General features: G+C 39.3%; 1 protein-coding gene and 2 long non-coding RNA genes across 4 annotated transcripts; 1 reads left to right on the top strand and 2 right to left on the bottom strand.

Annotated features, from left to right (window-relative positions):
• Positions 1-200,809: 200,809 nt before the first annotated feature.
• LOC136017676 (uncharacterized) lies at positions 200,810-1,030,315 on the top strand. Its single transcript, XR_010614037.1, has 2 exons — positions 200,810-201,203; positions 1,029,400-1,030,315. It is a non-coding gene; the product is annotated as an uncharacterized LOC136017676 (long non-coding RNA).
• Positions 510,395-613,851, bottom strand: LRRC4C (leucine rich repeat containing 4C). Of its 2 annotated transcripts, none has more exons than XM_065686144.1 (3): positions 613,769-613,851; positions 569,128-569,269; positions 510,395-512,424 (listed from the first exon to the last, which is right to left on the bottom strand). In XM_065686144.1, exon 3 carries the CDS (start codon positions 512,380-512,382, stop codon positions 510,466-510,468), a length of 1,917 nt encoding a protein of 638 aa, XP_065542216.1. In that variant the 5' UTR covers positions 512,383-512,424; positions 569,128-569,269; positions 613,769-613,851; the 3' UTR covers positions 510,395-510,465. The 2 variants fall into 2 exon arrangements, with proteins under 2 accessions (XP_065542216.1, XP_065542215.1); XM_065686143.1 differs by having other exon boundaries at positions 569,137-569,269.
• On the bottom strand, positions 841,787-1,098,738 carry LOC136017677 (uncharacterized). Its single transcript, XR_010614038.1, has 4 exons — positions 1,098,655-1,098,738; positions 985,176-985,287; positions 903,501-903,560; positions 841,787-841,833 (listed from the first exon to the last, which is right to left on the bottom strand). It is a non-coding gene; the product is annotated as an uncharacterized LOC136017677 (long non-coding RNA).
• Positions 1,098,739-1,153,433: the final 54,695 nt, after the last annotated feature.

Genomic DNA, 1,153,433 nt, shown 5'->3' with positions numbered 1-1,153,433 from the left:
AGGATCAAAATCCTGTTTTTGAATGACTATAGAAAGGTTTTTTTCACTGAAAGTCAAGAGGGCTTTTAAGTTACTCACAATTGTACAAAAGTTCCACCCAAAATGTATAGTAAAAATCTGATGTTTTATATCAGTGTCCAAATAAAACTTCTTCAGTGTTACTACCTTGTGTAAAGAATTTATAATTCTTAAAAATGAGTAAAAAAAATTAAAAGTATTTTTTGATTTATACACAAAATACATATTTCCTGTAACTGCTGGTTGTTGGTGTCTGTAATTGAATAAGAATTCAGTGTAACCAAAACTAAAATCAAATATCAAACCAAGAATTCCCTCTGACAGCCCTGACTGCAATTCTGAAAGGGTTTTCCATGCCTCAGCCCTGGCAGTGTTCAAAGCTTCCAAAGAGTGGAACGTGTCCCTGCCAGTGGCAGGGGCTGGAACTGGGTGAGCTTTAAGGTCATATTGAATCTGAAACATTCCGTGATTTTGTGATTTTGCTATTCAGGACTTAGCACAAGAGTTTGTCTCCCTTTGACAGAGTCTTTCAGCTAATATTGACGAATAAGAAAACAATAGAAAAGAATCCTTGAAATATGTAGGCTACTATTTACTGTTCCTTTGACCCATTATAAAGTTTCTCTTAACTAGTTAAGTGCTGTTCTAGTCCTTTAAATGCTGGTACAGTTATATTGTAGCATAATTAATTACAAAGCTGTGCAGGAACAAGTTAAGAGAAGGGAAAACTCTTGCTCAAAATTTTCCAATCACTGAAAAAGTTTGGTGTTAGGCATTACTTACATCAGTATTATCTTTTGTCAATTCAATTATTTTGAATTTATTTTGGTGCAACAATGTATTTGAACCCTGTGTGCAAGGAAATAAAACTTTTCAAACACTGTTTAGTCCGATTCTGATTTAATTGGAGACAGATGAAGCCAGTATAATTCTAGAAAAAAACTGATACCTGAATCAGTCCTTAAAAGAAAAAGATTAAATCAACTTTTTAAACTTAGCTGCCTAAAATAGGTACCCTAAATAGACTAACTTAAATTAGTATTTTTATCCTCATAGAGTTAAACTTTTTGTAATCAGGCTTTCAGAAAGTGGGCAAGCAAACAGAAAGGATAAGTGATGCTGACTAAAGACAAAAACAAACAATAGGCAAGGAAGGACTTGCTATAGCTGTCCAGATTAAATTTCAGCATGGTTTTATCCTGGGTTCAGAGAAAGATGGAAATGGAATGATAAAGATCTAAATGGCATTCAAGTAAGCTATTGCATCTTTTTGCTCTTTACAAGGCTTTTGAACCATTTAGGAGTGAATATGAAATTTCTTTTTGACTAGAATACTACAATACCAAAAAATCAGTTCTTTTAAATTATTCTCTGTAAATCAGTGCAAGACTAGTATTTATTGCACTAAATGAACTGAATGCTTCCAGTATTTTTATCATTTTGAATAAGGCAGATGTTGACAGGATTGAAGGCTTAAAATCCTTTAATTACTTTTCAAGGATAGTCAGTTTATTTCATCAGTTTGTTGGACATTAACCTTGGATTCTAAATTTAAGCCCCTTTATACTCTTTCACAAACACATTAGCATTAGATCATTTCTGCTCTGTCTCTGAAGGCTAACAGATTAATGATAGTCTATGTATTCCAGTGAGTAAGCTACAACCTTACCAGTCTTCGGACGCATCAGAAAGAGGAAATAGAAGGCAAAGGTCCACTGCCTGCTGCACTCTAGAACTCAGCACGGTAGTTCTTACCTCTAGTAAACAGGGTTATTTGTTTTAACAGAGAATAAAACATGGTTCACTATACTTTTCTAAGTTGCACTATGCATTCCTTGCATTCCTTTGCTGGAATGATTGTATTCTTCCTGCACCACCACTGATAATATGAATGAAGATAACTCAATATTTTTCTGGATAGCTGGAATTTTGTCTAGCTTGTTTTACAGCCATATCTACATTCCCCAGGTACAGATACAGCAAGTCATCTAGGCTAGTAAATACTTCTGCCCATACCTCAGACTATACTGAACCTTAATTTTATATCAAAGCTTCTGTAACAGCAAGAAAAAAAGGAGACTCCTTTTCAGATTAGGGTATTTCTTTAATTCTTTTGAAAGCGTTCTTACCTGCTTACTTGTTCCTGAGTAATAGAGTTGACCTAATGTGACTACTCATGTGAGAATAATATTTTTCTCACAGTATCATGCATTCTTCTGTGTATCCCATTTTAGCTAGCACTTTATCAGGTCTTACAGCTATTCGATTTCTTTGTTTTCTATTTAAGTGAGTTTTATACTTGAGGGTCCTAGGTTGACAGCCCTGGAGAACTGAGTCATCTGTCTATCCACAGAACAATTTATTTAAAGCTACAGTTAGAGGCATAATCTGGGAGGTTAAAAGGCAGTGTTAACTTTTGCCCAGCATTTCTTTGAAAGTCAGGACAAACTAGCACAAGAATGCCACTAGCTTTGCATGGCTTGCAAAGAAGTCACCCTTAAATAGCATTTTCTAAAATTCACCATAACTTCTAGTGATAAACAGAATCCCCCTTCCCACTTCTATCATCCAGAAAAGGATGATGAGGAGAAATGGATGGCTCCACTTGAAGTCTGCCCTTACTCACACTCACAATTGTCTGGGTTCCTGTATCAACAACCCCCTTGTCATGTTTCAGCTTTCCTTTTTGACTTTTTGTCACTGTGAGAAGTTAACACAGTTTTTCTTTTGCAATTCATCACAAGCTTGGTTCAGCCCACAGGAAGTCCACTACTTCACTCTTTCCTAGTCCTTAAGAATGAAAGGATACAGAATAAAAAACATTTTCTCAAGTGTCACTGAAAAGTTGTCATAAACTAATTTTAGTGGTTCATGCTTATTTTCTTTATAGCCAGTTTCCCCTTTATAATGTAATTGTTTAGTCCACTAATTTAGTTCAGAGTAGGCTGACCTGAAAAGAGTTGCAAACTTGTCACAATTGCTCTGTATTGACTCTAATACTTTAAGTTATACACAAACAGTTTAATCAATCCTGAAATAACAGTGTTTTTGAAAAGCAAAGTGTCTACTTCCCCATAAAACTGTTTCAAAATAATTACTCAACCTGAACCATCTATAAGGCAAATTGTATATGTCACATCTCACCACTGATTTTAAAATTTGGCTGCCTGTATTTGGAAGGTTAGACAGTTCCCATTTCACCTTTCTTCGGTTTACCATGTAGACATGTATAAAACATTCAGGTTTATAATGCTGTTGTTTCTTCCATTTGCAATATAATATCAACTTTAAATTCATAGCTTTGGTCTAGAGAAAACATTTCATGCATCATAGCTTCAACACTTTGGTTCAAAGATTGACTAAACCACAGTATTTTCAGCACCACCAATACCGCACCATGACTTTTTCTCCACTTCTTAACCCCTGAGTGTTATTATCAACCACAGGCAATCCAGTCTCCTGAGTACCACAGCCCAAAGTTAGAAAATTTGAATATAGTATAGAAATCTGTACATCATTATAATCACTTTATTTTTCCAAATAGAAATATCCTCACAGCTTAACCACAGCCTTGGAAAAGTTGCACAGAAAAATTGCATGTCAGCATGATAAATCTGTCAGTTTGTAAAGCTGCTTATGTTTCGGGGCATAACAGTAAAATAAGGAAAACTTCATTCTGGATACAGAAAATGTCACACCTGACCTACAATTTCTTTATCATGTGACCAGCTGCATTTACTCATACTATTCTCTTGGCTATAAAAGAGGAAAAAGGGAAACAAATACAAGCAAAATTTCCTGAATGAGAAGTAGTTTGTCTTTGCAGCAGGCAAGACAACAGAGCCATTGCTGTATTTTATTAGTACATAACTAATACTCTAAACATCGACACCTGTCTGTCTGCCACCTCAAATGGTGACACTCACTCATATTGAGGAAATCACAATCTTTGGCCAATTAAAACTGTGATTGGAAAAACTGCTTTTATTGATACCAGAAAAAGGCTGCTGTGTGGTCAATGGAAAGGTGACTTGAAATGTACTGTGGGATTATCTGCAGCTGGATCTGCAAACTAGACTGACAACAGTTCTCCAGGAAAGGAGATACGGTTTTGATGCATTGCTGCAAGTTCTAGCTCCAGGTTTCCTATTTCAGAATGGCAGGTATCAAACTGCAGGTTAGAACAGGTTTGCAAGTGATATTTTTTCATTTATTTTTACATTCCAGGAAAGATCCATTTAGAATCCAAAGGTAATCTCAAGTTTACATACAATTTCCACTGTATGTTAAAGCAATTTCTTCTGTGTGTGAGGGTGGTGAGGTGTTGGCACAGGTTGCCCAGAGAAGCTGTGGCTGCCCCATCCCTGGCAGTGTTCAAAGCCAGGTTGGATGAAGCTTGGAGCAACCTGGTCTAGTGGAAGGTGCCCCTGCCCATGGAAGGGTGTTGGAACTGGTCCCTTCTAACCCAAACCAGTCTGTGATTCTATGATTTATCAAAATCAAGCAAGCAATCAATTAAAGGTCAATTATAGTTTTAGGTTTCCATGCAAAATATAGCACAATAAATCAATTTTGCATGGGCTAGATGATGTGCCTTCAGGAGCTCAGTGGACTCTGCACTGTCCTGGGTTCAGCTGTAACTGTTATTTTCTCCTCCTTAGTAGCTGGTGCAGTGCTGTGTTTCAACTTTAGCCTGAGAACAATGCTGATAACACATTAATGCTTCAGTTGTTACTAAATAATGCTTACCCTGATCAAGGTCTTTTCAGTCTCTCATGGTCTGCCAGTGAGGAGGGGCAGAAAAAGCCGTGAGGATACAGAGACAGGACACTTGACCCAGACTAGCCAAAAGGGTATTCCATACCACAGCACATCCTGCCCAGTATATGAACTGGGGGGGAGATAGAAGGCCCAGATTGCTGCTTGGGTCAGGCTGGGTATCAGTCAGCATGTGATGAGCAATCGTATTGTGCATCACTTGGGTTTATTTTTCCCTTTCCCCTTTCAGTTTTATATTCTCTTCCCTTGTTATTTCTCTTATGATTATTATTATTGGTGGTAGCAGTAGTTGTTTTGTATTACTCTTCAGTTATTGGACTGTTCTCATCTCAACCAGTGGGGTTTATGTTCTTTCAGTCCTCCTTCCCATCCATCAGAGCAGCAGGGAAGAAGATGGGGATTGATCAAGCAGCTGCATGGTTCTGAGGTACCAGCTGGAGTTAAACCACGACATGCACCAATGACTGACACATAGATGACAATTTTATATTTAAAAAATGCAAGATTAATGGTCATAATATGAACATGGAAAGACTGAATTTTAGGGTTTTAGAGGCCAATTTGTTCTAGGTTACTTACTGGCTGAAAGAGATTAAAACGGAATTCTATCTGTAAGGAAACCTCTTAACTGACATTAAGACTAGTGTTAACTGTGCAAAAATTTGAAACTTCTTTTGCTTGGTGGAAAGTCTGCTAAACCTTATACCTATGCTTTCAAAATTTTACAAATCCTCTTCTGTACCTATTCCAAACACATTGTCTTTTTTTGATTCATCACTATTCTGAGCACAGCATTTGTGCCTTTTACCCCATTATTTGGGGCATATTTGATATACAATAGAGCTCGTTCCAAAGTCATTAAATACTGCTTAAACAACTCAAGACCAACTGCTACAAATCTGAAGTGTGAGAAGCTTTTCTATTGATAACAAATTGAGAGGCATGATGTATACAGTGAACATAAGTCCTAACCTTTAAAGAAATAAATAAAACCAAAAAACAAATAAAAAGAAAAGCAAAAAAACCCCACACCACCAAAAGAGCCATTCTTTGTGGACAGCAGCATAGAATATTGTCCCTTCAAACATTAGATCATCCTCATCACCCCTCTTTTCATTAGAATTTGAAACTCATTCTAACAGCTCTCATGTGTATGTTTAGCTTGAATGAATATTTCTACTGAATTACACAGAATTAACCACAATCGCAGTCAGTAGTAAAACAGAATGCTAAGAAAAAACTCCCTAGCAGAGATTAAGTGCCTGGAAGAAAAACAAAACAAAATGGTTTGAAAACTGCCAAATCACTCAACTTGTAGAAATAGAGTAGCATAACAGCTGTCAATTTTATAAATAATCTCATCAAACGTCTCACTAAGGTGCTACCGGAAAAGAACTCGGACTTCTTTGTGGTTCACCATCCACCCCACCTCCCTGCCTCCAAAGAACTCACATTGCTTAGTTTCTTTTATGCACTAGTACTACTGGTGAAGTAGTTCTAGGCCACCACAATCAGTCTAAATGGTTTTTAAAAGAGTTAAGGAAATACTTTACCTGCTAAACACTACTTAAATAAAGATTATCTTGTCAATTCTTCCTTTCCCAGTTTGCCGATATTCCTGTGGCAAAATCTAAAGACTAAGTAAACAAACAAACAAACAAACAAACAAACAAAAAAAACCCAAAAAAACAACAACAAAACAAAATAGAAAAATATGTATAACATCTTTAAGTATTGATTATTTTCCAGATAGAAAGATGGAATTAAATAAAGAACAAATTGAAAAGTTAAGACCAAGCAGACTATTTTTTAAATAGAATAAGTAGGATTCACAGACTTCTATTTGAAAAGCACTAGCCTTAATCAGGACTTTTTACAGTTCATGAAGGTAATGAGTGGAGCTCTCTTCTTGCTACTAATTATATATTCTGATTATCCTCTTTCCTTCTGTTTGTGGGTGGTAGTGAAGCATGCTTAGCTTTTTTTCCTTGAAATTTAATTTTGTATTATTGTACTGACTGACAGGTTAAAATTAATGGTTTTAATTATTTTTTGAAACTTGATCCTTCTTGAAACATGATTCAGACATTTCTTAATAACTGAGTGATAATGTCTCTCTTCACTCCCACCTGAGCAGCGGCTAGGGTGGGACAGGTCATCCTTCTGACTTATCACGCTATATCACTGACCTCTACTCCCCTATGCCCTAAAAAAAGGGAGAGGCTGGTGACAAGATAAGGCTCCCTCACCTCCTGTCCAGGAGCCCTGTGCAGCCACAGGAATTCACTACAACACTTTTTCCTGAACTCCAAATCAAATTTACCTTTTTTCTGCCCTAAACCTTGTTCCCATGTGCCACCCTGAACCTTCTAGACAGCTTTTTCTTCAACAGCTTTCCCAGAGCTGTATTTTCCTTCCTAATACAGTCCAACAGTTCAGAGCCTGAGCAAAATCTTGCCTTTCAGGGTTTATCAGAGCCACTACCTCTGGTTCTGAGCATTGTCCCGGAATTCCCAATATTAAAGGGAGCCATATATTGGAACAGGCTTAGAAGTGACAAATAGCATCACTATAGTTTTTAAACACATTTCTTCACAGCATTTTTATTTCTTCACAGCATTTTCATTTGGACAAGTGAAATATTTTTGCATGTTATAATTGGATTCTTCCTAATCTGTAATCATCTGTAATTTGTCTTTCCTGAATTTCTTCTCTGCTAATGTTTCCTAAGATGTTTAAAATGGAAAGAACATTCCAGATGCTGTCTAAGTACCTATTTCATGATAATTGCATTTTAAGTAGCACGCGAGAGTCATCACCATTTCAGGATGTATTTTAGAAATCTTTATATTACTATCTGAACATGTCAGTGAAGGTAGTTTTTAGATGAAATCATATCTGCCACTAAATATCAGCTGTGCAAAGATAGTGGAGTACTTTGCATTACTTGCTGAAATGAAAGAAATATTTGAATTGGCTTTGAGAAACATTTGACTAGTCCAGCCTATAGAAATATTTTCTTGGTTTTTTTTGCTATTGAGTTTTGGAATTTAAATTGAAGTCACCACATGAGCTATATACAATTTCATCTGAAAGGTGCAAGGCGACTTCAATGGAATTCGTAAAATGATAGGATCGTTTGGGTTAGAAGGGACCTTTAAAGGTCTAACTCTCATCCAACTCTCCTGCAATGAGCAGGGACATCTTCCACTAGACCAGGTTGCTCAGAACCTCAACCAACCTGGTCTTGAATATTTCTTCAAAAGAAAATGGTTTTGCAAATATTTAACATCAAGAGCTGCGATTAGATAGACACAAAAGTTTCTGAATATCTATGTATCTGTTTGAACTAAAGTATAACTACTTATTTGGTTGACTATGCTTTTAAAATATATAACTCTAATTTTGATTACAGTTGATTGTACTAATAAGGAAAAAAACTCATCGTAATTAAATTAGCATATACACAGTTCCTGCTTTTGGCAGACTTAAGTCCATATTCTGAAGAAGATGGTAAAAAACTCGTTTCACTTAATGCTCTTTAGAAATTACAGTATGGAAAATATGTTTGTATTTAGCGCTGGTATAAAAGATATAGCAGACTTTCTTCTAAAAAACTCCACATGTGCCAAAACAGTCACCCAAGCCGCCATTTTCCACATACACTAACTATTCCAATATCTGCTTGACCTGTAGCCTTACTACTATAATCAAATAGATATTAACTCCCTAAAACAAACTTAAGGCACTACTTGAGATATACCACTTTAAGAACTTCATATACTTGGTAGAATTCAATCTTAATCCTCACATCACTGTCTGCAATGTGAGAAATGCCTCTGGCTTGAAACTGACCCTTCTGGTGTGTATTTCATTCCAATAAGTATAAAATCATAGAATAGTTAGGGTTGGAAACGACCTTAAGATCATCTAGTTTCAATACTCCTGCCATGGGCGGGGAAACCTCACCCTAGACCATGTAGCCCAAAGCTCTGTCCAACTTGGCCAGTATGCCAAGTGAGATCTCACGAGAGCAGAGTAGAGGTGAAGGATCGTCTCTTTTGACCTGCTGGTCATGCTTCTTTTGATGTAGTCCAGGGTACAGTTGGCTTTCTGGGCTGCAAGCAGACACTGAAGGGGCTCATATTAAGTTTCTCATCTACCAATACCCCCAAGTCCTTCTCTGCAGGGCTGCTCTGAATCACTTCTCTACCCAAACTGTAATTGTGCCTAGGATTGCCCTGACCTAGGTGTAGGACCTTGCACTTCATATTGCTGAACTTTATGATGTTGCATCTTTTACAATATTACATTTTCTGTCAGAAAATGCAACACTTAGAATCATAGAATCATAGAATAGTTAGGGTTGGAAAGGACGTCAAGATCATCTAGTTCCAACACCCCTGCCACAGGCAGGGACACCTCACAATAAACCATCCCACAAAAGGCTTCATCCAACCTGGCCTTGAACACCGCCAGGGATGGAGAACTCACACCCCCCTGGGCAACCGATTCCAGTGCCTCACCACCCTCACAGGAAAGAATTTCCTCCTTATATCCAATCTAAACTTCCCCTGCTTAAGTTTTAACCTGTTACCCCTTGTCCTGTCACTACAGTCCCTGACGAAGAGTCCCTCCCCAGCATCCCTATAGGCCCCCTTCAGATACTGGAAGGCTGCTATGAGGTCTCCACGCAGACTTCTCTTCTCCAGGCTGCACAGCCCCAACTTCCTCAGCCTATCTTCATACGGGAGGTGCTCCAGTCCCCTGATCTTCCTCGTGGCCCTCCTCTGGACTTGTTTCAGCAGTTCTATGTCCTTTTTATGTTGAGGACACCAGAACTGCACACGATACTCCAGGTGAGGTCTCACAAAAGCAGAGTAGAGGGGCAGAATCACCTCTTTCGACCTGCTGGTCACGCTCCTTTTGATGCAGCCCAGGATATGGTTGGCTTTCTGGGCTGCGAGCGCACACTGAAGCCGGCTCATGTTCATTTTCTCATCGACCAGCACCCCTAAGTCCTTCTCCACAGGGCCGCTCTGAATCTCTTCTTTGCCCAATCTGTAGCCGTGCCTGGGATTGCATCCGACACAGGTGTAGGACCCTGCACTTGTCATGGTTGAACTTCATAAGGCTGGTATCAGCCCACCTCACAAGCGTGTCAAGGTCCCTCTGGATGGCATCCCTTCCCTCCAGCATATCAACCGGACCACACAGCTTGGTGTCATCGGCAAACTTGTTGAGGGCGCACTCAATCCCACTGTCCATGTCAGAGATGAAGATGTTAAACAAGACCGGTCCCAACACCGATCCCTGAGGGACACCACTCGTTACTGGTCTCCAGCCGGACATCGAGCCATTGACCACAACTCTTTGTGTGTGGCCATCCAGCCAGCTCTTTATCCACTGAGTGGTCCATCAAATCAAATAGATACCTCTCCAATTTAGAGAGAAGGATGTTGTGTGGGACAGTGTCAAACGCTTTGCACAAGTCCAGGTAGATGACATCAACTGCTTTACCCTTATCCATCAGGTCTGTAGCCCCATCATAGAAGGCCACCAAATTGGTCAGGCAGGATTTCCCCTTAGTGAAGCCATGCTGGCTGTCACCAAGCACCTTGTTGGTTTTCATGTGCCTTAGCATGCTGTCCAGGAGAATGTGCTCCAAGATTTTGCCAGGCACAGAGGTGAGACTGACTGGTCTGTAATTCCCCAGGTCTTCCATTTTCCCCTTCTTGAAAATGGGGGTTATATTTCCCTTTTTCCAGTCGTCGGGAACTTCACCTGACTGCCATGATTTTTCAAATATGATGGCCAGTGGCTTAGCAACTTCATTCGCCAGCTCCTTCAGGACCCGTGGATGGATTCCATCAGGTCCCACGCACTTGTGCGCGTTCAGATTTTTAAGATGGTCTCGAACCAGATCCTCTCCCACAGTGGGCCCAAGGTCTTCATTCTCACAGTCCCTGCGTTTGCCTTCTAAGACCTGGGTGGTGCAGCCAGAGCCTTTGCCAGTGAAGACCGAGGCAAAGAAGTCATTCAGAACCTCAGCCTTCTCCAAATCCTGTGTAGCCAGTTCTCCTGAAAGCTTCCTGTACTCTAAACATCCCTGTACTCTACCCAGGCCTCCTGTCCTTGCTTCCATTTTTTATAAGCCTCTTTCTTCCTTTGAATTTTCCTCAGCAGCTCCTTATCCATCCAAAAAGGTCTCCTGGCCCTCCTGCTGCACTTCCTTCTAGTTGGGATGCAGCACTCCTGAGCTTGTAGCAGGTGATCCTTGAATATCAACCCAGAGTCTTGGGCCCCCCTGCCCTCCAGGGCTATATCCCATGGAATCTTACTATGCAGGCTCCTGAAGAGGCCAAAGTCTGCTCTTTTGAAGTCCAGGGCAGTGAGCTTGCTACACACTCTTCTCACTGTGCTGGGGATCTCAAATTCTACCATCTTGTGATCGCTGCATCCAAGGCTGCCCTGGAATACCACATTCTCAACAAGCCCTTCCCTGTTGGTGAGCACAAGGTCAAGCATGGCACCTCTCCTTGTCGGCTCCTCTATTACTTGCAGAAGGAAGTTGTCTTCCACACAATAGAGGAACCTCCTGGATTGCTTGTGCCGTGCAGTGCCATCGTTCCAACAGATGTCAGGGTGGTTGAAATCCCCCATGAGAACAAGGGCCTGCGAGCGGGACGCTTTTCCTATCTGTCTGTAGAGTGCTTCATCCACAGGTTCTCCTTGATCAGGCGGCCTGTAACAGATTCCCACAGTAATGTCTCCCACGGCTGTTTTCCCTTTAACCCTGACCCACAAACTCTCTGTAAACTGCTCACCTGTCCCCAGACAGAGTTCCATACTCTCCAGCCTATCCCTAACATAAAGGGCAACTCCCCCTCCCCGCCTGCCAGGCCTGTCCTTTCTAAAGAGCCTGTAACCTCCCATTCCAACACTCCAGTCATAGAAACCATCCCACCATGTTTCTGTGATGCCTATTATATCATACCCCCGTAGATGTGTACACATCTCTAATTCCTCTTGTTTGTTCCCCATGCTACGGGCGTTTGTATAGAGGCATCTGAGACAAACTCCAATTGAAGCCGACTCGTTGGCTGGAGCAGCCGGAATGTATGTACATTGTTCTGAGCATTTATTATAGGTGTTGGCAACTGACTGGGTGTGTTGGGATGGAATGATGCCCCCCTCCCCCAACACATCTAGTTTAAAGCCTCTTTGACCAGTCTTGCAAGCCTCCTACCAAACCTGCTCTTCCCCTTCTTTACCAGAGCAGCTCCACCAGCCCCCAGTAGATCTGGCCTACTAACTTCAGTCTTATGTTCAAGACACCCAAACCCCTGACTATGACACCACCCTTTTAACCATGTATTAACCTGGCCAATCCTCCTAGCTTTTTTTTTTGGTCTTCCCCTGTGTCCTGGAGAATTAACAAAAACATTATCTCAGCTCCAGAGCCCCTAACCACCTCTCCCAAGGCTCTGTAGTCTTTCTTTATGGTCCCCAGTCTACTACTATCTATATCCCCAGCACCCACATGGATCACCAGGAGTGGGTAATAGTCTATGGAATTTACTAGAGCAGGTAGCCTCTCTGTAACATCCCTGATCCGTGCCCCTGGTAGGCAGCACACCTCCCTCGAGACGGGGTCAGGCCGACAGACGAGTGCTTCCGTCCCTTTCAAAGTAGAGTCCCCTATTACTACGACCCACCGCTTTTTCTTGATAGCGCCAGTAGAGATCTTTACCTGTGCATAATACGGCTGTTTGTGGTGCAAGTGCGTTTCCTCGTTAGTGTCCTGCAGGACAGCAAAGCGGTTCTGCGTGAGGACAACAGATTTAGGAGGAAGCTCCTTGCTTTTAATTGTCCTTTTCCTCCTTCATTATTTTTCTTTGTCACTAATTCCCAATTTCCTGGGTTGGTGGCCTCCTTCTTTCCTTCATGAGCTGGAGGGAAGCTTGAGGCCCCCGCACAGTATGGGGCTGGAGCAAGCAGCCCTGCTTCCTCTCAGCTACCCTGACATCTTGAAGCCTGCTAATAGCATTCCGCAGCTCAGCCACCTGCTGCAGGAGGACCTCCACCAGGGAGCACCGAGTGCAGCCCTGCCCATTGTGCACCTTTCCCTCACCAGACCAGTGCAGGCACCCTCTACACTCCGAGCTCTGCACTGCAGCCTCCCCTGTCATCTGCTCTGTCTGGGTGCCTACGCTGGGCACCGCCGGGGCAGCCAGAGCAGAGCTCCCAGAACAGCCCCTGGCCATACGACGGGTGCTCACCATCCCGCTCGCCTGCCTGCGCGAACTCCCACGCAGACTCCCTCGTCCCGCTCTGTTACTGCTGCGCAAACTACCTAGCCGCACTCCTCGGGGCAGGTTTTTACCCACTCAGGGTTGGTGCTGCTGCTCCTGGCTCCGCCCCCCGTGAGTCAGCGGCTCGCGTCCGCAGAGCTGCCCGCTCCTGGGCAGGTCCTGTCGAGGCTCGAAGCTCCTTCGGTAGCTCTGGCTGCTCTGAGTTGAGGCTCCTGGACGCTGATCTCTCCCCTCTCTGGTGTTAAAGGCGTCCTCTCTCGAGACACTTCACTGAAGCAAAATCATTATAAGGTCTATTTTAAAGAGTTGGGCTAATCAGCCTTGTACTGAAAATGCTTGGAAAAGCTGATGAAAATCCTTACTATAAGTCCCTTATAGTGTCACCGCTAACACAAGCTTAACACATTTAAGATTTTAAAATGCATTTCTATATACTTCCCCATCCCTACTGAAGATCTAAAGAGGCATATGCAATAGCAGACCTTTTTGAAATAGTTATTCTTAATTATTTCACAAATTGAGACATTGTGGAAAGAAGTCTTACAGATAACAAGGAAAAGCCCTGCTAGTCATTGCTGAAGCAGTTAGATACCTATCAATCACTGAAAATATTAGTCCTGAAAATAAAGTAGACCACATATCTAGTAATCTATTGATACCTGAAGTGTTCCTCATGGTTAATATTTGCCAAACCATTGATATGACATTCAAATAACTAAATCTGGAAGGGAATCTTAGAAAAGGATTGCTATAAACTTTTCTGTCACTATTTTCTGATTTTCTGTCAGTGTGAAAGTTAGGATTTTATAATAGATGGATTTTTAATCTATTTCAGAACAGCTGTAATTCAACGATATTGATATTCTTCAGTCATGTCATGGGATAGCCACATTACTGTATGACTTTAGTGTCCAATTACACATCAGAATGATGGTGAAATTAACTGTCTTGCAGATTCAATACTAAATTTTCCATTTAATTATTGATCCACTGTTAAGGATGTCACCCTCAGCTTTCTTCAAAACTGGTTTTCTGGAAGAAGCTATATTTATTAGATAATTTATTAATTGTGAATTATTTGACCAAAGGAAAATTGCCTTTTCTATTCCTTCATTACACTGCAGATACCATGTTTAATAGTAAAAATCTCTCAAGTCTACACTGTGACATTTTTCAGACCACTTAATGTCTACAAATAATTAAAACCACTGTGAAAAAAAAAAAAGAAAAAGAAAAAGAAAAAAATCACCATAAAAAAATACCAAGCAAAACCAAAATAGAAGTGCAAAATAGACTTTCAGTAAATGACATTGAAAAATATACCTCAAAAAATACTTAAAGGGGGGCAAAAGAAATTTGGAGAGGGGCAAAAATATTCATCTGTTGATACCTTTGAATGCAGTATGTTTCACCTTCCTCCCTTCCACCACCCCCCCCCAAAAAAAAAAAAGAAAAAAAAAGAAAAAAACAGTTCTACAAATTTAGTAATAAAGGGCAATAGAAACCAGGTGGAGTTATGGTTAGCCTGGAAACTATGAGACATGGAAATTCACAGTAACCATGTGTCATGGTTTAAATTGATCCCCACAGCTCGTCCACTCACCCCACCCCTGCCCCGACCCTCCCCACTCCCGGAGGGATGGGGAGGAGAATCGAGAGAATGTAACTCCCACGGGTTGAGATAAGAACAGCCCAGTAACTAAGGTATAACACAAATCACTACTGCTACCACCAATGATAATATTGGTAAGAGAAAATAACAAGAGAATACGATACCACCGCCGAACCAGTTCGACCCCCTCGAAGACAGAGTGTGCCCTTCCGGGTACCTCCCAGTTACCTCCCTGGGCATGATGTGCTGTTGTATGGAATACCTCTTTGTCTAGTTTGGGTCAGGTGTCCTGTCTCTGCTTCCTCCCGGCCACCCCTCATCCCCAGCAGAGCATGAGACTCACAAAGTCCTTGGCCAGAATAAACATTACTTAACAACAATTAAAAATAATTGGTGTTATCAGCTCTCTGCCCATGCTGGAAGTCAAAACACAGAGCTTGCACCAGTTACTAAGAAGGAGCAAAACGGCTCCTGGTAAACTCAGGACACCATGGTGCTGTAGAAACAGTCTAATTGTTAATAGACACCTATCATTAAAAGCTGAAAGTCTAATATTTTCCTGGAGAAGTGAGAATTGTGGTTATAGAGCATAAGCTCTGCAGAGGATGTTATTCAGACTATACCTCTTCAGCTTGATCGATTTCTGCAGGTATAGCACGGTGGAGGATACAGGATATAGGGTTGGTGAGAAGTAAATATGCTTTAGATGCATTGGGCACCTCAGTGAGAGAGTGGCAGCTGCAACCTTTGAAAAAAATGCCATAAACTTTCTGCCATTGCAATATATTACACAGGCACGTTCCTTCTATCCTACTCAAATCACTGTTTGTTTCTTTACTTTTGATCCTGAGGTAAACTGCTGAGAAATAATCAGTGTCATTGACCCCTGTTCGATTAAGTCTATTCTTCAGTGGTCCCTGAGGCTAATACCAGTTTTATTACCTTTTTACTGGATAACTTTATTGAATGTCATGGTGCAGCACTAAAAGCCATTGACGAAAGAAACAACACCTGCAATAGTCTATATGGAAACAGAACTCCAGAAGGTTTGCAGAAGCCTGCTTACATTTATTCAAATTATTCAAGAAAAATGCGATTTTAGAACATCTTATCACCCTACAGAGGGAGTTTTGTTGGGAGTCAAACAGAATGGGCTAATAGTATCTGCTCAGGAGTTATTAACATAAGACCATACCCTACTGTTTAATATGCTGCAGTCCTCTTGTGTTTATTTCTAATGCAAATTGATAGAAATTAATTCCTGGCACAATAAAACTTACTAAGAATCAACACTGGCACAGAGCAAAGGGGAGCATTGCTATGCTTCTGTGTCAACACTTGGTTTTGGAGCAAGAAATTACCAAAAATAATTCAGCATCAGTGCCCTTCCAAAACCATTTTGCAGCTGAGCAATCAGAAGGCCTTAGTTCCTATCTACAGCACGACATTAGACTTAAACCATGTGAAGCAACTTCTGAAATCTAGGTTTCATAAGAAACTATATGCATTTGCCATTGACGCAGCACATAGATCTGGAAGAATGTACAATGAATTGCAACTACAAAGGTTCACATTAATATAATCATGCATATTAACATAGTGGTGTCAAGGGTTGCTGGAAACTAAAGGAAGTGGTGAAAAAAATTGTATTGCAAGAATAGTTTATGGTAAAGGACGCTAAAGATTTAGGAATAATATCAGAAGAAAGCTCTGTTACGTCAATATTTTCCTAGTTTGCTCAATGAAATGTATTTCTTCAATCTAACAAAGTTGCACAGGAGGAAAAGAGTGATAATGCATATGAGCACCTGACGGTTTCTTACCGTACAAGAAGAGTTAGTATTCGCTGAATTTTGCTGTTTAAGCTGAATAGGCTGTTTTAATCTCAGTAAAATGAGGGACGGAAAAAGAGAAGAAGAAAGGAAAATCACCGCGTAAATAGTTGCTGATAAAAAAATATTTTTACCCTACTTGAGAGTAAAAAGTAGGGCTCTGACTTGAGGAAGACGCCATAGACCAAACAATTTACTTTTGCAAGTCTTTTACTCTTTGAAGTGCTGGGCAACAGCACAGTAGACAAACAGCTCCATTTATGGTGACAGAAGCTCATCATCCTCTGCTAAATTATATTTCTTCTCTTAAGAGCAGTGGAATTAGCCAGCAGCTGGTGCAGCTGACCTAGCTAGCAGCTACAGCTAGTAGGATCACCATTTTAAGAGTGGAAAAAGTGTACTTGAAAACGTATTAGCAGTGCTTAAGAGCAGTGCCTGAACACCTGCTCCTTGTATTGACTTTATATCTTTATGAGTGTTCACCAACTGAGAAAAGCAGGCAATCTTGATTTTGATGCCTTATTATGGATTCAGAAGCCTCAACTTCACTTTCGAAATGAATTTTTTTTTAACCCCTATATATACTACAATTACTTTCAAATGACAATCTATTACTTAATAAACAAAGAGATTTTATAACATAGAAGGCATTACACCATGTACATTGACCACATGGATTGGCACATATATACAGTGTTTAAACCTGTATATGTGCATACTGTACTTCTAGCAATCTCATTGTTTCCAGAGCTTTTAATATTCTTAGCAGAGAACAGAAGTTATCGTAACTGGCAAAGAAGATTTAAACCAATACCTTGCTTGAAGCTATCTTTATTTCTAGTGAAATTTCTGACATTTATGTTTGTTAAAATATGTTTTATCTTGTCTGACAGTTATATACTACCACATATACTTTTATACACTAGTAACTGCAAGTGAGTTCTAAGTAGAAAGGAAACCATCCCTTTCCTACAATGTGCTAAAGTCAGAAGAAGAGCAATAGACAGAAGAAGCACTCTCAGCAAAATGCTTTAAGCACTCAAACACACAATATATTTCAAAGCTCAGCCCCGCCAACATGGTGATACACAGTTGCTTAGCCACCTAGTGCTCCAGCTGCATAATACCTCACTGGGGAGCTTTCTCAAGCTCACCAGAGCCCAAGCTGCCAACACAAAAACATCTAGCCCCTATTTGTTGTCCCAGAAAATAAGGAAAAAATCTCCCATTTTCACAGCTCTAACTACCATCCCCATCTGATGCACTAGGTGTGTCATGGTCTTGAGGGCATTGACTGTTTTAATAGCCCTGAGCAGCTCCACCTGGTTGCCCCCACCTGCCTCTGCCTCTGCCTCTGCCTCTGCCTCTCCCTCTCCCTCTCCCCCTCCCCCTCCCCCTCCCCCTCCCCCTCCCCCACCCCCTCCCCACCCCCCCCCACCCATGGCCCTGAGGTGCCATAGAAGTTCACCCTGTGATCTTGTGGTTAGTGTTTTTTTTTTATGTGGGTGTGGGTGTGGGGGGGTCTTGGTTCTAGTTTTGTACTTGCTTCATAGTATCATAAGTCATTATATTTTGTGATATGGTTTGCTTTTAAGGTAACAGATTAATTAGTTGTGGTGGTGGCTGGAAAATCTGGTTTTTACTGAAGCTTCTGAGATTAGGAGTAGGGTAATGCAAACTAGAGTCTATTTTACTGCTGCTTTCTACATGTGAAGCTCAATTACGGTTGAATTGCCTTGCTATGTGTTTCATTCAGAATAGGGAATTTTCAGGGTTTGATTCTAATATGAATTTTAGAGCCTAACTTTCCTGCTTTGTCTCTGAGGTGGAAATGAGAGGGTTCCTGTTGTGAGTCCTAATAAGTACTTGTATAATTTTCAAAACTAGTTCTTCAGTACTCCTTGGTCATACCATTCTGTTGTTGTAATTGTTAAGCTGATGTAATGAGAAAAGTTGTCCTCCACTAGAACAGTGTCATATCCAACCCCTATTTTGTCTCTTTTTCTTAGCAAAATTTGTGTTTAGAACTGGAATATGTCCATAAAGGTTGCCCTTTCTTTTTCTTTCTCTTTCTCTTTCTCTTTCTCTTTCTCTCTCTCTCTCTTTCTCTTTCTCTTTCTCTTTCTCTTTCTCTTTCTCTTTCTCTTTCTCTTTCTCTTTCTCTTTCTCTTTCTCTTTCTCTTTCTCTTTCTCTTTCTCTTTCTCTTTCTCTTTCTTTTTCTTTTTCTTTTATTTCTTTTCTTTTTTTTTTCATTTATTTAGTGAGTTAAAAATTGGATTTCTGTTCTAAGTACTTCACAGACAGGAACAAGATGAAGTTTCAAGGAGAGTCACAGAAGGTCGTGTAGTCAATAACTGAGTATTTTTAGTGTTCTTTCACAAAAATGCTTTGAGTGTGAGCTGGGGCTTGGGTGAGCACTGACTTGCTGTACCAGCATTTCCCAGCAATTTGTTGATAGATTGATATTTGCTTGCCTTTGGACCTGAGCAGGTAGCTAAGTTAATATGGCTGCATGACCTTATGGTCAGCATGATCTTATCATCAGAAGAAGCTGGTTATAGTGGTGGTAAAATGAGTTTTGGCGCTTCTTACAAATGCACTAACACTATTGATTCAGCAGAGAATGGGATTCATGGTGCAGAAAGATTTTAAAGAGGTGTGACAAAACCTGTGCCCCATCGAATCCTGGAATGGTTTGGGTTAGAAGGAGCTTTAAAGTTCATATAGTTCCAATTACCTGCCATGAGCAAGGACACCTTCCACTAGACCAGGCTGCTTCAAGTCCCATCTAGCCTTGAACACTCTCAGTAATGGGGCATGATTTGCGCAGCAGGATTATAGCTGCGCCGTGGTTTTAAGAGGTGATAGCATAATAGGGTTTGCATTTCACTTACTATTTCAGAAACTGGGTGTGTTCTGTTCTCCTGTAATTATTACTGGCTTTCAGATATGTTAATCCTGAAGCTTGTGACATGGAGTCAGCTAAGGGAGCTGCTGGCAGCCACTGTTGCTTTGTCAGCTTCCATTCCCCCCCCCCACCTGGCATTCTGGGTAGATCAGATCTAGAATAAGTAAGCATGTCTGTATTAAAGTGCTGCTTATGTTGGCATATAAAGTATCAAGTCCAGTGGTGTAGCCATATATGCTGCTTGATTAGCATCGATTTGAAGCCAGGGCCTTACCCTGTTTTTCACATAGGAGCTGGGGCAATGAGTACTAGCCTCAGGAGTAATAGAAAAATCACCTTTTAAAAGAAACCACCTGCTGACAGGTAGTCCGACCTAGGATGTGAGACCTATGGTGATTCTCTAATGAGGTTTGCTACATACAAAGTCAGGTGGTGGGAGATGTGAGGTAAAGCAGCTGTATTCACTGTCACTGTGTCCTCGGTTCAGTTGTAACAGTCATTTTTCTCCTTCTCAGTAGCTGGTGCAGTGCTGTGTTTTTGATTTTAGTCTGAGTACAGTGCTGATAACACACAAATGTTTTTAGTTGTTGCCAAGTAGTGCTTACTCCGATCAAGGACTTTTCAGTCTCATGCTCTGCCAGTGAGGAGGGGCACAAGAAGCTGGGAGAAGGCAGAGATGGGACACCTTTCCCAAACTAGCCAAAGGGGTATTCCATACCACAGCAGGTCATGCCCAGTATATGAACTGGGGGGAGATACCCGGAAGGCCCAGATTGCTGCTCAGGTCTGTCTGGGTATTGGTCAGCAGGTGGTGGGCAATTTTATTCCTTCCTATTGTTATTTCCTTTATTATTATTATTATCAGTGGTAACAGTAGTAGTTTTGTGTTATACCTTAGTTACTGGAGTGTTCTTACCTCAACCCATGGGATTTGCATTCTTTTGATTCTCCTCCCCATCCCTCCAGGAGAGGGGTGAGCGAACAACTGTGTGGTTCTGAGTTACTGTCTTGGCTTAAAGCATGACACATTATTAACATAGCTTGAGAATAACAAAGGTTGATAGAAACAGTCTGGGGAAAATTATTCTGAATATATTATAAGGAGACTGAAGTTTAGAGAGGGTTGAATGAATGGATGCCTACACTGTAGTAGAGAGGAATTTATGTAGCTCCTTTTAGTCTTTGGTGCCCAGGAATCAAAACAGTGAACAAGACTTAAAACCAAAATGAAATACAACCAGGAAGCCAAAAATCGCCCAGTGTCATATTCATGTATTTGGGATTAAGGTGCAGGTAGTGTTTTGTTTTATTTTTACTGGGAAATGTTATTTCTAACATTTATGGCTGCCCAGTTCATCACTGTTTTTTTATTTTATGACAGTATAAATGCCAACTGAATATTCTGTTATGCTTATTTTATCTTGGTTAAAGCTCAAATGTAGTGCAAAGGAATACTTCTCAACTAACTTCTCCTAAACTGAACCCATTTAACGATTCAGCTCCGATATGTTCTAACTCAACAGCTTGTACTCCTTGAGCTTAATTTTTAAAAATCCTTGTGCTTTCTGCTGGCTTTGTGGTCTGTAGGGTGCAATCAAGGATGAGAGCTTATTGGAGAGGAGGATGTAAGTCCAGAGATGTCTCCAGATTGCCTCTTAACTCAATGCCTATGTCCTTCGAGAGATGCCATAGCTCTAAAATCTATTTCCATGCTTGTCCCTTACTGCCTGTCATTTTCCTGACAATTCAACCATTTTATGAGTTCTGGGGGCAAGAAATTCTTTTGTCTACAATGCATTTTACACCTGAAGCTCCTCATATAATAAATCAAATGTCAAGAGTATTAGTTGCACCAAAGTGCTGGACCTTAAAAGTGTTTTAGCTGCAATCTTGACAAATTGAAAGTTTATTAAAGCAAGTTTATATATGACAAAAGGTTAATTTAAATTATGCTTGCTCTGCCTAGTACCTTCTTCCAATGATGGCTGTCAAATGTCTGGTGAATTCCACTTCTTGTTTATTCCCTCTCTTAAAAAATGGGAGAGCTGTTAACCTGGATTAGTAGCTGAAACTCTGGACTAGCACAGATGAGAAGAATTCTAATGAATCATTGTAACAGTCTGCACAGGTTGCCTGAGGTCCATTTGTTTCCTTGCTTTGGAGGTGAATATGCTTCAGTGCAGTCATTTGTTCAAATTAACATTATCCCTTGTCCTGTGGCTGGCAAATGGAAACACTGGGAGATCCCAAGGTCAGAGATGTGCAGCTTTAATGTAGGCTGCTAGTCAGGATGGCTTTGACTATGCATCCAAGTGAGGCAGCAACCTGATGAGAATATAAGCCTGATGTACCTTATGAATTTCTCTACATTTATTTTTAAAAATAATTTAACCTCTTCTTAGTGTCTTGGAGGGATGCATAAATTTAAAGTATCACTCTAAACATACTCCATAACAGCCCCTTGTGCAAAGTAACCAATGTAAATGAAAAGTTTGGCTTGTTTATCATGCCATTACCTTCAAGATTATAAACGTTTATTTACATTGCAGCAGTGTACTGGTTTCAGTTGGGATAGAGTTAATTTTCTTCCTAGTAGCTGATACAGTGCTATATTTTGGATTTAGTGTGAGAATAATGTAGACAACATACTGATGTTTTAGTTGTTTCAAATTGTGCTTATTTTAAATCTAGGATCTCTTAATTTCGTGTGCTCTGACAGAGAGGAGGGGCACAAGAATCTGGGAGGGAGCAGAGACAGGACACCTGACCCAAAATAGCCAAAGGAGAATTCTATACCCCCTCCCCCGCATTATGCCCAGTGTAAACTGGGGGAAATTGGAAGGAGCCTGTCTCCATCACTACCTGGAGGTGGGCTGGACATTTTGAAATTCAGCAGGTATTTTTATTTCAGGGCATAATGCCATTTAAAAAAGCCTCCAAACAAAGATAAAACAATAATGTATTTTTAAAAATAAGCTTAAAATTTTGATTCCTATATTGATGAAATCAACATATTAACTCAAAATTTTGGAACAAATGTATTTAAAAGAAAAGAAGTTGTCAGGAAGGGTAATATTACTTATTCATAATTCTACAATTTAAAGGCTAAAATAATTCATTTCAAATGAGAGTAACAATAGTTAATAAATTTGAATCTCCCCTGCTGCTTTCTGCCAGAGGCTCCAGATAGGACCATTCTGCCTGGCTGCAGTGTAAAGCACATTTTTTACATCTTGCCCAGTCCAGACTGGCCCAAAGGCATGAACTATCTCTCCTTTAATATGTTCAAAGGCTTGTTGTTGCTCAGGGCTCCATTTGAAATTCTCCCAGGTCATGTGATAGAGAGGGCTTACAATCAGATTAATTTGGGATGTGCATTCTGAAAAAAAATTAAAAATCTGAATGCGCACAATTCCGTGGGACCTGATGGAATCCATCCACGGGTCCTGAAGGAGCTGGCGAATGAAGTTGCTAAGCCACTGGCCATCATATTTGAAAAATCATGGCAGTCAGGTGAAGTTCCCGACAACTGGAAAAAGGGAAATATAACCCCCATTTTCAAGAAGGGGAAAATGGAAGACCCGGGGAATTACAGACCAGTCAGTCTCACCTCTGTGCCTGGCAAAATCTTGGAGCACATTCTCCTGGACAGCATGCTAAGGCACATGAAAACCAACAAGGTGCTTGGTGACAGCCAGCATGGCTTCACTAAGGGGAAATCCTGCCTGACCAATTTGGTGGCCTTCTATGATGGGGCTACAGACCTGATGGATAAGGGTAAAGCAGTTGATGTCATCTACCTGGACTTGTGCAAAGCGTTTGACACTGTCCCAAACCACATCCTTCTCTCTAAATTGGAGAGATATCAGTTGGATGGATGGACCACTTGGTGGATAAAGAGCTGGCTGGATGGCTGCACACAAATAGTTGTGGTCAATGGCTCGATGTCTGGCTGGAAACCGGTAACGAGTGGTGTCCCTCAGGGATCAGTGTTGGGACCGGTCTTGTTTAACATCTTCATCTCTGACATGGACAGTGGGATTGAGTGCGCCCTCAACAAGTTTGCCGATGACACCAAGCTGTGTGGTCCGGTTGATATGCTGGAGGGAAGGGATGCCATCCAGAGGGACCTTGACACGCTTGTGAGGTGGGCTGATACCAGCCTTATGAAGTTCAACTATGACAAGTGCAGGGTCCTACACCTGTGTCAGATGCAATCCCAGGCACGGCTACAGATTGGGCAAAGAAGAGATTCAGAGCGGCCCTGTGGAGAAGGACTTAGGGGTGCTGGTCGATGAGAAAATGAACATGAGCCGGCTTCAGTGTGTGCTCGCAGCCCAGAAAGCCAACCATATCCTGGGCTGCATCAAAAGGAGCGTGACCAGCAGGTCGAAAGAGGTGATTCTGCCCCTCTACTCTGCTTTTGTGAGACCTCACCTGGAGTATCGTGTGCAGTTCTGGTGTCCTCAACATAAAAAGGACATAGAACTGCTGGATCAAGTCCAGAGGAGGGCCACGAGGAAGATCAGGGGACTGGAGCACCTCCCGTATGAAGATAGGCTGAGGAAGTTGGGGCTGTGCAGCCTGGAGAAGAGAAGTCTGCGTGGAGACCTCATAGCAGCCTTCCAGTATCTGAAGGGGGCCTATAGGGATGCTGGGGAGGGACTCTTCGTCAGGGACTGTAGTGACAGGACAAGGGGTAACAGGTTAAAACTTAAGCAGGGGAAGTTTAGATTGGATATAAGGAGGAAATTCTTTCCTGTGAGGGTGGTGAGGCACTGGAATCGGTTGCCCAGGGGGGTGTGAGTTCTCCATCCCTGGCGGTGTTCAAGGCCAGGTTGGATGAAGCCTTTTGTGGGATGGTTTATTGTGAGGTGTCCCTGCCTGTGGCAGGGGTGTTGGAACTAGATGATCTTGACGTCCTTTCCAACCCTAACTATTCTATGATTCTATGATTCTATGATTCTATGACAAGGAGTAATGGGTTAAAACTTAAACGTGAAGTTTAGATTGGATATAAGGAGGAAATTCTTTCCTGTTAGGGTGGTGAGACACTGGAATCGGTTGCCCAGGGTGGTTGTGAGTGCTCCATCCCTGGCAGTGTTCAAGCCCAGGTTGGATGAAGCCTTGTGTGGAATGGTTTAGTGTGAGGTGTCCCTGTCCATGGCAGGGGAGTTGGAGCTAGATGATCTTGAGGTCCTTTTCAACCCAAACTGTTCTATGATTCTATGATTCTCCAGAACTGCACAAGATCTAAGAAAGGTTGTGTTTCTTTCTTGCTAGCTGGTGGAGACATTGCTGTAATCTTGTTGATCACATCCATTAGGATTTGATGATGTCCATCCTGCCATTTTATTCCCTAAAACTGGGGGAATTCCTTCCAAGAAACTGAAAAATTTCTTATTATATATGGTATGTATCGCAAATATGACTTATATGTGTTGGAAACCACGGGGGTTTTTCCAGTCTTAAATTTCAAGATGTAACTCTGACCGCACTGGTTTCTCAGCTGGAGATGATATTTAGCTTGCAGTCACCATTCTGTCTGGGATATGTCTTTTGTTATTTCAAGATAGTGTACTCAAATGTTAGGTTTTTTTTTTTATTTTGAAAGCCAGCCTGTGACATAGTATTTAGTATTCTAGTATTTAGAATACTAGAATTTAAATACTTCTCTAATACTTACTTTAAATACATACTTAAATATTTCTTTTAATGTTTACTTAAATACTTAATACTAGTATTTAAATACTTAGTATTTAGGAGCTGAAATTGGTAAAAATTCCATTCTCACTGAGAATATCTGTCCCTTCATAGATGACTGCCCTGCAATCTTAATTCCATATTAAATGTCCCTGAGGAGACTGTATTCACAGGAAGAATGGGCACTAGTGCAGCCCTTAGTTCAGCTCCTAGATGTTTGGTCAGGACAAGCAGGAATCTGAAGACTGTAACGCTAGTGACCTATCCTGAAAACACCGTGTGATGGGATTCGTTGTCACTATGATTTTTTTTTATTGTTTTATGTTTTTCAAGCCTAAAGAAGTGCATATCATGTCGCAGTCCTAGCAACAGAGTTCTGTGTTAAAAAATAGCGTGCAATCATGATCAAGACTTTGCTATAATGTGTATTTGAGGTGAGACCAGTGAAAGTATGAATAAGGATTCATATAAGACTAATGGTCCCAAGTTGATACCTACTGACAGGTCAGTTACCATTCATGACATTTTGGAATGAAGGAACAGCAGATGAGTGTCGTGGTTTCAACAAAGTCACACAGCTGGTTCTCTCCCTCCCCCCCCCCCCCCCTTTCCCTCTCTCTACTCCCAGGGGGATGGAGAGGAGAATTGAAAAAAATGCAACTGCCATGGGTTGAGATAAGAACAGTTTAGTAACTAAGGTATAACACAAATCACTACTGCTACCACCACCACTAAGAAGACTGGAAATAACAAGAGGAGAGAATACAACACCTCAACACCTGCTGACAGATAACTCACCCCACCCCACCAAACCGAGCACCAACTGACACCTCGTCCAACCCTGCAGTGAACTCCCCTTCCGGGATAACTCTCTGTTACATCCTGGGCATGACGTGCTGTGGTATGAAATACCTCTTTGGTCAGTTTGGGTCAGGTGTCCTGTCTCTGCTTCCTCCCAGCTTTCCCTCCTCCCTGGCAGAGCATGAGGCTCAGAAGTCCTTGGCCAGACCAAACATTTGAGCAGCAACTAAAAACATCAGCGTTATCAGCACTGTTCCCAGGCCAAAAATCAAAACCACAGTGCTGCACTGAAAAATAACTGCTACTACTGAACCCAGGACAGTATCCACCCCTTATTCCATACCATTCACATCATGCTCAAATGCCACATTTTCAGTATACCATCACTCTTATCTCAGCGCACTCTTAGTGCATGGACCAGTCCCTATAAAGCTGCTGAGTCCATCTGGTCCACGATGTCAGGCTCCAACTCTTGTTACAGTCTCTCAGAGCAGGAGAGGCTGTGTGCAGTGCTCACACTAGTGAATAACCTGGTCAATAGTGTCCATTGCTAAGTCCACCCCTCGATCATGAGTCCATCTCTATGTTGCATCTCTGCCCTGATGGCCTGAAGTGTCATGGGCCTGTGAGGTATACAGGAATGATTCATGTCAGCAACTTAGGAGTTCTTGTCGCCATTGCACTTTATGTGGAATCGGAACCCCTTGTGACAATTGTACCTTGTGTGGGATGTATAGGAATGATCAGGATTATGATAAATGTTCCTGTCAATACAATGATGAGAGAGAAGAAGAAACCAAGGAATAATCCCTCTTACTCAACAGCTTTGTTTTCAAAGGGTTCTTTGTTTAACTGCTCCAAACGCTTTGTTTTTCAAAGGGTGCTTTAACTGCTTGGAACTGCTTTGTTGTTTAAAGAGCGCTTTGATTAACTGCTTGAATGCTTTAAGGGGGTTACCTAACTAAGAGATAGATACATCCTGTTACAGGATAAGTAACCATATAAGGAATGGAATTTATGGAGCTAAGATGGTGGTGGTTAATTGCATGTGAAAGACATCTCCCTGTTAATGTATCACCCAGAAGTTCAGCAACGTCTTCACCGGAGAAAGACCCCAGCAACAAGAAAAGAATAATGGAAATGGGCCACGTCGGCATCCAGGTACAGAAGAAGGGATTGGCTGAGACCCCGGACCAAGAAGTATAAGAGACTACACCCCAAAGACCCCGGTGTGCGTCTCTGGTGGAGCGGAGACTCCCTGGCACACCCAGCGCTGCTTGCTTATTGCCTCTCAATGTTAATCATTTGTAATAAAATAATTTAATCAGCTCATGGCTAAGACAAGATTTTTATAACGGGCCCACCAGGCTCAAAATAATAGATTGTCCCCTTCAGCAGTTTCTGCATCTTGTTGCTGGGGACTCCATACAGCTGCCTTCCATCTCCGATGTTTCCAAAGCACTGGAGGGGCCCAGTGGACTAAATACTGGCTCATACTGTCCCACACGCACTGCCACTCATGACTGTCCAGCCTTGGGGAAAATCTCCTGGTCCTCCTATATTGTCGTTTAACCCTAGACAAGACCCAAACCCGACTCTGCTTAACTTTTGAGATCAGACAAAATGGTCGTGGGTAGAACACACTCTGTGTGTGTGCCAACATGCTGATCCCCATCACGATCAGCAGATGGGTCCCAAGGATACTCAAAGGCCATTCGAAACCTTCAGAACTCTCAAATGATGCTGCAGTACTTGCCCCTGGGGCTGGTGTAGCTGCCGTGCTTGCCGGCTCTTCCACCACCAGCTTCTCTTTTCCTGAGTGCAGATCTTCCTCCTCTGCCTTGCTGGGAAATGCTGCGTGGGCTCCTGCATGCTCCTGGAGCTTGGCAGATGGCTTCCGGTGGGTGCTCTCAGCTGCCGCAGGGCTGGGCTTGGCTGCGGGGCTTGGCTGCGGGGCTTGGCTCCTCCGCCGCCTCTTCCCGCTGCTTGGCAGCTGCCTCCTTCCCGGCCTCCAGCTCTGCTCCCACTGCTGCCTGGTCTCCGCGGCTGCTCTCCTTGGCCGTTTTGGGCGCTGCCAGCTCCTGAGGCCGCTCCCCCTTGGGTCCCCACAGCCTCACAAAGATGGAGGCGAGGACAAGGGCCAGGACGGTGAAGAGCAGCGGGACGGCCAGGTACAAGTCCACGGCCACACCCATCTCGCCCTGCTGCCGGAGCCCAACCGTATTACAAGTCATTGCCATAAAGTAAAGTGAAACAAGAACCTTATCCCAAGCCCCACTCAAACACTATCACAGCAAATACCGGCTCTAAGTAATGTACAGCATTCTGAAACTGTGAGATCAAGAGAAACAACTTTGAGAGCAAATTAATCAGCATTGTGATGACTATTAATCCGATCATCTCAACCCTTTGTGCCCCACGTTGGGCGCCAAAAACAACTGTTGTGGTTTAAACCCAACCAAAAAGCTCATTCACTCACTCCCCCCACTTCTTGCCCTCCCCCTGCTCCTGGAGGGACAGAGAGGAGAATCGAAAAGAATGCAACTCCCATGGGTTGAGATAAGAACAGTTTAGTAACTAAGGTATAACACAAATCACTACTGCTACCACCACCAATAATAATGATAAAGGAAATAACAAGGGAAGAGAATACAACACCTCAGCACCAGCCAAACAATAACTCGCCCCACCCCACCTGACTGAGCACCAACCAATACCTTGTCCAACCCTGCAGTCCACTAGCCCTTCCATGTAACTCTCTGTTACATCCTGGGCATGGCGTGCTGTGGTATGAAATACCTCTTTGGTCAGTTTGGGTCAGGTGTCCTGTCTCTGCTTCCTCCCAGCTTTCCCTCCTCCCTGGCAGAGCATGAGGCTCAGAAGTCCTTGGCCAGACCAAACATTTGAGCAGCAACTAAAAACATCAGCGTTATCAGCACTGTTCCCAGGCCAAAAAATCAAAACCACAGCATTGCACCAGCCGCCAAGGAGGAGAAAAATAACTGCTACTGCTGAACCCAGGACAGCATCTATGCTTTCTTTACTATTTCTTCTGAAACAGAACTGTAATCTTATTCTTTCTTAATTAAAAAGCCCCCCAAAATGCAAGTTAAGATGATGGTGCCTTGTACTGTTTGGCAACCGAACAGTACAATTGCTAACAGACTTCAATTTTTTTCAACCCAAGCAGTCCTTCAGATAGTATTCCTGTAATGCTGGGATTTGGAATATCCAAAACCTTATTTTAGTTTACTGATCTTCTCTTTAGTTGTGAAAAAAAAACCAAACCAGCACATTACTGACTTGGTGGTCTGTCTTAGAATCCTCCTTCTGCATTATTGAAGGTGAGCAATTTTCACAGAATCACAGACTGGTTTGGGTTGGAAAGAACCTTAAAATTCTATGCAAGGATTCAGAGCTACATTCCAGCATGCTCCTGTTATTTAGACCATGCTGTTTATATAGCACACAAGATATAAAAATATTTTTGTAATAGGTCATAATAGATAATGGTTGGTTTCACTTGCAAACCCCAACCTCAAGCAGATCTCACCGATTCCTTTGCTGCTGATCTAATCCAAGGAAACCTAAAGCTATTCTTAACTAAACATGTAGATTTTACTCTTCAAATTGTCCGGGGATCTTAAAATCAATGGATATTCCGAATGCACAGTTATAGTTAAATTCTGGCTAGGAAAGTGTCAAGAGCTATATTCAGCCATTGAAAAGGTGGTTAAAAATGTTTACTGTAAACTAGATTACAAATTAAAGAGATAATTCTGAATAAGAGTAATTTTGCTTTAAATTTCACATTTCAGGGTAATTCCCCTCTTAGTAAAAGAGGAACCAAAGAGCAAAAGCCTTATTATAAGAGTGGTTTCCAGCCAAAGAAGAAAAATATGAGATTTTACAGTACCTAGTAAGTACGTGTTTACTGAAAACAGTAGGAATAACACATTTAGTATCAACAACTCTGCTGTGTTATTTAATAATAACATTGTAAATACCCAGTGACAATTCTTGTTACTTCCTTCTTCATTAGATAACACAATTTCATAATTTCCAATTAGTCCTACAGAGACATATGAGTTTTGAAAGAGATGCTACTTTAGTGCTGGCTCTGAACAGAATGTAAAGAGTTATTTTGCCTCACTTTGAAGCATTCTGGCAGGGTACATTTTCAGAAATTTACTTCAAACCATATATTATTCATGGGTCTATCTGTCTATGAAAAATAGACTTTCTTATATTCAGAGGGATTTACTTCTCCATTTTTTTTGAAGAAAAAATAAGAAAGGGAAAGTAAAATGCCATTCAAACAAACTGAAATGCAGTATTAACAGCAGACAGGTTACATTCACTGACTTTGCCCTTCTAAGCTCTTTTGAGCAGAAAGCTCAGTGTAACAAAGAGTACGCAAACTCCCCAGTGTTTTAATTGCATGCCCGCTGAGAACTGCAGACAGGTTGCAGCTTCCCCTAACCACCTTGTTCAGCAGGGATTATACATTTAGGGACTATCTTCAGCACAATAAGTCTTTCTACATATAAGTCCTATAGAAATAGTCAGCCTAGGATAAAAGTTCTGTTTATGAAATCCTTTGGGTTGCTCTTTTTTTTATTTCTTTTAATGTGTCTGTCCCTCCTCCAAATTCTTTAAAGCTGAGTTTGCACTGCGTATCCCAGTGAAGCCAAAGGAAAAATTTAAGTCATTTGAGAAGACCAAGATTAGACCCTGTATATGCAGGAATTCTGTCTTTCTTAAAACTAGCTGCACTGTATGTTCCTCGCCAGTTGTGGAGACTGTTTCTTCACCTTGCACTTTCCCTTTCTGAAAAGTTAACCTAAAAGCCTAACTTGTATCACTGCCTGAAATCAAAGCCCAAGGGAGTGAGCTTTAGTTAAAAAAAAAAAAGTTTCTTTTACTTACCTTAATAAAGGTGAGGCCTTGCTTGTCAAGAATGGTTTGGGGCAAGTAGTTCAGAGGCTTTGTGTGGCTGAAGCAAATTGAAGATTGCAAGAGGAGGAGGGTTTTCTAGTGTTTCCAATTGGCAGCATGGAGCAGGATGTCTATGTCAAACCATTCGTGAAAACTCACACCCTACTTGTATTAGATTTCTTAGTTTCTTTCATGGGTGCCCTGGGTTCAGCAGTAACAGTCATTTTTCTCAGTCTTAGTAGCTGGTGCAGTGCTGTGTTTTTGACTTTCAGCCTAGGAACAATGCTGATAACTGGGGGCAATTACCTGGAAGGGCTAGATCACTGCTTGGGTCAGGCTGCTTACTGGTCGGCAGGTGGTGAGCAGTTCTATTCTCTTCCCTCGTTATTTCCCTTCTCATTATTGCTATTGGTGGTAGCAGTAGTGGTTTTGTGTAATACCTTAGTTACTGGACTGTTCTTATCTCAACACGTGGGAGTTACATTCTTTTGATTGTCCTCCCCATCCCTCCAGAAGCAGGGGAAGAAGAGGCGAGTGGGGAGTGAACAAGCAGCTGTGTGATTCTGAGTTACGGCTGGGTTTAAACCATGGCCGTTCTTTGTGGCGCCCAACGTGGGGCACGAAGGGTTGAGATGACAACAGATCTGACCAGAGTGTGTCTAATCATATTTGTGATGAGCATTCATTGTTTCGGATTAATAGTCACTCATCACATTGCTGATTTATTGGCTCTCAAAGTTGTTGCTCTTGATCTTGGAGCTCCAGCATGTCGTACCTTACGTACATCCGGTATTTTGTTGGCTGGGGGCTAAGGTTCTTGTTTCACTGCACTTCACGGCAATGACTTGTAATACAATAGACTCACTGATCATGAATCTGGGCTGGTATGTGTTCCCGCTGTGGTCATCACCTCTATAATTTGGAAGGTATATGTCATGTTTAAACCCAACCACAAAGCCCATCCACTCACTCCCCCCATTCTTGCCCTCCCCTACTCCTGAAGGGACGGAGAGGGGAATCAAAAAGAATGCAACTCTCACGGGTTGAGATAAGAACAGTTTAGTAACTAAGGTATAACACAAATCACTACTGCTACCACCAATAATAATAATGATAAAGGAAATAACAAGAGGAAAGAATACAACACCTCAACACCAGCTGACCAATAACTCGCCTCACTCCTCCCAGCCGAGCACCGACCGATACCTTGTCCAACCCTGCAGTCCTAGCCCTTCCAGGTAACTCCCTGTTACATCCTGGGCATGACGTGCTGTGGTATGGAATACCTCTTTGGCTAGTTTCGGTCAGGTGTCCTGTCTCTGCTTCCTCCCGGCCTCCCCTCCTCCCTGGCAGAGCGTGAGGCTCAGAAAGTCCTTGGCCAGGCCAAACATTTGAGCAGCAACTGAATACATCGGCGTTATCAGCACTGTTCCCAGGTCAAAAAATGAAAACGTAGCCCTGCACTAGCTACTAAGAAGGAGATAAATGACTGCTACTGCTGAACCCAGGACAGTATATAATAGAAGTTTTTAGCAATTACCCATATTTTTTTCCCTCCTCAGGTGGTCAGCCTATGAAGTAGATATTCCCTTGCACCCTCTGCTCCCCCACTAGGCTATTTACAGTGGCAGTAGCTTCTGGAAGATTTAAAGATCCTGAATATCCTTTCAATGCCCTTGAAAGTGATTTGCTGCTTTTGCTGGGAACCAGCTTGTTGCTGCATATGCTCTCTATGTTTTGCCTACAGAGTGATCACCCTGAGAATGCCCGACCTTGCCTGATCGTGAAAGCTAAGCAGGGTCTGGTTCAAGTCTTATCTAGGATTAGACGATGACATATGAGGACCACCAAGAGATTTTCCCCGAGGCTGGGTAGCCAGGAGTGGCAGGGTGTGTGGGACAGTATGGGCAAGTACCTAGTCTAGTGGGCCCCTCCAGTGCTTTGGAAGCATCAGAGATGGAAGGCAGCTGTATGGAGTCCCCGACAGCAAGTTGCAGAAAACTGCTGAAGGAGAAGGTGAATCAAGTCAGTATGCTGAAGTGAAAGCCATCCAGTTGGCCTTTGACATTGCTGAACAAGAAAAGCAGCCAGTACTTTATCTCTATAGTGACTCGCTGATGCCCTGTGAGGGTGGTTGCAGCAACGGAAGCAGAGCAACTGGCAAAGCAAAGGTAAACCAATCTGGGCTGCTGCACTGTGGCAAGATATCACTGTCTGGGTGCAGAACCTGGTGGTGAAGGTACACCATGTAGATGTTCATGTACTCAAGAGTTGGGCCACTGAGGAACACTAGAACAACCAGCAAGTGGATAAAGCTGCTAAGATTGAAGTGGCTCAGATGGACTTACATAGGCAACGTAAGGGTGAATTCTTTTTTCTCCAGTGAGCCCATGACACTTCAAGCCATCAGGTCAGAGATGGGCTCATGACTGAAGGGTGGATTTAACAATGGAGGCTATTGCCCGGGTTATTCATGAGTGTGAAACATATGCTGCAATTAAGCAAGTCAAACAGTTATGCCCCTTTGTTATGGAGGACGATGGCTGAAGCACAAATACAGGGAGGCCTGGCAGGTTGATTATATCACATCCCCTAACACGCAGCAGCCTCTGGGAAAATCGAACAGTACAATGGGCTGTTAAAAACCACACTGAGAGTAATGGGTGGTGGGACTTTCAAACACTGGGATACACATTTACCAAAAGCCACCTGGTTGGTCAACACCAGAGGATCTGCCAAAAGTGCTGGCCCAGCCCAGTCAGAACTTTTACATACTGTAGAAGGAGACCAGGTTCCTGTGGTGCGCATAAAGAATTTACTGGGGATGACAGTCTGGGTTATTTCTGCTTCAGGTGAAGGCAAACCCAATCATGGGATTGCTTTTGCTCAGGGACCCGTATATACTTGGTGGGTAATGCGGGAAGATGGGAAAGTCGAATGTATACCTCAAGGGGATTTGATTTTAGGGGAAAACAGCCAATGAACTCAATTGTATGCTGTTGCTTGCTATGTAGCACTTTTATAGTCCACCAACTAGATGTCTTCAGGTCACCAGTGGCTGGCCCTGACTCCCCTCCAACTATCATCCCAACAAAGAATGAAGTTTGAGGAAAGCAGAGGAGCTCAGCAGTGACCAGACGAGTTACGTGATGTCACCAGCAGGCAACAATCCAACACTGCACACTGGCTCTCCTACTCTGAAAGACTGTTACATGACATGCAGCCTGACATCATGGACCAGATGAGCTCAGCAGCTTTATAAGGATTGGTCCATGCGCTAAGGAATATCTCTCTCTTTGTGTGTGTGTGTATGTATATCCATATACATACATATATATAAGACAAGAGCGATGGTATATTGAAAAATGTGGGATCAGAGCATGATGTGAATGGTACGGAATAAGGGGTGGATACTGTCCTGGGTTCAGAAGTAACAGCCATTTTTCTCAGTCTTAGTAGCTGGTGCAGTCCTGTGTTTTTGACTTTCAGGCTGGGAACAATGCTAACACCGATGTTTTTACTTGTTGCTCAGTAACGTTTACTCTGACCAAGGACTTTCTGAGTCTCATGCTCTGCCAGGGAGCAGGAGAAGCCGGGAGGAAGCAGATACAGGACACCTGACCCAAACTAGCCAAAGAAGTATTCCATACCACAGCATGTCATGACCACTATATAAACAAGGGGCAGTTAGTTACCCAGAAGGGCTAGATCACTGCTGGGGTCAGGCTGGGTAAAGGTCGGCAGGTGGTGAGCAGTTCTATTCTCTCTCCTTGTTATTTCCCTTATCATTATTATTATTTTGGTAGCAGTAGTGGTTTTGTTTTATACCTTAGTTATTCGACTGTTCTTATCTTGACCCACGGGAGTTACACTCTTTTGATTCTCCTCCCCATCCCTTCTGGAGTGGGGGGAGAAAATGGGGGGGTGGAGTGATCAAGTGGCTGTGTGGTTCTGAGTTACCGTCTGGGTTTAAACCACTACAATGGGTCAGGCAAGAAGTGTTTTCTGTAATATCTCAGCTTAAGAGTTAAATTTATGCCATTTACCTTTCCTTACAGTATTTGGTTTTGTACCAGACAAATCAACTCAGGTAGCTGAGGTGGGAATAAAAAACCAGCATTCTATGAAGGGTTACGTTTCAACACTGACCACCACAAGCCAATGTAACAAAGAACTGCAAAAATTGCTTATAAACAACACCACTGAATTTAGATCCGTGTGACACAAATGAGCCCAGAATACATTTTAAAAGTGATGGAAATAACAGGGTGACTATAAAATTTAAAGTATCCCCTTTACTCATCCATCTTCATGGTGCTTATTCTAAAGCCAGATACATCACGTTAACACTATTTATTTTCAGCTATTCATGCACTTAACTCAATTATCATGAACCCGTTCCCTTAGTGATCCCTTTCTAAAATAATTGCTGTCAGGCGAAAACTCTGGAAATTAGAGACTCAGATTATTTGTGAATTGTAGCATATTCAGTGTCATTTTTTACTTGTATTGCAGAATTTTTTTATGGATGAAATCTGTTGAAACTATTTATTCAGAATATATTCTGTATTTTAGCATTAACTCTAGGCATATTCTGTGTGAGTCATTAATAAACCAATACCAAAAATTAATCTTCTGCAAAGGGAAGAAAATTACAGTGGTGAGTTTAGTTAATTTGGCATCGTTTATGACTGGTTTCAAGTTCCTTTGAACAATGTTGATCATTTACATGTAAATGAAAAATAATAACTTCTTAACTCCTTACCAATTAATGAAATGTATGTATTTTGGATTCAAGAAATATCAATGACAATATATGTAAAAAACCCGATATAGATAACCAAATAATTTAATACATTACCAGTAACAAACATAACTATTAACAGTACCCAAACCCATAACCTTGAAAAGTACATGGTTGATCTACCTTACCCAAACAGGTGTTAGGTAAATGTAAACTTACGAAAGTATTCACACACCTTGTTGACAAATGCAGTATGCACGAGGAACAGCAATAGGCATTGTTCTCAAGGCTGACTATTTCCAGCTGTTTAGGGATTTCTCACTGCTGCTGTGCTGTCACTTAATCTTTTGTCAAATTGAAGAAACAGAATAACAGATTATTTGAAAATAGGTGAAATAATTATTATTCTCTGATTGTCAATCGTCATTTTTTTTTATCTGTGAACAGCATGTTTTATAGTGGTGAGGCAACTGGCATTATTTCCCTTACTGACAAACTCAACCACTTAGACAAACAAGAAACCTGTCAACTTAAATGGAAGTCAGCGTAATTTGAAAAAAAAAAAATCAAAAAAATCCAAGCAAGCAAACAACCAAACAAAAAAAAAACCAACAACCCTCCACAAACTATAATCTTTGCAATCAGATCTGATCTTAGTGAAGGCAAACATCTACCCACCTTCTGTTTTATAATTCCATTCCTATTACCAAATCAGAGTTACCCCTTGATAAGATTTAGTTGAACAGCTACAGTCTATATTACTAGAATGTCAAGAATCTAAAATGTCTTGACCAAGGATCATGAAAGAATCAAGGAAAAGATGCTCCTCCTTTGGTGATAGAAAGAAATTAAAAAAAAAAATCCTCAGAATAATACAGGAATGCTGAATGAAAACTAAAAAAAAAGAGAAAAAACAAATATATATTCTTTTTTAACTCCTGAAGGCTGCATCTGTTTTAAAATCTATGAAGAGGGAGAGAGAAACTTAAATCGTTTCATTTCCAAACTTGTAAAAAAAAAAAATGTTTCAGCTGGTGATGGGGAGTGTTAAAAATCTTTAAAACTGAAAATATTTTATTGCTACCTATTTTAGCATCTGCAGCTAGCAAATACTATTTTCAGGAGAACTTGCCTTTTCTCTTTTGAATGGTGGAGGAGAATACTTTTTTTTTTTTTTTTTAATCAGTTATTCTTCTTTCTGTGTTCAGAGATTTGAAGCATAATTGTGTCTGAAAATTTCTGCATTAAGCCCTGCACTTAGGGAAGGTATTTGCCTAGTTTCATCCGCTCAGTTTTGAGGAATAGGGAATATTTTTAATGGATAAAACACTATTTTAAGTAGCCAAGATACAATAATCCATGATCAGTCTATTGTAATCTTGTTTCTTGGGAAATATCCTGAAAATAACGCAAGTTTTACACTACAAGCAGATGTATAAAGAAGCAAAAATAAAGGGAAAAAATGTCTCAGGGAATGCAACACAATTCTCCTTGTGGTAGCTACATATGGGCAGAATGGTCTTGAACTCATACATTTTTTTGTATGGGGTTATATTTGAGTTAGAGGAGGGATTGGACGGACAAGTCCTGCACAGAACTTTTTACAAACTTTTGTACTGGCTAAACTTGGTTTTAGTCCTTCCCATAGATTAAACCTATTTGTTCAATAACTATTGTCTGTTTAAGAGTTCTCTAATTTCCATGCTATTTATTAAAATCTAAGGTGCTACCTGACACTAAATAAATATCTTCATATCAGATATTCCTTTGCTTCGTACCCTCCTGATTTTGTTTTTTACATTATATAGTGAGATACATTCAATGATTACATTAACAAAAATGAAAATTGCATTTTTAAATGCATATTTTTTAAATGTGATTCATGATTTTTGTGCCCTAAATTGAACATTTTTAAACAGCTTAATATTAAGGTATTTATTGCCTTAATAAAAATGTTCTATTATTCATTCTTGACAGGGAAATACTTTTAAAAATTACTATGATGTTCTTTTTAGTTCTATATTAAATTTTCTTATATTAGAATATACTTTTTCTACTACTCTGTGAGTAGTACTTGTTTAAAGTACTTATAGACAGGTAATATGATTTGCATTTACACCAAAGTCAGTATGACTTTCTTGGGAGACAGAGACAGCAAGGAATTGGTTTACTCTGAACTGTACTTGTTCTAATGAGTTAATTTTGAATTCATTTGGTATCATTTCTCAAAAGCAACTTCAAAATTCAGATACAAGACCTTCTTTATAAATACATTTTGGCTTAAAGACACAGATGGCCACCTTGTGCTTAATATGAGAGCATCAGGCATTTTGAGTAACTTGATTTTATTTCCCCAGTACTGAACAGCTTCCACAATTCATACAGCATACCAAATGGATGTTCCCAAGAGGAAAAGAAATAACATTCATCCAGTCTTTCTTTTGTAAATATGAATCAAGCTTCTCTTAAGCCAAGAAAATGAAGGACTTGTTATTCATACATGCATTTCACTGCATCTGGCATTTTATGAGGAATTTGATAGATAAATGATAAAGCATGAAATTATTCTGTTCCACAGTGATCACAGAAATCAACCAGACCCAATCAGTGCTGACCTCCAAGAAGTTAGGGAAATGGCAATCCAAGTATCACAATCCAAGTATCACAGTGAACCACAGCGCTTATGGTTTCCAGGGGAAGAAAAACTTAAGTTAAACTTAAGCAGTTAAAAACACTTTTAATTGTGGATTTAGACTGAGGTTCACAGACTAAAAAATTAACTCTATGTAAATGGTTTGATATTCTCTGCAAAATATTTACAGCAAACCTTACCAAGAAATGTAGCTAAAAATCTGATTTGCTGGGTGATTACCCAATCTCTGAAGTCGTAAAGGAATTTTTATACTTGATGTCTTCCCTTCCCCACATATTCTTTTTATGTATTTACTGTAAATAGCTTTATAATAATTCTGGTTTTACAAGCATATGTTGCAAAACATAAAGCAGTGATGTATGAATGTTTATAGACAGCATTCTCAGCTTTATCTACGTTTTGTAATATTCCTTTCATTTGTAGCTGGTGATTTTTGCTTACCATTTTATGGAGCCAGTGAACTCAACTGAAGGATGATTAGGTACCCAAATGGAGCCCAAAAACACTAATACGTTTGTTCTCCCTACATCTCTATATACATGATGTTTCCCAGTTCTTTCACTCATCTGCATCTTTTCACTCTTGTGTCCTTGAAATTTGTTCCAGACAGAGCATCTGAACCCATCAGTCCAAGCTGCTAGCCAACTGCAATTACATGAACACAGCATCACTTCCGCCTCTGACTGACACCATATTCTGGCCATATTTTGTGTAGGGCTTTCACTATCAAACATTTTTATTAATCTAATTGATTATTTTTTTACATGCTTTGTTTATGTATGGGGTTTTAACAGAATGAAATATAACAGGCTCTTAAAAAAAATGTGTCTATCTTGCTATCTCCGTCCAAAGTAAGATAAGACTGAATGCCTATTTTTTGGTGATGAACTAAAAATTTACTTTTTGGACAGTGAAATGGATAGAGATGACTGAGAGGAAGGGGTAATTATGGAGGGAATTACAGTTTTGGCAGAAGAAAAACAACAGATCCAGGGCACTGGGCCAACGGGCAATGAATACACTGGTGCCAATGAATCTCACATTGTTGTCATTAAGCCTGCTTGTTATTGTTTATCTTCTGGTTGATCATCGCCATTTGTCACCATCCAATTCTTAGCAAAGCATCCCGTCATACTCCCAAGTTATATCCCACTGTATGATTATTCAGTGTTGGGATTCCTGTGTGCCTGCCTACTTACTGCTGGATGAAGGCTGAAAGGTTAGCTGCTCTGTGAAGCTTTAAGTGATTGCCAACATATGTAATTATTTCAGTTTAGCCCTCAGGGATTTTTTTAATTTTTCCATTTGCTTTCCCTCAAGAGTCTGTTTATAGGCACTACTTTTTCTTTTTGTATTTATTTATAATAAACCTTTGGCTTAAGTCAAAAGAGATAAGCATGCTGGTGAACCATTCAGTGGAGATTGCCTCTACACAATACTCTTTCTCCAGCAAGTTAATGCTGCTCCTTTGCATTTATGTGCATTTTCAAATTTGTCTTATATTTTGAGGTGAAAAAAATGCCAACAAACTCAGGAAAGCATACTGCTGTAAAGGAGCAGTGGATTTAAACATTTTTAGAGAAGCGCAGAGACTAAACTTTAAAAATACATTGTCTGAAATACCAAAACCTCCATTAGCATTCAACCCTCACAGATGGAAGTTGCGAATGCGAGTGCCTTTAAAACTGAAAGGAAAAAGAAAGCCCCTTTCCTCAGGTAGCCCCTGGCAGTAATATTTTCCATGGCTGCTATGTTAGTCTCAGAGCTCGAGTCACTCTAGAAAGGGAACAGCAATGCATACACACACATGCAAGTATAGGAATACATACTGTAATAAAGCTGTTACTACCTCTACTTCCTAAGTCCATTTTGCATTGTGATTTGGAAAAAGACCAGTATTTTCTGCCCCTCCACAGATCTTCCATTTCTATTTTCAAGTAAATAGGATGTCTAGGGCATTTGGCCCATACTTATACCAGTAAAAATCTGTGTTGTAGTGCAGAAACTAGAGAGGTTTCAGTAGAACTCCAGAAAGTACAGATTATTAGAGAACCATTCCTCGTAAAAGCAATACTGCATCATCTCTTCACAGGAATTGCAAAGAACAAGTCAGTGACTTTCCCCCCCAACAGATTAGTGACAGAGAAAAATTATGGAAAGTGGAAATGGATACACAAAGGGAAAATCCAGGGTACACAGTGAAATTATGGGAGGAACACTAACATGATTCTAGAGTAATGGGAGAATTTCTTGGATCAAGATCTTAACAAAAATAATGAAGAGGGGGAATTGTCATGGGAAACTGAGATAGGAGCTAAATATTCTAGGCTTTTTTAGGAGTCAAGGTTGGATTTGACAAATTTGTCAAAATAACAAATAAATTCATTATGTTCTCAATAGTTTTGAAGAGAAAATATGAGTTATTTCTTGACTTCCTATTTTTTTCAGTTTTTGGATGATACTGAAATCAGGTTTTTACAGCCTTTTAATAATAATAGGCACCTGGTTTATTTTTTGAACACTAGAGACATTGATCTAAATTTACTTCAACAGAAGAGCAAAATTTTAAGAATTGTTTGGAGAACAAATTTATTAAAATATATTTCTATATTCTGAATATTTTTTTCTGCATTTGTGGTTAAAATCTCTGTAGTCTTAACTAAAAAAAAAAAAAAAGTAATTAGTTGCATCTAAGATACATTTATTGAATATCAGCTACCAGCAGCAGCATGACTTTGAAAAATGCCTTTGACACAGTATCGTAGCATGAAGTCAGAGTATTGTATCACAAAGCTGATAGGAAGTTGAGCCAATATTCCATTAATTCACACACAAACAATTTTTATGAACGCTGACCTTTGCAAGGACATGCTTTTTCTTTACTGATGAATTATACACATTTTATTATCAACTGCAATTTAATTTTATAGCAGTCATATTAAGACCTACTAGTTTTAATACTGAAAGGATAAGCATTCTCTAACTTCTTGCCATTTTTAGGAACTTTAGAGCTGTCATGGCTTAAACAAAGTCAGCCATAAACCACACAGCTTGTCCACTCACTTCCCCCCCCCCCCCCTTCTTTCCCTCCCTTTACTCCTGGAGGGATGGAGAGGAGAATCGAAAAGAATGCAACTCTCACGGGTTGAGATAAGAACAGTTTAGTAACTAAAGTATAACACAAACCACTACTGCTACCATCAATAATAATAATGATAAAGGAAATGACAAGGGAAGAGAATCCAACACCTCAACACCAGCCGACCAATAACTCGCCCCACTACCCCCAGCTGAGCACCGACCCATACCTCGTTCAACCCTGCAGTCCACTAGCCCTTCCGAGTAACTCTCTGTTACATCCCGGGCATGACGTGCTGTGGTATGGAATACCCCTTTGGCTAGCTTGGGTCGGGTGTCCTGTCTCTGCTTCTTCCCAGCTTCCCCTCCTCCCTGGCAGAGTACGAGGCTCAGAAAGTCCTTGGCCAGACCAAACATTTGAGCAGCAACTAAAAACATCAGCGTTATCAGCACTGTTTCCAGGCCAAAAAAATCAAAACACAGCACTTCACTAGCTACTAAGAAGGAGAAAAATAACTGCTACTGCTGAACCCAGGACAAGAGCAAATACATTATGTAAGAAAACAAAGGAAACTGGGTTGTTTGTTTTTTTTTTTAAGGAAAGTATTAAGAAGGGATTTTATCTGTAGATGTAGCATATAAAATGCCTCTAAATTATCAGTCATGTTATATATTGCATTAGGAGTTTGGTAACTACAGAAATAGAGTCACTGTTAGTGTATCAAGGCAGTGACTATCTGGAAACAGCTTTTGGGGGTAAACTTGTATGTAAAAGCTATTTACAGATTTTCACTGTTAAGAATTTAAAATTTTTACTTGCAATAACTATAGAATGTAGGGGGTTGATGAAAGGAAGAATTTGACTCTAACTTCAAAGACCTTTTCAAGATGACTTACACTTGGACTTGATGATCTTGAAGGCCTTTTCCAACACAAATGATTCTGTGATACAGCAAAGCACTTCTATTTCACTGAAATAAAGCAACCTTTTCCAACTGAAAAATTACAATAACTTTTCAATAACTTTTATTTGAGTTAAATTTGTCACTTTAGATGGTAAACACAAGGAAACAAGGGTTTTCCTACTTAAACCTGAAATAAACCTTAAAACTAATTTTTAAATTTAACATACTACTAAATAGAATATCAACAAGCCATAAGTATGGGGCCTATTTCATGGAGAAAGTCCATGAATGCTCCATGAAATCTATTAGCCAGAATTACATTCAACAGGGTTGCTGGACAAGGTACTTTATGTAACGAATTCTGGTATCATAAGATGTTCAGCATGTAGTTTTTTTCCATGGGAGCCATACAATCCTCTTAAGTTGACTCTGTTTGCAACTCTTTCTCTGGGGAGCCCATGGTTTCTTCCCATCATTGCCAGCATGTCAGTGGCCTCAAAGTGCCTTCTGCCTTATTGTAGAAAGATACAGAAAAAGCAACACGAGTAAATTTCATTCTCTCTTTCATGTAAAATAGAAAATGCATATACAGAGGGTCATTTCTGTGTGTAGAGAGGTATGATTAGGTGGAAGCTGGGGAAAAGAATGAAGAAAACTTCTTGGAGATTTAATTAATGCAGAAAGCCTGCAAAGTTCCTATAATCAATATGTACATGTATGGAATAATTTTTGAAATATAAAAGCTTTATTTCTTGTCCTATTCTCTAGGCTATAAAATTTGCTCACTGTAGATGTGACAGTTGCTATAGCACTAGCATTAGCCATGACCAGCTTCAGTAAGAACCACCAAAACTTGCAGAGACAATAAGAGCCACTGTTCTTGTCATACATTCAGTAGGAAAGCACTGGAATTCTCAGAACAAAATAAGAAGTTCACCCTCAGTTTTAATTAGAGACTTATGAGGTCCAAATGGTTTAAATGAACTGCTTCAAATCCAGCGGAACTTCCAAACCAATAGTTTTTTTGATTCAATTGCCAATAAATTGACAAAAATTTAATTATCAATAAATTACCACTTTTTTTTTTGGCTGACTGAAGATCAGTAATATAAGGATCAATATATCATGGTGTCCGTCAGTATATTTAGTGAGGAGGAAAAAGAACAGTTTATAAAAAAATCTGTCTTTATCAAGTTTCTGGAGTTTCTTCCCCTCACCCTGAGTGCTAAAGAGCATGAAAAAAAACAACCAACTAACCCTTAAAACACAACTATTATGTTTTGAGCAGCATACTGAGTCTAAATTCTCCTTGATGCATTATACATTTGTAGCCTATTATGTCCTAGTATATATTTAAATACACCATTTTATTGTTCTAGAAAGAAAAAAATGAAACACAAAAACTTTGTTGTTATAATAAATACACCATGCATTAAAACTTGGGAACAAAGTAACACATTATACTGCTTCTTCTTCCCTTCTTGCAAGTCCCTTGTATATACCATTAGTTTCTATAGCATTTATTGTCTCAAGCTTTGTGTATGGCAACTTCTGAGCTACTTTAATCCATTTTAATACCCATATTCACATCCTAATATTAGTAGGGAGGCCTAGTATCACTGGCATTCCAGTACTTCCATAAACTGTCATTATTTTCTCTTTGTATCCTATCTGACATATTATTTTACACAGCCAATACTATATTGTATATATATGTAGATTTATCAGTACTAAACTGTAGGCTACATTCTGCAGGAACATTGAAATTAATTTATTATTTGTTTTAAGAAAGAATACTTACTCAAACAGCTGAAATTCTCATTTATAATTGAAATGTATCAATAGAAAAACAGCTCAAAATGCCAGTGGGCAGAAACAGAGTTTTATGAACTATACTCCCTAATAAGTAGCAGACATATGCATTTATCTAAGTGTATTTTTTTTTTTTTCATACATAAGTAGTCTGGTTTCTTGTTCAGTAACCAGTTATGTTGCTGCCATTCCTGCACATCTAAGGTATCCTGAATTATTTCTCATTTTATTGGAAATTTTTATGTAAGAGGTATTTTTCTGCATGCCAGTGTGACTTGGATTCCAATGGACTATGTAGTGTCACATTCTCCCTGAAACACATAATAAGTCTGTGTGTTTTCAAAAATATTTTGAGACCAAACTAATTCCTCAAATTATGCAGCAAGAAAAAACAGGTTTAGAATGTTGTGATACACACTTCACTATCTGGAAAAAAAAAACAACACACAAACCCAACAAAAAAACAAAACCTACAAAAACCAAAAAACCCACAAAACTCTAAACCAAAACCCAAACCCCCAAACCCCACAGTTTTTCCTTTCAAAAATAGTGAATTTTAATTTGGCTCATGGACATCTGTGGGAAAGAAAACACACACACAAACACAAGCATTGGCTAACGTTGAAGGAAATTTTCTGTCCTCTCCAAGGACAGTTTTCTTAGTGTTTTCCTCTTTTCTGAGGGACAATAAATACTGCAAGCATTAGAATGCAGAGTTTTGAAGAAATTCTTCTCTAAAAAACATGGACAAAAATATTTGCTAAAACAAAAGGCAAAAAGACATCTTGTAATATCTTTGCCTTTTATTAGCAAAACAGCTGTTAACACCACTGAATCAGTTTCTGTATTTCTATTACTGCAGCAGTTATAAAAAGTATGAAATTTCCAAGTTGAATAATTAGGGGTATACCACCTGCCATCCAGTTTGCTCATGGAAATTTCAGGTATGCATAAAAAGGAGGATTTAGACAGCTATTTTTTGTTCTGTGGTCTCCAAGACACTTCCTTCTCTCAGGAGGCATCCAGAGTAATTATGTGTGAGGGAAATAGTAGGAATTGGTATTGTCAGGAAATCTAGCAACGTCTTCCAAGAGCTGGTATAGCAGCTTTTCAGCTGTGTCCCTCAAATTCCTATTTCTACAAATTCTTTTAGCTTAGAGTCAGATGCCTTTAAAAAGGGATTCTACAGTTCCATCACTGCTGATGTTCCCAGTTGCTATAACTTGCAACGTAGCAACAACCACAAAGTCCTTGGTGACTATAGATTTGTTATAATGCTTTGCATTTATATTTATCCCAGAGGATACCAAAGTGTTTTATATACCAGGCACACAGCAGTCTCTTCATCTACCCATGAATCAGTCACCACTGGGGTGGAATACAGCAGATGTTTTAACAGCATAAAGCAGTATTACGTAACAGTTTAAAAACTGATAGAAAGTGAAAAATGGCTTATCAAAATGGGACAAAAGAAGGAATTTAGGAAGAAAAAATGTCATTAAGCTAACTGCAGTTTATACAAGAAACTGATGGTAACATATCTTTCTTGCAAAACAAAGTTATATTTACCATATTGATAAGACTTAAGCAGAATGGTAAGAGTTCAGTTTTATACCCTACCTGCAAAGTCAAACTTCCAGCAGTGCAATAGCTTTTAATACAATTCTAGAGATAGATAACCGCCAGCATTTAGAGACTAGTGAATGACCAAATGGTATTAAAAATCCAAAGATAATAAAACAGAACCTGACCAGTAAAAGAGCCAGATACTAAACATTGATATAAGCACAGATCTGGAAAAATTATTTGTATCACTGTATGAGAACCCAGATTCTGTTATAAATACTTCATTTGTTTGAAATATTAAGTAATGAATAAACTGTTATTCATAGACAATATTTTGATGACCATAATTTGATGGTCGAATTTGAGATCCCCAGCACAGTGAGAAGAGCGTGTAGCAAGCTCACTGCCCTGGACTTCAAAAGAGCAGACTTTGGCCTCTTCAGGAGCCTGCTTAGCAAGGTTCCATGGGATATAGCCCTAGATGGCAGGGGGCCCAAGACTCTTGGTTGATATTCAAGAATCACCTGCTACAAGCTCAGGAGTGCTGCATCCCAACTAGAAGGAAGTGCAGCAGAAGGGCCAGGAGACCTCCTTGGATGGATAAGGAGCTGCTGAGGAAAATTCAAAGGAAAAAAGAGGCTTATAAAAAGTGGAAGCAAGGACAGGCGGCCTGGGTAGAGTACAGGGATGTGGTCAGGGAAGCTAGGGACCAGGTTAGGAAGGCTAAGGCCCACTTAGAATTAAACTTAGCCAGGGATGTTAAGGATAATAGGAAGGGATTCTACAGATACGTAGCAAACAAGAAACAGACTAGGGACAACATAGGCCCCCTGAGGAAGCTTTCGGGAGAACTGGCTACACAGGATTTGGAGAAGGCTGAGGTTCTGAATGACTTCTTTGCCTCGGTCTTCACTGGCAAAGGCTCTGGCTGCACCACCCAGGTCTTAGAAGGTAGACACAGGGACTGTGAGAATGAAGACCTTGGGCCCACTGTAGGAGAGGATCTGGTTCGAGACAATCTTCAAAATCTGAACGCGCACAAGTCCGTGGGACCTGATGAAATCCATCCGTAGGTCCTGAAGGAGTTGGCGAATGAAGTTGCTAAGCCACTGGCAATCATATGTGAAAAATCATGGCAGTCAGGTGAAGTTCCCAACAACTGGAAAAAGGGAAATATAACCCCCATTTTCAAGAAGGGGAAAATGGAAGACCTGGGGAATTACAGACCAGTCAGTCTCACCTCTGTGCCTGGCAAAATCTTGGAGCACATTCTCCTGGACAACATGCTAAGGCACATGAGAAACAACAAGGTGCTTGGTGACAGCCAGCATGGCTTCACTAAGGGGAAATCCTGCCTGACCAATTTGGTGGCCTTCTATGATGGGGCTACAGAACTGATGGACAAGGGTAAAGCAGTTGATGTCATCTACCCGGACTTGTGCAAAGCGTTTGACACTGTCCCACACGACATCCTTCTCTCTAAATTGGAGAGATATCAATTTGATGGATGGACCACTCGGTGGATAAAGAGCTGGCTGGCTGGCTGGCCGCACACGAAGGGTTTTGGTCAATGGCTCGATGTCCGGTGGAGACCGGTAACGTGTGGTGGCCCTCAGGGATTGGTCTTGTTTAACATCTTCATCTCTGACATGGACAGTGGGACTGAGTGCGCCCTCAGCAATTTTGCCGATGACACCAAGCTGTGTGGTCCGGTTGATATGCTGGAGGGAAGGGATGCCATACAGAGGGACCTTGACACGCTTGTGAGGTGGGCTGATGCTAACCTTCTGAAGTTCAACCATGACAAGTGCAAGGTCCTACACATGGGTGGGAGCAATCCCAGGCACGGCTACAGATTGGGCAAAGAAGAGATTCAGAGTGGCCCTGCAGAGAAGGACTTGGGGGTGCTGGTCGATGAGAAAATGAACATGGGCCGGCAGTGTGCGCTCACAGCCCAGAAAACCAACCATATCCTGGGCTGCATCAAAAGGAGCGTGACCAGCAGGTCGAAAGAGGTGATTCTGCCCCTCTACTCTGCTTTTGTGAGACCTCACCTGGAGTATTGTGTGTGGTTCTGGTGTCCTCAACATAAAAAGGACATGGAACTGCTGGAACAAGTCCAGAGGAGGGCCACGAGGATGATCAGGGGACTGGAGCACCTCCCATATGAAGACAGGATGAGGAAGTTGGGGCTGTTCAACCTGGAGAAGAGAAGGCTGCGTGGGGGCCTAATAGCAGCCTTCCAGTATCTGAAGGGGGCCTATAGGGATGCTGAGGAGGGTCTCTTTGTCAGGGACTGTAGTGACAGGACAAGGGGTAACGGGTTAAAACTTAAACAGGGGAAGTTTAGATTGGATATAAGGAGGAAATTCTTTCCTGTGAGGGTGGTGAGACACTGGAATGGGTTGCCCAGGGAGGTTGTGCGTGCTCCATCCCTGGCGGTGTTCAAGGCCAGGTTGGATGAAGCCTTGTGTGGGATGGTTTAGTGTGAGGTGTCCCTGCCTGTGGCAGGGGGGTTGGAACTAGATGATCTTGAGGTCCTTTCCAACCCTAACTGTTCTATGATTCTATGATTCTATAATTTTCTCCTTTCTCTTAGGAGCATGGCATACCTCACGCCCCAGCATGGCTCTAATTCATATTTTTTACAAAATGTCCACCTATGCCATATAGCAAATGAAAAAAAATGTTGAGGCTTTCTTCCCCCAGTAGTTTTAAAATAAAAGAAAGCTCATGCCAACGAATTACTTTTTTTTAAAAAAATGCGTATCATGTTTTTAAAACTTTCTTGGCTGTAACACCACGAGGCAGGCAAGAGTGAGAGAAACGGTGGTAAGTTTTTAAAACCTGTGCATGATAGATCATGGAAAGGTTATATTTATGGGTAAATTTTCACAAGTTGTCAAGTTTTCTCTCTATACATATTCCTCATTTTCCAGAAATCTCGGCATGAAATTACAGTGAGTCTTGTAGCCCTTTTTTTTTTTTTTTGGGACACTGCTTAAAAAAAAAAAAACAGAAGAAAAAATAATCTTAAGTATTTGGAGAAATACTGTTGGTATAAAGATAGGAACCATGAATTATTCAAGGCTAAGCACAGTATAAGATAAAATAATCTATATATATTATCGGCAATTCACGGAGGAAAGATGTTTTTCTTCATCCCAGTCATCCTAACTACTGCGTAAAGGCAAACCAGCAAATTAACTGCTAGAAAAAGCACAGTTACTGTCATCATAAGTTACTGGTTGAAATTTGAGGTCACTTCATAACAAAAGAAAAGAATGAGAGGTCCTCGTTTCCCTAGGAGGCATCACAAAATCGAACACAAAAAAACTGAAGTCTGAAGCTTTGCTTGAACTAATGTGACAATTCTGTACCTTCCACAATTCTGCTGTGGAATGCTCCCAAGAAGGAAGTTAGTGCATTTTAATTTCAACACTTACTGAATCTTCACATTGTACACATATCTGAAGATGTATGTCTGTGGGGGATTGGCTTGTCGAAAAAGGTCACGTTCTCATCAATGAGCTAAAACAAGACATCTGTGTAGAACATGGTGCAGACTTCTCACGTCAGATAATGAGGAACTGAAGGACACTGGCAAACAGCAACATACTATGACCAATCACAGCCAAGGACACTAAGCGACAAGTGCATGAGAAAGAGGATGGTGGGGGGGTGCATGGTGTAGCTGCAAAATATAGAACTTATGCAATGCCTTATTTGTGCCAGAACCAATCAAGTGCCTAGTATTTGCATATTTACTGTTATATTAACTGAAGGTAGAAGCCCAATAAACGAAGCTTGCTGTTAACTCATATTGAGTCGTCCAAGTCTTCCTTTCACGACATATGTCCTGAATCCACAGTTCATCCTGAGATTTGTCCATATGCATAACAATCAAATCACCAAGAACACACGTGTTGTATGATTTCACCCCTTACTGTATTACTTTCATTAGGTATTAAGAACCTGGTATTAGGAACCAGGATTTCTATCACTGTTCCTAATGCTGTTTACAGTCACTTGTTATGTTTATTAATGGTCATGTCAAAAGGCCATCATGGTAGCCAGAAATATGATTTTACATGCCTGAAGTGCAAAAATAAATTCCTGGGAGTTTCAAAGTTCAAAATACAGGCATAATATGAAAGAATCACTCTCATACAGCTACTGTTGTTTGTGGGGTTTTATTTGGGATTGTTGGTTGTTTGGGTTGGGGTTTCTTTTCATTTAGCAACAAAAGCTTCTACATAAATAGTATAGAAACTTTGTTCAGTCTGGACGAAACAGGTTTTGCATGGTACTTTGAAAGTACCATTCATGTTTCTTGAACTGAAGAACTGTTTCAGTAAGGATTTTTAGGTATTGTTATTCCTGTAGATATGAAATACATATCAAATTTATATCATATTTGTGCCTAAATTCCTAATACAAAAACATTAATTCTTTCTCTATGCAGAGATTTTCTAAAGAATTTAAAAGGTACTGCTTTCTAGACATACACTGAGTTCTAAAATAACTGTGTCACAAGCAAAATAACACAGGATACAATGATTACTGAATATTCATATGAAATTCCTTTGCTTATATTAATATTGTACCCTAATTTATTTAAAATATAAATAACTTCAGTATTTGTTTTGCCAGCTGTCAGAAACACAAATGCACTCTCAATACAAAGTAAGCCATCATGTGCAATTGAACAATATTTGCAATTGAAGGAATATTAGAAATAATATAATCATACAATCATAGAATAGTTAGGGTTGGAAAGGAATAATTCCATTCATTTAATATGTTTTATTCTAAGTCAATGCATTTTAAAATTATTAATCCCGTGAACTATCATAGAATGTGAGATGTGACCTCCTCAGTAAACATTCTCTGCCAAACAGTAGAGCAGAATAGTTGTGGATTGAAATAAAATAACTCTCTGGGCAGTATGATATTTTTAGGTAATAGAACACTGGTATTTTGTTTAATAAGCTATTTTATTTGAAGTTATAACTTCAATTAATGATGAAAATTAGGAGGTTCTGTCAACAGTCTAGCATAACCCTCACAGCTCTCACTGCAGCTGCTAGAAGTGGAAAATGTGTAGAAGCAGCCCAGTTATCCTTGTAAGGAGTCAGCCAGGAAGCCAGTCATATACACGGATGCTACACTGGAAGCACAAATTTAAGAGCTTTCCATCTGGGATCTTGTGTATGCCAAATTTGTCACATAAGTGGTCACAGCAGTTAGGTTCTGTGCTCCAGATAAGAGGGAAAGGCACCAAAGGGAGCTGTTTACCACCCTGAAATCAACAGGAAAATGCTGTGCTAACAGAAAGTGTAATCAGATCTTCAGCAATGTGCTAATGAGCTCTGAAAATGTTTAGTGGAATAAGAAGACTCTGGGACAGAGAAAACAGATACAATATATATAGGCACCAAATTCTATGGTAAAATTTATGATTAAAATTTTTCTTTAGCCATAAACTGACTATAAAAACATTCAGAACAAGCCAATACTAAAACTATGATGGATTGCTTGGCTTGATTACATATCTGTGCTGCTTTCTTCACTGACAGCTTCATTATTAGTAATAGCATTCACCCTTCAAATTCTTGCCCAAGAGAGGTTAAATATTGGTTGTTTTATAGCTAAATATTGTAAAGTTGGTTGGCGAGTGAAAAAACAAGACTTCTTAATGAACCACCACCACCACAACCTCAGACCCCCAAATCAAAATATTTCAAACCTTTGATCATTCTAGGGTAAAAAGTGTTAATGTTTCATTCAAATATTTTCTCCTAAGTGATTAAAATTGCAACAAGTAAAACTGTCTTCTGTCCTGAGGTGACAGTGAGCTGTGTATGTCTTTGGCAAGATGGAGTATTTCCCTAGGTTATATTACAAACTGAGCTGATCCCTCACAATATTTCTGTGCAGCACCTGGTAGAGTAGATTGGACTACATTATATGAAATCTGCTATAAATAAGAAAACCCACCAAAAAGAAACAGTAAGTCCTGTGGATATTACAAACCAAAAGAACAGAGGGTACAACCTCCAGAAGAGACGTAACAACCAAACACAATAGACAATATCTAGTGCATTTCTAAACAACAGAATTAGAAAACACAAATCATATGAGTTTGTCCTGGGTTCAGCTGTAGCAGTTTCAAAGGATGGACCCATTTGACAAATGTGGCCATTACGATGATGTTCATGGGCAAGTGATTTGATTGAACCTGGTTTGAAACCAACTTTGAAAAAGACCAAAACAACCTGAAAGTCTTTTTCCTTAAAAGTGTCCTAAATCTTTATTAACTTTCTTTAAGGAAGAGAAAGACTGTCTGAAGATACGGAGGTTCTCCTGAACTGACCCTAATCAATCATGAGATACTCTTTGATACTGCTAATGCATGTTAATGAGGGAGCCATATAAATTCCATTTGTTATTCTCGATAATGCATAGCCTTGTGAAGACGGAAAATCGGGGATGCTACAAGAATGACAAATCATCCCACTCCTCCTGGCTGTTTGCACCAGTAGTCCATCAATTTATACAGCAAATGTGGGAAATATCAATATATCATCAATATTAATGTAGTACAACTATGGATGTAAAATATTTACTGGGGACAGTTGGTAATGATGTGCTCTCTGTCACTGCCCTGTATGTCAGTCCTCTGAACTTGAGAAAATTTCTCTTCAAATAACAACATACTTGCCTTTCCCCCCCACCCCGACAGCATAGTCTGCCTGTGCATTGCAGTACAATAAACCTTTACAGAATAAAAACACCTTCAGAAATGAAGAGGTTACAGATGCAAGTAGTACAACAGTCATAATTTCAGAATTGATTTCTAAATGCATGGAGAACAATGAAGTCTCTTGTGTTTCCCCAGACCAGGGACTGCAACTTGAATTCTAGAAGCCTGACAGACCATATTTTGGCTAGTTTTCCTGACCAGATGGCACTTAACCGTGATACTAGCTGGCCCATATCCTTTAAAAATCAGCCAGTCCATTTCTTTTGACAATTTATCCAAAGCATTCCTTATTTCCCATCAAGGCTATTAAATAAATGGGGCCTAATTACAATATGTTTTCATAATGTTTTTTGAAGTTTCAGCTAACAAATCATTTCAGCAATATAAAGCAAAATTATTACCTCACAGTGGAACTAAGATATTTATTTCCTACAAAAATTATCTTTAGAAGATTATCAAGGAAGAACTAAAGGGGAGTTTGTTAACAAACAAAACAAACAAAATCAAAGCATCTCCAGATTGTGCAATACCTGTTTTATGAACAACAGATATGACTGTGATGGCTGTACATCTTCCTTTTGAATGATGTGCCTATTTCTTTTACACAGTACTCTTTGTGCTGCATTCCATGAGAAAACTGAGACAGTTTCTGATAAAACTCAGAGTGGTTAAAAATTTTTGGAAGTTATCACAACTCCACACTGCCAAAACCAAACAGGATTTTTTTCTCCTCTGACACCCCAGAAGACAATGCTGCTTTGAACTCCTCCACCACAACCTTTCAAAGCATGGGGAGCCTTAAACTTTAAAGATTTGCAGAAAGTTACAACTATTTGTTGTGTTATGCAAAGCAGTAAATTATGCAATACTCTTTTGCTGACTACTAACAAATTTTTCAAGCACCAATAGATTACAATAGGTCCATTACTTCAGATAAATTCTTCAGAAGAGTCATGGACAACCCTGCAGCAGCAGATGAATAAACTCCCAGTCAGAAATGCTTTAAATGTAGTTGCAAAGGGGTGCACAATAGCAGATATCATGATTTTGAGAAAACACATAGGGATTAAAATATAAAAAATAAGTTTTTAGCCTACATAATGAAGTATAATAGGATAAATGGTATGTGTCATGAAAATCACAAACCCAAAGAAAGTGCATAATGCAATACTGCTGCAGGAAGGACGGGTTTAAAATGAGTGATGTGCTTGGTCTTACAAAGTGAATGCATTCATAAGGGAACACCAAAAACACTAGAGAAGATTCTGCATATGATAGAAAAGCTGTAATAGAACTGAAATGGCACTACTTCCAAAAGCCTGCATCACCCTACATCATAGGTGTGGAGAGGATCATTGTTTTGGAAGTTACATTTCAGAAGAAAAAAGGAAAAATAGGAGCAAATATATTCTCAGTGATGGTTATGCATCAGTATGTGTTTGTTGGCTGGTTTTTTTTTTTTTTTCCTACAAGTAGGAGCTTATTTAACTTGGAATCTGTACATAAAGTGAAAACACAGTGCTTTTCCCCACTTAAAATTAGAGATTATTCTGGTAAGATAATGAAATAACATTCTGTGCTCAGTGTGTTAGTGTTTTCCTTCAAAAGTCCTAAACCCCCTACATAATATGCATTAAGTTTTATGTTGTCTTTTCGGTGATGTTTCCTTAGATGGGCATTTGATTTTAACTTATTATCTTGAGATGTTTCAGCTGACAATATTAGTGAGATTGGCATTCCAGGTTCCCCACAGATCATCCTTTAGGCAAAAACAAACACACAAAAAATTAAAGAGCATGATGACAGACTTTGAACTATTTTGAATACCTGGAGTTGCTAAGCTGAAATGAAACAATTCAATCAAAGTTCAATGAAATAGAAATAGAAGTAACGTATTCAACATAAAAACACTCAAGTCAATATTACAGATTGCATAATTGCTGATAGAATCAATCACATTCCCTACAAAAGAAAAGAATCTGTATGAAAGAGAAGGGGCTGAGGGTGAAAGAGCAATGAGGAAGACCAGAATGCCAAAAGCAGCAATGCTGCAACACTGCTTAGGCAGAGCTACTGAATGGAAAAACACCAGGTTGCACAAGGCTTGGAGCAACCTGGGCTAGTGGAAGGTGTCCCTGCCTGTGGCAGAGGGCTAGAACTGGATGAACTTTAAGGTCCCTTCCAACCCAAAACAGTCTGTGATTCTATGATAACTGAATTTCCTGGTCATCTGTATAACCACATATGTGCAGTATACATGTTGCCTTACATATCGGCAAGCAAGCTAGGATTTAGTGAGTTTCCAAGGGATAGTACTGCACATCATGGTTGATTATTTCTGTATGATCCTTAAGCAAACCATGCTCACCAATTTGTGAGCAGGAACAATTAAAATTGTCTTTCAAGTTGATATTAAAGATAATTGGAAAACTAATACATCAGGTTTTGTTCTGTAATCTGGCGGTAAATGGAACTTCCCATATCCATGTACCTGGAGCTGTTTTGGTGCTGAACAGCATGAACAGTTTAAAGGGGTAGAACATAGCATGCTATGTTGCAAAATCTCTAGTGCACTTAGCTCAACAGGCAGACTCCAGCATGTCACAGAATCTTAATTAAAGACTCCTGAGTAATTCAAGACAATGAGAGAAGTTCTGCAGTCAGATATTACAGCAAATCTTAATCTTCTCCCTTAAAAAAAAAAAAAAATCAAAACAAACAAAAAACCCCCCAAAAACCCCCCCCCCAAAAAAAAAAAACAACAGAATTTTTGTATGGGAACTCTATAAGGTAATGAAAATATTATGGAATCATAGGTTCAGAACCTTTGAGCATCTCTGTAAGGAAATATTTATGCTCAAGTTCTTCCAAAGCTGGTGAAAGTTGTCTCTTACCAGTCAAGGTGAGCTGGAGAGCTAATACAGAATCAACATTATCCTCGTAATTGCAGGTGAAGAGAAAAGGTGCTATTCATTCAATTTCTTCACCTGAAACTGTTTACTTTTCCTGTGTATTATTTGAAGTACTCAAAGCTACTTGTTCTGACATTAATTCTGGCATGGTAGAAGTACTACTGTAATGCTTAAGCTCATCTCTGCCTTGAGGTCAGTGACAGGCTTATTTGAGGTTTTAAACAAAAATTAGGCCTACTATATTATTCTTGCAAAAACTAACTGATGAAAAATACTAAGTATCAAATATTAAGTTTATATTTCATATATAAGTATAAATAGATTTAGAAATAATAAATCTAATGTTACTGGGGCACGAAACTTAAAGACATAAAAATTGAAGTGAATTAAGATATTATAATTATCCAACAATATATACAATTTATTGCTATAAACAAACATCTAATTACACACCGATTAAATCTTTTACTAACCGTGGATATCTTATGGTTCTTCTGTCCAAGTGTGCACACAGGCATTTCATAATCTATTTTCTTGTAAAAAATATCGTCTACAAAGTGGTTGTTCTATAGTAATAGATTGCGTTAGCTTTTTTCAGCAAGTGTGCCTGCATATAAACTCATTTGTAAGATTTACTGCAAGACAATACAAAAGAAAAATACAGCCATACCTAGGAACATTAATTTTGGAATAAATATTTACATGGCATTGTTAGCACTAGTTTATTAAAATTCATTTATGAGGGTTTTTTTTTTCAGTTTGTAAAAGAAAACTGTTGCTATCTGTTTATAGTTCTGAAAATATAACTTCCTAAAATAAATATATTGAATTCACCTGATAATTTCCACAGTTTCCTTAATAGAAAACTGAAGCCAAAAATAGATAAGCTTTACAACATATCTAGATTTCTAAAAAACTGAATCCCAGACCAATTAATTAATAAGGAAGTTAATTTCTAAATCTAGGACCCTCATAGATAAACTGCAGACACCTTGCTATTTACACTGAGAGTGTCAAGATCAAGTACCTGCTGCTGTCCACAAGTGTCCAAGACTTAAAATATTAGGGAATTTAAAGACTAAACTGAACACTACTAATTTAATCAGGAAACTTTTAACAAACTGATAGCAACCATATAACTTGGACTCTTGGACTTCAGCTTTGTCAGCTGAAATAGACATTCTGCAAATATAAACAGCGCTAAAACATAAAGAAAAGAGAAACCATTTCAAATAGTATATTTGTAACTGTGAACACTGGTTTTGGCCTTGAGTGGGATCTTACTAGTGGCAAGATGTTGCTTGCTTTTTGTAAAATAAGTGTTAAGGACTTACAACCTGTGTTAATGTTCAAAGGTTATGTAGGTGAATGTGAGTGTGAATGTGAGAGTGAGATACGTGTTTTCTCTAGTGAACTCCAACCCTGACCAGCTGGACAAATAGTGCTTCTTTATGCTAGTGCTACATGCCTGGTTTTAGTCAAGAAGGAGGAATGGGTCCTGGAACATGCTGGTTGTTGAAACAAATATTTAGTTCTTTTCTGACTGACTTCAGCCTGTGTTACCTTAATCTGCTCATGTAGGTTCAACAGTACTTCATCCACGTATTTGACATTAAATTGATAAAAGTAATACAAAGAAGTAGGAGGGAGGTCTGATTATGGTGATTATGTTATGGCATATCAGGCTCTGAAATATGTTATTACAATGCAATTTCATCTTCCATTTGCAGAAGACTAAACTTTGTATACATATATTTCCTTCACAATTCCATGTTAAGAAATATCTGTTCAACACTTTAAATTTGGAAACATTTGTATCTAAAACAGTATCAGACATCTTAGACAAATTAGTCTTCTTATGGGCAGAAGAGATAACGGTACATACTTGATGTTTGGGGAATGAGACTCCTGACAGTTAATGCAGTTGTTGGTAACTGGCAATATGTTATAGATAAATGGAAATTCTCATAAACCCTTTCTACAAATTTAGTTTCCAGCTCAAGACAATAACTTATTTAAAACCTTGGGGTTTATAAGGCTTTATTTTATGCAGGTGTGCTGAGGATATAATCAACAGTTTCAATCCAGTTCAGAGCTGGGAACTACTGCTACATGCTGCAAGTTTTTTTTTCTGAGAGCCTGGAAGATTGTCAACAGAAATACAGAACTTGAAGATACTTTTGGTAACAGACAGAGTCTTGATCAAAACCAGTGTCTCTCATTTGAGTAGCTCTATAGCTCTACACTGCTTCTACAAAACTGCAAGCCTTAAGAGCAAACGATATACAAGAAACAGATCCTGAAAACCAGAAAAATAAAAAAATGTAGTCACACACACATGAAGGAGAAGGTAGGATATTGCTGCATTAAGAGTATGAAAATTCCAGACAGTTCTCAGAGGTCAGAGTGGCTGGAGACAGCTCAGCTTAATTTTTAACTATTGCCAATATGACACTGTACACCTGCTCACATTCAACAAGAGCTTCCACTGTTAAAAATTCACAAATAGTTCAGCTTAATGAAGCAACAGGAAGAAAGATTTTGAATAAATTCACTTACTGCATTAGTACTAAAATCCAGAATTAATGGAGGTCATATGGAAAAAAACAATGGGTAATTCATGAGACTTAGTTCCACCTGAGTACCACCGAACAAATTCAGAGCACAAATCTTACCAGAGGTATGCCTGCTTTGAGGGAAAGGGGAGGAGAGGAGGAGAGGAGGAGTGTGGGCAGGTTTGTCATAGCTGTGAGCAGAGGCAAGAGGCCTTGGACAGAACTTGTGCTCCTTTGAAATAAAGAGAGCGTGGGCCTTAACATAACCAGAGTGTCTGGGGAGGCATATTAGGGAAGTAAGATTGTTGATGCTGTATAGTTTTATAGTTAGAAACAGTATGCGAAACCACAGAATTAAGATGTTGAAAAGTTGTGGTAGGCAAGCAATGTTTAGCAAGTCGACATTGTTAACTTTTGAATGTTAGAACATTAGCCAATGGAATTGTTGTTGCTAAGCGTATGACGTAAGTTAATGCTTGAATGTTAGCCAATGGAACTGCTGTATCTAAGGTTATGATGCAAGCTGGAAGAACGAGATTGGTATATAACGCAGTGTATACGCAATAAACGTTGGCAATTGCTTGATCATATTGATCGTCTCTGCATTATCTGTGACTCCGGGGGAGGGGGAGGGGGAGGGGGAGGGGAGAGGAGAGGAGAGGAGAGGAGAGGAGAGGAGAGGAGAGGAGAGGAGAGGAGAGGAGAGGAGAGGAGAGGAGAGGAGAGGAGAGGAGAGGAGAGGAGAGGAGAGGAGAGGAGAGGAGAGGACCCACCAGCTTCTCTGCAAAGTAGGATCATATTCTCATACTCTGCTATGGAAGAGTTCAAAGGCCAAATTTATAATTTAGAGACAAAAAGAGATGAGATTGCAGTCAAATTACCTGTTGCTGCTATCACAGATGGTATGAGAACAGTCACTTTCTCAATTTGGTGAATTTATTTTATGTAAATGAGGGATAAGGAGAGTTACCAATTACATTTGGTCAGGCTGCTCAAAGGCTGTGATTTTTGTGCAAGGGCAGGGCAGAACAAAACCCTCTCTCTCTCTTCCACCCAGCTAGGGCAGCATTAAGGCCATCAGGTCTCTACCTGACAGTCTAATCACACCCATCTGGGTGTTGCAATTACACCTCCTTAATCCCTCCACAACATACCGCACAGCCTCAGGCCTCATTCCTACACCTCCAAACTTCTGGAAAAGTGAAATGATTCAGTGCATTGTATTAACACTTTGTGCTTTGTTCCACATATGAAGTATTAGTTTTCATTAAAATCTCAGTGACATTTTATACTTTATCTGTGAGCAGGGTGTTAAAGCTTTTCTGAGGGATGTGTCTACCTTACAAACCAGCACAGAAATTGAACTTGTTTTCAATGCTTTTAATTGTACTCTTTCTGATTTCAGGATAACAGTTTTCATTGCAGTTAAAAATGTTCACTCAAACATAAAATAGTGTAACAGACAAAATTCTGCAGAAGTCAGTTAATTTTAAAAATTAACAGTAAATAGTAATACATACCTTTTTTTCCTTTGAAATGTGGCATTTATATCTGTAGTGTCACAATGGACAGATTTGTAGTGTCACAATGGGCAGATAAAATGATCACTGCAAACCACTGATCACACTAACCACTCCTTTGCAACTATTTTTAAACCTTCTTTCTAAGTACTACTATATCCTAAAGCGCTTTGCATATTTTGTGCTTTTGGCAGATGTTTTTTACAGTAATGACATAAATTCAGTGTCATTAATGCTAATAAAGATAAACCATGAAATTTTCATCACTGGAAATTTTAAAATTTGTCCTGAATAGTGCAAGTGAACTTGTTCCAGCCTGGAGGACAGTGGGCTGTGTGACCTGCAGTTTTCCTTCCTAATCCTTCAGAAAAAAAAACCAGAATTATGTCTTTGGAAGTTCTACCTAATCCTGTCTCTTTCCCCATTCATATAAACTGCTTCATATAAACCCTCTTGTGATGGGACCTTTTCCTTTCATTCATCAGCACTAGACTAATAAAACAGCAAATGTCAAAGAGTGTGAAGCTAACAAAAAGAGCAGGCATTCAAAAAATAAATTGTTATTTAATTGCTATATTACTACTTAGAGGCAAGTATAACTGTCTTCATGAAATATAGGTGCGCATTGAATCAGGAATTGCTCTTGTCTAACAAGACTATATTTCAACAGAAAGATTTTCAAGTAATAAAAAGGATGATGTCCCTTCCACGGTCAAAGATGGCTGATACAAGCAGGTGAGAAGAAAACAACCAAACCAGTAAAATTTATTTTAAAATAATATTGACAGTTCTATGTTATATGGGTAGGTAACAACCAGAGTGACAATATATATCATACATATGTTTATAGGTAGGTACTTCATACAGGCACTTGTTAATATTGCTATTCTGAGAATAGAAAAAAGTATCCTTTATCCTTTAAGGCAGACTATCTGGACTCACGCTCATGAATTCAAACTTCCAAGATGTAGATTAGTTAGTGACTACAGGTAGTATTTCCTTTGAATAAGGATTTCAGTACTCAGTAAAGTTTTGTAATTTTCTGTTTCACTGGAAGTACTACACATGTTTAATGAATGCTTTCTGTTATTTATTCTGTCTCACAGGAAAAATGCAAACATATTTTCTAAATGTCAGTTAATAAGTTTTACAGAATTAGAAGCTCAGATCTCAGGGAATTGACCTGGAAAGAAGAAAAAGACCTCCTTTCCCTTACACAAACACTACTCAATCTGCTGAACATGAATTGAATGGTAAAGCATACAGTTATATGGTTACCCTGCCCTTCAACCCTACAAGATTTACATAGACTTAGTGACAGGCACAGCTAGCAGGCATTAAGAACACCATTTATGACACTGCTTCCATATCCAGAATATCTGTGGAGAAGAGCAAACATTAGAATGGGAGGTCAGGGACAGGGAACATTAGAGTGGCCCTAAAGCAGTCTGCTACAGGCCACCTGACCAGGAAAACCAAGCAGATGAGGTCCTCTATAGGCAGATAGAGATGGCCTTCTGTTCACAATGCCTGGTCCTCATGGAGGACTTCAACCACCCCAGTATTTGTTGGAGGAACAACATAGCAGAGCACAAGCAATCCAGGAGGTTCCTGGAATGCACTGATGTTCCTTCTCAAAGTGATAGAGGAGCCAGGGAGGAGAGGGGCAATGCTGGACCTTGCCCTCACCAGCAAGGAGGGGCTGGTGAGGAATGTGAGGCTCAAGGACAGATTTGGCTGCAGTGACCGTGAACTGGTGGAGTTCCAAACCTTTAGGGCAGCAAAGAGGATGTGCAGAAAGCTCACTACCCTGGACGTCAGGAGAGAAGACTTTGGCTTCTCCAGGGATCTGCTTGATAGAGTACAATGGGATAAAACCCTGAAGGGAAGAGGTGCTGCCACCAGCTAGCATGTTAATATCGTCCACACAAGACTCCTTGGGAATCCACACAAAAAAACAACCTGTCTTTCTAAAGATATGGAATGCTGGTATCTTATGCAGATTTTCAGTGAAGGACTATTTCATTAATGCAAACTAATATAATTGAATTTTTAAGGATGGAAGAAAGTAAGGGATAGTCATATGTGTCCTGGGTTCAGCAGGAGCAGACATTTTTCTCCTTCTTAGTAGCTGGTGCAGTGCTGTGTTTTTGACTTTCAGCCTGGGAACAGTGTGGATAACACCAATGTTATATAACATCTTCACAGGTTGACCACTCAACTCCTGTGAAGGAGACATTTCCTTATGCTCCCAGCCCCCTCACCAGACCGTTTACAGCATCATTTGAGAGTTCTGAACGTTTTGCATGGCCTTTGGGTACCCTTGAGACCTGCCTACTGACTGTGATGAGGATCACCATGTTGGCACGCATACAGAGTGTGTTTTACCTACGACCGTTTAGTCTGATCTCAAGAGTTAAGCAGAGTCGGGTTTCGGCCTTGTCTATGGTTAGAGGATGATATAGGAGGACCAAGTGATTTTCCCCGAGGCTGGAGAGTTATGAGAGGCAGGGTGTGTGGGATAGTATAGGCAAGTATCTAGGCCAGTGGGCCCCTCCAGTGCTTTGCAATTTCACCACTGTACAAGTGCAAAATCTGGAAAAATTAGTAAAACACTTAAATAAGGTGTGTTGTCATTCTGGTCATACCAGACAGGAAAAATCATGGCAATGTGCTGGGGCTTGGCCTACGCTTACAGAGCCCTGTTCAACACTATCCAGCACCTTCAAAAGGAAAAAAATGTCCCTGGATCTGATGGCAAAGCGACTGACAGCGCAGCTACTCTAGCTCCAAGCACAGCAGCTAAACCCCCCAGCGACAAGTGCAGCTGCTACTCAAACTTTGACTGCAACAGACAGTGCAGCTACTCCAGCTCCAAGTAGAGCAGCTACACCAGCCCCAGTGACAAGTACACCAGCTACTCAAACTTTGACTGCAACAGACAGTGCAGCTCCTCAAGCTCCAAGTACAGCAGATACATCAGCTCCAGCAACAAGTTGAAGGAACTGGCAAATGAAGTTGCTAAGCCACTGGCAATCATATTTGAAAAATCATGGCAGTCAGGTGAAGTTCCCAATGACTGGAAAAAGGGAAATATACCCCCTATTTTCAAGAAGGGGAAAATGGAAGACACGGGGAATTACAGATCAGTCAGTCTCACCTATGTGCCTGGCAAAATCTTGGAGCACATTCTCCTGGAAGGCATGCTAAGGCACATGAAAAACAACAAGGTGCTTGGTGACAGCCAGCATGGGTTCACTAAAGGGAAATCTTGCCTGACCAATTTGGTGGCCTTCTATGATGGGGCTATGGAACTGATGGACAGGGGTAGAGCAGTTGATGTCATCTACCTGGACTTGTGCAAAGCGTTTGACACTGTCCCACACGACATCCTTCTCTCTAAATTGGAGAGATATCAACTTGATGGATGGACCACTCGGTGGATAAAGAGCTGGCTGGCTGGCCGCACACGAAGGGTTTTGGTCAATGGCTCGATGTCCGGCTGGAGATCAGTAACGAGTGGTGTCCCTCAGGGATCGGTGTTGGGACCGGTCTTGTTTAACATCTTCATCTCTGACATGGACAGTGGGATTGAGTGCTCCCTCAGCAAGTTTGCTGATGACACCAAGCTGTGTGTTCTGGTTGGTACGCTGGAGGGAACGAATGCCATCCAGAGGGACCTTGACACGCTTGTGAGGTGGGCTGATGCCAACCTCATGAAGTTTAACCATGCCAAGTGCAAGGTCCTACACCTGGGTCAGAGCAATCCCAGGTACAGCTACAGGTTGGGTAAAGAAGAGGTTCAGATCAGCCCTGTGGAGAAGGACTTGGGGGTGTTGGTTGATGAGAAAATGAACATGAGCTGGCAGTGTGCATTCGCAGACCAGAAAGCCAACCGTGTTCTGGGCTGCATCAAAAGGAGCGTGACCAGCAGGTCCAAAGAGGTGATCCTGCCCCTCTACTCTGCTCTTGTGAGACCTCACCTGGAGTATTGTGTGCAGTTCTGGTGTCCTCTACATAAAAAGGACATGGAACTGCTGGAACAAGTCCAGAGGAGGGCCACGAGGATGATCAGGGGACTGGAGCACCTCCCGTATGAAGATAGGCTGAGGAAGTTGGGGCTGTTCAGCCTGGAGAAGAGAAGGCTGCTTGGAGATGTTTAGATTGGATATAAGGAAGAAATTCTTCATTGTTAAGGTGGTGAGGCACTGGAATGGGTTTTCCAAGGAAGTTGTGAATTCTCCATTTCTGGTGGTGTTCAAGGCCAGTTTGGAAGAAGCCTTGACTGGCATGGTTTAGGGTGAAGTGTCCCTTCCCATGGCAGGCACGCTGGAATTAGATGATCTTAAGGTCCTTTCCAACCCTGACTATTCTATGATTCTAAGTACAGTAGCTACTCAAACTTTGACTGCAACAGACAGCACAAGCTACCCCAGCTCCACGCACAGCAGCTACACCAGACCCAGCTGCAAGTACAATAGCTACTCAAACTTCGATCACACAGACAGCACAGCTATTCCAACTCCAAGTACAGCAGCTACACCAGAGGACCAATTTGTGCAAATATCAGTTGCCCCTGTACACAAGGGGAAAAGTGAAAAAGAGGCAAGCAAGATGAAGGAACAAGATGAAGAAGCAGTGCACTCACCACCCGGGACAGCATCTAACCAGGAGTTATTAATATGTGAATCAGAGGAAGAAGAGGTGACGTCTCGCCCCGGAACTCAACTGAGCTATGGAACATGCAAAAAGATTTTACCTGTCAACCAGGGAAGCACATCATCATCTGGTTGCTCCGATGCTGGGAGAATGGGGCCGATGGTCATGAATTAGAATGTATAGAAGCCAAGCAGCTGGGATCACTTGCTAGAGAAGGGGGAATTGACAAAGCAATTGCAAGAAAAAGTCCCTCAGCCTTTGGAAGTGGCTCTTGGCAGCTGTGGAAGAAAGGTTTCCATATAAGGGCAGTGTTATGAGTCATTTGGCCAAGTGGACTACTCTAGAGAAAGGTATCCAGTCTCTGAGGGAATCAGCCATCGTAGACATGATCTATCACATCAAGCCGAATAATGGGGATAAACCCATAGACCCAGATGAAGCCGAATGTACACGGGTGGAAATTCACACGGAATGCACCGTCATCATATGCCCATTCATTGGCAACAGTAACCTGGAATGACATAGTACCACTAACAGTGGATGAAATTATTCATAAAGTCCAGGAGTGAATTGAAGAGGGGAGCAAGGGCAAAGACTGATTATTTCATGAGAGCTGTGACTTCAGTCTCGGATGAGCAGGTTCCAGATGGAGCAGAAGAGCTGATTTTACTCCAGCTCCTGTGATAAAGAAGAATAATCCCTTTCAACATGACTTAAGTGTTCAACACTGTGATGGCTATTAGAGAGGTCCTGCCTCCAGCCAGATGAAGGTAGGGGACAATCGGATTTACTGGACTGTGTGGATCAGATGGCCTGGCTTATCAGTCCCACAGAAGTATAAGGCTCTAGTAGATACCGGTGCACAGTATACCTTGATGCCATCAAGCTGTCAAGGGGCGGAACCCATCTATATTTCTGGAGTGACAGGAGGATCCCAAGAGTTGACTGTACTGGAGGCTGAAATCAGCCTGACTGGGAGGAAATGGCAAAAGGAACCCATTGTGACTGGTCCAGAGGCTCCATGCATCCTTGACAAAGACCACCTTAGGAGAGGGTACTTCAAAGACCCTGAAGGGTACCGATGAGCTTTTGGTATTGCTGCTTTGGAGACTGAGGAAATTGAGCGGCTGTCCACCTTGCCTGGTCTCTCAGAGGATCTTTCTGTTGTGGGGTTGCTGAAAGTTGAAGAACAACTATTCCGAATTGCGACCACAACAGTACACCGGCGGCAATATTGCACCATCTGAGACTCCCTGATTCCCATCCATAAGCTGATCCATAGACTGGAGAGACAAGGATTAATCAGCAGGGCCCACTCACCCTTTAACAGCCCCATATGGCCAGTGTGAAAGTCTAACAGAGAGTGGAGACTAACAGTAGACTATAGTGGCCTGAATGAAGTCACACCGCCATTGAGTGCTGCCATACCAGACATGCTAGAACTTCAGTATGAACTGGAGTCAAAGGCAGCCAAGTGGTATGCCATGACTGATATTGCCATTGCATTTTTCTCAATTCCTTTGGCAGCAGAGTTCAGTCCACAGTTTGCTTTTTCTTGGGGGTGTCCAATTCACTTGGAACCGATTGCCCCAGGGGTGGAAACACAGCCCTACCATCTACCATGGACTGATCCAGACTGCACTGTAACAGGGGCAAGCTCCAGAGCACCTGCAATACATTGATGACTTGATGGTGTGGGTGATACAGCGGAACAAGTCTTTGAGAAGGGGAGGAAAATAATCCAAATCCTGCTGAAAGCTGGTTTTGCCATAAAACAGAGTAAGGTCAAGGGACCTTCACAGGAGATTCAATTTTGGGGAATAAAATGACAAGATGGATGTCTTCAGATCCCCACAGATGTGATCAACAAGATAACAGCAATGTCTCCACCAACTAATAAGAAAGAAACACAAGCTTTTTTGGGTGAGGTGGGGATCTGGAGAATGCACATCCAGAATTACAGTTTGATTGTAAGCCCTCTCTATCATGTGACCTGGAAGAAAAATGATTTTAAATGGGGCCCTGAGCAACAACATGGCTTTGATCAAATTAAATGAGAGATAGTTCATGCAGTAGCCCTTGGACCAGTCCTGACCGGGCCAGATGTGAAAAATGTACTGTACACTGCAGCTGGGGAAAATGGTCCTACCTGGAGCTTCTGGCAGAAAACTCCAGGGTAGACTCGAGGTCAACCCCTCGGCTTTTGGAGTCAGGGATACAGAGGATCTGAGGCCAGCTATACCCTAACTGAAAAAGAGATACTGGCAGCCTATGAAGGGGTTTGAACTGCTTTGGAAGTGATTGGCACTGAAGCACAGCTCCTCCTGGCACCCCGGTTGCCCGTGCTGTCCTGGATGTTCAAAGGCAGGTCGCTCCTCTACACATCATGCAACCGATGCTACGTGGAGTAAGTACAGAGGTTGATGAGCAGTTGTATTCTCTTCCCTTGTTATTTCCCTTATCATGATTATTATTGGTGGTAGCAGTAGTGATTTGTGTTATAGTTTAGTTACTGGACTGGTCTATCTCAACCTGTTGGAGTTAATACATTGTTTCTATTCTCCTCCCCACCCCTCTGGGAGTGAGGGGAAGGAATGGGAGGGTGGAGTGAATGGGTGGGCTGCATGGCTGAGTTCCCAACTGGGCTTAAACCACGACAATATGTGCGTCCAAAAGCCCAATGCACCTCCCAGAGCGCTAACAAGAGGGAAGAGTTCTCAGCTGAGTTTCACTGTTCACTATGCACATCTTATTTTAGAGAAACTCAGGCTGCAGTATATTACAGCTACGTGCTTAGATTCACACATCTGCTACCCACATTTTTATCACAGCTGTTGTTCATCACTGTTTTGATTTTGCTGCTGTCATGTGGCAGCTACTTTTCATAGAATGCTAACATTTTTATTAGCAGCATTTAAAATTTTCTGAAGCAACTAGACTATTTCTTAGTCAAAACCTGTTACCTGTTTTTAAAAAATTTTCACAGGATTTGTGAAATTGTGGAAGCTAATTACTTGTAATTTCATACCAATTTACTAATTTCCATTCCAACAGGATGTCCCTTGTCATAGATGTACCAGTATTGGCTTTTAATGGCCCCAACACATCTGGCTGTTTACTGGAACCAATTTATGCCTAATATGGTTTCCAGATTTCCTTACCTGTATGGGTTCCAAAAAGTGAATTTAAAAGAAAACAATGAAATGATCATAGAATGAATCATAGCATGGTTTGGGTTGGGAGGGACCTTAGAGCTCATCCAGTTCCAACCCCCTGACAAGGGCAGTGACACTTTCCACTAGACCAGGTTGCTACAAGCCCTGCTCAATCTGGCCTTGAAAACAGTCTTAACAAAGAAGTATTCCTTTCACATCTCCTTCCCTAGGAGCGAACTAAGTATTGCACATTTGCAACAGGTAGATCTTGCAAAGCTTTTTCTTTATCCCACCATTCAAAAGTTTTGGAGCTTTCTGTACTAGTGAAAATGATGAATTTCTTAGATGTTTTAGACTTCATCAGCCTCAAAAGCCATTGAAGCTAATTCTGCTTTTTCATATGCTAAATCAGAAACATGGTAGAGAAGAATTCATTTTTACTGCCTTCCCCAAATTAGGAGTGAAGATGAAGAGCTTAGTGCTATTTTGGATATTTGAAACTTCAATTTGACTTTCAGTTTGCTGGTTGATCCCATTCAACAAACTTATCCAAACAGAATACTAAGAAAAGTAATAATCTATTAAAAAATTATTGTTCAGGGCCTAGAACATCCACAAGCTAGATTTTTATCATAATATGTAAATGTGCTAACATGACAGTGACATTTTGATGTTGTAGTGCCATCATATTAAACCTTATATAAAGCCACAAACAGTTCACAAAAAGAAGACATGCATTTCCAACCAGCCAACTCTTTCCAGCTTTGGACAAACCTTGAATGATAACATTCTGAACTTAAAATCCTGAAATTATTTACATGGTTCACCTCTTTATTTCCTGACCTAAATTCACCATTCCTCTAAATTCAGTAAAAAACTTCAAAGAAGGTATTCCCTACACTGATTAGAAGCAGAAAAGATTTTTGTGGGTAAACCCAACATCTGAGCTCTCCCTCAGCAATAAAAGTACCACTAATTTAGAAAGGAGTAACCGTTCTTGTGAAACATTCATTTTAGATTGATGTTTCATGAGATTCCATTAGGATTTATCCCGGGGAATTACAGACAAGTCAGTCTCACCTCTGTGCCTGGTAAAATCTTGGAGCACATTCTCCTGGACAGCATGCTAAGGCACATGAAAAACAACAAGGCGGTTGGTGACAGCCAGCATGGCTTCACTAAGGGGAAATCCTGCCTGACCAATTTGGTGGCCTTCTATGATGGGGCTACAGAATTGATGGACAAGGGTAAAGCAGTTGATGTCATCTACCTGGACCTGTGCAAAGCGTTTGACACTGTCCCACACGACATCCTTCTCTCTAAATTGGAGAGATATCAATTTGATGGATGGACCACTCGGTGGATAAAGAACTGGCTGGACGGCTGCACACAAAGAGTTGTGGTCAATGGCTCGATGTCCGGCTGGAGACCGGTAACGAGTGGTGTCCTTCAGGGATCGGTGTTGGGACCGGTCTTGTTTAACATCTTCATCGCTGACATGGACAGTGGGATTGAGTGCGCCCTCAGCAAGTTTGCTGATGACACCAAGCTGTGTGTTCTGGTTGGTACGCTGGAGGGAAGGGATGCCATCCAGAGGGACCTTGACACGCTTGTGAGGTGGGCTGATGCCAACCTTGTGAAGTTCAACCATGACAAGTGAAAGGTCCTACACCTGGGTCGGAGCAATCCCAGGCACGGCTACAGATTGGGCAAAGAAGAGATTCAGAGCGGCCCTGCAGAGAAGGACTTGGGGGCGCTGGTCGATGAGAAAATGAACATGGGCTGGCAGTGTGCGCTCGCAGCCCAGAAAGCCAACCGTATCCTGGGCTGCATCAAAAGGAGCGTGACCAACAGGTCGAAGGAGGTGATCCTGCCCCTCTACTCTGCTCTTGTGAGACCTCACCTGGTGTACTCTGTACAGTTCTGGCGTCCTCGATGTAAAAAGGACATAGAACTGCTGGAACAAGTCCAGAGGAGGGCCACGAGGATGATCAGGGGACTGGAGCACCTCCCGTATGAAGACAGGCTGAGGAAGTTGGGGCTGTTCAGCCTGGAGAAGAGAAGGCTGCGTGGAGACCTAATAGCAGCCTTCCAGTACCTGAAGGGGGCCTATAGGGATGCTGGGGAGGGTCTCTTTGTAAGGGACTGTAGTGACAGGACAAGGGGTAACGTTTTAAAACTTAAACAGGGGAAGTTTAAATTGGATATAAGGAGGAAATTCTTTCCTGTGAGTGTGGTGAGACACTGGAATGGGTTGCCCAGGGAGGTTGTGAGTGCTCCATCCCTGGCGGTGTTCAAGGCCAGGTTGGATGAAGCCTTGTGTGGGATGATTTAGTGTGAGGTGTCCCTGCCAATGGCAGGGGGGTTGGAACTAGATGATCTTTAGGTCCTTTCCAACTCTAACTATTCTATTCTATTCGATTCTATTCTGTTCTCTTCTATTCCATTCCATTCTGTGCAGTTCTGGTGTCCTCAACATAAAAAGGACATGGAACTGCTGGAACAAGTCCAGAGGAGGGCCACAAGGATGATCAGGGGACTGGAGCACCTCCTGTATGAAGATAGGCTGAGGAAGTTGGGGCTGTTCAGCCTGGAGAAGAGAAGGCTGCGTGGAGACCTCATAGCGGCCTTCCAGTACCTGAAGGGGGCCTATAGGGATGCTGGGGAGGGACTTTTTGTCAGGGACTGTAGTGACAGGACAAGGGGTAACGGGTTAAAACTTAAACAGTGGAAGTTTAGATTGGATATGAGGAGGAAATTCTTTCCTGTGAGGGTGGTGAGGCACAGGAATGGGTTGCCCAGGGAGGCTGTGAGTGCTCCATCCCTGGCGGTGTTCAAGGCCAGGTTGGATGAAGCCTTGTGTGAGATGGTTTAGGGTGAGGTGTCCCTGCCCATGGCAGGGGGCTTGGAACTAGATGATCTTGAGGTCCTTTCCAACCCTAACTATTCTATGATTCTATGATTTTGTCTTTAGCTAAGTATTAGCAGATGTTTTTCCTCCAATATTCAAGTGCGAAATCTTTCTGTTCTTGGTAACTCATTTAAAGATTTTTATATTAAGGCAGACTAATAAGGTATTACATAAGCCAATATATCACAACTCTTTCTTGAGGACATGTGCATTTTATTGTAACAGATTAGCACAACAAAATGTGTATTCAAAGCCAGAAGTATCTATATGTTCAGAACAGTTTTCTCCCATTTTCTTTTCTTATTCTTCTACAGATGAGCACAAGCATAGATTCCTGATCTGAGTTATAGTTTCCCAGAAGTATTTGGATCTAAGAGTCTCATTCAAGTAAATCTTTGCTAAATGTTTTTAATGGATAGCAAAAGGCTTTAAGTTTGTGTTTTAGAAGTCTCCAGCTTATATTTTGCACTAAGACATCATATCAAATACAAAACAAATTTATTTCCTTTCTTTGCAACTGCACCAAAGTCTGCCTAAAGAGGAAAAAAGAAAGGAAGTAAATACTGTAATGTTACAAAGGTTGTTTCTTGTACAGCAAACAAAAAAAAAAAATAATCAAAGCTCTTTTAAGAAATGAACTTTTTACTCTAAGATAAGAAAAAAAAAAACCCAAATCTTTAGATACCTCAGACTAGTGTGCTGAACAAGAACACAGATAACGTCTGCCCTACCTTGTGCATTTGAAAAGTAGTTAGCCTTGGTTAGTAGCAAAGCAACTTCAGCGAGCCATGGCCTGTAAATCAGCAGGCTGAATTGAAAAAAAAAGGCTCCTGGCCCCTTTCAAATTCCATTTCCACTTCTACAGTAGGGATTAGTGTAGATTTAGCTCAAATAGACAGATAAACACAGCAGTATGTGCAAAGTTATTATTTAATAGACTGGATCTAAAGTACCAGTGGTTGCTGAAATGGACTATCAGTTAATGTAGATGGCCAAAAGAGGAGCAATCTCCTGCTGTCCCTTAAAACAATAATGCTCTTATTCTCTACAATCCCTAAATCAGAAGACTTCCACCTTGTCCCTTCCTTAATACGTACTTTATATACTAAAAGACTTATCAATAGCTGATTGAAAGAGTCCGGCAAATGAAAAACACAGATTTTCAACTCTGAAAGTTATTTTAATTGTACCTTTTTTTCTTGACTGTGAAAATTTTAATGCAGATTTTAATTTGAGTCCAGGCAATAACCTCTATTAAAAAAAATAATCCCCACTGTTGCAAAAGTAGGTACTATTACTTACTGTTACTTGGCTTAGAAAATCCCCAAACTGTAACTCTGCCAAAGCTCAAAATAGAGGAACAAGCGATCAAACACTCTGAAAAGGATGATGTAATGTTTAGATCATGAACACTGTTTGGACTTAAATTGGTTTACACAGTTCCTTGAATTTCTTTATATTTAGCAGTACCAAGAGCCTTATAAATCACAGCTCTGAAGACTGCAGATTTATGTACCAAAGTACTACTTTCGTGAGTCAGCATAGCTTCATTTTAGAACAACACACACATAAAGTTTTTTACTCTGCCTATTATCCTATTTGTCAGATGAGTTTAGGAAAATGATTGTAATTTGTCCTTTTGGGGTTGCCGTGGTTTAAAACCAGCTGGTAACTGTCCCGGGTTTTGCAGTAGCAGTCAATTTTTCTCCTTCTCAGTAGCTGGTGCAGTGCTGTGTTTTGACTTTCAGCCTGGGAACAGAGCTGATAACACCAACGTTTTTAGTTCCTGGTCAGTAATGTTTACTCTGACCAAGGACTTTGTGAGCCTCATGCTCTGCCAGGGAGGAGGGGAAGTTGAGAGGAAGCAGAGACAGGACACCTGACCCAAACTAGCCAAAGAGGTATTCCATACCACAGGACGTCATGCCCAGGGAGGTAACTGGGAGCTACCCAGGAGCGTACGTGCTCTCTTCTGGGGGTTGGGCTCATTTCGGCGGGTGGTATCTTATTCTCTTCCCTTGTTATTTTCTCTTATCGTTATTATCATTGGTGGTAGCAGTAGTGATTTGTGTTATACCTTAGTTACAGGACTGTTCTTATCTCAGCCCGTGGGAGTTACATTCTTTCAATTCTTCTCCCCATCCCTCTGGGAGCTGGGGGGTGGGGGGTGGGGGGTGGGGGTGGCGGTGAGAAGGAAAGAAAGAGGAGGAAGGGGGGGAGTGAGTGAATGAGCTTTGTGGTTGGGTTTAAACCATGACAGTAACTCAGAACTATGCAGCTGCTCACTCACTTCGACCCTTCTTCCCCCCAGCTTCTGGCGGGATGGGGAGGAGAATCAAAAGAACGTAAACTCCACAGGTTGAGATAAGAACAGTCCAATAACTGAAATATAATACAAAACTACTAGTACTACCACCAACAATAATAATGATAAAGGAAATAACAACATGAGAGAAAATAAAACTAAAAGCGGAAGGGGAAAAAAAACGAACAATAAAATAAGCACAAGTGATGTACAATACAACTGCTCACAACCTGCTGACCAATACCCACCCCCACCTGAGCACTGATCTGGGCTTTCTGGGTGACTCCTCCTTTAGTTTGTATACTGGGCATGATGTGCTTTGGTATGGAGTACGTTTTTGGCTATTTTGGGTCAGGTGTCCTGTCTCTGCTTCCTCCCAGTTTCTTGTGCGCCTCCTTACTGGCAGAGCATGAGAGACTGAAAAGTCTTTGATCTGAGTAAGCATTACTTAGCAACAACTAAAACACTGGTGTGTTATCAGTATTGTTCTTAGGCTAAAGTTGAAAATAACACTGCACCAGCTACTACAAAGGAGAAGAATAATTAAGTGCAAGATGCCTTTTATATCATTTTTGAGTATATCAGTCTTTGGGAGCTGATCAGTATTGGAGAAAACTGGGAAACAAATAAAATCACAACTCTGACACGAATCTGAATACCTTCCAGGAGCTCAAAGGACTGACTGGACTTTTCAGATCAGATTAATAAGTTTGTATATGTTTATATATACATTGAATTTGATATCTGCTAAATATCATCTGCGTTTAGTGCTACTTTTTAGATACAGGATCTGCCTTAGCTTACCACAAAGAGAAAGGACAAAACAGAACAAAAATTTTCACTCGCAGGTACACTTGCAACTTTTGTGATATCTTTTCAGTGAAATATAATGAAAACTGAAAACATGGCCTGAAAAGTAAGTACAAATGAACAGTTAATGACTTGCTGAGTTTAGGGTGGGTTTGTTGGTTTGTTTTTTTTTTCAGTGGAATCAAAAGAAACAATTCGTATGTAGAAGATGGGAAGTATAAAGAAGGAAAAAAAGAAAAATGTTTTTAATCACATTCTTAAAGATCCATGCATATATCAGGAGATAAATAACGCATTAGGGCTACAGACTGCCATACATCTCTTATTTTACATGTTTGAAGATATCTCGTTACTTATACCCTTAACTCTAATTTTCCATATCCAACAAGATAAGGAATGTTTGAAGATCTAGAAAAAGCACTCCACAAGACCACATAAGGCCAGGAAAGAAAATTAAAATGTTCCTTAATTTTATTTTTAAACATTCATCTCCCCTCTGAGATACCAGTCTTATAAAATTACCTCTTCTTCATTACCTCTCTCACACCCTTAAAAAAAATATATTTATTTGTTCTTATATTTCTAAATATTGCATCTAACATTCTGTGAGGAAATAATGACATTTCTGCAACATCTTCAAGGCTAATCTATTCCTTGATGTCCTATCCTCAAGAAACAGGACAAAATAAGTCTTTTTTCTTCTTTTTTCCCTCATCAGTCAGGAAAAAGAAAAATTCTCAAAGCAGTATTAGCAGTCATCCGGGAAGTAACTGTTCTTGGATTTTTAGTAAAAAAAGGGATTTATAACCCATCATCAACAGGTCATGTTTTAATATGCCTCTTGATATACACAGGCTTGAAACCTGGTAATACAAAGGCTTATAGTAAATGCATTTACAGTGTACGCAGCATGCAATGAGTACAAAAATATTTAAGGAGTGAAGTGAGAAGGTGCTTCATGTGGTGAAGGGAATGACGGTTCCTTACCACTTTTGAGCTCTCCAGATCTCACATCTTTAAATAGCTTTCCATGGTCTTCTCCCTCATTCATGAAGTTTTCATCCTAATCTATTCATTCTCTGTACAGGCCACACTATATCCTTTTCCTCATTTTTGTCATCTTCTTTAAATGCTTTCCAGTTTTACTGTGTCTTTCTTGAGACAGAATAAGGAAAATTTACTGTACATGGTGTTCCATGAAATCAGTCCATTTCTATAGCTACATAATGATGATGCTCCTATTTTATTTGTTATTTCTTTCCGAATAGTTTCTAGGATTGAGTTTGCTCTTTTGGCTTCCAATGAGTTGGTATTTTCCTAGAACTACTTATCGTAACTCAAATTATAATTCATGAATGGTGACAGTTAGGCTCTGAGTCCATTACTATGTCTGTAAACTTAAAATTTATGGATCAGAGTGAGAGATACTTTGTATGTAACTAAATTTAACATTCACATTTACAATTTATTGCTTCATCACTGAGTAGTGTAAGGAGGCACCACAGTTCTTCATATTCAGATTCTGTGCCTAGTCATCCAAATAATTTGACTAACAAATTATGCAACCACTATTCACAGCTTTTGTTCACATTGTGAATGCATGCATTGAGCAATATAGGCCTGGTGGAAGTTCACGGGTGATCTTTACTGTGGGGACAGATTATTCACTGTTATTCTGCATGTCCTCTTTTTCTCCTTGTCAATGAGGAACATATAAAAAGTCTACTTAAACTTCAAGAGTCTACTTCAACTTCAAAAAACCCACAAAAAGCCACGACTTTTAACTGATCTCCTTTGTACATTTGCTACAGTTCTTTCAAGGAACTGCAGGAAATTTATGAGATAACTAAAAATCATGACAACTATGAAAACTCTTACTTATTATTTTGTTCATTTATGATCAGCCTCTGTTCTTTATTATAGGTCCTATTCATTTGCCTGATAAAAATATCAGGCTTATGAGTTACAGTTATTCAAACTTATGGAACCTTAGAACAACAATTGTGTTATCTTATATTACAGTAGATTAGCTATTTAATATTTCAGTTCCTTTACAGATAAAATATTTAAATAAATAAAAATACCACCTAGTCTTGGCAGTTGCATTTATTCACTCAGTTTCTTACATTTGTTCATTTGCTCTGTAGCTACTTCTACTGATTTGTTTAGGAAGGATCAGCTAACAGGTCCTTAATAAAGACTGGTGAATCTCTTTGATGTTCTCATGCTAGAAATAACATATAAGCAGCTCATTTGAATTTCTCATCTGTAGTAGTATATTTATATCTGTACTGCTTGTTGGCTTCACACAAACTCTCTGGGAGGTTTCTTGCTTTTATATATTTGAACAAAGACATTTTCTATTAGATTTTATGCTTCATCTTATTTGTTCCCCAAACTGGTTTAGGCCAGACTTTTTATGTGTTTGCATTTAATTTTCCTGAGTTCAGGAGAACTTCCTTTTTCCTTTATTTTTAATTTGTAAAATCATTGAAGGATTCATTCCTGGCTCTTTTCTACTTTGCCTTGCTTTTTAACAATGTCAGATTACTTTTCACATTGTTTTATCGCATATTCTCTGTTTCCTATGATCTTTAATACAGATCCTTAAATGCTCTGCACTTACAAGGATTTATTTATTTCTAATTCGCCTTTTATTTTCTCTGTAAAAAACGTACCTATTTTTATGTAGACCCTTTAATTAGGCCAAATAATAACGAATCATCATTAAGATCTGAATGTGCTATGACACAGCCTATTAAAGCCACCATCACCAGTTAATAAAAATGTTAATAAAGAACCCAGAACACAGTAATTTAATTCTTACACAATGTTTATATATTTTTAAACGTTGCAAAAATTAAGTTATAAATATGCGTAATTATCTGTGTGGCTGTGGATTAGGAGTATTTCTATTAGCAAAAATATACTGTGCCCATGCACTTCTGGTTTTCTGGTTTTTCACATATAAAATTCCAAATAAGGAAGGGGTGAAGAGATTCAAATGCTCAGTTTTCCAGTTGCAATTGGGAAATTAAGTTAGTTTTTTTTCTATCATGAACTAGTGATAGTTCCAACAAATAAACATGATTTTCACATTACCTTACATTGTGCCTTCCATCTTCGAATCAAATCACAGTACTTTTGAAGAAAATATGCTTTCAAGTAATGATTCAATTACACAGAAAACCATCTTTCATCAGTGCTCAATGATTAAAATGTCCTCTGTTATCAGCATTATCATCCATTAGTTAAAGGCAAGATCAATTTCAACAGAGGGAAGTCAGCAAAATGAGTTGCATCAAATTTAATTAGCCAGCTTCTAATTACCAAACACTGACAGAATTCTGTTATTTATTTATTACAATGTTTTTTTGTTAAAGAAAGATTCAGTTACTATGGATAAGCCTGAAGGTGAAAATAATAAAAATCTAGTAATTGTATGCCTACAGTTGAATTTTAAGAATAGTATTTGTGATCTTATGTGACTTGTCAGTATTAGATACTGCTAACATTTTCTTAGCATTATGTGGAAAACTTTGGATATGTGCATTTTTCTGAGATAAAACAAAATGCTTTCTTTGCTGAATTAAAGCATTATCAATGCAGGAGAGTAGGCTAACTGGCCTGCATGGCCAGCATGCTGCTCAGCATGAAAATAGGTGCTGGATCTATTCTGATCCTTCTACATATCAACAGTCAGAGTGCTAAAATGGCATGTGCTAAGTCAAAATTTTAAATATGAATTATTCAGACCTTCTTTTGTGTTCCAATATCATCACAATGATAATGGCGAGGAAAATCAGCAGGGGTTAGGTGGAAAGAAAGCATAAAGTTCTTTGTTACATTTAAGTATTAGATGTTCTACATGAACTGGCTCCTTACTGAGATGTTGAAATAGCTAGTGTGGAAACAGTGCTGGCATGTGGGTTCCGAATAATTTTTTGGTATTCAGCTTTAATAGACAATAAGTTTTAGTTGTAAAACTGACATATATACCATTAGTGATAGACTTATAAAGCATTTATCATGTACCTTGATAAGTTTTCCATGTGGTGATGTTAATTAAAAGTAGCATTTGCCTAAGGAACTCAGTAAGTATTTTGGAATCATACCTGAAGGAAAGCACAGTACAATATCACAGTATTGATGAGTATACTGAACTGGGCAGATGTTGAGCACTCTGAACATTCTGTAAGAAAAGTTTTAGGAATTTATTAAAAAATGTATATCTGATGGCTAATTCCTCACAAATTCACAAAAAAAGAAGGAGCAAAAGACAGAAAAACCTCTGTATAGAGATTTTGGTTTTATTTTGAATATTTTTCAATATGATGACAGCAGCAATTTCTGTCTTTTATTCTATAAGCAATTTTAAAAAGAAAAAAACAATTAAACTTCTCAACTTACTATTCTTTTTCCCTTTGCCAGGAAAGTTCGATTTTTCTTTGTTTTGTGTAATTTTATGAAAAAAAAAAAAACCAAACACTTACTACCAGATGATCAAACAGAGAGTTAAGTCCAGACCTCAAAATAACAAGTTTACAGCACCATCTTCAGTCCTGAAGGCAGTAGATGACATTACGTAATTACTAACAGAAGTCTGCCAGATCTTAATTTCCTTAAAGGAAATTGTATAGTGTATTAAAGGTCATATGAAAGCTGCCTTGCTGAGTTTCAGATGCTCTATATCGTGCTGTATCATCACATACATTTTGTTATCCAGCAAACTGTGCAAATAAATAGTGCTTGGTGTCTGTAAGTATTCTCTGCCCTCTTGCTTTATACTCTATTCAAACAAACAAGCCAATGTGTTAATAATCTTGGCTCTGTCAACAGTACAAAACTATTTAATATTCTTTTCATGTGGAAGCTGTTGTCTGATCATTAATCATGTTTAGTTACACGTGCAATTATTTTTTCATATATTTAATATGCCAGTTTTATTGCATTGACTGCTCTCAGGAGGTTTATAATAGTGATTAAAGCAATGTTGGTTATTGCACTCATTTCCCGATTGCTTCAATGTCAACATGATCAAAGGAGATGTTGGGAAATGTCAAAGTTTCCATAAGTGTAGAAAATTTTAATTAGAATTTGCAAACCTTTTTAAAACTTTAGTTTCCAGAAGTCAGAACTCTATTTCTCTCCAGGCCCAGAAAAAAAAAAAAACCTTTCATTAATATCCATTGCTTTTTGTGCCAGTATAAATAATTTACAAAGGTTCATATTTGGTACAGATACTGCTTGTTTATAGATGAGCATGTATGTCCAGGTATGTTGATCTTTGCTGTTAAGTTTTTCTCTCTTTTCCTTTTGCAAGCTTCTTTACAAAGAGCTGATGGCAGTTTATTCAGTGGTGGATGAAGTAAAATCATTGATTGCATTTAGAACACTGGCATTTAGCCATGTTGAAAAACAAAGATTGAGGGGAGAGTCTAATGCGAGAAAGTATTAGCTTTACACTGCATGTTGCCTTTTCCTACACACAGCAGGGCCTCAATGGATTTTGGGTTCTTTACTGAAGAGGTCTCACATTTTTGGGGCAGCAGTATAAGTCAGCACATTTATTTTACAAAGAAAGAATCACTCAGTCAGTCCAGATCATTGCTACAGTATGTAACAGATCTCTCAAGAGTGACATTTAAAAATGAAACCAAATATTCATGAACACTCTTGTTTCAAGCGGGCTTTGCAGAGATGTTATTCTGTAACATTTTATAATACTGTGCAATATAGATGTGTCAGTCTACCAAGGACCTCTTAGTGCAATTTCTCCTACTCTGAAACTCAAGTGTCTGATGCTTGGCCTTCTGTAGTTGCAACCTGGATTTGATTTCAGCTTCTATGGTCTGATGGTCATGAGGGCTCAGGAAGTTCCTAAAAATCCATTGTCCATTACTTCAGAGGTTCTTTGGAAGTTGTGACTAGAAGAGGTCAATATAGAAGTATCAACAGATTTATATACTTTCAGATTGGGTGGTTAGAATGGAAAGCACAGAAGATGATCTCCCACATTATTTGTAACTCTATAGCTTCCGATCAGAAAAAAGTGAAAGGCTGAAAGTGAAAATACTGATCTGATTTATCAGATCAGTAGCACAGACAGCTTTATCTGTAGTGCACGATGCAATAAAGGATAATTTTTAACACACTTGCTGATAAAATGAAGCTAATTTTCCTATTCATATACTTAGGGAGTCTGATGAGGACATTTCAGTGGATTTGATTTGATTTCTCTTCAAAGTACAGTTTGTCTTTTAACTGACAAACTCTCAATATATATCTATATGAGAACAGCATTTATTGAAGTGGTTGTATGTAAATGTCTTTCATGGAAAAGGATTAATGGGCAACTGATTCTGCATTCTTTTTAGCATTTTCTACCAGCAAGTACCCGTGTCCAGCGAGTGCCTGGCTTCCACAGCTATGATAGCAGTTGTGTCTATTTAAAAAACCCTGACAGGATCTATGGCTAATCTTTCTTTCTTGCCAAAGCAATTTTAAAAAAAATAATGGACTTCTGACACTTTTAATGTTCTTTAATTATTATAATTTTGTTTCAGGTAAGTTCCATATATTTAATGCCGCACAGATGTGTCCTGACAGAGTTATGTCTGACCCTGTCAAGGTCTGGAGAAAACCCCAGTGCTGGACCTTGTTTCAGTTTGTGATCCCAAGAGTGGAATTAAGACACAAATGATGTCAAGTAAAGTAATTGATTAGCAGGTTTATTAATAAAAGACACTTATTAAAAAGGAAAATTATTGTAATAAAGGCGATAGTGATAGGACCGATTGGAAAAAAGGGAGAAAAATGAAGCATGGATTCAATGTGCAGAGAGAGAGAAAGAGAATAAAGAGCAAGAGTTACCACCATGGACCCAGCGGTGTCCAGGGGATCTGTTGTCATCATTGGTGGTGGGTGTTCTTCAGGGTTCATAGCTGGTATCGGAGCAGTGTCCCCCAAGAGTCCATAGTAGTCATCAGAGGTGGGTGTCCTCGTGGAGGCGTCCTGGAGTCATCCCCTTGAAGGTTCCCTTTGGAGTGTGTCTCATGGAGTAGCCCACACAGCAATGTCTCACAGAGGGCGTCCCTCAGGGTCTGTAGTAGTCATCAACAGAGTGTGTCTTCACGGAGGTGTTGTCCTGGGTTCAGCAGTAGCAGTTATTTTTCTCCTCCTTGGTAGCTGGTGCAGTGCTCCGTTTTGACTTTTAGCCTGGGAACAGCACTGATAATACTGATGTTTTTAGTTACCGCTCAAATATTTTAGTCTGACCAAGGACTTTCTGAGTCTCATGCTCTGCCAGGGAGGAAGGGAAGCTAGAGAGCTCTCGGGGTAAAAGCCTAGGCGCTGTCCATTAGACAGTAGCGAAAGCTCTGCAGGTTCGGCAAACGTGGTTATGGTATTGGTATTTGTGCTGCAGGATCAGCATCTGTCTGTATAATTCCTGTAACGTAGCGGTAAGTGTGTGCACGTGTTTTGGAGATCTCTTTGTATTTACAAAATGCCATTGGTCCCTAAGTCGTCTCCATTAGGTTGTTTTTTTAAGTCACTGCAAGGAGGGTCGGTTTGGGCAGAGTATGCAAAAGAGTAAACTAATTGATTACTGTAATGTACGGTGGATGCAATATGAATTAGAAGACCAGGAAAAATGGCCTGAGAATGGAACTTTACAGTATAATACTATCTTGCAGTTGATGTTGTATTGCAAAAGGGAAGGAAAATGGGACGAGTTTCAAGGGAGGCAGGAGCGAGCTGGAAAGCCCTGCTGCCGCCTTCCTCCCACCCACCTACCCCTCCTCCTTTACCCCTCTCCTTTCCCCACTCCCTTTCCCTCCCTTCAGAAAAAAGAAAAAAAAAAAGGAAAAGGAAAAAAGAAAAAAAAAATAAACCTTTAAAAAAAAAAAAAAAAGAAAAGATGAATGGCAGAAATCCTATGGAATAATGGTTGTTAAGGTAAATACTAATGAACAATGTAAGGGATGTGCTACTAAGAAAAGAGGTATGGGGTGTCTTGCCTTAAAGAATAATTTACAACATCAGAAAGATATTGAAAGCTTGGATTTGACAGTTGCCCCATCAGCCCCACCGGCATTAAATGAAGAAAGGGGGGAGGAAGAGGATTTTGTAATTAAAAAAAAATAAAATAAATAAAATTAAAGAAAAAAAAACAAAAGAGAATGAATGTAGACAGAATGTGATATAATCAATGTGCCCTTTGCAAGCAGGAAGGACATTGGAAAAATGAATGTCCATCAAAAGGGGGGCAGTTCATGTCAACATGAAATCCTTTTGCAGGATCCGACATGGCTAAAACAATGTTGTTGGGGGATTTTGTTAATCAAAGCTGACTAAGCCAAGCAGAAAATAAAGAACCCCTTGTAAAGATCCAACTAGGAGAGGAGGAAGTAAAATTTTTAATAGACACAGGGGCTACATATTCAGTTTTAAATCATTTGCACGGGGGGTTAGGGGAAAGAACTATGACAATTGTGAGAGCCACAGGGAAGGAGGAAATACGGCCATTCTTGCAGCCCCTAGATCTGCGATTTGGAGGGAAGGAATTAACACACGAATTTCTATATGTACCTGAATGCCCCATTCCCCCTTTAGGACAGGACTTATTGGCCAAATTGGATGCAATGATCATTTTGAAGATGGTGAATTAATAATGCAAATCCCTGAATCAAAAGCAGGACAGATTTTGGTTCTTAAAAAAAACCCATTGCTCAAATTCCAAAAGAGGTAAAAGAGGCTGTGATACCGGCAGTTTGGGAGGCAGAAATCCTGGGAAAATCAAAAGCAGCTCAACCAGTAACAGTGGAATTAAAAGATGGGGTTAGGCCAGTAAGAGTTAAAGAATATCCTCCGAAGCTAGAGGCAAAGTTTGGGATTATAAAAACAATTGAGAAATTTTTGAAATATCGAATTTTGGAAGAATGTGAATCAGAATATAACACACTAATTTTTCCAGTAAGAAAACGAAACAGTGAATATAGGTTAGTACAGGATCTGAGGGCAATAAATAAAATAACAAAAGATATCCTCCCCAGTAGTAGCAAATCCTTATACACTGTTAACATCTGTGAAGGAAAAATATAAATGGTTTACAGTGATTGATTTAAAAGATGCCTTCTTCTGCATTCCTCTTAATAAAAATAGCAGGAAACTGTTTGCATTTGAATGGGAAGAATCCACAGAGTGGACGAAAAACAGAACTAATGTGAACCAAACTACCACAAGGATTCAAAAACAATCCAACCCTTTTTGGGAATCAATTGGCTAAGGAACTGGAGACATGGACTACTCAAGGAAAGGTACAAGTACCGAGATCACAATATCTCCGATTGCAATACGTAGATGGTATCTTTATTGTGGCAGAACAGAAATCATTATGCATAAAAGTGACTATTGAAATCCTGAACCAGCTAGGAATAAAAAATGCATAGAGACAATTTGTGCCATTCCAGAACCACGGAATTTACATGAGTTAAGAACATTTTTGGGCATGGCAGGATGGTGCACGTTGTGGATAGTGAATTACGGACTTATTGCTAAACCCCTGTATGAAGCCCAAAAATCACATGCTTTTGTTTGGGACAAACCACAGAAAGAGGCCTTTAAAAACTGAAGAAGACGTTAATAAAATCACCAGCATTGGGACTCCCAGATTTGACAAAGGACTTTCAGTTATTTGTCCATGAGAGGCAGAGATTGACGTTGGGAGTATTAACCCAGAAAATTGGAAGCTGGAAAAGACCAGTAGGATATTTTTCAAAACAACTAGATCCGGTAAGTGCGGGATAGCCTTCATGTTTAAGAGCGGTAGCGGCAACTATTGTTCTAATACAGGAGGCCAGAAAACTGACTCTGGGAAAACATATTGAAGTGTTTGCACCACATATGGTAAAAACTGTCTTGGAACAAAAGGGGGGGGTATTGGTTATCCCCTAGCCGAATGATGAAATATCAAGCAATCTTAACAGAACAAGATGATGTGAATCTAAAGACTACTAATTTGTTAAATCCAGCAGCTTTTCTAGGAACTGACCCAGAGGAAGGAACTCTTGAACATAACTGTACAGAAGTCATCGAACATATATATGCAACCAGAACAGACTTAAAAGAGGTACCTCTTGAGCAACCGGACTGGGAACTTTTCACAGATGGAAGCAGCTTTGTGGAGAACAGAACACGGTACGCAGGATATGCTTTAACAATGCAACAAAAGGTAATTGAGGCAAAAACATTACCTCCTGGGATGTCAGCTCAACGGGCAGAGCTGATAGCTCTTACAAGAACGTTGGAACTGAGCGACGATAAAAGGTGAATGTATGAACTGATTCAAAGTATGCGTTTGGTATAATACATATACACAGAACATTGTAAAAAGAACGAGGACTGTTGTCTTCACAAGGGACTAATATAAAATGTCAAGAAGAAATTTTGAAACTGATAATCGCTGTACAAAAAACCCAAACAGATAGCCAGTATGCATTGTAAAGCACACCAAGGAGGAACTTCGAAGATATCTGAAAAAAAATACAGTGGCAGATTGGACAGCTCGACAAGTTGCCTGAAAGGTATGGAACATGATGGCCCTGATGCCTCTCAAGGTAAGCCCACTCCATACCTATCTTTCACAAGATCCTAATTATTCAAAAGAAGATGAAAAGCTGGCAGGACTTTTGGAGGCTCAAAAGAATTCTGAAGGGTGGTATGCAACAACTGGACAAATAATAGTATCACCAGCAATAATGCAAAAAATCCTACAAACTGAACACCAAAAATGTCATTGGGGTGCAGAAGTATTGGTAACTTATTTAAGGCTAGGAATAATTTCCACACAGATGTTAACGATGGCAAAAGCAGTGGGATCAAAATGTGAAATTTGTTTGAAAAATAATCCAGTAGTAAAAAGACAAATTAAGATGGAAAGAATTAGGATAGAAGTGGAACCAGGAGATTATTGACAGGTTGATTTTGCAGAACTACCAAAAGTACAAGAATACAAATATCTGCTAGTAGGGGTTAACACCTTTTCCGGATGGCCAGAAGCCTTTCCCTGTTGCACCAATCAAGCAAAAGAAGTGGTGAAATGGTTACTTAGAGAAATCATCCCACGGTTTGGAGTTCCTTTAGGAATATCATCAGATAGGGGTCCACATTTTATTGCCAACCATAGTACAAGAAGTTAGTAAACTATTAGGGATATCATGGAACTTACATACTCCCTGAAGGCCCCAATCTAGTAGACAGGTAGAAAAGATGAATCAAACAATAAAGAGACAAATCAGTAAAATATGTCAAGAGGCCAGAATAAAATGGCCACAAGCATTACCTATAGCTCTGTTACGAATCAGAGTAAAACCCAGAAGTGGAATGTCAATAAGCCCCTATGAGATCCTCTATGGAAAGCCATACTTGGCAGGAACCCTCCACAGGAACTAAAGTAGGATGGGCTATGGAATCCTTATTTACTCAAGTTGCAGTATATCAGAATAGAGGAATGATTTATGATCTAATTGGTCAGACAGAAAGATTAGCTAAAATAACAAAAAGGGATTCAAAGATATAAATTTGCAATTACAAGCCACAACTAAAATGACCTTGCAGAACAGAATGGCATTGGACATGTTACTGATTAAAGAACATGGTGTTTGTGAATATTTGAAAGATAGAATAGACCATTGTTGTATTCATATTCCCAATGTAACTGCGAACATAGAATATAATATTTCCCAATTGACTAAAGTTGAACAGGAAGCAGAAAAAAAAAGAGAATATATTGAACAAAATTGGATCGGAGCACTCTTTGATAGTTTGGGCCTTCACCTCAAAGGATGGGTCCATTCCCTCGTACAAACTATAATTGTGATACTGATTGTATTTTTTTTAATGCTATATTTGATGTATCTTTGTATGCGAAAGGAAATAGCCCAAAACAGAGCATGGACCCATCGAATCATAGAGGCAGTAACTAGGAAACATCTGAAATACCCTACACCTCCACTGACTTATCAGGAGACAGCTACCTAAGAGAATGAAAATACTTACTTAAGTTAAGTGAAGTATTTTCAAAGGGGGGAAATGTTAGAGAAAAGGGCAAAATTTTACGATAACTAAATATTAGAAATGATTATATTTGAAAATTTATAAATCAGTAGTGTGGGTTTGGAAATACTGTAATTTTCCAGTACTGTTTGTAGTTTTGTACCAGAGTTATTCAGTAACCAATGTTAACAATGGTAGGCTAGGTGGCAAGAGCTAACATAATTACATATGGTAAAGGGCATACGGGTGGATTTAAAAAGTATTGTGAAAGTCTATCGAAGTAGAAATTAATGGACACACCAGGGTAGTCAAGTGAGAACAAGACAATGCTGGTGTCCACACAATGGTTGGGATATATCCAAAGAACAGAAAGGTGAAGAAGGACAGAGCGAGGAAGACTTCTTACTTCATCTGAGGAAGACTCCTTACTTCATCAATGCGACCACCAGAGGAGGCTGCGCAAGCGCAGAAGAGGCTGATGTCGTAATAGACTGATGTGGCAATCCTTGATACATATGTATTAATTAATGATGCAATCCGTGTTGAATATGTATTAGTAACCAAATTTTTAGTGTATAAATTGCGAACGCGATGTGACGAGGTCGAAGCCAGATTTGGGCGAGTGCCCCTGGTTTCCCAGCGCTGCAGTAAAGCACCTCATATAACCATTCCGGTGGTTATGTGTTTATTCTTACGCTAACACACTGAAACATAATATGAAGAGGAAGAGTACTAAAAGTACTCCAGTCTCCTATTCTCATCTTTTTCTGATGCAATTTTTTTGTTTTCATAATGAAAAATAACATAAATTAAAAAATGTAGCACCTGAGCAGAGTGAGGTGGGGGGAGGGGAGCAAGTGGGTGAGACTACACTTTATTGCCTTAGGTTCCGCCCTCCTGAAGAATGACAAAGTTGTAGTTGACTTCACAAGTGATTTTAGCAAGGAAATCTATCTCATTTGAAAACTCTCTGACAGTTTTGATGTAATGGCAGTCAGCCGTCACTGTCAAATGTAGCCTTTAAGCAGAAATGTAAGCTACATGAAAGCTGGCCTTCATTTAATATGAAATTTGTAATGGTGGAAATTGGAGGAAAGGGTTATGTTTGTGTTTGATGAGCTTAAATTCCTTTATTTCATATTGAAGCTGAACTTTTCATTTCAACTTCTCAGGAAGCAGAAATTCTAACATTTCAATCAACTTCTGTATAAATGCTTGACTACTGGTCTACTATACTGGTAGAGGATGCCATGCTACATAGAATTATAAAAGTGTCGTAGTTTAAACCCAACCACAAAAGCTCCTTCACTCACCCCCCCCCCACCCCCCGCCTTGCCCTCCCCCTGCTCCTGGAGGGACAGAGAGGAGAATCGAAAAGAATGCAACTCCCACGGGTTGAGATAAGTACAGTTTAGTAACTAAAGTATAACATAAACCACTACTGCTACCACCAATAATAATAGTGCTAAAGGAAATAACAAGAGGAAAGAATACAACACCTCAACACCAGCCAACCAGTAACTAGCCCCACTCCCCCCAGCCGAGCACCGACCGATACCTCCTCCAACCCTGCAGTCCACTAGCCCTTCCGGGTAACTCCCAGTTATACCCCGGGCATGACGTGCTGTGGTATGGAATACGTCTTTCGCCAGTTTGGATCAGGTGTCCTGTCTCTGCTTCCTCCTGGCTTCCCCTACTGCCTGTCAGAGCATGAGGCTCAGAAAGTCCTTGGCCAGACCAAACATTTGAGCAGCAACTGAAAACATCAGCGTTATCAACACTGTTCCCAGGCCAAAAAAAATCAAAACACAGCGCTGCACTAGCTACTAAGAAGGAGAAAAATAACTGCTACTGCTGAACCCAGGACAAACAGTTAGGTTGGAAAACATCTTAAGATCATCTAGTTCCAACCCCCCTGCCATGGGCACAGATGCCTCATGTTAGACCATGTCGCCCAAGTCTCTGTCCAGCCTGTCCTTGAACAGTGCCAGGAATGGAGCATTTACCACTTCTTTAGGCAACATGTTCCAGTGCCTCACCATCCTTACAGTAAACATGTAGAAGATCTCTTTGCTTGTTAGCTTGCTTAGGGAATGAATGGGTTCCAGGTCTGGGACTTTGAAGCAAGTATGAGTAGAACTCCTGGGAAAAGATGATAAAATTTAGACGCCTTTCATCTGTCCTTTGACTGTTTAACTGAAGGTAGGTTTAAAACACCCTCTATACTTCAGTAGTTGTGTAGGAAAATTGTAGAAGACATGAAATTTCTAGACATGTTAATTAATTTAGATGATATGGTTACATCTGGAAGACCCAGAAACTTGAAGAAAGCCTTCTGAAGACTTCAAGCTGGTGAGAGCCCTGCAGATGAGAACTATCAAGCGAGAAATGTATGTGCAACAGGACATCTGGTTCTGTAAAATATGCAGAAGGTTTAAATGCATTTCTTGATAAAATAGAACAACTTCCATCATAATACAGTTTTCAGAGTTAAATATTCTGTAGTTTCCTAAATGTGCTTATTATTTGAAAAGCTACGTAATTTAAGTGGCTATCAGCCCAGTAAGTGGCAAAGGAAAAGGAAGATAACTGGAAGAGAAAATAAAATCATAAACAGAGAAATGTTACTAGGGATTACTGACATAAGAACTGTGACAAGGCCAACTATTAAATTATTGTTTATATCAATTATAATGTGCCTGGCTCTTTTCTACTGTCTTGCTTTTTTGTGCTGCAGAACTTATCAGCATTGTATTTTATCACCAGATTTCCTTGCCATCTATCATTACTAAGTTCTCGTGAGAAGATACCTGAAATCATGAAGAATCCCATTTAATTTCTGGTTTGGAAATTATGTTTTGTAAAATATTTAGTGTTGTTACTCCTCGTGATAGTTTATAGTTTTCTGGAATTGAACTTGCTTGTCTTCCCAGGTAGCTGAGAAGCAAGTGCAAATGCGAACCAATTACCTCTGACAGAGGACATACAAAAGTAGTTTTGTTGGTGTATGCACCTGTTGAGTTTGTAAAGCAAGCATTTGAATGAGTAATACATTTGTTTGCAGAACACTTTAAGAAGAAACAGCAGAAATTAAACATATTAGAATCATAGAATCACAGAATAGGACTGGAAATGATCTTAAGATCATCTAGTTCCAAGCCCCTGCCATGGGCAGGGACACCTCACACTAACCCATTCCACCCAAGGCTCTGTCCAACCTGGCCTTGAACACTGCCAGGGATGGAGCATTCACAGCTTCCCTGGGCAACACATTCCAGTGCCTCACCACCCTAACAGTAAAGAATTTCTTCCCTATATCCAATCTAAACTTCCCCTGTTTAAGTTCTAACCCGTTACTCCTTGTCCTATCACTACACTCCCTAATGAACAGTTGATCCCCAGCATCCCTATAGCCCCCTTCAGATACTGTAAGGCTGATACTGTTCAGTTGATCTCTAATGTGTTCATATTAACAAAGGAAGAAAAATATGCTCAAACTCTTCCCTCTCACACACACCTGATGTTTGATTGTGATTGTGGCTATATGTCTACAATACTCTCAAGAGTTTTACCTTACTCAGGAAATTTTAGCTTCTAGTAATGACATACAACATTGTGTATCTTAAGCTATTCTTCATATGATCTTCTGGTCTTTGTTTGATTATTCAAGCAGATTATTTTATATAAAGCAAAAGCTGTAATTTGGGATTTTTGGAGTCTTGCACAGTAAAGTATTTTGATGTGCACTCATTTCAAATAAAATACCTCAATAAATGTCTGCATGCTGCCAAATGTTTTCTTCCTTTATTTTTTTACTTAGCAGTGACAATGGGTGTTAATTGTTCCTAATTAGATTTTTGATGGCTTCTTACCTAATTAGCACTTAATGAGTTTTTACGAACTTAAAAAGATGTTCTGATGAAGGCAAAGAAGACTCATTACTATTATTACATGTCACCACAAAAGCTTCTTCATGACAAAAATATGCGTTTTTATATTCTTGCCTGACCTATTAAGCACTGTGATTTTCTGATCTCATTTCTGTTTGAAAGCTTCAGTCTTGGAATCTGACACATTGCTAATGTGATATATGTGCTTCAATTGCTCTGACTACTAATTAATCCTTATAATTATAACATTTCAACAATAATCATGATGATATGCTGGGTAATAGCAGCTAAAAGACAAGAAGTGTCTATATCTACACTGCAGATTGAAATACGCTCACTTCGTGTGAGTTGGCCAAAGAGAAATATCAATTGATAATAATGGATTTGTAGCTATGAGGATTTAAATATGACTTGATCACCAATTTTTCTCTTGTTCTCTGTAGCATTTCCAGGGAAAATATTAATGATTTTTAGAAGAAATCAGATGGAAAAACTCTTTTAAATGGAGTCCTTGACATATACAACATAACACTATTACTTTTCTTCTTGCAGATAATATGCTTAATTGGTTTGATATATCAGAAAGAAAACAGTGCAATAGATACATTGTCGTTCATAGATACATTGAAAATGGCAAATCCTTTTGATACAAACAAGCCTATAATACATCAGACTTGTTTAAGTGAATATTTTTTCTTCCCCCTGATGGGAAGGCTATTATGTCTGTGTCTCCATATGTTTCCATTGCATTTGGTAATTTTCATGTTTGTGTGTATTATATTTCACCAGATCTGAATTTATTCCTTACCTTATAAATGTAATTATTGTAGATTTTGGCAATTTAAAGCTTGCTACACATTACAGCTGAAGGCAATACTTGGAAAATTGTTTACCTTTATCTATAGTAGCATAGTTAAGAAAGTCTGACAACTTTCTACTCTTAGACTCTCTAATTGGGCATCGTGAAGGTGTTTTATCTTGCTGTAATTGTTTGAGCAGCAAAATAAAACATATTTAGACCGACATAACTAAGGCTGATATAATTCATGTAACACACCAGCTAATATGGCTTGTTTGAATGTGCAAATCCCTGTTCAATTCATCAGGAAATGTAAATTTGTGTGTGTATACATGTACATATACGTACGTTACTGTGATCTTTGCTTTCTCTGGCCATTGACTAATAATTATACTGGTTGAAAAATTATTTATAAACTAGGTTTAATTATCAGGGTTGTAAATACTGCTAAAATTGGAACCACAATCTAGGATGAATTGCAAATTCTGCAAAAAGCAATTGATTCGCTCTTGTGTTGTATTTTGTGTTATCATAGAACACAGCTAGAAAATGTGTTATCCTAGAATGTAAGTTAGAATATGCTGGCATTCTTCTTTCTAAATCATGTCAAAAGTAGCCAAAGGTTTTGGTATCAGTTGTAATATTTAATGTTTCTCAGCTAGGTTTAAATGATATTAAGGTTATGTCAAGCACTAACACTGTGCCCAAGGAAGTGAGAAGAGGGTGAGAAGTAGGATTGTATAAACAGCAATATAGCCTTTGGGATACCTCGGGGCTGCTCAGGGTAAAGAATTTAGCCCTTCTGCACAGTGCACAAAACCAAAAACTCCACAGTGATTACCATTTCACAGAAATTAGCTTCACAAAGATAAAATACTGTGTAGACTTCTGGCTTAACGATGAACAATGAGACTTACAATTTGGATAGAGTCAAATTATCAAGCAGTTGCACTTTTAAAGCTGTTTAGAAAATCTAAAGTCTTTTCACTTGTGGTCAACTACATAATCACAACTTTAGAGTGCTTAACTCCTACTTAATGACATTATAATGACCATCTTATTGTGGACTAAAGAAACGGAAATACAAAACACCAGAATGCAAAACATTATTAGACGAAAATTCATCAAAAGATAGAAGTGAAAGCTTCTTGAATTTTTAACTCTAGTGGTTTACGTTGCCTTTTTTCTGTTAGGCAAGGTTAGTATCACAGATAGGAAGGAGTTGCTCTGTTTTTTGGTTTTTGTTTTTTTTTTTTGATTAATGGTTTATTCTTAAAAAATGGTATCATATGACTGAATCTAATAAGAGTCTCACAACAAATTTTGTAGTAAAGGCAGTTTAAACATTTGTTTTTTCTTCTAGTTTCAACAGGTGCTTCATTCTAACTGAGCTACATTTTTATAAATATTCACAAAAATAACAATCTAAGTATAATCAAAGCTGCTTTGGCATTTTATTTCTTAGTGACTTGGAGCCTACCAGTGGTGAGTCACAACAGCCCCACTGATGTCCAATAACTTACTGTATCACAACGATTTATTTATTATTTGTGCTCATACAAGTTACCCTCAGTCATTGTTTTAGAGTCACAATATGTTATGAAACAACAAGTGACTTTTAAGTGAAGATACCGTTTATAGAAAATGTCATGTTTGGTGTTTTTCTAGGGTGGTTATTTAGCAAAAAAAACTGCAAGCATTTATTCTACGCAAAAAAGTGAAGAGATCTACCTCTGATGGGAAATTATATTTAACACTGATTTACAGAACAGAACTTCACAACTCACAAAGAGTTATAAAGCAGGTAAGTTTATTGCGGTGCTGGGTGCGAGGGGGATTGCTCCTCCTAACTCGCACACTGAGAGCTCAACAAGCTGGATATTTATTACACACAAACATACATATTCATCAGATTTCACAAGCATAGGAGGAGATTATTACAATTAGTTCCAAGAACTCATTAATACCATTCCTCTCCCCTCTACACCTGCGCACTGCCATCTGGTGGTCTTGGGCTGGGGTCTTCTGGACAAAGTAAAAAGTCTTCCTAGCTGTGCACTTTTCACCCTTTGGCACAGTTTCCCAGCTGGCAACCTCAAGTCTTTTAGAGACTAATTGAAACAGGTTCCTGTCAGACATTCATCTTCTTGAGGGAAAAGGGCCCCTGATTTTAAACAATGTGTTTCGGTTATCTATTCTATTCTGGGTTATAGTTTAACCACAAGACTAGCAAGAACAAGAACATATCTGTTCCTTATACTAAGTTAAGACAATCAATGCATAGTTTGAAGAAAACTCTTAACCTTCTCTTTAGTCCATTACTACTCCTTGCATCAACCTTGTGCAATTATCTATAGTGTCAATTACAGTTAGATATATTATCTTTCATATGATGGAGAGTGATACAACCAATAAAGGAAGGAGCCTCATGAATGTTACATTTTTGATACCTCGGTCATTGAAAATTTTAAAGTAAGATTTGTAAATATCATTCTTGGACAAGGACCATGCATCTTAATGCCAGTGGAGGCTGCCTTTTATTTTGTTACGTCATCACTTTTTAGAAACTATTTTGAATAAAGATAGTTTTTCAAAAGACATATACGAAAAATTTCAACAAATCTGCTATTCTGACAGTTGATATGTGTTCCTAATTAATTCTTAAGCAGGTAAAAAGCTACAAAGGTATTTTGAAACCAGATGGTCTATCATTTCCAGGATATCTGGCAGTGAAGGATAATTTATTACAAATCCTGTGTTAAATCCAGGTCTGCTCATAAGCAGGCAGTGTATGATCTAATTGAAAGTGAATTAAATTAATTCAAAATATGAAAAAATAAGTAAAACAGATTTAATTTTTCAAAGTTTTCATTCACAAATCTGCTGGGGGACCTTAGTTAGAAATGACTGTAAGGTTTTCCTTTGACGTGAAAGCGCTTTTAATTAATTTTTCAAGAATGCTAAATACATCCTCAGCAGTATTATTTTTCTAGATATTGTGAGACCTCTCCTGGAGTATTGTGTGCAGTTCTGGTGTCCTCAACATAAAAAGGACATGGAACTGTTGGAACAAGTCCAGAGGAGGGCCACAAGGATGATCAGGGGACTGGAGCACCTCCCGTATGAAGACAGGCTGAGGAAGTTGGGGCTGTTCAGCCTGGAGAAGAGAAGGCTGCGTGGGGGCCTAATAGCAGCCTTCCAGTACCTGAAGGGGGCCTATAGGGATGCTGGGGAGGGTCTCTTCGTCAGGGACTGTAGTGACAGGACAAGGGGTAACAGGTTAAAACTTAAACAGGGGAAGTTTAGATTGGATATAAGGAGGAAATTCTTTCCTGTTAGGGTGGTGAGACACTGGAATGGGTTGCCCAGGGAGGTTGTGAGTGCTCCATCCCTGGCGGTGTTCAAGGCCAGGTTGGATGAAGCCTTGTGTGGGATGGTTTAGTGTGAGGTGTCCCTGTCCATGGCAGGGGGGTTGGAACTAGATGATCTTGAGGTCCTTTCCAACCCTAACTATTCTATGATTATATGATTTTACAAATATACCCAAAGATAATATTTCAGCCTTTAATGGACATGAACAACTGGCAAATCAATGATGGGAACAAAATGACATCATCAATTTACCATAGATGAATATAAACATCTACTCTCCATATGGCTCCTATCAGCTATGAAGAGAATAGGACAAACAAGAATTACCCTTTGGTTTAGATTTCACCTTGTCTCTTTTTTAACATGACAATACATCTGCGGATGAGAAAAAGGTGTTCTGCACAGATTGCTTCGCTTTGTTGTTTTGTCTAACTGACAGAAGACCTTTTCTCTTCAGATTCGATGTGAGTTTATGACAAAAAATGAACAATGAATGATAAAAACTTGTGAAAAAGTTTCACAAAGCATATTTGATCTACTCCCCATACCCTCTGTCTATTCTCGCCTTAAATGGAAGCAGTGGCAAAAGTACAGAAAACTCAGTAAAAATAAAGATGACAAAATGTTTGCACTTTTAATTGGAATAAGGTGTTTCAACATTTTTGAATGCAGATGATGAAACTTTCATTGCCTAAGTAAGTCAGGAGCAGTGTTACATTCATAGAGAAAATTTTGAAATTCCCCCCATCAGTTCTCCACTGCAAAAAGAGCTGTCAGATTTGCAAGAGACAAAGTATGACTGAGACCGACATAACCCTTTTCTCCCCCCACTGCCTTTCTCCAATAAACTTATTCTTTTTGTTGTATTGTGCACTTTTTGTTCTAAGGAAAACACAGACAGTATCAACAAGATGGTTAAATTCTAGTTTTCAGCTTAGACAGATGTTTAATGATTAATCATTATTTAGGTGCAGGGGTGGAGGAAAAGGGCACCTGTTGACAGAAAAGAACCACCAAACTTCAGTCAACAGGGATTTTCCCCTTGTCAGTGTTGAAATTTGTCTTTTAATACTGCATTTTATTTTGGAAGACAGTTCAACTAACTGGGCTTCTCTGAGTAGTATTCTGAAGGTCTCATGAAAATTTTGAGGTGTCCTAGACTTGCCAAAACACAGTATTCTGTGGCATTTGTACTGAGATTGAAAACACTAAGAATTTTTCAGAGGTACTTTGACCATGGGATTTGCAAGGAAGGATCAGGCCTGATGTCAATGAATTTGGTTCCAGAGAAGTAAAATTTTTGACAATGAACAGGGCAAGAGATTTTAGAGGATTCTAGCAGAATCCAAATCACGCCAGTGTGAAAGACCCCATTGATACGTTGCAACAAAGACAAGACACGTGTTAGGGCATATCCTAGTTGAATTAGGGTTTTATTATGTCTAACGACTAGTTATGTCATGACACTACATATTTTCTGTAGCAACCAGTTATACAGTATAAATTATACATTATAGGAAATATTTTCACCTTGTTTTGTTATGGGTTTTGAAGACCTTTTACTCTTGTCTTCTGAGACAGCAAAAAGACAAAATCTCACTTCTGTAAACAGTTCTGGGTTTAGAGCTTTCTTATTGTTTGCCCATTACACCAAAACCACTATATTGTTTTCATTCTTCTAAGAAAGATGTTCTGCATTCCTAGTTTTTCATATTGTCCTTCTCTAATAATCCTAGATTTGCTAAACCCTTTTGAGATTTGGGATACCCAGCTTTCTGCAAAGCCTAGTTGACACTGCAGTACTGGGTTACACATTGGTGTATTTTGTTCATTAGTCTACCATTCTTATGCACTGTGTTTGTTTAGCTTAGTTCAGCTGCATTCATAGAAAAGATGTGAACTGTCAAAAGAGAGACAAGGATCTTTTTCTCATCTAATTCTGTAACTTAGCTCTGTATTACATGGAAATAGGGTATTAAACTGTTCCTACCCTATATGTGTATCCCTATCTCTATATATGTTACTTAACACTTATCAGAAATGGACTTTATAGTCCTTATCTTCTAGAGAAATATAATTTCTTACTCAGTTCAGGAGCTAAAAACAGAGACAGAAGCCTGCACTAATTTCTGTCAATGAGTTCTCAACAGAAACAGAAATCATTATTTGGCAAACATGTATCAATGACAAGTGACCATTGCTTTCAATCTAAAATGTAATTATTTCTGTTTTTTCAGTGTGGAAATCAACTGCTCAAAAATTTATCTTGTGCACAGTATCCTCCTATATTTTTTAATGTTTTGAGTTGAAAAGCAGGGTTGGCATCAGCAACTCTGCATCTAAAAACCCCATCAAAAGGTGTTATACACTGTAAATAGCACTTATTTATACTTGCAGACTGAAGGCATCTGCCTCCTTTTCTTTTCTGTGCAACCAAGGTTTCTTGCTGTGCTTAGTGTATATGAATTAAAGAATATCATAAAACCAGGAAATACGTATACTTGCTATATTTTCAAGCACTATTGTACTGAATTCAGTGGCAATGTTGCAGTTGCCTGATTTGATATACTGCAATAAACCCTGAAAACAAATAAATTCTGTTCTGATTATGATATGAAGTGAAAGACATTTTGTTCAAGAGTAAAACAAAACAAGTCTGAAGTTTTGCTCTGATTAAGCAAAAGAAGTGGTAGAACTATAGCTGATGAAGCATTAAAAATTTTTTTAATGTCACAGTCTCTAAATTGAAAATCTGATGCAATGTATACTCAGGGTAAATAAATTCATTTATGTTAATAAAAACATATAAATATACATTCTTCTAAATAAATAAATTCATATAAAGAAATAACTATAAAATCAGGGTATGGATCCTCTGGTTTATTATGATACAAGGGAAATTTGTCAGTCTCATGTAGGAGACTTTTCAGCTTCATGCGATTCTTGAACTCCTCAACCAGTTATGAATTTTTTTCTCTGAAAAATAATTTTCTAAATCAGATGCTTAGAAAGTGATTGCTGAGTGTGAGGCTAAGAATACTCAAACGTAGTATTAGTTAATATTAGTAGGTAGTGCTTCAATAACAAATCAAATATACAGCTTGTACAGATTAGTCTAACTCTGACAGCTAGTATTGAATAATTTTTCTGGATGCTTTGCATTGATACTGAAAATCATAAACATGAATCTTAAATGTTATTCATCATAGCAACCTTAATCAGACCACCCTTGCACACCGCTGAAAGGTTCTGCTGCCTAGCAACACTGAACGTTAATAACTATGCTATACTCCTTTAAGTTGTCCTAAACTTAACAAGAATCAGATTCACAGAATCACAGACCAGTCTGGGTTGGAAGGGATCTTAAAGCTCATCCAGTTGCAGCCCCCTGCCACAGTCAGGGACACCTTCTACTAGACCAGGTTGCTCCAACCCCCATCCAACCTGGTCTTGAACATTGCCAGGGATGGGGCAGACACAGCTTCTCTGGGCAAATTTAGACCTGTTATAGAACTAAAAATGTGGCAAAGATTAGTAGTTTTAAGTCTTATTTCATGTGGTTTATTAGAAGCAATTACTAGCAATTATTTTGGAGAGCAAATGAATGAAAACAGATGAAGTTAATTTACCATAAAATAAATTACAAATGGAATTATTGTTGCACAAATACGTTATATTGCTGTTACTTCTACAATTCGATTTACTGTCAATTAACTTATTATTTAAACAAAAATACCTCTTTCCTGCTAGTGCATCACATCATTTTCGCATTAGTCATTATTAACATTCTATCAATCAGAGGAGCATTAAAATAGAAATCTAATTCAAGAAAGTGTAAGTCATAAGACAACTAGTACTTCAGATGATATGGCATCACAGAATGATCTGAAAATGCAGAGGCTGATATTTTTAAATTTGTGCACTAGAAACTTGACATGTCTGCTAAAATGAGTAAAATGCCTAATACTCAGTAAAATTGCAGGAGTGTAGGTGTCTACAATTTCCTGAGTACATGGGCTTCTGTATTTAAAGAGAAGCATGCAGGTTATTTCTAGACTGTGAGGTTAATTTTTCACCAGGCAAAATAAGGAGACTATTCAGTATTTATTGAAATCATATGGTGACTGGATTGCATTTAATCTCACAAATGTGGAATATCTAATGTAAAAAAAATAAAATCTGGAGTTTGGAGCAGGTCTGAATGTGATTTGGAATTCATAATAACTAAGTTTCTTTAAGTCCTTCATTCCCTAAATGAACCTTTTAACTGTAGGGCTGTCTTACATAAGGATAACTCTCCTTCTAAGAGGCTTGAGCACTGACATAAAAAACCCTTGAACATTCTAATTTAAAAATTGTGCTATTAAAAGATAAAAACTCGGATGTGAAACTTCACTGACAGGAATCCTCTCTCCTTCAAGAGATTTTTTTTTGTCAGATGCATTTAATTTGTTGTTATAATAAAAGTAATCTTTGTTCAGTCAATGACAAGAATTTTAGGGATTTTAGGGGTCATCTCTATGACAAAGTTTTAAAATAAAGCATTCATCCTAAGGGATGATTGCTTGACTGATCATCCAAAGACTTACTTCTGAGCCTTTACTGGCCATAGGTGTGAGGAACACCCTCATTCCTGAGACTACAGCTCCAGAAGCAGAACTTCAGCACAGCAGATATAAACACAAATTAGAGCAGTGTCTGAGCACTTCAGTCATCTGCTTCAGGCATCTGTCTCCAGGATCAGTCACTATCTGAGTGGGCAGTTACCAAGGTCTAAAAACTTGTGAAGTCTAAGTGTGGCAGTAGCTAAGAGCAAAATGACACGTGAAAAAGAGGTATCTGACTATTCCGAAGAATTAAAGAAGCTGGAAAGACTGTAAGAGCTCTCATGCTTCCAAAACTGAAATTGTCTACAATATTTTGCCCAGAGAAGTTGTGGATACCCCATCCTGGAAGTGTTCAGGGCCAGTATGGACAAGGCTTTGAGCAATCTGGTCTAGTGGAAAGTGTCGCTGCCCATGGCAGAAGGTTGGAACTAGATGAGCATTAAGGCCCCTGCCAGCTCAAACCGTTCTGTGATACTATGATAGCATGTAGGTTCATTCTGTGTTGTTAGTATAATCATTGCAATTTCACCACCCTTAAAATGTTCAGGATATTGGTGGGTGCTTGTCGTGGTTTAAGCCCAGCCAGTAACTCAGAACCATGCAGCTGCTCACTCACTACCCCCACCCCTTCCTCTGCCCGCTGCCGGAGGGATGGGAAGGAGAATAGAAAGAATGTAAGAAAAGAGGTTGCCATTTAATAAATATAATTTTAAAAGAACTCAATCTGTTCTGAATATAGAATGTAAACTATAATGTGAAAGCGCTGACCACACACAATGATATGCCATGTCAACAATGCTAATTTCATGAAAAGAAATTGCTTTTCAGATACTCAATTTATAGAGTTAAGCACAAAAATAAGAATTTATAGAGTTAAGCACAAAAATAAGAAAGGTAGGAGTTCCTGGCCTATCATTCTTTACCTTCCATTTCAGTCTTGGTTAAATCACTTCACTGGACGGTCTCTGCTTCTGTGTTACTTGCTGAAGCTAAAATTGTTTGGAAATTAAAGACCTGTTGGTCTTTAATGGTGTTGGTCTTTTAATGGTGTTTTCATCCATTTTTTGCCCATTGCATGATTTGTAATAAAAATATCAAAATGCCTCCAAGAAAAAAAACAAAGTTAAGAATATCTGCCCTCGCTCCATACTCAGAGTAAGTCAGAGATTATGACAGTAGTTAACTATCTAGCCATTGTTAGATTAGAATTATTCTCTTTTAGGTTTCTGAGAATATTTTTTGACACCTTACCTTTTATCAGCTCATATTCTGGTGCTTGATTTTACTCTCCTAGTTAAGTAGTTTTACCTTTTATTTTTTCTTACTAGGGATGCTTGAATCATACGTTACATTGTTGGTTATGGCTAATTTTTATTCTATGATTTTTACAAGCTTCTACAGCTTTTTGCAATGCTGAGACCCAAGGGCTACCTTGTTCTTCTTCCATTAGATGCACTGTGTTTCTGGACCACTGACACTGCAGTGCATTTGTGCTGCTTCAGTTCTGTCAAAGATTTACAAGTACTTGACCTCTTCAACTGAGATAAAAACTTCAATGTCTGAATGTTTCTTCACGTATGTTCATTTCAGATTCTGTTTCTGAACAGAACGTAAAATTGCAAGTGACAGAAACTAACAACATTAACAATATTAGGTTGGTACCAGATGAAATCTGGACCTTAGGTATGCATAGAGAGTATATGTGAAAGTCAGAAATTATCACTGTCTTGTACTCTCTGGACAAAATGAAAAAAAAAAAAGAACCTTGAGTAAATGCAGCTGTGAATTATGCTGTGAATATATCTGAGAAATATGTCACTTCATTTTTGTGATGAATACACAAAATACCCTACATGATTGCAAATGCATTTGACATATAAATATTTTCCAGATGCCTTGAACAAGCAATTGTTGCTCTGTGAAACATTTACACACTGTTTAGAGTAATGATTTTCTACTGCCTTTTTAGCGTGAATGTGCAGACATCTTAGAGAGTGAATGCTTATTCTCCCTCTTCTGGATTTATTTTAAAAAGCAGAATTACAAACAAAATTATCTCAAAGGGCTATTTTTGTTCCCAGCTACACACAAAGAATTCACACAATTTCTGAAGGAAGCTTTGGTATTTGGGCCCTCTGGAGGAGTAGAAAGTGCATGGAAGTTAAAGTACATATCCCTAATAAAACACAACACTGAACAACTGAACACAGCCTCTGGGTTGCTAACAGTGTTGCACAGCAGGGCAAGCAGAAAAGATGCTGTGGCAAAATGCTGGAAACCCTCAAATTGTTTCTGCTGCAGTCACTTCTGTCCACCATGAAGAGGAGATGGAGACCCATGACAGTGGGGTGCATAAGGTGTTGTCTGCATCGAGGAGCCCAAAGAAGAACAGGGAATGGTATTGTGGATATTAAATTATTTTATGCAGCTCTTTTTGTAACTGCAGTAATGTTACTAACACATTATCAACGAACATATTCTTTCTCCATGCAGGGGATATAAAGCATTTCAAGGGGTTCAGAACTGACTACACTGGCAATAGACCCACTCACTACAGTGACCCGAGTGAGAGAATGTCGACAGAAGCATGTTGATATAGAGAAAACACTGCATCAGGGCTTTGCTTCAATACTGGAGTACAGAATAAAGCATTTCATATAGTTGCCCTGTCCTCAATCACACTAAATCAGCTCCTGATATACTAGGCGTGGGAGTAATTTTCTCCCTGTCTCTGAACTAGGCTCTGAATTTCTTATATGAAAAAAAAACCAACCTACTATCAAAACTAAAACTGTGAAGTGATGGCCCCCTTTTAAATAGGAAAATAGATTTTTTTTTTTTACCCCATTCTCTTTCCTTTTTCTTTTAGTCTTTTTTCTTTCCTGATGGAAGAGGAAAGAAGTTGCTCTCATGATATGAGACCTAACAAAATGCCATCAAGTTTACAACTGCTTAGCTGGACCTTCTGATTTTTATCCTGCTTTCATATACCATGTGTGTGTCTGTGTGGTCACCCCCAAGACATAGATTTTTTCATGAGTAAGACAGTGGACTTTCATTAGCAACAACATTTTTTTTCCCCTTCAAAATCATCCCTTGTCCTGCTAATAAAAAATCATGTTATACTGATGTTCATATTATGATAATTTGATTTCCAGTAACTTCAGTTTCTAAATAGTCAGAGATTATAAATTTCGAAAAGTTCTGGAAAGTTTTCATACAGTGCTATTGCTGTTCCAAGCTTTTTGTTTTGTTAGCTCCAGGAAACATTGACTAGAAGCAAATATTTCTAAGCAAAATCACACAGACTCCCAGCTTAATAACAGTAATACCTTACTCTTTACTGGTAGCTATATAGTACAACAACAAAAATTGATTGCTTTACAAAATATTAAATTCTGCAAAACTTGAGCATATAAGACAAAAACCTTTCAGTAAAATGTATTAATACACTGGCTAGTATTGTTGTACGTTAAGCTTGTAAATACCTTGGAAATAGTACTGAATAATACTTTTATTTCAGAAATGTGAGCTAAAACAGTATTTAAAGTCAATTAATTATAAATGACAAAATTCAGAGAAATTGTAGGAATTCTTAGAAGCAGCTGTCAGAATATTCTTGATGTCTTTCGGTCACCTGGTTCTAGGCCACAAAATCAGAACCTGGAGGTGATTTTTTGTTTACATTAAATACATCTATGCAATCATTTCATACATGTATATGAAATTAGCTTCATCTGTGGGAAAAAAATCATTTTCCAAAATAAGTTGCAGATAATTTGCCGCATTTTTGTGACTAATATACCCCTTTCCATAACAAAAGATTATTTTAGTTTTATGACTAACACTCACTACTTCTCTTTCTTACATACCTTATCTGTGAGTTACTACCAGATGCTTAATCTTTTATTTCCTTTGCAGCTATGTGAGAATTTGTATAACTGCAGATATAATAATGCTCTCTCTATTCATCTAAGAAAAAAGTCTTAATCAAGTTCTTCAATTATAATTTTGTCTCAGGCAGGTGTTTCCTTCCTAAAGAAAAGGGTTTGTTTGTTTGCTTCTTAGAGATTCCAAATGTATTATAGTTTCTATGTAATAGCTAAGGAGGGAGAAAAAAGAGGAGAGAAGCAAAAAGAAGAAGGGAGGACGATAGACTACAAGAATAAGGAAAGGGGAACACTTAGGAGAGGTGAAAGTGGAAGGTTAAGGCAAGGAGAGGACAGGGAAACTTAAAGAACAGAAGGGAGAGAGGAAGGACAGGGAAAGGAGAAGGGAATCATAAGGAAAAGATAGGGAAAATAAAAGGAAAAAAGAAAGGGCAACTTTTAATTGCCAGTCACATCTATGGACAAATAGATTTCATGCTCATAGGCATAGACATAAAAGATAACGAAAATGTAGACTACAATGATACCTCTCTTTTTTTTTTTTCCTGTCATCACTAAATTTGAGTTGCATGTAAGTTCAGATATGGAATTTTTAACAGACCAGTGCTGGCTTTTTAAAAAGGTGGAATTCCCTTAGTTTGATTCTAGCAATGTAGAAGTATTAAAAATAATTTGTAAAACTCAGGTTGTATATACTTGAGAAATAAATGTACTGACATTTTAAAGGTTGCAATGAATCTTATTTTTTGGGACTAATAGCCAGATTTTGACCTATCTAAAACACATGCAGTATGAAAAACTATTTGTGAAACTTAATCTGTTTTGGAGCTGGAAATGTTACAGAACCACTTGACTTAGGATATAAGGTGAAATATTTGAACATAATGTCTTGAAAAGAAAACCACAACAAACATTTCATAGCCTAGAGCTTCTCAAAGGAATCATATGAGCAGCATCCAGCCTCCAAACAGGCATCACCTGCTTTAAGAAGCTGGAACAGACCATCATTTGCAAGGTAACACCTGCACAAGGCAGAACCTGTGAAAAAGGAGGCCAGACTGGTCTCAGTCCAGGAAATGGTTGCATATAAACCCCAAGGATACAGAGTGATGCTTGGGAAGGAAAGAAGAGAGCACTTTGTTTTTAACTTCCCCTTTTGAAGACAAGTTGGGCCATCTTAGTCACAGAAGCTAAGAACTTCTGTGGGGATCAGAGGATGTTGGTATCATGGTATCATTTACTCAAGGCTTAATTAGCATGTTGGATTTAGATATGATTTGCAATTGCTGATAGAGTATTTAGTAGCTAAATTCATGCTTGCCTGAAGTTTTACTATTTTCCCAGTGCTTCAGTCTCAAAACACTCCCATCACAGCAGCTCCCAAATCATGGCAGCATGACCTGTCATCTGCTGCATTTCACGGTCAAGGCTTTTTCTGCCCCTTACCCCACCCCACCAGTGAAGAGCCAAGTTGCTCAAGAGGTGGGGAGGGGACACAGCTGGGACAGCTGACCCCAACAGACCAAAGGAATGTTCCATACCATAGGATGTTATGCTCAGCATATAGAGCTGGGGGAAGAAGAAAAAACGGGAGATGTTAGGTGTAATAGTATTTATCTTCTGAAGCCTCTGTTCCACATGATGGAGCTCTGCTGTCCTGTGGATGGCTGAACATCTGCCTGCCAATACAAAGTGATGAGTGAATACATGGTCTTACTTTGCTTGTGTGTGCAGCTTTTGTTTTACATATTAAACTGTCTTTTTTTCCCAATCCATGACTTTTCTCGCTTTTCTGATTCTCTTCTCCCATCCCACCAGGAGGAAGTGAGAAAGTGACTGTGTTGCTTAGTTGCTGGGTGGTGTTAAACCACAACAACCAGTTTTTGTTTTTCATAGACACTTTAAAAGTCATGTACAATACAAACTGGAAAACATCCAGGAAAATCTGATTCACTAATATGAAAAAAGACTTTATGCTTGTTTTTGCCAAACCAGTGTGTTTTAGCAGTGCTAAATTCTGTTATTGGTTGGAGCGTAATGAGTTAATCAGTGTTAAAAATTCCACTTGGAAAACCATTTCCTCATTTCCTCAGTGAAAGATGTTTTCTTCTGTGTTCTTTTAGAACAAGCATCTGAGCACACTAGAACCTATTTCCTCTTTTCCTTTTAATGCATGTGTATAACTATTAGTTTCAGATGGTTTAACAGGTAGTACATTATTTTGAGAAGTCATTTGTGCATTTATGCATACTTTAAATGCCGTGTCCAATATAAAATACTGCGTACATTTTTGAGCTGTCAGACATCTTGCTTCTTGATGCTTTACTATGTCTTTTAAACAGAACTGCTGATTAAGAAGAAAGTGATGCTTGCTTTTTTCAAGTGGTTTTGAAGGAATTACAGTGTATGCTGGCAGTGGCAAATGATGTACAAATGAGAGTCCTGTGGAAATTACAGATAAATTTGACAAGTTCTACAGTTTGTTAATGGCAGAGCTGTCAAATAGCTTACTTCATGAAGCATTAGAATAATATTTTTATTTATGTGTGGTGCAAATTAATTAAATTTTGTATTTAACAAAGATTTTCGTTTGGTAAAGGATACTAGTCATTATGTAGCCAAAATTGTAATATGCTGCATGAGTTTATATTTTATTATTAAAATATGCATGTGGGGAAAAAAGCTGCAGCTGGTGCAGATGAGCTCTTCTATATACTCTTTTTACTAGTTACTCATGCAGTAATGATTTACAATTGAGCCCAGTGTGCTCAGTGATGTGTTGTTTTGCTACCAACACATGCCTGCAGGAAACCCAAATTTATTTTGTCTAATTAGTACATTGAGCAAAGTTATTTTGCAGAAAACACATCTATATGCTTGTGCTAGTCTGCATGGCAGGGATTTTTCAGCTTGTCCCAAAGTTAACAAAATACATATATTGCTAGCTCAGTGTATTATGTTGTTAGGTTATACATATACATCTCTTCTGGAAGAAGACTTCTCACAAGCGCATGTGGAGACAGGACAAAGGGAAATTACTTTAACTTGCCAGAGGGGAGACTGGGATGAAATTTTAGGCAGAAGTTCTTCCCTGTGAGGGTTGGTGAAGCGCTGGCACAGGCTGCCCAGAGAAGCTGTGGCTGCCCCATCCCTGGTAGTATTCAAGGCCAGGTTGGACAGAGCTTGGAGCAACCTGGTCTAGTAGAAGGTGTCCCTGTCCATGGCAGCAGGTTGGAACTGGATGAGCTCTAAGGTCCTTTCCGTCTCAAACCACTCTGTGATTCTAGGATTTTATGATTCTTTTAAAAGTTCAGGGACACTTTTTTTCTCAAAAAGGTAGTAGATGTGATACAACCTAAATCAGAAAATGTACTTACACCATGTAACTTTGTAAATTTTTAATATTAAGCATAATTAGGTACTTCCCACAAAACTTTCAAACACTTTTTTTAGAGATGCTAATGTCCACTACAAGTCTTAGGAGCAGCTATGCACACATACCAGTGATTCACCTGCTTTAAATAATGATAAATGTTCAATTTTCCATGCAAAGAATTCCAGGAGGTCATACATAAAAAAAAAATGTATAATGCTGTATACAAATGACAGTGTGAGTTTTTGAAGAGTGTACTTCATATATATTTCCACTATCTCTAGATTCCTGTCTGCAGCATTCTCAACCATGAGATATGGCTGTTGAGGAATTCTCTCACCATTCCCAAATCAAGGACTAGTGCCCAGGAGCATTGTACTTCCTCTTCCGTGGTTACAGTGCTTTGCTGTGCCAAAGTCTAGTGCTTTTGGAAAGAAAATGTCTCACTGGGTTTGTATTCATGTTCCCTGTGTAAGACCTGCCCCCATGTGTGGCCATACCAGATGGGGCAGCACTTCCTCTGGGATCTTTTTGCAGTGTAGCTATGTCCTACTTATGATCTTGATTGAATTTTAAGCAACCAACATTAATGGCTAATGAGTATTGTTATAATGTAGATTATTGAAATGTTAAAGCTTCAATGCCAAGCTGTCACTCCTGCTCAGCTTTCAATTTTTCCTACAGCATCCTCATTTTTTTTTCCTGAATCAATTGTATTTGTCGTATTTAGAAACCAAACACATTTTTTTTGACAGCTAGTCTTAGCAGGTTCACTAGTCTGACTTTTTTTTACATATGGTTAGATGGATTGAACCAGTAGGATTTTGAAGCAGTAGTACAATGTTTATCCCATTTTTGATGCCTTAAAACCATTCTCTGTACTCTAAGAAATATGTTTCTGAGCAGAAAAGGTGACAATATTCAGCAGTGATACCCTGGCACATGTGATAACGGAAAATTGGTCTTTCTTGATTTTCATCCCGTTTTTTTTTTTTCTACAATTTTTTTTTTGTTTTCTAATTTTGTTTTGTATTATTTCTTCTAGTACCTTTATTGTACCACTAGGCCTCATTTTCCTTTCCTCATTTTAGAGCCATTCATATTCCAGTTTTCCCACTTCAGGATTTCAGTCCTTTTTCTCTGTACTTCCTCCTCGAATTCGAGCCCTGATGTCCTACCACTTCTAAGAAGTTGAGTTTGAAAAACTGTCAAATGCAAGATAGCCACAATTTATAGTAACTTAGACATCTTGTGAATCAAGTATAACATCTTCCTTTATACTTAACCAGGACAAATAAATTATGGGGAATCAGAATACTATTATAGAAGAAGAAAGTACCCTGAGAAGGAAGTTTCAGATTCATCATGTTGATAGTTTTTAATGTAAAAATATTAATTTTTGATTTCATGTGTATGCAATACTATTTGTGAGGTGAAGATGGTGAAGTATAGCACTTCTAGGAAATCCTTTACCCAAGGAGTACTTCGTAATCTGGGTGCTGGGGTCCTAACCTTTAATATAAAATTATGTGGTGCTTTCATTACCTTCCTGAAAGTGCCATTCACCTATAAATCTTAGAGGCCACAGCACTGCTAAAATGAGTACAAAGATATGCTCTTTGTAAACTTGCATTTGACATGTTTAAGAGCAAGGGACAAAACTGCAAAAAAGTGCCTAAAAGCTGCATCATTTATCATAACAGCATGAATTTTAGGAAGGTGAAAAAAAAAAGGTTCATTTTCCCAAACTGGGAGGTTATTTGGAAATGAGAATCAGTTCTGTGTTTAACTTTGAGTAATATATATTAATTTTATGAAACTGATGACTGTTCCTGACTAGCAGGTGATGTTAATGAGTAATTTAAGCCTTTCATGTTTGGGTTCTTCACTTAGAAGCAGTTTTCTTGTTTAAGAACAGTTTTTAAACTCTTTTTGAAAGCTATATTGGAATGGGTCATACCTTTGTATTATCTTTACCCTAAGAGGTGGATATGTGTTCTGTGCAACAATACAGCTGAAAATTGCTTTGCTTAATCCTATGGTTAGCCTCTTTTTTTGGACGTTCAGTTCTTCCAAGAAGCTGTTAGTATTTGCTACAAAAGTTCTAGCTACTAAAAAAACCATCTTTGCAGGCTCTCCATGTTGACAACTAAGTGCCTGCGTATTTTGAGCTGTATGGACATTACCTTAATTTAAAATATTGATTCTAAATTACAGGCCCATGTATGTGCTACTGAGGTGGTCTATACTATGACTGTAAACTTAATCAGAGAGTCGAGGCTCAGTTCCAGGGTTTGGTCCTTATGAAATTATTTCCTTCTGTATCAAAACATGATATACATTATGCCTTGTTCTCAGACAAAAGAACTCTTCTCAGCCATAAAAACTTTCAGTATCAGATACTAGCACTAATGAATGTCAAATTCATCAAACATCTATCAGGACATGATGCTTATCAAGGAAGAGGTTGCTTGTTATTCTGAGTCACTGTCTCAAAACTGTTACATCAAATAAGGTATACCACAGACCTATTATAAAATCCTGTTAACACTGAAAGTTATTCGGAGTTTTGTCATAGATTTCAGTGTCATTAAGTTTTAGTTCTAAAACATGGAATTTATACGTCTCATATAGATTGCCTTCCTCTCAGGATAAAGTACACTGAATGACATTGGTTTTCTGTAACAAAGCAGCCCTTTTTCTGGATGCTAAATGATTTTAAGGCTTGAGAACTGATGTGGAAAATGCCACATGAAAATTGTTAACCTTAAGTTTCTGGGTATCTGCTAATCCATTACATAAAGGGAGACACTTTCCAAAAATTATTAAAATTTCTGTTTATGCTAATCATTAATACAAAGACCTACAACAGACAAATATTATGCTTAGAAACAAAATTACACAAAGAGAAAAAGAGTATTAACTAAAAAAATTAAAGTATTTTACAATTAGTTTTAGATCACAGGTCTACATTGTCTTATTGCACGTCTCTGACTGGTCATTAGTGGATTCTTGGGGAACAATACTTTTGAACAGGATATATTTAGTGTGATCCTTCCTCTGATGTATTATCCCTCATCAGAGTCATCATCTTATCTGTAAATGGACTGATATCTTTTACAGTCAATAAAGAACCACAGACAGTGTTTGCTCTGTGAATTTGCTAATCTCATTTTGAACTTGCTTACAGTTCTGGTCTGTGTAACTTCCTGAGGCGATGAATTCTACATACAATTACCTGTAGTATAAAAAAAAAAATTATCTGCAGTATATAAGAAAAATCTTTGTTTTATAATGACCTGATACAAATGTATACCAGGTCCATGGCTTTGGCTAATTAACTTTAATTTAGATATGAAAATAAATGTTAAAAAGCACAAAAGCCAAGTGATTCACAAATGCAATTCATGCTCATTCAAATACCTCCCCTATTCCTGTTTGGAGTCTGTATCTTGTAAAGTCAACGGGAATAGTGGCTGTCTTCGACAGATTTCAACAGTCTTGCAGTCATGCTGGTTTGTTTAATGGCCTTGGGTCCTCACTCAGTATTAAAGATGAGCCCCATCATCATCAAACCCTCAGGCATGCGACTTCTATCATGCAAGGACTCAAACAGATAAAAAAAATTATGTAACTGAAATATAAATTTGTGTAAATCATGAGACTGTTACTTTATATTGACAAAGTAGTTAAATATTAAGTAAACAATGTGAAAAATTAGATCATATTTAGATTGATTTGCATTAGAAAATGCCTTTTTTGTCCACTGTAGGTTGTGTATAATACACAACTGTTGTTGATAGGAGTGTTGCTGCATTGTATGTTTTCTTCAACAAGCATTTCATCAAACCTTTATAACTCAGTTATTAGACACAGAGAAGTAGCAACCAGGGCTGTTAAATGCTTTCTCTGTAGATAGTGTAGATTTCCTTAAAGCCTTAAAAAATTGTCTATCTGGCAGCATCCATAGATGTTCTTCGAATCAAAGTAAAGAATGTCAGCAAACCATGAAATACAGAAAATTATTTTATATATCCTCTGAAATGATCTTGTCATCTGAGGAAACATACAGTATTGGATAAAGAAATTACATTTGAGTACAAGCAAGTTAAGATGCAGATACAAACTCCTGTTAATAAAGCTGAATGCTTTCTAAGTCCATCAGTTGTAACTGGAATCAGATGTAACTTTTTTTTTCAATGCCATCATTGCATTTTGCTTTCATTCTCCTTTGCCAATTGGCCACTTTATGAAACAAAATGTGCAGTCGTATGATTGTTTTTTACTCAGCATACTATTGTAAGAGATTCAGAATCTTGGCTTGTTCAAGCAAGCATCTGTTACTCTTAAAATTCTACAAAATTCAAAGCAATAGATTTATTCACAAATCCAGGGTAAGATGCTTAGCCCTGATACAGTCATCTTAATACCATAAAATGGTTTGGGTTGGAAGAGACCTTAAAGCTCATCTAGTTCCAACCCCCTGCCACAGTCAGGGACACCTTCCCCTGGATCATGTTGCTCCAAGCCCTGTCCAACCTGGCCTTGAATTATTTGCTGCACTAATGTTCTGAGCTACCAGGAAAGGATTTAAGCCAGCAGCATCAGCACAGTGTTCAACATAACCTAATATATTTTTCTGTCACAGGCCCTATTAGTACTGTTTCACTGACACACTTGCGTGATTGTTTTCTGTAGATAGGAACTAGGAAGAAATTTCACCTGCTCACAAATGTAGCACCTAGATGCAGTCTCCCCTCTGAGAATGAACTTTAGCTTCTTGAGACCACAAATGAGTTTGAAAGATTTAGATTAATCTCAAAAGACAGGAAAAGTCTGTTTCAGACTTCCCATTTCTGATTAGATTGTAAATACTGTGAGATTATACCTTTGTTCAACAGTAATCTTTTTGAGTGAAAGTAAATGAAAAAGCAGTCATCTAAAATTTGTTATATGGATTCAAACGAGACATACTCATCAAGTTCTCAGGACTTAACAGCAAAGGAAAGTAACATTTCAGTGAAGACCTTGGGGACATTAGGGTTTCCTTGTGATTAATGTGCAACAATTTCTCTGCAGTTACAGATCAACAAATAATCTGCTTTGCTTCCTTTTAGATTTGATTTTGTTTAAAAAAGGAAACCACCAGGACTGACATTATTAGCAGGATACCTGTTAACCATTTATTATGTCCTCAAGGAAGATCACCTTTTATACCCACAAATCTTTTCAGTACTCTTTGATAACAAGGTCATTCACAGTCAAGAATGCTTATATTTTGCTTTATCCTGGATGCCAAAGAGCAGATTATTAGCCACGCACTTTGAGACATAAAGAGAAGACGGGGAGGGGAGGGAATATTTCTTTAAAAAAGTATAAGCAGTTACTGACCCAGTTGATTCAAAATGTGATTTATTTGTGCATAGCTTGTTGAGATCTGTGCAATTAACCCTATTTTCTTTTCTTTCATATTGATGACATATAGAAACTAGAAGTTGCTTTTTCTGCATATCCTACTTTTGTAGGGTTATTTCTTTGATTGTGAGAATGGAAGCCCATCAGTTCATGTGCAACAGATTTTTTGCCAAAAATGTACAAGTTTTCATGGGTAGAATTGCTGAAGTATATCTCTGGGCATGACCTGTGTATGATGTATCCTTCATATGGAAAGTGACTGCTGTCCAGAGTTTTTGAGAGAACGTAGCAGAATGAAAAAAACTAGGTTGGAAACACATAAAAATAGATGAAGTGATGAGAGAACTTCTGCTGGTGAAGCACAGATTTATTGGTGCTCAGTTAAAACTTACATTTTAAAACACATATGAATTTGAACAGTTTGTGTCACTTAGCTGTTTCCAGGGTATTGGATAACAAGGTCTTATGACATCTCATGCCACTTTTACACTAAATAAGAAAGGGAAAAAAAAATCCTATAGGATCTCTTATAAAGCAAACACACATTCTGGGCAACACAATGTAGTTCAAGATGTCCCTGCTTATTGCAACGGGATTGGACTAGATGACCTTTGAAAGCCCCTTTCAACCCAAACTGTTTTATGATTTTATGATCTGCTTTTGATATTGTACAAGTACAGATTTGTCAAAAAAAAAAAAAAAAAAAACCAAACCAACCTATGAAACATATTTGTGCAAAAGACTCTGATACCCTGATGGAAGTAACAGGCACTGGAGATTTTGTCAGGACAAATGATATTTTTTAATTCAAAATGGAGATATTTTCCTGAATGTATTTGAATATGATAAATAGTAACTTCTAAAGAAGATAAGTGTCCAGGACATCCTGACCAATATAAAATGTCAGATTTATACAGTCAGAAGACTGTAGAACAGAAAGGTGTAGAAATTCAAGAAAGAACACTGTGGACTGTAAACATGATAGTTCTGCAAAATGAAGGATCATGTGTTCTTTTTTTTTTTTTTAATGAAAAGAAAGCCTTTTTCAGTGCAGTGTAGAAAATGAGGGAGTTGCACAATTTTTAACAATATCCATTAAGCCATTGCACGCCCATTGGTATATGAAAGTGAGGGTTTTTTCTTTATTTTTACGAATATACCAGTGCCTACAGTGAGACCAATAAGTCAACATACAGTTTCATGGAGTCATATGGTGGCTTCTTTGTTTTCAGTATTCACAGCAGTGATAAGATTTCAGGCAATTTCCAAAGAGATAAAAATAAGCTATGGTTCTCTGGTTGTTTCTAAATACCATTTTCAGTTTCAAGTTTGTCTATCTATCTGATTCATCCATGAACATTTCTCTGACTTAAAGAGTGTCAAAACCTGCAGAATGACTTCACATTTAGAAGAAACTGTGAATTCCTTCATCAACAGAAAAATAAAATTAAAATACTTGATGTGTTGTCTTACCTATGCTAAGCAAACTCAGACCAGTTTGTCCTACTGACCAGGGACCAAAAAGAAGCAAAACCCTTTTTTAACAACTAGTTAAATTCACACCAGAAAGGAAGTATCAAATAAAGTCAACTTATACATAAAAGTAAACTGAAAGTTTGTACAACCTTTGTGCAAAACTAATTTTCACTGATGGTCCTTGTCTGGTTTAAGCCTAGTCTGTAACTCAGAAACATGCAGTTACTCACTCATTCCCTCCTCCCTTTCCCCAGGTGGGATGGGGAGGAGAATGGAAAGTATGTAAAACACACAGGTTAAGATAAGAACAGTTTAATTACTAAAATAAAGTACAACATTATACTACTAATAATAAGCAAAATAATAAACAAAGAGAGAGAATATAAAACTAAAAAGGGGAAAGGAAAAACAAATGCAAGTGATACACAATACAATTGCTCACCACCTGGTACCCAGCCCCACCTGAGCAGCGATCTGGGCCTTCTGGGTGACTCTCCCCCAGTTTATGTACTGGGCATGACATGTCGTGGTATGGAATACACCTTTGGTTAGTTTGGGTCAGGTGTCCTGTCTCTGCTTCCTCCTGGCTTCCCATGTCCCTCCTCACTGGCAGAGCATGGTGGAGGGATGATGGTAGAGCGGTAGATGTAGTTTTTCTTGATTTCAGTAAGGCATTTGATACTGTCTCCCACAGCATCCTCATAGATAAGCTAAGGAAGTGTGGGCTTGACGATCAAGTAGTGAGGTGGATCGAGAACTGGTTGAAAGGAAGAAGGCAGAGAGTTGTGGTCAATGGCGCAGAATCTAGCTGGAGGTCTGTGACTAGTGGAGTTCCTCAGGGGTCGGTGCTGGGACCGGTGCTGTTTAATATTTTCATCAATGACCTGGATGAGGGAACTGAGTGCACCCTCAGCAAGTTTGCTGATGACACAAAACTGGGAGGAGTGGCTGACACACCAGAGGACTGTGCTGCCATTCAGCGAGACCTGGACAGGCTGGAGAGTTGGGCGGGGAGAAACTTGATGAAATTTAACAAGGGCAAGTGTAGAGTCTTGCATCTGGGGAAGAACAACCCCATGTACCAGTACAGGTTGGGGGTTGACCTGCTGGAAAGTAGTGAACGGGAAAGGGACCTGGGGGTCCTGGTGGATAGGAGGATGACCATGAGCCAGCAATGTGCTCTTGTGGCCAAGAAGGCAAATGGCATCTTAGGGTGCATTAGAAAGGGAGTGGTTAGTAGGTCAAGAGAGGTTCTCCTCCCCCTCTACTCAGCCTTGGTGAGGCCGCATCTGGAATATTGCGTCCAGTTCTGGGCCCCTCTGTTCAAGAAGGACAGGGAATTGCTTGAAGGAGTCCAGCGCAGAGCCACAAAGATGATTAAGGGAGTGGAACATCTCCCTTATGAGGAGAGGCTGAGGGAGCTGGGTCTCTTTAGCTTGGAGAAGAGGAGACTGAGGGGTGACCTCATCAATGTTTACAAATATGTAAAGGGTAGGTGTCAGGATGATGGAGCTAGGCTTTTTTCAGTGATATCCAGTGATAGGACAAGGGGCAATGGGTGTAAACTGGAGCATAGGAAGTTCCACGTTAACATCAGGAAGAACTTCTTTACTGTAAGAGTGACAGAGCACTGGAACAGGTTGCCCAGGGGGGTTGTGGAGTCTCCTACACTGGAGATATTCAAGGCCCGCCTGGACAAGTTCCTGTGTGATGTACTGTAGGTTACCCTGCTCTTGCAGCGGGGTTGGACTAGATGATCTTTTTAGGTCCCTTCCAACCCTTGGGATTCTGTGATTCTGTGATTCTGTCCTTGATCAGGGTAAGAATTATTTAGCAACAACTAAAACACTGGTGTGTTATCAGCATTGTTCTCAGACTAAAGTCAAAACACAGCACTGCTCCAGCTGCTAGGAAGTAATTAACTCTATCCCAGCCAAAACCAGGACAATCCTCAAAATGCTGAAAATTATAGTTGGTTTTTTTTTGCATGCATGGCTTCTGTGTTTCTTTTAATCCATCCCAAGATTATGAACAATGGAAAGAAGACTTAAAGAAATCTTTCGTTCCCCTCACCAAGGATAATTTTCTAGCCTGAAAACCGATGTTTATGAATTTAATATTCAACATAGAAAAATATGACTACTGTAAAACTATATTATGAATCTGTATTGTTTGAATAGACAATATTTTTTCCAGTACAAAAACCAACTTCAGATATATTTAACAATTGGTTTAACGCCACAACTGAACTTGTAATTGTTCTAACTCTTTGTCTAATTGCATTTTACGCTTCTCTACAAGTATGAACTGCATCATATAGTGGGCCTTAAAATAAAAGGTTATATTATATAGAAAATAAACATATTAAAATTTATTAGATTAAAAATATATATAAATATAAAATCTATATCTATATCCTCTATATAAAATCTATCTAATGACATATTAAGATAGAGTATAATATTTGTAATTTGGACTAACAACCTTCTTTAATTTTCTTAAATACAATTCTCATGTGTTTAAAAACCACCAGTACATTTTGATGGAGCTAACTGAAATATAAGATAATACATTTTTAAAAATTTGATATTTTAAAAACTGAATTGAAATACACTGCATTAATGTGCATTCCTTGATTTTCTGTATAACAAATGCAGCTGTCCAAAGTACCTGGCTTATCTAGATGCTTAAAACATTAAGATGTAAGTAACCTGTCCGGATGATATTTCTTACAGCTGTCTAATTTGTTTCATTTGGCATATAGAAATTACTATACTGATTACTTAATAGTCCACAAATCCTAACCTGAGCTGCATTTTATCAAGCAAGGTGAATTGAGAACAAAAGAAAAGTGATGGTTATGCAACAATCATGAACAGTATGTATAAGTCATTGAAGATTTTTGAACACGCTTATCTAATACAAATTGGATGCAAGTATAATTTTCTGGACAGGAGAAATAGAGCTGTAGTCTGGTCTTGTGGAGTACAATCTCTGAAATGCTGTATTACCTATCTGTAACAAAATATGATTAACAGGAATAGTTCAGTAGGGCTGGGCTATCACCACCAATGTTTGACGATCCACACTGCATCTTTTCTGCACTGTGTTTTCTTAATATCACCAGTATACTCTGGAACGTCTGAGAAATTGGCATCATATGGGTTTATGCACAAAGAACTCATCTGGAAATTGCATCCACACTGTCATGTTTAATGGCTAACGGTAGGGATATCCTCTAAAATCATTCCTATTATCAAGCGTTTGTGACAAAGTGTTCACAAATAACTATTTACCTTTAAGTGTGAAGCATGAAAAAGCATTTTCTTTGAAGTGCTTACTTCAAAACTGTTATCAGATTATTTTCTAGAACACCCATCTTCTTTCACTGGAAGAAAAATAAAAGTGTTTGCTTTCTTTCACCTGCTCCAAAATCTTTATTAATGTAATTTTATTATATCCTTATATAAGCAGTAATCACTTATTTCTAGAGTTGTAAATGGGGCTTTGAGCCACCTGGTCTAACGGAAGGTGCCCCTGCCCATGCAGGGGGTTGGAACTAGATGAGCTTTAAGATCCCTTCCAACCCAAACCAGTCTGGGATTCTGTGATTCTGTGATAATAAAGCAATGAGAATTTGCTCTTTCAGGCAATAATGACATACTGCTCCATCCTTAGTCAACACAAAATTCTATAGGACTGATTGGCATCCACTGAATATAAGCCAGCATTGCCAGCAGGGCCAGGACAGTGATTGTCCCCCTGTACTTGGTACTGGTGAGACCGCACCTTGAATCTTGTGTTCAGTTCTGGGCCCCTCACTACAAGGGAGACATTGAGGTGCTGGAGTGGGTCCAGAGAAGGGCAACAAAGCTGGTGAAGGACCTGAAACACAAGTCTGATGTGGAATGGCTGTGGGAACTGAGGGGGTTTAGTCTGGTGAAGGCTCAAGGGGTCCATATTGCTCTCTACAGCTACCTGAAAGAAGGATGGAGCCAGGAGGTGACTGGTCTCTTCTATCAATGTAACTAATGATAGGACAAGAGGAAATGGCCTCAATCTGTGCCAGGGGAGGTTTAGACTGGATATTAGGAACAATTTCTTCCCTGAGAGGGTGGTCCGGCATTGGAACAGGCTGCCCAGGGCAATGGTGGAGTCACCGCCCCTGGAAGTGTTCAAAAACTGTGTAGACAAGGCCTTTAGCGACACAGTTTAGTGGTGGCCTTGGCACTGCTGCAGAATGGCTGGACTTGATGATCTTAAAGGTCTTTTCCAACCTAGTTGATTCTATGATTCTATTACGGCTCAATCCCACCAAGGTGTGTAACACATGTAAAAGCAACACTGAAGTCACTGATTTTATGATACTATTCACTTGCACAAAACCTCTACAGGACTGGGCCAGTGAGAAGAGGTAGTAATCAGTAATCATGCAAAGCAGCTTCAAAAGGACACAAAGTTCTGAGCTGAACTGGAATACTTACTTTCTTTCTATCTGGAGGTCTGCTGAGATTTAATTCAGCTGTGGAAATACTACTGGCCATAAGCAAAAGTCAAACATAGAAAGAAGTGAATGAATACTAAATCTAATCTCCCTTTTCTGCCCTATTAAAAAGAGGGAAAATTCATAATTCTCAAGTATTAATCATTTTTATATAAATAAATATTGCATAGTCTTTCTTACAGTCAATAGGGTCTGACTTGCATAGACAGAAATGTAAATTCCATGCATAGCTATAGTGATACAGTCGTTCTTTATATAAACTAATATTGCATCTCACAGCATGATTTACAGCATTGTCATCAGTTAATATAAGTATATAAATATAAAGCTTAAAAAATAAAATCCACAAGTGATATTGTCTTGAAGTTTGTCCCTACTACAGTGAAAGGACATCCCACTGCTCTGTTCAGTATTCTGACACAGATATATCTCTTAGGCTGTAAAATATTAATTACTCTATGTTTTTTGATGAAGACTGGTTAAATATCTATTTAATTAGCTCGCTTTGCAGTTAAGAGGATTATAGTTGGATATTAAGGAGAAACATTCTAACTGCAAGAGTAGTTAAACTAAAGTATTCTACTAACCAGTAGAATAGCTTTCACTGGAGGCTGATATGAAGGTGATTTCTTGGCAATAAGATCTTATACAGGCATAAGTTGCATGGGAAGATGGGCTAGCTTTGCTATATTTCCTGTCTCAAAAATCATCCTATATGTATTTCCATGGAAAAAAAATTAAAAGGAAATGTATCCATTATATTTGCAACTTTTTAAGCAAAGTATGAGGCTGAAGAAGTGAGGTTTGAGCAAATGCAGGATGGCCTGAATATTTAAAATTTTTTGACCTTAAATGGAAAGGAAAAGGTATTTTCTTCAGCCCAAAACTTAAACTACAAGCCCTGGAAAATGTTTTGGCTGCTAACATTCACCTGAGATTGAAGAAAGTGTCGAAGTGTGAAGAACTGAAGCTTTTACAAGGCTTGGAAACACATGAAGTTCTGGCAAAGTTTTTAACTATTAGTACATTGACCTGTTTTGTGGAGTGGGCAGCTTAGGGATCAGGTTATGTATAAACAATTGCACACCATTTTAGCTGAAGCGTCTCAAAAGACAATATGGACATTTTCTATTTAAGACTAAAAATACTGTTCAGAAAAAGTTCTGAAAAAAGAGACTAAAAAAAGTTCAGAAAGCACCATCCATGTCCTGAGGATTAAGTTTTTTCTTCTGTACATAAAGACTTCCTTCAGTTTCTATGTCTGTGTACACAAGACCCATGATCTGCACAACTACAATATTCATCTTTAAATTCATCCCCATAAACCTTTTTACATTATTTTATAATCATACAATGCAGAATTCCATTTTTGGGGATAGGGAAGATTTATGAAGGTCTAGGGGATGGTCATTTCCTGTAGTCCTTTCAAATTTCCTAAGTTGTGTTGATTTTACCTAATCAGGTGTGAATTTTATCCACAGAGCCATATTATTCATAAAATCAGGATACTGGTTGTTAAGGTTTGACCCGGATACTGGTAAAGAATTATATGTTAAAATGAAAAATGTCATTTTAGAGGAAAATCAAATCAAATAGGAATCTCCTTGTATTCCTTATAATTTCTATACATAAAGCTGATACAGCTTAATCCATGCTCATTTCTATATTTGGATGAGTTTTCTTCAGCAAGTCTCTGAAGCTGTAATTGAACACTGGAATTTTGGTTTTGACAAAGCAGCATAATAAAACAATACAATGTCCTTCAAAGAGTCTTGACAGTCTGCACATGTTATAATAATATCTTAAAGATACTTCCCCTGTCTTGTCTCTTGGCATATTCTTCTCTTACTAAGTTTTGATGTATTATTTATATTAGTGGCCCGAAGTCCTTGTCTATGCAACAGAGACGGATGAGCTTTCAGAGTCGCCTTTGGAGCTGAAGTGCTTAAGAGTTTTGGTGGTGACAGAGTGCCCCAGGGTCCCTGCAATTCTGCTACAATAAAAATCTTGCTATGGAAATCAGTGAGTGGTTCTGTAATTACTTGTTCATTACACAGAAAAAGAGGTAGACGTAATATGTGTGCACTCACTGCTTCTTTGCTTGAGCCTAAAAAGCATCCAAATATGTGGGAGTGATTTTTTCTTATTTTAATCTCTTGAGATTTTTAAAGGTATAAAAGAGTTGTGTTCCTTTCCCCCCTTCGTTTTTCCACTCTTTCCTAATCTTTCTTGTTAAAGTGCTTTCATAAATGAGATAATGAACATTTTTAAAAGGAAAAATAATATTGTCTCAGTGCTCCCCCATGGACATGCATTGTGATGGGGATGCTAATTACTATGCAGTATTTATTGTGAAAAACCTTAAAGAACACTGAGTTTCAGAAATATCAGCAGTTGGTGGGGAAAGAAAAAGTCAGAAACAGACTTTGAAAACCTCTAAATCCACAACGAACTCTCGTGAGCTATGGTCAGTTTCCTGGGAGATCATAGAATTGTAGTATGGTTTGTGTTAGAAGGGACCTTAAGTTCTTATAGTAAACCCCTCCCTGGCATGGACAGGGAGATGAAGACAACAGGATCTGAAATATCCTATAACTGACAGCAGCACTGAGCTAGGCAATGAAGGAGGCAGGGGAAGCAACATTCTATTCAGTACCAGTAGAAGGACTCAGTGTTAAGAAATGTAATGACCATTTTGTATGCCTGTGTGTGTTTGGGTGCCTGCAAGAAAAAAGGAAATGAAACATTTTTTGAAAATGTGATGCTTTGTGGCTCACATATGTTCATTTTTATAATCTGCAAAGCACTAAATCACTAAATTGATCCTTTATCAGAATCTCCTAAATAGCAAAAGGCAAAGCTTCCAGATTAAGACTGATGACTTGCTTTCAAATTTTGATCCTGCTTATAGTAATGCTGCTTAACATCAGCTCTTGTGCCTGAAGATACCTGTCTGGCTCACAGAAGAAATCCTTTGCATCTTTGATGGCTGGGTGTGAAAATGGAATGGTGTTAAAAAGCTATTAAGTAACCTTGATACTGAATAGGAAGCCAGAGAAATGTTTCAATTTAGCATTTTAGAAAATTAGGTAGACTTTTCAGAATCCAGTTGTGCATTCATACCTGTGCTTTGTCAAAAGCTAGACATTAATATTAAACAAGTGTATATCAGTAGGATGAAATGCAAGTACAATCTGAGAAAATTCCTCAATAAATCTGTAAAGTGGGCAAACAAAACATATGGAGCAAGAAATTAGTAAAAATCTCATAGATTTTGATCAGCAGACACAGTACTAACACTCTTGGTACCTACACAAAACATCCTTAGTCAAAATATTTCAGTTTATACTTCAGCTTCTTAGTAATTTTCTTCTTTTTTTCTCCCTCTGCTCTGTTTTACTTTTCATTCTCAAGGTAATTCAGTGGAAACTTGGTAATGTAATAATAACTATTAAATGAAGCAATGGCTATAATTTCTTACAATTTCTTATACTGTAGATGCCTTAAACTGTGAAAAGAGAAACAAATTAGTACATTTAGCTGCTCTCCATCTCTTTTAAGTTGGCAATGTTAAGTGCTTGGCAAATCAAAATAGACATTTGTGCATTGAAAATGATAACTTTGTAATTTATTGAAATTTGCATATCAAATATCTAGTCGTGATAAAGTTCTATGATCTGGAGGGGGGCTTTTGACAAGTGCTTGTAGGGACAGTACAGGGGTGAATGGCTTTAACCTGACAGAAGGGAGATTGAGATGAAATTTTAGGCAGAAGTTCTTCCTTCTGAGGGTTGGTAAAGCGCTGACACAGGCTGCCCAGAGAAGCTGTGACTGCCCCATCCCGGGCAGTGTTCAAGGCCAGGTTGAACAGGGTTTGGGGCAATCTGGACTAGTGGAAGGTGTCCCTGCCCATGGCAGAGGTTGGAACTGGTTGAGCTTTAAGGCCCGTTTCAACTCAAAGGCTGGGATTCTGGGATTCTGGGAAGCAGAGTGCTTTCAGCAGCTAGTGGACACACAGGGAAGAGGTGCTTGGATCTCTGCAATTAGTGATTCTCTCTTTCTCTCTCTGAAGTCAGAGACTTTTGTGACCTTTGATTTAGCTTCTCTAAGACTTTAAGTGTTGATAGAAACTTCTGGTGAAACATCGCTGAATTTGGTGCTTCACTGTTCACAAACAGATTAATCCATCAGGATTTGTTTTTTTCCCTAAGTAGTTTATGCTTATAATTTCAATGTGATTGACAGTTTTAAAAGAGAGAAAAAAAAAAAAAAAAAAGATACTGCTATGGATTTCATAAGACATTTTCTGCTTTAGACTCTGGATATAGCTTACAGGAAGAACAGGAGTGGGTAAATTACTGTGGAATGATTTGTTTTATGATCACTTACAGAAACAGGTATCTGGGAATGACAGATGTGTTTCTGATTGGATTTTGCAAATGAAATTCTGCAAGAGAAAAATGCCTGGTGTAAGGAGCAATGAATTTTCACCTTCCAAACAATCACAGTGGACAGAAAATATGTATGTATTTTTTTAATCAGGTCAGGCATGATTTAATGGTTAGGGCAGAGGCCCTGCACAGAGAAGGCTTCTAGTGAAGTTCTGTTCGATTGCAAGTGGTAGGAATTTTTACATCCATTTCAGTAAGATAAAGATTTTACTCTAGGAACCAGATGCCTTAAAATGCCTTCTTTTTTATGTGATTTCTTGTGGCTACATAGACCCCAAAATCACAGCCACATATCACAGGAACGTTTTCTAAGCTTGAAAAAGATAGTTATGAACCCTTTATATTCTCCAACTGCAGAAGCAGAAACAGCAACAATTTTATTTTGAAGCTACAGTCATCAACAGCACTTCTGTCATTCCCAAAGATCTTTTTTTCTTTGCTTGATAACAAACCTGAAGCCCAACTGACTGCATGCTCTGCTAGGGAAAGTGGGATGTTAACTCAAGGAAAAAGGTTGTGCAGTTCTCTCTCAAAACTAAATCCAGATCTGACAAGACATGGGACCTTTTCCAGGTCTCACATATGCATAAGCAAAGTAGACACATACTTTCCTTTTGCCTTATCCCCCATCATTCACACTGAAAATGAATGTCCATAACCTGCCCAGAGATATTTAAAAGATACACACACAAGCAATACAGGATTATTCTTGTTGTGGTTTAAACCGATCCACACAGCTTGTTCACTCACTTCCCCCCTTTTCTCCCTCTTTCCTCCCCACCCACACCTTCCCTACCCCCCCCCCCCGCCCCTGCTCCCAGAGGGATGGGGAGGAGAACTGAGAGAATGTAACTCCCACGGGTTGAGATAAGAACAGCCCAGAAACTAAGGTATAACACAAATCACTACTGCTACCACCAATGATAATAATGAAAAGAGCAAATAACGAGAGATTAGAATACAATATCACTGCCGAATGAGTTCGACCTCCCCTGAAGAGAGAGAGCCTGCCCCTTCCGGGTAACTCCCAGTTACCTCCCTGGGCATGACGTACTATGGTATGGAATACCTCTTTGGCTAGCTTGGGCCAGGTGTCCTGTCTCTGCTTCCTCCCGGCCTCCCCTTGTCCCCGGCAGAGCATGTGACTCACAAAGTCCTTGGCCAGAATAAACATTACTTAGCAACAATTGAAAACAATCGGTGTTATCAGCTCTGATCCCAGGCTGGAAGTCAAAACACAGAACTTGCACCAGCTACTAAGAAGGAGGAAAACGGCTACTGGTGAACCCAGGACAATTCTCAATATTTATTTACCCAAACTGAGGTAAGAGTTCCAGACTGACATTTAAAAACCACTGAAATCCAGTTGAAATAATGAATAAACTGTTGAGCAGTTATCTAAGAATATAATAATTAGGAAAAAAATAATGTAACTCAGTCTTTTTGCAAGTTATAAAAATCTGCTATAAGCATAATTACTATGAATTTCTGAATGTAAGAATAAGGCCCTTGTTCTCATGGGGGACGTCAACCACCCTGACATCTGTTGGAATGATGGTACTGCACGGCACAAGCAATACAGGAGGTTCCTCGATTGTGTGGAAGACAACTTCCTTCTGCAAGTAGTAGAGGAGCCAAGAAAGAGAGGTGCCATGCTTGACCTTGTGCTCACCAACAGGGAAGGGCTTGTTGAGAATGTGGTACTCCAGGGCAGCCTTGGATGCAGCGATCACAAGATGGTCGAATTTGAGATCCCCAGCACAGTGAGAAGAACGTGTAGCAAGCTCACTGCCCTGGACTTCAAAAGAGCAGACTTTGGCCTCTTCAGGAACGTGCTTAGTAAGGTTCCATGGGATATAGCCCTGGAGGGCAGGGGGGCCCAAGACTCTTGGTTGATATTCAAGGATCACCTGCTACAAGCTCAGGAGTGCTGCATCCCAACTAGAAGGAAGTGCGGCAGGAGGGCCAGGAGACCTCCTTGTATGGATAAGGAGCTGTTGAGGAAAATTCAAAGGAAAAAAGAGGCTTATAAAAAATGGAAGCAAGGACAGACAGCCTGGGTAGAGTACAGGGATGTTGTCCAGGAAGCTAGGGACCAGGTTAGGAAGGCTAAGGCCCAGTTAGAATTAAACCTAGCCAGGGATGTTAAGGATAATAGGAAGGGATTCTACAGGTACGTAGCAAACAAAAAACAGACTAGGGACAAAATAGACCCCCTGAGGAAGCTTTTGGGAGAACTGGCTACACAGGATTTGGAGAAGGCTGACGTTCTGAATGACTTCTTTGCCTCGGTCTTCACTGGCAAAGGCTCTGACTGCACCACCCAAGTCTTAGAAGGTAGACGCAGGGACTGTGAGAATGAAGACCTTGGGACCACTGTAGGAGAGGATCTGGTTCGAGACCATCTTCAAAATCTGAACACACACAAGTCCGTGGGACCTGATGGAATTCATCCGTGGGTCCTGAAGGAGCTGGCGAATGAAGTTGCTAAGCCACTACCCATCGTATTTGAAAAATCATGGCAGTCAGGTGAAGTTCCCGATGATTGGAAAAAGAGAAATATAACCCCCATTTTCAAGAAGGGGAAAATGGAAGACCCGGGGAACTACAGACCTGTCAGTCTCACCTCTGTGCCTGGTAAAATCTTGGAGCACGTTCTCCTGGATGGCATGCTAAGGCACATGAAAAGCAGCAAAGTGCTTGGTGACAGCCAGCATGGCTTCACTAAGGGGAAATCCTGCCTGACCAATTTGGTGGCCTTCTATGATGGGGCTACAGAATTGATGGATAAGGGTAAAGCAGTTGATGTCATCTACCTGGACCTGTGCAAAGCGTTTGACACTGTCCCACACGACATCCTTCTCTCTAAATTGGAGAGATATCAATTTGATAGATGGACCACTCGGTGGATAAAGAACTGGCTGGATGGCCGCACACAAAGAGTTGTGGTCAATGGCTCGATGCCCAGCTGGAGACCGGTAACGAGTGGTGTCCCTCAGGGATCGGTGCTGGGACCGCTCTTGTTTAACATCTTCATCTCTGACATGGAGAGTGGGACTGAATGCGCCCTCAGCAAGTTTGCCGATGACACCAAGCTGTGTGGTCCGGTTGATATGCTGGAGGGAAGGGATGCCATCCAGAGGGACCTTGACATGCTTGTGAGGTGGGCTGATGCCAACCTTGTGAAGTTCAACCACGACAAGTGCAAGGTGCTACACCTGGGTCGGAGCAATCCCAGGCACGGCTACAGATTGGGCAAAGAAGAGATTCAGAGCGGCCCTGCGGAGAAGGACTTGGGGGTGCTGGTCGATGAGAAAATGAACATGAGCCGGCAGTGTGCGCTTACAGCCCAGAAAGCCAACCTGTGACTAACAGGTCGAAGGAGGTGATCCTGCCCCTCTACTCTGCTCTTGTGAGACCTCACCTGGAATTTTGTGTGCAGTTCTGGTGTCCTCAACATAAAAAGGACATAGAACTGCTGGAACAAGTGCAGAGGAGGGCCACGAGGATGATCAGGGGACTGGAGCACCTCCCGTATGAAGACAGGCTGAGGAAGTTGGGGCTGTTCAACCTGGAGAAGAGAAGGCTGTGTGGGGGCCTAATAGCAGCCTTCCAGTACCTGAAGGGGGCCTATAGGGATGCTGGGGAGGGTCTCTTCGTCAGGGACTGTAGTGACAGGACAAGGGGTAACGGGTTAAAACTTAAACAGGGGAAGTTTACATTGGATACAAGGAGGAAATTCTTTCCTGTTAGGGTGGTGAGACACTGGAATGGGTTGCCCAGGGAGGTTGTGAGTGCTCCATCCCTGGCGGTGTTCAAGGCCAGGTTGGATGAAGCCTTGTGTGGGATGGTTTAGTGTGAGGTGTCCCTGCCCATGGCAGGGGTGTTGGAACTAGATGATCTTTAGGTCCTTTCCAACCCTAACTATTCTATGATTCTATGATTCTGTCTGTCTGGAGACCAACATAATAGATGGGCAACGGGTATAATTAGTACATGAACCGCAGAAGCATTCTAATCCTAATATCTACCTCTATCAGATCAAAGCCATTCCTCTTTGTCCTGTAGGGCCTTGTCCAAAACCCCTCATCAGTTTTCTTGTAGTGCCTTTAGGCTCTTGAAGCTGCTGTAAGGTCTCCTCAAAGCCTTCTCTTCTCCAGGCTGAACAAGCTCTCTCAGCCTGTCCCCAGAGCAGAGATGCTCCAGCCCTCACGGCATCTCCATGGCCTCCTCTGTACTCCCTGGAACTGTCTCCAATTTCCAAATTGCCTAGTGCCTTGCTGCTGTGCCAAAAAGAAGATATGTTTTGGAACACACTCCCCTCGCCTAGCACTTCATTGAGTAGGGAAAGATTCTGTTTCTAATTAGCATATTACACACACAAACAACTTTATTTCAAGTACCAGTATTTATGATTCCAAGAAAAGTATCTCTATATTAATGTGACAGATAGTCTTTAAGTATCAGCATGGTATCATTCTTTTTTCAGTTAGAAAAATTGCATTTCAGGAGCAAATACAGCCATGGTAAACCAACAGAATGTGCTATTGTTGTAATATACTGGGATCTAATAAGGATTAATATAGATATGTGGCATTTTTTCTGGTGCATGGCGACATCTATCGCCGCTGCTATCCTCATTATCATATAGGTTTCTGCTTGTAGTTGATTGAGCCAACTGAAAGATGAACAACTATTTCATTTGGCCCTTAAAATTACAGATTATTTGATTTGAGGAATAAAAATAATTGCTTTCAGGAAGAAGATGTTTTCTGTCATCTATGCTATTCCACGGTTTTATGACAGTCTGTTTACCATGATTGCTAATCAAGATGCTCTTATTACCTTCATGCTTGCTGTCTGTCACTTATGTTCCAGTTTGGGTTCAGAGTGAAAGGGAATGATACAATGAAAGGCTAAAGTCTGAGTAGATTAAATTACTTAATTTTCATTTATTAAAAAAAAAAAAGAAAAAAAGAATATGCTGATAAAATGAGTGATGTTATAAAGGGCAAAGACACTGGTGATTTTGTTTACATTTTTATGTCTGTATTTATTTTGATCAGTCATAAGATAGGATCAATTATGGAATAAGCCTAAGGTCACTGAAAAACAATGTTAGATATTAAAAAGGATAAAGTGTAAACACCAGCAGAACCTAAAATGATATAGATGAAAAGTCATGGAGAAATATAGATGAAAAGTCACGGAGAAATGTCTTAGTGTAAAGCAGAGCAATGCAAGTGAGAATGCCATGTCATTTGGCTGTATTTGATTTGTTACATTAGGCTACTAAGCCTCCTGACAATAACTGTCGGGAAGGTTGAGATGAGATAGGAAACAGTACCATATGATGACTAAGAAGTTATGGTTCTTACTGGGGTTTAGGGAATAAGCTGCTCTTAACTTATTCCTCCTCAGACCTACTCCTCCTCATACCACACTGGTGAGATGATTGTGAATGTAGATCTTGTTCCACAATGTGTAAGACTAACAACATTAGGGTGCACTGCAAATTATGTAGGCTATGTGCTACAATGTACAGTGCCAAAGAAATGTCACAGTGTTGGGGTTTTCTGAACAGAATTTGGCCAGTGCCAACCTCATGATGCTCAACCAAGCCAAGCGAAAGGTCCTGCACCTGAGTCAGGACAATCCCAGGCATAAATAAAGGTTGGGAGGCACTGTATGAAGCAGCTGTGAGGAGAAGGACTTTGGGTTATTGGGTGAGAAGTTCCTCATGCCCCAGCCACATGCATTTGAGCCCAGAACCCCCTCGTATGCTAGGCTGCATCCCCAGAATGTGAGCAGCAGGTCGAGGGAGGGATTCGGGGAGAACTTACGGCAGCTTCCGGTGCCTAAATGGGCTACAAGAAATGTCCAGAGGGGGCAAGGGCCTATAGGGACAGGAGAAGAGGGAATGACTTTATCCTCACAGGGGGGAGACTGAGATGAAGTCTTAGACAGATGTTCTTCCCTGTGAGGGTGGTGAGGCACTGGCACAGGTTGCCCAGAGAAGCTGTGGCTGTCCCATCCCTGGCAGTGGAAGGTGTCCCTGACTGTGGCAAGGGGTTGGAACTGGGTGATCTTTAAGGTCCCTTCCAACCCAAACCAGTCTGGAATTCTGTGAAAGAATTCATAAGATCCTGCAGCACAGTGACCAAAAATTTTCAGTCCTTTGGAAAATAGCTTTGTGTTCTAAATGTATGAGGCAATGTAAAAGCATGAATCCCACTGTGTCCTCTGCAGACTCATGAAGTTCAACAAAATTCCAAAATAGAAAAATGTACACAGAGATATGGAGAAAGATAGAAACAAAAGCACTATCCATTGTAGGCCTGTATTCTGTTGCATGAACTTAAGCTCTAGCAAGATTTTTATATCCAAGCATCATACGTTAGAGGTACAGAAAATTCATGAGTATGAAGTTGTAAGTTGTATGCACATAGAACAGCTGTAACAAAATATATTCCTTCATGTAGATTACCATGATTTGGCATTTACTGGTTTTTGGAAAGAAGAGTATACTGATACTTTTACAGAAATACTGTAACTCTATACCAAAATCATGATCTACACACAGTAGTGTTTATCCTCAATGGGGTGGAGTTCCATTTCTCGTGAGCAGCATTCTTATGTGGTGTGTCAAGACATAGACTCAGGTCGGTGAGGATACTGAGACAAAACTTTATTACAATCATGCCCCTTTTATGCCTTTGTTCGGTACTTTCCCAACCTGCATGAGCATGCCACGTTCAATCTCATTTGCTTCTTTAAAAATCCCCCAGGTAAATAGTCCAATTACAATGCTGATCATGTGCTGTTCACGAGACAACAGTTTCACCTTCTTGCTTCACTTCTTTTAATATCCCACACATCCTCTGGCCTTCAGATGAAATTCTTTGTTACAACAGCATCCTGGCTTATCCCCACAAGGCCTGCTTGTTTACATTACCTGTCTTTCAACACTCCAACTTATCTCCCCAAGGCTTGTTTGGTATCAAAACCTCAGGGCTTGTTCCCAGAGTGTTTCTCATGCAAATCCTACCACCTTCACCTCCCACATCTCACCGTTCTTTGTTTTATACATACACTATCAATACCTGCTCAAGGGCTCGATCAATAAGAGACAGTATAAATTTCATTAAACAAGCAATACAAATTAACAAGCTAACAAACACTAACAAAACAAAAGCTCCTAGTACAATCAATTTTTTCACCCATGCTCCTATTCCAGCAGACAAACCTGAAAGAGGGTTCCAGTTATCCTCAACCTGAAGTTTTCCTGTGAGTTCTTTAAGAGTTTGTATACTTTTGTGAACTGACTCAGAATGATCTGAAAGTTTCATGCAGCATAGGTCTTCAAAGTCCTCATACCCATGAAAGGAGAAGAAAATCTATGGCAGCTCGATTTTGTAAGGTTGCATGTCTTGCAGAATCAACATCAAGGAGTAGACTGGAAAGAGCATTAGAGGTAGCATTTGTTTGCTTTGCAAGCTAACATCCCAATTTGTTTAAACTTGCAAGATTTTTTTGCAGCAGCTACTCCTGGTGCAAAAAGGGATTCTGAGATTATCTCTGTAGGATTCCAGAATGTAGCCCTGTCTTTGCAATCACGAGTAACAGCGTGAGCAGATATTTTTATCCTGCAGAGATGGTGAAACTTAGTATAATTCAGTATCATAGAAATATTTGGGGTTAACATTATTAATCTGCCTAGACTACAAGGGCCTCCTCGTAGGTGAGAAGGGATGCCAGACCATGCTCAGTCTCCACAGATTAAGAAGATACCTCAGGGAAGTGACATCGGTGCGTTAGAAGAGCGAGAAAAGTTGATAGAAGTATAATTACACCACACAGAAGCATTTTGATAAACACCTAAAAAAGAGTTAACATTTTGCACTAACAATTGGTTTTGTCCTGTATAATGAAAATATAAATATCCATTTTCACAGATCCTGACAAACCAATTTCTTGTGATTCTAAAAAGGCTATTGGTCATCGTACCACCCAGCCATCCCATGTGTCCACGAAGTTCGAGGCTGCAGTTGCTTGGGCTGCTGAGGGGATGACAGCCGCCGTCCAGTTGTCCGACGGCAGTCCTATCAGACATGCCCTTTCCTATTCATAGGTGTGGCAACAGACAGGCACTGGGTGTCTTGCCCTGTTGCATTAGCTAATGTTACCCAGATGTTTTCTTTTGGCTGGGCGGGAAGTCACAGTAGGGTCAATCCTCCTGTGATGAAGAAGCAGAAGACAAGGCCAGACAAACCCATCATGCAGGGACCCAACAAGGTCCTTTATCTGTGGAAACACAAGCATAACCTCGTCCCCAGGTTATTAAAGGGAATGAGCCTTCCCATTTATAAGTTTCAATGGTATCTTTTATGTGGCTTTGCATCATTGATAGAAGGTACAGAAAAGGCAAACTGCAGTGCATCTTGCAGAGCAAGAGGTATTGTGAAAAAGCTGCCTTTTAAGTCAATGACTATGAGAGTCCATGTTTCTGGTAACATTGTTGGTGAGGGCAGCCCAGGTTGTAAAGCTCCCATATCCTCAGTGACCTTTCTTAGGTCACGTAAAACCCTCCAAGAATAATTTTTCCTCTGAATCACACAGACAGGTGTGTTCCATGGCCTGGTAGTGGGAACTATGTGACCAGCTTTCAGCTGTTCATCCACCAATTTGTGTAATTGGATTAGTTTTTCTTTTGGGAGGGGTCACTGATCTACCCACATGGGCTCATCTGATTTCCAGGTTGAAGGTGGGACCTGCTGCAGAACAGTGGCCCCTAGGAAAAATCTGCTGTCCTAGGTTCAGCAGTAGCAGTCATTTTTAGTCCTTCTTAGTAGCTGGTGCAGTGCTGTGTTTTTGACTCTCAGCCTGAGAACAATGCTGATAACACCGATGTTTTTAGTTGCTGCTTAAGTAATGTTTACTCTGACCAAGGACTTTATGAGTCTCATGCTCTGCCAAGAAGGAGGGGAAGCCAGAAAGAATCAGAGACAGGACACCTGACCCGAACTAGCCAAAGAGGTATTCCATACTACAGCACATCATGCCCACTATAAACTGGGGGCAGTTACCCAGAAGTGTTAGATCACTGCTGGGGTCGGGCTGGGTATCAGTGGGTGGCTGGTGGGTGGTTGTATTCTCTCCCCTTGTTATTTCCCTTATCATTATTATTATTGGTGTCAGCAGTAGTGATTTTGTGTTATGCCTTAGTTACTGGACTGTTCTTATCTCAACCCATGGGAGTTACATTCTTTCTATTCTCTTCCCCATCCCTCTGTGAGGGCTGGGGGGAGGATGGAGGTGGGGGAGTGAGTGAGCGGCTGTGTGGCTGACTGTGCTTAAACCATGACATCTGTGCTTAAATGCATTCCCCATTGGCCTAGAGAGTCTCTGCACCATAGGGAAGGAGATCCAGGCAACACATAAGTTCTTATAAAGGCAGATCTTCCTTCTGGTCCAAAAATAACAACAAGCTCTTTGCTCTGTTTTGGAGAGGTTTGACCACCAATTCCTGATAAGGAAGTAGGAGTGTCCATTAAAGGCCACTGATTGGGCCACTGTGGAGCAGAAATGACTGTAACATCTTCTCCACTACTGATGATTCCTCGCAAAGTAATTTTTGTCCCTCCTGATTTTAAAGTACAGGACAACTAGGGTTGATCCATAGTTAGTTGTTGGGTCCAATAAATTTCAGGCATCCTCGTAGATCGAAAACATCCTGATCCCCACACAGTGTGGACGGCACCTGGTGACTGGGGTGAAAAATATATTAATTGTGTAATTACCATGACAAGTGCAAGGTCCTACACATGGGTTGGAACAATCCCAGGCACAGCTACAGATTGGGCAAAAAAGAGATTCAGAGCGGCCCTGCAGAGAAGGACTTGGGGGTGCTGATCGATGAGAAAATGAACATGAGCCGGCTTCAGTGTGCGTTTGCAGCCCAGAAAGCCAACCGTATCCTGGGCTGCATCAAAAGGACCATGACCAGCAGGTCACAGAATCACAGAATCACAGAATCCCAAGGGTTGGAAGGGACCTCAAAAGATCATCTAGTCCAACCCCCCTGCAAGAGCAGGGTAACCTACAGTACATCACACAGGAACTTGTCCAGGCGGGCCTTGAATATCTCCAGTGTAGGAAACTCCACAACCCCCCTGGGCAACCTGTTCCAGTGCTCTGTCACTCTTACAGTAAAGAAGTTCTTCCTGATGTTAACGTGGAACTTCCTATGTTCCAGTTTACACCCATTGCCCCTTGTCCTATCACTGGATATCACTGAAAAAAGCCTAGCTCCATCATCCTGACACCTACCCTTTACATATTTGTAAACATTGATGAGGTCACCCCTCAGTCTCCTCTTCTCCAAGCTAAAGAGACCCAGCTCCCTCAGCCTCTCCTCATAAGGGAGATGTTCCACTCCCTTAATCATCTTTGTGGCTCTGCGCTGGACTCCTTCAAGCAATTCCCTGTCCTTCTTGAACAGAGGGGCCCAGAACTGGACACAATATTCCAGATGCGGCCTCACCAAGGCTGAGTAGAGGGGGAGGAGAACCTCTCTTGACCTACTAACCACTCCCTTTCTAATGCACCCTAAGATGCCATTTGCCTCCTTGGCCACAAGAGCACATTGCTGGCTCATGGTCATCCTCCTATCCACCAGGACCCCCAGGTCCCTTTCCCCTTCACTACTTTCCAGCAGGTCAACCCCCAACCTGTACTGGTACATGGGGTTGTTCTTCCCCAGATGCAAGACTCTACACTTGCCCTTGTTAAATTTCATCAAGTTTCTCCCCGCCCAACTCTCCAGCCTGTCCAGGTCTCGCTGAATGGCAGCACAGTCCTCTGGTGTGTCAGCCACTCCTCCCAGTTTTGTGTCATCAGCAAACTTGCTGAGGGTGCACTCAGTTCCCTCATCCAGGTCATTGATGAAAATATTAAACAGCACCGGTCCCAGCACCGACCCCTGGGGAACTCCACTAGTCACAGACCTCCAGCTAGATTCTGCGCCATTGACCACAACTCTCTGCCTTCTTCCTTTCAACCAGTTCTCGATCCACCTCACTACTTGATCGTCAAGCCCACACTTCCTTAGCTTATCTATGAGGATGCAGTGGGAGACAGTATCAAATGCCTTACTGAAATCAAGAAAAACTACATCTACCGCTCTACCATCATCCCTCCACCTAGTCACTTCCTCATAGAAGGCTATAAGGTTGGTCATACATGACTTCCCCCTCATAAAACCATGTTGGCTGTTCTTAATGACCCCCTCATCCTTGATATGCCTAGTGATGGAGTCAAGAATAAGTTGTTCCATCATCTTTCCAGGGATGGAGGTAAGTCTGACCGGTCTATAATTACCCGGGTCCTCCTTCTTGCCCTTCTTATAGATTGGTGTGACCTTTGCCATCCGCCAATCCTCAGGCACCTCGCCCGTTTCCCACGACTTACCAAAGATGATGGAGAGTGGCCTAGCAATGACCTCCGCCAGCTCCCTCAGCACCTGTGGGTGCATTCCATCCGGACCCATCGATTTACAGATGTCCAGTTTGCATAGCTGATCCCTAACCCAATCCTCATCTACCAAAGCAAACTCCTCCTTTGTCCTGACTCCTTCTGGGGCTATAGAAATCCGGGGCCCTTGGGGAGAGTCTGCAGGAGTAAAGACAGAGGCAAAGAAGGCATTCAGCACCTCTGCCTTCTTTATATCCTCTGTCTCCAGGGTACCCACTTCGTTCAGCAGTGGGCCTATATTGCCTCTTGTTTTAGTTTTATTTGCTATGTATTTGAAGAAGCCCTTTCTATTGTCTTTAACCCGACTAGCAAGATTGAGTTCCAAGGAGGCCTTAGCTGTCCTAATTGCCTCCCTACATCTTCTAACAACTGTCCTATATTCCTCCCAAGCGGCCAGCCCCTCCTTCCATAATCCATAGATTCTCCTTTTCCACTTGAGTTTGCCCAGCAGCTCCTTGTTTAACCACGCCGGTCTCCTAGATCCCTTACTTGACTTCCTACTCATTGGGACGCTCCGATCCTGAGCTTGGAAGAAGCGGTCCTTGAATGCTAACCAACTATCTTGAGCCCCTTTACCGCCTAGTACACTTTCCCATGAGACTTCCCTTAGCAGTTGACTGAAGAGGCCAAAGTTGGCCCTTCGGAAATCCAGAACTGTGGCTTTGCTAGGTATTCTATTCCTCCCACACAGGATCCTAAACTCCACTATCTCATGGTCACTGCAGCCAAGGCTGCCATTGACCGTCACCACTTCGACCAAACCCTCCTTGTTGGCGAGTACTAAATCTAGCAGCGCTGCTCCCCTAGTTGGTACGTCCACCATTTGCATTAAGAAATTATCATCAATGCACTCGAGGAACCTCCTAGACTGTGAATGACTGGCTGTGTGAGTCTTCCAGCAAATATCGGGGTAATTAAAGTCCCCCACGACGACTAAGGCATGTAGTCGCGAGGCTACTTCCAGTTGCCTGTAGAAAGCCTCATCAACTCCTTCGTCCTGATCAGGAGGTCTGTAATAGACCCCCACAACTGTATCACCCGTGCCAGTCAGCCCCTTGATTCGTACCCACAGACATTCCACTTGCTCCTCATCCGACCCCGGACAGAACTCAATACATTCTAGTTGCTCTCTCACGTAAAGAGCAACTCCACCACCTCGCTTTGCTGACCTATCTTTCCTAAAAAGGACATAGCCATCCATGACCACATTCCAGTCATGTGAACTGTCCCACCATGTCTCTGTAATCGCCACTAGATCATAACCTTTAGCCCGCACACAGACTTCTAACTCCTCCTGTTTATTCCCCATGCTGCGTGCATTGGTGTACAGGCATTTCAGGGAGCCAGTCCTAGTACCCTTTTTCCCCTGCGGGACAGGGTCTAAAGAGCTATCCTTTCCCACAAGTGAAACAAGAGATTGATAGTCCTCCTTAGCCCGCCATCCTTCAATCCCTAGCATGTTCCTCTTGGGCTTGTCCCCAGCAGGCCCAGTTAAATCCCCTCCCCCCTTCATAACTAGTTTAAAGCCCTGTCAATAAGCCCTGCTAACTCCTGCCCCAAAACCCTTTTTTTTCTCTGGGACTGGTGTATCCCGCCTGTCACCAGCAAACCAGGTGTCCCATACAGCAGCCCGTGATTGAAAAACCCAAACCCCTGCCTTTGGCACCAGTCACGTAGCCATACATTAACCTGCAGAGTCTTCTTATATATCCCTTCACCCTCGCTTGCAACAGGTATGGAGGCAAACACCACTTGCGCTCCAGACCCTTTAACCAGCCGTCCCAGGGCCCTGTAGTCTCTCTTCATTGCCCTTACGTTCCTCGTAATAATTTCGTCACTGCCAACCTGAAAAACCAGCAGCGGATAGTAGTCAGACGGCTGCACCAGTTCAGAGAGCTTCTTTTTAACATCTCTAATCCGAGCCCCAGGCAGGCAGCAGACCTCCCTGTGGGGTGGATCCGGTCGACAAATGGGCCCTTCTGTTCCCCTCAGAAGGGAGTCACCCACCACAATTACTCTTCTTTTCTTCTTGGTTGGGGAAGTTCTGAGGTATGTGGGTGAGTGACTAGCCCTGGGTGACTCACTAGATAGATTTGCCTCACCATCTCCATTCACCTGGCCCTGAATTTCCAAGACCTCGTACCTGTTATTCAAGGGCAACTGGGAGGAAGGAAGGGATTGTGAGGGTTTTCGCTTACCTCTCCGAGGAGGAACCTCCCTCCATCCATCCTTGTCCATTAAGCTCTCTCCTTCTGTCTGATGGTAGGAGGGAAGGGGATCCATATCTTGTTGAACCACTTCCCTCTGCCCTTGCCTTAGGGTGTGGTTCCACCAATCTATTTCACTTTCACACTCTCTAATGGCTCTCAACCTTTCTACCTCCTCCCTCAGTTCAGCCACCTGCCTGAGCAGGTCATTTATTTGCTCACAGCGAACACAAGCAGTGTCACTGGCTCCCTCCAATACAAGTGCCAGGCTCAGGCATTCGCTGCAGCCAGAGACCTGCACAGCTGCATGTCTGCAGGAAGGCTCAGTCTGGATACCCACATTAGTACTCACTACAGCTTTCGATCGCGTTGTAACCATGATCTATCTGGTCAATCAATCCGTCTACGTCCCTCAGCACTCCTTCCCCCTCCTGTACTCCAGGCGAGTCCTCTCGATGAGGCGGTTGGAACGCTTCCCTGCCCACTTGCCTGCCCGCTCGCCTGCCCCTGCGAACTGCCGCGCAAACTGCCTCGACCCTCTGCCTCGACGCTCTCTGTTTGCTGCCTCGACCCTCTGCCTCGACGCTCTCTGTTTGCCGGCTCTGTTCGCCGCGCTCCTGGTCGCCGCGCTCCCTGGGAAGGTTTTTTAGCCACTCCCAGCTGGTGCCACTCCTCCTGGCTCCGCCCCCTGTGAGTCAGCCCCTCGCGGGAGCTGAGCTTCCGAGTCCTGGGCAAGTCCTGTTGAGGACTTGAGGCTCCCTCCTCAGTGGCTCTTGTCGCTCTGAGGTGAGGCTCCTGGACGCTGATCTCTCCCCTCTCCGCTCCGGTGTTGCAGGCGTCCTCTCTCAAGCTACTCACCTCAGCAACTGATCGAGAGTGGCCCTTGATGGCCGGTTTGAATCTGACACCAAACCTCCTGGCTCCGCCCCCTGTGAGTCAGCCCCTCGCGGGAGGTGATCCTGCCCCTCTGCTCTGCTCTTGTGAGACCTCACCTGGAGTATTGTGTGCAGTTCTGGTGTCCTCAACATAAAGAGGACATGGAACTGTTGGAACAAGTCCAGAGGAGGGCCATGAGGATAATCTGGGCACTGGAGCACCTCCCGTATGAAGACAGGCTGAGAAAGTTGGGGCTGTTCAGCCTGGAGAAGGCTGTGTGAAGACCTCATAGCAGCCTTCCAGTACCTGAAGGGGGCCTATAGGGATGCTGGGGAGGAACTCTTTGTCAGGGACTCTAGTGACAGGACAAGGGGTAACAGGTTAAAACTTAAACAGGGGAAGTTTAGATTGGATATAAGGAGGAAATTCCTTCCTGTTAGGGTGGTGAGACACTGGAATGGGTTGCCCAGGGAGGTTGTGAGTGCTCCATCCCTGGCAGTGTTCAAGGTTGTATGAAGCTTTGTGTGGGATGGTTTAGTGTGAGTTGTCCCTGCCCATGGCAGGGGGGTTGGAACTAGATGATCTTGAGGTCCTTTCCAACCCTAACTATTCTATGATTCTATGATTCTAATTCGGCTTCCTGCTGGTATAGTATATGGTGACATTGGAGTCCACGCCATTATTTTAATTTCTCCTTCAAAATCAGCATTTATTACCCCTGGCAGCACAAAAAGGCCTCTTACTGTTGTAGAGGATCATCCAATTAACAATGCTGCCTTTCCCTTACTGAGTGGGCCATATGTGCCAGTTGGAATAAGCACAACTGATGTGTCTTGAATTATTGTCTCTTCTGACGTTGCCAGGTCCACTCTGGCACTGCTGCCTGTGTTGGCACCCAAACTGTGGCAGCTCTGCAAAGGGGCAATTTGGAGGGGTAATTTGTTGTCATGGTGCAACCCCTCGCCATGCTTCGCTTGGGGTTTCCCGGTAAAGTCAAAGGCTGGTCATCCTGGTCAAATTTTGACCAACATTGATTTCCATAATGACACCCTTTACAACAGGTATCAAAACCTCATAGCTTGTTCCTTGAGTGTTTCTTACGCAAATCCTATTGCTTTCACCTCCTACATTCTTATATGGGTTCCTGGTACTGAATAAGTCAGGAAAGGCTAGGTGACATATCTCTTTTGCAAGGTGATAATCTCTTTTGAAGAGATTCCTAGACTCATTGAGTTTGTTCAGTTATTTTGTGGTTTTTGTTTTTTTTTTTTTTTATCACTTTTTAATACTTATTGGTATGAAGATTTGTGAGGATTTTTACTCTCTGATTTTAAATTTGCTGCTGATTAGTAAGTCTCTTAAAAGAATGGGTTGATTTTGAGAAGAGGTAAATGCTTACAAATACAGCAAAATGAATCAAACTGGCATTTCTCAGTTGTGGTATTCCTTTACTTCAAATATGAGGATGTTTTACCTGTGCTTTTATGATGTCTTTTTCAGAAAGTTTAACCTTAAGTATAGGTTTCTGAAAGTGCACTATCAAAATATATGGTGAGAATTAAGGATGGTGAAACACTGGACCAGGTTGTCCATAGAAGCTGTGGCTGCCTGATCCCTGTCAGTATTCAAGGACACGGTGGAGGGAGCTTTGAACAACACAGTGGAGTGGAAGGCATCCCTGCACATGGCAGGGGGTTGGAACAAGATGACCTTGAGGTCCTTTCCAACCCAAACCACTCTGGGATTCTCTGATTTCATTAAAATATAAGACAGCAAGAAAGTCTAGATTGTGTCTGTAAACTGAATTAGTTACATGGCCTATATTGGAGTCTGGTAGAAAGTACAGCAGACACCAAGATCAAAAGGAGAAAAAGCACTATGTGAAATTTATTCTGTGAAAAATTGAAGCATGAATAAGTCTTATTTTTAATTCTGATAATCTGAAAGCCACAAATTCATCAAGACAAACTTAAGAGAGTTTAGAGTGATAAGCCAAATTATATGCCTAAATTCCATGAATTTGCTCCATCAGGGAGAAGGATGACTAGAAAGAATTGAAGTTTCAGTAAGCTTAATGACACAAGCTAGCTAATCAGCAAGGCTAAAATAAGTCATCTAATTAAAAATGCTCACTCTGCCATGTGTGGAAGCATTGTGAGATCAGAGAACTAACATGTCAAGGTCTAAAAAAAACCTTTTTCCAAGAATTGCAATGACCTGAGTGCCTGATGGCTTCTAGTGGAGCTTTTAAAAATTGTTTTGGTGAGGTTTTTGTGGGTTTGTTTTGTTGGTTGGAGTTTTTAGTAATAGAATTACAATAGAAGAAGATGGCTCTTCATCATCACCTACATATCAAGACCGTTGTTCAATGTGTAAGACTGTTTGCTCGCCCTTCAGTTCAGCCACTTGTTAACTGCATATGTGGCATTTCCTTAAAATCTAGAAAGTCTGAAGAGACCAGTTAATGCTTTTTAGTTAAATGCATGTGCTGTGTGGGTGGAGGGGGAAGAATAAACCTCAGATTTATTTGTTGTTTCAGGTGTAATGTGAAAAAATTACCAGAAATGGAAGCTGTAATATTGCATTTTCAAATTTGTGTCTAATTTGACAGCCTGTGGGCCATGACAAGTAACAGATGTTGTCAATAGAAATTACAACACCAACATAATACTGTTACATACTTAAGTGGATTCAAGCATGTGTCTCCACTGACTTCCTCTTACAAGGGCAACCCCTTCTCACATGTCCTTGCCTTTTCTTATGTTTTCAACCCCACTGTTTGGAAAAAATAAAATAATACATTACCTATGAATATCCCTTTTCTAGAAAGTCGCATAAGAGTATCTTTCCAGTCCCTCCTGGAAATTTTGTGCATGAAGCCTGTTCATCCAGGAAGTTATGGATGTTGATGCTATAGGCAACCATTCAGTGGGAGTGGTACATTTCAATATTGACTTTAAAGCACACTTTTTTCACTGAGAACTTTTCCCTTTCTTTGTTTTTTCAACCATTTACCTTAGCACTGCACTGTGTTGGTTTTTAGTATTTGTTTTTGCTTTTTATTTTCCAGAAATAATGTGATCTTATTTTGCTGCACTTAGAATGATGTATGAGGGTAGACACCTTTCCTTCCTATTTCATTTGAAACAATGTAAGAGAGAATAAAAGAACAAATGGAAAATATAATCAAGTTCAAGCAATGTAACTTTTTGCACAGTACATTTATAAGCAATTGCAGTTCATGAGAAAATGAGACCCATTAAACTATCAGCAACAATCAGGGTGATGACTGCAGTGGTGTTTTGTTTGGGATTTTTTCTTTCAACTGGGAGTTGTACTGACCTCAAGTTGAATTAAATATGAGAAAGGAATAAAGAATGGAGTACCTTTTATGACAGGGCCTGGCAATTATATCAATTCACCAACTACTGCTTAACTTAGTTAATACCAGTCCCTCCAGATGGCTTACTATAATCAATGAAAGGCTTTCTCAAGACACTTGGTCCAACTTTTTGAAATCATAGGCCAATAAAAGGAAAACTCACTTAAGGAAGACAAATTAACGTGCCTAATTTAACTTAACTTATAAGTGGAATTGTATTATCGTATTTTATAATTATTATAAAATACATTGATCTGAATGGGTTGGTCACCTGCACGTTTGATGTCATTGCTGCTGCAGGAATTTGATGTTGATTTATAAAGGATAAAATTATTTTTTTAATGTCTGTTGATTTGGGGGGTTGTTTTTCTTTAATTAAATGAAAATGCTAATTGTAGAATCATAGAATAGTTAGGGTTGGAAAGGACCTAAAGATCATCAAATTCCAACCCGCCTGCCATGGGCAGGGACACCTCACACTAAACCATGTCACCCAAGGCTCTGTCCAACCTGGCCTTGAACACCGCCAGGGATGGAGCATTCACAGCTTCCTCGAGCAACCCATTCCAGTGTCTCACCACCCTTACCGTAAAAAGCTTCCTCTTTATATCCAATCTAAACTTCCCCTGTTTAAGTTTTAACCCATTGCCCCTTGTCCTGTCACTATAGTCCCTCATGAAGAGTCTCTCTCCAGCATCCTTATAGGCCCCCTTCAGATATGGGAAGGCTGCTGTGAGGCCTCCACACAGCCTTCTCTTCTCCAGGCTGAACAGCCCCAACTTTCTCAGCCTGTCTTCATACAGGAGGTGCTCCAGTTCCCTGATTGTCCTCGTGGCCCTCCTCTGCACTTGTTCCAGCAGTTCCATGTCCTTTTTATGTTGAAGACACCAGAACTGTACACAATGCTTCAAGTGAGGTCTTACGAGAGCAGAGTAGAGGGGCAGGACCACGTCCTTTGACCTGCTGGTCACGCTCCTTTTGATTGCAGCCCAGGATATCGTTTGCTTTCTGGGCTGTGAGCACACACTGGTAGCTCATGTTAAGACATCGACCAACACCCCCAAGTCCTTCTCTTCATGGCTGCTCTGAATCTCTTCTCTGATCAACCTGGAGCTGCGCCTGGGATTGTATAGTATGTATAAAAAATATGTATTTATTTGCCCTAACAGCCCCAGCAGTACTTGATGACAGACTTTCTCTAATTCCATCAGGAATATTTAAAGTCAACAACAGAAGCTTTTTTGAAATTATTTTTTCAACTATACTTTTTACCTAAAAGTGTGTGAACATAAGATATACACAAATAATTACTCACATGGATGCACACTGCATAGAAGCCCTGTCAGCCAGGTGTTTGGCTGAAGCTTTTGGAAGCAGCTGCTAGAACTTGCCTACAACATCAGTTCCATGGTAATAATGCAAATTCTGTAGGGAAGTAGTTACAAGGCTCCTCAAAAAAGAAATAAAAGTAAATAATACAGATGCTGTTGAAGGGCAACTTGGTTACAATATTCCTACTCATTTGAGTAAAAAACAGCTGAAATTTCTCACAAATCATTCCAGGAAGGTTCAGCCCAGATGGTAATGGAATGATCCTAACATTCACTATGGAAAAAATGGAAGCATATAAATAGTTGCCTATTTTGTCAACTCTTACCTGAAGATTCTTTTCAGTGAATATTATCCAAAGAGCAACATGCAGGATTTTGTTTCTTTTGTTTATCAAATTTTGTATTTTTCATGTCTAGCAAAGATTCTCTCAAGACCACTGGAGGGTGGCAAACACGCTGCAGTGTACTGAGCTTTCCTGCTCATCTAAGGCTACCTAGGTAGAATCACCAGTTTCTCAGAATATCTCTGTTGGAAAACAGTTGGACATCTTCTACAGAGGCATTGTATGTTACCCTTTCGATAGCCAGGAATATTACAATGGGGAACTCATCAAATCTTTGTTTTTCTTTCTCTCATTAACTTCTGTTGTCTTTTTCAATATACCTTTATTTTGATCATAGGTCTCTCTGCCTCTGATTCTGTATTGTCCTTCCAGATGCCAGTTTTAGTTTTCTCCCATATTTTTCAGGATCTTCTCCTTAGCAGAGAATACAGAGCACTCAGGCCACAGGTATGTTGGGACAAAATTCTGAGAAAATTTAAAGAATCAGAAAATAATAACCTGATACAAAATCTGAGCAGGTTATATATATTAACACTTTAAAAAATGTGGGCAGTATTTTTCAATCACAAGGATCAGTTTTACATCTGTTCATTTTTAAGAGCATCAGGAGCACACATTAGTGGAACATTGTGGTTGAGTGCTAACTCACTGTAGGATTCTTCTGTCTACTAAATTCTTCCTCCTTCCTTATGCTACAAGAGTTGTTATTATAAAGCACAAGTGAGTGATTACGATCCAGATTCTTACGTCAAGTGCTCCCAAAGAAAGTAATTATTTGTTAGTAATGGCTGCTTCTCTGCAAAATATAATATTATACATAATCAAATTTATATGGGCTTATAATTTAGGCAGTAAGACCTAAAATTAGTATGGTCAATATTCATGCAAGAATTATAGGCACTAAAAGTCCTCCTAAAATACAGCCTGGCAAAGACAAATACACATCTAGCCATTAAATGGCATGCTGTATGACTTGTACTGGATGGTGGGAGGCATGTCATCCTGAAATAGTATTCAGCATTAGTGACTCCCATCTCATTCACATGGAGGACCAAATTTAGGGAAGGCTGAAAACCAGGATGTATTTCCTTTCAGAGACAAAATGCTACAGATTGCCAGCAGCAACTTGTCTATTTCAGGGCAGTATTTCTTGGTTCTGACTAAATTTCTGCTGGCAGAAAAAGAGTATGTAATTTGGAAAATACAAAACACAATCTGGCAAGCTCTCTATGAAAAGTTTTCAACTCTTATATTAAGCTGCATGCTCAAATACGGCCAGACAGGAACACACAAAAAAACTTAGCTACCTGACATTTTTTTTCTAAACACCTTGTAATATCTATTTTAACAAGAACTAGCATCATTTCATGCCTATGTCTCATGCAGAACGTTTTCTGCAGTATTATCTCGTAGTTTCCTTTAACTAAAACATAGAAACTGAAATTAAGTGAATTACAGCTAATGACTCACAGTATAAAACATCTAGCGTGTTTTCAACGTATTGGAGTGCTGGTTTTACATTTACTGTGCTTTCAACTCCAGTTTACATACACCTACAGATGTAGTTTAAAGTTAGAAAAGTAACTTGACTGTTACCATCCTAAATAGTAGGAAGGGGATATATTAGGCTAATAAAAATATTTTCTTTGCATGATTGTTTCTTTCATATCAGTATTAGTGTTCACAGGAAACATATCTCCCCTGTTACCTATATTCTTTTCCTCTATTGATAATTTTTTCACAACTTCATATTGTTGTTCACCTTTTTCTGTTTCACCCATTTCACTAATAGCTTCTGTGATGTTGCATATTACAGAATTCTTCTTATTTTACTTATTAAAGTAAAATAAGTCCTGGAAACCTTCAAAATGCTTGCCTCATCTAACGAGGTTACCTGTTACTGTGCCTTTATACGTTAAATCTAACTTATGCTATGATGCCCCATTTCTGGCAGTGTTCAAGGCCAGATTTGATGGGGCTTGGAGCAACCTGGTCTAGTGGAAGGCGTCCCTTCTTGTGTCAGGGAGTTGGAACTGGATGAACTTTAAGGTCCCTTCCAACCCAGACCAGTCTGAGATTCTAATATATCTTCTTGAGCTGACATTGCATTATGTAGTATCTGTTATTTTACATTGAATGAATGTACAAAGGAAAATAAAAGGAAAATGTGTCAGGAAGATAAGCCTCTTCAGAACTGGGTTGCCAGACCCAGCAACTCAGCAGCAGAGTCAGGGTTAAATATTTTTTACAGTTAATGAACATTCTTATTTCTTCTCTAGCACTTTCAGTACTACTCTTCTATTTACTTGTCACTTTAACTTTTTATGAGTTTATGGAACTAACTGATTGTCATGGTCTAAGCTTGGCCGGTAACTCACTCACTTCTTTTTCTCTCTCTCCGCTCCCCCTGCTCCCAGCTGGCTGGGAAGGAGAATGAAAAGAATGCAAACCCCACAGGTTAAGATAAGAACAATCTGGTAAATAAGGTATAATACAAAACTACTACTATTACTACAATAATAATAATGATAAGGGAAATAACAAGGGGAGAGAATATGAAACTAAAAAGGGAAGGAAAAAAGAAACACAAGTGATGCCCAATACATTTGCTCACCACCCAACAACTGCTACCAAATCTGACCTGAGCAGTGATCTGGAGCTTCTAGGTGACTCCCCCCAGTCATACTGGGCATGATGTGCTGTGATGTGGAATACCCCTTTGGCTAGTTTGGGTCAGGTGTCCTGTCTTTGCTTCCTCCCGGCTCCTCTTGCCCTTCCTCACTGGCTGAACATGAGAGACTGAAAAGTCCTTGATCAGGTAAACATTACTTAGCAACAACTAAACTGTTGGTGTGTTACCAACATTGTTCTCAGACTAAAGTGAAAAACACAGCACTCCACCAGCTACTAAGACAGAGAAAAATAACTGTTGCCACTGAACCCAGAACACTAACCAAAAAGCATAATTCCTTTGGAAACAGAATTTTAGTGCTGTACCCAACTTATAATAAATGACAATAAAAAAAAAACCTACAAAAAACAAATCAAAAAACCTTACAGGAAGCAAAAAAGGGAGTTTTGCCATATAATTTCATTACTCTTATGATATATAAATTAAACTACACAAATGCGACTCCTCAAGAAAGAACATACTGTTCCAGCTCAAATACTGAACGAAAATGAAGACTAAATATTTGCAGTGGACAAAGAATATTTCAAAGAAATTAATGAAATCAGCAGCTTGTCTATGAAAACATAGAGCATTAATTTGTGATTTGTTTCATCAGTATAACTGAGAGGAAAATTTTAGATTGAAATTAATTTAAAAATCTTCTTTTAGTAACTTAAATAATGCAGTTTTAAAATATCTTTCTGTATAAATGTAATCCATTTTCAGGTTCCTCATTATATGCATTTCCATATTCTTAGACATTGTAGACATGAACAAGAGGGTTAAAGTTATGAGCTGAAACTACCTTAAACAGGGTTTAATGAGGTAAAGCACAATTTTTCTTCTTGTGGAATGATAGAAAGCTCAGTTTTTCTTAAGATTGACATATCCAAGAGTTTTGATTCTTTGCTTTTTTTAGAACAAAAAACACAATCTGGTTGCAGTCATATTGCACATTGTTCCAACTGCCAAGTGCTGCTTCACACTACTACTTTGATGAAGATTCCTTGAAAGTGTTATTTATAAGGAGGTGGGTTCGTATTAAAAAAAATATAGTAATTTATGGGTCTATATATGTCTAGGCAATGTAGCTTCATATTTCTGCATGTTACTACTTTTCATAAAACTTGATCAAGTGTGACTACTTCTAAACTTGATCAAGAACATGGAAAAAAAATAAATAAAAAAAGTTTGCCTGCTGTTATGCTTTGCCTCTGCAAATGGAAAATAAAATATATCTCAATATAGCTGATGGTTAGAAAAGTTCAAAACCCAAAGAGGTTGCATGGAATAGTGCTTTAGAGGATGAAAATGCCAATGAAAGACAAATTTTGAGAAAAATAAAGAAAAGGACCAAAAAATGGCTGCAGTCAGCTTGATGGTATCTTTTATTTTTCCAAAACATGCCTGCTCAGCTCTACTGTTTTCGCAAGACAATAAAATCCAGTATGTTTGGTGGTGGTTTTTTTTTTTTTTTGGAGACTGGGAACACTGACATTCTTAAACCAAGAGGTTTTATGAATCAACAGTGATTTGCTGCTCAGGCCTGTTTTAATGGGTATAAATTTCACCATGGAGGGCTGGTTTTTTTCAAATGTGTAGCTTAGAATTCATAATCACTCAGATCATTGATAACTTCAATTATAACAGGGTTAATAAATTTAAAAGCCCACCCTACATACCTGTCTGTGTGTTAACAATAACATATATATTTGTATTATTGAAGCACAACTGTAAACCCAATCGGGTCTTGGTTAAAAATAATGGCAAATGAAATTAGTATTTGCTTTGAAGTATGTGTGCTGTCTTGTGGTTTTGTGTGATAGCTCTATATGCAAGACAGCTGCTGTTTTAGTATCACAATTTTCTCTACATAGTTCTGGAGATGCAATAGCAAGATACTATGATGGTACTTGCAAACGCATTCATATACCTGACAAAATTTGAAAACATTTAATATTAAAATCATGTTAGGTGCTAAAATAAAAGCTAAATGTAGACCCCTCACTTCCCTGTAGAAATTTTCATGCATCTTGACTAAGACTACTTTCATCCTCCTCCAGATTTAAATTTCTAGGTTTTAATCTGCTTATATACCTTAGTATGCATACCTAATAGCACCTTTAATTTAAATGGATGTATTCTGTGGAGATCAATGTCTCCTATAACGCAATAACTTCTGAGTGTAAACCTCTGTACAAATAAAAGACTAAGTCCTATCGCCGCTATGATAAATAGCTCATAAATAGTAGTTTTGAAGAGAAAACTCACTACTTAGTGGATGATTGTTTATCCATTTCAGGATAAGACATAATTATTACAACCAGACATTTGCAGATCTTGGGTCTATGCTGATAAGCTTTCCCAAGCTTCATTAAAGTGTGACCATTAAGACATATGAATAACAACAATTAAGTGCAGGTTCAGGCAAGGTTTAAACTGGATTTCAATTGTAATGCTGTCAAAGAAGCTGAACCAGGAGTTACCCATACTACACACCTGAAACTTCAATGTCCTTCAAAGTGTTCTATGAAATAACTGCATTATTTATCATATTCAACACATTTCAAGGTCATAGAAAGATATAGCAGCATTAAAAATCATAAACTGGTGAGATACAGTGCACTCTATATTGCGCAGTATATTATTTAGCATGATTCCAAGAGGCCAGAAATAAGTCATGAGAGCAAATAAGCTAAATGATCCAGAAAAATTTAGTTAGTGGTGACCATCAACTCATGTACTTCATTCTCAGAAAAAAATGGTGACTCTTTCCTGAATTGAAGAAATATTGAATGCTACGTTAGTTTATCAGGTTTTTTCTCCTTATATTCTGAGGCATAATCTTAATATTGTGCTATGATACAAATTGTTTGCCATACTCTGAGCAGGCAAACTTAAGAATTTTTTCACCTGGTCCCTATTCAGATGTATGCCCTGCTGCGTTTAATATTCAGAAGATGGATTCTGAAAGCACAGGTGCTGCAATGCATTAGGCTGCATTCATATTTGTTCAGGAGCCTTTAAATTGCACAACTTCTGAAAAAAGAGAAAGAGGTTAACCTATACGGTAAATTTAAAAATATACAACTTTTGCTAAAAGAAAACATGAAAATAAAGCTACAGAACCAAAAGCCTAATGAAAAAATGCCAATCCATGTCTTGATTTACAATATATTCAGAAGTCATTATGACATGATCAATGTATTAACTCCTAAAAAGGATCAGTCCAACGCACCTTGCTGATCATTTGTATCAATCTTCATGTACGGTAACTAATTAGTATTAGTAATGGAGAATGGGAGTTCGGCACATGACATTCTGGCCATATTAAAGTCACTGACAATTCTCTGTGTGGTAACTTGATTTTAAAAAGAAGGTGTCCACTAGTGCCATTCATGTTATAAACCAATAAACTGTCCTGGATTCAGCAGCAGCAGTCATAAACACATGGTTTATTTTTTTTTTTTACAAACAAAAAAAAATCCAAATCAAAACAAAGCAAAAAAAAAAAAAAATCAAACCAACCAACCAAAAAAAAAAAGCCAATCCAACTTTAATATCTGGAAAATGTAATGTTTCCTTGATATGTATATTTAAGAATTTGTTTTCCTTGATGTGTATATTTAAGAATTTGTATTATGATCCTACCATAAGTTTTATTAAACTATAAAAACTTGTTGCAGCTTAATTCAGAGATCTGTTAGCTTGGTTTGTATATAAGATCATAAGATAGAACACTAGCAAATATGTCTTAGAGGATTAATGTGCACTACAAGGGAACAGGTTGTGTGATCTAATGAGCTGCAATCATGTCTACATTTCAAAATGTTACACATATAGAAGTGTTGTGAGCATATATATTTATTTCGTAGTTGGAGAGAAGTTTAACATGCTATTGTTCTGAAAACCAAATAATAAGCAGGTGTTTATGCAAGTTTGTAAAGTAGTCACAACTTGGTGAAATATTCAGAAGAATCAGTTCACTGAACCAGACTGTAAAGATCAAGAAAAAAACTAAATTAGTGAAACCATGCCTAGGATAATTTGGTTTTATTCCTTTCATCCTTGATAAATTCTAGTGTCTGCTATTAGTAATAAAAAAAATGTCTTTTTATTATGTGTTCTCTTCATCTCTTGACTTGAGGCTTTGGTGTTAATTTAATTGCAGTTAAAAGGTGTTCTGTTTATTATATTAACATCTGTGTTAACTACATTTGATGCTAGTTATCAATAAGGAAGCATACCAGGAAAACAACAGTTTTCTTTGCATTGCTCAATACTCAGGTTTATAAGACACCTAAGGAGGTTACCATTGAGGGTATATGTGCAGCTGGCACCACACATCTGGTTATGCCAGGATAGATTTAACATCAGATTCATGGATTACATGTTTCTTTATTGTTGCTATTCTTTATTAAAGCAATTTGGTACATATCGAGTGAATTCAAGAGCTATATTTTTCTTGGACAATGCTAAAAAAAAAAAAAACTAGTAAAAATATAAGAATACAAAAATATAAGAAACTTTATCAATGTAAAAAAATTCCACAGAAATCTAGGTTGAATTTACCTCACTGAAGAAAATTCAATGTGACGCCTTTGAGAGGAATAACACTTTTAAACTTATTATAGTGACTGGACAGTGGCTTTTAACTGCCAGAGGAGAAACTGAGATTAAATATTAGGCAGAAGCTCTTCCCTGTGAGGGTGGTGAGGCACTGAAACAGGTTGTCCAGAGAAGCATTTGTTACTGGCATTCTTGTAACTCCAAGGATATTCAACGATAGTTTGTATTTGTATACCCTTATTTTATTATTCTTGTCAAATCAACACTTACAGGTTTTTTGAAAAAAGATAATCACTGTGAAGATTTGGCTACGTGGAGACCTAATAGCAGCCTTCCAGTGTCTGAAGGGGGCCTACAAGGATTCTAGAGAGGGACTCTTCATCAGGGCTGTAGGGATACAACAAGGGGGAATGGCTTCAAATATAAACAGAATAGATTTAGATTAGACATTAGGCAGAAGTTCTTCCCTGTGAGGGTGGTGAGGCACTGGCACAGGTTGTCCAGAGAAGCTGTGGCCACCTCATTCCTGGCAGTGTTCAAGGCCGGGTTGGATGGGGCATGGAGCAACCTGGTCTAGTGGAAGGTGTCCCTGCTTGTGGAAGTGAGTTGGAGCTGGATGAGCTTGAAGGTCCCTTCCAACCCATATCAGTCTGAGATTCTATATACTGGGGTTCACTATCAGGTTCACTAACAGTATTTCAATTATGTTGACACAAACTAATTTTTTCTATCCCTTTGTTTGGTTCTATGTTCATCACATTGTAAGACACACGGTCACAGAGTAGACTGTTACTACCTCAGAAATAGCAGAATTCTTGAAATGGAATGTATTGAATGCATTGCACTCCCTATATTAGCTATCAGATTAAAAATGATGCATGTGTGAGGTAGAAGTAAATACAGCCACACCCAGAAGTGAAAACTTCAAGCATCTCCTTCCTGCTAATGTTTTGCTTTGACACGGAATTTTAGCAGAACGGGTCATAAGTGGTGAGAATTTATATTCATACTGGTTTCTTTCCTTTCACTCCAGTACACACAAATTATGAGCACTCCTCCTTTTTTGCCTTATCTGGTACTCTTAATGTGTTGCTAAAGATCTCTGATCATAACTATCCTTCAAGAATTATTTAAAGTTTTCAAGATAAGATTGTCTCTATGCAAACCACAGACCTGGAAATTTCTGTCAGCTGTTTCTATAAAGATTGGTAGATACTTCTTTTTCTTTTCCTGTTTCATTCTTTGTTCTACTGGAGATGTCATCCTTCATCCACTCACCCACTTGCTTGGATATTTTTGCATTGTCCCATTGTATTTTATTATACATTACATTTCTTCCATGACCAAAACACTACATTTTTGTTTCTCTAAAATTCACTCTCTACCCTCCATAACTGCATATGTTAAGCTCAAATATCAGAAGATGAGACAGCCAAGACATCTGAAATTCACCTTGTATTTCTTATCCATACAAAGGAAATGAGAAATGACTCAAAACGATGAACTGTGAAAGCTAACAGCCTGCTCAAATAGGTAATACTTCTATTATTCTCAATTTTTCTTCTTTTCTCTGTATTATTCTGTCTTGGATGAGTCTGCCTGCACTTTGGGTGAGGTACAAAACTGTTTTCCACAGCTTCAGGTACTGAAACACAAATATCAAATTGCAGTTGCAGGGCTACATCTAGGCCACTCCCAGTGCATGCAAGTCTGTATTCAGGGAAACTTTGGGCACTGTGACTGGAAACACTGACTCCTGACTTTCATCTTGCAACATTTTCATCTTGCAACCATTTTCATTTGGCAACATTTTTCAACAATGCAGTCATTTTAAAATATAATATTGGGTTGTTTCTTGGGTTTATGTTAATTCCTATTTGTGACATTTTTCTGCTTTCTCTTTCTTTTTTCAGTCAGAAAGGTTATGTGATCCATCATATAGACTGTAGGGTGAATTACCAAATTAGATATGTTTGGGATAGGAATGATTCTGTTCATTCCTGTATGCATAAAAAACTTATTCCTGATCAAATACATTTTCTTCAGTAGCCAACATCTTCTATTTAAATATTATTATATGCACAAGGAAGGAAAACTTATTATGTAATGCACATGACTTTGAACAGCTCCATTTAAAATGAATACATTGTTTGTCTTCCTATTTTTAAAGAATAAATAATCCACTTTTCTACGTAATACTGTGCCTATATTACCCCAAGGAATTACATTCTTTAAGTTGTGAGTTGCTGGTTGCACGTCATTTCTTTATCTTACTGCCACTAGTTAAGACTGCACATAAGACATCTAGTAAATTCTTCTTGACATGGTCACTACAGGAAACATCAGTAAATTCACACCAAATACGTTTTCAGGCCTTTCAGCTAAGTCATAATTAAATTTTGAGTCTGTCCAAATGAAGAAAGTGATATAGAAATATGAAAATGTACTTCAAAAAGTGTTGCAACTGGGGCAAATTCTGTGACATATTCTCTAATTTCATTGTTATTTCTTGGGTGATGAGTGTCTCCCGGCTTGAACCTTCTTTAAGACTGTAGACTAAATTTAAATTGTCCTAAGAAACTACTCCACTTTCTATGAATTTATAATATAAATTATAATTTTAAAGTCTTGATTCAGAAGTGTGCTCTGTATTGAAAGGGACAATTCACATAGATAAATTCAGGAACAATCTTTAATATGTGTTTTAGAAATATACATAAAAACCCAAATCCAAATTAGATATGTTGCCTTAACCAAGCAATGTTACCTACCATAATGTTTTAATGTTTCGTATATTTTTAATTCGTATAACGTGTATTTTATTTGTATAATTCATATTTGAATTCATATTTTTAATTTGTATAATGTTTTAATATTTCGTATAATGTTTTCGGTAAAAGGAAGAAAATATGCTCGGAACCAAATTTAGGTTTTTCTTCCCAAGGACAGCCAACAGATTGCAGCAATTTGCACAGCGGTTTCTGGGTTCTGCTTCTTTGAGATTTTCTTGAGATCTTGCCAAGATTTCTGGGCACTTTGCCTGGGATCTGGGAACTCCTGGGAACCCTCTGAGGATTTCTGCTGCTACCAGGTAAGACAAAGAATACAGTAAGAGTAGCTCCAGCAGCTTCTAATGAATTCTGTGGGCTGCCCTTGATAGAGGCTGCCTGTAGTCTTTGCTCCAGATAATCCCTGATTGGGCAGGGTCAAGCACTCTTACCCTGTATAAGAGCCAGGCAGTATATGCATGGCTTAATCCTGGCCAGAAGCTAAGCACCACAGAGCCACACACTCATTTCCTTCCCAGTGGAATGTGGAAGAGAATCAGAAGGGTAAAAGTGAGAAAACTCACAGATCCAAAACATACCAGCTGCTATGAAGAAAATTGACTGTATCCCAGCCGAAATTATCACTGGTGCTGCATGTAGTTTCTTAGGTATTGTGAGCACACAACACAGGGTTTTCCTCACGTGCTGCTAAAGTGACTGTCCATTTGGTATTGGACTCTTGGAACCATAGAGAAATTTGGAAAGAGGCAGCAGCTCTGCCAGTTTCTGACTGAAGAGAGTGCCTATGACCTCTTGCAGAGTCTTGGGCACATAGTCTTTTAGCCTGCATGTGATACACGGTTGCTGAGGAGCTGTACTGCTAAGTGAAATAGTGTTTTGTGTGGGAATCAGTAGGCTGTGCAGTATCAGAAATGGTAAGAAGATCAACTCAATCTTCTCTGAGTCCCTACAGCTTCAAAAATCTGAATCTCCAACTGCAGGGGAAGGGCAGGAAGAGCCTGTACCTGTAGAATTAGAAAGTGGAAACTCCCATCATGATGAAGGCTGGAAACTGAAGATTCCTCCTACCAGGATGAAAGCTCCTACCCTACATCATGATCTGCAGTTACAGAATAGATTAACAGCCTTTGCAGCTGATGAAGATCTAGGAATACTGTTCAATGGAGCACCTCAGAAGTCAGAGCCTGAGCCAGACATAAGTGGTAGAAGGTAGCGGTGAGTGAAAGTGGTGGGAGACTCCTTACTACAGTGGACAGGGACATCCATCTGCTGACTTGACTTGTCACCTTGGGAGGTTTGTTGGTTTGTTGCTTGCCTGGGGTTTGCACTTAGGATGTTATGGAGATACTACAGAGGCTCTTCCAGCCTTCTGACTGCTACTCTGCTCTATCTTTTTTCATGTAATCACCAGTGATACTACTGGTGTGACCTGGGAAGTATCAAATGTAACTATAGGGCTCTGAGGGCAATGTTCAAGGTAATGGGAGCCCAAATGGGGTTTTGATCCTGCTGGTAAAGCAGAAAGGCCTGTGGAGTGCTCAGTGGACCCTGTGGCTTGAGCAACTTATAGAGTTTGGTGTCTGCAACCATGGGCCTCTTCTTGAGGTTCAACAAGCTCTTTGGAAGAGATAGGATTCACTGGACTATGTAAGGCAAAAGTATCTTTATTCAGTTGGCAGGCTGGTCAACTGAATCTGAAGTGGATCCTTTGAGAGTAGACGTGTAAATAACTAAATGCCTAGAGAACACTTTCAAGGGGAAAGCTCTCAAAGATGTACTGGGGAATTAACACTCTTAGCTGCCTCTCCAAAGTGTCCCTGCACTAATGTGAGCTGAATGGGGAACAAACAGGAGGAGGTAGAAGTCCCTGCATAGTTAAAAGCTTATGACCTCATTGGGATAATGAAGATGTGGTGGGTCTTTATACATGAATGGTCTCCGTGCTGGCCTTTCTGGTGTGATTTCAGCTATGGTACAGTTTGTGCTTGCTGATGTTTCTCTAATTTTTATAAGGGCTATTGATCTTCTGACAACTGTATTAGACGGAAAATCTGATTTTTTTTTTTTCCCCTGCAATCAATCAAATTAAACACTTGTCACAATAATACAGGGTATTTTGCAGTGAGTCTCCTAAGGTCTTTGAATGGACTATTAGAATCCCCCACCTTGATGTGATACAGGATATATAGTAAATGACATGGCTTTCAAGCAAATCTTTTGTGAATCTTTTGTTTTAGATAATTCTAGAAGAACCAGTAGATGACCCAGAAAATAATTGAAAATTACCTGTAAGTAAAGAATCTGTATGTACAAATAGTTTTACAGCATATCTTTACTTCCAGTTCCATTTCCAGGTTTTTTATGCCAGTGTCACTTTGGACACATGGTCTGTATAGTGTAGACACTTTTCTACTGTACAGAGTCAACATGGTGTATTATTGCAAATCAGGATGTTCAAAATGGTTTTGAATTTTGCTTTTGATCATATATCAAAACATGAAGTGAACAGCATGATAAACTTTGGTTCTTTTCCTGTTGCACCTTTCCTCTCCCTCCCCATTTGGCTTCTATTTGAGATTATCATGTCTCCTAATGTCTACCAATAACAATATCTAAGATGAAAAATGTAAGCAAACAAAGAAATTTTTCCTAGCTTTACAGCTAGCGTGAAGGTAGTTGAGAATAAAATGGAAGTGTATTAAGATGATGAGGCTTATGGCATAAGAGACAATGGAAGCAGCAGAAAGGAGATATAACTTTTTTTCCTTATCGCTTGGCCAACAGGAAGTCATACTAGCAATTTAAAATAAAAATGTTAAACTTCTAAACCAATTTAAGTATTTGATGTAATTATCCTTTTTCATATTTAATTGCTAGAGGCCAAATTCAGATTGGTTTTAGGTTGTTTTCGTGAGATAACTTACATAAATTTGCAGCCATTTTAACAATATGCTTTGTGCTTTGTCACCTGTGTGACAAATTCATGAAGCATATCCAACTACTTTAATGAACACTTCTCTTACTGTTAACATATCTGTGCCTCTAATTCTAAGACAATGTTGTAGATAATGTTTGCAGGAATCCAAACCCCATTTTCTCAAGTGCAGTGAATGACTTTGTATTTACTGAATTGAAATTTGTCAAGTGAACCCATGTACCTAAAATGCTACCTCAATTTATAGCAAATTGCTTCTACTATGAAATGTTAAACTCATGTCCTATCTTCTCAGGTCTCGATGGGCCAGCTGAGTTAGATAATGGCTGTAGAATTGCTTTCAAGGGTTCCATTAGATATCATCCTACCATTTCACAAGCTACTCTTCACGCTTTTTCAAAACAAGCAAGCTTTCAAGCAGAAGGGAAAAATCTGTGTCTGAATCCATTTCAGAACAAACAGTACTCCCTTCTGTGAAAACAAACTTTTTAGTTTATAAACTTATATTATAACTTACAAACTTATACTGCTCCACAAGCCCTAAAATTCTGAGGAAGTTTAACTATGCCTGAAACAAAAGACAGAGCCAGACTTCTGTCTTAAGCTGTGCTCAGTCACAAACCATCAAATTTGGTAAGACTTCCTAAGATACCTTAAGGGATTGGAGGGACAGTTAGGCTTAGATGTGTCCATTCATCACACTTCATGTCAGGAGGAAGAAGCATGATTAAGATGCAGGGTTGGGAGTTAAGTAATCCAAGGCAAATGTTTTGCTGTAGATTTCCCACATCATCATTTGAATGTTCTGGGCTTTCTCTTCCTCAGGAAAACAAGTTTTCAGTGGTATATTTCTAGCGATATAGTTGTGAGGAATTGGCATCCTAGACTTTTCATTTTCCAACTCCTAGGTAATTGAGATAGTGATGTTTCTTATCTTCTTATCCTTGGTTTATGGGTCTCCATTAATTCATATCTTTGTATTTTTCTCCAGGGAAAAGCTGTAGATGTAGCATTACAGAATGTTGATATATTGATTAATTGAATACAAGAGTCAACATAGTTCAGGAAGAAGGCAAGCACACAGGAAGTTAGGAAATATAGGCTTCTTTTTACTCACTCTAGTGTGCTATGTAACCCTGGCAATCATTTTGCCATTTCGTAAATCTTCTACCTCTTCTTTTCTGACTCCTTCTCTTCTATTTAGAGAACTGACTTTTTAGTACTAATATTGTATCTTAATATTCCTTTACTTCTCTCTATTATGGTTTCTATGTGCTTCCTTAACACAAATAACACAGAAGAAAAAAAATTTTACTTAGTTTATATTTTCTCCTAATGTAAAGTTTTAACTGCAAATGGACATGAGTTATAAAAATAAAATTAAAACAGGCCCATAATTACCCACTCTGCTATAAAATAATTTCCATTGTTCCTGCTTACAACTATATTTTTAATGGTCAAAAATGTTTAAAATGTGAAATCTTGAGTTTACAGAAATACTAATGAATTAAAGAAAACTTAAAGAAGAATATATATAAATTTAAAATAATAGTAATAAGGATTTAAAAGAAAAATCTCAAAAAGCTGTGTTTGGATTGTAGTATTCAATGAATAGTGGAAGAAAAAAAACCCAAACCAAACAGAACCAAACCTTTGGATAAATTCTTCAATACCAAATTGTTTTCTTAGCCCTGGTTTTAACTGAATACATAGTGTCACTTTAAGGAAATATGAGAATAATTTAAATATTTCATTTTAATTGAAATATAGTGCAAAATATTTCCTACAGAAATTCTTTTGTTATAATTAATTGAAGCCTTCCTAGCTTTTGGACTTGCTGATGGGAACTTAGCTGTGTGATTGAATTGAGTATTCACAATGAACATGCTATCGTTGTTTAACTGAAATTTTACAAAGTACTAGGAACAATTTGAAATTTACAAAATCAAATCCTGAAATCTTTACTCTGACAAAAATCTCTGAAAAAAAAATCAAGGAAATGTCAGTTTTGCTTGGAGAAGACTGATCCTTTTTGCCTGATGGTATTCAAGTAAAGTTGTCAAGTGTTTATGGGAACAAATGCAAAAGAACTTGATCCATGAAGTGCTATTAACTCCATCAAAAAAATCATGGAGGGACAGTAATGGGTTTTTAATACATTAAACTTTTCAATTAACCTATTAATGCTTCTTTTCATATGTTTATTTAAAAAGCATCTTTAGAAACTAGATTTTCAAGGTGCTATCTTCAGCATTATGGACGGAAACTTCCATTTTCATTAGTAATGCTACGTTATGATCTGCTACAGTTCTGAGAAGAGCACCAAACAGCATGAAATGCACTACTATTTAATAATACCACCCATGGTTTAAACCGAACAAATATACTTTTGGAATGGTACACTAATGAAGATTCCTTGTAATCCCTTTAATGAGGGAGTTATATTTATGCATGACATCACACAAGGCAATTTCATGTCTGACACTGTTACAGTATATTTTGCCTGAACATTCCACTTCCTGACTGAGTGCGCCCACGAAACTAGTTGTTACCAAGTATTAGACTAAGAAAGAATATTTCTGGTTTTAAGGCAATAATCTAGAGGACCAAATGCATTTGGTAATGCCTTCCTTCTTCCTTTAAGAAGCTGAAGAGCCCATTATTACAAAAACAAGAATATAGAACTAGGAGATACATTATTTTTATCTTGTTTAGTTTCAATGTACCTGTGGGCCCACAGTATTTTGTTTAGTGAATATTTTTTTTTTATTCAGTGTCTGTAAGCATGAGACTCCTAAGTGCACTGGAGGAATAATTTCCAAGGTTTCATTTTTCTTAACTGAGAGATAAATACATGAAGGCAAAATTTAAATAAGTGATACATAAATTACTTCTACAGAATTTGCCACACTCTTTTGATTCTTAGTCATAATAAATAACTAAGATAATTTATACTAGAGTTTGGGAATACTATTGAGATTTTGATGGTGCTAGATATTGTGTGAACAACAATAAAATTATCTGACAGCAAAAAATATGCACACTGATAGTGGATGAATTTTTTTAATTTTTAGTTCTATCTGTACTTAGAGAGTTGGATTGTAAACTTGTCTGCTTAAGTCCTACCAATATATTTTTTAGAGACCAATTTTTGTCTTCAGTTTTGTACTATTAAAGTTTGATTTCATGTACAATGTAAGGTAAACTTCATAGATTTCAATAAAGCAGCTGTCTGTTTCTTGAAGTTTCATGTTGTGGCAATATAAAATGTAACTAAGGCTTTCATCTTAAGATTCAGCTTCCCAGATACAATAGGTGCAGTATAACAAATTTTTATTCATGTTGCATCATAGATGACACAGGCCAACACAGAATGTATTTGCTCAAGTACTACAAATATTCTATTGTGACTCTGCAGATTATTCTGAGGTATGATTTACTGTGTTTATGAGTAACCCAATTATGCTTGTGTTTATTTTTAAATGACTGGACTGTTTGCAGTACAGCTGAAAACATTACAGTCAGCTTTCTAAAACTTGGTTGACTTGTCAAAGTTGTCTGCTTAGACTTCTGCTAAACTTGTAGCAATTTGAATGCAGGAATTTATTGTGGAAATGGTTTTCACTCTAATCATTGACAACTGATTTGTAATTGCATGAAATACTGAAAGGCAACTGAAACTAACCCAGAACAGTAAAAAAACCTAAAGTGAATGTCTGCTCAGAATCATCCTCTAGCAGGAGGTATCTGTCTGCATAGACAATATGACTAGCCTCCTAATTCAAATTAGGTGCCTAAATGTAGCATGTAGAAGTATTTTCCTCCAACTCTAAAACAGCATGCTCTTTTACATTTTACAATATTCAGAACCCATTACACAACATTTGTTGCATGTTGTGTTCCTGAGGGCTACAAATGATTCTATGATTCTATGATTCTATAAAGAATCCAAAGGTAAAGAAAAGTATTAAGAATACCCTAAGCATCATTTAACCTCTTAATGGCATGGGCAGCTGACTATCATAACTTCTACTGTAATGCATGAAGCCTGAAGAAAAGAGCTTTAGTTACTTCTGTTGCTTACAAGATGAGCTTTTGTCCTCAATGAAAGAAAACATTATTTTTACATCATTAAATAGCTTCTTACTCAGCAAAACTAATTTTAATAAATAAGTTTTAATAACTATTTTAACTTTTTTATGAAAGTTGAAACCCTCAGAGCCCTAAATCGGGTATTTTAAAATGAAAAAAAAAAAAAAAAAGCACTTACAGCACTACAAATTAGAGTATCATTGCTTTTTTAAAAAACAGTTATCTAAGGGAAAAAAAAAAAGAATTAATCAAGTCAAGAAATGACAGTATCAACGCACTCTGCCCTTTTTGTTGGTAACTGTGTGTGGGGTTGACATTGGTCAGCTGCTAGATGCCAACCCAGCCCCTTCCTCACTCCCCCTCCTCAACAGGGAGAAAATAAGATGTAAAAGCATGTGGGTTGAGATAAAGATGAGGAATGATTTACCAGTCTCTGTATGGGCAAAACCGTCTCAGCTTGGGGAAAATTAATCTTCTTCAGTTAAAATGGATTTGGGTAATGACAAAGACAAAAATGAAACACCACCTTCCCCCTTCACATCCTTTTTCTGAGGCTCAACTTCACTCTTTTGCTCCTGATTCTTCAGCTTCCCCTCATGCCTTCCCTGAGCAGCAACTTTCTGCAGCTGCTTCCTGCCCACACTTTTCCCTTGCTCCAGCTTGTGTTCTTCATCAGCCACAGTTCCTCCATAAAATGTCCAACTGCTCCAGCATGGGGTTCTTCATGGTCTGCAGAGTGAATATCTGCTCCAGTGTGGACTTGCCTGCAGGCTGCAGGGAAATACCATCTCTACCATGGTCTCTTCCACAGGCAGGAAGGGAATCTCTGCTCTGACTGGAGCATCTCCTCCCCCTTCTTCTTTCACCTTGGTGTTCACACTGTTGTTTCTTTTACTTTTCTCTCTCCCTGCCTTCTCTCTGCTCTCTGGATTTTTTTTATTTTTTTTCTTAAATATGATTTTAAAGAGTTTTTTTTATTCAGCCTCTTTGGAAATTGCTTTTTATCTTTGTCCTGGGTTCAGCAGTAGCAGTCATTTTTCTCCTTCTTAGTAGCTGGTGCAGTGCTGTGTTTTTGATTTTTGGCCTGGGAACAACACTGGTAACACCGATGTTTTTAGTTGCTGCTCAGTAATGTTTACTCTGACAAAAGACTTTCTTAGTCTCATGCTCTGCCAGGAAGGAGGGGAAGCCGGAAAGAAGCAGAGACAGGACACCAGACCCAAACTAACCAAAGAGTTATTCCATACCACAGCAGGTCATGCCCAGGAAGTAGAACTGAGGCAGTTACCCGGAAGGCCTGGATCATTGCTCAGGTCAGGCTGGGTATCAGTTGGCAGGTGATGAGCAGTTATATTCTCTCCCCTTGTTATTTCCCTTATCATTATTATTATTGGTGGAGCAGTAGTGGTTTTGTGTTATACCTTAGTTACTGGACTGTTCTTATCTCAGCCCGTGGGAGCTACATTCTTTTGATTCTCCTCCCCATCCCTTCGGGAGCAGGGCGGGAGGAAGGGGGGAGGGAGTGAGCGAGCGGCTGCATAGTTCTGAGCTACAGGCTGGGCTTAAACCACAACAATCTTGCAGCCTGTACAACTAAAATTGTTATACTTGATTCTGATATTTCCTTTTTTGTTTTGTTTTCTAACATAACTTTCTCCAATATTATTTCTCTGACCTCCACAACTGTCCCATTCTTGTCCGTCAGAAATAGTCCATGAGCTTTATTAGTTTCCCTAACCAATCTGTCTTTATCTTCCTACTTTTGGTCTCCTCAGTTAAAAGCCAAATGTGTTTGGGATTAGCATATCTTCAAATACTTCTGTGCATTTTATCACATCAGAAATAATGTCTTCCTTTTCAAAAGTATTTTCTTTTACATCTCTGTAAGGGAGGGCAGAGATGTCCTCCTTCACACCTCTGTGAGGGAGGACCCTATTTGCTAGACTGTTACATTTAGTATGTTTTCTCTATGTGACACCATAAAATATGGGATGTACTTCCAGACAGAATGGATAGTGACACAAGAGGAAGACAACCTCCAAAAGCTACTAGTGTCATTCAGTAAAAGTATTGCATAACCCTATGTTTATTTGCAGTATTTGTTAATCTTCCATTCTGATGCACACTTGTCCTTGCTGAATAATGGCTTATTCAAGGAAGCAAATATTGCTTCCCGAACTCAGTCAGTACTGGAATAAAAAGTAAAAATCATAAGCTCTATTCTTCTGTAATTTAAGTCTATAACTGTAGACAATACTGTAAATTGAAAGTCCCATATGGAGATATTTTTAGTTTCTCATTTTAAACCAAGAAAGCTGCAGTTACTTTACAGATTCACATCTTTTCTAAGAAAATAAAAATATATTAATTTTTAGAACTTGTTTGTTTCCCTGAAGTGGATATCATGGCTTTTTAAAGAGTTTTCCATTCTGGGTAAGTAAAAAGCCCCATTTAAAAAATACTCATTAGTGTTTGTGATTAATTAGTGTGAAGAATAATGAGATATCTGAAATGAGAATACCAATAATTAAATTGATTTCATGAATTCTTGGATTAATAAAATCTAATCATTTTCATGTGTAATTGGCACAAATTTTGTTTGTATCTCTTTTTTAGTAAGTTTGCTAATGCTATCAGAATGTAAACAAAGCAAACTAATTGTAAATGAATGCAAAGTTCAATTAGACCTCAAAACCTTGTCAAGGCAAGGATGGAAATGCTGCTTCTCTTTTTTTTCTTTTCTTTTCTTACCACATTTGGAACTCAGTTTTTATTAACCAGGAAAAATGCAACAGCCTAATCACAGCAAGAAAGTGATTATATCCATTATGTAGTTTTATGGTATATTTTGATTTATTTCTAAAAGAACACCTATTTATTTGCTTTCTAACAGAGTAATGTTTTTGTCTTATTTAAGTTTCCAAACTCACAATACCACTGTGCTTCATAGTAGACACTATTATCAACTGAATTAGTAGTTACCACTTTTTTTTCATGCTAGATAAAATGGCTGTTGGTACTTGAGTTTTTGTTTGCTCTTATTCAATATTTGTGTAGGCCTAGTGAACCATGAGTAGCCCCATGTTACCTGGGCTATTTAGAAATATCTAAAGACAGTTCATTTGCTGAAGATTTTTAATTTTACACGTTTGAGAAATTTATTGTACTCATATGAATGAAATGAGGTATTTATAAAACCTAGTGCTGCATAAAAGAGACAAATTAAGAGTGATGGAAAGAAGATACCTCAACTCTTTTGAGAGGAAGAACATGAAGACTAAATATACTTAGGTGATTTTGCATGTATTTGATAGCTATGTCTCTTAAAGCTTGTTTATTTTTAATGTATTGTAAGTCTGCATGTAAATATCTGATTAAAAACACAAATATCTGCTCTTAAAAACTATCTGTTCAAGCTATCTCAGACTATTCTTAATGTAGTTTTTTGCTGTTTTGCCACTGCTGCTGTTCAATTAATTTGTTTTTTTTAGATTTATTTTCTTATATGAAAGTACATAAAGTGAGTTTCTAAAGTTGTCACAAATGCACAGGCCTAATGCCTTACTGTTCACTCAGTCCATGGCAAAAAATACATAATTTTAAATAAAGATGGTCTGATACCATTTTTAGAAGATAGTACTGCTCTAAGCTTAAGAAAATAAGATTGACTTTCTGTCTTTATCATGACCAAGATCACATTCTTATAACAACCCAAAATGACACCCTGAAAACTGATACTGAAATGCAGAACTTGGGAGACTTGATCCTCAGTTCAGTAAAAACTCTCTCCTGCTGAAACTTACTTGCTCTTGTGTTGCACTCAGACCATACTCTCTTTTCTGTGCAGCCAGGTTGATGACACATTCCAACTCTTTAGAAAAAGCCTCCAGCATAACTTCAGTTATGTGTGGCAGTGTCAGTGAAAAAAGTGTCAGTTTATGTTCAGTGTCAGGGAAAAAGATGTTTTCTTTGTGTCTAAGACTGTATTTTTGCTCTTTTCTGAATTGTCCAAAAAGTCCATAGAAAAGATAATTTTAAAACTCTGAGTCTGTGAAGAAATAATGCGACCAGAAGTAACTATATTGATTCTTGAAACCTTTTCAAAACAAAGCAGTTTTTATTAGTTAACTGGAATATCATAGAATCCCAGACTGGTTTATGTTGGAAGGAACCTTAAAGCTCTTCCTGTTCCAACCTCCTGCCACAGACAAGGACACCTTCCTCTAGAGCAGTTCGTTTTGCTCCAAGCCCCATCCAGCCTGGCCTTGAACACTGCCAGGAATGGAGCATTTACCACTTCTTTGGGCAACTTGTTCCAGGGGCCCACCATAATGAAGAATTTTTTCCTAATAGCTAGTCTAAAATTCCCCTCTTTCCGTTTAAAATCATTCTCCCTTGTCTTGCCTCTACAGGCCCTTGTCCAAATCCCCTCTCCAGGCTTCTTGTATCCCCTTTAGGCACTGGAAGCTGCTCTAAGGTTTCCCCAGAGCTTTTTCTTCTCCAGGCTGAGCAAACCCAATTTCCCTTTGAAGAAGTATAAATACTTTTTTCCTGGTTTTTTTTTTTTTTTTCCCTACCTAAACTTTTATACTAATCTGTAGCTGTCCAGGTGGTATAGAGTGAGTCCTGAGAACTTTTTCTGTGTAGATATTCTGGGCTTGGAACATTTTCCTATGAACTGTCAGATATGAATTCTAAACTTCCTTTAGCAGGTGCATAGGCAGTGCTTTGCCAAAGGGTAACTTTTCACTTCCTGAAACGGCTGGTCAGTTAAAAGGTAGGCATATGTGACTAAGAGATGTTTACAGAATCCTATCTTACATTTATACCTCAGATTCACAAGGTTATGTAACCCAACCCCATAAAGCAATGAATGCCTTTCTCAAGGACTGAGAACACATGCTCAAAACTTACATTCCAGGATCCTTAATATTAACACAATGTGAATGTTTTAATGTGTGGAGACAGGATACAGGAAGTTTGCTGTAACTATATCTTAGCACATATTCAGAACCCATTTCATACCTTTGTGTTTATGATAGTGCAACACACCTGCCACCAAAGTATTTCAAACAGAGCTGTTAATAGGATTTATGACAGTATCTCTCACTAAAATCTGTCTTTAAAAAGTATACACATAAGTCTTGAAGGTGATAGACTTTCACAGATGTGAGAAAAATACAGGTTTTCTGTATGTCTTGTTAGCACTTCGGATTCCCCAAATCAAGACATTTTTTAAATGGTATTTCATTATGTTGAAATATTTTTTGTACTGTGGTATCATGTTTTTTTACAAAAATACTTCTTTATTTTTTGTCTGCTCTTTTGGGGTTTTTATTTCTGGGTTTTGTTAAGGTTTATTTTTTTGTCTCCAAGTTTATGGTGCACGTTGGGGTTGTTCAGCCTGGAGAAGAGAAGACTCTGGGAAGACAATATTGCAGCCTTTCAGTTCTTAAAAAGAGGCCTGTAAGAAAGATGGGGAGAGGTTTTTGTAGCACGGCCTGTTGAGATAGGATTAGGGGTGACGGTTTTAAACTAAAAAAGAGGAGATTCAGGCTGGATGTGAGGAGAATATTCTTTACAATGAGGGTGGTGAAACACTGGCACAGGTTGCCCAGAGAGGTGGTGGATGTCCCATCCCTGGAGACGTTCAAGGTCAGGCTGGGTGTTCTTCTGAGCAACCTGATCTAGATGAAGATGTCCCTGTTCATTGCAGGGAGGCTGGGCTAGATGAGTTTGAAGGTCCCTTCCAACACAAACTATTCTACGAGTCTATGAAATTTCAAATTGTCTGCTTCCCACCATAAGAAAATATCTTAAAACTCCAATGAACAGCAAATCTAACATGTAATAAATACAGATTCTATAAATTATCTTTAGGAATGACATCACAATCTCACCTTTTGCTGTAGCTGGAATAGGGTAGTTTTTCCTTAATATTCTATTTTATAAAATTATTGATGTGCGTTAGATCTTAATCCAGGAGTCTTTGTAGAAGAAAAAGTGGCTGCAATATACCCTGTAACTTTCTTACAGGGTTTTCTAGAAGTTAAATATTTTTCAAAACATTTTGAGAATCTGTATTTATAGTTCCTTTGGAACTACAGCAATCTCATGGTTGTGTTAAAGCCTTTACTGCCTTTTCCTTGCCCATGTATCTTCTATTGTTATTTAAAATGGGCATTGCATAAAATAACATCTACCTGCCATCCCCTGAAACTTAATGGTAATGTCTTTACTAGCTCAACAGAGAGCATTTTGCAAACCCTACAGTATAAAACAGGGTGGAGTGTTCTTGCACAGCTGACTTCATTTACAACATTTAAGCAACACTTGTAACATCAGACCATATGTTTGATAACTGGAACATTTTTAGTTATTTTATTTTTTTAGTTATTTTATTGTTTGTTGTGTTTTTTTTTATGTAAAAAAAGCCTTGCCACTTAGTTTTTTACATTCTTCATTATTAAAAAAAATAAGTAAAAGTGAGATTTATTTTCATATCTGTTTATACCTCTGTTATTTTTTGAAACATAAGCTTTTAAGAGCCTTAAGTCTTTCCCTTTTTTCTTTTTTTTTTTTTTTCCATTTTTAAATTATTGGGATTTAGTTAATCAAGTAAATGAATCTACATGTAATAGCTGTGGGTCTTTCTTCTCTGATTTATTACAAGCTAGAATACACATGACAATCATGTGGATTTAAATTTATTATTTAAATTTAAATTAGAGATTCCAGAAAACAAGTTAAAGCCTATTTCAGTTTACTTGACTTTACTGTCCTGGCTTCAGTAGTAGTAGTAATTTTTCTCCTTCTTAGTAGCTGGTGCAGTGCTGTGTTTTTGACTTTCAGCCTGGGAACAACACTGGTAACACCGATGTTTTCAGTTGTTGCTAGGTAATGTTTAGCTAAGCAATGTTTACTCTGACCAAGGACTTCCTGAGGGAGGAGAGGAAGCAGGAAGGAAGCAGAGACAGGACACCAGACCCAAACTAACCAAAGAGTTATTTCATACCACAGCAGGTCATGCCCACTATATAAACTGGGGGCAGCTACCCAGAAGGGTTAGATCACTGCTCAGGTCAGGCTGGGTATCAGTTGGCGGGTGATGAGCAGTTGTATTCTCTACCCTTGTTATTTCCCTTATCATTATTATTACTGGTGGTAGCAGTACTGGTTTTGTGTTATACCTTAGTTACTGGACTGTTCTTATCTCAGCCCATGGGAGATACATTCTTTTGATTCTCCTCCCCATCCCTTCGGGAGCAGGGCGGGAGGAAGGGGGGAGGGAGTGAGCAAGTGGCTGAATGGTTCTGAGCTACAGGCTGGGCTTAAACCATGACAGTTCTTCGCGGCACCCAACCTGGGGCACAAAGTGTTGAGATGACGACAGATCTGACCAGGGTGTGCCTAATCGAATTTGTGATAAGCATTCATTGTTTCAGATTAATAGTCACTCATCACAATGTAAATCATAATAGTGTGATTTACCCATGACCATTTTGTCTGATCTCAAACGTTAAGCAGGATCAGGTTTGGATCTTGTCTAGGGTTAGATGACAACATAGGAGGACCAAGAAATTTTCACCAAGGCTGGACAGTCATGAGTGGCAGGGTGTGTGGGATAGTACGGGCAAGTATCAAGACCAGTGGGCCCCTCCAATGCTTTGGAACTTCACCACTGAACGAGTGTAAAATCAAGAAAAATTGGTAAAACACTTAAACAAGGTGTGTTGCCATCCTGAGGGACAAAGCATAGCAATGTGCTGGGTTTTGGCTCTGTATATTTGCATATATTATGGTAAAAGTGTCTAATAGTGAATTGACAAATTATCCTGATGACATAAAATGATTAAAACTAGACAAAACTAAAACTGACTGTCATGAGTTAGTCTTTTACTGACTGACTAGGCAATGAAATGGCAAATGAAGTTAAGTGTCAATAAATGCAAAATAAGACACACAGGTGAAACAATCCTGTGAAGCTCTAAAATAGATATATTTTTTTAATTGTTTAAGAAATTAATTTGGTCATTAGCTGAAAATTCTGAAATGGTCAAAATAAATATTCTATTTGGGTCAAACCCAAATAGAACATCAGCAATTATTAGCAAAGGAATTGAGCACTAAACAGTGTAACTGTACCACTAAATGAAGCAAAATACATTTCTTTCAAAATAGATATAATAGAGCAAGGAAGGTATGGAAAAGACCAGGAAAATACTGAACTTATGTAAAGGCTTGTGTATGACATAAGAGATATTTAGCTTTGAAAAATAAATGAGAAGGGAGGGAGACTAGTCATGAACACCTTGGATAAAGGATAAATGCTTCTCCCAACACAGAAAATGCTCAGAGGAAGATGCAAGCACAGAAGTTTAATATTTAAGAGGTTTATAGATTTTTTTTCATCTACAATATGCAATAGAGATTACTGCAACTAGCTGACACAAAGTATGTTTACAATTATATTAACAGATTTAAAAAAAATAGACTACTGAAGGGAAGTATGTAGGGATTATCATATGCAAAGATACATTGATAGGGATATGACCCGCCTCTTTGGAAAAAACCATATGATCCATATTTCTGTGAGCTAGCAAGATATGGAAAACCATTTGCAGTCTTTTCATATCTTTTCCTGAACCATCACCTTGTGCTTGCTGCTGGTGACAGCACACAAATTTCTACCTTTCACACATCTTTCACAGCACAGCTTATTCTTGACTATTTTTAAATGACATACAGTCACAATAATATTTTTTCTGATCTAAATGAGTTTACTTGCTTTTGTAATGGATGTTTTTCTCCTGATAAACTAAGAGATTACTATATTCATGCTTCTTCACAATATTTAATTTACTAATCTGAGTCTAATCTTGAAGGGAATTTTGGTATAAGTGTGGGAAAAGAAAGCTTAATGGATGCATGTTGCTGATTTTTGTGGGAACACTAAGCATTTGTAGTGAATGATGCTGAGAGGTAAAAGTATCCTTTTCTCTAAGCTCTTTCTAATAAGTGTAATATTTATTTTACAGTGTCCAAATTTGAATCAAGTACTCTGTATTAAGAATTTATGGGCAGATTACATGCATGTAGCTATATGTTAAGAAGAAAACAGGAGAATCAGGAGGAAAATATGCAGTACCATGTCACAGTTACCTGGTGGTGGGGAAGAGGAAGGAAGTGAAGGGATTCAGATCATAACTGGATTTTTGAGATCTTCAGATATACTGCCATTGGTACTACTGCTGATAAAATTCAAACAAACTCAATTTGAGATGGGGAGTTCAATGCATATACTAAATCCTTAGGTTGTTGCTAATCAGCAAAACCTCATGCGCAGTATAAAAAAGAAATCGCTTTGTCCTATCTGTAGTTAACTTGTCTCTCTGTTCTAATCACTTTCATATTTAAACTCACTACAAGAGAGATATTGAGGTGCTGGAGTGGGTCCAGGAAAAGGGCAATGGACTGGTGAAGTGTCTGGAGCACAAGTGTGATGAGGAATGGCTGGGAGACCTGGGGGGGATGGGGGGGGGTGTTAGTCTGGAGAAGAGAAGTAAGGCTCAGGGGGGACGTTATAGCTCTCAAGAACTACCTGAAAGGAGAATGGAGCCAGGAGGTAGCTGGTCTCTTCTCCCAAGGACCAAGTGATAGGACAAGAGGAAATGGCCTCAGGCTGCACCAGGGGAGGTTTAGACTGGATACCAGGAACAGCTTCTTGCTGGAGAGGTTGGTCAGGCATTAGAACAGCCTGCCCAGGGCAGTGGTGGAGTCACCATCCCTGGAAGTGTTCACAAACCGTGTAGATGAGGCCCTCATTGACATGATTTAATGGTGGCCTTGGCAGTGCTGGGGAACGGTTGGGCTTGATGATCTTAAAGATCTTTTCCAACCCAGATGATTCTATGATTCTGTGATTCTATATTACAAATAATATATTGGATTCACTGTCAGCTGAAGTGAAATATTCTCAAATTACTGCATATGTCACAAGAGCTAAGAACAATGGTACAGTATCTGTGATGGAGCTGAAAGAGCTTTCCAAAAACCTGCTAGGCCAGCAAGTGGCCTTTCTCTCTTTATAGCTTATCAAGCTCATTAGGTAAACATGAGGGGTGATATTAAGCAAAAAAATTTAAGACTGAACACTAACAATAAAATTTCGTAACAGCGATTCTGTTAACTTCCTGAGATAAATACGATACATGTAGAACTAAACTACATAAAAGATTAGTAAGTGTGTCCCAGGAACATCCTTCCAGCTCTCTGGTATTGAAGGATGATTAGATACCTTAAAGGATCTTTACCTCTGATTTCTATGATGGTAAGAAACCAATGACATAACAATCCTGAGCCAGTGTTCATATACCCTGTGGCCAAATGATATCAAGGCAGTTTGAGAGAAAATAAGACATGCAACAATAAAGCTCAGTGTAAACAGTCCACGCTTTGTTTTCTATGCCCATCCTTCTCAGGACAGAGCTACTGTGGTTCACTCTCTGCTCAAGGGAGGCCATGTAGCAAGAGAAGGAAAGGCTGGAAGTATGATGGTCTAAGCACAACCTGAGTACATGTTATGGTGGAGAATTCCCATGCCTTCTGTCATAATTTTGGTAGCTACACACTTGTCCAGCGCTGAAGGACTCTTTGGAGATAATGGATGAACTCATCATCTTTACTTATATGTAGAAATTCCAATTCAACTTATTTGTACATTTGGGAGAAAACCATAGGATATGAGTGTGGTGATCTGGAAAACTCATGGAGAGATTAATACAGTTTTGGCAAAGAAACTGAAAGGGTGAAGTGACAAGAAAAAGAATTATGGGCTTTTCTTGTGTGAGAGACACTTGGCCTGGAGTGGCAAGTGGGTGCTACTGTAACTCCAGCTGCCAGCTATAGCAGGTATTTCTGTTCCTCCTGTGACAGTGGTAGCCAACCAAACTAAGCTCGCTGACATCTTGTTCTAGAATCTCATAATTTATGAGATGCAAAATTTCTAGAAAATATTTCAGTTTCAGGCTTAATTACAAAATCAGGAATGTTATTTAGTTTTATCCTTGTGACAGGCCTTGTCCATGCTTAGAATTGGGAAAAAATGAAATCGTTTTTAGTATGCTTTTTTGTACTTTCTGTTTCTGAGGACTGGATGGAGTTCTGTGTATCACCCTCTCTCTCACTCATACCTATTTGCATATCCTCGGAAATGGCTGTCCCAGTGAAGCCTGTTCTCTTCCTTTGGCTCTTCAATTTCCTTGATGTAGTATTTACCCCTTTATTCTCATGAGTACTGTCTGAAGGAAGTCATGAGCTGCTATAATTATTTTTTTTTTCTGTGCTATAAATCTAATCAGATCTTAGATATCTTATTTACTCTTGCACAGTTTTCTAATAGGCATACAGTTATGCAAATGAGAACACACAACTTCTTTAATCTTGCTTGATTCCTTCCTACCAGGTTAGTTTAGAATGACAGAAGTGAGCTGCTCATTTTGCCTCCACTAGATGCCTCACGGTAAACTAACACCAGGACTTACAAAATTTAAAATTCATTGCTGTGTCAAAGCAAAAAGGTGCTTTCATTTAACACAGGAAAATAAAAGAATGCCTGAGGTACCTGCAGTCTGTTTTCTCATCTGTCACTAATTCACTATGTGTCTTAAGCAATCCACTGAGACCAAGCTATTTACATTCAATCAGCTAAATATATATGAATAAACAATTTTAAAAAATTTAAATTAATCTGTGGATGTTTAGTGTTTCAGAAAATCATACTTCACTATTCAGTGTTTTCATATGCATTTAAATTCCTAACTTTTCTAAATTCAAAAAGTTTAGACTGAAGATTTTGATTTTTCCCCTTGGCTTCAGCATTTGTTTCATGGCTATAAAATATCCACATTGTAGGTTGCTTTAACAAATGTTTGGCCTTTTAAAGGCCTTTAATAACTTCAGGTAAAAATAAAAACCTGTTTAGTCTGAATTTGGTAATGATTCTGGACCCCTAGTATTTGAAATATCATTACTCAGAGAGGCAGTTCCAAATTCTTCTTAATGAAATGGTATTTTCTACATCTTCATTCATTGCTTCATGTTTCTGAAAGCCAAGTCTACTAAAATTCCAGATATAAAGCTTACCTCACATATTTCAGATGATTCATTCCTTTGAAAATTGGAAAGGATCAATTAAAACCCAGCAGTGTTAACAAAAGATGACGGAAAATTCCATGTTCAGCCTTTGAATACTTAATTATGTGAAGGCTTGTCTGGCTTTTTTATTAAATTCAGTGTAGACTGAGATAGGACTTCATGTACTTCTTACACAAATCATTTCTCTTTGAATTGGAGGATGAGTGCAGTAGTGTGCTTCATTATGCAATCTGAAGAGCATGAAAAGGAAACATCTGAAAAACCATAAACCAAGAGTCATGGTTATAAAATAATGAGATGTTCCAATACTCTATGTCAGACAACAGGGGCTTAAGTCCCAAGTTAGGTATATGTAAGCTAGTGGAGTCTTACAGCTGAGCACTGACAAACCTCATTCAGGATTTCAAAACTTGCATAATGCTGTTTCGGGGTTGGAGATAGAATCACAAAATAGAATGGTTTGGCTTGGAAAGGACCTTAAATCTCACCCAGTTCCAATCCCATACCACAGGCAGGAACACTTTCCACTAGACCAGGTTGCTCTAAGCACTGTTCAACCCAGCCTTGAACACTGCCAGGGATGGGGCAGCCATAGCTTCTCTGGGCAACTTGTATCAGTGCCTCACAGCTCTCATAGGGAAGAGCTTCTTCCTAATGTCTCATCTCAATCTCCCCTCTGTCAGTTTAAAATCATTCCCCCTTGTCCTGTGCATATCTGCCCTTGTAATAAGTCCCTCTACCAGTTTCTTGTAGGCTCAAGGTCTTGTGACAAGATGAACTTTAGTGGCTTTTCATACTTTGTAAATGATCTATTTCAAATCTCAGTTTCTTTAAGTATGTTCTGTCTCTCTTTACAATGGGACACTTTTGTTGTGACTTTTTTCCTTCTTCTGACTTATAAGCTGGATGATTGGTTTTGATTTAACCTTGACTGAGTTTTAGTGTTACCTGTACTCCAGTGCCAGCTCACAAGTTAACAATTTTGGCACTAAATAGCTAAAGCTTCTTTACAGTTGTGAATTAAACACCAGCATATGACAGTTAACATAGATGTATCTCTTTCTGCCTCCTGGTGGTAAAAATATAGCATTAACTCTTCTTTGAAGATATTTAAGACAAAAAGTTGGAGATATTTTTCCTCCATGGCTGGGCTACAGTCTGCCTAAAATCCATTATCAAACTCTTAAGAAGTAACACAAGGTGTTTCATAGTAATATGCTGATTATGTTTACCAGCTAATTATAAACATTTAGAAAACTCTGCTATGATTTGCAGTATTTCTGTAATATGCTGCTGAAGCTGAGACAATTTCAGCCAAAAACCACTGTTTACAGAAAGTGTATGATGCCTTCTGACTTAGTGAGTCAAAGCCCAGACATGCAATCTGGAGAAGTGTGGAAAACCCAACCTAACAGAAACACTCAAGGAATCACCAGTGAATGATTTATTTTCCTTCTGTATGCCTAGCATGTTCACATTTGAAATTAATTTGAAATAAAAGTTCTGTTTCTCAGTATTGCTATCCTGGGTTGCTTAATGTTCCTAGTTGATAACAAACTAAAAGGACACATTCTGGCCGATGACAAAGGCAGCACAGAGTCAGATAAGGACAAGACTGGTGTCTGTACATTAAGAAGCAGTCAAGAAACGTGAAGGCTCTCTAGGAATCTTCAGCAAATCAGTTATTTCTGATGTAAACTTCCTCAACCAGGAAGATGCACAACGTTATACTAAGATACAGATACTAAGTAAAAACAGAAGTTGCATGTGTAAATAAGGCTGTCACATGATCTCACATGAGTTTGTGAAAAGCATAACACATATGTGGGAGGCCTAGTAATTGCCAGACTATTTTTGTCCACTGGATAATTTTGCTATTTTATTTAACACACAATTATCAGCTAGTGTAGGCTTGGTTTGTTGCACTGATTATGTACTTTAGAAATTGCAGAAGGAAATTATCTTTGATAAATGATTGCAATCAGGTTGATAATATATAATTTTGATTAATCGAGGCAGTTTGATTAATTTTGATATTGAATTGAGAATAATCCTATGCTGGAAGAAAGAGCTGTTTGCTATCACTCAAGATAGGTAAAAATAAAGAGTTAGGGGAATGCTTATTTATGACTACTCAAAACACTGAACTGCAGCTTTCCTAGATTTTGTATGGAAAAGGTAAATAAGACATAATATTGTTTCGTGAATTCCACATCAGTGATATATTTATGACTAAATACATTGTATGGAATGCCTGTCTGCTGCCTGAGATCTCTGGAATAACCTTCATTTATTCATGGGTACCATTTCCTAAAAGACTTTTGTGATTATTATGCTCAGTATATAATTTTCCACTTTTTATCCTCCTGTGGCTACCTGTGGTGCCTTTGCCACAAAAGTCACACTAAGTGTGGCTGTGCAGTCCACAGTTATATCCTCTTGATAGTCTGTTAAATATTGTATGTATAGGTGAGTAATTTTTAACTGGAAGTCAGTTCTCTCTAATCATATATGTAAATTTTCCTACATTGCCTTAGAATTGTCCAAGGGACCTACTACTTATTTAGTTAATCTTTTTGGCATAATTCCATACTAGTTAACATCATCTTTCGACTTTAACAAATAGGACAAGCACATGCAGCATGAGAGACAAGGAGAAATAGTATTCGGTGATGCACACTGCATATGATGGAAAGGGTGTGTTAAAAAGCTTTAAAAAAAGAATACACAGAGTTATGATATGCCACTATCATTAAAATCAAACCAGCTTTATTTGGTTGTTGGCAAATGCTGGCATTCACATGAGCTCGAGGACAACTGGCAGAATTAATGGTTATTCACATCAGACAGCAGAAGTGCCCAGCTTTGGAGCTGAGTGATGAAGTCAAGAAATACAATTTTAATTACAGCATAGGTTAAATTCACATTGCAGATTGCATTTGTTTCTCCTGTATTCTCCTGAATTACTTCTGTGACTATAGTTACCTTTGTATAAAAGGTGCACATTTCAGTACCAAACAGAACCACGCTACTGTGACAGAAAGACACTTATAATGCATTTCATTCTGGTTTAATGATGTAGTTATTTTCTACTGTAAATTTAAGCATAACTGCAGGGTTACAGAGACTAAGAGAAGTGATGAAGATACCTTTCAATCACTTTCTGTGTATGCCTGGAAAAATGCTGATCACCAAGCATCTGTTCTAAACCAGAGAGACACAAAGTCTATTATAAGACACAACATAATGCCCCCTTCTGGCCTCAGGGTTTGGTCTGGCATATAGACATTTTTACCTCTATAACACATACCAAGGAAAAGTACACTGAAAAGCTGTTATGGTGACAACACCATTTGTAATTATGGTTTAGTGGAAAAATGCTGTGTTTTGCGTGAACGTTAGCACACAGTGATAGGTAGAATCATGTCTTCAATGCTACTGCTCCATGCACAGCCAAAGAACACTGAGGGCAGAATACAAGTTGAACCACAGGTATGAAATATGAAATGTATTACAAGATTTATTACTATAGTAATAACAGCAAGGAACATTCCAGCTATAACATATAAGAAACACTTCAAAAAGTTGAGAATATGTTCTTTGGGATAAATATTAACTTAATTTGATTCTGCGTTTTGGCTGCAACACCTGCATGTCAATACAGAAGCCTGAAACAAACAAAAAAAAATTAGAAGCCCTGTCTTTGTTTCCTTGTGTTAGAAAAAAATTGAGCGTAACTAGTGAATTGTTATCACTAGCTCTTAAACGTTCTTTTATATGCCCCTTTGTGGCTTTCTCTGAGGTTTGCTTACATTGCTGCATGGTCTTAGAAGGGTGATGTGGCTATAACCAGTGTCCCCCTCAGAAATAAGGAGTTTCATTTTCTAAGGTCTTAGTCAATGACTTCTTTCCTCAGAGTTATGTGTACTCACAGAGGTGCTTTTCAATACAAAAGAATAACACAGAACTCTCAACTGATGAATAAAGTATACAGATAAACAGGAGGAAAACATTCTAATTTAGATGTAAGCAAAAGTGTCATGTTTTTGTTCTGGGTTCAAAAAAAATTTCTACAGATTATTTTTTTATGGATTGCAAAATTCAAAGCTGTTTTGGATCAGACTACATTAATTTGAAACACTAAAATCAAGAGCTTAGAGATTGTGTCTAGCTCTCTTAAAAGCAAGCTAGAACAGTTCTAATACTTTACAATTCAGTTTACCTATACGTATTCTGAAGCAGAAAAGTCTCAACTTTAGCTCCTTTAAAATTAAATCAGGTACGTTTTTGAGAGAGTTAAAAGCGAACTGGTTTAAGAATCTGTCACTAGTCAAACAAATATTGCCTAACAGGAACTGTGCAGCGAAGTTGAACAACATGTCTCTAGAATTTGACTTAAAATAGCATGGGTCTTGAAGACAGGAAAAAAACCCAAACGAACTCAAAACAAATAAAACATCAGGCTTTTTTTTTTTTTTTTTTTTTTTTTTTAAACCAGGGAATACCAATATTGTTATAACATAGAATAGGAATATAATTTTTGGATGACTTAACTCTCACTACCATATTCCAGATTTAAACCTGGTGGAGGTATGAAATTTAAAAGCATTGTGACTATCGACTCTCTCAACAGCTGCTGATTCATATAAGACAAAAACCACCACATTGACAGCATTTTCTGTACATTCTAACAGGAACAGAAGGCTGCTTTTGCAAGAAGAATTTCTGCTGTTTGAAGGAGTTTGCACATTTCAGTTTCTTTTATCCAAAAGCTGTCAGCATATCATGTCTCTGACTAGCCAAATAACCTCATAGAAAAACATTAAAAGAAAAGAATGGGCTGCTGTTTGTTTGCTTTTAACCAACATGCCTAATCAGATTCAGGTTACTAAATTTTAAGGCAAGAATGTGTTCATTTATTCTTTCTTGCATGCTCAACAAAGTTCTAAATTTCCATTTTTGCATTACGGATTTGAATATTGTAAAGGAAACAAAATATTTTTTATATGATATGGCAGCCCATCCTGGACACCTGCCATTCCCAGATGCTCCTTATCCTTACATCCTGTTCTTCTAGCCTGTTTTTCTTACGCTCATTTTGTACTAAGGTCGTAGGGCCTAGAACTACGCCAACTACAATTTTATTATGTTTTATTAAATTAAGTTTTTCTTCCTGTGCCAGGATTTTCCCATTCAAAAGCAAACAATTTTGGCTTTCTTTGGCCAATGGTAAGCAAAAGAAAGTATCCTTTAAATCCAGGACAGCAAACCATTTCTGATTATTATTCAATTTAGTCAATAAGTCATACGAATTAGCTACTACTGGATGAATATCTTCTATAATTTTGGTGATTGCTCTGAGATCTTTAACCAATCTGCAACTTTCCTAATCATATGTTTTTACTGTCCAGACAGGAGTATTATATTCCAATTCACATTTAATTAATAATCTATATTTTTAAATTTGTTGGTTTTTTTTAATTCCCTTTGATCCTCCAGTTCTAATTAATCAGCTTTTCTGCTGAATTAAAGATAAACTCAAACCTGCAATTAGTTGATCGTTTTTAACTCTTAATTCCATTTTGCCTTCTTTAAATGTTGCTTCTCACCATAACAAAGATTTTGGAGAATTTGGCATGCATTAAAATTTATGCATTATTATTTGTTTTCCCAATTTGTACTTTAAGGGTTTCAGAAAGAATGCCTTATATTTCTTTTTCCTTTCCTCCTCCCCCCCCCCCCCCTTTTTGTTTAATCTTTTTCTTGTTTCTTGGTGGCCAGTAGCTCCCTCATCTGTGACAAATTCTTTTCCCTCTGATTTAACACTGAATAAGTTGCTCCTGTACCCACTAAAATTCCACTTTATTTCCTCTAGTCTCTAGTTTTAATTTAGCCAGTGGATCTGGCAGGGTAGATTCCCCCGGTCCCTGTCAGTCTTGTTCCAATTCAGTCACCGGATCCACCCCATGGCATTCCCCCTACCAGGGCAGTCTCACTTCCAGCATCCTGACTCCCCATAGCACGCACACCGATCCGGTTCCACAGAAGAGCCCACTCCCCCACCTCCGCCCGACATTCCTCCTCCACCAGTTTCAAAGCAGCCACTGTAGCCGTGGCTGTAGCACAACTCAGCTTTTTCTTTTCTACATGTTCCCGATTCGTACATGCTCTCCATGCTTCCTCCTTCACTCCTATCCACATTTGTTCAACAACCCCTCAGTCCCGCCTGTTAACATGTCTGTTCCCACTTGTCTGCCTGCCCCAGCACCCATCCCATGCTCAAACACAGGCTCCCCTCCTTTCCCCCTTGGTTTTCCCTTTTCTTTTTTTTTTTTTTTTTTTTTCCCTCACAGTTGCTCACCCTGCTCTGCAGGGGCTGCAGATGTCTGCCTCTGCAACAGCACTTCTATTTTAACCCTTTCTTAACTCTGAACGTGAATCTGCTGCTTGTTGCCAGTGACAGCAATCTCTTCCTCCTTATCAATATCAGGACAGATGCAGAGGGTGCTCTTCTCAGAGGTACTTGTGATACATAATTTTCCAACCTATCTTCCTGACTACTGTTTTTTAACTTTAAGCATCTTTCCCCAATATCACAGGCTGAACAACATGTCTCCATCTTAACCTTCATTTTTTCCCTGTCCTTTTCCAAAGCCAAAATTAAGGGATCTGGTGGAGCTATATTAGTTTTGCATTCTGTCTGTCACTCCAGGTGGTTTCTTTATGTGAAAAACATACCTGCATGCATTACTTCATCCCATTTTCCTCCGCCTCAAAACAACATTAATTGTAACAATGTGCTACAGTTCTGAGTTCCATTTTTAGGCATTTTTCCTGATCTTCCAAAGTATACAAAGGCCACCATTGGTTACAATATTTTACCAATGTTTTCTTATTTATCAAGCTCCAGGAAACCCTCCCAGTTCTTTCCAACGTGCCAAAATTCACCCTAAAGGACTCTTTTTCAAGATCTCTCCACTCTGCTGATATTCCATTATCAATCTCAAATTCATAAACACACGGGATCCCACAGTCACAGTCCACACACAACACTTGAGACAGAGACAGAAACTAAAATTCAATCAAACAATTCATAACACAGTTATAACATCCTGTCACCAATACCAAGATCACAGGACCAAAATCATTACTGTAACAAGCCACAAAGTAAGCTGAATACCAATAAGACCAGAAACCACTTCCACAAGACACCCCCTGTGTCTTGCAGGATCCAAACCACAAGATACCCCCTGCTTCTTGTGGGTGTATACCAAATGGACTCTAGCAGCCGGCTATACACCTTTTACCCACGAGATTTCCTATCTCGATTTACAGAAGACTACCTAATCTTGAGTACGCTTAACAACCCAATTTAGTCTTTATGTAAGATGCCCCCTGCACCTTACAGACTATACAAAAGAAAATAATACCTTTTATGAAGATGGCCCTTGTCTGCCCCACAGTGACCCAAATGAGTTGAGGGGTCCCTCTGGGAAAAATACCTGAGGGCCCTAGGGAGCCCTGGCCTCAGCAGGTCCTGCAGCTGAGCAGAGTAGGTCCCACTTGGGTAGCCAAATTAATTCAGAGAAAACTCCAGGAACAAACTTGCCAACAAAGTTTTCAAGTTGACAAGCAGGTATTCTTTATGGCAGCGCTGGGAGACACGGGTTATAACTCCTCCTAACATGTGTCCCCGTATTGCTACACAAGCTGTCCTTATATAGCCACTGGGCATACGTACATATTCATGAGGCTACGTATGGCTTACATAATTTTCCAGAAAGTTCCCCGCATGCGTACAAAAATGTGGTGGTGGTCTCTGAGGGTCGTTTACTTCTTCCAACAATCTTCATCACTTCTGGCAGCCTTCAAAGCATGCTCAGTAGATCTTTATACCAGCTTAATTAGTTTGTTAACACCACAGACATAACAATCATCCTGTCCTACTTATCAGTTAGTTTAACTGCAGCCCATCCTGGACACCTGCCATTCCCAGATGCTCCTTATCCTCACATCCTGTTCTTCTAGCCTGTTTTTCTTACACTCATTTTGTACTAAGGTTGTAGGGCCTAGAACTACGTCAACTACAATGGTTTATCCTATACAAGAATTCTCAGTATGTTCTCTAGCTGTACTCTATTTTTTTCTGTGTATCATGCACCTCAGTAATTTTCCATTGCTACTGTTATAAAGCCATCAAACTTAACATTACTCGAAACTGATTCTAAAGGTTTATATATTTCATTTTGTAATTTTGTGCCCTTCCTTGTCTCATAACCCATTGTTTTTTTTCCCATGTGACCTCCATTAATCATTAGGTAGCTCTAGGTTTTAGTGCTAATGTACTAAGTGGATTTATCAATGCCAATTCTGAACCTGCATTTCTGTTGCTTCAAAAAGCTGCACCATTTGTGACTCCGTAATCATGAAAGTTCTGGTTGAATGTGACCGGATGTACAGTGGTGAGTTGCTGACAATCAGAAACTAAGCTGAGCTGTCCACAGCCCCTATGACCTCTGAGGACTGGCTGGAATGCAATGAGGGGTATTTTCTGCCGAATTTCTATACTCTTAATGCAACAGCAATAAAGGTAAATTTTTTTTTGTAACATGAACAACCAGCCGCTGGAATAATCTCCTCAGGGAATTGGTATTGGATGATTTTAGGAATTGGTTGGACAAGGGCCTGGAACATCTCATCTAGGTCATGCTTTGCCAAAAAATGTTGGACCAGATGATCCTTGAGGTCCCACCCAACCTGGTGGTCTATGACTCTTATGATACTTGTCCTTGTTAGCTTAGCTGCAGTAGGCCTGCTCTGAACATATTTACAGATATCATAATAGGTTAAATAACCTTTCTTGAGGATGAAAATTATGATCTCTTGTAAACCATAGACTCATATAAACAGCTAGGTTGGAAAAGAACTTTAAGATCAAGTCTAACCTTTACCACAGGACTACCAAGTCCACCACTAAACCGTGCCACTAAGAGCCTCATTTACACATTTTTTGAACACTTCCTAAAGCAGTTAGGCACATTAGTGTTTTCTTGACCTAAAATTTATAAATGAGATGATTTCACTTTCAGAGATAGTTGTTGGCTTTAGGTCCTAATAATGCACCTGTCTTTAAAGACTGGATTTTAAGATACAAAACTATTATCTTATACTTACTATCAAAAAGCTAAGCACCAGAAATCATTCTTTTCATAGCTTTAACTTGCAACTTTTTGTAGGTCTTCTTTTAGTCTCTCAAAATTATGAGACAAGAGGCTATTGGCTCATAACTGAGCTGGGAGCCAAGCTAATTGAGTTGGGAGCCAAGGGTAACAGAAGGTGAAGCTGGGGCAGTGCCCTGCCAGATGAAGGGTGCAGTTGCAGCATACCTGGCAAGAAGAGCCCAGCAGCTCTGGACATGGTGATGGTTCCAGTGTCTCACCACCCTCACTAGGAGGGTGGTGAGGTGCTGGCACAGATTGCCCAAAGAAGCTATGGCTGCCCCATCCCTGGAAGTTTTCAAGGCCAGGTTGGATGTGGCTTGGAGCAATATGTTCTAATGGGAGGTGTCCCTGCCCATGGCAGGCGTATGGAACTGGATGAGCTTTAAGGTCCCTTCTGACCCAGACCAGCCTGGAATTCTATAGTAATCAGTGCTCAGTGGACAAATCTGCAGTGATGGAGCAGATTCAAGATAGGGTACCAGGTACAAAGCTGAGTACAGACACAGCTGCAACCGGTCAAATCAAGATCGAGGACAAAAGCCTGGGTTAAATGCAGCTCCCAAACAGAAGGACAGTAGGGGGAGCACGTAAATAAGGCTCCTCATAGATCTTTTGTGGAAAGCTTCTTCCACGGTCTGCTAGCTGTGCCACCTCAGCTTTGACCCCAGGCTTAAGAGCCTGGGAAGGGGAAAAGAGATTGCAGGGTCTGCTGATGCAGATAGATCTCTGACAGCTGTGCCGGTACAGTGAGGCTGAGAAAGTATAGAACTGGTGAAGGCTTCTCATCTGTTTAGGCAGAATTCAGATTTGCTACAGTCATAGAGTAGGTTTGGGTCAGAGAAGTTGGGTAAGTTGAAAGTCCAAGATAAAGTAATGTAGCTTGCAGGAGCTAGCATTATCTCTTTCTTCACTCTATTCAGCTATTCTGCTATATTGGTTGGTCTGGGCTGTTTCATTTCAAACTGGGTTCAAATATGCAAATGTGAAAAAATCAAAATTTTGTGCATTGAAGATGAGCAGCACCTGATTTTGTTGCATCCTTTAGCAGAGCCATATCTACTCAAAGTTTACTTTGAATAGCAAAAACATGAAGGATTTGTGGAGGAACAATGCAAAAATGTTTCTTCATGAAGATGTTATTCAGATAAGGCTCTGTGAGAAGCATCCAGTCCTTGATTACCTAAATGTAAATTATAACTGCAGAAGAAAGTAGTGGATTTGGGTGTACTTTGCTTTTATGTTTATAACAATCAAGATACTACTTTCTAAACAAGACATTGCAGTAGCAAATAAAATGTGACCTATATTTGTTTTAATACTCGATTTTGAACACCCTTTTAGTTTTTTTTTCTATTCCACTGAAAAATAGGAATAATACTGCCTCTTCAAATGCACAGTCAGTTTAAAGCTGTTGCCTGGACCACAGGTGGCAGTACATGTTTAAGTATGAATATGTCTAAGCAGCTTGTGTCAGCATTGGAAGAAACTTGATCATTGCTTGTTCTAGTTCAGCTAATCGAGATCAAATATTATATTTCTTAAACTGTGTAAAAACAAACCTGAGTTTAAAAGGTTGCAGCATGTGTACTAACATAACATTAGAGAACATGAGAATGAGATGTGTTTATATCCTAAGGTAACTGTGATTACAATATGCAACACAGTTGAATAGGGAAAAAACTCTCTATGTTGCCTGTTCTGAGTCCTTATTGCTTTGAGGTCTAGCTGCTTTTTTAGGCAGACTAATTAGCTTATCAAGGCTAGATGTGGATGGATTTGTTAATGGCCACATTTCTACCCAGGCATGCATAAGCTCCAGCATTTTTCTAATCTGCTTTGTATTTGTTTACTTCTACCAAAAGTAGAGTGTGGTTATTGACAGCTTTTCATGTAACTACCAAAGGCTAACTCAAACTTTTGAAAGACTATTATTCTGAATAAAGTATACTAGGAAAAATTCTAGAAAGCTATTTACTTCCAATAAAAAATGCTGATTTTGTAATTTTAATAGCTAAATAATATATTTGCAATAGTTATATAATTTCATTTCTGTAGCACCCTTTACTACAGCTGTCTGATCAGTTCTAAGGTATGAAATGGTTAAAACACAGTGAAACCACACAGTGGGAAAAAAAGTAGTAAGAGAGCATCTGGATCCATGTACACTGTGACTTACGTTAGACCTGGACAGTGACAACTAGAAGAAATATTGAGCTTTATTTTTACATTTGAGGTTCAACCTTCACTAGCAAAGCAGCTTCTAGGTACTCAGGAATAGTGATCCAATGCTTCCTTCTCTCTGCTAATCTTCCTAAAATATCAGCGAGCAGTGTGGAGAAAGAGTGTTTAAAAAATTATGTAGCTGCTAGACCATAATCCTAGATTCTTCTAGATATTATATACTATTTCTTTTCATAGTGTCAGGGGGGGAGGGGGAGGCAGGGGAGGAAAGTGATGAGTACACATGTGAAAAAAACTGTAGTAGAATTTCTTGTCTCTAGAAGGAAATTACCTTGAATTCAATTTCTGCAGAATATGTAAGTAGCATTTTATGGCTGTGTCTTTCGAGTTAGCTTTCCAATGTAAACTAACTGGCTTACAGTACTTGTAAAAATGCAGTCATGTCATTATTCTCTGACTCTAATGACTAGATAAGTAGAGAACTGTATTTATGTAGAGTTTATAGCAAAAAGGGTTTGTACAATTGTTATTCCACATGTGAAAGATTTTTTTTTTTTTTTTCCTCCTAGGTATTATATGACCCTTGGAAACTTATACAGAAAAGTCTATTCACCTCTGTTTTTATTTTACAATGTTAATGTAAAATGAGCAAGGCCTTGAGTGAGCCTTCATACTGGGAGTCTTCTGTAAGCATTCTCTCAGTTAATTCCTCTTTTCCAAGTATATGCATACATAGTATTTATATATATATATATGTTCAAAAGTTGGATAGAGTATTACATTCAAATGCCTGTCAATGCTCTGTACAATATAATTATTAACATCCTTAATATCTTACTAGAAAATGCATGATGCATCTTAAGGTTACATTTACCTTCCCCATGATGCCTGACATTCAGCCACTGATTAATTGGTATCCTCAGGTGTTTTTCTGGCTCTTTCAGTTCTAGTTCATCACCTCAGAAAAATACTTCAGCTCTGTTTTCAAGTGCTAGATTTGAATGTAACATCATTACACTGTTATGCCTTTTCCCTGTAATATCACCTCAAAGTTACCTGTTTTTTTTCAGTCAGGGTGCTCCTCCAGTTTTCAATCTTAGCATATTTCATTAGTACTCCTGGCCTTTGTACAAACACCCTTAATGAAAATCTGATAGAATCCAGCGCTTAAAAAAAGGGTACCTCTAGAGGGAAAGTAAAGATCTCGTGGTGTAGGTGGGATGGGGTGATGCTGTAGACACACAAAGTGGAAGAGTTATGTAAACTTGCATATAGCCACATTATTTCTACTGTTTTCTCACATAAATTTTAACTGATGTTCTACCTGAGTTAGAGTGGGGGGAAAAAAATGCACTCGCCTTTAAAAAAATAAAAATCCCAAAGCCCATCCAAAGATTAATCTGGGATAGTTCTCTTGTATGCCTTCAGATTAAAAGTCATATTTCTATACATAGTTTTAGTAGATATTCTGTATTTAAAATTGTCCTGGGTTCAGCAGTAGCAGTCATTTTTTCTCCTTCTTAGTAGCTGGTGCAGTTCTGTGGTTTTGATTTGCGGCCTGGGAACATCGCTGATAACACCGATGTTTTTAGTTGCTGCTCAGTAATGGTTACTCTGACCAAGGACTTTCTGAGTCTCATGCTCTGCCAGGGAGGAGGGGAAGCTGGGAGGAAACAGAGACAGGACACCCGACCCAAATTAACCAAAGAGGTAATCCATACCACGGCACGTCATGCCCGCTATATAAACTGGGGGCAGTTACCTGGAAGGGTTAGGTCACTGCTCAGATAGGGCTGGGTATCAGTAGGTGGGTGGTGAGTGGTTTTATTCTCTTCCCTTGTTATTTTTCCTTATCATTATTATTATTGGTGGTAGCAGAAGTGGTTTTGTGTTATACCCTAGTTACTGGACTGTTCTTATCTCAACCCATGGGAGTTGTATTCCTTCAGTTCTTCTCCCCCACCCTCCATGAGTGGGGGGGGAGGAAGGGGGGCTGGGGGAGTGAGGGAGTGTCTGCGTGGTTCTGAGTTACTGGCTGGGCTTAAACTACGACAAAAATCTGCCCATATTCTAATCAGAATTATCAACAAATATAGACAGGAATTTAGTAAGTTGTGTTAACTGACCAAAAACTTTTCTTATCTTTGAGTTTGATGGTCCGTCCCTTGTATATTTAAGAAATAGACAGAGCTTCTTAACCCTTTTCTTCTCATTTAGACTCCCACAGAAATTTATCACAACAGTTAGTGCATGTGGGACTTCTAAAGGAAGCATGGTGCTCAGCTGTTTGAGGACATAACAGCAGGTACAAACTGCTTTACTTGTCACTATACTGATTGATTTGCCACTGTTTCCTTCACTGTAAAACACTTTACATATGAATGGAGTCTTACTGTAGTAAATTCATGATTTAACCTTGTTCAAAACAGTGCTTGACTCAATAGATGTTCATCTTAACCTCAGGATATGACAATATCACCTCAGTGCCCAGCTGGAGTAGTGGGGTTTGGTGTGAGGTTTTCTTGTTTGGCTAGTTGTTTTTTGTTGTTTCTGAAGCAATGCTACAGGCAGACAGCAGTCTTTTCAGCATCATGTACAGGCAAAAAACTGAGGCTAAATGCTACACTGAATGCTACACTGATATGTTCTAAATAAAGCCTCAACAAATTCTGTTATATTTCAAATAGCACAGGATTAAAAACCAGTAAGGTTTTTCGACTGTGGAGAGTTTAAAAATTTGAACTGACCAGTCTAGTGTTTCAACTGTAAATAGCTGTGTACAAGTTTAAGTGACCACTGCTTACCATTTTCCTAATTTTATCAACAGAATATAAGGTCTGACAAGGTAGTATGCAGAACTCCTCCATACACATGACAGAGATTCTATTACTACATAAAGCCCCTCTTGAAGCATAAGACCATCTTTCCTTTTGAACACAATCCACCTGGGAAATATTTTTTATATTTCAGTGTTTTCCCATGAACCGTTCCACACTTCCATAAATCACGGAATTTACATAGATTTTATTTGACATTCTATTAATTTTTCAAAAATGTATCATTGAGCTAACATACATAAAAAAGTAAGTTCAAGTTATTAACATAAAACTTTTCTGTTCTAAAGTATTTGGTATTACATTTTGGTTGGCGAAACAATGGAATAGTCTTGCAATTCAAAATGTGTCTTTAGAGATTGATGTGATGCTAGTGAGTGTAGTTTGAAGGATTTAGAACTGCATTAGTATATGCCCTACCTGAGGCAGTATGGGGAAGCTATCAGAATCACAGTGAGCACTAAGAAGGGTTTAGATACTTGTATACACGTAAGAGACCTGTTTCAGGGGCTCATTTGCATTTCAGGTTCCATTTGTATTGTCATCAAAGATAAAGAAGCAAAAACTTTCTATGAACTTGAATTTATGATCTGGTGTTATAATTATTTCATTTCAGTGGAAAATAGTGAATACAGGAGGGCTGAGAAATAATTACAATCAAACAGATCTAAGATCTACTTCAGAAAAAAAGCATTATTTTATAAAAAAAATCAAAATGTTATATTTACTTGATATCCATTAATAGCTACAAAGAAGACACTCTAAATGAGTAGTAGTATGTCTTGTAGGGAGGTCTGAATATCATAGAGGCCCAGTAAAAGAAAGGTTTATAATTGAAAATTAACTGTTCATGCAAGCCATATTTAATAATTTTTCAGAATTAATTTAAAACCTTATCAATATAGAGACAGAATCCAGATTGGTTTAGATTTACTTCTACATTCTGAAACTTCTGTATGTTCACTCAGTAGTATTACTATATTTTATTGAATTACTATTATTTCAGGTTCCTAACTCTGAATAATCTTCATTTGGAAAACTTAAGTAGTTTTTCTTTAATTTATATTACAGTTAAAATATTACATTAATGCAACATATTATAATGGTACTCCGCAAAATCCTCCTCTATTCACAGGTGTCTAGTTGTGTGCTAGAAAATTCCTTTAGGCAAGTACAGATCCACTTACATGGGTACCTAAAACTGTCATAATCCTGCAGGCTGTGCAGGTACATAAAATCTTAGCCTATTGGAGTCAGAAACTGTTAATTTTTCTGCTTTATTACCAGAATAATGAATTATTATTTGCAACATTTACTATTATTGTTGTCAATACGGTTATTTACTATTAGCTTTATTATCAGAATAATTTATTAGTTATGGGGCCCCTAACATAAGTGAGAAATGGACCTGCTTGATCTAGTCCGGAGAACGCCATGGAGATGCTGTGTGGGCTGGAGCAGCTCTATTCTGGAGACATGCTGAGCTTGTTCAGTCTGGAGAAGAGAAGGCTCCAAGGAGACCTTAGAGCAGCTCCCAGCACCTAAAGGGGCTACAGGAAGCCTGGAGAGGGGCTTTTGACAAGCCTGTAGGCCTGTAGGGACAGGACAAGTGGGAATGGCTTTAACCTGACAAAGGGTAGATTGACATGAAATCTCGGTCAGAAGCTCTTCCCTGTGAGGGTGGTGAGGCACTGGCACAGGCTGTCCAGAAAAGCTGTGGCTGCCCCATTCCTGGCAGTGTTCAAGACCAGGCTGGATGTGACTTGGAGCAACCTGGTGTAGTGGAAGGTGTCCCTGCCCATGTCAGGGTGTTGGAACTGGATGAACTTTAAGATCCCTTTCAACATAAACCATTCTATGATTAATTTGAGAGGACTCTCATCAATGTGTAAGGGTGCTTTTAGCACTGTATTTCTCTGAGATTCAGCTTAGCAAAAGAATTTGCTATCTATTGAATGTTTGACCTGTGCTGCAGTCAAAAAAGCTGATATCAGTGCTATTGGTGGTGTATGCTTTTTTGATTGGTGTCAGTCTGCCTGCCTGCCTAATATCTCTGAATTGCAGGCTGCAGCAGGGAGACAAACAATACTAGTAGCTAGAGTACACAGCAAAAAGTTTTGAATTGATCTTTTAGATGAAATGCATTATAGGAATGTTTAAAAATTGATGATAAATAATAATTAAATAATAACATGCATGCTTTATCTAGAAAGAATTTAATGTTGCCCCTTTGATTTAGGTAAGTGCCTACACATGCAGTTTAAGGGCCTAAATCATTAAAATACATTACTTCTTCCTCTCCATTCAGAGAAATATTTTAATTAATGCATAGAAAGTCTGATGTTTTACTGATTCAGAAAATGTTAGGCCAATTCACACATAATTTTTGCTCTGTGTGCAGATGTGTTTCGTGCTGACATCCTAAGTAAGTAAAGCCATTAAATTCATGCCCTATTGCTGAAGCACAGGCTTGCAGACAAACAACTGTAGGTGTTAAACAAAGAATACAATTTACTGTATTGTTACTGTTTTAAACAACTTGTAAAAGAGGTTATCAGTGGCTGAGCTCAAACATCTTTCACACTTGAAAAGCAAAGAAATACAAAGAGATATCCCATATCAGACAAAATGCTTCAGAGGTGAAGGAGTCAGAACTCTTTTCGTGCATGTTTTATAATACAGTTCATTATTCAAAACAGTGAAAATGATCAGCACAGGTGAAAAATGAGAGGCTAAAAAATACCGCATTTTTCTTCTCCACGTTAACATACCTTCTTAATTTTTTTTGCCTGCTCACATGCCTGTTGGTACAAGACACAATTTCTTCATGGTATCATATTTTATTTAAAATGTAGTGCATTTTAAGTCATTATTTCCACTGCTTGACCTTGTTACTGTTCATGCCTCTGTGCCCTTCAGGTGAGTGGCAGTAATTCATTCCACATAGCTGTGATAGAAAGTAATATGCCTTACCACTGAAATTGCCTTCACTGGAGGTGCTTCAAGGGGAACTTTTTTGGGGGTACTAAGGGAGGGAATTCTAACAGTCTAGGAAAACAGAGTTAGATACTGTAACTTAATGTGTATTTAGCATGGTAAGAGCTTGCAGGAGTGTTATTTTCTAAAATAAGCTAATTTTATCACTGATCAGGATCTAATCGTACTTTCCCACCTAATAAGATTCAGATGTAGTGCAATATCCCCAACCCACCCTGTTAACTGTTTCATTTTTATTCTTGTTTTGATTCTCAACTTCAGAGCATGGGGATTTTTGTAGTATTTAAAGTCATGCCAGTTTTGAAAATGTTAATTTGGACGAGCACTGTCTCCCTTAGCTCTTCTTTCCTGAGCTAGAAATTTATTGTCTTTTCTGTTCCTAAAAGGGCTGACAAGAAAGCTGGAGAGGTGCTTTAGACAAGAGCCTGTGGGAGCAGGAGAGGGGGAAATGGCTTTAACCTGACAGAGGGGAGATTGAGATGAGATCTTAGGCAGAAGTTCTTTCCGGTGAGGGTGGTGAGGTGCTGGCACAGGTTGCCCAGAGAAGCTGTGTATCCTGGGTTCAGCAGTAGCAGTTATTTTTTCTCCTTCTTAGTAGCTAGTGCAGTGCTTGTTTTGCTTTTTTGGCCTGGGAACAGTGCTGATAACGCCGATGTTTTCAGTTGCTGCTCAAATGTTTGGTCTGGCCAAGGACTTTCTGAGCCTCATGCTCTGCCAGGGAGGAGGGGAGGCCGGGAGGAAGCAGAGACAGGACACCTGACCCAAACTAGCCAAAGAGGTATTCCATACCACAGCATGTCATGCCCAGGAGGTAATTGGGAGTTACCCGGAAGGGCTGAGGGACTGCAGGGTTGGATGAGGTATCGGTTGGTGCTCCGCTGGGGGGAGTGGGGCGAGTTATTGGTCGGCTGGTGTTGAGGTGTTGTATTCTTTCCTCTTGTTATTTCTTTTATCATTACTATTATTGGTGGTAGCAATAGTGATTTGTGTGATACCTTAGTTACTAAAGTGTTCTTATCTCAACCCGTGGGAGTTGCATTCTTTTCGATTCTCCTCTCCGTCCCTCCAGGAGCAAGGGGAGGGCAAGAAGTGGGGGGAGGGAGTGAACAAGCTTTTGTGGTTGGGTTTAAACCACGACACTGTGGCTGCCCCATCCCTGGCAGTGTTCAAGGCCAGGCTGAATGTGGCTTGGAGCAACCTGGTCTAGTAGAAGGTGTCTCTACCTGTGGCAGGGGAACGGAACTGGATGAGCTTTAGGGTCCTTTCCAGTCCAAACCAGTCTGGGGTTCTATGACTGATAGTGAGTAGTCACTGGATGGAGAAGCTATCACAGACCTCCACTGTATTACTGACACAATGAACTGCTTGTTGCAGTTCAGCAGCAGTACAGAGAATGGAAGTGATTGTACTATTTTTTAATTTCAAGCTGATAATGCTGCTTAACTTCAAATTACAAAAACTAAGTCTGATCTCACAAAACCTATTTTTCACCAATTTTACCATTAAGTATCTTGAAAACAGTAGGTCTCAGTTGGTATTTAGACATCCAGCAATGTCGAGGCTCAGTGGACATTGTGACTTTGAGGTGAGGATTACTCAAGACACATGACTGGGTGACAGAGAACAAATATTGTGATCAGTAATCAGCATTCTAACATCATGTAACACAGAAATACTTCTGCTTGTGGATTTGTAACCTAACACTGTCAGCCTGCTGAATACCAGGTAGCGATTTCAGCATGTCTGAATCACCATTCTAAAATAAGAAAGGGGGGAAAAAAAAAAAAAAAAAAAAAGCAAGCTTATTCTTTTCCAAGTCTTCACATACCTGCTACTGACTTTGAACAGAAAGCAAGAAAGCAAGAAAGAGCTGTGGGTTCTGAAACCAATACCTTGCTTCCAGGGTAGCACAAATTCTGCTCCTGATAAACATCATAGTTGTGGGTATCACTTAGCAGTGAAAACTTTGCAACAGTTTATGCAATTTCACTGCCTTTTAATGATAATCAGTGTCACCCACCACCTCATTATAAAAATTTTCATGGATCATCAGAAACATAGTACCTGAGGGGATGGCCTTTCTTGTTCACTGACAGCCTGTTGTAGCTGCTATTTACTTTAAGGTACAAAATGTAGTCTGTAAACTAGCAGACCAAAACAATGACTACACCGTACTCCATTTTTCTGAAAAATCTTTCTTCCTCTATGGACATAAAACTCCCTTAGCAAAGAACAGTTTAGCAATGAAAGCTGCATGTAAAGGAACACCAGGTTTAGATCTATGGGGTTGGTGGGGTTTTGGGGAGGTTTTTTGCTGTACATCACAAGCCTTGAATTAAAGAGGATGATTGCCCTATCTTTCAAAAATTGCAGCATGACAATTGGGCATCTTTACTGAGCTTTTGACGCCATGATTACTGCAGAATTCCTCTTCATAAATTTTGTTTATGTCAGTGTGTGTGTGTTTGTCGTGGGGGTTTTTGGTTTTGTTTCACAATTCTTTGACATGACAAAAATTGAGGTCAGCTCCTTGGATTGTGCCTCTGAGCAGCCAAGATGGTGCAGATGAAGTCAGAAAAGGAAACAAAGGTGCCTGTATGAGCAGTTTAGGTGGCTGACCCTGGACTGTAACTCAAAGCAGTTCTGTGATTTACTCCAGCTTACACAGTGTAAACCAATTCAGCATGGAGATGTCCAGCAGTGGAATGCTCAGTCATGTTTACAAAATACCCGTCCCAGCCTTGTGTATTTTGGGGAGATTTAGATGCTAACAGTTTAAGATTGTTCTGCTAGTTCATTGATGTGAAGAGCTCAAGGGCATTGTGGGAAATTCCCAAGCTCGGAGAATTAACATTGTTAGATTTTTTATTTCTTTATTTATTTGAATTCTGATGAAAGAACAAATCTGTCTCAGAAGATTTAGTATTTGTGTACTTATCACAGGAGAAGTCTGGTATTTAGGAAGCCTGGGTTCTAAGAAAGAAAATAATGTAAATATATGACAGACCTGTGAAAGAAGCAGGTTGTCATGCACTATTACAGCTCCCATGTTACCAAGACTGTAAAGCAGAAATGAACCCTGCTGATACCTGGAGAAGAATATAAAGTAAACAAGTAAAAATAATTTTTTTTAATGTATTTTCTCAATTTCCTCCCCTTGTCATAGAATCTCAGACTGGTTTGGGTTGGAAGGGCTTTTAAAGCTCATCCAGTTCCAACCCGCTGCCATGGGCGGGGACACCTTCCACTAGACCAGGTTGCTCCAACCCCCATCCAACCTGGCCTTGAACACTGCCAGGGATGGAGCATTTACCACTTCCTTGGGCAACTTGTGCCAGTGTCTCACAACCCTCTTAGGGAAGAACTTGTTCTGAAGACCTTATATTAATCTAAACTCCTTCAGCTTAAAGTCATTAAGAATATAAAGAACTCGCAGCCATTTCCCCTATCTCCTTTCATCAAAAAATTCATCATGAATTGTCTGCCAATACTGCAAAGCAAACAGATTTTCACCTCCGTATGAATGGATCTGACCACTGGCTTTTGTAATACCTTTGTGTCTGCTCTAGTATGCATTACCATCTGCTGTCCAGTTGGAGAACTATATCACGTTTGTGTCTGTATACACACATGCACACACTTACATACATATGTATGTACGTATAATTGTTATGTACATTTTTAATGCATTACCATTTGGTGTCTGGTGCTAAAGTTGTATTATTGTCCTGGATTCAGCAGTAGCAGTAATTTTTCTCCTTCTTAGTAGCTGATGCAGTGCTGTGTTTTTTACTTTCAGCCTGGGAACAACGCTGATAACACCGATGTTTTTAGTGCTGCCCAAAGGTTTGGTCTGGCCAAGGACTTTGTGAGTCTCATGCTGTGCCAGGGAGGAGGGGAAGGCGGGAGGAAGCAGAGACAGGACACCTGACCCAAACTGACTAAAGAAGTATTCCATACCACAGCACATCATGCCCAGGATGTAACTGAGAGTTACCCAAAAGGGCTAATTCACTGCGGGGTTGGACTAGGTATCAGTCGGTGCTCAGTCGGGGCGGGGGGGCGAGTTATCGGTCGACGGGTGGGCTTAAACCATGACAGTTCTTTTTGCCACCCAACATGGGGCCCGAAGGGTTGAGATAACGACAGATCTGACCAGAGTGTGTCTAATCATATTTTGTGATAAGCATTCATTGTTTCGGATTAGTAGTTGCTCATCACAATGCTGATTTATTGGCTCTCAAAGTTGTTGCTCTTGATCTCACAGTTTCAGCATGTCATACCTTACTCACAGCCAGTATTTGCTATGTTAGTGTTTATTGGCTGGGGGGCTTGGGGTAAGGTTCTTGTTTCACTGTACTTTATGGTAATAACTTGTAATACAATAGACCCATTGATCATGAAACTGATCTGGCTTGCCTTCCCAGTGTGGTCATCACCTCCATACTTGGGAGGTATATAACGGAAGTGTTTAGCAATTACACATCTTTTTCCCCTCCTCCTGTGGTTAATCCATGAAGGAGACATTCCCTTACGTTCCCAGTCCCCCCCCACCCCAGACCATTTACAGTATCATCTGAGAGTTCTGAAGGTTTTGAATGGCCTTTGGGTACCCTTGAGACCTGCCTGCTGATTGTGATGGGGATCACCATGTTGGCATGCATACAGAATGTGTTTCAGCCACAACCATTTCGTCTGATCTCAAAAGTTAAGCAGAGTCGGGTTAGGCCTTGTCTACGGTTAGATGGTGATATAGGAGGACCAAGAGATTTTCCCTGAGGCTGGACAGTTACGAGAGGCAGGGTGTGTGGGATAGTATGGGCAAGTATCTAGGCCAGTGGGCCCCTCCAGTGCTTTGGAACTTCACTACTGAACAAGTGCAAAATCCAGACAAATTAGTAAAACACTTAAATGAGGTGTGTTTTCATTCTGGCCATACCAGAGAGGGACAAATCATGGCAATGTGCTGGGGCTTGGCCTACACTTACAGAGCCCTGTTCAACACTAACCAGCACCTTCAAAAGGAAAATAATGTCCCAGGATCTTATGGCAACGAACAGAGAACGCATCTACTCCAACTCCAAGTACAGCGACTACACCAAACCCAGCGACAAGTACAGTAGCTACTCAAACTGACAGCAACAGACAGTGCAGCTACTCCAGCTCCAAGCACAGCAGCTACGCCAACCCCAGCGACAAGTACAGCAGCTACCTGTAGAGAGCCTAACAGCAGAATGGCTAAGTAACAAAGGGCATGATACCGTGCAGCTGGTGGAAATGTAGGCCTCCAGGGCACAGCAATCTCGTGGTTAATGTTTACCCTGATTTGCTTAAGAAACAGGATATGCATCTTGCTGAGATAGCGCAACGGTATCTTGCTGAAATAGAACAATGGTCTTGCTTGGGCAAGCTGGGACATGTCGAGACATGTTGAAACAAGAAGTGGTCACAGTTACCTAGAGACCCCTGCGTCAGCACAGGCTAACCAATGATTTTGCTGTATCTTATCAGACAATGTAACTAACCCTGCAAGCTATAAAAGTGGATGTATCTTGCTAAATAAACGAGACTTGCTGACCATGAGAGCATGAGGCTTGTCTCCCGCGACTCCAACAACTGGCGCCCGAACAGGGACCCTTCCCTTTGCCTGAAGGAGTTGCGTTGGGTGCAGGTCTCGACATAAAGACGGCTTCTGCAGAACGGGAGTGCTACATCGGTGGGCTGCTCGTCTCCTGCTTTGGCCCAGAGTGCTGCATCGGCAGGCTCTGCTGCTACGCGCTGCCGACGCCTGGAGGGTGCAACGGATCCGGTAAATATGGACAGGCAAGCGGCGTATGATCTTTTTACTGTCTTCCTCCGTCATCGGGGGGTAAAAGGCTTAGATTTTGATAAGGACCTCCCTGCCCTTCTTTCCCATGCTCGGTCCCTTGGTATTTTTAGTGACCCCCACTCTATTCACCAATTATCGGAATGGCGTCGCTACGGCGATAAATTATGGGACCTTACGTTAGACGATGATAAAATTGCTAAAAAATTATCCAAATTATGGCGCTTGATACATAACGAACTCTTGATGGTACAGGCAGAGAAACGTGCGTCCGAAAGTGCCCGTTTGGCACAAGATCAAAATCATCACTATGATCCTTCTGCCCCTAATCCGCCGACCGTTTCGACAGTCGAGATAACCCCCCCCCCCCTCCTCCCCCTCCCCCCTCAGATACTCCCCCCCCTCCTCCTCCCCCTCTTCCCTCTCCCCCGTCTGCCTCTATTATGGAAAACGGACCATCTGAGTCTCCTCCAAACTCCCTTCCTTTGTCTCCTAATGCCACGGAGCCGTTCCCCGGAGCCCTTTCGGACCTCGCGGAGGCTATGGCAAGTCAGAGACGGGAAGTTTGGGCTGCTCTGGCACGCCACGGAGTCGAAAACGGAGATAGGGTCCTTGCCGACGCGGCACAAGACCATGTTGCTACTTCTATGGCTTTTCCTGTTATTTTCCACCCTCGACCAGGCGGCGGTCATAGGGTAGATATCACTCAAATGGATTGGAAAATATTGGCACAACTCCGAGCTACAGTCTCTCAATTTGGGGTTACTAGTGAACCGGCCAAGCAGATGCTTGATTACTTATTTAATTCAATGATTCTCCTGCCTGTAGACATCAAGGGTATTGCCCGTTTAATTTATACCCCTCATCAGAAACTTACATTTGATGCAAGATGGGGGGAGGAAGCGGCTGCTTCAGTAGCATTACCTCGTGCCCAAGGAGACCCCCTTTTTGGAATTACAATGAATGAATTACTAGGAAACTGTGATTATACTCGAACAGATGCCCAGGCTGGTATAGGAGTAGAAAAATTAAGAGAGGTCATGCGGGTGGCAAAAAGGGCAATGGACAAAATTCGGGAGCCGGGGGGGCCCCCTATGTATATGAATATTAAACAAGGTCGAGAGGAACCCCTTGGGTCATTTGTTGACAAAGTGATGCAAGCCCTTTCTAAAGCTGGTGTTGCGGAGCACATGCAGGATGCCCTCCTTAAACAGTGTATTATACAAAATGGTAATCAAGTCACACGCTCCCTTATCACTACTGCTCCTGGCAACTGGGTAATTCAAGACCTCTTAGATAAAGCAAATACTCTCCCCTCTAGCAGTCAAATTTTTGTAGTGGAAGCCCTTAACAAAATTGGTGAAGGCCTTAACGCCCAATCTAAAGTTCAAAGCCAAGTTTTGGCAGCCCTTGCACCTCTTCAGGCGGCAGTTGCGCAGATTCGTCCAGCAGCCCCAGCCACCCGAATGAAGTGTTTTCAATGCGGAAAATTAGGCCACATTCGTCGCGACTGTCAGGCCCCTGGTGTTTGGACCCAAGTGGATCCCTGCTCGCTGGACTCGAGCTGCTCAAACGAATGAACAGCCCAGAACTCCGTCGTCGTCATCGTCTGCAGCTGATCCTTCGTCCGTTGCTGGAACCACTTGAAAGACGTTTTGGGATTCGCTTTTCCTATTCGACTCAAGAAGAGGCAGAACTCCATTTATTTTGGGAACTTATGAGAACATTTGATCGGATTTTGTCTCCTACTCGTCATTGTTTAGCGTGTTTACAAGATTATCATAGAGCTTGGATCAAAATTAAGTGTGGAGGTTGTCATAAAAAAGTTTGGGTGTCCCAAAGCCAATTACAGGGAGCGCGGCGACCAGGAGCGCGGCGAACAGAGCCGGCAAACAGAGAGCGTCGAGGCAGAGGGTCGAGGCAGCCGGCAAACAGAGAGCGTCGAGGCAGAGGGTCGAGGCAGCCGGCAAACAGAGAGCGTCGAGGCAGAGGGTCGAGGCAGTTTGCGCGGCAGTTCGCGCGGGCAGGCGAGCGGGCAGGCGAGCGGGCAGGGAAGCGTTCCAACCGCCTCATCGAGAGGACTCGCCTGGAGTACAGGAGGGGGAAGGAGTGCTGAGGGACGTAGACGGATTGATTGACCAGATAGATCATGGTTACAACACGATCGAAAGCTGCAGTGAGTACTAATGTGGGTATCCAGACTGAGCCTTCCTGCAGACATGCAGCTGTGCAGGTCTCTGGCTGCAGCGAATGCCTGAGCCTGGCACTTGTATTGGAGGGAGCCAGTGATACTGCTTGTGTTCGCTGTGAGCAAATAAATGACCTGCTCAGGCAGGTGGCTGAACTGAGGGAGGAGGTAGAAAGGTTGAGAGCCATTAGAGAGTGTGAAAGTGAAATAGATTGGTGGAACCACACCCTAAGGCAAGACAGAGGGAAGTGGTTCAACAAGATATGGATCCCCTTCCCTCCTACCATCAGACAGAAGGAGAGAGCTTAATGGACAAGGATGGATGGAGGGAGGTTCCTCCTCGGAGAGGTAAGCGAAAACCCTCACAATCCCTTCCTCCCTCCCAGTTGCCCTTGAATAACAGGTACGAGGTCTTGGAAATTCAGGGCCAGGTGAATGGAGATGGTGAGGCAAATCTATCTAGTGAGTCACCCAGGGCTAGTCACTCACCCACATACCTCAGAACTTCTCCAACCAAGAAGAAAAGAAGAGTAATTGTGGTGGGTGACTCCCTTCTGAGGGGAACAGAAGGGCCCATTTGTCGACCGGATCCACCCCACAGGGAGGTCTGCTGCCTGCCTGGGGCTCGGATTAGAGATGTTAAAAAGAAGCTCTCTGAACTGGTGCAGCCGTCTGACTACTACCCACTGCTGGTTTTTCAGGTTGGCAGTGACGAAATTATTACGAGGAACGTAAGGGCAATGAAGAGAGACTACAGGGCCCTGGGACGGCTGGTTAAAGGGTCTGGAGCGCAAGTGGTGTTTGCCTCCGTACCTGTTGCAAGCGAGGGTGAAGGGATATATAAGAAGACTCTGCAGGTTAATGTATGGCTACGTGACTGGTGCCAAAGGCAGGGGTTTGGGTTTTTCAGTCACGGGCTGCTGTATGGGACACCTGGTTTGCTGGTGACAGGCGGGATACACCAGTCCCAGAGAAGAAAAAGGGTTTTGGGGCAGGAGTTAGCAGGGCTTATTGACAGGGCTTTAAACTAGTTATGAAGGGGGGAGGGGATTTAACAGGGCCTGTTGGGGACAAGCCCAAGAGGAACATGCTAGGGATTGAAGGATGGCGGGCTAAGGAGGACTATCAATCTCTTGTTTCACTTGTGGGAAAGGATAGCTTTTTAGACCCTGTCCCGCAGGGGAAAAAGGGTACTAGGACTGGCTCCCTGAAATGCCTGTACACCAATGCACGCAGCATGGGGAATAAACAGGAGGAGTTAGAAGTCTGTGTGCGGGCTAAAGGTTATGATCTAGTGGCGATTACAGAGACATGGTGGGACAGTTCACATGACTGGAATGTGGTCATGGATGGCTATGTCCTTTTTAGGAAAGATAGGTCAGCAAAGCGAGGTGGTGGAGTGGCTCTTTACGTGAGAGAGCAACTAGAATGTATTGAGTTCTGTCCGGGGTCGGATGAGGAGCAAGTGGAATGTCTGTGGGTACGAATCAAGGGGCTGACTGGCACGGGTGATACAGTTGTGGGGGTCTATTACAGACCTCCTGATCAGGACGAAGGAGTTGATGAGGCTTTCTACAGGCAACTGGAAGTAGCCTCGCGACTACATGCCTTAGTCGTCGTGGGGGACTTTAATTACCCCGATATTTGCTGGAAGACTCACACAGCCAGTCATTCACAGTCTAGGAGGTTCCTCGAGTGCATTGATGATAATTTCTTAATGCAAATGGTGGACGTACCAACTAGGGGAGCAGCGCTGCTAGATTTAGTACTCGCCAACAAGGAGGGTTTGGTCGAAGTGGTGACGGTCAATGGCAGCCTTGGCTGCAGTGACCATGAGATGGTGGAGTTTAGGATCCTGTGTGGGAGGAATAGAATACCTAGCAAAGCCACAGTTCTGGATTTCCGAAGGGCCAACTTTGGCCTCTTCAGTCAACTGCTAAGGGAAGTCTCATGGGAAAGTGTACTAGGCGGTAAAGGGGCTCAAGATAGTTGGTTAGCATTCAAGGACCGCTTCTTCCAAGCTCAGGATCGGAGCGTCCCAATAAGTAGGAAGTCAAGTAAGGGATCTAGGAGACCGGCGTGGTTAAACAAGGAGCTGCTGGGCAAACTCAAGTGGAAAAGGAGAATCTATGGATTATGGAAGGAGGGGCTGGCCGCTTGGGAGGAATATAGGACAGTTGTTAGAGGATGTAGGGAGGCAATTAGGACAGCTAAGGCCTCCTTGGAACTCAATCTTGCTAGTCGGGTTAAAGACAATAGAAAGGGCTTCTTCAAATACATAGCAAATAAAACTAACACAAGAGGCAATATAGGCCCACTGCTGAACGAAGTGGGTACCCTGGAGACAGAGGATATAAAGAAGGCAGAGGTGCTGAATGCCTTCTTTGCCTCTGTCTTTACTCCTGCAGACTCTCCCCGAGGGCCCCGGATTTCTATAGCCCCAGAAGGAGTCAGGACAAAGGAGGAGTTTGCTTTGGTAGATGAGGATTGGGTTAGGGATCAGCTATGCAATCTGGACATCTGTAAATCGATGGGTCCGGATGGAATGCACCCACGGGTGCTGAGGGAGCTGGCGGAGGTCATTGCTAGGCCACTTTCCATCATCTTTGGTAAGTCGTGGGAAACGGGCGAGGTGCCTGAGGATTGGCGGATGGCAAAGGTCACACCAATCTATAAGAAGGGCAAGAAGGAGGACCCGGGTAATTATAGACCGGTCAGCCTTACCTCCATCCCTGGAAATGTGATGGAACAACTTATTCTTGACTCCATCACTAGGCATATCAAGGATGAGGGGGTCATTAAGAACAGCCAACATGGTTTTATGAGGGGGAAGTCATGTATGACCAACCTTATAGCCTTCTATGAGGAAGTGACTAGGTGGAGGGATGATGGTAGAGCGGTAGATGTAGTTTTTCTTGATTTCAGTAAGGCATTTGATACTGTCTCCCACAGCATCCTCATAGATAAGCTAAGGAAGTGTGGGCTTGACGATCAAGTAGTGAGGTGGATCGAGAACTGGTTGAAAGGAAGAAGGCAGAGAGTTGTGGTCAATGGCGCAGAATCTAGCTGGAGGTCTGTGACTAGTGGAGTTCCTCAGGGGTCGGTGCTGGGACCGGTGCTGTTTAATATCTTCATCAATGACCTGGATGAGGGAACTGAGTGCACCCTCAGCAAGTTTGCTGATGACACAAAACTGGGAGGAGTGGCTGACACACCAGAGGACTGTGCTGCCATTCAGCGAGACCTGGACAGGCTGGAGAGTTGGGCGGGGAGAAACTTGATGAAATTTAACAAGGGCAAGTGTAGAGTCTTGCATCTGGGGAAGAACAACCCCATGTACCAGTACAGGTTGGGGGTTGACCTGCTGGAAAATAGTGAAGGGGAAAGGGACCTGGGGGTCCTGGTGGATAGGAGGATGACCATGAGCCAGCAATGTGCTCTTGTGGCCAAGAAGGCAAATGGCATCTTAGGGTGCATTAGAAAGGGAGTGGTTAGTAGGTCAAGAGAGGTTCTCCTCCCCCTCTACTCAGCCTTGGTGAGGCCGCATCTGGAATATTGTGTCCAGTTCTGGGCCCCTCTGTTCAAGAAGGACAGGGAATTGCTTGAAGGAGTCCAGCGCAGAGCCACAAAGATGATTAAGGGAGTGGAACATCTCCCTTATGAGGAGAGGCTGAGGGAGCTGGGTCTCTTTAGCTTGGAGGAGACTGAGGGGTGACCTCATCAATGTTTACAAATATGTAAAGGGTAGGTGTCAGGATGATGGAGCTAGGCTTTTTTCAGTGATATCCAGTGATAGGACAAGGGGCAATGGGTGTAAACTGGAGCATAGGAAGTTCCACGTTAACATCAGGAAGAACTTCTTTACTGTAAGAGTGACAGAGCACTGGAACAGGTTGCCCAGGGGGGTTGTGGAGTCTCCTACACTGGAGATATTCAAGGCCCGCCTGGACAAGTTCCTGTGTGATGTACTGTAGGTTACCCTGCTCTTGCAGGGGGGTTGGACTAGATGATCTTTTTAGGTCCCTTCCAACCCTTGGGATTCTGTGATTCTGTGATTCTGTGCTTGTGTAAACTGTACCTGGAATCCCCATCATAATTATAATCCTTATAGAGCACTGCTGGCGGAGGCAGGTATAACTCCTCCCATAAATCTACCCTTAACGTATCTATTAGTCGAGAACCGGGAAGATCTGGAACAACGATATTTGAAATATCGGGTTCAGGAGATTCTCTCCCAGATTCAAACCGCACTAGCCATAGTGCCTCTAGAGATTAAGTGCGGTAAAGATGTGGGTATTCCGCTTTTGTGGCAAGTTAAATCTGAAGATTGGGATCGTACTTGTCGCCGTTTTCGGCCTCAATACAGGAGCTTGGGACACTCTAAACAAAACAGAGGAACGAAAAAACATGTGGGTCACTTGGGCTGAAAAAGTTAACCAAAGTAGTTTATGCCTTGCTCTTGCTAAAGCTTCTGACCCCTTTAGAACCTGTTTGATAGGCGTCCCAGCCAATTTTACCTTTCAGCTCAATATAAGAAAAAATGTCTCTGAAATCCAAGAATTTAACCTGCTTGGTTCTGCGCCTGCACAATATTGTTTTCACTTTGACTCTTGGAAGGACCCTTTTGGGCTTCCACATAACTCAGTAAATGTTTCCTCAAATAGGCCCTATAATGAGACCGCTTATTGCAAAAACATCACACACAAAACCATTGTAACGTCCAACACAGGCTATTTACCTGATGGATATTTCTTGATCTGCGGTGATAGGGCGTGGCAGGGAATCCCCAGAAGCCCGGAGGGGGGACCCTGCTATATAGGCCAGCTAACAATGTTTGCACCCGACATAATGACAGTTCTTAAAGCCAATAAAACTCATATTCGCCGTAAAAGAGCCACCACACAACTGGGCCCAGAGTGCTCCGATATTGTTACGCTCTGGGATCCTCCTGAAGTTATTTTAGCCAGTATTTTTGCTCCGGGTATAGCATCTGCTCAAGCTCTCACTCAATTAAGAAAATTAGCTTGTTGGACAGGAAAACAAATAAACATTACGACAAACATATTGTCAAATCTAGCCATGGACTTAGAAGGAGTCCGGCATGCAGTTCTCCAAAATCGAGCCGCCATAGATTTTTTACTCCTCGCACAAGGTCATGGGTGTGATGAGTTTGAAGGTATGTGCTGCATGAATCTCTCGGACCATTCTAACTCCATTCACAAACAATTGGCACAGTTGAAAAACAATATGCGAAAGTTACAAGAAACAAGTGATCCCTTTACCAACTGGCTGGCGTCTTTTGGGCTATCTCCCTGGCTTGTTACCCTAATAGAAAAAATTGTTTTGGTGGTGGTTGTAATATTATTAGCAGTATTGCTTTTACCATGTATTATGCAGTGCTTACAGAAAATGATATCGAACGCTTTTAATCATAAAATGGCTATGCTTGCTGTTAAAGAATCACAGAATCACAGAATCACAGAATCCCAAGGGTTGGAAGGGACCTCAAAAGATCATCTAGTCCAACCCCCCTGCAAGAGCAGGGTAACCTACAGTACATCACACAGGAACTTGTCCAGTAGAGAGCCTAACAGCAGAATGGCTAAGTAACAAAGGGCATGATACCGTGCAGCTGGTGGAAATGTAGGCCTCCAGGGCACAGCAATCTCGTGGTTAATGTTTACCCTGATTTGCTTAAGAAACAGGATATGCATCTTGCTGAGATAGCGCAACGGTATCTTGCTGAAATAGAACAATGGTCTTGCTTGGGCAAGCTGGGACATGTCGAGACATGTTGAAACAAGAAGTGGTCACAGTTACCTAGAGACCCCTGCGTCAGCACAGGCTAACCAATGATTTTGCTGTATCTTATCAGACAATGTAACTAACCCTGCAAGCTATAAAAGTGGATGTATCTTGCTAAATAAACGAGACTTGCTGACCATGAGAGCATGAGGCTTGTCTCCCGCGACTCCAACAGCTACCCAAACCCCGACAACAGATACTGCAGCCACTCCAACCACAGTGATAATCAGTGCAGCTAAACCAGAGGACCAATTTGCGCCAATATTGGTTGTCCCTGTAAGCAAGGGGAAAAGCAAAGAAAAAGACAAGAAAGATAAAAAACAAGGTGAAGAAACAATGGCAATGCACTTACTACCTGATCAGCATCTGATCAGGAGTCATCATCGCATGAATCAGAGGAAGAAGAAGAGGTGACTTCTCGACCCCAGACCTCAACTGAGCTACGGAATATGCGAAAAGATTTTACCCGTCAACCAGGGGAGCACATCATCACCTGGTTGCTCTGATGCTGGGACAATGGGGCCGACGGTCATGAACTAGACGGCAGGGAAGCCAAGCAGCTGGGATCACTTCCTAGGGAAGGGGGAATTGACAAAGCAATTGCAAGAGAGAAACAGTCTCACAGCCTTTGGATGTGGCTTTTGGCAGCTGTGAAAGAAAGGTTTCCATACAAGGACGACGTTATGATTCATTCGGCCAAGTGGACTACTCTAGAGAAAGGTCTCTGAGGGAATCAGCCATTGTAGAGATGATCTATCGCATCAAGCCGAATGCCGGGGATGCACCCATAGATCCAGATGAAGTCGAATGTACACGATCCATGTGTCAGAAATTTACATGGTATGCACTGTCATCACATGGCTATTCGTTGGCAACAGTAACCTGGCATAACATAGTACCACTAACAGTGGATGAAATGATTCATAAACTCCAAGAGTTTTAAGACAATCTCACCCCTTCCATCACTTCAGCTGCCGAAAAACCTTCCCAGGAGTTCAAACAATCGAGAGGCGATCTATCTGATCTATCCAGCTTCCCACATGTACCAACACAAGTCTCAGCTATTTACAAAAGGAGTCCTTCTGATTGAGAGAGAAGATATAGGAGGTACACGCCATAGGCCACGTTATGGTTTTACCTGCAGGACAACTGAGAAGTGAATCAGTGGGAGGGAAAACCTACCTCATCTCTGGAGGAGCAGGTGTGTGAATTGAAGAGGAGAAGAAAGGTCAAAGATGATCATCCCATGAAAGCTGCGACTTCAGTCTCGGATGAGCAGGTTCCCAGATGGAGCGGAAGAGCTGATATTACTCCAGCTCCGGTGATAAAGAAGAATAATCCCTTTCTACAAGACTTAAGTGTCCAATGTTGTGATGACTACTAGAGGGGCCCTGCCTCCAGCCAGGTGGAGGTAGGGGACAATCAGATTTACTGGACTGTGGATCAGATGGCCTGGCACATCAGTCCCACAGAAGTATAAGGCTCTAGCAGATATCGGTGCACAGTGTACCCTGATGCCATCAAGCTGTCGAGGGGTGGAACCCATTTGTATTTCTGGAGTGACAGGAGGATCCCAAGAGTTGACTGCATTGGAAGCTGAAATCAGCCTGACTGGGAGGAAATGGTAAAAGCACCCCACTGTGACTGGTCCAGAGGGTGCATGCATCCTTGGCATAGACTACCTCAGGAGAGGGTACTTCAAAGACCCAAAAGGGTACCGGTGGGTTTTGTTTTTTCTGCTTTGGAGACAGAGGAAATTGAGCAGCTGTCCACCTTTCCTGGTTGCTCACAGGATCTTTCTGTTCTGCTGTCCTGGGTTTACCAGGAGCCATTTTGCTCCTTCCTAGTAACTGGTGCAAGCTCTGTGTTTTGACTTCCAGCCTGGGCAGAGAGCTGATAACACCGATTGTTTTCAATTGTTGTTAAGTAATGTTTATTCTGGCCAAGGACTTTGTGAGTCTCATGCTCTGCTGGGGATGAGGGGAGGCTGGGAGGAAGCAGAGACAGGACACCTGACCCAAACTAGCCAAAGAGGTATTCCATACAACAGCACATCATGCCCAGGGAGGTAACTGGGAGTTACCCGGAAGGGCACACTCTGTCTTCGGGGTGGTCGAACTGGTTCGGCGGTGGTATCGTATTCTCTTGTTATTTTCTCTTATCAATATTATCATTGGTGGTAGCAGTAGTGATTTGTGTTATACCTTAGTTACTGGGCTGTTCTTATCTCAACCCGTGGGAGTTACATTCTCTCAATTCTCCTCCCCATCCCTGCGTGAGCGGGGAGGGTTCGGGGGGGTGAGTGGATGAGCTGTGTGGATCAGTTTAAACCACAACATCTGGGAATCCTGAAGGTCGAAGAACAACAAGTGCCAATCGCTACCACAACAGTGCACCATCAGCAATATCGCACCGACCGAGACTCCCTGATTCGCATCCATCAGCTGATCCGTAGACTGGAGAGCCAAGGAGTGATCAGTAGGAACTGCTCACCCTTTAATAGCCCCATACGGCCAGTGCGAAAGTCTAATGGAGAGTGGAGACTAACAGTAGACTATCGTGGCCTGAATGAATTCAAACCACCCTTGAGTGCTGCTGTACCAGACATGCTAGAACTTCAGTATGAACTGGAGTGAAAGGCAGCCAAGTGGTATGCCACGACTGATATTGCCAATGCATTTTTCTCAATTCCTTTGGCAGCAGAGCGCAGGCCACAGTCCATTTTTACTTGCAAAGACGTCCAGTACCTTTGGAACTGACTGCCCCAGGGGTGGAAACACAGCCCTGCCATCTGCTATGGACTGATCCAGACTGCACTGTAACAGGGGCAAGCTCCAGAACACCTGCAATACATTGATGACATTATCGTGTGGGCTGATACAGTGGAAGAAGTTTTTGAGGTAAGAAGTTTTAGGAAAATAATCCAAATTCTGCTAAAAGCTGGTTTTGTTATAAAATGGAATAAGGTCAAGGGACCTGCACAGGAATTTCAATTTTTGAGAATAAAATGGCAAGATGGACATCACCAGATCCCCACAGATGTGGTCAGGAAGATAACAGCAATGTCTCCACCAACTAATAAGAAAGAAACATAGGCTTTCTTGGGTGCTTTGGGGTTCTGGAGAATGCACATCCCAAATTACAGTTCGATTGTAAGCCCTCTCTATCATGTGACCCGGAAGAAAAATGATTTTAAATGGGGCCCTCAGCAACAACAAGCTTTTGAGCAAATTAAACGCGAGATAGTTCATGCAGTAGCCCTTAGACCAGTCCGGACCGGGCCAGATGTAAAAAATATACTGTACACCGCAGCTGGGGAAAATGGTCTTACCTGGAGCCTCTGGCAGAAAGCTCCAGGGGAGACTCAAGGTTGACCCCTCGGCTTTTGGGGTCAGGGATACAGAAGATCTGAGGCCAGCTATACCCAGCTGAAAAAGAGATACTGGCAGCCGATGAAGGCATTCAAGCTGCTTCGGAAGTGATTTACACTAAAGCATAGCTCCTCCTGGCATCCTAGGTGGCCATTCTGGCCTGGATGTTCAAAGACAGGGTCTCCTCTACACATTATGCAACTGATGCTACAGGGAGTAAGTGGGCTGCACTAATTACACAACGAGCTCAAATAGGAAATCCCAGTCATCCAGGCATTCTAGAAGTCATCATGGACTGGCCAGAGGCCAAAGATTTTGGAATCTCACCAGAGGAGGAAGTGATGCGTCCTGAAGAGGCCCTACCATATAATAATAAACTGTCAGAAAGTGAAAAGCAGTATGCTTTTTTTACTGGTGGGTCCTGCCGTATTGTGGGAAAGTATCAGAGATGGAAGGCAGCTGTATGGAATCCCCTATAACAAGTTGCAGAAATTGCTGAAGGAGAGAGTGAATCGAGTCAGTTTGCTGAGGTGAAAGCCATCCAGCTGGCCTTGGACTTTGCTGAACCAGAAAAGTGGCCAGTACTTTATCTCTACACTGACTCATGGATGGTGGCAGATGCCCTGTGGGGGTGGTTGCAGCAATGGAAGCAGAGCAACTGGCAATGCAGAGGTAAACCCATCTGGGCTGCTGCACTGTGGCAAGATATCACTGCCCAGGGGCAGAACCTGGTGGTGAAGGTATGCCATGTACATGCTCATGTACTCAAGAGTTGGGCCAGTGAGGAACACCAGAACAACCAACAAGTGGATAAAGCTGCTAAGATTGAAGTGGCTCAGATGGACTTAGATTGGCAGCATAAAGGTGAATTATTTTTGGCCCGGTGGGCCCATGACACTTCAGGCCATCAGAGCAGAGATGCAGCATACAGATGGGCTTATGATGGAGGGGTGGACTTAACAAAGGACACTATTGCCCAGGTTACTAATGATTGTGAAACGTGCTGCAATTAAGCAAGCTAAATTGTTAAAGCCTCTTTGGTATGGAGGACGATGGCTGAAGTACAAATATGGGGAGGCCTGGCAGATTGATTATATCACACTCCCACCAACCCACCAAGGCAAGCGCCATGTGCTCACCATGGTGGAAGCAACCACCAGACGGCTGGAAACGTACTCTCTGCCCCATGCCACTGCCCAGAACACTATCCTGGGCCTTGAGAAACAGATTTTGTGGCGACACAGCACCTCAGAGAGAACTGAGTCAGACAATGGGACTCATTTCTGGAGCAACCTTATAGACACTTGGGCCAAAGAGCATGGCATTGAGTGGGTATATCATATCCCCTACCATGCACCAGCCTCTGGGAAAATCGAACGGTACAATGGGCTGTTAAGAACCACAGTGAGAGCAATGGGTGGGGCAACTTTCAAGCATTAGGATATACACTTACCAAAGGCCACCTGATTGGTCAACACCAGAGAATCTTCCAAGAGGAATGGCCCAGCCCAGTCAGAACTTTTACATATTGTAGAGTGGGGCAAAGTTCCTGTGGTGCACATAAAGAATTTGCTGGGGAAGACAGTCTGGGTTATTCCTGCTTCAGGTAAAGGCAAACCCACTCGTGGGATTGCTTTTGCTCAGGGACCCGGATATACTTGGTGGGTAATGCAGGAAGATGGGGAGGTCCAATGTGTACCTCAAGGGGATTTGATTTTAGGGGAAAACAACCAATGAACTCAATTGTATTCTGTTGCCTGCTATGTAGCACTTTTATAGCCCACCAACTAGATGTCCTCAGGTCACCAGCGACTGGCCCTGACTTCCCTCCGACCATCATCCCAACAAAGAATGAACTTTGATGAAACCAGACAAGTTTTGCGGTATCATCAGCAGGCAACGATCCAACACTGCACACTGGCTCTCCTACTCTGAAAGGCTGTTACAAGAGATGGAGCCTGACATCATGGAGCAGATGGACTCAGCAGCTTTATAGGGATTGGTCCATGCACTAAGGAATTGTCTGTGTGTGTGTATATATATATATAGATATGTATATATACAAGATAAGAGTGATGTTATATTGAAAATGTGGAATATGAGCATGATGTGAATGGTATGGAATAAGGGGTGGATACTGCTCTGGGTTCAGCAGTAGCAGTAATTTTTCTCCTTCTTAGTAGCTGGTGCAGTGCTGTGTTTTTGACTTTCAGCCTGGGAACAGCTCTGATAACACTGATGTTTTTAGTTGCTGCTCAGTAATGTTTACTCTGACCAAGGACTTTCTGAGTCTCATGCTCCGCCAGGGAGGAGGGGAAGTTGGGAGGAAGCAGAGACAGGGCACCAGAAACAAACTAACCAAAGAGGTATTCCATATCACAGCAAGTCCACTATGTAAACTGGTGGCAGTTACCTGGAAGGGTTAGGTCACTGCTTGGGTAGGGCTGTGTATCACTTGGCAGGTGGTGAGCAGGTGTATTCTCTTCCCTTTTTTTTTCCCTTTATCATTACTATTATTGGTGGTAGCAGTAGTGGTTTTGTGTTATACCTTAGTTACTGGACTCTTCTTGTCTCAACCCATGAGAGCTACATTCTTTCGATTCTCCCCCCCATCCCTCACGGAGGGATGGGGGGAGGAAGGGGGGCTGGGGTAGTGAGGGTGTGGCTGCATAGCTGAGTTGCTACCTGGGCTTAAACCACGACAATTATGCAGAATGAGAATTAGAATCCTCTGGAGTGAACTCACCATGGTAGGATCCTGAAACATACAGATACTTGTTTAAAACTTCTTTTCTTTTTTTTTTTTTTTTTTTAAAGTGTAGCATCAGACTGTTTTGTTAAATCTAATATTTTGCTAATGAAACAGAGTGAACACTGATCCAGAATGGTTATACGTGGAGGCACTGAACTGGAATTTAAGAGTTTCAGGCTTTGAGTTTTTGTTTCTTAATGTATAGTTTTCATCATTTGTGCGGAGTCAGTAGCTGTGATCTTCCATATAGGCAGTACTTAAGGCAATTAGTTATTTTCTAATTTATATTCTAGTTCTGAGAGAATTGATATAAATTTGTGATGCAGATAACTCCCAGATTTGAATGACTGAAATTCTTCATAAATCTGACTACTGAATCTCAGGAACTTGTTTTTAATTTTATAGATATCAGTTCATGTGAAGGAGTTTTTCTATTGATTTCCAACCTGTGTATGAGAAACTTTATTTATCTTATCGTACCTGAGCCTGAAAAAAAAAAAAAAGGTACTATTTTTTTCCCAGGAAAAATCATTCATTCAATTGTTCAAGAGTGTGTTAGTCAATTGGGTTAAAATCTTTCTACCAAGGACTGCTGGCTGGGAACAAAACTGAAAGTAGAAACATTGGATGGACTATTGTTCTGGCAGAAATCTGCAAACATAAAAATCTGTAAGGGGAAGAAAACTCTATTTTACATTAGTATCAACACTAGCATGGAAGTCCATGGTTCACGTGAAATAATGCAGAAATGAAGGTTGGGTTTGAGATTGAAGGAGGTTAAGTCTGTCCTCATAACTGGAATTTACAAGTAAACAGCATTGGCAATTCATATTGCAGTCACATTAACTCCAAATTAATTCATCTTGATTAATGTTGTCATGATAAATAGCAAAGACAGTATTAATGATAAGCCAATTTATTGCAGCATCTTACTGACTGGGATAATATTTTGTAAAACTGACATCAGCATTCTGTATCTATCTCTGCTATTTATATAGACCTAGATGCAGAACAATTATAGGATGACTGCTAAAGCTCTAAAAATGTAGGCTTAATGAGTTTGGCTGTTTCTGTGCCTGGCTGCAAATTCACTGGCACATTTCAACAGGCTTAGGGCATGCCAGATGAGTTTCAATAGCTTAATTTTGTAAACTTGTGTTATTAGTTATCAGTATATTTCTGCTCCTGAATGTAGACTAACTACTGAAAAGTGGTGGGCCCAACTTGGATACTTTAGGAGCCATACATATAGAAGTTACATACGAATCAAGAGTTCTCTTTATTCACATTGATTGCCATTGGATTTTAAGAGATACTTCAGCCTCTTTGAAGTCATCTAACCCGCTCAGCAGGACTATTAGATATGGAGAAAGTTAGACATACAGATTACCCTGCAAGACTGACATTTGAAACTCAAATGTATGTGGTGTCTTCCATTTCAAGAATGAAACAAGTATCTACTCTAAATGATTATTTTTAGTGGGAGGAGTTATACATTTACATGTGTAATTTTAAGGAAGTTTTCTGCTAGCTCCTGATGTTTTAAATCTGCAGTCTAAATTCTTCAGGAAAAAACAAGTTCCTGAAAGACAGTAAAAGAGTCTGTTTGTGTCCTTGAGTGTATTCTTCCTGTATTAAATGAGTAATCCCTTTACACTGCTATTGCAAACCACCCAACATCAGATATGAGAAAGCACAGAAGATACTGAAATTTGTTTCTAGTATTATGTTATTATCCTGATGAATGAAGCATGGAGATAATCTATGACTGAGAGGCGTCTCAAAGCATATTATTGTTCATGTAGTTGCTCTAGAGTTTAGCTGGCCTCACTGCTTTAGGGAAGGATTTTTTTTAGATAATCTAGCAGTACACAATTGTACTTTTTAAATATATTTAATGGTACATTTTAATAATGTCACATGAAAGAATTCCCCAAACCATTCCAGAATCAGCTGCTCAGTGTGCACTTGTTCAACAGCACAAGCTTTAAGTGAAAAAATAAGAAATACAAAATTCTTCACATTCATCTGCTTCACACATTAGATTGTCTTTTTGAGAATTCTCACTTTGATAAGAGCAGTATAACCTGCAGTTCCTTTTTCATCAATATTATTTTGTTGCTGGACAGGGAGGGAAGAACCATGAGGAGAGGTGAGAGACAATGCAGAGTTCTCTCCAGATCTCAGTAAGGCCTTACTACAAATGGCTCAACTCCTTCAATAAGACACAATAAGAAGAGGAATATAGCTAGTGAGTAAATTTTACATCTCTTCAGATGCTGTGCACCCCATATTTGTGCAGCATCAGAAAAAGCCTGGGTGGATTTTCCCATGGTGTGCTGCACAGCGTGAGTGCTGTCCATGGAGAGAAGCTCTCCCTTGTGGTCACTTGATCTATTAGATAATTTCCTTGCAAGAAAAAAACTCTTCCTAAAGGATGTTCTCATGAGAACTTTCTTGCTGCCGTTTAAAATAAAGGTAAAGCCAAAATAAAGGTAAAGCCATGCAGGCTGTGTAATCCTTGGTACCAAGTGGGAGCTGCCTGTGCGCTCCTCTGAGACAATATGCTGACTGAGGCTATTCTGCAGCCAAGTAATCTGTGCAGAAGACACAAGCCTGAAAGCCACACTGTAACATGCAGCATAGGCCTATAGTCTGCTCAGCCTTACTGTTGTGTGGATTGCTATCTCCTAAACATGCAACAGTATTCCAATCTGATCAATGCAATATCCTGTTATCATTATTAAACTTTGTCAAAATTATAAAAAAAAATCAGAAAATGTGTTGTCTTTGGATAACCTTGCAGTTGTGTACATGTGCTATGAAAATCTATAGATCTCATAGAACTCCATCTCATTTTGAATAAGCCTACAGTCCTCTTAGAGAGCTAGATGGACAACAAGGCTGAAGAAGTGTTATGATAACTGAATGTGTTTTGGAATGCTTGGAGGTGGAAGAATACAAGAAAAGCTTATCTTTCTGAGAGCAATTATTTCTTACCTTCAAAAATCTAACTGTAAAAGGCAGTAGAAAAGAGATCTGCCTGGTCTATACTATAGTTAGAATTCCAGACTGTAACTCCGGTTTGCATTTGAAGGGGCCTTAAAGCTCATCCAGTTCCAACCCCCTGCCACAGGCAGGGACACTTTCTACTAGACCAGGTTGCTCCAAGCCCCATCCAACCTCGCCTTGAGCATTGCCAGGGATGGGACAGCCACAGCTTCTCTGGGCAACCTGTGCCAGTGCCTCACCACCCTCACAGGGAAGAACTTCTGCCTGAGATCTCATCTCCATCTCCCCTCTGTCAGGTTAAAGCCATTCCCCCTTGTCCTGTCCCTACAGGCCGTTGTCCAAAGTCACTCTCCTAGTTTCCTATAGGCCCTCTTTAGGTATTAGATGATTCTTACAAGGTCTCCCCAGAGCCTTCTCTTCTCCAGGCTGAACAAGCCCAACTCTGTAATCCTTCAGTAACAGGTTCTCCTATTAAATCTTTTCCTAGTTTGCCTAACGCACTTTTTAAGCAAGTTCTTCCTCCTAAAAATCTGTAAGCAAGAAGGTTCCTTTTGGAGATCGGTATAGCAGGCCAGGACTGAGATGCAAGACTTTGCATCATCCAGAATTTTCCCTTTTTCAGTCCCTGCTACCGAAGGGACAGATGGGTACAATTGCTTACTGTTAGTGAGAATATGGGCTTCTAAGGCAAACAGGCGGTTAGAGCTTTTGCTCAGATATAAGTAGACATGCACTGCTTTAGAACTTGCGTCACTTTTTAATCCCTTAATTAATGGAGATGCAGCCTATGCAAAGAAGTATATTTTATTTTCTGTTGACTTCCTGACCCTTTCATAAATCTGAATGGATTACTGTTTGAACTGGTGCTTCTTTTAGAAAACAATATTGACTAAAAAATGCACAGCTACAGAGAATCCACCCTTAGAGCAGCTGATTTTCCTAACAGGTAATTTACTCTTTGTTAAACAATGGGCATTGTGATCTAGGCTGTACTAATCTACATTCAGTGATAACTACTGGAGAACAAGGTAACCTTCTGGTTGATGGCTACCAGATGACATTGCCCTCTTTCACTCTTCTTTTCCAAGTTTATGTTCTTTTTAGGTTGTTACAGTAGCTCCATGAACTTCTTTTATTGTAAGGCTCTCTTCAATTATCATTATCAACATTCACTGATTTATGGACACCATTGTTACAGCAGTAGTCAACAAGTCTCAAATGAGATGTCATATGCTCTCCTTAATCTTCCTCAGTGTTCTCCTTTTTGCTCATCCAGGGATAACACTTTTTTATTTTGGGCACAGCATACCACTGAGAGTTCATTCATCATTATCCATGAGTTCTTTTCAGAATCTTTGTTTCTCACAGTACATTTTACCAGGATTGATTTTGTGATTATGACTTTTTTCTTTTTTTTGTTACTTGATCTTAAATATGGATGTATCATAACATTATTAGTCTATTTTGTTGTGTTTAGCTTTCCAAGAGATTCTTCAGAAAGGCTTTGGGAGCAAACATCCTCTAATTTAGAATATGACCATTGCTGATCCTCTCAATAAGTGAGAAATGCTCTCCCATATTTCAAAGACATCACCCCAGAAACCTACCATTTTGACAAATTTGACACTTGGAGCTACCATGACAACAATGACAGAAGCCAGAGAATCTGTTCACCCATTTCTGACAATAACCTACCCCATATATTTAAAAATATAGCTAGCAGGTAGCATGGACAATTAGGAACAGATTTGTAAGACTATAGTATTTGGTGATAAGGACCTGGCATCCACAGTGGAAGGATTTTGATTGGAATTACTTCAGATTTGTTTTAATTATTTGCAATAAATGAAGTTGGCACTTTAAAGGCACCTAGTAACTCTGACAAAGACATGCTATTTAATAATAAAAAAAAATCTTACTTCAGTAAATCCCAGATAATTACAACCATTATAATGACATAAACCTTTCCAAGACTTTTCAGTAATATGAAAGAATAAGAATATATTCTTATAAACAGGGCTTTTCTAAGCTTCTTTTTATCATCTTTAGGTGTGTAATTGGACAGCTAAATTACTTATTTTCTCCATGTTTCTTCATGCTTTGATTAATTTTGTTGACTTGCCCCAAACTTGACTACTATGAGCTGTTCCCTTTCTGCCACTTTTTAGTTCTCTTTCACTAGAAAGGCTTTGTAGATTATTCTAGCCTACTTCTTCCTTAAAATAATACAAAGCTCTTAAATTTCAGAGGAAACTATTACTGTTTTAGTCAATATTTCACAAATCAAAACCCTTTCTTCGTATCTTTTAACAAGTCAGATATTCACTTCTTTAATCTTATGAATTCTATCTGTCTTGCATACTGGTGAGTGTTGAACTAGTACGAAGATAATCCTATAATCTTCACCTTTTCTATTTTGACAATCAGAATTGTGTGAAATTATGATTTATATCCAAATCAGAAATTTAACCAGAGATCTTTAATGCATGGATTCCAAGCTACTGACTTCAAATGCACAGAATTGTAGAGTGACATCTAAGATTCCGGGATTTTGAAAGTAACTGAACTATCCTGCCTTCTGCTTCTTACAAATTGTACACTTCATAATTTTAAAAAATCTTGTCTGAATACTCAGAGGTCTTTAATGTGTTTGATTCCCATATGCTGTAGACTGAGCAATTGATCCACAGATTTGTTAGTTGAATATTTCACCAGTCTCCCTTTCATTTAAGCAATTGAAATTCCAAAAATGTCTGCAGTTTCTGTACTGAAACATGCTGATGGCTGGATAGCCTCTGAGCATTCTAAAGTCCCTCATCCCAATGTCACCTTCTTATCTGTTATGCTGCTGGAAATTACTGACTGCCAGGCAATCTCCATTACTATTTGACCTTTTGAGTGTGTTTATTTTCCTTGAATCACAAGTACTAAAGTCCTCAAGCTACTCAGAGATTTCAAGGACTGAAGTTGATCAATAGAGTTATTGCTATAATCAATCTGTGTGTTATCAGATTTATCTCTCATTAGTTAGGCTTAGGCCTTCCATTATCCTTTCTACTGACTGGCAGAGTCACCTGTGGTATCCTTCAGTCCTGAGCGTGTGTGTGTTTTTGAACAACCATCTTTCAGCACTGAATAAGGAGAGCTTGGGTCTCATCAGAAGTCAGTTTCCTGTTGTTAATAAGGGATGCACTGTATGCGTGAGATAGACACTGGTATTTGCATGCATAGAAGTGATAAGCAAGCACTGTTTCAGTCTAATTTTCCAAACTTTTTTTTTTTTCTCTGTGTAATACAAAACCAAAGAAAGCAAAATATGACTTAAAAATATGAACGTTAAAATACATTTATTCCTCATAAAAGTTAAATATGGCAGTGCCCAAGGTGGTATTTTGTTTTCAGCTTTTCTAATTTTTTTCTGAGGGTGCAAATTTTCTAAAAACTCCCAGCTGCTTTTGGCTTGTTTTTCAAGTATTTAAAGAAAAACTTATATCACCTTGCATGTGCCCTTCTATCGTCCTACATGGTCTATGGCTATTTCTTCCCTTAACTTAATCTTGCCTTCAGAAATTCTTCTGACACACTAATTATTAGATACACCTAAACCAAAATATCTCTCCTACTGCATCCACACATGGCACAGCTAAACCACCTTCTTACAGCTCTGGTGCTCGATGCTATGGTTTCATATCTCATTTCTTCTATTCCTTTTTCTAAAGATGTAAATAGCAGAAATGAGTAACAATATGAAACAGAGTAGGTAGACAGAGGAGGAGGGCAGTGTTGTGCCAGTCTAATACAGCCCCCCTTTCCCCCCCCCCCGCCTTTGTACAGTGTTTTTACTTACTGAATTATTATACTGAGTATTAAAAAGAAAGAAAAATGTTCTACTTATAGTTATTTATGGTAGATTCACTGGGGTTTATTCCTGGGCAAAACAATTTTTGACTAACAGTTTATCAATTGAAAAACATGGAATTCAGCAGTGGTTAAAATTATTTCTGAATACTGGTCAAATTCAGGCAAAAATTTTAGATTACAAAATGAAGGGAGAATTTTGACCCATTTTTATTTTTGTTCAGAGGTCTCAAGATTAAATGGATCTAAATGTAGTGTCATAAGGATGAAAAGTATACTTCTACTAGACTAAATGCCAGTTGTGGCAGATTGACCCTGGCTGGACAAGAGATGCCCACCAAAGCTGCTCTGTCACTGCCCTCCTCAGATGGGCAGAGGAGAGAAAATATAATGAAAGGCTCATGGGTTAAGATAAGGATGGGGAGAGATCATCACAATTACCATCCCAGGCAAAACAGACTCTGTCTGGGAAAAGTAGTTTAGTTATTTAGTTATTACCAACTAATTCAGATTAGGATAACGAGAAATAAAACCAAATCTTAAAAACATAATTCCCCCACTGCTCCCTTCTTCCCAGGCTCAACTTTACTCCCAAATTCTCAACTTCCTCCGCCTGCCAGCCGTGCAGTGTGGGCAGGTTTGTCATAGCTGTGAGCAGAGGCAAGAGGCCTTGGACAGAACTCGTGCTCCTTGGAAATAAAGAGAGCTTGGGCCTTAACGTAACCAGAGCGTCTGGGGAGGCATATTAGGGAAGTAAGATTGTTGATGCTATATAGTTTTATAGTTAGAAACAGGATGCGAAACCACAGAATTAAGATGTTGAAAAGTTGTGGTCGGCAAGCAATCTTTAGCAAGTCGACATTGTTAACTTTGAATGTTAGAACGTTAGCCAATGGAATTGTTGTTGCTAGGCTTGTGATGTAAGTTAGCCTTTGAATGTTAACCAATGGAATTGCTGTATCTAAGGTTCTGAGGCAAGCTGGAGGAACGAGATTGGTATATAACCCACTGTATGCACAATAAACTTTGGCAATTGCTTGATGATATTGATCGTTTCTGCATTGCCCGTGACTCCCACGTCAACAAGTGACGCCCGAACAGGGACCCTCAGATCGGTAACTCACAGAGTCGAGTTTGAAAGCCCGACAGGAAAAGAGGGGGCGGAGAGACGGCCGAAAGCAGCACTGCCCCTGCGCTGGAAGTCAGACGTCTGTGAAAACTTCGGAGAACTCACTCTGATCAGGTGAGCTGCCGGGGAGGCGATGGGGCACTCGCTATCCAAAGAGGAACAGGCAGTGGTGAAGCTCCTCCAACATATTCTCTCTAAGAGAGGTTTGCAATATGATTGTGCCGCTTTACAAGAGCTGTTAAAATGGTCCCGTGGTCATGGCTTTATTCCCACTGTGCAAGCTGCCTTTGAGATCTCCAAGTGGGAGCGCATAGGACAAGCGCTGTGAGATGAGACCAGTAAAGGGACAAATGAAACACAAAAGCACTCCACTCTGTGAAGGATGATGTTAGACACTTTAAAAGAGATGGAATCTGAACGAGCGGTGGTGGCGTCTGTACTTACGGCCACCGTCCCCCCTCAGACTCAGTCAGGAGCAGGCGCTGGCCCGACATCTATGGCGTTTGCTCCTCCTACTGTGCCTGCAACTGTTCCCCGGAAACTGTCACAACTGGCGGGGAAGAAAAAGCTTCAACAGCATCACAGAGCTCAGTAAGAGTAGAAAGAACGACCCCTGGCGTCCCAGATCCAGAGGAGGGAGTCTGCATTGGACCCTGGTTTGGGATCCCGGAATCAGAACCGGATTTATATCCTCCCGACTCCGATTCTGATTCTGACCAGTTGGTCTGTTCAGCTCATCGACAGAGGATAGCTGGCCCGGCAGACGAACAGCTTCAACTGATCCTGAAAAGACTGGAAGCTTTGGAGACTGGTGGAGTTTCTGGGCCATCTGCTCCACCCTCGTATGATGCTTTTTTGAAGGAAGGGATTCTGGGGGAGGAATCGGGGAAGGGATTGGGAGGTGGGAAAAATCCGGCACATCGTTGGCGCGGGTTTATCAGGGATGCAATTGTAGATGGGGAATTTGCTGACATGGGGGCTTCTGCTTACCCAGTGTTTACCACCCAGCAAGGGGTAAAGGAGTAGGAGGCTCTTGATTTAACAATAGTTAAGGAGGCTCGGCAGGCAGTGACTATATATGGATTGAAATCGTTTTATACTCAGGCCATAATTGCTCATATATTTTCGGCTTATATTTTAGCGCCATATGATATGCGGTTGCTTGCCCAATTGTTGCTTGCTCTGCATTTGCAACTTTGTTTTTTTGACAAGTGGGATCTAGCCTGCCAGATGCCTGCCCCACGCCTCCCCCGACCACACTTAACACCCAATGGCGCCCGGAGCCCCCCCCGCCCCCACCCCGAGGAAGGGGTGAAGCCAGCGGTGCCCAATGGGGGGGGGTGACGACACACGATCGCCAGTGCGCCCTCTGCCTGCAGTGCGGGGACGCGCATGTTAATAAGATACAGGTTGAGACGGGGTTGGATGATTGGTTAAAGAACCTAGGAGTTAGTGGTTGGCTTAAACCATTGATATATAGTTTGTTTCAGTTATTTTTAACGCTTATAGTAATCTTGTACATACGTTGTGGAATAGTTGCCTGTGAAAGAGCACTGGTTGCAAAGATGATGTCCAAGGTATGGCTTGTTCAGCGGAGGATACCATCGGAAGGACTTCTCAACGCATTCATGGAAGAAAATGGACATATATATGAACAGATATATGAACTGGAATGAATGCCTCTGTTCAAAAATCAAAAGGGGGCTTTGTGGGCTGTATCTAAGGTTCTGAGGCAAGCTGGAGGAACGAGATTGGTATATAACCCACTGTATGCACAATAAACTTTGGCAGTTGCTTGATCACATTGATTGTTTCTGCATTGTCCGTGACTCCCGCGTCACCAGTGCAGGGAGATAGGAATGGGCGTTGTAGTCACTTCATTGCACGTTGTCTCTGCTGCTCATTCGTCCTCAGGAGAGGACTCCTCATACTCCTCCCTTGCTCCAGTGTGGGGTCCCTCCCATGGGATACAGTCCTCCACAAACTTCTCCTACATGAGTCCTTCCCACAGGATGCAGTTCTTCATGACCTGCTCTGGTGTGGGTACCTTCTACAGGGCAGGGCCACATGTTCTGCTAGGAGCCTGCTCCAGCATGGGCTTCCCAGAGCTTCCTTCAGGCATCCCCTGCTCTGGCATGGGGTCCTCCATGTGCCGCAGGGGGATATCTGCTCCACCATAGACTCCACAGGCTGCAGGACAAGACCTGCTTCACCACGGACCTCCACGGGCTGCAGGGGCACAGCCTGCTTTCACCATGGTCTTAACCACAGGCTGCAGGGGAACCTCCGCTCCAATGCTTGGAGCACCTTCTCCTTCTATATTGGCTTTGGTGTCTGCAGAGCTGTTTCTCTCACGTATTCTCACTCCTGTCTTCTCACTACCGCTGGTGTTGTCAGGGTTTCTTCCCGTACCACCACCTCCCCTCTTAAATAAGTTATCCCAGATGTGCTGACACAGTTGCTGATGGGTTCGTCCTTTGCTGGCAGTGGGTCCGTCTTGGAGCCCGCTGGCATTGGCTCTGTTGAACATAAGGGAAGCTTTTAGAAGCTTCTTCCAGAATCCACCCTGCTGCAAATACTTTGCCACACAAACTGAAAACACTAATATGTATATATCATTTAACCTGTAATTTTGGAGGGAGAGATTATTAGAAAACAATGACTGAATTTTATTAAGAGTTATTTTGAGAACATATCAACCTTGGATTAGAAATAATAGTTTGTTTGCACATTTTCACCTTGGTCACTCTTTGCATATAAGTAGTAGACTCTACTTTTGACGGAGTTCAGAGGTAATAAAGCATCCTGGATTCTCTAGCTCAGTCAATAACCAGTCTCAGACTATTTTGTAAAATGGACCCTTTGTTTGCTGTGCTTCTTTAGTGGTGTCTAATAGGAACAATATCAGCTTGACAAGAGATGTTTACCTAAAACTAATGTTGGCCTAACACATGAAACATAGATATGCATTGAATATGGATAAATGCAAATAAATATGGATGTGAAAGTGCAATAATGAAATTCAAGGACATTCCAGCTGCATGGCAGTAACCTTCTATTTATGTATTTTTCATCCCAGCTGAATTTCCAAGCTAACAATTTGGATGCCTTTTGGCTACCCGTTCATACTGAAGTCTATTTTGAGCTCCATATAGAAATTGATCCAAATTTTCAGCTCTTACTGTAAGGTTAGAAGCTAACAGTGTATAAGAACAATGTCATTGTATTTCTTTTCATTCACCTTTTACATTTATTTGCTATATGTAAGTATCCATTATTTTTATTAGATCTGTGTGATGGTTTAAACACAGCTGGCAACTAAGCACCAGGCAGCCGTTCGCTCACTCCCCTCACAGTTGAATGGGGGAGAGAACTGGAAGAGATGAAGCGAGAAAACTCATAGACTGAGATAAAGACAGCTTAATAGGTAAATCAAAAGCATCTTGTACAAGCAAACCGAGCAGTTCATTCACCACTTCCTATGGTCAGGCAGGTGTTCAGCCATCTCCAGGACAACATAGCTCCATCACACACAACAGTTACTTGGGAAGGTAAACCAGATAAACCTCCTCACCCTGTACATCCCTCTTCCTCTTCCTTTTTCTTCCCTAGCTTCATATGCTGAGCTTGATGTCGTATGGTATGGAACATGGGGTCATCTGTATAGCCGGATTTTCTCCCAACACCTTGTGCATCCCCAGCTTACCTACTGGTGGGGTGAGAAGCAGAAAAGGCTTTGACCTTGCAGTAAGCACTGCTCAGCAATAACAAAAGTATCTCTGTATTATTAACACTGTTTCCAGCAGAAATCCAAAACACTGCTCCATACCAGCTTCTATGAAGAAAATTAACTCTATCCCACCCAAAATCAGCAAAATGTTGTTGAGGATTTTCTATAGTCTATCCAGCAGATCAACTTACTAGCTTCTTGTGTTTGTATTTGGTGGTATTCCTCAGATCATAATTTACTATTTCAAATGATGCCATTCCAGAACTATCATTAGCTATTGGGAAAATTGGTGAAACTAAATTATACAATTACATTTTTTACTTTCTGTCCCAGCTAATTTTGAAATTTCAGGGTATATTACTAGGATACCAGAGAGAGACTCTTCAGTAGGGACTGTAGTGATAGGACAAGGGGTAATGGGTTTAAACAGGGGAAGTTCGGGTTAGATATAAGGAAGAAGTTCTTTACTCTGAGGGCGGTGAGGTACTGGAAGAGGTTGCCCAAATAAGTGGTAAATGCTCCATACCTGGTAGGGCTCAGGGCCAGGTTGGACAGAGCCTTGGGCAACATGGTCTAGTATGAGGTATCCCTGTTCATGGCAAAGGAGTTGGAGCTAGATGATCTTAAGGTGCTTTCCAACCCAAACCATTCTGTGATGCTATGATTCTAACATTGAAGAGCATAATTCATCTTTCGAATATTTTGAGATTTAAACATGTGCTGTCCAAAAATAAGTTAGTTGATTATACTTCTTTCATGGTTAGCAGAGAGATATCTAATGATCTTACTATAGCTAGGATGAGCTATCTTCTGGAGCTACCTATTTCACATCATTAATCATAAAGGGAGCCAAAGTAAATAACTAGCACTTATAAAACTAGCTTTGAGAAACTGGGCATCCTTCTATACTGTGAAAGTTTCTTAACTTCATTTTTCTTCTGAGAATCTAAATATATTATGACCATCATAAACTAATTTTGAAATAGATTTCATAACTCAGAGGATTATAATGTTATTTTTTACTGTTAGAGATGCTGATTTTTACCATCAAATTTAGAAGTAATGTACCTAATTATTGTTCTAATGCTTCTTCTTTTTTTTTTTTTTTTTTTCCTGAAGACAACCGGTGTTGTAAAAGTCCCCAAATCATTCTAATGACTCTGTAGAAGATACCTTATTCTCTTCTGGTACAATTGGCAATATAATTGTGTCTGTCCAGGAGGCTCACAGCTTATTCTTTACCTCTTGAATTCACAAGGCACTATATGCGGTAATAAACTGCTGGTGACTTCCTGTTCAGACAGAATGAGGTAACAAAGAACTAACTTAGCCAAACACTTAGTGTAACATGTAAAAATTACCTACATTTTGATTAGTCCCACTGTGTTTTCAGAAGAATTGATTAAAATAAAAATACTTTGGAGGCAATTAAAGCTTGAAGCTTAGCTTTATTTCAGTTTTCACTATTTTTCCCCAAATACAATAAGACAAAACCTTATTACATTCACGTTTCTGTTAAAACCAGGATATTATTTCATGTTGGTTGCTGTTTGCTATTTGATTTCAGCATCTTTACTGAAGCTCTGCTTGATGTACAATAATGTGAGATGAGAAACCCGATTTTTAAAAGAAAAAGATCTCGCTGGAAATTGGATGTAGTAAGGTTGGCAGCTCCTCAAATGGTGCAGGAAAATATGCTAAATAAGGTCTTTTGCAGAGCTAAATAAAACTTGAAATGTAGCCAAGACCTTGTTTCATGAGGCCTATTGAATACAAAGAATGTACTTAGTGTGGGAACTACTTTTAAGTAGCTGCAAACATATGAAAGTATGGAACTATTCTACTGTGTTAAAATCAAAGTCTGTCTATGTTTCTTATAAAGTATTGAAAACAAGTTTATAGAACCATGCTTTATTTTAGTTATTAACATTATTTCTTATTGTAATGTTTTTATCTTAGTGAAGTTTTCATTTGTCATAAACCAGGAAGTTTTCTTGCAAGAGAATCTAAATATACTTCCAGAACAAATAGCCGTATCACCTATTCCTGTTTCTTGCAAAGTGAACCCTTAAGTAAGTTATGCTTAAATACAGGACTTCAAGCCTAGAGGAAAAAAATGCAATTTTCTCACTTCTCATGTTCTAAAAGTAGCATCTTATCATCTACTGCAAAAATGTTGTCCACAAGCTACTGGATGTGTGGCATGGACAGAAGTCCAGCAGCTGTAGAAAGCATTAAACCATCCAGCTGCTTTTCTTCATACACCAGATGGAAAAAACAATTGTGATAGAGAAAATAGAAAAAGAAGCATGTAAGTACTTCGTGTTGAGTTGTACTCAAACAAAATTCTATAGCACAGTCAGGTTAATAAAAATCTGGGAGCTCTGCTCTGGCTGCCCTGCTGGTGGCCAGCGTGGGCACCCAGACAGAGCAGATGACAGGGGAGGCTGCAGTGCAGAGCTCAGAGCGTAGGGGGTGCCTGCACTGGTCTTGTGAGGGGAGGGTGCACAATGGGCAGGGCTGCACTCGGTGCTCCCTGGTGGAGGTCCTGCAGCGGGTGGCTGAGCTGCAGAGTGCTATCAACGGGCTGCAAGATGTCAGGATAGCTGAGAGGAAGCAGGGCTGCTTGCTCCAGCCCCATACTGTGCAGAAGTCTCAAGCTTCCCCTCCAGCTCATGAAGGAAAGAAGGAGGTCACTAACCTGGGAAGCTGGGAATTAGTGACAAAGAAAAATAACAAAAAAAGGAGGAAAAGGACAATTAAAGGCAAGGGGCTTCCTCCTAAATCTGTTTTTCCCTACGCAGAACCACTTTGCTGTCCTGCAGGAGGCTAACGAGGAAACGCACTGGCACCACAAACAGCCAGATGATGCACAGGTAAAGATCTCTACTGCGCTATCAAGAAAAAGTGGTGGGTCGTAGCAGTAGGGGACTCTACTTTGAAAGGGACAGAAACACTCGTCTGTCGGCCTGACCCCGTCTCGAGGGAGGTGTGCTGCCTGCCAGGAGTACGGATCAGGGATGTTACAGAGAGGCTGCCTGCTCTAGTAAGTTCCATGGACTATTACCCACTCCTGGTGATCCATGTGGGTGCTAGGGATATAGATAGTAGTAGACTGGGGACCATAAAGAAAGACTACAGAGCCCTGGGAGAGGTGGTTAGGGGCTCTGGAGCTGAGATAGCACTGCACTAGCTACTAAGAAGGAGAAAAATAACTGCTACTACTGAACCCAGGACAGATAGTCTTTTCGTCAATTCTCCAGGACACAGGGGAGGACCAAAAAAAAGCTAGGAGGATTGGCCAGGTTAATAAATGGTTAAAAGGGTGGTGTCATAGTCAGGGGTTTAGGTGTCTTGAACACGGGACTGAAGTCTGCAGGCCAGGTCTACTGGGGGCTGGTGGAGCTGGTCTGATGATAAAAGGGGAAGAGCAGGTTTGGTAGGAGGCTTGCAAGACTGGTCAAAGAGGCTTTAAACTAGATGTGTTGGGGGAGGGGGGCATCATTCCATCCCAACACACCCAGTCAGTTGCCAACACCTATAATAAATGCTTGGAACAATGTAGATATATTCCAGCTGCTCCAGCCAACGAGACAGCTTCATTTGGAGCTCAGCTCAGATGCCTCTATAGAAACGCCCGCAGCATAGGGAACAAACAGGAAGAATTAGAGATGTGTGCATGTCTACGGGGGTATGATATAATAGGCATCACAGAAAAATGGTGGGATAGCTCCTATGACTGGAGTGTTGGAATGGAATATGTTAGGGATAGGCTGGAGAGTATGGAACTCTGGGAACAGGTGAGCAGTTTACAGAGAGTTTGTGGGTCAGGGTTAAAGGGAGAACAGTGATGGGAGTCATTATTGTGGGGTTCTGTTATAGACCGCTTGATTAAGAGGAATCGGTGGATGAAGCACGCTATAGACAGATAGGAACAGCCTCACGCTTGCAGGCCCTTGTTCTCATGGGGGATTTCAACCACCCTGACATCTGTTGGAACGATGGCACTGCACAGCACAAGCAATCCAGGAGGTTCCTCGATTGTGTGGAAGACAACTTCCTTCTGCAAGTAGTAGAGGAGCCAAGAAAGAGAGGTGCCATGCTTGACCTTGTGCTCACCAACAGGGAAGGACTTGTTGACAATGTGGTACTCCAGGGCAGCCTTGGATGCAGCGATCACAAGATGGTCGATTTGAGATCCCCAGGACAGTGAGGAGAGCGTGTAGCAAGCTCACTGCCCTGGACTTCAAAAGAGCAGACTTTGGCCTCTTCAGGAGCCTGCTTAGTAAGGTTCCATGGGATATAGCCCTGGAGGGCAGGGGGGCCCAAGACTCTTGGTTGATATTCAAGGATCACCTGCTACAAGCTCAGGAGTGCTGCATCCCAGCTAGAAGGAAGTGCAGCAGGAGGGCCAGGGGACCTCCTTGGATGGATAAGGAGCTGCTGAGGAAAATTCAGATGAAATAAGAGGCTTATAAAAAGTGGAAGCAAGGACAGGCGGCCTGGGTAGAGTACAGGGATGTTGTCCAGAAAGCCAGGGACCAGGTAAGGGAAACTAAGGCCCAGTTAGAATTAAACCTAGCCAGGGATGTTAAGGATAACAGGAAGGGATTCTACAGGTACGTAGCAAACAAAAAACAGACTAGGGACAAAATAAGACCCATGAGGAAGCTTTTGGGAGAACTGGCTACACAGGATTTGGAGAAGGCTGACGTTCTGAATGACTTCTTTGCCTCGGTCTTCACTGGCAAAGGCTCTGACCACACCACCCAAGTCTTAGAAGGTAGACGCAGGGACTGTGAGAATGAAGACCTTGGGCCCACTGTGGGAGAGGATCTGGTTCGAGACCATCTGAAAAATCTGAATGTGCACATGTCCATTATACCTGATGAAATCCATCCGTAGGTCCTGAAGGAGCTGGCGAATGAAGTTGCTAAACCACTGGCCATCATATTTGAAAAATCATGGCAGTCAGGTGAAGTTCCCGACAACTGGAATAAGGGAAATATAACCCCCATTTTCAAGAAGGGGAAAATGGAAGACCTGGGGAATTACAGACCACTCAGACTCACCTCTGCGCCTGGCAAAATCTTGGAGCACATTCTCCTGGAAGGCATGCTAAGGCACATGAAAAACAACAAGGTGGTTGGTGACAGCCAGCATGTCTTCACTAAGGGGAAATCCTGCCTGACCAATTTGGTGGTCTTCTATGATGGGGCTACAGAACTGATGGACAGGGGTAAAATGGTTGATGTCATCTACCTGGACCTGTGCAGAGCATTTGACACTGTCCCACACAACATCCTTCTCTCTAAATTGGAGAGATATCAATTTGATAGATGGACCACTCAGTGGATAAAGAACTGGCTGGATGGCCGCACACAAAGAGTTGTGGTCAATGGCTCGATGTCCGGCTGAAGACCGGTAACGAGTGGTGTCCCTCAGGGATCGGTGTCGGCACCGGTCTTGTTTAACATCTTCGTCGCTGACATGAACAGTGGGATTGAATACACCCTCAGCAAGTTTGCCGATGACACCAAGCTGTGTGGTTCAGTTGATATGCTGGAGGGAAGGGATGCCATCCAGAGGGACCTTGACACGCTTGTGAAGTGGGCTGATACTAGCCTTATGAAGTTCAACCATGCCAAGTGCAAGGTCCTACACCTGGGTGGGAGCAATCCCAGACACAGCTACAGACTGGGCAAAGAAGAAATTCAGAGCAGCCCTGCTGAGAAGGACTTGGGGGTGCTGGTTGATGAGAAAATGAACATGAGCTGGCAGCGTGCGCTTGCAGCCCAGAAAGCCAACCGCATTCTGGGCTGCATCAAAAGGAGTGTGCCCAACAGGTCCAAGGAGGTGATCCTGCCCCTCTACTCTGCTCTTGTGAGACCTCACCTGGAGTATTGTGTGCAGTTCTGGTGTCCTCAACATAAAAAGGACAGGGAACTGCTGGAACAAGTCCAGAGGAGGGCCACGAGGATGATCAGGGGACTGGAGCACCTCCCGTATGAAGACAGGCTGAGGAAGTTGGGGCTGTTCAGCCTGGAGAAGAGAAGGCTGCGTGGGGACCTCACAGCAGCCTTCCTGTACCTGAAGGGGGCCTATAGGGATGCTGGGGAGGGACTCTTCGTCAGGGACTGTAGTGACAGGACAAGGGGTAACGGGTTAAAACTCAAACAGGGGAAGTTTAGATTGGATATAAGGAGGAAATTCTTTCCTGTTAGGGTGGTGAGGCACTGGAATGGGTTGCCCAGGGAGGTTGTGAGTGCTCCATCCCTGGCAGTGTTCAAGGCCAGGTTGGATGAAGCCTTGTGTGGGATGGTTTAGTGTGATGTGTCCCTGCCCATGGCAGGGGGGTTGGAACTAGATGATCTTAAGGTCCTTTCCAACCCTAACTATTCTATGATTCTATGATTCTATGATTTTGACCTGGTTTGTTAATGCAAGTACTGAATAATAAGTGCATCTGTTAAGGACTTGATGTAGACTATGTTACTTGATAATCGACTCTGGGTCCATTAGCATTGATTGGCAGACATGTACTAATAGGTTATGATAGTATATTACTATAGTGTACTAATAGATTATAATAGTATATTATAAAATATATTAAATGCTGAAGGACATTTAGAACTGCTCAACAGCAGCATTTAAGTGATTTTGGATGTTTGGTTTTCGCACTGGTTGAATATATACTTCTTTTTTTCTCATGTTTTAAGAAATGCACAGCTAAGTGGCTCTGACATTTGTTCAACAAAAGAAATCAATTAGTCAAATCTTAAAACTGTCAAAAAATGTAGATAAAATTATTTAAAAATTTTAATACATTGTCAGACTTTATGTACTGTGAAGATTAATGAATTAGATTTGTTTTTATATTCTTGATTTTGGGCATCTGTGGCTGGTTCACCTGGCCCAACAAAGCCCTCACAGATGAAAGCACACCACAGCTTCCCTCCATTCCGGCTCAGGCAGAGAATTGACATAAATGGTCACTCCCTGGCAGTAGCAGGGCCGGGCTGATCTGGAGCGTGGAGTGGGAGAGTCAAATGGCCCCATCACAAACTGCGGCTGAGCCCGGCCAGGACCTTGTGCCACCCCGAGACACACCGGGACGGGCCCGGGGTACAGCAGTCAATGACCCTGTGTGGAAACTGTTACAGAAAACCACCCCCCATCGTTGAGCACCTGCTGATGGTCTGATGCTGATGATCCCCATAGACACATCCCCGTGGGGACAGTGTGAGGAGATGTGGAATTTTTCATTGATATGGGGCCCAAATTAGTGGTTGAAATAAGCAACAAGTGGGGAAATGAGGAATCAAATCATCAGAGAAAGCTGTAAATGCAGTGGGGTAACTGGTATGGTGGAAGAATCCCCCTTGGGGTTTCCTCACAAGGAAAATAAATGAGGATTTGGCCTATCAGAGACTGGTCCCACTGCACCCGCAGGATCTGTTAAGAGTGGAGTGGGGATTTGCCACCACATTTCATATTGTGGTGTGTTCCATAAGGGACTATCAGGACCTACCAGGCCTCTACCATTGTCTTCTACCTCATTGAGAGAAACCAGACAGTGGTACTCAGATTGGGAAAAGGTGGTCCTGTCCCTCACTAGACTGGCTAAGAAAGCTGAGAAATTACACACATCGCAAGATGTTGTAAGTCCTTTTTCCCTTCTGAATCCTTAATGGTTCACCCACTCCCAAGGGAGTAGCTCCAAAAGTCACTGTCTGAAAATGGGATGCATACCTAAAAGGAATTAGTTATTTCGTTTAAGAGAGGGTCCGGCTGAAGTCTCCAATTGCAGCAATCCATAAATTCAGACATAGCCTTGCAAAGTCAGCACTGTAAACCTTCTATTAAAGAAACGCCTGAGTTTGTGGCAGGCTCAGACACAGAGGGAGGATGGTTTACTGATGCATCTACTTGTTGAGTGTGATTAAGGCGTAAATATGAAGCAGTAGCATTAGAAATTGGTACTGGTAAGACAGCTGAAGAAGTGAGTGAAGGTAGCACTCAGGCAAGAGAACAGAGCTCTATTGCTGGCTACAGAAGGTAGTGCTACTGCCATTTACACTAATTCCTACACAATGTACAAGGGTGCTACGGAATGGATTTCCATACAGGGTGGAACTGGACACTTTCAAGGATGGTCTATGCCCCACATGTAGTGGGATGCACCCCAAGAAACCAGGGGGAAGTGTGGGAGGAAGCCTCAACACTAAAGAAAGGTTGTATGTGGAGTCTGAATCTGTTGTTAGATGACTGTTGTTAGTTGTGTCCACATTCCAAGGTTTGTATGATGATAAGTTACATTAAGCATACAATGGTAAGATCAGTAAAATAACTGGGAAATCCTGATCCACAGTAAGCATTAAGACTCACTGAGACTGCACTCCCTGTTAACTCTGGAGGCAAGAGGTGACTGTACTAGCACTGTAAGTAAACCAGTTGAATCATGACTGTGGTCACGGGGTAGATTGTGTAGCAGATATACCTGCTCTGACAATAGCCCTGACAGCGCCTTCTCAGAGCAGCAGGTCTGCAGTTGAGGACTCTCCCCTTGGGTCGGGGTGTGTCCAAGGGAACTCCTTGAGGTTGGGAGCCCTCCTTTCATGAGGTGAGCCTGTGTTTTGAATCATTGGCCATAAGCAGTGTAGTCATGAATCCATGTGATATCTTGAAGCTGTAGCTGATGGTGGAGCTTTAATTGAGTTTGGACAATAAATTTCTTTTAGCCTTAATTTACTGGTTCTGTGACAGTATCTCTCATAAGAGCTAGAAATAGAAGTCAAGAGACCATTTCCCTAATTATGAAAACATTAGAACTTCTTGAAATTACTGTGTAATAAAATAATTCTGCTGCTGAAAATAGTCTTCCAAATCTTTCAAATATTTTTCTGAAGCTTCAGAGTGATTGTTTTGAAAAAACAATAATAAAAAAAAGCTTTCCATTCCACAGCCTATAAGAAACAGATGTGATTAATATATTTTCTGCAGCTCCCTGCAGCTTCATATAGCATTCCAGGAAAAAAGAAAAGAATCTTGATACCTGAGGTGATGTAGAAAACAAGGTCCTTTGAGGGGAGCAAATGAGCTCAGTATTAATTGAGGAAAGCTGTGTCTGACTGGAATGGAACAAGCAACAGTGAAAATTGCAAAGATGGGAGAAAGAATATTAAAGATTTTGGTACTATGTTTATTTCCATTCTGAGTTCCACTTGTGAGTTTGCATCTCGTTGTATCATATACATGTGTGTGTGTGGCAGGAGGCATATGTGGAAGGATTTTTTCCTCTTTTAAGATCAGTACATATCTATTTTGTTGTAATGTATTCTTGGCCAGCTATCTGCTTGATGTAGCAACTGGTAAAGGCCAAGTGTGAACTTGCTTGCCAACATAGCTTATGTATTTTTGTCTCCTTTCTGCAGAAGCCAGTGACATCGAGAACAGAAGCCAAGAAACAGTGATCAGATCTTTCTTTCCAAATTGTATCATGTTGCATATTTAGGAGCTACAGAGGAGGCAGTTTCTGTATCTCCGTTTATAAAAGACAATGAGATTTAATTGAATTATTTTACTTTTATTTCCAATTGTTTGAAGGTTTATAAACAGAAGGCAGATTTCATTGTTAGAAGTGTGATGTCAAACAAATCACAATGTGATCAAAATGAAATGATTCTTTTCCCTTGGATCCTAGCAAACCATAGAGATTAGATTAAAAGTTTTGAAATGTCAGCTTTTTGAAGTTGGTAAATACTCTCATCTAAGTAGCACAGAACAGACATGCTGTACATGCTACCTAAATGTGAAAGTATAAGATGAAATTCTGAATTTGAGTGAAGCACTGTTTGAAAATACAGTTGTGCAAAAGGCAATATTTCTAGATCCACTGAAATATTTACACAGATTTCTGCAAATCAGGAGTTCTGTATCTGGTGTCCTCACAAATCCATATTGTGTCATAATATAACATTCGTTATAGATATGTTTCTTCTTAGAAAAACTGTCTTCTAAGTGTAAGATGAAGACTAAATACATGCTATTTAATACTACTGACAAGAAAGTTGATTAGTTGGCTCTCTAGCCTGGCAAATATTTTTGGTTTTTTAACTGTGGTGTTTGTTTTCTGGCTACAGCAGCTGTGCAATTGTAATCAAAGAAGAAAATCATTGCTTTGTTGTTTTATTTTATATGACATTGAAACTCAGATCCAAAAAGATGAGCTAGATTTATTCAGTCTCACACACCTTGTTAATAAAAGTCCTAAAATATTCTTTTTCCATTTGTATACTTACAGCTGCTCAATGTCATTAATTTCAAATTCTGTCCCTTCTGTCTCACAGAAGCTATACACCTTTCTTGTTGGAGCTGTTCACTTGCAAAAAAATGGAAAGCAAGATTAATTGGGCCTCGGGAAACACTACACTGTAGCATAGTTTATCATGGAGAGGCATAAAACTTCACTGTAAAAATCTCAGTTGAACACCCTAAATGATAGAGTCTCAGTTATGTATTTGCATTCAATAGGTATGTAAAATCATAAAACTGGGGACAGGGTAAGAACCCTCAAAGGAGAGTCTCAAGTTTACTACAAAGTTCTGTTCCAGTAGCACACACTAAGTCCCAGGAATCCTGTACTCCTAGCATCATCCATTAGCATCATTTAAACAGCAGAGATGCAAAACAGCCTCATCTGCCAACCCTTAATTCATTAGCATCAATGCTTTCTCACAGAATGTACAAGCTTTTGTCTGAGACATCTCACATAAAAAAGGAAGCTGAACCCATATTTTATATTTTATGGGCAATTTCTACTATCAATTTGCTTCAAATTTGAAGTATTGTACCTGTCATCTCCTAATACTAGGGACTAGGGACTGTAGCAATAGGACAAGGGGTAATGGGTTAAAATTTAAACAGGGGAAGTTCATGTTAGGTATAAGGAAGAGGTTTTTTACTGTGAGGGTGGTGAGGCATTTGCACAGGTTACCCAAAGAAGTGGTGAATGCCTCATCCCTGGCAGTGTTCAAAGCTAGGTTGGACAGCGTTTGGAGCAACCTGATCTAGTGGAAGGTGTCCCTGCCCATGGCAGGGGGTTAGAACTGGATGATCTTAAGGGCAGTTCAAACCTGAACCGTTCTAGGATTCTATACTACCTTTTTTTTTTTTTTTCCTTTGGAGCTATTTTATTTTATTTAAGGCATCTTAGAATGTAATAGATAAACTCTGAAGAGTGAATGATAAAGTAAGTGATTTAAGGGGGTTTGAGCTAACTTGCTTTATGTTTTCATGAAATGTTAGAATTGGAAGTTAGGATGTATCAGCTGAAAGGCAGTAATTACAAACAACTAGCAAGGAGTCTGTGAGTGATTTTAATTCATTTTTATCTAGCAGGGTAGGCTGAACCACATTGCTTCGCTGTTGCACAGAAAGAGAACTCAAGGAGAACTTTTGGAGGTTGGGGAACAACCCTGGCTGCTGGGCAGCAGTTAATGGAGATACTTGGCCTGGGAGAAGGCTCTGAGGAGACCTTATTGTGGCCTTTCAGTTCTTAAAAGGGGCCTATAAGAAAGATGGGGAGAGATTTTTTAGCAGGGCCTGTTATGACAGGATGAAAGGTGATGGTTTTAAACTAAAAGAGGGGAGATTCAGGCTGGATGTGAGGAATAAATTCTTTACGATGAGGCTCTTGAAACATTGGCACAGGTTGCACAAAGAGATGACAGATGCACCATCCCTGAAGACACGGCCAGGCTGGATGTGGTTTTAGGCAACCTGATCTAGTTGAAGATGTCCCTGTTCATTGCAGGAGGGTTGGACTAGATGAGTTTTGAAGGTCCCTTCCAACCCAAACTATTCTAAGTTTCTATGATTCTATGTATGTGTTTCCATTACAAGGACTTTCTTTTCTCATTATACAAAGAGTGGGTCAAACTTGATGTTATATCAATTATTTCATTATAAAGTGACACATATCAATATACATATGTCTCATAATGTTACAAATTGATCTATGTATTGAGGAAGAAAAATAACCCAGAAAACCCCAGTGACTTGTTGTCACTGAGCAAGTGTATTCCAGAGATGCTTGTCTTACTGCCAACACACAAAGCAAGCTTACTCTCATGTCAGCTGGTGCAAACAAATATAAAGAACAACACATATAAAAATACATAACAATCTAAATATGCAATTGCTTTAAGAAAATTATATAACATGAAAAAGCGAGAGATGAGCTTTGAACAATTATAGAGACACTATTGTATTGGGTGGATTTGGAACACAGAGGATTTGTGGGTTTTCTGTGATTCTAAGCTGTTTAGGTCAAAAGAATAATGTACAATTTCATTTTAATTTTTACTGTCTTAAAAAAAAAAAAAAAAGTAAATTTTAAGCAGATAAAACATGGGAAAGTAACCTAGGATATAATTTGTGCAGTTCTGTCGTTACTAGTGAAGACTTAAGTTACAAAGATGATGTTGATTCTGGAATCACACTGGTGTATAGCTTCTGTAAGACAGAAGGGGCAGAATTATTGAGCAGCTGTAAGTATACAAATGGCTGCAGTTTTTCTCTATACATTTAATAACTGTTTGTAAATGTCCTCTCATGGGAGGTAGGTGATGCAGGTTTAAATTTCTTAGGTAGGAAAGAAAATTTAACCTAAAATTCTGCTACATCCTACACACTCTTGAACTTCTTAAAGTTATACAAAGGCCAAACCCAACACAAGCTGTTTCCTTGTTAAAGAACTTATGCGGCAATTACCTGGCTTCATGGTCCTGCTCATGATTACACATGAGTTTAAGACTAAAATAATTAGCCAAATCACAGCTACTGTAATTAGAAGCAAGGCAGGTGCATCATTCTAGGCACCTGGCAAACCTTAATAGTTTAACAAGGCTTTTCATTTTTAAAATCCCATACAGGCCCTATTGTTGGCTGATCTACTGTTTTAAATGTATTGTATATGAAATGATGAAATAAAATTATAATTTAACCAGCTGCACTGATTTTAAACCGATGCACTTTATATCACTCTAATCTTCACTTCTTTAAGCTTAGATATCTATGATAGTGTTCCTTAAGCTGTACACCACAATGCATGTGGATGTGGAGGTCAAAGGAAACAGTGCAGTCAGGCTGCTATCCTGTAAGGAAAAAGGAAAAGAAAAAGGTAAAAAAGGTGATCTCCTCAGTCCCAAAGGAAAATACTGCAAGGTTCAGTGTTGAATATTTACATGTAAATCAAAATTTGGGAGCTTTTGCTGTTCCCAAAAGGTCCATAAGTCTAAATTATTTATTAACACAATATACTTACTAAGATTTATTTGCTGACAGGTGAAACACTTCTGCAGCATTACTGAATGGAGACTTACAGCTGAGATGAGATGGATGAGGGACAATAATCTTTAGAGATCACTTATTCGTAGTTGAAGACAGCATACATATCTAAGTGGCAGATATAGGAGAGCTAAGACATGAATTATGAACAGAAGCAAAATACATGCAAATGCATGATTTACATTAAGAACATAAACATTAAAAATGTTTTGTCATCTCTAAAAACTATGCTAAACATTTGAAGACACCCATTTTTAGATAAATTCACTTTGCAACTAATAAATATTACTTTCTAATTTGTACTGCTAACTGCTTAACAGCACGCTGCTTGTTATCATAAATAACAATGTTTTACTAATAGGTTTTTAATGAGTAATAAAAAAACTGCTTTATTAATACAAGTACTAATCTGTTCTGTTTGTGGACTCACTCATTCCATGCATATACTTAAAAACAATGTGGGTGTTTGTTTTTGAAATGCAAGCAATCCTGAGATAACTAACTAATAGGTAACTAACTGACAGATTGATATGTCAAGGGCATGAAGATGATGCAAATTCTTCCTCCATCTTTATGACTACTGATCTATTATGAACTTACTTCTTTTTTTTACATTAGATTTAAATTTGTTTTGCCACATTCATTTGGATAGAAGTAAAACAAAGTGGAGGTCAAAATATGTACTTACTAGGCCAGTTCTTAGTGGATGTCTCACTTCACTAAAAGCTTACCATTCCATAATAATTATTAAATGTAGAGAGAAAAACTGCAACTCAGAATCCATAAAATTCTAATTAAATAGCAGTTAAGATATTTTGGCTAAGGAATTCAAGTTATAACTATTTTTATCATGATAAAAACTACACAGAATATGTTCAGTTTATTCTTTCTCTCTTCCTCCCTCTCCCTCCCGCTACCCCAGCTTTTTTTTTTTTTTACCCTGTGTTTTCAGTCAGTCCTCATTCAGGTACAGGGCTCTTTAACTTTGCATTTTATGCAGAGTTCCAATAATTCTTCCTCCAGTGCATGAGCACATAAAGAAAGATTTCATATCCTTTTACATCAGCTGAGATACTGGCTGAGTGCAAGCTGAGAGTAAATGGAATAAATACTCCAGCAGAGGAGACTTGGGTGAATATTTTACATGAGATTAAACTTGAAATTCAAGCTCTTGATTAAGCGTTATGCAGAGGTAAATTTTTTTCTTATGGGAATATATTTTAAGATATACTTAAAGTTTAGATCTAGAATTGTCTTTATTTTTAAGCTCTGAAAAATTGTAACGAGGCACATTTTTGCTGCAGTTCTATTAGTATTGTCTTGTTAAATTTGTAGCTGTCCTTAGTGGTATGGGATAATGAAATGCAAAATTTGGTGTTTATTACTCTTGTTTTCTGATGACATACTCTGTCTCCTATGTGGCTTAGTTTCCCGGTATTTTTATGCCTGTTGAATTCTTCTGTCTCTAGTTAAACACACCTTGTGGGAGTTTAAAAGTTATTTTTATGCCTACAATGAAAATTCTGGTTTGTTTAGGGAACTTCCATGGATTTCTTTTCTTCTGCCTATTTGTGGGATTGTTTGGTTATTGTTGTGGAAAGAATATACTACTTTCTTTCAATTGTTTCTAATAGAATGTCCTTGATCTCACGCAAATTATATTGTAGAAATATAACCTGTTTCTTCTCCTAAAGCCTTCTGCTCTATTTTTCAGAAAAGTCTGTGTATATAAAAATAGCCTCTGAGATGCATAGACATTTTGGCAGATTTACTGAGTGAAGGCCCTAATTCTGCTGCCTGCTTTGCCCATTGCTTTATCTAAACAAATATACACATGCTGATGCAAAACTTGGCCCAGCATCTTTATAATTTCCTTGCAAATATTTAATGTAATCGTAGTTCTAGCCTTCTAAACTTGCCTTTGGTAAACAAATACAGAGCGATGTTCCTATATCTTGTTATCAAACTGACTTCTTAAATATTAAGGTCTGTTTAACACTCCATATACTAAGGGAATACATGAGATTCCTCCAAGCAAGGTTTCATTCAGAAGCCTGTTGACCATCATGGTGAGAGACCTGGCTTGTAAACACTTCTGAGAGGCTTGGATGTGGTGATGCACTAACATGGACACACAACTTTTGGACAGGTCTCATAAGTTCGGAAAGGACTGCTAAGGGTTTGTCATAGTCAGTGGCCACAATGGCCATAGAGACAGTGAGGTGACAGAATGTATAGAATCATAGAGTTACAGAATGGTTAGGGTTGGAAAGAACCTTAAGATCATCTAGTTCTAACCCTCTGCCATGGGCAGGGACACCTCACACTAAACCATGTCACCCAAGGCTCTGCCCAGCCTAGCCTTGAACACTGCCAGGGATGGAGCATTTACCACTTCTTTGGGCTATCTGTTCCAGTGATTCATCATCCTCACAGTAAAGAACTTCTTCCTTGTATCTAACCTGAACTTCCCATCTTTTAGTTTAAACCTATTGCCCCTTGTCCTCTCGCTACAGTCCCTGATGAAAAGTCCCTCTCCAGCATCATTGTATCCTTTCAGATACTGGAAGGCTCCTCTGATGTCTCCATGCAGCTTCTCTTCTCCAGGTGAAGCTAGGGGATCAAAGGAAAGAGAGGAAGGACAGTAACAGATTAAAGGACTTCAGGAAAGCAGCGGGCAGGATCTGTGGGAGGCTGCTTTGAAGAGCAAAGGAGAGATGACTGATCTTCAGAGACAAACTCTTATAATACAAAGGCAGTCTGTACAAGAAAATGTGCAAGTGAAATGGGAGACAGTCTGGATGATCTCTGAAGTCATCACTGATCTCCAATGCATAAAGAAACGGTTATGGCAGTGATGTAGCCAAAGCAGAAGCCTGAGACAAACAGAAATTATAACTACACAAATCAGAAAATACTAAACATTAAGTTGCCTTGAATTGGTTAAAAAAAGAATTTTGTTAAAATTTTTGATGCCTCACTATTTTCAACACTTCTATCACAGCAATCCCTATTTCCCTGAGATAGGTCTGGATGCATATAACTTATATACACACATATAATACCTAAGGGAGCCTACAAGAAATCTGGAGGGGGGATTTGGACAAGAGCACGTGACAGAACAAAGGGGAATGGCTTTAACCTGACAGAGAGGAGACTGAGGTGAGATCTTGGAAATAAGTTCTTTACTGTGAGGGTGAAGCAGCACTGGCACAGGTTGCCCAAAGGAGCTGTGTCTGCTCCATCCCTGTCAGTCTTCAAGGCCAGGTTGGACAGGGCTTGGAGCAACCTGGTCTAGCAGAATGTGTCCTTGCCCCCAGGCAGGGGGATTAAAACCAGCTGAAGAGAGAGCCTCTGTTCTCCTTGTAGGGGCCCTTTAAGTACTGAAAAATATGCTGAGCTCCCCTGACCTTTTTCTTAACCCATGATCAAACATATTCCACTCCAATCCATTCCATGCCACCACCCAGCAATGCAGCAGTCACAATGTCCCAGGACAGGATAAAAAGGAGCAGCCTCTTGTGTACCCTGGGAGAGATGGCCCAGGACAGCCCAAGACTTCCTAGAGGAAGTCTTTGAGGAGCTCCTGGAGTTACTTGTTTGGAGGTACAGGGGAGCGCAGCTCCTGTATACCCGTGACCGATAAATCGTACTGCCTTGTATCGGGGAAGGCTGCCCTCTTCGACTAAGAGCACAGCTTAGGGAGGGACACATGTGGAGTGGTAAGGGAGGAAGGGGACAAGTGCCTAGCCAGTCAGATCAGCTGAAACAAGCCTAGTAGTGATCAATGGGCTGACAGATGTCGCAGCCAGATGGCCCTCACTTCCAGGCACAGCTAGAGGTTGGGTAGAGAAGAGACTCAGAGCTCTCCCCTGCAAGGCTAGCTCCTGGTGGGAGCCAGCTTCTTAGCACATGGGAGGGAAAGCAGTCCTTTTCAGCTGGATAGCCATGGCCAGGTTATAGGAATGCCTTTTTGAGAAGCACTGCAGAGCTCACCATTCTCATCCCTCACAGAGCCAAGGGCAGCAGCCATAAGCAATGGGATGCAGAGATGTTTCCGGGAATCCCAGTGATCTGGAGCAGCCACCGATGCCCTGCCAGGTGTAGGAAGGATTCTTGCCCCCAGGGTTGGTCAGGCCGGGGGCCTTTGGACCCTGTGGGCAGCCCCTGAGGTGGCTCCAGTGATTCGGAGAAAACTCCAGGAACAAACTTGCCAACAAAGTTTTCAAGCTGACAAGCAGGTATTCTTTATTGCGGCGCCGGGAGACACGGGGGATAGCTCCTCCTAACGTGTGTCTCTCTATTGCTACACAAGCCGTCCTTATATAGTCCCTGGGCATACATACATTACGTCATTTTCCAGAAAGTTCCCCGCATGCGTACAGAATTGTGGTGGTGGTCTCTGAGGGTCGTTTACTTCTTCCAACAATCTTCATCACTTCTGGCAGCCTTTGGAGCATGCACAGTAGATGCTCATACCAGTTTAATTGGTTCGTTAGCACAGGAGACATAATAATCCTTCTGTCCTCCTACTTACCAGTTAGCTTAACTGTAGCCCATCCTGGACACCTGCCATTCCCAGATACTCCTTATCCCTGCGTCCTGTTCCTCTAGACTGTTTTTCTTAAAACTCTGTCAACTATAACAATTTATCTTGTACAAGAATGCTCAGTGTGTTCTCTAGCTGCACTCTATTTTTTCCTTCTATGTATCATGCACTTTAGTAATTTTCCATTGCTACTGTTACAAAGCCATCAAACTTAACATTACTTAAAACTGATTCTAAAGGTTTATATATTCCATTTTGTGATTTTCTGTCCCCCTTGTTTCACCAGGTTGAGGGAGAACACGGCTTGGGCATCTCCAGGGAGGTGTGACCAGCCTGTGGACCAGGAGCAGGTCTTGCTCACATGCTCAGGGATAGCCAATGCTGGGGTCAGGAAGGAATTTCCCCCCGGGAGAGATTGACACTGATCCTGAGGGTTGTTTGTCTTCCTCTGAGCATCGACCAGGACCACTTGTCAAGGCTCTTCTGGTCCGTTCTGGCTGTGTTACTGCCTGCTGCTCATGCACCATGAAGGTGTCCCATCATGTCTTGCAGCTGGAGGGGGAAGGCTTTTTTTCCCCCATGGAGGGCCTGCAAGTGTCCTGGGGTACTTTTGCCTTCCTCTGCAGCAGTGAGCCAGCTCCTTGAAAGGGCTCCTTTGGGCTGTTGTGGCACAAAGGCTGCTGCTCCTACTCCATGCAGGTGACCCCTCAGGCCCCGGTTCTGGGGGAGGAAGCTTTCACAACTCCCAGGGTAGCTCCCAGGGGTTGCTGCTTGTCCTCTGTAGCATTGAGCACAGCTTCTCGTCAGGGTTCCCCTTTGTGCTTAGGTCTTGCCCCCTTCTCTTGCACCTCCGGGGCACCACTCATGTCTTGGAGCTCTCAGGCTCCATTGCACATCACAAGCTTGGAGCAGGAGCGAATTCTGTTCTTCCCTTGGCTCCATAAACCTGGGGTTTCTGGCTTGTGCACAGCAGCCTGTATTTGAAAGTTGTTGATGCTTATGTGCATCAGTTCTGAAACCAACCTAAACCAAAGCCCCATTACATAAAATAATGTAAAATAAGATAAAAAATAACATACGGTTAAATATAAGAAACCAAACCGAATGGAATCAGAAAATTACATCCTGTTTTCACTTGTAAGCTTTGTGATTTGTGTCCTTGAAAGTATTTTTGGAGCTGAAAAGCCCTGACATTGCAGGGGAATAACAGTGCCATTTTTATTCAGCTCAGGGTGAGTGCAGGGAATGGGAAGGGATGGGATGGAACATACTAAACTAGACAAGGCTAGAACAGAAGTGGAATGGGTTATGTTGTGTGGTGCCTGCAAGTCTGCATGACAAGTAGTGCCCTAGGTCTCCTGGGTCCACCCAGGAGAGCAGCTCACTGCAGTGCAGATCCCAGACCCATCCACGAGACACAGGCAGGCTCAGCTACAACATGGCTCAGGCAGGGACTGAAGACCCCAGGTTGAGCTGAGATGTGTCCCCTGAACCCTTAGCAGGAGGCACTGGGGTGGGGTTCCCAGCAGAGATGGATCCCAAACAGTGATGCCTTCGAGTATCCCCAGTACCCTGGCAGAAGTAGACCTGCTCTGCTCATAGGCTGTCCTTTAGACGTTGATGGTTGGCCTCTTTGGAGACCAAGTATTGGGCATATGGACTTTCTCTCTGATGCAGTACTTACCGTTCTTAATATGTTTTCCCAAGGGAGACAACTCAGGCATTTCTAGAAATTAGTATAAGGAAAGAAAAACAAATCCAGGGGCAGCTGAACAGGTGTTGCTTGCCTCAGAAAGATTTGCAACCATTTAGTTGAGGAGCATGTCCTGTTTCAGACCGAGGTTTCCAGCCTTGCTAGGGCTAGAGATGTAGAAACCCAGCTCAAAATGATTAACACAGAAGACTTCCATGATACCACACACATCTTCTTCTACTCTGGGGCCTCTGGAGCGATTTAGATTAGATATTAGGCAGAAGTTCTTCCTTGTGAGGGTGGTGAGTTTCTGGCACAGTTCGCCCAGAGAAGTGTCTGTCCCATCCCTGGCAGTGTTCAAGGCCAGGTTGGACAGGACTTGGAGCAACCTGGTCTTGTGGAAGTTGTCCCTTCCAATGTCTGGGGGGTTGGAACTGCATGGTCTCTAAGGTGTTTTACAACCCGAGCTATTCTACGGTTCTATGATTCTATCAGTTGGCGTATGGTGTTCATAATTTAATTTGTATTCTGAAATTATTTGTAGAAGCAGTGGTTTGTTCTGAGTTGTTTCTTATTAAATATCAAAGTATTAAAATATCAAGGGCTCAACTTATTAGGGCATTGCTCTTGTATTTCACTAATGCTACACTACATTCTTAAATGAGCTTTCATGCCTCAAATTATGGTGGTTTGGAAATCTTAGCGGTAGAAATACTGGGAAAAAATGTATGCCATATATATCTATAGAGGTCATATATAAAGATATTTGGATGTTTTATATCTGTATGTGAAAGGAGACCCTTAGTGTTTAAAATATCAACTGGAATAAGGAGATCTGAAAATTCAGTGTATTTGAATCGTAGTTTGTTAAATTTTAGGTGAGCAGCTTAGCTGTCATTGACTAGTTGGATTTAAGCACATCTTATCCCACATTTTTTATTGAAAAACCTGTTCAGCACGTAAAATGTATTGATGCAGCACACAAGGAAAATAAAGTAACCAGTGACCCTTAATAATCTAAAAATATTTTGTGATCAGGTTTGTCATGATTTTCCACGTGTATTAGCATTAGTATTATAACAACTGTTTTAAAACCATGTTGTTTTAGAACATGCATGCTTGGCATTCTTTTGTGATCACATAGGTACTGTAACAGATATCAGTGCAGGGAGTAATAGAACAGAAAAAGCCACATAAGACCTAATATTCAGAATACAAAGTTCAGGGTATTTACTGAATTGGCACCCTCTTCCTAGTGTCTCTAATCATAAAATATGTAGCCGCTGGAGGAGAAAAGAATATAAGTAAATTTATTAACATTTACCCTGGTGTCAAGAAGTGTTTTTTAAGCATGCAAATTTTTACAGAAATCCTTTTCAATTATTTACTTACATCAGTGGTGTCACTGAGCAAAACATGCAAAACATGCAAAACAGGAGCATGACTATGTCATTATGGGAGTAGTTTAAATGTTTAATGAAAAAATATTCAATTATATTACTTTTTTATTTCCTCCCCATTTAAACTTGTCTCTTATAGAATAAAGTTCGTTGGCATCTCACCTCTGAAAGAACTCTGCAAATGTAATTTCTCTCTAGAGTGAAATTAAATCCCCCAAATGGTTCACCAAATATGAGATAATTTGATTTTACATAGTTCTTTTTAATATGGAAATTCTAGGGTTTTATTACAATTGTATTATTAATAGATTGTAGCACATAAACAGAATAGTAGATGCAATTCCTGGGTCTTTTGTCTGCAAGTTTATAATCTCAACACCTAGCATGTAGAATTCAGGCTGTCATTAGTGTCTTTTCCATGATTTTTTCAGGCATTTCACAAAAGACCATATCTTTAATGGTGATACCGTACATTCTTAATGCATTATCATGTTTACTCAATGATAACCCCATTAAAATTCCAAGAGTGCAAGATTCTTTAATCATCAACTCAATCCTGCCTAATTAGAATATTCTCATTAAAATGATTAGTCCCTCTCCTGAAGGGCTAAACCATCGATCTGTATGACTTCTGTGTTAAGCCTTGAACTAAGGCCCTTCCCAAGATAAAGATCTGGCAATAATATCAGATCATAAATTAAATGCTGATTAAAGAATTTTCTAGTTCTGCATTATTGTATCTTTTATACCCACAATCTGCCCTGTATCTGTGTCAAGCTAATATTTCATCACCTATCAGTTTCATGTGATACATAGAAGCTAGAAGGCATGTTTTAATACAGGTATCTATCAAACTCTTTCTCCTCCTTCCTGTTTTTAAAACATTTTCAGACATGACCAAATTCTTTCTGCCCAATCAAAGTCCCATAAACCTGGAACAGAATTTCCAAAATGAAAAGTGCCCGTAGAAAATTTCAGACTGAACGATTACTGTTTGGGAACTGAAAACCTTAAAGCTAGTTTTAGGCAACTTTAATTAAAGACAGATCTTGCCCTTCAGCATTTGTGTATTGTGGGCTGAACTATCATCCATGGAAGCCTATGTTTCAACTCATTGCACATACATTAATCAAGTAATAATGATAGAAACAGCTGTAATATTGGGGGATTTTCTCTCTACTTCTCTAGAAGTTGTCATACACAAAAGAGATCAAAATGAAAGGATCTTCAACCCTGTTCAGCTGTGTTTATAATTTTTATTACACTATGGACTGCTGATCTGTGCAGGATCAAGATAATTTTAACAGTGGATTTATAAATGTTTATAAACCTCAGTGTCAATTCCAGTGAAATGCTGTTGTGATTATTAAGTCATAGCCCTGGGAATCTGGCATCTTGCATCTATTCTTGTTCTTCTACAGACTTGCTTCCTTGCCCTCACTGCTTCTAACAAAGTATTTTGAAATTTTAAGCTATATTCCTAAACTCCATCTAGATTTTCCTAAAAGACTTACAGGCTCTAATATTCTCTACTAAACTGACATTGAAAAAGGAGAACAGTAATAATTCTTTATCATTTTTCTTGTATTTTTCCAGGTTATCAAAGGACATTGCTGTTTATTCATTCAACTTGCATGATAAACAGCTTTTAACTTTCATGGTAAACACCTCATTGGAAAGTCTCTTTTTTCTAATCAAATGCATTTTGTAGAATAGACTTGCTCTTGATTTTCTAGTTTTTCAATTGCATTATGTAACTAATAGATCGAAAAATTGAGACAAGCAATTCTCAGTGTAACTGAAGCATGGTTTTTTCCCGGAGTTAAAATTATTTGAAAACAGAATGTTTGTTATGCTATGAAATAAACCCTTATCGTAAACTCAATGCAGCCATATTGCAAACAATAAGTTCTACCAGTAAGAAACAAGTATAATATGACTTGACTAGAATAAAGCAAAAGTTATAGTATTTTATTTAAACTTTCATAATGATTTTGCTGTTCGAAAAGGAACACTGCCAATCCCTGTACACATACTCATAACTAGAGATCTTCAGATCCTGAAAAGCTAGTGTATCTTTCCTATGCACAGTTAGAAATGCACAATCATAGAATCATAGAATACTTAGGGTTGGAAAGGACCTTAAGATCATCTAGTTCCTACCACTCTGCAATGGGCAGGGACACCTCACACTAACTTCTTGTTCTCATGGGGGATTTCAACCACCCTGACATCTGTTGGAACGATGGCACTGCACAGCACAAGCAATCCAGGAGGTTCCTCGACTGTGTGGAGGACAACTTCCTTCTGCAAGTAATAGAGGAGCCGACAAGGAGAGGTGCCATGCTTGACCTTGTGCTCACCAACAGGGAAGGACTTGTTGACAATGTGGTACTCCAGGGCAGCCTTGGATGCAGCAATCACGAGATGGTCGAATTTGAGATCCCCAGGACAGTGAGGAGAGCGTGTAGCAAGCTCACTGCCCTGGACTTCAAAAGAGCAGACTTTGGCCTCTTCAGGAAGCTGTTTAGTAGGGTTCCATGGGATATAGCCCTGGAGGGCAGGGGGGCCCAAGACTCTTGGTTGATATTCAAGGATCACCTGCTACAAGCTCAGGAGTGCTGCATCCCAACTAGAAGGAAGTGCAGCAGGAGGGCCAGGGGACCTCCTTGGATGGATAAGGAGCTGCTGAGGAAAATTCAGATGAAATAAGAGGCTTATAAAAAGTGGAAGCAAGGACAGGCGGCCTGGGTAGAGTACAGGGATGTTGTCCAGAAAGCCAGGGACCAGGTGAGGGAAACTAAGGCCCAGTTAGAATTAAACCTAGCCAGGGATGTTAAGGATAACAGGAAGGGATTCTACAGGTACGTAGCAAACAAAAAACAGACTAGGGACAAAATAAGACCCATGAGGAAGCTCTTGGGAGAACTGGCTACACAGGATTTGGAGAAGGCTGAGGTTCTGAATGACTTCTTTGCCTCGGTCTTCACTGGCAAAGGCTCTGACCACACCACCCAAGTCTTAGAATGTAGACAGAGGGACTGTGAGAATGAAGACCTTGGGCCCACTGTGGGAGAGGATCAGTGGTCCATCTATCAAATTGATGTCTCTCCTATTTAGAGACAAGGATGTTGTGTGGGACAGTGTCAAACGCTTTGCACAAGTCCAGGTAGATGACATCAACTGCTTTACCCTTGTCCATCAGTTCTGTAGCCCCATCATAGAGGGCTACCAAATTGGTCAGGCAGGATTTCCCCTTAGTGAAACCATGCTGGCTGTCAACAACCATTGTGTTTTTCATGAGCCTTAGCATGCCTTTCAGGAGTATCTGCTCCATGATTTTGCCAGGCACAGAGGTGAGACTGACTGGTCTGTAATTCCCTGGGTCATTCTTTTCCCCTTCTTGAAAATGGGTGTTATATTACCCTTTTTCCATTCGTTGGGAAGTTCACTTGACTGCCATGACTTTTCAGTCCTGTTGTTCTTTCTTATTAGTTGGTGGAGACATTGCTGTTATCTTCCTGACCACATCTGTGGGGATCTGGCAACGTCCATCTTGCCATTTTATTCCCAAAAATTTAATCTCCTGTGCAGGTCCCTTGACCATATTCCATTTTATAGCAAAACCGGCTTTTAGCAGAATTTGTATTATTTCCCTACCTTTCTCAAAAACTTCTTCCACTCTATTGCCCCACATGATAATGGCATCAATGTATTGCAGGTGTTCTGCAGCTTGCCCCTGTTCCAGTGCAGTCTGGGTCAGTCCATGGCAGATGGTAGGGCTGTGTTTCCACCCCTGGGGCAGTCGGTTTCAAAGGTACTGGACGTCTTTCCAAGTAAAAACGAACTGTGGCCTGCACTCTGCTGACAAAGGAATTGAGAAAAATGCATTGGCAATATCAGTCGTGGCATACCACTTGGCTGCCTTTCACTCCAGTTCATACTGAAGTTCTAGCATGTCTGGTACAGCAGCACTCAAGGGTGGTTTGAATTCATTCAGGCCACGATAGTCTACTGTTAGTCTCCACTCTCCATTAGACTTTCGCACTGGCCATATGGGGCTATTAAAGGGTGAGCAGTTCCTACTGATCACTCCTTGGCTCTCCAGTCTACGGATCAGCTGATGGATGCGAATCAGGGAGTCTCGGTCGGTGCGATATTGCTGATGGTGCACTGTTGTGTTAGCTATTGGCACTTGTTGTTCTTCAACCTTCAGCAATCCCAGAACAGAAGGATCCTGTGAGCAACCAGGCAAGGTGTACAGCTGCTCAATTTCCTCAGTCTCCAAAGCAGCAATACCAAAAGCCCATTGGTACCCTTTTGGGTCTTTGAAGTACCCTTTCCTGAGGTAGTCTATGCCAAGGATGCATGCACCCTCCGGACCAGTCACAGTGGGGTGCTTTTGCCACTTCCTCCCAATCAGGATGATTTCAGCCTCCAGTACAGTCAACTCTTGGGATCTTCCTGTCACTCCAGAAATACAAATGTGTTCCACCCCTTGACAGCTTGATGGCATCAGGGTACACTGTGCACCAATATCTGCTAGAGCCTTATACTTCTGTGGGACTGATGTGCCAGGCCATCTGATCTCTACAGTCCAGTAAATCCAGTTGTCCCCTACCTCCTCTCTCGAGCAGTAGAATGCCTTTTGTTAATAGCTGAGATGGGGGTTGATGCACATGAGGAGCTGGATAGATCGTATAAATTGCCTCTCAATTGTTTGAACTCCTGGGACAGTTTTTCTGCAACTGAAGTGATGGAAGGGGTGAGATTGTCTTCGAACTCTTGAAGCTGACAAATCACTTCATCCACTGTTGGTGCTACGTCATGCCAGGCTATTGATGCCAAAGAGTGGGCTCTCTGTGGAAATTTCCGCCACATGGGTCATGTACATTTGATTTCAACTTGATCTATGGGTGCATTCTTGGAATCCAGGCTGTGCTAGATTGCCTCTACAATGGCTGCTTCCCTCAGAGACTGGATTCCTTTCTCTAGAGCAACCCACTTGGCAGAATGACTGATAACATCATTCATGTACTGAAACCTTTTTTTCACAGCTGCCAAGAGCCACATCCAAAGGCTGAGGGACGTTTTCTCTTTTGCAATTGTTTTGTCAATTCCCACTTCCTTAGCAAGTAATCCCAGCTGCATGCTTCCCTACCTTCTAGTTCATGACTATTGTCCCCATTGTCCAAGCATCGAGCAACCAGGTGATGATGTGCTCCCCTGGATGATGGGTGAAATATTTTTGCATATTCCATAGCTGAGTTGAGGCCTGCGGTCAAGAATTCACATCTTCTTCCTCTTCCTCTGATTCACATAATAATTACTCTTGTTCAGATTCTGTCCCATGTAGTAAGTGCATTGGTTCTTCACCTTTCTTTACTGTACAGGTTGCTCTTTGTGTCCCTTGTTTGCTTTTCACAAATTGGCACAAACTGGTCCTGTGGTTTAGCTGCTGTGATTATCACTGTGGTTGGAGTGACTGCAGTATCTGTTGTAGGAGTTGGTGCAGCTGCTGTGCTTGGAATTGGAATAGCTGTGTTGTCTGTTGTAGTCAGAGTTTGAGCAGCTGCTGTACTTGTCATTGGGGTTGGTGTAGTTGTTGTACTTGGAGTTGGAGTAGGTGCATTGTCTGTTCTTCGCCATCAGATCCAGAGGCATTTTTTTCCCTTTGAAGGTTCTGGATAGTGTTGAACAGGGCTCTGTAAACATAGGCCAAGCCCCAGCACATTGCCATGATTTGTCCCTCTCTGGTATGACCAGAATGACAACACATGTCATTTAAGAGTTTTACTAATTTTTCTGGATTTTGCACTTGTTCCGTGGTGAAGTTCCAGACCACTGGAGGGGCCCGCTGGCCTAGATACTTGCCTATACTATCCCACACACCCTGCCACTCATGACTGTCCAGCCTCAGGGAAAATTTCTTGATCGTTCTATATCGTTGTTTAACTCAAGACAACACCCAAACCTGACTTTGCCTAACTTTCGAGATCAGAAGAAATGGCCGTGGGTAAAGCACACTCTGTATGCGTGCCAACATGGTGATCCCCATCACAATCAGCAGGCAGGTCTCAAGGGTATCCAAAGGCCATTCAAACCCTTCAGAACTCTCAAATGATGCTATAAATGGTCTGGTGGGGGAGCTGAGGGTGTAAGGGAATGTCTCTTTCATAGGTTGAGCACCCGAAGAGTCAAAAATTGATGTGTAATTGCTAAACACTTTTATTATGTACCTGCCAAAGTATAGAGGTGATGACCACACTGGGAAGGCAAGCCAGATCAGTTTCATGATCAATGGGTCTATTGTATTACAAGTCATTACCATAAAGTACAGTGAAACAAGAACCTTACCCCAAGCCCCCCAGCCAATAAACACTAACATAGCAAATACTGGCTGTGAGTAAGGTATGACATGCTGAAACTGTGAGATCAAGAGCAACAACTTTGAGAGCCAATAAATCAGCATTGTGATGAGCGACTACTAATCCGAAACAATGAATGCTTATCACAAAATATGATTAGACACACTCTGGTCAGATCTGTCGTTATCTCAACCCTTCGGGCCCCACGTTGAGTGTGAAAAAGAACTGCCATGGTTTAAGCTCAGTCAGCAACTTAGCCATGCAGCCTTTATGCTCATTCCCCCTGCTTTCCTCCCCCCCGCTTCTGGGGGGGATGAGGAGGAGAATTGAAAGAATGTAACTCTCACAGGTTGAGATAAGAATAGTCCAGTAACTAAGGTATAACACAAACCACTACTGCTGCCTCCAATAATAATCATCATCATGGCTTGACTTTGTGAACGAAGATTTGGAAAGGGCTTTACCCACGCTTCCTACAAGCACGCTGATGGCTAAAAAGGCCAATGTGGGATAGGCAAATCTGGTTGGAATAAAACATAGTGAAAGGTCTCCTTGGGTGGTATAGACAGGGCGTGATTCTTTCTATGCTGTCTTTTCTCCTTGAGACTAATTCTGCATGAGTTCTCAAAGGAGACAGCAGCGTTACGGAGCGACCAGTGTCCTGAACTGCCTGCATGCAGGCTTGGGTCTGCAACTTCCAGTGCACCTTATCACCTGCTGTTTCGTCCCTTGCCTGTCGCTACAGGGCTTTGTGAACCCTTCCGGCCTGTGCAGTGGATTTTTTAGGTGAGGCACAGCATGCACAGAACTGGCCCCACCCTTTACACCTGAGGTTTATCTGCCAGGGCCTAGTGAGCTTGGATGGTGACAGCAAAGTCCTCAGGTCATGGGTTTGATTAGAGTATCTTTCTCTTAGATGGACGGCCTTACAGAGCTAAATGAGCTCCACCTGCCCGGGTTTGAAGTTAGAATTGTCGTTCTCCTAGGATGGTTGCCCAAAGGCTAGTAAGTCCATCTTGCCCATGGACACACTTTGTCTGACCCTTGAGTTGAGACCTGTCTGACATGGGAGACCCTACTGGCAGCATATGCCACCACCAGCATAGCTAACCTCACAAGGGCATGCTAGTTCTTTCCCCAGGACAAGGGGGTGTCAGTGAAAGAGACCAATAATAATAATGATAAGGGAAATAACGAGGGGAGAGAATACAACTGCTCACCACCCACTGACCTATACCCTGCCAGACCGAGCAGTGATCTAACCCTTCCAGTTAACTGCCCCCAGTTCTACATCCTGGGCATGATGTACTGCGCTATGGAATACCCCTTTGGTCAGCTTGGGTCAGGTGCCCTGTCCCTGCTTCCTCCCGGCTTCCCTTCCTCCCTGGCAGAGCATGAGACTCAGAAGGTCCTTGGTAAGAGTAAACACTACTTAGAACAACTAAAAACATTGGTGTCATCAGCATTGTTCCTAGGCTGAAAGTCAAAACCACAGCACTGCACCAGCTACTAAGAAGGAGAAAAATGACTGCTACTGCTGAACCCAGGATATGCCTGTAAAGAGAAGAACCTGACAGATCTGAGTCTGAGTATATACTGCTTTGTGGTAAGACTGAGGTAGATTGGAGTTGTCCTTCACTTCGAAGAAAATGCATTGCTATTTGAATTTGCTAATGCTACTTGTGAATTAATTTTCCTGGCTGCCATGAGCAAGCATTGTTAGAATATGGGGTTTCCTTTTTGCAGAAATTTACTACCGTTAATGTATTGCTTTCTCTGCTTCTGCTATGCCAGCCCAAAAGCTAACTTGTACCGGTACTGTCAGAGACTTTCAGAGCTGTCTGAACGAAGACACATCAGCAGTTTTCATCATCATAAAGCATTACCACAATAATCATCTGGCACATAGCCTGAAAGTATCACAAATCCAAAGCAGATGATAAACAAGAGTATATGTGAGATGTCTGTTTCTAACAGCGCATTTAAGATATGCTCTAGAAATTGAAGTGTCAAAGTCATTTCAGTCCCTAGGCAAGTGTGGTAATTGTATCACTGGAGAAACATCAATTTCCAATAGAGGAGCTATTAGCTTGCATAAAATAGACTGAGGAACTAATCAACATACTGTCTCAATGGAAAATATACAAGTGATGTCTTTGTTTCCTCTGTGACAAACTAGTATGTTTTTCATAGGGATATAGTTAACAGGGGGAGTTTCTATAAGTATGTTTTGACCAGTATTTTCTGTTGAAGCTGGAATTTTTGACATCACTACCATTGAGCTCAGTGAGTTGAAATCCTGCTGCATCCTATGAGATGAAAGAGACAGAGCCATGTCTGTACTGAGTGGGAGAAGTCTAACTGCCATCTTCCTGTTAAAACATCTGGATACCACTGACTCAGAATATGACATTCTTTTCTTTGGCTTGGTAATGAGTGTGGTAATGAATGGTGGTAAAGGCCAATCTATACCTGGAACTGCAAATTCTTAGGTGAGAAAAAAAGATTCTTTAAAGATCCTACACCACTTTTCCTCAGAAGGTAAGCATTTGGAACCTGTTCTTCTGGCTAAATGGTTTACTATGGTAAAGTTGCTATGTCATTTGTGACTCTGAACTCCTGACTAATTCTTGACATTGTGCATTAAAGTGTCATTTCAACTGCAAGTGGATGTTTAGCAATAATGGTTGATGTCATACTTAACATAAAATGCTTTGAGCAAACATAATAGCTTGATGGTATGATTCAATTTTATATATATTAGTAAGTATTAAGAATGCATTGTGGTTTTATTCAATCTTATTTGCAACTAAAAGTCAATGGAAGAAATATTAAAGAACAAGATACTTTAGAGATTAAACTATAGGATAGATAATACTTCATAAGAAGGTAATGAGTTAGCTCAAATATATAGTTACTTTATTACCAGACTGTTGTTTTGTGATCTTCATGAAAGGAATGAAATGTTTTTGTGGTCTGGTGCCTACAGCCCAGTAGAATACTAACGTTCAGTAGCTGGGCTCTACTTTGTCAGGCTTAGATGTCAGCTTGGCTTTCCTTATAAATAGCTGACCTTTATTCTTGATACCTATAGTAGATTCTGACAGATCCAAGGAGGACTTGGAGTCCTCTATATTGGTTTATTTGGGGCTGCAGTTTGCAGTGCCATCATTCAATAGGTGTTGAGTTAATGAACAAAGTCATGAATGTCTGAGTAAGTTGTCACACCTTTCATTGGCTCTAAATGTCTAAAGGATTTTAAAAATTATAATATTGAATATATTCTTCATTATTTCTTTCCTTTTTACCTTTATTATAAATTTTAGTCATAGTAATTGCAACTAAATACTTACTTCCTGTTTGTACCAAAGTTCTGTTTGTAATCCTGCTCAGAGTCTATGGTGTGATACATTTGACATTGTCCCATGACCCTCATCAAGTTCCAAACTTGTTCCATATTTATGCCCTTACATTTTTATTTTTATTTAAGTTTATTTTTATTCCTTTTCTCAGACCTTGGTGCCAAAGAATAATTGACAGGGTTTATTGGTCTTCTGCACTAGTAGTTATATCGTTTGATTTCCAAAATTGCTTTATTCCTTCTCTTTGCACAAGACGATCTAGAATGTGTGTTCCCTTGTTTTCAAAGCATGAAACAACACCAACAGCAGATGATGTGGTGATAGGAGCCGGTCTGGCATCAAAAGAGGTATCATCAGGATTCTCTGCAGGAGCAGAGAACATATTTTTGTGGCAGTACCCTGTCACTGCTTCACAGAGCTGACATACTCTTGGTTTTTTTTGTGCAAGGGAGGTTCTTCTGCTTTGATTAAGTCTGTTTCAGTTTCTTTCATAGATTCATAGAATAGTTAGAATCAGAAAGGACCAAGGCTCTGTGCAACCTGGCCTTGAACACTGCCAGGGATGCAGCATTCAGTTTCCTTGGGCAACCATTCCAGTGCCTCACAAGCCTTACAGTAAAAAACTTCTTCCTTATATCCAATCTAAACTTCCCCTGATTAAATTTTAACCTATTAGCCCTTGCCCTATCACTACAGTCCCTAATGAAGAGTCCCTCCCCAGCATCATTGTAGCCCCTATTCAGATACTGGAAGGCTGCTATGGGGCCTTCATTCAGCCTTCTCTTCTCCAGGCTGAACAACCCAAACTTTTTCAGCCTGTCTTCAAACGGGAGGTGCTCCAGTCCCCTGATCATCCTTGTAGCCCTCCTCTGGACTTCTTCCAACAGTTCCATGTCTTTTTTATGTTGACGACACCAGAACTGCACACAATACTTAAAGTGAGGTCTCACGAGAGCAGAGGGGTATGATCACCCCCTTCAGTCTGCTGGCCATGATCCCTTTGATACAGCTCCACACTCCTTTTGACGCAGCCCAGGATACGGTTGGCTTTCTGGGCTTTGAGCACACACTGAAGCCAACTCATGTTCATTTTCTCATCGACCAGCACCCCCAAGTGCTTCTCCGCAGGGCTGCTCTGAATTTCTTCTTTGCCCAGTCTGTAGCTGTGTCTGGGATTGCTCCAACCCAGGTGTAGGACCTTGCACTTGGCATGGTTGAAATTCATAAGGCTGGTATCAGCCCACCTCACAAGCGTGTCAAGGTCCCTCTGGATGGCATCCCTTCCCTCCAGCATATCAACTGAACCACACAGCTTGGTGTCATCGGCAAATTTGCTGAGGACGCACTCAAACCCACTGTTCATGTCAGCGACGAAGATGTTAAACAAGACCGGTCCCAACACCGATCCCTGAGGGATATCACTCGTTACTGGTCTCCAGCTGGACATTGAGCCATTGACCACAACTCTTTGTGTGCGGCCATCCAGCCAGTTCTTTATCCATCGAGTGGTCCATCCATCAAATTGATATCTCTCCAATTTAGAGAGAAGGATGTTGTGTGGGACAGTGTCAAATGCTTTGCACAGGTCCAGGTAGTCTTCAGGAAGCTGTTTAGTAGGGTTCCATGGGATATAGCCCTGGAGGGCAGGGGGCCCCAAGACTCTTGGTTGATATTCAAGGATCACCTGCTACAAGCTCAGGAGTGTTGCATCCCAACTAGAAGAAAGTGCAGCAGGAGGGCCAGGAGACCTCCTTGGATGGATACGGAGCTGCTGAGGAAAATTCAGATGAAATAAGAGGCTTATAAAAAGTGGAAGCAAGGACAGGCGGCCTGGGTAGAGTACAGGGAGGTTGTCCGGGAAGCTAGGGACCAGGTTAGGAAGGCTAAGGCCCAGTTAGAATTAAACCTAGCCAGGGATGTTAAGGATAACAGGAAGGGATTCTACAGGTACGTAGCAAACAAAAAACAGACTAGGGACAAAATAGGCCCCCTGAGGAAGCTCTTGGGAGAACTGGCTACACAGGATTTGAAGAAGGCTGAGGTTGTGAATGACTTCTTTGCCTCGGTCTTCACTGGCAAAGGCTCTGACTGCACCACCCAAGTCTTAGAATGTAGACGCAGGGACTGTGAGAATGAAGACCTTGGGCCCACTGTAGAAGAGGATCTGATTCGAGACCATCTTAGAAATTTGAATGTGCACATGTCCATGGGACCTGATGAAATTCATCCGCAGGTCCTGAAGGAGCTGACGAATGAAGTTGCTAAACCACTGGCCATCATATTTGAACAATTGTGGCAGTCAGGTGAAGTTCCCAATGATTGGAAAAAGTGAAATATAACCCCCATTTTCAAGAAGGGGAAAATGGAAGACCCGGGGAATTACAGACCACTCAGACTCACCTCTGCGTCTGGTAAAATCTTGGAGCACATTCTCCTGGAAGGCATGCTAAGGCACATGAAGAACAACAAGGTGGTTGGTGACAGTCAGCATGTCTTCACTAAGGGGAAATCCTGCCTGACCAATTTGGTGGTCTTCTTTGATGGGGCTACAGAACTGATGGACAGGGGTAAAACGGTTGATGTCATCTACCTGGACCTGTGCAGAGCATTTGACACTGTCCCACACAACATCCTTGTTTCTAAATTGGAGAGATATCAATTTGATGGATGGACCACTCAGTGGATAAAGAACTGGCTGGATGGCCGCACACAAAGAGTTGTGGTCAATGGCTCGATGCCCAGCTGGAGACCGGTAACGAGTGGTGTCCCTCAGGGATCGGTGTTGGGACCGGTCTTGTTTAACATCTTCGTCGCTGACATGAACAGTGGGTTTGAGTGCGCCCTCAGCAAGTTTGCCGATGACACCAAGCTGTGTGGTTCAGTTGATATGCTGGAGGGAAGGGATGCCATCCAGAGGGACCTTGACACGCTTGTGAGGTGGGCTGATGCCAACCTTATGAATTTCAACCATGCCAAGTGCAAGGTCCTACACCTGGGTGGGAGCAATCCCAGGCACAGCTACAGACTGGGCAAAGAAGAGATTCAGAGCAGCCCTGCCGAGAAGGACTTGGGGGTGCTGGTCGATGAGAAAATGAACATGAGCCGGCAGTGTGCGCTCGCAGCCCAGAAAGCCAACCGTATCCTGGGCTGCATCAAAAGGAGCGTGACCAGCAGGTTGAAGGATGTGATCCTGCCCCTCTACTCTGCTCTTGTGAGACCTCACCTGGAGTACTGTGTGCAGTTCTGGTGTCCTCAACATAAAAAGGACACGGAACTGTTGGAACAAGTCCAGAGGAGGGCCACGAGGATGATCAGGGGACTGAAGCACCTCCCATATGAAGATAGGCTGAGGAAGTTGGGGCTGTTCAGCCTGGAGAAGAGAAGTCTGCATGGAGATCTCATAGCAGCCTTCCAGTATCTGAAGGGGGCCTATAGGGATGCTGGGGAGGGACTCTTCGTCAGGGACTGTAGTGACAGGAGAAGGGCTGACGTGTTAAAACTTAAACAGGGGAAGTTTAGATTGGATATAAGGAGGAAATTCTTTCTTGTTAGGGTGGTGAGGCTCTGGAATGGGTTGCCCAGGGAGGTTGTGAGTGCTCCATCCCTGGCAGTGCTCAAGGCCAGGTTGGATGAAGCCTTGTGTGGGATGGTTTAGTATGAGGTGTCCCTGCCCATGGCAGGGGGGTTGGAACTAGATGATCTTGAGGTCCTTTCCAACCCTAACTATTCTATGATTCTATGATTCTATGATTCTAGATGACATCAACTGCTCTATTCCTGTCCATCAGTTCCATAGTCCCATCATAGAAGGCCACCAATTAGTTCAGCATGGAAGTTTTTCTTCAAAGAAGAGAAAGATAATGAAAGCTATTTTTTCTGCCTTATTTCAAAATGTATTTCAGTGTTGCTTTGCCAGTTTCTGTTGCAGAATTACTTGTAAATGGATCCTATACAATTCTCTATACAGTGCAACCACGCTAAATGAAATTAACAAAGTAGAACCTTACAAAACCAGAAACTGGAGGTGAAAATAGTATAAAATACTTAGCTCTTTCTTTCAATACAAGAAAATATCGCAGTATTCTTCCAAGCCACTTTAAATGTGCCAAGTGAAACAACCCATGGCATTCGTTGGTGAGATTGTTCTGTTATTTAATAGATTTCACTCAGGAAATGTTTATTTGCTATTCACTTTATAGTTTCACCTTTTTTTACCATAAGTACTGTTTTTAGTAGTTCTTATGTGTACTGCACCAATTTTAAAAATTAAAGTCTTTGTCTCAGTCTTTTAAGAAAAAATTTTATTACAGGAAAATTCTGATGGAGTACTAGGTTGGATGATATTCTTACTTAGTCTTTATTCGTATGGTTCAGGAAAATAATGAAGGTTGCTGAAGACAGCTAGTATTCTGTCAATTTTTTTAGCACAGTATTTATCTAAAATCAAATAATTTGTTGCATATTATTGTTATGGCTTATTCATACAGTGATTTCTTCACTCTTTCACCAGCTCTGATGTTTTACCTGGAGTGCTCTTAAAAAGCATTTCTAACAATTCTACTTCCATATAATAAGTATACCTTCATATTACTTAAATAGCTCTGATCTAAGTATAGAATTGCTGAAATGTCTTCAATATATTGTCTCCCAGTTCAGTCTCAAATCATTTCTACCTATAATTAATCACAGATCTATGGCAAATGTTGCAGGTCACTATGTAATTCAGGCAAATGTGATTGAGCAGTGTAATGGGAAGGAGTATTCTTGATTTTTTTCTTTCACTATTAATAAAATGGGAATAAAAGTCAGCTGCTGATTCCCTGTGTGTGCTTGTATTACCTTTCAGCACTTCTAATATAAAAGACATTCCTTATCATTTCACTTTTAAGCAGAGGAAATTGGCTATGTAGAATGATTCAACAAATGAGGAAAATATGGAATTACATACTTTTAAGAAAGTAATTTCTCCTCCTGTTTTATTGTAGTATTCCTTCATTCTAACTCAGACATAAATTGAGTAATGTCCCATCTGAGAATTTGTAAGAAAAAAACTATTTGAGTCATTATAATAGCATCAGATTTTACTGTGGGGATAAATGAATTCTATTCTACCATCACTATAATTTTATAGAAGATTACTTAACTTCTGAAGGTCTTGTTCTCTCCTACAACACAAACGTAGCTTGCCACCTGTGTCTTGCAACATATCTGAAAATTGAAAATTGCAACAATTATGTTAGTGCCATGCATTAAATTGAAATGCAGCACTGGGTATGATTTATAGCAGAATGAACCATTTTGGTTTCTAAAACTGTTAAGCAGAGAATCATAAATTATTAAATTGAGTTGCAGCTTTACAGAAAGGAGAGTAATCAAGATTTGCTTGCACAAAACAAGAAAGCTGTGACTAATTCAAATAATGAGGTTAGCCTAACAAAATGGTACATTTAAAGGTCAGATTAATGGAGCGAATATGATTCCAGGGGAAAGGAGTACTTTTGCTTTTTTTCTGTAACTCAGCTGGTACTGTATTGAACTTTAAGTAAAATGATGTGGAGACTTACCATTACTTCAAATAGGAGCAAGAATTCTTTGTCATTTATTCCATTTATTACAAAGCAAAAAAGAAATCAAGAATTTTGAGCAGGTCACAGTGCAAAAGATAACAAAGACAATAAGGACTCAGATAACATAAAAGTCCTTGAGTACTCGTGTATGAAGTTGTTCAGTTTACAAATTGTAGCAGATCAGGACTGAATTCTGTACTTCAGTCTTCTAGATAGGCTGAAATTAACTTTAAAGTGTACCTGCATTTTTCCCTGTGCTTCTGTCCCTCCCCTCTGTTTCCAGGTCATTGGAAGACAGAAAACCACAGATAAGTATGCCTGAAATTTTTCATTTTCTACAGAACCAGAACTAAAAAAAGAAAAGTTTTTTTGGTTTTTTTTTTTGTGGGGTTTTTTTTGGGTGTTTTTGTGTTTTTTTTTTTTTTTTTTTTTTTTGTTAAGACAGATGTTTTGTCTGTAACTCAGTTCCTATGGTTACAAAATTGTTCTATACCAAGCCAATATCAATTATTAAAGTTTCAAAATTAGAGCACTTGACTGAAAGGAAATAGCACAGAAACATGTTTAGGGGCATATCTAGAGGTACAATTTTAGGTGAATAATTTCTCAAGGTTGACAAAATTAGCATGAAATATTTAGATGCAGTAAGCAAGACAAACAAAGGGAGGAAGGGGGGAATAAAATTCAGGGACTCTATTTGCTGTAAAATATTCCCTTTTGTCCTGTATTTCATTTTTTTCAGGATTCAGAAGATTATCTTATGAAAGCAATGAAGGTCATGGTTATTGGACCTAAAGCCACATGGGTCAACAAGGAAAGTCTCTATTTTTGCAAAGCTACTAGTAGTCTGGTCTGTTCTTCCATGCTGATTCCTGGGAAATAAATTGTGTTCCACTACTTCATGAGGATTTTATTACTATTGGTTTGCTTTTGGGGAGTAGTAGGATTTCATCTCGTTTTCTCCATGCTGTTCCCTTTAAATTCCTTGTCTTACAAAGCATCTGCTCTGCTGTTGTCTCTTCTTGGAACAAGAACAAGAAGTTATTGTTGAATTTCTTCTGTTTAGGAAGGGGTTTTGTTATGGGTTTTTGCCTTTTTTTTTCCTTCTCTTATCTAATATCAGCATGCATTTTTTTTATTTTTTTTTTTTTTTTTTTAACATTGGGGTCATTTCAGCAATTGTTAGACATCTTTACTCAGCCTCTAATAAGAACGCTTAATTCTGTATTACATCTCTCAAGTTCTCCTTCAGTGCTATAATTTTTTGCTTTACTCATAGATCAAGAACATGAAGTTCCAAAAGAAAGAGAACACAAATTCCTGAGACATTCAGAACTATTTCAGCACTTTCACAGAACTGCAGAGTCTTGTTATTTAATGATGAAAGCTCCAATTTTCTTTCTGATGGCTTTTCAGTACTGCCAGCATTTGCATCAACTGCTTGCAAATCTTCAGAAACAGATTTAAAATATTTACAAGGCTTTGAGTGTTCTGCATTTACCATCATCTTGTAGCATTATTGATCATGGATGCGGGTGCTTGTTTTGATTTAACAACGCTTAAAATATTTAAGTTCTATAGTTTGCTTTGAGTATAACAAAATGAAAGACACAGTCATACAAGAATAAAGAGTAATCCTATTTCTAAAGAAAAATAACTTGGCTCATACAATATAATAAAGGTTCTCACATAACTCCCACTGGAAAAGCCTTTAGAAAGACTTCTTGGGGAGGTGAACTGAGGGTCAGGGAATGAAGGAAGGATGCTTTATGGAAACAGAAAATCTCTTCCAGTAAGCAATGGACAAGAGCTATAAAATATAAAGGATGCTAAAGGATCTTGAAGTAGTTGTGCTTTCATTAACTCACATATAGTGTTTAGATATCACAGTGATAGCCTTTTCTTGTTGGTATTATTACTACTGCTAGTTTATATTTCATATACTACAGATAGGATGGTTTCCCTTGAAACACCTGCCATACAGACATACAGGTCAGCTCTGCATTTCTGTCCCTGTATGAGACATACCAAGTATTAAGTCTGGGAAGGAACAGTTTATGCACTAAGCCCTTTATAAATCACAGAAAAGGGTAGATAAGGCAATGTCTAGTACCTTTGCAAAAAGTTCCTTTGTTACAAATACTTACAATTAAGGTAACAGCTGCTTCTCATTGTGTGTATATATATATATATGTATAAATATATGCATATAAAATGCTAAACTTACTTGTTTGCTTCAGTTTGGCAAAATCTGAGACCATGGTAAAGCCTATACAGTTTCTGAATGCCAGAAAAAATAAAGAAAATGTAGCATTAATTATGTGAATACAGTGAGTACAAACAGAGGAAAGACAACAGATATTCCAAAATTATGAAAGTTCATATTTCTCCCATTTTATATTAAGACAGTAAAATACTTTGATTCATGACTTGATTTCAATCTTTATTCTGAAATAAATGGAGATGGCTTTAAATACTTAAGATGGTGTCCTAACCATTAGGCTATTAAATATTTCAATGTCTTAACTCGTAACCGCCTCCTAAGAAAAATTCCCTACTCAACTGGCGTATTTGTGTCAGAGCTTTTTATCTTTGACACAAGCAGGGGGAGGAGAATTGAGTCCTGGTTTGTACACCTGATCCTCCCAAGCACTCCCTACACTCCCTATTTAGACACAGGTTTCCTGTTATCCTTCTCAGTTTAGCTTTTCTTGCCTAGATCTGTGGCTATTTGAAAGAACAGAAATTTCATTTCATCTGAACGTCTCTCCCCTTGATCCTCTGTCACACCTCAACAAACAGCAAGGCTATATTTCAGCAAAAATGATTCTAATTAGTGTACTGTGAATCACAGAATTTCATTTTGGAGAGTCATTTTCAATTTCACGTCTCTACTGTCTAAGACTACACCATATTCGTGCATCACTCAATTTCATTTTAGCTTCAAAAAATTACATCTTTCCATATCTTTGCCTTCTGTTCAAAGTCTTTACATAATCAGAAATACATGCTAAAGTATATTGAAGGGTTTGGGTTTTTTTTAATGTGGCTTAGTTTTGGCTTTATTTTTTATTGTTTGTTTTTAAACATGAGTAAAAGACTGAAAATATCTTGGGTGATATATAAAGTGATCAAGCTACAGTTCAGTCTGTCATTTATATTTCTCCAGACTTTTGAGATATGTAAAAAATTGCTCTTCGTTGTTTTAATAGCACCTGGATTTTAAAGTTGTTCTCAACTGCAGTGAAGATGCAGTTAGACCAAATAATCTAAGAATTATATCAAAACTTCCAGAGAATTGAAATTACTAATGGTTTATGGTTGATGCTAATAATATAGACACAAGATTTAAAAATTTCCCTTTCCGTTTGCATAAGGATAATTCCACATGATCTTCAATAGTTCTATTAAGTTGCACAAAATAATGTTTTGAATATTTTTCCAAATTTCCCAGTCATTATTCGTTAGTTGCAGTTCAGCTACCCAGACTGAACATCACAAAATCCATTACATATTCCCAAAACAGAATTTTAGAAAGTGTTTATTCTCATGATTCAAATATGTCATTTGAAGTTCATTTCAATATTTTAGTTCATTGACAGGAAAAAAGTTGACAGAATAATGCATAAGTTAACGACACACTGTTCTCAAAATATTATTTTTAAATTATTATAATAAGAATTCACAGGTATAATTTACAGGGCATTATTCTAGTCATGGTATGAAAAGAGCATTTCTATGCACTGTGAAAATTGTTATCTATTACTTCAACTGAAACAGTAATTTTCAAAATATGATTACTGAATATTTTCTGCAAGCTACTTACAGTGCAAATTACTTACAGAAAGTAAGATAGAAAAATGGATAGAAAAATATATCATTTGTTTAGTAAGATGAGAAGTGACCAAAAGTGGCAAAATAAGGAAAAATAATTAGATTAGCACTTTTCAAGATTAGTCCAGCTTTTTGCTGTCCTAGAAGCAGCTCTTCTATAGTTTCATTTGTTTTTTAATTTTGACTACAAACTGAAAACAGAGTATTTCAGAATTATATTGTAAGGAAGTTTTATGAAAAACAGTAGTCCTTATAGGTTTGAGAAATAAATTAGTATCTACCTAGCAATGCAGATATAATTCAAACCAGAATTTTGTGACCTGTCTCCTGGACAACAAATGAAGTAGAATCATAAAATTAAGAATCCCAGACTGGTTTGAGTTGGAAGGGACCGTAAAGCTTATCCAGTTCCAACCCCTGCCACAGGCAAGGACACTTTCCACTAGACCAGGTTGCTCAGAGCCCCATCCAACCTGGCTTGCAAAGGCAGGCAAACTGAGTGTGTATTCTAGGGCCTGAACAAGGATGGTGATAATTACAGAATAGTCATTTATCCAAGCTGATATGCTTTAATCCAAGCCTTAATCCATGCCTTAATCTTCAGTACTGGTACAGTTATGCTCATGTTAAATCGAAGGTATTTGCACGGAGTTACAGAGCTTCATTGTACTATTGATTTCATAGGATCACAAGACAGTTCAATTTGGAAGGACCTTAAGAGGTCTTTAGTCTAACATCTTGGTCAAAACACAGCAGGCTGTGAGGCTGGCCCATGTTGCTCAGGGGTTTCTCCAGTCTGGTCTTGAAAACCTCCAATGAGGCAGTTGCACCAGTTGTGTCAACACTATCCCCTATACCAGGTTTTTTGAGAAAAAGAACTGAATTTCAGGTTTACCTGTAATGGAAGAAAACAACAATATGAGCATGGTGGAACGGTGTAAATGGGTTCATTATGACCATTATAATAAACTGTTTATTAAAATATGACTTACTAGCTTATAGCAAAATTGAAATATGATTCTAAGCATCATTAAATATCTTTCAGGAACTGAATCTTAATAGTAAATCCGAAAGAAAATTAAATAACATTAGAATTTCATTTGGGTACTTTGTACCAGTTTAAAAATGCCAACTGTATTCCTAGATTTCTAAGTTAAGTCTGAATGCTGATGGTCTAATCTACAGCAATCCGCAGGAGCTCTTCTGGGGTCTCTGGTGGTCAAAAAGAGTATTGAAGCAAAACATTTAATGAGATAATTTTCCTTTAAATACACGCTGATGACATCTCTCCCTTGATCTCAACTGGCAAATATCCGTATTGTGAAACTTGCCATGTAATAAAAACTTAGAATAAGGTCCTCCAAGATTAGTCGGTTGGGAATACCAAAGCTTTGCAGGATTCATGTCTTCTCTGTAAATCATTATTGCCCCATTAAGGCCTGTATTCCTTTTAGTCAAAAGATACTTTTGTGGAATTATGAATCTTGAGAACTAGCATATGATCACCCTGAAATCAATAACACTAGAAATGTTTCTCGCTTTCTTCCATGCCATACAAGAAACCCCCAGTATGATACATGAGTATCTGAAATATATCTGTTTTTCTGCTTATGAATAATCATATCATAAACTGCAACATAGCTTTTGTTTTGTTTTGTTGTTAGCTGTGACAGGAAACTTAGTAATAGAAAAGACATATTGTTTCGTATGCTCTGGTCATACACAATTCACTAGAGGCATAGTATAATCTCATTAGCCTTCCTCATGCTGAGAGTTTTCTCTTGTTGTGTTGATGACATCCAACATGTTTCACTTAAGTTTTATATGCTTTTATCTGGTGTTCTTTCTTCTTAGAAATAAAACCACAAATGTGATAATTATGTATAATTTTCGATTTATCATTATCTATATTACATTACAGTATATCCCTGGGCAATACAAGTACATGTGTGGAGACTACTGCAATGAACTATCCTGTGTGAAGCATACATATATATGTATATATACAACACATTACAATCTAATGGTTAGACCAGGAAAATCTGAGACATGAGACTCCTACTTTTTGTTAAAACTGGGCAAACCACAAGTCAGCACTCAACTGATTTGGTACAATTAGATTTTTTTAGTACTTGGGATAGACTTAATTATTTCATCTCTCATTATATATAGCTATTAATAAATATTTTGTATGAAACTGTTCCTGTGAGCTGAATGAACAAACTGTAGAGAAGTTATTTGTGAATCCTGTGAGCTGAATGAACAAACTGTAGAGAAGTTATTTGTGAATAACATTCTTTGGCTATGTCTCCGGCTACTTTAATATCTCGACTGTGTTTATTGGGTGTCTGGGTGCTATTATTTCTTTTCATTGTTTAACTCAGAGATTAGCATTTTCAGTTTAGACACGTTAAAATCACTGTTCTTCCATCTCTTCATAAAGGTATTATTCGGTCTAATACACATATCCCAAGCAAGCTCTCCGCATGAAACTAAATGTGACTGAAATCCTGAAATTTTGTGGGCTCATTCATGTTTGGCACATCCAAAAAGATATTCTTAGGAAAAAGATCAAAGAATAATAAAAAGAATGGGTACTGAATAGGGACCTGGATCTTAGATATAGAGTGCTATGATCTTTTTGTACAGTTTTCGTTCTGGACCGTATCATTAATGATGTGATCCTTAATTTGAATTTAGATTAATTGTCAGGTTTAAAATAGTATGAAGCATTTTATAAGAGTGGAATACAATATATACAATGTATAATATGTACAAATCTATAACAGTAGGTTTTGGAAGTACAGGTAAAACTGTTCAAGTGTTAAGCTGAATTTGCCAGATAATTTCAGCCTAAACAAAAATGATACAACTATAAAAGCAATAGTGAAAAAATTATTATCTTGCAAAATTACTTGTTATTTGTTACATTTTTGTTTCAGGTAATTTCTCTCAAAAGCCAAATAAATGGGCAATTATATCACATATTCCAAAGACTAATAGACCCTTATGCACTTGACTCAATAGACTTTAAATGCTAAAAAAAAAAGTCCGAAGATACAAGGGATATTCGTTGGATATCCCTAGAAGGGATCGTCCTTTTCCAAATTACATATCATTCCACAATATACAGATATATATAGTGCTTAAAATATTCATTTGGTTTCAAAAGTAAAGAAAAGAAAGTAATGACTCTAATATGTAGTGGTATGGTGCTCACACTGAATCTTGTTTCTCAGCATAAGTAGAATTTGACTTGTCATATTTGTGGAGCCATTCTTTTTGCCTTATTTTGTCGGAAATAAACTGCACACAATGAGGAGGATAACATACCAAACACAAGGAATAGACTGCAGACAGGATCCAAACACTATAGGTATGTTTTCATTTTTTTAGTGGTAAGATGATAATTACATGTGTATGTGACATCAGTGTATATCCTAGTATCTAGCCCAGATCTACCCTCTTTCGGTTTAAAGACATTGCCCTGTCTAAAGAAAGCTTGGCCTATGGTATTAGTTATGGGTGACTTTTACATCTTACACAATTCTAATCAAAATCAAATTATATGACTCATATGCACTAGTATACCACCAACACAACAGTATTCCACCAACATAAGGTCCTTTTCAACATCTGTCAGGGTACAGCTATATAACTAAAGGCTTCAGCTGAGCCATGGATATCCCCTTGTTATACTTTTCTTATGTTCTAAAAACTCTAAAGCCATTAGTGTTTGTATCTAGAGGACCTATGGTGTCGTTCTGCACTTCGACTTCAGGTCTTCTGCTATAACCATGGAGCCCATTACAGTTCCATGATTGTTTAGCTTGACAACTTGGAAGGGGTAGTATGTTGCATAGAGATATGTGTACATGGGAATATTTTATCTTTTTACATATAAATAATATATATAGATATAATAATATATATGAAATGTAGTTTACATACATAATGCAACTACATTTTTATTAATATTGTAGAATCACAGACTGGTTTGGGTTGGGAGGAACCTTAAAGCTCACCCAGTTCCATAATCCTGCCATGGGCAGGGACTCTTCACAGGTTGCTCCAAGCCCCATCCAGCCTGGCCTTGAACACTTGTTTGTTTCTATTCATATTATAACACTCTGGCAGTTTTTAGGTGTTAGTTTATGGTTTCTTTGTATTTTATTTTAAACACAAAAGCGAAGGCATTCTGTGCACTACCACCCATATATTTCTATCTTAGTATTTTTTGTAAGTCAAATATTTTATTCAAAATACAATGTTAAGGGTTTTCCTTTGCACAGGAAGAAAACAAGCCACAGTGGGTAGTGTGATTAATGTTTTACAATTTAACAATGGTTATGTTTGAGGTTAACAATGAATGTAGTGGTCAAATAAGTTTGATTTTGTTGGTGTGCTTACGAATTATTTTTTCATGAGGCTCCTTCATGAACTGTAATGACTTTGTCATGGACAGCTAAATTTCTACATTTTTTTCTCTGGACAAAGCAAAGACTCTCTATCCTACAGCTTAAATGAGTTCAGAGGTAATTAATTTTTGAAAGTTTTTTTTAAATAAGAGTTACTAAATATTTTTAATAACATTTATAAGGATTACTCACAAAGAAAGGTGCATTCTAGAGCTGTAAAACCTTCTGAAAGAATTTGTGAATTTGGGGGCTGGGGAGTAATAGAGCCTGTAAATATATGTTAAAGGTTCTTTCTGTATTAGTTACCAGCTAAAATCTTCTCCTGTTTTTTCTGCTAGGAGGAAATAGTAGAAGTATGATCAACCAGGCTTTTGATCACAGTAAGAAATTCTGCAACGGGAGACAAGCTGAGAATGTACATTGTAATGCTACAGAAATGATAAGAATAGTAAAAAGAGAAGTTTTTCTGCATTCCTTCTGAGCAGATTCTGGCTGTTGATTGTAATTACCATGTTTAAGAGAGACCAGAACCTGGTTTTGCTACTGCCCGTTGTTCCAACAATCATGAACTTTTTGGCATGGCAAAGCAGATATGCACCTTCTTCTGACAGAGACACTTGTCTTCCTGATTATTCACATATGTTAGACTTAATTTTAAAGTACATTATCACATTTAAAATACATTATCACATATAAATGTTCTTGAGAACAGCTTAGGAAGTGAATAGAAAAGCAGAGCATTCTACTATGAAGGAGAGAATTTGGAAAAACAATTTGAAAGACTTTCAAAGAGGCAAAATTAATAAAACTTTTAACGCTTTTAATAAATCTTTCTCTCACGGTTCTTAGGTCCTCATGACAATAGCATCACTATTATTAATTAACGAGAAGTTGTTCAGATCTAATGTCTCTCTTTCATAGAGAAAAGCTGGAATGCTTATAGCACTTGAATGTTGATGACAAGAACTCCCATTGTGTGAACTTTTTTCCCTTTGTTTATTATCTTGCTGCCTTTTGGCAAATTTATTAATACATGAAGCATTCGGGTTGAGCCAGCTGCTTTGTCTTTTGACTTTCTGTTAGCCTCCAAGTTGCAGAGTCCACAGAACTGCAGGCTTTTGCATGAGAATAAAGCCACTATTCAGTATAAAGGATGATTAATGTCTGTGCACTGCTACTCTGAGAAACTGACCTTTGCACTGGTGACACCTGAATCAGTGAAAAATTGCTATCTCATCTTTCATTAAAATTACCCATCATGGCTACAGCGTGGCTGAAATGTTGGGCAGTTAAATGAATCAGAAAATGATCTTTTTTTCATGATTAAGTGCAAGTTCACTCCCATGTATAGTTTTTACAAATAGCAGTTGTGTAAAAACTGAGGCAAAGGAAACGTATATGTATGCGAGGGGGAGAGCAATGCATAATATATTGTTATTTTTTCTTTCTCACATGGTGTTTCTGTTCTTAAATAGCTCAGCTGAATATTAGCAATTACATGGATCATACTACGTGTTTTTAACCTTCTCGGTTGTTATATAACAGCTCAGAAGCTTTATAAATCACTTTCATAATGGCTGTAGAACTGTTCAATTATTCAGTTTATTTTTAAAGAAAAAACTATTTTCTGAATGTTCTTTCTATTGCTTTCAGCAAATCATGAGAGCAAAACATGCCAACAAATCTATCTGTCATACTCTTGCACTTCTTAACAGTAATACAATTAGAGCTCATCTCTTAAAAAAAAACAAGTATTAAGTTGAGGCTGTTCAGCCTGTAGAAGAGAAGGCTGTGTGGGGACCTCATAGCAGCCTTCCAGTATCTGAAGGGGGCCTATAGGGATGCTGGGGAGGAACTCTTCGTCAGGGACTGTAGAGACAGGACAAGGGGTAACGGGTTAAAACTTAAACAGGGGAAGTTTAGATTGAATATAAGGAGGAAATTCTTTCCTGTGAGGGTGGTGAGGCTCTGGAATGGGTTGCCCAGGGAGGTTGTGAGTGCTCCATCCCTGGCAGTGCTCAAGGCCAGGTTGGATGAAGCCTTGTGTGGGATGGTTTAGTATGAGGTGTCCCTGCCCATGGCAGGGGGGTTGGAACTAGATGATCTTGAGGTCCTTTCCAACCCTAACTATTCTATGATTCTATGATTATATTATTTATTTATTTTGTGTTATATTTATATGTCATTCTCTAAGTATCCACCCCACGGTCTTCCACATAAGCAGACGGCATGTAAGCAGTGACTACTCCCAGTACTTGTGCTCCTTTCGCTTCTGGGAAAATGTCTATCATGTAAAGTCAATGGGGAAAAAAAATAAGCAGTAAAAAAGCCTATCATGTAAAGTCAATGGCAAGAAACATTATTGTATTCAGTGGTACAATATCAACCCCTAAATGTAACTGTGATATTGATGATTGATTGATTGATTGATTGATGGCTTGGCTTAGCGAGTGAAGATTTGGGAAGGGCTTTGATCACGCTTACTACAAGCACGATGACCATGGGCATGTGGGATATACAAATCTGTTTGGAAAAGTGTGCTTAGGCAATCACGGAGTTTCTGACCAGCACTGTCATCTCCTGAGGAATCTTGAGCTACCCATGCTCTGGTCTGCCCGCATGCAAGGTTGGATCTGCAGCTTCCCAAGCACCTTGTCACCTGCCATTTCGACCCTCGCCTGTCCATACAGACAAGTGAGAGTAAGCCCTTCCAGCCTATGCAATGGATTTTTTAGGTGAGGCGTAGCTTGCGCAGAACTGGCCCCACTCTTTACATCTGAGGTTTAACTGCCATGGCCTAGCTAGCTAGGACGATGACAGCAAGGTCAGCAGGTTGTAGGTTTTGTAAGAGTGTCCTTCTCTTAGATGGAAGACCATACAAGGCTAGATGAGCTCCATCTGCCCGGGTTTGAAGATAGGAGTTTTCCTTCTCCTGTGAGGAAGGCCTGTCTTTAATGAAGATTCAGGATGGGCTTTAACCCGCACATTCTGAGCGACTGTCATTTCCTGGGTCAAACTCGAGCGACCATTATCGCGAGCCCACTGAGGCGCTGGTGGCGCTGTAGGTGTCGCTACATCTAGGCGGGATTCTGACTTAGAGGCATTCAGTCATAAGCTCGCAGATGGTAGCCTCGCGGCACATGGTGGCCTCGCGGCACATGGTAGCCTCGCATCAGTTGGCTGCTCAGCCAAGAGAACATACCAGGGGTCCGAACCTGTGGTTCCTCTCGTACTGAGCAGGATTACTATTGCAACAACACAACATCAGTAGGGTAAAACTAACCTGTCTCACGATGGTCTAAGCCCAGCTCACGTTCCCTGTTAGTGGGTGAACAATCCAACGCTTGGTGAATTCTGCTTCACAATGATAGAAGAAGATGACATCAAAGGATCACAGAAGAGACATATAGAGAGGTCAGTAATTAGTAGGAGATTTCATTGCTATAGAGGAAACTCTGGGGGAAAAAAAAAAAAGCTAATTTTTCTCTATATAGAAACCTCTACTTGGTTAAACAGAGGGTGATGAGGCGCTGGCACATGTTGCCCAGAGAAGCCGTGGCAGCCCCATCCCTGGCAGTGCTCAAGGCCAGGTTGGATGGGGCTTGGAGCAACCTGGTCTAGTGTAAGGTTTCCTGCCCATGGCAGAGGGTTGGAACTGGATGAGCTTTAAGGCCCCTTCCAGCCCAAACCATTCTGTGATACTTTTTTTTAGGCAACTAATTAAAGGAGTTTGTTTCACCTTTCCTGGTATGTTTTCTCATTTTCTCATATTTCTCATATATCACCCTGTGATTCTATGAAAATGGCATTTTCTTTTAAATTTCCAATTTAAGGAGATCATGAGTCCCTGTATTCTTACAGACATGTGCCATAATAGAGGCAGAAATAAAAGAGGAAGAAGTTCTGCAGCTACATAAGTTCTAAATACTGCTGGAGGCTTGCATGAATTTCTTGCATCAGTTTTCAGTAGTGTGTAAACTCATACGTTAATGGAAAAACAAGGGTAAAAGATTAGAATATTTGTATTTAGGGGAACAAAAAAGAAATGCCAAAATCCTTCAAACTTCATTTTGAAATTAGAGCTGGTCTGTCAGAAAAAAAATCCAACACCTATATCAAAAAGCTTAAGGAAGTGGAAAAACATAGCTTGAGAAGGCTGCTGAGTGAGACTGTGCTGCTCTTTCTGATAGCTTTTTATCTGATAAATATTCTGTAAGTTTTGGTTGTTTCTTGGTGCTGCAGAAAAGTTAATTGCATTCTTTTCAGCATTTTTCAGTGTCATTGTCACTTGTGTTCCAAAGTGCCCTTTCTGGGATGGCTGCAGCAACTTCTTCAGATATGTTAGATTAATTTAAATCAGTTTAGATTAAATTGAAAAAGAATAAATTTAGTTTTGAGATAAGGAAGAATTTTAAGATGCTAAGCCTACAAAATAGGAACATTAATGAAGTTATCCTTTACCATGAGTGTGATGAGACACTGGGACAGGTTGTTCTCACTGAGAAGCTGTGGATATTCCATCACTGAAGTGTTCAAAGTTAGATTGGATGGGGTTTGAACAACCTGATGTAGTGAAAGATTCCCCTGCCTGAAAGATACTAATTTACCTCATACCAAGTTGATAATTAATTAACACTAGAGTGATGAGCTCAAGAGAGAGAGACGTGGAAGTAGTAAGACAGATATTTGTGCTGCCTTGTGGTTCAGAATTAATTCAGTGCCTAAACTTATTCTCTGAACTACCTCTATGCTTGGATTAGGTGAATATACTATGCACTTGCTCTGTTTTCTGTCATACATTTTTTGAAAGATGGAATTTTTGTTTCAGAAAAATCTTTTCTCATGACAAAATATTCTTTTTTTCGTTCTTTACATAATAAGCACTTGTCTGCAGATCATGCCAGAGTCTATGCCAGTGAGGGCAAGGGCAAGGGCAGGGTGAAGATTTCTGTGTAAAGCAGCTCCCAGGGAGGGAGGATCAGCCCTAGTGGTGGAGGTTCTTGCGGAGATGCCTTCCCAGGACCACCAACTTCACTCTCAGATGGTTAATCTAAGTCTCATCAACCAGACCTTCATGGGTTTCACTCATTGCTCTGGCAGTCACTGTAAACTTTGACTGAATTTAGCTGAATCTCTCCAATGTTTGAAAAAAGTTCCTGATTTATTTTGCTGAGTGCCAGGTATGAATTTATCCAGAACTTTCTCTGAGCAGGTGAGGTCTAGCTTAGACCCTTATAAGCAGGTGTTCCATATCTGTGAACTGCATTTGTTTTAAAACCTTAGTCCTTTATCATTCCTTCTTGTTCCTCTCAAGTTGAACAACTGTTCCTTCTATGATGACAGAAGAAACAACAGTCAAAAAGTTATAATTACAATTATAGAATGGTTTGGGTTGGAAGGGACCTTAAAACTCATCCAGTTCCAACCCCCTGCCATACCTTCCACTAGACCCAGCTGCTTAAAGGCTCACCCTTGTTAGGTTTGTAATTTGACATTGGTACTAACTTTGTGGCCTCACACTGCAGATAACAGTACTAGATAAACTATTTACCTACTCATGAACAGCAAAGCTCTTTCCTGGAACTTCAACCCCTATCAATTTCTTATAGTCACATTTATTCACACTAGTCGATGTGAAATAGACAGTTGCAATAATTATCCAAAACACAGGAAGCATATTTGTTTTTTAAATGAGTATTTCATAATCTAACAGTACTCTAAAGACGAATTTAACACTCAGGAAAAGTGTTGACAGCCTTGAAAATTGTCTTACGTCTTTATATAAAGAGACTACATTACTAGTAGAAGTACAAGCTTCTATCACAGTTCTCTAAAAACAAAACAGCTGAATTATTTGTTCTGCTACCTTGCTGGGTATTTAGTTAGGAAATGATACAGGAAGAAAGTTTATGCTGCTTAAACTTCAGGAAATGGGAAAGCAAATATGGAGGGGGAGGAGGAGGAGGAAAGAGAAGTGAAAACATTTTCTTCTTTAATTATTAGATTTTATAATTGTTTATGATAAAATAATATAATTATAGAAAATAAGACACAAGATAATGAAATAGCTTAATAAAAGACAAAATCTAACTAATTTAATTTTTAAAAATTCTTTTAATAGGTTTTTATTCCTGCCTCTGAATGTATTTCAATGCTGATATGCAGAGTATTTAATCCACACTATTTGTTTCTTTCTCAGTCTACCTACATTAACACTTCTTGCAGAAATGCCAGCATCTGGATGTTTTAAGACTCCAGAGGCAGTCGTAGTATTGACTATGTATGTATTCCACTGAGCTTCAAACGAGCCAATTGTTTCAGTATAAGTCAGAGCAGGCCATATAGTATTCTAATTTGTGACAGCTGCCTGTGAATTTAAATGCTGTTTCTAGGAAGCAGATACCCCAACATCATAACAATGGCTAAGAACTCTTTTCCTCTTCCTGTAGTTCTAAAACCAGTGATCTGCATGCAGTTGGCAGCAACCTAGGACTGAGCAGAGCCTGAGACTCTAGAACTATGTGTCTGGACCCCAGGTGCCCACCAAAGCCACTCTGTTACTCCCCTTCTCAGCCGGATAGGAGAAAGAAAACACAACAAAAGGCTGAAGACAAGGCAGGGACATCTTGCACTAAACCATGTAGCTCAAGACTTTGTCCAACCCTGCCTTGAACACTGCCGGGGACGGAGCATTCACGACTTCCTTGGGCAACCCATTCCAGTGCCTCACCACCCTCACAGGAAAGAATTTCTTCTTTATATCCAATCTAAACTTGCATTTAAGTTTTAAGCCGTTACCCCTTGTCCTGTCACTACAGTCCCTAATTAAGAGTCCATCCCCAGAATCCCTAGAGCCCCCCTTCAGATACTGGAAGGCTGCTATGAGCTCTCCACACAGCCTCCTCTTCTCCAGGCTGAACAGCCCAAACTTTCTCAGCCTGCCTTCACACAGGAGGTGCTCCAGCTCCCTTATCTTCATGGCCCTCCTCTGGACTAGTAGTTTGCTCTCTATAACTGTTGGCCACATTCACAGCTTACAATCTTTCTGAGAATTACAGTGACACCATCGTAAAACACATCTTCAGCTGTGGAGATGTAAGCCAAAGATGTAGGTATTTAGTCTCTTTTATTGCATAGAACCTGATTAAGTGTATTTTATACTACTGGTAAGAAAAATATATGCTTCAGTGAAAGTTTTTCTCTGCTCTGCACACTATGCATTGTTCATCTTGTGGTCAAAACCAGGAATCCGACATTAATAATCATTTGTCGCATGCACGTATATCGAAAGGTATACACAAGGTGTAAAGCATGTTAAATTCCATCAGGATAAAAAGATCTATATAGGTTTTTAACTTTCACTGGACAGTTAGACAACAGGTGCTAAGTCTACCAAATAGGAACATTAATGAAGTTATTCTTTACTATGGGGGTGGTGAAGCACTGATACATTTTGCCCAGAGAAGCTGTGTCAGCCCCATCCCTGGCAGTGTTCAAGGCCAGGTTGGATGGGGCTTGGAGCAACCTGGTCTAGTGGAAGATGTCCTTGCCCACGGCAGGGGATTGGAATTAGGTGATCTTAAGGTCCTTTCCAACCCAAACTATTCTAGAATTATATGATCAGTACCACCAAAAACCCTGAAAAGAATCAGAAAATATCTTTCTTATTTTATTTACTCTTTGTCTTCCTATTCCTCAGTTTATTTTTGACGTTTTTGAGGGAAGGGACCTGCCTTTGCATTTCATTCCTTATAGAAGACCCCAGCTGATGATCAAAGTGTGTGTGGGCTCTTAAAAGCTGAGTTTCTATTGCTTTTCTTAAGTGAGCAAAGGTTGAATACTTCTGCTGAGGATTAAACATTGAAACTCTGAGTAAGTAAAGAAGGAAATGGCATGGTGAGACTGCTTGGATTATTGCATCACTGTTTCCATGGTTTATGATTTTGTATCACGAAAAGACATGGGAACTCCCTCCCATGCCTTTGAAATAATAAACTGTTATAACGTGGTATATGGAGTGTTTTGAGGTAGCTTAGGAAATGGAACGTAAGACAGTGCTTAACGACGAACTCCTGGTGATAGTGATGTAGCTTTCTTTAGATCTCTTGTGCTTCATAGTGCCACAGTAAGAAAAATCAATAATGCTAACAAAACTACATGCTATTTTACAGGTTTACATAGTCTCATGTACATAAATAATAGAATGGCTTAATTTTCTTGCTTCTCTGTTGGCTGTCTGAGCAGTAAATAAACTATTCCAAACTGACCTATTATGAACTGCCCAGAAGAATGGAGAAACCATATTTACAACGGTTTCTGAGGCAACCCAAATAATTTTTTAAGATAACTTAGTGATTTATTGTCTGCCCTGGCTACCTTCTATGTTCACTGCATTTCCACACTATTAGCTCATTTCTTGAAAAATCTATGGAGCTGCATGTTGAAACTAATTACAACTGTTCTGCCACCCAGATAACCATCCTGTAAATTCCTTCTTTCTTTTCTTTAAATTGTATTACAAAGGAATGACAATAACAATGGAGTTACTCCAATAAATGAAGTGTACAGAAGAATCAAATTTAACTTAAAATTACATTATTTTAAGAATTTGTAAGAGATTTTACATTTAACCCAATAAATATAGTTTTAAAATAGAATTATTTTGCTTTTCGTAAGTAATTCTAAAAATAATTCAGAGAAAATTATGTAAAATGTAAGAAATCTAACTAGATGTGTCATGGATTGAAAACACCAGTTCTTTAGAATATGACTTATAAAGTATGTCTTTAATCATTTGCTTTATCATAAACACAAACATATTGAAATTCTACTCATTTTTGAGAGAGGGACACTTGGCATTTTACCTGCCTGATGATGTTCATTTCTTTGGGTCAAACAGGGACAGGACTTATTCTAGTCTTTCAGACTGAAGTTGCTGGGCAAAAGAGATTGTACACTTCTTGGAAGACAGAAATAACTGAAAATATGATTTTGCAAAAAAGTAATATACTATGCAGTTTCAGAGTCAATGCATCTCTGGCTGCAATTTTGCAGACCACTCTATGATGGTGCAAAAAATTAAATGAGAATTGTGAAGAGAATGTTAAAAAAATGGAGTTTTCTTTTTTACACTTGTTCACGAACGGAGACTGGAGGAGATTTGAAATGGTGAGATTTCCTGTAACAGCTTGACAAGAACCCCCCACCCAGCATATAAACACCTATAGAATAAAATCCTATGTGTTTTCCTAGGAAATTTATGAGAAAGAATGGAAGGGATGAAGATAAAGAAAAAACAGACAGGTTTCTTTTTCCTGGAATAAGTATATTCAGAAGATCCCTTACAGCCATCATGTCAGAGAGGAAGTTTTCTGATACCCCAGCAGGTAGAAGGAGGTGATCCTGCCCCACTACTCCTCACTTGTGAGACCCCACTTGGAGTACTGTGTGCAGTTCTGGTGTCCTCAACATAAAAAGGACATGGAGTTGTTGGAGCAAGTCCAGAGGAGGTCCATGAGGATGATCAGTGGCTGGGGCATCTCCTGTATGAAGACAGGCTGAGGAAGTTGGGGCTGCTCAACCTGAAGGCTGTGTGGAGACCTCAGAGGAGCCTTCCAGTATCTTCAGGGGGCCTACAAAGATGCTGCAGAGGGCCTCATCATTACGGACTGTAGTGATAGGATGAGGGGCGATGGGTTCAAACTTAAAAAGGGGAAATTTAGGTTAGATGTAAGGAAGAAGCTCTTTTCTGTGAGGCTGGTGAGGGACTGGCACAGGTTGCTCAAGGAAGTTCTGAACGCTCCATCCCTGGCTATGCTCAAGGCCAGGTTGGATAGAGCCCTGGGTAACATGGTTTAGTGTGTGGTGTCCCTAAGCCCTAGTGTAGTGTTCCTGGGCCCTTATGTGTATGACTTATGGAGGGGTGGTTGGAACTAGATGATCTTAAGGTCCTTTCCAACCCTAACTATCCCATGATTCTATGATTCTTACAGCAGATGCTGATAGCACTTTCTAGAGATTCTAAGATTTCTATGGAATATAAAGTAACCCATGTTGAAAGTCAGGAAAACTGAGCCTTTCTTAATTGAAAAAGAGTGGTCAGATAATTTTCTGAAGAAAGAATTTGAAAAATCTTATTCTGTGAAGGACAGTCCTTGTCTGTAAGTCCTTCAGTACTGGGCACATCCAGTAACAGAGAGGGAGGACTTCCCTTGTAGGGTTTGCTTTTATTTCAAACTTTCTTTATAGACAGCTAGGCTATTCATTGCATGTAACAGCTAGAAGAAGATGTATCTGATATTTTGCGCTCTCTTTCACCTTTTGAGGAATTTGCATATACCTTTTGTAGATGGAGGATCTTACATGTGTCTTATCTCTCAGCTTTTAAATTCTTAAGTCTGAAGAGCTCTTCTACTAGTGCTGCAGTTACAAATGACAGTAGAGAGACCAACACATGCTCCTATCTGTCTTAAATGTTGAAGGCTTTGATTTCATTTCCACATCAAACAGTTGTTTATAAAACCAAAAGACTAGCAAATGTGGGCCAGGCCATCACCTGTTGTTGCTCATATCTGAAGAAAATTCCCCCTCAAGAATTAAACCGCAGCAAATAAATACACTTATGCTTCTGTATCTGTATGTGAATTTTAAACTGCGCTAATTTTATACATAACAGTTGTGCCGGGCAGACTATATTTACAATATTCCTGTAGTTATCCAGACATTGATATTATCTGGCAATGAGTGTTTCCATAAGAAAACCTGCTATTGTGGTGCCTCATTTCAACACAGCTGTCTTACTCTGGTTTGGGAATACCAATTAAATACAAAAGCTTCAACTAAAACAAGCTCTAGATATTTTTTATTACTTGAAGCTAGAAATTCTCAGAAGGGTGGTATCAAAGTATGCATGGTAAAAGTAGCTAACATGTAACATTCAGAGTGTACAAGTGAGTATGTTTTACCATGTGGCTGGTTATAGTCATAGAATGTTTCGGTTGGAAGACACCTTACAGCTCATCCAGTTCCAACCGCCTGCCACAGGCAAGGACACCTTCCACTAGACCAGGTCACTCAAAGCCCTGTCCAACCTGGCCTTATATGACTGTAAGCTAAGATCTTTCTGCCTCATAAGAGAGAATAGATACACTGATCCTACAAGTCTGATCCTTTCTAGACCTAACAACTGGCTAAATTAAAAGAAACATGCAAAATATATGCTATGATAAAGTGAAGAAATGGAGCTTAATATTTGTATTTGAGTCTTTGATTTGATTGCATTTGGTTGTCTGTGTTTATCAGATATTATTCTGACAGTCTGTTACTACACGAAGATTTTTTTTTAGAAGAATCCAGTCTTCTATGAAAAAGAATTTCTTCCTAATATCTAATCTAAATCTCCCCTCTGTCAGCTTAAAGCCATTCCCCCTTATTCTGACACTACACACCCTTATAAAAAGTCCCTCTCCAGATTTCTTGTAGGCCCCCTTTAGGTATTGGAAGACTGTTATAAGGTCTCCCTGGAGTCTTCTCTTCTGCAGGCTGAACAAACCCAACTTTGTACCATAAGTGCTGAAAAACTTTTGAGAATTACAAGAATTATTCAGGTATATCAGAAGCTGGGGAAGGCAGTTCCCCAGCACAATGGCTGAGAATAATTGCCTACAATTTCGAGGCAGAGAGTGGAAAAGGAATGATGGCTTTCTGAAAGTCTGTGTATCAGCTTAATCACTTATAGACAGATAAGCTATGGAGTAAGATGGGGAAATAAAAAATCCTAGTATATATAGGGTAGTCAGTAGGGCTAAATCATGAAGAACGACCAGGAAAATGTCATGACACAAAATTAGGGAGAGACATGTAGGGATGCAATATACAGGTAAAGGTATTTTGTGCACAGATGTGAAGAGGACTATGTCTAAATTAGTCACAGGAACATAAAATACTGCACAGTTTATCAGGCTATAAAATGCAGGAACTGATCCATTAACAGATCCATGGAGGGCGAAATACTTCACAAGGTGGGATTGTGTATGGAGATACATTTAAGTTATTTGTCATGTTCGAAAATGTTTATATGGTTCCATGTGACATATTATACTAATGTTATACTTAACAGTTGTTCTGAAAAGATAGATTTTGCAGCATTCTTCCGGTATTAGGAAATATATTGTCCTGCTACCATTTGTGGTAAGAATGTGGTAAGAATACGGTATTGTCTCAGCTTCCTTATATTTCTTCAGTAATACACAATGTTTTCCACAAGACAGTAAAAAACAGTTCAAAAAATAATTTTCAGGGAAATGGTTAGCTCAGCTCAGATGTAACCTTTCTAATGTATGGATTTGGTTTTAGGGAACTGGGAAGGATGCTGTTGAAAATTAAAAAAAAAAAAAAAATCTGACAATTTAATGAATGCCCATTTATTGATAGGAAAATATGGTGTGCAAAACACCATCCAGTTAAACTGTGCAATAAACTGAGGGAAAATGCTGTGCCTAAGTTAACTTCTGAAAATTTATGCTAGTGATGAGCATAATGGAGGCTCTCAATAGCTAAGAGTAATTTTTGTTTATGGGCATGTTGTGCATTTCTATGATGCAGTTTTTATTTATTCATGAATAATCTATGGTTTGTGGCAATATTGCTAAAGAATAATCAAATAAAATTCTTTCTCAGCACTTACTCCAGTCTTTGGAAATAACTTGGCTATATTTTATGAAGTTGGGTGCTATTAAATTAATTTTGGTCCAGTAGATACATCATTTTACAAATGCAGCTTCTGTAATTTTCCTTTCTTGCCAGAGTGACTGAGTATCCTATAATACCAGTGAACTGTCCTATGCTTCATAGCTGGAAATTATTTGCTGAGCAACATTATATTTGTTTCTACTTTAACTATTAAACTGTGAAGTGACTCACAATATTGCTTCAATTTAGCCATCTTTGTCTGATATGGAAATCTCAATGGACAGACAAAGGGTATATATTTAATCCACTTTCATCTGTGAATGGCTATTCTCCCTTTATTGTCATTAATGCTATTCAAAAGAAAAAGCACATTCTTTCAACAGCTGTATCTAGATATTGCAGCTGTATTATGTGTCAAATCATTTGTGACTGAAATAACTTGCTTTAAAATCACTGAAAACAGCTTACCAAAGGTATCCTTTGATCAATAACATATTGTTCTGCAAGAACATTTAAAAAAATCCAAGTAAAGTTATCCCCGGTATCGGGTAAACCGCCATGATGCTAACTTTTCATCTGGGGAGGGGGAGGTCACTAGGGTGCTGTTTCTGACTGTTCTGAGTTACGCTAGGCACAGAATAAATAACTTCTACATCATGAAAAAATTCAAACTATATGGAAACCTTCTTTTATTTTGGTTTCTCTTTATTTTTTGAAAACTAGCCCTGAACAAGTAATGCATTTTGCTTTTATTTTAATCTTTAAAATAAATAATAAAATGATTGATTAATTCTTTATCAAGTACTTGCCTTCTTGTAATCTTTATGTGAATATACAATTAGGATAGATGCTCTGGATTTAATTTTTAATATTATAGTTATGTTTCAGGCTTTTGTACATATAAGGCAACATATTGTTTAACCATTTATTCTTGTTTGGGTACCAATAACATTTAAATATAATAAAGTAAAATTTTATGATATCTAGGTGTCAGTGGTATTTCAGAAGGTATGTGGAACATTATAAAGGAAGATCAAAATTCTGTTCTTGCACATTTTCCTGAAACATTCAATGCAGGCAATATGGCAGATAGAACTTATTTAAATTTCCCTCAAAAACCTTTACAGAAAAACCAAATAAAAATGTGGGGAAAAAAAATAAGCAAGAGCTCAGCATCAAAATTTCTCAGTAAACCAATATTGTAACCTCCACCTTAAAAACCAAACAAATAAATAAACAAAAACAAAACAAAAAACACAAAAAAACAAACCCATAATGTGGAAAGGTTATCGTACCTTTAAAAAAAATAATTTGAATCAAATTAGTTCTATAAATGATCTTGTGTGTTCCATGCATGGTCCCCTCTACTGATAATTTTCCTCAAATTTACCAGCCTCAAACTAAAAGCTGGACACACACTAAAAGACAGGACAATAGAACTCATCCTCTAGAAGGAAACAAGGAGAGATTGGGACCTGTGGGGCGCTAGTCTGACACAAAGCTTAAGTGAAAGATCATGTTCTAATTTTCTTCTTGATCTTTTCTGATATAAAATTCTGCATTTAACAGCATAAATTTGTCTTTATACTTCCTGAATTTGAAGCTAGATAAACAGTATTATACAGAAATTTTAAATAATTCCCTAGCAGTGGTATTCTCATTCCCAATTTCTGTGTTTCATAGGTTGGAGAGGTAGAAGAAGGTGGCAGACATATTCGTGAAAACTGTAGCTTGCATTGGTAAAGAGAAGTAATACCTAGATTGTGTTCATTTTGATATTTCTGTAAGGAAGTGAGAAGTAAACTGAATCTTATTCTACCATTTGTTTTGAGTGAATTTTGGCAAAATTGCGGCTAACTTTGCATGAAAAATCAGATACACTTGGCTAAATTCTGCCTCAGATTCTATTAAACCTGATATTTTCACTCAATTGTAAGAAAAGAAACCCAACCCTGAATATGAGTAATACTTGCAAAGTTTAGTTTGATCCAAGAAGAATGAATTGCTACTTAAAAAACAAGCAAACTCCAAACAAACCAAATCCTGCATCTTAGATAAATGAGTTATCTGTGCTACTGGTGAGTTTTATATCTTTCAAGTTCCTGATAGCCATGTGGGCTTTGCTTCACTAAAGTGCACTTGATGTAATGAATGAACCTGATTTTCTCACATAACTGTTCCTTCAAAGATAAGTTTTAATTCAAATTTGCTACATAAATTATTATAACAGTAAACTTGCTTAACTGAAGAGGCCAATAGCCATCTCCTATCTGAAAGTTAAGAGTTCAGTTTGTGAATACTAGGATCTGCATGGCTTGCTATGGGATCTAGGCTTTGGATAAAATGGACCTAAAATGACTAGAATGGTTAATGTAAACTTTCTCTTCATAATTTTTTTGTTATGACAGGAAAAATAACAACTGGCACATGGTCCATGTGTATAAACAGAATATCCTCAAAGGCATGGCTACTGCAGAAAAACATTAAAAAGGCTGAAGCAGATTGGAAAGTCATGTTGAAATTAGTTATATACTCAATAGAAAGTGAATTTGCCAATTAATCATGTCTGTTGCATAGTATAACTTCTCATTTTCCATTTAATTGGAAATCTCAAAATAATATTTATGTTGCACTGTCTGCAGCCCACTTGTCTCCAAGGTGGAATTTTAAATTTTGAGAATTTGATTTGTCATGTTTCTTATTGTATTTGATGGTGTTTTACTTCCAATAAAAAGAGATGTTCTAACAGAAGTTAGAATTGAAACTTAATTAAAAAAATTAACCAATAGAGTCTTTATAAAGATAAACAGAATATAACATCTTTTTTATAGAATCATAGAATAGTTAGGGTTGGAAAGGATCTTAAGATTTAGTTCCAACCCACCTGTCATAGGCAGGGATACCTAACACTAAACCATGCCACCCAAGGTTCCGTCCAACCTGGCCTGGGGTGGAGCATTCACAACTTCCCTAGGCAATCCACTCCAGTGCTTCACCACCCTAACAATAAAGAACTTCCTCCTTATATCCAATCTAAACTTCCCGTTTAAGTTTTAACCCATTACCCCTTGTTCTGTCACTACAGTCCCTAATGAAGGGTCCATCCCCAGCATCCCTATAGCCCCCCTTTAGGTACTGGAAGGCTGCTCTGAAGTCTCCACGCAGCCTTCTCTTCTCCAGGTTGAACAGCCCAAACTTTCTCAGCCTGTCTTCATATGGGATGTGCTCCAGTCCCCTGATGATTCTCGTGGCCCTCCTCTGGACTTGTTCCAACAGTTCCATGTCCTTTTTATGCTGAGGACACCAGCATTGTACGCAATACTTCAAGGGACATCTCACGAGAGCAGAGGGGAAGGATCACCTCTTTCAATCTGCTGGCCATGCTCCCTTTGATGTAGCCCAGGATATGGTTAGCTTTCTGGGCTGCGAGCACACACTGAAGCTGGCTCATGTTTATTTTCTCATCAACCATCCCCTCCAAGTCCTTCTCCACAGGGCCGCTCTGAATCTCTTCTCTGCCCAACCTGTAACTGTGCCTGGGACTGCTCAGACCCAGGTGTAGGACCTTGCACTTGGCATGGTTAAACTTCATAATGTTGGCATCTGCCCAACTCACAAGCGTGTCAAGGTCCCTCTGGATGGCATTCCTTCCCTCCAGTGTATCAACCAGACCACACAGCTTGGTGTCATCGGCAAACTTGCTGAGGGCACACTCAATACTACTGTCCGTGTCACAGACAAAGATGTTGAACAAGACTGGTCCCAACACCAATCCCTGAGGGGCACCACTCGTTATTGGTCTCCAGCTGGACATTCAGACATTGACCACAACTCTTTGTGTGTGGCCATCCAGCCAGTTCTTCATCCACCAAGTGGTCCACCTATCAGATTGATGTCTCCCCAATTTAGAGACAAGGATGTTGTGTGGGACAGTGTCGAATGCTTTGCACAAGTCCAGGTAGATGATGTCAGCTGCTTTATCCTTGTCCTTCAGTTCTGTAGCCCCATTATAGAAGGCCACCAAATTGGCAGACAGGATTTCCCCTTAGTGAAACCATGCTGGCTGTCACCAACCACCTTGTTGTTTTTCATGTGCCTTAGCATGCCTTCCAGGAGAATGTGCTCCAAGATTTTGCCAGGCACAGAGGTGAGACTGACTGGTCTGTAATTCCCCGGGTCTTCCATTTTCCCCTTCTTGAAAATGGGGGTTATATTTCCCTTTTTCCAATCGTTGGGAACTTCACCTGACTGCCACAATTGTTCAAATATGATGGCCAGTGGTTTAGCAACTTCATTTGCCAGCTCCTTCAGGACCTGCGGATGGATTTCATCAGGTCCCACGGACTTGTGTACGTCCAGGTTCTTAAGATGGTCTCGGACCAGACCCTCTCCGACAGTGGGCCCAAGGTCTTCATTCTCACAGTCCCTGCGTCTGCCTTCCAAGACTTGGGTGGTGTGGTCAGAGCTTTTTCCAGTGAAGACCGAGGCAAGGATCATATGAGATTAAGTTTGAGATGGTTGTGTTTGCTTTGCCTTAGGAACTAACAGAATTTTAATAATTAGTTTTTAGGAACTTATTATACATATGTGCATCTAAAGAATTGTAGCAAGCACCATAGAATTAATTTATTTATAAACATAGTGTTGTATAGACCTTACTGTGTGTTGCATAATCAAATTAAAAACTTTATTCTTAACAGCACTGAATTGGTGGTGGACTTCATTTGGTAAAAATACTCCTGATGATTGGCTTCTACACTGGTAATGCTGAGAAATGTCAGTGATATGTGCTTTGGCAAACAACTATCTAGAGTCAGTCAGCCAACATGCAGTTTGCAAGATCCATGTGCCTTCTCGTGTTTGTGGTTGTGTTTTCTAAGCTAAGCAAGAAATTTTGCATCAATGGCAGTAAACCAATAAATAACAGAAGGAATACTTATTTAATAACTAGGAAGAAGGCAAAAATGTGCAACATCTAATCATAACATGTAGAATTCTTTTCTAGAAGGTAGAATTCTTTTCTAGAAGGATTCAGTAATTGACACATGTTTTTTGACAATGTAATTTTAAAATGGTTGGATAATTCGAGGTCTAATACAAAATGCATTTTACACATGATTAGATCCAAATAATAAAATTTCATGCTTTGGGGTACAGGAAGACCAATTCAAGAGTTGAAAAGGTGCATACTTCTTTTTTCATGATAGGTATCTTGGAATATACAGTCCTGGTGTTCCATTTTATTTAGACATAATTGAGGATAGTGGGAGTTGGAAGGATGGATATTCTCTTTTTCTGCTTTAGGTATCAGCCTTGGATTGTGGGAGAATAATTCAAGGTACTGAATTAGTTGTCAAGACATGATGGCATAATTTATATTAGCACACTTGAAAAAAAAGGAGAAAGGTGTAGCTAAAATGACGAGATGTTTGATGAATCAAAAACTTTTCCTTTTCATTCCACCTTTTTAAAGAAATAATTTTACAGCTTTATTAAGAAACTCACAAAACTAACATGTTATGCACACAATAACATAGTGTGTATTCATCACTATTTGTGAAAGCACAATATTAGAATTCTAGTCTAGTCAGGGTTTGTTTACTTTATATGAATTCTAACAAAATAAATACAGAGTTTTATACAAGTTGAAAGCTTACACATTTTAAAGTTGAAAAAAAAATTCTTCCAATATGTTGGTTCATTTTTTCCCCATAAAGTTAGACACTAATGTTCTTTTTGCAATTTGTGTCCCCTTAATTTTCTTCAAGTGTCCTGTTTTTCTAACATGTGGCTTACGCAATTGTAAATCGTCCTGACTAAATTTCAAGAATAAAGAACTGCTGAGTCTTTATACTTATATCTGGTATTTCCAAAATCATAACTGTCCTCTATCCTAATGTCTATCTCAGTTCTTTAGCCTGACACAGTTGTTCTTCAAGGCATCATAGTCCTAGCCATTACTCTTATCATAGAACCATGGAATCACAGACTGGTTTGGGTTGGAACATCTACCACTTCTTTGGTCAGCCTCTTCCAGTGCCTCAGTACCCTCACAGTAAAGAATTTTTTCCTTATATCTAACCTGAACTACCCATGTTTAAGTTTAAACCCATTACTTCTTGTCTTGTTATTTCCATTAATATCAGATCCAAAGTACCCATTAGATTGGCAATCACACTAGATCAGATTGTTCAGATCAGCAGCTCCTGCATACTGTTGAACTAAGATCCACATCAGAATTTTGATGTGAAGTGATAATTGCTGGCTGTTGTAAGCATGTAAGTCATTAAAAGCATGTGAGCATTGTAAGTCATGTGGCTGTTCCTGCAGTACTGTCAGTAGAGGCATACAGATGAGTTGGTATAGTGCGATACAAGATAAAAAACAATAGTTTTATAAGCATAAACTAGACAAAGTAAGAGCTAGATGATCTTTAAGGTCTCTTCCAACCTTAACCATTTATTATGTTCTGTGCCCAAGCTTGAAAGCAAGGCATGCAGCAAAACTGTCCAAGGCAAAATTACCCATCTTTAATACTTTGAGAATGCTGCTTGTGAACATAACTTGAATTACATTTCTTAAAAACTCTCCATCCCTCTAAGAACAGGGGGAAGATGGAGGGGAAGGAACGAGCAGCTGCGTGGTTCTGGGTTGCCGGCTGGTTTTAAACCACAATACAAACCAAACTGACTGATTATTAACCAGAGTGCTACATCTGGCCTCATGTCCTTGCCATACCTGCAGCTCCAAAGTTCTGTCTTTCATGACTGTCCTGGGTTTACCAGTAGCCGTTTTTCTCCTTCTTAGTAGCTGGTGCAAGCTCCGTGTTTTGATTTCCAGCCTGGGAACAGAGCTGATAACACCGATTGTTTTGAACTGTTGCTAAGCAATGTTTATTCTGGCCAAGGACTTTGTGAGTCTCATGCTCTGCTGGGGACGAGGGGAGGCCGGGAGGAAGCAGAGACAGGACACCTGACCCAAGCTAATAGCCAAAGAGGTATTCCATACCACAGTACGTCATGCCCAGGGAAGTAACTGGGAGTTACCCAGAAGGGCATGGCCTCTCTTTGGGGGGGGTCGAACTCGTTCAGCGGTGGTATTGTATTCTCTTCTCTTGTTATTTTCTCTTATAATTATTATCATTGGCGGTAGCAGTAGTGATTTGCGTTATACCTTATTTACTGGGCTGTTCTTATCTCAACCTGTGGGAGTTACATTCTCTCAATTCTCTTGCCCATCCCTCCGGGAGCGGGGAGGGTCAGGGTCGAGGGTGGGGTAAAGAAAGAAACAAAGAGGGAGGAAAAAAAAAGGGGGGGGGGGAGTGAGTGAACGAGCTTTGTGGTTGGGTTCAAACCACGACAATGACATAAAGAAGAAATAAAAAATAAGTGGTAGTACAAGAGGTAATTGGTTCAAACTTAAACAACAGAAGTTCAGGTTAGATATAAGGAAGAAGTTCTTTACTGTGAGGGTAGTGAAGCCCTGGAGTGGGTTGCCCAGGGAAGTTGTGAATGCTCCATCCCTGGCAGTGCTCGAGGCCAGGTTGGACAGAGCCTTGGGTAACATTGTTTAGTGAGGTGTACCTGCCCATGGCAAGTGGGTTGGGACTAGATGATCTTAAGGTCCTTTCCAACCCTAACTATTCTATGATTCTATGATTGTTGACATTTTATTTTACTTTAAGCGTTTAACTATTTAAAAGTCATACTCTCTTACAGCTATAATACCAGTCCTTATTTTTACAGGAAAATTGACTGTTTATGTCTGTCGCAGTAATTGTAAGGAAAATGCCTTCTCCATGGATTATTTTATTTGAACAGTAGTTGGTAAAATGGTGTCAGTGAAAAAGGATTTTCTGGTCTCTCAGTTCATCTTAGTTTTCTGCTTAAATTAAAGAAGTGTTGGAGGAAGTAACTGACTTTAAAAGTACCAACTCAAATCCCAGATTGTTGTTTCTTCCTTTGAGCCCAAAGGTGTTATATGCTACTCCCCTACTTCTTGCAGCTTCAGTGATGTGAAGAAACATATTTTTGTCTAGAGAACGCAGGATCCCAAATATGTCAGTCAGCTGAGGTATTATAAAGACTTGAGTTAATTGCAACTGAAATCAGTTTATCTCATTACAGCATGAAAATTTCACGTGTTCCTGTTCTTATAATTTGTTTCTTCCTACTTCTATATAAATATATTCTTATTCTTATGTTTCTTCAGCAATATTCACTGACATTTGTCAGTGGCATCCTCCTTTAAAAGGTAAAGCCAGAGTGGTCAGACTACCCTACAGTATTTTTAGACTTTTCCCAGAGTGTTGCAAAAACCTTCTTCTGTTAATTAAAAATGAAATACTTCTGTTTCTGCAGGTCTTACTGTGCTTACTACTTCAAGACTTCTGATGCTATTACTGTTAAGGTGCTGGTTTTAAATTTAGGAAATTTAGTTAATTTCTAGCTTTGCAAGCCATTCTTTCTAGCCTCATCCTCAGATCATGCCTAATTTTTTTCATTTATATGGTAAAGAATGATTTCTATAGAATTGTAGAATCATGGTTGAGATTGGAAAGGATCATCCAGATCCAAACCCCCAGCCATTGGCAGGGGCAACTTCTACTAGACCAGGGATGGGGCAGCCACAACTTCTCTAGGCAACTTGCGACAGTGTCTCACCACCCTCACAGGGAAGAATTTCTTCCTAACGTCTAATCTAAATCTCCCCAGAGGCCCCAGAGTAGTAGAAGACGTGTGTGGTATCATGGAAGTCTTCTGTGTTAATCACTTTGAGCTGGGTTTCTACATTTCTAGCACTAGCAAGGCTGGAAACCTCGGTCTGAAACAGGACATGCTCCTCAGCTAAATGGTTGCAAATCTTTTTGAAGGAAGCAATGCTTGTTCAGTTACCCGTGGATTTGTTTTTATTTCCTTGTACTCATTTTTAGAAATGCCTGAGTTGCTTCACTTGGGGAAACATGCTGAGACACAAGAGCCCAAGAAGAACAGTACTGCATCAGAGAGAAAGTCTATATGCCTAATACTTAGAGTCATAGAATCATAGAATAGTTAGGGTTGGAAAGGAGCTTAAGATCATCTAGTTCCAAACACCTTGCCATGGGCAGGGGGAAACTTGATCTCCAAAGAGGCCAACCATCAACGTCTAAAGGACAGCCTATGAACAGAGCAGGTCTACTTCTGCCAGGGTACTGGGGGTACTCGAAGGCATCACTGTTTGGGATCCATCTCTGCTGGGAACCCCACCCCAATGCCTCCTGCCAAGGGTTCAGGGGACACGTCTCAGCTCAACTTGGGGCCTTCAGTCCCTGCCTGAGCCGTGTTGTAGCTGAGCCTGCCTGTGTCTCTTGGATGGGCCTGAGATCTGCACTGTGGAGAGCTGCTCTCCTGGGTGGACCCAGGAGACCTAGGGCACCACTTGTTACGCAGACTTGTAGGCATCACATAGTATAACTGATCCCATTTCTGTTCTAGTCTAGTCTAGTGTAGTACATTCCCTTCCATTCCATTCCATGCCAATCTGTTCCATCCCACGCTGTATCATCCCATCCTGTCCCATCCCATCCCTTCCCATCCCGTCCAGTCCCGTCCCATCCCATTCCACCCCATCCCATCCAATCCAATCCCATTCCCTACACTCACACTGAGCTGAATAAAAGTGGCACTGCTACTCCCCTGCAATGCCAGTTTTTTCCAGCTTCAAAAACGCTTTCAAGGACACAAATCACAAAGCTTACAAGTGGAAACAGAATTTAATTTTATGTTTCCATTTGATTTTGGTTTGTTTCTTATACCTTATTTTTTTATCTAATTTTTCATTATTTTATGTGATGGGGCTTTGTTTTGGGTTGATTTCAAAGCTGATGCACATAAGCATCAGCACCTTCCCAAAACAGGCTGCTGTGCACAAGCAGAACCCCTGGAGATATGGAGCCAAGGAAAGAACAGAACTTTCTCCTGCTCCAAGCTTTCAACGGGCAATGGAACCTGTCCCGGGTTCAGCAGTAGCAGTCATTTTTCTCCTTCTTAGTAGCTGGTGCAGTGCTGTGTTTTTGACTTTCAGCCTGGGAACAATGCTGATAACACCAATGTTTTTAGTTGTTGCTAAGTAGTGTTTAATTTGACCAAGGACTTTTCAGAGTCTCATGCTCTGCCAGAGAGGAGGGGAAGCTGGGAGGAAGTAGAGACAGGACACCTGACCCAAGCTAATAGCCAAAGAGGTATTCCATAACGCAGCATGTCGTGCCCAGGAAGTAGAACTGAAGCAGTTACCCAGAAGGCCTGGATCATTGCTCAGGTCAGGCTGGATATCTGTTAGCAGGGGATAAGTGGTTGTATTCTCTTCCCTTGTTATTTCCCTTATCATTATTATTAATGGTGGCAGCCATAGTGGTTTTGTGTTATACCTTAGTTACTTGACTGTTCTTGTCTCAACCCGTGGGAGTTACATTTTTTTGATTCTCCTCTCCATCCATCCAGGAGGGGGGGAAAAAAGCAGGGAGTGAGTGAGCAAGCAGCTGCATGGTTCTGAGTTACAGGCTCGGCTTAAACCATGACAGAGCCAGAAAGCACCAGGACACGAGTGGTGCCCCGGAGGTGCAAGAGAAGGGGGCAAGACCTAAGCACAAAGGGGAACCCTGACGAGAAGCTGTGCTCAATGCTACAGAGGACAAGCAGCAACCCCTGGGAGCTACCCTGGGAGTTGTGAAAGCTTCCTTCCCCCAGAACAAGGGCCTGAGGGGTCACCTGCATGGAGTAGGAGCAGCAGCCTTTGTGCCACAACAGCCCAAAGGAGCCCTTTCAAGGAGCTGGCTCACTGCTGCAGAGGAAGGCAAAAGTACCCCAGGACACTTGCAGGCCCTCCATGGGGGAAAAAAAGCCTTCCCCCTCCAGCTGCAAGACATGATGGGACACCTTCATGGTGCTTGAGCAGCAGGCAGTAACACAGCCAAAATTGACCAGAAGAGCCTTGACAAGTGGTCCTGGTCGATGCTCAGAGGAAGACAAACAACCCTCAGGATCAGTGTCAATCTCTCCCGGGGGGAAATTCCTTCCTGACCCCAGCATTGGCTATCCCTGAGCATGTGAGCAAGACCTGCTCCTGGTCCACAGGCTGGTCACACCTCCCTGGAGATGCCCAAGCCCTGTTCTCCCTCAACCTGGAGCCACCTCAGGGGCTGCCCACAGGGTCCAAAGGCTCCCGGCCTGACCAACCCTGGGGGCAAGAATCCTTCCTACACCTGGCAGGGCATCGGTGGCTGCTCCAGATCACTGGGATTCCCGGAAACATCTCTGCATCCCATTGCTTATGGCTGCTGCCCTTGGCTCTGTGAGGGATGAGAATGGTGAGCTCTGCAGTGCTTCTCAAAAAGGCATTCCTATAACCTGGCCATGGCTATCCAGCTGAAAAGGACTGCTTTCCCTCCCATGTGCTAAGAAGCTGGCTCCCACCAGGAGCTAGCCTTGCAGGGGAGAGCTCTGAGTCTCTTCTCTACCCAACCTCTAGCTGTGCCTGGAAGTGAGGGCCATCTGGCTGCGACATCTGTCAGCCCATTGATCACTACTAGGCTTGTTTCAGCTGATCTGACTGGCTAGGCACTTGTCCCCTTCCTCCCTTACCACTCCACATGTGTCCCTCCCTAAGCTGTGCTCTTAGTCGAAGAGGGCAGCCTTCCCCGATACAAGGCAGTACGATTTATCGGTCACGGGTATACAGGAGCTGCGCTCCCCTGTACCTCCAAACAAGTAACTCCAGGAGCTCCTCAAAGACTTCCTCTGGGAAGTCTTGGGCTGTCCTGGGCCATCTCTGACAGCAGACACAGGAGGCTGCCCACTTTTATCTTGTCCTGCGTTGCCGGGTGGTGGCATTCAATGTAATGTAATGGAGGGGAGTGGAATATGTCTAACCATGTGTCAAAAAAGAAGGGGGAGCTCATCACAGTTTTCCTCTACTTAAAGGGCCTCTACAAGGAGAACAGAGGCTCTCTCTTCGCAAGAAACCACATAGAAAAAACAGGGGTCAATGGGTACAAGTTGCAGTGGAAGAGGTTTCATCTTTATATTATGAATAAATTTTTTACAATGAGAACAATCAATCACTGGAACAGCCTCCCCAGGGATGTGGGAGGTATTTGCAGGGACACTTTCCATCAGACCAGGTTGCTTCAAGCCCCATCCAACCTGGCCTTGAGCACTGCCAGGGACGGGGCAGCCACAGCTTCTCCGGGCAGCCTGTACCAGCGCCTCGCCACCCTTACAGTAAATAACTTCTTCCTTATATCTAACCTGAACCTCCGCTGTTTAATTTTAAATCCATTCTTGGAGGATTTAAACTGGATGTACTCATGCTTTTCATTCAACACCGGTTAAAGGCACAAGACATATTATCTGTTAAAAAGTTACTGTGAAATATTTAGATTTTATATGTTGTAGAGAATATCAGAGAGCCATGGGGAGGAACCCTTAACTGAAATCAGTATTGCCCATTGTTTGTAAACTATTCCTTCTTCAGATTTCCAGGCACGTTAAGCTGTCTTCAGAATTAAACATTTTTTTATCTCTCCAACTTAACAGTCTGTATATCTAACCAAGAACATCCATTCCAAAATGCATAGTGAATTATGGGTTTTATTCAGTGTAACATATGACACTGTTAAAATTCGAACACCAGTGCAGTTATGCTGAATTTAGGCTTTGAAGGTGTCGTGGTTTAAACCCAACCACAAAACTCGTTCACTCACTCCCCCCCTTTCTTGCCCTCCCCCTGCTCCTTGAGAGATGGGAAGGACAATCGAAAGAATGCAACTCCCATGGGTTGAGATAAGAACAGTTTAGTAACTAAGGTATAATACAAATCACTACTGCTACCACCAATGATAATAATGATAAAGGAAATAACAAGGGAAGAGAACACAACACCTCAGCACCAGCCAACCGATAACTTGCCCCACTCCCCCCAGCCAAGCACTGACCAATACCTCCTCCAACCCTGCAGTCCTCCCAGCCCTTCCGGGTCAGTCCCCATTACATCCTGGCCATGATGTGCTGTGGTATGGAATACCTCTTTGGCCAGTTTGGGTCAGGTGTCCTGTCTCTGCTTCCTCCCAGCTTCCCCTCCTCCCTGGCAGAGCATGAGGCTCAGAAAGTCCTTGACCAGACTAAACATTTGAACAGCAACTGAAAACATCAGCGTTATCAGCACTGTTCCCAGGCCAAAAAATCAAAACACAGCGCTGCACTAGCTACTAAGAAGGAGAAAAATAACTGCTACTGCTGAACCCAGGACAGTAGGGATGAGGCAGGTGAAGATGTTGTTGCTATTATTATTATTATTGAAATACCTGATACATGTAGTACAAAGTCTACAAGAAAGTGCTATGGGAATGTTAAGTTTGAAAGTACTTTTTTATTGTCTTTTAGAAGTAGTTGAATTCTTGAATTCAGGTTCTTTAAAATCGTAATGGTATATACAGGGTTTAGCACAATTGCTCAGGGTCTCTCTTCAGTCTCTGCTAAAGCAATATTTAAAGATGGGAGCCACAGCTGGTTGATGGCTAAATGTTGTCAGACTTGCCTCTTGCTTCTGCAATTCCAAAGTTTATAGGCTGAGAAAATCTTTTAGAGACAGATGATTTTTTTTTTCTTATTTCTCAAAAATTGTTGTTCTTGGTGCAAAAATCTCCACAGTTAAAAATTTAGTGCTTTTGTTCCATACAGGTCTGCATGGAATTACACTACATGCACAATCACTGTAACTCTATTTAGAGGTTTTCTTTTCTTCTTACTTTCTGTCTACTTCAATGTTAGCAGTCCCTGAGTTGCCCAAATCTCTCTGTGTGGTATTTTCCGGCTGAGTTTTGCTGGAGTGTGGCCTGCTTTTATACTCTTCTGTGCACTGCATGTGGCTTAAAAAGAGCTGGTTTAATATATTTATTTATTTTTATTAAAAAGGAGTAGAATTAAAGATGAGCCAAAACAAACCCCAAAGCTTTGGTTCATTTTGAGTGAGAATCAACTGTGTCCAGCTCTCTAGTCTCTTCGTTAAGAGCAAATAAATCTCTGCATTTGAGTCCTTCTGAACTTCACACTTAGGAGGTTATCACCATCTCTAATAACATCAGCCTATATATATATATATATATACACACACATACATATACGTTCTTTATATATATATAAATACAGAAAAAAAAATATAACCCCCTTGAATAGGGAAGCAATATCATATTAAAGGATACTCTTGCTTGACAGACATTCTTTCCTCATGGTGTAGAATAGGCTGTGACTTCTAAAGAAATCCAGTTTCATGTGCTGTAAGTGCAAACAATAGAAATTCTGAAATAGACTATGCTCAATAGGGCAGCCCTGCTGCAGTGAATTTCTGCCGTGCCACAGAGTGGATTATCAACAGGTTTAGTGTTTTCCTTTGAACAAATAGAAGACCCTTCATAGGTTTCATCCCTCTCATTCTTTTACCAAAAAAACCCAAACCCAAACCTAAAAATCTTTTTCCTACTGCTGCCACAGTATACTTTAGGGAAAGAAGGAGGTCTTGTTATCTTCATGAACTATAGAGTTTATTAAAGAAAGAATCAATTCCTACCACTATGGCACCTTTAAAAACAAGAACTTACAGCAAAACTTTTCTCTTAGCCATGCTACTGATCCTGTTTGGGTTTAAAGTTATGGCTCGTTATGTTTAGCATCTGCTTCATGCACATTGTTTTCTCATTATGAATAAATCAATAACTCAGAATCAGTAAGATTTGCATAGGCTTACAGCAGAGAAATTGAAGATTATGTTAGTTAACTGATGATACATCAGCTGTTTTCCTACTACAGGCCTATCTGGAAAAGAGTATTGGCACTGCCAGGATATGTAAAAAAAGACATCTTACTGAATGGGGAAAGAGTTAGGCATTTATCTAAATTAGACTTCCAGGCTATCTGCAGGCATGAAATAAATATGCTTAGGGGTAGGGATTCTGGAATGGTTAACCTTGTCATAAGTCCATATTGCTTTCAGCTCTGAATGGATGAGAAAGCATATGAAGAAGACCTTCTCTACTATAGAGATGACAGTGATCACCTTCCATTTGGAGAGAACTCATCTCAATAACAGGCCACATCAAACTATAAGGTGTTAACTTAGCAAATTCCTATCCAGCTCTATCTCATGCCAACAAAATAGCACTAAGTGTTACTTTGTGCCAATACTTAGAGGATTTTGGCTGTTGTAGAAATAAAATATCTTTGCTTCTAGACAGCTGAATTAATTTCCTTGATAATGGGGGAGTTTATGCCTGGAGAGTGGTCACTGCCATAATCTAGTGTGAATTCACAGAATTTGCAATGGAATTCTGTGTAGTATTTCTTGCAAAAAGAATATATGTAGTGATTAAGGATACAAATTACCCCAAGTATATTGAGCATCTTCAGAATTATATTTCAAGTTTCCAATAATGAAAAATGCGCAACCTGAAACACTGCGCAAGACAATAGGTAGTTTCTTATATACTACTATACAAACTTCCAAGAAATTAATTTCTTCATTTGCAAATGTAAACCAGGAAGAAAGTACACAAGAATATGAGAAAATTATTCAAACAATGTAAAAGTCCATCTAAATAAATGAGTAAAAAACTTAAACATTACAGAAAGTGTGGCAAGTATTGCATTTCTCAAAAAGGCTCATTTGAATGCTTGAAATTGTATAAAATGTCGTCTGCTTTCTGATGTGCATAAGTGGGAGCCATCTAAGGAAGTGTGATAGGTGGAGAGACATTCTGTGTGAAGTCCATGTATGAAAATACCACAAGTAGTTCATTAAAAAACCTGATACTTGAAATTGAACTGTCCCCTGGAAGCTTTGTATACTGTTGCCATCACTTTTTCCCTCTGCTCAGGTGACATTGTGTTTCCTTGGAATCAAGAAGATCAAAGCAACTTCTGAAGGTAGGTAGAGGAAACTACTACAACTGCTTCGGAGACTTCCACATTGCCTGGAGTTTCAGTTGTAAATTTAGCTGACTACTAGGGAAGACGAGAATGGAGGAGGAAAAGCACTTATGGGAGGAAGGTAGACTGCGAATGAGGTTCTGAATACTAATTATTTTTTCTCTAGAATGCACTAATACATCTAATAACCTGTGAAATCTTATTCTAATGCTGTATTTTTTCAGGTTCTTCTTTACTTAAAATATAACGTATTTTGATGTTCTTAACAGAATGGAAAAGAGAGATGTGTAATTTCTTTCTTTTCCTCCCATTCTGTCTTTCATGCATAAACCAGGAATAGGTCTTGATACTGGATTTTAGTTGCCTGGAATAGTTATTCTTCCTACAGTTTCCCTTGGGTTAATGGCTAATTCTTAATTCCTAATATGATAACTTACATATTTGTATCTAAAAAAAAGAAAAATCCCAAAACATATTACATATCTTAGTGAATAATATTATTCAATTTGTGAATAATTTCTCTTTATATTATTGATATGCAAGTATTGGACATATTATTTTTTATTTCAAACAAAAGTAAAGAATTGAAAGAAAATTAAATTACTGATGGCATCTGATTCTGCTAAACTTTTAGGGCTTTTGTCAGTGACAATCTGAAACTCTAAAATATGTTAATGTTTTGTATATTCTTTGCATGCCAACCCTTCTATTCCACAAAATATGACAATTTTTTCAGTAAAACAGCTTCTTTCCAAATTTCATTTGTTGTCATAACTATTTTGTGCAAGAATGAAATCCTTCATATGTAATTTCCCTTCATTTTGATGTTTATTTAACTTTCCATCTTTTAGTGTTAACTTTTATTCAAGATTGAATTTTGTCCATGTAATAAAAAATTGAACAGAACTGGGTCTTTGCCTGTTCTGTTCCTTCTGTTCATCCAACCTAAGAATCTGACTCCCATCCGTCAGGGTGTCTTTGAGAGGGAGGAGGAAATCTTTACATATTTTCGGCAGAATTTGTGCCTTCTTTTTAAATTTGTAGTTAAGGCACAGTGCTCTTCAGGTTGTGAATAACTGCTCAGTTTCAGGTCTTAGATTAAAAAATTTATTTGTATATTTCTTTTATTAATCAAAACCAAAAGCTCTCCCAGGCAAACCTCAAAAGATACCTGATTTGTATTTAAAACAAACTGTATTCCATGGTCTTCTGTGTTTTGAATGCATTCCTGAAATCAAAGCTTTATTACCCAATTAAAATAAAATAAATAATGAACCAGAGCAGAAGTAAAACAGATTTTGTATTAGAGCTTCCTTTGTAAATGGGTGTCTAAGGTGTGGCTTCAAATTTAGCTGCTATGGTATGCTATTATTCCAGCAAAGCTTAGATGACTGTGTCCAAAGGTACCTCCTGAGATTTGTTTATAATATGTTTGATATATATTAAGATACATATAAAATACATTTAAAAAAAATTAAAAATATATTTACTGCAAGCACTAGTTCATGTTTTAGACATTATAGAACAAAACCATTCTTGAGTCTCAGCTGTTTGCTTTTAATTGCAACTGAAATAGTTGTAGTTACTTAAAGAATCCCAGCAAAAATAAGTTATAAACTGGAAATAATTTTAATGTCCTTTTGAAAAACAAAACAAAACAAAAAAACCCAAAACTGCTGGCTTTGAATAGCATGTATTTATGAACACCTGAAATATCATTTTTAACCTAATTTTTCTTCCGAAAATTGAGGAGCTTCCTACCTCCATAAATGTCTTGAGATACAAAGTTTTCTCTTTTGAGGCTGAAAAAAATATGTTCTTCGTACATCTATGTAGGCAAATTTGTTTATTTTTACCCCTTCTTACTGACACTTTCCATTCAGTCTAAAAGAGCAAGACCCCCTTCCAGATTTCATCTGCCACAATGCAGCAGAGCTATGTGGGAGCTGACCATGAAATTAGCTTCTAAAAAGAGAATCCAGCATACTATGTCAATGCAAAGAAAGGTGCCAGCTAATCTTGATATAGCTCTTTCTTTTTCTTGAAATGTAACATCTTGAGAAAAGTTATGCATATTAGTTAAACATAAATAAAAATAAATCTGAGACTCTCTTGTATGATGTTCCTCGGTGTCTCTTGCTCTCTCTGCTTTCTTCAGCCTCATCTCACTTCTAAAAATTAAGGGTATTAAATTTTTTTTGTAAAGCAGTACCTAGTGAGAAAAGTAACAAACCAACCTATTTTCTAATTTTAGGAGTTTTATCAGATACTTGCAAAGGGGAATAAACAATCCACAATGCATTAACAATAAATAAATAAATAAATAAATAAATAAATAAATAAAAGTACTGACAAATGTATCTATTCTGAACAACAAATTTTGCATGAGTTAATTTGAGGAAAATTTATATAAACTTTGACATTAAAAAGAAAATAACAACTTGGAAAAGATTTGTGGAGAAGCTCTGAGTGCTAGGAAAAAATGTTACTAAATTTATTGCATAAAAGCTATACAGCTATTGTTCTAAGGTTATACCTCATTTTCATTTGTCTGAGGCACAGTAAGAGGTGTAAATCTGCTGCAAAGTTTTTCTGTCACTGTTTTAAACTTTTCTTTCTGTTTGGTTTGGTTTTTTTTTTTCACTCTTCTGCCTGTAAACATGTGAAAACCATATTTTTCTCTGGTTGAGCTATAAAAAGAAAGAAGTTATGTAGCTTTCTTAGCAGTCCTGAATAGCATGAGACAAATTATATATTTTAAAAAGCTGGTGTTTTAAATTCACTGGGATTTAAATTTCCTGGTTTTTTGGTGTTTTTTTTTTACTAACATTTCTGATGAGTCATGTTAACATCTCAGATTCTTTCTTCATTTCTGTAGCCTGAATGATACCCATGAAATATTAATTAACAGGTCTGAGAACTGAATAAATAATAATCATATTTCCCTTAGGATATGCTCCTTTATTCATTCACGCTGTCTCTAAATTGGCATGCATCATTGTTTGCTTAGGAAATAAAGGCACTACAGGACCCAATGCTGCCAACGGTTAAGACAGACAAATTCAAACCCGAAGTAGCACGCCAGCATAATGTTGATGGCAGTTAAATTTTGGAATAGCTATAATAACCAATAGTAGATTCAACAGCTTTTCAAGTCTTCTCAAGCCTGGATGTTTTTCTGTAAGTTTCAGCGCTAGGGACAGTTCAGTGAATACGTACTGGTGTACATAGTAAGAGAGACAAGTAGAGAATCACAGAATCACAGAACCACAGAATCCCAAGGGTTGGAAGGGACCTCAAAAGATCATCTAGTCCAACCCCCCTGCAAGAGCAGGGTAACCTACAGTACATCACACAGGAACTTGTCCAGGCGGGCCTTGAATATCTCCAGTGTAGGAGACTCCACAACCCCCCTGGTCAACCTGTTCCAGTGCTCTGTCACTCTTACAGTAAAGAAGTTCTTCCTGATGTTAACGTGGAACTTCCTATGCTCCAGTTTACACCCATTGCCCCTTGTCCTATCACTGGATATCACTGAAAAAAGCCTAGCTCCATCATCCTGACACCTACCCTTTACATATTTGTAAACATTGATGAGGTCACCCCTCAGTCTCCTCTTCTCCAAGCTAAAGAGACCCAGCTCCCTCAGCCTCTCCTCATAAGGGAGATGTTCCACTCCCTTAATCATCTTTGTGGCTCTGCGCTGGACTCCTTCAAGCAATTCCCTGTCCTTCTTGAACAGAGGGGCCCAGAACTGGACGCAATATTCCAGATGCGGCCTCACCAAGGCTGAGTAGAGGGGGAGGAGAACCTCTCTTGACCTACTAACCACTCCCTTTCTAATGCACCCTAAGATGCCATTTGCCTTCTTGGCCACAAGAGCACATTGCTGGCTTATGGTCATCCTCCTATCCACCAGGACCCCCACGTCCCTTTCCCCTTCACTACTTTCCAGCAGGTCAACCCCCAACCTGTACTGGTACATGGGGTTGTTCTTCCCCAGATGCAAGACTCTACACTTGCCCTTGTTAAATTTCATCAAGTTTCTCCCCGCCCAACTCTCCAGCCTGTCCAGGTCTCGCTGAATGGCAGCACAGTTCTCTGGTGTGTCAGCCACTCCTCCCAGTTTTGTGTCATCAGCAAACTTGCTGAGGGTGCACTCAGTTCCCTCATCCAGGTCATTGATTAATAATTATTAAACAGCACCGGTCCCAGCACCGACCCCTGAGGAACTCCACTAGTCACAGACCTCCAGCTAGATTCTGCGCCATTGACCACAACTCTCTGCCTTCTTCCTTTCAACCAGTTCTCGATCCACCTCACTACTTGATCGTCAAGCCCACACTTCTTTAGCTTCTCTATGAGGATGCTGTGGGAGATGGTTGAAGGTTGCTGTCTCTCATTTTCTTTCCTTGGAATATGAAAACACTACCTCAGTTCTCTAAAATTACAATCTTTGTTAGATCTCTAAGGTAATTCCAAGTCTTTAAAATTCTCCCAACCCATTTCTCATCTTCTTCAGGCACCTTTTGCACTTAACAGTCCATTTATTTCATAGAATCATAGAGTGGTTTGGGTTAGAAGGGACCTTAAAGCTTATCCAAATCCAGCCCCCTGTCATGGGCAGGGACACCTTCCACTAGACCAGGTTGCTCCAAGCCATGTCCAACTTGGCCTTGAACACTGCCAGGGACGGGGCAGTCACAGCGTCTTTTGGCAGCCTGTGCCAGGGTGTCACCACCCTCGCAGGGAAGAACTTCTGAAATCACATCTCAGTCTCCCCTCTGTCAGGTTAAAGCCATTCCCCCTTGTCCTGTCCCTACAAGCCCTTGTCCAAAGCCCCTCTCCAGCTTTCTTGTAGCCCCTTTATGCACTGGAAGCTTCTCTAACGTCTCCTTGGGGCCTTCTCTTCTCCAGGCTGAAAAAGCACAGCTCTCAGCCTGGTGCCTTTATGAAGCACTTCTGCCTCATCTGTTTGGGTGACATCAAATTTGGCTTTATCGCCGAGCAGCCCAGCCAGACTATGGTTGTTAAAGCTGTGCAGTCACAGCCTCCCAAGTGATATAGGTGGCGTATACTGTGGCTGCACAAACACTTCACTAGTGATATGCAAGTGGACAGAAGCAGTAACTTCACAGTGCTACAAGCCAGGCAGATGTCCTTAAACTGATTTCTTCTTGAGAAAAGCTAGGCACATACTGACAGCTCTTCACAAAATATTTATAACCTTGTAGTCATAGGGGTGCTGATGTGTTTTTAACCAAAATTTTAAAATTGTTCTTCTGTATTTTCCTCATAAAAATTATAATCTTGTGTTACACCAGTCTTGGCAGCCTTCCTGCTACTGCTGCAAAGCCCCTTAACATTACCTCCCACATAGTTCTCCTTTTCATGCTGATCAGTGAAAAACAATTGGTCTCTTCAGAAATAAAAGTGAAAAATGTTGTATTATTACAGGTAAATGAATCAAAAGACACATATGGAGAGCTCAGAAAGTAATTAGAAAGTTTAGTCAGAAATATTTTTTTTTTTTTTCAACGAAAGCTTTCTCCCCTCTCTTCCTTTTCTAGTTCAGGTAACCCATTTAAAACAGATAAAAATTATCACATACGAGCAACAATATATAATCTAGATGGATCAGTGAATGTATACCGAAAAATCTTCCTGTGGGTGTGCGTCATAGTTCTTAGAAGAAGCAATTCTTGTTTACTAATCTTATTTATTACTCTCAGGACTCTGCTGAGACTGTCTCTGGATATTGCCAGTATTTATCTGTTTTTGACATTTTCTACACATTTTTTCTTGAAGAATCCATTAGCCAGCTGTGTTATCAGGGAACAAATTATGTCTGTATTAAAAAATATCATGACATTAAGATATCTTTGTTGTGAGGAATAAGAAATGAAAAATGTGACTTTGAGGGAGTTCATCTGTGTGAAATTGACTTATGCAAGGATTTTCAAGAGTAAATGAATAAATATTTGACTAAAATTTCAGGAGAAAATTCTGGGCAACCTGTGCCAGCGTCTCATCATCCTAATAAGGAATAATCCTTTATGAAGGTCCTTTGCTCAAAGCAGCACCTCAGGTAGACTTGACCACTAAGGCAGTGGTCATCCCGTGAATTAAAAAGCCTGGGAAACAGACCTATTTGCAAGTGGCTCTGCCAATGACAGTTTTATAAATAAAACCACTAAATATAAGTTTTATCACTATATAGTTATAGAACTACCATTTTACTTTCCAAGTCTATATTATCTCTGTAGAGACAGCCCACACCAGGGAAATGAAGACCTGGAAGCAAATGTCTGTGGAGTTTCCTTTTTACCTGCACTCTTATACTAAGATTTTATCTTAAATAGGAATTAAACCAGGGTTTGATATATTTTTTTTTTTCCACAAAGTAAAATTCAAAGGTTCTGCTGAACTTTAGAATTTAACAAGGCAGCAAATATACTACTCTAATAATTTTATTTTGGAAGATTAATGAAAGTCTTATATATGTGATTTTCTTAAACTACTTCAGTCTAATCTAGTACTGCCTGCAAATAACAATGCCTTGGAAAATTCATGCTACTGAAATTATCCAGCCTGCAGAGTGAAGGAAGTCACTTCTACTTAGCACTCCCTTTCCTCGCTTCAAAAATCCAATGCTTGGCAAATACTCAGTTATATTTATTATTATGAGAAAGTTCAGCCAGCTTTTATCACGATGGAGATTGCCTAACAAGGGGTTATGGGGTATTCTTCAGAAGCAAGGGCGAATATGTCATTGAAAGAGACCAAGCAGTGGAAAAAAACCCTCTTCTGTCCATTTTTTCTCAAATTATTTAAAACATTAACATTTGGTAGATAATTAAGGAGGGGCTGAGTTGTTTTCTTAGCAAATCTATTACAGTAGAAAAAAGTAGGTCTGTATTTTTCACTCAGTTTGCTTAAATTTATGAGACCACCTGAATTTAAACTTCAAGCAACATTTTTTTATTTGTGGCCCTGAAGATTTTTTAGGTATTAACAATAGAAATGGGGGAGTTAAAATTTCAAAGTCAGCAGCATGTCCCTCTAGAAGGTATCACTAGATAAACAGAGCCTGGTTTTATATGTGTGGAAAGCGAATAGTTCTTTAGCTGTTCAAAACAGTTCTTTAACTGCATAATTTTCCAAATTATTTCCATGGTCATTTTTGGGTGGAAAGTTACTGTTATATTTTTAGGCTTGCCCACTTCACATGCTTCATAACACTTTAGCTGACATTCTATTTAAATCTTTTTATTATATTGCATTTCTATTTATTCTTTAATTAAAAATAGACATCCTTAACTAAGAAAGTGTTCACATTCATAGAATCTGAGTGCTTATTTTACAGTTCTTTTTTCAAGCTTGGTTGCTTTAATCATCTCTTATTCTTTCCACTTCTTCAAACGATTCTTTCACAGCTTCCATCTGTGCTCATTGCCTGCTTTCTTCTTCATAATTTAATTCAATTATGTTTGTAGGTGCATATGATGTATTTGACACCATAAATAAATTAGCAACAAAATACTGAAGGGAAACCCTTTGAGACTAGATTTTTTTGCCTTAATTTCATACGTTTACAGAAACAAAAAATTATTTTTCTTGAGTCAACACATTTCAAGCCAGCTTCTGAAACCAATACACTCTTCTTTCAGGAGAAAAGAGTAACACCGATTTGGAAAACTGTCTGATCTCAAGTGTTGTAAGAATTGTGTAGTGTCTTGTAAGATGTCTTTTTTTCTTACATCAAGGATTAAAATGCAATGCCATAACTCTATTAAAGGCATGTAAGGAATTTCCTGTAAGGAGTGCCAGTCTCTATCTCAGGAAGCTCACTGTATGAATAGTCAAGAAAACCAAATCAAACCAAACCAAACCAAACCAAATAAACAATATTTTTCCTGTTTTGGAAGCAAGGTTTTGGTAAGATAAAATAAGTTTCTCACCAGAATGTTGTCTGAAAAACAGATTTATGCCTGGCATACAGTAAATCCAATTCCACATGCTCTGGAGAGATACTGTGTTTCAGTCCTGGGTGCTCAGTGAACTGTTCCACAAATCAAGCACACTAATGCCAACTTTCTTCATTACGTTTATACATATAAGGTAGTACACGCCCAGTTACAATGATTGGTTGTAGTCCATACATAATTATGTTTGCTGTGTTATTCCTTCTAATCGCTACATGCGCTCAGAGGAGGGGTCTTCACCTGGGCCAGAGTCTTTTTGACCTGTGAGAGTGATTTTTAGTATTATACTGAAGGCAGTTCACTTCAGGATACCTTCAAAGTTAGCTCTTTTGCCAAGTTAGGTAACCAGATGGTCACTTTGCCAAGCTCAAATAAATGATCCATTAGTAATACCAATCCAAATTGTCCTCCTTTGTTTCTTCAAACACAGCAAGATCTGGCTGTTCCCTAGTTACCTAGAACTCCTTATTGCTTTAATACGGTCACTTAGTCTCAAGATAAACATTCAATAATTATGCTACTGTGGCTGCCAATTGCAGGTGCACAATATAGCAAGGGACATCATATCAAGAAGATATAAGAACTGAATTAAAAACTGCACTTGAATTTCATGGTCTTCAAATTTGGTTTTACAAAGAGCTGATAGCCACAGACACTGTTACTGAGCCTTAGGCTTGTTAACCTCAGTTAAAATGTTCTTTTTATTTTCCTTAAGGTCAATTTTATTCATGTCTTTCAGAAAAGACTCCATTACAGTAACTAACTTATTCTAATCCTAATCTGGAAAAGAAAGACTAGAACTCCTGGAACCACAGCAAGGCTTTCCCTCCTGATAAGGAATCTCTGTCAGACTTCACCATGCCAATTTTACTTGTTGAGGAAGCATTAGGGTGCTGCAGGGAAAGATAGTTCAGAGAATTACAAGTTTAATTTATATATGATAGTAAACGGATTTCCACAGAAATACTTTTCATGTAATATAACCAATGCTTAAATGACACTATACATTTTTTTTTCTTTTTGATTAGGAATTATATAGCCTGAGGGTGTGAAAAAGGGAAGAAGCAGGCATCATGTAGACAAATTTTGTTGTGGTTTGGAAAAGTCATGCTCAGTTTTAGCTTGTTTGTTTGCTTGCATATTTGTATTTTTTTATTAAATAGAGAAGCACCTTAATAGCATCACCTGAAATGGTAAGCACATAAAACTCAGCTCCTCTGATGGTTTGAATATTGAGAGTTTCAAAACATCATTTATGCTGGTTTAGATGTGGTTGTTTACATGGTCTAGATAAATTTTGTATGAGCTACCTGACCTCTAATATTTATCAATACCTGTCATCAACCCAAATTTTCGACACAATTTCATTAGTAATTTAGTTTCACTTCTGTTTCAATGAAAGTTTTATTTCATTTACAGTTGGAGAAATACCATTTGAGGTTGCAAAGAAGCGTGGGGAACATTTAACAAGCTTGGACAAGAGCCAAGTGGAAACCTTTGTGTCATACTGTACAATGCTGACCCTTCCAGTACACTTACTGAATAAAGTAAATATCATTTATTAAGTTAAATATAATTAGAGTAAGTAAATACTTTTTTACTAATTATTGAACAAGATATAGAAAAATGTAACTATTACCTCACAGACTGTTCAGACTACATGAACTCTTGGCAACCATCTTATTTTTAACAGAAAATAAAAAATATGGAAAAAAATGTAGTTTTTAATTGATTATATTTTATTTTTATTCTCCCTTCATCTTTTTTATTTGATTAAAAATGAGATAAAAAGGAAAAAGAAAATAATAAGAAAGGGAAGTTTTGCTAAACAGAAAAGTCATATCTTCATGTTTTTAAAAAATATTTTTCACTTTTTTACCACTCCTAAATAGAAACAGCTTTTTAAAACTTACATGAAAATGGAAAAGCTCATATTATTTGAGGTTTTAAAATCTTCTTATATGCACATACACCTGTGAAAGGCATCTTTATGTGCATATTGCTATAGGTGTTATTGAGACTATTCATTTGAATAAAGTCTTGCTGGAGCATAACATTGTTTTCTGAGTGTTGTAATCTGTCTTTTCATCAAAAGGTTGAATATGTTATTACACTGAATGCTCAACATAACAGAATGCTAGTGGTATTGAAGAAAAAATGTCCTATTATATTACATTTAAAAAAAAAAAAAAATCTGTTTTGATTACGGAGCTGAGCCTATAGCCCTTATTTGTTGTTTAGAGAGCTTCTCCTGGAAATTCTCCTGGCTTTTTTCCTATGTCAGCCTGCCATAACGGGTCAACACAATCCCCAGCTCTCTCATGGTCTTCAACCCAGAGAAGTAAACAGCCAGGCAGCCCTGAAAGCGGGGCAGGCTGTCACTAAACATGTGTATCTGAAGACACTATTCATATGGTGTGACCTAGGATTAGTAAATCCAGACCTTAAAGGACTTCCAGACACCCTGGTATGGAAATGTAAATGTGGAATACCTATGAATACTGATTTTTTTAAGGTCCATACTGTTGCAAACCTTCTGGGGAGATCTGATATTTGGTTATATTTTTGAGGGAGCTGGAAAGCAAGCTATGAATCACCTTCAGTAAAGACTGCACAGCCTACTACACCTACGGGGATATGATACAATAGGTAGATAAGCTAAAGAAGTGTGGGCTTGACGATCAAGTAGTGAGGTGGATCGAGAACTGGTTGAAAGGAAGAAGGCAGAGAGTTGTGGTCAATGGCGCAGAATCTAGCTGGAGGTCTGTGACTAGTGGAGTTCCTCAGGGGTCGGTGCTGGGACCGGTGCTGTTTAATAATTATTAATCAATGACCTGGATGAGGGAACTGAGTGCACCCTCAGCAAGTTTGCTGATGACACAAAACTGGGAGGAGTGGCTGACACACCAGAGGACTGTGCTGCCATTCAGCGAGACCTGGACAGGCTGGAGAGTTGGGCGGGGAGAAACTTGATGAAATTTAACAAGGGCAAGTGTAGAGTCTTGCATCTGGGGAAGAACAACCCCATGTACCAGTACAGGTTGGGGGTTGACCTGCTGGAAAGTAGTGAAGGGGAAAGGGATGTGGGGGTCCTGGTGGATAGGAGGATGACCATAAGCCAGCAATGTGCTCTTGTGGCCAAGAAGGCAAATGGCATCTTAGGGTGCATTAGAAAGGGAGTGGTTAGTAGGTCAAGAGAGGTTCTCCTCCCCCTCTACTCAGCCTTGGTGAGGCCGCATCTGGAATATTGCGTCCAGTTCTGGGCCCCTCTGTTCAAGAAGGACAGGGAATTGCTTGAAGGAGTCCAGCGCAGAGCCACAAAGATGATTAAGGGAGTGGAACATCTCCCTTATGAGGAGAGGCTGAGGGAGCTGGGTCTCTTTAGCTTGGAGAAGAGGAGACTGAGGGGTGACCTCATCAATGTTTACAAATATGTAAAGGGTAGGTGTCAGGATGATGGAGCTAGGCTTTTTTCAGTGATATCCAGTGATAGGACAAGGGGCAATGGGTGTAAACTGGAGCATAGGAAGTTCCACGTTAACATCAGGAAGAACTTCTTTACTGTAAGAGTGACAGAGCACTGGAACAGGTTGACCAGGGGGGTTGTGGAGTCTCCTACACTGGAGATATTCAAGGCCCGCCTGGACAAGTTCCTGTGTGATGTACTGTAGGTTACCCTGCTCTTGCAGGGGGGTTGGACTAGATGATCTTTTGAGGTCCCTTCCAACCCTTGGGATTCTGTGATTCTGTATCACAGAAACATGGTGGGATTGCTCCTATGCCTGAAGTATTGTAATGGAAGGTTACAGGCTCTTTAGGAAAGACAAGCCCGGCAGGCAGGGAGGGGGAGTGGCCCTTTATGTTAGGGATAGGCTGGACAGTATGGACCTCTGTCTGGGGACAGGTGAGCAGTTAACAGAGAGCTTGCGGGTCAGTGTTAAAGGGAGAAAAGTGATGAGAGATATTATTGTGGGGATCTGTTACAGACCATTTGATTAAGAGGAATCTGTGGATGAAGCACTCTATAGACATATAGGAACTGCCCCACACTCGCAGGCCCTTGTTCTCATGGGGGACTTCAACCACCCTGATATCTGATGGAGGGACAGTATGGCCTGTCACAAGCAATCCAGGAGGCTCCTTGATCGTGTGGAAGACAACTACCTTCTGCAAGTAATAGAGGAGCAGACAAGGAGAGGTGTCACGCTTGACCTCGCTCTCACCAACAGGGAGAGACTGGTTGGAAATGTGGCGCTCCAGGGCAACCGTGGTTGTAGTGGTCATGAGGTGGTCAAGTTCGAGATCATCAGGACAGTGAGAAGAGTGTGCAGCAAGCTCACTGCCCTGGACTTCAAGAGAGCTGGCTTTGGCCTCTTCAGGAGCCTGCTTAGTAAGGTTCCATGGGATATACCCCTGGAGGGCAGGGGGGCCCAAGGCTGTCAGTTGATATTCAAGGACCACCTGATACAAGATGAAGAATGTTGCATCCTGACTAGAGGGAAGTGCAGCAGAAGGCCCAGGAGACCTCCTTGGATGGATAAGGAGCTGCTGAGGAAACTTCGAAGATAAAAAGAGGCTCATAAAAGGTGAAAGCAATGACAGGCAGCCTAGGAAGAATACAGGGATGTTGTCCAAAAAGCTAGGGAGCAGGCGAGGAAAGCTAAGGCCCAGTTAGAATTAAACTTAGCTGGGGATGTGAAAGATAACAGGAAGGGTTTCTATAGCTACATTGTAAATAAAAGACAGACTAGGGACAACATGGGCCCTCTCTGAAAGCTATCAGGAGAACTGGCCACCGTGGGTTTGGAGAAGGCTGAGGTTCTTAATGACTTCTTTGCCTCAGTCTTCACTGGCAAAGGCTCTGACCACACCACACAAATCTTGGAAGGCAGACGCAGGGACTGTGAGAATGAAGACCTTGGGCCCACTGTCGGAGAGGGTCTGGTCCGAGACCATCTTAAGAACCTGGACGTACACAAGTCCGTGGGACCTGATGAAATCCATCCGCAGGTCCTGAAGGAGATAGCAAATGAAGTTGCTAAACCACTGGCCATCATATTTGAATAATTGTGGCAGTCAGGTGAAGCTCCCAACGATTGGAAAAAGGGAACTACAACCCCCATTTTCAAGACGGGGAAAATGGAAGACCCGGGGAATTACAGACCAGTCAGTCTCACCTCTGTGCCTGGCAAAATCTTGGAGCACATTCTCCTGGAAGGCATGCTAAGGCACATGAAGAACAACAAGGTGGTTGGTGACAGCCCGCATGGTTTCACTAAGGGGAAATCCTGCCTGACCAATTTGGTGGCCTTCTATAATGGGGCTACAGAACTGAAGGACAAGGATAAAGCAGCTGACATCATCTACCTGGACTTGTGCAAAGCATTCGACACTGTCCCACACAACACTCTTGTCTCTAAATTGGGGAGACATCAATCTGATAGGTGGACCACTTGGTGGATGAAGAACTGGCTGGATGGCCACACACAAAGAGTTGTGGTCAATGTCTGAATGTCCAGCTGGAGACCAGTAATGAGTGGTGTCCCTCAGGGATTGGTGCTGGAACCAGTCTTGTTCATCATCTTTGTCTGTGACATGGACAGTGGGATTGAGTGTGCCCTCAGCAAGTTTGCCAATGACACCAAGCTATGTGGTTCAGTTGATATGCTGGAGGGAAGTGATGCCACCCAGAGGGACTTTGACATGCTTGTGAGGTGGGCTGATGCTAACCTTTTGAGGTTTAACCATGCCAAGTGCAAGGTCCTACACCTGGGTGGGAGCAATCCCAGGCATAGCTACAGGCTGGGCAGAGAAGAGATTCTGAGCAGCCCTGTGGAGAAGGACCTGGGGTGTTGGTCGATAAGAAACTTAACATGAGCCAGCTTCAGTGTGCGCTCACAGCCCAGAAGGTCAACCATATCCTGGGTTACATCAGAATGAGTGCGACCAGCATGTTGAAGGATGTGATCCTGCCCCTCTACTCTGCTCTTGTGAGACCTCGCTTGGAGTATTGTGTACAGTTCTGGTGTTGTCAATATAAAAAGGAGATGGAACTGTTGGACCAAGTCCAGAGGAGGTCCACGAGGATGATCAGGGGACTGGAGCACCTCCCATATGAAGACAGGCTGAGAAAGTTGGGGCTGTTGAGAATGGAGAAGAGAAGGCTGCGTGGAGACCTCATAGCAGCCTCCCAGTATCTGAAGGGGGGCTATAATGCTGCTGGGGATGGACTCTTCATTAGGGACTGTAGTGATAGGGCAAGGGGTAACGGGTTAAAACTTAAACAGGGGAAGTTTAGATTGGATATAAGGAGAAAGCTTTTTACAGTAAGGGTGGTGAGGCACTAGAATGGGGTGCCCAAGGAAGTTGTGAATACTGCATCTCTGGCAGTGTTCAAGGCAGGGTTGAATAGAGCCTTGGATCACATGGTGATCACATTTAGCGTTAGGTGTCGCTGGCCATGGCAAGGGGATTGGAACTAGATGATCTTAAGGTCCTTTCCAAACCTAACTATGCTATGATTCTATTAAGTCTCAAATGATCATTGTTTAATCATGAAGCTTAAATAAAATCTAAACCAAACTGTTGTTAATTTATTGCCAGATGTAAAACAAATTCAAATTTGGCGGGGGGGGGGGGGGTGTTGGTGTTTTTTTTTTCTACCACACTTTCTGTTTTTTCATACAATATATGGAGAACTGCATGGTCAGATGAAATCACAGATCTGGGAGAGGGAGACAGAAGCCAAAAAGTAAAAAGGTCCATGAAAAGTAGAGACCTTCCAAGGCAGTATATATACAATACAGTAAGAGGTCAAAGTTAATAATAAATGTAGGGGAAAAACAGGTTTTCAGGAGACAGAAAGTGTGTCTGGGCAGAGTAATAAAGGATGAAGAAAAGAAGAAAATAATTAAGAATTTTTTGAGAAAGGAGATAGATAAATAATACTCAGAAAAGTGCCTCTAGTATTTTCCTGTAAGCTGTGCGATCCATGGGATTTTATTATTTATGGAAATGCAACTTTTAACTGTTCGTATTTAAAAAGAAGACAATCTGTGTCAATTCTGGGTTTGGCAGGAACACTACAAATTCTTGTAATTTTAAGAAGAGAAAGGTTTGATATTATTAACAATCCTTTTCTTTGTATTGTTAACAGATTGTCGTGGTTTAAACAAAACCACAAAGCTTGTTCACTCACTCACCCCCTCCCCACCTTTTTTTTTCCTCCTTCTTTCTTTCCTTCCCTCCCCCCCCCCCCCCCCCCCCGCCTCTCCCCGCCCCCCCAGCCCTCCCTGCTCCTGGAGGGATGGGGTGGATAATTGAGAGAATGTAACTCCCACAGGCTGAGATAAGAACAGCCCAGTAACTAAGGTATAAAACAAATCACTACTGCTACTACCAATGATAATAATGATAAGAGAAAATAATACATTTTATACCATCGCCGAACGAGTTCGACCCCCCCAAAGAGAGTGTGTGCCCTTCTGGGTAACTCCCAGTTACCTCCCTGGGCATGACGTGCTGTGGTATGGAATACCTCTTTGGCTAGCTTGGGTCAGATGTCCTGTCTCTGCTTCCTCCCGGCCTCCCCTCGTTCCCGGCAGAGCATGAGACTCACAAAGTCCTTAGCCAGAATAAACATTACTTAGCAACAATTAAAAACAATCGGTGTTACCAGCTCTGTTCCCAGGCTGGAAGTCAAAACACAGAGCTTGCACCAGCTACTAAGAAGGAGAAAAACGGCTACTGGTAAACACAGGACATAGATACTATTAGCGCAGAATAAGCAAGCAGAAAACGGCTCATCTGGAGAAGAAAAGGTTCTTCAAACTCATTAGAAAAGGCTGTAAAATATCAGCAATTACCATTTGTTTGTAGGGTGTGGGCATGTGTCCTCGGTGTCCATTTCATCCTAACCTCCACATGAAAGGAGTTTGTAATGAATTACAAAGATGGACATGTTATATGTCCATATATAACATATATGTTATGTCCATATATAACATATATGTTATGTTATGTCCATATATAACATATATGTATATGTGACAACTGTTTTTTTTTTTTTTTTGATCAGTTTTGCACATTTAACTTCCAAGATAAAGCAGCCTTAAAAAAAACCCAACATATTTTATAATAGTCAGATCACTTAAGTCAGTGACTTAATCCTTTTCTTCTAGCAAAGGGAGTTCCTGGGAATTGGAGGAACCTACAGTTTATTTTATCAAAAGTCTTTGCTAAATGGGTGCTCATTTCGGAATGTATGCCACTCTCATAAATTGCTGCAGGATTATCACCTTGATTTGGCACTTAAAACTGGGATTAAGTATTAAGGAAAAGGAAATATTTCTCTAACTTTGCAACCTTTTGGGCAGGCAGCTGTTTCTCAGGGTATTTCTGAGCAACATATCTGTGTCTACACATATATATATCTGCGGCAAGTAAGTTCTTCAATACTTCTGACATTTACTGTGTTTGTTAAATCAGATGTTCATCAAGCAATCTAACTAAAAACAAGGAGCCAAAAAAGTAGCTTTTGGAGATTAAAACCAGTAAAAACCATAATGCTCTCCACTTGACCTAAAGCCAATGGACCTATGGGTATTTATGAACATAACCAACACTACAAGAACAAGCTACTGGTGCTGCAGAAATGTCTGCTGGGGTTTCATAGCCAGAACACCTTTTGGAGTAAAAAACACACTGGCAAAACAGAATTACCTTTTCCATTTAATTTAGTTTGATTAATGTTAGTTGCTGTGTCAGCTTAAAAAAGCTAAGAGGGATGACCTATCTGGCTGAACTAGCTGGGAATGCACTTAATACTGGGCAGAAAGATCAAGCAGCAGATGAGTGTTTTAGAAAAGCAGAATTTAATTTGTTGAAGCACTGGGGGTTTTTATCTGTTGTCTTTTCTAATGTGGATAGTTCATTCAAATTGGTTTGTAGTTTTCTGACAGAAAGAAGATAGAAACACAAGTTATCTTGATAAATTTCAACTGTTACATCTTTTGATAGCACGTTGAGCGTGAAAGGGTCTGCTGTTTTCTCCAGCAAAAGATTTATCCTTAATTTCCCCTTCTCATACACTAAGGGAAAAGTCTAGTGTTCTGGCCTCTGTAAGATAGCCACCATTTTTCACTGGTACTGTCACTGGCTCAGCTATACGGGAGGGAGCATGGTCTGTTGACATTACCCACTGTAGCATTAAAGGCTCTGTCTGACAGGTGGAAAGGTTTTGGCTACACTGGGCAAAAGGGTGAGTCTGAACTGTTTATCTGAATAGATTACTATTTTCTTTTAGGCATACTGAAGAGGCTTAACTACGTATTGCAAACACACCTTTCAAGGGTAAATCTTCTGGAAGAAGATACAATTATCTGCAGCAACTTTTCTATTTGAAAGTACTTTTGGTGTTGGCAGTACAGCTGTATCATTATTAACAATTCCAGGAGCCTAGTTAAGATGACATTTTCAGCATGCAGCATCAAGGGACAGAGGTCACAAAATATCCACAGAAATAGATAACTAGTTCGACTACTAGTGATGATACTTACAGAGAAGGAGAATCTATATGGTAACTTTGTTATACAAGTTGACATGTGACTTCACTGTAAATGGCCATTATTTCTGATTTATAGAATGGAAAAGCACAGGATTGATGATTCATATGACTAAATTCTAGAAGAACTAAATGTTGCTTCCCTGTCACAGACATAGGATAAAATGAGTTGATATTCTAAACTCAGCTAATAGTGGAAAATACAGTATTAAGTGACTAGCAACCTGGCTGGCAGCCTCCATAAAAAGGTAAAACCTGGACGATTAATGACTCATTTATTGTGTTGATTTGCCAGGTAGACTTAAAGAAGTTTGGGCAGAAATGGTAGAAACTGACTTGTCATTTTCTACTCCTTCTCTGCTGACAGAAATTTCTCAGTCTGCCACCTTCACAAACTTTCTTATATAAAAATCTCTTACAAATCTGCAGTCCTGAGACATTCCTAACTTACTGACACAGATAAAACACTTTCTTAATTATTTAGCCATATGCTAGAAATTTGCAGAAAAGAACAGAATTATCATTTCCCATGGAGCCTTTTTTATTCCAGCTATCAAAAAAAAAAGGCATTTAATAAATAAAGAGTTTTTCATCTGCTTGTACTGAAGTAAGTGTATAGACAAAGAAGACAAAGATAGCATCTACTCTGTCTTTACCAATAGATCTCATACATTAGGTATCAGACATCAGTGACAGGATGCTGCTGCTTCCTTGCCCAGGGACACTGGTGCAATGCATTTTTCTTTCACAATACTTTGCACTTCTCTTTCTTTTCTTATAGCATCAGGTATTAACTGGATATTAAAAACTCCAGCTTAAATTTCACTATGTATTATGTCATTAAAAACTTTAGATGAAATTGTTAAAGGGAACAAACAAATGTGGATTTTCCAAGTGCTAGTGTTCAGCTTCTGACACTTTGCGCATAAAACTGCTTTTAGATACTCTTTTCTCTCTCTTTGCCTTCTTATGCAAGCACAAAATATGTTCTTCTTGGGCTAATCTACTTAAAGTACTATCAAATTTATTCTACTCACTGCATCTGTTTCTGCCTGTTATTTGTATTTATACAAGAGATATGTGACCAGTTTTTAATATATGAAAGTTATCTTCATTAATTCTAGGTAAGTCCTTAACAATCCCTTTTGGATTTTCTCCCCTTCAAGCATTAGCTAAAGGGAAAGGAACAGAAAGACAGTGCTATCACACTGCTCACAGAAAGCTTATGCTGCAGAGCTGGGTGAGGACCAAGGTGGGTTTCCCAGATGGCTGAATACATTCACCAGGGCCCTGATGACACCAGCAGTCCATGCAACTCCTCCATCTGCTCCTGCAAGGGATGGAGCTGCCAGTGCTCTCTTGGTTACTGTCTCAGGACCTTCCCCACTCTGCTTGCTCACTGCAGGTTGGTGTCCTTGCTGGCAAGGCTGTGGTCTTGCCCACTCTGCTTTTCATCAGCCTGGGTTCCCCAGTGGAAACATCTGTTTCTGCTGTCCCCGCACCCTCCTCTGACCCTGGGATTCTTATCTGACTGCTAAATCAAACCACAGGGTGTCTACCTTCCTTTGGCCTCAGCACACTGCTGCAGAAAGGCATTTCTGTATAACTTTTTCCAGCAGCATGCCCTCTCTCATTGCTGAGGCCAGAAATGATGCCATATGAATGGCTACAGTGATGCTTGGTGTGTAAGGATTCCCTTCAGCAGATACAGTCCTTATGGATTAGTTGTGATACGTCTATGTCTGGGCTTGACTGCAGGACTTCTGGCCTTAGGTTTTGAGTATCATTAGTAGGCTTGAGGTTTATTTATTTGTTTTGCCTACAGAAGCTGTACGTAGCTGTGGAATGGAAATGTTTTGTGTTCCTAACAATATAAATACTAGTATATATCACCATTTATAAACGATATATTAAAAATGGGTGATTGTTACTCTTTTTACTTGTATGGTGATTATAAGGGCAATTTTTTTTATCACATTCAGTGATAAGAAGTTGTCTAAATCCAGAGGCACAAATAAGTAAAAAGGGATTTATTGTGACCAGAATCTGCTTCTGAAAGGCTGATTGTGAAGTTGTTTTTTTTTCTTATTTCTGTTTTTGCACTGTGATGGAAGACTACTAAAATGAGAGGGACACTGTTTCAAGGTCGTTGTGAGAAAAGTAATACTTTGAATGTATGCTGCGTTTGATCAGGCACTTAGAACAGCCACATTTTTCATGATCCTCCTAACAAAACAAACTGAGGTTTGCTTTGCTTCTAGTCTTTATTCACATAGGTTTGCTGATTAAGGTTAGACTAGATAGATGCTATGGGTCACCACTTCTTGAACTGACATGAGTACCTGGATTGTCTACTTCTTAAAGTAACCTTTACTATATGGCACCATTTGATGGTCTATCTACTCAGTGCACTTCTAGCCTTTTACAGAAATGCCATCATAGGTGATTTATTTTAAAAGGCTGAAGGAGGTCATTGTCAGTCTTGGTTTTGGAAGACTATTTAGCTCTGAGGATAAATATTGAGCTAATCCTCCATTTTAAAACTGTCTAAAGCCTTTAATGACAGTCATTATTATAAAAAAACTGTTCAGTGGTTTGTGTTTAATTAGCATTAAACTGGGTTAATGTAACCTGACAAAAAAAATTAATAACTGAAAAATCTTAGATGCCATGTCAAAAAAGTGCCAGAGTAATATATTTGTGAAGAAAGGAAGTGCACAATCCTGAAGTGCACACCTAATTATGTTCACCACAGAAATATCACTACTATTGTTATGAAAGTTTAGTGAAGAGGAACTTGTCAGAAGATTGAATTCCTCTTGTGTTGCTCTGCAAAGTTGCATTAGGAAAATTCTTGACAAAAGTTTTCCAGAAATAAAAAGATGTCTCTGTCCAAAATTATCTGTATTGTACTTGTTTTGAATTCTACTTTTATTTATTAATTTGCTTATTACAGAGGGTTCTTCTGTTTCTGATTCAATCTTAAAAGGAAGATGCTTTAAAATTTTACATTTTCTCACTTGAAGAATCAACCTAAAACTACAGATGTGATAGTCTGCTCCTAGAGTTGCTATGTCCCAGTAATTTCTCAGAAAGTATTTATCAAGTTCAAGCTATTATCTTAGGTGTGGAGACTTCATAGTCTTACTGATGCTTAATAATATTCAACAGTGGTATAGTTTTGAGAGCTTAAAAAAAATACAACAAACCCTTCAATCTCAGGCCAACTAATACATCTGAACCACCACTTCTGCCCTCATCAGGTAAAACCTCAGTGTAAAAAAGATCATTACAAAACTACTAAGGTATATCAAAGTCAAAATATCTCGGAAAATAATCTTTTGGAATTACTGGCCACATTTCTTTTGAACTATTGTTAAATATTTGTTATTTTTGAAAACCATAGATACAATAACTCATAAACATATAACTACAGTTAAAATACCTGACACATATGAGAGTCTTACAACTTATAAGATCATCAATACAACTAGAGTGAACAGGAAAACACCACAGGATATAAGTTGGTGCACACAGGAAATCAGTAAGTTACAAAGGAAATTAAGCAATATTATTTTTACTTTATGTGTTGGATGCAGGCATATAATTTAATGAAAAAGATACAAAAGCAGAGTGAGGGAGGGAAGGGATCACTTTAGATTTCCTCAACACCAATGTTTTCGACTTTCTAAAACCAGTTTTTTCAATTTGTGAATACTAGTTTTTTTCACTAAATTACGATCATGCATTTGTCAGTGATAAGTAGGAAACATAAACCCTATAAACTGCAATGAAGAAACTTCAGTAACTACTTCAGACAAGTATTTGTTTTATAAGACTGATTTATTTAGAAAGCCTTAAAAATGTCTCTTTTTTTTTTTTTTACTATTTATATCTGTAGATAAGTGACATCTCTGTGGTTACTATTTGTATTTTTAAGTAGTACTTCAAGACTTTGAAGTTAAATTATTACCAGTTGGAGGAAACAAAAACCCAAAACATTTTTGAATGCACCATAAAGTAAAATGAAAACTCAGAAAGTAGATATTTTATTTTGATTTGCAGTACAAGATTAAAAAATAAAAAGGTTAATTTAGACATTAAATTTAAAAAACTTTAATTTCCAAAAATACTTGCACTTTATTTTTAAAAAGTGGAAAATACAGCATTTTGATATTATCAAAACCACTTCTTTGCCCTTCTTATGAGAAGAATTTCCATCAAAATTTATCTGAGCTTGCAAAATCTAAATTTTGTGAGTTCTGGGGCTCACAGTTTTTCTGTATTTTCTATGTTTTCTATCTTTTAATGAGATATGATTTGTGTAAATGATACAGTTTAAGTGTCTTCATCTAACAGTCTATGAAAGTCTTGGTTTAAGCTAATGTCAAACCTTTCTGACAAAGCAAGCAAGAGGTAGTGATAATATGGGCTTTGATAAATTTAGCTCAAATGAATTTTTAGTCCCTTAAAATAATAAAATTTGGAAGGAGGAAAGCTTTTTTTGAGACTATGTTCTTGTACAATGTGGAAACATTCTGAAATGAGAAGGTTGCTGTATTAAAAAAAAATGTTATTCAGAGTTTGTTTGAGAAAAAGCAGAATCTATAGATCACGTGAGACAGCTTATGTGAGGCTTTGTTATTTATGTGGCCTTCTACAGAAGAAAGTTGTTCATCTGAAAATTAAATTTTGAAAGTGTAGCAAGAAGAAATATGTATCAAAAATAATGAAAAGCATGACTGAACAGGTTTTTATTAAACATGACCTTTCTCCAGATAATATAACAATACGGTAACACAGATGATGGAAATTGAATACAGAGAAACTTTGCAAGTATAGTGAGACTTCTATAACCAGAAATAATATAATTAGTATTTCCTGTATGCTCTGGCAGAGGCTGTCTTTTGAACTTTGCAGCACAGCAAAAGATTTACCTATTCTCTCGAGTACTTGTACGAGGAAGTGGCTTATGTTTTTGTTGGGGAAGGATTGTTAGCTGCTTTTTTTCCCGCTCATCTGGAAAAGTCGGCAAAGTAATGATTGACTTTAATTTCATACTTGTATATGTATAAACATATATGGTACATTATCGAATTCAAAATAGAATAATATATGACAGAGCTCAGAACTCCCCTGGATATATATTTTAATGTTTATTTTGAGGCAAAATCTAACTCGTAGAATCAAATGTTTAAACTAATGCTGCTGCATTCACCTGCTGTCAGCATTTATAATGGTGTAAGAGGCATATAAAAGGTTATCATTCAGCTTTTGTTCTACATAACATTTGTATTCATATTGTGCAATAATGTAAAGGATAATATATGAAAACAAACATTGTAAAGAAAATGTGAATCCTGTTGCACTTGGATAGATACCTATTTTATTCCTGTAATCCAGAGTCAAATGTAGGACCACACATTCTTCTTTCAACTTATGTCAGATGTGGAGTAAACTATGAGGCACCAGAACTTTAAATTAAATTGAATATCTATATTTTTAATGGGAAGTTTCAAAAAAAAAAAAAAAAACAAAAACAAAACAAACCCAAACAACGGTGAGAAAACAATAGAAATATAAAGGTAATTCAGAACATCCTTCCCAGAATCGTCGTCGCAATCCCTGGAGTGAATAAGAGGAAGAGGATTACCAAGTTACTCTTGTTTGGTAAAAATGTCTCTGAGAAAGATGTTTTACAGAAGCAGGAAAAAAAGATCTCAAATGTTTAAAATAAATAAAACAATGGTGCTGTCTATTATTAAGTGTTATAAATTGCGTAATCAGCCCTAGATCTGTAACATAACATTTTGCTTAATAATACCATCTCTTGTTTGCATACATTTATTTTGAAAAAGCTCTCTTTTTACACAGCATTAAAATAACACCAGGCATTACAAAGATATATATTTTTAAGAATAGCCTGTAATTGAAATCAGCGCTGAATTAGTCAGCTTGAGCTGACATATGTCAATCTTAGAATTGCTCTGCCAAGCCACTACTTGCTAAAAGAAAGACAGACACAAGGAAAAACAGAAAGGAAAGGTTTCTAGAAGCATTCTGAAAAAAATATTAAGAATATTTTGCATTTAACAATGCAATAAATTCCTTAAAGAAACAGAAATCTCCTGTGGTGCTTTTGAAAGCTATTTGTTCACTACTTCTTTAAATATTCAGAATGTTCATAGACAGAAATTACAAGTATTCCATTTAAAATCAGACCTTTAGAAAAGTTTTGTAGTTAAGCAAAAGAATTTCAGAAATTAACTAAGTACTCAGCTGAGAACTTGTAACAGAGTATTTATTATTATCTATATCTACACTTCTGTTTCTTTTCCATGTTAGACTTTACGGCTTAGGAACATGAGAAAATATTCAAAGCCCAAATAAAGACTACTTCTTCCAGTCTGAACTAAATGTTAAATCTGCACTGAAGTCACAGCCACTTAATGCCAGCATATTTGACTAACTCTTTTGTGGCAGTTAAGCAAGTCTCTGAAAGATAGATTGGAACTAACAAAGATATCTCTTACTATTGATTGCTGAAAGGAAGGAAAGTCCATCTGCCTTGTCACACTCCTGATAGTGACAAGTCTACAAAGCAATCACAAACCTCTGGGCAGCATAAGGCAGTATGAGGGTTATAAACCTGTTGTGGTTTAACTCTAAAGCACAGAGACTTTAATAGGAGAGTTTCAGATTTGGGTTTCTCATGTTCTGATACACATTTTTTGCATAAAACTGTTACATTGCTGCTGCTGTGGAGCCTCAAGAATTCTCATGTACATGAATAGAGGTGCCAAGGTCATAATTTGTCCTGTAACTAGGTACAGAGCTGGCAACGCGTTTGCTGATAACAGAAAGTAGGTTTTTCAAGATGTTAATGTTTAAAAATCCCAGTGTCCAAATTTGAAAATTATTTTTCTGTTTAAAATTTATTTCAGCTAACAGTTTTAAATGGATAGTATGCTAAGAGGTTGTTTTCTAAATTGTTTTTCTTGCGTAAATCTCAATATCAAGTAAGTCAATCATCACAAGAGATTCTAGCTTGAAATAATCATAACAAAAGCACAACAAAAATACGATCTGTTGACAAGGTGCTTAGTAAAATATTCTGCCACTTTCAAGGGAGTGAACTGGCTCTGGCTATTCTATTTTGTCCAGCATAAAGCTCATTAGTCTGAAACTGGAAATGGTCCACAACTCTTCCACTCAAACACTCTTGAAGATTGAGATGCCCAGGTTTTTTAAACTTGTTATTCTTATGACAGAATATGGAAGAGGATCAGTCTCCTGGGGCTTAGTCCTTAGAGTTTGTGAGGAAAGTTTGGTAAAACATCCTAAGGATGTCTAGAAGAGCCAGACTGAGATCTTTAAAAGTCACAGTCTCGATTCTAGGTTTTAATTGCTTAAAGTTTACTGTAAATTTCTATCTAGTACATGACAATAGAGGACATTGCCAGTTTATTAGAGTACATAGACCAGGTAATTTCATTCCACCAGTATAACAGGACTGCAGTGAGAGAAGAGAGGTGAAGTATCCTATTATGAAGCTATGAATTGCTGGTTTGTCTGGGAAGTTATGCAAACCAAGTCACCATCTATACTTGGAGCATATTTTCTACAACTTGCCAGGAATTTTTAGTTCTTATTGTCATTTTAAAATATCCCATTGAACTAGAAATCATTTAAGGAAGATATTGATTCCTAGAGAAGTTAAAAATATATTATTAAAGAAACAGCAAGACAAAATGAGAAAATGAAGGATGAATCGCCAGATGCAGTATTTTCACAAATGCTACCTCTAAATAAAAAAAAGTCATTTGTCAGTGTTTAAGAGGCATTTGGACAGTTCACTTAGTAATATGCTTTAACTTTTGGTAAGCCTAGAAGTGGTCAGACAGTTGAACTAGGTGATCATTGTAGGTCCCTTTCAGCTGAAATATTCTATTTGATTCAATTCAGTAAGATTGGTTTCCATACTATATTTTATCCTGTAATGTTTACTATAATTATTTATGCTGATAATAATTTTTGAAGGAAAAACATCATTTATGCTACTCATCTTTTTGCCATTTTGGTTTTCTTTAACTTCTGTGGAAAGCACCCTACTGTGAATTTAACCCTATGTAGATGTCAATTTGCACGCAATGCTCCTCTGTACTGACACAGCAGAACTGAAATCTTAATCTCTGCTTTCTTTCAACAGAGCTATTTATCATAAGACTATGAGACAGAAGCCAGTCTAGATAGTTACAGTCCAAAATCATTTCCAGGTGAGCCTCACATGTCAGCCAATGAGGTTCCACTGATTCTCTGAAAGGCAATAGTACAGTCTGTTAAAAATCATGACAAGAAATTATGGATTTTATGTGCTTCGTAGATTACCTTCCAAAATTGCATTTGCATCTATCTAAATAAGACAGTCTCCTCTACTGTCTTGATTTAGGTAAGATTGTTATCCCTCACTTCCACAGAAGCCAAAATAAAGATATTAATTATAACTACCAATTCATATGCTAACCATTTGTCAGGAAGACCTAATAACCTGATCATTAGACCATCATTCTTTACCACTTCATTCCCTGCAGCTGTTGTACCAGTCTGCCAGTAAAGCGCACAAACTGCTGCCAGAGGCCAGGTCTCTACAGAATTCACACTCAGAAGTTACATCCCACCAGACTTTTCTCTAGTACTTTTGATCTGGTTTTACATCAGTGTAATAAATGGTTCTTTATTTCCTTACACTTATACAGTGACTTTCAATGTTAGGATTTAAAAACCTTTCATATCATCAAGGAACCCACTTTGCATGGCTACATCTTACAAACCTAGAGCTAAAACAAAACTCAAACTTTTGTCTGTGAAGGCTTTGTCATATCCGAAATTCAAATCACAGAATCACAGAATCCCAAGGGTTGGAAGGGACCTCAAAAGATCATCTAGTCCAACCCCCCTGCAAGAGCAGGGTAACCTACAGTACATCACACAGGAACTTGTCCAGGCGGGCCTTGAATATCTCCAGTGTAGGAGACTCCACAACCCCCCTGGGCAACCTGTTCCAGTGCTCTGTCACTCTTACAGTAAAGAAGTTCTTCCTGATGTTAACGTGGAACTTCCTATGCTCCAGTTTACACCCATTGCCCCTTGTCCTATCACTGGATATCACTGAAAAAAGCCTAGCTCCATCACCCTGACACCTACCCTTCACATATTTGTAAACATTGATGAGGTCACCCCTCAGTCTCCTCTTCTCCAAGCTAGAGACCCAGCTCCCTCAGCCTCTCCTCATAAGGGAGATGTTCCACTCCCTTAATCATCTTTGTGGCTCTGCGCTGGACTCCTTCAAGCAATTCCCTGTCCTTCTTGAACAGAGGGGCCCAGAACTGGACGCAATATTCCAGATGCGGCCTCACCAAGGCTGAGTAGAGGGGGAGGAGAACCTCTCTTGACCTACTAACCACTCCCTTTCTAATGCACCCTAAGATGCCATTTGCCTTCTTGGCCACAAGAGCACATTGCTGGCTCATGGTCATCCTCCTATCCACCAGGACCCCCAGGTCCCTTTCCCCTTCACTACTTTCCAGCAGGTCAACCCCCAACCTGTACTGGTACATGGGGTTGTTCTTCCCCAGATGCAAGACTCTACACTTGCCCTTGTTAAATTTCATCAAGTTTCTCCCCGTCCAACTCTCCAGCCTGTCCAGGTCTCGCTGAATGGCTGCACAGTCCTCTGGTGTGTCAGCCACTCCTCCCAGTTTTGTGTCATCAGCAAACTTGCTGATGGTGCACTCAGTTCCCCCATCCAGGTCATTGATGAAAATATTAAACAGCACCGGTCCCAGCACCGACCCCTGAGGAACTCCACTAGTCACAGACCTCCAGCTAGATTCTGCGCCATTGACCACAACTCTCTGCCTTCTTCCTTTCAACCAGTTCTCGATCCACCTCACTACTTGATCGTCAAGCCCACACTTCCTTAGCTTATCTATGAGGATGCTGTGGGAGACAGTATCAAATGCCTTACTGAAATCAAGAAAAACTACATCTACCGCTCTACCATCATCCCTCCACCTAGTCACTTCCTCATAGAAGGCTATAAGGTTGGTCATACATGACTTCCCCCTCATAAAACCATGTTGGCTGTTCTTAATGACCCCCTCATCCTTCATAGTTCTGGATTTCCGAAGGGCCAACTTTGGCCTCTTCAGTCAACTGCTAAGGGAAGTCTCATGGGAAAGTGTACTAGGCGGTAAAGGGGCTCAAGATAGTTGGTTAGCATTCAAGGACCGCTTCTTCCAAGCTCAGGATCGGAGTGTCCCAATGAGTAGGAAATCAAGTAAGGGATCTAGGAGACCGGCGTGGTTAAACAAGGAGCTGCTGGGCAAACTCAAGTGGAAAAGGAGAATCTATGGATTATGTAAGGAGGGGTTGGCCGCTTGGGAGGAATATAGGACAGTTGTTAGAGGATGTAGGGAGGCAATTAGGACAGCTAAGGCCTCCTTGGAACTCAATCTTGCTAGTCGGGTTAAAGACAATAGAAAGGGCTTCTTCAAATACATAGCAAATAAAACTAACACAAGAGGCAATATAGGCCCACTGCTGAACGAAGTGGGTACCCTGGAGACAGAGGATATAAAGAAGGCAGAGGTGCTGAATGCCTTCTTTGCCTCTGTCTTTACTCCTGCAGACTCTCCCCGAGGGCCTTATAGATCATATTTCCTAAGCCCAAATACTTTTTTCTGGTCTATTTTATCATTTATTCTATTGTGATAATGACTGTTTATGGTTTAAGGCCAGAATAATTGTTGTTCTATAGGTCACTAAGGTGATCTATAAAGCCTAACTGCAGGTATTACTGAACTGACAAAATGTATTCTGCAGTGTTAATATTCATTGAATATAGATAATGTACACTTTAATAATGTCCAAAATACTAAGTAAATTAAAAAATATACCATCAAAAATCAAAATAAAGAATTCACATTGTTTTATAACTTTTTTTTGTCACTAAAGAAAAAAGCTAAAAAATTACCAAAGACTAAAAAATTAAAAAAATGTCCATCAAGAACTATAAAGAACAAAGCTGAAGGCAAAATTTAATTAATCAGCTGGATATAAAATTCCAAACTGCTGGAAGCTGAGAATGTTCCCAGGGAAGTCTTGCAGTATAAATTTCTCTGTTCTGATACTTTTTTTCTATGCATTCACAACTGGCTATTTTCAAAAACAAGATACCAGGCTGAACGGATCATGAATAGCTGGCTATTCTTTGGCAGAATATATCAGTCTTAAATATATTATTTTATTTTCATTTTTAATTTCTAAAATGCAGCCTTCCCTACTATTGTTTGTTATGCAATTTGGTATGTTAAATGAAAGAAAATTCCTCTACAGAGGAATGTAAATAAGCAAGTTTTGTAATTAATTCACCTGGAGATTTAACCATCATATTGGACTAAAATAACCAACAACCAAACCAAAGTTCTTTGTCAAACATGCAAATAACATAAATAAAAAAACAAAAAAACAAACAAAAAAAACAACAGAAAAACCCCAAAACCCCCAAACCTACCCAAAACAGACCAAAAAATTTTCTTTCCTTATCATTCCCACTTTTTAAAATATTATGAATCATAGAATCATAGAATGGTTTGGGGGTTTGGGTTGGAAAGGACCTTAAAATCATCCAGTTCCAACCCCCTGCCATGGGCAGGGACACCTTCCATTAAGCCAGGTTGTTCCACGCCCTGGCCAGCCTGGCCTTTAACACTGTCAGGGATGGGGCAGCCACGGCTTCTCTGGGCAGCCTGTGCCAGGGCCTCACCACGCTCACAGGGAAGGACTTCTTCCTTATATCTAACCTGAACTTCCCCTGTTCAAGTTTAAACCTATCACCCCTTGTTCTGTTGCTACATTCCCTGATAAAGAGTCCCCTCCCTGACATCCTTCAGACACTGGAAGGCTGCTCTGAGGTCTCCATGCAGCTTCTGTTCTCCAGGCTGAACAGCCCCAGTTTTCTCAGCTTGCTGAGTTACAGAATAGTTTATATTGTCAACTTCTGCTGTGCTCAATAGTCGTATACCACAGATGAGGATATCGCAAGAACAGACTCGACCTCCTTCCGTTCAGCAGTGGTAAGTGATGATGGAGCCTCTGCAATATTCTTTCCCTGTACATTAAACCTTGCATCTTTTCCAGATGTGAGCATCCCAGTGCACGTTTCTGATAGGCTTGCTATGCTTTACCACAAATTCCATAGCAGTAATACTCCAAATTTATCTGCTGTGAACTTTTTACTGCCATTCAGGCATTGAATAATACAGGGGAGGTTATGGAAGAGGTGTTGAAGTGTACAGATTCCTGATAATCTCTGACTGATAGCGGTTATATGAATATACTATGGCACATGTGGACAGTTAAGTCCTGAATACTTCTGTAACTTAAGCTGCAGCTTTGTTCCCCATTCCATAAGCAAACAATTTATGTACTGATCATATGGCATTCCATTTTGTTGTAGATATTTTTCAAATGTCATTTAAAATTTGCACAGATTGTCTCACTGACTTTTAGGTACTACTAACTTTTCAGATTAGTTCAGAGATTCAATTGGCAAAGTCAAAGGCACTTGAAATAAACTCAGTTATGCCTTCAATGTGCAAATAATATTTAGATACCATTGTGGAACAGGTCGTTATCATCTATGTATTAAGTAAAAGGGACCCTGAGTATCACATGATAGGAATGCAAAGAATTTCAGCTGAGTAAAATAGCTGACTACTTTCAGTCTGTCATCTGTATGTGAAAGTACTGTGAGAACACTTAAATGAAAATATATATTAAATAACATGAAATGTCATTAACCACTGATGATAATGTTTTATAAATCAGTTTCTGCTATTTACTTCAGCTTTATCATACCCAAATTTCTTCTCTAAGTAGTTCAGCCCTTCTGACATGGTAATATGGATTTTAATGGGATTTTACTTCCTTAGTGTCCTTTCTAAGACTTATGCTTGCAGATTTTATACCACTGTGATTATCTTTTGCTGTAGTAAAGGAATATGGATTTTTTAATATTTCCCCCCCCTCTTGTTTTATGATTTGGTGATTTGTGTTTCAACCACCCTACTAGAATAACCTTAGTCCTTTCCCAGGTATTCTTGCCAAAATGTACACTATAACCTATGCTTACATCCTTTAAAAATGTAAAGACATAATTTAAATTCCTGTAAACAAAAGTGAATTCATGTTTCGAATTTCAGACATCATAAGATCTTTCAAAAAATGTTGGCTAAGATATTTCCAGACACCATATGTGTCCACTAGGCAAGTTCTTAAAAAAAAAAAATAATCTGGAAGAGATAGTTTGAAAATATTTTCCAATTATTTGTTTAACTTCCTCTTGGGACAATTTTATCTTGTAAACTACTGCTATTTTTTTGTTATTCTGTGTTCTTTAATTTTCCAAACAGGAATGAGACATGGGATTTGTTTAATTTCAAATGTCTGAAACATTGTCTCTAAGCTATCTGTATAACCTCTGTATAACCTTTTTATTAAGAGAACTAATTTGTCAGACAATCTGTCTAAGCTGTCTTAGATGTTTATATTCTATGCGATGAACCACCCCCTGAAGGTGCTTATTTTTCTCCATTAACTATAAAGGAAGACTAGATGACTAGTTCAGATTACAACTTTTAGTTGTCTAATGTTTACTGAGATGGGTCTTATACAATGTGTCCAGAAGCATTCTGGTTTATGAGGCACTGGGGCATTACTGCTTTGAATACCAGATGTCCAGCTGTCCTGGGTTCAGCAGTAGCAGTCATTTTTCTCCCTCTTAGTAGCTGGTGCAGCGCTGTGTTTTGACTTTCGGCCTGGAAACAGAGCCAATAACACAAATGTTTTCATCTGACCAAGGACTTTCTAAGCCTCATGCTCCACCAGGGAGGAGGGAAAGCCGGGAGTAAGCAGAGACAGGACACCTGACCCAAATTAGCCAAAGAGGTATTCCATACCACAGCACGTCATGCCCAGGATGTAACGGAGCGTTACCCAGAAGGGCTAGGACTGCAGGGTTGGACGAGGTATCGGTCGGTGCTCGGTTGGGTGGGGTGGGGGAGTTATCAGTCGGCTGGTGTTGAGGTGTTGTATTATCTTCCCTTGTTATTTCCCTTATCATTATTATTATTGGTGGTAGCAGCAGTGATTTGTGTTATACATTAGTTACTAAACTGTTCTTATCTCAACCGGTGGGAGTTGCATTCTTTTCGATTCTCCTCTCCATTCCTCCGAGAGTAGAGGGAGGGAAAGAAGAGGGGGGGGGAGTGAGAGAGCGACTGCTGACGTTTGTTTAAACCATGACACCAACAAACACAATCTACATTTCCTGAGTCAGACCTATCTTGCTCTGTGGTCCCTCAAAGCTGATTTAGAATCATAGAATCAATCATGGAATGGTTCCACTAGACCAGGTTGCTCCAAACCCCATCCAACCTGGCCTTGAACACTGCCAGGGATGGAACAGCCATAGCTTCTCTGGGCAACCTGTGCCAGGGCCTCACCAGTTTCACAGGGAAGAACTTCCTAAGATCTAATTTAAATCTCTCCTCTTTCATTTTAAAATAATTCTTTTTGTACTGTCTCTATATGCCCATGTAAAAGGTCCCTCTCCAGATTCCTTGTTGGACCCTTTAGGTACTGGAAGATTGTTTATAAGGTCTGTCTGGAACCTTCTCCAGGCTGAACAAGCCGTGCAGGACACTGTCAAATGCCTTGCCTGAGTCCACGTAGATGATATCAATTGCTCTCCCCTTATCCACCAATGTTGTGTCCCCATTCTAAAAGGCCACCAAATTTGTCAGTCATGATTTGCCCTTAGTGAAGCCATCTTGGCTGTCACCAGTCCCCCACTGATTGTCCATGTGCCTCAGCATGGTTTCCAGGATGATCTGCTCCATGATCTTGCAAAGAATCAATGTGAGAGTAACTGGCCTGTAGGCCACTAGGACTTCCTCTTTTCCCTTTTTAAAAATAGGGGTTATATTTCTCCCTTTCCAGTCAGCAGGATCTTTACCAGACTGCCACATTTAGAAATGTTTATGATTAAAAAACTTAATGGTTTGGTACAGGATGAAAATTTTGCCTGAAAATTTGGATTTGTGTTCTAAAGCCAAATTCCAGGCAATGAAACAAGATATGTAAATACAAATGGAATTCAAATATTGTAAGAATACCATCATTTTTTTTTTCAATGACCAATTCCCATTTGGCTCAGCGTTATGATAAAACTGAATAGATAAAAACTCTCTAGTTGTTTTACTATCTGCCACCGTTACTTCATCTTAGTTTTCAGTCGTCTGCAAATCACCTTGCAATATACAGCTTTTAAAGTTCCTCCCTGTCTTTCTAGTGAAAGTGCTTTGATATAACATACACCTATAGAAGTAACCGTTAACCAAAATTCATTTTTTTCTGACAGTGTTACAAAGTTTAAATATTTTGCCTGCAAGTTCTTATCACTGAGATGGTGTCCTCATGGACAATATTGGGGTAGTGTTGCTCGTCTACTGGGCATGGGGTTATTTTAGCCCTGACAGAACATGGACTTCAAGATGCATACAGGAAATATTGGAGGCTGACAGAACTCAGAGTTGTTGCAAAGGGCTGATGAACTGGAACTTCAGTTCTGTTAAAAAAAAACTCCAACATGATCTAGTGTGAGGCGTACCTGCCCATGGCGGTGGGGGGTGTAACTAGGTGATCTTAAGGTCCTTTCCAGCCCTAACTATTTTATGATTCTATGATTCTCTAATCTTAGCCTTTTCTATACATCTGCACCTTGGAGAGCTAATCTCTGTAGGGGTGGAAAGTGGACAAAGCTTTCACTTGCTTTGCATGCCCGTATCTACTTCCCATCAGGAAACATCCTGATTGCCAGAAGGCTTCAACACCTTGAAAAACAGAGCTGTATCTGCTTGATATTGAAAATTGTGTCAAAGGGGAAGAAAGAGGTGCTTCACCACTGTGCTCTTCATAGTCTTAGCAATCAGGCCAGTCTGCAACACTCCTGTTCATTTTACCATGTGTTAAACCTCACTGATTACCAAATTGATAAAATCCTAAGATTGAGGTCTGGGACTCCTCACTTCAAGGGAATTTAAGTGTGAAAAGGGGCCTCTTGTATCCTCTCTTCCTAGTCAATATAACTTATAGGCAGTGGAACACCTTCAGGAGTAGAATCTAAAGCTAGTTTTGTTATATACATTTAAGCCTTTCTGTTGATCAGGCCTAACTAAACAGATTCTGATGGTGTTTCTAAGAATTAAACTCCAAAGTAGCATGAGTGAAGTACAGAATCAGAATAAAATAGAAAGGTAGAAAGCTACGATACACAACAAATACATTTGGTACTCTAGGGATGCTCCATGTGTTCAAGGCCAGATTGGATAGGGCTTGGAGCAACCTTAGAGTGGAAAGTGTCCCCGCCCATGGCAGGGAATTGGAACTGGATGAGTTTTAAGGTCCCTTCCAACCCAAACCATTCTAGGATTTTATGATTTTTCCCAGAAATCAAGAAAATTTGAGGGGCTCTGACACGTCCTTACGATGCCTGGACTTAGTAATGCATCTTTGCAGGAATGCAAGGAAAAGAAAAAAGAATACGAAAAACCACCATGCCATCTCAACCACTGTACTTTTCATAGTCATAGACTCAATTCTCCTCTTTTCTCTCCTCAAGCATAGTCAGCTTCTTGCTAATGGCATGGAAATGCAGTAAATGCAGCTGCTAGTGTGTTATTCTGTAGTCGTCTGTTGCAGCTGATTAAGGAGAGAAATGTAAAAGGTTAATTTTCTAATTACATACTCCCGGAGGTAAATTATGCATGTTATCACATCCATTGACACTCTATAATGGGCACTTTTTATTACAGAGTGATTTTCTATAAAACTGTGTATAAATCTGGTTTATTTTTAGTAAGCAAGAAGATGGAGAGAAGGAATAAAGAATATCCACTCTGTCAACATTTCTAAACTCTTTCTGGAGAGCTTGCTAACAGGATATTAAAGCTTGCTAAAAATATCTCTTCCCTTTGTTCTCACATCTGATTTGTAATTTCCATAAAACTGTAATAAATTGAAGAGAAAGCAATGAGACTGGGCTAAAAGACACACGAATGTTAGATAGATCTCAGTAGAAGTTTTGAAAACCAGCCACATTTAAAATTCATATTAAACAAGAATTTCCTCTGGACACATAGGCAGTGTTCTCCAGGAAAGAGCTACCTGAACTCACCAGCTATAAGGCCCTTTAATTGCTAGTGAGGTGCTCACCCCACCTAACCTGAAAACTCAGGCTCCTTTATGCTTTCTGAATAAGGGTCAATGTATTCAGTATAGTCCTAAAAGAAAAAGCTCTAAATAATTCAAGTGTGTATTGCTAGTTTACCCACCACAACTTTCTATTACCATCTCATATGGTAAAATAGAAAAGCACCATGGACATGGGTAATCACCAATCATTTAAGATGTTAGCCTTGTTTCAGTCTAAAACCGTATGGTTCTCATTTGAGATATGTCATTTATTACAGATAATTAGTTGAACAGTGGGAAAAGCAAGCCAAGAAAGAACGAAGCTTAGATCAAAATTTATGAGGATGTTTTCCTTTGTATTCTCTATCCACAATATGTATGTTAAAAGAATAGAGCAAGGAATGTTATGCTTTATGAGTTTCATCTCATTTGAGTCGAATTCAATCATAGCAATATAACACTGACATATATATATGAATGTATATAGTTTTTGACAAAATATAGTTTCCAGACCAATTGTTTCAATAGAAATATCAAACTCTCTCTAATGAGCATATTAGCATAAACTAGCAATTTATTTAATTATCATCTTATCTAAAGTAAAATGTTACTAAACAAGATTCAGAGGGCGGAGAGTAATATAAAATTTTAACTGGCAGATTAGGCAGAAGAAAAAGCTGGGAACGAGCTTAGCTGACATTATGGCCTTGTTTCATTCCAATTGACAGTAATCCATTTTTCATGTGGCACTGACACAGTAGTAGTTATTTTCTACTCCCTAGCCTCTAATATAAAGAGGGTTTATGGCCCTTTACTGCTATGTAGCCTTTGTATCCCTTAAAACTTTTTTATTAGTATTAACTTTGGTGTAGGCTGTGTACTACATCCAGTCCCATGAATTTAAAGCAAAATACACAAAGCTTTTTTTTTTTTTTTAATTTAGCTACTATTAATGGATATACAGATTTCTACTGAAACTCAGCTGAATTATGCCCAGCTACACCAATAAAATATTTGGCCTTTCCATAATTCCAACATCAAGCTAAATCTCTGTTCTTTCTCTCCTTTTCCTCTTTCTCTAAATAATTAATGAATTCTGAATAATAGCCTCTGAAGTTTCATACCCTTTCTTTCTCCCATGTCAATTTACCATAATTTTATTACATAATTTTTTTACACAACAACTTCTTTCCACATTTTGGTATTATAACTTACAAAAATCAGCCTCTTTCTGTCTGTCCTCCAGTACATCATCCTCAGAATAGTCAGCCAGTGGAAAAAAGGTAATGATTCTAAGCTGTTAATGACTGATGCATGAGCTAAAAGGACAGAAAAACAGACCCAATCTCCTTAAGCTGCAGTAGATCATCAGCTCAGAAGAGAAAGAAACCAAAGAGTGGGGTGGTTTTTGTGTTTGTTTTTAATTAAATTAAGGTTGCATGAGATGCAAATGTCAAAGCCTAAGTTTAAGGTAACTGCTTTAACAATACTCTTTGAAGCCTATTTAAAGGGCTATGGAATGTTTCTGCTCTGTGACACTAATTAGTTGTCTAATTTATCCGAGGCAAGTGACAAGCAATAGCTTTTCACAAGTTCCTGGTATGTGAACTGCATCAAAAGGCACATGAATGCGTAGCATTATTAACTGAGCTCACAATACCTGTTTCAAGGAAAGTTCCTTGCTTTTTGACATCTTTTATATGGTATACTTTGACTGGGTCCTGTAAATCTAGTGCCAGAGCATACAAAGAAAATGTTTTTATGGTGGTGATTGTATCTCTGATGATTGGATGATCTCTGTTGTTTTGAGAATGAATCTGATATTGTACTTATGAAGAAAAAAGGCCAAAGAAATGTGAATACATTTTTTTTTGTCCAAAACAGTCCCAAAGTGAGCACCAGACCTTTTCAAGTATGGAATGTCTAGCTAATTCCTTATAGATTAAACATCTCTTTTTTTTTTTGCTGGCCTTGGAATTTTTCTGTCACATTTTACATCTTCAGCAGAGGAAGGTATCATGGTAATTTGTTACCCCTGTGTACATTTATCTACCAGCAAACTACTTTGATCCCTCGTGAAGCCAATCCATTCTAATGGAATTACACAAAGCATGAATTCTGTCCATGTTATTTATTCATTCAGTAAATGCTATATCTAATCAACCATAAACCTATCAAATCAACCCAAGTATTCACCCACAGTCCATTTTTAGTGCAAAGATTGCTAAACAGCGGGGGCAAGAAGGGTGACTGGCGGCCAAGAAGCTCTGATACACCACAGCATACATGCATTTTCCTGTGACTTGTATAGATTAGCTGAAAAATCCTAGGGAGCAATAATCAGCTTACTGACAATGCCACAAGGATGGATATTAACACAGAGGAGAATCTGATGTCTTTTTCAATCTCTTACCATTTTTTAAAAGCAGTAAGCCATAACTGATTTAATACAAATGTGGACTGCATATATACACACCAAGGAGGCTGTTTCGTCCCCTTTATGCTGTTGGGGGAAAAAACCTATTCCAAAGTTCTCCGTTTTCTGTATTCTTCTCTTGATTGATTCTAAGAATCTTTGTGCAAAATCCATTCAACTCTGTTGTGATTTTATTGTCCAAAATTTTAATAAATGAAGTCTGTAAGGTATTATCTGTTTCAGTAACATATGAAATAATAATTTAAACTTCTAATGCCAGATGCTAAAAGCATTTATATTGTGTCTGTACTTTTAATATTTTAGTTAAAACTTATTATTGATGCTTGCAATACACAAAGCTGTTTGGTTCAAGGATGTTTAAATAGTGATGGTGAATATTAAGAGTTACAGATGAGTTAAATTGTTCTATTAGATTTCACTGTATAAAACTTTTGGTTTTATTTACTATTAATGGTGTTTTGAAAAACAGAATATCTTTATCACCTTATTTTAAATGGACTTTAATTACAATAAAGCCCATTTTATGCTGGTAGCAAAGCACATCTTATACCTTACAGTTCACAGGCTGTCCAGTTAATATAGTGCTGGGAAAAAAAAATTATAATCCAAACTAGAAATAGATATATTTTAACTTAGCTAAAACTATGGGTCATAGGAAACTAAGTTTCCAAAGCTATTTCTTAATTTAAGGTTCAGCATTTAGTTTTCATATCTAAAAAATGATTGCATTTTATGATGAGATTACGCCACCATTAGTGGTGATGTTTGAACTGATACACTCATCATGCAAAAGAATCTGAAATCAACATCCTTCTAATGTTAACTTTATCTTTCTTGAGTTTAAAATCGGCTGAAAATTCCAGATTTTGTCATCAAATTTCTAAATCTTCTCATAGGATTGCATTCAGCAAAATACAGTAAGGATGCACCATTTTATTAAAACTAGCTTCAAACTTACTGCTTATCAGCCCCGCATAAGACTTCAAATTATTTTCTCTGGGCCATCAACCAAAATAATTATTCTGATAATGTTAATTATAAGTGCTATCTGTTGAATAAGGTTAAGGTTTAGTTTAAAAAAAAAAAAAAATTATTCAGTGATTATTTATTTTTTTCATTTGGGGATTTTTGTCTTCATTAATAACTTTAGTAAGTCAATAAATGTGATAAATGGATCTCAACAGCTGGTGGTTAGTATGTTTGTGTTCACAAATTAAAAGCAGAAGTATATTACAGGTGGATTTTGCTGGGTTTTTTTTTTTTTGTAGACTTGATCAAACCAGATTGAGAAAGTGGCAACTTGCAAGAGCAAAGAGAAGCTCATGAGAAATGAGCTCATGAGAAATGTCCAGGTATGGTAAGGAAATTTAAGCTACAAGAAGTTATACCTGTGTTTCTCTTTTTAAAGAGAAATATTGTTTGCAGTAATATAACAGAGTGTGTTATGCTCATCTGCTGAGCACACATGTGCCTGGGGAAAGGATTTTAAACTGGAATGGAGCTTTATGGAAAATGTATTTAAATTGTTGAACTATTGTAGAAAGAACACCCCTTGGATGAATCATTTTTAAAATGAGTTATGGGCAGCATTTGTCAAATAAATGCTTTGGATAAACCATGGAAAATGCTGTTGAAGTTTATTCAAGACCAGCACAACTTAAATACTCAAATCCAGCGCAGTGGTCCCTTAAAACCTCTGCTGGTGAATGTTCACTGTATGGTGAGTCTCCTATCTGTTTGTTTTGTGTTTGTTGCCAGCAACCAGAAAGTTTTATGACTTTCATTAACACATAGTTTTCAAGTTTCTTTCCTGTTTTGAAACTCAGAGGTGTAACAAGGAAATACAGGAAAACATTGCTCATTGCGTTTATGTCCTGATAGTTAAGAATTTATGTGAAGTTTCAGCAGTATTTAACAGTATTTTGAGGACTTTTTGTGGTGGAAGAGGTTGTTTGTTGTTGATGGGGGTGTTTGTGGGTTTCAGAAATAAAGAAATTAAAATAAATTGTACTGTTTGGTTAGTGTTTGATCTAGTTCAGACTTAATCTAACTTCATTCTGGAAAGCAGGTTTGCTGAGTCAGAAGATGAAGAAACCTAAATATATATGTCACTCCATTTCAGCTCAGTCTGTTTCAATGATAAGGTGGGAAAACCCTCTCACTTAACAACAACCTAATTATATATTTGGCTTGATTTGTAAAATCCAAGGACAAAAATACATAGTAAATAAATTTACTGACCTTTTAACGTCATTGAAAGGCTTCGGTGTTTATTTCAATTTATTCCTCAGACTCATAGTTGAGCCTAAAGCACTCTACCTACTTTTAGTTTTGCATCTTCTTTCTACTCAGATGCTTCCTAAATATAGAACTGCTGGCAGGAAAATGTCCAGTATGTCTTTAAACACAATGAGGATGCTCTTTGTTTCAACCCTGCCAAAATGGCTGATTGCTGGCAGTGAAACTGGTATACTATTGTACAAGGGGATATATGTACAGGTGGGGTAAGTAAACTGTATAGAAATATAGAAATATCAATACAGGGGAATATAAACTGCACCGGGGGGTGGGGGGTGGGGTTGTACAAGGGGATACCAAGTTAAACTGCTTGTTTGCTTAATATTTATATCGTTCAGCAAATACCTATTGTGCTTACCATGCAGTACCAGAGCATCAGCTACTGATAAGGACAGTTACTTAATTCTCATAAAAAAACAGCTTTTGCAACTTGGATATTAACCAGACTCCTGAAGACTCCTAGAGAGCATGCGCAGCAACTAAAGGTGAAAAGTTTAGACCGAGGAAGACTCACTTACTCCATCCTGAGACCCCTGCCCCATGACCACCAGGAGGCACTGAGCACGCACAAAGGACTTTTTGCTCATTATAATATGAAGCGGGAATATGACATAAATATGTATAGGCATATTGAGTAACCTGATACATATGAATAACTTTAGAAGATAAATATAAAGGGAAGACGCAGCTGAGGTGCACATGCATTTGGAGGAGCCATTCCCCCATGTGCCTCAGCTGAATAAATGCATACCTACTTTACAACTTTAACGAGTTGTGGAGTTAATCCGCATATCAAAACAAGGGACAGATGGCCATCCAGCTCTATCTGCACCCTATTGAGATGAACAAGTGACACTCTGCAAAATACTCTAAATTAAAGTGATTTAACCTCAGGAAACCCAAGAGTCTCTTAGGTTTCTTTGGTGATGTGTAGGCAGATTATGTGTTTTATCATGCAGTGCTCTTTGGCATAAAGATCTCAGTGATCTCACAAAACTGCAGCAGATCCATTACGCCCCAAGCACAGAGATACTAGAACTGTCTGTGAAAAAGCTGCTGGCACATTCTGGTTATTGATATGCAAGTGATACTGAGCACCATGAGAGTTCATCCATTAAAGTGCTCTTTACCAAGCCCTTCATTTTAAGACAGCATGGTACTTTCACAGGCCTATATGTAACCAAAAACAGAAAGCAATTGGGCCTTTGTCCTAGTCACCTTAGCAAGAAATAGAAGTAGAAAACCAAGGGATAACTGAAATAAACCCCAGTAATATTAATGAGGTTATGTGGATCAAATTTAAAATCAGAACAATTAAACATTCTAAAAATTCTGTTATTATACTCTTGTTATGATGCAGTTGGTGCTGGAAAATGCTTTTTCTATTATTATTCCTTCCTTATTCTGTTGCATTATAATTTTTTCCAATAATCTTTTATTCAAAATTAGACAGAAGATACTTGAGGCAAAAAGCACGTTGTGTGTTCAGCAAGCACTTTCCTATGTGCATCCTTTCAGGCTATGGTTTCAGTTTCAAGTTTTCTACATACGATATTGCTTAAAAGGATCCATGTAAGATGGAGAGATAAGATAGCATTAATGTTTAGTTAGACAAGGCACATAATAAGTGTGTCCTACTGACCATACACTTTAAATGACTATGTTTATGTAAGAGAACATGTAACACAAAATACACTATCTTTTCAGCAAATCTGAATTAGCAAAAAACTCCATATACTAGTTTTGCACTGGTTATCTCAACATTCTTATTCTAGAGTTAGTACCCCTAAATTTGGTTCATTGTCTCTTTGAACCATATTCTCAAACTTCCTTTGCCTTTTTATTAGGAAGAGCAGAGGTCATCCTGATTGGGTAGTACAGAACAATCTAGAGCCTTAATTTGACCAGCTTTGCCTGAAACTAATTTTGTAAACTTCTCATGAAAACTGAATCCTTAATGTTTTATCAGCTGTGGTGGGTGGAAGAAAATAAGAAGTTTCCTGAAAATTATCAAGTTAAACTTTCTTGTCTTAAGGGAGTGTATGATAGCTCAAATGTTATAGCATAATAATGATCTTGATGAGGTCTCAAAAATAGAATGAAGCAACAAATCCCATAAATTTAGATATATGTGGGTGCTTACTGTGATTTGTAGCCCTGCACGCCCCTGTGAGTGTGTCTGGCATTGCACTTCTGTGAAAATAAAAGAGTGGATGAAAAACAGTCAAAGGTGAAGTCACATGAGCGAACATCTGTTTTTTAACACTGGAAGAGGATTAGAACCTGCTTGACATGTAGAAATGGAATCAAAATTTTAGATCACTGACAACATCTATGGCAGAAATTTAATACTGGTTCTACTTGGACCTGTAGGAGATCTCATGCATACTACATGCATATCTACATATCCAGAGATTTTACCTTCTTATTCAATCACAGTCATAGAATGGTTTGTCGTACCATATATCTGCCACAAGTGTGAAAACACCGTTAGCAATACCACTGGCCTGTTTAAATGTGTGTAAAGAAATTATCTATTTATACACTGATTTATCAATAAGAAATTAGTACAGAAAGATCTACTTAATACATGTAGATTGCACTATGAGCAGTCATTATCATTGGGAATTTCAGTTAGTAAAATTGAACAGTTTATAAATACAGCTAAGAACAAGCCCAATTCATCATCCTTGCAAAAACTCACTTGGAATAAGAATCACTTATTGTTTTCTGCATATGATTTGTCCTTGAACAAACTTGATCATCTGTTGAATTATAGCCTGCTGCTCACAATCATCATTAGGACAAATAAAATCATGGGAAAATACACCTTAATATAAGAAAAAAGCACTTTTCCTGTAAGGATGGTTGAGCACTGGAAAAGCTTCTCTGGGGAGATTGTGGAGTATCCATCCCTGGAGATACTTGGCACAGTCTTTGATGATGTGCTGTAGCTTACCCTGCTTGAACAGGGGTTTGGACAAGATGAACTCAAGAGGTCCCTTCCAGCCTCAGTCATGCTGTGACTAGTAACAAATCATGGCCTTTTCACTGTTAGTTACACAACTGAAAAGGAGTTCAGCAAAATAAATCAGTGGCTGTGAACTCTGACTACCAGACTTACATCTTAGCGTTATTCATTCAGGGGAAGGGCAGTATATTGCCTAGGATCCCTTGATTTTCACATGGACACTTGAAATAGATGAGTAAGTACAAACATTTCAGGAAGGATTCCTGTTCCCTGAGCACAACCAGACTAAAGGTTAAGGACCTTGCCTAAGCAGGTTGTTGAGACTTTAAAATCAGTGGAGAATTGCTGTTAAAAGGGAATTAATACCAATATAAATGGAGAGGAAAATGGAGACAGGATAAATAAGCCTCCAGAGGTGTGGATCTCTGCTCACTGCTAAAACAGAAAAGACCAGCTTAAACAATATAATCTTTAAATTTCAGTGCTTTTAGACATGGTATAATGTCTTACCTCTCACACCTCCAAAACTCCTGTGCTTTGCTGTTTTTTCATTGTTGTTGTTTGGTTTTGTTTTTTACTGCCTTTTAACTGTTAAAAACAAACAAACAAACAAACAAAAACCAAAACAACAACAACAACAACAACAAAAAAAAAAAAACAACAGAGCAACCCTGTTCATATTCAGGATCTTTAAAAATACCATTATTTTATAAAAAAAAAAAAACCCTATGAGACTATTTTCTCCTTTATGACTTCTATTTTGTCCTAATTAGTTTCTCTAACATGTTTTTATAGTCTACGATTTTCAAAGTGCAAAATGCCTGGGGCCGAACACTTTGAGTAAACAAGTAACAGTGGGACAATATTTTATAATCCCTCACTACTGAAATATCCCTCCCAAACTGCTAGCAGAGTGAGTGTGTTGGTGTTTAAGATTAGGGTATTTTTAGTCAAATAAATCCAGTAAAGAAAGAAAGTGCCAAAATATTTAATGCCTTCAGTTTGTGTTCATTTAAGCATTAACATTAAAAAACAGAATGAAATTATAAAAGTCTTAAATCTTTCAAGTGTATCAAGTTAAAAGGTTAGATTTTGTTCATATTACTTAAATATTGTTTTTTAACCCTTAAATTTGACTGACATGCTTTCTAACCAGAAAGTGTTGGAATTGTAAGTGAAACTTCTGTAAGAATGTTTTCAGTTTGTTTTTATTCTTGATACAAATATGTATTTTAGGTTTTTAAATAACAAATGATGGTTTAAATGGAATTTTCTCTGAAATACTAAATTTCTGTAATTCCACCATCAACAACCTTATCATAATTGTCAACAAAGCTGAAATAGTTATTATTTACAAAGCTTTAGGATGCCCTGGGACTTTATGGGTCCTCTGGCAAGTGCTATGATGAGTTAATTGATGATTTGCAAGGAAATGATTCATATTAAGCTTTCATTTCACTTATAACAATATCCCACATTACATTAGTATTGCTTCTAAACAATGGATAAATGGCATTGTGTGAAGCCTATTCAGTCATTTACAGGTGTGAATTGTTTGCTGGAAAAATTCTCCCACTGTGCAGCCCTTTTGTTGGCTGCAGGCTGCTGTATTTCTGCTTCTAAACGAGCCAATCTCATTTTAATGTAGGATATTACATATGTTAATTCTTTGTACACTTATTTATTTTTAAAGTAGTTGAGGCAATATCAGTGAATTTCCTCCAAAAGCCAGTCTATTCTTCAAGCTTGTGATTACTTCTCAGTACTCAAACCTATTCTGTGTTTCTCTTTTCAGCAAATTCTGATTCAATTAAAATGAACAGCTGTAGTAACTTTAGGCATCAATCTTACTCCTTAACTGTAAGACCAAAGCCTGTTCTGTGTCTTAGAGAATCATATATCTGCTGCACTGGGTTCTTCATTCAGAATTATGTAAGAAAAGTACAAACAAGCTATGAACTTCTCTATCTATGGGCTCAACCAGCTCTGAATTTTTTTTTCTTTAATTTTGGCTTCAGAATGCTCATGCATCTTTGTGAACTTTAATCATGTTAATCCATAAAGACATAAAAGAAGCTCTGGGCTGTATAAAGCTTGGGGGGTTTAGAAAGTCAAATAAAAAAAAATCACAAAATTTTTGCAGATTTGGTGTGAATTGCTATTTCTGTATCAACAGACTATACTTGAATTCCATCCAAGGATTTCTTTATATAAATATCTGATTAAAAATTGTCTATATTTTATTTTAAATATTTGTGTTCTAAATTTAGATGGGGAATGTCAGGTCCAGGTATAGAAATCAGATAAACTAATATTTTTTCCCCATGTCTCTCTTTCACACAACTGCTATGTTACAGAATTGTTTAAAATCATTTTATGTTTTATACTGACATCATCAGAAAAATTCAAACCATCCTAGTTCATTCTGTTTGTTCACTTAATGCAATGAAGATGGTTAAGTCCGGTTATTATAAAAATAATTGTGTTACAACATTTCATGTCTTTATTAATACATATCCCTAATAATATAGGTTTGAGCACTTATAGATGTTATATTTCATGTGTTTGCAGCCAGAGAAACAGTTAGATAGTCTGATCTCTTGGATATCATCAAAAATTTCAACCACAGAGCTGAAAAGTTGGCCCAACTAGGAAAAGATATGTGCAGCCTTCAAACTTCTTGTAATGAGGTCTTGGGACAACTGCCCTTGGACTTTTTGTCTCTGCTTCATTGCGCTGATGGTTTCCTAGTACATCAATCAGTGTACAGTGCACAGTGATCACAGATAAGTGATATTGCTTGGGATTTTTTACCCCTCCAAGCTATTCCAAGCCCAGTAATTTAATGTGCCTGAAAGCCTGATGTTTCCAGTGATATGTGAGCAGATCCCAGGGCATTGGCTTTTCATCGGTACCTCTGGCATCCACGAAATACTGTTTTCTTGTTTTAAAGTGCATATGGACTTTATGTAGTCTAGTATAGTTAAAAGGCTTATTTCTTTCTCCTTTTTCACACAAGAACCTAAACCACAGAAAAATTAAATTGTCCCGTCATATTCTGTGTGGAATATACAGGAATGATTCATGTCAACAATTTGGAAACCCTTGTGATCATTGTACCTTGTGTGAGATGTATATGAATGATCATGACTATGATGTTTGCTCATATCAATGCAATGATGAAAGAGAAGAAGAAACAAAAGGTTAATCCCTTTGTTTAATTGCCTAAATGTTTACATGGTTGGGTGACTGAGAGACACATCCTGTTGCAGGATATTGTGAAACTTGGGTATTCGACAGATGGACATATAAGGTATGGAACAAATAGAACTAGGGCTGTGGTTAAGCTTGTGACAAACATTTTCCTGTTAATACATTACCAAGGAGTTCAGTTTCCTCTTCTAAGAGGTTTCTTCACCGAAAAGAAGACCTCAGCAACAAGAAAAGAACAATAAAAAGGGGCCACGTCGGCATCCAGGTACGGAAGGAAAACGGATTGGTTGAGACCCAGGACCAAGAAGTATAAGAGACTAGACCCCAAAGACCCCGGTGTGCCTCTTAGGTGGAGCAGAGACTCCCTGGCGCACCCAGCACTGCTTGCTTATTGCCTCCTGATATTAATCAATTGCAATAAAATAATTGAATGAGATCGTGGCTAAGACGAACTTTTTATAACATTCTGTAAGATGAAAATTTTTAAAGTAAATTAAATGCTTTGACCTCTTCATTTATTAAATATTTTATTTTAGATGTTATTATTTGCTGAACTACAACAAACTACAGGCTTTTTATACAGACAAAGAGCAATTCTGAGCAACTACTACCCTCAGGTTTCCCTTTCTGGAAGGGAAAATATATTTATGATACACTATCTTCTTTCCTTTTTAATGGAGTACAGAATATCAGTGGTCATCAGAAAGTTTAGGCATAAATTTACTAGAAGAGTGTAATCTGGACAAAGCACTCAAATCTTCTCGGCAAGAGAGTTAAAATTATGATCTAAATGAATCCAAATATATTCAGTTAGAGTGTCGAATTGCTCTTAAAAGAGAAAAATCTGCCTGTCTAGAAAGAAACTTTTGGTTTGTTTAGTAGTATTGGTTTGTAATCATAGAATCATAGAATCATAGAATAGTTAGGGTTGGAAAGGACCTCAAGATCATCTAGTTCCAACCCCCCTGCCACAGGCAGGGACACCTCACACTAAACCATCCCACACAAGGCTTCATCCAACCTGGCCTTGAACACCGCCAGGGATGGAGCACTCACAACACCCCTGGGCAACCGATTCCAGCACCTCACCACCCTAACAGAAAAGAACTTCCTCCTTATATCCAATCTAAACTTCCCCTGTTTAAGTTTTAACCCGTTACCCCTTGTCTTGTCACTACAGTCCCTGATGAAGAGTCCCTCCCCAGCATCCCTATAGGCCCCCTTCAGATACTGGAAGGCTGCTATTAGGTCCCCACGCAGGCTTCTCTTCTCCAGGCTGAACAGCCCCAACTTCCTCAGCCTGTCTTCATACAGGAGGTGCTCCAGTCCCCTGATCATCCTCGTGGCCCTCCTCTGGACTTGTTCCAGCAGTTCCATGTCCTTTTTATGTTGAGGACACCAGAACTGCACACAATACTCCAGGTGAGGTCTCACAAGAGCAGAGTAGAGGGGCAGGATCACCTCCTTCGACCTGTTGGGCACGCTCCTTTTGATGCAGCCCAGGATACGGTTGGCTTTCTGGGCTGCGAGCGCACACTGCCGGCTCATGTTCATTTTCTCATCGACCAGCACCCCCAAGTCCTTCTCTGCAGGGCCGCTCTGAATCTCTTCTTTGCCCAGTCTGTAGCTGTGTCTGGGATTGCTCCCACACAGGTGTAGGACCTTGCACTTATCATGGTTGAACTTCATAAGGTTGGCATCAGCCCACTTCACAAGCATGTCAAGGTCCCTCTGGATGGAATCCCTTCCTTCCAGCATATCAACCGGACCACACAGCTTGGTGTCATCGGCAAACTTGCTGAGGGCACACTCAATCCCAATGTCCATGTCAGCGATGAAGATGTTAAACAAGACCAGTCCCAACACCGATCCCTGAGGGACACCACTCGTTACCGGTCTCCAGCCAGACATCGAGCCATTGACCACAACTCTTTGTGTGTGGCCATCCAGCCAGTTCTTTATCCACTGAGTAGTCCATCCATCAAATTGATATCTCTCCAATTTAGAGAGAAGGATGTTGTGTGGGACAGTGTCAAACGCTTTGCACAAGTCCAGGTAGATGACATCAACTGCTTTACCCTTGTCCATCAGTTCTGTAGCCCCATCATAGAAGGCCACCAAATTGGTCAGGCAGGATTTCCCCTTAGTGAAGCCATGCTGGCTGTCACCAAGCACCTTGTTGTTTTCCATGTGCCTTAGCATGCTGTCCAGGAGAATGTGCTCCAAGATTTTACCAGGCACAGAGGTGAGACTGACTGGTCTGTAATTCCCCGGGTCTTCCATTTTCCCCTTCTTGAAAATGGGGGTTATATTACACTTTTTCCAGTCATCGGGAACTTCACCTGACTACCATGACTTTTCAAATACGATGGCCAGTGACTTAGCAACTTCATTCGCCAGCTCCTTCAGGACCCGCAGATGGATTTTATCAGGTCCCATGGACTTGTGCACGTTCAGATTTTGATAATGGTCTCGAACCAGGTTCTCTCCTACAGTGGGCCCAAGGTCTTCATTCTCACAGTCCCTGCATCTACCTTCTAAGACCTGGGTGGTGCAGTCAGAGCCTTTGCCAGTGAAGACTGAGGTGAAGAAGTCATTCAGAACCTCAGCCTTCTTCAAATCATATTGTTGGACTGGTTAAATATTTGATAATATGAAATCTAATTAAAAAGCGTATACAGTATCTGTTTCCCCCTCTCCTCCAGCTCCGAATTCAGTTTTGTAACTAGCATTATTCTTTAGTTTATTCCTAACTACATCTCACAGAAATTCATTAATACTTGTCTGAGTTCTGCAGGGAATTATTTCTTACATCATGTTTCAACACATAGAAGATTAACATAGTGTCTCAACAATTGCACACTTGCACTGGTAGAGTTGCATGATGAAGAAGAAAGTGCTATTTGTTAATTTACATGATTGGGATCTGTAGCAATCCAACAATTTTGGAAAATGGGATGCTGAGAAAATTGGGGCTGTTCAGCCTCAAGAAGAGAAGCTGCATGGAGACCTCACAGCAGCCTTCCTGTATCTGAAGGGGGCCTACAAGGGTGCCAGCAGAAGCTACTGAAAACTCTACAGCTATTGTGTGGGAATACCTAAACTGCTAGGCTTATCCCCTGCCTGTGCTTCCTGTTTGGTCACATACATGCTCTCTACTGCTGTCCAGTAGAAGTGGGGCCATGCTCTGTGGCTGGCTTCTTTCCAGAGGACTGGAGACAAAGATGGATGTTCTTCATCCCTTCCTCTCTGCTGACAGTGATCCTACACCTTTCTCTTCTGTTTTACATGACTCTATCCTGTCTGCTTAAGTTTCCCCTCAGCAGAATAAAAGATACATATTAATTAAAAGTAGCAAATCTTAATCAATCTATTACATTCTTGCTCCCTGTACTCTTCAAGATATCAAACAGTGCTGGAGGCAGAAACTGAAGGGATACTCATCTGACTTCAGGATTTTTGGTATTTTAGGCTTCAGTGGCTTTCAATATGGCTGTCTGGTATCATAGAATCGTAGAATGGTTTGGGTTGCTAGCAGCCTTAAATCTCATCTTGTTCCAACCACCTACCATGGACAGGGACACCTTCCACCAGACCAGGTTGATCAAGGCCCCATCCAATCTGGCCTTGAACACTGCTAGGGATGGGCACCCACATTATTATGTATTTATTATTAGCAAAAGCCATCTTTATTTGGTACCTTTTAATAATTAAGTCTTAATACATTTCTTGACACCTAGAGCTATCACCAGTAGCAGCATGGTAAGTTCATTAAAAAGAACGAGAGAGGAGAAACTATTACCCATTCTTCTGGAAGTCCTTGACATAAGAGAATTCTCCACTTTTCATCAAACAAACAGCTTGATAATACATCAATCAGGGGACTGCGATACAAAGTCCTTATCCATAATATTATAAAGAGCTCAATGTGTGGCTGATGTTACATATGCATTCCTCACCTTTTATGAATTGATTCTGGTTACTTGTTCTAAATAAGAATACCCAGTGCAGTGTAGCCAGTGTTCTTCTCTGACTCTGAATGCTAATAGTGATTTTGGACAAAAAGGCCCTCCTTGATACCCACTGAAATGCAGTTACAAGCTTCAGAACGTACCTTACGCCTTTTGTCATCTTGCTGTAAAGGGAAAGAAACCTTAATTGCATTCTACGTCTTTTCTTGAATACATATACTCCAAAATCAGCTACCATACTTTCTTTAAGGTCAAATGTCTTGAACTCCTGAAGAACTTTCATACCGAATAGAATTTCTAATCCCTTAATACATTCTGTTTTTAAGGAATTTGAATACATATAGAATAGTAGAATAAACTATGTTGGAAAAGACCTTTAAGATCATCAAGTCCAATCATTACCCCAGGACTGCCAAGTCCACATGTCACTAAGGGCCTCATCTACACCGTTTCTGAACATTGACTAACACCGAACAAAGCTTTTGTAAATACACCTTTACTCAACATTATCTACTTAACATCAAGATTATATATCACAGAATCACAGAATACCAAGGGTTGGAATGGACCTCAAAAGATCATCTAGTCCAACCCCCCCACAAGAGCAGGGTAACCTACATAGAGATTTATTACTATTTCTTTATATAGATTTAATTAATGTCACATTAATAGCAGTTCATATATTTTTCAATGTTCATGTGTTGATAATTTACAAAAGACGTATTTTCTGGCTAGAAAAAAACAGGAAAGAATCTGTCAGAAGTATGTTTCCCACTTCTTTTTCACTTATCGTCATCTCTCAGCCCCTTACATAGCCTGTTTATATGTACACAAACTATATTCTGATGACTGGAGGAAGGCCAGTGTTACTCCCATCTACAAAAAAGCAAATTGGAGCTGGGAAACTTCCAGCCAGTCAGCCTCACCTCCATTCCTGGAATTGTGATGGAGGAGGTCATTCTGAAAGTCATCACCAAGCATGTAGAAGAGAAGAAAGTCATTAGGAGTAGTCCGCATAAATTCATCAAGAGTAAATCTTTCTTGACCAATCTAAGCCTTGTACGATGACATGGAAGGATGGGTCATTAAGGAGAAAGCAGTGGGTGTTATCTACCTTGACTTCAACAAGGCTTTTGACGCTGTCTCCCATAGCATATTTTTAGGTAAGCTTAGGAAATGTGGGTTAGATGAACGGACAGTGAGGTGGATTGAGAACTGGCTGAATAGCAGAGTTCAGAGGGTTGAGATCAGCGTTATAGAGTGCAGTTGGAGGTCTGTAGGCAGTGGTGTTCCCCAGCAATCAATACTGGATACAGTCTTGTTCAACTTGTTTGTCAATGACGTGGGTGAAGGGCTGGAGTGTACCCTCAGCAAGTCTGCTGATGATATGGAGCTGGGAGAGTGGCTGATAAAACCTGAAGGCTGTGCTGCCATTCAGTGGGCCTTGATAGTCTGGAAAGACACCTAATGAGGTTCAACAACAGCAAGGGTAGGGTCCTTCATCTGGGAAGGAAGAACCCCAAATACCAGGTTGGGAGCTGAACTCCTATAGAGAGCAGTTCAGCTGAGAAGGACCTGGGAGCGTTGCAGATGACAAGTTGACCATGATCTGGCCCTTCCAGCCAGGAGGGACAAGAGTATCCTGGGGTGCATCAGGAGTAGTGTGGCAACAGACTGGGGGAGATGATTCCTCTCTCTCTACTCCACCCTAGTGAAGTCACATCTGGAACACTGTGTCCAGTTCTGGCTCCTCAGTACAAGACAGAGAAGTAGCTACTGGAGAAAGTCCAGCAGAGGCCATAAGGATGATCCTGAGTCTGGAGCACCTCTCTTGTGAGGAGAGATTGTGGGAGCCAGACACAGCAAGTTGCACCTCAACATGAGGAAGAACTTCTTTCCTCTGAGGGTGGCAGAGCACTGAAACAGGCTGCCCAGGGTGGCTGTGGAGTGTCCCTCTCTGGAGATATTCCAAACCCACCTGGGCATGTTCCACTCTTCTCTGGGTGGCCCTGCCTTGACAGGGGGTCGGACTGGATGATCTCCAGAGGTCCTTCCCAACCCTAATGGTTCTGTGACTCCAGTTACTGCAGAAGAGATATATCAGCCGTTGTTTGTAAGTTAAAGTGATTTAGTCCAGTTTTATCCATATACGGGGGATCACCATGAGGAAATATTTTATGAAAGTATTTCATTGGCTGAAATTTTTTCAGAACTGATCATCTGTAGTCAAACTCATACTGAATATTTCAAAATGTTTAGGCAATCAATAACTTACTTTTTTTTTAATCTCATGCTATCGTTTGTTTATTTACCACAATTAAGAAAAAATTGCCATGAGAAATACTGAATAGATTTGTTTTAAGCAGAATGGACTGCTTTTGTATTTATTTCTATATTGATGGTAAAGCTGATAAACATTTTGCTAGGTTTTCAGATTTTGAAAGGGAAAATGTGTGTTTCTAATGTAAAAAAATATACCCTGCATAACAAAAACACTGCCATTAAGCAAAAATATCCTGCATTTCATTGTCATTATGTTACATATTACATTTTAATATCAACGTATAGTACTTCTTTTTAAATCTCATTCTCAATTTTATTCTCATTTTCTCATCCTGTTTAAATCCCATTGCACTCTGGAAGATGGGAGAAAAGTTGCTGCCAAATACAGCCATAAAAAATGAAAAGGGAGAGGGCCATTTCATCTTTCATAAAGAGCTTCTTCCTGGTATTTGATAGTGTCCTTTCTATCTATCATAATATGTTGCTACTAAGACTGGATGCATCTACTCGTGAGTGTTTAATAGCTGAATTTAGAATATGATATTCAGGAAAAGTAGAAACATGCTGGCTGGAATGCATCTCTGTAAAGACTGAAAATCCTTTGCAGAATCTCAGTAAGTTACCTGCTTGTTGTCATATTTGTAAATAAACAGACTTATTTTTGTAATATTTCAGCAGTGTATGACATTTATTTTAGCTACAGATCTAAAGCACAGCTTTAGGGCTGAGTATTGTCTATATAAATATAAACACTGAGGCAAGCAATGCAGATTTCCTGTCTATATCACAAGAGCACATGCTGTATCACTGCCTAACTAGCAAGCTTTATATACAAGACAATGTGGGGGTTTTGTTGTGGTTTGGGATTTCATTGTGTGTTTTGGTGTTTGAAGTTTTTAGAATTTTTTTAGGCACTGACCTTATGAACCTCTGGCATTATGTCTTTTTTAATGAAAGGTGTCTCCTATCTGCACTGCACAGAAAAAAGGTTTTCTGAATAATTTCCTAGCACACCCATTCCTTAAAGTTGCCATGTTGTACTGGGGTAATCAAGTGTCCTATTTCAACTCAGGTTGACTTACTGGGACAAGCAGAATTATTGATCGTAGGAAAAGAAACATAATATTTTTCCAATGAAAATTTTCCGATATTTTTTTTTTTGAACATAAGTCACTTTAATTTTATAATGTGTTTTGAATGAAATTTGGGGTTGGAGGAGTTGTTGTTTTCTGTAAGGATGTTTGTTGTTTTTCTGCAGGGATGTATTCTCCAGCAAATTTATATTTCAGACATTGAGTCCTGTAAGCATTATTATTGAATGCTATGGAAATACTCTGATCTCAGTAGGATTGTTTTTATGATTGCTGTTTATTAAAATTTTAATGTAAGTTTTCAGAAGCACAGTTGGCTTTTGCAGCAATCCATAGCCATTTCAGAGTCTTGAAAACTGCATAGAGGAGCGTATGTGTTTGACATAAAGTGAGTGGTGATAAGGACAAAGTAGTCTAGGTACCAAGCCTTTAATGAATCAGTTAAGAGTATACTTCATACAGAGTGGAGGCACTTAACAAGTTCTTAAAACTCTGTCTGGAACACCTTATATGTGTCTCTAATCTGGCTGCAGAATTGCTCCAGGCACATTAGCTTCCCAGGCCTGCTGCTGCACATACCTTGCCCAGGCATGTAGATACCTTTATACCTTATGTCACAAAATGCTAGTCTTACAGAAGAACCCTGAGGGCAGCAAAGCTTGAGAATAAAAGGAAAATGGAAAGGCAGCCCTAGAACTGAAAGGTCTAAACAAACAGTAATGGACCCGTAAAAGCTCAGAAGAGAATTGATTTACTGCTCTTCCTCAATCTTCTCTTTTTCTTCCAGAATGCTTACTAGTGTATGTCTAATGAAAAATTCTAGTACTCAGAGGTAGTCAATGATGGGAGTCTATATGTGACAGGATGGGCCACCATAAAGCTTCTTTCTTGGGCAGGTTTATTGGTTTATTGACTCAGGACTTACTTGGTGATTGTCATGGGGGAAATTGATTTTTAGAAAAGATGAAAAACTATGGTCTAGTCATATCTAGATGTGTTCTATAACAAACAGGCTATCAGATATGAAACAAGGTGGTTATCCCAGGCTTACAGACATACATTTCTATGCAGTGTCCTGCAGCCAATCTGCTCCATTCTTACACAGATCCTAAGGACAACCTGAAGAGGAATGAGTGAACTGTGATACCAAATAGAAACATTTAACACACGACCAAAGTTCTTTCAATACCATCTGCTAGAAAGGAGCCAATAACCTGAGAATTTGCAGTAGTCTCTAACCTGTGGCTCAGGAATCTATTTTTTTCCATATGATTCAGTGAGTGGAGCTCAGAAGAGCAAAATAGTACCTGTACAAGAAATGGATTGCAGAGCAACATTGCTTGCTGTGCAGACCATGATTCCTACATACTGACTGGAACAAAAAATGAACAGAATACTGATTCTGGCTATGTATGAGTTTAATTGGTACCATTTTATTATTTTTGTGATTATAGTGCTAATCAAGAAGTGACCAAGAAATGACTGCTAGTGCAAGGCAATGAAACTTATTTTATTAAATCCAGGCAGCAGCTACCTACAGGGAAGAAATATCAACATTACATCTTCAGAATTTACCACAGTGGCTGGCAAAATGAGTCCTTGCTACTTCCAGAAAATATATCTTTGAAGAGTGAACTGAACTGCTGTTGTACCTCAAAAATTTGGGGTTTTTATTTGCACTGTTTAAATTGCAGTGTAGCAAAAGCTGAGGCATGTGACATTTACAGGTTCACTAAACAGGGTGTAATTGATATTAATGTACCTTGAACCTAAATATTAACATACTAGTGTTCCTAACAACAGTATGTAAGTACTTCACAAGACTGTCATAGCCAGACACAGTGAATAACTGTCTTAAGTAAGGGTAGAACGATGTGACCACCATCAAGTATGAATATAGTATTATATACTTGTAACTAATTTAGCATATAAATGTTTCTTAATGGATGAATTCAGTAAATTTTGGTTCAAAATTCAATAATCAGGTGATGTATCAGTCCTCTACACTTCCATTGCAGTGATATACAATTTGCACAAACATACATTGTCTAATTCATATTTACTTGCAACAAGAATGTCAAGAGACGTTTTGTTCACTTCTTTCTGTTTAAGCCTCTGAGCTACTAATTTGATTTAATCAGTTATCTTTATTTTCACACTGGACCATTAATGTGACCACAACCTGGATTTTGCTTTTTTGCTTGGCCTTTCCATTTCATTATTAGTGGCAACCCTCTTGAGGAATGGCAAATTGATATTGCCTTCCCTTTCATTAACACACTTAACTAAAATAATAGGTTTTACCAAAGGTAGAAAAGTGGAAAAAGAAAATGTGGTCTTTTTCCTATCCTGCAGTGTATGATAATATGAAAAACAGAAAAAATTGATAGCTAGTAACTCTTTAGTCACAGATCATTTAGATCAGGATAGCGTTGTTGCCAAGATTTCTTTAAGAAAGGCTACCTTTGAGGAAATGAAGAGCTTTTATTCCTGCTAGTGCTAGTGACAACTGTACACAGTAAGGAAGATTACTGTTTCTTGCCTCTGTGTTAGCAGCCATGAATGATCACAAAGACTGAAAACCCATAAATAGGGAAGTGGCTATTTCGTAAACACTAGGGATGTGAAATGATTTCCTTCTACATCTGCAATTGTTTGAAAAGGATTCACACATTTTTAAACTGATTAATATTTTAAGGCACATCTCAACAGCAAAGGTCTAAGTCACTGAGTGTAGTTGGAGGTTGTATGTTCAGCTTCTTAACTAAGTCTTCAGTCGCTTTAGCAGAGTTGTTGGAAGGCTGTATAAAAGTAGAATGAACTATGTTTTGTGATTTTTTTGTCTTCCTACAAAATATATGTATGTCTTTGTGTATCTCATTATCTTCTACTGAATAGGGTGACCATCCCGTCAAACACATTTTACTGCATGCTTCCTTATGACCACGATTTATTGGCATTTTGAGCTTAGACTCTGATGAGTAAGTTTGCTATGTGATATGCAATAATCTATATTTTATAGATGTTGCTTTCCAAGTTCCCTATATTAAATTTTAAATAAAAATAAAAAAAAGAAAAAAAAGAAAAAAAAAAGGATGGTACACATAATTAGAAGACTGGCAGGAAATTTGTTCTTTCTGTTTTGATTTTTCTTACTTACGCCTGACATTTTAATGCCATCTGCTCTCTGCTCCCAGAACACAGGGTGTCCTCTCCATACCACTTATCATCCTAGTTTCTTCAGGTGGATGTCTCATCAACTTGCAGTCCATTGTCATTTGTCTGACAACTTTTGTCACTTGTATGCTTTCTATGCGCAAATACACCTGTCTTTCCTTGCCTTTTTTTGGTGGTCACATCACTTACAGTTATGTAAAATGCTTGTAGATTGTGGCTGGCTGTCCCATCACAGTGTTGTAAAATACCTATATTGAGTTATTAGCAAGGTACACCTGTATTTGGGTTCAAGGTTTAGTGTTACCAATTGCATTCTACCTAATACACTTAAAATTTATAGGTGTCATGAGTCTTAGCTTTGAATGAATTCCTGATCCTTTTTAATTTCAAAATGAAATTCGACGTCTAATAGTTGCTAACATACATATATCAAAAGCATGTCTAATGTGCTCAGATTTTCTAATATTTTTTTTAAGCACTAAATGATACTACTATGCAGCTAGTTATCCTAGGATTCCTCTGGCCTAACTTTAACTTAGATTATATGTCTTATTTTTAGACCACTACTCCCTTATGCTTCATCCATAGTCAACAGAAAGAGGCACACCAAGAAGTGATTCACCTCTTCCTAAAAGAGATATCCAGGTAGGTGGGTTTCATTACAAGTAACTATCACTTCAACTGATAAAAAGATAAATCTGAATTTATAAATTTATAAAAAAGGACAAAACCATCCATAAAAGGGGGTTTATAAGGCTTTCTACCCTTTCCAGAGTGAAGCAAAGCATATATAAAATTAGCCTATGTGCTATATTGTTATTATCATTTGATGTGTGCTAATGCTCTATTTTTATTTTTGCACTGAATAAATCACACGCTATGCTATTTCAAGAATGAGATGAACAATACTGCTTTTTAGGGCATATAAAATGGATCCATAATTAACAGTTACAGAAGGTACAGGCAACTAGTTTGAGGTAAAGAGGGAATTACCATCAAAGTGATTGAAATTTCACACTGATGCAGAGACTGAAAAACTTTGCTTCATTTTGATGCGTTTGCTGTCTTTCCAGTACCGCTGTTACTATTATGTAGTATCCAATACTGACTAAGACAGATGATTTGGCATGTATCAGGTATTTTATGTAATTACTGTCTTTTAAAGATTGAATAAGAAAAAACTTGTAGGTTCTATTATCCTATAATGCAGTTCTGTAGTTCAGCTACTGCATTACAAGCCCTGAAAAATTCTAGATTATAGCACATTTCATATTGAATTTAGCTATCAGCATAGCTTATCAGAAAGAAAAGTGAGTATCTTCTAATTTTAAACATTTTTTTTTTTCCTGTTTGAGTACAGGCCTTTCAGGTTGTAACAGGAATGCTTTCTCAGGTGAGAGCAAGTGAGGGAGTTTTAGGTACTACTCTAGGAAAGTATTATCAACTGCTGTTTCCTATTACACTACTTGTGGTGTCAGATTGGACAGAATTCTTCATTTCTTTGCAACAGTTTGACATGGTTGAGTTGCTGTTCTGTTTTACTTCTTCTGATGACAAATTCTCAGTGCATGAGAGTCTCCAGTGAATCCACTTTGTGAATTTTACAGAATTTAGCAAGTATCTGACAAGTAAGTGTAGTGACTCTTCCCTGTCTTCCAGGGTAAGATCATCTTTAGGACTTTGATATGATTTTTAACATTTTAGCTCATATTGGCATAGAAATTTGTAGCATAAGCATTCAGGCCAATATGAACAGAGAACAAATTGTAATAGCAGGGATTAAAAGCACAAAGAGGAATGCTAGAAGGCTTTGATGGCACCCAGGCCAGCAGGATATTAGGGGCACAGCACATCCAGGTAGCTACTCAGGATACCCAGATATAAAAACTAGGAGGGAAGCTGAAAAACAAGAGTCAGCCTCTATTTCCTTTCATCCCTGTTCTTCTAGACATATTTTGGTTTGTCCACCTAAGTCTTCTCTCTGAAAGTCTCATGAAGATTTTGGTTTTCTTTATTCTTTTTCTTTAGGTCACATTTTAATTTTTTGTTCTGTATGAATTGTTTGAAGCCAGATAAGACTGACACCAATTCCAGGTAAATAAAGCTAAAATCATATTTAAATATCAATTAAAGCTTACTATTTCTTATCAGTGTTATTAAATATCTTGCCTATGACTTTTGAGAAATTAATAATGCCTGAGTCTTATGCCTGGTATAATTACCAAGACTGCGTCAAATTCTGTAGTTAAAATATGTGACCAAGTTGAAAAGCAGTTTTAAAAAAAATATAATTTCGTCAGAGTCTTCCACCATTTCTTATTGTCATTGCAATGCAGGCTGTCAAATACATGTGTTTATCTTCACTGAAAAAAAAAAATGCAACAGGAACTCTGTGCAGACAGAGCTGATAAGTACAAATTCAACCCTGTCTTTTTGCTCAGGGCAAAAGTGTATGGTGGAATGAATGTGGTAGGTTGAAGTGTATAAATCCTGTTTCATTTAAATTCAATGGCTAAAGTGACAAATGCCAAATTAGTAATGATCTGCTTGTCAGTTACATGAATATTCATTCTATTTAGAAAACAAGTGCAGTGTCTGGTGTTGAGAAATAATGGTATTGCGTGGCAAAGTGGACAATACATTAAAAGTCAAGTAATTTACTTTCATATTAGGTTATGCACCTACTGCTGTACAACTGCTGATTCCAATCCAGGTTCCTGCCTCAATCAGGCTGCAAATAAATTTGTCTGTTTGACAGACAACTGGAAGGCACTGAAAGAGTGTTACCAACTAAGTATGCAGCTAGAGGATTCTGAATTAAACTGATCAGATATCCCTCCCTGCCACCAGCTTACCTGTTAGGTGCTGAGAATACCTAGTGGATATTTGCAATAGAAGTTAATTTCTTCCTTAAAGCTCAGGTTGTTTAATGCAGAATTTCTAAGCTCCTAAGAAGATATTTCCTGAAAAAGGATGGCGTGGTTGCGATTGAGAAGTGGTTGATCTACAAGCAATAGGGTGAAAAGGTGGACAAATTCGGGTGATAAAAGAAGGTAACTAGGTATGGATCAAGTCTTTAAGCTGATTTTTATATTCAAATCTCATGAAGAAGTATAAGAGGTGAAAAAGACAAAAAGCTGGCTGTTTCTGACCAGAGCGTGATCCATTTGGCAACTCTCCATCTTTTGTCCACGTGTTTCAGATGAGGAGTCTGTTATGTTCTATCTAGTTATATCAACTTCATAAATATATCAATTTCACAGTTCTATTTAAAGCTGATGGGAGCTAACCATCTCTTGTTTCTTGAACTGACAAGAACCCATAATCTTTTCTTAGCTAGTAGATATTATCAAATGCGTATGTGTATATTGGACCAATTCAAACACATCTCATGTTCTTTAACAGATTTTAAGAGACTCAACTGGAACAGTTATGTCACCTTTCAGAGAGAAAATGAGTCGCAGCCTTTTTTTGTTTTCATACTCTGGTAATCCTCTTCTTTTGTTGTGATTTATTCATTGAAAGGACCTTTAGTCTTCACTCATACAAGAAGAAGCTCTATTGGTTTACAAATATTTCTTTGGTACCTACATAATTCTGCTAATATGCTAGGTCCAATATTATTGGAATGCAACAAATTAATGTAATAATGGTAAAACTAGTCCTGTATGATCACAGAATCACTAGTTCAGTTTACTTCAACTGTGAAGGTGGTTACCAAATTGCTTGATTAGCAGCCAGACTGGAAGAATCAATTAGGCTTTCTGTTAATTTAATAGCATGACATATTGAATCAAAGTGAGGACTTTCAGCTTACATTTGAATTTTGATATCTGAAGAGATCAAAACATAAAATAAAAAGTTCTCTGCTGTTTAGCCATTAATTAAATGTTCTTACTAATTTCATTTTTTCATGTAAAAAAACCCCCAAAACCCCACAATCAAAAGAAACAAAAAAATTCATTAAACTATTATGCACAGTTACCATGGCAACAAAAGTTGCTCAAACCACAGGACGCTATTGTAGAATCTTTAAAAATTTATAATTTTTAATCCTAGCAAAGGCTCTTTACATATCAATTATAATATAAAGAGATTATTCTCTCTCCAGTACAACATCAAGAGCAATAAACTGAGATTTTCCATTAGCGTATATTGAGTATTTGCATACCATGGAAATTTAAAAAAGAAGGGAAAACAAGCTACCTTGTTACAACAAAGAATTGGCATGCTACTTTATAGATGTTGGAAATTTAAGCCTCATTCAGGCCCCAAACCACTGCCACATATTACATTTCAGATTCATTGTATTTTAAGGTCCTTTCCCGTCCTAACCATTCTATAATTCTATTTAACATAGTGGTGTCTCTTTAGTACATAACAATCTTTATGAACTTGGTCTACATATGAGCTTAAGTCTAAGTCTCTCTCCTGAATCTAGGTAAAATTTTACTTCTTATAATGGTTTAAATTGTGGAGCTGCATAATTCACAATATACCAGGCTGCTTGAACATCAGAGGGAAATGAGGTTTCTCCTGTGAAAATTTGTTAAAAAATTAAAGGATTACAGGCTCTGCCCCAGTGGTAAGCATATATATATGACAGGTAGACACAGACTGTGTGCTCTGCCTTCAGGTTTTGGGTAAGTTGGGTGTAGAGCAATAAAATGTGAGTACCAATGGCTGTCAAGAAATGAATGCTAGCTTTCTCTTAGCATATTTTGCTGCCTACTTCAAGAAAACCATTACTGTATTTTGAAAAATTTTGGGGTTTGTTTGTGATAGTGTTTCTCAGTTTTCACCTGTAAATCTTGACACTAGGTATAATTCTCTTAGTAATTTTTAATATAATCAACAAATATATTTAATAAAAGTCTAGTTTTCATAGTCTCATATATCTTCTGTCATACAAATGGGTTATCAGAAAATGCCACCTGTTAGACACAAGAACAAGGATTTTGGTTTTTCCATTTTATTTTCTTTTTTTAAGGATAAAATATAGTTAAGCCATCAAAAAGTATATTTTAATAAGCCTGAAACCTCATTTGTTTTTAACAAAACTTTTGCAAGAAATTTGCCAGATCCCGATCTTCAGTATTTGTATCATACTAAATATCTGTCTTATTAGACTGAGGAACACTAACATAACACAGATATATTCCATCAAGGAAAATTTTTCATGTTGCCTCCATATCTCTAAGTAACTGTTGTTTGGGTAAATGAGAAGCTTATTCTGATTTTTGTTTATTTCTTACAACAAATAGTTACAATACAGATGAATTTCAGGTATGTATAGTTAAATGTCAAGATTAGAAATATTCATGAAATGACAGGTATTACAGTTTAAGATTTGGTTACATTATAGATCGTGCATTTGAGGAAGAGGAAAAGGAACAATAGAAACTAGAATCACAGAGTGGTTTGGGTTGCAAGGGACCTTAAAGCTCATCCAGTTCCAACCCCCTACCATGGGCAGGGACACCTTTCACTAGACCAGGTTGCTCCAAGCCCCATCCAGCCTGGCGTTGAACACTACCAGGGATGGGGTAGCCACAGCTTCTCTGGGCAACCTGTGCCAGCACCTCACCACCCTCACAGGGAAGAGCTTCTTCCTAAGATCTCATTTCAATCTCCCCTCTGTCAGGTTAAAGCCATGCCTCCTTGGCGTGTCCCTACAGGCCCATGTCAAAAACCGTTCTCCAGGTTTCTTGTAGCCCATTTAGGCATTGGAAGTGGCTCTGAGGTCTCCTTGGGGCCTTTTCTTCTCCAGGCTGAACCAGTCCAGCTCTCTCCACCAGTCTCCAGAGCAGAGCTGCTCCAGCCCTCGCAGCTTCTCTGTGGCATCCTCTGTACTTGCTTCAAAGTTTCTTCCAAACTTATTTTCTATGACTGACCTACTTAAAAAAATAAATAAAAAAATCTTTCTGATTTGTGTACTTAACATCTCTCTGCAATTTTTCTACAGTTTTTTTCTTCTACACATCTTCTTTTTCATTCCCTTGGACATTCCAAAGGAGAAAAATCAGTCTATTCAAATAAAAAATAAAATCACCTCCCATTTCTTAAAGTGTATCTGAGCTTAAGTTAAACAACAGAATTTTGCCCTTCTTCAGCTGAGAACAAGACACAGTTGAAAAGTTCATTATGAAATTATCATATTGATGATGTCCTTGTTCTGTGTACATTTTAAAAGCCAGATGTAACTCCATCAGAAAATCATTTAAAAGATTTTTTATCCTCTGCCTACACCTCTCAGAGAATGAATCTTTACCAAAGAGGGCTTGTTCTACTCAGTAATATCTTTTTCCCCAGCGTAGTCTCTGCTTTTCAGAGTTTGACAGCTTCATCAATGTTTTCAAATTGCATTTTTTCTCTGTTTCAAAGCAGAATATTTTTGCTAACCTCTATCTGGAATCAGGTCACCAGTAGTTTTCAGCCACTGAAACTTGGGGATGATGGCATTTTCATGCTGACCTTTTTCACAAGAGTATTTTGTATTGTCCTCAGTTCTAAACAGTATCCATTACAACAGATGTAGGTAAAGTCAGAATGATCATGTAGGCTTGGGCATGATAAATTAAGATTTTGAAATCAGAGCCTCCTCTTTTCCAGAAGGATGACTATTTTAACTAATAAAGTTAATAGCTAATTCATTTTCATACTTCCTTAGAGCCAGTTCCCCCTGAATATAAGGGATATTCAGTCTGATAACAGTGTATCAGGAAGGCTATGTTGGTAGTCTAGACTGTGAGTGGTAGCTTGTATAAAATTGGTGCCACCGTCTGTCATGAATATTTCAGGATTATAGGTGAATGGAAGAATATGGATGAAATTGGGTTAGGACTGAACAGAAGGTATTCATTATGCTTTAGAGACTGTTTATAAGATGAATAAATTTGACCATTTTATTTGAGCTGTGTGTTGTTTAGCTGGCCAAAAGTCAAAAGTGGTAGAACAAGAACTCTCCTTCTCCTCTTTTGATGAGATAATAATGTATACTTCCCCATAATTAGTGTTTGATAATATGCATCACAATTCAAAATGCCAATAAATAATAAAACAAATGCTAGTACTTTACTTCCTTACTGCTCATCAGAAGATCTCAAGCAGTAACCATAGAATCATAGAATCATAGAATGTTTTGGTTTGAAAGGACTTTAAGATCACCTAGCTCCAGCCTCCTGCCATGGGCAAGGGTGCCTCACATTTGATGATGTCACCCAAGGCTCTGTCCAGCTTGGCTTTGAACACTGCCAGGGATGGAGGGTTTACCACTCTGTGGACAACCTGTTCCAGTGCCTCACCACCCTCACAGAAAAGAAATTCTTCCTTATATCTAACCTAAACTTCCCCTGTTTAAGTTTAAACCCATCTCTCCTTGTCCTATCACTTACTGCCTGATGAAGAGTCCTTCTCTAGCATCCTTGAATCCATCCAATCCATTATCTGAATCACCAGGTGTTTTTTTTTTGTAGCACTAACTCAATAACTGAAGTAAGTGATCTGTAACAGTATTTACACTACTCAGGCAAATACAAATTACATCATTAGTAACAACGAAATCAAGATTACACTCAAGTTTTGTATGCATTCTGCATTCTCTCCTTTATGGTACAGTAGGTTGTTGATTTTAGTTATTAGAAGTAATTTAAACTGTCCCTGTGGAATTTCACATACTTTGGAAAGCTTGTAGATGTTTACAGATGTTTACCAAGTCATTGGTATATTAGACTCGAGTTTATACATGACCAGGATAGCAACAGACTGGAAAGCATTAGACTATCAGAAGTGAGAGAAGGACCTAAATACCTAAAGGGGACCACAGGAAATCTAGAGAGGGACTTTTGACAAAGGCCTGTGTGATAGGACAAGGGTGAATGTCTTTAAACTGACAGAGGGGAGACTTAGATTAGAAATTCTAGGAAGAAGTTCTAGTTCACTGGAACTTCCTAGTTCACTAGGAAGAAGTTCTTCTCCGTGAGGGTGATGAGGTGCTGGCACAAGCTGGACAGAGAAGCTATGGCTGCCCTGTTCCTGGCAGTGTTCAAGGCCAGGTTAGACGGGCTCGGAGCAACCTAGTATAGTAGACGTCGTCTATACCCGTGCAGGAAATCGGAACTGGATGAGCTTTAAGGTCCCTTCCAACACAAGCCAGTCTGTGATTCTGTGATTTTATGAGAGTACTTCAGCCTGCTGATTACTACTTCTGTAAGTCCAGTAGAAAGTGGAAGGCACAGGCATAGGAGAAAATTATGAGGATGATGTCTATGTGATGCTAGGGTCTTTTTTTGGCAGATTGCTGAAAAGCATCTGGACTGCTAGGCACAAACCCTATGCAGAACTTGCACATACTCTCCGTGGACAGTCCCTTGAGTTACTCCTGAAAAATACCAAACCAAACCAAACCAAAACCCCCAAACATTGGAAAGAATCAGTCTTCTTTTCTTATGAAAGGGTTTAATTTTCTGTTTTACGAAGAGACCATTTTCAGTGCATCTGACTTTTCACAATATTCCTGCAGTCCTGGGAATCAACAAAGAAAGGAAAGTCCAGGCTTTGTGGCTGTATTTAGCCATGCACATGGTTGCAAGAGGTAAGGTTTGTGTCCATACAGACTTGCTCTCAGAGTCTTATTTACTTTGAGGGAAAAATAGAGGAGTTGCTTCTAGGAATTATGCCAGTCATGTAATGATACAAACACGGTTGATAAAGAAGCCTACTTTGCTAAAGATTAAGATATTTTGTGCAAAGATATTGTTGTTTTTTTTTTTTTTGTGGTTGCACATAATATTCCCTTGGCTATGGAATGCAAAGAAAGAGAAATGACCTCAATGAAGTAGCCTCTGCATAGAAAATTACTGTGGTGTAGAAAAAAGTGTCTTTGAACACAAACTTTTGTGTTGAAATAGTATTTTGACTGCTTCATTCAGAACATGTTGAACTGTTTCAAGTTTGCCAGGGAAAATCATACCCCCAGAGGATTCTAGTGTATCCTTAATATCCCAAGGGAAATCTCACATAGTATCTTTCATGTTTTCCTCACAGATGGCATCTATTGCTGTGGTGTTTTTTATAATTCCCAGAGGTGAAATTGGATGACAGAATAATCCATTAACACTGCCAGAAGGAGAAAATTCAATACATTTATAATAAGTGGTTGAGAACTTTTCTGTTTGCTTAGCTGTTAATTTGTTTATTTGATAACTTCTGCCATACAGCCACTGGTAGAATCAACTTATGACATTACCTGCATTGTCCTCCTATACCTATGTTCAGCTAAGTTTTGATTTACAGAGCTTTTTACAGAATGTTTTATTCCAGTTGCTCAGTCTTCATGTTATCAAAAGTTTAGTTTCAGGTTCATCTGAAGTATGCCTCTAATGCTGCAATACTCTGGAGAGAGCTAGCAATTTTGAAAGTCAAAACTCTAGATTTCAGGATGGTTAGCCTATTACAAGCACAAGTGTTGGTGAGAAATTAAATTAGGCTTGGTGGAACAATAGATTGTCTGAATTCAGGTTGGGTTTATGCTGTAAAAACTTTGCATGTCTGCGATATGAGTATCTCATATTTTATAAGTGGTGCCATCATTCATTTTCCATTGGTGTTAAATTATTTGGTTTGTTTTTTTATCCTTTCTTTCCCCCTGCGTTTGGTTGAACAAAGATCTCATCAGTTGATTAGCTTTTATTTCTTTTGTGACTACTGCTGATACTAAAAGACTCAATTGTTATCACTGAAGTTGACTCCTTCCTATTCCTTGTCTTATTTTATCCATGAGTTATGTCCTAGCAAACAGTAAATAAACAGTTTGGGGAATGGACTATTGTTCTCAAATCAATTTGTACACAGCCCTATACAACAGGCCCAGTTTGCCGATGACACCAAGCTGTGTGGTCCGGTTGGTATGCTGGAGGGAAGGGATGCCATCCAGAGGGACCTTGACACGCTTGTGAGGTGGGCTGATGCCAACCTTATGAAGTTCAACCATGACAAGTGCAAGGTCCTACACCTGGGTGGGAGCAATCCCAGGCACAGCTACAGGCTGGGCAAAGAAGAGATTCAGAGCGGCCCTGCAGAGAAGGACTTGGGGGTGCTGGTTGATGAGAAAATGAACATGGGCTAGCAGTGTGTGCTCGCAGCGCAGAAAGCCAACCGTATCCTGGGCTGCATCAAAAGGAGTGTGACCAGCAGGTCGAAGGAGGTGATCCTGCCCCTCTACTCTGCTCTTGTGAGACCTCACCTGGAGTATTGTGTGCAGTTCTGGTGTCCTCAACATAAAAAGGACATGGAACTGCTGGAACAAGTCCAGAGGAGGACCACGAGGATGATCAGGGGACTGGAGCACCTCCCGTATGAAGACAGGCTGAGAAAGTTGGGTCTGTTCAACCTGGAGAAGAGAAGGCTGCGTGGAGACCTCATAGCAGCCTTCCAGTATCTGAAGGGGGCATATAGGGATGCTGGGGAGGGACTCTTTGTCAGGGACTGTAGTGACAGGACAAGGGGTAACGGGTTAAAACTTAAACAGGGGAAGTTTAGATTGGATATAAGGAGGAAATTCTTCCCTGTTAGGGTGGTGAGGCACTGGAATGGGCTTCCCAGGGAGGTTGTGAGTGCTCCACCCCTGGCAGTGTTCAAGGCCAGGTTGGATGAAGCCTTGTGTGGGATGGTTTAGTGTGAGGTGTCCCTGCCCGTGGCAGGGGGGTTGGAACTAGATGATCTTGAGGTCCTTTCCAGCCCCAACTATTCTATGATTCCATGAATTGATTGTGACCCCTAGGATTACTGCAATGGGAATATTAGCATATTTAACATTTGAAAAGCTGATTTTTTTTTTTTTCTAGTTTGCTGGCTGAACAAGACAAACAAAGAGAAAGGGTGTTGGAGGGGTTTCAGGTTAAACAATACAACCTGAGACCGAATGTTTCTTGTTTAACATGGAAAGTTAAATGCTTAAACAGAGCAAAACGTGATCTATCTATAATCGGTAGAAACAGGTTTATTAAGAAGGTGACTCGTCCAGCTTTTGTCAACACCTATATAAAGATGAAAAATATTTAGAGATAAGTCACTTTTTTTTTCCTTTTCAGCAGCTGCAGGGCTAGAGATAAAAAGAAGTGTTCTATTAGATGCAGATAGAACAGATAAAATTGTTTATCTAAACAGTATCATTTATTCGGCAAAATTTAAATGCAATGAATCCCACTTTAATTGCTGTCCTAGGTTTAGCAGTAGCAGTCAGTTTTTCTTCTTAGTAGCTGGTGCAGCTCTGTTTTGACTTTCAGTCTGGGAACAGGGCTGATAACACTGATTGGTTTTAGATGTTGCTAAGTAATGTTTATTCTGGCCAAGGACTTTGTGAGTCTCATGATCTGCCAGGGATGAGGGAAGGCCGGGAGGAAGCAGAGACCGGACACCTGACCCAAGCTAGCCAAAGAGGTATTCCATACCACAGCATGTCATGCCCAGGGAGGTAACTGGGATTTACCAGGAAGGGTACGGGCTCTCTACCGGGGGGGGGGGGGGGGGGGCTGGGGGGGTGGTGGGAGGTGGGGATTGAACTCGTTCGGTGAGTGGTATTGTATTCTCTTCACTTGTTATTTTCTCTTATCATTATTATAATTGGTGGTAGCAGTAGTGATTTGTGTTATACCTTAGTTACTGGGCTGTTCTCATCTCAACCCGTGGGAGTTACATTCTCTTGATTCTCCTCCCCATCCCTCCGGGAGCAGGGAGGAGGGTGGGGGGGGAAGGAAAGAAAAAGCGAGAAAGGGAGTGGGGAGTGAGTGAACGAGCTGTGTGTCTCGGTTTAAACCGCAGCAATTGCCTAACTTATAGGGTGCTAAACAGTGAGGGTTCTTATTTACATCTGTCTTCTCGCATTATTGACCAGGAAGGAGAGACAGCTTATATGTCTTCCAAAGCATCTGGAGAAAAGTAGTGCTGCTGTCTATCTATAGGCACTTTGAGCTATCAAAGCACTGCAATTTTATTTCAAAGTCCATTTCTACCTATTACAGTAATTGGACCAAAGGGATTTATGTGCAGATTGTCAGCATGGCAATACTTTCTGCACAAGGGCTTTTCAGGCTTTAAGTACATGACCCAGTAGACCAGACACGGCTTGCCCAATACCACTAACTCCCAAAATACAAAGTCTTCTGCAAGACTGCTGATATAGGGATGCCCTATGAGCTATAAATTAAGCACACAAGGCCATTTTTAAATCTTCCTGCGTAGTTTGAAAGGGCAAGCCTAAGTATACACTGCTGACCTGTATGGGAGCCGTGGCAGTAGTTTAAAAGAAAGTCAGAGTCCTGAATCACACGGCTAAGAATCATGTAAGTGTTATTGCATTTTGACTCTTATAATTGTTCAGGTACATGCTAGAGCAGAGTAAAGCTGGCACATTAAACTTACAAGGTTTTTGTGAAGACTCTATAAAGCAAATTTCTTGCCAAGGACTTCTCCTTCCAACATCTTTAGCTGCACAACCAGATTTCAAAACACAAAATCCAACTTGTTTCCAAAGTAAATGTTGCATTTTCAGAGAAGTTGATTTCATAGCCTGCAGAAAACTTGTTAAGGAACTGATGTTCTTCCTCTTATATGCAATATTCACTATACAGTGAACTTAAAGACAATTTCAGCTTTCTTTCAGTGGAGGTCAACATCCCATCTTGGTTACTTTGGTGTGATGTTGAAGAAAACTACAGTTAAAATTATATTTTCTTTAAATTGGTATTTCCAAGATCAGGATTTGATCCTAACGGCTTCTGTGTAGGAATTGTTTAAGCAGTAAAACTTCCTAAAATGACCGAAAATTCCTATATGAGTAAGGACTTGATCATGTAAACAGTTTACGATAAAATTCCCAAACCATAACCACCCAAAATGGCCTTCCAGAAATAAATATTTTGCAACTGATGACCCTCCTAAATTTAGAGGACTTTTTTCTATCTTTTAATAAAGTAATCTCCAATTCTGTAATGAATAAATTATAACAAATGACATTTAGGTTGCCATAGTTACTTGTGTTCTCTTATATGTTCCCAGATTGAATGGCTTTTTCTTTTCCTCTTACTTTGTTTTCTCAGAACAAAGGCCACAGCTGTAATAAATGTAACTTCATTTTTCTATCTTATAAATAAAAGTAAGAAAAAGGATATATGCCCTAATAATAGAATATGTTGATACTTAATTGCTGGGTGCCATTATTTTAAAGGTGTAATGTTGCTGACAAACATAATGGCTCCCTGTTCTACAGATTAATTAATAGTGTTGTTTATTGTACTGTAAGTTTTTCTCTTTTGTCAGTCACAATTTGTTAAGTAAATTAGATAATGAGATGCATATGGGTTTAAAAGATAGTGAATAATAAAATATTAGCAAGGATTTAATGATACTGGAATAACTGGAGAAAAAAGTAGCATTCTGATGCAAAGAGTTTCCATGGTAATGAATTAAAGCTTTCAATTCTGAAGAGGAAAAAATGTCATATTTTAAAACCTGCATGCCTATATATATATATATAAAATTAAAAAAAAAACAAAACCAAACAGAAACAGGGATGCTCAGGCATACCAATATTCCATTCCAGACAAAATCTTTCAAAATCTTTCATCTTAGTGTTCACTGCAGCCCAAAGTAGCATCTGTGGACAGACATTTCTGTCAGGGAAGATCTGTCACCTGTGCAAGAACCAACATGTTTTTTCTCCACAGTGGAGCTGAGATTGTTTTAGTAAATTCTTTTATGTTTAAAAAAATCCAGTGCAAGAATTCATTCTGTGTATCTTAAGCCTAATTGCATGTAATCATCTAGCTATAAAAGGTGAATAGTTTCTTCACAGGTTTGCTGTCTAAATTTATTAGCCCATCAAACCACGACAGTGAATTATGTGAAATACTTCTGCATCACTAAAGTTTGGTCTTGAGGTACTGCTCAGTACATCAAACCAATATAAAAGAACTTATAATGGAAAAGACAAAATTTATATACTTCAGACTCCCAAATTATGTCTTGAAATTTCTCTTTCAAATAAATAAAAATAAGCACTTTTATTGTTATTTGTCTGGAAAATAAGCACATTCTTGACAAATTTTCTTTCACATGCTTTGCAAATTAATAGTTTAAAAACAAAATTTATAAATGTCAGTTTATAAAAAGTTTTTATTTTTTTATTTTTATATAGCTAAAGCATTTGTATGAAAGGAAGTTAATTTAGAATGTTAATGTAGAAGATATTGACTATACAAGAAATCTGGGGAGGGACTGTATACAAGGACATGTGGTGACAGGACAAAAGGGAATGACTTTAGTGGCCATTAAGATCCCTTCCGATCCTAACTGTTCTGTGATTCTATGATTGTATGACACAAAGACTTATGACCAGGCATATTCTAGCTGACTTTTTTTTTTTTCCCAAAGGCTATACGAAGATAAAAACTGTTCTTTCAACTAGAGATGGAAAGTTCCACCTAATGACTTCAAAAAAGCACACATATTCTCATGGTGTTTTACAAGTCCCTGTGTTCTCCACACAAAAAGGATGGAAGCAATTTATTCCATTACTTTGTGGCTTATATCTGAAGAAGACTGCCATCAAGAATATTAAGTTCCTCTATGGAATCTCTAATTATTCGGTTTAAAAAAGGGCATATGAGAAAGCATCTAAGATCCTTAATTATCTATGTTCTTTTGTCAGTAAACTTATTTTTATTTTTAATCCTTTCTAATAAAAAAAAAAAAGTTTTATTAATGAGGTTGTTCTAAGAGTGCTCCAAGATCAACTACCCACCACCACAGCAGAATCCTCACAATGAGCTAGAAACATCGTAAATGAAAATTTAAGTTGAAGTTTATAGAGCTGGATTAGAATTGGTTTTACATAATGATTTGACCTGAAATCAAATACCAGTGAGATTCTATAGACTGGCAATAAAGGAAAACTATTTTTCATAAATAATATTTTTCTAATACTTTAAAATGATAGAAAAAGGCAGAACTGTGACTACTATTTTTAACAACTCAGTTGTCATTAATTTTAGTTGATAATAAATGTATTAGAAATAAGACTAAAAATACAGCAAGTTAGGTTTAAGGGAGGACAGGGTCTCTAACTAATCTCCAAATCAAAAACAGAGAGTCAAATTTGCATTGAAATGGTATTTCAGAATGTTGACAGAGAGATAAAAAGTCAGAAGGAACTAGCTGGAGCTAAGTCTCCCTGTAATTAAGGTTTGTAATTTACACAATTATACAATGTTCTGCAGAGTAAATTATCTACTGCCTATATATTTCAGAAATGTTGCTTTCGTGTGAAGAATCACCTTTGAGAAAATAGATTATTTAATTAATGTATGGCAGCATTAAATCATCTCTTACCCCTTTTTAAAACAGACAAAATAGATCATGGGGCCTTCTTTTGCATACAGCTGAATTGCTGAAAGGGACCTCAGTGTGCAGAGGTTAAAGACCAGAGAGAGAAAAGGACTCTAAATGTTTTATCATTATGTCATGGGAACCATCCTGCTTTAACCCCACCTGTAATGTCCAGTTTTAGAGCTTTTTGAGTCCTAGCTTAATGAACAAAAATACATAACAGAGTAAATAGCATCTGTATTACTTTTTACAGAGATCCTTTCATGATACTCTAGGATGGCTTCTAAGCTTTGTTTGCAAGCATTTACTATATTGTCATAGTACTCCATTGCTCATTGTAGATCAGCGACTTTCATGTATGCTATAAGTCTCACCCTCAGAGAACTCAGGTGTATAGCCAAATTTACACAGAAATAATGAAAATAAAAAAAAATTGCAGAAGAACTCTAATAATTGCCAAGGACAAAAGAATCATGGCTGGTTTGATGCTTATTTAACATGTTAATGCATGAAGACATAATTGAAGTACAGGCTTATTTTTTAAAAAATGACATTTTTATGCTTACAATTTAGAGTGGGATTAAAGAGGTTATTGTGGAATGAGCTAATTTCTGCCAGGAAATTCAGAAGAGATTTGAGCATATAAATTACTAACAACAAACAGATTCCTTTCTTCTTTCACATATTCATGTACTTTTGTTCATCTGTATTACATACACCTCCTTTGCAACAATGAAATATCTACCACTGACTGAACTCATCAAATATCAGGTTCTGCTAGGAGGAACAGAAGCAAGTGTTCATTACACACTGACTTTGGGCAACCACTGTAGCCCACTGAGTAATTGTATAAAGCTGGGTTTGGTGAATATTCCTCCCTGATGAACCTCCAAGGCAGCTTAGTAATAAAATGTACCAGGATCAGATAATTCTGTCTTGGTTCATACAGAAGAAAACCTTTCTCTTTAGGACAGGTTTTTAAGTTTGTCTGTATGAAACAAGGCACAATTTTAGTGGAATAATGATTGAAGAAAAAGAAAATGTAGCTGAAATTTTGACAAATTATGATATAAATGTCTTGATGATAATCTAGACAAGGTATTCTGGATTTAGATGGCAGAGAAATAAAGACCTTAGGTGCTTAAAGAATAAATCTCAGATCTGATATTTCTTTATCAGCCATATCCTGCTAGTAAGTGGAAGGAGAGATGAGCTGTTCTTCCCTCATTCAAGCATCGTGTTAAATCATATATGTAGATGTGCTTAAAGCCAGGAGGAACCATTATATTACGTGATCACGTAATGTATGTTACACATTTTATTAAGTGTAAAATTTTCAATTAAGTTATATTCTCACTAGAAAAAAGACTTGAAGTAAGCACCTGGAACAGCTGTGACATTATCTCTTCTCAATCCCTGTTTGTCTGGTGTTATGTTAAGGAACATACACAGCTATCAGCAAAAATATGTGCCAGCACGTTATTTTTTTCATTAAACACAATGTTGGCTGTATTTTTATGACTCAGATGTTTGTGCTTTTGTATTCTTAATAGATTTTGAGAGAAAAATCAGCAGAAGAAAAGCCTGAGTGTTCTCTAGAGATGTTATACCTATATTCATAAGAATTTTACTATATTCCATATTTTAGCAAAAGGTTAGAAACTGAAAGCAAAACCAGCAGCAGAACTTTATCAGTCTAAACAAGGACAAAATTTTCTGACTGACTCTAAGTTAAGTGAACAGTACAATCCAAAGTATGTAAAAAAAGGAAATCAACCAGACACTCCAGAGAGATTTTCACATGCATCCAAAAATTTGTCTACCATAACATTTTATTTCCAAATACTTTTCATCAATAAATTGTATGCTTTTACCATTTTCTAGTCCTTATACACACACTAAAAAGAAAAAAAGTAAGAATAAGAAATACAAATATACAATAAAATCTACTGAAAGACAAGTATACATAATTGTCCAAGTGATATTGAAATAACTTTCCAAATATCTGATTAGTTATTATGGCTCTTTCTCTGACATAATTTCTATATATGTCTGCTACACTTGTCACAAAGTAGACACATTTACTTTCCAAAACAACATAGAATTGTAGAAATGTAACAGACTGATCACAGAGCAGGGCTTTTAGCTGCAAGTTTGTCAGCCATTTCAGAAAAGACAAGGCGGAAATGTAGTCAGGGAGACAAACAGAAAGATAAAACCTTTATCCTAACCACAATCTTTTCTTGAAATGACTAGCACAGGCTGGTGCACACCACTATTATTGATTTAACCATTTTCCAACTTATTTCAGAAAAAGCCCTACTGCTTATTGTAGTTTACTTTCTCTTTCTTAGTGAATACACATAGGTCCAATGGGACATCTGTACATATCCATGTACATCTATATGGGTTATAGAATGGAAATTGCTAAAATAATTTTCAGAATATTCTTTTGTAATTTTTTCAGTGCTCCAAACTTGAAGACACTCCTAATATTTTAAGCCAAAAGCTATAAATTTGTGGGATTTGGATATTGGTTTCATCTTTCTTAGAGCATACAAAACTGGCCAAAGACTAACTGAAATGCACCAAAAGACAGACTTAAATCTTAATTTTGTATTCTTCTGCTACTTATTAATTTTTCAAAAATTTTCCATCTTCCCTGATTTATTTCTCTAGATTCTGCACTGTCTTCAATTGCCTGAAAGAAACAAGAGGTAAAAAAATCTTGATGTGAGTAGAGACTTGTTGATATAGCTTTATTTTCAGTGATTAATAGATTTTATAATAGTTAATGATTGTTGTATTACTACAATTATTTTTCCATTTCCTTTAATACCCTAGCTGTAAAACAGAGATGTCTCTAGGATCAAGTTATCATTCTCATACCAACAGTATATTGTTCTAGTGATAAATGATGGCTACTTTTACTTCAGTAGTCACTCATTATATTGATTCATTCAAAAGGAAAGGACAATTGACAACGGATTATTTGGTTACAAGCAGTGATTAAATCTTTGAATGGACATATTGGTTTTAAACATTTCTTCTTTCTAAATAATGCATTTCAGGTCAAATTAATCAAAGTACTCTTAATGAAAAATGCTATCAATTTAACACCCCTGTTCTGATAAATGAATTGTTTGAACACCAGCATTGTTTCACCACTATGTATTAGACATCTGTATGTTAATAGAAAACTCTGAAATGCTTTGCTGAATACACATTAGGAAATGTAGCATTCACCATTTCAGATGTGTTTTGTTACTTGGGTTGTGAGTCTTTATTTTGGATACTTGGAATGGGTAAATAATGATGATTCTCAAGTACGAAATTTCAGGGAGAAATTCTCAGGTGAAAGGAGTCACCAAAAAATCAAAGCTACAGTTTCATTGTAAATATGTTTCTAGACCTTATCCAAACACTTTTCAGTAACAATTGTTACTATAAAATGAAAGGGAATATCTCTTAATTTAGTAGTTTTACTCGGAAGTATTCACTCAGCAGTTCTTTCCCTACTCTGCAACTCAGCATTTGTACCTCTCATGTTAAAACTGATTAAGTATAAAATGTGGGTCCATACTTAGTATTTCTATCCAATTGAAGAGTTGAATTTTGCTATTTTGGAGCTTATCCCCAGGGTCTTTCATGAGCACAGGCTCTTAAATATTTTTTCTCCACCACATCATAAAGTGTACTGGAATGATGTGCTCATACATTACCACTTCTACATGTGAACTATGTGAACATGTTATAAATCCAGATTACTCTGCTTCAAAGTAACTGATTTCAACACTGAAGGTTTCTTCTCTTAAAATTTGATTTATTTTAATATTTCTTCTTCCTTTTTGTGATCCTCACTCTGAAGTACTCTGTACATACCTCCACAAACGGTCTAGCCTTCATGGGTGAAGACTCTGATTTGAGGGAGCAAAGAAAGAAAGCATATTATGCCAATAAGCACAAGAAACAGCACCACAATACGCTTTTTATTGTAATATAGATTAGTCTCCTTAGTGTATTTTCCCTAGAACTAGGTTAAACTCATTGAACTCCCATTGTGCAGGAATCACCTTTATCAATATTCACATTATCCAAGGAAAATATTTTATCAAACAACTTAATTTTCCTTGTCTAAACCATATATAGTGTCCAAAACCCCGAGAGTAGTGTACATTGACAAAGGTTCTTTTTTTTACACCACTATCTTCTTGATCAATCAAGTAAAGCAAATCCCCCAAAATGTTTTATTCAAGTTTCTTATTTCAAGTAACTTAAAGATGCAAAATAAACCCTATTAAAAAAATAATCTTAACCGATTTTCTGTCAATAACATCATCTGAAGTCATATGTCAAGGAACATTTCTGTATTTCACAGGCACAAATTTTCTGTGTAATTAAATAAATATCATTGAAATATCTGAAATGTTTTACTCAATGTATCTCAAACAATGAAGAGCTATTTTTTGGGTACACACTTAATTCAGTCTAGTCGTCAGCCGTGCTATATCTACTTCCAATTAGTTCATAAGGCTGTCAGCAAGAGAGATGAAAAGCTAACATCATCCATTATTTTGTATTATAAATGTTACTCTGACAGTCCAATTACCTAACCTTGTTGTTCAAATTTTCTCTCAACCTTAATGGGACTACTAATGTTTGGCTATTTACCTGACAGAATTAATTACCTAATGCTGCAATTAGTATACATTTATCTTCCTGTCAACAGAAGCATGTGGGCTGGATCACAGCTTGCTTCTATGCTTCCTGAGATAGTACTGACAGTGGAGGATACTCAGTTGTCTACAGAGTCAACACTGTATACCTCCATACCACACCAGACCATGGAGAATGACCATGCATATCCACCCCTGAACTGCTTTCAACTGAACAGGCAAATTTATATGATACAATTTACATTTAAACAGGAAGAATGTTCTCTAAAGTAACTAAAATAGCATGATCTTCACAAGTAAGAATATTTTGGCTGGTGGCTACACTACTGGCTCCAGGGTGAGTTGGCTTGAGGTACCCTGCACCATGCTCTGCTAACACAAAGCTCTCCTCTATCACCTGAAATTTCCTGTTGTTACGCTTCACTGTTGCTGAAACCCATGCAGCTCCTGAAAAAGGCAGAATGTACTAGAATCTTAGAGATGGGGCTGGAAATGTCTCTCAATCACAGCTGAAATCAGTGAAAAGTGTCTTCGTTATAATTGTTAGGAAAGGAAGAGTAGATATGATTTCTATGCACTGGTGGTATCAACTAGAATACATCTACCCAGTGCACCTCACCTTTCTTCTAAGGAATTTCAGATCCATAATTACTGGAGAAAAAATCTGTTGTTTAAATTCTCTGTCCCCTTAGCCCTTTTTTTTTTCCCAGTGCCTATCAGTCGGATCTTTCCAAACATAATTGAATAACAATACGGCATATTTAATCCAGATATCTGGCTGATGGGAATAAAACTAACTCCAAGAGGGGTTTGCTTCACCAAATCCCAGTCAGCTATTAAATCTGACAGTTCTCTGAAGCCCTTCAGAACAATCATCAAAGGGACTTAGGGCAGAGACAGGGTATGGGGAAGGAGGATTTTTTTTCTTTTATCTTTTTTCTTTTTTTTTTTTTTTTTTTGGTCTTGTTTTGTTTTTCCTTTACAGCGAGACATTACTGAGCTGGAAAAAGCTATTAGGACCCAAACAGGGAGGTCTTATGGCTCCTACTTACTTGGTGGGCCACAACTGTTTCTCATTCATATTCTAGTGGATTGGCCTTTTCTGGCCTGCTGAAAATCCATAAAGACAATGACAGCAAGAATGACTGCATCACAAGCACACCCTTTCTCATTTCCATCTCTGCTCTCCTCTGAGACTGGCATTATTAGAAAGTCAAATACAATGGGTACAGGGGTTCTTGTTTTTTTCTTTCTTTCTTTTTTTATTTTTCCTATTAGATTTTACTTCTAGATTTCATGCTACAACCCAGGCTCACTGCATTCCTGTACACAGGACTTAACAGTGATTCTTTAAATGTATTTTGACCCTAATGTTTTCATTGGGATTTGGGCTCAATAGAATTATAATCCTTGACTCTGGAAGATCACTTGATTCTAATGACAGCATGCAACTGGAGAGTGTAATTGTGAATAAGTAGACAAAACATTCATGAGAGATTTAACACTAATAGAAATACATAATTAAATGAACAGCTATGATTTGAAGATTTTGAGACAAAATTTATTTTCAACATATGAATATGAAATATTGACCTAGCTCTTTAAGCACCAGAGAAGTGTTTCTTAATTTGCTTTCAAAATAGGCTTTCAGAAATAGGCTGGGAGGAGAAAGAGGAACAGAGGAACAGGCTAGTTAGTGGCCTTTGTTGACTGACTGGACATGAGCATCTTTTATAAGAAAACAGTTAAAAAAATTAAAAGTATATGTGGAGGAAACAGGCAGAAGACCGATGTGGACAATTAACATGCAGACAAGAAAAAGAATCTCTGCACCAGAATGGTGAATGAATAAAGGTGTATTGGAAAGATTGTGTTTTATGGGAAGCATTTAAACAGTATATAAAGAGCAAGTAAATGTAAGGCCATGACATTTGCTATTCATCAGCCTTTCTGTGCTCTGCGGACATTTAAAAGCCATTTCACTGTCAGCAGGATTTGTCCCTGAGCCCTTGACCAAAATTTGTCTCCCTTTCTCTTGCCGTGCTGCATGCTGATTTTCCCCAGTCTGTTTGCCAACATCTATCGCAGAGATAAATTTATTTCAGTGTTGTCTGCAGATACACAGCCGTAGGACAAAATGTTATACAGAAGGTATTAATGATTTTTTATATTATTATTGCTATTATTAGGTCATAAACACAGAATTTGGAATTACAGCTAGCACCACTCAGGTTCTAAGGTACAGCATTTGAGATTCAGTGTTCTTGTTCTGCTTTGTAAAGTTACAAACCCAAACCACCCTATGGGAAACATATTCAAACCTTTCCTGTTTCTAGTTGCACGGTCAGCTTTCTATCATGCAACAGTTCTGATTTTCCTCCACTTTAGAAGGTATAACATTAAAATCAAACAAACAAAGGTAATAAAACAACATTGATACAGTGGTAACAATGTAACTTTGTTTAGCTAACATAACATAATATGTAGTATACCACCGGTTGTGGTTTAACCCCAGCTGGCAACTAAGCCCCATTCAGTACTCGCTCACTCCCTCTCAGTGAGAATCAGAAGAGTAAGACTGAGAGAATTCATGGGTTGAGGTAAAGACAGTTTAACTAAAGCAAAAGCTGCACATACAAGCCAAGCAAAAAAAGGAATTCATTCATTGGCAGGATGGTGTTCAACCATTCCCAGGAAAGCAGGGCTCCGTCACACGTTAAGAGTGACTTGGGAAGGCAAATGGCACTATTCTGAATGTCCCCCTGTCGTGGTTTAAACCCAACCACAAAGCTCGTTCACTCACTCCCCCCCCTTTTTTTTTTCCTCCCTCTTTCTTTCCTTCCCCCCAACCCTGACCCTCCCAGCTCCCAGAGGGATGGGGAGGAGAATGGAGAGAATGTAACTCCCATGGGTTAACAACAGCCCAGTAACTAAGGTATAACACAAATCACTACTGCTACCACCAATGATAATAATGATAAGAGAAAATAACAAGAGAAGAGAATACGATACCACCTCCAAACGAGTTCAACCCCCTGAAGAGAGCCCGTGCCCTTCCGGGTAACTCCCAGTTATCTCCCCGGGCATGATGTTCTGTGGTATGGAATACCTCTTTGGCTAGCTTGGGTCAGGTGTCCTGTCTCTGCTTCCTTCCGGCCTCCCCTCATCCCTGGCAGAGCATGAGACTCACAAAGTCCCCAGCCAGAATAAACATTACTTAGCAACAACCAAAACAATCGGTGTTATCAGCTCTGTTCCCAGGCTGGAAGTCAAAACACAGAGATTGCACCAGCTATTAAGAAGGAGAAAAAGGGTTACTGGTAAACCCAGGACACCCGCCTTCCTTTTTCTTCTCCAGCTTTATATGCTGAACGTGACGTCTTATGGTAGAGAACATCCCTTGGGTCAGCTGGGGTCAGCTGTCCTGACTGTGTCCCCTCCTAACTCTGTGTGCAGCTTCAGCCTATTCTCTGGTGGGGTGGGGTGAGGAACAGAAAAGGCCTTGACCATGTGTAAGCACTGCTCAGAAGTAACAAAAATATGTCTGCATTATCAACAGTTTCCAGCACAAACACAAAACATAGACACATACCAGTTGCTATGAAGAAATTTGACTATATTAACTATAACTAGCCAAAACCAGCACACCATCACTAAGCAAAAATTCACTGTATAAGAATATCCAAGACAAAAATTATTTACCTGCATGAGTATACATTTGTGCTCAGTGTTATTAAAAGGTACGAAACACAACGGATTTCTTTTTTTGCATATCTTCTATGAAGGACTTAACAATGATCTCTTTATAAATGTGACACTTATCAATAAAGAAGAGTTTGATCAGCCTCCATAAAGGTTGGTGGAACAAAGGGCTTTCACCTCTACCATATGTATTTAGCTCCTTCCTCTTCTGCCTGAAGCCTAATAGTGGGCAAGATTCTGGCTTATCTTCTATATGCTTGACTTTCGTGGTGCTCCGGAGATCTTTGGTATCTTTGGGGATTTGTGCTTGTGCATTAAGTAGTACGACTTCTGTTTGGAAACATTGAAAAATCTACCATCTTCAGTAGGAATTTTTCCCTTTTTCAAGTTTGGAAAACAGGGCATTCCTGGTTTAGGAACTCATCATATCATGCAGTTTTTGTCGTGAGTTGGTAGCTCCCTGCACCAACAAACCTGCATGCACTTAATCCTTCTGCTGACTGTACAAATGATAGAAAGCCTTCAGACCTTGTCAGTGTAAACCACCCACAGCCAAAAGAAAGAGAAGCACATGTGGGGTACTGCAGGCAAGTGTGCCTAACAGCAAGTGGCCCTTTGAACACAGAGAGAGTCTCCAGTGGGTGCTGCAGCATCAGAGCACTGGCAGCGCTGTTTACACTGAGCAAAATAATGTAGCCGCAGCAGAATCTGGTGCTGTTACCATGGAGACAGCCAGAGAGACTGTGCACACTTCTATGTGTGCATGAGGGAGCGAATCAAGGAAGGGAAACTTGAAGGAACTTCAGGAACAAGTGTTTCCTGACCTGACATGCAGGGTGACCACTTTGTTCTCCTTTACCAAGTCTTCAAACAGAAAATCACACATACAGAGAATGTCTTGGGTTGGAAGGGACCTTAAAGCTTATACAAATCCAGCCCCCTGTCATGGGCAGGGACACCTTCCACTAGACCAGGTTGCTCCAAACCCCATTCAACCTGGAGTTGAACACTACCAGGGGTGGGGCAGCCACAGCTTCTCTGGGCAACCTGTGCCAGTGCCTCACCACCCTCACAGGGAAGAGCTTCTTCCTAAGTTCTCATTTCAATCTCCCCTCTGTCAGGTTAAAGCCATTCCCCCTTGTCCTGTCCCTACAGACCCTTGTCCAAAGTCCCTCTCCAGCTTTCTTGTAGCTCCTCTAGGCATTGGAAGCTGCTCTGAGGTCTCCTTGGGGCCTTTTCTTCTCCAGGCTGAACCAGTCCAGCTCTCTCCACCAGTCTCCAGAGCAGAGCTGCTCCAGCACTTGCAGCATCTCCATGGCCTCCTCTTGACTTTAACAGATCCACGTCCCTCTTGTGCTGTTGCCCCAGAGCTGGACAGAAGTCTGCAGCAGGGATTTCCCTAGAGCACAGTAGATGGGAAGAATCCCTCCTCTTCACCTGCTGCTTCCACTCTGAGGATGCAACCCAGCACATGGCACGTTCTGGGCTCAACACACTGTAGCTTGGTCATGGGGAGCTTTTCGTCACCCAACACCCCCAAGTCCTCCTCAGGTCTGCTCTCAATCTGAGAGGGAATTGTCTTGCGGCAATTCCCCATCATACAAATGGGTAATGACAACAGTTCCAGTAGTAGCTCTGTACAAAATGTCAGACATATTTTGACTATGTTTAATGTATTTTTTTGGCATGGTGTTTTTTAGTGCCTTGTCTTGCAGAGACACCAGAAAAGCAGCTATCAAAACCCAGACTGATTTCATCTGAATTAGAAATTGCTGGTTACCCAAAGGAAGTCATGGATTAGACATGTGACTGCCCCATCCCTGGCAGTGTTCAGGGCCAGGTTAGACAGGGCTTGGAGCACCCTGGTCTAGTGGAAGGCATCCCTGCCCATGGCAAGGCGTTAGAACTGGATGAGTTTTAAGGTCCCTTCCAACACAAACCATTCCATGATTCCATGATTCTATGATATTTTGTAGTTCTTGTGAGTATGCAGGCATGATCAGTAAGCATGGGAGTGAAATTGTTTAAAATTAAAGTATTTAATATATATATAATTATATAAACTATTTAATATATATATAATTATATAAATTATTTAATATATATATATAATTTAATATTGTCCTGGGTTCAGCAGTAACAGTCACTTTTTCTCCTTCTTAGTAGCTAGTGCAGTGCTATATTTTCATTTTTTGGCCTGGGAACAAAGCTGATAACGCTGATGTTTTTCGTTGCTGCTCAAATGTTTGGTCTGGCCAAGGACTTTCTGAGCCTCATGCTCTGCCAGGGAGGAGGGGAGGCCAGGAGGAAGCAGAGACAGGACACCTGACCCAAACTGACCAAAGAAGTATTCCATACCACAGCACGTCATGCCCAGGGATGTAACTGGGAGTTACCTGGAAGGGCTAGGACTGTAGGGTTGGAGGAGGTATCGGTTGGTGCTCGGCTGGGGGGGAGTCGGGCGAGTTATTGGTCAGCTGGTGTTGAGGTGTTGTGTTATTTCCTCTTGTTATTTCCTTTATCATTATTATTATACCTTAGTTACTGGGCTGTTCTTATCTCAACCTGTGGGAGTTGCATTCTTTTCGATTCTCCTCTCTGTCCCTCCAGGAGCAGGGGGAGAGCAAGAAGGGGGGGGGGGGGAGAGTGAGTGAACGAGCTTTTGTGGTTGGGTTTAAACAACGACAATAAAATTAAAGGGTTTAAAATTAAATATTCTTTACTTGTAGCTTTGCTACAAGTTTGCTACAGTGCAGCACCATTATTTCCTATATAACCACAAACAAAAAGTAAACTAGATTTGGAACCAGATGATTTTTAAGGTCCCTTCTAATCCAAACCATTCTATGATTCTATGATCTTATAAAAAATATTTCTATAACATTTATTTAGCAACTGTATGAATTCCTAGTGAAACTAAGAGCTCTGAAAATGTCACTGCTACTGAAGGAGGCTCAGTAGAAATTCCTTTCTGCACTGTCATTTCAGAGATCATTTCTGCCCTTTATGTGCTGTATTCTGTCCCTGTGACGTCTTTTCCATTACATTAAATGGGCAATCTTTATATTCAGACCTTAGAAAAGGTTAATGGTTATTACTGTTGTATGGCACAGGAGATAATGTCCAGAACGACAATTCAGATTCATGCCCATACTTACCTATGTGGACATCTGTCTGAATATCAGCTGATTCTCAACTGCTTCCCTCTATCAACTCACCTTAACCCTGATTTTCCACTCTTCTTCATACACAGGGCCACAATGCCACGTGCTTCCTGTACTTGCTCTTCGTTTCATTGTCCTTGATGGAAAGCAGCCATTCTTTCTCCAGGGCTGGGCATTGTCTCGCAAATATTTTCTATCTTATGGTTGTTTAATATGTCAGATTGAATGAGGATTAGCAAATGTCCAATGGAATAAAATATCATTCCCACCCCAGTTGCTGATACACTGTTTTCCAAATATGCTAACTTTGAAAGAATTTAAAAACATCTTATATTAGAGAAATACATGGAAAAGAGGTACACATTCTGACTTAACGTGGCATGGCTGGCAATGCAAGTTATGCACTATCCAGACATAATTGTTTATGAATTTCTTTATACAAGAATCCTCTTTTCAGTTACTGATTCTTTTGCTGATTTTGTTAATTTGGGATGAGAATTTCTATTAAATATTATGTTATTGGGTGAGCTCATTTGGAAACTCATTTCAAATAAGACAGTCCTGTGATTTATGAGAGTGTTCCTTGCTTTGTCCAGATAAAATACTATTCTGCCTTCCCCACTTCAAATTTGTAGTGTCTTGTTGTAGGCTTAAGAAAGAAGTTCCAGTTTGGGTTTGGTTCTGGTTTGGTTTTTGTTTTTAATCAGGGAAGGATTCTTATGTTTAGAAAAATTACAAATACATCTGGAAAAAAAAGTTCCTAGTAAAGTGTTGATTTGTTGGGAAAAGTAGCTCTAAAAAGAAACTTCACAGCATTTTTAGGAACAATATTAGCCAGGAGGGAAAAAGAAGATGAAAGAGAAGGAGAAACAAAAAAATTAGTGAAAGGGGTTTGGAAAGCTGAAACATTTCTCTCTGCTGAGAACATTGACCAACAATTTAAAATGGATACTCTAGTGTGATTAAACAAGTACACTTTGACACAGTACGGTGCCTGAACATGCTCTATATTGCGATAGAGCTATCCAGGTTTAAAATCCACAGTTTGATGAAATGGGTACATGAAAAGCTTTATATATTCTCAGAATAAATACTTTGTACACAACTGCTCCATCTTTCCTAGTAAGTTTCAGTCTAAAGTTGGAAGAATACTTTAATATTAGTTAGCTATTATTCTTCCTCAATCCAGTTGTAATTCCTACTGTAATTCACAGTGAAGAATACCATGCAGGTGTTTAGGAGGCCAAGGAAGTCCAGGCTACCTCTATGGAAAGTACAGGACTTCTGTATTACTTTTAACACCTCAGAACATTTTACTGCTTACAGAAAAATAAAGGGCTTTCTAATTATTGTATAACCCTGATTTTATGTATGTTATTCTTGCTGAATCTTTTCTTTGGTTATTCTTGAAAAACCTTTAATGTATTTAAGCAAATGCCTCTCAGAGTTTCTTCAATGGAAACAGATTTACGAAAATAAAGCCTATACCTTAAGATAGAAAGCAGACTGTGAGTCTGCCTAGATGTATTGTTCAGGGATGCATAAAGAATAATTTTATCTTATATGATTACCTGGGTTTAGATAAGAATAGTTTTCTCTTGTGATGTGTACATGTGGATGCAATAGTTTAAGAATCTTTCCTTGGTAACACAGATCGATGGATCTCTTTCTTCTACCACTAGATGTCATGCACTGATATCTGTCCCAGTGGTGTAGTCCAGGATTACAGTCTCAGATATAGAAATATACGAAAATTCTTCCGTTTAAGCCTTTTCCACTTTTTCTTGTCATTTCAAATGTCAGTGGTCACAGTATTTCAATTCTGGAAAAGTAAATGCTCTGTCAGTAACATTACAGATGGCAATCACTGATGGAATGCAAGTTATCCAGAAAAATCAGGCAAAGGTAATGAAACAGAAATGCACAAGTGTACTCGGTAAACCTAAATAGAAAATATGACATCTCCTGAACAGTTGATTGTTTATTTTAGCAGTTTTCTTGTTGTGTTCTCAGCAAGAGCCTTATTTAAGAGACATTTATTTGTGGACTCACATTTTTCTAATATTTGAAAATGGTAAATTAAACATCAGAAATCTTGTTACACAGTATCTACGAATGTTTTGCTGGTTGTCTTCATGCTTGTTCAATCTGGACAGAAATATTACAAGAATTTTGACAGTGAGTAGAGACAAACTTGGAGAGCAGCTGCAAAATTAACATTTATCTTTCCCTAAGCAATGAGCTAAGGTAAAAATAGCAGCTAAATTCACCTCTGGCATCAGTCAGAAGGATGGGTTATCCTATCTTCCACCTGCTTACATCTTATTTTAGGCTGCCTGTTTTAGGAAGATATCTCAGATATCTAGTACCAGAACTGTGCATCTGAGATATAGAGACCATTTTTTAATAGTTTTTGGTTCATTAATTATTTTTTTTTCTAAGAGTTTACATTTTATTGAGAAAAAAACAAAATTTTTGACATTAAAGACATTTGATTTTTTTTTTAACTGAACAAATGAAAACCAGCTATTTCCAAATAACAGTTTCTAAAAAGCCAATAAAAATCTTCATCAGAAAAAATAGGCATGAAATACAGGTTTTTCCTAGGCCTCTGCAGAAGCCTTTTTGATATAAATTTCTCCATGCCACTTTAAAATGAGGTAAAGAGATTTTCCTCAGTTCATATAATGCTTTGGTGACATAAATAAACATAAATAAACTTGCAGCATCCAGATTCTCAGTCTTTTGTTTTAACTGCCTGTTCCCAGTTAAATAGCTAGTGATATAATCTTAAAATCCCAGCTCTCTCAGTGCCTGTTTGTGATTGCCTGATAATTCCTCCTCCTAATGATATGTATAAAACATGATCTGAAAAACAGACTAGATATGTGGAGAAAACAGGAAACCATGGAAACAAGATGAGGTTAGTGGCGCAAGTCCACGCACTATATATATATATATATATATATATACATGTATATATTGAATGTTACAGTTACTTCACTAAGCAACAGCTTAATATACCACATAAAAATAAATGTTAGAACATTTTAGCTTTCTAGATTAGACAGGCATGTTAAAGCACAAAGGCCCAGTAGAATAGCAGTAACCATACTACCTTGACAAAAATCTTTGCTGCTGACAAGAGTTGGGCCTGATGCTGTTTATTAGATTCTCAAGTGGCTCTAAAGGTCATGAAAGCCTCTCTATATAACATGATTATAGTACAATAGAAAAAGGTAACTCACTCAATCCCTCAGTTACCACTTGGTTTTATTGAATTTCAGTACTCATTTCTGTTTAATTAGAAACAAAACCAAATTTATTTCAATACCAGGTTGTCATCACTATTTTTTTTTTCAAACCACATTAACAAACAATATGAATGTGGGTAATATTTATATTTTGCAAGAAAATATGTCTGCCTCATTTTTGTCATCTGAGAAAATGAAATCACTGTGATTAATGTCCCAGTCCACTCCTGGTGGATAATGGTGAAAATGTAATGATCTACACTTAAACTGAACAGAGGTACACTGTGAGTTAGAGAAGACCTTGACTCTAAACACCATGCCACCATTTCTCACGGGAAAGGGACAAATTTCATGTAAGTAAAAATAAAGTACTTTGTGGCACTGAGTTGAGCCATATGTGTCAGAACATGTAGGAGAGCTGCTGAAAGGTCAAATATGCCAAGTATAGAAAAGTTTGACACAAGTTCTTCAGCTGAAAAATCTTCTGTTGGAGATGTAAATTCCTCAGTATTAAATATTTGCCAAAGTTTTCTACATTACCAGATTCCTGACAGAAAGTCAGAAAGTCTCTATATAAATCTTGCCTGCTGGAAACCTGTCAATACTTGGCTGCTAGGCACTCCCCTATTTTTCTGGAGAGCTGCTTTGGTCAGCTGCTGAGCCAGGTCTTGGAGATGAGGCTGCAGGGCTTGCTCTTACCCAAGTTTTAGGCTTAGGAACCCTTGTGCCTTCCCTTCCCTTTCTATTCTATGATAAACTGTGCTATTTCTAAGATGCTACAGGAATATAACTTTTGCATGCACAAGCTGGCGAGGACCCAGCTGGTTTCCCACAGAAAGTGGTGCCAAAACACTGCTGGTTTTGCTGTTATGAGTCTGGCCTCTTACATTACTCTGGTGATACACCTTAGTCTTAACCAGAAACGTTATGGCCATCCAGCCCTTGATGATATCACAACACAGCTGTGTCAAATTAAATTGTATTTAACTTGTCACTATTGCCTTAAATAAGCTTAACCAGGCACTTTGTTCAGCAGGGAGAAAAGAATAAGCATATCTTATAGATATGGTCTTTTGAAACTGAAGAGATTTACATAAACTTAGTGATATTTAAAAGATAATTAGTAGCTAATCTCTGTAATTTAACATTCAAGGCCAGGTTGGATGGGGCTTTGAGCAAACTGGTCTAGTGGATGATGTCTCTGCCTGAGGCAGGGGTTTGGAACAGGAAGAGCTTTAATGTCCTTTCCAATCCAAATAATTTTAAGATTCTACAATTCATCATCCCTGCATTCACCACAGTAACGTCATCATAGTATCTATGATGACATTTATGTCAGACTCCTTCTGGTCCTAGATGTCTCTCTCCACAAATAAGAATAGTCTTACTGGCTGTAACTACATCTGATGTAGAATACAAATAATAATTCAACATGAGGATACAGGAAAGTTTCCAGTCATGTCTCTGCAACAAATGTACACCATGACAGTTAATATTTATAGCTACCCTCTTGTGGCAATGGTGAAAGGAAATTAAAGTGCTATAGGCTAGGCTTTCTGCTTATGCAAAAGAGCAAAGTGTGCCAATTGTTTCTGAATGTGCTATGGAGAATTGGAACTGGAGTGTCTTTAACATAATAATCTCTGGCAAAGCCACAATTATCTTCTATTAGCACTTTAAAATTGTATTAATCCAAAAATAGTCTGTATGTATTGAATTATGAACATTATAAATGCTGAAAATTAGTTTTAATCTAGTTATTTTAGGTAGAATCAAGGAATGTTATTCTTTCTTCCTTTTATTAAATAGAAGAATTTATAAAGCCATTCTTCAAAAATTATTTTTTAATCATTAAATGTTGTATGAAAGTCTTAAAAAGTTATGAAGTAGCATTCTGAGGTCACTGTCACTTTTCAGTGAGAAGCAGTTGAATAGTAAGTAAAATTAAAATATCGCGCTTGGACAAACAACTTAATTTCCATTTCTATGCTAAAGCATTCCATCCATTCCCTGAAGTGTTAAATATTACTGCAGAGAAAAGACATATTTATTGATTGTTTTCTCAATACACCTGACTTTATTCTTCCTACCTTTGTGAAAATACACTGTTCCATTATGCCTAGTAGAAGAGATTTGCTAAAAGTTAATGGGATCATGTAAAATAGACTAAGTGAGCACAGAGAACTATGGGAATAGGATATTCCACTAAGCACTGAACCCCTGCTGAATAGGCCCCAGAGTTATTAAGACTTTCATTCATTTTCACATGCAAGGGCTTCCTTATTTATTGAATAGCATAATCTGTAGACACAGATAGTGCAATGGCCTCTGAACTGGGGGAAGGAGTACTGTCAAGAAGCACAAGAATATTTCATGATTTTTCTAGAACTCATGAAGAAGTAGTGAGTGAATTTCCAACATTTCAAAATTATACATGGATATATACCCAATTAACTTGTCTTACAATGCAGTAAATAGCAGGTGTACTGAATTTGTTCCTTGCACGGTTCAAGAAAGAGTCCTGACATCTACTTCTTTTCATTGCGTATGTTGCTTTGTAATTTTTAGCTTTCTAAGCTCCTCCCTTAAAGGGATTGACAGCTTTGAACTATCTTCCCAAAGATCTAAAGCAGGTAAAAAGCAGCAAAAAACACGCCAGTTTTCCTAATAAACAAAGGCAAACACCCCAATCTGTTTAGAGCTCTGCAGGAAGCAACTACAGAGGACTGAGCCAACTAGAATCAAAGTCACCTTGATAGCAATGTGGTTAGGAAGTTGTTTTTTAGCTGCAAAAGAGCATATTACCACTGAAAACAGGTGAGAAGAGACAAACAGGTAGTAGCTTTCTCTATTTCTCTGGCTTCCTTCCTCCTTATAATTGAAGCAATTCATACTATAACTGAGCACTTTAACCTAAATTTTTCAGATGTTATTGCTGCTTTCTTTTATTTTCAGCTCACATCGGGTGAAGTCACCTTTGATCTTCCTGCTTCACAGTCTGTCTGTGCTACCTGCCCAGCATCTTAAGACAGTGATTAACCTACATGCTCTGCAGAATGCAAGAGAATTCAAAAACTTCCCTCTCATGCTGAGTTCTGGCTCTGTCAATCTCTTTCTTATAGGAACAGCTAGAGGAAACATTTTCCAAATGAAAGGAATGCACCACAATCAGCTTGAACTCTGTTTACTCTCTGCTGGGGTACACCTTGTGTAATGCACACATTGTTTTGGCTTTTTGAGTATAACCTTGAAAATAAGAAGCCAGGCTATGAACAAAAATTATCATCATAGCTTCCTAGGAAATGCCAATTTCCATTACAGAGGATTCCATTACTGCTGCGGTATGTTGCACAGAAATATAACTTACTCCTTTTTTTTAGTCTGTAAAAAAACTCCAATATCATTGTCACGACGTGGATATATATGGTTTTTACTCATGTTGTGATGTGTTAGCTAAGTGACAAGAGCTAAGAGTTTGCCTGTCTGTCCCTAAAAGGCAAATATTGAACACTGCCTTCTGTCTGTGACTTTTCCTCCAGATTCTTTATCTGAGATTAGTCTCTATGCTTGAGTAATTCCCATTGGCACAGCTGCAGGCAAAGCACTACTGTCTGCCAAGCTTCTGAATTAATCATGGGTGAGTGTAGAACCCTAGGAGTGAGAAGCTGGAGGCTTAAAATTAACATGAATCCATTTTCATTTTTTGTAGCTCTGGCACTGAGCAAAGTGCACTGGACCATGATTCATTGCATCAGCTCTGTTTAAGAAAAAAAAAAAATAGAGAAAATAAACCATGTATGATTTTCATTTTTTCCCTACAGTGTGTGTTTTGGCTTTTTCTTGTGTCACTTATGTACACCAATTGTTATTTTGCCCCATTTTGTATGAAGTCTGCTATTTTGTATGAGTATAGCTCTCTAAAAATAAATACCCCTAAATGAGTTCTGAATTTTTCTATCACATAGCAACAGAAGAAAATGTTGCAGATGAGTGCTCAGGGTCACACATACTTCTGGTGAAATCTATGGTCATAAACCCCGAAGCACGTTTCTTCACTTGGATCTAGTCATTAGCCAGCAAAATTTAAGGCAGAAATTTGATTTGTGCAAAACCTTAGGTTTTAGAAACTGATTACCTCAGAAAAAGAATAAGCATTTTAGAATTACTGCCAACCCAGGCCAAAGTAAAGGAGGGTTTATGGCATCTGCCAGGGATAATTTGAAACACAGACTGTGACTATTAGCTGAGTCAGAAAGAGGTGGAATGAGGCAAAGAGAAGCTTTGAATTCAACTGAGTGTTACAATGGCAAATCCATTCTGGAGTAGATCCCATTTCCAGCTTTTCCCATAAAAACTTTGGTTCCTTTGCTGAACCTATTCTTTTCCTAGAAAAAAAAAATATTCTGAAGACAAGATTCCAGTGAGCTGTATCCAGTGTGGTTTTGCATTAAGCACTGAATCTTAGACACATACCTGAAAACCCTAGGGGAAAAAAAAATCCAGCAAACACTTTTCATCCTTTTTGTGGATGGAAATTTGTAACAATAATAAGGACCAATGTTGAAACACCTAGTATCTTATTTACATTTTATTTTTAATTTGTGATTGGAATAAATCAGGCTATCCAACATCCAACATACACTGCCTCTCAACTGCTGTCTGATGAAGCTAGATAGATTTTATCTCTCCAGTTTCTCTGCACCTCAGATTGATTTTACTGTATTCAGTATTGCCTCAGACCAATTGAGCACCTTGCAGAAAAAAAGAGTTTTGTGTCCTTTTTAGTGTTTAAAATAAGCTCCTTAGCATTTTCTGCATTGGCTTCATTCTTCAATAATCAGCTTACTGTAGCTGGCTTTGCTGGAATGCCCTCTAATTTTTACAATGTCATTCATGTAATGAGAGCCCATTATTTGTATGGGATTACAAGAATCTGTCTTATTAAAAGCTCATTCATTTACATATACTCAATTTCCCATAGGTTTCCATGAAGTTGCTAACTATTCCAGCCTTCATTGCTGAAAACAACATTGTATATGAAAAATGTTCCAAATTTCCCTCCTTGTCATTCCTTCAAAGAGGAGTTCTCTAATGGATTTCCATAACTCTGTTGAACATTAGCAGCACCTTTTAAAAAGATTTTATATGCTTCTATCAACTCTCGCGCATGGGAAATAATCATGTTGCATGGACTTCTTAATTACTTCCAAAGATTAAATTGCTCTTCACCAAGCTACCTCTAGAAATTCTCACTTTCCAAACCACATAAAATAACATGTCACATATTATGACATGTGAAGAAAATAACAAAATGGCCTGCCAGGGACTTTGACTGAAAGTGATATTGCATCTCTTGTTCAAAGTCCCAAAGTTTAAAAGTATACACTAGCACTGTAATTAATTTATTCATGCTTCTGTGTACCTGTTATTAGATAATTGCTATATATAAGAACATTTATTCTAAAAAGCATTATTGGTATTTCATCACTAATGGTCAGAAATAACTTTTTGAAACATAAAGACTTTTGCTATTCTGTTATTCTGCTTTGGATCAGTGATATAAAATTTTATTTCAACATGACCTATATCAAAAGACAGGCTTTGCCCCACTGTAAATGCAAAAAAGAGACAAACTATGTATCTTCTACAAATGTGAAGATAACAACGTAGTCTAGTGGGAGTTGTCCCTGCCTGTGGCACGGGTTGGAACTGGATGAGCTTTAAGATTCCTTCCAACCCAGACTGTTCTGTTTCTATCTTCCTCTCACAAGGTAGGTAGAAGACACAAATATAAGAAAAGTTTTGTTGAAAATCAGAGAATAAGGTAGCAAATATGAGGCACATATGGCTCATTTCAGTAGTGTGTTGACACCATTAGGAAGTTATTGATTCTGATATTTTGCTGTGTTTAGTTTATATTCTGTATAAATAAATTTCACCTTCAGTACGTTAGCACCTTGACTTTCTTAGTTTATTTTGGTACTCATTGATTTTCCTTTTGAGAATTTATTTTCAGTGAAAAGAGTATTTGACCTACAGTTCCTTGGTTTAATTCTAGCTTCTTCTCGTAAAGTTAGTACCGGTAAAGCACTCAGAAAAAGTGTTATGTGTAACTTTCAAGTACTATATTATTAAACAAAATTAGTTATTACTATACAGCGTCTCAGTTGTTTGTAAACTTGTGGCTTCATTTCAGTGGAAAGGAATGGGTCGTATAACAAGAACTATCAGTAATTTTCAGTCCTGATACCAGTGGCAGTGGCTGAGCAAGCATCATGTGCCTGAACATATGTCTTGCTCTTTGGTGATAATCTTCTGGTGCAGATTGCAGGTGACCTTCACAGCTTCAGTGTGGACACACCAGTTTCCCTTTAGAAGGGAAACTATTCTTTCAAAGACCATAGTTTATGATCTTAATAATTTATACAGGAATGGAATTTACTGGGATTTTTGTATATGTATGGGAGTTTGTGTTTTAGATGTGTTCAGATGTGTTTTAGATGTGTTTAGAACGTAATGTTGAAGTTTTGTCAACCTCACATTGAAGTAAAGTCTATTTCATTAAAATAAGGAAATTCTTAATAATAAACAATGCAATGATTGTTTTAGAATTATACTTCAAAATCACATTGTCATGAGGTTGAAGGCTGATTGGTTGAGGTCAATGGAAAAATATTCCTGAAATTATTTATTGTGTGGGGGTGGATTGCATTAAGATATTAATTCTTCACTAATAAGGTTTAAGAAAAATGCTAAATTAAGCAAGTCCTACTTGTCTCTTTTGTTCCCCAGTAAATCAAAAGAAATAATATTTTAATGTAACTCAGGTGATCTGATGATAAATCCATTGCTGGTTATAAGAACTCAGACATTAAAATGAATAACGCTGCTCAAAAGCTGTTAATTAAATACATTAATTTACAATTAATGAGTTATCAGCTCACTCCCACAACAGTGATTGCTTCTTTTCCTTCAGTTTCAGACCCCTGCTGCATAACTCCACCCATGTAGCCTGAGCTTTAACTGGGCATATCTCAAAAGTTTCAGTGACATTTGTTCTGTTATTTCCATTGCCTGCCATCTCGGATTTATACTCATATATTATTACCACCACTATATACAAAGTAAACAGCAGTCACAGATATCTGTTAGGCTGCTTGTGACAGGCATTATTACAGTTGCCTAGCAGCCAAGAAGACAGGATAATATGTAACTTTCATACACAGCATGAAAGAGAAAGCAAATTTAGGCAGTTAGAATATTAATAACCACCTAAGACCCTGGTGTGAAATGTTTTAATTATTCTTAATTCTTGTATTCTTAATTATTCTTAATATTCTTAATTATTCCAAGAGATCAGCATCAAAACTTTGGTTTCAGGTTTGAAATATCCGTATTTCTTTTTTCCCCTGTAAATATGGTTTAATGTCACAAAAGGCTTTAGCATTATGACAACATGCTTTTAAGCTCTGTCTTTCCACGGCCCCCTAGGCTTCTTAACTAACTTACAGACGAGTAAACCTGATATCTTTAGCATATAAACTGGCAAAACACTTTCTAAAAAATTAAATTTAGGAGCCACATGGCTTAAAAATTATTGGCAATGAATCAGCATGATTTCTTAAAGGGCAATCACGTCACTTAAACGCAGTGACATTCATTGAAGGAGTTGATAGGCATACTGGCAAGACACATCAGCTGGTATAATCTGCTTTGATTTTCAAAAAGCATTTCACATACTTCACCAAAGCCTCTTAAAAAATGAAGCTGTCGCAGAATAAGAAGGAGCATTTTCACACGGGTAAAGAAATCTGGAACATAATGGAAATATGGTAAAAGCATACAGCCAGCCTTATTAATTTATTCACTTGCTGAAAATAAGTGAAGGGATGTCTCACATGCAGTTCTACATTGGCATACATGTTATTTCACATAATCACACACAAATAAGAAAGAAGGTGAAATAAGGGAAGAAGCCAAGTTATTCGTGGTAACAAAGAAATTCTTATAGGTAAGAGAGATGCAGCAAAAGAGGAGTTCACAAAACATGGTAATAAAAGGAAAGACAAAATTAAGTATGAGTAAATGTTAAGTGGTGCATGTAGAGAAAAAGGTATTCTTATGTACTTATCCAGAAAAAGGATCTAAACTGATTACTGCTATCCATGACTGAGATTTAGATTTGTAATAATGAAGTCCAGGAAGTGTCAGATTAATATAAATAGATATCAAGAAAGCAAATGGAAGGCCAGGAACTATCTCAAAAGAAACAGAAATCTAAAGAAGCCCTGTTATGCCATAGTTAAATCCATGGAAGATCTCAATCTTGACACTTGTTCAGTTCTGGCTTTTCTACGTAAAAAAAAAAAAAAAAAAAAAGATAAAATTGAAAATATGCAAAGAACACTGCAAATGATCTTCAAAAATGTGGTATAGCTTTTGTATGATGAAAAAAGCTAATTTAATCTTTTTCAACATGGAAAAGAGAAATAGCAGGGAATATGATGAAGGTCTGTAAAATTGGATGTGGCATGGAAAAACAAATAAGAGTCTTCTCCAAAAGAAAAAGTAGAAAACATCAAGTAAAACTAACATAAGGTTCAAAATTAATGAATGGAAAAGCTCCTTCATCCTATTTAATCTGTGAAATATTTTAACAATGTCCATTTTGAGAGGTCTTTTTAAAAAAATTCTCCATGAAAACCTATTGAATAAAAGACATTCTTAAATTTAGGAAGTCTGTGAACCTTAAATTGCTGAGGAATTGGTGAGTATTGCAGGAAAATAGATGGTAACATACAATTCTCTAATGCTTACAGGCTGTCCCAGGCACCCAAGAGCAGTCACAGCTGAAGACTGCTGCTCTAAATAAGGCAGAAGAATGAATGTTCTTCTTTCTCCAGAAAATATGTAAGCATGAATTCATTCTTAGATGCTTAGTGTGGTACAGATTGAGATGCTTGTGGGAATGTTCAGAAGCAGATGTTTAGGTGGTCATGGAATTTTACTAACTGGAAAATGGGATGTTGGATTATAGGCACTTCCTAGGGCCATGTAGTAGCTAAACTGAGAACTGATCACTATCTCGGGTTTAGGTGCCTAAATCTTTTTGTGAGCATAGCTCAGTGTATCGAATTCACAGATTATTATAAGGCATAAGGTTCCATGAGTATGGAAGATATCTATATTGAATAAACTATTTTAATCCACTTATGTTCAATTTAAGGTCTACCACAGAAGAATGCTCCTCTCCCTGCCCCCTCCCCTTCCCCTGCAAATCTGGTCTTGTAAGAATTTCCAAAGCAAAGCAAGGATGAAGGAAAAAGGTATTTTTAATTTAAATTGCTGAAATCCTTCGTATGTTGATGCGTTCCTTTTTCATACATATGCAGTAAAATATGTGGTAGCAGAGCCATGAACAGCTTCATTGCTCCCAAATCCTTCAATAAATATCCACTATAAATCTCAGAAGCAGATTATGTACATGTCAAACCCATTTATATAGTGGCTTAGTAGATTTAAAGTCCAAAGATATTACATTGATAGCATTGTTTTGCTGGTTATCAACAGAGATAAAGAAATGTGAGATTCATTATCAGCCATTTCTTATATTTCAAGTCTCACGAAGCGAAGTTCTGAAGAAACTGTACAGTAAGCAGCATGTTATTAAAAGTTATCTTTGTATATGCTTTAATTCAGACTTGAAATCCAAGTTTACTATACAAGGAAGTAACTAACTGAGACAGAAAGAAAAAACCCTACTTCCTTGAATTATTTTCCTTGCCTAACTCATTTCTACCAAAAGTATTATCTGGAGTGTCTTCCATGCTGCCTAATGGGAAAGATGCTTAAAAATCTCTTGATGGCCATATAAAACACTAATCTGGGAAAAGGGAACCTTTACCATTAGTATCCATATATCTTTTTTGGCACCAATGTCATCAGATCTCACTGTTCTTTTATATCATCACAGATACATCTTATTATTAGTTTTAATTGGACAAATACTGAATCATAGCTCAGCAATTTGGTCATCCAGGGCAATGATAAAAAATCCCTTTGGGACATTGGTGCCAAAGGATGACATTTTTATTCTTTGCTCTCTGTCAGCTTCAACATGTCTAACCTGTGTTTCCTTTCTTTATTCTGCTTTTTCCACACCCCTCTCCCAGAAGAAACAAAGCTCTGCCTAGTGATGTTCTCTTCTAATCCCCCTGCTGCCTAAGCCCTAGTAACATCAGGAATCCCATTTTAAGGAAAATGAACACAAACCTCATCACAAAGCCGAAGGGATTTTCATGATTCCTGAAAAAACATTATTTTTTAATTTTACTTACAAACATGATGATACTCTAATGCAATGTAACAACTTCGCATTTCTATTTTCCTGTCGTTTTCCAAGGAAAAACTTTGCTACAAAAGTATACGTTCAAGAGTAGCAATTTACTTATCAGTTTATTTATTCATTTAAAAGAGCAAACAATTACAGAACTGTTTGCATTTCAGAGACGATGAATGCTCTAATCAAATCAAGTCTTTGATTTTTTAAAATTACTTTAATCACCTCAAAATGTTTCTGCAGGTAGATAAAATGAAACTTTATGGGGCTGTTTTGGTTTTGGTTTTTGTCCTGGGTTCAGCAGTAGCAGTCATTTTTCTCCTTCTTAGTAGTTAGTGCAGCACTGCGTTTTTGATTTTTGGCCTGGGAACAGTGCTGATAACACCGATGTTTTTAGTTGCTGCTCAAATGTTTGGTCTGGCCAAGGACTTTCTGAGCCTCATGCTCTGCCAGGGAGGAGGGGAGGCCAGGAGGAAGCAGAGACAGGACACCTGACCCAAGTTAGCCAAAGAGGCATTCCATACCACAGCACGTCATGCCCAGGAGGTAACCAAGAGTTACTCGGAAGGGATAGGGACTGCAGGGCTGGAGGAGGTATCGGTCGGTGCTCGGCTGGGGGGAGTGGGGCGAGTTATCAGTCAGCTGGTGTTGTATTATTTCCTCTTGTTATTTCCTTTATCATTATTATTATTGGTGGTAGCAGTAGTGATCTGTGTTATACCTTAGTTACTAAACTGTTCTTATCTCAACCCGTGGGAGTTGCATTATTTTCGATTCTCTTCTCCGTCCCTCTAGGAGCAGGGGGAGGGCAAGAAAAGGGGGGAATGAGTGAACAAGCTTTGTGGTTGGGTTTAAACCACAACTGTTTTCTTTCCCCCCCAGAAAGTGGTACATTCTTTCCAGTGAGAATGCACAAAATTTACCATTACAAGTAGTAGCCTGACACCTGATGAACAAGAGTGGAAGACAGTGAAACCCTTTGCAGTGACTTTGAAAAAGCCATTTTTGGTAACAAAGTCAACTTTCCAAATTCCCAGTAATCTTACCCCAAACTGTTCACCCCTACACTAATAGCACTTTATTACCCCCTCAGTTGTTTTGATACAATGGTTTGCAGAGCCTTGTATAAACCAGATGATTGAAATCATGATCAGAAATAAACACACTAAAAATACTACAAATATTTTAAGACCTAGATAATTTTGTAAATCTGCTTTACAACATCCCACAAACAGTGATGGTGACACAACCATATAGACTGCAAATTGTACTGAAGGACCAGAAATAGTCAACAAAGCATGAGAACTTTGATTCCCAAAGCACTTTTTAAAAACAAGTAATTAAATTACATATGAACTAACACTCACAGAAAGTAAGCCAGCATCCTACTGCGAGATCTGTCAGTGAAACTCTGGAGTCCCAAGTTCCACTTTGCTGCTTAACTAAATAATACATATGAAAAGAAATGTTGCAAATTTTTTTGCTAAATGGTTTTGTATCAGTATGGACAATGGAGCTCTACTTTCTACCTTGAGGATCTAGTTCTGAATTTAGGTAAAACTTGAAGAGAATATCTCTGTACTAAATAAAGTCTGTAATAAATCTTTGCCATGGTATTTCCCTTCCAAAGAATATATCAAGAAAGAAAAATCCATATATTTATATTTGTTTAAATATGCATCCCAGAGCTCAGCACAAATATTGCTCACTGTTGCATAGTGTGGCCACATCATCATTGTGAGCTCCAAAATTCAAGCACAGGGAGAGTTTAAATGTGATCTTACCATTTGTATGTTCTCATTGGCTACAGTCAGTCCAAAATTTGGATTATTGTAAAGATGTTTGTTTCTATTTTCCGTAGTGTCTTACTTAGGATTCACATTGGATTTATTTTAAAAAATTTCTAATTTCTCCATTAATTCTAAATCAGCTGCTGCTAGGTCTTACGAGCTTCATTTAATTAAATTATTTATTTATATAATAAAATATAACCAATTCACCAAGCTTGCTTTCCCAAACTCCCACAGCCCAAACAGAAGAAAATCAAAGGCACCTATTTTAAAGTGCCTGTAGCCCAGTAGCATTGTGCTAAAAATATGAGAAATACTTCACAGCTATTTTGGGGTATTTTGACACCTTTCTGCATCCCCTCAGTGTTTAGAATATTTTGCAATTGTGCTGTATTAGAAAAGTCATAGAATCATAGAATCACAGACTGGTTCAGGTTGAAAAGAAGCTTAAGATCATCTAGTTCCAAACCTGGCCAAGGGCAGGGACACCTTCCATTAGATCACATTGCCCAAGGCTCTGTCCAACCTGGCCTTGAGCACTGTTAGGGATGGAGCATTCACAACTTCCCTGGGCAATCTGCTCCAGTGACTCACCAGCCTCACAGTCAAAGACTTATTTGTTATATCTAACCTGATCTTCCCCTGTTTAAGTTTGAACCCATCACTCCTTGTCCTGTCGCTACAGTCCCTAGGCAGCCTGTTCCAGTCCCTCTCCAGCATCCTTGTAGGTCCGCTTCAGATACTGAAAAGCTCCTCTGAGGTCACCACACAGCCTTCTCTTCTCCAGGCTGAACAGCCCCGACTTTCTCAGCCTGTCCTCATACAGTAGGCGCTCCAGCCCCTGGTCACCCTCATGGTCTCCTCTGGACTTGCTCCAACAGCTCCATGTCCTTCTTATGCTGAGGACACCAGAACTGCACAGATTGCTACAAGTGATGTCTCACAAAATCAGAGTAGAGGGGCAGGATCACTTCCTTTGACCTGATGGTCATGCTCCTTTTGGTGTAGCCTGAGGAACTTTTTTCTTTCCACCTTCAAGGTTTATGATGCAAAAGTGAGCATTTCTGATAGAATTATCTGAGATTCACACAAGAACAGAAATCAAGTAACATATTAAGGGTTGTAGAAATAATTTCATTTTCTAATGTAATTCCATGACTGCCAAGGAAATACTTTGGATATAATGATGTGAAATCAGAACCCTTATCCGAGGGCTTTCTGCAGTGAAAAACAGAATAACATAATCGTTACTTTTGGAAGGTAGCTCTGGAGATCACCTTGTCCAACCCCCTGACAAGGCAGGGACACCTACAACTGGTTACAGAGGAACATGTCCAGGAGGGTTTGGAATGTCTCCAGAAAGGGAGACTCCACAACGCCCCTGGGCAGCCTGTTCCAGTGCTCTGCCACCCTCAATGAAAAGAAATTCTTCCTTATGTTGAAGTGAAACTTCTTGCAGTTTAGTTTATGGCCATTGTTCCTTGTCCTGTCTCTGGGCACCAAAAAGACACCCAGTTTTAGCACTCTATATAATATCACGGAGTTTGCAGGCATCAGTTCTATGACAAACCTGAAGAACTTCTATTTCACTGTGCTCTGCAATTATACTTCTTTGCAGTCAGGACATATTCTTTGGAGACAAAAAGGCAATGTCTAAATATGCCTCTTTTGGTTACAGATATTTGATAGTCAGACCTGCATTAATCAATTCCATCAACACAGCAAAAACTTATTATTTGCCATATAAACAAAATTTCTCCAGCAGGGTGCTGCCAACCTCTCTATAAAACACTGCTCTTGTCACAGTGGTTGGGCACAGTTTTTAAATATATTTAAATTAACCTCAGGCTACTGTGAAGGCTTTTTGCTCGTTTGCTTTTCTTTCATCCTTTTTCCCTACCAATACTGTGAAAGGAAGGTAATGATAGGGAAGACCTTGATGAGCCACGTAAAGCCAGGATTAGTTAAATATTGATAAGATTCAACTTTGCCATCCATTTGTCTGTGAGAACTAAGGTCTCTTTTTGGTTTTACTGCTTGCATGCTTATTATTTATTTGCTTTCCTCTTTTCTGCTTTGAAAGTCTCTCAGACAAATAGCTGTTTTAACTAACTGGGAAAAAGATGTCATTGCCTACACTTACATAGTGTATTGTTGTGGTTTAAGCCCAGCTGGTAACTAAGAACAGTGAAGCCGCTCACTCATTCCCCTTCTCCCTTACTACCCCCACTCCAGGAGGGATGGGGAGGAGAATCAAAAGATTGTAGCTCCCACTGGTTGAGATATGAACAGTCTAGTAACTAAGGTATAAAACAAACCCACTGCTGCTACCACCAATAATAGTAATGATAAGGGATATAACAAGGGAAGAGAATACAACCGCCCACCGATACCCAACCTGACCCAAGCAGTGATTTAACCCTTCCGGGTAACTGCCCTCAGTTTATATTGTGGGCATGATGTGCTGTGGTACGGAATATCCCTTTGGTTAGTTCGGGTCAGGTGTCCTGTCTCTGCTTCCTCCCAACTTCCCCTCCTCCCTGGCAGAGCATGAGACTCAGAAAGTCCTTGGTCAGAGTAAACACTACTTAGCAACAACTGAAAACGTCAGTGTTATCAACGTTGTTCCCAGGCTGAAAGTCAAAAACACAGCACTGCACCAGCAACTAAGAAGGAGAAAAATGACTGCTACTGCTGAACTCAGGACAGAGATACATACTGGACCATGAAAATAGCTGTGCAAACCAACCCTGGATTTCCATGCAACCCTCTCCCCAAACCTACTTAAGCCCTGTTCCAAAAAAACACTGACTGCATCGTGATGTTGTTATGGACTAAATTGTAGCTCTCTGTTCTACACAGTACTTAAGTCTTAAATACAGGCAATTTTACCTAGTAACACATAATGTTAACTCTGACAATGGTACTAGCTTTAAGACATTACATTAAAAATATTTCTGTGAAAAGGGAATAAAAGGGACTTGCTTCTAGTAAAATTTCTGACAACTTAACAATAGGAATGCTATCTCAAAAGTTATTGAAGAATCAGATTGGTTTGGAAGGGAAGTAACCTTAGAGCTCATCCAGTGCCAAACCCCTGCCACAAGCAGAGATAGCTTCCACTAGACCAAGTTGCTCCAAGTCCCGTCCAAACTGGCCTGGAACACTACCAGGGATGGGGCAGCCACAGTTTCTCTGGGCAACCTGTGCCAGTGCCTCACCACCCTTACAGGGAAGAACTTCTGCCTAAGATCTCATGTCAGTCTCCCCTCTGTCAGTTTAAAGCTGTTGCCCCTTGCCCTGTCACTACATGCTCTTGTAAAAAGTACCTCTCCAGATTCCTTTAGGCCCCCTTTCTCATACATGTACAATAGTAGATAAAAAAGTCTCTGATACATGTTTTCCTGCCATATGTGCAGTCTCATGGAAATCAATAGGACTATTTCAGAGTAAGGCAATAAATATGGATTTTAGAATAATACCTTCTGGTGAAATTAGTAGCTGATGTAACTCAATTATAAGCCCAAGGAGGATGAAGAGCAGCTGGAAGCATTCTGTCACTTCAGAGACTGACTAAAATCTGATTCATTCTTCTTTTTCCGATCTAGTTCATCTCTACTTACTTGCTTCAATTAGGCACAATTTTAATCACAAATCATGGTCCATCTCAGCTGTTCACTGTGTATTCGGCTGTACCACCCTTAGCAGTGCTTTCATGAGATATTAAAAATTAGTAGAGTTAAACTAGGTCACCATCTAGGTGGAATGACCCCCGGAAATGCTAAAATGGTTGTTTAAGACGCTGCAGTTTTTTTTTAGCTTACTACATTTCTGCTTGGAAAACAACACTTACTTTCAGTAGAATATTTGGACATAAATTATGGCTTTTCTATTTTTAAAATGACAGAGCATTAATTAAAAAAAAGAAAAGACAAAATTTTACATAAATACATGGATTTATATGATTTTTCTCTTGTTATTAAAAACTATATGGAGATTAAAAAAAAAAAATCTAAGTAGTTTTCATAATGACTCCAGCAACACATACCTCAAGGTTACTATGAAAATAGCCTATTTGGATGATATTTAAAGTTGATTGAATGTATTTATTTCCCTTAACAGACCACAGTTTTTTATGGTTTTCATCAGAAAGCAAGTTATTTTTTTAAAGATTATACCAGAAACCAAATGGAGCATGCATAACTTGCTCCTGAAATAATAGCTGTAGATTCATTTGAAGAGAGTTTCCTATTTCTCTGCTATGAGAAGCAGCAAAACTTTAGTCCACAAGTGACTGCTTTTAATAATGAGATTAACAGTGTGGCATGTATACCTGAGAATATATCTACAATAACAAATAAAACAGGGCCAGGTACTGTTTCCTGGCCCTAAGCCCAAGTGGCACAGGCTGTGTCTGTCCTTGACAGAAGTTGCCTCTGGGTTTGTGTGGCTATTACTGTTAGTCTTATTTTACTCTTCTAGTCTAATAGGTATAGCAATATAAGGGCACAGTTGCTGTACATTATAATGTTTTTTAATAGCATGAAGCTAATCATAAGCACTACTTGCTGCTGGATGTAGTATGATGGCTTATCATATTAGCTGGAGAAAAAAATTGCAGTAATATTGGATAAGAATGTAAGGAAATTAGTAACAAAGTGTTCAGAATGTTTTGTCCTCTCCGACATACAAAGGTATTGTCTTGAAGAGCACCATTTCACACACAGCAAAGCTAAACAAGGAAGACACTGGTAAACAGTGAGGAGAATAGCTTGCAAGTACTCTGCCTTATCCTTGCTTAAATTATATGTATGTATTTATGTGCATCTTTTTAGATTTCATAGGTGCACTTTTGGAGAAACACAGTAATTATTTGAAATGAACTATTTCCCATAAAAACCTTTTAAAATATTATTACTCTGAAGAAATTTAAGAAGGACATATATGAATTTGCTCAAAGTGCTAGATGGCTCCTCTAGAGAGCTGCATTCGAACTACCAAATATCTTTATGATAATATTTTTCATCGCAGTTGTACATTTGTACTTATAGCCACAAACTTTCTGCTATTAAATGTTTCCTCAGTACAAATACAAACAAATATCATTTGTCATCTTTACCAAATCCTTTTCATGCAAAAAAATTGATCAGTTGTTGGACTTGGTTAATATGGACTTGCTATGTCTCAAAAACAAATGAAGGTACCTGCAACTAGATGGTAGCACAGTGTTTGAATATAAAATGGAGACAGATCTCAAACCATTAAAGCATTTAATAGAAATCATTCAGAAATATACTTCTGATATTAATTATGCTGTTTTACGATTATAAGAACATAAATGGTATTGGAACTTCTTTTCTGGATTTATAAATACAATGGCTGTGGTCCCAATCTGGCTTATAACTTGAAGGTGAGATTCTTAGTTGCATAATGCAGGGTTGCAAAGCTGTAGTACTCAAAGATATTTCAAGGTTACCTTAACTGGTAACAGGGAATCAATAGGTGTCATGGGATCATAATAATGTGTGTGATGGCATAATAGTGGGTGTGATGGCATCTCCTTCAGGATGGCATTATAGGCAGTTGTCAGATAAAACCAGATACAAACAAACAGGAAGACCCTGCACACTGATGATCCTTAAGTCCCTTGGAATTATAAAAACTTGCACTGTACCAAAACTGTGCAAAATTGAAGACATCCTGGAAACCAGGTGGAAAATAAATTGAGGTTAGATGGCAACCAGTAAAACTTCAGTTTGAGACTACTGGAAGAAGCTTAAAGCCAACCAGCGTAATTTTTCATTTCAAAGAACAGTTTTGCTACAGCCAGGGAGATGAAACTTTTGATGTCTCCCATCAGTAAAACCAAGACTAAATGTTTAAACACCTGTCTGTATGATCCTCCACATACAAAAGCCAGAAGCCAATATGATTACATATTGATTTACCAAATTAGAAATAAAGCATGCAGCTGCCTTTTGAGAAGTATATCTAGCATCCATTGCTCATGCTTCAGTATCAGAGTAAGCAGTTATAGTGTACTGGCACAAACAATACTGACTAAATCTCCTCAACAGCTACAAAAGGAGACGTAGTGGATATTTCATTCTCTAGTTCTTAAGCTACAAATGTAATAGTTACAGAACAAATACAAGACTTTCTTCCACAGAGTTCTCATTTGGAAACTGTTGTTTATCTCTCTGAAATCAAAGCATTAAAAATAACTATAGCACTTTATTTCCTCATAAGATTATTAGAAAGTATAACTCTTCTTCCACGTGCTACAAAACCATTAATTCTTTAAGCTTTGCAACACCCTTTTGACAGGTGTCCTATGCACATCTATCTGCCTATAGCAGAGAAACAAAAATGCAGACTTTCTGGAATGGACTGATATTTTAGTATAGTAAGCCCCAAATTTGTGCTCCTGAAAAAAAATTCTTGGCATACGCAAAAATGATGGTTTAGGGCAATGTAAAAATAAGACACAAAGAAATAGATTCACCTGTTCAATCTATGATTTTTTTTTTTTCTTTTTAACAAGGCATGGATTCCACTGTCTTTAACTGTCTCAGGAAGCAGACAAATAAAAATGATGGAATAGCAGGAATTATAACTAACAACATTGGAAAGAATAAAAGTAGTTGTTAGCAAATAGTCCCGAGATGCTCATTTGTGGTTATGCAAAATGGCTTTTTTCTTAGAAAGGTTCTCAGTGTCTATACTTTTACTGGCTGCTGCAATTATTGCTCCTATGACTATAACAGCCAGGAAAGGTCACACTGCCTTTTTTGTTATCCACCCTGTGCAGAGGAGCACAAGAAGCTTGAGGGAACACAGACAGGATATCTGACCTGGCCAAAGGGGTATTCCATACCACAGCACATCATGCCCAGTATATCAGCTGGGGAGAGTCACCTGGAAGGAACAGATTGCTGCATTGGAATGGGCTGGGCATCAGTAAGCGGGTGGTAAGCAATTGTATTTTGCATCACTTGGGTTTTTTGAGGGAGCAAGGTTTATTCTTTCCTCTCTCTATACATATATTTCCCATTATTATCATATAATTATTATAATATTTTACTTTTATTTCAATTATTAAAACTGTTCTTATCTGAACCCATGGGTTTTTACTTTTCTTCCAGTCCTCCTCCCCATCCCACTGGGGAGCGAGTAGCTGAGCGGTACTTAGTTGCTGGCTGGGCTTAAACCACAAAAAACCCAAAGCACAGCAAAGTCAGATCACAAGGTATTCCAGAAGCTCAGTGCAGCTACCTGTGGTATATTATCTAGTGAGGAGGAATCCAGGTTTCTTACAGGAAGGCTGCAGTTAATTACAAATTAATGTTCTGAAATTAATGAATTTAGTTGATTTCAAGTAGAGTAAGGTAAAGGCTGGTATTCAAACAGGGGGAGAGTATTTAGATTTAGATATCATTAGAGAGGCACATGTTACATTCACCAAATGTTATGAATTTCACTCTCACAGTATGTGTTGAGGCCACTTGAAGCCTTTTAGACTTCTGTTTCCTTCATCAGAATGGGGAAAAGACTCATAATTTTCAGACAGGGTAACAAAGTATAAATATAAAACTTCCAATTTTAGGAAATAGAAAGCACTACATAACTGACTTCAGTGAAAGCTTATGGCATGAGTTAAAATCAGGAGGCTGACCCACACAATACAGCAGATCCTGTTCTTTTCAAAATACCAGTATGGCAGGTCCCAGTCTGAAAGAAAACCTTCTGATACTTAGCTGTGTTCTTAAGCAGATGCACTGATTACTGGTAGTGTCACACAACTCTGAAGGTAGGATTAAACTGCATAAGCAAAGCAAACTGTTTTAAATGTAGAAAAGGCAATGAACATAAGTGATTCTTTTTTCCATCTTGGGCATAAAAGATTGGATAACCATTTGTAGCCATACTGATTTTTTAACAGAGTAATTGAACTCAAATTCTTTTTTTCTCGATATCACTTTGAGCTCTCTGCTACTGTCTTTAAGTGAAAATGTAGTATGCCAGGATTTATATTATTTGTATTTTAAATCCTGCTCGATATTCGAGTAAAAAAAAAAAAAAAGAAAAAAAAAGAAACAACAAAAAGAAAAATTAAAGCTGCATGAAAATATGTGCTCTGTGATGTGTAAAAAATAAATATAAGGCAGTGACTAAAGGATATCTCTCATTCCAAAATCAAGTTAGTATTCATGCACTAATTTGCTTCACAATCACCATTGCATAAATTATGATTAAAAGTATAATAAAAATATTAAAAATATTATTATTAATAATATAAAACACTTTATTGAAGAGGACTTTAGGACTAATAGTTTACATCATTAGATTCCAATGTTGGTATGTTACAGATTTTTTGTGAAAACTGCACAAGATAAATATGTGGGATAATTTAAACAATTCTTTGCCTCACACGTTTTAGAGATCCAGCGCTTAAATGTCTGTAGACATTTAAAAGTATGCCAGAAAAACATACTTTGTAATTGCAGAGTATTCTTGATATATAAGCACCATGCAACAGGTATAAGACAAACAGATTTTCAAAACCATACAGTAATGCTGAAGGTATATAAAAATGTAAGGAATACAAATTTATGCTCTGAAATGTGTTTGCTTACTGTTTATGTCTTTACTGACCTATAAACATTTGTGCAAATGATGTCTCTTTGGGTGATTTTTTGGGAACAGTGTTTTCTCACTTTATAGCATTCAAATATACACATCTGCATATACATGTGGCATCTGTTATTTCTTCTGGAAGTGCCACAATCCACTTACAAAATGTTCATCATCCTATCTTGGAGTAGAATTAGAATTAAATCAGTCTGGTTATTTATCATGATTACTACTATTTCCAATTCTTTATAATGTTTCTTAAATGTGGTGATGGCTACAAGATCAAATCGTAAGACCTGATTCAATTTCATTCATATAAATACATAATACATGTTGTTCATGCTCCATGGTGTTTAGAATTAAAGCGTAAGTTCAAAGACAGAAGGTGAATACCAGCACCTATATGAGAACTGAAGGAAAACGTAGAAGTAAACAGCCGAAGATATAGCTGTAATGTAGTTTATCTATAACTCAATTCCTAGGATAACTCCATATGAGACTTTGTGGCATAGCTCAGCAAGTAATATTCAAAAAAAGTAACATTCAAAAACTGTAGTCTGTCCAAGAGTAACTCAGTGAATGTGTCCATCCTACTCAGAAGAGTAGTGCAACATGGTAAGGACAGATCTGATTTAGCCTTTCAGTACACAGGCCTACAGAGTCTGTGGCTTCACAACTCTCACCATGGATCAGATTACCTAAGATACACAAAGGCATAGAATGACAGAATAGTTTGGGTTGGAGCAGTTCGTGCAGTTCCACCCCCTGCCACAGGCAGGGACACCTTCCACTAGACCAACCTGGCCTTGAACACTGGCAGGGATGGGGCAGCCACAGCTTCTCTGGGCAACCTGTGCCAGTGCCTCAACACCCTCACAGGGAAGAACTTCTGCCTAAGATCTCATCTCAAACTCCCCTCTGGCAGGTTAAAGCCATTTGCCCTTGTCCTGTCCCTATAGGCTCTTGTATAAAGCCCTTCTCCAGATATCATTTAAGACCCCTTTAGGCACTGGAAGACTGTTACAAGATCTCCCCAGAGCCTTCTCTTCTCTGGGCTGAACAAGCCCAACTCAAGTATGTTCACTAGCAGCTGAAGCTGCCTGCTAAAGAAAACTTTGCGCATTTTAACCTACTTTTAGTTTTGTCTTCAGGATTCCAACTTTATTTGAACCCCAAGGGGATTGACAGACACAACCACTTTCCATTTTGTTATTTACTAGCAAATTAGATGGAATCTGCCTTTTTTTTTTTTTTTAATGTTATATCCTTTTCGTCCCAAAGAAGTTATTTCAATATATTATACACTGTGATAAATTTAAAGCTTGTCAGCTTAGAAAGAAAAATATTAAATATGCCAAAGAAGCATAAAAATCACAGTCAGGGTGCTAGAGGGAAGGATAGGCTGTTTTAATGTCTGATTGGCTTCATGGAAGTATTTATCAACCCTCAGTTTTGCACATCTTTAAAATAATTAGTTAAAAACCATCAAAGTTACAATTTCTTTACAGATATACAGTACTCAGGCAAAGGATACATTGGCATCAGCCAAATGAAACCAGTAGCAGAGAAATAATGAAAGAAAAAGAAGTCAGACTCAGCAGAAGGAAAAGCAATAGAAATAGTGTCAAAAAAGTTACAGGTCAGGAAAATATGTGATTCACAGTCAAGTTGTCTTTTTTAAGCTTTACTGAAAGAATTAGTCCTTACAGTAAGTGATAAATCACTATAACTTCCTTTGATAAAGACAAAAATCATGTTAAGCAAAAACAACTGGGTTTGGAGGTTGTAAAATTATCATGCATAATTTCATGAGTATAATATACCAAATAGCATGTCACTATTTGATGAGAAGATCATAACTCATTGATTAAGACGACTACCCTAACAACAACTAAGCACTGTGTCTTCTCTTTTTAAAATAAAGCTTTATTTTTGCCCATTCAGTATCTATTTCTATCTGTTAATGCTTCTGGTAGGGTGTATTTTAATGTGATTTTTTAAATGAATGATTTATAACGTAAACTAACTGTAATTTTGTGTGCCTTGTTTTGAAAACAACTTACAAGTATCTATTTATCAAGCTAATAGATAATTTTTATGCATAAATAAAAGGGATTCTAAAACATCATTCACATTGCAGACTTTCAAGGTTGGGTGTTAGGAAAAAAATGATCCACAGTTTATGCCAAACACAGATTCTCTGAGGCAGGCTACACAGGATATATCTCAGTGTCTAAACATGGTCTTGGTCATAGATGTTAAAATGGGAGATGAAAATTCTTATGGAATGGGGATGAGTAGGTTACTGCACACTCTGCAAACTGATCAAAATAGTTTTATCATATCCAGTAACCATAGCCACCACTGTGTCAATATTTACCTCTGGCAGGAAATTCTCTAATAGGAATGTAAAAAATACTTCGTCCTCTGATTTTTTTCCCATCCCTATGCATCTTATCTAGGCCAGTAAATCCTTACGTTGAAAATTTTGACACAGATATTAAAAGCTTACAAGTCTTTTCCTGTCTTTGCTTGAAGAGAAAATCTACAGCTTGGATGGTATTAATAAAGTACAGAATTCATTTTACATCAATTACTGAACCCCTCAGTTATGTTCCGTGATTGTCTGCAAAGATAACATTCGTGTCTAATGTACTGGAAAGAATTACAATGACCCTTTCAGAAAAATACGATCTTGATTCTCGCCCTCTTGGTTGCAAAGGAGAAGGGTCTGAACGGATTACATGAGTAGCACCCTCAAGCAAACAGACTGGAAATACTTTCTAACTCTTGCCACTGGTTTCTTAAAGGCACATTATTGAAATCTACCAAGAGCTTTCTCAGTCTCAGTCCTGGAATGCTGCCTGGCAAGGAGGCAGCTCCCACTTGTACTCTTGGGGCCAAGGACCAGGGTGTTGATGAACAGCTCACACTCCCCCCAGTACATCCTTGCATTTTCTACTTGCCTGTTTTGTGAGTCTTCCTTATTTCCCTGCCTTTACTTACAGAGATTATATATATCTCCAGTGCTAGTCCACTCATTGTCATTTGCACATGTAGGTTTAGTACACTTGAGTGGGAAGAGATTTACATATTAACCTGGAATATCAATTTACATAATTAAATTCTGACTAAGCTTTTTTTTATCACTGAAGTTTAGGATACTTTGTCACCGTTCTGTCATGATTTTTTTCCTCAAGCTTCTCTTACTGAAGGGAAAGAAGATGAAAATAATTTATTTAGTTATTTTTCACATTTTCCTTCTCCACTTTATATTTTTTTTTTTTTTTTACTAAGAGACTGAGTATTTTGTTTGAGAAATACTTTTTAGGGTAGTTGATTTTCCTGGATGCTTCACAGGGAATTTCACATCTTTCCTATAGAAAACATGAGTGAAGACCTAATTTGTATTTCTTGCAATTAGATTATTTTTCTCCCGTACATGCCTTATGGTTTTCATTTCTTTCTCCTTTTTTGAGGTCTCTCAGCTAGGACAGCTACAACAACTCCAGTGACATTGGGGGAGATCATGTAGAACTGAATTTTAGTCATGAAGGTTGAAAAGTGTCCTGGTAAAATAGACCTGCAATTTCTGTAGGAAAATATATGAAAAATTCTAACAGGCCTTACTTTGTTTTTAATGCAGTAAACTGAGCTCATATATGAGCTTGCTTTTGTAAGGCATGAATGGTCGGCAGTTCTGTTGCTCAGAATCCTTTAAGTATGTAAAACTTCTGCTGGCAAAAAAAAAAAAAAAAAAATCTATGGATAGTCTTGCTTTGCCTCTTACTCCTACTGCCAATGTTTCAGTAACATCCTCCTTTTCCTACTCCCTTTAATATATTTACTTGTGCAAACTAGATAGTGCAATGGCTCTTTGCAGTGTTTGTTTTCATGTATTCCTTCATTATGGAACTCATTTCAGCTACACCATTAAATAACTTCTAAGAGGCAGTATATCCATCACATGGTAAATATGAAGCATTTAATGCAGATCTCAAATCAATCCTTCTGTTCAAATACTTTTTTCTTTTTTCTTTTTTTTTTATTTATTTATATGACTTGGGAAAAGTTTGTGCCAAGAGTGTATAACGATTATTAGCAACCAGAACCCAAAATATAGCTACCTTGATGTTTATTACCGTTTGTACATGTGCTTTGGAATACCTCTGTTCAGCTTTGGCGTTGCACATACAGAGAGTAATATCTTGACATGCTCTACCAATTTTACCTTAGTTGTAGGAGAATATTCTACAAACTACTCCAAGAATCCTAATACTTATGAAAGCTAAATAGAAGTCCAATCTGTTTCTAAAAGTTATACACATACTTCAGTGTTTATAGATACATTTCCAGGAAGACCAGGAAAATCTGTTGGGGATTACAGGTGAATAGCACTGGGCTAGTGAAGGAGATCCTCCCAGGCTTTTGATGAAGCTGGCCTGTCTGGGAAGGACAGAAAATAAAGTTTAGGATGAGGAGGGAAAGGCATACTTCCCACAAAAAACTGCAGTTATGCTACTGAAATTGTCATACTGAATTCTTCTTGTTACTGGCAACTTTGTTGCCAGTTGACAACCAGAAGTGAGCTCAGCCATAGGGGTTTGCTCTTTAACATTACTGTACAAGTCCCTTAAGCCACCTTAAGCCACAATTGCACCATTAAGTGCATTTCCACTCAAAATTTTCTTTATTGTCCTTCTCTTCAGTTCTGTTTGCTTCTTTTCATGTTTGAGTTGGGAGACTCAGGCATAAAACTTAGAGCAAGTATTTTAAGCAAAACTACTGGCAACCCAGAAACATGTCAGGGGAACTATTTTGATCCCAGAGTATCATGCTCTTGATTCTGGGTTTTAGGGGTTTAACTTGCTGAAATTCACCATGGCTAATCATCATTGCCACTATTGCATTTAACATTGGTTTGCTAGTAGCAAATGCTTAAAGCAGTTTGGTTTGGCTGGGTTTATTTTCCTTTTTTTTTTCCGTATGTTCTCCTCCTTCACATTTTGCCTGAGGGTAATAAAGAAAGGAGACTGGTCTTTGCATTTTTTAAGATACTTCTACTTGCACAATAAAGCAAAGAAAAATATAAGTGCTTTGGATTGGCATAGTTCAGGCTCTGTGAAGGACCTTTTTCTCCATATCATATTCTACACAGAGTGGGATCCATTCTGACTTTGTAATGGGAATGCGTATTGCCTTGAGATTGAATAAAGACCTTAGTTTTTATGAACAGACTCTCTATTTCCCATACTCCCAAGGTGGAGGAGGATGGGGGGTTGGGGCTTGGGAGGCTCAGTGAAACTGGCTCCGTGAAACTTGTACAGTACCTTCTGGCTAGAATATTTAAAAAAAAAAAAAAAAAAAAAAAAACCACAACAAAAAAGCTCCACAATATCATTTGCAAACTTTTACAAGTTCTCAAAGTTACTCTCTTTTTCTGAATATGTCACCTCACTGCCAAAGTGGCTTGCCCCATCTATTCTGCTAATCTTTCCCCCAAAGAGCTGGCAGCCTCTGCTTTGTTCCTTTTCTTTTTTCTCTTTCCAAACAAAATCCTATATCATCCTAACAAACAGAGACTAATTAAGGAGAAAACTGGTAGATCTACCCCAAATGATCTAGTTCTGCCTCTGTGCATCCCAATTTATTGGTACTCCTACTTCCTAGAATGGTTATACACAAATAAGTGGAAGCATTGACTGACCAGTGGGTAACTGTTGCAGTTTTTTAAATCTGAAATTACTTTAATACACAACCACCTTTCGGTAACAAATGTTTTATATTTGATGATCTGCCTCCGAAAAATACTTCAAACCTACATTCTTTCAGGTCTGGTCATATGATGGACTTCTTGGAAGCATGGTACTCTACCATCTTCTGGGCCAGTAACATCAAGAAGTGTGCCAGGGACTAGATGATCTGAAACAGCTGCTTGAGCATAGGCTACTTTAATGTAACAGCCAAGGAATATTGGTCTAAGACTATGGGAGCTTCCAGTACATGCATCTTTCTGCATGTGTCTGACCAGGTTTTCAAGACTCCTAGTGCTCCTGCTCTTCCAACTTAGAAAGACAGTCTCAGCACTTCCAGAATTCCTCTCCCTCACAGAAATTCAAGTGGCTTTCTGGGACTTCCTGATCTGGATTTCCATAATCTTTACCTTATCTTGTCCCTCACGATTCTGGATATTCTAGAAATATTCTGAAGGTCCGTGCAGCCCAGGAGGTTTGTGTAGCTCACTATATAGTAGTGGGAGATTAGAAGTGAAAACAGCTCTGATGGTGCTTGGCAATTGATTTACTTCATATTGAAAAATTCAAACACAAGTAATATGGTTGTTTTCCTCTACAACACTACATTAGCTATAATTGTAAACATAGGTGCCTATTGGTATTAGAGATGGAGGAAATAAGAATATGAGAAAATCTATTCGTCTATTCACATAATACTGACATCAGTACTGATCCCAGTCTCTCATTGCTCTCACACATGTAAATCTACACTTTCCTTACCATGTTAGGAAAGGATTAAAAAAAACTAACCATGCCATTCAGCATGATCTGCCTCAAGTTAGTTCAAATGTTTACCCAGAACTTGCCTCTATTCCCAGACTGGTAATTTCAATCACAATAGATGCTTCACTTCCTTAATAGGAGGGTTACAACCAAGGGATGAATTGAACTGAAGAGCTAGAAGTAGGTGTGTGCATCTAAACAACAACTCTGCTAAATATAGTTGAAATGAGACATTTTAAAAGAAAGCAGGGTTCATGGATGACCTTGTAAGAGCCCTGGAAATATGGGACCACATAATCTAGCAGCAGTTTTACAATACCTGAATAGGTTATGGTCATCCATGTAATATTTTTAGGGTTTTTTTTCCTCTTCCAAATGAGCCTTTATGTATTTTTAGTCAAGCTTTCTGTCTCCTCATGCTGAAAAATTGCTGATGTTTTCAATCTGCAGAAATTGAGGACATTTCTGCTCTCTATGCCATATGAATCAGCAAAACTTCCTCTTAAAATAAAAATCAACACTTTCAGAACAAAGCAGGAATAAAAAGGAAACTTGCATGCTTTTAATTCCATTGCTGCTTCTTAACTAGAAAAGGACTGGACAAATTAATCCAAGAATCGTACCTAGATCTTCTTTTCAGAGCTCAAATGGGATTTTTCTTTCTATATGCTATTGCCCCTCAATTGTTTACATGTTTGGATTTTATCCTATTCCCCGTTTTGTGATGAATGATCATTTATACACAGGATCAGCACACAAACCCAAATCTTGGGTTTTGGAGCTACAAAAAAAAAGAAGCATGATTTTCAGATCCAAAGTTTTTCTGTTAGAAAAGATTAGGAGTTTATTTTGAGCATGCTTTTTCACATGCTTTCAGCATGCTTTTCTGAAAAAAAGCACTTACTTTTTTTTCACAACACACATTTTGGTACTCTGCTGAGTTTGGTTTAACATGTCATCCATAAAAAGGTTTATTTTTTTTTCTTGGTTTTATATATAACTGCATAGAATGAAAGTAACTACTATTTACCTATTTTTGCTAGTTTAGGTTGCTTTGTCAAGCGGGTAACTATAAAAAAATTGGGCAATTTACAATTTTTCACATATTTATGTCACTGTTTGCCAGTAATTGCATAAAGCGCACTGACGTATAATGTGTAAATGATCAAGATATTAAGAGGAGCAGAGAACAACAGCTGCAACAGTAAAAACTAGTTATGGCTTGCCTTAGTGTTTGGGTGAGAATCTTACAATTGATGGACTTCTAAAGATTTGATGACCAGTACTTTTCTCAAATCACGTTCTTTTATTGTTTCTCTACCTGATCACTCAAAACACAAAAAGGGTAAGGCTACACAATAGCATTGCTGCATCCTGAAATTTACAAAGCTTTAAGCCAAAATTCACATCTCCATTGGAATTTTTTCTTTTTGTTCCCTCTTCTGCTCACCAAACCAGGAAGAAGTTAGGAAGAAGTAAATACATGGTTATAGTGACATGTAGCCACTTTACAATGGCTTCTGAGAGCATACAAGTAACTTAGCAAGAAATGTTAAAGAAATATCTTTTGTTCTATGTGAGAACTTGTTTCGGGAATTCATATTTCTGGGATTGATGGCCCAATTTAGGAACATTACTATAACAAAGCGGTAAGAATAAACATAAAAAAAATGCCAACTATATGTGTCCTTCTGCTTACAAGTTCTGTCCTTTGTCCACCTGAATTTTCAGTTCACAGAAAAATTTGTAAAGGCTCTATAGCTTCTACTATGATCAAATTCAGAGGTTTACCGAATACTCCTAGTACCTCCTAGAGGTTTAGTGTATCCATTTACATTAGAACTACCACTAGTACTAGTATAAGGACCAACACAAGAACTAGAGCTTGTTATTGTGTCCAAACATGGGGAGAACTACAGCATACTTGAAAAGGGAGATGCTAAATAGTCTGTGATCCTCCCTGCTGCTGGGTTGTGTTTCTTCCTGCCCTCCTTGAGTACATGCCAGCACACAACACTAATAATATCTGAAAACAGCTAAGCAGATAACAGCCAGACAGGATTCACATCAATAGCTCATCAATCTCTTGATTATTATATTTTTTCTAGATTTGATTCTTCCCTCACCTACACTGTTTAAATCTGCAATTAATTCCATTTAGTGTCAAGTGTCCAAGTCACTAACTTGAATTTTGTCTCTTTTTCAGGTAACAACAATGATATAAGCATTATCTAAGGAAGCATGAATGCAAAGACAGTCTTTTTGTTTACAAGATATTACTCAAAGGAGTAGACATGAAAAGATGGATGAAACAGGAAAGAAAGTTAATGTTTGAAATTGTTTTATGTTTCTATGACATACCTTTTTTCTCCTCTGTCAAAACGACATGTCAGAAAAGATATTAAGACTATATTGGCTGGAATTGAAGAAAAAATAAATCTTCAAAAATAATTTCAACCTTGAAATAGAAACTGGATGTGTAAAATTGTCAAATACATGCCAGATAAAAGGGAAGAAACAGTGAGAAGAGAGAAAACAGAGGAGAAGAAGCAGACATCAGGCAGTGCTTACAGGTAGTAATTCAGGTGTGTACTCAGTTTGATCTTTCATTTATAATGAGTCTTCAGGATAACAGGTAGGCTAACATATTTTCAAGATCTTGTGTTAGGTACTCACATCTGTGAACTCAAGCTGTTCATACCATTAGTCCTAGAACAGTTGAAGCATGTAACATTTTGTCCAAGGCCTTTTAATGATGAGTATCCTTTCTTTTCTAAAGGAAACATATTTGTAATACATAATTCAGAACCATAATACAAAAGTTTGGTATTCTCTGCTTTTCTGCTTCTTTACAAACAGAATTTGGGAGTAAAGTTTCCCTTTCAGCTAAAAACCATAAAATCTCCCAACCATTTTTTGCCCTTGCAAATATAAAACTAGTCTCAAAATTAAACTGAGTTATTTCAAACTTTAAATTACTATTTTAAAAAACTCATAACACCAAATCACACTCTAGTAAACTGCCATAAGTATTCCATGGAAACTGCAGAAGAAGAAAAGCCAGAAATTTTCATTTTAAGTGGTTTATTTTTAATCAAGCATTTTACTGTTTTTCATTGGTCTAGAATTCTCTTGAGTCTAAAGCACAGCAAATATAAAACACTGAACACCCAAGAATATTTAAGTGCTCATAAACTCAGTAGTTGCAATGTTTTATAAAAAAACCCAAAACAACACCCTCTAAAGTATACATCTCCTTTCTACGTACTAATAATCAAATGCCATAATATATCTTTTGCATCAATAATACCTTTGGTTGGTACAAGGCATATTTACTGGAAAAAAATTATCTGTATGTAGACTTTGGCACATCATTGTTTTCACATTTCAATTTCTATGCAAGCAGATTTTTGACTGCTGTGTGATTGCTGCCAGTTCTGCAAACTTTGAAAACTGCAGGCGTGCAAGTTTGTCATAAATGACAATGTATTCAGTAGCTGAAAAATCAAAGATGTTTCCAAAGCCATACATGTAGAATGGGCACAGGTTAGTCCTGCTAGAATTCTGGTGTTGCTAAGAAAGCCCAGTGAAGCCTACGCACCCCAGACATGCAGACAACACATCAAAAGTTTTGCTCTTCTGCATGAAACACCTTTGCTAGAAGGTACTCTTACATGTTTCAGTGCAAAATTTGAAATTGAAAAAACCACATGGTGACTATTGCTCAGGAGGTTTTACAATAATATACAAAGTAAATTAGCCTGATCTTATTTCATGAAGGATTGCAGTCTCATCAGATTTCATAAATTATCCTAGGTCAGTACTTTGTTAGGAAGAACAGACATGAGCTTCAGGAAAAAAAAAAAAAATACCCAAAAAAGAGTTCTGTTCTCTGCATAACACAATTCTCTTTCTTTGTCTTTAAGCAAGATATAAAGAACTTAGAAAGGCAAAGTTAGATCCTGGTAGCTTTTCATACCTTCTTACTCCTGCCAACATTACTCTCCTGTTTTTCTGAAGTGGAGCACAGAAATCTATGTTAGGCATGTACTTCTCCCTACATTATGCAAGAAATCTCAAAAGAAAATCAAAATCAGTTGAATAATGAAAGAAGGCACGTTTAGAACTAGCTGAGTAAAGACTGAGCAATGGCCACCTCGAAAAACAGAAACCATCTGACATTTCTCCCTTAAAGCTAAAACCATTCACAAATACATGAGAATGTTTCTTGATATTTGGATCATACAGCATAGACTGAAAGAAAAGCAAAAGACAGACAATCAAGTACTGATTTTTATTAGCCCACATTCCTAGGCTTGATTCTGCATTTCACATCCATGTAGGTTGAAGGAGGTGATCCCACCTCTCTACTCTGCTCTTGTGAGACCCCACTTGGATTACTGTGTGCAGTGCTGGTGTCCTCAACATAAGAAGGACATGGAGCTGTTGGAGCAAGTCCAGAGGAGGCCACAAGGATGATCAAGGTGCTGGAGTACCACCCATGCGAAGACAGGCTAAGAAAATTGTGGCTGTTCAGCCTGGGGAAGAGCAGCTGTGTGGAGACATCAGAGCAGCCTTCCAGTATCTGAAGGAGGTCTACAAGGATGCTGGAGAGGGACTTTTCATCAGGGATTGTAGTGATAGGACAAAGGGTGATGGGTTAAAACTTAAACAGGGGAAGTTCAGGTTAGATATAAGGATGAAGTTCTTCCCTGTGAAGGTGGTGAGGCGCTGCACAGGTTGTCCAGAGAAGCTGTGGCTTCTGGCAGTGTTCAAGGCCAGGTTGGATGGGGCTTGGAGCAACCTGGTCTAGTGAAAGGTGTGCTTGGAACTGGATGATCTTTGGTCCCCCCCACCCAAGACATTCTGTGCTTCTGTATAAAACTGATTTTTTGCAAAACCTTGCAGTGTGGTTATTAGAAGCAGTCTTCCCCATTTCTAGACAAATTTGCCAACCATAGGAGTCTAACAACTTTATTTTATGCGTACTCTTTGTCGAAGTTTTTGTCCAACATTGATACCACTTTGGCAAGAAAGGAGACATTTGCATGCCTTAGCAGCCTGCCACTGCTGAGCTGTTTTTGAATATTACTTTGGTTTTGTTAGCACAACAGAGCGTAGAGTGGCAAACCCCCAAGAAAGAGTAACAGAGGCAACTTAATGCGGACTAACTGAAAAAAATCTGTGGGTTTAAGAGAATTGATTAAATCACTCAGCACAGGCAAAACCTATTAGTGTACATCTTGCATTACTTGACTATAATACTCAGGAAACAAACAAATTAACCACCTAACAGAGCTACAGACACAGGCTACTTATCACAATAGCGCATTTCCTGTGTGAGTTTGTAACTGTAGGTTTGGCCTGTCAGGGTCCAACTGGAGAAAACCCCACTGCCGGGCCCATTTCATTCATGATCCCCAGGGTGAAATTAAGACACAAACAAGGTCAAGTACTGTAACCAATCAGTTGGTTTATTACAAAAAGACAATTTTTATATAAAGGAAGTTATAGTAATAAAAAGAGCTAATGATAGGACAGATCAGAAAAAAGATAGAAATGAAGCAAGAATTCAGGGTGCAGAGAGAGATAGTCTCCACCATGGATCCAGCGATGTCCCAGGGATCTGTAGTCATTGTCAGAGGTGGTGGGAGTCCTCCAGGGTCTATAGTCAGTATCAGAGCAGAGTATCCCCAAGAGTCCATAGTAGTCATCGGAGGTGGGTGGGTGTCCTCATAGAGAGTGTCCTTGTGGAGGTGTCCTCCTGGAGTTGTTCTCTCTGGGATTACCTTTTCTCCCTTTTTTTTATGAGTTGGGGGGAGTACCTCTGTTCTTAATGTCATGTATTATATGCTCCTTGTGGACCAGTTCTGCTGGTCTTGCAGACAGATCTTGAAGTGCACATCTGCAGCAATTCTTGGGATAATGGGCAGCAATTCCTCAAACAATCCTTGAGATAATGGACAGAAAAGTCTCATTTCAGCTCCTTACACCCATCTCTCAGGCAATGGACCTTGGAGTCTTATCTCAAATCCTCCCACCCATCTCTGAGACAATGGATGGTGCAATCCCATCTCAGCTTCTCATACCAGTCTTTGAGACAAAGATTGAAAGTGCAGTCTGATTTCAGTTCTTTCTCTCACAATCAACTAAATGTTGGAGGTAATTTTTAAATGACAAAGGAATAAGAAACACCAGAGATAAGCATATGGTCTTCATGACAGCATCTAATTGCTGACCCTTTAATCTTATTGTGCCAAATGACAGTGGACCTTACTGATTAACTTCCTGATTCTGGGAAGCAGAAATGAAATTAAAACCTTGGATCAGACTGCTCTCAGATCAGTGTATTTACTGATCTTGACGGGCTTCATCCTGGAAGATGCTGAGTGCTGTTCTGAAGCATGGATTGTGTGCACCTTCCAGTGGAGAGCTGAGAGCCTCCAGTATCTTTCCATAGACCCTCAGGACCCTGCAGAATGGAGCTTCCTATCCAGGACTTAGGAAATAGCTCTGGGGCTAATTAATGTGTATTTGTCTGCTTCCTCTGCATTTAGCACTGATGTCATCTGTCTATAAACTTTATCAGATCAGATCAATTTCAAACCAAAACCCTGACAAAAACAAGCTCAAAGTGATTTTTTTGTTTTCTTTTGACAGCTACCTTAATTTCTTCATCTATGCATGACATATATGGCATATGGCTTATATAGACAGTGTGATGTAAATATACATACAGGCTAAATCAGCCCATTTATGTACTAATGTATGTTGCTTCTGCAATAGTATGTTAGCACATTGCACAATACCACTGAACTGTGTTAACATGTATGAATTAGTTAAAAATAGAAAAATATATGTACAAGTTTAGCAAGTCAAATCATTAAAATTAAATCTCCCTGAACCTTCATTTAGCCTATGGAAATCAATGATTCCCATATTCTTTGCCTAAGATTGATTAAAAGCATTAATTAGTAGGAAACAATGTTATCTAGTGTCCTGGGTTCAGCAGTAGCAGTCATTTTTCTCCTTCTCAATAGCTGGTGCAGTGCTGTGTTTTTGACTTTCAGCCTGGGAACAACGTTGGTAACACTGATGTTTTCAGTTGTTGCTAAGTAATGTTTACTCTGACCAAGGACTTTCTGAGTCTCATGCTCTGTCAGGGAGGAGGGGAAGTTGGGAGGAAGCAGAGACAGGACACCTGACCTAAACTAGCCAAAGAGGTATTCCATACCACAGCATGTCATGCCCAGAATATAAACTGAGGGCAGTTACCCAGAAGGCCCAGATCACTGCTTGGGTCAGGCTGGGTATTGGTGGGTGGGTGGTGAATGGTTGTATTCTCTTCATTATTATTGGTGGTAGCAGCAGTGGTTTTGTTTTATACCTTAGTTACTTGACTGTTCTCAACCCGTGGGAGCTACATTATTTTGATTCTCCTCCCCATCCCTCCAGGAGTGGGGGTAGTAAGGGAGAAGGGGAGTGAGCGAGCTGCCGCATGGTTCTTAGTTACCAGCCAGGCTTAAACCATGACAATACACTATGTAAGTGTAGGCAACGACATCTTTTTCACTGACTTTCATGTGAGAATGACACAGTTTGTCCAGAAATGACAAATGCTCCAGTTTATACTGTTGCTGCCAACATCCAGAGCCTAATGTCTGAACAGTTATTGAAGATAGACACTTGTTTTTGTTCACTCAGGCAAAGAAATACAGCTTCTTTTCCCTGGGTTTTTCAAAGTTATCCCAAATAAAAACATGTTGTTTAATAAATAAATAAAGAATAACAAAAATTAAAGCTTTTGTATATCTTTTTTAGCAGTTAACACTAGATTAACAAGCTGCTTCACAGTTTTGACATGACCAAAACCATTCCAAATCATCCATCAACATTCATTTCTTTTCTGTAAAAAGATATCTGTTCCTGATCAAACCCATGATATTTTGACTAGTACAGGAAGAAATAAATGACAAATCTATAGGAATGAACAAAACAGATTTGTTGTTATACCTATGCACCAATAGGACTGAAATGGCAATATTTTATTCAAATAAGATGAAGCCTGATTTTGCAAAAAAGCCCATGAACCCACAAGAAAAAAAAAAAAAGGAAAAAAAGTCTAAAAATCTGACATCTGGCTCGTTATGTCATTCCTTATCTTTACTTTCTAAAGCATAAAAGGCAATGATTTTTGTTGACCTCGGTGTTGCTGCATGTATTTGCCCAGAGAATTCTGCAGCAGCTCTTTTGAAATTGTCTCCATGCAAAATGATTTCCTCTGCTGGTTCCTATTGCTCATAGTTTTGTGCTAGCACTCTACGATTGATTTTGATTGGACAGAAACGTCAATTTGAAAAATGCAAGTCTTCCAGCACAACCTCTGTACAGATATTTGAAAAAGGGGTAAAATAAAATTATTTGAAACCTGAATATGAAAATTACTTCTGTTTCTGAGATAATAGAGGTAAAAATGTGAATTTTATTTATTTGTTTAATAATTCATGAGGTATTTATTAAGGAAGAATAACAAAAAAATCTTTCAAGTCTTCACTGACACAAGTAGCTAGATGCCAAGTTATGTCCTGAATACATTCTAAAATGTTCAACCTCAATGTTTTTATTGAATTCAGTGTGTGCTCACAGCCCAGAAAGCCAACCGTATCCTGGGCTGCATCAAAAGGAGCGTGACCAACAGGTCAAAGGAGGTGATCCTGTCCCTCTGCTCTTGTGAGACCTTACCTGGATTAATGTGTGCAGTTCTGGTGTCCTCAACATAAAAAGGACATGGAACTGCTGGAACAAGTCCAGAGGAGGGCCACGAGGATGATCAGGGGACTGGAGCACCTCCCGTATGAAGACAGGCTGAGGAAGTTGGGGCTGTTCAGCCTGGAGAAGAGAAGCCTGCGTGGAGACCTAATAGCAGCCTTCCAGTATCTGAAGGGGGACTATAGGGATGCTGGGGAGGGACTCTTCATCAGGGACTGTAGTGACAAGACAAGGGGTAACGGGTTAAAACTTAAACAGGGGAAGTTTAGATTGGATATAAGGAGGAAGTTCTTTATTGTAAGGGTGGTGAGGCACTGGGATGGGTTGCCCAGGGAGGTTGTGAATGCTCCATCCCTGGTGGTGTTCAAGGCCAGGTAGGACAGAGCCTTGGGTGACATGGTTTAGTGTGAGGTATCCCTGCCCATGGCAGGGGGGTTGGAACTAGATGATCTTAAGGTCCTTTCCAACCCTAACTCTTCTATGTTTCCATGATTCCATGAATTGGAGAACAGTACCTTACTGAAACAAACCTATCTGTGTTCTCTGGAACTCAAAGGGGTTCAGAGCTCCAAGCATCCATACGATCCAGATATGTTAGTCAAAAACGCTGAAGTCCACTAATAATTAAAGAAAAAATAAAACATGTTACAGCCCTATGTGGGAGTATGTTTGTTGTCCAGGCACTTTCACGATTTGTTGTGTTCCTTTTTAGAACTAGATAAATCCCTGTATTGATTTTACTAGGATTTTACTGCCTAAAGTTTGAAGAAAAGCTAAGACTTAAGAATTATCAGGCTCCAGTATATCTGTAGTCCTTTTTCCCTCTACCCACATTCTCCTGTGAGGAAACTGCTAGGATCAAACTAGGCCTCATGTGTGTACAAATAGAAATAATTTTCAGTAAGATTCTAGTCTTAATAAAAATACAATAAATGGAGATTTAGCTTGTAAAGATGGTGCTTGTAATCTCTCAGGATTTGACCCAAATGCATAAGCCTCTTTGAAGAGTAAATTTATTTTTTCTTTCAGTTGAATCATAAACAACAAATTCTAAGTAGTATTAATCTGAGAAGAGACTCCAAGGATTTTTAAGCAGAAACACACCCATCAAGAATGATTTCCCATTAGCAAGTACATTTTGAGAGCTATTAGGCAATAATTTTTTAATTTGTTGAATATGAACTATTCAGTTCATTTTCCCATATGGCTTTTTCTTTGAGATTTTCAGTTTTGTCTAGTGCTGCCTCTGGATTTGATTCATTTTTACACAGTTTTCTTCCAACTATGCAAGAGCACGAGGGGAAACCATTTAGTGTCTTTTCATGAGTCAAGTTCTTAATTTTAAATGAACAGCAAGATGAGTCAAGTAGTCTGCATCCAATGTTCAGCCAGCCTTGAACTCAAAAACACACAGCCCCACTCATCTTTTACAACTTATTGTTTTCCCTCTCTCCCTCCCAAATGAAGGTGCTTGTCAAAGTTTCATTAACTTATGTCATAATTGAAAAAAAATGGCAAGAGAGAGAGGTGCTGAATGCACCATCCCTGTAGACGTTTGAGTCCAGATTGGATGTGGTTCTGGGCAACCTGATCCCTGCAATGAGCAGGGACATCGGACTAGATGCTAGATGACCTTTGAAGGTCCCTTCCAACACAAACTATTCTATGATTCAACTGAATTATTCTAAATCCATTGAAATTAAATAATTTTCTTCAGGTTTACACAGCTTTCAGTCACCAGAGCAAGTCAGATTTGATCTTCCAACTATCTACATATATATGTTGCACAAATAAGTTTTCCAGTAGTAAATAATTGAAGTCTTCTGTTAAAAATATGTGAATAAGAGTTTGTAGAAGCAACTGTTCAACTACTCAGAACTCTCTGAAGGACTGGAGGTTTTATTGGAGAGATATAAGAAATGTGGTGTACTTTGTTTTGGCTGATATCATTGCTAAAGGTAATCATATTACCTTTAAAATACCCTTCTTAACAGAGAATCCATCCATTTTTCCATAACAAAAAGACACCTTAGTGGTACTCATTTTGGTCCTCCTCTGTTGATGTCTAAAATTAAAACAAAAAAAAAAGCAAAAAAAAAGCAAGCTGATTCAATATCAGCTCAGTGAATGTGTTTCCAATGAACCGCATGAAATAGATACATTGAATTGGTAACTTTTGAGATGAAGGGAAGGTAAAAACCAATACGGAATTACTGTACTTGATTTTATGAACTGTTCTTTATTTCATGTCGTGAATTTCTCATGCTCATAAAAAATTTCTGAGGACTTCTGTTGCTGTTCAATTTATAAATCATTGGATTTTGACCTTATGAGGAAATTTTGGAGCCTAATTCTGTTTTACATCCACAAAATATATTTCACCCTGAAAGATTCCTACAGACTCAAGATTCAATTTGCCCTCAACTGAAATAAAGACTGATGTAAGGTGGAAAACAGTAACTCCTTTAATTGCTTTAAAGCATATTTTAGGAAAAAATCTTCCAGAAACTCATGATAACTAAAGCTACAGAATTTAGCTATGTATAACACTGGGACTCTTTTTACCATGGCAGCATTTAAAATAGAACACAAAGTCTTAAGATTTTTAGCTTTATATAAGACCATTAATTTAACAAACCCACAGACTAAGTCATTGATATTGCTTCCTGCAGTTGCTTGATTTGAATGTGTGTGTCTTGCAGTCAAACGCCAACAAAATCCAGCCTTTGAGGTTCTGAATTAATACTAAATTATGTAAATTGATTGATTATTCTATTGCTTTATGTGGTTTAAATTTTCAACTTTTTGCTAAGGGTGAAAATTGGATAATTCAGTAGTCTTCTCTGTGATCCTTGTTAGAGGAAATAAAAAAAAATATATAAGACCTTGAGAAGTCTTGCCATTTATCCTTAGAGTTATTTCTTTTTTCATTCTCAGACCAAGACTGTTGTACACTGCAACAGTTTTCACCCTGATAAAGTTGAAATTCTTTTGCTAATTTGTGATTCAGCTTTTGTCCAGTGGTAGCTCAGCTATAATATTGGGCTGACTGTAATAAAAAGGTATAAAAATTATTTACTATGAAATACTTCTGTTCCAGGCAATGCCATCTCTTCCATTATTTTCTCCTACATTCATCAGACTAATTCAAATTTTGCTCCAGTTTTTAGGTCTTCTGAGCTAGTGTTAAAACAATATGTGAATCCAGAAATATTAACAGGTTTAAGTGATAAAGCTAACAGTGGCAAAGAAAACCTTTTCTCCAATAGGGGAATCACAAATAATATAAGGGGAAAAAAATAGAGTAAATGCTCTATCTTCCAAGCCAGAAACAAGTAAGGACTATACTTAACCTGTTTTAAATTATGCAGTACATTGATGATGTGATCTTAAAGTTAACCTATACCAATTAACATAGCTATATCATGTATTAAAAGTCCGCAGCTGTTCAAACTGCAGGCACAAAACATAGGTTTTTACAGTAGCTACAGGTACCTACACCTGCTAAAGGTTCCATTGCCTCTGAGAGGAGAAGATACAAATAATAACAAGAAGAACGATTTTACAGTTTTTGAGATATTGGTTATTTCCACTTGATAATCTAGAACTTGATGACTAAATTTTGCAGCACTTATGCTTAGTGAAGAGTAGAAGTAGTTTCATCTTAGACAGCTTCTAAGCTACCCACCTTACAAAACAAAACACTGCTTCACTAGCATGCTGCTAATGCCTCTGCCACTGGCTGACAGACATTTGTCAAACAACTTGTCTCTGTTGCACCATTTCTTCCTTTAAAATAGATATGACTACTGCTCTAAGAACAGGCTTGAAATACCCAAATAGTACTCCAAAGGAAATATCTTTTCTTTTTTGCCAAATCCTCTGAAGGTATCCTGCTTTAATATCTAGTTGAGTTGTCCTGGTACCCAGGCCAGATGGAAAGTCCGGAATGGCCAGCCTTCGGCCAGGCATTCATGGCAGATTCATATCTGAGAAAACTGGAAGCCTGCTAAATTTCTGAAATCAACTTTGGAGCTGCAATGTCAGGTGAGCTGGTTCAATTGTGTTATGAAAAAAATATGTTAGTTTCAGCTTATACTGCTCTGAAATATGTGTTTTCCGAGAGCACTCAGCTAAGATTTTTGGTCCTTGTTTGGAGAAAATGATGTGTAGGTATATTTTGATACACCTGTACAATTTTGGACACAAGTCTTCTGTTTTGGTGCCAAGGGGCAATTTAGTGTTCCTAAAAATATGATAATCAATTAATATGGGAAATACAAAAATCTATTTTAAAAGCAAAAGTGCATGACACTGAGCTTTCATATGACAGTGAAACTGCGAAAATATTGAGACAGCCTATGTATCTCTCTGCAATCTAATCTCATATTGTAGGACAAGTGAATATAACAGAACTACCATAATTACTGTTCAGTGATGCCAGAAAATTGTTATTTAACAAAGCAAGCTAGGTAGCACCTCTTTCTTCCCCAGCAGTCAGGGAATTTCATATTGCTGATCTCTCCATTTATAACTCTTGGAGATATAATGGTTATTAAGTTAGAAGAAGATTGTATTTCCTCCATATCCAAGCTGTGTCTGGTAAAGAGCTCTGTTATATAAACTTAGTGACTTAAATCTTCACTAGCATTGGGCTATCTGTAGTATTCCTTTGCACAGTTTAGCCATTCCTTCATTTCCAGCATTAAAATTCCTTAGTGGACATTCTAGGCTGACGCAAAATTATTTTAGACTTTGTTTCAGATAAACTTTTTTTTTTTTTTTTTTTTTTAATAGAATAGAATAGCAGTTTTGAAGTGGTCCCAGTATCATCTGTCTCAAAGTGAAACTCACGTCTGCGTAGATGAGCAACACACAGCCTATGAGTTACTTATTATAGCTCACACCTCTAAATTAAAATTTAATTGGAATATAAACAGTGTATATGTTTTCTGCTGGTTTCAAGAGCAACAGTAATTCTCTCACTTCCAACCATTTAGTAAACTCACAGAAAGATTTTTTAGGCTTAGATTGTTCCTATTTCTGTCTTCTCATCTGCCACATTTAGGGATCAACAGAAAAAGAAAACCTGAGCTGTTCAAGGCAGCAGTTTGGAAGACAGAAATAAGTTTTTGTTTATTACTCTGCCAATGCTGCCATTGTGAACACTAGCAATCAAGACTCATCAGTGCCAGAGCCTGCAGTGGATTCACTCCAGGGCTCCAGATCCTAAATCAGGCTGTCATTGACTCTTTGTTAATATATAAATTATTTACTGAAGCACAGCCAGTCAAAGCAGAATACTGTTTGTGTGCACTTGGAGGTCTGGCTATTCCTGCCAAAAATGACTCATGTTTAAGGGACACAAAGAAAAAGAGGGCTCAAAATAGATATTTAAGCTCTGCTTTCTTTTGTTCCTTGCAGCTTGCATGGAACTGTACATTGCACATTTCTACCTGTGCAAAATACTGTTTGATTGTTCAGAAAGTTTAACATTTGCTTACACCGAAGTAAAACCAGTACAAATTGTTAAGGAATAGAAGCTCAGGTTCACAGAATAAGCACTGTATATATATATATATAAAAAAAAAAACCTGTAACAATGATTAGGCTATGTGATGACCTAAGAATTAATACTTTTCATTATATTTTCTGTATTTCACTGCAGAAAAAAAAAGTTTTATGAATTGAATTGTACAGGCAGTTTTTTTTTCACTATCTGCTCTACTAACAAAAATAGAAGACAGCAGAATTGCTTTCTGTGCTCATCACTGACACATTGGCAAATGCAACCACTATGCTATTTATTACATATAGCACTGTAGCAGCAAAGATGTCTCTCAGATGAGACATGTTTATGACAGCTGTACATGCATAGCAAAGATATGGCCTCTCCTGGTCTGAAGGCTTCCCATCTAATTCCTCATCACCATGGAAAAGTTCATAACTTACATCCTTATACCCCTTTACCAGCTATCCTATTCTTAGAATGCAAATGACTACTCAAGTTTAACTGAAACAACTTCCCATGTGACATAAAGTAATCAGAAAAAGTTTGTCCTTTTTTACCACAGGGTAAATGGACTTTTCATGTGTCACTGCATTAAACTGCATTAGTTTCATTCAATGCCTTAGCTTCTGACAGTATCTCTCATTTTCTCATAGAGACAAGCAACAACAGATGAGAAGCAAACAGCTAGAGGAGCCCACCAGCTAAAAAAGTCAGCACAGCAATCTGTGGTCACAGCAAATCATGATTTTGATCAAGAGTCATTACATTCAATGAGATTGCCATTGACTTCAACAGAAGTGGGATGAATTCCTGCTGTCTGCTCTTGCCAGTAATTTGAATACTATATGATAATCGACTTCTATTAAATCCTTGTGTTTTGGAGTATGAATATAGAAACTCCTGAATTACAGAGGAAATAATTATATATTTAAATACCAATTCAAACAGAGTGTCTATACTACAGTTCCTTGAGAAGTGAAAATTTTAGTCTGATTCATTTGGTCCAACGATTCCTCTGCAAGATTACATATTAGACTAGGCTTGAGTTAGGAATTCCTCATTTAAACCTGTTTCTTACTTTTGGCAAGATCACTGTAGATATGTACCTAAGGCATGTTTCCATTCTTGTGAGAGATTTGAAATAGTACCTGTTACTGAGATTCATCTTCATTTCTTACTAACGAAAAACCTAAGGGAAGTTAAAAAAGATAAACTTTAGCTCTTCCTGACAGCTGACCTTTCAGGATTAAAAAAGATGATAATAACAACGCAAAATAAGTCTTGAACTGGTCAAAGCATTATCCATCACATCAGCTAAGGCCCTGCTTAGAACATCAATGTTTAAGACTCTTTGTTCAGGTCCTGTATAACCTAGCTGCATTTTCACACATGTATGTGACAATAAATACAGTGTTAACTAGGAGTGGTTGGTAAGACTATCTTGATTAGGTTGAATATAAGAAGACTAACAATTTTCCATGCAATACTCTTTGACAATGAAAACTTCCTTATACCCTGTGTTGTGCTTTAAGCACTGCTCGTAACTCAGAGACACACACTCGCTCATTCGCTCCCCTCCTTCCTCTCTCCTGCTCTTGGTGGAATGGGGAAGAGATTTGAAAGAATGTAAACCCCACAGGCTAAGAACAGTCCAATAACTAAAGTATAACACAAAACAACTACTAGTAATAATAATAATAAGTGGAATAACAATGATACAATATATATAATAACAATAACAAAAAGAATATAAAACTAAAAAAGGAAGGGAAAAAAAAAAACAAACACAAGTGATACCTGATACAATTGCTTACCACCCGCCAACCAAAACCCAGCCTCCTCTGTAGGTGTAGGCCAAACCCCAGCACGTTGAAGTGATTTGTCCCTTTCTGGTATCACCAGGACACCTTATCTAAGTGTTCTGCTAATTTTTCTGGATTTTGCACTTGTTCAGACGTGAAATTCCAAAGCACTGGAGGGGCCCACTGGTCCAGGTGTTTGCCCATACAATCCCATATACCCCACCACTCATGACTCGTGACTGTCCAGCCTTGGGGAAGATCACTTGATGGTATTCTTTGATGCTTAACCTCAGACAAGACCCAAGCCCAACCCCGCTTAGCTTCCAAGATCAGATGAGATTGAGCATTCTCTGGGTATAGTATAGCATAGAGTATAGCATAGAATAACGTAGCGTAGCATAGCACTGCATAGTATAGCATAGTACAGTAGAGAGGTGATGGCCATCCAGGACACCCTGAGATATTCCTGATAATCCAGTCTTGAACTCCACTGCTAAATCTTGACATACAGTTCTTCTCCACTAGTCTAAGTCATACAGCTATCTAAACAGGCAGACTCTCCTGAGAGCCCAGAAAAAGCACTGCCTTCTCTCTGTTATTTACATGAGCTTTACAGGCCTTGTTTCAAAAGATGCAATGAAATCAGCTAAACTAATCCTTTAAGAAACAAGAGTATGTGACTGTGTGGATATCTATATGTACAAAACCAAGCCCACAAAGATGCTTTGCAAAGTACCAGAATTGCAGCTGTGTATTAGTCATACTTTCATAAAGCTAGGTTTGCCTTATGGTTTTAGATTCAGTGGATTTTCTTCTAGTCCTTTCTACTTTCAATAAAAATGTCGATGGTTTAATTCAGCCAGCAATGGGTGAGCCAGTAATTGAACTAGGATGACTGTTTTGGAGACTGGACTCTTTAGTAATCATATTTAATAGGAATTAAATAGTTTTTCAGTATGTAATAAGAAATTTAACAAAGTGACAATGTGCTACTCAACACGGTGGTTTCCACCACAAAGCTTTAACACCTAACCTCATTGGATACACTGAAAGTGGCCTAAAAGACATTGCTTTACAATCCTGTGTTTTATCTCAGCCAGCTTGACCACAGTGTTTAAGTGCCCTCAGAGATAATTAATTCACAAAGACAATTCTACTCATGCAGGAACATTTCATTTTCACTAATGGAAAATATGTATTTTCTCACTCAGCTGAGACTCAAAACAGAAGACAGGAAAACTTTGTAGCTAGTGGAAAACAGATGGAATTTTCACAGGTTGGGATACAGAGGAACAAATCAACCACTCCAAGACATATTTACAAGTATTTTTCAGCTTGGTGGTCTGACAACAGATCTTTTTTTCCTTGAAATAAAAGGACCACTGAGAAGTCTTTACCGTATAACTTTCAGTGGTTTTCAGACTCTAGTTCTTTAATGAAAATTGCCATTTTACTGCTATCAAATCAATGAAATTAACACAATTTAATATGTCTGCATCAAATATTTGAATTAAATGAGAACCCAACATGGAAAAAAACATAGCAGTAGTTAGCATCACTGCTGTGTGATTTGTTTTCTGTATGAGGATTTTCTCCTTGTTTGCAATTTTCTTTCTTTACAATTGCCCTACAAAAATACATTCCTTTGCTTCATTTGCTGATAAAAATGCATGTCTTTAACATATTCCTTTTTTTTTTCCTTCCCCCATTCCTCCTTTCTTTTGATCAATTTCAGTTTCCTGGGGTTTAGATTAGAATCTTAAAAAGACACTTTGATTTCTGCATTCTTAGAATATTACACTGTATAGTGCTTTCCACTGGGATGGTTTTAGATTTGGACACTATGTATCATGTGAAGGACGCTGAGGGTGGGGTCCAAAATTATACATTTTTTTTAACACTTATTGCTGACATGTTCTTACTTGAAGTGTGAGTGTAGATGTATGTTGCAAACCAATGTCCTTAGAGGCAGATAGTTACAAATAACCTTTACATGTGTTTGTAATTCATTAATACTGACGTAGCACTGAGAACATTCTGTGTACTGAAGATGATTGCAAGTTTACTGTGAATACTTCAATAACATTGAAAAGTCTCACAGCAAAACTGCACACTTTTCAGCCATGACCCTGTATGCTGACAAAAATGCAATTTGGTGCTTTGGCAGAGAAGGGTTGGTTGTGCTTCACTGCAGCTGCAGTGGCATTTGATTAGACCACAGCAGCACAGATGACAGACTAGAGATCCAGCAGAAAATGGTCAATAAAACCACTACTTTGTTTCAAGATGCCACCAATAAATGCCCTCAATATGCCTTCTGTCTAGACTATGCTTTAGGTTAAGCCAGAGGATTTCTAGTTCTGAGTTGTAAAGAGCAAAATCAAACTAAACATGACATGACTCCTCATGTTACAGTGACACAAGTCTTTCTTGTCCCTGCCCTATCAACTGACAATATTGTGGCTATTCGGGAAACCTAAAATATGAATGGGATCTGTTGTCTTGTTGGCAAGTATATTGACTCATATTGACATTGATTCATAGCCTTTTCCAAGAACTACAGGCAGAGCAGTTTTGCAATTAGGTGGCTGCAGTATTTACAGTATTCAGCCTTTATTTTTCTCTTGAATCAAGCCCTATTTAATTACAAATTCAAGCTTTTGAAGCTTTCAGCCAACATTATATATTTTTCTCTCAAGAAAAAATGCAACACATTTAGAATCTCATGCAGGTTCTTCTTTTTGGAAAGAAAATTAATAAGATCATGTTGTGGTTTAAACCGATCCACACAGCTTGTTCACTCACTCCCCTCCTTTTTTCTCCCTCTTTCTTTCCTTCCCCCCCAACCCCGGCTCCCGGCAGGATCGGGAGGAGAATTGAGAGAATGTAACTCCCACAGGTTGAGATAACAACTGCCCAGTAAATAAAGTATAACACAAATCACTACTGCTACCACCAATGATAATAATGATAAGAGAAAATAATGAGAAGAGAATACAATACCACCACCGAACAAGTTCGACCCCTGCCGCCCCCCCCGCCCCCCTCCTCCCCCAGAAGAGAGCGCTTGCCCTTCTGGGTAACTCCCAGTTACCTCCCTGGGCATCTACATGGCGTACCTTCACCACCAGGTTCTGCACCCAGGCAGCGATATCTTGCCACAGTGCAGCAGCCCAGATGGGTTTACCTCTGTGTTGCCAGTTGCTTTGCTTCCATTGCTGCAACCACCCCCACAGGGCATTTGCCAGCATCCATGAGTCAGTATAAAGTACTGGCCACTTTTCTCGTTCAGCAATGTCCAGGGCCAGCTGGATGGTTTTCACCTTAGCAAACTGACTCGATTTGCCCACTCCTTCAGCAGTTTCTGCAACCTGTCATTGAGGACTCCATACAGCTGCCTTCCATCTCCGACTCTTTCCTACAATGCGGCAGGACCCATCAGTAAACAAGGCATACTGGTTTTCACTTTCTGACTGTTATATGGTGGGGCCTCTTCAGCATGCATCACCTCCTCCTCTGGTGACATTCCAAAATCTTTGCCCTCTGGCCAGTCCATGATGACTTCTAGAATGCCTGGACAACTGGGATTTCCTATTCGAGCTCGTTGTGTAATTAGTGCAGCCCATTTACTCCATGTAACATCGGTTGCATGATGTGTAGAGGAGACCCTGTCTTTGAACATGCAGCTCAGCACAGGCAACCAGGGTGCCAGGAGGAGATGTGCTTCCGTGTAAATCACTTCCGAAGCAGCTCGAACCCCTTCATAGGCTGCCAGTATCTGTTTTTCAGTTGGGGTATAGCTAGCCTCAGATCCTTTGTACCCCCGACTGCAAAAGCCGAGGGGTCGACATCGAGTCTCCCCTGGAGCTTTCTGCCAGAGGCTCCAGGTAGGACCATTCTCCCCAGCTGCGGTGTAGAGTACATTTTTTACATCTAGCCCGGTCTGGACTGATCCAACGGCTACTGCGTGAACTATCTCGCGTTTAATTTACTCAAAGGCTTCTTGTTGCTCAGGGCCCCATTTAAAATCATTTTTCTTCCGGGTCACATGATAGAGAGGGCTTATAATCAAACTGTAATTTGGGATGTGCATTCTCCAGAACCCCACAGCACCCAAAAAAGCTTGTGTTTCTTTCTTATTAGTTGATAAAGACATTGCTGTTATCTTGTTGATCACATCTGTGGGGATCTGTCTACGTCCATCTTGCCATTTTATTCCCAAAAACTGAATCTCATGTGCAGGCCCCTTGACCTTACTCCGTTTTATGGCAAAACCGGCTTTCAGCAGGATTTGGATTATTTTCCTCCCTTTCTCAAAGACTTCTTCCACTGCATCGCCCCACACAATAATGTCATCGATGTATTGCAGGTGTTCTGGAGCTTGCCCCTGTTCCAGTGCAGTCTGGATCAGTCCATGGCAAATGGTAGGGCTGTGTTTCCACCCCTGGGGCAGTCGGTTCCGAATGAACTGGACACCCCTCCAAGTAAAAGCAAACTGTGTCTTGCACTCTGCTGCCAAGGGAATTGAGAAAAATGCATTGGCAATATCAGTCGTGGCATACCACTTGGCTGCCTTTAACTCTAATTCATACTGAAGTTCTAGCATGCCCGGTACAGCAGCACTCAATGTTGGTGTGAGTTCATTCAGGCCACGATAATCTACTGTTAGTCTCCACTCTCCATTATACTTTCGCACTGGCCATATGGGGCTATTAAAGGGTGAGTGGGTCTTGCTGATCACTCCCTGACTCTCCAGTCTATGAATCAGCTGATGGATAGGAATCAGGGAGTCTCAGTTGGTGCGATATTGCTGCCGGTGCACTGTTGTGATCGCGATTGGCACTTGTTCTTCGACTTTCAGCAACCCCACAACAGAAGGATTCTCTGAGAGACCAGGCGAGGTGGACAGCTGCTTAGTTTCCTCAGTCTCCAAAGCAGCAATACCAAAAGCCCATCAGTACACTTTTGGATCTTTGAAGTACCCTCTCCTGAGGTAGTCTATGCCAAGGATGCATGGAGCCTCTGGACCAGTCACAATGGGGTGCTTTTGCTATTTCCTCCCAGTCAGGCTAATTTCAGCCTCCAGTACAGTCAACTCTTGGGATCCTCCTGTCACTCCAGAAATATAGATGGGTTCTACCCTTTGACAGCTGGATGGCATCGGGGTACACTGTGCACCGGTATCTACTAGAGCCTTATAATTCTGTGGGACTGATGTGCCAGGCCATCTGATCCACACAGTCCAGTAAATCCGATTATCCCCTACCTCCACCTGGCTGGAGGCGGGGCCCCTTTAATAGTCATCACAACTTTGAACACTTAAGTCATGTTGAAAGGGATTATTCTTTGTTATCACAGGAGCTGGAGTAAAGTCAGCTCTTCCACTCCATCTCGGGGCCTGCTCACCAGAGACTGAAGCCGCAGCTCTCATGGGATGATGAGTCTTGGGCCTTGCTCCCCTCTTCAATTCGCTCACCCGTCCCTCCAAAGCTGAAGTAGGTTTTCCATCCCACGTCGTCATGTCTTCTCTGTGATACTGCAGTTAAAACCATAGGTTGGCCTGTGGTGTATACCTCCTGTATCTTCTCTCTCGAAGAATAGGATGCCTTTTGTTAATAGCTGAGAGGTGTGTTGGTACACGTGAGGAGCTGGATAAATCAGATAGATCGTTTCTCAAATGTTTGAGATCCTGGGACAGTTTTTCCACAGCTGAGATGATGGAAGGGGTGAGATTGTCTTCAAACTCTCAGAGTTTATGAATCATTTCATCCACTGTTAGTGGCACTATGTCATTCCAGGTTACTGTTGCCAATGAATGGGCATATGATGACGGTGCATTCCGTGTTAGTTTTCGCCACATGGGTCGTGTACATTTGACTTCATCTGGGTCTATGAGTATATCCCCGTTATTGGCTTGATGTGATAGATCATCTCTATGATGGCTGATTCCCTCAGAGACTGGATGTCTTTGTCTAAAGTAGTCCATTTGGCTGAATGACTCATAACATCGTCCTTGTATGGAAACCTTTCTTTCACAGCTGCCAAGAGCCACCTCCAAAGACTGAGGGACTTTTTCTCTCTTGCAATTGCTTTGTCAATTCCCCCTTCTCTAGCAAGTGATCCCAGCTGCTTGGCTTCCCTACCTCCTAGTTCGTGACCATCGGCCCCATTGCCTCAGCATCGGAGCAACCAGGTGATGATGTGCTCCCCTGGTTGACGGGTAAAATCTTTTTGCATATTCCGTAGCTCGGTTGAGGTCCGAGGTCGAGAAGTCACCTCTTCTTCTTCTTCGTCATGTGATGATGACTCCTGATCAAATGCTGGACTGAGTTGTGAATACATTGTTTCTTCATCTGGCTTCACCCTTCTTGCCTCCTTTTTGCTTTTTCTCTTGCTTACAGGGGCAACCGATATTGGTATGAATTGGTCCTCTGGTTTAGCTGCAGTGATTATCACTGTGGTTTGAGTAGCAACTGTACTTGTCATTGGGGGTGGTGTAGCTGTTGTGCTTGGAGCTGGGCTAGCCGCACTGCCTGTTGCAGTTAAAGTTTGAGTAGCTGCCGTACTTGTCGCTGGGGTAGCTGCACTGTGCATTGCAGCCAAAGTTTGAGTAGTGACTGAACTTGTCGTTGGGGGTGGTGTAGCTGCTGTGCTTGGAGCTGGAGTAGCTGCGTTGACTGTTGCTTTGCCCTCAGATCCAGGGACATTTTTTTCCTTTTGAAGGTGCTGGATAGTGTTGAACAAGGCCCTGTAAGCATAGGCCAAGCCCCAGCACGTTGCCATGATTTGTCCATCTCTGGTATGGCCAGACCAACCACACACCTCATTTAAGCGTTTTACTAATTCTCCCTTATTTTGCACTTGTTCGGTGGTGAAATTCCAAAGTACTGGAGGGGCACACTGACCTAGATACATGCACATAATACCCCACACACCCTGCCACTCACGGCTATCCAGCCTAGGGGAAAAGCTCTTGGTCCTCCTATATTGTCATTTAACCCCAGACAAGACCCAAACCTGACTCTGCTTAACTCTTGAAATCAGACAAAATGGTCGTGGGCAAAACACACTCTCTATGCGTGCCAACATGGTGATCCCCATCACAATCAGCAAACAGGTCTCAACAGTATTAAAAGGCCATTCAAGATCTTCAAAACTCTCAAATGATGCTCTAAATGGTCTTGGGGGAGGTGGGGCTGGGAGGGTAAAAGTATATCTCCTTCACACGTTGACCACCCGAGAAGGAGAAAAAAGATGTGTAATTGCTAAGCACCTTTATTATATACCTCCCAAAGTATAAAGGTGGTGACCACACTGGGAACATAAGACAGATCAGTTTCATGATCAATGATTCTATTTTATTACAAGTCATTATCATGAAGTACAATGAGACAAGAACATTAGCCCAAGCCCCACACTTGAAAAACACCAACAGAGCAAATACCAGCTCTAAGTAAGGTACGATATACTGAGACTGTGAGTTCAAGAGGAACAACTTTGAGAGCCAATAAATCAGCATTGTGACGAGTCACTATTAATCTAAAACAACAAATGCTTATCACAAATATGATTAGACACAATCCAGTCAGATCTATCATTATCTCAACCTCTCGTGCCCCACGTTGGGTGCCAAAAAGAACTGTCGTGGTTTAAACCGATCCACACAGCTTGTTCACTCACTCCCCCCAATTTTTTCTCCCTCTTTCTTTCCTTCCCCCCCCAACCCCTTCCCCAGCTCCCGGAGGGATGGGGAGGAGAATTGAGAGAATGTAGCTCCCACTGGTTGAGATAACAACAGCCCACTCCCTGGGCGTGACGTGCTGTGGTATGGCATACCCCTTTGTCTAGTTTGGGTCAGGTGTCCTGTTTCTGCTTCTTCCTGGCCTCCCCTCATCCCTGGCAGAGCACAAGACTCACAAAGTCCTTAGCCAGAATAAACATTACTTAGCAACAATTAAAAACAATCTGTGTTATCAGCTCTGTTCCCAGGCTGGAAGTCAAAACACAGAGTTTGCACCATCTACTAAGAAGGAGAAAAATGACTACTGGTGAACCCAGGACAAATCATTATTCTTTATCCATGAAATCTTGAGCAAACAGTTCATCACAGCTCAAGAAAGTTCAAAAATGTTACAATAACATGGAGATAGAAACACTGATAGATGGGGACATAAGAAAAAGAAATTAATATAGAGTTACTCAAAACAAGTACAATTTTGCGGTTTGGGCAGCTCAGTGGCGATCATAACCAGTATAAACCAGGAAGATACAGTAAAAGAATTGCATGAAAAGTATTTTTGAAATTTAGTTAAGTCAAATCAATGGGCAGAGTATGTTAATTCAAAGTCTTAATATTGAGTCTAAAAAGACTGAAAGCAGACGATTTCTTTAAAAGATTGCCCCGAGGAAGGCAGGCCTTCCCTAGTCCTACCTTAGTGCTACCTTAGACCAAAGATTCAACTCTGCTTCTGTCCTCACAGAACCACAGAATCACAGAACCATTAGGGTTACAGTGGAATATGTCCCAGTGGGTTTGGAATGTCTCCAGAGAAAGGGACTCTTCAACCCCCCCTGTGCAGCCTGTTCTAGTGCTCTGCCACCCTCAATAGAAAGTTCTTCCTCATGTTGAGGTGAAACTTCTTGTGTTTTAGTTTATGGTCATTGCTCCTCATGCTGTCGCTGGGCAGCACTGAAAAGAGTCTCACACTATCCTCCTGGCACCCTTCTTTGAAATACTGATCCGCATTAATGAGATTCTCAGTTTGTTCTTCTTTAGACTAAAAAGGCCCAGCTCCTGCAATCTCTCCTCATAAGAGAGATCATCTAGACACCTGATTACTCTTGTGGCCTCCACAACACCCTCTACAGTAGTTCCTTATATTTCTTGTACTGAAGAGCACAGAACCGGGCATTAGAACCCTTAGTCATTAGAATGAATACTCCCTATCTTGGATTCAGATATGGAATGACTTAATAAAAAAACAAGATATGGTTTACATTTCAAAATATGGTTTACATTCTGGTTTGTTGTAGAAAATCATGTCTTGACACCATATAACTTCTATAACACTCCTGTCAAATGTCCTCAAACATTGAAGTATAATTCAGTTTAATTTTATATGATTCATTATATCTCAAGCCAATAAGTATTTTATTAAAAACTTACTTACTTTTTTTAGTTCCTAACTGAACTTACCGTGAAATTGAGGTGACTAAAAAAAAACTTTGCTAATTTCCTATAACTTATCCAAATCTGATAACATACAAAAAATACACATATTTGATAATTTTGTTATGGTTTTAAGGTAGAAAGTAAGATAACATATTTCATGACTTCTGAGAAATTAAAGCAATCTTTATTTGACTATAAAATATTGGACTTTAATAGCACACAGAACTTCTGAAGATTTACAGATTATATTAACTCGTTAAACAGTTCTTAATGCAGATGACTCACATTACCCATCTTTATCAAAATCTAATCTCTGAATAAAACATGATGTTCCTGGAAAAAAAATCCTTTTTTTTTTTTCCAGTGAAAAAAAAAGTTCAATGTACAATCAATATAACATTGAAGATTGTTTTTATTGTTTTTTTTAGCATTATTATTTCTAAAAAGAATTTAAGAATAAAGAATTTGCCATATACTGTTTTTTGGAATATAACCTTCAATGAATGCATTCTATGATTAAAGTGCATCATTAAAATTATATTAAAAGACATTTTTAGGACATTGCAAAATAACTTTTTGACAGATGAAAAATGATTGAGAATTGTAGCTGTGCTGCGATAACAGTGAAGTCATAATTACATGTACTGTGCTTTATTCTGTTGCACCACATGTGAACTGGACAATTAGGTAGGTGAAAACGTTAATTTTCCTTTCTCCTTGCAATGCAATGAGTGGTATTGCCTAAAATTAGAAGTACTATTAACAGCTTCATGTGGTGATTCACTGTCACTTTTGAAACTATTTGACAGTAATTCATGTCTTCAATGCAATTTTATTTCTTACTTGAAAATACATGAACATAAAATGACTTATTCCTCTTTTATGACTGGTAACACACAGTTATTGAAAGCATTTTCTATTTCCATGGCATAAAGGCGAAGTGCTTGCAGACAAATACATTCTTTTTAAAATACAAAACAATTAAAAAACCACACACCACCCTCTGTTCTCTGGAAGCTGTTAATTGTTGTTTGTTTTGATGGGTTTTTTTCCACTGAAAGAAAGATTTATATTTTATTGGAAATTTATAGACTTCTTGTATTACCGAGTAGTACCAAGATGCTGGAGAACACAAATCAAAAGATCTAAATGGATGACATCTGTCAAAATTATAGCAATTTTTTTTTTTCTGTATCGGTCATCACATTTTCTAGATTTCTAAATTGTCTCATTTTTAATAATCAATATTTTTAAAGAATTCTGTTCCTACAATCTATATCAGAATATTCTTACAACCAAATGTAGTTTCAACCTTCAGGCAAGTAACACCTCATTGTCATGGTTTAGACAAAGTCAGCCATAAATCATGCACTTGTTCTCTCACTCCCCGCTTTCTTGCCCTCCCCCTACTACCAGAGGGATGGAGAGGAGAATCGAAAAGAATGCAACTCCCACAGGATGAGATAAGAACAGTTTAATAACTAAGGTATAACACAAGTCACTACTGCTACCACCAATAATAAATGATAAAGGAAATAACAAAGGAAGAGAATACAACACCTCAGCACCAGCCGACCGATAACTCCCCTAACTCCCCTGCCTCCCCCGACCGAGCACTGACCAATGCCTTGTCCAACCCCGCAATCCCTGGCCCTTCCGGGTAACTCCCCATTACATCCTGGGCATGACGTGCTGTGGTATGGAATACCTCTTATTATAACTAGTTTGGGTGAGGTGTCCTGTCTCTGCTTCCTCCTGGCTTTCCCTCCTCCCTGGCAGAGCATGAGGCTCAGAAAGTCCTTGGCCGGACTAAAACATTTGTGTTATCAGCTCTGTTCCCAGGCTGAAAGTCAAAACACTGTGCTAAACCATCTACTAAGAAGGAGAAAAATGACTGCTACTGCTGAACCCAGGACACTCATAAAACACTTTGACTTCCTGTGGTTCTCCACGATTATGTCAGGGCAAGATCTGGTGGAAACACAACTCACATTTGATGAGAACACTTCTAAAATTTGTTGGGTTTTTCCCCAAATTCCTCACCTAGTCTATAAGAAATATCTCTTTTTCCAGCTCCACCACAAGTTTTAAGACTGCACGCTAAAATCTCACTGACAGCTAAGGACAGACCAACAGTGCAATATAGCCAAGACCCCAGCAACTGCAATGCTTTTTCAGCACAAACTCCTCACCTGCTTACAGGTGCTTCTGCTAAGCCACTGAGATCCTATCAGAAGGAGCTGATTTCCATCATTGTTTGTAAAGTACTTATTGTATAAAGTACTCTCTAATGGCTTTTTCTTTCCTTCTCTCTCCCCCTTCCCCCCCATCCAACTAAAAATGCTATTATATCGTATGTCAAAGGAAGCGATAATTACGCTGGTTATTGATGATCAGCACTAGAAGTTTTCTTCCTCTATTGTTTGCTTCCTTTATTTTTTTAAATAAAAAAATATTAAATTCTGAACTCAAGTATATTTTTTTAGCAAGTAGGTGAATATAGATTTGTCTTTCAAAGCTCCGAGATTAACTCTTTTTGAACACTGCGTTTCTTCAAGCTTTATTTGACACTAAAACAAAGCTTACCCTTTAGAAGAGATATCCTATATTCTCAGCACTTATACTATTGTTCTGCAAAGATGTACTCAGTGGATTCAGCCTTCCCTTTATTCATAGAGGGAAGTACTTGAATAAGCAAGGGGTATCTTTAGCAATGGGTAAGTTATCAGCCTATTTGGAGCATAGTGAGGGCAGCTGGTCTTCGATCCTGATATTATGAATGCAATTTGTCACACATGGGGTAGTCCTTCTCTTGTCCTTCCCAGTCTCCACCCTACTCTGTTTCTTCTGTAAGTTAATTCTTTTCCTGAGGGAAGAATAGGACCTAAAGAGGCCATGCAGAAGTATTTTCTGGAAAAAAAAAAAAGACAAACCAGTGAGCTTAAATTTAGTTGGTTTTCACAGTTCAGAGATTCTGTCTAGCATTTATTAGCATATCATAAGGAATTCTGGTTTACTGCTTGGTTTGCTTGAAACCTTGACCTCATTTTCTGCATTGGACAGTAGCAGGGTTGCATAAACATCTACTGCCCTTTGGTCCAGTTTAGTCCAATTAGGCTTATATAGCACTAACCCATTATCTTTTAGACCTCAATTGTCTAACTAAATTTAATAACTACGATGTTTTATCAGTTTTTGTTATATGAAGAGAATTGTACTGCCTGCATGTTGGTAATACGAATGTAGCAAATTGCACAACTATGTGATGCGGCACCTTTTTCACAACTTCTGCCTTCCATGCATGCTCCATATGACTTCATATGTCTGCCATTTTTTTAAAGCATTTTGCCTCTGCAGCCGTACACTAACTTCCAAATGACCATGTTTTATTACAAACATTATATACATTACCAGTAACTGTTTAAAGTATGAAAATTTGGTATATTATGATTCATCAAGAGTAAAACTGAAAGGTCTATTGTGGTGGGAAATAAAGCTCTTTCTCAAGGACAGAAAGATCAGGTCCATAGTTCGTAAGTCAGTGAAGTATGCAGAGCACTAGGATTCAAAGCATTAAAAAGGGCCTATAGAAAATAGAAGGTCATAATTGTCACTTGCATCCACCTACAAGAAGGTCTGGAAGGACGATTTTAGGAATTACAGATTTTTATGTTTGACTTTGGTTCTGGGGAAGGTTATGGAGCAGATAATCTTGAGAGCAATCCACATAACACATGCAGAGCAACCAGCTGATCAGGCGTGGGTTTATGTAAGGCACATCCTACTTGACTAATCCAATCTCCTTCTGTGGCAGGATGCATGCTTAGTGGATAAAGACAGTGGATGTTCTGGAGGTTTTAGCATACTGAATGTCAATCTCTTCTCCCAGTTAACAAGTGATAGAACAAGAGGAAACAGCCTCAAGTTGCACCAGGGAAGGTTTAGTCTGGATATTAGAAAAAGTTTCTTCTTTGAAAGGGCTGTCAAGCACTTGAACAGGCTGTCCGGGAAAATGGTTGAGTTACCCTCCCTGGAGATACGTAAAAGTTGTGTAGACATAGCAGTTAGGGATATGGTTTAGTGGTGGACTTGGCAGTCTTAGGCCTACAGTTGGACTCTTACAGGTCTTAATATTATCTTAAAGGTCTTTTCCAACCCGATTCTATGATGTGCTCTTTCAATCAGAGAATCCATGATGTGAATACATAGGACTTCAAGACCCAGAAACTAATGTTGTATTCATGCAAGCACAGAAACAACTTGAAAAGATCATTTCTTACCGTAGATTTCACAAGGTTTTGGACTGTAACAGTGAAATCCTGAAACAATGAAAGCCACAGCTAACAACAGTGTTGGGATGCAAACCCCGTCACACAACCCTAGAACAAAACACCCCTCCATTCACAGGCCACATGCTGTCCATATTCTAGTCCAGTAGTACTTTGCAGCTAAAGCACATAGCATCTAAATGTCTTCATATGAGTATTTATGTAATGGTTATGCTTGTCTTAATTTTTGAGCAACTAACATTTGCTAGATTCAATTTATTCCAGATAAATGCAAATCAAACAATTTCCTATCACTGCTTCATGCACTATTAATGCCTATTAATATGGGCATTTAATTATAGAAGAGAATGATGCTGTTTCATATTCCAAGACAATATGGGGGCAAGGAAAGGAATGTAAGCCTATATGTATATTTGAATGCTTTCAGTAGTTTTAATTAGAGGACTTTAAACTTTTTCTCTATAGCTGAGGAGCATCTATAGTAAAGATAAAATTGTGCAAATATATCTGTTTCTTAAAAATGGTATTTATCTAACCACTCTGCGTAAGTATCTGGGAAATGCTAAGCTGTCTCAGCTCCCTCCCAGCCTATATTTCAATGTAGTTCTTTAGCTAAAAAGAAAGAAAATCTAAAAAAAACCCCAAAAAACAAACAAACAAACAAAAAAAAAAAAAAAACCAAATTGGTGGTCTATTGCATATATGCATATTAACTTTTTCAGGTATTCAAAGATATCTGTACCTCATCTCTTATTTTAAGTGACTACAGTTAATTCCTTGTATTTGTTATGGGTTCAGCTGTAGCAGTTAATTTTCTCCTTCCTAGTAGCTGGTGCATTGCTGTGTTTTCAACTTTAGTCTGAGAACAATGCCGATAACACACCAATGTTTTTAGTTGATCTTAGGTTATGCTTATCCTGATCACAGACTTGTCAGTCTCATGCTCTGCCAGTGAGGAGTGGCACAGGAAGCCAGGAAGAAGCAAAGACAGGACACCTGACCCAAACTAGCCAGAGGGGTATTCCTAACCGTAGCACGTCATGCCCATTATAGTAAGTGAGGGGAGTCACCTGGAAGGCCCAGATCAGTGCTCTGGTCAGACTGGGTATCGGTCAGCAGGTAATGAACAATTATATTGCTCATCATTTGTGCTTATTGTTTTATTTTCCTTTCCCACTTTTAATTTTAGAATCCCTCACCTTGCTATTTCTGTTATCATTATTATAAATTGGTGGTAGCAGTAGTAGTTTTGTATTATACCTTAGTTACCTGACTGTTCTTATCTCAATCAGTGGGAGTTACATTCTTTTGATTCTTCTTCCTATTCCTTCGGGACTGGGGGAGAGTGGAAGGAGGGGTGTGAGCAAGTGTCTGCGTGGTTCTGATTAACTGGCTGGCTTAAACCATGACAAGTACATATATATATGTATATATACATATATATATGCAATATACATATAACTTTTCAAAGCACATTTATATTTGTGAAAACAAGAATTACCTGGGAAAAGTGGGAAAGCCCAGTGTCAAACTTAAGCCTTTTTATTCATAATGTATTTATCCAAATGTCATTTTTTCCAGTGTCATTTTGAAAAAAACCCGACAAAATTGAAAGAACAAAAACAAGATTAGGGTACAATTATACAGAAAATAAGGTTTGGAAAGAATTTTTATAATCAATAACCAGAACTTAGGGAGATCTGAGAGTAATATTTAAAATGATCTTGAAGTAGTCTTAGAGTTACTGATTTGATTCCACTACAGCACATTCCCAGCACTATTATTCTCTGTGAGTCTTATGGGTATAATAATGCTGTCCTACATGAGCTATATTGGTTAAGACAAAACCGACAAAACTGAATACATTTTGTCTTACATTTTTTAGTACCATATTGCCCTTTAATATTGTGTAGGAAGGACTTTTTTTTCTTGTCATTTGTTACATACTTACGAAAGAAGGAATGATTTTAAGTGGGAAGCTTTTGACAATTTTCAGGTAGGCTTATTCTTTCATAAGCTGTGCATCCAATATTCTTACATAAACCTAAGATAGCTCTTCTTGTCAGGACAACCCCAAAAATAAAGATAACAATGACTTCATTTTCACCTGTCAGTTTTCCTACTTAGAGGATAAAAATTATATTTACTAGCTAACAAACCTACCACACAAGATGGTAGGATGAACTTGTTGACAAGCTACATTCTGGAAGCTTAGTAAAGAGCAAACATCTACCTAAATGTGCAATGCATGTGGATTTTCCATAAAATTGCATACATGTCAGAAGTCCTTACTTACATTTTGGAAATAAATAGTTGCTCAAAGTTGAAGGTCTCAATCTTAGCTAAACACAAAAGTAGAGAGAAATTCCAGAGCTGCTGGGCACCTGTGAAAATCATGACACACTGAAAATGCACAAGTCTGCTGCTCTGTGCAATACTAGCACACGTTCACAGAATGCACAACAACATCTCATCATACTGCTGAGGGAGAAGAATGTGCTGGAAACTATTCCCTTATGTGTAGGACGCTCATCCAAAGAGTGGGAGATGTTGGAAGATGCTCTCCTCCTGCTTTAGCAAATGCAGTTCCCTGTGAAGGATGTAAGACTCATCAGGTTAGTGGCAGAAAATACAAGACACTTAGTAGCTATATTGTCTCTTAAAGACCTACACATAAGTCCTAATTAGCACTCTAAAATGTTGCAGTGTTACTCAGTGTTTCCAATGGATCTTTAGATTCTTTTGAGTTACACAGTGTATATGAGAAGTCATTGCCTATGCTCATGAAAAAACACGAAACATAGTGTGCAACATCATCAGTTCTCTGTGTCAAAGAAGTTCTCTGCTTTTAGTAGTTTATCACTTGTTGTACCCCCTGGTGCTGCTCATGGAATTCTTTGCACTGTTTGATGTTCTGTATGGTACGTTTTTAAGTATTAAAGCACACAATACACTTCAGATCCTAGAAAAAACTTGGATATATTATTTTCTGAGTCTGCACTATGATCTTAGAGAATGAAAATCTTTAACTCCATGTGAAACCATCTTTAAAAACCCTGTCTGGAATTTTATTCAGCTTGTGTGAATGAAATTGAAAAAGATTTTCAAAGCAATGTAGTGGAAGTGCAGCATCTATTCTCAATTAAAAAAAATAAAGGTGAATATCTTCAAAAAGGTAGACTAGTCAAACATAAGTCACTATGTAGTTGTGGTCAATGGCTTGATGTCTGGCTGGAGACCGGTAACGAGTGGTGTCCCTCAGGGATCGGTGTTGGGACCGGTCTTGTTTAACATCTTCGTCGCTGACATGGACAGTGGGATTGAGTGTGCCCTCAGCAAGTTTGCCGATGACACCAAGCTGTGTGGTCCGGTTGATATGCTGGAGGGAAGGAATGCCATCCAGAGGGACCTTGACACGCTTGTGAGGTGGGCTGATGCCAACCTTATGAAGTTCAACCACGACAAGTGCAGGGTCCTACACCTGGGTCAGAGCAATCCCAGGCACGGCTACAGACTGGGCAAAGAAGAGATTCAGGGCGGCCCTGCGGAGAAGGAGTTGGGGGTGCTGGTCTATGAGAAAATGAACATGAGCCAGCAGTGTGCGCTCGCAGCCCAGAAAGCCAACCGTATCCTGGACTGCATCAAAAGGAGTGTTACCAGCAGGTCGAAGGAGGTGATCCTGCCCCTCTACTCTGCTCTTGTGAGACCTCACCTGGAGTATTGTGTGCAGTTCTGGTGTCCTCAACATAAAAAGGACATGGAACTGCTGGAACAAGTCCAGAGGAGGGCCACGAGGATGATCAGGGGACTGGAGCACCTCCTATATGAAGACAGGCTGAGGAAGTTGGGGATTTTCAGCCTGGAGAAGAGAAGGCTGCGTGGAGCCCTCATAGCAGCCTTCCAGTACCTGAAGGGGTCCTATAGGGATGCTGAGGAGGGACTCTTTGTCAGGGACTGTAGTGACAGGACAAGGGGTAACGGGTTAAAACTTAAACAGGGGAAGTTTAGATTGGATATAAGGAGGAAATTCTTTCCTGTGAGGGTGGTGAGACACTGGAATGGGTTGCCCAGGGAGGTTGTGAGTGCTCCATCCCTGGCAGTGTTCAAGGCCAGGTTGGATGAAGCCTTGTGTGGGATGGTTTAGTGTGAGGTGTCCCTCTCCATGGCAGGGGGGTTGGAACTAGATGATCTTGAGGTCCTTTCCAACCCTAACCATTCTATGATTCTATGTAAGGTTAACTTTAACAAAATCAATTCCAATATTTTTCTGTGTATATGCCAAAAAGACTGCATGCAACTTGATTTGCACATATTTATAAACACATGTACAGGTATTACAATATTTAAAAATCTCACAAAGATTATATGAAGTAGAATTCCATTAGGAAGGAAACTAAAAGAAACTCTAGATTTCAATTACATTCAATGACTATTACGTTCACATATAAATATATTCCAGTCTCAGACTGTAGTGTTTCTTATCAACATGCCATCATTTTATACTCTGATCCATTATAAAAAATTGCTCAGTCAGTATATTTTTTTATGCATTATAATTTAATATTTGTAATTATACGTGTAAGTACATCACTGTGATAATAAGACTGAGTTGGTTCTGCCAGTGGAGATCATTTATGGCATACATCCCCACCATGCTAATCCTCTAGAATGAAAACATTTGACTCTGATTTGCTACTGTCCTGGTTTTGGCTGGGATAGAGTTAATTTTCTTCTCAGTAGCTGGTACAGTGCTGTGGTTTGGCTTTAGTCTGAGAACAATGCTGATAACACACCAATGTTTTATTTGTTGCTCAGTAGTACTTACTCTGATCAAGGACTTTTCAGCCTCTCATGCTTTGTCAGTGAGGAGGGCACAAGTTGCCAGGAGGAAGCAGAGACAGGACACCTGACCTGAACTAGCCAAAGTTCAGGTCATGCCCAGTATATAAACTGGGGGAGTCGGCCTGAAGATACTGATCCATGCTTGGGGTCGGGCTGGTGATAAATTGTATTGTGCATCACTTGTTTATTGGGATTTTTTTCCTTTCCCCTTTTAGTTTTATATCCTTTCCCCTTGTTATTTCCTTTATTAATTTTTATTAGTAGTATTACAATTATTAGTAGTATTATACTGTTCCTTAGTTATTAAACTATTCTTACCTCAGCCCACAGGTTTTTCATTCTTTTAATTCTCCTCTTTTTCCCACCAGGGTGGGAGAAAAAATGGGAGGTGAGTGAGCAGCTGTGTGGTACTTAGTTGCCAGCTGGGTTTAAACCATGACCACAATTTATATTTTCTTCCAATAGAACTCATTCCTATGCCTTGGGAAATGCTTATATTTTAAATGTCCTCATTTGTTCAGAAGATCTACCAAGCAGTATTGTTTATTATATTATCTTCCTATTATCCCTACTGTCCAATCTCCATTCTACCTTAACTTAATCAAGAATAACTAATATTTCAATCAGGTTTTATTTAGAGAGAGATATTCACTGGAAAGTTCTAGTTTGTAATGCTACAAGCACCTCCACACTTGTATCTCCTGATTAGAAGAGGATCCAGTCCTGCTGTACCTCATAAGGGCATATAAAATGATTCTACTAGCAGCTCAAATCAGTTTTAGTTTAAAGATTCCAAAGACCTAGCTTTTCCCTGTGTGGTCTATATCACCATAAATCACAGGAATCAAATCCCCTTTCTCATTTACCTGACTAGATTATAAAGTCAGTAAATTTGAATAGCCTGGAATGAGAATTTGGCCTGGCTTTTTAAAGATGATTGAAAAAGGGTAAAATACAATTAGTTTAGACTCTAATATAAGCTTTATTAATATACAGAGAACTTTAGAGGAAACAACATTCTTACACAGCTCATACTCAATCCCAAAATATTTTGGTAGTTCCAGCCTTTGTTGGGTTGATCTACTTGCATCTTAGATGTAAGAGCTCAGAAAAATAAGGGTTTCTGGTCTAAATGTTGCATGAAAAACATAAACCTGTTTGCAGTCTCATCTTTTCTAAATTAATAAGAACATTATATTTAAAAAAAAAATTAGTATATTATGTAAAGGCATAAAACCTAGTATTTTACATTCATATTGACAGTATTCCCTTAATAAGTAGTTATAGATCACAAAACTCTTATTACAAATTGCTTTAAAGTTTAGTGCATATATAAACTTTTATCAGAAATTACATATCAGTGTAAAGGAGTCAAGGTTTTGATCCAGTGTTCTGTGAAGCCAATGCAGTCTTTATACCCATAATATACTTGTGATGGCTATTTGATTATAAAAGACTCCCTTTTATACTCAGACAGAAGGAAACTCTCTTCCTAACTTGATTTATATTTGCTACAATTAAATAGAAAGTAGCTAATGGACATTATTGTGAAAAGGCATGTAATTAACATGTTCTATCAAACTTCAGGTCTTTGAGCAGTTAAAGAATTTGGATAAACAGATTTTATCTAAACTCAGTAACAATGTATATTAGACAAAAAAAAAAAAAAAAAAAAGAACCATGCAGGCAACATTAAAGAAATTATAGCTCAGAACAGGAAAATTGAATACTGAGAATTTGAGGTCATTTTCTTACATTTCATTGTAAGAAAAAAAGTCCTTTTGTATGTTTTTTCCAATATAAGCTTATGAACTGAACATTTAGAGCATTTAGTCTTCTCTCAGGCTGGTAGGGAATATTAGCAAATACAGTTACACTAGCTGAATGTTTTAAGGTTTGCTGGTATGTGTTTCTCCATCTTTGTGCCTCTCCTTGACTTTCTCATGTTTAGAAGCAAAAAAAAACACACTTAGGTGGCTATATTTGCCTCTTCCCCTTACCATTAAAATGTTATACTATTATTATACTACCAGTAAAAGGATGTCAAATACATCCTTTACAGTTTCCACCTAAGTGAATTTTGTCCTAGATTGTCTAGCTTCTTCAAACTGAAATAAACAAAAGGCACCTGCACAAAACCTTCTAGCTAAATCTCTGCCTGCTCATTACAGTAGTCTTTAGCCCTGTCCAGATCTTTTTCTAATAACGCCTGTCTCCTTTTCTTTACAACTGCTGGATATTCTGCCCTGCTTACTAGATACTCTTCTCTGGTTTTCTTTCTGATTCTGCTGCAAGGCACTAACGTTCATCATCTCTTTCTGCCTACACTGCGTCATACTGGGATGAAGTTATGAACTCCACTTTCTTCATAGCAGCCTGTATGGTGCTGTGCTGTGCATTTATACCTAAAACATGGCTGATAACACACCACTGTGCTGCTGAGCAGTGCTAGCACATCAGTAATGCCTTGCTTCTCTCTTCACTGCCCTGCCCCACCAAAGCAAGTGGACTGGGAATGAGTAAGAAGCTGGGAGCGGACACAGCTGGGACAGCTGACGGCAGCTGACTAAAGGGATGTTCCATACCATATAACACTGTGAACAGCAGTAAAAGCTGGGGGGAAGAAGGAAGAAGCGAGGGACATTCACGGTTATGGCATTTACTTTCCTAAACAGCCATCAGGCATGCTGTGGTCCTGGTTCCCAGGAGCCAGAAGGACATCTGTCTGCTGATAGCAAACAGTTTCCAGTCTGGATTTGTGGCACCTGCTGACACAATTTATCTTATGTGTCTATACGAAATACATGGAAATGTCCCAATATTGTCTTTTCTGTCTGTCATGGTTTAAGCCCAGCCAGTAACTCAGAACCGTGCAGCCACTCACTCACTCTGCTTCCCTTCTTCCTCCCCCCACTGGATGGGGAGGAGAATCAAAAGAATGTAACTCCCACAGGTTGAGATAAGAACAGTCCAGTAACTAAGGTATAACACAAAACTGCTACTGCCACCACCAATAATAATAATGATGAGGGAAATAACAAGGGGAGAGAATAAAATTGCTCACCGCCCACTTACCAATACCCAGCCCAACCCAAGCAGCAATCTGAGCTTTCTGGTTGACTTCCCCCAGTTTCTATACTGGGCATGGCGTGCTGTGGTATGGAATACCCTTTTGGCTAGTTCGGGTCAGGTGTCCTGTCTCTGCTTCCTCCAGGCTTCCCGTGCTTCCTCACTGGCAGAGCATGAGACTGAAAAGCCCTTGATCGGGGTAAGCATTACTTAGCAGCAACTAAAAACATCGTGTTATCAGCATTGTTCTCAAACTAAAGTTGAAAACACAGCACTGCACCGGCTACTAAGACGTAGGAAAATAACTGTTACAGCTGAACCCAGGACACCAGGATAAACAAAAAAAAAAAAAAAAAATAATTCTTCCAGTTACCACTTCTGTAGCACCTTCTAATTCCTTCTGATCATTTTAGTATTCACGTCCTATTCCTGTTTTATTTTGAATTCACCTTTCTGTACTAGAGTTTATTAGAGCCTAAAATGAAGTCTTATCAGTGATTTTTGCAATACCATTAAAACTTCTGCTTCACATACTTTCACCAGTACACCCCAATTTTCTTTTAATCTTTTTCACCATATTATACTGGCAGATGAATGTCATCTGTATCCTGAAAAGTACCATGTAGCTTTTCTTCTACCTGATGAGATCTTAAGTAATATGAGACATTTTGTTTAGCTGGTATGCTGCCTTGCTTCTGTATAACTGAATTCTACTCCATCTCTTTTACTTTCAGGTTCCTCATTGCTTCTCTTATGGTATTCTGTTCATCTCATGTGAATGATGCCACCAGTACATTTTATCAACACTATCCTTTTCTTAATGTTGTAGCTTAAAAGTAAAATTATATAAAACTGTTTTCAGGCTAATCAGCCAAGGATTAGGAGGATGTTATTAATCCTCTTACTATAGTGTGCCTTTTATGATAAAAACATCATTTCATTTCATCTACAATCCTAATCTTACCCCACCCCACTAATTTACTATAACAATATAACCACTTCTTTACTGAAGGGCTGTAGATAGTACTCTGTCCTGGGTTCAGCAGTAGCAGTCATTTTTCTCCTTAGTAGCTGGCGCAGCACTGTGTTTTTGAGTCTCAGCCTGAGAACAATGCTGATAACACCTGTGTTTTTAATTGTTGCTTAGTAATGTTTACTCTAATTGCAGACTTTCTGAATCTCATGCTCTGCCAGGGAGGAGGGGAAGCCGGGAGGAAGCAGAGACAGGACATATGACCCAAACTAGCCAAAGAGGTATTCCATAACACAGCATGTCATGCCCGGTATATAAACTAGGGGTAGTTACTTGGAAGGGTTAGATCACTGCTCGGGTCAGGCTGGGTATCGGTGGGCGGGTGGTGAATGGTTGTATTCTCTTCCCTTGTTTTTTGCCTTATCATTATTATTATTATTGGTGGTAGCAGCAGTGGCTTGTGTTATACCTTAGTTACAGGACTGTTATCTCAACCAGTGGGAGTTACATTCTTTTGTTTCTTACCCCCACCCCTCAAGGAGCGGGGGAAGCAAGGAGGACGGGGGAGAGTGAGCCAGCGGCTGCGTGGCTGAGTTGCAAGCTGGGCTTAAACAACTACAGTTCTTTTTGGCACCCAGTGTGGGGCCAGAAGGGTTGAGATAAAGACAGATGTGACCAGAGCGTGTCTAATCATATTTGTGATAAGCATTTATTGTTTTTCATCATCACAATGCTGATTTATTGTCTCTCAAAATTGTTGCTCTTGATCTCACAGTTTCAACATGTCATAACTTACTTACAGCCGGTATTTGCTGTTTTAGTGTTTATCAGCTGGGGGCCTTAGGCTACGGTTCTTGTTTCATTGTATTTTTTGGTAATGACTTGTAATACAATAGAATCATTTATCATGAAACTGGTTTGGTTTGCGTTCTCAGTGTCATCACCACCTCTATACTTTAGGAGGTATATAACGGAAGTGTTTAGCAATCACACACATTTTTTTCCCTCCTCTAGTGGTCAACATGTGAAGTAGACATTCCTTTACCTTCCGAGCCCCCCTACCAGACTGTTTACAGCATCATTTAAGAGTTCTGAAGCTATCTGCAAAAGATAGCTAGTACTCTTCTCAGTATTAGTTAGACAGTGTTACTATTATTTCAGCATGGTAAACTGTGATACAAGCAGAACAATCGTTAGTCCACAGTGATGATGAAAGACCTATCCTGTTTCTCTTGAAATTATTGTGATAATATACTGAATTGCGATCTGGTTCAACCACATTCTTTCTTATGAAGTCCTATTCATGTACCTTTGTGCAGGAAAACTTTAATTCTCATGAATCTTGATGCAAGTTTGTCCAGTATGTCAGGTCTTTCACAGATGAGCAAAAGCATCTGTGTAACAAGAATTCTCCTCTTTATAAAAAATAATTATCTGTACAGTCAACAGCTGTAGTATAACAATCATCTAGGAGAACATGCACAAAAGACCCTGTGATATTTAATATTTAAACAGCATATCTAGAGAAGAACATGTGTCACACATCTAGGTTCCAGATAACAGATGATCTGAAAGTCCACTTACTTAGAGTTTAATGATACTTCTGGACATGTAGAAGAGACATGAAACAGCTTGCTATGGAAATAACTTACACCTTAAATTTGTCGTCCTTTTGTAGAAGCGTAAATTACTGCATCAGCTGAAACCAGTGCATAACTATGCTCTTCAAACTAGAATGTAGAGTGCTTTCACTTCCTATTTCTCCCCTAACATGCCCTGTCAGGGTATTCACACTTCTGAAGTGGACCCTCAGGATTTCCATTTGTACAAACCAGCAAGTCACAGGGACAGTTTCCTAGCACAAAATGCCAACCAGAAGAACAGAGCTTTGTCTTGCTTTCTCAACCACTGGGCTATCTTCTGCTAGTTAGTACTCATGCTCACTTTTTAATGGGAGCTAGAAATCTAAGCAATGTTTATATAAAGACAGCGATACTACTGCTTTTTAAATAGGTCAAGACAGATATAAGACTTTATGCTTACTGAGATGTGTCACTTCCATTGAAACACTTCCATTTTCTAAAAATATTTAAATATTCATCAAGCCAAGTAGGACGTGGAAATGACATTCTGGGAGCGGGGGGGAGGAAGGGGGGGAGTGAGAGAGCAAGCTGCATGGCTGGGCTTCAACCACGACAATATGTTAATCACATATGGTTATACCTTGTTTCAGTGGCTGAGTCAAGAAATTAACCTATACTTTCTGAATCTAGTGATTCTTTTAACTTCTTTCTTAAAAGTCTTATCAGAATAAGTCTCTTTCTATCTCAGGGGTGTTAGATGTGGCTTTTCCCAGGATGTGTTTACAAGACAGCTAGTAATCACGAAGAGGTTTAGCACTGAGAAATGTAGGTCTAATCTTTGATGTCAATACAAAACACGTAAGATAACACCAGATAACCAGATGACTGATCCAGACTGTAGAAGATCTGCATGGCTTACAAAGAACAAGGGTTGTTGCCACAGGCTTGCAACCTGTAATGCGAGGCAGTTTGCTTATGATCACAGTCTCAGGAAGACATTTAGTATAAATGTACCCACTAACAGTAGATTATGATTATATCTGATATGAACTACTTCCTAGCTGTTCAGAACTGCAAGGAAGGGAGTTCTGATCGCTGAGATGGCTTCAAACCTGAAAACCTACCTTTTATTTTTCCTGAATATGTAATATGTTCACATGATGAAGCTTTCTTTCAATTATATCTGTGCATGAATTACTCTGAACTTCAGCCATAATATACTGTACTTGAAAAGCACAAGGTTTTCTGTTATGCTAGAAGGAAGGTCATCCTTGTACAAGTCAAAGAACTGAATTCCACTCACAGGTAATGGCAATGATTTCAGGCAGATATCATTACTTATTATTCCCTGTTACAGTTCTGAATCACAACGATTTTAATGTTTTCTCAGGGTGTATAGACTTATACTTTACTCTTTCTGGAGTTACAGACTGAGTTTCTTTCTTTTGTACAAACATCATCAATCACTTTTCCAAAGTGCTATTACTCTACTCTGACCAAGTACAGAAGTAAGTGGCAAATAATTCATTGATTGCAAGGAGTTCTGGAATGAGGTAAGATTTTTTTTTCCTTGAAAACATTCAGGAATTCATTTTGTCTTGTTTCAGATACAGAACTAAAACACTTCACTAAAACTTCAGGTAAAGACACATCTTTTTGTGGAAAAAAGTAAAAGCAGGATGTGACCAATGCTACAGTGATGTGATGTTAAAATAGTTTGATCTCAGTTTTGCCTAGTTAAAGCACAAAGTATGCAAGGTTGTATTTTGTATCTGTTAATCTCCTATCATGTATTTTAATGTTGTGGTTAGGTATTTTCCTTGTCTCTTTTATTATCTTTTTGTTTCTCAAAGCTTTTCATATGTCTGTAAAAAAAAACCCAAAACAACTTGTGTTTGTCATTTCATGTAGGCATCAACAAATAACCAAAAGAAGCAGAAACTTTTGTGCATGTTGTATACATATCTATCATAAAAGTGAAAAGTCCTGGAAATTCATTGCCTTCAAAATCTACTGTTTGTCCTGTGTGAAGAAACTCATGATTGTTTGATTTCCTGTGAGAGGTTTTGGGGACAGCCTCTTGTAATCTGGGCTCCAGACCCAAGAAGATTTTGCTGTCCATGATGAGAAAAATATGTAGATGAGGCACTTAGTGACTTGGTTTAGTGGTGGACTTGGCAGTCCTGGGGTAAAGGTTGGACTTGATAATTTTAAAGGTCTTTTCCAACCTAGTTGGTTCTATGTTAATCAACATGCACATATTATCCTAATGATACAACTCCTAAATTATTCTGTATTAGAAGGTGTTTGCACCTGCCATCAAGTGGCTTTTAATTCACAATACCAGTGTAGACATAAAGTTATCATTCTAGTCTTTTTCCGCCTTCACTGGAGCTAATTGAAGGAAACCATGTGAAGGTCAGGGCCTATAAGAAAGATGCGAAAGACTTTTTAGCAGGGCCTGTTGCGATAGGATGAGGGCTGGTGGTTTAAGACTAAAAGAGGGAAGATTCAGGCTGAATGTGAGAAAGAAATTCTTTACAATGAGGGTGGCAAAATACTGCCCACAGGGGTGGTGGATGCACAATCCCTGGAGACATTCAAGGCCAGGCTGGATATGGTTCTGGGCAACCTGGTCTAGTTGAAGATGTTCTTGCTTATTGCAGGGGAGTTGGACTAGATAACCTTTTAAGGTCCCTTCCAATACAAACTATTCTATAATTAATTCTAGGATTCTATAAGGCTTGAAGATGTTGTCTTCAAGATATTCCAAAGGGGATTATTGCTGGCTGAGATAAAGCTGGAGATGCTCTCTACAAAAGACTTACCCAACATGACCTGACAAACATCTTAAGGTTTCAAATACTAGTATTCTGAAGACACTGAAATGAATTACTACTGCATCATTAAATGTAAGTTATTTCGGTCATTGATATTTTTTCTGACATCGAAGTTATTCAAGAGTAGTGATTTTACAGGGACAAAAATTTGATGACAGTAATATACAATAATATTCTTGATGAGAAAATATAAAATAGCCCTGATAAAAATATGCATTTAATTCAATGGTCTGTTTATGACAGATGTTACTTCTTAATAGATGCATAGTTTCTGAAACACGAATTTCTGGTAGGGTATGGAAAAAAAAGCCATGAATTAAACTGCTTCTCTGTTTCTGAAGAAAAAATATGATGTAAAATAGTGGCAGCTATCAAGAATTTAATTGCTTTCGGTAAGCAGTAAATACAAAATACATAAAAAGATCTAGTCCACTTGCAGCAGTCATTCCCACAAGATATCATTAAGGCCAAAATTCAAGCTGCAAGGAAATATTAGAGTCTTATATAGTCAGTAATAAAACTTAGAAGAAAGGGGGGAGGGCGAGAGACTGAGACATTGATTTTCAAGGGAATATAATATACAGAAGTTAGGGAGTTAATTCCCACTTAAATCCAAGCTCCAGGTTTAGCATTATATATGTTTTATACAGATAGACATTAAATCTATGAAAACCCTTACAAAAAATGGAAAGTAAATACTATTGAAATCAAACGACATTTTGGCATGGTCTACAATGCATGAGTAATCTACAGCATAAAGTCACTTTAAGCATGGATGAATAAACAATAAAGCTGAATCTGCTTTGCCACCTCTGAAACACCAAGAAAAGCAAAAGCAACTAGGGAGAAACAATTTCCATTCTTTCTTTCTTTTCTTCTTCTTTTTTTTTTTTATTTCTTATCAGCTCTACTCACAATTAATGATTTGAGTTGCTATACAGGGTAGTTTCATCTGTTTCTACAATTGTAGATAAGATATGCAAAGACTCATAGTTAGGAAAAAGATTCATACAATTAGGCAGAATAAAATGGACTTGAAGTTCTTGTTAAACTATTCATACTTGTGAGCAGTAAACAGCTCACATTTAAACTTTGAAGTATAAGTATGTCCCCATAACTGCATTTTTAGATATTCATTAATATTCAAATCTGAAACATGGTACTTCTGAATACATTGCTTTGTATCATGATACACAATGCAAAGAAAGGGAAAGAAGGAGGGAACAGTTTGGAAAACACACTCATACACAGTCTGGAAAACATAGCTGAATGACCACTTTGAGACTAAGAGAAAGCACTCTGAGGTTGGGGAGTGGGGTTTACTTTTTTTTTTACTTTTTTTTTTCTTTTGAAACAAAAAGGCCAATCTGATAGCTCTAAGTTTGGTTGTTTTTTTTTTTTCTAAGAATCGACAGATCGGTGAAGATAAGGTAATTATTCTGATCTTCTTTTGTTGAATGATGTTAGCAACCACAAAGAATTATAGTTATGAATGCAGAAAGAATGTACATAAATTTAATATTCTGAGGAGCGCAAAAATTAAAAAGAAATCATCTCAGCAGACAAAGAAAAAGGTTACAATCTGTTAAGAGTTCCTCCGAGGAATCAAGACTAAAGGAAAATTTTTGGCTTTTTGAAATATGAAGAGTAATTGTGTGGTCCTGCTGCACTTACAAATGAAAGTTTATTACCTCTAAGTGACTGTGGTTTAGGTCAAAATGGAGATGCATTTTAAGAAGATAGAGATTAAGCCTGAAAACAGCATAAAAATTTATATTCTAAGGATCTTAAAGAAAAAGAAACAAACAAACAAACTGAGAACAAGGTATTCTGAGAACCATGAAAGCTAAAGAATTAGTGCAGATAATTGCTTCATATAGAAGGTAGTTCCAAAAGTACTCTTTAACTAGTTTCTTTTCTTGTTATCACAATTAAGTCCTCAATAATGAAGTTGAAGACTAGGAAGAAATTAAAATACTTGTGGTTGTATTTGCTCTAAGACTGAAAATTAGTGACAGGTTTATAGCTGACCTTTAAGTTGCACAGGCCTGTAGAGAAGGATCATGAGGTAAATACTAACATGCAGGAACAATTTTCTCTTCCAGTAAATTTAGCTTTGTTGTGGTTTAAACCCAGCCACACAGTTCGTCCACTCACTCCCCCTCTTCTTTCCCTCCTCCCACTCCCAGAGAGATGGGGAGGAGAATTGAAAAGAATGCAACTCCCATGGGTTGAGATAAGAACAGTTTAGTAACTAAGGTATAACACAAATCACTACTGCTACCACCAATAATCATAATGATAAAGGACATAACAGGAGGAAAGAATACAACACCTCAACACCAGCTGACCAATAACTCGCCCCCCCCCCCCCAACTGAGCACCGACAGATACCTCGTTCAACCCTGCAGTCCCTAGCCCTTCCGGGTAACTCTCTGTTACCTCTCTGAGCATGATGTGCTGTGGTATGGAATACCTCTTTGGCTAGTTTGGGTGAGGTGTCCTGTCTCTGCTTCTTCCCAGCTTTCCCTCCTCCCTGGCAGAGCATGAGGCTCAGAAAGTCTTTGGCCAGACCAAACATTTGAGCAGCAACTAAAAACATTGGCGTTATCAGCCCTGTTCCAGGCCAAAAGTCAAAACACAGCACTGCGCCAGCTACTAAGAAGGAGAAAAATGACTGCTACTGCTGAACCCAGGACAAGTTTGAAAATCATTCCAATATAATTTTTTGAGAACAGATATCATTACCTGCTTTGGTTTTGTTTGCAGTGAAGTTAGCATTATTTAATTGGAATCCAATAGGCTGAAGTTCTTCGCTGTGACTGACAAATCCAGTATAAAAATGAGAATACTGTCCTCTTCTCTTTCCCAAATTTATTTTTTGTTTCAGAAAAACAAGCCTTGTGATTAGATTTTTCAGATATTCTCTGAGATCACAAAAAGAAGGCAAATTTATGTTAATTTTCTTGTTGCTTAATGTATGTGTGAGGTTTAGGTCTGTTTGTCAGGATTTGTGACCTACATGTGACCATTGTGTGAATACATGAAAATTCATCCATTGACACATAGAGGTTTAAAGCCTATATGAGGATCATCAATAATGTTTTCAAGAGGTCTGCAGAAGAGGTATTCAGTACTAGTGACCTTGAAATGCACATTATCCAGTAACAGTGTTAAGTGCACAGTAGTGTTTAAGTACAGCAAGTAAGTGCATTCCATTGCAGTTAATGTAACAGCATATATGACATAAGTAAAATACATGCTGGATCATAAAGTCCAGCTGAAAAATTATCAATTTTAATATCTTACACTAACCTCATGATCCAACTCTTTCAGTTTCTTCATGGTAATTAAGCATGTATGTGTTGTCATGAGCAACACATTCTCTGTAGGCAAGTCTTTTAGGTCTGCCCTCTGTATAAGAAGCATTGTATTTTCATCCCATTGGAATTTGAGAGAGAAAAATCACATTCTTATGACCTAGAAAAGGTAAATAAAATAGATGCAAAAGTTTAGTAACGATCACCTCCAGTTACAGAGATTGTAATTTTCAACACTTTCAAATTAATTGGAACCATGTTTTAACTCATCCTGTCATCTCTGTGGTATTAATACAGGTTTAGCTACTTAGGGAGCCCTTTTATTAATGCTTTCAAGTTTCCCTTTGATTTGAGGAGCAACACAAATATTTTATCATTATTCATCAGTCTTTCCATTCCTTAGATGTTGGAAAGTTTGTTCCTGTCTTGAGTATCTTTGAAGAGAGATTCTCTTCATCAGAAAAGAAGCAACCTAGAAGCACAAGCAAGCTTTGACAAACAAATGAGATTTTCTTTTTTACTGCCATTTGATAAGTGTTTCCTGCAACTTCTGTGTGTTTTTTGTTTGGTTGGTTTTTTTGTGGGTTTTTTTTTTTTTTTTGTCCCACTATATAAACACTATTCCCCCAGTTAGAAACAATATCATGTTCTCTTGGCTCACCACTTCTGTGTTACATGTGGTTTTCCAGTAAAAATATGAGCAAGCCCTGTAGCCAGCTCAGGACAAGTGTGCTTCCTGCTCTTATGAGTGCTGTCTTGAAATTACAGAACACTTAAGTCTTGGGTTAAGCAGTAGCTGTAATTTTTCTCCTTCTTGGTAGCTGGTGCAGTGCTGTGTTTTTGACTTTCAGCCTGGGAACAATGCTGATAACACCGATGGTTTTAGTTGCTGCTCAATAATGTTTACTCTGACCAAGGACCTTCTGAGTCTCTTGCTCTGCCAATGAGGAGGGCAAGCTGGGAGGAAGCAGAGACAGGACACCTGACCCAAACTAGCCAAAGGGGTATTCCATACCACAGCATGTCATGCCTACTATATAAACCGCGGGCAGTTACCCGGAAGGCCCAGCTCACTGCTCGGGTCAGGCTGAGTGTCGGCAGGCACGTGGTGAGGGGTTATATTCTCTTCTATTTCCCTTATCATCATTATTATTGGTGGTAGCAGTGGCAGTTTTGTGTTATACCTTAGTTACTGGACTGTTCTTATCTCAACCCATGGGAGTTACATTCTTTCAGTTCTCCTCCCCATCCCTCTGGGAGCAGGGGAAGGAATAAAGGGGAGTGAGTGAGCGAGCGACTGCTTGAGTTCTGGGTGGTTCCAAGTTACCGTCTGGGCTTAAACCATGAGAACTTTACACATATAAGTAGTCTAAATGACAGTGAGGTTTGGTGGATTGGGTAACTGTTACCAGTTTCACTGCTTCTACGATCAGAAGTCTTAGATTTTCTGACATATCACATGCCATAAAGCCAATGAGGCTCACTCAACAATTCCTGCATGAAGCATGAAATATCAGGCCTTGAACAAATAACACAAGTTTATATCCTTTACTGCAAGAGTTAGAAAATACAGATCTCACCTAGTGTCTAACTTATACTCTTTAGAATTCATCTGCTAAGGGTGCCATTACTTGGTATGTTAGAGAGCCATGATTTATTAGATAATTCTTTCTGATCACTTTGACTTTTATTTCTGATAAATAGAAAAGAGCTTCTTTAAGAATTCAAAACTTTCTGTAGCTGCTCATGATGTGCACACCTAAACTGATGCTACATTTTAGTCACAGATACGGCCGTTGATGATGGAATCACAGAAGTGGGACTCCATACAAATTATCATATTAGCACATGCCAAAAGGGTTTTAAAAAAAGTATTGAATCAATAAACGAGGGCTGCAATGTCTGTGTTTTTCTCTATCATGACAAATTGTGCTGTGGTCCGGGAACTCAATTTCCACTGTCACATTTTAACCAGTTGATATATGTTTCCATGACTGTTTGCAGTCATTTTTGGTCTCTGGTGATGGAATTAAATGACTGAGAAAACAGACTAAGTTATGTAAAAGGAAGTCAATATCAAATCCTAAACTAGCATTAGTACAATTCAAGACATCAGTCCATGAAGGAACATTTACTTCCTAACCAGCAGTTACATGTAGGTTTTATTTGAGCCTTCTACATTTTTCATTTTTCTCAGCTGTATAAAGTTTAAGCTGTATAAAGTATAAGCTGGATAAAGTATTTCAATAGCAGTCATGACAGCAACACACACAAATATCAATTGAAACTACCTACTTTATCTATGCATACTGATATTACATTATTCCTTCTGAGTACTGTTTTGGAGGAAGACCTGGGAGTCTCAGTTTAGTGCCTCCTGCCTGGAGAACACTGTTCACATTCCTGTTCTCTATGAATTCCTTTCTATTTGTTGATAATAATATATTTCATTTAGTTATGCCAGCTAACCAAGAATACAGATGATTTCCTATCAGGGACCTGTCTTTCTTATTAAACTTCAGTATCACTTTCAAACTGCAGCTATGATTTGCTATGTCTCTTCCAAGCATTTATTAAATATCACATAAGCCAGGGAGTAATTACTTTTGTGTCCTTTCTAGAAATACAGCAGATCAGTTTGTGGCATTTTTTTTTTCAGATCTATTACTTTGCTATTTAATGTGTGCACCATTGACTTTGTGTTATTCCTCTCTCCAAATTAAAATGTTGTGAGGCAAAAGATAGCACCTTATGGAAATGTAACATTAAACCTGCTGTTTTTTTCAAGAAAATCTGTAATTATCCAAAACAGGATATCTAGCTTCCTCATTTCATAGTGGGTTATTATGTATAGCAATCAAGTTTTTCAAACAAAACTCTTTTCTGTTAATCCTTATGAATTCTATATACTGCCCTCCTTTAACTTTTCAGTTACTATGTGCAGAAGCAGACGTCTAGTTTCTGCTAGGGTTGGTTCTGACATATCTTCTTCCCAAATATAAAATAGGAGCAGTTATTGAATATTTTAGTTTTTTTGTATGTTATTACCAAATTTTTTCCACTCAGTGCTATATTACAGTAGTATTATACTATACTAGTATGACTGTGCAAATTCTTTACTTTTAATCAGTTTCACAAAGACCTCTTTTTGATTTTTTCCTTCCTTTCTCCACTTTTTATAATCTAGTTCTTGCCTATTACATTCAGCATTATCATTTTCATTTTTTCTTTTTGTTTATTATGAATTTTCTTCTATTTCTACACTTAAACAATACATAGTTTAAAAAATACGACTGCTGTCAAATTTTTCCTTCTATATAGTAAAATGGTCTTAACATGATTCCTGAAAGTCACTTACATTTTTCTCTTCAGTACTTTATATTATCTACCTCATAGTGCTTTTTTCCATAATGAAATCATACCTACTCTAAAATTTTGCTATGCCTTCAGCAGCCTCTTTTGACTGATGAAGATGAAATCTATAATTTTTAGAAATTATAGACATTAAACTATTGATAAACTTCCTAGGAAGGCTCTCAAATTGAAGTCCTTAAAACCTTAAAACTCTTAAAACCACATTTTCTTCAGTTCATTTTGTCCTGAAGTGTCTTTCTTTGCTTTAATATTTGTTTTGAGGCCTAAAGTTTAACCTTTTCTGCACTGTAGCCTATATATTCATTTCCACAGGGCAAGTCAGTCTGTTTGCAGCCCATTTTTATCTTTCTGCATTGATCCAACCGAATATACACTTGCTGTAAGGTTTGTGAAACCAGAATGCCAGTTTTCAGCTAGAGCAGAAGAGAATTCAATGGACCAACTCAATAATCCTGAGCACAGATATTTGTTTGATAAACTAGTGACTGTGACAATAAGTGGGCACAATGATAATTTTTAATGTACCTTGCTAGATTATCTTATGAACTTAATCATAATGTCTCAAATAATGATACAGTATGTCCATTTCTTTTTATCAATCCACTTATATATATTATAATAATTATCAATGTATTATTTGTACTGCAATTAAGCCAAATACAAACTCGACAACCCTATTATATTTAGTATTTGTACAGGATAATGCTGGAGCCTTTACTGATTGCCTACTTGCTCTATGTGGTATTCTATCATCCCTTTTAGCTAATTAATAATACAAGGGATCCGGTCATGCTTAAGGCATGGAGAATAACTCTTGATGCAATGTCACCATTTAAAATGTCAGCTGCAAGTGTCTTTGGTGATACATTTCTAATAGTCTGTCTTCTGCAGGAGCAGTAAGCTGGAATGGGGATGACTTGACATCATGAACTGCTGGGAAAAGTGGGGTCTAGATTACTAAGTCAGAAACTTTTCCTTTATCAGAATTTTCCAATCAGTGTCAGTTCTAAACAAAAAAATGCTGCTTCTTAAAAATTCTTTACCAAATAGAAAGAGTTTGTGGAGAAATAGAAAAAGCTGTAAAGAAAGAATACTTACCAAATAGGTATTAAGACCTAGACAACATGTACATTAGAGCCTGACGGTGCAGTAATGTGGATCAGAATAGAAAATGGTGTCCAGGAGCAAAAAACGCTGCTAGCCATCATTGACAGAGAAGATATGTACATCTCATGATACCTGCAAAAGATACATGGATTTGCAATAACCATAATAAATGAACCATAAAATATACAAACAGAAATCACTGCTTTTCTTTCTGTCAGGCATAACACCAGCGGTTAGACTTCAACAAACCAGGCCTTGATCCGAGGAGATTCTTTCAAAAATTGATTAGTTTAAATATGCCCATGGTTTAATTAGTGACATCTCTGACTACACTATTTTTTTTATGTTGGAGGACATGACAGTGTGAGCTTAATATAATTTCTGGAACTAAAAGACATTTTATATAATGGTGAAAGAAAGTTTACTTTTTCATGTCAGGCCTGTCAATTGCTCTTATCTGAAAAGGATAGAAAATGAAATAAACAAGCTCTTCCCATCAGTAAATGGCAGTCAGGTTATGAGACAGGTTGTCAGAGATGACAGGATATCTTACAGTTCATAATATGAAAATAGAGAATGGTCCATCTTCATCAAATTAGTAGAAAATTTCTACTGTCCCATTCCTAATGGAGCTGTACTTATTCTGCCAAGGTAGGGGAATTTTAAAGCACCCCTAGAGAAGAAATCAGAGGCACATATTATAAGTACCCATTGCCCAATATTTCATTTGCTCTTTGTCTTAAACAAAACCACACATAGGTAAGTATCAAATACCCAATTCTTTTAGACAGCTGGACTTTCACAACTGAAATTCACGTCCAATCAATGCAAAAGTTATTAGGCTGTGTGTTCCTTTTTGTCTGTTCCAGCTGACTGGATTGTTCAGTTAGTGCATGGAAAAGCAATGAACTTTGATTTACTTCCAAGGACCATGGATTACCAAGCCACATTAGAACAATTCCTAAGGAGAAAAAATACAAGTGACATTAACATTACTTTTGGAAAAAAAAATCCACTTAATTAATATCACCAGATGCAGTGAGTACATGTACTTTTAAAAGTCATTAGGACTACTTCTTGGCCTATTTAAAAGTCAGCTAGATAGAAGACAAGAGAAGAAAATGTATGTGTGAACAATGGAATGCAGAACACACGCTTATCTGGTAAAGAGTGATCTAATATAGAACAGTAATCCTATCCATATGGTGAGGCATAAAAAAAAAAAAAAAGAAAGAACAGCAATTTCAACACTTCTGGGGGATAAAGGTTAGACATTTTATAAGACTGAAGAGGAAAACAATCCTACTACATATGAAGGAGCTGGAATGATGTTGCTAAGACACTGTCTATCATATTTGAAAAATCATGGCAGTCAGGTGAAGTTCCCGAGGACTGGAAAAAGGGAAATATAACACCCATTTTCAAAAAGGGGAAAATGGATGACCCAGGGAATTACAGACCAGTCAATCTCATCTCTGTGAGACTGTGCCTGGCAGAATCTTGGAGCAGATTCTCCTGGAAAGCTTGCTAAGGCACATAAAAATCAACAAAGTGGTTGGTGACAGCCACCATGGCTTCACTAAGGGCAAATCCTGCCTGACCAATTTAGTGGCCTTCTATGATGGGGCTACAGAACTAGTGGATAGGGGCAAAGCAGTTGATGTTATCTACCTGGACTTGTGCAAAGCATTCAACACCGTCCAACACTACAGAGAATCATACAATAGTTAGGGTTAGAAAGGACTTTAAGATCATTTAGTTCCAATCCCACTGCCATGGGCAGGGAAGCCTTGCCCTAGACCATGTCACCCAAGGCTCCTTGTCTCTTAACTGGAGAGACATAAATATGATGGATGAACCACTAGGTGGGTAAAGAATTGGCTGGATGGCCACATGCAGAGTTATGGTCAATGGCTCAGTGCCCAATTGGAGACCAGTAATGAGTGGTGTCCCCCAGGGGTCAGTGGTGGGACTGATTCTGTTCAACATCTTTGTTCGTGACATGGACAGTGGGATTGAGGTGCCCTCAGCAAGTCTGCCAATGACGCTAAGTCATGTGGTTTTCTGGAGGGAAGGGTTGCCATCCAGAGGGAGCTTGACATGCTTGAGAGATGGGACAATGCCAGTCCTATGAAGTTCAACAATGAGAAGTGCAATGTCCAACACCTGTGTCAGGGCAATCTCAGGCACTGCCAGAGGTTGGGTGAAGAAGAGATTCAGAGCAGCCTTGCAGAGAAGGACTTGGGGATGTTGGTCAATGAGAAACTGAACACGAGGCGGCTACAGTGTGTGCTCGCAGCCCAGAAAGCCAACCGTATCCTGGGCTGCATCAAAAGGAGCGTGACTAGCAGGTCAAAGGAGGTGATCCTGCCCCCCTACTCTGCTCTCTTGAGATGTCACATGGAGGACTGTGTGCAGTTCTTGTGTCCTCAACCTAAGAAGGACATAGAGCTGTTGGAGTAAGTCCAGAGGAGAGCCATGAAGATGATAATGGGGCTGGACCTCCTGTATTAAGACAGGGTAAGAAAGTTGGGGGTGTTCAGCCTGGAGAAGAGAAGCTGCATGGAAACCTTGTAGGAGCCCCTCCAGTATCTGAAGGGGACTTACAAGGATGCCAGAGAGGGACTCTTCATCATATACTGTAGCAATAGGACAAGGGGTAACGGGTTTAAACTTAAGCAGGGGAAGTTCAGGTTAGATATAAGGAAAAAGTTCTTTACCTTGAGGGTGGTGAGGTGCTGGCACAGGTTGCCCAAAGAAGTGGTGAATGCCCCATCACTGGTGCTGTTCAAGTACAGGTTGGACAGAGCTTTGGGTGACATGGTCTAGGGTGAATTGTCCCTGCCCATGACAAGAAGTTAGAACCAGATAATCTTAAAGTCCTTTCCAACCCAAAGCATTCTATGATTCTATAAAGGAAGGAAATAGAGGTCTGTATCAAACTGTATAGATTGTATTCTCATGGTTATCTTTATACAAGAGCCCAACAACATGAACAAACACAGGTTCAATAAATAATTTCAGATTTCAAATTTATCATTTGCCCACCTGCTTGATCCCATGAAGCTCCATACAATTTCCGTATTGGTCTTGCTGATGAGTTTACCATAGTTCTTTATTTAAAAGCATCACTACTACTATGTTTAGTGTCAGAAAAATAAAGAGGTTATCCTTATGTCAACCTTTATGGGGTGCTGCTGGTACAGCCATCATAAAAGAAATAGAAACAACAATTAAAATGAGAGATACAGGCAATAATTAAAAGTAATATTTTTTGAATTATGTCTTTTTCTTCCAGTAACATAATAGCCAAGATCATACTGGGGATAATCTAAGGTTTGCAGACAATTTTCTGTTAAGTAAAAAATGATAAGAACGAAATACTGCATATAGCCAGATAGTGTCTGTTGAAACAAATTATCCACCAATAATCCAATTACTTGCTGCTTGCAGAACTACAGTCTGTTCATTATCTCCATTCATTCTGAGTCACTTCTCCATTACTGAGATTCATTAAAGGTACATTCAGGTCTCTCAAAATATTTAATGTCTTTTGTGTCCAAAAAAGTGCAGCATCATTAAAATTTCAGACCTCAAAGGTAGGGTAATGTCTTTTGATATATTTACATATTTCACATTGTAAAAAGTTGGCACAAAATAACCAATCCACTGATTACAACTTTATTACTATTTAAAAAATTCTTTATGTATTTTTATGATTTCTAACATCAGCTGGAGATTAAAAGCAGTTTGATTCCTATCTACCCAAAATACCTGAAAAAAATCAAATCTACTATATGTATAAAACCAGAGCTTTTTGCTTTTATTACAATGGACCCTTATCATGGTTCAGTACGTATTGAGAACAGGTCAGATTTTGCATTAAATGTCTTTTGAGAATGTGTATCCATGTAGCTATTTAAATATTTAGATTTGAGTGGACGCATTCTAACAGACACTCAGTATGAAAACTGAACTTTATTACAACACAATGAGAAGCAGCAGTTAGGAGTAGAAGAGATAAAAAATTAATTCCTCTAAATCAGCAAACTGAGCAGCTTTATCGGAAGTATTCAGATCTGGGAGATGCCCAGATCTGTCCTGTCAAAGCTACTGAAAATCTTCATCAGGGACTCAAAGAAGATGATATCTTTATTTGGGATTCAGAAGAGCTGAAACAAAATTAGCTTTTCTGACTTTGATTAGAGAGGCAGAAACAAATGTTCCTCCTTTGTTTAATATTTAACAGAGTCATCAAGGATGAGGAAAATCACGGTATTATATAGCACTATATATGTAGCATATGTGTGCATATCATATATACACTTTATTATCAAAGCACATACTGATCCTTTTTCTGTGTTTCTGAAGCATATGCAAATCAATGTATCCTTCAAGGTGGCTCTAAATACTAAATATTCTGAATTAAGTGTAGAAACCTTTTACCAGGAAATGCGTATTAACTCAAAATGGCTCATCTTCAACAGGCAAAACACTGAAAAAAACCCCATCATCACCCAGTTGTTGGCATGGTTTGCTGGGAAGTGTGATTTTATAATCAAATTTCTCTCCGTACAGAAAGACAGAGCTGAAATTTGTTTGTTCATAACCCACGTGACTGTTCTAACCACGTGGATGGATATTGCATGAAAAGGTGGTAATCAACTTTTTCATCCCCGTATGCATGTTCTGAGGACACTCTTCTTTTGAGAAGGTAGACTCAGTAAAATCCCTGTAATATTTTAGCTCCTCGCTGAATCCAAAACAACTTCTAGAGAAACGTTATTCACGGAGTACTCTGCAATCATCAAAATACCTCTGTACATTTTAATACTTAACATCTTCATATATTCTATCATCTATACACCTGCGATTGTGTAGCAATATAACGTATTAATACTGATATTTGCTAACAAAGTAACTTAGAAAACAACGGTGTAGCAAAACAAACTTCTTCAGTACTGAATTAATCCTGTTACATCCAAGCCCCTAAAAGCCTTGACCCTGATATTCCAGTAATGCTTGGATTTTATTTTTTTGGGGGGCTAATTTAAATCATCTACTCTAGGCTGTATTTGAAATAAAGAAATCTGAAAGGCCATACTCTGTATGTACCGTAATGTATGTATGTAAATAATGTATGGCCGTACACTGTATATGTCACAGTGTGTTACAGGTTAAATGAAGTCAAAATGACTAAGACAAGATTTACTTTCAGGAGACTGCAGAAATGTGGAATTTTTCTTTTTGGTCAGTTTGCTTCTTTATGTTAACTGACACTGGGTAAGTGGATCCACAATGTTCTCTGCACACCAGTGTAAACTTTTTTGTGAGGCCCTGTTTACAGTCTTTATTTAACAGATTACTAGATTGTTTAAATGGGTTAATAGATGTGGAAACTCAGTGAACTTTTTAATGCTTTCAGGAACTCGGGAAAAATTTCAATGTGAATTTTGATTTTATTAACAAAAAGATATTTTTAATAAGGTTTCCAGCTATTCATTCAGTATTTCTCCTAATTTCTAATTTTCCTAATTTCTCCAAGATTACTAATAAAGGTTTTAGAATTATTACTTTAAATGTATGAGATATTCATTCTACTAAAGGAATATTATTTCCCCCCTATTTTCATGTGAATTCAATTATTGAAAAAAGTATTTGTTTGACTGTTTGGAGATAACAGACTTTTTTTACAATAGACAAGAAGAACCACATTAGTAACTGAAACATGTCATTCTTAATACTCCTTTTCAGTACTACTGTAGCCTATACAGGATAACATTTGTGTCTTCTTTCCACTTCCAGGGTAATAAACAGACTTGCACAGACAGCATTGAAACACAATTTGGCCACCAGATATTCATGACCAATGAGTATGAAAGATAAAACTTCCAGTATGACAACATTCATCAAATAACAAATTACATTTATAGCCTTAAGAATCATGAAAAAAAACACCCCAATTATAATTACTAAAGAACTAAACTAGAAGAACATCAACCCCTTCTTCCCCAAATATTCGTCTACTTATACATTTGATCTGCAATCTTTGGAATATATTAAAAAAAACCCAACATATGCTTCTAGTAGCTTTTTTTACATCTTAACAGAATTAATCTCCCATAGTGTACAAAGCTACTGATTACCTCTGGCTAGAGGTAATGTCCACTAGAAACTGAGAAGACATCCAGACAAATACAGACGCAGTCTTTCCTGCAGCAATGTCACATAAAATGCTGGAGAGTCATAAAAATATTTTAACTAGCCGAGAGGTACATTCGCACTGCACTGACAGCCAAAAAATGCTGTTTAAGGACTCTCCTACTACAATAAGTTAGGAGGAGGAGCAGCTTACATTTCTCACACTGTGGTTGGACAGATATGATAATGGATCTTATTCCAGCGTTTATGAAAAACCTGCAAAGTGCCAAGGGTATCTTACAGCTTTGGTCATGTTAACGGGAAACTACAAACTTCTAGTGTGAGCTATAGATAATAATCTCAAGGAGTTGGATGACTTACTTTAAAAATTAAGTTCTTTATGTTTAATAAATATAATTCCTTAATACTGATGAAGCTTTAATACTGAAATGAAAAAAATATATAGTGGGGCAAATACATTATATTGATATGAGAACAATCTTCTAAACTTAGCTCCTCAAAAAGGATGCAATTTCCAATAGCTGATCAAATCAAATCTATTTCAAGGCATGTTAGTCAGCTTTCTTCGAAGACTATAATTACTGAGCTATTTGTTGGGTCATAATTTTCATATGCAAAATCTGATGCTAAATACTCTGTATTTCTTTGTCATGGTTTAAACCCAACCACAAAAGCTAGTTCACTCACTCCCCCCCCTTTTCTTTTTCTCCCTCTTTCTTTCCTTCCCCCCCACCCCCTGACCCTCCCCACTTCCAGAGGGATGGGGAGAAGAATGGAGAGAATGTAGCTCCCATGGGTTGAGATAAGAACAGCCCAGTAACTAAGGTATAACACAAATCACTACTGCTACCACCAATGATAATAACGATAAGAGAAAATAACAAGAGAAGAGAATACGATACCACCGCTGAATGAATTCGACCCCCTCGAAGAGAGACCGTGGCCTGCCAGTTAGCTCCCAGTTACCTCCCTGAGCATGACGTGCTGTGGTATGGAATACCTCTTTGGCTAGCTTGGGTCAGGTGTCCTGTCTCTGCTTCTTCCCGGCCTCCCCTCGTCCCCGGCAGAGCATGAGACTCACAAAGTCCTTGGCCAGAATAAACATTACTTAACAACAATTAAAAACAATTGGTGTTATCAGCGCTGTTCCCGGGCTGGAAGTCAAAACACAGAGCTTGCACCAGTTACTAAGAAGGAGCAAAACGGCTACTGGTAAACCCAGGACATTCTTACATTTACTTTTTTCATGCTAGGCAACACAAACTGAAATAAAGCAGTGTATGTGAAATTATAGGCTCACTAAAGTTTCAGCTCATTATTTTCAGTGCCAAGAGACAAAGTCATGGATGTCATTTCTGAATGGATGTTTGTGTGTCTACTTAGGAGTAAGGACATGAATTCACAGGGTGGCAGTGTCAGCCATTAAAACATAACAAGAAAACCCTATTTATCTTCTTCCAGTGCAACTGCAGTCCCAGATTCTGTGAACTATTCACTTCATTGCAGATCAGAGATCTGATATTAAAGCCACTGCAGGTTAAAGGTTGGTAATTAGCTCTGATGTGAGCATAAAGAAAGAGGGCAATGCAAGGTGTATAAGGAGAGTTACTGTCGCTAAAGGGCCAATGTGAATTTGTTTAAGGTCTATAACCTCAAAGAAGTCAGTCTGAACAGTCTTCATTTGTGCTGTTCTCTTTGATAAATCTAGTGAGGAAGCCTGATGGCCACATATCAAGTTACTGGACTGAAGATGTCCACTAAAGACAGTACAAATTAAAAAAGAAAGTGAAGTAAAAAATCTAAATAAAGAATGATAAGTTCCTCAGCTATCTGTTAAAAATATCTCTGGGAATTAATCAAAAGCTGAATGCTCAAAGTTAAATCCCTGCTAGGCCATATTATCCTTGTCAACTTATTATTAAGAGCACAGCACCAAAGAAACACAAGCACACATCTACTAGTAAATATTACAAAAGATTAGAAGTCTTGGTTGTTATCATTATAACTTGTAAACTTATAGGGAAATGTGATATTGGTTGGACATTTCATAAACTGCTAGGCTGATATCAGTGAAAATCATTCTTAACCTAGGGTGGATCAGCAGTTTCTGCCTGTGCTCAGTTTCAGAGGTCCACGGTCCTTGAAGTTCCACTTCTGAGCATGCAGAAAAAAGCTCCAAGCTAAGGAGCTCACACCTAAGTCTACCAAGGTGACATCTTCTTAACTGTCAGCAAATGCTCTTCCCTGATCATGTCTGAGAAACATTTGACCTGGCTAGTACAGGTCAAGAACCCCCCAGAGAATGCGTTCAGGCCTGTTCCCAGTCAGCACTTTGCATTCAGAAACATCATTTTGGGAGCAACAAGAAAGTTTAAGAAGGTAGACAAGATGAGCTATGCCACTTGACTCAGGGCCAGGAAACACTTTCTAGAAGTTCAATAGGAGTCTCAAAATCTGATGAAATTTTCTTCTAGAAGACAAATTTTAGCACCTTTAGACTAGAAGAGTAACTGGATTTTGACTCCTCTTTTTGGCAATTATTGCAACGACAGTTAAATAACTAAAGTAAGAGAATATTGCCACCATGTGAAATTGGAAAGATTAACTTGTTTCTGTCCATAAATAGTTCCTACCTCTACACCAGAAGCAGAGTATAATTTCCCCAAAATTGCAAATTTCTCAGCTCTGGGGAACAAGGAAAAGGTGGGTAGGATCTTAGACACAACACCTTTAAATAGATTCAGAGGGTTATGAGGCATCTTGCTCAAAGTTGAGGTTTAATATCAGTATGTACAGAGGAACTTAATTCTCTTTATGTATAATGCTGACAGTAAAGGCATATTTCTATCCTCAGACTCCAAAAAATCCGTAGGAGAGAATACACCTGAGTGTCTCTTTGTTGACAATCTAGCCCAAAGTATTGCACATGCATTGAATCTTTATTAAATATGGTTAGCTTTTAATTTGATTGTGTAGGAATTCACTCATGCAAATTAATTTATTATGCAAGCAGTATAATGATTTTGTAAACAAGGTGCAAAATCTGTAGCTACAACAGGGGAAAAGAATAATACACTTTGAGGTTTTAATCAATATTAGTCTAATCTTAAAGAGTAGATTAGTCTGACCTTGGAGAGTAGTAGATATGTAGTTATTTTAGATTTATAAAGGCACATACTGGACACAGTGATATAACTAACCTAACTGAAAGACAAAGTTAGCTTTAAGACCACCCCAAGCCTTGTCTTCTCACTATGTTACCTCTGATATATGAAGATGGAAATGATATACAAGATTTACACCGTGTATTGAATGTGAGGGTTTCCTTGAACCAGCTGGAAAAGCTAATTCCAGTGTTAGTAACTCTAAAGCAGGATACTTTCTAATTTCCACATACTTTATCAGGATTAAATCATAGATTTATTCTGTTGCTATGTAGGAAAGAAGCAAATAAATTATGCTTCAGTGAAATTGGTCTGGCATAAGGAAAACATGAGCAAGAGCCAAGAACATACCTTGGTTTCCACTTGTAGTTCAAGACTACAGGCCCTCAAAATTCACAGTCCATGGAATAGCTTTCTGCTTTTTCTGTATCTCTGCATTAGCTGTCTATAGATGCTTATAAATGTGATATATGTGCTCATAAGGCGGCTGCTTCAGATTCTGTGCAGTATAGGATCAATGAAGATGTATAAAGCAGAGAGCAAGAATTTGGCAGTCAACCACATGTGAATAATTTTTAAAATGAGGTTCAGAGATGTAAAGTAGAACAAAGTTATTGGATCATATTCTTCAGATTAGTGAGTTCTCTGTCCCTGTGACCTTCAGCCTGAAGATTGCTGAACTGCATGAAGAGCAGTGTTCCTATAAGGCAAAACAAAATCTTTTAATACAAATGTAATATATGCAAGTTATTTCAGTATAACTAAATTTAACACAACAGGGAATGTTGATAAACACAGAGCACCAGCTGTCAGCACTCAGAGCTGACATAGTTATTCTTTGTTCAGTTAATTATCCAGGTTGGTTCATTGCTATATTACAGTCTAATTATAGTGCAACTTGCATGATCACTTCTTTCACTGATCATTTGGTTATATGCAACACACCTTAATTTCAAAAGCAAAATTCTCTCATTTGTTTAAATTTGGAGGTTTAAGTTACAGGGATGAGCACTGGAACTAATCCCAGTTTTGTTCAGAACATTAATGGCAGAAGTATTTTAGTTGTTTTCAGACTATCACTTCATTACAGGTATAAAATATCATATGTGGTGGAAATGCAAATTACACTTCAGAGTGTTTCCTAGAGCTCTGAATGCCCTGAAATACTTGGGTTCTGCAAAGAGATCTCTTTTCTGAGTGTAGGATCTATATAGCTTCACACACATTAATCACAAAAGGGAGAGCCTTAAAACACCTGCTTTTCACAACTGGCTCTTGAAATTTGGTAGCAATCAGGAAGTTTTGACTCAATAGGTTCAAATGTGGTTTTGTATCAATAGGCAAGCCAAACCACACAGCCCATTCTGTTCCTACTGAGAAGCAATGGAAATTTCATGAGACACTCCACTAGTAAAGAAAGATAATAGCAAGTGCTTATTCTGAATAAAAAAAAACAAGTTCTCACAAAAGCCAGTTGTATCCATATACTTTGTATACAGAATCTTGTCATACATGTTGACCATGTGGAACCATTAAACTGAAAGACACATATTTTTCTTAGATTCTTTGGCCTTTAAATAATTACCTGCAGCCTCAGATTTCTGCCATTTTGTATGGATTTCCAAACAGTGCTGATTGCATTTTTTATTCTGATAAGTACTAGGAAGTAAAATAAATGGGAATATATTGTGTCACCACATTAAAGAAAACTACTTACAGGGCATTTTCTGAAATAATTATGAAAATCTGAATGGTCAACAGAAAGGTTACTAGTTGTACATGCAAAGAAACGTTACCGAGGCATTCTGACAGCTTGTGTTTATTCTTAATAATCTAAGGAAAGGCTTTACTTCATACACTTTTACGGAACTTCTCTCTAATGTGGCACTGCACCACACACCAAGTTTTTATCTCTTTAATTCACAATATAGAAGTCCATTTATAGCACAGGATAATAGGCATATTTTATTTCCAATTAAGATCTGTTCGCACTCACCAAGATTTCTACCATGCTTTTAATTTATCTTTGCTTACTTTAGTGCACCCAGTTTAATCACAGTAGCATCAGGAATCAGATCATTATAACCAAAGCTGTACTGAAATAATTTAATCTTCCTGGGGGGAGAGGAGGGAGAGAGGAGAGTGTTAGAGAACATTCTAGATTCAGAGTACTTGGGCTTTTCTTTTTACTTTACTTAGCACCATCTCTTTTATTTCAAAACTTTAAAGCAATCAGGCTGACATACCAGCTTGACTACCCTGACTCCAAAGCCATACGACATTGAGATATTTCAAAGAGAAAGAGATGAGTTGATGTAGCACTAGACAACAACAATAAGAATGTGAAAGCAGTGACTTTTTAAATCTCAGCTCAGGACTAAAGTTTGTCAAAATTCCTTAGAATGATCATATTTTATTTCATACTTCGAACATTTCAAAACCACCATAGAAGTTTTCTGATGTCTGGGTATTTCTGTGCAAGAGACCCAGATCCAGGGAATGTGGAAAATCAGGACTAAGGTGTTCTGACAAAACTGCTTTAGGAGTATAGGAAAGCTATTTTAAAAATTGCTCCAAGCCATGATCAAAATGCTGTGTTGAATTAGTAGCAAACTACAGATAAGAATTGCTGCTGCTTGTGATATATAGGAAAGGTGAAGAAGTGTGAGTCCTGACATTGCAAATACATGAAGTTTTAGCACTGCAGTGAATCACAATAACAGCTGAAGGAACTTTTCTCACAATCTTCTGCTACATAGGTATTTACAGGACTGAAATGTCACAGATGAAATATACCATTTTAAGAGTAAATGTTATTTATGGGTAAAAACTTTGCTGCTTGTTCAATTAAGTCCAAATCATTCACTCAAGGAAACAGAGGACATGGGCTTGTCTTCTTGATAAATGCTATTTTGCACCATATAGTACAGATTTATACATGCTGGCAGCAATGTAGCTCATCAATGAAAGTTCGTAAAGCTAGTAAATATGCTTATTTTTGTCACCAGAAAAAAACATCACCACTGTCACATGCAGGTAGTTTTCTAAGTGCGTACTTCTAAACTCAAGTTGACATCAATATTCTAGACACTTGGCCAGGTCCCTTATGAAGCAGTTACTCAACAAGAACTTCAATGAGTACAAAAGCAAAAAGCCCCAAAGGTCATCTTCCAAAGTGAATGTTTTCGGAAGTGAATGTGAATATCTGCTGCCCTATGAGTTGCCCTGTTTATTGTAATAAAAAATGTTTAACTGTCTAGAGTGTTCCAGGGAAGTCCCAGGCAAGAAGGGCAGAGCAGGGAAGTCCTACTGTACTGACACTTAACATTATCTGTAGCCCTTTCAAACTGCAGCCAGCATAAACAAACCACAGTAAAAATAACCACTGAAGAACAGAAAAGACTATTGTAAATGGATGTAGATCTCCAGCAGCAGTTAAGCTGTGAAACCTTATTATCAACACCAGCTTTACATATCTGCATTTCATAGAAACATAGGATGGTTTGGGTTGGAAGGGACCTTAAAGACACCACCTTCCACTAGAACAGGTTGCTCCAAAGCCCTGTCCTACTTGGCCTTGAACACTGCCAGGAATGGGCCAGACACATCTTCTCTGCGCAACCTGTGCCAGCACCTCACCCTCACAGGGAGGACATTTTCTTAATATCTAATCTAAATATCCCCTCTGTCAGTTTAAAGGCATTCCCTCTTTTCTTGTCACTACAGGCCCTTATAAAAAGTTGCTCTGAAGATTTCTTTTAGGCCCCTTTACATATTGGAAGGCTGCTAGCAAAGAAAGAAAGAAAAGGATCAGTGTGCATCAGGAATGTGTCTCAAAGGCACAGTAATAAAATTTCAGGAAGTGTCTCAAGCCAACAGCAAAATACAGTGATAGAAATGAGTCAAATACAGTAAAATCTAAGGTATGCCACATGAGGTAGAAATGTCTAGCCTTAAATACTTTCACAAGCCAAAGATAAAGCAACTTGCACAACACTACACCTCATGTCAGGAAATTAGATATTAGTGCACATAAGCAATTCTCATTAGAAGGACATGCACTATCTTTTTCTTACGGGCTTTGTGGCACTAGCTGCTTGCTACTTACTGCCTAAGTACAGCAGAAAGCTGTACTTAGGCAGTGAGACTTTTCCTATCAAGCTCAGTCAGCCTTCATTACTTATGGTAATGAGATACTTAATTCTCTTGTTCATCTCTTCTTCATTTCAAAACTTTCATTTTGAAATTTCAAATTTCAAATCAGTATAGGAACTGATTTACTTCTTTGTGCAAATCAACTGTAATTTTCAACTCAGTTTGAAATATTTTCTCTTGTTCATCTGAAATAGATGAAATTAATCTTTTTTCTTGCAGATACTCTACAAATAGCATTTTATTTACAGGAAACAGTATTGTAGGAATACTGCCACACAAATCTGTCACCCTTACAAATAGGAATATAGCAGCCATCCATATCAGTCCTCAGATTATTTGCGTATAGATTTTGGAAGATTCCAGGGAACCCTACACCAGATATGTAACTGAACACTTTCAGATATTTTGTAAAAACATACCCACCTCTTTTATCCAAGTTAGGAGAGATTTTTTTAACCTCCTTTCCTACAAGCAAGGTAAAGCCATCATGGACTTTTATATCTTTTGTATCTTCCTGCACTCCAAGACCACCATTATTCTTACAAAGGGCTTGAGACTTAAAGCTTTCAGAGACACTTTGGAAAACAAAATCCTATTCAAATACCACAGGAAAAACCTGTTCTGGAGGAAAAAAAAAAAAAAAAAAGTGGGATAGGGAAAATCCTGTCAGCCCTGCTTCTAGCCCTCAGTGACTCCTCACCCTTTCCAAGAGAGTGAGCACTTACTTAAGAATGGCTCTGACACTTTCTCATTGGTCTACCTTGTCTAATAAGCAGGTCAAAGATTCCCCAGGTATATGGCCAGACTTTCGAAAACCAGAAAAAGATGACTCAGGAGATGTAACACCATCTTTAATAGAAAAACATGGAGAATGTAGGAGCAAGGGAGATGAGCAGAAGCTGGCACAACTTAGTGTAAGTATTCAGTTGTCCCAGATGGATGTGCAGACACAGAGCCCTCTATGGATACTTCTTAAACCACTTCTTATTTTCAGATGGAAAATTCTTACAACAGTCAATATGAAAATATCAGCTTGTCATCTTCTCTGTAGACTGTAGACTCAAGTGAAAATCATATATTGTCCTACAATTGTTTCTGGATGTATTTTTTCTTTTTTCTTTTTTTTTTTTCCTTTTTTTTTCTATCTATGTAGTTTTATAGTATGATATACTACTGTGCTCAACAGAAATATTTCAAATAATTACCAAAGTAATTTTCTTATTGTAGTAAGTACGTCTGTTACTCCTGGGTAACATGTTTCATTGCATGTGAAACATATTTATTCTTTCTACTTGTATTCATCTGATATAATTTGGTTTTTATTAAGTACCTTACCAAAAATACTTAAATTTTACTTTCCTTGTTCTTTAGATTTTTATTGTCAGAATTGCTTTTGGAATGCAAAGTAGAAATATTTAGTGGCTTGTGAACAAAAATTAGAAATGAGTAGCAGGCTTTTTTGAAAAGAAGAGCAGTTGTTTATTTCATAGTATATTGGTGCCAAACTGTGAGAGAATTTTTGCACTCCTGGGGCAATTAAAGGACTCCAGGGTAAAAAGAGAAAATGCAAAATGCTATGGAGTCTAAAGAAAAAAAAAAAAACAAAAAACCCAAATCGAAACAGATCTGGGGAAATCAGAAAGCAAGTTACATTTGGTGTTTATCTTACGCAGCTGGAAGAAGCTAAGGAAGAACCTTGTCTAAGAAGTCCTGAGAATTTCTATAGCCCCATTTGCAGGACCATTAAAGGTTTAATTTACCTCAGACAATGTTTTTTTCTAATTGGAAATTGGAAAAGACACTGATATTTTAAATTTATCACATTCCTTTGCACTCCTCAAAGGGGGTATTACATCTCCTGAGTCCTTTGCATGATATGAATGCCACCATTTTCACAGACTATTTTTAGAAGCATACATGTATTCCTGGGTCACACCTGAGGATATATAAAAGATATAAGGATGCATGAAATGAAATGAAATGAAATGAAATGAAATGAAATGAAATGAAATGTAAACACAAAGCTGGATTTCATATAAGTGTAAGTCTAGCCCTAAAATCTCTAAACAGGGTAGTCATCCACCATTCTATACATTCAAACCTGTATCTAATACTTATGGCACGAATCAGGCTTCATAACATATAAACTGTATTAAAGCACAAGGACTTTCAACAGTACTGCCCAAAACCAAGAGCTAGTAAAATTTTCTCTTTTAAAGACCAGTTCTGATGAAGTTTCAACATGTAATAAACTGTGCTGACCAAAGCACTCATAATGGAAGATGTAAAATCTTTCTGACCTCTCATCAATCCACTGTGAATTCTCTAATTTACTGTTCTCAGTCTGTTGTAGTTCATAAATGATGTAATCAGCAGTTGCTAAACTAATAAGTCACCAGTGCTTGTAGCAAATTTTGTGTCAGGCTTTACAGAATTTTGTGACATTCAGTAATTTTATTAGCTATCATTAGTATTCATGTATTAGTAGCAGTATTTATCTCACCTTGTCAGGAGAGATTGTTTGAGTCAATTATAGGAGTACAAAAGCAGTTCATAGTTTTATATATAGTTCTATATATAAGCAAATGACTTTCTGCCACAAAATCCATCTTAAAGACCTGTGTTCAGCTGTTTACAAACACCCACAATACTCCAGCCTTTAACTCCCTAACACTGAGGTCCCCAGACACTGAGACCTATACCCATCCTGGAATGGCCAACAGAGCCAGGACACTGGAACATGAACATATGCAAAACATTTTCTGAGAATGTTTTCTCATGAACTTTTTAGCCTAGGTAGCACTCTCCCAAACAAGTAGTCATCAGGTTCTTCTGATCGCTCCTACTGAAAGTGTTCCAAGGATGAATGGGGTGATTAAAATTACACTGTCAAACTGAGACCCGATTAGTAAGAGCTGATGAATGTGTGGTCTTGCATGGGAGTGGGAAGCTCTGAACTTCTTAATTTGATTAATATTTCTTATAAAATATTTTGATAGCTATTTGAGATAGCTATTTTACTTTTGGGACCAATATACTAACAAATAAGTCAAGGAAAATAGCAATACCGACCCCCGGATTCACAAATGCCATGTCTATACTTTGGGTCTTGGGAGTATACAAACACTAATACCACTTCTCTATTATTAACAGCTAACAGACTTTTTCATATTGCTTTATATCTCTGTTGAAGGTTGCCTGCCTTCAGCTGAGTGCCTGGCACTCTGCAGTTTGTCTCTTTCAGAAAGTAATCCACAGGTATTGTCTCCATGAAGCAGTAAAGATATCTTTCTGCCACAGAAAATAGTAGCAATGTTGCAAGAATAATATTTTCATTCCCATAGAAAATAAAATACAACTTAGATAAAATGAAGAATTAAAAATGTTCTTTTTTTCATCCATTAAATTGCTGAAAATACTTTGAAGCCATTTATAGTCTTGTTATTTTCTATTGACCCAAATCCATAGACTCATGTCACAAAAGTGATCACAAACTGAAAAATACATTAAAAGAAGAACGTTTTGGCTTGTTCATTTCTGCTACAGTTTACATTTTTATCTCATGTGATAATTGTATGTACCATAAATATATTTTCTTCGCACCAATAATGATAGATTTTTTCAAAAAGGCCATTTGAGAATTAGGAGATGTTAAAAATGTTCAGAAAATATACACAGTGATAATAATACTTCTAGGTAGAATGATAAACAAGCAGCTTGCTCCTGTAACGTGTTCCTACTATATCCAGAAATTTGAAGGATCTCTTTGACATCCGTTGAAATCAGTATGCATTTTCAAAGTTAGCGCAATGAAAGAATATTCAAATGGTGTAAGATTACAATTAATTTGCTTTTTACTTTACTATAGTATTAAAGAGAATAATTTTTGTGCACAAATGCATGTTTACCTGAGCAAAAAAGTAGTTCTTTGCACCACTGACCTTGACTGTAGTGAAGTCTGTCAAATCATCACATATCCTTATCTTTGCAGAAAATGGGAAATTAAAGTTGTAGAATTGTCTTGAAGTCTTCAAATAAGAGTGCAAAAAAAACCAAGAAACGAGCACTTAAAATTATTTTTTAAGTTTTTTCTCATTTTAATACTTCAGGATTAAGCTGTAGTACTCACTGATAATGTTTTTAAGAAAGCCATGTTATCCTGAATTGTAATAGTCAACTCTTAAAAATTTAGATTGAATATTAAACTTCAGGATAGCCTCTGATTTAGCAAATCTCCAGCTACTAGAAACGAAGACCAGAATGGATGCGGACGTCTTACAGCTTGTCGTGATTTAAACAAAGTCACAGAATCACAGAATCACAGAATCCCAACGGTTGGAAGGGACCTCAAAAGATCATCTAGTCCAACCCCCCTGCAAGAGCAGGGTAACCTACAGTACATCACACAGGAACTTGTCCAGGCGGGCTTTGAATATCTCCAACGTAGGAGACTCCACAACCCACCCTGGGCAACCTGTTCCAGTGCTCTGTCACTCTCACAGTAAAAAAGTTTTTCCTGATGTTCACATTGAACCTCCTATGCTCCAGTTTACACCCATTGCCCCTTGTCTTATCACTGGACATCACTGAAAAAAACCTAGCTCCATCATCCTAACACTCACCCTTTACACATTTTTAAACATTGATAAGGCCACCCCTCAGTCTCCTCCAAGCTAAAGAGACCCAGCTCCCTCAGCCTCTCCTCATAAGGGAGATGTTCCACTCCCTTAATCATCTTTGTGGCTCTGCGCTGGACTCCTTCAAGCAATTCCCTGTCCTTCTTGAACAGAGGGGCCCAGAACTGGACGCAATATTCCAGATGCGGCCTCACCAAGGCAGAATAGAGGGGGAGGAGAACCTCTCTTGACCTATTAACCACACCTTTCTAATACACCCTAGTATGCCTTTGGCCTTTTTGGCTGCAAGGGCACATTACTGTCTCATGGTCATCCTCCTATCCACCAGGACCCCCAGGTCTCTTTCCCCTTCACTACTTTCCAGCAGGTCAACCCCCAACCTGTACTGGTACATGGGGTTGTTCTTCCCCAGATGCAAGACTCTACACTTGCCCTTGTTTAATTTCATCAAATTTCTCCCTGCCCAACTCTCCAGCCTATCCAGGTCTTGCTGAATGGCAGCCATAAATCACACAGTTGCTCTCTCACTCCCCCCCTTCTTGTCCTCTCCCTGCTCCTGTAGGGACGGAGAGGAGAATCAAAAAGAATGCAACTCCCACAGGTTAAGAACAATTTAGTAACTAAGGTATAACACAAATCACTACTGCTACCACCAATAATAATAATGATAAAGGAAATAATAAGGGAAGAGAATACAACACCTCAGCACCAGCCGACTGATAACTCGCCCAACCCCACCCCACCGAGCACCGACTAATACGTCATCCAACCCTGCAGTGCCCTAGCCCTTCTGGGTAACTCTCCGTTACATCCTGGGCATGATGTGCTGTGGTATGGAATACCTCTTTGGCTAGTTTGGGTCAGGTGTCCTGTCTCTACTTCTTCCCAGCTTCCCCTGCTCCCTGGCAGAGCATGAGGCTCAGAAAGTCCTTGGTCAGACTAAAACATTTGTGTTATCAGCTCTGTTCTCAGTCTGAAAGTCAAAACACAGTGCTGCACCAGCTACTAAGGAGAAAAATGACCGGTACTGCTTAACCCAGCACACAGCTTAATCTGAAACATCAGACATTGGACATTATCAGATTTTTGTGACATGACACACACACATGCACTCACACAAATAGACTTTGGTTCAGCTCAGAGAGGGAAAAAATATAACTTTGCTTCTTTTTACTTGGAATGAAAAAAGTTTTTTACATTCACTTTAAATAATATTGGAATAGAATTTGAGACTGTACACAAGCAAAATAAACATAAAATGACTAGAACTATTATATAAAATATATTTTTTATTTTCTCTAGCTCTAGTTTTTCAGTGTTTTGTGATAAATATGTGCTTACTGCAAACACAGAAATTTAGTGCACCGTACATTTAAAATATTAAGCACTACAAATAGATTTTGGAAAGAAAAAACTATTATAAATTAGTGATACCACATTACTGAAACATGAGAGATGAATTCAGGATTGACTCTTTTTAATTTGTTACTTTCCAATTCAGTGCAATCTAGTTGGATTCTTTTCAAAGTTGTGCCTAAAGATGTATCTTGCTACAGACTTTCTTGCAAATAATCACCTTTGCTGTCTTATGATATGAAATATATTTCATTAAAAGTCATTAAAACTTTGACTTAGCTCTCTATAATAAGTGATAATTATTGATAGGTTTATCAATAGGGACTGTGAGAATGAAGACCTTAGACCCACTGTAGGAGAGGATCAGGTTTGAGATAATCTTAAGAACTTGAATGTACGCAAGTCCATTGGACCTGATGAAATCCATCTGCGGGTCCACACTAATGTCTAACAGCACAATGAAGAAACTTTCATTTCAGATTTCCCTCTGTGAATAATATTAGCCATCAATTAAAGTCTGAGAACATTAAGCATGTTTAGAATGAGTTAGAAACATTCACACACATGCACATACACACCTGTATGCTGGGACAGGAGAAAATACAATTTAAGTAGTTTTAGGAGGTTAAAAAGGAACAAATTTGAATCATATGCCTTTACAAGTTGCAAAGATTAGATAATTTCTACTGGGCAAGAAGGAACCTGTAAAATGACATATACAATGTCACTATGTAGTAGACACCAAAGGGGATAGAACTAATGAATACACAAGCATCTCCAAATTCACCCAAAATATAAGTGTAGGTAATATATGATATGTGTTAGAATCACACCACCTGAGATATCAAACGAGTAGCGAGCAATGAAGAGAATCACTCTTGAAGCTATCTACTGTGAATTACCCCATGTACTGTAAGGTCACCATTCTAGCAAACAATCAGGAAAATATTTTTTTTATTACCAGAGTGGCAGTAAAAGAAGACATTGTGATTTTCTTACTTCTAAGGCACTACTTATAGGCAAAGCAAAGATTAGTAAAACACAGTGAATAGGTACTTCCTTGCTCAGAAATAGCAGATAGACGGAAGTGTAACACTGCTGCATCAGTGCTATAATTTCCACCAAGAATTTTATTTCCCCTCATTCAACTGTGGAAATTGGTCGTCTTCTTTGTCACAGAAATTCAGTGCATTCGGTGCTTGGCCTTGGAGAGTGATTGGTACTATAAGGATTAATACAAATGGAAATTCTAGTAGTTACACCTGAAATACAGAAACGAATTTCCTTGTTTCTGCCTTGTCTATGGTACTTTCAAACCAGATATCTTTCTCTTGAGGTAAAAATTAATATTTTCAATGAACAATGCATATAATTCTGTGAAAATAATAATTCTTTTTTATTCCACCTCTCCTTTATGTGTGTGGAAAAAAAAAATCCTTCAGAAGGGCATAACTAGTATAAAATCAATGAACTATAAAGCTGGATTTGTTTTTGTAGTTTATAATTGAATGTGAGAACACAGGTTCACAGTCTATTCTTTATTTTGCAGCACAAAGTCCTTGACAATGAACAAGAAATTATTAGAGACTGATAAACTCTTTTAAGAAATATATCAGGTTTTAAGACTAAACTAGGTTCAATATTCAGTAAATGTCAAAAGCAATTATTTGGGGTTTTTTTTAATTACTAAAAATTACTAAAACCCCACAGCTTTCTCATAGGAAATAATACAATCATTGTAGAAAACTCAATCATTGTAGAAATAATTCAATCACTGTACAAGATTGTACATTACCATTTCAGGGCAAATCATACCTAATCCTTTAGCTAACTAATATTATTCCAATTTTTAGTTAGCTGAAGTTGTCATTCTGAGGTGTGTTCTGCCCCATCAGCAGCAAGATAATGACATTTTCAAAAGTCATCTTAATAGAACAGCAAAAATAGAAAGGGGAAGAAGAAGGGAATGTACTTCAATTATACATGATAAAAGAAATGAGGCAAAAGTGAGGAACGACCTCTCTAACCAGGGCTATTACACACCTTGTGTTTCAAGCATTTGAACTTAAGGTGTAGATTTTCCAGAACTAAAAAAAATAAAAGAAAAGCATATACCAAAAAAAAAAAAAAGCTTTTGCCTAACACTGAGAATTTAAATTTATGAAAACTAAAACATTTTTAAATCAGTAATAAAAGAAAGGTTGTTTGAGCTGAACTTTAATCTGACATAATACATTATTAATTTTTCAGTGATCTAAGGTGTACCCAATTTTGGGTAAATGACTGAAACACATTTTGCTCTTGACTATGCTTGAAGTCTTTAAATATGACTGCAAAAAATATGAACACTTCAAAATGGTTAAATTAAGATCTGATTTAGAGGAATCAATGTCAGGATCAACACTTAGAGAAGTCACCATCAAATTTACGAAGTTGTCATTAAGAGTTGAATCCTTCACGATTGCTACCAGAATTCCACATTCAGTATTTCGATGTCATTTACACGCAGGTGCTAGGAAGACATTTATTACAGTTTATGTTATTACATATTTTATTACCTTTGTTCAGAATTCCATGTAAGTATTATGGACAGTACCTGGTTGAGTTAAAATTATTTATAATGAGATGGAAATCTTTAAGCCCGTAAAAAGTTTAATGCCATCTGTCATTTATTGTCAAAATACATGGCACATTTAAACTCAGTCGTATTATTTTCCAATTATATACACAGCTTTTGTAAACTTTCTGAATTCTGAGTAAATCATTTACTGTTCTGTGAGGCTACAATCAATTTGGTACAAATGTTTGTAGAAAAAAACATATTCACAAGGAAAGTTCTGTAAAGTTCTGTGGAGCTCAAAACTGTCCTTAACCTTAAAAGTATGAAGATGGAAAACTGAAGGTGTGTGTGGAGTCATTTAACTTGGGGTCCTTCTTTGACAAATTCCTTGTGGGTTCTATCTAGTTCATAAATAACATTAGATCTATATTTCAATCAGCTATACTGTTTTTTCTCTATTCCTTTCCAAAGTTGTGAAAGCCTCATTCTGACCTTCTTATCGGCTAAATTCACTTCTAGCCAGTTTATCTCCATTTATCTGGGTGCTGAAATTGTCCTTCAGTTTAAACAGCTGTCTTAATCTCTGATGTTTATCTTCTGAGACATTCTCATGAGCAATCATCTCCCCTCTCAGCCTTAGTTTTATTGGGTTAAACATCATGCTCTTCTAGTCCATAAAACGGCCTCTCTGCTCTCTTCACCTTTTTATTTGTTCTTTACCTGCTCTTTACCTACTTTGATTTTACCAGTCCTAGTACTTGCTCTGGGCAAGCTCTCATTAGCAATTTGTACAGTGATATCAATACTTCTGGTTCGGAAACTACTTTGCCTGCTGTAGTCTGAAATCATACGTGATTTATTGATAGCTGCTTCACTTTGACAGGTTGCAGTCTTTTCTAACTGCATTCCCCCATGCTGGAATACACTTTGCAGAACAACCTAATCTGACTGTGATTAAAAAGTAGAAGGTCTGAAGCTGTATTAGCATGCGTTTAAGCAACTTACGTAAGATATGAAACCATTCAGAAGCTTATTTTCAGTGGTTACATTTGAACAATGCTCCTAACATTAATTTGTTTAATTATCTCTTTCTGAGAAAAAGAATGCATACTCAGCAAATTGGGCACAGCATGCAGTATCCAGCCTCAGACAAAACTATGGATTTGATCTATGTTTGGGTTTGTTGTTTGGAGGGTTTTTTTATATTTTATGATATTGCATTTGTCAGTACAGTTTTAGCATGTCTGTTAGCTACAGTGCTTTGGATCAAAATACTGCAACACTTTTTGATAATGAAGTGTAAAGGAAGCTTTGGAAATTCATGTTGATTTTCAGTGTCTTGAGTATTGTTCATGTCAGAAGGTTTTTTATCACTCACTCATCTATTTAAAACCTGGTGTTAATGTCTCACTTGTGTGTGATCTTGTTAGGGCTCTCAGGCTATGATGGGAAGACGAGCGGACTCTAGAACAAAATAGTTGGGGCTGAAGGCATCCACAGTGACATTATAAATGAAGTTTATTGTGGGCTGATTTCTAGCCTTGTCCAAGGGATCAGCATCTGGAGTTACTAGTTTCCTCCTGCAGAACACCTTTTGATGAATTAGAAATTGGGACTGAGAGACTGTCTTCAAAACCACATTCATGATCCAAATTGAAATGACAGGCTAGAGACACACTTAAGCTAAGTCTATATGGGAGATCTCTGTGTAACAGACACCATCTACTTTTAGTAGCAGGGTTAGGTATGAAGCAATGTCTAGGCTGCATTCTGCAACAAAGTGGTAGTAAATTTCTGTAGAGGAAGTATAAAACAAGAAAGCGTGACATCTTGCAGCCACAACATTCTGCCTGTTAACAACACATTATTATCAGTTATCTTGAGTACAGAAAGATAAAATATTTATCAGAAGGAGCACACACATTTTATTGTCAATACATCTGAGGACAAAATTTCAGCTGGAATTTTGCCTGCCTTCCTAAGGTAAATGAAATTGTGACAGTTAAAAGAGTTGCTCCTAACATCCAAGTCAATCGTAGCTGCAGCAGCTCAGGATTTAAATAACAAAATCCAAATCATTCCTGAGCAGGATTTGTATGTATCTTTTTTGAATGTCAAGCATGTTATTGGTCTTTAGTGATACAAATTTCCAATACAGATTGTTCTCGCCTTACCTGTAGTTTCAAAATGTGATATGTTGATACCTTAGAAAGACAAGTATATACTCCAAAAAAGCACGTCATGCTGAAAAATACGTACTGCTCTTGGAACAGCTTTAATATTGTCCTGTCATAGGGATTAATGGGCAAACAAGAATGACTTCAATGAACTACATAGAAAAAACAACTGTTTCTTCTCTGTAGCACAAGCCCCACTGAAACTCGGATGATAAATAGTGATTGTTTCCAATAACCATTAGTTAAAGCATCATCTGCTCCAAGTACTGCAGAAATACTTGTATGACCTTATTTGAATTAATTAAAGACGTCACTGACCCGAACAGTTCAGTATCTATACTCTTTTGCCTTACATTTGCAGAAGAAGGCCCTCCTAGGGAGCCATAAAGCAGGAAAGCCAAGAGACAGTCTTCACCGTACAGAGCATTTACTTAATTTGAATCTGGGGTAAAAGTAAGGTTAATTATGACTATGCCAGCATTTGGTTTATGCATAGCTACGTAAACAGATTTTGGTGTTTAATTGCACTATACCTAATTTATTAAAAGGTTATATAATAGAGGAACATAGGAGTTTTCTTTTTCATAGAAGGGTTTCTATCTCAGGAGAGACTATCTTATGTATAGATTCATATATACACGTGTTGTGTGTGTATACTTCTAGCATATGCGTGTATATATGTGCATATATATATATACACACAGAGGCTTGTATTCACTATGCAGAGGAATTCACCATAAACTTTTTTTTTTTTTTTTTTTTTAGCTTATTTCTGGTCTTTGTCTAGTCGCTGACTTAGTCTCCAGCTCATTTCACCTCCCAAACCTCAGTTTGTCTGTCTGTAAAACTGCATTGCAGACAGACATTGCCTATCTGTAACAATTTAGGAGCCACTTGAGATCTATTTTAGAATCTGTGTGTTACCACCTATAAAACTCAGTACATTCATTTTTGGATATGCTTCTGAGGGAGAAAAGATTTGCAGAATTAGACTGTTGCATCTACTTTAATAAAACCATAATTGAGTAGTGAATCCAGCCTCCTGGTTTTAAAACCTATTAGAAACAACCTCTCACAACTGCCAGAAAACGCAGTGCAAAATATTAAGCAGCTGCCTTCCACATGAAGCTTGAGTACAGGGAGACTGATAAACTGATTATTAGTGGGCTCAAGCAGCTAAAGGCAAGAATATTATTGATAGTGCTGGGAAAACCTAAGTACTTCAAGCCACTGTGTTAATACAGAATGGGTTCACAGACTTCCAACTATATTGCAGATTATCACTATTGGTATCCCTGTGATAACACTCAAGACTGGCTGAATGATGCCAACTATAAAAGGAATTCCAGCATCTTATCCCAGGCTTCATTTCCTCCAAGAAAAGTGGTGAAATGTTGGTAAAACTCTTACCTGGAGTACAGGAAGGAGAGTAAGCTGGCAGGGTTTGCTCAGAATGTAGCTCTCCATCACATGTCTCCAGTGGTTACCACTTCTATGCTGGTCCTTCTGTACTGCGCTGTGCCACTGCCTCTGAATCTACCACCACAGTGAAACCTGGTCATGTAGAATGAGGATGTTTTGATCAACACAAATCTGACAATAACATTATCAAGGAAAAAAATGTTCTGGTGCCACTTCTCAAAATTATTGGACTATGCCCATTTTATTCTACTTTTTTTTTCCCATCAATTATGAAGCAGCCATTATATAAAAGGTTTGGAATGAACCAACTTGCCCTACTTTCCATTTATCTCAGTGTGACACATTTACTTCAGGAATGGTTGATTACAGACAAAGTTATTCAAGAAAATATTGTGGCTTGATATTAAACACATATTTTACCTTTCTGCATTTCTAGATACCTGTTTCCTAATGATTTCATCCCTCCTAAAGTATAAATTTCCTTAAACAGTTTACAAATGTACACTATATTTGGTATAGTAAACCCTATTAATCTAAGTGGTCATGCTGAATGTATATAGTATGAAATCTATTGAAATAGAAAGGTTGTGAGAGAAAAGAAAGGGAAAGAGATTTTTTTACCAATTGAAAACATTGAAGATTAGAAGACAAATACAGACCTTATACAATAGGATCTTTGAATTTACTAGAAGTAGCTTTTGGGCTTTACAGAAACCACTCATGACAAAAAAACAAAAAAAAAAAAACAAAAAACAACTGATCATTTACATGTTTACAAGACTGGATTACTTACTTGATCTGATCTTTACCAGTTATCTATAGAATCAGTTACCAGTTCTGGTCTCATTGTCAATTCCAGTTTAAGTTGCCATGGAACTCATAGGCATCTTCAGTGGGAATGTTTACCACCTGCTTGAAGTTTCAGCTGTGATGACTGAAGGATGGCTGGTCAATAAGACCAGGTTAGTTGATCCATTTTTTGCTTTACTGAGATGTATTCTCAACCTTCCCAGCTTTGAGCCTGGGCTGGAGGACAGTCGTTCCAGGGTGGTGATTTCAGAAGCTTCGGGCTTAGTCACAGCAGTAGTCTGGGGCTGCTGCTATGGTTATGGTTACATGGTTGTGTTTCTTGATATTTTACCCTGTTTCAGATTTACATTTGTGAAGTGGAAGAAGACAATGCTTCCCTGCCACAGACATTATTTAAATGCTGCAATATGTTTGGTTACTCTGATGATTAACACCAGAAAGACAGGCAATTTGACATCAAGAAACAGGCAGTAGAGTTATTTCTGTTAAAGTGTGAATTCAGTACTCTGGAGAATGGAGTCTGGTGCAGAGGGACTTCAAAATTCTGACATGAGCACTTTAAAAGCAGATAAAAGAAGGAGCAAATGCATAATGCATTTTAAGAGGTACTTACATGTTAAACAGTGGCAGTATACTATTAAGCAACAGAGCTTTGAATTTATAAATTCCTTGGATTTATATATTTTTAAAAGCTTTTGATCTTACTTTTTATAATTAAAGCAATGCAGCCTAAACGCATATAATAGGAAGTGGCAGAACATGCCAACACACCTTTGGGATTGTGTGCTACTTCTTGCAGCTTTGTTTAGTCTCAGAAAATTAATGCTAATATTGATATGCAGCACTCATCATAAATTCAGGTCAGATAGTGCTTCTTTGCCTTATTCAGAGAGCAAAAATAATTTCAAAGACTTACTGTGCTGTGCTCAGAGGCCTGAATAACACCCAGGGCACTCAGACTGTTGCCAACAGGGTTTCGTCAATGGAACATCAAATTAAGCTTTATTTTAATGCTAATTTACATGTGGTGAGAAGTGAGTGCAGTTTCACTTGACGCTTTGGTATCTGTAAATATCAAGTGAGTTTGTTTCTTGACAGCAGGATTGGTGCCTTTTTTTTTTTTTTAATTTATCTTCCTTTAGAACTCGTGTGGGAAAAATGTATCAATCTCATATTCATTTTCAGCTCTAAAAGAGGCAGAGCACATCTTTCAAGATAAATAAATTTTGAATCTAAAATGGATTTGCCTGGGTAAACTCCAGGGACTTGTAACAAGATACAGAGCATTTCACTCCTATGACATTGGTTTGAAATTAACTCAGGTGAACAGAGCGCAGGAGTCATTTTCATCTAATATCTGTTCAGTAGCCTACACAGAATGAGTTGCTGGGGTTTAGTGCATACATCTCCTTGGGGTCATACAGCCACTTTATAGAAACCAGCATTAATCAGTAGTCAGCCTGAATTATAAATATCACAGGCAAACTTGTAGTAGTATGCAAAGTAATACACATGGGGAAGGAACTACTCTAACAGACACAGTAACAGACTCCAAAGGATCTGCTGCTATTCAGGAGAAAAATCTTGATGTCAGCACTAGTAGTTCCTTGAAATCATCAGCTCAAATCATGCAGCTCAACAGCATTCATAAAGGCAAACAGATGTTCAAAGTTACTAGGAAATACATGGAAAACCCAGGAATCACTGTTGTCCCACTGTATGAATCCATACCAGATCCACACCTGGAGTATCATTTTATTTTTTCATTCTTAAGAATACTGGAGATCTAGAACATTTCCTGGAAAAATTCCTAACAAAGAGAAGGAAGCAATGCTGATCTGAAGTATGGCACTGGTTGAAAATGGAGAGAGATTAATTCTTCAGGTTGGTGGAGGGTCCATGAAGAAGATATACTAAAAACTAGTGAAATAAGTAATGTCATGGAGAGGGAGAAATGGCATGTTTATTCATTTTTTCCACATAGGCAGCAGGTATAAAATTAGCAGATGCACTTTTTCATGCTATATGTAATTAAATTATGAAACACATAGTCAAAGGATGTTGCAAAATCCAAATGTGTTTAGAAGGTGGTTAGAGAAGTTAATGAAGTAAGTCCTATGGAGGATAATTAATATAATACAACCTCTGGTGCTTGGAAAACCAAGCTGCTGATTACAACTAGCTTAGAATACAAGCTTGCAGGGCCTTTATTATGCTACCATTATTTTTCTCCCAGGCATCTACTGTTAGCTCTGCCAAGAGAAGTTACTGTATGTTAAATGGTATGGTTATTTCTCCAACAATCTATAAAGTCCTCCTTGCCTACTGTTTTTGTGAATATATTCGAAGCAAACAACTGTTGTATTTTAAAAGTATGTGATCAAAATGAGCAAAGGAAGCAAATGATTCTCCAAGGGTAAAATAGATCTTAGAGAGTTTTTTTGTTGATGGGTGATAAATGCAGCCGTGTTTTTACGACTAAATCAAAAGTGCTATGATAATTGGATCTACGAATATGCATAATGAGAAATATTTGATGAATTGATTAGAGCATTAAGATCAAATTTAGGGGAAAAATCTGTTTCATACTTAAGAAAAAAATGGAAAACAGTGTTCAGCATCTTTGTACTTCATAGAAAAATTTTTTACTCCAAATTTAACTTTCTGAATGCTGGTATTTTATAGAATCCTGAAGAATGTAAGAGTTCATTTCAAATTATCTCCTGTAGCATCTACTATACTGTAATTTAGGGATGGAGGTGAAGTTCACATTGAGACTTCCTATTCTTGGTTGGAACTAGATGATCTCGAGGTCCTTTCCAACCCTAACTATTCTATGATTCTATGATTCTATAAACTGGAATTGTGTATTACAACCATTTTCCTTACACTGAATTTTCAAAATGAGAGGTGTCTCCCGTACTTGTTATAGAGGAAGTTTCCATTTTCTGATTCTGTCAAACCAGATACGCACCTAAACATTATATATTCCTTCTGTACTTACTTCCCCTGGTCTTTTTTACTTTCTCATAATAAAAAAAAAAAAAACCCAAAAAAACAACAAATAACTGTTTTATGATTCTACGATTCTGTAATTTTATTTCTACATATTCTCTTGCACATTAAGTCTATCGTATCTATAAGCATCTAGCATTTTCATCTTTTAAATCAATAGCTTGTGTATACATAAAAGTACCTGCATTTTGCTTGAAAGCAAGCAAATAATCCACAAAAAGAGCATCATAATAAGAGTTGTATATGTTGTGAGAGCAACCAGGACCAGTTTTGTTTGGCTGCATCCTGCTGCATGAAAGCCATAGACATTCATAACTATCATCTGCATTTTCTATCAAAATCTTAACAAATATAACATAACATTTCACATTTAACTGTCATATCCAAAGGAATATTTAACTGTCAGAATTTTCAAAGGAAAAGAAGAAAAAAATACAGGAGTTTTGCATGAAGGGACTAGTAAAAGTGGTAGAATTTGCCATTATTTTAGTAATCAAATTCGAATGCCTGGATCATTATCACACATAATGGATGGAAGATTTTTTTAATTGTTATTTCTTTCTATTTAATATGAAGTGCTGCTATGAATCATAAGAAATTATTTTTGAACCTTATCTCTGAGCCCATTAGACACTTGAAACTGTTCATGAAGACTATGGAAATGAATTTTTAAACACATTCCTGTTAAATTCTAATCTAACACGGAGGTTTGAAATTTCCTAGATGTCAAGAAACATATGATCTTAACCATATTTATGATAGTCCAGAAGAAGACAGAGGATCAGTACCAAACTGAAAGCTTTTTCAATAACAATTGGAAGCCACTGACAACTGACCAAAAACAGTCTGAGGCTGTTCCCAAAGATTTCTTCCACACTGGGTACTGAAGGCCTAGCTCAAGGGAAGGAAGCAGAAACTTACGCTGACTCTAAGTAGCTTAATGAACAAATATCAATATTAGAATCATAGAATGGTTTGGATTGGAAGGAACCTTGAAGACCATCTAATTCCAACCCTACTGCAATGGCCAGATACAACTTCCACTATACCAGGTTGCCCAAAGCCCCATCCAGCCTGGCCTTGAACAAATTATTAGAGAATAGCTCATCCTAAATCTTGCACATAGCTTCAATTAGCTTCTTAAACAGTTACTGAGATTAAATTGATTTAGTTAATGATAACCTATAATTGGAAATTTCATGCAATCATCAAGGAAAAAGATCCAATCAACTTGACTACAGTGTGAAACTCAACTTCTACAGAAATGCCTTTTAAATTTCAGTCACCAGAGGCTACAGATCTTAGGAAAAAAGAATGCATATATTAATGAGGTGAAAACAACAGATAACCTGAAACAACAGATAGTGAGCGCTGAGATTATGAAGACTGGACATGAAAAGGGACAAAAAGACACAAGCCTATGTGGAAACTTTTTTGACTATGGAAGATTCTATGATCACTACTTTCCCATTTGTGACCATGCTTTTTCTATCCAGGAAACATATGTATATTTGGCAAAAAAATCCCATTCTGTAACTACTTGCGTCAAAAAAATCATATTTGCACTCTTGCTAGAATAAACCTTTCTGGGCGTTCTATTATGATTATATTTATCTAGCAGACTAGCTGAATCACATAAAATAATTCACCTTCTTTTGTCTCCTTTGTCTTCCTTTGTCCTTAGGAAGACAAAAAATCTCCCATCTAAATTTAAAAAATTATGAATATTATAAGATGAAATAAATAAAACCACCGCAGTTGCCTTCAACATATCACTCCTTGCTGGGGTGCAGGGATAACACAACACTGGTTTCACTTCTGAAAAGGAAGAACGCAGCCCAAAATTTGCACGTATGATTATGGAACAAGAAACAGGTTGTATCAGTATGAAAGCCTGTCTGTATTTCCATATTTTTTTGTGTTTGGTTAATTAAGTTCCCACTTGTAAATCTGACTGAAGCAAGATAATCTTTACTTTACAAAGATTAACCCTATTAATACCAATTAGCACATAACAAAGACGGCTTTAAATGTTTTACAGCAGCATGGTACAGAGGAGAATTAGAGGGGATCACCTGTGTCTTTACGACATCTCATTAAATAATTTATAATAAGTATTAAACATTTTATGCTGAAGAAGCTGTAAATATTTAAGGAGTAGGACCCATTAATTGAAGTGGAGAAAAGCAATTCCTTTCATACTGTTTAATACATGGGAAAAGAATTAAAAAAACAAGTAGGGCTGAGGTTCTAAGGAAAATAAAGATTCAAAAATAGTACCTCCAGCGTGTGGAGATGATGGTCACTCTCCCACTGTGGTGAAAGTCATTAATAACAAGTTATATCTTGTGTTTATAGTAAAGGAAAACAAGTCAGTATCAGATTCAGGCAGCAGCTACATCACATGGGACAGGCACTCTGCCACTGTTTCAAGTGTATTGCATGCATCCACATCCTCCACTGAATAACACTGTCACACTTTTGCCATACCAGCTCCCTGACAAATAAAATCCTAGGGTAAAGATGCTTAAAATACAGCTACCCTTATGAATAAGAGAATAAGTCATCCTGATACAACTTCACAGACACTAGACTGATGGATTTCCCTAGAAAGGCACCCTTGTAAATCAAAGGAGTTCATACTAAAGTCTACATTTGTTTCCTTGTTTATAGAAAAAAAAACCCCACCTAGACCAAACAAATAACACCACAAACAAATGACCCTACACCCCCTTTAAAGCATTTTAAGTTCAGTGGGGAAATTATCTTTTTTTCTCGCTACAGAAAATTACTGTACTAGATTAGTATCTTCTTTGCATTTAACCCTTAATTCTTCTGAGGAAAATCTCTGACCAATGCAGGTTAATAAGTTTTTCAGAATTAGAACTTCAAGGAAGAACTTCATTTAAGCTAACAAATGTATATTTTTAAATAAAACTAGGATTTTATCTTCAGATTAAAATAATTACATTCTTCTTAGCACTCAGATAAATCCTTTCAAACTGATAAAAGGGTCCTCTTGTGCTAGAGATCTCTACAAGAATAATAATAAAGAAGAGCTCCTGCCCTGAGGCATATTAGAAAAGCAAGTGTTAAAAGAAATATTTTTATACCATATTTACAGAATGAATTTATAAACAGGAAAATTTCATACTTTTTTTTTTTTTTTTTTTTTCCCAAACAGTGCCATAGCTGTTTCCCTCTTTCCTTTCTAATGGGTTTGCTCACTCACAGGAAAATAATATTACTAGATGTATTAACAACAAAATTTATTTTATAAACAACAACTGAGTTACTAGTTTGTGGGTTTTTTTCCTCTTTTCAGTACAGAAGTTAGAAAAGTTTGAAAGGGTGAATGCATACTGAAGTCCTTGAGGAATATATTTAATATTTCTAGTGCAGACATAAACTGTAAAAGGTTTTCCTCTGTATGAGATGCTACCTTTAAAAGGCATGAAAAAAAAATAGATCCTTGAATATTTGATAAGAGCCAATTAATCTCCAGTCGAAAGCTCTGTTCTGTTCTGCTTTGCTATCCTTCGCTTTTGCTGCTTTTTTATTCTTCTAGAGATCTGAGAATACAGTGGGCACAGAAACTGCCATTATGACAAGATCATTTAAGGTGATGTCAGACACAAAATACTTGCAGTTACTGCATTTCAGCAACTATATTAATTTTACAGAGCTACTTGTATTAATACTGTGACCTATATAAAGTCTGTCTTGCTGAAGTGACACTGCTGCTGCTGTGTGTTTACTCAGAGACCTCCTGCTCCCCCACATCCTTCCTGCTAGTTGCTAGGTAACTGGAAGGATTTCGTAAGCCAGCCCAAAACTGGCTTTTGGGTTTGGGCATGAACTTCTGTAATCTGTTAACTATGCAGAATACAGAAATGACAACTCATTAGCTGATTCCTAAATGAAATCTCGAGAGTGGGTGTATGTGTGTATGTGTGTTGCTGTCTGCAGAAGCAGAGTATTTTTTGTTGGAACAAAGTTGTGGTCCCTTATCCTAATATTCCACAGGAATATCAAATGCAGCCACCTGCTAAAAAATTGCATTATCTGCTGTCTGAACATTACATACTTTCTCAGAATTTCAAGAGCCATTATGCACAATATGCTATTCAATAGCCGATATATCAAACATGCTTTAAAACTTCAGGTGTACTAATAGAACACAGAAACGTAGGTATATTTGTGTATATGTCTATCACAGTTCATTTAAGAATATCTCACAGTATTGTGAAAATACAGAAATAATGCATGTGTCTTCCACCTTTCACTTCTAACACCTCTGAATAAAGAAGAGAAAATATATACACATGTTTGAGGACATCAGCTTTCCACAGCAAAGTTGGTCACAACATGTTTTTACCATTATTATACAGCCTCAAAAAGTTATAACGGCAATGTCAAGTTTATTACTCTTTATCTCCCTTTCTACAGTTACAGAGAGCGAGATTTTACACCATGTAGAATATAGCATATAGAATCATAGAATCATGGAATAATTAGGGTTGGAAAGGACCTCAAGATCATCTAGTTCCAACCCCCCTGCCATGGGCAGGGACACCTCACACTAAACCATCCCACACAAGGCTTCATCCAACCTGGCCTTGAACACTGCCAGGGATGGAGCACTCACAACCTCCCTGGGCAACACATTCCAGTGTCTCAGCACCCTAACAGGAAAGAATTTCCTCCTTATATCCAATCTAAACTTTGGGGCTGCTCTGGGGTCTCCTTGCAGCCTTCTCTTATCCAGGCTGAACAGCCCCAGCTTTCTCAGCTTATCTTCATACAGGAGGTGCTCCAGTCCCTGATCATCCTCGTGGCCCTCCTCTGCACTTGTTCTAGCAGTTCCTTTTTATGTTGAGGACACCAGAACTGCACACAATACTCCAGGTGAGGTCTCACAGGAGCAGAGTAGAGGGGCAGAATCACCTCCTTCAACCTGCTGGTCACGCTCCTTTTGATGCAGCCCAGGATACGGTTGACCTTCTGGGCTGCGAGCGCACACTGCTGGCTCATGTTAATTTTCTCACCGACCAACACCCCCAAGTCCTTCTCTGCAGGGCTGCTCTGAATCTCTTCTTTGCCTGTAGCTGTGTCTGGGATTGCTCCGACCCAGGTGTAGGACCTTGCACTTGGCATGGTTGAACTTCATAAGGTTGGTATTAGCCCACCTCACAAGCGTGTCAAGGTCCCTCTGGATGGCATCCCTTCCCTCCAGAGTATCAACCGAACCACACAGCTTGGTGTCATCGGCAAACTTGCTGAGGGCACACTCAATCCCACTGTCCATGTCAGTGATGAAGATGTTAAACAAGACCGGTCCCAACACCGATCCCTGAGGGACACCACTGTTACCAGTCTCCAGCCGGACATTGAGCCATTGACCACAACTCTTTGCGTGTGGCCATCCAGCCAGTTCTTTATCCACCGAGTGGTCCATCCATCAAATTGATATCTCTCCAATTTAAAGAGAAGGATGTCGTGTGGGACAGTGTCAAACGCTTCGCACAAGTCCAGGTAGATGACATCAACTGCTTTACCCTTGTCCATCAATTCTGTAGCCCTATCATAGAAGGCTACCAAATTGGTCAGGCAGGATTTCCCCTTAGTGAAGCCATGCTGGCTGTCACCAACCACCTTGTTGTTTTTCATGTGCCTTAGCATGCTGTCCAGGAGAATGTGCTCCAAGATTTTGCCAGGCACAGAGGTGAGACTGACTGGTCTGAAATTCCCCGGGTCTTCCATTTTCCCCTTCTTGAAAATGGGGGGTATATTTCCCTTTCCCCAGTTGTCGGGAACTTCACCTGACTGCCATGATTTTTCAAATGTGATGGCCAGTGGCTTAGCAACTTCATTCGCCAGCTCCTTCAGGACCTGCAGATGGATTTCATCAGGTCCCACGGACTTGTGCACATTCAGGTTCTTAAGATGGTCTTGAATCAGATCCTCTCCTACAGTGGGCCCAAGGTCTTCATTCTCACAGACCCTGCATCTACCTTCTAAGACTTGGGTGGTGCTGTCAGAGCCTTTGCCAGTGAAGACCAAGGCAAAGAAGTCATTCAGAACCTCAGCCTTCTCCAAATCCTGTGTAGCCAGTTCTCCCGAAAGCTTCCTCAGGGGGCCTACGTTGTCCCTAGTCTGTTTTTTGTTTGCTACGTACCTGTAGAATCCTTTCCTATTATCCTTAACATCCCTGGCTAAGTTTAATTCTAACTGGGCCTTAGCCTTCCTAACCTGGTCCCTAGCTTCCAGGACAACATCCCTGTACTCTACCCAGGCCATCTGTCCTTGCTTCCACTTTTTATAAGTCTCTTTTTTCCTTTGAATTTTCCTCAGCAGCTCCTTATCCATCCAAGGAGGTCTCCTGGTCCTCCTGCCGCACTTCCTTCTAGTTGGGATGCAACACTCCTGAGCTTGTAGCAGGTGATCCTTGAGTATCAACCAACAGTCTTGGGCCCCCCTGCCCTCCAGGGTTATATCCCATGGAACCTTACTAAGCAGGTTCCCGAAGAGGCCAAAGTCTGCTCTCTTGAATTCCATGGCAGTGAGCTTGCTACATGCTCTTCTCACTGTCCTGATGTTCTCAAATTCGAGCATCTTGTGATTGCTGCATCCAAGGCTGCCCTGGAGTACCACATTCTCAATGAGCCCTTCCCTGTTGGTGAGCACGAAGTCAAGCATGGTACCTCTCCTTGTCTGCTCCTCTATTACTTGCAGAAGGAAGTTGTCTTCCAATCTCTACATCTTTACAATCGAGGAACCTCCTGGATATATGAGTTTATTGACCCTACCATTTTGCAGTCTTCAGTGTCTTTATATTAAAATAAGGAAGAGAATTCTCTGTTTACCTAAGAAAACAAACTAACCAAACAAAACCTCTATATTTTTCTGGTATCTCCTGTCCTTGGCTGTCATTTGAATTGTTTCTCTGTGCTTCAGTTTGACCCTCAGTAGCAAATTCTGGTCTGGGAATGATGTAAACTATGTGTCCTCTGTATGACTGCAGTTGCCAAGGGGACTGTGATGCAGAGTTCTACTCTGGAGGTGTGTAATTGCAGGTGATTGAAATAGCCATAAATACCTATCCAGCCTTTGATGGTGCTACATGATCTGCTTTATTATTTCATAGAAAAAAAAAGGAACAGAATAAAAATTAAAATTAAAATGCATACTGTAGAAATAGTAGATGGTAAATTTTTCTAGTGTCACAAATGAGATGTTTGAATTATATACTCAAGTAGTGTAGCTCCTGTGAGGTCAGTAGATATATTCAACTTGGATATTCTGAGAATCTGATCACAGAAATCCGCATCACCATCAAAATACTAAATAGAGAGCAACAGCAGAGCATTTAGAAAGTTCTTGTCCCGAAACATAAGTGCCTGCTGCTTCTTTGCATGCAGTCTAGGCCATCCTCTTTTATTGCCTGTCTGGCTTCAGCACAGACAAACCACCAGATACAGAACAAAACTTCAGAGACCCACAAGAAAAGGTTTTGCCCATGTGGCAACATGAAGGTAAATGTGACTTCGGAAAGTATGATTTTTTTATACAACACAATGCTCTTGTGTTTGGGACTCACACCACTACAGGTGTGTCTAACTCCACTGCAGAAACTGCAGAAACCCTTTCAGAAATTTTGAGAAGCACTATGTCAACACAGTGATTCTACTTCATTGCAATTTGAGTGTCAATTTGAAATTAAATTCCATTGACAAAAAAGAAAAGAAAAGAAAACAAAACAAATTAAAAATAATCAAAACAAGCATCCCACTAAAAATTCCTGATAAGCTTTAAAAGAGTAAACATAGAATGAATTTTGAATGGGATTTAATATCCTCTATTATGATAAATGAAAGGGATAGCACATCCCTCAGCATGATTCAGCTCTCATCAAGCCATTAAGATACATAAGTATTATATCTATTCCATTGCTTCTGCAACAATATTTGAAAGCACTTGCTATCTCCCAAGAGCATGCTTTTGAAAAGAAAAAATAAATAAATAAAACAAAGCTGTTTTTTTTTTTTATTTACCCTTGAAAGTTTGAGCTCACTTAGCAATAAAGGCCTACAGGTTTGACTCCAGAGCTTTAGAAGCTTATTAAATGGAAATTGTTCTCCAGTGCACATGCTGCCTGCGAGAAAGAGGTTACTAAGACTGTATTTGGTTTCATTGAAGACATATATGAATGCAATTTCTCATACACATCTATGTACTTATACTCAGCCTCCCACCAAAGAGGCTCAATCATCAACCTCAAATCAAATAAATGTATACGTCAATAATCTGCATGCACCACTCTTTGTGGTAGTGTTCTTCATTAAAAATCTGTAATATTAATAGTTTTACTCACAAACTGACAACTGAGAACAAACAACTTACATTTTGAAAAAAATTGTGAAGTCCAATACTGAGAGGCAAATTTACATTGACAATGAAAATCACCCCATAATTTATTTTCATTATGAAGCCAAACTTCCTAATAAGTTATCTAATACATTATATTAAATGAAAAAGTATCATTTTTGACCTGTTGTTCCAGTTTCAATGAGCTATATACAAGGCACCTCTCTCTTTTGGAGATACTGACTTTTGTGTGTCTTTTATGCCTACCCATTTTTCAGTTGCTTGCTTCTTGGAAGAAGTGGGACCAACCACTGACTTAATTTCATGCTATTGGATCTCGTCACTTTCTCTATGATTCTACTTACCCTATCCCATGTCTTTCAGAGAATGGGGTTAGCAAATTGCACACCATTTAGGAATTCAGGTTTTGCTCAAGTACTTTTTCACCCTAGATCCTTTTCAAAGCTAGGATAACAATCTGTCCATACTTAACCATCTGAATGCAGCAGTCCTAGCAGGGGTATGTTGTATTTGTTTTTCTGTTTCCTGTTCTATTTTGTTGTACTCCCCAGGGTTATGCTGTTTTCCTACTTATTATATCAAATTCTTATTTGTTCTCATGTACATATCAGAAACCATGCTCTGCAGTGAACTTTCTAATTTTGGCAACTAATCAAAAACACTTCTAGCTATATTAAGTTCAGGAAAATAAAGATGCAGAGTGGCAAAAATGCAAGACAAAAAAAAAAGAAAATAAACATATGTATAAACAGCCAAACAGGGATTTGAGAATGGGATGCATTAAAAAAGGAAAAAATAAGAGGAACAAAACCAAAAGTTTCTTGCAAATTAAAGTGTTATGCTCTTTTTCTTCTGTAATTCCTTATTAGTAAGGAGAATTTTAAAATATTCTCATATTTTAAGTTAAGAGAAATATGTCCGCAGAAGCCCAAAATCCAGAGAAGGGCCATGAAGACACTTTGAGGGCTGGAGCACTTCCCCTGTGAAGACAGAGACAGTTGGGGTTGCTCAGTCTGGAAAAGAGAAGATTCTGGGAAGCAGCTTCCAGTGTCTAAAGGGGCTACAAGAAACCTGGAGAAGGGTTTTGAACAAGGGCCTACAGGGAGAAAACAAGGTGGAATGGCTTTAACCTGACAGAGGGGAAATGTAGATTAGGAAGTTCTTCCTTGTGAGGGTGGTGAGTCTCTGGCACATGTTGCCCAGAGAAGTTGTGGCTGCCCATCCCTGGCAGTGTTCAAGGACAGGCTGGTCAGCGCTTGGAGCAACCTGGTCTAGTGGGAGGTGTCCCTGCCTGTGGCAGGGGGTTGGAACTAGATGGTCTTTAGGGTCCATTTCAACCCAAACTATTCTAGGACTTGATGGAAATTATAAAATTGAAGTATTGGAGACCAAACTGTAGCTTATGTTCTGCAAAAGGTGGCAATTTTAACTTTAAGTTTAGAAAATTCTAGCCCCATAACCCCCCAGTAAAATTCTTTATACGTCTTTGAGATCAATTCTTTTAACTGTTTGGAGATAACATCCTCATGCCAAGTTGAACATTTGTTACCCTCCTGTAATCTAATCAATGCCTGTGGAATTGCACAACAGCCCTCATCACAGACATGGTTTAGCAGTGCTCCCCTTCAAACTCCAATTACAAACTCTTTGTGATACTGAGAACTAAAATAAATTGGACACTTACAAACATTAGGGAGAGCCATTTCCATTATACAAGGCATGCATAACTAATAGAGTTTTTAGATCTCTACCTGGACTATAGAGTCACCCTGGCTTTATTACTGGAAATTATTGTACATCCATTGCAAAAGAGAAGATATAACATGCTTATGTATTCACATAATTGCACCTATTTAATTTACTGGATTTCAATTAGAGGTAAATGTGGTTCTTTACAGAATAATTCCGTTACAGCATAATTCAGCTATTTTTGGTTGCAAACATTCTCTGATGGGTGATCTATGCTCTTTCTTCTACATTGCAACTATGTTGATTCAATGGGAAATTGCTGCAATTTAATCGTTTCTAGACTACATGGCCTACAGCATAAAAGAGAGTTAATAATCTTAGAAGCCTGAATGCATTTTGAGTGCTACCTATTTATTCAAAAGTGAGATTTCGAGTCTCTTGGGTACTGCCTCACAATTCCCATTTGTATCCTCGAATAATTATCACCCAAAATGTACTTAAAACAAGCTCAATCTATTTCTTTATCTACTTTTTGTGTCAGGCATTGCATTGAGGAATGAAAAATAATTGTATTATTTAAGGCAATAAAACAGTCATCCCCCACAGACAGATAATCAAGCAATTTAAAATGTGGTCATGGTTGCCTAAGTAGCCAGATTCTGATTTCAAAAGACCTAACTACACCCTGAGTAAGTATTTCTTTTTAAAGGAAAATCATCTTGCAAACCCAATATTGCTTCAGGGTATGGAGTGAGGGTGGAAGGAATACAGTATTGACTGTTTTTGTGAGCATCTTGTCTGCCTTCTGGATATAATACCATGAGAAATTTCTAAAGGAAATTTGAGGAATTTTAGGAGTTTTGCTTCACACACACACACTCTGTCTGTTTTTCAAATACACACACAATCTTTTTTTTTTTTTTATTTTGTTTCTTTTGGGCTTTTTTGGTTGTTTCTTTTTTTTTTTTTTAATATATCTAAGACCTCAAGCTGTGGACTTTTTTGTTAATTTACTATGATACTGTGAGATGTACACAAAGAGTTCATAAATCATACAGACAAAAAAGCAGTTGGAGAAGGCTGGAAGACAGATGACAGTTATATCAAAAAAAGTATGTCCTTGCTAGCATAAAACTTGTTTATATAGACGTCATGGGCAGGCTTGAGGCACTGAATCCAAATGAAATTGATTGCTGTCACATGTACCAGCCATCAAGTTAGAATTTGCAACAATACCTACACAGTATTCAGTCTTCTTAAAAGTGATTAAGCCAGAGCCAGCTGTAGTGGTAACAGATAACATTTGAATCTGTACTTTTTTTAAATGGGTCCAGCTAGCACAATTCTATTAAGTTTTTTAGAATATAGGACCCATAAGAAAAAGGAGGAAAGTGAAGATCTCTTCCTTCACTAATCTCCTTTTGACCATCATATCTCATTTCCTGCAGGCCTTCTCTCTGTGAAGAACTATATTTTCCAGCTTCCTAAGATCTGCATTCTTCTCCAGGACCTACTCTTCCTTTCCTTGTTCTCTTTTAGAAGGCAAAAAGTCAATTTTTCCACTGGTTTCCACATTATATTTCTATATATAATATAAAAATATTTCTGATGAGAATAATATAAAAATATTTATGATGAGAATCATATAAAAAAATTTATGATGAGCTGACGAGAGAGAATAAAGTATTTTACTGTTTTAATACATAAGTTTGCCTCATTATACTCCTTTGACATTAGAAATACTTTTTAGAAGTAGCAATGTAGCAAGACTAAATGTCAGGCAAAGAAATATGCTCAGTACTTAAGCTACGCTGATTATGTGAAATTTACTCAGTGACTCTACATTCTAATAATTATTTATTATTAAATTAAATATTTTTTAATATTTTTAAGTTACCTATGCTCTTCATAATCACAGATACTCCTCAGTGTTTCTACTGCTTTTTAATCCTTAGCCTTTTTATTTTGGAAAAAAGGAAAACATAGTTTCTTGTTAGTTTTGCTCTTCAGGTCTCATACACTGGAAGAATGAAGCAGTTTGTATTGCTAATGAACATTGTCCAAAGAGTACATCTTTGCAGTTGAATGACAGGAAATACTCATTTTGCTTCCGAATTCACTATTAACTGACAGAATAGTACTGAATTTTAAAAATATTATTCTACAACATACTGCTGTTATGTGCTATGTTACAATACACTGCTGAGGAAGCAGGCTTCTTGAATAAATTTATCATATAAAAGTATTCAACCTCGATTAACAGAGATGGACACTGAGCATTCAAAGAGTTATGTTTAGCATTGAAGAGTAAAATAAAATAATAAACAAACAATAAAATCACTTTTTTGATCACATGGTTTATCAGTGATGGGGTCTTGGAGGTCTAGTGCCAAGAATAAAGACACAGGGTTGGATATTAAGCCTTCCAACTATTTCTTAGGAAAAACATTAATGTTAATGAAACAATGTACATTGTAGGACATTTGTGTCAGATATACTAGGGACCAGAAAGAAGTACAGCATTCACACAGTGAGAGGGAAAAGAAGAAATATTACTTTCTACGTGTGACAGGGTCCCACATTGCTCCATTATAAGATAGATATCATGCTTCAGTAATGGGAGCTAAAGGCAGCTTGAACTTTGAGGTGAACATAACAAGACAATTCCTCACACACAGATCAAAGATGACAAAAAATTATTTTAAACAAACACAAAAAGCCAGATACTTCAAAATGTATGCTTAAAGAATTGGTTTTGTAAATTAATGAAAACAGATTGGAAACTAGACTTATTTATAAATCAATCTCCTTCCCCTTGTTCACTGCACACTTAACTCACTACTAGCTGTAAACTCAGCTGCATGTCCTGAGTTCTTTTTCCATCACAGAAGGACAAAGCTCAATGCTACATCCTTCCAGTGTCTCAGTAAGCTTATTTCCCTTCCCATCCAGGGGCTGGAAGAGCTTTCCCCTGCTGCATCTTCACTCTGGGAAGAAACAACTCAGACACATTTTATTGCAACTTCACTCCTCTAGCAGATGATAATGAGGGGGGTTCCCTGAAAGACCCTCATGGGAAGATTTCTTGAAGCAGTAAATGGCAACAATTCCCCCTTATCCCTATCAGCATGAATATCCACTCTGTTTACACAAAGTCCTAATTCTTTCATGTATTGTTTCTTTTACATAAAGGCTTTCTGCCCTTTAATTGAGCCAATTTTCCTCAAGATAGACACTTTACAGCCCATATATAAATTATGGTTAAAACAGATATGGCTAAATGTGTTCCTAAAAGTAAAAATAACTCACAACAACCTACAACAGCTTACTTACTCAAGAGAAGCCTTTCTCTGGGAGGAAGGTGGGAAGCCATTTCCTAGAGTTTTCCCCAGGTGTGTGTATCTGTGTCTCTTCTGATTCTTTCATAAGCCTGTACCTCCCTGCATACCTACACTTTCTTCCCAGAGGATGGAAAATACTGTTTGTTTTGCCCTTTATCCCAAAGCTACAAGAGAAACAAGGAGGGTGTTGCATTATTTAGTGACATCTCACATCATCTGAAAGTGTTGTCTCTGTCTCGGCAGTGCTGTCGCAGACTCACAAGAAGCACAAAGTGTGACATATCCATTGAATAACAATAAATAACGTAAAATAAAACCATGTATTCTTTTCATCTGGAGATCATGACTTGTTGACCCTTCCAGTTTGAAATTCTCAAAGCACTGAATGCTTGAGAAACACAAAGAGCAACGGCAATGGCTAGCATTCAGACTACTTTTTGCGCTTGTTTCCCAACATATTCTGCTTCAAAAGTTGTATAAGTTGTATAAAGTTTTTGACATGGTGATTATATAGACATAAACTAGAGTACTCTGAATCACCTCGTAGAGAGTCTTGCCTTTTCCCCTGTTTATACACCAGTTTCCTGTCACATGGCGGATCCTCCAGACTCACTGCATTGTATGCATGGGGATGACTCTTACCTCAGGGATAGCTGGGCCCTGGCCATACCAGAACTTTGACCTTTCATGAAAACTTTTTGCGTCTTACTTCCCTCCTCTGCCATGTGTGCCAGTGGGCAGGTAGCCAGCCAATGAGAAGTGCACTGCATCTTCACTGTCTGTGCTGCTTTCCAGTGCAGACCTCCTGAAAAGCATCAGAACCACAAGACAGTGCGTGTATATATCTATGTCTATCATCTATCTAGATCTATCTCTATCTATATCTACATCTATCTATATCTATAGCTGTATCTACATCTATCATCTATATCAGTATCTATCTATACCTATATCTAATCTGTATCATTTATATCTATATCTATCTATATCTATATCTATATCGTTTATATCTATGTCTATATATATCTATGTGTGCATATACAACAGAGAAAAGAGTGGAATTTATATTTGGTTTTAATACTTTGTGTCTTGACTGATCTATTTCTTTTAATACTTTGCGTCTTGACTGATCTATTTCTTCTAACAGTTTGTTTTTCTTTTCATGGGCTCTTTACACAAACATTATCTGATTTGTGTATGTCCTGGAAGCAAAATCATCAACTTCTTTCTTCTTGCCATTACTTGCGCCATTCTTTGGAAACACCCTGAGAAATGAAATGGAATAAAGAGAATTAATATTATCAACTAGGATTGCAGAGAAACATGACTATTGGAAGTTTTTGTAAGGGATGGACAGAGGGAAGTTTGCATCCTAACAACAGATATACAGTGATGATCCATTTCCTTTTGCATAACTTACCTTCCAAAGGCAGGCTTTTAGCTATCAGTCACTTTGCAGCTGCATTAAGATGGAACACTTGATGGAAACTTGGAGGAAGATACAGAAAGCTAATCACGTGGCCAAACTCAGGAGGAAGAGATATATTTACTACCACATGTTGAATATACTGTGGTCTACTTGCCATGTGTCTGATAGAGTTAATTTCTTAGAGTAAATGCTCTTACAGAGAACTGCATTTGTCACAGTTCTGGTCACAGGAAAATGAATTACAGAAACTGAACACTTAAAATCATAGAATCATAGAATAGTTAGGGTTGGAAAGGACATCAAGATCATCTAGTTCCAATCCCCCTGCCTTGGGCGGGGACACCTCACAGTAAAACATCTCACCCAAGGCTTCGTCCAACCTGACCTTGAACACTGCCAGGGATGGAGCATTCACGACCCCCCTGGGCAACCCATCCCAGTGCCTCACCACCCTAACAGGAAAGAACTTCTTCCTTATATCAGATCTAAACTTCCCCTGTCTAAGTTTTAATCCATTACCCCTTGTCCTGTCACTACAGCCCCTAACGAAGAGTTCCTCCCCAGCATCCCTATAGGCCCCCTTCAGGTACTGGAAGGCTGCTTTGGGGTCTCCACGCAGCCTTCTCTTCTCCAGGCTGAACAGCCCCAACTTTCTCAGCCTGTCTTCATACAGGAGGTGCTCCAGTCCCCTGATCACCCTCGTGGCCCTCCTCTGGACTTGTTCCAACAGTTCCATGTCCTTTTTATGTTGAGGACACCAGAACTGTACACAATATTCCAGGTGAGGTCTCAGGAGAGCAGAGTAGAGGGGCAGGATCACCTCTTTCAACATGCTGGTCACGCTTCTTTTGATGCAGCCCAGGATACGGTTGACCTTCTGGGCTGCAAGCGCACACTGCCGGCTCATGTTCTCATCTACCAACACCCCCAAGTCCTTCTCCGCAGGGCTGCTCTCAATCTCTTCTTTGCCCAACCTGTAGCTGTGCCTGGGATTGCTCCGACCCAGGTGTCGGACCTTGCACTTGTCATGGTTAAGCTTCTCATACACTTCTGTTGCACCCTTAAAACCAAAGCTGCAACACTCGTACTGAAGCAGTGTGAAGGACTTGGTTCTCAGCCCAACAATTCTCTTAGAACTTTAATAACAATTTAAAGGAACAAAATAAATTCCCCTACTGAACCATTATAGCAACTCATGTCAGTTCACAAGTTCAAAATTAAACTAGGGCAACAGACCACCACCACTGGATTAGATGCCATGAAATTGCACAACTGTAAAATTTTGGTATCATTCCTAGCAGTGTTCTTCTGTAACTGTGCTATCAGTACTTAGCAGTCACTTAAAAAAAGACCTATACTTAACTATGGTCAGCAGAAGGAAAACCCATTTAAAAACAGGCTGATCTAATCCTTCAGTGATGTTGACTGAATCCCAGTCTTGTGGCACCTCTATCAACTATGTATGAAATACTACTGCAGAAATCTAAACTACCATCAGGTTTTAGAAATTTTAAAAAGGAAAACAGCTTAATAAAAAAAAAAAAAAAACTGCTTCCTTTTGACTAAGGTTATCAAATAGACTTTAGAGGAAATGGAGTATTCTCTTGTTCAGAGATAACATCTTCCAATGACAAGATATGCACCAGAGATTAGTTACCTCACAGGTCAGGCTCTTCTGCTGATTTTCTGCAGACAAAATCCAACTGCCACTGAAGCATGAAAAGTTTGAGTTTACGGTGTTTTGCTGTTAAGTCTTGAGACAAGTGCTGGACAGTCACACTCTTCCACACTTTCATTTGATAGCAACAATTTGTGGTTTTGTGAAGGAAAGATGGCTAATAACTTTACAGACACACTCTCAATTAGATACAAAGAGTGATACAATCAAACAATGCTATGAAGGTAGTGAATAAGTTAGGCTGGATACTTAGCAGGGCAATGTAGTCTTCTATCTTACAACCATGCAGAAAATACATAACTAAAAAGTCTCAGCTTTGGACAAAGTATGTTGAGTAAAAATTGGAGTTCAGAAAAAGCTGAAATTGTAAACAAAGACAAGAAAATAGGATGCTAGTCTGAAACATAAATCCAAGGAAAATGTGATTGACCAGTGAAGAAAAAAAATATCCAAAAACTAAAGAATCATGAAAAAATTATGAGAATTTATTTGGGCTTCCTACCCTTCTGTGACAGCACATTAGAATGAAATCAGAAAATAGTAAGGACATATAAAACTTGCACCTTCACAAACTTAGCCATAGAGTTAAGTTTTCTGTTTTACCATTTCAGTTCCTTAACTTAGATTTGCAAAAGCAAGAAAAAGCAATTTAAAACAAAAAGAAAAAGCATACTACCAAATTACCAAGTGTTTCACAAGGTATCATTTTTTTTTCTCGAAATTCTGATACCAGTTTTATTAGTCAAAATTGTTATCACAACCTAAGGGTAGAAAAGGGAAGAAAAATGTACAAATAAAGCTCTTCTTGTTTCCTGATTAGAAATACTGTATATAATCCCAGAGGACAGAAACTGAAAGTTCTAATAAATTAAACATTTCACTGGCATCATCCTTGTTCATTCTATGAATTTTAGTGCTTCTTCCATATTCATTTCAAAGGGCCAATTTAAAATCAGTAGAGGTTAATGTTAAAATTATATTTGCATGCAGAAATTGCCAATTGGGTGTTCCCAGAATGCAAATTGTTACATTTTTCCTCGCAAAACTGTTTTTTACTCACAAAATATTACTAGTTTGGGTTTTGGTTTTGGTTTGTTTTTTTCTTTTTAGAATTCCAACTTAAATCTCTTGCTGCAGTAATCTCCTAGCATCTTAGTACAATTTCTTAACATCTGAAATTGTCCTATGAGATGGGTTTGACCTATACAAGTCTAAAGACCATTCCTTTTTCTAGCTTAAAGTTATCCCTCAGAGAGCTTCCCATGTGATTTATTTAGAATTTGTTCATCAGTGTGTTCAAATATTTTCCAGCTATACCAGGAAATATGATGTATGAAATGAGAATAAAAGGAGGTGATGAGGATTCTCACTAATTTTCAACTTCCTCCTGCTTTGCAATATTTTTTTGTAATGCTTAGTTATTTTTTCAGGATTCTTCTCTTCCCACCACCACTGCATTTTATTTTATTCTTCCTTGCCTGGTCAGCCCATTACTATTTCCTTGTTGTGTTAGATAGGCTAAAGCTTCCCTTTCAGTAAGGAATAGATTGCTTCCCCATGGGATTGTTAGAAATCAGCAGGGAGTTGAAAATATCAACACCCAGAGCCAATGTTTCTCCAGGTAGAAACAAGAGGTGACAATATTTCCAACAATAATTACTTATATCCATCCTGACGGAAACACTGCTGACAGAGGCAATAGAATGTATTAAAATAAAAATGGCAGAAAAAAATAATCTCTGTCATAGAAGTCCTAGCAAAAGCCATGGAACTGGTCAGTGGTTTTGGTTTATTCAGTCTGATAAGGCTTTGATGATTTTCCTGAGTCATATAAACTGTTCTTAACAAAAAAAAAAAAAAAAAAGCCACAAAAAAACAACAACCCAGAGGAAACATTCTTTAGGTATTTGCTTTCTAGTCATCTGATAGCATTATTATCTATTGTCCTTTTTTTTTAAATGCAGTTTTATACAATTTGGAATCCTTTTATAGTCTGGATATCCAAAGAAAGACATTGATTTTTTTTTTCTCCAGCTCTAGAGCTTGACCAAATATCATCACAAAGAAAGGTATGTGGCAACAGGAGAAAAAGAAAAGACTATTTTAACCTGGGATATAGTTAACTCACAGCAGGTGATCAATAACGCTAAACTCAGCTGCAATATTAGTAAGAGCCATATAAATGATCTATGAAACTGCCTTGCAGTATCAAACAGGTACTAATTGTTTCTCAGTTAATGGACGTAAACAGCTAGTACCCAAACCTGCAGAGGTTTTACTTTGACTGACCTGTCTCTTGTCCCATTGACCACTGGAATTCAGTCCAAAGTTGGTCTGGAGAGATGGGTGCCTCTGTTTCATAAAATGATAGTTGAACAGCCAGAGAAAAATGACAAGCCAAGAAAGACAGGGAAAAGGAAGACCTGCTTGATATCATGTGGGTACTGTCAAAAACAAAACTCAGATTTCCACCTCCTTCCTCAGACAACCAACTGTCCTTTTCAGAAATTAAATGAGAAAATTAAATCAAATTGAATTACATATCACAGGATTAAATCAGTTGTAGGGGTTAGATTAATTCTGCAGTCCATTGACTCCAGTTGTTTTAGTATATTCTCTCTCAGCATATTAATTCTATCTATTTTTTATAAATTTCATCTTTTATTCCTTTAATCTCACCTGTAGAATCACTTTTTAAATAATACACACATACAGACACGTATGTGCAAGTACAGCATTCCAAGATATAGTTTCTCTTTGGATTTTTATGTAATATAGTTGTGTTTAACTGAGTTACAATGAAAATAACGGAAGTACTTTTCAAGTCAAGAGAAGTCAAAATTTTTTACTGAAATAAAACAATTGTAATTTATATTTTAAATTTGATAAAAATTATAATCAATGCAAAACCAAATTAGGATATTAATCAAAGAAATTATGCAATCTTTCACTGCGCAAGCCATTTCAGGTTGATGAAAAAAAAGCCCCAGAGTACTAAACACGATCCTCCAGTGGGTGCATTTTGGATGACTTAGCAGAGAATTCTTTGAGTGCTCTGTCTGGGAAACTGTTCTGGAGGTGAAACCCCAAATTTCATCATAAACGTACTGCAAAATTTAAGAAGAAACCAGAAAACTATGGATAGTGAGCCAGAATCCTTGTAAAAGCTGAATGATACTTAGAAAAATGACTCAAACTTTTGAGTTTGCAAATTGGGTTGTTAGAAAAGATGTAAAGCTTATCTGGGATATGTGGCTGAGACTTTTTGCTTTAACCAATACATCTACTGTTACTTTCAAGTTCAGTAATATTCTAACTACTTCTATTTTTTTTTTATCAAAATTTCCTACTTTTACATAAGATTTAGTTTTCAAAGTTCTCAAAAATAACAGATTATATTTTCTTCTTTATTATTTTACAAATGATAGCTATAAAATAATCTGATGATGTAATTTCAGCGTCTCCTCCTCATTCCAAAATTCCATAACTCACTGAAGTTACAGTATAGGAAAGATTTTTCTCTTATGAAATTCAATCATGTTCACTGATTCAGTCTTTTGGAGAGCACTCCAATTAACAGACAGTCCAGCTGTAAGTTATAAATGTATGAAAGCAAGGATTAAGATCAAGACAAATTCAACATAATATTTTGTTTAACAGATCTCACCTACAGAAATCATGGCATTAGTATCAAAGCAAATAGCATGTAGCTATTGAGCTACAGATCTCACTTGTCTTAATAGAGCTAATAATAAAAAAAACTTACCCATACTACTTCAAACCAGCATTACTATTTTCACAAAATATAATTTGCCACTTGTGTCAAACTTACATTGCAGATCTGTGACTTTTTTATTATTCAAGGTTTCAATTATTTAGTGTGCATTAAGCCTTAAAAACTACTTGTGATTAAATGTGATGAACATATATAAGTCCCTCACTTCTCGTCATACACTGTACGTCTGAAGCTCAGATTTTGCAGATTCATTACTTCTGCATCTATGATCTTCAGTGGGAGCAGCCAGTGAAGTTGCTCCCAATCCAGAGTTCTGCCCTGCTGTGCTTTTCTAGCTACAAATTACGCACCACCACAATGTTTCCATGGGGCGCTGCTATAAGTGAGGGTCTAGTGCCAGCAGAAATGTAGATTTACTGAGTAGGTTTTCCAGAATCTCCCAGAGTCCATCCCCTGCTCATGAACCTTTGCTATTTCAGTAGTGAAGGCTCTGAGTGATACTCTGCTGCAATGCTAATATATACCACCTCATAATAAGATGTCCACTACTACCATCAGGCTAACTGTTGATTGGATTTTCGATGCAAGTTTGAAATGAGGTTGTTTTTTGGCAACAGCTGCACAAAGGAGAGCAAACATGCATTAAAGAATTTCACTAAGAAAGCCAGAAAACCAGATGTGGAAGTCTAACTTTTCTTATTATATCTTGAAGATAAGGAGAAATTGCTTCTTCATTTACTTCTTTTGGTATGAAATTGCAAGATAGTTCCTGACACTTCCTGGGCCTTCACTGCCTGGACTTCGAAATAAAGTGAACATTTCAGAAAAGTTGTATTTATCTCACATAAAAAATGAAATATAAACTTTAGAGAAGGGCAAATGCGTAGAAAAGATTTTCCATTCTTCTCATTGAGAAGACTACAGTAATGGTTTCATCTGACATATAAAAGCTTATAGCAGCTGTTACGAAATATTTTTTCAAGATTATGAAGCTAAACTAAATACAATATTAATTATCTTTTCTCTAAGTCTGTGATCAACCTATAATGCCATCAGTGGGGACAGGGAATCTTGTAATCATTATAAATTATTTTTAACACATTAGAGTATTTTAGCAAAAAAAAAAAAAATACAACTACTGTAATCATTTCCACACATTTAGCCCTTTTCAAAGTAAAATAAAATGTCTGCCTTGTATGGTGAATTGAATGGAACTCACTCGCTATGCTTTTTAAATGTTGTTTCTGCATATGTCAAGATTTTCAAGACTTGATGACATTTCCAGAAAGAATATGTGTGTGCATTTCATATTTGCACAGGACAGCAGAGAAATGTCTTCAAACTCCATCAAATGAACTGAAGAATAATTCTTCTTTTCTCATGAGCCCACTAAAAGTGATAGCTCATAAACAAGATCCCTTGTTTTTTGTTTTGTGCTTTTGGTTTTTGTTTGTTTGTTTGGTGGGTTGTTTTTTTTTTTATTTTTACATCACACAGAATCTAAAATGTGGTCACCTGAAAGAGAAATTTAATGAGAACTTTCTATCACTTGTGCTCTGCCATATAGAAGACTCATGCTTCATTCTTAACATTGTAGTTTCTGGAGCAGTAACAGACTGTATTGGCATGTGATTTCAGCATCAAAACAAGAGAGCACATCACTCCTCTCACTTTATTTCATAGCTCAGTGCATGATATAAACTGTGATTTTCTCTAACTACCAGAGTTATACTCATGTGTATACTCACCCAACCAAATATTGCTTAAAAAAGTCACTGATATTATTTTGTATTACTGACCCACTGTCCCACTTAGCAATAGTTATACCTTTTTCTTAAAGACCTCCCATGCATAATCTTTAGGAGTTAGTAAAAACTACCTGCTTATAAAACCATGGTGACCATAAATGCTTTCACAAATACTGTTTGGAGAGTAGCCATAATTTTTTAACATAAAACTGTTGATAGATGGCCCTAGGTTTCCTGGAAAGAATTTTTCCAATTTTCAGATAAGCACTGGTCATGGACACAATGTTATTAGACAGATGGATAAAGTACAAATAGCAATGTGTAATTGTAGTGTTTCTGTACACTCTATCACAATGCTTAAATGAAATCTCCAATGAAATGCTCCAATGCATTTCGAAGAAATAGGCAAAGCTAAGAATCAGAACTGAAACATTTTACATTCAGGTCCATCTTTGTCCTCTATTAAAATTCCCTTAGAGTAGATATTACTTTTCATGTAGTACATCAAAGAATAATGTCTTGCAAATGTTTCTTTGAGATTATTATAGAACTTTTGGTTTCATTCTGTGTTATACTTATCAGTCTCCTTGCAGGGTGTGATTCACCATCAGCTATCTTCACTGTGTCCTCTTTGAATCAGGCCTTCTTACTATAATATTCACTTGCAACCTTGAGAACTGTGCATCCAGCAAGAGATATTTACAACCTCAACCTAGCAGAAACTCCTTCTTAAATTTACAGAAATTCACTGTTCAGTAGGGTCTTCATTCTGCGTGATATCGCATACTAGAAAGCTCCAAAGAGATTTTGATATGAACCAAGAACATTATTTACCTGGCATAGGACCTTGAAAACTCACAGTAAGTGTGGCAAAGGAAGAAAATAGGTGAAAAGACATTCAGAGATGATATGTATGATTCTTTTTCCCCATCTACATTGTCTTAAAATGCTTCTATGCAATTGCCAATGTATCAAGTAGTTTAATTTGGCAGAACTTCTACTTGGAAGAACACAGTGTTCTGAAGCTTTTTTTTCTTACTCAAAGTCTTCCTTTTAGCATTCAGCATGCAAGGTATACACCATGCCTATACCAATATGCTAAATCCAGTGAACATATATAAAGAGAAAAGGATGTAAGTTTTCTGTTGCTAAAAGAATTTGAGTTTAAATTAATGTAAACTGGTTACTCTACAGGGAGTCTAATAGTAATTAAATTACAGTACCCTATGCTCTCCTCTGATTTGAGTGCTTTTTAAGCCAAAATTGTCAGACTTCTTCCTGTGAGTTACTCTGTTACTAGCATTTTGATTTCATTTTGTACATAGGGACACAGCTCTGATTAGAGGTATTATAGACAGCTAAATGTGTTTCATATTTATGTCCAGGAGTCCTAGAACAACTGAAATGGAAAACACCAGCTTTAATGTAAAGATGAATGTTCTTACTGACAGTTATAAATTAAAAAAAAAAAAAAAAAGCCAGAACAAACTTTTTAGTTCTGTCTAATAAATTCTGTGATAACTGCAAGTCCTTGCAAAACTTCCTGCCATTGTGAAATACATCTTGCTATATGATATAGATAATTGAAAACACCATTAGAAGGAAGGATCTTAATCTTGCATTAAAATTCACTCACTCTTGTTTGTCAGTATGTTGCTTACATAAACTAAAATGAAAATTATGCCATGCTTCAGTAATGATCCAAAATGACTTAATTATTCTATTTAAAGTGATTGTGTTTTGGACCATCACAGCAGAATATTGTAAGAATTTTAACAAATTGTGATGCTCAAAGCCACACCAAAAATGAGCTATATTCAGAAAACCCCAATATTTTATTTATAATCTTTGTTTAGTGTTTGAACTACAAATTCTGTTCTAGAATTGCCTAAAAGATCATGGGGTTCATAGGTTTTCACAAGTAAATTAATTTCTTGGGGTTTTGTTTGTTACTTTTTTTACTTTTTCAATTTTTTCACACCAGTGTTTTCAGTAAATACAGAGCAAATCATTACATGGGAAAAATAAGATCTGCTTGCTTGTTTTTCTCACTTGTAAAGCTGATGTTATGGTTCCATTCTCTATTGAATAATTTCAAAAAGGCAATGATGAAAAAAAAAAAGGAGAAAAAGTGACAAAATAGGCCGAATCTCACCGCTAGTATTCACCATAAAAAATCCCCAAAAGTAACAGAATTCTTGCAAAATTTCCTAGACCAGTTCTTTTAGGGAATTGAGATCTCCTATAAAAAATATGGTGAATGGAAATCAGGGTAGGGTGGGAGAGAAAACGAGAACAAAGAGGGCAAATAAGTGCAGCAAAAACAGGTTCTGAGGAATACACATAATTTTGTCTGCTTTAGATCACAATAGAATTTTTAATAAATAAATTTCTTTTTCTTTGTAAAGACACTTTTTTGAAACAGTAGATTAGCCCAGTCATTTGTGTAATTTGTTTTATAAATCATCTTTTGTCATCCCCACCCCTACCCCATAATGTCATAAACGTTTTAGATTTGAGTTTCTTGTACATTGTCTTTTGAGTTCATTCGGATCAATAACGGTTCATGCACTGAACTGTGTATTGAATTTATTGTGTTTACTGTTGTTGTGTGGTTGAAAGGAGATTTATAAGAGTTATAATGATTTAGGTGCTCATGCTCTATTGCTGGCATGGGCAAGTGACTCTCTATGGGTGTGTCACCTGTAAGCTCATCATCCACATTAATGATCTCTACAGTCCGTGTTGGAGCATGATGGTTCTGCCGGTGATGCTGTTTCCTCATTTTGTAGAAAATTACCAGCATCACAGCAGCCATGAGAGTGATAGCCACAAAACAACCAATTATGATTTTGGTAGTCTTCATAACCTCATCTATTCCTGGGATCCCGTTGTTTGCATCTGTCACAGGAATGGTGAACGTTTTTTCTGTTGATCTTGTGCTCTGTGGAGTGAGTGAGGTTGTCATGTTAGTAGTCTCCCAGTTGGTAACTGGTGTGGGCCCAACCTGCTCTGTGGTCTGTGCCTCATCCTGAGAAGGTTCTACAGTCTCTACTGTGACGGTTGAAAAGTAAGTGTAACCAGGATTATCCAGGGCAGTCACGTTCAGTGTGGCAGAAGCTGTGGTATTTCCGACAGAGTTACTCACCATGCATGTATACAAACCCGTGTCTTGCACAGTTACCTTTGTAAAATTTAATGTGCCATCACTAAGCACAGCAATCCGAACTCTGTATGCCCCATGCGTCATAACAGATCCATTTGGAGTAATCCAAGATACAGAAGTCAGGGAGGTTGATGCCCGGCATTTCATCTCTGCAGCCATGCCTTCTGTGACATTGAGGTCTGCTGGTGGCTCCACTATGACTGGAGCATAACAAGTGAAGTAATTCAGGTCCAGCTCACCAATGTACCTTCCTTTTAAACTGGGAGGTGTGTGGCAACGGGCACAGCATGCAGTATTAGAGGGTGCCTTGTCTTTAATCCACCAGCTAAGCCAAAGGATATCACAGTTGCAGTTCCAAGGGTTGTGATGCAAGTGGATCCTTTCTAGGTGGAGTGGTGTGAACAAGTCATGAGGCAGTAGTGTTAGATTGTTGTGTGCCAGATTGATCTCTACAAGTGACTGAAGGTTATCGAAAGCATTCCTTTCTATCACTTGAATTTGGGACTGTATCATCCACAATTTCTGAAGATGCATTAATCCTTGGAAAGAACCTGGCCGGATAGCAGTAAGGTGGTTCCCAGAAAGATCTAACTCATCCAGTTTTACAAGTGGGGTGAGGTTAGGAATCTCTCGAAGATTGCACATGGCAAGGTTCAAATACCTCAAGTTGGATAAACCTTCAAAGGCACCTTCTGAGATGTATGAAAGCCTTTTCAATTCCCCCAAATCCAACCTCCGTAGAGAAGGGATTCTATTAAAAGCATAAGAAGGGATGCTCTCAATGGGATTGTTTCTCAGCCACAGTTCCTTCAGTTTTGACAGGTATACAAAAGCCCCATTTGGGATAGTGGTCAGACGATTGTCAAAGAGTTCCAAAGTGTTGAGATTGGCCAGACCATTGAAAGCCCCGATTTCAATTGTTCTGATGTGATTCCTACTGAGCTGCAGGATTTCTAAGTGCCTCAGATGCTTGAAGCTATTAACTTTAATGATTTGGATCTGGTTCTCATGGAGATTGAGTAATCGGGTGTTGGTGGAGATGCCGTCTGGCACGTCTCTCAGATTTTTCCGTACACAAATCACTTTACTGAACTGGTTGCTGCAGGAGCAGACAGAAGGGCAAGTTTGAGCCCTCACTAGACCAGCCACCACAAGAAGCTGAAGAGCCAACAGCACCACAAGCAGGGGGTCAAATAGGGCCCTGTTAAACCTAGGGCCTATCATTATCTGCTGTGGATGTAAGGTCATCTTGTTCAACATTCATAATTTATTTGGTACTGGTCTTTCTGGAGTTTGAATAGCCTGAAAGAAAGAAGGGAGAAGGAGAACATTAAATTAGTATCAAATATTTAAGTGTGAAGTGTGCTCTCTAAACAAAGGCTTCTCAAGACCTTCCAGTCAACTCAATTCCATGAAACTCCATAGCAAGAATAGCTATAGAAATTCTCATATTTTGTTTCCTGTACAGCTATGTATGTCAGCTGTAATTGGCAATGAGATAAGAAAACCCCAGATACTAGCTTTTCCTGCTCATTCCAATGAATAACACATGTAGCTGAATGGCAGATAACAAGTTCAACTGCAGTGCACACCTAACAAAAATGTTTTGACTAAGGGGAGAATTGAAAGAAGTGACAAAGGCCTCAAAAGGCAAAAAAAAAAAATTGAGTAATATAGGAATTATCAGAATATTTAAGGCATTAATCTTCTTGACACATTATAAGACAACAGATAATATGAAGAACAATGGGATACTCCTGTTTTGTAGGAGTGAAAATCTTTGTCTATATAAACATGATTCCTGCATGGAGGTTTAACTAGAAGTAAAACCTTTAATACTGAATGTAGCAGGTCATACAAATGTCAGGACAAGATCATGCCTATTTCAAATTAAAAGCAAACCAACAAAATAACTAAACGAAAACCCAAAAGAAACATGCTAAGCATTGATTATAGAATCATAGAATCATAGAATAGTTAGGGTTAGAAAGGATCTTAAGATCATCAACTTCCAACCCCCATGTCATAGACAGGGACACCACACACTACACCATGTCATCCAAGACTGTCCAGCCTGGCCTTGAACACTGCCAGGGATGGAGCATTCACAACTTCCTTGAGCAGACTGTTCCAGTGCCTCACCACCCTTCTTTCTATCTAACCTAAACTTCCCCTGTTAAAGTTTGAACCCATTATCCATTGTCCTATTGATACAGTCCCTAGTGAAGAGTCCCTCTGCAGCATCCTTGTAGGCACCTTTCAGAAACTGGAAGGCTGCTATGAGGTCATCAGCAAACTTGCTTTGAGAGCCTCCATCCCACTGTCCATGTTGCTGACAAAGATGTTGAACAGGATTGGTCCCAACAGAAACCCCCGAGAGACACCATTTGTTACTGTCTCCAGCTGGATATTGAGCTGTTAACCACAATTCTCTGTGTGTGGCCATCCAGCCAATTCTTTATCCACTGAGTGGTCCATCCAGCAAATTGATGTCTCTCCAGTTTAGAGACAGGGATGTTGTGTGGGGCAGTGTCGAAAGCTTTGCACAAGTCCAGGTAGATGACATCAGCTGTTCTACCCCATCCATCAGTTCTGTAATTCTTCCCTACTGTTAAACAGCATCATCCAATTTCATGATATTTTGTTCTCAATTCTTTTGTTTGGCACCAACACCAGAGAAACACTCATTAGTAAATGTGTGCTGAACACGGAAGTAAGAATAGCCATTTAGACGCTGAAAATTATCCCTGTAGCTTCAGGGTTGGCAGTTTCATTAGCAACTCTAAAGAAAACCTACAGATCTTACTGTAAGGGGAAAAAAGGCATTCCCAATACAATCATTACCATTTTAAGAATTTCAGTACTGCTTCATTTGTGGTTGTTCTGAAAGCCCCCATCCCTCAGCTTATTTTCAGTCTGGTACTCAGTGCAAGATTCATCTGTTGTAGAGATTAATTAAATTTCTTATAAATCAACCAAAAGTGAAGCCTTATAAATTACAGCAAGCTTAAAACATATTTATAAACTAAAGCACCTAGATGCATAATACATATTTTCAGTAAAACAAAATACTATAAGGCGATGATTTCCCACTCCAGCCTTCAAATCGTTTCATTTTGTGTAAAACCCCATATTTAAAAAAAAAAAAAATAAATACTAGAAGAAATATATTAACTTGCATCTCACAGCAATCCTTTCAATTAAAGTCTTTTTTTTTTCCTAATTATGTATTCAGACAATTTTCTTGAGGATTTTGAGAGGTTTGAGAATCCATTTCTGCATTTTTAAAAGACTTGTTATAATGGTTGCAATGGCTGTTTTAAAGGCTTACAAGTCTTTCCAATCTCACTTTTAATAATTTACTGCAGAAAAAAGACAATATAATGGTTAAAAACCTCTGAATGGGAATTGGAAAGACTGGTCTCTATCTGTTTGGTCTGCTTGGTAAGTACTATTTATAAAATGTCATTCTTGTTATGAAAGATTCATGAATCTAATGTGTTTTGCGACCTTGAGCGAGTCACTCAGGTTCTTCTTCTGTGGGTTACACTCCTGCCATACGACTTTGAAGAACCCTGTGGCTGTAGTGTTAACTGCTCCCACCTCTCCATCTCTTCCCTCTGCCGACAACTGCACTTCTTGACATTGGCTTCATGGGTTTAGGATAATGTACTAGACTAGATAAGGGTAGCTGCTCTACACAACTTCTTTTTTACTGCAGACTTACAAGGTCACTTTTCACTTCAGAGGTGCTGAACACAATATATAGAGAAACACTCTCCAAGTAATCACTAAGATTCAAGTTCCCTTACTTCAAAAGTGTAACTGTAGCAAAACTATCTGCAAAAAGGGGATGAAAAAGACCTGTTTCTCATCTTTCTTAGACTGTCAGGAAGAAGAATCTGCACACTGTAGTCCAAAGGATTATATTAATGAGCCTAATATCAGTTAAGGCTCCAGAGTTAAGATCTGTGATCCATGAGTTTTGCCATTTTCTGTGATAGTTAATGTAACTGTATTAGCGTTTTTGTTTGTCACTGGTTTTCCTTTATTCAGTAGATTTCTCTTTTTGTTCTCTTGATTGTTTTTTTTGGGTTTATTTTTTGTTTATTTTTTTAAATATTCTAAAAACTTATCTCCTAAGGACTTGCACTGAATAATGAATTCCATAAAAAAAGTTATAAATCAGATCGAAAAATACACCAAACCAATTATTTTACCATCCAGAGAATCAAAAAATGGTTTGGTTTGGAAGGGACCTTAAAACTCATCTCGTTCCAACCCCCTGCCATGGGCAGGAACACTTTCCAGTAGACCAGGTTGCTCCAAACCCCACACATGCTGGCCTTGAAGACTTAATGTATCATGCCCCCTTTTTTTTTAAAGGGTACTCCATTATCCTGCAAATCTTCCCTTTCTATCACTACACATATGCTCTATGGATTACAAAAATAACCAAGCAGATAAAAACACTTTACTCAAATACAGTACTTCACTATACCAATTATCCAGTTATGATACTGATTGGCAAAAATTGTTCATCCCCCAAAAATGTCTCCATTTCTCAGCTGCAAAACAGTATTTAAAAGACATGCTTTTGTTTTATCATCTTTTAATAAATTCCCTATATTCTTCCCATGTTTGGTTATTGACTCAGGCAATGAATCAGCCACGTAGAACAGCTCTTTGTGCTGAAGGCCAAAATCACCCGTGGCTTTTCTGTTTACCTTTTACCTCAGTCCTATGCCAAGGATGTCTCAATCACAGATAAACCTCAGAACTATGATCTGTCAAAGACCCTTAGGAAATTCTGCAAATTTAAAATTTCTGCAAAATTCAAATCTGTGTGTACTTCAAATACAAGCTTGGTCACTGACTACTTATTAGCTCCTCTGAGTGTATCATTTTGAAAACCAGATCAGCATTTTGTGAGATGTGGATGAGAAGTTCTAGATGCATTTTCATATGTATCAGTGTGCTTGATTCTCCTCTGTTTAAGCTTTATCTTGTTTCATATGTAAGAACAGAAATTTTATATTGCCATTCCTCCTGAATGTTATCTGGGAGGCAGTGTGAGCAAATCTCAGCTTTTGTAGCATTTGATTTAACTTTGAATTTATTTACATTATTAAATATTTCTCTCTCTTTCCTGGTAATACAGGGAGCAAAATGCAGTATTTAGCATAGGACCACATTAAGTAGGTTTGGTGCTGCGGAAGTGCAGGGGAGCTGATAAAAAAAAAAAGCCAACTTGATCAGCAGAAAATATTTTAGGCAATGACTTGCAAGTGCTCCCTTCCAAGTGGTATGCTTTGCATGAGGCTAACACACTGCAGTAAGATTCCTAGTGGCAGTAGGAATTTATTAAAAAGGTCCTTTCTTTTGCACTGGTGTTTTTCTACAGCTCAGAGCTCAACTATTCAGGAAGCCTTGGTGCAGTTATTTCACATCAGGGTAATTTTAAATCATAAATACCCTGGAAAACAAATTAGCCAGCACAAAAAAACACAGTGAAAAATTCATTTAAAGCATTGAAGAACATCATGGAAATATTTTAATGGGCTTTAAACAAAGACCCATCTGGAACTCTACTAGAGTAATTTGCCATTCAATATCTGTCTATTATGTTAGAGACACATAAAGGTTTAGCTTTACAAATCCACACATGGAACACAGACCACACACCAGCTTCTTTAGCCTTTGTTGTGAACTCTGTCTTCTAAGTGATTTCCCCTCCCCCCCTTCATTTTTCTAGTATCAAAACATCAACTCTATGGTCAACTCAATAACACTAGTGCCCTCTGCTGTATAGATCTAAAATGCAGTTTAAAATGCTGAGAATTTTTACTGCTATCAGTTCCCCAGAAAGGTATAATTATTACATGTATTTCAAAACATGACCTTAAGTCTGTCCATGGCATTGCTCTAATTACTAAAGCATATATCATCTGTCATTTTAGTATGTATATTCTCGCCATGGCCAAGGAGACTTACATACACATATATGGAGTTATTTGTTTTGTTTTTTATTTCCACAGAACTCACAAAATCTTTTTTTAAATTGACATTTGACATACATGTTCTCCACTCTGTAGCTTATGTGAATCTTAGTTAGTCTCAATCTACTACACATTTTACTTTGAGCAAAGTGTTGCCCTCTTAAGATCCAACGCAGAAGATGAAGCAAGAAATAACAGAGCTGATCTGTCTCTGCAGACATGCACAGTGCAGCTTTCCTGAGGGACAGCTGGAAGGTTGCAGTAGTTATGCTATTGAAATGCAACTTTACCAAATGTGTACACAAAGTTGTCTTCCTTTGTTATAGAAACTGCAATTTGTTTTTCTATTTTTTTTTAATTAGGTTTGAGGGTGATGAGCTTTGATCCCTCTTTGTTATTTTACCAGTAAAAAGTGAATCTAATCACTCTGATCTCTGAAGGATTTTCCTGTAACAGTGGAATTTGATTACAAAAAAGAACATCCACACTATTCACAAAGATCTGCCTAATTAATACCTCAGGCAGGTGGCAAAGATATTTTCCTAAGCTCTGGTGACCCTTAGCTAGATCACTGGCAGTTTACTTGCTGTTGGCACCTCATACTTAGCTTTCTGTCTAATCTGTGGGTCTATGAATAAGTGTCGCAGCAGTGGAGTGCTGCAGTGCAAAGGCCATGGCTTTATCCCAATATACTGTTTATGATACAATATGATCTAGCACACTGTTTGGTGCTGTCCATCTGCCATTAAAAATGAGTTGTGATGATATATAGCAAAATATATCAGATATAAGGTGATTAAACTATCACAGAAAAATTAAACCATCACAACTACATCATGGTTAAATCTCAGCTAAAGCACAGTTAAATCATCACAACTCTCCCTCAGCTGTGTGCCAGAAAATTCCAGGGTGAGGAGCATTCAGGCCACTTCTCATAACTTTTTGCCAAGTTGACAAATATGTGGATGCATTCAGCACCTTTGCTCCACTTTATATAGCACAGTGTATCCTGTACATTACACCCTTTTAAAGAGGTTTTTGAGAGGAAAAACCCTCTGCAAAGATGTCTGCATTTTTAGTAAAAAAGACACTTTACAGTTGCAAATTAAATGGCAAATTTCCAAACATATGAAGAGGAGCAAGGTACGTCAAGCAGCTAATTATGCTGGGAAGTCTTTTCTGGTAATATCTGCAGTGCAGAATTGAAAATAATTTCTGTATGGAGCAAAGCATGGAGTACAGCAATAAAAATAAGCTTAAATCCCAGGATGACCTTATGCAGAAATAACTCTTTTTTTTACTCCCTTTTCAGGAACTCTGAATACTCTCAGGGCCTAAGAGTGATCCTCTTTCGGCAGCAATGCCAGTAGAGGAAGCCAAGGGAATTTCAGTGTATTTAGCAGGAAACAAACGTACAGTATGTTTTAGCTCCTCAAAATACTGAAACACATGAGGGTATACCGTTATCCCAGAACAGAGACTGAAATGTGGGCAGGGACCTCCATTGGGTCCAAAATCCTCTACCAACATCTGCTCTGCAAATGCTCCTGCAGCCTCAGGTGCATGTCCCCATCTGGCTGTGAAGATTTGGGCTGATGGAAACACATTGCATGGGATTTGCTTCTCATACCCTCCTGCTCACCCTTCCCCTACCCCTTCTGTCCTGAAACTCCTTTCCACCTGGATGAACCCCTGAGGACTGGAGCTTCCAGTTCAATGGAATTATAAATACTTTGCACGCAGTTCCCTGTCCATACACAGCACAATGACACCATTCTTTTTCTCCATTCAATGTCTGCCATCAACATGCCACACACACTGTCTTCTTAATAGAGAATTACAATAATCATCATGCAAAATCAGTAATCTGGGTTACAGTAGATCTCACATCTTTCTCTTCCTAATCTTATTTGTCATTTCTCTTATAGACTGGCTCCTGTTTGAGGTGTTAGGATTTTTTCAAATGGACTATCTTACAGTGAAAACCCATCACTGCAATATACAGCTTTGTATCTTTTCCTTTGTTCTTAAAAGTCAGTTTCCTTTTCCAATGATTTAGGACTTTAAAAGTCTCAACAACAATTTAGGGAGGCATAGCAATAATGCCTAGAAACGTGGGAGGTTTCAAAATCCAGCAGCTTTCATCTACTTGGGGTTTATTTTACTTTAAATACAGTGAAGGCCAAAGTGGGCTAGATAGGCAGCCCTGCAATGCAAACTGGTCACTCATGAGACCAGATAAATCAAAATACTTATAATGTAAATTATTCTCCTCTTTGCGCGTTTCACTGTTTCATTTTGGGATATAATTGAGATTTTCTGTTGCCCCTAGAAGCATGTAAGTGTAAGAGGCAGAGTGGATATCGTTGTATCACAGATACTTCCAGGTTCTCTTCTACAAGCCTTTGAAGACCCAGCTGAGTCACTAAGACCCTGACCTGACAGATCTAAATGTGATTGGACACATTCAATCCTCCTGAATCACCACTGATCTCAGGGCAGTTCAGTCAAGGATGAGTTTGACCCTCTCTGCCTTTTACTTCTTTCTTTTAATTTTGTTATACAGAAAACAGCTGTATTTCACACCCTTCATGTCTCAGCATGATTTCATGTTTCCTCTCTCATGTTCTCCTAAGGTTTAAAGTTTTCTCCTTAACTTCAGGTAACAAAAATGATCATGAAGTAGACATTTTAGAAAGGAGAATATTTAAAAAGCACACATATTTGCATTTTAGCTGGAAATTAAGAGATTTCCCAGTGTTCCAAACTAAATCAGTCTGGTATGTATCTTTATTTATAAACATTCTTTTACTCCTGAGAGTCATTTACATGTGTTCTTAATACATGTCATAACATTTGCTAATTTTCTAGGAAAAGTCGTAGGAGACATCAGTCAATATGTAACGGATATATTTCTTAAGGACATACTTATTAAAAGGAATTATTTGGTTTCTGTATTGACCTTTCCCTGGATGTGACCCAAAGAATGAAGGGGACAAACCAGTCCTAATCTCCCTGTTCAAACTGCTTACATTGGTATGAATAGGAACAATCAATGAACTAACTTAAATTCTTTTACAAAAGCCACCACAAAACAATTTGGTACTAGTCCACCCAGAAACATTCTAGAAATTTAATTGGAAGTCACTTTTAAAGTGGGTTAATTATACTGCATTACATCTTTTTGTGGACACTCTTATTTAGAATTTAATTTAAGCTAAATTGAATCAAGGCCACTGCAATTTCAATTAAGAGTGTCTATAAAAGGGTGTAATGTAGTTTAGCTAATCCAAACTTAATTTGGATTCATTTTTCTGAGACCCCATGTAGACATTAGGAACTTTTGTTATGTATTGACTTGGGTTCGATTTGAAACAATTATGTAAAGGTAAAAAGGTTTTCTACCTCATCACTGATCCCTGGGGTTATTCAAGTCCCATTTTGATCTTCTCACTTCACTAACTCAGTCAATAAAACAAAGGTTCTAGAATATTTTTTGTTTGTTTTGTCTTATATATTTTTCTGGACAGATATTTATGTAGGGGGAACCAGGCAACTGTACAAAAGAAATTTTACAATACCTATGATAACAAAATTCTCTAAATTACAGCAGCAGGTCACTACATCTCATGTGCCAACCATGATATAAGGGGAAGTCCAACAAACACCTTCAGGATTTCATTATCTTATCCCAGAAATACCTCAGTGAGCAACAGTTAAACTGCAGCATATTTGTAGCTATTGAAAGGAATGTTTCTTAATCCTTTTTTAGTTTATTATAAAAGGAAAATCATAGTTACCTGTTCAGAAGGTATCTGTGAACCACAGCAAAATTAGTATAAAACCAACCATTAATAAAAAGTTATATGATGTCCTAAAACACCTCTCCAAAACAATGCAATTTTCACTCCTGTCACACTGGGTCATTATTTGGAAACACTTTCGTATTTCTTTGGTTTTAGCAGAATAATAGTGAGTTAAGACACCTATTCAAAAGTACTACAGTGATATTTCAAACTATTTTTTGTCTGGTAGATTTCTATAATTTTTTTTAGCATGGAAACATCAGCTTGTATAAATTAACTATCTTTTCAACAACATACTACAAGATTTCAGAAGAGCAGGCAAAAATCTGCTGGTTAAGTATAAGAAATATTAAAATGTTTTGTCGTTTAAAAGCTGCAAGGCTGACAGAATCCAAGATATTTGCCCCAATTCGTCCCAGAATTTTATCCCTACGCACAAACTGTAAGAGCAGAGGTAGGAAATGTCAGATCAGAACACCACATAGACTAAGAATGCATGTACAAATGCAGCCAATACAGTGAAGAGCAATAACAACAAGAAAAAAACACAGCAGAGTATACACTTGCCCCTAAGAAAGTTTCATCCTAATCTGAGAAACCTCAATCTAGTTTTAAAGCCCAAAACATAATTTCCTAAATTACAATATGTATGTGCCTACTAAATGTGCTAATGCTGAATATTCTTGTTACCCATACAAATTATCCTCTGAGCTTTGCTGAGCTCTTAAGCTCAGTAGCCAGTATAAATTAGAAAACCAAAATATTTCAGTTCAATGAATATATAATGCAGCTGAGGATCAGTGGTAGTTTGCATACCTTGGCATAGATGCTCTGGTAAAATTTGAAATAATTTAGAAAGATTATTTTTAAGATTAATTTTAAGATTATTTTGAGATTAGTGAATCAGAGGATTGCGCATTTCGGTGGTATAAAAAAATCGAGCTTGTGCCTTAACAAGTGCAGTTTTTCCAAATGCATTTTGTAATACATAAAACAGAGGAGATTAGGGATGAAAAGGAATTGTATTAAAGCAGCCACGCAAAATCGATGCTAATGCTTTTTGGGGTATGAAGTAAAATTGGTATTTGCCTATTTTTTCTATGCCATAATGTTCTCAAGAAAAGTGCTTTCCTTTTTTAAAGTCTGAATTATTTGGTGGTGAGTTGGAGAAGTGCTTGGTAGGTATTTCATAACCCTGGTGACTATAGGCTACCATGCATTATTCTAAAACACCTTCTGGGAGAAACATACCCAGCTAATAACACACTGAAGCACCAGAGTCCAATTTGCATCATTGCATTGGTAGTGGCTAACTGAATCCAAATTACTCCCTCATTTTGTTAATAAACAAAGAGACGAAGAGAAAGGGAGACACGAGATGAAAAGTTAAGGCTGCAAATATCTTCATGTCTGGCAAACAGTAGTTAAACTTCTTGTCCTTAGTAACTATAGAAACCCCTTAAGGTAAGAGTAGAACTCAGGCATTTTGTAGTCTGCAATTTACAAGCTGTTTATTTACTGCTAGGGGCAAGCAATGCAGATTTCATACTGTGATACGTATTTTTAGTGATGGTACAATGGGGAATGGATTTAAACTTAAATAGGGGAAGTTCAGGTTAGATATAAGGAAGTTCTTTGCTGTGATGGTGTTGAGGCCCTGGCACAGGCTTCCCAAAGAAGTGGTGAATGCTCCACCCCTGGTAGTGTTCAAGGCCAGGCTGGACAGAGCCTTAGGAGACATGGTCTAGTGTGAGGCATCCCTGCCAATGGCAGGGGGTTGGAACTGGCTGATCTTAAAGGTCCTTTCCAACCCTAACTATTCTATGATTCTATGATTCTACAATACTGTTTTGAAAGCAAAATTAGTTACAGAGAAATATACAAAGCTTTTTTTTTTTTTTTAATTACGTGGTTTAGGACTTCTATGAAACTGCAGCACACTACTTTTTACTGAGATTTGTGATTGATTTCTTTTTTTTTTTTTTTCCCAAAGGGTGTGAGGAGCCAAAATTAGTAATACATTTTGCCATAATATCCCTCAGTAGATTCAGAGTAATTATGTCCATTCTATGCCTCATGAACAAAACCAAGGTCAGGATGTATTTCAATTAAACCCTAGGTGTTACCAAAGTGCAGCACAGCCAGAATAGCAAGCATGTTATTACCAGATCTATCACTGCTGGGCAATAAATAGGTGCTCTTGCATACACCATTGTACACCATTAAATACTACAACTGGGAAAATGTTTCAGTTCAAATTAGGAGGCAGCTAGTGAAAAAGAAGTAAGAGTCAAACTATGTGATGACTCAGAGGGATTATAACAACTACTTATAACTGATTTCCCAGATCTGAACAACAGACTTTGACCTGATGCTTCTGTTGTTGGGAGCTGCATGAATGTAGGGGCTCCAGGGCCCTCTGTGTACAATAGGAGGTTTGGCAACAATCCATCCATGGTTGATCACCTTAATAAGAAGTCAAACACAAACTCATCCTCTCAAGGACTCTGGAAATGAGACAGGTAATATTATTCTAGTTTATGGGTGAAGAAACTGAGGTAATAATGGATTAAAACTGTGTCAAAATTTAGCATATGTCCCCACGACCCTTCACACTCTATGCTGACTAGATGCACCGTGTGTTGCTCCAAATGATAGCCATGTAGCAACCACTAGCTAGCTGACGACCCCAGGCTAATGTGCCTCTCAGCACTGCCCCAGCCTGGCCCTAAGAGCAGAGAGGCAGAGTCCACATCTGACTGGAGCAGGTTATTGATCACAGCAGTGCACAATAGTCCAAGTGGACATGCTATAATGGAAGGTGTCAGTAGCAGAAGCAGGACGGGGGCCCAGAACTCCCAAGTCAAATTTACACCAGAATGAGGATTTTATGTACATACTTACGTTTTATGTACGTTATCAAGTTTTAGAAGATCAACATGCCACACAATTTAAAACTAAATTTGATTAAATATTCAAAAATGTTCTGTCCTATTCTATAGAGTCCTTTATTATCATCCTTGTCATAGCACTTGTACATCTTCCAGAAATGCATTAAATATCCTAAATCTGTCATTTAATCTGAATCTCTCATTCCTTCTCCTACAGGACTATATTCAGATATAGATACTACCAAGTATCTGCTGCAAGCTGTTGACACTATACATGACAAGTCTGAAGAAATACATTGTGAGTTTAAAGTTACAATATTTGCTATGCTATTCCTTCTTGAAAGTCATTGGACATCTCCTGAGAAGTGTTGCTCCCTTCCACTCAGAGGACAAGCTACTGGCACAAGTATGAATCACCTGGTAGCCGGTCCAATTCTTCCTACAAAGGGAATGGGCAGAGACTCCTGAAGACCTACTGTCATCTTTTCTCTGAGTTCTTGAAAGCTTCCTCTTGGCAAGGCTTTTCAATATATGTGCTAGAATCATCTGATCCTTGGCTACAAGAGAGCTTTCATACAAGCTTCATGTCAGACTGGGTCTTGCCAAGCCGTGAACTGACTTTTGAATATAAATGTTTAAAACAACCTGAAAGAAAATTCCTGCCAAAGAACTGCACAAATGTCAAAATATGAGATTTTGCATTCATTATCCTTTGGGGATATCCAATGAAGAAGATGTAAATCACTTGAAAATGAAGAACAGTTCACATTCAGAGAAGTATCCCCACTACCTGAAGAAGGAAAGTGAAAAGGATAACAGTTAAAGAGGTTCATAACTGTTTTGAATGCAAATAGGCAAAGTATCTTCTGCACCAGTCCAGGATAACATGAACTCTACCTTTCCCATTTGCAATAACTATGTCCTCCTCTTTCTGCTACAAACATCTGTTTTCACCTATTAAAGGACTCATGGTGTTTCATAGACCACAGTACTTTTGAAAGATAGTATACTCCAGTACCAGTTTCATTCTAAAGTGACTATTTACTAATATTTTAATTACTAATTTCAAGTAAGTGCATTAACTCATTAATGTGTTTGTATGAAGCTCAGTCACAGGGTCACACATGTATATATACGACTACATTTGAATTCTACCTTAATAGGTAAAAAACATCCTTTCCCTTAACTTCTTAGTCAAGCACTGGAAGCAGAAGTAGAAAGACATAACTAAGTAAAATTGTATAACTATGTTATCTGCTTAGAGCACTGCAAACAAAAATAATTATGCATTTTTACTTTAACCTGTTTTAATTTTATCCAAATGTTAAATTAATTATGTAGTAACTTGCTAATACTGGAACATTCTCTTTCTAGATCTGCTGAAATAAGGCACCAGCATAACCCCGTATCATCCATCCCAATGTGTTTTCCTGAGACATCCAAAACATATTCACCGAACACATGGACTGAATCAAGTACTGATTATGTAGAATTGCCTGGAAAAATTATTATTAACAAAGAAAGCTTTGAATGAAGCTTGGTGAAAATCAAAGGCTATAAAAGAGTTTGCAAGAAACAGAACAGATAAATGATGAGTTATTCTCTTTCCGTCTAGACCATGTACAAATCCAAGAAACATAAATTATAAAGATAGAGATGTTATCTCTCTGAATCCATAAACTGTGGTAAGTGTTATAAAGAATAGATTAATTCATATATTCATGTAGTCATGGCTTTAAAATTGATGCATATATATTTTTGCAGTGGAATATCTTTATGTAGGTTGCCTAACCTTCTGATTGAAATAATTGGCTAAATTTGAAGTATTAGTAAGTCAATATGAAATCAATATCAGATCCAGGAAAAGTGTCATATACTTCTTTAGCAAATGATTGTTTTCACTAAAGTGCTGTACTTTCTGCTTCAAGTTAATGAACAGGATACAATGTCCAGCATAAGCAGTGCTGTCTGCTTGTTCATCTGTTCAGGCTCTGAAGTGCTGACATGGTGTTCTGTGTCCATGAGCCCACCACAAACTTCATTTGTTAACTAGATCCATGGGAGAAAATCATGGGTAAAAATTGACTCCTACAGAAACCAATGGGAGTTCTTTGATGTGAGTGGACTTAGGACTCTATCTCACATGTCAATAAGAATTTGCTGTACAGAGCCAACAGCTGATTATTGCTGATGTAAGCACCAGGGCTTTGATGTCATTCTGTTAGGATAGTTTTCACACATGGAGATCTAACTTCCAGTTAATTAAAACTGTCACATACATAAAAGAAACAATAGTAACTGACACAGCTAAAAAGACAGAGTTCATATTTGTGGAAAAAGAAAAAAAAAAGAAAAAGAAAAGAAAAAAGAAGAAAAGAAAAAAAGAAAAGAAAAAAAGGAGAAAAAGAAAGAAAAGAAAAGAAAAGAAAAGAAAAGAAAAGAAAAGAAAAGAAAAGAAAAGAAAAGAAAAGAAAAGAAAAGAAAAGAAAAGAAAAGAAAAGAAAAGAAAAGAAAAGAAAAGAAAAGAAAAGAAAAGAAAAAAAAGAAAAAAAGAAAAAAAAAGAAAAAAGAAGAAAAGAAAAGAAAAGAAAAGAAAAGAAAAGAAAAGAAAAGAAAAGAAAAGAAAAGAAAAGAAAAGAAAAGAAAAGAAAAGAAAAGAAAAGAAAAGAAAAGAAAAGAAAAGAAAAGAAAAGAAAAAAAAGAAAAAAAGAAAAGAAAGAAAAGAAAAGAAAAGAAAAAAGAAAAAAGAAGAAGAAAAGAAAAGAAAAAGAAAAGAAAAGAAAAAAAAGAAAAGAAAAGAAAAGAAAAGAAAAGAAAAGAAAAGAAAAGAAAAGAAAAGAAGAAAATAATAAAAACAAAAAGCAATGTAGTACTTTAAAATGTCAAGGTATTAACATATTGGATTCTTAAAAACATTACAAAAAATTAATCTACTACTTTGCAAATATATACCAAGAGAGTAAATCCAAGGTTCAAAATAAATCTGAAAATTATCTGTCCAAGGTAGAATAAATTTGATAGCTGATGTTATTCTAGGATATAAATATGCCTGTTTACAGTAAAGATTTCCATCAACGAAAATATAATTATCCCAGTCAGCAGTGATACCACCTATTATTAAAGGGGGCCAGCATCTACCGCTGTGAAAGGTTGTCTTCGGTTTCTTTAACCATTTACAGTTGAAATGTTCTATGCTAGGCATATACCTATACTATAGTCACTGAAAGGTGCTCTCAATGCAGCTTTAAAGCAGATGTCATATCTTATTATAACAAATAGTTACAAAACAAAAGGAGAATAATACTGATAAATCCAAAGAATTGAGTTCATGTTGTTTTGTTTTGTAACTATTGGTCCAGCATGAACACATAAAAAATATAGTTGAATAACAAAGAGGCTAATGTGTCCAGATCTCTCTGGCTGAGAACTATTTCCTGGATCGTCATTTATATTCTCTGCTCCAGAATAATGCATGAACTACATTAAATATTTTCAGGCAGTCATTAGCAGGGGGCCAGATAAGCACTTCGAGTATATTTACATTCCAGCCCTCCTATGAAGTATGCACCAATCTGGAGGATTTTGGCATCATAGGCACTCTCTTAGCAGAGTATTTCACAGTGGTTCTATGTGGCTGTGGGCTGCTAAGAAAAATCATAAATGTAAGTGTTAATGTTGTATTTAAATAATGAGGCTATACAGCGTATATAACCCATCACTCCTCTGCCTTATAGATCTACATCACATAGTGGACCGTTCCACACCATAGTGTGGAAGATGACATAATTCACTATGTGAGTAGATTTTGCTATTTGCCTGATACATGCAGTTGTATCGACTGCTGCAAGTATGCCTAATGGCAGGTGTTACCAAGTCACTGTCTCTCAGTGTTGGCTCTCGATCTGCAAGAATGATTTTAAAATCTGGGTTCAAGCATCTTTGAAAAAACACTTTCATTTCTTTACTCATATTGCCGTCCATATGCTCAATACTTAAAAAAGTTCAGGAAGTTACAAGATGTATTATTACATCTTGTAATTACAGCCCCTAGAACCAGTGCAGATTACAGGGAGTTATGTCTCACATTGTTCACGAAGAAGAGCAGAGCTCTCCTTCACTAGCTCTGATTTCTGAACTGGGATCTAAATCTCAGAAGGATTTAATGGAAGACAGGAGAGTGCCTGGGTATCAGAGATGAGCAGCATGCACAGTTTTAAAAACTTTCACTGATACTGCAGCCATAGATCAAAACTATCACTATTTGGGACACGATGATGGAAAAAAAAGTAATCAAATAATATATGTGAGCTCCTCTATGGCTCTGAGGAGGGGAATTATATAAATACCACATTCCTGTGGCTTCTTTTCTTTATAATTCTTTCCATTCCAGAAGTGTGAAAGCATTTTTTTTTCTGTAATTCTACAGAAATTGGCTGAATTTAGTTTAGCTCTCAGATGGGATAAACTGGCATTGCTGCAGTCAAGTCAATGAAACCGTAATGATTTTTATTCCAGCTGAAGTCTGTGATCCTTGTTATCCTCTACACTAGACTGATCCATTCTTAAGGAATATCGTGAGGTGCAGATAGCCAACTGCTATGAAATTGCAGCTTTTATAAAACAAGCTTCAAATGGCAAAGATAAGACAAATGCTTTTGTTTTAACTGTGTAATAAAGAATCTCTCTTGAAATGCTGAAAGAATGGTAACTGTACATTAAGAATGGATTTAGTTCTTTTAAAAAAATAAACCTTCCCTTTTCTGAATAATAAGTTACCTCCTTTATTTTTCTCTTCTTATTTCCTTAGTACCATGAAGTACAGGGTTGCAATGGTAGCTATGTAGCTACCCTGAATTGAACGAAAAGAGATATTTATCTCAAACATTTGTAACATGCTACATCTGGTGTACATGAGATTTAGAAGGTTTTGCATTAACTAAGAGATGCTAACAGTTTACAGCTATTTACACTTTTATCTAGAACTTTCCTGGTGAGCTTTAAACCCTACATTGACAAAAACCATATATGTGTGTGCATATGTGTACCAGACATAACTCATCCAGTGAAATTCAGCTGTTTCTGAAGAGAAACTGCAGGGGGTTTTATATTTTACCACGTTATATCAAGAAATACCAAAGACTGATATCTTCAACTGAGACTGAAGGCAGAATTTAGACATGTGGGGTATATATCTATACTCAAATTTGACATACATCAACAACTAGGTTAAAGTTCCCTACTGTTTTCAAAAGTTTAGTCTTGAATTCCAAAGGCTTGACTCCAAGTGGAATGGATTTGTCACTCGTATCACTTTAGAGAACAGTATTTCTGTCATAACAGCACTAGAACATTGTATTAGGATTAACTTGCAAGAAAAATCTGCTTTTGTGGAATTGCTAAAATAATTCTTGCAACTTTCTGTCTCGTTCAGCAGATACAATGGATCTTTTTCAGAATAAACAGAAATCCAGGTATATAATGTGCGCAAACTATTACTCCACATGCTTTATTCAACAGTAACATATGCATACTGATAATCTATCTATCAGTATTTGCAGAAGCATGCATTAGTTTCTCTGATTCCTGACATTTGTCTTGAGTGAGCCAGGGAATGACAGATTACTTGGGAAAGAGGTAGCCATGAATTGTCTTACCTCTTCTAAGAGAATAGCCATAATTTGGTGGGATCTATAAGCATCCAGTATCTGCTATTTAGACTGCCTTCAGCAACTGCTGCTTCTTTTCTTATTTAACAAAGGCAACAAATTAATGCTTGGTGGCAAATACTGGGAGTTAAAGTCCTCTGTATAGGTAACCAAAAGAAAAAGCAAAAGGAGAGGAAAGTTGTATCAAAATCTTACCATAATTCTCTTCAGCTGTAAGGGGGGTTGGGTGAGGTGGAGCGTGGGAGTTTGCTGCTGCTCCACAAAAAAGCCCTGCAAGACTGCCATATACTGCAGTCAGCAAAACAGGCTTAACATTTTCTTCTTAATGTACAGAATTTGTGTAGCAAGACACCTGACAATTAAATTAAGGGTCTGCCAGGAACTTACAAACTTCATTTTTCCTTCTTAGAGAGTACTAAATCCTCCTTTTAAAATGTCATTTACCTGCAGCCTGGTGTCCAAGTTGTTAGCAATTTTTTTTTTCCTTAAGTATAGTACAAATTGCTAAGTCATTTCAAAATTATACAGAAGCAAAAAGAAAAGATTTTTTTCTTTCAGTGGTTTAGGATGTTTTTCTTCTCAACAGGATCCCTCACATTTATGCTAAATACAGCTTCATTTTGAAAAATGAAGTTCAACAAGCAGTATTTAAGAGGGAGAAAGGCACTTAGCAGACTACATTCAATTGCACTTCACTGCTATTCTTGATCTCACAATTTTTACTGAAAGGCAAAGTAAGACTATTGTAGGGAATGAGAGGAGTAATTTCATTAGTGATTGCTGAACAGACAATGCAGACACAGCATACATTACCCCTGAAAGTTGGCGTAGGGCTACTACTGTCTTTCTCCTAAAATTCTGATTCTCAGATTATTGATTCAAGGATTTCAAACAGGGCTTTGCTGCACCCTTCTTGCAGATTTCAAGGAATAATGGCTGATTCCATTTGCAACAAACCCACCTAATTTCTCTAGATATGTTGTGGATGCATGGTCCTATAGCTGGACACAAAGTTATTTGGGCATTCAGTCTTTCCTTTCTCTCCTGCATAAGTATGAACTAGCAAATTTCTATCCCAGAAAGTAGCCTTGTGCCTTATGAAGGCCATTTGCCATGTCACTCTGCCCATTACATGGTGGCACAATTGTCAAATAGCACAAATAAAATTAAGAGATCCAGACTTCATACTTCAACTGAAGTGACCTGACTTTTAATCACCCTAAGGAAAAAGTTCTCTTTTCTGAATTCACACTGAATTTTGCCATCTTGGAATGTTCTTTTAATGTGAAGTTTCCATTTCAATTCAGTACATGAGTGTCTTCCCTCTGGAATGAAGGCATTAAAGGGTGCAGAGCATAAGTATTTAAATTCAATTTTTTACTGCTTTTCTGATGAATTATGACATGCCAAAGCCATGCCTTGATTAACAAATAAATTAAGGATAAGTACTCGTAGGTCCCAAGTTCAAGGAGTTTGTTTGTTTGTTTGTTTCCTGCTATAAATGTTGTCTTCTTGATAATATTAAATTCACGTTAGGTTTACTATCATGATCTCTACCTCTTTATCTCCCCTATTTTCCCAGTCAGCTCACTCAAGGATAACTCATATGCCATTGACCAGTGAAGTAACTAAGAGGACTTCAAAAGAGAAATTGGGTTGATTGCTTCATGTGTCTATGACATTGGTGTTTGCCACTTGTCCCTTTGGGAAAATGCTATACCTCTTAGCAGTATCATATTCCCTTTTGCAATAAGCAGAAATCTCACCTTTCACTTTAAAGTTACTGATTTGTCTTAAACAGGAGTTAGAAGTGTATATTGGAGAGGATCACAGCCTTCCATTATCTTGGATGTTTGATCTTAATGAGGCCTGACAGCACTTCATCCAAGTTAGAACAAAGTGCATAAAACTATCAGGACTGTATTAGAAAATAGTACTCCTAATCCTTGATGTTTGACTCCTCTCCTACTCATACAAAGACAAGCATGAGCTAATTGAATGTTTCTTGTTCCTCAAAGCAGCTGTTTGCAAAATCTGAAAACTGCAAAAAGGCTTTGCCTAGAGTCTGCACTTCAAAAATTATTCTTTAGCTTATCAAAGGCCTGAATCTGTTGTCCAAAATGCATTTAAAAATGTAATTTTGATATATTTTACAATATAACTCATAATGTCAGAATAAGAAGAAAATTATTCATACTCAATAGTGAGAACTCTGTATTTTCTAAACATGAAAATGGCATTTGTCCAAATACTCCTTCAGTTTTGGGTTTTTCTTTTCCTTATACTTACCTACATGTAGTATCAGATACCTGTTGTACCTGACCACTGCTGGACATGAATTTTCAGCAGTTAAATATGTTATGGGAAAAGTAGAATAAAAGCTTGTCTTTTATAAGCAGTTTAGGTATTATTCACCCCATCCTTTGGTGACTCACAGAAAAGCTGAGTGGTGTGTGGGACTTTTGCCATTAGTTGCAACTCTTAGGCAAAGAAAATAGTCCTGTGCCGCACCTAATGTAGTTATTCCTCTAATACATGTAGCAGAACTTTAGTGCTGTAATACTGAAGGTTAAAAATTTATACCCTGCTGCTTAAAGATTCTGGGGGATGGAGAGTGTCATTACTCTGAGTTGAAGCTGGTTTGTTCTTGAAACTCAGCAGAGTAGCTTCCTAACTCAAGATCATGGAGTTGTATACTCTTCCTCAATAAAGGATCAGATTAAAAGCAAAAAATCCAAAACAAACCAAAACAAAAAAAAAAAAACCCCAAAACAAAACCGCAAACCACCAAACCCTCAACAACAGAAAATAAACCCCCTAAGAAGCTCATCTCAGTTAATTAATACAGCCATATTTAGCTCATTAGTGTCATTGACTTATGTGGTGTGAGGAACCACAACTGAAAAGGTTGCACCCCAGCAAACTAAACATGAAAAATGCACTTCTATAATTATGAATGAAATAGAATCACTGGTTTATGGTAAATAATTTCTTTGATCATCTAATACATCTGTAACGTAAGGGGTAAATAACTAGATAATGCAAAAAAAAAAAAAAAAAAACAAACCCAACAACAACAAAAAACAACAACCATAGGGCTTGCCAGAAGAAAAAAAAACAAACAACAAAACACAAAGCAACTGCTAATTTAATTAGAAGCCATATTTTAAGTTGCTTTCCTTTTTAAGTAATATTTTTTCATCTTCTCTCCCTTTCCAAAACCACTGCCAATAGAATTTACTGAACAATAGCCTCTTATGCAATACACTAAAATGTACACAGTGGTTTTGATGGTAATAAACTATCCAGAAGCCTGGAAATACTTTTTTGAAGAGCCTAAGGATAAAAAAACCTAAAGAATTTCATTTCTACAGACCTTACAAGAGAGTTTTACCCATCCTACCTAAGATAATTTTTAATTAGTTTCTGAGGAGGAAATGCTAGCCCCAGTAAAATAATTAGAAAAATACTTTCTTTCCACAAGAGGTTCATTATGCTTTATATGTTTTTAGAACAAAATAAACGCAGTCTTGCTTAATTTTCATAAGAAAGATCTCTGTTTCATCCCTGTTAAAAGCTACATTCCAATCCCCTATCGCTCCTATGCATTTTCTTGTGGGTCAGTTATCAATAAGCATAGATACTTGGAGACTTAAAGGACTGAATCCAGCATACCTCACCATAATCAAATCCTTAATTCCTAAAGTAGGAGTAAGTTATCTACCTAGTTTTGAGGATCTAAGCCACAGCTAATTTCTGTGGCATGTTTTTGCATTGTTTATTGCAAATTTCCCTGGAGGTTTAAATGTCTTTTTATATTCAGTTCAGTTGAGTAATATATGAATCACAGATTTCTCAGTTAGAAAGAGAGCCATGTTGCGTTGTCCTCTATCCCTAATTTAGTCTCATCCCTTTTTAAGTTCTTACTAGTGCAGCACTCCAGATACAAATAAAAATTATGGAGATGAAAAAGTGCAGAATACAGTGTGCAATGGATGTTTATGCAGAGGGTCTGAAACCATTACCAGTCCTTTGAGACAGTCCTGAGAGACTAGGATTCAACAACTTGAATATTGTACCATGCAAATGAAATAGAATTGCTTCTGGGGAGAGGTAATGAATTGGGAAGATAAGTGTCTTCGTTACCATTTTCTATTTAATAGAATAATCATGCCTTAAAGCTGCTAAGACCAGTTCCTCAGATACTTGTTTGCAGTGTGGGGTTCCAGACAAATAATGACATTTATAAATGCTATTTCATCCTACCAAGGAGGTTAGTCCAACTGATTATCTATTCTGTTGTTAGTTGAGAGATTAATACATTTATGTATAAATGTACAAACCATACATATTTCACAGACACACATGGTTGAGAAAGACGTAGGGACTGGAATGAAGGTCTGGAAAGAGGAAATGGACCCACTTGCCTACTGACTCACCCTAGCCTAGTCTTGTTTGAGGGTATTCACAGGATCTATTAATTTGAAACCTAATTATGCTTTACTACTAAGCACAAATTCAGAGAACTGCATGTACCCAAGGAGACATTTCAAAGAGCTTTCCTCTGTGGAATGTCTGCAATACCTATTTTTAAATCCAGACTTTCACTGAAATGAAGCTAATCTCTGCAGAGAGAAGAACCAAAAGAGCATTCTCCTTATTAGTGGTGTCTGTATTAGGCCAGACACAAACATGAGATAATTCCATTCAAGTCCCCTGAATCAACCAAAAATTCCTTCAAATGTGTCATATGGAATTGGCAAATATATCTTTCAATGTGACTAAAGCATTCACATAAAAAAAAAAAGAAAAAAAAAAAAAAAGAAGAAGTTGCTGGTTTTAATTACAATAACTGAAGACATTTTTTGAACTCTATTTGATCCTTTGGGCTGAAGAGCACTGGGAAACAAGTCTACCAACAAAGGAATAAAAATCTGTGTATCTAAAACTGACCATGATCTGAGATTGAATCACTTTGAACATCTTTCTTTGTTGGAGACTTGTTTCTTAAAAAAAAAAAATATAATAATTCTTATGACATAATTGATAGCCTTATGTCCACAAAATACTGTAGGGTCTGGATGCATTTCATTTGAAAAGATATCCTGCAGCATAACAAAGATGTACAGCTTAGTGCACCTGGGATTCAGCATACACTAAGATGACTTCCTGAAACTCCACATCTTCAAAGATTTCATCTAAAAACCTATCACCCATGGGTTTGCATTAAACACAGAGCATTTTAGTCTTATTATCACCACCAGCAGATACAATTCAATCCAAGTTATAACAGCCAGTAAAATCAGCAAAGATCACCGGTTTTATAATTACATGATCATTAGAACATGGAAATCACGATCAGTTTTGAATAACAGCTGTAGATGGACAGTGCTTTTATAATCCATTAAAGGTCTCTTAATTTGTACATCCTTATCAGGGTTCCACTATTTCAACAGATTGGTGCTTCAGAGAACCTTTATCTGAACACACAATGTTCCATACCAGTGGCCCTGCAATCAGCAACAAAAAAATAATAAAACAACATTAACAGCACAGTGTGCTAGCTTGAGCAGCATGTAATTCAATGAGTTTTGCAAGTTTGGCCAAGATAATTCCAACCTATCTGTAAATAGAAAACATTCTTTTCACCATGAAAAATTGCTTCCAGAGCAATTAAAGACAGTCTGTTATTATTACTAAAGACAGTCTATTATTATTACCAACTCCAGACACAGAATGGACTGATGACTGAATAGAAGTAACTGTTCTTTCATTTCACAGGCACACAGAGCCAGTAAAAGGAGCTTTTCTCCTGCTCCCACAATTCTCCAGTGACAGTGTTAGGTACTTTTCAGCTTCACTTCATAGACCAGTTTGGTTTGAAAGGGACCTTAAGGATCACCTAGTTCCTAACCCTGCCATGGGAGGGGGCAGGAACTTGGAGTAACCTTCCACTAGACCAGGCTGTTGCAAGCCCCATCCAGCCTGGCCTTGAACACTTCCAGGCAGTCACAGGTTTTTCTGGGTAACCCGCGCAGTGTCTAACCACCCTCATAGTGAAGAACTTCACAGGATCATAGACTGGTTTATGCTGTAAGAGATCTTAAAGCTCATCCAGTTCCAACCCCCTGCCATGGGCAAGGACACCTTCCACTAGACCAGGTTGCTCCAAGCCCTGGCCTTGGACACTGCCAGGGATGGGGCGGCCACAGCTTCTCCAGGCAGGCATTTGAAACATCAAGTATTGCTCACTGCTTAAAACAAGATATTGGACTTCATGATTGCGTGACCTGATCTAACATCATAAAACCTCTCCCAGCAGGTGGTAGACTGCTAGATCTGTCTCACTGCAACTGCTGCCTTAGTGATCACACTACATGCAATGGCATGTCTGGCCAGGGGGAATTTATGGGTATTCCCTGCAGGCAAAGGAGGCTGGGCAGCTGGAGGCAGAGCAGCGAGGGTGCAGAAACACTGCACCAGGCTGAACTACAATAAGAAATGAGAAAGCAAGGGAGCTGCTGACAGCCCGCACATGGGATGATCAGTTTCTTTCAGAAATGGGAAAAGTAAAACAACACTCAGCAGTGACGAAAAGAAGTAAAAGAGCAGCCCTGAATTATCACTTCACTCAATGTTGCAGGGACTGGCTCTGTGCCCAAGACAAAATTATATCTAAACTCTCACATGCAGCTGAGCAGCTGAGAGAGAAATGCTGGAGTGTGCAGGGACTATCTGAGTTAACTTGCCATTCCTACTTGATCCTAAAAGCAGCTGAAGATCACAACCTCAGGGTTCAGCCTAAATGTTATAAATGTATATTTTTTGCAGCCAAATGTAGTGCTGTTATGTGATGAAGGTGTGTCCCTAGTCCCTACAGGGGATTTAAACCTCCTTATTCACGCAAGCTGCACCTCCCAGAGTCGGGTCCCCGGCGCTGCCCTCTCACTTCTGCTGTCCCCAAAACCAGGGAAATGACACCCCACAAAAAAATGCAGTTGGTCTCTGCTATTCATCAGTAAGAGGTACCAGCAGGGTATCTAGATTTAAATGTTGTGGCCAGGGGGTGTTTGATGGTATTGTGAATCATAGAATCATAGAATAGTTGAAGTGGCTTAAACCTACAACTTTACTGAACCAAATAAAAAGCTACAAAACCCTGTGTTTCCAATCAGTCATTTTTATATATATATATATATATATATATTTATATATATATATATGTGTATAATATATATATATATATATATAATTAGAGGAATTTAAAAGAAAACTCCTTTCAGCACAGGTTATTTTATAACTGCTTCTGTGCAGGAATCCCATGCTTTCCACTCAAGCACTCTGTACATCACTCGGGGATGGGAAAAAAGATGAGAATAATCCCTAGGTTGAGCTAGTAAGGCAGTTCCCCAACTGTCTCCCCACATATGAGGAGACATATGAGTGAAGCTACAGATCAGCTAGCTGCATGGCAGATGGATATTTCATTTTTTAAGATGATGAATAGATAACTGTCTAAAGCCGTGTTGTTAGCTGTTCTTTATGGTGAGTTAGGGTCACTGTCTGTGAGATCAGCCCATCTGTACTCACTGTACGTACTGTACTCAACTCTTGACAGGGAAAAGACAGCTGGTTTTGTTTCTTCTCATTCTGAGTTTAATTTTCTCTTCTTAATCTGAGTTTTAAAGGGTCTCACAGATGTGTCAACTCTGTATTGCTTGATGATGGAATTTCAGTAGTCTAAGGTGACATTTTAGGTTTTGTTTTAATCAGCTCTGGTGCTATTGCTCCCTGCAGAGAAGGATTCTTTAAAGTCACCAACACATTGCTGTTCACAGTAGAGACCTCACTTGGCAGAATATGAGAGGAAAGTCACACACCTATAGCTATTCATACCCCAAAAGTGGGCAAGAGTAATGAGGAATAAAGCAGTCAGAGAAATTCAGAGCATGCCCACCTTCTGCAAAAAGACTAATTAGAGGACAAGGGGTATTTAAAAGTCATTGAAGAAAACCTTTTGAAACTCTGTTTTCATGTGCAATATCCTTTAAAAAGAACCAGAAATATTTAGCTAAAGATGATGCACAAGAAATGTAGAAATCAATAACAAAATTCTCTAGACCACAGCTCTCAAAATCTGGCTCTATATTTTCTATATTTGCCTATATTTTTTCTATATTTGTAGAGATATAGTATATCTCTACATATTTGTAGAGATATCTATATCTACAAATATATCTCTATATTTGTAGAGATATCTATATCTTTACAAATTTACACTTACTCTAGCCAGCTGGTTTCATTACAATCAATGCTCAGCTCCCAAATGTTATTCCACTAATTGTTCTAATGGAAGTTAACCCTTAGAATGAAAGCTCAAATGCCTGAAGACAACATGCTGAAAATTCATTTTAAAGCTGTGTTTTACTGATGGTGCATATAAGTAGGACTGAAGCATTGTAAGATATAGAAATGACTGACAAAATTATTTTTGTATCTGCTAATTCCCTTTCTTTTGAGCTCAAAAGCAAAACACTTTTGTAATCACTTGGTTATATAAATTTCTCCAGATATTAAGATTGCAGTTTGAAAATATGGCTACATACCAAAAAAAAAAAATTACTTTGTACTTATTAGAAAGATTATGAAGGGTGGTGTCAGTCTTAATAATGAGATTATCAAAATCACTGGCCACATATTTTAATTTTGCATTGTTTAGATATTTATATTTTTCATTAAGAAAGGAATAGTACAAGAATGTACTGTAAACAGAAAATTTAATTTAAACCCAAAAGATCATTTGCCTGTTTTTCACTCTTTCTCCTCTATACTTCAGCACTTTCCTGCAGTCCTATGATCACAAATAACAGTATTATGTTGGTGCATAAACTGCAGAAGCAAAACCTGACTGGTGTTTATTCATTGTCCAAGCTGTAGAAAGTGCAGTGTGCAAAAAGCGCATGCTTTGGCTATAAGAATTCTCTCAGCTTTAATAATTTATGTTGTTATTATTAGTAACACTGTGTGAGCAGGCATGTTTCCAAGGATTTTCTATGTACAAAGAAGAGTCCAAAATTCTTGCCTTTCCTGTGTTTAGGTTTTATTATAGCAAGAAAAATAACAAAATTGATTAACATTTCAAAATATGAATGTTTCTGTATAGAACTCCACAGACATAGCTGCTGGTAGTTTTCCTCCCTCAGAATGCATTAATCTTTCCTCTTCAATAGAGCCATTCCTTCTTCCTTTGTATTCAGGTCATGATAATGAGTTACCTGCCTTGTTGAGTCATTGTTTTGCTATTGACAACTCTTATGATTTTATAATGAGATATTAGTTTTAAATGTCAAATTCTATTACCATCCTGCAGTCAATCATGACATTTTCTGCACTTTGAAATAACTACTGGCCATATTTCTAATGCTGTGATTTGCTGCAGTACGTGTGTAAATATCCACTGCTTTTTGCTGCTTTTAGTAAAATAAAGCCAGGCTTCCCTGAGAGTTAATGGCCACTTCCTAGATTTGATTTCATGCTTAGTGGGCTGAATAATCAGACTGATCAGGAATTTCACAGGAATTCCCTCCCTGCCCCCAAATCCTTGGCAATAACACGAATTTCTCATGGCTTCCAGTGCCCAAAAACGTTTTCAACCCTATTTAAAGACAGTATCTAAGACCATCCTTCTGCCTGCTACAGAGTGAGGGGAACTGAAACACATTTCTCTGAAGCTCTGTAAGTCTGGCTTAAGATGATTCTCCAAGAGTTTCTTATTGCCCATCTTTGTACCAAGGCTTATATTAGGAGTGCTGGTTTCCTCAGCACCTCAGGAATCTTAAGATATTACCTTTTATCTCATTTCAGTTTGCTTGAAACAATATCTCAGACTTCCTAGGCCACTCACATGGAATTCGCAAAGTTTATTCTACAATTATTGTTTTTACCCTTTTTTTTTTTTTTTTTTAATTTGTGCAGTAATGAGTTTCAGCATCCAGCCAGTTTTACTGCACAAAGGCATGGGCACATGTAGGAAGTCTGCAGGAGGTTGAGGATAATGCAGATAAACACATTCTGTAATGCGGGGGAAAAGCTGTGCAGAAAAGGACTCTGAAGTTATAATGGCTACCAAACCAATTTTATAGCAGTCAGAAAAAAAGCACATTAACATCAGGAAATATTAGGGAAATAATATAAAATGAAGCCATTGCCATTCCCTCTTTAAATGCTTGATATTCCTGCTTCTTGAACACTGTGCTGCATTTCAGCAAGGATATAAGTGGAACTGAGGAAACTACAGAGCAGTAGTTGAGGTGAGCCAAGATATGCAATAGATTCTATATGTGGTATGACAAAATGGATTAGAATTTTGTAAAAGAAACAGAAGAGGGCAAAATAATGGAAGTCTATAAAAAAATAATTAATAAGAATTGACCAGTTTTTGCTGCTTTTCTGTATACAAGCAGTAGAAAGTACAAAGTGAATGTATCAGGACACAAAAGGAAAGGCTTTCCAAAAAACACATAGTTAAAGAAATGGATGCTAGGCAAGCATTTGGAAGAGCAATCCAGTAAAAGTTATTAAATATAAGCCCACCTCAGGCTCAGAAATTAATCTGAGCTGAAAACAGTCACAGACTGAAGAGTACTTACCTAAGGAAGAAGCATAAACAGCTGACCACCTCTAGCTCTTTGCTGCATTCACAAAAGTCCTTCTGGAAATGGAACACCAGCACAGACAATCCTGTGGTGATACTGAACTAGTAGCCTCATCCTTATGTTGAGGCACCACTAAAATGTGTGGTGCCAACACCATCCTCCTGGCACCTGCCTTTGAGATATTGATCTGTGTTGCTGAGTTACCCTCTCAGTCTGTTCTTCTCTAGGCTAAACAGCCTCAGCTCCTCGTAACAGAGATGCTCGAGACCCCTGATCACCCTTGTGGCCTGCGCTGGACCCTCTCAAGTGGCTACTTGTCTTTCTTGTACAGAGGAACCCAGAACTGGACATACTACTCCAGATGTGGCCTCACCAGGGCTGAGTAGAGGGGGAAGATTACCTCCCTATCACCTCCTAGTATTTATTCCTACATGGCATTATGTGGCCTTCTCATAATCTCAAAAGCCAAAATGAACCTTGACCCATCCTTGTTCCCAGTTCCACTAATTCAACAAAGTTAGGACAACTTCTGATTATGTGAAAGGGAACTTCTACTTAGTTCTATCACAATGCTTCAGAAATTTTCTAGTAAGTGTTTTCCAGTAAGTGATCATGTGTTTTTTTTCTTGGGTTTTGTTTTTTACCTACTGCTATTCATTAGAGACTTAGGAGCATTTTATGACAGCACTGCATAAACACTAAATATTAAATTTCCACTCAGCATTAGCCTGACTGGTGCTAAAGAAATCAATGAAGTAGAAGCAAAGCTGAATCAACATCAAATGCTTTCAAATATCTCTCTCCATTCATCATAGACCTAGACATAAGCAAATGGTTACTCAGTCGACAACCTTAGAGTTTACATCCACAGAAATCTATGTCTTCTATGTTGCTGTTGTGGTTTAAACCCAACCACAAAGCTCATTCACTCACTGCCCCCATTCTTGCCCTCCCCCTGCTCCTGGAGGGATGGAGAGGAGAATCAAAAAGAATGCAACTCCCATGGGTTGAGATAAGAACAATTTAGTAACTAAGGTATAACACAAATCGCTACTGCTACCACCAGTAATAATAATGATAAAGGAACTAACAAGAGGAAAGAATACAACACCTCAGCACCAGCCAGCGGATAACTCAACCCACTCCCCCCAGCTGAGAACCTCCTCCAACCCTGCAGTCCCTAGCCCTTCCGGGTAACTCTCCGTTACATCCTGGGCATGACGTGCTGTGGTATGGAATCCCTCTTTTGCTAGTTTGGGTCAGGTGTCCTGTCTCAGCTTCCTCCCAGCTTCCCCTCCTCCCTGGCAAAGCATGAGGCTCAGAAAGTCCTTGGCCAGACCAAACATTTGAGCAGCAACTAAAAACATCGGCATTATCAACACTGTTCTCAGGCCAAAAATCAAAACCACAGCATTGCACCAGCCACTAAGGAGGAGAATTACGGCTACTGCTGAACCCAGGACCGTTGTAGAGTTCAAAGTGCTTTTATGCTGGAGAGTTACATAGGCATTTTTGTGCACTCACATCTTAATTACATCAGTTTCTCCCCTTATCTTTCTAGAGGAGTTGTCACTAAGATTAAAATTGTTGTTCAAAGCACATCTAAGCAAGAAGGTGACTTTAGGGTTCATTATTTAATTGATCAAACAACCTGCTAATTAAATGTATCTGGGCCTAATTAAAGTAGAGATATAGCGCAGAAACAGTGAAACTGTCAGCTAGGTTCATGAGACTTGAGCCATCAAGCTGACTGGAGCTCACTGTGTTGCTTAATTACATTAAAGCTAAGATTTTCAAAGGAGCCTAGCAGAGAGAATTGGCTGTGTATCTAATATTGCCCTGGATATGTAAAACTCTACATGGGTGTGCCTACATCATAGCAATAAGCTCTATTCCACATGGCTGCTCCTGCCAAGCTTGTTCAGCTGCTACACTCGTAACACACATGAGGCTAGTGTAAATTCTGGGCTGAGGTATCTAAGTAAATGTCAAAGTCAGACATATAGATATGGTATATCTCTAGTGTTCAATACCCCTACTACTCTTTTCTACTATTGTTTAGAAAGAAATGAGGTGCAACAAGGTGTATATGAAACTGCCTTATGCAGTTACTGTATTCTCCGTAGGAGTAGAACCTTTCCCATACTCATGTGATAAGACGAAGACAGCGCCTGTATCATTTGAGAACAGATTTCACAGTCTAGGATTGGTAACATAGATGGGAGCTAGAAGTGACATATGCTTAGGTCTATCTGAACTGTAATGGGTTGGTCTTACCACTTCAAGACTAATCTGTTCAATCAAGGATAACATACACTTTGTACTCAAATGTTTCTTATGCAAAGGAGAGCTACATTATTTTTCATTATAGTTATTCTGCAATTAATTATGTTTTACATAACATATAATTAATAAGGATATATTATTACAATATACCAGATATAATAATTATTCCATATTATATAACATTTAATATATATTATTAAATTATAATTAAATAATATAGTAATTATATTATATAGAATTATTTATAGATACAAATATATGGATATATAGATATCTAATAATCTAATATTATAATATAATAATTGTATATAAAACATATAAGAACATATACGGTATAAATCATTTATAATTAAATGTCATATAACTTATATAATAGCTCCTACAGATAATTAAATAATAGTTATATCTAGTACATAATATCAAATAAGGTAATTATGCTAATATATAAATATTATTATATTAATTGCACAATATTATAATCAATACATAATATTATTCTATTAATTAGTTATTAATTCAGTTGTTATACACAGTAACATCTGGAAGTCCAAATCATGATGTTAATGCTGAAAGAATTCTACCCCAAAATTTACCTTAAAAGTGAGGACAGATGCCAGATGATTTTTTTAATGCCATGCAATAAAGCAGGAGTACAACCACAACCCAAAGTAACTGGCATCAGACTTCTGCTCTAACTTTTTGGCAAAAATCCAGCTGTTTAATGATGTGGATAAAAGCTTTAAGGCATGGCTCTTCCTAGTGCCACTCCTGGTTAGTGACCAACTGAACATTGCTACAGTGTAGATTACCTTGGAGCCCAGCAGTTTCCCCCTTATTTTATAGAGTGACATATCCAAAATGGAAGAAATAGTCCACTAATGTTTTTCACATACACTTTGCCACATATCCACTAATTGACAGACTGATTTCAAACTTTTGATTCCTATGAAAGATATGCAGCAATAAACTCCAATAGAAGGAAATATCTTTTTCCAGAGAGGTGATTTGCAACCATTCGTCTGGGTACAGCAAAGATCTCCAGTAATAATCCATGTGGAAGTATTTCCATAATTCAAAGTAGAATGGATCTCACAATGTGCCTCTTAAACAGAACACAGAAATAGATAATATGGTTTTATAAATTTGAATGAAATAAAAAATAAGTTCCAAAGTAAAGATCTAATGAAGCTTACTTCAATGTGAATAGAACAGAGGGGAAGTATAGCAAGGAAGAAAACTAAACCCCTATATTTTTAAACAGACTTTTCAGTCAAGCCAGACCTCAGAGACTCTACCTTTTATTATGTTCTCAAACATAATAATTTTCCTTAAGGGAAGCACCAAATGGTTTTAAACCAACTTCCTTCTGGGATTAGTTCAATATATTTACTACCAGCTTTGCAAATATGACCATTGTGGGAATATCTAGTCATTGAGTATCCTGTCAAATGCAGTGTCAGTTCATACTCTCCAAAAGTTGTTACAGCATTAAATATTGCAACATAACTCCTTTAATTGAAAACATTTCAGCATTCAATAAAAATTTTCATGGAAAATTCCAGTTATGTTATCAAAGAAATTTCATATCTTTCAGTTTTCAGAGGCAGCAGGCCATTAATCATCACTACTGCTCAATTCCCAGCAGTCCTTTCAGCTCTTTAGTTTTACTTTTGAGATATTTTTACAAGAAAAGGAACTGAATGACTTTGTCAAAAAGTTAAAAAATAAAACTAAATTGTATCTTAACAAGCATGTATATAAAAACTTCAAAACCCAAAATTCTTGCAGCCTTTCTCTAGGTAATATAAGCGTAACAAAGAGAAGCAACAAGTTCAAACACAGAAGTTGTCTGTTGTTCCAAAAGTTTAGCACAGCTAGCAATTTCAGAAGCTACTGGATGGAATCAAGGACACAAATTTGGGGAAGAAGCTTCATCTAGTAAATCTATAAAGCTCCGAAATATCAAGACTGGCAGAGGCTGATGGGCCTTACACAGACTCAGCCAAAAGACTCAGTGAGAATTTTTCTTTACTGTACAACTAGGGCAGTCAAGGAAATTTCAAGGAATTGAAAGCAAGTAATATACACAACAGCAGTAACATTAAGCATCAAGCAATAGTCTTCATCCTATAAATCCTGAACTACTTCTTTAGCAAGCACAATGGCTTCACTTTGCAATGTTTTACTAAATATAAATGAAGCAGAGGAAGCATCGTTGTTTTCCTGTCTTCACCAGTGTGCTCCTTTAGTCGACTGCCACTTTAGTTTCAGGAGCCCCTTTGGTGATTTTGAAAAATTCAAGAGCTCATTAGACAAAAGCTGGAGACAACAATGTTTTTTTTCTCATGTTGATGATTGACATTTTGGGATTTCCATCTCCCCAGAGGTTTTTAGAATTGCGTTTTATATCTTTCCCTGCAGAGGTTTTGCAAGAGAAAGACATTTAAACCCTCAAGGACTCCATAAATACGCTATTTACATATTATCTTATGTAGAGTGAGAAAGTTTTAGTATAGACACAAAGTATGGCAACTAGCAATGGTGAAGCCTGAGCAGTTTTACTGAAGCCAACAGTTTAGAAAAAAATATCATTGCTTACAAAAACTTGAAAGTTTTCTTGTTTGACTTTCCATAAAACATGCAGGAAATCAAGGTGGCAGGAACAGAAGACTTGTCTCGTTTCCACTCTATGCCTTTGCCAGAATGTCACCTTTCTTCCTGTCATAAAAAGAGACACCCAGCCCCAAAATTCACTCCTTGTTAGATTTTACAGCGATCAAGTGAGCGCAGGTATTTATTGCATCAACATGGCAGCCTGTCCCTGTACAAACACAGGAGCAAAGCAATCTCCCTTATGCTCTTCTACTGAAATGTTTGCACTGCAGCAAAACATTGACAGTCATATTTTAGAACATATCAGGGATGCTATGAAGGGAAAGAAACAATAGGAGTTCCTGTAGGTTTGAAATACAACTTATAGGGTGGAAATAATACATTGAGTTGAAAATTAAGTACTTGGATGTTGTTTTAAAAGGAGTCACTGCCTCTCCTGTTTCTAGCCAAAGGGGAACTGAATCAGGGAAAGATGGAATGCCTTGCAGAGGCACATCAGAGGCAGAGCAGACAGAATTCTGATCTCTGGCTTCCAGCTCAGTTTATTTCCCCCATAGCAGATGTAGTATCTACTGACAAGGGAGTGGATTCATCCAGATCGGTGAGTAATTGCTCTTGTCTTAATCCACCAATGTGCATTTTACGTTTCTCCAGAAATATAGTGCAAGATGCCCAGCCAAATGAGAATACTGTTTTCTCTCCTTTTGAGAAACGAATGATCCTTGCATGATTTGCAGTTACTGTATTAATTATGAAAACATCTATTTACTTACAATTTTTCTAATCCACTCTAAAAGTAAAACAATTTCAATGTTGATTCAGTTTCAGCGCCCAACCAAGGAATCCCAGCTACTGAATCGCTTGAAACTGCCCTTGTAAATTAGAAAGCACTGCACAAACACTGCTGGCAAATTCAGTCATTTCTGTGTCATGCTGCATTGTTATCTCTTGCTCACTTAGAGAGCTGAAGTTCATTCTTCCTTAATTCCATGTAAGCTAGTGAGATGATACAAATTACTTTGCTTAAGTGTCACTGACTCTATTAATATTTAACTACAGAGAATACTAAAAACAGAGCAAAAAGACTTAGGAATTGAACTACCACTTGCACAGCATTTCTTCGTTCTCTCATTTTTAAAAACATCTATTATCCCTACAACAGTATTTTTCCATAAAAAAAAAAAATCCTTTGTGCAGTGATTCTGTTTAATTTAGACCTATTAGAGGAAAGAAATGTAAAAGATTGAGGTTCAGGCTACAATAAAACTAATGTCTCAATTCCTGTGGGCTTTCCCAGAATTAGTCATGGCCAGGATTTTCAAAACAGAGGCCTGTGTCTAGGCCCAAACCTAGGCACCCATTACAAATGCTGCTACATCAGCCCTTTCAGAAATCAGAGCCTCGAAAGGTCTTAAATGAAATAAAATCAATCATTTATTCTTTTATCGTTTGCTTCCCAAATGACAGGAAACTGAGAAAAATATTAAAATCTGTAACATCAAATAGGTACTTTCAACGGCAATGTGTGAACCTAATTTTAAAAAATGTATATTCCTACTATAAACCTGCATTACACTTCCAAGCAGTCATTTGTGAGTGAAAACTGTATAGCTGAAGGATTAAAAATTTAGATTTTAAAATTTATTCTCATACTTTATAAAAAGTTTCTTAAATTTTTAAACTTCATGACTTCATAATTATTTTCATCATGATATAAACTCATGTCAGTGATGAACATGACTACATAAATATTTAAATGAATTAGGTACTACTATATGTCAAATGGAAATGTAGAAAACAAGCCATGTTCATATTTTTTTCCATTTTCAAGATTAAAAGACTCTTTCTAATTCTATAAAAGATATGCTACTACACTGCTTTTCATTACAATAGGGTTAAAAATATTAACTCTCAGTGGAGCTGTGAGGATGTAGTAAAAGTTTGCAAATGTTGTGTTTCCAATATTTGTAAAGGAGTTTGAAAGATATGCAGACTAATTCCTATTATAGTATTACAAGTGTTATTCTCTGGCAGTCTATTAATATTTTCCCCATTTTATTCCTTAAACTCAAGTAATTGTAACATTGTTGTCAGCCATATTACAAACTTTCTGCCTGTTCTGTTCTTTTAGTTTCATGAGCTCACAGCAGTCAGTGATGTCTATATTTGTACAGATAAGTAAATGTCCTTTAATTCTGGAACAACCCTTTCTTGACTAATAAACAGAAATGATTAAGCAACAGTCGGGTAGAGAACTATAGCCTCAGCTGGCTGCCCCTCCTTCGGCTAATATTTCAGCCTTAATGAATTTAGTCATCTTACATTAGATATAATGGTGCCAGGCAAATTGTGAATGATGCCAATAACTTGTGCAATTTCCTGAAAAGTCACTTCAGCTGTTAAATTTGTCCTGCTTCTTCATTCTCATGATCTTGCTAATGGAATAATCTGAAATTAAGGCAAGCTAAAAGTATAAGTAACATATAAATAAAATGAAGTATTTTGCTCTAGCACAGGAGGAGGAAGCCATTTCTGGGTCCTGATCTTACAAGCACATAATGCAGCTGTGTTTTTACTTATATATGAGATTTACTTACATTGTGAGGCTAGATTCTTGTTACATACAAAACTGGAGTAGATTTTAGTATAGGAAGGAAAAAGAAATAGAAAAATTTTGCTCAAGAAGTGGACCCATGTGAACCTTATGAAGTTCAACAAGGGAAAGTGCAACATCCTACAGCTGGATAAGGGCAACCCCTGGTATCAGTACAGACTGGGGGATGGAGGGAGTGAGAGCAGTGCTGCAGAGAAGAAATGGGGGGTACTGGTGGAAAAAGAAGCTGGGCATAATCTGGTAATCGGTGCCCAGCAGGCCAACTGTATCCTGGGCTGCATGAAAACAAGCATGGCCAGGAGGTTGGTGATCGAGGGAGGTGATTTTGCCCCGCTGTTCCAGTTCTGGAGCCCTCAGCAAAGGAAAGATGATGACCTTTTGGAGTGGGTCCAGAAGAAGGGCACAGAAATGATCAGAGGCCTGGAGCACCTCTTCTATGACAAAAGGCTGAAAGAGTTTGGGCTGTTTAGCCTGGAGAAGAGAAAGCTTTGAGGAGACCTAATTGAGGTCTTTCAATACTTCAGGGGGGATTATAAGAAAGATAGGAACATTTTTTTTAGCAAAGTTTGTTGTGATAGGACAAGAGATTTAGGCTTTACTTTATAAGTGAATAGATTTAGACAAGATATAAGGAAGACATTTTTTACACTGAGGGTGGTGAAACAGTGGAACAGGTTGCCCAGAGAGGTGGTAGATGCCCTAGCCCTGGGAACACTCAAAGTGAGGTCGGATGGAACTCTGAGAAACCTGGTCTAGTAGAAGATGTTCCTGCTCATTGCAGTGGTTTGGAACTGGATGATTCTTAAGGTCCTTTCCAGCCCAAAGTATTCTATGATTATATGAATTCTTTGTTTAAGACACTTAAGTAAGCTATAACATCCAGCAGAACAGGAATGATAACTTCAAATTCAGTAATCTGTTAAAAATCAGATCGTATAAGTTGAAAACCACAATTACAATACAACTGGATTAAAATGTTCTTCAACAGTTCATGTCATAATTTTGTATTCTGCACTGTTATACATTGTCCCTAGATTTAGTGGTGTCTCAGAGACAATGGCACACATACAACACTTGTATGTTTTTTTTTAATTCTTACTAAAAAGCATGGACCTAAGGCCAAAAAATAAGCTGGGATTTTTGTACCCTGTTTGAAATATTTCATGATAACAAAAAGTATTAGTAATACTCCACATGGTTTGGCCCATTTAAGACTCTCTCTCCAGGAGGTAATGCTTCACCTGTGAATAGTGTATTTTTATTGCATGTTTCTAAATTCTCTAGACAAGTTTGAAAGGAAAATAATCAACATTTTTCAAGAGGCTTATTTTATCATTAAGAACCCAGTGGTTCATATGGAATATGAATAATGAATCTTTAAAATTCTCTTTGATACACGCATGCACAAGAAAAAATTGTTACTTAGAGGTAGAATTGAGTTGTGAAATAACTCAGATGCGAGCCACAAAATGAAGCACTATGTGTGGAAAGGATAAAACAAAACAGAAGTCCCTCTATGATATTGGGCCGGAACTCAGGAAATGAAATGAATTTGTTGCTATGACTATCACATATATATAAGGCACCTGACAAACAAGAAATTCAAAGAATTTTTCAAAGGTTTCATTAATTAGATTACAATAATCCAGTGAATTAACTATTATGATAAGATCATTTTATAGACCATTAAGCTTAGGCATGGATACTTTAAATGACATACCTAGGAGTGGATAATATAAAAGAGTGGTAAAAGAAAAATTAGTGCATCTTGGTTCTCTTGAAAACTAAGAGTTGAGACTTCAACTTTATTTTGTGAAGAATATGGCCAAGAAAAAAAATTATGTTCTATGTAGGGAGAAGACCTGCATAGAGGGAACATCAGATCATCAGATTTGAATGAAAGTGCACTAAAGAATCAAAACTCAGTGATAAGCAAAGAGTAGAAGAGTGATAAGCAAAAAAAAAAAAAAAAAAAAAAGTGATAAGCAAAGAGTTGGAAAACACAAAGAGGAAATAACAAGTTTTATGTGTGAAGTGCTGTTTAGCTGTTAACTCAAAATGCCTAATGTGAACTAGAGGTGGCATAGGATCATTACAGGAAATTACATGCAGCCTGGGGATTATTTTGATAGTAGACATTTGCTAGACACCCACCTGATCAGAAGAGGTGAAATGAGGTGGAAATGGTAATTGAAATGCAAAAAAGACAGATGAAAATATGACCCAGGTTGCAATCAATGGGAAGTTTCAATAGCTGCCCTGGCAAGTGCTGGAATCCATTACATTGGATGAGAAAATGTCACTAGTGCAGCAGCCAGTCAGGTTCAGTTTATTGTAGTCTGGCACAGTATAGAGGTCATGTTTCATTAGGATAAGTCCTGTTTCCTTTTAACATAGTTCCTAGAATATTATGCAAGAATCAATGTATTCCCAGTTTTCACAACTTGTCAGGTTTCTTGTATGCTCCACTGTCATTTTAAATACTTAACTACAGTATATATTTTTGCTGTAGCTATGCTTGCAGCAATGAAATTACATCTCCCACACCGCATATATCACTTAAACAAGCAGTTAAAAAATTAGAATTCCAAATGCCTAAACCTAGATTATCGCAGAGCTCTTTAAGAAACAGTATAGTGCTTATCTCGTTTTCTTATACTTGCAGTCTTTCTCATTTTATTAAATTCTGGATATTCATCATTGATCACCTGCTGATTACTGTCTGTAAAAGTCTAGTCACTGTCTTTATACCTCTTCTTTAGAACCCTTCACTTCCTGAAGACATACATTAAAGCAGGCTACCATTAAGCTACCAATAGCAAACCAAGCAGTCTCCATATTAGTTTTTCTTCTTTCATCCAAAACAGTAAAGGGAAAAGACAGGATTGTGAATATTATCTCTTATTTTCTTATCATTTTCCCTAAAGGCTCTAGCTCCCACATGGCCAGCTCTTTGCTTGTGAGTTGTGAATAAAGCATCACTACTGATTTACTTGCCAGTTAAGAATATATTCAGGTCTTTTATGAGCTCAGAGTGCAATAGGCACTATGACAAGAGAGAATGAAATGCATATGGTTAGATTATTTTAAAATAATTTTCAACAATCTTGTTTTCCAAATGCATCAAATTTTTCCTCTTATGTACCATGCCAAATATCTGAGGCTTCAGACACAAAAAGTTACGAAATGAAGCACTAAGCTAGAGATTTGAATTTTGGCAAGCCCTGATCACCCAAAAGCTTCATAACTGGAAACTGAACATAAGAATCACAGTATCACAGAATGGTTTGGAAGGGACCTTAAATCTCATTCAGTTCCAAACCCCCTTCCACACTTTCTACTAGATCAGACTGCTGTCCAACCTGGCCTTGAACACTTCCAGGGATGGGTATCCTTACAGTATCAGATGTTCTTATTACCTGAAAAGGTACAACGAAATTTCTGTGAATGCTCTGAGGCTCATAAAAATTGTCTGTTTAAAGGAACAGCACATGAGCTTTTGTCCAAAGATGAAGGACATGTTGGAGAGGTACAATGTCCTGCAGGAGTTGTCTTTGGTCTAAGGTTTAATCTTTCTGTCTGATTTCCTTGGGGTTTTCTCCTGTTCCCTCAAAATTTCATCTGAACACCTTCCACATCATATAGGTTGTCATAGCAGAAATTGTCAAATTCATTTTTTATTTGGACATACTGTGTGACTGAACACACACACAGAAATCAGGAAGTAAAACATCAGAGAAGAATAATTCCTCCTATTCACTAGAAAGATGAAGGCAAATACTGCATGACTGAACCAGCTGTTTAACGGCTCATATCAAATCATAGTCATATTATGTAAGAATCAAGTTTTACCTTGCTACAAACTTGAAAAAAAACCCAGCGACTATACCTCATTTCATTTCATCATACCAAGCTCACACTCTGATATTGAGGAGTGTCTTGCAGTACTGGAAACAACTTCAAATTTCTGATGGGAATCACTTACTGTGATAAGCAATAACAGCAAGAACATCTGAGATGGAGCCAGTTTCGGGTCAGCTCCAGAGACATGCTGAGAAATAATTTAAGCATGGATTTTAAGTTTGCATTCCTCAGTTGGTTTGACCCACTGTTTCCCATACATGTGGTGTCTCAGGAAACAAGACAATTTTAATAAGACAGAACAGCTATTCCCCAGGGCAACAGTACTCTACAAAATCACCTGTGTGGGAAGTAAAATTTCAGTGGTTGTTTACATGTGTATAGATACACATATATTTACTATAATATATATATTTATTATATTTAAGTACACTTTTGCAAGAATGTATGGACACCACAAGGCCATGCAGATCTCACATACTCAGGGTAATAGCTGAACATAATAATGATTCATTTAAAAGTCTGAGATCAGCAAAATTAATCACACAGTGCAGAAACACTTCATAAGTAGATAAGAAAAATTATATAGGGAAAGGAGATAAGGCTGCATTGCCAAAAGCATGACACCAGCAAGTGAGAAAGACAAAAGGCAAAAAGCCACTACAGGAGTAGATGTACTCTGCTAGCGACAAAAACTACATCACTGGATCTAATGGTCATTACTTCTGTGTTACCATTGCACTGAGATAGGTTAGCAAGGTATTAAAAGTGAACGCAGGCCCAAAGTGAAGACCAGGGGCATTCTGTTGATGGCATGCAGAATTATTAAAATAAAGACTGAAAATTTGTCTGTCTATGTATGGCTGCAAGGCAAGAGAGGGATAGAAACTTTCTTGTTGCTGTAAATAATAAAAGCAAAACCAAAGATGAGTAACTGCAGTCTTGTTTGTCCACTGATGGGGAAGAATGCCCATGCCTTGTAAGTAACAGCATCACAAACTCTGCATTTGAAAGCCAGCCTAACAAATTACTTTCTGCGCCTTACATCATCCCCACCAAAAATAAAATCCTTGACAAGTCACAATGTTTATAGTGGAACACGAGTGAACTCCTCCTATAGCAACACTGATTTGGCATAATTTCATAAAATGCATATTTCTCACAGTAAAATAGACTGCAAAGATCAACTAAGAACAAATACTAAGTAAGAAGATGCCATATTATGTCATCCCATGTTATCCTCTGGCCCTGAGGTTCTTTCCAATCATATCTAACATCCTGGGCTTCCATCTACTCTTTTCCTGTGACTAGTTAACTTGAACTGCTTAACAAGTTTTACTCATAGCTTCACATTCATAAGTTTCCAAGTAATATCAATACTGCATGTGCATTTGTCCTAAGACTGATGGTGTGCCAAAAAAGAAAAGTTGTAACAGAGGAGCACATAACACACTTTATTCACTGAAAGGTGACATCTGAGATCAAAAAGGACACTAGATTAGTACTCTTTAAGTATGGGTCATAAATCCCTTGGAGGTCATACAAAGGTTAAAAAATACAGCTGTCAGTGAGCAACAGCTCAATCCCCGCAGGGCTGGGAAGAGGGACTATTATTACTTACTACAATTTTTACACTTCCCAGAAAACTTCAAATTACCTTTAATTTCTGGAAACAGTTCAGCTCCTTCAAAGTGAGGAAGTCAATAACCACAGCTGTTTTTCACTCTCCTGTCCTGGAGTGACTGGTTAATACCAACTAGTGGAGATCACTCAAAACCAGATGAGCTGAAAAGGCCTTTAACTTTCAGAAATCTGTCTAAATGTAATCATTAAAGATCTGGGGAGAGATAACAAGGAAAACAGACCATTGTTCCACAACCATTTCTCTTGGTGTTGTGGTTTAAACCCAACCACAAACCTCGTTCACTCACTCCCCCACTTCTTGCCCTCCCCCTGCTCCTGGAGGGATGGAGAAGAGAATCGAAAAGAATGCAACTCCCACAGGCTGAGATAAGAACAGTTTAGTAACTAAGGTATAACACAAATCACTGCTGCTACCACCAGTGATAATAATGATAAAGGAAATAACAAGGGGAAAGAATACAACACCTCAACACCAGCCGACCAATAACTTGCCCCACTCCCCCCAGCCGAGCACCAACAGATACCTCGTCCAACCCTGGAGTCCCTTCCCTTCTGGGGTAACTCTCTGCTACACCCTGGGCATGACGTGCTGTGGTATGGAATACCTCTTTGGTCATTTTGGGTCAGGTGTCCTGTCTCTGCTTCTTCTTATCTCCCCTCCTCCCTGGCAGATCATGAGACTCAGAAAGTCCTTGGCCAGACCAAACATTCGAGCAGCAGCTGAAAACATCGGCGTTATCAGCACTGTTCCCAGGCCAAAAGATCAAAATACAGCACTGTACTAACTCCTAAGAAGGAGAAAAATGACTGCTACTGCTGAACCCAGGACACTTGGCAACAGTGTCTTCCTCAGAATGCTCTTGCTTCCTTTGCCCCCAGCCATGTTTCCATCACCCTAACATGTGTTTGGATGCTCTGGTATAATTCCACTCACTCTACAGATCTCCAAGGAACCAGGTTATAACTCTCAGGTCAAAAGCAAACATCCCTGTAAAAGCAGAATATTTTTAGAATAGATTCAAAATCTATCTGTTTCATCATGCAACCCCATAAACAGTCATAGGGGCAAACGACCAGGACAGTATCAACTTCAGCAGAACAAGCTACTGAATGACTGTCTCTGTACAGCCTGGCAATAGAGCTAGGAGACACAAGGACTAATTATTAACTAGAACACCAATCTGAAAGACAAAGGGTGTGAGGAAACCATTGTATTTATTTGGGGTAGAGAAGGGCTGGGTGAGTCAGCAACCAGAGAAAAAAATATTTTTATATGTAAATGAAGTCAATGAGATGCTGGCAGAATTGTTTTCATGAGGCCTTTAGTAGAACCAGATGTGAGAAGGCTATTGAAGCATACAAGGCCAGAGCTACAAGACCAAGTGAATACAGAAGCATTGATTAAATGCAGAGGGAGGAGACTAAGAGTACATCAAAGGAGACCAAAAGCATCCCCTCTGAGCTCAGGGAGGAAACAAATAGTTAATAAATTCTCCTTTTAACTTAATATATAAGTTAAAAGAGATATATATATCAAGTTAAAACAGATAAAACCAAAGGTCATATTAAAACTGCACACTTTTTTTTTTTTTTGAGAGAAACTGAAGGAGTATAAAATACGCAAATGGCAACACAAATCAGGGCATTTGAAATATGCAGTCCTTAACATCCCTCTTCTTTATATTACCTACTGCCAGAAGAAAAAAATAAAGGTCTAGGGAAGCTCCCTATTTTCTCAGATGTGCTGCTGAGCTCAACTTGGTATTCTGCTTCCCCTCCATGTACAAATCTCCAGCTGTTTTTACTGGGAGTTCCAAGTACTCACTGACAGAGTTTAAACTTCCTAATAATAGCAAGGAAAAAAAAATCTATATGTATCACACCTAAAACATATTACCCTCAAAAAAAAAAAAATGTAAGCTCTTTCAGTTGCTAAGACAAGCACTAAAAAACCACCCCAGACTTTCTTTGTCTGCAGCTTTCTTTTAAGTCATCCTGGGCTGACCTGAATGAGGTCCCAGTGGCGAATATAAGAGAAAGAATGACTAAAACATGATCGTGCACTTGAAGATAGCATCATAATCTTTATGTAGATGCATACAGTATAGCCATTTCATTCCTCCCACCATTTGCTGGAAATAAAAAAATTATTTTCTGCCATAGCAGAACTTCTATATGAACTACATTTATATTGAAGAGGGCAAAGAAGGGGGTGAAGTATGGCAAATTTCTGTTTCAGTGAGGTTTGTCTAAGAAAACGAAGTAAAAAGTAGAGGATTTAATGGATTGTGTGTGCACAGTTTTATTACGATTTTCATAAAATAACAGTAAAATTAATAACAAAGTTATTAAAATATGAATAAAATCTCAAAGCTAAGATTTGCCAAATTAATTTACCATTGGCAAATTTTACAGCCCTCACAAATTTAGTTTCATTTTAATACTCATAATCAATATAGGTACGCACAGAGAAGCAAAAGGATTGACTGTTGTCTATAGTATATCGTGTTCAATATAATTTCTTACATGCACCAAATTCAGAGGCAGGACTAGTGAATATGCACTCTTCCAGTGGAGAACATAATGTATTATAATGAGACTGAATTTGTCCTTCGCATCTGCAGGGCACTAGAAATAACTATGGTATTCTTGGTATGACAGTGTGACAGGCATGATTCTGAGCACCATACAACGCCTCTGTAACCCTCCTCTGAAGTAATTTAACTCTTTTTGTTTTTCCCAAATATACCTTAACCAGAAAACAAATCACTCCTCTGAGTTCTAAGTCAGCCCTTCCTCTTTTTCATTTTGGTTGCTTCCAACACGACTGAAGGTTATCTGTAGTAATGTGTAAATCATCAAAATGCATATGAACAATTTAATCAACACTAAAGATGTTTCTGTTCAAGCTAGTATGAAAACAAATTAAACAAAAAATCAATATAGCTGAATGGACAGGCAACCTATTACTAAGGCAAAGCTCCAACACACCTCTTGAAAGTTAAGTGCCTTTCCATTAGACTTAGGAGGTTTCACATCAGTCTGTATTTGCAGACATGCTTTCTTTTCAAAGAAACATCATTTTTTCTTATTTCTCTTGTTTGTTCTATGATAACTCCGGAAATAATAAATTACTCAAAAATCACCAAAATATGCTTTTGAGACTAAAAATGGAGGTTATATGCTTCATTATGGAAGGTGTCTCTGCCTGTGACAAGGGGTTGGAACTAGATGAGCTTTAAGATCCCTTCCAACCCAAGCCATTCTATGATTATGAAGATTTTAATTAGCTTTTCTCATCTGGATAATCCTTAATTTAGTTTTTACATGTTTCTTGATTACAGTTACTTGTGTCAATGTTTTCTGTGTGTCTAACTTGAAAAAAGAGGAATGAATAATGGGATGCCTTATGAGAACCTAGAACACTGTATCTTTTTTCAGGAAGTAATTTCTAAGCATCATGGAATAAAGGTTCCTTGTTATTTAATTCTGTACACAGCATACCTTACAGTTATATTTCTGAAATTCTCACCAAGTTCCACATTGGATTCTCCTACATAAATGATTTGCTCACACACGGTTTGGAAAAATCTGAAACTTTGGCAAGTAAGGTAAGTAACATCCAATATTCCTCCTTCATCACATCATAAATGAAGGAAGCTGTAAAACACAGTCAGTCAAGTGGAACTGAAAATGCATGCCATTTCCTGCAAAGCCCTCCTAAATAGAAGATTAGGTTTACATTTCGCACCCATCAGATCTCATGAAAATCAGATTTCAATTTTCACCTTCTAGAAAGTTATTCACATGGTGTTTTTAATCAAAGAGGAAATAAAACCAGAAAAATATATCTACTGTAAATGGCTGTACATCTGATCTATTTAGATTTTTCTAGGAATTTTCAGCTGTTATTTGACTGTTAACTGGGCTGGTGGAGAGGCCATTAGAAAAATATTTCTGGTGGCATTCTGTCTGAAACAGATCCACTAGAACAAAAAAAGCCTGTGAATAATACTGGAAAAAATAGTGGAGAAGAGAAATTTCCCAAACATGGCATTAAGGAAAGTTGTGAACTACCATTTGATCTTGGATTAATATTCAAGAGGTTCTTCAGCTAACACAGCCTGATCACCTGACACTGACATAATAGAGCATGGCAGGTATAGCAATGGTGTCATTAATTTGACACAAATTCCTGAACCCAGCTCACACTTTCTACTTCTTTGCTATTAATCACATTAATTAGAATTTTGATTGAAGCAAGTGAATAATTAGTGGTTTCACTCTGCAACCATCCAGGATGAATACATTTTATATGCATCTTGAATTAGTTGCTGTGAACACAGACCGATCCAATGTGGTGTGCAAGCTTCATTTTTCAATTTTTTTTTTTTTTTTTTTTGGACCATGGCACTTTTTCCTCCTTGAAACTCCATTTTTAAATGACCACCAGCTCAGTATCAAATTACAATTTCTATTAAAAGAACACTTTATTTTCATGCTGGTAATTTTAAATTCAACTTTCAGCTGCAGTAAAGGAAGTGGTTATGATGGCTCTCAGATTTGTTACTAGTGGATTTTTGCCAACCTTACACATTATTGTGGAACTCAGCAACTAGTTGTAATGTTTTAATATGTACTTAGACTGTGCAGTGTTAAATCTTTAGTATTCCTAGAAAAACTAAATGGGGGTACTTAAAGTAACTGGACAATATTACCTAGTTTAGCTATTAACCCCTTACTATGAAAATTTCTACTTTAAGAAAGTAGACATGACTAAAGCAGCTTTTTTTCTTTTTAGACATGTTAAGATGATTTTCAGTTGTAATATCTCAGATCCTCAAAGAGCTATAAAGATATGTGATAATGAATTTAAATAGAATAAGTGGTGCCTTCTGTTGGGAAAGAGGCTCAGATTTCCAGATCAAAAACAGTAGGAAAGAGGTTTTAACTCCTAACTTTCTTAATGCTTCATCTATGTGCCTCAGCTTCTTCATAAAATTGGAGTAATGATCAAACAACAGAAGTTGCAAAGATAAACTTGATTTCAGAATCTACTGCATCTGAACATGAAGTCTTGTTAAAGAAACTCATTCTGAGTGCAGTCTTTGGAGAAGTTGAGCACTTTTGTGCTGCTTGGTTATTTAATACAGTAGCCAATGTGCTGCCATTTGTATGTACTGTATTTTTAAGCGTTGATCAGAGGCCCATGGCGTTTAGGAGCATCTAACATTACTTTATGCATCTGAAGGATTTAATTACTGGGAAGTAGTCAAACATTCTTGTAATCAGCCCAGGAAAAATATAATTAAAAAAAAAAATCATAACTATATATCAAGAAAATTAAATAAAAATATTGCTTCCCTCATTGAAGCATGTGAATGATGAAGAACTCTTATTTTGTGCTCATGTAGCTCTTTTCATAAGCTATCATAAGCATTGCTATAATACAGCAATGTTGGAAAATTATTGGAAAAGATATTACATCAATATGTAATAGCCTAGTTAGCCAATATAAAACAATGCTTTGATATATTAGAAACATATTCACAGTTTAGCTTTAGTTCACCTGTGTTAGCTAGTACATTTTATGTTGTATAAAATTAGCCTTGTTTGTACTGTTCCCTTGCTTTACAGAAGAAATGCAAGGATTACTTCCAAAATAATTCTGTTTTACTTTACGCCAGTTCAAATATCTGTATGACTGAAATGAACAATGACTTACAGGATTAACATAATTTTCAGTCTAAAGAGGCACAGCATATCCAGATCTGCCTGGAGATGTGGGCTGCCTCTTTGCCATCTGCTTCAACTCAGGAAGAGCAGAGGACTGTTCTGCCAGAGGGAATTCCTTCCTAAAGGCTGATAGTTGGGAACCTCAGTCCCCATACTAATGCTTAACAGAGTAGTAAGAAGCACTGTCAAGTGTCTCAAGGTGTGGGTGCTTTCCCACTACCTGCATACATATTCTTCTGAATTTTTCATCTCTAGCAATGCAGATGGCTCTACTGTTTAACTATGATGCATCTTGCTCCACAACACAAGGGAGGCTTAAAAATAAAAGAGAAAGCTATACATAGCAAAACTTGAGATTAAAATTTTACACAGAGCAAACAGAGCGACACCATAAAATACTGTTCTATTCTATGCTTATAACTGTGTTTCATTCACATTACTCACGCATATTTCTTTCAATGTGCTCTCCCTCAAAAGCCATATAGCCATGAATTCAGCCCTTTCCTCCACTTTATGTGGCTCCACAAGAATAACATGCACCTCCAGGCTCTTTGATATGGGTTTAAAGGCTCTGGGGAGTTCGGGAGGCAGTCAGACACCTTGTGTATATAAGTAGTTTACAATTTGTTTTATAATAATCTTATTGCCTAATTGAGGCTGTTTATCTGTTTATTCTTTAGTTCATGTTACAGATTTCAACATCTTCATGATAAATAGTATACCAGACACGGGATATAAACAAAACCTGTTATGTAGTTGATCTCAGGAATATTAACAACTTCCCATAGAGACTTCACCTTCTACAACAGATACAAATATCACACCAATAAACAGTGATCTGCTTGATGCATCTGAGAGTAAATTAGAATCATAGAATCATAGAAGAGTTGGGGTTGGAAAGGACCTCAAGATCATCTAGTTCCAACACCCCTGCCATGGGCAGGGACACCTCACACTAAACCATCCCACACAAGGCTTCATCCAACCTGGCCTTGAACACTGCCAGGGATGGAGCACTCACAACCTCCCTGGGCAACCCATTCAAGTGTCTCACCACCTTCACAGGAAAGAATTTCCTCCTTATATCCAATCTAAACTTCCCCTGTTTAAGTTTTAACCCGTTACCCCTTGTCCTGTCACTACAGTCCCTGACGAAGAGACCCTCCCCAGCATCCCTATAGGCCCCCTTCAGATACTGGAAGGCTGCTATGAGGTCTCCATGCAGCCTTCTCTTCTCCAGGCTGAACAGCCCCAACTTCCTCAGCCTATCTTCATACGGGAGGTGCTCCAGTCCCCTGATCATCCTCGTGGCCCTCCTCTGCACTTGTTCCAACAGTTCCATGTCCTTTTTATGTTGAGGACACCAGAACTGCACACAATACTCCAGGTGAGGTCTCACAAGAGCAGAGTAGAGGGGCAGGATCACCTCCTTCGACCTGCTGGTCACGCTCCTTTTGATGCAGCCCAGGATACGGTTGGCTTTCTGGGCTGTGAACGCACACTGCTGGCCCATGTTCATTTTCTCATCGACCAGCACCCCCAAGTCCTTCTCCACAGGGCCGCTCTGAATCTCTTCTTTGCCCAGTCTGTAGCTGTGTCTGGGATTGCTCCGACCTAGGTGTAGGACCTTGCACTTATCATGGTTGAACTTCATAAGGTTGGCATCACCCCACCTCACAAAGCGTGTCAAGGTCCCTCTGGATGGCATTTCTTCCCTCCAGCATATCAAGCAAACCACACAGCTTGGTGTCATCGGCAAACTTGCTGAGGGCACACTCAATCCCACTGTCCATGCCAGCGACAAAGATGTTGAACAACACCGGTCCCAACACCGATCCCTGAGGGACACCACTTGTTACCGGTCTCCAGCTTGACATCGAGCCATTGACCACAATCCTTTGTGTGTGGCCATCCAGCCAGTTCTTTATCCACCGAGTGGTCCGTCCATCAGATTGATATCTCTCCAATTTAGAGAGAAGGATGTCGTGTGGGACAGTGTCAAACGCTTTGCACAGGTCCAGGTATATGACGTCAACTGCTTTACCCTTATCCATCAGTTCTGTAGCCCCATCATAGAAGGCCACCAAATTGGTCAGGCAGGATTCCCCCTTAGTGAAGCCATGCTGGCTGTCACCAACCACCTTGTTGTTTTTCATGTGCCTTAGCATGCCATCCAGGAGAATGTGCTCCAAGATTTTACCAGGCACAGATGTGAGACTGACTGGTCTGTAATTCTCTGGGTCTTCCATTTTCCCCTTCTTGAAAATGGGTGTTATATTTCCCTTTTTCCAGTCTTTGGGAACTTCACCTGACTGCCATGATACGCTCCTTTAACATGACTGTCAGAAGTGGTTTAAAGTAGTTTGGAGCTGAATTTTTGTTATCAGTTATATGTTGCCAAACCAACGTCTAAGCTTTTGCAAATCCCCAATATGTCAAGGAAATTAAGGAAAGAAATTTTATTATTTGGTATTCAGATCAACTTTTCTGCCACCAGTTTTATTCTACTGTAGTAAAAGCAACAATTACAGTAAAGTAAGTGTTAAGAATTGCAGGACAAGATCCTGGCACATTACAGGAATGAGAACTTTCAGAGGATGGTACCTGAATATTTTGTCTTACTAACAGTAAATATCCCAAACTGTTTTTCAGTATTATATGAACAGTTTTCTGCCACCTATCATAACAGAACTCAGGAAGAGGAGCAGAACTTTTAAGAAATTAAATAATAATGGACAAATTATTATCTGGATGGGGCTTTGAGCAACCTAGTCTAGTGGAAGGTGTCTCTATCCATGGCAAGGGGTTGGAATTAAATGAGCTTTAAGGTCCCTTCCAACCCAAACCATTCTATGAAATAAAGATGTAAAACAGAAGTGGCAGATGAATGAGAAACAACCTTAGAGAGAGGAAGGAAAGAAGTAAATTGAGACACTGAATCATTGACATCTTGGGATGCCAATAAAGGATGAGCTTTCGTACCAGTTTTTAGTTAAGGAGGGATTTCACACAGTAAGTTTAAACAAAAAGAATACAGCACTTTTCCCCACAGAACATAACAAATTTATTACATACAGCTTTATCAGCTGTGGAGAGAGCAATGTATATAGCATTGAGTAATGCAGGTGAAGGCTACCTGATAACTCATCTCTTTCATATTTGTTTTTTCAGATCATTTCAGAGATTCACCAGTCTATTGTCATATCACAGTCTTTTATCTTTTGTGAAATATTGAAGGAATTGCTGCTAATTTCCCATCTCCATTTGTCTCTTGAGGGTTATTGACTTTGGTTATGTCTAAGGGTTCTTTCTTCTAAGATAAAGCCCTAGAGGTCTTTTGGTAAAAAAAAAAAAAAAAAAGAAAAAAAAGAAAAGGACTGAACAGAAGCTTCCCGGGTTTTATTTATAGATATAAAGAGTATAAAACATGACTTAGTTGAGTATTCCCTTTGCCTGCTAGCAGTGGGCACTGTCAACACAGTTTTACATGCACATGCTTCAAGCATAGTCTTATCAATTGCTAGCTGTGCAGAGCTAGCTGGACACACCAAAGTCAGTATCTATAGCTATTCAAAATACAAGCTTTGCTCTAAACGTGGGTATGTGAAATGTTATTAGGTGAAAAAAACCTCCTGGTTTGATTTGAATATCTAATGTCTTCTGTTTTAAACTCTGGGACATGCTTCATTCTGCCCATGGCAGGCAGGTTGGAACTAGATTATCTTAAGGTCCTACCCAACCCTAACTATTCTATGATTCTCATTATGTTTAAAAACGTAGTTCATTCAGAAGTTATGTATCCTTCACTTAACTTGAAAGCTTTTGACTTTTCCATAAATCATGGAACATGACTGTTTTCCTGGCTGTTAGAAGAGGAAAAACAAAACAAAACACAGCATTGACTCCCATGACTTTACTACAAAGAGCCTTGAAGGGGCACAGAGATCACCCAAAATATAGAACCATTCATTTTAAAATAGAAAAACACCTGAAACAAATATTTTATCACACAGAACAGCAAAATGCAGTCACTTGTAAACTGATCAGTCAAAGAAATGCACTGAAAGAGCTCTGTTTGTTGGAACAATGTGAAACATTTGTAGCTCCCACCAGAAGCAGAATCTGGTTCTGGTCAGAATTCAAGAGTATATACTTAGTACGGATATCAGATCAATATCATTAGACTCCAATGAAAATGAAAGCCTCTTACTGAAAATATAAACTACTTTTTACCGACAAGATTTCAAGTTATATTAAAACAGCACCCTTATCTTCCCCTTCCTTCAGTCAAAATGGCATTTCCAACAACAGTTCACATGAAACACAATTTAAGCAGTGAATCAGAGACTGAAACATCAATCCACTAAACTTCCTGTTTCTCATTAAGTGTAGGGGTGGAGAAATTCAAACTTCATTTAGTATGTTGCAGATGAAGATATCACAATGTCATCTCGTTTAATTTGAGTTTCCTTCCATATTTGCCCTGAAGGGTATAACTTCTTCTCCCAGTGTAAAGCCTGGAATCCAAACTGTTCTCTGTGACATTGAGATTAGATTCATAGAATCATAGAATATCTCAAGTTAGAAGGAACCCATAAGAATTATTGAGTACAACTCCCCACTTCTCACAGGACTATATAAAACTGAATCATATGACAAACAGCATCATCCAAACACTGCTTGAACTCTGACAGTCTTAGTGCCATGACCCTGGGGAGTCTTTTCCAGTGACTGTCACCGTCTCAGTGAAGAACCTTTTCCTAATGTCCAATCTGAACTTCCCCTGATGCAGGTTCATTTCCTTTCCTTGTGTCTTATTGCTGGTCATCAGAAAGAGATCAGCACCCTCCCCTCCACTGCTCCCCTTGAGGAAGCTGTACAATGTAATGAGGTCACCTCAGCCTCCTCTTCTCCCAACTCAACAAATCAACTGATCTGAGATGCTTCTCATAAGTCTTGCCCTTGCTTCCAGTGTCCATACATTTTCCATTTCTGCCTAAATTCTAGAAGACTCCTGCTTAGCTAAGCCAGTCTTTTGCCCCGCTTCCTTCCAATACTTTTGAATTGTCTGCTCCTGTGTTCTTAAGAGATGGATCTTCAAAAACGACAAGCATTCATGGACCCCAATACATTTAAAAGCAGATTCCCAGGATACCTTACTAACTAGTTCATTCAGCAGTGTGAAGTCTGCTCTCCCCGTGTCCAGGGTTGAAGTTTTGCTGGCAGTTTTCCTGATTTCACCAATGATTTAAAACTCGACTACTTCATAGTCACTGTGACCAAGAGAGCCAGCAATCACCACTTCTCTGTTTACAAACAACAGATCCAGAAGGGCATCTTTCCTAGTTGGTTCTCTTAGTACTTGTAGCAAGACGTTCTCTTCAATGTCATTCAGAAATTTCCTGGATCTGTTTGTGTCCATTGTAGGTTATTCCAAGTTCACGTCTGGGAATTTAAAATCACCCATAAGGACATGGGCAGTTGATCTAGACATCAATTCCTTCCACAATTCATTGGTGTCATCATCCACCAGCTTGGTCAATAGTAAAGTCCCACAGCAACATCTGCTTCATTTGCTTTCCCATTCATCCTCTACCCTGAGGCTTCCAACCAAGTCAACTGTCATTACCATAGAATCCAATCCCTCCCCTACATATAGTCTGCCTTGCTTCCCCCGCCTATCCCTCCTGAAGAGCCTATAACCGCCCATCATGGCACAACAACCACAGGACTCATCCCACCAGGTTTCACTAATGCCAATGACACTACAGCTCTGGGACTGGCCCAAAGCTTCTACCTCCTTGATTATTCCTCATAGAATCATAGAACAGTTAGGGTTGGAAAGGACCTCAAGATCATCTAGTTCCAACACCCCTGCCATGGGCAGGGACACCTCACACTTGGCGGATGGCAAAGGTCACACCAATCTATAAGAAGGGCAAGAAGGAGGACCCGGGTAATTATAGACCGGTCAGCCTTACCTCCATCCCTGGAAAGATGATGGAACAACTTATTCTTGACTCCATCACTAGGCATATCAAGGATGAGGGGGTCATTAAGAACAGCCAACATGGTTTTATGAGGGGGAAGTCATGTATGACCAACCTTATAGCCTTCTATGAGGAAGTGACTAGGTGGAGGGATGATGGTAGAGCGGTAGATGTAGTTTTTCTTGATTTCAGTAAGGCATTTGATACTGTCTCCCACAGCATCCTCATAGATAAGCTGAGGAAGTGTGGGCTTGACGATCAAGTAGTGAGGTGGATCGAGAACTGGTTGAAAGGAAGAAGGCAGAGAGTTGTGGTCAATGGCGCAGAATCTAGCTGGAGGTCTGTGACTAGTGGAGTTCCTCAGGGGTCGGTGCTGGGACCGGTGCTGTTTAATATTTTCATCAATGACCTGGATGAGGGAACTGAGTGCACCCTCAGCAAGTTTGCTGATGACACAAAACTGGGAGGAGTGGCTGACACACCAGAGGACTATGCTGCCATTCAGCGAGACCTGGACAGGCTGGAGAGTTGGGCGGGGAGAAACTGGATGAAATTTAACAAGGGCAAGTGTAGAGTCTTGCATCTGGGGAAGAACAACCCCATGTACCAGTACAGGTTGGGGGGTGACCTGCTGGAAAGTAGTGAAGGGGAAAGGGACCTGGGGGTCCTGGTGGATAGGAGGATGACCATGAGCCAGCAATGTGCTCTTGTGGCCAAGAAGGCAAATGGCATCTTAGGGTGCATTAGAAAGGGAGTGGTTAGTAGGTCAAGAGAGGTTCTCCTCCCCCTCTACTCAGCCTTGGTGAGGCCGCATCTGGAATATTGCGTCCAGTTCTGGGCCCCTCTGTTCAAGAAGGACAGGGAATTGCTTGAAGGAGTCCAGCGCAGAGCCACAAAGATGATTAAGGGAGTGGAACATCTCCCTTATGAGGAGAGGCTGAGGGAGCTGGGTCTCTTTAGCTTGGAGAAGAGGAGACTGAGGGGTGACCTCATCAATGTTTACAAATATGTGAAGGGTAGGTGTCAGGATGATGGAGCTAGGCTTTTTTCAGTGATATCCAGTGATAGGACAAGGGGCAATGGGTGTAAACTGGAGCATAGGAAGTTCCACGTTAACATCAGGAAGAACTTCTTTACTGTAAGAGTGACAGAGCACTGGAACAGGCTGCCCAGGGGGGTTGTGGAGTCTCCTACACTGGAGATGTTCAAGGCCCGCCTGGACAAGTTCCTGTGTGATGTACTGTAGGTTACCCTGCTCTTGCAGGGGGGTTGGACTAGATGATCTTTTTAGGTCCCTTCCAACCCTTGGGATTCTGTGATTCTGTGATCCCACACAAGGCTTCATCCAACCTGGCCTTGAACACCGCCAGGGATGGAGCACTCACAACCTCCCTGGGCAACCCATTCCAGTGTCTCACCACCCTAACAGGAAAGAATTTCCTCCTTATATCCAATCTAAACTTCCCCTGTTTAAGTTTTAACCCGTTACCCCTTGTCCTGTCACTACAGTCCCTGACAAAGAGTACCTTCCCGTCATCCCTATAGGCCCCCTTCAGATACTGGAAGGCTGCTATGAGGTCTCCACGCAGCCTTCTCTTCTCCAGGCTGAACAGCCCCAATTTCCTCAGCCTATCTTCATACGGGAGGTGCTCCAGTCCCCTGATCATCCTCGTGGCCCTCCTCTGCACTTGTTCCAGCAGTTCCATGTCCTTTTTATGTTGAGGACACCAGAACTGCACACAATACTCCAGGTGAGGTCTCACAAGAGCAGAGTAGAGGGGCAGGATCACCTCCTTCGACCTGCTGGTCACGCTCCTTTTGATGCAGCCCAGGATACGGTTGGCTTTCTGGGCTGTGAGCGCACACTGCTGGCCCATGTTCATTTTCTCATTGACCAGCACCCCCAAGTCCTTCTCCGCAGGGCTGCTCTGAATCTCTTCTTTGCCCAGTCTGTAGCTGTGTCTGGGATTGCTCCGACCTAGGTGTAGGACCTTGCACTTATCATGGTTGAACTTCATAAGGTTGGCATCACCCCACCTCACAAGCATGTCAAGGTCCCTCTGGATGGCATTTCTTCCCTCCAGCATATCAACTGGACCACACAGCTTGGTGTCATCGGCAAACTTGCTGAGGGCGCACTCATGCTGTGTGCATTACTATAAAGACATTCCAAATGTGCTCCAGCGTACTCAGCAGATCATGAAGCAGACTGAAGGACCTCATTAGCCCATTATCCCTTAAACATTGACGTGCTGACCCCAGGCTTATTTCTAGCACACCTGGTTTTATACTCTTCCCCCTTCAAAGCTAGTTTAAAGCTGTTTCAGTGAGCCCTGCTAACTCTTGTGCAAAGATCATTTTCTCCTTTTTGAGAAAGGATTATCACAAAAGTATCAACAGAGGAACAATGTAAGAATATTCATGTATGTCTACCCCTTTTATGAGTAGAAAGAAGACACCTGAAAGACAGCTAGGGACTGAAGCTATTTGAAACTATTCTTGTCTTTGTAGTAAATTGCTGCAATCTTTTGGTAGAAACTACTGGACCCTTATTAAAAAAAAAAAACAAACAAAAAAACAAAACAAAAAACAAAACAAAAAAAAAAAAACACACACACAAAAAACCCCCAAAAAACATGATAACTCATTTCTTCTACACAATAAAAGAAACAAATTAGTTCTGGAGAATCTAGGCTGAATTGATTAACAACAACTTTGAGTAGCAGAGTCTTGAAAAGCAGATTATGAACTGAAAACTACCACTATTTTTATAAATCCAGGAAGCAAGACCTGTGCTTACTCTCACTTTCCTCTGTCACAAATGCATTTAGAACTTCTCCCAGGTAATAAAGTAGTTTCTATTCTTTCCAGAGGAGAAGGCTTTAGACTCTATCACAGCTATAGGTAACACAAAGACACAACTCTCAATAATATTGTATGAGCACAGACTGGTTTGGTTTCTGGCAACTGTGAAGCCTGGTGAAGCACCGAAACAATTTGTGAATTGCAGTAGTGGAATATATGAATGACTTTAATTAATGAATACCAGAGAACTGGAGAAAGATCATCAGCAAGAATAAGGAAGGCATTTCTCAGAGATATTTGAAAGCTTAACCTAGAACTCAACTAGACAAAACATATATACTCTTGAGTAAAGAAAAGAAGCTTTCCTAATTAAATGATGTTTTATGCTTTTTTGGTGTCTTATGAGATATCGGAATAGATCCTTCTAAAAGCTTTTGCATCAGAAATCCCATTTTATTTTCCACCAGTGTGATTTTCTATTGTTAATATTCTTGCATGCTGCACTATTAAGACACCTTAATAAATGAAAGCAGCAAGTCAGCCTGTCAAGTATTTCATAAAGTACCATGGGAAATGACTAGTTTCTGATGAGTAGACAAAATCAGTTCAGCAAACTTAATTTTAGTTTAAAAAAATAACAAACTGGGTTCAGAAATAGACCTTATAGATGAGCTTTTGGGACAGCAGAGAAACTAAATGTTCTGGTACTTCATGGCTCAACTTGGCTTCTTAACAAGAAGGAAGAAGCTGTTATGCTGAGGCATGACAGGTCATAAAATCATAGAATCACAGACTGTTTTGGGTTGGAAGGGACCTTAAAGGTCACCTAATTCCAACACCCTGCCATGTACAGGGACATCTTCCACTAGACCAGGTTGCTCCAAGCCCTGTCCAACCTGACCTTCTGTTAATCACATTTTCTCGGACTTCTGAAATGCTAGTAACAAAAGCATCCATAGTTAAGGCTTCAGGGAAGAAAGTTTCCACAAACACAACAGTCAAGCCTGGAAGGTGAGATAGAAATAAAACAAACAAACAAGATTATGTATGGTTAAAAATAAAACCATTAAGTCTCCCTTTGAAATAACATTTTATTCTGCTCGTTACATGGCTGATAAGCTGGCATTTTCATGTGTTTCAAGCCCTATAAGGGATTTCTTCAAAAATTACTGTAAACTTTTGATTTGTAGTCTTGAATAGGTCCACAGGAAGACAAGAAAACCCCTTTAAAATACAGCATTCAAAATCTCGCTTGCACAGGGAAAGGTGTTGTAACTCAATGCAGTTTAAGAAGCTCTTGAAAGATTTTCAGGAGACTCTGTATGAACACTCAGACAGCATCAAAGATATGTGCTCCTATTCCCTAGCAGTTTTCTGCCGTGCATTCCAGCCATGACACCCCTGGAGTCTAAAGTCTGACTGCATAACAAGATCCTTACATGTATTACCTTTGCAGTAGGTTTACCATCTTGGGAGGTGATGTTTCTCCTCATTTCCCAAACTACCCCTGGACCTTCTCATCCTACTAGCCCACTGGAGGCTATTCCATTCAGTTGCCTGGATGCCCCCACAGCATCCACCCTGTGAAAGAAACAAATAATGAAAAACTGTGATGCGGTGATTAAATCTTCTAGAGACATAATCTGAAGGAATTGAAAATAGCTGAAGTAGACTAAACCATGGTACAGAGCTGTTCTTACACTGTGAGAAGGGAGGGAAGTTGTAGGATTATAGTGTCCCCTCAATGCACTTGTATGTATAATACAGCTGCTGAAGGCACAGCTAATTTCAGTTAGACTAAGACACAAATATAAGCAGAGATTTCAAATCTCAGCAATTAGTCAATAATGTGATCACCTAATCTTGCATACAAAAACCTTGTTTATTGGAAATTCCTGCATTTTTGTATGCTTAGCAGCAAAAGGAAGGGAGTGTGTGTTACTGCTATATTTCTGTAATGAGTAACTTCATCATATATCATACAGATTATGGCAGTAGAAATTAAGTCTTGTGACAGTGAAACACATACATCTTTTGAGGGTAAGGTACACCTTGCAGCACTGTAAACTTCTTTCATTTAGAGTCTTACATGCACATTGGTAAAAAGTAAAACGGGACAAATGTTTAAAAATTAACTACTTTGCTAAATAATGTTCAAGTTATAGCCTGGATATACAGCACCAAACTCCTGTTGCAGTCAATGAATAAAAATAAATTAGAAATAATAATCATACATATAATTCCATAGCTTTAAAACAGATAGGAACAAGATATAAAACAGGCCTTTCGTTTCAAATTTTTTAAAAATATTGCTCATTTACTAAAGAAAAATAAATTCTACTGTTGCTTGTTTATGAAAAATGTAAATGGCAACTCCAGATAACCCACAAGTCACTGATTATCAAAGCCCTGCCTGCTTTCTCTTCCTTTGGCCTCGGCTGCCTAGCAACCTTCACAGAGCTTTCTGTCTATACTAATTCTGGAGAATTTTCATTTGTATACTTATTTATGAGAATGTCTATAAGGAGGCTACAGAAACAAAAAGCTGTTCCTTCCTTCCTTCCTTCTAGTGCTACATTCAAAATGTATCACCTCAGTATCTCAGTGAAAGACACAGCCCTTGCTTTTCAAAGAGAGATACCTACCGCTTTGAAATTGCTTGGGAACTAAGCAAATACTATTTTCATGAGACAAAAGATGTCCCTGTAGAAAGCTCCTGATATAATAGGCACTGATTTCTTGCCCTCCACATGGATTTGATTCATTTATAAGCTTTTCACCCTGAAATATGAGATGGGTATGTAAGGCTCCTGCTTTCAGGCAGCCTGGAGCTTTTACTTAACATAAAGAGAGGGTTTGTGCTGCTGTACTGGGTCACCAGCAGTTCTTGCACTATCAAAGCACTGAAGGGGAATGGAGATTAAAACTGATCTCCTTCTGTGTCTGTGACTCAGAGTGGGACAGTCTGGAGGTTATGGATAAGATTACTTATTACCATAAGTAGTTTGAAACTGAATGCAGACTATCTCTCCCTGAACCAGTCATCAGCTTTCCATGGAAGAGTATATTTCCTCAAGGATTTTTTTTTTCCTTTATTGTTTGTGGAAAATTGAGGATGCTACAGAAAAGACCCCTACAATAAAAAAAAAAAAAAAAAAAAATCCTTATTTTCTTGCTAATTCTATTCAAACAACACTTTGCAAATACTGTATGCTCTGATAACACAGAGATGGTCAAAGATGTGTCCTGAATCACCTATTAGGCTCTTCTAAATGACGTGAGAGAGGCATGCCTAGCTTGCAGTCACATGGTGATGATATGTTTTTTGTGTCTTGATACTTCTGACTCCTGAATTCATATGGAAAATTTTCCATTTACTTCTGAATCAAAATGAAGCCTGAAACATAACAAATCCAATACATCTTGAGACATAGCAATATGCCTTGATCACTCCATTACGCTTCTTTCTGATTAAGCAGATCTGTAGCTGTGTTTTGTCATTAAGTATCATACAGGGAATCTTAGAATCATAGAGTTATAGAATAGTTATGGTTAGAAAGGACCTTAATATCATTTAGTTCCAACCTCCCTTGCCGTGGGCAGGGGTGCCTCACACTAGACCATGTCTCCCAACATTCTGTCCAACCTGACATTGAACATTGTCAGGGATGGAGTATTTATCACTTTTTTGGGCAACCTGTGCCAGTGCCTCACCACCCTCACAGTAAAGAACCTCTTCCTTATATATAACATGAATCCTACCTGTTTAAGTTTGAACCCATTGCCCCTTGTCTTATTGCTAGGGTCCCCGATGAAGTGTCCCCCTATGGCATCCATATATTGGTTGGTATAGCAGTGTTCAGTGAAATAAAATACAAGCAATGACATGAGTGATAGAAAATTATTAAAAAAGAGCTTCATTTTTCAGAGGTACTTATGAAGAGTGAAAACATCCATGGAACTGAAATATGCAAAATGATTCAGCAAACTGAAGGAAGAAAGTTACTGGGAATAGCTATAAACAATTTTCTAAGTTGCTTTACCTCTGTTATCCTGCACAATAATTTAAGTTTGTAGTTCCCATAAAATCTCTCAGTTTGCACTCCTGAGAGTTATTGTAATACAAATAAATTCCAAGTATAATGCAAAATTAATTAGCTGCTTATTGAGAAGCAGTTTCCCCAAGCACATGTTCATTTATCCACAGAGTATCATTATTAAAGTAAAATGGAATATGTGGTGTTTCCCTTCCTTGCTAAGTATATTCTATTATTTCATATGCTCTTCAGTGTTAAGCCAAACTTGTAAAAATCAACCTAATGCAGAATACCAGAAGCATAGACTTACATGTCTGTTTTCTTCCCTATTTTTGTAAGGTCTATTTTTAATGAGTTCAAGAACATGCAAATAGACAATGGAAGAGAAAACTTTTCTTTTCATGCATCTTTATAAAAAATTGTTTATAATAGGCTTTTCTACAGAATGAATAAAATGGGAATTGTGCCAAAGCAGCTACCAAGAGAAATCCTTTGGAAATTAGCAAAACTTAGAGAAAATTAAGTATCTCGAGATATATGAAAAAAAAAAATTGCAAGCAGTCTCATCCTAAATTTCAAAGACTATAATTAGGCACTAAATCTACTACATCTACAGTGGAAAAATCTCACCTGCCATGCACTTTTGATAACAAAAGAAGAGGAATAGCAAAAAGGCTAGTTTTGTTCATCTTCCTCCCTTCCTCTGTTCCTCAAAAGAGATGCAAAATGGCTTAGTTTTCTGGATGCCAACAAAATGAAATATTAAAGAAGGTTTGGACACAGTACACTATGAGGAAAATGAAGTTTTTAGTAGGAATAAAGATGAAAGGAAAATTACTGTTAACATAGAAGAATCAACTTTGCTTGAATAACTCACCAAGGAAAATTACGAGGAATATTTGGAAAACAATCAATAGCATTAATCCAATGCTCAGCTCCTCATTTCAAGTACAGTCATTTGATTTTAGAGTTATCCCAGTAACTGATCAAAACTTGGTCTAAAATCTTTGAGTATTTTCTAAAAATAGAGTATGGCAATAAGTAGCACAAACTCATTGAAGTTATAATCAGGCTTTAGTAATTGTTCTTAAAGCAGTTATTTTTCATAAATTGCAAAAGGATGAAAAAAGCTGAGTAAAAGTAAGACTTAGTAAAAGAAAAATAAACACAGTAGCATGCACTACAATGATGACATCATAAATAAAATAGATAAGTAGAAGAGAACAAGCAATTAAACAGTTCCTGCTGTTTTTAATAAATATTACTAACAGGGTAGTATTCAACCACCAAAAAGAAAGGAGGTTATTTTAGATACTCTCTGTTACTAAGCTTGGCCCCAAGTTACCATTCTAGGTTTCTTGTCGGTCCTTTCTCTTGTCTGCCTTTTCCTGTGGAAGTCTTGGATGCTTTGGGACATGTGAAAGAGAATTAGATGCTTTTATTTATGAATCTAAACCACTTGCATGCTGTTAGTAAAAATGTGTGTGAGCTCTGGGTATTTATATGTTAGGTAAAAAGTAAGGGTAAAGTTAATAAGCCAGGGAAATCACAGTGTGCTATGTCCACATAAGACTTTCAACAGTTCCAGAGGGTATAGAGAGAAAATGCTACCTCAGATAGTTTCTTAAACAAAGACATCTTTATGCAAAAACTGTCCTACCAGTAAATATGATGAAGTTAAATATCCTTCCTGAGTAACTGCTGACTCACTGTGCAGTAAAACTAGCTACCAATGTTTTCTTGGTCATTGGCATTCTTGCAAGTTTTTATTCACTTCAGTTGCTGGCATATTCTGCTGTCTCAGAGCTCTGTTTTATTTTATATGCTCATTAGAATAGAACTTTTTTGCACTAAGGAATTGGATGAACCTCCACAAACCTCGATTATTTATTGCAAGCCATAACTACACCTTTTCCTGAAAGTGAAATCCTGCATAACGATTATTCTTCTGCATGAGACCTATAGTTTCTGTATATACTGCACTTCTAATTTTCCTTGTTTCAGGAATGCCAGGTGGAAACAAAACAAAGGATAGTTGCATGTCTGGTATGCTAATATTTTTATACTGCTGCATGTGAATTAAGCAGATGGAGATTAGGTAATTCTGCATGGCTATCTCTCAAAACAAGTTTAATTAATGTATAAATATCAATTTCAAAACTGATAGTCTCAGTTTTTCTATGTGATCTGCTACAAGCAAAGAAATTCACTCATATACTTCTATTATTGAGTGGAAATATTTTTGTACACCTAATCAATAAATTAGTTCATCTGTGTTGAACCAATCTCCTAGACTATTTGTCTTGTTCAGCCTAACTAATACAAAGCTTCGAGTGAATCATTTCAGAGAAAGAGTATAGTGTGAAAAACAGGTCTAGTGTCTTTTTAATGTGAATGTCTGTGTGTGTGGTTACACAAAATGTCATAAAAAATATTTCCAACGATATTCCCCCCCCCCATTTTTGATCAGTTCTATTGACTACTAACAGTCTCCACATACTCATCTGACAAATGGTTGTTTATTTTTTTTTACTATGAAAGACTTGACCTAGTTTGTTCATCTACAGATACACATTTTTGTGCTGTAGCCACAAATATGCATTTGTGTTAGCTTTCATTCCTGCTGTGTTTGTGCAACACACTGTGACATTCACAAAAAGAAAGGAGATAGAAGAATATTGGATAGTGTCATCTAGCATTTTAAATACAGTGAAACAAATAAATTAGTGCCAACTTTATCAACTGCTAAATTCAGTGTGGCTAAAATGAAACAGAGTGGGCTGGAGAGAAAAAAGAAAATCTTAGGTGAAAACCTGACTCATGTTGTCTACAAAACAATTGGACAAGTGCTACTGACTTCTACTGAACTCTCAGTTTTAGACTTAGATTTTCACTCCCTACTAGGGTATCTATCTGATACAGTTTCAGCTTAGCACTGATGATAAGGAATTTTGGCACACCGTAATGTAGGATAGTCAGATGGGTAGGCAAGGGTCATTATCTCTACAAAAAAAAAAAAAAAAAAAAAAAAGAATATGACAGTCTTAAAAGACTGAGAGCCACAGCAAAATTAAGAAAGCAGTTTTGAGTCCTAGAGCCCTATTTTAATCACTGAAAGACACAAGTTCATGTTTTTAAAAGCATCTAAAAATGTTGTGTTGCCAAAAGTAAAACTAAAATTTTATTAACATCTGTATCAAATATTATTATTAATTCTTATCATAAACTGAATTTTTCATACTTTCTACGAAATACTCTGTTTATTTACATGTTATTTATCTCATCATTTTAGAAATGTTTTACATTCTTAATTCCCAGTTCCTAGAGTTTTCAACCATTAATTCAAAGTTAATTTATTAAAATCAGTTTTAAAAACAAAACATGGAAACCAACAGCTTGAAAGGAGTTGCAGAATGCCCATACTCATCACTTCATGAGGACTTTTCTTAGTCACAACGCATTTCCTAAGTCAGAGAGCTGCCAAATACAGAGTTTCAAATATAGCCATAATCCAAAAGACCTACCCCAATATTTAATCATTTTCTGCCTTTTGTACCTTCAAAGTATTGCAAAAGAAGGTAGTATCATTTGCTGGTCTTCCACAAGGCAAAAATATCCTTCCCCGAGGTATCAAGAAGAAAGATTTACAAACACGCCTGGTTTTTAGTTGACAGATTTGTGTCAGAAGTATATGGAGAATATGATTTGTCTTATATTAGTGAAGATAATTATTTGTCTTATACTGTATGTGCATAACTACAAATCACTGGGAGAAAAATTCCCAGAAAGTGAAGCCTTCTCAGAAATTTCTTTCCAAGATCTCATAGTCTTACAGCAAGGGGATAGCGATGGACTTCATTCAATATGTACTGCAGAGAAATAACTAAATATTAAAGTTTTTGCCAACTTAAATATTTTTTATCAAGAAAAATAAAATTTTGGTTGATAGCTTACTGTCTAATTTAGGGAATCATTTTGGACTATATAATAACCCATTTAACTAGTGGAACTACCGTGTGGGATATCTCTTGAGTAATTCCAGTTCCACCCATGATGGTCATGCCACAACTATAAATCTTGTTAAAAAACACACACATATGAAGTCATTATAATGATAGGAATTCTTGCTAAACTAATCAAATGACTGCTACACAAAATAGTTTAAGACACTGCATATACTGTCCAGCAAGCATGCATGAAGCATATACTTTTCTGAGTTTGCAGTTTGTGATGAAAAACATTTCAACAAGAATATTAATGAAGTGTTAAGTTGTACTTAGTAATATCAATCTCAGATAACAAAATACTCAGATATCAGTTTTAACTAAGATCTGTGTTTGATCAAAGAGAACAAAAATCTCATGTTCAACCAGGAGCAATTTACTATCAACACATCATCATATGTAATCAAAAAATGCTCTCTCCTTATGAATCATAGAATCATAGTATAGTTAGGGTTGGAAAGGATGTCAAGATCATCTAGTTCCAACCCCCCTGCCATAGGCAGGGACACCTCACACTAAACCATCCCACACAAGGCTTCATCCAACCTGGCCTTGAACACTGCCAGGGATGGAGCACTCACAACCTCCCTGGGCAACCTATTCCAGTGTCTCACCACCTTCACAGGAAAGAATTTCCTCCTTATATCCAATCTAAACTTCCCCTGTTTAAGTTTTAACCCGTTACCCCTTATCCTGTCACTACAGTCCCTGACGAAGAGTCCCTCCCCAGCATCCCTATAGGCCCCCTTCAGATACTGGAAGGCTGCTATGAGGTCTCCATGCAGCCTACTCTTCTCCAGGCTGAACAGCCCCAACTTCCTCAACCTATCTTCATACGGGAGGTGCTCCAGTCCCCTGATCATCCTCATGGACCTCCTCTGCACTTGTTCCAGCAGTTCCATGTCCTTTTTATGTTGAGGACACCAGAACTGCACACAATACTCCAGGTGAGGTCTCACAAGAGCAGAGTAGAGGGGCAGGATCACCTCCTTCGACCTGCTGGTCACGCTCCTTTTGATGCAGCCCAGGATACGGTTGGCTTTCTGGGCTGCGAGTGCATGCTGCTGGCTCATGTTCATTTTCTCATCGACCAGCACCCCCAAGTCCTTCTCTGCAGGGCCGCTCTGAATCTCTTCTTTGCCCAATCTGTAGCTGTGTCTGGGATTGCTCCGACCCAGGTGTAGGACCTTGCACTTATCATGGTTGAACTTTATAAGGTTGGCATCAGTCCACCTTACAAGCGTGTCAAGGTCCCTCTGGATGGCATTTCTTCCCTCCAGCATATCAAGCAAACCACACAGCTTGGTGTCATCGCCAAACTTGCTGAGGGCGCACTCAATCCCACTGTCCATGTCAGCGACAAAGATGTTGAACAAGACCGGTCCCAACACCGATCCCTGAGGGACACCACTCGTTACCGGTCTCCAGCCAGACATCAAGCCATTGACCACAACTCCTTGTGTGCGACCATCCAGCCAGTTCTTTATCCACCAAGTGGTCCATCCATCAAATTGATATCTCTCCAATTTAGAGAGAAGGATGTCATGTGGGACAGTGTCAAACGCTTTGCACAAGTCCAGGTATATGACGTCAACTGCTTTACCCTTGTCCATCAATTCTGTAGCCCCATCCTAGAAGGCTACCAAATTGGTCAGGCAGGATTCCCCCTTAGTGAAGCCATGCTGGCTGTCACCAACCACCTTGTTGTTTTTCATGTGCCTTAGCATGCCATCCAGGAGAATGTGCTCCAAGATTTTGCCAGGCACAGATGTGAGACTGACTGATCTGTAATTCCCTGGGTCATCCATTTTCCCCTTCTTGAAAATGGGTGTTATCTTTCCCTTTTCCCAGTTGTCAGGAACTTCACCTGACTGCCATGATTTTTCAAATGTGGCTTAGCAACTTCATTCGCCAGCTCCGTCAGGACCCACGGATGAAATGTGTACAATGTTGAATTCATAGATCGCATAAACACATATATGACTTGGATTTTAAAAGGGGGTTTGCACAATATTTATTAAACAAGAGCTTGCTACCTTTCTCTAATAAACAAGCAAGAAAATACGAGAGTGTGCTAAGTAAAAGCACTGATAAGTGTATCTGCAAGGAAATAGAGGAACTCAGTTCAATTCCTGCTTCAGCTTGATGGGCTGAATTTCATCTCTTCCAGAAAAGTAATCTATTTGCTAGACTTCACAGGTCTGAAGCAATGACACATTTGCTAGCTATGTAAGACTTCTGGGGCTAGAAGGAAAAGGAGCACACAGGCTAGTAATCCAGCTTTGAAAATGTAGTACAGGCTTCCATTTCCTTTATTTGGGACTAATACTTTTGTAGCCAGGCAATATAAAAGGTACAACCTCTTCAAGATCAGTAACCCAAAGCTGGTCTGGAAATCAGTTGTAGTCTTTACAGTCTATGTTAGACACTGTTTACAAGAGTATTTCAAAGTCCTGAGAGTATCTATGGATATTAGACACAATATATTGATTAGTATCCCGAATACGCCCCACAAAACAACACTTACGTTCTATTTAACATCATACTCAAAGAATGAATACCTTTTAAACAGAGTTCGAGAAGAGATTCAAGTACAACTGAAACCTATAGTAGACAAAATAACCTGCTTTTATTTTTGTTGCCTAATCCTACTTGCAGAACGATGAAGACCTCACTGAGCTCTACCATATCTTTGGCGTTTCAACCTCTTGAGAAGACTGTTATAAATACTACCTAAAAGACTGTGAGCTGTAAGCTTTGTCACTTTTTCAGTTTCTGTCTGAATTTTCATACCATTTCCTATAAAAAGCTATTTTTATCCAAGACTAGGGAAAGTCTAAGAGAAAGAAAAAGTAATCACACCTTGTATGACTGCAGTTGTACAGGAGGCAGTTGTACAGAGGGCAATATCTCCATGGAACAGGTCTGCCTAACTTGTCAGTCAGCAATGAACACAGGACCAGGGGACAGAGTTCAGAAAACATGGCATAATATAGCATCTAGACCATATTTTACTCGTATATTCAGTAACATAAGGAAATCCACAATAGCTGTAAGGATTGCAAAGAATAGGAATAAAAGAATGTGTCTAGGAACAAAAAGTTACGGAGCTTCCCAAACCATTCAAACCACTAATTCAAATGACAGTCTACATTCAGCAAAATTTCAGCAAGGTATCAAAGTGTTAAAGGAACCTGATTTTTTGCTGTGAAAATACCTGTATAAAAGTGAAACTTTAAAACCAAAACCCTCCATGATTTCCCCCCTTTCTTCAAATGCTATCCAAAATTAAAATTTATTCCTTGACTGATATCTAATATAATGAGGACAAGTTTCATCTTGGGAAGTAGGTTCCTTTTCAGATCATTCTCCACATCTTCCCTGATATATTTCCACCAGTCCACGGCCCAGAACTCACAACTGGTGGGTTACAACAATTGAGCTCCTGACATAATCATGTGGAAAGAGAGTTTCCAACATATCCAGATCTCCATCTATTCTCTTGGCAAATGTTGCATGTTATTATTTGCAAGGGCTGCATTTTCCAAATCTAGATCGTGCAATCCAGTCATAAGGTGAAAACTCACATTCTCCTGACTTGCTAGTTGAGAGTAACTACAATACTTGAAACACATATCCCTAAACTAGGACATAATCCCAATTTCAAATGACATACAGAATTATTATCTCATTGTCACTGCTAAGCAGTTTAACACAATTTGTGAAATCTCAGAGATGGCAACACTTTTTTTAATTCGTATTTATTCATTAGAATATCATCATCAAGAATAGTAAAGAAAATGGACACATATTTACAGAAACCAGTTCTAGAATGAGATAGAAACTTGTGACCCCCTAATTTCTATGCTAAAAGAATAACCAGTGCAGATGAAGAATTCCTCATTTACAAACATTCATTCAATTCTTTGCTTATCAGCTCAGGTAGTTGAGAGATGCCATTAACAAAACAGATGTTTGCTCCAGTAGCAAGAGGAATGAGAACAGAACATTTTATGAAGACCTCCAAGGAACTGATAAGAGATGACTGAAGTTATCTGCCTCAGAGACTTAGACAAGAAGCTTCTCGCCCATTGCTAATGCCATCAGCTACCCAATCACTCTATTTAAAAAGACATTCATAGGAAAACACTTCGGGGCTAAACCTTTTCCTTTTTACTTTTTTCTTCTTTTCTTTTTTTTATTAAATATGCCATACTCTACATATTTCCTAAACATATATTATTGAGTTTCTTCCTCTTAAATATATACTGTAAAATAAGGAACTACTAAATTAACTTACACATTCATAATTCATAGAATCACAGACTGACTAAGGTTGGAAAGGACCTTAATATCATCTACCCTGGGCAGGGATGCCTCACACTAAACCATGTGGCCCAATGCTCTGTCCAGCCTGTCCCTGAACATGGCCAGGGATAGAGCATTCATCACTTCTCTGACTGACCTGTGCCAGCGTCTGACCACCCTCACAGTAAAGAACTTCTTCCTTATATCTAACCTGAACTTCCCCTGTTTAAGTATAAACCCGTTACCCCTTGTCCTATCACTACAGTCCTAGAGTTCCTCTCTGGCAATTTTGAATCCTAATTCAATGGAATCCTGACTGCTTTCTTCTTTCAAAGGCTTCGAGTTGCTGGTATCTAGAAATTCTATTTTACTTTAGGTGAAAGAGTTGTCTGGTTTTGTAAAAGGAGGATGCAAATTCTGCACTGCATCAATTCCTTAAGCTCCAGATGGTCACAGGAAGCAGCGCAGTGACGAACATACCTTTCCTGAGTAGTCACCAAAATATACTAAAATACGCAGCATACCTGGACTGTTACCTTGACTTCTTCCTACGTATGTGTGAATATTTTCAGAAGTGAAAACTTCATTGAGCTAGTTGATGACCTTATTGCTTTTTTATATCACACATACAAGTAATGGTTCTTATTCCCATCCTGAGAAATATGCATAGCACAGAAGCATTTTGCTCTACTCTAGTCATAGCAGGGTTATTTAAACAAACAAAAATGCTTCCTTAACAGCTGGTTTCTTTCTGTGTTTGTTCACATAAGAGAGAAACAGATCTAATCCTATGGTCTTATGAGTGCTTTATGCATTTTGACAAACCAGAGGACGTTCATCAAGAGAGGCTCTAAGCGGCATGAAACAGCTGCAATTTTACATCTCATTGATTACCACAATGGGAATTCAAAGTAGTTCTCTGCTTTCCACATGATATCAAAAATAATGTTGCAGACCTTCAGAAAAATATGCAGGTCCTCCAGGAGAGAGAAAATGAGGGAAACAAAAAAAAAAGTATAACAGTTTCCTCATGAATTTGAGTCAGGCCTATCTGACCTTTATGAAGGCTAATAATAAAGCAATAAGGTGACATGCAGTAAAGCATGTCATTCTGTGAGTAGTTCTGCAATTGGTTACATGGAACAAAAGGGCAGTTCAATGCCCTGAGGCTTTGGGGATAGGTTTATTTTGTGGTAAGTGCATCCTGTATGCTGCTGGTATTACACAGAGGATCTGGGAATGCACAAGTCACACCAAACAACATTAAAAGAACAAGGACCTAAGATAGCTGGTAAGAAAATGAAGATTTATTATCATTGTCCCACACTCTCAGTCACCCAATGATATGATGTTCTGCAGAGGTTTTGTATGAAATGTCCAGGGGACTAAATACTTTTATTGCTATCATACAAAAATGTCAAGTCTTTCCTCTTCCTACTTCTTCAGTGACTATTTTTGCTGGATGTACCAGTCCCCATCCAAACAATGTTACTACTTTATAAGGGATGGACTCACACTTCAAATTGCGAAACAATCCCAAAACTACATAGAATAATCTATAGTGGCAGCAGTACAAGTCTGTTCTACTCAGAGACTGCCAAGTGACGTATGCAGTACCATGTGCTAAGCAAGCTGTGATATTTGCTAACCCTTTGAGGAGCCTAGCAACCTTAAGTAGCATCCAGTGGGAAGAGAAGATTTTCAGCATTCTACAGAATTAAATTCCTAATAAAAGTCTTTACTCCAGATCGGGCACAAAAATATATGTAGCACAAAAGAGCAAGTCCTCAGCTACTTACTGCAATCATGGTGTCAAAACTCATTTAATTTAAAAAGGAAAACTCTGTATTAAAAGTAATGTCAGTTTTATAGAACAGCCAGTGGACTGGTCACCAAACTGGAAATCAGAAGATCAGAGTTACAAATTTCACCATGCCTTTCTAATATTTTCATTTAACTATATTAAATCTCTATATAAATACCTGTATAAATTCTGTACATGTACAACCAATTTATTTTCAACATCTATACATATAAGCAGCTATTAGTTTAACAGGCAAACATAATCAATGGTGTTTGAAACAACACAAAAATTGAAAACCCAGTTTCAGTGAGTTAATATCAGTTTTATTCCCACCAGGAATATCCAGTCACAGGAAGCTGGATGCAGACATCGAACACAAGCACTCCCAGCAACTCCCATTAGAAGATATCAATATCTATGTTCAGGTAAAACTAGGTCTGCATGCCAAAGACGCACACTAATCAAAACAAGAAGTAAAACTCAAGTAACAATCAAATACTACCAAACAGCCAAAAAGAACTAAGCTATTGGATGTCGGAGAGTAACTGGCAGCTTGATCAGTAGCAGGAGAAATCTAGGAAAAGATCCTTCTCCCAACCCAAAGGCAGCCTTTCAGAATTTCATCTATTCCTTTCCTGAAAAGGGTATGATAAAATCAGCAGACCACTTATAAGTGCAGTAAGTAATCTCATCCATCATCTTAAGGACACCACAATGCAAGAATAAATTCACGCAAAGATATCCTCTTGGATTTCCTCAACCTGTGGTACAAAGAAAGATAAAGCAAGGCCCAGAAAAATACAGTGATGGGCTTGATTTCAACTGAAAAAACAATTTGTTGACTTAGTCTGCTAGCCAAAAGCAGCAAGTATTTACTTTTTCTGTAATGGTAAGAACCTTATTCACAATAAACAGTGTAGTGTGTACAATGGCATCTGTGACAATTGTCTTTACCTACTGGTTATTGGTCTGCTGAATAGACATTAATTCCAACACTAAATGGAACAATTATCATCCTTGAGTAGTAACCTGCTACCTACTACTTCATGCTGCTTTATAGAACATAGCCCATTACAAACTTATTACAACACTGAACACACAAAACATTATTTTCTATTATTTTGTTTGTTTTTGTATGTAGATTTATGTAGATAGAATGGTTTGGGTTGGAAAGAACCCTAAGATCATCTAGACCAAACCCCCCTGACATGGGTAGGGACACCTTCTATATACCATGTTGCTCCAAGCCCCATCCAACCTGGCCCTGAACACTGCCAGGGATGGGGCAGTCACAGGTTCTCTGGACAACCTGTGCCAATGCTTTACCAGCCTCACAATAAAGAACTTATTCCTCAGATCTCACCTGAATGTAACCTGTTGAAGTTTGAGCCCATTACCTCTTTTCCTACCACTACAGTCCTTGATGAGAGTCCATCAAAAACTCAACTAAATAAATCTAAGCTATAAAACTAAACTTTCTAATACCAAGTTAAAGTTCTGAGACACATGAGATTTAACAGAAAAAAGAAATAAAAGCGTATTTTTAAAATGTCAACTAATTACATCAGTTTCTAACACCAGTAATGAATTTTAGATTGGCTATTCTTCACTGTAACTGGCCAAATACACTTCAATTGTTCAGAGGCTATCAGCTGCCATGAAATGCCTGATCAGAAGATGCTAGCTGTGTGCGCTCATAAAGAAAACAGTGAAATTCAGGCCATAGCAATTTCAGTGTTTACACAGAGTAGTGTGTTTGAATATCACAGAATCACTGAATGGCTGGGGTTGGAAGTGACCTCTGGAATTCATTCTGGTTCAACCCCCATGCTCAAGCCCCACTCTTGAGTGGCTTCTGGCCTGCTGCTGGACCAGGGTGTTGCTCTCCCCAAGTAAAGGGCTTTGCACTTCATGTTGAACTTCATGAAACTTCTGTCAGCCCATTTCTCCAGCCTTTCAAGGTCTTTCTGAATGGCAGGACAGCACTCCAAATATACATATATGATATACCCTTGGGTCACTTGTTTCATGCACTTCTAATTTTGTGTCTTTTATTTTTCTGTGAAATACAAAAAACATTAACAATTTGTCCTTTTTATCTTGAAATTTCCTGAACAGAAAATATCATACACTATATGAATTTTTAGGAGAGACTGAATTTGTTGTTTCTGCAAAGTATCACATTAGAGATACTGCTACAAAAAAAAAGCACTGCAACTAAGGTCCATTAGTTTCACAATGAATACTCTGCATCTGAACCATAAACTAATAATTATATATATAAAAAAATGTGATGTAAGAAATAAAATCATTGTAATCTTAACTTGATGCTCTACTGCAAGTCTAGAGTCCAAAGGGAAAAGAGAAAAAAAAAAAAAACAAACCTGTTTGGTTTGGTTGGCTGGTTAGGATTTTTTAAGAAACAACTTAACTAAGGCACTTCTTTTAACTTCTGATTTTGGCTACCCCATGATGGAAACCTTATGGCCTGAACTTCTGCGTTATTAAACTCTCAGAATCTTCAAAGCAGCCACAGCTTCTCTGGACAACCTGTGCCAGTGTCTCACCAGCCTCACAGAAATGTCTTCCTTGTACCTAACCTGAACTTCCCCTCTTCAATTCTGAACCCATGACCCCTTGTTCTATCACCCTTGTCCTACAGTCCTTGATGAAGAGTCCCTCTCCATCATCCTTGTAGGCCCCCTTCAGATACTGGAAGGCTGCTATGAGGTCTCCACGCAGCCTCTCTTCTCCAGGCTGAAAAGCCTCACCTTTCTCAGCCTGTCTTCATACGGGAGATGCTCTAGCCCCTGATAATCCTTGTGGCCTACTCTGGACTAGCTCCAACAGCTCCATGTCCTTCTTATGTTAAGGACACCAGAACTGAATACAGTACTCCAAGTGAAGCCTCATGAGAGCATGAGACCTTGATTATATTATATGTATATATTATATGTATATATATTATATATTACATACACGCAAAAATATCCAACACAGACGATTAAAAAATGTAGGGCAATCCACTCCTTTAAAAAAGATTATAGATTTTTAACTAACTTCTAATAAGTTGCATGACCATAATTAATGAACATCTAGAAAATATTTCATAAATGGAATTGTATGCATCTGTTACAGTTTATTATGCTGTTACCCACATTATTTGTATTTAAGTTAATCAAAATTAAATAAAGGAGGCATGAAGCTTTAAATAACTTTAAAACTTTTAACCTGAAAATAAATATGCAGTCCTAAGACAGATATACTGAATTCTTATTTATGCTGCATTAATGGCAGTCTCACTGAGATGAAAATGTGTAGAAGTACATGTTGAGGTCTAAGCCCAGCCAGCAACCCAGAACCATGCAGCCACTCGCTCACTCACCACCTTTCCCCATCAGCTCCAGGAGGGATGGGGAAGAGAATCAAAAGAAAGTAACTCTCACGGGTTGAGATAAGAACAGTCCAGTAAGCAAGATATAACACAAAACCACTACTGCTACCACCAATAATAATAATGATAAGGGAAATAACAAAGGAAGAGAATATAACTGCTCACTAACCGCCAATCGATACCCAGCCTGACGCGAACAGTGGTCTAGCCCTTCTGGATAACTGCCCCCAGTTTATATACTGGGCATGACGTGTTGTGGTGCTGAACCCAGGACAGTATGTTTTAAAACTAGTTGACAAAAATACATATTTCTCTCAAATTCAACAACTTTTTGCCTTTGGAGCAGAAGGAGACCCAATAACTGTCTCTTGCCCCTGCTCTTTTCCTCTGGAAAGATATGATTGTCTCTGAGAAGAAGACATTGTCAGCCAACCACAGCCTTGATCATGTATGTTTCTTGCAACTGAAGGAATATTGGATCCATAGCATTATTGAATAACCAAAGAATTTTACCAGTATACTTTATACTAACCTAGTTTACCATCTTCACCGTGTAATCTACATGACTCTGATGAAGTCATGGTTGCAGTATCACACAAAGTCTAGCAATCTTGTAACAAAAATTATAATAGCAAACAGGATATTCAGAGATGGAAGAATGATAAGAAAAACTTATTTTAGGACAACAGATTAATCCAATGAAAAGACAGGACTTTTTGAATATCTAGAGATTACAGAACTTGGAGGAGAAAATCCTTATTTAGCATGGTACAGGGAGAATGAAACTCCAAGAAATTAAGAATAGTATGAAATGAAGGTAATAAACTGACTAGTAGCAAAATATTTCATGAGACTGAAATATATGCAACAGACATAATTCTTTATGGTGAGAACATTTGAGAATAAGCTTATGCAAAACATGAGAGAGGAAGAAACAATTGCATATTGATCACACAGAAGGCTAAATCATCTATATTTGCCTTTTTTGTGATTGAGATTACTTCTTCTAGTCAATCATTCTGGAGTACCACTACAATTTATCACCTCTTTCTTTCACCTTCTTTCTCCCTTAATCTTCTTTTCAAAAGTGCTATCAAAATAGATGTGACCTCATTTGCCTTCCTTTTCTTTCTGCTTTATAGTTAGAATTTGTATAATCACTATGTTTACCTTCATGTTTTCATATTCGATTTTTTCTGTCTGAAAACCTACTTTAAGCAACATCTGGACATTGCTCAACATTCCTTCTTTATAACATAGTTTTCTGTGGCTACATGCTTTTTATAAGGTCACCTATCACCATAATATCTCAGTGATGTTTTAAAAAAATGGATGAATGGATGAAGAAAGATTTTGGCTGGAGAAAATGTTAATTATCGTGACTGTTTACCACATCCCTATGTCCACATACAGAGGTTATTTGCAAAGAGTAGGCTGAAGCTTGTCCAAAGTGAGTGAAAAGCCAAAAGGCCTGCAAGCATTGTATATAAAAGATTTAATGCTAACACAAACTTACAGAGTAGGATTCAGAAGCTTTGGATACCAGAAGAAAGTAAATACTTAGCTCTCTTTGTTTCAAAAAAAACACACACAAAAAACATTTTGGTTTTACTGGGAAACTGTATTTTAAATACCAGAAATACCTCTTATCTGTATATCTTTGTTGAGATGCTCTGTATCTGCTAAAGGGGAAGTATGGTGAAGTGCTAGAATTTTTTTAAGTCATAACAATATATTTTTCAATCTATTTTTTTATCCCCAAAACACTTTCAAACGTCAAAGGCAAAGGGAGGAATAATACAGAGGCAATCATTAGTATTCTAAGACTGTATTTTCTGTCAATAGCTGTTGATATTTAAATGCTCCACTACAGCATTCTTCTTGAAACACTTAGGAAATGGTTAAATTATAATTTTTTTTCAGTACAAAAAGTATTATTTATTTTTAGAATCTCTTGCAACAAGAGTATTAAATGAAAGATTTTTGTTTCTCAGTCCCTTCAACATTCTTACTATTACACTCAATCTTAAAAAATTGGAATTTTGTGTTACTCAGCAAAACGCCAAAGATTTTGGTCTCAATGGAAGAAATGAAAAATTAAACAATATAAAAAAAATTTTTACATTTTATTCAGTTTGCCTAACTTGACTTATACTTGTGTTCTCGAATAAAATGGTTAATTTGGGGTTTGCCTGCAAACCTCTACTGCCTTTTGTCAGGGTATATGCTCCAGAAATATCTTTATGTACATAGTTGTTTAACTGACTTGATGGTGTTTGGTATGCAAGAACAGGATCTTTTAAAGGATGTAAATCTGCTTGCATTTGTTTCTGCACACACACTAAAATGTAATGCATAATTTAAGCTTTTTTTTTTTTAATTCACAGGAATTCTTCTCATCATTTCCATTTCAGCTCCAGGAAAACAATATTTTTTGATTGATAGTATGAAAGCATGATTTAAACCGATCTATTTTACTGCCTGTCGTACACACACACTTTACTGAATTAATCTTAACTGTTGTATAATCTGGTGAAAATCAACAACTGGAAGACTGCACTCAAGACACACTTAAGGATGAAAGGGTTTTGCATACCTGGGGCTGAGCTGCCTAGTGTACATGTGGGAAAGAAGATGTGATAGAGAGGGTTTATGGTAATAAATGCAATGTTGTGCCACAAATTCACGGAGCATTTGGATCATAGGAACCTGCATGGAGCAGGAACTCTGGAGGGAAGAATTTACAAAAAGTACTTGGAATCGAATCTATCTGCCTATCCTTGAAAATCTGCATGTAATGAACTAGTCCTGTAACCTCACACAGACTATTTACTACTAAGGTATTGCTAGTCCCCACTAAATACTAATCTTATTTGAATTCTAAGGGAATTTTACAGTTTGGTCTTGCTTATTTGTAATAAAATGAAAGGAAACTTCAGAATTAAAAGTAATTTCAAGCAGATAGAAACCCAACCACAATATTTTTATCCCTTTCTGGTAAATCATAGAATCAGAGTCTGGTTTGGGTTGGAAGGGACCTTTAAGCTCATCCAGTTCCAAAACCTTGCCATGGGCAGGGACACCTTCCACTAGACCAGGTTGCTCCAAGCCCTGTCCAGCCTGGCTTTGAACACTGCCAGGGATGGGGCAGCCACAGGTTCTCTGGTCAACCTGTGCCAGCACTTCACCACCCTCTTTAGAGATACCACTTGTCCTTCCTGAAGCTTTCCATGCTTAATACAACAAAACCTCATACACCTACAAGAGAGAATTATATAGAAATAACACCAATCAAGAACTAATAGAGTTCGTATTAAGAGATAGAAACTGCAGTTGACCTGAAGATACAAAGAATTGATAAGGTAAGGCAGTCTATTGTAGTCAAGCAGAATTTGGTGGTATTCTTGTGCTGATCATTCACACAACCCTACCACCTTTTGGGATAGGTATTGTGAGATTGCCTCAGAAAAACAAATTATTTCATTTAACTTGTCTCAAAGGTTTGGTCATTTGTAAGGAACAGTAAAATAAGAAATTATTCCCTCCACCCAGGGCTCATGTTAGGATAATTACAGAGAGAATAATGCACAGTGATATGTTACGCCTGTTATGCCTGGATCGATGAGGAATTTTTCTGAAAGTGACATATTTTATTCTAGTCAAAAGGTTTTTTGCTCTCTACAGAACAGGGAGAACATGTCAAAAAAATTGGTTTACAGTAAGTCCCAACTTGGTAGCTTAATTTTTGTGATCATGTGATTCTTAGCACATTCAGGCATCCAAGAGCCTGTTCTTAGAGCAAAATATGAGTGGCAAAACTGGAGTCATGATTCAAACTTAGCATTGCTCTAATAGACATTAGGAATCAAACAAGAACCACAGCAGAAGAACACCCTGTTCTTGGATCCTTCTGCTGCCATGTCCTGGGCCTAGACACTCAACTTCTGCTAAAAGTTGAGTGGTATCAATAACAATTGCCATTGATGGTATGCTTACTGTTAGAATGGTCAGTCATATCAAAATACTGAATCTTTATTATACATCTGCAAAATAGAGAAATTCCATGATCCTACTAAAGGACATAGAGCAAATAATATATTAAAAAAAATCATGTATTTTTTTTCTTTACTGGAAAAGGGAAGTAAACTCTGTTTTATTGAATCTAGAAAGAAGCAATCTGAACCCAAAACCATATCTTCAAATGCCACTACTTGTTTAATCCCTTGGAAGAAGTGCATGCTGAAAAATTTAGGGACTGAGTCAACAGAAATATCTTGAAGTTCAACAAGTGTATATGTTTGCAGCCATGGCTCAATACAGACTGAGATGTGACAGGTTAAGTATCAGCTCTAAATGAAAGAACCTGGGGATCATACCGGACACTAGGTTGAATACAAGCACTTTCACTGAGCACTACCCACTGTTACTGCAAGCTTGCCAAACCACCTATTGGACTGTGAGGCTCACAATGTCCAGCATGTCAAGGGAAGCTGTTAATTGTCCTTCTCTAACTGGCACTAGCGAGGCTGCACCTAAAATACTGGATTGAGTTTTGGGCCTCAGATTTTGAGAAGGATGTGGAGAAACTGAAGAGGGCTCAGAGAAAGGCTACCAAGAGCATCAGGGTCTAGAGCATGTTTCTAGGAGGTGAGGTTGAGGGAGTAAGGCTGATTTTTTTTTGCAGAGAGGAGGTTAAAGGGTGCTGCTCTGTTGGCAGTCTACAGTCATTTAAACAGTGACCACAGCAAATTCTTTTCAGGAGTGACAGATCAAAAAAGGTACAAGAGCCAAAAAATGCAGGATAGTATTTAAGAATCATAGAATCACAGAATGGTTTGGGTTGAAAAGAACCTTAACATCATCTCGTTTCAACCGCTGCCATAGGCAGGGCCACCTTCCACTAGACTGAGATGCTTCAAGCCCATCGAGCCTGGCCTTGAACACTGCCAGGGAGGGGCAGCCACAGCTTCTCTGGGCAACCTGTGCCAATGCCTCACCACCCTTACAGGGAAGAACTTTTTCTTTATGTCTAACCTGAACTTCCCCTGTTTTAGATTGAACCCATCACCTCTTCGTCCTATCACTACAGTCCTTGATGCAGAGTCCCTCTCCATCATTCTTATAGGCCCCCTTCAGGTACTGGAAGACTGCTACGAGGTCTTCTCCAGGATGAAAAGCCCCAAGTTTCTCAGCTTGTTTTCATACAGGAGGTGCTCCAGTCCCCTGACTGTCCTCGTGGCCTTCTCTGAACTTTCTCCAACAGCTCCTTGTCATCCTTATTTTAAGAACACCAGAACTGCACACAGTTCCCCAAGTGAGGTCACTCGAAAGCAGAGTAGAGGGGCAGGATCACCTCTTTCAAGGTGCTGCTCACGCTCCTTTTGATGCAGCCCAGGATACAGTTGGCTTTCGGGGCTGCTAGCAGACACTGAAGCTGGCTTATGTCCAGTTTCTCACCAACCAACACTCCCAAGTCCTTCTCCGCAGGCTGCTCTGAAACACTTCTACACCCAACCTGTAGCTGTACCTGGGATTGTCCTGACCCAGGTGTAGGACCTTTCACTTCACATTGTTGAACTTCATGAGGTTGTCACTCGCCCACCTCACAAGCATATCAAGGTCTCTATGGAACCCATCCATTCCCTTCAGTGTGTCAATCACCACTGGCAGGACATTTGGGAAAATCTTCTATAAGAAGGGTGATGCAGCACAGGAGCAGGAGGGACAGTGGAACATCTGTTCTTGAAAGATTTTACAGCTAAATAAGACAAAGGAAGGCCTAATTTCTTGCAATCCGTGTGATAGCCCCACTTCCGGGGGACAAATGGTCTTCCTGATTTTCAGTGGCCCTTTCCAACCAATATTTTCCTTATTCTAAGTTATAACAGTAGAAACACTTGCACAAACATATTCACAAATATTTTCTCTTAAAAACACAATGAAATCAATTAATAATAAAATATTCCAAAACTAAGTAAGTGTAAACATTTTTCCATATTTTTAAGGGGGGACAGGGCTAGGCACTCAGGTTTGGAAAAAAGTCCATAAATCTTAGAAAAAAGGAAAAACATAAAAGCAGCTTTTTGTTATTTAAACTTCCAACTTATAGAAACAGGTTATAGGCTTTTTCTATATACACAGGCTAGGAGCTGCTTTTATAGGTGTCATAATTTTTTTTTTTTTTTGTGATACAGTAAAATATTATGCACAATAATTAGAAGCTAAAAAATGATAACTGCTATTTGGAAAGAACAGAATGCTTCATTCTAAAACCACTTTCATTTGTTTGATAATCTTTCCTAAGGGCCTAAAAGGTGCTGAACAGCTACAGCCTCTAATGACTTTGTAATCCAATTTTACACTTGGCTTATTATAGCAACTTGTATTTGTCTTCTATGGCTCAGTCCTGCATTGGAAGAGATCTAGTTCTGATCCAGTAAAGCATCCTGACTCCTGCAGCCTGTATCCAGATTATGGAGTCTCTAGATACTTCCTTTTCAGTCAGGATGATAAAAGTTGTAAGCAGAAGAAAGAGTTGTAGCACTGAAAATGAAAAAGGCGTATGTAAATAAGGTAGGAAGATAAATAGATTGCAATTACTTTTTTTTTTCCTTATGGATCAAGACATTGTCTGAGTTTGAACTGTAACTAAATCACAATTCCTTTCCTAGGATTATTCTCAGATATTCCTTTCCCTACTGTAGAGGCTGAACAACTGTTAAGTCTAGCTTGTAATTTATTCCCATCTGTATTGTCAAGCCCTGCACAATAAAATAATTTGAATTTTCAAGCCAGGTTATTCATATGGGTACGAGTTACAGGGTCATGAACTAATCACATTTTTAATACACTTTTTTGTTTTTGTAAATATATATTTAAGTTACCCTTATTTTAATTGTAATGTTTGCTTGTTATTAATTAGCAATAGATTTCTAGCCAAATAATGATATATGATACAGACAATACATGTAAAAGTAGTACTAAATCTTGCTGCACTTATACAGCCCTACACAGAAGGAAGCATGAAATGTTCACCTTTCAGGAGAAAGGTACCATTTAACACTAGCATCTCTGGGTTACTGCATCTTGATGACTTCAGAACTCCTTCAGCCCATTTTATCTGTACAACCACTCAGAACAGAAACTATAGAAAAACATTTTACAGGGAATGATAACTTTTTCTCAGAATTAATACTGTATTAAATGCCTTTGGAGGAGGGGGGAGGGAAGAGGGAAATGGTTCTTTTACTGTTTCAGGGCTCTCTATTTCGATTTAATAGATGGGATATAACGTATCCATGTGAACAATAAGAACAATCACTCAGTGACTTTTGGCTTAATTTTCTTGGCCAGCTCTGGGACTCTGCAAAAGAAACTTGATTGCACATTTGATTTTAAATGCTGTTATATTTTGCTCAGTGCAGAGAGTTACTAACGCAGCAAGTCAGTTACTATGTATGTTGTCTGTAATACCTGATCATAGCAAAATTTAAGTAGATTTTATAAAATAATCAGATAAGAAAGATAAAGCCCACCATGCAAATGCTATGCATGTCACTATTTTTACGAGCAGGACTGGACTTAGGATGTCTGTGTTGCATATATATGGACTGGATCTAACAATAAATGTAATTGCACGGTTAGCTTAACTGCATTTATCAGTTCTGTTTAATAAGTGTTTGCACAGCCTGTACCAAGTGACTGCAAAGTGATCATTCACCTTTTAGTGTATTCAAGCACACTGCCACATAATCTAGCAACATAATCTTTGAAAAGGCAAACGTAAAACAAAACTACACTGATCCTTTTTTCTATTTGAAAGACAGGTCTGATAAAATACATTACTTACTTTCTGTTAGGAGTCCACATTTTTCAACGGTGTTCCAGGAGCTGAAGTCCATGAGAACTGCTGCTATAAAGATTCTCTGACAAAGGCAGACTATGCATGTAAATGTGTTCAGGCATAGGTTTAGTTGTCCTACTCAAAGAACTGGAATGGAAGGTTACAGGCTCTTTAGAAAGGACAGGCCTGGCAGGTGGGGAGGGGGAGTTGCCCTTAATGTTAGGGATAGGCTGGAGAGTATGGAACTCTGTCTGGGGGCAGGTGAGCAGTTTACAGAGAGTTTGTGGGTCAGGGTTAAAGGGAAAACAGCCGTGGAAGACATTACTGTGGGAATCTGTTACAGGCCGCCTGATCAAGGAGAACCTGTGGATGAAGCACTCTACAGACAGATAGGAAAAGCCTCACGCTCGCAGGCCCTTGTTCTCATGGGGGATTTCAACCACCCTGACATCTGTTGGAACGATGGCACTGCACGGCACAAGCAATCCAGGAGGTTCCTCGATTGTGTGGAAGACAACTTCCTTCTGCAAGTAATAGAGTAGCTGACAAGGAGAGGTGCCATGCTTGACCTTGTGCTCACCAACAGGGAAGGGCTTGTTGAGAATGTGGTACTCCAGGGCAGCCTTGGATGCAGCGATCACAAGATGGTCGAGTTTGAGATCCCCAGGACAGTGAGAAGAGCGTGTAGCAAGCTCACTGCCCTGGACTTCAAAAGAGCAGACTTTGGCCTCTTCAGGAGCCTGCTTAGTAAGGTTCCATGGGATATAGTCCTGGAGGGCAGGGGGGCCCAAGACTCTTGGTTGATATTCAAGGATCACCTGCTACAAGCTCAGGAGTGCTGCATCCCAACTAGAAGGAAGTGCAGCAGGAGGGCCAGGAGACCTCCTTGGATGGATAAGGAGCTGCTGAGGAAAATTCAAAGGAAAAAAGAGGCTTATAAAAAGTGGAAGCAAGGACAGGCGGCCTGGGTAGAGTACAGGGATGTTGTCCGGGAAGCTAGGGACCAGGTTAGGAAGGCTAAGGCCCAGTTAGAATTAAACCTAGCCAGGGATGTTAAGGATAATAGGAAGGGATTCTACAGGTACGTAGCAAACAAAAAGCAGACTAGGGACAAAATAGGCCCCCTGAGGAAGCTTTCGGGAGAACTGGCTACACAGGATTTGGAGAAGGCTGAGGTTCTGAATGACTTCTTTGCCTCGGTCTTCACTGGCAAAGGCTCTGACTGCACCACCCAGTTCTTAGAAGGTAGACGCAGGGACTGTGAGAATGAAGACCTTGGGCCCACTGTAGGAGAGGATCTGGTTCGAGACCACCTTCAAAATCTGAAGGCGCACAAGTCCGTGGGACCTGATGGAATCCATCCACGGGTCCTGAAGGAGCTGGCAAATGAAGTTCCTAAGCCACTGGCCATCGTATTTAAAAAATCATGGCAGTCAGGTGAAGTTCCTAAAGACTGGAAAAAGGGAAAATGGAAGACCTGGGGAATTACAGACGAGTCAGTCTCACCTCTGTGCCTGGCAAAATCTTGGAGCACATTCTCCTGGACAGCATGCTAAGGCACATGAAAAACAACAAGGTGGTTGGTGACAGCCAGCATGGCTTCACTAAGGGGAAATCCTGCCTAACCAATTTGGTAGCCTTCTATGATGGGGCTACAGAATTGATGGATAAGGGTAAAGCAGTTGATGTCATCTACCTGGACCTGTGCAAAGCGTTTGACACTGTCCCACACGACATCCTTCTCTCTAAATTGGAGAGATATCAATTTGATGGATGGACCACTCGGTGGATAAAGTACTGGCTGGATGGCCACACACAAAGAGTTTTGGTCAGTGGCTCGATGTCAAGCTTGAGACCGGTAACGAGTGGTGTCCCTCAGGGATCGGTGTTGGGACCGGTCTTGTTCAACATCTTCGTCGCTGACATGGACAGTGGGATTGAGTGCGCCCCCAGCAAGTTTGGCGATGACACCAAGCTGTGTGGTCCGGTTGATATGCTGGAGGGAAGTGATGCCATCCAGAGGGACCTTGACATGCTTGTGAGGTGCGCCTATGCCAACCTTATGAAGTTCAACCATGACAATGGCAAGGTCCTACACCTAGGTCGGAGCAATCCCAGGCACAGCTACAGATTGGGCAAAGAAGAGATTCAGAGCGGCCCTGCAGAGAAGGACTTGGGGGTGCTGGTCGATGAGAAAATGAACATGAGCCGGCAGTGTGCGCTTGCAGCCCAGAAAGCCAACCGTATCCTGGGCTGCATAAAAAGGAGTGTGACCAGCAGGTCGAAGGAGGTGATCCTGCCCCTCTACTCTGCTCTTGTGAGACCTCACCTGGAGTATTGTGTGCAGTTCTGGTGTCCTCAACATAAAAAGGACATGGAACTGCTGGAACAAGTGCAGAGGAGGGCCACGAGGATGATCAGGGGACTGGAGCACCTCCCGTATGAAGATAGGCTGAGGAAGTTGGGGCTGTTCAGCCTGGAGAAGAGAAGGCTGCGTGGGGACCTAATAGCAGCCTTCCGGTATCTGAAGGGGGCCTATAGGGATGCTGGGGAGGGACTCTTCATCAGGGACTGTAGTGACAGGACAAGGGGTAACGGGTTAAAACTTAAACAGGGGAAGTTTAGATTGGATATAAGGAGGAAATTCTTTCCTGTGAGGGTAGTGAGACACTGGAATAGGTTGCCCAGGGAGGTTGTGAGTGCTCCATCCCTGGCAGTGTTCAAGGCCAGGTTGGATGAAGCCTTGTGTGGGATGGTTTAGTGTGAGGTGTCCCTGCCCATGGCAGGGGGGTTGGAACTAGATGATCTTGAGGTCTTTTCCAACCCTAACTATACTATGATTCTATGATTCTAACTAAAGTTTGAGGGCTTCAGTTTATACCCTCTGCTATCACCAGTAATGGTGGTAGCTAATTTCCACACCTTCTGGAATATTGGTAATAAAGAAACTAAGACTTCAAAATCCATAAAATTTAAACTGAGGATTCTTTGTCCCAAGGTTAATGCTGTGTATCCCTGTTCTTCAAAACCAACTGAACCTGGACCATCACTTTTTTTGCATTTGTCATGGTGAACAGCAGCTGTCTTTCACTTACATCATCAGTCACATTTACTCAAGAAGAATAGAACTAACTAGGAATAGCAACTTATACTGTTTGGGTAAGATTATTGGTAGCATGAGGCAAAATACAAAGATCTGAAAAAGGAAATTTACATTTCCAGTAATAGTAATGTTTTTAATTTCAGCTTTTTCAAAACATTGCAGATTAGGATTCTTAAGATATTTATACATTTCTACTTTGGCACCAAGTTTTTGAGGGTTAAGAAATGTTCAGTATCATTGATTTTCCACCTGATAGCAACCCCTTCCTTCTAAAAAAGACTGACGTGCTGATCATATATCAATGCAAGAATGTGCATCTAATTAGGCCCAGCATTTTCCATTCATTTCTGTTGTATTTAGGCAATACTTGTTCCAAAGAATGTTCTAGGTTTTCACCCATATTTAGAAAATGTATTATGTACCATGGTGAGATAGTCTGATTCTAACACAATGTTAGATAATTTTAGTCATAATGATACCATTCAGTGGATTCATAGTTATGCAATGCTATGTTTTCACAGCATTGTGAAGTTGTGGTAAGATACTAATTTCTTGGCATTGCAGCACAATTATTTTCATTTATGAACTCAGAGGGAGCAGGGAAACTTGCCATGCTAAAATTCAAAGCAGTTCTTTTTAGCTTTCTACTTGCAGTCCACAATTGCACATACACTATTACCATAACAGTAATGGTTATAATAGCTCTGTTATTACAGAATAGGCAAATCCATTGGATTTGAAAAAATCAGTGTACACTCTCAGGGATTTTTGGATGAAGAGTAAAAGAAGGCAATATAGAGTTTAGGAGAGTCATGCCTGAAGCAGATCTACTTTATGGAATGTAAATGAAAGCAAAATGCAAAAACCTGAGTACCTTCTTGTTCTCTTCATCAACCAGAGCTTTATGCAGACATCTCTTAACCTAACACCTATCATAAAAATAAAGAAAAATACAATATGTTTGTGAGATAAAATGTCAATTATTTTCTTTAAATTCCTAGACAATCATAGCTCTGACTCATCCAATTTACCCAGTTTAATAAAATAAAACCCCACGGAAGTAACCAGCTATAAAATTCACCATACCTGCCTTCTGCCTCCAATCTGAGAAATGTATTCTGAACAAGTGGCTAATTATTCTTTATATGGTTAATTATCTGTTGAGGCACCTCTGTATAAATCCTATCCTTATCACTCTGGCAACATGGAATTTAAACAACGCACAAAAGTTTGATAAGGAGCTCTGAATTAATGCAAACTTTTCCCAAGACTTTTAAAAGAAGATGAAATAATGTTATGGTGGGGGCAGGTGGGAAGGAATAACTCTGAATAATTATGAGATCAATAAACAATTAAGTGATTCACCAAAGCTATTCAAAGCACCTTTCAAAAAAAAAAAAAAAAAAAAGACAAAGAATCTATGTTGAACACAATTCTTAAAAGATACTTAATGTGACAAGCAAAGCAAGAACACTAGTGATATTGATTTAGGTGTCTTAATTGTGTTGTTACTTTCACAGATAGTTCTAAGGAAAAGCAAAAAAAGAATAAAACAAAGAACAGAAAAAGAAAAAAGGGAAGGAACCCAGCACTATGTTTTATCCCTGCCAGACATATGGCTGAATTTCATTGTACATTTTACTTTTTACTGAATTTGTGATTTTTAAGCAGTGATTCATGTATAGAAAGAGTAAAGGTGGAAACTGTGATAGGAACCTTAAATTCAGCCAATAAACAGCTTTTTATCCATCAGAGTGTTTCTAACTCAGAAAAGACTTGCCTTCCTATGAAAACCCATAGCAACTGCCAATGTGAGAACTCGAGACATCACCAAGCCCTTTGGCTGTGCTGGGAGGTTGCTGGGGTCAGGTTGGTCACAATAAATTGTCCCTAGCTGTGAATCTCACTTTCCTCCTGAAACTCTGAATATCTTGACCTCTGAGTCACATTTCAAAGACTACCTACTCTCCCAGGCTCTCTATTTGCTCATTTGCAGACGAGGGAGGGGATAAGTACCTACATAAGTAAAGAGTAGGTTGAAAGGAGATGATTGTGTATCAGAGAATTCATTTCTGTTTCAAAACCAATACATAACATCAGTTGCTGATTTTATACATTTCTATGCAGGTTTGCAACAACTAGATCAGCGAATTTGACATAAAAGAAGCAAAGCAAATATTGCTATGACTAAATACCTCCCACAGAAGTTAAGTTTAGCTGCATCAGCCAAAATCTTAGCCAAATTTCTTACAACTACTAGCAGATATAAATATACTTGGCAATTAGCTGTCTAGAACTTTGATACTGAATTGGTCCTAACCTTGCACTAAAACAAAGAAATCAGTTTGCTGGGTTCAAGCTAAAAAGGGAAATTTATATATTCATGGGGCATTATAGAAACATTTCATCCAGCAGTGGGAAGTTTTTCATCTACTAAATGCACAAGTTGACATAAGAAGTCAAATGGAAACAACCAAAGATGTGATTTATGACAAAAAGAATTTTATGGCTGTAAAGCTTATGAACTACAGTGCAGGTAAAATTTCACAGGAATGGGTACTGTATTGTCAGTCATTCCAGTCTATAAATTGAAAATATATAAATAATAATTTTGTTGTAAAATATGTAGAAAACCTAAATAAGTTTTACTTGAATACTCCTTATTCACTTGGTAAGAGCTAGAATATTAAGGTGATATTTGAATAAGATCATGTTTGCAAGTATTTTCTCGTAAAAGTAAGAATTGGCAGGCTTGTGACTTTGCTTAACTTTGAGGAAGGAATATTTTTGTTGGTTAATTTGTTGGTGGTTCAACTTATGCCTAAGGTAAAGTAAGTGAGAAGGCAAAGAATCACTAAGAGTTTCAATAGGGTTAGGGTTAGAGTATCATGAAATTGCTGGTGGATCAAAAAAAAGCTTTCTTAAGAACGGAATGACAAAACAGGCATTTTTGACCTTTGTCTCCAGAATTATTTCACTAATGGAATAGTTAATGATAAAAGATGTACATATTCTTTCGTTTTTCTCTCTTACACTGTGCCAGAACACTATGTTTTATGTATGGTGGTAATGATTGCAAGAAAAACTGTGCTGACAAAACAGCGTTTATCCAAGGACCTTTCATGCAACTGAAAGCTTATGTTCATGAAACCTTTTCTTAAATCGCATTCCACATGTTAAACTGGTTTTGATGTATGAAATCTTACAAAGAGAGATTTCTGGCTTCATAAATTGTGGAATATACAAACGTAATTTTTCTTAAGTTACAGAGACGTAAAATGGAGCACATAGAGTGTGTGTGATTTGTTTCAAACAATGAGTCAGAGGACACACAGTGACAGTCTCAAGGAATCTCTAGTGATGACCACTACAGTAAACAAGACTGTCCATTCTACTGTATTTAAATGTCTTTCTAATTGCATTTTCCCTTTAAAAGGTATCATTTGAAATGGTAGAGGTGGAAAGATGTGATACAAGACATGATATTTTTTTCTTCCTTTTGGGAGGCAGAGGATATTGTCATTACTCGTTTGTAAAACCCCAAAAGTTATTAATTCTCAAACCTTTCTCAAAGTGGTTGCTTTTTTATCTAGCTGCCACATAGCCAGTGTTCTAACTATCCTGAGATCTACATGACTAATGTGTGGAGATTTCTATCCCCCTTTTACACAGAGAGATATATGGAAGCAGGTGTTTTGCTAGATATGTAAAACAACACTATTTCCCTGCTATTTTTTCCATAATGCAACCACCTGTGCTAAGAATCATCACTTTATGTTATAAGGCCAAATGCACTCCAAAATCTTCAAGGGCATCCTATCCTTTTAAGCACACATATGTACTCTTATATAAATACGCAGCTTAGCAATGGAAGTAGTTCAACTCATATCAGTGAAATTGATCTGACAGCTCTTCTAGTACATTTTTTCCTCAATATACAATTTGCTTTAGTTCCAGTGAGGCTTCATTCTGGTCCATAGCTCCATCTGCATCGAAATGCTGACAAGAACAACATCATATCTTGCAAGTTTTTAACTTTTTATTAAAAGGAGCTGGAGAAATGCTTAGAAATAGGCAACTGTTTTCTCCAGTCCTCACACACCTCTCCCAATTGCCATTATCATTCAATGACTGTCCAAGTCTTCAATATATCTCTGGCATCAAAAGTTTCTTCAGAAGCTCTGCATGAGCTTCTGAACTCTGCTGCCACTGGGAGGGGATGAAATATTGACAGACAACATCCATAAATAACTCTAGTTAAGGAGTGAGGAGCACTCAAAGTGCCAAAGTTAGTTTTCCTAACTGAATCCATGTTGGTCTCTGTAGTCATTTGACTGGTCCAGAGGAGGTCAATGGTTTGAGAAGTGGCTACATGAACCTCTGAAAAGGGAATCTGGGGAAGAGACTGTGAGAGAAAAAAGCAAGAGACAATCCCAGGCAGTGTCTGCTAGACTTAGGACTTACTTTTCCAGCTCCCAAATCACCTATTGTAATGTTAATGGAACAATCATGCAAAATTTTAGCTACATTTAATTTCATGTTTGATTTGAAACGTAAGGAATGAAACATTACATCAAGAAAATGAGGGCTGTGGAAGAGAAGGGTGCTTCATAAAATTGCAAAATGTTGGAGGAGCTGAGGGTACAAATAAAAGCTTTGTATGAAAATTATCCTGAATGATAAATTTGGTAGGATTTCAATAGTAGGGGAAGCTACTGGCTTTTGCTAGAACCATAATGGAGCACCATGGGACATGTAACCTCCTTCCTTGAAAATACATGACCAAGCTGTATGGAACAGATGTGGAGCAATGAGTGAGGATTAAGGTAGGGTATGAATTTTCAAAATGCTGATTATTACACTGCTCATCATTATACTGACATTCTTAATCAATATGAAGAGTGCTTCTCTATAGTGTAAACTAACATGAAGTAGTTATGACAGTACTCTCAGTGCAACCTCAGAGCAGGTTAGCATATTTTATGCTTGCCATCCATGCTGTTTTCTTCCATAAAACAAGCATGTGAGATCACATAAATTCATTTTTATAATCCCTGCAAAAGTGAGAAAGGACCACAATATAGAACAGAATAGCAAGGTCAGAAAAATAAACTTGTCCTTTTCTAACCTCATCCCCAGCTTCCTAAAATTCATAATATTTGAAAGGTCTGCTGGCTTTCTGTGGTCCCTGCAGTATTGAAAAGGGGTGACTTTGTCTGCAAAGGATTCAAGTTCCCACCATCTAGTATACAGCCCTTTCCACCTATGTTAAGCGAGCATAAAACTCCACACTTCCAATTCTTTACTGTCTGAATTCCAGCGTGCCTCAGTGATAAATGACAATACAAGCCACAAGGAGAATCAGACCTAAGAAGTCTTAGTTTTCCTTTGGGTACACTGACACTGTAACTCTGAACAGCATCTTATGAAGCTGCATTACTGGGAAAATATGTCTTATTATCTTATCTGGTGACAGCCTAAACAGTAGTGAGGAGAAAATTAAATTGAGTATCAAAAATATACCATTAGTTTACATTTCTGTTAGCTGTAGTTGATATATATAACATGGGTGGAGAGCAGTAAGCAATGGAAGGAAGGCTAAAGGTTAAAAAGGAAGTATGACTGTTACAACCTGAGACTTCAAAGTAAGCTTCTGGCACGCTGGTACTGCTGAAACATCACAGACAATGCACTCTGGAGGCAGTACTTAGGTCAATATCTCCTAAGACTTGCAATTTTGCTGAGCTTTTCAGAAAAGGTGAAAGAAATAAGGACTGAATATCTCAGGACATAGAATGTGTTAACGATGTGTAGTTGATAGCAATTGAATATAGTTACCTCTAAAGAAATGTCCTTTACTACCTCAGAGAACACTTTCTCACAGCCCATGACCTCTCAGGCTAGCTACATTCAGCTGTAACAATGAAATTGCCCACTACTCCAAGAAGGCTCTTGAATGCAGGAAACACAGTTGTGGACTATGAAACACTTTATGAAACTCAAAACTAAACAAAGTGACCACCAACATCACCTGTAAGTATATCATAGAATCATAGAATCATATGTATCTTTGCTTTAGCTTTCCATCAGTTGTGCTTTTTTTTTTTTCAGAAAAGTTCAGAACACCACATGTCCAAGAAATCAAGTGAAAAATAACCAGAAATATGAGAAGACAGCCCACTGAGACTATAAAATACAACCTACACTACCAGCAGCTATTATGCAGAGATGCACTGGCAAGCTTACTTGTTTCCTCTTCCCTGTCTCCCTAAACCAAGAAATGTATAAGCAAAAGAAGTAAATAAGTAAAACCAAGTCCACAAATGGGAGTTATTTTATGAGGACATCATAAATCCTTAGTGAAATCCTTTGGTATGTTCTGTGCATTGCAAGCTAAACATGTTTATTGATGATGGGGTTGGAAGCCTGGTTCTGAATGACCAGGCTACATTTCTTCTACCTGCAGAATCACCAGCTGAGAATAAAGGGATCTCAGAACCAGCTACTCTACCATTCTGAATATCCAAATGTACAAAACACAATAATGCCTACTGCACCACAACAGTGTTCCGCAAAGAAGTCCTATGATTCTATGATTTAAAGACATCCAATTTTTACACATTCAATCCAAGAGATAAAGAAAATGTAACTACATTAAGCAATTTTAAAAATCAGGAATTATTTTCACTGTTAAAAATCTACACTTAATTTTTAATCTAAATTTATGAGACTTCAGCTTCCAAAAGCTTGCTGCTTCTTCGAATTTTGTTTGCTATATTAGAAAACATTTAAACATCTTTTTTTTCCCCTCATACAATAATCACATCAGTTCTCAAGTTTCTTAATATATACACTAAAACTTGAGCACCAAATTTTTTCTTTTTTTTTTTTTCCCCAACACTCAATATTTTTGCATCTATTTCCCTTCTTTTCAGCATAAGTTTCAAAACCAGGAAAACTGAAATGTAAAGATCATTCTAGTCTTCCCACTGACATTGTTAAAATCACTATTCTGCTTCTCTGCTTGTTTAGCCAAGGGGCATGACATAGTCTCTTTTAATGCTATCACTGTGGGAGCTAATGTGGAATTTCTTGCCTGTTATGATCTCAAATTCTTTTCAGACTTGTTTTTGCAGACAAGTGTCCCTCATTCCGAAGGTATATTCGGTATCTGTCCTTTTTATGCATAACATTTTGCGTCCAATATCACTCTGTACCATTGTCTCTTTTATCATGCTGCTGACACTTAACTGTTGCAAGGAAAAACTTCTCAATTCATGTGATTCAAATCACATCACTATAACTAACAACATTTAATTAACCGTCACTCACTGCCAGCTCAGGATCAGCAATACAACAGATAAACTACAGTACTAGACACCTACAAAATAACAGTAAACACATAAAAACTTATAAATATCCTTAAATAATTAATCCCCTGAAGTAGTATCACTCAGATATCATTACAGGTCATGTGGGTTACAAGCATGTCCCCACTTCTTGGAATGCAGGCTGCTCTACTTGCTCACTCCTCCTCTTGAAACAGTTGTGGTCCAGCTCTGTGCAGTCCTGTGTTGTCTGATAATGCACAGGCTGGGAAGAAAGCACCCATAGTCCATGTGAGTCCCTGCTCGGTTCACCCTGTGCTGTCATTCCACTAGCTGGATGAAGGCTCCTCACAGCATCCAGCACAGAGGCAGCTCAGAGACACTAAGCCAAAGGTGGCAATGACATGGGGCAACATCTGGAGGTGTCAAATGAAGGCTTTTTCTCTGTTTCGCTCACTTGCCCAGCCACTCATGCTTAAACAGTTTCATGCTTCTTTTATACTTTCCCAAGCTTTATTTTAGAATGTTTCTGTTTCTGTTTTGTTCATTTGTTCTTTTAAATTCTCTTCTTTAGCCTATGGCAGGGGCTTGGAACTAGATGATATTTAAGGTCCCTTCCAACCCAAACCATTCTATTAAATTGAATGATTCTATGAAATCCTTTACTACGAAGATGGTGAAGCCCTGGCACAGATTGCCCAGAGAAAGTGTGGATGCCCCATCCCTGGCAGGGTTCAAGGCCAGGTTGGGTAGGGCTTGAAGCAATCTGGTCTAATGAAAGCTGTCCCTGCCCATGGTAGGGGGTTGGAACTGGAAGAGCATTAAAGTCGCTTCCAAACCAAACCATTCTGTGATTCTATGATTATGAGTTTGGGGAAATGTCCTCTCAGTTAACTCAGTTATCTTATTTGTGCAGTTTACCCCCACATTCCCATGATAGCAGCAGTTCTTATCTAGGCTATTTTGCCAGCTGTGGGCCCTACACTTTGTTAAGTGTAATTTTTGGTCAATCATCTCTCTGGATCATTGATGCAAATATTATAGAAAAAGTTACAACATCTGTATAATCCATTCAAATACATTTCACTGCAATACTTAGTTTTGAATATTCCACCAGTACTTCTAAGCTACTTCAGCATCCTGTGTAGTTTAAATGGACTATATTTTCATGGTAACTTCTATCTAACAACCCTGCAGTATCACGATAGGTTCAGATTGGTTGCTTAATAGAAAATTGGGGACTGGAACTAGATGATCTTAAGGTCCTTTCCAACCTTAACCGTTTTATGATTCTGTGATTATGAAATACTTCCCATAAAACCATACTATTGCTGTTAAACATTTCCCCTGATTTAATTTCTGTCACCTGAATCCTGTGTTGGATTTTTGTTATGTTGCCTAAAATTTATGTCAAACTAAATGGTCAATGATTACACAGTTCACTGCACTTTTATGACTGGAATATTTGCTAGGTATATACTGTAGAGTACTCTTTGGAAAAGTATAAAAGGACTGTTGATTCAAAAATATTTATCTTTAATAGATGTTTTCCAATATCCTTTTGCTTGCTTTTCCTTTCATGATAAGGATTTTTAATCATTATTTTTTCCAGAATAGAAACATTAATTGAATAATTCTGTCAGTTCTGCATCACTACTGCCAGTAACTCTTCATAGGATGTATTCAGAAAAAGCAGCAATAAGAACAGGAACAGCCCCTCAGTTCTGGTAAATTCTAAGCCTACCACTCAACTTCAATACTTCTATCACATTAACCTTATTTTTTTTTTATAGGGGTTGTTATCTATTTTCCTGTGGAGTGGGTTTTTTGGGGGTTGGTGGGTTTTTTTTCCCATTATATGCTGGTTTGTGTTGATTTTGGTTTACTTGTTACATTTTAGCTTGTATCAAAGACAGACTCATAGTCAAATGTAAACTCTTTTAGGAGTTTGTTTTTATTCTGGCAAGCCACTATATTCCTAAAAACTGTTCACTTTATATTCACAGCTTTCTGTTTATATGTTCTCTTCAATCAGTTTTTCTTACAGTTTTCCTCAGGTTTAGAAGATAGGTCTTTCTGAAATAACACTGTTGGCTGCATTCTATCTTTCATTTGCTGTAGGCAATCATCAACTTCATACTTCTTTGACACAAAAAATCCTATCTAGATGATACTTTAAATCAGATGCAATACCTTTCATGATAAGAAATTATCTATATTTCTCTGCAGGTGTAATGACATTCTACTACTGCTGCATGAGCTCCCCAAAGCTGAAATTTCCCATTAAGAAATACAATTATTTTTTCTACATGTTATGGGAAGTTACTTAAGGACTAAGCCGTCCTTTCCTATGGTTTGATTCAGTAGTCTTTAACAGATACCTCTAGGCTTTTACTTAATGTATAGAACTTAATCTTCAGGGGCAGACTGCTCAGTAAATTGTACATTACAGAAAGAGGGATACCAGCATGAACATTCACTGAAGGTGAGATTTTTCAGGCTTTTTCCAGTTCAGAAGAGAAATCCATTATAGTTTTAATTCCCTGCACCATATGCAGTCAAAATTCACATGGGCATTAAGTGCAATAAACCTCTTACTGCAGTAGTAGGCTGTGCACTGTGTATGAGCAACCTGAAAGGCTAATGGGGTCACTACCCTTCCCCTTCAGTAGCTGTGTCATCAACAGCCCTAATAAAAAGGAACTTCAGTTCTTTAAATGATGTAACAAATATAAAAGCTTGCCTCTGGAAAAATTATATATAACCCCACTTGTAGAAGAACCTGCCTGTCCAATAAGAGCTCACAGAGTAGTGACAGAGAAAATTATAGTAAAACTAACAGCTATGAAAAAAACCCAAAGCCATTAACAAAACCTAATCACCCTTTGGCAAAAAAGCTCATGGAGTTTAAGACATTTTTGTGCACTTCATTTGAAATATGCATTGATTGCAGGAGGAAAAATGACGGCTCCCTATTTTAACCCTTTTGTGTCCTTGGAGAGCCTCTTTTAGCCTTTAAAAGGTAAACTAAAACTTTTTCTTTTGTTGTTATAACACAACAGTTGTTATAAACCGGTTATAACGTCACATTATTCAGTTATTGATATGAATAGTCAAAGCACAGAGATTACACCGTCACCACATTCTCCTAGACATGACTGAATATTCAGCTCTAAAATACGGCATTTTAGAAAATATTGTATTTTGTTAATAGATATCGAGATTTTATTGTGCCCAATTACTTAGTTCATGTATCAATTATTACATTACACACTAATGAAAAGGAAGCATTAATACCTGGAAGGTCTCCAGGAACTGAAAAGGCAATATGGAACATTTGAATATTTAGAAGTTTTTGGCATAATAATTTGAAATGGTATTTGGATCGCCTTTTTCTGTCTATTTCTGGGACTAGAACAGGTTTTATACTTCATTTAGGAGAAGGAAAAATTAGACAAAAATCAATCCTGCTGAAGCAATTACTAAAGCTCCAATTGACATTAGCTGGAGCAGGACAGGGTTTATCTTTGCAGGGTGACAGAAGAGAAAGAAACTTAAAATGAATGAAACTGATTGCACCAAAGACTTACTACAGAACCAACTAGTTAATACATGTTTCAGTGCTGCATTAGAACAGAAATATAGGCATTAGTGAATAAAAATCAAAACAATCCTTTTGATTAATTCTTTACAAGACAGAATTCTCACTTGTACCAGTTTAAAGAAACAGTGCCATGCCAGTCTCTTCCACCTATCCGTTAATAGTTGGTTTTGGAGATTAAAAAGAAAGCAGTATGTTGGTCTATAGCTGATGAAGACCCAATAACGATGAAACCTTCATCCCTAGCTCCCTACTTCCAATTCCAGTCAAGACAAATGGAATCTGATGGGCTTCAATAATCTAATGAGTGGGCAGTAGCACAGTACCTGATGAATGAGATGAGTAACTCTCATCCCCATCATAGCTGGCCACCTTTTTAACCATCTCAAAGATGCTAGGGGAAGTTTAACGTACATGATCAGAATTAGTGACTGCTTAAGGTCTTAAGACAGTCTTTAGCTTAAGGTCGTGACTGAATGTGGCAGATGAACTCACCCTAACAAACCCCTGCAAAAACTTAGTGCCACTAAGACCCAGCAAAAGCCTCTGAAAACTTCCCACTGCAGCTCTTGTCATGCCCACATGGTAGTGGCCAACAGGTACAAGGGAGAGGAATTTGAGTCCTGAGCCCATGAGGGGTACGTGACCATATCTGACCACAGATCAGACTTGACCAGAGTAAAAAAGGAGACCCTTGGGCAGCTGTTTGGTGTTGGTCCTGCTTGGAGCAGCAGTTTGCACTTAGGGACTCTCCTTTTGGTTCCATCAAATGAAACATTCTATGATTCTATGAAAATTCTCGAGATGAGAGCCCTCCGTTTTTAGATGAGTGAGTGTGCATTTTGGATCATCGGCCATAAACCTTGACACTCAATTCTTAAGTCAGCAGTGTAGTGACAAATCCATGTGACATTCCTAATCTGTAGCTGATATTGATGGAGATTTAATCAAGTTTGAAAAATAAATTTTGGTTGGTCTCACTTCACTTGTTTTGTGACACTGAGGTGCGATAATAAACAGTGTGAAGAAATCTATGCTGTATTACTCATGCTGTACTCATAGAATCATAGAATGGTTTGGGTTGGAAGGGACCTTAAAGCTCATCCAGTTCCAACCCCCTGCCACATGCAGGGACACCTTCCACTAGACCAGGTTGCTCCAAGTCACATGCAACACTCCTCTCATCAATAAACAGGCTCTTTATGTGGTTTCCTTTATTTTATGTAACGTAGCATGTGAGTGAAGAGATTATTGACACAAAGGTGAAAAAATGCTCAGGCAAAAATAAAATGCACTGGAGATCTGAACTGCAGTAATACTTCCTAAAAATTACTACCACTGGTTTTCAGGATTAGGTCTGACCATTACAGCAATCATCCTTATACATATGGTGAAGGAAAAACACCAACTCCTGGATCTTCTAGATGTCAGTTCATATTATACTGTCCATACAAACATGAAAGGAAACAACATTCGTATTGCTGAAGATTATTTTAATCCACAGAACTGTATGGATTCCATAGCTGCCAAATAATTGAAAAGAGAACCCTCAACCACAAAAAGCATTACTAAATTCTCTGAATTGCTGCTGGTTTGCAGACAAACCCACATTCATTCAGCTTATCTTGGAGTGAGACTTTTGAGTAAACTTCATGTAAAACCACTGTTGCTGGAGTTTTTTTGCTTTGTTTTGGGGTTTCCTTTTAAGTTTTCCTATTTTCCTGGTTATATTGCTCCCCCATAGTCCTGACATACCAAGTACAAGCTCTGCAGCAAATACTATGGGAGGTTTTATTTAGTGGTCTAATGATGCCTCTCTCTCTTTCCCAAGCAGCAAAGGGTAAATCTTGTCTCAGCAATGTAGAAACAGAATTTCAAGGGTTCTTGCAGCGGTGATAGTATTTAAATTTACAGAAGCTCTGGTATGTACCTGAAATTCATTTTAATCTTCCCAAGGTATAGATTCAGTACTGGGAAGTTCACTGTTGTTTCTAATTGTCATCGACAGCTACACTTTGCTTGCCTGCAGCTATCCAATTAAAATAGCACCACTACACAAAATATTGTAATATATTTGATGTCCTAACAACAAGAACCTCACACTCTTTTTCTCTCCAAGAATTTCCTCCTAATTGAGTTTCAAGCATATTATCAAATGACAAGGAAGACCAGACACATGCAAGCCGATAATGCAGCCTTCAAACACCTTTTCCTATTGCTGGGCAAAGTTCTGTGGAGATATCCCTGATTGTTGTGTATATCAAGAGAGAGAAAAAACAGAAACGGAGAAGAGAAAAAAAGCTCAACTCCAGCAGTGGAAAACATTTAACTTGTGCCCTGAGATATTGCTATGGCAACATTTAAACAATGAACAGAAAGCTCTGCAGTATTCTGCTCTTGTATTCTGCTTTCACTTCCTTGGATACCAAATGTAAATCCTAATTCTCTTTTACTGTGTGCATGCACAAGCGTCTAATTTTTGACTTTTCCTCTAACAGATAGAGAAGTACCCAGGCCTCCTAGCAGGAGCTGCACCTTAATTCACTTCCATGTGTTGCAGTTTGTGAATATCAATTAAAACATACCACCAGCACACTCATCCTCCCTCTTGCATCCTTATTTCTATCTCCCAAGAGAAGAGATTGTAGGGTGACCGTGATAGTACAGCTAAATAACAGGAACCCTTCCTTTCTCAATAACATCATTTAATAATGGGGATGTTATCATAAAATAATTTGGGGGGTGGAACTAGATGATCTTTACGGTCCCTTCCAACCCAAACCATTCTATGATTCTTTGAAATAAAGCACTCCAAAGTGTCACAAGCCAAACCCCAATGTCTTCTGCCACTACAGAAAGTGGAGGCAGGATCCTTTCCAAGGATCTACACTGTTAGACTCAAGCATGCTACAAGGCTGTTTCCAGAGCACCATGGCTCCTGCTGCTACTAAATCCTTTTCATCTGGGTTGTCCTGTGGGGGCAGCAGTTTATAGCTGAAGAAAGCTTGTTTTTCATTATGATTTTCATAGAGCAGCTGGCTAGAGGACAGATAGGGATGCAGAAAGAGGGGCCCTGCTAATAGTAGCCCAAAGTCCAGCAAGCTTGACTACTCTAGAAATGAGCTGGAGGGTGCTAGTTGCATTTCTTCAGAGTCATTTTCCTCCCAGACAGCAAATGGCGCTAATTCCAGCACCTTTCTCCCTCTCCTTGTTCCCTCATTAGCAATCAGGAACAAAGGGATATCCCCAAGCCAAAGTGAAGGCACATTGGCAAGACGGAGGTGGAGTTTCTTGCACACTGTTGCTGTGCAAAGTGCACTCCAGTGACTATACTGCAGCTTCACTCTTCAGTAGCATGGCTTGGGAGTTTCTACCAGCACAAAGCTCTCTCAAAATGTGCTAAAATCCTGTCCTGAGACCCATTCAAAACCTTCCTGTCTCATATTGCTACAGCAAGAATCTTCATGTAAAATGGGAGATGTTTTTCTAGGTCACAGGCAAATAATTCTGAAGGCTATTTGTAGGAAGCCATACAAGTACCTCAGGAATCCCCTTATTTTCCTTCAGTACCACTTTATTACTTGTATTGTCTCACATCTAGAGCATTCTTTCATGGATATTACCCAATCTGAAAGTGTATTTTTCATTCATCGGTGTTTCTCAGGCTGGGAGATACTGTGACATAAAAGCTGGTGCTTCAGAAAACTGAACCTGCCACTATTCCAAATCAGTGCAAGTCATTCCTGACATGTGAAAAGACACTGACTAGCTGCCCCATTGCATTACTAACTTACAGTTTGCCAAGAATACCTGAAGTTTGAGTTGCATGATCTCTGACCTGGATAAAAAATCAGAACTAATGGGGCAGGCTCCTACAGTGCAGTTTTCTCTTTCCTTCTGTACAAGTGTTTGGTGCGTAAATATACACATAATGGTTCTGTGTACAGTGCCAAAACACCAGCTCCTGGTGTCATTACCAAAAGGATGGTCGACAATTTGAAGAGGAGACAACCCAGAGGACCAGCATATACTGCTGAATGATAAACCTATGCTCAGGCACATTAGAGGGGAGTAGCCAGCTGTTGCCTATGATTGAGGAAATTTGCTGTTCCTCATTCAACTGGACAGTTAGATTGACTTTGTGGCTGTTTTGTTTATGGTCAGCCCTTTGGGCTCTGGATAAGCCCCAGCAAAAAATGCTAAGAAATACTATGCTCATTCCCACTTTGCCATACTCATTCCATCCTTGAGACTGAATTGAGTTAAACTCTAGGCTGTTCCATGCATCTTTTGGCTACTGTATTAAGTGAATGATTCACTGAAGTGTGAAACTGTTGCCTCTTTAGAAGCAGACGTGCATCCTTAGCTTCTTGATGTAGACAAGGTTTGCCTATTTCAGTCCAAACTGGAGGGTAATTTTCCCCAGTGCTTCCTTATCTCATCAAGCAAATCTTCCTGTTAAGTTATTGCACCAAAATCAACGAGGCACCTATGTAAGCTTTCCATTGTCAAAAATAGGAGTTGCTCTATCGAATCTATTGTTTGTGTTTGCTTAACAGGAATCCAGGGAAGAGCTTGGAGATGCCTTTTCCTTAACCAACTCCTTTTTCCTTCAGTAATTACTGAGCAGCAGCTTAACACAAATTTAGCTGCTCTGTTACTGCAACTGCTGATGTAAACGTAGCCCACAACAGGGCACAGACCTATAATGATACATGAAGGAATGGAGACCAGAATTTCACACTTATTTTCAGATGCTGACAAACTTATTACCCATTTAGTGTCCCACCAGAAAATATATGCCCAGATAAATAAATGAGGACAAAGCACTTCATATTAAACTGATTTAACTATACTGAGAAAGATGAGAGCAATTGGAGCTGGAAGGAACAATTTTTTGCTTTGTCTGCTCCCTTTTTCTAAACACAACAGCACAAAGGGTCCAATTTGTTTGTGTAGCCAAAGAAAATTTCCCAGAGATTTCTGTGGGAGCAGAATTGAACCCTAAATCTTAATCCAAGTAGCCAATGGTTAAGAGGCATGACCTCCAAACAGAAGCTCATGGGAGACATTTGGGAGGCAGGTCTCTTTTCCATCTCTCCAAAAGATTCAGGACATTTACATGAAGTAGCAGTAGTGTGAATGTATGGGTAAAGGTGTGAAAAAGAAAGATGCTAATATTTATGTGTTTATCTAGGGAAGCTGGAGCTCTGGTTCCGTTGTTTCATGCAGGAAGCTTGTGGAAAGGGAAATGCTGCCAGAAAAAGATGTTAAAATACAGCTCTACTAACACGTTTCCCATCCCTGCATTCTCTTACCTCCTCCAGAATATTGCAGCTTGGGGAAAGTAAAATCAGTGGCAAAGCTAGTCCTGCACCTTGCCTGCCAAAAAATATCCATATCTGTTCCATAGCTCATTTAATTACCTATTTCTCTCTCTTATTCTCCACCAGTTTTGGCCTAATACTTTCAGCTAGAGGCTGTGCATGTAAAGGCAAAGGTTGAGAAGAGCAGAGGTGAGGGAGGAGAGAAGGGAAAGAAAGAGAAAGAAAACTCCCTATTTACAAGGTAAGTAGTCATGTCAGGAGAGAGGACAGAAGTAGCACTCTTCCCCAAGGGAAAAAAAGGACCTCTATTTGAAACACCGTGCTATCTTCCCTTTATTCCATATCCGCACACCACATTTCTCCAAGAAGGAAAGACAGAGACATTTACTGGTCTGTTACACATAATATCTAATCTGTGAACCCCACTATCTACAAGCCACTTTTAATGATTTTCATTATCAGCATAATAACAAAAACCTCCTAATACCATAGTATCCTCTTACTGCTTGTCAATCCAAGTAAACCTCCTTCAACTACCATGAGAGTCCATTGGGAACCTGAAGGATTCACCACAAAATCACAAAGAATTTCCTAAGAGATCTGGAGGGCATGACTGGCTAGTACAGTTTTCTAAACTAACCTTCCATACAAGAATGTTCTCTCCCTGCCTGTTACTGCTTTTTCTTTGGTGTAAAATGTATCATTTCTCTCAGAGCTGCCTCCTCAAAATCATGAAAACCCCTTGCCCTACACCCCCTAATCCCACCAAAAGCCATCCTTCACCTCCCTGCTTGATTACATTTTTTTCCTGTTAATACACCATATAGATCTGCAATGTCAGATTGGGTGCCAACATCCAAATCACAGCCTTTCTGTGTTTGAAACACTTACCAAATAAACAAACCAGCCTCCTCAGTGCATCCAATTCTATGCTACTTGCATCCCTTTGTACAGACTGGGCAATCAGACAGCACCCCCCACTCACTGCAGGGGTTTTATCTGAAGATTTCTTTGCTAGTGAACATTTGTAAATGCTATAGAGCCATGCAGGCAGGCATCTGCAGCATACTACCAAGGCTGGAGTTTTACTAACAGGAACATTTGAACTATTAGGAGAAGGAGAATTCAGTTCTGTCCTCATTCCTTCCCTTCTCCCTTTCCAACCAACCCTCCCCCCCCCCCCCCCCCCCCCGCAGCCATTATCAAAATCCGGCCAAATGCTTATTCAGCTTGGGGGGGAAAGACCAAGAAAAGAGGGATAAGGAAGAAAGAAGAGAGGCAACGGGGGTATGTCCTTTCCCAAAATATTATAAAATGGAAAGTGTACTTACTGTGTCTTCAAAGATTACATAGCTGGAAATCCGAGTGGTTACGAAAAAGCAGAGTGGGGGGCAGGGCTAGAAAACTATTTCATTTCAGCAACCAAACCAAAATTAAAACCAAGAAAGGGCATAAAAATAAATTATATCCAATTGCAATTTCCCAGTAATGTCAGTCCATACAGGTGCCAATCCAACCCAATGCTGCTGAAGTCTTCCCCTTCCAGCAATTTTGCTTTCTTCTTTTCAGTCCTTTATTTTCCCTGTAGATTTCAACTTTTCTGCCTAGAATTGCTGTAGTGGTAACATCGATGTTTGCCTTCACTAGAGAAGAGTGGTTTAAAATAACAGGTGAAAAAAATCAAAATCCTTGCAGAGGATGAATGGTCCTCCTCCTTTCTGAAACTTTTCATTCCACAGTGGCTTTTTTGCCTAGTTTCCTTTTTCGGAGGTTTTCTGCCTCTCTGGTTCCACTGCTCTCCATTGCTCACTATTTTTTTTTTCTCTGGAGAGCAGAAAGGGCTGTATTTCTTTTTAAGCAATACTCCATCTGTATTCTTTTAATGCAATTTTGTTGTGACACTTAAGATCCAGGTCTTGCCAAGCAATTTGCTTCTTCCTCTTTCTTTGCTGCACTATCAATTACCCAGTCCATGTGCCTCCACATTAAAATGGGGATTCCCATTCTTCTTTTTCTCTGTTCCCCACACTCTTTTAGAAAAGAACCTCCTTTTGCGTTTAAATTTTTATTTGCACCTGTCAAAAAGATAAACTTTTAGTCTCTCTTCCACCCTCTTCAAAAATCTGATTAGATTTCCAATCACAACCCAGTGCGCAATAGAATTTTTTATTTCGGCAAGAAGCCAGCAATCCACAGCATCAGCACCCTCGCCTTGCTTCAAACTCCACGTTATATCCGTTCGCCTTCCCTCCAACTCCTCTGCATTTTCAGAATCTCACATATAATGGAACAAGGTATGGAGGGAGTAGAGAAAAATTCAAGGTTCCCACCAGCTGTCAAGAATAAATCCATCACCTTGCTAATTTTTAAACACTTGGGACAAGTGCTTTGAACACCCCCACTCCCATTTCCCCCCCACCTCTTCTCAAAATCCTTCTGATGTTAAAACTCCCCCAATGGGGCACAAAGGAAGCCCAGGGAGGCGTGATTTGTCTTCTCAGCTGTAAATTTCATAAGCACCCTTTGCTTTTCATTTCAGCTTCCTCTTCATCATTTGTCCAGCAGCTATACAGATCCAGCAGCACTGAGACGGATAAACTTCTAATTCATCTTTGAGGAGAGAGAGGGAAAGAGAGACAGGAAAAAAAAAAAGCTCTCCAGTCTCAGCCTCCCTTTTCCTCCCTTTCTCTATTTCAGTGCAGGTCTGATCTCATTTCCGAGCTCAGCCTGGTGTTTTTCAGATGTACAAGCTAGATTCCTCTTCCACGCAGCAGCGAGTTAGTCTCCCATCTTCTTCCACATGCCAGTTATCTTCCCCCTTTTCTTCCTTCCTTCCTGCCTCCCTCCCTTCCAAGATGACACGGTACCAGCAGTGCAGCCGCTTCTTTCAGGTTTTAGTTTCATCCCTGAAATGCACAGCCCTTTGCACAGCTGAAACCCTTCCTCCCTCCCATCAGCTTCAGCCTGAATTCTCCCTGTGTGTGCATGGATGTACGCATGTGTGCATATATCCAGTTCTGACAGCTGCTGCTATTGCTGCTGGGAGTTGCTCGGCTTCTCTGTCTCTTTGGCTTTCTCTGACTCCCCACATTTCAGTGCCACCCTAGGATCTGCAAATGCCCCAGGGCCAGTCTTTCTGGTATAATCCTCCTTCCCCCTTTCTGTTCTCTCCCCTCTTTATTTATTCTTTATTTATTTTTTATTCTTTTTTTTTACCCCTTCTGCCTCTCTCCCCCCTTTTCTTTTCTCTGCTTGTGATCAGTAAAATACAATTACCCAATTACCTCCCATCATCTTAGCACTGATTGGTCGAGTGTATTAACACTTGATGTCAGGAAAGGGAAAGGGAGCTGCTCTGACATGGCACTGCTGCCACCTGGTTGACAGTCTGGGAAGAAGCTCAGGGTTGCCTTACATCAGGAATTCAAAAACCAAGGGAACATCTTAAGGTATGTCAAAACCCATTTTCTTAAAAGCTTGCCCTATTCTGACAATTCAACCAGTATTCACAAGTAGCAGCCTAGCCACTGAAACAGAGGGAATGGCAGTAATGCCCCGTTCTGACATGGTTTAGTGGTCGTCTTGGCAGTCCTGGGGTAATGGTTAGACTTGGTGAACTTAAAGGTCTTTTCAAACCTGGTTGGTTCTGATTTTATGATCCCTGGCAGTGTTCAAGGCCAGGTTGGACAGGGTCTGGAGCAACCTGGATACACATATAAGTTACCTAACCCTCCAATTTGGCAGCTGTTCCAGGCCAAAAGCTCTATGAAGCACTTCAAGATTTCAGTGGGTTTACATGATGTCTCCAGTGATCTGTTAAGTGACAGCAACACAACAGTACAGTCACCTATCAAATATGCCATAGTTTGATCAGAATTACTTCTGACCAGTCTTTTTAAGATTTCTAGCCTGATTCCCTAATTTGGGCCAGTAAAGTACTGACAGGTTATGTACTTACCTATTTACTAAGGTATGTTAGATGTACTTCTGTATGTCACCTAAAAATTGGGCTTGTGTCCTGCTCTTTCAGGGACCTAAATTCAATAGAAATTTTACAGAAAGCTTTACATGTACAAAGGTAGATACATTGCCCTTTCCAACATAAAGGGAAACAGAACATGGATGATGTATGTGCTGGCACTTGGCTCTCCCAAAATCAGAAATTATTTGTAGATCTAACTCCTCCACACAACCCCCAAAACAGAATGACAGGTGTTTTTATGGTAATTCTAATAAATCTCATATATTAAGCAGTAAGTCAGAGTTATTCCATGCATGCAATAACAGAGCTAGCTCTGCTCAGTCCTGTCTCAAACAGCCAAGTTATGTTGGTATCCTTAATTAGCTTTCGATTTTGGTGATAAATCAGCATACTTAAAAATAAAAGGAATAAATTTTTAAGTTAAATGTCCTAAGTTTTTTCTTGAATTCATAAGCTGAGTTCAATCAAATAATACTTAGTGAATCATTAACACTGACTTTTAGATTTATTCTACTGACTCAGCAGGCTTTCTGGTGAGAAAGTTCTACCAGATGTAAGTTAAGCAACTGGAACCAGGTCTTTAATCACTGCTATATCATTTAGCATCTGCTCTTACTATCACTGCAGTCAGTAGCAAACACAACTGACCTCTGATGGGTGAAAAACTGAGTGTGTAGTAATAACAAATAACCCAAACATAATGGTATTTCAAGAATGCTGAAAAAAAATGTTTGTTGGTTGGTTGGTTTTTTTTCAGAAGGCTGCAAGTGTGACAGGAGATGAAGTTGCTGACAAGTAACAATCTTTTTCTCAGTTGGTGAGCTTATTTTGTTCCCATCTGATTCACTGACACTGCTGGTATATTTTGGGTCTACAAACGTGTTATGAGAGTCTTTTTAATAACTAAAATCAAAAAAACCACAAGGTTGTTCCTTTTCCCAGAAGGATAAAAACATCACAGCCTAATATATGTTTGCTCCACTGTTTCTTTAAAAACTGCCTAAACAATTCCCTGCTAATGTTAAAGAGCCTGAAAGCAAAAGTGAAGGCTTCTGTAACTGAATTAAACAAATACATGGGCATCAAAACCAGAAGACACGCAGCTTTTGGGGATCAAATCAGAATCTAAGACCCAAGCATTTACAGTACCTACAGTATCATATCACTGTGGATACTAATACTTCACTTTTGATGGAAATTTGCACATTTTGTATTGTTTATGTCTATCAAATTACTTCAAAATACACATTTCTAACATGCAGTACTTCAATAAATGTACATATATATATGAAGATAATGTATTTGCTGCATAGATATAACAAACAGAATTAGTACTGAGATTATATAATGCTGTAGGCTATCATAATATCAAAGTTTGTTATTTTTAATATAGTAATTATGCTTTATAACATTATAAACATATACTGATAGAGCTTCTTGGAACATAACTTGAAAGCAATCTGATTTGTGGTATTTGAGGTGACACTGCATACCATATGAAAAGGTAAATATTCTTCTACTAAACAAAATAAAAAACTAGAATTCTATGATCTGTTTTAAAAGCATGCATGACACCTATGTGTGAAAACTATTTAAAACAAATATTTTAGTATTATCAAAAGAAGTCATTTGCTAATCAAATGTTAAAAGAGTATCTTTAGCACTGGGTAGGATTGATTGTGTGAGACTTTTCCTACATTACATTGAACATTGTGGTCACCAAATATGATTGTTTGTATTCTTCCTTCAATCTTTTATTTTGCAGATCTTCCTGGCAAGAATACTAATTCCCTACATATCAGTTCACAAAAGCCATCCAACAGGGTGAACTAATATTCAAAATGAAAGCACCATAGAAAACTTTGGATGATACACCTGACACATTTTACAAGCACTGGCAAGGTGAGACAACAAATATCCTGGGACCTTTTGTTCAGGTCCTAAACTAGGCAATTACTACCCTTCATGCCGATTCCCCATCACTGGGCACACTTAAGTGGACAGCAAGTGTTAAGAGCAGCCTGGGACTTTCACAGGCAGTGCTTGTACCATACACTCCTGCAATGGTTCCAAATCCCAAACACACAGTCGCAAATGCATGGTGGAGGGATCTGGGTCCTGGTTCCTCTTATGGACCAAGATCATCATGAATCCAAAGGATGAACTGTAAAGAAAACTAGACACAGACCAGCAAGGGAACTTTGTTTTTCAGATAATGGCAAAAGCTTGCCTGATCAATCCTGAGTATGGACTGATAACAAAAATCAGACGTTATCTCTTCACATACCAAATATGGACAATAACAGGCTTTATATCACACCTTTTCCTTCTTGACAGATGACGTGAGTTAAAGAACTGAAGTTCTGCGTGTGATTAGCACTGGAAGAGACTAGTGGAATACTAGACATTCACAGTGGTCAGTCATTTGGTGGAAGAGAAACATGACTTAAGCCTAAGAAAAGAGAATTCTGATCTGTAGGTAAAGGAGTAGACAAACCTGAAAATTGAATAAGCATAACCAATGTTTAAGAGTGAAAGCAGATCATTGTGCTTGTACAAAGTAAAGTGAAAAGCAGTTTCAAGCTTTTCCAAGTCAGTGACAGCCCTGCCTTCCTTTTAAGTAAACATGAAGGAATCATAAAGGAAGCTGTGGAATGTATTACTTCTATTTTAGCATTTTTTTAAGCATTGCTAACAAGAAGTTGCTTGCATATGGAAGCAATACTCAAATACTCTTTTAGCTAACTGCTTTCAAAAGGAGACAAAAAAAAGCAAGTTGACAAACATATTTTTGACTGCACAGATCTAGGACCAAGCTCCCTAATCAATTTACTGATTCAAGACAAATCCTAAAAATATGACTATATAAACCACGTCATACATAATCTCACAGCGAGACTTTGATTTTTTATGATGTAATCGAAGTTCATGGTATGTACTTTCATATATATGCGATATCACTGATTATTGTTAGAATCATAGAACCATAGAATAGTTAGGGTTGGAAAGGACCTCAAGATCATCTAGTTCCAACCCCCCTGCCATGGGCAGGGACACCTCACACTAAACCATCCCACACAAGGCTTCATCCAACCTGGCCTTGAACACTGCCAGGGATGGAGCACTCACAACCTCCCTGGGCAACCTATTCCAGTGTCTCACCACCCTCACAGGAAAGAATTTCCTCCTTATATCCAATTTAAACTTCCCCTGTTTAAGTTTTAACCCGTTACCCCTTATCCTGTCACTACAGTCCCTGACAAAGAGGTCCTCCCCAGCATCCCTATAGGCCCCCTTCAGATACTGGAAGGCTGCTATTAGGTCCCCACGCAGCCGTCTCTTCTCCAGTCTGAACAGCCCCAACTTCCTCAGCCTGTCTTCATACGGGAGGTGCTCCAGTCCCCTGATCACTCTCGTGTCCTCCTCTGGACTTGTTCCAGCAGTTCCATGTCCTTTTTATGTTGAGGACACCAGAACTGCACACAATACTCCAGGTGAGGTCTCACAAGAGCAGAGTAGAGGGGCAGGATCACCTCTTTCAACCTGCTGGTCACACTTCTTTTGATGCAGCCCAGGATACGGTTGGCTTTCTGGCCTGTGAGCGCACACTGCCGGCTCATGTTCATTTTCTCATCGACCAGCACCCCCAAGTCCTTCTCTGCAGAAAACCACTAAAATCAGATGCATGCCTATCAAAATTAGCAGTTGACTGTAATACTGCTGCTTTTATTAATCTCCACATATTTTTGTTCTGATGTTTGCAGTTCTAGTGACAAATTCTGTTTCATAAGTGATTTCTATTTGGTCACAGAGGCTTGGAAGATGTAAAAAGAAAGATACACTTCTTTCAGGAAACTCTAGGTAAAACCACAGCACATGTGACTTTGACACACAGAAGTTTAAGTCACTGTTCAATAAATTTGTACCTCTGTAATATCATAATATCTATTGTTTCTGATAAAGATATAAATGACTGGTGGTTTGCATTAAATTGCTTATATTTGAAAGAAACCATAATCTCAGAACTTCTGTATGTTCATTGTTCTGTCAGGTTAACAGGACGAGTTTAGGATTGTTCTACAGTTGGTTTACAGATTTTCATCTTCAATGTTAAACAATAGATCTGAAAAGCAACACGCTATCTAGAAAGATTTCCTAGAATTTCTGATTACAGAACTGAAACCTCTACTGTCAGTGTTTCCATTACAGCAGAGACAACCAATTCACCAAGCTGAACATGAGCCAGCAGCATGTCCTTACTGCAGACAAGACTAATGGTATTCTGGGCTGCAGTAGGCAAAGCATTACCAGCAGGTCAAGGGACATGATCCTTCCCCTCTACTCAACACTAATGAGGCCACATCTGGAGAACTGTGCCCAGTTCTGGGCTCCCCAGTAAGAGAGAGACATGGACAGGCTGGAGAGAGTCCAACAAAGGGCAATGAAGATGATGGACTGGAGCATCTCTCCTATGGGGAAAAGCTGAGAGAGCTGGGACATTTTAACCTGGAGAAGGTTCAGGGGGTATCTACATGTATGTGAAGGGAGGGTGCAAAGGGGACGGAGGCAGGCTTTTCTCAGCAGTGCTCAGTGACAGGATCAGAAGGAAGTGGCACGAACTAAAACACAGGAGGCTCCCTCTAAACATCATAAAACACTTGTTTACTGTGAGAGTGACCAAGCACTGGCACAGGTTGGCCAGCGAGGTTATGGAGTTTTTTTCTAACTTTGATCTTGGGATTATGAACACGGCATATATATGTGTGTGTGTGTGTGTGTGTGTGTGTGTGTATAGCTAGTTTTAGAATCTTCATGAAATTATGTCCCGACCAAGAGCTTACTCTTTAGGGTTTGTAATCACTCTTACGTTTACTAATTGTTATGAGTAGTAACCCTAGCAAAGAACAAAAGCTGTGTAATGCTACTATTGTTATTATTAATAATAGTCATTAAGATTTTGCATTTTTCTGTCCAATTTCCAGTTCTTGCCAAGTCATGTTTTTCAATGTCCTATAAAATGTGAACATTTTTGACAGAAATTAACTACTGTATTCAACATTAAAAAATCTGACTCACAAAATGGTTTAGAACAAAATCTCAAGTGTTTTCACTCTAAAACAGTCCCGAGACAAATGGCCCAAATCCTGACATTTTCCTAATTTCAGGCTTAGAATTCAAATCAAGACAAATTCTCTCCTTCTCAGCAGTGAGTGCTACTGACATTAAACTGTTGTAAGTTCAATCCATAGGGTGGAATAGCTCCTTTGATTTCAATGGAGTGTCCCCAGATTAATGCAGGTGTAGATGAGAATAAAGCATGGTCCTTTATTTTGTATCCACGCTCCATCTAATATGTATTTGGTTTTATAAATCACAGAATCATAGAGTCAGTGAGGTTGAAAAATGTCTGTAGAGTGAAAAAGGACTGTTTCATTTAAATTAAATTTTTAAGAACGTAAAAATTAAAAGCAGAGACAACTAGACTTGGATATGAATGATGCATCACATTGGAAATAATGTCTGTACAGTGTGACAACATTTTTTTTTTTTCAGGGAATTTTAAATAGAAATAGTATGTGCTTCAGATTCAGAGATGCAGATATAGCTGTCATTTTTCTCCTTCTTAGTAGCTGGTGCAGTGCTGTTTTTTTGACTTTCAGCCTGGGAACAACACTGATAACACTGATAGTTTTAGTTGTTGCTAAGTAATGCTTAATCTGACCAACGACTTTCCCAGTCTCATGCTCTGCCAGGGAGGAGGGGAAGCCAGGAAGAAGCAGAGACAGGACACCTGACCCGAACTAGCCAAAGGGGTATTCCATACCACAGCACGTCATGTCCAGTATATAAACTTGGGGGAGTCACCTGAACGGCCCAGATCAGTGCTCAGGTTGGGCTGGGTATTGGTCAGTGGGTGGTGAGCAATTGTATTCTCTTCCCTTGTTATTCCCCTTATCTTTATTATTATTGGTGGTAGCAGTAGTGGTTTTGTGTTATGCCTTAGTTACTGGACTGTTCTTATCTCAACCTGTGGGTGTTACATTCTTTCGATTCTCCTCCCCATCTCTCCGGGAGTGGGAGGAGGAAGGGAGGGAGTGAGTGAGCGGCTGCGCAGTTCTGGGTTTCCGTCTGGGCTTAAACCACGGCAGTATGATACTCTGACATAGAGATGAATGTATCAGACATCTTAATATCCTCTCCTGCGGAGTTATTGTGACTGAAAAATACAATTTGCGTTTATTGAGAATAAAATCTTAACTGCATATGCTTTGAAACATTGCTGAAAAAAAACACCTAGCAGCCATATTGTTCTACCTTGTCCTTGTGTTTAACATCCATTTAAAATGAAATTCTGGCATGGTGAAAAGACCTTCATTTTTACTTCAGAGCCAAGGAAAAAGTAACATAAGAAGTTTCGTAACAAAAAGGATAACAGCCTGCGTTAACCTTGCAAGATCCCGAAGAAATTGACAGCTTTCAATAAATCAGACTGGAAAAGAAATGTTAAAACGTTCATGGCACAAATAATATTAGTCAAGGAAATAACTTTCATTTTCAGTACCTTCTTTTAGGTATTTATAACTTTCTAAATAAATAACTTCAACTAAATATCTTCAGCGTACCCAAAATCTGGGCATCATTTTTACATATCAGACAAATTTCCACTTAGCCCTTACTGGTCAATATGATGTATAGCCAGGACTCACTGCAATCGTGTTTCCAGAGTCTTTGCTTGATCTCAGGATAGATTTGATATCTCCGCACTTGTCACCCTACCTGTAAAATGGAAATACTACTTACTGAATGTGTTAAACAGTATGGACTCACCATTAATTGGACTAGGGAGAATAAAGTTTCACAGTTCTGTCAGGGCATGATGTGACACCATAACCACCATATGACGTATACTACTACACCAGGCAAGGCAAATAGAAAAATATAAAGTATCAGAGAAGGCAAAAACCCAACCCTCTAAATAATTATCATTCTTTTCTGTATACCCTAGCAGTTAATACCTATATTAACTAATTTAAGATCTGTGAATGCATCGTGATATAAATGTACTTTGACAAACACTGACTAAAACTACATGGACGAAAAAGGAAGCAATTTAGAACCTAGCAATGAGTGAAGGCAGGAGGCACCATATTTATACTTTTATACTATGCTCTGAAATACAATATAAATTAGTTAAAAGGCCAAACCCTGAGTTCTCTGGATTTTCTCAACCAGTGTTCAGCTCTCCCTTCTATCTCCACATTTCCATTAAAATTGCATATTGTTTAAAGAACAGATGAAGTGGAAAATATTGAATCTTCTCTAAGTATTGTCTTAAAGAGATGGATGAAACAGACAGTAATAAGCCTCTGGAAGTTCTTTTTGAATTTATTTGCTCACAGCCACCCCAAAACAGACCAGTAGTCTGTCTAGTCCACTATGGTTTCACTTCTAAAGAGAATACATGATTATTCTGTAACAGGTAGTTCCACAACTTTAATTTCATCAGGCAGTATAAGTGGAAGAACAGCCTTAACCAATTTGCAATAGATGCGTACTTAAACCCTGAAAAGGTTACAAGGGGAAAATGAAACTGTATTTTGGAGGCAATAAGAGGAAACAAGTTTAATACAAATTAACATGCTTGTCACCATTAGAATAGGATCTTATGAGAAGTTATAAAAGGAACCTGTGGGGAGAACATTTTTCATTCTTTATTGACTGCATGTTAGAAATCCTGATGAGAAGTTCAGAAATCATGCCAGTCACAACTGGTGAAGATGATGGCAAGAATAATGATTATTTGAAGTGAGGGATTTGTTTGTTTGTTTTAAATCAATTATATTTTAGATTCAGTTTTCCTACTATCTCTCTGAACTTCATTCTCAGTGGGTACAGTACAGTTTTAAATTTAAATTTCCCTTATTCAATTAGATTTGATCTTCAAGATCTAGGGAAGAGTTTCTTGTTAAGGGGGCTATTTCTGGTGATGAAGAGGATAAAAAGCCTGCAAGAAATGAAACAAAGCATTGTTTTCAGAAGCTGTACATCACAAGGTGATACACAGGAGTCTGGATTTGGTCAACACTTAGATCAGGGTTCTTTTGGGAAAGGGGGGAGAGTGAGGGCTGGATTCAGACCTCCCATTTCTCTCTCCTTGCACTTTCACATTAGCTTAGATTGAAACTGCATTTCCTTACAATTGTATTTGCTGTACACTCTTTCCACATGTAGATATAATAATACCTATAATTTAAGAGATAAGATACAGAATTCATAGAATCATAGAATAGTTAGGGTTGGAAAGGACCTCAAGATCATCTAGTTCCAACCCCCCTGCCATGGGCAGGGACACCTCACACTAAACCATCCCACACAAGGCTTCATCCAACCTGGCCTTGAACACCGCCAGGGATGGAGCACTCACAGCCCTCCTGGGCAACCCATTCCAGTGTCTCACCACCCTCACAGGAAAGAATTTCCTCCTTATATCCAATTTAAACTTGCCCTGTTTGAGTTTTAACCCATTGCCCCTTGTCCTGTCACTACAGTCCCTGACGAAGAGATCCTCCCCAGCATCCCTATAGGCCCCCTTCAGGTACTGGAAGGCTGCTATGGGGTCTCCACGCAGCCTTCTCTTCTCCAGTCTGAACAGCCGCAACTTCCTCAGCCTGTCTTCATATAGGAGGTGCTCCAGTCCCCTGATCATCCTCGTGGCCCTCCTCTGCACTTGTTCCAGCAGTTCCATGTCCTTTTTATGTTGAGGACATCAGAACTGCACACAATACTCCAGGTGAGGTCTCACAAGAGCAGAGTAGAGGGGCAGGATCACCTCCTTCGACCTGCTGGTCACGCTCCTTTTGATGCAGCCCAGGATACGGTTGGCTTTCTGGCCTGTGAGCGCACACTGGCAGCTCATGTTCATTTTCTCATTGACCAACACCCCCAAGTCCTTCTCTGCAGGGCCGCTCTGAATCTCTTCTTTGCCCAATCTGTAGCTGTGCCTGGGATTGCTCTGACCCAGTGTAGGACCTTACACTTGTCATGGTTGAACTTCATAAGGTTGGCATCAGCCCACCTCACAAGCGTGTCAAGGTCCCTCTGGATGGCATCCCTTTCCTACAGCGTATCAACCGAACCACACAGCTTGGTGTCATCAGCAAACTTGCTGAGGGCACACTCAATCTCACTGTCCATGTCAGTGACGAAGATGTTAAACAAGACCGGTCCCAACACCGATCCCTGAGGGATACCACTCGTTACTGTTCTCCAGCTTGACATTGAGCCATTGACCACAACTCTTTGTGTGTGGCCATCCAGCCAGTACTTTATCCACCGAGTGGTCCATCCATCAAATTGATATCTCTCTAATTTAGATACAAGGATGTTGTGTGGAACAATGTCAATTAGCATCAATGTTTAGAGTACTAATAGTCTTTGGAGAGTAAGCAGGGGTAATATTAGGAAAACTAGAATGCTAGGCTGAAGTTTTCCAGTTTTCTGAAGATTGCTCATGAATACATTCAGTGAAAAGCAGGAGGTCAGGGGATATGGGCTTTCATTTAAAATGTTTCAGGTGGGCCTTGTTTTCAAAAGCAGGCCCAGCAACATTTGTTAAATCCAGACCCGTTTAAAATGCGTTTTCCAAAGATGAGCCAACTAAAATGCATCATCAGTTTTGGAAAACACATTTAATAACTCCATATATGAAGGCATAGGTCTGGAAGGAGGAATTAACCATCTGGATCCTAAAGTACATACAGTACATTTTACTAGAACTCTTTTTCTGGAAAACAGATTTAGTAGAGAGAGTTAAGTTCAAAATGAATATTTTATTATTTTTTTTTAACACAAGCATTTTGTCTTAGCACTTTCTTAAGAAAAGAAATGGTTATCGAAATAGTTGTTAAAATCACAGAATTACATTGGAAGAGCTATTTTATTTCCTGCATTATGAACACAGATACAAGAATCGGTTTTGTTTCTGCCTTTCATACAGATACATGTATGTGTCTGTGTACATACATGTTTATCATGAAATATAGGAATGCTTAAATGTTGCTATTGGAACTTTTTTAATGGTAAAAACCACTGTAGGAATGGATATTTTCATAAAAGAACTTTTCAAACATCTGGGACTTAAAACATTGAGAAAATTTCTCATATTTATTCTAAAATAATGTAGCTTGCAGCTATCAAAGTATATGCTCGTTAATCTACAAAAGAATATACTAGAATGAGAGGCAGATGCAGATTGGTCCTTGAGCTTGATAGTCTAGGATTTTCTGCTTGTTTCTAGCCAGAGTGGCGTTGGCATTGTTCCCGTTATATTAGTATGTTTAAGACAAGAAGTTCTTGTTGACAGAAGAGCTTGAGCTTGCTGAAATTATTCAATTTAAACTTCTCTGAACAACATCAAAACATCACTAAATCTGAGTTTATTCCCCCAGAAAAGCCCCTAGGATAGATTTTAAAAGGCATACATGTGCTTAAAGATGTGGATTTGGAACATTCTGTGATTTACAGATTTTGTCTAAGTGCATTGATCACCCAACTACCATATGTCTTCCAGCTTTAAAAGCCTTTCAAACAAGAACACTGTTTGTTTATTTGCTAATATAATAGAAAATAACACCTGCTAAATGTTTAAGGTCCATATGTAAGCTTGCAGGGATAAGGAGTATTTCTTACAGGCTGTCAGCACCACTTATGTCAGCTTAATCCTACCAAGACATCAGTGATGACCCTATTTTTTGGAAAGACTTCATTTCTATTTCTTTTTTTTTTTTTGAACAGAAGAAAACCAGCAGCTTGACACTATTATTTTAGGTGGGAGGCAGCATTATGAGTCAGTCATTAAGCCTGCTGGTCAGTAAAATAAAAACCTAAACCCTTAACCAGACCAAAACCTATGCAGAGAGAAAATGTATTAGACAATGTACTCACAGTTTCAAATTTATTTCCAGAATATGCTAATATTAAGACAGAAAAAAGTACCTGAGGTACCACTTCCCTACCTCACTGCAGAAAACTTTCAACACCTGCATCATATATACTACTCTTTTAGCAAACTGGTTGATGCTTACTCTGGGTATTTAAGTGAGCAGCCATGCTGATAAAGACCTTGCATGCTAAGCTGTAGAATAATAGCAAGGATTTCTGCTTTGGTTAAGTGGAGCAAGCATATAAATATATCCCAGCCCTTTATCATACACCTGGGTGGGAGTAGAGGAGTATGTTAGGCAAGGTGCTAGGAGTGAGAGGGAAACTAACTGCTTGTGGCTATGACACGTTATTATGCCTTGCATGGTGTGTCACTCAGGATATCATCATGCACAGCAGAGAGCATGCACAGTATCAGTGCTGAGCAATTCTAAGAGGGATTGCAGAGGCACAGGTCATTCTGGGGAAATACCTCTGGCACAATCCAGTCACAGTTTTGCTGCTCTTTGTGGAATGGATCTGGCAGCACAAGGCAGGGGATCATCAACTGGCTACTAACAACCAACAGGATTAAGTCATTAGAAAGCAAGACATGTTTATAAAGGCTTCATAAGGAGGATTCAGAATTCTCTATGTAAAGTATTCATTAAACATTACTCAACCACATCTATCAGTCTTCTGAACAAAAACAGCTCAAATGTGCAGCTGTATGAGAACAGAGGTCAGCATACTTTGCTGAGGAAAAAGGTTAATGAAAGAAGGTAGAATTGGCAGGGTCAGAAAAGGCATCAATATAAAAAAATTGAAATCAAGCAGGAAAAATATAGAGAAATAAGGCAGTAAAGTGAAGAGATAACACAGAGGCATCAGGTTTAAACACACACACAAACCAAAACAGGAGTCAATTACATAAAGAAGTCTGAATTCCATGAATAAGAAAATCTCAAGTTATAGCTATAAATATAAATAAATAAAACCATCTTTTTCTCTTTGAAAATAAGCTTCTATGAACAAAACTTTTTACGTGTTATTTCTGCTTTTTTTTTTCTTCAAGTCTTTGCAGAAAGTGAAATCACAATGAGAAAATTCATTTTACACACACCTCTCCCCTCCCCAACCCCTTCCCCCTTTGAAATGATTGCAATTCTTCTGCTTCTCTTTGTCTTCTTTCCTCATACACAGCAGCACTCTCTGTTTAGGGGCTTTTTCAGGTTTTGTTTTAGTTATTTTTTTGTGGGGAGGATTTTCTTTTTAAATAACTTCTGACTTGGAATTAGAAATAACCCCTCAAAGTCAGACTTCAGCAGCAATCCAGAGAAATAATTCTCAGACATAATTATCAGGTGCCATTGCCAACTAGCCCTTCATGAGACCTTCTAGTAGCTGGTGCCAGCACTTCAAACCTGATCCAGACTTCACGTATGCTAACGTGCTTCTTTTAGACTCCAGTGGATAATAGGATACAAATCACACTGTAATCTTTCTTAGTAGAGAAATAGTTTGAGCAGTAATGACTGAGGTGCAGAACCTTTTCTGGGAAACTACTAACAGACGAACTAATGTTCATGACCTCTGTCAATATAATAATATTACAGTATTCTTAACAAATAGTAATAGCCAGGCTGGACAGGGCTTGTAGCAACCTGGTCTGTTGGAGGGTGTCCCTGCCTATGGCAGGGGCTTGGAACTGGATGAGCTTTAAGGTCACTTCCAATCCAAACCAGTCTGGGATTCTATGAAGTTAAAGTCAAATAAAAGAGAAAGAAAATCCACTGTTTCTGTATGTGATGATTTGCTTACAGCATTCTGTTTTGTTTTGGTTGAATTGATCTTTACAAGGAACAGATTAGATCATACAGTTGTAATCTTGGTTGGAAGGGAATTCAAGGGGTCATGCAGTCCCATCTCTGCTCAAAAGAGGCCTAATTAGAGAAAGCAACTCAAAGCACATCCAGTTTCTCTGGTCAATCTGTTCTGTGCTAAGCTATGCGCTAGAAATGTTTCATGAATCATAGAATCACAGAACCATTAGGGTTGGAAGGTACCTCTGGAGATGATCCAGTCTAACCCCCTGCCAAGGCAAGACCCACCCAGAGCAGGGTTACACAGGAATGTGCCCAGGGAGGTTTGGATGTCTCCAGAGAGGGAGACTCCACAACCCCCCTGTGCAGCCTGTTCCAGTGCTCTGCCACCCTCAGTGGAAAGAAGCTCTTCCCAATGTTGAGGTGAAACTTTTGGTGGTTTAGCTTATGGCCATTGCTCCCTGTCCTATTGCTGGGCACCACTGAAAAGAGTCTGGCACCATCCTCCTGGCACCCACCTTTAAGATATTGATCTGCATTGATGAGATCCCCTCTCAGTCTGCTATTCTCCAGACTAAACAGCCCCACCTCCCAGATGCTCCAGACCCTTGATCATCCTTGTGGCCCTTGTTGGTCCCTCTCCAGTAGCTCCTTTTCTGTCTTGTACTGAGGAGCTCAACACTGGATACAGTGCTCCAGTTCTGGCCTCACCAGGGTCAAGTAGAGGCGGAGGATCACCTCCCCCACCCTGCTGCCACACTCTTCCTGATGCAGCCCAGGATACTCTTGTCCCTCCTGGCTGCAAGGGCCGGCTCATGGTCAACTTTCCATCTAAGAATACTTCCAGGTCCTTCTCAGCTGAACTGCTCACTATAGTAGCTTAGCCCCCAACCTGTGCTGGTACTTGGGGTTCTTCCTTCCCAGCTGAAGGACCCTACACTTGCCCTTGTTGAACCTCATTAGGTTTCTCTCCAGCCTATCAAGGTTCCCGCTGAACAGCAGCACAGACTTCAGGTTGTATCACCCACTCCTCCAGCTCCATATCATCAGCAGACCCGCTGAGGGGACACTCCAGCCCTTCATCCAAGTCACTGATAAACATGAGAAATGAAATATTACACTTTTAGTTGTAGAATGAATATTTTGATAGGGCAACACTAAAACCAGAAAAGAATGGAACAAGGGATTAAGAAGATAGACAGGATTTACTGTCTCTATCTCCCTACCCCAGTATCCCTATCTCCAGTATCCCAGTAATGTTAGCTAAATGAACTGATGACTGTTATGCAAAACTATTGGCTGGGCACTGTGGGACATCTGGTTACTTTCTGTGAGTTTTAGAGGTACTCTGCTATTCCTTGTGACTCTTTGGTGTTCTGGGCATACTCAAAATTGAAAGTCAAGCTAAGAGGAATATAATTAACACAGAAAAGTGAATCTCAAATTCCAATCTTTAAGATACACATGAAGTATGATGGGTACAGTGTAACTGTTACCCAAAAGAGTCAGAAGCAGTTGCATTTACTACTTCAAATTACTTTGGATCATTCCATATTATACGAGTTATATAATTCCACATTCTATGAAGCTATTAAATATGATACATGTTTCTCAATTATTAGGAGTCAGGCTAAAAAGAAGATAAAGTGAAGGAATTTTTTCTTTTTTTAAATCTCGATAAAAAAATGTTAAGGTGTCTCTAATATACTGATAAGAACACTAAGCTATATTTCTTTTTCTTATAGAAAAGATTTAAGTCAAATAAAATAATAGAAACTATGGGATTTGATTCTGTGATTTAGTCATAGCTTGTTTTATATACATGTATATGCATATCTGTGTATACACACACTTACTTTGTCTGTTCCTTACAAGAAGAATAATTTTATTTGCAAATATGGCTCTAAATATTAACCTAGAGAAAACAATTTGAAATACTGATAAAATTTAAAAAATTTCAGATGAAGAAAGAAAAAATGAAATTATCAGAAGACATGAAAACTCTATTAAGGAACAGCATATAAATTAAAGTATTTGCTGACAACTGTCTTTCTTCTGCCAAAGTTCAGACAAGCAATAGAAATGTTTCACCCTGCCAAAGCCTCTCTATGCTACCTGCCAGCACTGTCACACCATTACAGAGACTGAAACAGAACTAACTGATTAGAAAACTGAAACAAAAGGAGACCCAAATGTTTCTTTTCTTATTACCCTTTACAAGAATGACTATGTAAAGGCCTGCTAAAGGATCTTTTATTTAATTTTGTTTCACTAAAGAACTTCCTCTTAATAAGGTTTCAATAAAGGTGACACTGATGGGAAGTGCAGCAAATACACTTCTGGCTATGTAAGCCTTTTATTCCATATATGTAAGACATGGCCACAGGCCTGTAAGATTGTAAGAGCAGTGTTTTAACTTACGCCTACTGTGCATGATTTATATTAAATGGCTTATTTAAAGTGTAAGGATATGTTGCATTCAGCTCTCAAAGTAACAATTAATAAAGCCCCTAACATTTGTATTTGTGTGACTTTAAATTACAAAACTGTCCTGGGTTCAGCAGTAGCAGTTATTTTTCTCCTTCTTAGTAGCTGGTGCAGCACTGTGTTTTGACTTTAGGCCTGGGAACAAAGCTGATAACTCAAATGTTTTAGTCTGACCAAGGATTTTCTGAGCCTCATGATCTGCCAGGGAGGAGGGGAGGCCAGGAGGAAGCAAAGACACCTGACCCAAACTCTGACCAAAGAAGTATTCCATACCACAGCACGTCACGCCCAGGATGTAACGGGGAGTTACCCGGAAGGGCTAGTGGACTGCAGGGTTGGACGAGGTATCGGTCAGTGTTCGGCCGGGGGGAGTTATTGGTTGGCTGGTGTTGAGGTGTTGTATTCTTTCCTCTTGTTATTTCCTCTATCATTATTATTATTGGTAGTAGCAGTAGCGATTTGTGTTATACCTTAGTTACTAAACTGTTCTTATCTCAACCCATGGGAGTTGCATTCTTTTCGATTCTCCTCTCTGTCCCTCCAGGAGTAGGGGGAGGGCAAGAAGGGGGGGAGTGAGAGAGCAACTATGTGATTTATGGATGACTTTTGTTTAAACCACAACAAAACCACATATTTATGCGTGTATGTCCTATATATTCCAGCCTTACCTTAAATTCTGATACATGCAAATCAGTTAATTCTTGAGTAATTCTCAAGTTAGAAGTACAAGACAAAGTGAAGAAATACTAATGCCCCATGAATTTGGCACAAATTCAGAGACTGAAACCAAAACCATTTCATCAACACTGTTAAGACCTGTACAATTATTCTATGACAGGGTCTCAGAGCCACATTCAGATTCATAGAATGTTTTTTGTTAGAAGGGACCTTAAAGTTCATCCAGTTCCAGCCCCCTGCCATGGGCAGGGGCACCTTCCTCTAGACCAAATTGCTCCAAACCTTGTCCAACATGGCCTTGAACACTGCCAGGGAGCACGGGGCAGCCACAGCTTCAAATTGTGTCAGGAGTAAAACAAACTTCCTTCATTTTCATTGTTAGTATAGAACCAAACCTTTTGAACACCACAGGTCCATGCTTAGTAACATTCCCCACAGACTAGCCTGTATAGCAGATAGGATAATCTGTAATCTTTACAACAGTAATACAAAGGAAATATGACATGTAAAACTTCATTATCTGAACTGTTGCCATCCCTGTGATGTGTATACTTCCCCTGAAACATTCAGGTAAAATCCTACCTACTTCTTTACAGCTGCAAAGCCAGGGCAATTTTACTTGTGGAATTAACCCCAAGAAAGTTGTACTCTGCATGATACAAAACCCGCTCAATTATATGTCAGATTCTGTTGAATTTTAGTGTTCTCCATTTCCATCCCTCATTCTTTTCAATGCTAGTTGTTTCTGTTTTTTCTGAAATGCCGGTTTTTTAGACTGTCATTTTCTTTCTCCTCATTGCCATCATATACAATAACTCGTTTTTAAAGTTGAATTTAAGTTTCCATTAAACCCACAGTGTTTCAGATATAACAAAATGTGCCTTTTGACCTGAAATTACTTTGTTTAGTTTGGTTTTAGTAAGAAGAGGAATTCTGACTTCAGTATACTTTTCCTTCTGGAACTTGTAGTTAGGTGGATGAGCTGGAAAGTCAAGTATTTTTTTATCTCTGCATAAAAATATGTGTGCATTCATATTTTGTGTCTTTCAAAATGAGGGAGGTTTGCACAAACTCAAAGGTAAAAATGTAAACACGTTCAGTACCCTAATTATTAACAGATGCACTATCTGCAGTTATAAAATAACTTATTCCTAAAAAATTAGTTTTCCAAGATTGCCATGTATACATTTAAAAACTGCTTTAGAAAAGCCAATAAGTTTTTAAATGTTTTCTCCACATCCTCAAGTAATTCATCATTGTTTCCCACATCATATTCTGCAATACTTTGTCACATTCAGTGTTAGTAATTGTCGAGTCATTCCAGCAACACAGCTGTTTTTCTATTATTCAGATGGTTCTGTCTGCATTTAACATTATGATCTCCCATCTAACTTTCCTTTGGTTTCCATTCCTTTTTCTCATTTGAAGCAGCTACTAAATACAGTACTGGGTTTTAAAAGAATGAAAAACCACAAACCACGCCTTTAATCACACCTGCTTAAATTCATATCCTTCTCATATTAATCTTCTGAACAATGCATTCCAGATACCCAGACTTCTTAATATTTGCAATTTGGATCAGCAATTTAGGAAACAGAGGAATACATGTATAATATATATTATGCCAAAAAGTGGAAATGGAAGAGAAAAATGTCACTGTATGTGACTCAGACCAATGATTTTCAGCTCTTCAAGCTATATTGGAAAAGTGACAATCTTGATGCATGACAAGATACAAATAACCATTACTTGCAATGATGTATCCTGTACAGCAGCCCCGTATCCTGGGCTGCATCAAAAGGAGTGCGACCAGCAGGTCGAAGGAGGTGATCCTGCCCCTCTACTCTGCTCTCCTGAGACCTCACCTGGAGCATTGTGTTCAGTTCTGGTGTCCTCAACATAAAAAGGACATGGAACTGTTGGAACAAGTGCAGAGGAGGGCCACGAGGATGATAAGGGGACTGGAGCACCTCCCATATGAAGACAGGCTGAGAAAGTTGGGTCTGTTCATCCTGGAGAAGAAAAGGCTGCGTGGAGACCTCATAGCAGCCTTCCTGTACCTGAAGGGGGCCTATAGGGATGCTGGGGAGGGACTCTTCGTCAGGGACTGTAGTGACAGGATAAGGGGCAATGGGTTAAAACTTAAACAGGGGAAGTTTAGATTGGATATAAGGCGGAAATTCTTTCCTGTGAGGGTGGTGAGGCACTGGAATGGGTTGCCCAGGGAGGTTGTGAGTGCTCCATCCCTGGCAGTGTTCAAGGCCAGGTTGGATGAAGCCTTGTGTGGGATGGTTTAGTGTGAGGTGTCCCTGCCCATGGCAGGGGGGTTGGAACTGGATAATCTTGAGGTCCTTTCCAACCCTAACTATTCTGTGATTCTGTGATTCTATGTCTTTGTCATTCCTGTGAAAATGACTGTGTGGGTTTTACTAGGAGAAAAAAAAAAAAAAAACAACAAAAAACCAAAACAAAAAAAAAACCAAAAAAACAAACAAACAAAAAAACTAAAAAAAAAAAAAATTCCCCCAAAAAACTCAACAAAAAAAAAAAAACCACACCAAAAAAAACAAACCTGCTTGAAAATCTAAGTATATTGCTGCATTTTATAAAAACATTAGTGCTGTCATCCTACAGTGCTTTTTGAGCACTTATAGTACATGAATCTTTTAATCCTAAATATAATGAAGAGCACAAACTCTCTAAAACTGAATTTTAATAACTGAAATGTCTATAGACAGAAGAAAAAAACAAATGGCCTTAATCTAATATTACCCAATTCATTACATCATCATTGATCATAAAATAACCAGAAAACAAGAGCATATTGTTTAAATAATACTATCTGAATGGGAACACAGAGAAAAAATTAAGTGTCACATTCAATTGTCATCATGATTACATTATGATGGTTTAAGTTAAGGAAGCCACATGTCCACCTGTACAGGACTGAAGTCTAAACTGTTTTCCATTTTATAGATTTCTTCTAAAAACAAATTAATGAAAACAAATATATCCTTGTAAACTCAACCATTCTAGGCTGCTCAGGGCAGTTAAGAAAAGCTTACGATATCAGCATATGCTGACAGTTTGACATAAAAAGTAATGAAGGACTATTTCCCCAAAAGGCAGAGGCAAAGAATTCTGAACACCTCATGTTCTATGCAATTCTCAGAAGCAATAGAATTTAAATCATTACTTTTAGTACCTATAATTCTAAACAATGAATTCATTGTAAGATCATCAAGTTCACCCCAATGACTCTTTTTGAATAATATTTTCAAACTTATTTTAGAAGCTAAAACTTTGTAAAAGCCAGCTCACAAATCAAAGGTCAAGCAGTGTGTTGAGAGCTGTGGTAGTTAAAAGACATAATTTAGCATTACAGGTTTGAGTTTGGAAATCCTTCATTTTCCTGCTACATCCCAGAATTTCTGAACTACTTTAATGACTCGTTTAGTCTTGTTAGGGTTCAGTCTCATCTCCTGAGACTTTCCAACAGAAGGCCTAACAATAATTTGCAAACCACCTAAGTTCTGTTGGAGGAATCAGCCTAGAGTTCTTGCATGAATCTTTTGTACAGAGGACTATTTCATCTGCTGAAATAAAGAAAACTTCTTACTGACAAGTTAGTAGTAAGCTACATGTTGAATAACTCCTACATCAGAATGACACGCGAGTAAATCAATTATATTCTAATAATTAGTGCTCACACCTAGAACATCTGATTAGGCAAGGAGTATTTATATCTTCAGCAATCAGCATTTTGAAGCTCCACATCAGTTTCTACACCACCTCAGTTTGGCATTCCCAAACAAATAGCTATGCAAGTCACAAAAATTGTTATTCTCAATGTTTTTCCAACCTAAGTATGCATGTTTACCAAGATTAAATGCTGAAGCACCTAATTTTCAGGACATTTTTCTGCTCTTGCATGTACATTGCTGCTTTCCAGAAATACTGTGCTTCAATTTCACTGAAGTATACTGTGGCAAAAATAACCAGCAGTAATAAATAAGTCTTGCTATGGAACCATTATCTCCGCATAGCATGCAATATTTCAATGACTAAATCAGAAAGCCAAATTTACCATCTTAAGATGCAATAATTTCACTCTTCAATGCCCTGGAAACCACCCCAAAGTGTATAAAATAATAAAAAAGTCTGGGGTAGAAAGATCAAATAAGGAGCAACCCATAAAACTTTAATATTAATCACAGAATCACAGAATCCCAAGGGTTGGAAGGGACCTCAAAAGATCATCTAGTCCAACCCCCCTGCAAGAGCAGGGTAACCTACAGTACATCACACAGGAACTTGTCCAGGCGGGCCTTGAATATCTCCAGTGTAGGAGACTCCACAACCCCCCTGGGCAACCTGTTCCAGTGCTCTGTCACTCTTACAGTAAAGAAGTTCTTCCTGATGTTAACGTGGAACTTCCTATGCTCCAGTTTACACCCATTGCCCCTTGTCCTATCACTGGATATCACTGAAAAAAGCCTAGCTCCATCATCCTGACACCTACCCTTTACATATTTGTAAACATTGATGAGGTCACCCCTCAGTCTCCTCTTCTCCAAGCTAAAGAGACCCAGCTCCTTCAGCCTCTCCTCATAAGGGAGATGTTCCACTCCCTTAATCATCTTTGTGGCTCTGCGCTGGACTCCTTCAAGCAATTCCCTGTCCGTCTTGAACAGAGGGGCCCAGAACTGGACGCAATATTCCAGATGCGGCCTCACCAAGGCTGAGTAGAGGGGGAGGAGAACCTCTCTTGACCTACTAACCACTCCCTTTCTAATGCACCCTAAGATGCCATTTGCCTTCTTGGCCACAAGAACACATTGCTGGCTCATGGTCATCCTCCTATCCACCAGGACCCCCAGGTCCCTTTCCCCTTCGCTACTTTCCAGCAGGTCAACCCCCAACCTGTACTGGTACATGGGGTTGTTCTTCCCCAGATGCAAGACTCTACACTTGCCCTTGTTAAATTTCATCAAGTTTCTCCCCGCCCAACTCTCCAGCCTGTCCAGGTCTCGCTGAATGGCAGCACAGTCCTCTGGTGTGTCAGCCACTCCTCCCAGTTTTGTGTCATCAGCAAACTTGCTGAGGGTGCACTCAGTTCCCTCATCCAGGTCATTGACGAAAATATTAAACAGCACCGGTCCCAGCACCAACCCCTGAGGAACTCCACTAGTCACAGACCTCCAGCTAGATTCTGCGCCATTGATCACAACTCTCTGCCTTCTTCCTTTCAATCAGTTCTCGATCCACATCACTACTTGACTGTCAAGCCCACACTTCTTTAGCTTATCTATGAGGATGCTGTGGGAGACAGTATCAAATGCCTTACTGAAATCAAGAAAAACTACATCTACCGCTCTACCATCATCCCTCCACCTAGTCACTTCCTCATAGAAGGCTATAAGGTTGGTCATACATGACTTCCCCCTCATAAAACCATGTTGGCTGTTCTTAATGACCCCCTCATCCTTGATATGCCTAGTGATGGAGTCAAGAATAAGTTGTTCCATCATCTTTCCAGGGATGGAGGTAAGGCTGACCGGTCTATAATTACCCGGGTCCTCCTTCTTGCCCTTCTTATAGATTGGTGTGACCTTTGCCATCCGCCAATCCTCAGGCACCTCGCCCGTTTCCCACGACTTACCAAAGATGATGGAAAGTGGCCTAGCAATGACCGCCGCCAGCTCCCTCAGCACCCGTGGGTGCAGTCCATCCGGACCCATCGATTTACAGATGTCCAGTTTGCATAGCTGATCCCTAACCCAATCCTCATCTACCAAAGCAAACTCCTCATTTGTCCTGACTCCTTGTGCAAATCAAGGCATTTACGTCTACTTCTCTAGTCATAATTAAGAAATATTATTTTCCGTGCCATACATACATTAATATTCAAAGCATTATTACTTATGAAAATCATATGAGAATTGAAGCTGATAGCACTGTATTATTTTAAGAAGAGATTAAGGGAATTTCACTATGAAATTGCTGAGATATACTAGAGTATCTGAATACTAAAGAGATAAATCCAGTTGCCTTCATGGACATCTATCTGGAGCATCGTAGGTCCACTTCTGGTTTCTTCAGTGAAATATGTTGACATGCTTTCTCTTTTACTAACTAGCTAATGATAGGAAAAACAGCAAATACAAACAAACAAGATTCAATAAATTTCTATGTTTATGAAGGAACAAAAGGCATCAAACTCTGGCAAAAGCTGTAATCAAATGCAGCATCAAGATAGAAATGGAAAGATTTTCTTCTATTTAATACTGAAAGAAAAAATGAGTGAACATTAAAATTCCTGTTTCTTCATCTTCATGCAGAAGAACAGATATTAGTCACTCATCATTAAAAGTATAGATGGACAGACCATCATTAGGTAGTTTTGTTAAACTTTGCGAAACATGTCTCAGCAACCATTAATAATAACTACAAGAAATATTGACTTGAGATCATTAGGTCACAAAGGACTTGATAATACGATGACATGTTCTTGGCATGACTGAGAAATGAGTTTTGGCCTGGTTGAAGTGTCCCATATGCAGCCAGCAAGTCCAGCTAATGAGGCAGGACACTCATTAAAGTTGGCTGAATTAATATGACATGAATAGCAGAATATGTAGATGCAGTAATAGAGACGAAAGTAGGTCACATTCTCACAGTTGGAATAGAAACAGTCCAGACAGCATTAGCATGAGCCTCATAAGTCTTGTACTAAACCCCACAATGCAAACCTGTACCAACTACTATTACCAATAATAAATCTAAGAATAGAAAAAACTATATAAAAAGGTCATAGATATATGTAAAATGAAAAATTGCTTTGTCTTTAGCTGGTATTCAGTGTATTAAAATGTTTATGCCATACACAGTAAATAATATGAATTCTAATATGATCAAAAATAACCGCTTTTAACAGTCAGCCAGAGGTCATATCTTTAACTTCAAATGCTGGTGACTATAACAAAAAATATAACAAAATATATTAAAAAAATATTGTATCACAGTGAAAACAGAGTAACAATATTTTACAAGAGTATTCTTATGAGAAGCACATGGAGCTGCTAGAGCAAGTCCAGAGGAGGTCACAGGGATGATCAGGGGCTGGAGCACCTCATAAGAAGACAGGCTGAGAAAACTGGGCTGTTCAGCCTGGAGAAGAGAAGCTGCCAGTATCTGAATGGGGCCTACAAGGATGATGGAGAGGGACTCTTCATCAGGGACTATAGTGATAGGACAAGGGGTGATGGGTTAAAACTTAAACAGGGGAAGTTCAGGTTAAATATAAGGAAGAAGCTCTTCCCTGTGACGGTGGTGAGGAGCTGGAACAGGTTGGCCAAAAAAGTGGTGAAGGCTTCAATCCTGGCAGTATTCAAGGCCAGGTTGGATGGGACTTGGAGCAACATGGTCTAGACTGAGGTTTCCCTGCTCAAGACAGGGGATTGGAATTAGGTGATCTCAGGGTCCTTTCCAACCATTCTATGATTCTATGACCATTCTATTCAAAAGGCTAATTTTCTCTAAAGCTCTTTGTAAAGCACATCGCTTTAAAACAGTAAAAAACCCACTAGAAAGCTGTTGGTGTAAACGAGTAAGATGTCCTTATCCAATCTTTCCCCTTACCTTCACTCTTTTCTTTCCTCTTTTGGAAAAGATACTAAGGTAATGTTGAATGGACATGTGTAGGGAGTGAAGGCAATAGGATTTGCATGAGAAACACTCTGGGAAGGAGCTCTGAGGCCTTGATACTTAACAAGCCTTGGGGCAATAAATTGGAATGTTGAAAGAGAGGGAAGGTAAACAAGCAAGCCTTGGGGGGATAAGCCAGGATGTTGTTGTAACAAAGAATCTCAGTTGGATGCCAGAGGATGTGGGGGTTGTGAGAAGATCTGAAGCAACAAGGTGAAACTGTTGCCATGTGAACAATGTGTGCTCAGCATTGTGATTGGTCTATTTACCTGGGGATTTTTACAGGGGCCAATGAGGTTGAACGTGGCATGTTTGTGCAGGTTGGGAAAGTACTGAACAAAGGGATAAAAAGTGTTTGATTGTAATAAAGTTGGGTTTGAGTCTCTTCATCGACTTGAGTCCATGTCTTGACACGCCACAGACATGGGAAGCAGCAATGATATGACAGACAACTGAAATCTGAAGTGTATAAAATGAAATACTGAAATACAAAAAATATTTGTGTTTTGGTTTTTTTTTTTTTTTTTTTAATTCTACGCTTTCTAATATATAAAAGTTCTCAATTGAAATAAATGGAAGAATGGATTTCAATGATACAGCATTGTCTAATCTAAAGACAGACATATTTCAAATGTCATAAAATCCCATACTGGCTTGGGTTGGAAAGAAACTTAAAGCTCATCCAGCTCCAAACCCCTGTCATGGGCAGGGACACCTTCACTAGACCAGGTTTCCCCATCCAACCTGGCCTTTAACACTGACAGAGATAGGGCAGCCACAGCTTCTCTGGGCAACCTGTGCCAGTGCCTCACCACCCTCACAGGGAAGAACTTCTTCCTAACATTTAATCTAAATATAAATTGATATAATAAAAATTCAAATGTTTTAGACTAAACCACCCACTTTTTAGTATAAAAAGTATTCCTTTTCCCCAGTGAAGTTCTATAGTTGGTTTGAGCTGTAGAACAGATTAAATATCCTGGCATTCCTAAACAAATAGTTATGCTATTTTCAATGAGGCAGAAACTCATTGCAACACAGTTAGGAAAACAATAAATATTATTCTAAAAAGGCAATCTTAAATTTTAGAATCTAGAAACAAGGTGTTTCGGCTTTAATGATTTTTTAAGAACTACCATTAGAAAAGTAGCAAAATACTGGATACTGAAAAAAGTATTGATAATTTTTTCCTATGCTCAAATATTTCTCAGCAACTTAAAGTATTACTGGTTTACCAACTGGATTAAGCCAAATACGTATATATATACTAGCTTTTTATAGTTGATTTTAACTGCCTTTTCAAAACACATGTATACGTTTGGACTCCACAGCCACAAGTGTTGCAACAAGAGTGATGCCATAAATCTTGTGTTTTGAAGGTTTCAAGATGAAACCAGAGAAATAAGCAATATCTTCACACTCTCTTTGTGGTCAATAAGCCGACAAAATATTTTACATACTTAAACCACAAACTCATTTCTAGATAAGTTTCAGGGAAAAAGAAATTAATAAAATTTACTTAGAGACTTCTGAAAAGTAGACTGATTACATTATACCCTCCAATATAAAAAACTATGCAAGTTGAAAGGTGTCTGTCTTGGACATATTTTTATATGATTGTTACTCATGGATTTAAACCAAGATTCTCCCAGGGAGTTTAAATTGCTTAACAGCCAGATGCTGCAGAGCAGTATCTGCCATATGCAGGGTTGATAAATTTACCAATTTTGAAGACAACAGGAGAGACTGCAAATGTTCCCAATCATTATAATCAAAACAGCAGAATGTATAGGTAAAATATTTTTAGCTGAGTATTGTGACTTAAAGCAAAAGTAAATACCAACTGGTAAATGGGCTTTCAGACTATATGGGTCATTGTTATTTCTTCTAGATCTGGAAATTTGGAGAGTTATCTAGATGGGCCAATAACAAAGCTTCAATTTTACTGAAAAGCATTATAAGTATAGGAAGTTGGGTCTTCTGTTCTTATAGACAGACTTGATTCCAAAAGCATCAAAAACATGGCCCAAATTGTTATTGCTGTTAACTTGTTAAAATTATAAAATTTAATGTAAAACATTCCATTTCAGAGAATTCTAATGAGATATGCCTGACATAATGCTTCAGAAAGAAGGGTCCCCAACAGACTTCCAGGGTCAGCGGCTTCAGGACAAGAAGAGGCAAATTACTTCGCAGACACGGTTATATTCATTTTGCAGATACCAAAAATATTTTGGTTTTCATTGCAAAGTATCTTTCTGGATGCATCTTTGCTATGGACAAGTGACATGAATAAATGTCCTGATCTTCACCAAAATACTTAATATTGTATTCAACAGTGCAGCCTGTAAAATTACATCCTTCTTTATTTTCAGGAGCAGGAAATTTCAGCAAAACAATTCCAGATATATTTGAAATATTTCCAAAATTTTCTTTGAAAAAATCTTACCTGTAGTGTAATACTGCTGACTATTTCATTCAGCTGTGCAGAATTTAATTAAAATCAAATTCACAATAAAAATATCCCTGGCAGAACATTCCCAATCCCTTTAACAAAATTTCGGGCAACTGAAAACTACCTGCAGGCAAAGAGCTATACATTATTCTACTATTTTCTTACAAGCAATTAGGATGGCACTCATTCTTCCCCTTACAATTGCAACAACACTAGTGCTTTTCTCCCAAGCAATTTACTATATAGACTGGCAGGCCAGCAATTGTGGTTTGATTGGTGGTACATCATATGCATTGCTTCAGTGGTAACAGAATAGAAAACCCTTTACTATTAAGCCAGCAGGAGGAAATGTTCCATCTGTCCCAGCAAGAAGACAGCATTCTTTATCACCTATAGGAAATAGATTAGCATGTTTACCTTACCTCTCAAGGGAAAGATTCCACTGGCATAGGCAACATCAAGCTTAGAGCACTGACTAGCATTTTTTGCAGTGAGACAAAGACTGTGAGGCCGCAAATAATGAGGTTACAGTTTAACTCCTAGAAACAGTCCCTCTGGAGACCTCTTACAGCATTTACTGAATGTCTGAGGATTTTGCTGTTCCTGTCTGCTAGATGTGTGCTGCAGATAGCAGAATTTCAGCATAAAGTTTGCCTCTTTCTATCAGCTCCTAAATTCAAGCAAAAAGTGCCTATGGCACTTCTCTGCTAGGAAACATTTAGCACTGCCGCAGACACTCATTCCGAGAAGTCATTTCAAGGCACCAGAGTGCTTTGCTGTGTATGCATGAATGCCAGAGTTCACAAGTACCTGCACAGTCACAACAAGAAAAAAGTTACTAATTGCCTTCATACACTGACCTAGAGGAGACAACAGAACAAAACAATGCCCATGGCTGCCCATTCTGACAGAGCACTTCTGGCCATGTTCATATTTAACATAACACACCCACTTCTAAGTTGTGTGTTTTCCCTATATATCCTATAGCAGCTCAAAAGGGAACAGTGCAGTCCTACGTTCCACTGCAGTAAGACCTCTCACAAACATACAGCTAAAACCTATCTGATATACCATTTAAATTTCAAAGACCTACCTTGTCACTTTATCTACTGACATATTAGTAAATCCACAGTCACACCTGTACGTATTTTTTGTAACAAAGACCTCTAATCACAGGAGCACAACTGGGCCATTCTCCTTGACCAAGTATCTGCTATGCCTCATTTGCCCAGGAGAAAAAAACGCATTTTAGGTAATCTACAAATTCCCCATACAAGTTAATTACAACAGCTTTGTGATTCACAGCAAGTCAATGAGAACAAAGGCTTGAAATTTAGTTGAAACTCAAATCTGTACCCTGAGCAAATAATTAGTATATTTTGCAGACACAAATAATAAGATTCTAAGGAAATAAAAACTTTCTTTTGCTGATTATTGTTGTCATTACCCCATAATATTCTTATGTAAAAACAGTGACTTCAATTTTCTCCTAAGTTTAGCACAACCAGTATCTTTCCAGTAGGATCAGTTTTTGTCAGAGCTACATGTTGAGATGATAGTAATAAAACTGCAATTTGGATATATAAATGGAAGCTGCACAAGTTTTATCCAAATTCTACCTTCACTTGAACTCACAGAACTTGATAGGAACTAAATTGCTTTAATATTTTTCAGCCTGAAATTATTATTTTAGTCAGCAGCAGAAGCTATAATTCAATATTTACCTAATGACAAAGAAATAACAAAAACTACCATAAATGATACATCCCTCAAAATAAAAGCAAGAAGTAAAGCTAGAGTGTGACTAGACAGTACTTATGAAAAATAGAAACATTCATTTAATTAACCCATTTGGAGGTGCCTTCCCTGTTACATTCATAACCATCAGTTGGGAAATTACACAAGATAAAATTCTATCTGCTGGTGTCAGTTTAGTATCTCACATGAAAGCAGGTGATCCCAACTTCATGGTTTCCAAACAGTTTTAAGAGGTACCAGTTATTTAGATGATTCAGAAAAGCCAGTAACAGTTGGGTCACAACTCACCCACTGAAAGTGATTCCTTCTGATTCAGGTATTTCATTAGAGAAGAAACTTTTCTTCAGTTTCTAGTTTGTCAGTCCAATAGGGTTTAAAATATCTCCTATGATTCATATATAGAAAGAGAACACAGAAGAGCAACAAAAGATACAGAATGGTTTGAAAACACCAAGATTATTGAAAGGGAAAATACTAGTACATCTATCTCTCCCTCCCCCCCCACCCTTTATTTTTTTTCATCTGTCTTTCAAGAAAAGTGCATTTATGGTCAGGGTGGTATTGAATAAAGTTCTAATGGAAAATTCTGACTAACTGCCATATTCAAACAGCATACTGAAAAATCTCACAGAATTTCCCTGGCAATCACACACCTTCCAACTATTTTTCTGTAATGACTAACTGCAAATTCTCATTTAAAACCAGGATTAAGAAGATAAGTGCAATTTCAGACCATGAGAGCGTCCTAGCCAATAGATTAATTTTACCTAAGAGACAAATTTGTCCCCAGATGATAAGTGTTTCCCTCTTGCAGTAGTTTTAAGTCAATTCCATTGTATCTCTTAGAAAAAACATGCGAATGTAACGATGTAAGTAGAGATAAGTCTTAAGAGATAACTGACTTTTGGCAGTCTTTCTAATTAGTCTATCCTTCTTTAGTTACAAAATCTTAAAAGGAATACGTTCAAGTAAATGTAAGCTACTGTATTTACAACAAATTCCAGAGGAATCTCAGCAGTCCTCCATCATTTATTGTGTAATCATCATTTGTGGAAGCAACCACAGAAGACTGTAATGAAGGCACCTGGCTACCTTCTTAACTGCACTCAGATGAAACCAGGCAGAGATGAGAATTACTGAAAGTAAAACCACTTCTGTTCTTCCTGGGTGTTATTCTGGTTTCTGTCATAAATCAAAGCTAAAAAGCTTCTCTGATCTTTCAGTGGTTGCCAATAGAAACAATTAGCCACTCCTATCACGGTGGGCGGCTGAGATGTAATAGGGTTCTACCAAGAATACTCTTTTCCCTAGAAATCTGCTGGCAGCATGAGAAGATAGAAAGAATTACTTTCTGCTTTGAACAATTTCTAATGTAAATGTATGGCTTAGTTTAAAAGAAAAGTGGGGCCAAACTTTCAGACCTGGTGCCTGAGACCTCCAGGTCTTCCTGTCCCACTGCAATTATGCAGGAGGCTCACATTAGACCTCCAGTTGTTTGTTGTGACAACACATTCTGCTCACAAGTCTGGGGAATATGGGCCTAAAGAAAAAAGGAATCGGTTAACTCATTTATATCAATTCCTTTAGGCTTCCCACTCAGTTTCTAAGCTCCACCAGCCACAGAGCCAAGAGGCAGTCTGCCCTTCAGGCTTCCACAGCTGCCTGACCTTTCCTCTATTAGCCTACAGCAGATCCAGCCTCAGCAGTGTTTTGGGGCCATGGTCTTTGTAGACCTTTATCTGCCTATCAGTGTTCTGAGCCCCTGCAAATCCTTCAGTGCTGCTCTTTTTATCACAAAGTAATTACCTGGCCTTTCTTCAGGCTGGTTTGAATTCATGGGTGGAACTCACTGAAAAGGTTAAGGAGTCAAAGAATCCTATTGGAATGTATTTTCAGTCAGTTTTCCTATCTTCATACCAGATGGAGTCAGCAACTTGAGAAGTCCGACAGGCAACTTGACTATCAGCTGGTCAACTGATAGCTTTTGTGTTTACTGAAAAGCTTAGGGGTAAAAGCAGAGGCATATTCCATTGACACTAAAATACATAGTCTAGGGACAGATTTCTGAAATAACACAGTAAAACACTATGAAGTGGGAGGATTTTTGGCATGAGAACTGGAGACTTCTTTCTCTAAGCATAGTGATTAGTGACTATGAACATTGAACAGTTTCATGTAGAGTTTTAGTCAGGGGAAGCAATTGTAAACCAAAAAAGAAGGTATTTTTCTGAAGAGCTGATTTATAATCTCTCAAAAAGACAGCAATTAGACTAATTACCTAGAGAAACATGGACTAAGAAGTTCTGGAATGCTCTGCTCTGTATCATAGAATCATAGAATCATAGAATAGTTAGGGTTGGAAAAGACCTCAAGATCATTTAGTTCCAACCCCCCTGCCATGGGCAGGGACACCTCACACTAAACCATCCCACACAAGGCTTCATCCAACCTGGCCTTGAACACCGCCAGGGATGGAGCACTCACAACCTCCCTGGGCAACCCATTCCAGTGCCTCACCACCCTAACAGGAAAGAATTTCCTCCTTATATCCAATTTAAACTTGCCCTGTTTGAGTTTTAACCCATTGCCCCTTGTCCTGTCACTACAGTCCCTGACGAAGAGATCCTCCCCAGCATCCCTATAGGCCCCCTTCAGATACAGGAAGGCTGCTATTAGGTCCCCACGCAGACTTCTCTTCTCCAGTCTGAACAGCCCCAACTTCCTCAGCCTATCTTCATACAGGAGGTGCTCCAGTCCCCTGATCATCCTCGTGGCCCTCCTCTGCACTTGTTCCAACAGTTCCATGTCCTTTGTATGTTGAGGACACCAGAACTGCACACAATACTCCAGGTGAGGTCTCACAAGAGCAGAGTAGAGGGGCAGGATCACCTCCTTCGACCTGCTGGTCACGCTCCTTTTGATGCAGCCCAGGATACGGTTGGCTTTCTGGGCTGCAAGCGCACACTGCCGGCTCATGTTCATTTTCTCATCGACCAGCACCCCCAAGTCCTTCTCTGCAGGGCTGCTCTGAATCTCTTCTTTGCCCAATCTGTGGCCGTGCCTGGGATTGCTCCGACCCAGGTGTAGGACCTTGCACTTGTCATGGTTGAACTTCATAAGGTTGGCATCAGTCCACCTCACAAGCGTGTCAAGGTCCCTCTGGATGGCATCCCTTCCCTCCAGCATATCAACCGAATCACACAGCTTGGCGTCATCGGCAAACTTGCTGAGAGCGCACTCAATCCCACTGTCCATGTCAGCAATGAAGATGGTAAACAAGACCAATCATGCTATGCTCTGTCTTGTTCCAAGAACGCTTTTGTTCAGATCAAGTTGGATAAACATTGAAATTGGTGACATTCGCAGATCACAACTTGATTAATTTCAAATAGGTTCAAATTGCTGAGCTACCTGAATTTATTCATTCAAGATGCACCCGTACTCAATGCAGATCTAATAGGAACCTTCAGCAGCCTTTCACTGAGGGCTATCTTGCCCCCACCTTTCTACTTACTAGAAAAGAGGCATTAAAAGAAGATGTACTAAGTGCTAAGCCAAATATTATCAATAATCTTTGTTAAAAATACTGCAACTCTCTAACCTTTCCAAATAACGCCAGAAGAAGCTACATAGTAAAGAATAGGCTGATAAATATTACATTGGATGTTTTGACATTTATCCTATTTCATATTAAATTGATTTAAATTTAAAAATCAATGGTAATACAACCCACCCCCCCACCCCCTCCACCCCCCATCTGTGGATATCTCATATTCTGAGATGTAGAAAACATCAAAATCTCATCTTGATACTCTTAGGGGAAAAAAGCCTCTTGGATTGTTTGTGTGGAACCTTCTCTGAGAATAGAATTTTGGTTAAATTTATAGTAATTCCTGTTATGAGATGATGAGAACATGCAAATAATTAAGAAATGGATAACTATTTATTTCATCTTGACCTGTATCTTTTTCATACTAAGAATTAGTCAAGACTATTATAAGTTATTTTCATTACTGTTTTTCATAATGGTCTCTGTCAGCTTGATACTCTGATTAAGAATTGAAGTTGTATAATACTTAAATTACATTTGTGACTGAAGGAAACAGATTCACTTCTGAAAACAAAAGCCCTCCAGAACAAAACATTCAAACATACACTGTTACTTTTTTAAATTCCTCCATCATTACACATAGCCCTTATGTTGTAATTCACAAACTCTGTGTATGCTTGTGTGTGTATATATATATATTCACTGTATATTATGATGCAACATAACCCATTAGTCTCCCATCTATGCAAAAAGAAGCAGATGTGATTATTGATATAAATACACTAATATTAAAGTTTACTATTCTCAGATTTTCCCTCTTTAACAGGTTTGTTGATTTTTTATCTAATAAGCTATTTCAATGTCATGATTTATAAATTAAAACACCATAGAATCATAGAATCAACAAGGTTGGAAAAGACCTCTAAGATCATCAAGTCCAGCCATTACACCAGAACTGCCAAGTCCACCCCTAAATCATATCACTAAAGGTCTTGTCTACATGGGGTTTGAACACTTCCAAGGACGTTGGCTCCACCACTGCCCTGGAAAGCCTGTTCCAACATTGTTCTCCTTCCTCTGTAGTATGTACTTTATTGAACTATTCCATGTATATTTAAGAGTGTGTGTGTGTTATCTAAGTAAATAATTTCAATTTGACCATCTGCCCTAGAAAGTACTTCAGTATAATACATCTCCAAGGCCACACTCAGGCTTGCACTCAGAGACATCACAAAAGATATCTAATGCAAGTTTATGAAAGCAGCAGATGTTCATTCCTGGTGTTTGATGTTGGTGACATCTGAAACTAAATCCAAGAACAGAAGAAGTCACAAGAGCAACAAGCAAACTTCCTTCAAACACACTACTAAGCAGATCATTATTAAAAGAAACTGATAGGAATTTATGTGCAGACAATTCTAGTTTACTCTACTTTGGTAAATTACCTTTGCTTACTTCTAAACAGAACTCAGAATTTACCTATTAGGCTCACTTTACAAAAACTAAAGACCTGATGCTGTATAATGTTTTTGTGGCTGGGAGTCCTCTACTTAATCAGAGGGCTCTTGAGATGAAGTATCTTCAACTAGAGCACTGTACTCACTCACCTGTTTATTCCTGTTGGACCTAAAATAAACTGAGTAGAAATGTTGGCAGTTATCATTCAAGTGGATTTTATTTTTTTGAAAGATTCAAATACATATTCATCTCAGATTCAGCAGCTGATACTAGAAAACTTTATGCCTGTTTTGTAGTAAAAAAAATAGCATACAAATAATCAAGCACTTCAAGATTTATAAGCCTAAATTCTGCTTTCCAAAGGGACAGTGACATTAACAGAACTAAAACTGATTGATTGTAAATGGGGCTCTGGTTTCTGCTTATGTAATTAATCTACAATTAAGAGTTTTAAGGTCCTAAATCACATAAGAATTGTTAGCAAGTTTCTATTAAAGAATCATTAATAATTAAATTCACAAAGATTAAATGAACAATTACATGTCAGGTACACCAAGGCATGAAAAGTTACTAGCAAGGATTGCTTGTAAGTTGTCTGCTGATGCACCTCCATTCTCCGGACCATCACTTCCATACAGAACATTCCCAAGTATTAACTGTTTTAGGAATAAATATGATTTTATCATATTGATAGAATTTAAGACTATCTACTATTGATCTTACTGATAGGGCTTTGTTTGGAGGTTAGATAGAGGGTACATTGATGGCAGTTATCATGATGATTTCAATGAAGTGAAAGGAAGTTCCAGGTTTCAATGAAGAAAACTAGAGATTTAGTATACTAAGATTCATACGGATCAAAATATACATCAAGAACAGCTATTAATAGGTGAAATCTTCTAGTCACTAGATTTATACAGTATGCACTAGAGATCTCACTAGTTTCCATTATTCAAGTGACTGTATACAATCTGTGAGGAAAGAGGAAAGGGAAAAAAAGACTCCTGCAGCTTTCCAGGTTTCTTTTATTTGTTAACAGCCATTACTAAATTAAACTCTACAGTAGTAAATAATTTCAACTGACTTCATGAGGCTTTAGATTAAGCTTTAGGGACCAATGGGTAGGAGAAAGAACGTAACATATTACATTAAGTTTTCAAGCTCCTACAACAATTAGTCACCGAGAAAATATCTTCACATGGTTTTTGCAAGATTTACTTCTTTCTAGTCTACAGTACATGTACCTATTTACATTTTAAAGGGTTACATTAACTGGAAAACAGAGACAAGATAAAAACTTCTTGACTATAGTGTTCTAAGGAAACACTCAACTCTCTCTACAGTCCAGAATATTCAATTTGAATATTATTCCACACAAAGAGTAAACGGAAGGCTCAGCAGAAGCAAATGATTCATGTCTTTACTAGAGGTGACAATAATAATTACAGAAGTCAAAAATTCATCTCCTTTTATGTGTTTCCCCCTTCTATGCTTTTATATCTCATTTTCAAGGTAATTTGTTTTCTAGCTAAATACGTTTAGCATTTTCAAGTTGTCTGTTTTGTTGCTGTTATTAATTATTGTGGGCAATGGAGCTGTAAAGCAAAATGAAAAACCAACCTCCGGATAACTATGTGCAAAATTAACCTCATTTCCATGGAGTCATTTCTTTTTGTCTTAGAAATTTTCCACTTTATTCGAGCTCTTGTGCTTAGTGTTTTTTCAGCATGACTGAATGGGCAAATCACTGCAGCCAAAAAATGTTCTTTCACAAACCCAGTTCCAAACTAGCTCTCTTAACCTGTATTTATTTTTTTCAATATGAAAGAAAAGATAAAGATCTTTATATAAGTAAAACTATAATCTCTTCAGAACATTATCTTATTAAAGTTGCTGTCTACTAGCTCCCTTAACCTTTATTCAGTAATTCATTTTTTGAACTGTCTTGCTGTGTTATGTAGAACAGTGGGGCCACACACACTGTTAATCAGTTATGCCTACTCATTTTGCTTGAGAAATTATATTCAGATTTCCTGCCCTGATGTTGTTATTAGACTCCAAATGCATATAAATAACCTTAATGTCACAATAAAGTATTATTGGCTAAATAAATGCAAACAACTGACTAGGCCCAAGAAACTCACTATTTTAATTCACTTAGTCTTTTGATCTTGATAAATCCTCACAGTTAGTTGGTAGAATCTCCAAATCCAGCCTTTTGGAATTTCATCTGAAAAATTCTATAATGCGCAACCTCTTTTTTGCTAAACTGCTGCTAAAGGTTTCCTAAACTGCAACATAAAGAGGAACTTAGCTCAAAATATCATCTTCCAGGATAAATTGTGTGTCTGTGTTTTGGCAGTTAGTGACCGAGAATATAAGTCAAATGAATGGATGGATTAGAAAAAACTGTATTAAGGGTAAAGTAAGTATTGATAAACTTGATAAATCATGATATTACGCTGGTGTGTCACAACACAGAATGTCATATGGCAAAACCAAATGTCATTTGGGATGTGGTAATGCGCTACAGACTTGAATCAGCCTAGTGATTTTGGAGAAATCATAAATAACAAAATAGAAACCTGAAAGAGTGGTCTCTAGTAGTGGAAACATTCAGCTTAGTTGTACCTTAGCCAAATATAAGACTACAGAAAAAAACACAACTAAAAAACAAATGCCAGAAACAAATCCACAACCTAGGAAATGCTTTTGCTACCTTTCTTCTTTATTCTTACATGAATAAAAAATACCTTACAATTTAAAGACTAGAACAGTTGCTAGGAATGGGGCTTAGGGCAAATTTTGAAGGAAGAATAGTAACTGACATTTAAACTAACTTCTGCAATTAAGATCAATTGAATCAGGCAGGGAAACCAGTCACCATGCTATCTTATGTATGAGTATACATACAAATAGTAAAAGAAGTTTTCTGCTATAATATATAATAACACATTACTAATATTTTAAAATCCTGTGCCCATAGTTCTGTCTTGGTCCATTTAAAAATCCTGTTTTCTAAAACATTGGATGTTTGTATATGCATAATTGTAAGAACAACCCTCCAGTGCTTTAAAGAATTTTTTTCTATAAACAAGTCATAAACTTTTCTGAAATATTTTTTTTTCAAAAGAGATATTTAGCCAAAACTGATTCCATGCTTTTGAGTTATGGGTGTAATTTCTCTACTTCTAGCAGAAAAATAAGTATCATCAAAAACATGGTAGAGGCAGATATGATGTAATGATTAACAGAGTAACACAGCCATTTAATAAATCATATGCTGTAGTTGTCATACACATTTTCACTTTCATGTGATCAAGGCTATACCTTCTGTCCCCAAAATCTACAGTCTTCATAAGTTGTCAGGATTTATAAGGTTCTCATCTAGGAAAGCAGAGTGTTTCACAAGCTTTCCAATGAACTAAAGCATGTAATAACCATTTAGAGAGATGACAGGACATTAATTAATTCACAAGGCCCTGTAAAGACTGTTAAGAAGAACACTATATTAACAAAATCTTTATTGTATAAGCTATAACAGATCTTTTACATTACATCTTCTGTTAACAGAGCTCTCCCAGTAACCACTTACAATCGCTTGCTAGCATTTCATTCATTACATGACTGCAGACGGTCGTCCAGGCTCTTACTACAGAATGTGACACAAACCAAACCAACCAACCTACCAATAAGGTCTTTGCCACTGTAAGAGTGGGTAAAAATTCCTTTCCTCACTAACTAGTGATTGATACAGTCCTGACACAATTGATCTCAGATTTCTAACTCTCACAAGCAATAATTTCCCACACTTAATTCAAACAGAGCCTTTTTTTTCTTTCAGATTTTAAAGGAAAGAAAACATATTAGCCCCTGAGCTCTTCCTACACAAGACAGCAGGTTAAAAAGCATGTCTGTAAGTATATAACATATATAATTTGTGCTTAGAACCAAATATATATAATGAACACACCATGAATAACTAATGATCGGGGATAGCAACATATCAAACTTGCATCAACTTAGTATGTCATTAGAAAATGGAAACAAATTAAAAGGCTACAGTTGGGAAAAGGCCCAACAGGGTTAAAAAAAGAGGTTTTTCAAATCAGGCTCCATAAGGTTTATATAAACTACCTGTTGGGTTAGATTAATACATGCCTGGAATTTCATCTTACTTTCAAAGACAGAGATAGCCTTGTTGACCTCTTTAGGTTTCTTCCAACAGAGCTTCACTCATCCTGGATGGCTGTTTTATGCTTATAGTGAGTTTCCTTGCTGCATAACACAGCAAAAACTTTTTTAGCAAGTGTCATTGCCTTTTAAAATATTAAAGAAGAATGATGAAGTAGCTAAGGGAAGATGTTCTAAATTAGTGGAGGTAAAAATCTTGGATAATCACCATTGAGTTCCATATTTTAGACAAGATTCACATTATATTCAGTCAGTTTTTGGCTACTACATATAAAATGTAACATAATATTGGCCATTTCCTAGTATACCAATTGTAGTGACACATAATGATGCTGAGGCAGAAAACAAAAGTTTGCACAGCACATTTAGCTAACAAAGTAATATACAGCCCAGCTCATAGCCTTGATATCAATTTTCACTATTGTTTTTAAGGTAAATTGAGTAAGACTGGGCAAAAGAAGTATAATTTCCTCTTCATTTTTTCTGTGGGAGTCAACTGAAACTTGAGATCCAATTGCCATATGCTGATGTGAATATTACATTAATATCACAAAATACCTAATCCTCTAAAGACAATTTCCACAATCTTGATCTTGTATCATATACAATTAACATAGACAGGAAGCAGCATGAGAGACATTATTATTTCTAGCCGAACAGCGTATTATAAGCAAAATATCTCTTTGCTTTAAATGTCAGTGCAAAAGAATGGATTGGCTCAAAATAGTTTCTTCTTACTTGTCTGAGTAGCATGTTTTTAAGTATTTGATCTGTAAATATGTCAAAGTAACCTGAAGATCATTTAACAATTTGACATACACAGAGAAAGAGCTGAGGCAAGAGCAATGTACGTGACTCCCAGGAGGATAATCCACCTGAGTTATAATATTTTTAAATGTGCTGCACAACATAAGTATCAATAGGACACAGGTGCATTTGCTTTTTCATAGAAACAGGTGCATTGAGGCAAACCAAGTTGTTTTTAATCAAATAGTTTCTATTTTAGACAACATAAGCCAATGATTCTAGAAAGAGCTTCCAAATTCTCAAGTGCCTGATGCTGCCTGTGAACACACAGAAGTCTCCAGGGTTTGTAAAAATACACAACCACATCAGATTAAACATCAGAACTGCAGACTAGAAAAACACCTGCTGCCAAAAATTAATCCGGGAAATACTACTATCCAAGCATATCTACGAGGATAAATGTCAAAGAAACAAAGAATTATGTCACTGAAAATATAACTGGCATGTAGAGTAACCAAATTAAATCAATGTCGTACACAGGAAGAGGAAAAAATATAATCAGATCTGTATAAACAGTATCTTTAGCTTGCACTATGACTTACAATCTAAGTGATTTTCTAAAATCAATGTGCTACCTTTTACTGCAGGCTGCTGGGATCGTATCAAGATACAGTCTTAGGGCCTGACTATAAAACAGCATTAGAGGAGGCTTATCTGTACTTGGATAGGAACTTCACAAAACCCACTGGGTATTTCTAAATGCAGTATCAGCATTCTTCACTAAAACTAGCTTGAAATAGGTTTTGGGTGAGTCCAGAGGAAGCCACAAAGTTGCTGTGAGGGCTGGAGCAGCTCTGCTCTGGAGACAGGTTGATCGAGCTGGGCTTGTTCAGCCTGGAGAAGAGAAGGCTCCAGGAAGACCTTAGAGCAGCTCCTACTGCCTAAAGCGGCTACCAGAAAGCTGGGGAGGGGCTTTGGACAAGGGCCGGTAGGGACAGGACAAGGGGAAATGGCTTTAACCTGACAGAGGAGAGATTGAGATGAGGTCTTAGGCAGAAGTTCTTCCCTGTGAGAGTGGTGAGGTGCTGGCACAGGTTGCCCAGAGAAGCTGTGGCTGCCCCATCACTGGCAGCGTTCAAGGCCAGGTTGGATGGGGCTTGGAGCAACCCGGTCTAGCGGAAGGTGTATCTAACCATGGCAGGGGGTTGGAACTGGATGAGCTTTAAGGTCCCATCCAACTCAAACCAGTCTGTGATTCTATGAAAATACTGTTCAGTGCTAAGAAACAGCTGTCGTATTCCAATAAAGAAGTAGTTCATCTAACTGCTGAGCAAATGATAAATAGGCACCATTAGCTGCATCCAGAGAAGGCAATGTTTTATGCTGATTACAGATTTGGTACCTTAAATTCAAAAGTATTTGTTATAATGGCATTTTGGATGCAGAATATATCTATCTACTTGTACTAGAGTTAATACATAAAAATACAATTCCTGGGATATGCTTCCATACTTCCCCAAAATCCAGAGGGATCCCTGTTTCAGCTCCAGTATATTCCTAATCCGTATGTGTGCAAAGCTGTGTGGGAGACTCTGAAGGTAAAAGGTTCCATAAAAAATTATAGCCAGAGTCTAAGAAACAGCATGAGTGAAAGATAATGGAGAAATGAAGATGACACTGAGGACACAGATGGGTTATTAAAATTGTTATTTTCCATCTATTATTACAAATCAAGATCTTCATTAACCCTGACCATAGGATAAAAAATACAACAATGCGGAAAACAACAAGAACCTTCCAGTAACAGCAAAATACCAAAATATATACTACCTATATAATAGCTTCAAATACTTAGTAGAATCAATGTTAAGAGAGAGGACTTTAGAGGATGGCAAAATTAAGTGTAATTTCTTAAGACTGAAAAAAATATTATCTGTATTTGTGAAAAAAAAAAAAAATCAGCCAACAAAGGTCTTCATAGTTAATAGAGTACTTATTAAAATAATTTGAAGAGGTAGCTTGAGATATCTTCAAGCAAATGCAAAGAACTTAAGCAGGAAGCCTTAATAACTGTATGAAACCACGCTTCAATTTCTGTGTATCAACAGCTTACTATGGCTTCTAAAAGGTTATAGAGAAGCTCATTAGTCCAGTGGATCTTTTTTACAAGGAACAGGCGATTTTATATTAAACATACCAGTAGACTCACTTAAGTTACTAAGTCTGCTATATACTTCTTCTGTAATTTTAAATTTAATTTCACTGTACTTCATCTCCCCATCTGTTTTGAGGATGTTTGGATACTGCAATAAAAACCACATAAGAATCTAGACATACGTAATGCAACCTTCCCTAGCAACAGAAAATTCAAGGGTTTTTTCTTCTTAGGAGATTAATAATAATGGATGTGCAACCTTAACATCCTGAGAGGAAGTGTTTTTATTGGGAATTGCGTATCTACAGTAAATAAAAAAAAAAAAAAAACAACCAACAGTCAGGGCCATTAGGTGAGTATTTGTAGAATTTTTAGTTCAAAACTCATATGCCAAAATTTTTAGAATACCATATACAAAAATATAGTTAAATATACGTGTGTATGTATTTTTTTACACATGGAAAACACTTTTGTACTCTCAGGCTATTTCCTTCACACTCCTGTGTACCATCTGCAACTAGCAATTTGTTTAGAAGATGTGTGTCCTGATAGGATGAAGATGGTGTGACAACATAAATTAATTTTTCAATGTTAATAAAAAAAGTCTGTTTGATGCTAAGACATTTTAACCAAGATCACTTTGTCTACCTTTTGAACTCATTTTTATAGCCTTTTTTCTTAATTTTTTCTACATTCATGAGCAAGACAATGCACTAAAAGCACTAACAATTGCCCAAAAAAGAGGACAGAACAAACAAAGGGCAGAGAAGAAGGAAGAGAAGCGACCAAGCCATAACAATAAATGATTGCTTCTGTTGCTATTGTAAGCCCTATGAGTTCTGATGCAACGTGTTCAGCAGCATGCATTGTTTCTGATACTGTGCAGGCGAATTTAATTTATGCCTACAATAATTTATAAGGTATTCCAACATGTTATACTTACTCCACACACAGTAATAGACATGTGGTGTACAGTCCATAATGCTGGCTGCTTCTTTTGCAATAGTGCAATGCTTTTGAGAACTTTGATGACTGGCAGTGTTAAGAGAATCACACAACATTTTACATTAGTGAGTGCATTATATGCTGATTGCTTTCTCTGTCAATTCATTTTGTTTGCAGTAATAGCATAGAAAAAAAAACTACCACAAATATTCAGCTCACAAAATCAGAAGATCATGGCTCGTTCCAACCACTGACCTGACAGTATCCAAACACAATGGATCCATTTCAAAGCCTCCCAACTTGACAAAATAATGAACTGCCCTTTCATAACCATCCTGCTTTTCAGAAATATAATTATCACCAAAAAACCTAGGATGTGTTGTTACAGAATCACAGACTGGTTTGGGTTAGAAGGGACCTTAAAACTCATCCAGTTCTAACCCCCTGCCACGTGCACACCTTCCACTAGACCAGGATGCTCCAAGTCCCATCCAACCTGGCCTTGAATTTTGCCAGTGATGGGGCAGACACAACTTCTCTGGGCACCCTATGCCAGCACTTCATCACCCTCATAGGGAACTTCTGCCTAAGATCTCATCTCAATCTCCCCTCTGTCAGTTTAAAGACATTTCCCCTTGTCCTGTCCCTACCGGCCCTTGCCAAAAGCCCCTCTTCAGCTTTCTTCAGATTTGTTGATGGGTGTGGTTGCATATTCGCAAGAAAAAATGGTGTAAAATTAACAGTAAACAGAGAGTTGTTCATCCTCCCTATGCAGAACAAATTAGCCAAAGTAATACTGAGTTTTTATAACAAAGCATTCCTTTTATGAAAGCCAATGATATTTTAAGATTCTAGTTTAGGGATGGAAAGAAAGAATATGCTACCTAAACTGAAATTCATTTGGAAATGACAGAGATACCAGAATAATGGTACTAACATTAAAAAAATCAGTCTACTGAAACTACAAAGCAAATCGAAATGGGCAGTATATAATTACCAGAGCTGGATTTGGACAGCACACTTAAATTCACATTTACACTTGATGTGAAAGATGGCACAAGAAGCATGACATCATCTCTAGTACACGGGTCTTGCATACACAATGACTTGGAGAGACAAGTGTTGCCCACTGGAATGCAAACACTGGTTGCTACACTTTGTAACTATTTTTACCTCTGGGAGAAAACCACTGCTCTGCTTCTTGATATTAGTTATTAAAGGCAACAGGAACAATTGTAGATTTTAACATTCCCTGTGTAAACCACGACACAGCCATGGAGCTTGCAGTAATTACTGAGGGATATAAGCCAAAGATGTACAGCCCTGAAATATATATATAAAAATTACTTTCAACCCTGAAAACTCCAATTGGAACCTCTTACCTCTGAAACTATTTCCCTAAAATCCCTTAAAATAATTATCTTATTTTCTGTAAGCACATTCTATGTGAAGAAATGTATTTATACATACTTTAGGGAATAAAGACAAGATTAACAATATTAAGACATAATTGATTGCAGGTTGGAAAGTGTGAACTGAGCCAAAAGACAACTTAAATATGACTTTTCTTTACACTTCATGAACTTGCAGGGGTCAGCTGCTTTACTTCCCTCTCTCATAAACTGAATAATAAGCTCTCTAAAGGCAGGACAATCCATTTATCTGATTATTTATATAAAATACTGTCCTTTCATCCAAAAGACCAAGACCACTATTTTGCATATATTTTCCATTTGCTTAATTCGGTCTGAACTGCATAAAATCTTTTAGTACATTGCTTCAATGAATGTTACTTTAAGCACTAAGGGTGCCTACATCCACAGAGATGTAATGAGTTTTAAAGCAGGGCAAAGCTATTCATCTTGGTCACTCTATCCTTGAGTGGAAACCTGCTGCTCAGTAGGACAGCATTCCCGGGAACTACGCTCAGCAAAGCCAGCTCTTTGACACATGGCTCCCTCCCTTCAAGAAGAGCAGGCTTTTGGAAAAACGTCTTTCACATTTTGCTTCTGCATAAGGCAGGAACAGATGAAGGTAGCTCTCCACAATCTAAACATAAGAGGGGACTTGAATCTTGGTCTTTTAAATAATTATATCCACTGTATAGGAGACTCTGAATGAGCTTTTAGCACAGTGAGCAAGATGAACTGTGTAGATTTACACTGTACTTTAATACAGATGAAGGTGTTTCAGGGGAAAAAAACTCTGTGTATTCACTTGGCAGATAATAGGGCATAATACCATTACTAATGTTAGGCAAATATTAGTGTTTAGGAATTATCAGTATTCACTTCTATTTTATTTTTTTTTTGCACTTTTAGGCTCATTTCTGTGTTTCTTCCTGGAAATTATGGAATCACAGAATAATTCTGTGAGCGGAGACCTCATAGCAGCCTTCTAGTATCTGAGGAGCTCCTACAAGGATGTCAGAGAGGGACTCTTTATCAAGGACTGTAGGGGTAAGACAAGGGATGGTGGGTTTAAACTGAAACAGGGGAATTTCAAGTTAGATATTAGGAAGAAGTTCTTCCTTGTGAGGGTGGTGAGGTGCTGGCAGAGCTTGCTCAGAGAAGGTCTGGCTGCCCCAGTCCTGGCAGTGTCCAAGGCCAGGTTGGACGGGGCTTGGAGCAATGTGGCCTAGGGGTAGGCATCCCTGCCACGGCAGGGGTTAGAACTAAATGATCTTAAGGTATTTTCCAACCCAATCCATTCTATGATTCTATGATTTTCTATGATTCTGTTTTTCTGCCCAGAAATAGTGTAGCGATTTGGTTTACTAGGAGAAATCTTTCTCAAAACTAGCTGCTAAACCGGAAATATTTGGACTGGAAAATTTTCAGTCCACCCTATGCATTTATTCAGAGCAGAAGCTGAAGTCAGGGATTTACAAGGCTGGAGTCGATCATCTCTCTATCAAAAATGACCAACCTCTTTTCATATTTTAAAATTCAAAACCCCGTGGTAAGTTGCTGCTTATTGAACTGCATTAGAATTATTACTGTAATTTAAACATCAAACAACTGCAAATAAGGAATATGCTGAAGATACCAATCTGATTGCAGGACACAAGAGAAAACATGTTGAAAATAAACTATTATTTACCCACTCAGTGTAATTACATTCTATCTATTATAAACATGCAGAGAAAAGCACTGAGGCAAAACACAAATAAGTACTTTATGAAGAGGTTTACTATTGGGTTTTCTGAAAAAAAAAACCCTAAAAATTAATGTTTATTGCAGCAGATTAGTCTGGATTTTCCAGTCATGAATAAATTTGAAGGAAAATCTGAGTTATGCAGTGATATATAACCTAACACTTAATCTCCATAAACATAGAAGTCAACCCCTTTCTGCCAAAAATGTGGTAAATATCTACAATGAAACTCAGTCCAGTTTTATATAGATAAATCCTCCTAATTTTTTTTACCTTTTGTTTTTCTGTGTGAGTCTAGTGCCCTGTCACTAACTACATTCCAAAGAGAACAAAAAAAATCTTGACAGAAGGAAGATTTTTTTTCCAAGTCTTGCAAGTCAAATGTATGGGTTTCAAAGACTGTAAGTAAAATTTTAGTGAAGTCAATATTTATTCCTTGGTATTAACAGTCATGTAATCTAAGCCAGTTTTCATTCTACTCGACTGTAATACTGGTCCCACTCTGCCAAAACATTTAAGACAATGTGAATTACAGTTACATGAAAAAGTCTGTTTGTGTTCTTAAATTAAGCAAGAGCCCAAATGATTTGTTGGATCTAAGCAAATATCATGAGTACTGTGGTTAATACTTGAGATAAAGCTGCAGAAGGGCAGAATCTCCACAGTTTCTAAGAGTCGTATGTATAAACTCTCAGTGGAATTCACATTTAGTATAATTCCAGTTAAAGTATTCAGTAACTACAAACCCCCAATTAATTTAGCTTATTCATTGAAACAAATATCACGGACATTTTCTGAAATCCTGAGTAAAAAATAATATGGGAAAGGAAGCTTTTTTTTTTTCCCTGTAGAAGTTATACAGTCTATAAACAACTACTTTGCTACTTTGCAAATAAACTGAAATTACTTATGGTTTTGGAGTACTAGCTTTTGTGGGAAATGAGTGCACAAATTGAATGCAGAATGATACAATTTTTTCTGTCATCAGCATCCCTAGACTTCATAAATTTAGGAAGAATATCCCCTATTTTCCAGTAACAATAGGAAAGAAGTAAATTCCATTTTTTCCTCCTATTTGGATGGGAACCATCACTATTACCTAGAAGACAACTATGTTATGTTAGTTGATTAAATATTGTCCTTAAGATTCAATATTGAGGTATAAAATATTAAAAATTACCAATTTTAGATTCCTGCCCCTAGACAGATGAAGGGATTCAATATCAGCTGCTTCTTCCTGCAAAGTGTGCATGTGGAATAAGAGACACCCTGAAGATGATAGATGTTGGATAGATTTCATAGAATCACAGCATGGTTCAGGCTGGAAAGGACCTTAAGATCATCAAATTCCAACAGTCCTACCATTGCATGGATGCCTCACGCTAGACCAGGTTGCTCTGGTTGACCAAGGCTCTGTCCAGCCTGGCCTTGAACGCTGCCAGGGATGGGGCAGCCACAGCTTCTCTGGGCAACCTGTACCAGTGCTACACTATGCCCACAGGGAAGAACTTTTTCCTAACTTGCACTTCCCCTGTTTAAGTTCATAGAATCGTAGAATAGTTAGGGTTGGAAAGGACCTCAAGATCATCTAGTTCCAACCCCCCTGCCATGAGCAGGGACACCTCACACTAAACCATCCCACACAAGGCTTCAACCAACCTGGCCTTGAACTCTGCCAGGGATGGAGCATTCACAACCTCCCTGGGGAACCCATCACAGTGCCTCACCACCCTAACAGGAAAGAATTTCCTCCTTATATCCAATCTAAACTTCCCCTGTTTAAGTTTTAACCCATTGCCCCTTGTTCTGTCACTACAGTCCCTAATGAATAGCTCCTCCCCAGCATCCCTATAGGCCCCCTTCAGGTACCGGAAGGCTGCTATGGGGTCTCCACGCAGACTTCTCTTCTCCAGTCTGAACAGCCCCAACTTCCTCAGCCTATCTTCATACGGGAGGTGCTCCAGTCCCCTGATCATCCTCGTGGCCCTCCTCTGCACTTGTTCCAACAGTTCCATGTCCTTTGTATGTTGAGGACACCAGAACTGCACACAATACTCCAGGTGAGGTCTCACAAGAGCAGAGTAGAGGGGCAGGATCACCTCCTTCGACCTGCTGGTCACACTCCTTTTGATGCAGCCCAGGATACGGTTGGCTTTCTGGCCTGTGAGCGCACACTGCCGGCTCATGTTCATTTTCTCATCAACCAGCACCCCTATGTCCTTCTCTGCAGGGCCGCTCTGAATCTCTTCTTTGCCCAATCTGTGGCCGTGCCTGGGATTGCTCCGACCCAGGTGTAGGACCTTGCACTTGTCATGGTTGAACTTCATAAGGTTGGCATCAGCGCACCTCACAAGCATGTCAATGTCCCTCTGGATGGCATCACTTCCCTCCAGCATATCAACCGAATCACACAGCTTGGTGTCATCGACAAACTTGCTGAGAGCGCACTCAATCCCACTGTCCATGTCAGCGACGAAGATGTTAAACAAGACTTGTCCCAGCACCGATCCCCGAGGGACACCACTCGTTACTGGTCTCCAGTAACTGGTCTCTCGAGCCATTGACCACAACTCTTTGTGTGCGGCCATCCAGCCAATTCTTTATCCATCGAGCGGTCCATCCATCAAATTGATACCTCTCCAATTTAGAGAGAAGGATGTCGTGTGGGACAGTGTCAAAGGCTTTGCACAAGTCCAGGTAGATGACATCAACTGCTTTACCCTTGTCCATCAGTTCTGTAGCCCCATCACAGAAGGACACCAAATTGGTCAGGCAGGATTTCCTCTTGGTGAAGCCATGCTGGATGTCACCAAGCACCTTGTTGTTTTTCATGTGCCTTAACATGCCTTCCAGGAGAATGTGCTCCAAGATTTTGCCAGGCAGAGAGGTGAGACTGACTGGTCTGTAATTCCCCGGGTCTTCCATTTTCCCCTTCTTGAAAATGGGGGTTATATTTCCTTTTTTCCAGTCATTGGGAACTTCACCTGACTGCCATGATTTTTCAAATATGATGGCCAGTGGCTTAACAACTTCATTCGCCAGCTCCTTCAGGACCCGCAGATGGATTTCATCCGGTCCCATGGACTTGTGCACGTTCAGATTTTGAAGATGGTCTCGAACCAGATCCTCTCCTACAGTGGGCCCAAGGTCTTCATTCTCATAGTCCCTGCGTCTACCTTCTAAGAACTGGGTGGTGCAGTCAGAGCCTTTGCCAGTGAAGAACCTCAGCCTTCTCCGAATCCTGTGTAGCTAGTTCTACCGAGAGCTTCCTCAGGGGGCCTATGTTGTCCCTAGTCTGTTTTTTGTTTGCTACTGTCCTGGTTTTGAGCAGCAGCAGTCATTTTTCTCCTTCTTAGGAGCTAGTACAGTGCTGTGTTTTGATCTTTTGGCCTTGGAACAGTGGTGATAACGCCGATGTTTTCAGTTGCTGCTCGAATGTTTGGTCTGGCCAAGGACTTTCTGAGCCTCATGCTCTGCCAGGGAGGAGGGGAGGCCGGGAGGAAGCAGAGACAGGACACCTGACCCAAACTAGCCAAAGAGGTATTCCATACCACAGCACGTCATGCCCAGGATGTAACGGGGAGCTACCCGGAAGGGGTAGTGGGACTGCAGGGTTGGAGGAGGTATCGGTCGGTGCTTGGCTGGGGGGAGTGGGGTGAGTTATTGGTCGGCTGGTGTTGAGGTGTTGTATTCTTTCCTCTTGTTATTTCCTTTAGCACTATTATTATTGGTGGTAACAGCAGTGATTTGTGTTATACCTTAGTTACTAAACTGTTCTTATCTCAACCCGTGGGAGTTGCATTCTTTTTGATTCTCCTCTCCGTCCCTCCAGAAGCAGGGGGAGGGCAAGAAGGGGGGAGTGAGTGGACGAGGTTTGTGGTTGGGTTTAAACCACGACAGCTACGTACCTGTAGAATCCCTTCCTGTTATCCTTAACATCCCTGGCCAAGTTTAATTCTAACTGGGCCTTAGCCTTCCTAACCTGGTCCTGGTCTAAAGCCATCATCCCTTGTCCTATCCCTACAGTCCGTGATGAAAAGTCCCTCTCCAGCATCTTTGTAGGAGCTCTTCAGGTACTCGAAGCCTGCTATGAGGTCTCCATGCTGCTTCTCCAGGCTGAACAGCCCCAGTTTTCTCAGCGTGTCTTCACACAGGAGGCTCTCCAGCTACTGATGGCTTCCTCTGGACTTGCTTCAACAGCTCCGTGTTTTATGCTGAGAACACCAGAACTGCACTCAGTGCTCCAAGTGGGGTCTCACAAGAGGAGTAGAGGTGTTGAATCATCTCCTTCAACCTGCTGCTCACGCTCCTTTTGATGCAGCCTTGAACACAGAAAGCCTTGGCTTTCTGGGCTGTGATTGCACATTGAAGCTGGCTCATGTTCAGATTTATCCTTTTGTCTCTTGTCTGCAAGGGGTTATTTATCCCACCAGCTATCAGAGATAGTGTATGACTTAATGATTTGTGTACATCTTTACAGCCACTCAAACCTGAAACATCTACTATAGATACAGACATTGTCAGAGATTTATCTGATGCTATGAAGATGCCAAGACCAGCCATGTATTTCAATCAAGAGTAAAGAAAAACAAAACGAAACTACACTCACCTCATCCACACAATTCAATGATTAGAGTGATTGCTAAAGACACCTCAACCCAAAATAAATTCAAGGAAGGAAATCCCAAGCGTGTCATATTGATTTGAATAGAAACAGCTTATCTTCTTTCATTTCAACTTGCCCTGGAGGTATTTAAATTCCTTTGATTGACTGTGGTGTTCAGCATTCATTTCTGAATTTCTTACTACTAAATTCTTTGTTCAGGAATGAACCATTTCAACGTGCTAGATCAAAGGAAGTTTCTACAACTCACCAATTTAATGAAAACTGCTCATACATTTTTATTAAGATTTTCTCTCTCTCTACCAAAATAAATGCCAGTACTAGAGAGTCACTGGAAGAAGTATTTCTGCACACTTGTACTGGTCTGGAGAAAAAGGAGAAGAAAATGGGTGGAAGGCTAAAGGAGTGGGAGAAATTAATCTCTATCAGCTAAAAGTTCATGCATTACTTACTTTAAGAATAAACATAGACCTATTAGTGAGCACTACGCTTATAATTTTACTTTGACATAACAAAACAATCCTAAAATTCATATGGAGAATCCAGTAATAAAATGGACAAGTTAATTAACCAGACAAAATATTCACTCTACAGCTTCTCTGGGCAACCTGTTCCATTGATTGACCACACTAACAAAACTTCCTTTTTACAATTATGTTTAAATGGCATTTTGCAGAGTTAGAAAGATGTTGTAGGGCAGAAAAGAAAGAAAAGTGGCCTTGGTTGGTTTCAAAATTTACAGAAAATTTGAAAAGGAAGCTTTAAAGTTTCTTAACAAAGAAAAAAAACAAAACAGGGGTACTGAATATAGATTTGGGCCTTAACTCAGTTATGTGTAATTCCAAATGATCCAATCAATCAGCTATTTGGCAATGCTACCTACCTGTAAGTTTCACTGTCAAACTGTTTTGGCATTTGGGTCTGATTGTGCCTGCTTCACAATGCAGAATAATTGTCTCTGTTCAAGTTAACCAGTGTGAAAGATCTGACATAAAACAATTATTTGCTGTTTCAGATACTGTCTTTTGATACCAAGGTAACAGGCCTTGTATGCCTTCTACGTCCTAAAAGACAACATAAATTTTTTACTTTCTATGCCCTGAGCTCTAAAAATAATTTTCTGCACTGTCCTCATCGAGTCTGTGACTAACTATCACATTTGAGGCATTGCAGTTTATATCTTTTAGAGATATTAAGATGGTTATATGCCCTCTCCCTTTAATCCTTTTTCCCCAACAAAATTCATGCCACTAAGCTATATACTGTATATTTAGCTCACTTAATCTTTACTAGTAAATTAATCTCCTGGCCTCTAATAATTCTTGGTGCTCTTATCTGCGTCTTAAAAATTTTTATTATCTGCTCTTACCACCTCTGAGATTTTAAGGCCAGATACTGATCGAGTACAACATATGGGGAGTATGTCACCAATGTGAACAAGGACACTGAAAACATCTGTGTAGATGGAGGAGGAGGTTTCCCCTTAACACTACTGCCATCTGTTTTGAAAATGACACAGAAAACCTAACAACAATAAGAAGGTAGAATAAAAAATTAACATTTTAACTATTACCCTTTATGAAGTCTTTAATTTGCTGTAGAAAATAAGGATTGCAATTTGATTTTTATTGTTGCTATGAAAAAGCCACCTGACACATATCAATAAAAGCTGCATAAGAGTCCTTTCCTCTGTCATTTAGTTTATGCTTGTAATCCATTTGCAATCTATCTTACATTTATATTTCCCATTGAGTAGAAGTTGCAGAATATCATGAGGAAGGACTGACTTACCCACAATACTTGACCTCTTGAGAGGCTTTAAAAACCTTAGCAAATTAACGTCTATCAGATCACGAACTTCTCACAAGAGGTGATATATTTAAATATATATCTAATACAGCTATTGCTAGCAATTGAAATAGCATTCACGCCAGGAGCAAAAAAAAAAAATAATGATTAGCATATGTTTTCATCATCTACTTTTTAAAAATAGATAAGTCAAGTCACAAAGTGCCAAGTGTATTTTTACATTACCAAAACGAATCAGGTTTGTTCCAATGTACCATGCTGCTATTTTACACCCAAATCCTACAGAAATGAGACTTAGCACATAGAGAAAAATGCATAAAGATATGACAGTCTCTCTAAAAACTGTCCTCGGCATCAACTAGCTGTGTGCTGGCTGTGACTTCTTGCAAAGTAACACCATAGCGGATTTTTGAAAATGCATGAGTTATTAAGAAGCAATACAAGCTTGCCTAATAACGGCAAGCAATACAAGCTTTGCCTTTGAAGTAAGCCAAATTCCAGTTACCAGGCCATACAGTGTAGCTATTAAAAGCAACCAGGGTCAAATTAGCATAGTACAGACAGAAAGTAAATATTTAAAGGACATTATGCAAGACAACATTTATCAGAATAGCTCCTCCCTTCAAAATATGCCCAAAGTAATTTTAAAGACTCTCTTAGGTCTTGTAAGAAAAGTTAATCATCATAAAAGACTTTGCAGGAATTTGAAATACTATCTGCTCTAGAAACTGAGAAGCTCTAGCCACAAGCAAGAATAAGGAAGGAATAGATAAATATGTTCACTTTGACCTGACATTCCCTGGACAACACCTGAATAAAGCAAAATCAGATTGAAGGGGAGAGATCAGAGAAACCTGCTCAGATGCTAGTTATAACACTTAAAGGAAAACCTTTTTACGCTGCCCATGAAAAATACTTCGTATGAAAATGCTCGGTTACAAGAAACAGTCACGCAGAGGAACAAGACAGTTCTAAAACCAGACAAACTGTTGAAGAACACAAAGAAACTCTTAAGAATACAAGGATGAGAATAGCATGGACTCAATTGTCTGTCACTTTGACTTGTACAAGCCAACATAAGTAAGCATGTTTTTATTTGATAATAATTGTATTTCTGTAATAAACATGATGGACAAAGTAATTTTGATGAGGCTTCCAGAACATGAGAATTATGAATTCTTATTTATTTGAACAAACAAATTAAACAGAAGAGGATGTTTCATGATACAGCATTTAGATAAGATATTTTAATTATATCCAAGTAATTTTACTTTTGAATCTGTTCCAACTTTCTTGCTGCAATCTAAATTATTTTTTAAGGTACAGTCTTTTTCTAAATAATTTTTTACATTTCCATAAAATCTTAAGAAAGAAGCTACAGAAGTTCAGGGTTAATAGGAAAAAAACCCCAGCTTTTATAATAAAAGATACTCCTAAAATAACTTTTAATCCATTTGTTGCTCTTATTTCAGGATAATGTTCCTGTAAGTGCATAAAACACTCATTCATTGTCTCTATTTTCTCCCTTAAACATGGTTCTTCCTCACAAAAGGACATAAGATTAGAAATTGTCTGTATTCCAATTACTTTTGTTTGTTTATTCAATCTTATACATATCTACCCCTAGTAATGAAAGGCCTGAAAATCCACCACAGGCAGCAAATCCATTTTCATAGTGTACAGAGATAATACTAAATCATCTTAAAGTTCAGGTTTATTAGAAATGACTGAAATACATTACAGGGCTGCAATAACTTCAATGGTTGGTTTGCCAACCAGTGGAGTGGAATTAAAAATGCATTAAAATTTATAGAAAGGAAAGTAAATAGCAGAGAGTTTAGATTGGTTTTGACGTAGTTAAATGAAGCATTATTTTTCTTTGTGTGGCTAATAAAACTGCAGAAGTGGAGAAACATTCTCTTTTGGAAGAAGAAAGGTGAAGAAAATCCATTTTTAATTATATTTACTACTTACTCCCTCCCTTGCATGTCAGTGACACATTTTAGAAGAAAAGTGCAATGGAAGGTTCTTCTTTCTGCTTCCTCATTGCATTAGCTACTCCATTAGATTTTAATAAAAAGGTTGTGTTCAAACTTTGTAGATACAAGTGTAAAGCACACATGCACATACACAGGAAGACAGGTTTGCCTACTGTAGTAATAACAACATCTCAGAATTATATAGCTAATTGTCCTGGGTTCAGCAGTAGCAGTTATTTTTCTCCTTAGTAGCTGGTGCAGTGCTGTGGTTTTGACTTTCAGCCTGGGAACAACGCCGATAACACCAAAGGTTTTAGTTGTTGCTAAATAATGTTTACTCAGATCAAGGACTTTCTGCGTCTCATGCTCTGCCAGGGAGGAGGGGAAGTCGGGAGGAAGCACAGACAGGACACCTGACCCAAACTAACCAAAGGGCTATTCCATAACACAGCACATCATGCCCAGGATGTAGAACTGGGGGCAGTTACCTGAAAGGGCTACATCACTGTTCGGTTGGGCTGGGTGTCAGTCGGCGGGTGGTGAGCGGTTATATTCTCTTCCCTTGTTATTTCCCTTATCATTATTATTATCGGTGGTAGCAATAGTGGGTTTGTGTTATACCTTAATTACTGGACTGTACTTATCTCAGCCCGTGGGAGTTATATTCTTTCGATTCTCCTCCTCATCCATCCAGGAGTGGGGGGAGGAAGGGGGTGGGGAGTAATCAAGCGGCCGCGTCGTTCTGAGTTACCAGCTGGGCTTAAACCACAACAGTTTTTTGTGGAGCCCAACATTGGGCACGAAGGGGTGAGATAATGACAGATCTGACCGGAGTGTGCCTAACCATATTTGTGATAAGCATTCATTTTTCTTTGATTAATAGTCACTTGACACAATGCTGATTTATTGGCTGTCAAAGTTGTTGCTCTTGAGTTTCAGCATGTCTTACCTTACTTACAGTGGTATTTGCTGTGTTAGTGTTTATTGGCTGGGGCCCTTGGGCTAAGGTTCTTGTTTCGCTGTACTTTATGGTAATGACTTGTAATACGATAGACTCATTAATCACGAAACAGATCTGGCTTGAGTTCCCAGTGTGGTCACCACCTCTATACTTTGGGAGGTATATAACGGAAGTGTTTAGCACTTACACATCTTTTTTCCCTCTTCAGGTGGTCAACCTATGAAGGAGACATTCCCTTACATTCCCAGACCACCCACCCACCCCACCCCCCACCCCCCACCCCCAACTATTTACGGCATCATTTGAGAGTTCTGAAGGTTTTGAATGTCCTTTGGGTACCCTTGAGACCTGCATATGCTGATTGTGATGGGGATCACCATGTTGGCACACAAACAGAGTGTGTTTTACCCATGACCATTTCTTCTGATCTCAAAAGTTAAGCAGAGTCGGGTTTGGGTCTTGTCTAGGGTTAGGTGACAATATAAGAGGACCAAGAGATTTTCCTGAAGGCTGGACAGTCATGAATGGCAGGGTGTGTGGGATAGTATGGGCAAGTATCTAGGCTATTGGGCCCCTCCAGTGATTTGGAACTTCAGAAATCCAGAAAAAAAATAGTTAAAAAATCCAGAAAAATTAGAAAAACACTTAAATGAGGTGTGTTGTCATCCTGGTCATACCAGAGAGGGACAAATCATAGCAATGTGCTGGGGCTTGGCCTATGCTTACAGAGCCCTGTTCAGCACCATCCAGCACCTTCAAAGGGGAAAAAATGTCTCCGGATATGACGGCAAAGCAACAGACAATGCAGCTGCTCCAAATACAAATACAGTAGCTACATCAACCCCAGCGACAAGTACAGCTACTACTCAAATTCCAACAGCAACAGACATCACAGCTACTCTGGCTCCAAGCACAGCAGTTACACTAGCCCCAGTGCCAAGTACAGCAGCTACTCAAACTCTGACTACAACAGACAACACAGCTATGCCAATTCCAAGCACAGCAGCTGCACCAACCCAGACAACAGATACTGCAGCCACTCCAACCACAGTGATAATCACTGCAGCTAAACCGGAGGACCAATTTGTGCCAATATCGGTTGCCCCTGTGTGCAAGGGGAAAAGCAAACAAGAGACACAAAGAGCAACCTGTACAGTGAAGAAAGATGAAGAAATCAATGCACTTACTACACAGGACAGCATCCGAACAAAAATTATTATTACTTGAATCAGAAGAAGAAGAAGAGGTGACTGCTTGATCCTGGACCATAACCAAGCTACAGAATATGTAAAAAGATTTTACCCGTCAACCAGGGCAGCACATCATCACTTGGTTGCTCTGATGCTGGGACAATGGGGCTGACAGTCACAAACTAGAAGATAGGGAAGCCAAGCAGCTGAGATCACTTGTTAGGGAAGGGGAAATTGACAAAGCAATTGCAAAAAAGAGAAACAGCAATTGCAAAAAGAGAAACCTGTCATTTGGAGGTGGGTCTTGGCAGTTGTGAAAGAAAGGTTTCCATACAAGGACAATGTTATGAGTCTTTCAGTCAAGTAGACTACTCTGGAGAAAGGCATCCAGTCTCTGAGGGAATCAGCCATTGTAGAGATGATCTATAGCAGGCCGGATGCTGAGAATGCACACCTAGATACAGATGAAGTCAAAAATACATGACCCATGTGGTGGATATTTACAAAGAGTGTACAATCATCATGTGCCCACTCACTGGCATCAGTAACCTGGCATAATGTATGACCACCAACAGTGGATGAAATGATTCACGAAATATGAGAATTCAAAGACAGTATCACTCCTTCCATCATTTCAGCTGCGGAAAAAACTGTCCCAGGAGTTCAAACAATCAAGAGATGACCTATCCAATCTATCCAGCTCCCCATGTGTACCAACCCACGTCTCATTAACAAAAGACGTCTTACCGCTTGAGAGAGAAAATACAGGAGGAACATGCCATGGGCCACCCTATGATTTTACCTGCAGGATCATGGCGAAGACATGACGAAGTGGGATGGGAAACCTACTTCAGATGTGGAGGAACAGGTGAGTGAATTGAAGAGGGGAGCAAGGGCCAAGACTCATCATCCCATGAGAGCTGCGGCTTCAGTCTCTGGTGAGCAAGCCCCCAGATGGAGTGGAAGAGCTGATTTTGCTCCAGCTCCTGTGATAACAAAGAATAATCCCTTTCAACATGACTTAAGTGTTCAATGTTGTGATGACTACTAGAGGGGCCCTGCCTCCAGCCAAGTGGAGGTAGGGGACAATCGGATTTACTGGACTGTGGATCGGATGGCCTGGCACATCAGTCCCACAGAAGTATAAGGCTCTAGTAGATACCGGTGCACAGTGTACCCTGATGCCATCAAGCTGTCAAGGGGTGGAACCCATTTATATTTCTGGAGTGACAGGAGGATCCGAAGAGTTGACTGTATGGGAGGCTGAAATCAGCCTGACTAGGAGGAAATGGCAAAAGCACCCCATTGTGACTGGTCCAGAGGCTCCATGTATCCTTGGCATAGACTACCTCAGGAGAGGGTACTTCAAAGACCCAAAAGAGTACCGATGGGCTTTTGGTATTGCTGCTTTGGAGACAGAGGAAATTGAGCAGCTGTCCACCTTGCCTGGTCTCTCAGAGGATCCTTCTGTTGTGGGGTTGCTGAAAGTAGAAAAACAGCTAGTGCCAATCGCAACCACAACAGAGCACCGGCAGCAATATTGCACCAACCGAGACTCCCTGATTCCCATCCATCAGCTGATTTGTAGACTGGAGAGTCAGGGAGTGATCAACAAGACCTGCTCACCCTTTAATAGCCCCATGTGGCCGGTGTGAAAGTCTAACAGAGAGTGGAGGCTAACAGTAGACTATCGTGGCCTGAATGAACTCACACCACCATTGAGTGCTGCCGTACTGGACATGCTAGAACTTCAGTAGGAATTAGAGTCAAAGGCAGCCAAGTGGTATGCCTCAACTGATATTGCCAATGCATTTTTCTCAATTCCTTTGGCAGCAGAGTGCAAGACACAGTTCACTTTTGCTTGGAGGGGTGTCCAGTACACTTGGAACCAGCTGCCCCAAGAGTGGAAACATTGCCCTACCATCTGCCATGGACTGATCCTGACTGCACTGGAACAGGGGCAAACTCCAGAACACCTGCAATACATTGATGACATTATTGTGTGGGGTGATAAACTGGAAAAAGTTTTTGAGAAAGGGAGGAAAATAATCCAAATCCTGCTAAAAGCCGGTTTTGCCATAAAAAGGAGTGAGGTCAAGGGACCTGCACAGGAGATTCAAATTTTGGGAATAAAATGGCAAGATGGACGTTGCCAGATCCCTACAGATGTGATCAACAAGATAACATCAATGTCTCCACCAACTAATAAGAAAGAAACACAAGCTCTTTTAGGTGCTGTGGGCTTCTGGAGAATGCACATCCCAAACTACAGTTCGATTGTGAACCCTCTCTATCATGCGACCCAGAAGAAGAATGATTTTAAATGGGCCCTGAGCAACAAGAAGTCTTTGAGCAAATTAAACGCAAGATAGTTCATGCATTAGCCATCGGACCAGTCCAGACCGGGCCAGATGTAAAAAATGTACTTTATACCGCAGACGGGAAGAATGGTCCTACCTGGAGCTTCTGGCAGAAAGCTCCAAGGGAGACTCGATGTCGACCCCTTAGCTTTTGGAGTCGGGGATACAGAGGATCTGAGGCCAGCCATACCCCAACTGAAAAACAGATACTGTCAGCCTATGAAGGGGTTCAAGCTGCTTCAGAAGTGATTGGCAGTGAAGCACAGCTCCTCCTGGCACCCTGGCTGCCCGTGCTGGGCTGGATGTTCAAAGGCTCTACACATAGAATCATAGAATCATAGAATAGTTAGGGTTGGAAAGGACCTCAAGATCATCTAGTTCCAACCCCCTGCCATGGGCAGGGACACCTCACACTAAACCGTCCCACACAAGGCTTCATCCAGCCTGGCCTTGAACTCTGCCAGGGATGGAGCATTCACAACCTCCCGGGGCAACCGATTCCAGGGCCTCACCACCCTAACAGGAAAGAATTTCTTCCTTATATCCAATCTAAACTGTTTAAGTTTGAGCACATTGCCCCTTGTGCTGTCACTACAGCCCCTGATGAAGAGTCCCCCCCCAGCATCCCTAGAGGCTGCTTCAGATACTGGAAGGCTGCTTTGAGGTCTCCACGCAGCCTTTTCTTCTCCAGGATGAACAGACCCAACTTTCTCAGCCTGTCTTTGTACAGGAGGTGCTCCAGTCCCTTGGTTATCCTCGTGACCCTCTTCTGGACTTGTTCCAAAAGTTCCATGTCCTTTTTATGTTGAGGACACCAGAACTGTACACAGTACTCCAGGTAAGGTCTCACAAGAGCAGAGTAGAGGGGCAGGATCACCTCCTTCGACCTGCTGGTCACACTCCTTTTGATGCAACCCAGGATATGGTTGGCTTTCTGGCCTGTGAGCGCACACTGCCGGCTCATGTTCATTTTATCATCAACCAGCACCCCCAAGTCCTTCTCTGCTGGGCTGCTCTGAATCTCTTCTTAGCACAGTCTGTAGCTGTGCTTGGGATTGTTCAAACCCAGGTGTAGGACCTTGCACTTGTCATGTCTGTACTTCATAAAGTTGGCATCAGCCCACCTCACAAGCTTGTCAAGGTCCCTCTGGATGGCATCCCTTCCCTCCAGCATAGCAACTGAACCACACAGCAAACTTGCTGAGGGCGCACTCAATCCCACTGTCCATGTCAGCGATGAAAATGTTAAATAAGACCTGTCCCAACACTGATCCCTGAGGGACACCACTCGTTACTGTTCTCCAGCTTGACATTGAGCCATTGACCACAACTCTTTGTGTGCAGCCGTCCAGCCAGTTCTTTATCCATCGAGTGGTCCATCCATCAAATTGAAATCTCTCCAATTTAGACAGAAGGATGTCATGTGGGACAGTGTCGAGCGCTTTGTACAAGTCCAGGTAGATGACATCAACTGCTCTATCCCTGTTCATCAGTTCTGTAGCCCCATCACAGAAGGCCACCAAATTGGTCAGGCAGGATTTCCCCTTAGTGAAGCCATGCTGGCTGTCACTAACCACCTTGTTGTTTTTCATGTGCCTTAGAATGCCTTCCAGGAGAATGTGCTCCAAGATTTTGCCAGGCACAGGGGTGAGACTGGTCTGTAATTCACAGGGTCTTCCATTTTCTCCTTCTTGAAAATGGGACCATGTAACCGATGCTACGCGGAGTAAGTGGGCTGCACTTATTACACAACGAGCTCGAATAGGAAATCCCAGTCGTCCAGGCATTCTAGAAGTCATCATGGGCTGGCCAGAGGGCAAAGACTTTGGAATGTCACCAGAGGAGGAGGTGATGCATGCTGAAGAGGCCCCACTATATAACAAACTGTCAGAAAGTGAAAAACAGTATGCCTTTTTTACTGATGGGTCCTGCCGCATTGCAGGAAAGCATCGGAGATGGAAGGCATCTGTATGGAGTCTTCTACAACAAGTTGCAGAAACTGCTGAAGGACAGGGTGAATCGAGTCAGTTTGCCAAAGTGAAAACCATCTAGCTGGCCTTGGACATTTTTGAATGAGAAAAGTGGCCGGTACTTTATCTCTTTACTGACTCATGGATGGTGGCAAATGCCTTGTAGGTGTGGTTGCAGCAATGGAAGCAGAGCAACTGGCAATGCAGAGGTAAACCCATCTGGGCTGCTGCACTGAGGCAAGATATCGCTGCCCGGGTGCAGAACCTGGTGGTGAAGGTACGCCATGTAAATGCTCATGTACTCAAGAGTCGGGCCACTGAGGAACACCAGAACAACCAACAGGTGGAGAAATCTGCTAAGATTCACGTGGCTCTGACGGACTTAGATTGGTAACATAAGGGTGAACTATTTTTGTCCCAGTGGGCCCATGACACTTCAGGCCACCAGGGCAGTGATGCAACATACAGATGGGCCCATGACCGAGGGCTGGAATTAACAATGGACACTATTGCCAGGTTATTCATGGCTGTGAAACATGTTTTGCAATTAAACAAGCCAAAGAGTTAAAGCCTCTTTGGTATAGAAAACAATGACTGAAATACAAATATGGAGAAGGCCGGCAGATTGATTATATCACACTCCCTCGATGGACATCGAGCCATTGACCACAACTCTTTGTGTGCAGCCGTCCAGCCAGTTCTTTATCCACCGAGTGGTCCATCCATCAAATTGATATCTCTCCAATTTAGAGAGAAGGATGTCGTGTGGGACAGTGTCAAACGCTTTGCACAAGTCCAGGTAGATGACGTCAACTGCTTTACCCTTATCCATCAATTCTGTAGTCCCATCATAGAAGGCCACCAAATTGGTCAGGCAGGATTTCCCCTTAATGAAGCCATGCTGGCTGTCACCAAGCACCTTGTTGTTTTTCACCTACCTTTGCATTCTCTCAAGTTCTTCAAGGTTTCCAATAAAAATGAACATTTACCCTTTGACATTAAATACAAGGTCAGACAGAATAAACGATTACAAAAGGCCATTACTTTCCTGTCATCAACCCAATTAAGGTTTCCAGCTGTCAGTATCTAACATTGCCGCACCATTAAAAATAGAGGGACATTCAGATGCATTGATCTGCATCAAAAGTATTTTATGGGTAAAAAAAAAAAAAAAAGAAAGGCAGAAATGATAATTGTCTTAGAGTGTCAAAACATTAGATGAAAATATTAAGAGGAATAAAGGGAGAGAGACCTCTCCAGAGTTGCCCAGATGTCAGTTGATTTAAGGGAGCTAATTGTTGCTGCAATCATCATTACTCCTTGCTTTTGACCAGGTACCCTGTCTTTGATCAGAAAGGTAAGACTTTCCAGAATATCCAAATATCTTGTATGCTCCAAACCTAGTGGCTGTGGGCAGATTCAGAAGGCATCTAGCAAGGGCATCTCTCTTTTCCAGAAAACCTGACAGATGAAAATTGAGGAATAAAAATGCACTGGAAGCATGGAGCATATAACAGAGTTAAGCATCATTATGGTAAAATATCTGCATATAATGTCATTTGATTAACATTTTTTTTCTTCTATTTTGGAAGTTTTCCAGTCAACCATAACAGAAATACTTTGTTTTGTTTTGTTTTGTTTTGCTTTTAAATCACATCTGGAAATACCTATTATTGAGAAAGGATTAATATAATCAGTCTTAAAAAGGTAGTTAGCATTTACCTACAACATACTCTAATCTTTTCACCTTTATCATTTTTGCTGGGCAAAAAAACCTTTTAGAGGTTTTATTTACAATTTAACAGAGGAAAGAAAATACCTTTTCCTATATTAAGAAAATGTGCAACATAAAAAGGAGTTATGATACCCACAGCTCAGAAAAATCACCTCCTACTAACAGTAGGTATTGGTCTTTCTCCCAAGTAACAAGCGACAGGACAAGAGAAGACAGCCTCAAGTTGTGCCAGGGGTTAGTTTAGATTGGATATTAGGAACAATTTCTTCACTGAAAAGGTTGTCAAGCACTGGAACATGCTGAACTGGTAGAGTCAACATCCTTGGAGGTATTTAAAAGAGAACATTGGGGGACATGGCTTAGTGGTGCACCTAGCAGTGTTAGGCTTACGGTTGCGCTTGATCTTAAAGGTCTTTTCAAACTTAAATGATTCCGTGACTGTGTTATCATGACACAAAATATATCCCCCTGGATATATTTTGATTATCTATTTGGAGGAAGTAGACAATATGTGCCCAGAAAAGAGCCAAAAAAGCCAAAATTACCTGTCTCAAACTACAAGGAGAACAAGTTGCAGAGAAAGGAACTGAACTTGAAACCATTCAAGCTTGAGCAAAAACTGCTGGTTCTCATTTCCACACTGTCCTATGGTTCCTGACTTCAGCCAGCATCCCTTGGCCACAGGATAGACATTCACACTGTTCACCTTTGATCAATATTGCTGTGTTAATGTAAATTACCACACATATACATTTTGTCTTCTGCGCTATGTCCAGTCAGAAGCAAAGCAGGCTTCATTGTTCTCTGGCCTCACCTGTTGCCCAACATACTCAACATGATATTTCAGTTCTCTTGTTTTCCAAGGTGCTATGGAAATAACAGATCGCTATATGACTGTACCATAATACATTATTTTCTTCCCTTCTATTAAAGAAAAATCAATATTTAAACCAGCTGAAATGACAATGCAAAGAATCACTTGCATGAGGCAGACATCTCCCTTTTAACCAATGTGTTGAGTATAACAAAAGCTCCTTCATTACCAAATGGAGGTGTACCGTCTTGTAGGTAGAAGGAATAGTGATACCTTTTCACTGGTGGAAGAAAGTACTGTCATTTAAACATTGCTTTAAAGGAAGCAAGAAAAGAATGTTTCTAAGGTTATCTTTACAGATAATTTCAAAATAATAATTTGGTGTCATAACAATATTTTAATTTGATATATTTTTTGCAACAAGTACAAAACAAATGCTGCTTTTCATACCTGCAGAGAAATCTGTGAATACTCAGCAGTTCTGAAAATAAAGACAGAATTAGTTCAGTAGAGACACATACAGCGAAGTAAATAAATCTGATATACTAAACTTTCCTCTCCCTTGGAAGAAATACACCCATATTTGGTAGAAGGCACAGAACTACCCACTTAAATCCTGATTTTTTAAAAATCCTGACTAATTTCTTAGTTGCTGTACTGACTTTGTATTAATGCTCTCTTAAAGGATGAGTGTTCATTATTGTACCTCGTTTTAATGACAAAGTAGGTACAATAATTGCTTTCAGGACTACTATGAGATTTTGTTAAGTCTGAATGACCTTAAGATTAATATAAGGTAGTATCTGTCTAAATGCCAAGCATAATCCTTTAAAATGTAGGCTTAGCTCTGGATGTCCCACAAGTTTGGGTGCACTGTTTCACCAAGAAAGACACTGTGATTGGGAGTCACAAAAACCCACTCTTCTCTTACCTAGACTGGGACCTCATGCCATCAGAGCAGCAGAGGTGAAATTTTCGAAGCTCTATCCTAAAACGTACACCTGTGTGAGGAGGTAGCGAAGAATGTTCGTAGTGACTGATGATGATCATGCTCTCCATTACACAGCTACTGATGGTGTAAGTGGGCAGAGCAGAAATTCAGAGTAAGTGTATGTAGGGGGACAACCAAGTAAGCAGAGTTGAATCCTAGAATGGTTTGGGTTGGAAAGGACCTTAAAGCTCATCCAGTTCTAACCCCCTGCCACGGGCAGGGGCACCTTCCACTAGACCAGGTTGCTCCAAGCCCTGTCCAACCTGGCCTTAAACTCTGCCAGTGATGGGACAGATGCAACTTCTCTGGGCACCCTGTGCCAGTGCCTCACCACCCTCACAGGGAACAACTTCTGGCCAAGATCTTATCTCAATCTCCCCTTTCTCAGGTTAATACAATTCCCCCTTGTCCTATCCCTACAGACCCTTTTCCAAAGCCCCTCTCCAGGTTTCTTTTATACCTTTTAGCCACAAACTGTTGCTGATTTCTTCTATTATTTTCAATGAACAGACATCCTTTTATATCATTGTACAGTAATTGTATGTTTTGTGTTGTGCAAAAGAAACATGCTGAAAATTACCAGTTTGAAGCCCTAGAGCTCTGAAGATAGCAGGAGACTCTATTCTTTTCATGACAGGCTGGCACCGAATTATTAGTTCACATTATCATACCTCAAGTAAGGGTAACTGAATCTTAACATCACTGTGGTTTTCTGTGGCCATTTAGAAATTTACAGTGAAAGGAGCAAAGAGCTCAGTGCAGCATTATAGGTCTGATTCTCTTTCTGTTTCTGTTGTAAAAGGAAAGGGTAGATACTTGAAGCAGAAAGCCTTGTTTGCTGTCATGATGAGAGAAGCTGATAAATGTAGTTGCTTATTTATCACAGCTAAGATTTTCTACCAGCCTTTTCTTCCCCTCCCTCCCCACCTAGCATAGGCATGAGTACTAAAGCATAGACCTCTGCAGCATTTTGGAACAAATTCAGATTTTTGAAGCAGAATAGAGGGCTGTTGTGACATAGGCCCCACCACCAGCAAGGGGGAACGCAAACAGATCACACAGGCAATTAAAAGAGCTATAGTAATGGAATCTGGCTTCTGCCTATGCTGTATGGATAGCGGTTTGAAACTGTAGCATCCATAAAAGTAATTCATATTCTGCTGAGCAAGCTAGTTTTATCTGTACCAGAGACTGAACCACAGATCTTCCAGATAATCATTAATTTAAAAGAAATTACTAGATAATCATTAATTTAATTACCATTAAGAATTTCTAATCAGGATAAACTCCAGGCAATGGGGCCAACTTTAGTTACAGTTGTCGTGGTTTAAAACGGGCCACACAGCTCGTTCACTCACTCCCCGCCCCCTTTCTCCCTCTTTCTTTCCCCCACCCTGAACACAGGACACAGTCGACACGAATTTCCACCCATTTAGAAGACAGTTTACAATTTAATTAAATGCTTTTTCTCACAGCTAAATGCATACTTGACCATCATGCTCCTCCTGTCCCACATTTTTTCTGCTTATTGTGCACTATGCCCCCCTGATTTGTACATTTCTCGTGGCTGGTAAAGAAGAACTGGATACACAACAGGAAAATGGGAGAGATGGCTACACAGGATTTGGAGAAGGCTGAAGTTCTCAATGACTTGTTTGCCTCGGTCTTCATTGGCAAAGGCTCTGACTGCACCACCCAGTTCTTAGAAGGTAGACACAGGGACTATGAGAATGAAGACCTTGGGCCCACTGTAGGAGAGGATCTGGTTCGAGACCATCTTCAAAATCTGAACGTGCACAAGTCCATGGGACCGGATGAAATCCATCTGCGGGTCCTGAAGGAGCTGGCGAATGAAGTTGTTAAGCCACTGGCCATCATATTTGAAAAATCATGGCAGTCAGGTGAAGTTCCCAATGACTGGAAAAAGGGAAATATAACCCCCATTTTCAAGAAGGGGAAAATGGAAGACCCGGGGAATTACAGACCAGTCAGTCTCACCTCTGTGCCTGGCAAAATCTTGGAGCACATTCTCCTGGAAGGCATGTTAAGGCACATGAAAAACAACAAGGTGATTGGTGACAGTCAGCATGGCTTCACTAAGGGGAAATCCTGCCTGACCAATTTGGTGTCCTTCTGTGATGGGGCTACAGAACTGATGGACAGGGATAGAGCAGTTGATGTCATCTACTTGGACTTGTGCAAAGCATTCGACATCCTTCTCTCTAAATTGGAGAGACATCAATTTGATGGATGGACCACTCGATGGATAAAGAACTGGCTGGATGGCCGCACACAAAGAGTTGTGGTCAATGGCTCAATGTCAAGCTGGAGACTGGTAACAAGTGGTGTCACTCAGTGATCAGTGATGGGACTGGTCTTGTTTAACATCTTCATCGCTGACAGTGGGATTGAGTGCGCCCTCAGCAATTTTGCCAATGGCACTAAGCTGTGTGGTTCAGTTGATATGCTGGAGGGAAGGGATGCCATCCAGAGGGACCTTGACACGCTTGTGAGATGGGCTGATGCCAACCTTATGAAGTTCAACCATGACAAGTGCAAGGTCCTACACCTGGGTCGGAGCAATCCCAGGCACGGCTACAGATTGGGCAAAGAAGAGATTCAGAGCAGCCCAGCAGAGAAGGACTTGGGAGTGTTGGTTGATGAGAAAAATTAACATGAGCTGGCAGTGTGTGCTTGCAGCCCAGAAAGCCAACCGTACCATGGGCTGCATCAAAAGGAGTGTGACCAGCAGGTCGAAGGAGGTGATCCTGCCCCTCTACTCTGCTCTTGTGAGACCTTACCTGGAGTACTGTGTACAACTCTGGTGTCCTCAACATACAAAGGACATGGAACTGTTGGAACAAGTGCAGAGGAGGGCCACGAGGATGATAAGGGAACTGGAGCACCCCCTGTATGAAGACAGGCTGAGAAAGTTGGGTCTGTTCATCCTGGAGAAGAAAAGGCTGCGTGGAGACCTCATAGCAGCCTTCCAGTATCCAAAGCGGCCTCTAGGGATGCTGGGGGGTACTCTCCATCAGGGGCTGTAGTGACAGGACAAGGGGTAATGTGCTCAAACTTAAACAGGGGAAGTTTAGATTGGATATAAGGAGGAAATTCTTTCCTGTTAGGGTGGTGAGGCACTGTGATGGGCTGCTCAGGGAGGTTGTGAATGCTCCATCCCTGGCAGTGTTCAAGACCAGGTTGAATGAAGCCTTGGGTGAGATGGTTTAGTGTGAGGTGTCCCTGCCCATGGCAGGGGGTTGGAACTAGATGATCTTGAGGTCCTTTCCAACCCTAACTATTCTATGATTCTAAGAAAAGTTGAAAACCCATTTGCACTGTCACAGGCAGAGCCTGTCAGGGTGTACATTGTGTCCTCACTTCTCTGGGACCCCCAGAATTTAATGATGAATTAGGAGTCACCTAGAAAACTGGGTACTTTTGCATGAGACATTGTTATCATTCAACAATTACTGATGACAAAATGAAAAGTAAATGAATCAAAGTAGATATAAAATACTATCAATTTTTACAATACAATATTACAATAGATCACTTTGAGATTTTCTTTTTAAATAATGTTTCATTTCAACTCACTGCCAAGAACTTCATAAAGTACACATCAAAACATCAAAAATTGTTGTATTGATCCTGAGATAAAGACAAAAGTTTAGTGAAGTACTATTGCACTTTTGCAATAGCACTATCGCAGAACAATTACAAGCAAAAAACTAGGAAGAGATTTTCTTATTTGGAAAAATATAGGAAGAAGTACTTCAGAAATAAGAATACAGTTATCACCCAAATTAGAATTTGGACAGAATTCATACCATAGCTTATAAGAACAAAACACTACAAAAATTGTGGGGAAACAATGAACACAAGCAACTCCTACTCCTTACAAAGCCTTGGCTTTAAGTCTCGTTTAAAATTCCTGTAGTATCTCCTATTATTTTTAAATACTATTTCAGGAAAACACCAGATAGTTACTTTCTCATTCATACGGTGTCTCAGGTAACAACATGGTTTAACCCCAGCTAAATCATCCTATGGATTAACTGAATCAGAATTGGATCAATTTTCTCAATTCCCCTTCCCCCAAATTAAAAAAAAATCATTAAAATACCTGGAAATACATAGCCATATGTTGTAAGAAAACATCCAGCCCCATCAGTCACCACAGAGCTCTATTTACATACGGCTTTAATGGGCAAATTCACTGTAACCATTCGGCAGACTAGCAGCATATGCTACCCAACTGCTACCACCTTCATGCCATTAAGGAAAGCAGCATGTATATACGAATGCAAACTGTGTCTGATCTAATGATCAGTGTGGGCATTAAATGATATTCTGACTAAAGCTGCAGGATATCCTAAAGAACAAGTTCATCAGTTTTCCAGAAACTGAACCTAAACATTTGTTGCTGCTACCTTTCTCCATCTTCTATGAGGAAGAAGAGGAGAAAGGGATGAAAATCCTAACTCTTCATTTACTCTTACCTCAGTATCAAAAAGAGTGTATAAGATGCATTGTCTTCAAGTTTTTTTATTTGGATAGATTCAGTCCTGTGATAAGACAAAACATGGTACTTGGGAACCTGGCATTATAGTCAATTTAAACCATTATTTACTACCCTCAGATTTTCTGACCACAGTTATTTCTACAGAAACACATTTTTCTGACCAAGTGATCCAGTTTCTGCTTCTTTGGCACTATGAAAACATTGGACTCAAGGACAACACAGAAAAACTAAGTTCAGCAGTAGCTTTGCCTTGACATGTCACCAGATTAAAATGGAAAGTGCTTTATTTCCAGAATTTGAAGTACAGCTTTTCAGTGGAAATATATGTGAACAGAAACCTCCTGGCTAATCACCCATGCTAAAGGAATGAAGCAGCAAGAGTGCTATACTTCTTTTTAGACTTGATGATATTAAAGGTCTTTTTCAACATAGTTGATTCTATGATTCTTGCTGAACAATTCCTTTACAGTATCTCTCCACCCCCCACATCCAATACAGTGGGTTAATTCTGTTTTTAATTGACAGAAAGTCTTCAGGTATGGAATAAGGATATCTAGTTGGAGATTTGATGCCAAATAGGCAGTTCAGTCTTGCACTTGCATGTTAGCTATATCAGCTTCATTTTTTTAAAATCCTCCAAAAAGAAATTCCTTCAAAGGACATCACTATTTTCTTCAAAATGGCAGTCCTGGCAGAATGTGAGGTTGACATACTGTGTCTGTCAAACAGGGGGACAGCCAGGTTAAGACTGAAGCATTGTCTACAAAATAATAACCCACAAACCAAATTCCAATCCTAGAAACAATCTATTTAATTTAATTTTTTATATAATCCATTCTCAAGTGCAGGAATGGAAGGGAAAGAGTGGAGTGCCTTCTTCAAGAGCCACAGAATCTGGAAGGTTGGGTTTGGGCTCACTAGAATTCAGAAAAGCCAAAACAGGCACATGTCTTCTGGAGAGGATCTCACTTCCTAGAGGGTGTTCACTGGCTGATGATTACTTCAAAGATTTACCAAGGAGGTGGAGAGCTTTGGGAACAGCGAAGCAGGATCTTACAGTGGTCCTCCTGCTCTGTTACAAGATTTCATTGGGTTGAACATGGATTGGGATAACAAGGGAACAAGATGAAGTTAACCATCAGCATCCTCTAGTTGTTTTGTTAGGTTTTTAACTTGTAGCTGAAATTGCTTTAAAGTTGTTTCTCACTCACAAAATCTTTAGTCGTTACCCTCATGTAATACATGTCTTTGGTATTCAAAAGTGTTACAGGAAATCTTTTGGTCTCAAGTCTGATGTCACCAGTAAATGGGAGAGTAAACTGTTGTCTAATCACTATTTCCCCACCATTCACCCTTCAGTCTGTAAATATCATGACTAAAAATTCATCAGAAATTTCCACTAGCTATATGTACCACTTGCCCCCCAAAGCTCTTCTCTCTACGATGGCAGTGCTTACTTCAGAACTGTAACTGAAATAAGAAGTGCAAATTGGTACTTCGGGGGTGTTTTTGGTCTCTGCTGGCCAATTTTTTTTATCTGCAGATTTAAAGCAGTGCAGTGATGAATATTAATAACACAGTTACTATGTAAAGGCAGCACCAATATTGATAGATGGCTAAAAGCAGGGAATAAAAAGAAGAGATATTCCCTCTCTTCAGTTAATGTAGTTACCCCACTCCTTTATCCCCTTCTCCCACACTGCCTTTCATGTGCAGCTGTTTTCATAATCTCAAGAAGCAGGTACTTCTGAAGTCTTCCTAAAATTCAGCAGTAGTAGATCAGATGTTTATGCCCATATTCTATCTTCTTTCACACTGCATTAGAACTTGAGGAAGATGAATAATTAGCATTGTGTGTTATTTTCTTTAGCAGCTTTCATGCATTATGTAGAAGTCTGTTATTAAGTAATGGTGACAGATATATTGCACTGTATAGTTTAATGAACTTCCTAATAGGACAGGTTAGATGTATTTTGGTAAGAAGTAATTTAACTTTTACATGAAAGAAGACATGATCTATATTTATCCTAGTGATTGTGATTTCATATGATCAGAACTCCTGTGAAAAATACATTTAAGTAAAATTGCTATGCCGCTTCTATCTAACTATAAACTGTTTTGTTCTGTAGTATTTTGCATCACAAGCTTTTCCTTCAGAAGCAGAGGAAAAAAAACCAACAAACATTTCAAGTTCTAATGGTTCCAGACCTTAGCTTCAGAGCTTAGCTTCATGCTTCAATGTCTGCAAAGAGTCACTAACTGAATCTGGTTTGTTATTAGTCATAAGGAAATTATCAAAATGAATGCCAGAAATTAATAGCAAGAACAAACAGACATCATCCTAAACTGTTGGGTCTTACAGTTCTATCAACTGTGATGTAAACTCTCTCACGGGGAACATGCAAATGGATCCAAAATATAACAGGCACAGACCCTAGTGTCCATCTGAATTGAGTATCTTAGCTATCCATCTCTACTTTCAAAGGTAATGGTTGCATTAACTTCTTCCATGTCCACATTTTGAAATTAAGGCAGCTGTAGCTGATCCACTGTGCATCCCTATCCTAGAGATTCATATACTCAGAAAGTCTTATTAGCCCAGCTTTATCACAGAATCACAGACTGGTTTGGGTTGAAAAGGACCCTAAGATCATCCAGTTCCAACCCCCTGCCGTAGGGAGGGGCACCTTCCACTAGACCAGTTTGCTCCAAGCCCTGTACAACCTGGCCTTGAACACTGCCAGGGGTGGGGCAGACACAGCTTCTCTGGGCAACCTGAGGCAGCACCTCACCACCCTCACAGGAAAGAACTTCTTCCTAAGAGCTAATTTCCCCTGTCAGGTTAAATCCATTCCCTCTTGTCCTGTCACTATACATGCCCTTGTGAAATGCCTTTAGCTTGACCATATTAGTTATAAAGCTTCTTTTTTTGAGGCACAGCCAAAGCAAATGTGACTTATCTGCAATATATGAAATAAATACAAAAAGATCCAAAGACAACAGTGAACTTTTATGGTCAATGAGGTTCACACTTTATAGCTGAAGATCAATTACATACCAATCTTGAGAGATGTCTATACTTTCTAATAACCAAGTCTTCTAATGCACATGTAGTAGAGAATACAAAATTTCAGTTTTGATGTGCTAAGTTCAAAGTTATATCTGAATATTAGAAATACCTATCATGTGAAGCTATTGGTTGATCCATATTTATCTTTAAAAGGCCAAATACTTTAGCCTGCAATTTAACACATATATTTTTTTTCAAGCTAAACTCCATCCAAAAATGAGATATTTTTCAGATTAAAGAGGTAGTTATGCCCCTTGAAAATTGATTTTAAATATATCTTGTTTTCAGTGACACAAGTTTGCAGCATAATCATCTTAATTACACAAATCCCAATTGTCATTTCTCAGGGGCCTGCCAGACTTGTTCAATTTGCTATACTCTGTCAGCACACGTCAAAAAGAAAGCATTATGCCTTATTAAATGACATTACAAATAGAACCTTTATCCCAAATCGAAAAAGAAAATAATTTTAAAATAACACTGCCTAATAACCTCCTGTGACTTTTCAAAATCCTTTTTATTTTACAGAATCTAAAGTTAATTATTTTCACAGCCACTCCAGGAGAGACTAACTACAGACTTTAATTCTTGGGCACTGGAGTATGCTCTAAAAGGCCTTTGGAGTAAGAGTGACTCCATATGGGATTACATGTCTGCTTATGTGTATCCTAATTACATTAGCCAGATTCTGGCCAGATACAATGTTGGATCTGAGTGTTTGTTTTGTAGTCAGGCCTTAAGTGAGCAAATATTTCAAGCAGTTGATGGTGCACCAAGACAGAAATTTATAAAAGAGGGCAAAATCTCATAAAAAACCTCAGAAAGCATGTCTAGATTCCCATCACAGAACACACTCCCCAACAGCAGTGACTTTGCTGGAAAATTCTGACACATCAATATGACAACTAAAGGAAAATATGCAAGTTTTGATATCAAATATTCTTGCTAGCTCCATAGGACAACTGGCTGCAGATACAATAAATCTCTCCACTCATGCATTGACTCTTGGTAAAAAAAAAAACTTGCCTTTCCCCACAAGTACAATATTTGTTAAAGGGATTACATGATTTGACTGCTTACAATCACAGGTGCTGGGGTTTATAACCCATGAGCTCCAATGGGGAGCTGTGCTTTTAAATGCATAATATAAGTGCAAAAATTTCCAAGCAAGCTTTAAACAGCTGGTAAAATAGGATTTACTACTAAATCTTAAGGACCATCCCTGCATTAGGTCTCTAAAGTATACAGCTACTACAGTCATGCCGATCAAGTGAGTAAAACCTCAGCTAGGAAGGTAAATTTAGATGCAGAACCATGCCTATGCAGCTACTCACACTTAGGTTCTTGAGCTAAGTCAGCATTAACTCAAGTGTTTCTGAGGCACTTTCAAGCTCACTGAAGCTATGTCCTAAGATACCAATATGTTTTAGCAAATGGTATATATACATTTTATATATATTGCCCTATACATCATAAAGCAAAAAAAAAAAAACATTAGTCTCCTCCAAGAAGTACAAGGACAAGCAGAAAGTAGTAACAGCACTTCTTCTAGCACTTAACTTTGCAAGCATAAATCCATAAACTTACCTTTCAGAGTTGGTTGCTGCTATCTTTGTTTGCTAAGCAAAGTAATATTTTACACTCTTTTCAGGAAGAAAATCTTATAGATAAGACTAGACTAGCGATATGATAGGAGCACCTGAAAAACTCTACTTTAAAGAGTTTATATGACATAACATATATGATTATTAAAAATACATGATTATTTGAAAAGAAGAGAAGCTTTCACTTTTTCCTCCTAGGCAAGGGTTGTGGGATGCTTTGGATTTTTTTTTACGTCCCAGAGACAAATCTCTCCACAGCTTGTGAAACTGTGATTACATTTAGATTCTTGCTCAAAGTGCTTTGGCCAACATTTCCCCGGTAACAGGTGCTTTCGGGTTCAGAAAACCTGTAGATCTGAAACCATAATGAAAGTCATTCTAAACAAAACTTTGAAGTAGTCTTCATGCTTACTCTTCAGTTAGGTGGAGTATGATTTTGAAACTATTTTCATGCCTGAAGATGCTTCTCATGGAATTTTGGAATTCACCTACCTTTTACACCATATGACAGGGTTATTTTATTTCTGTGTAGAGCATTTGTTGCTGTTCTCCCACTAACTTCCTCTTTATGATCTCATTTGCATTATAGCACTTTCAAGTCACAACCCTGAAGGCATCATGTTTAATTTACTTAATGAACATATGATAATTTATGGCTGTCCTGTTGCTTGACGATACGTAAACATTCAACTATATTCATCATAAGTTGTTTTCAAGGAAAAGATACTCTAAATTTGCAAACATTGACATAAATGATTGCACTTCGAAGAACAAAGCATGTCCAAAGGATGAAGACACAACTTCTGCTTCGTGACCTGATTCTCTAGCTTTCTTGTTAGCTTCACAATAACAAAATATTCCCTCAACTACTAAATCATTTGAAGAATTTCAGTATTTTCAAAATTGATGGGTGTTTGTTTGTAGTATTTCGCAGGATAGAATCATAGAATCATAGAATCATAGAATGGTTTGGGTTGGAAAGGACCTTAAGATTATCCAGTTCCAACCCTCTGACACAAGCAGGGACACCTCACTCTAGACCAGGTTGCTCCAAGCCTCATCCAACCTGGCCAATGATGATAAAATAATGATAATAAAAATAATAAGATAATGATGATGATAAGAACACCCTCATTTTTAACACAACACTGATTTTGTTTGTTTGGTTTGGTTTTTGTACATCTTTCAATTTCTAAGAAATTCTGCAAATAGTAACTATTTTAAAGTTTTGTGCTTGTTGAAAGGAAAGACATACACAGTGTGATCTGCATTATGGACATTTTACTGTATTTCTGTATGTATGTATTGTAGGTATGTGTGTGTCTTAGTTACAGTCATTAATGTAATAATTTTGATTGACCATAGATGGTTGTTCTAGATAAGGCCAAAAAAGTTAAGCTATTACTTATGAACATCCCAAAAATCCCATGAAAACATCCTGTGCTCATGATTTTGTTGCTTCTAGGCTCCTGTACCAGTACTCAAACCCACAGAATAATATAATGAAAAAATACTTTACAGAAATGTGAGACCTTTCAGAGTTTTTTTTAAGTTACTGTTGCAGAAAAAGGGAAAATATTAACTAAGACCTGATTCTTCACAGTGCCTCCATTTAGGATGATCTTTATTTTCACCTATGCTCCTACCTACTCCTTGAGCCATTTGGATTTTCTTACCTTTGCCTTACTCTCAACTACTTTATGCATTGCTTTGACTTCTGTCACTATATGGTTCAGGTTCTCTCTGCACAATTCTCAGAGGAAGCAAGCTGATTAGAGCTCACAATGGAGCTCTAAGTGTGAAAATTAATTATTTCTGATTCCAAAGTGGTCGCTTGCTTTGGTTTGTTTTGCCATTTGTTTTGTTTTGTTTTTCTTGTTGTTAGTTTAGTTTTGTGTTTGGTTTATTTGTTTTCGTGCTTTTTTGGTTTGGTGGTTTCTTTTGGTGTTTTTTTTTTTTTTTTTTGGTTTTGGGTGGATTTTTTTTGTTTTGTTTTTTATTTTTGTTTTTTGTTTGGGTTTTTTTTTTTTTTTTGCTTTTTTTTTTTAAGAAAAGGAAAGCCCTATCTGCAGTTACACTGATAAAAACCTTAGTATATGTAACGAGTCTGCCTCCTCAGTGCCAAATATCCTATATCATTTCCCTTGCTCTCCAACTAAAAAGTGAAAGCAAGATTTTCACAATCTGTCATAAAAGATATATTCCAGCAACAGTCAAAGCCAGTAGACTATTTTTGAAGTATACTTCCTAAAGCAGAAAGCTACTGAAAGATAAGATATCACATGCGGGACCACAACACTCATCTCATTGGCAAAAATCATTTTCATAGAGGTGGTGTGCTGCGCCTTATTTTATTTAGCTGCATTTCACCACATGGTCCCTTCTTTGGGACGTTACAGCAGCCTTCCATTGCCTAAAGCGGCCTATTAGAAATACGAAGAGGGGCTTTTGCAAGGACCAGTAGGGACAGGATAAGGGGGAATGGCTTTAACCTGACAGAGCCCAGAGAAGCTTTGGCTGCCCCATCCCTGGCAGTGTTCAAGGCCAGTTTGGATGGAGCTTGGAGGAGCCTGATCTAGTGGAAGGTGTCCCTGCCTGTGGCAGGGGATTGGAACTGGATGAGCTTTAAGGTCCCTTCCAACCCAAACCAGTCTGGGATTCTGTGATTTTTTGCTTCTTACCTGTTACATTCATCTTGGTGATTTAAATTACACTAGTGGACCTGCAGCAAAAATGAGTATCTAACTAATACTAATACTGGTTTTGGTCTCGGAAGAAGTCAGGATCAAGAATGTACAGCTGAAGGGTTTTCTGACATCTTATTTGCAAAAAGGTCCAGCTCTCTGGGCAGCTGGCAGAAACACCACAGCTGTTCTGACTCTGACAATCAGCATGGTCCATTGAGGATAGCCACTGTGCAAATGGTCCTCTGTGGCATACACAAGATACTTTGTTGGCCATAAATTGCAAACAAACTGCAGTGGAAATTCCTAAGGCAGAGTTGTCTTGCTGATGCTGGAGAAAGATGTTTCTAATCCACTTTCACAAGCCACAATTCATAACTGAAAATAAACATAAAATGCTGTAGGGAGATTTTAATATTTTATCTGGACTCATTTACTTGTCTCCCAAATGACAAATGACAAAGAACTGCGTAAGGTATAATTTTCTTTGCAAAGTTCTTCAATATCACTACTCGGAGGCACGTAAATCTGTAGTATTACTCCATCAGCATATTGAAAATCTAATACCTTTTCAAACACATATTCCCAGAATAAGTAATTCAGGAAACAAAAGTGTGTTGCAATCACAGTGGCAGGTCTCACAAGAACAAGGCATGCTAGGCACAGAGCTGTCACGAACACAATTTACAAAGGATTCTTGTGGGTGAAGACATCTTCTCCTTCTGAAATGATAACAGATGGACCGCAATGAACTTCTTCAAGTGGGAAAGACAGAAGCCAAAAGTCAACAAATGAAGTACAGAATAAAAGATTTAGATGGTTTTGGAAAGTTAAGGTGGTGAAGGCCTAAAATTATATTTATACTGTTGTTTTCACCTTGAAGATTCACAAAGAGCTTCATCATAAAGGTCCCTCTGTTATGTGTTTAGGAAAGTCTTTTTACAGAAAGCCCAAGTATATCTTTCTCAAAAATGGAATCATTCAGGGTTTGATGTTTTTGTGGGGTTTGTTTGTTTGTTTGTTTTTTTACCCCTTCCTTTTTTTTTTTTTTTTTTTGAGGGACAGAATGGTGAGGAGTTACGTGTTTTGTTGTATTTTTTACCATTTCAGTTACAACGACAGAAAGGTGCCAGACACATTTTAAGGATATATGATACAATCATCAGAATTTAGAATTAGGTTGAAATCTGAGCTTGCTATCAGATTTCTTGAAAAACCTGAAGGTCAAATTCTATCCCTAATAACCATAAACAGTCATTACTTTGCCAGCTGGTAAATCCTCAGAAAGACCAGCAACAGCCATTGAATCTCACTTTCTTGCAGTGTCCAGAATCAAAGTTCCTCTTGAAATACCATCAAAGGTTAAAAAAGTGTTCCTGTCGTATGGTATGGCACATTATATTCCTGTTATTATAACAGGAATTTTTTTTTGTTGGGGCCTTAAAAAAAATTATGTATTATTACCTGTTATTAATGTATACCTTTATTGCACATTACATTTAATATCATATGTTATTATATATTAATAATATATATTTAATTTCTATTTATGTAATAAATTTTAATAATGTAATAAATTTTAGTTATTTAGGTCATAGTTACTTTTTTAAAGTACTATGACCTGAACATCAAAATTATTTTATTCACTTAAATTCTTTTCTGTTTCTGGTCAATAGTATCACATTTCTAAGATGAAGAACAAAAAAATATGTTTCTAAACGTTAGATTATAATCAAAGCAATTGATCTTCAACAGCTCCTTATTATTTCTCATTAAATCAGACCTAAACTCAGTATTAGCTACAATGTCCACTGTGGGAGCACAGTGGGCATTGTCCAAATCTATTCAGAATGTACATCAATGTAATGAGTTTTTGTAGAATGTAAGTCATCTAAGAACACCTACATAAATTCCCCAAGATTGTATGTTATTATACAGAATGAAGGCTGAATTACCACATACAATTAAACATTACAAAAAGCTTTGTTTATACCTAATGATAGCCTTTGAGTTTTGAAGCTCATCATCAAACAAATAAATAAGATCTGATTCTTCACCATCACAGCAAATTTATGTTGTTTTTTTTTTTAACAGATTCTAATAACCAGAGTTAGAATGAATGAAATGTATGTGCAGACCCAGTTAAAAACATAAGGTAAAGAATTTAATTTTGGCAGCATTACATAATTCACTTTTTTTTTTTTTTTTTTTTGCTTGATATGCAGCTCAATAAAAGATTCAGTGAAAAGCAAAGTTGGATTAAGCATCTCTGACATTTGCTGCTGAGTGAGAAACTTAGAGTCCAACTACGAGAGATACCAGAACTTAGTCATAAGATCAGAAAGCTTTCTTGTAGGCATGAATGAACTGAGTAATGATATCCACTTTGCTTTTATTATTACAATGTTTCAGTAGCCATTTTGGATGCTGGACAAGAGTACTTCATCAGGAACTGTAGTGATAGGACAAGGGGTGATGGGTTCTAACTAAAACAGGGGAAGTTCAGCTTAGATATAAGGAAGAAGTTCTTTTCTATTAGAGTGGTGAGGCACAGATTGCTCAAAGAAGTGGTAAATGCTTCATCCTTTGCAGTGTTCAAGGCCAGGCTGGATAGGGCCTTTGGCGACATGGTCTAGTGTGAGGTGTCCCTGCCCATGTCAGGGAGTTGGAACTAGATGACCTTAAGGTCCCTTTCAACCCAAATCGTTCTATGATTCTATGATGATTCTATGATTTTGAAACAGATTAAAAATACTCAGTATGTTTAAATTATTGGTATTCTGTTCTTATTACATGTAACTACACCCTCTACTCCTCTGCATGACTTGTGATTTGCTGCTTGCTAGTTTCACCCTTGCATTAGAGCTCTATAGTGCATTGATACAGTTCTTTTTTAATTCAAAACAGTTGCCACAGACTCCAATACATAAAAGGAAAAAGTTGAGTAGCTTAACCACATATGTGTAACTGTTACAGGTAACACTTACAGATCATTCACAGAGGAGGTGTTGTCATTTCCTACCTACCTTAGTCTATTGCTGAGACAGGTTTTTGAGAAGATGACCAATAGTCAGACTACCTGTAGATGCCCCACTGCATAGACACTTTTTGTAACCTATCAGATTCAAGGAGCTGTAAACTGCTCTGGAAATCACTGCTGCAAGGCTTTTCCTGCTAGATCTTAATTTCTTGAGAACTTTCTACCAGTAAGTACCATAGATATTCAGTAAACATATTTCTAGGACAGCTATACACTGACATTTATATAATCTTACTAGATACACCAGATGGTTTAATCATAAACCTAAAATTTGCCAGATAAACATTGCTGCTTGCTTCATACATGCATCTCCCTGTCAATAACTTGTCTTCCCTAGCTAAACATTTTTGTGTAATAGATAATTCTATTGTGTGAAAAACAAGTGATCCTTTAACCCTGCAGCATTTGGGCCATCATTATCTACAACTACCTATGCTAAAGCTGACAGGACCAAATGTCCTTTTGGACAACCAAAAGAGAAAAAAGCCCCAACCTATTATGCTAATAAAATAATGCACATAGCATGAAAACCACACACTGAAGCAACCAAAACCAGTAAAATGTACGTGCTACACAATGCAGGTTATCAACTCACCCTACCACCACGTAAAATCAGGCAGAATCCACAGTTAATTTCTTATTAATCTAGTTGTCTCCCGCAGTGTGTGGCTGCAGAAGTTACCAATTCTGGTTTTGAATAGACTTTTACTTCTTGATATATTTTTACCAAGTATAACTATAAAAGCAACCTGCAATGGATATACAGAACAAGATAAATGGGAAAAATACTACTCAGAAGTATTTGAGCAAGGCTTTTCACTTTGAAAAAGGACTCTGCCTTGCAATTTTTACTGTGCACAAAGCACAGCCATACTACTCACACATGAGAGTTAAAATCTCATGCATTTTGCCTGAAGGATTAAATGCTGCATCTGACCTGGCTGGTATTTCAGGCTTTGCATGCATTTGCATTGAGTATTCATTGATACTCACTTCTCTTTATATACATCTTACCTCTAACATTCACACATTAAGTAAACATTGTTACTGGCAATACAGAAATGAAAGGGAAAAATTAGTTGTTTGGTTTTTTTCTTGTTTCCTTTAAATTCCCCACAATCTCTGATATATGGAGCTTAAGCAAAATACAAATTCAGCACACAAGATACAGGTGCTCTGCAAACCACAAAGCTAGTCCAGAGCTGGAGAAGGAGGTTTCTGAAGCTTGCCTTAGTACCTTCATTCCATACAGCCTTTAAGTCCTACTCCTACAGCATCACAAGCTTTCACTTGTGATTTAACGTACCTGCATTGCTGTGTCTTCTCCTTATATTTAAAAATAAAACCTAAAACCCAAACAACACAAGTGAATACTAGATGCCAGGCATTATTAATTTGAAGTTTAAAACCCCAAAAGAGAACTACTAATTAAAAAATAATGTATTTTTTCTGAATTTATTACCAACAACACTGAAGTTCAGAAGATTCAGACAGTGAGATATGATGCAGTGGCTTCCAACTTTGCTTATAGGAGTTACAATAGGCAACAAACATTACATCGCTATAAGACTTTTGATAAGCAAGAAACAAATATATGGAGAAGCAGTTATCCCAGAAGAGATGCACCCTCTCAAGGCACTTGAGGCAATATTGCTTTCTCAGACACTCCCAATGCCATACTTCTCTTTGCATTCCTTAGAGCACAGACACTACCCAGATGGTATTTTTATCTAGTACAGCTGCTTCTAAATCAACCTTCACATTCCTTTCAATTCTCATCTGGCAATTACATGAACACAAGCATTCTTACATCATTTGCCATAAACATTTATTTCATCCTAGGCACAAAAAAACCCTCTAGAACTCCCTTACTGGGGCTTAGTTTGCACCAAATACCACTACCAAGGGAATGAAGCCTTCATAGAATCATAGAATCATAGAGTTGTTTGGGTTGGAAAGGACTTTAAGCTCATTCAGTTCCAACCCCTGGCCATGAGCAAGGACACCTTCCATTAGACCACATCACATAAGGCTCTGTCTAACCTGTCTTTGACCAGAATCCTGATGTCTCTGTGTTTGAAGGCAATAAGCAATCTGAGTTAATTACAGGTAGCCGAATTATCCGGGCATCAAATACAGTTTACCTAGAAGTTCTGTTCTGCTCATGGAACAAAAAAACCCAAACACAAAACAAGAAACCCTGTTTACATTTTACTCCTCCCCACCCACCCCCCTTAAATCTATTCTTTTCTCTGTCTCATATACCTTCAGATGAAATCAAGAGCATAGAATCATGGAAGGGTTTGGGCTGGAAAGGACCTTAATGCTTGTCCAGTTCCAACCCCTTTCATTAGACCAGGTTGCTCCAAGCCTCATCCAGCCTGGCCTTGAGCACTGCCAGGGATGGGGCAGCCACAGCTTCTCTGGCAACCTGTGCCAACACCTCACCACACTCACAGGGAAAAACTTCTGCCTAAGATCTCATCTCAATCTCCCGTCTGTCAGGTTAAAGCCATTCCCCTTTGTCCTGTCCTATAGGCCCTTGTCCAGAGCCCCTCTCCAGGCTTCTTGTAGGTCTTCTTTAGGTATTAGAAGACTGTTACAAGCTGCCCCTGGAGCATTCTCTAGGCTGAACATGAATGAGAAAGGGATAGAAGACAACCATAAAAGGCATAAACAAATACAAGATGAAGATTTAAAAAGCAGTTAAAATTCCTGAACTCCAAAAGTAACATTTTTGAAATGTTACAATATGAATGAATATGGTCTAATCACGATTTGGACAGTTACAGTTTTGCTCCTGCATGCACTCCAGCAGAGCACAGAGATGCATTGCTATAAGTCCATTGGCACAAGCGAGGTTTCACCTGCTAAACAGAATAAAGAACACTTCTCTGGCAATGTTCAAGGCCAGGTTGGATGGGTGTCCTGGGTTCAGCAGTAGCAGCTATTTTTCTCCTTCTTAGTAGCTGGTGCAGTGCTGTGTTTTTGACTTTCAGCCTGGGAACACCGATGTTTTAAGTAGTTGCTAAGTCATGTTTACTCTGACCAAGGACTTTCTGAGTCTCATGCTCTGCCAGGGAGGAGGGGAAGCCTGGAGGAATCAGAGACAGGGTACCTGATCCAAACTGACCAAAGAGGTATTCAATACCACAGCACATCATGCCCAGGATGTAGAACTGGAGGCAGCTACCTGGAACGGCTAGATGACTGCTTGGTTGGGCTGGGTATAGGTCGGTGACTGGTGCTGTATTCTCTTCCTTTGTTATTTACCTTAACATTACTATTATCGGTGGTAGCAGTAGTGGTTTGTGTTATATCTTAGTTACTGGACTGCTCTTATCTCATCCTGTCGGAGTTACATTCTTCCAATTCTTCTCCCCATCCCTCCAGGAGTGGGGGGAGGAAAGGGGAGTGGGGAGTGAGCAAGGACTGCATGGCTGATTTATAACTGACCTTAAACCACAACAGTCTTTTTTGGTGCCCAGCGTGGGGCATGAAGGGTTGAGATAACGACAGATCTGACCGGAAGGTGTCTAATCATATTTGTGAAAAGCATTCATTGTTTTGGATTAATAATCACGCATCACAATGCTGATTTATTGGCTCTCAAAGTTGTTGCTCTTGATCTCACAATTTCAGCTTGTCATACCTTACAGTCAGTATTTGCAGTGTTAGTGTTTATTGGCTGGGGGCCTTGGGCTGAGGTTCTTGTCTCATTGTACTTTATGAAAACGACTTGTAATACAGGCGGGCTCCAGCAGCAGGGCGGGATGGACGTGGCCATGGACTTGTACCTGGCCGTCTCGCTGCTCTTTACCATCCTGACCCTCATGCTCACCTTTGTCTTAGTGACGCTTCAGGGAGAGCATACCCCAGAAGCCACCCACTGAGCCCTGCAAGCATGAGCCCCAGGAGGGTGCAGAGAGCAAGATAACACCTTTGGGAACCTCAGCTGGGTCCAGCCTCGGGCACCTAGGGCAAGTGGAGGATGCAGGAGAACACGCAGCATTTCCCAGCAAGGCAGAAGAGGAAGATCTACACTCAGAAAAAGAGAAGCTGGTGGTGGGTCGGCAAGCACAGCAGCTACACCAGCCCCAGTGGCAAGCACAACAGCATCATTTGAGAGTTCTGAAGGGTTTGAATGGCCTTCTTGTACCCTTGGGACCTGCCTGCTGATTGTGATGGGCATCAACATGTTGGCACATACACAGAGTGTGTTTTACCCACGATCATTTTGTCTGATCTCAAAAGTTAAGCAGAGTCGGGTTTGCGTCTTGTCTAGGGTTAGACGACGATATAGGAGGATGAAGAGGTTTTCCCCAAGGCTGGACAGTCATGAGTGACAGGGTGTGTGGGACAATATGGGTGAGTATCTAGTCCACTGGGCCCCTCCAGTGCTTTGGAAATGTCAGAGATGGAAGGCAGCTGTATGGAGTTCCCAGCAACAAGGTGCAGAAACTGCTGAAGGGGACAGTGAATTATTTTGAGCCTGGTGGGCCCATGACACTTCAGGCCATCAGGGCAGAGATGCAACATACAGATGGACTCATGATCGATGGGTGGACTTAGCAATGGACACTATTGCCCAGGTTATTCATGAATGTGAACGCTGCACACAGCCTCTCCTGCTCTGAGAGACTGCCACAAGAGATGGAGCCTGACATCATGGATCAGATGGACTCAGCAGCTTTATAGAGGTTGGTCCATGCATTAAGGAACTGTCTCTCTCTCCTTCTCTGTGGATGTATATATATGTATATCTATGAAATAAGAGTGATGGTATATTATAGATTTTTCTCCTGAAGCACTTTGGCAACTTATTAAAAATAGCATCCTGCAGTTCTCTGTAGAATCCTTTGGACTCTCCTTAAAGAAAAAAAAAGACTGGTTTGATGATAACAATCAGTAGGTCCAGGAATTGCTGACAAAGAAGAGATCTGTCCATCAAGCACACCTCACTCAGCCACTTTGCCGTGTAAGAAAAGCAGCCTTTCATGTTGCATGCAGTAAACTCCAACAGAAACTTCAAGACATCCAGAACAAGTGGTGGCTCAACCGAGCAGAAAACACTCAATTATGTGCAGATTTCGGTGACCACAGAGGATTCTATGAGGCTCTGAAAGCAGTGTATGCACCCGCATTTGAGATTCAAAGCCCCTTAGTGCAGATGGCCAAACGCTTCTTACAGATAAAATCTCCATCCCGAATCATTGGTCTGAACATTTTCAAACACTCTTTAGTGCTAACTGTGTAGTCCAAGGTGAAGGAAACCAGCACATTTTACAACATCCAGTGAAAAACAAATTGAATATAGCCCCTACCATGGGAGAGACTTACGGATATACAGCAGGTGAAAACTGGCAAGGCAGCTGGGGTCGACGGAATCCCATCTGAAATCTGGAAGCACGGAGGCCAAGCACTTCATGCTAAATTTCACTAGCTAGTTGTGCACTGCTGGGAACAAGGTAAATTACTGTCCTGGGTTCAGCAGTAGCAGTTATTTTTCTCCTTCTTAGTAGCTAGTGCAGTGCTGTGTTTTGATTTTTTGGCCTGGGAACAAAGCTGATAACACTGATGTTTTCAGTTGCTGCTCAAATGCTTGGTCTAGCCAAGGACTTTGTGAGTCTCATGCTCTGCCAGGGATGAGGGGAGGCCGGAAGGAAGCAGAGACAGGACACCTGACCTAAGCTAACCAAAGAGTTATTCCATACCACAGCCCACGGAGGTAACTGAGGGTTACTCGGAAGGGCATGGTCTCTCTTCGGGGGGGTCGAACTCGTTTGGTGGTGGTATCGTATTCTCTTCTCTTGTTATTTTCTCTTATCAATATTATCTTTGGTAGCAGCAGTAGTGATTTGTGTTATACCTTAGTTACTGGGCTGTTCTTGTCTCAACCCGTGGGAGTTACATTCTCTCGATTCTCCTCCCCATCCCTCTGGGAGTGGGAAGGGTCGGGGTGGGGGGAAGGAAAGAAATAGGGAGAAAGAGAAAAGGGGGGGAGGGAGGGGGGAAGTGAGTGAACGAGCTTTTGTGGTTGGGTTTAAACCACGATAATTACCATCGGATTTTCATGAAGCAGTCATCATCACCCTGTATAAGAAAAAAAGTGCAAAGTCAGACTGCTCAAGTTATCGAGGTATAACTCTGCTCTCCACTGGTGGAAAAATTCTTGCAAGAATAGTATTGTACAGATTAGTACCTGCTATTGCAGAAGAACTTCTACCTGAAAGTCAGTGTGGTTTCAGAGCTAATGGAAGTACCACAGACATGGTATTTGTTCTCAGACAACTGCAAGAAAAGTGTAGAGAACAGAATAAGGGGCTCTATTTAACTTTTGTTGACCTCACTGGAGCTTTCTACACTGTGAGTAGAAAAGGCCTGTGGCTGATCTTGGAATGAGTAGGTTGTCCTCCCGAGTTCCTCAAAATAATTATTCGGTTACATGAGGATCAGCAAGGCCAAGTCAGATACGACGATGCACTCTCTGAACCCTTCCCAATAACCAATGGTTTGAAACAAGGCTGCGTTCTTACAACTTTATTCACAATCTTCTTCAGCATGATGATCCAAAGGGCTATGGTAGACCTCAAAGAACAAAATGGCATTTATATTCGATATTGTACTGATGGAAGCCTATTCAATCTAAGGCAACTGAAGGCCCACGATAAGACCTTAAATCATCTTGTCCATGAACTGCTTTTTTGCTGACGATGCCGTCCTTGTTGCCCACACAGAAGCAGCTCTGCAGTGTTTAACATCTTGCTTTGTGGAGGCAGCTGAGTTTTTTAGGCTGGAAGTCAGCTTGAAGAAGACAGTAGTTCTCTACCAACCTGCACCACAAGAAGGTTATCACCATCCCCACATTACTATTGGTGAGTCAGAGCTTAAGTCAGTTCAGCAGTTCAGCTATTTGTCAAGCATTATTTCTGCAGATGTCACGATTGACAAAGAGATAGACAACAGAATAGCAAAGGCATATAGAGCCTTTGGAAAACTCCATAAAAGAGTCTGATGCAATAGACACCTGAAGAGAAGTACAAAGATTAGTGTCTATAGAGCCATTGTACTGTCTACTCTTTTATATGAGTCTGAATGATGGATTATCTACTGCCATCACCTGTAACTCCTTGAACACTTTCATCAGCTTTGCCTCTGTACAATTCTAAACATTCATTGGACTGACTATGTGTCAAATGTTGCTGTCCTTGAACAGGCAGTGGTCACCAGTATTGAGGCCATATTGCTGAAATTGCAGCTGTGCTGGACAGGACACGTCTCCAGGATAAAGGATCATCGTCTTCCTAAGACTGTGTTTTATGGTGAACTTGCCACTGGTTCCCGCAAGAAAAGTGCACCAAAGAAGAGATATAAGGACTCCCTGAAACAATACCTTAGGCTTGGTCATATTGACTACCATCAGCGGTCCACCTTGGCGTCCAGTCGGGAGACTTGGAGACACTGTACATAATGCCATTGTCCCCTTTGAGAACACATGCAGAACTAGTCTCGAGGGCAAAAGACAATGTAGAAAGAATCGCGACCTGCCTATACCACCCAAGGAGACCTTTTGTTGTGCTTTTTGCAGCCGGATTTGCCTATCCCACATTGGCCTTTTTAGTCACCAGCACACTTGTAGCGTGGGTAAGGCCCTTCCCAAATCTTAGTTCGCGAAGACAAGCCGTGATGATGATGATGGTATATTGAAAATGTGGGATCTGAGCATGATGTGAATGTTATGGAATAAGGGGTGGATACTGTCCTGGGTTCAGCAGTAGCAGCCATTTTTCTCCTTCTTAGTAGCTGGTGCAGTGCTGTTTTTTTTTACTTTCAGCCTGGGAACAGCGCTGATAACACCAATGTTTTAAGTAGTTGCTAAGTTATGTTTACTCTGACCAAGGACTTTCTGAGTCTCATGCTCTACCAAGGAGGAGGGGAAGCCTGGAGGAAGAGACGGGGTACCTGACCCAAACTGACCAAAGAGGTATTCCATACCACAGCACATCATGCCCAGGATGTGAAACTGTGGGCAGTTTCCCGGAAGGGCTAGATGACTGCTTGGTTGGGCTGGGTATAGGTCAGCAGGTGGTATTGTATTCTCTTCCCTTGTTGTGGGGAGTGAAGGTGATAAGATCTGAATGAATAAGAGTTTTGGATTGATCTCTGAAGCCTTGGTGCTTGACAAGCCTGGGATGATGAGTTGGAACTTTGAAGGACAGGGAAGGTAAACAAACAAGCCTTGGGAGGATGGGCCAGGATGTAGTTGTGGCGGAAATCTCAGTTGGAGGACAGAGGATGTGGGGGTTGTGAGAGGGTCTGCAACATTGTGATTGGACTGTTTACCTGGAGAGTTTTACAGGGGCCAATGAAATCGAAAGTTGTATGTATGTGCAGGTTGGGAAAGTGCCGAACAAAGGGATAAAAAGTGCTTGGTGGTAATAAACGAGGATTCAAGTCTCTGCATCAACTTCAGTCCGTGTCGTGAAATGACACACCTTGTTATTTCCCTTATTATTATCATTGGTGGTAGCAGCAGTGGTTTGTGTTATAACTTACTTACTAGACTGCTCTTATCTCAACCCGTAGGAGTTACATTCTTTCGATTCTCCTCCCCATCCCTCCGGAAGCAGGGGGAAGAAAGTGGGGGGAGTGAGCAAGGACTGCCTGGCTGATTTACAGCTGAGCTTAAACCATGACAATGGTCCAGTGGAAGGTGTCCCTGCCTGTGGCAGGAGATTGGAAGTGGATGAGCTTTAAGGTCCCTTCTAACCCAAACCAGTCTGGGATTCTATGAGTAATATCCTTGTTAGTGTGCTCACCAAATTTTCTTCCTCTCAGCCTGCTCTGTAGCAGAGTGTTTCAGAGTGCTGTGCTTCTCAAATTCCTCAGAGTTCTGATCCAGCGTGATGTCGAACATGTCCTTCACTTCAAATATCAAAGATATCACAGAATACTTGAATGTAAGGAGGCCCACAGTGCAGCCTCAAGGGCAGATCAGCCCTCTGCCAGTATTGCTCACTCAAGGAAAGTCCACAGGGCTGATCTGGCATATTATATATTCTTATATTTAAAAGAAGAAACAATGCGTGTTCCCAAGAGCCATACTGTAGTGATAGAACTAGGGGTAATGGGTTAAAACTTAAACAGGGGAGATTCAGGTTAGATATTGGGACGAAGTTCTTCCCTGTGAGGGTGGTGAGGCACTGGTACACATTAATCAGAGAAGCTTTGGCTGCCCCATCCCTGGCAGTGTTCAAGGCCAGGTTGGATGGGGCTTAGAGCAATCTGGTCTAATGGAAGGTGTCCCTCCCTATGTCAGGGGGTTGAAACTGGATGAGCTTTAAGTTCCCTTCCAACCCAAACCATTCTATGATACTAAAATTCACACGGCTGCACAATTTGAACTCCAGACACTTCCTAGTACCAAAATCTGTCTTTTCAGAATGCTCCAATTCCCATATTGCTATTCCTGTATAAGGCACTATTTACATTCCAAAATTGGACTCTGTAATATGTGTGTTCCAGTCATACTGCTGAGGTACTGTAGGAAATATGCTTCCCACCTTTCCCCCAGACTCCAGAACACACTGAACCAAGTAGATTTGGTGTAGGGGTTCTTAGTCGTGTTTCTTTTGTACACTGGAAGCAAACATATTGTGTGAATGATATCAGTGCTGCTGAAAGTTTGGCAAAATATTACCAAAGACAGATATTTCTTCCAAACTCTGAAAGATACAGATAGACTTTCAATTAACTATTCATGTGAACGACAAATTTGCACACTGGTAAAAAATTCAGCCTACCCTAAATAATTTCTGCCATTTCAGCTGGAGATAGAATTTTTTGCCTTTTTTTTTTTTTTTTTCTCTAAGCTTTCCACTAAACAACCCTCAGCTTGTGTCGCAGACTCATATCTGCTCATCAACAGTTTTACACAGCTTTGCTTAACACAGCCATATTTAAAGACCATTCCACCTGTTTTTTATAGCAGGTCTGTTTTCTGCTAAATTATGTCCTCCCAAACACATAATTTTTGCAGAACTGATGAAAGCAGAGCAAAGAAACAAAGAAAAAACCCTCTAGAGCATGAATTAAGAATCCCTCTCAGTCCACACTATTAGTTCATTAATCTAGACATCAGCAGTGAGGAGGAAGTGAATTAAAGTCTTATTTGAAATCCTGTGAGGTCTTTACTGACAAGATCTACTGAAAAAGAATAAATATGCAGCTATGAAAATGATGGCCAGACAAACATAGACTTCATGAGCAGATGTTAACATTATCATTATGTACCATGGCATTTTAGATGAAATATCTTTATGTGTCTCACCTAGTGGTTTTGCACTACAGTTCTATTTCAGTTATAGTTTATAATTTAATAAAATATCTTAATTTAAAGTGATTGAGAATCACCTTATCTGCAGGTACCTCCCAGTGTTGTTAACCAATAAAGATAAAACCTGTCCCACTTCTAGTGTGAATTCAGACGTTAAATGTCCTAGTACCTACATGTATGTAGTCTGATTTCCAGAGCTGTTAAACTTTGTTTTCTATTAAAATTAGGACAGCTCAGTATGGAGAACTTAAATTATAAATCAAGACATTAGGGAATTCTCAGTCCCACTGTAAAATGTGATGTAAATGTAACTGGAAGCTTGCAAAGAAGTAATAGAATCTTAGAACATTCTGTCTGGTGACTCAAACCAAGGCCAGCATGGCGTTAGGTAAGCATCTCAGACTATACAAAATATGCTAGAAGAGTCAGAAGGATTCTTATTTTCCAGTGTGCTAGTCAAAAAACCCTGCCAAGTCTTACAGTCAACGTTTTAGGAAGAACTGCAACTAAAGACAAAGGTTATACCATCAGACACCAATGATTCAGAGACATAGCTGTGGGCTAAAGAGGTTTTTTTTTTCTCCCTGTCTATCCAGAACATGAGTTGGATCAGTGGGCAGCAATTGATCATAACTCCTCCACCTTAAAAAAACCCAACAAAATAAAGAGGGGAAAAAAAATAAAAAAAATTGCTGTTTTGAGCATGACCATGGGAGCTCACTAAATGGCAGCACATTGCTTCTTTGTTCCTGAGGGAACTCAGAAGCAGCTTCAATCAGGTGCAACTGTCTGACCTGGAGTATCTTGCCTATATACAGAGGCAATATCATCTATGAGACATCAGATTCAACAGCGTAACACCGCGTTCACACTTCTTTCACTTCAACCCCCTTCCTCCCACTTACAGCCCTGTTCTAGGCATTGTTTTTCACATATGAATGTCAGCAGCATTATAAAAACTCTTTCTAGAAACACCAATGACTATGAAGTGTCTCATTCTTCCCACACAGGAGCTATGAAAATGCAATTTAATGGAGTACTGATTCTAAAGCAGTGGGCCCTCCTGAGAGTCAAGGTACATTGCATCAGTTTGGGCTCAACAACATACTAAATTCACATGGTTTCCAGTTAATACAAAAGCAATAAGCTCACTTTTTGCCTACCCACAGTATGACAGATGTACATGTGTGACTTTAAGTGTCATAGTATATTCAGAAAGTGAAAGTTTATCGCTACCACTTTCTGTCACCATTTCCAAAATATTTTAGACAATTATATCTCAGATTCAAAGCAGCAATAATAGCAATCTTCTAATTCCCAGTACTAATTCAATGCTTCATGTCAGAGGTTCCATTTCTGATGACATTAACTGACATCCCCCTGGTACAGACATCTCAATTATCATTTCCAAGCAGAGATGAGATGCAATGAAGAAACAACTGAAATAAAACACTAGAAGGAAACTCCAAATTTCATGAATGTATTTATTATTTAAATAATTATGTCTTTATTCCTGTTACATTAGCTCATTGAAAACTATTTTTGCAAAACTTGATTAGCATCCCATTGATTATGTTTTCTTGGAGGGAAGTGGTTTCCTTTGTTTACTTCTCTTCTAGAGATACTCAGTTTCATTTGAGATATCACAAGAGGGTTTTATTTTCTGTCACCTACTGGGAAATGCAAAGTGTCAAAAAAAAGGCTGTTGGGTAGGATATATGTTTACTTTATAAATGCAGGATCTTAAAAAATACAGGTTTTTTTTGAACTGTTAGGCTTTCACATGTCCACTTATTGCTCTTTTCTAAAACAGATTTGGAAACCACAAATATAGGATAGAAAAATACTATTATGAAACAAAGAATATTATAAACAAAGCTTATTTTTTTTTGTCTCCAACTTAAGCACAGAAGTGCAAAAGATTTTCCTGTGAAAAATATTTTTGTTTAAGCTCTTTCAGGCCTTTACATTTCAATAAAATACTGATGGTTATTAAATGTTCCACAAAGAATACTGAGGACTACTTAAATTCTTTTTCCTTTAATAAGATAACTCTAAAATGAAGATTAAAATGTTCTTTTTTATAAAACATAGCTGTAATAACTACTATCAATTTCTTAATAACTTATTTTGATTAGTGCAGCACTTTTATATTTTAAAAACCTTGCAAAAACATCATATACTATGAAACTCTTACCATAAAGGAAAACCAGGAATGTAAAATCAAGATTATGTACTGCTTTTAAAACACAAAAAGCTAATTAAATGTAAATAATTTACATTACTGTGGAATTTGCTAGTTCATTTGTTCTTTACACTCAAAGAACAGAATCACTTCTTTATAGTACAGTATGCTTAGTTATTTTTAATTTCTAGAGTGGCTTAAGAAATTAATTAAAAATAAAACCCATATACCTTTAAAATGTATCTTTACACAAAATTAGTTGGTTTTGTGAAATTCAGATAAGGTATTTTGCCTTCTGACATAATTGTTCTATATCAGTTTCTGGATTCACTTAACTGATTCCATAGACTCCATTAGGATTTAGATTTTAATGCTTTGAGCCACATCAGAGCCTATAAATTAGAAGCTGGAGTAACTTAAGACTGATGACAAGGATATTCCCTTAAATTTCAATTTCTTGCAGTACTGATGGAATGAAAATAATTTTTTTCTTTTAAAAAAAATAATAAAAGAAATAAAAAGAAACAAGTTAAAACTTGTGAGAATGAAAGACTACTATCCCACACATAAAGGCAATTAGTAGTGTATTACATAGGCATTAAGCAAAAATGCATATTCATGGAATAAGAATATTGTGCTAACAAAAGGAAGCAGTGACATATATAGCCAAGCTTAAAACTAACTCTCCAGACTAAAAATTTGAGTCATTCTGTAAGTAAAGGTATTCACCATACAAAATTTATTAAATGACCTAGCTCACATCTTTCTCCACTGAAGTCAATAGTAGTGCTTGTCTACCTCAGTTTATACCAAAAAATATCACTCAAACTACATTTCAGCAAAATATTCTGATATTCAGAATATTTTAGAATAACAAGTATGCCAAGTTTATTATATGGATCCATTAGAATTTTACAATGAAGGCATTGCATAATAATACGGAGAAAGCCTGCCCTAAGCAGGACGGATTTAGTCCTCTACAAAAAGCTTTTGTCAGTTTTTTCCCGGGATTACAGACATCATTCTTTAGACACAGGAGGGAAATGACCACGTAGCTTCTCTCTGGCTACATGAATGTCTCTCCCTGGCTTGGGGAGGTGTAAGGAGAGGAAAATGACATTTTGAATACTGTCCTTTAAATTTACTCCAACTACTTCTGTGAATTTTCTATTTTTACTTCAGAAGGAAGGAAAGGGCTGAGATATTTTGTTAGACAGACAGAAAGGAGTCACAAATGGATTGAGGATAAGGAAATTGAAGATCCTGACTCTTCAGCTACTCCACAGACACTGGTCCAAGAGAGCGGATCAGCTTGAACACTTAATGTGTGGCTCAGTCAGTCAGGTCCCTACGAAGCAATGACAGACTGTCATTCAGATTAAAAGTGAAAAAGAGAGAAAAAGGAAACAAGATGCTCTTAGATCACAAAACAAAGTAATTTATCTGGAAATCCCATAGAATTTTTTGCATGTTGTGTTTTTTTTTGTTCTCAATTATTTGACTTAGATTAAGTCAAGTCGTATCTGAGAATAGATTTTTGTTTTGTATACAAGTTCCTCATTTCAGAGCTTCCTTCTATGCTGAGAATTTCATAAAGTGAAGCTAGTCATGATTAATAACTTAATCACAAAGAATTTACAAAAGCATATGATAATATTGGGCCTCAACAGGTTAAAATTATTAAACTTAATTTCTACTGAGCTGAAGACACATTCTGCATGGAAGTCTCAGCAAGCAGAGATGGAATTTAACATCTAAGGGCATGAAGAAAAAATGCGTTCTTAAATAATTTTAGAAATTCATCCTTTTTATGTTGTTTTGTTCCCAGGGGACACCAACAGAAGCCCACCATTCTGTTTTGCAAATTATTTCAAGATCATCTTCACTTTGAAGACTTTTAATTGTTAAAGTGAACTCTTCTGAACTGTTTGTAGATGTGACAACCATACTTGTCATTCCTGTATTGAAGAGTGAAGAGCTGTGTAAAGTAACAACATCACATAAGTGCCTGTGACGGCTCTTAGATCTCAGAGAGACCTTCCAGAAATTCCACTGATGGAGGTAACTTACAAATATGCCATGACGGAGGTAACTTACAAATATGCCATGACCACATGTATGCGTCTCTATCCTGGTTTATGCATGTCTGTATAGGATATATTAGAAGAGGAGGAAGTCAGGGTCTTAGGAGGCGTTATGGTTTCCCATCCATTCTCCATCAGTTTCCAGTGATCATGGGGGAATCATTCTTATCTCTAGTGCAACATGGCAAAATGTCTTCTGTACAGCCCTAACAAAGTCTGAGAGAAACGATGGTGCAGCCCTGGAAAGGCAAATGGCGACTAGGCTCCAGCAGGTTAAGCAGGGAGCTACAGTTTTTCCCTAGATGAAGCCACATTTTTAATTCCATGCTCATTATACAACTCTTTAGTTAATGATGTATTTTCTACAGTGATCCAATTCAAATCTAATTAAATATATTAATCATTACAATAAATTATAAATCATTAGTTAAATATATTCATGAACTCTTATTAGCCAGGACTAAAACTAAACTACAATGGCTTCAGTCACTTCACACACACACACACACCCCCCCGGCTCCTGGAGGGATGGGGAGGAGAATCGACTCCAAAAGCTGATGGGTCAACCTCGAGTCTCCCCTGGAGTTTCCTGCCAGAGGCTCCAGGTAGGACCATTCTCCCCAGCTGTGGTGTACAGTACATTTTTGACATCTGGCCTGGTCTGGACTGGTCCGAGGGCTACTGCATGAACTATCTCTCGTTTAATTTACTCAAAGACTTGTTGCTGCTCAGGGCCCCATTTAAAATCATTCTTCCGGGTCACATGATAGAGAGGGTTTACAATCAAACTGTAATTAAGGATGTGCATTCTCCAGAACCCCACAGAACCCAAAAAAGCTTGTGTTTCTTTCTTATTAGTTGGTGGAGACATTGATGTTATCTTGTTGACAGATCTGTGGGGATCTGTCTACGTCCATCTTGCCACTTTATTCCTAAAAATTGAATCTCCTGTGCAGGTCCCTTGGCCTTACTCCATTTTATGGCAAAACCGTCTTTCAGCAGGATTTGGATTATTTTCCTCCCTTTCTCACAGACTTGTTCCGCTGTATCGCCCCACACAATAATGTCATCAATGCATTGCAGGTGTTCTGGAGTTTGCCCCTGTTCCAGTGCAGTCAGGATCAGTCCATGGCAAATGGCAGGGCTGTGTTTCCACCCTTCGGGCAGTCCGTTCCAAGTGAACTGGACACCCCTTCAAGTAAAAGCAAACTGTGGCCTGCACTCTGCTGCCAAAGGAATTGAGAAAAATGCATTGGCAATATCAATTGTGGCATACCACTTGGCTGCCTTTGACTCTAATTCCTACTGAAGTTCTAGCATGTCCAGTAAGGCAGCACTCAATGGTGGTGTGAGTTCATTCAGGCCACGATAGTCTACTGTTAGCCTCCACTCTCTGTTAGACTTTCACACTGGCCACATGGAGCTATTAAAGGGTGAGTGGGTCCTGCTGATCACTCCCTGACTCTCCAGTCTACAAATCAGCTGATGGATGGGAATCAGGGAGTCTCGGTTGGTGCAATATTGCCGCCGGTGCTCTGTTGTGGTCACGATTGGCACTAGCTGTTTTTCTACTTTCAGCAACCCCACAATAGAAGGATCTTCTGAGAGACCAGGCAAGGTGGAGAGCTGCTCAATTTCCTCTGTCTCCAAAGCAGCAATACCAAAAGCCCATCAGTACTCTTTTGGGTCTTTGAAGTACCCTCTCCTGAGGTAGTCTATGCCAAGGATACATGGAGCCTCTGGACCAGTCACAGTGGGGTGCTTTTGCCATTTCCTCCCAGTAAGGTTGATTTCAGCCTCCCATACAGTCAACTCTTCGGATCCTCCTGTCACTCCAGAAATATAAATGGGTTCCACCCCTTGACAGCTTGATGGCATCAGGGTACACTGTGCACCGGTATCTACTAGAGCCTTATACTTCTGTGGGACTGATGTGCCAGGCCATCTGATCCACACAGTCCAGTAAATCCGATTGTCCCCTACCTCCACTTGGCTGGAGGCAGGGCCCCTCTAGTAGTCATCACCACATTGAACACTTAAGTCATGTTGAAAGGGATTATTCTTTGTTATCACAGGAGCTGGAGCAAAATCAGCTCTTCCACTCCATCTGGGGGCTTGCTCACCAGAGACTGAAGCCGCAGCTCTCATGGGATGATGAGTCTTGGCCCTTGCTCCCCTCTTCAATTCACTCACCCGTTCCTCCAAAGCTGAAGTAGGTATTTCATCCCCCTTCCTCATGTCTTCGCCATGATCCCGCAGGTAAAATCATAGGGTGGCCTGTGGCATATACCTCCTGTATCTTCTTTCTTGAAGAATAGGATGCCTTTCGTTAATAGCTGAGATGTGTGTTGGTACACGTGAGGAGCTGGATAAATCAGATAGATCGTCACTCAATTGTTTGAGATCCTGGGACATTTTTTCCACATCTGAAATGATGTAAGGGGTGAGATTGACTTCGAACTCTCAGAGTTTATGAATCATTTCATCCACTGTTAGTGGTACTATGTCATTCCAGGTTACTGTTGCCAATGAATGGGCATATGATGATGGTGCATTCCGTGTTAGTTTTCACCACATGGGTCGTGTACATTTGACTTCATCTGTGTCTATGGGTATATCCTCGTTATTTGGCTTGATGTGATAGATCATCTCTACGATGCCTGATTCCCTCAGAGACTGAATGCCTTTGTCTAAAGTAGTCCATTTGGCTGAATGACTCATAACATCGTCCTTGTATGGAAACCTTTCTTTCACAGCTGCCAAGAGCCACCTCCAAAGACTGAGGGACTTTTTCTCTCTTGCAATTGCTTTGTCAATTCCCCCTTCTCTAGCAAGTGATCCCAGCTGCTTGGCTTCCCTACCTTCTAGTTTGTGACCATCGGCCCCATTGTCCCAGCATTGGAGCAACCAGGTGATGATGTGCTGCCTTGGTTGATGGGTAAAATCTTTTCGCATATTCCGTAGCTCGGTTGAGGTCCGAGGTCAAGAAGTCACTTCTTCTTCTTCTTCGTTATGTGATGATGACTCCTGATCAAATGCTGGACCGCGTGGTGAATACATTGTTTCTTCATCTTGCTTCACCCTTCTTGCCTCCTTTTTGCTTTTTCTCTTGCATACAGGGGCAACCGATATTGGTACGAATTGGACCTCTGGTTTAGCTGCAGTGATTATCACTGTGGTTTGAGTAGCAACTGTACTTGTTGTTGGGGGTGGTGTAGCTGCTGTGCTTGGAGCTGGAGTAGCTGCACTGACTGTTGCTTTGCCCTCAGATCCAGGGACATTTTTTTTCTTTTGAAGGTGCTGGATAGTGTTGAACAAGGTCCTGTAAGCATAGGCCAAGCCCCAGCACGTTGCCATGATTTGTCCGTCTCTGGTATGGGCAGACTGACCACACACCTCATTTAAGTGTTTTATGACTTTTTCCAGATTTGCACTTTTCGGTGATGAAATTCCAAAGTACTGGAGGAGCCCACTGACCTAGATACTTGCCCATACTATCCCACACACCCTGCCACTCATGGCTGTCCAGCCTCAGGGAAAATCTCTTGGTCCTCCTATATAGTCGTTTAACCCTAGACAAGACCCAAACCTGACTCTGCTTAACTCTTGAAATCAGACAAAATGGTCGTGGGCAAAACACACTCTATATGCGTGCCAACATGGTGATCCCCATCACAATCAGCAAACAGGTCTCAACAGTATTAAAAGGCCATTCAAAAACTTAAAAACTCTCAAATGATGCTGTAAATGGTCTGAGAGGGGGAGGGGAGGGGCTGGGAGGGTAAAAGAATGTCTCCTTCACAGGTTGACCACTCAAGAAGGAGAAAAAAGATGTGTAATTGCTAAGCACCTATATTATATACCTCCCAAAGTATAAAGGTGGTGACCACACTGGGAACTTAAGCCAGATCAGTTTCATGATCAATGATTCTACTGTATTACAAGTCATTACCATAAAGTACAATGAGAAAGAACCTTAGCCCAAGGCCCCCAGCCAATAAACCCTAACACAGCAAATACCAGCTCTAAGTAAGGTACAATATACTGAGACTGTGAGATCAAGAGGAACAACTTTGAGAGCCAATAAATCAGCATTGTGACGAGTGACTATTAATCTAAAACAACGAATGCTTATCACAAATATGATTAGACAAACTCCAGTCAGATCTGTTGTTATATCAACCCCTCGTGCCACATGTTGGGCGCCAAAAAGAGCCGTCATGGTTTAAACCCAACCACACAGCTCGTTCACTCATTCCCCCCGTTTTCTCCCGCTTTCTTTCCTCCCTGCCCCTCCCCCCCACCCCCCCCACCCCAGCTCCCGGAGGGATCGGGAGGAGAATCGAGAGAATGTAACTCCCACGGGTTTAGATAAGAACAGCCCAGTAACTAAGGTATAACACAAATCACTACTGCTGCCACCAATGATAATAATGATAGGAGAAAATAACAAGGGAAGAGAATATTATACCACCCGCTGAAACGAGTCTGACCCCTAGAAGAGAGCCCGTGCCCTTCCAAGTAACTCCCAGTTACCTCCTCAGGCATGACGTGCTGTGGTATGGAATACCTCTTTGGCTAGCTTTGGTCAGGTGTTCTGTCTCTGCTTCTTCCTGGCCTCCCCTCATCCCTGGCAGAGCATGAGACTCACAAAGTCCTTAGTCAGGGTAAACATTACTTAGCAACAACTAAAAGCATCGGTGTTATCAGCTGTGTTCCCAGGCTGAAAGTCAAAATACAGGGCTGCACCAGCTACTAACAAGGAGAAAAAACTGGCTGCTACTGCTAAACCCAGGACAGGGTAACCTAAGTTACAACTCTAACCTAAACCCTTTGCAGCTGTTTGCCTCTTGAGTCTGAAGATTTTTTCTAAAGTTTTGACTTTTTCTGGGGAGAGAACATCTTTTTTTCTGCCTATCTCATACCTGGTATAATGAAGCCTTTTTTGTGAATGTGACTTTTAAGTCAATATTGTAGAAGAAATAGTAATAATAAAGTTCCTAATTCCATGCTGGTCGTGGATGATCACCTAATTCCTAATTATCCTCAGGTAGTCATGGAAGTGCCTGCACAGCAATTATGATCATGACCACACAGGTCAATAACATGGTTCAGGTGGAATGATACAATATGCAACAATTCTGCATGGTCAGCAGCATCACAAATTTGAAAACGACTGCTCAAGGATAATCTCTGAAGAATTTTTAGAATCCATTCATGCTTTAAACTGACAATTATTCACTATTTCGGTGAGAACTGAAGAGAAACAATGGGCTATCTTGCTTTAGCTTGTCATGAAAGGAGCTGAGCCCTGGCAGAGTGATCAATAACATCAAATCTGGGACCATATTGCAGACCTTCCCTTAGGGCTAGTATACCTCCCTTGTTTACAGAAATATATTTGTATTTCTATTGCAAAATTTCTTGAATTATAATTTAAGGATTTTTTTGGTGTTTGCCCAGGATTTCTACATGTTCGATTTTGTAGCAGAAACAACTAAGAGAATTCTGGACACCCTGGAGACATGTGCTGTACATGTAGCTGTCTAATCCACAGTTCATTCCTAGGGGATCCAACATTAATTGGAAATATAGAGTATTATACTTATTTCTGTCCTGGACTTATTCAAGAGAAGAATGCTTCTAACAATTTGAAGTGGCTAAAAGCCACAAGCCAATGATACTGAGTGTGAAATCATGTTAGTGCAGTGGTTTTGCAGTGTCCAGTGATACAGAACACAAAAATTTTGTTGAAACAGATACAGAAAGAATCTTTGGACTAGAAACAACAAATCAGAGGCAGAAATGAATGAGTGTGCCATTCAATTCACACCCCACTGCCAAATAAGACTATTTTCAAAAGTGTTTTTTTCAGTTGCAAACTCACATGTTTCCACTATAATACTCTCTAGGCAAAGGGAGAGAAAGTAAATATTCACACAGAAAAGCAGTTTAATAACACAAAGTTGTAGATATATTTTCCTCTGTTCTTTTCAGTAGTCTTTGGCAAAACTCCCATTGATCTTCCCATTATTAGATAAAACATCCTTCTGCCTTTTCACCAGTTTTACAGCCACAGGCATCACCTTAAGTAAGCTGCAATTGAATTTAATGTCAAGCTCAGCACTGCTAATGCAATTGAGATTGTTTCTAGAACAACCTGTAGCATGACCCCTTTCCTGGTGTATGTGAGCTGTATAACCTTTTTCCCATCCTCTTCAATATTCCTGACCCAGACATTTTACACAGCTAATATTGAACACCTTTGTTTAACCTATCTAATCTCCAAAGAAAGTTGTTAGTGCCATTTCCTCAGCACTACATTCACTTCCTCCAGGGCTTGACACAAATAGACTCACATCTGCAGTCTCACACAGCAATGCAACAGTCCTTCCTTTCCTTTTTTTTTTTTTTTTTTTTTTCCCTGTGGTTAATTAATATTGCAGGGTGGTGTGTTTTTTTTCTTTTAATTTATGAGGAGAAATAAAGAAAATTTATGCCTTTCCCCATGAATGCTGCAGAAATTATGAACACACTTCTGTCTGGTGGTAGCAGAGAGGGTCCAGACAGTAGATGAGTTACATCGTTGCAGGAAAAAGAAGTTAAATCATAGAATCCTAGAATGGGTTGGGTTAGAAGGTACATTAAACTTCTTTCAATTAGAAGCCCCTGCCACTAGACCAGGTTGCTCCAAGCCCCATCCAACATGGCCTTGAACACTGCCAGAGATGGGGCAGTCACAGCTTCTCTGGACAGCCTGAGCCAGCATGTCACCACCCTCACAGGGAAGAACTTATTCCGTATATCCAACCTAAAGTCTTCACTGAACTGCAGCAGCTCTATGATTTCTGTCTCATGAGGACACACACACAAACCTTTCTGGAAATGCATTTTGTGACAGAGTAAGATAAATTTATGTCAAATTATCAACTCATAATCTACTGTGCTGCAGATCGCAACAAGTGGAATATGCAAAGCACACTGTTGAAAACCTGTGACAGAGAAGCTGCTTTTGGGTTACCTGGTTTACTCAAAGTTTACCAACCTTCTGTATCAGTCTCCCAGAATAATTTTTTTACTATTTATCTATCTACAATAATGATGGAGTTAAAAGAAATCCATTAGAGTTCATTTAAAATGAGACTGACTGAGGAGGAAGAATAGGATCCTACTAGTCCCATTTCTAAGAAAGAATTGCAAGACAGAAAGCAGGAAAGACAGCTTGAAATTCTTTACAAACTGTCCACACACGGATGAGGTGGAGTGCAGGAAAGTAAGATACCTGTCAGTAATGCTGCTGTTTCCTAGAATTATAGAATGGTTTGGGTTGGAAAGGACCTTAAGATCATCTGGATCTAACACCCCTGCCATGGGCAGGGATGCATTTCCTAGTTCAATAAAAGTTAAAAAAGGTTTTCAGGAGTAATCAGCATAAATCCACCAAGGGGAAATTATGCTTGACCAATCTGATGGCCTTTGGTGATGGTATGACTGGCTGGGTAGATGTGGGAAGAGCAGTGAATATTTTCTACCATGACTTCATCAAGGCTTTTGACACTGTCTCCCATAACATCCTCATAGGTAAGGTTAGAAAGTGTGGGTTAGATGTGTGGATGGTGAGGTAAATTAAGAACTGTCTACTCTCGATCAGTTGCTGAGGTGAGTAGCTTGAGAGAGGACGCCTGCAACACCGGAGCGGAGAGGGGAGAGGTAAGCATCCAGGAGCCTCAACTCAGAGCGACAAGAGCCACTGAGGAGGGAGCCTCAAGTCCTCAACAGGACTTGCCCAGGACTCGGAAGCTCAGCTCCCGCGAGGGGCTGACTCACAGGGGGCGGAGCCAGGAGGAGTGGCACCAGCTGGGAGTGGCTAAAAAACCTTCCCAGGGAGCGCGGTGACCAGAGCCGGCAAACAGAGAGCGTCGAGGCAGTGGGTCGACGCAGTTTGCGCGGCAGTTCGCGCGGGCAGGCGAGCGGGCAGGGAAGTGTTCTAACCGCCTCATCGAGAGGACTCGCCTGGAGTACAGGGGGGGAAGGAGTGCTGAGAGATGTAGACAGGTTGATTGACCAGATAGATCATGGTTACAACACGATTGAAAGCTGTAGTGAGTACTAATGTGGGTATCCAGACTGAGCCTTCCTGCAGACATGCAGCTGTGCAGGTCTCTGGCTGCAGCGAATGCCTGAGCCTGGCACTTGTATTGGAGGGAGCCAGTGATACTGCTTGTGTTCGCTGTGAGCAAATAAATGACCTGCTCAGGCAGGTGGCTGAACTGAGGGAGGATGTTGAAAGGTTGAGAGCCATTAGAGAGTGTGAAAGTGAAATAGATTGGTGGAGCCACACCCTAAGGCAAGGGCAGAGGGAAGTGGTTCAACAAGTTATGGATCCCCTTCCCTCCTACCATCAGACAGAAGGAGAGAGCTTAATGGACAAGGATGGATGGAGGGAGGTTCCTCCTCAGAGAGGTAAGCGAAAACCCTCACAATCCCTTCCTCCCTCCCAATTGCCCTTGAATAACAGGTACGAGGTCTTGGAAATTCAGGGCCAGGTAAATGGAGATGGAGAGGCAAATCTATCTAGTGAGTCACCCAGGGCTAGTCACTCACCCCCATGCCTCAAAACTTCCCCAACCAAGAAGAAAAGAAGAGTAATTGTGGTGGGCGACTCCCTTCTGAGGGGAACAGAAGGGCCCATTTGTCGACCGGATCCACCCCACAGGGAGGTCTGCTGCCTGCCTGGGGCTCGGATTAGAGATATTAAAAAGAAACTCTCTGAACTGGTGCAGCCGTCTGACTACTATCCGCTGCTGGTTTTTCAGGTTGGCAGTGACGAAATTATTACGAGGAACGTAAGGGCAATGAAGAGTGACTTCAGGGCCCTGGGACGGCTGGTTAAAGGGTCTGGAGCGCAAGTGGTGTTTGCCTCCATACCTGTTGCAAGTGAGGGTGAAGGGATATATAAGAAGACTCTGCAGGTTAATGTATGGCTACGTGACTGGTGCCAAAGGCAGGGGTTTGGGTTTTTCAGTCACAGGCATACCAACTAGGAGAGCAGTGCTGCTAGATTTAGTACTCGCCAACAAGGAGGGTTTGGTCGAAGTGGTGATGGTCAATGGCAGCCTTGGCTGCAGTGACCATGAGATGGTGGAGTTTAGGATCCTGTGTGGGAGGAACAGAATACCTAGCAAAGCCACAGTTCTGGATTTCCAAAGGGCCAACTTTGGCCTCTTCAGTCAACTGCTAAGGGAAGTCTCATGGGAAAGTGTACTAGGCGGTAAAGGGGCTCAAGATAGTTGGTTAGCATTCAAGGACCGCTTCTTCCAAGCTCAGGATCGGAGCGTCCCAATGAGTAGGAAGTCAAGTAAGGGATCTAGGAGACCGGCGTGGTTAAACAAGGAGCTGCTGGGCAAACTCAAGTGGAAAAGGAGAATCCATGGATTATGGAAGGAGGGGCTCGCCGCTTGGGAGGAATATAGGACAGTTGTTAGAGGATGTAGGGAGGCAATTAGGACAGCTAAGGCCTCCTTGGAACTCAATCTTGCTAGTCGGGTTAAAGACAATAGAAAGGGCTTCTTCAAATACATAGCAAATAAAACTAACACAAGAGGCAATATAGGCCCACTGCTGAACGAAGTGGGTGCCCTGGAGACAGAGGATATAAAGAAGGCAGAGGTGCTGAATGCCTTCTTTGCCTCTGTCTTTACTCCTGCAGACTCTCCCCGAGGGCCCCGGATTTCTATAGCCCCAGAAGGAGTCAGGACAAAGGAGGAGTTTGCTTTGGTAGATGAGGATTGGGTTAGGGATCAGCTATGCAATCTGGACATCTGTAAATCAATGGGTCCGGATGGAATGCACCCACGGGTGCTGAGGGAGCTGGCGGAGGTCATTGCTAGGCCACTTTCCATCATCTTTGGTAAGTCGTGGGAAACGGGCGAGGTGCCTGAGGATTGGCGGATGGCAAAGGTCACACCAGTCTATAAGAAGGGCAAGAACGAGGACCCGGGTAATTATAGACCGGTCAGCCTTACCTCCATCCCTGGAAAGGTGATGGAACAACTTATTCTTGACTCCATCACTAGGCATATCAAGGATGAGGGGGTCATTAAGAACAGCCAACATGGTTTTATGAGGGGGAAGTCATGTATGACCAACCTTATAGCCTTCTATGAGGAAGTGACTAGGTGGAGGGATGATGGTAGAGCGGTAGATGTAGTTTTTCTTGATTTCAGTAAGGCATTTGATACTGTCTCCCACAGCATCCTCATAGATAAGCTAAAGAAGTGTGGGCTTGATGATCAAGTAGTGAGGTGGATCGGGAACTGGTTGAAAGGAAGAAGGCAGAGAGTTGTGATCAATGGCGCAGAATCTAGCTGGAGGTCTGTGACTAGTGGAGTTCCTCAGGGGTTGGTGCTGGGACCGGTGCTGTTTAATATTTTCATCAATGACCTGGATGAGGGAACTGAGTGCACCATCAGCAAGTTTGCTGATGACACAAAACTGGGAGGAGTGGCTGACACACCAGAAGGCTGTGCTGCCATTCAGCGAGACCTGGACAGGCTGGAGAGTTGGGCGAGGAGAAACTTGATGAAATTTAACAAGGGCAAGTGTAGAGTCTTGCATCTGGGGAAGAACAACCCCATGTACCAGTACAGGTTGGGGGTTGACCTGCTGGAAAGTAGAGAAGGGGAAAGGGACCTGGGGGTCCTGGTGGATAGGAGGATGACCATGAGCCAGCAATGTGCTCTTGTGGCCAAGAAGGCAAATGGCATCTTAGGGTGCATTAGAAAGGGAGTGGTTAGTAGGTCAAGAGAGGTTCTCCTCCCCCTCTACTCAGCCTTGGTGAGGCCGCATCTGGAATATTGTGTCCAGTTCTGGGCCCCTCTGTTCAAGACGGACAGGGAATTGCTTGAAGGAGTCCAGCGCAGAGCCACAAAGATGATTAAGGGAGTGGAACATCTCCCTTATGAGGAGAGGCTGAAGGAGCTGGGTCTCTTTAGCTTCGAGAAGAGGAGACTGAGGGGTGACCTCATCAATGTTTACAAATATGTAAAGGGTAGGTGTCAGGATGATGGAGCTAGGCTTTTTTCAGTGATATCCAGTGATAGGACAAGGGGCAATGGGTGTAAACTGGAGCATAGGAAGTTCCACGTTAACATCAGGAAGAACTTCTTTACTGTAAGAGTGACAGAGCACTGGAACAGGTTGCCCAGGGGGGTTGTGGAGTCTCCTACACTGGAGATATTCAAGGCCCGCCTGGACATGTTCCTGTGTGATGTACTGTAGGTTACCCTGCTCTTGTGGGGGGGTTGGACTAGATGATCTTTTGAGGTCCCTTCCAACCCTTGGGATTCTGTGATTCTGTGAATGGCAGAGTTCAGAGGGCTGTAATCAGCAGTGCAGAGTCTAGTCAGAGTCCTGATGATAGTGGTGTCTCCCAGGGATCCATACTGGGTCCAGTCTTCTTCAACTTATTCATTAGTGAATAAGTGGGAGGAGTGGCTGATATACCTGAAGTCTATGCTGCCATTCAGTGAGACCTGGACAGGCTGAAGAGTTAGGCTGAGAGAAACCTACTGAAGTTCAACAAAGGAACGTGTAGAGTTCTGCACTAGAGAGGAATATCCCATTGCACCAATCCAGGTTAGCGGTTGACCTGCTGGAAAGCAGCTCTGCAGAGAAGGACTTGGGAGTACTGGTGGACAACAAGTCTTCCATGAGCAGTGTACCCTTGTGACCAAGACAGCCAAATGTATCCTGGGATATATCAGGAAGAGTGTGGCCAGCAGACTGAGAGAGGTAATCTTTCCCTTCTGCTCAACCCTAGTTGAGGCCACATCTGGAGCACTGTGTCCAGTGTTGGGCTTCCTGGTTCAAGAAAGTCAAGGAATTACAAGGGGAGATTTAGGGGAGGACTACAGCAATGATTACTTACTGGACTGCAGTATCTCTGTTTTGTGGAAAAGCTGAGAGAGCTGGCCCTGTTTAGCCAGGAGAAGAACTGTCTGAGAGGATCTTATCAATTAATACATACATGTTAAGGGCAGGTGTCAAGATGCTTTTCGGTGGTGCCCAGCAACACAATAAGGGGCAGTGGGCACAGACTGAAACACAGGAGTCTCCATCTGAATATGAGGAAGAATTTACTTACTTTGAGAGTGACAGAGCTTTCAAACAGGCTGCCCAGGGAGGCTGTGGAGTCTCCTCTGGAGACATTCAAAACTTCCCTGGATGCATTCCTGTGTAACGTGCCCTGGGTGAACCTGCTTTAGCAGGAGAGTTGGATTGGATCATCTCCAGAGATCCCTTCCAACATAAACCATTCTGTGACTCTGTGAAATGTGAGAATCTCTCTAGGCATACCAGGTTGGCTTCTTGTGACAAGGACAGTCTTCATTTTTAATGAGGACATAACCTCATTTAAATATGATTTTGTGATTAATGACTGTGTTTGCTGCTGGAGTTAAATAGATCTCATCCTATTCTCTTAGTTTCTGATGTCCCATAAAACAACATTAAGAAATTTAGTCAATCAATCAGTATAACACATTAATTCTACCAAGGACAAAACCTTACTATTCTACGACTATTTTGGTGGTTTATATTGTCACCATTGTCCTAGGTTCAGCAGTAGCAGTCATTTTTCTCCTTCTTAGTAGCTGGTGCAGTGCTGTGTTTTTGACTTTCAGCCTGGGAACAGCGCTGTTAACGCCAGTGTTTTAAGTTGTTGCTAAGTCATGTTTACTCTGACCAAGGACTGTGTGAGTCTCATGCTCTGCCAGGAAGGAGGGGAAGTTGGGAAGAAGCAGAGACGGAGCACCTGACCCAAACTGACCAAAGAGGTATTCCATACCACAGCATGTCATGCCCAGTATATAAACTGGGGGCAGTTACCTAGAAGGGTTAGATCACTGCTCGGGTTAGGCTGGGTATAGGTCGGTGGGTGGTGAGTAGTTGTATTCTCTTCCTTTGTTATTCCCCTTATCATTATTATTATTGGCAGTAGCAGTAGTGGTTTGTGTTATACCTTAGTTACTGGACTGTTCTTATCTCAACCCGTGGGAGTTACATTCTTTCTATTCTCCTTCCTATCCCTTTGGGAGTGGGGGGAAGGAAAAGGGGGAGTGAGAGAGTGACTACATGGTTCTGAGTTACTGACTGGACTTAAACCACAACAACCATTTACCACAAAGGGCTTTACAAACTAAAATCAATAGCTACAGAAAAAGCCTGACATGGCTATGATGCTGGTTATCCTGTTGTAGGTCAAAATTCAGCTTGAAGACACAGTGCAATGAGACAGACAAAAATGGTGTGGGTTGTTTGGTTTTGTTGTTTGTTTTTTTTTTTTTCTTTGCCACTGTCAGCAGTGTTGGAAGGATGACTAAGCATAGAAAGAGAAACAGCTTTCCCTAATTATAATGGCATACTGGATGTGCCTGGACTCCACTGGAAGCCAAATCTCTACCTAAGAATGGCTCTTGAATAGCGTTTGACAGAGGCTCTATGGAGAAGCCTACAGGGCCAAATTTGGTCTTTGATGCAATGAAGATTTATTACTTTTTATAATAACGGATATGGCTTACTGGAGTCTGGATCTTGCTCTATAGGAAAGGTCAAAATTTCTTAAAAGTCTGATATAATGTGTAAAAGTTAACATCAAAGCTTCCCAAGGAATCAAGTGGGAAGCCTGAACTTCAATACCTTTAATTAAAAGGAACTCTGACTTTTGTGAAAGCTACAGGACAACAACTTGTCTTCTTATTTGTATTCTGTTTTTACCAGCAACGTCCTTGTTTCCTCAATTTAAGGCAACTGTTATTCTCAAAGAAGCTCACTTCTGGTAAACATTCTGTTTTGCCCTTAGTCATGACAAATTATTGAATATGTTCATTGGGTAATTTGGTTCAGTTCAGTGAACTAGAGCATATTCCTGAAGACCACTAGTTTGAAGCAATTATTTTCCCCACTTTTCCCAATTCTTTGTTTATTCTGTGTCTCACAAACTTGTTTCAAGCTAGAGTGCTTTTAAAAGAACTTTTTCTCTAACCCTACAATCATTCTAAGATCACTGCTAAACATACTACCAGTAATCGCATGAATTCCGAAGTTGGGCTTTTTATAGTGGCCTCAAAGTGCTTTTTAATATTATTTTCTTCACAAGTTCAATAATAATTTATGTGTGTACTCACATAGACACAAAACCCAATAAAAGCTTTCTGTATTAAACCATTATAGAACTGTTTAAGCAGACAATTGTTACGTAACTACGGGAATGTATGTAGCAATCATAGACTAAAATATTACACACAACATGAAAGTCATGACATTTTTTTTCTAAGCTTGTTATAAACTATGCTGAGCAACAAAAGCAAATGATCTGATGAAGAAAAGGATGTTACAATCCAGATATCCATTGAATTGTAGCAAGATGAGATTAGTTTGAACATGCAGAGCTGCTTTATAGTGCAATACACTTTTTTTTTTTAATAAAACTAAAATAGTGAACCAAACTATTAAAAAATCCTCCCCAGGTCAAGATATTGTATGTCAGATTCTTGAAAATATACACTTTCATTACAGTGGGGTGGAAGAGCTTAAAGTAGGGAAAGACTAGCAATGGTAACACTAGGAAGAGACTCTACAGTCTGACTGGATTTTTTTCCCCCTCAGTCATTATGGTCAGCACTGTAACCAGTCAAAAAGCCAAAACAAATGTAGGAGCGATGCCACATATCATTGAGTTCTAAATATTTCCTGATAAAGACCAGGATTCACCACATTCTTTTTAATATCAAGGCAAGTGGGGAAAAGGAAGAGAGTAAGTAGATATTTAATCCTTCAATGAACCACCCCCTAGAATTATCTTCATTAGACAGCAGCCTTTTGCCACTACCCCTGGACCTCACACTCTCCACCTGAGAGAGGCATCTGCCTTCAAAAGCATAGATTTCCTATATATATACAAACATATAGTCAGATTCTTATCTGACATAATCTCCTACAGTTTCATATTATAGAAAGAGTTGGAAAGGACCTTAAGATCACCTGGTCTCAGCCCCCTGCCATGGGCAGGGACACCTTCCATTAGACCAGGTTGCTCCAAGCCCTGTCTAACCTGGTCCTGAACAGTGCCAGGTGTAGAGCATTCACCACTTATTTGGGCAACCTGTTCCAGCACCTCACCACCCTCACAGTAAGGAATTTATTCCTTATAACTAATCTGAACTTCCCCTGTTTAAGTTTGAACTCTCACCCCTTGTCCTATCACTACAGTCCCGGATGAAAAATTCCTCTCCAGCATCCGTGTAGGCCCCCTTCAGATACTGGAAGGCTGCTCTGAGGTCTCAACACAGCTTCTCTAGGCTGAACAGCCTGAGATTCCTTAGCCTGTCTTCGTACAGGAGATGCTCAAGCCCTCTTAGATGATCTTAAGGTCGTTTCCTGCCCTAACTGTTCTACAATTCTATGATTATATACATATATATATATAAAATCAGTACTATTGATGTGTTTCCACTAATTTGTAGTGGATAGTGAATTTGTAGTGGGTACTGAATTTGTATTTCTTCAAACTTCATTTTGTTAAATGTTTTCTTGTTTAACATCTTCATCGCTGACATGGACAGTGAGATTGAGTGCGCCCTCAGCAAGTTTGCCGACGACACCAAGCTGTGTGGTCCGGTTGATATGCTGGAGGGAAGGGATGCCATCCAGAGGGACCTTGACATGTTTGTGAGATGGGCTGATGCCAACCTTATGAAGTTCAACCATGACAAGTGCAAGGTCCTACACCTGGGTCGGAGCAATCCCAGGCACAGCTACAGATTGGGCAGAGATTCAGAGCGGCCCTGCAGAGAAGGACTTGGGGGTGCTGGTCGATGAGAAAATGAACATGAGCCAGCAGTGTGCGCTTGCAGCCCAGAAAGCCAACCATATCCTGGGCTGCATCAAAAGGAGTGTGACCAGCAGGTCGAAGGAGGTGATCCTGCCCCTCTACTCTGCTCTTGTGAGACCTCACCTGGAGTATTGTGTGCAGTTCTGGTGTCCTCAACATAAAAAGGACATGGAACTGCTGGAACAAGTCCAGAGGAGGGCCACGAGGATGATCAGGGGACTGGAGCACCTCCTGTATGAAGACAGGCTGAGGAAGTTGGGGCTGTTGAGCCTGGAGAAGAGAAGGCTGCGTGGAGACCTCATAGCAGCCTTCCTGTACCTGAAAGGGGCCTATAGGGATGCTGGGGAAGGACTCTTTATCAGGGACTGTAGTGACAGGACAAGAGGTAACGGGTTAAAACTCAAACAGGGGAAGTTTAGATTGGATATAAGGAGGAAATTCTTTCCTGTGAGGGTGGTGAGGCACTGGAATGGGTTGCCCAGGGAGGTTGTGAGTGCTTCATCCCTGGCGGTGTTCAAGGCCAGGTTGAGTGAAGCCTTGTGTGGGATGGTTTAGTGTGAGGTGTCCCTGCCCATGGCAGGGGGGTTGGAACTAGATGATCTTGAGGTCCTTTCCAACCCTAACTATTCTATTCTATTCTAAAAAATATGGTTATTTTTTTCCCCAGATAAACCTTGAGGAGAATGGAAGTACTAAGACATTATAAAGGTATATACAGAAAAGAGAAAATGTTTGTTGCTAGCTATTCACAACAAACACCTCACACCTCACCCAAAGAAAAGAAAACTAACCAAACCAAAAAGAATCACATCGGAAAAATATTTAAAACCTACATTGCTGGTATGAAAAAAACCTTTCTAGTGCAGGAAGTAATGAATTCCTTACTTTTTAGGATTATGAGATTAGTTACAGTTTCTTCAAAAGAATACTTTCAGGTGTCTGAGAAGTGAGGAGCATTTACATTAAATAGTGAAACAGAAATAGTACTAGATTGCTTTAGGCAGTAAATAGGTAAAGCAAAGTGCATATTTGTGGTATATGTGATTTCTGTGTGCTAGCATATGAAGCCTCCAGTATCAGAATATGTTGTGGCACTGAAACTTGGCAACAGGAGACCATGACACCTAACGGCAAAGTTAGGCTTCAAAGTGATCATTTCAGAAGCTATTTTTAAACAGACTCAACCCTCAAGACAACATTACTTCCCCTGTGCTCCCCAAAAGACGGACAAAAGAAAATGTCAGCAGTCAATAGAGCCAATAAAGATTTGATGCCATGTCTGGCAGCTTTTATAGCACTTTCTTGTCCTACTGTCTAAAGAAATATGCTGTCAAAGTTCTATGTGCAACTGGGACATTTCAGTCTCATTTTCAGATAAGAATGTCCCAATAAAAATTGTCAGGACAAAAATTCGCACACAGAAAACATAGAGTTAAGCTTTGTTGTTTATCTGTGAACTCAATTCTTGAGGAATTCCTGATACAAACTGAAATCAGAGCAAAGATCAGTTTGCTGCAAATTCTTTGAGCCAATTGGACACATGATGTTCTATTAAAATTTCAGAACAGCTGATCACAAGGCATTTAAGGAGGTTTGATCCCATTCTAAGCATTAGACATTATATTTCTAACCTCCTAAGAAAAGTTCTACCCAGATAAGTTTGTATTTCTTAAAAGATATTTTAAGCCAACATCAAAAGATGAGCAGACAAAGAAAATATTTCCAGTCACTTCAAAGCCCTTTGCTTGGAGAATTATTTCTGCTTACCTCAAACACCCTTACCAATGTTTCAAGCAAGGAAACAGAATTATGTTGCTATGAGGTCAAATCACCACAGAAATGTCTCCATTATATTAAATATAGGAAGTAAATACTCCCTCTTTTCAACACTTTCAGAAATCCTCTCCTTTCTATTACATATATGGCTTCAAGTTGTTTGATTCATGAAAACTGTTTCTGGTATGGGTAATTTAGTTTCAGCAAACAAACAGTTTTGGCAAAGATGAGAAACAAGAGTAATTTTCTGTTTTAAGAACAAGCTTTTCACCTCTGAGAAATGAAACTACAAAATATATTTGCCCATGCAAACAGCAAGAACAGGGGTTATTTCTTAGGACTTAAATACTACTTTTACAACACACACCGTGTGCTATATGAAGCACCAAGATTAAGCTCTCTCATTAGTCCATACTGCAGACAGTCGTAACTAAGAACTCTTCTATATTTTTAAGTGAATTTGAAGCTTAGAATCCATAGACACAAGATTTCAAAGAAGTTTTCAGCATCTGAGAGCACAGACACTACGCTTAGCCATAGAAGTGGTGCTGCATGTGCAAAACTGCTTCATACTGCCACCTACATTTTGTGAAGAATAGAAGCTGGGTTTAGAATCTAAAGGATAGCTTAGTTTTTATGCAGCACTCAATTGTTTATTTCCCCCTTTTATGGCTTCCAGATGATGTGGCCACCTACTGCAACTGATGAATAACTGCATCCATAATGTCTATATCTACTGACTAAATGAACTGAGACAATCTGCTGGAATACATTCTGTTACTGATTCAACTGGAATGGGTTTGTGCCAGTGCCCAAAAAAAAATAAATTTACATCTCTATAACCCTTTTGCAATTCCATGAGACACCAATCCCTATTATTGGGCTATTCTGAATGCTATCTCACAGTAGGATTCTACCTAAATAGAACAGGATCCCTTGCTAGATTCATCTTTTCATGACGTATCAAACTGCTGGAAGCATGAAGGTTTTGTCTATCAGTCTGCCTTTCATCTGAGTTTTGCCTTTAACACATAAAAGAGGAGGAGTCAGGCGCTAAAGAATTTTCTTTAAAGTTTATGAAACTGAATTATCCCATTTCACTCCATGTACATTCTCACTGATTGCTTTAACACTCATTAATGACCACAACTACAAGTAATTAGAGCAGTAAGTTGCTTGAATCCTGACTGCTTCAGCAGCCAGTAGCAACACGGCCACTGGGAACATTAGCTACTGTTCGACTCCTTCACACTAAGAGGAATGGTCTTTAGAAAATGTCACGTCTTTTTATGCAATAATGACTTCCTACTGCATACAGTTGCAAACTATGATAGGCTGTTATATAGCAATAAACCAGAGAGACACTGTGTGTTAGTAGTGAGTTCCATTTCTTAAGTGATTAGCATATATTTAATACTTATATTTAATACTAAATACAAAGATACAATTAATTTATGAACATCATATATGGTTGAGAGCAAGGAACAGAAGATATTGTAAGATTATTTATATTTGTTTCTTTTATGTCTTTGCACCTTAGTTCTGTTAGGGTTTGGAGGAATAAAGAGGACAGAATGACTCCCTACACAACAACATCCAACTTTGGAAGTTATTTAAAAAAAATATAAGTCTATCAAGTTTTAAACTCATTAATCCACTGTCATGGTTTAAACAAAGTCAGCCATAAACCACACAGCTGGTCCACTCACTTCCCCCCACTTCTTGCCCTCCCTCTGCTCCTGGAGAGATGGGAAGGAGAATCTAAAGAATGCAACTCCCACGGGTTGAGATAAGAACAGTTTAGTAACTAAGGTATAACACAAATCACTGCTGCTACCACCAATAATAATAATGATACAGGAAATAACAAGGGAAGTGAATACAACACCTCAGCACCAGCCAACCGATAACTCACCCCACTCCCCCCAGCCAAGCACTGACTAATACCTCCTCCAACCCTGCAGTCCTCCCAGCCCTTCCAGGTCACTCCCCATTAAATCCTGGGCATGGCGTGCTGTGGTATGGAATACCTCTTTGGCTAGTTTGGGTCAGGTGTCCTGTCTCTGCTTCCTCCCAGCTTTCCCTCCTCCCTGGCAGAGCATGAGGCTCAGGAAGTCTTTGGCCAGACTAAACATTTGAGCAGCAACTAAAAACATTGGCATTATCAGCACTGTTCCCAGGCCAAAAAATCAAAACACAGCACTGCACTAGCTACTAAGAAGGAGAAAAATAACTGCTACTGCTGAACCCAGGACATCCACAGAGTGAAAAAGCTGTTTTTTACCACAGCACAGCAAAGAATAAAAATACTTAAAGAATGACTTCATTCCCGGCAAGTCAGATTTGCCAGGGTCTTGAGGTATGGTATCAGTCAGCTCTGACAGGAAGACAAGCAGTAAGAGAGGAAAGCCTGGAATTGTCTTTATGCAAGATCAGTCTAAGATCGCCACATATCAGATATTAGATATCTATATCAGGTATCTATAGCAAATAACAGACATCTATAGATAGTCAGATATCTATAACAAATAAGGACTTGGAAAAGAGGTAATTGTTTAATGTACACTCTTTTCAAAATAGAATCATAGAATCGTATAATAGTGTTGGAAAGGACCTTAAGATCATGTAGTTCCAACAGCCCTGTCATGTGCAGGGACACTTCACTCTAAACCATGTCACCCAAGGCTCTGTCCAACCTGGCCCTGAACACTGCCAGGGATTGTGCATTCACAACTTCCCTGGGCAACCCATTCCAGTGCCTCACCACCCTTACAGTAGAGAACTTCCTCCTTATATTCAACCTAAACTTACCCTGTTTGAGTTTTAACCTGTTACCCCTTGTCCTATCACTACAGACCCTAATGAAGTAGTTGAACATTAAACAAATATAACTTTGTCTTGATTAAATTATTACAGACTATCATGGTTATAATCCAAGGGGAGGAAAACTGTAGAGCCTGGACCCAAGTCAGAGCTGCTAGATGTTCCAAGCTGAAGAAACAACTGCGTCTGTGAACCACTTCCAACACATACAGTGGACATCGTGGACATCATCAGGGTGCTGAACTTGAGACTAAGAGAACTTGAGGATATGCAGCTGTAACTAACCCAGTAATGGCAACACTTATGCACAATCCCGATATCTCAATGGCTAGGTTGGATACATAGTTCAGTCTTTTCATACCTTTAGACAATAAACAATACCTATATTCTCCCTGTCATGTCAGCATGATAAAATATCAGTGTTTAATAAGTAATTTTATTCTCTAGGAAGGCAGAAAAAAACCCATAACTTCTACAAGTAATGTCTAAAAGCAAGAGTCATAGCTCTACAAGCTAGCTATCAAATATGACTATGATACTCTCCTGACATTTATACAACATCTCTTCTTACTTTAAAGAGATCTGGCATACTTTTCATACTCATGGTACATTGGAACAATTCCCTCTGGTACTGAATGGAAACATAGTGACTCTATAGCAACATCATACAGTAGAATGTTGATAAATATGTCACCAACCAAGTAAAGCTGATAAAAAAAAGCCATTAAGAGGTTCTCCTCCCCCTCTACTCAGCCTTGGTGAGGCCGCATCTGGAATATTGTGTCCAGTTCTGGGCCCCTCAATTCAAGAAGGACAGGGAATTGCTTGAAGGAGTCCAGCGCAGAGCCACAAAGATGATTAAGGGAGTGGAACATCTCCCTTATGAGGAGAGGCTGAGGGAGCTGGGTCTCTTTAGCTTGGAGAAGAGGAGACTGAGGGGTGACCTCATCAATGTTTACAAATATGTAAAGGGTAGGTGTCAGGATGATGGAGCTAGGCTTTTTTCAGTGATATCCAGTGATAGGACAAGGGGCAATGGGTGTAAACTGGAGCATAGGAAGTTCCACGTTAACATCAGGAAGAACTTCTTTACTGTAAGAGTGACAGAGCACTGGAACAGGTTGCCCAGGGGGGTTGTGGAGTCTCCTACACTGGAGATATTCAAGGCCCGCCTGGACAAGTTCCTGTGTGATGTACTGTAGGTTACCCTGCTCTTGCAGGGGGGTTGGACTAGATGATCTTTTTAGGTCCCTTCCAACCCTTGGGATTCTGTGATTCTGTGATTAAGAAACATATAATGCATGGTCTGAACTGAGTTTAAGTTGTGTCTGAAATGCAGAGTCCATTGTACCTGATGAAGTCAAAATAGAGCAATGATAGAGTTCAGCATTCACGTCTTGCAAATCTAATACATCTTAACCACAGCAGTACAGTATTTCATATAAGAAGGGGAAGAAAAGGGTTTTTCTAGGCAAGAAGAAGCTCTAAATTGGTTATCCCTGTGTAGAACCTTCCGCTGTGGAAAAGCTGACTCTCTCATTTCACCCAGTAATATCAAGAACCCTACTGAAGTACTAATTTCCTCTTATATACACCTTCAGAGATTATGACCTGTGTCACACTTCACAAAGACAGAAAACTAGGACAAAGTCATATGTGGACCACAATTACAAGCTTTACCTAAACTTCCTCTCTGAAACAGAGAACAAAGCTAGCTGTGGATTTGAACCTGGGCAAAGATGTTAGCAGAGTAGTGAGCCCAACAGGATTTCAGCACATAACTCATGGAGGTACACAAGTTCCCAGCTTAGGCTCCACAGACTTAAGAGTTGTGGTTGTGTGATCTTCATTATGTCCACCCCCTCTTCAATTCAAAGCCTACCTGCATGTATTTATGAGCGATTTTGTCACCTCAACTTGGAAATGTCACTGAAATAAATGCTAGACTGGATGATACAATAGCGAAGAACAGTGACAAGAGAAAGTATACTTACTGAATAAAGGAGTATGAGGTTTACATGGTAGATATATCTTATTTTCAAAGTCAGGAATTAAAAAATATAGACAGATTACCTGTAGAAATTAATTTTAAGCCATTTTACATTTAAATCATTTAACCTAACAGTACTTAGTATGACAATGTCTATCCCAAGGCTGCATGCAATTTATGACTTAGCAACTCCAAGAACAACTAAGTGAAATAATTCTGCATGACGAATCTGATTATTACATGGCTGCTGAACTTATGAGTAAAATGAAGGAGAAAAGCCCCAAACACTTCAGAACTATACGTCCCTCCTGTACACACTTTACTGAATTTTCTCTGTCACATCAACTGTCCTATTGTTCAGGGTTTAGATTATTCTGCTGGCTTGAACAGTCAACAGGATAGGCATTTAAGACAATTCATGAAGGAACAAAACATAGCTATATTTATTTGCCTGAACTAGATGGAAGTAGTTTAATTTCTGTTGTTGTTTTCCCCTCAATTTAGTATATTTATAAAACAACACTAATCCTGCACAGAAATGGTCTGACAATTTACCCCACTTTATTCAGGGAAGGATCAGATACAAAAGGCCATTGTCTCAGTAGAGCACTCAGATTTCATTAGTGAAAAGGACATGCACATACAAATAACTGTCCTTACATAAACTCAGTAAACTGTTTGAAATTGTAGCTTATGTTGGGAGCAGTAACTTTCCAAATCCAGAGTGGACTGCAAAAATACCAGAGATCATCTGTGTCTATTTGGAGAGTGTTTACTGTTTACATTTAATTTTTTCTGTGCCAGAGGCACAAAACAGATACAGAGAAAACCAGCAGCTTTGCATCCCCACATGTCTTCACAATCAGCCTTACCACTGATTACTCCTAATTTCATTGTAAAATTCTTCAGAAATCATTTATCCATTTTGGCAAGTATGACTTCAAGTGTAACATATACAACCTGAATACATAAGAACATTTTAGTTCTAAATCCATGGCAAGAATTTGCTACATATGCTACTATTCATATAGATCAGAACCGCACAGACAAGCCACTGCTGAACTGAGACAATTCGCACAAAGCTTTCATGGCAACATGAACCCATAGAAGTGTTGTTTAGGTAAGTTCAGTGACACATCAGAAGTGCTTGATGACAGATGTTTTATATTCTCTTTAGGTGATACATGTTTTCTTTGTAAACTACTGTAATCTGAGTGTCATGCTGACCTTTGTGTTAGACATAAGTGTATATTTGGGCAACAAAGCCGATCAATAAAGATCTTTTTTGATAGTAATTCTGAAAAACTCCAAGTGCATTGGACCACTATATTTTTCCTCAGCACTGATGAAATCAACAACAGGTGCACAAGGTGAATCATTTTGATATGAAAGAAGATTCTGGGTGCATGAACCTTGTGTTGAAAGATAAGGTCACAAAAAACTAGCTATATTAATTTCAACTAAGAATCACAAGGAAGATGGAAACACAAGAAAAGTACTTCAGAAAAACAATGAACAAAAAATGTAAATATTAGTTTTCCTTTAGATTAAGGAAAAGCAAAAAGCAAACCAGTTACAAAATAAATTTCTTTGTAGTAAAACCTTCAAAACCTGGTTTCTTCTTGTAAACAAAAAATATTAAAAAAAACCCACTGGCTACTGCATGCAAACAAGTCTCCCAGAATAGCCACAACCTCGCATGTGGTGTGTGTTGATAAATTTTAGGGAGCCCATCGCACTTTGAATATAATTCTAAGTTATTATATTAGTATATAATGGTAAGCTACCATTAACTTTAACATGATATTTTAATTTATATATCTGCAGTGCACAGGCTTGTCTTCCAAGACTGAATTAATATGACACAACAAACTTTTAGTTTGCTTATTTCCCCCTCACTTAAAAAAAATAAAAAATAAAAAATTCCTCCATATAAGAAGATCTTTTAGGAATTTATTTCCAGATAAAACTTTCAGGAATGCTCAAGCACTGTAGGCTGAGTACTCAGTGCCCCAGAGTGACACAGGTTTCTAGGAGACATGTCTAGGTGAGATCCTATAACCAGCATAACAGCGGAACTCAAAGCATTTTAATGGAGCTACTCTGACTTCTTCTCTGACTTCTGAGAGCAAAATAAGATGACAATGCTTAAGGAAGAGAACAATAATATGTTGCATGGAGATGCATGTATTTTCTATGGAGAAACTGTTGAATTCCAAGTACAGAACAGAACTTACAAAAAAACCCCAACAATTTCAGAACTATTGAAATATTACACCATATTTGAAGCACTACACTGTAATTTATTATCTACCTTCAATAAGTGTTCTTTCATCTTCAAATTTTATATGCCGGATAATTACTAATACATATAGATTACCTATATGGAATCACAGACAAGTTTGGGTTGGAAGGGACCTTAAAGCTCATCCAGTTCTGATACCCTGTCACAGGCAGGGACACCTTCCATTAGACCTGGTTGCTCCAAGCCCCGTCCAACCTGGCGTTGAACACTGCCAGAGATAGGGTAGCCACAGCTTCTCTGGGCAACCTGTGCCAGCGCCTCACTATCCTCACAGTGTAGAACTTCTTCCTAAGATCTCATCTCAGTCTTGCCTCTGTCAGGTTAAAGCCATTACCCCTTGTCCTGCCCCTACAGGCCCTTGAGAAAAATCCCTCTCCAGATTTCCTGTAGCCCCTTTAGGTATGATAACGCTGCTAAAAAGAATATACACACACATACAAAAACATACATACACACATATGAACTTTTGTATACATACATACATGTATACAACATATATATATTTATATATAAATATATGTACAAATATATAAATATAAAAAGTTGGGTGCCTCAGAAAAAATATCACTCATTAACTGGTTGTATAGGAAAAGCTCCATATCTCCTTTTCTTTTAAGACAACATGGGAAAGATGAGGACACGATACACGGATAGACTCCATAACTCGTTTAAGTTGTAAAGTAGGTATGCTTTTATTCAGCGCTGAAGCGCCTGGGCTATAGCTGCCCCAAAGGCATGCTCACCTCAGCGTTGTTTCCCTCTACATTTATTCTCTAAAGTTATACATATGCAAGAGGTTGCACAACACGCCTATACATATTCATGTCCTATCTCTGCTTTGTAGTATAATGAGCTAAAAGGTCCTTTGTGCTTGCGCAGTGCTTCCTGGTTGTCGTGGGCATGGGTCTCAAGATGAAGTAAAGGAATTTTCCTCGAACCTGAACTTTTCACCCCTAGTTGTTACACATGCACCCTGGAGGCTTGGTCATTGTCCAAACCGCAGAGCCAATTTCAGCCGGCCTGGGCATCCAAAGGACGGGAACCAAGTCACAGTCCCTACCTCTTAACAATAGCCACGTCCTCACATCTTGTTCTAGCATACATGGAGAATACAATAAGCATGAATGAGCAGTAACATTGTCAGGCAAGTGGCTTAACCCTAACCCCCCTGTACATTGGTTAACCCTTTGCATCACAATCATGCTTCCTTTTTTCAGCAACATCTCAGCAAATCTGTGCAATTGCCCATACACTGCTGAGCATATACCTCTGACATCCTTCCTCAGCTTTTCATCCTCTTTTACAAGGTGTTGCACTAAAAATCTACATCACTCTGCCCTAACTGGTTCATAACAGACTAATTTTTGTGCAGTCAGGTAAGAAGTTCTAGTTTCTGCATCTCTAAAGTGGAAATATGAATATGCATCCTACAAGGGAGTTCTTCAATTTAGTTATTTGTGAAATATTTGAGATGGTGAGGGGAGAAACTGTTAACCTTCATGAACCTTCTTTAAATGCAACTGCTTACTTAGCATTGAGATTTCTTAACAGGAGATATTTTGTTGTGGTTTGGGTTTTAAAGAAAGAATGCAAACAGCTCTAGGATAAGCAGGCATAGATACCTACAGATCTTTATTCTTACGATCTTTCCATTTTTTACCTCTTACTTTAGGTTTCTCAGTAGTCTAGACAGGTTGGGTATTCTTTTTGTTATACATGAAGATTTCTCCCAAGACTTTTAGAAAACACTATGCAAGAGAGGAACTGTAGACACTGAAACAACCTGAAACCCAAGTTTTACCTGTGTGTATGTATATATGCAAGCAAATATACACACATATATGAAATCTCTATCATAAGCAAAGTTAGACCCATACCAAGCTCTGCCTTCTAAAAGCATTAAAATTCTCCACTGGCAATATGAATTTTAGTGCAACTGCACTCACAAACACATACAGCTTCAGCCACAGTCTTGGACATGCCTGAACATCTCACACCCACAGTTTTGTCAGTATCCTGTATCACATTATCCATCATAGATACATAAAGCTACTAATACAACTAAACAGAAAGGCATCAGGAACATTGCTTGAGGCTGCAGATTTACTAGCTCAAGCTTCTTGTTTGGTCACTGAACTGGTACACTTTTCTTGGTTGATTTGTTTGGGTAACTGCATACAAAAGTTGAAAGAAAATGTAGGGAAGAAATACTTGGGCTCTGTAGGAGATGAATAGACAAAACACCTACTGTGCTGCCTACTACCAGAAAAGTAGTCATTGTGGATCCACCCTGAGGTCACAGTCTACACCTAGAGCCCTTACTTCAACTTTCACACTTACTTCAATAAGGAGATGAGCCAGGACCCTGGGGGAAAGCAATTTGCTCTCTGTCTGAGGGAAGGAGCCTGTTCCCACTCACTAGAGGAAATGAAAACCTGGAAATTATAGGGGATTTTTGTTTTGGTTGGGTAGAAGGTTCATTTGGTTTTGATTTGGTTGGATTTTGTTGGTTTTTTTTTTCTAGTTGATGTGGGGTTTTATGGGTTTTTTTGTTTTTTGTTTGTTTTTTAGTGCTTCTCTCAGTAGCTGTTCTGTAGCTGTCTAAGGAAATAAGCTGTCTTTACTTCCAGTGCTTTTCCTTCTCTCCTTTCACATTAATAATTGTCTTTTAATTTCTCAGCTGTTCTCTAGATCATAGTATTGCCATTCCATCTTTTTTCTCCTGCCCTGATCCCATGTATTTTACAGGCTCCAGCCGCTTAGTCCACCCTAACAGCTTTAAAGTTTATCCTTTGCCTTCTCTTCCTTGCATTTCAATTTACACAATTCCATTCTCAATAATACATCATGATCTATTAAGCAGACTCCCTTGATACTTGTATGTGTTTAAATTACTTACCTATTCAGAAAGTCTATACGTCACCTAAAGTGGTATTTCTCATTATTTTCAGAACCGAATCTAATCTATGGCTATATTACTCTGTTTTCTGTTTCTGCAATACTTGTTTGACTATGGTATGATATTGTCTCTAAATGACAGATTATTTCTCCTGCTAGGTAAGGGGATCAACATTTTGCCTTAATTGTAATGATCCTGCTGGAATGCTGTGTGTTCTTGGTTGGGGAGAAACCAGACTGATGAGGCCTCATTAAAAAAAATGACACCTGAAAAAAGGTTTCAGTAGTGTCAGTAACTTTATTATTACCTTCATTTGCTCTAGCTGAGTTATAATTAAATCCTTCCAAAATTACAAGGTGTAATTTTTTTAAACTATGTATAAAATTAAGATGCAACACAAGGCCTGAGATGAAAGATTTGACACCTTCTTAGATGGCAGATTAAAGCTAAAGCTAAACAATTTTTTTTCTGAAACAGGAAGAATGGAAAGCACATCAATTAGATGATTTCTTCATCATGGAAACCACGTATCTGTGGCTGTGAGATACATCATTACCTGGGCACTTGACAAGCGCACTAATCACTGTACACATCTGCTGACAGCTAACCCATTCTTTCTGCTTATTGCATTTAATCTATTCATCAAAAATTCATCCCTTTATTTGCAAATTAGATTTCAACCCTGCTGATGAGAACTGGCATTACCTTTTCCACACCTAATTTCTATGAAGACCAAAGAAAGATATTTATGAATTTTCTGACTCTCAGCCTCAGATTCTGTCTGGAAAAACTGCCACCAATTATTGTTCTAGTCAGTTCAAGTGCTGATAATCTTTAATTTTGTATCTAACTGAAAAAAAAAAAAAAAAAAAGAAAAAGGATATGCTACAGCAACCACACACAAAGTGATCAGAAACACTCTTGTAATGGTGGATATCTGTCATATGCAGTGGATACAGTTGTCAGCATAATGTCATTCTCTGAGAAGAAAATACACACAATTTTACCTGGCACAGGGCCATGGGTTGGATTTTATTTTTTTCCTCTCCTCTTTCTTTTCATTTTCCGTATACCACAAGTGCTTGTGGGAAAACCACTATTCAAACCTAATCATGTTCACTGTTATAAGATGCTAAGAGGCAACTCAGGGAGAGGAATGACAAAACACATTTGCATAGTTTGCACTACAGACTTTATTTCATTTAGGAAGAAAGGTCTGTGAGGCTTACAGAATTGTCAAAACCTGAAAATATAAAGGTCTCTGGTATTTCTTAAAGTGCTAAGTAAAAGGTCCTTTGAATTCAGAGTTAAAGCCAGACTAATGAAGTCAGTCTTCATTGCCTTTTGAGTTAGCTCTGGAGGGAAAGTGTAGTATGAGTAAACTATATAACCTTGAAAAAAGTTTCAGTTACTTCATTAGAAGAAACAGCTCATTCAGCTCTCAACTTTCGTGACTGCATTCAACTGCAGACACACAAAAGTTTTGTTGCAAATTCTAAAAGAAATATACACACAGAATAATATTTTTTTTTGCCATTTGGTGGAAAGTCACTAGATTACCACCAAGGACTTCTTCTAGATTTATAACTTACATGTAGAAGTATTGCATCATTATAAAATACATGTGAAATGGTTCATTTGGTGCTTTCTTCTACCTTGGTTGATTCAAGTATCTCACTTCAGTACATATTCAAAGAGTTCCTAGATTATCATAGCATAGTTTGTGTAGAAAGGGGCCTTAAATACCATCCAGTTCCAACCCCCCTGACATGGGCAGGGACATCTTTCATTAAAGTTGACCAGGGAGCTTCACCCCAAGGCTGCCAGTGGGAGGGGGGCCTGCTCTCAGCTGCCAGACCCCCAGGAGAGAGGACATGCTTGAGGCCCTGCCACTACTTCATCTGGACATTATACATCTATACAAGTACTTCAAAGATCAGGCTACTTGGAGATAGACTCTTCTACACAAGCCCAACTCACTCACGTATCTGCTCGCAGCTCAGAAAGCCAACTATGTCCTGGGCTGCATCAAAAGCAGCATGACTAACAGGTCAAAGGAGATCATCCTGCCTCTCTAGTCAGCTATCATGGGACTGCACTTGCAGCACTCCATGCAGTTCTGAGTTCCCAGCATAAGAAGGACATGGAGCTGTTGGAGAAAGTCCAGGCCACAAGGATGATCAGGGGTCTGGAGCACCTCCTGTACAAAGAAAGGCTGAGAAAGTTGGGGTTGCTCAGCCTGGAGAAGAGAAGCTGTTTTGAGACCTCAGAGCAGCTTCCAGTGTCTGAAGGGGGCTTACAAGGATGCTAGAGAGGGCTCTTCGTCAAGGACTGTAGCAACAGGACAAGGGGGTGATTGGTACAAACTTAAATAAGGGAAGTTCAGGTTAGATATAAGGAAGAAGTTCTTCCTTGTGAGGGTGGTGAGGAAATGGCACAGGTTGCCCAGAGAAGCTGTGGCTACCCCATCCCTGGCAGTGTTCAGGGCCAGGCTGAACGGGGCTTGGAGCAACCAGGTCTAAGGGAAGGTGTCCCTGCCTGTAGCAGGGGGTTGGAACTGGGTGATCTTTAAGGTCCCTTCCTACTCAAACATTCTATCATTCTACATACATGCTTTGAAAAGCACTGAAGAGAAAGAATATTTAAACTTTCAAAAAGTGCTTTGGGATATTAAGCTAATTACCTACACTGAGCTGGGTAAACACACAGCAGGACCCAGAGCTGCCATTACACTGATCATGATGAGAAACTAGCCATCAGAGACAATGCAAAATCTACCACTGAAGCTCAGGATATCTCTAGCTTTTAATAAAAGATTTTCAAACACACACATTACCTTTGCACTTGGTAACAACAGACTACATGAATTAATACACAGGTAGGGATGCGTAAGACAATTTTAGGAATCAACCTGCAATCCTTGGGACCAATTTACAAATATTGTTTTATTCTTTTAAGAATATTTACAATCTTTCAGGAAGGAAAATTACTCCGCCTGGGGAGATTAGTCCCCTGAATCTGAGTTTTACCCTCATTTCACATGACCAATTAATAAAATAAGGTACAGATCCCCCATCAGTTCCACCTGATCAGAGAAAGCCCATCACGTATCCGTGAATTCACACACAGTTTAGATATTCTCTTTTTTTTCTCTCTTCCCATCCACTACTTTCTTCTTCACCCCAAGCACCCTGAGATAATTCTTTTGTCTCAAAAACATAAGTTTTAATTTGTCCCAGTCTTCTGTACCTGAAATCATGCTATTTACCTTAGCCATACAATATAGCAGAAAGGAAAGTTGTCTTTTTCAGTAGGTGGTAAATAACCATGTTAGTTCATGTCCTTGTATGCTGAAATTTTTGCATCGTAACCTATCACCAAAATAAATTACCAAACATATGCAAAATTAAAGAGACAAGAACAAAAATATTTCTTTATTATTATTTCTCCCAGCATTAGATTATGAGATTTCAGCACACAGCTACAGTTCTGATAGTTCGTATTTTCAAAAGAATAACTGAAGAACCATTCTAGGATATTAAGCAACCCAAGCTTGAAGGGCTCTCATGTCCTTGAATTTTTACCCTCACACAGCCTGTTAGTTTCACCTTCTTTCTTTTCAGTTTGACACTAACAACATGGATACCAAAGAGACAATGCTGGATTTTGCCAGCATTATAAAATGACTGCAATTACTCTCTAAATATAATTCTCTTCTCCTGCATATACAAAACCATGAGCAGTCATATTGTAAACTGTAGTTTACCTGTCCCTGCCACAGTAGGAAAAGTAGTACCAAGCAAAAGACACTACATTCCATGACTTAAGTGGATTAAGTAAGGGATACAGTCAGGATAAGACTGTAAAAGACATCCACAGTGATGTTATGCTGTATTTTTCCAGCAGTCGCAGGCACTCTTCTCTCAGTTTTTGGTCTGTAACTAAAACCATTGTTCATCACTCTCAGGCTTTGTTTGCATTGCTCTGTTTGCAATGGCTTACCACACTGAGATCATTTGCCTTAGTCTCAGCTCTCGGCCAAGGTATGGCAGCCATACATGTCCCTTGGTATATTAGATTTACAGCATTGAAATTTATAGTAATAAAGAATGCAGTTTTCAAACAGTGGTTGCCATTTGATAATTTATTGCAAACTGTTTTCTTTCACCTTATCATATAAGCTTTTGGTACTTGTTTCCACTTTGAATTGCCATAAATTTTGTGCAAGCTGTGATTCATGTTAGCTGTAGTGATTGTCACAGTCAATAAGCCCAATTAGCACTTCTAGGCTTGATCTGCTATTCCTTGAAGGCTGCTTCCAGGGCAGGAGTCAGAGCAGCACAGTAACTATAACTCAGAGCTACCTGCACTCTTAAGACAATTTCTAGACTCTGGAGCATAGTTCTTTATAGACACCTTACTATAAATAGTGTAATTTCAAGTTATTAGGACCAAGTGAGTTTAAATACTGACTGGACTTTCCGCTGTCAGAAATGTGGAAGAAATTCTTTAAAACCCTGAGTGACAGGTCAGCCAAAATATTAAGATATATAGAATGTAACCTAGAGAAGAGTGATGATCTCAGGTTAACAGGTTGTTGTACAACTATGGTGGGCACCAGGTCACAAAACAACAGGAAAACCACAAAAACCTTTTTTTTTTTTTTCCACTCAGATTTGGCCTCAGATGCTGATCTAGGGGCTCAACATGGCTGAATGTAACTCTGTGTAGACAATGTATGCTGAGTACTTCATACAATCTAGCATGCCAGCTTTCCTGAATGATGCCCAAGCATCTACCTTGGGCATTAACATTTTGCACTAAGGACACTAACACTTAGCACATTTTGATATTGGTCTTATTTCCAAATTTTCCAAAATGCTAGATTGCATTAATATTCCAACTGTCTCTTTTTCTTGTACATACCCCTAAAGTATTATTACACAAAGTCAGAGATCAAAAATAAAGTAAAAAATAAGTGTTTCTAGCTAGCTCTCTACTAGCAACACAACTCTTTCCTCCATAGATAAAGCTAGCTGTCCTTTGGTATGGCTTTCAGGTGGGTATAAATCCTAAGTTAAAATATCTAATTTACCTTTGGATTTTCTGTCCTTCTTCCTGGTGTCTCACTTTAAAATAATTTTTATTGTTATCAAAATATTTTATTAAGGGCTCTTTTGCTTTAGTGTTCATTTGAAGTAGCTTTTGTGCTAACTGAAAATCCACTACTGGTTTTTTTTTTTTTTCACTTGAGTCTTGTAGAGGTTTCATTTTGGAGGTAAGCGAGAATGAAAAGCTGATGCTGAATTTCTTGTGGTTTAGGTTTGGTTGTTTTTTTTTTTTTATATCTGAAAAATAGACATAAATGTGTTCTGTAATCTCCTTTATTTGGCAAAAGAGAACAACAGCAACAACAACAACAAAAAAAAGAGAATTGTTTATAACATCTAACATCATGGACTGTAAGCCATGAAGGTAAGTGGCTCTGTAGATCAAAAGCTAGAGCTGCAAGTGCAATTCCCAAAATGTGTTGCATCGTTTTACAACTCGTGTTCTAATCTTAACTCTCTCATCTGTCTTCTGATATCACCTAAGGGAATATTCCAACTGTTAAAAATAAATATAATAAGCATAATTGCAATAAAGTGTGAAAATGACACCCTTGAGGTTTGAAATTTTACACCCTAGAACCATGCAGTCAACAATTTGAGCTAATATTTTGTGCAATATGCTTTCATCAGCTTACAGTACCTGCTCTCTCAAACGCAGCAGGCATGATACCATCCCAATGAACAAACAAATCACCCATGTTGTTTTGCATATCCAATCTGCTTTCAGATGTGTGGTTTGATTTGCTTATTCAAATATAGAGCTATCTAATGAAGATCAGAATCTGCACTACTTCACTTTTAGTTTCCAACAAAATGTTCTGCTGATTGTGTCACTGAGCACTGATTGTTTCACATAGGTAGTGGCTTTATCAGAGGATCTTCAGAAATGTTTTAGGACAAATTATTTGAAAAGGAAAAAGGAGGGACAAGAATCATTAAACCATTGAGCTCTTCCCTCTAAAAACTTTTTAAAACCCAAAACATACTGAACTGACACATTGTGCAGTCTGAAGAACACCATTACTGCCTCCTCTACAATGCTTCCAAGTTCAGGAGACATCACACTCCAGCACATAGCTCTTGAAAACCACCAAGCTATCCTCCCAGACTTAGTATTGAACAGAACAGAAAGTACAACTTTCTTCATTGTATCAAATTAGAAAGGATTCTCAATTATAATCTCACCAACAAGAGTCTTATCTCTTTCTCCATCACCTGCAATCTGCCTCCTGCAAGTCAAAAAAACCATATGAAAATCCTATTACACAAGACAGGTCTCTACTTGTTACAAAACTGATATTAAAAAAAAAAAACTGCATACATATCATCTATCAGTTTTGATTTTCAGTAGAGTTTCCAAAAGCAGAACATCTTCTGAGTCTTGTTTTGTTTTCACTCAAATGCTGAGTTTCTTAATAGCTTCCCACTTAATTTCTGTGGATACTTTAAGAAATGAACTTTGAAAAGCTTCTCTCACTCTTTTTTTTCTGCTGGGGCCCCTCAGAGAGGGAACAGATCCAGAAACCATGACCACATTCAAACAAGACCACAGATCAGCACGAAAGTTCATAGCAATAAGGCAGGTCCAAAATGAAGACAGGAAAACAACCTGCAGGTCAGAAGCTGTTAAGGGTAACCAGGGTGAGATATTATCCAGAAATCATTGAGAGGGTTCAGAGAAACAAAACAGAAAGTCAGCCTGGGTTGTCCTGGGTTCAGCAGTAGCAGTCATATTTTCTTCTTCTTAGTAGCTGGTGCAGTGCTGTGTTTTTGACTTTCAGCCTGGGAACAATGCTGATAACACCAAAGGTTTTAGTTGTTGCTAAATAATGTTTACTCAGATCAAGGACTTCCTGAGTATCATGCTCTGCCAGGAAGGCGGGGAAGTCGGGAGGAAGCAGAGACAGGACACCTGACCCAAACTAACCAAAGGGCTATTCCATAACACAGCATGTCATGCCCAGTATATAAACTGGGGGCAGTTGCCTGGAAGGGCTAGATTGCTGCTCTGGTCAGGCTGGGTATCGGTCGGCAGGTGGTGAGCAGTTGTATTCTCTTCCCTTGTTATCCCCCTTATCATTATTATTATTGGTGGTAGCAGTAGCCATTTGTGTTATATCTTACTTACTGGACTGCTCTTATCTCAGCCCATGGGAGTTACATTCTTTCGATTCTCCTCCCCATCCTTCCAGGGGTGGCAGGGAAGGAAAGGCGGGAAGTGAGCGAGCGGGCTGCATGAGTCTGAATTACTGGCTGGGCTTAAACCACAACAGTTCTTTTTTGCACCCAAAGTGGGGGACAGCGTACTTTTCCAGCCATCCACTGATTGCTTCCACCCATTGCTTTCAGTGTAGTTTTTAACAGCCCATTGTACCATTTGATTTTCCCAGAGGCTGGTGCATGGTAGGGGATGTGATACACCCACTCAATGCCATTCTCTTTGGCCCAAATGTTTATAAGTTTATTCCTGAAATGAGTCCCATAGGGACTAGGTTAGGACCTAGATGAGCAGGGTCCATGTCTAGGCTGAGCTATCTAGCAATCAAGACTCCTACAGTATAGCTCAGAGAAAGACAGAAGACTCAGGGCTGAGCTTAAATGGAGCCCCTGGGCCTATGAGTAACGATGTGGATGGAGGACCCAACTGAGGGATGCTCTTGGCCACCTGCTCATAATTTGGAGATGACCTAACCATCTGCAGGAATCATACAGATATTCTGCCAATGCAAGAGAGAGACTCCCATCTAGGTATCCTTCACTGGGAGAGCTTCCCTGGAGTTTCCTGAAACAGTATTATAGATACATTTTTATTTATCTTTACAGTCAAATAAGAACACAATCAGGGAAATATTCAATTAAATACAGAAGCTTTTTTTTTTTAGTTTAAAATATAAACCACCTTTATAATTCTAACTGCTAAGATAACAGAAAAAACAGGATCTTAGTAGAATTCAGATAAGCATTAAACTGAATAATCTTAATGAGAACATGTGAAATAGAATAATTTTTGAGAGATAGAAATTCTCAAGTTCCAAGGCATACATCAACCAGGAAATGAAAGAAGCTAAAAACTTCATTTCATTGTGGTCTACTTTTTTTAGAACAGGTATGATCAGAAATGACTACTTGATCACAGGTTTGATTCAGTGTGAAATCATGCCTTTATTTACTTTTATTACAGCTTTACTTATATATGAGCTTTCAGGAGAAGTTCTGACCTAAAAACGTATGTATAGCTCTTTTGATTTTCAACCTTAACCAGAAATCACTTCATCCTATGAACCTACGTGCTTCCCTGTATTTATACACGTTAAAAGGAAATATTGTGTAGAAAATCTGAAAAGTATAAAAAAAGATTATGCCAAAGTTTGGAAATCAAAAAGCATGACAGGGCATAGACAATTCTGTGCGTACACAGAGCATGAATACAATTAAAGACAAAGCCTGAACCTTGGAAACAGAATCTTGGTCTTGTTGGAAGATACACTTGTAGTTCATAGGCTGTAGAGGAAGATTCATTACAGAACCAGACAGATCTTCTTTATTCCTTATTCCAGGATTTCTCAAAACATTTTGTGAACCTAATGAAACCTCAAAGCACTTCCTCTGAAATAAGAAAAACATTCTTATTGTCACTGGATAGGCAAACTAAAGCACTGAAGTCACTTGCTTCTGAAAAACAACTGGCTAGAAAAGATGCAGAGTGCTAAGGTTTTATGTTGGATTTAGCATACCTGTATACCAATTTCTTCTCAAAATAGTTACCTAAGCTAAAGAGTAAAATAGGTCAAAGTTCCTATCCTGTGTCCAATGCATGGGACTTTTAACCACTGCTTTTGTTTCTAAAAATAGTACATATTGTTTCTATTATGTCAGAACTGAGGCCATTCAGGTTTCTTTCATGCCTAAACCTGAAATGCACAAGTGAGGTAATTTCTTCAGTGACCACTATGAGGCCCAAAATAGTAAGCAAATTCTCACCTAAGAAATACCTACAGAATTAAGGTAAAAAGAAAATACACTTGTATTGACTTATTTCATACTAAAGTATCCAGAAGAGGAATTTTGCCTCTTCTTAGCATGTTATAGAATCATAGAATCATAGAATACTTAGGGTTGGAAAGGACCTCAAGATCATCTAGTTCCAACCCCCCTGCCATGGGCAGGGACACCTCACACTAAACCATCCCACACAAGGCTTCATCCAACCTAGCCTTGAACACTGCCAGGGATGGAGCACTCACAGCCTCCCTGGGCAACCCATTCCAGTGCCTCACCACCCTAACAGGAAAGAATTTTCTCCTTATCTCCAATCTAAACTTCCTCTCTTTAAGTTTTAACCCGTTACCCCTTGTCCTGTCACTACAGTCGCTGATGAAGAGTCCTTCCCCAGCATCCCTATAGGCCCCCTTCAGATACTGGAAGGCTGCTATGAGGTTTCCACGCAGCCTTCTCTTCTCCAGGCTCAACAGCCCCAACTTCCTCAGCCTATCTTCATACGGGAGGTGCTCCAGTCCCCTGATCATCCTCGTGGCCCTCCTCTGGACTTGTTCCAACAGTTCCATGTCCTTTTTATGTTGAGGACACCAGAACTACACACAATACTCCAGGTGAGGCCTCACAAGAGCAGAGTAGAGGGTCAGGATCACCTCTTTCGACCTGCTGGTCACACTCCTTTTGATGCAGCCCAGGATACGGTTGGCTTTCTGGGCTGTGAGCGCACACTGCTGGCCCATGTTAATTTTCTCATCGACCAGCACCCCCAAGTCCTTCTCTGCAGGGCCGCTCTGAATCTTTTCTTTGCCCAGTCTGTAGCTGTGCCTGGGATTGCTCCAACTCAGGTGTAGGACCTTGCACTTGTCATGGTTGAACTTCATAAGGTTGGCATCAGCCCACCTCACAAGCATGTCAAGGTTCCTCTGGATGGCATCCTTTCCCTCCAGCATATCAAGCAAACCACACAGCTTGGTGTCATCGGCAAACTTGCTGACAGAGGTTTGGGTTGGTGCTTTTTCTTCCTATCATCTTTCCAAAGAAACCAAAAAGCTCTCTTTAGTTAGTAAAACAAACAAATTATTTCCAATAATTTGGAATATTCCAAATATAAACTGTTCTCATACTGGAGGAGTTTTCTAGTTTCCCTCTCATACTTCCTGTCATCATAACTATGGATGCTCTCCAGATAGTGCATATAAATAAACTCTACTTTTCAGATGCCCAACTTGGTTGTTAGTCCAAGAGTCATGAGTTTCACTTTGGATCTAGCAGTCAGCCTGTGTCTTAGCTCCTCATTTGTGATTATTTGATAATAACACTTTTTTAGTTCACAGTATAATGCAAGATTGTGAGGGAGGCAGATATTACAGAAATTAGGATAGATCAGGGTAAGATTCAGTAAGGTACGTGTAGACTCCCAGTGGTTTAATTTCAACCATTATTTTGCTCTCCCCTCTCAACCTACAAAACAGAAAAGCTTAGATAATTTCTCAGGGAAGAATTGTATGGGCTGACCCTATAAATTTGTAAATAAGGAAAACACCTCTCCTATAGAGACAGGCTGAGAGTGCTGGGTTTCTTCAGCCTGGGGAAAAGAAGGCTCAGAGGAGACCTTAGAGCAGCTTCCAGTGCCTAAAGGGGCTACAAGAAACCTGGAGAAAGGCTTTAGACAAGGGCCTTAGGGGCGGGACAAGGGGAAATGGCTTTAACCTAACAGAAGGGAGATGAGACCTTAGGCAGAAATTCTTTCCTGTGAGGGTGGTGAGGCGTTGGCACAGTGTAATGGAGGGGAACCTAGCTAAGAGTCAATTCCCTCTCGTGACTGAAAGACAGAACAAAGTATGTTTTTTGTCACAGTATATTTGGTGGAGTATATATGTTCGTGTTCATTGTGAATGTTGGTCAGAGACAAGAAAACACAGGTGAGCAGCTGTTCTATGACCTTCATACTTGGCCGTGCTGCAGCTCCTGGCCAGCACTCTCAGAGTGGACAACAGTGAGATAATGAGAAACTGCATGGTCCCATGAGTAAACAACTAGAGATCTGACATAAAGCCAGTTGTTTTGATAAGAGTATAAAAGTGAGACCCTCTTATGGCCATGAGAGAAACCTCACCTTATGGGTGGATGCACCACATGGGAATTTTCCCAATTACCTGAGACTCCTGGCATCGGCAGCAACAAGCCTTCCCAGCTTGATCATGTGGGCCTGGATGATGATTCAGTGGTAACTGGTGATGAACTTCTTAACCTCTGTTCTGTCTATGCAGTAAATGATTTGATGCATTGCTAACTTTCTTCGGTACTTATATACAAACATGTCTGATTTATTGTACTTATTTACTATATAGATAGATAGATATTTACTGGACTCACATTAGCTTGCTTGCTTGCTTTACTGTGCTTATTGGCTTTAGTATGCCTGTTTAATAAACTGCACATATTATCCAGCTATTTTGTGGCGTAACCTGCATGTCAGCAGAACACACAGGTTGCCCAAAGAAGCTGCGGCTGCCCCATCCCTGGCAGTGTTCAAGGCCAGGTTGGACAGGGCTTGGAGAAACCTGGTCTAGTGGAAGGTGTCAACCCAAACCACTCTATGATATAACCATGACATAACCATTATCTATGATATAATTCTCAACAAGGGGGTTAAGATCAGGGAATCATTCAATGCTCACCTTACGAAACTGTTAGGCGCTTAGATTGGGCTGAAAAAAAATGTTATAAGAAAGTGGTCTTGAACCTCTGTTGACTTTAGCAACAGCCCGTTTGGTTGGACTTTTAATCAGCTCCTTCACTCATAGAATCATAGGTTAGTTTGGAAAGGACCTTAAGATCATCTAGTTCCAACCCCTCTGCCATGGGCACAGACACCATACCCTAGACCATGTCACTCAAGGGTATGTCCAACCTGGCCTTGAACACTGTCAGGGATGGAGCATTTACCACTTCTTTGGGCAACCTGCTCCAGTGCCTTACTACCCTCACAAGGAAGAACTTCTTCCTTATATCTAACCTGAACTTCGCCTGTTTAAGTTTGAACCCATTAACCGTTTTCCTGTTGCTGCAGTCCCTGATGAAGAGTCCCTCTCCAGCATCATGTCACAATCCAGACCCTTGCACCTCATATTTCCATGGCACACCTGCCATCAATTGTTGAAATAAATAGTTCTAAAGAACATTCGTTAGATTTTATTTCTCTCTCCATATCTGGAGTTCAGCTTTCTTGGAGCTGGTCTCTTAACCATAAGAAAAAGAAGTCCACGTGTTTGCAATGCATTTGCACAAAGTTCCACTTAATGGTATGCTAGCCTACACACTAAACTGAGTCTTATTTGCATAAGTACAGAAGCAGGAAGCACAAGGAAACAGATAGGTGAATATTAATTAATATTTTATAAGGCTGGGAAAAAAAAAAAAAAGTAACTTGAAATTTCCAAACCCCACTTCCCAAACAACTTTGTCTTATTTACATTATCACCTAATGCTAGCAGACAGAATGTACTAAATGCATAAGGAGCTATAAACTTTACGTTAAGTATTTCTTGAAAAATAAGCACAGAGATATACACAGATAAGACTGTTCCAGTTCAGCTCTTCCAGACACTAGCAGTAGGCCAAAGTAATTTCTTACATGGTAGAAACCTGTCACCAGAAAACTATGTTCAGAGAATCATAGAATCACAGACTGGTTTAGGTTGGAAAGGACCTTAAGATCATCCAGTTCCAACCCCCTGCCATGGTCATGGGCACCTCACACTAGACCATGTCGCCCAAGGCTCTGTCCAACATGACCTTAAACACTGCCAGGATGAGGCATTTACCACTTTGGGAAGCCTCTCTCAGGGCCTCACCATCCTCACAGTAAAGAACTTCCTTATATCCAACCTGAACGTTACTCAATTTTGCTATCAGGTACAGATCCCAACCAAAATTCACCAAAAAATAGAACTGTAATGCTATTACTGAAAATCAGGTCTGATTCCTGATTATATACCACAAATGTAGCTATGAGTAGTGAAGGCTAGGATGTCAATCTCAAGTATTAATGCCCATGATTTCTGAAATGCAAACCACATATTACATACTATCTTTATGGCAAATAGTTACTATTACTATGAAGTTCTTTCTCACTGCCAGATTAAGTATAGCACAGGAGCTCTGAAGCTGAATGTATTCCATATGCTATTAAACAACACAGCTGCTTCAAGATCAGGTACAACCAAACATTATATCCACTTTAGTTCTGGAAACTAGAGTATTCTCCTTTCAGCATGATATTGAACGTAGTGCTAAAAATGCAGATGCATTTTCTTTACCATGTGCTGAATGACTAACTGCATATATAACATCATCTGTGCTAGTGTACACAGTAGACATTGGCACACTGATGTTTTGCTGATATTACTGCATTCTGGTACAATTTTTTGATATGCCTTCATTAAATACCCATTTATCACACCTCTGTGAAAAGGGCAGCTTTTGTATGATTTAAAAATTATGTATACAGCAGTATAATAAGTCAGATGAAAGAACAGCCTTGAAATGAGAATATATTTTTCACTATTTTCAGGCTTCATTGTCTTTTTAGGTAGGAAGAATAGGACCTGAAACTGCACAACTGGATAAAAATGTTATGTTACTGATATGCAATAGGATGCTATTTTATTCACACCCAGTAGCAACTCAATGGACCTGTTCACATGAAGATGAGTAAAGTCAAAATGTCTATTAATTTTGCTGTGAATTTATTCACAGGGTGCATGGCAATAACTCTGAAAAGTGGAGACAAATTAGCAGCTGTAGAAACATTTGCAGATCATTTTTCAATTATAGTTTCTCAAATATGAACAAAAATGCCTTGTTAGTTACTATACATTCTGTAGCATCTTTCTTGTAGAGAGATCCTAAAGTATTTCATATGAATCAGTTATTAAACAGAAGAGGGGCAGTCGCAACTGGGACAAAATACACAAGATCATTATGCTGCCACACCAGTTCCACTGAGCAGACATTCAATTGTTCTTCAGTCTACAGAGAGAAAAGTGGTTCTGCAAGGACATCTCAGGTTTGAGGAAAATTCTCCTCCTGTAGGTCCTTGCCATTGCAAGCTTCCATTCTTCTGTATTATTGTGCCTTCTGTGTGTGCTCATGAGGGAGGTTTTGGCTGTTATGGAAGATTATGTCTTAGATACATTTTTAGACAAACAGGTAAAGTCAACAAATAAGAGCATTTTGAAGGCAAATTTATTAACAGATAGAAAATATTGGAAAATAAAGTCTTCAGCTGAAAGCTGCAACATGAAAACAAAGTGGGTTTTTTTTTCAAATTACCCAAGAGATGCTAAGCCTGCAGATTCCAGTATTGGCATAACTTAGGGGTGGCTTTTAGGACAGATTGAACTATTAGCTTTCTCATTACAGAAGCAATCTAAAGAACCACTGTTACCTAGAAAGAGCAGGAAATTTTGAGCCTTTAAGCATTCCACTTTTTTCCAGCCTAGATATGAATGCATACTTGAAGGTAAAATAATAAATTTTGTACATGCAGCCCCTAGGTACCCTCAAGGAATAAAAGGTTCTATATGAAAGTAAGGAATTATTTTGTTTGTCTGAAATGAGAAAGATAGTGACTGGTCCCATTTAGAAAATGAGATGCAAACAATTGAGAGAGGCTTTGGATCATGTGAGTTTTAATGCTTCTGCTATTATATCCTTTTATGATTGAAGCACTACTGTTTGATGAAGTATTTTCTTCTAAATGACACTACAGAAGACATTAACGAAATAGAGATGTAGAATTAAATTAACATTTTTAACTTCCAAAAGTTATCCTGATTAATATTGGTTAGGACACAGGAAGTACAATGGCTAACACTAAAGAATCTAGAATATTACCACCACCACAAAAATACACCACCACGATATTTAGTGGTGGCTTATTTGATTGACTGTGAGGCAAACAGACATTGGGAAAATATTAATATGCAATAGGGCAAATTTTAGTTACTCCTCCATTCCAAAATGGCTGTCTCAGCATGCTGAGCCTGGCTGGGAGGGCTGGTCCTGAGCAAGCTCTTATTTGTCCAAAACTGTTATAACAAAAAGGTTTTTAAAGCCTCTCTTCACCAAAAAAACCCCACCCCAAACTAACAACTATTAAGTCTAAACATAAACAGGATTGTTTTAAAATTAAAAATTGAAATAAATAGCTAAAGTATGTTTCAGAGAACTTATTCTGAATTTCATTTGGACTTACAGGTTAGAAAAAAAAATAAAAAACAACAAGAAATTTGGGGTTTTGTTCAAATTTAAATTAAGGAACTATGCAAAAAAAAAATTGAAAATAATTATAAAATGCAAGAAAAGCTTTATTTAAATCTTGTATTCCTGGCATTCTTATGAGCACCTGATTACATTCTTACACAGACTTTTAATTAAAATAATTCTTATTCTCTTAATGGCCACCTGTTCATTTAATGCATTAAATAGAATTTTATCTCCTTTTTTTATCAACAGTTATTTTATATGGACACCATTTTGCACTTCATCCAAAATACCTCTAAAGACCAAAAACACATGTGAATTTGTTAAAGTTGACTGAAGTTAATGTCTCCATGTTCTAAACCCAACCCAAACTTAAACTCTCACTTAAAAAACATGAATTAAAATATTCACCAGTAATTAATCACTGAGGTCACCATTTAGTTGCCCAACTACTGTAGCACCTAATCACTTTTAATAGTAGATGCTACAAAAAATCATGCACGTAGGAAATCCTAATGCCTGCTGCATAGCATTAGTAATTTAAGACCACAGTAAAACTAAATGGGAGTAAACTCATACACACGCATTTGCATATATAATTATGACAATGCTATGCATACACATATACATGCTGTGTTTTAAATACATTGGATAGGTCTGTTGCCATCACTACAAAACTTTTATATCCCGGGACAATTCAAATAATCTGACATTTAAACTTGGGAGATTTTAGTGAGCCAACCAATCACTACGTTAAGAGACAAATATCCACCTAATCTTTCTTATATTTCTGATTATTCTCTCATACTTTGAAGACAAAAAACTGAAGAAGGAATATATTATTTAATTGCTTCTAAATTTTGAGGAGGATCCAAGGAGAGCTCAAACTAAAACTAAGAAATTATTTTACCTGTAAAAATTTCCAGACCAGTTCTATATAACAAATGTCAGTCATATGAAATTGGTAAATGCAACTGATATATTTGATTTGCTGTGTGATTGTAATCTTTATTTATCTGCTGTTTTCTGAACACTAGCTTGCACTTGTTGTATATCTGCAGTGTCACCCCGTGCTTGCCATGTACTGCCCCATCCTGATCTTCACACTTCAGTACCTACTGCTCTTGATGCCCCTTACAAACCTACAGTAACTCCTTTTTCTCCATAAATGGGGTACAGATAAATGTTTGCCACATTTTAAGTCAGAAATAAAAGTAATAAATTGATGGCAAAATCCAAAAGCATTGCAGCCAAAATGATTGTTGTCCTTTCAGACTGCAGCCCTTCATTCCCACTACATCTACTCAGCTTGACAACTTGCTTTTTTTGCTTAAGTAACCCACATATTTGATTTTGGTTGGAAGATTCTGGTAACATTCAGGTCCTTTACACACCTATGCATCTCCTTCCTGATTACAAGATTATCAGGTTCAAGCCTAACCTCTCATTTGAAGCTTGCCTGAGAAAACTACTAAAATGTTAGGTCCATGGTCCACTTATGATGCAACTCCAGCAAAAGTTAAGACATCTTCCAGCTGGGGTACAGCACAAGCATCTGATACACAGCTTTTAACCCAGGCTTTTCTCACTCCTTACATGATCCTACACTCACCTGAGGGTGGTGATGTGCTAGCACAAGTTGCCCAGAGAAGCCGTGGCTGCCTCATCCCTGGCAACATTCAAGGCCAGGTTGGATGGAGCTTGGAGCAACCTGATCTAAAGTGTGAGGTGTCCCTGCCCATGGCAGGGTGTTGGAACTGGATGAGCTTTAAGGTTCCTTCCAACACAAACCACTCTGTGATTCTATCAGAGCCTCTTGGAGACATTCCTAAACCAAATGAACTTCTGTCTCCCAGATTACAGAATCATGAGAAATCACAGGTGGAGATGGACCCAGACAGTCTACATTGTAAATACAATGTGAAAATGACAATAATCTGCTGTTATTACCAGCACTTCTGAGCTTCCAGGCATGGGCTTTAACAAGAGCTTTATAATTCCCTACCTGCCTACTAAGTAGGAAGAATTCTCTGGGGACAAGGAAACTATAGAATCATATATTTGTGTATTTAAAGTATGTAGTGTCTGTGTCCAATTACCTTTCTCCCAGTGAAGAATTAATATTGTAGATACTTCCTTCAACAGTTTGTAAATCTGCATATACTGAGAAACCAATCTAACACTGGAAAAGGAGGGTATTTTTGACAAAACTGTTTCTCAGTGATTTCTGTGAATCTTTGCCAGAGATGCCATCCCTGTTTCACACAGCAGGAGACAAAATTCCACAGCTATAATGTGCCACAGAAAGAGAACAGAAAACATCAAAGATGACTGTAACATCATACAAATACTACATAAGAATGAAAGCAAGGAACTCAAATACAACTTCCAGATCACCCTAGAAAATGGAACTTTACCTCCACCTTAACAGATGGAATGAAAAGAAACAAAAAGAAACCCACCACTGTGGATGGATTTTTAGCAAAGAATGGCCACATTCCCAAGTCAGCAAGTATCTATGTGGAGCTCTACATGAACCAATGATGAAGGAGGACGTGGGTAAAGAAGCAAAAGTAACGGTGCAAGCAAGATAAGAAGAAACTGAAATGTGCTAAGATACAAAATAGTGAACTGTTAGCAAGTTTTAAAGGTCAAGTTCCCATACGCTTGTTTGATTAATTGTATACTAGTTGTTGTGTGTATCCAATCATTATACAACAAGCTATTGAATATGTATCTATACTACAGCGAGCTATTGTAGATGTATCCAAATATAATACAGCGAGCTATTGTAAATGTAACCGTGGTTGCTGTGTGTTACAAGAATATGTATCCGATTATAATACAGCAAGCTATTGCAAGCAGATGCAGACTATAGTATAAAAAGGATAGATGCTTTGTAATAAACGGCTTTTGTCTGATCACATTGCTCTCTGACTGAGTCCATGTTTTTCCTGTGGCACACCACCATTTAAAACGGGACAGAACAAAAAAAGGCAGCCATATTAACTTGAACTGAGGAGATTACAATTCCTTCTGATCTTAAATATGAAGAGAAATTTAAACTTAAAAATATAAGTAGGATACACCATTGAATCACTTAGTAGAATGTAATTTCAGTGCAACTTGCTATTGTAATTTTTCCCCTTAGGTTTTATTCCTCGTCATCAAAAAACTGAATTCTGCAACTGCAGAAGAGAAAGAATAGGATTAACCTCCCCGACTTCAGCAAATGACCAGAAAAGCTTTGAAGTTTAAGATTAACACAAGCAAAAGCGAAAATTAGAAGCTGCCAAGACTATTATCGATGCCCTTTAGATATACTGGAGTATGAGGTACGAATACGTTCAGACTTCTTATGCCAGGAATTCTTGGACATATTTATATAACCCTTTTCATAGGCTTATTTCAAGCTTCACCTTAAAACCACTTAATATATTCTTTTATGAGAAATAATTTTAGAAACCTCACTTCATATCATATTGCAGCCCTCCTTTCAAATGTATTCTCAATTTGTTTATGACCAGTAAATATTTTTTATGGTTTTAATCTCATCTTTTCACAGAAAGATTTTTCACCTCCAATATATTTATGGAAAATAACTTCACCTCCTCTCAATTTCAGCTGTACACTACATAGGCCATGTCTTCCCATGTTTTGTGAACTGCACTGCAGCTCTTCTTACTCTGATCATGTTCCAAACCACATTATTTCTTCTTAGAATAGTATCTGATACATCATACTACATAGTGCTTATTAAACAATGGCACTAATACTCCTCTAAAGCTGCTAATAATACTCACTTAATGCCTTCTAGAAGCTCCTTTGTCCCTTCCCTGCTACCTAACATTGTCAGCAGTGCTCAGGTTCCCTTTTTCTTCCACAACTTCCTGCTGGCTAGTCCCCAGGTTATACCCAAATCCCTAGTAGATGCCCCCTCATGCCAGACTTTACTACTGGATTTCAAACTAGAGCAATTATTCAGAACACGATTACCCCATTTTTCACTGTTGAATGATACAACCAATCTGTGCTTAAAGAAAGCTGTCACGCTTTTGAATATAGCTTTGTCTAAAAAATAATTTATCCTATTTATAAAAAAAAGATGGTTTCGTATTATTGCGTCCAGCTATGAACCAGGGGTAAAAAAAAAAAAAAAAAAAGTGCAAGTTTTATGTTATTATCATTATTTAGCTGTCCTTTAATAACAAGTCATGACCTCAGGCCTATTAGAACTATATGTGTACATACATACATATATATATATGCATTTATAGATAGCTATGCATATTTCAAAAGGCCCACCACATCAACAAATAAAATCCTTACAACTCGAAGGCGAAATACAGTATCTGTTTAACAAATTCCGATGAAATTTAAATGAAGTGCCTCCAAATACTATTTTTAAATTGAACTTACTGCTGAGGAAAACATCCTTTCTAGCATTAAAAAGCATTAGAAATTTAAAAATAAAATTAGCAAGACATGCTCTAAACATTATAAAATATCATTTTCCTGTTACTGTGTTTGTAAGCAATGTCTTTTTTGTACTTTTATGTATTTCAGAGATTTTTAGGAAGTCATCAAAATATTCTGTATCATTCACTAAATAGTAGATCAGCCATAAATTAGAAATGCCAATAAATGTTTTCATAACATTTCCAATAAAAATGAATGCAAGCAGTATATGTATTGAAAATGCTGAAGTAAAATAAAATGCCAAAAGCAACAATTCCTTTCAAAAGTGTTATTGGGATTAATGACCTTTTCCAATGAAAAAACAACCAAAACCCTTTCAAAAGCAATCAGCTCCACAAACTATTTAACAGAAATACATTTACAACGACTGTCAACTAATCAATCAGTCTGAGTGCACAGAAAAATGACATGATACATGATTTTGACACAGATGACATCGCTTCATGATTAAAGTAACTCAATGTGCTTAATCCAGCAGATGAGAATGGGGGACTTGCTGCTGTTCAGTCTGGCAAATGTCCAGTCAATCACTATATTTCTATGACATTTATTGAAGAGTAACTGCTAGGAAGCACTTCATTCAAATGCACACATGCATAACACCCAAATTTCCACTGCTGTTATATGCATGATCTGAAAAAGCTGACCCAAAATCCTAGAACACATCCTCTCTTTACAAATCAGGTTTCTAATACACAATATTTTATTACTCTCAAGAGTTTGACCGAATGGGGTATGATGTTTGAATCAAAGTAGGGTGCTGAAGATATGCCAAAAAAGACAGCAAAAGAACTTTATAATTTCAGCACTTCAGCCTTCTATTATGATTGCATTGGCAGCTTTCCTAATGTATAAGTGAGTTCAATTTGCAGCAGTGCTATTTGGAAGGTGTGCTGCATGAACCTTGAATTTCAATGTAAAACAGGATAGATAATTTCCCACACACTATATGGAAATTAGTGAAGTTCATGCACTTGGCTTCCTCTAAATCTGAAAATGCCACAGATCTGCACGAAGATCTGAAAATGAATGATCATCACATGTGGGCATAAGACATTCCTAGTGAGTTACTGACTTCAGATATCGGAGTTTGCAGCAAACCTGCAGCTTTTCTTTTCAAAGCTACCTAGCAACCAATGTTCAGGTGAAGACATACAGCATAAATACAGAGGCGAGATTCTTCCACCTTCTCTTACATAATTCACTATATTTCAACATACTAAACACTGCAATGTCAAGCCTTGGAGTTAATGGCTTAAATCTCACTTGCCTCAACGAGTCTTTGTATAACCTGGTTTAGTTTTGACCTCTCTTTTTGTGGAGACTAGACGGGACTACAGGGTTAACAGAAAATTAGCACTTCAAAAGCTGTAATACAGTAACATGGTTGTAATCACTCCCATTTTACAATCTCCATACTTTTCTTTCACATTCCTCTTTGCTTTGCCTACTAGACTCTCACTCCCCTCTATGACACTTAGGTTACCACCTGTATGATAGCCCTATTAGGCACTAAAAACCATAACACTTAAAAAGCATACAGGACCAAACTTTCTATTCTAGCACCCCAGCTCAGATCGCCCTGAAGTTAATAAGAGTTATTAACAGGACTGTTCATATAACAACAGAATTTGCAAGACACTATAAAGTTATGAAAATTTAAATCTTGTAGACTTCTGTAATTAAATGATCGCATTGCATCCCAGATACACAACTTTCCTATTGTTTCAGTCTCCAGCTTCCCTGTCTACAGCCCCTCTGCCTACACTAGATAATTCTACAATGCACATTCTTTTCAAGCTTCTTCACCAGCTGTTTGACAAAAGATAATCTCCACAGTTTTCAATGGGCTGCTGCATTTAGAAAATTCATCTTGGCAACAGGCTGTCCCAGTAGATATCATAGGATCACAGAATGGTTTGGGTTGAAGGGACCTTAAAGCTTATCCAGTTCCAACCTCCTGCCATGGGCAGGGACACCTTCCTAGACCAGGTTGCTCCAAGCCCTGTCCAACCTGGTCTTAAATACTTTCAGGCACCTCAGACTACAGTTATTATCTCCAGAAATGGAAGATCAGTGGAGTAGCTTGCTTCATCACTCTTACTCCCCAAGGCAAGGCAACCCCTAAAACCGCAACTACAGAGGTACATCTCTCCTGTAGCTCCTTTTCCCCCTAAATTCACTCTTTAAAGACAGATCAACTTGCATAGCAGATAACATATGTGATGCTTGAGCTAACTTATAGCCTTTTAAGATCCAGCTTGATGGAACAGTCGTATTATTTCACAAGCACATTTTTAAATAGCTTGTCAGAAAAGGAAAAAATAAAACCAACCAATAAACCAAAAACCAAGCCCAAAACTAAACCACAACCCCATTTTGTTGTTTGGGCTTCTTTATTTTTTGTTCCGGTTCTTCTATATGGAAGAACCAGCATTTTAACAAAAGAAGACAGCAGGAAAAGGATTGTACTGAAATACATGTATATGTCTGTATTTAAAAGAAAACAAATTATAGGTTATCAGCTTGGATATGCCACGCTTCATCTGATCATTGCTAGATGTGAGCAATGAAAATAGAGTTAATGTTCCATAGTGAAAGCAGAAGTGACAGTAATGCCCAGGAATGGACTTCTACACAAAGAACTCACTGGAAAAACTCAAATGTCAAGTGTGACAAAAGTTTACACTACTTCAGGTTTTTGACTTTTTGCCCCATGCTTCCTTTTTTTCCTATCCATGCAAACATACACAGTATGCTTGTTACAGTTACATAAAGAGACAATTTACAAACTGTTTTCAGAACAAAGCTTCAATTTTAGTGATAATCTGTACAGTGAATCAGCAGGAACCCCAATGTGTGTGAGAATTCCTTGAAGCTGGACAAAATCATTATTCTTCTGTCATCTTCATGGGCAGCATGCAAATTTCACTGGCAAAATTCAGTTGGACCTGACTACTTGCCTGAACTAGAAAGAAAATAAGCTCCAAAATAGTTTCTTAGCATTTGCCTGCTCCCTACTGGAAGGGAATTGGTATTTAAAGCTTCAGTGGATCCCTGCAGCAAAGATCATAGTTTTCCAAAATATTACATAAGCATTGCCCAGTCCCTCCCACCTGCCACAGGGGAATATGTTTCTCTACCACAGGCATAAGCACATTTTAAAAAAACTGAAAATTTTAAACACTGAATTGTAACACAGAAATTGTATCTGGAAGCAAACATGTTTTCAGAATAAAACAAAAAAGTAAAAAAAACCCACCAAAACCAGGATTCTCCCTAAGCTAAATTATGCCATGTAACTGTGGCTAGGTCAGTGGGCTTGCAGACTGTGATATATACCAGAATTTAATCCTTTGTTTATAAATTCCTATGACCTATTAGAAACCACAGGCCTGATTTTCGGAGATCCTGAGCCTCTCTCTTCCATTTACTTTACCTGGGGATGTGTGTGCTCTGTTAGCTCTCCTGGAAATCAAAACCCAGTAACTCTTCATGATACTAATGACCAGATTCTCAGCCTCCAAAGGAGCTGGACTGCTTTGTGTTGGTTGAGACTGTCTCTCATGCTGTGTGTCTGGGTGATACAGCCACTTGGCTTATGTAAAAACAGTTAGGTGTAGGATAAATAAGAAAAAAAATAGATAAGTCAGACCAATTAGACACTAAGAAAAACAAGTCTTTCCAAGCTATATCTGGATGCAAGACTTTGTAAATTTGGTGGAAAATTAAGTAAAGCAAAGGCAGGATATGCTCTCTTCTATTCCATTCCATCCATATGTGATAATGTATATTGTTCTGTATCTATAGCAATGTTATAATGTATCTATAATGAATATCTATATTATAAAAAATAAGTATATAATATCTATTAAAAGCAATATCTATATTATAAAGTATCTTTTTCTGGCAAGGACTTCTTTGCAAAGCTCACAAGGTAAATGGGCAGCATCTGTATATCATTCTTTCATTTTATAGACAAGAACTAAAGTAAAAGAGCTGTCATCTGACAGATTTCAGAATCTGTGGCAATGACATAACCATTAAGTCATTTGTTTGCATATAAAATCACTTTTCCTGAAAGTTAAACATACTTATCACCAGGGAATAAATAAATAAATAAATAAATCAATCAATCAGTGTTTGATAAATAGTTTATCTGTATATTCTTTTTCCTATCACAGCATCCCTATGATACATGGAAGTAGCAGCACATTCCTAACTTCAATTTGATAGGCTCCTCTACCTAATGCCATCTAAGCACTTGAACTCTTGTTCCTCTATGTATGAATAAAGAGGAGACAAGAAGTAGCTCCTTTCCTACTCCCATATGTAAGGAGTGGATGAGAGATGAAGCACCTCCCTTTCCAAGGAAAGGGAAAAGAAAAAGCATTGCTTTTGCTTACAGCTTTCCCGTTAACTTGGGTATAACTAAATGTATGATGCCCCTGTCTGCATCTCACAGCCTGGTCTTTGGAAGGGATTCTTTGGCAGACACCCAGAAGCACTTCTGGGCAATATTATTTGCTGTTACTTGGACATTTGTGGAGAGGAGGGAGGTGCTGCTGTCCCTGGCACTTTGAGGTCATGTGTAACTCATGCTGCACATTTGCAGGAAGTAAGATTGGGAGCCTCTGCCTTGTTCCACTCCAGCACTTGCTACTGATGACACACTTCCTGACAACATCACAGGGGCTGATCATCACTGTAAAATGAACTTCTGGCAAGTTCAGTGCTGGTGTTTGCTGCTCTATCACAAGACTGCTCCCACAGTCTCCTTTTTCTTCCTTTCCTGAAGCTAGTCCTGCTGCCTTCTTCATTTGCCTTTGTCAGGGAGGCAAATCAACTCCTTCCTGCCTGATTTTCAAATGCAGCTAGCCTTATTGGACAAAAGCTGGCTGCATGATATTCAAAGCCTTTGCACTGAACTCCTTAGTTCCTTGACGCAGACATACAGACATGCAGAATGGTAGTGAACAGAATCAGCTAAATCAGCTATACTGTATCACATAATTTATTACTCCAGTTCATGATAGTGAAATGCCAGATTTCCAAAGGTCACTGTTCATATAAATCTTTGTAAGATTCAGCCAGCTTTCCTGAGAAGAATGTTACCTTGTCTCACAAGGTTTGATTATACATATCCATTTTTGTCTTTTGAGTTACATCAGTTGTTGGTTCTTAGTAGCTTTACCTTTTTGCCTCAGAACAGTATAGCTTGATGTGTAAGCAATTCAGATTGTCCTTTGGATATCTACAGAGGTTTTCCAGCCTCTGATAAGAAGGTGAAATGACTGAATGATTGTGCGAGACTATTAAGGACAGGCAATTTTGAGGCAATGTGCTTTGATCTCAAACTGGTAGTCTGGGAAATTCCCCACAGTACCACAAGCAACACTACTGTGTACACATGACTGTCTATAAAAGTCATTCCTCCATTTGTAAGAATTTTATAACCGCAAAAAGGATTTATAAAAGGGATTCATGAAGCGTTGAATTCTGGAAACACTGAAGATTCATTTTTGTAGGTTGCAATTCTTAATCCCAATTCAGATTTATTGTTTTTGCTTCTGGAAATGAGGCAGACTCAGAAAAACTCCTGACCAAACTATGCCAGGCAAAGCTGTTTCTGCTGTACTTCAGAATATGAATTTGCTTGTCTTAGGACTTGTTTTCATTGGTCAGACATTCACTTACTCCACTAGACTGGTTCTGCATGGGCATAGAGGAGTTGTGTATGGCAATGACACATGAAGCTCCTCTGCACTAAGAATGTTTTTAGACTGTGTGCCCATTTCACTGAATGAAGAGGAGAGGATGTATATGTTTTACCTTACTTTATACTTCTTATCAGCTGAATAAATCTCACTTTGTCAAGCTTGTAGAACTCTTTCCCGTTAACAGTAGAGAAAGAGAATACAGAATCAGAAGAATTCCTTGTCCAAATAATATGCTCTGAATTCTCCATCTTTTCTCTCTCAATCATGAAGACTGAATAAGAGCCCTCAAATTTCAGAGGGGTGCCTGCCTCAGCTTGCTGACTGACACACTCAGTATTACCCAGCTCCTCTAGAAATGGCTGCTGGTTGTTACAGATTCAAATTTCCAGTCAAAACTCTTCCTACTAACTTCTAAAATTATCTTCAAATAGCATGAGCAACCAGTCAGATTGACATCAGAATCCTTTTTATTTTTCACTGTGCAGGTCCTAAACCTGCTATCATCCACCACCAATATCACTACATCACTTATTTAACACCTAGCTTCTAGCCACATTCAATCTCACTTCATTTACCCATTTAACCTGATTTCAGTCCCCTACAGTGCATGTTTATGTTCTGAAGCATTTAAATTGGCTGAATCAACTCAGCTATTTTCTATTGGGTATCACCTATCTAATTTACCTTACATAGCCATAAAATGAAATTACTCTGTATTTTAACTACATAAATGAAAACAAAGAAGAAAAAATAAACAAAAACCACAAGCATCAAATTATATTTTCAGTTCACTTCCTTCAGTATGCTATAAACAGAAAGATGGTTGGGGTTTTTTTTCGTATGCTATATGGAATTCTTATTAAAACATTAAACAATTTTGTTTCCATGATAAAGGCTTTAGAACTAAATTAATCTCAGAAATGACTTAATCCCTTTCAGGTCTGCAAAGCTTTCATTTTTAACAACCTGCATGTACAGACTCAAGAAGATTTCTATTCTCAGCAAGGATATACATATAGCCATGTGAGTCTTACCAGTTGGTCTTCAGTGCTGTTTCAGTTGATGATTCATTTATTCTGTAGGTAGAAATAAGTATAGCTAATGAGATCACAGAAACCTTCTGACAGCTTTGATGTGAATACAGTCCCTATATTAAGAGCAGTGTGTGGAGGAGTAAAGAGGGGGGGATGTTCTCACTTGTTATTTGAAGTAAGTTTGGTGGATCTCAGCACAGTGCACAGCAGACTGAGGTTCAGAAAAATCACCAAACTAAAACTGGCACCATTCTTGGCAATAGTAGCAAAAAAGAATAATTCTGTGGGCACAGTAAGGTGAGAACAGGTTTGAAATGCATTTGCTGAAGGGAAAGTGTCCTGGGAAACTTGATGTCAATCTCATCTGTACAATGAAACCACGGTCAAGCCAACATTTTTGGTTACAAAGAATTATAGTTTTTAAAACTTAGAGAGTAAATTTAATTTGCATTTTTAATTACAAACATCTTCAATTACAAATACTTTCTGTTTTAGAAATGCATGGAGTAAATTTTTGGATGGCTTAAATCGATGCTGCTCTGTTGACTTCAGGAAAGGTATGTTTATTTTCAGAAGTTTTTCAAAACTCCTCATGACATTCCTTAAAAAAATATTTGTACTTACCTACCCCCTTAACTTTTTATTTGTTCTTATTGTATAACGATTGTACAGTGGTTTTCCCCCAGGGCTGGCAGTAGGAAGGATTCCACTGATCAAACTGAGATGGAAGTGTGTATTGAACTGGGATTTATTTCACCTGACTTTAGCTATCTAAAAATCAGACAGATGATCTAAACTAAACACCTAGCAGCCTTTACACTTGTTTGGCAAACACAGTTACCTCTCTAGGGGACCATTAAATACATCAAAACCACTATTTATCTCCTGTTCACAGAGAGCATACAGGCATGTCAGGGTGTGGGTGCTGCTAAGCAATATACATTTCTGTGTAAGGAGTTAACATTACAGGGTTGCTCAGGAGTCCCAGTCACCTCACCAAGATGAGTTCCATCACTTAACACGGAACAGAGAGCCCCTAAGAAGCTGTTTTCACCCTTCACCTATGAACCACTCTTTTAATACTAGTTTTCTGAGGTATACATTATACGTCTTGCAGCTCTCAGCCACATGAAGATTTTGGCACTGTAGGTCACAAGATCAGAAAAGTTGTGATCCCTGCTGCAGAGTAAATGATTTTCTCAAAGCACATGTTTTATGTTACTGCTATCTTCCACCACAAAATAACAGAGCAGCACTATGGCTGAAAGGAAATTCCTTCTTATATCTGAAAGCAAAGAAAACTAAAAGTAGAATAAAATATTACAGTTTTTTGTTCTCCACACTCTTCAAAGAAATCAAGTAACATGAATGTTTTAATGTGATACAAACCTTTTCTAAATCAAATAGCATTAAATCAATTTTTCTTGTCAAAGGCTCCATCTTTCTAAGCAACAGCATTGGAGAAAAGGAGGAAATTTCTTTTTCTAGTGTGCAGAATCTAGGAGTTTCTAAAATAATAATTCATTTTTATTTATATAAGGCAGGAACACTAAGCCAAAAATACTTTACATCCACAGCATGAAGCTGAGAGGAAGAAACCTTCTAAGCTCTCTTTGGAATGACAGAAATGGGAATAGGACTGAAGATACCTTGGGCAAATGAAACAGACTGATTAGCCCTAGACAAGATATTACTACATTTGTCTCCCTCTTCCTTACACTTAGATCTACTTTGACAGCATGACATCTAAAAGCCATTACACAGGTTGCACCATGACAAAACTTGCAGTTTTCCTATCATGCTTTGTCTTTTCTTTTGGAACACCCCAATTCTCTATTACTCTAAATACAGGAAATTTTAACTGTCAATGAATTGCATGCCCACAGTTTTAGGGAAGTGTAGTGGACTTAAATCCTTCATTCATGTAACTTGAAAAGACATAAAAGCGTTTAGGATCTACAGGTTGCTTGTTAAGATAAATGAATGTGTTCTGGAAACTAAATTCCTAATTTAAATTGACAAAATCAATACAACATCTAACATTTAAACACATCTAACACATAAGAACATGCAGATGCCAAAGCTGACAGCAACCATTCCTTTTTTCCTTATGATCATACCTGCTTGTTAATCTGAAAGGACTGATAGCATTAAAGCACTGCTCCATGTGCACACAGCCCCCCCTGTAATTACTCAGTTTCGCAGTCAGTCTTTATTTTCTTATATCACTGGAGGCTAGAGGACTGAAGGCCCTCTAATTCAATGAGAGGACACTTCCTTAAAGCACCAAAAAGATAATAAATCAAAAATATCAACTTGTCTCTACATGGAGAACTGTTGCAAAATGTCTAATCTGCCTAAGTAACTCCTGATATGAAACTCTACAAGAAGGATGCTGCTAATTCAATAAAATCCCTTTCAACAATGAACTAACATTCCTCAGGTCAAATCTTATTCTTCATTTTTCTTACTTTTCCCAGTTTAACGGAGGACTGGTTTGGGTTGGAAGAGACCTTAAAGCTCATCCAATACCAACCCCCTGCAACAGGCAGGTACACCTTCCACTAGAACAGGTTGCTCTAAGCCCTGTCCAACCTGACCTTGAACACTGCCAGGGATGGGGCAGCCCTAGCTTCTCTGGGCAGCCTGTGTCAGTGTCTCACCATGTTCAGATTAGCAGACCTCGTTGGACTGGGCACAACCTGACTATAATGCTGGTAGAAGGGGTCTTCACTAAAAAAAAAGAAACCAAAGAAAAAAACCAAACCCCCAAAAATTGAAAAATACAAGTCTACTGATTCCTTCAGCTCTCTGTGAATATGCCATCAAATATTCCATTTAGTGTTATCTGGAATTTGGTATCAAATCACATTTTCAAAAACATCAATGCATTTACTCTGAACCTAACAATCATTGCTCTCCTTACAAACTGAAATAAAGCTTTAGCTGTTAGAAATTCGTAAGCTCTAGCTACAGACATTCCCACAAATCAGTGATGCCTAGTCTAACAAATATAATATTTTAAAAAGCCCAACTAGCAAACAAAACCCAGCCCATCCCAATTAGGTGTAAATAATATTATCAGAAAATGTTGACAAGCTAGAGATATTTCTTCTAGATATACACCTAGAATCCATACCATAAGATTAAATATTTTCTTAATGGAAAATTCTACCGAACTGCAGATTCCACCTGACCTGCAGAAGTGCCTGAACATCAAGACTTGTATGATGTCCACACATTCTCTTCATAAACTACTTACATCTAGAATGAAGGACAGATGACAAAGAGAACAAGGAGCTGGAGGCTGTATCATCAAATGTGAGTGCTGCATTTGACCAAAATTCAATTAATGACTTTTCCTTATTTTTCTCACCCCCTTTCTATTTCGATTTTTTTTTTTGTCAGTTATATAAAGCGTGCACTATACTTGATCTATAGCCTTGTATAATTGCTGTAATAATCTTGTGACTGATCATCGCAGTCATACTGGCAGTATTCCAGAAAAAACACTATGCTAAACATGCTTTTAGCTTCCCTATTTATTTTTTACAAGCTTTGCTACAAAGCTCAACTTTGTAAGGCTACAATCATCAGAGAATTTCCTGTTAATGCCATTGTTAAAGAATTATCGACTCATGTAATGCTATCAACTACTGCTAATACAGAATCCTAGCCATGATATGTTAGAAGTAACTCTCATTTGCCAAAGAATAGAAGGAACCAGATGAATAGTAATATTAAAGTATAATAGATCACTGAATTTTGATAATACCAGGAACTATGTTTTCTTAAGGTTTCTCAAGTAAACAGGTAACAGACTGCTAAACCATGAAAAGCATAGTGGATTAAAATCTTACATCTGGAAAAATAAATCTAAATATATAATATATATTATATATACACTTATAAAAATATTTCTATAGAGTTCAGGATTTTTACAGACCCACAGAACTCACTGAATTTAACTCTTGTCTGTTTGTGGGCTTTTTTTGTTATTCAATTTGCTGTTAGCTATCTGTCTACTAAAAAACCCTGTAATTTTCATGTATGCCAATTCTCATATTGCTAAAATTCATCTTGAAGCATTGTCTGAATGGACGGGTTAGTTATATTGCAATATCAACAAACTATATAGACAGATTTGATTTTGAAAGGAAAGTATTGATAAGCTTATCTGTCATGGTGTCATGCAATTCCTCAAATTAAGACAGTCTGCACAGTTTATATAAAAATTAGAAATACAAATATCTCCATCTGCAGCAACAGATTATAATACTGATCCTATTTCTGATGACAGCCATGGGAACAACTTGTTTCCACAGCGCAGGTGCAATGTGCTGGCTTTTTACAAGTACAGGCACTCACTGCAAGCATAAAGGAAGCAACTTCATGCTAACAATGACCAAAAAAAAAGTGTATTTTCAGAAGCAGTGAATTATAATTGGTAAGGCAGAGGGAAATATTTTCAAGCACAAACAAGCTGATGTTTAAGAGAAAGACAGAATAATGGAACCGAATTCCAAATACAGGCAAGAGTAGCAAATCAAATGAGTTGCCAGTATTATTATTCCATGCATTCTTCAATTTATTTTAATTCTGTAAATCTCTGCGTATTGCAAACATGAGCAGGAGCATGGGCTACACATCAATTAATGCTTATATCTCCCAAATCAACTACAATAGCTGAAATAAATGAGTTAGTAGGTCAATAAGTGTTAGATTGGCAGAGATCTTGGCTCGAAATCTGTATTTCTCCATGTACAGAATAGTTAATGGTTGTGGTAACTTCTGCTATACTTTCTCCTGCCAATGTGTCTTAACACTTATCCAGCTGCATCAATGCAGTGACTTTATTTCCATTTCTGTCTTCTGAACATACTCCTAAAAGTGAGTGTGTGCCAGTTGTACTTACAGATAACTTGTTCATAAAAATAATTTCTACCACATGAATTTCTACCAGGTTATTCAGAACCTGAAGTGATCACCACTTCCATTTAAGAAACAGAAACCCGCCAAGAATTACTTTCACAACTCTTTATATGAAACAAAAAGTATAAAGTGGAAGAGAAGGGTAAGCTTCTAGTCATTGGGTAGTTCAATCAATCACTTTTAAACACAGAACATTCTTAAATGTATGTTCATTTAAAATATACATTTCCAGAAATATATTTTATTTGCCCATAGCGCTATCCATATACAAAAATACAGCAACTGAACTCATTAAATTCTTAGTGCCTTAGCTTCTATCGACTTTGAATTTGAAGAAAATCAACTGTGCTAACAATCAAGTCAATGGCTCAGAAGCATAACTACCCAAAACTAATACTCTCCTAGAAGTAGCAACAACTGGCTTAAGCTAAAAAGTTCTTCGTCTACTTCACTCACAAGCCCTTATATTCCCTGAATCCTTTTATACAGTTAAAGGATGTATAAAGGATGTATATGAGCCTGTTGAGGTTGTACTGGCCCAATAGGCTCTAAAATAAATCCCTGATGATTTCTTGGCATTTACTATCACTTGTGACCTTTATTTTCTAAGGATTGTTATTCCTCCTTGTACTGTACATTTCCTTACAGGATATCACCAGCCATATGTCAGCCTTGCTCAGGGGGTTCTCATATACAACTCGAACAATTCTTCATGTACTTCTAGTGTTCACTGAAAATTATGTGCCATTTATTTCTGTAGTAATTTCTAGTTTTTATCAATTAAGTGTAGAGTTCTAACATGCAGGTAAGCACACACTAACTCATGTGAAATACAGAGTCTTGCTGGTATCAGTAATTTAAGAGTGTGTAATTTTCAGAAAATCACACATATTAAGCCAAATACAGTACTCAAATACTCAAGACAGTAAAAGACAATATTTTTGAAGACCTTTCTAGCCATGCATCTAATAATTTGATTATATACTATTTTGTGTGATGTCCCTATGATAATGCACTTAACCACGAACCTTTGATCTTCACTCATCTCCTGCACTTTGCTCATCCTCACAGCCTATACTTCTGTCTCATAAGCAGCTGCAGAGCCTCAGATTCTTTATTTTATTTCATTAATCCTCATCCTCTATTCCATGATGTGGGACATGTTCACTCCTGAATCTGGTGGCAGCAGGAAAGGTGAAGAGAAACAGTCATTTGATTCACAAAGTTGTTTGCTTAGACAGCAAGGCAATATAGTCAACACCTTGAATCACAAGTAGAACTGTCCATAAACTTTCTGTGCCTCAGTGAAGACACAAGACTCACACATTTGTGCTAAATATTTCAGAGACAGTGGAGGAAATAAGACAAATTATTATCTAGTATTTTAACTGGAATTGTGCTTAAATTTTCACTTGTGAAAATCAAATGGATGAGAAATACTGATGCTTACAAAATTTCTGTCACTCTAATTTTCTCCCCAAATAATTAATTTTAGTATTTTTAAGACACTCTTTCACCTAAGGTATTTTTACACATTGAGAGGCATTTCTGTCATCTTGTAGACACAATTCTTACAGCCACATTTTTAATTTAAAAGTGATATGAAGATGACAATTCCAATACCCTGGAATACTGTCAGAATCCCTCTGCTTTCAGGCTTCATGACAATTGAAAGACAGACCAAGTTTTCTAGAGATTTTTAAACTATATTGAGAAACATGAATTCAGTGGTGAATGACATTTCCGAAAAGGAAGAAACCCCCTGGGAAAAAGTTTAAACCACAAATATTTGATTTATGGACCAGGGTAAAATATTAGAGTTCTGGTAATACTTCTACTTGCATGGATCAACCATTTCAAAGTGTGACTAAAAAAGTACAAGAGAACACAATCCTGCAAACATTTCAGTGAGATGTGCAAGTAAAAGCAGCAAGAAGAAAGCAAGCTGCATCTTTCTGCAGCTGAGCAGGAAGAAGCACTTGTCATCAGCTACTGGCTTACAAAGGTTTGTATTATCTGCCAAACTACCTTTATCTGTTGACAGCAGGTCAGTTCCTCGAGAACTGACTTTGAGCACTTCCAGCCAGTTCTTCATCATTCTTGAATAACAGTTGTTCCTCCTGAATGTCAGACAAGGTCACATAAAACCTCCTTAATCCAAAAGGGTTTCAACTATTTTTAAGTGTATTTGCTCTAGCTTTGCACTTTTGACATTTAGACTTCTGTCCTTTGCCTTTTTTTGCCCTTCTCCATTAGTCTCTCAGTAATCAGTCACTTCCAGTTTCTAAGTCTGAGAAGTTTTGTACTTAAAGCCATAATATATGCTTTTTTCAAAGTGCATTAGTTCTCATCCTGCTTCTTGGGAAAAGCTCCAAGGAAATTTTACTGATGCAGATGACAAAGTCTGAGGGGACATTGGTTCAGTAGGATCGGTTGATTACCAAAGCTGTGTATGGAACTTTGAAACCAAATGTTACTGCCATATCACCTGTTGGTGGTTCATAACAAATGTTATTTGGAATGTTTGCCTTCTCTCAAAAAGGTTAGTTGTCCAGATTTTGAGATGCAATGTGAAATTTGACCCATAAGAGCAAAATGACTAAGACACATCTATGTATCTTCTTAGGTGTCTATGTACCTTCTTAGGTGATGAAAGAGAAAGATATAGCTCCGATTAAGGGCTTTCTGAGACATGTTTGAAAAGATTTGATCAATTGAAAACAAATTTTAGATGGGCCAACTCTTTCAAAGGGAGCTGCATTTTACACAAGTCTATTTCTGCTCGAAAGATATGAACACTTTCAAGTTTTAAACGTTCCATTTCCTCAAGTTATGCCAGCTGAAGGAGAAAATGCTCTTTTTTGTTAAGGCTTGTCTGAAGGGATGCAATTAAAAATCCTTACTGCTAAAATACAGATAATTCTCCTGAGTATTTTTTGCATTATAAACTATCATAAACACCAATTTGTTGTTTCCATTGCCACAAAACTTGTTTAAACACTATGAAATTATTCACAGTTAAGCCACCCATTAAAAAAATATAGCAACACCATGACAAGTGTATTTATTGCACACTACTTTAAATGCTATAGTTTTGTTCAGTTTATGTCCAACATTAGGTAACAGTTTTGTCAATCCTGAAAAACCTGTAAAACTACCGTTTGAGCTGAAGGGAGAAAACAAAGTTTAATTGCAATACATCTCTGCATCATTGTGACAAGCTGTGAAGGTTTGACCCTGACTGGACACCAAGCACCCACCAAAACTACTCTATCACTGCCCTCCTCAGCTGGACGGGGAGAGAAAACATAATGAAAGGTTTGTGGGCTGACATAAGGACAGGGAGAGATTACTCACCAGTTACTGTCATGGGCAAAACAGACTTGACTTGGGGAAATGAGTTTTATTTATTACCAACCAAATTGCAGTAGGCTAATGGCAAATGAAATTAAACTTTAAAATACCTTCCCCACAACCTTCCTTTCTACTTAGGTTCAGATTTGCTGCTAATTTCCTCTGGTTTCTCCTCCTTCCAGCAATGCAGGGAAATGGGGAATGGGTGTTATGGTCAGATCCTTCTTAAATATGCTCTCCTAAAGGCGCTTCCCGCTGTCACCTTGGCCAGTGGTGGGTCCGTCCTGGAGCCAACTGTATTGCCTCTGTTGGACACGGGGAAGCTTCTAGCAGCTTCTCACAGAAGCCATCCCAAGCTCCCCTGCTACCAAAACATTGCTACATGAATCCAACATACAATCTGGGAATTTCTCAATCCTCAGTTTCTCATTGCTTCCTCAAGCAATGTAAAAAATATACATTTCAAGCAGACATTATGGAATATCAGTTCTAATTCGTACAAAATGGTTCTCTTCCATAGTACAAGAAAACAATGCTAAAATGTATTTTACAAAATACTTCTGTAAGTCTAAGGCTGATATATATAATTTGAGAAATTTTAAATATTAGCCAAAAATATTTCCTGTTATGTCCCATCAAACAAGTATGCAAAAATGTTTTCCCTTTAGCTCAGAGCTCAAGAGCATCCATCCTAGGTTTCATTTAAATGCTTTATGAGGTTGCAACAGTCGGAAAGAGGAAGAGAGAATCCAAGAGTTTTACACATACTTTCTTCCTTATTGATACAAATGGCATCCAGACCCAGAATATGCTTTAAGCACAAATACGACTACAAGACTAACATAAATAAGTCCTAAGAAACCCATTCCTTATAATTTATTTCTGTTACTAATGGAGAGCCTACAGTTACCAATTTAAAAGTCAGTTTGATATCGGTCTTAAAAATTGATCACTGCCCCTTTAAAGACTTTTTTCCTCATACAACCATACGTGATTATGTGCAAAGGTGCAGACGAACAGCCAAAAATAAAGTTTGGAAAGTACAAAATAGCAGTACTTCGCAGACGCACAATATTAATGAATGAAAAATGGAAGGAAAGGTATTTTTAGTTTACCTGTCTTCAGTAATTCATGGTATAACTGTCCTTCATGCCAAGGTGCAGCATATTTATCTTCTCAAATGATATGCTGCATCTTAGTATATTTCCATATTAACAACCTCCATTGCACAATCCTTTTTCTGGTAACCTGTTTTGTGGGGGGAAAAACATAGCATCTTATGGTGTGCTGTGTATCAGACACAGTGACAGAGCTTATAACGTGCTTTATAATTAACATATTCAGAAATCTCATGATTACATATGAAACAGAAAGATCTCTGAACCACATGTACAATTTCATAGGCAGATAATCTAAAACACATTAAAACAGAGAAAATAAAAGAGAATTCATCTGGTTCTCACTAGAGGTTATACTCTGTTCTGCTTGTTTTCATCAACAATAATTTCAATAATAATGTGGAACTTATTCTTGAGACACCACAGCGTGGGTAGTCTGTATTACAGACATTATCCCATTTACTAGACAAAATATCCACATGCTGTTGTGCCAGTTCACATGATGACTCAATGACACAGAAAAATCAGCAGCAGCTTCTGAATGGCATGCAGTGAAATGCAGTTAGTTATTTTGTTGTGAGTTAGAGGGGTTTTAGCATTTTATAGGAACCGTACATTCAACAATGCCAAATGTAGAGCTCCATCCTGACATTTAAAAGCCAGGTATCCCCACAACATGCATAAATCTTCCCTTCTAACTGCAGATCTGAACAATACTTCTTTTTACCCCCCAGGACAACCTTTTCATCAATCTGCTTCCAGACTTATAGATGTGTGACAATTGTAAATGCTTACTTATATATTTTATTCACCTGAAATTACCTCTGAAGAACACCAAAATTCTCAGGCAGGTGTGTGCTATGTTAACCTATGTTAATTTTGCATATGATGCAGCTGTTTTAAGAGCTGGAAATGTAATTTCTATTTTGAAGTAAAAAACATCCAGTAGTAAATATAAAGGTGATCCCTAATTAATCAACAGATCACAAACATGCAGTATCTGACAAGTTCATATCAAAACCCAAATGCTTCTAGAAAAAATATGGTTAGTATAAGTAGCTTGGATTCTTCTTTGCTCAAAGGCAATGTGTGAAGGAAAACTCAGGGAGAAAAAGCTGGTAATATCTAACATTCCTTTATAGCTAACATTGAGCTTAATTTGAGCTATTGTAATATTTGCAGTTTCTCCTTGAATTTCAGACACTACAAGAGGGCACATCACTAGCCATAGTGTTCAGCACATTTCATCGGTTATATAGAATACTTCTGAATAACTGAAAATTATGTAGCTAGTTAATAGTATGGAAATACAAGGAATGTTTTGATCATATCGCTCATGTTTTCTCTGAACAGTAATTTTTTATCCTGAAGATGTATCATCACTTGGGGTTTTTTATTGATTTTATTGTGATCTAGTGGATTTATTAATTAACTGTAATTAAATTACTCTGTTGCCAGCTTCTTATCTCTGCTGACTGCTTTCTATGTATAGAAGAAAAAATACCTTTGGGATCTAGAAAATCAATAAACCATTACTTAAAATTTAACCTGAGAGATCTAATAGTTTCTTACCCATAAGAAAGAATTTCCACTTGGGCATGTACATTAATAATATATTATTAGGAAATCTATGGAATATAAATGTAGACATAGAAACATATTTGTTCTCACTAAAATATATTGATATATTTTATTATATCTATATACTATATAGATATCTAATTATAAAATTATGTTTTAATAATATTATATATTATATACTACAATATAATATAAATAATATATCTATTTATACATGTATCTAGGGACTATAATATAAAAGTAAAAATGTTATTCTTAAAGGAGGAAAAAACCTTTATACAGAGACCTAAACCACTGATATATTATTCATCATCCATAAAAAATGAGAATAATTAGGGAACCAAAATAGACCCTAGAGACAAAAATGTATCAGACACATTCACAGTCACATATTATACCACAGTTTAACTTATTATTACATAAGGGAGAATTATAGAGACTACTGCTGTGCCAAAACTTCCCAGGATCATTCCAAAAATTTCCATCTAGAAAGTGATTTTAATAGTGCTGCATGAAGATCAGAATTTGGCCTAATATTACCATGAAAATAGTAAGAGCCACTCTGACAAAGGAGAACAGGAGGTACACTTCATCTTACAATAATATTTTACTAAATTATAATTGAACCTCAAATATTTTACCTGTTAATAGTATTTTATCATTCACAAGGATGTTATGAACTACCTCAGGCAGCAGTACAGGAATGGATCAGATGGCATCCTAGTCTCCAAACCAGATCATATTCCTCTTTGCTCAAACATAGTGAATATTATTCCATAATTTAGAAATAGCTGCTATTTAGTACTGTTATTGCTTCAATTGAAAACTTCTTAATCTGTCCTGTTTTTAATATATCATAGGATTAAACAGTACTTAATAATAAGACATCTTTACCAGTACAATAATTCCTGAAAGTTAGTTGAGGTATTTCAACACCACAGAGCTCACACTCACATTTGTACTGTATATACCAGTTACTATCACCAGTCAATTCCTGTTCTACTTTCAAACACTGTTTAGGCGAAGTACTGTGCAATGGTTACTGGTGAGCCTGGGACTCTGATTTCTGTGGTTCAGTTTCTAATTCAGCCATACATTTCAAATGGGTCACCAAGAGTGGTAATGGGTGTTATGCATAGAAATGCATCTAGTGTACGGATTTTATCTTTCAGTTTATGATTTTAACCTATAAAATGGTAATAGCAACTCATCATCTACTTATCTTTATCTTTTTGCATGTATACAATAGACAGAACTATTTCTACAATGTCTTTAACGGTGATAACCTGATAATGATGTTCTCATAGTAAAATAATAGCAACAGCAATATTTTAATAGTTAAACAAGTATCACGTTATAACTGAAAATGAGGAACTGCCTGGAGTATAAATACAATTACATATGTGATTACATATGTAATTTTCATTCTATATTTGGGAATCACTGACAGAACCTCCTTCCTCTCCACCTCCAGCCTCCCTTGTCTGACCGCCTAAACAGTAAGTTTTCTCCTTATGTTTAAATGGAGATTTTCTGTATTTCAGTTTCTGCCTATGCCCTCTTGTGTTTCCTGAAGCCAAGTTCCAAAAACATCTATGATATTCTGAGGAAGTGCCATTAAAGTAGCATTTAGTTTGTTTCTCATACTCCCTCTAATGTCATGGAATATTATTTCCTGGTCATGTTCCTATAATACAACAGCGACTAAAGAACAGATTGGTCATTCATCCACCACCAGCAAATATTTTCTTACTAAAACACCTACTGCATCCTGCTGCATTTCAAGAACCTTCTGGTGTCTCAAAACTTGAAATTAATTTTTTGATCCTTTAATTTTGAATTTCATTCTGGTAGTTTGACAGGATGTATCACTACATACTATTCTACTTTATAAATGCTGCGTCTCAATCTGATGAGCTCATCTTCCCACTGTTTCTACAGCAAAGACTACATGATTAAGGACAAATGCTCTCATCCATCACTATGTTGTATTTAAATAAAATCTTACTTTCAGCATCCTGATCATCCCCCTTGGAAATAACAAGGTCAAATAATTTCATATGATAAACTTTCATGGACAAATTAAAAAAAAACCATAGTACTACTGTTCCCTGATGATTTTCCTTGCCCTCACATAATGCTATGTATATGTCTATATACTAGTGAAACCAAATGTATCCTGCAAGCTCATGTAGTTAGCCTACACTACATAAATTTTCAGCACCTGGAGCAGGGCAATTTCCTTATTATAACATGGTTCCATGCTGAAAAGCATAGGACTCCTAGATGGATTAGGTCAAAGTACCACATTTTAGGAGTCTCAGTGGGACTTACAATTGTGATATTTATGGAAATCACTCCATCGTTCCTACTAAGCCAATAAATCATGCAAGTTGTTGACTTAGTCACAGTTGCAGAACATGACATGAAATGTGCATGCTTATTTCTCTTGCTTATCCCAAGGGGGAAAAGAAAGATTAAAATGCTTCCCATGCCATAATTTTGACATGAAATTCTGGTACACTCATTGAAGCAAATTCACCCAGCAGTAAGTATAAGATTCTTTTAAAGGATTTTAAGTTAAGATTACTTTTTTCTTTCTTGAATGATGTTCATGTACTCACACAAAAATAATGTTTTGCTTGCATGAAACACTATATAGCTTTAGACATATAATTTCCAGCCATTTAAAACTGATTAAAGACAGGTTGATAAACCATTTCTTTCCAGTGCATAGACTATAGGCCAAAATTTAGAGATTGTCATTGCTTTAAGCTACCAAATTTCTTTTGAGAGGATAAGGGTGTAGTTCTCTGTTCTCAATGACCATTTAATTTCCCTCCTGATAAAATCTTGGCTACTACTCCATTCTTAACAAAATAAAAAATATTTTCAACACAATGTAGTCAACTGTCGTTGCTATGAACATTAATACATGTCTTACACAGGTGTAAAAGGTTACATATTGCAAAGCAGAGTGACAATTGCTATATTCAACTATGGGAATGTCTAATTACAGCCCAGGCTGTGTTTGCTTCCAAAGGACAACAGCAGCAGGAAAGCCTTCCCCTCATCCTCACAAGCTGCCTGGTCCAAACAAATGGGATAGAGCACCATCAGCTAAGTCTGAGTGCCCTCTCCCAGGCACAAAACTTTTCCTCAGAGGAAATCCTTCTTGCTTCATGTTCAAATCTGTTCATTCAACTCCTAATTGTAAAATAAACAGCTTGAGATGCTATGGTTTTGAGATAGACTTGGAAACAGGACAGGGCAATGAAACCTTTTACTAGTTATAAAGCTTTAAAGTATTATTTTTTTTTCATATACAGTTTGCATGAAATTGCAATGTAAAGACTATTGCTATTCTAACCCTCTGTGGGAATATTCCTAACTTTAACACTGCAGTACATTGATTCAAGTCATTTTTATACAGCTTAAATGAAATTAAAAATTAAACTTATTCTGAAATATGAATGTCTACACTGGGGCCTATACTGAAAGAAGTGAAAATATGAGTCATTACTGGAGTTTAGGACAGATTTATTCTGGACCTAAATTATCTACATATACTCTGTGACAGATGCTATTCACTTAAGAGATGCAAGATAGATGATTTCCCTTACCAAAAAGAGCAAAAGCAACTTTGGGACACAGTGATAAAACATATCATAACTATTTATATATGCAGAAATAGAAACTATTTGCCACACTGCAATCGCCAAATTCAAATTATTTTAATTATTAAGACAGGACAATATTTAGCTCTAATCAGAATTCATTAAAGGTGGCCAAACAAGAAAGATGTTGTATTTATGTGTATTTATATGGCTTAAAAAATAAGCTTCATACTTATTCATTAACAACTGAACAAGCTAAGTCACAAAAGTTTTACGTATACTTATAATTCACAAACATCTAAAAATCTTAGTCCATACCTAATTCATGTAAAAAAGAATTATGCTATTATCATAACTATATGGATATGGGTAAATGCAATTTAAATAAGTAACAGTCTACAATCAGATTATCCTGAGTTTATATGAGCTGCTATTATAGCTTACAAAAGTCTCAGAATTTTGTAAGAATAAAGCAAAAATCAGCACACAAACCATAACAACTACTACAGCAGTTTTATATAGGAAGGGTGAAAGATTCTATCACTCCTTCATCCTTGAGTTTCCCCACAGGTTGATATTTCCATGATGCAGAGGAGCTGAGGGTTACACACAACTGCCCTTGGAAAATCGAACCTGGGAAAAAGATCAGCATACAGTGCATGGATCCCTGAAGCAGTCAGCAGAAAATGAACACACATTGACCGATGAGTGGAATAACGGCTTTGCTGATAATCTCAGTGAAGTTCAGCTTCTGCAGCTAAGTGGATTGAGAGAGAAAAAGATGGAGATGATGAAAATAATCTTCTTCTTACATCTGTTCTCTCCTTTACACAGCCACCCGCCTCCAGTTACATACATGGCAAGATCAAAGATGGTACATCACTTGTGATAACAGTAGTTTCTTTCCCCTTGTAGCCACAGATGACATGAAAACACTTCGTTCATCAGAAAAAAATATTTCTACCTTGTCAAATGGTACTATAGCTTATTTTAATAATTAATTTTATTACACCCCCTTTCACCTGTTAAATTAAGATGAAGTTAGCATATCCACAGCAGACTTATGGTCCTAATTTATCCTTGCAAATATTGTCAGGTCCCATGAGTACCATCTCACTACCAATACACCAATTGCACATCACTTTTCTAAATACATACACTGCACAAGAAGAAAAACAAAGTGACAATAAATCACTGTTTGGGATAGATGCAAAGCAACAGCAAGAGAAAGTATTACAAACAAATCCAGAGACTAAGTGGAATAAAAGGCAAAGATTACTCTTTCCCTGTTTAAGTAAACTTATAGTAGCCTTAATCTTAACCTTGATAGGGCATTAGAAATTAAATCGTTTAGAAATATAGTGACTCTGACAGAAAAAAAAAGCGACATATTTTCGGTTTTCCAGTCATACCAATCAGTACTGCAGTGACATGATTTTTATAACACTGCACCGATGAAAAAACATGTATGGAAAGGTGTTTACTACACTGGAAAGCAAGACAGCCTTGCAGAGGAATTAAAATTTTAACTATACACTGCTTCTTTATATAGAGTCCATTAATCAGGACTGCAGCTCTCAGGAATATTCAGTGGTGAAGTGGCTGGGCCATACAGCCTGGATATCCATACAAGGAGCATTCCACTGTGATGCCAAGAAAGGAGATCATTCCCCCATCCAATTTCATTCTTTATAGGAATTTAAGTAGATTCAGCTGGAAAACAAGAACTTGCTTTTGTGCTAATTAGTACAATTTCTGACTTCAATATAGCAAAAAATAAGGTGTCTGAAAAACAGGAAGATCAAAAATCTTAACGTAAACTATTAGTGCAGGCATATGTATATATTTGATTATAAATGAACAAATGTAAAAGTTACTGGAAAGAAAAGGGAGCAATGCTCCCAAGAGCTGTACCTCTGTGAATTTTCAGGAAAAAAAAAAAAAAAAAAAGCTAATAAAAAACAAAAAAGAAGGAAAAAACAATCAAAGATACATGAAAAAATTAATACAATGTAGTTTGACTGAAGGAACAGTATCCATCCCTTATTTTTAATAAGGAAACAACTGGGTTTTTTCCATGTGTATAGAGTCTATTTTACCTGCCTTTACTCAAGCACCTGAAAACGGAGAAAAAATATTGGATGACAGTTGATGGTACATGCAAGGTCTTTCTCTCACTGACTTCAAAGGATTTCAGTTATAAAGCTAGATGTTATTAATAAAGTGCATATGGAAGGACTAAGGTGAAAAGTCTAATGCTACTAGACTGTTACTGAATAAACAAGACAATGTAGCTATAATGTATCAGATAATATAATTCCACTTCTAATGCAACTGTATAAAACCTCATGTGGACTTCAACAGATGACTATTCATGTGCAAGGAACATTAATTTAAACTGTAGAACAGGATCATCAAAAGAAAAGAATCTAAGTTTATGAGAGGAAATAGAATGTGCTTAGCTTATTTACCCTAGCAAATGAAGGTGAAAAGAAGATATGATTAGAGTCTACAAACATACTGATTAGTTAAAAGTAGAGAGATATGGGGAATTTTTAACATAAAGTATCATAAAATCAAATGCACATATCCTAATGCATTTAATCATAAAAACAGAAGAAGACTTCTGAACATTAAAATGGTGAACTATCTATAATAACCCTACACTAAGAGAAGCAGGCACAACTGTCCTTTCAAATCTACAGTCCATGAAACTGAGAGAGATTTGTTTCTTAAGATCTTAAGACAGGCTAAATTGTTTTTAAGAAAGGGAATACATGTGGTGGTCTCATAGAAGAAAGTGTCAATAATGGGTATTGCAGCAACAATAAATTCATAGTTTTACTTGGGTTTAATCTCTGGTCAGTTGTATTCTCACATGAGGTAAGATTTATCTTGATATACAATGTTCAGAGTGCTACTCTTCATGGGTAATATAGAGAAATACTATTTTTTTTTAGTTTTAATATTAGTAACACAAGCCGCTTCACAAAATTCTCTACGTTATATTATGATGCACACAGAGTTACCCTTAAAGTACACTATTTACTTTCAAAATCAAGAATTTTTCTGACACTTGTTTCCCTTTCAGAAGCAAACCAGTCAAGAAATATTAGCACTTCAGGCACATTAAAACATAAATTGACTCAAACCATCCTGAAATACATGCAGAAATGGAGTTCTACAATTATTCCTACATTTATGATTATTTACTGCAGTATATCCTACTACTAAACATTTATCACCCCTGGCTTTACTGAATGAGTATAAATGGATCAATGATATGCGCACACACAGAGTGGGAGTCACAGTGTTCCAAGGACGTGACCTACTCAAGCAAGTCCAGGGGAGGCCACAGAGATGCTGTGAGGGCTGAAGAAGCTCTGCTCTGGAGACAGGCTGAGAGAGCTGGGCTGGTTCAGCCTGGAGAAGTGAAGGCTCTGGGGAGACCTTAGAGCAGCTTCCAGTGCCTAAAGGGGCTACAAGAAAGCTTTAGAGAGGCTTTGAACAAGGGCCTGTAGGACAGGACGAGGGGGAATGACTTTAACCTGACAGGGGAGATTGAGATGAGATCTTAGGCAGAAGCTCTTCCCTGTGAGGGTGCTGAGGCACTGGCACAGGTCACCCAGAGTAGCTGTGTTTGCCCCATCCCTGGCAGTGTTCAAGGCCGGGTTGGACAGGTCTTGTAGCAATCTGGTCTGGTGGAAGGTTGAAACTAGATGACCTTTAATGTCTCTTCCAACCCAAGGCATCCTGTGATTCTATTATTTTCTTTTACTCATAAACAGTGGAAGTTGAACACAAACATATTCTTACTAGATTTTTCATTCACTAAGCTTTTGTTTTCCCTCTAGTTTCTTCTGCATGTTTCAAAACAGCTAAACTACATCAGTAATTCCAACACATAGCAAAAACATGGGTATTAACAGTCTCCAAATTGACTAAGGCGGGAAACAGAAGGGGGTTTTGTAACATATTCAGACCTACATTACAAATTTGGTGAACACCAAATACAGACATGCCACAGTGTCAGCATTTAAAGATGGCACCTAATGATCTATCCAGCTAAATATTCCTGCTCAGATAAGATTATGAAAGCCAAACTAGTAATATCTCAGAGACAACATGCAGACAGAAACAAGGGTGCCATTTCACATCCTCACAGTAGAAGTAGTTTATGTTTCATCTCAAGGCTTCACTTTATGGTCTTTGCAAAAGTAAATACCTATCTCTCTCTGAATCCAGTCCCCAAAGGAAACAGCACTGCTGATTTATAAAACTGCATAGCATTTTCAGTACATTTCTTTATTCTTATGTGTGTACTCTTATGTGCTTTCATTTCCCCACTGCTGATCAAGCTTTTCTGTATTTTCATTATCTGTCTACCACAATATCCAGGTGCCTTTTTCTTTATTGGTTTCAGTGTACTTGTATAAAGTATATCAGCATATTCTGCTTTCTTTGGTCAACGTGAGTAGTGATTTTAATGAATGGAAATTAAAATTTTAGTGGTATGTAATTATGATTGATATATTTATCACTTCACTGTCTTTTCATTCAGATCATCACCAAATAAGCTAAACATCAAGTTTAAAATTGCTGGCTGGATAAAAGCTCACCATCCAATCCAAAGAGTATGGAGAGTTCATAGACACAGCTGCACTCTCCAGTGTAATAATGTGTAAAACTTAACCAACATATTACCAAGTGTATTAATGAACCTTTTACTAAATTACAGCCAGCTTACTTTTTTCTTGGTGGTTCAATTGCTGCTTAAGATGAATAGGAGGATGTCATGGTCTAAGCCCAGCCAGTAACTCAGAACCACGCAGCCCACTCACTCACTCCCCACCCCTTCCTTCCCCCTTGTTCCTGGAGAGATGAGGAAGAGAATTGAAAAATGTAACTCACACGGGTTGAAATAGGAACAGTCCAGTAACTAAGGTATAACACAAACCCAGTACTGCTACCACATAATAATAATGATAAGGGAAATAACAAGGGAAGAGAATACAACCGCTCACCACCCACTTACTGATACCCAGCCTGACCGGAGCAGGGATCTAGCCCTTCCAGGTAACTGCCACCAGTTTATATAGAGGGCATGATGTGCTGTGGTATGGAATACCCCTTTGGCTAGTTTGGATCAGGTGCCCTGTCTCTGCTTCCTCCCAGCTTCCCCTCCTCCCTGGCAGAGCCTGAGACTCAGAAAGTCCTTGGTCAGAGTAAACATTCCTGAGCAGCAACTAAAAACATCGGTGTTATCAGTGTTGTTCCCAGGCTGAAAGTCAAAAACACAGCACTGCACCAGCTACATTATTTCAAGATTTGTCTGTGAAGGGGGCTCAAGAGGTACAATTTTCTGATGCCAACACATAAACACAGGGTGCTAAATTTTGTGGTGCACTGAATATATATCTTTTTCCCTTATTGCTCTTTAACACATTCCACTGGGGGTGGGTAAAGCACCAAACAATCAATAACAAGCTTTGCCACATACTACTGACTTCACTTGCATGTTTAGCATCTTCAATTCTCTGCATTAATGCTGATAATATTAGAGTCAAATATTATAGTTAGATATCTAAATGCTGAATAACTGCATGACTAAATACATTTATGTTCATTAAGGCTAAATCAAGGATAATCAACACTGCTGCACAAATTGCTGTCAGAATTATGGAGGATGTCAGATCTTCACAAGTTATCTTTTCTGTGCAGTGTTTGTGGTTATCAGTTCTGGTGCAGGGCTTGCTTTTTGAAGTATCAGATCAGATACGGCTGGTGGAACCAAATCAAGAGAATGAGGCACTAGTGTGTATGTCTGAAATGCCAATCACACACTCTTGTTATATTTTCTTTGGTTTTTGTTAATACAAAGATAATGAGTAACATTTAAAGTGTTATTATTCAAATTTCAGTCATTGCTTTTGCAATCTATGGTCTCTTTCGCAAGGTTGATAAGCATTTGTATTTCAAACTGACTTCCAAATACATTAATGGCAACTTGAACCTGTGAAAAGAGGAGAGGCAAGTCCTTGTTGTACTCAAGTGGGGCACCTCAGATTCTGGGAGCCTAAATTAGCAGTCATCTTGGGAAAAAAAATAAAATCCTTTGTTTCTCAACTGAAATCACAAAACAAAGTCAGTCAAGTAATTCCTGTTAGTCACTTAAGACTCTAAAAAATGAGAAGAGCATAATGTTTGGGGACTTCAGAGCAGCCTTCCAGTATCTGAAGGGGGCCTACAAGGATGACGGACAGCCTTCCAGTATCTGAAGGGGCCTGCAAGGATGATGGAGAAGGACTTTTCATCAGGGGCTGTAGTGATAGGACAAGGGGTGATGGGTTTAAACTAAAACAGGGGAAGTTCAGGTTAGAGATAGAGAATAAATTCTTCTGTGCGAGGGTGGTGAGGTGCTGACACAGGTTGCCCAGAGAAGCTGTGTCTCCCCCATCCCTGCCAGTGTTCAAGGCCAGAGTGGATAGGGCTTGGAGCAACCTGGTATAGTGGAAAATGACTGCACCTGTGGCAGAGGGTTGGAGCTAGATGAACTTTAAAGTCCCTTCCAACCCAAGCCAGGCTGTAATTCTATGATTTTAAACATCATACTGCAAGAAAAATAAACTGATTATATAAATTTCGTAATGAAGGGGAAGAAGACTTTAACACCAGCACATATATTTTATCAGTGTTAGCTGGTACCAGTTAGTTGAACTGGTCACCTATGCTGATTATTTAATATGCAAGCAATTGCTTACTCACTGTTGAGTGAATATGAGACTGTGGTTCAAAACATTAGTGAGGATGCCTGCGAGATCAAAAGTAGCGTAAGAAATAATAGTAGTGAAAACAAGTTCAAGCCCAACTTCTCATCGATCAGCTAATATAGCAAAGACTGACAAGCTTTCTGTAACTTTAATACAGATTGAAGCTTCCTTTCTCTTTTGCAACTGTACTAAAGTCAAAATACCATTCAGTTAGGTAGATTATCTGTTATCACTATGTTAAAATTGTAGAGAAAATTATAACTTAATGAAAATAACTTAATTATCTCAAAACCTGGAGGTGCATCACTACTAAAATCTCCCTAGGTAAAATGCTGCCATATTTATCTATTTCAAAATGAGACTTTCATCAGTATAATTATTTCAAAAGAGTACATCTATGTAAATGCAAAAGATATATGGCATCACCTTTCCATGAAAAGGTCTAATGAAGTTTAAACCTGCCCTTGTGGTAAATGTGAAAATATTTAATTATAATACAAGTTATATAAATTGAATAGCTTCTATTTCAAGGACTCACTTGCATGATGCTAAGATACTCATTAAATTCAATTAGTAGCAATGTGTGCTGTCATGCTTCGTTTCTGAACCACAGTATTTACAATAAAGTTCCTTGGTTATTTCCCCATGGGCATTATTAATACCACATACCATATAAAAGAAAAGCTTAGAATAATCATAGAAACACAGCCTGGTTTGGGTTGAAAGGGGCCTTGAAGTTCATCCAGTTCCAGCCCCCTGCCACAAGGACACCCTCCACTAGATCAGGTTGCTCCAAGCTCCATCCAACCTCACCTTGAAATGATACTCAGTCTAAAAAAAAACAAAACAAAAAAAACAAACACCAAAAAAACACACAAACAAAAAAAGCCCACAAACCAAATCACCAAAAAAAACCCCCACCAAGCCTCAAAACCATTAATGGAAACATGATAATGCCTTAAGTACATACAAAACAAAAGTACTTTATGATAAAATGTAGAAATATGCGCTAATTAAAAAAAAACCCACCAAAATAACCTGTAAACAGGTAGATGAATGCCAACAAGCATGTGTAGGAACAGAGAATTTTCTACACAACAAAATTTGAGCTTATATTGTTTTGCTGGCAAAACCTCACATTTTTATGGTGATCACTGTACACAAATAGGTTTCATTTAACATTAGAGCATTTTAGCAACCTATGTTCATCGTGCATTAAATCAAACCTTAAACTAGACTTGTATACCTCATACCAAAATCCTTTCAGTTTTCCTGTAACAATGATGTCCATATAAGCCTATTGCTATAATGTTCATATGCCTACATACAATATAGTTTTACATGTAAAGTTTACTTCACACTGGCAGAAAAAGCCTGTGATGTCTTGTTCACTTCTGGCTGCTGAAGAACAGAAGCAGATTCTCTTTTCAGTAGTAGACTTCAAACCAGAAATTAAAAGGGACATGCAAACAGAGTATCATTAACTCCCCTAATTCTGCTGTGTGTTTGCATTTAAAGCTACACTTGAATTAATATTATATGTGTATGCATAGCTTGGTGAGGTCAGAGGAGATCTGACAATGTTCAAGATTTTTGTAGATAGTTTACTCAATGGCACCTTGAAACTGCAAGCTCTCAGTGCAGCATCATTCTTTTTGTGACTAGATGCCAAACCCAGCTGAGTGCCTGCTCTGTAGTTGTGCTTAAAGAGTGTCCACAGAAATCCACAAATTCCCTATGGGTAGTCTTGCACTTTTGTCTGTCTTCTGAGTTTGTTGCTTTCTCTTCCCCAACTACATGAAACAGCCTATAGTGCCTTATACATTACTGATGGAAAGAGTTCTTAACAGACTAGATCAGTATCTGGAATTAAAACCAACTGCATTTGTAGTATAGGAAGAGCTGAGACTCCAGCCCGAAGTGTGTGCTGGACAGATCATTACTTGGTAAAACATTGCAAGGAAGGTAAAGCTGAAGTGGCCGACTTGAAAATACCCATGGAACTGTCTCGTTGGCAACACCATTATCTATAGCTCCACAGGGGAGTGGAGGAGTGGTCTTTATTAACTATTAGCAGCAGAAGGGCTGATCCTCAGGTGAACAAAATCTACGAAATAACCACCAATTATAATTAAGAAACCTGTTGGGCAAATGAGACAAAGTTATCAACGCAGTTACTCAAGTCATAGATGCTGGATTCTACTTTTGGCCATAAGGGCAATGAGAATACTGAAGCTTAAAGAGAATACTGAAGCTTCGGTTACATCTGAAACATGGTCTTAATTATTACTGTCATGACTATTATGACATGGTTGACTGAATTACCACAGATGTCTAGGGGCTGAGGTCTTAAGTCTTCTATCACAGCCCCAATATTTGATTCATAAACAATATGGAAGGAAAAGCAGCACATTCCAAATCACATATGCCACTAACAGTGAAAGTTTAGCTCTCTTTAGAGCTTCATCATCTAATGTCTAATGTCTAACCCTAGGGTTTTTTTGTACAAGCTACTGATACTGGAAAACAAGGCCATCATTCATTTCTTTCCAGCACACACATTAAAGTTGACCATGTTCGTCAGGCAATTCAGTCTGTAGCATTTTTTTTTTTTTTAATAAAACTTTTGCTTCCTTTTATGAAGCAAAAGAATTTGTGTCACAATTCTTCCTGCATTCAGTTAACCGTTTCTGTATGAATGAAAATTCAGATACCATGAATACTGGTGTAATTCTTACTGTCTGTTTTAAAAGCAGATTTGATCACTTTAAACTTCTTAGAAATATCCATTTGAGGTGTAAATCTTGGGATTGAGTTTATACAGCTGTATGCTTATAACGGAGGGCTTAATCTCAGAAATTGCAGAGTTCTCAATATAGTAAAACAAAAGAGATGTGAAACTGTAGATCCTCACAGCATACCCCCTGTCTCCATAAAATGTTCAGCTGAATGAACAGTGGAGAATAAGCATAAAACAAAGACATTTTTATGCTTTCACCTTTTTTTTTGGCAGAAAGTACCACAGTGCCCCTGAAGACCTTGTTTGTTCTCTGTACATCTTTGGACCAGTCCTCTGTGAAACTGTTGACCAAGCACATTATAAATGCACTGCTCATGAGGAATACTCACTGCTCCATGTTAAGGGACTCATGGAGTTCTGGCAGCTGTTTGTTACAAGCTTAAGGGGAAATATTTCTGGATGGATTCCAAAAGCAGAGCTTCAAGCATTTCATTTTTCTTTTATTTTTTTCTGCATACACACACATTGGAGTTAGCACATTAGAGAAATGGCATTACACTTTGACAATCAGGTCATGGTTGGATGAGACACTGAAGAAATTTTGCATCCTTCTACAAACTCTGCTGCCAATCTCCCAATCCTCTGTCTTCTTCAACCTCTTCCTTCAGTTCCTGGTACCATTTCAAAGTTGAGAAACACAGGAAATGTACAATTTTAAAGAAACACTCAATGGATGAGTTCTATAGATTTGAAAATAAAAAAACTAGGAGAAGACTGTTCCATTTAGCAAACTTACCACTGTACTTGTTATAGTGCTCTGGAAATTCAGAGGGCAAGAGGCAAACCAGCATCTTTTGGTTTCATCCTAGTCAAAAACTACTGCAAACCTCTGTTTGTGAAGCTATCAGTTCATTTTTACTATAACCTAAGTTTATGCCATGCTACTTTGACTCTTCAAGAATCTAAAATGTTTGTGGAATCCTGCATCTATAAATTAGGTTAGTTCTCAAGACGAAAAGGTCACCTTGTTTCTCAGTCAATCAAGTAATGAAATGTTTATACTCTTTTAAAAAGATACACATTACATCCTCTTTGGAAAAGCAATACATATTAAGTACATATCAAAATAAAATCATAATTATTAACTTAAAATGCAGTTAAGGAGAATAATTGCTGAAAGGTCCCAGGAATGGGCATGCAGAACTTTAAGAGGAAGTTTTAGGTCTCCTTGGTTCAGCAGTAACACTTGTATCAACTCAATGGAACCAACACTACTTCAGGTTCAAGCTGCAGAACCGTTCTAAATGCTTCAGAGGAGGAAAAAAAAAAAAAAAAAAAAAAACCAAACAAAAAAACAAAGAAAAAAAACCCCTCTGTTTGTCTCTGGAGGGGTTCAGTTCTCTGTGACCCCACACTACTTTTGACAATTACAGGCACATGATATTGGCTAGGACCCTTTAAAAACCAGCTATGTTACAGGAAAGCGCTATGACAAAATACATAGCCTAAAGCAATGCAAGATGTGAAAGGTAAAACTGCAGACAGACATAAAATAGAGGAAAAAAGGATTGTCAGCAGCTCAAGGATTCAAAAAAACCCCAAACAAACCAACAAAAAAAAAACACACACAAAAAAAAAAAAAAAAAACAAAAAAACAACAAAAAAAAAAAAAAAAAAAACAGTGATGTGAAAGGAAGTCTAAAAATTGAAGGGGAAAACCAGAGCTGGAACATGGCAATTCTGAAACAGGATGACCTGTGATGTCCCTAAGAGCAGCAGCAGCTGACAAGCAAGGACTCACCAAGTGCCTCAAAGGTGATATAGCATTAGTGGTTAGCCTAGTAAATCACTATTTCTAGCTACTTTCTTTCTGCCTCAGCCAACAAATCATTTTTTTCTACTTTCAATTGGAGTATAGCCTACTTTAGGTCTCTTTGTGGATAGCAGAAGTCATCCACACTGATCCAGAGAATGTAATGCCATTTCCAGTGGACCTTTTCCTGTTTTCTCAGAGATTATACCAGATGCTCCATGGCATGCTTCAAATATTTTAACCCATCATCACATAATAATTGGATCCCTATTTTTTATAGTAAATGGATCATACTAGAGGAAAATTTTAGTGGGTTTTTTCAGACTAATTTAAGCTGTTAGAGTATAAATACTTATAATACTACACATTTTTATATTTGAGCCAACACCCATGCAACGGTGCCACAATAAATGTACGAGAATAACAATGTGAAGACTAAGACATTTGCCTACTATCCTTTCATTCATTTTCGTTTTACTTGAATTACTAGACAAACTCCAGAGAAGGGAGAACAAAGTGGAATGGTTACTCTTACTCAAACTTATAATTTAATAACAATTTTTTAAAGTGAGTACCCATATTCTGCATGCTCTTCTTCAATTTCACACAAGCTAACAAAAGATACTATGAAAACTCTAATATGAATCACTTCTTTGGACAAAACACACAGGCTATTTAAAAGGTCAGTAATTCTCTTCTGCTATCAGAAGAGAAAGGCTTGCAATATTCTTCTGTACAATACTGTTTAAATTGTGAGAAAATCACACTCTTTAGAGGGCAGAAGACAAAGGGCTGGGGAGAAACACATAATTCCAGCGCTGTATCCTAGCACACTGAAATGGATTGCTGCCAACTGTAAACATACTTAATTCACGTCTTGTTATAAGAGAAGATGAAGGACAGTTGCAAGATACATTATATGGTAGCATACAGACTGTGGCAGTGTTTACAGTGCTGTCATATTCAGAAAAGAGATAACGGAAAATATGGCATTTAATGCATTTGTTCCCTTCCCATCTTCAGAGATCTATCTCAACCCTTTTTAACAGTAACTTCCTGCTCCTTTGAACTTTGCACAACAAATATCACTACTGAAGAGTAAAGTATGTTGAGCCAAACTTCCTCTTGTGAAATCATCCACATTACCATCGTCTCAGTTGTTGAAAGCAGTTCTGAAAGCAGAATCTTGGGATGGGGGCTTGTAGAGAGCAGTGAACGTTAGGGAAACGATGTGATAACTTACTGAACGCAGCTGGTGAAACAGCTGAACTTCTACAACGTCTATAACAGGACTGAACTAGACAGCGATTTCTGGATTTTGAAAACTCATTTAAAACTTTAATCAAGATTTATGAATATCATAGAATAGTTTAGGTTGGAAAGGACCTTAAGATCATCTAGTTCCAATCCCCTGCCCAGGGGTGCCTCACACTAAACCATGTCACCCAAGGCTCTGTCCAACCTGGCCTTGAAAACTGCCAGGGATGGAGCATTAACCCACTTCTTTGGGCAACCTGTTCCAGTGCCTCACCACCCTCAGTATGTCTAACAATATTTCAGATACTCCAGCTAACTAGTAGGCATCTCCATTTTTTCCCAACTTGAAACTATAACCTAAATTAATGATATAACAAAATCTTCACAGGAGTTGGACCAGTTCTACAAGTGATAGAAATATACCCAATTCGTTTAAGTGGCTCTCCGTCACCATTTAAAAATCAATACACAGAAAAGAAACAAACAACAAAAAGCACCAAACAATGAAAAAATACCACACAAACAAACACTAATCATTTGTGTTGTCTGATGCTAATATCTATTGACCATGGCTACAAATATTCTTACTGCTATTTAAGGAATTAATAGTTTCTTGTGCTGGAAGTTTCAGCTTTTATTAAATAAAACAAAAAACAGCAGCATTCCAAATTATACGATTGAATGTCACAGAAATGACAACTAAAATATTCTAAAACTTAGTACTTTCAGAGACCCACACAATGCAGAATGATCTGAAAATTCCCTAAAAGAAGTTTTACTGAAATCAGTGATTTGTATTTTTCAGCCTATATAGATCATTTGCCATTCAGAAGTTGGAAACTGCAACTCTAGCTCCTTTCTGTCAGGTTCTAGCTATTTCCTGTAATTCTGCTCTAGGAATAATAATTATAGTACCAAATCAAAATGCTCCATCAGTCAAAAGAAGAGGTTGTCTCTTATGTGTATAATACTGGACAAAAATCCTCCATAAGGAAATTTCTGTACTCCAGGGACTTAGTCATTTGTGAGAGTTACATATACATGCCCTAAAGAAAAGCCATTTCACCACCAAAAAAAGCTTAATCTTGACAGGAACTTAGATTATCAAAAGCCAATAAAATAGTTGTGACTTCTTGGCAGATCAGCATTTTTTGAGGATCAGGATAAAATATCCTGATAAAATTTCTAATATTCTTTTTCATTAATGTGTACAAAAGCTTTCCTTAATAAAACAGCATGACCATGTTTCTGTGAGCTAAAGCAACATGATGTTTTACCATTAACACAAGTATTTAATTCAACCAGGATCAATTTTAATTTTATGCTTTAACCTAGAGACTTGCAGTACTTTGTTGGCCAGAGAAACTATTTAAGAAAATGAAATTCTATTCAGCTTTGTTGCCTATTCTCCAAGACAGAAGTTTGTCCTATTTGTCACTTCTTGATGCGGGCTTCCAAAATTGACTGTCATAGTAATCAGAAATTTGCGAGTTAAAAATATATGTAAAACTGATTAATGAGAACATGGAATTTCATTAAAAAGCAGTAGTCAAATAAATAATCAGGAAAAAATATTGGAGTAGTAGTTGGTATAATTAGCAGAAATGTAAGCACATTAATAGGAGAGAAACATAGATAGCATGTGGCATAAGGTTAGGGTTGAGTGGCAAACGTTTCCCAAATAGAAGAACACACTCAAAGATTTTACTTTGCTGTTTTCTATAGTTCTGAGCAGGCAATTCCTTCTGAGGTAATAATGAATTGAACTGCAATAAGCAAGACCATACCACATGTTCAGAGTTGTGCCATCTCTTTCATTAACTAATATTCTCAAACAAATGTGGTGATGGTAGGCTGCTCCCTTCCCTCTTTTCAATGTGGAGGTTCATTTTGATGCAAACTTGCAGCTTGCATAGAATATCTCATTGTGTATATGACTCACAATTTTTTATTATAATTTTAATAATTACCAGCTCTTTGTGTGCTAACAGCAGGATAAACTAGCAGTTAACTGTACTAACAATTTTATTCCTTAGCTTGAAATCTGCTTCATCATCCTGCATACAAGCTGTCCATTTATAAAATTAGATTATAATTCAGCAACATTAACAGATATAAAGCTTTTAGAAGCTTTAGTTTTTCAGCTTAAATTGTCCTCTCCATGAAATAGCTTTGCATACATTATATCCTCTCTTCCATGCATGTTCTCTCTCTTTCCCTTCATACTTCCAGGAACTCAATCTGAATGCAGTGGCTTTTCTAGTCCTCTGTAGCAAAACTCAAATCCAGTAACAACTGAGTACAAGTTCAGTATGTCTCACAACTTGAGGAAGTTGTCAGCCTTACTGTGTACAAAGGCTGTACTTTCTTTGTTATCAAACCTGCATTTCTTGCTTAATAATGTCTCAACAAAAAACATCTCTGAGACAAAATAATAAAATCAGTGCATCAAACCAAGAAAAACCCCAAAACAAACAAAAAACCCAACAACAACAACAACAAAACCTCACACAAAAAAACCCAAACAAAAAAAAAACCAAACAAAACAACCCACCCAAAAAAACACCTTTAGCAGCAAAAGTAACTTTTCTTCAATGAACAATGTGTAACTAAAATACATCATTCCATTGTTATTGAATGAAAGGAACTTTGTAATTCTCTCAATAGTTATATCACATGCAGCTCACCACAGGATGCTGCTAAGCTTGACAAGTTGTCTTTCATACTATTTGTGTTAAAATCAAATACTTCAATAATTTAAATATTTTTGAAGAAACATAGGATTGGGGAGAAAGGGGAAAAAAAAAGCAAGCCACATACATACAAATAAGAAGTAAAAAGGATTCTTATTATTGTCTTCCAATTAAAAATACTCATTTGAAAGCAAGAACTGATAAAAGACTGCAGGAAGCCAGCTATGCCAAACTATTCATACACAGCATTTGAAAAGAAACTCACCAGTTTGACATATTATTAGCAATAGGAAGGAAGAAGAAACAATTCCTTCTTAGGAAGATCAAGTATTTTAACAAAAAGACATTATGATGCTTAGTGAGGGATTTTAGAGCTATAGCAAAAAAAAAAAAAAAAAAAAGGAGAAATTCAGTTACTAAAGACTGCTTCCCATGCCAGAAGAAGAAGTAAAACCACAAACCTAATGTCAGACCTAAAAAAAAATAATTAAAAAAATAAAAAAAACCCCACAAAACCAAAAACCAAAACCAAAAAAAGAAAAACACAAAAAAAAAACCAAAAAAAAACCAAAACAACAAAACCCCACAACTTTTTCCATTCAACCTCTGAATTTCCCCATTCTGATAAAGTTCAAAGAAATACTGAGATCCAAGAGAGTGAACCCTGGCTCCATTCCAGTGCAAAGCAAAAGTTCTCATGAAGAAAATTCGACATGTTTTAAACATTCCAGAAGACCTTAACCAAATTTTCTTTTGCCTCAAGGAATTTGTAATGTTTTTTATACATATATTTAAGCTTCTCTTCTAAAATCTCATCCAAGAAATAAGATATAACTTTAGAGCATTAAAATCTGTCAATGTTTCTGTAACTGGAAAGGAAACTTACTCAATAACAAAATTTGTTAGCAGTTAAAAGTCTTAACTTGTGAAGTAGAGACTTTAACTTCCAGATTAAATAATCCACAGGACAAATTTATCCTTTGTCTCATTACATACCTAAATTAATGAAAGCATTAGAATTGTTGGGGATTGATCAGTTGTACCATCAATTAAATTAGACAGGCTGGGCAGCAACTTCTTTGCTTTAGGTTAAAATGGTTGCAAAACATACATTCTAAATAAAATTGGCAACATTAATACAATTAAAGACATTTGTAAGAAAGTACTCCCTTTGTTTCAATATGTAAACCAATGAATGGAAAAAGGAAACTAAAGTATTAATGAAAAACATATGGTAAAATGTTGCTTGTGACAGAAGTGATGCTTAACTGTATTGAAAAATGTGCCTCTCCTTTTTCTCACTATTACCAGCTTAATATGTGTAAAATGCCTCTGGTTTTTATGAAAATGCATACTTTTATAATGAAAATAATGTAATAATTAATCTAGATTGGAAAAAGACACTTCAGTCTGCAAATATCCACCACAGGATCCAAACATATCTGTGCAAATATTTTCCTAGATATGTACACATATAATTATCTAAACATGTTCCTGTACCTTAGTATGAACCTAGACTTTTTGACACTCTTAAATCCAGAGTGTGAATCGTGGCTTTGGTCAAACAACTGCAAAAGGCCTCTGTAGTTGTCTTTGTTTCCATTTTCCACTGTAATAACCATCTGATTACAGATTTCTGCCTCACAACAGAAGAAAGGTGGAGGTAATATTCCTCATCTGTATCAATGCAAACTGGACACACTACTCAAATGCACTATAGTGTATTTTAACTCAAACCCACACAAACTACATTAAACTGCTTTTGAGGCTAACTGAATAATCTGTGCCACGATCCAACTCAAACCCACACAAACTACATTAAACTGCTTTTGAGGCTAACTGAATAATCTGTGCCACGATCCAAGAGATGGTAGGACAGAGATTTCTTAAAAATACAGCTTAAAGCAGAAACATCTTAAACATAGGATCATAGGATGGTTCAGGTTGGAAGGGACCTCAAAGCTCATCCAGTTTCAACCCCCTGCAATGGGCAGGGACACCTTCCACTAGATCAGGTTGCTCCAAGCTCCATCCAGCCTGGCCTTGAATATCTCTTGCTTTGAACATCCCTTGATCATCATCTTAACCATCATCCACCTGTCCTTAAAATCTACTAATAATTTTGATTGACCATTATAAACCATATGACAACCATGCACACAGCAAAATAATTAAATGTTGTATATATTACAATCAAATGTATTACTTACATATTCACTTTCAGTCTTATGATCTAACAGTAATTAAAAATAATTTTCTCTTAGTAAATGAATTATTAATATTAGTTAATAACTAACTTAATAGATAATATTTATTGGAATCATATTTCCATATTCACATTCACTTAAATTAATGAATGTCTCTGAAGCAATAATAAAAAAAAAAAAATCAAAATACGACTTATTACTTTCCTCAAAAGGCCAAGTTTCTCTGCAAACAGCAAGAGGGCATTACCAAAACCATAAAGGCCTAGAAAGGATTTACAGCAAACTGGAACAAAACAAAGCAAAAACAATTTTGCAGATACTGCTTATTGAAATGGAAGGATTTACACGCAATGGAGAAATCTGCGGTACCAGCCATTAGAGATGACTTCTAACACATAAGGCAAGCACATCAATCAGGTGAGAACACACCCCCCACTGTTAAATACTATTTTACATAGATTTTTTTCCTTCAAAATTCTTTTGGCATTACACATGTGTTTGCATAATATTTGCATGTATGGCTATATCCCTCAGCTAGTAAGCAACAACCCCTGGTAGTATAATTTCTCTACTTGAGATACAATAATTGTAGCATATTAGACATTGTGAGAGTAAATAAGTCTCATCCTTCAAGGTGAAGCACTGTACTTGTCCTAATGTTTGATATGCAAAAATTTCATCAAAGCAGGTCCACAGTATGATTATATATCACTACATTTCAACTAAGTGCAAAGAAACAAGACTTTAAGCCGTACTTAAAAACCAAGGAAGTAATTAAAACACTTTTTTAAAGACAGGTAAAAATATATCAGCCAAGAGTAAAAATCACTTCAATGAGCAAGAATTATTTCCAGCAGCTTTAAGAAGTACCTATCATCTCATGAAGTAAAAGATTAAAATGGAGGTGACATATCGAAAGCACTTTAAAGCATAAAATTTAGTGGATCATTCTGAAAATTGATACTAAAAGAAACCCCAAAAATGCAAACAGTATCTGGATCTCGAACTATGAGGGAATGCCTCAGTCCTTGCAGACACAAGGCTATTGTCTCTGATGTTACACAGCTTGAGTTTAATTGAGTTTGTTTGCTTTAAAATAAAAAAGAAAAAAAAAACACAAAACAAAAAGCAACAACAAGAAGAAAAAAAAAAAAAAAACCAGTAAATAGCTGTCTTGGCCATAAGATTTGATTTCTTATTTAATGGGGGCTTAGGGCTGGAGTTTTTGGTTTCTTTTATTTTTTTCCTTCTTGTAAACAGGAACCCTTGCACGGTTCTTGGTTGAGTCATCCTGGTATTTATTCTGAGAAACCACCTCATTATTCATACAACCCAGCTGCTGTCTCAATGCATATGCATGAACAGACCGGTACAGATAGGGTACTTCTGACTGTTTCCCTAAATAAGATATTTTAAAAGTAATTAAGATGAAAAAGTGTCAGAAGTGTCTTACAGGAATTTATGATTGTAGCATTTATGGAAATGAGAGAAATGGGAGGGAAATGAAAGCACCTCTTCCTGCAGGATATTCCCATGGTATATAAACTCATGCTATTTTATCTTGCGTATTCCAACCAGTTCTGATTATTTCAACGCCTACACATCAAACAGCAGTGGGGGAACGCAGTGATAGGACAAGGGGTGATGAGTTTAAACTTAAACAGGGAAAGTTCAGGTTAGACATAAGGAAGTAATTCTTCCTTGTGATGGTGGTGAGGCACTGGCACAGGTTGCTCAGAGAAGCTGCGGCTGCCCCATCCCTGGCAGTGTTCAGGGCCAGGCTGGACAGGCTTTGGAGCAACCTGGTGTAGTGGAAGGTGTCCCTGCCTATAGCAGGGGGTTGGAACTGGGTGATCTTAAGGTCACTTCCAACCCAAACCAGTCTATGATTCTGTGATTATGGGAATGACACACAGGTAAAAGCAACAGACAGAACTAAGAAAACCTCTGAGCTATTTCTTTGCTACAAGGAAAAGTGTTTACCAGCAAACACAGAAGTGCCTGTAAGCAGATATATCCATTAAATCAGTTAGTCAGCAAGGTCCCTTTTGAAAGAGCAACATGGAAAACATGTTCACAGATTTTACTTAACTTTTTGTTCAAAGGGTGGATGCTGAGCCTCAGGGATCAGCTGGTGACATGAAAATCTATCTTCCAAATCACTGGGGTGTTTTTCAGTAATGAGTTTCCACTTCCCTCTCCCTGAAAGGCATGGCAAATAGAGTCATAGACGAAAGCAGCATGTTAGCTCTGTGTGTACAGCTGAGGAAGCTGAAATGGCAGTGCTGCTGTGTGTGGTAATGAAAAGGGCCATCACTAAATGTTTACTCTGGAATTCAAACTTGTCACTTTCAATTTGAAACAAGGGATCCATTAGCTTAGTGCACTTTTTATTTTTATTGATTTGCAATTCTTTACTTTTAATTTCCAGATGTCATTGAATGCATAAATGGTTTTTACCTCACAGAATAAGCCTTGGCAATTTTGCTTTCAAATAATTGTTCTTGAATCACATTTTCTTCCTGCATCAGCTTTTCAGTGAGTTTCATTAATACAGGCTTCCATTTACCTTACTTGTGTTTTTGGCAGATTTGTTTTTAGCTACGTCTCACAGTACCAGAGTAACATTTTATCACATGCCATGATTAGTGTGGCCCTGAACAATTCCTTCTTTTTCTAATTTAGCGTAGGAGAGTAGAGGGCTGAAGTACATGGACACATTTATTCCTACTTAATTAAAAAAAGCCTGCCATTCTCCCACCTAAGTCACAAGGAATCAGCTACTTTTCCCCCTTGCCTGTTAACAGAGGAACTACTCAAAGCAACACAATTAAAAGTGGCAGAGGAATTCCAGAGCTGTAAGTCCAACCTATCAAAACTATGCCAATAATCTGAGCCAAATATCAGGCTAAATTATGTACACAAGAGCGACCCTACCATACAATGCATACCAAACATTGCATCACTCCCTTGAGTTACTTTTCTACTCCTTCATGGCATGGAGAGGAGAGAATTAGATGGTTACTAATACAACAGACACCACTTTTAAGTAAAAATCACATCACTTTATGAGGCAGCATGTGTTGCTTTTCACAGCTTGGTCAGATCAACTGTAAGTAATTACAGTCATCTTTTCTAACATTGCCTCACCTCTTGCAGATGGACATTATTCTTAAATTCAATCTGACTAATGCTTCCTATTTTAAGTAAGAACTGTACTTGTGAATCAGTGTCACTGGTATTTAACATGGTAGAAATTTATACTGAAGTTTATGCACCTTGACTGAGTGTTGTGGTTTAAACCTTTTTGGCAAGTTAGCCACGCACTCCACTCCACACCCCCACCACCCCCCTTTCTTCCCTCCACTCCTGGAGGGCTGGGGAGGAGGATCAAAAGAATGTAACTCCCATGGGTTGAGATAAGAACAGCCCAGTAACTAAGGTATAACACAAAACCACTACTGCTGCTACCACATAACAATAATGATAAGGGAAATAACAAGGAAAGAGAATACAATACCACCTGCTGACCAATTCCCAGCCCAACCGAGCAGCGAACCAGCCCTTCCAAGTAACACTCAGTTTACATCCTGGGCATGACATGCTGTGGTATGGAATACTCCTTTGGCTACTTTGGGTCAGATGTCCTGTCTCTGCTTCCTCCCAGCTCCCCCTCCTCCTTGGCAGAGCATGAGACTCAGAAAGCCCTTGGTCAAACTAGACATTTGAGCAGTAACTAAAACCATCGGTGTTACCAACTCTGTTCCCAGGCTGAAAGTCAAAAAAACAGTGCTGCACCAGCTACTAAGAAGGAGAAAAAAAAATGACTGCTACTGCTGAACCCAGCACACTTGAGTTATGATCGACCCTTTTAAATAAGTATCATATCTAAGGTCCATCCACTTTTGCAATATATGAAATAATTCAATTTTTAAAGCACTAGCAGGAGATACTGCCATCTATAGATGTTAATAATAGCGTAGTATTAATTTACTATTAAATTACGTTTGACTTGTAAAACTATTATCATGATCCATGCAACCATTTCCTTAAGACAAACAGACCAAAACCTAAAGGTATTTTGTGATACTTTATCTCTTAATGTAACTTATCACTAAAGCATGCCAGCATCACCAGCTTTTAATTCATCATTACCAAACATCCACAGTTAATCAGAAGTCTGGTTTTGCTTCCTATGTTCCTTTGTGCTAGGTTTTCATTGTTAGAAGTACTGAGTCACAGAAACTCCTGTCAAAAAAAACCCGCAAAACACTTTGTCTGCAGCTAACTCAGTTGAACTGCAAATTCTGAAGCCCATGAAGTCCATGTATGAAGTCCAAGACACAATTCTTTATGCTAATAACTGAGACCTAAAAATTACCTTAAAGCCAGTGCTGGCCACAAAAGGTCTACCCATTTACACAAAATTTCTGTATTGCTGTCCCTGAACAGTACCTCATTAAAACCGTCCATCCCTAGCAATATTCAAGGCCAGGCAACCTGGTCTAGTGGAAGGTGTCCCTGCCTGTGGCACAGGTTGTGGGTGTGTGTGCACTAGATGACTTTTTAAGGTCTCTTCAAACCCAAACCATTCTATGATTCTACAAAACTCATTGTAATATCACCTTCAGACTTTTTATTCTCCCAAAGAAATACGTCAGTAAATGTTCCCCTAAAAATGTTATTCTTCTAAAGAGTACATGACTTCATAGAAGCACCAGGTTTTGTCGAATGACTAATATTTTTTTGCTGTAATATAACTCATGGTTCTACAATATACTTTCTATTTTCTAATGGTAACCAACTTTTAATGATCTGTAGGGCTCAGTACAACTGCATTGTTCCAATTTCTTCAGGAGCCATGAAAGTAACCCTGTATAGATGTTAACTAATTCTAGATCTTCAGACCATTCCACACTAACTCTTCATTCTGTTTTCTTTCTTTGTGCACTCTCTCACTTAACTGTAATCTGCATTATTACATGAGGAACTATGTTTGGGTACAGATACCTTAATGACAGCCGATCAAATACAGTCAGTCACAAGTTTTTCTACTCATTTGTTCTCTGGTAAACTGGAAAAATTGAGACAGATGATCTTTGAAGAAAACATTCCAATCAGGAGTTAAATGAGGACTACTGGATTTTTCCACAGAGTTCTCATATAGTTCATTTGATAAATTATTTTTTCTCTCTTTCAATTTCAGCTTCCTTTTAAACCTATCTAAACCCCAAACAAAAGGAATCCTAGATTAAACCTAGCACATTTTATAAACAGCTGAGCCAAAGAGGTAAAATGCATTACACAAATAACTATTTTACTAAAATATGCATATTATCCTCTGATTTACTAAAAATAAAAAAAAGAAAAAAGAAAAAATAATCCTGTCTCAAAGCATTTCCTGGTTTTCTTCAGAGTTGGAAATTGAATTGAACTACGTAAAAAATGATAAAATAAGGTATAATAAAGCAAGCAAGATGCCTTAAATCCTTCTGAGTTCACTCCTTTCTCAGGCATCAGTTCAAAACCTCAGATACAGGAAGTGTTTGGGATTTCACTTTATCAGAAAACTAAATATGTACCAAATGGCTAAGCTGGTGAAAATCTCAGGCCTCAATACTTCAGTTCTAATCCAACAGAGTTTAAAAAATAAGAAAATATTAATATAAATAGAAATAAATTACTCATTTAAGGGTTTTAAGGTGAGTTTTGCAGTTGTACGGCAAAGATTTTTGTGCATGTTCTAGAACATAAGACCTGGTTTTAAGAAGTTACCTATGTAAAATGGTACAGTTTGGCAATTAATTTGCTTATCAACTGACTATCAAACATTTTCCTGTAGACTCTGATTGTTTCCAGTGCACACAGTTTTGTCTGAATCTCCTCAGACTTTCTGCCCTTAATAGTGTGAACAAATTCCCTAAATTTACATTCTTTGCCAGTTACTAAGTGGCATTCAGCAAATTTATGTTGGACTGCATCCTCTAGTATATTAAAAAAAATTCTTTCCAAAACCTCAAATACACAGATAGTCTTGGGTTTACATAAGTTCAGCACTGATTAGAGACACAATTTTTGCACTGTTTTTCAAACAGCATTACTCTTCAGTACAAAAATAACACCCCACATACATTTAACCTTTCTCCCCGAAATAAGAGGGACACACATAAATAAACTTTTGATCCTACAACCAGGGGAAAACTATGAAACACCTTCACAGACATAGGCCAGAAACTAAATTTCATACCTCCACAAACTGTAAAGATCATGGACTTATTAGAGATGCTAATTTTATGGCACATTATAGTTTCTGCCCCTTAGCTAACCACTTTATGTGCCCCAGCCTTTTCTGCTACACAGATAACAGCCACATTTCCCTAGCATAAGGTCTAAAGGCAAGTTAAACTTAGACCACTTCTATTTAACTTGCTGCTTTCTTTTAACACACAGGCTACCTTGCATTTCACATCGTTTAGACCTGATCCTGAGAAGAATTTGACACAAGGTGCTCAAGAAGATTTGTACAGAACAGTCTTTTAAATGACATGTTAACAGCTGACTTTGGCCTCTTCAGGAGCCTGCTTAGTAAGGTTCCATGGGATATAGCCCTGGAGGGCAGGGGGGCCCACGACTGTTGGTTCATATTCAAGGATCACCTGCTACAAGCTCAGGAGTGCTGCATCCCAACTAGAAGGAAGTGCAGCAAGAGGGCCAGGAGACCTCCTTGGATGGATAAGGAGCTGCTGAGGAAACTTTGAGGGAAAAAAGAGGCTTATAAAAAATGGAAGCAAGGACTTGCTGCATTCCATGAAAACATCACAGATTCCTAAATGCTGCCTTGGGTACCTAAACAACTTTTATAACTATAGTCAACTGCAATGCATTCCCTTTTGGCACATGATCTGGTCCATGTGCATAAGTGTGTCTTTGTGGAGTGTATTTGACCATCACAAAGGTAACTTCCACAGCTACAATTATGTCTTCCCAATTTACGTCAAAAATCGATCCATGCAATCTTACTTGAATTTGATGGCATAGCTCATTCCAAATTTACAAAAACCTAATTTGTGGGGGAAAAAGAAGATGAAAAATAGAAATAGATTGAATGATATGTAGACAGTGAACTCTGGACACCAAAGAGTGCTCATAATTCCGGAAATATCCACTACAAGCATATTGTTTGCTTCAGAGAGTAATAACACAGAACTTCAGGCATAAAAACCAGCCACTTTGACAACTGCACGTTAAGTATAAGAGTGGCACTGGTTTAACATGTTCAGCTTAATTTCTCACATCTGTTTTCAATCTTTTTTTTTTTTTTCCCACAGGTACTGATCTGATAAAGAAAGGAGTTCTTTTAAAAAGCAGCAATTTCAATGAGATGGATGCTTAGCAGCCACTAGAGCCTCCTTTTACATGGTTTGCACATAATCTGGAATGTGTTGTAGGATCAGAAACCTCTGCTGTATATCTAATTACTTCACATTGCTCGGTCCAGAACATCTTTAAAAATTTATCTTCTGTAAGTACATCCAAGGTATTTTTAACTAAATCAAGGGATTAGGCTTGGTTACTTCTTTCTTAAGGCATAAGCAATCCGACATCAGGTTGGATGGGCCTGGTATAATGGAAGGTGTCCCTGCCTGTGGCAGGGGTTTGGAATTGGATTGGCTTTAGGGTCCCTTCCAACCTAAACCAGTCTAGGATTCTATGATGATACATATACAACCTGCAAATTAATCTGTTTCAGATTCAGGAAGCTGTTTGAAGTCTCCTCAATTTTTCTACTTTAAAATGTATACAGCCTGTACGTGTCTCACTCATTCCACAGTGTACAATTAAATAAAACTATGAGACCTTAATGCTCACAAGAGTCATACTTTCACTTTACCCTCTGCACTAGTTTTTCCAGCATCCCAGATACATTTCTTGTCATTTTATGACATGTATACTTTATTCCAAGCATTTAGAGAAGCACGCTAGGTATGTAAACATACAGGAATTATTTGCTCTAGGTAAAAGTATTCATTTAAATCTTTGTTTAGTTATGGCCAAAAGTTTATTTTAAAAAGTGATCTTGGTTTTGGAAGAAGTTTTTAATGTTTAAACTACTGTTAGAAATAACACAGAAACAGCCAGTCACAACTTGTGAAACAAAATTTATTATTTTTGATTTGAAACTTCTTAAAAGTATACTTAGCAACTGTCAGTTAATTATTCAAAATTAGCAATATTGTTTAAAACATTTAGAGTAATTAAGTTTCAGATGAATTCAAACTATCCATCAACTTGAGGAACTACAGCATATCATGCAATGGAAAGCGTTTCTAGAAGGAAGATACCCATATAAAAACACTTCAAGAGGTAGAAGGCTAAATCATACTATTCTACCTGTCAGCTCAGCTCTCTAAATACCATTTCTGGGCAGGTGATAGATATGTCATCAGCACAACCATTAGTTCTCAGTCTGTTTCAAATCGTCATGCAATGTAGGCATTTGTGTCAAAAAATCCACTGTATTTGCAGAAAAAAAGCCTGAAATTTAGCCTGAATTTTTAGTCTGAATGTCTCATTCATCCTGACATGACAAATGAAAAAAATTCTGTGCTGGAAAAACCTAGAAGCTGTATAATTAAGTTCTTTTTCAGCTTGGCTACTGAACAAAAAATTAAATTACGTGAACAAATTATCTGCATAGTTTGACATATTAAGTGAAAATGTGACCAGATGTAAAGATTTTTTCAATCAGTAGCTGTGAATCCATACCAAGAGTTGAATACCAACCCATTAAATAGTATTGCATTGAAGACAGAATTTACTGGGGGTCCTTCCACTTGACCTCATCAGGAGTTTATTTTTCAAGATACAGAGATAGCTACTTGGTAATAAATAATCAAATTTGATAGTAAGTAATATAAATGAACAAACAGACTACTTGCTGCTAGATAGAAAATAAAGCAGGTTTATATTCTATTATGGTTTCCCCTTTAGGATCTGAATGTTTACCAGTGTTTTAAGTATTTGGTAGAAAATCCACTCAATGTCAAAGTATGACTAAAACTAGCAAGTTAAATATTTATTGCACTCACTGCCTTTTGAAAACAATGAGAACAAGAACTGACCTCATAGACCCCATCAGACCTCAGAGCAGCCTTCCAATATCTCACAGGGGCCTACAAGGATACTGGAGAGGAACTCTTCATCAGGGACTGTAGCAACAGGACAAGAGGTGATGGGTTTACACTTAGACAGGGGAAGTTCAGGTTAGATATAAGGATATAAGATTGTGTGCGTAGTGAGGCACTGGCATAGGCTGCCAAAAGAAGCGGTAAATACTCCATCCCTGGCAGTGTTCAAGGCCAGGTTGGACAGAGCCTTGGTCTGCGTATTTAGTGTGCAGTGTCCCTGCCCATGGCAGGGGGTTGGAACTAGATGACCTTGATGTCCTTTCCAACCTAAACCATTCTGTGACTCAACTAACTGCAAAACTAAAAATACTTTTTTTTGTTGACTCTGGTCAAGTTTCAGTCTTTGAAATACTGGATATGTAATTTAGGCAAAGTAAGAAGTTAACAAATTTGCTAGATCCCATGATCGTGAAAATAATTTTCTAGATGCAAACTTGATATATGTAGTGCTGCAAATAGCCTGAAAAAGACTGAAGAGCTACCTCATGAACAGGCGTCTTCGCCGTTCATCTCAACAGAGCTGTTCACATTAATGATCAGCTCTAGTACATAACAGTCAGTTCTAATAAGTTCCTTGAAAAATATGTGAAAATCACAAGTCTATCTTCACACCTCACTGGTACTAAGTACATTGCAGAGTTTCACAGAAGCTTGCTTGCACTTAAAGTATTGCATTATCTGCAGCTTCATATGGTGAAGCTTCCAAACCAGCTTTACTTTAACTGATTAAGCTTTGTATAGGAAAGTACTGAGGAAACATAACTAAGTTCAGCTTTATTTCAGTAACTGCCTCAGAGTACTTCCAAGAGCAGTGTTGCTTAAGACACTCTTAAGAGACTTGGCTTACAGAAAGATACCACATCCACAGAGAATCATAGAATCATAGAATAGTTAGGGTTGGAAAGGACCTCAAGATCATCTAGTTCCAACCCCCCTGCCATGGACAGGGACACCATGTCTAGCATACTGCCTAAAAATCTCTATTTTTCTGATATGATAAGGCTGTTGGTTGGGATTGAATTGTCCATCTTTTCAATCTAATTATCTCTTAATTGTTTTTGTCCACTCAGAGACTCCAAAACATTCAATCCAATATCAGCAAAAAATTAAATATAAGAAGCACTATGGTTTATAAACTTCTTGTCAAATCAGGCCAATGTAGATATTGTAGTTCTTTTCAGTTGTGCATACAAGTCTCTATGACTTGATGTTCAATACACTAAATGGAAAAGGTTTGGTTTTGATATTATTACTCATTTGATAATAAAGCAAAAAACAATAAGATGAAATCAACAGAAAACTTCAAAAGTACATGAAAGTTTCTTAGTTGAGTTAACCAAGGTTTGTGCAGTGTTTTTTTTGTGAAGAGGGCTACAAAGAAGTATCTGAGGAATATACAGAATACTATCCTCTACAGAACAGAGCAAGAGAAATCATGAGTCAGCCAAACCAAACAGGGACTTGTGAAGCTAATCTAAATGCTAACCATAGACTGTCTTGTTTCTTTATACTTATGTAAATCTATGCCATTAACAAACTGCAGTTGTGTTGCCAGTTTCATTCCTAGTAAAAACAAAGCAGATCCCACCACTTCTTGTCAGTTTTCACTTTAACTTGAATTATTGTGGGGTCTTCTAAAGTTAACTAAGACCTGATTAAGGGGATTTGAAGTGATTTATTAGGACAACCAAGCAGGAACCCAACTCCTATATAACAGCATTTAAAAGGTACAGTGAGTATGCTTGCACATAAGCTATTCAGGGCTGTTTGAAACTCAAAGAAACATCTTCTGAAGAAACAGCTAAATAAGGAAAACTCTGACAGGCAGGGTAACTGGGGAACATACCAGAAGATTTCTTGGTTTTCTAAACCACGGTGTGACAGTTCTTTTTAAAAGTTAAGTACTTGATTAAACACAGAAAATAAGGCTGGGAGGGAGAAGGAGGGAATAAATCAAAATACCATCTAGTCTGTCTTCACAAAGTATGTTCATCCTTAAAACTTTCCTCATTGGTATTGTTTACTACACCCTTGACCTCCAAAAAGTGAGGAGCCTTAGTTCAACAACTTTTTCAGATCAATCCAGATTTTAGACCTGTACCTCATACGGTATTTCAAACATTTAAAATGTACTCAAGTGCTTAAGATTCTGATGTTAGGAAGAGAACATAAGAGTTAAAATACTTCATTAGTAAATGGGCTTTTCTGTAGGAACGTTAGTCTTATTCACCCTTCCCCCCCCCCCCCAATAATTCCTTACTACTAGCACAGAGGACAGAAGAGGCACTAGAAGTTTGAGAATGCAAAACTTCAGATTCACCAGGGCATGGGTTTCAAGAATCATCATCTTGGATTTAGAATTCTGAATTTACCTATAGGAATACTGGTTTCTTCCTTAATTTTGATCCCCCCACGCATCTCAATAGAAAGACTAATGAGATCTGCCAGGGCAGGGTGACATTCAGCTCTCCTGGCTGACATAATAATAGCGGCATGTGTAGATGGCACAGAATATGCTTCAACAAACCATTAACTGTAGCTTATCTCTGTGGCTAGGCAATACAGGTATTTTAGTCTCTCTGTTTATGTGCTTTTCTCTTGAAATAGAGATTTCAACATTAAATTAGTAGATTAACTAAATAAAAAATAATCAGGCATTCAAAAAAAAAAAACAAAAAACAAAAAACAAAACTATAGAGAGAAAGGTTTGCAAGGTTTTTGGAAGTTTACTTTGTTCCAGTAAACATGTTGGGCTTCCTGCCAAAGAACCAAAAGTCAACTTTTCAAGAAAGCAAAGGAAAAGGATAATCCTTTAGGCTTTTTGCTGGTCAGAGGAAAGCTTAGAAATATAAAGCATCATAGCTCACCAATGCTAATGCTGAAATTATCTCTGAAACAGCATCAGCAGAAAGATTAAGAGACTGCAGAAAGAACAAATAAATGTGAAAATATATCCTGAGTTTTCCTGGTGGGTTTATTTCTGTTAGAAACATGGGAGGTTATCTCTGTGGACTTCTGTGTTGGTAGCCAGCAGAAAAGTACAGACACTAATATATTGTTAAGGTGTAAATTAAACAAGAACACAGTACAGAAAGAAAACAGTTGTCTTTTGGTGGCGTCTGAGCACTGCCACAGTCAGAAACAGATTCATGCTGTTACTGATGCGCTGGCACTTGATCCAAGTTTTATTAGAAGTGCTTTAAGACTGGCAAAGACAGACTCAGACATGTTATCTAATACATCATTTGGCTTTCATTCCAATGACTATTAATTACATATAATGACCAAATTACTAGTAATTTTGTAGAAAGCAGACTGTTGGAAAAAAGCACAAGTCTTATATAATTTGTAATGCTGACAGCTCCAATTGTTTCAGCACATATTTTGCTGTGCTGAGTTTATCTTTAAAGCACTGCTCCAGTAAGGAATTTACTTTGCAAGGATCTTCGTTTTCACAATTTTCGCAGTTAAATAGGTTCTGTATTTTATAATGAGATTCTAATGCTACATTTATAGAAAGGAGGAACTGCCCCCCCCCCAAAAAAAAAAAAAAAGAAAAAAAACCCAAAACAAATCAAAACCAAACCAAATCCCAAACAAACTTGAAAATCCAACTACCCGAAGAATTAGAAGCTTAGGGAAGAGAGGTTTCTAGGATGTGATTCAGGGTTTTAAATGCTTGAGACAGTGGGAATGTTCAGTTGAGTCAATCCAGTTGAACACAGATTGCCACTAGCTTCTGTATACTCAAATAAAATCTAAAAAAAATAAATCTTATTTTATTCCAGGAGCAAGTTCTTCACCGAGGCAGTTTTATATGGCTTCTTCTGACAAGTTGAATTACTGAAATATTTTGCCACTAACAGTGGGTTTTGCATAAATTCTCCCAAAAAGCATAGTTTATCATAGCGTATTTTTTCAGCAGTGACTTATTTCTTATTACTCTGAGTAAGGCTCATTAAATTAATTTACTTAGCTGGATCCATTCAGTAGTTAATGTTTGCAGCATTGTGAAAATCAGTTACACTGAAAGAGTTGAGAACAACTATTTCTGCCTGTAGTGAATAAACCTAGTGAATTATTTAATTTATGATGCATCAATCCATTAAATAAGCTGAAAAGATACAAGTGACATAGCTTTTATAATGACAGTCCATACACATAAAGAATATAAAGGTTTATATTTTCTGAACTTTGTTGAACACTTTGTTGAGTAAGTGTATTGGTAACACTTCCATTTTCTTATCTAAAAACAATTTATCAACTAAATAGATAGATTTCTACACAGAACCACTACGTACAAGGAAGAAGGATGGTCTTATGCTTGAGGTCCTTCTTGGAACTCCTTCACATCTTTATTTCAGGCTAGTCATGCAACCTTAAGCAAGTTGCTTCATTACGTTGTGCCTTACTTTCCTGAAAATCTGTCCATGTGAAAACTATAATTGGCTTGCACAAGAATTTTGCTGGCTTTAGATGGCTTGAACATAACATAGCGACATAACACAGCTGCTCAATATACATACTCTAAATGCAGAGTTGAGTTTTTAAGAGGCCAAAGAAGATGGTAGATAATAATCACCAATAACATAATAAAAGAAATTTACAGGCACCAAGGCCTGTTTATTCAAATTTTATCTCATTTTGGGGAAAACAGACTTAATATTTTCTTAAATTATCTTTTTATTATGAGAATAAGTTTGCTGATGTTTGGGGAACACATACATAGGAATACTCTAATGTGAAGTAGGAAAGAAAACTACAGGAGTGTCAACTCCTGCACAGATAAAAAGCAAACTTCTCTGAGTAGATTTACTTTCAGGGTTTGATTTAAATTACCATAGATTCAAAATTCGTATTTTCCCATCAAAATTCACAACTTTGACATCTCATTTGTGCATGTAGTTTTTAACACAGTATGGATGCCACTGCCATGGGAAAAGTCAAACCTTGACACTGTCTCTGTCTACCATGAGAACAAACAGGAGACAGGTAATCAAAACTAAGAAAACCCCATTTCTGATTCTTCATCAGAGAAAGATCCTTGACAATAATCAGCTTCTGAAGCATTTTCATCCCAGCTTGGTGACAATACCCCTGCCATCTGCTACTTTCATTTTGAAGGACTTATGTGCTCTCAGTAGGAAGTAACATTTCTTTGCCTGCCAAAACTGTTTTATCTCTTCTGTATACCCCTTTATATCTCATTTTTCTTGTATAACTAATTTATGATATATCTCCTCCTTGGGCAGCACCAGCCTCATTAAAACTGACTCCTATTGCCTTGTCTGAGTGTGGCTTCAATAGGAAAGCTACTTCCAAGTACACCGGTTGACCTGAAACTTACTAACTCCAGCCCAATCAACTGTCAGATTTCTATCAAAAAGGAAGCACATTGTAAGAAGGGAAAGCTTTATCTACACTAGTTAATTAGACAGGTTTTAATGAAGACATGACCTACTGTCTCTCTTCCCACCTGCAAGCACTATAATTAAAGTTTCACTAGCAGATATTTTTGTTCTCTAGCCACTTTTAAAAATTTAATATAGTTCTGCAGGAACATGAGAATTAAAACATGAAAATATGTCAACCCTAATGATTACTATTAAATAAATAAAAAAAAAAAAAAAATCTGTGTTTTCCTGTGAAAGCACAGTTAAATCAGTAAACAACCAATAGACCAAAGGGGGCAGCTATTCTAGCAGTTCCGATTGGCATCTTGATGGTCTTATTCTAATCCAGTGCTTCTACACAACAAATGTTGCTCCAAGAAGTCCACACACTCCTATTCATTTACCGCCCCCATACGGGTACCCAAAGTCCTTAGCATTAAAATTAGATGAACTTTCACAAGTTCTAAATATCTGATTTTTCGCCCTGATTTAGGACAGGTTTTAGGAATTAATCTGTATATTGATTAGTTTGATGTAGAACTGAGAAGCATTAAAACACACTGACAAACAAGTAACGTAAGTAAAAAAAAAAAAAAACAACAAACAAAAACCAACTTATAAGTGAACATGATTTTCACCATAACAGAGGAAAGCCCCACTTTTTCATTTTGCAGTGTTGCTATTCTTGAAAAAAAATGTCAGTGAATACAAATAAGAAAAAAGGTTAGTATGTTTCTGTCATGGTTTAAACCCAACCACAAACCTTGTTCGCTCACTTCCCCCACTTCTTGCCCTCCCCCTACTCCTGGAGGGACGGAGAGGAGAATCGAAAAGAATGCAACTCCCACAGGTTGAGATAAGAACAGTTTTGTAACTAAGGTATAACACATATCACTACTGCTACCACCAATAATAATAATGATAAAGGAAATAACAAGAGGAAAGAATACAACACCTCAACACCAGCTGACCAATAACTCGCCCCACTCCCCCCAGCCAAACACTGACCGATACCTGGTCCAACCCTGCAGTCCCAGACCTTCCGGGTAACTCTCCATTGCATCCTGGGCATGACGTGCTGTGGTATGGAATACCTCTTTGGCCAGTTTGGGTCAGGTGTCCTGTCTCTGCTTCCTCCCAGCTTTCCCTCCTCCCTGGCAGAGCATGAGGCTCAGAAAGTCCTTGGTCAGACTAAACATTTGAGCAGCAACTAAAAACATCGGTGTTATCAGCACTGTTCCCAAGCCAAAAAATGAAAACATAGCACTGCACTAGCTACTAAGAAGGAGAAAAATGACTGCTACTGCTGAACCCAGGACAGTTTCAAAACTCCAAGTTTTGAAAATTATGAGAAATATAAACTCTAAAAATTTATATAGTTTACGAAATTCATCATAAGTTTGATAAATCCCTAAAATGCCATGTTAGAAGGATAATCTATTCACAAAGACACAGGAAGCAAAGTGAATGAACAATCTTATCCCCAAACTGAGAATCTCTGCTGTTATTTATTGTTGATATGTAGGGCACCTGAATTATGTATACGAGAGTTTCCATATTGAAGAAAAGCAGCTTATTCTGCAAAGAACAAGAAGATAAAAACATTCATCAGAAGCATAGGTTAGTAAAACCCAATTGTGTACAATTGTGTACAGTAATTACACTTTGTGTTTCTTGCCTTTTCCACAGGCTAGCTGATAGCTAAACCAAAAACTATTATCTCTAGTGTAGACAGACAATAACCTGAAGCTGTCATTCCAAACAGGTCTTAGTTTTATTCTTAAGGCAGTGTTATTAAAGAAGACTAAATGTCAATGGGTTTCAAAGAAAAAGGATTTTTAACTTCTTCATATCTATTCACTGACATATTGCATGAATGACAATGATGAAATGAAGCCAACCAAAAAAGACAATGTGTGTTATGAAAAGCCACAGGTACTATTCCCAGCACATTCCAGAAAACACATACATAAATCAGTGACTGAAGTTATTTCAAATGAAGTGATGAAAGAGCGTGTGCCTTAGAAGAATGCCTCTAAAGGGCTCAGCACAAAACCAGCATTCAAAGGAGCAGCTGATGTGCCACTTCAAGTAAACCAGTTCCTGGTAAATGAAATACTTAATGGATGGTAAACTTGACAATTCTTCTGCACGTGAGAGGTGAAGTCTTTCATCACATTTCTGAGCATAAAACCTAATCTTATCAAGATGCACCAACAGATAACACAGAATATTTGCTATGGTTAAATAATACCAACTGAAGTCTGAGAAAGGACCGACTGTTAAAGATCAATAACAAATGGAATATCATGGGTCAGAAGCAGCCTTATCAAATCAGCAGCCTTAATGAAAAAAGTAATTATGAAACCTTAACATATAGACTAGAATTTGTCTGTGAGATAAAGGAAGTTTTATTGTTCCTCTACCCTGACCTAGTAAGGCTTCAGCTCAGAATTATCTCTGCAAGAGGAAGCAACACTGCTAAGAAGATGTCAATCAGTTTGAGAAAGTCAAGAGAAGAACAGCAAACATTGATCTAGAATCTGTGACAGTAAATGAAAGGAATAGTCATTGTTCAGTTTAGTGAAAACACAATTTAGGAGCTTAAAAAGACTGTTACAAAGAGTGAATTATTCCTCAGTAAGAATTCTTGGTAGCCCAGGAAGAAATATCATGTAATTGCCACAAAGATGACACACTCTGGGAGAATTTCTCAAAGTGAGCACTGGAACATTCCGCTTAGTCTGCATCACTAATTTTATAAAATCCAGTGAAATGATCACATTTCAGGAATTCTGTAGTGCAGGTGTTCTCTTCAGATGGGCTGGAGGACCTTCTAGTATCCTGTTGTATTTCTCCATGCGTCAGAGAACAATTTTTTCTGATGTTTAACATGTTATTTAAATGGTGATTTTTGTTTTACTATATCTCATTTTCAACAGTCTCAGGCAGAAAGGAAAAATTGGAAAGTTCAATGGCACAGATATTTCTCCTCTTATTTTCTGTTCCTCTGCTCTGGGTTGTGTTAAATGGATAGAAATTAAGCAGAAAATACCCTCTATTGAATTCAAACCAGTCCTCCTCAGTGGTCATAGAGGCTGGGGTCAGCACAGTTTAACTTCTGGTTATCACCAATTCAATGCTACACATCCAGTCACACCCTACAAGAACTTTCACAATTATGGGTTCACAAATATTGCAGACTATTACAGCAACAGAAACACAGATTCAGAATTGCCACTGATAAATTCACTTCCTGCATTAGTGTTAAAAACCAAAGGTAGCCAATGACTAATGGAGCTCATATGGAAAATCCAATGGGCAATTCATCAAGCTTAGTTCCACCTAGGTACCATCTAAAGTAGTCAGAGGCACAAAACTTACTAAAGAGGCATCCCTACTTTGGGGAGGAGAGAGGAGCAAGCCCACCAACCTGTCTACAATGTATAGTCACATTCTCATCTTCTTTATTAGAGAAGCCCAAATGCCAAACTTACGCTTCTGACAGAAAGTGGAACTACATTCAAGTTACCTGTTGTTGACATCATTGATAACATGGAAGACAGCCACTTCCTCACTTTTGTGTATTTATTATATGCAAATGAGGGATAAGCAGAGGTCTAATTACCTTTGGTCAGGCTGCTCAAAGGCTGCAGGTCTTGTACAAAAGCAGAAAAGAAACATTCTCATCAGTCTTTCTTCCACCCAACTGAGGCATCATCAGGCCTCTGCATGACACTCTAATCACCCCAATCTGCAGCCCATCTCCCCCATCAGGGTGTTGCAACTACCACACTTCCTTAACCCCTTCACCACATATCCCATGGACCCAGACCTTGTTCCTATGCTGTGATAAACAAGGCTCCTCATTTTGACAAAATCATGCTACTAATTCTGAAATATATATATCTATTTTAACAACCTATTTCCTCAAAAAATAGGGCTTTTACATAATATTTTTATTTACTTCTCTGCAAACAGTGTAAGAAATTCAGGGTTTCTTATTATATTCCCAGCTTTATTTCACCTTCAGATTTACTTAGTGCAATGCAAAACCTGCATTTCTGACAAATGGGCAGAAACATTAAACCTAGCTCTGCATGCAACATCTAGTGAGATATGTGTGAGATGTGACTGCCTGTACCTCTCCCTACTAATCTTGCCATTCTCCATTTCTCACAAAAAAAGATGCACTTGCATTTTTGCACTAGTGCTATCAATTTTTATTCAGTAATATCCCTGTTGAGAATCTGATAATATTACAAGAGGAATGAAACAAAGTTTCTTCTACAAGTAATGAATTCCCTAATAGCTGCACAGTAATGAAGAGCAGTACTACTACCTCTCAAAACTAGTCAGGGTGAAACCCCAGCCCTATGACTGAACTGTCCCTGAGAAAGTTCAGGTTCTGTGTGATAGCTGGATGTTCATAAAATTATAGAATGTTTTTGTTTGGAAGGAACCCCATCCAGATTCAGCCCCCTGCCATGGGCAGGGACATCTTCCAATAGACCGGGTTGCTCCAAGCCCTGTCCAACCTGGCCTTGAACACTGCAGGGATGGGGCAGCCACAACTTCTCTGGGCAATCTGTGCCAGTGCCTCACCACCCTCACAGGGAAGAACTTCTGCCTAAGATCTCATCTCAGCCTCCCCTCGGTCAGTTTAAAGCCATTCCCCCTTGTCTTGTCCCTACAGGCTCTTGTCCAAAGCCCCTCTCCAGATTTCTTGTAAACCCTTTAGACATTGGAAGCTGCTCTATGGTATCTCCAGGGTCTTCTCAAGCCCAGCTCGATCAGCCTGTCTCTAGAGCAGAGTTCTCCAGCCCTCACAGCATCTCTGTGGCCTCCTCTGGACTTGCTCCAGTAACTTCACGTCCCTCTTGTGTTGTTGCCCAGAGCTAGACACAGGACTGCAAGGGCAGTGTACCATCAGTACATGTTTCTATCTCAGAATAATGCTTTACACAGAGTGAAATATAGCATACAGCAAAACCAACACCATTCCAAAGGGGCACTCACTCTGAGAACAACAGTGCTGGCCTTTGTACAGCAAAACACACTAGAAATGCCCCAAGTCAATCCTTCAAGGGACAGCAGAATCTACTATAGAATCATAGAATCAACTAGGTTAGGAAAGACCTTTAAGATCATCAAGTTCAACCTTTACCTCAGCACTGCCAAGTCCACCACTAAACTATGTCATGATTTGTGAACACTTCCAGGGATGGTGACTCTGCCACTACCCTGGGCAGCCTGTTCCAATGCCTGAACACCCTCCTGGTGAAGAAATTGTTCCTAATATCCAGTCGAAACCTCCCCTGATGCAGCTTGAGGTCGTTTCCTCTTGTCCTATCACTTGCTGCTTGGAAGAACAAACCAGCCACCTCCTGGCTCCATCTTCCTTTCAGGTAGTTGTAGAGAGCAATAAGGTCCTTCCTGAGCCTTCTCTTCTCCAGACTAACCTCCCCCAGTTCCCTCAGCTATTCAGAATATGAAAGAAAACTAACAGGCAAACAGCTAAAATCCAATGGATTCCAGGAAATGGCTCATTTACTGCATTTCCTGTTGGCCATCATCTTCATTATGTACTATCTTAAAAAAAAGATACTGATTGAGACTCTGAATGATTCAACCATATTTAGAACAGGGAAGGAAAGGGGTTTGTCAATTCATAATTGCATTATGGATTACTATGAGGAATTACAGATCTCCAAACACATGCAGAAGACAACTAAGAATCAGATTTGGTGTTAAATTCAAAGTCAAATCGGAATGAAAATCCAACCTATAACTAAAGTTATGACACAAAGTAAAACATATGGTAAAATATATGGTGTTGTAAATATCACAGGGCAAAGTAGGCACTGGTAATGCTACCTACAGAGTAGTTGGGAATTCCGATTTCTTACGCAGCTACCTCCTGCACTAGATGTGACTTTCCCTTAGGAAGAAAAAAATTGTGATCTTTCGAAATAACTTCAGTAAAGTCTATGTAAATGAAAATGTCAAAAGTCTTACTGGCAATTATCAATCTTTCCATTCATCATCTTTATTGAACAGTAGGTTTCCAGGTACAGGCACTTGAAGAATTTGAATTGCTGTTTCGAGTAGAGACTTGTGGAAATTCAGATCTTAACTATGATTTGTTGTGAAGTGCCATCCTTCAGCACCAAGGTTTCCTGCATTGTTATGAGTTAGGATGTACTAGTGGAATAAAATACAAACCAGTCATTATTTAAAGCAACCTTCGCGCTTGTGTATTGTAATAGGAAGATATGAGTTGAGGGGTGTTCTCATATTCCTTAACTATTTTTAAACTCTAAATGATTGTGGTGGGTTGAACCTGGCTGGAGACAGGGTGCTCACCAAAGCCACTCTACAGCTCCCCTCCTCAACTGAGCAAAGAGCAAATACAACACAAGGCTCATGGATCAAGATGAGGGCAGGGAGAGGCACTCACTATTTACTGTCACCGGTAAAACAGACATTACTTGAGGAATTAATTAAATTAATTGTCAGTCAAATCAGAGTAAGATAATGTCAAATAAAACCCAAATCTTAAAACACTTTCCCCTGACCCCTCCCTCCCCTCACCCTCAGGAAGATCAACTTCACTCCCAAATTCTTTCCCCTGACCCCTCCTTCCCTTCTTACCCTCAGGAAGCTGAACTTCACTCCCAAATTCTCAACCTTCTCTCCTGCCAGGGATAGGGAAGAATGGTCATGGTGAATTCATCACACATAGTCCACCAGTACCAAAACCTTGATACACAAACCAAATGCAATGACACTCATCTTAGACAGATTAGACACTGAGACCATGAAGAAGGTAGCATTTATTTTCCCCAGTGTACACTCTACTGTTCAGTTTTTCACTGTAAGAGAGTAGCAACCAGTTTAACTTGCAAAACCTCCAAGAAACCACATGCTTTCTTTGTGCTATAATTTCAAACAAATGTAAACGAAGTCCTAACATCACGATGTACCTGAGCTGCTGTCTGCTGTCTCCATATCCAGTTTTGCAGATTCAGTAAAGCTAAAGACATGAGTATGCATTTATTTCTACAGGATTTACTGTTTCAAGCTCTAGCTGATTCTGCTGTCGTCTGGAGCAGAATAATCCCATATTGTTTTCCCATGGAGAGTGAGGAGTAGATTATTGAAGCCACTTAAGGACATCAACACCTTCTCCACACACAGGATAATTCAACAGAATGACAGACGTGTACTCCATTGCATCTCTAGTGTGTCCTTTGAGAAGGAAACGGAAAAGGAGCTGCTGAGGAAAATTCAAAGAAAAAAAGAGGCTTATAAAAAATGGAAGCAAGGACCCGCGGCCTGGGTAGAGTACAGGGATGTTGTCTGGGAAGCTAGGGACCAGGTTAGAAAGGCAAAGGCCCAGTTAGAATTAAACCTAGCCAGGGATGTTAAGGATAACAGGAAGGGATTCTACAGGTACACAGAAAACAAAAAACAGACTTGGGACTAAATAGCCCCACTGAGGAAGCTTTCGGGAGAACTGGCTACACAGGATTTGGAGAAGGCTGAGGTTCTGAATGACTTCTTTGCCTCGGTCTTCACTGGCAAAGGCTCTGACTGCACCACCCAGGTCTTAGAAGGTAGACACAGGGACTGTGAGAATGAAGACCTTGGGCCCACTGTAGGAGAGGATCTGGTTCGAGACCATCTTCAAAATCTGAACGAGCACAAGTCCGTGGGACCTGATGAAATCCATCCACGGGTCCTGAAGGAGCTGGCGAATGAAGTTGCTAAGCCACTGGCCATCGTATTTGAAAAATCATGGCAGTCAGGTGAAGTTCCCGACGACTGGAAAAAGGGAAAAATAACCCCCATTTTCAAGAAGGGGAAAATGGAAGACCCGGGGAATTACAGACCAGTCAGTCTCACCTCCGTGCTTGGTAAAATCTTGGAGCACATTCTCCTGGACAGCATGCTAAGGCACATGAAAAACAACAAGGTGCTTGGTGACAGCCAGCATGGCTTCACTAAGGGGAAATCCTGCCTGACCAATTTGGTGGCCTTCTAGGATGGGGCTACGGAACTGATGGATAAGGGTAAAGCAGTTGATGTCATCTACCTGGACTTGTGCAAAGCGTTTCACACTGTCTCGCACAACATCCTTCTCTCTAAATTGGAGAGATATCAATTTGATGGATGGACCACTCGGTGGATAAAGAATTGGCTGGACGGCCGCACACAAAGAGTTGTGGTCAATGGCTCGATGTCCGGCTGGAGACCAGTAACAAGTGGTGTCCCTCAGGGATCGGTGTTGGGACCGGTCTTGTTCAACATCTTCGTCGCTGACATGGACAGTGGGATTGAGTGCGCCCTTAGCAAGTTTGCCAATGACATCAAGCTGTGTGGTCTGGTTGATATGATGGAGGGATGCCATCCAGGGGGACCTTGACAAGCTTGTGAGGTGGGCTGATGCCAACCTTATGAAGTTCAACCATGACAAGTGCAAGGTCCTACACCTGGGTGGGAGCAATCCCAGGCACAGATACAGGTTGGGAAAAGAAAAGATTCAGAGTGGCCCTGCAGAGAAGGACTTGGGGGTGCTGGTCGATGAGAAAATTAACATGAGCCGGCAGTGTGCGCTCGCAGCCCAGAAAGCCAACCGTATCCTGGGCTGCATCAAAAGGAGTGTGACCAGCAGGTCAAAGGAGGTGATCCTGCCCCTCTACTCTGCTCTTGTGAGACCTCACCTGGAGTATTGTGTGCAGTTCTGGTGTCCTCAACATACAAAGGACATGGAACTGCTGGAACAAGTCCAGAGGAGGGCCACGAGGATGATCAGGGGACTGGAGCACCTCCTGTATGAGGACAGGGTGAGAAGGTTGGGGCTGTTCAGCCTGGAGAAGAGAAGGCTGCATGGGGACCTCATAGCAGCCTTCCAGTACCTGAAGGGGGCCTATAGGGATGCTGGGGAGGGACTCTGTCAGGGACTGTAGTGACAGGACAAGGGGTAATGTGTTAAAACTTAAACAGGGTAAGTTTAGATTGGATATAAGGAGGAAATTCTTTCCTGTTAGGGTGGTGAGGCACTGGAATGGGTTGCCCAGGGAGGTTGTGAGTGCTCCATCCCTGGCAGTGCTTAAGACCAGGTTGGATGAAGCCTTGTGTGGGATGGTTTAGTGTGAGGTGTCCCTGCCTGTGGCAGGGGGTTTGGAACTAGATGATCTTGAGGTCCTTTCCAACCCTAACTATTCTATGATTCTACGATTGTGCTTTCCATCAAAGATGTTTTATTGGAAGAGATAAGTGAGGGAGGTGTTAGGTCATTTTGAGGGTTCAGAAAGCAATATAACACGTTCTGTCAAAGAATGAAAACTTGACCTTCTGATGATTCTAATGCTTATTCCAGTCAATACAATAATGCCACAATTCTCTTGCTAACCCATCAAGCAGAGCAACAAAAAGAACAGACTTTCTTAATGTCACTCAGGTGATTGATCTCTCATGTCATTCTTTTTGACACTAAACTCAACAGATTTAACAGTAGGAAATGACACAGCAGCCAAATTTCAAACATCTGCTGCCCATTTCAGCTGGCTTACTGAACCCCTCCAGAATCACACATCTGCAACATGCGTAATTTCCAAAGAATCACTGATAGAGTTTCTATTTAACCTGACACAATGTAGTGCTGAGGTTTTCTTTTCCCATAAAAGAAATGAAAAATCTTTAGCAAAATAAAGAATATCAAATACACAAAGCTTTAAGTGTGAATGTGCAAATAGATCTCAGATATCTTCTCTCTAATAAATGGTCTCCAAGGAGAATCCCCCCTACTTACTAGCACTAGTTACTAGTTACCTTATATAGGCTTGAGAGATGCAGCTAGGCAGTGCCAGTTTAGCTTGACAAATATGACATATACACCACCTGATTAAAAAGAAAACGGCAAGAAACTACTCAGATTATTGCTATGTTTTGCACACCAGATAATCTTTGGCTAAAAAAATAATTTAACTTTCTATAAAGTTATTGTCCTGGGTTCAGCAGTAGCAGTTGTTTTTCTCCTTCTCAGTAGCTGGTGCAGTGCTGTTTTTGACTTTCAGCCTGGGAACAACACTGACAACACCGATGGTTTTAGTTGTTGTTAAGTAATATTTAAACCGACTAAGGACTTTCTGAGCCTCATTCTCTGCCAGGGAGGAGGGGAAGCTGGGAGGAAACAGAGTCAGGACACGTGACTTAAACTAGCCAAAGAGGCGTTCCATACCATAGTACGTCATGCCCAGTATATAAACTCGGGGCAGTTACCCAAAAGGGCTAGATCGCTGCTCAGGTTCGGTTGGGTATCAGTTGGTGGGTGGTAAGTGGTTGTATTCTCTTCCTTTGTTATTGTCCTTATCATTATTATTATTGGTGGTATCATTAGTGGTTTGTGTTATACCTTGGTTACTGGACTGTTTTTATCTCAGTCCTCGGGAGTTACATTTTTCGATTCTCCTCCCCATTCCTCCTGGAGCAGGGGGGAACAAAGGGTGGGGAGTGAGAGAGCAGCTGCATGGTTCTGAGTTACTGGCTGGACTTAAACCATGACAGTTCTTTTTGGTGCCCAATGTGGGGCATGAAAGTTGAGATGATGACAGATCTGACCAGGGTGTGTCTAATTGTATTTGTGATAAGCATTCATTGTTTTGGATTAATAGTCACTTATCACAGTGCTGATTTATTGGCTCTCAAATTTGCTGCTCTTGATCTCAGAGTTTCAACATGTCGCGTTTTACTTACAGCTGGTATTTGCTGTTTTAGTGTGTATTGGCTGTGGGGCTTGGGCTAAGGTACTTGTTTTGCTGTACTTTATGGTAGTGACTTGTAATACAATAGACTCATTGATCATGAAACTGACCTGGCTTGCGTTCCCAATGTGGTCACCACCTCTATACTTTGGGAGGTATATAATAGAAGTGTTTAGCAATTACACATCTTTTTTCCCCTCCTCAGGTGATCAACCTATGAAGGAGATATTCCTTTGCTTTCCCAGCTCCCCCAGCAGACTATTTATAGTGGGAGTAGATTCTGGAAGATTTAAAGATCCTGAAGATCCTTTCAATGCCCTTGAAAGCACCCTGGTCCTTTTGCTGGGAACCAGCTTGTTGCTGCATATGATCTCTATGTTTTGCCTACGGTGTGACCACCCTGAGAATGCCCAGTCTTGTCTGATCATGGAAGCTAAGTAGGGTCTGGCTCAAGTCTTGTCTAGGATTAGGCGGCGATATAGGAGGACCACAAGAAGATTTTCCCCAAGGCTGGACAGCCATAAGTGGCAGGGTGCATGGGACAGTACGGGCAAGTATCTAGTCCTGTGGGTCTCTCCAGTGCTTTGGAATCATCAGAGATGGAAGGCAGCTGTATGGAATCCTCTACAACAAGTTGCAGAAACTGCTGAAGGACAGGGTGAATTGAGTCTGTTTGCTGAGGTGAAAGCCATCCAGCTGTTCTTGGTCATTGTTGAATGAGAAAAGTGGCCAGGACTTTATCCCTTTACTGACTCATGGATGGTGACAAATGCCTTGTGAGAGTGGTTACAGCAATGGAAGCAGAACAACTGGCAATGCAGAGGTAAACCCATCTGGGCTGCTGCACTGTGGCAAGATATCGCTGCCCAGGTGCAGAGCCTGGTGGTGAAGGTATGCCATGTACATGCTCATGTACAAGAGTCGGGCCACTGAGGAACACCAGAACAACCAACTAGTGGAGAAATCTGCTAAGATTGTAGTGGCTCAGATGGACTTAGATTGGTAACACAAGGGTGAATTATTTTTGTCCCGGTGGGCCCATGACACTTCAGGCCATCAGGGCAGAGATGCAACGTACAGATGGGCTTATGATGGAGGGGTGGACTTAACAATGGACACTATTGCCCAGGTTATTCATGAGTGTGAAACATGTGCTGCAATTAAACAAGCCAAGCAGTTAAAGCCTCTTTGGTACAGAGGACGATGCCTGAAGTACAAATATGGGAAGGCCGGCAGATTGATTATATCACACTTCCACCAACCCGCCAAGGCAAGCTCCATGTGCTTTACCATGTTGGGAATAACCACCGGATGGCTGGAAACATACCCTGTGCCCCACACCATTGCCCGGAACACTATCCTGGACTTTGAGAAACAGATTTTGTGGGGACACGGCACCGCAAAGAGGATTGAGTCAGACAATGGGACTCATTTCTGGAACAACTTTATAGACACTTGGGCCAAAGAGCATGGCATTGAGTGGGTATATCACATCCCCTACCATGCACCAGCCTCTGTGAAAATCGAGAGGTACAATGAGCTGTTAAAAAGTGCACTGAGAGTAGTGGGTGGTTGGACTTTCAAACATTGGGATACACTTTTACCAAAAGCCCCCTGGTTGGTCAACACCAGAGGATCTGCCAAGAGGGCTGGCCCAGCCCAGTCAGAACTTTTACGTACTGTAGAAGGGGATAAAATTCGTGTAATGCACATAAAAAATTTGCTGGGGAAGACAGTCTGGGTTATTCCTGCTTCAGGCAAAGGCAAACCCACTTGTGGGATTGCTTTTGCTCAGGGACCCAGATATACTTGGTGGGTAATTAGGGAAGATGGGGAAGTCCGATATGTGCCTCAAGGGGATTTGATTTTAGGGGAAAACAGCCAATGAACTCAATTGCATGTTGTTGCCTGCTATTTAGCACTTTTATAGCCCACCAACTAGATGTCTTCAGTTCACCAGCCCTGACTTCCCTCGAACCATCATCCCAACAAAAAATGAACTTTGATGAAACCAGATGATCTCAGCAGTGACCAGATGAGTTCTGTGGTGTCATCAGTAGGCAACAATCCAACACTGCACATCATCTCTCCTGCTCTGAAACACTATTACAAGAGGTGGAGCTCGACATCATGGACCAGATGAACTCAGTAGCTTTATAGGGATTGGTCCATGCACTAAGGAATGATCTCTCTCTATTTGTGTGTGTGTGGATGCATATATATATATATATATATGAGACAAGAGTGATGGTATATTGCAAAATGTGGGATCTGAGCATAACATGAATAGTATGGATTAAAGGGTGGATAATGCCCTGGGTTCAGCAGTAGCAGTCATTTTTCTCCTTCTTAGTAGCTGGTGCAGCGCTGTGTTTTTGACTTTCAGCCTGGGAGCAACAGTGATAACACCAATATTTTTAGTTGTTGCTAAATAATGTTTACTCTGACCAAGGTCTTTCTGAGTCTTATGCTCTACCAGGGAGGAGAGGAAACTGGGAGGAAGCAGAGACAGGACACCGGACCCAAACTAAGTAAAGAGGTATTCCATACCACAGCATGTCATGCCCTCTATATAAGCTGGGGGCAGTTACCCGCAAGGGCTAGATCACTGCTTGGTTCAGGCTGGGTATCTGTCAGTGAGTGGTGAGCTGTTGTATTCTCTTCCCTTGTTATTTCCCTTATCATTATTATTATTGGTGGTAGCAGTAGTAGGTTTGTGTTATACCTTAGTTACTGGACTGTTCTTATCTCAGCCCATGGCAGTTACATTCTTTCGATTCTCCTCCCGATCCCTCCAGGAGCGGGAGGAGAAAGGAGGTGGAGTGAGGCAGCAGCTGTATGGTTCTGGGTTGCCGGCTGGGCTTAAACCATGACAGCTATATTTATAAGTTTCTTAGAAAAATATCTTCCAGATAAGAAATGAGAAGAGCTGCAGAGGGAACCGTAATAATTGAGCATAATGGAGACCAATAATCAGTACCATGTTATGATAAGTCTGCAATTCTGAAGGGGGGGGAAATGTAAATGCTGTCTTTATAATGTTCTTCTATACATATTTCAATATCTGTGATAAAAGTTGATAGAAAATATATTTAACAACAAGGAGTAGCCTATTTCTAAATCTTCTTGCCAGTATCCGCTAAGTTTAAAATTCGCATTGCATAGCTGATATTCTATACTGCATTCACATTCAACTTTCCTCTTGGCAGATTGGCCAGACTTCTCTTTGTACAGCATTTAGAATCACAGAATGATAGAATCAATGAGGATGATCTTCAAGATCATCAAGCCCAACCTTTATCCCAGCATTGCCAAGGCCACCACTAAACCATGACACTAAAGAACATTAAGGGACATGTCCTACATTTCAGCTTGAAATTTTATGACCTGTATTTTATACTTTTTCCAGTATATATATTGCATATTTTTTCTTTATCCTCAGTCCTATTTTTCAGTCTTCGCTAGTGACTTTGATCTCCAGTCTGAACACTGGAAGACACAGTACTGATCAGAGGAGACTGGAAACAACAGTGAGACAGTGGAGATGATGTTTAGCAAAAGAAATACTAGATTCACTTTTTTTTGGTGTTGGATGCTTCCCACTTTTCAGTCCCTCCCCACAATCCAAGGCTTTCTGTTGAACTTTGTTCACTAGATGCTTCCTTCTGTAACTCCTATTATTATACAGATGACTGTTATTAAGCTGCAAAGGAGCTGGTAATAAAAATGCAAGCGGCAGCATAAGAGGCAGTAAGATTTTCACTGCTTCAACCTCATATTCTATGTCCCATATTAAACCATGAACAAAATATGAGATGGAGTGATAGCTTTTGTGCAACTACGCAGAGGAAGTGAAAATTTCAAGGCAGTGTAGAAAAATGGGCTTGAGTCTGAAATATAGGATATTTTTTATCATTTTGGTTAAAAGGCAGAGGAAATAGGTTATTTTAGTATTTTCTATCTGTCAAGCTGTTAGGATAATTAGCACTACCATAGAATGCACAAAGGGAAGTATCATAAGAATCACAGAATCATAGAATGGTTTGAGTTGGAAAGGACCTTAAGATTGTCTAGTTCCAACCCTCCTGCCATAGGCAGGGATGCCTCACACTAGTCCATGTCACCTAAGGTTCTGTCCAACCTGGCCTTGAACACTGTCAGGGATGGAGTATTTACCACTTCTTCGGGCAACTTGTTCCAAAGGCATAATAATATTTTAGCTTGGGGACTCCAAACTTGGGGAGTCTATACTGCCTGATTTTACGTATTTCATCATCTTTATTTTCTTAAGCTGTTATTTTCTGTTCTGAGATGCATACAGTGGTGTTTGGATTCCATCACTCCGTTCACAGGGCATTTCTACAGCACATGCTCACCTGGAGAAAGAAAATGTCATCACCACTTTTTAATAATAATTTCTAATTATTTTCAAATTAGGTAAATGCTAGGAGCTAAATTAAATTAAAACAGAGTAGTGCAAACACTCTGGGAAACAATCTGACACTTCATTATAAAAGTGGCTGTTTGCAAAGATTTTCCTTCCCAAGCTGACAGCCTAACATACAGATATCCTAATAAGACAGTTGGTACCTTATCCCAGATTTAGTTTTAGAAATTAAACTGTACAGGCTTTCAGTCACTGGTGACTGCTTTTTTTAGTGCTATGTATGTAATCAATTTTTTCACCATTATGTGCATATGTGACAGTCTCTACTTGGAAGAAGCTTATTCAATTTCATTTGCTGTTAATTAACACCAACTTTTGCTTATCAAGTCAGGTATGGGGGGAAAGCCAACAACAAAGCAAGCACATAAGTAAAAAACCTTCTCCCCCCTTCCCAGGTTCACCTTAACTCAGACACCTCTCACCAGCTCCTAGTCTAAGATTGCCTGTTTTTCACTATAGGTTACTAAATCCATCCCAGTTCCAGACGGAGGTGATAGGCAGCATAGGATGTGAAGGTCATGTGCACAATGGCTCCTTGCAAATGCTTTTCCTGCTTTCCTCTACCACACTTTGCTTCTTGTCTGTTTTCTCAGATGTTCTTTGCTTCTTCAGGTTTTCCTGCAGCTCTGTTACTTAGGGTCCCTGCCACAGCATGGGTCACCCACAGACCACACACAGTCCTTCAAAGCTGGTTTTGCCCAGTGTGGTGCCTCCTTCCAAGCTTGTGTCTCCACATGGGTTCTTCCACCTCATTAGCTGCCTGGTGCTTTCTTAAAGGTTTTTGCAGTGGTACCAACACAACAGATAACATTGTGGTTACTTCTGTGCCACCAGTAAATTTGACCCAAAATAAATTAAACTCATCTTTATATGAGTAGAAGGAATGCTTTTCTCTATGGTTCCTAAGATTGCAAGGGTCATTTGTATCTGTACTTCTACAAAATTTACATACAGCAGCAGGAGAAATCCTGCGTGCTATTGTCTCTCTGATGCATTTTACCTTTTGCTGCTGGCAGGAGCAATGAGAGACTGGCAGAATGGCCATGTCCAGGTTCCTTGTGATGCATTGCACTAAAGAACGATAAAGAAGTCTCAAAATATTGCTGCGGGGTTTACTGAAAAAAGTTCACAATAGATAAGCAAAACCAGAGTGGAGAAAGAGATTCTTTTCAGAGCTATTGAGAACCCAAAGTTCATACGGCTTAGTAAGAAGATTGAGAGAATGGAGTGTGATCCCACAGCAGTTTCCACCTATCAGGGTTACTGCCAATTTAGATCAGAATCTAACACCAAATTTACACACACACACACAAAAACCCCAAAACAAACCAAAAACAAACCACACAACAAAACTTTTTCTTTCAAAACTATTTATTTATTGCAAGTTGTGGCTTTGAAAAGACACTGCATACCTTAACTTTTCCAGAAGATGGGGTGGGAGGGTTGGGAAATCAATAAAAATGCATATTGAGTGCTGATATGTACATTTTACAGTCAAAAATGTGCATGGGCAATCACAAATCAGTGCAGATGCTTGTGGGATTTATAGGTAACAATGTCTTTTCTCCTTGCATCAATCTCAGGATTCCAGCTGAACTATGACCCACAATCTGTGTGCTATTCAGATCTATTCATAACCAGGAGTTCTCCAGATTTAGAAATGGAATCAGGGAAGAGGGGATCTTTTTGGAATTCACACACACGTTTTCCTTTATGTTTGTCAAGAGATCTTGAAATGCCTTTTGCAAAGCAAAATAACAGCTAGAAACGTACTTAACATATCACTTATTTTTCAGTATTTGTAACCTTTGTGCAAATATTCCATCTCTTAGGTTGTCTTGTGTAGTGGGATGCAGTTCATAAAAAAAATATCTTCCATGCTGCATCCAATACTGAGAGATTATGCCACTCAGAATCTGTTTATTCAAATGCACCTGGTGCTCTCTATAAAACAACCTACCCTTGTTACTACCATGTGTCATCATTTCTGGGCTCTAGAAAAGCTTGCTTATGTCTTTTTTTACATACTTTTACATACATGCCAAATATTGTTGAGAATGCCTGAAAATTCATGGATAACACAAACTTATGGTGCCATTCTACTAGAGTATCTCTATCAATTTGAACAAGACTTTGTTTTTAATTTTGCACTTTTCATGTTTCATAACTGCCAGCAATGGTGAAATGGACCAGTCACTTTCAAAATCAGAAGCCAAAGTCTGGTTACCACTGAGCATCTTTATTGTTTTGCTTTCTGTTTAGCTTCACTGATCTTCAAACAATTCCTCATCAAACCCTTTTAGAAGAAACAACAAGCCCTGAAATGAGGTGGGTATTTTTTACAATTACGTGACAGAAGGTACTTAAAACACTGTGTACTTTAATGCAAGCCTTACTTTGTCACCTCATATAAATTCCCTCTGCTAGGACCTGAACATCAAAAGATATAATAAATGGACACATAGTAGATTCCTCATATGAATGAAATCACTGTTTCAAAGCCAAATACCATAAATATTGCAAATCACACAGAGCAGAATATAATATACATCATTAGAGGCAACATTAATTCATTTATCATCTGGTGATTCATCTTTGCTCTTAATTTCATTATGACGGAAAACAATCTGTGATCCTTCTTCAATACTCTGGCATTGTAGAGTCCGTGCTGTGATATTTTATTAGTCTGCTTTTGCCTAGCCAATTGTTTCTCAGATCATTGAGCAAATAAGTCAGTTTTATTTCAAAATTGCCAAATATTTAGCATAAAGTAAGAGTCCAAGGAATGAAAATACCCTCTCACTGCTACTGCCTCAAAAATTACCTTTTACGTGCTATTTTTTAAATCATTCTCTGTCATTTGCTTTCTATTTGTTATCTCATCTCTCTGCTATTGCTTTGTTTGGGAAAGACATTTAAAATCCTGACAATTCTGTTCTCTGCTCATGAAGAATTAACAGAATGCAATAGGTGCATCTCTATCATCCATCTTGCAGCAAGTACAGGATTTTTTGGCCTGAAATATTCCCTTAATGGTTTGAGGGTGGCGGGGTGGTATTTTTCTTTCTCCCCTCCCAATACTGAAGAAGGTTACCAAAGAAATTTGTGAAAACATTTCAAGGTTAGCTATTCGGGTCTAACCTTCCTAAAATAACCTTCCTCTGTCTTCATCTATCCTGTATTTTTATATCTTTTAATAAACAAAATAAATCAGTGGTAATCAAGGTTCTGGCAGAACCCACATTACCTACACATATCTCCAACACAGACCTACAATATCATTGCAGTCCCAGCATGAAATTGTAATAGAAACCTACAACATTTTAACACTCATTTTCTCAGTGTGTCACCACATCTCACTGTCACACGATTCAAGCATGTTGAAAGTTATCATAACTTCACACCCACAGTAACATGGTGTCCTGGGTTTATCAGGAGCCGTTTTGCTCCTTCTTAGTAACTGGTGCAAGCTCTGTGTTTTGACTTCCAGCCTGGGCACAGAGCTGATAACACCGATTGTTTTTATTTGTTGCTAAGTAATGTTTATTCTGGCCAAGGACTCTGTGAGTCTCATGCTCTGCTGGGGATGAGGGGAGGCCGGGAGGAAGCAGAGACAGGACACCTGACCCAAACTAGCCAAAGAGGTATTCCATACCACAGCACGTCATACCCACGGAGGTAACTGGGAGTTACCCGGAAGGGCACACTCTCCCTCTTCGGGGGGGGGGGGGGTGTCGAACTCGTTCGGCAGTGGTATCGTATTCTCTTGTTATTTTCTCTTATCAATATTATCATTGGCGGTGGCAGCAGAGATTTGTGTTATACCTTAGTTACTGGGTTGTTCTTATCTCAACCCGTGGGAGTTACATTCTCCTGATTCTCCTCCCCATCCCTCCGGGAGTGGGGAGGGTCGGGGGGGTGGGGTGAGCGGACGACCTGTGTGGATTGGTTTAAACCACGACAGTTCGTTTTGGCGCCAAATGTCGGGCACGAAGGGTTGAGATAACGACAGATCTGACCGGATTAATAGTCACTCATCACAATGCTGATTTATTGGCTCTCAAAGCTGTTCCTCTTGGTCTCACAGGTTCAGAACTCTGTACATTACATACAGCCGGTATTTGCTGTGGTAGCGTTTTTCAAGTGTGGGGCTTGGGCTAAGGTTTTTATCTCATTGTACTTTATTATAATGACTTGTAATACAATAGAATCATTGATCATGAAACTGATCGGTCTTATGCTCCCAGTGTGGTCACCACCTTTATACTTTAGGAGGTATATAATAAAGGTGCTTAGCAATGTCACATCTTTTTTCTCCTTCTCGGGTGGTCAACATGTGAAGGAAACATTCTTTTACCCTCCTAGCCCCCCTCTCAGACCATTTACAGCATCATTTGAGAGTTTTGAAGTTCTTGAATGGCCTTTTAGTTTTGTTGAGACCTGTTTGCTGACTGTGATGGGGATTTCCATGTTGGCATGCATACAGAGTGTGTTTTGCCCACAACCATTTCGTCTGATTTCAAGAGTTAAGCAGAGTCAGGTTTGGGCCTTGTCTGGGGTTAAACGACGATATAGGAGGACCAAGAGATTTTCCCTGAGGCTGGACAGCCATGAGTGGCAGGGTGTGTGGGATAGTATGGGCAAGTATCTAGGTCAGTGGGCTCCTCCAGTACTTTGGAATTTCACCACTGAACAAGTGCAAAATCCATAAGAATTAGTAAAACACTTAAATGAGGTGTGTGGTTAGTCAGGCCATACCAGAGATGGACAAATCACGGCAACGTGCTGGGGCTTGGCCTATGCTTATAGGGCTTTGCTCAACACTATCCAACACCTTCAAAAGGAAAAAAATGCCCCTGCATCTGAGGGCAAAGCAACAGTCAGCACAGCTACTCCAGCTCCAAGCACAGCTGCTACACCACCCCAAGCGATGAGTACAGTCGCTACCCAAACTCTGGCTGCAACAGACAGGACGGCTACCCCAGCTCCAAGCACAACAGGTACACCACCCCCAGCGACAAGTACAGTTGCTACACAAACCACAGTGAAAATCACTGCAGCTAAACCAGAGGACCAATTTGTACCAACATCGCTTGCCCCTGTATGCAAGAGAAAAAGCAAAAAGGAGGCAAGAAGGGTGAAGCAAGATGAAGAAACAATGTATTCACCATCTGGTCCAGAATCTGAGAAGGAGTCATCATCGCATGATGACGAAGAAGAGGTGACTTCTCGACCTCGGACCTCAACCGAGCTACGGAATATGCGAAAAGATTTTACCCGTCAACCAGGGGAGCACATCATCACCTGGTTGCTCCGATGCTGGGACAATGGGGCCGATGGTCACGAACTAGAAGGTAGGGAAGCCAAGCAGCTGGAATCACTTGCTAGAGAAGGGGGAATTGACAAAGCAATTGCAAGAGAGAAAAAGTCCCTCAGTCTTTGGAGGTGGCTCTTGGCAGCTGTGAAAGAAAGGTTTCCATACAAGGACGATGTTATGAGTCATTCGGCCAAATGAACTACTTTAGACAAAGGCATCCAGTCTCTGAGGGAATCAGCCATCGTAGAGATGATCTATCACATCGTAGAGATGATCTATCACATCAAGCCAAATAATGGGGATGCACCCATAGACCCAGATGAAGTCGAATGTACACGACCCATGTGGCGAAAACTAACACGGTATGCACCGTCATCATATGCCCATTCATTGGCAACAGTAACCTGGAATGATATAGTACCACTAACAGTGGATGAAATGATTCATAAACTCCGAGAGTTCGAAGACAACCTCACCCCTTCCATCATATCGGCTGTGGAAAAACTGTCCCAGGATCTCAAACAATTGAGTGACGATATATCTGATTTATCCAGCTCCTCACATGTACCAACACACGTCTCAGCTATTAACAAAAGGCGTTCTATTCTTCGAGAGAGAAGATACAGGAGGTATATGCCACGGGCCAACCTATGGTTTTATCTGCGGGATCACAGAGAAGACATGACAAAGTGGGACGGAAAACCTACTTCAGCTTTGGAGGAACGGGTGGGCGAATTGAAGACTCATTATCCCATGAGAGCTGCGGCTTCAGTCTCTGGTGAGCAAGCCCCCAGATGGAGTGGAAGAGCTGACTTTACTCCAGCTCCTGTGATAACGAAGAATAATCCCTTTCAATATGACTTAAGTGATCAAAGTTGTGATGACTATTAGAGGGGCCCCGCCTCCAGTCAGGTGAAGATAGGGGATAATTGGATTTGCTGGATTGTGTGGGTCAAATGGCCTGGCACATCAGTCCCACAGAAGTATAAGGCTCTAGTAGATACCGGTGAACAGTGTACCCTGATGCCGTCAAGCTCTCAAGGGGTGGAACCCATCTATATTTCTGGAGTGACAGGAGGATCCCAAGAGTTGACTGTACTGGAGGCTGAAATCAGCCTGACTGAGAGGAAATGGCAAAAGCACCCCATTGTGACTGGTCCAGAGGCTCCATTCATCCTCGGCATAGACTACCTCAGGAGAGGGTACTTCAAAGACCCAAAAGGGTACCGATGGGCTTTTGGTATTGCTGCTTTGGAGACAGAGGAAATTGAGCAGCTGTCCACCTTGCCTGGTCTCTCAGAGGATCCTTCTGTTGTGGGGTTGCTGAAAGTCGAAGAACAGCAAGTGCTAATCGCGACCACAACAGTGCACCGGCGGCAATATCGCACCAACCGAGACTCCCTGATTCCTATCCATCAGCTGATTCGTAGACTGGAGAGTCAGGGAGTGATCAGCAGGGCCCGCTCAACCTTTAATAGCCCCATATGGCCAGTGCGAAAGAGTGGAGACTAACAGTAGACTATCGTGGCCTGAATGAAGTCACACCGCCATTGAGTGCTGCCTTACTGGACATGCTAGAACTTCAGTATGAATTAGAGTCAAAGGCAGCCAAGTGGTATGCCACGACTGATATTGCCAATGCATTTTTCTCAATTCCTTTGGCAGCAGGGTGCAGGCCACAGTCTGCTTTTACTTGGAGGGGTGTCCAGTTCACTTGGAACCGACTGCCCCAGGGGTGGAAACACAGCCCTACCATTTGCCATGGACTGATCCAGACTGCACTGGAACAGGGGCAAACTCCAGAACACCTGCAATACATTGATGATATTATTGTGTGGGGCGATGCAGTGGAAGAAGTCTTTGAGAAAGGGAGGAAAATAATCCAAATCCTGCTGAAAGCCGGTTTTGCCATAAAACGGAGTAAGGTCAAGGGACCTGCACAAGAGATTCAATTTTTAGGAATAAAGTGGCAAGATGGACGTAGACAGATCCCCACAGATGTGATCAACAAGATAACAACAATGTCTCCACCAACTAATAAGAAAGAAACACAAGCTTTTTTGGGTTCTGTGGGGTTCTGGAGAATGCACATCCCAAATTACAGATCGATTGAAAGCCCTCTCTATCATGTGACACGGAAGAAGAATGATTTTAAATGGGGTCCTGAGCAACAACAAGCCTTTTAGCAAATTAAACGCGAGATAGTTCATGCAGTAGCACTCCGACCAGTCCAGACCGGGCCAGATGTCAAAAATGTACTGTACACCGCAGCTGGGGAAAATGGTCCTACCTGGAGCCTTTGGCAGAAAGCTCCAGGGGAGACTCGAGGTCGACCCCTTGGTTTTTGGAGCCGGGGGTACAAAGGAACTGAGGCCAGCTATACCCCAACTGAGAAAGAGATACTGGCAGCCTATGAAGGAGTTCGAGCTGTTTCGGAAGTGATTGGCACTGAAGCACAGCTCCTCCTGGCACCCCGGTTGCCTGTACTGGCCTGGATGTTCAAAGGCAGGGTCTCCTCTACACATCATGCAACTGATGCTACATGGAGTAAATGGGCTGCACTAATTACACAGCGAGCTCGAACAGGAAATCCCAGTTGTCCAGGCATTCTAGAAGTCATCATGGACTGGCCAGAGGGCAAAGATTTTGGAATGTCACCAGAGGAGGAGGTGATGCGTGCTGAAGAGGCTCCACCATATAACAAACTGTCAGAAAGTGAAAAACAGTATGCCTTGTTTACTGATGGGTCCTGCCGTATTGTGGGAAAGCATCGGAGATGAAAGGCAGCTGCATGGAGTCCTCGGCGACAAGTTGCAGAAACTACTGAAGGACAGGGTGAATCGAGTCAGTTTGCCGAGGTGAAAGCCATCCAGCTGGCCCTGGACATTGCTGAACAAGAGAAGTGGCCAGTACTTTATCTCTACACTGACTCATGGATAATGGCAAATGCCCTGTGGGGGTGGTTGCAGCAATGGAAGCGAAGCAACTGGCAAAGCAGAGGTAAACCCATCTGGGCTGCTGCACTGTGGCAAGATATCGCTGCCCCGGGGCAGAACATGGTGGTGAAGGTACGCCATGTACATGCTCATGTACCCAAGAGTCGGGTCACTGAGGAACACCAGAACAACCAACAAGTGGAGAAATCTGCTAAGATTGAAGTGGCTCAGATGGACTTAGACTGGCAACATAAAGGTGAATTATTTTTGTCCCGGTGGGCCCATGACACTTCAGGCCATCAGGGCAGAGATGCAACGTACAGATGGGCTTATGATGGAGGGGTGGACTTAACAATGGACACTATTGCCCAGGTTATTCATGAGTGTGAAACATGTGCTGCAATTAAACAAGCCAAGCAGTTAAAGCCTCTTTGGTATGGAGGACGATTGCTGAAGTACAAATATGGGGAGGCCTGGCAGATTGACTATATCACATTCCCACCAACCCGCCAAGGCAAGCGCCATGTGCTTACTATGGTGGAAGCAATCACCGGATGGCTTGAAACATACGCTGTGTCCCACGCCACTGCCCAGAACCCTATCCTGGGCCTTGAGAAACAGATTTTGTAGCGACACAGCACCCCAGAGAGAATTGACTCAGACAATGGGACTCATTTCCGGAATAATCTTATAGACACTTGGGCCAAAGAGCATGGCATTGAGTGGGTATGTCATATCCCCTACCATGCACCAGTCTCTGGGAAAATCGAGAGGTACAATGGGCTGTTAAAAACCACACTGAGAGCAATGGGTGGGGGAACTTTCAAGCATTCGGATACACACTTACCAAAGGCCACCAGGTTGGTTAACACTAGAGGATCGGTCAATAGAGCTGGCCCAGCCCAGTCAGAACTTTTACATATTGTAGAGGGGGACAAAGTTCCTGTGGTGCACATGAAGAATTTGCTGGGGAAGTCCGTCTGGGTTATTCCTGCTTCAGGTAAAGGCAAACCCACTCGTGGGATTGCTTTTGCTCAGGGACCCAGATATACTTGGTGGGTAATGTGGGAAGATGGGGAAGTCCGATGTATACCTCAAGGGGATTTGATTTTAGGGGAAAACAGCCAATGAACTTAATTGTGTGCTGTTGCCTGCTGTGTAATACTTTTATAGCCCATCAATTAGATGTCTTCAGGTCACCAGCGACTGGCCCTGACTTCCCTTCAACCATCATTCCAACAGAGAATGAATTCTGAGAGAACCAGACAAGTTCTGCAGTGAAGGAACAATCAGCATCATCAGGCAATGATCCAACACTGCACACAGCTTTTCCTGCCCTGAAAGACTGTTACAAGGGATGGAACCTGACATCATGGACCGAATGGACTCAGCAGCTTTATAGGGACTGGCCCATGCACTAAGAGTGTACTGAGATAAGAGTGATGGCATACTGAAAATGTGGGATCTGAGCATGATGTGAATGGTATGGAATAAGGGGTGGATATTGTCCTGGGTTTACCAGGAGCCGTTTTGCTTCTTCTTAGTAACTGGTGCAAGCTCTGTGTTTTGACTTCCAGCCTGGGAACAGAGCTGATAACACCGATTGTTTTTATTTGTTGCTAAGTAATGTTTATTCTGGCCAAGGACTCTGTGAGTCTCATGCTCTGCTGGGGACGAGGGGAGGCCGGGAGGAAGCAGAGACAGGACACCTGACCCAAACTAGCCAAAGAGGTATTCCATACCACAGCACGTCATGCCCACGGAGGTAACTGGGAGCTACCCGGAAGGGCACACTCTCCCTCTTCGGGGCGGGGGTCGAACTCGTTCGGCGGTGGTATCGTATTCTCTTGTTATTTTCTCTTATCAATATTATCATTGGCGGTAGCAGCAGTGATTTGTGCTATACCTTAGTTACTGGGTTGTTCTTATCTCAACCTGTGGGAGTTACATTCACACAGAATCACACAGAATCCCAAGGGTTGGAAGGGACCTAAAAAGATCATCTAGTCCAACCCCCCTGCAAGAGCAGGGTAACCTACAGTACATCACACAGGAACTTGTCCAGGCGGGCCTTGAATATCTCCAGTGTAGGAGACTCCACAACCCCCCTGGGCAACCTGTTCCAGTGCTCTGTCACTCTTACAGTAAAGAAGTTCTTCCTGATGTTAACGTGGAACTTCCTATGCTCCAGTTTACACCCATTGCCCCTTGTCCTATCACTGGATATCACTGAAAAAAGCCTAGCTCCATCATCCTGACACCTACCCTTTACATATTTGTAAACATTGATGAGGTCACCCCTCAGTCTCCTCTTCTCCAAGCTAAAGAGACCCAGCTCCCTCAGCCTCTCCTCATAAGGGAGATGTTCCACTCCCTTAATCATCTTTGTGGCTCTGCGCTGGACTCCTTCAAGCAATTCCCTGTCCTTCTTGAATTGAGGGGCCCAGAACTGGACACAATATTCCAGATGCGGCCTCACCAAGGCTGAGTAGAGGGGGAGGAGAACCTCTCTTGACCTACTAACCACTCCCTTTCTAATGCACCCTAAGATGCCATTTGCCTTCTTGGCCACAAGAGCACATTGCTGGCTCATGGTCATCCTCCTATCCACCAGGACCCCCAGGTCCCTTTCCCCTTCACTACTTTCCAGCAGGTCAACCCCCAACCTGTACTGGTGCATGGGGTTGTTCTTCCCCAGATGCAAGACTCTACACTTGCCCTTGTTAAATTTCATCAAGTTTCTCCCCGCCCAACTCTCCAGCCTGTCCAGGTCTCGCTGAATGGCAGCACAGTCCTCTGGTGTGTCAGCCACTCCTCCCAGTTTTGTGTCATCAGCAAACTTGCTGAGGGTGCACTCAGTTCCCTCATCCAGGTCATTGATGAAAATATTAAACAGCACCGGTCCCAGCACCGACCCCTGAGGAACTCCACTAGTCACAGACCTCCAGCTAGATTCTGCGCCATTGACCACAACTCTCTGCCTTCTTCCTTTCAACCAGTTCTCGATCCACCTCACTACTTGATCGTCAAGCCCACACTTCCTTAGCTTATCTATGAGGATGCTGTGGGAGACAGTATCAAATGCCTTACTGAAATCAAGAAAAACTACATCTACCGCTCTACCATCATCCCTCCACCTAGTCACTTCCTCATAGAAGGCTATAAGGTTGGTCATACATGACTTCCCCCTCATAAAACCATGTTGGCTGTTCTTAATGACCCCCTCATCCTTGATATGCCTAGTGATGGAGTCAAGAATAAGTTGTTCCATCATCTTTCCAGGGATGGAGGTAAGGCTGACCGGTCTATAATTACCCGGGTCCTCCTTCTTGCCCTTCTTATAGATTGGTGTGACCTTTGCCATCCGCCAATCCTCAGGCACCTCGCCCGTTTCCCACGACTTACCAAAGATGATGGAAAGTGGCCTAGCAATGACCTCCGCCAGCTCCCTCAGCACCCGTGGGTGCATTCCATCCGGACCCATCGATTTACAGATGTCCAGATTGCATAGCTGATCCCTAACCCAATCCTCATCTACCAAAACAAACTCCTCCTTTGTCCTGACTCCTTCTGGGGCTATAGAAATCCGGGGCCCTCGGGGAGAGTCTGCAGGAGTAAAGACAGAGGCAAAGAAGGCATTCAGCACCTCTGCCTTCTTTATATCCTCTGTCTCCAGGGTACCCACTTCGTTCAGCAGTGGGCCTATATTGCCTCTTGTGTTAGTTTTATTTGCTATGTATTTGAAGAAGCCCTTTCTATTGTCTTTAACCCGACTAGCAAGATTGAGTTCCAAGGAGGCCTTAGCTGTCCTAATTGCCTCCCTACATCCTCTAACAACTGTCCTATATTCCTCCCAAGCGGCCAGCCCCTCCTTCCATAATCCATAGATTCTCCTTTTCCACTTGAGTTTGCCCAGCAGCTCCTTGTTTAACCACGCCGGTCTCCTAGATCCCTTACTTGACTTCCTACTCATTGGGACGCTCCGATCCTGAGCTTGGAAGAAGCGGTCCTTGAATGCTAACCAACTATCTTGAGCCCCTTTACCGCCTAGTACACTTTCCCATGAGACTTCCCTTAGCAGTTGACTGAAGAGGCCAAAGTTGGCCCTTCGGAAATCCAGAACTGTGGCTTTGCTAGGTATTCTATTCCTCCCACACAGGATCCTAAACTCCACCATCTCATGGTCACTGCAGCCAAGGCTGCCATTGACCGTCACCACTTCGACCAAACCCTCCTTGTTGGCGAGTACTAAATCTAGCAGCGCTGCTCCCCTAGTTGGTACGTCCACCATTTGCATTAAGAAATTATCATCAATGCACTCGAGGAACCTCCTAGACTGTGAATGACTGGCTGTGTGAGTCTTCCAGCAAATATCGGGGTAATTAAAGTCCCCCACGACGACTAAGGCATGTAGTCGCGAGGCTACTTCCAGTTGCCTGTAGAAAGCCTCATCAACTCCTTCGTCCTGATCAGGAGGTCTGTAATAGACCCCCACAACTGTATCACCCGTGCCAGTCAGCCCCTTGATTCGTACCCACAGACATTCCACTTGCTCCTCATCCGACCCCGGACAGAACTCAATACATTCTAGTTGCTCTCTCACGTAAAGAGCCACTCCACCACCTCGCTTTGCTGACCTATCTTTCCTAAAAAGGACATAGCCATCCATGACCACATTCCAGTCATGTGAACTGTCCCACCATGTCTCTGTAATCGCCACTAGATCATAACCTTTAGCCCGCACACAGACTTCTAACTCCTCCTGTTTATTCCCCATGCTGCGTGCATTGGTGTACAGACATTTCAGGGAGCCAGTCCTAGTACCCTTTTTCCCCTGCGGGACAGGGTCTAAAGAGCTATCCTTTCCCACAAGTGAAACAAGAGATTGATAGTCCTCCTTAGCCCGCCATCCTTCAATCCCTAGCATGTTCCTCTTGGGCTTGTCCCCAACAGGCCCAGGTAAATCCCCTCCCCCCTTCATAACTAGTTTAAAGCCCTGTCAATAAGCCCTGCTAACTCCTGCCCCAAAACCCTTTTTCTTCTCTGGGACTGGTGTATCCCGCCTGTCACCAGCAAACCAGGTGTCCCATACAGCAGCCCGTGACTGAAAAACCCAAACCCCTGCCTTTGGCACCAGTCACGTAGCCATACATTAACCTGCAGAGTCTTCTTATATATCCCTTCACCCTCGCTTGCAACAGGTACGGAGGCAAACACCACTTGCGCTCCAGACCCTTTAACCAGCCGTCCCAGGGCCCTGTAGTCTCTCTTCATTGCCCTTACGTTCCTCGTAATAATTTCGTCACTGCCAACCTGAAAAACCAGCAGTGGGTAGTAGTCAGACGGCTGCACCAGTTCAGAGAGCATTCTCCTGATTCTCCTCTCCATCCCTCCGGGAGTGGGGAGGGTCGGGGGGGGGGGGTGAGTGGATGACCTGTGTGGATTGGTTTAAACCACGACACATGGTTGCTTTATGACACTTTCTCCAGTTCTCCAAAAAGAGGCTTTATCTACTTTTACTTCTTTGATCAGATTGTCTATAGGAGATGCCAACTAAGTTGTTACACATGCTGATCTGGTCCTCCCTTTTAAATTCTGAAACACAAGCTCCAGGCTTCTCATTGGACAAGGCACATAATATAATCATAGAATCTTAGAACAGTTACAATTGGAAGTGACCTTAAGATCTTCCATTTCCAGCACCCCTCCAATGGGCAGTGACACCTTCTACTAGACCAGGTTGCTCCAAGCTGTGTCCAACCTGGCCTTGAACACTGCCAGGGATGGATCATTCACAACCTCCCTGGGCAACCTGCATCACCACATCACCACCCTCACAGTAAAGAACTTCTTGCTTATATCTAACCTGAACTTCCCTGTTTAAGTTTAAACCCATTACCCTTGTCCTGTTACCACAGTCCACGATGAACAGTCCCTCTCAAGCATCCCTGTAGGCCCCCTTCAGATACTGGAAGGCTGCTGTGAGGTCTCCATGCAGTCTTCTTTTCTCCAGGCTGAGCAGCTCCAATTTTCTCAGCCTGTCTTCACACAAAAGGTGCTCCAGACCCTGATCATCCTTGTGGCTTCCTCTGGACTTGCTCCAACAGCTCCATGTCCTTCTGATGTTGAAGGACATAATAGCATGTTGTTCTTATGCAATTTACCTTATCACCACTTGTGATTCCACTGAGATTATAGCTCAACTGTGCAGACGCTCATCATTTCTCCCGTGAGATTCCCATGCTGCAGCCATTCATGCATAGCATAAAAGAAGTTTAATAAAGGGAAATGCAAAATCATTGCATCTAGGGTGAAATAACTTACATAACAGCACAGGCTAGACACCATCTGATAGAAAGACTTCTTTGCCTCGGTCTTCAATGGCAAAGACTCTGACCACACCACCAAAGTCTTGGAAGGCAGACACAGGGACTGTGAGAATGAAGACCTTGGGCCCACTGTAGGAGAGGATCTGGTTCGAGACCATCTTAAAAACCTGAACATGCACAAGTCTGTGGGACCTGATGAAATCCATCCACGGGTCCTGAAGGAGCTGGTGAATGAAGTTGCTAAGTCACTGGCCATCGTATTTGAAAAATCATGGCAGTCAGGTGAAATTCCCGACGACTGGAAAAAGGGAAATATAACCCCCATTTTCAAGAAGGGGAAAATGGAAGACCCGGGGAATTATAGATCAGTCAGTCTCACCTCCATGCCTGGCAAAATCTTGGAGCAGATTCTCCTGGAAGGCATTCTAAGGCACATGAAAAACAACAAGGTGCTTGGTGACAGCCAGCATGGCTTCACTAAGGGGAAATCCTGCCTGACCAGTTTGGTAGCATTCTAGGATGGGGCTACGGAACTGATGGATAAGGGCAAAGCAGTTGATGTCATCTACCCGGACTTGTGCAAAGCATTTGACACTGTCCCACACGACATCCTTCTTTCTAAATTGGAGAGATATCAATTTGATGGATGGACCACTCGGTGGATAAAGAATTGGCTGGATGGCCGCACACAAAGAGTTGTGGTCAATGGCTCAATGTCCGGCTGGAGACCAGTAACAAGTGGTGTCCCTCAGGGATCGGTGTTGGGACCGGTCTTGTTCAACATCTTCGTCGCTGACATGGACAGTGGGATTGAGTGCGCCCTTAGCAAGTTTGCCAATGACATCAAGCTGTGTGGTCTGGTTGATATGATGGAGGGATGCCATCCAGGGGGACCTTGACACGCTTGTGAGGTGGGCTGATGCCAACCTTATGAAGTTCAACCATGACAAGTGCAAGGTCCTACACCTGGGTGGGAGCAATCCCAGGCACAGATACAGGTTGGGCAAAGAAAAGATTCAGAGCGGCCCTGCAGAGAAGGACCTGGGGGTGTTGATCAATGAGAAAATGAACATGAGCCAGCAGTGTGCGCTCGTAGCCCAGAAAGCCAACCGTATTCTGGGCTGCATCAAAAGGAGTGTGACCAGCACGTTGAAGGAGGTGATCCTGCCCCTCTACTCTGCTCTTGTGAGACCTCACCTGGAGTATTGTGTGCGGTTCTGGTGTCCTCAACATAAAAGGGACATGGAACTGTTGGAACAAGTCCAGAGGAGGGCCACGAGGATGATCAGGGGACTGGAGCACCTCCTGTATGAGGACAGGATGAGAAGGTTGGGGCTGTTCAGCCTGGAGAAGAGAAGGCTGCATAGCAGCCTCATAGCAGCCTTCCAGTATCTGAAAGGGGCTGGGGAGGGACTCTTCATCAGGGACTGTAGTGACAGGACAAGGGGTAACGGGTTAAAACTTAAACAGGGTAAGTTTAGATTGGATATAAGGAGGAAATTCTTTCCTGTTAGGGTGGTGAGACACTGGAATGGGTTGCCCAGGGAGGTTGTGAGTGCTCCACCCCTGGCGGTGTTCAAGGCTAGGTTGGATGAAGCCTTGTGTGGGATGATTTAGTGCGAGGTGTCCCTGCCCATGGCAGGGGGGTTGGAACTAGATGATCTTAAGATCCTATCCAACCTTAACTATTCTATAGATTCTATTCTATGATTATAACAGTAGTATGTCTTTGTGAAAAAGATGACTAAAGCTGTATTGGGGTATGTGTAACAATAGAGCTTGTGATCAGCAAGTTAATAGAAGTGATTAGTCCCCTCCATTCAGTACTTTTGAGACCACATCTTCAATAATGTGTCTTAATTTGAAATTCATAATATAAGAGAAACATTGCCATACTGGAATGGGTGACCACTCCAGTAAATCCAGCAAAGGGTCACCAATATGACTAGAGGGGGTTGGAGCACTCGCTATGTTAGAAGATTTTGAGAGAACTGGATTAGTTTAATTCCCCCCAAAAAAGAAAGATAATGTGGGATCTTATTGCCATCATCAACTATTTCATGAGAAGGTAGAGAAGATAGATCCAGTCTTGGAGGTACATGGTGCCTGGATGAGAGGCAACAGTTGCAAGCTGCTACAAGCATCTTGGATGCTACTTAGGCTGTCACTACCGAGGTCACTAAAATGTGTCAGATAGAAAGACTTCATTATTTCTGCTTTATAGTTTCATGAAAAATGCTGAATTTCTTTCACAAAATAGTGAAAAATACCCCTGGTATTCCAAATTCCCTGTAGTTCCTATGCAAAGCCATACAATGCTGCATTAATCTGCCTAAACCTTACAAAAGAAACAAAATTAGAAGCAAAACACCTCAAAATCCAAGTGAATGTATTTTATTGCTATTTAAACACCTACTGTCTATTTCTGAACAAAAGTGGCAGGATAATTCCCAGTGTGCCACTTCTTCCTCAGGATTCCTGTTTCCTGTAAAGAGCTAAAAAAAGAAGTAATAATATTAATGAAAATGCTAATATCTATTTAAAGTTTTTTCTCTTCTTTTTTTTTTTTTGTTGTTGGTTTTTTTTAGAGGGCAAAATGGTTGAGATATTTACCTACCTCTTAAGCAGTCATCAAATATTTTGCATCCAAAGCACTTCACAACTCTGTAATAACAGAATCATTCCATTTACTACTGAACTGCAGCCAACCCTGAGACAGAACACAGAAGTGGTTTAACAGCACAGACGAGCACTGTCAGCCCTTTAAATTTGTAGGTAGATGTAAATATCTTATCCATTTAAAAACCACAGGGTGCTTTGAGACAGACAGAGTAGAATTAGCCAAAATTCTAAATGGCAAAGAAGCCAGAAATAATATCCCTGTTTTTTTAAGGTATATTCCTCTTTTTCTTTCTTTTTTTAATGTAAAATCCCTAGGAAACATTATTAGGGTTACATGAAAGCAGACGTACCCTTATTGTAAATGTATACTGGATCTGATCTGAGTTTAGACACAAGAAATTCCATCTACTTCTATGGCCTGCGGATACAACCCCTGTCCATATTGGACTAACCTACTGAGTTTGGTCTGATCCAAGTTCGGAAATATTTTCCTTTTCCACAGAGCTTAATAAAGGGAAATGCAATGTCATTGCTCCTAGGGTGAAATAACTTACGTAACAGCACAGGCTAGACACTATCTGATAGAAAGAAGGACAACAAGATGCAATGACTTTGCATTTCCCTTTATTAATGTCTCTCAGTGAAGCTTAAGTGACATACACTCTTAGTATTTAAACATACAGGGCTCAATCTGTTGCTTAAATATAAACATCTAATACTATTTGACATGCTCCAGGATTATGTGAGATGTTGTCAATAGTCTGGCATATAGAACAAGATATATGGGAGACTCATGCCCATCTAGAAAGGCAGCTGGAGACTAGATTTAGGCAACTAAATCAAGCTTCCACTGCAAACTTATAAAGCATCAATGTGGTGCTACATACACTACTTTCCTACAAATTTTGTCCATCTTTTCTAGTGATACAAATTATTATTCAAGTGTTAACATAAAAAAAATAATTTTAGAGGCTGTCCTGGGTTTACCAGTAGCCGTTTTGCTCCTTCTTAGTAGCTGGTGCAAGCTCTGTGTTTTGCCTTCCAGCCTGGGAACAGAGCTGATAACACCGACTGTTTTTTTAATTGTTGTTAAGTAATGTTTATTCTGGACAAGGACTTAGTGAGTCTCATGCTCTACTGGGGACGAGGGGAGGATGGAGGAAGCAGAGACAGGACACCTGACCCACACTAGCCAAAGAGGTATTCCATACCACAGCACGTCATGCCCACAGAGGTAACTGAGAGTTATCTGGAAGGGCACAGTCGCTCTTCGGGGGGGTTGAACTCGTTCGGCGGTGGTATTGTATTCTCTTCTTTTGTTATTTGCTCTTATCAATAGTATCGTTGGTAGTAGCAGCAGTGATTTGTGTTATACCTTAGTTACTGGGCTGTTGTTATCTCAACCCGTGGGAGTTACATTCTCTCGATTCTCCTCCCCATCCCTCCGGGAGCAGGCAGGGTCGGGCGGGGGTGGAAAGGAAAAAAAGAGGGAGAAAGAGAGAAGGGGGCGGGGGAGTGAGTGAACGAGTTTTTGTGGTTGGGTTTAAACCACAACAGAGACAAATATATACAAGTCTATCTATTAAAATCTGCAGATTTCACTGCCAATGTTCTAGTTAAAAACATGTTCTTGACAAATGAAGTCATTAGAATCTTAGTTTGCATTATAATTAGCCAGACATAGGTTTATAATTAGTAGGAATAGACTAATATTGTACTGATATTTGTCATGTGACAGATGATGCAAGCTGGTAAACTAATCTGGTAACTATCACTGTTCGAAATTGAGTGTAGCCAGGCTGAAGATGCATTTGACTGTAGCCAGAAGAAGTAATATTTCAATTTCATCAGTCTGCAAAGAAAGTTGAAGATGTAAAGAGTAAGTAAAAGAAATACAATTAATGGTCTCCTATTTTCTGAGACTTCAAGTGGTTTAAGAGTTAAATGTTGCTAATCTGAAGACGATAAATACTGGAGAAGTACTAGCAGACTATTATTCAGCCATACAGCCTCGCTGTCCTTAGGTTAAATATGGTGAAACACTTCTGGAAAGCTAGTTTGTTTGAGTCATTAAACACCTTTTTCTCCTATTTCTTCTTCTCCCTCCCCACCCTTTTCCCTAATTTCAGCAGGTATGTCATGAATCCTGTTGCATTGACAAGAAGGTGAAGGAATCTGCCTCCAGTTCCCAGGTAAATATGTATAAGAAAATAGTGTCACAGAAAGACCAGATGACACAACAGGAAATTGTTCCCACAGACTCATTACAGTGTGCATCATTTGTACTCCAGCTGTAAAAACTTCTTTTAGTATTTCACACTTAAGATCTAACATATCTTTTAACAGCCAGAGTAAGCATGAGACACTTCCTTTACTGTGCTAGAATAAAAAATTTAAATTAGAGATTTAGCAATAGATTTAGCAATAATCTGTCTTACCTTTGAAATGCATACATGGACTAGAGAAAAGTTGGTAAAGATGGAGACTTTTTCATAGACATGTAGATGAGCCCCTTAGTGACATGGTTTAGTGATGGACTTGGCAGTCCTTGGGGAACAGTTTGACTTAATGATCTTATAGGTCTTTTCCAACCTACTCTATAATTCTACGATTCATTCATTTTTTACCTTAACTTTAAGATGGACATGTAAACACACAAAATCATGTGTATTTTAAAAGGACGTGAATGGGTTTGGTCATTTTATACCAGGGTATTAATAGCCAAACATTATTAATTTGCTGTGTAAACACTTAGCAAGTACCTCAGCATCACAGCACCTCAACTGCCCAATTTGAAAATGAAAAGAACAATGTTTAGCTACCTTATTATCTTTAGATAACATTATAAATGGCAAATGTTGTCAAGTCATCACAGAGGCTATGCAGTAACTATGTACTGCTGAACGCATTACCTGGTACGTTGTTCAACATAGCCTGACCCTAATTCGAGCAAAAGCACATACAACCAAGTAACCACCAAATCCAAAACACTGAGCAGTGATTTTCTCTCTCAGAAGTTAATGTTGCATCATGTCCTTTAATATTGAACACAGAAACTCGGACTAACTTTGGTGAGGTGCAGAGAAAAAAGCAACAGCTAAGCAAGCAAACCAAAACAAGAACCTACCATCAAAGACAGACATTTTGGTCTGGGGACATTTCTAGTTAGGAGAGATCTCAGAGAGATCTGAGCACTGGAGCCAAACACAAGCAGAGTGAACAACACAGAGCACTGTTAAAAGTCCTCACTACCCTGTAAAGTCTTTTCTGTAATGACCTGCTTGTAGAGAGCAACAGAAGGGACGGCTCATCAATCCTTTGCTGTCCCTCAATGCATTCAGTGGTGCCGCAACACCTCACTAATCCCACTATGAACTACATCTGTGTTTGTGCTTTTATCTTCAGGACAAACACAGACGTACACACACGGTAACTGTTCTAGTTACGAATTCCACTGAAAATCATTTTTCTTTAAAAACTTATTATTTTTCTCTAGAAATACTGTATGGCCTGTTAAATTATTTGCTCTACAGGCTATTTATACTGAAGTGTTGCTCTTTTTCATAAAGGAATTGAAAGTTGTAGGTTTAATATTATTCATCTGCAAGGCCTTCCCCTCTCTCTTCAGAACTAATGCAAGAAAGAAAGCACTACTCCATATATAAGCTGTTTTCAAGGTCTAAAGTTATAAACTTGATCTTTTTCACTTTTTTTTTTTCAATTTGAACATCTTAAAGCCACAGTGATTTAATAAATTATGCCAGAATTTAGATAAAGAATTTAAGCCTAAACTTAGGGTTTTTTTCATGAAGGCTAAAAAACAAGCTGGCTAAACATTTAGTATACTTCTTTCTACACTGGGCTATGACTGCCTTTGCAACCATTAATCTTGTTAACTTGGTGAGCAATTCAAGTAACTAAAGAATTACATGCTATGAAGCAGCCAGCCACTATGAGTTACATTAGAACAGCCCTTTACCACTGATATTTTGGTACCTGTAAATGACTGGCAACACTCACAATACCAGAAACTGATTTTCCTGTTTGAGCTCAGATAACGTAAGCTACAAATTCAAATACCAAATTCAAGCCACTACAACAGATATATAAATGTTGTATACAAGCAAGAGATGTGTTTTTTAACTGGAATAAATTTCAACATGTGGAATGGTTACACATAGCACTGATTTGCTAGGGGCAAGGACATGTGTATTTGTGTGTGTTATTTAAACCAATAAATAAAGTCTATGACAAAGCCAGTGAAAGTGCAAAAGTAAAACTTAGTTCAAATTCAATACTCAAAAGACCACTGCAAATTGTCTAGCACAGTACAGTAGTATTAGAAGAATATAATCAACACATTAAAGGGCTCTAGGCTATCAACTAACAGTTTATCTCTTGTTTTCCCCATTTCTATGGAGCAAGCTACCGTAACAATCTGATGATTGCAGGGCTGCTTAAAGAGAAAAAAAACAGAGGGATGAACAGTACTTTCTCTTAAATGACACATCAGTATTCAAAGAACCCAAACAGAGGGTTTCCTGTTTTTTCAGTCTCAGAGAAACTACTGTGGAAAGATCTTTGTTTGATATATGACATCTAGTAGATTTATTTTTGCATCTGCCTTCCCAAATAAGCTAAAACCAGTAAAAAATGTAATTCTTGGGTACTGCTGAATTCAATCACTTTTACAGCAGATTTCAGATTAGCTGAATTATGCTAAACATGAGCAAGGCAGAACACGAAACTTTGACCATATAGGATCCTGCTCTCCCACAAAGCCTTCAGTATTCCAAGGGAAATAGCAAAGGGAGATAGCCAGAATACAGTGCTGGCACTTTAAAATGTTCTTTTCCTCTTTGAAAATCTCAACAATTCAATAGCACTCAAAAGAGTTATCAACAAAGAACAAAATTAGCTGCAAAAGTTCATCCCATCCCAAGGTTTTTCAAGTACATTCTGAACAGAATTATTAACATATGAATTTGAGGGTCAACATCTGTAAAATAATCCAGCCCTGCTTACCAAAAGATTATCTGAGGATTCCTTCACTTTTGCTTTTTAACCTCTTCAAGTAGAAGAAAGAAAATTTATAGCACTGATCTGAAACAGCTTTTTCCCTTTCATATTCCTACTTCAGTGGTGACCATATGGTTGCAATCCTGTCCTTTTAATCACTTCTTACTCTCCAGTGTTTGTATGTATTATTGAAGAGCTGCCATACATCACCCTACAGGAACAGCTATGCTTCAGTTTTGGATAATGGACTTGCCATAGCATAATTTCTTATTGTTATTTACCTTATCAACAAAGACCTTAAAGACTGAGCCCTTCTCAAATATGAGACATTTACATGGATTTAGGTTGTAGCATCTATTTCTACTATTAATCTCTACAGTTTAATAATTTTATTTAATGTAACCTGGAGAGCAAGGATAAAAGTTAACACAATGGAATTTTATCTGCTGCTCCACAGGCTTCACCATGTTCTCTTTTTATAACATGACCTATTAGCTAAACCTACAGAGGACTGTAAAACCATTTACATTTGCCTACAGTCTGTCAAACAAGAACTTCTCCTGAACTTTCAAAATCATCAACAGATACACTTTTACACTGCTCCCAACTGTTCAGATATTTTCCATGACAGCACTCAGCAGAACAGCTGGTTCTACTCATGTTTGTACCCTTCCTTTTGAAGTTCTCCTACATAAGACCAGCTGACTGGAGGGAAAAATGATGAAGAATCCTCTCTCAGAAAAGGACAGCCAGACACAGAGAACAAGATTTTGCGTATCAAGATGCCAGGGGTTAGAAGAAGGGAGGAAAGTAGACAACAGAAATGTAAATGCAGAGGTCAGTGGATCCAGTTTCTTGCTGTCAAGCAACCGCAGTCATAATTATCAGAAGCTGTCAAGCACTGTGTTTAGAATTCTTTTTTTTTTTTTTTTCATAAAGTTAGCTTTTTGCTAGATAGAATATAGGATTCCTTTTTTAAAGTATTCCACAGAAATGTATTCATGCCCTATTACCTGCCAGCACTGTGCTTTAATAGTTTTCTTCCTGCTCTGGCTCTTGTGTCTTCACAGATTTGGAGAAAATGAGCACGTTCTCTTCTTATTTCTCATTTTTCTATATTAAATATGTCATTGTCTTCCAGATCTTCCTACCTAACAGAATCAGCTACTCCTCTGAGTATCGTAGATGTTATTATTTAATTTGAAATCATCACATGAATATGGAACAGATAAAAGAGGTCTGAACAGTATAAACATACACCTGAATTTGTCTTTTCCTGCCTCCACCAGAAATTCCTCCATCACTGACCAGAATAATTTAAGATTCAATTTGTCTTTGGTGATCCATGTAGTGGTTTCTGAACATTTATACCCTTATGAACAATACATAGCCATAAGTAAGTATACAACCTTAATACTGGTTTCTTGATATGAATAGCTGGACAATGTATTCAAACTTCAGATTGTAATGATATCTTTGCCTACCTCAACAGTAAGTGAATAATGATCTCATAAATGAGTAAGAAACATTGGATAACAATTATCTGGAATAGCTAATATTCAACAGATGACTCTGTAAGAATGGTGGAAAAGAATCCCTAAATCAGGATTTTTTTTAATATTCTCCTATGAGAATTGTATGCTACTTTGAGGTAAAAGCTTTATACAACACAGAGAGAAATGCTGGTCAGTTACTGTAACCTACAACCAATTTAGGTTGCAAGAGAAAATTATTCATGACTCAGGAAGAGCAATAGGAATCGTTAGGCTGCTGCTCTTCAGTTTTCTTTTAACAAAAGGAAGTATTTTTACGGGGTTTTAGCTGTTTCTGTGAAATCCTTTTTAGGGTAGCAAGGATTTCCCTGATGGACAGATATTTGAGTGAGAAAACCACCAAAGTTATCACAAAAAACACAAAATTAATTTTGTGGTCTGTGTAGACAGAAAAAAAAAAAAAAGAAAGAAAAAAGCCAAAAGCTGGAAATATATTTATGTAAAATTCTATCTAATTACAAAACCTCAACCACAGTTTAGCATCTCTTACACAAGGTGTTTGGGAAAGCGTAAGCCATGGTATGTATGTCTCCGGGGTTCCTTATACCATACCTTTTCTTTTAAAACAATTCTAATCTTAGGCAAATAATGCTATCCTATTGAAAGCAGAGAATACTTACCACCACAGAAATCCCCTTTTCAAATTTGTTAATGGTGTAGGGTTTTTGACTCCTCTGCTTTACAATTTCATTGTTTTTCATCAGCATTGTCAAGTTTTATACAGAATAGTGTGAATTGCATCAACAGATGAAACTGAAAACAGATTTAAATCCAACCTGACAAGCCTTTAGATAGAACCTACATCTAATCATGAAGACGCCTGCTGTCATTCAAATGTCTGATGTGTACCTGGTCTTTGCACACCTTACACACATTCATGTGATACAGCAGTCTCTCCCTGCTACTCTGCATGGGAAATTCCAAGAAATAAGATGTAGGAAACCACTAGTAAGCTGTCAGATCTGTGCCATTATATCAGCAATTCTCTTTTGAATCAACATAAGGTTCCAGTTTTGCTGGGTAAATGGAATAATAGAATCAAGAATGGTTTGGGTTGGAAGCGACCTTAAAGCTCATCCAGTTCCAACTCCCTGCCACAGGCAGGGACACCTTCCACTAGAGGAAGTTGCTCCAAGCCCCGTCCAACCTGGCCTTGAACACTGCCAGGGATGCGGCAGCCACAGCTTCTCTGGGCAACCTGTGCCACTCTCTCAGCATTGTAATAAAGGCTAGATCAACACTGGGTGGGCTGAAAATTAGATTCAAGGATAAATTTCCTGAGAAATTGGAATAAAGTTGTCATGAAACATGTAAGTTTTTAGTATATTTTCTCATGAATATTACAATTTCTACAAAATATACTCTCTTCCCTTTTTTCTCTTTGAGGACTATTATTAATGTGATGACAAATCACTGTCCTATTTGGAAGTACAAATGCATTGTATATCCATAATCCCTTGATCTTGGTTGTATTGAGAATTTCTTTGTTACTTTCAATAATTTAGCCACAAGATCTGTTCCTTTTACAAATGTGTCTTTTCCAGTTGTTACACTGAGAAAGTGCTTCAAGAAATAGACACCTACTTCTTCAAGGGCCACAGGGATGATCGAGGGCCACAAGAATGATCAGGGGTCTGGAGCATCACTCTTATGAGAAAAGGTTGTGGGAGGTGGGCCTGGTTAGTCTAGAGAAGAGCAGACTCAGAGATTTCATCAGCGCAGATCAGTATCTCAAAGGTGGGTGCCAGGAGGATGGTGAGAAACTCTTTTTCAGTGGTGCCCAGCAACAGGACGGGGAGCAATAGCCATAAACTAAACCACGAGTATTACCTCAACATGAGGAAAAACTTCTTTCCATTGACAGTGTCAGAGCTGCACGGGTGGGTTGTGGAGTCTCCCTCCTGGAGACATCCCAAACCTGCCTGGACAAGTTCCTGTGTAAGCTGCTCTGGGTGGCCCTGCCTTGGCAAAGGGTTGGACTGGATGATATCCATAAGTCCCTTCAACCTTAACAAAGTTGTGATTCTGTAATTCAGGATGCCTGAGGCTAACAGTTCTGTAAAAAGGGCATAGTTTGTCAACAATTCAAGCTTCTGTTCCCTTACCAAGCTCTCACATTCTAGATGTGTTATTTTTGCCTAGACATTAGATATTGGAAAATCCTTAGTCCATTTTAAAACAGTATTTGCTGTAGTATATTCTGAAAGGCTTTATTAGTTCAACTTTTAAAAAACCCCGGACAGTAGTCCCACTATATTTTATTTTTCAGTGTCATATTTCATAGAACCATAGAGTGGCTTGGTTTGGAAAGGGCTTTAAGATCATCCACTTCCAACTCCCCCACCATGTCCAACTTCCCACTAGACCAGGTTGCTCAAGCCCCCATCCAACCTGATCTTATTTGCATTATCTGATTTTATTTAGTATTCTGATGTTGTTTTCTATTGCATTTTGTTTTCCTCACACTTTTCAGCATACATTTTCATTTTCTAAGCACCAGATGGGACAAATATTTGCTGATAGTTTCAAAAGCAGTTATTGTTAACCTAACTCCCATTTTTAAGGATGGTCATGGACCCAATTCTCTAGTAACAACAATGAGTATTGCTTTAAGTATATTCAAAGAAGACTCAACTTAGTAGCAGAAATTTAATCTGAAGTGTCATCATGGAACCTTTTACTTTAAAAAAATCAGGACTACTATGTTTTGAACTTGACTGTTACTTTTCATTGACACTGAAGAAAACCACTTCATTTCTAATAGTTTTCTTATAATAGTATTACAGAATCACAGAATCCCAAGGGTTGGAAGGGACCTCAAAAGATCATCTAGTCCAAACCCCTGCAAGAGCAGGGTAACCTACAGTACATCACACAGGAACTTGTCCAGGCGGGCCTTGAATATCTCCAATGTAGGAGACTCCACAACCTCCCTGGGCAGCCTGTTCCAGTGCTCTGTCACTCTTACAGTAAAGAAGTTCTTCCTGATGTTAACGTGGAACTTCCTATGCTCCAGTTTACACCCACTGCCCCTTGTCCTATCACTGGGTATCACTGAAAAAAGCCTAGCTCCATCATCCTGACACCCACCCTTTACATATTTGTAAACACTGATGAGGTCACCCCTCAGTCTCCTCTTCTCCAAGCTAAAGAGACCCAGCTCCCTCAGCCTCTCCTCATAAGGGAGATGTTCCACTCCCTTAATCATCTTTGTGGCTCTGCGCTGGACTCCTTCAAGCAATTCCCTGTCCGTCTTGAACAGAGGGGCCCAGAACTGGACGCAATATTCCAGATGCGGCCTCACCAAGGCTGAGTAGAGGGGGAGGAGAACCTCTCTTGACCTACTAACCACACCCTTTCTAATGCACCCTAAGATGCCATTTGCCTTCTTGGCCACAAGAACACATTGCTGGCTCATGGTCATCCTCCTATCCACCAGGACCCCCAGGTCCCTTTCCCCTTCTCTACTTTCCAGCAGGTCAACCCCCAACCTGTACTGGTACATGGGGTTGTTCTTCCCCAGATGCAAGACTCTACACTTGCCCTTGTTGAATTTCATCAAGTTTCTCCCTGCCCAACTCTCCAGCCTGTCCAGGTCTCGCTGAATGGCAGCACAGCCTTCTGGTGTGTCAGCCACTCCTCCCAGTTTTGTGCCATCAGCGAACTTGCTGAGGGTACACTCAGTTCCCTCATCCAGGTCATTGATGAAAATATTAAACAGCACTGGTCCCAGCACCGACCCCTGAGGGACTCCACTAGTCACAGACCTCCAGCTAGATTCTGTGCCATTGACCACAACTCTCTGCCTTCTTCCTTTCAACCAGTTCCTGATCCACCTCACTACTTGATCGTCAAGCCCACACTTCCTTAGCTTATCTATGAGGATGCTGTGGGAGACAGTATCAAATGCCTTACTGAAATCAAGAGAAACCACATCTACCGCTTTACCATCAACTCCTCCTTTGTCCTGACTCCTTCTGGGGCTATAGCAATCCGGGGCCCCAGGGGAGAGTCTGCAGGAGTAAAGACAGAGGCAAAGAAGGCATTCAGCACCTCTGCCTTCTTTATATCCTCTGTCTCCAGGGCACCCACCTCGTTCAGCAGCGGGCCTATATTGCCTCTTGTGTTAGTTTTATTTGCTATGTATTTGAAGAAGCCCTTTCTATTGTCCTTAACCCAACTAGCAAGATTAAGCTCCAAGGAGGCCTTAGCTGTCCTAATTGCCTCCCTACATCCTCTAACAACTGTCCTATATTCCTCCCAAGTGGCCAGCCCCTCCTTCCATAATCCATGGATTCTCCTTTTCCACTTGAGTTTGCCCAGCAGCTCCTTGTTTAACCACACTGGTCTCCTAGATCCCTTACTTGATTTCCTACTCATTGGGATGCTCTGATCCTGAGCTTGGAAGAAGTGGTCCTTGAATGCTGACCAACTATCTTTACCGCCTAGTACCATTTCCCATGAGACTTCCCTTAGTAGCTGATTGAAGAGGCCAAAGTTGGCCCTTCGGAAATCCAGAACTGTGGCTTTGCTAGGTATTCTATTCCTCCCACACAGGATCCTAAACTCCACCATCTCATGGTCACTGCAGCCAAGGCTGCCACTGACCATCACCACTTCGACCAAACCCTCCTTGTTGGCGAGTACTAAATCTAGCAGCGCTGCTCTCCTAGTTGGTACGTCCACCATTTGCATTAAGAAGTTATCATCAATGCACTGGAGGAACCTCCTAGACTGTGAATGATTGGCTGTGTGAGTCTTCCAGCAAATATCGGGGTAGTTAAAGTCCCCCACGACGCCTAAGGCATGTAGTCGCGAGGCTACTTCCAGTTGCCTGTAGAAAGCCTCATCAACTCCTTCGTCCTGATCAGGAGGTCTATAATAGACCCCCACAACTGTATCACCTGTGCCAGTCTGTCCCTTAATTCATACCCACAGACATTCCACTTGCTCCTCATCCAACCCCGATCAGAACTCAATACATTCTAGTTGCTCTCTCACATAAAGAGCAACTCCACCACCTCGCTTTGCTGACCTATCTTTCCTAAAAAGGACATAGCCATCCATGACCACATTCCAGTCATGTGAACTGTCCCACCATGTCTCTGTAATTGCCACTAGATCATAACCTTTAGCCTGCACACAGACTTCTAACTCCTCCTGTTTATTCCCCATGCTGCATGCATTGGTGTACAGGCATTTCAGGGAGCGAGTCCTAGTACCCTTTTTCCCCTGCGGGACAGTGTCTAAAAAGCTATCCTTTCCCACAAATGAAACAAGAGAATGACAGTACTCCTTAGTCCGCCATCCTTCTATCCCTGGCATATTTCTCTTGGGCTTGTCCCCAACAGGCCCAGTTAAATCCCCTCCCCCCTTCATATCTAGTTTAAAGCCCTGTCAATAAGCCCTGCTAACTCCTGCCCCAAAACCCTTTTTCCTCTCTGGGACTGGTGTATCCCACCTGCCACCAGCAAACCAGGTGTCTCATACAGCAGCCCATGATTGAAAAACCCAAACCCCTGCCTTTGGCACCAGTCACGTAGCCATACATTAATCTGAAGACTCTTCCTATACTTCACCCTTGCTTGCAACGGGTATGGAGGCAAACACCACTTGCGCTCCAGACCCTTTAACCAGCCGTCCCAGGGCCCTGAAGTCTCTCTTCATTGCCCTTACCCTCCTTGCAATAATTTCATCACTGCCAACCTGAAAAACCAGCAGCGGATAATAGTCAGAGGGCTGCACCAGTTCAGAGAGTTTCTTTTTGACATCTCTAATCTGAGCCCCAGGTAGGCAGCAGACTTCCCTGTGGGGTGGATCCGGTCAACAAAGGGGCCCTTCTGTTCCCCTCAGAAGGGAGTCACCCACCACAGTTACTCTTCTTTTCTTCTTGGTTGGGGAAGTTCTGAGGCATGGGGGTGAGTGACAAGCCCTAGGTGACACACTAGATAGATTTGCCTCACCATCTCCATTCACCTGGCCCTGAATTTCCAAGACCTCGTACCTGTTATTCAAGGGCAACTGGGAGGGAGGAAGGGATTGCAAGGGTTTTCGCTTACCTCTCCGAGGAGGGACCTCCCTCCATACCTCCTTGTCCATTAAGCTCTCTCCTTCTGTCTGATGGTAGGAGGGAAGGGGATCCATAACTTGTTGAACCACTTCCCTCTGCCCTTGCCTTAGGGTGTGGTTCCACCAATCTATTTCACTTTCACACTCTCTAATGGCTCTCAACCTTTCAACATCCTCCCTCAGTTCAGCCACCTGCCTGAGCAGGTCATTTATTTGCTCACAGTGAACACAAGCAGTGTCACTGGCTCCCTCAAATACAAGTGCCAGGCTCAGGCATTCGCTGCAGCCAGAGACCTGCACAGCTGCATGTCTGCAGGAAGGCTCGGTCTGGATACCCACATTAGTACCCACTATAGCTTTTGATCGTGTTGTAACCATGATCTATCTGGTCAATCAATCCGTCTACGTCTCTCAGCACTCCTTCCCCCTCCTGTACTCCAGGCGAGTCCTCTCGATGAGGCGGATGGAACGCCTCCCTGCCCGCTCCCCTGCCCGCTCGCCTGCCCGCGCAAACTGCCTCGACGCTCTGCCTCGACGCTCTCTGTTTGCCGGCTCTGGTCGCCGCGCCCCCTGGGAAGGTTTTTTAGCCACTCCCAGCTGGTGCCACTCCTCCTGGCTCCGCCCCCTGTGAGTCAGCCCCTCGCGGGAGCTGAGCTTCCGAGTCCTGGGCAAGTCCTGCTGTGGACTTGAGGCTCCCTCCTCAGCGGCTCTTGTCGCTCTGAGGTGAGGCTCCTGGACGCTGATCTCTCCCCTCTCCGCTCCGGTGTTGCAGGCGTCCTCTCTCAAGCTACTCACCTCAGCAACTCTTTATTGCTCTTCCCATGGAGTTTTAATAACTGTTTAAGGGTTTGAACCCTGTTCCTCTTAGACTTCATTCTCAATTGTACCATACAACAAACAACACACAAAAACTTTGAATATTTGACAGCTACAGTTAGGTTTTATTGCTCACTATAGGCACAATGGTACAGTATTCTATACATCATCTCACCAATGTCCCATAAAAATCTTCCTCATACTAGATGATTCATACTGAGCCAGATCTTTCTCTGTCACAACTAAGAGCTTCAGCTTTCTTTTTCTCCCATTGTAAAATCACTGGATTATTTCTGCATATAAAATCAGTCTTTTACTGAACAGATGGACTTCTTTTTCCTTAACTTCTGTCATTATCACATCATTAACACAATGACTAGCATTTTTTATGACACAGCTGTTAACAATGTTAAATATAATTTCACTCAAAGACCAATTCTGAGGAGCCCAAATTATAGCTTTCCTCCAGATTAGTGCTTCCATTCAACAAATTCCAGGTCTTGCCTTCCTTAGATTTGTTCTGTTCAACATAAAATGGATTATATGCTATGCCCGCCTCTTTAAAAATTATGTTTGTAAAACACCAAAATAAATGTCAGAACTGCAAATTTCTGACTTAGTGACTCTTGGAGAACACATCCTTTGATCCTCAGTTTGGCCTATACCATTATTAGTAGCATTTTTTCACTAGCCTTTACATATGAAGTTAAAGTCTTCTATAAGAACACAATTCCAACTCATATTTAGCTTTCTGATAACTTCCTACCTATGTAAGGTAAGCTACAATTAACTTTACTGACAACTTTGAGATTACCTTCCCTCCAGTATTCATTCATCTACTCTGTCACATTCTGTTCAGACTATATTTATACAATTACCCTGTATATTAAAGCAAGCTACACAAATGCAAAAATCTCTCTAAACTAGTGCCCTCTCTTTCATTTTAAAGCTTTTATAAGACATGCAAACCTCAATTCTAAAGGAATCGTATCTAAGTTATATGATAAAGGTGTAATAAAGAATGTGCAATTACTCATACTACTGTATAATTTCTCATTTATTTATCACCTCTCCTGTAAAAAGTAACACCAGCAAAACAAGCAATTATTAAAACTGCAAATCATCAGATTACATATCACTGATACGTTCCTTTCACCTAATGTTTGATACATTAAGGAGTGCTGACAAAAGAAAGAAGCCTCCTCAAAAAATAAAACTCTGTAGAATGATCTGGAACTACATTACCAGCTCTGATGGAGAGAAATATAGTCCACTATATATTTGCCTGTCTGAAGCAAACTGATATCTCACTTAAATCTTGAAAATTAGGTATACTGTTTTTCCTTCTTGCAATTCATTTCCAGGTGTGCAATCAACTACTTTCACAGCAAGAGCGGTCTCAGTATGGTCTGATTGGTGTACAGAAGGCTTTTTCTCTCAGGGAGCAACAATCTACATTAGAGCTATATGCAGACACATTTCCAGACTGCTTGCTATCCAGCACTTGTTTTGGGGCTCTCAGGAGTTAACAGGATTTCCTCCCTGACCTTGAAACCACTCGGTAACTGCTTCTTGAGAAGTGGTGATGGTAAATTTGAGGTTACAGAGTCACACAGTAGTCATAGACCAGTGCCTCATATAATTTGCAGAGTGATGATGACTCTAGAAATACCAATACTATTATGACTTCATCTTTTTCCTGCTGCTGCTCTAAAACTTTGCCTGTGCCAGTTACTGACAGATAATTCCAAAGCAAAATATTTCTCCCAGCTCTGCAAAGCTGTTAAATGAGTGATGAAATTTGATAATAGAAATAATTGGTAGGTATACGGTTCTAAAACTGACCAAAGTAGCACCTTTGAGCATTATAACCCTATACACTTTTCCAGAAGATAAAAAGATATGGAAGATCTTACACGTTGTTCGACTGTGCACAACTATCATCTTTCATGTAGCATAATAACGGTTGTGGATCGCTATAATTAAAGATAATTATAAACCAGAAGATTTGTACAGCGATTAACCAAAACTAAGATAATGTTCAATGTAGCCAAGACATCTATCACTGCAGTTTCTCTCTCTCTTACTTAGAATTTCCCCCAGTTCTATTTCTGCTTCCTTTGGCATTACAGTGTTTCTGTAACTCCAAAATACTAAAACATCTAAGATTTTGAAAGTTAAGTCAGACTTGGTCCATTATTTATGCCTTACTATTACAGTGAAATGTGAAATTTTACAATTGTGGTCTAACTAAAGAAGCACATTTATCTCTAATTCCTAGGATATGTTTGATTTATATCCTGAAATAAAAAAAAAAGCTATAATCCTTACAGATTTGCTCTTAACTAATGCCATTTTCGATACTCTCGTTATTAACTTTAAAGGTCTAATCCCTTTCTGAATAGCTGACTTCTATAATTTGTATAATTATAGAGATTATTCACGTTTGCTATGCACAAAATGTAATGGTATTTTCCTTCTTTATGATATCTTTCCATTCAGGTTAACAGCCATTACTAACACTGCCCAATAATTTCTTCTGATACATGAGCTTTTGAAGCTATTTTTTTGAGGAAAAAAACAGACACCCTATCAAAGTTTTCCGTATAATGACAGGAATACTTCCAAATCAGCTTACTTTTTAAGAAGAAAAAGTTCAGAACTCTAAATACCTGTGGAAAAGAATTAAATAAAATATACTTTACATCTGCAAAAAGAGAAAATATTGAGTGCAAGGGACCAAAAGAATTGAAGGGAGAGATTTCAGAAAACAACAAAAGATCAAGCACACTGAAATTGTATTGCCATGCTAATTCTTCCCTATGTTTGTTGAATGAAATGCAATGAAGTTTGTAGTTCAGTTGGTTTTAGATAACTCTAAAAATGTGGATTTCACATACCTTCAGCTGAAAACTAAAAATATTATATCATGAACTGAGGCTAGAAGAGACTTACCATATTTTCTGTTTGTATTGAAAGTTAAAACCCACAATGTACTATTGGTCTTCATGGAATGAAACAATAGAAAATACTTCCACCATAACCAGAAATATGCAACTGTCCTCACAGGTTTCAATTTGGAAACATATTTCTTAGTCTTGGCAGGAAGCATTACGAACTTTTCATTTTCTCTAGAGCGATTTGTCCTAAATTCAATTTTTTTGGATGCTGTCAATCTGTAAATCTGAAAGTGCTTTCTTTATATTTTAATTTCCAGCCCGTCTTTGGAGAATGCTACTGAACATTCCACTTTACTGCTTGTTTTATTTTCTATGAATGGAAAAGGAAAAGGACGCTATTTAGTTATTTATCTATTTTGTTTAAAGGTTCATTAAACAACTTTCAACTAATGGGTCAGCCAGTATTCTCTATTCCTAGTATTAGTGAGTTTGTACTCACGTATACATGACTAGCTCCATAGGTCTCATAGCACTGTACTCTTATCAAAATAGTAAAAGCAATTCAGGAATTATTCATTAACACCCCATAATTACTTTGTTGAAACAGTTTTTTTCTCCTTTGTTTCTAATTTTCACAACAGTACTTATCTGAAGGGGTCATAAATACCAATGAAACAAGTTAGCAAGCTGCATTTGCAAGAATAAATTCTTTGAGTGCCATACTTGACAACTTTGAGTACTGAAAAAATGCAGTGGATTAAGTTGCTTAAAACATTTTTAATGGAATTACTCTGAAGAAAAGAGGAGAAAGTGCTGAGTTTAGGCTAAAATAGAAGTAGTTTGTCATTTTCACACTTTTGTGCAGGATGAAGGATGAATAGGGTCACTCATTTCACATTGCCGTCACTTGAACTTCTCAAAAATAAAAACAAATGTGACTGCAGTCTAAAAAGCAGAAACGGTCATTCAAGAAACTGACAGTCTCTTTTGTGAATGCAAAATGATTGTCAGCATGAGAGACAGGTCTTAGTTTGCCTGTCATTATTTACTTCTATGGTCTGACTAGTTTGGCGAGATGTCAAGGGAGAAGCTGTGAGATTGAAGGCAACAGGACTGGGGAAAAAAAAATTCCTATTTGAATCATGATTGATCAGAACCTGCACCATGCAATCAGGTCAGTGTGGGCTGCATCTAAAGGAGCGTGACCAGCAGGTTGAAGGAGGTGATCCTGCCCCTCTACTCTGCTCGCATAAGACCCCACCTGGAGTATTATTACGTACAGTTCTGTTGTCCCCATCATGGAGCTGTTGCACCAAGTCCAGAGGAAGCCACAAGGATGATCAGGGGCTAAAGTATGAAGGCAGGCTGAGAAAATTTGGGCTGCTCAGACTGGTGAAGAGAAGCTGCATGGATTCCTCAGAGCAGCCTTCCACTATCTGAAGGGGGCCTACAAGGATACTTTGGAGAGACTCTTCATCAGGCACTGTAGCAACAGAACAAGGGGTGATGGGTTTAAATCTAAACAGAGTGAGTTCAGGTTACACATAAGCAAGAAGTTCTTTGCTGTGAGGGTGGTGAGGCACAGGTTGCCCAGAGAAGCTGCGGCTGCCTCTTCCCTGGCAGTGTTCAAGGCCAAGTCGTACGGGGCCTCAGCAACCTGGCCTAGTGGAAGGTGTCCCTGCTGTGGCAGGGGGTTAGAACTGGATGAGCTTTAAGGGCCTTTCCAACCCAAACTATTCTATGATTCTAATCGCTACTTTTTGCTTCATCTACCTCCCTCTCTCTAGAAAAGACTGTATGTCCCTCTCTTTTTCTTGTCTCAAAACGTTTTATGCAGACTACATTACCAAAATGTCATATTTCACCTCTGTAAATACTTGATGCAGAGGTGGTGTAGCTTTACTGGTTGCTGCAGACGTTAGTGTATACATGCAAAGATAATAGCCTGATTATTCATAAAATTTGCTAACAAATTGCTGCCACATATAGCAAATATAGCTTTTTATTATCAGAACTATTCTGAGCTTTCAGGGTTTCATTGCCATCATAGAATCATAGAATCATAGAATAGTTAGGGTTGGAAAGGACCTCAAGATCATCTAGTTCCAGCCCCCTGCCATGGGCAGGGACACCTCACACTAAACCATCCCACACAAGGCTTCATCCAACCTGGCCTTGAACACCGCCAGGGATGGAGCACTCACAGCCTCCCTGGGCAACCCATTCCAGTGCCTCACCACCCTAACAAGAAAGAATTTCCTCCTTATATCCAATTTAAACTTCCCCTGTTTAAGTTTTAACCCGTTACCCCTTGTCCTGTCACTACAGTCCCTGACAAAGAGTCCCTCTCCAGCATCCCTATAGGCCCCCTTCAGGTACTGGAAGGCTGCTATTAGGTCCCCACGCAGCCTTCTCTTCTCCAGGCTGAAAAGCCCCAACTTTCTCAGCCTGTCTTCATACAGGAGGTGCTCCAGTCCCCTGATCATCCTCGTGGCCCTCCTCTGCACTTGTTCCAGCAGTTCCATGACCTTTTTATGTTGAGGACACCAGAACTGCACACAATACTCCAGGTGAGGTCTCACAAGAGCAGAGTAGAGGGGCAGGATCACCTCCTTCGACCTGTTGGTCACACTCCTTTTGATGCAGCCCAGGATACGGTTGGCTTTCTGGGCTGCGAGCACACACTGCCGGCTCATGTTCATTTTCTCATCGACCAGCACCCCCAAGTTACCAGAACTTTCTGTTCACCTGGGGACTATTTTTAAAAATACAACCATAAATGTACACCTGCCCTGAACATTCATCTACCTTCCCTTAATTAACAGTATGCAACATATAAGGTACATCTAAGCAATTACTTTCTGCTTAACCTAGGAGTGGGAACATGGGGTATATATTGAAGAGTTTATCTTATTAGTAGAAAAGGAGTATTGTCTCACCTACTTCCAACAGCAGTTTTTGATGTAATTTCAAAGGTTCTCTTACAGTTGACCTTTGACAGATCCTAGAAACATAGAATTAACCTGGTCTTCTACACTTCCAGAGATGAGGCATCCACAACTTCTCTGGACAACCTTTCTCAATGTCTCACCAATCTCATAGTGAAGAATGTTTTCCTGATATCTAATCTAAATCTGCTCTCTTTCAGCTTAAAGCCATTCCCCCCTGTCCTGTCACTACATGCCAGATTAACACTTGCTTACAAGTACTAAGCAAGGAAAAGAAATATTTAATGTTCAGGCAGTTTGTCAACAATAAGCCAAGAAAAAGCAACTCTCAATATTGTTCTAACCATTAAACACTGTCTTCTCTATCAGATTAGTGTTGGTAGCCTAATCAAGGTTAAAATAAGTAATGTATCAAACATACATGCAGATAAATCACTCTGACTGTATCAGGAATGATAAATGATCTCAGAAAATCAAACAGGCTCTTCCCGGGGATTACATTTTATCGGAAAATGTCCTGAGTCTGAAGCTATTAATGCTGATGTTATACTGTCTGGGTGTTTCAGGCACCAGTTTAAAAAGTAATCACACTTAGTTCTGCAAGCTTTCAGAAAGACAAACTAACAACAAATGAGAAGTTGTCTTTAAAAAAATCATGTATTCCCTTAAGAAAACTTGGGACTGCAAAACTTGGCACATATATTATTTGCCAGGAAGACTGGTAAAAATCTTTTCCCCAAAATCTGTAAACACATGAGAAAAAAAAAAAAAGACAATGCTGAAGTTGTTTTTCTTGGATTTTTCTTTTTAATTTTTCTTATTTTTTTCTGTGAAACTACTCTTATTTGTAAGCAGTGTTTAGCTTTTACTTCCCTAATTATCCTTTCAGTGAGACCTTTACTGATATTACCCCTTCTCATTTTATTCTCCTTGACCTAAAAGGTGGCATCAACAAAGTTTGCTGGAATGCTTGTGTTCACTAAAAATAGCTGTTCTGATTTGCTCAGATGCTACACACAAGGCAGCAAAAAGAGAACTCCTCAGGAGAGAAAAATTGACTCAATAGATTTTTCCCTACAGCAGCAGACAAGCCTTGCCTCTGTCCTGTGAAAATCAAGCTCCTGTTCAATAGCCTCCATCTAAAACCCAGAAGTTCTCTAAGGGTAGGCTCTGGAGCCCATTAAGCCTTACAAGGAGAAAAACACTACTGTCAGCTCTTCCTTCAGTTTTTCATTTCAGAAGTCACATTAGCCCTCTTGGTAAAAAAAAAAAAAAAAATGCAAGGAAAAACTGCAAAGCACTTGTCATATACTATTTTTTCAGAGCCAGACACCATGTCACACAAAAAGTCTTTATTCTGTTGCTTTGTTCTTCATTTTGAGTTTTATTTCCTCTAAAATCTATTTCTGTAAAAGTATTTTTTTCATGAAGGTCCTCTGCACATTCCCAAATCTAAAAATCCAGATCTATTATTATATATAATGTTCCTACTATTCCTGTAGGGGTTTATGGGTGATTTAGTGTGCCAGTTCATCAATATATTGACCAATATATATCAATTCTTTCCTTTAAATACACTGAATTGCTTCTACTATCCTGTTTATTATGCTTCTTTGAACTCTCTCGTACCCATTACAGTTAAAGTTATCCTGGATTCTCAGACTCTTAACAGTTTCAAAATACAATTTTAGACACCAATTCATTAACTTTCTGCATATACTGCTGCTTTTCTTTTTAAATTTAGGAAAGAACCTCTGTGTCTCTCTTGAAGTTACCTTGATGCAGTACATTGAAACAAATGTGAAGACTCTGTTTAACAAAGGGCTTTCAGCACTTGTACACATTGGAATTGTATGACTTTATAATATTACACATATGACTCACAGTGCATCTCTCTTCCTATGCTGTACAGAGGCAAACGCTTGAGGCAGCTAATACATCCACATTGCCAGCAGAAGTCAAGATATTGGTGGGATGTATCCTCCATGCAAAATTAGAGGTTCCTCCTGCAGTCCTTAAACCTTAAGGTCTGGTGGCCTTAAACCACCACATGACTAACGGAACTGCCAGCTGTAAGGTGAAAAGCTACACATAGCCACAGAAAGTGCTGGATAATATAGGGAAACAGTCTGTCACATATTCAAAAAGAACATTTGAGTATTTATAAAGAAGTTTTCATAGACTCAGAGTAGTTTGGGTTGGAAGGAACCTTAAAGCTCATCCAGTTCCAGCTTCCTGCCACAGGCAGTGACACCTTCCACTAAAGCAGGTTGCTCCAAGCCCTATCCAAGCTGGCCTTGAACACTGCCAGGGATGGGGCAGCCACAGCTTCTCTGGCACTCTGTGCCAGTGCCTCACCACCCTCAAAGGGAATAGCTTCTTCCTGAGATCTCATCGCAATCTGCCCTCTGCCAGGTTAAAGCCATTCCTCCTTGTCCTGTCTTTACAAGCTCTTGAACAGAGCCCCTCTCCAGGTTTCCTGTAGGCCCCTTTAGATGAAGGAATCACCTTCTGTGCTTCAGCAGTGATCATAGGCATGTGAAAGCATGCACAGAACCAGACATCGCAAAAGACCAATCCTATAACACTACTGTGGCAAAGACGCACAAAGTCTTCTTTGTGTAATATAAAGTGACCTGCTAGTGTTTGATGGATAATTATCATCTGGGAAATATACAAACCAGACATATAGAAAAAATGTGAGTAAAGATAAGTGGATAAAACTCTGTAAAACATCTTATCTGTTCTGTAAATCCTAAATATTTTTCAAGAAAGATTTTTTTCTAAAGCGAGTAAAAATGTCACATTTCTAAACGTCAATTACCATTTTCAAACAGAGCGAAAGATTACAAGGACTTTCCAGTAGCGAAATCACAACATACACTATGAATGAGGTGTAAAGGACGTGAAGATAAACAGATTTCGTTCTGGCTTTGTTGTGTAATACCTCTGTATCAACCAGAATTTTATCTTTCTTACTGGTTGACTGCGACTCAGTGTCCCTGCATAGACTTTTTCAGTCCGTTTACATGTTTGTGTGCCTTCTGGCTCTCTGTATTACAGAGACTTTTGCACTTTGTTGGCCATTCAGATATCTGTTTAGGAAAATGAAATAAAATTGAAAAAGTCATGTTCAGAATACTATGAAAGAATTTCTGTGGGAGGAAGGAGGACTTAAAGACATCAAAACTAAGTCAGTATGGTACCAAAGCTATTTTGTATTGTAACTTAAAGAGCTTTAGGACTTAGGAGAACAAAAACATCAGGAAAATAGAAGGCATAATGCAAGGATTACAAAAATATCACTCTGGTTTATCCAGAATGACGTCTTTCTATATATGTTCTCCCTTTTGCTGCTGATTCATAACAGGCATTGAGGAGTAACAAATAAACCCTTGCTCTGGCTTGGCAGAAAGGGCAGAGGGAGTGCAGGAAGTCGGGGCTTGCTACTCACATTTCTGATCCCTTTTCAATTGCTCTGGCTGAATGCTTACAAAAATGGCTCGAAGTGGTTTTAATATAGTGAACAGGACACAGAATCCCTTTCTTTCTTTTATGTTTTCTACTTTATTACCTAAAGAGCGTAAATTAAGTATCATTCACCATGTTTACACCATTATTTTTACCAAGTGTTTTTCTAGGATATTAGCATTTAAAGAGATGTACAGTAATTTGTTCATGTACATGAAACATCAGCATTTATCCAAAATAATAGCATTTGAAATAGAAAAAATAATCTAAGCATTTTCTAAGGGAATTGCATTTTCTAATGGACTATGAAGTTTGTGTAAAATCCAGTCTTTTGGTAAGTGTTGTCTACTGTCTTCTAGGACTCTGAAACAGGATTTTACCTTTAGGAGGAATCACAGGATCCTCAAAAATATTATTTTCAACACACATTTTCTGGGATTAGTTAAGTTGGTTTTTCTTGACCTTTTTTTTTTTTTTATTCCCCAAATCAACACAACTCACAGAAACATAGCAATTTTAATGAGATATTTTTTAAGATATTAAATGGAAGTGAAAGTCAGAAAAAACAAGAGATGGGTCCAAGAATATCTAATGCCTATTGGCTAGGATTACACCTGCATTCTGATGCCTGGTGCCCACAGTTCAGATCAGGGCAGTAGAACAGACTATTTTGTATCTCTAGCACTGGGATTACTGGTTGTAATTCTGGGATTGGTCAACTCTGATTTATTGCTTTTGCTTAATTCAGACCTATGTGCACAAAAGGGTGACCCTACTGCCAGAGTCCTATATATTGTCCATCTTGACTTTTGCAGGTCTCTAAATGAGAGACGCATGGATTTGATGGACAGACCACTCAGTGGATAAAGAATTGGCTGGATGGTTGTACTCAAAAAGAGTCAATGGATCAATGTGACAAGTGACAAAGGCATTCCTTGGGGGTTGGAGTTCAACATCTTTGTCAGCAACATGGACAGTGGGATTGAAGGCATCCTCAGCAAATTTGTTGATGACACCAAGCTGTGCGGTATTGTCAACAAGCTGGAGGGAAGTGATGGGGTCCAGATGGACCTGGACAGGCTGGAGAAGTGAGACCGTGAGCTTCATGGAGTTCAACAAGGCCAAGTGCAAGGTGCTGCACCTGGTTAGGAACAATCCCAAGCCCAAACACAGGCTGGGCAGAGACTCGATGGAGCAGCCCTGAGGACTTGGGGGTGTTGGGTGATGAGAAGCTCCCCATGACCCAGCAGTGTGCACTTAAGCACAGAAACCGCCCACACCCCCCTCCCACCCCCCCCACCCCCATGTGCTGGCCTGCATCCCCAGAACGTGAGCAGCAGGTCGAGGCAGAGGATTCTCCCCCTCCGCTGTGCTCTGGGGAGACTCCACCCTGCAGTCCTGTGTCCAGCTCTGGGGCAACAATACAAGAGGGACGTGGAGCTGTTGGAGCAAGTCCAGGGGAGGCCACAGAGATGCTGCTAGGGCTGAAGTGTAAAAGCACCTTCTGTCCCTGACAGCATTGATTCACTCCGTGATCATAGGCTGATTGAAAAGTGCTGCTGAAGATCCATACAGAAAGTGTTACTGAGGTTTTCTACTCCAGGCTTAGACAAAGAGGTTTCCAGGAATTACACCTTTAGTGCCATGAAACAGCTAGTGGCAGCTTTCTAATTCTCTTGTCAAAAGACGTCATGTTTGGGAGAACATAAGTGACCCATTGTCAGGTTCATAGTGTGCAACAGCACAGAGATGTCTAAAGCTACACTGCTGCTCTGATTCATCTCAGATGTCTTTAGGGTGACAATAGCTGTATTCTTTATGTTGCTTGCCCACCATGCTTATTCACAGGTCCCACCATGATTTCAGAGCTATGGAGTAGATACCAGTGAGTCTTATGCTATCTAAGCTTCTGCAGGGCTGCAAAAAGGAGTGGTATGACTTTAATAAAATGTCTGTTTATTGAATCAATTTATAGCACTTAATTCTTTTGTGCTAAACTGAACAGCTCATGAAATTTCAGGTTTCCTACTTTAGAGCACATTTGCCTTTCTCTGTATATTTACACATCACATTTGTGGACATAAATGCGAAAAGATAAGCTAGAGAAATATACACTTCCTTTATCAATCATATGCCTTAATCATTAGCCAACAGTTTGTGATTTACTACATATTTCCAACTACATCACCTAGAATTGAATCTTCTTCACTATAATTTATTTTAATACTCCAAATAAAGTTTTAAGCAGCTGCTAATCTCATAATATGCATTTTAACTAGCTCCTATTTTCCTCTCATGCTATCCTCTTTACAGTGGAAGTCAGCATAAGAAAAACATATGGTTTCATCAGGAAGAACCATGTGGTCATGCCCATAACATGATTAAAAGTATTGTTTTCTCAAGTTACAAGACACAAAAAATAAGAATATATATACACATCAGACCACCAAAACTGAGAATAAGTGAAGAGAGATACAATAGGTACCTTTGATTGCAGGAATTATCTACACAGAGGGATACAAGAGCACAAAATAGAACTGAGTGGAGAACAAGGGTGAGTATGTGTGTGATGGTGAGGATATTGGTAAATTCATATTTCGTAACTCTGAGTAGATTTGGAATTCAGTTTAGTGAAGAAAAATATAAGCTTAGTTTTGTTTTAGCCAAACAACATTATCCACACCTAATTACTCTTTCCTTATATTTTAGGTATTTCCATTTACAGAACTGACAGTTCTCTAACAAACCTTGCAATAAGAAGTAGAACTGAAGTGATACATCTCTATAACATTGATATTTAGATTATGAGACATATAGATAAACCACAGCCCAACATCTTATCTTTGAGAGAAGCAGATCTTTTAGAAAAATAACTGCACAGCAAATGTCAAACTCCACTATCATACAAAGCTCATATATTTATCATAATGTTTAGGAGAAAAATATTAGGAATAGTTACTATGGTCACAATATAAATGCAGAGAGTATGTCAGAAATTATTCTCTGGCATAATTCTCAATTCAGTTTCCTAGAGAAAAAATATGGCAAAAATCTTGGTATCCGTTCCTTCCACCACAGTACAACTTGATTTGCTCCACTAACAAATGCAGGATATACCTCAGAAGAATCCCAAGATAATCTGTGTTTGGTTTCTCTAAAGCAGTTTGGAACCTTTACCAAGCAGAAGAACTGTAACAGAGTGATAATTCAACAAACACAAGGTCTGGCAGGCTGAAAGTCAAACAGCAGATACACAAACAAAGCACCAAGATGGCAGAAATTTTGATACCAATAACTCAAAACTGGGGAATTTCTAATACCACTCTGGTACTGCTGAAAGTCCAACTCTTTTATGCCTTTCTGTCATACAATGTTCAAAGTATTATCATACTTTCTATCAAAATTACCCTTGAAAACTAGATCATGGTATCACATATATGTCTTGTCGCATACCTCACCTCCAAAATAAACCTTTTGGGCTAGCACACTGTGTCTGGCCAGCTGCTATCTGTGCCAAGAGCCAAACAACCAGTTTAGGATTTTCTTAGTTTTCCATCACCCATGAAAGCTTTTAATTCTTTGGTCTAAGAGATCACAGGGTCATATCTAAAAAAAAAAAAATAAAAATATTTCCCAGCTAAGTATTCCTTCAAGCTTCTCTGAAAACCAAAGAACACCATGAACTGGATCAAGTTCAAACCTAGAATTCCTAGAATTATTGTTCTGGTATTAGAAAGGGCAGTTATGGAGAATAAAAGTGGAACACACATTTTCATTTTTCTCTTTGGAAGGTGGTTATGAGATTTTGGCAAATATGTCAGAGCTTTAAGAATATGATGAAAAGAAACATGGCATTTGCCAGCATGTAGGGTGTAATTACAGCAGCTTCAGCTAACTGACCAGCTATTTCATAATATTAGTTATATTTTGCTGGGAACAACATTAGTGCTTGAAGCATTTCAAATGGATTTTTTTATACACCCGGTACATTGACACGACCAGGTTCCCTTGTAATCTGGCAAGCATCTTCTTTTATTGTTAGAAAGCTACAGATGTACCACCAAGTTAACAGAGTCATAGAGAGATTATGCTTAAAGTATCATATTTTCCTGTCACCTGAATGTTTTTCCTATACACGTATACATAGCTAGATTAGATCATGGTGAAAGTACAAGAGTAGTCAAGTCTTACAGCCATTAGTTGCTCTGTATTAAGTTTAAAATGATCCACTTTAAATGGTGGATGGGGAAAACATCCTGAAAAATTTACAAATTCACTCGACACGCTGATGAAAAATAGGTATTTTAAATTACCTACATAAAAGCCTGAGAAAATGGAGTAGATTTTCTTTCTAAAATGACACCAGTAGAAGCTTTACATGTTGCCATTGATAACTTCACGCTCCCAGACTAGAATTTGCAACCTCAGAGCATGTGTTAGTGGACCAAAATTCAAAGTACAAGGAAGATCATTGGTTATCAATCTGAAATAAAAGATTTGGAGGCAGGGCGTAAACACAGAAAAACTTGATTGAAGCAACACAGAAATGATATCACACAGTATTACAGACACTTAAGTGACAGCATGCATTTGAAGAGGCAAGACTGGTTCAACGTTAAACTACATAACTCCCTGGGCATAATTATCACGTTGTAATAAAATATGATGATATTTTTTTCACAGTTTATACCTGAAAGCACAAATAAAAATAATCTTTCAACATTGGTTCATATGCTGTACACAAGATGCCACAATAAATGGCACCACGGGAAAAAGATGGAAAACCAAGTGTTCTGGTAGATCACAAGGTAGGAGTTTCTGAGACTGACTTGAGTGTTATCAACCTGTCAAACAAAATTTCCCTTCCTCAAAGGATGGGATTTCCTATTTAAATTTAAATATCTAAAAGATGTTTCCTAAGTCTGAAATAGTCACTGTATACTCCTTAAAATTAATGGGGGAGGGGAAAATTACCCACTTCTATGGGACAGTTCATCATACCTGTCTTAAAAGCTAGAAGATACCTTAAAAAGTCAGCTTCTCTCCTTTCATACAGAAGGGTACTACATAGTTAAATGTTAGACAGATACCTGAATTAATTTATCTGAATCTAATCCTAAATGCCTTGGAAATTATTGATCCTGTTGATTCTTTCACATCATAATAGTTACCCTACAGTGGCTGTCTCAAGGGATTAACTGGTAAACTCTCATGCAATGAATCAAGGAACAGATTAAGGTTTCTTCGGTGGGACATTTACAATTGATTACATAAATCTCATGTGCTCTACAGTGAGCTCTGAGTGAGACAAAATTAAGCTGTTAATAATGCTGACCAGGTAGAACAGCTCCTCCTCTTCAAACTGCTTCCTCTAGGAACATTCTTGAAGATGAAAACATAGCTCTTCTTGAAAAAAAATATATTTTCTTTCTCAATACTCCACAGAACTCATCACCATGTAAATCATAGACTCATAGAATCCCAGACTGGTTTGGGTTGGAAGGGACCATAAAGCCACGACAAAAATCTGTGTAAATCTGAGAACCCTCTTCAATCTCAAAATACAATGCTATTCTTTCTGACATATTTATGAACTTCCTAGAATCCAGTGACAGCGTATACTATGAACATTTTTATTTAATTCCTGAGTGACAGTTGTAGGTTTTGCTGGAGAATGGATTAGAATTTAGTATCATACCGATACAGATGATAAAACCATTAATCACAGAAGAACCCACAGAAGCTGTAAACAGAAGTGTCTACACAAAAATATGATGAAAGGTAAACAGCATCAAAATAACAAAATAATCTCCAATATAACAGAGAGAAAAGGACATAAAAGAGTCATCTATTGCACATAAGGTGACTTAATGGCTTGTGATAGGGATGGAATGTACATATCCAAAACATGATGCAAGAGTAGTCTGTTATGTTTTGAACAGTATATAAAAAGAGTTGTCAGCAATCACACTCCCTACGATCTCAGGAAGCCTGCATAACATTGTACTAATGCTTTGTCAACACACATCATGCACAAGCATCTTGTGTCTTAGAAGACCTCAGGGCCATACTTTGTAGACACTAAATATGGAGGAGCCATTGCCACTGAGCCCAGCCTACACTCTTTATAAAACAAGAACAGTGCTGAAGTTTCCAGGCTATGAATTAATGGACCTCTGACTATTATTCAAGAAAACTAATACAAAAGCAATGTGGTTGTTTTCTCTTTCTGAAAACGTGAAATTAAAAGGGGATATTATGTAGCAAAAAATTGTCATAGACCAAAAGCAGCAGAAGAAACTAAGAAATGCTACTAAATGAGCAATAATTTCTCAATATCATTGACAATAAAGTTAGCCTTGTTCTTTAAACTAGCCTTAGAGACCAAAACATAATCACAGTAGCCAGACAAAAGCCCACATATATAAAATCAGTGTATTTCTGTGTATCACAGGAGGTAGTTACTAAAAAGATTCATGGAGATGCTCAGTTTCGAGACTCTAGGAGTCCAGACCTCTATGGGAGTTCCACTATGCAGAATGCACATAGAAGTGTTTCGCCTGGGTACACACACTACAAATGACGCAGTTTCAGACAGTAAGTGAAAATGATGAAACACCAAAGATGTAAAATTACTTAAGATATCACCTCTTTTGCCCCAGAGGAAAAAGTTAACCTTAGTACTTCAATCCTAAATATTAGTAATTGCCCTTAAAATTTCAAATATTTATTAGGTCTTGAAATTGAATGTGCTTACTGTACCTCCCACAGCTCCCTCAGAAATTTGCTTAAATATGAAGACCAATTTCATTCTTACAACAAACCTGGAGCAAAAATAAAGGTCATCGCTGTGCACACTTACAATATACCTCAATACATTAGCAGCAAGGGACCTTATTATTCTTATTATTACAGAATGCATGTCTGAAACTGCAAGGATTCAAAAGCATTTTTGTTTCAAATCATCTTTTAAAGAGTATGATTTCTCTAACATGATATTAGGAAAAGCAAATAGAAATTGCAACTACATAGAATCATGAAATGGCTTGTGTTGGAAGGGACCTTAAAGCTCATCCAGTTCCAGCCCCCTGCCATGGGCAGGAAGCCATTCCACTACACCAGGTTTCTCCAAGCCCTGTCCAGCCTGGCCTTGAACACTGCCAGGGATGGGGCAGACACAGCTTCTCTGGGCAACCTGTGCCAGTGCCTCACCACCCTCACAGTAAAGCACTTTTGCCTAAGATCTCATCTCAGTCTCCCCTCTGTCTGGTTAGAGCCATTCCCCCTTGTCCTGTCCCTACAGGCCCTTGTCCAAAGCCCCTTTCCAGATTTTTTACAGGCCACTTTAGGTATTGGAAGACTGTCGTAAGGTCTCCTGTGAGCATTTGTATGATCATGACACTGAAAGTATTTAGGAACAAAATAAAAAGATATTGGCAATGGGATGGCTGGTGGTTTTATTTGCCCGTCCTTCCCTTCCCAGTCTAATCCTGCATGAAGCTACAAACACTTGTGTGAACTTCCTAGCTAAAAGAAGAATTCTAACACCACATTTCCAGTATTTTGTCCAGAGGACCAATTCTGCAGCTTCTTGCTGTCAGTCTTTCAGCAGAGAACACAGGCTTGCAGCAGTTCCCATTGCATAGCTTTTCGATCCCAGTTTGGGAACCACTGCTCTACTCTACATTTAAGAAGATAGATTCAAACCACTCCTTCCTTTGTTTGATAACTTATTTGCAAAAAGACCATCTTTTATTAGTAACATTATTTAGAGGGTTTAGGAGTGTCCACATGAACAAAGACAAGCTGTCTGGCTCTGTGGCAAGCCCCAGTTTAGGCTTTCACTAGTCACTTTATATGGTACCTCACTCAGCTGATACATTTTCTGCTCTTGAACTGAAGCTTTTCTAAATACAGTGATAGGAATCATACCAAAGATACTGAATAATAAGATGCTCAAAATTCTCATGCTGTATCAGTGCATGCTTATTTGAGTGACAGAAATTCAATCCCCAAATACTGAAGCCCATAAAATTGTCCTCACAGAGATCTGTACAAAGAAAAGGCAGAAACAGCAACACGGACAAGGCTGAATCTATTAGCCTTTCAAAAGTCACATGAATACTTGAAGATCCAACAGCAATCATTAGAACTGGACTTTTATCAGGCAAAAAATGCTTATGGCAATGAAATCAAATATAAACAGAAGAAAATTTAAATTGTTGTGCACTAGCAATAACAAAAATAATATTGTTCTATTGTTCCTGAACGACAACAATGCTCAGTACATACTGCTGTGGGAAAGAATAAATGGCCTTTTCACCTTCCCTTGTGTACTAGTGCATTACATCTGAGAAGGCCATTAATATTACTTAGTGTCTTCTCAAAACTGAAGATTCTGATCAGAGTTTACATTTCTGTCAGCCACTGCGAAGTCCTGGTTTTGCAGTTCCTCCTATAAAAGGTCACTATATGGCTATTGTGGGAGAGCCTAACAAATAAAGAAGTTTATCTAGTGTCATGTCATTTGCTGACCAGACCCTATATGATTTTTTTTTTAGAGTTTTGCTTATCAGCTACCATTAACCTTGACTTGTGTTGCTATGAACTTTATTGAGTGAAGTGTATAAAGGTGTAGTGCAGCCTGATGGAGATTAATGTGCAGAGAAACACCAGGGAATAAAACTACCTTCAGAAATGTATGACCTCAGACACAATCTGTCATGGCACCTTACCTGTTGCTGTGCTAAAAATAAATTAAAAAACATTTCTAGCCAATGGCTTTTTCATTAAAATCCAATCATAATCATTAGTTAAATAGAACACGTAATCAGTGTTACAGTAAAAGAACTGCACTTACATGTTGTACAGACCACCCAGTAGAACATCAGCCTGTTTTCTTTCTGCATCAATAAGCAATCATGATTTCTCACAAAATAAAGAAATTCATTTCTGGCAAGACAAAGCCAATCCAAGCAAAGCATGAGGTTAAATGATTGGCAGTTATTTCAGTAGTCATACTGTGGAAATGTATGAAAACGTAAACTCTCAGCTGGAAAATTTACAGGAACATCCTACAATTTAATGTAAAAACCTGCATAATTAAACCCTTATTTGTGAGTGTGAAGAGGCTATTAACAATTTATGAGAGTCAAGAATATATTTCATATATAGGTAAAAAGTTACTTGAGCTACAGGGGGTTTCTGTATTTTTTCTGCTTTATTTTGTTTTGCCAGAAGCCAAGTTTTTGCTTTTCAGGAAGCATGAAATCCTGGTTCAAAAAAAAAAAAAAAAAGAGCCTTCACAAATGCTCTAAAAGAAAATGGAATCTCAGGAAAAAAACTCTACACATTTTGTATGAAAAAAATCACATTTTTGTTTAGTATTAACGGTAGAAGGATTTGAAGGAAATCCTGTAAATGAGATCCCAGAGCACTTCCTTTTAATCCTTTTCAATATTTATTGATGAGAATATATGAAGAAAAGAAACAGGCAGGCTGAATAATAGACTCTTACAGTGAAATAAATTTAACAGTGGAAGAGACTCTCAAGAATTTCTACAGGTGGATATAGCAAAATTTATGAGTTCCAGTTTATTTGTACTGCTTTGACAGAAGCTTAAGAGAGCTTAACATTTCCTGTAGTCAGAAATAAGACCAATTTCACCATTCTTTTACTTCTTGCACCTGTAAACAAATATCTACTAATTAGTGTGGTTATTAAGTTTTCTTTCTTGTTTATCCTAAAGTATCAAAACATGGCAAGATTTCCAATCAGTTTTGTGGAATGTTCTGTGGTGTCAACATGAAATTTCAAACATTTTTGATAAGTGACTGTATCCGTGCAGATTCCTGAATCAGAAATTTAAACCTGGTGGGAATAAGCTTGGGTTGTTTCATTAGTTTTTGTGATTCCTTCTGAAGCAGTCCTCAGCTATCCCACAGATGAGGATGCTAAATACTGGGGGGGAAAAAAAAAAAAAAATTACTTAAAAGCTTTTAGTATTTTCAAGGTTTTCAAGAGTGGAGCACCTCTGCTCTGGAGACAGGCTGAGAGAGCTGGACTGGAGAAGGCTCAGGGAGACCTTAGAGCAGCTCCCGTTGCCTAAAGGGGCTACAAGAAACTTGGAAAGGGGCTTTGGACAAGGGCCTGTAGGGACAGGACAAGGGGGAATGGCTCTAACCAGACAGAGGGAGACTGAGATGAGATCTTAGGCAAATGTACTTTACTGTGAGGGTGGTGAGGCACTGGCACAGGTTGCCCAGAGAAGCTGTGTCTGCCCCATCCCTGGCAGTGTTCAAGGCCAGGCTGGACAGGGCTTGGAGAAACCTGGTGTAGTGGAATGGCTTCCTGCCCATGGCAGGGGGCTGGAACTGGATGAGCTTTAAGGTCCCTTCCAACACAAACCATTCTCTGATTCTATGTAGTTACAACTTCTATTTGCTTTTAATGGATATTTTTATTTTTAAGTGAGGCTACCATATTGTTTTTCTACCACACAAAACCCATAGCCCTACCATGAAAAGGAAATGAAGTTTTTTGGATGGTAGAAAAAGCAACTGCAAGGCCACCAATTAGTCAACTACAAAATCTGAAGCATAGTCTGGATTCAGTGTGTCCAGTGATAGTCCCTTTTAAACTGGGTAGTAGTGTAGATGCGACTAAAACAATGCTTATAATAAGCAAAATAGGAAGAAGATGTAACATTAGAGTTTTCTCTCTGAAAAAAAATAGCAAAACACCACTGAACTGTGCCTAATTTCAGTAGTGCTGGGGAAAGAGCAAGGCCAAGTAAGGACACGACATCAGATTTAATTTTCATCTTAAAAATAAATCGATTAGCATACCTGGATCTGATATAACATTGCTCTTTCATTTAGTATTCATTCTTCACCTTAAAAATATTAGAATACCAATACAGCAGAGTGGCATGGACAGCTACTCAATCAAAATCCCTCTGGGAATTCAGAACATGGCAACTGTCTAAGAGCCAACACAACAGCAGTAAAAATGAAAAAACACCATTCAAGTTAGCATTGGCTTTATTCAAACAGAAATTTCAAAAGTTATACATGTACACAGAACTAACTGTTAACAGCTCAGGTTTTGGTCAATATTTCTACTCCTAAAAAACCAAGCAACAGATTATGAAATAACTACAGGAAAGTCCAGCATTAAGTTTATGTCTCCTCCAGAAGAGGTGACAGCTTCAAACTAACTCCTTAGGCAGTGGTTCAATACAGAGTCATTAGGGTAGAGCAGTGTCTACAGTTCACAAGCTTATCTCCTTACAAGATTTCCTCATGTGTTTGTTTTACAGCTGCAGCCTAAAGAACAGTCAGTGAAGGTTGCTCATAGCACGCACACTGAGTAGCAATTTAAGCTTCCAGGTGTGTTATAAAGCTTGTGAGAAATTACTCAAATTATTCCCTAAAGTGCTGTGGCTGCAGGGACAGTCACAATGTTAGGTAGTGTTGCCTTGGGGCTTAACAGTTGCACCATAGCTCACAATTAAATTACAAAGACTTAGGAATATCTGATATCCAGACAACATAGGATAGACTTATTCTTTCCTAGTACAACCTCCCCCTCTTTTTTCTTTCCTAAAAGTGTTGAATGATGCCAAGTACTGCCAAGCCAGACATTATTTTTAGTTTAATCAACCTATTTTCAGAGTTTATTAACATGATGAAAGACTGAAGAATTTTCTCAGAGCCCAGAACAATGCTGCTGCCTCCCAGTAAATGCTATTACAAGTTGGCACACTGGCTGGTGAAGGAATACTGCAAATAACTGAGGTATTAGCTAATGCTTTTGCATTTTAGCCAAATGCTTAATTTTTGTAAGTCTAAACCACAGAAAAACAGGTGAGGTGTTTGTAAATCCTGGTCACTCACTGGAACTGTAAGCTTCCAATCAAGCTATTTGAAATCAGCTATTTTAAATCTAGTTCCAATCCCCTGGACACCTTCCACTAGACTAGGTTGCCCTAGGTTATGTTCAACTTGGCCTTGAACACTGCAGGGAGGGAGCATTTACAACTTCTTTGGGTAACCTGTGCCAGTGCCCTACCACCCTCACAGTAAAGAACTTCTTCCTCACATCTAACCCGAACTTCCCCTCTTTCAATTTAAACCCATTCCCCCTTATCCTGTTGCTACAGTCCCTGATGAAGAGTCCCTCTCCAGCATCCTTGTAAGCCCCCTTCAGATACTGGCAGGCTGCTATGAGGTCTCCATGCAGCCTTTCTTCTCCAGGCTGAACAACCCCAACTTTCTCAGCCTGTAATTAAACTGGAAGATGTTACCTAGTTTCTCTTTGTTTTGTTTAATAAACATGTAATCCAGATGTTGTCAATCACTTAGAATTTTGTGAATGCTACAAAGTGCTCCTTTTACAGCAGGTCTTCAAACACTGATGAACCCCTTAATATCAAAATAGTTGCATGAAGTTACAAGCAGCATTAAATCAGCAGAGAGCTTAAAAGCTGTCCTGGCAAGTCAATGTCACTCACGTAAATGTGATGGAGTATTTAAAAAATAAGAAAAATGACTGTAGGGACTGCATAACGTAACAATGTACTGTCAGCTACAATAAAAAAAGGATACATATCTGAGGCAGCAAGCCACACATTGAGTTGCTCTTCAGATCTCACAGGGGGATGAGATTACTGTGAGGTTACTATGAGACTTTTGTTAAACCCAAAAGTAAAACCTACAGATTATTTTCAACATTTTCTGCCAGTTGCTGAGACAGATGGTTTTCATAATAGCATCTAAAAGTCTGTAAGACTGATGAAATCAATTATCAAATAGTAATTACAGTTTTATTTTACGTTTACAACACTTTGACATAATTATATCCCTGCCTGCGTGTATGACAATGATATTCAGAACAGAACTCACACATTTAAATTAAAATTTATCCTCAAATATAATTGAAATTTCTCTTTTAAGCACTGCTTTTATACTGCATTAAAATTTTAACATTCTGTTTAGAATAGGAATGGTCTTATGAATAGATATAACAGCTTCCTATGTCACTGTCCTGGTTTTGAGCAGCAGCAGTCATTTTTCTCCTTCTTAGGAGCTAGTAGTGCTGTGTTTTGATCTTTTGGCCTTGGAACAGTGGTGATAACGCCGATGTTTTCAGTTGCTGCTCGAATGTTTGGTCTGGCCAAGGACTTTCTGAGCCTCATGCTCTGCCAGGGAGGAGGGGAGGCCGGGAGGAAGCAGAGACAGGACACCTGACCCAAACTGACCAAAGAGGTATTCCATACCACAGCACGTCATGCCCAGGGAGGTAACTTGGAGTGACCCGGAAGGGCTAGGGACTGGAGGGTTGGAGAAGGTATCGGTCAGTGCTTGGCTGGGGGGAGTGGGGTGAGTTATTGGTTGGCTGGTGTTGAGGTGTTGTATTCTTTCCTCTTGTTATTTCCTTTATCATTATTATTATTGGTGGTAGCAGCAGTGATTTGTGTTATACCTTAGTTACTAAACTGTTCTTATCTCAACCCGTGGGAGTTGCATTCTTTTCGATTCTCCTCTCCGTCCCTCCAGGAGCAGGGGGAGGGCAAGAAGGGGGGGAGTGAGTAAAAGAGGTTTGTGGTTGGGTTCAAACCACGACAGTCACTTATGATAAAAGAGCCAGAGGAAAGGTGCAGTGTTGTACTAACATAGGAATTTGGCTTGATATCAACCAAAGCAGAAAGAGGGTACACTTGAGTATAAAAGCTTTTTGCAAGCTATCACATTTCTTTTTAGATGTTTATTTATCTTTATTTAAATCTTAATTTATTTTTTTTTAATTGAAATATTTGTATTCTAGAGGTACTGGCCAAATTATATCATTTTGGAAGATGACATATTTCATTGTTATCAGGAAATAAATTAGCAGTCATAAATGAATCTGAAAGCAAATATTAGAGTATATGCTGAACTAAAATGAAAATCACGTGGACAATATCAAGTATTTAAATGACACCTATCACCTTGTGTCAGCAACACTAGATAATTGTCCGTGGTGAAACACACAAAGATGGAAAAGTTCTGTTTGTCTGCTTTGACTACTCTCCAGAAGGTCCCACTTGGGCTCCTCCCCAGAAGGTTCCTCTTGGGCTGGAAAATCCAGCTTTGTTTCCTCCCCGGAAAAGTTCTGACCCTTGGAGACCTTTCTAGATATTGATGGCCACTTCTTCCAACTTAGGCTGGCCCCTGCATTAGAATGAGTGTGCATTTTTGTTAGCATAAAAGCCCGAGTCTCATGTGATGTGGGGAGGCAGAACGTCATACCCCTCAGGTCAATGTTGCTTATGCGGGGACACCTGCTAAGGTTGAGCCTGCCACCTCGCACTGTGATGATGTTTCTTGAAGCTGTTTTCCTGATCGTCATTACATGGTCCTTGGGGTTGGTAAGATAACCAGACATCAGAGAAATCCTCTACTGTATCTATTCTTACCTCCATATTTTCCCCGTATTAATAAACAAGTTATGATTCTTTACTGTGTTACGTTTCTCTCAACCTGGAATCCTCAAACTCTGGAACACACCTCCAATACACAGTTCAAAAATTTCAATTGCATTGATTAGTTGTATAACCTTTCATACAGAAATAAAACTATGAACATAATAGAAACTAATAAAAATTTAACGTGTTAGCTACAAGCTTGAAAGTGTTTGTGAATTATCTACAGTTAATTGTCATCAACATGAAATAAATACTTATTAGACTTATCAAGACATTATCAACTTGCTAATCAAAATTGAGTCCACATTTGTTGACTTACATATTCAAAAAGAACTACTTGCTCAACTGTATTTTCACAAAACCACAGTTTTATCAGCACATTAATTGCAAAGCACTACATGAAACCCTGTAACAGCATGTAAGCAGAATCTTGACTAATCCAGACCAACAGCAAAACAAATAAAATAATTCAGCAAAGTGAAATAATATTTATCATTGTATTTTAATGTCATTTTTGGCATTTTTGTGTTTTTTTCTTCTAATTTACAGTTTAAACAGCAATCATTTTATTGCAAACTGATTTTTTGTCACAACAACTGGATAAAACCCATCCTGTAAGCATCTGCAAAGGAGTATATAAAGAATGTTTGACAGATGCCCATGGCAGAGACTTGAAGCAACCATGGTCTAATGGAAGGTGTTCCTGTCTGTGTTAGGGGGTTTTAAGTGGATGAGCTTTAAGGTCCTTTCCAACCCAAACCATTCTATGATCCTTCTAAGAAAGAAGACTTATCACAAGTAAGAGGTCATCCCAAGTAGTAGAAGCAGGAGAGAAAGCATAGAGCTGAAAGGGAAAGAAACAAAGGATGGTAATTGCATGTAGAATGGAATAGATATTGTGGTTTAACCACAACAGGCAGCTAACCACACAACTGTCCTGGCTGTGTCCACTGCCAGATCCTTGCGTACCACCAGCCCATTCACTGGTGGGGTGGGTTGAGGAACAGAAAAGGCCTTGACAGTGTGTAAGCACTGCTCAGTGATAACAAAAACATCCCTACTTTATCAATACTGTTTCCAACACAAATCCATACAAGCTACTATGGAGAAAATTAATGCTACCCCATCCAAAAGCAGTACGATGGAGGGTAAGAATTTTAAAAACCTCAGCACTGAAACAGAAAGCAAGTTAAAAATTGCAAAGAGCTCTGAAGGTGAATGTCAGGCTGTGTAAGGCTGGAGATCAGATGGGATTTGAGACAGAGGATGTGAGGTGAATTCAGTCAAACATTAGGGAAGTGATTTCAGCATATAATCCCTAGGAGACCTACTCGACATAAAGAGAATTAGATAGCATTACACTAGAACAGCAATCAAGATTATTATTTTTACAGAATGCAGCCAATCTGTGGAGAAGACTTGTTGTTTATTCTTAATTTCTGTCCATTCTTCTGGCACACCAAATAGTCTTTTTGCAATTCAGATTGATTTAAAAGTTCTCCCACCCTTCTTTCCCACCCCAATACAACAGCATAATGGGCATCCTGGTTTTAGGTTATCTGAGTCATGATCATACCCTGAATAAACATGACCATTCCTCCAGCTTCATTAGAAGCCACTAAAATGGCTTCAGGAATATACATATACATAAAAACGTACAGATTTTTATATTTATATTAAACTACATTTTCTCAGGTGCTCTAGTACAGGGGAAATAGCTGCTCTAGGTGCAGAGAAGGCATTTCATAGAATTGTTTAGCTCGGAAAAGACCTTTAAGATCATGGGATCATAAGAGAATGAGAATATATTAACATTAGAATGAAAGAATGAGAATAGATTAATATTAGAACATAACAGCATAAAAATACATTAACAACAATTACAAATGTGTAAGTCCACTCTCTATTCCTAGAAAAATAATGAAGCAAACAGAAGAAAAAAGCTCCACAGCTTCAGTGAATAGCAAAGCTACAAACAGTGTGCACACTCACTATGGAATAGCTTGTAAAATATAATCGTGACTGCATTTAATGGCATTTTAAAATCAGTGGACAAAGAGAAAGCAAGCTTTTAATACAGCTGGAGTTTAGAAAACCATAAAAACATAATCCAATAAAATCTTAACTCAAAATGAATCAAAATTAGTCTGCATAGCATTAAAGAATAATAATGAAATTGTGGTTTTCACTAAAGATTTGCTGTGGCTTAGTATGATAGCAACAAGAAATAAAATCTTCCATTCAAATTATACTTTTAGTATACCAATCCAATGTTACCATTAGATATGGGTAGAGAACTTAATGTGTTTTTTCCACTTGATTTTAATTTACAGGATGAAATAGCAAAGAGGTATCTCTCAGCTTCTCTCCTAGCAGGTGAAAGAAATAAAATGGCCACAGATAAGGTCTTATGTTATCAAATTCAAAGCCATTTCAGTAAAGAATCTAGGCTAATAATTACTATATAATTATTGTTATTTGTATGTTCCATTCCTGGTCAAAACCAGACAGACAAATATTCAACCTCCCAATTAATTTAAACATTTTTACCTGGGGTCTGGGAACAAGTAAAGCAGGGTCTTGAACCTGAAACTCCTACATCAGAAATCAGTACCTGATTCCTGATTTTAAATGAGTTATTGACTTTCCTGCATTTTTTTTCTTGGTTTCTTTGATTCAAAATGGGGAAATAAATAGAAAATCTTTAAAAACAAATCCACAACAGCAAAAAGCATGAGATTGACATCAGATGCAAAAATAAATGTGACATTACGAAATGTTCAGCCACCCATGTAAGATCTCCCAATATCTGAGAAGAAAATCATGTCCAGAACTTGTAACATCTGTCTCTTTTACCTTCACAGTTCATTGCTGTATTTTCAAACAAATTCTCTGAGGACAGAACTCAGAGCAAAAAATTCTGTATTTTCCAAATCTGTTGAGCTTCAGTTTCAGGGGCATATTTTGACAAGTTTACTACGGTGTGTGTGAAAGCAAAATAAAGACCTTTGAATCCAAACAAATGGAAAAATGTGAATTTTCAAGTGTTAAAATATCTGAAAACACTTGGGAATAGAAATGTGGCATAGTTGATTTACTCTAAAAAAGTAATATCTGATCACATTTTAAATCTCATTCTATTTGGAGCAGTTGTTCTGCTTTCAGTTAACTTTACAGGAAAAAGAAATGTAGGACTTTATTGCAAGATCTAGTTATAGATATACTCATGTTTTCTCCATTTATACTTTCTAAAAATCAATAATTGCACAAAATAATTTAATGACCACTATCTATTTGCTCTCCATGACTAATTAACAAATCCTTTATATTTTCTGTTTAAACATGGTTAGGAAAACCTTTATTAACTCTGGTCTCAAAACCAGGATTATGAATCTTCAGACCAGCTTCTTCACACAGAAAACCCCTGAAGTTTTATGAATGACATATGCAACCGAGCAAGGTAAGGGTGGGAGATAGAAAGTTTATGTCATTAGTAAGGGAATATCTTTTTCCTGGTTCTCACTTCCAAGGCAACATACATTTCGAGTTGACGCCTTGAAGTAATAGCAATGATACAGACCCAGACAACTATTTCTCATCAGTCACTAGGGCTTTAATATTTATTTATATTAAATTTTCCCCTGTCTTTTGAGGGAGCTGAAGAAAACTTTCAGTAAAGAAGATACTTTTAAAATCTGTAGAACAACAAGCATATTTAAAAATGGGAAAATGAGATTTAAAGATTGTAATGATGATGATCAAAAGGAATAATAACTCAAAGGACTCACTGCTGCTAGATTTAAGCAGGTAATTGTTTTAAATTAAAGAAACATTGAAATCAGAACTTTTTATTAGTGTTGATTAGTTCCTTATAGTGAGTGGAGGGGAGGAATGCTGGAAATCAGATCAGCTTAACATAACAACAACTAAAGGGAAAAAGTAACTCAGTGGAACAGAGCTCTGGTGTCCTCATGCCTACTGCATTCAATCCAGAATACATGAAAGATGAGAAAAGCCTTAAAACTAATTTTAGGAAGTAATTGCATCTCCACAAGAGATACTAGTTTCTCTACCCTGTTTCTTTCCCTTCTTACTGCCTCAAGGAGGCAAACACTGGAGAAATACTAGTAAAAAGAATGGGAATTACCAGTATATGTTCAGCCTGTAGAATTAGTGGAAGTTAGTTTTTTCCCAGAAGCCAGGCACTGAATCAGTGCAGTTTTGAATATTGTTTTCTTACAACAATGGTTGTTATGATGAGAGCAGCAAATGTCAGGCCATGAATCTACTTACAAAGTAATAACTGCAGCACAAGTAGTCAAACAGACAATGTGCTAAACTCTGTACAATTTTAAGGTTACATTATGCCAGTAATTCTCAGTGCCAACACTGAAAGGGTATGAATTGCCTATTCTTAGGAGCCTTTTTACAATTACTAACTTCTATTTCTGGCAGTAGCAACCCACAAGGGAAAACTGTGACTTCTTAAGACATGCTCAGTCAAATTTCTTGAGTAGAAGTAACCAGCAAGAAGACCTTAATCAGGAGTTTTCTGACTCAAAGCTTGAGTTAAACACATCTGTGACTAACTTCCCATGCACATCAGAACTCCAAATGTACAGAAACCAGTTGGTAAATACAACACAGTCAATCTCAACACTTTAATTTCTTACCTCATCCTCTGAGCTAAAAGCTTGCCCAGGAGGCCCATGCTCCAATCTTGTCTATCTCCTGCTTATTACAAAAGTACTTTCTTCTCGTGTATGAAAACCAAAGGATACTGATTTAGATCCTGAGAAGAACCAGAAATATGTGCATGGGGGACTTAGGTGCTGTGTGATGTCAAAGAGGATGGCTGCACCATCAGGACATTGTAGAGCCCTGCTTCAGCTGCTCTGACAGCCTTTGCTGGGGTATAGCTGCAAACGCAAACAGGATCAAATCATCAGCTCCAGTGTCTCTAATTTGGGAAAGCTGGTCTTTTGCTGGTTTCTCTCTACTCGTGTTTGACTCCAGCCTTACTGGTATATACCACCATCCCATACTGCTGCTGTCCTGCATACACATTTCTATCTCTGTTGATTGTAGACAGAATGTATGACTGAAATATAGCAAACAGATTATATATCAACTACAAGTTGATATATACAAGTTTCCAGTATTTTTCATTTTCTGATTTTTCAAGTTATGCTAAATTTTAGGCCAGAAGACAGTACTGTACTCACTATGACAGTGTGTTCTCCCCCTCCTAACCTGACTTTTATTGCCTGTAACTCTGCTCAAGGGATAACCACCAGTGGTGGTGGTAATGGATGTGTCTGACTGTCATGACTGCATCAGACCTGACGTGGATCTGGGGGCAACTCATAGCAACACAACAGCCAAGAGCTAATGATCAATGTGCACCATCACCCCCAACCATAGGCCTGGTCAAGGTCCCACTTAAGCCAAGTTTGAAAGTAAACCTAACTTCAGTAGTCAGCACACCAACAGGGAAGGACTGGTTGGAAATGTGACACTCCAGGGCAGCCTTGGATGCAGCGATCATGAGATGGTCAAGTTTGAGATCCTCAGGACAGTGGGAAGAGCATGCAGCAAGCTCACTGCCCTGGACTTCAAGAGACCAGACTTTGGCCTCTTCAGGAACCTGTTTAGTAAGGTTCCATGGGATATAGCCCTAGAGGGTGGGGAGGCCCAAGACTGTTGATTGATATTCAAGGATCAGCTGCTACAAGCTCAGGAGTGCTGCATCCCAACTAGAAGGAAGTGTGGCAGAAGGGCCAGGAGACCTCCTTGGATGGATAAGGAGCTCCTGCGGAAAATTCAAAGAAAAAAAGAGGCTTATAAAAAATGGAAGCAAGGACCCGCGGCCTGGGTAGAGTACAGGGATGTTGTCTGGGAAGCTAGGGACCAGGTTAGAAAGGCAAAGGCCCAGTTAGAATTAAACCTAGCCAGGGATGTTAAGGATAACAGGAAGGGATTCTACAGGTACGTAGCAAACAAAAAACAGACTTGGGACTAAATAGGCCCCCTGAGGAAGCTTTTGGGAGAACTGGCTACACAGGATTTGGAGAAGGCTGAGGTTCTGAATGACTTCTTTGCCTCGGTCTTCACTGGCAAAGGCTCTGACTGCACCACCCAGGTCTTAGAAGGTAGACGCAGGGACTGTGAGAATGAAGACCTTGGGCCCACTGTAGGAGAGGATCTGGTTCGAGACCATCTTCAAAATCTGAACAAGCACAAGTCCGTGGGACCTGATGAAATCCATCCACGGGTCCTGAAGGAGCTGGCGAATGAAGTTGCTAAGCCACTGGCCATCGTATTTGAAAAATCATGGCAGTCAGGTGAAGTTCCCGACGACTGGAAAAAGGGAAAAATAACCCCCATTTTCAAGAAGGGGAAAATGGAAGACCCGGGGAATTACAGACCAGTCAGTCTCACCTCCGTGCTTGGTAAAATCTTGGAGCACATTCTCCTGGACAGCATGCTAAGGCACATGAAAAACAACAAGGTGCTTGGTGACAGCCAGCATGTCTTCACTAAGGGGAAATCCTGCCTACCAGTTTGGTGGCCTTCTAGGATGGGGCTACGGAACTGATGGATAAGGGTAAAGCAGTTGATGTCATCTACCTGGACTTGTGCAAAGCATTTGACACTGTCCCACACGACATCCTTCTCTCTAAATTGGAGAGATATCAATTTGATGAATGGACCACTCGGTGGATAAAGAATTGGCTGGATGGCCGCACACAAAGAGTTGTGGTCAATGGCTCAATGTCCGGCTGGAGACTGGTAACGAGTGGTGTCCCTCAGGGATAGGTGTTGGGACCGGTCTTGTTTAACATCTTCATCGCTGACATGGACAGTGGGATTGAGTGCGCCCTTAGCAAGTTTGCCGATGACACCAAGCTGTGTGGTCCGGTTGATATGCTGGAGGGAAGGGATGCCATCCAGAGGGACCTTGACACGCTTGTGAGGTGAGCTGATGCCAACCTTATGAAGTTCACCCATGACAAGTGCAAGGTCCTACACCTGGGTCAGAGCAATCCCAGGCACAGCTACAGACTGGGCAAAGAAAAGATTCAGAGCAGCCCTGCCGAGAAGGACTTGGGGGTGCTGGTCAATGAGAAAATGAACATGAGCCGGCAGTGTGCGCTCGCAGCCCAGAAAGCCAACCATATTCTGGGCTGCATCAAGCGGAGCGTGACCAGCAGGTCGAAGGAGGTGATCCTGCCCCTCTACTCTGCTCTTGTGAGACCTCACCTGGAGTATTGTGTGCAGTTCTGGTGTCCTCAACATAAAAAGGACATGGAACTGCTGGAACAAGTCCAGAGGAAGGCCACGAGGATGATCAGGGGACTGGAGCACCTCCCGTATGAAGACAGGCTGAGAAAGTTGGGGCTGTTGAGCCTGGAGAAGAGAAGGCTGCGTGGAGACCTCATAGCAGCCTTCCTGTACCTGAAAGGGGCCTATAGGGATGCTGGGGAAGGACTCTTTATCAGGGACTGTAGTGACAGGACAAGGGGTAACAGGTTCAAACTTAAACAGGGTAAGTTTAGATTGGATATAAGGAGGAAATTCTTTCCTGTTAGGGTGGTGAGGCACTGGAATGGGTTGCCCAGGGAGGTTGTGAGTGCTCCATCCCTGGCGGTGTTCAAGGCCAGGTTGGATGAAGCCTTGTGTGGGATGGTTTAGTGTGAGGTGTCCCTGCCCATGGCAGGTGGGTTGGAACTAGATGATCTTGAGGTCCTTTCCAACCTTAACTATTCTATGATTCTAAATATGACTATGAGTCAATTATCTTACTTCATAAACAGTGGGGAACCCAGGGCCTGTTGAACTCTCCTACATGGCAGCAGGCTGCACACCAGGATATCACCTTGAGTAGGGATGCCTCTCAAGGTTACTCCTTGAGGTTGAGAGATTCCTTGCTGTAACCAATTCACAATAAGTGATTAATAATGCTAAATTTTGAAATCGTAGCTAAGTGATATAAAGGATTGATTGTGCCCTTACAACCCTTTAGATATAAAACCATTAACCAAGACTGAGACTGTCTAGATCCAGCCATACCTAGACTCCTCTATGAGAAGTTTAGAAACCAAAGGGGTCCTTCCTGAACTCAACAGGAGGATCTCCCTGACAATTCTGCCTGACCCTGTCCTCTATGTAGTAAATACTCCAGTGTACCTTGCCATTGAATCTTGTTAAACTACTGCTGCATTTATCATCAAACTTTCTTAAATCACTATTTATATCAATAAACATATTGCTACTTCTCTCATATGAGTGAAGTGCATCACTCCATATGCAACATCATCTAATCTGACTGATGATCTCTGTCGCGGTTTAAACCCAGCCAGTAACTCAGCACCAGGTAGTCACTTGCTCACCCCACTGGCGGGATGGGGAGGAGAGCTGGAAGAATGTAAAATCCAATGGTTGAGATAAGAACAGTTTAATAATTAAAATAAAGTACAATATAGTGATAATAGAAACAATAACAGCAATATCAATAATGAAAATAATAGGAAACAACACGAGGAGAAATGAAAGCTCAGAAAACACAAGTGATGCACAATACAGCTGCTTACCACCACTGACCCCGATGCTCAGCCTGACCCAAGCAGCAATTGGTCCCTTTCGGGTAACCTCTATCAGTTTCTATACCAGTTGTCACATGCGTTTACCTCCTCACATTAAGAATTACAATATGAAGAGAAACTTGACATTTATAGAAATAAGTATTTACAGAGTTATAATAGAAGCTTGTGGCAAGTACCAGAGAGTTTAACAAGACACCTAAACAGTCATGTTTCAATACTGGATCTAATCTTTAATTTTTAAGAGCAAGGAAGACATCCAAGATCTCTGTGAGAGTGCACATCACTAACAGCATTTCTTGCATGTTGTTTTCAAGGCCTTTACCTGGCCACTTTCAAAGCTCTGATAGATGCTCTATTGAACAAATGATCAGGAAGCATTCTAAAAAATCAAGTTTGTGCATCATAAGTATTCATTAGTCCAAATAAAATTTTCTAGACAAATCTTAAAAATAACTGCATCTTTATATCAGACTGCTTTATTTACCAGGATTTCAAGTTCATTCATCATCATAAACTCCTTCAGAAGGGTCAAAAAAGAAACACCAAGGAGCACAAACATTCCATTCTCTTTAGCCAACACAACTGGGTATTAAAGCAGCAAAAGGAGGTGCTTCATTTTAGGAGGGATTATTACTGCAGAAATTAAAGAAGTGAAGTCTGTGACAAAAAAAGATGTGCTGCATCACACACCGTGGAGTTTAGTACTCCTGCAAACTCACCAAACTTCTGTAATCTTCAGAGTCCTCACATTTCAAATGACCACAAACTGCTGGCCTCAGCAGTGCAGCAACAAGTAATTCATTACAAAAGATTAGAACATGTATACACAAGGTCAGTAGACTAGTTCAGCTCCTCTATTATTATTTTTCTAGGCAATGCTATCTTTAAGAATATACTTTCTTGTCTGTTGGCCAACGCAGTGATAGGATAAATATAAATATGTGAGAAATTTCAGTGCTCTGCCACCTAACAACTCCCAGCGTTGCTGAGATTTTTTTCCTGAGTATGCCTAAATTTATAATTTTTAAATTTATTTCTGTAAAAATACATTAACTGTGGTTTTACTGGAAGAAAGTAAGGCTAACTTGCTTGAAGGTCAGGAAAAAGATTCTTTCAGTTTAATTTTATATGCCCTAGTAATGGTTTCTTAGCAAGGTGCAGTGCTGATGGTAACTGACAATTCCCACAGACATGAATTTTCACTTCTGTAGCTCTTTGTGAAATGCCTTCTAATGTAAAGACTAATTGGAGCAGAAATAGCTCTGACTATACCATTTTAGCTCCTGTCAAAACTATTTTGGCAGAGGTTGAAAGAATCCCCCCCTCAAATGCATAAGATTTAAAATAAACACAGTCTTATGGGGTGTATAGAATTATAGAATCAACCATGTTGGAAAAGACCTTTAAGATCATCAAGTCCAACTTTTACCCCAGCATTGCCAAGGCCACCACTAACCCATGTCACTAAGGACCTCATCTATGCGGTTTGTGAACACTGCCCAATTCACTGGGCAGTGGCGGAGCCACCATCCCTGGAATATAATGCATATTAATATTCTGAAATATACAGTGTATATTATTAACAATGTTTCAGAACATGCTATATCTTTAAGGCAATACATAAAAAGGATTTCAAGAAGAAAAAAGATGAGGACTTCTCTAAAAGGGTAAAGAAGAAAAAAAACACAGCATGAGAAGTAGGAGAGGAAGTGTTTCCCGAATGCTGGTACATTCTGATTCTTTGAATATGTCTTGAACAACAATGACAGGTAGTACTGGCACATTGCCACTGAGGGGATTATGTGGCTGAGTGACAGAGTCTGGTGCTGAGTCAGGAAAGAAAAGCAGACAATCAATGCTGACAAAACCACCTTAAAATAAAAAAAGAAAATCTGGAATGTGGAGCTTGTCATCGAGAAAGAAAAAGAAGCTTAATCCAACAAAGAAAATAGTAGCTTTAAGCTGACAGAAAAGTGGTGGGGTGCTGGCACAGATTGCCCAGAGAAGCTGTGGCTGCCCCATCCCTGGCAGTGCTAAAGGCCAGGTGGGATGGGGCATGGAGAAACGTGGTATAGTGGAAGTTGTCCCTGCCTGTGGCAGGGGGTTGGAACTGGATGAGCTTTAAGGTCCCTTTCAATACAAACCATTCTATGATTCTATGAAACTGTCATGCATTTTGATTAGGAAAAAATACCTTGCTTCTGCTCTGTAGTTTTACTAGCAACTCTTACATAACATTTAAGGATTTGGGAAAAAATAGTATTTACCTAAGGTAATTATAGGAAAATAAGTAGAAACTTTTCCTATACATATTTGTTGCCTTGAATTGTATAGTTTGGACCTGTGCTGCAGAATGAAAAATATGGGTTCAGATAGTACAGATTAAGTGTTTAATGTGCACTGGGGAGATCACAGACTGGTTTGAGTTGGAAAAGACCTTTAAGCTCATCCAGTTCCAAACCCCCGCCATAGGCAGGGACACTTTCCATTCAACCAAGTTGCTCAAGCTCAGTCCAACCTGGCCTTGAATACTGGAGTTTCTGAAGAGGGAGAAAAAGTAGTTTAAGAAGGTAGTGGAAAAACCCAGCATACTGTATATCCTGTGTTTGTGGAATTCAGTAACACAGTCACTTGTCAGCAAACAGGTAAATGTGCTAAAAACTGACACAGTTGTGGTACTGAACTGCTTTCTCAGTCATTGATATAAGCTGCTCAGCAGCTTCACTCTACATCCTACCTGTCTTCTAGGTAACTAAAACAGTGCAGTTCTGTTAAATATCCATATATACAGCTCTATTTTCTTTATCAGCCATTTTCTACAGACACTGTTTAAAGGTGAAATACTATGGCATGTCACAGTGACATGCCACAATGGTTAAAATACAAGTTTGAGAGTTTAAAAATATTTATTCTCAACTCTACTCTGTATTCACTGTGCACAGTAATTCTCTGTCCTCCACATTTAAAAAGAACACAAAAATGATTAATTTGTTTAAAGCACCAAAGTGAATTATTAACTTCAATGGGGTTTTAATAAAAAACATTCTGAAGTCATATAAGACACATGAAATTAAATAGGGAAAAAAGAAAAATTAATAAGGAATTGTAGCAATTCTCAGAAACTTTGTTATGACACTTTCAAAACTCTTTTTGCCAACAAAACTAAACAGAATTAACTCGATTTTATTTGAATGTCACATAATATTACAAAACGAAACTGCTGTGTCAAAGGAATCTGAATAAAGAGAAAGGTTTGGTCTAGGGAAGGGGAAAAAAGCAACAACAACAAAAAAAAACACAGGGAAAAGAACTTCCTTTAGAAGTTCCTTGATTCATATTACCTCAGTTTGACTGTAAAGCTCTTTGTAGCACATGAATTACATGTGAGACACGAATGAAATTAACTACTTCTAATGAGGTCTTTAAAATGATGCTTCTGATTCCTGAACTCAAAATACTTTTTGCTAAGACTAATATCAGATGTGCTGGAAGTATCAAAGCAAGTGGCTGGAAGTGATCATCTGTAAAGACTGGTCCATCAAGCTCAGTCCCTGAAACTACAGCAGCTGAAATAATTTAATCTAAAAGGATGCACCACTTGCAGATAAACAAAGTGAAGTGCAGAGTCCTGTACCTTGGTCGGGGCAATCCCAGTCACAGCTAAACTCTGGGTTAAGAAGCGATTCGTAGCAGCCCTGTGGAGAAAGACTTGGGGGTTGGTCAATGAGAAACAGAACATAATCCAGCTTCAGCGTGCACTTGCAGCCCAGAAAGCCAACCGTATACTGGGCTGCATTAAAAGAAGCGTGACCAGCGGGTTGAAGGAGGTGATCCTGCCCCTCTACTATGCTCTTGTGAGATCCCAGTTGCAGCACTGTGTGCAGTTCTGGTGTCCTCAACATAAGAAGGATATGGAACTGTTGGAACAAGTCCACAGTAGGCCAAAAGACGATCAGGGGCTGGAGCACCTCTCATATGAAGACAGGCTGAGAAAATTGGGGCTGTTCAGCCTGGAGAAGAGAGGCTACATGGAGACATCAGGGCAGCTTCCAGTATTTGAAGGGGGCCTACAACGATGCAGGAGAGGGACTCTTCATCAGGGAATGTAGCAACAGGACAAGGGGGAATAGGTTTAAACTGGAAGAGGGGAAGTTCAGGTTAGATATAAGGAAGACATTCTTTACTGTGAGGGTGGTAAGGCACTGGCCTCACCAAAGAAGTTGTAAATGCTCCCTCCCTGGCAGTGTTCAAGGTCAAGCTGCACAGAACCTTGGGCGACATGGTCTGGTACGAGGTGTCCCTGCCCATGGCAGGGGGGTTAGAACTAGATGATCTTAAGATCCTTTCCAACCCTAACTATTCAATGATTCTATTAGTTTTGTTACCTAAACCACAGGGCATTCTACATTATGTTGTAGCAAACTTGAATCACATAGTATAAACAGGCCAAAACATCAATAAGCATGACAAGAACATAGCAGAAAAAAATCATGAAAATTAAGTACTGTCTGTACTATAACAATGACTGACATGGGGGAAAAATGTGTACCTTCCATTAATTTAAGTGAACTTAAAATCGATAAATCATATTGAGTAAATTGAATTAGAAGGTCTTAAAGATTGGGCACACCAGAATCAAATGTAGCTGTCAAACATGTTAGTCTGAAAGGCAAATATTTAAGTCCTGGGCCATTTATCATTCATCTCAATTAAATACTTTTTTTTTCTTTTAGAGTTCATGCAAAAATATCCATCAATTTCCCAGTATTCCTCATATAGATGAGCAGTTGGTGATTAAAACCAAAGAGGAAATTGAGTTATGTCTTGCAGCCACCATGTATTTCTTTTAAGCTAATTTAGATTTTATGTTGCCATGTTTTTAAATAGGAAACAAAAGGTGAGTTATAAATACAAAGAAAAAACCAATGCTCAGAGTGTCATAGTCACTTAAAGACCAGACAGAGAAGGACAATAAGCTGACTGATTACTATTCACCAAACTGATGGAAGCTGAGACTTGTGATCACTCATTTTTCCAATGTGATACAATATATTAATCTATCCAATTAAACTAAAGCATAAATGTATTCTGAATCCTTTCAGCATCACATCCTTACTGAGTTTTGCTAGTTTTACTTATAAGAACTGGCAATATGGTAAAGAAAGTTCATTATTCAAAGATCTTAACAAATATAGTAAGAAAGAGGTAAAAATGCAGCAAAAATTTAGTATTAGTCACATCTACTGTAAACAGACAAGATGTTTTGTGGGATTGTTATTTAACCTTTGTTTTACCTTGATTTTCTTTGTTATATTACAAGTTGTTCAAAGACAACACATCAAAAACCACAACTGAACTAGATCCTGACACCTAGTACAAGAAATTGATGTGAAATACAAGACACACCAAAGGCTATCTAACTCAAGTGTTATGTTAGGATTTTAAGGTAACAGAATGACCCTAATAGATAATCTGAAAGTAAAAAATTTGGTTTAGGATGTTTTCTGCCTACTTAAGAGTAAATACCACTCCCCCCCCAAAAAAAAAAAAAAAAATAAGGAGCTATGATAGCACTGTAGCAAACGGTCAATACATAATTTTTTATATAGGTATACATAAAATAAGCATTAAAAAGCATTACTAAAATATTTCCTATATAATAATTCTGTGTTTTTAATTCATTAGAGCTTTGATATCTATATTGCATTCAATAGCAGCATTAAGCCATATATGTTCCTCAAACACCACTGTCCACTTTGATGTCAACAAACACAATCATGTGAAATAGAACTGCAACTACATTTGCAACGAAGGTGAAAATGCCTCCAGCTTTACACTGTAAGATCACAATTACTCAGAAAATTCTGAGAATGAAATTAAAGCAAATTTATTATTCATTAAGGATTGTTTAAGAGAAAATAGGGTGAAAGAGAGGGAGGAAGGTGGTAGGAAAGAGTGGTCTCCACTGTACCATTACAACTAGAATCCAGATTTACTGGGTGACCGTCTGACTCCCTTCATCCTAAACTAAAAATATTACATCAGAGGGGAAAGGGTTGTCTGTGCAGAGCTAGCACATGCTTTCCCTCCTCTCAGCAAGCAGAGCCTGGTTCTGCACCCACAGAGTTGCTGGTTAGCCAACAGCCACTGCAGCCTGAAGTTCCACTGAGCACTGCATCCCCTCACTGTCTCAATGTACCACACAGGGTGTTACCTGTGTGGCAACATTATCCTGCAGAATCCCACTGAAACACGGAATACCTGTGATCCTACAGCAGCTGCTGTGTTGAGCTGCTTGTAGAAAGTGAATAAAGAAAACATCAGGTGGAGGCATCTGACCAAGCTTGCCATGAATCATGGAATCGTATAATGGTTTGAGTTGGAAAGAACCTTAAGACCATTCAGTTCCAAACCCCTGCCACAGGCAGGGACACCTCACAATAGACCACGTTGCTCCAGGCCCCGTCCAACCCAGCCTTGAACTATTCCAGGAAAGGGGCAACCACAGCTTCTCTGAGCCACCTGTACCACTGCCTCACCACCCTCACAGGGAAGAACTTCTTCATATACAACTGAAATCTACCCTGTTTAAGTTTAAACCCATCACCCCTTGTCCTATCACTACAGTCCCTGATGAAGAGTTCCTCCCCAGCATCCTTGTAGGCCCCCTTCAGGTGCTGGAAGGTGACCCTGAGGTCTCCACATAGCTTCTGTTTTCCAGGCCCAGTTTTCTCAGCCTGTCTTCATGAGGTTTGCACTGGCTACCTCTCGAGCATGTCAAGGTCAATGAAAGTATGAATGTCATCAATTCCAATAACCAGTCCAAAACCTTAACTGAAAGACTGGTTCTTCTTTCTGAATAAAAGTGCAAACAACTGGATATGTTTGCAAGATTCATCATACAACTCTTCTGAATTTGCCTTCTCAGAACAGAATTTACCATGCATTAAGCCAACACATACAGCAGGAGATTTTCTGGTGGACTTAAGCAGCAATTTTCTACATAGCTAACAGTGGTGATGCTGTACAAGGCAGAGCCAAACAATGTAGTTTCTGGTGAGAAACAAGTCTATCCAGCTATTACCTGCAGACAACTTCCAGCAATCAGTTTGAAACTCCCCTTTTCTCTTTCCTTTTTATCAACATGTTATCACAACATAAATTCTCCCCTTTTATCCTGAGCTGTATGGTTCACTATTTTAATGTGGCATGTCTGGAATTATTGCTGACATACAGCCTTCAAGAATGTCATGCTATGACCCCAGCATTTGCTCAGAGAAGCTCATATGGGCAGGAAGCTCACAGTTTTCCAGAGTTACTCGTGAGTACAAGGGTGAACACCCAATCATTACCCATCTTCAGATAAGTTCAGTGTCTACCCATGAAGATAAGATTTAAGAAGATGGAATATTCACATTCTACTTTATATCTAAAAAAGCAGAAGGAGTATATTTCTTGGATACCAGAGTAATCATAGTGCTTATAGGAAACTTCAGCTGGCAACTGTGAGAACCTGAGTCACCTGTAAGCTGTGTAAGACAGATATGGCAGATTCGTAAACCATTTTATGAAGATCTAGCTTTCAAATGAATACAGCACATGGAGATGTTTTGGATTGAAGACCAAATAACTGTGGACAGACATATGGCCCAGTGTGGAATTAAAGGGCTCTATTCTTATTGATACAACATTCACTGAAATTTAACATCCAAATACTTGAAGTTTTAAACTTGCTAGAGAGTTTTACACTAGCATTGGACAGTTCCAACTCAAGTGTGCATTAATCTAAGTAGAAGAATATTACACGTCTTTTGACCTTTTAAGTCAGAGATGATTACCAACAAAACCTTTTATTTTTCCTCTTTTAATATATTAGCAAGACAGTATAACAAGAGCAAAGTAAAGTTTGATGTAATTTGTGCATTTAGCTCCAAGTCTATGACTTCATTAGTGGTGATGTCTAGTGGTAGTATCTAAAGCCAAAAGAACACAAACAGATGTATAGATGCTGGCTAGTGTCCTGGGTTCAGCAGTAGCAGTCATTTTTTTCCTTCTTAGTAGCTGGTGCAGCACTGTGATTTTGACTTTCAGCCTGGGAACAATGCTGATAATACCAATATTTTTAGTTGTTGCTAAGTAATGTTTACTCTGAGTAAACTTTCTGAGTCTCATGCTCTGCCAGGGAGGAGGGGAAGCCGGGAGGAAGCAGAGACAGGACACCTGACTCAAACTAGCCAAAGAGGTATTCCATAACACGGCACGTCATGCCCAGTATATAAACTGGGGGCAGTTACCCGCAAGGGTTAGATCACTGCTTGTGTCAGGCTCGATATCAGTTGGTGGGTGGTGAGTGGTTGCATTCTCTTCCCTTGTTATTTCCCTTATCATTATTATTATTGGTGGTAGCAGTAGTGGTTTGTGTTATACCTTAGTTACTGGACTGTTCTTATCTCAGCCCGTGGGAGTTACATTCTTCCAATTCTTCTCCCGATCTCTCCGGGAGTGGGGGGAGTATGGAGAGGTGAGTGAGTGAGCAGCTGCGTGGTTCTGGGTGGGTTGCCAGCTGGGCTTAAACCATGACAGCTAAATATCTGTAAGGGTAGTAAGGACTTTTACACTTAGGACACTAGATTAACAAAAGCAGCAAAAGAAAACAAAAAACAAATAAGAAAACACCAATAAAAATGCAGAATTCATTTATGCCTCAAAGATCTATAGTTCTCTTTCAATTGCTACTTGAAATAACATTAGAAATGTAACCAGTGACCACAGACAGCTCTGTACAGGCACATAAAAGTCAAGGGGGTGTGGGAGTAGTCTCATGATCAACTTACATTTACAGAATGATTAATACTTGAAATGTCCCTCTGATCAAGAAAGAATGATAAGTTCAAGGTATCAAAAAGTTGGCTTATTTAAAAGCAATGACGGTAATGATGATGATGTTGATGATGATAGTAGTATTAGTCATTTTGATAGCTGACATTCTTCAGTAGGAAATTAAGTTAGTTTGGTTTTAGTCCTGACACTGTACGAGCATTGGATTTTGTTCAGTTTTGCAAAATATCTCTCCCTCCCCATCCTATGCCTTCAGGAATAGAGCAAGGACGAAAAATACAGTGGAAGGCAATGCACAATAAGGATTTTCATGGTGTTTCTTCTGTATAAAACGTTGCTAATTAAATTAAATTAAGTAAAAGCTGCAATGGAAACTAAAAAGTGTTTTGTGATATCCTTGCATGAACATGAGGATTTTTTGTGAGTGGAGGGCTCAGTTTCATAAGCAAATTTGCTTTTCAGTTCAGTGTAGAATATAGAATAATAGAATCATCTGGGTTGGAAAAGACCTTTAAGATCATCAAGTCCAAACATTACTCCAGGACTGCCAAGCCCACTACTAAACCATGGCACTAAGGGCCTTTTCTACACAGTTTGTGAACACTTCCAGAGAGAACATGTTCTTTTCTTTCCCAATTAAAAAAAAAAAAAAAGAGACAAGAATAAACTGAAGCAAGTCCAGTGAAGGGCCACTAAGGTGGTCAGGATTGGGGTCACTTGCCCTGTGAGGAGAAACTGGGGATCTGGTCTTACTCAGCCTGGAGAATAAATGACTTGGGGAACTGGGGGTAAAAGGGGTAGTTCCTACAAGAGAATGGTGCAAGGAAGGAAGTCAAGAGATAACAGACATAAGTTGAAACAAGAGGTTCTGACTTCTTCACCATGAGAAAAATCAAACATCATAAAATCAGGCTGCCCACAGAAACTGCAGTTTTGGTGTCTTTGGAAGTTTTTAAAATTCATCTGGGTAAAGCCATGAGCTTTAGTCCAGCCCCATAGCTGTCCTGGCTTTGAGCAAGAGCCTTGATCTCCAGAGGTTCCTTCCAACCTCAACTCCCCTTTATATATATGGAATTATTTTTATATTACATACATTACATTAACATGTGTGTAAGTTACACAAGATCTATCCCCTCCATAGCCGGAATGAGGAATTCATTTGGAAGATAGAGTCTTCACTTTTTGGAGAGATACTCATTATTCATAGATTATTTTTCTTCTCTCCTTAAAGAGTGAGTTCTACTCTAAAAGGTTATTCTGTAAAAATGACAAATATATTGGGATTGAGTTGCAAAGTTTTGGTAGCAGAGTAGCTACAGGGGTGGCTGCTGTGAGAAGGTGCTAGAAGTTTCCCATGTCAGATAGAGCCAATGCCAGCTGGATCCTAGAAAGACCAAGGCCAAGGCCACCTGAACTGTTAGTTTTCTCTAAATGCAAATCCCACAACTTCAACTTACAGCTACAAGTCAACATGATTTCTTTTCTTCAATGAATCATTTTTACAATAACAGCATATACAAGATCCTTCTTAGGAGTTTCTACAAATTCCTTCAAGCCTATCTTATTTCTGAGATGTTGGAAACTTCCCGCTTTGTGTTAGTCCTACTTCACTTGATTTAAGTAATTTTTGAAAACACTTCCTTTTTTGTATTTCCTTTTCTTTGTAGTTAGTAATAATTCGAATATCACATGCATTACACAGCAGTTTCCTCTTAATGAGTTCTGCTACATTATCTCCTGAACACTTCTTAAACACTGGTTTATATGAAAATGTAAGCTGTTGGCAAAAGCCTGCAGTCTGGCTGCTGCAGGACTCTTTCATCTGTATTGCATATTAGCAACTAAGAACATGTTTGCTTGGAAATAATGCAGCAGAGGTATAGAAATCTCACCAGTTTCAGGATAAGGTTATTTTTCCATAAAATCCATGAACTTGAAGCCTAAGCACAGCTTTGCTTCACATTAATATTCCCAATTACTTTCACAGACTTACTAAATATCATATGACATTAAAGGAACATATTTCGAGGTCCAAGTCTCTTTTCATGTTGGAAACTATGCCTGTTGTGCTTTACAACTGCAAACTCCTAGTGATAGTTAATTAAATTTTCAGTGATAAAATGGGCCTATATGTGAAGGAGCTGTGAGAATTCACATGCAGAAACAAGTGACCAAGTGTTACAACAGTCACAGAATTACAGAATTACAGAATCACAGCATTGTTAGGGTTGGAAGGTACCTCTTGAGATCATCCAGTCCAACTCCCTGCCAAGGAAGGGCCACCCAGAACAGGTTATACAGAAACATGTCCAGGCGGGCTTGGGATGTCTCCAGAGAGGGAGACATTCCTCTGTGACCTCCTTGTGCAGCCTGTTCCAATGCTCTGCCACCCTCAATGGAAAGAAGTTCTTCCTCAAGTTGAGGTGAAACTTGTAGTTTAGTTTAGGGCCACTGCTCCTCTTTCTGTCCCTGGGCACCACCGAAAATAGTCTGGCACCATCCTCCTAGCATCCACTTTTAAGAGACTGATCTGCACTGATAAGATCCCCTCTAAGTCTGTTCTTACTCCATAGATCATCTCAGTTGTTTCTTTTTCAAGACCCAAAAATTGTGACAGCTTGTTTGAATTAGATGCTGTGTGATAAAAACTCCAGGTTTGAATTAAGAATCAATTTTTTAAATGTGCTTAAAATTCATTATGATAACTGATTTTGTTAAATACCATTCTGAAAAAATCCAGAATATATTTAGATACAAATTGGCATCAGCACACATTACAACTATAAAGCAAGCAACTTCAAAAAACCTTCCTAGGAGGAAAATCTTTATTGCCCACACTTCATGCTCGCTTGCTTAAGTTACTCATTAAAGTGCCTAAGCAAAGTTAACTCTTCTATTCTACCTACTGATATTACTTGGGTCCTATTGCAGTTTCTGTTGCACTGGGGTAATCACCCTGGATGACAGCTTTGTTATTGCTAGGGTCAACATGTCATGATGACAAACTATTTTTACCTCTACCATGTAGGATTCACAAAATATGACACAATCATGCCTTGTAGTAGCTATATGTGCCATGCTTCCAAGTGTGATCAAGGCAAACCAAACACCTCCCTGGATATTGGCTTTTTCATCTCCTCACAGCAGTAATGGTTGAACAGTGCAGTAAGATTTTGCCAGCGTCTCCTTATGTAAGTTTATGTTTTATTTGTTAAAGGTGACTGGAGTTTCAAAATCTGACAAAACAGACCAGTTTTCGTGGCTGCAATTCAGATCTCATTCAGGTAGCAACTGTGTCAATAATCCACCTAAATTCAGAAATGTTGTATTTTCCTTTGGAGGCTGCATTACAGTAAACAGAGGAAGCAGGTCTGTGCTCTCCCACTGAGGTTTATCTACTTCACATCATTATAACACATCAGTAAACCTGTCTGAGCACCTGCCTGTTGTTATGGGCTACAAATCCCACAGTATTACCAACCACTCCCACTTAATTTTAGAAAACATCTGCTCCCAATTAAATGCTCTATATTTCAAAATGTTGCTTCTTCAGCTGAAGATGTATGGAAACAGCAACGCTAACATATCAGGCTCTGGAAAGGATCAGAGACAGTTCTCACTCAGTTAGGTTACTGATATCCCCAAAATACATTAATTACTGTAACTGGGAGACTGGAATCAGGGGTCTTACTCTCACCCATGCAAACTTTGATTCATTTCATATTTGAATTGTAAGGCCATGTTTGCAGTTTTTTGCTAAACAACTGGGCAATCTCTTCCTTATGAGTATGCTTGAAAATCATCATGAGATGACCTCTTAATTATCACTTTGATAAATTCAGCAGACTGAATTTCTGAAGTCTTTCACTGGAAATGGTTCCCTGATTACACATTGTTACAGAACCATAGAATCACAGAATCACAGACTGGTTTGGGTTGGAAAGGACCTTCACGCTCATCTAGTTCCAATCCTCTACCACGGGCAGGGTCACCTTCCACTAGACCAGGTTGCTCCAAGCCCTGTGCAACATGATCTTGAACACTGCTAAAGACGAAGCATTCACAACTCCTTTAGGCAACCTGTTTCAGTGCCTCACCACACTTGAAGAATCTCTTCCTTATATCCAGTGTAAACCTCCCCTCTATCAGTTTTAAATCATTACCCCTTGTCTTGTTCTACAGACAGAAACACCTTCCACTACACCAGGTTGCTCCAAGCCCTGTTCAATCTGGCCTTGAACACTGCTAAAGATGGAGCATTCACAAATCCCTCAGTCAACCTGTTCCAGTGCCTCACCACACTTGTAGTGAAGAATTTCTGCCTTATATCCAATTTAAATCTCCCCTGTATCAGTTTTAAACCATTACCTCTTGTCCTGTTCTTGAAACTTTTCTCTGAATTAATCTCAAAGTATTTTATATTCTCCTAAAAGTATACTTAATCTGGACATTAACACATATAACAATTACACTTGTACACAGGTTGTGTACAGAAAAGTAGTATCACCTTCAGGATCTTACCCGATATGTGCCTTCTAACCCAACAGTATTTTGGGGATAGAAGCCATGTCCAGCAGAATAAAAAGCCCATGAAAAAACAGCACAAGATCACGTAAGGAAAAACATGAAGCAAAATACCTTGCAAAAATCAAGAATTTAGACAGCAAAATGTTTTATATTTCCTTCTTCACATAACACTGGAACACACAATACTCACTTGAGCATTCACTCTTTCAAGAGTTTGTGATTCTCTCTACCAAGTATCATCTAATTCTACCTACACTATCAGTCAACAAAAGTACATAATGTACATTATTTTCTTCTCTATTAATTTCTCTTTAAATTTGAGAGACTAAAATTTCAAGTCAGATATTTGCTATTAAAATATATTTGTGAACAAGCACAGGGCTGTTGCATGTCTGCTTTTCATATATTAAATGTGAGGAGTGGAAGAAATGCAGAGAGAGTTTCTCAAACACTGCTGTTAAGTGTCTTGTATTTAATTCTAGTTTTTCCTTAGCAATTACTTCATGGAATCATACCTAGGTTTTATCTCAACCCTATATGTTTGAAGGTAGAAGTGTTGCTTTTCTTTAATTACTTTTGCTATTTGGAATTTATATTCCACTTACTGAAGTTCCAATGAATACCATTCCCTAGAACGCTTCTCCCTCATGACTTCCCACCAAACATTTTCTTAAACTTTATATGGAATATCAGGCATATGACCTGTTACTTACCTCTACCTTCACAGAATGCCTGTTGATGGCTTGATTACAGCTGGACACTTTTGTTTCCCCCTTTGAAGCCTTTCTCTGATGGGGTCCCTTATGTAAAGCTCTATATAATTAACAAAATTCCCTGCAATACAAGTATCTCCTGAATTTTAATTCTGACCTAACCTGATTTGCCACATTAACTGAATTAAAGTGGTTTCCTGGAAGGACACTGTTTATTGATGAGATGACCTAACCAAATGTTAGCTTGGCAGGTATCCATAGTCAGTAAGGAGACATATAGAAATCTGGGGTGAAAAAACAATCAGATGGAAATTTGTTTTCCAGTTCTTTTGAAATTAGGCTACTTCAACTCTTAAAGCTCTATTTTCAAACATTCTTGATACAACCCACCCAAAGATCTGGAACATATTCTGTCCATTAGAAGCCTGTATTTGAGCATTTCACTTAAAGCTACTGAATCCTTCTGGTGAATATAAAAAAAAAAAACCATCATGTAGATACTTGATATTGCCAGGGACTTCTTTAAGAAGAATAAAGAATGCCTATAAAGCACCAGTACACCATTACTGCTGTGACACAGGGATGACACAATCAGCTTTTGGAGTTTCAGTCCTTTCAGAAAAAGGTATAGGGGTTAGGTGAAAACAGGCATATCCTGAAGATAATGTATGTTTGTGAAGAGGAAGGTCCAGAATGGGTTCGGCTAACCCTAAACATTTAGGAAGAAGTTGAATATTCACAGCAAGGAACAAAGGAAGGATAATAACTCTGCATGACAAGCACCTAAGCTTACTGCATACTAACCCAAGTATCATAAAGGTGTTCAGATCTCTGGTAAGATCTAGGTGCCTTGTAGAGATTACAAACCAAATCAGGTGAACAGAAAGTGGGCCTGGTGATAATTAGGAAAGTTTATTAAATACCTGGCTATAGGGAAGCAATGCCATGCAAAACAGACTGTTCAACAGCATATACACTGTCATAGGATAATTCTCTGTGCTTCACATCTTATTTTATGACAATATTTCGACATAGCACAGAGGTGGAAGCAAAGGAAGGCAAACACAGTTTCCACACCTGGGAACAAAAGAAAGCTGAGAAGTTTCAGATTTTGAACTGAACTTAAGGTCTCAAGAAAATACTAAAAAAAAAAAAAAAAAAAAAAATTAAAGCAATTAAATAAGCAAAAGCTAATGATTTAATTCCATTACAAGAGAAAAGGTTTTATGGAGTTAAGGCTTTTGACAGTCTCATCTGATACACTCATGAACAGAGGAAGAAACACAGTCTTGATGGAAATAGATTAGCACAGAGGCAAAGCTGCTTAGAGAACAATTCTCAGAAAATTATTATCAATATCGCTTCATCAAAAGGAAACAATACAGCTACTGAAGTTCCCTATTGATTCAGTCCTAGTCAGTGTTTTCATTAGTGACAAGGATGCTGGCAGATAAAACGTGACAGCCAGCTGGAAGGACATGCCTAGAAATGAAAGTTATCTTGACAAGGTGAAGCTATGCTTTGAAAAACCAAACTGAACCAAACTAAATTACCTTTAAACATGGACAATATTCTGAATCTGGGATCAGTAACCTATTACACAAATACAGCGTGCAAAAGTAGTTTCACAGAAAAGGATTTGGAGGTTTTTATGGCTTAGGGTCTAAACATCATTTTATGCTGCTGTAAATGGGATGTATCTGCTAATACACAGTTCATAAAAGGTAAGAAACTATCCTGTATGTATTTATCAAGAATATTTATAAATAATAAATACTCACACAGAATATTGTGTCAAATTTCAGGCATTTCAATAAAGATGAGGCTCAGTTGTGGATCGTCTGGAGGAAACAAGAAAAATTACAAAGATAATATGACTTGTGAAAAAGGAAGGAGGAGAGAAAATCAGGAAAGAGTGAGAAAATTTTATGATAAGTTTCTGCGTACCTTAACAGCTGCTGCAAAGGCAGTAGTATGAATTGATTTTCCATGCCTAGGGATTACATAGAATCATAGAATGGTTTGGGTTGGAAAGGACCTTAAGATCTTCTACTTCCAACCCCCTGCCATGGGCAGGGACACCTCACACTAGACCATTTCTCCCAAGGATCTGACTAACAGTAACAGATTTAAACTGCATCAAACGAAAGAACCAAGTCAGTCCTAAGGAAAAAGAAAATCTAACCATGTGGAAAACAGCACAGTAAAATATAATAAAAATATAATCTGTGACACACCTATCCCCCACAATTAGTCCCTTCATTCTACAGATGTGGACTGACAGACACTTAATGAAGTCTGACAAGGGCAAATGCGAAGCCCTGCCACTGGGATGAAGTAGAAGTCTATGTGTACTTTTTTTATAAGGCACAGAGTATGAGACAGATGCTGATGTACTCAAGTAAGTCTATTATGATTTAGAGAAAGGGGCACATGATGTATAAGGAGAGGCTGAAAACTAGGGTTGTTCAGTCTTCAGAAGACAAAGCTCATACTCAGACCAGAACTGTCTAACGGGAAGCTGTCAAGAATAGAGAGAGCACCAGACCTTCAAAAAAGGTCAATTAGACCAACTTACTCAAGACCATGTGCATCTGGTCCTTAGTATCTGGAATATTCCAAAGGATAGAAACAATATCATAGAATCATAGACTCATAGACTCAACCAGGTTGGAAAAGACCTTTAAGATCATCAAGTCCAACCATTACCCCAGGACTGCCAAGCCCACCACTAAACCATGGCAGTAAGGGCCTCATCTACACAGTTTGTGAACACTTCCATGGACAATGACTCCACCACTGCCCTGGGCAGCATTTTCCAATGCCTGAACACCCTCTGATGAAGGAATTGTTTCTATTTTCCAGTCTAAACCTCCCCTGGCACAGCTTAAGGTTGTTTCCTCTTGTCCTATCACTTGTTCCTTGGGAAAAGAGACCAACCACCTCCTGGCTCCAGCCTCCTTTCAGGTAGTTGTGGAGAGCAGTAAGGTCCTCCTTGAGCCTTTTCTTCTCCAGACTAAACCCCCCCTGTTCCCTCAGGCATTCCTCATCATACTTGTGTTCCGGGCCCTCTACCAGCTATGTTGCCCTTCTCTGGACCTGCTCCAGCACCTCAATGTCTCTGTTACAGAGAGGGACCCAGAAATGAGCACAGGATTTGAGGTAACAAGTTTAGCTTCCCCTTTTGCAGGTTGAAGTCTCACATGGCGAGTCAAGTTTGCACAGTATATATTCCTACTAAATCCACAGGAATATGAAGACACCATATAAAAGTGTCACTGCAACATGAACCTATAAACCAGGAAAATGCTTGCAACTGCCTTGCCTCATTTTTATTTTCTTGTTTTTTCCATCACCACTCACAATAATAGTGCAGCAAATTTGCTATGTTTTCTCAGCACAGCTGGAAAAGTCATCCGACTTTTGGCTTGCACCACCCTTTTCCAGGTACTCTGCATGAACAAATAAATTGACCTTAACTATTATGAATACTCAGACTGCTTTCCATGAGAGATGGCACCTTCAGACCCTGTGCATTCAGCAGCAGGAAGACAGGAAAATATTTCTATTATTGAACTCCTTGGCACTGTCATGCTTGGAGGTATTTATTTTAATAAACACAAGGTCATTATGCCGGCATGAAGACACCACAGGTTCTCCCTGAGTGTTATTCTCTGATTACACATTATCAATCTTGCTTTTGTATCTCTGGCTAAATTTTGTCAGTCTTAACTGGGCAGCTCCTGTTAAAATTAGAGAAAACCTCAAGGGAAGCCAGTCTCATAAAGACAGGACTGTAATTCTAGGAAGTTATCAGACATTTTCACACACAGTAACAGCTCCACCACCTCCATGCTGTTTGCACTTACAAACCCCCTCGCATCATAGTAAGCGATGAGACTAGCATCTATGTGTGTTAAGGGCAAAGCTGCTGCTGTCTTATTCACCTTTTTTATTGTGTATGCAAAATAAAACGTAGCAATGGAGGTCTTAGTCATTAAGGAGCATTTTTAAGAGCCAGAAATGTGATATTATTATTGTGATTGAATCTAGAATGAACAATTACATACTCTGTTACACACCTCTATTTCATTAGACTAATTATACCATCAAATCAGCCAAGGCCACTCAGTTTTACGGATGTTTTAGTCCACTGCTGCTGCCACAAAGCACCAACTTGTCATAGTGCAGAACAACAAAAACAATATGATGAAAAATCACATATGGCTCTAAAAAAATCTTGTGAAAAAGGTCATTGTATCTCCAGTGAGGATGGTCTCATTGTTACTTCTTTTCTATGCCAATGAATGGAGAACTAAATGTTCTTAGAAATATCTTAGAGAGATGCTGCATCCTTTGTCAGTGATGAAACCACCAAATAGAAAAAGGAAGAAAACAAAAAGATCATTGAGTGTGAGGGCAAAATAAAAGAAAACAAAAAAAAACAAAGAAACAAAACAAAACAAAAAAACAACAAAATTCTCAAGCTTTCAATTCCATTAACACATAATTTATTAGAGATTGAGCTTTTTTCTGAATCTAAATATAAAGACCACAAGCTATCATTCCATATGTCAGAAAATAGAAAGGAAACCTTGCAGGAATTCTGTTGACCTAACAGACACAGGCAGTGACTGCATTTATCTGTGTATTGGACACCAGCACAGTAGTGCTTTTTGGTAAATAACAATGTACAAGAAGAATATGGGAGAGGCAGGGAGGATCTTTTATATCATTCTAACCCAAGGAAAGTGTGGAGAAGAAATTATTTCAAGCCGAAAAAAAACCTATAATGCAACATATGTCTCCCGTCCTGTTTACTTTCACTTACTAGCACAGAGATTTAAAAGAACTGATAGAAAAGGATTAATTCTTTTCCTTGTAATTCTTTTTTTTTTCATTTTTTATAGACAATTATTAATCAGAGTATTTTTTCTGAAGCCAGGATGAAGCTTCTAATGTTCATAGCAAACACATAGACCTTAGAAACTTGCCCTATGACTTACCGTTGTGTTTGGGAAACCATGTATCCACTGTCTTGTCTTGTTTCTCAGGCTTAGAGAATAGTAAAAACCTTCTCAATATTCCTGGTAATATATAAGAATGGAAACACATCTGTGCTTCCTTCAAAAATGGCCAAAAATTTGGCTGCTGTCAAAAGTAATCAATCTTCCTGCTAACTCTGCCATCTAGAACAAAACCTGTAGTTCAAGAAACATTTTTAACTACCATTCACTTTGAGACTGTTAACCACTATGGTAATGCATTATATTTTCTGTGTTAGCAATGACGTGCACAATATCTGGTTCCTTAAACATTCTTTGTCTCTTTATTTTTCTCAAGGTAAATAACTTATTCTGTACTTTGGGTGAAGACAGGCAATCAAGCTCTTAATTTCAAATCCCATAATTTTCCTATATACACTATTCAAAAACTGGGACCTCTATACCCAGAAGATTTGGTGACAATGGGCAATTCAGTCACAGAAAGAATTCTCGGAGCTCCATGCTGAAATGATTCTTATACAAACAGGTTTCAGTGCATTCCTTTCAATACTGAGCATGACCATATAGCTATCCTTGCTGGAATAATTTGCAGTGCCCAAGACATCACACAGAGCAAGTGGAAGCCTGTGTCATGTTTGCTGTCAGCTCTTACCTGGCATGCCTGGTACACTGATTCAGGTCCCTTTCTATGCTTGAAGCACTCTAGGTGTACTCTCAGTAACCCCAACCACTCAGGTCACTTCAGTTTGCCTTCTGAAAAGCTTCTTTATCTGTGCTTTGAGTTTTCCTCTTTCTGTTTCTGATAATATGCATTATTAATCATCTGTTCTGACTCACTCTTATACCACATGTAAAGCACAATTGTTTTACCTTTCTGTGCCAATTTTGCAAGCACTCCATCTCTCCACTACATATTATTATGCACATCCAGATGCATCCAGTCCTTTCTTGTCCTTGCAGTTCCCACAGGTGACTCAATTGTTTCCTAAAACTAATGCTAGAAGACATAATTAAATAATAATAACAATAATAATAAGAATTATAACAAAGACGAGGAAGTGTTGATGTTGAAGCTAAGGTTTTAGATGCAAACCTCTCTCTTCCTTGCTTTGCTATAGGCTTTATTATAGATCATCACTACACAGATGTTGACCCTGTCTGGAAACAGATATCTGTCTTGCTGACATGCTGTTTGGCATCTGAAATTTCTACAGATGTATTTGTCCTTCAGCAAGGAAATGTCCTACTTTGAGTTCAGATTACTCTTGGTGGGGAGGGAAAGAGAAAAGGAGTATGCACTATTAACTCTTCGTCAACTGGTGTGCTACAAAAAGAAAAATCAGAAACTTTTAAAAATAATTAGGATTATAAATCGGAATGAAATATTAAACTGTTCAATGCCTGTTCTTATAAACTGTTCAGGAAAACACTGTAGATGATTTTTTTTAATGCATTAATAATCTATCAAAATTACTCGCTATTTACAAAATAGAGAAAAAGAGTTTGCTTAATGTTTAGACCACGAGCTTCAAATCTGTGGGTCAAATCTGACAGTGGCACTGTTGAAGTGCAGAACAAGGAGTGAAATACCTTCTTTTTTCTATGCTCTTATTGTATAGTATAACTCAGGCTTAACTAATGTCCATGCTTAGTCACTAATACCATGCCTGTGCTTTGAGCAGATTTGCCTTAGGGATTAATTTAACCAGATTTGGAAAAGACTTTAGTATCATCAAGCATGAGGCGTTGCATAAAGGGAGAGAGGGAGGGGTGTACCTGTTGTTTAATTCAACATAGAGATTTAATAAAGAAATCCTATGAGTAATCACATATGCCTGAATACTGCTGTGCATTTTCATTTAATAGCTCCAAAAGAAGTAATTCTTAAGTAGCTACCTCGGTGTTTTGGAAAGCACAACATGCAGTTATTTTGTGATTGCATATTCTTTTTTTCAGATTAACCTTGTCACTTCAAGAGGCCTTAAAACATAATGAAAAGATCAGAGATCCTGTGATTAAACAGAAGAGTGGCTTGTGCTTTCAAAATCTGGCATTCAGCTTCATCATTTAATAGTTGTTCAGAAAATTTTAGCTTAAGAGACATTTAGTAGGAAGTATTTAATCAATCAGCAAAATGAACTGCTTCTTTTTTTTTTTATATAAAAAGTATGTTATCACATTCGGGCATCAAGAACCACCTTTTCTGGGTTTGCTTTATAAGCACACTGTAAATGGTAAAGCAATAAACCAAAAAATCAACCTGGAGATATCCTGCCAGATGAAATACCAACCCATTCATAAATCCAAGAAAGCAACGCTGGAGCAAACTGCCTGTTCTTCCCTTTCCTAGCTCTCCCAGAGCAATTACTCGCACACAAAATACACACTGCAAGAGGTAGCTCAAAATTAGGACTTCACTGAAAAATCTAGACGGCACTTACACGTGTGAGAGACTGATCTGAAATCAGACTCCATTGTCCATTGGCTCAAAGATTGGTAGAAGCTGAGATAAGACTCTTCTGTCCATTACCTCGAGGACTGGTGTGAGGAACTGCTGTCCATTATGCCAAGAACTGCTGCAGACACTTGTGTGTGTGCAGACATGTGCAGTTGAAGAGCTGGCTGCAAGACCAGGTAAGCTGGTCCACCAGGAATGTGTAATATATGACATGAAGAGTAGAGGTATTCCCCCAACTCTTTACAAAAGGTGAAAAGGACACCACCAAGAAGCACATTGCCAGGGAGGCCATTGCCATGAGGATGACTCCAGGACACCTATGTGAGGGCACTCTCCACCGATGACTACTATGGACCCTGAGGGACACCCTCCATGAGACATGGCCATGAGGGCAACTCTACGAGACACACTCCACGGGCTGCCTTCAAGGGGACTCCAAAAGGCCACCTCCATGACACCCACTGCTGATGGACTGTTGGGGGACACTCTGTTCCGATACTACGAGACTATGAACCCTGAAGAAAGCCCGCCACGAATGATGACAACAACGGATCCTTGGGACACCGCTGGATCCACGGTGGTGACTATCTCTCTCTCTGCACCCTGAATTCTTGCTTCATTTTCTACCTTTTTTTTTCCAGTCTTTCCTATTGCTATCCCCTTTATTACAATAATTTCCCTTTTTCACAATAACTGTCTGTCCTGGGTTTAGCAGTAGCAGTCAGTACTTCTCCCTCTTAGCAGCTGGTGCGACCTTGTTTGTGTCTAAATTTCACTCTTGGGATCACAAACTGAAATAGGGCCTGGCACTGGGGTTTTTCTCCAGTCAGACCCTGACTACATGCCCTCATAAACTTAAAGGTGATTTATCTTGTCATTCTAATGCATGCACTTTATCTAAGCTACATCTATTAATATGCAATCATAGTAAAGTCTGCACTAAAGTAGAACAAATATGCTCATTTTGAAAGACACTGTCTAGGACATGAAAACAATCTAGCCAAAGAATATGGCATGGAGCTGGAATTCACTTCCCTTGTTCCCAGATGCACAACTTCTACAGTCAGATCTACCCCAGGTATCTCTACTGTAATCAAAACCCAAATGGGCACCCCAAAATTGGTGGTTTCAACCGAGTGTGGTATTTTTTAATTAATTATAAGCAGTGCTGAAACATAAGGTTTTGGAAAACAAGCATAACCATTCTATGATTTTATTAAATACCATGAGAGTGGTGAGGCACTGACAGCTTGCCCAAAGAAGTGGTAAGTTCTCTCTCCCTGCCAGTGTTCAAAGCCAGGTTGGGCAGAGCTTTAGGTGACATGGTCTAGTCTGAAATGTCCCTGCCCATGGCACTGGGTTGGAACTGGATGATCTTAAGGTCCTTTCCAACAAAACCAGTCTGTGATTCTATGATTAAATAAATTACTCCAACAATTTTGATCTGCAAGACACTAATGCATTAATGCATAATCTAAGTCCCACACAACAGTGTTTAAACATATTTGCTTAGAATCACCTGGAGAGCATTTTTTTTTTTTCCTAAGCAGCAGCAGAGTAATGATCTAAATTTTATTTTATTTGTAAATAGGAAATAACAATAAAAATAACAATATTTGTAAGAGGAAATAACAAGAGAATACAATACCACCGCCGAACGAGTTCAACTCCCCCGAAGAGAGACCGTGCCCTTCCCGGTAACTCCCAGTTACCTTCCTGGGCATGACACGCTGTGGTATGGGAATACCTCTTTGGCTAGCTTGGGTCAGGTGTTGTCTCTGCTTCCTCCCAGCCTCCCCTCATCCCCAGCAGAGCATGAGACTCACAAAGTCCTTAGCCAGAATAAACATCACTTAGCAACAATTAAAAACAATCGGTGTTATCAGCTCTGTTCCCAGGCTGGAAGTCAAAACACAGAGCTTGCACCAGCTACTAAGGAGAAAAACAGCTACCGGTGAACCCAGGACATAGTCACAGACTGGTTTGGGTTGGAAGGGATGTTAAAGCTCATCCAGTTCCAATCCCCTGCCGTAGGGAAGGGCACCTTCCACTAGACCAGTTTGCTCCAAGCCCTGTACAACCTGGCCTTGAACACTGCCAGGGATGGGGCAGCCACAGCTTCTCTGGGCAGCCTGTGCCAGCACCTCACCACCCTCACAGTAGAGAACGTTTTCCTTATATCTCTCCTGAACTTCCCCTGTTTAAGTTTAAACCCATCACCCCTTGTCCTATCACTGCATTCCCTGAAGAGTCCATCTCCAGCATCTTTGCAGGCCCCCTTCAGATACTGGAAGGCTGCTACGAGGTCTCCATGCAGCTTTTCTTCTCCAGGCTGAACAGCCCAAATTCATCTGGCAGGGGAGGCAGTAAAGGTAATGACTTCAGTGTTGTTACCATGTAAACGTCATGAAGCAATCCTGCTATCAGTGATTTACCATTCTTGGTCCTTCCAAATCTCTTCCAGAGTAATCATGTAGAAGTGAACTCTTCAGGCCCACAGAGCTGCTGTCAAAAGGTCTGTGGATTTCAGACAGATAGGCTGTTATCTACCTGAGACAAAGCAGAAAATTTTCTTGGGTATCAGTAATACCTTGTCCAGCATCCTAACCCCTGGAGAAACTCTCTTTACAACAGCAGAAACATCATGATTTTTCAATGAACCAGACAGCAAAGGATGAATACCACAAACATTTTGCAACTGCAGATAACATGAATGAAGGGAGCCCAGATGGCTTTGAAGTAAGCACAAGTTCTTTCTGTCTACCTAAGCTTACTTATCAATAGCAAGGCATAGAGGAGTGAGCAAGCCTACTACACACCCATCGTTCACGTTTCCCCATTTCATTATAGGTAGAAACTGCATTTACAACATGTCAAGCTGAAATAGCTCTTGCATAAGTCAGAGAAGAAAAACCATAAAAGATCAGCCAGAAGGAAATGCAAAATCATGAAAAACTGTTAAAGGGTTTGTTTCTCTCAGTCTCTGGAAAAGGCAAAAATGCCTCATTTTGCAGAAAACCGAGTAAACAAAAAGAACAATATAAAATTACTTATTTCCTGATTATTGCTGAAAAGTAAAATCCCTCCCTATTAGCTATCCAGGGGAATGACAGATATACAGTCAAACTGGCTATGTTCTAGAATATATCTGCCCTTTCTTTGCTTCCACACTTTCATTTTCTCTTGGATCACGATGATTATGATGGTTTACTTCTACTGAAGACATTGAGAATGAGTTAGATTAACAAATCCAGCCTTAATACTGTTTAATATATTTACTGTTTTTAGTGCAGGTCGTCTTTTATTGTGTCTTGAGGTTGAGGCACATAAAGGTTGTGTCTATACAGCCTATTAAATAATACCCTGAAATTCTGCTTGCCTACCTGTTAAGGTTTGAATGCCAATGAAGTATCTTGCTACCCCCTAACTCCTGATGGAAAATGAGCAGCACACTATTCTCCTTTTGTAATTCAGATGTGGCCAGGATGGACACAAATTCAGCTATCATGCCATTGCTGAAAACATGTTCTGCAGCCATCAGGTGACAAAATAGTAGAATCCCAGACTGGTTTGGGTTGGAAAGGACCTTAAAGCTCATCCAGTTCTTACCCACTATCACGGGCAGGGACACCCTCGACTAGACCAGGTTTCTCCAACCTGGTCTTGAACACTGTCAGGGATGGGGCAGCCACAGCTTCTCTGGGCAACCTATGCCAAGGCCTCACTTTGTTCCAATGCATTAAACAACCTTAACTCAAACAGTCAAATGGTAATTTCTGCTACTTGTCAGGTGGGTGTCTGCACCCAGCCCTTCCTTATCCCTCCCATACTTAAATGGAATATGTATGAAAGATTTTTTATTTCCTAGATGCAAGGTTTGTTATTGCTAAGCTCTTATTCTTCTTCCTATTCAAAGTGAGTGGATGAGAGGAAGACAGCAGCACAACTGGAAAGAAAACAGATTGCGGTATATTATTTTTTTTATACCCACACACAGCATTAATCAGGTGAGAAAACTACATCTCAGCAGAATGCAAAACAAATGAAGAAACAGCATGACTTTCATGCAGAAAGAGAGCTGACAGCTTTTATTCCACAAGGACTTGATCGCATGCTTAGTTAAAATGAAAATGCAGAGCACACAACCATTCTGCAGGGATGAAGGATTCTGACTCATACTTGTAGACACAAGAACTGGAAGTGGAAGAATAAATTAGGAAGATCAAATAGTAGAGACTCATAAGCTAGTAGTGACCATCTAGGACACAAGGACTAGGGCATCTGATGGTGTCTTTGGGGGAGGCTGAAAGGATGGGGAAGAGCACACCAAGCACACACACATACACGTGAGCTAGGTTAAGACACAGGCCAACACTTTCAGAAGCATGTTGCAGTTCAGTGAGTGACCCACTTGCAATTTATCACTGTGAAATCTAAGTTTTCTTAATGAGTGGAGTCATATTTTAATATTTTGGATTATTCTGAGGAATCAGGGAAACACAGACTGGTTTAGGTTAGAAGGGACCTTAAAGCTCACACAGTTCTAAACCCCTGCAATGGGCAGGGACTCCTTACACTAGAACATGTCCCCCAAGGCTCTGTCCAATCTGGACTTAAACACTGCCAGAGATGGAGCATTTAGCACTTTCCTTGGCAGACTGTTCCATTGCCTCACCACCCTCACAGCAAAGAACTTCTCCCTTATATATAATCTGAACTTAACTTCCCCTGTTTAAGTTTAAACTCATCACTCCTTGTCCTACCACTAGAGTCCCTGATGAAGAGTCCCCCTCCAGCATCCTGTAGATGCGCTTCAGATATTGGAAGTTATCCAATTTTCCCTACATTTTTTTTTTGTTTGCTTTTCACTAATCTCAGCCACATTTGATCCAAGATGAGTTTTATGAAGTGAGAGAAAAATCAAGACTGCAATTGATGACAGATTTTTATATGCAATGTCCCATGCGTTCAGGGAAAAGTTAGTTAATACAAATTATGTATGTGTCTGAGAAGAGCATTTTCCTACAAGAACTAGTGAAAATTAACAGAAAGATTTTTCATCAGAAAACTCAGAATTTTGCAGGAACATATTGTTGTAGGCAAGATTTCACAGAGCAATATCAAGATTAATTACTACACATTCTCATTTATTTTGATAATGTCAAAATACTGATTTGATGAGTTAAATATTGATCCTTAGTATCTCTTTCATTCTGAACTATGACATTAGAAAAATATTTGAACTATATACACTAAGAAACATCTCCTGGTCTCCTGGGTTCAGCAGTAGCAGTCATTTTTCTCCTTCTTAGTAGCTGGTGCAGTGCTATGGTTTTGACTTTCAGCATGGGAACAGCACTGATAACACCAATGTTTTTAGTTGTTGCTAAGTAGAATCTCACAGATGTGCTGTGTCCAATCCTGCAGTCCCAGACCTTCCGGGTAACTCTCCGTTACATCCTGGGCATGACGTGCTGTGGTATGGAATACCTCTTCGGCTAGTTTGGGTCAGGTGTCCTGTCTCTGCTTCCTCCCAGCTTCCCCTCCTCCCTGGCAGAGCATGAGACTCAAAAAGTCCTTGGTCGGTTTAAGCATTACTTAGCAACAGCTGAAAACATCAGCTTTATCATTGTTGTTTCCAGGCTGAAAGTCAAAAACACAGCACTGCACCAGCTAATAAGAAGGAGAAAAATGACTGCTACTGCTGATCCCAGGACACCTGGTAATATATATATATATATATAAATAAATATTTTAGAAACAAGGAATTTAGCTTTCCATCTCAACTTGAAAATGAAATGGAACCATGCCAATTTGTTGGGATTTACCACTGGAAAGATAATTCAGATTTTTTGTAACTGCAAAGGGCTGTTTGCGGATAAATATATTAAACATAGGGATATTTAAGAAAACTACAATCTTGAGCATATACAAATGTAAAACATGGGTGTCTCAGTACTGTTAATAGCTACTAATGAACCCTTTGCAGCTTCAGTGGTGGTCTGTATCAAAACAAAATTAATATTGGGATGTGATCCCTAAGAAATTTTATCAACTGTTCTGTCAGATGGCTTCTTTTTGACATATGTTATTTACATATTCTTGGCATATATCACTCACTATTTTAATATTTAGAAGTCATAGTCTTATGCATATAGGTGCTCATTGCTGAAGCTCTTTCTTATAAGAATCTCATACTTGCATTTTCAGGAAAACAAGAGAGTGTATTAACATTGCCTAACATTAGATAGTGAGATTAGGAGACTCATCTCCCTTGGCTCCTTATGTCGTGACAGAGAGCAAGAGAATTCTTCAGAGAAAATCATTCTCTGATGATCAGATCAATCTTCAACTTGTATCTCTTCCATCAGGTTTCTGTTGTGTCACCTGCTGGAAGGCGCTGGAAGGATCTTTGTCCTCTAGATATAGGAAACTTCCCAGGGGCTAAACTAAAGTACTTTTAAGTACTGAACATTCTCACCTAAACAAAAGAAATGCAGATATCCTTTCCTTATCCTTTCTCCCAGTTTGAACAGTGTTCAAATTCCTACTCATAAAAGATGGGTACGAGAATTGGAGGCCACAACCTGGGAGACAGACTTTAGTATTGGAGTTAATAAAAACCCATCTGGTCCAAAAGGATCAGGAGTCTACTACCAAGTTGCATTTCCAAATTCATCATTGATTACTTCAACTCCTTTAAACTCCCTGTGGCTGATTTCAGTCATGCAAAAAGAACTCATTTTGGTTTGTTTCTCCATCTGTAAAAGGACAACTTTTGAAACTTTTTAAAGTAATATCCATTACTACAATATCCATCTGAAAGAACAGAATTAAACCCAAGTGACATTCACTCTAATGGTTTAATAATTGTAAAGCACCTTCAGGATACGAAGTGCGCATTAAGTAGTGGAAGCTCTTGCCTCTTTTTAAAAGAAAGTTACTAGTGCTTGCAAAAGCAAAAATAGCTCCATGTAATTAAATGCCTAAGACCACTACTAACTGCAGCTTACAAGCCTGTACACCAGTCAGAATCCAGCACACTCAGGTCCAATCCTGCTGAGCCGTCCTCATTACAACAGGGCAAACAAAGCTGTTTTCTTTATGTTCTCTCGATAATTGCATTTGATCTGCCTCACTGAGGATCTCCTGGCAGCAATGAAAAGTATGAATTGTTTCAATGGGTCAATCTCTAGCTGTTTTATTTCTATTTCATACATAGAAGAGACTTCTTTTTTTAACTTCCAAAGCAATAACCAGTGCAGTTTCCCCTCTTAAGCCTGTTCAGTAACAATAAGCCTATTACATACCAACTGCAAGCTCAGCTAGCAATTAATTTAATTTACCAATGAACACAAAGCAAAACAAGCTTTCCCTAAGACTTCAGATGTTCTGTGACCATTATTATACCCAGAAGAGCTCTGAAGGTTCATCAAAGCTAGTATAATGATTTTTTTTTTGTTTGTTTCCCTCTTGCTCAGTCTGCAATACCTCCACTTCAGAAACTGGTTGACTGAAAAGATTAAGGCCTATCCCTTAAAATGAATGTAAAATCTTAAACTCATAGAATAGCTCTGGTTGGAAGGGACCTCAAAGCTCACCTAGTCTAACCCCATGTGCAATGAGCAGGGACCTCTTCAACTAGATCAGGTTGCCCAGAACCACATCCAGCCTGGCCTTGAATGTCTCCAGGGATGGTCCATCCATCACCTCTCTGGGCAACCTGTGCCAGTGTTTCACCAGCCTCATTATAAAGAATATTTTCCTCACATCCAGCCTGAATCTCTCCTCATTTAGTTTAAAACCATCACCCCTCCTCTTGTTGCAAGAGGCCCTGCTAAAAAATCTCTTCCCATCTTTCTTATAGGCCCCTTTTAAGATCTGGAAGGCTGCAATAAGATCTCCCCAGAGTCTTCTCCAGGCTGAAGAACCCCAACTCTCTCAGCCTTTAAGAGATATATGGGTTTAAAACACATCCTCTACCTTCAGTAAGCACTGGGACTGGTTAATAGCTCTGAACATCAGAATAAATTATCACTGAAAAGACAATACTTTCAGGTACATAACTCATCTAAGCAATTTTCATACATTAAAACTCCTACACGTTAAAGAACAAATAGTCTATGTTCAGCTCACTCAGAGGGGATGGATTGGAGGGCAGCAAACTGAGTTTGCCAATACCTGGAATTTGTTGAACAGGTGATTTCTTATTATGCACTCTGTTGTGCAACAAACCACAAATACTGTAAAACCAGAACACAGTCTGTTAGAATAGTACAGAGCAATCACACAGAATACAATCTAAAGTTGAATAACAATCTGTTTCTGAAACAAAAAATCTGTGTCATTCCAGTTGCCTTTGCACAAGTGGGATGGGAAAATAAGACCCAAGACATCACACGAATTATTTGAAACTATAAATTTGACATGAAAATAGATAAACCTAAAATTTTTATATTCTTACCGAGCCTCCTGTTGAGAAACTGCTGTAATCCTCCCTGCAGGGAGCTGATAGCTGAAGAAGGGCAAGTTCATTGAAGGTAAATCATAAAATTTGAAGAGAGAAGACAAGGAGCAGGATTTTTCAAAACACGTTCAAAGTTAAAGTAGGACAAACTGATTAGTAAGGTCATTACAATGTTTCATGTAAAAAATAGTGAGGCCTCAGACAGCTTGTTTAAACAATAAACAATTATTTCATAGCCTTTTAGTATGGCTTCCAGATTAATATGACCCACCCTACTTGAAAGCTTGCCTTTTCAATGTCTTCTCTAGACAGTTCCAGGAACTGAGCCTTAGCTTTGATTCCAGTGACCAGATGTTAGCAGTGGAATGAGCGTCTCAGTGCACACACTGTCCAAGAGTACTGGCATGAATTAAAGCTTCCCTACCAGTATTAACCACTTCAAACTCATCTTGTATGCTTAAACAAGTAAAACCTGGCTTTATAAAATGACTGGGTAATACATTTCAGAGCAAATTGTGCATAAGTAGCTATGCGCAGAATAATACCTCTTTGTTCACTCATGACAGGCAGAGGCAGATTGCAAAGCATGGTAAAAAACATCTCTATACCCACTGCATCTTTGGCATCACACCAGCAAAAGAAAGTTACCACTGTCACAAGCGTACATTTGACCTTGGGAAAAGCTCAGTGTTGACTAGTACCAAAGGGGTTAGCAAATGCACTATTTTTCCAACACAGTTTTCAATTACTTTGATGAGCAATTAAAATACTAATTAAAAACCTATCCAAAACTCAGGCCTCAGAAGGTTATGAAATAATAAGCTCATGTACACTCATTGCATGGGAAGCATTACAAAGGTCACAATGCAGCTGGAAGGGAAAGGTGCAAAAGAGAGGGACTGTATTGTGCTTGGGGTTGGCTGCTTTCTTATTAAAAAGAAAAAGGTACTTTAAATCAATCTGGAAATGTGTTTTCTAACTGCTGGGTTGGTCCAAAGGTTTATAGAAACTACATTGGCAGATACTGGCTTCGGGCAGAATTCATCACTCCCATACGACAGGAAAAAAAGCACATTCACTCTGCTCTCAACTTGAGAAGAACAGAGTTCAATCAAGTTCTAAAATAATTATGAGGTTGTTTTATTAATCAGGAGATTTTTTCTTAGATAGTTAATGTTTGTGTTTACCTGCTTTTAGCTATCAAGCTCATGTCTGCAATCAAAGGAATTTGAACCTTGCCTTTATTTCAGCTTATAGCTGTGATTCTCATGCAATTGTAGAAATTTAGAACTTGTTATCTGAAGAAAACCCCTAAATACTGAGTCACAAAAGAAAGTTTGGAGAGCTAGTAGCACTGCCTCCACCACTAGTGGCAACTAGGTTCTGTTCTGGAGGATGAAGTGTCATACAGGAGTGATCTAAAAGGAAAGCAAATTACTCAAAAAAACCCATAAACATTATTTTCCTGTTGTTCATGATCAACAGAACAATAAGCATTGTTTTGAATCAAATTCTCTATAGGCTAGAGTCAAGCTGTGCAAAAGGAACACTCTGTGCCATCCCACCTGGGAAGGCCCTGGAGTCACCCTGGAATACCTATGTACTGTATAGTCAGTGGGGAGAGAGGAGCCAATTCCTGCACCCACGTAACTCATTCACATATGAATAGGATTCAATCTGCTCCTCCGAAGATGCTGATGGAGATCTTGTGCATTTCTCAAGTAATATTTTCCATCACAGCTATGGATATTTACTACCAAATTAATTTAAACTGACACTATCTTGGATGCTGCAACACAGTTTCCCTTAACAATTTCAGTGATACTCAAAGTTCATTATAATTAAAAGAAAAATTAAGAAATAATGTAATTGGAGAATGCTTAGGGGAGACTTACATCACCTTCCAATACCTACCAACCCTAAAGGGGGCTACAAGAAATCTGGAAGGGGACTTTTACAAGAGGCTATAGGGACAGGGCAAGGGGGAATGGCTTTAACCTGACAAAAGGAAGACTGAAATGACCTCTTAGGCAGCAGTTCTTCCCTGTGAGGGTGGTAGGGCCCTGGCACAGGGTGCCCAGAGAAGCTGTGGCTGCCCTCAGAAGCTGTGGCTACACCATCCCTGGCAGTGTTCAAGGCCAGGCTGGACAGGGCTTGGAGCATCCTGGTCTAGTGGAAAGTGTCCCTGCCCATGGCAGGGGGTTGGAACTGGATGAGCTTTAAGGTCTGTTTCAGACCAAACCAGTCTGTGACTTTATAACCTCAGCTTTCTAATACCTCCACTGTGATTTGCTTTTATAATATCATATGTATGGAATCACTTGGCATAAATTGCCCATGTCTTACATTTTCATTACTATCAGATGAACTAAACATTGAAAACAGAAGAAAACCTTTGTGCCACAGAACATAGGTCAGATCTTACCTCAGAAGTGAAACCCTTGTTTTAGTGATACAGCTACTGAATTTGCATTGGGCTATATGGCTAAACAGACCCAGACACAAGGCCAGAAATGTGAGTTCAGAAGTGGTCTCACTGAAGTCAGCCACATACTAGCTTGCAAAATCAGTGTCTAACATAACTCCAATGTTTTGAACATGTTAGGAAAAAAAAAAAATCCAGAAATTCTTTGCTCTAGAGACTGAAAACCAGACTATTATTTATTAATAATATAATATATATATTTATTATTAGTTATTATAAAAGTTGTTACCGAATAGTCTATTTTTTCTATTAAAGACATGAATCTACAAAATAATCTGAAAATTAAAATTCAGATCCTAGAATTACATTTTCCACTTCAGTATATTACTCACACTTTTTCTGATGAACAGATCTCCAGGGCTACACATGGCAGCTGTTAAGAGGACATGATAATGCTTCAGGAAAGAAATAAACCTTTTCTCTCAGTTGGAAACTGCCAGCTGAAATTTGGTCCACTAACTGTAATTACTAAGACTGGATTTTGGCCAAGACGCTATGAACATTAACAAATCAAACTGTGATATAGATCAAGTTAACATTTCAAAGAAACATTGCTCTAACCATGTCACTAAATTTATTTGGATACATCTGAAAAAAAGGCTACTTTGTAATATCATTGAAAATATTTTACTTAGCACTGAAATGTTAAAATGAGTATTATCAGCAAAAAGAAAACTTGGCTGTACTCATTTCTAAGACAAAAAAAGCACCTAAAGTGTTGGCTTTCTCCTCTTTTATTTCATTATAAATCCCCTTAACTCTGCTAATCCAGCTTCATGTCTCCAGCATCATTTATATTTTGTATGCTAATATGCCAGCAGGTTCTGGCTCTTACAGGCTTTTTCCTTAGCAAAGTGTCAGATGATTCTCATTTCTTTTCAATGCTACAAATCCCTGTAATGCCACCTAAACAGTGTTGTGGTACCTGTTATTAAATTAGATACCATTTCTTAGTTGACAAGGTGAAAGCATTCTTTCCCTAATGCAAGAAAATCTGTCGGAAATGTTCTATTATTGACATATTTGAGGAAAGTTTGTGGTTTCAGCAACTTTGACAAAATGGGACATCCTAATACTAACAGCATTAATCAGTAAATATAATGGAAGAAAGACACCGAAGGAACTGACCATCATTCAGATTTTAAATTGATGCTTTCATTACATATGTTACATATGAGGGCCATGAATATGCTTCAAGGGCTGCAGCAACTCTCTTGTGGGGACAGGCTGAGAAAGCTGGGCTTGTTGAGCCTGGAGAAGACAAGGCTCCAGGGAGACCTTAGAGCAGATTCCAGTGCCTAAACAGGGTCAACAGAAAAGATGGGTAGGGACTTAGGTTATAGGTAGGTAGAATGCCTTTACTCTCTTTAAATCTTAAAGAGGTGTCCTGGGTTTACCAGGAGCCGTTTTGCTCCTTCTTAGTAACTGGTGCAAGCTCTGTGTTTTGACTTCCAGCCTGGGCAGAGAGCTGATAATACCGATTGTTTTTAATTGTTGCTAAGTAATGTTTATTCTGGCCAAGGACTCTGTGAGTCTCATGCTCTGCTGGGGACGAGGGAGGCCGGGAGGAAGCAGAGACAGGACACCTGACCCAAACTAGCCAAAGAGGTATTCCATACCATAGCACGTCATGCCCGGAGGGGGAACTGGAAGTGACCCGGAAGGGGCAGGCTCTGGCTCTTCGGGGGGGGTCGAACTTGTTCGGCGGTGGTATCGTATTCTCTTGTTATTTTCTCTTATCAATATTATCATTTGTAAAAAAAAGCAAACTGTGGCCGGCACTCTGCTGCCAAAGGAATTGAGAAAAATGCAGCTCAAAGAGATAAGACTGAAATTATTATAACCCATTGAAATTTCCTATAGCAAAATTAATCATTATTTTCATTTTAACATAATTTGGCATAAAAATATATAAGACTAATGTAGGCCTAATCAAGGTATATATTTGTCGTGGTTTAAACCAATCCACACAGGTCGTCCACTCACCCCCCCCCCCGACCCTCCCCACTCCCGAAGGGATGGGGAGGAAAATCAGGAGAATGTAACTCCCACGGGTTGAGATAAGAACAGCCCAGTAGCTAAGGTATAACACAAACCACTGCTGCTACCACAAATGATAATATTGATAAGAGAAAATAACAAGAGAATACGATACCACCGCCGAATGAGTTCGACCCCCCCCGAAGAGCCAGAGCCTGCCCCTTCCGGGTCACTTCCAGTTCCCCCTCCGGGCATGACGTGCTATGGTATGGAATACCTCTTTGGCTAGTTTGGGTCAGGTGTCCTGTCTCTGCTTCCTCCCGGCCTCCCTCGTCCCCAGCAGAGCATGAGACTCACAGAGTCCTTGGTCAGAATAAACATTACTTAGCAACAATTAAAAACAATCGGTGTTATCAGCTCTCTTCCCAGGCTGGAAGTCAAAACACAGAGCTTGCACCAGTTACTAAGAAGGAGCAAAACGGCTCCTGGTAAACCCAGGACAAGAGGATAGATTGAAATTAGATAATAAGGAAGAAGTTCTTCCCTGTGAGGGTGGTGAGGCAACCTAGCACAGGTTGCCCAGGAAAACTGTGGCTGCCCCACCCTTGCCAGCGGTCAAGGCCAGGTTAGACAGGTCTTGGAGCAACCTGGTCTAGTGGAAGGTGTCCCTGCCAGTGGCAGGGGGTTAGAACTAGGTGATCTTAAGGTCCCTTCCAACCCTAACCAGTCTGTGATTATATTACACTGTACAAGACAACAACTATTTGTGGCATAGGAGAGAATACTGAATAGAAACTGCCTAACAGTTCTAAGAATTTGATTGATCAAACTCTTACAGAAGCTAAATTTCCTATAACCTGAGTTAAACAAGTAACATTACCAATAGCTTTCAGCAGTATAAAAACTAAAATAAGCAATAAGCAGTTTATGTTTCTATACAGCTGATGGCAATTTCTGCCTGAACGTACAGCAATTTATTTAACTACAATTTTTGAGAAAAATTTAACTACAAATTTAGGGAAAGTGATCCTACCTGGAGCCTGTGGCAGAAAACTCCAGGGGAAACTCGAGGTCGACCCCTTGGCTTTTGGAGTCGGGAGTACGAAAGATCTGAGGCCAGCTATACCCCAACTGAGAAAGAGATACTGGCAGCCTATGAAGGGGTTCGAGCTGCTTCGGAAGTGATTGGCACTGAAGCACAGCTCCTCCTGGCACCCCGGTTGCCCGTACTGGGCTGGATGTTCAAAGGCAGGGTCTCCTCTACACATCATGCAACTGATGCTACATGGAGTAAATGGACTGCACTAATTACACAATGAACTCGAATAGGAAATCCCAGTCATCCAGGCATTCTAGAAATCATCATGGACTGGCCAGAGGGCAAAGATTTTGGAATGTCACCAGAGGAGGAGGTGATGCGTGCTGAAGAGGCTCCACCATATAACGAACTGTCAGAAAGTGAAAAACAGTATGCCTTGTTTACTGATGGGTCCTGCCGTATTGTGGGAAAGCATCGGAGATGGAAGGGCATGGGCTCTCTTTGGGGGGGGGGGGGGTGTCGAACTCATTCGGCGGTGGTATTGTATTCTCTTCTCTTGTTATTTCCTCTTATCAATATTATCATTGGTGGTAGCAGCAGTGATTTGTGCTATACCTTAGTTACTGGGCTGTTCTTATCTCAACCCGTGGGAGTTACATTCTCTCGATCCTCCTCCCCATCCCTCTGGGAGGCGGGAGGGGAAGCGGGGGGAGGAAAGAAGGAGGGAGAAAAGGGGTGGGGGAAGTGAGTGAACAAGCTCTGTGACTTTGTTTAAATCATGACAACAGTGAAAAAGTCTCATGGAGAATGGAGACTAAGAGTAGACTATTGTGGCCTGAATGAAGTCGTGACACTGCTGAATGCTGTTGTCCCATACATGCCAGAACTTCAGTATGAATTAGAGTCAAAGGCAGCCAAGTGGTATACCACGACTGATATTGCCAATGTATTTTTCTAAATTTCTTTGGCAGCAGGGTGCAGGCCACAGTTTGCTTTTACTTGAAGGGCTGTCCAGTACACTTGGAACCGACTGCCCCAGCAGTGGAAATACAGCCTTGCCATCTGCCATGGATTAATCCAGACTACACTGGAACACGGGCAAGCTCCACAACACTTGCAATACATTGATGACATTATCATGTGGGGTGATAAAGTAGAAGAAGTCTTTGAGAAAGGGAGGAAAATAATCCAAATAATGCTGACAATCAGTTTGCCATAAAACAGAGAAAAGTCAAGGGACCTGCACAGGGGATTTGTTTTTTGGGAATAAAATGGCAAAATGGAGGTAGACAGATCCCCACAGATGTGATCAACAAGATAACAGCAATGTCTCCACCAATTAATAAGAAAGAAACACAAGCTTTCTTGGGTGCTGTGGGGTTCCGGAGAATGCACATCCCAAATTACAGTTCAATTGTAAGCCCTCTCTATCATGTGACCCGGAAGAAGAATGATTTTAAATGGGGCCCTGAGCAACAGCAAGCCTTTGAGCAAATTAAATGCGAGATAGTTCATGTATTAGCCCTCGGACCAGTCCGGACCGGACCAGATGTCAAAAATGTACTGTACACCGCAGCTGGGGAAAGTGGTCCTACCTGGAGCCTCTGGCAGAAAGCTCCAGAGGAGACTCAAGGTTGACCCCTTAGCTTTTGGAGTCGGGAGTACGAAAGATCTGAGGCCAGCTATACCCCAACTGAGAAAGAGATACTGGCAGCCTATGAAGGGGTTTGAGCTGCTTCAGAAGTGACTGGCACTAAAGCATGGCTCCTCCTGGCACCCCGGTTGCCTGGGCTGTGCTGGACGTTCAAAGGCAGGGTCTCCTCTACACATCATGCATCCAGTGCTACATGGAATGCTACAATGCTAAGTGGGCCGCACTAATTACACAACAAGCTCAAATAGGAAATCCCAGTCATTCATGAATTCTAGAAGTCATTATGGACTGGCCACAGGGCAAAGATTTTGATATAGAACCAGAGGAGGAGGTGACATACGCTGAGGAGTCTCCACTGTATAATAAATCACCAGAAAGTGAGAAGCAATAGCCTTTGTATACTTATGGTGACAGTACCTCAGAAATAAATGAGTCAGACAGTGGGACTCATTTCTGAAATAACCTCATAGACACCTGGGACAAAGAGCATTGAACAATGCTGAGCAGGTGTTGAGCAATTGTAGTACGCATCAACCTGTTTTTCTTGGGTTTTGTCATTTATTTGGAGTACTGCTATATTTTCAGTTTTCTTTGTTCTTCTATTATTGTCAACATCCCAAAACATCTGCTGAGATATAATAACACAAAATAAGGGTCTGATTGGTTGGGATTGTGTTTTTTTTTTTATAAAAAAGCGGAAAAGAAGTCACTGCAGAGAAGTCATGACCCATCCACCTCTGGAGACAGAAAAAGGCAAAAGCTACTTGGTGGTGGAAAGCAAAAAAGTAGGAAGCTTGACAATGTGGTTCCAGGAATTCACCTTCACACTTTCTTTTTACTAGAGAAAAATAACTCTGGCAAATAAAACACAGGCATCTGTAGCTGAAGGGGTTTTAAATACTCCAGGTGAAGGATGTTCCATTCAAAATTGCATCATTCCAAGAATACTCATGTCTCTTTTTCTTCATGTCCTTTTTTCTTTGTTCCTCTGTTTTTCTCTTCCCCTCTCCCACATCATTTTTGCCCCTTTCTTTCCTAAAATTCTCTTCAATATTGTTCCATTTCTCTTGCTGATATTTATATTAGGTTCTGTAAGCCAGACTGCAGTTTTACAGCCAAAATATTTCAGTTAATAGTAACAGACAGATGGCAGAGTTTGAAGTGTTTTAGTAGTGATGGTCTTTTACTAGCAGTCAGAACACAGAGGAGGCAAGAGGTTGCCAAAACCATCTCCCACAAACTTTTGGAAGTATGCAGGAATATCAGGAAATCCTAGAATGCATTTGGAAACACCCTTGTAGAAACATTCAAAAATGCTGATAGAGTTCTTGAAGTTGCTTGCACTTGAAAGGAAGGCAATAGGTTAAGACCTGAGTCCATTACAGTTGTTAATAATCCCAGAATCAACTATTTCTCTTCCATAAGAGAATGCTCTGGTAAAATTACTCTTTGTTTACAGCTTATAGGGAACTCCCACAAGTTTTTACTATTTTAATACCATTTCTGATCCAGCAGACAAGGAGAGGATAGAAAAGATTAGCTGTGGTTTTAAGGACATGAAGAAAACCATGTAAAGCTCAACTGCAGAAAGATTTAAAAGTTAACCTTCTACCCCAAGTGTCTGGAGGAACTACAACTTGTAGAGGACAGCCTGACAAACAGTTTTTCTTCGTACTTTTATTCTCTTAAATATTCCTTTTCTCACAAGTTTGAAACTATGAAGGCAGACAAAAATGAGAAAAAGAGCCACATGCTATGACATGAGGAAAGTAGATGGCAATATTAAAATGAAGACATTTATTTTATAATGTGTTTCCTCACCGCAACTCCCAGCTGTACCCTTCCATCTATTCACTCTAATATTTCTGTGAAGTCATCCACCTAATTTATTGTTGTTTTTTCAGCATATAAATGCAGCCTCCAGTTTACTAATGCAGAATACAATTGCACCAGAAATTGTGAGCTGACCCATATTTCAACATTTAATGTGAATCTGCACATAAATTTTAAACTGCTCTGTGCTGCTCTCTCTTTCAGAACTTCCCAAGCTCTAAAAAGAAACAAAAGTGGAAAAAAATTATCAATCTATCTTGTGCTAATTGCCATGGATTGATAATTTTTTGTGAGCCATGACACAGTTATGTATAAACCGCACATAGCAGGGTTTGAACCTTTTGCATTGCAATGAGCTTCTGCCACATATTTCAGATTCCTTCCTACAAAGCAAATCAGAAGCGACAAAACAGCAGATCTGGGGAGAAGAGAAGGAAAAAAATAAATAAATCAAAAAAACCAAACAGCCAGGGAATAAAAGAAAGGATTAGCACCAAGTTTTCTGTCTTACCTATTTCTTCCCTCCTATTTTCCTGAAGTGGGCAGCAGGCAAACATCCAGCTAAAGACATGATTGAGAGTGCAGAGTCACCTTGTGAATTAGGCTCTAGGTCTAATAGAAAGGGAATGAACTCCATTGTTCTGCATTTTGGTAGAAAGGTGGAAGCTTACTTCTTGACTAACACCAGATTCACAGTTTCAACATGGAATACCTCAGCAGAAGCAACAGAATATCATGCTACATATCTGCATACATGGTTTCCTTTCCATAAGCCAATGATTTGCACAACTAACTCTCCATTAAAGGACTACTATGCACAAACTCATCTTGTTATTTTTTCTAAATGGGGTGGCAAGAAATCTGGAGAGGGACTTCAGACAATGACCTGTAGGGACAGGACAGTGGGGAATGGCTTTAACCTGGCAGAGGGGAGATTGACAAGATGAGCTCTTAGGAAGAAGTTCTTCCCTATGGGGGTGGTGAGGCCCTAGCACAGGTTGCCCAGAGAAGCTGTGGCTCCTCCACCCCTGGCAGTGTTCAAGGCCAGGTTGAACACTGGACAGGTCTTGGAGCAACCTGGTCTAGTGGAAGGTGTCCCTGCACATGGCAGGGTGTTGGAACTGTATGAGCTTTGAGGTCTCTCCAACACAAACCAGTCTGTAATTCTATAATTATATAAATTAAACCTATTTTAATTTTAACAATAGACTTCTGCTACTCGATGACATTTGCCTGTTCCAGTTAGCATCTGAAAATCTTCTCTGCTCACATTCCGCACCGTTAAAATGCTCCAATATCTCATTAGCTTTTGCACACATAACTAAAAAAAAACCAAACCAAACAAAAAAAAAACCAAAAACCAGGAACAATTTTACCTAATTTTAGATGGTCAGAATGCTAGTGTGAGAGTCAGGAGACAAAAGTACAAGACTGCTTCAAATGCAAGTGGACTCTCACCAAGACGTTCACCTTTAACATTACTATCTAACAAAATAATAGGAATCATAGAATCATAGAATAGTTAGGGTTGGAAAGGACTTTAAGATCATCCAGTTCCAACCCCCTGCCATGGGCAGGGACACCTCACACTAAACCATCCCACCCAAGGTACTGTCCAACATGGCCTTGAACACTGACAGGGATGGATCATTCACAGCTTCCCTGGGCAACCCATTCCAGTGCCTCACCACCCTCACAGGAAAGAACTTCCTCCTTATATCCAATCTAAACTTCCCCTGTTTAAGTTTTAACCCGTTACCCCTTGTCCTGTCACTACAGTCCCTGACGAAGAGACCCTCCCAGCATCTCTATAGGCCCCTTCAGGTACTGGAAGGCTGCTATGAGGTCTTCACGCAGCCTTCTCTTCTCCAGGCTGAACAGCCCCAGCTTTCTCAGCCTGTCTTCAAATGGGAGGTGCTCCAGACCCCTGATCACCCTCGTGTCCTCCTCTGGACTTGTTCCAACAGTTCCATGTCCTTTTTATGTTGAGGACACCAGAACTGCACACAATATTCCAGGTGAGGTCTCACAAGAGCAGAGGGGCAGGATCACCTCCATTGACCTGCTGGTCACGCTGCTTTTGACACAGGCCAGGATACGGTTGGCTTTCTGGGCTGCAAGTGCACATTGCTGGCTCATGTTCATTTTCTCATCAACCAACACCCCCAAGTCCTTCTCTGCTGGGCTGCTCTGAATCTCTTCTCTGCCCAACCTGTAGCTGTGCCTGGGATGGCTCCGACCCAGGTGTAGGACCTTGCACTTGTCATGGTTGAACTTCATAAGGTTGGCATCAGCCCACCACACAAGCGTGTCAAGGTTCCTCTGGATGGCATTCCTTCCCTCCAGCATATCAAGCAAACCACACAGCTTGGTGTCATTGGCAAACTTGCTGATGGCTAGAAGATTCAGATCAGAGCAACCTTTCAAAAGTGTCGATTAAGAAGGCTACTGCAAGGACAACATTTTTTACACTTTTTCAGGCTGTCCATAAAATATGCAGTTATTACTTGCTAAGGGCAATTTTGTTTGTATCTCGTTTCCCTACTTTGCCTCTGAATGTCATGGACTTTTGTTTCCACTTTTTGTACAATTGCTGATTTTTCTAAAAAGACATCTGATGATGCCATACTGTCATGGTTTAAACCGATCCACACAGCTCATCTACTCACTCCCCCCCCCCTCCTTTTCTTGCCCTTCCCCTGCTCCCAGAGGGACGGAGAGGAAAATCGAAAAGAATGTAACTCCCATGGGTTGAGATAAGAACAGTTTAGTAACTAAGGTATAACACAAACCACTACTGCTACCACCAATAATAATAATGATAAAGGAAATAACAAGAGGAAAGAATACAACGCCTCAACATCAGCTGACCAATAACTCGCCCCACTCCCCCCAGCCAAGCACCAACCGATACCTCGTCCAACCCTGCAGTCCCCGCCCTTCTAGGTAACTCCCAGTTACCTCCCCGGACATGACGTTCTGTGCTATGGAATACCTCTTTGGCTAGCTTGGATCAGGTGTCCTGTCTCTGCTTCCTCCCGGCCTCCCCTCGTCCCCAGCAGAGCATGAGACTCACAAAGTCCTTGGCCAGAATAAACATAACTTAACAACAATTCAAAACAATCGGTGTTATCAGCTCTCTGCCCAGGCTGGAAGTCAAAACACAGAGCTTTCACCAGTTACTAAGAAGGAGCAAAACGGCTCCTGGTAAACCCAGGACACATACTGATCTCAATTTCCTATCTTTCCTCCACAGCTGAGGATGAATGATTTATTATTTTGCCTTTAAAATAATGTATATGAAAACTGTCATGTCACCACTAAGCTGTTATGCCTTAAATTAGTTTTCCGAGCGGCCCATGTTAGCTGTGCTCAGTGTTATACACCTTAGTGCCAGCAGAAGAACAGAAAAATAAACCTTCTTCTAAACCCATCAGATATTTTACCAGATCTTGCATTTTTCATATGCCAGAGAAAGTAAATTAACAGATTTAGTAAACAAGGGAAGTGATAAGTACATCTAACTCTCATTCTCTTAACAGATGTATATTAAATAAGAGCAGCAGGGAGAAGAAAAAGTAAGATGGGGAAAGGTGAAGAAAAGGAGATCAAATTCAGTGTTTTGTATGTGTATTCTTTAATATGACTTAGCAGCACTACATGGTCTTGTGTAAACCCACTACATGTAAAATACAAACTCAGCTGTTAAAGTAGGTCTCCATAGTCCCAAAACATGAGTTTTTGCATCATGTCACTGAGTAGAGCCCCCTTGATGGAGGGGCTGTCTTGTACACACTTTTCCTACTCATGACTTTATCAATTTCTTTCTCCTCAGCAGCGATCTTCCCTACCACTTATCTACTTAACCACCACTGGTAAAAGAACTATGCACTTCCAGGTTTTTACATTTACATTTAAAGAACTGTATGCAATAAGAATTTAAATAAGTGAAAAATAAAACAGCTGGAAATCAGAACAAGAGATAAATCTACATCACCACATTCATCATTTGCAGGATTAAAGAGTTCTCAGTCATCGATTCAAAGATAATAACAAACAACGAACCATACCCCAAGCGGTGAATAATAAATAACTGAAGCACACAAATTGCTCATTTTCAATGGTTTGTTTCATGTTACTAGTTAAAAACAGCTAAAATTAGCAGATATTTATGAATTACTATGACAATCACAGAAATAATGATGTATTAAAAGGTAAGGAAAAGAAGAGGCTGCTTTTGTATTTAACAACACTGGTATTTAATAGTTTTACTAGTCTGATCCGTCATGCATTTTATTGCAAGTGACCAGACTTGCTGAGCCTGAAATTATCTGAAATGATGATTCCAAAAAGGAAAACAAGTCAGAAATCAACAACAGCTTTTACACAGCATGCAGAAAAGTTCTAGTGTTGTCAAATATCTGCTACGAAAGCTGTGCAGAGGTGACAGATGGGTCTCAGTCCTGTTGTGGTCCATGTTACACTTCATTTTTTGCAAAGTGACTTTTCCATTCCTTAGTTCACACACAGAGTATAGCTAAAGAAAAGCACTGTTGCTCTAAACCTGATATTAGTGCTGCATGTTGATTTCTTGACCCCTAAAAGCAAACCAACTGCACGTTGGACAAAAAAAACTCCTTTTAAAAGCCTAAATTTTTTGGTCAGTATCCCTCAGTTTCTAAACAGCAAAATCTCAGCAGATACCTCATCAAACCTCTGACCTCCTTCTCCCCATTCCTGCTTTCAAAGTGCTGAGACCTTCAAAGGAAGTTTTCTAACAGTGTGACAGATACAGAAAGCATGATGTTAAACAAGAGACGAATAAAAATAGGAAAAAAAAAAAGGAATAAAAGTAGCATTATAAACAATCTGTATGTATGAAGTAGTTATTTTCATAAACTAGAATCAAATACTTTTAGGAATGAGGCAAAAAAAATATGAGTAAAACATGGTCATTTGGTAGATTCAGCAGTCTGTTAGAGGAGCTCCTAAACCCAAGATACTAAAAGCTATTGTGTTTGAAACTGAAGTGCAAAAAAATGGACTCAGCACATATGCTGAAGATAAACTCATTTTCTCATTTTCAGAACAAAATGTAGCATTATAGAAACAGAAGTCAGCTGACATTTTATGTCTATTTTCTACTGTGCCATAAGAAAAGAATGTAAAATTTGTCATACTGGTTCAGCTCAAATACTTCAGCTCGTTTGAGAGAGCAGCCAAAAGTTAGTCTCATCAGAATGAATACAAGTCATGAGCAGTCACATATATTTCCCTCATTGTCTCCCAACTTCTAGCCATTCATAACTCAGACACATTTGTAGATGTTACATTTAGTTGATTATGGGATCCTTCCTTAAGAGCTTTCTCACAAGCCTTTAGGAGATGAAGCTAATTTTAATTATTGACCACACAACTCTTCCTTCAGATGATTTCAGTACATCTGTGTATTGTGATTCACTTTACAAAAGTTATGCTGATCCTTCCCCAGTGTATTTATCCATAAGGCCTTTTGGTTTTGATACAGACTCTAATATTTTGCTGTGAACAGTTTTCCAGATCTTCCTGGAGCCCTGTTTAGGAATATATATTTTGCACCTCACAGCCTTCAACTACTTAGGCAGCAGGAAGCAAGAGGACACCAACCACATTTATTTGCTATGTGCAATGGAGCTGGCTATTTCATCCTTGCTTTCCTTATGAGTACTTTTCTGATCCTGGCCTGTTCACTTCCTCTCATACAGGCTCTACTGATGACAATGTCTCTGAAATGACATTTCAGAGCATTCATCCAGCTCAAGCCCTCGAAAATTGTCATTAACGCAGGAAAACCAAGCAAGGAAATATAGCATGTTCCACAGTAACCCCATTTTTACACTGCCTTATCATCAGCAATTTGTACTGATCACTTCATGCCCTGAAATATGAGCAAAAGCTTATCCACAGGGACAGAGTACCAGAAATTGCTGTTTTCTTTTCAGGTTCACATGCCAAAGTTCTTTGATTATGTTTCCTATAGACTATCACTGTTGCTAATGAAGCCAGAAACAGATCCCACCAGTCTCAGCTAACTTTTATAGATGTGATCATTCAAAAAAAGCCTTGATCTGTATCACTTCCGTAATGCTTTAAGCTATTTACATTAATATCAAATATAATAATTTCATTTTAATGTATATTAGATTTAACATTTAATACATGTACAAACATACAACACAGTCTCACACATTGTTCAGGGTGCATAAAAAGGATTCAAAATCACAAGATAGGCCTCAGACGCTAAAGAAGGAATCTCAACAATTTGGACAGTCTGCAGAGTAACTCTTCTAATCTATGGTAATTTCAAGCACGGAATAGAAAAACTCATCTTCTCAAATTTAAATTCCTTTGAGGTAGATGCAGAAAGTACACTGAATAGCCTGCTAGTCTTCAAAGGACTGATAAAAGTGCAGATTCATAATTATAACCATTCCTTTTTAGAACACATTTCCATTGCAGCAATAGAATCATAGAATCAACCAAGTTGGAAAAGACCTTTAAGATCATCAACCATTCCCCAGCACTGCCAAGGCCACCACTAAACCATGTCACTGAGGGCCTCGTCTACACATTTTGTGAATAGTTCCAGGGACAGCGACTCCACCACTGCCCTGGGCAGCCTATTCCAACACCTGATGACCCTTGCTGTGAAGAAATTGTTCCTAATCTCCAGTCTAAACCTCCCCAGGAGCAGCTTGAGGCCATTTCCTCTTGTCCTGTCACCTGTTGCTTGGGAGCAGAGACCAGCCCCCTCCTGGTTCCATCCTCCTTTCAGGCAGTTGTAGAGAGCAATGAGGTCCCCCCTGGGCCTTCTCTTCTCCAGACTAAATCCCCCAGGTCTCTCAGCCGTTCCTGGTCACACTTGTGCTCCAGGCCCTTCACCAGCTCCAATGCCCTTTTCTGGACCTTTCCAGCACCTCAATGTCTCTCTTGTAGTGAGTGGCCCAGAACTGAATACAGGATTAGAGGTGCAGCCTCACCAGTACACAGTACAGGGGAGCTCCTTCTCCTTTTCCATGAACAGCTTTCCAGCCACTCATCCCCAAGCCTGTAATGTTGTGTGGGGTTGCTGTGGCCCAGTTGCAGGACTTGGCACTTTGCCTTGTTAAACCTTGTACTGCTGGCCACAGCCCATTGATCCAGCCTGTCCACATCAAAAATATTAAAAGAAAATATGAAAAAAAACCCAAACCAGTGCCACAGCAAACAGCAGTTCCATATCTCTAATTCTCAAATGTCTGCAGCGGATGGGTCATGCTTCATGCCTCCCTCAGCTCAGCTGTGAATTGTGACTCCAGCCATCCCAGCACTGACTCACTTGGAAACTTCATCCAAGTGTCAGCATTGTTATGGTGTTCTCGGCCCCCCTCGGTGGATGCTGGCACCATGGCATCACCTCTGCAAGCTGTGGCACTGCCTGGCACCACACTGTCTCCGCTCACTGCCGGGCCTAACTTCCAAGGTGACAATGGCTGACAACAGCAAGGCAGGGCAGGATAGCTGGGCTGAGGCAGGGGACAGTGACACCAGAGCCTGTGCACCTCTGCAACCCCCTCCTCAGGTCTTACCAGTGAGGAAGCTAGTCTAAATCACTAGTAGAACTGGCATCTAGAGGAGCCGACAGGAAATCTGGAGAGGGGCTTTTGACAAGGACCTGTAAGGAGCAGGACAAGGGGGAATGGCTTTAACCTGACTGAGGGGAGAGAGGACAACTTTCCCCCTGTGAGGGTGGTGAGGCCCTGGCACAGGCTGCCCAGAGAAGCTGTGGCTGCCCCATCCCTAGCAGTGTTCAAGGCCAGGTTGGATGGGGCTTGGAGCAGCCTGGTCTAGTGGAATATGTCCCTGTCTATGGCAGGCGGATGGAACTGGATGAGCTTTAAGGGCCCTTCCAATGCAAACCTCTCCCTGATTTTGCAAAAAGTCGAGAATTTAGGGAGACAAAATCACCTACAACAAGCCAGTTCCTTGTTACTACTCAGACTCTTCCAGGTCCCTTGGATGCCAGCTACATAATCCACATGCATCTCCTCTACTTCCCCTCCTGATTTTCTGCTGTCTTTAGACATTTAGAGTACAGCACAGAACAAATGCAATCTTACACATTAGCCTGGCACCTTCTTGTAAAAAACACATTCTGGCAAAAACTGCAGACCTTCTAGTATTCAAATCCTCCTACTCAGTGGTAGAATAAACATGTAATATTAACCATTAATATAATAGAATCTCTTCCAAAAGTTTGTCACTGTCTTGAAGCCAGGACTTGTATTTCACACTGAAAGTAAAATGCTGACCCAAGCGATGAGACTATAGGCTTTACACCATGGGAAATAAGGAAATCAAGGAACAGAAAGGAGCATAATTTAACAAGGTAGATACCTATATCCATCCCTGAAATAGCTCTACTGAAAACAAAGGGGCTATTTCCAGCAAGGATTAATTCAGGCCAGTAATACCAGTTATTGTGTTGCACTAGCGAACAGAGCTGTACAGCACTGAATATTGCTTGGATCGTGGATCAAGGCTCCCTTGGAGCAGGGAACAGAAAGTAGGTGTCTTTCAAGGCCACTGTCTGAGCTTTCAGTAATGAATTTAGGATATGTCTGCAGTGTCCCTGCTGGAGTGATTGTCATCACGTGTGTGGATAAACAAAGCAAGGGAAAGGGAAAAATGTACTATAAAGGGATTAAGTGATGTAATTAAGAGAAACGGAGGGAAAAATTGAGAACTCCTAGATAGAAAACCTGAGAGCCAGCAGATCAGATAGTAACTCAGCCAAACACATCACCCTCCTCTCCAGCTGCACAAGGTTGCAGTGAGAAAAAGATGAGCTGCCACATTCAAGGAAGAATAGGGTGAGTGTTCAAGCACCTTTTCCATGTTCAGACCAAAACGGCTGGGATAGAAGTAATGGAGCAAGCAGGGAAAATACGTACTTTTAAAAATGGTCATGAGCTTGGTATACTAACTCTTTCAGAAAAGAACTCATGAAGGGAAGTTTGTATTCTGGACAAGAACAGAGGGAATCACCAGCTGTAAAATTGCAGGTCCTAAGTGCCAGTAAGTGCTGGATAGCTGCTACTCTCAGGATACTTTCTGCTGCAGTCAGGTTATAAACATTGATGATATTTGTCTTCAGAAAGATTCACTCACTTAGGAAAAAAATAAAAGGGGCAATTTGTTCTTCTATTTGGAATTCACCCTGGTACTGCCAAGGTTCCCAATCTCCTCCTCCTAAAATACAAAATAATATGGTTGCAGACTAAACAGCATTAAGAGTCTGGGGAAAAATATGATGAAAAAGGATGTACGGAATAATCTCTGTCTGGAAGTTTTGCATAGTATAAGTGATGAGACAGAGGAACACCCAAATAAGTTATCCTCTTTTATTTTTTATCTGAAGGAGAGACGAGAAACCCTTAAAACAAACTACACAGAACAGCACAGTGATCATCAAACTAAGTGTTTAATTGGTGAAGTTTTGCCTTGTGAGGAAATGGCAACTCAGCCTGTAAATTCAACTTCTGAGTATATAAGAAAGATAATTTAAACCTTTTCAGGGAGCATAAGAAAGCTTATAGTCAAGGATCTACTGTAAAAATAATATACATTTGTCTAAAAATATGGCTTTGAAGCTGCTTGGAAAAATAAGTTAAGTAACTCTTCACTACAACCAAAGTATGTCCAACCATTATTACATGAATATGTAAAGTTCAACTATATAGTAGGGATACACATCAAATAAATCCCCTGTAATACTACATTGAGAATGATGATGTATCATTGCCATTTTTAAGGACTCAGTGACACTTGTTACACAAAACAAATATAAGTACATGCCAAAAGATGACAACCTTGGAAGCATATAGATATTTGATAGCGATTTGAGTGGAATAAATTCTAAAATAGTGATATGTATATATATATAGTCATATAGGAAAACGAACCACTGTAGCTAGCATTCTGAGGACATTGAAGGACTTTACGCTACAAAAACTTGATGCTTACTTAGCATATAAAGCAGAGGATGAAGCCAACACTAATGGTTGTTACTAATTAGATTTTTAAAGAGCTCGCTAGGAATTTGTAACTGAAAGTTACTGTGCCAAACTCCAAACAACTGGCCATATTTAACTACATGACTGTGTGGCTGAAGCAGACAGAAATAGTCTTAAAATGTGGCATAATTATTCAGCTGTGTTCCTAGCTACTCCTCAATGTTAATTATGCATTAAAAACTAATAGTGGTATTTAGGATTGTTCAGGGTAATATTTATTTATAATGTGTACTCAGGCTTTCTGACAGAAGGCTGCCTTCTATGTACTTAATGATTCACAGGTAGGAAAAAGGTCCCCAGATTTCATTTTATTTCATTTTTTCTTTATCCTGGATTCAGGAATCTCCCTTGAATGTAAAGCCGTACATTTTGCCACAATGGCCACCTCTAAACTCTTAAGTTCATTTTGCAAAGACTTGCTTTCCAGCATACTCCAGCACAGTAGTAGACAGCAATATCAATTACCTAGCATAAATTCTATACAATACTTGTTCTTGATGTAATAAGGTCAAAAAGAAGCACAATGGCATAACGTGGGACAAGCTCTATTGGCTATTGTTGAAATTATATTGAAAATAATAACATTCCAGGGAGCTTTTTGGGGAAGCCAGCAGAGAAGGGGAGAATACAAAGACTGCAAAGACTAACAAATGTGACTATTATTTGAGACCATATATGTTGAATGCCATATTCAAGGGCATTGCACCAAAACTATTAATGCATCATAATCCAGAAGCAGACATTTTTGGGCAGGAAGTATGTGGGAAGGAATTAGTTGTAATACAATTCTAAGTTGTCAAGAATTGCATACATAATTACATTACAGTTTATCCATTCAAGAGCAGATAGCTCAGAACAAGTTTAGAATGAATGCAAATTAACCAGAAATAGCCATTTAGATTTGTTCAGCACCTGAAGGGAACATATTTAAACCACAATTCAATATTTTCAGACTTATGTAGCCATTTTCAATTCAGCAAAACCAATAAATATCCTAACAAAAGATAACAAGAAACCCCCATTTCTATTTTGCCATAAACCCACCCAATTTAGAACTGAAAGAGTCCTGATTTTAACCAGTTCTCAGCTACAAGTGTTCCTAGTCACTTTTCCATTACCCAACCATCTTTATCTTTTTGCATATGTCTATTCCTACAGGACATATATATTTGAAGGAATAGCTATTGCTATTTGTGAAGTCCCTGACACAAAATCAGCATAGAGAAGGACAGCACATACCTCCTTTCCTTTTCTTTAACAGGTAACTTTGCACTTCAACTCTCTTAAACTCTGTTCTCACATCATGCCAATACCTCTGGCTGCCTTTCACTGCCAGGATGTCAGTGACGTGTCAAAGGGCAATGCACTCCTGCGATCCATGCTTTACTGAAAGAGTACCCAGATTTGGGATTGCTAAAGTTATTCTGAAACGACAAAGAAAAGTTTAATCTTTATCTTTTCTTTTCCCCTCATGCTGCTGCTTGTGAGAGTAATATAACTCTTGCCACTATCTTACTGTGAAACCTTCTCAGTAGACCTCTAACCTCTCTTTTTACAAAGAGAAGCAAAACAACTATGACAGGAGAGCTGAGACAGCATTCTTCTGTTTTCTCATTCCAAAGAATAAAGACAAACTGAGCATCTTGCAATACAGAGGAAAAGTATATTGTTGCATCAAATCCCCTTCATAAAGTAACAGATTAGAAATGCTGGAGAAGCTAAGGTGAAATCCTTGTTGGCTATCGCCTTGCCAACAGGATTTTAAAAGCAGCCCAGATGAAACTGCCATTCTTGCAGTCTCCAAAATCCCTCCCTGTAATAATTTTCTTCGCATAAAGATTAGCAGGTTTTCGCTAATAACAGTCTAAACCTCCTTGCAGAACAGCAGCCTCTCACCCATCACACTCCAACCTGAATTTATTGCATATATGTCCTCTTTTTCATGTTTAGCTAAAAAAAAATCCATTTACTTGGGTTTTTCTATCACTCCATGCACAGATTCACAGGAAAGATTTCAGCACTGTTTGCATGTTATAAGAAAGGAGTGATACCAACTCCAAAAGAGATATTGTGAATTTACAATAGATAAGTAAACAATTTGACTCTGAATAGGCCATCATATGATAAACGTTACCTGCCTATCCAGTTAAGAGCCTAGTTTTGAAAAGGTGCTGCAAATGCAGTTTTCATTAGGTATGGCTGGAACTTTGAATGTTCAATCTCATTAGCCCAATTCAAAGATGTTTAAAAGAAAGGTCACTCAAATGTCAATAGAAATGTGCTATCCAAGCTGGTGATCTTGACAGAGCTGGGTAATAGTCAGTACCACACACACGACTGACATAAGGTAGTGATTTATTCTTTATAAGTAAAAATGTCTGTCCTGGGTTCAGCAGTAGCAGTTATTTTTCTCCTTCTTGGTAGCTGGTGCAGCACTGTGTTTTGACTTTTGGCCTGTGAACAGAGCTGATAACACAAATGTTTTAGTCTGACCAAGGACTTTCTGAGCCTCATGCTCTGCCAGGGAGGAGGGAAAGCCAGGAGGAAGCAGAGACAGGACACCTGACCCAAACTAGCCAAAGAGGTATTCCATACCACAGCACGTCATGCCCAGGATGTAACTGAGGGTTACCCAGAAGGGCTAGGGCACTGTGGGGTTGGACGAGGTATCAGTCGGTGCTTGGCTGGGGGGGGGGGGAGGGTGGGGCGAGTTATTGGTCGGCTGGTGCTGAGGTGTTGTATTCTTTCCTCTTGTTATTTCCTTTATCATTATTATTATTGGTGGTAGCAGTAGTGATTTGTTTTATATCTTAGTTACTCAGCTGTTCTTATCTCAACCCATGGGAGTTTCATTCCCTCGATTCTCCTCCCCATCCCTCTGGGAGCAGGGAGGGGTGGGGGTGGGGGGAAGGAAAGAAAGAGGGAGAAAGGGGGGGGGTGGTGTTGGGGGAGTGAGTGAACGAGCTGTGTGGCTCGGTTTAAACCATGACAATGTCATTCAAAAAGCCTTCCAAATTTACCTTTTCTAAGTAGACTTCAAACCCCAAAGCATGTACCTCAAGGAACTGAATTATTTTTCCAGTTTGGAAGATGCATGAAATGCATTAAGATTAAAATACTTCTGAACTTGGATTTTGTCTCCCTGCTTTCTTGGATGACAAATGTTGGCAAAAGGGACAAAACATTACCCTACCACTAGCCCTATAAGACTTGTATGGCAGCCATAATATACAAATCAATACATTATTATGACTACAGATCTATGCAGTTTACAACTTTGCCCACCAGACATTCAAACTCCAATTAACAAAAATAGGTTAATTTAGTCTCCCTTAGCTAATCCTCCCAGTGAAACTTTGAAAGTGGAAATGATTGCTCTGGCCTATCTTTCCAGAAATCTCCTTGACTTTTTCAAAGGCTGGACATCACTACTGATCTTTTGGTTTAACAAATAAGACAACAAACACACACACAGGCAGGAAAAAATGTTATCTTTGCGTTGAAGTATCAGTGAAACATACCAGTTGTATATCATTTAGAATAAACCCATCACTATTTGAAAGATTCTCAAAAATTATACACTTGACAAACATTTTCAGGGAAATCAAGCATTCAACATTTCTGAAATACAAGGTAATTGAACACACAGTGATCCCATGACAGACTCTCTGTTACCCTAGCACTTCAGTTCTCTGGACACATATATCCTGGCCTTTTCTATGTCAGAACCCCAGAAATACGGGCTCAGATGAAAGAAATAAAAAACTCCTGAGTTTGTCCATACAATTATTTGCTTCCTTTTTTTCTATTCTATGTGTGTGCTTATACTACCTGGATACTTAATAGCTATCATATATTGCTAGCCTTTTGCTCATGATGGAGGCAGCCCTTAACTTCTACAAGCCCTCTAATTCTCTGCAGATATCCTATCCTCTGACACCTTCATAGGCTACTTGTTTTCATTCACAGTACTGCAGATGCTTTTCCCCAAAACTGGAATACCCCATACCCCAAAAATGCAAACAGATGTATCCATTTTTGAGTTTATCTTCTGCTGTATTTCTCACTTCCCATATTCATTCCCCACCATACAATCTTCATTCTGGTCATATCTGAATCATCTCACTCTTCATCTTTCTTTTCGTATTAGGACTCCAAGGTCCTAATAGAGATCCCTGTAGTTTCTTTTTCCCTCCAATACACTTAGGTTCTCTGAAGTCTCCCAGCAGCAGAGTCTGTATTCACCATGGGAGACTTCACTGTTCCACAAGGCTTTCTGAGCCCAATGCCAGCCCTTTCTTTTCTAATTCTTATTATTAGCTGTCAGGAAACTGAAGCATTCAGCTGTCAAACAAGTTTTAGGTAATAAGCAGAAACAATTAAGGAGAATGCTGTAATGGTGTCCCAGAACTGAGTAGTTCCAAATGCAAGCAATTGCTAAGGGGCTTTAGCAGATAATGCTGCTATAATGACAGACATGTAATTTCTCTCCTATTTCCCTGGCTTGATTTTCTGTGTTTATAGTTATTTTTAATTTCTGAATATAAGGAAGCACATGACATTTTTAGCTTTCTGACATGAGGAAATATATTCAATGGTTAAAGGAATATAAAAATAGCTGATAAGGCTCTAATAATCATTCTAGAATGACAATCTCTGTGAAAGAGACAAATTATCATGTCTTTTGGAGATAAGTAGTTATGGTAAAAATGAACATTAAGATGCTGAAGGAGCCCACAGAGTTTCTCAAGGGGTAAAAAAGGGGTCTGGGCTGGGGGCACTAAATTGCTTAAAACCCTATTAACATAGCATGTAACAAACAACATTCCCCAAATAAACAAGACCATCCAAAACAAAGGGAAAAGATACAGTCCATTGACAAAAGATATCTTTCCTTTTCCTCCACTGATGTAAACCAGCAGCTAGTAAACACATTCTCTGTAAAGGAAAGTTAGTCAAGAGAGCAACAACAAGGGGACCAGGAGGTCTCTTAATAGCAGAACAATACGGTTTACAGCACAGGGCTTACACCAACTGCTTTTTGCTGTTGTACTACATAAACATATTAACACACACAGTATTTTAACATTAACAGAGGTAGACAAGTGTTACAGAGTTGGCTTGCTTAATATTCTCTCACTGTCAGCTGTCTTTCCTTGGTATTTTATTAAATCTATCCAGAGTTATTAAATTAAAGTAAAAGAGCAACATAGAAATATAAGGTATTCTTAATTATTATTCATCTAATGCATGACTCACCTCAAAGCCATTTTACCAGAGTAGCACTCCTATTCATATTGTGATTCTGTCCCACACTGCAACATGTAGCTTCTCTACAAACTGCGAACGCTAGCTCGCAAAATGCTGACTTCAGTGTTGCAGAACCTTTCCAGCCCCATTCCAGAACCCTTAAACCCTAGATCCCAGTACTAAAACATAGCACTTCCACTGAATCTGCCTTAGAAAACTCCTAGAGTCTATTACTGGCCTTAGAATGCTGTGAATTATGTCAAAGTATGAGGGCTTGGTTTTCTCGTGCACATCCTTTAAATTCAGGCAAACTGATGAACCTAAGGCAGTGCCAAAAACCCCTCTCTTGGATTAAATTTCTATAAGGGCAGTGAGAGAAGAGTGTATTAGGCCACCCAGCCAGCCAGGCCCATCCTTAACTTTGTTTTTCCTCCCAAATTGCAATACTTGCTTAACCATGACTTTTCTCTACATCAGTCTAATATGTATTCTCTAAAGTCCTCCTAAGGGTCTCTACTTTTACTTTTTTTTTTTTTTTAATACAAAGTTGATATCTCTGGACAAAGGATCAATTTTCCAAAACAGATGCACAGATTAAATAGACTTAAGAAACACAAACAGACAATAGGCTGAATTTTCTATCTTAACAATGACGGTTATGATTGTAACAGGAACAGCCCACTTCTTAAACACAGTCATTCCCACATTTAATGACTAGCTAGATAGGTCATAAATGATTCTGCTTTGTCCTGCCTAGAGCATTAACTAACAATCCAGCCATTAATTCCTGGTAACAGCCATGTTTTTAAGAATCATTGCTGCAGGAATCCCCTGTTGTAAAACATATATAGCAGTTGACCATGTTGCTACACCTCTGATATGAAAAAATGTTTGTACCATGACACTAAGAACACCTCCCTTTTACCAAACCTCCCACAGGGAAACAACATAGACTGCATGAGATATGATGCCATTAGTATCTCCTCACACATGTCCTGACTTTTTCATTCTATGCACACACACCCATTCATCATCTCAGGACATCATCAAATTTCAGCCAAGGCATGTAAACATTTATGCTTAGGTACCTGAAAAATAAGTGAAAACCATTGATATTATTATTAGTTATTATTATTAATTATTATTACTGAACAACAAGCTATGTTAGGTTGTTTACAAATGGAGAACAAGACTGTATGTGTCAAACAGCAGAAAATCATCTCTCCAAGGGCACAAGGTAAACCATGGAGATTGAAATTCACATGCTACCTTCACTGCAGTTTTTCTGACCTTAAACTTTACAGTAAAATATTATAATAGTATTTTTAATCCTATTTAATAGTAAAATTTAGTAGTAAAAAATTAATAGTAAAAATGTTAACCTCAGGCACTGTTTCTAGAGGACAACACATTATAAGAACAATCAAAGGTACTTACAGGTCCTGTGTGACAGGACAGTGTACTGAGTCACAGTCAAGCTGCCTTGTTCAAATAATCCAATAGTTTTGGATAGTCAGAAGCTGTAATGTTGAGTTTCTTATGCTGTCTGTTCCCATTCCCAACACACACACACACCCCAGAGGAATTAATGTGGTTTGTGGGTGGTTGGTTGTTTTGTATAAAAAAAATATTGAGAAAGGGAGTAAAAAAAGAGATGGAGAGACCATACAGGGTCTTGCATCAAAGTCTGACTTGAAACAGTGCCAGGCTGGATGGCGCTTGGAGAAACCTGATCTGGTGGAAGGTGTCCCTGCCTGTGGCAGGGAGTTGGAACTGGATGAGCTTTAAAGACCCTTCCAACCCAAACCACCCTGTGTTTCTATGATTCTATAACACTGAAGTGCTAAGAATTCTTCAGGAAATAATGACAAGATAGAGTTTATTCCCAGAGTTCATTATTAGGGAGAACAATCACTAATAAACAAAATTAAAACAACAGGCCATATACTACAGACAAAATAGAATCCAAAAGCGCATAGGCTGCATGAGACATTTGGCTCTCCACAAGAGTTAAAAAAGCAGTACATATCTTCTGGGTGAACAGTTATGCAGTCAGATAGTTCATGTATCTTGGCCAGCATAGATAGGTGCTGACTGGGAAGCCAGATGGCATCCATCTAGTCCAAGTGGTTGGCTGCCTCTTAGCTACACACCCCACCCCCCACCCCCACCCCCCATGGTGTTTCTATCCCAGCCTACAAGTTAGTTGCCCTGTTGTACCTTGGAGCTTTGCCTTGTTTGGGGAAGTCGATGGCAGACTGCGTATTGAAGAAAAAGGAAAATGAAATGGGAGTCTGGGGAGATACAACTTGAAAGAGGGAACAAGGTAAGAAGTATGGAGAGGGTCATGTAATGCAGGAGAAAGGTTATGCCTGTCACTTAGGTCAGCTGTAGTATTCAATACCCCATCTCTGCATTTGAGTTGGGAACTCTGACAACAAAGAAACTATACTGACATTACAGCTCTTAATGGCTTCACCAAGTGCATTTAGAGAACACTTGACAAGGGAACAGGTAATTCTCTCTCTTGTCCTTTCTCTGAAACTGCAAGAACTAAAGGTATAATTCCTAAGCAGTCAGAAAACCAAGATTTTTTAAAAGGTTTCCTAGTTTCAGATCAGGACATAGCCCCCTTTTTTATTCCCTCAGTTCACACAGTTGTAGTCTTAGTGGGGAATCAAATGACTAGATTATCTCGAAGACTAACTTAAAGCAATGAGACTGGTTGTCCTGGGTTTACCAGGAGCAGTTTTACTCCTTCTTAGTAACTGGTGAAAGCTCTGTGTTTTGACTTCCAGCCTGGGCAGAGAGCTGATAACACTGATTGTTTTGAATTGTTGTCAAGTAATGTTTATTCTGGCCAAGGACTTTGTGAGCCTCATGCTCTGCTAGGGACGAGGGGAGGCCGGGAGGAAGCAGAGACAACACCTGACCCAAACTAGCCAAAGAGGTATTCCATACCACAGCACATCATGCCCAGGGAGGTAACTGGGAGTTACCCAGAAGGGCATGGTCTCTCTTCAGGGGGGTCGAACTCGTTCAGCGGTGGTATCGTATTCTCTTGTTATTTTCTCTTATCAATATTATCATTGGCGGTAGCAGTAGTGATTTGTGTTATACCTTAGTTACTGGGCTGTTCTTATCTCAACCCGTGGGAGTTACATTCTCTTGATTCTCCTCCCCATCCCTCCGGGAGCGGGGAGGGTCGGAGGGGGGTGAGTGAACGAGCTTTTGTGGTTGGGTTTAAACCACGACACTGGTACAAAGTGCACTTTGGTGGTTTGCAAGAAAAAATATGACAAATAGACAGTGGGTAGGGATATCTTATCCTGTCTACTGCTTCATCTTTCCAAGATCCCAAACAGCTATAGCCATGGCATTCACTTTTTGAACATTTGGTCATTAAAACTTCAAAATATTCACTTTCATTTTTAGGATTTGTGATATCACATACTAGAAGGTTCAGGGGAGACCTTATAAAAGCCTTCCTGTACCTAAAGGGGACCCTAGTGAGAACCTGGAGAGGAACTTTGGACAACGGCCTCTAGGGACAGGACAAGGGGGAATGGGTTTAACCTGACAGAGGGAAGATTGAGATGAGCTCTTTGGAAAGAAGTTATTTACTGTGAGGGTGGTGAGGAGTTGGCACAGGTTGCCCAGAGAAGCTGGGGCTGCCCCATCCCTGGCGGTGTTCAAGGCCAGGTTGGACAGGGCTTGGAGCAACGTGGTCTACTGGAAGATGTCCCTGCCCATGGCAGGGGTTTGGAACTGGATGAGCCTTCAGGTCCCTTTCAACTCAAACCATCCTAGGATTTTATGATTTTAAAAAAGCTACCCCATTTGCCACACGCATGCTTGTTGGTCTACCATAAAGGTAAGCCAACACAGATCATCAATACTATCACCTGACACAGTAACCTGTGAGAGACAACTGATGAGGAAGGTGTGTGAGGAAGGTCAGCTCTACTGCCTCTGAAAGGAGTTTTCTGGCTTAACTTTGCCATAGAACACAGCTCCATGGAAAATACAGTTCTGCTGAGAAACTACTGAGCAACTGCTAGAGAAAACATCACAAAACTACGCTAAGTAACACTGGCATTTGCTTGCTTGAGTGACTATCACAAGAGCAAAGCTCAAGAGCATAGTACTCCCTTTCTACCCTGAAATTGTAATGTCAGGCACTTTTTCGAGTTCAGATTTTAGCTGAACTTTCACATAAACACAGTACCTTGACAATAATGGGTTTGAAAATGCCAGTTTCTGCCCTGACCTCAGCAGGCTCATATTTGTCCTGCAGCCTGGATACCTTTTCTTTCCCTCTTGCTGCAAAGACACAGGCTGTTTCAACTGGCTTTCATGTGAAGAACTTGAAACTAAACTACAGTAAAATTTCTAATCTTCGTTATAACTGCTTGTCATGGTTTAAACCCACCTGCAACCCAGAACCATACAGCTGCTTGCTTGTTCCCCTGCCTTCCTTCCCCTGCTCCGGGAGGGATGGGGAGGAGAATCAAAAGAATGTAACTCCCACGGGCTGAGATAAGAACAGTCCAGCAACTAAGGTATAACACAAAACCTCTGCTGCTACCATCAGTAATAATAATGACAAGGGAAATAACAAGGGAAGAGAATACAACCACTCACCACCCGCCAACTGATACCCAGCCTGACCCAAGCAGTGATCTAGCCCTTCCAGGTAACTGCCACCAGTTTATATAGAGGGCATGATGTGCTGTGGTATGGAATACCTCTTTGGCTAGTTCGGGTCAGGTGTCCTGTCTCTGCCTCCTCCCGACTTCCTCTCCTCCCTGGCAGAGCATGCGACTCAGAAAAGTCCTTGATCAGAGTAAACATTACTTAGCAGAAACTAATACCATCAGTGTCATCAGCACTGCTCCCAGGCTGAAAGTCGAAATCACTGCACCAGCTACTAAGAAGGAGAAAAATGACTGCTACTGCTGAACCCAGGACACAGCTTTTCCAAGTCAGCCTTTTTGTAATGCTTGAGCTTTTCTCACTTAGTTGATGAGTTCAGAAGTTTGGCAGCACTTTTAGCATTTTACCCATTTCAGATGATACAGTGGGTATTTATTCAACAGTGATGTTACACTTCATCGCCCTTCATTGCAGGAGTAATGGTTATGAGAACAGCTCTTGAGGACCTGCTTAGTTCTCCCACTAAAGATTTGCTTCAGCCCTATGTACTTTGTGACTCAGTTTATTGGCTTCACATCTGAGTTCTTCTGTGTTAACCCCACTAGGCAGGTTCCCAAACAGAGTATCTTCCACTGTCCCGGTGCAGCACATCTAGGATTCTTTCTTGCATGTAACAACTCTATAAATGCACAACTTAATACTTGGTTTTACCTCTTTTCCTTAAAGCTAGCCTATCTTTACTTTCTTATGCTGTGTGTATAAAACACAACTTCCACTACAGATTTGATCAAAATTAAATCAATTGAAGAGTGAAAAAAAGAGAATACTTTCATAAATAGCAATATGAAACTTGACTCAGGAATAATCATCTGAAAAGCCATGATTTTGCTTTTAACAATTTGTCTTTGTACTAAATTGCTCGTAAGTCCTTCTCACTGACAAAGCTGCTATGATTCCAATTTCATTAAATCTTCAGTCCAGTCAACCCTTTTTGGTGTTGGGAGGTGTCAGGATTTAAAAAAAAAAGGAGTGAAGTACTTTAGTGGCATTATGTAACAACCACTTCAAAGCCATAAATCCTACTAAAGTACCTCAGAGAATAATGATCAGTTAAGACTTTAATCATCAGCAAAAGCTAGTCGAGAGAATAAGGAGGGTCCTAAGGGTAATAGCTGTAAAATCAAAGTGTCCACCGAGTGCATTTTTTCATTACAGACAACTGAGCTATTTCTCAACCTTGTTTATCTTTAGCTTTTCCTGTTAGAACAGAGGGAGAGTAAGGGATATTATACCCATCTTCCTTCACTGAAGTAGAAAAAAAAAATGTCAGAAATACTTTAAGACAAACTACGCTACTTTCACCGAGCTCATTATGTGCCCTTTTTGAGGAAGGCTTTCAGGCTAATTTCCAGCCCTTGGTTCCTTGAACATGTAGGGTCTGGCTGAATTCCAGGTACTGTTCTCAGCCCAGGATACACAGCATACTTTGGATATCCTAGCATGTATTTCCAAGTACTGATACACATAATCCCATTATGCATATTATCCCCAACAATCCCATTGTCCTCTCAGCCTCAATTAGATCCTTCATGCTGCCTTTTGGCTTAAACACACCCCATCTCGGAAGACTAGGGAGGTGTGAGAGATATGTAAATATCTGTCACATAGACCAATTTTGCCCCAGCTTTGGAAATCTTATCACTCGTTACTTAGTGTTGTGTGGAGGAAAAAAGTTAAAAAGATAATCTGGAGATTTACTTTTCACTGGGACCTGGAATTAAAATTTTATCTGAAATAATTGACAGCCATTTTGTTTACTCTTTCTTTTCCCTGCCAGTTTTTGTCTATGAAATACCTTTGTCTGCTTTCTCTAGCTCATGCAAAAGTCAAACAGCTGATACTATATCTGCATCTTTAGCAAAATGCTCAGAACCACAAATGCCAGTCGAGTTTTTACAAACCAAGAGACTATTTTTCATTTCACTTGGCTGACAATTAGTTTGCATTTATAATTTGAATTAACATCTAGAAGACCAATTCAACACAACTGAATTCATTTAAACTCTATTCATTTATTGATTATAAATATAAAAGATCAGACCCGATCAACAATCTGAAAGTATATATGACCAATATTTGGTGTGTCATTGAGTTTAATGACAACTGAAAAGATCAATGTACAGAGTACAGTCTGTGGTTTATACTGCAGCTATATTTCTGGGATGTTTTCAATCCCACTACTTATGTTAAAGACATGAAAATACAAACTATGGAACATCAAATAAAATTATTATATTTGTCTGAAATTAAATTTTTAAATATTTTAAAAGAGCAACATACATGATCAGTTCTGGGTGGCAAAAGATAAAGCTCCTTTTTGTCTTTTAAGTAAATTGCAAAGCCAAAGGCCAGTATAAGCTTAAATTATTCTTTTGATAGTAGAACTGAAATATGACAAGTGATTCAAACATTAGTAAAGAGACACATTCATAAGTCTGTACATTAAAATAGATACCTAAGTAAGCAGTCCTGGTTAACATCAAATAGCCAGGGAATATCAATAACTTTTCATTCATCTTGAATTACTACTGTTGTGTGAAGTTGTTGGAAAGTGCACGCTTATATCAGATTCCAGTTTAAGTTATTTTTTCACACTTCAGGGAGTTGGACATGAATGGAGTTGGTATTGAGCATCTTTAAGGAACTAAAATCACTGTAGAAACTACTGCCTATAAAATTTCACCAAAATAATCAGTATCTCAGTGGGAAAAATATGGACTCTACTATCGTATCTTGCATTTCACCCCAAAATAATTAAAGAAAAATCTATTTGTTCCACCCCCATCCCATTAGGAACTATAGTTTGATCTTGTAAGGACTCAATACTATGAATTAGATCACTTTCATCCATAAGAAAAGGATAAGGTAAAGTTTTTCTAAATGCTGAGATTCTTAAAGATGAAAGAAATCCACCTTATTTTGTGGGAGAAAAGAAAAATTCCATGCTGCTAGTGAACCAAAAACTGTGCTGGAAGATGGAAGCAGGCTGGTTCAATCTTAACATTTGATTTTTATTTCTTTTTCCCCATTTTAACTTTCTTCTAATGTAACTTTAATTAAACAACAGAATACAAGATCATGCATTTTTTAAGTATTTTTAAGTATGAAATAGTTAAAATAGGATAATTTCCTAACAAATAACACACTTAGGAGTTATTTTTGGAGGAGTGAAGGGTATGTGTACCTTGTTCCCAGTGCAAGCACAACCTCTTCAGCATCATTGAAGAGTAAGGCAGAAAACAGAAAGAAAATCACTAACACAGATTTTGTTAACTAAAACTTTATAGTCTATCAACAGCTCACATTGTTAGAAGTTCCTCCTTCCCACACTATTCAGTTCCTCATTCTTATTCTCCCCCTGCAAAGCTTTCTATTTCTTTCAGGTAAGCCAAGTGATCAGTTGAAAGAATTACAACCTGTTAGGGCATTAAAAAAAACATGTGGTGGAAACCTCACTTGCAGCAGGATATGACTGAGGAGCAGAAAAAGGAGCAGGGGAGTTGTAGGACTAGTTCTCATTAGGATGGAAGACAAGCCAGCAATATTTGATTAAAATAACAGTTCACCAGCCCTCTACCATTTCACAGCCCATCCAAAATCAGTCGCTGTGCAATCATTTTGAACAAAACTAACTTTTTTCAGATTAAGAAAATCCAAGAGTAGCATCTCCAGCGGAGAAAAAGTGCAATATTTTAAGAGCCTCAGCTGTATTACATCTCATAGGCATTCTCTCTTCCCTTGCAGAAAACACTATTCTTAAAGAAGAACTACAGAAGATCTTATCATTGCAGCTTACAGAATATTATACAATATTCACCAGCATCATAAATGCATGTAAAGTCATTTAGATTTAGGAAAGAATTTGGGAAAAGACTTGAGAATTGTTTTTTTCAGGTGTGATCATCTCAGTAAGAGAAACATTTCAAAAGCATGAAATGTTGTTGACATGTGACAGAAATCTTCAGGGATCACCTCATCTCAGATAATATTCTGCCATCTAGCAAGGCTTCAAATATATCAAGGTCACATACAACACTCCATCCACCCCCCATACACCTGCAGTTGGCCCAACAACTGTAAATATTTAATCATACGGCTTTACATTCTTGCCTATTTCTTCAGGATGTTTAGAATATTAAATAATCATTAGGCAGTAAACAACTTATGATAAACATTTTTCTCCTCACTGTTGAAGTCTGGCTGTTTCAGGGTACAATACTGGATCTTTTTCCTGTCTCCCTGCCAAATAGAGGATTTCCTAATTTTAAAAGGTCTGTTTTTTCCCTGTTACTAGGCAAACTATCCAAAGTTACTGACAAATCCCAGAGACTATGAAATCTTCTCCTAGCAGCCCTAATTTGCTTGTTTCATTCCATGTAAGTTTATATTTGATTTCAGACTTAAATCCTGACTAGCATTCAGTGTAAAATAACTACAACTGCTGGTCCCTCACAATGCTCCACTGGCAACGTGTCCCATTAAAAAGCTTAGTCTTGAGCAGTGCACTTGTATCATATAGAATGGCTTGGGTTGGGGGGACCTTCAAGTTCATCCAGTCCCAACCCCCTGCCACAGGCAGGGACACCTTCCACTAGAAGATCCAAGCCGTGTCCAGCCTGGTCTTGAACACTGCCAGGGATGGGGGAGCCACAACCTCTCTGGGCAATGTCACTCCCTTTTATGTGCTAGTTAGGGAAGCTGCATATGAGTTTTAGCCAGTGATCCTTGTGGGTCTGAGAATTCATCTTTATGAGAGTAGGGAAAGCACTCAGCATGCTTCAGAAGACAGAATTCAATGGGAACATTCGAGATACATGCCATCCACATGAAAGAGGGCAGATTTCCTTTGAATGATGAGCTGACCTCCATATTATTCACGTTATTGTTCATATCTAAATGGCAGCATAAAATTTCCTTCCAAAGCCAAAAAACTGATGTACATACAATTACTATTTAAGGAACAGTATAAAATTGCTATGCAACTATTTACATATTGACAATGGTCCCTTGTGCCTCAACTGAAGTGTACACATTAAATCAAGCTGATGGGCTTATTTATTTCTGTAGTGAAAAGTACCTATCAAGCATTCAAGATGGCAAGATCCACAATTCATTCCCTATGGGGAAAAAAGTTACTGTAATATAAGACAAAGCTTATCATCATGAGTGATGTTTTATTCCTTGTTTCTAGTTATATTACTCTTTTGTCTCTTTATGTCCAAGAAATTACGAGATGTAAATGCTACAGAAATTAAGATCAAAACCCAGATGCGTAAAAAGAAATGTGAAGAAAGATTCTTTTTCCCTCCGTTATTTCATGAGGGTGATGCTTTAGGCAAGCTGAAAAACCCATAAGGTTGTGGGCAAAATAAAGATGCAAAATGTGATGGTGCTGTAACCAGAGGGTCATGTCACTGTCTGGTAGCTAGAGACTGAAATGCCTGTTTTCATCTCCTGCTTGGTCATACAGGCTGCTAATAAGGCTTTCAAGGGGCAATCACAACAAGCAGCATCCTAAGTATGGCCTACCACCTGATGGCCATGCGTGAAAGCAGGCAGAATGTCTTTTTCTGACGCCCCAGCTTTCTCTTGCCTGCAGGGCAAAGCTGAGAGAAAAATGAGTGTTGTTGTACTCACAGAGTAGAAATGAGATCTCAGAACTGATGGAATGAAGTTGAAGGAATGAAGTTGCAAGAACTAAAGATCTCTTTCTGATGTTTGCTTAACACGAAGCAATAGCACAGTATTAGAGAAAAACACCAGGAAATAGGTATTTTTCTATCAATAGGGCTATATTTGAGTTTTAAAAAGTAAAAGTAATCTGAACCTCAAGGGAAAAAGGAATCCATCCTAATGTTGAGGGCTTGCAAGACACCCCTGCTTATGATGCCCTCCTTTCCCACCACAACGTCGCATCAAGTGAAAGCTGTGGAAACTTGGAAGCTACAGACATAGTGGTCAAAGTTAGTGCTCAGAAATGCTAGATATACTTCCCCACGTTCTGGAATGATGTTCTATAAGGAACTTGATTATCCTCCTGCCTGTTATGATACTGCTTCCCTAACTCTCAAACATCCATAGAAGAAAAAAATGTTAATGGCTGAGAAATAGTCACCAGATATTTGAATGTAATCCTAGATTATAATCTAAACCAGACCAAACTGAAGGCATGTTCATTCCTTTTTGTTAAATCAGATATAGGAACACAGAATGATTACGACATAGTTTTCCTTCCTAACACTTATTTTCCAGAGGCTCTCCTCTGAGGAAGATCAATGGACAGCACACTGATTAATGTAATCAGAAACTGACCTTTATTCACTTCAGAGCACTGCCTTTTATAGCTTCCAAGCTTGGTCACACACTTAAGATTTACAACAATTGGTTTCTACACATAATGCAAAGACTGCTGATTGGTTCCTTCTTCAGCGTCCGGGAGTTGTTTCCCTCCTGTAGAACTTCCGCATACATGGCCACAACTTTGCCCTGAAGTAACCTGTGAACTAGGTCGTTAATCCTTACTACAAACTCTAACCAATGGCAAAAGTCCTGAATCGCTCACATGCCCATTGTTTGTTAAAAAGCCCTCAACACTCCTCTACTTCTCAGGATGGACAGTTTTGAAAGCAAACCTCAAAGGAAAAGTCATGTCACATCATTCACTAGATTACATATGGTCTAGATTGAATTTGCCTTCCCTGGGGAGGCAAGGGAAACAAAACTAAATAAAAAAGAATCTATTAAAGGAAGAAAAGCCTCAGCCAATGCAAAACCACTTGGCAGATATAAATATGGGATGGGAGGGAGGAAACAGTATTTGGGAGGGTTTGGGGTTTTGTTTGTTCTTGAAGTGATGACAGCCTAATAACAGCTGCCTATAACTGCATTGTAAGTTTACATTATACAGCATGTGTTCTGTCATTATTTCACTGTAGGGTAGGATAATGAGTTTACTACACAGTGCCAGAGGCAGCAGATGCTTCTGAAAAACACTTAGGAATCAAAATTGCAGAAGATATTCTAATAGTATTTCTTTAAGCTGTTATTAATTACCAAGATACAGATTCAAAATTATCATTATTATCATTATTATTATTCAATAAGCTACAAATTGCATATTTCCCTGCCATGCCTCTCTAGCTGCATCCTGATCCAGGAACATTTGCTAATGGATCAGGGCAGCAAGCTGCCTGCTTCAAAAATACATCATATCAGTGCTTCAGAAAGCAATAAAGTTAAGAGAAAACAAACAAACACACAAACAGAAAAAAAAAAAACCACCAAGTTAAAGCTCATATCCATTATCTAGAGCTGGGTCACACATTACTCAAAGTGGAGCCATTTTCAGTTATGATGAGAAAGTTGGGAAATAAATTCCAACACAAATATTAGAACAGCGTGAATGAAACCAGAACATACCTGAAGGATAAAAAACAAGTTCCTGAGATAAGGAGAAAAAAACTAATTTGGTTTTAGGAATTCTGATTAAATATCTTGTTTCTCCTAATGAAAAAAAAAATAGTATTGAGGAAGGGGAACATGCAATGGATTTCTAGAAATTCCCTAACCAAAAGCTGTACTGAGCACTGCAGAACTGAATGATTAAGCATACCATATCTATTTTAAGTACTGATTACATAAAAAAAAAGACAAAAAACATATCTCTGTCAATTCAGAAATTAGATCAATGTCATAGTTGCATCATGATTCTAAATTTAGAATTTAGAAGTCTGGCAATTATTAGCCATTGATATGCCTAGGAATGTGAGAAATCATAGAATCACAGAATGGTTTGAGTTGGAAAGGATCTTAAAGCTCATCCAGTTCCAATCCCTTGCCATGGGAAGGGACACTTTCCACTAGACAGTCCAACCTGGCCTTGAACACTGCCAGGGATGGGAAATGTACACTCTAACATCCCAAATTCTAAATGAGGGAGCAAGTACATGAAAGAAAATCATTGAAAACATCCAGGTTTGGTCACGCTTTTCCTGTAGCTCTCCCTGTCCTCAGGGCTCTCATGAACTCTTCTGGAGATGGAATATTAGGCCAGATTAACTATTGCTCTTCTGCCCCAGAGGGTCATTTGCTGTGATTCTCCTGTAACTAACTTCTACCTTCTTGCTAGGCAACTGCAGAAAAATCTCCCATCCACAGGATGAAGAGAATAAGTAATTTAAGAAAAAGTTGGCTGGTTTCTATGATGCAATGCAACTTGTCTGACCTGTTCATGGCTTTAAGCTAATAATTTGCCTTCTGAAGGTATTTCACTTCCTTCATGTATTCACCCACCAGAAACACCAGTGCTTACAGAAGGTAGAAAGGGAAATGATTCCTCATTTAACCTTTCTTGTGTGTGCTGTAAGTTTACTTTCAACGGCTTACACACTCAATCTGCTTGAAAACCCAAGACCTGACCATTCTGTGCAGCTGGAAACTACTCAGTCACTGTAGAAGGTGATGGCATTCATGTCTTTACAGTGGATCATCAGGGACTGTAGCAATAGGACAAATGGGAATGGGCTTAAACTTAAACAGGGGAAGTTCAGGTTAGATATAAGGAAGAAGTTCTTCCCTGTGAGGGTGATGATGCACTGGAACAGGCAGCCCAAAGTAGTAAATACTCTATCCCTAGCAATGCTCAAGGTCAGGTTAGACAGAGCCTTAGGGAACATGGTCTATTGTGAGGTGTCCCTGCCTATGTCAGGGTGTTGAAATTAGATGATCTTAAGGTCTTTTCCAACCCAAACCATTCCATGATTCTCTGATTCTATCATAAAGCCTAGTATAAAATTTATATCAAATTCCAGTCAAACCTCCAAAAACACCACCCAAAAATAAGATCACATCTTCCTAATATTCAACCCGAGTATGAGCTTTCAATACTGCATTTGATGGACCTCTTCACAAATTTCTTAGCTTGACATCATTAAAAAAATTCATTTGAATAGTTTACTTTCAGGAAAACATAAAATAAAGCTGACTAGCAAAATTACATTATTCATTATCACATAAGACTCTGCCACTTAGAACATGCTTTGTTATTCCCTTGTCTGAAATCATCACTATTAGCAAACCTCAGACAGCAGCTCTCATTTAATTTATAATATCCAGTTTGATTCTAGACAGTATACGGTTTAAAGGGCACATACTGGAAATTACACGTAATTGGTTATTATGGCTGACTGAAATCAAGTTAATGTTTTGATAAAATACAAAATGTCATTGTTGTTCTGTACCAGGCTTGGCTTTGCATTTTCACTCCTCTAATATCAGCATAATGAGGAGCATTAATCATTCAGGAGAAAAAATGTCCCCAGATTCTGGAAGGAAAGCAACAGCTAGAAATATTGTGCTGAAGATGGAAACATTCAGGGTCTGTTGGCTCTGGAATTTACATCCCTTCAAAATAAGCAAACGTGTCAAGAAGCGTAATGCTTTTAATACGACACAGAAAGCAGTGTTTGCAAGGTGTGATGAATAACTCAATTAATACTACAATATTCAAGGTAAGAGCTAACTATATTAGGAATGTACCACAGAATGCAAAACTCAGCATTGCTGTAACCATCCCTGCTGAATCTTTTGCCTGCTTTCCTGAATTACCTACCTTTTTCTTTTCATAGGTAGTAAAGCGTAAAGGATTTAAAGTTTCATTAGAAAATAACATGCAAAAAAAAATGGCTATATGGGACTCAGTCCATTTGTCTTGTAAGAATGAAGGCTTAAGCTTATATCTTCAGCCAACTATTCAATAAAAAACTTTATAGATATCCTATTGCATGCCAGCGAATTACTAATAACTGAGAACTCACTGTATGTGGTTCAAGAGTTTGGGATTTAGAACATTAACAAACAACTGTAAAGTTTCCCCTAATTTATCAAACACAACCTCCTCTTGCCTAAGAAAAGTGGGTGGATATTGTGAAGATTAGCATAACACTAAGCTTCTAGAGAGACATAATCCACATAATGTTGTGTGCGCTCGCAGCCCAGAAAGCTAACCGTATTCTGGGCTGCACCAAAAGGAGCGTGACCAACAGGTCGAAGGAGGTGATCCTGCCCCTCTACTCTGCTCTTGTGAGACCTCACCTGGAGTATTGTGTGCAGTTCTGGTGTCCTCAACATAAAAAGGACATGGAACTGCTGGAACAAGTCCAGAGGAGGGCCACGAGGATGATCAGGGGACTGGAGCACCTCCCGTATGAAGACAGGCTGAGGAAGTTGGGGCTTTTCAGCCTGGAGAAGAGAAGGCTGCATGGAGACCTCATAGCAGCCTTCCAGTACCTGAAGGGGGCCTATAGGGATGCTGGGGAGGGACTCTTTGTCAGGGACTGTAGTGACAGGACAAGGGGTAATGGGTTAAAACTTAAACAGGGGAAGTTTAGATTGGATATAAGGAGGAAATTCTTTCCTGTTAGGGTGGTGAGACACTGGAATCGGTTGCCCAGGGAGGTTGTGAGTGCTCCATTACTGGCGGTGTTCAAGGCCAGATTGGATGAAGCCTTGTGTTGGATGGTTTAGTGCGAGGTGGCCCTGTCCATGTCAGGGGGGTTGGAACTAGATGATGTTGAGGTCCTTTCCAACCCTAACTATGATTCTATGATTCTATGATTCTATGTTACTATCTCCTTTTCACCTGAACCTGCTAGTTTCAGGGCTTCCAGAACCACTAATTTCTGTTAATAGTCAATGTGCATTCACTGAATTGAAACTAGTACTGCCACCAAATCAACCAGTATTGTTGTAGCATTATTTTTCTTTACTATGAGAGTGGTTAGAACCTGGCAGTGAAACTGTGGCTACCCCATCCTTGGCAGTGTTCAAGACCAGCTTGGACAGTGCTTGGAGCAACCTGGTCTAGTGGACCATGGCAGGGGGTTGGAGCTTTAAGGTCCTTTCCAACCCCAAGCAGTCCGTGATTCTATGATTCTACTGTTGTGCTCCCACATGCAGTGTTGTTGATCGGCTACTTTTAGATTCAAAACCACCCAGAGCAGAAATCAGTTTTGCCTTGTTCATTCAATACATGGCAAAGCTGGGTTGTGGCTCCTACAATTTCACAGTTGAGAAATACATTTCATGGGATTTCAGCTCAATTCCAATCACTGACTGATATTTGTTAATACAGACTAGTAACTTCTTCAGCAAATACTCATAGGAATGTACTTTAAAAAGAATTTCTGAAATTACTTGATAGTAAAAACATGCAAAATTTAGGGAAATGAGAGGCTGGATGAGAGCAGAATTCTGCTGAATTTGCCATTAGAGGAAAAAGTAATTTCTGGGATTCCAGTGTATACCACTACTCTAAAAAGAATAAACCAGAAAAACTGTGAGTACAGTATGAACTCTCTGCCAGCAGAAATGAACAAATAATGCTAATTACAAACAAGCCTTCCTTCTAATTTGAAAGCAGCAACCCTCTCTTCACATTCTTTACATTTCTTTCCAGTTGGGTATTCTGCTGAATGAGTTTATTCCTGAAAACATTTGCCAAAAATTATGTTTGAGCTCATTTAATTAAAGTTTCTAAAATGCTCTAAGATCTATAAGCAGAGAGATGATATGGAGGTAAAGTATTGTCTCAGATCTGCAAAAGTAAGAACTTACCCATTCATCAACCGAATGAGATTTCTCTCATTAACTTCAGAGGGCTTTGAATGAGGTCTCATTTCCCATAAGTGTTATATTTCGCTTAGAAGTCACATGGAGTAAACACTACTCTGCTATATATCACATGGAGTAAACACTACTCTGCTATATATCTACCATTAGTTGAACTGCAGTGGCAGTTGAGGAATGCCTTCTTTTGTACATGGGTTTAATGATGTCTGTTATTTTCATACACAAGTCAAAGTTCATCTTCAAAGTATCAAGACTTCATCCAAGCTTGAAGCTCTTTCCATTATCTTAAAAGAGATAATTGATTTTCTACTTCCCTTTACAGAAAGAATTCAGTACGATAATGAATTCCCAAAGAATGCCTCTGTCAAATTTAGAATTATTGGAAAATCATTGCAGAGATGCCTTCTTTTTCTGAAATTCATTATTATAATTTAACAGTTCAGTGGACATTTCCAAATGAGCATAGAAAATATGACATGGCCTAAACTGACAACATCAAGGACGAACAGAGAACTACAGTAAAAAAAAAAAAAAAAGCCTATGCAATTTACACTCTTAAACTGACTGGACCCAATTCTCTGCAACTACAAATCTCAGCTGATACTAAATAGTTAAGTAATATAGAAGCTGGGGCTGATCCTCCAACTGTTCATTTTGATTTGAACTTCATGGTGTTTGAAGAACGTAGTCTGCTTACAAATTAAAGACATTATTTTTCCTTGCAGGGTGCAAGGAGCCTTTCAGATACCTGTGTTTAAACATTCTGACAAGAATCCTCACATAGAACTCTACTTTTAGCCTGAGTCTCTGCTTATACGTGGCTTCCCTAATCTTTTTCAAACCTGCTGTCTTTGTTTTCAGCCTTAATTATCAACCAGCCTTTATGCCCTGTCCCTTCCACCATGCCCTCATTTCTGACTGCACATGAAATTTTCATTGCCTTCTCATATTGCTTCCTAGTCATTCACTCCGCATTTAACAACTTGGAAACTCTACCTCCATACTCCTTTAATACCATCCCATTCCTGTACTTGATTTGCTTACTTTTGCATTTCATACAGGACTAAATATATCACTGTCTTTTTGACTAAATATATCATTAACTGTCTTTTGAAATAATTCTTCAGCAACAAGGCAAAAAAATGCCAAATACTATAAAAACAAACAGAGGGACTGACCATGAGCCAGAGCTACAGTTCTATAAACTTGAAAATTCTAAGAATGTTTAGAGATTTTTAAACCACTTGCACTAATTCAACATGAAATTTTGACATACCGGAAAGGTACTCAGTGTCTTGTAAACACATCACTACCTGTCCCCTGTGTACACTAAAATCATGTTCTGTCCTTCAGTCCTGAGTATATGTTACATGTGCATTCAGCTACAGAATTTCCTTTCCTTTCACTGGAGTAGCTGAGAAATTCTATTTTATAAACATATGCACTTACTGTGCTGCCCCCTCCCTGCACACTGCATGGGCTTCTACTAGGTATCAGAAGATGATACAGATGCAAAAGAGGGTGGTACCTAAAAGAGGCCTACAAGAAATCTGGAGAGGGACTTTTTACAAGGGCATGTAGTGAGCTTTTATAATTCGCAATTTTATTATGAGAAAACATAGAATATCACTTTACAATGTAAATCCTAAGGTTTCTGGGAATTGAGATCACATAACTGTATTCCTTATGTGGGAGAGGTTGGATATTAAATTAAAAAAAAAAAAAAAAAAGATAAAAGGTAGTTCTTCACTGAAAAGAAAATAAAACAGTGAATTACTTTTTAATTTGTAAATTGCACAAGTAGAAAATTTCAGGGTGGCGGCATTTTTGTTTATTTTCTTAAGTTCAGAAATATGAAGAGTATGTTTGCTGAGCTAGAGACATGTTCATAGTGTGTCTTTACAGAGGTAAAACTATTATCCTGCAGGCCATGGCACTAAACAAGACAAAACTGGTTCACCAGCACTACTAGATTACTAAATGATTCTTCTTGAGGTGGCCAAGTTACTAAAGTGAGGAGAGCTCGTTCAAAGAAGTGAGATAAACTCAAAGCATTTCAGAAACAATGTACTTCAACAAAATTTAATTTCTCCACCTAGCATGTAAACGCAATTTCTAATCTTCCACTGGCATTCCAACCATAATTTCAAATCCTTTCCTGTACCCTTCAACAATTCCATGGCTTATTACAAATGTCAAAGACTGTGCATCCTAACAACTCACATGAAAGTAAAAATACTTAAAAAATTTTTCTTTGTATCTTGAAAAATGTTTTCCCCTGAAGAAATTATAATTACATATTGACTTACCCACTTAATGTTCCACAATTATTTTTCCCTTGGTATATGTAGTATCCCTAAAACAAATGTCTACTTTATGCTCAAGTATAAGCATAACACAATACGCAGACCGCAAGATACATGGTTCTTAGGATAACACTGAATTGGGATGCAGGAAGTCATCTGTGCCTTTAAATATCTGTTTGCACATACTAGTACTTCCACTGCCTAAAGGGGGTATAAGAAACCTGGAGAGGGGCTTAGACAAGGGCCTGTAGGGACAGGACAAGGGGAAACGGCTTTAACCTGACAGAGGGGAGACTGAGATGAGTTCTCAGGCAGAAATTCTTCCTTGTGAGGGTAGTGAGGTGCTGGCACAGGTTGCTCAGAGAAACTTTGTCTGCCCCATCCCTGGCAGTGTGCAAGGCCAGGCTGGAAGGGGCTCAGAGCAGCCTGGTATAGTGGAAGGTGTCCCTGCCCATGGCAGAGGGTTGGAACTGGATGAGCTTATAGGTCCCTTCCAATCCAAACCATTCTAGGATTCTATGATTCTTATGTCCTCAAGTTCACAGTCATGTACACAGTACAACCACTGAAGCGCTGTCATCTGGGGGGAATAACGGATACTATTCAGTACATAATGATGCCAGGTACTGCAAGTGCTGCCAAGCACAAGAAGTACTGAAGCAAAATTACGAAGTTTAACTACTGATCTACCATTCACTGCATTTTTAATGGGTGCAACGATTCTGAAGACAGGAAAACTATGACTACCAGTCTCAATATGCTTGAAACATACTAACCATCTACAGGTGCACATGAAGAAAAAGGAAAACGCAGGGCTACCAAGGGAACACAAACTGCAAATAGCCAACTTTAACAGATGCTCATGAATATATTACTTTACATTCTCTAACAGATATTTTGAACAGTGCAGTGGAAGTGTGCACATTTCAATAAATATGCATATGCTCCAAACCCAGAAACATTTCTTATTTGTAAGAGGACCACTACATTAGAAAGATTATTATGAGAAAATACTCTAGGCAGAAGTAATTTTCCTTTGTAATTAAACTGTATTTGAAGCTGCAACAAAGGAGTTCCTAAAAGAGATTTCTAAAGGTCTCATAGTAGTTTTTTCTCTTAATAGTCATTCAAGATTTAGTAAACACTTATAACACTTTACTGAAAAGCAGAGAACTGGGTTAGCTCTTCCTTTCCAGAAAAAAAAACAAACAAATAAAAAAAAAAAACCAAAAAAACCCAAACCACAACAAAAAATGTGGGTTTGTTTGTTTGTTTCTTTGTTTTTAAAAAATACACTCTCCATATTAGAAACAGTTTGGGCTTTTGCTCTCACTCACATAAGCTACCATACTACCATATTTCGTCCATTCAGCTGCACAGTTCTCAAAGAAAAGGTCAAATTTCTTCTTTAGGTATTAACAATATGAGGTTGTTGGCAAAAAATCAGTAATACAGTACGTCAAACTCCTCTTTATTCTACACAGCAGTTTTCATGAACCTGTTTTCAGAAGACATTGTTTCTAAGAATACAATTTCCATGAAGTCATCATTATTTATATGCAACATGCAAATTAAAAAATTCACAAAGAATCCTGACATTCCAAATCCTTTTCCCAAATGCATCACACCTCCCTCTGAATTTGTTTTTGAGGGGTGAAAAGCGTTTCACGTAGAATAAGCCAGGCAGACAAATAATAATAGACAAAAATAATTCTACTGGAATGGGTTGCCCAGGGAGGTTGTGAGTGCTCCATCCCTGGTGGTGTTCAAGGCCAGGTTGGATGAAGCCTTGTGTGGGATGGTTTAGTGTGAGGTGTCCCTGTCCATGGCAGGGGGGTTGGAACTAGATGATCTTGAGGTCCTTTCCAACCCTAACTATTCTACGATTCTATGATTCTACCAAAGCAATAAATGGAAAGAAACTTTTCAAAGCAAAAACTTATATTTGAATGTGGAACTTAAACCCTTAGAATTTTTTTTCATGTCTCAAATACTGACCATATAGAATCTAGAAGAGTTCCTATAGAAGCCATGACCTATTTCTCATCCTTCAAAAACTTCAAATTCCTAAAGTTGAAGATCAAACCTTTCCTTGAAAATCACCAGCTACTCCCACATAGGGATCATGACTGCTGTAAGCAAGAGCATTATATTATCACTTTCCAGCACAGCTTATTGTGTAAAATTTTCTTAAGAAAAACAACCTCACACAGGAAAAAAATTTAGGGAAATAAAGTTCGCTGTAAAAAGGGACAGCATGAAAATGGAATAAAGACTAGTAAGCATTTTGGGATTTGACTTGAAATTGCTTGCAGCTAAAATAAATTAACAGACCTGTTAGAAGACAATATTATTCTGATTCTGAAGAAGCAACAGAGAATACAAAATCAAGACAGCAAGAAAAAGGAGTTTAGAGAAATACAGGAATGTCTCTTTTCTTATTCCCCTCTCTTCTTCTAGCCACACACACAAAGAACCAACCATTTCAGCAGCAGAAACTAAAGAAAAACAAGATTTTTCCACAAAGATTGCAGAAAAATAGGCAGTTCCAGTGCATTCTCCTTACTGTTTCTCGAGCTGGGGAAAAAAAAAAAAAAAAAAAAGAAGTGGCAAAAGGGAAAAAAATGCTCTGGAAACATTGGCAAACTTTTGTTGTGATGGAGAAATACAGACATAAAAATGCATCCTGACATCAAAGCTCAAAACGTGACTTCAGTTACAAATGTTTCATCTAAAATTTGCATTCTTTCTCCCCCCAAACAGTAAAGTTCCAGAGTTAGCTTCTAAAATGGGTCACTTGGATTTACTCCAAAGCACTGCAGACCTTTGACCTGGATTAGTATCCATAAACATCCCACGCTTTTGAGTTCATGTGATCTTAACATAGTTTCTAAATGTTATGAACATAGAAAATGCCTTTAACTTTTAAACCAAGCCCAGAAAGCCAACCGTATCCTGGGCTGCATCAAAAGGAGCGTGACCAGCAGGTCAAAGGAGGTGATCCTGCCCCTCTACTCTGCTCTTGTGAGACCTCACCTGGAGTATTGTGTGCAGTTCTGGTGTCCTCAACAGAAAAAGGACATGGAACTGTTGGAACAAGTCCAGAGGAGGACACGAGAGTGATCAGGGGACTGGAGCACCTCCCGTATGAGGATCGGCTGAGAAAGTTGGGGCTGTTCAGCCTGGAGAAGAGAAGCTGCATGGAGACCTCATAGCAGCCTTCCAGTATCTGAAGGGGGCCTATAGGGATGCTGCGGAGGGACTCTTTGTCAGGGACTGTAGTGACAGGACAAGGGGTAATGGGTTAAAACTTAAACAGGGGAAGTTTAGATTGGATATAAGGAGGAAATTCTTTCCTGTTAGGGTGGTGAGACACTGGAATCGGTTGCCCAGGGAGGTTGTGAGTGCTCCATCCCTGGCAGTGTTCAAGGCCAGGTTGAATGAAGCCTTGTGTGGGATGGTTTAGTGTGAGGTGTCCCTGCCTATGGAAGGGGGGTTGGAACTAGATGATCTTGAGGTTCTTTCCAACCCTAACTATTCTATGATTCTATGATGGCAGTTTAAAGCAAATATCTGAGAGGCATCACTGGCTACATGCCTTTCACCATCATGTCAAACTACATCAGGATTTGTTCCTTACAGAGACTTTTCCAAATAAAATCCAGTATTTCTTTTCCAAGTTTCCAATTTTAATTTCAATATTTAGCTTTAATTTTTTTTTTTTTTTTTTTTTTTTCAGTGTAATTCAATTCGGATGTGGAACACAGACAGGACTGAAATGTGGGTATCTACAATCTCACAACAGTCCAATAAATTAGTTTACCAGTGCTGGTCCAACTTCTGAGGTTTTTTTTGTTCTCCTTAAAGCTTTAGGTTATATCATGCACCTGGATAACAGAGGATGACAAAGTCTTGAGCCACTGTCTTAAAGCCTTAGTGTAGGCAGCTGAGGTCTTCTCCAGACACTTATAGAAATAGCAAGGGAATTTCCATGAAAAACCTAAGAACTAATTGTGTAATTGCCTGAAAAAGTGCATTTTGGTATGGTTCCAGCAGAAAATGAAGGCAAAATTGTAGATTCACAGATAATTTTAGAAAAAAAAAATTGGGATACTTTATCCACAATGAATTTTCTGTAGCCATTTTGGAAAGAATAATTCCACAAGGAAAAACAACAAGGAGCAAATGATGCAAGATGAACACAGGCAGGTCCAGGTTGCAAAAGGGATAACAAAAGCATCAAGTAAAGAAAAACTGGAAACCTCACACTGGTCTCAAACAATTTCAATCAATCATCTTTAAATATATCTCTATAGATTTGGGATTTCAGCTCATTTGTGTAACTTCTAATGACTCCAATTCACATAGAGAGGAAACTACATCTTTATATATTGCTTTCACAGGCTGGTTTGGGTTGAAAGGGACCTTAAGATCATCCAGTTCCAAACCTCTGCCGCAAACCTTCCACTAGATCAGATTGCTCCAAGCCCTGTCCAACCTGGCCTTGAACACTGCAAGGGATGGGGCAGCCACAGCTTCTCTGGGCAACCTGTGCCGGTGCCTCAGCACCCTCACAGAGAAGAACTTCCTGAGATCTGATTAAATTGTCCACCAATATCCATTATATTTAAACAATAGATATCTAAATATCTATGATACTAAGGATTTAAAATCAATGCTTTGTGGCATAAAAAACTTAAACTTTCATCCCAACATTACACTGACTGTTTTTCATTGGAAAAACATAACAATTTTTGTCTAATTTACTTTCCTTCTTTCTGCTTTCTTTGTTTACCACTCTATACTACATGCAAAACAGGAAGAGAGAGGTCAGATAAAACCAAACTGCAGCAGTAGAAAAAGGAGTAAACACACAAGGAAAGCTTCCTATTTTTTCAACTTCCTTTCTCATTAAGACAAAGTTCATGGAAAATTGGAGCAAAACAAAGTTCAGTTTGTATTTTGTAGCTCAGTATACTGTTTCTGTAAGCATTTCTGTGGGCCACAGTAGCAAGTTGAATTAGTTCAAATTCTGATGAGACACCATTTGGAAATTAAGCAAGGGTGAGAATAGATATACTATGTTTTCCACTATTTTAATACTCAATATTCAAGAAAAGACTTACATTTCCCTCAGAGTGTTGCTTATAACTACAAACAGAACACCAGGCAAGGCTTATCACATTATTAATGACTGAAATAGCAAAAGGGGAAACCTTGAATTCAGTGACACTGAAAATTTCAAATTAATTGTTCCATGCAGTCAATTATTTGCTTTCAGAATGCCTCAGGATTCAGGACTTTGTATAACAGTAGGATAATATCCAGGCAAGGGGCAAGAAAATATTGAAGAAAACACACAAAAAAAAGGTTGCTTTAAATCAGACATAAGCTACAGATAAAAAAAATTGCGTAGGGCAAAATCAAGTGTAGAAATGATACAGGCTTTGTCCTATGAACAGTGTTTTCTCACATAACCGGATACTCAGAAGTCCCCCAAACTTATCATCAGTAAGGTTCTGCTTTATTATTTGCACAAATAAGTACCTAAATGTTATGCAACTCCACTTACATCCTATAAATACTGTATCCTGACACCAGCTTTGAAATAAAACATTCTACAGGAATGTACCATCTACCTTATCTATATCACTTGTGTTGAATATAATCAAGACTATACAAAAAAATCTGGTATTAAAAAACAGTCTGCTGGATGACTCAACAAGCTGGGGGAAGGTGAAGAGTTGTCTGAGTCACAGTATTCAACATTGTGCAGACAGGTTTTGATTTATTAGCCAGAACTGCATAGGATTTAATGATATGAATGAATCCTATCTTTATGAAATGAATTCAAATATCATCCTAAAGTGAGAACATACACACATGCCTGTTGAAAGGTAATTACAATAGTACATGTACTGCATATATGCACTTATGTATAGGGTGCTTGCGTTCTAACAATTCAAAAGCTACAAACATGGATTCATGGGGTGGAAGAACCAGCTGTGTATTCACATTTGCTCGAAATACGTTAAATCGTAAGAAATAACAATAACAAAAAGGTTATTTCTCTAAAAAGTTAGTTAGGGGAGGGGATGTCCGTAACAAGATGCTTGCTATCACTTTGGCATCACTGGATTGAAGCAGGTAGAGAGGAAGAAAGATGAAGCAGGTAGAGAGGAAGAAAGATGTTTGGTTTCACTGAAAAGTTCCAATTCAAGCTACATTTTTAAAATAGTAATGCTATATCACTCACAGATGTAATTTTGGTGACCTCAAGAGTTTGGGAAATCTTGTAGCAAAGCACAAGATTTATTTTCTGTGCTAATTGTGATGATAAGAACAAGCCTGCTTATTTCTAAATTACAAATTCCTTAAATACAATGACCATACAGTTTCATGCAGGGGTCCCTCCCCTCCTCCCCTCCAGAATCTTTCTTTCAAAGAAAGACATAATAAAAATTATTTCATAGAATCCCATATGGTTTGGGTTGGAAAGGACCTTAAAGCTCATCCAGTTCCAACCCCCTGTCACAGAGCAGGGACACCTTCCACTATACCAGGCTGCTCCAAGCCCCATTCAACCTGGCCTTGAACACTGACAGGGATGGGGCAGCCACAGCTTCTCTGGGCAACATGTGCCAGAAGAACCAGCAAGAAGAAAGTCTTAAATCTTAATGTAGCCTAGTATGAGCCAAAACAATCCTTCCGTTCTCCTCACAAGCAGGAAAAGAAAATACAGAATTAAAACCTAACAATATTGCACAGTTAGTTGCATAGCAATTGCCACTATAACTGACAGTAAAGAACCATAATAAAGGATGCATCACCTTGAACATGCAATGCCACCTACATTTCTCCAGACTCCCTAACAGGCTAATTTTGGATCTGTTAACTTCAATCATATGACAGTCTATCAGAGCTTGTTATTACATTTGACATAAAAATTCTACCATCTCTGAGAGACCTATGAGAAAGTAAGCATCTTGTCTGACCCCTGTATGACAGAAGATGCAAGCATAAAAAGCAAAAAAAAACCCAAGTTGTTATGTTAAAATATGTTATTAAAGATACTTGCATTTTAAGAATGCCCTTTAACTTAACATTAAAAGAGAAATGAATACCAAATTGATAGAAGCCAAGAGACAGATACAAAAAATTACTAAAGATATAGAAAGATTCTATTATGAAAATGCAATTTAAAAGTATGAATGAAAATGAAATTGCCACTTCCAGGTAGAAAATTAATAATGGAAAGTTGCCTGCAACAGTAACTGCTGAGTGATCTCTCCCTGCCTTTATCTTGACCCACGAAACTTCTGTTATATTTTCTCTCCCCTGTCCAGCTGAGGAGGGCAGCAATAGAGTGACTTCGGTGGGACCTTGCACCCAGTCATAGTTAAACCCACCACAGTAGTAAAAATAGGTTTACTTATCAGGATAAAAAAATTAATGTGAATATGCATCCATCTTCATTTTGGGCAAAAGTTACTCTTTATGTGGGACAAGCATGGCAGTGCTATGGTTCTTCTACTCTTGCGCCTCATGGAAGAAGACCTGCATTTTGAGACAAACCTTGCAGAAGCTTCACTGAAGAATGAACAAACCAATCTTACGTGCTCCAGAGGCAGCTTGTTAATCACCTGCTGCAAGCTAAGGAGTAGCTCTGATAGATTCCTACATGGAGCACACTACCAACCAAGGCCAGTACTATACGCTATGACATAGCATCACTCCTGGGTTACTCCAGCTCACATTTTTTGACATGCAAACTTCCAGTTATTTCTCTTGATGAGATTGGTTTACAAGAAGTGAAACAACAAAACAATAAAGGCAGAACAAAGGCTGAATTAAAGCAATTATTAGTGAGCAAAAAATGACAATTCAGACTAGCTTGTTGATGAATGACTGTCATGGTTTAAACCCAGCCAGCAACCCCGAACCATGCAGCTGCTCGCTCATTCCCCTGCCTTCTTCCCCCTGCTCCCGGAGAGATGGGGAGGAGAATCAAAAGAATGTAACTCCCATGGGTTGAGATAAGAGCAGTCCAGTAACTAAGGTATAACACAAAAAATTTGCTGCTAGCACCAATAATAACGATAAGGGGAATAACAAGGGAAGAGAATACAACCACTCACCACCCGCCAACTGATACCCAGCCTGACCCAAGCAGTGATCTAGCCATTCCAGGTAACTGCCACCAGTTTATATAGAGGGCATGATGTGCTGTGGTATGGAACACCTTTTTGGCTAGTTTGGGTCAGGTGTCCTGTCTCTGCTTCCTCCCGACTTCCTCTCCTCCCTGGCAGGGCATGAGACTCAGAAAAGTCCTTGGTCAGAGTAAACATTACTGAGCAACAACTAAAAACATCGGTGTTATCAGTGTTGTTCCTAGGCTGAAAGTCAAAAACCACAGCACTGCACCAGCTACTAAGACTGAGAAAAAATGACTGCTACCACTGAACCCAGGACAATGACAAAGGCTGGATAGATGAATTCATTGCATCTTCACTTTTTTTAGTGAGTTCCGAGCAATTCAGGGGCTGTTCAGCTCAAATCAATTTGTTAATATAAATTAATTGTTCAATTATTTGTTTCAAGTCAATGTGAGATGCAAGATGATTCTAACAACTTTCCAGTATACTAGGGAGGAAAATCTAAAAATCTATGTACTGCTAATAGGCATACTAAATCTCAACTGACAAATATAGAGAGACATTCAAAATATGTATTTTTAAAAGTCACCAAATAATTTCACTTCATGTGAGACACTGGGATATGTGCAAGAATCACAAGCATCAACACATACAAGATATCATCAGTAGGAACAAATACATCACTGAGTCCAGAACCAAGCATAAGTTGTCAAAGTCCAGACTTGCCAATAAAATGGACCAGTTGGAAAACTTTGGAGAAGCAGGTCTTAAAAGGGTAACTCCAAGAGCTCCATCAAGATGCAAGGTAGGATCCATTCCAATGACCTACCAAACGCAAATTTCTTGATACATTGAGACCTGCAAGAGATGCTGAGAGGAAGCTGTAAACTCCATAAGCACAACAAATCACGTAATAGCATGCCATAAAATATGGATTTTTCTCTGGGTCATCTTGAGTACAAGGACTGAAAACTCCTGATAATTTATGCTTGCCAGCCCAGGAGGTTACTAAAACTCAATTTGCAAACCCAGCATGTTTGTACTGATTTGAGGGGTTTTGGACCCAGATATATGCACTAAGGACGTGCGTTACAGAACATGTATCTTTCACTTTGTCTTCTGTTTCATCAAAGGCTCCTACATGTAACAACTCTAAAACTTCATTGCTTAAGTACTACTTAACTTGCTGAAGGACAGCAGCCTTGGAACTGAATACCACAGTGGTTGCAAGTAAGTTCAGCTAAAATATATGAAAGACTAAGGACCTTTTTCCTGTGCTTCTCGGCACCACTGAAATATTAATTCATAGCTCTCTTCCTGAGAATATGAAAAATCAAAGCTAAAGCACATAAGGACAGAAAATATTTGCCAAAGGGGCCCCTCAATTTAACCTCTGTTCAAGTCCTTAATGGAAATAAGTTTGCAGAAAAAATATACCACCCCACCAGTATTAGAGTTTACATGAAGCCTCCACACATCACAGTGAAGAAGAAAATTCAGCATGAAGTAGCAATAATCCTTGTTTTACCTTTCTTTCGCATTCACTCTTCAATAAGAGCAACTTCCTCACTAAAAAAACCTTCTCTAAATTTCACCTGAAAAATATTCCTTCTCCTCTCCAATCCAGCCTTTGTTACTTCCATAATAATGTTGCTTCCATCTCATAATGCAGTTACATATCACGATTCATAAGCGCCCTGCAATTATTTCAACATCTATGGGAACTGAGCTGTATTGAGAAACAGTCCACTTAACAGACGACCTATTCTCTGCTGCTTATTATTTACTTGCTCATTTTGTCTTTCACAATATTGTTCAAATGCGCAGAATCACAGAGTGGTTTGGATTGGAAGGGACCTTAAAGCTCATCCAGTTCCAATCCCCTGTCACAAAGCAGGGACACCTTCCACTAGACCAGGTTGCTCCAAGCCCTGTCCCACCTGGCCTTGAACACTGCCAGAGATGGGGTAGACACAGTTTTTCTGGGCAACCTGTGCCAGTGCCTTACCACCCTCAGAGTAAATAACTTCCTCCCAAAGAGCTCATCTCAATCTCCCCTCTGTCAGGTTAAAGCCATTCCCCCTTGTCCTGTCCCTGTAGGTCCTTGTTCAAAGCCCCTCTCCAGGTTACTTGTAGCCCCTTTAGGCACTGGGAGCTTCTCTAAGGTCTCTCCTTAAGGAGCCTTCTCTTCTCCAGGCTGAACAAGCCCAGCTCTCTCAGCCTGCCTCCAGAGAAGAGGTGCTCCAACCCTCAGAGCATCTGAACCAGGTCTGAAAAGAGCACTCCATCTCTTGCCTCTATCCATGCAGAGTCACTACTCTTTTTATCTACTCCTTTCCCTTTACATGCCAGCAAATGAGACATTTGTTGCTGTCATTGCACTATCTTTGTCCACTGTTGAAAAAGAAACTAAGTTTGGTTATAAGGCTTCTGCTCAGTCTGTTTTTCCCAGATTAGTACACAGCACACAACACATATCAACGTGAAAGTGTTTTGTGGCTCATAAACTAATAATGCAATAAAAGTTTTCATTAGATTTTATGCTACCCTGGAGAAGAATTTAACATTTCATAGATGGAGGAATCAAGAATGAATGATCAAGTCACTTGTCCAAAGTAATTTAGTGGCAAATTCAACACAGAACCCAAGTCTTCTACTATATCCATTAGGTTGTACTCTTCAGTATCAACAGTTAGTATTATCAAAAACTCCTTTTGCAACTTTTCCTATTTAATGAGTCTTTCTGATCAAGCCTGATAGTAAGATGTCCCATTACAGAGAGAACAGATTATTTCTTCTGTGATAATGAACTGCAATCTTGATATGAAATGACAGTACTCCACTAACAGCCAGCGGGTTGGCTTGCTTGCCATCTGTTCATTCATGTTTCATTCCAAAGGGAAAATCATAAAGTAAGCTAGATGAACATTTCTGTGGTTTGAACTTTGTAGGTCATTTATCTCTGAAGGTTCAAGATAATGTGACTAAATTAATGTTTTTGTAAATAAATTTTGTGAATAAATTATATTAATGTAACTACTAAATTTTTATTATCCATGGGTAATTTAAGGAAAATTTGTTTTCCTTATAGAGTTTCAAGTCATGAGAACCACAGGGACTTTCCTAGATGGTTTCCATCTCCAGCTCTCACTGATTTCACAGGAACAGTAAGTGGTCAACATCTTTTGACTTTTTAGAAAGATAAATATAATGGCATCAAATCAAGTAACACTCTGGTAAGCCAATGATCTGCTCATCAATTTCTAATGAACACTCCTACGTATTTTTAAGAATTTTACCTGCCCTCTTATTTATTCCTCTTATTAGCTGAGCCTGGGGTATTGTCTTTTTGCTTTAGGCACTATTAGGAGAGGTTTAAAAACAAGGAAACAAGCTATATTTTATTTGCTCTATGCTTTGGTAGTCTGTTTTTCTACTCTTGCTCCATGAGTAACAGAAGTAGCTTTTTTGAAAGTAATAAATAAAAGGAAAACTATTTGAAATTTTTCTCTTCAGAAAAAAAAAGGGGTTTCTTTACTTAAAGGACACTGTGAGTACTGAAATAGTATAAGATACTGATTCTGACTTGATGCTTAATACAAGTTCTGAAACATAATTGTAGCAGTTAGAGAGCATATAGGATATTAGCATTTTCCTGGAACTGGCCACAATCAGTAGGCAATGATCCTAGCAGGAAAAGGCTAAGCAGTATGGAGTGTTGCATATTTAGTGATGCCATTTGGCTTATCAGGTGACTTTTGAATAAGAAATGTACGAGTGGGACTTATTCAGAAACCTCTACAATTTGAAAAGAAGTTACTGACAAAGGGAAATGTAGAAATAGCCTAGTCTTGGGAGAAAATATGTGTGGCATTCAGTCTTATTTCTCTGGAGTCAAGCATTCTTTAGACTAAAGGGTTTGAAAAAAGATAAGACTACCATAAGAGTAATTCTAGTACTCATATTTTTATTTACTTGTAGGAAATTAAAATAAAGGAATCATAAGCAAAGAATTCAGTCTTGAACTGATCAACACAGCATCAGATGCTTCATTTCAATCTGTTTCAAAATTTACCTCCAGAAATTAAATGGCAGTCAAGAAATCTAATTATCATGTTGGAAAAGATGTTAGATGTAAATAAAAGTATGTGGAATTATAACTGGTCAGGGAATTCAATGGGAATTCCAGGATTGGGAATTTATAACTTTAATAGATAAAGGAAAAGGGCATGCAGGCAGCTTTATTTCACTGAGAGAATGAAGGGACATCTTGTTTAATAGTGTTTCTGTTTTCCCCTTATCTTAGGAGTCCTAGCCTAGAAGCTCATTGCCCTAATCCATTACCTTTCCACTTTATTATTACAGCCTGACATCTTTGACCATTAAAAAGCATTTATCACTATGCATTGTGAAGTGATGCAAAATGAAGCAATGATCCATTTCCAACTTGATAACTTCTTGGCTGGAATAATGATGGTCAGACTGCTGTTCAAATGCCTATGAGTCTTTAATGATCAGTGTGCTATTCCCTTTAACTGTGCTACACAGACTTCTATTTGGGTAGTTAGGCTTGAAAACTCAAGAGTGATTTTAGGGTTGAACACTTTCTGTGTTTCAGATTCAGTTATAAAAATGTAAAACAACATGGCGTTGCTACTTAACCCCACTATTCATAACACACTTCTGTTACCTCCCTGCTTTTCTCTGAGAAACAGGACAAAAGAACAAGTACATTTTTTTTTTTTTAGTGCTTCTTTACTTAAACTTATCTGTAAAACTAAAAAGTGATTGTCAGAGTTTATATATCAAAATGGAGAAAAGCAGAGGAAGTTCTTCAGGGAAAGAAACATGATCAAACGTACATTAAAATTCTGACATACTTCGCAGAATTGAAGGAATTGTGGAGAAACTGCTCATACCCTCACAGGCATTTTCTTTCCACATTTAGGAGAAAATGTCCTTTAGTCCTAAAGATGACATCTAGGTTATAAGATTTCCTTCACTGTCCCCTATTTCTGCCTTTATCTTACACTCTCTCAAACTTGTAATCAGATCCATTTATAAATCAAATAAATGAACTGTCATACTGTTGTGTAATTATTTTCATTTTAATTAAAATAAAAAAATAAACAACTTGCATATAATATAATGGACAAGAAGAACAAGCTTTGGAATGAGCATTCACTTGCCACACTTCTTACGTACAAGTGTAGGTTATTTTCCCTACACTTGGTCTAATTAAGCCTTCTCAGAATCAGTGCTTTCTAATGATTTTTTTCCAAACCAAGCTTTCTAACAACACTTCACTCAAGTGAGATCCATCTGTCTCAGGCCTGGAGGAAGTTTTTCTTGTTTTGATTTCTTTTTAGAATGAGCCTTGCAGCTAATGCATGACATTTCCAAATGCCCTTCCAAATCCAAAAGAATAGTAAGGTTTTTCCTTTCAGAAAGTCAGTGTTTCCATGCATATTTGTTGCTTCTCCCTTCCCATTTTTTAATTGTTTTAAAAAACCATGAGCAGTATTGGATTCTAAATGTATAAAGCTACATGAAAGTATAGCACATCATATTTCTGCTATTTGAATCTTTTATCTGCATTTCATTTAAAGTTATGGAGCATTAACAACTACATTAATTTGCAATTAATGTAAGCTATTGCCAAGTAAGCAGGATATCTGGCAACTCTGCAGCAAATTATTTTCTCAATAAGCAAAATAGTTCTCACTTTCAGAAATGTCTTTTGGCTTCAGTATAACAGAGGCTTTTCTTACGCATCTTTCTTTATAAGTCCACACTGCCCCCATTGCCACCTGCAATGTGTTTCTTTAGAGATGAAATTCTATTGAAATAAAGGTGCTGTTGTAAAGAGTGAACTTCCAAAGTATGTTCTGGATGCCTTACACTGGCATCTATCCAAAATACCTTTCTGTGGGTTTCATCTTGCTAGGATGCTGCCACTGGCAATTGTGCTAGCAAAATGACAAACATAGTATCTGTAGTTCCTAGAGAGGTATGTACACGCTTTTGCTTCTGGTTTTAGTATTACACAGTACACCAGGGAAAGATAAGGGGTTTTTGACTGTTGGTTTTGTTGTTTTGTTTGTTTGCTTTTTTGTTTGACAAGGATGCACCACAGTCATCCTTTCTTTTCACAAAGCTCAAACATTATGTTCCCTATCAGTTGACAGCATGTTCATTCAGGCTAATTATGCGAACTTCTTCCCTGAATGAGATTATAAAACTATCAGGCAATCAAACAGGATTGCCTATAGTGACTAGAGATTACCACGTGGTCAGTGGAGTAGACAGTTTTCCTGTTGGTAGAAGAAATCACAATACAACCCATTGGTCACTGACAGGGTACTGCAATGGCAGTAGGCTGAAGGGCACCCTTCTTGAAATAAAAAATTGAAGAAACTAGTGAAGGCAGTTTTCTTTCTGAATATAGTATTCTGTTATGATGTCAAGTGCATCATATAGTAAGTTTTCCCTAGTCTTAACTTGTGAAAATAAGGTGAAAACAATGAGAAAAACACTGAACTGGAAGATAGCATTTATGTAAATTCACTTTACAAAATGCTTATTCTACCTACTCAGATATCAAGATGAAGAGACTGTAGCATTTGCTTGCTTAATTTCTAAGTTACTTCTAAGTTAAAGATGGTTTTCACATTGTCCCATTCTTCCCTCTAACACACCCCACCCCCCCCCCCCCCATTTTAATAATCATGCTCATTATCAAGGAACCTCATGGACATTTCACCCAATATATATTTTCTGCAAAGTCATGGATGCCCTTCAGGACAGTTTATGAAGACACTGGAAAAGGTTCTTCCTGAACCTGCAAATATTTAACCATTTTCTGGCTTCTAACATAAGATATTATGATAATATACTAATGAATATGCGATGGAAATATACTTTGCTTGACTGAAAGAATTACAAAATCATTTTCATCAAAATGAGATTATTTAGGCAACTTGAAAACAAAATGGTCAACTTCTCCATTTAAGCTTCTACGTGTGGTATTTATGTCTTCCCCATTTCTGGGAAAAGAAATCCCCACAGAAATCCCCAGTGTTTATTACCTACAATATCTTACCTCAGTGAGCTACCAGAGCTTTCCATAAAGTAAATTCTCTCAAACAAATTACACAGTCACTTCTGCTTATTAGAAACCAGCAGTCCCCAAAACAGGTGTCTTTGTCATGACTCCAGTTACTACCTTGATAGACAAGATCTCTGGGCGCTATATATAAGCAGCTAGACAGTATGGCCACTATTTAAACCAGAATCCAAATACTCAGATTCTGTCAGTCATTAGAATCAAAATAGAAACTTTACTTGCTGACAGTCTTTCCACTTTAATGGGAGAGAAACACATTATTGGACTCTTGTCACTTCATGTTATTTTTTCCAGATTATTTAAGTTAGTTTGTAAGCTTTAATACTGCATTTCACACAGAATTATAGACTGACATACAAATGCTAATATAACAACAATTGACCCTACAAGGCATCTACAAATTCTGATCTATCAATGGCTGTCAACATGCCTCAGTACTAACAGTAAACTTGGCATAAGAAATATTTCAGATTTTATTCAACAGGTTGAAAAATATTGCTTTTTCCATCCACTCTCTACAGCTGTAGGTTTCCTCATCATATTTAAACCTGATTTTGGAAAGTCTCTATAGGGATTGCCTCTGAAGTTTCTCATCCTACTTGTTCCCATGGATAAATGTAATCCAGTTTTTCACTGGAGTAAGCACATATGATTTGTTTTATATATTTTATGACATCTTATGCAACTACGCATCTCCACAGCAATATTTGCAAATAGAAAGCAGATTCTTCTCAACAGGTACAAGTGATAGCTTTAGCAAATGACTCAAATATTTGACAAAGTATCAGCCTTGCTTGATGAAAACCAGAATGAATTAAGAGTAATGAAGCTGCTAAACAGAGTTTAGATGGTCTTGCTTAGCATCAACTTCTGTAAGCTTTCTGGAGGTCTGATCCAATTCTTTAAACAGTCTGTTATTTCCTCCATCCCCAAAAGACAAAGGAATACCTCATGAGGTTGAAAAACTGGCCTGAGGCCTTCTTGTGTGAAGAACAAAAGAGTTTTGGAAACAACCAGACAGTGCTTCAACCAAACGAAATTTTTCAAAAAGAGGGCTAAGAGCTCTGGTGGACGTACCCTCGTATTTTAATAGAAGAAAAACCCTGTTAGGAATATTTCAGGCAAAATGTGTGATTTTTATTGAAGACGGTTTTGAATAAATTTACATTTAAGAAAATATGCCATTCTTACAGAATTTCGACTATACATTTTACTATATTTTTCTGTATGTATAGAAAAGTTTATATTTTTTTTTCCTTTAAATACATTCTCTGACAATGAAAAAGTGCTAGGAATATCAGTTGCTGAGGTGAGTAGCTTGAGAGAGGACGCCTGCAACACCGGAGCGGAGAGGGGAGAGATCAGCGTCCAGGAGCCTCAACTCAGAGCGACAAGAGCCACTGAGGAGGGAGCCTCAAGTCCTCAACAGGACTTGCCCAGGACTCGGAAGCTCAGCTCCCGCGAGGGGCTGACTCACAGGGGGCGGAGCCAGGAGGAGTGGCACCAGCTGGGAGTGGCTAAAAAACCTTCCCAGGGAGCGCGGCGACCAGAGCCGGCAAACAGAGAGCGTCGAGGCAGTTTGCGTGGCAGTTCGCGCGGGCAGGGGAGCGGGCAGGGGAGCGGGCAGGGAAGCGGGCAGGGAAGCGTTCCATCCGCCTCATCGACAGGACTCACCTGGAGTACAGGAGGGGGAAGGAGTGCTGAGAGACGTAGACGGATTGATTGACCAGATAGATCATGGTTACAACACGATCGAAAGCTGTAGTGAGTACTAATGTGGGTATCCAGACTGAGCCTTCCTGCAGACACGCAGCTGTGCAGGTCTCTGGCTGCAGCGAATGCCTGAGCCTGGCACTTGTATTGGAGGGAGCCAGTGACACTGCTTGTGTTCACTGTGAGCAAATAAATGACCTGCTCAGGCAGGTGGCTGAACTGAGGGAGGAGGTAGAAAGGTTGAGAGCCATTAGAGAGTGTGAAAGTGAAATAGATTGGTGGAACCACACCCTAAGGCAAGGGCAGAGGGAAGTGGTTCAACAAGCTATGGATCCCCTTCCCTCCTACCATCAGACAGAAGGAGAGAGCTTAATGGACAAGGATGGATGGAGGGAGGTTCCTCCTCAGAGTGGTAAGCGAAAACCCTCACAATCCCTTCCTCCCTCCCAATTGCCCTTGAATAACAGGTACGAGGTCTTGGAAATTCAGGGCCAGGTGAATGGAGATGGTGAGGCAAATCTATCTAGTGAGTCACCCAGGGCTAGTCACTCACCCCCATGCCTCAGAACTTCCCCAACCAAGAAGAAAAGAAGAGTAATTGTGGTGGGTGACTCCCTTCTGAGGGGAACAGAAGGGCCCATTTGTCGACCGGATCCACCCCACAGGGAGGTCTGCTGCCTGCCTGGGGCTCGGATTAGAGATGTTAAAAAGAAACTCTCTGAACTGGTGCAGCCGTCTGACTACTACCCACTGCTGGTTTTTCAGGTTGGCAGTGACGAAATTATTACGAGGAACGTAAGGGCAATGAAGAGAGACTACAGGGCAATGGGACGGCTGGTTAAAGGGTCTGGAGTGCAAGTGGTGTTTGCCTCCATACCTGTTGCAAGCGAGGGTGAAGGGATATATAAGAAGACTCTGCAGGTTAATGTATGGCTACGTGACTGGTGCCAAAGGCAGGGGTTTGGGTTTTTCAGTCACGGGCTGCTGTATGGGACACCTGGTTTGCTGGTGACAGGCGGGATACACCAGTCCCAGAGAAGAAAAAGGGTTTTGGGGCAGGAGTTAGCAGGGCTTATTGACAGGGCTTTAAACTAGTTAGGAAGGGGGGAGGGGATTTAACTGGGCCTGTTGGGGACAAGCCCAAGAGGAACATGCTAGGGATTGAAGGATGGCGGGCTAAGGAGGACTATCAATCTCTTGTTTCACTTCTGGGAAAGGATAGCTTTTTAGACCCTGTCCCGCAGGGAAAAAAGGGTACTAGGACTGGCTCCCTGAAATGCCTGTACACCAATGCACGCAGCATGGGGAATAAACAGGAGGAGTTAGAATCTAGTCTGTGTGCGGGCTAAAGGTTATGATCTAGTGGCAATTACAGAGACATGGTGGGACAGTTCACATGACTGGAATGTGGTCATGGATGGCTATGTCCTTTTTAGGAAAGATAGGTCAGCAAAGCGAGGTGGTGGAGTTGCTCTTTACGTGAGAGAGCAACTAGAATGTATTGAGTTCTGTCCGGGGTCGGATGAGGAGCAAGTGGAATGTCTGTGGGTACGAATCAAGGGGCAGACTGGCACGGGTGATACAGTTGTGGGGGTCTATTACAGACCTCCTGATCAGGATGAAGGAGTTGATGAGGCTTTCTACAGGCAACTGGAAGTAGCCTCGCGACTACATGCCTTAGTCGTCGTGGGGGACTTTAACTACCCCGATATTTGCTGGAAGACTCACACAGCCAGTCATTCACAGTCTAGGAGGTTCCTCGAGTGCATTGATGATAATTTCTTAATGCAAATGGTGGACGTACCAACTAGGAGAGCAGCGCTGCTAGATTTAGTACTCGCCAATAAGGAGGGTTTGGTCGAAGTGGTGACGGTCAATGGCAGCCTTGGCTGCAGTGACCATGAGATGGTGGAGTTTAGGATCCTGTGTGGGAGGAATAGAATACCTAGCAAAGCCACAGTTCTGGATTTCCAAAGGGCCAACTTTGGCCTCTTCAGTCAACTGCTAAGGGAAGTCTCATGGGAAAGTGTACTAGGCGGTAAAGGGGCTCAAGATAGTTGGTTAGCATTCAAGGACCGCTTCTTCCAAGCTCAGGATCGGAGCGTCCCAATGAGTAGGGAGTCAAGTAAGGGATCTAGGAGACCGGCGTGGTTAAACAAGGAGCTGCTGGGCAAACTCAAGTGGAAAAGGAGAATCTATGGATTATGTAAGGAGGGGCTGGCCGCTTGGGAGGAATATAGGACAGTTCTTAGAGGATGTAGGGAGGCAATTAGGACAGCTAAGGCCTCCTTGGAACTCAATCTTGCTAGTCGGGTTAAAGACAATAGAAAGGGCTTCTTCAAATACACAGCAAATAAAACTAACACAAGAGGCAATATAGGCCCACTGCTGAACGAAGTGGGTACCCTGGAGACAAAGGATATAAAGAAGGCAGAGGTGCTGAATGCCTTCTTTGCCTCTGTCTTTACTCCTGCAGACTCTCCCCGAGGGCCCCGGATTTCTATAGCCCCAGAAGGAGTCAGGACAAAGGAGGAGTTTGCTTTGGTAGATGAGGATTGGGTTAGGGATCAGCTATGCAAACTGGACATCTGTAAATCGATGGGTCCGGATGGAATGCACCCACGGGTGCTGAGGGAGCTGGCGGAGGTCATTGCTAGGCCACTTTCCATCATCTTTGGTAAGTTGTGGGAAACGGGCGAGGTGCCTGAGGATTGGCGGATGGCAAAGGTCACACCAATCTATAAGAAGGGCAAGAAGGAGGACCCGGGTAATTATAGACCGGTCAGCCTTACCTCCATCCCTGGAAAGATGATGGATGGAACAACTTATTCTTGACTCCATCACTAGGCATATCAAGGATGAGGGGGTCATTAAGAACAGCCAACATGGTTTTATGAGGGGGAAGTCATGTATGACCAACCTTATAGCCTTCTATGAGGAAGTGACTAGGTGGAGGGATGATGGTAGAGCGGTAGATGTAGTTTTTCTTGATTTCAGTAAGGCATTTGATACTGTCTCCCACAGCATCCTCATAGAAAAGCTAAAGAAGTGTGGGCTTGACGATCAAGTAGTGAGGTGGGTCGAGAACTGGTTGAAAGGAAGAAGGCAGAGATTTGTGGTCAATGGCGCAGAATCTAGCTGGAGGTCTGTGACTAGTGGAGTTCCTCAGGGGTCGGTGCTGGGACCGGTGCTGTTTAATATTTTCATCAATGACCTGGATGAGGGAACTGAGTGCACCCTCAGCAAGTTTGCTGATGACACAAAACTGGGAGGAGTGGCTGACACACCAGAGGACTGTGCTGCCATTCAGCGAGACCTGGACAGGCTGGAGAGTTGGGCGGGGAGAAACTTGATGAAATTTAACAAGGGCAAGTGTAGAGTCTTGCATCTGGGGAAGAACAACCCCATGTACCAGTACAGGCTGGGGGTTGACCTGCTGGAAAGTAGTGAAGGGGAAAGGGACCTGGGGGTCCTGGTGGATAGGAGGATGACCATGAGCCAGCAATGTGCTCTTGTGGCCAAGAAGGCAAATGGCATCTTAGGGTGCATTAGAAAGGGAGTGGTTAGTAGGTCAAGAGAGGTTCTCCTCCCCCTCTACTCAGCCTTGGTGAGGCCGCATCTGGAATATTGCGTCCAGTTCTGGGCCCCTCTGTTCAAGAAGGACAGGGAATTGCTTGAAGGAGTCCAGAGCAGAGCCACAAAGATGATTAAGGGAGTGGAACATCTCCCTTATGAGGAGAGGCTGAGGGAGCTGGGTCTCTTTAGCTTGGAGAAGAGGAGACTGAGGGGTGACCTCATCAGTGTTTACAAATATGTAAAGGGTAGGTGTCAGGATGATGGAGCTAGGCTTTTTTCAGTGATATCCAGTGATAGGACAAGGGGCAATGGGTGTAAACTAGAGCATAGGAAGTTCCACGTTAACATCAGGAAGAACTTTACTGTAAGAGTGACAGAGCACTGGAACAGGTTGCCCAGGGGGGTTGTGGAGTCTCCTACACTGGAGATATTCAAGGCCCGCCTGGACAAGTTCCTGTGTGATGTACTGTAGGTTACCCTGCTCTTGCAGGGGGGTTGGACTAGATGATCTTTTTAGGTCCCTTCCAACCCTTGGGATTCTGTGATTCTGTGAATAGAGAATTAATTTTTCATGAGAAATCACGGCTGAAGCCATGACAGGGTCAAACTCTTCACCTGGAGCTCTGCCAGGTGGGCCTTAATGTTTTCCTCGAAGTTCTACCTTTTGGAGACAAAATATGGAGAAGTTTGTCTCCAGACTCTCTTCCTCAAATCTTCCCTGATGAATACTGAGAAAATTCTAGTTATCTGTGCAGGATGTGGACCAAAAAATCTTTAAATACTCTCCAAAAGCTACTAAACAATCATTTTTGTTGTAATTTTTTTTCAGTTGTAGATATGTTCTGAAAGTCTAAAAAAAAAAAAAAAAAAGAAAATATCCACTACCCCCAAAATTCCGTAATTTTTTTCACAAGGCTCTGAAGGAAAAAATAAGAAACTTTTTCTGTAAATTGGCAGGGTTCCTTCCAGTGCCAAAGATCTGCAGCAGATACTTAGATATGACAAAAGAGAGATAAAAGGTTTTTGCTTCAGGCTGTAGGATAGCTTACATTTTTTCCTCTCTAATACATATTTTTTAAACAGATTTAAAGCCAAGGCTGCCTTCTGGCAGGTCTTATTCAAGATTTATCCTGCTTATAAAAGACACTGCAATTACTATAGACAATCTTATAACTTCCAAGAGATGAGTGAGTGGCTCTAGACCAGTTCATAACATGAAAACACATTCTCCACTGGTGATTTCAGCAGTGACCCCAAGGTCTCCATTTACCATTGGCCTGGACTATCAGTTTCTTTCCAGATAAGCGCAGAACATCTCAGCGTGACATAGATAAGGGCATTTTTCAGCTATGTTTCTGAATAATCTGTTCCTGCTCAAAGCTTAGAATGAGGTTTCCACCCACATTCTGCTAATTCTGCCAGCCACTTAAAACTTTTTGGTACAAAATTTTGCATCCTTCTAGTTCTCCTTTTATATTCCTTTATTCATTCCTTCATCAAGCTGTCAGCCACCTCTCCAGGGTTCACTGGAATTTTTGTAGAGGCTTTACCCATAAGAAACAATCAATCATTGTGTATCTCTCTACTTCAAATTTGACTTCTCTGAAAATGAAGTATTGGCCTCTCTGTTCAAGGTGTGGAAGCATGACACCCATATTAAGCTCAGCACACCTAAAGCAATGTTTCTAATTCATTTTCTTTCCCAACCATTATCCAAAGTCTCTGCTGCCAGTCCTTCATATTACCAGACCTATCTCCAAAGCCAGAAGCAGACACAATGAAGACACAACTGTAGGTACAAGGCCAACTATCACCTAACCAGTAGCACATGCTGTCACATGCTTAATATCCTTCTTCATCTTTCCTATTACTGTCTGATGTTTCATGTGCAAAAAGAGGCTGTCTCCTACTACAGCTGACAAACTTCATCACCCTTTCAATTGTGCCAATTGATAATTTTTCCCATGCTGTCTTTTCCCCTTTTGGAGAGGACTCCTTAGAACCATTTCCTACAACACTTCATTAAAGAGCTTAATATTGCTTTTGAAAAATCCACTCTGACATCTACCAATTTATTTTGTGTAAAGAAAAATCAGTGATAGCAGGCTGCTGTGTGTTTGTATCACACCTAATGGGCAGACAAACGGCAATATATACTTCCTTTGCATTTCATCACAAGCACAGATGTTTGTACTATAAAATCTTGATACTAAGAACAAATCAATTTTTACTGTAATTTCAGAGTCTAGTGTAAAGGTCGTGGCTGATGACAGACTCCAGAATTTGTTGGCAGAAATTATTCCAATAAAATAATAGTCGTGGAATGAGTATCTGCCATGTTTTAGGGTGTTGCATTTGATAACTATGAGTCTGTGCAAGATAGATAAGTTCAAAAGAGAAAAAGAAATTTAAAGTTATGATTTAATAATTACATTCTTTCATTAGATCTAAAATAGAGTTTGAGCCTCACTATTCCTGTGTTATCAGTTCACTGAATTCACAAATCCCTATTTAATAAAAGTTAATTTCCAGCTATGTAATCGTCCCCTTTGGACATGTAAGGAAGACATTAAATACCTCATGTAATGATATATGAGTTTAATATTTTAAAGGTATTATTATTATTGAAAGATTTCCTGTACCTGATAAAAATAATTATTTGTCTCTAATAGAACAAGAGATTGGGCTCCACAAAATTGAAATGTTCAGGTTTAATTTATTAATTCTATTGTTTTTAAGCTCTTCACAGGTTACATTGGCCCTCATTTTACTGAGCTGTGAGAGGTGGCACTGTTAAATTATTTTTTTCTGCCTGCTTGTTGGCCTTCATAAATACACTAACCTAAACATATGAACTGCCTATCAGATGTAGCTTCAGCTTCTGACCATGATAGTCAAGTAGCTGAAATCCTGCTATATATAGACTTTTGATTCTGGCATTTCCTTTATTCTTAAGGACACATACTGGACACACACTTCATGCTAAGTTCAGAAAATGAAGTTCAGATTGAGATCCAAAGAATCATTTTGCTAAGTTACCTTTATATGTAGAAAAAAAAATATACCTATTAACATAAAACATAATTGGAGTTTATCCATCTTTTAAACCCTCTAGTGCTGCACAAGCAAGTTGGAAAGCAAATCAGACAGATAACCTGCCCTTAAAGCTGTTCGTATACAACACTATTTGAACAGGGAGTAGCTAAAAATGCAATTTTAAGTGAGGTTTTACCAGTTTATGAAACATCAATAACATTTACCATCATCTGAAATCTGCATTTTCCATCTCGTTCCCACAGTAGATGTTTTGCTCATTTTCCTTGGAATTTACAAGCTAGAGAGCCCACAACACATTTAAATTAGTGGCTTAGTGTACCTCCCATCTCAGAATGTCAAACTATCTTTGTTTCCCTGCTAAAACAGGCAAAATTCAAGAGTCAGATCTGGACTGTTACTTGTGTTGAGTGGTAGGGTATTTTTCCTCAAGAAGTTTCATTTACTAATCAAGAAAAACGGCATTATTATTTGTGAGAAACAGTTCCTTATTTCCAATTTATTTGTGAAATTCTTTGAAGATACATCAAAAGCAAAGCAAAAATCACAAGACTGTAGGTAAAGGCAAAAAGCACAATATGAACAAAGGCTAAGGAAAGACACTTACATATGTCACCCTGTTTAAGAGTTGGCTTAGACCCATTATAATCCTGCCAGGTCTTGTGACCCTGAGGGGTTCTCCTCACCTTTCCCTGGCTGAAAGCAGCAGTCCAGTCAATGGAACCAGTGCGTTTGACTGCACAAACAGTGCCTCCACTACAGGTCTCAGTTCTGGTGGCTGGTCAAAAAACTCTTCTAGGAAAGTCCATTTTGTGACTACTACAATGATGACTGAGTCAAGAACACAGTTTTCGAAAACATGAGTTACTTTATAATTACAAAATGCACAGAAATTAAGACTTATTTTCTACTTACCAGTGCTTGTGGAGTTGTTGGGAAGCGCTTAACCATTCTGTCTCAGCATCATTATTTCAGTATCTATTTTTACTTATGTTCATTTAGCATTCTGTTGCTTCTAGCTTCAGCCCTAGAAAAAGTGAACTCATTTCAGACTCCATAAAGTCAAGCGAAAGGCTTTCTTAGCTTAACAATGGTTTGGGTTGGAAGTGATCTTAAAGCTCATCCATTTCCAACCCCCTGCCATTGGCAGGGATACCTTCCACCAGACCAGATTGATCCAAGCCCTGTTACACCTGGCTTTGAACACTTCTAAATGACTCCTCTTAAAAAGTATCAGCTTAACATGTCCTTCACAAAACAGGAGACCTCTTCCACCACACACACATAATTTTGCATTCAAAAAATGGCATTGTCTTGTTTTTCATGTATGTATTCAAATTTTGGAGTTATCGAATCATAATGTGAACCACAGAAGGCACACATGAGGGTAAACAGAGAAGGGAAAAAAAGAAATTGGAAAATTATTAGTATCTTTCTTCCAGGTGCCAGAGTATTTCACAGTTCCATTTCAGCAGGACTTTTGAAAATTCAAGGACTTAAAAAAAGGCAATAAAATATTTAGTGGTAATTGAAAACTTGTGTACCTATGTGTGAACAACATGGATGGATTCCTAATCTGTTCCTAAGTTCAATCTTTTTAAAGTAAACATACATACACTTGTACAAATTCATGCAAGGAAAGGATGCCTTGTAGGAAGAAATGCAAGGACATACCTTATAGTTTTGATTATATGGCTGTGTTGTGGATGGAATGTACAACCCTTTGTAGATTCTATATCCGTAAACTCTCAAAGCTTTGGTACAAGGATACACAGCCCTAGTTGCACACAACAGAAGTTATGATGTTCAGAAATTCTGAGTCCTTGATTCTCTTATTCTTAATAAGATCTGTCACAGTCCAGTGATAAATGTCATAGGGAATCTTCAAAGTAAACAAATCTTAAATTGCAAAGAACTGTACAAAGCCAGGCGATTTTATATTGCTCCTAATTTAATCACAAAACTAATTACCCCAGAAAGTGAAATAATCATTGTCTCAGAATGACTGCAGTGGGAAGAAAGGAATGAAAGGAATGAAACAAAGGAATAATCATTGTGCTTCAGTATCCGTGCTTATACAATGCTTGGATACTGTAAGAGCATCTTGGAAAAACCTTCTGCATTCTACCACATTGTATTCTTCCAAGAACAGCAAACATAGATCTGGCTACACTTAAACTGTATTATTGGCACGGGAGAAGAAAGGAGCACTGATAGTAACTGCATTCAGTGAGCTCTGAATTCAGCAGCAGAAAAGCACGTGCTGCTCACTGAATGTTAATATCTGTATCTAGAAGAGGAAAAAAGGAAGGGCAAAAATATTGTTTATTTTAGGGGACAATTCTCTGACATCAAGCTGTATGTTCAGAGTCAATGGCAACAAAGTTAGTCTTGAGTAATGATGAAGCAGAAAAGAGACATAGTGGAGAGAAAATAAGGAAGAGGATTACTTTCGGAAGTAAGCTAATTGCAGAAGTTTAATAAATTAAAACTTCTGCCCTTAATTCACAAATGGTGCAATACAGAAAAGTTAATTCCTTCCACTGGGGAGAGGGAGGGAATGAAAGCACCCAGTAAACCTGTTCAGCACAAGCTACAGCAGTTGTAAATACCAACTGTAAATAAATATGCCTCGTTTTCATTTTTGGAATATGAGATTTCCTATTTGTTTCATGATAATTATAGGTAGTAGACTGGCGACATTAAGAAGTTTATTAAGCTACGGCAGGCATAGCCTGGAGGATGGCAAGTCAATTGGAAATGTCAGAAGCCAGTGTGCTCCATACTGCTGTGATTTAAACCTCTGTGATGTATCATGTGTTCAATGCTGTTACAACTGATTTCCATAAATAGATGCAATCCCTCCGTCTTCAGTCTGATTTTTAAAGAAATTCTGACATGAAAATTTGGATATATTTTTTTAATCCTTTCTACACGTATTTCCATGTATAACATGCATTTCCTCCCCGCCCTCTATTTTTGGTTCTTATTTTCACCTTTGCTGATAAGCAGCACATCTATCAAAAACAGTCTCAGAGAAAAAGTTAATTCAAACTCAATTTGTAAATATTAAGTTCAAAATGCAATTAATCTAATATTTTGAGATGAAAAGGGAACATCTCAAATACTGATTGTCTTCTTTATGAAAGTGTTTGAGACACCATAATAATTTGCATTAGGAGATATATTTTTTAAATCATATATTTCACTCAACAGTAATTTTTGAAAATTATCCAAACTCATTTTAAAGAATGAGTTGACACTACATGCCTCAATTTGGGTGTAAGAGCAGAATAGTTTTGACTGATCCTGAAACTATCTTTTTTCTTCCTTTATTTTTCAGTACTGCCATCCAACTGAATGGTTTTCTTTCTTCCTCTTCTACTATATTGTGCCAATATGCTTTTCCAAACTGAAGCAGGGGGACCTAGCAGTAGAATATTTATTTGAGCAAGCTGTTAGGCAAAGAGAGGAAAGCAGCAAAAAGCAAATAAGCAATAGCCCTCCTGACATCCTCAGTCTGCAAAATTCCTGATACTTAAAATTTGAGATCAATATTTTTAAAGGTAGTAATTCTCAGAATGTTACACCTAAACAAACTTTTAAATTAGTCTCTGTTGTATCTAAACATGGAAGCAGATGCTTTTTATTTCAGTCATGGGATTTCCTGGTCAGGAAGCAAGTGGTTCCACTCCATTTCTCATGCAGATCTCCTGTACAGAAGAGTTTTAAACGGCTTGATGTACTGAAATAACTGTTCACACACAATAGACTTGATTTGCATATATATACATTCAGAAATTATTTTCAGAAAGAACAGCAGTCTATTATAAATGAATCCTGGGTGGCTGGTAGCGTTGCTAATGAGGAATCACACCTTTAGGAATTGTTAAGAGTCCTCCAGAATGACTGTGGTACACATTCTACAATACCAGTCAATTAGAACAAAGTCATACACTTTTGTTGTTCTCATTACTGGGCCATTGTTCCAAGAGCAAAGCAAAATAAGTTAAAAAACTGCCTGAAAGGAGGGCTGGAGTGGTCCTGCCCTACATAGGGCTTCTATACAGCCAGGGCAGCTGAAGAATGTGAAAGACTACTGCTCAGTGTATCTGCAAGCACTGTGTAGTTGCAAGAAACCCATGGCGACTGTTTCCCAGAACAGTGATAAAGCCAGTCAAGGACTGTGAAAGCAACTTTGGAGTTTTGCACATCATGTAAAAAGGAGCAAAGGGATCATGGGTTTCATATGACAGAACAAAAAGATAGAAAGATGAAGGAAAAAAATTAACTGGATGAGCTTTAAGATTCCTTCCAACCCAAACCTTTCTGTGATTGTGAATGATCTAAAGCTGAGGACCAATCTTGTTGTTTTCAAAGGCTGAGATGACTTAGGCTTACATACTAGATTATAACTGCAATCTGAGAGTAGAAACTCAGAAAGAAACCACTGATAAATCCAGAATAATGTATCAAAACAGAAATATGAATCTGCTAAATAAAGCCACCCAATCCCAAATATAATTTATGCAGGATAGATTACAATCTGTCATAACAGAGAATTCATAGAATCATAGAACAGTTAGGGTTGGAAAGGACCTCAAGATCATCTAGTTCCAACCCCCCTGCCATAGGCAGGGACACCTCATGCTAAACCATGTCACCCAAGGCACTGTCCAACCTGGCCTTGAATACTGACAGGGATGGAGCATTCACAGCCTCCCTGGGCAACCCATTCCAGTGCCTCAAACCCTCACAGGAAAGAACCTCATCCTTATATCCAATCTAATCTTCCCCTGTTTAAGTTTTAACCCATTACCCCTTGTCCTGTCACTACAGTCCCTGATGAAGAGTCCCTCTCCAGCATCCTTGTAGGCCCCCTTCATATACTGGAAGGCTGCTATGAGGTCTCCATGCAGCCTTCTCTTCTCCAAGCTGAACAGCCCCAACTTCCTCAGCCTGTCTTCATACGGGAGGTGCTCCAGTCCCCTGATCATCCTCGTGGCCCTCCTCTGGACTTGTTCCAACAGAATGGTGCAAGAAAAATACCCAGACAGAAAATTTGTGAAGCCCAGTAGTCAAAGTACACACAAATAGTACATGAAACTGCACATGTTGTGACAATGCCAAGAAAAACAATGCTCTTCTGTACTGTGCAGGCAACCCACTCACCTTGTGCTTTGTAAACATTATTCCCACCCCATCGCTTAGACATAAGAGCCCTAAGGCAGTATGTGTCATCAAACTTCTTTTTATTGATCTTCCAAGGAATTCCTACCTCCTCTAAATCTGTTCTCTCATTTTCTCTTGGTGTTGTCGGCAGTTGTACACAAGAACATACTTTATTTCACCAGTCTCAATCATTTTATGGTAAATATGCGGTATTGAATTTTCTATTGAACTGCATCTTTTCCTGTCATCTCCACAAATAGAGAAATTTTCATATTATGTTTACCTTGGCAGTTTTAGCTGCACAAGGACCTACAGCCTGTCAACCAAATACACAAGTGAAAAATTTATTGTTTATTTTGTTTCAGGTTTAAACTATGCAACCAAGATTTATTTATTTTGTGGTAGGTCATTGTCATGCCTGTGATCTTTATAACCACCCCATTTTATAACTAAAGTAAGAGTGATTTCGGAAGTGAGACCTCAGTTCCAGTGTATGCTCCACAACAGTTACTGATGTCATGGAAATGAATCAACTTGACAGAGTAAGCATAAATTCATAATTTGAAGAATATTGTGCTACAGCTTGGAAACATAGAAACTTCCAATTGAGTAATTATAGACTCATAGAATCATAGAATAGTTAGGGTTGGAAAGGACCTTAAGATCATCTAGTTCCATCCCCCCTGCCATGGGCAGGGACACCACACACTAAACCATGTCACCCAAGACTCCTTCACATAGTCCGTAAGAAAATCACACACATACTATGCTTGAAAGGTTGACTTATAAACCAAAACCGATCAAACCCAGCAATTTTTCTAGTATGTGCTGAGACCTTAAGAAGGAACACATTATTCTAGACTTGGTGAAACCATTTAGTAAATTGCTAAAATCCCAGTACCCTCATTGAGGGCCACATGTCTACAGGGCAAGACCATAGGCCACACAAAGCACAATAGGTTTAGAAATGACATAAGACACTTGGTTCTAAACACAGAATGGTTTGGGTCAAAACGGCCTTTAAGGCTTATCCAGTTCCAACCTCCTGACACAAGCAGGGAAACCTTGCACTAGACCAAAGTGTTCAAAGCCCCGTCCAATACAAAAACTCATGTTATATAGGCAGCATGGTATATACATGACACCAGTGATGTCTCAGATCTAACACTACGAATGAGATTACGATCATTCATCATATTCCAGATCAACCAAACACAAAGAGAGAAGCATACTCCTATTAACTGGCTTTAAAGGCAATCATCCTCAGATGTTTGCAGTGCATAGCCCATGATAGAAGTCATTAATTCCATCCAGTGAATGCACGTTCTGTGAAACAAGGACACACCAATGTCAGAGAATCCCCAAGAAAAAGACCGTTAAGATACAGCTTCTAACACACTTTTCTAAGTAAATAGCTAGAAGAAGATAAGTCTCTGATTGGATGAACACTGTGACAAGACTCAGGGAAATGTGACATTTGAGTGGCTTCTCAAAGTTCATTCAGGCTTATGCAAACATTGTATTTGAACAGTTCACTCCAAAGTGAACCACACCACAGACAAGGTGAGTGGCAAAAAGTTTATCCTTTGGTAAAGCAAACAAGACCTTCTATTTTCATTGCCTACTATTAATTAGATTTTAGTAGCAAATATATTACAGTGATTGCTTTTCAAATGCAGAGGAGCTTCAATGATTATGGAACCCTGAAGGACAGAGTTGAAAGAAAAAGGACATCTTCTCTCTTAGAAGATTTACAGAGGTTTTATTTTCCAAACTGAAATGTAGTTTAGAGCACAGGCCTAAAAGCAGTTCCATTGCTGAGCTAACAACCTGAAATGGCTGGTAAAGCTTGAGGGATCATGGGATCACAGAATCACAGAACAATTTGGATTGGAGAGGACCTTAAGATCATCTAGTTCCAACCCCCCTGCTACAGGCAGGGACACCTCACACTAGACCACGTTGCCCAAGGCTCTGTCCAACCTGGCCTTGAGCACTGCCAGGGATGAAGCATTTACCACTTCTCTGGACAACCTGTTCCAGTGCCTCAGCACCCTAATAGAAAATAACTTCTTCCTTATATCTAACCTGAACTTCCCCTGTTTAAGTTTAAACCCGTTCACCCTTGCCCTGTTGCTACAGTCCCCGATGAAGAGTGCTTCTGTGACATCCCTGTAGCCCCCTTCAGATACTGGAAGGCTGCTGTGAGGTCTCCACGCAGCTTCTCTTCTCCAGGCTGAACAACCCCAACTTTCTCACCCTGTCTTCATACGGGAGGTATGGACTTGCTCTATCCTATATCACAGATAACACCAATAAACTAGTGTTACCTAAAAACAGCTTTTCTAACTGAAGATACAAACTGTTAGCAATAAATTCTGCCTAACTCACTTATTCCCACAGCTGGAGAGCCACCCAAATCAGAACTATGAAATAATCTGTATTTTTTTTTTATTTTAGTAATATTTTCTTCTAAATAAAAGAGCATGCCTATCCTCGTTTTGGTTGGCATAGAGTTAAGTAGCTGGTGCAATGCTGTATTTCAGCTTTAGTCTGAGAACAATGCTAATAACACACCAAAGTTTTTAGTTGTTGCTAAGTAATGCTTACCCCAATCAAGGACTTTACAGTCTCATGCTCTGCCAGTGAGGAGGCGCACAAGGAGCTGGAAGGAAGCAGAGACAGGACACCTGACCTAGACTAGCCAAAGAGATATTCCATACCACAGCACATCATGTGCAGTATATAAACTGAGGGGAGTCACCCAGAAGGACAGATCACTACTCGGGTTGGGCTGAGCACTGGTCAGTGGGTGGTGACCAATTGTATCATGCATCATCTGGGTTCCTCGGGTTTTATTCTTTTGTGGTTTTTTTCCTATGTGTATTAAATATTTATAAGCTTATTTTCTTTCAATTACTAAACTGTTCTTATCTTAGTCCACAGGTTTTACGTTTCTCTAATTCCTCTCACCGTCCCACTGGGCTGTGTGGTACTTAAGTTACCAGCTGGGTTTAAATCACGACAGTCCTTTTTGGCACCCAAACCTGTTATAATCATTCATTCTATTAGTTTAATAGTCACTGACCACAATGTTGCTGTATTTCCACTCAGAGTTCTTGCACTTATTCTTAAAGTTGGACTATGTAATAAATGTAATACCTTACTTCCAGTCTGTGTTCCCTGTTGTGCAGTTTATCACCTACGGGAACGGGGCTAAAGTTATCATGTTGTTGTACTTTGTAACACTGGCTTAAGATATGATAGGATCACTTGTCATGAAACTTGTATGTGTATTCAACATTGCTGTCATCTCCATACAAGGGGGTTGGAACTGGATGAGCTTTAAGGTCACTTCCAGCCCAAACCAGTCTGTGATTCTATGATGCCGTGTACAAGCACATTATAACTTCACACATATAAATGAAAATACCAAATTAAAGGAATGAGAAACTTCTCTGCTTCTTTAATTACCAGTAATATATTTTTCACTACCATTTAGACAAGGCACAAAGAGCATGGATTAGAGTCTTGCTGGGCTAAACACTGTGCAACAAACACATAGCCTCTAAGTAAAGCATTTAGTATCATTATACACCAAGACAACCAGTCTTGGTCTGGATACAGACTAAAAGCCAAAATAGAAAATAAATAAAAAATCTTTGAGAGTGGGTTTTAAATTTTTGGTATCTCAGCACATCACTGGCCTGAAATAACAGAATTTAAATGTATAGAACAGAAACCCCAGAAAAGCTATTGTGTGAGCTTGCAGCATATGTTACCACCTGCATTGACCTACATACATTTTTTTTTTTTTGTCGAAGAACTGCCAACATAATCTGTTTCATGTTTGTAAATGGAGAATTTAGGTGAGAGGCTAAGACTAGGCAGTTATTTAACAGATAATACTAATATAAAATCATATTTTGTGCAATGGAGGCACAAATCTACTAATGTAGTTTGTGAGGTCAAACATCACACTGATGGACAGGTACTGCATAATGTGCTATCCTCCAAGTGCGCTAGATACCCTTTTGACCCTGTCAACTCAAATGTGCCAGAATAAGGTTTTTCTTTATGATACCTGGTATGTCTGGGAAAGTTTGTGCAGAAGATGATGATGTTTATATATACATCCAAGTAATACTTTCATTTCCAGCACAGAAACTTCTAATGTATGGAGGACTAGCCTTAATGAACTGCAGAACAGTGAGAAATTTTCACAGTACCTGAGTTACTTCAGCTATGTACAAGTCTGGGACAGAACAATACGTGTAACAGTTTCAACAGATAAAATCTACTTCATCAGCTGTTAAGCATATAGTATATGGTGCAAGGAAATCTTTTTTCCTGTTGTAAAAACCTTCCTGTTGGAAGTTCATTGCTGCTTGACAATTAAAACCTATGATCACAAGGCTTAGCACTGAATTTTTGTTTCTGGGGAGGTTGTTTGTTTGTTTATTGTTTTGGGGTTTTTTGGTGTTTTTTTTCTTTTTTTTTTTTTTTTTTTGTGGGAGGGAAGACGGGTTAGGCTTTCTCAGTGCTGGATCAATGGGAAGAATGAAAACACCCAGAATCACAGAGGGGTTGAGGTTGGAAGTCACTTCTGGAGGTCATCTAAATTCAACCCCCCTGCTCAAACAGCGGCAAATAGAGCAGGTTGTCCCAAGCCACACCCAAGTGGTTGCTAGTATCTCCAAGGAGATTCTACAGAATCACTGGGCAATGTGTTGAGGAATCAATCACCTCACAGTTAGATTTTTCTTATGGAAAATGAGAAATTCCAGCATTTCAAATTTGTGCCCATTTCCTCTTGTCCTTTCACTGGGCACCACCTACAAGAGTCTGAATCAGCTTCTTCCCGTCAAGTATTTACATACATTGGTAAGATCCTCCTGTTAAGGAACTGTTAAGAAACGTAACAACTTCTGTAAGTGAATGCAAGAAGCTTAATAAAGAAAATAACTGCCCTCATACTGATTTCATAGTCACAATCCTACGATGATTTTCATATTATGAAACTAATAGCAATAAAGTCAATTATTTGACATTGTGTTCAGTGCTTATGAAATGGAACTTTCCTTCTAAGGTTTGTTCTGTATAAAAAGCTGCATTATGCTTGGGCTAGGGTTTTTTTGGTTTGATTTTGTTATTTGGGTTTGGGTTTGCTTTTTTTTGGGGGGGGGTCGTTTGAGCTTTATACAATAGAAATATTGGAGAAGGACTAAAAGTAGTGTACACTTTTTCTCCCATTACCAAACACACCCACAGGAAGCAATTTAAATACGCTTTTCTGAGCAGGTCCGTGTGACTTGAGGATCTCTGTGATAGGGCTCTATAATCTGAAATGAAAGCAGAAACATTCAGCCACTGTTGCTTGAGGTTGCGTGGCATGATCACTTCTTACATGCTTTCTTACATGCTTTCTTACATGCACATGTACGATTTTGGCCTCTTGTGAATGTTCTTGATACACTGGTCAGGCAGATGGCAATTAAAGCCTGCACAATTAGCCGTTTTAGATGTAAAAACACACAAAGGACATCCCGTTCCTTCATTCAGCACCTTTGATAATCACTCATGCTTCAAGAGTTGATCCCAGCATGACACCTAGTGGCAGCAGCATCTTTAACCCCATCAGTACCTTTGCAGAAGGTTGCTGTTTCTGAGATAGATACACACTTCAAGTTTGTTCTAGCTTTTACCTGCAACATCTTGGATGCATTAAAGTAGTAAAAGACTAAATACACCCAAATCAGGCAATTATTTTGTTTCTCAACTTGTAGCCAGAACTAACTGAGATGTAACAGGAGCCTTTCTAAAATACTAGTAACTGGTGACAATCATATATCCAGTTACTATTCATATCTTCGTAACTTTTTCTTCATTCTGTTTCTGATCACACTCTCAGGAACATGAATTGCTCAAGTAAATGATCTTAATGAGGCTGTAATACAATCTTCATGTTGAGGTTTGACAGTACATAAGACTTTCTAAATACTGCTTGCTTCCAACCTTGAAATAAGATCTATGGAAATATTTAGACAACTAACCCCATGTATTAATTGTCTCACTAATTCAGGATATCCTGACAGAAGGCTGAAATGCAGCACACTAATTATTATTTATATATGCAAACTATAATTTGTATAGATGGGGTTTATATGTGCAACCTCTAGTCTAATAGCTGTTAGAGATGTTATTAATAATGGCCAGATTATACATACACACTTTCTCTCAAAATTGTAACCTTTTAGAGAATACCAATAATATTGCCTTTTATGGCTTAATACCTGTTTTGTTTCCTAACTGGTATTTTGATATTAATTTTTAATCCTCTCATAGAAAAACAATTTATAGAATTAATATAGTGCTCATCTCCAAAATTAGTATAAATTCAGTATGTCTACAAATGATTAGAAGGAAAAGAGGTTCCTTACCCTGAGATTGCAGACATTATTGTTTGACATGCAGAAATGATTGTGTTGTCTGTTGTATTGTGTTTAAAAGGCAAGGGTTTGGTAGCAGGGGAGCTACATGTGTGGCTTCTGTGAGGAGTTTCTAGAAGCTTCCCCCATGAGCCAACGCCAGCTGGCTCCAAGACAGACCCACCACTGGCCAGGGCCAAGCCCATCAGTGGTAGCACCTTTGGATAACTTATTTTAAAAGGGGAGGGAAAACCCCTGAGCAGCAGAAACTGCAACCACAGAGAGAATCTAAGAGAGAAATAGCCCTTCAGACCCAAAGGTCAGTGGAGAAGAAAGAAGGAATTGCTCCAGGTGACAAAGCAGAGGTTCCCCTTCAGACCATGGTGAAGATCATAGTGAGGTGGGATGTGCCCCTGAAGCCCATGGAGGTCCGTGGTGGAGCAGATACCCACTTGCAGCCCATGGAGACACCATGGGTCTCCCACAAGACCACACACCAGATCAGGGTGTGTCCAAAGAAAGCTGTGACCCCGTGGGAAGCCCACACTGGAGCAAGCTCCTGGCAGGACCTGTGGCCCCCTGGAGAGCGGAGCCCAGACTGGAGCCAGTTTGTTGGCAGGACTGGTGAGCCTGTGGGGGACCCACGCTGCAGCAGTCTGCTCCTGAAGGATGCACCCTGTGAAAGAGACTCATGCTGGAGCAGCCTGCTCCTGACAGATGCACCCCACGGAAGGGATGCATGCTGGAGCAGAGGAATAGTGTGAGACATACTCCCATAAGGAGGAAGGAGCAGTAGAGACAACATGAAATGAACTGACTACAACCCTCGTTCCCTGTCCCCCTGCGCTGGCAGGGAAAGGAGGAGGTGGAGGGAATGGGAAGTGAAGCTGAGCCCAGAAAGAAGAAAGGAGTGGGATGAAGCTGTTTTAAGATTTGGTTTTATTTCTCATTATCCTAAACCGGTTTGGTTGGTAATAAAGTACATGGATTTCCTTGGGTTGAATCTGTTTTGCCCATGACAGTAACTGGTGAGTGATCTCTCCCTGTCCTTATCTCGACCCATGAGCCTTTCACTGTATTTTCTCTCACTTGACCGCTTGAGGAGGGCAGTGATAGAGCTCCTTTGGTGGGACTTCACATCAGATTAGGGTCAACCCACCACATGTGTAATAGAAGTAATATTACTCATATCACACATATGGACAAGCAGAAGGCTATTGCAAACACATTGTTTCTGTTTCCTTCAAATAAAATAGTAAAATTAAAAGAAATCAGCAACAACAAAAATTACAGCAGCACTAAAGCAAGACTCATTAATTTCGTTAACTTTCCAGGTGAGGAAAGGATCTCATAATATCACCCTGTAAAAAAAGACCAGAACTTCATATAAAAAACCATTTCAAAGTGCACATTTTCAAATTTGGGGAAATACATTCTTGGACTGCAGTTATGTCCTTGAGGCTCAAGGCTCCTTATCAGTATATGCAAATATGCTTACAAAGTAGAAAGAGAAAAATAAACTAGAAGTATTCCTTAAAAGACAGAAGTTTGCCATTTACTTCATTAGTCTACACCAGCCCCACTAAACACTAAATCCACAAAATAACATGAACACATAAGCCGGGAGTACATAGCAGCAATGAAAATCCTTTGTTTCATGTCACATACTAAGAATATGAGAACAGCTTCATATACCCCTTGTCCTTTCTCTGAACAGTGGCCAAAGACTGATGTCTGACCCCCCAAAAAAAACACTAACCAGAAAAGAAAACTTGAGTGATTCTTCCCAAATACTCTTTGCTTCCAATAGAGGGAAGGGAAGTTCAGAACAGAACCAAAACTTTCTCATTTTTGCTCCAGCACTTTAAAACCAAGATCTGCACAGTGTGCAGTACAAATACGTATCCGTAGATAAAGTCTCACAGAGAACATTTTAATTCTGTTAAGACAGAAATTCTGAAATGAGAAAATTAATGAAACAATAATCTTCCAGAAATTGACTATTGTCACTATTTAAGCCTATAAAGTTCATTATTTGAGCTGGTTAATTCTATAATAAACTCACTCAATTTCCTTAATTGTCTATTTTTAAATTATAATTTTAGCAAACTACTGAGCTGGCAAAAAGGTATCTATTCAAATAAATTCCTTTTACTTGAAGTTACTGCCAAGTGATTTTACCATCTGGACATTTACCTCTTCATCAAATGAGTCACCACCACCAAAATACTTAACTGGTGTCACATGAAGAGTTGCCTGAAGAGGAAAATAAATAAGAAAAAGAAAGTCTATTTTTCACAAGTTCCTAAGCAAGACAGGAGCTGTAGGAAGGCACTATTCATCTTATTTAAGTGAAGCTTTGAAGTAGAGGCACTTAGCTTAAGTACAATAGCTTAATGGACTACTTACCACCTTTGAGCTCTCACACAGCAACTATAAAACTCATGTTCTTCAAAGAGACAGACTTCTCTCCAACCTACCTGGACTCATAATACACTTTTTGAAGACTCCATCAGTTTCTCCTACTCCTTATCCAGACATTATCCAGAACTTACTAGCTTCACAACTCAGCCAAACACAAGACAACAACCACCATGAGGGTGGTGAGGCACTGGCACAGGTTGCCCAGAGAAGCTGTGGCTGTCCCATCCCTGGCAGTGTTCAAGGCCAGGTTGGAAGGGACCTAAAAGCTCACCTAGTTACAACTCTCTTTACCATGGGCAGGGACACCTTCCACTAGACCAGGTTGCTTAAAGCACCATCCAACCTTGGCCTTATAGTTGCCCCCAAGACAAAATAGATAGGTGTGCCATTAGTCTGACAAGATAGGGCAACTCTTAGATATGGTCCTAGCTTAGATCTAGCTGAGTGACCATAAATAGGAGGAAGGTTGCTGTCTTTGCTTTCTCCCCTCTGGCTTGGGCAGGGTGAAACGGAGGTAGGTATTATTGATGAGTGGGTTTTTTTTTTTGAGGGAAACTTGTTATTTCAAAAAAAATTCACTGTAACCACTGTTAGAGCTTCAGTAGGTAGAAAGTGCTGATCTCATTTATAAGTGACTTTTCGAGACCATGGAGAAGGACACTATTACCACAATGACAAAGGAAGATTAAATTGTCACAGCCACAGTAACACCAGCTTCAAGATAAAGGGGTTATCGCTGAATCCAACTGAGGTGTCTTTGTAAAAATACATGTTACCACACAGCAACTGCAGGTCTGAACCATTTGGATGTGACATTGTCTAAGTCATCTATTGAAGTTCTGCATGATCTGTTACCAGAGCTCTTACCAGTAAAAAACAAGTTTTGCACTGTTAAAAGCCAGAACGGTATTTCTGTATTTATAGATAATGACAGTGAAATTGCTTTACCATTTTTTTAAGCATTTCATTACTTAGGTAAGGCACTCAGACAATACTAAAGACAAAAAACTTAATAGAAGTGATTTTAACAAAGAGATATAAAAAGTTTAAAGGCAGCTTTCTGATCCATGTAATATAGAAGTCATTAACAGATAGGATTGCAATAATTAGCTTAATTTATTATCATGTTGAATGAGATTATTTTTCTGACTTGAAATAACCGATATAACTTAAAACACTCAAAAGGTGAATTGCCTCTTTCACTATGGTCATCAGCTCAGAGCAGGAGGTGTCGTAACTTTGTGTAGCATATGCTGTGAAGATAAACTAGTATAAAAACTTCTTTAAAAAGGTTCAGATATGACAGTGACAAAGTAAAGAATTAGAGTGAGTGTGAATATCATGGAATGGTTTGGGTTGGAAGGGAACTTAAAGCTCACCCAGTTCCAATCCCCTGCCATGGGCAGGGACACCTTCCAATAGACTAGATTGCTCCAAACCCTGTCCAACCTGGCCTTGAACACTGCAAGGGATGGGGCAGCCACAGGTTCCCTGGGCAACCTGTGTCAGTGCCTCGCCGCCCTCAGAGGTAAGAGCTTCTGCCTAAGATCTCATCTCAATCTCCCCTCTGTCAGGTTAAAGCCATTCTCCCTTGTCCTGTCCCTACAGGCCCTTGTCCAAAGCCCCTCTCCAGGTCTCTTGTAGCCCCTCTAGGCACTGGAAGCTACTCTAAGGTCTCTGCAGAGCCTTCTCTTCTCCAGGCTGAACAAGCCCAGGTCTCTCACTCTATCCAACTGTCCATGTTGCTGACAAAGATATTAAACAGCACTGGGCCCAGTACCAACCCCTGAGAAACACTACACGTCACTGATCTCTACTTTGACATAACAGCTTTTGACCGCTAGTCTTTGAGTGTGACCATCCAGCGAATTCCTATCCACTGAGTCAAATCCATCAAATCCATGCCTCTTCAATTTAGAGGCAAAGATGTGATGTGGGACAGCATCAAATACTTGCACACTCAAGAGAGATGAAGAAGGTTGCATATGAGCTATGTTTGAGCAGTTCTAGCTTCCATGAAGTTTAATATGAAATTTCAAGATATATTATCCTCTTTGGTTTTATTATCTGTTGAAAATAGGTATTATTATACATTTTAAACCCAGAACTGGGATGACCTCAGAGAATAAAAAAGAGATTAAAACCTCGGAGTTCATAGACAAGATGCTAAAATCATTGGGGTATCACACCCTTAGAGTCTGAATCAGTCCAGGAGCCAAGGCTGCCTGCACCTCCTGACCCTGCCATTTAACAGGTGGGAAGCAAACCAATACAACTCTTACAGCATATTTTTAATAACAAATTCAACAAAATCCTTATAATTCTATGAAATATGTGCCCTGGGTTCAACAGTGGCAGTCATTTTTCTCCTTCTTAGTGGCTGGTGCGGTGCTGTGTTTTGGATTTTGGCCTGGGAACAGAGCTGATAACGCAGATGTTTTAGTCTGACCAAGGACTTTCTGAGCCTTATGCTCTGCTGGGGATGAGGGGAGGCCGGAAGGAGGCAGGGACAGGACACCTGACACAAGCTAGCCAAGGAGGTATTCCATACCACAGCACATCATGCTGAGGGAGGTAACTGGGAGTTACCCGGAAGGGCAGGGGTTTCTCTGGGAGGTGTCAAACTCGTTCGGTGGTGGTATTGTATTCTCTTCTCTTGTTACTTCCTCTTATCATTATTATCATTGGTGGTAGCAGTGGTGATTTGTGTTATACCTTAGTTCCTAGGGTGTTCTTATCTTAACCCGTGGGAGTTACATTCTCTCGATTCTCCTCCTCATCCCTCCGGGAGCAGGGGTGGGGGATAGGGAAGGAAAGAAAGAGGGAGAAAAGGGTGGGGGAGTGAGTGGACAAGCTGTGTGGCTCTGTTTGAACTACGACAGTTCTTTTTGGCACCCAATGTGGGGCATTAGGAGTTGAGATAATGACAGATCTGACCAGGGTGTGTCTAATCATATTTGTGATAAGCATTCATTGTTTTAGATTAATAGTCACTCATCACAATGCTGACTTATTGGCTCTCAAAGTTGTTCCTCTTTATCTCACAGTCTCAGTATATCGTACCTTACTTAGAGCTGGTATTTGCTGTGGTAGTGTTTTTCAAGTGTGGGGCTTGGGCTAAGTTTCTTGTCTCATTGTACTTTATGATAATGACTCGTAATACAATAGAATCATTGATCATGAAACTGATCTGGCTTATGTTCCCAATGTGGTCACCACCTTTATACTTTGGGAGCTATATAATAAAGGTGCTTAGCAATTACACATCTTTTTTCTCCTTCTCGGGGGGTCAACCTGTGAAGGAGACATTCTTTTACCCTCCTAGCCCCCCTCTCAGACCATTTACAGCATCATTTGAGAGTTTTGAAGTTCTTGAATGGCCTTTTAATACTGTTGAGACCTGTTTGCTGATTGTGATGGGGATCACCATGTTGGCATGCATACAGAGTGTGTTTTGCCCACGACCATTTCGTCTGATTTCAAGAGTTAAGCAGAGTCAGGTTTGGGCCTTGTGTGGGGTTAAACGATGATATAGGAGGACCAAGAGATTTTCCCTAGGGCTGGACAGCCATGAGTGGCAGGGTGTGTGGGATAGTATGGGCAACTATCTAGGTCATTGTGCCCCTCCAGTACTTTGGAATTTCACCACCGAGCAAGTGCAAAATCTGGAAGAATTAGTAAAACACTTAAATGAGGTGTGTGGTCAGTCTGGCCATACCAGAGATGGACAAATCATGGCAACGTGCTGGGGCTTGGCCTATGCTTACAGGGCCTTGTTCAACACTATCCAGCACCTTCAAAAGGAAAAAATTGTCCCTGGATCTGAGGGCAAAGCAACAGTCAGCGCAGCTACTCCAGCTCCAAGCACAGCAGCTACACCACGCCCAGCGACAAGTAGTCGCTACACAAATTTTGGCTGCAATGGCCAGTGCAGCTACCCCAGGGACAAATACAGTTGGTACTCAAACCACAGTGATAAAAACTGCAGGTAAACCAGAGGACCAATTCATACCAATATCAGTTGCCCCTGTAAGCAAGAGAAAAAAGAAAAAATGAGGCAAGAAGGAGGAAGCAAGATGAAGAAACAATGTATTCGCCACCCGGTCCAGTATTTGATCAGGAGGCATCATCACATGACGAAGAAGAAGAAGAGGTGACTTCTCGACCTCGGACCTCAACCGAGCCACGGAATATGTGAAAAGATTTTACCCGTCAACCAGGGGAGAACATCATCACCTGGTTGCTCCGATGCTGGGACAATGGGGCCGATGGTCAAGAACTAGAAGGTAGGAGGCTTCTTAAGTAGCCCAGTGGTAGTTACTTGGGAAGACAGTGATAGTCTGTGGTGGTGAAAGTACGCCATGTAGATGCCCATGTACCCTAGAGTCGGGCCACGGAGGAGCACCAGAGCAACCAACAAGTGGATAAAGCTGCTAAGATTGAAGTGGCTCAGATGGACTTAGATTGGCAACATAAAGGTAAATTATTTTTGGCCCGGTGGGCCCATGACACTTCAGACCATCAGGGCAGAGATGCAACATATAGATCATAGAATCATAGAAGAGTTAGGGTTGGAAAGGACCTCAAGATCATCTAGTTCCAACCCCCCTGCCATAGGCAGGGACAACTCACACTAAGCCATCCTACCCAAGGCTTCATCCAGCCTGGCCTTGAACACCGCCAGGGATGGAGCACTCACAACCTCCATGGGCAACCCATTCCAGTGCCTCACCACCCTCACAGGAAAGAATTTCCTCCTTATATCCAATCTAAACTTCCCGTTTAAGTTTTAACCTGTTACCCCTTGTACTGTCACTACAGTCCCTGATGAAGAGACCCTCCCCAGCATCCCTATAGGCCCCCTTCAGGTACTGGAAGGCTGCTATGAGGTCTCCATGCAGCCTTCTCTTCTCCAAGCTGAACAGCCCCAACTTCCTCAGCCTGTCTTCATACGGGAGGTACTCCAGTCCCTGATCATCCTCGTGGCCCTCCTCTGGACTTGTTCCAACAGTTCCATGTCCTTTTTATGTTGAGGACACCAGAACTGCACATATTACTCCAGGTGAGGTCTCACAAGAGCAGAGTAGAGAGGCAGGATCACCTCCTTCGACCTGCTGGTCACGCTCCTTTTGATGCAGCCCAGGATACGGTTGGCTTTCTGGGCTGCGAGCGCACACTGCCGGCTCATGTTCATTTTCTCATCGACCAGCACCCCCAAGTCCTTCTCTGCAGGGCCGCTCTGAATCTCTTCTTTGCCCAGTCTGTAGCCGTGCCTGGGATTGCTCCGACCCAGGTGTAGGACCTTGCACTTGTCATGGTTGAACTTCATAAGGTTGGCATCAGTCCACTTTACAAGCGTGTCAAGGTCCCTCTGGATGGCATCCCTTCCCTCCAGCATATCAACTGAACCACACAGCTTGGTGTCATTGGCAAACTTGCTGAGGGCGCACTCAATCCCACTGTCCATGTCAGCGATGAAGATGTTAAACAAGACCGGTCCCAACACCGATGCCTGAGGGACACCACTCGTTACTAGTCTCCAGCAGGACATCGAGCCATTGACCACAACTCTTTGTGTGCGGCCGTCCAGCCAGTTCTTTATCCACGGAGTGGTCCATTCATCAAATTGATATCTCTCCTATTTAGAGACAAGGATGTTGTGTGGGACAGTGTCAAACGCTTTGTACAAGTCCAGGTAGATGATATCAACTGCTTTACCCTTGTCCATCAGTTCTGTAGCCCTGTCATAGAAGGCCATCAGATTGGTCAGGCAGGATTTGCCCTTAGTGAAGCCATGCTGGCTGTCACCAAGCACCTTGTTGTTTTTCATGTGCCTTAACATGCTTTCCAGGGGAATGTGCTCCAAGATTATGCCAGACACAGAGGTGAGACTGACTGGTCTGTAATTCCCCGGGTCTTCCATTTTCCCCTTCTTGAAAATGGGGGTTATATTTCCCTTTTTCCAGTCGTCGGGAACTTCACCTGACTGCCATGATTTTTCAAATATGATGGCCAGTGGCTTAGCAACTTCATTCGCCAGCTCCTTCAGGATCCGCGGATGGATTTCATCAGGTCTCACGGACTTGCGCGCATTCAGATTTTGAAGTTCTCGATCTGGTCTCGAACCAGATCCTCTCCTACAGTGGGCCCAAGGTCTTCATTCTCACAGTCCCTGCATCTGCCTTGTAAGACCTGGGTGGTGCAGTCAGAGCCTTTGCCAGTGAAGACGGAGGCAAAGAAGTCATTCAGAACCTCAGCCTTCTCCAAATCCTGTGTAGCCAGTTCTCCGGAAAGCTTCCTCAGGGGGCCTATGTTGTCCCTAGTCTGTTTTTTGTTTGCTGCGTACCTGTAGAATCCCTTCCTGTTATCCTTAACATCCCTGGCTAGGTTTAATTCCAACTGGGCCTTAGCCTTCCTAACCTGGTGCCTAGCTAGATGGGGTCGTGATAGAGGGGTGGACTTAACAACGGACACTATTGCCCAGATTATTCATGAGTGTGAAACGTGCTGCAATTAAACAAGCCAAAAGGTTAAAGCCTCTTTGGTATGGAGGATGATGGCTGAAGTATAAATATGGGGAGGGCTGGCAGATTGACTGTATCACACTCCCACCAACCCGCCAAGGCAAGTGCCATGTGCTTACCATGTTGGGATTAACCACCGGATGGCTGGAAATATATGCTGTGCCCCACACCACTGCCCAGAACACTATCCTGGGCCTTGAGAAATAGATTTTGTGGCGACATGGCGCCCCAGAGAGAATTGAGTCAGACAATGGGACTCATTTCCAGAATAACCTTATAGACACTTGGGCCAAAGAGCATGGCATTGAGTGGGCATATCACATCCCCTACCATGCACCAGCCTCTGGGAAAACTGAATGGTACAATGGGCTGTTAAAAACCACACTGAGAGCAATGGGTGGGGGAACTTTCAAGCATTGGGATACACACTTACCAAAGGCCACCTGGTTGGTCAACACTAGAGGATCTGCCAACAGAGCTGGCCCAGCCCAGTCAGAACTTTACATATTGTAGAGGGGGACAAAGTTCCTGTGGTGCACATGAAGAATTTGCTGGGGAAGACAGTCTGGGTTATTCCTGCTTCAGGTAAAGGCAAACCCACTCGTGGGATTGCTTTTGCTCAGGGACCAGGATATACTTGGTGGGTAATGCGTGAAGATGGGGAAGTCCGATGTATACCTCAAGGGGATTTGATTTAAGGGGAAAACAGCCAATGAACTTAATTGTATGCTGTTGCCTGCTGTGTAATACTTTTATAGCACATCAATTAGATGTCTTCAGGTCACCAGCGACTGGCCCTGACTTCCCTTCAACCATCATCCTAACAGAGAATGAATTCTGATAGAACCAGACGAGTTCTGTAGTGAAGGAACGATCAGCATCAGCAGGCAACAATCCAACACTGCACACAGCCTTTCCTGCCTTGAAAGACTGTTACAAGGGATGGAACCTGATATCATGAACCAAATGGACTCGGCAGCATTATAGGGATTGGTCCACGCACTAAGAAATTATTTCTTTCTCTCTGTCTGTGTCTCTATGTCTCTTACATATATATAAGAGAGATGGTATATTGAAAATGTGGGATCTGAGCATGACATGAATGGTATGGAATAAGGGATGGATACTGTCCTGGGTTCAGCAGTAGCAGTCATTTTTCTCCTTCTTAGTGGCTGGTGTGGTGCTGTGTTTTGGATTTCGGCCTGGGAACAGAGCTGATAACACAGATGTTTTAGTCTGACCAAGGACTTTCTGAGCCTTATGCTCTGCTGGGGATGAGGGGAGGCCGGAAGGAGGCAGGGACAGGACACTTGACACAAGCTAGCCAAGGAGGTATTCCATACCACAGCACGTCATGCTGAGGGAGGTAACTGGGAGTTACCCGGAAGAGCACAGGCTCTCTTCGGGGGTGGGGTGGTGCGGAGGGGAACTCGAACTCATTCGGCGGTGGTATTGTATTCTATTCTCTTGTTATTTCCTCTTATCATTATTATCACTGGTGGTAGCAGTAGTGATTTGTGTTATACCTTAGTTCCTGGGGTGTTCTTATCTTATCCCGTGGGAGTTAGTTACATTCTCTTCATTCTCCTCCCCATCCCTCCAGGAGCAGGGGTGGGAGATAGGGAAGGAAAGAAAGAGGGAGAAAAGGGTGGGGGAGTGAGTTGACAAGCTGTGTGGCTCAGTTTGAACCATGACATATGACTACTAGACTAACTAGTTGCTTAACAAGTGGAAAATTCTTAGAATTTAAATTTTAAAATTTATTATTCTTTAATTCCAAATTTAAATTTAGGATTTTTAATTTCAGTAGCCAACGTTATTAAAAAAGTCAGCGTTCATAAAAGATCAACAAGAGTGACAATGAAAATTGGAGAGTAATTCCCAATTCAACTTAATAGGAGCTAAAATCATTTGGACAGGATACCCTCAGAAGAGAAGCAAAAGGACTCATCTAGTTCCTGTCATTGCATCAGGGACAAAATGCTCTGGGGCTAATTTGCAGCAATCCCCAGAGCAAGGACCACAGGCCTGCAAGTGGAGACTTGGCAGCTGCAGGGTTTACAAGCAAACCTCAACCTCACAGCCTGTACAGAAGCTACTTTGAGAGAAGGTGAACTGATTTTACTGAAATGAAATTAAATTGAAGACTTAAGAGGAAAATTGTCTTGGAATTGCCAGGTTGGATGGGGCTTTGAGCAACCTGCTCTAGTGGAAGGTGTTGGGAGGGGGTTGGAACCAGATGATCTTTATGGTCCCTTCCAATCCAAACCATGCTGTGATCTTGTGAATTTTGAAGACACAAAGGGAGTCTTCTATGAAAATATTTAATTATTATGGTTCCTGCACTAGGATAAGTGGAAACACACAAGGAAAGACTACATATTGAAGGTATCACACCACCCGGGAATGTCAGCCAGATCTGGACTTTCAGTTTAATTTTAGGCTTCCTGCACTATGGCCCAAGAAGAGCCCACAGTTTCTGTGCTTAAAATCAGTCTGGAAGAACTATTTAACAACAGTGTCTGAAATAACAAGCTCCAGATAAAAGCTCAGATAATAATTTAATTGAAATAGATTTGATTCACACCACCATTCAGTATTATACTTTTGAATTTATTCTTTTTCTGTTGTCTTTTCTGATAAGTATCTGCATGTCTGGATTCCAGTCAGAACTGAGTGGGTTTTCATACAGGATTCATCACTATAGTAACCAAGCACAAATCATCGAATGTGAGGGGTTTTCTATTTCCCTGGTTTTGTTTTTTTTTTTTTTTTTCCCATTTAAACTGACAGTGAAGTGGTACACAGAGAGATGGTTAAGATTCTCAAAAGCTTACACAGAACTCTAGTGACATTTGAATTTATAAGCCTTCCAGAACCCATCATAAATCCCTGCATAAATAGAATTACATAGGAAGTTTCTACAATGCTTTAAGCCCATGATTACAATAGGAGTAAATGTTGTTCCTAAAAATGTTAGTAACAGGAAGCAAAGGATAGATGAAAAGTTGTACTTGGGGGTTTTCTAGCCTCATGCTCCAGATGAAAATGTGGATGATTTTGAGACATGTCACAAACCATATCAGGAACGACTGATCACTGGTCAAACATATTATAAAAAGCCTGAGCCCAACAATTTGAATAAAAGCCAAGGATAAATGGTGCTTATCCTTTGAAATAATTTTGAGAAAACATTCTCAACAAAGCAACAGACTTTCTTCCTTACAGAAATATTCATAAATATGATGGTCCTCAATACATACACAGTATTCAAGGAAAGGTATTAACTAAAGATTGCATTTGTATGTCTCTGTGTGTGTGTATGTATATAAATAAATTTGTAATAAAGGATCCATGAAGGTCATATAATTACTTTGCCAGATCGGGTTGCTTCAAACAAGCAGGTATCCACATCTGGAAAGAAATCATATGTGAGACCAGATGCTGCTTATAGGAATATAATCATAACTAGGATGACAAGAACCAGTAACAATCTAACATATACAGGTTTAATGAAGTGGTAGCATGGCAGTAAAGCCAAAGAGCTGTCTGTTCACAGCCTACAGGTTTGCATTGAAGGAGTTGCTATAGAAATAAAAGAGTGTCAGTCTCCTACATTCAGGTACATTTTGTGGGAATCGCCGGGAGACGAGCTCATCAGATGATGACCAACAAGTCTCGTTTATTGCTAAGCAGATGGACACCTATATACTTTGCATACAGAGATCATTAGCTCATAGCTTTTACATGTTACAAGATCATTGGCTTATAGCTTTTACATGTTACAGGATCATTGGTTTATAGCTTCTACATTTTTGCAGCTACACCGTACACCCCCCCACCATCCTCCTCCTCATGCACTTATCACTTAGTGGCCTTGGCTGTGATTGGTCATAGTATGTTGCTGTTTGCCGGTGTCCTTCATTTCCTCATTATCTGGCGTGAGAGGTTTGCACCATGTTCTACACAGATGTCTTGTTTCAGCTCGTTGATGGGAGCATGACCTTTTGACCTTTTTTCGACAAGCCAATCCTCCACAACATTTCTCTCAGTTCTCATGAATTTTTACAAATAGTAGAAAAGATTTTTTTAATCCACAAGCTAGCAACAAAAAATATGATACCAAAATAATACTTCTGGTCAGCTTCATCTTGTGAATGATAAAAAATAAAACAAATGGGAGGGCAATGATGGAAAACTGCACTGTTGGTTTATGAAAGTTGAAGGTGAAGTGAACATTCAGCCAGTCTGACATCCTGTCTGTCACTCATTTACCTTTACATTGAGCTCACTAATTTGCCTTTAATGAAAGTTTAACTTGCATTTGGCTAAGGCATATTTTCTAAAAGTGATATAAATGACATCAAAAAATGAGAAAATACACCTTCCATGACAGTTTATTCCAGCAGTTAATCAAGTTAAAAAGTACTCATTTCTAATTTAAATTTGGCTGGCCTCAGCTTTCCAGGATAATTATCTCCTTTTATCCCCTTATAAAACAGTAAGGCAGTTCCTGCCTTTCCCAGCTTGATTAGGAAGTCCTACAGCATTTTGTAACAAGAGGTTTCTAACTAGAGGGTAGTTCAGGATTAGTTTCTCTCCTCCCAATGAAAATTTCTGACAATCATCATACTGATTCTCCTAATCAGAAAGATAGATACAGCCAATGAAAACTGAATGAAATGAAAAAAGAACCACATAACACTGAAAATACACCAAACACTTAGATGAGACATACTTACATCTCTAGCTCATGGAGGTGAAAAATTACTAAGCAAAAGAACTCTTCGAGGAATGAATAGATGCAGGGGAAACTTATCACCTATACATTACATCAGATGATCTCAGTATTAAAAAATGGCCCCGAGGAAAGCATTTGGAAAGGAAAAAAATAAGTAGCATATGAATAAGAAGTTTCAGATCACACAAGGACATAAAGTCAGAATAACTACCCCTTCTCTGGGAAGAAAACTGTGTACTTGTTGAAATGTTGCTGAAAAATGCAGAATTAAGAGCCTGCATTCAGTTCCTCAAAGGCAGCAATTGGCTAAGATGACACTAGCTGCTCTATTTTATGCATAGGGGAGCTACAGGAAGAGCAGATTTGGGTATAAGGGGCAGAACAGCTATAGCTACGAAATAACGGTAAGGCTGAATTGTCACCCCCAAGGACCAACCCATAAGGATACAGAGTTCTGCCACACTAGTAAAAGTCTGTGTTCTGTCACACAAGTTTACCACTTCATACCTCTGCAATATAAACTGCCAGTATTTATGGAATTAAAAATAAACAATAAGCTTTTTTTTTTTTTTTTCTGTAGTAACATCTTGGGAAAACACACTAGGCTCAGCATCAGGATATATAACAAAAAGAAATTAATGAAAATATTGACTCCATTAGGAGCCTTACTGTTGCTGTAAATAACAGAATTAATGTCAGATTAACACCACCACCACCCCAAAGACAGCAAGTAACCAATGATGACAGGTCTAATTTATATCCACAGTGACAGCTGTCGTACAAGGAGATTCACTGATTTTCGATAACATTTTTCAAACTAGTTTCCGTAGCAACTGCCACCTCATATTCCTGTCCCTAAGGCACAAAATATCTAATAAAATGATAATAATAGCAACAACAACGATACTATCAACTTCCAGAACATCTATCAGGACAGTAGCTTAGATTCCTTCTGGAAAAAAAGGTTGACTCTTACAATGAGGACTCAATCTATTGTGAAGACATTATAATGTATTTTTTATTATTTATATTGTTTTGTGGGATTGGAACACACAAGTAACACAACCTTTGAGAAAATTAAATCAGAGTGAACTGTCCTTTCACTGAAACCATTTGCTGTCATGGTAGCAATGAATTTCATGAGGAAAAGTAGAGAAACAAATAAAAGAGAAAAAGAAAATATAGCAAGAACAATCAAATAAGCTATAATTTTCACTTGTGTGTAGGTTCTGCCCATTAGGAATTGATTTAGGCAGTCCTCCTGACAGTTTTTAAAAGGACTGGAGAAACTTGTTACCTTTTCAAGTAAGTGATACCCACTATTAAGATCAGTGACACCTATAATTTCTTTGCCAGCAGTGACATAAAAAGGACATGGAACTGTTGGAACAAGTCCAGAGGAGGGCCACGAGGATGATCAGGGGGCTGGAACACCTCCCATATGAAGACAGGCTGAGAAAGTTGGGGCTGGAAAAGAGGAGGCTGCATGGAGACCTCAGAGCAGCCTTCCACTATCTGAAGGGGGCCTACAAGGATGCTGGGGAGGGACTATTCATTAGGGACTATAGTGATAGCACAAGGGGTAACGGGTTAAAACTTAAACAGAGGAAGCTTAGATTGGATATAAGGATGAGGCTCTTTACTGTGAGGGTAGTAAGGCACTGGAATAGGTTGCCCAAGGAAGTTGTGAATGCTCCTTCCCTGCTGGTGTTCAACACCGGGATGGACAGAGCCTTGGGTGACATGGTTTAGTGTGAGGAGTTGTCCTGGGTTCAGCAGTAGCAGTCATTTTTCTCAGTCTTAGTAGCTGCTGCAGCGCTGTGTTTTCGACTTTCAGCCTGGGAACATCGCTGATAACACCGATGATTTCAGTTGCTGCTAAGTAATGTTAACTCCGACCAAGGACCTTCTGAGTCTCATGTTCTGCCAGGGAGGAGAGGAAGTTGGGAGGAAGCAGAGACAGGACACCTGACCCAAACTAACCAAAGGGGTATTCCATACCACATTACGTCATGCCCAGTAAAGAAACTGAGGGCAGTTACCCGGAACGGCTAGATCGCTGCTCTGGTTGGGCTGGGTATCGGTCAGCAGGTGGTTGGCGGTTGTATTCTCCTCCTTTGTTGTTTCCCTTATCATTATTATCATTGGTGGTAGCAGCAGTGGTTTGTGTTATACCTTAGTTACTGGACTGTTCTTATCTCAATCCATGGGATTTACATTCTTTCGATTCTCCTCATCATCCCTTTGGGAGCAGGGGGGAAGAAGGGGTGGGGAGTGAGTGAGTGGCTGCGTGGTTCTGGGTTGCCAGCTGGGCTTAAACCACAACAGGTGTCCCTGGCCATGGCAGGGGGGGTTAAACTTCATGATCTTAAGGTCCTTTCCAACCCTAACTATTCTATGATTCTGTGATGAAGGACTGCAGTATTTTCCACCTCTTAGAAAATTCCAGGAGAGCTGTAAAAACGGATGTTTTTTTGTTACAACTACTTCAACAGAGCACATGATTTTAACCAGGTAGTACCCCCAGTATAAAGCCTAGCAGAAACACCACTGTATGATCATAGAACCACAGACTGGCTTGGGTTGGAAGGGACCTTAAAGACCGGTCATTTCCAAGCCCCTGCCACAAGCAGGGACAACTTCCATCAGGTTACTCCAAGCCCCATCCAACCTGGCCTTGATTAGGATTATCTGGACAAAATGTAGTAGCCTAGAACAAAGTAAAAGGCCAATTAATCCATTCCTTGCTTTAAACTATACACCTTATTTGAAACACCACACAGTTCAATGTTACAGAGAGTGATGCAGGCCCTTAACTACTAACTTTCCACATGTTTCTAAACAGCTCAGGCAGCACTGAAACTAAAACATGTCATTGTAAATTCTCTACAAGGGAAGCCTTCCTTCTTAATCAGCTCCAGAGCAGAAAATGAGAAGATTAAAGAGAGCAGTGGTGAAGGGTGGCAGTGAGGGAGGTGTAATCTGAGAAAATAATATATTTTTCTCCTCAGTATTCCTCCCCTAGTTACTACATGTGGAAGAAAAATACAAAGGGCAGAGAGTCAAAGAAACAGGTTGTTTAAGAATTGCCCTTCCAGACATTCTCCAGTCTCTTTGTAAAAGAGCACCAGTAGTTTCTGAATACTTATCTATTCTTTCTCTACCACCCATTTGTTATAAAACCTTTACATCCCTGTAACTTCTGTTCTATCATGACTAAAACTCAATACTAAAGCTTCTATTAATGCTAATATTAAATGCTAATGCTAAATCCATGCTAATATCAGTGCTTATATTAAAGCTAATGATAACACTTTCCTAATAAGCATTTGCAGATCTACTGTGAAAATGTTTTTATTCATAATGATTAAGGCACAAAAAAACCTTTGCTTTAAAACAGAGCCAGTTTGTGACAAATGACAATATATCCCTTTTGTATATTTCTTGTGCTTGAACAGCTTATTTCCTTAATAAGATAAACTTCACAGTGCCATTTTTTTTTTATAGTTCAGATACAATAAGAGGCCAGTAAAATTCCAACAGGCAGTAGTGCCATTTCATAATGTTTGAACACTAAAGCAGTAAACAGTTCCCAGATCACTGTTGTTATTACTTCTTGAATAGATTAATAATCTCAGTTGTTCAGTGTTCTTACGAAGTTCATGAAAGACAGTTGATTTCATTTTCAAGCTCCTGCAGAAGGAATTCCAAGTAAAGAGGGGAGACTGGTGGCAGTTCTGCATGTCATTTCAGCTAGAAGAGATGCACGGTTGCTATGTGCAGCTACAGACCTGTGCAATGCATGTTATCCTCACTAAACCAAGCATCTCTCCATGCTGTGCTCCTGGCAGGAGACAAAGTGCTCTCCCTTCCTGGTTCACTAGGCTGTGAGGGCACTGCTGCTGCAGAATGAGCTAGGGGAAAGCAGGGGGGAGAGGAGGAGAAAAAGCAAAATTCCAGCTGCACTTGCTCACATAAGAGCTCCCTGTTCAACAGCCTTGGAAACAGCCCCAGCACCAAGTTCAGAGGAAGCCTGGGCTGTGCCAAGTTGGCACCTGCTGGGAGGAAAGGAAGCTGCTGGGAGAAAAAAAAAATCCAGAAAGAAAAAAGACTGGTGAAGAGTCACTAGAAAGAAGTTAAATTTTTGAAATAAGTATAGCAAATGGACATGAAAAGCTGCTTTTGCCCTAAGGCAGTTTGACAGGAAAACCTCACTTCTAAGAGGTAAGAAAAAAGTAGCCAATACTGTCTCAGGTATTGGTCTTGCTAAAGTACACAAACTGGGCAAAGCACAGCTTGGTGGACCACTATGCAAGGCAGATGGAAGGTTAAATGAAACTGCAGGAAGCAATGCAAAGATGAGGAACACATTGCTCTGTACCAAAGAAAAGAAAGTCATTTCACTGGAAGATTTATCTTTCGGTGTAGGTATAAAACAGAATTCAATCACTTCCTATGTATTAAAGAGTTCACAGAGTTTAAGATGCCTTCCCTAGTGCCCTAAACCCATCCAAGCACTGCAATTACAATTTGCCTATGAAAAATCCATCACTGATGACATGGGTGTCGGCTACTTCTACTCCTTGCAGTCTCGGAGGTAGCTCATCCTATGAAAACCGCATTACAGTGGTGTCGTGGTTTAAACAAAGTCAGCCATAAACCACACAGCCCGTCCACTCACTCCCCCCTTCTTGCCCTCCTCCTGCTCCTGGAGGGACAGAGAGGAGAATCGAAAACAATGCAACTCCCGCAGGTTGAGATAAGAACAGTTTGGTAACTAAGGTATAACACAAATCACTGCTGCTACCAGCAATAATAATAATGGAAATAACAAGAGGAAATAATACAACACCTCAACACCAGCTGACCAATAACTCGCCCCACTCCCCCCAGCCGAGCACCAACCGATACCTCATCCAACCCTGCAGTCTGGGTTACTCCGGGTAACTCTCTGTTACATCCTAGGCATGACGTGCTGTGGTATGGAATACCTCTTTGGTCAGTTTGGGTCAGGTGTCCTGTCTCTGCTTCCTCCTGGCCTCCCCTCCTCCCTGGCAGAGCATGAGGCTCAGAAAGTCCTTGGCCAGACCAAACATTTGAGCAGCAACTAAAAACATCGGCGTTATCAGCTCTGTTCCCAGGCCAAAAAATCAAAACACAGCACTGTACTAGCTCCTAAGAAGGAGGAAAATGACTGCTATTGCTGAACCCAGGACAAGTGGCTTTTACTCTGGTAGTCAAAAGCTTTATATTTATAATCATTAAAATTAAATGTGCATGAGCACTACAACCCTCACGTATCTCCATATACTCACAGACATTGAATACAAGGTGCTTTAACAACTATTTTTTCCAAGAATTATTAAAACTAATTAAATTATACACAATTCCCAAATAAGGTAAACACCAAACAACAACTACTAAACTATAATGAACCAATTTGAGGACAAGAGAGTATACTGATGGAGTCAGCAGAAAAACCTAGTGTCAAGGTATGCCTCTAAAAAATTGAACAACCCCTAACGAAGCAAATTTAAGAACATTCAAAGCTGTATTACATGTGTTTGGCAATAACTATAAATTAGCCAGCATGATCATTTGGAGATTTTGCTAATCTGATCTGCAGGGTTTTTACCACTAATCCCAATCTTGAAGCCAAAGAGAAAATTCTGATCATTGATGGGTACAGCCAAAAATACTGGCTTTAACTAGGAAATATGTCCCTTTGATAATTTCATTCTGTCCCACAAGACGTGTTTTCAATGATTTTGCTAGAGTTTCCTAAATATTCTCTCAGCTTTGAGGCTCCTATTTGCTTGTTACCACTATGAACAAAATTGCTAATACAGAGTAATATAAAAAATCAACCTTGGTAATAGAATATTTCTCTGAGGAGTTATTTAAACATGGTATAAAACCTTCTAGTTGGATCAGAGCTCCAAATCATTAATTACAACTGGTTAAGCCTATGTTTTTCAGACATTCCTGAACAGTCCACGTGATAACAAACAGCAGAAAGCAGAAAGATTTTGCATTCTAAAAGTTAAGGCAGTATCACTAATTGTAATTTTAGAAATAGCAGAAATGTTTGTGTATAGATTTTATTGGCAGAAGATGGCAATGTAACCTCAGACTCACTTTTAAATCTCAAAAGATGCATGAAAAAAGAAAAGGAACTAATATGCAGCTATGCCTGCTTTGAATATAACAGCTGTTAAGCAGTTTGAAGAAATAGCATAGAAAGTTGAGAGGTAAAAGACAAAACAGATTAAATATGACAAAGTAACTCAAAATCGTATAAGACAATATATTGAGCTATACTGAGCAATACTGAGTTACTTAAATCGATGTGTTAGCTTACTTTCATTAAAATGTTTGTTAATTAATGCTCTTACATCACTTGTGTGAAAACAATTTGATACAACAAGTAACTGAAATGTGGCTTTTATTCACTTAGGCAGAACTTCCTTGTGAGGGTGGTGAGGTGCTGGCAAAGGGTGCCCAGAGAAGCTGTGGCTGCCCCATCCCTGGCAGTGTTCAAGGCCAGGTTGAACAGAACAGATCCAAGTTGGAGAGAAAAATGGGGTTTAGGGACTAGGAAAGGGATCATGGAAGCAGACATTGCCATGAAGTAAGTTGCACATAACTGTTGACTGCATACGTAGAACTCAATCAACTAAAGCATCAGCTACTTTGAGCATTCAACTTAGTTTTCTCATCATGTGAGAGACGCTACATCAGTGATACATTCAGGATCCCAGAACTACTTTGTAGGAAGTGCACCATTCAAATTACTTGAATTTGAAGGCCAAACTTGGTGCCATGCATAACCACAATGAAACTCCACCTAATCATTAAAACCTTCCACTGCTTTCAACCATTAAAAAGTCAGAATTAATATATCTACTAATTAAACCTGATGCAGTTTAAAATGGTAGCCAATCTGATTTAAATTCTGCAATCACTTGTTGCTTCTAGTTTATAAAACCAAAAGACAAAGCAAGCTTAAAATACATTAAACAGAGCCTAATTTTATGATGCAAATGTCAGTCTTCGCAGTTCAGTAAGCTATTTTAAATGTTACAGAACTTGTCTGTATTATCTCAGCTGACAGGTTTTCTATAGTTCTTTTTTCAGTATATTTCCTTGCTCTTACCACCCACAGCCATGCTGATCCAAAAGTTATATGAAGTTATCCATGTTGGCTTCACAACAAGCTCCTATTCTGAAGGTTGACATACACTAACCATTGTATTCGGAGCAGCCCACAGAAGACATCATGCACAGCCCTCTTGGAGAACATTTTACTCCACAAACATCACATGGAGGTACCTACATACATATCAGGCACAACTAAGGACCTACATTTTAAAGTCCCCGTATATCAATTGCTCTGTATATTTGTTTCCCATCTAGGAACCGAGGCACCATGAATTACATCGTCTCCCTTCTTCTCTTCATTAACTGAGTGGATGAAACTTCATCCATAGAATAACTTCACTAATTTTTCACTCTGTCAAAACAACCAAGATAATGAATTAGTCTATGTTAGGAAAAAAATTCTTTTTAAATTACTACGAGAATATATATAAACAATGAAGTAATGAACTATTCAAAGGTAGTGAGTCACATAAACCAAATACTGTATTTTAGAGACACCGTCATTAGAACTAAGAGTCAAATTCAGGCAGACATACAAATACGGGTATTGGTAAGGGAAATTAATACCCTACCCCACTAAAATGTTGATAACCCCTATGAAAAAGTATTTAAAGCTGCTCCTCATTAAAGAAAAGATACTTCTAGATTCAGCCACATGAGAGAACTTTAACCCTTGCAACATATATACAGATACCTTATTCAGAAACAGAAGAGTTCAGTTAATTTAATTTATTTTACTTTTCCTGAAAGACAAGCAGAGGGATTTAACCTTGCCGTATGAAGCAATAAAAGAGCAGACTGCACTAAATAAGGTTAGCATGAAGGAGGACTCAATGCCCAGTGTAAGCAAGCAGCAGACAAATTATTTTAAAATCACACCTCACAAATAAACAGTGTCTGTAAGAGCCAGTGTATAAGAACTAGAAGCGTCTGATGTCCATCTTGGACAGGTGTAAAGAAGTATAATTAACTATCAGTCACATATGAAGCAAAAGAAACACCGTTCATCACTTTCATCATTTGGATAGAATTCAGAGACTGTTTTGGAGATAAAATTTTAGTCAAGTCCTCTCCTCATATATTTATTCATTCTGAGTTTACAGGTTTGGAAAATGACCCCTAACAATAACTCCCTATCAATACTCTGTGGAGTGAAGCTGTGACTACATGCATCTAATGATGGAGTACAGATGGGCAATAACTTTATTATTATGGAGAATAAATATTAAACATATTCTATAATGGCCTTGTTAAAAAAACTTCCAATTTTTTTAAACCTGAGCACTGAGAGAAAATGAGGCTTGCCTGCCAAGAAAGCACAAGCTTCCATTGTTTCTTCCCATTTGAATGACTTTTTCTTGTATGCAGGGAGCTCAGTTTTGTCAAAACCTTTTCATGAGACAGCTCATCATGAACCATGGATAACCAGGATGGTTCTTGCAGTAGGGACAAGTGAGTCTACTTTCACAAAGCTTTTATGCCTTCAACTCTTGCTATCTTTTATTTCTCTGTGTGGATAAGACAAATATAAGCACCAAGCAGGGCCCTGCAGCAATCCCAGAGACCCATCTGTGGATCCCCACCAGCAAAACTGCATAACAGCTGCCACTGCCAATTACAACCATAATTATATTTCCATAAGGCTGCAGCCTCTAACATGTTAACAGAGTACTTCTCCTGTGTGAAATTAATCCTCGTTTTACCAAGATTTTACATGGCAAACATGTGGTGTGGCCACATTTCCACACCTAAACAACTGCTCCAAACACATTCATATGCTGGACTACATCAAAAGGAGTGCGGCCAGCAGATCGAGGGAGGGGATTCTGCCCCTCTCCTGCACTCTGGGGAGACCCTCACTGCAATCCTGTGTCCAGCTCTGGGGCAACAACGCAAAAGGGATGTGGAGCTGTTGGAGCAAGTACAGAGGAGGCCACAGAGATGCTGCAAGAGCTGGAGCAGCTCTGCTCTGGAGCCAGACTGAGAGAGCTGGGCTTGTTCAGCCTGGAGAAGAGAAGGCTCCAGGGAAACCTTGGAGTAGCTGCCATTTTCTAATGGGGTCAGGGTTGGAACTAGATGAGCATTAAGGTCCCTTCCAATCCAAATCAATCTGGATTCTATGACAATTAAGAAGAACACCAGAAATGCAAGGACAAGGATATTTAGATCAAAATGAAGAGTTTACCATTCCCAAGCACCACCACCTGTGTAAGCCTGATACTGGATTATATGGAGTTTCCCTGAGTTTAATGTTCCAGGACTTACTTTCCTTTGCTGGCCATCCTGCCTTTATGCTGTTTCTCCTACAACATGACAAAGTGGTTCATCCAAAGCTTAAACTGGCACATGTAGTTCTCAGTGTAGACTGGTCAGAAAGTCTAGTCCGTACATGTATTTCTTTAAAGCATCATAGGAAATTAGAGAGAACAGATCAGTAAACTGACCCAGCTGATTCAATTCAATTAAATATCAATGTTATGATCCAGGTCTACAGCACCCATAGCTGCTTTCACGTTTTCTCAGTGGTGGGGTGAAGGAGGAGGAAAGGAAGTCTATTGCATTATATCTAACGTATATGGAGACAGAACATACCAAATCATCTACTGAAGCTTTTAGACAGAAAAAGCTAATAAGCAATTCAACATCTTTATTCAATAATAATTTAACATTTTCATTCAATGCAGCAGGAATCCTGTGCAGCGTCTGATACACAAGTGTGCTGAGATCAAAGCTGCATCCTTTCTGAAATACGCATTTTAGTCAAAATATGTGTGATTGGGCTAGGAGGCAAGAGAGTAAACTGAGTAATATGCAAACACTCAAATTAGGTGAAGTGCTGCCTAAATTTTTGGGCATCCTAATTTTTTTTGCCCCTGGAAAATACATTTCTAAAGCAGGTCTTTTATCTAATGCATACAAATGAATATTTATTTGGAAGTATAACAGTGGACAGTCGCTCAAATTGAGTACCTCAGTAGTGTCATTAAAAAGCATCCCTATCTTGTACAAAGAAAAGTTGATTAACAATATTTAAATGTCAAGCAATTATCTCCAGTGGTGCCATCAATCTTGAAATTCTAAAGCCATAGGTTTTAACTTTTCCAAATCACTCTAAGCACATAAAATAGCCTAAATGTCATTTTTACCATGAGTGCAATAAATTAAATAGTACATGCAAAATTTTGTTCTAACAGCTATCTAATAGCTAAAAATCTCAAAGTGCAGAAAGTTACCATAGTGATACCCTACTAGAAAAACATTAGGATGGATAATACAGTAAATGTTGGAGTGAAGCAAAAAGCACAGACTGGTCTTAGTGCTAACTCTACAACTAAGCCCATAGTGAACTGCATTTCTGTACAACAGTAGTAATTCATTTCAAAACAGAGTTCTATAAAATAAGCACAGTATTAAGAGAAATGTCAAGTTTATCAGGATAATTCATGGACTAAACACTTGCCATGTCTCCCTGCAAAGATTTTTCTCTAGGTATTCATCACTCAGACCTAACCGAGAGTACAAAGAAATTTTGCAAAACATGCACAGGAAAAACACATTGTGATTCTGAAGAACTACCAACATTCCCTCTGCAACATTCCCGCTATGTGCACCCCATCACCAGTTTTCTGCTCTAACTGCTTTTGATCCCATTGTCTGAACATACAGTGCTAATCTTTAGGGGCCCTTTTTAAGCTGTTTGCTAATGATACCTAGTAGCTTATGAGAGCACAGGAAGTGGGAGACACCAAGGTCAGCCAGGTCTTGCTATACCACTGCTTAATGCGTACTGAACAGAGTTTGGCTGGAACAGAAAATTCTTAATCACTGCAACTGAGCTTGTAAACATATTCATTACAGACATGATCTAAGCTCTTGTGAACTTATTTGCTGTATATTCTCAGCTCCTCCTTATATACTGCTTCTTTCTTTCACTGGCATTTTTCATGAACCAAGTGTTATATTCATATAGATGCCTGAGACCTAGAGGTCAACTGAAACATGGCTCCCCCATCAATATCTGAAACATAGGCTCAAGAACTGTATGTTGCAATGTTTCACTGCATTGTCTCATAGGAAACATAAAAGGGACAAGAGAGATTTTTTGTAAAGAAGATTTTATCTCCCAAGATAGCTCATGCCCAACCAGTGAAAAGGAGTGTTGGAAGAAAGCGATCTGAAAGCTGCTGACTGCATAACAAATATGCCAGTGCACTTGAGACACTTTTGTGAAAATCTTTATGACATTTATAAGGAAGGTTTTTAAATGCACACCAAAAAACATTTAGCTGTTGTTTATCTGCATATTCATTAGATGTGCCTATTAATAGTAAGCTATGGTAATTTAAAACATTTAAAATAGCTCACATACTCTCACAATCCTCTAAATATTTGGTATTACGTTACAATATCCTAATCAACCACAAACCATCCTAATGACAGAATAGGTATTTTGTAAAATTACAGACAAAATACCTATTCTGTCAAAAGGATGCTTTATTGTTGATAAACACTATCATGAGAGCTACCTGACCTAAAGATTACAGCCAATTATGCCTTGGGCATAAACCTGAGCTGAACTTGTTTGGTCAGGCTAAAGGGAAGCAGAAAGTAAATTTAATACCAGTTTACAATTATTTGAATGGGAGTTAGTACTGATGTCAAAGATGCTTCTCTCCATACTACATGAAGCTTTAACCTGGTAGAGGGTAGATTTAGATTAGACATTAGGAAAAAGTTCTTCCCTGTGAGGGTAGTGAGGCACTGGCACAGATTACCCAGAGAAGCTGTGGCTGCCCCATCCCTGGCAGTGTTCAAGGTTAGGTTGGATAAGGCTTTGAGAAAATAATAGAGTAAATAATATAGCTTATATATATAAGCAATGGTATTAAGATATAAATATGAAATTATAAACGCATTATTTCCAGATGTAGGTACAATATACAAGTGACTTGTTATGACAAAGTATAGAAGCATTTAGGGTAGGTCTGTTTAATATGTACTTCCTGTTTTCAGCAAAATTCAGTTAAAATTAATAAATTGAGTGGTTTTGAACTACTCTCAATTTTTAGTACTTGATTTACTGATACTAGAGAGAAAAAATAGTTTAAAAAAAGCAAACCCCTTCTTTCTGCTTCACAACATACATGAAACTAAACTCTCCCATCCCATTTTTTCATAAACGTAATTTTTTTCTCCTGACACTGAGATGTCAGTCTAAAGCAGAACTTGCAAAGAAAACCTAAAGCACAGACTTCTATGGAATATTACAACAAACATGCTCCTGCTCATCAACAAAAAAATGAAGGAGAGAACATTACACTAAAAATGTTCTAATTTTAATGGACACCAGGAAATATTTGTTGTTATAAGAATGACCTAACATCAGTATTGACCTAAGACAGCCAATTTCATTGGGTTCAACGACCCCTTACACGCAGTTAATAGCCCAGAACTTTGCTCTAAGATCTAATAGACAGAAGCATTCTACCTGTCTTTTATTGTTCAGAGCTTAGACCACTAAGCCTAAATAACTTATTTTGCAGAAATGCTTCATAACTACTCAGAGACAAGCTTTACCTTAGCAACTGTGATGATATGAAAAATAATTGAAAATTAGTGCCTTTTGCTACCAGCGACTAGCTGAAGTCAAATGTTAATTCCTAGATACAGTTTTCAGAAGAAATAAAAACAGCTTTAAAGACTATAACTCTAAATACTGTAAATTACATCAATGAAACCATAATTTCATTTACTGTGAGCATGGTGAGGTTTACTATGAGGGTGCTGAGGAACTGGAACAGCTTAGCCAAAGAGGTTGTGAATGCTCCATCCTTGGCAGTGTTCAAGGTCGGGTTTGATGGAGTCTTGGGTGACATGTCTTAGTTACTGTGTGGTGTCCCAGCCCGTGGCAGGGGAGTAGAACTAGGGTTCTTTTCTAACACTAACTATTAGTCGTTCGCAATTTACAAGTGATGTTTTTAATACTAGAAACACATCTGATCTTGATGAAATATCATCTGAATTACTTTATTCAAACTGTTTATCCTTTGTTACGGCATTCAGTTTTTAACTGTTTTTTTCAGAATGCTGTTCACATTTTACTAATGGCTTCTAACCAACAAAGTACGCATTTGTAGCTCCACCTAGGAATACCAAAGCTGTTTTAATGTAGTTAGTACAGTGACAATGTATTATTTGATACAGGGATCCTTATCAGCTTGAAGATTTAATAGTAAAAACATTAACATAAAAAGCTAAGAATATATATATATATAAGATTGGCCTGTTTCAAGGAAAAATATAGGCTGAATTCCTCACATCACTGAGGACTCTTGGCAAGCAGAGACTTACCAGTTTTCCCATCAATAAATCTAATAATTCTGCCTATTTATTGTTCACATTAGCCAGTACAAATCTGCTGACATTTTATATATATTGCCCTTTTCTTGGTGGCAAAATATATCTGAACAAGACTGATATGAACAGGGAGGAGGTTACAACAGAATACACAAACATTTTAAAGGCCACATGGATGTGCCCATACAAGCTGCTGTTGCTGTTTGCCCTCCAGAGGACATCCATGAATACCATCCTCAGTACAAGACAGCTTTACAAAACTTTTCTATTAAGCATCCAAATAAAAGACTGCAGTGAGAAAATATGAAAAATAAATATTATAGTAGGAAAACTATTTAAACTCTTCAGCAGCTAAATGCTGAAGTCCTTGAGTTTAAAGCATGACATTTCTCATCATGCATTTTCTCATTTAAAGTGTGATTAACAAGGTCTGAGCATTTGATCTCTGGAAGACAGCTGACATTTCTTCGCTCTCAGTATTCTTAAAATGAATAAAAGCAATGACACCTGGTGCATGAACACAAAATCAAAAAGCTATTGTGAGTATACTGAAATTCAAATACAATTCAGGCATAAAAGCAAATAAGGTCTTAGTATGAGTAGCTTTATACTTCAAATCATTAGTACTTAATTCCAGGTATATCTATTAACTCACATTTCACACAGCAGTATTTGGAAGCATTCAGTTCAAAGGGAAAAGAAAAAGGCCTTAGGAAAAGAGTCTGGAGTTCAGCTCGAGTGCTCCAGGTCTCTGCACATTTGCATGCAGCATCAAAGAAAAACTTTCAGAAGGGTTTCAGAAGCTCTAGAAGCTTAAGCATCATCACAAACAAATAGCCTCACAAGTCACATCTTCCCAATATCTTGGATCTAAGCCACTTGGAAAAAGTCATCAGATCAGAGACAGTTTTAATTATTTGTCCCAGAAAATGGTAAAGCTCTCCTTTCTGTACTCTTTCACCTATTCTTAAGTGCCCATTCAAAGGTATTGCATCCCAGTCAGTAATGGTGATTCACAGTAACTATCATTACCTTTTAATTGAGACTGCATATACTATAAGATAGGTTTTGTGTTCTTGAAAATTCCTGAACAGGCAGACTTCAGGCTTATTCCTTATGGAGTTGAACTGAGTTACAGAAAGACAAGAACTATAATCACGGTAATCTGTTCATACAATGACATCCAGCCATTTCCTTGGTAGTCTTATTCACCTCTAGCACTTCAATAGTTCTTTCATATAATAAAAGGTCATTACTATAGACTCTCTAATTCACAACTCTAAGAATAATTTAGGAATATCGATTAGTCTTGAAAACATAGTCTTGAAAACATGAATAAAGTGCAATTGCTCCATGCCATTGCTCCATTCCACAGGTCTTGATGCAACAAATATGGTTCTATCAGAATTAACAAAGCACTTTATAAGCATAGGACAAAGTCAACATTCACTTAGTGCTTTTGGTTTTCTGAGAACATGCCGAGAGCAGTTAAGTACAATTCTTTAAATTCATACAGTAAGTCAGTACAGCTGCTGCTTCTCAGCTGCAGTAATCATAGAAAACTGCTTTTTGTTAGATTTTCAAAATAAAAAACTTTCTTTGTATTCTGCTTGCTTAACTTAATGCCAGTGTTCTCAATTTACAGATGCTAATTTTGCCTTTGACTTCTATCAGCAAAAGTATGCCTTAGGAGGAAAAAAAGTAAAAAGTGTCTTGCTACTGGTAATGGGATAGTTTTGAATGCAAGCTGTCTTGGTTATATCATAGACTAGTTTGGTTTGGAAGGGACCTTAAAGCTCATCCAGTTCCAATCCCCTGCCATGGACAGGGACACCTTCCACCAGACCAGATTGCTCCAAGCCCCATCCAACCTGGCCTTGAACACTGCCAGGGATGGGACAGCCACAGCTTCTCTGGGCAACCTGTGCCAGCACCTCACCACTCTCAGAGGGAAGAGCTTCTGCCTAAAATCTCATCTCAACTTCCCCTCTGTCAGGTTAAATCCATTCCCCCTTGTCCTTTCTCTACAGGCCCTTGTCCGAAGCCCCTTTCCAGGTTTCTTCTAGTCCCATTAGGCCCTGGAAGCTTTTCTAAGGTCCTCCTGGAGTTTTCTTTTCTCCAGGCTGGACAAGTTCATCCCTCTCAGCCTGCCTCTGTAAGATGAGTGCTTTCCCTATGCCTAGATTGATAGGCTTAGCCTATACAATTCTTCCTTTCAAAATTATCTATATATTACAAAATGCTATGTTAAAAGTCGTTTGCTTTTATGTCCAATTACCAATATTAATGCATGAAATTATAGTCTAAAATTCAATAACATTAAGAACATATTTAATGGCTAAAGGTAGAAACATACACATGAAGTACAAAAAAGCTGATAGCTGACATAGCAAGAGTGTAAAAATGGGTCTATCAAATTATGAACAGTTCTATCTATCTATGAAAACAGGGACATTTTCCTTTCTTACTGAAATTGAGAATTTACACATGGTTGACATCATGTAGTGTTTTCTTCCTTCAGGCATAAGCAACACATTGACTAAGAACAAATCTCATAGTCCAATCATTCAAACCAGCCACTTTTGTCAGCAGTGATACGTGCTCAATTACCTGGCAGATAGAGCAAAGTATCAGTGCTGTACATTAAATTGCAAAGACCACTGACAATAGCAATTTGAAAGGATAAATAAGTGTTTATTTCTGTGAAATGGAAGAGACAGAAAACAGTCATTTATACCTGATTGCAGGACCAGGATGGGAGATGACACTAACTTTGCATTCAAACTCCACAAATCAAAACAGCAAGAGGGATGATGTCACATCCCATTCACACAGCCCTGTATCTGATTCCAATTCCCCTCACAAAACATGATCTTGACCCGCACCTATGGGCCAGCATCCCAGCCTGACCTTGGTTTGTCCCATCGAGGTGCCTGATACCCCAGGGCTGGCATTACCCCAGCCCGCTTCCTGATATCTGATCAAACATTTTCCCAGAAGGAATTTCCACATAAGATCAGTTCAGATGATATGACTGACATTCGGATACACTAGATATCTCACAGCTAATTCTTGCGTTAAGGGTATTAAACAAGTTCCTCCAAGCTTCAGTGTAAAAATAGGTTTTTCAGAGGTTTGCTCTAGCAGAGAAGGGTCTTTGAGTAAGATTTGTGTCAGCTTATTCTACATCAAGCACCCTCAAAACATTAGGAGCATTCATCACCCATCACTCTACTGAAACCAAAATAAATAGAAAAAATAGCAGCCCATTAGCCTTAAGTAGCTTATGAGGAGGTTTGTGTTTCACATGGATAAATTTAATTAGTGCTGTGGGTGGCAGAGCTCCATTACTCTCCACCGTCACCCTTGGTAAAAACTACCCAACTGCAATACGAACCATATCCTTCAAACAGCTCTATGTTTCTACTCAGGAAACACAGACATATGGTCCAAGGTAATGGGTAAAACCATCAAGATTAGAAGTAAAGCCAAGTTACGGAACTGCAACCTACACAAAGTCTGGAGCCAACTACAGTACCCATTAGATACCTTGGGAATGTTATGCTGCTTGTTACTGCTTGAAGTTTAAAATAGCTGCTGCAAGCTGAGAGACGAGAAAAAAAAAAAAAAAGGCCTTTTTTAGTGCAGTATTTTGCATTTTATACCACCATGAATCACAGAATCATTAGGGTTGGAAGGCACCTCTGGAGATCATCTAGCCCAACTGCCTGCCAAGACATGGCCACCCAGAACAGGTTACACAGAAACACGTCCTAGTGAAGCTTGAATATCTTAAAAAAGGGAGACTCTACAACTTCCTTGGTGTTCTCTATTTGCTTTTGTCTTAGCAGCTGAGTTTCAGGATATTCTATCCACAAGGCAAAAAATATCTGTCTACAGCAGGTACTGCTTATACTTGTATCAACACTGTGCATCACCTTTTATTCCTCCTATGAAAGGAACTTCATACAGAACCTCCCTATCTCCTTTATACTGTTAGTGATTCTAATTATAGATACAAAACTTACTGCTCTATCACAGGCCACAAGGAAAAAGAGCTCAGTTTCACTGAAATTCTAGTCAAAGCAAGTCTGGTGTTTCCTAACCAGCTGTGATATGAACCTAAACTTGGGCTCAAAAGCCACTGCATGGGCCTTGTGCTGGCTTATATATAAAAGCCAACCTAGAGGTATAGTCACACTCCTCTCACACTGTGCCATTTGAATGTGCAATTCGAATGTGCTCAGAAAAGTTGCATTTTCTTTTAAGGGAAAAGATGATTCTCTACAGCCCTAGCAATTCCCGTGCATCAAAAAAAAGTAGAAAGTGGGTCTCCTCCCCCAGTCCTACTGATGAATCCTTGGCCAGTGAAGGAATAGAAACATTTTGTCCTGGGGTTAGCAGTAGCAGTCAATTTTTCTCCTTAGTACCTGATGCAGCGCTGTGTTTTGACTTTCAGCCTGGGAACAGAGCTGATAACACCAATGTTTTTAGTTGTTGCTAAGTAATGTTTACTCTGACCAAGGACTTTGTGAGTCTCATGCTCTGCCAGAGAGGAGGGAAAGCCGGGAGGAAGCAGAGACAGGACACCTGACCCAAGCTACCCAAAGGGGTATTCCATAACATAGCACGTCATGCCCAGGGAGGTAACTGGGAGTTACCCAGAAGGGCACGGGCTCTCTTCCGGGGGGGAGGGGGGGTTGAACTCGTTCAGCAATGGTATCGTATTCTCTTCCCTTGTTATTTTCTCTTATCATTATTATCATTGGTGGTAGCAGCAGTGATTTGTGTTATACCTCAGTTACTGGACTGTTCTTATTTCAACCTGAGGGAGTTACATTCTTTCGATTCTCCTCCCCATCCCTCCGGGAGAGGGGGGTGGGAGGGAGGGGAAGGAAAGAAAGAGGGGGGAAGGAGTAGAAACTGTGGCTGACTGAGTTTAAACCGCGACACATTTTGAGAGTGAAAAGTTCCACAAGACATTAGCCAGAAGAAGTTTTAATAGGAGTGACTGATTGGCTATTGCAAGGAACACATATGAGCTCAACATCGTAAGACATCCCTCTAATGAAATATGAATGTTGATTTATATTTTATCATCTCTTAAATAAACAGTAGGATCATTTGTTTTTTTCTTTGTTTTACACACATGCATGCACACACACACATACATATACATATATGTATTTATAAAGTAAGTGTAACAAATTGGGCCAAAGATGAAAGCCCACTGAAGAAACCCCTGAAAGCATATATATTCAGTTCTTGACTGTTACATGAAACCCATGTTTGGTCTTTCTGAATTCACAATGCTACAACTGCCTACTTTTGCTTAATCATAATTAAATTTGTCAGTAAACCTTTTTTTCTCTTTTCACTACTGGCATAGCAGTAAAGAGCATAAGAACTTAAATTACAAAGTCTTAAGCAAGACAAAAGGCCCTGCAATGTCAGTCATTCCTCTAGTCATATTTAATAACATTTGATATTACAGGCATTTCCAATAGTGTCCCACTGTCTGAGCAGTGCTGAAACTACATCTACGAATTTGCCATTCTTAAATAACTCCTGCCCTGCCCAGAAGATTGAATTTTCAAGACACCCAAAAATGTCTGCTCTGAATGCTCTTAGTTTGTAGGAGCTTAGGCAGAAGTTCTTCCCTGCGAGGGTGGTGAGGCCCTGGCACAGGTTGCCCAGAGAAGCTGTGGCTGCCCCATCCCTGGCAGTGTTCAAGGCCAGGTTGGGTGGGGTTTGCAGCAGCCTGGTCTAGTGGAAGGTGTCCCTGCCCGTGGCTGGGAATTGGAACTGGATGAGCTTTAAGGTCCCTTCCAACCCAAAACTGTCTGTGATTTTATGATCTCAAGCGTAACATGAATATTCCAGTTAATGAGTTCAGACAGCGAAAGTTATCAAGACATTTGCAAATGTAAAATATCAATTTATTCACTTAGTCTTAACAGTCAGAATTTCACAGATTTCATAATTTCAGACATTTTTGTTAACTTTACTATCTTGAGCAACTACTCATCCTTATCCCGGAGAATTGACTATAATTGTAACATACAAAGTCAACAAGGCTTTGCTCTACTGAAAGTAGCAATCTCCAGCAGTGGTTGCACACTTGTCCAAGGGAAAAAAAAACAACAAGTTCAATGAATGCATAGGTGATATTCCCAGCCAATACTCTCTCAACTTCCAACTATTTTCACCTGAGACAGCTCCTGAAATGAATCTAATAACAATATATCGAGTAGCCTTCTTTTAACTATCTTCCATGAACTTACCCAGTCTGCCACTGAATTTTATTATATTATTATAAGCTTATAAAGCAGACAATCATAGAATAGAATCATAGAATAGTTTGGGTTGGAAGGGATCCTCAAAGGTCATTTAGATGAGAATGACTAGAGACAAAGGAGACCGATGAGCTAATCTTACAGCAGCTACACAAAGTACTTACCTTGGAAAAAAATGCTGATGTTCTAACTCTTCTAATTCTGGTAATTTTCAAGATTTTAAAAGATGTCTCCTTTCATGAAAATTAGGAGAGCTTTTTTGAACTTTCCTTGGGCCTAAATTAACAACACTATATTTTTCCCCATTACTGATCATTAGTTCTCAGATGTGATAGTAGGAAACATATAAGAAACACCCACAGCTAAGCAAAACCAGACTCAGCTCTGCAGATTTAGGTCGTAAAACAGCATAGCTTATTTGCCAGAGATGCTATTTGCCTGAGTACTAGTAAACACCCCCTGCTAAATCCACAATAATTGAAAGCTACAAATAGAGACAGTAAAAACAAAAACAAAAACAAAACCAAACAAAAAACCCTAAAAAACAAACAAGCAAACAAAAAACACACCCCAAAAACCCAAACAAAAAAAAAAAAAACACCCCACCAAAAAAACCCTAAGTGGCTCTGGCAATAACGTATAGGAGTCCTAGTTCAACTGCTGAAGACCTGCAACTTCTTATCATAAAACAGTTTGTCTGTCTTCAGGAGAAATCAGAGAAAGTACAAGAAATTCGTGGATAGATTTTCTAAAATCTTCAATGTGATACAGTAATTTGAAAACACCAAAGAGATGTTTTTCAGTCTGTGCAAACAACAAAGGGTTACATTAAGACAGAAGATATGCAAAAACACTGTTCTTGAATATGCTAGCTGGACATAGGATATACTGTTCAATAAAGTAATATCCAAGATAAATGTTCTACTTGAGTCAATTAAACAGTTACATTCTATTCAATGTCTTTGCTTCTGATCCATTAATGGTTAAGGTAATGGTTGACTTTTCTTCTAAGGTTCAGTGTTTTTCATTCACAAGAATGAAAACATTAAAGACACAATCTGACCTAAATCAAGGGCTTTCTCATGCAGTAATTTAGCTGTGTATCTTCACATCGCCATTTCATAGCATGGGGAAATGCTGAATGCTGACCCTGTTTGCTTTTGACATGTAACATTATCTTCAAAATGTTTTCTTTATTATATTTTAATTTCAGTACCAACACTATCAGAGTAACTTTCCTAGAGCTATGGGATCTCCCTACATTTTTAATACAAGCTATTCATCAGCATTTCATAATGAGCAAAATGTTCCAAGAAGCTAACAAAAGCAAAGATACATTATCACATATCTTGATCTGACATTACACAACAGAGCATCATTAAGAAAAGAGAACAAGACAGGTACAGAAAGATCAAAGACAAGATGATTCTCAAAGGCAGTAATGCTCATGCAAAACTGTTCTCAATTGTTAATTTTTTTCTTTAGCCTTCCTTCTACTGACTAACCACCAAAACTAAGTTTTTAGAAATGCAGGATTGTGATAAATCAATTTGGTATCAAGTTTTAAGGTTCAGGGTGCACTAGGCAAGACACAATGAGTCCCTGCAGTAGGGCAAAAGTGGAGAAAAAGAAAATGGAATCAAAGCTAGACTAATACGGGGAAGGGAGAATAAGGATAAGAGTTTGAATTCATAGAATCCTAGAATTATTTGTGATGGAAGAGACTTTAAATTGCATCCATTTCCAACCCCCTACTACAGGCAGGGACACCTTCCACTAGACCAGGTTGCTCCAAGCCCTGTCCAACCTTGCCTTGAATACTGCCAGGGATAGGGTATTCACGTCCATTCTAATAATATAATTACTGAGCCAGACACATCGTTTGGTCTTTATTGAACTACAGCCTAGAAAGTCCTATATAGAATCACAGAATAGAATCATAGAATACTTAGGGCTGGAAAGGACCTCAGGATCATCTAGTTCCAACCCCCACGCCATGGGCAGGGACACCTCACCCTAAACCATCCCACACAAGGCTTCGTCCAAAATGGCCTTGGACACTGCCAGGGATGGAGCATTCACAACCTCCCTGGGCAACCCATTCCAGTGCCTCACCACCCTAACAGGAATGAACTTCCTCCTTACATCCAATCTAAACTTCCCCTGGTTAAGTTTTAACCCATTACCTCTTGTCCTGTCACTACAGTCCCTGACAAAGAATCCCTCCCCAGCATCCTAGTAGGCCCCCTTCAGATACTGGAAGGCTGCTATGAGGTCTCCATGCAGCCTTCTCTTCTCCAAGCTGAACAGCCCCTACTTCCTCAGCCTGTCTTCACACGGGAGGTGCTCCAGCCCCTGATCATCCTCGTGGCCCTCCTCTGGACTTGTTCCAACAGTTCCATGTCCTTTTTATGTTGAGGACACCAGAACTGCACACAATACTCCAGGTGAGGTCTCACAAGAGCAGAGTAGAGGGGCAGGATCACCTCCTTCGACCTGCTGGTCACGCTCCTTTTGATGCAGCCCAGGATACGGTTGGCTTTCTGAGCTGCAAGCGTACACTGCCGGCTCATGTTAATTTTCTCATCGACCAGCACCCCCAAGTCCTTCTCTGCAGGGCTGCTCTGAATCTCTTCTTTGCCCAGTCTGTAGCTGTGCCTGGGATTGCTCCAACCCAGGTGTAGGACCTTGCACTTGTCATGGTTGAACTTCATAAGGTTGGCATCAGCCCACCTCACAAGCATGTCAAGGTCCCTCTGGATGGCATTCCTTCCCTCCAGTGTATCAACCAAACCACACAGCTTGGTGTCATCGGCAAACTTGCTAAGGGTGCATTCAATCCCACTGTCCATGTCAGTGATGAAGATGTTAAACAAGACTGGTCCCGACACCGATCCCTGAGGGACACCACTCGTTACTAGTCTCCAGCCGGACATCGAGCCATTGACCAGAACTCTCTGCGTGTGGCCATCCAGCCAGTTCTTTATCCACTGAGTGGTCCATCCATCGAATTGATATCTCTCCAATTCAGAGACAAAGATGTTGTGTACCAGACAGATCCAAAATAAAAATACTTCTCTAATACTGCAATTTACAGCCTGAGGGGCAGTATTCTAATGGTTTAAATACACTGGCCTGGGAATAAACCAAAAGGACTCCACAAATTGGTAAAACTTAAAAATCCAATGTTGCAGAGCATTAAAGAACTGACTGAAGGGGATATGGACTGCCTCCTCCTTTAAGTCATCATGCCTTAACTAAAAATCGGGTAATAAATTTCTGTTATCACTGCACAGAGTCCTCTCTGATTCACTAGTTTCATTTGTCTCACCCCTCTCTATAAAAATGCAGACAAATTATAAACTCATCAGATCTGAAAACAGATCATGCAGCTTTCCTTAGTGAGGAAAGGATCACATGTGAAATAGTACTACAGACAAGTTTTGAAAATTATACACTTTATGTGTCAGTAAGATTAAAATAAAGAATGGTTCGTTTAAATCCTGGAAATGAACTGCATGACTTGTCCAGAAATATGAAAGGAGAAAATCACTTCAACATATATCCCAAAATAATTTACATTTAGTTATCTCTTCTCCCACAGGAAATGCAACTGCCATTACTAATCTTAACAGCTGCTTCACACTTCACAGGATCAGATCTTAGGAAATTACAAATTCACATGTGGTAAGACAGATATATATATATCCTCTGTTGAATAGCGATGAACAATGTGAAGAAGTCTGGTTGTGTATCTTACCAACCACCATTAAGGTGTGATAAACAGGACAAAGATCTGACTTCAGAAAGCGCTGTTAAAAAGCATTTAATGTTAGAGAGGGAGAAGTCATCATAAAAATCTTAGGGAGCTTTCCAATGAAGATCTAATTGAAGGTGTCCCTGCCCGTGGCAGGGGGCTGGAACTGGATGAGCTTTAAGGTCCCTTCCAACCCAAACCATTGTATGATTTGAGTGGTTTCATGCTAATTTGGAATTGATGGCATTAAACAGAAATCAAATTGGTTCACCTAAACTTAACTTTTCCTGAAAATTTTCATTTGTCTGGACTCCAGAGATACAAATTTTCAAGATCCAATTTGGTTCTACCTCTCAACTAAGGACCGGCATTCATACCCAGTACTCAGATTCATGACTGGCCGAGTTAGTTTCACTAATCTTGAAGCACCACAAGAAACAATTCTAAAGTATGGTATCAGAAAGCATTCTATATATTTTCCTTGAAGTTATTATATAGCTTTGATGTATTTGCCATCGACCCTGTTGGAGTAGGAATCAAACCCAAGATTGACCCAAGGACATTGAATCACCTACCCCAAAACAAAGAACCAGTTCGGGGTAGGTAGACTTGATTAAATACACTCAGACTCATTGTATGGCTCAAGAGTCAGCCACACTAACATCTGGAAACTAAAACATGTGAGAAGCAACCTTGTGTCCAGCATATCCCTAAATAATTTTGGCACCTTATCAAGCATAATCACTTTCATTGGAAAACATATATAAAAGGTCAAATTTTCCTATTGTAGTGCAAATGATTTCTTAAAGCCTTATGCAGTAAAATGCATTACGTCTAATGAGGTATTAAACATAAGACTAGCTCGCTGTAAAGAAATTTTTGGCAGAAATCAAGATTTAGGAAACAAAACTCAGAAGCAGTTTCTGACTTCCTTATGGTACCTTCCATCATTAAGACAGCAGGTAATGGCCACTCAGACATCTTTCAGAAATGATGTTACACTCCAACGTTCATTTTCATTCTGTAGTTTAAGACATTGCTAAAATAACTGCATATAACAAACGACAAGATTATGTTTTTATTGATGATTTGCTTTTGTTTCCTCATTAGGTAACAAAATTTCCCCCCTTCCCTTTCTGATCTATTGAAATATCTAACATGCATGTTCCTCTCCACTCAGTTTCATCACTCTAACAGACTGTTCTTCATTCTGTTTCATTCTTTTTACATGATTTTCAGACTGCTTCCTTGGTGCGATTACTGTTCCAAGGCTTTTGGTGGTGGCTTATGAGATCAGCATATCTTATAATTGAAACAACTCTGTAACAAGGAAGCCTTTTAGAATTAAAGACAAAAGTGCAATGTGTTATAAATTTATTAAAGGCAAGGTCTCTTATACTACCACATTTTAGTCTGTATTATAAAAACAAGTTTGAGATCTGAAGGGGACTTTTCCATTAGGCTTTTCAAAGCTAAGTATGCATAAGAGGGGAGATTAAAAAAAAAAAAAAAAAAAAGTAAATATTTTAGCTTTGCCATCATCTTATTTAGATTAATATCCGAGTTTGTTTTGTTCTTAGGAGCAGATGTTATGCCGAGGACAAAAAGAAAACAAAAAAACCTAAAGGACAGTGATGCCTACTCCAGGCATTTCTCATTTTTCTCATTTGTACCAAAGAAGGAAAATGCCACAGTCTTCCAGTTCAGCTTTCATTTTAACACATACTTCCTTCTCACAAATGCAATGATACTTACAGCCACATAGTTCTGGATAAAACACCACCTATCCAGCTCAAATCTGCCTTGCATTAGAGTCAGCAATGAGGAAGAAGCAAAATGACAAAATTATACTTGCCCTGGTAGCAGCCTGCTGCCTATCCCAATCACATGAGATGTGCTTTAGGGAAGGTCAGACTGACTTCAGGTGTGCAGATCCATTACATTTCACATCAGCAATAGCTCAGTCATGGGAGTCATCCTTTTCCACTAGAGCAATCTCTGTGGTCTGCACAGAGTAAGAGATTGAATTCCAACACCAAGTTAAAGCTATAAGCCTAAGAGTCAGTATTTATGGCCCTATCACTGTAGCCTGCTTTCCTGCTTTGGACAAGTCAGTACAAATTGATCTGTTCAGTCAATGGGATATTTGAGGCAGCTATTTCTCCTCCCACACACAGCAGTACAATTCCCATTGTAAAAAGACCCTGACTTTTGTATATTACTCAAGGTAGTTCGATAGTGCAAATTAAACTAGACAAAAACCCCATTAAATAATCAGATCACTTGTTAATAAAAGTCCCATGAGGTCTCCTTTGGTCCAGGGGAAAACCAATTAAACATTGTGAGTGATTTAAAGAGAAAACAAACTTCAGCACACACAACACAAAAAAAAATCCAAACCACCCACAAACAGAAGATATATTCATATTGGAATGATTCAGTTTAGACTCAAAGAACAATTAACATACTCTGTCACTTTTGATACCAGTATTTTTTTCTGTTATATGTACTATATTTTGCAAAACGCTTCTACTATTAATCACACAGATGTTACTAACATACCTCTCATCCATGTTTTCTTATAGCAGAGCCTATATACTGTTTCATTTTTCATTTGCACATGTGTGTCAAGGGCAATCAAATACAATGCACAAAAGCACAACATGATCCAGAGTGTTTATGGTGGTACATGATCTGCAATTTATCCAAATAAAATTACTACAGCAGAGAACAAAATTAATAAGGTTGGGGTAACTGAGCTGAGATGACATTGTGCACTCATTTTAAAAGGGTTTTATGGACAGTGAATAGCTTGTTCAAGAGGTTCATATTTAAATCTACAAGACACACAGTTTTTAAAGACAGGAAGTCTCATTAGACAGGATGTTTTTTCCTAGTCACAGAAGCACAAACTATTACTGGTTCCAAACACTGGTTCTGGATGAAACTGAACATCAGCTTATTACGAGGATTTTGTAGCCAGCACATATTTGTAAACACTATGAAGATGAAAAACCTGATTACCTAATTACGGTGTATTATGATGCTAAGATATATTCATAGTTGAATGCCACCTAAAATATAGTGGATTTTGTGATTTCAAGAACTATCAATAGGGCATGAGCTGTCAAACAGTTACTTGGAAGTTGAGACCACAAGAGTAGTTTTTTTTTTCTTCCCTTTTCTCCTCCTTTCTAGAATACACAGTTTTAATCCTACTTTCTGAATATGATTTCTAAGCACTTAGCCAGAGGAGCTACTGCCAGGATGAGTTGCTTTTGTCTAATACTGGTCAGCAAAAACAAGGAAATGTTGAGTCTGGCAGCTTTTGTAGGACAGCACAGAAATTATGGTTTAGCTCTTGTACGCTAGTAAAGATCAATAAACTCACTAGCTTCTCATAGAAAGTTAGCTTAATCCTAGATTCATATACAAGAAATAGTAAAATCTTATGCTATTTTTATTTGGAAATATGAGAAAATTTTACTTGTGTGGCATATTCTATTAACTGATGGGAGAGCATCCATCAAATCCAAAGCATCAGCTAAATATCTCTTTTAAACACACTATTAAACCAGAATACCCTTCAAAATACTTTCATACTGTTTGTGGAAGGCTTATGTGCAAGCAGATATGGCAGCTGAAGTGAGTATTATAGTGGAATTGCTTCTGTAACACTAAGAACTCATCAAACTTAAGATGAGACATTTATATTCTTGCTTCATAGAAGTTTATCACATAAAAGTCATCCCTCTGCTACATTCAAAATCTTGGACGGACAACCCCAGAAAAGGAATTAACTCTCTCTTAATTTCTCTGCCAAGATTAATTTTGCTAAAACTTTATTATGGTCTGTGTAAACTCTGCTGGTTCTATCCTTGGTCAGTTCCTCACAGCTTTCCAATAACTCTAATGGGTTTGTCAAATAGAAAATCAACTCATTCATTTCTTTTACAAATCAATGCTACAACCACTGCTAACTTCAAAATACACAAAGATGCCTAGAGATCCCCATTATTTTATTATCCTAACTTTGATTTTATCTTTCTGTGACAAAATCCAGTAAACAAATGATTTCTAAAGAGAATCAATATAAGAAGAGTACATATCCCAAGAACAACCCACAATGCAAGCTGTTGAAACAGACTAAATGTGTTTGTCCTTCGGCTTTAACAAGAGTAACTACGCTAGTAATTTCCCATTAATATGATATTTAAACATATTTGAAACCAATCAAACAAGTGTTTATTCTCAAGGAGAACTGCTGCTCTGCTGAGGAAATGAAGCAAACCAAAGCTTTCCAAAGAAGATGCATTTTTGAGGCTGCAAAGCAAGGGAAGTTCTCACCCTCTCTCTCCTCCTTGCGTGAAGGGAGAAGTGTGGGAGGTTGACACTGCAGAAAACTCCTGGGATTTAGCTAACTCAAAATTAAAGCCATCAGATTCTGTTTGCAAACTGAAAGTGTCTTGTTAAAAAGCATGACACGTCTAAGGCTTCATGAAAACATTTTCTTGTATTTGCAGGGAGGAGAAGTCAAGTTATCTCAGAGTCCCCTCTGCTGAATGAACGAAGTCATTAAACTGGCATTTGCATTGAAAGGCTTTTCACTGGGTTTTCTGTCAGGCCTTTGAAACAGGAATTAAATGAATGAGGGCCAGTTTACAAATGCTGCATTGTTGAACATAATGGGAGCAAACAGCCACCATTGTGAGTGCAGGTGGGAAAGAAAAATGAATAGACAAGGAAGCTCACCAAGAGGGAGAATCTCATTATTGATGGACTATGTGCATGTCTTTAATGAAGTTTACCCAATAAAAGATGGATTTTCCCCTGATCCTCCTCTGTAAAAACTAATTACATTGAAAAATACACAATGGTGAAACATCTCAAAGGTTATATTTGATTCGTTTTAATCATTATACTACTAATTAAGATCTAGAAAGACTCTGCCTTTAAGTATCTCAAAGCATTTCAAAACTCAGCTCAATTTCGTACAGAAACACCCCCATGGCCTTTCATTTAGATGAGGAATATGAGGCATGAATTACCAATAGCATGCAAAAAGAATTACTTAAAACCTAGCATTTTTTAACTGCAGTCCTTTAATTAAGGAATTACACATTAGCCTTCAGTTTACTGCTCTAGAGTAGGATGCAACAACATGCCCTAATGCCAAAAGTTTAAACAAGAACAAAACCAGGAGCAACAGATGCTTCAATAACAGAGTGAAAAATATCATCTTCTGTCACAATCATTTTCTCTGTAGTCTTAGATAGCTTTCTGTCATACTCCTCACAGCTGCTTCATCAGTTTTCTCTCCTGTCAGCAGCTTTTATCCACATTTTCCTTACTGAAAAGCCAGTTCAAGTCTCATTTGAAAATGTTTCTTTGCCATTCTGTTGCATTCGTCCTGGATTTGTTTTGAAAAGGATCACACTTATGCAGTATTTTTGCACTGTACTTTCTGGATCATCTACTATTACAGTCTCTAATAATTTAATTTGGCAAGCCTCCCTCTGCTGCTATGAAAATGCTAAATTTTACTGATTTTGAATTTACAAACTGTATCTCCCTTACTAAAGATTATCATTGCCTTACGACGATTCTTAAAAACCTTCTTTTTTTACTCCTCAACTTCCACATCACCAGAGAATTGCAGATGTCTAATTCCGTGTGCAAGGCCGGGTTGGACAGGACTTGCAGCAATGGGGTCTAGTGTGAGGTGTTCCTGCTTGTGGCAGGGGGTTGGAACTGGATGAGCTTTAAGCTCTCTTCCAACCCTAACTATTCCAGGATTCTATGATCCTTCTATGAAGCATGGTGCTATACAACTTGTTATTTTGGGCCAGCAGAGAGTAGAGAGTGAAATTATATTCAAAGAATAAGCCTTCTTGATATATCAGAATCTCTTTAAACTCATGAGTGAAGCGCCAAGGAAGTATGGAATGGGGTAGATACATGTTTGGTTTAGCACAGAGTCAAAATGGAGTAAGGCAGTGATTGAGCTGGCAGAATATATGCAGAAATCATGTAATAGCAAAAAAGCAGGTTTTGGAGCTTAATTATTCTTATCATTTTTAAGATTACTTGGAATTGCTTATTCTATGATTTCCAAGTTTAAACTTGATGAAGTAGTAACTAAAATAAGGCTATTTCAGTTCCTGGAATTGAAATTTTGAAATAAATATTTATGACCTTAATAAGAATGACTAAATTGGTGAAAAAGAAATGAAGTTGCACTCATGTAAAACAATATTATTTCCTAGTTCCTGGTAACTAGCAGCAAATTGTCACGGTTTAAGCCCAGCTGGCAACCCAGAACTATGCAGCTGCTTGCTCACTCCCTCCCTTCATCCCCCTGCTCCTGGAGGGATGGGGAGGAGAATCGAAAGAATGTAACTCCCACGGGTTGAAATAAGAACAGTCCAGTAACTAAGGTATAACACAAAACCACTACTGCTACCACCAATGATAATAATGATAAGGGAAATAACAAGGGAAGAGAATACAACAGCTCACCACCCACCAACCGATACCCAGCCTGACCAAGCAGTGATCTAGCCCCTGAGGGTAACTGCCCCCAGTTCATATACTGGGCATGACATGCTGTGGTATGGAATACCTCTTTGGCTAGTTTGGGTCAGGTGTCCTGTCTCTGCTTCCTCCCAACTTCCTCTCCTCCCTGGCAAAACATGAGACTCAGAAAGTCCTTGGTCAGAGTAAACATTACTGAGCAACAAATGAAATCATCGGTGTTATCAGCGATGTTCCCAGGCTGAAAGCCAAAAACACAGCACTGCAGCGGCTACTAAGACTGAGAAAAATGACTGCTACTGCTGAACCCAGGACACATATTATCTCAGATACTTGCATGTTCATGATATAAAAGGTAAATATCATAATTACGATTTTGTCAATTGCCAAATCTCATGAGAAAGTGGAATATACAGTTCTTTGCCGTCTACAGAAAGACGGGAAAAAATGCTTTAGCATAGATGGCCCAGCTTAAATTGGACATGATGGAGATGTAAAACTGCCAGGAGTGTTTGGGGTCCCCTCTCTTCAACACAAACGATGTTAACACTTTATAAATATACACACTCAAAACCCTTACATACATTGTATCAAGTTTTATATTGGGCAAAAAAGGATCTTATGTACTTTGTACTTTTTTCTTTTTTTTTTTTTTTGTAGGAACTACAGATGATATAAAATGACACAAAGGTATCTCAGGGTAGCAAACAGAAGGATGATGCCTAGAAATTATGTTTAAGATATAGGTATTATAAAATACATATTACATATTTTTATAAATAAACTTATGCCTTAGGAAGAAAGGAAATATAAGCAGATATAAATCTAATAACATGGACCTCTGGTATTACCAGTAATTCAGGAAGATTAATATGTATTATATTTTTCTTTTGGAAAAGTACTGATTTATATAGTTAACTGATAATGAATTATTTTCCAGTTTACTAGTAGGTAGTGTATTTGTTGAAACAAAATCATGGAATCCCAGACTAGCTTGTGTTTGAAAGGACCTTAAAGCTCATCCAGTTCCAAACCCCTGCCATGTGAAGGGACACCTTCCACTAGACCAGGTTGTTCCAAGCCCCATCCAACCTGGCTTTGAACACTGCCAGGGATAGGGCAGCCACAGCTTCTCTGGGCAACCTGTGCCAGCGCCTCACCACCCCTCACAGGGAAGAACTTCTGCATAAGATCTCATCTCAATCTGATAGATTGGAATGTAAAAGTACGAAACTATCTAAAAATCTTTAATATAAATATCATAAACTAATATATGCATGTCATGAGCATGCCTCCCACCTCAGAATCACAGGGAGCAGCTCAGAAAAAACAGACTGAATTATTAAATCAAATGTTGAGCTCTGTGTCAGATTAACAAGCAGCTAAACTAAACTGTAGAGATCCAACAGCACCAAGAGTGTGGAGAAACTCTTCAACAAGACCTAATAACAATTAAATGGAAATGGCAGCGAGAAATCCATAAACTTGACAGTAGGTGACAGAAAACTGAATGGACTTTGTTACCAAGTCTGCCATCTGTTTTTACAGCATCATATCTTTTATACAAAAAGGAGATGAGAGATTTAAATCAGAAAATTAGACTGTATGCTAGTGATATAGCAGGCACTCATTATTCAGATGGTAACAGTTATGCACTGAGATGAAATACCTGATATTAGGTGAGCTGAAGGTAGCCATGCATCAAACAACAGCTCTTTATCAGCCTACAGGCCAAAAGGTATGCCTAGGTGTAACTATCTTTTACAAAGGCTGCATCTTAAAATAAACAGGAGTGGCATGCAAGCTGTCTTTCAAAATGGGTGCATGATTAATCTCGGCCAACTAAACAGTAGGTTTACTAGGTTAGTACTTAGCTGCAGGCTAAACACTGACAATGCAGAGACATGCAAATTCAGTTCTGCTACTGGATTAGCAAATTAGGTTGAGTATGCCATGTCTATTCCCTAATCTTGTTCAACAAGTCTTCACACAGCTCCCCTTACGGGCTGGCAAGAAGCTCAGAAGGATACATCCTTTTTTCACTTGCTGATTCTCCTTCCCTACTCTTCTACCACATGAACACATAAAACATACTCCAAGAAAGTACTGAAAAGCCCACTATTAAGTAATCCTGGGGATTCCTATGAGCAGCCACTACATTGGTTTTGCAGTATTTATGGCTACAAAGGATAAAAAAACAACACTATAATAATGAAAAATAATTTAAATAAATACAAAAATAAACCACACCAAAAATTACCCAAACAAACCCACAAAAAAACCCACACAAAGCAACCACCTTTATGGCCTTCCTACCTAAACATTTGTAAAACATTCAAGGATACCTGTCCAAAGTAGTGGCCTTGGCAATGCTGGGAGAATGGTTGGACTCGGTGATCTTAAAGGTCTTTTCCAGCCTGGCTGATTCTGTGATTCTGTCATTACATCTGTCTTTTCAAAGGGATGTTTTTAGTGTCATTGAACACTGTGGTTCATTATAGTTTCCATGACCACCCTATAATTAACCTTAGTTTTGCTTCCACTATACAGGAGCTCTCACTGCTTTTAGTAGCGAAGGCTGTTGTTATTCAGGATAATAGAAGGCTACTTAATAACTGAAAAACACCAGTGACTGTGCATAAATTTTTCCATCACTTTTATTTTTTCAATTGTTTTAAATGGTGTTTCAGAATTTGACCTTGTCAGTATACAAAGAGAGATAAGAATCATTCTAGCCAAAACAACAAGCCACTTCAGAGGATGAATATATAGCCAGACAGCAGTATTGTGCATGAAAGCACGGAGTAAAGCGAGTCTTCCTAAACACTTTTTGCCATCATTATTATTGAGTTAGGCTTCAGAAAAAATAAAACCCGAACTTATCCAACCCTTTATTTTGTTGGTTTGGGTATTTTTTTTTTTATATTTTGTACCAGAGATCAACATTCATAAGCAAATGAGACGTAATTCTTTATACCTGAATTGACAAACTGATGAAATTCAAAACATTTTAACACGTTTTGAATAATAATTGGAAAAATAAAAATAAAAAAATCTTTTTAAGCACGAGCCATTTCTCTGACCTTTTCATTGATTCTTATTTGCCAGTGATCTAATGTAGATGATCCTCTTAAGTTCTTTAACATAACATTGAACTTCACCACTTGATATTACTGGAATCAATCAACCGCAAATTCAGCCATAGCTATTTTGTTGAGATTGAAGATATTTACAGCATGAAACTGTTGTGCTAGAAGTGGCAAGTTCCTTGCTAAAGGAAACACCACTTTAGTACTACTCACAAAGAACAGTAATGCTTCTGCTTTTTTGCACGTACTGAATAATGGCAAAGGAGCCAGTAGGTTTTGACTTGTTTCATTTTTTCAAGCTTTTATTCTTAAACATGCAGCTTAAATTGAGCCATTTTTGACTCATTCTGAAATATCAAAATATCAGCATTATACTCAAATGAGTGATATTCTGCTTAAATTAATATATTTAGAAGAGGAAGTCCCTGTTGTAAGAAAAGAGAAAAGGTTAGAAAGGTTAGGATACTTTAACACAGCAATGATTCTCTGCAGCACTTGCTGTTGACTAAACAGGAGAGGCAATGTACAGAAGGACCTGGGAAATGAATACATTACACTGTTTCACCAAGAAGAGAGCATAATTTCATTATACAGGGTCATCTGTCTCATTAGCATTACTGTTTGTCTGGTTTTATTCCCTCGGGAGTACAACAATTCCTGTTCTTTCCCTCTTCTGCAGCATACTACTAATGACCACATTATGTTGTTAGACATGCAGGTGGCTCTCACTGGCATCAGTAGACACAAGCTTTCATCTCAAGAAAACCCCAATTTTGGTGACCAGTAAATAAATAACAGTCTTTGTTCTTAATATAGCAAACTGGTGTGGCTCCCACTGACATTCAAGAAGACCTACCTTCCAAAACATAAGCAGAATAGATTTCAGAAAAAGAATACACTGAATCTGGCACTTTATCTACATAAAGGAACAAGCAGAAAAGCAAAGAAATCACTAGGGCTGCTGCTTCCAGCCTCATCAAGATTCTCAATGATACAAACTGTAAGTCACAGAATCCTAGAGTCATTTAGTTTGGAAGGGACCTTAAAGCTCATCCAGTTCCAAGCCCTGGCCACTGGCAGGGACACCTTCCACTAGACCAGGTTGCTCCAAGCCCCGTCCATCCTGGCTTTGAACACTGCCAGGGATGGGGCAGCCACAAGTTCTCTGGGTGACCTGTGCCAGTGCATCATCACCCTCACAGGGAAGAACTTCTACCTAAGAGCTCATCTCAATCAGCAGTCTTAACCTTATGCAACAATTTGTCCCTTCCAGGCCAACCACCACCCCAGTTTCTATACAGGGCATGATGCTCTGTGATGAGGAATACTGCTTTGGCTAGTTGTTGGAGGTCAGAGGTCCTCTCTCTGCTCCCTCCAGGCTTCTTGTGCTCCCCCTCACTGGCAGAGCATGAGACCAGAAAGTCCCTGATCACAGTAAGTGTGTCATGGTTCAGACTGAGCCACGCAGCTCGTCCACTCACTCCCCACCTTTTTTTTCTCCCTCTTTCTTTGCTTCCACCCCACCCCCAGCCCCCCCAACCCTGCTCCCAGAGGGATGGGGAGGAGAATCGAGAAAATGTAACTAGCACGGGTTGAGATAAGAACAGCCCAGTAACTAAGGTATAACACAAATCACTACTGCTACCACCAATGATAATAATGATAAGAGAAAATAATAAGGGAAGAGAATATGATACCACCGCCGAACGAGTTCAACCCCCCCCCCGGAAGAGAGCCCGTGCCCTTCCGGGTAACTCCCAGTTACCTCCCTGGGCATGATGTACTGTGGTATGGAATACCTCTTTGGTTAGCTGGGGTCAAGTGTCCTGTCTCTGCTTCCTCCCGGCCTCCCCTCCTCCCTGGCAGAGCATGAGATTCACAAAGTCCTTGGTCAGGATAAACATTACTTAGCAACAGCTAAAAACATCGGTGTTATCAGCTCTGTTCTCAGGCTAAAAGTCTAAATCCAGCGCTGCATCAGCTACTAAGGACAAAAACTGCTGCTGCTAAACCCAGGACAAAGTGCTACTTAGCAACAACTAAAACATCAGTGTGTTATCAGCATTGTTCGCAGACTGAAGCCAAAACACAGCACTGCACCAGCTACTGGGCAGAAAATTAATTCTATCTCAGTGGAAACAAGGACAACTTCCCAGAGTGGAGGCTTGTGTTTCTTAATGGCAGAAGACCAGATGTCACCAGTGTCACCTGTGTATTAAAACTGCAACTGCACAAGGATTTGTAAACATGGGGTTTAAATGCTGCTAAAAAAAACCCAAGACAACAAAATCTTTCCTTTTGTATGTGCTATTCAAGTTATTTACTAAATCTTGCTTAAGCTCCCAGAGAGATAACATTAAAGACTTGGAAAGGATAAGCTGGAAATCTGACTAGTCTGCTTATATTTTGCATATCAATAGCCTATACTCCAATTTCATACATCTCTACACAAACCAGCAGTATGACATCACAACACACAGATTACATTTTCAATCATAATAGGCAGCAAGGGCAAGAAATCCATTGCATGCAGTAGCCTTGTCAGTGTGAAGATCCCAAGGATTATTTATGACTGCAGAGACCAAGAGCAGAAGGAGAAAAAGTAGACTGAGCATTTAATCAGGCAACAGACCTCATTAAATTCCATGCACACACGACCACCTTTTTCTCTCCCTACTGCTTGCTTATTCTTTTCCATAGAATCATTCTGGGAGAATATAGCCTGTTCACCTCATGATACATGCACCATTCATTAATTTTTTGAAAGTTTGGCTATTCTTTACAAATATTTCCAATAGATCAGCAGTTGCATTTCAGAAGATGCCTGTCCCCAGCATGTCTCAAAATAAAACCCCACCAAACTTCACCCTGCACACCCCACTTACATTCCTATCCACCACTTTCTGGAAGAAAGGCACCTGCAGTACTCGGAAGTGACAGATGCACTCCATCGTTATATCATGTGCAGATTATAGAATATAATCTCCTATTAGTGCAAATTCATTGTCTAGAGTCTGACAATAATAGCAGGATCCACCTAGACTTCCACGTTGAAATTCATGGAATCTCTTGTTTTCACAGCTGGAACATCAGCACTTTGTTGCTGGATTTCTTTACTTTTTTTCCCTCGTTTACGTATAAATTTTCTGGTCATAAAAATGAGGATCTGAACATAGATTAGATGAGAATGAACCATAATACAGGCAAAGACTCAACTTCTTCACAATCATTTTAACACAAGCTTTTTTTTCCAGCAAGCTGGGAAAAAAAAGCAAGTTGCTATTCCAGCTTTGGCTAGACATGGTATTTTATTGCCATAGTGTAGTCCCCGCGTAAAGTTTCTGCTCATATAGTATCTCTTCCCTCATACTCACACTGTCCTCTTTTTTCATCCTCCTTAAGAGCATACTTTAGCATACAAGCACATTCTATTAAACGAAAAATGCAGCATATACCCCACCCCTATTTAGTTAGCTGTGCTCCATTCTTTTCCCAGTAGGAATCCAGACGAAGAGCGATACATACCATTTCCCATCACCATATTCACAAATTATTTCCCATTTTCCCAAAGAAAAGGGGGAAGGCTTTCAAGTGACCTGTTCCAATGACTTCAAACTATCACCCTGAGTACCGCCCTTGTAACTAACCAGCCTTCCAAATAGGTTAGCAATAGGAAAAATAAAATTAAAAATTAAAATTGAGATACATGGAAACAAAAGAGAAAGAAAATATGTTTTGATTCAATTGAACACAGTAAGATTAATCTGTGGCATGAAGTAGGGCTAAAATGCTGATGATAACATTTTCCTTTAGGGGTTGGCCTAAACATATAGATCCGACTGCCAAAGAAAACACCGAAGTCCTTTCTTGGTTTGACTGACATTTACAGGTGCTATCCTCCAGCTACCCAAACTTTCACTGGGTATCTATCTTTAATGTACTTACATAAAATAGGGAAACCAGACCTTGAATCCTATCCATCTGAGACAAATGAGAGAAGACAGTTGAGTGATGACCTGGAAGCAGTGTCAACAGCTATGTTTTGCACTTAATGAAAAGGATAGTAGCAATCAGAGCATTTTCCTGTCCTCACTGGAGGAATGCAAGTGATGAGAAGTTAACGAGCAACCTGTGAGGGTTCATAATAAGTTTTAAACAGCACTGTGTCAAGCATTATCATTAGGATCCATTCTTCCATTAATTCAAAGGCTGAGAATGTTTTAATAAAAAATAAAATATATAGAACAAAAATGAATATTCTTAGCCATCAGTCTCCACTAATGTATTTGTTGACAAAAGCTTCTATTGGTTTGGTTGCTGTTAGTTCTACAGTCAAGTGAGCCAGCTGGCCTCTGTTCTGACTCATGCAGCTTCATATCTAATTAAGTTTCATTTATAGAATCAAACTCCTCCAGTGGTGGTAACCTTGCAGAAGACAGACAGTCATTGACTTCAAAAAATCTTTCTACTAGTATGTCTAATAAAGAAAAATGCCTACTTTTACTGTGACTTTTCAAAGCAAATATGCACTGCTAAGTCATTCAACACAGTCACTCTGTGATATGAATTATTCTTTCATATTGCTATATAGCTTCCATTCTTTTTTTGGCACCATAGCTGGTTCTGGCCTTATAAGTTCAGAAGCTGTTATGCTGATAACTGAAGAGTTAATGAAAGCCATTAACGGAAGAGCTAAAGGTGCACTCATTTTCTGTGAAAAATTCCTAGTTTTCAGTTCACTAGAAATGAAAGGGCTCCAATTTATATATATTTGCACCATAATTTGTTTTTACAAATCAGTTTAAACTTACATTCTTGGAGCCAGTTTTGGCAAACTAGTTTTAAATTCTAACTGGAAGCTTTCATGGTCCATTTCTGACCACAAGCAAGATATAAATGGATTTCTGGCAAAGAAAGTTTTATTTGGGATTTGTTTTTTGTGGGCTTTTGCTTGTTTGCTTGTTTTTAAATGAGTCATATTAACACTACACATAATATATACAGTACGTAACATATTACACATTTTCTAACTTTTTCTCATTCCTGAATTTCTTAACCAGAAAACAGTAGAAAAATAATTGGTGGTTAAATGTGAACTTTATTTTATGTAAAAGAAGTAAGTTTATCATATAGATAGATGGAGAAAGACAAAGGGAGGTGATAAATTATAAGTAGCCAAATATATCTTATTTAATAAATTTTATCAAGACATCCACAATCCCTGGTATGGTGTTATATTCAATACTGCATGGGAAAAGCAGATGATAAAAAACTCAAGAGTCTCAGGTTTCTAGAACTATCAATATTTAAAAGTTGATAGTTCTAAAATCTATTTTTAAAGTCTAAGTTCTAAAATCTGTTTGTCCTCAAGGAGACTGTTACAGTTAACTATTAAATAATTTGATTTTTAATTATAGGTTGCAACAGTGTAAAGTAAAAAACCTTGTAAGAGTAATTCCTACATTTTGATCCTTCCAACGCCCTTGCTGCTGAAGTCTTACATAAGTAAAACATTACACTTGAGTTTCACACTCTTCAAATTTAAGGTGCCTACACCAAAGCAGAACTGTTGTGAAGAGAAATTAAGATACAAAAAACTTCAGAGGCCTTATATTTGTATACTTCTTGACATATCTTGCTACATTAATCTTATCAACCTTTCCTAAATGTAAATGAATGTAAAAACAAACCACCCACAGATATTTGAAATCATTTCAATACGGGATAGTTTGCTTTAATATTTGTTTTTAATTCCCTCCAGAATATTAGCTGAAGATCAAACATAAACTGCGGTAATAGGAGGACTTAATATCTCAAAATCATATACTTAACATATTAACATTGTAATCCTTTTACATCCTTGGCTATGCATAGATATTAAAGTAAGCTGCTAATTAACAACAGATTAATGACAACATGCACGTTGACTAAGCTGAAAGATGACTAAATACAGTCCTGCATTCCTTATCAGCTCTCTGCTGTTGGTTCCAAGTGGCACAGACTCTCACTAAGATATGGAAAACTTTAATATAAAAGCTACTTTATGACTGACACATGTACAAGTCAAAATACTACATCCAAATACAGTTATAATATATTTTTGAAATGTTTTAGATAAGTTCTGACATGCAAGTTATCTTCATGCAAGGAGTACAAACTGAATCAGGAATGTGGAATTCATATTCTGTTTTTTATGGATTTTGTTTTTATTATTATTATTGCTGTAACCCATCGTTTTCTCTGAAGGTAACATGTCAATCTGTAGTCTTAATAAATTCCTACTGCTTGATGCAGGCTAATTAGACAGAGTATTAGTTTAATACTTCAAGTAAGAAGCTACATCTTGTGGTTCAGTTGATAAGAAATATCCACAGGCACCAGAAATGCTCTTACAATTGCAACAGAGCTGTTAGTATGAGGGCAAATTTACCTTGTTTCCCTCATGACTGTGCAGAAGTCACTCCTTTCTATTTCACTATTTTTCTGATTTAGTTTTATTACAGGGTTTTCATTCTCTACAAGGATTTTAGAAAAAATATCTTTTTGTATGTTTATTTAAACTATGAATACTAGTAGCATTTTTTTATTATTATTATTAAATACAATGTTAAACAAACCTACTTATTTTAAACAAATCAAATACTATGACAATGAATATTAAAATCCACATCACAGTACAGGTGGAGAGTAAAAGATATGTATACTAGGAAACATTAGTAATGGATTAGCTACATAAATGAAGGTGAATTACTAGATGGCAGTGACTACAAAGATCTGGTTTAATGACACAGCTGCTTTGAAGATAATTTAGCCATGTACTGTTACAGTTTAAACTTTGAGAAATCACTTCTAAGTTGGAATTGCTGACATTGAAAGGAATCTACTAGTACTCTGAACACACAAGGCTCTTTGGCAAGCACTATGCAAAGCCCAGCCTACTGCCACAGCTGCACAGCCTGTATCAAAAGAAGCATGAGCATCTGGACAAAGGAGGGTATTTTCCCCCCTCTACTGCACTCTGGGGAAACCCCTCTGCAGTCTTGTGTCCAGCTCTGAGGCAATAACACAAGAGGGACATGGAGCTGGTGGAACAAGTCCAGAGGAGGCCACAGAGATACTTCGAGGGCTGGAGCACTTCTGCTCTGGAGACAGGCTAAGAGAGCTGGGCTGGTTCAGCCTGGAGAAGAGAAGGGTCCTTAAGGGGAGACCTTAGAGCAGCTCCCAGTACCTAAAGAGCTACAAGAAACCTGGAAAGAGGCTTTGGACAAGGGCCTGTAAGGACAGGACAAGGGGGAATGGCTTTAACCTGACAGAGGGGAGACTGAGATGAGCTCTTAGGCAGAAGTTCTTCCCTGTGAGGGTGGTGAGGCACTGGCACAGGTTGCCCAGAGAAGCTGTGGCTTCCCCATCCCTGGCAGTGTTCAAGGCCAGGTTAGGTGGGGCTTGGAGCAATCTTATCTAATGGAAGGTGTCCCTACCCATGCAGGGGGTTGGAAATGGATGAGATTTAAGGTCCCTTCCAACCCAAACCAATCTGTCATTCTACGATTCTAACCAACCAGGAATCAAAGAGGTTGAAGTGCCCAACATCTGGAGCTTGGGATTTTGGCTTAACTAAATTGGAATCTAGAAGTACAAGATAATTCTGCATTTGGAAAGGAATCTGGGCATTGTCAGAATCAGACATGAGATGCCTCTGTGTACATATTTTAAGAGACATTTATGCTGAGGAGGAGGGAAGCATTACTCAAAGGCACTGCCAGAGCAGAGTCCCTCAAAAGCACCAGTCATAATGTCTTCAGGGTGAGGTCAGATTCCTTACCAGCTCATGACATTACAACAGCCAGAAAACACTGGCAGTCAGTTTTAATTCAATATAACAAAGTTTATTCCTAGTTAACCAAGTAAAAAAATAATATTTGACAAGGGGAGGCTGAAGCAATTGCTCCAAAGTTATTACAGGCTAACATACAGAATTACCAATAGTGGGTGTATTTCAAGAAGTGAGGAGTTGTTGAAATAGCAGTCTTGTGGGGTTGAAAGTTAAGTTTTACCCAGACATGCTACATTAGTCATTTCTGTTGGAGAATCTCTATCTCAGAAACATATATAGGATGCTATCTGTTCATATTTCACATCATTTTGGATAGCAACAGGTCAGTTACACATACGGTAGCAGCAGTGACCACTTTTATAAGCTACTAATGAGAGAACGGATGAGTTACCTAAGTTGTCATTTCATAGACTTTAAGAAGGTGACAGTATTTCCATAATGAAGGTGATAGTCTTCCCTGATGGAGTCATCTCGAGTGTTTCTAACAGTCAATTCTTAAATACAAGTCAACATATCAAATGAGGAATCCCACAATACTCTTTCAGATATGTGTACACCAAGTGAGACAGAAGAATAAATGAACAATTTTGACATGTTTCACAAAGAAACATAAACACTTCAGAAGCCTGTTTTTACTAGCACCAGAAGAGAATCATTAGTGCTTCTGAAGCAGAGATACCTGTTGCACTCAAAGTAAAATCATACTTAGCAAGACATAATTGATATTCACATGCCTTAAGCACATTCATAAGCAAACAAACATAGCACAACCAGCAAGAGCAGATAAGTATTGTGTGACATTGTTACACCACTAATCACCTTACCAGCAGCAAGCATTTCTAACCCAGCTAAAGGTAATTAACATGCATGGCAGAATGCAAATAGAGACTTACAGTGAAGTTGTGTAAATGGGATAGAGGAAGACGTGCAAGTAGTGAAATCTGCAAGATAACAAAAGATGTCAAATAGAAAAGACATTCTGCTGTACCCTTTTGAATTCACCACACAAGCAAGAAAGATGCTTGGTGAAGCTAGACAATGAGACCATGCTCTTTATTTTGAGAAAAGAAAGGTAAGATTCAGCCTGGAGAAGAAAAGGCTCCTTAAGGGGAGATCTTATTGTGGCCTTTCAATACCTTAAGGTGGCCTACAAGAAACAGAGTAACTTTGGGCAAGGGCCTGTAGGGACAGGACAAGGGGGAATTGCTTTAACCTGACAGAGGAGAGATTGAGATGAGATCTCAGGCAGAAGTTCTTCCCTGTGAGGATGGTGAGGCACTGGCACAGGGTGCCCAGAGAAGCTGTGGCTGCCCCATCCCTGGCAGTGTTCAAGGCCAGGCTGGGCAGGGCTTGAAGCAACCTGGTCTAGTAGAAGGTATCCCTGCCCACGGCCAGGGGTTGGAATTGGATGAGCTTTAAGGTCCCTTCCAACCCTAAACATTCTGTCATTCTATGATAAGGAAGGGTGGGATGAAAGACAAGACATTAGATTCCATTCAACCTTCACTGCTTCAAAAGAGCACCTGGGCAAGATCATTTCCACATTCAAATAAGATTATTATGGACTTGCCAACAAAGTGGCATCACCTCTACTGGACCATATACTTAGTGATAGGTGTATCGATGAATTAGGATAGATTGTTATGGACCAACTGCATGAATATGCAGAGATCATGATTAAGAGATAGCCATTGGTAATGTGTATTGTTAATGAAAATCAATTAAGTAAAGGGAGTGGTGTTTCCAAGGTTAAAACCAATCTGTTGGCTTCTTTTACAGTTCCCACTTCAGCACTGTGATTTCCTGTGACACACATATTCTCATTTACACTAGAACTGTTTTAAAGCAGAAATATTAATTCCTGATAGAGATTGAGTTTGAGGAATCACAAACAGCACCAAAAAGGACCAAACTGAACAGAAAAGAATTGGACAAGCAAAAAGAGTTAAGAAATAACTTATTCCTGATGGAAAAACATTAATCTTTATTTGTGTTCCAAAATGCTCCAGCAGAAGGAAATAATACACACTCTATCACCTGACAGATGTTCAAGTCCATGGTCAGGTTGTGACAGATACAGACTGAAAGTGCTGCTTTGTCTCAATCACAGCACAGATTGCTTCGATTCTCTCAGAAATCGCAAGCCAGCAAACTACCCAACAAACTCAACAGACTATAAAAATAGACTTTTTATTCCTCCCAAAGCTGCTGATAAAGATGGAAGTCAAATAAATAAAGTCTCCATCAAAAGTTTTGCTCAACAAAAAGTTTAAAGTTCATACAATTTCTAAATGAAAACAGCAGCATTAGATGCTGACACTATCAAAAGTGGTAACAGATTCATAATGGTTTCTCAGACCTGTTGGGTGGAGAGAAAAAGCTTCAGACCAGTTACAGTATGAGTTTTTCTAAACTGAAGCTTTCCTCATTCAAAGCCTATGTAGTATATTTAGGATGCTCAATACTCAGTGCATATTCTATAGTTTTATACTGAGAGGTAATCGGGTGGCCAGCTTGCTCAGCTTTTTTTATGTATATGTAATTTAGAAGCAGTTAGAATCTAACAATCTCAGACAGCTCCACAAATTAAGTAACTTAAATGTTACAAAAACTTTCTTATCCTTCCCCCATACAATAACAAATTTCCAAATAGTCTGAAACAGAATTAGTATGGCAAAGGAATGAACTGAGAATTGCAACTGAAAGTAGAACAAGTTTTCTTGTAAGAGATAAAACTGCACTGAAAAGTACAACCCCCCTTTTTTTGCTATGAGCTGAGTTTTATGAACAGTCCTAATCTTGCTGAGCAGCAGGACTTGACAGAACAGCCCCAGCGGATTGTTAAACCACCTCTCACTCCAGTGAAGAAGCTGACCTGAATCCCAACACAAGAATACCTAAGACAGTGAAGCTCATCCACGTACAAGGATGGCTTAGGACTCTAAACTCATTAACCCACATTAAACAGACTGAAAGACCAAGGGATTTTTTTTTTTTCTCCTATAAATTTTGCAAAGACAAGACACTTTTTGCCTTGGAAAATATTTACTAAAAAGGGGACAAAAGTCATAACACAGTGAGCATATGAAGACATCGAGGCTGCCAACATCCACACACATCTCTTATCAGGTACAGTTTGGAGGGAATCAGATAGGCAGACGTGGGTGAAGAAAGAAACCTTGTGCATTTCAATGAATATTCATTACATCCTATAATTTGCTATCTGTTTACAGCCAAAACTGCAGAGCAAATTACATTCTACATAAGGTCCCAAGGTGGTTTTCATTTCCACAGCTTGGACCAGAACCAAAATAAAGCACATTACAGAGAAATTGCAACAAGAGTCATTATTATTTAATGGACTACTAACAGCAGTGCTCATCATGACAAAGAAGCAGGGGAGGGATGGTAAGGATCATTCAGAACTTTGATCCACAAAATCCTTTTCATTAAGCAAACTGAATTCAAACAGGCAAACAGGCAGCTCTAAAAAAAAAAAAAAAAAAAAAAAAAAAAGAAAAAGAAAAAAAAACACAAAAACAAAAAACACACAACAACAACAACAACAAAAACACACAACAGCAGCAACAACCTAAAACCCACAAACATCAAAAAATACTCCAGAAGAACCACCCAATATCAAGTAGAAATAAGTAGTTAAAATTGGTCCAGGGAGATAACAGACAGCACAAAGGAGATACTAACTACAGAGCAGAACTGGAAACTGCACATGCATAGATAGAAAGTATCATACAGAGAAACCCCAAAATAATAGTTGATGAGTGTAAACAAGTCAATGAACATGAAAACTGTGAATCTTCTATTTCATAGAGCAGGAAAAGCTTCAAATTGTTACTCCAAGGGGATGTAATTAAAACACACATTAAAAGAAGGGTCCAGCAGAACTTCTACAGCATCAACACAAATAGCATAAACCTGTAGTATTTTTCTAGTGATTCAAGTAGGGTGGCAGAGCAGTACAGTCACTGATAAATGGATGACAGAATGATTCTCACACTAGTCCAAATTCATTTTCAAAACCGATGAGATAGAGTAGTTCACTTGCTTAAATTATCATTTTGTACCCTTCCTGCTCATCAAAGCCAGTGAAGAAATGCCCAACTGCTATTCCTCTAACACTTTGTAAAATGATCCTCATGCAAATACAGTTGCACTTTCAGATTGCAACTAGCAGCTCCAATGTAGCCTCGAAGCAGTGACCAAGGTGGTATTGACTACCACTGCCTGGGCAAGCTCCCTTCCTGCAGAAAAACTGTGCCTTTGCACACATTCCAGTATTCCTGCACTGGTATTTTGACACCCTGATCATTCTGACTGCCTGACTAACTCAGGAATGCTGGTTTGATAAGTGCTTAATTCAGTCTCCTAATCAGTGTTTGCATAGTTCATTCAAACTACTTTTAAGGCACCATTGCCAGTTTTCATCTACAGTTTCTTATCTCTCCCCATCTTCTTTGTAACTTTCTGTGGAAAGGGTGAGGTTGGAGCTGTAGGTCCTTACCTGCCTGCGGGACACCCATCTTTCCCTCTCTGACACCTTCTACAGTGGAAGGATGCTCCTCAGTACAGTAAGCTGTTAAGACTGAGGTTTCATCCTGCAATGGTTACCACCAATTTTAGCCTACCTTGGAAACTTCCTCTGCTTGAAAGCCTTCACAAACCTAGCCCTGTTTCTCAGGGGATTGCAGAGTTAAAGTCTGGGACCAGCAGAAGACACTGTTCCCACAGTTTAAACAGCAATCAGTTCTTTTCTTAAGCAAAAATGTCTTCTAGCATGGCACAGACCAGAATTTACATCATGTTTCTCTCTTACCATTGTAATATCTTCTCTAGAATGTAGTTTTCCAAACTGTGAGGAAGATTTCACAGCTACCCAGGTGCCAGTGGAACTAACAAAGATAGCTACAAAATAAATACACACAGGTCTACGTTAAGGTAGACCTACATTAAGGTAGACCTACATTAACGTAGGTCCTTGTCTTCTTTTGTCATATGTTTTCCTGATCAGAAAATGAAACAATAAGCTTTATGACAGAGCATTAACCATTGAGACAGTTGTTCTATTAACCTTTGTATTGAATGCCCCAAAGCATCATTATGCTATTTTGTACTTGAAGTATTCTTCCAGACAGAATTTTATCTAGCAAAGGTATTTGAACTCTGACCTCTATTCAGTAAAAATAATAGAATAGATCCCAAAACAATATGTTAGAGGGTTTTTTGTTCATATTACAGAAGTGTGTTTTGCTTTTGAAAAGTATTACTTTGGAAAGAAAACAGCATAGCAAATCATGGGTTGTAACATCTCTGGAAGTAATTCAGTTTTAGATCTAAAAAACAAGCAAACAAAACCCACAAACACTTGATGGAGCCAGGAGTAACAGTCCTATCAACTCTCATTACTGAGACAACTTTCTCAGGTCCCAGACTGCTGGTTTTAGATTTTCAGATTACTATAGCCTGGTATTGAACCCTGGTCTCTATTATCAACTTCGGGGCCATAAGGGCCCTTTGTGTGGCCACTGATGATAGGAAATGGTCTCTTAATTGGATATATCATTTTTCACCCAAGTCACAGAGTGATCCTTTGACCAGTGGTTCAGACTGAAGTCTGAAGGTCTTCTCATTCATAAAGGCCACAAGAGAAAACCCCCAGTTTCAAATGCTAAGGAAGCGGTTTCACTCCAGAAGAGTATTAGCATAAACAGGCAAGAAGTGACAGGCAAAATCAGTTAATTCCTCAGCAAAGGAGATTAAATTTCCTGGGTTGCCTGGAGTGTACGGATCCCAGACCATAGCACTGCCTCTGTTCATTCTAAGTCAGACAACTTTTCTACTCTATAGACGTAGTATGGAGACAACGAAGATACCAGAGACTCAAACCTGCAACACTCCTAAATCATGAGCTGGAGAGCAGGTTATCACTGGAGATATTCTCCTGGAAAGAACTGGGAGTCAGGGGACAAGCAGCAGGCAGTACAGGCATCAGCATTCAGTTTGTGCTTCCCACCTGCCACCAAGAAATATGAATAATGCAAGAGAATGAGAAAATTCGAGACAGTGGATTACACCATTCATCTTCAACCTTGTAATTATCTTTCCTTCTGACTAATAATTTTGGGGAAAGGGAAAGAGCTGGTGAATAAGTACACCTAGCTCCTCAGACAGCCTCACATAACAAGCTGCAACAGAACTAAATTAAATCCTGCGAATTATCTCTGTGCGACTGAAAAGTTGTGATGAAGATATGTTGGACTTAGCAGAAAAGCTGTCAGATATAGTTATTGGTCTGAATTGATTGTTAAAGTTAGAAGGAACCTGGCCTCTTTAAGAAAAAAAATGGTTTCCCACTAAAAATAACACAGTATTTCAAATTCTCAGATTATAACTGATCAGCAGTAGGTTAATAAATAGAAAAACAACCCTTCAGATTGAGGGGCTCACTTGCCATACACTTAAGTATAGCACACATGAGGAATGTTTGTGTGTAAGATGTTGTGCCTGTATAAACAACATATTCTCAGGAGAGCTGGACAAATCTAGGTCAAGGTTATGAGCTGGAAAAGTGTTTGAAAATTGGTATGGAAGAGAGGTCCTTTCCAGCTCCACACTTAGCTGTGATTGAAGACAGCCTGATGTAGACTGACTGCTGACAGAGAGAGGAACAAAGTGTGAGTAGTATTTGATATTGAATCACGGATAGCTACACAGGGAAAGCGAACGGTGTTCAACCCGGCTGAGTACGTGTGGAGGACAAACTGTGATTAATGCCCAAAGTCAAACCTGACAGTAGCTATTACAGAGTGGATTACACAAAAAGATAATGTAGTATTACCAGGCATCTCTCTCAATCAAGCTGCTCTTCTGAACAGAGTGATCAACACTAATCCTATTGACATGCTATTACATTAGTAGACTCATAAGCGCTCCATTCACCTGTACCATTTAAATGTACAAAGCTCCTGGTCATTTGGAACACCCAAACTATGAGGACAGAGTTCAGACATTCCTGTTAAAGGTCATCAATGTTAAAGCTGCCCATGGCAGTGGGCTGGAACTAGATGATTGTTAAGGTCCCTTCCAACCCAAACCACTTACTAAGATCATTTTTTTTCCCTTGTTTTTCCTCAGTGTTTAGGCCACAATTAGGAGTAAATAGACTTAGCGACTGCAATTCATTTATCTTTTATAATTTTTTCTCATTTGTTTTGGCTTTGGAAATCACGCAGTGAAAATAAGCAAATAACTTTAAAAATTATTTTTGTGATATATTTTAGAGAGTAAAAAGAGGTAGGAGGCTAAGACCAAAAAGTGACTGGGTGCTGTACTAGACAATTGTATTTACATTTTTAAGAAACCAGTTGCAAGACTCTAGCTGTCTTGCATCTAAAAATCAATTCAGAATCCAACCCATTTAACTTCAGTAGGTGTCCTGGGTTCAGCTGTAACAGTTATTTTAATCCTTCTTAGTAGCTGGTGGAGTGCTGTGTTTTCAACTTTAGTTTTAGAACAAAGCCGATACCACACCAGCGCTTTTAGCTGTTGCTCAGTAATGTTTACTCCAATCAAGGACTTTTCAGTCCCATGCTCTGCCAGGGAGGAACACAAGAAGCTGTGAGGAAGCAGAGACAGGACACCTGGCCTAAACTAGCCAAAGGGGTATTCCACACCACAGAACATCATACCCAGTATATAAACTGCAGAGAGTTACCCGGAAGGCCCAGACTGCTGCTTGGGTCGGGCTGGGCATTGGCCAGTGGGTGGTGAGCGATTGTGTGCTCTCCCCTTGTTATTTACCTTGTCATTATTATTATTGGTGGTAGCAGTAGTGTGTTTGTGTTATACCTCAGTTACTGGATTGTTCTTGTCTCAACCTGTGGGAGTTACATACTTTCAATTCTCCTCCCCATCCTTCTGGGAGCGAGGGATAGAAAGGCGAGAAGTGAGCACGTGGCTGTGGTTCTGAGTTATGGGCTAGGCTTAAACGACAACAGTAGGTTAAGACAGATAAATTTTCAAAGGTAATCGATTTTTGGAAATATCTACTGCCAAAGATAAGACACACTATACCTTAAAATTAGGTGAGTAAAATATCTAGAAAGTACCTTTTCACAGAATCTCAGAATTCCAAGGGTTGGAAGGGACCTCAAAAGATCATCTAGTCCAACCCCCCTGCAAGAGCAGGGTAACCTACAGTACATCACACAGGAACTTGTCCAGGCGGGCCTTGAATATCTCCAGTGTAGGAGACTCCACAACCCCCCTGGGCAACCTGTTCCAGTGCTCTGTCACTCTTACAGTAAAGAAGTTCTTCCTGATGTTAACGTGGAACTTCCTATGCTCCAGTTTACACCCATTGCCCCTTGTCCTATCACTGGATATCACTGAAAAAAGCCTAGCTCCATCATCCTGACACCTACCCTTTACATATTTGTAAACATTGATGAGGTCACCCCTCAGTCTCCTCTTCTCCAAGCTAAAGAGACCCAGCTCCCTCAGCCTCTCCTCATAAGGGAGATGTTCCACTCCCCTAATCATCTTTGTGGCTCTGCGCTGGACTCCTTCAAGCAATTCCCTGTCCTTCTTGAACAGAGGGACCCAGAACTGGACGCAATATTCCAGATGCGGCCTCACCAAGGCTGAGTAGAGGGGGAGGAGAACCTCTCTTGACCTACTAACCACACCCTTTCTAATGCACCCTAAGATGCCGTTTGCCTTCTTGGCCACAAGAGCACATTGCTGGCTCATGGTCATCCTCCTATCCACCAGGACCCCCAGGTCCCTTTCCCCTTCGCTACTTTCCAGCAGGTCAACCCCCAACCTGTACTGGTACATGGGGTTGTTCTTCCCCAGATGCAAGACTCTACACTTGCCCTTGTTGAATTTCATCAAGTTTCTCCCTGCCCAACTCTCCAGCCTGTCCAGGTCTCGCTGAATGGCAGCACAGCCTTCTGGTGTGTCAGCCACTTCTCCCAGTTTTGTGCCATCAGCAAACTTGCTGAGGGTACACTCAGTTCCCTCAAGCAGGTCGTTGATGAAAACATTAAACAGCACTGGTCCCAGCACCGACCCCTGAGGGACTCCACTAGTCACAGACCTCCAGCTAGATTCTGCGCCATTGACCACAACTCTCTGCCTTCTTCCTTTCAACCAGTTCTCGACCCACCTCACTACTTGATCGTCAAGACCACACTTCCTTAGCTTATCTCTGAGGATGCAGTGAGAGACAGTATCAAATGCCCTACTGAAATCAAGAAAAAACACATCTACCGCTCTACCATCATCCCTCCACCTAGTCACTTCCTCATAGAAGGCTATAAGGTTGGTGAAACATGACTTCCCCCTCATAAAACCATGTTGGCTGTTCTTAATGACCCCCTCATCCTTGATATGCCTAGAGATGGAGTCAAGAATAAGTTGTTCCATCACCTTTCCAGGGATGGAGGTAAGGCTGACCGGTCTATAATTACCCGGGTCCTCCTTCTTGCCCTTCTTATAGACTGGTGTGACCTTTGCCATCCGCCAATCCTCAGGCACCTCTCCCGTTTCCCACGATTTACCAAAGATGATGGAGAGTGGCCTAGCAATGACCACCGCCAGCTCCCTCAGCACCCGTGGGTGCATTCCATCCGGACCCATCGATTTACAGATGTCCAGATTGCATAGCTGATCCCTAACCCAATCCTCATCTACCAAAGCAAACTCCTCCTTTGTCCTGACTCCTTCTGGGGCTATAGGAATCCGGGGCCCTTGGGGAGAGTCTGCAGGAGTAAAGACAGAGGCAAAGAAGGCATTCAGCACCTCTGCCTTCTTTATATCCTCAGTCTCCAGGGCACCCACCTCGTTCAGCAGTGGGCCTATACTGCCTCTTGTGTTAGTTTTATTTGCTATGTATTTGAAGAAGTCCTTTCTATTGTCCTTAACCTGACTAGCAAGATTAAGTTCCAAGGAGGCCTTAGCTGTCCTAATTGCCTCCCTACATCCTCTAACAACTGTCCTATATTCCTCCCAAGCGGCCAGCCCCTCCTTCCATAATCCATAGATTCTCCTTTTCCACTGGAGTTTGCCCAGCAGCTCCTTGTTTAACCACGCTGGTCTCCTAGATCCCTTACTTGATTTCCTACTCATTGGAAGGCTCTGATCCTGAGCTTGGAAGAAGCAGTCCTTGAATGCTAACCAACTATCTTGAGCCCCTTTACCGCCTAGTACACTTTCCCATGAGACTTCCCTTAGCAGTTGACTGAAGAGGCCAAAGTTGGCCCTTCGGAAATCCAGAACTGTGGCTTTGCTAGGTATTCTATTCCTCCCACACAGGATCCTAAACTCCACCATCTCATGGTCACTGCAGCCAAGGCTGCCATTGACCGTCACCACTTCGACCAAACCCTCCTTGTTGGCGAGTACTAAATCTAGCAGCGCTGCTCTCCTAGTTGGTACGTCCACCATTTGCATTAAGAAATTATCATCAATGCACTCGAGGAACCTCCTAGACTGTGAATGACTGGCTGTGTGAGTCTTCCAGCAAATACCGGGGTAGTTAAAGTCCCCCACGACGACTAAGGCATGTAGTCGCGAGGCTACTTCCAGTTGCCTGTAGAAAGCCTCATCAACTCCTTTGTCCTGATCAGGAGGTCTGTAATAGACCCCCACAACTGTATCACCCGTGCCAGTCTGCCCCTTGATTCGTACCCACAGACATTCCACTTGCTCCTCATCCGACCCCGGACAGAACTCAATACATTCTAGTTGCTCTCTCACGTAAAGAGCAACTCCACCACCTCGCTTTGCTGACCTATCTTTCCTAAAAAGGACATAGCCATCCATGACCACATTCCAGTCATGTGAACTGTCCCACCATGTCTCTGTAATTGCCACTAGATAATAACCTTTAGCCTGCACACAGACTTCTAACTCCTCCTGTTTATTCCCCATGCTGCGTGCATTGGTGTACAGGCATTTCAGGGAGCCAGTCCTAGTACCCTTTTTCCCCTGCGGGACAGGATCTAAAAAGCTATCCTTTCCCACAAATGAAACAAGAGATTGATAGTCCTCCTTAGCCCGCCATCCTTCAATCCCTAGCATGTTCCTCTTGGGCTTGTCCCCAACAGGCCCAGTTAAATCCCCTCCCCCCTTCCTAACTAGTTTAAAGCCCTGTCAATAAGCGCTGCTAACTCCTGCCCCAAAACCCTTTTTTCTTCTCTGGGACTGGTGTATCCCGCCTGTCACCAGCAAACCAGGTGTCCCATACAGCAGCCCGTGACTGAAAAACCCAAACCCCTGCCTTTGGCACCAGTCACGTAGCCATACATTAATCTGCAGACTCTTCCTATATATCCCTTCACCCTTGTGTGCAACAGGTATGGAGGCAAACACCACTTGCAAACAATTGACAGAAGTTCAAATTCAAAAGAACCTTTGTCCTACCTTGACACTACAGGAATATGAGGAGGGATGGCAGTACAGCTTGGGCTATATACTAAACTTAGAGCTACATAAATTTAGATGGCGTAAATCACACATAATGCAGTAATGATTTCAGCAGTGATTGGCAGTTTCTGTCTCCAGGTCTTCTGTATTACAACCACCATATTATATATGTGTAATATTCCTTTCTGGGGGGTTGAAGCAGTTCAGTTACATATCAGCCTATGAAGAAAGGCTGAGAGAGCTGGACTTGTTCAGCCTGGACACTAGAAGGTTCCAGGGAGACTTTCTCACATTCAAGAGACCCGTGCCTAAAGGGGCTACGCGAAACATAGAGAGGGCCTTTGGACAAGGGCCTGTAGGGACAGGACAAGGGGGAATGGCTTTAACCTGACAGAGGGGAGATTGAGATGAGCTCTTAGGCAGAAGCTCTTCCCTGTGAGGGTGGTGAGGCCTTGGCAGAGGTTGCCCAGAGAAGCTGTGGCTGCCCCATACCTGGCAAGGTTCAAGGCCAGGTTGGACAGGGCATGGAGCAACCTGTTCTAGCAGAAAGTGTCCCTGCCCATGGCTAGGGCTTGGAACTGGATGAGCTTTAAGGTCCCTTCCAACCCAAACCAGTCTGTGATTCTGTGATATAATCAAGACACAGCAAGTGTGAAGTGATGGGCACTTATTTCAAAAATGTATTCCTAACTGCTTGAAGAAAAACATTAACACATTCTCTCCCAGAAGTACTTTAGAAAAACCTTGTGATTCAACCCTTTTACCAGCTGTGCCCAATACACACTTAAATCAGTGCTGTATGTTACTATGTAACATCACCACCAGGAGCAAGAACCTCTTTGTCACAGCAATTTATCAGCTTCCAGCAGACCCCTTCTTCACAAAACAGCAAAGCACAGAGCCCCAGCTGCTGCCAAATGCACAAGCACCTGCCTCAGCTGTGTTCTCCAGGGCAGTCTCAGTCCTCACTTAGGCTAAGCTTCAGTTTGCCAAATGGATCCTGACAGCTTGCCAGTGGGGAGGGTGCTCATACACTCAGTTACATGCAGTGTCTTTCCCTGCATCTGCAAAACCCGCAACTAGCCTCACATCTCCAGCTGCTTGTACCTTCACTGCTCTTGCTGGCACTTGGGCAGCCAGAGGGTATCTACCACATCTAAACAACACACTGAATCAGAGAAAACTCAGTTCAAGTTATTGCAACCAGAAAGGCATTCAAAACTCATTGACTTACAACACATACTGGGCCCTCATTATGATAAGGAAAAGGAGAGAAAGCTAAGAGTTACAGAAGTCCTCTACCCATATTCCTCACATGGTCTCCTCAGAGTGAGTGCCCTTGGAAGCTTGTATCACCTTTACCATTATTTTTAGAGCCTACATGAATCAGATCTCCTTAAAATAAAATAAATTTCAAAAAAAAAAGATAAAAAACTCACTAGATATCCTTTAAATACAATCTTGCAAGTACTGTATGCTGTTAAAAATTCAGTTCTTCACCTTAATTTCCCTTCATTTATTACAAGGGAACTTCTACTGCTACCTCACTGTTACAGTTCTGGATTTTCCAGCCATTCACTATGTTCCAGGAACAGAAAGCAAGATTTTTCAATTTTTTTTCATATTACAGTTTCCATAAACACCCCCATATTTTCTCACCAGCAATGTAACATAGGAAAGAATCAGGAGATACTGTTCCAAAGATGAAAAGGAGTGCGCACAATAAAGATCTGCTCTTCCAATTTGTGATGCTGGCACATCTTTACAGTTTTAAATACTGGAAGATTCAACATAACTGTCAGGACACAGGTCAGAGAAGATTTTTGTACCAGAAGCAATTAGTTCATTCAAACTATTATGAATGTTGACCCGCTCCCACTTCCCATGTCTCAGGCAGCCAAGACTCAGACTTGTGCAGCTCGTGCTCCAGGAGTTTCCTCTGCCTTTAACACTGCAGAAGGGAATTTCTACCAGGTTGCGTTGATAAAGCCAAAACCCCTTACAGAGGGTTTACGGAATAATTTATGGAAATAGTACAAAGTACTGTGGCTGCTGAAGTATTCCTTCAAAAACAATTATTCCATTGGATTCCCTCCGCTTATATGTTTTTGATTCCCAACCAGTCTCCTTTCTATGGGATTACTGCATAGATCCAGAGTAGCTGCTGCTTTAACCTTCCTAACTCAGCTGGTTTTATGACTTTTTCTGGTGCTGATGCCCTAACAGAATACAGCAACCATCAGGGATTATCCACCTGCAAATTATATATAAATATATATAAACCCAGCTTTATTTTCTCTCAAAGGTTAGAAGCAGATGGATTTGGGAGATTATTCTACCCACTGACCAGAGTATTAGAGAGTATACCAGCATTTGCTTTCTTAAATTCACCTGTGTACGCTAAATTGATATTAAGGTTCTCTGCTATGGATTAATAGCACTGTATCAATGATAAACTGATTCAAAACACATATTTAGGGAGGAAAAATGATTGCCAGGATTTTTTGGTCAATGTTACAGCCATATATCTAATTAAAGAGGGAAGTAGTTAATTAAAATTGCACAAAAGAAACACTGAAAAATCAGGAATTTACAGTAAAAACAGAAGTGGAAAATCAGGTCACTGCTACATAAAACAAAATAAAATAATAAAATAAAATAAAATAAAATAAAATAAAATAAAATAAAATAAAATAAAATAAAATAAAATAAAATAAAAAGTAAAGCCAATCCAATAAATCCAAAACATTACACACCTTGGAGAAAAACACTTTCCATCCACACATTACAGGAAAGAGAAGTAAAGAGATCCTAAGGTGAGGTTTTGTGATCCATGACCATTCTATGAGCCGAGCCAAGGCAAGGCAAGGCAGGTGCTAATGACTGGGACGTCAATATCAAAACCCCACTCCTGATGTAAATCAGCTCATTGGTGTAAACACATCCATGTGTTTACACACACGTACACAGTTTCTGACTGACACACAGCCATCTTATGTAGGGCTGGAAGTCAGAGCATTGCAAAGACAACTCTTTCAAGAGCCATCTGCTTGCACATGCAAGTTACTGGCAGTATATCACATTCCAACTTGGCAGTTCTGACCATCTCCACTGTGAAATTGCTTTTATAAGGTTAGTTTTCTGTTTGTTGTTTGTGGGTTGTTTTTTTTCCCCCATGTCAAAAATATGACAAGGAAACTTTACCAGATAAATATTTTTTTTCCTGGAAAGCTATGTCCCGGTTTTTTATTCTGGACTTATTAATTACACATGCTAAAGTCCATTATTCTGTCTTCCAGAAGGTGCCTGTACTATTCAGTGCACACACAGCCCTATGGCTCCTCAGTGAATGCCACAGATTACAGTCTATACATTTATACAGAGCTGACCTTGAGAGTTACTGGGGCCACTAACATAATCTCTGATTTTATAAGCATATAATTTGTTTTTCCTCTCCCCTTCCCATTGCTTCTTATTTTGACTTATTCAGAAGGCAGCATCATACACGCTACGATGCTGTTGAAATTCAAATGAAAGGTATAAGAGGATCAATACAAGGATCCTTAAAGCCATCCAAAAAGAAGGGGGAAAATTCTCAACATTCTTGTTGTTGATTATTATCGTCTAAGAGACACATGAGAAGCTATGTAAGTAAAAGAAAAAGTTTATATAGAAGACGCATTAGAAAACACGGAGAAGAACATAAGCAGTAACTTAGGTAACTGAATATGACTTTGTCTTCTGTCTGCCCTGAATCTGGTGTTATTTAGAGAAACTGGTAACAGAAAAGTTGCAATGCAATGACTAGAATAATGTCTGGCAATAATGACATTAAATCCATGTTGTTCTAACTATTCTCAGTGTGTAATCTGGTACTCTCTTCAGTCTTGCTGTCTAAAAGCAGCTGGGTTTCCTTCATTCCAGCAAAGCAGAGCATGAAGACAGAAGTCACCTTTAATTTCTCTCATTCAGTGGGTCTCTAGACAGGAGGGTACTTCTAGATACAAAGGGAGGAAGAAAGTTACGAAGCAAGTAATTTGCCTCCTGTGAATCTAAAAACCAGTTTTGAAGCATTACCTGTAGCACTGTATCACCACAAACACAAGCAATGATATGCAGCAGAAGCTTAATAAGGACATAAGACAGTTTGACTAGTGACCAGAGAAGACTGAATTCACTAAGGAACTCATACATTAATGGTTTTAACAAAATATTCTGGGACACAGCACGCTTCCATATTCAAGACAGTTCAATACACAGAAAACAAAACACAGGCTATCACGATGCTTGTCCTTCGTAACTCCCAAGCTTTGATCAGAGTTTCCCCTCCTGGAGCTAGAAAAATTGTTATACATTTTGTGATGGATTCTCTTCTACCTAATAAGTTATAGCTCCATCAATACTAATTTTTCTTTCAGTCTGGATTTATGTGTACATTTGCCCAATTCCTTTTCCTAAAAAAAACACACCCTATTAACTAGGACCTTTGATATCTCTACTCTTCTAAATTCAATTGATACCAAGGATCAACAAATTAAAAACTAAGTGGAGACATGCAGAAAATGGAAGGGATTTTGTGTGCTTCCCCTAGGAAACCAGGATAAAGAAAAAAATTTAATGGATTCTTATTTAAACAGTTAATTGAAACAAAATTGAACCACATTATATTTTAGCAATCCAACTGTAGTCTAGTGGCAGCAAAAGATCCATGAAAGGAGAAAACAGAGCAATCCAATCCTTACTTCACTTTTCAGGAACTGTGAGTCTTTCAGTGATATTTTTGGTGGGAATGGACCTCAGAAAAAGATATCTGGAGGGAAAAAAATCAAGAAAATGTGGTGACTGTCTTTTCCACACGTCAGTACTGTGCTTTGGCACATTGATGGTGCAAGATACGTCCTTTTTCAGCAAAGAACATTTATGGAATTCCAATTAGCTGTATCATGATTAGAAAGGGATTGGATGAAAATACCAAGGAAGCATAAAGGTCCACAAAAAGAGCTCCTTGTTTCAAAAAAAATGTTGAACATCATCAAATCATAGAATGTTTGGGGTTGAAAGGACCTTAAAGCTCATCCTGTTCCAACCCCCTGCCATGGGCAGGGACACCTTCCACTAGACCAGGTTGCTCAAATAAAAATATTGCAATGTAAACCAGCACCCTCAAGCTTCTCTGAAGGCTGCATTTATTTAACCATTACAACTTTCCTCTAAAAACTGTACACAAGATTCTCCAACTCATGCATTAGTCAACATTCCCTGACTTCCTCCCAAAAAGTCTATAGAAAGTTTAACAACAGAAGTGGCTAGAGGGCCTGAGCTGAGCACCTCAGCTAGACTTGCATGCTTTCCAACTTCCAGTAATTTATTTTAACTTCTCCACTCATACAAATGTTTGCAGTGAAACAGATTTTTTTTATTATTAAATTCAGTATATATTGCCTATACATACTACCAATAAATCCCCAGTTTATCACTTAACTCTACAAATTAACTTGGTTCTGCCAAAAGAATATTTGCACTACATCCTATCCCTGAGACAGAAAGCAGTAAGGCACACACATTCAATAATTCATGCAGTATCATGAGCAGATAAATACAGAATATGAAGGATCCAGACAGCCTCCCATGCTTGCCCTGTTTGTTCAAGACAATAACTATTAGGGCAGTATGGATTCATTGCTATTTCATTTAATACAATGACTTAAGTGGCTTAAGTATTTCTGAAGCAATTGCTTTGAGCACCCAGGCTATTACAGAGGCCCACACAGGTGCTTATCTTTGTTAGCACCTTTAAAAACAGAGGTGGTTGGGTTTTAATTTCTGTAAAGCAGTGATGGCATTTCAAGAAGCTAGATGGTAAATGCATCCTCTTCACATAAGCAGGATACATTTAATAAGTACTTGCATCTCCCCTGGCATGAGTTGTTCCCATCTGGTTGTTCATGGAGCTCTTTCTTGCAAACTAACTTAGAGAATTAAGCTAATATATGTATATATAAAAATATATGTGGGGCAACAACGCAAGAGAGACGTGGAGCTGCTGGAGTAAGTCCAGAAGAGGCCTTGGAGATGCTCTGAGGGCTGGAGAAGCTCTGCTCTAGAGACAGGCTGAGAGAGCTGGGCTTGTTCATCCTGAAGAGAAGGCTCCGGGGAGACCTTAGAGCATCTTCCAGTGCCTAAAGACGATACAAGAAACCTGGAGAGGGGCTTTGGACAAGGGCCTGTAGGGACAGGACAAGGGGGAATGGCTTTAAACTGACAGAGGGGAGACAGAGATGAGCTCTTAGGCAGAAGTTCTTCTCTGTGAGGGTGGTGAGGCACTGGCACAGGTTGCCCAGAGAAACTGTGGCTGCCCCATCCCTGGCAGTGTTCAAGTCCAAGTTGGACAGGGCTTGGAGCAACCTGGTCTAATGGAAGGTGTCCCTGCCCATGCAGGAGGTTGGAACTGGATGAGCTTTAAGGTCCCTTCCAACCCAAACCATTCCAGAATTATTAAAGCAGAGATGGGCTGCAGTGCTGAAGGTGTCCCATCACCAAAGAAGGAAAATAAACCAGTGCATTTCTTACCAAAATCCACACTATGCAAAAACGAAATTTCAGATAAAAGGTTATTGCCACACTTACCCATCTTTGTAAGAAAACTATACAACTGCCTCCTTTGTATACATTTTCACCCCAAGGAGTTTTAATAACTAAGTACTACTGGCTCTGTGAGGAAAGCATCTTCCTAAATCCAGTGGTCAGCAGTTGGCACATATTTTAAGCCACTAAAATTTCTATACCACAGCTTGCTCATAGTCATGTCATTCTTATAAAAAAATCAGTGCACTCAGCAATTAAAATTTTCTTAAAGGAATTTACTTTCCTCAATCAAGTCATGTCAAAGTTACTTCTGTTGTAATATCCAAGCTATTTCATCTTCCTGTAGTGCTCTTAAAGATTGCCTTAAAAGCCCACAAAAAACAAAGCCACAACACAGAATGGAGAAGGAAAAAAAAACAAAACACAACTCCAAACAGTATAAATATTGATTTTCTCTAGTTCTCCAATTTCAAGAGTTGGCTTTGTCTCGTTTATTCCATTTGGGGGAGGTGGAATGGAGAAAGAAATAACATAATTCTTCCCTACCCATTTTCTTGATTCACTGCTTTTTGTTATAGGAAACAACTTCAGAGAGAAGAAAACATGAAGTTCTCAACTTTTTCTGTTTCAACAAATTTTTTTTTCCCCATCAGAATTATTAAAAATCCTCTTTTTATGCTCTTTTTATTAAGTAAGCATGTTACCCTTAATTGTCCAAAAGCATGACACAGTCTACATGATTTGGTTTACTTTTCTTCATCTTACATCTTAGCCCCCCTTATGAGCTCAGTGTTATCTTTATTTTACAGGCTGAGAGAGATGAGTTTGTTCAACAGGGAGAAGAAAAGGCTCTGGAGAGACCTTAGAGCAGCTCTAAGTGCCTAAAAGGGTTGACAAATCTGGACAAGGGCCTATAGGGACAGGACAAAGGCTTTAACCTGACAGACTGGAGATTGAGATGAGATCTTAGGCAGTTCTTCCCTGTGAGGGTGGTGAGGCACTGGCACAGGTTGCCCAGAGAAGCTGTGGCTGCCCCATCCGTGGCAGTGTTCAAGGCCAGGTTGGATGGGGCTTGAAACAACCTGATCTAGTGGAAGGTGTCCCTGCTTGTGGCAGGGGCTGGAACTGAATGAGCTTTAAGGTCCCTTTCAACCCAAACCAGTCTGTGAGTCTGTGATACCCTATTTAAAAGACCCATGACAATTCCCTCACATGAGCCCTGATGATGTATCCCCTAAGTCAATGGAAGCTAAGCTTTCCACTAAGACCAGAAATAAAATCCATCTTCCTTTATTGCTTTCCAATTTTTTCTCTCCACCTATCTCTCTGTTCTTTCATCTGTGACCAAAGTGACTGAACAAAGAAACAGAACAAACAAAAATCCCAAGCAAATATTTTCTATATCCTCTGCTAAAGCAGCAACAGCATATTCCTAGTATTCCTCAATTCTGTTATTACAAGGCTATTGTCAAGTGTCTTTATTTTTTTCTTTTTTTTTCTTTTTTTTTTTTTTTTATTTTGACCACAACAGAGCACTAAGCAGGTATTTTTAGGAAGCCCAGTCTTTATTTGAGAGAACAGCAATGTTTCATTTAGAAACCATCAACGGCTTTGAGCATTTCAATCTCCTTTTTCTAAAGTTCATTCCCTTGCACTTCTCTTTGTTGCATTAGCTTTATAGAAATTTCATAAAGCTCTTTAAAAAACACTTCACACTTTAAAAAACAAAACAAAACAAAACAAACAAAAAAACCCCTAAAACCTAACAATATTGTTATTGTCAAATCTTTGCCACTTCAGATGACTTTTGACATCTGTGTCATTTCTTTAACTTTCCTCATTCATCATGATCTTAGAAAAATATCAGGGAAATGTTTTGGTTATGTTTTCTTTGGTTTTGGGGGGGAGGGGTTAATGAAAATTAGTTTCAAATTTCAATTGTTTTCCTATTTTCAAACATTTGGAAGTGAGACAGCTAATTAGAAATAACTCATATTCAGCATATTCAGCAGCATGCTTTGCTATATTATACAATCCTGAGACAAGATGCTGCCAGCAGCCTTTTTTTTCCTACCATTCTCTGGAAAACTAATGAATTTCCAACATTATTTTGTTGCTCAACCAGCTTCTAACCAACAACCTTGTCCTTCAGTGTGCAAGTGATTTACTTCCCCTGATAAGCTTTTGTAAAGAGCATATTGTAAAGAAGTTTAGTCCAAAGCATAACCCCCAATTTTGTTTTCTTTAGTATATTGATTCCAATAGAAACGTTATAATGACTTGATGAAATATTTTGACACAAACCTCACTGGTTGATTTAAATCACGTTGATTTAATGCAACAGCTTCTTTACATTCCCTAAAGGTGTACTAAAAGTCACAATGGTCAGCAAATGTAGTAGTGCTCTAGGAGCAAGACATTGTGCTTTGGTTTTCTGCTTTACTAAAGGCGATGTCTGCAAACTTTTCTGACCTTAAGCACACAAATTCAACTGTACAAGGGTCATCTTTTAATATTTAGGGATAAGGAATCACACTGCAAAGGAAAATTAATAGAGTGAAATCACTGAGAACCATGAAATCTTTACAAAAACAAGAACAGAAGACAGTCTGAAATTGTCTATAGGAACTTGAACCAATAGTTTCAACATTAGCACCTCACTGGCTTTGTAAACCCATGGACTAAAACAACCTAGAGATGCCAATGCAGATCATACAAAGATTTGACAAAAAACACTTAACTGGTGTACGATGGACAAGACTGATGCCACAGCAGGTCTTGCTCCAACATTTGATTTGAGCAACAGCTACAAAGTCTTCAGCATTCTGAAGAAATAGACAAGTCTGATAAAGCAAAGCCTTTGCAGTATCTGTTTAGGATACATAATGCCACAAACATAGATGCTGGTTTGAGGTTTATGTAGCTTTATCTAACTTGACTGAAATTTCTGTGCACTTCTGCACTTTAAATTTTAATACAATGAAACAGTATCCTATGGAGCAAAGCCTACCCCAGGCTCACTTAGGTCTGGATCAGCAGACAGCCCTGTAAACATGTTCTCATACATACACATGCTCAGAGTATTCAAGTGCAAGCAAATTGACCAGATACAAAAGAAAATTTAATTCTCCATGTGTCAGAAGGTAAACAACACAAGTGAAGCTTTTACATTAATCTTGTGATGCCTAGAAGCTGGAAAAGAAAATTTCAATATGCACTCTGAACTCCTGCAATTTCAGACACAATTACATTTGAGGGATGTTACATAAATTCTGGTGAGCAATTCTGATTATTGGAGAAAGGAAAACACAAAGGTACAGCCATCCCAAGAAGAGGCCACTGGTGAGATTTATGGCACAATACTGAGACTCAGGTCCTTGCTTACCCTAATTGAGGCCAGCAGTTTTCATCTGTCAAATCACCCTGCAGGAAGCAAAACGGGCACCTGAATCTGAAGTTCCTACATTCTACAGCAATACTCTAATCCCACATGGAGAGCAAGAGAAAGACACAAATATCTTGTGGTAAGCTTTATTTCTGTTCTAAATCACTGTGGTTTAGATTTTCTGCCAGTCATCTCTTTGCAATACCAGCATTCACTTACCTACACAAAAGCACAATTTTGATTCTTTGTTAAGGTACCAATGTTAATGTATGTGTGGAAGTAACATGCTGCATATGGCGGTGTGTACTGGAACAAGCACATGAAAGTTAAAGTACACTGTAAGTGAAAAAGAAAAAATTCCTTTAGGGTGACAGGCTCTCCTTCAAGAAAAGCCAAATAATTTATTCCTGCAGAGGTACTGTAAGGCTCATTTTAGCAGACAAAATTCCTCTGGATAATGTAGCTGAGGCACTGCAGGAAGAATCTATTGATCCTTCGCATACTTCACTATTTGTTGAGCCAAAAGAAGGTGACATGAAACTTTAATGCCATTTTCTCACTTGAGGTTTTTTTCATTTCAAAATTTGAGGGGCTGTACTGATCAGATAGAGCAGTTAAAGACAGGAAGAACAGATGGCTGACAGAGTGAATCATTTTTGCATCAAGCAAACCTCCACTGTTTGGTATGAACTATACAGAAGAACAATTCTCCTTTTAAAGCATCCCACTGGGCAGAATAAGAGTGAAGTACCACAGACAATAAAACAAATGAGCTCTCTATTGGCTTCCAAAAAGTTGTTATGTCTACTCTACCACCAGCTGTAAAGGCTGAGCTTGGAAGTGCGTATTGCCGAATGCAGAAGGCAGATTTCCATCTCTGAATTGCTGCAGACAGAGCACAGGCAAGCAGTAACTGGTGGATAGAGACGACATTATGTTTTCTTCCTTGAAAAACCCACTTTTTAAAATGTGTTGATATCCTTATGGGTAGAAAGGCTAAAAGGAAGCCACACATCTCGCTCAAAACAAGGCAAGTCTCTATTTTCAAGTTAAAGTATGATGGTTTTGCTCAAATTCTTCACACGACTAAAGATCTGTAGAATGCGATGGGATTCACGTTAGCCACAGAAGTTGCAGTGCTGCATTTACATCAGCCTTCATGAGTTGTGAAAAAAACACTGAAGTACTGGAGCTTAAGACTAAAATCACTAAAATAACTATAATTAATATTCCTCCTCTGAAAGTTATCGCTATGTCTTTCACCAAAACTTCACAAAGACTTCACAATGGTATAAATCCTGCCCCTTTGTGTAGAGAATAAAGCAAGAATGCTCTTATTTAAATAGATTCAGAATAAAACAAGATGATTTTTCTGCACAAATGTCATCAGATTTCATATCAGTAGCTATCAAAAAGAAAAATTAGACACCCATAAATTTGGCTCTATATCAGTCTCTGTTCTCTGCTTTTGGAAATGTTTGGAAAAGCTGGGCATTCACAAATGGCTTATTTTGTTGAAAGCAGACCAGCACTTTCTTAAAACAAACTACTTTGATCTCCCTATCTGCTGCCTTCCAAACTCTTTAAATGCTGGGGAGCCCTTCTAGTAGGACACTGACGTGACACAGCCTATGGGAAATCGACAGTTTTTTAGCAGTTTGATTTTTCTCCATCACAAGGTGTGAAGGTGCCTGCAAATTTTAGAAGCCACTCACTGAGCGAATTTTGAATTCTTCCCAGTTTTCCAAAGTCACACTGCAGTAGGTACATGTGAAGCAAAATTCGTACTAAAGGTAACTTGAGATTTAAAAGCAGCTACTGCCATGTGGCAGAACACCTCTCTGTGTGAGAGGGAGACCCGTAGACAGTTGTTCTCAATATTTAATGATGGAAACCATTTCTTGAGGTGAGGAGAAATGCATGTGTTGACCACAGTCCTGAAGGACTGGAAATAATTTTCTTTGCTGAGGTGAGAAATTAATTTCATAATCATTCTGCTCTACTGAGTTCCTGGTCTTATAGTAACTCTACAGCGTCCAGTGTACTAAACAGGAATTTTTAAAACTAAATCTATATACCTAAGTTGGAACTAGATGATCTTTAAGAACCCTTCCAACCCAAACCATTCTGTGATTTTACGACTATTTGTCTTTCTCAGAAGAAGCAATCTGAAATTCTAATTAGCCATTGGGAAGCGGCAGAAGAGAAAGATACAGCAAGAGACCAGTCTGTTTCACTTACCACACAGACACACAAATTTATTATGACAAAGCCATGGAAATGGGTTTGAATGACCCACAGATTCTTTTCCTGCAAGCAAATGTCTCCATGCTATTGTTGCTTCAGCAAAACATGGGAGGGAAACCAAGACAAATAAATGTATAATAACCATCCAGGCAAAATATGCCAGACAGTGACAAAGAACTGAGTAAATACAAATTGGACAGATTTGGCTGTTGGCAGAAACTTGAAGGCATTTTTGTTTTTAAACAGGGATCCAGTGGCTGCAATGTGTGAATACAAGATTCAGCTTGCATAGGGCACTATTAGGTTGTGTCAGCCAGTGTTTGGGTTTCCTATACTCACTGCTTCCCTTGACCTCCAGTGTATTTCTTTGATCTGTAAAAGAGGATCCAACGGAGCATTGCCAAAAGGGAATTATGGCTGTCTGAGCTCTTAACATATTGTAAAATCCTCTCCTCAGAAGCCAAGCTCTGAATACACATGCAGTGCTTCTGCAGTAGTGATAAAAGATTCCCGATGCATCATGAAGATGAAAAATGATTATCAGTTGAGAAGGAAATTGCCAAAGGTTTCAGAAGACATGTTGCAATGACGTAAACAGTGACACAGGCATTAATTTCAATAACCTGACAGTGAAACGGTGCATACCTGAGGTGCCTAATACTTCATGATATTCCTTCTTTCACAAGATTTCAGCATTTGGTCTCTTCAAACCCCTTATTTCCATCTTTCCCTAAGCTCACCTCTCCCAAAGGAAAGAACCTAAATATTTTAGTCCACCAGGGAGCTATTCATTAATTATACTATATCTTGAATATTATACTGGAAAAGTCATCCCAGCCATTCAGCATGCCTTCTCTGCCAGCTAACTACTTTTCAGCTAAAATTGATTACATTGCCTTTTAGGTTTTCATGATTCTGTCAAGCAGCAGCACATACGGCATCAATAACATTACTGATATTGTGATATTGATATTGTGATGAGCCAACCCCTACCTGGTGCAGCCTCCATCCCGCATTCAGTGGTATTAAACTGCAACAGAGGTTGGAACCTTTAGAGTTACACCTTAGAAAGGAAGAGATGGCGCAATAATTTGTTATTCCCATGACCCAGTGTTGTGGCATAACATTAAGATTACCCCCTCAAAGAGGATTAATTGCTTTCTTACCAGGTTTAAATTACTGTAGCTATCCCAATGTATGCTCTATGCATTTGATCAGCTCCACATCTATTAGAGACTGGTTTTCATTATGTGCTACTCCTACATTATTACCCCTGAGAACAGCTTCATAGCCTGTACCACACCAAAAAAAATCCCCCTGTAGTATATTTGCCCAGAACAGTTGACCCCTTTGCCTGTGACATTTAGGATCACAGAATCAACTGGGCTGGACAAAACCTTTAAGATCATCAAGTCCAACTATTACCCCAACACTGCTGAGGCCACCACTACACCATGGCACGAAGGGCCATGTCTACAGTTTGTGAACACCCACAGACAGTGATTCCACCACCGCCCTGGGCAGCCTGTTCCAATGCCTGAACACACCCTTTTGGGGAAGAAATTGTTCTTAATCTCCAGCCTAAACCTCCCTTGGTACAGCTTGAGGCTGTTTCCTCTTCTCCTGTCACTTGTTACTTGGGAACAGAGACCAACCCCCTCCTGGCTCCATCCTCCTTTCAGGTACTTGCAGAGAGTGATAGGGTCCCCCTGAGCCTTCTCTTCTCCAGACTAAACCCCCCAGGTCCCTGAGCTGTTCCTCATCACACTTGTGCTTCAGGCCCTTCACCAGCTCCACTGCCCTTCACGGGACCCTCTTCAGCACCTCAATGTCTCTCTTGTAGTGAGGGGCCCAGAACTGATCACAAGATTCAAGGTGTGGCCTCCCCAGTGCCCAGTACAGGGGGAAAGTTTCCCCATATCAAAGACAGAGAAACTCCTGAGTTTGGACAACAGGGCATGGGGCGGGGGTCTGTACAAAGGGACGGTCAAAGGCTTCACTTTCCTGCACTGTTAGTTTGGCAGGTGACGTGAGCACTGGTCACCTTGTGCTTAGGCAACTCAGAAAATGTTTTTTCAAGTAAAAATATGAATAGGTCATGTCACTTTTAAAGTCTGAAATATTCCACTGGCATGAACTCAACTGCCTTTTAGTTACAAGGTTTTTGTACAATAAATTTTCAAAAGTGCTAGGTCAAAAAAACCCAAACCCAGTCAGCTCCTTATGCCCCCATTCCTCTCATCATTGCAACACATTCTTGGAACTTTCAATGTCAGGGAAATGCAGATTCTTCAACAATGTATTATGCAATAGGAAGGAAATAAATGTGGGCACCGATAGGACAGAAAAAATTCTTGTAGCACATACAGGATGACAAGAGTCATTCTTCTGCAACTGAAGAGAGAATAAGTAAATTATACCTGTAGTGAGGTTTTATACATACCCTTAAGCAGCTCCACTTAAAGTATCAACACCATAGAAAGGGCACATGGCTTCCGGGCCCTTCGTTACAGGATGATAGAAAGCAACCTGTATACACGGATACAAATGCCACTCAGTGTTACATTTGTCCTCTGCCCTCTGAAACACACACTTGTATCCTACCTGTTCAATACCAAACATAAGTCATTAATTGTCACTGATGTGCATTTCAACCAGTGGCCTACACCACATTGCAAAATTGTTCTTTGTTCTGCATAGCATAAAGTCATGAGCAAGGGGTGGGAGAGGTACTGACATAGCAGAATGTGTTTCAGAACAAAATGGTGATCAAGCACCTACAGAACTGCAAGGGATTGAATCCATAAAAGCATCAGCATAAAGTGAGAAGTGGGTAAGAGAGAAGGTACTTCAGCTGAAGGGAGGAAAACCCTCAGAGAAGCAGTAGCTGGCAACATCTCACAGTACTGCTGGCATTAGTGATTCACATCCTCATCTTTACTGTGAATATTCCAGCACCACTACAACAACATTTCATAAGCATCTCCCCCAGACATTCTCCAAGTGAAGAATAATAAAGTTGACAGTTTCACCATTGGGAACACTAATATTACAAAATTAGCATTAAAAAATGAGTGTTCACAGATTCTGTCAGAGTAGAGAGGAAAACTTTCCTGTTTTGCACTATTAATAAACTTAACCTGAGGGAAAAAGGAAAACAAACAAGTCATGGGAAGCAACTTATACCAGTTTTTCAGTTGCATCACTTCCCTCAAGATGAAGACATGCAAGAGGCTGAGAGCTGTGCTTGTTCAGCCTGGAGAAGAGAAAGCTTCTTAAAGGGAGATCTTAGAGCAGCTCCAAGTGCCTAAAGGGGCTACAAGAAACCTGGAGAAGTGATTTGGACAAGGGCCTGTAGGGACAAGACAAGGTGGAATGGCTTTAAGCTGAGAGAGGGGAGACCAAGATGAGGTCTTTGGAAGAAGTTCTTCCTGTGAGGGTGGTGACGCACAGGCACATGTTGCCCAGAGAAGCTGTGGCTGCCCCACCCCTGGCAGTGCTCAAGGCCAGGCTGGTCAGGGCTTGGAACAATCTGGTCTAGTGGAAGGTGTCTCCACCCGTCACAGGATTTGGAACTGGATGAACTTTAAGGTCCCTTGCAACCCAGACCACTCTGGGATTGTATGATCTCACACATGAAAGTACAGGATCTTGTATATTCATGATCCACAGATAGATGATAAGCAGAAATAAAATTAACAAATGAGAAGACAAAGTGGACACTATGACAAAATATTTTGTACTACAGCTGTGTATTAAGGTCTCCAAATACTTTATAATTAGGAAAAATTCCTCCAGACAGCTGAAGACTGGTGAACATTACGTTTCCAGACCCAGACCTACGAAGATGGTTTGGATTTTTTTCTGTTGTTAAGGGGACAGGTTGTGACAAAAGCCTATTCACAAGTCAGGGAGAAATTTCAGTTTCTAGCCCCAAGCCAAGACCGCTGGACAGATTTTTTTTCCCACAGTCTATATACAAGGCTCAAAGGGATACATGTAAAATACATGCGGCTTGTGTAACTACCTAGGAATGGAAGATGATCAAGATGCAGCTACATTACAGAGACTTCATAAATATCAGCAAGAAAGTGCTGCAAACAACTAAAAGCATATGGCAGATCAAACCAGACAGCTCTTGGAGAAATAACAAACAAGGAGATTGCTTTGTTCCAGATGCTTGTGCAAGTCTTCAGGTCTTCAAGAAATGGCATTATCCCCACTTCGTCCCATCTCTTTTCCTCTATTTGGTCACCTGGATTTCTGAGATTTCAATTCCAGACACAGGAGAACAATTCTCTCCTATGTCCTTCTGCCCAGCTGCTACCTGGGACAACAGCTCTGTCATGGTTCTTTGTCTACAGAGCAAAGGGAAGACAAACCTGTAACTGAAAGCAGTGCTAAGCAGCACAAGAATGTATGAGCTGCATCTAAAATGGCAAGCATGTAGAGACAGCTGAAAACATCCTTGTGCGCAGTGTTCTTTGATTCATTTTCCTCTCTCAAACAACTTCTTCAGCTGTTTTCCTCTGGTAACAACAGTGCCATCTGCTCTGATCACTTACACGATATCCCTATCTTTTGGGTATGGAAACTTATCCCTACTCACACAAAGTAACATCAAATACATATGTGCTCTTTATGAAAACATAAATCAGTTGCTGGAGGGCAGATCACATGATTATAGGGAAAATTACTTCAGAGAGCAAACCACAAGACACTAGGAAAGAATGAAACCCTGACTACAAGATCTTCACATGACTGTCCCTTAGCAGCTACCTCTTTCCTCAACCAAGCTCCAGATGAAGTGCCTGCAATCTCACCAAAATCAGCCCTGAGTGAAACTGAACCCTCAGATTCCCCAGCAATAGTCTGGCAGAATATGCAAAACTGTACTGGGCTGGGCAACATCAATCTCTGGCAGAATTTGGCATGCTCTAATTAAAGGACCCTCATCTGTGAAACCATCACGCACATGCTGGTGGGAATATGGATGAGTGCATGGATGAGGGCACTGACAGCATTGTCAGTTGTATTCATAATATTCACGCTCTACAGGCAACTTCTCAATGGCAGCTGGGTAGCTTCATGTATAGGACTTGCTTAGGGAGTCTGAACTGTCTTCATCAATGGAGGTCTTTAAAAAGAAATTAGACATCTGCCAAACATGACATGAATATAGCTGATCCTTCTGTGGACACTATTCTGACACCCTTCCAAGCTCACAACTATACAAGGCTGTCCTTTGTTTTGCTTGCTTTTTAGCCCCAAAGTGGGTTGGTCTCTCCCTCCATAAGCTCTGTTTCACCAGAAATCATTCCCAAAATGAATATAATCCTTGATAATGTGAGACATCACTAAATGGGTAAGGAGACAGGAATCAATTTTATGTTTTATTTTAAGCTTTGTGTTGTCCTGGGTTCAGCAGTAGCAGTCATTTTTCTCCTGCTTAGTTGCTGGTGCAGCACTGTGTTTTGACTTTTGGCCTGGGAACAGAGCTGGTAACACAAATGTTTTAGTCTGACCAAGGACTTTCTGAGCCTCATGCTCTGCCAGAGAGGAGGGAAAGCTGGGAGGAAGCAGAGACAGGACAGCTGACCCAAACTAGCAAAAGAGGTATTCCATACCACAGCACGTCATGCCCAGGATGTAATGGGGAGTTACCCAGAAGGGCTAGGGACTGCAGGGGCTGGACGAGGTATCGGTTGGTGCTCGGCTAGGTGGGGTTGGGGGAGTTATCGATCAGCTGGTGGTGAGGTGTTTTATTATCTTCCCTTGTTATTTCCTTCATCATTATTATTACTGGTGGTAGCAGCAGTGATTTGTGTTATACCTTAGTTACTAAACTGTCCTTATCTCAACCTGTGGGAGTTGCATTCTTTCGATTCTCCTTCCCATCCCTCCAGGAGCAGGGGGAGGGCAAGAAGGGGGGGGAGTGAATGAACGAGCTGTGTGACTTTGTTTAAACCACGACAGTTCTTTTTGGTGCCCAGTGTGGGGCTCAAAGGGTTGAGATAACGACAGATCTGACTGGATTAATAGTCACTCATCACAATGCTGATTTATTGGCTCTCAAAGTTGTTTCTCTTGATCTCACAGTTTCAGAATGCTGTACATTACTTAGAGCCGGTATTTGCTGTGTTAGTGTGGAGCTTGGGCTAAGGTTCTTGTTTCACTGTACTTTATGGCAAAGACTTGTAATACGGGTGGGCTCCAGCAGCAGGGCAGGATGGACGTGGCCGTGGACTTGTACCTGTCCGTCCCGCTGCTCTTCACCATCCTGGCCCTTGTCCTCGCCTTCGTCTTTGTGAGGCTGCGGGGAGCAGAGGGGGAGCAGCCCCGGAAGCCAGCAGCAGCCACTGAAGCGGCCCAGGAGAGCGGCCCTGGGGACCAGGCAGCGGTGGGAGCAGGGCCAGAGGCCGGAAAGGAGGCAGCTGCTGAGCAATGGGAGTAAGCGGCGGAGGAGTCGAGCCCCACGGCCGAGCCCAGCCCCCCGACGGCGGAGAGCGTGCCCCGGAAGCCGCCCGCCGAGCCCCAGGAGGATGCAGGAGCCCAGGCAGCATTTCCCAGCAAGGCAGAGGAGGAAGAGCTGCACTCAGGAAAAGAGAAGCTGGTGGTGGGAGAGCCGGCAAGCACAGCAGCTGCACCAGCCCCAGGGACAAGTACAGCAGCATCATTTGAGAGTTCCAAAGGGTTTGAATGGCCCTTGGGTACCCCTGGGACCTACCTGCTGATTGTGATGGGGATCAGCATGTTGGCGCACACACACAGAGTGTGTTCTACCCACGACCATTTTGTCCGATCTCAAAAGTTAAGCAGAGTCGGGTTTGGTTCTTGTCTAGAGTTAGACAACGATACAGGAGGAACAGGAGATTTTCCCCAGGCTGGAAGTCAGGTCCAAATTTTCCCCAGGTTTCCCCAGGCTGGAAGTCAGGTTAAGGTTTATGAATCACCCACACCCTGAATTGGATATCTTTAATTCAGTTACAGAAAACAAACAGTGCTCTTCAGGGCCAGTTCAGATAATTGCCCCAACAGAAGAGTTGCAAAAGGGGAACTTATTGGAAGCTAGCAAGCTAAGAGAAATGTGGATGATCTTCTCCTTTATTATTCATCAGCACCTCAATATTTGAAAGGGAAGCAACACCCGGCTGGCTAAAACTCAACCCAGAGAGACAGAGACTACAATTTCTACCTGTGTCAGTGAGCAACAGTGTGTCTCATGATTACAAGCCATACTTTGTCCAAAACTGCAGGTATATAAAATAGGGCAGGGGAGGGTGTAAAGCTAAATTATGCTAACTGAATCTAAACAATACCAGAAGGAACAACAGCCTGAATTTTTAAAAGCTCAATTCCAATTCATGTGTCCAAATAAAGGTCAGATTATGAAGAGTCAACTACTGCTCATGCAAGCCTTTTGAAACAGATATAGCTATTAATGCCACAGTAAGAATTAGTAAGTGTGGATAACTTTTCCAAGTGACTTCTGCTCCTTTATGCAAAAAGAGTACACAAGGTCTAAGGAAATCCAGCTTTGAGGTCTCTTGCTAATTGCTCTGAAGTCTAAAAGTCTCAGAAGTGTCACACAGTTCTAAGCTAAGCACAGCTGCTCTGAGCACAGTTCAGTTATCTAGTAATATTAATAATCTAAACATTATTTCATAATCCTTGGCAATGATTCATATAACTGCCCAAAGATCAAATTACAGAGTTTATGATGCTTCTAAATTCATGTATTGAAACTCGTTTGCAATAACCTTCTTCCAAGCTTATGGAGAAATTTAAGGAAAGTCGCTATATCTCCCTCTGCCACAAACTAAAAGGATGACCAAAGCAAGGGTACTCCTACAAACACAATGTTCTCTCAAAAACATACAGAAAATAAGCTTTGTATTTGCAGTAACTATTTAGCTACATCATGATTTCTAGGTTTAGTACTACCATACACATGAAACGCGTAAGTTAAGATATTGCCCCATTCTCCCAAGTACCTTCAATACTGAGAGTCACCCGGCCAAGCACATGCCTTCTTTCCTTATCACATGGCCCACTTATAACCTAGGCTACTATGCAGTAATCTTCTTATCTGCTAGCACAGATAGTCCCTAGAGACTGGGCTCACTACTTTCCTGATTACATATCTGCCCAAAGCTGTCTGAATAATAAAGTAAAAGATAGTCAACCTAGCACAGGAATCTCTTGTTTCTTAAACATCCCATGCTTGGCTAACTAACAAACATTAGAAAACACATGACAATTTTGTTATGTCCAGTAAGCTGCCTTTGCTTCCTTTTTTCTTTGCAGAATAGCCATCACTAGAATCTTGCCTGATGAAAGAGATCTTAGGTTAAAAAGTAAAGAACTATAAGACTCAGTAATGGAGCCTATGGGTGAGGTTGCCTGTACTACAAATGCTGTGCATTCGTAACTCCAAAACTCATTTTATTTGATCATCCCAAGGCTCCTGGAACTTCACACTCATTCTTTGCAGCTTCCAGCACCTTCTTGCTGCCTCATCTTGTTTGCATAGCCACACTTGTGCTCTCTCTATTTTTTTTTTTTTTTGGTGCTGGTTTTTTTTTGGTGGGTTTTTTTTTTTTTTTGTTTTTTGTTTTTTGGTTTTATTAAAGGAGAAAGGTTTTCTAGTTACTGAATTCCCGTGAGGTATATGGTAGAGTGAAACCAAGCCTGAGAGCCCTAGGCAAAACCTAAGAGGCATACCTCAACCCCAAGGGTCACATCTCTACCTGTTGGTTGTAATTATGAACCTGAACTATGATATAAAGGAAAAAGCACTTATTTACTGCCCCCCAACCAAAGGACCTGCAGATAGCCTCTGACACATTTAATTAGTATCTGTAAACACTTTGATGATATTAAGCAATTTAATCTGCCAAGTATTACTCCTGCATAACCAGCAGCTCAAAAGCATGTTGCCAACGTACAGCAATAAGATTGTCCTTTTAAACCTGTTCATAATAATTATGGCTGTTAACAACAGATATTGTTCAGCTGAATGAACATGGCGAGACTTCAGCAAACAGCCCTCATCAATCTGACATTCTTACTAACATCCCTTGCTGAATGTCAAGTGAAATTTCTAGAGGGAAAGAAAAATTAATTTCTTCCCAGAAAAGAACAAAGTTTATGCAGATCAGAAAAGAAAGCAAGGCAGAAGTGGAAACAAATAGTTGTTTTCAGGAAAAAAAAACCCAAACAAACCCCTCTAAAATTAGTGCCAACCACACACGCTATTAATAAGGGCTCAGTTCTGAGCAGGAGAAAGGATCAATTACAGTGCTACAAACTGCATCTTTCAGACACTGATATTATTCTCTCTACAGCTAAAGAAAAAAGACAAGAAGATATTGTGAGTCTTTTTTTTTCTAATTCTCAACTCTGTTCTGGTCCTTTAGAGTTATATAGAAGTAGCTTGCCATGTGATAATCTATTTCTTCATTTTTATATACCCTAATCAAAAAGAAAGATAAACAAGTTAACTTGTGGCGCAGAAGTAAACTGTGGCACATATCATTACAATTTTACTTTATATGTACACTTGAAATACGCAGAAGTATTTTTCTGAAAGGGTATTTATGATATCCAGTTAATTCATATACTCAGTGTTACACTGGACTTCTAGCTCACAGAATATCTTATATATCCAAAATGCTTACCCGTATGAAAACATACTGAATGGGAACATTAGCTTAATAGCAAGGAGCTCATGAAGTGTTACCCTGACACAAACACACCAGAATTGCCACTATCGCACCAGTGCTTTCTGTCTGGAGAGTGTTTCTGTTTTTTGTCACGAGGTTGTTGAAAGAAATGTTTTTAAATGGTTGTAAAGTGCCTTAAAGAGATAATTCCCTAGCATGCCTTCCTATGAGCACACATCTTCCCCCTTTCCCATGCGTGTATTATAATTAGGATAATTTTCATCACATTAATGCATCTTATTACCAGTAACAGATGTATTACAGTTCTCTATGCATATGGGTTTGATTTGTGCCATGACCTTTCATATATGTATAAAGTCCTGGCATCATCTGCCATTTAAGCAGCTGCCACAGTAATGTGTTTTTAGAAAAGAAAAGACTGCTGGTTCTCAAAGAAATGTTGAGAGAAATACAGGAAAAAAAAATAGTTCTGTTTCTATAAAGCTTTTCAAGATAGTCCTGAAAGACTTCAAGGACTATTCTATCTAAGCTTACAGACCTTCATGGAGACTTCCAATTTACAGGTACAGATCAGTTTTATTTATTAAATAGTGGATAAGAAAGAGAACACACTAGGTTCAGGTTAAGTCTAATATTAATGATGCTTACACTAAAATAGGTAGAATAAGGGGTTGGTTGGTTTGGGTTTTCTTTTCATACTGCTAGATTCATAAGTATTAATGACGTAAGAAATCACTCAGTCCTGTAAATCAAACCACTGAATTTTCTTCTGCAACAGTAGTTCTACATGACAAGCAAGAACAATAAGGTATCATATCTCAAGAGTCAGGTTGATTAACATGAAAATGAAGATCAGAGATATTCAGAATCAGTCACACACTCTGTTACACTGCTAGTGAGGTACACTATGGATATGTTGTCACTTACAAAATAATTAAAGACTGGACGTGACCAGATTCCCTGTAGAGACAGGTTTCATTTTTATAGTCATAACATCTATTTGGGCCAGTTTTAAATTGAGATGGTTAAAGAAAACTTCTATATTTTACAGCTGTGGAATCTGCTTACGCCTTTGTTGAAGTGCTTTCATTTAGCATAGAGGCGGAGATTTCAGATCTTCCAAGTTTAAGAGTTCGTAATTTAAGAACCACCTTAAAACATGACCCAAGTAAAAGTAATCACTGAATGGCTTGGGTTGGAAGGGACCTTAAGGCTCATCCAGTTCCAAGCCCTTGCCAAGGGCACGGACACCTTCCATTAGACCAGGTTGCTCCAAGCCCTGTCTAACCTGGCCTTGAACACTGCCAGGGATGGGGCAGCCACAGCTTCTCTGGGCAACCTGTGCCAGTGCCTCACCACCCTCACAGGGAAGAACTTCTGCCTAAGAGCTCATCTCAGTCTCCCCTCTGTCAGGTTAAAGCCACTCCCTCTTGTCCTCTCCTTATGGGGCCTTGGCCAAAGCCCTTCTCCAGCTTTCTTGTCAGCCTCTTTAGGTATTGGAAGACTATTATAAGGTCTCCCCTGAGAGATTACTTGCCTATAAGCATGCTAAGCCCCATCAATACACACACAGCGAAATATTTCGTTGTTAGAACCACCTCCTTATGCTTGCTGGGAGGAATTGGGCTCTCAGGGGCAGGCAGGGCTTCTTACACACCACATCCCCTTCCAAGTTGCCATTAGACTGGAGGAATCATGCTGAAACAGTACCCTGATGGTGTTCCCAGGGCTTGTGCTGCACCACAAGCAACTGAATTTAGAAATCAGGCTTCTGTAACAGCTATGCATGAAGCATTTCCAGGTTACCAAGAAAACAAACTGATTTTTAAACAGTCTACTTTCACTCACGATAAAACTCAGTAAGAAGTCCAGAAAAAAACAACACAGCAAAAAGAAAAAGCTTGAAAGATTTAAAGTCACTGAAATGGTCTTGTCATGCTTGGTCTCAGATACAATCCTTGGAAAACACTTGACAGAAGCAACACTATCGAGATCTGCTCCTGCAGGAAGGGAGGGAAAGAACCTTGGTGAGAAAACTTGTAACTCATTTTTTTAAACAAAGCTGGGGGAAGGGAAAACACTGGTTCCAATTCTTCAGTCGAAACTGAATCTTCTTTCCACAGACTGCAGGAAATGCAAAAAAAAAAAAAAAAAAAAAAAAGAAGAAAAGGTCATCTAAAAAATTCTTACAGTTTTTCACCTCAGAAGTACAAGAAGTTATCATGTTATGAACAGAAAATCTGCTTCTGTTGAAGCAGAAGTGTGACAGCAGCACTTGCTGAAGAAATAAGTGTGTGTATATATATACACATGCACATTATTTCTAGCTGTGGACATGAGAACAGGAATGCATTTCTAAATAAATAATAAACTCCCTGACCGAAGTCTAGAAATGTCAGTGCTGTGCAGTGTGAAGAGAATAAAGAAGAAAGAGACAAGAGTGGGATCTGTACTCATGAAGATCAGAGATCAAAGCATGACATCAACTCAAGCAATTTTATAGAGCAAAGTAGTCCAAAGTATTTTGGTACAGACACAACTTTGTTCTGACAGCAACAGAACATCATAACAACACTAATGTGTTATTAACTCTGATACTTAAACTGTAGTTAGATTTATGCAGAAGATGGTTGGAACTATCTTGAAGGATTCAGCACTCCTTTGTCTAATTCTGATTTGGAATCAAAAAAACATATTTTAAAGATTTCTAGAGGGAGACTATACATACAGACTACTGAATGTGTATACTTTGTTTCAATTTTGCCTCTATCATGTTGAAAAATTTGCATCCCACAAAGTTTCCTCACCTAGTATCAAGGCTAAGTTCTTAATGCATTAATTTCCAAAACCAGAAGCCAAAGCCACCATCTTTGTGGACCTCCCTTCCCCATTTCACACATGCACAAACCACCTCTCTGAGTATCACAACAGTGTAAATAGTTTTACCTAATGTAGATGAAGCCTTAAATATAGAAATTATGCTAACAACAAGTTTAGGTTACATTTTAAATGCATCCTCTCCACCACAGTGAAAGTGATAGCATGGTAGCTTTAAAGTTACAGTGTTCTTCTATGCTTCCCCTCTAGATAAAATCCTAAATATAAATATATTTGCTTTTTAATAATAATTTTCAATTTTTGGATCCTCCCATCAAGTGCAACAGAAATTTGCATCCTAAACATTAAATGCTATGGTATAGTTTGACAAGTCCTAAAGGAAAATGCTTATATTAATGTTTCATTCTATTCCATAAATTTAAGAGTAATCACCATGTAGTTCTATTAACTTTTTGATAAAAGCTTACAATCTTCATATTCATTAAATGCCATATGGATCTTCTTCAGGGTGCAAAGGCTGCTCTAAATCTGGGACTGTAGATTCATGCCTCATAGCCTTCCCTTCTTTAAAACTCTCTCTAAGGGAGTTGTTCTAACCAAACCCTGCAGAAGATCCTTTACTGGGATCAGCTGGCTAGAATGCTGTAGTGTCTCTAAGCCCCAGTGCTGCTGCCAAGTCTGACTATTCTAAACTTTATGACCTGTCAGTGTCCTCAGAGAGCCATTGTCAGTCCTCCAGTTTCCCTGCAGATCAATTAAAGCAGCACACCACCTGCATGGCTTTTGTAATATTCATCTCTAATCTTCAAACTGATCCCATAGTCCTACTTTTGTTGTTTCTATCCTTGAGGGAAACACAATCAACCTTGGACTTCCAGAGCATGGTTTGTAACATGATGTATTAGCATAAGCTGCAGTAGAGACCATGACTGGAGCTTCAAATCTGCTGTGAACCAGAGACTATGCAAAACAATGGGAAACAAGGTATAACCTCCCATGCAGCAAGTCAGAATGTCATGGTTGATTTCGTGACTCAGCTCTTGCTTAACGCTTCTCAAATTATTCTTGAGCTAGCTGGTATAGAAGAGAATGAGTCAGAATTTGTTTTCGTATTTCATCACCATCCTTACCTGCAGGCAAGCAAAGAAAAAGAATAATTAATAATTTAGAAACAAAACTAAAACTAGCCTTGCTAATAGTGTAGTTTCTCCTTAGACCCTGAAGTGACAAGAAGGCTGCCCACTATCTTGACATGATGACCCACCTTTATTGCCCTCTCATCCAGTATGTATAGCAGTTGCATCAGTTCTAGACATCAGTGCAGGTAGTTCAGATGTAGGCATCTCCAATGTGATCTGTCATCCCTGTCCTGCACTACTGCAGTATAATTTTAAACCTGTTTGGCCACTGAAGGCAATGCAGAAGGCAGCAGCAAGGCAACACCAGTGTTCTGATCCTCACTTCTGCCTGTGGAGGAGCAGCTTAGTAGAATTATTTTGGCTTTAAAGGTCACAGCTAGCAAAAGATCATACATTTAAACCACAGCCTTGATCCTTACTGTGTTGCATTGATTGGGCATCCAATTTTGTTCCAGTTCTGCTAAGTTAAATAGCATAATTTCAAAAGGGAAGTACTGCTTTGTCTCACAGAATGACTGAATTTTAACAGCCATTCAAAAAGAAGTGATTAGTACTTGCCAAGTGCCTGCAAGTAGAGATTGAAAGCTCAAGCAAGTAAAAGCCTCATTTTATGAAGCTCAGAACATTGTATGTATAATGAAATGCCATTAAAGATATTTGTTACAGTAATACAGAGAAAGCAAGTTAATCCAAAATAACACAAGTGTCAGGAGAACATAAGGTGATGGGAGGGAAGCTCCTCATTTCTGTCCTGAGGGGTAGTAGCCATGCACTGAGTGAGCAATTTACCAGCTTAATGCGATAGCTCAATAAGAGGTTTAGGAGTCTATACAGTGTATAAATCCCTACATTCTTTACCCTACAGGAAAACTCACAGAAAAAGCAAAAGTAAGCAAGACAGATCACAGAGTAGCTGCATATGGTTATAGTAGATCAAATATAAGACTGTTCTGCTAACCACAGCTACCTGAACTTTGAAATGTCAACAGGCACAGAAAAAGAGCTTGCTCCCTCCAAAAGGGGCCAGAGCAGTTCCCAAGAGTCAAATGCAGGGAATATTGCCTTTTCTATTGGGGGTTAATACAGTTAATGCGTAGGGCAACAAGAGCACCGTTGTTGGGAGATAAAGTCTGCATAAACAATGAATTCAACCAAGACTTCCAGTCTGTGGCAAAAAAAAAGGGGCAAAATCCCATTAGCTTCATTTTGTATCACACAAACATCCGCTCCTTCTAAATACTGACCTCAGGTAAAAAAAATATAAAATTGAGACTCTGAAGAACTGCAGGAGGGGAAACAAAGCACTGGACCTCGAGTAGCAGACCTTAAGATGTGTTGTTAAAAACAATCCACCATAAATTTACACTAGCAGTAGTGACCAAACCCCTTTTTGTGTAGCTATGCTAGCCCCTTGCCTTTTCCAACTCCATTAGGTGCTCCAGAGATGTTACTTCCTAAGAAGATATTTTCCATAAAAAGCAAAAGCTTTTTTTATTTGTTTTAGAAAAGAAAATTAAAGCATTTCCTTTCCTTTCTAATGTGAAAAACACAGTCAGTGTTTTACGCTAACAGAGGGCAATTTCCAGTCCCATTACTGACAATGGTATAAAGCCTGTATAACCTTATATTCTTGATGTTTTCTAGTGCTTGTTTTAACCTACTAAAATCAAATGCTGCATCTGAGCCTTTTGTAGAAGACATTCTTTTATTGCTCCAGTGACCTTTTCTCCACTCCTTCTTGTAGTGCTTACTGCTAGGTTTAAATAATAAAACAGGCCTAAGCCTGAAGTGATGGAAGAAATACACCTACATTTGAAAAGTACTGTTTGGACAATAATTTGTAGAACAACTGGAGACCAAATGCTTATTCTCATTAACTGACATGCTTACTGGAACTACCTACTCATTTCCATTGCCAGAGGGCCCGGACAAGTTCATGAAAGCAGTCTTCTAGTACACCAATTGCAGTTAAACAACATGGAAAGAAAGAAAGAATCAACTAGAAGCAACATTCAGAGGTAAAACAATTTAAGCACTAAAAGCTCAGGCATGGTTTCCAATAAAGGAGAGCTCTCTCATTATACTATAGACATATAACCTGGACAAAATAAGCCTAGGAAATACATAGTTATGTTTAGAAATAAGTGATATTTTCTCAAATATTCATAGATTTAGAAAAAAAAATTACTTCCCAAAATGCCTTTTCCCATCCCTCAGTGTAACACAAAACTCACTTCCCCAGCAAAGTAAAAAAGGGTATCAGAGTAGAAGCTTGATCCATTTCCTCTGCATACTCAAGACCACCACTATATAACATTGCTCCTGAGGTTTCCCTCCCTATAGCTGAAAACATAAACATACAAACACACCCTATTTTCTTCTGACACCACCAGAAAGACTTTAAACTGGTTCACCCCTAGCCAGAGATGCAAACATGTAGTTTTATATTACAGACAGGAAAGAGATGATGAAGTGAGTTAGGTTTCTCTACTGCTAGACTTCAAAAGATTCCATTAAGTTCCAGATGGAATAGACGTTGAGATGCTCATGATTCACACAAAGCAAATGGGAAATTAGTTTACATAAATAGAAGTATTTTGGGCAGACCTTTTACTAAGTTTCCCTGCCTTTCTACATTCTGTAAACACATCTAGCAGAACATACACACCCCGTATGTTAAATGAGGTGTTTCATAGAGACACTTAAAGTCAATACTCTTGGAAAGTTTCACACACATCTTCACAAGAAAAAACTCATGGGACCAAGGATATTCCACTCCCTTTATAAACTTCTAATCTAACAGTTCCCATATAGGAAAACTACATAATTAACACTACCTGCCTGGTGGCAAATATTCCCCTTGAGAAGAAAAAAGTTCAGATACAGGTAGAAATGCAGAGATTCACCTGTCTAAAAATAGGACCAACCTAAATCCACCACTAAATCCACCACTTTTGATGATTCATGTATTAGAAAGTGGTAATCCAAGCTTGCATCTGCATAGTGCAGAATGGAGCTGATCTATCTGGAGACAAGTGTGGAACTTCTCTATTCATCTAGATGAAAAGAAAGATCTTGCATCTCCACCTACCTCAGACAAATAATATAAGAAGAAGAATTAAAGCAGATTAAGAGACTCTTTTAGGCATCCTAAAATCCTTAAACACACCATCCCCAAGCCAAGTACTTCTATTACAAGAAGTCTCCTAGTTATCTCTCTCAATCGTCACTGTTTTCAGTATTGCATAAAGCTGCTTAAACGATAAAGCCGATTGTCAAGGGAATCCCAGTTTGAAAGGATCTTTTGCCGTTTGAAAGGGTGGTGACTTGTGTAAAAGAAGGCCATCAAGTCACTGCAGCAAGGCCTGAATATCAATGACAAAAGAGGAAAAGGAGAGCTAACAAGTCAGGCTATACCGTCTCTCTGTTACTATTTGGCTAAATTGCATGGCAGTTGCAAGGCAGGACAGTGCCAAGGACTGGGGCAATCCTTGCTCCCCTGAGGCCACTCTGTTCTCCAGTAAATAGTTCAGGTACTATTCAGATACATGTGGATCAGGCATGATATGAAATATGAAGAACAGAAAGAAATTTCATGGTATATCCTGCCTGACAGTCAGGTTACATTAATTCAGCCGTACATTAACTCAGCCAAATTCCTTTGTACGTTCTAGAACTGATAATGTAAAGCCATTCACAATTTTTTTTTTTTTTTCACTAAAAGCCTTCCAAGCTTACAGTTTTGACTCACATTCTTCACTGGAAAACATGTGGGTGATAACATAAAAATTGCCACAGTCAAATGTTCTAAAGTCTAGCTCACAAGCTCCAGAAATCGTAATACTTGGGTTATTTTTTTTTCCAGAAATTAATTAAATTCTCTACCCATTCAGTTAAATTACTTCATATTTCCTTTATGATCTAAATTTTCAATGCATCAGTCATTTTACTTGAAAGTTATCTTGGGATACTTGGGCTCTACCTCTTCTGTCTGCCACAATTTGCTTCTGACTTCCTGAATGCAGCTGATCCAAATATTAACTGTTGTGAATTCATCACTCTCATAATTCTTCCAACAACCCCATCTAAACTCAAGTTTAGCAAATACCCATATAAACTTCTAGCCATAAAAAATCATCTTGTTTTCCTGGGCCTGCACCTTACTCCAGTTCACACATTCCTTTTGCCAGAATGTGATTAAAACTGATACGCAGATAGGCTCCACAACTCTTTAAAGTTGTAAAAAAGTTGTAAAGTAGGTATGCTCTTATTCAGCGCTGAGACGCATGGGTGATAGCTTCTCCAAAGGCATGCATGCCTCAGTGTTGTTTCCCTCTACATTTATTCTCTAAAGTTATATATATTCATAAGGTTGCACAATATGCCTATACATATTCATGTCCTATCCCCATTTCGTATTATAATGAGCTAGAAGGTCCTTTGTGCCTGCCCCCCCCCCCCCCCCCCCCCCCCCCCCCGGTCATGAGGGAGGGTCTCAAGATGAAGTAAATGAGTCTTCCTCTTGTGAGTAGGGGTCTTCAAGATGAAGTAAATGAGTCTTCCTCGAGCCTGAACTTTTCACCTCTAGCCATCACGCATGCTCTTTAGGAGTCTGGTCAAAGTCCAGACCACAAAGCTGGTCTTCACTGGAACTAAGTAGCTGTTCCTCCCCCTTATCAGTCTGTTTCTTCCCCTTATCAGACTGTTTCTCCCCCTTATCAATAGCCTATTGTCCTGGTACTACATGGCAAGCTTGACAGGTATTTGCAAACAATGCTTTCCCTTAAACAGGCAAAATTCCTTTATCCCCTCTTGCACAACCGCCTTGTACAACCCCCTTGTACAACCCCCCTGTACATTGGTCAGCCTTCTGCATCAGAACTATGTCTTTCATCTGATTTGTTTTCAGAACTAGATTGCACTTCCACTTGAAAGGAATGATTGCATAATTGAATAGATAAAGAACATGACTTTAATAGACAACTTCATTGCAATGCAATAATTGAAGAGTTTGGGGTGAGTCAGGATTCCCAGGAAAATATGTTCTTGCTTGATATTTATTCTTAATATATATTTCTTTGCTTGAGGAATTGTAGCTTAATTTCCTATCAAAGTGCAAGCTTTATGCTTTCAAAGCTTCTTCAAGAGAGATCCAAATCCCTTATGGAGTTTTAATAATGCCACCCCTGTTATGAGCCTTACTCTGTCTATTCCTGTTCAAAATAAAAATGCAGACTTCGGACCCAAGTGTCATTTCTGAAGCATAGGCTTGAGATGCTTAAAGGAACATTCTACAACCTGTTTTTTCCTCACCCAAACTGCTAAAATACACTAAGAAAATATTCTTTCAGGAGCAGTCTGTACAATGTAATCCCTGCCTGTGCCCTACAAGAACATGAAACCACTTTTGCCTTTGAAGTAATCTCCACACTATATTTCCTTCCTACTTTGTGTCCACCCATTCCCCTCTTTTCTCTCCAGTTTCTACTATTGAATCTTCTGCTTTTCAGAAGGCAGAAACTCTTGCAGGTTTTAAGTAGGTAAGTCATTCGGCTTCGAAGTGCCTAATTTTCTTCCTGAAATAACTGAGGGTATAGTGAAGATTTATAGGTTTACATAAAACACACAGTTATAGTGAGTAGCTGCAGAGAGAAGCCTATAAATAAGTTGGAACAAACACAGCGTCAATGTGAGAGCCTTTGTAGAAAGCCCTATCTCAGAACATTCACCTCCTTGCCCCTTCAACTAGAATCAACATGATGCTTTCAACAGTGCTTAACTGATGAACAATAATGGAGGGAGGGAAGAATCACACAGGCAAAGGTGTGCGATCCCTAGCTTTACCTAATACTAAAATGATGTCTTCTTGGTTTAATAAGTGGGTGATCCACCACATTTGTAATGGAGAATTGTTGCTTTTCTTTCTCATTTGCCAATTTTGTTCTGTAACAGCAGAAAAGACAGCAGGAAAGATTACATACCAGTAGACAAATTTGAACAAGAAAGCCAAGATTATGTGGAAAATATGCCCACTGCTTGATACCCTCATGTTGCACTGGTAGGATTTTCTCCTGTAAATAAACAATAGGAAGGGAAGTATATAACCCTGTTCTGATTCTTGTAAACAGGATAAACAACAGGACTAGGACTCACAGTGCCTAATTACTAGTACATGCTGGACTTCATGAGCACTTGACATAAATTTAACCTACCAGAACAACATCAAAAGTTTAGAATAATGGGCCTCATGGAAAATCTTCTTGGCATGGCTTGCGAGCTCAAAGCTAGATCAAAAATACAGCAACAAAACCCCCTTATATTTGCAGTTATGAACCTCATTTAAGCATGCTATTGTTTTACACTGATGTCTCTGCTAGTCATTGCAATGCACAAACAGAAGAACTACCACTGATAGCCAACTGAGTAAAAAAAGCTTTGGCAAGTTACTGCTGTCCATAGGAAAATTTTCTTCAGTGTGCAGCAGGAAGAGACCTAGATTTCTTGCTACAGTTCTGCCTCTTCAGTATATGTTCTAGGAAAGAAAGTCTACAGCTCCTGAAGGAATCTCTACCCACCACTTTCCTCCAGGATCAATAAGAGTCTGCCTTATGTACCACTCTAAGTTTGGGAAGAGCTCTTTACACAGCAGCATCTTGCAGATTTTGAGAATACAGAAACAGTATGTTTCCTTCTCAGCAATGTGAAACATATGTACAAAATTCAGCTTACCACTTGGGCATCTGAACCTTAACTTTGAAAATGCCACCATCAATCTTACCAACCTGAAAGGTAACACACTCCAGAAGTAAATACCTATGTATGTATCCATGCTCTCAACACTCCCCTTTTGGGAGCACAGTGCCTAAGTCAACATTTTCTCAGGCTTTTTTGTTCTACAACTCACAAAAAAAGCCATGATATTTTGCATTAATTTCATAAAAACATAAGGAACTCCTACTAATAAAGGATGCCTTCTTAGCTGCTAGAATCTGTGGGAGGTCAAATAACAGGTAGGCTATCTTCCCTAGACAACCTGAGAAATTTTTGAAAAGCTAAGAAATAAAGCAATCTCTCAAACAAACTTCATTTCCACACTTCCAACTAGGAGTCCAGAAAGCAAAAAAGTTAGTTATTTTTAAGCTGCTGCTTAGGAGGTTTGAGTTTATCTAACATGTTTGTTTGTCAGGCAAGGAACTGGAATTTTGGTTTCAGAGTCTCCATCATTCCTAAATCTTATCCTTTGATATTGAATGAAAAGGGAAGGAGAGCAATGCAGGGAGAAAACAAACAAACAAACAAAAAAGTAATTTATTGAAGTCAACTAATTTGACAAATGAAAGGATATATTTGTAAGCTCTTTTCGGTCCTTAAGTGGCTAAAAGTAGTAAATTTTGCTAACTATTTATTCTCTTAAAGTAAGAGATTTAAGAACATTACCCACAGGAATTTGCAGTGACCATACCATTTTTCATTATAGTAGTACACATTCATAAGCACTGCATGTTTAGTGATAAACTGCTCTTTCCTGCCTCCTTATTTCAAAGTCAAGCCCAGTGTCATATTAATACAAGACAATATTGCAGGCCAACACAATGAGTCAGCAACCAAAAGGGAGTTCTGCTATCCCACAGAGCTTGTTCTTTTGGTTTAAGTCCTCTATTTGATAGTACTTCTCCCATCTCTAGTCCCCCCCACCTTGCTTGCATGCTGCTGCAGAGCTCCAAGTCTGATTTACCAGTTGTGAGCCGAGCTTGTTTCAGAAGGAAGGAGGAATTCATGTGTAAAGTACCCTGGGTCTCAGAAACTCAGAAACATGTGCTGAAGAAGCTTAATGCCTGTCTGGCTGACTTCAGCAGTGAAAAAAAAAAAAGAAGGTGCTCAATTAACTGGAACTGAGAAAGAAATTTGGTGTTTATTTATCTTCCCCTTATTCTTAAAGCAACATTTACATAATTCAGCTCACAAGAATCATATTGTACCCCATATTCCTGCTCAGAGACCTTACCTACGATAACACCCACTGCAAGACTCATGCAGGCCTTCCTGTTTCAGCAAGATGCACAGTGGATAGAGCTTACACAAGCACCCAAACAGTAAAGAGAAGAAAGTATTTTCTAATTTAGGTGATACTGAAGATGTGGGGTCTCAAAGTGTGAAATGCAATTAAAATGGAAGGGACACAAAAAAAGAAACACCTGACATTCTTTCCACAGTTATTTTAACTGAACATTAAGGAAAAACACATACGGGGTGACTTACGCTAAAGCCTGTTCCCGCCTAAAACCTGCTAGCACTGGGTATTACCCATTTATATTCTTGCCATTTTGGAATTAGAAACCAAAGCCTATCCTGTGATATCACATGTTATACACAATATCGTTTAGATCGTAAGATGTACAAACAAACCCCCCAAAATAGATACTCTGACAGTATAATTTAGGAAGCCATAATTTAAATCCAGGAAAAGTTCTACTCAAAATCTACTAAACCAACAAAAATGCTTAGGTAGGGTTTGTGGGATGAAGAGGAGAAGCATAAAGTTCCCTCTTCAATGAATCTGTTCAAATGTAAAATAACCATTTGTTTTGGTCTATAGTATATAATGAGGTAAATACTAGTTGCAAAAAAACATCCCTACCAGTCTCACTTATGTGGGGTTGATGACCAACAGAGATATATGATTAATAACATCTGGACACTATAAGCAGAGAACACTGACATCTTTCTTTGCCAGCACAGAGGTGATTACCCTCCCACTCAATTTAGGGCAACACTCCTAATTTATATCCTACACATCAGAATATGCTGAAATACTACTGGTGGAGCAAATGTGCCATCTTTGTCCCCAGAACATGAAAGCTATTTCATCTTCAGGCAGAACATTTCCCCCCTGCTTTCATCCAGTCAGTGTCTCAGCTTTGAAGGTCTCATTACATAGCTCAATTCTAAAAACAGGGTAAGGCTATAAAGATCATGAGTTGTCATTTCTACACACACACTTTCAGCCCTCATTACATACAGACTGTTCTCCATAGTTAAAAGAGAGGATAGCTCATTGCCTGGTCTAGATTAATAGATTCAGGTGCTACATGTGATGGAGATTGAGGAAAGTACAATGAGGGAAAACTAGCAAACTGCATCCCACCCAGACAGATATTTGTTTGTCATAATCATATAAAGGCACATGCAACACAGAGCATCACTCTCAGAAAATGAGGGGAAACACACCTCTAACCAGTTTCTCCTTTCTTCCTTAATCCCTCTTTAAAGCTATTATGCAAAACCAGTGGGTAATAGAGGGACTGACTGACAGGATGCAATAACATGAAGTGATTTGATTACTCAGAAGCAGAGCCTTTTCATTAAGTTTCAGCTTTACAACAAAGGATCTATTACAAGAAGGGTCATTACACTTCTTTGTACTAAATGGATCAAAGGTCCAGCCCATCTGATGTGTACTTACACTGATAAATCTGACACAAGACCGCTTTTCTTTGCATGCATTACATATGCATGCAAGTCCCTCAACATCTGATTATTCAGTACAACTGTATTTTGATCCATGCCTTTTAACACGAAATAACCAGCCATGCAGCCTTTCAAATAGATACCATGTCCTTCCATATTAATCATTCATGTTCATATAATTGAGGAGTACCTAGCAATTCCATTTGGAGAATGAAGCTTCTTTGAAATTTACTTACAGATGGTTTTCTTACCTCCTTGGGAATGTTAAATACTATCAGTGCAGCAATAAAAAAAAGCTCAACTGTAAGAGCTCCAATTCTATTGCGTTGCAATGGTATTTTATTCCTATTATTTAATGGAAAGAGGGAAAAGGCTACTCCAGTCTCACTGGTCCTGCAGAAACTGCATTGGGGGAGGATGCATTACAAGAGCCAGGTTAAAAACTGAGTAGCATCACAGCCTTATGATTAGTAAATCTCCAGAAATACTCTGCCATGAACCATGCTGGAGGAGACATTTACTTTTGCCACCAGAGCACTTGGTAGCACCTCTACCTCAAAAAATTAAGGGCCCACAAGAACTCATTTATGATGGCGGTCTGTTTCAAAGGAGTTATGACTTTTGGGCCCTACAGATTTAATAAATTCCTTAGCAGAAATCAAAGAAAGCAGCAGCATTCAAAAGGTTAATGAAAAGCAAACAGAGGAACTTCACATAAATGACTCACAAATCCTTACATTCCCATTCTGCTACCTTCTCCTTCAGCTAACAGCAGCAGAAGCAGCTTTTTACTTACATATTCATCATTCCAGAGCTGGCTGAAATGCATAGGGAAAAAAAAAAAAAACAAAACAAAAAAACAGCTAGAAAAGATTTATGAAAATATGGAGACTTCTGTTGGAGATAGCCTATGAGCTGCATTTCTTGCCCATTCTAGATGTTTTCCAAATATTTTAGCTGGTTTAATAAACAGAATTTTCTCCCTAGAAATTGTAACACCTTTGAAATGAAAGGAGCTTTACAGTGTTATTTAACTAACATTTTCCAGCACTAGAGATCATTATCTTGCAAGCATTTTCCCTGTGCAAATGGCAGGGATAGAAGAAAAAAAAAATTAAAAAAAAAAAAAAAAACTAAGGGAAAAAATACAGAAAAGGAAGAAAAGGGTAAAAAGCACAGACTTTACAAACACCATGCTCCATATGCACCCAGTACTTATGGTTTAGCTTTTAACCTCAGTTCAAACAAGGAAACAAGGGGTGGGCAACCCCCTGGGTTTACCTTTTGTTCGGTCCCTCTGTAAACTTCTTCAAAAGAAATTTAAATCCCTCCAGGAGGTTTTGATGCTCTTTGCTTCCCTCTTGCTCGAGTCAGGCAGAGGCAAACCAAATTAGTTTTCAGAGGTTCCATTTACTGCTCTTCCATGCCCAGCAAAAAACGTCCAAAGAGACAATGCCAAAAGTAAAGCCCAGAACTGGCAAGCAATTGGAAAGGGGTCTGCAGAAGGATCAGACTGTGAAATTCAGTAGCTTGAGCACAGAAATATCCCAGTGCACAATATACCTGGCTTCTTGCTCACCATCAAACCTGTAGTGCAAACTGTTGGTAGTAGCTGCTGTGCGTGCTGCAGATGGTACGTCTCACTGCTACCTTCCCAGATGGGTAGAGGCTTCAGAGAGCAGCAAAACCAGGGGGTCTCCTTCCAGCAAGGTGCCTTGCCAGCCACTCATTCACCCAGCCCAATCAATCAAGACAAGAACAGCTCAGTCACCAGAGTTATCTCCTTCCAGGGTGCACAGGATTAGAGCAAGGTTATTAATCTTGCTGTGCTGCATCCCCCCCACCCCTTACATTCAGCAGCCTGCACTGAGATGATTGCCAGCTCTGTCTCTGTGCCTGTTCTACTGCATTTTGCTCAGCCCTCTCTTGCTGCAAGTGAAACAGAGGAGGGAGGAATACTAATAAGGTGCTTAGCTACAGTTTCTTGAAGGCATTCTACATACTGGGTATGTGTGTGTGTGCGTGCGCGCATGCATTTTCCATCTGGATTTCTTTTGCTGCTGAAATAGGACCTGTTTATACATCAAAGTTTGAATTAATATGGATTATCACATAATGATTATCAGCACCAGTAACTGTATTTTACTGACACTAAGAGGAGGGTACTAAATGGTCTAGAAGACGAGGACAGCAGTAGCGCTTATGAGGGGAATTGGGGGGGGGGGGGGGGGGGGGTAGTTAAAAAACACCCTACGCCAAGAAAAGCATGTTAGGTTAGAGTATTTGCTCCAAAGCCACTCCTTTTAGCACTCTTTCAGAAGTCTTCTTATATCCTGTGCTGGTAAAGATTTTAAAATCAGCACTGTATTATCCATCTCTACATTAAGCGTCAATATGCAGAGTCAAGTAAATACTTTTAGAAAAGAAAGGCTTTGTGGATGGAAAAGAAAAATTTGGAAGGTCAATGGAGGCAGACATCCAGCACTGCTTGAAATTCCCTCCTGGACTGGGAAGTGTTCTGGTGAAATTTGTCACTTGTGAAATGAGCTTAGAGTCCCTGTGGTAGAGGGCTTGGACCTGTATGGGCTTTAAGGTCACTTCCAACACAAACCATTCCTTGATTCTTATGAGTCCAACAGACAAAAGAGATTTTTCATGTATTGTCTAAACAGCTGATCTGCATTAGTGCATGAAGCTGGGTATTCTACTGTGGCAAGTACAAATCCTAGCTGTAATTCACTCCCATGAAATATGAAAGATGTCGTATTGCTTGTGCTTTCCCACAGGTAATTCAGACCCCCTGCAGCAGGCTCAGGATGCAAGTACTGCTGTCTCACGTGGCCTTCATAATTCCTTCTTTTTTGCAGCAGATGACACTTTGAGACTCCTCAGGGAACTGGAAAGAAAAAAGAAACCATTCTTCAGAAGCAGTTTGGGGATTACTACAGTAAATTATAATTATGTGAGACTGGTAGGGACTGGTAAGGTTCATAGGTCTGAGTAACCAAACACCTCTTGTCAGAGCTCCTTACTGAGTGAGTGACATGAAATGAGTTTTGCGCTGCATATCACAAGCTACCACAGCAAGTTCTAGCAAGTAAACTGCGATTGAACAAGCGCAGAGATGGAAATGCTTGTGTAGTTATAGAAAGTACATACATAGGATAGCTGTTGTCACAATATTTAATACTAACACTGAGTAGAAGCCTTCTAAGGGTAAGTAAACCCTACAGTTTTGACAGCCAGTGAACTTACAAAACCATGCAGCATAAAAAGGCCAGATCTCCATACTATCTGGAAAGAGAAATATAGGGCACTGTAGGGAGCTGTTTCAGAAGATGGAAGACCAGCCCTGTTCCACTAATCACAGATAGTCACTTGGGTTTTTCTTTGCTTAACTTGCATTATAATTTAAATCTAAAATGATTTATTTATGTGAAAGTCCACAGAACTAACAGGAGACATTGTAAATGGTAACTTCTTTGCTGCAATTATTTTTCTTCTTTTCTCCACAACCCACCCTATTTCCAACACTCCATGACATCTCGTGTTTCTGTTTAAGCTCTGTAAGTCAAGCCTCTGTTTAAGCTCCATAAGCCAAATTCATCCAGCTACACAACTGAGCCTATCCACATACAGGCATGAGCAGCCATAGCAGCTTGGACTCAGGTCCATCTAGCCACAATTTTGCCTGTGCTGGTTGCTGTCAGACAACCATCAGATCAAGGGAGTGAAATAGTGCTGTTTCCCAAGTGCACTCTCACAGCCTTTTAACTATCTGTGCCATAAGCTGGCAAGGTCAGAGACAGGAATGCTCTGCGCACTTGGGTACACCACTCATAGCTTCATAGTCTTCTGTCATATCTTGTTTGGACTCATTTCTTCATGCTGAGAAGACCCGATGTATTTAACTGTCCTTCATAATGACTGTGCTTTATTCACTTGAACGCCCTTGTCACAAACCTTTTCCACGTCATGCAGTGTCTAAAATGCCACAGGCATGACACAAGCTTATAGCACTATGTTGATACTCTGTGCTTTGAGAGCAGATAATCCTAGAACATGTATTAATGAAGCTAATGGTTCATATTCTACTCTCTAAGACTGTGGCATGAGTAATAGGGCCACTCTCAGAATAATAACTTTGTCAGTGATATTAGTTCTAACTAGTCAACTAATCTTTCATAAGGTAGACCTCGGGTCTACACCAAAGTGCAATGTGAACAGAAAGACTTCCATAGTGTTTTTCTAGGTGCAGTGAGGAACTTTAGAGTGCATAAGAAAAGGTTACACAGAAGTTAATTAAACTAACTTACTTACACATCTAATATTTATAATCCATGGAATTGGAACAACAGCAAAAAAAATTACACTAACTTGCATTCTTATTTCCATTTCCATAAAAAAGCTTAGATTACATGTTAAAAAAGACCCCCAGAAAATATTACGTGTTGAGCAAGAACAAGTTATAGTTAATATTACCCTTTTGGCAAAGGCCTGTAGGACAAGGGGGAATGGCTTTAACCTGACAGAGGGGAGATTGAGATGAGCTCTTAAGCAGAAGTTCTTCCCTGTGAGGCTGGTAAGGTGCTGGCACAGGTTGCCCAGAGAAGCTGTGCCTGCCCCATCGCTGTCAGTGTTCAAGGCCAGGTTGGATGGGGCTTGGAGCAACCTGTTCTAGTGAAAGGTGGCAGGGGGGTGGAAATGAATGAGCTTTAAGGTCCCTTCCAACCCAAACCATTCTGTGATTCTATGATGCTATGAATAATATCTTCTAAATATTGTTCTTCATAATCCCTAAATAACAGGCAAAGACCTCCATCCTACTTCTTGTCTCCTTACATGTTAAAACCACACCATGTGGTAATTACTCTCAATTAATCAAAAGGGAAAAACATCCCTTGCACTCCTAACAGTTGGATGCTTTTCGGTTTTGTCTTTATCCTGCATGGGGCAGCACAGGCAGTACTTTGGACAAAACATCTCAGCACTTTCTTGACCACTACAGTCTTACAAGCATCTTTGGTCATATTCCCACTTAATTCTTAAAACAAAGGCAGTGTATAAAACAATACGAACCAGACAGATACACCACTCCCTGTTCCCCCACCCCCACCCCCACCCCCCCCCAAAAAAAAAAAAAAGCCAAACAAATAACAATCAAAAACCAAACAAATCCTTACTTCAGCTCACTCTCACTCTGGCCCTCAGCCAACTCAGCTGAACCTGATGACCTGTCAGTTATTATCACACCTCTGAAAACTTCTATAATTTACTGCAAGTTAAGCACACAAGCTTATTGCTTAGCAAAGTTCTCACTAGAGGAAGCACTGCTCCAGCACACATGCACACACAGAGAAATTGTCCAAAGTCTCCCAAAGATTTTTGCAGTGTTTCTCCTGTTTTTTATTATGTTAACCTGTTCTGACTTAGTGAATCCCAAATGCATATGTTATTTGTCAGCTCAGCCCCCTTGCTTCTTCTTAATTTTCAACTATCAAGGAAAAGTTATAGTTAAGACTACCATTTCCACACAGAAAACTATTAGCAAAAGAGGCTTAGGCTGTCACCATGTATGACCAGGCACCTCTGACTGACGAAGCTTGAGGAGTTACTACTGCCAGCTGTCTAGTCTGCCCAGAAGAACACCCTTGTAGCAATCACCAGAAGCAAATATGTACCAGTTGCTCAGCCACCACTTTCCTCAGGCTGTTGGCCAGGTTTATATTCAAGACAAATAGTAAACAGATTTCTACTGTTCTGAATGGTTCGGACAAAGTATGGGGTCAGGGTCTATCTATTCCTGTTGCAATAGGCATATGAATAATGGTAATAATTTTTTCATCCTAAATCTCTCTTCTCCAGAGAGAAAGTACAACAGCATAACCACAATAAACAGATTCTTTAAGCTCTTTACATCTTAAACCTCAGTGAGCAACACAAGCTCACAAGTTCCTCAGAGTTTGAGAAACATATCAGGCATTATATAGTATCTAGTGTGAGGTGCCCCTGCCCATGGCATGGGGGTTGCAACTGGATGATCTTAAGGTCCTTTCCAAACCAAACCATTCTATGATTCTATGATTATATTTGGGTACTAACTGCCCTAAAATAAAGATAGACATGTCATATAGTGGCAGTCATTTTTATTTAACCAACTTCTTTGACAAATTGAGTAGTTTTCATTGTAGGTATTTTTAGTTCCAACAGAGACTTACCATCAGATTCCAAATTTCTGCCTAAAAATTTATTCTAATTCAGTGTCTCAAGCCTGCGATTTCCAATTAATCCCACAGTGCTGAAATCCAAACAATAATCACCTTGATTGTGTGCCATTTGGTTACTATTTGAAGCCTGAAAATGCCTGACCTAGGCAGAAAACTCAAGATTCAGAAGTTAAACAAATGTACATTTCCTGAAGTTTTAACTTTGGAGAAAAGAAATAGGTTTAAAGCCTTATTCTGAAAGCTTTAAAAAGAAAGGCTTTTATAGAAGCTTACAGCTCCTCATCATAAAAAGAAAAATCAAAACACCATGCCCACAAACTCTAACCCCCAAAATCCTGTATACGTATTATATTACAACATGTAGCTGTTTCACCACCACCCTCTCCCCAAAGAAAATTATATTTTTTCCTCTCTAGTCAATAGACTGCAGAAAATACTTGGAGGATAGGGACACGGCCTGTGTTTGCCTTTCTTCTTACAGAGGCATCCACTCACTGCCACTGCTCCAAGCAGAATATTCCAACACAGACTCTCAGCTTGAGGTAATATAACCATTCTTTTTACATCTGTTCACACTTATCTGTGACAGTTATGATCTCTCCTCTCTGGAGAATTCAGATGGGTTGTTGTTCGACCTGGAGAAGAGAACCTGCGTAGAGATCTCATAGCATCCTTCCATTATCTGAAGGGGGCCTACAGGGATGCCTGAAAGGGACTCTTCATCAGGGACTGTAGTGATAAGACAAGGGGTGATGGGTTCAAATTGAAACAGGGGAAGTTCCGGTTAGATCTGAGGCACAAGTTCTTCCCTGTGAGGGTGCTGAGGCACTGGCACAGGTTGTCCAGAGCAGCTGTGGCTGCCCCATCCCTGGCAGTGTTCAAGGCCAGGTTGGACAGGGCTTGGAGAAACCTGGGCTAGTGGAAGATGTCCCTGCCTGTAACAGGGGGTTGGGATTGGATGAGCTTTAAAGTCCTTTCCAACCCAAACCAGTCTGGGATACCACGAACAATTAAAATGACCCTGATTTCATGATTCACAAGGAGGACAAAAAGACCTGAGTCTTTCTGGGGTTTACCTGTATTCATAAGAGTTCTGTTGAAATGAGCCTATTCCTTCACATATCAAAGTCATATTGAAACATGGCATTTTAATACTTTCTAGCTTAAACCAAGCTGTGCCTGAAATAAGACATTTCACTTCACAATGGACACAAAAGCTTTGTGAGAGCCTAAGAGATCTGAAGCTACTGCAGAAGCTGTGAAATAAATTCTGCTTCAGCCTCAAGGCAGAGATGGCTATGCTAATACATCCATTGGGATAGAATTTAATCAAATCCTGTACACTACTGCCACTGCAAGACTGTAACTGTGCTCCATGAAGAAGGCAGTTGGCTCATTAATGGAAAAAAAAAAAAAAAAAAGGAGAAAATCTAGGTACATGTTTAGACCGATCAAGTAATTAAATTTCATTTTTACCTTGGCAATTACCTTATGCAATTCAGAAAGGGAAGAGTTCTATTATGCCCATCTCTCTCAAACAAGTTCAACTCTCAGTTACTGCTCTCTAACACATTCACCAGCTTGCAGTCTAATTTTAAAGCCTAAGTGCAGCAGAAAAATTATGGAATCAGTCAGAGATCGATGTGATCAGACAAAAGCCATTTATTACAGAGTATCTATCCCTTTTATACTGTTCTCTGCATCTGCTTACAATAGCTTGCTGTATTATAATCGGATACATTTTCTTGTAACACACAGCAACTACGGTTACATTTGCAGTAGCTCACTGTATTATATTTGGATACATCTACAATAGCTCGCTGTAGTATAATTAGATACATATTCAATAGCTTGTTGTATTATGATTGGATACACATACAATAGCTTAGTATATTATACTTTGATATATATTCTTGCAGCACACAGCAACTAGTAACAATTAATCAAATAAGCATATGAGAACTTAACCTTTAGAACTTGCTAACAGTTCACTATTTTGTATCTCACATTCCAGTTTCTTCTTATCTTGCTTGCACCGTTACTTTTGCTTCCTTACCCACGTCCTCCTTCATCCTCAATTCATGTCGAGCTCCACGTAGGCACTTGCTGACTTGGGAACATGGCCATTCTTTGCTAAAAATCCATCCACACCTAAGCAATAGAGTCTTTGTCACTCTTCATGGGAGACTGTTCCACAGCCTAATAGTTCACAGAGTGAATGCTGTAAAGAGCTACTGCATGAGCGGTACTCAGAATGCGCATGCTGATAGAGGCTGTTACAGGTTTAGATGACTTATTTTCCTATTTAACATTTTTTTTGTCAGCCATTACATCCATGTCCCTCATGTGCAATGAAACAGTTTTTTATAGAAGAATTTCCTTTACTCTTCTTACTAGAACCTACATATAACCACTGGCAACAGACAGCAAAAGATTAGCATTTCTTATGCTATATTAAGATTGGAGGTGATAGGAAAGAGCAGATCTTTTTAGACTTCAATTAAGGCTGTTTTGTTTGATTCTATTTTTCCTCCACACTCAAATCAGTGCAGCACTTCCAGAAACATGTTTTAGCAACAATAATCTTAATAACATTATGATACCTACAGATGCATCTTTCATATTGATCTCAGAACAAATAGCATTTAACTGTTGTTACAGACAGCAATCCTTTCACTTGTGGTCATACATATATATGTGAGCTTGTCCTTTCAAGCTCCTTTCACAGTCGCTATTAAAAAGAGTTGATACCTTAGGGCACTATCATTTGTCTCATTTTAGACAACTACATTTGGAAGAAGGAGACCAGACACTCCAAGGCCTGAAATTCTTCACTACAGGGTGGTGAGGCCCCGGCACAGGTTGCCCAGGGAAACTGTGCCTGCCCCATCTCTGGCAGTGTTCAAGGCCAGTGTTCAAGAATGGGGATTGGAGCAACCTAGTCTAAGGGAAGGTGTCCCTGACTGTGGCAGGGCGATGGATCTGGATGAGCTTCAGGATCCTCCCAACCCAAACCATTCTATACTTTTCCTGCAGGTACTAATGTTTGCTGTTAGCAGATTGTTACCAAGGGTTAATCTGCAATCACTCTGCAGAAAGTATCCTGCCAAATACAATCGCCTGTCAAATAGATAAACTCCCCCTACAGACTGAAGGTCTAATGACTGTTGATGCCAATCATGGGAAACAATTATTTCTTGAAAGTTTAACCCTAGAGAATAGTGTTTATAGAAGCTAATTGTTCTTGTTAAGGCTAACTGTGCTCCTTTTCAGTCCTGGAGCAGGAACAGGATGTCTTCCTCTGCTTGACAATACCTGCTTGACCTGCTCCAAGAGATAAAGGTTTCCCTGTACTGTGGTCAATAGAGAGACACATCCCATTTCCACCTCAATCTCCTGCATGCCCTGGAGTCTTCTGCAACTACACAGCTAAGAGAACATGAAGAGATTCATCAAATATATTTTGGAGATGTAAAGAAAACTGATGAAATTGGATATGAGGTACCTCTATTAATTGCCATTGTGGTGGGATTGTTCTTTCTGCCGTGGGTGAGAGAAAGAAAGAAGAGAACAGAGGTGAGAAGGAAAAAGCTGTCACAGAAAAACTTCTCTACAGATTCTGGGAAAAGATCCATAGCTACTCTGTATAATAATAATGTTCACCAAAACCAAGATTCAAAGACACTGAGGTTGGGTGATTGCCCAGTTGCTATCATTGAGAGTTTGTTACAGGACTTTGGCTCAAGAGCAAATAAATACAACTACTTACAATTTAACTTGAACTGTAAATAATGTGTGTGGGAAAAAGAACATTTGCTAAATTGTCCTGACTGATTCAGGATTAAGAAGAGAAAACCCTCTTAAAGTAAAACTTGATTTAGGGCCATTAGGTGGAAACAGAAGACTGTCAGAAAACATATTTCTTGGAGGCATATGTACCATGGTAATAAAATAGCCATGGAGTAACTCTAAACCAGAAGCTAAAAATTATTTTATATCCTAAAGAAGTTTTCACTAAGAATTGTTAGATTGTTTAGATCATAAAGCACAAAACCATGTATGATAATTAGATCATTTTCATCGCTGGAGATGTCATTCAGAGGAAATAGTGCAAGCCCTAGTTTCAGATGAGACTAGACAAAATAATAGCACAATAGTCAATAGTGAATAAGCTTGTACTGAGAGTGAGGGGCATTTGAAAACCTAATGAAGGAGGTCTTTTCCATTGCTAGCTTCCATGATCCAGCAGAGAAAACCCAAAGAGCTGATGGGATTCTTCATAAAGACATGAATACAGAAGAAACAAGGATTTTGTTGCCACGTGGGGTAGTAGAAAGACTTAATTTAAAAAAAGTTACTAATTTCTATTTGCCTTTCCAGAAGGACTACTAAAATACAAACTATTAAGGTGTTAATTATTCCATACATAATCAAAGTTATTTGATTATTCTATTCACTCTGAGCAAAACCAGAAACCCCTAAAAATACTTTCTCATCGACAGTTTAGAATTCTATGAAACTGTAGCACTTTTGGATTACATGTCTCTTGTCAAGTACCTCCTTCAGGCTAAATGTTTCAAGAAAATTAATTCGGAGACTTCATAAAGGAAAAATAAGAGTAAAAATACTTTGATTTGCTAAGGACAGCATTACAGCTAACCCACGGAATTTTTCTAGCATACTTCAACTTTGGAATGAAATTTTTAATATAGCAGGCAGCTCTCCCCAGGATCAGAACATTTCTGTTATCCATATTTTGAAAGCATTGTAAACTTGTAAGACAAACATGCAAAACCTGAATACACGCAGTTCACACCCGTTCAACAGAGAGTTACTATGAGCTGGCAGCTATGCTGCCAAGGGGTATAGGTCAGACTGGCTAGAAAAATTACATAGGCACAAGCTCCTAACACTCATCCTGCCCTCCCAGCCTGCATCCCAGCTGCAGATATCCCCAAGCAGCTTGGCACTGATTGCCATCAGTACCCCCTAAAAGATCTGTGCTCCCTCAGCCTGGCAGTGACACCTCACTGCTGCTGGCAATCAAGGTGCATCAGAGCTCACATGAAAAGAGCATAAAAACAAAATCCCAGGATCCTTGCATCATGGCTTTCACTGATTTAATCTGAAGTGTTCTGAACTTCTGTTCCATACGTAACATGAGGATCATATTATCACTGTGCTAAAAAAAGGATAGAGAAAAATAACAGTGGAATATTAATATTCATTAAGCTCAGAGATGGTCTAAGGGTAAACTCCACAAAAAAGCCTACTGCTTAATAATTCTGTTCCCAGGAGTATGCTTGAAGCACTAGAAGTGAATAAGGCACAAGGTCAGGAACAGCAACCACACAAATTTAACAGGGTAATAAGCACAAGTCATGCAGTCACCCAGACAAAAACACACAAATGTTATTCTTACAGATCCTTGTAGGCCATAAGGAAACCTGGAAAGACTTGGGTGTCTCTGGGCTATTAGAGCTACTCAAAGTTACATCACTTGTGGCCTAATGGGCATGCTTTCCATGCCCACTGCTTCCACCCATTATGTGGCCTTTGGAAGTTATCAAAACTCTTTTGTGCTTCAATTATGCATATCACAGAATCATAGAACAGTTTGGGTTGGAAGGGACCTTAAAGCTCATCCAGTTCCAACCCCCTCCCATGGGCAGGGACACCTTCCACTAGACCAGGTTGCTCCAAGCCCCATCCAACCTGGCCTTGAACACTGACAGCAACGGGGCAGCCACAGCTTCTCTGGGCAACCTGTGCCAGCGCCTCACCACCCTCACAGGTATTAAAAGCTAATGTTATTCTGTTCTAATGAGGCAGTCTTAGGACTTACTTGTATTTCTTCTGGGAAAAATAAACCCACCTAAAAAACAACTTTTAATGATCTTCTTACTACTGCTTCTTCTTACTTCCAGGGTAACTTAGAATCACATAATCAAATAAGTTGGAAAAGATCACTACGTCCAACTATTACCCCAGCACTGCAAAGGCCACCACTGAACTATGTCACTGAGGGCCTCTACACATTTTGTGAACACTTGCAGGGACGGTGACTCCACCACTGCCTGGACAGCCTGTTCCAATGCCTGACCACCCTTTGGGGAAGGAATTGTTCCTAATAACCAGTTTAAACGTTCCCTGACACACCTTGAGGCTGTTTCCTCTTGTCCTGTCACTTGTTCCTTAGGAGCATAGACCAGTCACCTCCTGGCTCCATCCTCCTTTCAGGTAGTTGTAGAGAGTGATAGGGTCCCCCCGAGCCTTCTCTTTTCGAGACTAACCCCCCCAGGTCCCTCAGCCGTTCCTCATCACACTTGTGCTCCAGGCCCTTCAACAGCTCCAGAGCCTCAATGTCTCTCTTGTACTCAGTGGTCTAGAACTGAACACAGGATTCAAGGTGCAACCTCACCAGTGCCCAGTACAGGGGGACAATCACTTCCCTGGCCCTGCTGGTCACACTATGATACAGGCCAGGATGCTGTTGGTCTTCTTGGCTGCCTGAGCACAAGCTGGCTCATGTTCAGCAGTGTCAGTCAGCATCCCCAGGTCCTTTTCCATGAACAGCTTTCCAGACCCTCTTCCCCAAGCCTTTAGTGTTGCATGGGGTTGCTGCAGCCCAAATGCAGGACACAGCACTTTGCCTGCTGACCCTCATACTACTGGCCACAGCCCATTTATTCAGCCTCTCCACATCCCTCTGCAGGGCCTTCCTATCCTTCAGCTGATCAAGACTCCCACCCAACTTGGTGTCATCTGCAAATTCCTAATGAAACATCTCTGTTTCCGCTATCTGTTCAAGCACAGACTTGCACTGGTTTCCTGTATGTGGCATATGCTGCTTTAAGAAAGCCATAATGCCAAGATAGTATCAGCTTTTCTTTTGGCCTTTAGTACTGATATAATAATTATATTTATCAACTATTCTCTTGAAGGTACATATGAGCATCTTCATTCCCACACAGATGAAGCCACATAAGATTAATCCTGCGACTATATTGGCTTGATCATTATCCTAGAAATGTGAGCACCTGGACTGAGGTGTTCTGAGCAGCAAGTTACTGAGGGCTTAGATTTGTGGAGGTTTTACTGTGTTTTAATGAATTACTGAGTACAGCTGGGCAGAATTATTTTGACTCACTGCAAATGACAGATAAAATATCTCAGCCTAAATCTCTTCAACTGAGAGTTAAGCTAGAAGAATTTATTTTGCATCCATTGTCATCTGTTAAGCCACAATACATCTGTGTATACCCTGTATAGTCCTGTATCCAAGCTGCCTGTACAGCACTGAGGGAAATTGTCTTTGAAAAGTCATCTTCTCTTCAGAAGACATTTCATAATCAAAATGTCACTGTAGAAGTAAGTGTAGTTTAGAAAAACTTAGGACTTTTAAAGGGTTTCATACAGATAGTGAGGGAAGGGACATATTTAATTTTACAGATCAAAAGACTTCATGGAAGAATATCTCTGAATGCAAAGGTGTCAAAAAAACCAATAAATTCAGGCTAACCAAAATTTCTTGTTCAATCTCATAGAAAGCCGTATCCCAAGTAAGGATGTTTATTCATTGTCACATGTTGCAGAATGAAGTAAAAATCTCTACACAACTCTGAAAGTGGGATAAAAAGTCAGGGGTGGAAGCCCTAGATGCTCAGTTGATAAAATTAATATACAGAAAGATTGTGGTTTTCGATAATAAAGAGAAATATGCTTGGCATTTCACAGAAGAAAAATTCTGGTTATATATATATAACCTCAGGCTTTTCAAATAACTTTTCAGCAAGCTGTTGCTTTATACATACTGACCTTGATCCTAACGTTTCCAAGCTCCTCATGAGTAATCAATAGGCTGAACTCTATATGAGTTATGTGTCAGATTATTTTCCCTAGTATAAAAAAGCAGCCCTCAAAAGATAAGAAGCTGCTATTGTTCATCCAAGCACAGTAATGAATATAGAATCATAGAATCATTAGGGTTGGAAAGGACCTTAAGATCATCTAATTCCTACCCCCTTGCCACGGGCAGGGAATAGAATCATAGAATAGCTAGGTTTGGAAAGGACCTTAACATCAATAAGATTAAGATATCTTAACTGGAAAAAAAAGGATCTCTCATATATTCACAGGTGCAGAGAACTTGCTGGGATTGTACATCGTGCAGACTGTACTCCAAAGTTAAAAACTCCAAAATCAGCTTTGTCCCCGTGTATCCTCTCATCTACCTAAAATGGCTACAGTAATACAAATACCCTGTATCACTTAATCTTCATTAAGATTTCAGGGTTTGTATCCAAATTTACTTTCTCCATGGACAAAGCAGCAGAAGTAGCAGTTTTGGAAAAGAAATGAGGAAGAAACAAAGGTAGCTAAATCTTCAGAGTAAATATTGCCATATGAGCCACAGCTGTGACTTCCACCAACCTCATTCTTTAAAAAAAGAAAAAAAAACTGTAACAACAGGTTATAGTTTACAGTAAGTAAAGAGGGCCTACAAGAAACCTGGAGAGGGGCTTTGGACAAGGGCCTGTAGGGACAGGACAAGGAGGAATGGCTTTAACCTGACAGAGGGGAGATTGAGATGAGCTCTTAGGCAGAAGTTCTTCCCTGTGAGGGTGGTGAGGCCCTGGCACAGGTTGCCCGGAGAACCTGTGCGTGCCCCATCGCTGTCAGTGTTCGAGGCCAGGTTGGATGGGTCTTGGAGCGACCTGGTCTAGTGGAAGGTGTTCTTGCCTGTGGCAGGCAGCTGGAACTGGATGAGCTCTAAGGTCCCTTCCAACTCAAACCAGACAGGGATTATATAATGATTATCTTACTGTCATGACCTGTATGCACCCAAGAGGTGGGATCTTACACCACACACCTAAATGCCTTTCCAAGCACTGATGCAAAGAGAATCTCAATATTAGGAAGTTGCTGTGACTTTTTGCTGCTATATCTATATGTTGTGTGAAGAGCTCTGACATCAATTCATAGAATCATATGAAATCAGAGAATCATAGCATCATAGAATCATAGAATAGTTAGGGTTAGAAAGGACCTCAAGATCATCTAGTTCCAGCCCCCCCACCATGGACAGGGACACCTCACACTAAACTATCCCACCCAAGGCTTGTGCCAGGGCATCACCACCCTCGTAATGAAGAATTTTTCCTAATATCTAATCCAAATCTCCCCTCTTTCATTTTGCCTCAGGTATGAAACAGTCAGCTTTTAGGACACAGCATTATCCCTTTTTAATTCATTTAATATGCTGGTGTTTAGCTATCCTGTGACATTTTGTAGCAGGGATTTACTTTCCTAATTAAACTTTCTGAAATTCTACCAGATAGCTAAAAAAACCCAACAAACAAGCAAACAAACCAACAACAACAAAAAAAAAAAAAATCCAAAACCAAAAATGAAAACGCAAACCAACCCAAACTATGAAGAAATTGTCAGTTTCTGCTAAGTCTTAGAAGTGTGTATTGAGTCAAAACTGATTTAAATAGCAGGAGCTGCAGCTGTGTCTGGTGTGTGAGAAGGGTATGAGCTGCCCCTGGCTGATCATAACCAACTCCAGATGACTGCAATATTGCTGTAAGCAACTTACTGTCCTCCAAAGGCTCAACAGTGGGTGACCCACACTGTCTGCTGCTCCTCATGTCACCCACGGCTGCACTCCCTCAGGGATCCCTGAGGCAATAAGATACAGTAAAAATTCTTCAAGCTGATGCTGTTTTGCCCATGATGGAATCCATACTCTTGTATGTACCTCGCTACCCATATATACTAACCTGTCTGCACCTTGCCATGGCTCAGCCACTAGGATCACAGCTCACAAAATATTTAACTACATCAATCACACAGACAGTATTGTATGTTCTTTGATTAAAAAAAAAAAGCCACTGAGGTAGTTCTTCCCCCAAAAGCTCATGTATTGTGTTTTTAAATTGCTTTTTAAAAGAATATTTTCCTTAGTGCTGACTATTTAGAAAGACATATTTTCCCTAAACAAACTCATCCTTGATCCTTGTTTAATTCACAATTACTTGGCATTTCTGAAGTTAGTGAACACCTACAATTCAATGGCTTCATTGAGCTAATCCAGGTTTAGCAGAGCGAGATGATTTCGCATCTGTTACTCATAATCACCATTAAATACTGTCTGAGCATCTTCATTGATGCCACATCTGGAATTTTACATACTAAGTAAATTCTATTTCGAAATCAGGTTCTGCTCTTCCGTGTAACCGTGAGAAAATAAGAAGTAAGAGGCAAAGAAATCATCTTAGTGTAGACTCACTTCAGTAATGAAATTCAACGTCTCACAGGCCTCCCCGGGGATTACTGTTTAGATCAAGTGAGTTTCAGCAGACATACATTTAATCACCCCAAAGAACCAAAGTGTCCCTTAATATACTCTTCTGCTTGCTATCTGGAGCTAGAAATATCAGACAAAAAGAAATTTACAGATAGATTTATTTTCAGTCTGTGCTTGTGGATTGCTAGAATATAGTATAGAGGGATTTGTGTTACTGAAAGAGACAAAGACATTTAGATGGTCATGAAAATGGACTCCTACTGTACATTACCCCAAGAAAGTATTTTCTTTCCCTACCTAATCAAGAAGAATGCATATGCACACTCTATCACTCTATAGAAATGAACTGAAAATGTATAAAAATACAGTGCTTTCTGCATCTATTTTTCACATATTAATTTTAATTGTCTGATCCTGTATTTCTTTAAACATCTTGAAAATATTATCCTATTGTGTCTTAAAAGGAGACAGACTGGCAACTGAAAATAGCTAGTGAAGAACTGGGACCTGATGAGCTTGAGTAACTTAACTAAGTTACAGAGTACTTAGTAGGTCATTCAAGACAAAAGCTTGGATTCCTCACTTATGTACAAAACCATCCGTGTTGTATCTTCACTCTGTTGCAATGTTACCAGCAGCATACCAACTGTTTGCAGAGACAAAGACCTACCTTATCAAAGGTTTTCAGGCATGTACTTTCTAATTAGTTGCCTAACTCTCAATGCAATTAACAGGACAGCCTGCTCTCTGCAGAATCCAAGCGCAAAGTCATTGTACTTATCAATCAGACAATAAATGCCCAGGTAAGAATAGGTGGCCTTGTGAAGGGTAATTGAAGTCCTTTAAGTACACTTTCTTCATGTGAGTGAAGAAAATACACATATCTAGCATTAAAGCCTCGCCACAGTTGTAAAGACTTAATCTAGAGCTGAAAGCAACTTGAACTGAGATTTGACACTGCAATAGTAACTAGTTATCTCCTGGCTCTCCTATGCCTGCCAGCAACCCTGGCCCTATCTCCAATCATCAGAGGCACAATATTAGATTAGAAGAATCCTTTGGTCTGACCAAGACCAGCTGTTCTTGGGTTCTGTGTCTTCTTTCAGTATTTGATAGTCCAGTCTGCACAGGCATTCCTATCCACTTGAGGGTCTGTACATTAGGCTTCAAAGGCGAGTTCACATAATGTGGACTTCAGCAGTGACAGACATTTAGGATATGAGACCTGCAGAAGTTGACTGAACCACTCTAAGTTACATAGCCTTGTTTTCCAGTGTTACCACATCTAACACTGAACTGTTGTGGTTAACTCAAAGTTCCAAGTAATTTTAAGAGACCTCAATATTCAGCCTTACGATGGATTTTTTTTTGCCAGTATTTTCCATGAATCTCTTTAACATTCACCTTTTCAGGCACAAATGATATTCTTGTCTTTATATTGCTTGCTCCAACACCACAAGCTCATCACTTGCAAATGACAAGCTCTCTACAAGACAACAGGCTCAAATATGCAAATTGTCATACTTCAAGATATCCCCCACCTTCTGACACTACATTCTTACCTTTAACACAAAGCTTTGAAGTCCCTCCTTACTCACAGGAGATAGATGCCCTTGCATTCCTTTCGACAGCAAGTTTTCATCTTCTTTATGTTCATAATAGATATCAGGTTTCTTCCCTCTAGCCCTGCCAGCTCCCCTAATTATCTTTCAGTGGTACTAAGAGCTATATCACATCCATCACTCCCAGTCACTGTCATAGTTCAGCATTGCTGCATCAGCTATGTACCCTCCAGACAAATTATGTCACAGAGGGGGAACCCCCTCTTACAGCTACTTGCGTTGCTAAAGAACCCTCTCTCTTCTCTAAGCCAGCAAGCCACTTACAGCTGTTCTCACTCGTTATAGTCCCAGTACTACACAACTGATTTCTAAAGGTGTTGCACCTGTCTTATTATTGGTATTACATATCCCACACACTGTTTAACAAATCTTGATAACTTAGAATAGTAGAAGCAGAATAGTTTGTGTTGGAAGGGACCTTAAATCTCATTCAGTTCCAACACCCTGCCACAGGCAGGGACACTTTCCACTAGACCAGGTTGCTCCAAGCCCCATCCGACCTGTCCTTGAACACTGCCAGGGATGGGGCAGCCACAGCTTCTCTGGGCAACATGTGGCAGTCTCACCACCCTCACAGGGAAGAGGTTCTTTCTAATCTCAAATCTAAACCACCCTGCTACTACTAGCCTGATGCAGTATTCATATGTGAGCATTTGCCTTACACTGACAGGTAAAGTTACCTGAATGCCTTTGATATACACACTCAGTGAATGATTAAAGGAGGAGATAAAAACAGTGCCATCAAATCCCTGGAATAATCCCTCATGTACATAAAGTTAATTATGGATGTAACAATCTGCAGGAAGAAGACTATATTTTATAGATTAGGACCATTTCATAGAATGTCTGGGACTGTTTTGAGCTGTGGGATGTTAAAGGACATCAATATGTTACTGATTTTTAAAGACGGGGGGAAAAAAAAAAAAAAGAAGGAAATGACTGTAAATCAAATAGAATGTTTCTGAAGGCTATTATTTTAAACTTATTTGACCACTGAATCAGATAACTCCCAACAGGATGCTGAGTAGAAAGCTTTCTTTGTCAGGCTGTCCTTAATATTTCACAGATATTTCCAATTATATTTTTTCAAATTATCAAATGTATTTTCTCCAAGAGGAGCAATGATTTTTCTTCTTCAAGTTGGTCAATAAATAATGATGAGTTTTGTTTAGTAGAAGAGGTAGAAAATTCTCTATTTGTCTTGCTTTCTTTTTTTTTTTTTTTTCTTTATTGCCCACTCTTACAAATGAATGAATATACGCATGAAGGGGCAAACCAAAGACCAACATGTTAACTTCACTGTATCGTGCTGCATTTAGTACTCTCTGGAGTCTTTCAATACTAGGACTATTTACTCTTTTCTGCATAAGTCGTTAAAAGATTGCTATTGATGACTGGCAACATGTGCATGATTCCAGCCTGAAAATAGTTTTCAATTCTATTCCCATATTCTACTATTCAATTATTGAGTAAGCATTTATAACTTCTTAAGGTGTCTCTTCTACTTTTAACTTTTCCCAAATGTGCTTTCTTCCACTAGGTTGCCAACAGAGCTAGCTCTTTAAGCCTTGATCCAAAGCACAGGCAAGTCTATGGAAAGACTCCAATCAACTTCAGTATTCAGTAGGCACTTGATACTTTATCCTAAAGTGCTTTGTGATCCTTTAGTTGACAGGTGATATTTAAACAAAAATTGTTATAAATGCATTTGTTTTCCCTTACTTTGTTATTAATTCTTCATGCTATATATCAAAGAATGAGCTCACATAACAAAGGAAAATAAATAAAGAAAGAAAGAAAGAAATAAAAGCACAAGACTCAAATCTATTGCTATCTTCATATATGTCAGCATTAAACCACAGGAAATATAGCAATTATGTTAGCAAAGGAGAGATCCTGGGGTTTTATACACCAAAAATTTTGATAGCTTTACAGTTTGGTTTGTGTTGCCCGTGAAATATTTTAATATTTACTTAAATAAGAAGTAAATGTTTAGCTACTTCAGAATAATTTTTGCCATGTCATAATTAGAAAATACTGGGAAAATATTTGGGGAAAATACACTATCTCATACAATAAGAAGTAGTCTGAGACATGTAATTCCTGAATCATTCTTCTTGGTACTTTCATAATATGATATTTGCAATGGTAAAACCAACACACTGGTAAATATAGCCAGGAATAATTTATGTAGATTACCGTTTTAAAACCATTATTTTCATAATATCATCGCACACAACCTGGTGTCAGGGATCTGAGAGGTCACAAGACCATTGACAGAGAGTGAGGGTTGCGGGTGAGGTGGTCAAAGCTCAAAGTCGATGGATGACCTCAGAGCCCTGGCACTGTCATTGGAAAGGCAAAAATCACAGTCTTCAATCCATCCCATTGTGAAAGGGATGGTGTTACTGTTCCAACATGAAAAGAAATAGCTTTTGACCTGGGATATATATGTATATAGATATGCACAACTGTGCTTCTAGCTTGTGTAGGCATATCTGAGCTACTTTAAAGCTAGTTAAGAAAAGGGAGTGGAGATAAAATCTGCTGCTGATTGTAAATAATTCCTGTAAACTGGCTTCTGCAAGAAAAGCAAGTCTAGCAGCATGCCATTTAGCTTGGACTAAAAGTCTAAATATTAACTCATCTTGAGTAATTTTATGGCAAGCAGGGATTTTTCAGCTTCCAGAACAGAAGTGGTCATCACTACCAAGCCAAGCGCTGGGTTTTTGGTGATATCTTAAAAAGGAGATTGACTCATGAGGCCATAGGATGGCTGGTTAATATCTGTTTGAAGTATCTATAGCCATCTTAGGCAGCTACCATAACTTGAACACCTCCTTATTGCAGAGATACTGCTTTGTTTGACCTCCTTTACTGTTTTGCTGAGAGTACCTGAGTCTTACAGAAGAGCCACAAGATTGAGAAAGTGCTGCCCCTGTGGCTCTGTGTGGGGTTTTGGGGCTCAACACAAGGAACTGGGTTCTATGAGTGTGAGAAGAGCCTTCTCTGCAGCTCTTCTTCCTTGGTTAGGACAGTTGTTGGAAGCCAGATAGCTTGGCAAACGACTGTTGCTTAATCTCAAATCAGTGATACCTTTGCTTTATCATAAGACAGGGGACTGTGGGTTTCTCTCAAAATGAAACTTCAGATGAATAGTGAAAATAAGCATTCTTTTTATTTGAGGCCACAAAGATGCTGCGAGGGCTGGAGCACCTCTGCTCTGGAGACAGGCTGAGAGAGCTGGAGAAGAGAATGCTCCTGGGAGAATTTAGAGCAGCTTCCAGTGCCTAAAGGAGCTACAAGAAACCTGGAGAAGGGCTTTGGACAAAGGACCGGAGGGACAGGACAAGGGGGAATGGCTTTAACCTGACAGGGGGTAGACTGAGATGTTATCTTGGGCAGAAGTTCTTCCCTGTGAGGGTGGTGAGGCCCTGGCACAGGTTGCCCAGAGAAGCTGTGGCTGCTCCATCCCTGGCAGTGTTCAAGGCCAGGTTGGATGGGGCTTGGAGCAACCTGGTCTAGTGGAAGGTGTCCCTTCCCGTGGCTGGGGGGTTGGAACTGAATGAGCTTTAAGGTCCCTTCCACCCAAACCATTCTGGGATTCTATGACATATGATTGTTCTATCTTTATTGCACACCAAAGGCCTTTTTTTATGTGGTGTCGTGAGTTTTCAGAGCAACTTTATAACACTGGGAACAAAGAAGAAACACAACAAATGCAAACAAAACTCATGAGACAAGGGCTTAGAAGAGGAAAAAAGCCTGTTTCAAGGACAGTTGGGTGACAAGTATCTGGTGCAGGGTACTTTGGTATCGTCTGCATTTCTGCAGATTCCCACCAGAGGGGGAAAGAAGTTGCACCGTTTGAAAATATTTGAATATATCTTAAACCTAGCACAGTGTGTTGTGAAGCAGGAGGAAAGAGTTGGCTAGAATAAAAATGCAGGACAGGAGCATCAAATCGCTTTGTTTTCTTTTTTTCCATATATAATTTGGCTGAGCTAAAAGGAAAAAACAATAACTTTGGTCAAGTATGCACAGAACTGAGGACCTGGAGAAACTGCATTGTATTAACACTAAATTAATTGCTTGTGAGTACTGAACAGTCACCTAAGTCTACTGAGTAATGCACAAGGACATTTGTCCATATAGGCATTGTACCCTAACTGTATGCTTCCAAATTCTTTCTTTGCTCCTTTTCAAATTAAAATTCTCTTGCATCAAATGTATGAATTTCTTAGCCTTGGGCTACAGTCTTTTTTTACCCCAATCAAATAATAATATTCATTTCTTTCCTATTTTCCTCCTTTCAAATCCATTAGTCCTTCAATAGCCCTCCTTTACTTCCTTCCAGGCCCAGTATACCTCAAGGTATTATTTGTCTAATCCCTTTCCAAAGCATTGTTAGTTAGGTTTTAAACTCCTAAAGTCTTTTCTCAGCAAACAGTGGGACCTGTGCCAAAACTTACAGAAGAATTATTCAGTGAGGTTCCCTTAGTGGTTTTGATCAGAAGAATAAAAGTATGTCCTTGATCCAGGTCTATAATAACAACATGCCTTTAATGTTCAAGAGAAAGAAAGTGCCTTAAATTTTTAGGTAAATATATCTCCTATTTCCATCTTTTCTTTTTGCTCAATAACAGCTACTTTCCGTGTTTGCTCTATGCCATGATTTAATTCTGAATATGAACTACTATGTCAAAAGTTCCACTGTTCCTTTCTCACTCCCTGAATAAGCACAGAAGATTATTTCAGACACAACAGGTGATGTAGTATCTGTGTTGCAGCAATCAGAACCTGATAATAGTGCCCTTAAAAAGCCATGAAGCATGTGCTCTCATAAGCTCTCCTAAACATATCCAGGTTAATGCACTGAAATCCTGACCTGTGGCAAAATTTAAAACATCCTATTCACATTCAGTGTAAGCCAAGAACTTGGAATCAGATGGCTACAAGAAGAAAATGTGCCATGTTTTTTTGATGCTTCTTAGGTTATCAAGACATCCTGTATCCTCTCAACTAAACAAAATGTTTCATCTTTGATAATCAGGTAATACTCACCTGAGTACATAAAGAAATTCTTAGTTTTGTATCTGGTCTGGCAAACCTTAAACAAACCTTAAACAAATACATGCACTTGACACTGTACAGCCTGAAAAGTCAGTCTCTTAATGTTTTCATCAGGCTTCCCTCAAGGGATCTGGAAAGGTAAATTGGCTCCCCATTCCTTTCCAGAACTCCTGCTGTTCTTAAGCATGTCCAAGCCCTCATACTGATAAAAGGCAATTGCTACATATGGTAACACCTATTATCTTCCCAACATTAAGATGATGGTCCTAACTTTTTATATCGTGAAGTACGTGTTTAAAACAGAACCAGAGGAATTGAGGAAAAACATATACCTTCTTCTAAGTTAAGAAAAATGAAAATATATGAGGCAAAAGCAGTTTATTCTTAACCACCCTGATCAGTTAGCAGGTAAAACACAGCTTTGTCTCCCTCCTAGTCTAACAAAACCTCATCTTATTTTTTCATGGAGTCTGCTTCTTCAGACCCTAATTAGCACTTGTATCTGGGCTTTAATCAGAAGATTCTTCCTTTCTTAGGCAAGCACCTGGGTTACAGTCCTGTGATATCAGTTCTGATCTAGCTCAACAGGTCTGATTACATCTGTGTTCTGCAAACTACCTGTTCCCCTCAGGTCTATGCAAGAATAATCAATGGATACGTTGTCCCTGACCTAAGTATATATATATTTTTTTTTTTTTTTCTTAGAATAAAAGCATTTCTGGGGAAAAAGAGATAAAAAGACACTACAATACACTGTCTAGACTGTGTGCCGTAATGTATACCATCATTTGGATATGAGTCGTCCCAAATTCTTTAGACTTGCTCCGCAAAATTCCTCTTTGTCAGCATTTTTTTCAGACAGTATGCAATATCTCACCCATTTCATAAGGCTTTTGGCTCTTTAGCATTCAGCTGAGAGATGCACCCAGACTTGGAAAGCAAATCAGCAGTGGCAGAGTGTGGAAATTAGCTGTGGTCATTCTGACTTCCCACAGCCTCTCAAAATGCCCGGTCAACAAACAGCCATAGAAGATCCAATATACAGTACTTTCCATCCCTGATTCAGTCACACAAAGTCAACAGTGCTCTTAAGAACTGCTGCTTCTCAGTAATTGTAATGTTATTGTGTGTAGCTCTGCTTCTGTTATACAGGGGCTACCTTTAAGAGGGATGGAGATAACTGTAGCACATAGAATACTGTTCATATGGTATGAGATCTTACCCAGAGTGTCTGATAAAAACACAGACAAACCCACAAGTATATGCATATATGTATTATTACCTCTGGGCAGAGCCTTTGGTGTGCATCAGCTATCTCCTATAGCTTCAATTAATTTGGAACATTCAGTATAGAAGAGATCATCAGGAACAAATGAACCTTCCTGAAACACCTAAACCAAACAAGTGAAAAGAATAGCTTCTGATTGTTCCAATCTGCTTGAATCCAAATAGTAAGTTATCCTGCCACTATCTTTCTAAGTACCTCATTTTACCATTCATTGCCAGGGTTTAGATATAGCAGGGTAAGTCTAGCATCCCACAGTTTCACAATAGAAAGCTCTGTAGGTCTGTTAAGTCACTCCTTTATAATATAATCATATTAAAACTGCTCTTGCATCTTTGAAGGTCATTCTTTGAGCAACCCTCACCCACTCATTTTGTGAGAAGACAATAGCAGCTCTATTCACCTTCAAGTGGGTCTTAGAATAAATATTATCATAGGGAGCTGTAGCACCTCCTCTCCTCAAGGCTGTACCTTTCTTCTTACAATGCTGGGCCGTCTTGTGAGACTGGTGAGGTAGGGCACTGCGTACGTGCTAGAAAACTCCTTTAATGGAGCCCAAAAGACAAGTCATACAGTTTGTCCAAATTTGTTTCTCCGCAGGTGCAGTGTAGACATGTCAAAGATAAATTAAAAGCTATGATTTGGACACACCCCACAGATGAGACTCCATAAACTGAATATGGAAAGAATTTCAGAAGACAGTGTATTGCCTAAATTTAGCTGCTTAGCTTCAACCTCCATGTCTGAGTATAATCAACATTATCCCACTTTAGATGCAAGTAGAACTCAAGAAAAAATTGACACACTGGATGCAGTGAACAGATCTATGGTGCTAATAAGCAAATCTAGCCTCTGAGGGTTTAAAACTTGAAAGAGCTTCCACTTTCATTGACATCTGACCTTTCTGGACCAGTTGAGAAGGGGTGATGAAATAATAGCAAAAAGACCCGGTTTCTACTCTCTCAGTGCTTCTAACTTAAACTATGCATATAGAATTGCACTAAAATTTATTACTCTTCACATAATCTTTAAAGAAATTGGTTATTTTGAAGGTTTTGATTTCATGAAAGTTAAGATTTTGGAATGCCTTGAGTTCAAAGATGTTCTTAATAACCCAACATGGCTCTCTAGGGATCCAAAGTCTGGGAGAGAGCTGATGTTCACCAAAAACAGTCTCCAGTCTCTTTAGAGCTTTTAATCTCAGTCCTTTAAAAAAATATGGAAAACAGTTGAACTGAAGCATAATGAGACAGACTAGAACAGTCTGGAGTGTAAGCAGCATCTTTACAATGCATCAGTGCTTCCTGTCTTTGAGCACATAATCTCTATTGTAAATGGGACCAGCTACCAACCAGCAGCAATTAGCAGAATACAGTATGCAAATATTGGCAATACCTGTTTCTTGCTATAAAGCATCTATCAAATATAACATTTTTCTCTAGCTAAATCCTGCAAGTGAAACAAATGTTATTATGCCAGTGTTCATACAATTCCAAATAGCATTAGCTTAGAACTGTAATAAAACACATTATACTTCACAATAATCTTTAAAGAAATAGGATTTTTTAAATGAAACAGTTGAATAACAGAATGTTAAATCCTGAGATGTGTTTCTCTTTGGTAGAATTAAATAGAATGTTTTCATCCTTTAAAATAAAGTGCACAAAAAATCGTCATTTTAGGACCACCAACTGCGATCATGCTAGCAGCAATGGAAAAGATGAAATAAGGTACATAATCCTAATTTATGAGTCTACCCCTTATTTTTCAATTTCCCTGTTGCACTTACATCATTATGTGAGTAAAACCTTTGGTTTTTTTCTCTTTAGTTCATAACAGATACTGCCATGACATTCGTTTTATGGATAACCAGCCCTACGGTGTCCTTTTATGTCACATGTAGCAACACCAATGACAGAAACAACCTGCAAAGAGATTTAGTAAAATATGCAGCATAACTAGCTACTGGGGAAATTTTCAGATTGGATTCTCATGCATTTTTATAATTGTTTATCAGGTGTTTTTACGTATCGAAAGACCCATTAACTTAGACACTACGAGTCCATGAGAAAACCCTACGTAAATGCAGTGAATGGATTCTGTAAGCAAGTGCTTCTGTGAAATAAATTATTCGACCATTCTGGCAGACAGCTTGTCCTTTATCCAATGCTTCACCGGAAAGCAGAAGAAAATGCAGCTGGAGTAGCTTTATAACATATGTAAATCTCCCCTGAGCTATTTGGTGGCAATTTAAATGCCCTTAAGCTTACAGGTTCACGGTCTTGGTAATTGTTTTCCCAGTCATTTGGGAATCTTCTAATCATTCCTTAAATTTTGCATCAGTAACACCTGTACTCTCTCATCAGCTCACAGCTTTGTTCTGCTTTGGGGACTGTGGGCAGAAGTAGCTGCTGCTCTAACTCCAAATTCTACTGCAAAGAACATGTATGCAGACAACGTTTGATTCAGTGGAGATGTAATCTACATGTGAACAATAAATATTACAGGTCACTTCCTGCCATGCAGATTTAGGTAGAGCTGCTTTGTACTGTTAAATATATGCCAATATGTTCTGTACATCATTTATATATCAATTGAGTAAATCTGAATAGCACTTAGGGAATACACATTTGGGTGAAAGCAGCTATAGAAATGGAGCTGATGCAGTGAATCTAAGTACAAATTTATCATGAGGCAGACATCTTAATAGGTGAGTATTTTTCTATATCCTCCTCAGTGTCCTTTCTCATTTTGTCATTGTTATAAGAGACAAGATAAATCCCAGAAACTTTAGCCGCTACAAAACTTTCTTTTCTCTTCAGGTGACTGACAAAATAAAAACACTTGAGCAACAACTGTTCTTTGCAAAGCCCTTAAGAATAGTCTGCAGTCTTGCAGCAGTTTTATTCAGCTACACGAGCAAAAACCAGTGATGCCCCTTTTCTTAATGATTAAATTTAATTAATTTTAAATATGCCTTAACTTATACATTCAACACTGTAGAACTCAGAACCACTATACATTCACCACTTTCCTCACAGATTAGTCACACTAAAACAATTAACTTTAACACTGGCACACCTGGAGTCACCTCAGATGGAATGTCTCCAGTGCCTCAGTCACAGAATGGTTTGGGTGGAAGGGACTTTAAAGCTCATTCAGTTCTAACCCCCTGCCATGGACAGGGACACTTTCCACTAGAGCAGCTTGCTCCAAGCCCCTGTGTCCAACCTGGCCTTGAACACTGCCAGGGATGGGGCAGCTACAGCTTCTCTGGGCAACCTGTGCCAGGGCCTCACCACCCTCACAGGGAAGAACTTCTGCCTAAGAGCTCATCTCAGTCTCCCCTCTGTCAGGTTAAAGCCATTGTCCCTTGTCCTGCCAGTACATGGGTCCCTTCCAACACAAGCAAGTCTGTGATCCTGTGACACTATGCAAACGTTGAAGCATCTACACTGCCCTGTTGCAAGGTGTGCATCATCTTAATTATGCATTGTGGGAACACAGCAAGTCTGGTCTGCAAAGGGCAAACTTAGCTCCTAAGAGACTTCACTAGCTAGGCTAGACTAGGCTAGCTTGGCCTTTGGAAAGGATTTAGGATGAATTTACTGTAATGGGTTCTATATAATTAGAAATGCTATCTTGTGCGTTATCTGGGACTAGATAACCTGAAGAGCAGCTCCTGAAATGAGAGCTATAGGACATAGATATGCTCCTGCATTGGAATTAGGTGCTTCCTCAACAGACAGTCTGGGTGAAGGGAAGAGTCACAAAGAGTAGTGGATGCCTGGGGCAGAGCAGAGGGCAAAGGCTGAGAATCAGGACCTGAGCTGGTAGTGTTATGTATGAAAACTACATATGAAGCTGAGCTTGACTAAGGTTAAGGACTGGTATTAATCATCTGTGAGCTGGGGTAAAAGCCACCAGCATGCAAATTGTAGTGGGAATAGTTATTAATGGAAATTTGTCACTTCTTTTCTTTTTAACTAACAAGACTGTGTTAGGTAATGCGGCTCTGTCTCACAGAAGAGCTAGAAATAATTGTCTCATATAAATGGATTAATGTAGTTAAAAATGAAAAGGATTAAGATCTTGCTAAATTATTTAGGTCTGCTTATGAATATACATGCGAATATGGACAGAGCTTTTCCTTTTATTGTTTCTTGAAGATTGGTTGTCTTTTTAGAAAAAGAAAGAAAAAAAACCCCACTATCTCAAATAAAGATTAAAGTGAAATACTTCTCCCTTACTTAACTGAGCCTTATCTCTGTAAACAAATGCGACCCGTTTTGCATTGGTGGCATTAAAGGTGCTGATTTCTGCATTCAGCACCAGACATTTTTTCACTTGAATTAGAGGAAATGAGATGGAAGCCTCTCCTCAGATGAAAACAATCAATTCCACTGTGATTAAAATGCATTGTAAGAATGATCAGCTTTCCACACAAAACTGTAAGCCACCATTAGATCACTAGTGGAGCTATAAAAGGCCAGCTATGCTGAGGCAGTGACAGGTGAATGTGCTAACAGATCCCAACCTCACAGTTAAGATCTGAATCTGAAGAATTTCAGGCTGAGTGATGCATAAATATTGTACAAGAAAGACAGTGACAACCAAAATTAGAATTGTAAAGGGCTTCTTTTTAACTCCATGCTTCAACCACTCAAACCTCTCAAATCCTCACACTAGTGATTGAAATATTCCTAAGTTTATCATCTTCAACGTGATACTAGAAATATCTGAGCAGGAACATTTGAGCTATTTCATTTCAATAGAATCATAGAATCATAGAATATTTAGGGTTGGAAAGGACCTCAAGATCATCTAGTTCCAACCCCCCCGCCATGGACAGGGACACTTCACACTAAACCATGTCGCCCAAGGCTTCGTCCAACCTGGCCTTGAACATTGCCAGGAATGGAGCATTCACAACTTCCCTGGGCAACCCATTCCAATGCCTCACCACCCTAACAGGAAAGAACTTCTTCCTTGTATCCAATCTAAACTTCCCCTGTTTAAGTTTTAACCCATTACCCCTTGTCCTGTCACTACAGTCCCTAATGAAGAATCCCTCCCCAGCATCCTTATAGGCCCCCTTCAGATACTGGAAGGCTGCTATGAGGTCTCCACACAGCCTTCTCTTCTCCAGGCTGAACAGCCCCAAATTCCTCAGCCTATCTTCATATGGGAGGTGCTCCAGTCCCCTGATCATCCTCATGGCCCCTCCTCTGGACTTGTTCCAACAGCTCCATGTCCTTCTTATGCTGAGGACACCAGAACTGCACACAATACTCCAAGTGAGGTCTCACAAGAGCAGAGTAGAGGGACAGAATCACCTCCTTCGATCCGCTGGTCATGCTCCTTTTGATGCAGCCCAGGATACGGTTGGCTTTCTGGGCTGCCAGAGCACACTGAAACTGGCTCATGTTCATTTTCTCATCAACCAACACCCCCAAGTCCTTCTCCGCAGGGCTGCTCTGAATTTCTTCTCTGCCCAACCTGTAGCTGTGCCTGGGATTGCTCCGACCCAGGTGTAGGACCTTGCACTTATCGTGGTTAAACTTCACAAGGCTGGCATCAGCCCACCTCACAAGTGTGTCAAGGTCCTTCTGGATGGCATTCTTTCCCTCCAGCTTACCAACCGAACCACACAGCTTGGTGTCATGAAAAGAAATCATAGAATCATAGAATCAATAGTTAGGGTTGGAAAGGACCTTAAGATCATCTAGTTCCAATCCCCCTGCCATGGCCAGGGACACCTCACACTAAACCATCCCACACAAGGCTCTGTCCAACCTGGCCTTGAACACTGCCAGGGATGGAGCACTCACAACCTCCCTGGGCAACCCATTCTAGTGCCTCACCACCCTCACAGGAAAGAATTTCCTCCTTATATCCAATTTAAACTTCCCCTGTTTAAGTTTTAACCCATTACCCCTTGTCCTGTCACTACAGTCCCTAATGAATAGTCCCTCCCCAGCATCCTTATAGGCCCCCTTCAGATACTGGAAGGCTGCTATGAGGTCTCCACGCAGCTTCTCTTCTTCAGGCTGAACAGCCCCAACTTTCTCAGCCTGTCTTCATACGGGAGGTGCTCCAGTCCCCTGATCATCCTCGTGGCCCTCCTCTGGACTTGTTCCAACAGTTCCATGTCCTTTTTATGTTGAGGACACCAGAACTGCACACAATACTCCAGGTGAGGTCTCACAAGAGCAGAGTAGAGGGGCAGGATCACCTCTTTCGACCTGCTGGTCACGCTCCTTTTGATGCAGCCCAGGATACGGTTGGCTTTCTGGGCTGCGAGCACACACTGCCGGCTCATGTTCATTTTCTCAGACCAGCACTCCCAAGTCCTTCTCTGCAGGGCTTCTCTGAATCTCTTCTTTGCCCAATCTGTAGCCGTGCCTGGGATTGCTCCGACCCAGGTGTAGAACCTTGAATGAATGCAACTTAGCCAATGTATAAAGATTATTTCAGTGGTCTGAGCATCAGTGATTATGAAGAGAAAATACAAAGAAATAACTTTTACTGAATATGTATTTAAATGCACTCATATTCACATCCATACACGGTAAAACAAAGTGAAAATTGCCTTAGCGCACACGTGAAAAAAACCCAACATTTTAACCTGACATCTTTTGACACAGAAGTTCCATTTTAACCAGCATCTTGCATTGATTTATGACACTTTCTGTATCATAAATCTCAACATGTTGTAGGCAATGTTACTTTGCTACCAGATAAAGATGTCAAAGAACCTCTTACACTGCCATTGTTATGTTATTTCAGAAATACAACTTACAACTCGTCCTGAATATGACACAGAGCAAGAGAAATACTGAGATAATATTTACTTTATTCTCTAAGACATGATAAGGGTTGAGTTCTCTTGCTACAACCAATCAACCCTCCATGCAGTCTTCACTGAAGATAGGTAAGATACTGATATAGACAGCTAGAAGTTTCATCTTCGTCCATTGACCATTCGTGGAAAGACAGTGGTCCAGAAACAATTGGTGCAAATACAAAAAGCAACCATCCTTGTTTAACAAATATTACCTAAACTTCAGCAGCTTGAGTTTTAGAAACCCTGTGAAGTGTTTCAAGAAGTTTTACAAAGACCTGAAGCCAAAGGACTTTTTAGTTTTTTCATCTTGATTCCCCTGTCAGCAAGTGGAACTACAACACTCCAAGTCTCAATAAAACCATCAAACCAGTCTAACCAGTTCTGCTTGTCCAGGTTCTCTGTGTGGCATTTCCTGTTCTAAATCCAGCTTCTCCTGAAACCAACTTTATACTGGGATATTTTGGCTTAGCATAGATAGCATCATACTGTGGGTGTAAGAGAAACAAAAGTTCTAGCACATCAGTCAGCCACATAGAATAGATGCTTCTTTGTATAATAAAACTTTGTTACTCTAATCCAAAATATGAATGTTGTCTTAAAAATTCAACATTCAATATTACTTGGTTCTAGGGAATTTATACCTTTTTTAGACAGCTCTTTTCATAGCACAATTCCTCTCTATTATGTCAAATGTATCATGTCCTAATATTATTGATACTTCATGGAACAGTACAAAAGCAATGTAAAAAATAAATGCTTTTGTCTTTACTTGAGGTAGGCCTCTCTCACTTACAGTGTGCATCTAGATCTCTGCCATATATAGGACTCTTTGTACAATTTTTTTCTTAAAGTTGCATGATTACGTGAATCATGCTATGAGAATGAAAATATGGCTTTGAACCTATGGCACCAGATTCATAGAATCCCAGCCTGGTTTGGGTGGAAAGGAATCTTAAAGCTCATCCAGTTCCAGCCCCCTGCCATGGGCAGTGACAACTTCCACTAGATCAGATTCCTCAAGGCCCTGTCCAACCTGGCCTTGAGCACTGCCAGGGAAGGGGCAGCCACAGCTTCTCTGGGCAACCTGTGCCAGGGCCTCACCACCCTCACAGGGAAGAGCTTCTGTCTAAGATCTCATCTCAATCTCCCCCCTGTCAGGTTAAAGTCATTTCCCCTTGTCCTGTCCCTACAGGTCTTTGTCCAAAGCTCCTCTCCAGGTTTCTTGTAGCCCCTTTAGATAGTTGGAGCTGCTCTAAGGTCTTCCCAGACCCTTCTCTCCTCCAGGCTAAACACACTTGCCACATTATTACAGAATTCCCCATTTATTCTCCCTACATGAGGAATACAGCTGTGGAAAATGTGAAGGAATTTTAACAAATAAAGAGTCCTCAGCATTCACATTTTGCTTAAAGTTCACCTTCTGTCACTATTATTGATAGAAACGGAGATCAGCAACCAAAGTCTATCCAATGAAAGTATAGGAGCAGCACAGTGTTGAGTTTCTTTTACACCTGAGCAGAATATTTGATATTTTGTGACATCCCATGTTTTTTACACAATGGGAGAACAAGAGATGAGTCACAAATTGAAACAGGAGGAAATTCCACTGGATGTAAGGGGAAAAATAAAATCACTGTGAGGATATAATGCTTCTGGAGGTCTCCAAGACCCAAATCAACAAACCCTTAAGCAACCTTCTGGCTTACATCCAGTATTGATTCTGCTGTGAGCAGCAGGCTTGACTAGAGACCTCAGCGGATCCCTTCCCACACGAAGGGGTGCCTGCTTCTGTGAACCTATTTGATGATCATTTCAATTATACAAAAAAGAAAGATTCACTTGACTTTCTTTTTTTAAATACTGTAAAAACATGACAGAAATATATGCAAGAGTAGCTGCTTTGTATTCAGAAGATAAAACTTTTTCTTGCCAATGGATCAAGAAAGAGGTGTCAAGACAGGCTCTCTTGAAATAAATGGCATAAATTCCTATGAGTAATGTCAAGAGTTAGGATTTCATTTTATCTGTTATTTTGATAAGCACTCACCATAGAAGTACAAGATGTTCATATCCAAATACTAAAAATCATTATGCATTAAAAGAGTGCCAAAACTAAGAGTGCCAAAACTAAGCTACCAGGCTTTAAGGGAAATATGTACTCATCCATAGCACTGACTTTGGAATGATGCAGAAAACAAAGAACTCTGTCTAGTTGCCAAAACTTTCAGTACCTCAGTTTGGAAATGTTTGTTCTACCCTGAAATTCAACTTATGAATCTGGAAAATAGCCATATTATGAAGGCTATAGGAGGAATTATCAGACGGTGATATTATGCTACATTATAAGACCCTCACCTTGACAGTATTGGTAGAGTTCATTGTGTATATGGGTTTTTAGAGTGCAATTTCTTGATAAGGAAGATGCTGAAAAGAGAGGAGGATTGACCTTTTCCAAACCTCTCCTATCATAATCCACCATGGTGATAAGGTTTTTTTTCCTGAAAAACTGAATACAGGATTTCAGTCTGAAGCTACAAAATAAATATCTGCTTTTTGATGGTCGCCTCTTTTAAAATAAAATACATTAAAAAATTATCTTGACCGTATATCGGCAACCTGTCATCGCAATAGAAACTGTCCTGCAGTTTTTTTTCACTGAACACTAGGAAAATTTCTGCAATTATGTTTGTTCTTATCTCAGTATATATTTCAGCTTGATTTAATTTGAAATCCCTTCAGATATATAGCCCGTGTGCATCAGGTCCTCATGCTTTCCTCTCACAAATATTACAAAAAGAGACATCTGAAGCCTAAATAATTGTATTTTGCATGAAAGCAAATAGAAATGAGACTTTTCTAAGCTCATTTTAAAAACGACAGTTCACATAGATTATGTTGGATGGCAGTCTGACTCATTCAAGAAAGAAGAGCAATAACATGTATTATACAAGTAGTTATAATAAAACAACTACATGAATTTATGAATCAGGTATGCTGAAGAGGTGATAAACCACCATTCATTACCATTTCCGTTTATAATTTTCTATTATTGTTTACCTGTTTTTCAAAATTATCTGGTGAATATTATTTGCAGTTACAAGAATATAAATGAGCAAATTATTTTCCAGCATGAAAAGCATGCAAAAACTTCTTCAGATAAACAAAGATATTTAGGATTTCACTATCTTTTTTTAGAAATCCATTAAAAGGATTGTAGTGATAGGACAAGCGGTGATGGGTTTAAACTATAACAGGGGAAGTTCAGGTTAGATATTAGGAAAAGGGCAGTGAGGCCCTGGCACAGGTTGCCCAGAGAAGCTGTGGCTGCCCCATCCCTGGCAGCGTTCAAGGCCAGGTTGGACAGGGTTTGGAGCAACCTGCTGTAGTGGGAGATGCTCCTGCCCATGGCAGGGGGTTGGAACTGAATGAGCTTTAAGGTCCCTTCCAACACAAACCAGTCTGGGATTCTGGGATTCATGATTCTGTGGTCTTTATCTATATGTTGGAAGACTTCCTTTTGTTCCTAAAAATCATTCCTTCAGCGTTGAAGATGCTGAGAAGATAATCATTCCTTCAGCATTGAAGATGCTGAGAAGATAATCATTCCTTCAGCGTTGAAGATGCTGAGAAGATCAGCCTGAGTTCTCATCTCAATCTCCCCTCTGTCAGGTTAAAGCCATTCCCCCTTGTCCTGTCCCTACAGGTCCTTGTCAAAAGCCCCTGTCCCTCAGTGGATTTCAGATGGGAAATAAGTTCCTCCCAATTTGGTAGTAAAATCACCTCAGCATAATCAAGGCCATAATGTGATAAGCACTTTCTAGAGACATTTTAAAGAGGACCTGAGCAAGACCCAGTAATGCCAGATGGAGCTAATTTATGACTTGACCGAAAGATCTTGCAAGAGAGGAATGAGTTTTCTTCATGCAGACAGCCCAGAACTTCAACTCCTAAAGAGCAAAAACAGTTGCAACAAAAAAAGAAAAGGAAAATACCTCAATCTCCGTGTGACTTGTACTGTATTCCTTTATATCACTTCATCAACCTAACAAGCACTAACCTGACCGAAGCCCTGGGGTTCTGTGAAGAAGCCATTAGGGATTTCACTGGTAAGTGTAGCAACTGCTGGAAGAAATATCGCTGTTGGTGCTTAACCAATACATTTGCTGGACTTTGGCAGTAATAGTGAGATTATAAAGAAGTGCTGTCATCTGAAATGGTATCAGTGGTGAAAAGCCAAAAAAGTGAAGGAAGCAAGAAAAAGAAAACCAACCCTGATATAAAAAAACACATTTCAACTGCAGTAATTAAAAACCATCATTCTTTTATTAGAGAAAAATGAGAACAGCAAAACAACAGCTATTCAGACCACTCTTAAAAAAACCTGAAATAGCTAGTTGGAAAAAAGATCAGTTTAAATTTAAGAGTGAATTAAAAATGAATAAAAAGACATGAGACAATCCATAACAGCTTTATTTAGATAAGTACCCCAAACTTTGCCTATACGTCCCATCAGCTTCATTAAATTGGCATGGGATTCTCAGAACTTCAGGATTGATCCTTATTACAATGCGCATCTTAGAGCTGTGTATCCGTCTGCTCTAGCATTCACAGCAGCCCTTCCAAGGTAATTGTGAGAGGGTTCTTGTACATGTTTTGTACAGAAAAAATACAATTCTTATGTTGAGGAAATGACCAGTAATTTTGTGTCTGACCACGTTTTAGTGATGTCAGAATTTCAGGAGAACAGACTGGACACCAGGAAATAAAATTAAATACATAATGAAACAATACATAATACAAAATCTGTCCACATCAGAATGTCCATTGGTGATATAGAATGCAGTTCTGCAAAATGCTTCTGTTAAATATTTTTTCAGTGATGTGTACATTCATAGAATCATAGAGTCACAGAATCACATTAGGACGAAATTCTTCACTGTGAGAGTGGTGAGGCGCTGGCACAGGTTGCCCAGAGAAGCTGTGGCTGCCCCATCCCTGGCAGTGTTCAAGGCCAGGTTGGACAGAACTTGGAGCAACCTGGTCTAGTGGAAGGTGTCCCTGCCCGTGGCGGAGGGTTGAACTGTATGAACTGTAAGGTCCCTTCCAACTCAAACCAGTCTGGGATTCTGTGATTCTAGGATTTCATTTGGACTTGTTAATTAGGCATGTTTTCTACCAGGAATAGACTGATGCAGAACAGTCAGAGATTGCTGTAATTATACCCTATGTGTCAGGCAATCATATGGGAAAGGGAAGGATCAAGCCCACAAGACAATAAACATTTAATTTTAAAACATATCTCCAGTAGGGCATGCAGAGACTTCCATGAACTAAGAACAGTAATGGAATGATTTTGAAAATACTGCCCTTCATATAAAAAATTAGGTCATACAGCAAGTCAATAGAAAAACTCTTCCGTTTTTCATCACATATTTACTCCACTTAACAATGATCTCTCTCCGGGTGACACAAAAACCAGTGCCTTCTGAGGTTAAAAGGAAAATTCAATTCTGATGCCAGAAATGTGTCTGTATTTTCCATCATCTGAACTGAAGCTGCGGCTGCCCCATCCCTGGCAGTGTTGAAAGCCAGGCTGGACGGAGCTTGGAGCAACCTGATCTTGTGGAAGGTGTCCCTGCCCACAGCTGGGGGTTGGAACAGGATGAGCATTAAGGTCCCTTCCAACCCAAATCAGGTTATAGATGATATCTTGAATATATATATATATATCTTGAATATATATATATAAATATAATATATGGAGATAGAAAAATATGATATATATAAATATATGTCTATATGATGATCTCTTTCCTAGTTAAGCCTTTCCATGATCTTAGGGACAGAAACCTTTGTAAGCTGTTTCTTCCTCAGTGAGTAATAGTCTCATAGTTTGGTTACAGTGTAACTGTATGTGATCAAATTTAGAAAAGGAAAAAAAAACAACTTACCATATATTTTTAAAATGCATTAGTGAAAGGTTTTCATTACTTTGCCTTCAAAAGATTACTGTCTGACCCTTTCATACTGTGGTCAAGAACATCTGATGGATTATGACACTTATATTAATAAGATTAGGTATATTAGTAAGATTAGGTATTAGGCCTTATGTAGAATTGTGAAACTGCATGTTCCTTCTGTCTTTTGGCTTCCTGCAGATTTCCAGCAACTAAAGCTGGAAGGAGATCTAGGACTGTGGTCCATACGGTCCATTACTGGTCAGAAAGGAGACTCCCTGCAGACTTGTTTTCACAGGTCTGTCACACAGCCAATCTAAGTGATAACTTACATGATAGCATTACAAAATATCTGTAGGTATACACCATTCAGTATGTTTGAATAAAATGGTGTCTAAATCACTGTGTCCTCATCCTTTGGAGAGTAAAATCCCTGCCTCAAAGCTGAAAAAGAGTTTCTAATGGCTTAAGACAGCAACAATCTCTGTTTCCTTGATTCTTTGCTTCATTGTATAGTCCTGTCTATAGAATTTTCCTCATCAGGAAAGTGTCAAGTAAAAGAAACACTGAATATCAATACCTCAAAGCTCACATTCCTTCTGATCATATATATTTCTTCCATGAGAGGGAAGTGCTGGCAGCCTCCAAGGCTTTCTTCCTGGAATTTATAACTATAATTCCAAGGACTTTGAACTTCACAGGGATCAATACAATTACAGGCAAGAAAAATGTTCAGTCCCCAAAATGGAAATCCCACTGAGTTAATCAAAGATGCTTTTTACAAGTAAAATAAAGACAGGGAGGAAACCCATTTATATCACACACATTCCCATACTATAGCTTTGAGTAAGATGTCATGTAGAAATTGTAGGGAGAAAGAAGTCTCATTATTTCAAAGCTGTCTTCTAATTCTTTTGTATTGTATCGAAATATGTAAGTATATTTAAACAATTCTAATAATTTTCAACATTCTGTAACAAAGTGTAAGATTCAAAGAGATCATGCAAATTACTAAAACCCATATTTAACAAAATGTTAGCTTAGCAGACTGATCAATAAAATGAAGATTCCAACCCAGCAAAAATATTTCCTAGAGATAGTAGGACCAGGGATGAGTTTAAGCACTGTGTCTAGAATTAGCAGTTTACAGATCTGGGTGAAGTCACAATAGGTGTCTGACATCAACAGTAAGTTAGTCCCATCACCTATTCTGAGTATCTTTGAAGTATGCTTATAAATCATAACATGTTAGGTTCTGCTGCACCCATAAATTGAAAACAGACTATTTGAACAATACATAATATTAAGGATGTTGTTATTGCTCTATTTTCTTGAATCACAGAATAAACCATCAAATGTTCTTGGTTGGAAGGGACCTTAAAGCCCAACCCCTGCCATGGGCAGGGACACTGTCCACTAGACCAGGTTGCTACAAGCCCTGTCCAACCTGGCCTTGAATACTGCCAGGGATGGGGGCAGACACATCTTCTCTGGGCAACCTGTGCCAGGGCCTCAGCACCCTCACAGGGAAGAACTTCTGCCTAAAATCTAGTGTGAACTTCTCCTGTTTCAGTTTGAACCCAACACCCTTTGTCCTATTACTATAGTCCCTGGTGAAGAATCCTTCTCCGTCATCCTTGTAGCTCCCCTTCCGATACTGGAAGGCTGCTCTGAGGTGTCCATGCAGCTTATCTTCTCCAGGCTGAACAGCTGCAATTCCTTAGTCTGCTCCAGCACCTTAACATCCTCGTGGCCCTTCTCTGGCCTTATTCCAATACCTCCACACCAGTAATACTAAGTCTGCCTCACATATCCACAATTAATTTCTTCTACATTTAGTGTGAAAGTAGATCAGTACATGCTATGCTGTGACACCATAATCTTGTCACCTCTTAGCCCACTTGAGGAATCAGCAGGACCTTCCTTCATCCCCCAGTTTCACATTGACTTTCTTTAAGAGACTTGTGTATGATTTATGGAGGTTGTGCTGTGCATCTTCTTCTTAGTCTGTATCCTGAATAAAGACAAAGATCAGGAAAGGAGATATTCGTCTCTTCAGATCCTGTCAGTGGTAACTTACCACCTGAGGAGTATAAGGTGATGAGATACTTCTTTCTTCTCTGCAAGTGGACAGCCAACCTAGCAGTGAAAGGTCTGCCATCAAAAAGGGTTTCCAGCTTGACTGGTAGTGACTAACTGATAAAAGTGAAACCAGCTTTGAAAATTAAAAACTTTGATATTTGTAACTCCTGTAATTGCTGGGGCCATCCCAGAGGCTGCAGCCCATATCAGGGAATTGAACTTAGTTGAGGACTAAGAAGAAAATAACTCATTACCTGAGTGGATAAGGTAACAGCTCTAACATCTATAGTCTACAACTTCAGATTAAAAATCTCTGGCTAGAGTGATGGAGCCTGCTTTGTTATGGGAAGACTGGATGGAGAAAGAAGGCTTGAGGAGATGAAGCTTTCTTTTAGTACAAAAAATGTAGCTTTTAGCTGCATTCTAGCAAACCAGACAATTAACAGTGAGTTTCCTGCTGTGGGAAGGAGCAACACTGTCTCATCTGTCATATGAGAGACAAGCGAAAATAACTCCTATTCCGTAGGTATCCACAAAGGCTTGTCACAGGCTTTACCCTGGGAGCGTTTCCTCATTAAAAGTGAAAGGTAGACACAGAGTGTAAATATCACCACTTTTCTGCAGTTCTAACTGATGTTGGCTTTACTAAATCAGAGCCCAGCTTTTCTTGAAATTCAGATCCCTGTAAAGAGAAGGTTTGGAGCTGAGAAATGCTGCTTGTCATTGCTGAGAGACAGTGAGGGACTGGATTCAGGGAGAAATGGAATTCAGTGGTGAGCAGAGGATGAAAGTGCTAGTCCAGGGAGGCCTGCAAGGAAGATAAATTTGTTAATTGTGATAAATGGGAAATATCTATCAGCATATTTCTAGACACACTGTAATTAAGATTACATTACATATGCCAGTCTCTACAATTAATTTCTCAATGCTGTAATTATAGAAACCAGAAGAAAATTGAATGATCACAATATAATTAACATAAGTGATTGCATTAAAAAGACATGCTTCAATTCCTTAGGACCAGATCTGGGGTTTAGGTAAAAACTTATTAACTCTCTCAAAATTTTTAACGAAAGTTAGATCAGAGTTAACTCCTTCATGACAAAATGATTTCAGTCTTCCAAAACAATGTGAAGTGTTCTCAAAGTACCGTTTGATATGGTATATCAGAAAGCAAAAAGAGACACTAAAAAGACAGAAGTTTGTCACTTTTAAGTATGACTTTTGAGTACCTTTTACTGAAGATATGACCAGCTGGGAAGAAGGAAGAAAAGAATTTAAAATAAATTAATCTTTGGAAATGTGGAATGGATTGTGTGCTATAGCAAATTCTGGTAACTTAAAGCTTTGCATTACAGAGACCCATCTTAGAAATTAATCACATCAAGAGAAACACTATAATCTGAAAATGACTTTGCTGAGTCTGTTTATGACAGATTTCATGGGTCGAAGTCATTGAAAAGGTAGTTAAAGAAATTTTCAGTGGAACCCAGGACCAGTATAGAACCTGAAACTTATTTGACAACTTTTGCATGCTACAGCTGGAACATTTTCTTCATGTTGTTTTAGAGAGACGTCTTTCTATCACAGAATCACAGAATCCCAAGGGTTGGAAGGGACCTCAAAAGATCATCTAGTCCAACCCCCCTGCAAGAGCAGGGTAACCTACAGTACATCACACAGGAACTTGTCCAGGTGGGCCTTGAATATCTCCAGTGTAGGAGACTCCACAACCCCCCTGGGCAACCTGTTCCAGTTTATAACTAAGCAGATCACTAAGAAGACAGAGCTTTAGGGCTGTGTACTGTTTGACATTTACTTTGACTTTAAATATATTCTGAGGAGTGATATTCCATTAATAGAAGAAAAAAAAAAAAAAGGACTAAATTTTCATTTATTACTTTCTTAGACACAAGAAAATATGGAGAGGGACTTTTGTCGAGAGCCTGCAGGGACAGGAGAAGCGGGGATGGCTTTAACCTGACAGAGAGGAGATTGAGATGAGATCTTAGGCAGAAGTTCTTACTGAGGGTGGTGAGGCGCTGGCACAGGGTGCCGAGAGAAGCTGTGGCTGCCCCATCCCTGGCAGTGTTCAAGGCCAGGTTGGACACAGGGGCTTGGAGCAACCTGCTCTAGTGGAAGGTGTCCCTGCCCATGGCAGGGGGTTGGAACTGGATGAGCTTTAAGGTCCTTTCTAACACAGACCAGTCTGGGATTCTATGTGTTCCTCTCCAAAATTAGCTCAGTTTAATTGTCAAACTTAAGTCTGAGAGCTTCTCTTTTCTCCATATCAGCCTGTGATCACCTAAAAAATCATTAACTAAAACATACTGTTAACTTTAAAAATCTGGAGGGTTATCCAAGACATTAAATTACATACAAAAGTTTAATCAATTTCTAAATAATAAATCGACTCTGGGTCCTCTTAATAATCTTGGCGTAATACATTTCAATCCAGAAGCACTACACAGTATTTATCTTTAATGAATAATAAATGTGACATTGGTATTGACTGAACAATATTCCATCAGGAACAGAACATGGAAATATTTTTTAATTATTAATAAAGTGCAGATTTTGCTTTTCGAGTGCTGTCATCTTTTTATGTGAATGACTTCTGAGCTGTCATCATAGGGTGGATAAATACAAAAGACAATTGAGGCTAATATTGGACACAGCACACAAAGGTTCTACCACCTGCTTCTGAGAAAGCAGAGCTGTTTCACAAGATTCTAGGAGTCGTACAGCCTCTCTCTTTCAGTGGGATCTTTAGTTCTGAAATTCTACCCTATTACATATTCATGTTGGTTAGAGAAAGAGAGACAATAAGCACCATGAAAACTGATGACCAGCCGGCCAGACAGACAGAAAGCTCCAGCTGCTAGGTTTCATCTGCAAATTTTGCACTGGTTCCAGTTCTTCTGGTTCCCTACAGTTTTTCACAGCAGGATTTCACAGGTTCAACTGCCTGAAGGAAGGCCTCCACAAGAAATGCCAATCAACAAGGCTTTTTCCTGTACTAGCTACCTTGAGGCCTGTAAAGTCAACTGAGAACAATGTGGTCTTTGCCTACATCTACACCAATGGACCTTTTGCACTAGTTCATCCTTCTGGTCTCCCAAAGCCATACTGTGGTACCTCCAAGTCCAAAATCCACAGTGGCACTAGCACAGCCTCTTCTCTTCTCCCAAAATAAAGACTTTTGCATTTAGGCAAGAAAAAAACCACCGCATGCTGTAGCCAGGACCAACAGCTCCAGCTGTGGATTACCAAAGGCCCACCACTATGACCTGTTCCAAAACACACAGCTCTCCCTTGGTGCAGGTGGATCCATAATGTGGAATGGCAAATCTTCGCTTACAGTAAGAAAGATTTTGTGTGAGGCAATATGGTCTATTCATAACTTGCTGTCACTTTCACTCAGTTATATATTGCAACAAGTGATTGATACTTTACATTTGTTACTTTATATCATGCTATGGAGTGTCAGGTAGCACAGTCTGAGAACTGTATAAAAATCATAATATGAAATGATTTCTGACACCCCTAGTCTATAGCAAGCTTTCATGGTCAGGTATAAGTGATAACAGTGCTGTAAGTGGTAACTGCTCAGTATACTCAGGTGTGTCACCAAATGAATGGGTTAGGGTTGCTCAAAGAGTGACCATCACAGGTATGAGCAAAAGCAACTTTAGTATGATTTATAAACACACATCTTAGCAGAATTTGATGTCAAGGTTAATTCTATTACTTATTACATGGTGTCGTGGTTTAAGCCCAGCCATAACTCAGAACTACACAGTCTATCTCTCAGTGCCCCCCATCCTCCCCCCCACCCAGCTACTGAAGGGATGGGGAGGAGAATCAAAAGAATGTAACTCACATGGGTTGAGATAAGAACAGTCCAGTAACTAATGTGTCACACAAACCACTACTGCTACCACCAATGATAATAATGATAAGGGAAATAACAAGGGAAGAGAATACAGCCACTCACCACCCGCCGACGGATACCCAGCCCAACCGAGCAGTGATCTAACCCTTCCAGGTAACTCCCTCAGTTTATATAGCAGGCATGATGTGCTGTGGTATGGAATACCTCTTTGGCTAGTTTGGGTCAGGTGTCCTGTCTCTGCTTCCTCCCAGCTTCCCCTCCTCCTTGGCAGAGCATGAGACTCAGAAAGTCCTTGGTCAGAGTAAACATTACTGAGAAGCAACTAAAAACATCGGCGTTATCAGTGCTGTTCCCAGGCTGAAAGTCAAAACCACAGCACTGCACCAGCTACTGAGGAGAAAAATGACTTCAACATAAAAAGGACATGGAACTGTTGGAACAAGTCCAGAGGAGGGCCACGAGGATGATCAGGGGACTGGAGCACCTCCCATATGAAGACAGGCTGAGAAAGTTGGGGCTGTTCAGCCTGAAGAAGAGAAGGCTGCGTGGAGACCTCATAGCAGCCTTCCAGTATCTGAAGGGGGCCTATAGGGCTGCTGGGGAGGGACTCTTCATCAGCGACTGTAGTGACAGGACAAAGGGTAATGGGTTAAAACTTAAACAGGGGAAGTTTAGATTGGATGTAAGGAAGAAATTCTTTCCTGTGAGGGTGGTGAGGCACTGGAATGGGTTGCCCAGGGAGGCTGTGAGTGTTCCATCCCTGGCAGTGTTCAAGGCCAGGTTGGATGAAGCCTTGTGTGGGATGGTTTAGCTTGAGGTGTCCCTGGCCATGTCAGGGGGGTTGGAACTAGATGATCTTGAGGTCCTTTCCAACCCTAACTATTCTATGACTCTATGACTGCTACTGCTGAACCCAGGACACATGGATAAAGCATACAAAAGAAATGTGTGTTAAAATCAAACTAAAGATGATTGATACAAATAATGAAGGCACAAAAGAATAAGGGAGACCCTCTCATTGATTCGCAAGATTCAGAATAGATACCCTTGCTTTCTAAACTCCTGATGGAGCCTAGGTTTGGCTGGATCCAGTCTTAGTCTGAGTCTTGGTCAATGGTATATATCCAATGGAAGAGATACGGGGAATAAGGAAATCTTCCTGTTAATTCACAAAGTGCAGAATAATCCTAGCTCTGGTCTTATTCTCCAACTTGGTCAAGGGTATATATCTAAAGGGTTACAAACATACCACCTTACCACAAAGACACATAAAGGGACACCTATTAAAACTTCTCCTCAAGGTCTGTGAAATATGTCTAATGTCTCAGCATTCCTCAGTGGGTGACGGTTGAGTCTGTGGGACTTAAATCCTGGTTCCATCATCAGATTTTGGTGACTGTCCTGAATAGCACAAACTCAGGAGTATCTTGAGGTGTTCCACTCAGAGGGACATGCTGGTAACAACCCACTAAGGTCCAGAAGAGCCCAGAAGGCCTCACTCAGGACCACTATTTATAGTGCTTTAGTCATCAGTGAATTTCCGTCCTGGCCACCATCTGAGTCAGTAATTACCAGACATTTTCAAAACTCCAGTAACAATGCTACTGTCCTACTTGGGCTATGGTCAAAGGAAGAAGGGAATGTTCTGAAGATGTCAGGATGACTAATTATTCCTGGTTTTGCTTCCCACCTTAGCCAGATGTCAGGAGTTCTTCACACAATCAGTGCCTCCCTCCTTAGTTGTGTGAGCATTCTTGGTACTCTCAAGGGATGCTTCAATCCCAAGTGATTACACAAGCGCCAATGCCTGTTAGATAGTCCTTAGATCACAGCATAGTCCAGAGAATGGTGGGAAGGGATGCACCACCACAGAGAGTAGTTTGAAAGTATATTTATGGACAGAAATCAAGCCTCTGTAAAGCAACTACTTCTTATCTATGTACACACTTGCTAGAGCACCTTTGAATTGTCTTCTGACTTCGTGTCTGAACAAGTTTCCTCCTATTAAATTTGAAGGGCACAAACACTAAGCTAGAATTGACTGGATGTTATTTTACCTCGTGAATTATTGAATTTTCTATACAGGTCTCAAACACAAAATCTTTATTAAACCCAGTGAAACTGTTTTCTTTTTCTTCTAGAAAATAGGCTCTTGTTCAAAAAGAAAACCTTTAACATGAACATGTCAATTTGACAGGCATTTTCTTAAGGAAAAGTGAAAAAGGCTTTTTCATAAGGGAAATTGTTTCATTTTAATCTTTTTGGAACAGCATTTTTCTCTTTCTCTTTTTTTTTTTTAATATTGAAGTGACCTTTCTTTTTAAAGTTTGTATCAATAGAAGTAAAAAGAAAATTAACTTCAGAATGACAAATTCCTTTTAAATTTAAATTTTTATTCTTTACAATCTGTAATTGCAGACAGATTATCAAGAGAGAAAATAACTGTATTTTCAGCACTCTATTCTAGGTAAAATTGCTGCCTGAAAGGTCTCACCAACCATTCCCTGAACACTAAAATACTGAGAGCACTACAGAGCATGAGAGGAAAGCAGGCAATATTGTCACAGGAGAAAACTTGGTTCTGTTCTCAGGTCTGTCATTATCTCTGAGCCTGACTATAAGGAGGACAGATGACTTCCTCATGCCTGCAGTTCCACAAATACAACACAAAATTACTGATATTGCCCAGAGAAGCTGTGTCTTCCCCATCCCCATCAGTGTTCAAGGCCAGGTTGGACAGGGCCTGAAGCAACCTGGTCTAGTGAAAGGTGTCCATGCCCATGGCAGGGGGTTGGAACTGGATGAGCTTTAAGGTCCCTTCCAACCCAAAACAGTCTGTGATTGTATGATATGTCTCTATTTTTAGGAAATATTTTTGCTTCTTTATAAGCCAGGCTTAAATTCTACTAAGTCTACTGTAAATTTCACCAAATGAGATGCACTAAACTTCCTATTATTTTACCAAGTGAGATTTAGTGAACTGTCCACAGTTAAGCACTATACGAAGAGACATTAGAGTTGTTCTCCAAGGATTTGTGCTGAAATAACTATAAGCTATGGGCTGATGACATTTCAAAATTCACCTGTAATTATACAGAACAGAGGTAAAAGGAAAAAGGTCATCACATCTCATTGTTTGGGATTTTTGGGTAGCAGAGGCTACAGAGAGTGGGAAAAGCTACACAGAAAGATGTATTAAAAAAATAACCTTCTAATCCATTTTCATTCTTCTTGCAGTTTTCATAAAACTCAGTCCATTTAACTTGTGCCAGAAAAAAGGATTCATGAAGCTTCAGTCTCAGCTCATTTTTAAGGACTTTTTTCCCTCATATGTGTGCAAATGTAGAACTGACAAGGCTGAGGAACTGAAATGAATTTTTTCTTTGATGCATGAATCACAGAAATCACAGGTCAGTGCAACTCCAGGCTGATTCTTCCCACAGTTCCAGATGAAATGGGACCAGTTCAAAGTCAGGAAGAGCTATTCCTTTATTTATGTAGAAGATGAAGACCACAAGAGCTACCTCTCCTTACTTATATCTCTTTATGTCTCCAAGTTTACTCTATAAAGACATTGGGGCAAACTTGATGAAGGGAAGTGTCATCCTGATGATATGTTCCAAATCATTCAGCAAATCTGTGTGTTTTCCTTGGCAAAGTGCAAATCCATCATCTCTTTCATAGTTTTATGCTGGGAAGGAACTCAGTCAAGAAAAATGGAACTTCAATTTTCTGCTTGTGGCAAACAAAGCAAAGAAGAGCTTAACACCTCTTGCACAGATGCATTGGATGTGCACATCTAATAAATATTAAAAATTTTCCTGTTGTGTCTATTGCAACTAAATATAGGCCTGAAGAAACAGAAGGAACAGTTCTGTTGTAGGCAAAATTTTTGTGGCCAGTCTTGTGCTTGCTCTATCTCAATCTTTCAGCAGCTATAATGCAGCAGAAATATGGGAAAACTGGAAGAAAGAAATGTGAATACATTAATCAGGCAAAAGTGAGTTAACTCGTTTAATATCCGAATGTTTCCTTTGAGAAGCTTTTCTGAAGATAGGAATTAGGAAACAGAGGACTAGAAAAATAGTAATATGTCAACAACATTGATTCCTCATATCTCGAACATACATTTCCAGTATACTGAGTATATCAGTCAATGACTGCAGAAGACAGCAGGTATATGTAAATGGCTATAACTTATACCTAAAAAGCTAGTAAAAACACTAGATACATAAAGTTTTTCTCCCTTGATTTTATCTTTGAACATTAAATGTTTCTGAATTTGGAAAACCTATCTTGAAAAATACATTTTCACAGCCCGTCCTGTAGCAGTCTAGTTCTCTGTTAACAGCATTCATGATATTTTGGTTTGGTTCTGTTTTTGAGAAACAAGGTGATTTTATTATTATTTTATTCCTGATTTGCAGTTTCAGCTTGAAAAAAAATGAAGCAGCACAATTTCATGTTTGCTAGCAAACACAACAGTTTGAGTGAAGTAGTTACCTCCTCTACACGTGTCTGTTTCAGAAATTAAATTTTCTTGCATGGTAACATTCTGGACTAGTTCTGTTTCTCAGATAAAATGTTCTGGCAGGTGACCCCGAGGTCAAATAAAAGAATGTGACATTAGACAAAATCTTTTAATATATTATTTAAATTATATTAATATAATAATATAAAACAAATTATAGCAATATTTTAATTATTTTAGAGCTGCCTTGTTTAAAAAAATAGAAAAGGTAGGTTGTCAAATTTTTCTGCTCATAAGAAAAGAAAAAAAAAAACAGATCTGGGGTACAAGAACAGCAATTTCTAGGAAATTATGTAAATTGTTATAGGGTCATAAAGAAAGGATTGTTAAGAGAGAAATATGAAGCTGATCAAAGGATAAGTTTTTTCAACATTATGTGTAATTAACCTGTGGAACTTTCTGCACAGGATATAATTGAGGTTAAGAGCTTAAACGGAATTAATAAAGAATTATGTATTTACATGGATAATGAGAATTTAGACATGATAAAATTTACTAGTATATAAACCTTCACACTGAAGGGCAGAAGTCAACTACTAAAAGGTAGCAACCTGAATGCCTCTAACATGGTTCTCTGACAATTAAATATATTCTGATTAAACCCCAGGGTTTTATCTTCTTAATTCTATGGATACACCTCACTGATTTTCCCTCTGTATTTATCTGCACTTTTGTTCTGCTGCCTGTACTGCATGTATCCAAGAAGTGCTAAATGTTTAGTAACCCTAGATTCTCCCAATGTGCTTCCTGGTGAGGAGTGAAATAGAGCTAATTTTAATATGTTCTTTCAAATCTTATTTGGTGCACTTCTGGAGTCCTGCTGTACCATTATACTAAATTGAATGCACACTTGAGAAAGGAGTTGTCAGGAGCTGAGAACAGCAATGGGCAAGATGGAGCAGTAAATTTGGCCAGATAGTGAAGACAGAAGAACTGGGAAGTGATAGAAGATGACATGGAAATTCAGTATCAAGAGGACAAGGGGAGTTAAAAGGGTGAGGAAAGCTGAACAGATATTGGGGAAAAAAATGAAATTTGTGATTTCTGTGAGGGTCTCAAAGGGTACCTTAGATTGAATGAAAGAAGACGGGAATAACTGCAGAGAAAAATCTGAGGGGGGACAATATGAAAATGTGAAAACTGTTAGTCCCACAATAAAATATTATTTTCATTAAATCATTAGTACAGCTGCACAGAACAGATACCACCCTCGATTTGCCAAGGAATACAGCCTGCAAGATGCATTCATTAACAGGCTTTTGGCCGTTTTGATAAAATTAAGTAGTGATTAAATGCATTTGTTTGCCCTGAAAGAAATTCACAGCCTACATGACATACAAATAAGAAGTGTTTTGTCAAGTCAGACCTTGATGGATCTGGAGAAGCAAAAGATATTTTCTCTGTGCCCAGATCCTAGAATATGCCTGTGCTCTGTAAATGAGACATAATTTTATGTCATGTAGTGACAGTCCTTGGATGCCTTGTGGATGAAATGGTAGGTTAGTCTGCTCTGGAGACATGGCAAATGTTATGAACTACACCGGTGAAGTTCACATTGCTAGTATGAGCACTGCAGACGGTCTTCCAGCAATCTTACTTACTCTGTAAAGAGTTTTGTAAACAATCCCAAATCTGCTTTATCTCCATGTAACAAATACACTTTTGAAAGAGTTCAATGAGAGAAGGATTAAGACTTCACCCAGGAGTTTTTGACAGGAAATACTGCATAACTATAAAGTGATGGAGTTGTGATGTAAGGAGGATTCGCAACATTTTAGTGGAGAAACAGGGACTACAACCTTAGTGAACCCAACACAAGTCGGTCATGCTTGCTGTGCAGGGGTGTCCTCAGAGGGAGTACCTGGAATATCTCTCTGTAAGACAGCTTCATTGGAAGGGGAAAATACATCTTGTGGAGGTTAAGGGACTGTAAGCTTTGAAAAAATGTCTGCAGTGCAAAATGTTAGTAGCTAAAGATGTTATCAACATTTATCACATTTGTCACTGCCATTAGTTTAAATTCCCTTTATGCATCTGTTCAGGAAATAATTAGGATTTTATGCTGCAGTAAAGATGCTTGTTCACCCATTAGCGAAAAGCAGAAGACTAATTGCATTACAATGGGAATCAGGACTACTGTATTCAGAGCTACAGTGATAACAGTGACAGCTGTGCTGCCCACAACATTTTGCTCCGGCAAGCTTCAAAACCAAGGATGGATGAGAACATAATTAAACCCCTGACAAGGCAGGGTTATCCCTATTCTTTTATGTGAAACCAACAGACAACAGCCACCACAACAAAGGCTCACACTAAACCAAACAAAATCACATTGGTCCAACAGTTCTGTAAATCAGTTAATCAGCTATTTCTATACACAGAGCTTTAAATACACAAATTGTCTGAATCATTGCATTTTATATAAACCTGACCTGAGCTCTCTTTACACACCTGTGGTAAAATTCCAACATGCACTAGGACATTGTAAGCTACATTTATTTGGCAATAAAGCTCTAGAAAGCTGAAAAAAATCTTAACTGCCACTAACTGAAAATGACAATGCAAAATTCGAGCCAAGACCAAAAATAATGAGTTGGAGAAAAGAGAGATAAGCAGCAGAAAAACACTGTAAAGCTTGGCCTGCCTAAATGTGTATGGATCAAGATAAAGACACAGTGAGGTGAAGGACCTCCACACCGCTCTTCAGTCCTAAGGTGTTTATGAGTGGTAAAAATTTAGACTTAGTCTTCCAATATCTGAAGAGGGGCCACAAGGATGCTGGAGAGGGGCTTTTCATCAGGGACTGTAGTGATAGGGACAAGGGGGAACTGGTTTAAACTCAAACAGGAGGAGTTCAGGTTAGGTATAAGGAAGAAGTTCTTCCCTGTGAGGTGAGGCGCTGGCATGGATTGGCCAGAGAAGCTGTGGCTGCCCCATCTCTGGCAGTGCCCAAAGCCAGGTTGGACAGGGCTTGGAGCAACCTGGTCTAGTGGAAGGTGTCCCTCCTTGTGGAAGGCGACTGGAACTGGGTGAGCTTAAGGTTCCTTTCCAACTGAAACCAGTCTGTCAGTCTGTGATTCTATGAACATCGTCCTTCTTGATACAGAAATTGAAGAAACAAGAGATTACTCTGTACCCCAAATTAAACATCAATCACTTATGCAAAAGTATCCCCTCAATGAGAGTCCCTGTGATGGCATTTGTTTGTGGGGATTTACGAAACCCACTGATAAATGCGGGGGAAATATTTCATCCGAATATATCAACCATTTGTGGCTTTGTGCAATTAAAAACCCAGCCTGTATTTGGATGATTTATGCTGTTCTAGTGCATTATGACAACGGGTTATTGATGAAGTGAGTTTTAGCTTATCAAAAGCTAGGATTTTTAAGGATATTTTGTGATATTCATAATGAACTCAAATATAAATTGGCACAATTCTAACAGGCTTGGCAACTAAAAATCAGATGTTAGGATTCAAAGTACATTTAGTCTTTCGTGGCTGCTCAGGAATTATGACCTCATTGCCCTGACTAAAGATAAAGCATTTTTACTGCCACTGTGTTTGTTTGAATAGTTTTTGGCAGCCAGTGCAAAAAATATTCTTTGTTTAAATTGTTGAATGAATCACTTTGTGGCATGTGGGCTGGGGCTAAAAGCAAAGAAAGTATTACCCCAATTTAAAACTATCCATACACCTTGGATTTAAAGTGGATGAATGCTTAAAAGATGGGTACAACAGTCAGTGGGAGGTTAAAGCCGTGATCAACATTTCTGTGTTTCTTTTTTTAAGGATGATCAATGCCTGACACATTTGCCTATGCTACAGTGTTAGTGCAATTATCAGACAGTCAAAAAAGAAAAGTATGTAAAAAGTGCTCTAAATTGAATGAGTCCATCGGACTTTGATGTGGTAAAACAAGTCTAAACAACAAGAATTTACTTTGTGTTCCTAAAAGACACTAGATATAGATTTGTATGAAGCACTTGCATGACAGAATATGAATGATGTGATCTTACCAAACATTTTCATGCCTAGAATAGAGCAGAAACTGGCTATCAGGGCAAAAAGGTTATAAACAGATCTTGCCTTTCATGATTAATTAGTATTGCAGATTCTCATTGCACTGTTGGGTATCAAGATCTACCCCAACAGGGCATCTGACCATTCCAGACTGTATACTAAATATTTTTCATTCCTGTGCTGAATTCCTTCAGTCATTCTGTAAACTATGCTTCGTGATAGCTCAACTTCAATAACTGTTACCAGAAAAAAAGGATTTTCTATTCCAGGGTGTGTTGAAGCATTTAAATCTCTTTGGTCAACTTCTGTGTTACTATTCAAGATGCTAATATTGGCTGATCTTTCTCTATTTGATTATCTTTATATGTTATCTCTCTTTCCCTCTCCTGAGGAATGAAATTAGGAATCCATTTTTATCTCCCTATACCTATTTATGAGCACAGATACATTTCTGCAGAGCTTAAACAGAAACAACCATACATTTGCATCACCCCCACACCCCTAATTTTTGTTATCATGTGTAACTTCTTATTTGTTGCTAAAGTAGCCTTATAAAACAGAGAAAGAGAGCAAGGGTAAACAAATGATATCCACTTATAATGCAGAATTCTTTTTGGTTTCACTGTAAACAACTAGTTCCAGGACAAATCCAGAACTGTTATATGTAATGAAGAAATGGCCATGGTGACAAGCCCCAGAGTTGTGACCATATGGAGACAGGCAGAAGAAGCAGCAGAAGGGAATGTTGCTTTTCCACTACATTATTCTGACACTTTTTCTCAGTATGAATATACACTATAACACAGACAAATCAGATTTGCATGATCAGTTTTCTTCATGTTACTTAGGGCTTGTAATTGTGAACCTTTAATTGCTTTTTAACATCAATAAAATATGATTTTATCATCTGAATAGGACTGCCTGCCTTAACAGACCACTGATTTCCACCCAGTCACTGCTGACTGCAGCCCAATAATTAGGGTCTTCATTGAAGAGGTGCAGAATGATCAATTTTCCTCAGTAATGTTTTGCAGAGGTTAATTACCTTCACAGCTAAAGATGCTGGTCATAGCTCCAATATTAATTCTTAGAATCATAGACACCATTTCTTGCTGTACATGTCTGTACTATAACGTAAACTTCTTCAATATCTAGTGTCTTCCTATCAGTGAAGATGTTTTACAATTATTGGTCAGCCTCTCAATTTTTCCCAAATAAGATACACAAATGAGCTCTTTTACTCTCTATTAATTTAATTTTTCATGTTCTAAATTTTCCTCACTTTTTCCATCTGCCTTTCTCTTAAACAAAGGTATGTTTAACATTACCTTCATGAGTGATAAGCACAGCAGCAAATTTATTTATTTTCTTCTAGTAATTATTCTTTCTTATATATCCAAAGTTTATGCTTTTCTTTTGTGCAATAACCTTATAGCAAGAAACTTCCAATAGTTCAAATCAGCAATCAATTGCTGATTTTGGTTACTATATGTATGAACTATTTTAAACACCAAATATATTGGCAAAACCTCCATCACATATTAAACTCTTCTAAATGTGCTTAAAAGGACCAAAAATTATTTCAGAGAGAATATTGGGTAAAATGCCATAATAGCACTTCTAAACTGTGCATTTTATGTGTAACCAGCAGGATAGCTGGCACTGCTCAAAGCATCTTTGAAGGTTTCTATTGTGGAACCTGCAAAAAATGAGACAAATGTAATGCAGAACAGTGGTTTTGCTGGAAAATACCCTTGTTCCACAAATCTACATATGACTCTGATAAAATATTTTCTCCAAAATTACTTTCTGAAAAGCTGACTGATAAAGCTGACTTTTTTGGGGGTTTTTTATTCCATTATCACCACAGGAAGTATTTTCCAGTAATGGAAACAAAGTCTGGTATATTCAGCTGCAGCCTATGATTAGAACAGGCAAACAGTTGTAGGTAAGAGTTGTCAGGATCCACAAAATAAATTAAACTCGTACTGCTAGAAGAGGGTGTTGTGGATTTTATTTTAGTGTTTTGTTCATTTGTTTGAGCAAAGTCATTAATAAACAAGTCTCAGAATAACCTTGTGTGACTTTACTGTATTATGGAAGAAGGCTTGAGCTGGTTGGAAGCATCATGAACAACCCAGTAGTCTTTAACTGGTTGAAATATGCACATAGATGGGACAGAGGCCATCTGACTTTAAGAGTATTTTTGTCTATTTTTCTTATCTCTTCCTTCCAACTTATTTTCTGTTCCCTGGTTACTGTTCAGTGCTCTGTCCACCTTTGTGATGTGGAATTATTTATCAATATGTATGGAAATTTCACTTGCCAAGCTGTAGTGTCTGGACTACGTGGAAGGCTTAACTGAATACAGAAATAATGCCTCCAGTCCCTCTTCCAGACAGCTCTCCTGATTGAAGCATTCCTACTGTCCAAGGTAGTCTGAACTGAAAAGAAGAAATTATTACTTATCACTTGCATCCTGAGTCTTCTCTTGTGCTCATTTTCTATCCCATGACTTCTGTATATACAGTTCAGCATCTGGTCTAACGGGATTACTTTTGCATCGTTAAATTCTAGATCAGGCTTTGGTGGGCGTCCTTTACATAGGGAAACATCTAAAGCTGTTCATAGAATCACAAAATCCCAGACTGGTTAGTGTTGGAAGCAACCTTAAAGCTCATCCAGTTCTAACACTCTGCTGCGGGCAGGGACACCTTCCACTAGACCAGGTTGCTCCAAGTCCTGTCCAACCTGGCCTTGAGCACTGCCAGGGATGGGGCAGCCACAGCTTCTCTCGGCACCCTGTGCCAGCACCTCAGCACCCTCACAGGGAAGAATTTCTGCCTAAAATCTCATCTCAGTCTCCCCTCTGTTAGGTTAAAGCCGTTCCCCCTTGTCCTGTCCCTAGAGGATGTTGGTCGAAGTCCCTCTCCAGGTTTCTTGTAGGCACCCTTTAGGTTTTGGAAGACTGCTGTAATGTTTCCCTAGAGCCTTCTCTTCTCCAGGCTCTATTACACATATTATATATTCTGTTCCAGTAGAATTTTGTGCCAAGAAGAGAGAAGAATGGGATTAGGGAATATTTATCTCCTGCCTCCATTGCTTTGTATTCTGGCCCGGCACTTCCATATTAGTTAAGGCCAAGACCATAAGCAATCTCACATGTAACTCTGATAGATTGGAATGCTGCAGGAAATGTTACATTACCAAGAGTGGTTCCTGTGAAAGTTTATTTGAGCACTTTCAGCTTCACACATCAAAACAAATTATATTAAAGTTAGGTGTCATTTTCTAGATTATGTTCAGAGCCACTAGATGGTGGTATGCACTAGACCTGATGAAAGGTCCGCAACCAGACTGATTAATGTGCTCCTCCGCCCTGAGAACAGGAACTTCTTCATTCCTCACTTTCCAATCTTCTGGCTAATCCTTTTCTCCATCAGATGTTTATTTAGAAGGTTGGTTGTAACAAGTCTAAATCTCAGCTGAGGTTTTTCTCTATTTATTTTGTTTGCATGACAATAGGATCGCATTCTGAAATAAACCTGAATAGCCAAGAAGATGATGGCAAGTCAGAGACGACTTACATGTGTGCAATGTAAAAATTGGAAACAATTAGGTACAGATTATTTTATGGTATCTGCAAAAACTTTGATGTGCAATTAGATGTAAATATTTTCTATATATTTAATATAAAAAACTATTAAGTAAAGATGATCCCATGACAAATCTTTATAATTACTAGGGTAGGACCAATATATTCAACAGCATTTTAGGAAATCATATTTACAACCTTCTTGGAAATCAAGTTTAACCTGTCTGTTTCTTCATTCTAAATTAAAAGACAGGCAAAGCTCTCTTTAACTGCCTAATATACCTATTTTGGTCATCCATGCCCCCCCCCCCCCCATTCTGGATTGTAAGGGAAGTGCATAAAAGGAAAATCTGGGATTCTTTTCCACCACACCCAGCTGGAGTTCAAGTGATTCACACAGCAATGTGGAATGGTGGAATAAGGAATTGCAGGACTGAATCCCCGGCTACCACTGCTACATGGTGATTTAATGTTCCTTCAGGCCTTACATCTCTTCTCCTGCTGCCTGTTTTTCCTTGTTTGATCTCTATTTCTATATTTCTGTAAAGTCCATTTAGCTGATTTGGATCTGCTACTTGGCTCTGCCAAACTGTGTAACAATTCTATACAG

The sequence above is a fragment of the Lathamus discolor genome, chromosome 6 (genome assembly GCF_037157495.1).
Source record: "Lathamus discolor isolate bLatDis1 chromosome 6, bLatDis1.hap1, whole genome shotgun sequence".
NCBI lineage: Eukaryota > Metazoa > Chordata > Aves > Psittaciformes > Psittacidae > Lathamus > Lathamus discolor.
Note: the sequence above shows the minus strand (reverse complement) of the source record. Positions and strands in the feature narration are given on the sequence as shown.

Bases quoted from the DNA above. Each gene is read 5' to 3' on its own strand.
- LRRC4C (XM_065686144.1), bottom strand. From the start codon at position 512,382: ATGTTGAACAAGATGACCTTACATCCACAGCAGATAATGATAGGCCCT.